Raw genomic sequence first — 1153433 nt, 5'->3', positions numbered from 1 at the left:
AGGCAGAAAAGAATTAGGCCCATTATGTGTAAAAAAAATGTTTGTAAATGTAATATGTTCCTAATATGTGATATTTTATTACCATCACTCTCAACATTTGGATACTCAGATGAGGACAGATTTGGGGTTTCAAATTTGGGGCTTTTATTTTTATATAGGTTTTATTTGGGGTCATTCAATGTAATTACAAACTTAAACACCCAACAAATAATCTGGTAATAATCCACAAAGCAGGAATGGCTACTTATTGGAATATATTTGGACAAAAGAGCAGGTTTTCAGAATACAATATAAGCACAAAATCAGGGAACTAGGCATACAAAAGTGTGCATGCAAAGCTTAAAATTATTCCCATAGGTTCAACTGAAGCACCTAATGCAAATGCCAATAATGATTTAAGTTTTTGCTGATGTGCTTCTGCATGCTTAAAGCCCTAATTGTTCTAATGCTTGGAGTTAGCACTTTCCCGCTGAACTAAGTGATCTCCAAATGCAAATACCTTGATTAGGTATAGAAGTTAAATAGAGCAGTTCTATACAGCTGTCGTGCACTGAATATATTATTTATGATTGAAAATACTACAGTCAAGTATGTACAAAGTGCTTAAGAGATTTAGGAGCACACAATCTCTTGACTTTCAAAGATTCTTATGGAATGCCCACAACTTGCTATGCATACTGTACCTCCCAATGACTCTGCACAGGCAATATTTCTTTGTACAAGCAACACATACTGATTTAAAAAATTAGCTTGAAAGCTCCCCCTTCCTGTTTTCTAGTTTAATTATAAGGAAAGCTACAGGTCTCTCAATGTGGACAAAATTCTTAATGATTTCTTTATTAGAAAACATATTGTATATGCTTCAGAGCAAATTATGATCAAGTTTTGTACCCTGTAAACTATATTTGATTATACTTTAAAACATTTAATTTCTTAATGCAGGTTTTATTATAATGTACATGATTTCAGTACAGTACATGATGGATGTATTCTAGGATGAATCCTGCCCCTAATTGTGCCATAAATGTAAACAATATTTTATTATTTGTGATGCAGCCATTTAAATGATGTTCGTGTTCATCTTGTGCTAATGGGGATATCTTCTGCCTTCTGATTCTTCTTGCTAAAGGAAGGTTATTTTTGTTTAGATGTGGAGTCATTAGCTTTTGGTTTCTCAGGTTATATTTTCCTCTCTCTTCAGTGCACATTCTTCAAGGACTTAGGTTGTTTGCCTGAAGATTGCAAGTTGTTGTCAGGTAGTCAGTATAACCGTATACAATCATTTTAGTCATTAACATCCACATGTTGGCCAAAAGGTTCCAAACTCCCTCTAGAATCTGCATGTTGTGTCTTGCCTCATCAGGGACTTGATCCTGCAAGGTACTCAAGCAGTTTAGCTCCGATCCAACAAACAGGGCCAGCTCCAGGCACCAGCCGACCAAGCATGTGCTTGGGGTGGCACCTTGGGGCGGGGTGGCGCTCGGGTTTTTATTTATTTATTGGTTCATCGGGGCAGCGCTGGAGAGGTTTTTTTTGTTTCCGCGGTGCTCGGGGGCGGGGCTTCGGTCGGCATGGCGCTCGGAGGGGGCGGGGCTTCAAGCAGCACGGTGCTCTGGGGGATAGGGGCTTGGCGCGGCGCTCGGAGGGGGGCGAGGGCTGGCGCGGCACGGCGCTCAGAGGGGGCGGGGGCTTGGTGCAGCGCTCGGGGGGTGCTTGGCACGGCGCTTGGAGGGGGGTCGTGGGCTTCGGGCAGTGCAGCGCGGCGCTTGGAGGGGGCGGGGCTTCAGGCGGCACGGCGCTCTGGGGGGGTGTTCGGCTGCGCAGTGCTCTTGGGGGGGGTACGGTGGCGCAGCGCTTGCTGGGTGGGGGGCAGCAAAAAAGTTAGAGCCGGCCCTGCCAACAAACCATTTCAGCATATGCTTAACTTTCAGCATATGCTTAACTTTTAGCATATAGATTCATAGATTCTAGGACTGGAAGGGACCTCGAGAGGTCATCGAGTCCAGTCCCCTGCTCGCATGGCAGGACCAAATACTGTCTAGGCCATCCCTAATAGACATTTATCTAACCTACTCTTAAATATCTCCAGAGATGGAGATTCCACAACCTCCCTAGGCAATTTATTCCAGTGTTTAACCACCCTGACAGTTAGGAACTTTTTCCTAATGTCCAACCTAGACCTCCCTTGCTGCAGTTTAAACCCATTGCTTCTGGTTCTATCCTTAGAGGCTAAGGTGAACAAGTTTTCTCCCTCCTCCTTATGACACCCTTTTAAATACCTGAAAACTGCTATCATGTCCCCTCTCAGTCTTCTCTTTTCCAAACTAAGCAAACCCAATTCTTTCAGCCTTCCTTCATAGGTCATGTTCTCAGACCTTTAATCATTCTTGTTGCTCTTCTCTGGACCCGCTCCAATTTCTCCACATCTTTTTTAAAATGCGGTGCCCAGAACTGGACACAATACTCCAGCTGAGGCCTAACCAGAGCAGAGCGGAAGAATGACTTCTCGTGTCTTGCTCACAACACACCTGTTAATACATCCCAGAATCATGTTTGCTTTTTTTGCAACAGCATCACACTGTTGACTCATATTTAGCTTGTGGTCCACTATAACCCCTAGATCCCTTTCTGCCATACTCCTTCCTAGACAGTCTCTTCCCATTCTGTATGTGTGAAACTGATTTTTCCTTCCTAGGTGGAGCACTTTGCATTTGTCTTTGTTAAACTTCATCCTGTTTACCTCAGCCCATTTCTCAAATTTGTCCAGATCATTTTGAATTATGACCCTGTCCTCCAAAGCAGTTGCAATCCCTCCCAGGATATGCTTAACTTTTAGCATGAGTAGTGCCACAAAGGGACTGCTCATATGCTGAAAGATAAGTACATGCTTTAGTGCTTTGCTGGATCAGTACCAAAGGAGTCATCACCCTTATGATTAATTATGAGAATTAGTTAATGTTTACGCAGTGTTTTGAAGAGGTATAATGACCAGATCCCTTGCCCACTGAAGCTACTAGTAGCTCTTCCACTACCTTCAGGAGGTGTTGGCCCAGGCCACAAGGGGATAGAAGAGATGAAGGGAAGCAAAATGTTTTGCTTCACACAAGACACGTAAAGAATTTAGGTTTATTATCTGATTGAGGTTGACTTTAAGTATGCCATTATTTGAACCAGGTATATCAATGTGGAGGCAAACACACAAATAGTCTTGCCTGCAAAGACCAGTCACATGTGATTCATATTTACATTGGATGATCTTCTGTCCATGCTTCACATGTATTTATAATTACAAACTAGCAATCGAATGTCATCCAGATTTGGGAATAAATATATTTTGCAGGATATCAATAAAGAAAATGTAAAATTTTGTGTATTCTAAATTCTTTGCTCATCCCCTCACTTTTCCTAATTTACATGAATATGTTGAGCAATACAATGAGTTATAGGATGGGGTTATATTATTTTGCAAAACTTGATTTAAATCAATTAAACAATGTTAGCTTTATATTTACATATTCAAGCCACACTATAAATCGTTGGTGAATATTTTACAGTATTCCACACCAGCAGTATGTTCCAAAAATCTTGGCACTATGACTAAAATATATAGACTTGAAAGCTCTAAAATTGTAGTTTCATTACATTTTCTGTATGTAATATGCATTTTCAAGAAGGTTGTAAATCAAATGATAATGGAAGCTAAATTTTCACTGGTTATAAACAGCCTCAGAGCTTCAAAGTGCACGACTGACATAAATGAGAATTCAGCACAGTTCTTGTATTATTATATGAACATTATTAGAAAGCTATGTCTGAAGAAAATAAGCATTTTAGATATTGCTCTTTGGGGAAAAAAGCAGGCTTATATTACTGTAGTTTAAGCAGGATAACCTGTTCTCTCAAAGACTGCCAAAATCCATTAATACCACCCCCCTTTGATAAATACAATGCTGCTGACCACAGATCCTTAAGAAAAGTGTCAAGTGGGATAAAACAGAATTGACCCAATTGTAGTAGACACCTAACATCTAGCATGGATGTATCTTCTGAAAGAAGAAACATTATCCATTGAATTTTCATGACATTCCAAAATGACCACCCGTTCTGCTAAGTGAACATTGGTGGTTCTTAAACTGAAAGTGACATTGGAAATAAATTGCTTAATTCAAAACATTCTACATTTTGAAATTGTTTGTTTTCAAATACTTTCATTACATTCCAAGTATTTTAGCTGAATCAAGAGCATATGCTCCTCTACTGGATCTCTTACTCATAAGTGACCCCAAATATAGTTATAAATATCTGTTCATTCCTTATTAGTAGAACACTAATCGACAGCCCTAGTTTCAATCGCAGTTAACTCACACTATTAACTCAAAAAAAAGTAATTGCAATTAATCGCACTGTTAAACAATAGAAGACAAATTGAAATTTATTAAATATTTTTGGATGGTTTCTACATTTTCAAATATATTGATTTCTATTACAACACAGAATACAAAGTGTACAGTGCTTGTTGTTATTTTTCATTTGTATGTCTCCTGTTCTGTTTTACCCGCATTCTGCCATATATTTCATGTTATAGCACAAATGATGATGATGATGATGACCAAGCACATATTTGTTTTAAGAATACTTTCACAGCAGATTTGACAAAACACAAAGAAGGTACCAATGTGAGATTTCTAAAAATAGCTACAGCACTTGGCCCAAGGTTTAAGAATCTGAAGTCCAAAATTGGAGAGGGATGAGATGTGGAGCATGCTTTCAGAAGTCTTAAAAGAGCAACTCTCCGATGCGGAAACTACAGAACCCGAACCACCAAAAAAGAAAATCAACCTTCTGCTAGTGTCATCCTACTCAAACGATGAAAATGAACATGCAGCGGTCCGCTCTGCTTTGGATCGTTATCAAGCAGAACCCGTCATTAGCATGGACGTATGTCCCCTGGAATGATGGTTGAACCATGAAGGGACATATGAATCTTTAGTGCATCTGGCACATAAATAACTACACGCAGGGCCGTGCGAATGCCTGTTCTCACTTTCAGGTGGCATTGTAAACAAGAAGCAGGGAGCATTATTTTCTGCAAATTGTAACCAAACTTGTTTGTCTGATTGATTGGCTGATGTAGGACTGAATGGACTTATAGGCTCTGAAGTTTTACATTGTTTTATTTTTGAATGCAGTTATTTTTTGTACATAATTCTACATTTGTAAGTTCAACTTTCATGATAAAGAGATTGCACTACAGTACTTGTATTAGGTGAATTGAAAAATACTATTTAATTTTGTTTTTTACAGTGCAAATATTTTTAATCAAAAATAAATGTAAAGTGAGCACTGTACACTCTGTATTCTGTGCTGTAATTGAAATCAATATATTTGAAAATGTAGAAAACATCCAAAAATATTTAAATGAATGGTATTCTATTATTGTTTAACAGTACGATTAATCACGATTAATTTTTTTAATTGCTTGGCAGCCCTAATTGAAACACATGTAATAGGTAACCATATCTCCTGCATTTCAAAATCTAATCAGCTTATCTTTCTGCAATGGCAACACAAATTGGTTCTGAATTTCATTTAATGTTACTGTCATGTCAAGATTTAAGGTGTACTTTGAAAATTGTATTAGAACATGAGATTGCTTAAATATTTATAATTACTATAACTCCACTTTTTGAGTTTTTAAACTGTAATATTTGCAGGTTTGCATGCTGTTTGCAGGTCAGTACAAATGAGTCTATAAATAAACATGGAAATCAAACATGTTCCATTTTTGTGTCTAATAAATCTGTATGCTTAGACTTTCAAATACTGTTTACCTATCTTTTTATAACTCAGTTATAGTATTTCCCTCTTAAAAATTTAGCCTTCTCCAAACCTCTTCTAGCTTTAAACATTTAATTTTGCATGATTGTGCCCAATTAAGCTATTTTGGTTTTCATAGCTTTATGAATATTGCTTTGTGAAAAGTCAAACAGAAGGATAGTCTTCTATATTTAACAGCAGCCTTTAGCTGCAACCTTATAGCATGTTTTCTGTACTTCACATAACACTTTATCATTATAGTATACAACAGTTGCTTGTGTTTGCTATTTTTGATCATCAGTGTACAACTCTCGGTGAATACATTTTAAATGGGTCCACTCCTGACAATCCCTGTGGCATTCTGATAAATCATGGTTTTTTTCTTTTGTTACAGTACATACTTACAGATTTAGAAGAAATAAGAATAAACTGGGAAAGGTTTTATTAAAGGATGCATTCATTTTAATAAGGAAGTTACATTCATTTATTGTTACCATTCTTATTCACTGAAGTGATTGATTTTTAGCAGATAGCCTGGTTCATATTACACAAAAAAATGGTTGTAAAAGTCTTGAAACCAAAGACATGGAACTACTGTTTAATTCACCGAACCTAAGTATCCATCTTCATCAGCTAACTTTATTCAATTAGTATGCACCCAATAATTAAATAAATTAGAATTACATTACATGAACAAATCAGAATATAAATAGTTTCATCAAATAATCTGCTGAATTAAATGAAGTGAAACTTGTAAATAGATTTTAATTCAGAAACAGTTTATATTCCTGTATTTAATACCTGCTTGCTAGAAGGGTAAAAATGATTCCCGAATCACATTGGATGAAATTCCCTCTTGAGCAGAGAGCTGAACAGACCTTTCCTGCCACTTAAGCTCCACACTTCCTGAGGACTGTGAATGGAAAATCCATGAGGTGGGGTTTCTGCACCCGTGGCATGCCACTGAGGAACATGCTGTCAGCCCAGAATAGGCTGGTGCAGATGGTTAGGGTAGAGGAAACTGCCCTTGAAGCTCCTTGCAAGTAGCATGGGACTACAGTCACTTCTCCAGCCTTCAAAATGGAGTAGAAGGCATGGATGGGGATACATTGCAGCCACCATATTTTGGCCGTAGGTTGGGAGAAGTAAGTTCCATACCATCCCCATCTCCTGGGTACTTTGATGACAGGTTACATCTACAATAGACATTTCCTTCTATAGCTGAACCAGTTCTAGCAACAATGGAAAGTTTTAGGGCAAATATCACTAGTATAGGCACAGCCACAGAGAAAAGGGAGGTAAAGTTTCCATGTAACAATGTATTGACTGAGATTTAAATATGCAATTCCGCAGAAGTTCTTAATTAGTAATGCCATATGGGAGAAAATGAAGTACTGTGGATGTGCTCATTTACCACTTATAGCAAAGGGAATAAGGGAAGTATAAGAGGTTCAGCTAATTGAACTCTGCAGATAATATCACATATTTCAGGGATTATACTTGATGGAGAGAGAGAGTAAAAATAAAAGGGCTTGATTCTCATTTACACTAATGCCACTTTACACCATTCTGGCAGAGCAAACTGACATTAGTGTCATGACTGTAATTTATCCCTATTTTAAGAGCTTCTTATACTGCCAGAGTGATATAAAGGGGGCCTTAATAAATTGAGAATCAGACACAAAATATTTGGTTGTTTGCAGCTGTTGGTGGTTATCACCAGCTATTTTTCCTTTGTTTCTCTCCATTTTCCTTGACAAGACTAGTTAACTAGCAGTGAGTGCAAGTTGGAATTTTCCTTAATTTCTTATTCTTTCCCAGCCATAGGGATCTATTTTTAATTGTGATGGAGTAAGCATTTTATTGTTAGTAAAGTACTTTCTTCCTTTTCTAGATAGAACTGCAGGAGCGATATACAAACATGGCAGAATTTGGATTACCTATCAATAGGTACTGCTTTTGAAATACTTTCATACACCAACCTTGTAGACATCTTATAATGGTGAACTCCAGGATGTAGAAGCAATAGGCTATAGAATTTTTCACCTCTACACAGTTAGCTGAAATCCAGTGTAGATTCCTGGAGACAAAACTGTTATCATATAACGGCTATTTTTGATCAATGTGAAATAACTTGTTAATCTCAAACCAGCTCCTACTGGACAAACCATTGAACATATTGACTCCTTTGTTGGAGTTCTCAGGGGAGAAATAATCACTGAAGTCAATGGAGTCTAACTACAAGCATGTAAGTTGTAAGTGCTGAAGTACCTTGCTCAACTGGGGCTTAAATAAGTAAGAACGCTACTGAGGCATTCATCCCAGGGCGAAGATTGTGGTAGAGTAATGGGGCAATATGAGGAAGCTTGTACTACTGCTATATATGAATAAGTTGAAGACTTCTGCCTCTGGGGCTAACAGCAATGAATTCACTTAGTATGTGTCTACACTAGAAAAATTAGTGCCTACCTAGCAGTGCATTTACACCAATGCTGATCTATTAGTGTAGGCCAGTGGCTCTCAGCCTTTCCAGACTACTGTACCCCTATCCAATTTGTCTTGCATATCCCCAAGTTTCACCTCACTTAAAAACTACTTGCTTACAAAATCAGACATAAAAATACAAAGTGTCACAGCACACTATTATTGAAAAATTGCTTATTTTCTCATTTTTAACAAAAATTTAAAATAAATCAATTGGAATATAAATATTGTATTTACATTTCAGTGTGGAGTATATAGAGCACTATAAACAAGCACTGTCTGTATGAAATTTTATTTTCTACTGACTTCGCTAGTGCTTTTTATGTAGCCTGTTGTAAGACTAGGCAAATATCTAGAAGAGTTGATGTACCTCTTGGAAGGCCTCTGCCTACCCTAGGGATACATGTAACCTTTGTTGAGAACTACGGGTCTAGATGAACTCAAGCTTTTTTTTTTACCACTGTGTCATGAAATTCTACACAGGTGTAATGCAGCAGAAGGAAACAAAGGGAAAAGCAGCAGTATGAGAACAGCCGACTATCTGCAGCCCACCAGCAAGTACTGTGCAGGGAGTCACCATGCTACTCCACCACTTTATTCTCTACTTGAGGCTTCACTGTTTTCTGTGTGGAACTGCATCCCAGAAATGATTTGCATGAACAGTGTCTCCAAAACACTGTGTTAACATTAGAAAAGATTGAAACAGTTAAGTGTCTGAAAAAAGAACAGGAGTACTTGTGGCACCTTAGAGACTAACAAATTTATTAGAGCATAAGCTTTCGTGGACTACAGCCCACTTCTTCGGATGCATACAGACTAACACGGCTGCTACTCTGAAACCTGTCATTAAGTGTCTGAGTGTTTCAAAGTGATTTTTTCCCTATAGAACTAACTTTAGCAGGAGGCTTTGGGAGCAATTGCAAGTGTTCTTTCTTGGACTGTTCAGGGCAGGATTTCCAGGGGTAAAATGACATTATCTCATATACCATTGATACTGCCTGTGCAGCTGCGACACTGGCTGCATTTTCTGTAATGTGGTTATCTCGCAGTCCGGAATCTGTTCTCCAGTGGTTCACTTGCTTATAAACTTCTAACCTGTCCACTTCTCAATCCCTTGTTACTTTTTCCTTGGTGTCACCATGCCTCAGTAGGTCACAGCTGAGAGTACCAGATTCAGAACAAGCTGCTGAGAAATAGGGCAGACTCACCACAAACTGGTGGTTATTCTATCATTAAATTATACCAAGTCAGTAACAAAAGTAAACTTCCTTCTCACCACATTAGTTAACAAGAAGTCAGGGATGCAGTCTCCTTAGGCATTCCAGCCCTTATCTCACCACCCAGACACTGGATTCTATGATGAGTAGTTATTGAAAACCAATGTCATCACATATACGGTCCTTCTAATCAAGAGATCAGCCACTTAACCAGTCAATACATAACTCAGATTTTACCCAATAATCATGTTGCTGCCAATCCTTTAGTAACTAAAATTTAAAGGTTTATTAATAAAAGAAAGGAAGAAGAGAGTTAAAAATGGTTAATAGATCATATACATACAATAATTGCAAATTCCTTATATCAGGTCTGTAGCAGTGATGTTATAGACTGTTGGCTTGTAAAGTCTCTCCGGTAACTTCCAAAAGATTGGAAGATCCATAGCTCAGTACGCTCCTTTTAGTTGTCAATCCACAGTTCAGAGAATCAAAGCAGGAAAGAGGCCAAATGGAGATATCTCAGAGGTCTTTTATACTCTTTGCCAGGTGCCTGGAAATTTACTGGCTCAAACACAGCTCACAACCTCTGTTTGTGGAAAGCTACGGCTCTAAGATGGAGTACAGGGTCACGTGAGCATATTGCATGTCCTTACATGCTTTGATGACTCTCAGAGGCAGCCATTGCCCGTATCTGTGCTGAAGCACTCACAGGAAGGCTATCTGGGCAGAACAAGTTTTTTCTACGGCCCATTGTTAGAGCAGTGTCCTTAATAGGCCATCAAGCTTAAATAGTCCATTCCCAATAGGCTGGCTAGACTGAATGTAAACTACCTTGGAGGTGTTACCCCAGGAACAAACACATTTGAGATATAGATACAAAGGCAATATTCATAACTTCTGATACAGTGATGATACATGGATTTTCACAGGATAATCTTATTTAGCCAATCATAACTTTACCATTGACACCTGACAGGACAGACAATTGCAACAAATCTTGTACAAAGTATAATATCTAATATCAATGATATAAATGATCATATTTCAATCATACAGCATCACACTTGGTCTTTTACTTCTAGTTCTTTATTTTTTCTTTGATATGTTAACTATTGGTTGTGAAGAATCCAAGTGTTGTACAGTTATTTCTGTCTTAGCGGGCTCTCTCTCTCTCTGTCTGTATGCTATTATATGATTACATGCTTTCTTAACTGACTGGCTCCTTCCTAGCTTCTCTCTGGACTCAGTTCTCAGGTCTAGCCAAGCATTGCAGGGTGAAAATTTGACACTAGGTTTTCAGATCTAACCACTTCTCCAGGGACACCAGTACACCAGCTGTGGTGTGACTTCTTGTGCAAAAGAAAATTACTCACCCACTATTTACAAATACAGGAAACTCCAGTGTAGTCCCCTGAAAAAGAGGAAACAATCTTTAAAAGATATAGAAGTCAATCTCTAAAGAAGCTATTGCAAACTGGATATATGATACTCTACTTAAATAAAAACATATTCAAATGATAAACTGTGGAGTGAAATCATTTTGTACCTACAGCTCTTGAGTCAGAGGTAATAAAATAAGGACTTCACATTTTAATATTGGAATCAAAGAACAACCTCCATCTTGGATCCAATAAACCCAGTTGTATTGGAAAATTCTAGTCAAGTGATGCAGGTAAAGCTTAGATAGCTGGTGTTTCAAAAGATGGCTGGTACCAATCTATAAACAACAAAACCTGAAAGGAAAATTATTAGCATAGTTTTCCAAGTTCTTAAACTGTTTTTTTTTAATCTACTTTTAAGGGCAGGTCTACACTAACCCCCCAATTCGAACTAAGGTACGCAACTTCAGCTACGTGAATAACGTAGCTGAAGTTCGAAGTACCTTAGTTCGAACTTACCTCGGTCCAGACGCGGCAGGCAGGCTCCCCCGTCGACTTCGCGGTACTCCTCTCGCCGAGCTGGAGTACCGCAGTCGACGGTGAGCACTTCTGGGTTCAACTTATCTCGTCCAGACAAGATGCGATAAGTCGAACCCAGAAGTTCAATTTCCTTGCCACCGAACTACCGGCTAGTGTAGACCTACCTAAGTAATAATCTGAAATTTTAGGTTCCAGACAATTCAGTTTATAAATACATTTTCTCTTCCAGTTAGTTTAATTAAAATTATTCAAATCATTTAACAAAGCGTCTCCATTACTTTGTAGTATGATAAGACACACAAGTGTCCAATCCACTAAAAAGAGTAGAGTAATTTTTATATAAATCATAATTGTACCAAGTTACAAACTTTGTAGGCTTCCATATATCCCCTCAAATTATGCTAGAAAAAGTATATTGTCCAATAGCATCAAGGAGAGGGTATAGTAATAAGTATCAATCATTCTTCTTTTTTATTTTACAAAGATGGGATCCATATTAAATCTATTCAACAGAGAAATGGGCTAAACTACCTACCAAATTACCATATGTTTACCGCTTTGGTTCTTTTGGCTATTTTATTGTACAAAACTTATTTTTAATGTGATACTGAATGTTACACACTCAGTATATAATTGCAGCCTTTATGCTAAGCATTTCAATGTAATCTTTTATTGCTTAATAATAAACAATTTATTTTAATTGATTTTAGTATATGATGCATCAGCTCATCTGTAGGAGAAGTACCAACAGGACATAAGAGTGTGCGATAGTTAATGACACTAAAGGTGACTGAATTGCTCATGTAAATACATTTTATCACTGCCTTGTGTGCCCAAGGATAGAAGGATGTTAGATTATCACTTAATTAGTACTTTGGTGACTATTACAGCTAGACGTGACCCTAATATTTCACATATGAAGTGCCCCTTTCACAAAGTGATATTCTATCATTCTTTCAGGGATTGGTTCTTCAGCTGGAGGCCAGTGCAATGAGCTTCATTACATGTACATCTATTATTAGATTATTACATTTTGGGGCAGTGGCACTATTTGTTCTGGAAGACAAGTAGCACACTTTGGGTGGCATAAATATAAAATTATTAACCATCTCAATTGCTGAAGACAGAGCTTCCTAATCTGCTGAATATAGATGTGATAAAATATTCAGGAATCACTCATCTATCTACACAGTTCATGATGACAAGATCATGTTTTAGCTTTATTCTGAAAATACTGATGAGAGAGCCCCACAATGATTTCTACTCTAACATGACCCATGCAATGAGGGTTGCAAACCCTCCAGGATTGCCCTGGAGTCTCCAGGAATTAACAAATTAATCTTTCATTAAAGATTATGTTATGTGATGAAACCTCTAGGAATACATCCAGCCTAAATTGGCAACCCTAATAACCATGGCCCTTACTGATTTACAAAAAAACAAAAAACAGGAAGGCAGGCAAATGGAGCACACTTCTGTGCAAGACCCTCCCAGTCATAACCCATGAAAAACTACAGGCATACATAGCAGCTATAAAGGAATCCAGAAGAAGAATTCCAACACAACTGAATCAGACCAGAAGAATTATTTTATACAGTAGACTGGGTAATTGACCTAGAATCCCACCATCTGCCCCAAGAGCCAAGTCATGTTCTGTGTAAAAAATTCCCACCACAATCTCCCACAAAATCAGAGCAAGACTTAGAGACAAAATAAACTAGACTCAAACTTGGAATGACTCCCAACCCACCTTGTTTGATGGAGTTTGGCCTAGTCACCCAATCAAGAGCCCAGGAGACTCTTAGGGATGTCTGACTCACCACCTGCAAACATTATCCCAGTCCTCCATAGCTCTGTTAAGTATAATGAGGATCTTAGCCCTCTCCTTGATAAGGGAGATCGTTGATGCCCTTTTCAAAGAAAGTGAGCTACCAGATATCCTTAAAAATGCAATAGTCTAGCTCATCTTGAAGAAATCTGCGGTTAATGTCAGTAACCTTATCACTAGCAGCATATGTCTTCTATCAACACTATGGACAGCCTTCTCCTAGTAGGGATAAACTGACCAACCTCTGATACTGCTAGATCTTTCTGCAGCCTTCAATACCACTGGTGCTGATAACAAATGTACAAAATCTTTGAATAGGACAGCACAATGCTGTATTTTCTCATTCCTATGAGGGGTACCCACTCCTTGTCACCCAGATCCCTACCATATGGAGTCCCACATGGTTCAAGACTCTTAACTCTTGCATTATTTCTTTCTCCATGGAAGTAGCCCCCACCATCAACAAAATGCATCAGAAGAAGTTAGCCCATTTAAAATAGATGTGATGTTGGTAGAAAAGATAAAACATTTTATAGAACTTGCCAATATGCTAACATCATTGACAATCAAGTGCATCAAACCAGAGACTGTCAATGTGGATCAAAGTCATGGTGTTTTGCTGGATGCCTCACTACTCCTAGACCTGAATATTGCTACATTTGGAAGAGCCAACTTCTTTCCTCTTTGTTAGGCAGGAAGATCCATTGAGAACATAACTATGTTAAATCATGGTTTTGTAATCTTCATTTGAACTGCTGTAACTCATTTTGCTAGGTACTGGATACAATCATTACTAGGTGGTGGAAGCTAGTACAGTATGCAGCAGTACACCTTTCTAGACACAGACCACATACGTTATACAAATGTTACTGGCCTCCCATTTGCTTCAAAGAAGAGTTCAAAGACATGGGCCAACTTAAGGTACTTAATGGGTTAAGGTCTAGCTACTTCAGAGAATACTTTACACTTCCACGATTCCTCCTAGACTTCTGAACAGACCCAGGCTCCAACTGTCAGGCACTGAGACAGAGCATTGTCTACACCCAGGAACTCTGGGTGTATATTACTTGGCAAAAAAAAAAAAAATCATACTGAGCCCAAGTTGCACAGTGTTCAGATTAAGGAGTAAAATGAAGGTTTATGATAAAGCCCTTGCCACCAATAAACAGATTAAAAAAGAAAGTGTGTGCCTTCCCATCTGTCCTGAAAGATGGGAAGAAAACCACTGTTTTGTTGAGAGATTTTATTTAGCACTTTATAAAATCCTTTAGATTGTAAAAAGTTATACCAATCTACTGTAGAGATGTCACTCCTTATATTAGGAGGTATTTCACAGCTTGTGCATTACCTGCTCACACAGATAAAAGGAGAATAAATTTAGAATGATCTCAATGGTGATAACTGACAGGATGTAGTTAATTCTGGGTGTGGCCATGAGGTGATCTTGTCTTTTTCAGACTGACTGTAAGGCAATAGTTATTGGCTGAAGTTGTGAACTAGTAAGAAGCTAGTTGTGAGTCTGAGGATAAGTATGCCCCTCTAGAGTATAAAAATCTAACCCCAATTTCTTCATGTTGTTTCTGAAGGTTCATAATCAAGACAATGAATTTCCAATTTGTGCTTAAATGATGGAAACCCTCATGTATTGTTTCTAAAAATACAGCCCAAAGCAATTTGGTGTCAATAACTGTTCATTTGACTTCCTTGATGATGGGAAAGGGCTCAGACAGTGTATCATTCATTCTGCTCTAGTGAGTATTCCTTCAGCTGACATATAGATTTGTTAGGCATCCAAACCCAGACAACTACTTCCACAAACCAAGTCAGCTGACAGCATTAAAGGAATCAATAAACATCTTATGTTTCTCCATACTCTGAAGTTTTTAGCAAAAAGATCATGTCAGTGATACTGTGATTTGCTTTGAAATTTTCCTTTGCTTGCGGATAGTAGCCGTTGTCATGTCCTTTAAATTTCATGGACCAGTGTCATCTCTTCAGATACCGGAGTATCTGTACCAGAGTGCATGAAGGCAAACTGCAATCGTATATTTAGGGAGATGCAAAAATAGACAACGAAGAGCAAGTTAGATAACTGAATTTATGCACCAAGCTTGTTACTGTGTGCAGATTTGCAACACATGAGGGGTGAATTTCACCCCAGGTGAATGAGGGAAATTCAAAGTCACTAAGGGTAGTAGAGATCATGAAAACCATGGAAAAGGAGGCTTGATTAATCCACATCCACCCCTAGGACAAAAATATAGATGACAATTTTTCAGATTAAGGACCCATTTTCTTGAAAAGGTGTCAGGATACTGTGAAGATGACCACAACCAATACATTTCAGAGAGCAATAGCTTCTCAAGAGTCTGCAAACTTGAAAACTATAATTGAACAAACTGACTGTACGTCTTTCTTGAGCTTCATGGCTACATCTGCCTTATCTAGACCTCAGGCAAGCGACTTAGACAGTGGTCTGTATGGTAGGCAGTGCAGGACCACAACTCTCTAGGAGGAACTTCCTTGGGGAGGTAGAATTCCTTCCAGACCCCCCCCAGTGTGCTTGGGAGAATGCCTGCTGCTACTCCCTCCAGGTCCCCCAAGACATATAGCATCTAGGCTCTAGATGTCTTGCATCCCAGGGAGCATGGCAGGAGAGATCCCTAGGCTCCAGGGAGTGCAGGGACTGTAGTTATGCCTTGCAGTTGAATGAGCATGCAGGGAATGGGAGCTTCTTGCACCCTCTCTTCCCCTTTGCATACCCTGAACCAGCTAGAATGAACCTGGCACACAGTGAGAGATCTGAAGAGCTGCATTCTGATATGTCCTGCATATTTTTAAAAAATAATTTGAGTATTTTCAAAAGCAGCTTCTTCCTGGATTTGATACATCTTTCTTTGTGTTTACAGTATAACTGCAGAACTTAGGGAAGCAGAAGGTGAATCCATTCTTAATTAGCTGGTTATTTGTATTTTGAGTATTCCATCAACACCTACGACATCTGGTTATGAACTTATAATTTATTTAGGGCCCTGCATGTAAATGAATGTGATTTTACTGTCCTCCGTTTAAGAGCAGGAACATAGGTTTATAAATTTCCACAATTCGACTTTAATATTTATTATACAACTTTTGGCATTTACTTCCTGAATGGCAGAAGGCTGTGGTTACTTTTAAGGTTAACGGTTGAAAAAGCAGTACGCAAACACACTGGACTATTTTCTCTCATATTTTCTGGTGTCAGAGAGAGAAATCCATCTGGAATCCTAGAAGTTTGTCTCTGAATTGATTTAGATAAAATCTGACAATCTAACCAGTTTTAGCCCCTTGAGTGCCCCGTCTGTGGCACACTCATGCTGCAGTTTTTAGCTAATTTGACAGGAATAGCTGAGGCCTAGCTGTCCAAAATGTTGCTCACATGAGAAATTCAGACCACACAATTCACAGAAACTTTCAGAAGAAACAAAGCTCCTTTATGCTTCCACACTTATGAAGAACAAATGTAATATATTGGCATGTTTTTGATCCATCACTATTGCGCCTGAGTGCTCCAATAATAAAAATAAATAACATATTACATACTAAAATATATACAATATTATAGAGCCAGTATGAAGCATTTAACTACACTATAATATATTTCAGAAGGAATGTTTAATTAGAAATAAATGTTAAAATCTAAGTTCAGGACTGGTGCTTTATATCAGGTAAAAACTATGAGACTGATCTTTTGCTGTTGTAAATTGGCACAGCTGCACTGAGGTTCACCAGCTTAGGATTTATACCAGCTAAAGATTTGGCCCCATCTCTCTTGTAAGAGCAAATAAACTTAGATAGCTTGGAGAAGGTGTGGGCCATGTTGTATGTGACGCTTTCCACGGGTACCCAGGGTTGTGAGGCACCTTGCTACCACCTGCCCTTAGCATCAGTAAGCAGTGTCTGTGCCTGCCAGAGGTCAACTCCCCAAATCCACTGGCCACAAGCCACACAAACACTCCCCACTAGGCCTTGCAGGCCCCGCTGTCACTCTACATGTTAGCAAACCCTCCAAGCAAACTTTAAGCCCTCCAAGCATCTCCCTGGAGTGCCTAACCCCTGGTCCACTGGACTCTCACAGTATTCACCGATCCTCTGCTCCCAAAGAACCAGGACAATCCAGCTTACCAATTGCACCTCAGATCACTGCTCTGTTTAACACATGCACTTATACTTCATTTCACTATAAACAAATCTAATTTTATTTAGCAAAGCATATTCAAGTAGTAGCAACTAGATCAGGGGTTCTCAAACTGGGGGTCGGAACCCCTCAGGGGGTTGTGAGGTTATTACATGGGGGGTCGTGAGCTGTCAGCCTCCATCCTAAACCTGCTTTGCTTCCAGCATTAATAATGGTGTTAAATATGTAAAAAGGTGTTTTTTAATTGATAAGGAGGGGTCACACTCAGAGGCTTGCCATGTTAAAGGGGTCATCAGTACAAAAGTTTCAGAAACACTGAACTAGATGTATTTGAAACAAATGGTTTCTACATATAAAATAAAATCACAAAACACATTCTAGAGTCTAGACTTAATTAACATGATATTCTCATGGTGAACCAAGTATCGCTCACCCAAAATCTCTGTGGCACTTTGCAACCAGGCAGCCTGGGACTCTTCCTTCATGAGACATGCACGCGGTCAGTTTGCCTCCTAGGTGAAGGATTCAGTGTCTCTCTTTTCACTTCAAGATATACCAGACCAATTGTTTGTCTTTATTCATAAACAGGACAATCCCTGCTGTCTGTTTCATCCTGTCGATTTTCTCCCTTGTAGATTTTGCAATCTCTCAATTTGCCCCAGCTCAGTCTGCAAATAGGCATACAGGGTGAGGCACTGTACACAAATGGCCAGATAACTGTTAGTTACCTCCTGCTTGAAAGGAACATCTCAAAGGTATGTCACCTCTTGCTGACCTGCCTTAACTCTGAGACCTTAAGAACATAATTTCCCCGTACAGAAGTATTATTCAAACATATATTTTGCAATGATTATGATGATCAATGGGCTACTGGCTCTCACCAGAGAACTCACATGCTACCCTTTGGTGAACTATTACGCGTAGGGTGACTAGGTGTCTGATTTTCGAACAGAACTCCCTGTTGAAAAGGGATACTGGTAGCTCTGTTCAGCACCACCCACTGAGCTGTTAACTGTCCGGTTGGCTCCTGGCTAGACTCTGCGCGCGCTCTCACTCTCTCACACACACACACACACACACAATCAATTCTTTACACATCTACTTTGTTCTTTCCTAGCAGATGGTAATCTTCCATCTGTCTTTTTCTTTCCTGCAGGAAGAGAATTACTTCAGAAAGGGCATTTTCCCAGGCCAGAAACCTAAGGAGAACAGAGAGTTTCTTTACTGGATCTCTCCTCTATAGATTTCAGGTCTGACATGAAGATTTTTAAACTTTAATTTTAGCTTTCTTGGGAAGCATGTTTACATGTTGGCGCTATTGAAAAGAGATTTTTTTTTCATTTTTCTACTGCTGAAGTAGAAATTGGAGTTAATTTTTAACATTTTTGCAATTCTCATTGGCCTATTTTATTTATCCAGGGAATTAAATCACTTGCATTCTTAGAAGTGCCTTCATCTTTGCTGTTTATGTACATGCCTGGTTCAAAGATCACTAATTGGCTGAGGAAAAACCCCTTATATTTGAAGAGCAAATTCACATTTTTCAGTGTAAAGGGTTTTTTATTTCTCATCAGACATCAACTTGTAAAGAGAGGTGTTGACAACCCACTGGAGAAAACTAATGGGTCACATTCCTCACAATAAGACAGAGCTACTCATTCTTAAAAAAAAAAAATCTCAAAAAGTAGTATGTTTTTAATCACCCTGACCTACCGACCCATGAGGGACTTAAATTGTCCAAGGCAACTCCAGAGTTTGGACGTTCATTGGTGGATAAACAGTACATATACTTAATATAAATATGCTAGAAGTGCAGTACTCAGGCTTAAATAATCAGCACCGTGGAGCTGGGGATTAACATTGAAGTCTATGTACACAGAATTAACTGCAGCCTGTTGTCTGGCTCTAAAAACATAACTGAATTGGAAAAGCATCAACATTTAGGATGAATGGTTATAGAGAGAGGGTGTTTCTTGCCCTTTTTTGGTAAGAGGATTTGGGGTGCGTGCTTATTTCTTCCTTCAGTCGGAAGATGACAGCTTAGCTAAGGAGGTGCAGACAACGGAAATAGAGAAGAGATGGAAGAAGAGGAGAGAGAAAAAAAAATATTAGGATAGCATAGAGTAGCTGATTCAGAGATAGGTCATCATGTTCACTCTTCCTTGCTTGCTACAGCTAACCTGGCAGCAGAAAGAATATTTTCTACACTAGGCTTTGATTAGCATGAGTAAAGATAGAGTATTAATTCCCAAAAGGTTGTTAGAGATTCAGGGAGTGTAGGCAATTGTTCATGTAAGCAGCTGCAGACAATATTTTAACAACTCAGCAGATCTCTAAATATTTTCACCTGAAAGTTACATAGCATAACTTCACAATATACAGTTCACGGATATTTTGCATTGCCAAGCCTCGGCTGTATACGAGTTATATAAATCATATATTTTCATGCCTAGGTTCTTTAATGTAATATAGCATTTCCTCAAAAGCCCTGCTCATACCCCTTCTGTGCTAATATACTCCAGCCATACAATATAACCTCTGATACATCTTGTAAACCTATTGCATTATGCCTTCCCCTTTTCATTTTGGTCCCTTATAATAAGTAAATCATTACTTTAATACCAAGTAACTTTGGAGCCAAGAGCAACCATGAAGTGAGGGAATTAAATTACAACACTGTCTTCACATTTTCTGAGATAGTATCAAGACAATCAGCTTACACTGTAGTGTCATTCATTGAAAAGCCACTAGTCCTCGTGAAAAAGTTAGTGAAAATCCTTGTCCCTCAGGAGAAAAAAAAAAAAAAAAAAAAAAGTGTCCAGCTAGAGACAAGAGGCCTGATTCTCAGATATGCTAAGGTCCTTTTACACTGCTCTGACACAGTAAAGGGGCCTTACAGTGGGCAGAAATGGCCCCCTGAGAATACACTGTACAGAGTGTACTGCATCATGGCTCTTCTTTGCTTCATGCAAAGCTATGATGAAGTGTAGGTTATAGAAGTCTCAGGACTGCTCTAGGATGGGGAGGCCTCCAAATGGCCCCAGAGCATGAGAGGGGCAAGATTTCTTACAGTAACCTTGGCTCCCAATTTCTGCCTATGGCTTGAGTATCAGAATGGAGTAACTGAGAAGCAAGCCTGAGGTGCAGATGAGGAAGAAAAGAAATTCTAACTAGGACAATCTCCTTCCCTCCTTCCCTAGGATGAGGGCTGAAGTAGGCAATCAGGATTCCAGTGCCTGGGAACTAGAGAAGTCTCATTCAAAACAGTCAGACTAAAGCTGGCATGTGTTGACTCTTGTTGCATAAATCACATGCATTACACTTACTAAGTAATGATAAAGAGAACCGTATGGAACCTGAAACCAGGCCACTGTATCTCCTATGTATTGTAATCCGACACAGTCCTGGCTAATGGCTTCATCTGAGTGCCAAGCGAGATCCCAGCAGTGACCCAAGAAAGCTGTTCACCTAATAATTGTAATTTTAATTCCTTGGACTGAAACTTGATTCTGATCAAGGGAATCTCTTCCTTGTCACCCCAACACATGAAGGACACTTTGATGAGCACTACCTTCTGGGCTAAAAGCTCTGTTAAAGTGACAATATATTAACCAATGAAAACAAGTGCCACAAGACATCACTTTAAAGGAAACCATATGGCTATAACCGGAGAACCCCATCATTACTAGTAGAATCAGTCAGTAAGCCATAAACTGTTACACAGAGTACTAAGCAAGCTTCCAGCGTTCTGGCAATAAAATAGTGTTGGACCTGCTCTGGACTGTACATGCCTGGATTTACTTTCAGCAAGACATTACAACATGTATCACAAATAAATCTACAAGAATCAAAGGCCCAGATTCTCTGGTGTATTCGGAAACCCTTTGTGCCACCTTGGACAGAGGACAGAAGCTGGATGGATTTCACTAGCTGAGAATTCCCCAGCATGCAGGAATCCTTACTAGAGAACCTGTCTAGCAATCATAAAGCTCGAGTGGCTGGCTCCTTCAGTCCTTTTCCTCAAGCCTCAGCACTGGAGGTAGAAGGGAGCACTCCAATGCCACATCTCTTCTCAGCTGGCAGACAGCTGCTTAGCAGCCATTAGAACCCTAAAAATGCTCTAAACTATATTGGAGGCTGGCAGAAAACTGGCTTGAGAATCAGATGCATCTAGCAGAGACTGCTAGGCTTAAATGTTCATTTTTTGCCGAGTCTTGGCCAATTTCTTTATTCATTACAAATGTTTCTCATTGGTATGAATTATAATCTATTCCACCTTTTGCTCATCTTCTATTGTTTTTGTCTTTTTAAGACATGAACATCTCTTTTGGTTTCAACTTCCACACTCCTCCAAACCTTTGGAAGAGTACAGTAATTTAATACTGGCTTAATAAGAATTTTATTTACCACTATGGATTTTTTAAATTATCTTTAACCACAGTGCACATACTAGTTAAGAGAAGGGGTTCGGAGTAGTCTACAAACAAGCATGTTAAAAATCAATGGAAGGAAAAACACTTTAGACTTCATTCAGACTTAGCAGCAATCAAGTCTAGAAAGCTTGGAGAATATTTCCTTTCACAAACTTACTCATTGCCTGGCACTCTTACCAGCTCTTACTTCTGTCTCAACTTCCCTTTCTGAGCACATCTTGTCTCTGCTGAAGCATGCTTGCTCTCCCCAATGAACATTCTTAACTTGGATACTGCTAAAAACTTGTGTTTGTGGTCTATATTTCAGTCTTCAAATTAGTCAGTTTGTTTTCTAACGTGCAGTTTTGAAACTGGTAGATAGCGATTCAACATAATTCACATATAGAATTCTCTCTTGCATCAAGCTCATTTTTCCTCAAAATTCTCAGTGTTCCAAAAAAGTCTGTCAATGAAATGTCAGCCAACTATGTAAATTAGGAGATGAGATTTTGAGAAATCCCTGTGTCTGGAGGACATGTTAAAAGAATATTTTCTTCCCCAATGTCGATGTGCAAATAATAATGCAAATAGGGTGTTTTGATGTACATAGCTATTTATTTGCCTGGCAGTTTACATATGCAATCATTTTGCTTGGACTTTTTTGCACATGGACTTTATTCAGAAATGGAGAATTATTGGCCCTAAGTGACTTACCTAGGCTACAAGATAAGTCAGTTTCAGAGGGGGAAAAAGAACAGGGGGTTGAGTTAAGGATATCCTGGTCCCACATACTCTTTGAAGGTACTTATTCATCTTACTGTTATTTAATATTGTATTGCAATAGCATCCAGAGGCTCCAGTCAGGATTGAAACTCCAATATGACAAAATAATTTACAAACATATGTGAAGAGAGAGCACCTGCCACAAAGAGTTACCATGGAAAAGCTCTGGTTTTTCCAAGTGTTAGGTGCATTTACAAACTTACTAGATTCTGGATGCTGTCATCCTGCCACATTCCTTGTTTCTCTGTTTGGCCCAGGAGTTGGGGTACGTCTATGCAGTATAGTTAACCCATATCTGTGGAATCCACGCCTGCAGACCTGTTCTTTCCAAGCTCAGGTTTGAGAATCCCACTGCATTGCCACATGACCCTCATACCCATGCCAATGCATCCATGCTGATCTATGCGGACATGAATCAGACAGTTTGGAGTTTCAGATCCAAGGATCCCAGACCCAATCAAAATCTTCTATATAGGTTGAAGGAAAATATGAGTTAATTTTTTCTTCCAGACTTTTTAAATGCTCAGAAATTACATTGACCAAAATACTGTGAAAAGGACCTGCCTGTTTTCCATGGTCCATCAGCATGGCTGATTTGTAAATTGTGTTGTACTTGCAGGAAAGGGAATATAAGGTCCACAAGTCTAATATCTCTAACCGATCTTTCTAACTGTCTGTGTGTGTGGTGGTGGTGGGGCGGGGGGAGAGAGACCTCTGCCCAAAACAGGTGACAGCTTAGGATCTGAGAATCTAGAGTGGGTGCTCTTGGTGGACCACAAGGTGGGAGTGGGAATACAGGTGCAGTTGAATTGTGACACTCTTTTCTTGTACTCTTGCTGAAGTCCAATCTCTTGCTCTCCTCACACTACAGTTTTACCAGAATCCAGCTGTGTTCCTCTGGCCAACTAACAGAATGTTTGAGGTAGGCCTTTTTCTTAGTGCTGGCCATAGCTAACACGCAATAGGGCTAACTGTTTCCAGTTGAGCAGTGCACATGGAAATGAAGGATTAAACATCAGCTAGCTGCGCTTTAACTAGAAGGGTTTCTGAGAACTAAGTGGAAAAAATGGGGACAGAAGGCCGGGACACACAGACCTAGGGGATTGTGAGATAGTGTGAGCAGAATTTCTAGATACAAGCCTGGCAACCCCGGTTTCAGCTACGTCCACACTGCGGAATGAATGGGCTTGGATTCACACCCCAGTGGGACTCGGGCTCGGACCTATACACCTGGGCACGTCCATGAACCTCAGTCCCAAGAAGCTCCTGATGCAAGTCAGAAGACTGTGTGCGTAGTCGGGTAGTTTGGGCTTAAATTTGAGTCGGAGCCTGGGTTTGCTATGAAGAGCAGACATACGCTGAAGGGAATGGGTTGAGAGGGACACAGCAGTGAATGACAGTGGTTAGAGAAGTGTTTAGGGAGGGAGGTATATATTAGTTCTGCACCATTGCCACTGCTAAAGCATGGATTGAAGATGGAAGATATAGCCAACACACCTGGCTGCCTGCTGCCACATCATAGGGTGGCTAACCCCCTGCTGAAGTAGCTCATGTGGAGCTGCTCCAAGTACTCCTCCTCCTCCTCCAACAGATTCCCTCAAAGAGAGAGCTCAGAGTTCTCTGGTATGTGGGGTAAGGGCAGCAAGCAGAGGAAACTAGGGGAAAGATCAAAGATATGTATGCATCTCCTCTTTCGTTTGCTGGAAAGCACGATCCACAGCTAACACCATGATTCTCTCTACTGATCTCTTAGAAAATAGGCTACAATATTTGAAGCTTAAAAGACTCACACTTGGACTCACAGATGAAGCGGACCCATTCTAAGATACTTTAGCTCCAGTTAATAGAGAGCACAGATCTGCTCTTTAGCCTGCCTAGAACAAGACCACTCATGTGCCTGCAATCAGCACTCCTGACAGATGCTGACCCCGTGTGCACAGGGCCCGATTCTCCACAGCCTCTCACCTATTGTAGTCATTTACATGTGTGCAAAGTGGATATAAAATGCTACCATTCTCATATGGCAGAGTCATTTCCCCCCAAAATATAAGATACCATAACTGAAATTGCAGTTTACACATTGAAATGCACTTCAGCAGTGTAGGGCTACATTTATAGAGAAGTAGAATGAAGTTACATTATTCAAGGTCACTGTAAGATGATATCATTACCTTTTAAGATATAGATCCATTTGAAAACATCTATATCTATGCCTCCGTGTGGTATTGCTTCTTTAGTTGGGTGTGGGCATTACAAGATAGAAAAGAAAAATACTTTTATGTGTACAAGTTCCACTGGGGAAAATAATTTACTACACCAAACTCCTATCTCCACACTGAAGTGCTGGTTTTGTCTATGAATCAATATCCTTGTTCCTTTAGATCAGTGGTTCTCAAACTTTTGTAGTGGTGACACCTTTCACATAGCAAGCATCTGAGTGTGACACCCCCCCCAATAAATTAAAAACATTTAAATATATTTAACACCATTATAAATGCTGGAGGCAAAGCGGGGTTTGGGATGGAGGCTGACAGCTCACGACCCACCATGTAATAACCTTGTGACCCCCTGAAGGGTCCCAACCCCCAGTTTGAGAACCCTGCTTTAGATCCAGTATGGAACAGCATTTTTAATGCTGAATACCATACATTTTGTAATCCACCAACTAATTAAACTCTCCTCTGCTCTGGCTTTTTCCTTGTCCCAGTGGGAATTAGAGGGAGATGAGCCCTGTCATTGGCTCAAACCCGGAGGAGCTGCTACATATCTCAATATGTCTTATCAAAATAAATTACCCAAACAACTGGATCTCCATAAAAGAAAGAGAAAATCAAAAATACATCTAACAAAAAATCACGTGTATCAGGGCTATATCACTTTGCAAGCCAGCCTGGTAGTGAGGCTACAACACAGAGAGGAGTTTGTGTTCATTAATGTGTGCAGGAGAAATACATCAGAGAGTAGTTGGCAGCTTTGTCAGGCTGGAAAATTCCTTGGAGAGAGAAAGAAAATAAAACAAAAACACTGTCAAGTTGACTCTAAATTTAGAAAGTCTAGGGACGTAGACAGCTGTTGGCCTTAAGTTTTTACACATTAAGGGGGAGATTTTCAAGACACAAATCACCCCAGTGAAAGAAGCTACTATAGCCTTTTTAGCTGAAACTGTATCCACCAAATCACAACTGCAAAAATTGTAAATAAAGTGTATGAGAAACTGAATAATCAACTCAGTGCATCCACTAACCCTCAGGCCCAAGAGTCATCTGACATAAAAAGCTCATCTTATTTCTGAGAAAAGAGTACCAAAATCAGATGATTGATCAACCAAACCAGAATCAAGACCATCACTTGATCCATCTGCTTTTATGGAGTTTGTACCAATCACACAAACAGAAACCAACTTAGTGGCCTTGAAATATATCAGGCCCACAACTGGTGAGACAAACCCCTGTCCATCGTGGATGGTGAAGGCAAGTGAAGAACATCTGCTTATCATTAGACTGTAATAATCAGTGACTGTCTCAGAAAAGGAACTTGTTAGTACATCAACCTCATTGTTGACTAAATGCACCAAGCTACAGTCGTCAATGTAGCACACAGCTTTGGAGTCACACTAGAATCATTGTTACATCTGGATATTCAGATTGCAACAGCCTTTCCCTTTGTCAGCTGACTAGAAAATTCAACCCACTGCTTTCAGACAAGGACCTTGCTGCTGTAATCCATGCTATCACCACTTTCAACTCAGACTAGTGCAACTCATACTGCATGGGGATGAAAGCAAACACTGCATAAAGCACATACCAAGCAAATGACATGTGCACACCATATCCACTCTCCATAAAGTCCAGTCTTCACTTTTGCACCAATCTCAAGACTTTATTGTACGAGACTCTTAATTGGTTAGGACCAGGTTCTTTCAGTGACTGCTCCAAAACCCACGTAGACAATTATCCTCTAAAGGGATGCTGTAGATGAAGAAGCCTCTGATAAAGACATCTTGATGGTGAGACCCCCATCTGTGAACCCCTTACCAGAGAGGTGATTGAGCCCCATTCTTACTGTGTACAGATCAAAGTGCAAGACGTTTCTAGCTAAAGCCTTTCTTCAACAGCATCACCTCTAATATGGCTCATTTGAGATGCAGATGAGGGGCAAATAAGAAAAGGAGAATTCAAAAGGAAGAAAAAGGAGTAGCAGAAAGGTTTAAAAAATTAAGAGCTGTTGTGAAGAAAAGTCTGAAATTCTAGAGCAGGAGAAAAATGAATTCCTTTTTGGCTATTATTAACACTACCTAAATTATATGGGAACTTGGATACTGAAGTGATTGATGAATACCTAAGAAGGACATATAGAGGTATGTATCTTCCATAAATGCTTAGGCACATATATTGCTATAAGTCCGAAATGAGGGCTTTTAGCCCTTTCCTATCTTATTAAAAGTCAGGAACATTAAATGCAAAAATCTCTATTAATATATTAAGGCTACACAGTTAAAAGTAAGTCAGTAATAGCAGTGCACGCTATGCTCAAATGTTCCTCTGACATATTTATTTATTTATTTATTTGGTGTGCCATAAAATACTGTCTTCAGGCAACATAGTCAAGTTAATGTTATTCCAGGAACCACAACTTTTGCATCTCCTCACTTTTCAAATTTAACAGTGGACGTGCATTATTAACCCCCGCCCTCCAATCCATTTAATCGTCATCTACTTTATAGCAGACTGAAAGAGGACATCTTGACCTGAGCTTGAAGAGAGCACATGGCTTGGGAGGAAGCTATTCAGCTTTTTAGCTAGGTTTTTACATTCTCTAGCTTTGTTTCTAATGGAGAGTGTAAATGTGAGAAAAGTTAATACCCAACATGAACTCTGAGAAGGGAGTCATTACAGAGGAGAGAAGGCTCTAGAGGAGCCACACAGTTCGATTCAGGCATTTCTTACATTGCATTTATTTACTTTTGCAGACAACTAGAGGATCCCAGTTTGAACGCATAGGGACATGGAAAATGTGGAAGGAGAAAAAGAGAATGCATCAGGCAGTCAGGTTTTTCTTAGGGCTTGTCTACACTGGCAAGCTTTGTAGCCAAAAACTGGCTTTTGGCGACAAAACAGCGATAGCATACACACTGCACGGAGACTTTTTAAAAAAAAAAAATCTAGTTTTGGCGACAAAAAATGTCCACCCCTGCCAGAGACTTGTGTCTTTCCCCCTCCCTTTATTGTCAACAAACAGCCAGTGTAGACACCAGAGGGTTTTTTTTTCCTTGATTTTATTGGCCTCCAGAAAGTATCCTACAATTCCCATGCTGCTGCTCTGGCCAGCGGTTTGAACTCCGCTGCCCTGCAGCCAACCCGCCCCGCCCCTTGCAAGCCCCAGGAATTTTAAATCTCATTTCCTGCTTGCTGGCTTCCCAGAGGAGCTTCCCAGGTGACCAAACGTGCTCCTGCTTGGACCACTGCTGAGTTATTGGATCTTATCAGTTTACGGGGAAAGGAATCTGTTTAGTTGCAGCTGCAAATGACCCACAGGAATCGGGACACATATGTGCAAATTTCTCGAGGCTTGTGCAAAAAGGGCTATGATTGGGACATGCAGCAGTGCGGAGCAAAGATAAGGCCTGGGAGGCAAGCCATCACTCTGGTGGTGTACCTAAGACCTGCCACTTCTATAAGGAGCTGAATGCTATCCTCAGTGGTGACCCCACCCCCATTGCCGATTGCCCCATGGATACTTCGCATGCAGCAGAAAAAGGGGGTAACCCAGAAGCTGAAATTGTGGATGAAAAAGTTGAGCTAGAAAGGATGTGATGCTCCCAGCAGGGTTGCCCGGTGTGGCCGGCAGCCAGGAACTTTTCTTCACTCCAGAAGTGCTCAACGGGGAGCGGGAAGCAGATGAGACTCCAGGTAAGTTGTTGTGGCTTGTGTAGGGAATCAAAAAATGGGAGGCAGGTAGTGTTTTCTGTGAGCTGGACATTGCCCTGTGTAGCTAATGGCCAAGCAGGGTGTTGATGGACATGGAGACCTGCAGGGAATCCTCCAGAGAGAGACTCTGGAAAGTTTCCAAGAGGTACTTGTTAATCCTCGGCCGCAGATTTCAAGGGATTGCAGCCTTGTTAGTTCCCCTATTGTAGGAAACTGTCCCAGGCCATTTAGCAATCCCTGGAACTGGGACCAAAGCGGCACATAGCTGAGCTGCATATAGACTGGGGTAAAAGCCACAAGCATTCAGCAGCTGAGCCCTGGTTTCTCTGGTCACCCGTAGCAGTGAGATGTCAGCCAGCAGGTTGGCTGCCTGTGAAAAAGTGTGGGATAATTTTAGAATGAGTTCCCTGCAAAGCTGCCCTGCAAGTCGTATGCAGAACAACCTTCCCCCCCCACGCGACTCCCGAAACTCACCATGATTGGGGTGCTCGTGGAGCTGTGTGCCTGCCTAGAGTCTCAGAGAGAAAGTGATTTCTACTAGCAAAATGCCCTTTTTACTAAAATGTTTCAATCATTTGCTGGAATGTAACAATCCCTCTTCTATTCAGCACAGACCTTGAACAACACACCATGCACCCCTGTGGACCGGCTTCGGCAGATAAGAAAAAAACCTAGGCACAGCAAAGAAGACATATTCCAAGAGGTGCTGCAGCACAATGAGAGACAGACCAGGGAACAGAGAGTGCTGGGAAGCCGAAATACAGGACAGAAAAGTGAATGCTGCATTTGCTAGACAAGCAACAGAGCAGAGGATAAAAGTTATGGAGGATCAGACAGAGATGCTCAAGTCTTTGATACAACTGCAGACTGAGCAGATCCATGGTTGAGCGCCACTGAAGCATATGCAGATGCACAATTCTTTGCCAGTCCCACCCACCTCTATTCCCACACATTCCTTTTCACTTCACAGCACTCCTGAGTTTCCTCATCACTCCACCCCCCTCAAAGCTTGCATAACGATAGCTGGAGCAACACACAGTTGTGAGATTTTACCCTTTTTAAACAATAAATAAAAGCTAAGCTGTTTAATGGTACAGCGTTTTTATTCTGTGTTCTACAAAAGCATATAGCAATCAATTCACTCTCGGGAACAGGCTTCTAACACATTGTGTTGCATGGATCTTGGGCCCCAAAACTGTACATGGATGCACCAGGGAAGCAACTCCAAAGCAGACGTGTTACTGCCCCTCATTGTCAAAGTGGTTCCTCAAAGCCTCTCTGATGTTAATAGCAGCCCTTTGGGCTCCTCTGACAGCCTTAGCATCTGGCAGTTCAAACTGTGCAGCCAAGCACTCTGCCTCAGTGCTCCACACCTGAGCAAACATTTCACCCTCAGATTCACACAGATTATGCAAAGTACAGCATGCAGCTATGACCAGGGGATTATCATCCTCGGTAAGGTCTAGCCTGCCATTTAAACACCTCCAGCGAGCTTTCAAACAGCCAAAGGCACATTCAACTACCATGCGGCACCTGCTCAGCCTATTGTTAAAATGCTCCTTGCTGCTGTCCAGGTGCCCTGTGTAAGGTTTCATGAGCCAGGGCTGTAAGGGGTACACCGGGTCTCCCAGGATTAGTATGGGCATTTCCACATCCCCCACTGTGAACTTGTGGTCTGGAAAGAAAGTCCCTGCCTGCAGCTTTCTGTACAGGCCACTGTTCCCGAAGATGCGTGTGTTGTGCACCTTTACAGACCAGCCTGCATTGATGTCTGTCAAATGCCCCCCGGTGATCCACAAGCGTCTGCAACACCATGGAGAAGTATCCCTTCCTATTGATGTATTCAGAGGCAAGGTGGTCTGGTGCTAAAATTGGAATGTGTGTGCCATCAATCGCCCTGCCACAGGAAACCCTGTGGAAACTCATCTCTGCAATGCCATCCACTATTTCATGCATATTTCCCAGAGTCATGGTCCTATGCAGCAGGATGTGATTTATTGCCCTGCACACTTGGAGTAATACAGCCCCAACAGTGGACTTTCCTACTCCAAATTGATTTGCGACTGACCGGTAGCAGCCTGGATTCACCAGCTTCCATACAGGGTCTGCAACAAGCTTCTCTACCAAAAGGGCAGCTCTCAATCTGGTGTCCTTGCACCGCAGGTTGGGGGACAGCTCAGCACATAGCTCCAGGAAGGTTGCTTTACGCATCCTAAAGTTGGGTACCCACTGGTCGTCATCCCACACCTGCATGACAGTGTGACCAATCAGTGCTTGTTTCCCTAGCCCAAAAGCGACCGTCTCCTGTATGCAGCTGCTCTGTGAATGCACAAAGCACTGATAAGTTGCTGCCATCCATATCACACTCGGGTGCCTGTGATTCATTCTCTGCTAACTTTGCGAGTAACTGTGCTGCCATGCGCCATGTCCTCACGACAGCTAACAGCGCATAAGAGAGAAGTGCGGGATCCATCCTCGATCACTGCAGATGCTGGTGTGCACTACAAAAGAATGACAGTGGGAAAAATGGCATGAAAGGAAGCCAGAGACCTGTGGAGGGGTTGGACACAAAGTGGTGCATGACGGTACATTTTGCATATTCCAGGATGCGCCGCGCCCTGTTTCTGCATTCCCACAACACCTAGCGATGGATGGTGTCACCAGGCACTGTGGGATACATCCCCACAGTCCATTGCTCTCGCTGTCAACAAGGTGCCCTGAATGTGGGCATGATCTGTCGACAGAGGGAGCAAATGTAGACACGCTTTGGTGACTTTGTTTTTGTCGATTTTTCCTTGGCAACATTAGTTTAATAAAACAAAACGTGCCAGTGTAGACAGGCCCTTGCACAAGAGAGAAGGAACCTGCAGGTTGTGTTAGATAGGAAGTATGACCTTTGGCTAGAGCAGGAGTAAGAGTTGTACAGAGCAGACCAGAGAGGACAAGAACGTTCACAGTAAGAGCCAGAGACATCTGTAAAACTCACTGGCTGCTTTGCTTTGGTGAGACAAACTAATAAATGACTTTTGATTCTATAACTGTATTAAAATGTATTCAGCTTGAAACAACTCTGTATGCTTTATTTTCCTACCGTTCTTTGCTGCCAAAAGGCAAACTAACAGATCTCATTAAAAGCCATGGGACCTCCTGTAGCACTAAAATCTGCCTGTATGTTAATCTGTGGCTAATTAACTGTGTCTCCTCTTGGCCCCCAGTGATCATCTATTTATTCTTTCATTTTTAGATTTAAAAGAATAGTGTAATAAAAGTCATTATGAAGACACTCTGCTCACTTCACCAAATGCTACTCAGCCTCATAGGAATTGCATATGCTATGAGAGACAGACATTTTCTGTATTTTGTTGCATTGCTGAACACCAACAATTGTCTGGAGTGTTCAACTGAATACACAGATCCTGAGTTAGTGTCTAAATTCACCCTTGGGGCTTTTTATTGGTAACTCAAGAACGCCACCACAACAGACATCAGCCTAACTTCCTCTCTGAGCTCGGCTGTTCCTAGGGTAGCTCCAACACCGTCTCTGCCTAGCTCCTTAATTCCCTGTCCCTTCACTGGGCTTGCACAGGTATAACTGACAGGAATTTAGTAAACAAAATTATCTTGAAGATAGACAAAATGGAATCTACAGCTTATTCTGTCTTGGCTGTAATGGTTCTGCAGTGCTAATGCGAGTAAACAGCAGTAATAACTTATTTTTAGCCAGTATAGTAAACAGCTATGACTCTGAATACACACAGGGAGCAATCTGTTGAGTAAGAAAGTCACTTTTTAGAACAGAACTGCACTTCAAAGATTGCTGACAGCTTGGCCTCCTTCTACTGATTTCAGAAAAATAAAGCATAATAAGGAGTTAGGAAAAATGTGGTTACCTGTTTGTAAGCAGAGTTATATATCAGGAGTGGGCAAACTTTTGGGGTTGCCACATTGGGGTTGCAAAGCTGTATGGAGGGCCAGGTAGGGAAGGCTGTGCCTGGCCCCCACCCCCATCCGAACCCTCCCACTTCCCGCTCCCTGACTGCCCCCCTCAGAATCCCCAACCCATCCAATCCCCCCTGCTCCTTGTCCCCTAACCGCCCCCTCCCGGGACCCCCGCCCCTAACTGCCCCCAGGACCCCATCCAACCCGCCTGCTCCCAGTCCCTTGACTGCTCTGACCCCTATCCACACCCCTGCCTCTTGACAGGCCCCCTGGTACCCCACACCTATCCAACCCCCCCATCCCCTGACCGCCCCCCAGAACCTCCGCCCCATCCAACAGCCCCCTGCTCCCTGTCCCATGACTGCCCCCGGGACCCCTCGCCCCTTATCCAACCCCCTGGGCCCGGCCCCCTTACCATGTCGCTTAGAGCAGCATGTCTGGTAGCCGCGCCGCCTAGCCGGAGCCAGCCATGTTGCCGCTCTGCTCAGCAGGAGCGCGCAACCCCGCCGCCCAGAGTGCGCAACCCCCGCCCCCAAGTGTGGCTGCGGGGGGAAGAACTGGGGGCTAGCCTCCCCGGCTGGGAGCTCATGGGCCAGGAAGGATGGTCCCATGGGCCAGATGTAGCCCGTGGGCCATAGTTTGCCCACCTGTTATATATTAATTGCCATCACTTTCTTTTTTCCCCCAACCAAGATTACATTTGTTAAACTGGATGGTTCAAAATAAAGGTCATTAGTACTCATTTCTGTTTTACAAAGAAACTTTTTCCTTATTCCCTCAGGGGCTCCAAGGGAGGTAGAATTATTTACACCAATTGAAGATCTGGCCCTCTGAAGTTAAATCACACTCTGTGTTGATATCCTTAGTTACATAATCAAGCTATTTTTAAATAGTAATTGTAAACCTGTAATTTCTGAGTTGAATTGATTTTCAATGGTGATCTCTTATTGAGTGCTTCATAAATCAAGGACACAGTTTCAAAACTTTTTTAGAAGACAAGTTTCACAATAATGTAATGCTGGATGTGGTGTAGGGTTCAAGTTTATTATCCACATGAGATTCATAACCATGTGAATATAGTACTGTTAAATAATGTCATCCGCCTCGTAAAGTATACATTTTCCAGCTGGGTGCAACTTAACATAGTTTGATATTTATGCTCTTGTAGGATTGAAGTGCAGATGGACATAAAAATTGTCTTTGAGCCCAGAAAAAGAAAGTCTCCAGGTGGCTTTTTTCTACCACAGCAGTCACATGTAATTCAAGTCTGTGCCTCAGTGCACTTAGTTCTTCTAAAAACTGTGTCAGCAATATTTTTGGAGCTCTTCCATGAAAAGTTAAAGTATTTTAAACATTTTAATCAAATTGAAACAATGGTGTTCTTTAGCAAGGAAGTCTGTATCGCATTGCTAAGTCTGAAATGGAGTATGCCACCAGCACAGTGTGCTCTAGACTGCTAGTGTCTCAGGATTGTTGTTCCCCTGCTGGCGTGTCTAGTTGGGTCAACACTTCACTAATGAGGTCAAGTTCTGAGCACTTGGGATCCCAACAGTGCTGACATTTTGGGGCCTCGTGCACAAAAGGCATAGACGTCATTGACAACTTAAGTGTTCTGCTGCTCTTGCATAGCTGAGGGACTCTGCAGTGAATCTGCATTACAATATTATTTCCTGCAGGGAGATCTCACTTTTCAGAGTCTGGGAGTTATTTCAGAGAACTCCCAAAATCTCTGAAAAGTGAAATATCTCCCTGCAGGGCAGGAAATAATACTGTAATGTGTAGAACTCTGCTTCATATAGTTTTACTGGAGAAAACACTTGATATACCTCTTCTGTGTAACTTAAATCAGCTGTCTACAGATGCTACTTGGGGACTAGTCCTGTATACACTCAAGGGCGGTGAGATTCTGCAGATAGAAAAGGGAACTGGAATCACATACAGTGCAAAAGGTATAATTTCCACAACCAGATTACACGATTAGGGTATAATTTCCACTGTGTCCATTGCATGGCAAATGCCAATTTCAATAACATTGGCCGTTTTTTGTAATAATGTGCTATCACTAACCTGGAATTTATTCTTCTAGTTATTTTTATTTAACATCAGGCTTCTCTTTTTCTCAGTATGCTTCCCTTAAAATATATGTATTATGTTAAATTCAATGACAGTATAACTTTCCACTACTGATACCGTTCCCCCTATACTATTCCAGAAGAATGACAACATAGGGGCTTGTTGTGGAGTATGGAATTCAGAATTCTGCTTTGTCAGAAGATTGGAATTGTGTAGCACGAGTACAATTCTGCACAACACTATTAACTCTTAGGTGTGCAAGATCTGTGTTCTTCTAAAGTGGCAAATATACGATATACTGCAGGCACAGATTTACTATTTTATCAAGGCTTTTCCTTTGTGACACTTAGGGCACTCTTTTTGATTATCGATCACATATAACAGTTGCTGTTTCTATATTGAGAAATAGGGTGAGTAACTTACTCCACACAAAGGCTGTGCGCCAAGTAATTTCCAATGTTTTCATTATTATTATTTAACATTTTTCTCATGGTTGTTCCCAAGGGCTCCAGTCAGGATCGAAGTGCTATTGCATTAGACTCCTTACAAACATGAACCGAAATATAGTCCCAATGCCAAAGAGCTTATAATCAAAGACTCTACTCCTGTAAAGACTTAAGCACATGATTTTTACACAGTGTGAGTAGTCCTGTTGATGTCATGTTTGGCAAACAAAAGGACTTGTTCAACTGCAAAGGGAGAGCATACAAATGTAAAATATATTTGCTTATAACGTCACCAAACTTTATTAAACCATCCAAACTATTTCAATATAGGGTTACCATACGTCCGGATTTTCCCGGACATGTCCGGCTTTTTGGGCTCCAAATCCCCGTCCGGGGAGAAAACCCAAAAAGCTGGACATGTCCGGGAAAATCGGGGGGGCCGGGCCGGGCCGGCGGAGCGGGGCCGGACCAGGCCAGGGGCTCCAGGGCCGGCCGGCGGTGCGGTGCCTGGCTCGGGGGCTCCGGCGGGGCCGGGCTGGGGGCTTGGGGGCTCCGGCGGGGCCGGGCTCGGGGACTCCGGCGGGGGCTCGGGGGCTCCAGCGGGGCCGGGCCCGGGGCTCGGGGGCTCCGGCGGGGTTTGGCCGGGGGCTCCGGCGGGGCTCAGCCAGGCCGGGGGCTCGGGGGATGGGCCGGCGGGGCCGGTGGCAGGGCTGGGGACCGGCAGTGCAGTGCCTGGGGCCTGGGGGCCGGGCCGGGGACCGCAGTGCTGGGTGGGCCGGGGGTGGTTGGCAGGGGGCCGGGCCCGGGGCCAGCACCCCAGGGCCGGGGCCAGCCTGGGCCGCGCCTCCTCCCCCCACACTCCCCCTTACCTGCTTCAGGCTTCCCGCGACTCAAATGTTCGCGGGAAGCAGGGGAGGGGGCGGAGACTTTGGGGAGGGGGCGGAGTTGGGGCGGGGGCGGGCCCGTGGAGTGTCCTCCTTTGGGAGGCACAAAATATGGTAACCCTATTTCAATTAGAGAGCAAAGGGGTCTTGTGTTGTTACTAGTGCCAAGTAACAATAGCTTCACAGATACATGTGTTTTGGGAATGCTCAGTAATATACTTTTGGCACAGGATAGTGAATCATGCATACAGAAGTATGAGACTGAATATCTGATTTGCTCACACAGCCTGCATATTTCATACCCGCACAGATAACACAAGATGTCGTTCATACCAAAACTCTTAGCCAAATGTCAAATCAGTCTCCCTCTAAGTCTGATTGGATCAAGTATGTCAAAAACATAATTCCTCTAAAAAAAGCCGATTAAAGCTAATAATGTTCAGTTTATAGGAGTCTGACAGTACATTGTTGAAGTTATGGAATACAATTCACATACATCTTTCATACTAAAGAAGTACCCGCTTTGATGGTTAACTCTGGTTTCTATTGCCCCTATCAAAATTACAAGGATAACTTTGACCCATATAAAATATTAAAATGCTGCAAGTATTAATAATTCTTCATACAGTACAATTATACAATTTGTTTGTAATTTCCCATTAACTATTTTACCCCATTGTAAGACTACTTCTCTCATTTAATTATTGCAGTGTATAAAACATCCTCTTTTCTCTGTTTGTTGTATTACTAAAAGTTTCAGAAAACAAATGAATAAATAAAAAAGATTGTCACACATACCTCTCAGCCTGCCAAGGCCCAAGAATCACCCAGGCATACACAAGTAGAGAAGCTTAACATGATGTGAGATTGTTTTGTTTATCATAAATAAGGTTTTCCTATAATCTTATTTCCATGCTTCATCCGCCCTCATCTAAATAATTTATAATAAAAAAAAAAGAGGGAATACCATGTCTTTGTGGAATAAAGGTAAAAATTGGGATGGTTAAGAGGTATGTTTCTGAACTGCCCAAAATATTAATGCATACAGCACATAGGATGACCAGACGTCCCGATTTTATCGGGACAGTCCCGATTTTAGGGGACTTGTCCTGTGTCCCGACCTTACATCGGTCAGGACGCACTTTGTCCCAATATCGGGGGACCGTCTTGTGGAGGACGCAAGCCGGCGCTGCCGGCGCCACTCACCTCTTCTTCCTGGGCCTAGGGGAGTGCAGCTGAACTCCCGGTGGTCGCCCGCCAGCCAGCAGGAGCCTGCAGAGTGCTACAGCCCCACTCCCCAGGCACGCACAGAGATGGCGAGTAGGTCTCCACTGTGTGCTGCAGGGGCGGGGCTTGTAGGCACCGGCAGTGAGCCGTGCCAGCAGTGAGCCCCCCCATCCCTGCCCCCACCCACCTCGACCCAGACCAACCCGTGTGACCTTAGGAGTCAGAGGGATGGGACCTGCCTGCTGGATGCTTCCTAGGAGCCGCTCCAGGTAAGGCTAGCACTGCCTGGGACTCACCTGGCCCCCTGGCAGGTCCCTCTGGCGGGGGAGGGGGGCTCTGCGTGCTGTCCCCCTCCCTCCCCAAGCGGGGAGATGGAGATGGAGTGGAGGCAAGCTGGTGGGGGTGGGGGGGCATGGAGCTGCCGGTGGTTTTTTCAGTTTTTCCTGTGCTCCTGCATTTTTTTTGTTTGTTTTTTTTTGTTTTGCTCCGCCGCCTGCTTGTTTTTTTTGCTCTGCCACTGGCTTGTTTTTTTGGGTTTTTTGCTCCGCGTCCCGATATTTGACCTCTGTCATCTGGTCACCCTAACAGCACATACTGTGTGTAGGGGTGCAGCAGGCAAGGGAAGTGGGAAAGAATAATATGCTACTTTGAATTTCTATGACAACTTCCATCCAAGGGTCTGAGATCACTTTTCAGATATTAGTGACATTTCACGCATTAGTGCACAATACTCTTATGAACTAGGTTAGTATTTCTGAAAAAGGAATCTCAGACAAAGAAATTAAGTAATTTGTTTGAGGTAACATAGGGAGTCTTTAACAGATCCAGGAAGAGAACCTTTAGGTCCAGTCCTGTGGTTTAACCGCTAAATCATACCTCCTCATTCCTCCCTGGAAACAGTATAAGATGTTCATTAGATGGAGCACTGTTTCATGCATTAAGACGACACAGCCTGGCTTGGGGACATGTAGATTGCCCAGCAGCCCCGATGTCTGGGGGGAGTGACAATCACACTTTGTTCCCAGTTTGTCCACTTTCAAACAGAGTGGAAGCAAGACAGATGAGGAGAAGCATAAGAAGAAAATAGTAATGTATATGTTCCCGTAGAGGAGGGAAACAGGAATGGGGCCCACTAGGAGTGGAGAAGAAGTCTTAGATATACTGTGATAGGCACTATACAAGATAGCCAGAAGGAAGGATGAGTGGAAGAAATACTGGGAACTGTGACTGAGTTTATGTACCCAAGACAAAAAAGGAAGGTGTTGAAGCAGGCACTTGGAAGCAAGACTTGCCCTAGGTGGAGCTGATTTGGGAGATGCCCAGCTGAGGGAACGATATTCTTCTTGAGAGAAAGGGCACTGATCTGAGCAGCCAGGCAGGCCTTTGGAGCAGTTTCCCAGTCTTGCTGACTGCCAAAGGAGATGAGTTTCCTGACAGTAAATGGATCTAGTGTGGCCTTGGTTGAAAGAAGTGAGCCATTTGGTCTTACCACCATTTACATTTGGACATCAGTAAGTCTTTATTATAAATTTCTTTTTGCTTAAAGTTAACTGAACCAGGGGCCTGACTTAACCTCTCAAGAGGGGCAGTATCAGCTGGGCAGTGGCCATACCAGCAGGATCTTCCACAGGGCCCAAGATGAGAGGACATGCTAGGAAGGAAGAGAAAAGGGAGAGAGAAAAGGAAGAGATTACTTCCCCAGCCCCTCAGGGCTGGGGAAGTAATCAAAATAAAATTGTTCCTTATTTAAAATTCAATATTGCCAAGCATGGAGCCCTGCTGTGGGAGGCAGTGGTATTAAGACCTGCTCCTCTGCAGGCTCTGAACTCACCCCTGAGAATTTTAGAGGAAGTGACTCCAAAACCAAAGTGCTAACTAATGGAATAGACAAAAGATAAAATTTTCAGAAGTACTTAAGTGACTTAAGAGCCTAGATCCCATTTTCAAAAGTGATGTAGGCATTCAAGAGCCTAAGTCCCACTGATTTTCAATTAGTCTTATCCCCATCTTGACCCCAAAGGCAAGTTGGGCCCCACAGATAGAGCATTCAGACTTCAAAACATAAATTCCTCTAGAACCTCTGTACATCAAGCTCTGGTCTTCCTACAGCCCTTTTCAACCTCTCCACCAGTCAGCTTTTTCTCCATTCTGTAGACCTTGCAGAACGATTCTGTAATACATTTGCTTCTCTTCCCATCCCAAATTCTCAGACATCTAAATGTTTCATTGTGTGAACCACCAGGTTGGGCGCTATGGATCACTGGTGGTGCTTGAACCATAGTTTGAGAACTTCTATTAAGGAAGAAAGAAAGGAAAAAATCCTGTGTTTAGATAAGCAGTTTATTCTATTTTGCCATCAGTAGGAGGCTACATCTACACTACACACCACTGGCAAACAGTGAATGTAGCTACATGCCATAGTGAAAACACCCTATGTGGATGCAGACCACATCTACAAGTGCCAGTGAAAAGCTCTGGCAGAAGGGAGGCAGCAGGGGAAGGCTTCTGTAGATCCCCCCCTGCCAGAGCCTTTCCCAGGTCCTGGAGTCCTTTCCTGCAGTGATGAAAGGCTCTAGTAGCAGGACACTACACTGCTAAAAACATTAGAGTAGATGGGGAGGCATGGCTTGGGTGAGTAGAGAGCTATGTAGGGTGTGTACTCGCATACATACTCTTCAGGCAGGTCTTTTCACCCAAGCGGTCTCTCATAGTATACACTATTTATACCCATGTAGGAGCACTACGTGAGTACGTACACTGCACAACCCTGAAAGAAGCATGCAGATAGACCCTTAAACAATGCAGCATTGTCAGCACAAGCTGAAGATCAGTTGTTTGGGGGTCAATGCAATACACATTAAAGTCCATAGGAGTCTTTTGTTGACTTCAGTGAGCACTTGAATAGGCCTCAAGTAAAGATGTGTTAAATCCCATAAATACTTTGTCGGTGTATCAGTGGGCTTGCTTGGCTTGAGGTGAGTACTTTTTAAAATTACAAATATGAGAAAAATATCTGTGTGATTCTCAGAATCACACAGTGTAAGCCAAGATCATATCCCAAAGATTTCTGTATTAGAGATATCATCTAATAACAGGTTTCAGAGTAACAGCCGTGTTAGTCTGTATCCGCAAAAAGAAGAACAGGAGTACTTGTGGCACCTTAGAGACTAACAAATTTATTAGAGCATAAGCTTTCGTGGACTACAGCCCACTTCTTCGGATGCATATAGAATGGAACATATATTGAGGAGATATATATACACACATACAGAGAGCATAAACAGGTGGGAGTTGTCTTACCAACTCTGAGAGGCCAATTAATTAAGAGAAAAAAAACCTATACCACCCTATATCGGAAACCTACTGACCGCTACACTTACCTACATGCCTCCAGCTTCCATCCAGGACACACCACACGATCCATTGTCTACAGCCAAGCTCTAAGATATAACCGCATTTGCTCCAATCCCTCGGATAGAGACAAGCACCTACAAGATCTCTATCAAGCATTCTTAAAACGTCTGGTCATTCAGTGACAGACCTGCGGGTGGCTATATTACAACAGAAAAACTTCAAAAACAGACTCCAAAGAGAGACTGCTGAGCTAGAATTGATATGCAAACTAGACACAATCAACTCCGGTTTGAATAAGGACTGGGAATGGCTGAGCCATTACAAACATTGACTTTATCTCCCCTTGTAAGTACTCTCACACTTATTATCAAACTGTCTGTACTGGGCTAGCTTGATTATCACTTCAAAAGTTTTTTTTCTCTTAATTAATTGGCCTCTCAGAGTTGGTAAGACAACTCCCACCTGTTTATGCTCTCTGTATGTGTGTATATATATCTCCTCAATATATGTTCCATTCTATATGCATCCGAAGAAGTGGGCTGTAGTCCACGAAAGCTTATGCTCTAATAAATTTGTTAGTCTCTAAGGTGCCACAAGTACTCCTGTTCTTCTTATCATCTAATAATTTACCTTGATTGTATGATCTTTATACCAGAGTAACCATTTTCCATTGCTTCTAGCACTGGTTTATATCACATATTTAAAGTATCATTGCGTTGCCTACAACCTCAGTTCTCTCATCTAGTTTAGGAAATAGCTAAGGAAAAAAATACACTCATTTTGATCTTTCCCGTGAAGCGTAGATTGAGATAAGAGGGAAACATCTGACTACATTACAAACATATATAAGATGATATGAAAACAACACTAGCATTTTAAATTAATTTCTCTTAAGTAGTGCAGTCAATGGAAATAATATTATATGACTGCAATTGAGAATAGAGACTTTATGGATGAAAATTGTAAATTAAGGGCAAAACTACTGATACATTTCTCATTCACAGTTATTTTCACACAAAAATGATTTTTAATTTGTATATTTCGAAAAGGTAACCCTTGACACTGGGATCTGTTGATTTCTCCCAGTACCTTCTGATTTGCACTGGGGTTTATGTTAGCAATTATCATTGCCAAGAAAGTAATTGAAATACATAATTTAGTTGATACAAAATATCACGCTGTAGTTTCGGAAACAATTTAAATCATATGTTATTTGATTCTGCATCCAGAAGTGTGAGAAGCTAGACATTATGCCTTTTTAAAAAAAAGTTGAACTGTATTGCAGATATGAAAGTTTTTTTCCTGACTGTGGGGATGTATCATCCCTACACCAACCTAATGAAAAGTTCCATGAGGAGGTAAGGGTCACGATGGGACACTTGCCAGGTAAACAAATCACGGCCTTATGTAAGGCCCCCTGGTGGTCTAGGATTATATAAAATTATCATGGCCTTATGTAAGGCCCCCTGGTGGTCTAGGATTATATAAAATGATCATGGCCTTATGTAAGGCCCCCTGGTGGTCTAGGATTATATAAGATGAGGTAAACAAATCATGGCCTTATGTAAGGAACGGTTGAACCAATCGGTGTGGGGCTATACATGTGATAAACACATGATTCTCCTTCTTGTCCAATCCGTAGATGTGTTGTTATAGCCTAATTGTGTTATGTAATGTTGAGAAAAACTATAAAAGAAAGCTTGTAATAAACAGAATTCAGATTCAGCTTGCAACCACATTGGTCGTGTGCTTTATCTGCTCCGCATGGAACCCCACAAATGGTGACCCCGACGTGATTCGGCTTGGACATCAAGGCAGCCAGGACTTTGCCCAGAGTGAGCTAGCAGAGATCATACTAGACACAGCCGCCAGTGGAGCAGGGATCAATGTTCTCAGACAGTAGACCCAACAGGTGTTGTCTCAGAAGCTGAGCAAAGAAAAAGCAGATCCAACCAAAAAAAAGGATCTGAGTGGTCAGACTCTATGCCATCTCTCATGAAAAAACTGGAACAATTGAATTTAGATATTGAAGAGGCTCTCGGTGCTGGCTCTTCTCCTTCCAGCACTCCTTCTACCAAAAAGCGCAAACAGCCGTGCCCTGTTAAGGTGGAGACAGGCCTTCTTCACAAAGATCATCAGAGAAAGGGAATCTGTGGGAATAAGAGGGCAGGCTACCAAGATTTAGATGGTTTGCCAAGCTCAGTGTCAACTGGAGCACGACCAAAAACTGAACATGGTTTGAGAAAAGGCAGAGGTGGCAGCCGAGGCAGGAGGTACCGGAGGATACCAGCTCCTGGTCGTCCAAGAGAGACGTTCGTGAGCTCACAGCCGACTGAAGCGTTCGGTGAGAAAAGGCGGAGGTGGCAGCCGCGGCAGGAGGTACCGGAGGATACCGGCTCCTGGTCGTCCAAAAGAGACGTTCGTGAGCTCACAGCCGACTGAAGCGTTCGGTGAGAAAAGGCAGAGGTGGCAGCCGAGGCAGGAGGTACCGGAGGATACCGGCTCCTGGTCGTCCGAGAGAGACGTTCGTAAGCTCACAGCCGACTGAAGCGTTCGGTGAACAAAGGCGGAGGTGGCAGCCGCGGCAGGAGGTACCGGAGGATACCGGCTCCTGGTCGTCCAAGAGAGACGTTCGTGAGCTCACAGGTGAGCGGCTGCATTTAAATAAAATGGGCTCTGCTTTGTCTGCAGAGGAGGAGACGATGCATGATTTTTTATTACGCATCGCTAAAAAGCGGGGAGAGAAGCTTCCCTCTGACGCGTTGTCCCGTTTGTTGAAATGGGGGCAGAAACGCGGGAATGTACAAACAGGGCCTTCAGCTACAGGACATGCTGAATCAGTTGTCCCATTTGGCCGGTGAGAGCCATCCCCCGCAGTCCCACACATTGCGAGCCCTGAACCAGCCCGGCTTTCCTGTCACCAATGATGTTTGTACCCCAGAGTTCCGGGCGGAGTTCCCGGGGCAGGGTAAGCAGTTGCAGAATAGGTTGGAAAGAATGGCGGAGCCAGGCTTATCTAACTTTGAAAGGACATATAGGAAAAAACCACCGGATAAGATCCCTCCGGCAGATGCTACCCGAACACCATGCCGCCACGCAGAAGCCAAACGACGACCCCGCGGCACCGGACTTGCACTTGTTGTTTGCTACAACCTAGACACCTGATAATGCTGTGCTTCTGTTTGTTCGGACTCCTTATTATAGGAGCAGGGGTCTTTGTATGTCCAAACTCTGTACCTTTTGTTAACCCACGACAAAATGTTTGGATCACCTGGGCAAACCAAACTGGCCAAAAAGCCCCTTTTTGCTTGTCCATAGCCACCCCATCGGATCCCTTTAAAACATGTCTTATTGGCTATCCTTATTTACACCCCAATGGTTTTCGTGGGTATTTATGTAATATTATGTTTTTTAATAGTTCTCCATATATTTCCCAGTTGTTGAATGTCACCTGTCATCAGTTTTATAGGTTCAAAAAAAAAAAAGTAGTCAGGTGGCTAGTAATTGTCCTAATGTTAGTTGGACCCTCCTATAGGCCTTATTTAAGAAAAAGGGGGGAGGTGTGGGGATGTATCATCCCTACACCAACCTAATGAAAAGTTCCATGAGGAGGTAAGGGTCACGATGGGACACTTGCCAGGTAAACAAATCATGGCCTTATGTAAGGCCCCCTGGTGGTCTAGGATTATATAAGATGATCATGGCCTTATGTAAGGCCCCCTGGTGGTCTAGGATTATATAAGATGAGGTAAACAAATCATGGCCTTATGTAAGGAACGGTTGAACCAATCGGTGTGGGGCTATACATGTGATAAACACATGATTCTCCTTCTTGTCCAATCCGTAGATGTGTTGTTATAGCCTAATTGTGTTATGTAATGTTGAGAAAAACTATAAAAGAAAGCTTGTAATAAACAGAATTCAGATTCAGCTTGCAACCACATTGGTCGTGTGCTTTATCTGCTCCGCATGGAACCCCACACCTGACAATTTTACATGTGCAATTTCATATGCAAAAGGTAAGGGTAGCGAGAACACTGCCAAACAATGAAAGTCTCTAAAAAACGAAGGCAAGATGGCCATAGAGCAGCTAGTAAATCAGGAAAAGATTTAATCTCCACCATAGAGAGAGATAGCTGAAGAAAGTTTCAAGAAAAATCAAGCCAAATATCAGTCATTAGGTAAATATATATTTGGAGGGGCAGGAAGTAGAGAAAGTAAGAAATGTCTTATCTGCAAGTAAAGAGTCCATTACAAGCACTAATCAGAATAATGTTCTGAGACAAAATCCGAGGACTTGGGGAAAAGAACCTTGAGTGATGTGTAAAAGTTATTGAGAAGTCACTGAACTCCACTTCTAAAACAGTGCTTTCACAATCTTGGATTCTTTTAAATTAGGAGGAGAGACTGGCCAGATTATTACAAAGTCTTCCATTATATTTTGCAGAAATATAATGGCAGTTTGAACATAAGCATATAGAAACCAAAAAAGCCACTCATATGTAGCCTACAATAACTTCGTGAATCTCAACAACATTTTTACAGTTTTCAACAGAAAAGTAGCAGGAAGGTGTAACTGTCCACAAAAGTTGCCAACAGGTGTATCAGATATGCTAGCCACATGGCTTTTGCAGAGCAATATCACCACCACATCATTTTGATTTTTAAAAATTCACATTGCAATATAAACCCAGCAGTTTTTGAATGCAGGGCTGTTGAACATATGGAAGGGCCAGGAGAAAGGGCCTTGTAATGAGTAGCTCAGAGATTCATAGGAAACCCTGATCCAGCCCCTGTGGGATTTCCCTCTCATTACAGGTAGCATTGGTGACTCATATTTGCATCACATATGCAAATGTATCAACACACTGATTAACAATCCCAGAATTTTATTGAGAATTTATGACTCAGAACTACTGGGTCTATTTTGGGTTGCGAATCTTTTGTGATAAAATGTACATAACAAATTTCAAAAGGTACTTGTCATTTTCTTTTTGCCCCTTTAAATGCAATATTCTGAAATAGAAAATCCATGGAAGGACTTTAGAAGCAGAAATACCTAGAAATGATAGTGGAGAGAAAATTAGAAATGAACTTGCAATGCAATATGCCAGGAAAAAAATGACAATAGGTCAGATTGCAAAACCCTGCTCGTGTTTGATAAATATAATAGTAATAAGTCTCCAAGACCAGTTGGTGTTCACCCAAGAGTTCTGAAGGAACTCAAACATGAAATTGCAAAACTACTAACTGTAGTACGTAACCTATCACTTAAATCAGCTTCTCTATCAGTTGACTGGAGGATAGCTTATGTGATACCATTTTTTTAAAAAAGGCTCTAGAGGCAATTGTGGCAATTACAGGACGGTAAATCTAACTTCAGTACCAGGCAAATTGGTTGAAACTTGAGTAAAGAACCAAAGTATCAGACACATAGATGAACATAATTTATTGGGGAAGAGTCAACATGGCTTTTGTAAAGGGAAATCGTGCCTTGCCAATCTATTAGAATTCTTTGAGGAGGACAACAATCATGGAGCAGGGTGATCCAGAGGATATAGTATACTTGGAGTTTCAGAAAGCCTTTGACAAGGTTCCTCGCCAATGGCTCTTAAGCAAAGTAGGCAGTCATGGGATAAGAGGAAAGGTTCTCTCATAGATCAGTAAGTGGTTAAAAGACAGGAAACAAAGGGTAAAAATCAGAGGTGAGTTTTCAAAATGGAGAGAGGTAAATAGCAGTGTCGCCTAGGGATCTGTATTGGTATCAGTGATGTTCTACACACTCAAATGATCTGGGAAAAGGGGTAAAAAGTTAGGTGGCAAAATTTGCAAATGATATAAAATGACTCAAGATAGTTAAGTCCAAGGCATGTTACAAAGGGAGCTCACAAAATTGAGTGCCTGGGCAACAAAATGGCAGATGAAATTCAATGTTGATAAATGCAAAGTAATGCACATTGGAAAACATAATCCCAACTATACATACAAAATGGTATCTAAATTAGATGTTACCACTCAGGAAAGAGATCCTGGACTCATTGTGAATAGTTCTCTGAAAACATACACTCCATGTGCAGCAGCAGTCAAAAAAAAAAAAACCTAACAATGTTAGGAACTATTAGGAAAGGAATAGATAATAAGACAGAAAATATCAGAATGCTACTATATAAATCCATAGTGCAGTAGTGCATAGTGAATACTGCATGTAGTTCTGGTTCCCCCATCTCAAAAAAAAATATATTAGAATTGGAAAATGTACAGAGAAGGGCAACAAAAATTATTAAAGATATGAAACAGCTTCCAAATAAGGAGAGATTATAAAGACTGGGACTGTTCAGCTTGGAAAAGAATCGACTAAGGGGGATATGCTAGAGGTCTATAAAATCATGAATGGCATGGGGAAAAAAAGTGTTATTTACCCCTTGACATAAACACAAGAACTAGAGGTCACCCAATGAAATAAATAAGCAGCAGGTTTAAAACAAACTACTTCACACAACAATACAGACACAGTCAACTTGTGAAACTCAGGGGATGTTGTGCAGGCCAAAACTATAATGGGGTTCAAAAAACAGCTAGATAAGTTCATGAAGGATAGGTCAGTAATGGCAATTAGCCAAGGTGGTCAGGGATGCAGCCCATGCTCTGGATGTCCCTAGCCTCTGACTGCCAGAAGCCGGGAGTGGACGACAGGGGATGGATAACTCAATGATTGCCTGTTCTCTTCATTCCCTCTGAAGCACCTGGCATTGACTGCTGTTGGAAGGCAGGATACCGGGCTCAATGGACCATTGTTCTGACCCAGTATGGCCATTCTTACATTCACCAATATGAGTAAGGGTTTACATTGTAACCCCTTTATGATTTAGGGCTAAATAGGCAGTGGCACAAGTCATGTACCAGATAGGTAACTTTTCTATGCAGTACTGAAAAGCATCTAGCATGTCATCCACAATTGTGGTTGCCAAAAAACAACAAATTGGAGGGAATTCAAAAGAACAAGAAAAATGATCAAAAGCTTAGAGGGATTGATTTAGGAGGAAAGTGTAAAATTTCTAACTATATATAGTTTGACTAAAGGATGTATGACGGGACATAACTGTCTACAAGCACTGAAAAGATTTAAACACCAAGGAAGGAGAGGGTTTATTTATAGACTATAAAAAGTAGTAATAAAATACAACTGAAGAAATTACAACTTAAATTGGGTATCAGGAAATCTTTCAGAACAATGAGTCGAAAGTCAATGGGACCAGGGCCGCCCAGGGGGTGGGGGGCCACAGGCCCCCCCATGAGAATATAGTATTACAACTTTTTTTTTATGGAAGGGGCCCCCAAAATTGCTTTGCCCCAGGCCCCCTGAATCCTCTGGGCGGCCCTGAATGGGACAGTCTCAAGTGGTAATCTGTTGCTAGCACAACTGACAACTAGACTGGACAAACCCCTCAAGAACAGGTCATAGAGAGTATGCTGCATTTTCTACTGTGCCTTGGGTTTTATCATGTAACTCAGAATCTATATCCCTCTTTGTCTCAAGAGGCTATTATCTGCTATAGTGATTGGGGAGACCAGTTTGTTGGGACAGGTTCTGAGGACACATATATTCAAAGCCTCTCTTCCCCTTCATAGTACCTTCCTTACCATCTAGTAATATTTCATAACTCTTAGCAGGATAAAGAAATAGAAAATTGAAAGTGTTTGAATTTATGTATGTTTGTTCAGTGTGTTAATACTAAACAGATCTGCTATTGTCTACATTACTAATCATGATAGAATTTTTCATTTTAAACCTTGGGATAGAAATCTCAATGTTTCTGTGCTGAAAATCTCAGAAGTTTTGTTTACCTATAGTTTCCCCACTTAATAATAAAGGAAAGCATGTCACAGACTTACTGAAAAGGCAAGCTTAATTGAGAGAGTGGAGTATGAGGAGCTGTTGTAGGCTTAACTAAAACCCTTTCAGAAACAAGTGTCTCACAGCAACACATATCTCTGTCCACTGCCTATTTAGTCCTGATTGACACAGTTCCCCATTATTGCCCAACCACATTAACTGCTGTTGACTATTAGTGTAGACATGGCTTAATAAATAACACCCTTACTGCACAAATATACTGTGATGAAGCAGTCCACCACTAAGGGACAAGAGCCACAGGGTGGAAGGAAGCCACAGAGGGAGTGAATCTACAATGGCATCCTAATTATATCAGTCTCCTGCCTTAAAGAAATCTAACATGGAGACCTAGGGCAGAGCTAAAGGAGGTATCAGTTGCAAGGTACACACTGCAAAGCTCATCCCCTCCATTCAAACAACTCACTAAATTAGCAAATTTAGACTAGACACTCATGCCTTACAAAATATTCCCCTAAAGTGGGAATGACTAACCATCTTGTTCTCTTCTGGTTCTGTGGCACAGGAAAAACCAGCTGCCATATATACTTATTGCTCTGAGATGCCATCTTGAATCACACAGGTAGGGTTCATAGTGTGGCTAACATATAGTCTCACATAGCACCACATGGTGGCAGGAAAGTAGCATTGCACTCTTCCAGTGAGACTGGGAAACTGGAAATACCATATTAAGGTTTTTTCCTATTTATTTTTCTTTTCACTAGAGCTGGATGGTGTTGGTATTTCTTTGGTTCCTGCTGGCCTCAGAAATGTAAAAGTCACATTGTTTTAATGAGAAAGAGGGGGGATAGCTATAGGAAAAATAGCATAGAAGGAAGAAGGGCTGAAGCCCAAGGGAGGAGTCAGAAGTGGCCATAAATTGGGTCTTTAAGATCTAGTTTCGGAATCAACAAGGGCAGAGTTTTCAAACAAAACCAGCTTTTTTTGGTTAAAGGGTTATTGCTCATATTAATACCTGAAGCTGTGTATGAAGATTGTCTGCTTTTTTATGGAACTTTAAACAAAAGGCATTAAATCATATAAAATAGCGTCTAGCTAGTAACCATGTTGTTTCTTCACATTGAATCAGCCTGAGCCTACAGGCAGTGCTTCCCAAGCCACAGTAGGGTGACAAACTGTACAAGGTCTAAATAAAACAAGGCATAGTTTGTTCCAGAACAAATATAAAATGAACGCAGTTTATTGGTACTGCCATTACAATAGTTGCATTTAACAACCAGCATAAGCCAATGCAAAAGACAGCCCCTCAAATCAGTCCCGCCACATTCTCAGAAACAAATTCGGTGCCCATCCCTTGGGGGGGGGGGGGGAGATAACAATGGCCTCATGTGACCCCAATAATAATAGAAGAGCAGCAAAGGGAACAGTTACAAAAGCATTATAAACACAGATCCAAGAAGGGCTGAGGGTTTTTTATTTCCTGTCTGTATTTAAGCAGTGTAAGTTTATGCTTTCTGGTCACAATGTACCTGAAACAAGCAATACAAATAAGAGTGTAAGCTATACTTTATCTTCAGCAGCTACTCTCCACAGCTTAAACTAGTATTTCAACAAAACGAGCTTAAATGGATTGCTTCTGTGGTGAGGGAAGAGGAGAGCTAGCTAATAAGTCACATGATTAATGATACTTTTCAGTACATATGTGATTTCTTTAGTATTATTTGGTGTGTGCTTTTCACCTCTTCTGAAATTAAAGGTTTGAACTGTTCATCGTGGGGTCTCTAGTGTTCTGCCTTACCAAAAATTGTTCAGAAGTTGGCTAGTGATGGATCCTTATTTACATTATGCCAAATCCTCTTTCCTTCTCCCCTCTCCTGAGGGCTCCTTCTCCAAAAGCCTGAGCTCAGTGTTGTGGTGAGTATTTTTTTTTTATTTGTTTTTGCACAGCTCCATATCCTTGTTACTCTGACCTTGTGAAACTTTTGATCACCTTTCCCTGACAGCCTCCTGCCAGATTTCTTTCACATGGTGCACTAATTTTCCCACAGCCTACCTGGCTCTCTGTGCACATGACTGAAAACTGAATGGTCCAGTCAGGAGGCATCTGAATATCCTATGAAGTTGTCACTGTATATATTTCTAGTCTAATTTTGACTTTAGGCATTTCATAAATATTGTGCCAGGGAAGTTGATGTCTCCTATTATTATTATTATTTTTTTTTATAAACTTACTTTGCAATTTCTTTGAGGAAGTAACAAGAAATGTTTTGTTCTCTCTTCCTTGAGAATTCTAGCCTCTGCACCATCTGCTACAAAAGGCTAGCTTGACTTTTCTTCTAGTAAGATCTCAGACAGTCAGGATGATCCCTTTTTTTGTAGCTTCCAAAAACTGGAGACATTTTCTTAGTTTAACATCTTTAGTTTGCAATATTTTTAAAAACCCTTGTTTGTATCATTATCTCAATGTTCTATGAGGTTCTAATTTGGAAGTTTTGTTCCTTCTTTCTAGTTCTTCCACAGAATGAGTAGGCAAGTTCACTCCTTTCTCTGTGTTTCCTTATTCACTATTTAATTATTTTTTTAAAGTTTAACAATTCAAACAGGAATAATCTAAGCATAATTTATATATCTGCAGCATACAGGGGGGGGTCATCTACTGTGATGTGGGTGTAAAGAGTATATCTAAGTATGTTGAATGCATTGTCACAAGTACAAGTCTATTGCAAGTCAGGATCACTATTCTCTTTAGAAATTAAGTCATGTGACATACTCTGTGGTATTCAGGCATTCAACATAGAGCAAAGATTCTCAGTTGGGGGAGGGGGCTCCTCTGATTGGGGGCATGGAATGTATTCTGGTGTGTGAGAGAGAAGCTGGACTCTGTATTCAATGGGGAGCCAGCGCACAATAGAGAAATAGGATGATGTACTCACAGCAACCTGTGTTCTTAAACTGACGGGTTGCTGCATTTTGTATCAGTTGGAGTTTTATCAGGGGATGGGATTCCATTCCTAAATATAAAGAGCAAACATTGACTCCTCTCTTTGTTCAAATTCCACCAGATCATATACAATTTTAGAGATAAACCTTAAGGAATCACACCATCTCCTGAGCTGCAAAGTGGAGTTATCCTCACCAAACAGGTATGCACCATGCAGTCTGTAAAGAATTCATTCACGGAACTGAGTGCTCTGCATGAGAGCAGAGAGAAATGAGGTGGGTGTCTTCAAAGAAGGCAGACAGAAGTGTGACCACAGGTGTTGTCATACTATTTGTTGTTCTAGAAGGCACCATTGCTTTTCTTTGGAAGACCATATTTTAGCTCTCAGTACCCCTGATAGTAAAGAAACAACTTCTCTTCTAACAAAAACAAACAAACAAAAAACACCACACCTCGCTCCCTGTTGGAGGTGAGAAGTTTGACAAAATAAATGAGTCTGGGGTGGAAGCTGGAGATAAGACCACCAGTTCTATGAGACAAAGGAAAGTGGCCCAGGCTCATGAGCTACTAAATGCCTTCACATTGACTTTGCATATTCATAACTCCACTGGGAATTGAAGGTGTTTAATATCTTGTAGCAGTGGAAGAGCTGCTGGGAACAAAGGACATGTCTACACTTACAGCTGGCAGGGTGATTCCCAGCTCAAGGAGATGTACCCTAGCTCTCATTGAGCTAAAACACTAAAGATGGTAGTGCAGCATAGCTGCAGGTGCACTTGCAACGCCTCATATTAGCCACTTGAGTAGGTACCCACAGGCTCCAGCAGTGTTTGTACTGGGTGTGGCTAGCCCCTCCTACCGCACACTACTATTTTCAGCTTGCTTGTGCAATAAGAGCTAGTATGAGTGTGTCTACATGAGCCGGGACTCGCACCCTGCATCTCCAAGCAAACATACTCACAGAGCAGAGATTGCTGTTCTCTGCAGAGTCTGCCTGCTGTCAGCGTGAAGTAGGTGCAACCCCCAGGGAGTGGATAGAACAGTTGCCGCAGTACAGTCTAGTGCAGAGGAGTTAATTCATTTGGAGGAGAAGGGATTGAGGGATAGAGCTTCATTTAGGCTTGGCTGTTCCCCAACCTAGTTTAAGTATCAAAGATTTTCAGGTTTCAGTGCTAAGTTTCTTTAAATAATGGTAGTGGCGCAGGGTCAGGCTATTTGTCCTGTATCTCAGTTTTCAATCTGAGTATCTCTTATAAGCTTGCACCCCACACTACTCCTTTCACAAGCGTATTAGTTCTGAAGATTGCTCCAGCTCCCTCCTCCAGGTAAGAGAGAGTAGGAATGCTGTCTGCTGAACTGACAGACCTGTCAAATGAGGGGGAAGAGTTACCTGCACTTGGTCAGTGTTGTTTACTGTTTCCAGATGTTCCTTAATATAATCTTTTAATATCAATTTCACATAAAAATCCATTGCTAATTAAAAAACCAGCACGCTGGTGTACAGCTAACAGTGCAGCCACTTCTTTGTGAAGAATAATTCATAAACAGGTCTAATAAAAATATCAAATGTGGTCATTGTCTCATTAAATATAGCCTATTCTAAAAGTCCAGTGCATATATGTGTATAGGCCCTCTGTACTAGCAGAGGGAAGGGAATAAGATGGCACTTATCCCACCTCATTTGGGCCTTGTGTGCAAAAGTGAAAAGATCAACATGTTTTTCAGTGTTCTTACCTTCCCCGCATATCCTCTGGCATATTTCTCTCTGATCATAGGAGCTAGTCACAGCTGGGTGTATCTCATTTTCCTTGATGATGCAACAAAAAAACCCCATTCGGTCTGATCCTGAATTCCTGCACACCCCAAATGCTCACTGACGTTGGGAGATTTGAGTGGGCAAGAAATAAAGAAGTTGCTGTGTTCAGGAGCCTGTATAAGAGCTGGCTCCTTTTATTTCAGAGCCTGCTTCCTTTTCTCTTTTCATCAATTTTAAAAAGTGCAGGGTGGAAAAGATAGCAGTTCTATAACTCCTTGCAAAGGGAAAAGAAATCCTGCAGTTCTTGGCCTTTACTAAAGGCCGAACTCCCACCAACTTCATTGGGAGTTTTACCTGAGTAAGGAGTGCAAGATTTTTGTACAGTTCACAACTGTTCTTTTCCCCCTAAACTAGCAGTTCCAGAAGAAATTGTCTCTGTATCTTAGATACTGCCTAGACTGTCTTCTATTTATATGGAACAAACAATGTTTTCAACTCTAATAAACTGTTTATTTTGAACCCATAGAACAAGAAAATATGGATCCTTTTCATGCTGCTTTGATTAGATGGGTGAAAGAGTTTACTAGCCCACACAATACTCCAAGTCATAGGTTCAATCAACATAAAGACTGAAGATTTATTGGCCAGAGTGGGCTGAGGGCACCAGTCCAGAGACAAGTCATCTCTGTACATTTCCTCAGGTTTATGGCATAGCCTAAGAAGATCTCACCCCACAGAGATGCATTTTCCGTGTAGATTTAATGGATTGGTAAAGTTAGTAAATCTTGGGGGCCTATTTTTAAATTGTTACTATTTTCTAGCTCTCTCTGTGGTGGATGAACAGGAAAGAGTTGAAGGGTACAAGAAACACACTTCTGGGAAAAAGGGAACTTCTGTTATTTTGATCTTCACCAACTCCCTTCCCCCCTCCTCATGCTTTTCAGACTGCTTGGGAAATGAGTAGAGCAGTGCCTTCAAGAAAGCCCTACTGTACACCTATAGAAAGTTTACTGCTGACTTCAAAGCAGGTGCCGGCCCTATATTTCTTAAATTTTACATAGGGATGTCCACCTTGTCACAATGTTAGAGAACTAGTTTGTGCCTATGAGGGATGGGCCTGCACTGAAACAACTGAGCCATAAAACCCTCTTAGGAGCTCGAGGGAGTGCAGAAGGAACATCCTACATGGCCACCCATTTCCACTGGCTTGCAGGAAGAGGCCCTCTCTCCCCGCCACACTTTTTTTGGGTTGAGGTATGTCCCAGGGAACAATCCTGTACTTAAAATAATGCAGGGACTGCAACTGTGGCCAGTTTTTGCACAAGGGTGCAGGTGCAAAGGAAAGCTCCTTATGCATCCCCATGCCCCTGCTAAATGCACTTATGTGAGGGTTAACTATAATCTGGCCCCCTAATCGGTATTCTGATGGATGGATTATTGAAACCTGACACTACCTGAAGAGAAAGTTGCCTTGTAATTCTGCTTCTCTGAAGACTATGTTGTAGGATTCTTACTCCAGGGTTTTAGTTTCCCAGCACAAGACTGGCAATACCCTTTCTCTACCCCCCATTCTTAAGGATTTTTACCCTCGTGGGCAGCAGCAGAGAAGATCATGAATCAGAGCCTTACTAATGGTCATGCAGCATCCACTTCTACATAGATATTATGTGCTACAACATTGTAATCATAGCTAGATTGACAGTGCAGCCCCCCACTAGGAGACTGCCTTGAAATTGTTGTTCCAGGTCTTCACAGGATCGGGACCATGGCTTATTGATAGGGCCCTAACAAATTCACAGTCCATTTCAGTCAATGTCATGGTTATAAGATTTTAAAAACCATATATCATGATTTCAGCTAGTTAAATCTGAAATGTTATGGTGTTGTAATTGTAAGGGTCCTAACTCAAAAAGGAGTTGGGGGGGGTCACGAGGTTATTGTAGGGGGAGTTGCGGTGCTGCTGCTGGCAGTGGCACTGCCTTCAGAGCTGGGCAGCTGGAGAGCAGTGGCTGATGACTGGGAGCCCAGCTCTGAAGGCAGAGCCGCTGCCGGCAGTAGCGGAGAAGTAGGGTGGCAATACTGTACCATCCATCCTTTCTGTGCTGCTGCCTGCAGAGTTGGGTGCCTGGCTAACAGCTGCTGCTTTCCCACCCCGCCCCAGCTCTGAAGACAGCACAGAAGTAAGAATGGCAATTCTACAACACCCCTAAAATAACCTTGTGACCCCCCTGCAACTCCCTTTGGGGTCAGGACTCCCAATTTGAGAAATGTTGGTCTCCCCTCTAAAATCTGTATAGTAAAGGGTAAAAGGACACAAGACCCCAGATTTCACAGGAGGAGACCAGATTTTATAGTCTGTAACATGTTTTTCCATGACCATGAATTTGGTAGAGCTGGGCCCTACTTATTGGGCAACCTTTTCCTATACACGCTGTCTTTCACTAAGGTCCACAACATTTGTGTACTTTTTAGCTCTTTGCACAGGGCATTTCTTGAGCGCTTGGCTGAAGGGTTGTTTTCCCCCAGGGCTCTAAGGTGTGCTCTGAAATTCCAGCACTACTAGTCTTTTGTGCCTCTGTTCTGTCTTTTATCACACTGGCTACCCCTTCCACCACACACCTGGGGCTAGCCAGCATCTCAGTTGTTGCAGCCTTGACAAGTTTTTCCGATTCCCATAATGTTCTCTGTGTACCAATGCCTGAGCTGAGGCACCTTGTGGCTCAGTTGCTTAACTCAACTCACTGCCTGTCTCAGCACTTGATTAGTCTTTGAGCTTCCCTTGACACGCTGGTACTTTCCCCCCTTCATTGCAAGTATGGCATGAAGCAGGAACAAAGCCAGCTCAGCATCTTCACACCCTGCTACAATATCAAAGACGGACACCCATGTTTGTTGTGTCAGCTACCTTGGAATTGATTGCAGCATTCCAGGGCTCTATGGATTCAGCTCCCTTCATGTGCTTCTTTCCCTGTGTGTTACAGTTGCCTATCCCAGTATACAAGCTCTCACACAGACTTAGAGAGGGCACAGGGAAAGGGAGCTATATTTCCCTAGGGTGAAGAGCAGAATGACCATTAGCTCCACTCCTGCCTGTGGAGGGTAGGGAAGATCCTGGCTCAAGAGTGGGAAGAATAGATAGGGTGTTCTCCTGAACCAGGCAGAGACCTGAATAAAAAGGCAGGTAAGCTCACAGAGAATTTAAGAGACGTGAAGAATACATACATGTTCCCCACTGAGGCCCATGCTATTTCTACAGTTCCTACTGCAAATACAGTTATTAGGTACAAGAAAAATAGCAGGAATCATTTAAGAGATCTCCTTTAGTAACACTGCTTTGTGGAGATAAACTCACCTAGAAGCATTCTTCATGCCAGGGTCAAGAAAATGGACCCCACTGAAACATATGTGTTTCATTATCCTGCCTGATAAAGCTCTTCATGGGTTAGATACAGCCATATTTTGGGAAAATCCATTATGCTGAAAGGATGTCAGAGCATTTCACCAGTCATTTTTGAGAGACAAGAACAAGGATTTCAGCATCCTAAATGTTTGTCTCGATAACAGAGTGTGACTGATTAAGCGCAACTATCTTTGCTCTCTAGAGTTAGAGAAGTGACTAACCCTTACCAACAGCTGTGTTTTTAATGGGCACAGTGCTGTGCCCTGAAATCAAATCAGGGTTACTTTAGGTGATAAAGGAACATTTTAAATTACAACACAATTAACATACTTGTAACACATTCTTACTCATAAGCCAACCAGCTGCAATTTTTCCATTTGCAAATAACTGGCCAATTAACGAGTCTGTGTGAATCATGGCACAATCCTGAGAATTTCACCCAGATATTTAATAGGTGTTGCTGCTGATTACTCTATTCATACATTCACAAAATGATGATATTGCTTTCCTCTTCCAATTAATATAATCCTGCCAGAACAGAGAAGTAATGGCTATATGTGGCTGCAATTCATATCTCCAGAACATTGGAAAAAAATGGCACATTTCTAAAAAAAAATTCAGTTGCATTTGCTTCTCCAGTTGTGTAGAAAAATGTTTGCATCCTATATTTTAAATGCATCATTATATTAAGAGTCAATTATTAAAAATCAATCAGCAGGAGTTTCATTTAAACTCTACAAGGAGACCTGTTTTTTCCTGCAAATAAATGTCTATGTGAATATATAAGTGTTAGTAGCAAACAAATATAGAGCAGATGGTACCCTAATGTGGACAGGTGGTGCATGACTCTAGATCACCTTTTAACATATCCCAGAGCATTGAATTGCTTTATTAATTCAAGTAATGTCAGCATAATTATCAATTTCTAACTCTTCTTGCTGATTCTCTCTATAGGTACAAAGAAGCCTGGACAGTGTTTTGGTTCTTTCCTCTGAATTTCCTATTTAAGAAAAGAAAAGGTTAAGAAAAAGCTACTTTCAAAGGACTGCACTTTATGCCAAATAGTCTTAACAACTGTGCTTTACGTTTGCTGTCGTTGCCAATAACCCTATCAAATAGTGATCCAGTGCATTTCCTTTTTAAACAGACATCCTTTAATGAAAACTTTTTTAGAGGAGACAAAAGTGGATTTTCTAAACCAAAAAACTAAATCCAATAAATTTATATGTAGTTATATCAGTCAGACTGTTTAGTTATAAAAGAAATACTTCATGAGCTTCTATAAGCATTATACTAGTGCATGGGGACAGAGACTATGGAAGTTAGTGAGAAGAATTATGGAAATATAGAAATGAGATGGATGAGCTCCAGGATAGGGATTTAATTCTCAGCAATATTCTTTATGAGGTCTCCGAACACTTAGAAAAATACTCTGAGGTAGAGGGCCTAATTCTCCATTGCCTTACCTCTTGTGTAGTCAGTTACACACGGGCAAAGCAATCACAATGAGGGTGTAAAACTATACCATTGTGATATGACAATATTTTATACCGTGGCATTCCTGTTGTACAAGTGTAAGTGACCACATTAGTGCAAGTCAGTGGAGAACAGGCCTTAAGTAGCATTTTGTGCAGTTATTTCAGCCACAGATGTGGACTTGCATTGCTTCCTTATGTCTAGGCAAGAACACACAAACACAAATGTATCCATCATAATCATCTTGCACCATAATTAGCCCTGTTACAATTTTAAATTAAGTACTACCAAAAAAAAGTATACAATAAGAGATACCATTTTAGAAATACTCAAAGGGAATGTTTTGTTATTTTGTAGATTTGTGTGATGTGCATTTTTTTTAAAGGGCATTTTACAAGATAAGAGTTTTGCTGCATTTATGAGTTACTGAGCAATCAGTACAGAATTAACTATATACTTAAAAAAAAAAACTACAAAAGCAGTCAAGGCAGATACTTGGGGAGTTGTAGTATGAAACAAAATAATTGAGATGTAGCTGTGCATACCTAGCTACAAGATCCTTTAAACCATTGGTTGGACAAGAGGCTCAGCTTGAAGGTTTGAAAAGTCTCCATGGTACTAAAAAAAAAAAATAAAAAAAGTGCAAATACTAGTGAGGCTAAATCACTTGACACCATGGCTTCTTCTAGACTCAAAAAATTGTAAGTCAGTTGGTGGAGCAGAATCTGCCAAGTTAGCTATAAGAGAGAAAGTGATGTGAGCTAGTGGTAAAGATGGAGAATAAAAATGTTTTGGGTATCAGAATGAGTCTTTCTTTACAAAAAATTGTTCTCTGTGGTCATAAGAGTTTTTCCTTTGAGAGTCATCCCCAAGAAGTGCCATGAAAATGTAAACAGGACCACCACCACTTTTTAAAGCCTAAAATGACTATTTTTGAATTATTTGTGTCTCAGATTTTATTCTGTCAGGTATGCTAAAGCTGAATAAATGAGAGGTATGGAAAAAGTTACTCCACCCCTAAATGCCATATGGCAAGAGGATAAGCATCAGGAAGTTTTAAATTACAATACACCCTGCAGAGCTCTTACACACTCACATACAGGGACAGGAACCAGTTGCACAGACCAACAAAGAGCAACACAGGGTAGATTACATCATCAGCAGCACTGTGCTTGCTTCTTAACTAACTTATTTAACTACAAGAACTTAAAACCTGCCTCCATCATTACTAATATACTACAGCAAAGACAGAATGTGGGGCAAGTGGAATGTTGTCAGGGAGACTGACAATACTAAACTGCTCCAAGTAGTTTCACTACAGCATCTCTAGAAGTTTGTCTTTTCCTATTCAGATCCACCACCAAGATTCTATGCTTTGGTCATTGCAACGTGTAACTTGTACAATCTGAGGAAGCAAGAGAGGAAAAAGGATGATCTTGTGGATAAAGGGGTAAGGCACAGAACTGACACGCAAGAGACTCGTGTTCTATTCCTGGATGTGCCATGGATTTCCTGCGACTGTGGACAAGTCACTTGGGCCAACCTTTTGGGTGCCTTGCTATTTACATACCCAACTTGAGACATATAGAATTTGATTTTTCAGGAGGTGCTGAACATCCACAGCGCCCTCTGGCTTCAAGTGGACTTTTGGGTACTCAGTACCTGAGAGATACAGCCCCTAGCTATCTCAAGTTGGGGACCCAGAATTAGTTATTTTTAAAATATTTGTCTGTTGCCTCAGTTTCCCCACATGAAATGCAAATGCTTCCTTAAATTAAGATGAGGCACTCATCAACACCATAGACAAATACATAAATAAATGGCAAGATCGACTCTTTAGATTCACCAGTCCAGTCAACCTAACCCAACATAAAGCCACTAAGTTAATCTTTCTTTTTTACCACTCTGATAACGTCACTTCTCTCCCCAATCCATTCACTGGCTCTCTCCCCACATCCATAGGGGACAAAAGGCTTCAATTTCCTACTTCATGGCTGTGGACAGCTCTGCTCCAACTTACCAGCGCACCCCGCTCTTCCCATGCTAACTTCTTCCCACCTGCCACTCATTCCTAACCATTCCCTTTATATCTTTCTCCCATGATCATCACTTTGCTTTCCCCTCTACTGGCTTTTATGCCAGGAATTGCCCCCTGTTCTGGTGCTGCAATAAGACAATCTCTACTATTTCAAATCCACTTTAGACACATTTCTTCTGTGCAGCCTCTCCACCACCTGAAGAAGTTCAATTTTTCCATTAGCTGCCCCCCCTCCCCCAAAAACCCCATGCAGCCAAAAAAGCAACCATCACCGTCTCCCCACCAGCAGTGCTGCAAGAGGATATTTCCAACTCCTAGTCTTGCACACATCTGAATCCTTGTCTTGTGCAAGCTCCTTCAGGATGGATCATGTTACCTCCATGGTCTGAACAGAATTCCACCAACCTGAGGTTTGAAAAATCTAAAGAACAAACAAATGCACAAGGCATGCAGTAACATCCAAAGCTTTAGCAAGCACATAGGTTGGGAAGAGAGATCAACGCAGGGCTGCTGTGATGCATGCAGAAGGAAGGCAGGAAGTCCATCTATGTGAACTTGCTGTCCACTCCGGGAGCGTCACCGCCTTACATAATAAGCCTAAAGAATGTCAGTCAGTCGACCCAGCACCCAGGCAAGTTACACAGCCTGTCTGGGCTTACTCTGCACGTATTACTATGTAACCCTTGCCCAAGATTTGTCCCTCTTTAGGTAGAGGATAAATTCACTCACCACTGATTGGCAACTCTCACCTTTGAGGTGGCTGCCTATCGGGTGTAACCAGTGCAAAACATGGTACATAGCACTGTGGGAAGACAAATGTGTATCCTTTTACCCATGCAGAGCAGTACTCCTCACACACCCTGGTTCCAAATCAGCATCCCAGGCTGGTCATCTTGTCAGCCATTCACAAAGTTGAAAGCTATATTAAAAATACACTAAGGTAACGGGAAGTGGCAGTTGTGCTGTAATCATACAGAGAATGGATGTAATAAACCAGAGTAACACAGGAGGTTACAGTTCAGCAAGATAATGGAGTAAGTGTCAAATGAAGGGTTTTTTTTTTTTTTTCTTGTTTTTTTTTTTTTTTTTAAACATGATATTTCTTCAGTTCACTTCCTTACAAGGCACCTTGTTCCCAAAGCCGGTGTCTTCCAACCCCCAAGCACTAATGCTGCCTTCTGTAAAGAAAAGTGCTTTTACAGATTTTGTTAAGGCTTACTCAGATGCACAGGGGCCAAAGGACAAGCAAGAAGCCTTCTTACCCTGTGTAGTTGTGCAAGGCTTCCCACAATGACAGTCCCTGAGCTCTGGAGAGCAGGAGATAGAGAAGGATGCCAGGAATGACAGAAGAATTCAAGGCCTTTCCCCACCCACTTAAACCCTGATCTGTGGGCTGGTGTATGAGCACCCTGGTGCACCATTTGCTGCCACTTACCCCCATGCACACAGAGCAGCCACTAGAGAGATAACATACTTGCCTGAGACACAAACTCACTGGTGCTTGTCATGATGCAGCGCAGTTCTGAACCAACCCCCCGACCAGGATGTGCCATAAAAGCCACCATCTAGCACAAGCAGGCTAACAAACACAAACAGAACGTCAATAACAAAACACCCAGTAATATTCATACGCCTCCAGTCACTACAATGTGTTCTGTTCCATTAATACTTTTAGATTAATAATTATACTTTCCCATACATGAGGAAAGGCTAAAGTACAATGCTCACAGCTAACACGTTTCTGGTTCTCCTACTGCTTGCGGGGACAGAATGTGTATATTCAGATTATTTGAATGATTGCTTGGTTTATCATGAATTTATAAGCTAGCAGTACAGTGGATAGCTAGGACCAGCTTGTGCCCTGTTGATTCATGTGTGGAAGGATGGCGTACATGTGGGTTCTGTCTGAACTAGAGCTGGGGGAATTTAAATACTTGTGTGGCACCTTCACCACTCCCAAGGTCCTGTGGAGACCCTTTCATTGGTCCAGGCATCCATGTTACTTGATTAATAGATAAGGCTGGAAGGGACCACTATGATTATGTAGTCCGACCTCCTGCATGACAAGCTATAGAACTTCTGTGAATTATCTGGGGAAAGGGAAGCAGGAGGAGTGTAGACATCAGTCCTCAACAACCCTATAGGGAATCCATAGGAAAGTTAATAAAATTTGAGCCTGTATAAGTTTTCCTGCAGAACAGCAGTCCTTTCTAAGGGAGTCAAGAGCAGCATCACAAGTCCCTGGTTTGTGCTGTCCTAGGGCCTGTTCAAGGAGATCTGCCCAGATGCAGTACTGCCAGCCCCCGGCATTTTGTCAGTCAGGCTCTCAAAAGTCAAGATATTGACTTTAAATCCTATATTTTTAAAAGTATTAGTTTATTTGCCTTCAGATTTAAGCTGCTAGGGTGCACTTGGGTCACATCTTCAAGCTTTTACTCCATGGCCATGAGGCTAGAAACTTCATTTTTTAAAGGAAAGCTGAGATTCTCAAGTAATCCCTTTATTTCAGCAGCAGGGGCACAGTCTGCATCATTCAAAATCATGAAAATTGGCAACACTGCAGATAGGGGAAATCAAACCTTTTACTACTCAGAGGTGGGGCATGTGGGGTTGGAGAGAAGAATAGGGCTAATCTCTTCTCCCACCTTCCCCCAACCTACTGAAGAACTTAGAGACCTTGTGAGATCCACTCACCCCCAATCTCAGACCTCATCTTCGGGAGGGGAGTCATGAGTCTGCAGCAGGGTTGTGTTGCATTCTGCTTACAGAATATCTATTTACCATACACTTATTATTCCTAGCAAAACAGTGCAGCTATGGGAAGAAACCCATATTTACAATAAGCACAGAGAGGACAGAACATGTCTAGCTTCCTATGAATGGTAGCACTTGAACTAAAGTACGCCTATTAGTTGTCATTAGTAGAACTACTGACATCTTCCTTCAAGCATCCAGCCTCTTGGATGGTAAAAACCGTTACACCCTCCCTCAGTAGGCCCTCTGCTAATTTGGCATCTCAGATATTAAATGGATTGGAAACACTGCCTTCTTTTTGTACTAGAAGTGAAGTCTGTCCTTCGAGAGTGGGCTCGTGCAATGAGGCACATCACTTAATTTCAGCTGCAGTGTCTCTGGGATTTGTTTTCCCACACATTTAATGAGATCATGCACTGCTTCTCCCTCAACCTGAGAATTAGGATGTTTATCCGTATTTGTAATCACAATTGTATTAACAGATTTAGAGGTTACAAACAACAACGACTATTTCAAGCCTGCAAAGATAACAAAAGGTCTAGTTCTACCCCAGCACAGAAACCAGCACCAAGCTTGTACTACCTTCCAATCTATTGTACTATAAATGTTATCACAAGCTAGTTTCTAGCTTACCTAGAAACTAGGTATCTAGCTTTATGGACTGTGAACTAGGTAGGATACACATCACATTAAGACCAGAAAGCATATTTGTTGTTTTAGCACTTGTCTTTTAGTACCGTGCTTTATAATAAGGGTTGCAGTGTTTTGATTTTTATTTAGACCAGTACAGAGTGTGGGGCTAACAGCAAAATTCAGTTCCAGGTCCAGAGTTAGCGTCTGAAATCCACACACCAAGGCTAATTCAAACAAATCTGAGAGCCTCTACAAAGCTGGCTTTCTGCCAGAGGTAGACAATGAAACACAGGTAATAGAGTTTCTGAATCCTGGCCTACTTGTTCCTGTCGTATCATTTGATTGTGTGGGGAAGCAGTTCTAGGATTTTCCTTAAGTTTTAGATGCACAATAACATCCTAAAAAGTAATTTCATAATTAAACTAAACAAGTAAAAGGTAGACACCTATCTGACCAGTTACTAAATAGGGTGTGTTTAAAACAAAAATACCACACACATAAGAACGGCCACACTGGATCAGACCAAAGGTCCATCCAGACCAGTATCCCGTCTACCAACAGTAGCCAATGCCAGTGCCCCAGAGGGTGTGAACCTAACAGATAATGATCAAGTGATCTCTCTCCTGCCATCCCTGTCCACCCTCTGACAAACAGAGGCTAGGGACACCAAATACCACAATATAAGCTTCTAGGAATTAGAAGGATTCCCACACCTTTGTTGTTTTACCTACTCGTGACTTCCTTTCACTTTGCTGTCAGTTTAAAATGAATAAAGGAATCCAACAGTTAAAGTTAAGAACCTGATTCCATTGACTTCAATGGAAAGATTTCACTGACTTCAGTAGGACTTTGATAGATCCTAAATCATTAGGTATGATATAGATGGGGAGCAGGGGAAGGGAGGTATATGCACACACAAATATGTAATAAAGCTAATGCTTAGTGAAACAGACAGCTGTTTCACTAGCTACTTCTGTGATCCCCATCCCTGTAGTGTCTGTGCACAGAATATTGTCTGATCTCAAGGAAGATCAGCAAGTACCTTATTCTTACTACACACTGGTTCAAACACAACCCTAACACCAGTTTTTAAAGGCTTCAGATGTACCTAAAACCTATGGATACAGAGGATCCAAGCAGGACAATAATGCATAATGCACATTGCTGTCAAAGGAACAGAAATACCCTTCAATTAACTGGAAATTTTGAAGGTCAGAGATATGCTGCGTGTTTATTTCACAGATTCAGCAGCTATGCTGCTCTTTGCATCAGATGTATTACAAATGCAGTCAGCAACTTTTAAACAACTGAGACTTTTTCAAAGTAAAAATAAATCTATAGAAGTTCATGTTTTTAACAAACCCATTTTTTAAGAGTTTGACAAATAAAGGAGATACTGAAGTTATGATAATAGTATACAGTATTGTCAACAAAACTCCCCAGAGGCTTCAGGCAGAACCCTGGCACTCAGCTAGGCCACAGCTCTCCAAGGGCCAGGAGAGCTTCCCACTCCAGTTCAAGGCCTAAGAGGCTCAGCCCTCCAGCTGGGTCCCAGATAGTCCAGACCCCTTCCAAAGCAGTCAAAGCACAGAAAGGAGGGAGATTACACAAAGGAATCATCCCAATGCTGGCTTAATGTTCACTTCCTTCAGAGAGCACTCATTGGGCTGTAGCCCTTCACTGACTTCCCAACAATAGATAGGAATAGTCCCCTCCCAACACAAGTCAGGATCAGGCCCTCTTTTACTTCAGGGAGAGGCCATCAGTTGTCCCAGAAGCTCCTGCCTTCAGGCAGTCCTCACTTCAGGATCAGAGAACTAAAAATCTACTCTCCTCTCTGCTCAGCCATCAAATGAGCTGGGTTTCTCCCTCTTAATCTCTTCCTTGAAATTCTGATATCTCACAGGTGTGATGGAATCACTAACTCCAAGTACTTTATGCTGAGCTGTACCTTAAAAGAGGCTTATGGCTTGAAAAATTATGTTTAAAAATAAACCATTTTCCTCCTGACAGCTTGTAAGCTACATACCAAATTTTAATCATACCCCTGATCTAAATGCATGGAAGCAACCCTCCCTGTGCTGAGCATAACACTACTGGGTAGAAGGCACTGGAGAAATGGCTGCCTATTTTGCAGCTTCCCCTTCTCTCCCTGGACTCTACAGAGTCATGCTGCTGGAAAGCAGGTGGGTGAGGTGCCAGGCACACAGAGCAGCTGCAGAGGTATGGGTGGGGACAAGGGTTGCATAGATGGCCCATGGCCTGCCACCAATAGCCTGGGATCAACCACATAACCTTTTTTCCTGGGTGGGCAGGGAGAGACAAATATAGATTGAGCAACCAGGGACAAATCTATATGAATAGAATCTTGCAGAGATTTCACACCGTTAGCTCTAGCCTATGTCACCAATCAAATAATGGAAAAACTCCCATTTACTTCAATAGGAAGAAGTTCCAGTCTGCAAAGGCCCAAAATCTTCAGTGTTAGTAAAGCAAAACTCTCTGACTCCAACAGGAGTTTTACTCAATTAAGGGCCACAGAATTTGGCCCAAAGGTATTAGCTCTCAAAGATGGTAAATTATAAAGAAAACACACAGACAAACTTAACTATACAGGCACTTAGGAGCACAGCTATAATTAAAAATGGAAAATAGTTTTAATATATAATTCAATTCCAGTGTACAATAAAAATATGAAAATGATCTGCTGTATAGGCCCACTTGCTAATTTGCAAATTTAAATATGATGTCTATTTAAAATAGTGAGTTGGTCCACATTTATGACTAAAAACCAAGCTCGTGCAGTCCATACCTACAGAAACTTCAGGTGACCAAAACTCCCAGTGACCACAACAGTACTAATGTGAGTGAAGTGAACTGGGTGTGAACCATTGTCCCAATACTGTACACTCAAAAGTAATAGCTACTGTACTTCCTTAGACCCGCCCTTATAAAACTGACACCTCCAAGCTAGGACTGAAGAGACATGTTTTAGCAACGTGCTATTTTGGCAGATATAGTACTGTATGTCAGTGGTTCTCAAAGCCGGTCTGCCGCTTGTTCAGGGAAAGCCTCTGGCGGGCTGGGCCGGTTTGTTTACCTGCCGCGTCCGCAGGTTCGGCCGATTGCGTCTCCCACTGGCTGTGGTTGGCCGCTCCAGGCCAATGGGGGCTGAGGGAAGGGCGGCCAGCACATCCCTCAGCCCGCACCACTTCCCGCAGCCCCCATTGGCTTGGAACGGCGAACAGGGCCGGCTCCAGGCACCAGCCGAGCAAGCTCGTGCTTGGGGCGGCAGATCCTATGGGGTGGCATTCCGCCCAATCCTAGGGCGACGGCCGTTGTTGTTTTGTTTTTTTGTTCACTGATCCGGCCGTCCTGTAGGGGGCGGCAGCGCGGAGGATGGGAATGCCCTGCTGGGAGTGGGCTGTGCCCTCCATCTGCCCCAGATGGTGCCAGGTCTGTAGCAAGCCCAGCAGGGCAGCCCGCGTCCTTCCCTCCCCGTGGAGGGCGTGGAGCCCTCCTAGCAGGCAGCACGGCGGTCAGGGCCACATGGGGAGCGCCCCACTGAAGCCCTGGCCACCCCACTTCTCTCTCTCCCCTCGCTCCCTCCCTTTCCCCCCCACCCCTGCTAGCCGGGGCACGTCTGCACTGCAGGGAGTCCCCCTGCACCCTGGCTTTGGCCGCCCCGCAGGTTTTTTTTTTTTTTTTCGCTTGGGGTGGCAAAAAAGCCAGAGCCGGCCCTGGCGGCGAACCATGGCCAGTGCGAGCCACGATCGGCCGAACCTGCGGATGTGGCAGGTAAACAAACTGTGCCAGCCCGCCAGGGGCTTTCCCTGAACAAGCGGCGGACTGGCTTTGAGAACCACTGCTCTATGTGGATGTAAGGAGTACATTTTAATCCTCTTTGAAAACAAGTGCACAATGGAAAGCCGGGTCCTTGTACATGAGCAGGTCTGTACTGATAATAATGTCATGTTTATTTCCCATTCCCTGCTTGTGTCTTTTTAAAGTTAAACCTCAAGAGCATCACAGAACACAACATAAGATGACTCCAGAATGGAGCTACAATTGAAACAGGGTCTCTGACAACAAATGACTCATAATAGCTACAGGAACCCAGGCATGAATGCCTGGACTGTAGAATGAAAAGAAATAGATGTAAAGAAAGAAACTGAACTTTAAAAAGTTGTATTTGTAGTTGCTCAAAATCTTTAAGGTCCTCAGATACAAAACACTAAAACTCTTAAATAAATTGGCAGTGGAAGAATAAGTAGGTTATCCTAATGATTGATAAAGCCTGCTTCAAACAGATTTCAGATGTCAATCTCTCAGGTGAACAACTAGCTGTATTTATGTAAAAACTGTGATACTAATAAATTATTAAAATGAAAGTAGTATGTTTGGAGCTCGAGAAAGAATTTTTAAAGTGACTGTTCTTATATTAGGTCAGACCTGTTCCCACTGAGGTTAATAGTAAAACTCCCATCAAATTCAATGGATTCAAGATCAGGCCCATTAAGTATAGTCAGACAAAATCCTTATTAAAACATTACAGCCATTAGGATGTTTGCAGTCATTGAGAATATACCTCTGTTCTATATATAACCCTTCTGCCTGTCCGAGTTGACTCCTCTCCGCCAGCCGTCCCACTAGCCGCTCCTCTTTTCCAGCTGCCCCTCTCCGTCAGCCATCCCGCTAGCCGCTCCTCACTGCCAGCCGCTCCTCTCTGCCAGCCGTCCCGCTAGCTGCTCCTCTCCGCCAGTCGTCCCGCTAGCTGCTCCTCACCGTGAGCCGCCCCTCTCTGCCAGCTGTCCCACTAACTGCTCCTCTCCACCAACCACCCCTCTCCACCAGCCATCCCGCTAGCCGCTCCTCTCCGCCAGCCATCCCACTAGCCGCTCCTCTCCGCCAGCTGCGCCTTTCTGCTAGCCATCCCGCTAGCCGCTCCCTTCCTCCAGCTGCCCCCTCCACCAGCCGCCCCTCTCCGCCAGCCATCCCGCTAGCCGCTCCTCTCCACCAGCCGTCCTGTTAGCCGCTCACCAATATATCTTCAGGCTCCCCTGCTACTTAACATAGCTCTCAGTGATTTCAGCTCTTAGTAACTTTAGCTCTTTAGTGATTGCAGCTGGTAGTAGGGGAGTCTCAGTGCTGGTGCATCACTAGCCCAAAGTAGATCTAATGCTTAGACCTGGGTATTGTGATTTCAGCTTTTCAGCATGTAACAAGATTCCTAATAGAGTCAAACTTAGCTCTGTTATTACACAGTGGAGAGAAGAGGCATCAAAATGGTATTTAGGAGCCTCAGAAAGAAAGGAGGGAGGGAGCAAGCATGCACGCACGCGCGCACGCACACACACACACACACACACACACACACACACACACACACACACACCTCCCTCCCTCCCTCTCTCTCTCTCTCTCTCTCTCTCAATTCACTGGGTTTTGGAACCCATGTCCCTTGCCTAGTGAGTGCTACTTAGTTGAGGGCGAGTCCCTCCATCCGTCATAAAATGCCAAGTACAGTTCTACTGTCCTTGATTCAGTTAAACAGGATAACAACCCTTTATTACTCCTGCCCCAATAACAAAGAGACTGGGGAATCCCACAGCAGCCAAAGTGACCATTTGGGCCCGCAGTCCCATTATGCTAGGCAGAGTGGGTGTGCCCATGCAAACGAGATCAGCCCCTGAAGTCCTTTTCCACAGCTCAGCACCAGATGTCAGAGAGCCTGTTCTGACTCTGCTTACATGTATTTTAGTCAAAGTTTGATGTACTGCTCCTATATGTTTTCCGATCACACATCAGAAGAGAATTCTTCCAACTTTGATACCAGTAATATATTGACTGCTTTACTCACTTCCTATGGTATAAATGTTCACATTACATTTAGACTTTTAAATCTATGTATTTTTCTTTTCCATTCTTCCTTTCACATATAAGTCACTTATTTTTCCCAGTGTTTGGCTAAGTCATAATGGTTTTTCATGTCTTCTCATTATGTTAACGTTTTGACAAGAGTAAAAATTAAGGGTCCAAATAACAAAATTAAGGGTCCAAATGCAAAGCATATATAATACTGGAGAAAGATCAAGATAATTATAAGGAGATGTTTATGCTGATCTCCTAACTTTGCAATCAAAGACATCCAAACCGTCTTGACACGATTCTTATGTTAATTTCAAATTACATTGTAGTCTGGACTAGATTAGGATACACAACTCCATTAATACTGCAGAGGGTCCCAGACTGTAGTCCAGAAGTCACTCGCTGATGGTTCAATGAGAGCTGGCTGGTCACATGGTTCTGGATCTAATTGTTTCCAGTTGAGAGGAAGAGCACAGAAAGGAGTGGGTGATGAAATGAAGAGTAGAAGCAGACAGTGTGACTGATTTTTCCCCCCAAAATGAGCAAAACACCTACTGCATTAAAGACAATTTGCCACACAAACTTTTGTACTTTGGTCACATTAGGTGTAGAGATGAAAATAACCTTAAGAAAGTTATTATGGAAGGAATGGTGGAGGATCATCACTGTAGGAGAGGACCAGCGAGGAGATGGATGCATGGTGTGTGGCAGATCACTGAAAGGTCAGATGCTGAGTGATCAACGTTAGAGATGGATTGCGAAGACTTCTGAAAATTCCACTGTGATGTCACCAGTACTCAAAATTAATAAATGGATTTACTTACTTAGCAAATACTTAACTATATGTATGTGCTTAAATACTGTCCTGAATAGGGATGCTTTCCTGAATTCAGGCCTAAATCATTAATTTTTAAGAAGCTATTATACTGATCCTCCCTCATTAGTAGTATGAATGGAACAGATCTTGTGGAGTGCTGTGATGTATGAAACAATATATTGTGTTATTACACGAATCAGTAAATGGAACTGTTACACATAGTCTGAGAAGTTATTTTTCTCAGCATGTGAGCAGTGTACAGTCTTTGAAGAAATATTGTATCACTGCTGAGTCTGTGATGCAGATATTTTGGTGCAGCTGTAGAAAACAGCAAGAGAGTTTGTTCTCTCCCTTAATTTCTCTATCTATAGTCAATAATTGGTGCAGACTTGCTTCCTGGAAACTGGGTATGGGTCTTTGTCCTGAGGTTCTTGAAAAGAGATTGCCTGGGTGCTGTTTGAGACCACCTCTATTCAATGACTGGCGTATATAGTATAAATAAGCAAGATTCACTAAGTATATATCCTGATTTCACCTTCAATGGGAAACTGATCTGCAAGGACGACTGAGTACAGTAGGTCAGCTAGTAGGCTCTGGACAATCTAGGCTTGATTCATAAACTCTGAATCTAGGCTTGACACTTGAACTCTGAAGAGAAAAACTGTACCAACTTCCCACTTCCCTGATCCTGGACTCAGTCTCAGTACAAAATGGCCCCGGTATATTTTATAGGCATCTAAAAGCTGCTCTAAATTATGCTGGCTGAAGCAGTCCTCTAGGAACTATACTGCTGGTCAGGGATAGGTCCCTCCCACCTCTCATACTCCCCCTCTCTGCCCTCAGCCTGCCATAGACTATCCCCAATGCATATTGGGGAGAGGGCCAGGAGTAGCTGGCATAGCCAGCCCTACTCCAGCTGAAGATTTGCCTATGCTAGGGGAATCCTTGGATGTTGCTTTAAGTTGCAAAGGAGATTTAGGAGAGGCCGAGAATCTGGCCCTATATTGGAAACATATTTTAATTTATTTATTTGTCTTATATGTTGGTGTCTATCATAAACGTACTAGACATCCCACAAATATATATGCAATTATTTCCCTGCATAGAGGATTTGTAACAATATAACTTTAAAATGGGAAGTCACGTATTTCCAATGGTTTGTGCTTGAATTTATGCAAATACATAAAAGCTTAAGCAAATTTACTGTCTACTGCTTATTTGTCAGAGGAAATTAGTGATAGGAAAGTGATGCTTCTCAACACTTCTTGGATAGTCAGTAATTGTCCCCTCCCCATTACAAAACAGAATTAAATTTATGGAAATCATATTTGGTAAGTAGGATGACTAGTCCTTCAGATTTTCCCAGTGCTTTCTATTAGCAGTATTACATCTTCTTCAGTGGATACATTTAATCCATTTCACAGTTTAAGATTTAGAACAGTAAATTAAAATGTATTGCCTCTTTTGAATTCATTTGTCACAGGCAACAAGTAACATCATTTGGAGTGGTACATCATTAGAACATCAGTGTTTGGAGACTCACTTGGCTGGAAAAAATGGGTCAGAGAGATCAAATAAGCCTCACATGGATAATCTAAAGTTTATGACAAAGGGAATGCCAATAAATAGGAAGCAACTCCCACAGTACAGCAAAGAAGAAAATAAAATGAAAGGGATGGGGATCTCTTTGAAAACACTCACATCCCTTATATATGTAGATTCTGACATAGGAAGAAACCCTTTGATAAAAATGAAATGACTTATCTTTTATTATTTTGAGAAGTAGCAATGTCTATTTAACACCAACATTGCTTAAATACAGTACTATAACCTGGACTGAATAATTATTACAGTACTTAATTCTTCCTTATTTATATCTCTTATATGATACCAAGTATATGTCCCCTCCAAACCTTTTCTATGTCCTTAAGAACAAATGTTCATTACTACAGTGTATGCTTTGTTCTCATCTATAGAGTTTTGAAACAAAAGCTGTCACTTCCAGCTTTTACCACTGCTAAGCAGTGAAAGGTGAGCACACAATACAGTCATAGGTATGGCTGAAAGTATGCTCCTTTCTTCCCTGGCTCACTAAATAATACATTGGCAAGAGGCACATATAAGAGATATGGTGTCTTGTAACTGCTATCAGATGTATGTCTATCGTGCCTGATGGTCATTAGTTAGATGAGATCAGCAAGTTAAAGAAATTTTACATTTGTGTTTTCCTTTAACAGGTTCATGACTGCTGTAGCAGACTCACAAGAAGGAAACTTGACTGAAAAAAATACCGGGGTAAGATAAGCTCATTACAAATATGCAACTTAATGGATTTTTTAAAATAGGTTATCTCGTGTGGTGCCTGATAACGTTCATGTAATACATGAGAATGAGGAGATAAAAGGAAGAAAAATAAAACAAATGCCTCGCCTTTGGTTTACTCTTCATAAATATTAATAATGCATGGTTGCTACTCCTTTCCTATTAAATGAAACAATATGCCAATTTTGGATACAAAATGTGCAGACCGTTAATTGAGAATTAGTGCTCCTGTGTGAATTACATCAGAATAGTGGCACCTGTGAGCACTGCTACAGTTAAGTCACTTGCCATTTTCATTTTAAATTCTGTTTTTTCAAGGTTTATAATTTAGCCACCCATATTTGCATCAGCCTAAAGCTTAGCATATAAAATGTGAGCTCAAATTAATCTATTGTCTCAAAATATGGCTACGATTATTTAAGCTTTTGTTTTTAAATTAGATAATCTTTTTTTTTTTTTTGCTCATTTCAGACACTTGTTTAATCTCCTTCATGTAAGAAATGTCTGAATTTTAAATGGAGAAAAGTTATAAATACTTGAAGCTTTATGTACCTGCTAAAGAACTGCAGCTTTTCAAACCACGTAAGCTCAGAGGAACCTCAGAAGAGTGTGTATAGACAAAAAAGAAAACACATTGCTCAGTGAAGAACTCTATGTGGGGTCCAGCAGAAGACTCCATGATGACACAGCAGCAGCTGAAAATCCCCACTATGTAGAAAGGGATCAGCTGCCTCTGTGTCTTCATGGCTCCTTGTGGACCTTGTGGATGGTTGTTCCCTGGCCTGAATATCCACACTTGGAAAGAGGCAGTAACTGGATGGGTTGGGGGAGGATTTGGGGTGTTCGGGGGGTGGGGTGGGGTGGACAATGCACATTGGGATTGGGACTGTATTATCTTCTCCACAAAACCTGCTCAGTGGTGCGGAGAGGGTTTTTAATGGCAGCTGTGGCCAGAGGAGGCTATGACAGTGCAGTTCCATTGGAAACATGCTTTCAGGGAGGGAGAGGGATATTGCTGCTGAGGGCAAGAGCTGCTACAAGGCCTCTGTGTGGGTGGCCCTGGCCTGATACTGGTGTCCCAGGATATGTGGGTATAGGAGGTGGGACCTGATAGCCTATTTCACATAAGAAAACTCCATCCCCTTGATAGAACAGTGTGGGGAATCTAACAGAGATTTCTGCCCTCAATTCATGTTCTCCACAGGTTTTACCATGAGAAGTGGAAATGTGGCCCAATATGTGGGCTTATGTCTTATACAAGCTACATAATGTTACTCCCTCATATGCTCATTCTGCTAACATTTGATTGTTTCACCTGCCCATGGGATTGTGAATCTTCTTGGCTTCACACCTAGCCAAATGACTCAAGAGAAGTTTGGCTAAGCTAAGAAAACATTTTGTTTTCTGTCATAGTTACAGCTTCAGGTCACAACGTGCTGTGGGTTCTGAGCTTTCTCGCCCTTTTCCACATGGAACTTTAAGCCCAATTCAGAAGGGCCAACGAGTGGCTCTTCATGTTTAAAAGATCTATTTTTTCAGATAAGTTTCCCTGCCCTGCAGCAGATTGACATTATATGAATGTCAAAACACAGCAAGCCATTGATTTTGTTCTAATCTTTTTCTTCCTGATTGGATTGGAAACTTCTTTCTCTACCAGCTCTTTTCAATGCTTTTCTATTTAAAAAAAAGTAGTGATATGGAGATTCATTATGTATTGGGAAGATACCAGCTGTTTATCAACCTCAGAAAAAAATACCTCCTTGTAATGACAAAAGAGGATTTCCTGGGCATATATAATATACTGTCTATGATCACGTCATCCCAAGTGACCTGTAGCATTGCCATGAGAAAAAGCCCTGAGACAGAGCTTTTGGGCTGAGTGCTGGCTAAAAAGGTACTTGTAGCTGTGCGTAAGAAGAATCTGTCTCCTGCTGTTTGATTCCTGCTGTGTTCAGGGAAACAAGATTGTGTACATAAATAGGATTGGTAAATAAATAAATAGGATTGCATCAGATAGCAGGCTTCCATCATCAAATTCTCCTCCTAACTGAAACAACCCACAGGATCCTGAAGTTTATCAAAGCTCTTGAGTCAAAAAGGGGTAGCAAATTCTCCAGGCTCTGAGCTTTGTGTAAGCTGTCCCAGAGGTGTTCATTATCAAAGCAGGTAGCTGTGATTTTCTTCTCCAAACAATGCAATTACAGAGAAGGTCACTTGATCTCAGGGTTTATTGGCTTGGGTCTGGGTTCTTAGGGTAGGAGCCACAAAGGTACTAGGCATCTAAGTCCTAGTTTTAGGCTCCACAGTGATTCAGAAAACTCCCGTCAAACCCTGTGTGCTTCTAAGTTTTCAGAAAAGTTCTATTAGCACCTACATTTCTGCCTCTGGGCATGTGCACTGGTGCCTCTTTGTAGGTGTCAGGTGCCCTATCTCCCACCTAAGCCCCAGAGCAGGCTATTTAAGAATCTATCCACAGTGGAACAGTCTTTGGGCCAGAGAGAGAGAAAGAGTGAGAGAAGGAGTCTGTAATCCAGTGAGTGGTTAAGGCACCTACCCACCTGGGCAATGGAGACCAGTATTCCCTCTAAATTTTCCCACCCATGTGCGGAATGAATTTTTTATTTGCACCAATATGGAGCTGATATGTGACACATCACTTTCATATTGGTGCACATAACAAAATTCATGTGGTGAGGGTGGGGCTGAGGGGTTTGGAATTTGGGAGGGGGCTCAGGGCTGGGGAAGAAGGTTGTGGTGCAGGGGTGTGAGGGCTCTGGCTAAGGGTGCAGGCTCTGGGGTGGAGTTGGGGATGAGGGGCTCGGGACTGAGGCAGAGGATTGGGTGCAGGTGTGTGGGGGCTCCGGCTGGAGGTGCAGGCTCTGGGGTGGGGTTGGGGATGAGGGGCTCAGGGCTGGAGAAGAGGATTGGGTGCAGGGGGTGAGGGCTCCAGCTAGGGTTGCAGGCTCTGGGGTGAGGCAGGGATGAGGGGCTCGGAGCTGGGGCAGAGGGTTGGGTGCAGAGGGTGAGGGCTCCAGCTAGGGGTGTGGACTCTGAGATGGGGCCGGGGATGAAGGGCTTGGGGTGCAGGAGGGTGCTCTGGGGCTATGGCAGGAGAAAGGACTCCCGTCAGTGCTCTCACCCTGCAGCAGCACATGGGCTGGAGGGGAGAGGCGCCTCTCCCTGCTGTGGGAGCTGTGGGGGTGGAGCTGCAGGATAGGTGCCCCTCCCCCAGCCCCAGCAGGTTTGTGCTGTGGGAGAGCTGTCCCAGCCATGCCTGGGTCCGGGTCACTGCCCTGGCTGCAGCAGGTCTGGGCCACAGGCTGAGTTGGGGCCGGGCCACAGCAGGTCCCAAGGAGGTTCCCTGAGTGCCTGCACAGCGCTAAATAGGCTGCTGCATGACCGCGCAGCTTACAGGGAACTTAGGTGGAGACTCTGAGTCTAGTCCCCCTGTTCTAATCACTTCTTCATTATTTATCCACAATGGAACAGCTTCAACAGGGGAGACTGAGGAAACCCCACATCAGAATGTCCCAGAATTCAGTGATTAGAGAACTCATCTGAGCGGTGGGAGACTCCTGTTCAAATCCATTCTCCCCTGCTGGCAGGGAAGGGGGTATTGAACATGGGTCTCCCACATGCTAGGTGAGTGCTCTAACCACTGGGTTAAAATTGTAAGGTGGGCAGCAGCGCCTCCTCCAGCTGTTTTTGTGTGGAGAGAAGCAGGCCCCTAACTCAGTGCTGGAAGAAACAGCTTAGATGCTTAACCCAACCTGATTCCAGGGCACAAGGTCCCATTCGAGGATTGCTAACGGAGTTTCAACGTACGCACCTATCTAACACACATGCCTCTCATTGCCATCTCCCATTGGATAGCTTAGGTGGTTTCCTGCCTAGCATGTTGGCCTTTGGATTGCATTCCAAGGCATTTATCTCTCCCCCATTCATTGTATAGGGAGCGTAGGCAGCTAACTCAGGCCAGGTCTACACTACAAACTTAGGTTGATGGAAGCCGCCATACGTCGACCTAATAATGTATGCGTCTACACTCCCAGGTCCCTTCCACCGACCTGACTTGCCTGAAACGTTGACTTAATTACTCCACTTCCACAAGAGGCATAGTGCTTAATTCGATGTTGATGGGTCCACAGAGAGGCAGTGTAGACGCGGCATTGTGTAAGTTGACTGAATTGGTCTCCAGGAGGTGTCCCACAATGCTCCGCTGTGACCACTCTGAAGATTGTTTTGAACAAGCCCTGGGATCTTTTGCATTCCCATTTCCTGTTTGATCAATGTGGAGAGCTCGCCTGCCCAGCTGATTATGGTGACTCAATGCCCCAAACGCGCTCCAGCCTGGAGTACACAGGAGATGGTGGGACTTATTGGTCTGTGGGGAGAAAAGGAAATGCAGGCACAGCTCCGATCCAGCCAAAGAAACATAGACACCCATGAAAAGATCGTGTGAGGCATGAGGGAGAGTGGCTACACCAGGGACATTCAGCAGTGCTGCATGAAAATCAAAGAACTTTGGCAGGCATACCAGAAGACAAGGGAGGCAAACAGTCATTCTGGTTCTGCACCACAGACGTGCCACTTCTACAATGAGCTGGATGTGATTCTCGGTGCTACCCCATCACTACCCCCAAACGCAATGTCGATACCTCCCAGGAGTCTGAATTTCAGGCTACCTCAGGCAACAACAAGGAGGACATTCTGGATGAGGAAGAGGAGGAGAATGGGAGACAGGTGAGCGGGGGATCCATTCTCCCTGAGAGCCAGGTGCTATTTTAATCCTAAAGCAGTCCAGCAGGACAGCATCGTGGATGAGCATGATGCTGGGGAAGGCACCTCTGGTGAGTATGCAATTTCAGTCAAACTGTAAGGGTTACATGCTCTTATATTTTATATTTAATATGAAGAAAAAGTGAGGTGAAGTGGGTGTCTGCTTCCCACTGGCCGCCCCAGCTATACAAAGGGTGCCCCCTGGAAAAGATTGGTTATGTCCATAGGGATGGCCTGTGAATCCTCCATGGAGATCTCCAGGAAACTTTCATCCATTGCAGAAGGTTTCTGGGGAGGGCTGCCTTATTTCTTCCACCATGATAGGACACTTTCTCCTGCCACTCTGCTGGCATCATTGTGGTACACAGCATAGCAGCAAAAGGACCAGGTCTGTACCCAGATGCTTGCAACATCTGCTCCCTTGCCACCTCTGTTACCCTCAGGAGGACTGATATCACATAGGGTCACCCAGGGGAGCCGGTGGAAGTTTTCATTACAAGTGCTCATACCACAAACAATAGAGCATGTGATCCCCCACCCATGGTGATTTCTGGGTCCCTCAATCATAGCGTGAGTGGCAGGGATTGGAGTTGACTTCAGAATCTTTAAGCCCAGGGTGACTTCTACCAGCAGCATTAAGGGAAGGGGGGTGGGCTTCCAGTGTTCTCTCATGGCCACAAACCCCTCCCTCCCCCCGGAGCTGCGATTTGGGAGGCTTAATGCTGGTCCCAGTTCTCAAAGCAACATCCATGTTGCTAAGGGGAGAGGGCATTGTCTACCTGTCCACCTGTGCTCCCGACGTGGGTTTCCCATAAGTTGCAGCACAACACCCATCACCATGCCACTGGGTCATACTCACCGTGCGTGGAATAGCAAACCGGTTCATTGAATAGCTAGGGATTCTGATTATGTTCTGGCTTGCATTAAAGTGTAATAAGGGGAGTGACTTTTAAATAGCAACCTTGTACCAAACCCAGGCAGAGGTGAAAGTAAGCTGGTACGGTACGGTACGGTACGGTACGGCTTACCGGCAAGAGCCAGTACATCGCCGATCATACGGGCAGGGAGCAGCTTCCTTGGCCACTGATTTAAAGGGCCTGGGGCTCCCGGCAGCAGCCAGAACCCTGGACCCTTTAAATCACCGCCAGACCCCGGTTCCAGAGCCCCGGGGTAGCAGCGGCAGCCGGGAGCCCTGGGGCTCTGGTGGCTATTCAAAGGGCCCGGGGCTTCCCGCAGCGGACGGAGCCCGGGGCCCTTTAAATCACCGCCAAAGCCTCAGTGCTGGAGCCCTGGGGTAGCAGTGGCGGCCTGGGGCTCCGGCAGTGATTTAAAGGGCCCGGGGCTCCACTATGATAGCGGCAGCCAGAGCCCCAGGCCCTTTAAATAGCCACCAGAGCCCCGGGGTCACGGCGATGGTTGGGAGCCCCGGGGCTTGGGCGGCGATTTAAAGGCCCTGGGGCTCCCGGCAGTAGCCGCAGCTACCGCTACCATGAGACTCCGACAGTGATTTAAAGGGCCCAGGGCTTCCAGCCACCACTACCGCAGCTGGATTTAAAGGGTCTGGGGATTTAAAGGCCCCGCCTCTTTCGGTTGCCCTTCTGGTTGAGGTTCCCCCCCCCCGCTCAGGACTCCGGCATACCGGTAAGTCCTTTAAGTTACTTTCACCCCTGAAACCAGGTAATGCAATGACAATAGTTGCCTGGTGCTCTGCATGCCTTACAGTGGAAAGCTTGGCCTTCAGCACATTCTCCACACCAGCGGAGAGGCTTTTGCAGGTTTGAAGATGGAAAAAGAGAATGTGTGATGACATGTTCAATGAGATAATGAACACCTCTGGGACAGCTTACACAAAGCTCAGAGCCTGGAGGATTTAATTGTCTGAAAAACTGAACATGGAGAGAAGGAGAGTATCCCAGGAATATGAATGTACCACACAGAATGAGATGCTGCAGATTATGAAGGACCAATCAGACATGTTGAGGTGTCTGGTTGAGCTTCAAGAAAAACAGGTTGAGGTTAGACTCCCCCTGCAGCCCCTACACAATGACCTCCAAATATTGCCTTGTTCCCAATCCCCCTCCCCAAAACATTCCAGGAGGTGTGTGTGTGTGTGTGTGCGGTTAGAGGTGAAGTATCCCTTCCACTCAACACCGGGGGAGGTTACTAAGAACAAAAGGCAGCCATTTGAAGACCTTTGATGGGCAAAACTTCTGTGCTTTCACAAACAAGCTGACTTAGTTTTTCCCCTTCCAATTTCTTCACACCATTTGCCCGAGGTTAAATTATTTTCTTGTTCTTTCAGTTTATGTTTGTGCAATAAAAGTCAATGTTTCAAGAATGCAATACTCTTTATTTATTCCAAGCATGGGGTCTTGGGGAGGGGCAGGGGAGGTACAGGGAAACTGATGCAACAGAGGGGATGGTATGGGAAGCCACAACGCAGATAAGCAGCAACACATTACTGTTGCTCATTACTGTAATGGCTTTTCAAAGCCTCCGAGAGATGCAGAGCTCCTCACTGGGCTCTTCTTATAGCCCTGGTATCTGGCTGTTCAATATTAGCTGCGAGCCTATCTGCCTCCACAGCCCACCCCTGCGGAAACGTCTCTCCCTTTTCCTCACAGATATTATGGAGCACGCCGCAGGCAGCAATAACAATGGCAGTATTGCTCTCACCGAGGTCTAATTTAGTAAGCAAACTGTGCCAGTGACTCTTTAAACATCCAAAGGCACATTCCTCCACCATTATGCACTTGCTCAGCCTATTGTTGAACTGCTCCTTACTGCTATCCAGATGGCCGGTTTATGGCTTCATGAGCCATGGGAGCAAGAGATAGGCTGGGTCTCCCAGGATCACTATTGGCATTTCAACATTATCAGTGGTTATTTTGCGATCTGGAAAGAAATTCCCTGATTGTAGCTTTCTGAACAGACCTGTGTTCCCAGAGATGCACATGTCATGCACCTTTCCTGACCATCCCATGTTGATGTCAGTGAAATGCTCCCTGTGATCCACCAGCGCTTGCAACACCACTGAAAAGTAACCCTTTCAGTCTATGTATTCTTTGGCAAGCTGGTCTAGTGCCAAGATAGCGATATGCGTTCCGTCTATCGCCCCACCACAGTTAGGAAACCCCCATCGCGGCAAAACCATCCACTAAGTCCTGCACATTGCTCAGAGTCACTACTCTTCTTAGCAGAAGTTGATTAATGGCCCTGCAAACTTGGATCACAAGAACTCCCACGGTGGATTTACCAACCCCAAACTGATACCCCACTGACCAGTAGCAGTCTGGGGTTGCAGGAATCCACAGAGTGATCACCACTTGCTTCTCCACAGAGTAGGTCTTATTTTAGTGCTGCTGTGCTTCAGACCTGGGGAATGTGGCCTTCTGCATTCGAAAGTTCTCCAGCCTCTGTTCGTCATCCCATAGCTGCCTATTGATGCAATCCCATCAGTCAGTGCTTGTTTCCCGGGACCAGAAACGGTGCTCCACCGTGTTCAGCTGCTGCACAACTGCCAGCAACAACTGTGAATTGTTTCGTTCTATGACTTGCAGCCTGGCTGCTTGAATGACATAGCAATGTTCCACGTGGCGGTTCCTGTCTCGGCTCTGGAAATACTGCAGGATAAGGCGCGAGGTGTTTGTAAACCTCACAACAAGAGTGCAAAGCTAAATGGGGTCCATGCTTCTTGGGCTATGGCATATGTGCGGCTAAGCCAGGCTTTTGAAAAAAGGCATGAAAAAGCATGGGTTGTTTGCCATTGATATCAGAGGAGGGAGGGAGGGAGAAAACTGCATCATGGAAGGTTGAAGCCATATTCTCATTCCCCCCTGCAACAATGTTTTGGTTTCATGAGGCATTGCAAGCCCTTCCCAAAAACGCCTGCAGCTAGTTGCACTGTGGGATACATACCCATGATACACTGCTCTGTGCATCAATGAAAGCACTGCTAATGAGGATGCACTCCACCAACACAATGAGTGTGGTGTGGACATGCCCGACTGACTTAATTTCTGCAGCGCCTGGATGTCATTTTAAATTAAGTGTAGACATGCCCTGAGGCTTTGTTGGTTGCAGTGTTGTTCCTGTGATTTTCTAGGCACCTAAAAGTGAAGTGCCATAATACTGAGTATTGCACTGCCTAAGCTCCTTTGTTGATCCAGCCTTAATATTTTTCATGGTGGAAGATTAGCACATAGGTAATCTGTTCACTGGCGTGTGCTCTCTGGCTATATGAAGAAGCAAGCAGGTTTTTTGTCACAGCCATACATGACCTGTAACTCATATTTGCATTAAAATGCAGTATCTCTCCCTACAATTCTGACAGTTGTATCAAATCTGAGAGAACACAGCACTCACCTGTCATAACATTCATTGCAGCACACACTGATTATCCAGCATTCATTCATTAGCCCCCACCCTATTTGTAAATTCTCCCTAATTGTGCACTTGCATTCATGATAGACAGCAGTGCTGCTGGCAATATCAAAAATAAAATATCTGAATAACACACTTAACTCACTTGCCAATTAACATATTTATACAGTATCATCACATTGAGCCTTTCACTGACTCCATTAGCTATATTATAATGGATTTGGTTTAAAAAGTTGGCCTGTGGATGTTGCATTTAAAGCTTTATATTTTTAGGGTTTTGAAAAACTGCATCACTTCTTCTTGGCCTTTAGCTAAGATTTAATAAGTCTTTTCTCTCTACTATAATATCAGCTTAATGTCTGACACTTCCTCTCCAGGGGATTTTTGTTGCTCTTGCTGGAGGTGGAGAAGGACTCTATGATCTAATGGTCCTTTTCTGTCTCTAATTGCTATGATTCTATATATCACAGACAATGTAGTGTAAAAATGCAGTGGTTTTTGTTAAATGATGTTTATAGCTGTGGGAAACAAATGGCAAAATAATGTCCTCCTTCTATTTTTACAAGGCTGTTGCAAGGAGCCAAACATTGTGAGCCACAGAGAAGGAATCTATAAATCACTTTCACAGATGGGGCCGCCAGTGTTCAGTAGTCTGGTATCAGCAGTGGTCCAAGAACAAGTTACCTAATTAAACATTGCTTTACCTTTAAACAGATGTGCCAAAATCTGTTACCAGTCAGACCAGTGGTCCAAATTTACACAGGCATTATCAAAAGCAGAATTTGATCCATATGTTTTTAAGTAAACCTGTTCCCCAATCCACCTCCTGTTTAATTTATTTTCTTTTTATGCATGGAGGTGGATTTACACAAGCCCATCTGTGTTGAAATTAACTATTTCTGCCCTCCTAGCCTCCTCACCCCCATTTCCTTTCTCTTCATATAGTGAAGTGATATTCTGCTGTGTGGCAATAAGTTCCCTACCAAGATGCTATGATAATGAAAGCACCCCGGGTATCTGAGTCACCATTGCATTATTCCAGTTTTATGCCATTCGTAACTTCATTAATCTCAATGGAATTACACTGATATAAAGTTGGAGTTATACAATTGTAAATCTGATCCCTGATTTTCTTAATGGTATGGGAAACCAAAATACTGATAGAACCCTGAGTGAGAACAGTTCCCCCCCCCCAAATACTTAGGCTGTAAAAAAAAAAAAAAATCAGATCCAAGAGCCTGTCACAGGCCACAGAAAACTATATAGACCCATGAAATCAATAGCAGTCTTTCCATTAACTTCTATGGACTTTGAATCAGGCCCTAAGCGCCCACCTTGTAACCCATAATACACCTGCTTGCTATCACTGCGCTAAAGATAAACTAATTTTGGCTAGAATCATACTTTAGAACCTGATCCATGAAAAGTTATGAGATGCTTTCCCAATTCTTCTCATGCATATGAAGGAACATACATTTTGTAACATGACTTTACCACCTACCTGGTTTCCCACAACAAAACAAAAAACAAAATAAAACAAAACTATTTTTCTTCTGGGTCTGAAAAGCCTGCAGTTTTATTTTAAAAAAATCACAAATAATTCCACTGCATTTAATACATACTACATCTCAGTAAGCGATGCATAAAAATAACCTCTCAAAACATTACTACTGTGATGGAACTTGCCGTGAGGCCAAATACTGCGCCCATTAAAGGTCACAGGTATGTTGACATTGACTTTGATTGGTGCAGGAGCAGGCCCAACCTTTGCCCGGTCCTTGCCCACACTTCACCCACAAGTTTCTCAGACATATCTATTTAGAACAGAAACCATAGCCCCTGTCCTAGCCATGACTAAGAATCAGGCTAATCCTCAAACTACTTCCACCTATGTCCAGCAGGACTAGCTAATACTCTTTTAGAAAGCCTCAGACAGTATTTTCCAAAATTAAATAACTACCTCCACCACTTTAATCTTTTCCCAATAGACAAGTTGGTACGAAAAGATGTTAAAATGTTACAGCAATGCTCAGTGTCCTGTAAAGATTTAGTATGCTATCCTATCAGCTTAGATGCACAGGAAAGAAGATTAAATTAACAATACTGCCTTACTGCTCTCATGAATGAGATGCTGCCCTCTTAGACTCAGCCGTTTTATACTGTCAGTTGTCACTTGCTCCTCTTAACTCAAACCCCTAAAATATAGGACAGTCCCTTTTTGATCTTTACTTTTTAAAAAGAAACGATATAACTTTCTTTTTATTTATCTATAGTACATAGTGACTTCAGTACTTTGGCTGAACATGCATTTGTTGATATATTTAGTAAAATGTATCTTTGTTGATCATTCATTGGTTGTACTAATTTAGAAAGTTAATGTTTAGTGACATGTCCATTTCTCATAGGGTCTTTGAGCTAAGTTTGTAGTAACAGTATCACTATCTGAGATATATTTAATTACACATTGCTTGCCCACCCCCTATGTAAAGTAAATTTATAGAACTTCAGATATTCCAACAGCAATGAGTTCAATGGGAAATTATTAGACAGATGGAACAGATAGGTATAATCTTTTTAATTTCTCCTTTCCTCCTTTCAATCTGCAGAGCAGACATGAAGTTGTATATATTTTTCAACTACCTTTCTCTGTTCAAGTAACACCCTCCCAGCCACAGATGCAGTAACCGTCAAATTGAAAGTTCTTAGTGGTCTGTGTCTCTGGCAGTTCTAACTGTACATACAATGAAAAGTAAAAGTTCTCTAGGATAAAGATATAACAATACAACTGTGTCATTAGTGCATAAGCATCCTATATTAACATGGACAGTGAGTGGCCTTGAATCAAATCTCTTATTAACCATCCTGATGAGATCACATCATCAGTTGTGACAGTTAATAAGACACCTTTTACGTCCCTCCTACACCATAACAAAACTACTGAAATATAAAAGGCACATCGTCACCTTTATGGGTCCAAATTAATGCACCTTGCACTCAACTATGGCTATAGGGGCAGATGTTCCAAAGAGGAGAAGGCCCTCTTTTAAAGTGTGTAATAGGGCTCTATCCAAGTCTTGCCAGTGATGTCTGCCAAGGAGAGAGACAGCTCCAGATGAATTTACTAATGCAGTTTTTCAGCCTGGATTGTGCAGAAGTAGGAATCCAGCCCAGAGTAGCTCTCTTAGTCACTAAAATATTGAGGTCTGTAGTTCTTTTAGCAGGTCTCTAGTGCTACATTTTTAATGAAGTTGTGTACAAAGGCTTTGTACTTGTGTTCAAGCTAAATTCCAGCTACTGACCAGTCAGGCCTCGCATGAACAAAAATGGCCCTTCTTTTCCCAAATCCATTGGAGTTGGACAATTCCTTCTGTTCTATGGGAAAGTAATGCCTTTTTTTAAAGGAACTACCTGTTATTCAGTGGAATTCACAGTGCTGGGTAGGAAATCCTCCAGAGGAGAGGGACACTTTTAAGACACTAGATCTGTTTGATTGCAAAAACCCTACTACTGGTGTCTAGTCATCTCCAGGCACTTGTGTACACCCCATTCTTCTAGCTAGTTCAGCTATATACATTTGAGATTTTAATTTACTCTATCTTAAACAGTCCTGGATAATTATCCAAATCCAAAGCACAAATAACTGCTTTCTAATATTTAATGGCTGATATCGCTGCATCTAGGGTATTTATGAAAGCACAGGTGGCTTTGGTCAATGGAAGTCAGGACCCTCAATACCTTTGTGGATGTGGGTCTGACTCTGAAAGACTTGTTTGCGGATGGGCTCCATTCAGAATGGTTGCACCACAGTGAAAAATAGTGAAAGTGAAAAATGTTACTTAATTTCAAGTGATGTGTTTATGGTAAGGCTTTGTTCTAGACCAGGAAATCTTGGAAGTGCTCCAGACCATGAACTTGAGCAATGTTTGTTTTTAGAGTTGAGATTATTCGTGATGCTTTTCCCAGCACTTAACAATAAGGAGTTTCCACATAACAGTTCTTCGGTGGCTCTGTGCCACATCTAAGGAAATGAGGGGCAATAGGCTTTTCCTGCCCCTGTTTCCTGCAGGCTGGGGACTTTTCTTTCCCTTGGGAAGTTGCTTATGTCATTGACAATCTGACGCTGCACTTCCAGCGCCTGCCCTCCTGCAAAGAAGAGTTCCCAGTGCGTTCTCGGCTGACCTGACCTTCGGGGAGCAGAGTAGCCTGGCCTGGGACATGTCTGGCTGCGCCTGTGGGGTCCCATCACACGCTAGGCTCCCGGGCTAGGCGCGGACTTGGGGCAGGCGGGTGTGTCCTTCACGCGTTGGTGCCACGTGTTTTGACCCCGCCGCGTGGTGCTTTTGCAGGGCGCCCTGGAGCTGGCGAAGTTCCCGATCCAGAAGGGCTCCCTGGAGCGCCTCAAGCAGCAGTGGGAGTCGGGCGATGCGCTGAGAGCCGGTCCCCGGGGGGGCTCCGCGGGAGGACGCCGCCGCAGGCGCTCGCAAACCCCGGAGGGGAGGAGAACTTGTCCCGCGCCAGCAGCAGCGGCCGCCGCCGCCCTGCGGGAGGAGGAGACCCGAGCAGTTGTAGCTGGCGGCCAAGAGGGGCGAGTTCAGAGCCGGCAGCCGGATAAGAGCCGCGGCGGCGGCAGCAGCACCATGGAGAAAGCGCCGCGGGCCAGCGAGGGGGCCGAAGTGGCCAAGGAGGAGCCCCGGGACGGCCGCCGCAGGCTGGAGCGCTTCCCCATCCCCTGGGAGGAGCTGAGGAGTAGGTTTGAGGCGCCCAGCGGCGCGGCAGCGGGAGTCAGGCAGGTAAGAGCCACGGGCAGGTGCCAGACACGCGCATTCCCTCTCCCCCAGCGAGTGGCAGCCCCGGGGAAACTTCCCCTGGGCCGGACCAGGGCCTGCCGCTGAACTCAAGCGAGGGTTGCACACACTAGTCCAAGCCTGCTTCTTCCCAGCTTGATCGGCCCCATGGTCCAAGTAATGGAAGGAGACAGCCACCAAGGGCACTGACTAAACACCTTTGTGAACCTGGGCCCCAGGGACTAGAGTAAAGGAATTCACAGAGGTGGTTCTTCTTCCATCTTTTATGTGACCTTTCCCCCTTGTGGCTGTAGGTACCTAAGGTCTCAGACCTCTGCCTGGCCTCTGTGCATAGCACAGGGATGGAGGAAGAGCTCTAACTCTGACTCTAATTGATTCTGCCATGTTAAGTCCAAACCTGACTGTGTGTCAGAGGGAGATGGAGCAGTGGCCAAAAACTCAGCAAGGGAAAGGGAGAAAAATGAGGTGATATAACATGAAGCATTTTTAATGGAATGAAGGTAAGATCAATGAGTACACTAAAGCATTGATAGGGAACATTGCTAGGATTTCTAATGTATTATGTGAATTCATTGTGTGAAGCAATTTTAATGCTATCTATCGTCTACAGTACAGATATGAAAAGTTATGGGGAAAAGTTACTAAGGATGCTCAGTTACTTTGTTAACTTGGCAATTTTATTTATAGAATAGAATTTGTCTTAATTAGCTCCTTTGCTACTCTAGGTGTCCCTTGGTGCTTTACAATAATAAGTTAGATAGGCAGTACAGGGACTGTGTAGCAAATGAGGTAGGCACTGTGCATTCAACAATAGTTCACACACTACCTTGCTTTAAAGACTTTTACTGAAAGAAAGAATATGGGCTGTTTGAGAGGTTTTTTTTTTTTTTTCCAAGTAGTTCCATGAGATCTTTACTTCCCACCTGGACCCAATAAATTCTTTTTAGTAATACCTAGCTCTCATCTGTAGATCTCAAAGCGCTTTACAAAGGTTGGTACCATTAGTCCCATTTAAAAGAGAAGTGAAGTGACTTTCCCAAGGTTATAGACACATTTCTGGAATCAGAAAAAGAATTTCAGCTTTTCCAACAAGAACAGAAAATAAAGTCACTCTGTGATAGATTGAATGTGTTTTAATAAAGTTGAATTAAAAGAAAGACTTAAGGGTAAGGGGGAGAGAAGGTTGGGTCTGTGTTTGGAAAGTTGGAGAAAGTATGTGGCATATATTTGTGGTTACCATCACTACAGACATGAAATAAAGGTCACTTAACAGGACTATTAATGGAAATTGTCCAGCATATGGCAAACATGAATCACAGTTTCCCTCCCATAGAGGTTTCATATATCAGTTTTAAAATAAAAAAAATAAAAAAATAATATGTTTAGTTAAGAATGGCCATACTGGGTCAGACCAAGGGTCCATCTAGCCCAGTATCCTGTCTTCCGACAGTGGCCAGTGCAGGTGCCCCAGAGGGAATGAACAGGTAATCATCAAGTGATCCATTCCCTGACGCTCATTCCCAGTTTCTGGCAAACAGAGGCTAGGGACATCATCCCTGCCCATCCTGGCTAGTTGCCTTCTTGATGTGTGTATGCTACTTAGACATCAAGTCTGAGCAACCAGGCTTTGTGGAGATTAAGTGTGCAGGTGTTTGGGGCTGGAGGCTAAAATCCATGACTACTACCTCAGCCTATATGGATTTTAGGTGGAGTATATGCTGCAGCCCCGGGGTGTTAGGTCTACTAAAGCCACATGATGACTGGTCCGAGGTCCATCCCTGCTTGTGCTCCAATGACACCTTTTTTTACCAGATTGTGCTTAGACTAGTGCAGAAACTCTTATGTCGCTCTTCTGTGGTGAGTTTCACCCAAAGGAAGAATAAATCTATACAGTCAGCATAATGTAGAGCACATATTATAAGCCATCCTCTGTAATTAGGGATAAAAACTAGATTTTCCAAATAGTTATGTTTACTTGTATTTAATAATTTATCAGAACAGGGAATACTTCTGTTATTGCAGAAGTCAGTGGAAGTTTTGTCTATGAAAGCATATGCTTTCTTCTATTATCACCAAGTAGAAAGGATCCGAAAGGCCTGTATCCCACTGTTGGACAATCAAGGAGGAGAAAAATGGCTAATATATGTTACGTGTTCCCTCTGCTGCAAGAATGTGATACTCTGCTTCACTTGGCAGAGGAAGGCATGTCCAAAGGGGAAGGAACCAGCAACAGTCTCTGCCGATAGCATGCTCTTCTTCTTACAATGCTGTCCCAAACAGCAATAACTACTTTATTGTTTTCAGAGACCATGGAGAGATGGGTGGTACAGGGCTGCTATGCCAGTGGGAATATACGCTATAAATTGCGCTCCTGTTGGTGAGGAAAGAGGATGGGCTGGAAGGTGCAGAGGTATGCACAGTTGGGGAGAGTATTTGTTTGGTTTGAGATTTGCTTGGTCTTTCCTGTTTGTTTCCCTGATCGCAGGCTGATACCAGAGAGCCTATCTGATGTCAAGCCATTCATGATGGGAAGATATCATAAATTAGTAGTTCTTGATGAGCTGTGAATCTTAGAAGGCATGTGTTTCCCTTATGTGAAACTCTTTTGTGTGTGAATGGGAAGCATGTGACCCTGATTAATGGCTGTAGGATTTGGCTCTTACACAAATCTGTTTCTAGTTAGGGGCCTTAAACCAGTGGATATGTGTTTACTGTACAAAGTTCATTTATTTCCTTTTACACAAGCAACAGGTGTAAATGGCTTACATAAAAAGGAGGTAGGAGACACCAATGCCACTAAGAACAAATCCATGCACAGATTTTATACTATTTGAATGGTCATCTAAACATCAGTCACTTAAAGGAAATATAAAAGCAGTATGGAATCTACATGTAAAGAAAACCAGCAAAAATATCCAGGAAAGTGAAAACTGTTGGCTCAAACCACTTGCATAGTGACCGTGGTTTATTCAGAGTATCTTGAAAAAGCTGGGGTGAGTATTTGATACTCTCGATTTTCTAAAATAATAAAAAATGAAAGTTGAGGCATTATTGCAGGTAAAGAGTTACAAAAAGCAGCAGTCACAACGTTAAGGAAGAGCAAAGGAACTGATCTAGTAAAAGAGGGAATTTTAGGCACATTAATATAAGTAATGGACAAATTTTCAAACATGGTTGCTTGAAGTTAGGTACCTAGATCAATATTTTGGCACGTAGACCAGATTAGTCTGTTTTTCAAACAGACACACAACTCTTACTGATTTCAATAGGAGTGGCAAGTAATTAGAACATCTGAAAATCAGGCCACATCAAATTAGGTACCTAAATCTGGATCTAGGTGACTAACTTTGGGCATCATACTTTTCAAGGCCATCACTGGGTCAGCACCCAATGACATCAGCAACCACATCTCCATTCATGAGCCAGCAAGGTGCTATGCTCCTCTAGGACAATACAGCCAGCCATCAAGTCGGCGAAGGATGTAGGAGCCGGAGACAAATTGTTTTTGGCTGGGGTGGGGGTGAGGGGTGGGGTTAGTCTTTGAAACATACTTCCAGAGGACGTCAGACTAATCTGGAGTCTGACCACTTTCTGGGAATACTGCAAAACTTTCCCTCTTTGACAAAACTTTCCTCCCATAGACAAAATAATGGGGAAAGGGCAAAAGAGAAAAAAGACCCACATACGTGTAGAGCCTAAAAATATAATCATCTACCAGGGAAGGGAGAAAAACAGAAGACTCATGAAGTCCACTAGGACCTCACCAAGGAGACCTAATTGACTTGGGAAGTGCTTAGATGATGCACTGAGGCAGATAGATCCCCATGCCTGAAAATTTTGACCAATATCTTCAAGATATATTTCATATACTTTAATTTTTTCTGTTGGAGTTATTTGAGTTTGGAATTTTGAATTAGAGCCTTGCAACCTGACCTGAACTCAGTGGGACCCAAACTACAAGTGGCTGCTTTGGCTGAGTCAGAAAACAATCAGACCCTCTTGGGCTCAGGTCAAGTAATTGTAGCTCCTCCTCCTCCTGCCCATGTGGTTCGAATGGGTGTGGCTATGTGCTTCACTTGTGCTGGTTGCACCTACCTTGCTGTGCAGTGTGTGTGTTGCATAGGGAGTGTGCCAATGAGTTACAGTACCTTTTGTTCTGCAGCACACACAGTGAAGAGAGGTGTTTGTGGCTGGCAGGAGCGGGGCACACAGCCGCCACTGCACCAATCCTGAAGGCATCGAGCATGGGAAGCCTCTACTAGGTTGAGCCCCAAGGATGAGATGGTGGCAGTGTCACTCACAGAGGTTTAGGGGGAAGCATCATGTCTGGATCAGGTCTGAAAAGGTCTAGACATTCTTGGGTCGCCTGTGCTGAAGTTAGGTTTGTGTCCAGATCGGGCTTTAATTAGGCCCGAGCAGACCTCAAATTTGAATGGTGAATAAGTGGCACCTTTTGCCAGCCTGACAACTCTGTTATATAGTTTGCAAGAGTTTCTGTCTAGTGCTTTATTTTTTTGGACAAGACATTATGGACTGATGGCAGAATTCCCAAGCAAAAATATTTACATACTCTTTAAAACTCAACTGCAATCCCAGCTCATTTAGGCATGTCACATTGATGTACAAGAATTTGAAATGAAATGCCAGCCACCAGACAAAGATATAAAGCAATACTGACTCTCTTTCAGCTGAGAAAGCTGCTGTCAGTCCAGGCATTGGCTTTCACTGACATAACAAGGCAGGCTGGGGCAAATCAAACTTTCTTTGCAAGCACATTTCTTCCCCATTTCCGTTCATGGACTAGGTGTGAACATATTGAGAAAGAAGTCAGGATTTATTTAAAATGCTTTATGAAGATGCAAGTTTCTTCAGAAAATATCAAATGCTGTCACTACATTTGTGCACAGATCTGAAGTGTCACATCCTAAATTAAAACAAAACAAAACAAAAAAGAGTGGATCTATCACCTTTCAATGAACACCCATCATAGTTAGGTACTTGCATCAAAGGGAAAATATATACCTAAATATTTGTGCAGTAGTGATTCATGGATTTTAAGGGCAGAAGGAACCTTTATGAACATCTAGTCTTAACTTTCTGTTATTATGGCCCTATTGATATTTGTTTGTCCTAATGCAATACCTTTAAAATATGTAAATGACTAATACATTTGTCTACTTAAATCAAAAAGGATTCTCCTGTGTAGTCCTTTCTTCATGTTTAATGGATAGAACTCACTGGGTTTCAGACACCTGAAACTCATTCAAGCTCCATTAATGTTTCTTCTCTCTGGAAGTTACTGAATATCAATGATTTATGACACTTAATAGTGTGCTAATTTGTTTTATGTCAATGTAAGTCATTTAGGGTATGTCATGAGATAAATTGCTGTGAAGTGGGGCAATGCATCATGCATATTTTTTAGGAGGTAGAAAACAGTTTAAGAATGCAAGTTTGAGTGTAATTTAATCAAATGCCTACTCTGCACTAAACCTAGGTATGTATGAGCAATTTCATACTGGCAAAGGCAATAAGAAGAAAACATAACATCTCATACAACAAGCTGCATAATTAAGGCTGTCTGACATTCCATTTAAAATATTTTCAGGTTTTTATAGTTCATGTTATTCATGTGTCAGTCCAAAAAGAGAATTCACTGTAATTCCCCCAACTTTTCCCCAGCTTATATATTTAAACCAGAAACTGCTCTTTAGAAGTGATAACTATATTGTGGATGTTCTTATTTTTTCCTGAATATTTAAAACAATCAGCAGGCAGGCAGGATTTGAACAGGTAGCAATAAACTACTCTCAAATTACTTTTGGAGACTTCTTTTAGTATTTGACACAGGTAACAAAAGACACCTTCAGGGGGTTGACAATGACTCTTTAAATTAATAGACTATCTATGCACCATGGACAACATTTTCAGAAGCATTTATGCTGACATATTATGTAATTTATCTAATTCTCTAACTTCCTTCATCCTTTCTTACCAAGGACATTTTACTCCTGGGGGAATTCTTTGTCATTGCACATACGCAGAATTCATGTCCCCCGCAAATTTCTTTGCTTCCCTGCAGAAAAATGACTTCTGACGGGGAAGCAAAGGGAAGCCGCATGAGCAGTCATGGACCCTCCCTCCGTGGCAGTGCAGGCAGATCGGTTCGGGCACCCAGAGCAGCCTGTAGAGATGTAAATCACCACCGGGGGGAGATGGGGGGGGGGAATGGGTAGTCATGAATGTGTGAGAGAAAGAGAGAGACACTCTGTCCCTCTCACTCTCTATTGTGGCATACTTGGTGTGGAGGGGCAGAGCTTCGGGATGTTTCTGAGGAGATAAGCATGGGGCAGGCTCTGTCCCCTCAGGCAGAGCAGAATGTAGCAGCCTGTCTGTTTAGTGAATTGTTCCCATTGTTTTTGTGAATTCCCCCAGGAGTATAAATCAGGTGTAAAAGTTTTATGGCTCCTTTACATTGCCAGACTGGTGTAAAGGACAGTATGGCCTTATAAATGCTTATGGTCCTTTAATGATTAGAACTGATCTAAATTTTTGAACTGAAAAAATTTCCTATCAAAGTGTGCTCCATGAACTGTTTGCGTCTGACCTTTCTGGAGATGGTCCGTAGCCAATATAAATTGTAAATTTGATTTCCCCAGCCTTCACTTGCTTTTCAGTTGCCTATGATTAAGGCTCCGTGTTTGTCACAGAGGTCACTGAAGTCACGGATTCTGTGACGTTCCGTCACCCCCATGACTTCTGCAGCAGCCCCTGTGTGGATGGTCAAACCAGGATTTGAGGTGGAGCGGAGGCAGCACCTGGAGCTAGGAGCTGTAGGTCGCCGCTTCCCAGGAGCCGGAGTCTGCCCCTGCCCCGCCAATCCCTTCCCCCCATGCACCGGCAGTGCCCCCCTGGCTATCCCTCCAGCACCCATGGTGTCCCCCCCCACGGCCACCCCCCGAGCCGCTCCCCCCAAGTTTTAATCAGGGGTATATAGTAAAAGTCATGGACAGGTCATGGGCTGTGAATTTTTGTTTACTGCCCGTGACCTGTCTATGACTTTTACTAAAAATACCCATGACTAAAACGTAGCCTTACCTCTGATGTAACACTGAGCATATGGCTGCATATATTTGTTGACTAATAACTAGAAATAAAGGGTCAAACCTAGCTACATTACTTTTAGGCAAGGGAGTTTGGAGATTTCTTCCAATACTTCCCACTCCCATTCTTCATCCACTATATTTTAGTTTAAATAAATTACCAAAATAATTGAAACCAGTGTGATTACATTGTTATTTTGACAAATAAAATATGTAGAATTTTGCAGAATTTTAGAATATCATGCACAGATTTTTCAATTTTTTGGCACAGAATTCCCCCAGCAGTAAAATTTGTACGAGACTGCATTCTTTGTTTATCAGCCCCTGTTACTTTCCACCTGTAGTCTTAATTCTGTTTGTGACATCACAGTAAGGGTATGTCTACACTGGAAACTTCAAAGTGCTGCCATGTGAACGCTTTGAAGTGCGAGGGTTGCGCGCGAGTGCTGGGAGAGAGCTCTTCCAGCGCTCCTGGCAATCTACCTCCACGAGGGGATTAGCTCCGAGTGCTGGGAGCGCGGCTCCCAGCACTCGGAGCCTGTCTACACAAGCGCTTTAAAACACACAGACTTGCTGCGCTCAGGGGGGGTGATTTTTCACCCCCCCTGAGCCAGCAAGTTAGAGCGCTATAAATGTAAGTGTAGACAAGCCCTAAGTTTTTTGATATTTTTAATACTGTTGTCTTCAAGTGAGGAATAATCAGATCAGATAAAGCGATTTAAGAAAAAAAGACACCAAAAAGATACTATTAATAATAAAGAATGAGGGGAGACTGGTATAGAAAATATGGTATCTAAGGAGAATAACTTTCAGATAGAATGCTTTTCAAAGTTTTCCAAGAGGCACCCAAGAGGTTTAAAGGAAATGAGAACTATATGATTAAAGACTAATTACAGCAAGCCATTTTCCATAACCTTGTATTCCACCTGGATTTCTCAGTTGAGCAGCCTGAGAGACTAATTACCAATGCTGCATGGATTTCAGAGGAACACTTCTAGAGTCCCAACCCATGCAACTGTTTTGAAATAAACGAAATTTTTAACAATAGATACACTTACATCAGAAATGAACAATTCCAGTTTAAAAATACTAACAAAGTATTCCTGAGGTTGCACTGATTTTTTAAAAGCAGATCTATTTTCAAGCTAAAGGTAACCAAACAAAAACAGTAAAGCTCAGTTTACATATTGAAAGATTTATTTTGATAAAAAGAATTTAGATCTTTTTTTATATGTTAATAAGCCTGAACATTTAGAAACTTCTCTATAATACTATGGCCTATATTGTTGCTAGGTTACACTATGGTTCAAATCAAATGAAGATCAAATAATGTCTGTTTCTTAATTAAGTATTTAGTGGATCAATGGAAGATTATTAGATTTAAAGTACAACCACTACATACAAATTCAGGTTATCCATTTTTGTAACTGAATGCAGCACAGTACTGCTGCTACATGTCTGCTCCATTCTTGTAAGGAGTCAGAAAGGACCAAGGGCCAAAGTCTCTCAGCTGGTACAAATTGAATTAACTGGAGCTATGAATCTAGCAGTCACAGAAATGCTACTAATAAACTAAAATGCAGCTGTCACAGTCCTATTGTCACATTTTGGGGGTGCAATCCAGACAAGTGAGAGGTTGTGTCACTGCTTGTCCTGTGATCCTGACTACCTTAAAATGCTCTGCTGCTCTAGCTCCCTTTCTGCATGCTCCCAGCTAGCACACTGGCATGCACAGAGTGTCTGTGTGTTGAGCACCCTGATTCAGCAACTCTGACTCCAGCAGCCTGCTTGTTATATCACATCCACACTGTGGTCTGCACCAGCCATGGTTACCACTAGTCAAGTGAACCCAACACACTTCCAGTCCTGAATGTCCCCAAACCATCTGCCCTGAAATGTCCAACTCTCTCCTGGAACATTCACTCCTTCTCTACCTCATGCTCTGCAGATGTGGCTGAGCTGGGTTGCTTGGGCCCAGAATTGCTCCTTAACCCCTTCAGTTCCACACCTCGCCATACTTTACAAAACACCTATTAGATACAGATTATAACATAAGTGAATTGGGATACAGTGAACTGGTCAGGGCAGCTGAAACTTCGATGAGCCCCTTGCCCTCTGGCACTTGGGATGTTCTTAGGGTCCACACCCACCAAAGGTTTTTCTTTAACAATTTGAAGGTTCTTATTTGTGGTGTATATAAAGGCAATAAAGAGAGAGAGCAGGATTCTCTTATATTGTAATGGAGATTTCTGTCTGGATTGTTGTGGATAATGAAAATTAACATTTTTCTCTCAGTGTTTGGGTGGCCTAAGCTGTTTTTGTCTGATGGTTGTTTTGCAGTAAGTGTGTTTTATTTATTCCTAAGTTTATAGATTTATCCATTTTTGGTTTAGAATGTTGTTCTACATGAAACTACATGATTCACAGAGATAATGACCTGTCTGCATTATGAACAAACCCAAACCCCACCTTTGTGTCCAAGGAGGTCCCCCTGGCAGCAGAACCAGGGTGATTAAGCTGTACAAGTGGTGGGAGAGACGGGTAAGCCCTCATAGTTGTGCTCTACACTTGTGTGGCAGTGGGCAGGTGGTAGCAGGGAAGTAGTCATGGATAGAGCTTAGCTGTTCACATCTGGGAGCATCTTACTCTGATTTCTTCCTCCTATCCCATGTGTTGGCACTATTTCTGGAAATCAGGCCACTGGCCTCTGTGCCTTCCCAATGCAATGCACCTAACTGGAAAGGAAAGCGCCAAAATCATTCCCAAACCCAGTTCTCCGCAGAGTAAATTACTATATGATCCAGTAAAGTAACAAAATTACATCTTGATAATCCAGACACACGGTAGGCAAACAGCACCTGCATTTTATGATCACTCTCACATGGAGATTGTTATCCATTTTTATTGGCAAGAGACTATGAGTTAGTTTCCCAACTGCCTTCTTTTATTAGTGTCTACTTAATGAAAACTATTTAATAGCAATGAGAGAGCTTTAATCAGATGGACTTTCATTTTACTATTCATATAAAAATGCTTTCCAAAAAGAGAGGTAGAGGATACTGAGACGATGATTTCTAGAGATGGGTTTGGGCAGCCATGTTTTGGGAGACTAATTCATTATGTTTTGCCTTTCCAGTGACATAACAAAAACTTCCTTTTGGTTTTGGTTGCAGATTCAAGACTTATAGGAATATGGAGTGTTTTACTCATTCCACATCATTACTGCTCATTTCAGACATTATCAAGTTAAAAAAATACATCTCATTTTCCTCTTTGAATATTTTTTGCCCTGCCTTTAGGAATATGAGATGAAGAAATGCCAACTTTAACAAGTTAATAAGCTATTTAGGAGTGTACAATAACTCTAGCTTTCAGCATAGTTAGGATTTATATAGGAGCGTGCATTTAGCCAGCTGTCAGCATTACCATGACTTCATGCATGTAGGAGCATGTGGTAAGATTGCCAGGGACAAGAACATTTGACCTAAGGTCCTCTCAGTTTACCAGTATTCTTTATTTATATACTGTGCTCAAGTATATTTTAAATTGAGGGGATTTATGGTTGAATTTCATGGAAATATTGCATATACAATCAAATCTGCATGCACATTTATTATAGATTTTAAAATATTAATAATAATTACAAATAAAAAACATAACCGACTTTTACACCTTTGGTTTCATTTCTTCTTTCCTTTTTTTCCTTTCAGTCCTTAGACTTCTCTTTCTCCCCTCCATCTTTTCCAGTGCATTTACATTCAGTCCAATTTTTCCTCCTCCTATCTCCCCCTTTTTTGCTTGTGTTGTGTTCTCCCGCCCTTGTCCCAAATTCTTTCACAAGAATCCCTCTGTCAGTCTTTGCTTTCTTCTTTCTCACCTTACCCATCCCTATAAATTTCTCCCCTCTTCCTCTTCTCTCCCTTTCCTCATCCCCAATTTCTCACTTTTTCTAAAGTACTCCTCCTTCTCTTTTTCCTCCCTCATTGCTTCTGTTTTCTTCAGTATAGTCTGTATCTACTGCCTGCACACATCTGTTATGTATTGGCTACCACAAGAGACCCCTCAGTCTACACATCCACCCCCCACCCCCACACTCACTCACTCACTCATCGTATTTTCAAAGCCAAGAACGTGGACAATTTTATGGCAGCATTTTTTAGAGTTGTGCAATATTCATACCATTTTTTTCTGAGCAAACGTATGCTTGTCTCATTATTGCCAGTTACTGATTCAACAGTGACGTGCATATTTCTCAGGGTGGAGGATTTTTCCCCAGTACTTAGTGTTCTGAATGAGTTTATCAGGAAATGCTGAACAAAGGCTACATCAAGTTTGAGCAAAAGAACAACTTTGATAGCGTTTACAGCTCATCCAACTTTTCTCTTTACTCCAAACGCCATTCATCACACTGAACACTCTTTCCACTGCACTGTTTGTTTTTGATAAACACAGAGCAAATTTACTGGTCTAGTCACATGTCTTGAACCAACATTTGTATTTTAATTCCTCCCCCCTCAAATTTGGATTGATGAAATGAAAAACCAGGACATTTCAGGCATTCTGAAAGAAGTTCCTGGTACACTGTACCATCATATGCAAAACCAGGACATGTGGTCACTTTGTTTCACCCACCAGTGCATCCATGCTCTTCCCCCCTTTCCCCCATCAGCCAACCTTCTATTCCTAAAGCCTAGGGGAAGAATGAAGGAGGCGCTAAAGAACAGCCAATGGAAGAGATGGGGCAGAAAGGGTTAGCTGTTCTGAGGAAAGGTTTATGCAGTGGGTCAGGGGCCCTACTGGCACTGGCTGTTGTTGCCGTCCATCCTAGAGCGAAGAGCAACCTGAAAGGGAAAATGCCCACCTTCCCCAAAAGATTGAATCAGGGTTGGATTCAAAAATACCTGGAGCAGTTAGAATCTTTTTCCTCAAACTTGAGAGCCCTGACACTTCGGTAGCCTTTGGATTTGGGATCAGCTTTGACTAGGCTCCCTTTCTGATAGTTAAAGGTAAGTGTGCTATAGCTGTTTACTAGCCAGACATTTTTTTAAAAGTGACACAGGAACTTTAGTTTATGCCTCAGTATTCCCTTGAGGAGGACAGAAGAGATGCCAGTTTGATATCTTATTTGAGATAACATGTCTAATATGCAGCACCCAGAGTGACTTAACTGACAATTTTCTGGCCCAGAAACTAGAGTTAAAAATAATGTATGCTGATCCCCATATAATTCATATACCAGTTCCTTATAATCAAAAATGCTAGAAAGCCTTTTTATCTGCATACTAAAGTGAAAATCCATCTGAATAAAGCTCCTTCATTGACACTAGATACTCGATACATTAAGTAGTAAGTATCAGTAAAATAAGATGTAAAACTTGATGGTGTTATTTAGTACTTTAAAGAACACATAAAATATCCCACAGACTATGTTTAACTCATATTCTCAAGTTATTTTAAGGTGGAGGTTTTTTTGGTTATCAGTAGTAGCCCTAGCAGCCAGTCACTTTTAGTAGGAACAGGAAAAAGGTTTGTTTCGCTGACAGACAGTAAAACTCAGTATTGCAAGCTCTACAGTTCTTGCAGGAGTAAAGAGTTTCTTTTTTCTTTTAAAATCTATTTGGAATGGAGAGCTTCTTTTTAAGTGGGAAATAATAATTCTCAGCACTTTATATAGCATTCCTCTTCCATAGATCTCAAAGCGCTTTACTCAAAGCATGATTACCAAGGTCACACTGTAAGTCTTTTTCAGGGATAGGAATAGAACACAGGTCTGCTGACTCCTAGTCTCATGCCTTTTTTTTTTTTTTTTTTTTTGGTGGTGGTGGTGGTGGGGGTGAGTTGGTCTCCTTTGCTGCATCAGTAAAAATATATAGTGAATTTCGTTAGTTCTAGTTCCAAATTCTGCGCTCAGCTGCCTGCTAATGCACTGACTTCACTTGGAGCCTGTAGAATCTGGCCCTAATTGTTATGATTTCACACTGTGGGTGTATGCCTCTGTGCTAGATGTTCTCAGAATTGAGTATCTCATCCTCTGTAGTATGGTACAGATGGGAGCAAAAGCATAGCAAAGTTGTGAAAACAGAGCTGGGGAGGCATTGTAGAGGGGAAACACAACTATGTAGGATGCTCCACTGCACAACCCCTCCCCATCCCCTACTGTTTGTTTTCTAGCAGTCCCGCCATACTAACTCCATGTAAGCCCTGCTTGATAGCTAAAATAATCTCTTTGTCTGGACAATGTAAGGTGGAGAGCATATTCTCTACACAGCCCTTTGCTAAACTAATGAAACTCATTTAATAACTGCAAGGAGACTGCCCCAGCAGTAATCACTTGCCTTCTGCAGCTTGCACAGACTAGTAGAAGGCAAAGACTGCACAAGAATTGGAAAATGGCAAAGTCAGTGTGGGAAATAGCAGTTTTGCAGATGATAAGATATGCAGGAAATGTGCCCCTGTTCTTCACACACATCCTCAGTGACTGTATGATAGCTAGGGCATGTCCCATTGCCTGTTCTGCAACTCTCTCCATTAACCTGTAACACAAAGTTTGGAGCATGCCATTCCAGAGCCATAGATCCCACAGAATAAGCCCCCCTTCTTTTCAGTAATTATATTTATTTATTTTTTACATGCAAGCTGGGACTTCCAGCATTGAGTCACTGAAGCAGACATCAAAAAAACTGTGACCTCAATGAGAGTAAGATTGAGCCCCCAAACTCTCTTTTGTTGCTTTGGAGGCAGGGCCGGCTCCAGGCACCAGGGTAGGAAGCAGGTGCTTGGGGTGACCAGTTCAAACGGGCAGCACTCCGTCCGGTATCGGGGTGGCACATCCGGATCTTTGGTAGCAATTCGGTGGCGGGTCCCTCATTCCCTCTCTTCCTCTTTGAGCTGCCACCGAACTGCCGCCGAAGAAGCGGCGCGATTGAGCTGCCGCCAAAGTGCCGCCAGTCGTTTTTTTTTTTTTTTTTTTGCCGCTTGGGGCGGCAGAAAAGCTGGAGCCGGCCCTGTTTGGAGGATTGTTCTCTTTTACGTTTCTCAACATGTGCCATGGGATCAGTGGATATCAAAAATAATGGAAAATAGGCAGAGCTCCCATGAAAGATTGCTCTTTCCTAAAAAATGTCAAATAAGACCATTAGTTTATGCTCCCACCTTTTTAAAACCACTTTTATTTCTGTAGATTTTTTAAAATTATAGCCTTGGTACAGGTATCTCTCTGAAGCACTAAATAATGCAATCAGTCATTTTATGCAAAAAGTGAAAGTGAAATTGTTACAGAAAACAAAAAAACCTTTTCAGAAAAAAAGTGGTATTAAGTTGCTTTACCACCCACCACACTGCTTAAGGTTTGTCTATACAAATGTTTAGTCTGTGGCAAGCTGGGGTGTGAATCTCCCACACTAGCCTGCCACAGTCTAATTGTCCATGTGGACCTGCCATTTACTTCCATTTCAAAGAGGACTCTTCCAGCATTTGGCTGAAATATTCTATCCACAATTATCCCACCCTGGCAAATGTCTTAGAAAATAGGCTTATGTTGTAGCCTTGAAGTGACACTCTGGAATTTACTTCCCCAGGGTTCTGAAAGAGCTAGAGCTTTCACATGTACATGGAACAGAAAGGGTGGCAGAATGGAATCCTCCATAAGAGAATCATTGGGATATATGAGCAATTGTCCAACGCCCCTTCTTGGATTTCAGTTAGGAAAGAACAAGACATGTCAGCAAGTGAGTCAACAAAAACTTACAGCCAACAGTATCAAAGGCTTCTTCTGCTAATGCAGAAAAAGTCAGCATGGACACTTAAATTGTGTCCATTATCAGAATGAGCTCATCCACCCGCAAAACTAGCATAATCTCTGAGCCATACGTATACCAAAAGCCAGACTGCAAAGGCTCCAGAAAGTCTATAGACTCCAAATGACACGACAGCTGTCTCAAAACAACTTTCTAAATAATATCACCCAAAACAAGATTGTGAGAGGCAGAGTGATACCTGTGCTGCAAGCATTACTGTCAACATCTAAAGCTAGGATCTAAAATCTACCTCTTAGAGGGATGCTGGTACCCTGCTCTTTCAACAAAGATCTTAACCAACTGTGGACTCATAATATACCTGATATTGACTGTGTGACATAAAAAAATCCCTTGTGTCTCAGGGGATTTCCATTTTGTTGGGGAAGATCTTTTTCAGTGAAATGCTAGGCCTTGTTCAAACCCCCAAAACCAAGCCAAACTAAAACAAAACACACCAACCAAATAACACAGAGCAAGTTACAAATGCTGCCTTTGGGAAAAGCAAGAATACATGGAAAAACTAAAAAAAAGTATATAAGCTGAGTTTGATCCATGACATTTTCAGGCTTTACATGTAACCTGGACTCTATGCAAAATATTAATCTAATATATTATTAAAAGTATTCAAAACTGAGACAAGGTGGGTGAGGTAATATCTTTTATTGGACCAACTTCTGTTGGTCAGAGAGACACGCTTTCGAGTTTACACAGAATTGTGTCTCTCTGACCAACAGAAGCTGGTCCAATAGAAAATATTACCTCACTCACTTTGTCTGTCTAATATTCTGGGACCAACATGGATACAACAACACTGCATTATTTAAAACTGGGCAGTCTACCCAGTTGTCCATCAATCAGCAATGATAGCAGCACCAAATGTAATAGATGGCAACATTTTAATTTGAAAATTGCCTGCAAAGTATCATCGAGCTATTGAAATGTACAATTAGTATTTTGGTAATTAAAAAACATAAGCTGCATAAAATTGAAAACTCCTCACATCCAGAGGGACTCATTTCAAATGGGCCCAGTTTCCTAATAGCACTATTTAGAGAGCGGATTCCAACCTCTTTTGTCCTTAGCTACTACCTGTACTTGTGATTTAAGCTGAACTGAGGTCAGAGTTCATTTTCCTTTTCTCCCAGGCATTCAAGAGAGGGAAGTCTGTGGCTATCACATCCAATTTCATAATGTTATGTAAAGTTAAAGTGTATTTAGCTACTTTATAAATTAAAGAGAAACAACACAGAATAAACATAGTTTAGTCACTGAAAAAGTTAACTAACCAGGCTTTGGGCTTATGACTTGTATTTTTACTGTAGTGGCATTATAAAAAGTAACTTTTCCTGGTGCTGCTTGCTCTGCTTTCAAATTTGGGTAAGTGGCAGTGATGCAAGTCACTTTGTACTTTGATGAAATGGGTCTACAGTAGGGATTTGCATCAGTACAATGCCAGAGCAGCTACACCTCTACCCGGATATAATGCAACCCGATATAACACGGGTTCGTATACAACGCGGTAAAGCTCTGATGCTGCTCTGAGCAGCGTGTTAAGGATGCCGGGCCGGGGCCGAGGGGTTGGATAAGGGGCAGAGGGCCTTGGGGGCGGTCAGGGGCTCCCCCCCGAGGGTCTAGGAGGCAGGAGCTGTGGGGGGGCAATTTTGGGGGCCCCGCAGTCCCAGAGTGGCCCGGGGGATTAGTGGGGTGCCGGGAGCAGTCTGCTCTGCTTCCCTCACCCTGGCCCCAGCTGTGTCGCTCGGGGGAGGAGGCTTGGGGGAAGAGATGCCCCCTGCACTCACTGGCAGCGGCGGAAGCGGAGCAGCCTGGCCCCAGCCTGCTCCACTCCGCCAGCTCCCAGCCGCAGCGCCCCGCTACCCGCCGCAGGTGAGTGCGGGACCTTTCCCCAACACCTCCCAGCTCACCAGCGACATGGCTGGGGCTGGGGCCGCATCACTCCGCTTTCTGCCACCGGTGAGTGTGGAGGGTGTCCTTTCCCCAACCTCCCCTCACTCACCAACGGCGGGAAGCGGAGCACCACGGCTGGCAGGTGGCGGAGTGGAGCGGGCTGGGGCCACGTTGCTCCGCTTCCGGCCTCTGCCGGTGAGTGCCTGTCAGGGGGCGGGGTGTGTGGATAGGGCTTGGAGCAGTCAGGGGACAGGGAGCAGGGGGGTTGGATAGGGGGTGGGGTCCTGTGGCTGATTAGGGACAGGGGTCTCTGGAGGGGCGGTCAGGGAACAAGGAACGGGGGGGCAAAGCAAGTTCAATATAACGCGGTCTCACCTATAACACGGTGAGATTTTCTGTCGCCCGAGGACCGCGTTATATCGGGGTAGAGGTGTATATTGGTGGACCAGTGACTATAACCAAGGTAGACAAATTACACAGGACTTGATTCAGCAATCCTATGGAACAGGCCCATCACAGGAGCATTTGCATTGTTCTTGTAATAAAAGCAGGTTGAATGCATGTTAGGTATAGGAATTATACCCCCAAAACTCCACTCACATATTTAAACAACAGATATTTATTGTGTATTTTTATTCAACTGACATATTATTACAATGACAAAAAAACCCACAGTATTATGATAAATGCCATGAATAGCATCCACTCTAGCATATTTCTGCAAGAAGCTGCTTCAGTTTACATCAACCTCTATAATTAAAATCTTTTAACCTGTACATTGAGAGTGTGAACTCTCACAAATAAACAAGCAGACCACATACGCAATAGTTGGTAATAGTAACCTTTTGTAATCTTTTTAGCAAATAGGATTATTCATCCATAAAGTACTTTAATGTCCATGTAAACCATTTAGACTTGTCAAAGTTCTTTAACCTTGTCTAAAAAGCTCCAACTTTGGCTAAAACACCACAAGCACATGAAAATATTAACTGAGAAGGACAAACCTGTTAAATGCTTAAAGTAGCCAGTATTCATTTGTAATAAATTAGGACATAAAATACCAAAAAACACAACAGAGCAAGCCACTTTCCCAGGAAAAAGAGTTTCTGCTGATCACAGAGAAACAAAAAAGAAATACAAAAATGTAAACGTAATAATATTCTCAGTTTGGGGTTTCCTACTGAGACTCACAACATAACTCAGAGAACAGTCCTCCTCAAGGCAGTCTCTCCCCCTTTTTTTCCTGGAAGACCTGCTTTTATGGGCTGTACCTGTAGCACCTGCGTGAGCCTGAGTTGCTCACCAGGATAGAGTTGGGCCTCTGCCACCTGTCATATCACTAGTCTGTACCTAACTGTTTGTCAGGCAACAATTGCACTCCCATTGACACCTGGGACCTGGTATGTTCTGCAGGATTGGGCCATTTAACAACACAATTAGATCACATTTAAAAAGAATCTTTAGATAGGAGTTTGTTTATCTACTTATGTAGCCCTTGTACCATCTGAGCACCGTCCAAATTAAAACTCTTCTCCCTTCTACAGGAGTAACCTGAAAGGTGGCAGATTTTTGCCCTTTCTGTCCCCAAGCCCCTCCTATGTGTGTGCAAACTATGAACAGAGCTAGTATGGCAAAGCTAGATCAAAGAGAGGTGTTTGAATGAAATTCTAAAAGCTGTGAGGGCCTTGGTCTTCCTTAACTCCTGCAAGAGTACGTTCCCTAGTGTATGTGCAGCTCTTCTAGAGGTTCTGTCTCCTGAACTCTTCATTGAACGTAGCTTTCTTGGGAGATTAAAGTCACTAAGACACAGAGAATCTCTCAGGCAGACCAATCCCATTGAGAGTTTTGTATTTCTGGACAGACCACGAACTGGAACCTGTGTTCAAAAGGGGAGGGAGGCAGCGGTGAGAGTGGAGCACCACCTGAATCAGTTTGCAGGGGACTGTGTTATTGAGCAAGTGGACTGGTGCATTTTGCTTCCTGTTGGAGCTCTCTGAATCTGTTTGGCTTTACTCCCAGATATAATGAGTTGCAATCATCAAACCTGGAGGTCATGAATATTGCCTTCTGATGCCTGTTCCAAGTTTAACTAACTCCATTCTAGTTACATTTCTATTTTTTTAATTAACATAGTAATTTTACCCCCTATTCTAATGACCTCATTTCCCTCCTAAATATTCTCCCTACAGGTTTAGAATCTCTCTCATTTTGGAAATACCCTCCTGATTAGATCTTACTAATTGAAACAGGATATCTTCAGCCCCTAGAGAGCTGAAACAGAGAGAGAGGGATTTTCCTGTTGCATTTCTGCTACCCAGTCTTTTCCAGTCACTCCTGCGTGCATTCTGAGTCCTTCCACTCTTTCTCTTGTCATTCTTGGATGACTTTTCTTGCAGCCTATTTCTATGGAATCCTGTGCCTCAGCTGTGCTATCTCAGACTTATCCCATGTTGAATCTGTTTCATTGGCTTAAGCTATGAAATTCTCTCATGCCTTTTTATAAAACAGGGCTAAGAAAATATCAGGCATTGTCCTTTAAACAAACGTTTGGCAGAGTCTTTCATTTTGTCTTGCTGTTATGCTGCTTTGGGGATCTCTGGGCAGATAATACCTGTAAATCCCCACCAGATTAACTGTAGCTCTTAGAGTGTTAGTGCTAGTTTTAATAATGTTAACATTAAACTTTTTTATAAGATCCTACAATCCTTGATAACAGGGTATTTGCATGATAATAGATACACATTCCTGCATATACAAAACTGTATATCTTCTCTGTGAGGATCTGGTTAGCTCTGAGTCCGTCCTGTTCTCCCCACAATGCCCCTCACTTAAGAGTTTTTCCTACATTTCTCCAGATTTTTGGCTCCAGTGGTCAGAGCTGATGTAAACAACCCCAGGCTGTCTTGTGACCAGGTTTAAGTCATCCCTTTTAGTAGCAATTGTTACTTATTTTCATATATTGCTATGTAATGAATTTCTAGAGCACCGAGGCCAAACTCTTCTAGCGTACCGCCTGAGTAAACCGGCTCTGTGCTGAGGAGAATCAGAGGCACTGAAGCGAGGCTACTGCATTACTACACCTGTTGCCCTTATGTTTGTGATGCTTTACCCACCTGGAGTGTGGGAATGGCCAACAGATCTAAAGAGTTACAGATCTTGAGCTGCATTCCTTGTCCTTCCACAAACTATCTCTTGCCCAAATCCGTATACTGGGGTTGAGGGAAGGAACCCTTGAAGACCACAGGTCCATTGTAAATGGGATGTTTGTTGGGGGGGGGGGAAGTGCGACTTCCCAAACTCCCTAAATCCTTCCCCCTTATGCAGCAAAACCACACCAATTCCTCTATATCCAGGGCCTTCTGCAGCTGTAGTGTTGGGGAGAAGCATGGAAAAATTCGTGTCATAGCCTCCTAAGCTACATCTACGATAGCGGGTATGATTCCCAGCTGTAGTGGACATTCTCACGCTAGCTCTCACTGAGCGAGCTTGATAAAAATAGTAGTGTAGCCCTGGTATCACAGGCAGCATTGAGGGGTAACGGGCTAGCCGCCCTGAGTACAAACCCTCCTGGATCCCCTATATACCTATGCAGGGTGGCTAGCATGTGCCACTTGCCATTGCCTGTGCTACTGTTGTTACAGTACTTTTTTAGTGTGCCAGCTCGATGAAAGCTAGCGTGACTATGTCTACTCAAGCTGCAAATCACTCCCCCACTCCAAGTGTAGATGAGCCTTAGAGTGACGCATGGTATCACTTTGTTTATCTGAGAAAGATGGGAAATAGTCATCTTTTATAGAGTTTCCTGTTTGAGCAGGGGAATAGTTATGTGGCCTGTTCAAGATTCTCATGTACTCATAATGCCAAAAAGATCAAAATAGAATAATAAGCTCTTAGACTAAGCTGCACAACTCTATTGTCTTCTGAGAGCAGAACTGGGTCAATAATATTCTGCCTTTAGAATCCAGAGTGTTTTTGAAACTAGTTATATACTCTTGGTATACTGAGTACATAATAAGAATAATTCAGCGCATGAAATATTGTATAACTAGAAATGCTCTTTTCACTAGAATAGATAAGTCCTTAGTCAAAAAATAAATTACATTTCAGCATGTCAAGTTAAAGAATTATGTATACTGCGTACAGTACATATAAGGACAACATGACTCCTTTCAACTCCTCTAGAAATGCTGCTGCTTTACTTTGCTTTGTACCACATTTATTCTTAAAGCTAACTTGTGATATGACTGAGATTTCTGTCTATAGCTCCTTTGTTAACTTAATAGTAATAAAATTGCTTTTTCTGGATTGAAATTTGGATTTCAAAAATAAACACATACAAAAATCCCTGATGATTACATCTCCAGACTGTTCTTTTTACCCTTTAGATCTTGCTATCTTATTAAATGCAGAAAGGGAATAACAGCTGCCATATCTAGGAATTAAAGGAAGTTCCATCAGAGTGAAGTGATGCTTAATTATATGCACACTGGTGTACTAATAAAACTATTAACAATTCCTTTAAATAATAATATTTTATTCTCATTGATTGACCTTATTGGAGATACAAATAAAACACCATTGGTAGACTCCAAATGCTTCAGACTTGAAATTGTGTATGTCCTATGTTTGTGAAGGAGTTCTCAGTGACTGTTTTGCAATTTGAAAAATCTGTACAGAATTCACAAGTACATGTTGTCACTGAAGCAAAAACTAATTTGCTTCACATTATAATATCTAGCTTTCCCATTACTATATTTAATTGTAGTGAGATCTGGGGAGTAGTCAATGCCCTTTTATATAAGGCTAAATGAGGGTAAAGTTGTTAGTTCTGACAGCTCACGGTTAAATATATTGATGGAGAATAGGTTGAGCTTTATAGGAAACCAAAACTATGAAAGACTTAATTAGTGGAAGTGTAATTACAGGGAACTAATGAATAATAAAGGCTAAATTGCATTAAAACATTTTTTCAACTGATTTGTAAGTTTGAAAATAAGTGTTTTATGCTATAAGCAATTTTTGCTATATTACTGCTAGTCCTTGAAAAATTCCTAAATTAAAATTTAATATCAAATTAAAAACCTGTATGCATTATTTGTTGTTACTATTTTTCTTGCTTTCAGCGCCACTTAGTCTAAGAGATTGGGTTATTTTCTGACTCTCTCAAGAATCGAGGTAAAACAAAATTAATGTTCAATATCAGAGGGGTAGCCGTGTTAGTCTGAATCTGTAAAAAGCAACAAGTTTGCATCTGAAGAAGTGAGGTTCTTACCCACGAAAGCTTATGCTCCCAATACTTCTGTTAGTCTTAAAGGTGCCACAGGACCCTCTGTTGCTTTTTAATGTTCAATAGATATAGATAAACACACAAACATACTCTGTTTGGTGTACTGCACCTTCCTATTTCTAAACAGTTAATTTGACTGAGACACGGTCATGGAACATTAGCGGAGTCCTCTTGTAACTGATTTAACATCACTGTCTACATTCCAGTGGATTGCATCCCAAAATTATGCAGTTTATTGATGAAGCTCTATGTTGTTTCAGACGTCTAAAATCTAATACTGACAAGGCTGGACTTTTATTAAAATTTCTATTAACCTCTTTCATCAGTGCAAGTATACATTAAATTCTTACCAATTTTCTCAGGAATCAAAGGAAGTAGTGATATCTGATAGCAAACAATTCACATGTAAATCACCAGATTAGAAAAATAAGAATTCAGTCACATAAGACAGTGGCTCTCAACCTTTCCAGACTACTGTAACCCTTTCAGGAGTCTGATTTCTCTCATGTACCTCAAGTTTCACCTCACTTAAAAACTACTTGCTTACAAAATCAGACATAAAAAGACAAAAGTGTCACAGCACAGTTACTGAAAAATTGCTGACATTCTAATTTTTACCATATAATTATAAAATGAAATAATTTGAATATGAATATTGTACTTAAATTTCAATGTATATTATATAGAGCAGTATGAAATTGTATGAAATTTTGGTTTGTACTGACTTCGCTAGTGCTTTTTATGTTGCCTGTTGTAAAAGTAGGCAAATATCAGACCTCTGTGTACCCCTGGTTGAGAACCACTGACATAAGGATTAGCTGTTTAAAGGTCAGATTAAAAGATGTATTTAGGATGATTTTGGTCCCCCAATAATTTAGGTAATCTGCACTTTGATGTGGGATCTTGTCAGCCCTAACCGTTGCCTGTTTAACTTGAGAATTCAAATAAATATTTTTATTGGCATCACAGATAAAATCAGCTGTCTTTTCTTCTGGTGCAAATGCGTTAGTGCAGATTGACACCATTGTAACAAAGCCCTGGATCTTCATCTCACTTAACTGAAGTTCTGCAAGTCAAATCAGTTGCTTAAATAACTCTCAAGTTCTTAGGCTTAAATTATCTGTCTTATGTGGCTAGTAGATCAGTACAGGTATGCACCAATTGACTATGCCTCCACACCCAACCTCCATGCCACCATCGACAGGGTCTGATGAAATTGCTGCAACATGCCCTTATCTGCAGAGTGGATCTACAGCAGTTCTGCACCCTTTAGCTCAATAGAGATAATTCTAAACAATTTATCCTGACAACTTTTGTACAAAATACACCGCTACCTCGATATAACGCTACCTGATATAACACGAATTCGGATATAACGTGGTAAAGCAGTGCTCCGGGTGGGCGGGGCTGCGCACTCCAGTGGATCAAAGCGAGTTCAATATAACACGCTTTCACCTATAACGCAGTAAGATTTTTTGGCTCCCGAGGACAGCGTTATATCGAGGTAGAGGTGTATATGATTTCTGGGGTGTTCTCTGAGCTACCATGGTTGTCTCCTTTGGAAATTTTGAAAAAAGGAGCCAAGGTAGCATAACGTGTTCATAGCTATGAGCTATTTCATTACAGAAGTGTCCCATACCTTAAAATGTCTTTGAGCGAAGAGTGGTAGTCTGACAAGATTTGCAGTCCCATTGACCGAGGTTCCTTTTCAAACAGCAGCAAACATGTGTGCGTTTGTGGCATGGAGAGAGAAGTGTGAGAGAGAGATCTGCCAGAGGTGCACCCTTGAAATGTTTTCCTTGTTTTAGATCGGAAATGAGAAGTAGTCTAAAAGTTGTTTGGGAGTCTGGAAACAAATCCCTTTAAAAAAACAAAATATATGCTTTGGATAGAGAACTTTTATTGCTATGAAAATAAATCCTTGAAGTATTTTCTCTACCCTACCCCTCTATTTTGCTGAGCATAGATAGCAGAGGTTTTGAAACCCTCTCAAAGTCTGAAATATACATTAGAGGATTAAAGAGCATCAGGCTAAGGGGTTAAACATCTACTGGAAAGGACATGTTCCTGTAATTTTCTTTATAATACCAAGAGAGTCCATTAAAAACAAAAATGAGCTAATCAAGCTGAGAAAACATGATTCCACTTAGGAAAATGGAGTAAATTGTGGGGAGAGTTTACTAATGTCAAAAACGTAATTGGATAAAAGAAAAATAAATAACTTTTATGTTTATTTCTCATCAGGAAGGAGTTGTATTTGGTCTAATTTTTTATAAATAAGCAAAGTAGAACAATATACGATACACAGTTTCTTACTTTATTCCATGAAAAAACCTAAATTTTGCCAAACAAAGCCCCCCAAACATTTCTGGAGCACTAGCAACTTTGAGATTAAGTTCCGATAGATTTCAGAATGTAGAGTTTGCTGTCAGTTCTCTTATCCATATAATCTAATATATAGTACCAAATACGTCACAGGGCATGCTTCCCACCTAAAAACTTAAGTGGAAAATAAGTTGCAATGAGTTAATCTCATGAGCTTTCTAAGAGTTGTCTGAATTGCTGACTGTGGGCTATATAATAGCTAATTATTATGATCCTGTTTCAATGTTTACTTCCATTGTCATTAATGAGGATTTTAGCTGCGTGTAGTATTAGGTCATATGAACAGTTTAAAGAACACTATCCTCAAGACTATTTTCTTTTTCTTTCTTCTTTACTCACAGGCCAATCTAAGGCTATGTCTACACTGGCAATTGAATGACAAAACTTATGTCATTCAGAGGTGTTTAAAAAAAACAAATCCTTGAAAGACAAAAAAGTTTTGCCACGCCAAGTGCCAGTGTAAACAACACATTGTTGGCAGGAGCGCTCTCCTGACAACAACGCAAATGCTGCTTGTTGGGGATGGAAGAATTCTGATGGCAAAAGAGCTGACAAACAGTGGCTACAGTGTCCGACTTTTAGCGACATGGCTGTGTCGCTAAAAGCTGGGTAGTATAGACAAAGCAAAATTCTCCTAAAATAAGTAGTTGAAAGGAAAGGCATAGTATGTAACATACCTTACAAAGAGAATCCGAGATATAAGGCATCTAGTAGGGACAATGGGAACAATGATTTTTGGAAATAGCGAAATCTGAATTAGTAGCATTCATTAGATAGGCTAAAATGGATACACTTGATCATATTTGACACTCTTTTACAGATTTTTTTTTGTATCGTTCAAACATAATCATAAAACTAATCAATACAGTAGGTATTGGCTAATTATGCATGTAAAGTAGTAGACTAATTCTGATACGACTTTTCAATTTGAGGGAAGTACGAGGTGAGGTGAAGTCACTCAAAATACAATCAGTTGTACAAGCATGGAGTCCTTTCGTGTTATTACCCACCATACGATATATAAAACAGAGTGGCTCTGGTCAGTCTAGTGAGACCCACAGCAAGGTAGAGTACAAGATTAGCAGGCAAATAAAGCTGCACTTAGAAATAAAGTAAACAGGCAACACTGAGGGACTCAGACCACCAGGAATGCTGGATTTCCAGAAAAAAAACTTTGCACAAACATGGAAGCCATGGAAGCAAGAGTGGAGTCTGTATACACAGCTGACCATAGGGGATAAAGATGAGAAAATTTGGAGGAGGCACCAGGAATTCAGTCTATGTGCACATGGCTAGAATGCTGGCTGCAGTTCTCTGTAAATAATTCTTTTAATAAAGAGCCAGGTTAGTTTTCCAAGCATGGAGTTCTGTCATCTTATTAACCAGCATGTGGTACATGAAACAGCAGAAGTAATTTTAAGAGCTGCAGGAGTAAGTCATTTCCATTAGGGATGATTTAGCAGTATTCAGGAATGAGGGGGAAGCACCAACAGAGCAAGGGAGATCATCTGAACTCATCCTTCACTTTAGAGCCAGATTTTTATCAAGAGACTCTGGTAAGTCTTGGAAAACCCACTCCAGTGTGTTGCTGAATTTCCTCATATAAGTGAATACACATATTATTATGACCTTAGCCTTTTTCCTCAAAATGAGACTGCCAGTTGTGGTAAACCACATTTAATTAAACCATATCTTTACTCAGTCAAATCACTCTGAATGTGGTTGAGGAAGAGAGACACATAATTTAGAATCTTATACTTAGTTTGTACACCAGAAATAACATTTTTGGATCAGAGCTGAATTTTGATTGGTAATTTATATATTAAAACAACAATAATCACTGATATTACAGCCCGCTAATACTACAATGCAGTTCAATACTATCTTGCATCTCTGTAGTGCCTTCAGACAAAGCAACAGAAGAGATTTTGCAAAGAACATAAAGTTAAAATGGTTACAAATAACAAAGACCATAGAATCGCCAGTGGCAATTTTTTAAAATATTAAATAAGATAGCTGGTTTTTAAGGCCCTGATCCTGCAAAGATCTGCTCACGAGCTTAAAGTTAAGCACATGCATGAGTGTTTGCAGAATTGGGGCTTATTTTTAGATTTAAAACGTACAACAATTGAAGGATTTTTTTTTTACTTTAATAAGTAAGATATTCAGTGCTGGAGAATAAACGGAGTATAAGTTCTAGAATAATAATACTTCACATAGGATTTGTATTGACAAGTCCAGAGTGTGCTATTATCTATATTGGAACCAATACATGCGGAGAAATGAGACCCATTAAATGAAATATAGACTGACTTCTAAAGCATAACATTCCTGTAGTAAGTTTACCTCTTTGAATAGAATCAGCACTCTTATCACAGTTAGAAATAAAATTATATGTGTAATTGAGTGGTTAGAACAGGGGACTATGATGAAAGATTCATAATCCTATAGCCAGCTTTTGATACTGAATCATATAAGGCAAGTCACTTATCCTGTCTCGTTTTACCCAGCTGTAAAATGGATTTAAATTCCTACCTCAAAGGGGAATAAATGGATTAATTACATGTTTGATAAGCCCTCTGGGATCCTTTGGGGAAAAAAAGGTGTTGTAAAAGGCTATTTGAATATCTTGTATTATTATTTATATCCCTTCCTTCCTCCCTACAGTAAGGCTGAGAAGCAGAACAATTGACCCTTTCCTGTATGAAAAAGAATTACTTGTGATAAACTGATAGTACATTCGGTTGGGGGAATGCGTGCGGGGGAAGGAGAAATCAATCCACTGTGCTGACATTACATTCCTACAAAATGACAACTATTTAAATTATAATTACTATAAATTATACTAGCGTTTAAAAATGTTGGAATTTTAAGGCAACTCAGGCTTGTGCTTGTGAGACAGCGATTATGTATGTTTTTCTTAAAATATGTTAAAGCATCCCAATTGGGAAAGTAATTTTATGCTTGCTTTTTAGAGAAATCTATTCAAAGAACACATTAACACCACCATTAATTTAAATAATCTGGTATATATTCATTAAGCTGTGTCCGCTGCAGAAAATTTATGAACTGCTGCCAGAAAGTAAATGAAGGAAACAGATGTTTAATGTAAAAAGGTTAGACCTTCATTAAAATTGTTTAAACAACCAGCAACTTTTCTCCCCTACACTTCGGAGAAATGCTTATATTAATTTAACAAAGGCGTGTGATGAGGGAGGGAGGGAAGCCCACCATCACTGTAAGTTAGTTTCATAGCCCTTTAGCACTTGCATCATTTATTCTTTGTATTTCTGTTAGGGATGAATGAAGGGTACATAATTATTGAACAATAAAGTGCATGTGCGCTGTCCACATATAACCCAAACAAAATGATTACCCCAACACAAAGGATGATCTCGAGGGGTCTCTGTACAGTCTAACTTTGGATTTTGGTATAAACATTCATTGTCTCTGTGTGCAATTTATATTGCAAGGCTTTTCATTGTCTTCCTTTGGTTTCCATAATTTTTTTCCTGAAGCTAAAAGGGCCCTTTACAAGGAAATGCCCAAATATCTATGTTACTTCAGTTTTAGCTTCTGAAGAGTAGCTTTTATTAAATTTGGTGTTATTTTTTCACTTAATGGGAGTACTTCTGTTCTGTGCTTGTAACTTCATGGTAAATGTACTGGATAATTACATATAACTTGAAATAACAGAAATCACCTAAAGAAATACAAGTCCGTTTTTATTCTTTTTTAATTCATCTTCGTAGTGTTCTGCCCTGTCAAAATGTAGCATGATGCACTAAATAGCTGAGCTATCAGACGCCAGACATCCAGAAATGATTTGCTAGTTTATTGTCTGACTTCTCCAACCTTTCATTCTCTTTAAAAAGTGAAGGGACAGATTGTCATCTGTTGCGTATTGTCATAGTTTCATTGAAGTCTGCCCCGTAATCTTTATTTTTCCCCAGTCTGTTTGAAATCTCCTTCTGTCTATTGGAGATTTTTCAAAATTCCTTCATTCACAAGCTGTGCCAGATCTTTACACTTTCCATGGCAGTACAACTTGCATATTTATTTTTTCTTGTACATCAATTACTGTCAACAATTACTTTTCTTTCCCCCTCACCTCTTTTACCAGTTTTTATTAAGTACCCGGTAACACAAATATATCAGTTGTACTCGATTATTCTATAATGTCTACTTCCCATGTCTTGTTTGTTTTAATAGTTTATGCTGTTATTTTTGAAACATTCATATACTTTTATAAATAGAGATTATACTTTTCACAAATAACTATGTACCAGTCCATCACAATGTTCTGCAGAACTGAATGTGAACTGGCCACAAATGATACAAATTTAATGACAACTCATCATTTCCAATATGGAATGGCCTCCTAAATTCATTATGGCCTCCCAAATTCAATTTCCTCATTCCTTCCCATAATACTGTAAGTAGCTCTGTTCATTCAAAATATGTGAACATTTTCCAAATAATTTGGAGTTTGTTTAGTTTTGTATTGTTTAATTACTTTTAATATAACAGAGACAACTTTCTTACTATTCCACTCAAAATGATCATACAATTCATATATGTTATTTTCTGCTTTCCTGATTTGGAGATGTGTATGGCAGATGGAATAAGTTTCAATAAAATCTCACCTCATGTCAGGGGTGGCCAACCTGTGGCTCCGGAGCCACATGTGACTCTTCAGACGTTAATATGTGGCTCCTTGTATAGGCACTGACTCTGGGGCACCTATTGTCCAGATTATTATGACAATGACGGAAGTTTGCTTGTTTAGTGAAAAGAACTGTAAACTGCAGTTGGAGACAGCACTTTGTTGGTTCTGTGTATCAGTCCAGCCAAGGCAACAAGCTGCACAACCCCGCTGAAGATGGGAATTGGCCCCACCAAAGGTCAGCAGCTCTGGGGCCTGGTTCGATGGGAAGATCACTCTGCCTCTCCTCAGACTCAGACACTCTGCTGTGCCTCTTCCCTTGCAAGTATTTTCCCAAATGAGAGTGGGGGTTACTCACAGTTCCTTCACTGCAGCTCCAGACACAGCAACAGTCTTTCCTCTAGCTCCAGAGAAGCCACCAACCACCTCTGAAGCTCTCTGCTCGATCAAAGCCCCAGGCCGCTCTCAGCCGCAGTTAGCAGCAGCTTCTGGTCTGGACTCTAGACAGAGCTCCACACCAGCAATCTTATTCCTCTCCCAAAATGGAGTCCACTGCCTATTCTCCCTGGAAGAGGTAGTCTCTCCTCTTGCCCCAAGACATCATGTGAGTTGCAGTCTCTAAGGCTAGATTGCAGTGCATAGGATCTTCCCAAATGGAACATTCCCAATTAAGTTCAGAGGTCCCACCAGAAACGGAGGCCTACCTGTATATGGTAGAGTAAACTGTGCCTTCAAATGTGCAAAATATCTTGTCTGAATATATATAACGTTAAACAAGAATGTACATCATATGTACACATACAAGTAACATACAGCATTTTGAAAATGTAGTTACATAAATCTAGCAAAAATGGACAAGACTGTAATTGCCATCTCCTGTCCAAGAAGCTTTCTCCATTGAAATGTCAACATATCAACTAAATCACCTTCAGTATCTGAATGTTCCCTAATTTCCCGTTACTTACGTCAGCTTTGTTTTCCCTCCTGAGTGAGTCAGTTTGTTAGCATATTTTCTCACTCCCACACACATCTTCTACTGTTGCCAACATCAGCCCTCTCCATTTTAGGGTTGCCAGCCCTCCAGGATTGGCCTGTAGTCTCCAGGAATTAAAGATTAATCTTTAACTAAAGATTATATCATGTGATAAAATCTCCAGGAATACATCCAACCAAAATTGGCAACCCTATGCGTTATTCTGAATACGTTACTCACCATCTGAACCAGTTCCTGTTATATCATATCTGTGTCATGGTTGTAACACAACAGTAACTTAAGTACTTTTCTTAAAGCCTCATATTATAGTGAATATTAGTGACCTAATAGTTAAGGATGTGTATATATGAGCATGTTACGGTAAACATTTCCCTGGGATAAATTTTGCATATAGTGAAGGTCACAGTTTTAAAGGGATACTCATTTGTGCACTGATGCTTGTTTAAGTATGCAAGTTCTGTCATTTGCACATGCAGATGATTATTTGTATTTGTAAACAGAGTTATTCCATGCAAAAGTACCTGCTCTACACAATGAAACAGAGATTTTTGCATGCATAAATGGTTGTGTGTGCACAAAAAGGATCACCTTTTAAAATTTAACTTAGTCTTGTTCTCCCTCCATATACACAGTTGCTAGTTGCCATACAGTAGTGTCTGTGTATCTCAGGGAAGAACTTGACCACTTTACACTCAACAATGAGTTTGCAAGTCAGTAGGGTGGCATGCATGTAACTTTGAAAATAATGAATATCGTAGGACCAATTTTATTAAAGCTTTGGTTATACAATTTCACATGCAAAATGTGTGCAAAATTTCATGCCTATTTGGCACAACTTTATGTGCAAATATAGTAGCTGAGTATAGAAAAATGACCAGAATTGGCCATATACACATACAGTTACTTGATCTGTGCATGCAGTTGCTTGTACATTATGTGTGACCGTTTCTTTGTTTTAATATAGTCCATAAGGTCTCAGTTGTGCCGTACTACACCTTCAGTCGTTTGGGAAAACTCTTTGATATCAATGGCAGATCCATACATGCAATCAGGGTAGAATATGGAGTATATTTGTAAACTAATGTTTCCAGAAAATTAAAAATCAATAAGCTTTTTCTGAGGGACAGAATTGCAACAGAAAAACTGTTATTATTTTTCACACTTCTACTATATTTGTGTTCTTATGACCCAAAAAGTTCTGTTTTTTAAAGCGAGACATTTCAGACTATTAGACCATAATGTGGAATAATGACCTTTGGTGCTTTGGGACACCACCAAAAATTGCTTGTAATGTGTTGCAGTGGCTTAGATAGTGAATTCACTTCACAAGGTTAAGCATGGGGTTTCGTGATCCTATTGCACATGGCGGGGAGGGATAGCTCAGTGGTTTGAGCATTGGCCAGCTAAACCCAGGGTTGTGAGTTCAGTCCTTGAGGGGGCCACTTAGGGATCTGGGGCAAAATCAGTACTTGGTTCTGCTAGTGAAGGGAGGGGGCTGGACTCGATAACCTTTCAAGGTCCCTTCTAGTTCTAGGAGATAGGATATTATTATAACTGTCCCATTCATTATATGCTGCATATTTATGCTTTAATTAAGGAACTACAAAACCTCCAGTACTTATAATAATTAAGTAAATACGCAGCCCCACAACAATAAAATAACCAATTATCCCCTTCCTATCACCAAGGTATAACTCATACACAAGAACTACATTCAAGGAATATTAAGGCTGCAAGGAAAAAGCTGGAAGAACATTAAAAAAACCATAACCCAGTACAAATCCTCATCGTGAGTATTAGAGGATTAATTCTTAACTGTGAAAATACTTGGTTTTGTGGGTTTATCTAAAATCTTAAATTATCTTTTTTTTTTTTGTTAATCTCTGTTTTTGTTGTTTGGGTCCCCAAACATCTCAGTATGATCTCTCTCTTTCCCCTTCTTTCCCTGATAAATTGTGCATGAAGTGACATTGGACAGGGAAAATCCAAATACCAGTTTCATGGTATTGTCAAGGTCAAGTAAGTGAGAAAATCACATGGCTAGAGAAAACAGTTTACTAATGTGTGCCGGCTGCTCAAGAAAGCTGACTATATCTGCATTTTTTTAAAACTACTAATCATCTTTTGAATGGTGGTAACACAGCTCATCTGTTTCACTGAACATTTTACTTACGTTTTTCCAGTAGCTCTTTCTAAGTTGAGCTGACCTGAATTATCATTGTATTCTGCACCACTCAGACATCATCAAGTATTTCTCCATCTGCACTTTTTTCACCATAACTTGTGGATGGGAGGGTTGATGGGGGTAATATTGCCACAGGAAAGGGGAAGTGATGGAAAACATCAGACCTTTAAAAAAAAAAAAAAAGCAACTGACGAATAAAATAATAGCAGACTATTGTGTGAAATTTCCAACACTAGAGATGGAAGCATGTCCATATGCAGAGTAATCTGCTAACATAAAATACTATTTTCAAAGCAGGACACAATAGGTTTTCCCACAAAAATGCACAGGAAACTTTTGTGCCCACAAAACACTACAGCCCTATTTCCGTTTGGACTGTAAAAGACAACAGTACTATTGTGAGTTGGGAACTATCTCCATATATTATTTTTTCTCACCTTCCTTTTCCACTGATGACTTCCCTGTCCTCAATACAAATCTCTGGGCAGCTATAAAATAAGAGCAAGCCAGGGAGCGTGTTCCATCTGCCTCTGTGGATAGTCACCAGCTTTTGGCAGCTGTCCCAGGCCAGAGACTTAAAGGCTTTCCCTAGCTCCCTAGTTTTGAAAAGTGGCCCCACTGCTCTCCCAGTGCACATTCAAGAATCTCACTCAGAACCTAAACAGCTACCCAAAATTAGATGGCTTTTGTCCCTCCCTTCTCCTTCCCCTGCCTTGCTGCAGAGCCTCTGCACAGCAAATGGGGCACCACCTATATTCTCTGCTTCTGGTACCCAAATTCCCAGCAGATTGACTCTCACTGGACCCTTGACCTTTTCAGGAAATGAAAGGAAATGCTGTGACGAAAAGAGAAAATATAGAACAATCTAAAAATAAATGGTTAAAGGATCAATTTAAAAAAAAATCCCAGTGATCCAGTTTTTACTATAAATATCCCAGTACTTTAGAAGAATGTATTGAGGGAAGTAATACTCTCCCCCCCGCCCCCCCACTTCCACCCCCACCCCTTAGCTGTATAATGTGATGCTATAGACTAGGAAAGTGACTGAATTTATTGATGGCAATTTCTGGGCCATACCTATAACTCTTTATGGCTTCATAGTTTTAAGCTGCTTAACCATATCCATACCTCCACAAAAGACACAGAAATATAGGAGGAAAATATAATTTTGTTTCTCTTTTTGCTGGTGTGTTTTTACTGCTGACAGAGTGTTGGAAGCTGCTGTGGTTGCAGAAGGAAACGGTTTTCTAGGAAGCCGACTTTTTTTCTCTCTTTTTTAAAAATCATTGATTTTATTCCTGTCAGAGATATTTTTAGTACTTGATTTAGGATCTGATCCAGCAGAAATTCTCTTCTTGGGAATCCACAGTTGTAACAGGCTGACCTCTATTGTACTAATTCTTTTGCATGACCTTCCAGAGGGGCTTCTGGATATGAGGAAGACAGGGGCTTTTGTCTTCCTGACTGAGATCTGAAGCTGATGCTGTGGCATTCTGCAATCAGACTGTGCGCTATCAAACTGGTTTAAGATAATGCAGAGCTAAGAAAGGAGATGTCTCTCAGTGATTCTGAGTTGGGTTCCTAATCACCTAGCTCCTCTCCTTTCAGAACATGAAATTGCCAGTCAGAGACGGCTGAGAAGTTAGTCTTTGTAAAAGCTTATTTCTGCAAAACCTAAGACTGATATAAGTAATGTAAAAAAAATCCAGCATATTTAGATTTTAAAATATGCGATCAGTAGTACTAAAAACTGGGTCAGAGTAACATCCTCTCTCATGGGAGGGAACTAAGTGGGAAGAATTCTCTCTGAGGTCCTTTTCGAGGCATTTCCACAATATTATTCCATCACAGGGGCAGGGTTACCTCCCCATAGAAGGAACCATGGATCCTGAGAGTTCTTTTCACCCTTCCCCATTATTTACTGTGGGGAACTAAATGTCTTGTTTTAGTGGAGCCCATTGTTAAGCATCCCCCCAGTAGTGTTTCCAACCCATTGTACCACTGCACCAGGGCATGATGACCTGTATGTGAAACTGACTACAAAGTGGTTATTAAAAAATCATGTCATTTTCATTGTCTCAGCTCAGTGACAAGTAAATTAGATTTTGAAAATATGCTAAGCTTTTACTTGTAACATAGACAGCTTTAATACAAGTGCCCATTTAATTTAACTTTAATTTTCAGCATATTCTACATCTGAAGTATTTCTTTCTAGGGCATTTTGGCATTTGTGACTGAGAGAAATAAAAGCATTATTTTCCAAATACTTTCTCTTTCATGCTGTTATGTCATCTTGTTTGTGTTGGGGGTATTGGGAGGAAGTTTGTGTTTTTGCATGAATGTAATTGGTAAATTTAACAAGATCATGTAATTGGTTGACAAGTTTTTCTGGCAATTTTAAATAAAGCCATTTAATTGGTAGGTGGAAAAATAGGCATTGTCTTGTCTCTCCACAAGTGTTTGCAGGGCTGGTGTCTGGAACCATTGACCAGTCCAGGAGACCTAGATGCAATTCTTGCAGAGCAGGGTAGTGAAGTGGGAAGGTGGCAGGAGGTAAAGAAGTCCATTACTCAGGCGAGAGTGTGAAATCAGCAGTGAAATGGAAATATATACTTGTATTGTATGAAGCGAAGGAAAGTTGAATAGGAAGGAAATAGGTCTGTGATTTGAAAGTGCTAGAATGGTAGGGGGCAGGGCAGATCCATGGACTAAACAGGGGTGAAAGAGGCAAAGCAGCTAACAATGGAAGGCAGAGGAAAATAAATTAGGTGGGCACACTCAGGCTAATGATCAAAATTTCATGTGCCTGCTCCAGCATCTACCCACCTTTACTGATTGATACTACTTTCAAGCCTTGCCATCAGACTACAAATCACCAGGGAAAATAAACTGCACAAAATGTCTATTCTTATTCTCTTTTCCTCAGTTGTTTTTAGTTATCCTGCAGAATTTATCCTAATAGAAGTTGTACAGTTGATCAGTTGTAGCTCCATTACATTTTTTACTTTCACATTATCATTATGTTGCTTCAGGCCAAGATTTTTAAAAGTGATTTGGGGTTCCTCAGTTTTGGGATACCCACTTTGAAATAGCTTAATTTTTTCAGAAAATACTCAGCACCCACTCTTTGAAAATTGGATCATTTAAGGTGTCTCAAGTTGGGTTCCCAAAATCACCAGTCATTTAAGAAAGTCTTGGGCCTAGTCTGTCAGGTATTTTAATAAAGTGAAAGAGAAGTATTTGAAATGCCTACATCTTAAATTAGATAATGGCTTAAAAAAATGTAATTATTTGCTCTCACTTTCAAAGGAAACATGAGCTAGAGTGAGGGAGAATTTTTGGCAGGACACTCCTAATGGGAGTTGTGGGTGCTCAGCACTTCTGAAATATTTTAAAGTTGTTGACACAAAGCCAGAACAGTTTTTTTTTTTAAAGGTACTGTGGGCAGAGGCAAGCACAGGAGTGGGAGCTGTAAAAATGCTTCCTTTCAAAGAAACAGAATATAAGGATAAAACTACTGCCTGTCACACTTTCAAGCTGCCAGTGAGCATAGTTGGGAAATAAATAAAATAAAACTGAACACACAGTCATACAGACTATCAAAACTAGTCAAAGTTTTAAAAAGTTTTGACCAGCATTACTCTCCATCCTTTTTCTCCTGGTTCTCTCCCATTGTCTTCCCTGCTTTCCCATTTATTTTTTGACACCAACAGTTGCAAAGGGAAAGACTCAGATCACTATTTCTGCTATAGCTGGCAGCAGCATGAAACACACTAGATCCGAATCACTTCCCTCAGGAATTTCACATTTCTGTTGTCAACCATGTAGGGACTGGGAAAGCTATTTCAAAAGAGCACTTCAGTTTCCCAAGAGAACCAGAGACATGCTACATTTAGTTGCTATAGGTAATGAGTGATTCCCTCCACTGTGTGGATAGCACAATGTCCCTCTTAAATGTGCTACACAACACGAGTTCCAAATAGCCCATTAAGTCTGATCTGTTTTCTAAACGCTTTGGGGCAAGAACAACCCTCCTACTGGCTGGTTCTAGTGAGGAGTGAAATACACTAGTACTGCAAAGGACAGGTACATGATGACAAGTAGGGAGGTTATGTATGTTTTCTGTACAAGAAGGGCAAAACATATAATTTCAGCATAGTTTATTTATTTTAGTTTAAGGGAAACAAAAAACAAATATCAGGAGATAGAAAACAGGTTGTCTCTCTCTTTCTCTCTCTGAAATTTTTCTCATAGCTGAATTTTTCTCATAGCTCTAGCCCCCAGTAGTCAGGCGGGCAGATGTCTTACACCTAATAAAGATACAGTGAAGAGAATACTGAATGATAGCTACGTATGCCATATACTTATAGTTAGCCACTGAGGGAGTCCTCATATATGCTTGTAGAAAAATGGCCAATAGCAGAGCATTATTATGGTGTTAAACACAATGCCTAGCTAGAGCAATCTAAATCATGCAACAAACCAACAGTTCAACCCCCTGCCCTCCATTTTAGCCCCAAATACTGGCACCTCTTTCCCTTGATAGTTGTTGAAAGGTACATATTTAATATGGTGTGAACTCAGGGATAAGGTGGTCCTGGTCTGGACTCCTCTGAAGGCCAAACTTCTTAGCTTAGTCTGGTTGGAAACTAAAGTGTGAAGTTGGTTTTGGGTTTGATACAAGGTACCACTATCTTTTGCCTGTCTTTGTCAAGTCCTTGCTTGCTAATGAGTACAAATTAGAGCAGTGGTCCCCAACACGGTGCCCGCGGGTGCCGTGGCCCTCGCTGGCACATTTATGTGCGCCCGCCTAGTGCCCAGCAGGGGAGAGAAGCCGCGGCCCCGTGCCTGCCGGGGACAGAGAACTCCGGGGCTGCTTGGGGCGGCAAAAAAGCCGGGAGCCGGCCCTGGTCAGAGCCCTGCCGCTGGAGAGCCAGAGCATCGTCCCCTGGAGCCGAGCCCAGGCTGCGGCGGCGAGAGGAGCTCCCGGAGTGTGTGAGGAGCAGGGGAGGGAGGGAAGCGGGGCCCAGGATGCAGGGAGGGAGGAGGGGTCCTGCTACCGCCACTGCTGTTGCTCTGAGTCTCCCCAGGGCGGCGCGGCGTTTCCCCACCCGAGTGGGCTGTGCAGGGCGCCGCCGGGCTGGCAAGGGGGCGTGGATCCCGGCTCGTGCGCTGATGGGGCAAGTGGCTGGGCAGCCCGAGCTGCCAGGGAGCTGCTCCCTCCTGCCCCCAGACCTAGCCCTCCTCACACCTCCCCCGCCTCAGCCCCGTGCTGCTTGCCCCTGACCCCCACAGCGCCAGGGGCGGGGAGAGGCAGAGCCCGGCTCTGAGCGGGGCAGCAGGAGATACTGCCCCGCCGGGGGACCCCCGCGGGTTCAGGCACCTGGGGGTCAGTGTCCGTCCTCTCGGCTCTGCCTGCACGGGGCTGGGGAAGCAGCTGTCAGTGCCTGCCCCTCTCAGCCCTTGCACCCCCCATCCCGCTCGCAGCCTCTTCACTTGTACCTCCCCCCATCGCTCCTTCGCCGAACCCCTTCCCCTTGTACTGTCCGTTCACCTGCATCTCTCCCCTTGTACCCTCCCCCAGCCCTCTCCTCCCACACCTCCCCCTTCCTCTGCACCTCTTCTCCCGCAACCCTCCTGATATCCCCTCTCCTCCTCCACCCTCCTCTGCAAGAACATCACACCCCGCTTCTCTGCCAGTGTAGAGCCCCTAAGCCCCCCCACACCCACTCCTCTGCCTGAACCCTCTTTACTAGATTCCCATCCCTTTCCGGGTACAAGGTTTGAGGGTTAGTCCGTATGCCTTCCATGTGCATTTGGGTGCGGGTGGGGGAGGGCACTCGGGGGGGGGGGAGGGAGAGCCCAGGGCTGGGGTAGGGGGCAGCCAAAAAATTTTTTGCTTGGGGCGGCAAAAAACCTAGAGCCGGCCCTGCCCTGGCAGGCGCGGGGCCCGCCTAGTGCCCAGCAGGGGAGAGAAGCCAGGGCCCCGCGTCTGCTGGGGACAGAGTACTCCAGGGCTGTGGGCACCGGTGTTCTCTGTCCTCGCGGCTTCTCTCCGGCTTCTCTCTTCTCTCTGGAGAGAGTCATATATTATGTAATATTAAATATGATGTTTTTTGTATTATTTAATGTACAAATACAAAATAAGCCTTGAAAAATTGTTGGCGCCCACCACACTCTTCTGAAAACATGAATGTGCTACTGGCCACAAAAAGGTTGGGGACCACTGAATTAGAAGATGACATTTAAACACAGTGTTTGGCCTAATAATTCTTTCACTATTCAGATATTCATGTGCTTTAGACCATCAGGAGTTGCCCATAGTGTTGTTAATGTAAACACTGCAGCTTGCTAAATTATATTGTACATATCTCTGAAATTGTTGAGTGCATCTTTAAAATCTCAGTCCTTGACCAATAAATAAGTAAATAGAGAAGGGAGGATTAACATATGTTAAAGTTACTATTTGAAATGTTGGTGAATATGTAATAGAGTAAAAGATTAAAGGGATAATGTCTCCAGTTATCTAAAATCAAGGATTGTATTGTGCATTAGAAATTCAAATTCCTAGGTGAGTGTTGTGTTAGTCACAATTATAACCCTCACTTCAGAGGGTGGCAGTGCTTTCCAAACTACTGAGACATTTTAAAAGTAAAGCTGCCAACAGTCTTGACAGTATCCCTTCACTAAAGTCGTCTTTCTGTTATCCTGAACAGTTTGTTGCATTAGCTCTTTTGCGAATAATGAGTTATGGAGTAGAAGCTAAAACTCATTAACACACTAAAATTTGAGTTATGCTGTATTAGTTATCCACTATAGTGAGTTGTTCTTTATTAGTTCTTCAGTCGGTATATCACTGAAACCACATACTCTATGTAGATAGATCCTTAAAATGGGTCTGACTTGAACTCTTGTGAATACTTCTGCTCCAGGCCTGCCCCCAGCCATATCCCTGGCTCCTGCCCTGAGCCTTGGTCCCTGACTTTACAGCTCCGCCCACAGCCTCCGTTCCCGGCCCCAGACCTGCCCCCAGCCTCAGCCCTAGCTCCCTTACCCCGTCCATGTCTTGCCAACCTCCCCCCCTCACTCCGCCTGTGCGAGCTGCAGCCCTGGTCCTGGCTCCAGTGTGGGAGGGGCGTGACTGTGAAAAATTTGGGGACCACTACACTAGACAGACTGGTAAATTCTCTCAAATAAATTACAGAACGCATAAAAAAATCTAAATTTCTGAAATTATCGTAAAATGCTTTGAAATCTACCAAAAAAAAAGTGCTATTTAAGTGCTAAGTGTGATGCTTCCAGAGAGTCCCTAGGGTTTTGAGGCCCCTCACTACCACCTTCTGTTAGCATGAGGAAGTAGTGTCTGTGCCTGCCTTGGGTCAACTCCCCAACTCCACCAGCCACAGGCAACACTAGCACTCTGCTCTAGGCCTCCAGGCCCCACTATCACTCTACAGGTTGGCAATAGGCAAACTCCAACCATTGGGTCCACCAAGTATCTTCCTGAAGTGTCCAACTCTCAGTATTCACCAGTCCACTTCTTCCAAGGAAGCGGTGCACTCCAGGTTACCTGTTGCACCCCAAATCACTACTCCATTCAACCCACAGCACGTAGGTTTATTTAACAAATCATAGAGATTTAAGTAGTACCACATAGAAATATTGGAAATAAATAGTTACATATAAAATAAAATCATAACATGCATTCTAGAGCCTGGAATTAACAAGATACTCTCATGTTGAACCAAGTATTTGCTCACCCAAAATCCCTATAGAGCTTTACAGCCAGGCAGTCTGTGACTCTTCCTTCATGAGACATGCATGCTGTCAGTTTGCCTCCTAGGTTAAGAATTCAGTGTGTCTCGTTGCACTCCAAGTTATACCAGTTCAATACTTTGTCTTTATTCATAAACAGGACACACACACCCTCTCTGTGTTCTCTGCCAGTTGGCACCAAAGGGTCCCTGGGTCACAGTAAGTATTAGATATTACAGAATTAAAGTATAACCCACATTTAGTAAAATAAATATCTGATGGTCCATTGGGTGTACTTTGTATTTATACTGATTCAAAAAGAATCAAGAATGAGGGGCAGAAGAAAAGAATATCAGGAAGCTTCTCACCTTGGTCTCTAAAAAGTGAAAGTGCTTTTTATTCCTTTGCTCTTTTTTGTGTGTGGTAAATATGATTGTAACAGTGTCAAGAACTTGTGAGAACACTTCATATGATGCCTATTGCTGCTGCTAGCTTCTGCAGTGATGGGCATAGCATCTCACTATATGGCCAAAATATATTGTTCTAGAACTTCCATAACGAGGAACTATCTTTAGTACACCCACTCCCGTCCCCCACAGAACATGTCTGTGCAAACCAATTATTATTAACATTTGTCTATTGGGCCACAGTTGTACTGCAATTGTACAGAAATACCTGACCAAAGATTCCTATTAAAGGTGTAAATTTGCTCTTTCTGTGCTGTTGTACTCACATACAGCATGCATTCATGATATCAATTTTGAGGGCCCCTCTCATAAAAGAAATGAATTATGTACCTGTGGTTAACTTTTAAAGCAGACCCAAACCTGAAACAAATCCTGTTTTATGCAAATATATGTTGTGACACATGGGTAATATTTAGCCAATGTCAGAGCAATTTTACAGCCAGTGTTCAAATTCAGAATGATGACCAAAAAATTACTATAGTATCATGTTGCTGCTGTTCTTGCCTCTTCTCAGCATCATGAGGCCAGCAGTCTGCATTCCTCCACACTCAATTTCACAGCACAATAGGTGCGATGTGAAAGGTCACTAAATACTTTTAACTAGTATTTGGAATGGGATGCTTGAAGGGTGCACTCTGCCAAGGAGCACACAACCTGTAACAGAATTATATATTCCACCAATACCCAAGATCTGGAGGAACTAAAGTGTGTTAAAGATCAGAGTAATTCATACTGAAAGCAATTACTATTGTAGGACAGAGGTGTAGTCAGGCTCCATAGAAGTTGGAGATAGAAGTGACCTATTGGGGTCATCTATAACACCTCTTTCCAGTGTAGCACTGTACTTTACAGTTTATTTTCTAGTGCTTTCTGTACTGTATGAATGGCAATAACACCTATCAGGAATGACAACCACAATGGCATGAACTCATTTCTCAGGCACAGGAGAGCAGCACAGAACATACTATTTATTTTCACAAACAAAGACACACAAAAAACAAAAAGCCCCCTCCCCCCCAAAAAAAACATGGGAAGAGTTTTTAGGTATTTGCATTAAAGAGCTTTTTTCTTTTTTGCTATTCGATAAGCTCTCAGACACTCTTATTCTAAGGTCAGTCACATTTTCCCCAGGTCTCTCTTCAATCACTGGTAAAATTTTGAAAAAGAAAAAGTAGGGATGTTTTGTTACTGTAAAGGAAGATATTTAATTGTTTAATAACCTGATTTACATATATGTAGATAATTTGCATATAACCATATACTTCAGTTTAAAAAAAACTGTGAGGATTTAGTGCTTCTGGAATGTATCGGCCTGACAGTCCTGCTGATTGAAATTTTCTGGTTGGGCAAGCTTCCCAAAACACAAGGCCCTGTCAGTATATCTTAGGCTTGGTCTACAATACCAACTTATGTTGGTATAACTACATCCCTTGGGGTGTGGAAAGTCCACCCCGAGAGACGTAGTTATACCCCAGTGCAGACAGTGCTATGCTGATAGGTGGGCTTCAGGTGAATGGAGTATCTATGCCGATGGCAGAAGCTGCTCTGGTACTGTAAGTGTAGACAAGCCCTCAATTTTGGTTGAGGGGAGAGAGTTGGAACTTCCTTTACAGATAACAGGGATTGTTCAGTCCATGACGCATACGGAGTGTCATGTTACACTCCCAGAGGGATATAAACAGTTTTTAAAGACACATGCAGTATTTAAACATATGAGTCAATGCTGATTTAGGAATTGTCTCATTACAAAAGCCTTCATGTTCCATCCCCAGTTCTTCTCATCATGCTTCTGAACTCCCTCTCAGTATGGCTTAGATGTCAGGTGTGACTGACAGTTTAAAAATAATCCCTGGAGATCTGCATTCAGGTAGTAGGTGAACCATTAGGCTAGAGTCAATCAGTTATTGCTCAGTCACAATCCACCCCTAGTATTAGGTTAATAGAGCTACACCAGAGATGAATTTGACCCTATATTTCTAATGAATCTTATAAAATCACTGATTCATAAGAAATGTAGCGAATTTCAGTAAGTATGTGAATTGATCAGAGGCCAAAAAAAAAAAAAAGAACTGTAATTGAACTAAGCTGATTAGACTGTTGGCTTTTAATCTTTTCCATCAACCAAATACTGCAAGAAAATGGGGTCTTGCAGATCAGAAATACTGCGGCTTGTTTTATTTATAGAACTTAGGGCTTGAAAAAGAAAAAACACATTAAGTAAAAATGCACAAAAGAATTGCACAAAGCTCTGTAATAAAAATGTAAATAGTTTTTGCAGTGTCAGAAATCCATTTACACTGCATGTCTGTCTTGATCTACCTTCTTTAATACACGCGTGTGAGTGTCTCACTAATGTCATCCACTTAAATCCCTCAGAACTCTCTTAAGGTACCTATAATTATCAAGGACGGCAAATGAGATAATGGGTACATTGCATGCGTCAAGGAGCACTTGGAATGTTAGTTATTATTCAATTTAACTTTTTGACTTTATCATTGTACTCATATTGAAACATTCAGAAGGAATATGTGCTGATCTCAATCACCCAGCTATTTTATTTAAAAATAAAACAATCTCTTTTACCTGTAATCAACTGTATTTAAATAATAGAATATTACTTTTTCTGTGAGAAAGCATGGATAGCTGTTCCCCCCCCCCCCCATGAATGTGTAGCAGTACTTGCAGCTGAAATATCATTATTCAGGAGGCAAAAATGTGCACAAGTAATGAAAGACGAGTGCAGGATACAGCCCATAATTTGCACTCTTTAGGGCAGAGACAATGTTTTGCATTGTGAGTGAAAAGGGCCTAGCATACCGTGGGCACTGCCACATAAATAGATAGTAGCAATAATAATGTCAACTTACTCTGGAATATGAGTCATAATACTGAAAGGACTTTTCTGTGGGAAGCAGGCATAATATTGAAAGAACCCCTAAAATGATATTATAATTTGGAGGATGTATCACTTCTTGAAGATCTCCCCGTCCTCCCCCCCTCGCCCCCCACTAGTTTTGTTTTATTAAAACAAATATGAGTAAATTACCTACCAAGCTAATGATGAGAAGAAATGTGTTTCTGAAGACCTCTTCTCTTTATTATGTTAATGTCACTTATGTGTGTGAGTTATATTGCTTTTTTATTGAATGGTGGCGTTGTGCAGAGTATCTGGAAAGGCATTTCCTCATAAAAAGGTAAACAGTGTTGTATTATTCAGAGCAGAAGTGGAAGATGCAAAGTCCTTAGGGTGTTCCAAGAAAGCAGGATTCACAGATAAAGTGTTTGCTGCTTCTCTGTAAATAGCTGAATACAGGATGTTACTTGGGAAGATATAGTGGAAATTGTGTAATAGCATGTGATTTTTTTTATGGTAGCATAGGAATCTCTCTTACTTTTTTTTCAACAAAGGACCCAACTCTAAATCTCAGTAATACTGATATAAATCAGAAGTACTCCATTGAAGTCAGTGGGCCTGATTGTACTATAAAATTACTTTTGCACCAGTTTAGCTCTGTTAGCTTCAATGATGTTTTTGCATGATAAACATAGGTGTGAGAAGAGAATCAGGCCCAGATTTTCAAATGTTTGGCTTTCTGTTAAACTTAATCTTAAATGTGATTGTCTTGGGTTTCTAATACTGCTTTTTAAAAATTAACTATAAAAACCTTGAAAGTTTACTTTACCCTTATACTGATATGCACTCTCAACCTTAACTGCAGCTCCTTTTTTTTAGCTGAGAATATTAATTTTGATCTCCTGTGTAATGATTCCATTCAAATTGTTTTTACTTTCCATAATCAGTTTAATAAAATGTGATTACAATTGTGTATAATGCATTCACCTCAAGGTACACTTTGTACATAGCATCTAACTGACGTATCTCTTTAGGCCAGATGCTCAGCTGGTGTAAATAGGGTGACCAGATGCCCCGATTTTATCGGGACTGCCCCGATATTTGCTTGTTTGTCCTGCGTCCCGACCGATGTGCGGTCGGGACACTGGACAAACAAGCAATTTTGCCCTCCCGGAATGGCTCTTGCCCCCCTCCACCCCAACTCCGCCCCCTCTATCCCCCATTGGCTCCCTCCCCAAATCCGCACCCCGGCCCTGCCTCTTCCCCATGCATGTGGCATTCCTCCTCCCTCCCAGGCTTGCTGCTGTAATGGCGGGGCAAGTCTGGAGGGAGGGGGTGGTGGCTAGGGGCACTGAGCGGGCGGGGGGGCTGGCAAGGGGGCTGCTCCCCCAGGAGGTAGACGCCAGCATGTCACGCCGGCCACCACAGGCCAGGTAAGGAGCCGAGTCGCCCCCTCCCCCTCGTCCTGGCTCCTCAGCTGAGCCCCCCCATCACCCTCCTGGGGGAGCAGCCCCCTTGCCAGCCCCCCTTGCCCACCCAGTGCCCGTACTCACTAGCTGCAGGAACTGGAAGCCGGCCACTACCCCCTCCCTCCAGGCTTGCGCCGGCATTCCAGCTGCAAGCCTGGGAGGGAGGAGGAATGCCGCTCAGCTGAGGAGCCTGGGGGAGGGAGGGACTCGGTTCCTTACCTGGCCTGTGGCGGCCGGTGACACATGCTGGTGTGGGGCGGGGACACTACCCCCCTACAGGACAGGGCGAGGAGCGGGCCGGGGTCCCCCCCCCCAGCCGATAAACTTTACGTGCCCACTCGCGCGGCCCTGAGCCGCTCTCCCCCACCACTGCCGGGGTCCGGAGCCCCGCGCCTCTCGCTCCAGCGGCTCCTTCCCCACGGGGCAGCGGGACGTGCTGCATGTGCCCGGGACCCTGGGGGGGAGGGTGAGGGCAGCAGCGGCCGGCACCTGCAAAACAGCTTTTTTTTTTTCTTCTCCGCCCCTCCCCCCCCCGCGCGTCCCGATATCTCCCCCCCTCTCCCCTTTGCGTCCCGATATTTCCTGTCAGTGATCTGGTCACCCTAGGTGTAAATCAGTGTCTCTGCAGAGCTGAAAATGCTGAGAATTTGCCCATGAACTTTAACTTAAGATTGCTGGTATGTAAACATACTGAGGAACACTACAATTAAAGAACACACCTAGGTATTGGAAATAAGCATTGAGGGGAAGAACATAAATATTCAAAACCATTCATACTTCATAAAATTGTCTCTCCCAGCTATGTGGAGCTTAGGAGATCCACAGTGCTCATGCTAGCTCTTGCACTGTAGAGATTGCACAATGCCTCCAGGTGCTTTCACTTGACTGATGGCCTCCATGCTGTCTGCAACACAGGGCTGTAGGTAAAAGCCATAGTACAGCTCCTATAGTAACACTGCAAAGTCACTTTCAAGCATGTACATATTAAAAATGATTTCACCAATTACTTTCACACTTTCAAAAAAAGAGTCTAGATACACTGAAAGTCATAAAAAAACCAATAAAACAAAGAAAAATCCTTTTTCTGTGCAAAGTTACAAATACAGGACTGCTTGTGAAACCCTGGTTGTAATCTTAACTATTGTCTTTCAGCTGAATAATTCCATATATAAACTAACTTAAAAACAGCTTAATCAATTGGCTAATTTTGCAGAAAAAGATAACTTTTGGGTGTAGGATCACCAGGCATCCAGTTTTCAACTGGATCGCCCTCGTAAACAGGGACACTGGCGGCTCTATTCAGCATTGCTGACCGGGCCATTAAAAGTCCGGTTGGCTCCCCAGAAGCAGCTAGCATGTCCCTGTGGCCCAGGAAGCTCTACATGCTGCCCCCACCCTGACCACTGGCTCTGCAGCTTCCATTGGCCAGGAACTATGGCCAATGGGAGCTGCGGAGATGGCACCTGAGGGTGCGGACAGTGTGCACCGCACAGACCCACCTGGCCGCACCTCTGCCTACGGGCTGGACCTGCCAGCTGCTTCCAGGAGTGGCGTGGAGCCACATTGCATCTCCTACTGGAAGCCACCTGAGGTAAGCGCCGTCCAGCCAGAGCCCACACATCGAACCTCCTGCCCCAGGTCGGAACCTCCTCCCGTACCCAAACTCCCTCCCAGACCCCACACTTGCACATGCACCCCAACCCACTGCCTCAGGTCCGAAACTCCTCCTATACCGAAAGTCCCTCCCAGACCCTGCACCCTGACCTGCACCCCAACCCGCTGCCACAGGTCAGAACGTCCTCCTGCACCCAAACTCCCTCCCAGAACCCCCAACCTCCTGCCCCATCCCTTAGCCCACTCCTAACCCCTTGGCTCCAGCCCAGAGCCCCCTCCTACACTCCAAACCCATCATCCCCAGCTCCACCCCAGAGCCCACACCCCCTCCCACACCCCAACTCCCTGCCCCAGCCTGGAGTCCCCTCCCACACAGTGAACCCCTCATTTCTGGCCCCACCCTGGAGCCCGCCCCCTCCTGGAGCCCTCACTCCCTCCTGCACCTCAACCTCCTGCCCCACCCCAGTGAAAGTGAGTGAGAGTGGGGGAGAGCGAGTGATGGAGGGAGGGGGCGGGGCCTCAGAGAAGGGGTGGGGCAGGGGCCAGGCCTCAGGGAATGGGCGAGGCAGGGTGTTCGGTTTTGTGCAATTAGAAAGTTGGCAACCCTATTTGCGTGGCATTCTTCAACAAAAACAAGCAACATAATTACATGTAAACAACACATCTTCCTGCAGAGACAGGGCTATAGTCCTAGATCTATAGGAAAACCTCTTATAATGATAAAGGTTCCAATTTAGAAAAGCACTTATACATGTGCTTAAGTCCATCCAATAGATCTTAAGCACAGTCTTAGCACTGCCCCGAATAGGGTTTCTTTCCTGAACTCGGGCCAAAGTACAGAAGGGCTCTTATTGTTATCTCTCCGTTACAACCAACTATCTGAATGCAAATTGCTTATACACATTTTGTAACCATTTTGATTAGCTATCATGATCACTGATAATTTTGCTTTATTTAAATCTTTTTCTTCAAATATAGCTCCTGCATGAGTTTTCAAAGGGAGTAAATTCTGTGAAAAGTTGGGATGGGATAGTAACAACCTGATTTTGAGGTAGAGGGACAAAAAAATATTAGAGATGTCAAATTTAATATCAGAGTAACATTTTAATAAAATGGAACTCAAAAACCATTTAATCCAAGCTTGGCAGAAAATGCCTCTTTAGACTTCGGATCAACTTAGTTTTGCTAGCCAAAGATGGTATTGCTAATCCAAACTATTCAAAAAATCGTGGGATTGGCTTAAAAATGTGTGATTTTAAAAATATGTGTTTTGTGTTCTTTTATTTGATTCTTTTGTTTTTGAGTCTGTTGTTTTCACATTTTTAAGCTTCCATAACCACCAGGGCCAACAGACAAAAAAGAGAGAGACGAGAATCTCATGTTATCACACAACCCCAGAGACTTCAATGGGGCCAGGATTCCACACCAAACATGAGACTCAAATCATGGGAGTTGTTAACACTTCAGTGAGATGAGAGCGGGAGGGTTAACCTAAAAGATTACAATGGACCTTCATTTCATCTTTGCAGTAACTATGGAGAGACTATTATATCTCCATAAATAGGTGTCGAGTACGAGTGCTTTGAGACATTTAGTCCACTGAGCATTTACTTCATACTAGATGATAACATGAAGAGTTAACCAGTGGTCTGTCAGGGGGCACGAGTGCTGGTGAAATACGGTCATCATGAGTAAAAGTGGCAAGCACTTAAAATACAAATAGATTTGAGACAGTACTCTCTCTATTTTGCATGATTTTCTCATGAATTGTTAGATGACTTGAATTTGGTCATGGGGTTTCAGCAACTAAGATATCATAACATGACGTGGATAGAAAGAATGTTGTTATATAAAGAAAGTAAGGGATTTTCCTTTGGTAGAAAAAGAGTTAAGCTATATAAAGATGTTCATAACCTCAAGAGTTCTTAATGACATACAGGACAAAAATCTCTGGAAATGAGTTACATATTTCATGGACTGTGAATTTCTAAAGTATATTACTTGCATCTAGAAAGAATACCACATTTTATTAATGCATTAAAAACACAGATATGTGTTATAGCAGTCATTTTCACAGTAAGTCTGAGTGCTTCTATTTGTAGCACAATGATAAAAACTTCAAACTTCTTATTTCTTCTATGGCAGTAAGCTAAAAGTAGCCCAGAAATCCAAGTTCTGAAACCTATTTAGACTTTTTGGCTAACAAATCTTACAATCACAATCTTAAAAAACATCTGAATAATTTTGCTTACCAGTGGGTTTTTTCTTTTTTTGGAATATGAACAAAGAAAATCTGTGACTTCTTTTCATTAACACTCTATTTCCCTCCTACAATATTCTAAGAAGATCACATGCAGAAATCCTACATGGTTTCATGTACACTGTAGAACTAGACAATCTCTGCAGAAGTGGATTATTGGAGGGTTTTGTCATTACTAAAATTGGCTTTAAATTTTGTAAATTCCTAGGAAAACGCATCAACACATGATTAGGGCAGAACTAAATTATTTACCATTTGTCAATATATTCTTTACATCAAACATTTTATAAGAAATACACTTTAATTAGATCATTATTTGTCTTTTACTTACATATTTTAACCTTCCAAATGCACAAGCATTATATTAGTCAAATGATACATTGAATATTTTAATAAATATAAACCACTTATGTCTCCTGAACAAGTCTTCTTTGGAAGGAATTTATGGAGCAGGAGATTGGCATGGCTCGCATAAGTTATAAGAGCCCATTGTAAGGATGTTCTGGTTATAGGTGCACACTATAGAGGCCCTATTTTTCTTCTCTGTGTTATTGGTAACACATGATAGGAGTTACTTATAACATGCAGGAAGAGAAGTGAGCCCTTAGGTGTCATTAGATGACTTCCAAAGTCTTAAGAATTTGTTTCACAGTTTTTGCATGCTTTAAATCAATTCCTTCTCACTGATCAGAAGTCTATCAAGATGGATTCTCTCATTTCATTCTGTCCTGTATACATCAGGACTTTCTTTCCCACAAAACTCAAGAATCATTTGTGTGACCTTTGTTTTGCTGTATCCAGCAGTTGTCTGGGTAGTTAAAACTTTTTTGGAATACAGTATCCATCGGTTTTACATTTCTGAATAGTTAACTCACAAACTTTTCATTCTCACTGTCACCTGGTCTGTAGACATGGGTTTCTTGGCAACTACCCCTTATAGTTTCTCCATTGGTTTTCATTACTTGTAGCCTTACCCAAAATATTTTGTTATAATTTTCTTCATTGTTTAATTATTTGTCACCAGTAAATACTATGCATTTGTATATATCACAACATAGAGCGGATATTAGGGTCTCTGCCCAAGCTGGATTTAGGTCACCACACCTTTAAAAGAAGAGTAGAAAAGCAAACTATGCCCTTCCTTCTTTCTAGAAGACAATTAGTCTTTCATAGATCCCTTTTAACTAGCTTGGCCTAGCTATAACAACCAACCAAAAAAGAAAGATTTCCCTCTTGGCAGGGTGGCCAAATAATCTCAGTCTTTGCTGTTGAGGGATAGAAGGAATAATGACTCTTTTCCATTCTGCACCACTCCTCTGTCCAAAGAGCTCCTCCTCATCTCATTGTAAGCCCTACCTTTTTATGGCTAACTTTTTCATGAGTCTTAGCTGTCAGCTCCACACTTCAGCTCCTTAATGGGCCACAGCTGTCAGCCCTTCTCTCCAGGCCTGACACCAGAAGTAGTGACAATGGGATGGGTTGTTCTCCATTCAGCGAAGGGGTTTGCCCTTTCATAGTTCAGTTGAGAATGGGCAGGGGATATACACCCCATCACAGCCACACAGCTTGTTATTTTTGACTGGTTAGTTACCACCATATTAATTATTGACTGGTTAGTTACCACCATATTAATTTTCAGCATTAAGTGGTTACTTGCCGTTATACCAATTTGCTATTCTGCACTTGCCTTCCTTACTATCAATCAGTCCTTCTTCAAACTCCCGTTTCCCCCCTCATTCTTAGCACCTCTAACTTCTTACATTTTATCTTCTCCACTCCTCCCTCTGTTTTTCACCTTGACGTTGCTACTCATGCTATGAATCCATACTCCCTTCTGCAAGCATGAGCTCTAGCAGAAACATGTTTCTTTCTATCCCCTTTGGCCCCACTTTTACCTACCTACATATATACTTACCTCAACTTGGCCTTTTCCTCTGATGACTCCTCTTTATCTCTGTCAACATTGATCTTAACCCACGCTGACCCTCTCCTCCATTTTCATTCTCTTGATCTCCATATCCCCTGGCTTCCTCATTTTATCCTTCCCTTCCACTGCTCCCTTTGGAGGTTCCACTCCATTTGAAAAACAAAAACAAACTCTCACAGTAATTAATGGCCATCATGGAAATCCCATCATTGCCTCAAACTTCACTCAGAAAAACTGTCTCCTCACCTTTCCCCCTAATTCCTCTCCTCTTCCTGTTATTGACATGATCACAAATCCTTCCCATCATCCCGGGTCATAGCTTCACTGCACAGCTAGGGAGTTGCCTTATCCTTCCGAGTCCTTCTTCACAAAATTTCAAAACTCGTTTCTTCTGCAAAGCCCTCAAAAACTAGCCAGTGTTAATGTTGACACCCACCCATTCAGAAAGCAAATGTTCTAAAGAGGGACCACCTTCTCTGTGTTTTCTGTTTAGTTTATAATATTCTGTGGATAAAAATCATACCTTATTATGTCTTATAAAGAGCTGAGTGTACGGTTGGCACTTAAATAAAAACAACTGTGACACCTTCAACTGCTCTCTGTCTCTCTCTGTAGTATGGATCTTGTTACAGGAATGCTCTATGTCTATAGATAATAGCAGTTAGTTAATGGATATGATGCTCAGGATTATGTAGCATAGTTCCAGGCTTTTGTGGGACTAATAAAATGTGTGCACTTCAAATGTTCCTGTGTGCTGCTATTTATATGGAGCTCTCAACAGATGTTATACACCATTACTGACTTTTCAGGTGTGAGAATAATCCTATTAATTTCAGTTTTGAGAATCATCCCAGATATACCCACTGGCTCACGTTTTCCATAATTTAGTATATGTTTTAGCTCATCCTACACATTTCCCATCTTCCCTTTATGTGTGCACTTAAATCCATAATGCTCTTCTTTTTAAAAACTCTCATTAATAATAATCTGTTGCAGAATGTCTCAATTATTCTTTTTGGGTTAAGCAAAAGCTTATAGTTTTAAAATGAGAAAAAATGTGATGACATGCAATTGTATTAGTTTTCACAGTTAGCAATACTGTAAAATGAGCTTCTTAAAAAAAAGCTTTCATAGAACAGGTCATTGTTTGTGTGATGATGGATAGATAAAGAAATAATATGCCTGAGAGAATTGGCCTAGCCCAGATAAACTGTATATTAAGATAAGTATCTAAGAGAATGCGAAATTGTTATTTGTGGGTCAAATCCTACCCTAACATCTTCTGAGAGAGAAAAAGTAAAGAAAGAGAAAAAGAGTAAAAGGATATTTGAAAATGATTGTTTGGAGTGTTGTTGTAGCCATCTTGGTCCCAAGACCAAGGGAAGACACAGGGAAGTGAGGTAATATATTTTGTTGGACAAACTTGTATGAGGGTTTCAACACAAGTTGTAGGTGACCACTTAAAATGAAGTGGGCATTTTAAGGTGACCACTTAAAATGAAGTGGGCAGTTAACACCTCTGCAGCGGGGACTACTAACCCTCCACTGTCCTAAGACTGCAGACGTGTTCACATCCACCTCATTTTAAGAGATCTTCTACATGCTTAACAATCTGTCCCACCCATTGTCTGCCAATGTGCTTGGGTAACTTTACTCCAAAACATATTTTAGAGAGGATAAAAACGTTATAATACAATGAAAAAGCAAGAATGCAAATACCTTCAAAAAACTCCATAATTATGGATATAGACAATGGACGACATTGGAAAAATAACAGGAGGGAAAGGCCAATAAATTTTAAGGTCTTAAAAGTGCCTTAAGTGGTTCAGAGGGCCTCTGCATTGAAAAGATTTTTAGCCAGAGTGCGCAGAGAAATACATATGCTGTTAGAAATGTCCGTGAATTTACAGTTAAAAAAAAAAAAAAAGCTAGCAACTTTTTTTCAACCCAGTACCAGCAGTTAACAATAACACTGTTATTTGTAAACAGCACAGACAGTAAAATAACAGTCCTTAAATTTCCACTGTAAAGGTGAAAGTGTGGATTGTAAAATTATATCCTTAAAATGTCTCTCTAATATCCTGGGACCAACATGGCTACAACAACACTGCATAGTGCTAGAACAGGGCAGTGTATTTGCAATAGTGCTGTTTAAATCTTTGTAGTGAAAATGTTTATTAATTTATTAACATTAAAATGTAAAAAGAAAAGATGATAAAACTTGTTTGGTTGAAATGTCAGGCATATTATCTATGAATAAAAGAAACAAGAAAAAAAGAAAATAGTCACTGATACTCCTGGTGATTGTCATCATATTTCAAAGCCTTTATTCTGCCATTCAATGCTTTTCACACTGCCTTAGGCTGTGATTTTGGAAAAAGTGTCTCTGACATTATTCTGCGCTACCAGACGCACTGGTTTCTACTATTTCCACTACTTCTGGAACTGATCCCGAAAGTTCAAATACACCTTTTTTTGTTATAGTGCTGCACTGGGTACACCGGTGCAGCTGTGCTGCTGTAGTGCTTAGTGAAGACACTAGCTGTGCTGATGGGAGAGCTGCTCCTTCCTTTGACATAGTACTGTCTATGGTTGGTTGGTGTAATTACATTGCTCCGGGGTGTGCATTTTCCACACCCCTGAGTGACAGTTATACCAACATAAGTTTGTAGTATAGACCAGAGCTGAGAGTATAGCTGTTTCTACTTTGGACTTTTGTTGAAAGTTTCTGCTGTTACATACTGGCAGAGCTTTAGCCATGATTTATTTGGACTTTTAATACTGACTTAGTATGAATTTTGTTAGAATTATATATTGTTTGGTTTATATTTGATTTAAAACAGTGGAGTAGTATTTACTTCTGGAGATTCTTCCATTTTGCGATGCCATTTAAATTTTATCTTAACTGGGCATTATAGTTGATGAGGTGGTTCAATTAAAAAAAAAAAAAAGACCAACTTTCGCATCCTTAGGCCCTGTTTTTCCATTATGTTAGCTCACTCAAGTTAGCTTCATGTGATTGAAAAACCTTGTTAAGACACATGCTAACACCTCTGAAGCTGGGTGAGTTAGGCTTTGTCTATACTGCAAAGTTTTGTCGACCAAAGGCAGATTTTGTCAACAAAATGGTGGATGTATACACACTGCATTGCGACTTTTGGTGGCAAAAATACCCTGTTTTGACGATAAAATAAAACCACCCCAATGAGAGATATAAGGCTTTTTGCACAAATTTTTTTGTCAACGAAGTCCAGTGTAGTCACCATGCTTTATTTTATCGCTTTAATTGGCCTCCAGGAGATGTCCCACAATGCCCATCCTGACCCTTCTGGTCAGCACTTTGAACTCCACTGCCCTGCAGCCAGGTAAACAACCATCCGCCCCTCCCCCTGAGAAGCCCTGGGAATTTTTGAAATTCCATTTCCCTGCTGGCTTGGCATGGAGAGGTCTCATCACATCTACCCAGGAGACCATGGCAGGTTATCAGAGCAAACACTCTCCTGCTTGGACTATTGTGGAGTTGTTGGAGCTGCTCAGTATATGGGGGAGAAGAGGCTGTGCAGTCCCAGCTGCACTTCAGCCGTAGGAATTTTGATACCTATGGGCAGATTTCTCGAGGCTTGTGCGAAAAGGGCTATGATCGGGACACGCTGCAGTGCAGAGCGAAGATAAAGAAGCTGAGGCTGGCATACCATAAGGCAAGGGAGGCAAACTGTCGCTCCGGTGCTGCATCTAAGACCTGCCGGTTCTATAAGGAGCTGGATGCTACCCTCAGTAGTGATCCCACCCACCGCCAAGAGCCCTGTGGATACTTCGGCAGGCTTGGAGGTGGTAGAAAGAGGACCTAACCCAGAGGGCCAAGTCATTGATGAAGAGGTGCAGTTAGATGACGATGTGGAGCTCCTGGCGGGGTCGCACGGGGGGGGGCAGGCAGCCAGGAACTGTTCACCACTCCAGAGGTGTCGAGCCAGTCTCAGCAGTTGCTCTCCGGTGATCAAGAAGCAGGAGAGGAGATGCCAACACTCATCATGCTGTGGGTGTTCGCAGAGATGTGTGCTTGCCAATCATCAGTGGAAAAGTGATGGTTATGTTACAAAAGCTGTATTTTACTGAAATGTTTCAATGCTGTGCATGAACTTAACAATCATGTTCTGTGCATGATTCCTTCTGCTTCGGCAGATGTGGCCTTCAGGAACACCCCCCACACACTGGCCAAGCGTCTCTGCCAAATAAGAAAGTGCCCAAGATGGAGAAAAGAAGACAGGTTCCGGGAGGTACTACACTTCTCCAAATGCAGAGAAAAGGGAACGTAAGGAGTAGAGGGAAGTCGAAAGGCAGGACAGATAAGAAAATCAGGAGTTTGTTAAGGATGGTACTGAGCGGATGATTAAAGTCATGGAGAAGCATACACAAATGCTGAAGTCCTTAATAATGCTGCAGACTGAGCAGATCAGTGCACGCCCTCCCCTGCATCACATTCAGAACTCTTTTCCATGCCCCCAAACTGACCGCACAGTTCTTCCGCTTTCCGAGATTTCTCTGTTTCCCCTTCACTCCACCCCCTCGGACAACTTTCAGAATGATAGCTGGACCTACGCACAGCTCTGAAAGTCTGCCCTTCCTGGTACCGCCTTTCCGACCAAGCATCTTTGTGTGCGTGTGTGTGTGTGCGCGCGTATGTTGTTTCTTGTGCAATAAAAGCAACATTTGAATAGTAACTCATCTTTGTTTCCTACAAATTGAGATAGCAGGAACTACCAATACATACACAGGCAGTTTAATCATTTGCTTACTGGAATGTAAGGTCCCAAATGTCCCCATTGCTTCCTTGGAAAACTACATGTAATGTAACATTGCAGCACCAATCACAGAAATATACATTACTCGTTCTCATTTTCAAAGTGTTGCCTCAAAGCCTCTCTGATTTGAATTGCCCCCCTTTGAGCCCCTCTGATAGCCCTGGTATCTGGCTGCTCAAAATCAGCAGCCAAGCGGTCTGCCTCAACACTCCAGCCCTGAGCAAATCTTTCACCCTTAGCTTCACAAAGATTATGCAATGTACATAATGGGAATATTATCCTCACTGAGGTCTAACCTGCAATAAATCACCAGCGCACCTTTAATCTTCCAAAGTCACATTCCACTGTCATCTGGCACCTACACAGCCTGTTGAACCTCTCCTTACTGCTGTCCAAGTTTCCTGTGTAAGGTTTCACGAGCCACGGCTATAAGGGGTAAACCGGGTCTCCTAGGGTCACTGTGGGCATTTCAACATCCCGCACTGTAATCTTCTGGTCTGGAAAGAAAATCACGACTTGTAGCTTGCTATACAAGCTGATGTACCTAAAGATGCATGTGTCATGCACCTTCCCAGACCACCCCGCATTGATGTGCGTGAAACACCCATGGTGATCCACAAGCGACTGCAACACCATGGAGAAGTACCCTTTCCTATTGATGTACTCCATCACAAGGTGGTCCGGTGCCAAAATTGGAATATGTGTGCTATCAATTGCCCCTCCACAGTTAGGGAAACTCATTTCTACAAAGCCATCCACTACTTCACGCACAGTTCCCAGAGTCACGGTCCTTCGTAGCAGGATGTGATTAATTGCCCTGCACACTTGCATTAATGCAGCTGCAGTGGTTGACTTTCCGACTCCCAATTGATTCTTTACTGACGCCAGCTTCCACACTACTGATAGGGCAGCTCTCATGCTGATGTCCTTGTGCCACAGTGCTGGGGCGAGCTCCGCACACAGTTCCAGGAAGCTGGCTTTCAGCATCCAAAAGTTCTGTAGCCACTGCTTGTCATCTCACACCTGCATGACAGTATGATCCCACCATTCAGTGCTTGTTTCCCGAGCCAAAAAACGACGGTCCCACTCTCGGCAGCTGTTCTGTGAATGCCAAAATCAATCTAAAGTTGCTCCTATCCATATCACACAGCATGTCAAGCAACTGGGAGGCTTCTTCAGTTAGGAACTTCGCAATTAACTGCACTGCCATCCATGATGTCTTCATGACAGTTATCAGAGCATAGGAGAGCAGTGCAGGATCCATCCCTTCTCACAAAGATGCCGGGGTGCACAGCAATCAAGGGACTTTGAAAAATGCCACGAAAGAAAGCGGGAAGCCCATGGAATGCTGGGACAGAAAGCAATGCATCATGGAACCCTGTCCTAAGATGCGCCGTGATCCGCTCTGCCTTCCCACAAGACCTAGCAGCAGAAGGTGTTGAGCTGGACTGTGCGATAGGTACTCACAGTGCATTGCTCACACTGTCGATGCTAGTGCCCCAAGTGTGGAGACACTCTGCTGACAGAGGGAGTGAGTGTGAACGTGAAGTATCAATTTTTATTATAGCACTTTTTGAGTCTCAACATAATTTTTGTTGACAAAACTTTGTAGTGTAGACAAGGCCTTAGTTGTATTGTAGCTTGGCTTCTCTCCAATATGATTGAACAACACATTCTTTTTGCCCATCAAAACTTATCCCTAGAGATGATCCCTCCAGGTCATGGTTTAGGCTTATTTCCATGTAATGTGAGGAGTTTGCACTGATGCTGCATGTGCTACATGTTTTGTGTATAAAAAGAGGAATGCACTGTCCAAAGTTGTTGATCCAGCAGCAGCACAAAACTCATTATCCAACAGCAGCTAACTGCTGTGCTGTTGGAGATTAGCATGTTGTAATCAGCTGGCTACAGAGGTTATGCGTTATACTGAATGGAATCTAAATTGCCCAACTATGCCATAGGCCCCATACTGCTAACAATGGAGAATTCTTTTTTAGCTCAGGTAGTTGGGGTCTTTGCATTTGAAACAGCAGGACCTGGGGCCCATCCTTAATGTCACAGTGAAGTTCCATTTGGCAATGGGGTATGGTAAATAAATGGGAGTTTTGCCAATTAAGGGCAGGTACCTGCCTGAGTTGCATTGAAATCAATAGTTTAGTGTGCATTTGAAGGCAGAATTTGGCCCCAATGTGTCTTTACAATGAACAGCCCCATTCTAACTTGGCAATTGCTCTCATTTTTGTCAAAGTGACTCTAGACTAATTCGGATGATATTTTTCAGGGGTCCCAGACTGCTGCTGTCTGCATCCATCAACTTCTCACAACCTTTAAATTACCATATAGGCAATCATTAATTGCTGAAAAGGTAGATGTCTCTGGGAACCAGGTCTGGGGACAAGCTCCAAGAAGCCACTGTGTTTTAAAAAAGCCTCCTGAGCAATTTTGGCTCAGTGAAATGGTGCATTGCAGAGAATCAACTGAGAATGCTGGGGTTTGCCTCAGTGTTTTTCCTTACTAGATTCACGGAGTTTATGCAGCAGGTGTTATTAGCACTCCTCTGTAATAGACCATTTAGGGGGCTTGCAGTCAGTCTTAATAATGCCCTCAGCTTTCCAGCAGATGGTTGACATGATTCTGTGCAGTCACTGCTTTATAAATTGCACTGGGATGAGTTTCCATCATATTTTAATTAACAAACGTGAAACACATCAGAAGCCGGCTTTTATCATGTTGACATTTCCAGGCTTCTGATGTGTTTTTTCAAACAGATTTTTTTCAAACAGGCCAGTGTTAATGTCTTTCTACTGTAAAAAGCAACAGAGGGTCCTGTGGCACCTTTAAGACTAACAGAAGTATTGGGAGCATAAGCTTTTGTGGGTAAGAACCTCACTTCTTCAGATGCAAGTTTTTCTACTGTTTTTTTGTTTTGTTTTTACACATTTCACTAAGGTTGGTTATATTTTCAGGTTGTCCAGCTCCAGAGTTAACTTCAAATCACTCTTACACATTCTTCAATTCAGCATTCTGTTGCTTTGAATTAAAATGTGAAGTGCCAGAGCCAGTCTGATCAGTGGTGGTTGTAGAAAGCCCTCCTTACTCAAAAATGAAATGACTACAGAATGCTTTCTATTAGCAAAACCTAAAGGTATGACATAAACCCAACTCTTAACCTGACGTGCCACAAATATATAGAGACCCATCAATCCTTATCTAAACATCCAGAAGGATAATAGAAGGACAAGAAGAGGCAGTGTCATAACTGAAGCAAGGTTAAGAATGTACTGAAAATATTTTGTAAATAAAGAGTGAGGCAGTGAAATGTTACGACCAGGAAAACTTTCACTCTATGTTATGGTCCTATTTCTACCCCCAGGGATATTTGAAAGCCTATTATATAGTTCAATGTATACACTTAATTAGTGTAGGTAGAGAAAGGGATTTCTCATCTAGATTTCTTAAAATGGACTTAACATGTGTGATATTAGTGAATTTAGGAGGTAAGAGTCCAGAAAAGTACTTTAAGCATGTACATAACTAATATGTTCACATTCACTTCAGTAATACTCCTTGTGTGCTTAAAATTTCACAGACAATTAAGAGCTTGCTGGATCAAGGCCTTGCATATTTGTTTAAGCAACCAATCAGATTTTCAAACATTCAACCATACCGTCTCCTTCTTGTTTTTGCATCTCCTTCCTTCCTCATTTATCCATCTATTATTCCCCCTTTTTCATTAGTCTTTTTTTTTTCTCTCATTGAGTATATGCTCACACATACTCTTATTGACACATTAAGCCACACCTCACTGTGGGAGTGGAAGCAATCCAATCTCCAGAATGGGAACTCCAGAAGCTATTAAGTTTCATGCAAGCACAAGAACTCCTGCAGGGCTGGGAGACAGTGTTGCAAACTTTGTGGACATTTGGTGTTTTTCTTATAGCACCAGCTGCTGGAATCCATTTAGTACCTGAGAATCTCACCTTTCTTTAAAAAAAAAAAAAAAGTTTCTAGCCTTGTGGCTATGGAGAAAAGGCTGAAAATGTGAACCCTAAAAATTCCAACACCAGAAAGCAAATAAAAAGAACACCACATTTATTATTTTTAAATCCCATGATTTTCAAGTCAGTGTCATGATTTTGGGGGGGCCAGACTCCTGATTTTTGAATGCTTGGGGTGGGCAATACTGGGGACAGCCAATTATATATCCCAATGTATCATTTTTGGGAAGGGTGCAGCATGGTGGGGTGTGCCATGGTCTTCCCACCACAGAATCCAAGTATTACCAAAGTGTTAAGCAGGAGCAATTATTAACACTCAGGGAGTACACGCATTATAGTTGTTCATTGTTCCTGCACAAGGGTATCAAGGGAATGAGGTTCTTTATTGTTACAGTGAAGAAGCTACAGAGCGAAAAGTTCTTGGATTTTGTAGCTGTAAATGAAGGGTATCATGACACAGTGTGCTTTGAGCATTATATAAACTACAGTAGGCTTTCTTAATTGTTGTATTTAGAATGAAATCCCCACATTTTTCATTTCAAAAGTTTTACAGAAATCCTTTTGTGAGTCTGTAACCACTCCAGTGCTACAATGCAACTTAAAATAATGGTCTTCCTATACAGAGCATTGGCCTGAATCACCAGGTAATGGAACAGAATGCATAGGAAAACAGGAAGAGAGATAAAAGAGTGTGGTGTTTCACCAGTATAGTCTCTAGATGTGTAGAAAAATATGACTCTTTGGCTTGTACTTTCTGAGGTACTATAAAAACAGGATAAGGCATATCTAACTAGGATTTTTTTTTTAAATTTACATATTTATTTGTGTTGGAAAGGCCTCTAATGCTTCTATTAGAATCACTGCTGATGGTCATCTCTGGAAATGTCTTTTTGGTTTAAGCTCTAAATCCTGAGTGCAGTACGGTAGGTCTGTAGACTTTTTCAGAAGTATCTTCAACTGTATCTTCAAAGGCAATTAAAAAGATTAAATGTTTTGTACATTAAGAACTGTTGCTTACAGTCTAATCAATATGGTGACACCAGGTCTTCCCTTCTCTCCTGATCTAAGATAATTCAGTGTATTCAGGAAAGACAGTAGTAATTTGGTAAATACTTCTGTTCTATTTAAAGCTTCTTGTATTCTGGCTTACTGACCTTTAGATTAGCACAACACTAGACAGTCAACAAAAAATGCACTATATAAATGAAAGCGTAGTCACTGAGTAGGCTAATAAAACGGGAATCTTTATTTTGGCATATTCTGAATGTGATGACTATATATCTTTGAAATTTGGCATTCATATGCTTTATTCTTTAAAGCATCCAGAGGATACTGAATATATGTTAGCAGTAGCCTTGGAAGGATTAGATTATTAATTGGTAAATGCTGGTAAACATTTATTTCACTATACACACACTAACTGATTAAAAGTATTTCCATCAATAATAATCCAAAATTTAACAGATAGGCAAAGTAAGAAAAATGCTGCTTGAGAATTTATTAGAGTCCCACCATAATGTTTATGAAAGGATTTGTAATGCTGGTGTTAGTGGAGCGGGAGCAGGAGCTCCATTGAGGTACTTTTAACTTTTTGCTCTCAATATCTACTGTCATTAAATAATTATTGGAGAGGGTCACACATCATTTCCCACAACTGTGAAAATCTAAATCAGTGAAAATTGAAAAAAATGCTTAAAAATTAACATTGATATTATCCATCAAAATTGTTAAAAAAAAATCAAATTCTGCCAAGTCTAGTTATCAGAAAGTAACTGTCCTAATCATGTATGTGATATCATGGCTGCTCTGTATATCTGCACCTAGGTGTTCTGTCCTAGCTAGCGAGCTAGCTCTCAATAAATTGTGGTCCAAAAAGTGGAACAGTCAGCTTATTCGCACAGTCATTGTTCCACGTAAGCAGCTGTCCCCATTAAAAGATAACATTTTGCACAGACACATACACAGAATCACAATGAGCTTAACATGAAATAAAGCAACGCACTAAATAATAAAGAATAAAAAATGATACTCCCTGAATTTTATCTTTATTTCTTTCACTTTTAATTTTTACTTGGGAACTTTTGTAAGAATTACATACCTATTTAGCACTTAATTAAGCACCACTTGGCACTAGCCCAGTGCTCTCTCATTAAGGGGAATTTATGCTAATTCTATCCTAATTAAGCAGCTGTCTTTACTAGTCACTATCATTAGGCTAAGAAGTTATCTGGGGAGACATCCCAATAAAGCAGCCCTCCTAGTTAAGGTTGTCCCGATTAAAAGGAGTTTATGGTAACTGTAATATATTTCAGCAACTTTCCACACAACAGTAAATAATGTATTCTCCGAGGGTCTGAGCCAGGTTCCAGCACCTCAGCTACCTTCTGGAGAAATGTGCATTGGGGAAGGGGGAGGAATCCATCCCAGCTAAGAAGTGGCACTGCAGCTGTTCTACAGAAGCAACTTGAGACATTGGACTTAAGTAGCCTAGAGAGTGCCCTTATGTGGCCTCTCTGTGGAAGGTAGAGGGAATAAGAGGAGTTGGCATTGTCCGATAACTGGGATACTGCTACATAAGAGGCTTCTCTAAAGCAGAGCTCTATGGCTATGCTGAGTGTGCACTTCCTCTGCCTCAAATCTGGTCCTCACTGTACACTGGAATCATACCAATTTCACTGCACAGTGTCTCTCCATTGAGGAAGAGGTGGGAGCTTGATTTGCCTGGTAGGGACCTTACAGAAAATATGGCTGTGGATAATTAATTGTGCAATGTAATGACAAAAATATAAAATCAACTATGAAGATGAGGAGAAGTCAGTTTGAACATCTGATGGAGAAATAATACTGCACCAGAGTTTAATTATATTTTACAAAACAGTTCCATTAATAATCCCAAAAAATGTCTGTGCAACAATAGAGAAAACATATCTGCATTTATTCGGCAACATTCCCTGCTCCCTACACACACACACAAATCACAAGATTGAAATTAGCAAAACAATTTGCAACAGTAAACACAGGTCTCAAACTACTTACGTTGAAATTGTACTAACTTGCATTCAATCTGCCATAACTAAATACTCTGTGGAGCTAGGATAACAAATTCCTGTCATAGTATAAAATAGGAAAAGAATAGTACTAAAACTATTAATACAGGGGACTAGTTATTGAAGTCTTTAAAAGTCAAAAGCACTGAATCCAAGAATATTGCAGTCTTAGAAAATAAGGACTGAAGCTCACTGCAAAGCAAAGTCTGAGATTCAAAGAAGCTTACACATGGGGAAACTCAACAAGCAAATGTTACAATAAGATAAATGGATTCTAGGTAGAAACCTCAGATTTTCAGCCTTATTTGACAAAGGTGCTTTTCTGAACATTTAGGAACAACAAAACAAAATTAGATAATAATGTTGACTGGCATTGTCTGCTCTTAAAGACTATCTATAATAGATTTTGGGGACAAATCTCACTGAAATACAGAAGACTTCCCCAGAATCAATATTAAAAAATAGCAACAACAACAACAAAACAGGCAAAAAGACAATACATCTTTGAAGCTTGATGTCTAACGTCCTATTACATCAAACTTTCAAAATAGCCATTTACATAAAGTTTATGTGGCAAAAATAATTTCTAGCACACACATGAAAATTGGAACAAATTCTTGGAGAAGAGCTACTTTATAAGTTAATGAGTGTTAAAGCAAATGCAAATCAAAATCTTACATAGTTTATGTTGCACAGACACATACAAGCAAGAGTAAGAAATAGCCATACATGTGGTAATTGCTTAGATGTTATTGGTAACTACAAACAAATGTACTGGGAATGCAAAAGGATTAATTCATTTTGTTCTCAGAAGTGTCAACAATAATAATTGAAAACTCATTATGTTTTGAACTTTGGGTTTGTACTAAAATTAAATGAATTAAAGGAATTCCTAAAGCATCATTCGAATGGACCTCTGTTAGCCTAATGATTGCTGAAAGGATAATTCTGTGGCAGTCTGACCCTGAGTCTGCTCTAATTTATGCCAGGAACTCTCTGGCCCCAGGATTGGAGGAGCATGAAGGCAGCCTTCTGCCCTCATTTCTCCCCTGGTCTTGCACAGAGCACAACCTGGGGTATTTCTTCGTTTGTTACCCTCCTCCCCCTTCCCCATGTCTGTATTCAAAACGTGTCAATATCACACTTCAGATATAATGGCCAAATCCTCAACTTGCTTAAACCAGGGTAGCTTCCATTGAATTCAGTGACATTTACACCAGATGAGAACCTGGTTCTGTACGTTTTGATTGTTCAATGAAAAAAGAAAAGGAAAAGAAAAAGAAAAATGAATATTTTCCTAATTGTATGTTTCTTCACAATCTGTCCATTTGCTAAAATTAATGTGCGCTATATCCAAGATTTCCTATAAAGTTCACTTCTGTTGGATAATAAAGGCAGCACTCTTTTTCTAGTCACTGATGTGAAAATACATCTGATGATTAGGTTTTTTTTTTCCTGAAGAGATTTATCAGATACCCATAGTAACAGGACATCGATAGCCTCTACAATCTAATCAGTCATTTTATTTTAATGCTGACATACCATGCTAGAAATCCTTCAGATACTCTTCAAGCAAATACTACCATAATTTAGAAAGTTGGACAAATTGTTATACAAGAATGAATTTCCAGAAAGCATTGACTGTTATGTACAGGGAAGAACACTCAAATATAGAATGCAAAAAAGCAAGATGTATCACGAAATAAAGGACAAGACTCATGTTTAGGATAATGCTTGCTGGCGTATTGGGAGGGAAGAAGCATTTTATTAAAGATGAACAATGGCACAATTATTGTTGCTTTCTAATGGTTTACAAGCTTTAAGAATATACATTCAATGTTTCCCCACATAATTTGTCAAAATTCATGAATTTATTATATGTTCTTACTCTGAAAATGACTTTTAAAACTGAAGGTAAATTGTGTTGCATTGCGAAATATGTTAATTTTTTCCTTAAACAAAAAAGACAAAAACCTTTCCCAGAAAATACTTTCTAATTAGGATTAATCACCATGGGCCAGATTATGTCACTTCTTACTCACAGTGAGGAGCTTATCTGTAGAGTTCCGTTGATTTGAATCATATAGAATCATAGGACTGGAAGGGACCTTGAGAGGTCATCTAGTCCAGGTCCCCTGCACTTATGGCAGGACTAAGTATTATCTAGATCATCCCTGACAGGTGTTTGTCTAACCTGCTCTTTAAAATCTCCAGTAGTGGAGATTCCACAACCCCTCTAAGCAATTTATTCCAGAGCTTAACCACCATGACAGGAAGTTTTTCCTAATGTCCAACCTAAACCGCCCTTGCTGCAATTTAAGCCCATTGCTTCTTGTCCTATCCTCAGAGGTTAAGAAGAACAATTTTTCTCCCTCCTCCTTGTAAAAACTTTTTATGTACTTGAAAACTGTTGTCATGTCCCCTCTCAGTCTTCTCTTTTCCAGAATAAACAAACCCATTTTCTTTCAATCTTTCTTCATAGGTCATGTTTTCTAGACCTTTAATCATTTTGCTGCTCTTCTCTGGACTTTCTCCAATGTGTCCACATCTTTCCTGAAATGTGGCGCCCAGAACTGGACACAATACTCCAGCTGAGGCCTAATCAGCATGGAGTAGAACAGAAGAATTAATTCTCATGTCTTGCTTACAGCACTCCTGCCAATACATCCCAGAATGATGTTAGGTTTTTTGCAACAGTGTTACACTGCTGACTCATATTTAGCTTGTGGTCCACTATGACCCCCAGGTTCCTTTCCAGAATACTGCCTTCCTAGGCAGTCATTTCCCATTTTGTATGTGTGCAACTGATTGTTCCTTCCCTAAGTGGAATACTTTGCATTTGTCCTTATTTAATTTCATCCTGTTTACTTCAGATCATTTTGAATTATAATCCTATCCTCCAAAGCACTTGCAACCCTGCCCAGATGGCTATTGTTTGCAAACTTTATAAGTGTACTCACTATGTGTAGAACAGGACTGCTCACACATTAAGGTAATACTAAGTAAGATAGCAAAAAGATGTCCTATATTTGAGCAAGAGAAAAGAAAAAATAATATAATGAATGCAATACATTTGAAAGTTCAACTACTGCATCTTAAACCAGTTTAACCATCTAATACTTCATCGATTTTAAAAGGATTTAGTCCTAATTGGGAAAGAAGCAGTTATGATAGTTGCAAATTGCAAATTTGCAAAAAAAACAAAAAAAGTCCACCCAACAAGTGGGTGGTTTTGTGTGTGTGTGTGTGTGTGTGTGTGTATCATCAGTAAATGGGCTTGTGATAACTTGCAATAAAGACTGCAGGGTTTGGCCATTTAAGGTTAATGCTGTTCACGTTTTACTTGTGTACTGTAGTGCTATTGATTTATGAAGTACTGTAGTACTGGAGTCCTTTCTCCAAAGAACTTGGTAAGATACAGAACAAAGACAGATTGGGAGATTTTCTTTATATCTGGAATGCTTAAACATGCCCTTTGTTTTCCAGTTGGATAAAACACAGTAATTAAAACTGGGTTACAAACCATGTAATTAGAAAAATAGTATCTTGATATAGTATACAATTCCTTTTCCATTCTTTCTTTTCTCTGTGAGAGTTTATTTTCTTGTTTGATTTCTTTGTTATTGATTATGTTTAGTTCCTGCTAGAAGTTAGCAGAAAAGGGAGGTCAAAACTGAAAGTAAATGAATAGATTCCTGTAGTAACGTGCTTAATTTCATACAAGAATTGAAAATGTTTACTGGTTGTTTATATTTCATAAGCCTATCACACAAAAATCTATTGGGCACAAAACAAATTAGCATATGCACCTAAAATTAAGGCCATAAAAAGAGAAAAGTCAACAGGGGGTTTGAGGTCACACACTGGAAGATATAAATGGGCCCTAATCCAGCATTGCTAGTGTCAAGGCTGATTCCCCACTCTGGCACTTCGAGTGCAGAAGGTGGGGGCCTGCAAGGATTCTAACAATTAATACTTGCCACTCCAGGTTTGTATTAAACTCCCAAGGTTACAGCTTTTCTCTGACCTTGGATGGGTAGATGCTGCTACCACCCAAGTGCAGAACCTCTTTGAGAGCCTAGGAAGGCTCACTTGGGAATTCCTTACTGTGGGTACCCTTAAGTCCTTTCACACACACCCCTCCGGGGAAGAGCTGAGAAAGAAAGAAAAAAAGAAATCAGCTGTTGCCATCAGCTAAATTAAAAAAAAAGTGCACAAACCTCTTAAGACGCAAAAATCCAATTCTGTTCTTAAAAAAGGTAAAAGAAAATACATCTGGGAACTCAGGCTATTGCTAGATATTAAAAGAGCAAATACAAGGATTAAGCACCAAGAATAGCTTTCTTGAGGTCCAGTTTAAAGGTTACAAGCAAAACAAAAACACCTGGGATTAGCACAGAGGAATCCACAAGCCATAAAGAAATAAAAGGGATAAACTTAATTGCGTCTTCCTAGACATTTCCTGATCTACTTACATATCTGGGGTTTTAAATGAGTAGTTTCTAGGTATGATATTGATGATTTTTTCATACCTGGCCAAAGCTTCTTACAGCATAGCTGCTCTGTCTGCTTCCCTCTGGGAGAACAGACAGACAGACAAAAGGGAAGTCGCTTTTCAATTTTAAAAAAGTTCTAGCCTTCCCATTGGCTTTTTTGGCCAGGTGCCCATGACTTCCTTTACCTATGCTTAGCAGTGAGACTTTTTAACCCTTTATAGGTAGAGCAATTAGAGCAGGGTTCGGCAACGTTGGCACATGGCTCGCCAGGGTAAGCACCCAGGCGGGCCGGGCCAGTTTTATTTACCTGCTGACACGGCAAGTTCGGCCGATCGCGGATCCCACTGGCCGCGGTTCGCCGTCCTGGGCCAGTGGGGGCAGCGAGAAGCCGTGGCCAGCACATCGCTCGCCTGCGCCGCTTCTCGCCACCCCCATTGGCCCGGGACGGCGAACCGCGGCCAGTGGGGTACGTGATCGGCCGAACCTGCCGCGTCAGCAGGTAAATAAAACTGGCCCGGCCCGCCAGGGTGCTTACCCTGGCGAGCCACGTGCCAACATTGCCGACCCCTGAATTAGAGAATAGCTACTAAGAGGGATTTTATAGCTAACTGGCTGGCTGGCTGGCTGTCCATAAAAGGGAGCTATCTCCCCCGCCCCCCTTCATTTATCACAGCTAGTAAGCTTAATTGCTTTGCTGGATCAGAGTCTTGGTGACCACTGTAAAAAGTCTGTTAAGTACAATGACTATTTTAGAAATCACCTTTATGTGGAAGTTCATTGCTTTTATTGATTTAGATTAGAATCTTAATGTTGTTTCTGTGTCTTAAATCATTTACTGCTATTTGGTTTCATTAGCAAAAACAGACAATATATAGAAACTTAGCTGCATTTTTATTTAACATAACTGAATCTCAGCATTTCACTAATTTACTAGCCTTAGAGTGTTTTGTGTAATAATTTGCAATTTGGTTGTAAAAGAACACAGGACATTTAAGTCATGGGAAGGCTTTTGTATATAATAATATGGTGCTAATTGGTACCACAGTTCCTGTGGAATTTTCCCTTCAAGATGTCAGCCAACTTTATCATAAGAACTAAATAAAGTTACAAGATAGTTCTGGTAAGTCAGTATGTATATAGTTTATATATAGTTATATATATATAAACTTCTGTTCGTTTGTTGTTGTAATTCAAAATGCTGTTTAATAAGGCTGAGCAGGCAATGATCAGTTGTAGAAGTCTCCCTCAGGAAATGGTAGCATCTTTAGCATCTTTATTATTTGAGACTTTTAAAATTAGACTGGAGAAAAAAACTCAAAAATGTACTCTGAGAAGCTATCCTACTTTGGCAACTGGATTCACTAAATGACCTAGACTGTGTTTCACTTTTGATATCATAAAGAACCTTAATGCATTTTGACTGAAAGTTGGCCTTTCTTCAGAAATACCCTTGCTCATATGTCTGATAGATGGCCTGAAGGGGCAGAATTAAGGGTGGGTTTTAGGCTGATAAAGAGGTAGTTTGACTTTTACTCCTCCACTGAGCTGCCATGTTACTTCTTTGGATTATTCCTAGTGAGCAACTACAGCACATACTTTCCTTGGCTTTGGTCAATGGAAGTACTAGTCTAAGGTCTTGATGCTCCCCTTGATCCACACAGCAAGCTATCATTGTTTCTGTGTTTTAACAGGAAGATTGGTTCCTTGGGGATTCTGTTTTTATCTTCATATTGTACTGAAATTTTCATTACTAGTCAAATACTTTATACCTTCTGAAGGGAAACAGTGAATCCACCACATTTGCAGCCCCTCTGCTCTTTAACTCCATCATTATCTGGAGTCTATGTCCAGGTGCCATTGCTGATGCTAAGAATTAGATGACATGTAGGACCCCAAGATTTTAAAACCTTTTCCACTGCTTTTATTAGGAATGCCCCAATATATGTGCATCAGCCCACTTCCCTGATATATGCAATTCCTTCTTTAAAATATGTGTATAAGAGACAGTCAGAATGTGTTACAAGCAAGGATGTATTTGATCTTTCCAAAGAAGTGATGGCTAGCCCAAACGGATTAGCTGGTAGCAATTTGAAAACTGTCTTGATTCCCGTGGCAGGGTGATCATATTTACAAAATGAAAAACTGGGATACTGTGCTTCAGAGAAGGTGAGGGCTGAGGCAGAGAAGTGTTTTGGTAGGAAATACATAAAATTGGTAAGGAAGTGGGAAGAAAGAAAGGATCCCTCTCCCCTTCTCCTCCTCCTACCCATTTCATAATGGGAAAGTGGAATACTTGACCGCACAGGGCCAGGTAGGAGAAATCATCATGTATCCCTCAGTGATCCATTTGTTGTTTTCTCCTAGTTTCAACCTCTTCCCCTCTAATCTAGCTCTTACCCTACCATCCGCCTCTACCATGTCTCCACCACTCACACACACTCACACATTATCAGTTTACCTGCACCTTCCATTATTAGTTAACGCCATTCCTTGGTGCACTCAACCGAGCTCCCACTTAGGAACAAATAAAACTTATCTCCCAGGTTAACGGCTAGGGTTGCCAATTTTGGTTGGATGTATTCCTGGAGATTTCATCACATGACATAATCTTTAATTAAAGATTAATCTTTAATTTCTGGAGACTCCAGGCTAATTCTAGAGGGTTGGAAACCCTATTAATAGACCTTTCTTTTTCTCTTTACCGCCCAAGAACTCAGAGCCATTTTCGTCAGCTCTGACTCCTCTCCCACCAGATACTCCTGGCTCAGAATCCTCCTCTTCCATACACACACACACACAGTCCTCCAGGCTGTGAACTTTGCCCCTCCTACCTGATATGCACCTCTAAGCAGAGAACTTAGTTCAGAAAGCTTCCTGTTTGTTGCTGTGTATGGAAAAGCAGGAGCAGAGGCAGCAGATGCATGTGATCTGAAACAGCTCCACAAAATCCTGTATGCCTTGCCATCCCTTTGCCTCTCATCCTTGTACTTCAGGGAGCATGTGCCAATTGCCCTATGCCTCATTAGAGCTAATCCCACCGAAGCCTTTGTCCCCGTTTGCTCTTTGCTGCTTACAGTCCATGTGCTGCAGGGCCAGGAGTCCCTCAATGACAGGTGGTACCTGGACTCTGCAGGTAAGCAGCCCGCTATGCAGTTGTGACATTTTTGATGGGGCTTAGTTTCTCTGGCCCTTGCTCCAAACTTTGGAGCTGCCCCTGCTCCAAACTTTATTGTGTGTCAAATAAGCTGTGCCTTTGGCTCACTACTTCTTGGTTTCCTTTTCTTACAATAAAGCAAAAAACAGACTAAGTTCAGGATGGTACAAAACAGAATAAATTATAACAAATGTATGTACCACTTGCAGATGACACACAAAGAAAATGTACAGTTTTTTCTTTTTTAAAGTAAGTCTTTGAAACTTGGAACTTCATCATTCCCTTAAAACCACAGATTCTTATTTGACATTAAAAGCCTGATGTCCAAAAGCGCACAGGGCCAGATTTTCAAGAGCTCCACACCCACAAACACCAGGGGCCAGAGATTCAAAATTACTCAGAACCCAGAAACTCCCATTGTGACCTAAGTTCACTCTAAGCTGTGCGGCCACGCAGCAGTCTATTAAGCGCTGCGCAGGCTCTCAGGCTGCAGCGGGGAGAAATTCCTGCTGGCCCCAACCCAGCCCCGGACCTGCCAAGGCCGGGGGTGAGGCGCCCCTCACAGGCCCCAAACCAGACCTGCCGTGGCCGGGGGAGAGGCACCCCTTCCCCGGCCCCAACCTAGCCCTGACCCGGACTGGACTTGGACATGGCCAGGGGAGAGGCATCTATCCTGTAGCCCCAGCCCTGGAGCTGCTGCAGTGGGGAGAGGGGCCTATCCCCACCAGTCCAGGTACTGCTGTGAGGAGAGAGAGCTGCGGGGAGTCCTCTCTCCCGGACGTAGCCCTGGGGCAGCCTGCACCTCAAACCCGTCATCCCCTGACCCCACGCCAGAGCCCACACCCCTAGCCGGAGTGCTCAACCCCCATGCACCACAACCCTCTGCCCCAGCCCTGAGTCCCCTCTCCCACTCCAAACCCCTCGGCCCCACCCCTGCCACATTAATTTTGCTATGTGCACCAATACGGAGGTGATGTGTCAGACATCACCTCCGTATTGGTGCACATAACAAAATTCATTCCGCACATGTGTGGGAAAAATTAGAGGGAACACTGAGTGTGACACTAATGGCCAGATTTTTAAAAATGTTGAGAACCCTGTCTGCTGAGGTCTTCTGAAAGTCTAGTCACTCGTTTAGGTGCCTAAATGGCAGCTAAGCTATTTTGAAAATCTGGCCCCAATTGTCCTTATCTCTTATGAAAATCTGACCCTAGCTGACAGAGCAATATTGATGAGCATTTTAAGTGTGACGGGATCCTGGGGGTGCAGCCTGGGACTGTGGGACCAATATGCTCCTTTATCTCTCCAGCCTGGGCTGTTTCTCACAATGCCTTGCTAGTGACCAGCAGCAAACCCCTCCAGGCACTGTTAGCATTCAGCTCAACAGCATGTGGAGCCCCACACCCAGCTATATTGCATGAATGCTCCCAGAGCCGCTCATGAATCACACAGAGAAAGGCACCAGAGCCAAAACCCCCCAGTTCCCAGCCCTGTATCTTAGTAATATACCGTCTTGCATTGCCCAAGATGAGCAGTGCAAATTTATTAATTGGTTCACCACTTCATCAATGGAAAGACGATATTCACCAGTCTTTGCAAAATCTGAGCAGATTTGCCCCACACTTCATACAAACTCACTGGTAAAGATAAAACATAGTTATTGACCACAAAAGATAGATTTTAAGTGATATTAAGTGATAGGCAACATGTCAGAGTTAGTTACCAAAATAAAATAAAATAAAATAAAATATAAGTATGCAGTCTAAATTCTCAACCCTATTAGACTGGGCAACATCTAGATCAAGCAATTTTTCTCACCCACTGGATATTGCTGTTTAGGGTTACCATCCGTCCGGATTCCCCCGGACATGTCCGGCTTTTTTCAGTTAAAAATAGCGTCCGGGAGGAATTTGTCAATGTCCGGACTTCCCCCGCCCCCCATGCAGAGCGTGCGGGGCTTACAGGGCAGCCGGCCGGATGGTGCCACTTGCACAGGGCTCCGGCAGCCTGAGCCCCCCCTCTACTCCCCCCCTCCTCTCTCCTGCAACTTGACACCACTCCCCTCCTCTCCCTCCCTCCCTCCCCCCGCCCTACATTCACAGATCGCCGGCCATCATCTCGGCCTCCGGCAGTCTGGAGCTCCGACCCTGCTCCCCTCCCTTGCTGCCGAGCGCGCTGCTCTGCAGCACAGTAAGGGGGCCGGGGGTCAGAGAAGCAGCAGGGAGGTTCTGGGGTGGGGTAGTCAAGAGACAGGGAGCAGGGGGAGGGTTGGATGGGTCAGGAGTTCGGGGGGGGCTGTCTGGGGGTTGGGGGGTGTAAGGTTTTGGGCAGAGTACAGGTGGGGGGGTCTCAGGAGGGGGCAGTTAGGGGACAAGGAGCAGGGGGGGTGTTTGGGAGTTCTGGGGGGGCTGTCAGGGGGCAGGAATGGGGAGAGGGATCGGAGCAGTCAGGGGACAGGGAGCAGAGGGGTTTAGATGGGTCGGGAGTTTTGGGAGGGGCTGTCAGGGGGTGGGGAGTGGTTGGATGGGGCGTGGGAGTCCCAGGGGTCTGTCTGGGGGTGGGGGTATGGATAAGGGTTGGGGCAGTCAGGGGACAGGTAGGGGGTAGAGTCCGAGGGGGCCAGTTAGGATGTGGGGAAGGTCTCAGGAGGGGGCAGTCAGGGGACAAGGAGCAGGGAGGCTTAGGTAGGGGGTGGAGTCCTGGGGGCAGTTAGGGGCAGGGTCCCAGGAGGGGGCAGTCAGGGGACAAGGTGTGGGGGGGAGGGTTGGGAGTTCTGAGGGGGCAGGAAGTGGGAGGGAGTGGAAGGGTCAGGGGCGGGGCTAGGGCAGGACAGGGGCGGGGCTAGGGCGGGGCTCCTCCCGTCCTCTTTTTTGATTGTTGAAATATGGTAACCCTATTGCTGTTCAAAGTACACAGATTTCACCCTTGAAATCTGAGCCAGTCCTCTCAGCTGGAATCTTCAGAGTGTCCTTGTTGCTTGCAGCATAGGTGGGTGAAGAAGGAAGGCCAAGCATGGGCCCCCTGTGTTCGGTTTTATACCCTCAGTCCTTGTGCTTGGAAAACACAAGTCCAGGCATGTCTGGGTGGGCATTGCTGAGTCTCCAGGCAAGGTTGAGCAATTCCCCTGGTTGAGCAATTCCACCTCATACAGGTGAGTCATTGAATTGTAGCTCCCTTGCTGAACAATGGTTGTTGATGGGTTGTTTAACACTCCACCCAGGTGTTGGTTACTTTCCTTGCTGTTGCCTCTGCAGAGCTAATATCTGGCTAATTCCCCAACTTACAGCATGTTTCAGTGACGACCATACAACACAATTCTCATAACTTCGTATGCATTAATGTTATACATATATGGATAGAGATATGACATTCAGCAGATCATAACCTTTCCCCTGATACCTTACAAGGCATGCTTTATATGTAAGATCACAATTATATAAAAATGAGGAATATGGGGTTACAGGACGCTCCCCCAAGGTATAGAATGTCACACCATGATGCTATTAAAGCAAGAGAAAGACCTAGATCTATATATGGTTTTCATTTGGGTGCCCCGAAATCTTGCCCAGTCACCACTCGTTTTGATATGCTTAAAGAATGTGTAATTTATGTTCGTTTGTTTTTTTAAAAAGCAGACCCCCTTGATCTGTTTATATGATGCTATCTTTCCCCGCTACTAAGCTAGTTTTTACACTGTATAATTTACCTCCATACCAAATATTTTGTTTTGGGATAACAATGCCAGTATGGGAGTGGTCATTGCCTGAACTCTGCCTCCAGGCCATGGGTCACTTAAAAAAAATCATACTGTGAGTTTTCCAAGGGTTTTAAATCTTCCTGGTACCTAAAGATGATATTAGAATATCACTATTATGTACTCCCATCTGATTCAGATTAAAGACTTTTAAAAGCCCATCACTGATTTACCTGAAATATATATGAAATCAAATTATATATATGTGTGTGTGTGTGTGTGTATATATATATATATATATATATATAGCTCCACACATATACACACACACCTGTTTTTAAATTTTAATTTGTCTTTTTCCTTGTAGCCTTGTCAGCTGGTTTTGGTTCTAAAACATGTCCTATTTAGCCATGATTCTGAGAGCTCACAGTTGCCTTATTTGCATAAAAATAAAGACAAAAGTTGTCTGGAGTACAAAAAAAAAATCCTTTGCAAGGCAACACCTTAAGCTCATTAACATATCAGTTTCAAATATGCTAGTACAGATTAGTTTGAAAAGGTTTGGCCATTAGGGATTCTCCTTTGCTACTTATAGGGTCAATTCAAACTGGTTGAAATATTTTAATACAAGTCTTCTTTTCATTACAATTGTTTTAAGAGTGGATTTAGTCTGCTACTAATAATATAACAATGAAATACTTTAGGGCCCTATTGAAGAAAATGAAAACGTATTTAGCAAATTACAGGATTTTATTCTGTGCTTGAAAGATGTACAGTATTTTCTTTCCAAATAAGGAAAATCAACTGTGCAAATGTACGACATACAGTAGCAGTAAGTACCTTCATCTCATCAGGGATTACATTGTAGGTTTTCAGATCAATCAACTCCAGTACTCTTTTAGGTTCAAAGGTGAATCAAATGAAAATAGAGTCTAAGGGCCTGATTCTCATTTACACTAATGCCACAGTACCTCACTTTGGCAATGTAAGGGGTCCTTAAGTTGTGTGTAAATGTAATTTACACCCATTTTAAGTCTCCTTTGCATTGCTGAAGGGTTGTGAAGCAGTCTTGGCATACTTGAGAATCAGGCCCTAAAAGAACAAGGGACAGCAAGGCATATTGATAGACTAACCTGACTTGATAAAACCACTAGGACTTCCAAAGCTACCAACAGGAGTTTGCTAAGGACCTAAATACCACCAATGGATGGATTCTTCATGAACTTGGCTTTTTGCTTAGGAAATAATTGTATGGGTAAGCTCAAAATTCTTATGTGAACTCGGCTAGTAGAATTCCTGCTCCATTGCTACTCACCCTCCTATCAGATTAGTTAGCATGACCCTTATAGATACAAAAATGTATATGATTGTTGTGAAATGCTTCTCATCCTCCAGGGTGACCAGATAGCAAGTGTGAAAAATCGGGATGGGGGGGGTAATAGGCGCCTATATAAGACAAATCCCTGAATATTGGGACTGTCCCTATAACATTGGGACATCTGGCCACCCTACTCCTCCCCTCCTCCAAATTTCCACTTTATTAGGTCTTAATGGGTTGGTTCTATGATAGGTCTCAACCAGGTCTGCATTTTTAGAGGAGCAATTTTGTTTCTGTTGACAACTGTGTCCATAATTTTGTACCTAGAGTTCATTATGGATACAAAAATGGAGGCTCTGTCTGAAAATCAGGCACCACATCTTTTGAACAGTGCTTTGCAATATACAAGGTTTTATATGTGTGTATGTTTCACCCTGTAATTTGTCACTTAGTGTTCTGTAAACATTCTTAGGTAATAAAGTAATACTACAAAGAGTGGAAGGTACCAGAAACAAATTTTATTTCTTTAAATGTTGTGATTAAATATATTCAAATATTTCACAACACTGAAAAAGTGTTGAGTAATTCTTGCTCTAATTTACATTCTCTTCACAAAATTTGCCAAATAGCCGTTTATCAAAAGAGCTTTGTCTTTTAAGATGACAGGTATGAGAAAATATAATATGGAAAAGTTATATACTGTAATAAGTGTGTTTGAAAAGCTATGAGCTGTTATATTCCATTTTCACATAGCTCTAGTTACAGTATATTTAAAAAGCAATAAATGTCACAAGTGACTTGTTTGTCATGCCTCTGCTTTATAGTTGTTTGGAAAATGTACCCTCTTTATACACAGACTAGGAAAATGCTCTCAGCTTACAGGAATCTTTCAGCCTATTCCATTGAAATATAAAGTAATTTTTTACTCACTTAATTTAAAGGCTTTGTCCAAAGCTTTAGATCCAATGTGTCCTAGATGGTGAACAGGTTTGTACTAAGTGGCACATCATGTGGGGGAACAAACAGCAGGCCAAAGTATCCAATCTGGTGACACTGTAGCTTTGGTTTAGAAACTGTTTACTCATTTTGTTTCAAAGCGCTGTAGACGTTTTTTGTGGTGATAATTGTAATAACTACAAAGATGCAACTGTGGTCCATTGTGATTAATAAAATCCAGTTGAAATATCATAACGGTTAACATTATATTAAAAATCAAATTATTGACTAATACACACACTCTATACGTCTGCTCTGACCCATCTTTTAATGTTTATATATGTTATATACCAGTTAATGAAATTCCCTTTGTCCACTTTACTTTGAACAAATATACATCTTATGTGAGCAAGTGGTGTCTTTTATTGTGACACTTATAACCGCAGTTTCTCTTTCTTGGGGAGGAGGGGATGTGGGGGAACCATGAAAGAAATGCCAAATGAGAACAGCAAGCTACTGCCAGGCATCATGGTTGAAATGTAAACTAAGCAGCAGCCATTTATTTGTAGCTCTCTGCAAAGTTAGAAGAGATTTACCCTGTAGCATATTGGAAAACATCACTCATGTAATGGAATCCCCTTGCCCCCCCCCTCCCCGCCTCCTCACACCCTCCTCCCCCAGAAAACCACATCTGTTTCCTACTGATAGCTTTTAACACACATCCCCGTAATGTCTTCTAACAGGAAGTAGAAATTGAGAGAAGTTTGTATTCACCAACATTTAAGAATCAGCCTGGGAGCCATTCCATCATTTCTGTGAAAGATTCAGACGCGAAAGGTGGGAAAACATTTTTTGACAAGATGTCATCTGAAAATGGTCAGAACAACAGCTCTGAAGGTTAGCATAACGCTTTGATCTGATTTCTTTATTTGTATCTTGTACAGAACAAGTAAGATAAAGAGTGTGTGTGTGTGTGTGTGTGTGTGTGTGTTTTAAAAGTAAAACAAAACTGATGATATGATATGGTTCTGTTTTTAAGAAAACAGCATAGGGTGCACTAAAACATAAATTTAGTTGACATCTAAATTTTTCAAGTTGGGATTTTATTTGTAAAGTAGCTGTGTGCAATATGAGGTTATTGGCACTATTGCAAAAAAGACCTCAACACACATAACCATCTCTGTTTTCCCCCCCAAAGACAGTGCTGTTACAATAGAAAAAACAGTGCATTAATTTCTTCATGCAAAAAGTATAGACATTTTTAGAACAATGCACTTGATCATCAAAGTGACAAGGGAGAATCATAGTTGTATAATCAAAGCTGCACATAAGAAAAGAATTGGGTGTTTATATCAACTGCAAAAAAAAAAAAGCTTTCCATCTTTTCTTTTTCAGATGATTACCCTAAATGTGTTTAATGATTTTAGGATAAAATATGACAGAATTGTGTCAGTTTTTAGGAATATGTTATATAATTTTGATTTATTAATGTTTTGTAAATGTCATTCAAATGTTAATAGCTCATATGCCTGAGATTGCACTGTTACCATAATTTTCAATAATGATATCGCCACAAAATACAGTACTTTGTTAAAAATACAGACAGAATTAATCATCTCTGAAGACGCAATAACTGGATTGTACATTTTGGTAATTTGGAGTTAGCAGTGTGTTTGTTAAAAATAATGCTTAATAATGATAATAATAATTAAGCCCCATTGCACTTCTCTCTGTGTGTAAATTGCCCACACCTTCAGCTTGCTACTCAAGTTGACCCTAACAATAAAGAAATTAAAAAAAATTAGAAATGAAGAAAAACAATATATCCCATCTCCTCGCTCCCTGCAATGATACATCTTTAACCACAGTTTAGTGTAATGCTTATTCAGTATAGAAGAGACCAATTCCACATGACATCCAGGAACCAAATTCAGCTCTCTGTTCCACACATACAATAATAATGAGACAATTGGAGCGACTATCAAATGGGATAAGAACCTTTGTATCAGGAATTAGATGATAAAGTATGTTAATGCATCAGTTCTGGAGAGTTCAGGGCAAATCCTGGTTCAGAACCCATCTGAAAATTACTTTGATGCTCTCAACCTCATCCTCAGATTTTCACATGATATCATGACAATACTACACAATTTGGCCTAATGTTTGCTAAAGAGAGAGGTCGAGAACTAGAGCAGCAAAGTTGTTGTGACTTGCAGGTCATAGTTATATTACACTGCTGCTATTAATTCCTTACTATCATGAGCATAAAATATGTCTATATAATTTAAAATGGAGATGGGCCTGAGGTGTTAAATTTGAATTGAGATCAAGATTTGTATTCAAATTTTTCCCAAATTCAGGGTAGTTCATACTCAGATTTTGGTTTGGGTTCATGATAGAGATAAACCAGAGTTAGGAAGCTTGGATCTGGATTTGGATCTGAAATGTTTCAAAATTTGTTCTTGAGGAGGGTCAAATCCAGGCTCTTGGTTAGGAAAACCTACTCCTGGTAGGTTTTCTGCCACTAGAGGCCTGTGTACACAAAGCGTACAGAGGCAAAGGTTGGTGTAAACTTGGGCTGAATCTTTTTGAACAGTATACGTTCCTTTTGATAATCAGACAACTGGGGCCAGCTCCACTTACAGAAACACTGAAGCATTTAGTGCCAGTGTCACCCTGAGCAACTACCTACATTATAATGCATGTGGGTGGATGAAGAACAAAGCACCTTAAATGTCAGCACAAATAAAATTAGCTTCAGCCTCTGTAATGAAGAAGGGAATGTTAAGAGTTGTTAAATAGGTAGAGGTTGTGACAACACCTTTTTATCTCTCAGCCAGTTCTTGTTAATCCATGCTAGAGGTATTTGCACACTGTAGTGTGGCCATATCATTTTCCTCTGTTCTGTCAATTAACTAATATCCTAACATCGTCATTGTCCATCTCATTTTCGTAAATGCAGTCTGCAGTGTGGTTCAGTGAATTAGGAGATTTGCCGTTGACTTGCTGTATGATCTTGGGCAAGTCCCTTAACCTCTCTTCCTCAGTTTCCACTTCAGTAAAGTGGGAATAGGAATCCATACTCACCCTAAAATACTGTGATCTTTGTGTGACAGATATGGCAATTTTCTGCAATAAACCATACTGAATTACGTTTATGTATTTGAGGAGTTGATTGTACAAAGAATGCAAATGTTTATGTATTGTGGAATGGTATATCACTTTTTTAAGAAGAAGGCATGGCTAATGTAAACCCTGGCAGGAGTTATGAGCGTTAAAGGACTCTTTGAGACAATGTGCCAGACAAAGAAAATTAAGTGGGATTCCTAGAAATACTTGGGAGGAGGAGAATGCAAATTACCCATCTCTGGATTCATCCTCAGAGAGAGACCCATTGTCTGGCTGATTACCTATTTACCATATCTTCAAAGACTGAAGCTGGATAAAGGAGTGACTCAGATTCATGAGGGTGCTTGTTCAGAGTCGAAGCAGTTCTAAACTGGTAACCACAGAAAAAACCCTTATTGGGGGTGTGAAGGACTGTTAACCAGCTAGAGCCCTTAGTGGAGTTGGGGTGATGTCTGGTAAGCTTATTAGCATGTGTGTAGGTTCTTTTATTGTTTTAATGTTTTCTCTGTAATGCTTTCACCTTAAGTATAAATGTGCTTGCTGAGAAAGATCTGTGTGATAACTTAACTGTAGCAGTTACACTGAGGAGAAAAAGTAGGCCTGCTCAAGCAATCTGACTTTGCTGGGAAATTCACAGAGTAGACAGGGAGCTGTGCAGCCTGGAAAAACTCAGGTAAGAAGGGAGAGAGACATTTGTCTCTGTCCAAAAGAGACGATGGCTGGAGAGCTGGAGACAAGAATGGATGCCCTTGCTGGACCATAAACAGGAAATACAGTTGCAGTTGCCCTGACCTGTGACACTGTGGGTGAATAGTACTGTTTGAGTGCTTTGAATTATTATTGTAGAACTCTAATAGTGCAGTTGAATGTGATGTTTAAACAAACAACTGGAACCAGCCTCAGGAATGAAAGAAGAATTCTACCAAAAGCATTGTCAGTAGTACTGAAAATACAAAAGGAGAGATGAACTGGAGTTCATGTGGCTGGTTCTATGTATTACCCTCAATTAAATATCCAATGGTGAGATCAACTTTGATCAATTTCCCTTAAGAGAAGACCTATATTTTAGCAAATCATGATGAAACGAAGAATCTTGAATTAAGAACAAAAGGAACAAAATCTGATACTTGTGTGAACTTGAGCCTATGTGCACATCAACTAACCGTTATAGTCACTGACTCAGAGCAGATTCCAAAGCTTTATTTGGAGGCTAGCTGGAATCTCTAGCTGATGGAAGATTACTATTCTGAGAAATATGCTATTAAAGGGCTACTCATTATGTTTTCCCCAAGGCAGCTCATAAATCTGCACCCTGGAATGATGTAAGCGGTACCCTAACATTTATAATAGTTAGTTTGTTAACCCAGTTTGAGCCCAGTTAAGTTGTAATGCAGATTATTAAATAAAATGACATCATAAGATAATATAAAAGATGAGACGTTACCTGCTAAAAATCAATTTTTTCACTTGGTCTTAGATGGACTTGAACATTTAAATCATATTGTTAAGAGTATTATGACATTTTATGCGTATATTTCAGGAATTTATTACCCAGCCATTATATCATAAAGCTAAAACTTTTTTTCTGTTAAAAAAATAATTGACTTTTTTAGTTTTAGTGACTCAAAAGAATCCATTTACTTAGTTTCATATAGTTTTGTTCTCCATGTTATAGTTAAGAAGAAAGGGTTGATTTTTTTTTTAATAACACCTTTGATGTATTAAATCCTCACTGTGGACCTATTTCTTTCTTTTGATTCAGTCTGTTTTCATGTTCTACAATCTAAATTTGTCAGTCTTCCAGGTGCTTTTACAAATTTAGATTGTAGAACATGAAAACAGAATTCAGACAAGACACAAGGGATGGAATTCTGGGTCCACTGAAGTCTGTGGCAAAGCTCCTATTTGACTTTAGTGTATTCAGAATTTCACGTTACATATGTAATGAGTTGGCTAGCCATTAAACAGCATAAAAATGCTTGCCAACCATCACAATTAAAACCATGATATTTTCCACAACTCTCTAGCATTAGACCCACTCCCTTCCCAAAATCCACAGATGAGCTTCCTAGTGTGCCCAGAAAATTTATAGATTTGGACACAGAAAAGAGAGATTTCCAGAGGTGAGGACTTTCTTCTGGAAACACCCTGCCATCAACTGCTTACTTTTTAAACCAGCGGTGGGCAAACTTTTTGGCCTGAGGGCCACATCTGGGTATGGAACTTGTATGGCGGGCCATGAATGCTCACAAAATTGAGGGTTAGGGTGCAGGAGTGGGTGAGGGCTGGGGATGTGGGCTCTGGGGTGGGGCCAGAAATGAGTTCAGGGTGCAGGAGGGGGCTCCAGGCTGGGGCAGGGGATTGGGGTGCAGGTGGGGGGGTGAGGGCTGCAGCTGGTGGGGCGGGCTCTGGGGTGCAGGAGGGTGGGACTGAGGGGTTCGGAGGGTGGGAGGGGGATCAGGGCTGGGGCAGGGGTGCAGGCTCCGGATGGTGCTTACTTCAAGCAGCTCCCGGAAGCGGTGGCATATCCCCCCTTCGGCTCCTATGTGGAGGCGTGGCCAATTGGAGTTGTGAGGGCGGCGCTTGGGGCGGGGGCAGCGTGCGGAGCCCCCTGGCTGCCCCTACATGTAGGAGCCGGAAGGGGGACATGCTGCTGCTTCCGGGAGCCGTGCAGAGCAGGGCAAGCTCTAGACCCCGCTCCCCAGCAGGAGCTCGAGGGCCGGATTACAATGTCTGAAGGGCCGGATGCGGCCCCCGGGCCGTAGTTTGCCCACTCCTGCTTTAAAATACTGAGGTGCTTGCTCAAATGCCTCTGCTGAGTGCAACTGCTGTGGTATCTTTGAGACAGCAGGGTATGCCTACACTGCCCACGTTACAGCACTGCCGTGGCAGTGTAGTCACACTTTATCACTCGGGGAGAGCTCTCCCGGCGATAAAAAATAACCAAGCCAAATGAGCGACGGTAGCTTTATCGCCGGGATTGCGGCTCCCGGCGAAAAAGTACTGTCTATACTGGCGCTTTTCAGCGCTAAAACTGTTGTCGCTCGGGGTGTGTTTTTTCACACCCCTGAATGACTAAAATTTTAGCGCTGAAAGTGGCAGTATAGACACAGCCGCAGTCTCTCAGGCCTTGTCTACACTGGCACTTTATAGCTCCCCCGAGCGACGCAAGTTTCAGCACTGTAAAGTGGCAGTGTAGACAGTGCACCAGCGCTGGGAGTTACTCCTCTCGTGGGGGTGGGTTGGTGCTGCAACTATACAGCTACGGTAAACGTTTAGTAGTTTAACGTTGGTAGTGAAGACATACCCTCCGATAATCAGGACTCAAGCCATTTACGGCTTTATAAGGTAAAGCCAATACCTTAAAGTGAGGTTGATTCTGAAAAATGGCACTGAAAACACAGTATAGTGAAATTCCATATTCACTGTCTCTCAGTGATTCCAAAACAAGTTTGCTCCATTTGTAGTTTGTTTAACAAATGGAAGTTATTTTCTTTAGTGGAAAGTATTGCAAATTTAGCCTGGGTTAAGTGTCAAGATTTTTTTATTTGTTGGCCATCATTACTTATAATTATGGCTGTCAAGTGATTAAAAAAATCGTGATTAATCGCGCAATTAAAAAAATTAATTGCGATTAATCATGCGATTAATTGCACTGTTAATAATAGAATACCATTTATGTAAATATTTTGGATGTTTTCTACATTTTCAAATATAGTGATTTCAATTACAACAGAATACAAAGTGTACAGTGCTCACTTTATATTATTTTTATTACAAATATTTGCACTGTATAAATGATAAAAAAAATATTTTTCAATTCACCTCATACAAGTACTGTAGTGCAATCTCTATCATGAAAGTGCAACTTACAAATGTTGTTTATTTTGTTACATAACTTAGGGTTACGATATTTAAGGTTTTAAAAAAGAGGACACTCCACGGGGCCCTGGCCCCACCCCTTTCCTGCCCCCTCCCCAACTCAGCCCCTTCCCCAAAGTCCCCTTCCCCACCCCGCCCCAACTCCACCCCTTCCCCAAAGTCCCCGCCCCAGCTCCGCCTCCTCACCTGAGCGCCCCGCATTCCCCCTCCTCCCTCCCAGCCACACGAAACAGCTGCCTGAGCGCTACCGGCTTCATGGTTTGCCGGGCAGCCCCCAGACCTCCAGACCCGCTGCGCCCCCAGCCAGGTGCTTCCCCAGCGCAGCCGGAGCCCGGGAGGGGAAGCGGCCGGCCAGGGACGCAGGGTCTAGAGGTCTGGGGGCTGCCCGGCAAACCGTGAAGCTGGTAGCACTCGGGCAGTTCTGCTCTTCAGCTGCACAGAGCTGAGGTGTCTGGGGGGAGCAGCAGCAGCCGCCGCCGCAGCGGGGAATCCACCTGCAGCTCGCAGCCTGCTGGAGCCGCTCAGGTAAGCAGGGGACTGGGGCAGGGATGCCGGCATTTTCCCAGACATGTTCGGCTTTTTGGCAATTCCCCCCGGACGGGGATTTGAGGACCAAAAAGCCGGACATGTCCGGGAAAATCCGGACGTATGGTAACCCTACATAACTGCAGTCAAAAACAAAACAATGTAAAACTTCAGAGCCTACAAGTCTGCTCAGTCTTACTTCTTGTTCAGTCAATTGCTAAGAGAAACAAGTTTGTTTATGTTTACGGGAGATAATGCTGCCCATTTCTTAATTACAGTGTCACCTGAAACTGAGAACAGGCATTCGCATGGCACTGTAGTAGCTAGTGTTGCAAGATATTTATGTGCCAGATGCCAGTGCCAGATAGCCAGATGCGCTAAAGATTCATATGCCTCTTCATGCTTCAGCCATTGGTGCTGAGGACATGCTTTCATGCTGATGACACTTGTTAAAAAAATAATGCATTAATTAAATTTGTGACTGAACTCCTTGTGGGAGAATTGTATGTCTCCTGCTCTGTGTTTTACCTGAATTTGCCATATGTTTCATGTTATCGCAGTCTCGGATGATGACCCAGCACATGTTCATTTTAAGAACACTTTCACTGCAAATTTGACAAAATGCAAAGATACCAATGTGAAATTTGTAAAGATAGCTACAGCACTCGACCCAAGATTTAAGAATCTGAAATGCCTTCCAAAATCTGAGAGGGACAAGGTGTGGAACACGCTTTCGGAAGTCTTAAAAGAGCAACACTCTGATGCAGAAACTACAGAACCCAAACCACCAAAAAAGAAAATCATCCTTCTGCTGGTGGCTTCTGACTCAGATGATGAAAATGAACATGCGTCAGTCTGCTCTGCTTTGGATCATTATTGAGCAGAACCTTTTCATCAGCATGAATGCATGTGCTGTGGAATGGTGGTTGAAGGTGTAAACAAAGTGTAAACAAGAAGCAGGTAGCATTATTTTCTGCAAATGTAAACAAACTTGTCTGAGCAATTGGCTGAACAAGAAGTAGGACTGAGTGGACTTGCAGGCTCTAAAATTTTACATTGTTTTATTTTTGAATGAAGGTTTTTTTGTACATAAATCTATATGTGTAAGTTCAACTTTCATTATAAAGAGATTGCATTACAGTACTTGTATTAGGTGAATTGAAAAATACTATTTCTTTTGTTTTTTACAGTGCAAATATTTGTAATAAAAAATAAACATAATGCGAGCACTGTACACTTTGTAGACTGTGTTGTAATTGAAATCATTATATTTAAAAATGTAGAAAAACATCGAAAAATATTTAATAAATTTAAATTGGTATTATATTGTTTAACACTGTGATAAGATTTGACCAGTTTTGAATAGAATAAATGTAGCATCATATACTACCCTATACTTCGGGTCTAATTGTGCAGTCTAAATGCAGCCCACACTCCCATTGAACTAACTCTAGGGATTAGTTTTGACTGTGTAAAGACTTCAGGATCAGGTTGTATATCAGATAATACAATAATACTCCGCAGAACCCACAACAAAAGGGTGTTTTCTTACTATGTCACTGAAAGAAACCTACGTGTTCCATTTATTTTCTACCTCACAGAAAATGGAAAACATTTAGTACAATGTGAATTGAAGTGGGTTTTTGCATTAAGGAAAATTAATAAAAGAAACAAGTAAAATAACACTAAGTGTTTTCCTTAAGTAATTAGAAGTAGAATGCACTAAATTAATTAAAGTAGGTTGTCATGCCACCACTGCAGTGCTTGGAAGGAACACTGTTTTTATTGGGTGTCACTGTAGAGCTTAAAGCATGTATACTAAACCAGTTGGTATGACAAAACAATGCTAAACAAGATTCAGAGTTTACATTTCTGTACTCCCAAATGTTAGATGAGCATTGAACATAAGGAGATGGCATAAGAATGCAACCTGTAATTATGTTGCAGCTTGTTAGTGAACCATACTTATGAAGTTCATAGTAATGTAAGTTTTCTTTTTGATTTTGCGTGCAGTAATGGTTTTTGATTATTTAAAAGAGGTGTACACAGTTGCACACATATTAAAATTGGCCTGTTTGAAAATCTGGCCCTGAAAAGCTCGGAAAAGAAAATGCTCACTTTCCTTGCAGGTAGTCTGGACAGTCTCCAGGTTTGCAGGGTTTTGCATTAGGGATTTGCATTTCAAATGGCTCATAATGCACACTGATTCAGACAACTTAAATGTTATTGAGAATTGTTAATTAGTTGAAACAAACTTGGTTAATTGTTAACCAGTGGGCTGTATCTGTGTGAGGAGGACTTGTTTTGCAACAGGATAAATAGCAAACTGATTCAGAACCTTTAAAATGACTTAAAATGATAAGCAAAATAGCCTGATGGTCTGCAAGAAAGAAGAGATAGGGCTAAGTTTTGCTATTTAATAAAGAATATGATCCTTTGTCTGACAGATTTGTTCACAGTGTTGTAATCTTTTGGGTTAAAATAATTTGATGAATGTAGTTTTATTGTCAATGGGCCTGATTCTCATCTCACTTATGCTGGTTTCATACCATTTAATTTTAGTAGAGTTGTTCCTGATTTATACAGGTGTAAGTGAGAGAAGAATCAGGCTTAATATCTGTACGTATTCGGGATATTTGAGTTCAATACATAGGGATACATTGTAAACTGTCCGTATTTTAATCTGACAAGCATTTGGAGAGTTGATGTCAGAATGGAGTCAAAGTAGCAGCCGTGTTAGTCTGTATCCGCAAAAAGAACAGGAGTACTTGTGGCACCTTAGAGACTAACAAATTTATTGGAGCATAAGCTTTCGTGGGCTACATCCCACTTCTTCGGATGCATAGAATGGAACATATGTTGAGGAGATATATATACACACACATATAGAGAGCATGAACTGGTGGGAGTTGTCTTACCAACTCTGAGAGGCCAATTAAGTAAGAGAAATGGAGTCAGTACCTGCTTGTTTGCAAGTAAACTCAGAATTATATTTAAATTAATCCTGTCTGATATTTATTTTTAAAAGAGATAGGAGTATCCTTTAGTACTTTTATCTTGCCAAGCTTAAGTTCTACATTTGATAAATTTATCACTAAAGCTTCTTCTGTTTGTCTGACTTTGTTCTGTTTCTTCATACTGTGCTGCAGTCTACTGCTTGGTGTGAACCTTCTTGAGAAAAATGATGCGAGGTTGAGGCCTGTGGTCTGTCCCCTATCAGAGATCTATGACAATCTGTAATTTGCTGACTTTACTCAATATCTTTATCTCTTCCTCTCAGACTCATGTAGATGTCATCTTTTCTTGTTTTTTGAGATCTTCCTGAATTGTTCATGTGAAATTAACTAGTGTATATTGCACACACAAAACGTACAAGTGCTAATTTGTGCGTGCAAGCACCCACATTTGTACATGAAAATTAGCACGCCGTGTGTGAAATCAGTTGCACTTGTAAATTTTGCAGGAACGATGGAGAAGTTCCTTTGGAAATGTGGCAGTCTCATTTCCAATGATGAGTGGGCCTCCAAAGATTTGTATGTTCAGTACAGATAAACCCCTCAAATCTAGAGACTCTTGAAATTTGTTGTGAGTTAACGTGCGTTATTGCATGTACAAAGAAAACTTTTTTTTGTGAATCATCTGACGCTTTAACGTTTATTAAACACACATTGGAAGTGGGTTTACTGAGATACGGGATACGTTTACCTGCATCAAAATAGGTGTGGATGTATCTCCATCTCAAAATACTGTTGTGCGCCTGCCAAATCCTCCTAGTCGCACTATTTTGCTTGTACCACAGTCTGCCTGTTTGTTTACTTGTGTTCCCTCTACCTCTTCAGGATTATCCTGCCTGGATGATACCTCCTCGTTTAAATGCTGGTGTGCAGTCAGGTGTTGTCCTTTGCAATTCATGGGAAGTTCACATCCTGTGTGATACTCCTCATTATTAAGCAGACATGCCTGTGCTTCAGCGTGGCCCTGTGCTGAAATTCAGGTCTGCAGCACTATCCTGTCCCACCTGTCACTGCTAGTTGGCTGAGCCCCTAAATGGCAGTCCACTTGATAAAGCTGCTTCAGGAAAAGATCTAGAAGTTTCAGCCTCCTCTATCTCAGGTCCTTTTATTACTCTGGTTCGGAAGTCACTGCATGACTTTAGATATGCTTGCAGCAGTCTGTTTATATTCATCACCGTGAGGATCACAGCCTTTCCCAGTTTCGTCCATGTTGCCTGAGAGTGCTTTCAAAATGGCACTAGATTGCAAAAGTGAAATGAATGATGGGATAAAGGAGAGGAATCATGAGAAGTTTTTTAGTTTGACTCCAAGTCCCAGAGTTCCCATCTGCTTTTCAATAAGATAAACAGATTGAGCTGTTAAAGTCTCTCGTGTAAATCGTTTTCTCTAGCCCTGGAATTTTCTCAAGCCCTCTCCAATTTTTCAACATCCTTTTTAAAATGTGGACATCAGAATTGGATGTAGTAAATCATCTCCTTACTTCTATTCATTACTTTCCTCTTTATATATGCAAGCATCTCTTTGGCTCTTTTTGCCACAGCATCGCACTGGGAGCTCATGTTCAGTTACTTTTCCACCATGACCCCTAAATCCTTTTCAGAGTCACTGCTTTCCAGGATACAGTTCCCCATTCTGGGGGTATGGCCTTCGTTCCTTATTTTTAGCTGTATAACTTTGTATTTGGCTGAATTTAAATGTTTGTTTTTAATTGGACCAGCTTAGTAAGATGACAAAATGTATTTTGTTTGAATGGGCCCAGCTTACTAAACTCTATACTACTGCCCTGTCCTCATAATTATTTATCACTCTGCCAATCTTTGTGTCCTCTACAGATTTTATTAGCAGTGAATTTACATTTACTTCCAGATCTCTAATGAAAATGTTGATTAGGAATAGGCATAGTACCAATCCCTATAGAGCCCCACTAGAAAACACCCCCCCATTCAAGGAGTCCCCATTAACAATTATTTTTCAGATCTGTCATTTAGTCAGTTCTTAATCCATTTAATGAGTGCTTTATTGATATTGTATAATGCTGTTTTTTAAGCAGAATGTTGTATGGTATTAAGTCACATGCATTATAAAAATCTAAGTTTATTTCATCTACACAATTGCCTTTAGCACCCAAACTTGTTATCTCAAAGAGTGAAATCATGGTTGTTTGATAAAACCTATTTCCATAAAACCATGTGGACTGCGATTAATTATATTCCTATTCTATAATTTTTTATTAATTGAATCCGTTTTTCATTATTTTTCCTGGGATGGATATAGACTAACTGGCCTATAATTATTTGGTCATCTTGCTTGCCCTTTTTGAACATTGGTGCATTATTGGCATTCTTCCAGGGTTCTGGAATTTCCTTGATATTGCAAGATTTATTAAAAATTAAAATCAGCATGCCATAAATCAGTTTTGGTAATTCTTTCAGGATGGCGAGATTGAATGAGACCCCATGACAGGATAGAAAGTGTTAAGAGTCATTTTCTTACATCCATTACACTTGTGTCACAATTAGCGCTTCTCGGAGGAGCAGGGCTAAGAGGCTAACTTAATGAAACCATTGGCTTCATAAAATGGAGAGAGCTCATCCTGAACAGAGGAACCACGGGGAGCAGAGAGATTCCTGTGATGGGACCTGACCAAGAATCTGTAGGAGAACAGATGTCTCAGTCTGAGGTGAGCTGAGGGAGAAGAGTCCAGAGTAGCTGAGAAAGAAGATTGAAGACAGAGCTTAGAGGAAGAGATGATTTGTTTAGATGCTTTGAATATTAGTTTGACCGTTAGTTATACTAAAAGGGATCTGAGCCAGACACTTCTCAGTCAGAGGCCTGAATTGTGAACAGAGGCAGAAAGTTTACAGGGGATGCTGGAGACCTCTACAAGGTCTGTCATGCTCTGATGAAGGGGTGTTATCGAGTGATGAGTGTGCACTGTAACAGATGGTTGAGACCAAGATCTCCTTAGCCTACTCTGTTAGGACTCTTGGGTGCAGCTTATTTTAAAATGTTTATCCCTCATAGAAGTTGTCTAACATACTCCTTAATTAATAATAGACTGTAAGTATTTCATCATCCTGATGAAAATAGTACATCATCCTGCTTCTTTCCAAATACAGAACAAAAATATTGATTGAACACTACACTTCTGCATCATTATGAACAATTTTACCATTTCCATCTAATAATGAGTTTATGCTGTTGCTAGGATTTCTTTTGTTCCTAATGCACTGGGGGGAAACACAATGAAACTCTTTTTTTCTTACGCCTTCCAGCCCTGGATTTTTTTCCCCTGATGTCTTCAGATTCCATTGTAAATTTTCTGCACTTCATATATCTGATTTGAAAAAAAATTTCCCCCTAAGAGAAAAAAGTGTTGATGAAACATTTACAAACAAATCGATAGCTGGGCATTTTCAGCTGTCATTGTTGTCAATGAGCAGCAGTTGAACTGATGCTCATGTGGCCTGTAATGAAAACATGTGGATCTTGATCAGCAGCTAATTTAGTTAGTTCTTTGGAAAAATGGGAGAAAGCCAGAATTCTCCACTCCCCTTTTATGTGTGATACACTTTGCCAATCTCTGTCTATTCTGTACAATTTACAGTATACAGTTCTGATTAATAAGAAAATAATGAATTCTCTGAGAGGGCTACTAAGGCCTATGTAAAAATAAGATGCATAAGACATATGCAGTATTTCATTATGTGGGCCCCATGTAAATCACACTGGAAAGAGCAAAGATTTCACAGCTTCTTCCTGGCAGAAGTAGCACGCTTCAGTTGATACGTGTCTAGGCTTTTCTGACAAAATATTGCTGAAGAAATATACAATTAATCCTGAAAGAATCAGCAGCTACTATCCGGCGAGCAATGTTTCTTTTCTCCACAAATACAGTTTGTGATTGAAAGAAAGGGGCAAACAAAGTTACAGCATTTAAGGTCTTAAAATAACACCAAGAGTTTCAAGTTATGCTATACAAAGAGCTTATAAACAGCACTTGCAGTCTAAAGCTACCAAGGGCTCCAGTGTCTTATTGAAAACAACTCAAGAATCAGAAGTTAGCCTGTGATGGTAACTTAGGTAGAAGAAAGTTTGATTGATTGAACAAGTGTTTACGCTGTCCATACATATGACAAAAGCACACTGTAATAGGGCCTTTACAAACAGGTTTCTACAACAAGTAGTTGACTCAGGCACAGCTATACAGGCCTCAGTCCCTAAAAATAGGCACCAAGTTCCATCTTTTACATGTGGGGCTAAAATAAAATCAGCTGTCCCCACCTACTTGCTTGACAGAACGGAGAGGTGTGTGCTTCAGTGGAGCTGGTCTCCACCAGACTGTATATTTCAGGGGACTGGGAACTTTGTCTTACAAAAATCAAGACAAAAAAATTGTCTCGGAGAGTAAAGACTTCCTTTACAAAGAGAACTGCAGCTCTGTAAATCATGTTGATGCGCTCTGGATGGTAGCAAAGGTAAGTGCAATCTAGTATGTAGATAGTATTATATGTATAGTGTGATATAACTTCAACCCCATGTAACCAGTGAAAAAAAACAGCTGATTTCTCAGGATAATGATAGCAAACTGGGTATATTTCATTAGCAAAGGATGAAAAAGCACAAATGAATTGCATGCAAAATGTGATCTGATTCATTGCTGCTCTCTAACACGTACCTAAAATACAGTAAGTCTGTAACTTATAAATAAAGTTTATTTTGAATGAGAAATGCACAGCACAGTGAAAGCAATTCAGGTCCTAACACTTGTGTTAGAGCGTATGGTACGTCCCTATGGGGACAAGCAAAAATGTGTTTCAGGACCTGGATTTCATGTATTTTGCATGTAACTGTATTGTATTACTTATATAACAAATAAAATTTGATTTCATAGCTAGAAGCACATAAAGAATAGCTATATCTTGAATAAATAGCTAAAATGTGGTGGGATCTCCAGGTTGCTTAAAGATATATGTTTAACACTCTAAGATAATTGTTGTCAGTTGGCTATGTTAGGTCTAACTATAGCAACTGTAACAACTTTAAAAATGGGGACATATTCTTTTATCTAAAAGAATAGATTTACATTTATAGATATAATTTACTATTTTATACATATGTTTGTAAAACAAATATTCTGAGATGTTGGCATATCATTTAATTAAGGACAGCTATGATCTGGGTATTTAGATATTGGAGGTTAGAATGTTTTAAGATTTATAACTGGAATGCTTAAGTCACAAATATAAAGTGAGAGAAACAAGGTGAGTGAAGTAATATTTTATATTGGACCAACTTCTGTTGGTGAAAGAAACAAGCATTCATGCTACATAGAGCTCTTCTTCAAGCCACCTTGTCTCTCTAATATTCCTAGGACCAACAGTGCAAACAAAAATAAAATGAGTCATGATTCATTATTTTAAAATCACACAATGGGAACACACAATTTATTTTGCAAGGTTGAATGAAAAAATATTTTCTTTGCTAATATTGCATTTGCTAAGTGACAAAGTGTACATACAATATATGTGTTTGAAACCATCCCCAAGCATGAGACAATCAAAACATTACAATGGATTTTGGCATGCAAATTTGAATATAAGATCAATAACTTTTCCAAGTATTGCTTAATACTTTTCAGAGGGCCAATGTGATTTAGTTAGGATTAAAATATCAGTGCTTAAATAGCACATGTGTAATACTTTGTGCATCATAATTATTATAACAACTTTTTGAAACATTGTTTCAACATCATTGATATCAAATATTGAAACTAATCCCTTTTTCACTGTGGCATATCTGGGTTTATATTTTTCCTTAGTCTTTCATATTAAGTAGCCATTTTCTTCTAACAGTTTATTTACATCATTCTAAGGTGAAGAGCTGTTCATATTAGTCAGGACTTGCTATTTCAGTTAGATCATTGCCCCTAATCGTGCTGCATTGAGTAATAGACTCCGCAGGGGCATTCAAAAGTGACATGCACACATGCAGGTGCTTTACTACATCAAGTATTTAAAGAGCATTACCATGGCTGTCTGTGTGTAAAAATAGACATGCTGATAGTTAAGACGTATGTTCAGATATAATTTATATAGACTAGGAGGGTATTTATTAATAGTATTGTGCTGTGATTTAAGACTGAACAATCTGCAGGGAAACAGAACTTAATTGTGACTGTGTTGCTTTTCTTTTTTGTTTTTTCTTTTCCTCATGAGAGCATTCAAGTTGTACTTTGAAGTTTAATTAAATTGTAATTTGTCTTCTCCTAGACCCGAAGCAAATAATTTCTCAGCAGAATTCCAGAGTAAATAATTGCATTTTGCCCTTATAAACCTAATCCAGGAATTTATTTTTAATACTCACTTAACTCTTCCAATGCCCTCAAGATGTACTGAATGCCTTTAAACTGGGACCAAAATTTTATAAACTTGGTTGCTTACATCAATTGGAGCTGGGATGCTCAGCACCTATAAAAATCAGGTCACTTATTCAGCTGTTTAAACCTGGGCTGGGGAGCCTAACTTTAGGCATCCAGGTCAGAATGTTTAAGGCTGTATGTTTTCACATTTCTTCCAAATCAGTGGTGCCATTTAACCCATCTGCATGTAACATCTGACACTGAATTGGTTAATAAGTTATGCTATTTGCTTTCCTAATACCTCTTCACAGCCAATTAAATTAAACATAAACCGGGACGCTATACAAATACGCCTCTGAAAAAGCTAAGACTGGTCAGTAAATTAGATTGAATAACTTCCAGAAATTTGGAGGAAACAAAAATAAGTCGACAAAGAAAAATATTGCTTTATTTCAGTACCTAGTGGGAAAACTATGGATTGGCGTTAGAGCAATGATTACTTGTGTGAATAAGAGTATGCAGCCTGAAGCAGGTCACGTGGTAATGTCAGTAACTGCACTCCACTAAATACAGTATAGGAAAAGCACTTAATTTTGTTCTTATCTTTACATTTGGAATAGAACAGTGGTACTCAAACTTTTTTTCATTTACAGACCCCTAAAAAATTTCAAATGGAGGTGTGGACCCCTAGGCATCCATGGACCACAAGTTGAAAACCACTGGAATAGAACAACCAAATATCACTGCAGGGCTTTCACAGAGTCACCTTCCTACAGGCCGTTGTTTATCCCTACAGAAATAACTGCTTCCCTCTAACCCCTCCCCCACAAAAAACCTTTTTTTTTTTTAATTTTGTTTTTCACAGCTTTTGAAAATAGAACTGTTCAGAGAAAAGGAAATAATTAAATCTTGAAATAAAAGGGGGGACTTATTTTTTAACTCTGCTAGGCACTGCTATCTGTTCGTCTTCCATGTTACTCTTCTTTTACAATGTCTTGTCACTGGATAGATATAATTTCAACTGAAATGTTTTTGGAAGTAGCTTAAAGGACTCCTGGTGACAAGTTTTTTTGCTAATTTTATGCAGGAACTATTGCAGTTGCCTGTTGAATCAGAAGCTCAGATCTGTCAAATTGCTCAAACATTAAAAAAAAATACCAAACTGCTCAAGGTGAAAATGTGACCTGCAATAAAAATAATCCTTAAAGGGGCTATTTTTGGAGACTGCTGTGCTAGTCACAGACGTGGTGGCATCGCCATGATAGGATTATGCACATGCTCAGGCTGTCTGTGAGGATTGATCTAAAATTGGTGGTTACATGTTTAAGAAGGATAAACAGCATGGGAGTCCTAGCTTTAAATACAGATGTTGTAATTGGAGATAGACCAAACTGACTCAGGAAAGTTCAGTTGCCGCCAAATGTAGGGGATCATCTTGTTTTACATGTCACTGTATTATTGAGATTGCTTTTTAAACCTAATGCACACAAAGCCAACAAGACAAACTGGGGTGGGACATAAAGTGAGAAAATAAGTTTGATTCTGGGAGTTCTAGAGCACCAGCAATTCCTATTGACTGCAGATGCACTTGTGAGTGCTCAGCCCTTGTCATCAGTAAGCCTCTAGGGCAATGTTTACTGTGCATCTGGTAGTGAGCCTCCCAGGCTGGGTAAACAGACTTGTGGGGGCAGAGCTCATGCTTAGGGCCCTACCAAATTCATGGTCATGAAAAATGCATCACACACCATGAAATCTGCTCCTGGTCCCCCTTCTCCCCCCTGGTGAAGTCTGGTCCTTTTTGTGATTTTTCCCTAGTCTATACAGATTTCATGGAGGAGACCAGCGTTTCTCAAATTGCGGATCCTGACCCAAAAGGAAGTTGCAGGGGGGGTGACAGTGTTGTTTTAGGTGGGCTGCAGTATTGCCCCCTTTACTTCTGCGCTGCCTTCAGAGCTGGGCGGTCAGAGAGGAGCGGATGTTGGCCAGGTGCCCAGCTCTGAAGGCAGAGCTGCCGCCAGCAGCAGCACAGAAGTAAGGCTGGCAATACCATACCATGCCACCCTTACTTCTGCACTGCTACTGGTGGCGACTCTGCCTTCAGAGCCGGGCTCCCGGCCAGCAGCTGCCACTCTCCAGCTGAACTGCCTTGAAGGCAGCACTGCACAGAAGTAAAGATAGCAGTACCACAAACCCTTCCCCTCCACACACACAATAACCTTGCAACCCCTCCCACAACTCCTTTTTGGATCAGGACCCCTACAATTACAATTCTGGGAAATGTCCCATTTAAATAGCTGAAGTCATGAAATTTACGGTTTTAAAAATCCTGTGACCGTGAAATTGACCAAAATGGACTGTGAATTTGGCAGGGCCCTACTCACGCTAGTGCACTAAAAGTAACTGGTAGTCGACACTGCAGTTTGGGCTCTCAAACCCACCCTGTCACTCTAGGTGTGAAAGCTTGAGCCACAATGTCTACACAGCTATTTTTAGTGCATTAGCTGTTAATACAGTGGACCTGGGTTGGGAGGCTCACTCCCAGATGCAGTGTAGATGTAGCCTAGGACATGAGTCCATAGATCCTAAGTGAAGATTAGAGGATGAGGCTATTACTAATGTTTAAAAAAGCCCTTTCCAATCTATTTATGTGCCTCTTCCGTCTCTCACTACATTAGCTTTATTGGCCTTATCCTGCTCATCTGACTCATAAGTTTCAGCTCATTGAATGAGTGAGTCGGTTGAATCATGTATTAAGGTGAGCTGGATTTGGCCTATAGTTGGTGCACTTCAACACACCTCTTGTGTCACTGTAGTTACCTCTGTACAGCATGTAAATTATAAAGGTTCACTTGCTTAAAGATCTCTGCTAATCAAATGTTGAGGGCCAGACTGGGAGGAAGGTAGAAGGAACCATTTGTCTACTCACACTCTCCTGTGCAGGGACCAGCTGCATCCTGGTGCCTGGCCTTATCCGAGTGCAAGGACCAATCTCTGCTAGCATCCCCTGTTATAGGGTGCAAACTGGGGAGGCAGGAATGAGGTGTTGCTGCCCCCTACTAAGAGATGCAGTTGGCAGGTTCTCTCTGTGTGTTGGGAAGATCCAGAAGATGCTGTAAATCACACAGTGCCTCCCAAAGCAACTCCTATGTCATGCAGCTGCCTACTTCCCTCTCCACTGCTCCCAACCTGGGCCTTTTCACTTAGTCACATAACTGAAGGAACAGGGGCTACATTATAGTGGGAGGCGGAGCCGATGGCAGCAACAGAAAAATGGTCTACCACAGGAGAACATACTCTTGCCAATATTCTTCAACATCTACACGAATGATCAACTGATCCATCTCAGCTCAAGAAGTTTGGTCTATTTCGATGACCCGTGCATTTCTGCCCAAGCCAAGGATATCGCCCAGATCGAAGCTACGCTAACATTGGTGCTGTCTGGGCTCTCAGTCTGTTACATCAAGAACCAGTTGTGCCCTAACCCAGCCGAAACACAAGTGAGTCTCTTCCATCTTCAGAATTGTGAGGCCAATAGACAACTTAACATAATTTGGAATGGAGTATCACTTGCCCACTGCTGTAATCCTGTCTGCCTCGGAGTAATGCTAGGCCATGCACTCTCCTTCAGAGCACATGTGGAGAAGACAAGAGGCAAAGGTAGCACCCAGAGCAACATGCTTAGGAAGCTTGCAAATGCAAAATGGGAAACCATCCCAGCAATGCTAAGAGCCCCCACACAAGTACTTCGAGGGCCGAATATGCATGTCTGATGTGGGAAAGTTTGGCTCATGCAAAGAAGCTGGACCCTGTGCTGAGTAACAGCTGCCACTGATTGCAGGATGTCTAAAACCAACAAACATGAACAGCCTTTATGTGCTTGCTGGAATGGCTCCACTGGATATCAGGAGAGTGGTCTCAAGCAAAGTGGAATAATTATGACTAGGGCTTCATATCTGTCACGAAGGTCACAGAAGTCACAGATTCCAGGACTTTCTGCAACCTCCGTGACTTCTGCAGGGGCCAGTGTGGTTGATCCCAGAGCCACCCAAGCAGCAGGCTCCGGGGCCAGCTTCTCAGGTGGCCCACGGGACAGCTACACCAACCACTGCTGGAGCAGCTTGGGGGAAAGCCACACCAACCACTTCTCCTGTGCAGCAGCCACCGGCTGGCTGGAGCAGCCCCTGCTCCGGCAGCCCTGGGGCAGCTGGTGCCGCTGGCCACGGGCGCCCCCCCACAGCAGCAGTGCCCCAAATGACCCCCCAGCAACAACCCAGGTGGGCTTCTCCCCCCTCCCCAACATTTAATTACAGGTATTTTTAATATAAGTCATGTACAGGTCACGGGCAATAAACAAAAATTCATGGCCCGTGACCTGTCCATGACTTATATTAAAAATACCTGTAACTAAATCGTAGTCTTAATTATGACAGGGTGAAGATACCACACATCTGCTACATGGCCACACAGTGGAAGTTGGCCACCTGAATTGCAGAAAACCTTCCTAACAGAACCGCTTAAAAAATCACCAATCAGACATGCCAAACCCGCGGAAAAAATGCAGAAATTGGGCTTGTTTTTGGCTTAATTGGCTTGTGAGTAGCTTGTTGGCTAGTTTTTTGGCTTGTAGCTTGTTGCTTCTTTTTTTGATCGGCTCCCGGCAAGCAGGAGCAAAGGGGTGAGAGAGTCAGGGATGCACAGGGGGCCCACCAGAGTCCCAGACTGCATGCCAGGGGGGATCTAGTCACATAGAGTGTTGGGTTCTTAGGGATTGGCTTGTTTTGAAATTAGATTAGCTTGATTTTTGGCTTATTGTGAAAGTCGGGGTACTTATTTACCACGTGAAAGTTGGCAACTGTGTCGTCAATGGCTACATGACTGTAAATGTGATGCACATGGCTCAAAGTACTTGACGAGGACATCAAAATGCACACTGACATTGCGGAATGCCTTCCCACAGGCGCAGAACAGGATTGGTCCAGCTGGAGAAGTTTAAATCCCCTCTGAACAAGAGTTGGCAGATCAAAAGTCAATATGCAGAAGTGGGGCTATTGCAACAACCCAGATACATGTGATTATGGTGAAACACAACATGGAAAATCTGTCGGTCTGCTGGCTCGTAGAGGAGCCATGAACCGAGGAAGATCTTGCCAGGGCTACAGACTGGGCCATATCATGTGCCCAACACTGGAAAAACCTATGATTGTGGTAGAAGGAACACAAGGAGGAGAATAAGAAGAAGGAACAGGAGCTATCAGGAAAACACCAAATATCATGAGAGTTGGCAACATTGCTTCCAGCCACTGGGTTGCCTGAGACACAATTGTAGTGCATTATAACTGTCATCAGAATTACAAATTTACTAAGTGCTTAGCAATAGTAGCTGATGGCTGTAGTAATCACTGCTGTTAAGCTCACTGGCTGAGAACACATTGTTGAACAAGCCACCAGCTCACAAATATGTCTAGTGGCCTCAACTTAGAGTCAGCTTCAGTGCTCAGAGAAGGCTTTGAACAATCACTCATCACCTCTGCCATCTCTTCACCATCTGTATAACAGAGAAGAGCACTCTCTTACCTCAGAAGAGTTGTGAGGATTTAACTTATTAAATAAAGAGGCTGAGGCTGGTGGCTGAAGATGTAGTAGCATAATATGAGCCAATTCCACTTCTGGAGTCCAGTGGATAATCGACAGTCCCACTAGGAAGCTGTGAACCGCAAAGTAGAATCAGAGGAGATGTTCCACGAAGCTCCACTGGCAAGGATTTTACTTTATTTTGAGGCCTACAAGGCTCAAGTGTTGTATGGTTTGTCTCCAGGCAGAAAACACTATTTACAGTTGGGAAAATTTTGGTTTTCATCCACAAATACTGCTTTTCAGTGCTCTGCAGTAATGGAACCATTTCTGGCAGAAAGCAGAACTGGCCAAAAGCCCAAAATGTGCTTGTTTTGCTTTTCATGCAAACAGTTTTGCAGTTTTAATTTTCACCTGCTCATGTGGTGTCTTTCTGAGGCTTTTGGCAATGCACTTGATTGCATTGTGGGAGGCTCACAGGTTCAAAGCTTGTCTTCTATTTTTATTCTGTCATGGGAGTTTTATTCCCAATCTTTCTGACTACTGCTGTTATAATTACTTGAGTCACGTCTTTGAAACTTGGTTTCCCCTATTTTTAAATATGCTAAATACAAACACAGAAACAAGTGTCATGTATGCATTGATATGTAAATGGGCACAGTAATATGCTCTAATTCCAACAGTAGTCAGAATAAATGTTCAAAGGTCATCACATTTGCACCCCCACATATGTGCTGTTTGTACACTGTAAACATGTTGGGCTGGAATGTAAGGATGACCTGGCTGCAGGTTTCTTGGTCTTTCAGTGTCTGATAATACTGCTCTATCTACAGCACATGTGTTTTTGCTGTTCTCCCAGGAGGCAGTCAGGGCACCCTTATGAGGTCAGAGTCTAGGTACCTCTTTTCAACTCTGCCCCACTAACTGGAACTCATTTTACCAAAGTTGCATGATAAGATTTGAAAATCTGAATGTAGAAGTCTCTCCTCTATTTGCACATCACAGGAGGAGATGGAAAATGTGATTATGAGTGTACATCCATGTACGGAGATGGTGGAAGGTTGATCCAGTGATTAGGGCATTTGCCTGGGACTTGGGAGACATGGGTTGAGTTCACTGATTTGCCACAAGCTGCTGTGTGACTGTAGGCAAGTCACTCAAGGTATGTCAATATGCATTTACTTGGTGTGATTACAGCTCACATAGAAATACCCAAGCTAGCTTTAATCTAGCTAGCTCAGATACTAGAGCAGTGAAGCCATGGTAGCATGAGCTTCAACATGGACTAACAACCTGTGTAATTACCCCTGGTTTGGGGCTGACTTGTACAGCTTGTGATACCACAGCTTCATTGCTCCGGTAGTTAGCTTGCTAGATTAAAGCTAGCCTGGGTATATCTGCATCACCTGTAATCACACCCCATCTCTGTGCCTCAATTCCTCAGCTGTAGAAATGGGGATAATAGTACTTCCCTACCTGTGTTATGAGGATGTTATGAGGATAAATACATTAAGAAATCGTCAGCTGCTCATATAATATGGTAAAGGGAGCCATATAAGTACCCTAAGCTACAGTCATTTCATGGACTGTGTCATTCATTCCGACAGTTCTGAGATAAATAGAAATGAATAGGCAGCTTTGCTTAAAAATTGATGGAACAATATATCACCTAATTTCAGCCATCCCAAAGTACATGGAAAGTTCTTATGTATTGTTATTTGTACTTCCAGAGATTTATGCAAGGTTGTCTTCTCCCTTAAGCCCTTAGAAGGCGAAATAGCTGAGAAAATGTTCTGATACAGCAAAGTTGAGCGGCAAAGCATGCTCACAATGAGTAAGACAGGATGTGAGCAGTGTAAGAGTATATGACTGGACTAGTAAGCTTTAATAGCTAGCAGAATGCACACTGCCCCTTCTTTTCTCTCTCTCCCACCTTGTATTGCATTTTATGGTATTAGGTTCTGATACCTTTTGGACTGGATTAATCCTGGGTTGAATACTTCAATCTGTCCCCTCTCTATTTGTAATGTGAGTGCTTCAACCAATATAAATCCTTGCCCTGTAGTTCCTCTGTCTGATTATGTTACTCTTGCAGGGTTAATTTATGAGAGTGAAAGAAAAGGAGGAAATTATAACGCCAGCTTTAAAAAAAACTAGATCAACCCTAGATAAAGTTGGCTGTTTATTACAGGAGAGAATAATCTGTGTATTCTGATCCTAATTTCAATTTATTGTTATGATTATCACTTCTCTTAGCTATGTAAGGGTGCAGTATGTTTCAGAGGAAGAGGTATTTTGGTCAAACTAGTGGTGATAAGGAGGAGAAGTACTAAAATAATTTTTAGCACCTGCTTGACTTACCAGCATCGCACTCAACATACTCAGTTTCTTTTGGTGAAGATTATAAGCATATTGGTTATACATTGATGATGAAGACGCTAAACATTTACAGTACCACCTTTTCACATCCTTGAGATATAGTAACCGAAACCCTAAACAAGTCCATTACAGTTCAAATCAATGAAAAGGAAGCTTTGTACCATTTCAGACCGCATATTGTTATGGGAATCTGTTCTAAAGGCTTTTATGCCACTGTAATCTTTTCTGAGGTAATTTATGTGTATGTTTACTTTTCTCTCAGGGACAAACTTTTCTTGTACTCTACTAAAGTTTTCTAAGTAAATTCTGCAGAGACCCGTAAAAGGGAAAGACATTTGGTCAAGTCAATCACCTCGCCATCTTTGAGAAGTTCAAAAGAAATACAAGGGAATTTTAAAAACACAACTTCTTGTCTCTGGCCACTGAGCATCACTTTGGACCCAAATTTATCTCACCTGAAACCTGTTTCTGTAACCTCAGACAATGCATTTCTTAAAGTAAGGCAGGTTTGATGTACATATACCCTCTCGTACATTATCCAGGGAAAAGGAGATGTGGAGGGATTCAGGGATGCTCTGATATTATGTGCAGTACAAGTATCGGGATTAATAGCTACATTCCAGTGACTTTTACTAAATATATATATTTATATTTATATTCTTGGACCCTTACAATTCCCCCTTTCCTGAAGGAATGGAGTGCCCTATTTACAGGGACTCAACATTATTCAATCAAATTTTCCAGTGCAGTGCAGAAAAACCCTAGCAGAACAAGTGAAATGTCCAGGCACTGAGATTGTATTAGATCTGAACTGTTAAATATAGGTGCTCACATCATATTTTCTTCATCTTTATCTACAAGAAGGAAAACTATCATGAAGATGCATTTTTAAGGCATCTTGTCAGGTATATGCAATTCCTTTAATGAACTGATGGGAACAGGAAAAACATCAACAAAAGTATTTTTGGTGCTAATACACTTATGCTGCTTTTTCCGAGATGCTCCAAACTCCTGCTTCCATGCTCTCTGTTACTGAGTTACATATATGCAGGCAATGGAGCAAGGAACATGCATTTGCTTCATATGCCAACTCAAGTGAAATATTTTTGGGGCTAAATCCCACCCCCAGCATATCCCTATGGACGACTTATGAATCCCTGAGCATAGGTGGGAGGTAGTTAACATGAGCTACCACATTCAGAGCGGTATCCACACAGAATGATAACCAATGCAAGGCCAGACTTCATGAAAATTACACAAATTGCTCAACGTCCCATTTTTAAATTTCTGACATAAAATTGGTGTTCATGTAACTCAGGTATTCAGTGAAGGTTAGATGGACAATCTGGAAGGAAGATGTAAAACATGTAGAAGTAGAACAAATGAGGAAGATTACTAGGTCCTGTATTTTGAAAAAGACAGATGCTTTCACTTGAGTGATAGCGGACAACCCATGCAGAAACGGAGACAGTCAGCATTAGGTGAGCAATTAACTCATACTACAACCATATTGTTATGGTTAACACATGACAATATACTACTTTTGTCATATATTAGATTAATGTTTGTACAGCGCTTTGAAATTGTAAAGTGCTATATATGTGGTAAGTATTACTTTTTCTTGCCTGTTGTGTATTCATGTCTGCTTTATTTGCAGGAGTACAAATTCAAACACTAGCACTATACAGAATAATTGGTTTTGCTTAAGAACATATGGCCCGATTCTTAAGTTATTATTGAGGTAAAACTTCCACTGACTTCAATGGGAATTTTGCCTGAGTCAGAACAGAGTAAGGATTTCAGGATTCAGCCCATGGTCTTTAACATTATCTGTCTTGTCAGTTCCTAGGAGTGAATGTTGTAGGAATAGTGTCAAAACTTTCTAAGTGAAGGGTCTTTTTAAGACTCTACCCCTAAAGAGGTCCCATCAGGCCCTGGCTTTTCTGGTCTTCAGGGCACAATATAAGGTATATTTATTTTGTTTAAGTTTTTGGTTTAACTTTCATGGCCCTGGATTACACATTCCAGTTTCAGGTGCATTCCTTGCCACAGTAGGAGCAGTAGTTTTTAGGTTACCTTTGAGAATGGCTTTCTGTATTTGTATGCATTTAAAAAATATAATTGTGACCATGCCTAGCTGCCAGTGAGATAACATAGGGCTTAAATAATCATAATAAAATAACCATGTCCAGCAGATGTTCTTGCTTTTGTGGACTGAAACAATGCTTTAATTTTAGAAGGAAGGCCCTTTGTGTAAATGTGTATGTCAGGTGTGTTTCTTCTACTATATTCTGATAAATACTAAAAAGACTAGCAGAAAGGAATCCCTCTCTCCTTAATAACTGAAGAAGTGTGTCGGTAACTTTCAATTAATAAAAGGAAATCCCAGAAAATGTAATTGAATAGGAAATGTCCTTATGGGCCATTTACACAGACTCTTGCTCTGATAGGTATAGAAAAGTCTCCCCAGGCTGGTGTGTTTCTCCAAGAGTTCACTCAGAAGGAGGACATGTTTCCTATTGTGTGCCATACAGAATAAGCTATTTACATATACACATTTCTTCTCTATATAACATAAAATTGCTTCTCCTTCAGCAATTAAGGGAATAGATTGCATTCATACACCTTTGGAAAAACCAAGGACAAATCCTTTGTTACAAGGGAGACTTCTTGTCCGGCTCAAAACTGCAGATTAATTGCATTTCAAGGACTAGGTTCTTTCTTTAGAATCATATGCCCTAACGTTATTTTCATCTTTTGCAGAATATGAAAATGTGAAATATTTTCCTTTACAGTGAGCATCTCCAAAGCAACTATATATGTCACAGGGCTTGTTTGTTTAGGGTTCTGCCCTACTACTAGGTAAATGGGATGACAAATAGGGAAATCACCATGACTATATAGCACTAATTTGTGGATTATCTCCGTGATTGGCACTTGGGTTTTAGTGTTCCAATATCATTTAGAAAAAACAAAACCATTATTATATTCAGACAGTAAAAAAATCCCATAAACAGCACATCAAATGATTTTATTAAATGAAAATAATTGCAGAAAGTGAAATGAGAGTATTAAGTGGCAAAGCAAAGCTTCCTACAAGTCCTTTATCCTCTTGTCTCGCTTTAGAAAGTATCCTACATGCTCCATGTTCATATACAAAGGTCTTCTCCTTCCCAGATTTTCCTTGAACTGCACCTTCATCCAGATAAAAGTAAACAAAGCCATATGCGTGCTCTCTCTCTCTCTCTCTCTCTCTCTCTCTCTCTCTCTCTCTCTCTCCTGTAAGCCCATTTCTGCAGCTCTTTTGCTGCTGCTGTGGCTAGATTTCCTAAATTTCATTATGAGTGCAAATCTCACTTCAATTAATCATATTATCTGTCTCTGACTTGACATTCAGTACCTGAGCTGCATTGTAAAAGCAAAACTTTGTTCCACAGCAACTTTCAGTTTTATTTGCCATTTACAGGAACATTCTACCTTCATTAAGGTATTGTGTCATAACCAAATCTAGATACTATGTCTAGTTTTCAAATGGTGTTTTTATATTTAAAAACAAAAAGAAAAATTAAGTAGATTTATTTTTTTGGAAAAAATTGACTTGACTCACTAAGCTCCTTTAACCATTTATTTCACCTAAATTTAGGTTGGATATTTCACAAGCTTAGAGGCTACTCTTCTTCAATATTTTTGCTTAAAAATTATCTTAAAAAATTCAAGGGCAAATTCTGCCCTAATATTCACACATGCAATTCCCACTAATTTATGGTAATGTATCTGATACCAAATTTGACCCTCATGGGGTTTTGAAATTTCAGAACATGAGCAGAAATCTGCATGGACTAATTTAACTATAGTTTTTAAACTAGTTACAATTTTGGATTTTGATGTGCTGGCTTGCACAAAGGCACTGCCATTTGCAGCTAGCATGTTAAGAAGCCTATTTATTATTAAAATGAGTCTCTTACTATTAATTTGTACAGACTCTCAAAAAGCAGTTTTTGTGTAATGGAAATGTGGAATTAGAAATAATAAAAGAGATAGATGTACTGGTACTTGCTCTTGAATTAAATTAATTGTTCTCTACATTTCACCTGCCAATATGACATGACAGTTTCTAGCGTAGGATTGCAATGATTTTACACTAAGAAAAATATGACTACTTTACAAGTGCCAGAGAAATGAAACATGAACCATTCGGCTTATTTTATGCAGTCAGGTTGCAGTATGTTCACAGAAGCAATAGCAAAGCAGCACTATGTGCTATCAAGCAGTATTCTCTACATCCTGGAATTTTGCTTTGAACATGAGATCTTCCCTGGTGATATACTACAGGAAGAAATGAGAGTCAGTAAGATACTGCAGGCACAAATTCCTGATAAAGTTGAAGAAAAGCTGTAAAACCTTTGTCTATATCCAACCATTTTAAATACTAAGAGACGCATACTGAATAGACAAGTTTCAGAGTAACAGCCGTGTTAGTCTGTATCCGCAAAAAGAAGAACAGGAGTACTTGTGGCACCTTAGAGACTAACAAATTTATTAGAGCATAAGCTTTCGTGGACTACAGCCCACTTCTTCGGATATGCATCCGAAGAAGTGGGCTGTAGTCCACGAAAGCTTATGCTCTAATAAATTTGTTAGTCTCTAAGGTGCCACAAGTACTCCTGTTCTTCTTTATACTGAATAGACAGAAAGTAGAAACTTCCAACAGGCACAGGCCCTTATTGTTTTTAGCTTTTAGTTTTGATCAATGTCGTTCTATCACACAAATGACTCACTGCTCACTTATCTACAGTGTAATCCACACTGGCCTTGTCTTCACTACTAAAAAAGGAGCACTCTTTATCTTAGGGTAACTAACAAGCGTGAGCTACCCCAAGGTAAAAGTGCAGTGAAGACAAAGGCACTTTAGTTTTACTGCAAGGGAAACTAGGTGAGGTGTACATACAGTGCTGACTTTGCCTAGTTTACCTCATGATAAAATGAAAGTGCCTTGTCTTTACTGTGTTTTTACCTCGGGATAGCTCAGACACATTAGTTACCCCTAAGGTAAAGAATGCACCTTTTTTAACCAGCAAAGATGAGGCCACTGATGACATCATCTTGAAGAACCAGTTACTGTAGGGTGTTCTAATATATGAAGATATCAAAGTATCTTTTTTGGTCAGCTGCAAAATTATTAAGGTGAAAATTTCAAAATAAGCTGTCTTCTACTGAAGGGAATACATCTTCTTCACCTAATGTAGAGATTTAGATAATATGGATGAAATATCAAGTGAAGATCTTGAAAGAGCTAATAAATAGGCTATGATGAGACAATTCACATTTTTAATGGAAATGTGTCAACTTTGTGGGTGCAATGTAAACTGAGGAAGTCACAGCAATTTAGGTGTTGCATTTGATACGCAGTTTTTCAGAGTAAAGTAATAGTCTAAGTGAAAACCTCTGCAATGCTCAGCTGCTGTACACTCACTTGCGTTTGTATTCATTATGAGTGAGGTCAAAGTAGTTAATCATCAGTGAGGTTTCTCTAGTGCAGACAAAACAATTAATAGTAAATGAATAAACTGGAGACAAATTCTGCTCTGAGTTACTCCCTTGCAACCCAATTGATTAAAATAGAATTTGCCCCATTATAACTTACGTATTGCGTTATAGTGGTTTTGCTTATAGTGTAAAAGGATATATATTCAAGTTTTCTGGTGACCACATATTTTTGCTAGGTTATCAAGAAAAATGTTTTTTGTTGAAAAGTCTTTATTTTAGTAGAGTTTTTAAAAAAGTGATATTTATTTCAATAAGAAACATCATTGTTTCCATTGAAATGCCTGTTGACTTCACTGGGAGAAGGCTTGGGCATTTGGACCTGATTCAGAGTCGTAATTTACTATCTGCAGTTCGTACTTCATAAGTTAGAATTGATGTAATATTGCCATAGATATTGGATAACATTGTTAACTCTTGCAATCTGTTTTTGAAGACAGTTTTTCTTTTCTTTCAGCCTTAAAAAGCAGGTATTTAATAATAAAAATAAACCTCCTAATATGAAATATTATGTTTGCTTTTAGCTATTGCTGGCTGTCACAAGCCTGTAAGTGGATTTTCAGAAGAAAACACGAACTGGAGTGATAGTGTGCCATTGGATTTCCAAGATTCTGTCTCATTGAAGGAAAGAATGGCTATGTATCAAGCAGCTGTGTCCAAAGTAGAGCGCAGCAGCTCCTGTGCTAATGTAAGATATTGCCTTCTATTTAACATCACAATTATCTTCATAATTGTCTTCATAATTTGCTATTTCTGTTTTCACAGGGCCATATCCTGCTCGCTTATTCACAAAAGCAGTCGCACTATTTTGCCCACATTATCTTTATGTAGAACAAAATTAAAAACCTGAATTACGAACACCTACACAGCAAAGTTACCAATTCATTTCAGTCTCTTATGAATAAGAGTTTGCATACCACTGATGTTTTGGAAGGCTCATTTTAATTCACTGGTTGTACAGTTTTTCTTTTTGCTCTTGTGTGCACTAAATCTATTAGGAATATTTAAATCAACATAGAAAGGAGAGATTAGCAACATAGCCACTCTGCTAAACCAATTATGATTATAGAAGAATACAGGTTTCTGTACTATTATCAATTTTTATAGTCAGCAAGTAATAAAATTGTATTCAAAATAATGCTTAACTCTGGCTGCTCAAACTATGGAATTTGAAATTACTGCAGTGTTAAACTGGACAATGCTACAGAATCATAAAAAGTAGGACTGGGAGAGACTTTGAGACGTCATCTAGTCCAGCCCCTTGCGCTGAGGCAGGACCAAGTATACCTAGCCTGTCCTTGAACAGGAGAACTAGTGCATACACACACTTCAATTTATATATATTTATAAAATGTAGTAAAATGCTGGACAGCAGAAAGAGAAACAACAGAGAATTGAAACGTGAGGCTGGTGGGAGCTCAGGTATACGATGTTTGGTTCAGTGGCCTGTTCCTTTATCATTAATACCTCAGAAACCTTGCAGAAGGGCACAGACAGAAAGATGATCAAAAAACTACTTAATAGAAGTGAATTGTGATACTTTGGACTTGAGATGCTAAATATTGCACTCTATTTACATGATCCTTAAAAATATCTGGAAGGAATTAACAGCTCTGAGTATTTTTTTTAAGTTTCCTAAATGATTTTCTCCTAGTAAAAACCAGAGAAAATGGCAAACTACTTTTTACCATTTTTATCTTGCCAGGCTTCCTGAGAAGTTCACCTAAACACTTTACAGAGGTCTCACTGATGTAACAACCAGATCCAGAAGAGTATGCTAACATTAAAAGAGTTGATAGGACACAAATATTTGTGGTTTATACAAGGCTCATGGAGTCCTAGAACAAATGCTTGTGGAGTGTCTAGATGAGTATTGAAAAAGGTGTGAGTTAACTCAAGTTAATTGGCAGTCATGTAAACCAAATTACAGGGGTGTCACAAACTAGTCTAGACATAAATTTGTCCTATGTTCTGCTGACCTGTCATATCGCAGCACTAATCTGTATATACAATGTCACACAATTATCTCAGCACCTTGTGAAATTGAGGGAGAACTTTGGATGAGTGAATCCCATTGCTACAAAATAAGGCATACACTTATAATGGTGGGAAAATTAATCATTGGAATAATTTATGAAGGATTATGGTGGGTTCTCCATCACTGACAATTTTTAAATCAAGCTTGGATGTTTTTTCTAAAAGATCTGCTCTAGGAATTATTTTGGGGAATTCCTATGGCCTATGTTATACAGGAGGTCAGACTAGAGCAGGGGTCGGCAACCTACGGCACGCGTGCCAAAGTTGGCACGCAAGCTGATTTTTCCTGGCACGCAGCGTGGGCTGAGCCACTCAGCCCCGCCGCCACTCTGGAGTTCCCGCTGCCAGCTGCCGGATCCTGCGGACCCTGCCGCGGGTCCAACTCAGCACCTGCTGCTGGCCTGGGGGGAAGGAACCCCAGGCTGGCAGCGGGCTCAGACCCCCGCTGGCAGGAGCCGCCGGTGAAAATCCCAGAGCCGCGGCGGGCTGAGCTGCTCAGCCCGCCCCACTCTGGAGTTCCCGCTGCCAGCTTCTGCCAGCTGGGGTCGCGCCACAGGTCCAACTCAGCACCGGCTACTGTCCTGGGGTTCCTTCCCCCAGGCTAGCAGCGGGCTGAGATCCCAGCTGGCAGGAGCCTGCAGCCGAAACCCCAGAGCGGGGGTCGGGCTGAGCCGCTCAGCCCGCCCCGCTCCGGAATTCCCGCTTCCGGCTCCTGCCAGCCGGGGTCCCCGCGGGTCCAATTCAGCACCCGCTGCTGGTCTGGCGGGGAAGGAACCCCAGGCTGGCAGCGGGCTGAGACCCCGGCTGGCAGGAGCCACCGGTGAAAATCCCAGAGCCGCGGCGGGCTGAGCTGCTCAGCCCGCCCCACTCTGGAGTTCCCGCTGCCAGCTGCCGGATCCTGCGGACCCTGCCGCGGGTCCAACTCAGCACCTGCTGCTGGCCTGGGGGGAAGGAACCCCAGGCTGGCAGCGGGCTCAGACCCCCGCTGGCAGGAGCCGCCGGTGAAAATCCCAGAGCCGCGGCGGGCTGAGCTGCTCAGCCCGCCCCACTCTGGAGTTCCCGCTGCCGGCTCCTGCCAGCCGGGGTCCCCGCGGGTCCAACTCAGCCCCCGCTGCTGGCTTGGGTGGGGAGGAACAGCGGGCTGAGACCCCGCTGGTAGCAGCCTGCAGCCAAAACCCCAGAGCGGGGGTCGGGCTGAGCCGCTCAGCCCGCCGCGGCTCTGGGGTTTTCACCGGCGGCTCCTGCTGAGGTCGGGCTGAGCCGCTCAGCCCGTCCCGCTCTGGAGTTCCCACTGCCGGCTCCTGCCAGCCGGGTCCCCGCGGGTCCCACTCAGCACCTGCTGCTGGCCTGGGTGAAGGAACCCCAGGTTCCTTCCTGAGACCTCAGCTGGCAGGAGCTGGGGGCAGAAACCCCAGAGTGGCGGCAGGCCGAGCCAGTCGCTGATCTGGGGTTCTGGCTGCTGGCCCCTCGCCAGCAGGGGTCTCTACCGCGCAGCTCCACTCACCTTGCTTCCGGTTGGAGGCTCTCTTGCAGACAGGGTCCAGGCCTCCAGCCCTGCTCAGGCCTACCAGCCACCTACTCCACTCACCTCAGCTGCCAATCTTGGTTTCCAGCCCTTGCTCATCCTGCTTTCGGGCCTGGAGTCCCAGCAGGCCACCCTTTACATATAACAGTAGTTTGGTTATATATTATAGACTTATAGAGAGACCTTCTAAAAAGTGTTAAAATGTATTACCGGCACGCGAAGCCTCAAATTAGAGCAAATAAATGAAGATTCGGCACACTACTTCTGAAAGGTTGCCGACCCCTGGACTAGAGGATCACAGTCAGTGGTCCCCAACCTTTTTGTGGCCAGTAGCACATTCATGTTTTCAGAAGAGTGTGGCGGGCGCCAACAATTTTTCAAGGCTTATTTTGTATTTGTACATTAAATAATATGAAAATCATATTTAATATAACATAATTTATGAATCCATAAGATTAAAAAGGTAATTTTACATGTAAAAGGTATTAATTAAATTATTTGGCAAGTACTGTTTCACCTTACCATGTGAATTTGCTCTTTTTTATCTACCTGTAAGAAAAATTAAGGAGTTTTTACAATATAAATATCATAAACATTCGGTCCATTCTGCAGAGGCGGAGCGTTTTTTGTTTTGTTTTGGTTAGGCTTGACCCGTATTTGGAACCCTTGGCTTACATTCCCCCGGACAGCTGGAAAAACCTGGATGGTAATTGGTCATCATCTTATCGGTCAGAGTGAGTGAGGAGGTGTAACCCATTGTCTGCACTGTTCCAGGGCAAGCCAAAGTGTTTGTTTTTTAATAAGTAGCCCTCTAGTTCTATCAGCATCTCAATTTATAACTGCTCCGTTCTCCAAGTTTATCACCTCCTGCAGGTTTGAGCCTGTCTGTGTTGATGCCGGAGTAGTCCTTGCAAATACAAACAGTATTATACATTGCTGGATACACATGACTAATCCTTAGCATTATGCAGGGGCCTTTGGTACCTTGGATATTAGTTTTGGAAGAGAGGATTTATAGATATAACAGGATCTATTGCTTGTCTCTCAGCACCTCTTCTACACCACCAGTTAATGGTGTTGAAGAAGCTCTGGATAAGGGAATTCCATAGATTGTCTATTATTTGTGTGTTTTTATTCTCTATAAATCAATGAGATAGTAATTCCACAGGGACTCAGTGATGTTTTAACAACTAGTCTTAAATGTTTATATGTTTAGTATTTTTGACAGCCTTATTTTGGGTTTGTTTTATTATGAAATATACTATTATATATATATGAAATATACTATATATATATTTATATATATATGGTAATTGGTCATATATGGTTTATTATATATATATAATTATTATTATTAATTATTATGATGATGACATATACTAATATTCATGGGTTCTGTGTGCTAGCTACAGTTGCAATATGTTCTAACAATAGTGAGATATCAGATATCAAAATGTATCTTACAGAGAAGCAAGAAAAAAATTCAAAATTTTGTATGAACTAGTTAAATATAGAATCTACCATACAATGAGGTAGCAGAGCTTGTAGAATATGCTGGTGGAAGTTATCACTAAGTGGCTACACAAATTTTGGAAATCAATGGTTATTTAAGTGGTAAATACACAAATTATTTCTATTCCCTAATGAAAAAAAATATTTCCATGAACATCTGTTCTTACTGTATCAGGTAAATAACACCTATTTTATCTATTACACTAGGCTATAGAGGAATCAGAGACCTGTACAGTACCTGGTGGCTTAGCAAGTGTGAAGAAACAATTTGAGAAATGGGAAACTGGTCAACACCAGTACGAGCACAAATCTGTACAGGTAATAATAGTAGTATAAGAGTTATGACCTACTAGATAACTTGGAGGGGAAATACTGTTACTTGGCATGCTGAATGTGCTGATTAATTTCATGATCACTGACAGACATTGTTTTTGTAACGTACGTAGAGAGTGTAATTTTCTCTTTGATATTTGCTACTGTAATTATATACTCTTTAGGTAGATAAACCTTCAATGTGGAAAAGAGATCTAGACTTATAGCTGATCTACAAGAAAATAGATAAGAATTGTAAGAACCTTGTCTTTGGGGTTGTAATTCATTATAAAAGTATCTGCTATTACTTGGCATATATTGTACTTGAAGCGTTGTTAAGCCATTTCACTTGAGAAGGAGTTTGCTGTTTCCTTCGTGTTTAAATTTAATCAGCTTCTCTAAACAGATCAAAAATTGCATGGAAGAACCCAGATGCTACATAAAACCACATTCCAAGTGTTTTAGATAAAGGGTTTTTGCGTTTTATTACTTCATTATCATATATCATGAAAAATGGTTGCTGAAGATAATGATTTTGGAATATATGAAGGCTTAGTGCAATTAATTTTATTACACATCTATACTGTGCACTCTGAAAAATAGCAATGGATAGTGAACAGCAGCATTAACTGAGTTTGTTTGAGAGATATTTAAATAATGTAAGTGTAAAACTTTGTACCACAAGATAAAGCTACAGTTTGAATGTACTCATACTTAGGGTGTTAAATTAGGGCAACTTTACAAAAGGCCACTGTTTATCATTTTATTACTCATGAACGTTAGAACCCACAGCATTTACACATGGTAAGCCAAATTCTACCTTGGGGGTATGCTTGTGCAGTTCCCATTGAAGTCAACGGGAAACTTGTGTATTCAAAGGCAGAATCTGAAGATTAAATAAATGAAATATAAGTAAGAGTAAATGGTGGATTATGTCTAAGGCTGGAGGTACATTTCAGTGGAAATCATGGATTTGCAAATGCAGAAATATGAAAAGGCATTTACATTTTTTATGGGGAGAATGTGGTAAAATAAAGAATTTATTATCTCCGATGTCTTTAAATTGAAATTGTGATTCTTTAAAAAATAATTAAAATATCTTATGGGACACTATGATTATCTAGGTGTCTACTGAAGCTTTTCTTATTTGTAGTCTTCTTGTATGGCCTATTTAATGCTTTAAAATGCATTTGAATGTGTTTGCATAAGGTTTAGGGAGAACTGTTACTTTTTCTTTTCTTTGTGTTTCTGTGATGTCTGAGGGTGGCATCCTATGAAATAGGCTGTTGTTGCTGGGACATATGTGAACCTGTCACCAACAACTAGACCTACCTAGATAACTCACCCATTCTCTCCCTCTCACAGTGTCACATTTACTCTCCCTTCCCACACAGACACTCTTATTGACGCTCCCGGGATGGCTTTACATGGCAGACCGCAGTTTTATTAATTATTCCTTGGGGAGGAGCACTACACTGCCTGCCCTCTGCTCTCACATGCCAGGCATTTGACTGGTTCCAGTCCAGGTTACAGAGATTTAACCACAAACCAAACAGTAATTTGGGATAGGGCCTCCCTGAGCTACCCCACAGACTCAGCTCAGTTGTGAAACCTCTTCCCTTCCCTGAGTAAGTGGGGATGGAGTAAAAAAGGCCACAAAGCTGGGATGGCAGGAGAACCTCAGTCCACAAAGACTTCAGGCTCCTCCTGCCATAAGCACATTTATTTGGGCATAAGCTTTCATGGGCTAGAACCCACTTCATCAGATGTATGGAGTGGAAAATACAGGAGCAGGTATAAATACATGAAAAGATGGGAGTTGCCTTACCAAGTGTAAGGTCAGTCTCTAAGGTGCCACAAGGACTCCTTGTTATTGTTGTTTTTTTGAATGTGCAGTTACCTTCCAATGACCAATCATTAGACCACTTTCCAAACTTAATACTGCTGTTGAAACACACCGATTGAAAAGCAACAGGGAGGAGGAATGCAAAGAGATACACTTCTTAACCTTTAGGAAAGCACCAAATCCATTTTATTATAGGGGAGCTAGTATTTACCCCTATATTTCAATTGCTTAACACTCCCGATTACAGATTCTTGCAACTTTTTTTAGGTGCTCCAGCATTTCTAATATTTGCAGCAGGGCTTTTCAAGTCATCAAAGAGAAATCCATAAGACCATAGACATGCCTTTTCTTTGTCCCATGACATTCTCTCTAGGTTTTGCTGAGTTATAAAATTCGTAAATTGTTATTTCCCATCTCTTACTTGTGTTCCTCAGGTAAATTTTGGCAGCCTGCCAAAATAATAACTGAACATAAACATTCTAAAAGGCTGCATCCACATCACCACCAAAGCAGCAGCAGCAGCCCACAATGCAGCGGCAACCCTGGAAACAGACAGCCTCCCAGACCCAGCAAAATAACCCGAGTAGTCCACACACTCACTCGCTCCCTGCCCCTGAGTATCAGTCTTATCATGCTGATAACCAATGTAGTTAGCTCAAGCACTACTGCACTGCTGAAGAGTCAGGGCTCAAACTGCATTGATGATGCATGATTATAGAAATGGAAATCATACGTATGGAAGGAATTTCAGCCAAACCTGATTGGGGGTGAGGGGAGAGTTACAGTTACCCATGATAGAATTTGTTTGTACCTTTTTCCATTAAAATAAAAAAAAAAATCTAGGACATTACATTAAGAAAATGTTAAAATAATGTTAAGGTTGGAAGGTCAAGCACTCAAAAGTTAGGAAATGCCAGCTCTACAATTGCCTGTGAAATCTTAATTCAGCCCTCTTGTGTGTAAATATTATGATACAGCCTTTATTTATACAATCAGATACTATTTTTTCCTCACAGAACCCCTGTCTCATGGGAACTGTAGCTGCTCTCAGCATCTCTAGCAGTGGTCTGGAGGAATGAACACTGGGTTGGGAGTCAGGTATTCCTGAATTCTAATCCAGCTTTGTCACTTTTTTACTGTGTGGCCTCAGGCAAGTCTTTTTGTTTCAGTTTCCCCATCTGTAAAATTAGAATAATAAATCTCTCATCTTTCAGTAAAAGATAAATTCATCAATTTTGAGGCATGGGGATATTATAGTGAGGATTGCCCTGGAAAACACTATGAGGACATGAATAATTCTGCATTCATTGCACAGTACTCAGTAACTAAGGCAGGGGTCACTAGCTGAATGAAGATAAAAATATTGAACGTCTGCCTCATTCCCTAAGCACTGCCCATCCTCTCCACTGAATGAGGCAGGGTCCTATGGCAAAATTAGTATGTGATCATGTAACTGAATTGTGATTAAAATTTCCAAATTATCTGACTTCAGAACCTGAATCCCACTGACTTTCAGTGAGATTTAGGCTCCTAAATTTACTTATCTAATGCTCATGCATAAGGGGGCAGAATTAAGTATGCATAGGCAGTCTGCATCAGGGGTGGGCAAACTTTTTGGCCTGAGGGCCACATTGGGGTATGGAAATTGTATGGCGTGCCATGAAAGCTCACAAAATTGGGGGGTAGGGATGCAGGGGGGGGTGAGGGCTCCGGCTGGGGGTGCGGGCTCTGGGGTGGGGCCAGAAATGAGGAGTTCAGGGTGTGACAGGGGACTTGGGGTTCGGATGAGGGGGTGTGAGGGCTCTGGGCTGCAGGAGGGTGCTCTGGGCTGGGACTGAGGGGTTCAGAGAGCGGGAGGGGGATCAGGGCTGGGACAGAGGGTTGGGGTACAGGGGCAGGGGGGAGGGCTCTGGTTGGGGGTGCGGGCACTGGGGTGTGGCTAGGGATGAGAGGCTTGGGGTACAAGAGGGGGCTCTGGGCTGGGATCGAGGGGTTCAGAGGGTGGGAGGGGGATCAGGGATGTGGCAGGGGGTTGGGGCGCCGGGGGGGTGTGCTCAAGGGTGCAGGCTCTGGGCAGTGCTTAGTGCAAGCAGCTCCCAGAAGCATGTCCTCCCTCCGGCTCTGAGGTGCGGCAAGGTGGCTCTGTGCGCTGCCCCGTCCACGGGTGCCACCCCTGTAGCTTCCATTAGCTGTGGTTCCCGGCCAATGGGAGCTGCGGGGGCGGAGCCTGTTGACGGGGCAACGTGTAGAGCCGCCTGGCCACGCCTCCGCATACTACATAGGAGCTGGAGGGGGGTCATGTCAGCTGCTTCCTGGGACCCACTCGGAGCGGGGCAAGCCCCCAGCCCCACTCCCCGTCTGGAACACCAGAGGGGGGCAAACCCCCAACCCCATTCCCTAGCAGGAGCTGAGAGTCAGATTAAATGCTCTGATGGACCAGATGTGGCCTGCAGGCCATAGTTTGCCCACCTCTGGTCTACATTCTAGTTTTCTAACTTTTGAGTGGTTGGCTTTGTAGCCTACAAACATTCTTTTAACATGTTTTTTTTAATGTAATTCCTCTTATATTGCTAATTTCTTCTACTGAACATATCACTTTTCTTTGCCACTTTTATTATTTTCTCTATCAGCTTCAACAGGTTTAGAAGTACAGTTCAGTTCACACGCGATCCCAAAAGTCTGGATTACCTGAACTATTCAACCTCCTGAGTCTGAAAAACAGGGCTGGAAATCTCAAGAGAATGAACATTTTTGTTTCCAGTCAGCCCAGAAATACCACAAAAAGTCTCTCACTGTATCTCACTATTTCCACTTCTAGTTTCAGTATGAAATGAGAAGTGCCAAGGCAAGAGAAAATCACATGCACACTTTGAAAGTGAACTGAACCTTTAAAAGTAAAATAAAATTAAGTGCTGGGTTAAATTCAAGTCAGGGGGAGGGTCAGGCCTATTCTTATTCTACCAATCTAATTGGTCCAGACTTAAGGACATGTTTTGATACCCTTGTTCAGGAATAGTTCCTTACTCCAAAAGCAGTAGGGTATCAGAATCTGGCCCTTACTGAGTCAACAATATCAGTTCCACTATCTTAGGGCTAGACTGTAACATAAAAACCTGCCCTAAATAAGGAGAGCACATAGCTGTACTGAGGGGGAGCTGTATTTTGTACCAGGGGAGTCACACTGAGAATCAGTTTATTTCATGCTCTCCTTTCCTCCTGCTCCAGAGGGAAAGTAATTTGCTCAACATCCATGCCAGTTACAGGTTTCTTCCCCACTAAGGGTCATGTCAGCATGTTGCTTAGTTCTGAGTATTCCCCATCTGCCCCACTCCTCACCCAGCTGCATGGGATGGAGAGTAGTGGCCCTGTGGAGGCTGCTCTCCCCATTGTGCTGTGACCCACGATGCAGGGAGCTTGCACCGGGAGTAAAGAGGGGACTAAAATTCCTTTACTATTCTGTGTGTACTTGGGAAGAGAAATAATCTTGCTTTTAAAGATTACAAGTGGGAGGGAAAAGAGTACATCTTTGGGATCTCTATAGTATTGGGACACAACAACTCATCACATCTCTTACAATCTCATCATCACAGCTGTTTGACGTTCAGGGGTTCACACTTTTTTAAAAATTAGCTTTTTCCCCTGAGAGTTACTTTCCATCCTAACAAGGCCTTCACATACTTTCCTATATTTAGAGCTGAATTACTTTTTAGTTATTTATTTTTAAAGAAGAGAATAAAAACTGAGTGGGAAATATATAAAATGGTAGATGGAGCTACAAGAGAGAGAGGTTTGGAAAAGGGGGAATTGTCTGTAGAATTCCCCACTTTTTCAAGCTGTATCACATGATAAATTGCTTAACTGATTTTTGTGTCAGAAGCATTAGTTGTTCCTGACCTTTGTTAGAATAACTTTCTGCAGCCATCTCAGATGTGGAGCCAATAGGGAACTCTGGCAGTACTTGTTTTTAATACATATATCTACTTCCGTAAAGATCCCAATGCAAATGTTAGCACTCAGGAAGATTATGTGGATTTGGTACAATAAAAAAATTATTTTGATAGCTTCTGACAGATATAATCTGGCTCCAATGTGTTCATTCTTTTTAAAGACTTGTTTTGGAAAAGAAACTAAAACATGTATTTTATGAGCTGAATGCCCCAAATAACAAGGATAAGAGGGATAATTATGTTTTTTTTTTTCATTTTAGTTCCCTGAAATTGCAGATTGGTGGCTCTCATTCTACTGAGACATCTCTGCATGCACCATGCAATTGATATCAAAGCTACCAACCTCCCCCCACATCCTCCCAGATCATGGAGCTGAACCATATAGAATCAGATCAGTGGAGTACTGTACAGGGTTTTCATTGGTTTTTTAATCTAATTCAAAAAAAAATTATTGATAGAAAATGTTGAAATAAATCCTATTATACTAAAATAATTGCCACATATATAACTCCCTATGGTCCATCTTCACTTGGATTCCTTAGTACAGCATGATGTGCACCCTTGCACGGGGTGGTTGTAGTGCCAGCAGACAATGTGATGGACTTGAAAGGTTTTCCTTTCATTCTCATATATCCCTCAACCTTTCCCACTCATAGAATGTTGTCAATCATATAAAGGGCCGGACTCTGCCTGGCCCTTGATGTAGGTGCATGGGTGTGTCATAGGGTAAGTAATAAGAAGACTTTCCCCACTTTAGCACTGCCTGCATAAGCGTTAGGGAGGTTTGCAGCTCCTGCTATGTGGGGGATGCTGGGGTTATTCTGTCCCTACTTCCCCAGGAGCACAGTGCCCTGAAAGGGGCAGCGAGGGATGCACCAATACATAAGCCAGCAGAGCTAGCTGGTTGCACTGGGACAAAAAGCTGAACAATGACATACTATGGCTGGGCCTGGAAGAGTACAGTGCTTACTATGCACTTGATCTAGAAGGAGCAATCCCTAGATTGGAAAATCCTCGGGGAAATCCTTGTCTTCTCCTTCCTTCAAGTACAATTCCACACACACCAATATTAGGAATGATCCATCTATCCTAGATTTTTCCTAGCTATCGTTAGACTCTAAGGGCTAATACATAAAATTAATAAGTAAATTATTTAAGGTGAATTATCTTCTCACCCTTGCTATTTGGAGCCTTCAGCATTTAAAAATCGATGTAAGTAATTTTTAAAGGAAATATTTGCAGGATGTATTTAAAGGGAAGCTATCTGCATATTCCTCTGAAAACAGCTCTCTAATATCACAAAAGAAATCACCACAAATGACATGATATACTATGTAGAAAATACAAAATGGTGCGGTACAAAGGTTTTATCAGAATGAATTTAGGATGGCCACATTACTCATGAGTGGCAAAGCTGAGAGTGAATTATGGAAGTCATCCCAATCAATAAAATCTTTATACTACAGTTTTATAGAGCTTTAAACATTTTTATTGATACTGGGTTGAGTTCCCAAGTGCACCAAGCTAGTGATTTACATCTCCTTTTTTGCTTCTCACTGATCCTGAGTCTGGCCAAGGCCAGTTCAGTCCCTAACACAATTTAGAACAACTTCTAGGTTCCTTCAAGTTGTACTGGTTTATAACACCACCCTAGGGACTGATATGCTACGTAGTGATAGCTATACCTTGGATACCAGTTTTCACTTTAAACAAATATTATGGTTGTGAAGAATACCAAATATGAATCAAGTGTAATGTATGCAGTGGTGTCTACCTGAGTTTCAAGCTATTAATCTCAAATGTGAACCACTCCCTTTATTTCAAAAGTATGCTAACTCAGATGTCAATGTGATATGGTAAATGTCAACATCATTAATAGAGCTTGGCGGGAAGTGATTTTTCCTGTTCCGTAAAAAATTGAAATACCAAAATATTTTCCCCATTTCAAATTGACACAAAAAGTCAGAATCTTAATTTTTCACTAAATAAAAATAGTAAATAAATATAAATCGGTTTGGGTCAATCAAAATGTTTTGTTTCAATAACATCTATACATTTGATTTGATTTTGACTTTTTAAAACCTTTGTTTTAAAATTTTAGTAAATTTAGACAAAGTCATTTCAACTCAAAAAACAAACTTTCCTTTTCAAAAGCTTTTTGTTTGTTTCCAAAACTTTTTTGAGTCAGGAGATTCGCCAAAACCAGCCCTATTTCAAAAAAAAAGAGTTTTGGTTCCGACAAATAAGAAATTTTTCCCCAAAACATTTTTTCACCAAATAATCTTATCAAGTGTAATTATTAACTATTTCACTGCTCTTCAAAGCTTATAAGAAGGAAGTGGAAGTATCACATTATGAAGGCCTACAAAGGAAGCATTTTAAAATACTATTTAATCGTATTAAATTGAAATTCTAAAATATGGCTATGCCTTTAATTTTTCCTGGAAGTGGTTGGGCTCAGCTTCCAAAATTTTGGAGATGCTTCCATAAAGGAAGAGAAAGCAATAAGAGAAACAAAACAATGAGATAGACTAGAGGAGAGATAGAAAGAGGAGACACAAATGTACAGAAAAACAAGGAAGGAAAGAGCCGTGTGTGGAGGAACAATTGGGAAGGGATGGTGCAGTAAATCTATCAATGCCTTCCCACAAACATTTTTCACTGATAATTATGCTGGCTACCAAAGTTTACAGATAGGCTATTAAAAGGTTTAGTTAAGTAGGCCGTCTAACTACTGTGCCATAAATCCAGCACCAAACAGATACTTTCACCTACCTCACATAAAAACTGCTTTAATGTCTTCTCTGTTGATCACAGTCTGATCTTTTTTAACAGCAAGGGATCTATTCTCTCCACTGATGTACAGAGGATTTATGCCTGTAACTTACATTAGTGTTAATAGGATTTATTGTGTAAGCTCCACACACAAAGATGAGAGAATAGATGCCTAAAAGTCTTCTTAACTGTATTTTCAGCTTTTCACAAACCTGTAGAAGGTAAGCTGATTTCTGCTTAGTCTTTATTAGGGATATGATGTATTTGAAAATCCAATTAAGAGGTATAATTCTTGGGATATTGCTAATTGGATGAAAGCCTCTTTTCAGCCTTTAGATTTTGCAAGCTCAAGTTTCTTATTACACTGAAGATTGCATAGGTGGTGTGCACTCACTTCAGCTTGTCAGATAAATTCCATGCTTTCACATTTGATTCACCATATAATAAATCCTGCATGGACAAGGTGCATTTGCATCTTTATTTGGAACTAAGGTGGTGTCAGAGTTGTATGTTGACCAGCCTGCCAATATTTTCCCCATCGTTCTTATCTAAATATTTCTCCTCGTTCCTGTTTGTGATGCAGATATATACATGCTAAAAATATGTTTTAAACTATGTAACCAGTCGTTGGTGACAAACAGGGTTTCTGTCAGACAAAGCATGTCTATTCACCTATCCCAGTCTCTGATGTAAATTAAGCATTGTAAGGCAAACACAATGGGAGCTATATTTGCATTCCTAGTCAATGTGGGGATGTGAAGTCAACATGGGAAGACACTGGAAACTAAAACCCACAGTGTGTCCTGCCATTGGGGGAGCGGGGGAGGGGAGAGTGGAAAGATTATGAACTTTGGGATATAAGAGGAAAACAAAAGGACCCCTGTTTGATCCTGCACCGAGAGAATAATTGGGCAGTGTGATTACATTAATTAAAGTGGGATCTCAACCAGGGTGTGGTTGAAAAGCACTGTAAAGGACATCTGAGTAAGAGACATCTTTAGACAAGGCCTTAGCCTGTTAAAGTTAAGTTTAGTCTATAAGAAGCGTGTTATATCTTTTGTTTTACTTGTAACCAGTTCTTATTATATTTGCTCACTAGCTCTTAAATTTTAACCTTTGTTAATAAACTCATATTTTTTCACTATAAGTAGATAACAGTGCTGGTAATACCTAAGAAGGCAAGAATCTAGCAAAGCCCAAGGCTAGGAGCTCTGCACAGTATTATAAAGGATGAGTCAATGAACCCAAAAGTCCTTCACAGAGCAATGAGAGCTGGGGTGGAAGAGGGGGAAGATGAGTCAGAAAACTTAGCAGCTCCACAAGACAATGAGATCTGTGATGAATAGTCAGGGAGCTTGGTACCAACAGGGCATTGAGAATCAGAGGGCTTAAGGGAGGTGAGCTAGGGACCCGATGGAACCTAGATGATCCTCAGGACAATGAGATCCTTTTTGGCAAAAGAGAGAAACCAGATAATCTAGTTCAAGTTTTATGGACTGAATAAATAAATGGTTTAGAGCTAAGACAAAACTTTAGGGCAACATTTTCAAACTTGAGTGCCTAGAGTTAGGCACATAAATAAAACTAGTATGAGTTTTAGAAATACCAAGCACCCTTTACTCCAAAAGGAGAGGGGGAGTGTGGTCCAGTAAGAATGAGCATTGGACTGGGAGTCAGGAGACTTGGGTTTTATTCCCAGCTCTACCACTGACTTGCTGTGTCACCCTGAGTAAATCACTCAATCTCGCTGTGCCAGTTTCCTTATCTTTAATATGGGGCTAATGATACTTTCCTTCTTTTGTGAAATGCTGTCAGATCTACAGATCAAAAGCGCTATACAATATAGGAGCTCTATATTACCATTGAATAGCGCAAAAATCTGCCCAACTTATTCATTGACTTCACTGCATAAGGAACCAGGGAGGATTTGGATCCAAGTTAGAAAAATATATATGAAAAGTGAAGCTTCATTTTTTGTGAATTTAGTGTTTCACTCAGCCTTTTCCCTCTGCAGCTGTTTTACTCATGTCACCTCTTGCCCCCATTTTTAGGCTGACAAGGGCTATCTTTTGCTGCCATTTATCTACAAGGGGCAATGAGGTAGGCTGTGCCAAGAAATACAGTAACTGCTCGCTTAATGTTGTAGTTATGTTCCTGAAAAATGCTACTTTAAGCGAAACGATGCTAAGTGAATCCAATTTCTCCATAAAAATTAATGTAAATGTGGGGGTTAGGTTCCATGGAAATTTTTTTCACCAGAAAAAAAGACTATATTATATATATATATACACACATATACACAGTATAAGTTTTAAACAATTTAATACTGTACACAGCAATGATGATCGTGAAGCTTGGTTGAGGTGGTGAAGTCAGAGAGTGGAAGAGGGAGGGATATTTCCCAGAGACTGCCTTACTGCTAAAAGATGAATTAGTAGTCGGCTGAGCCCTCAAGGGTTAACACATTGTTGTTAATGTAGCTTCACACTCTACAAGGCAGCACAAATGGAGGGAGGGGAGACAGCATGGCAGAGAGAGACAGAGACACACATTTTGTGTGTGTGAGAGAGAGAGACGTTCATTGCCCCTTTAAGTACGCTGACCGCACTCTAAATACACTGCCTTGTTAAGTAGATCAGCAAGTAGAGACAGCAGTTGCTGCTAGTAAGCTCCCTCCGTCCTGAGCCCTGTCGTGTCCCTCCTACCCCACCCCTCTCTGTGGATGGGGTAAAGGAGCGGGAAGGGAGGGGGACACCCTGACATTAGCACTCCTTGCCCCTCCCCCTGGCACAGCAAGCAGGAGACTCCCGGGAGCAGCTCCAAGGTAGAGGGCAGGAGCAACACATGGCAGTAGGGGGAGGGACAGCTGAACTGCCCAACAATTGATAGCCTGCTGGGTGGCTGCCATACAGGGAATTTAGGGGAGCTGATAGGGGGGCTGTCAGTCCACCCGGGTTCCAAGCCCCTCCCCCCAGCTAGCTCCAACGGGCTGCTCTTTCTGCAAGCAGTAGACAAAGCAGGCGGCTGCCAAACAACGTTATAAGGCAGCATTGCGCAACTTTAAACGAGCATGTTCCCTAATTGATCAGCAACGATACAACGTTAATCGGGACGACTTTAAGTGAGGAGTTACGGTAATGTGATCAGTTCTCTCCTCCAGAGTTGAACAATGATGTTTCTATGTTAAGTCTGGTTTTGCCTGGCCTAAGGTTGAGTAGTTTTTAAAACTAGTTTTCTACCAAGCCACTCATATGACCCCCTTTTATCTTTGATAAAGGTGGCATTTCTTAGCATATCAGCCTCAGCATTTTTGCCCTTTATACCCTGTTGAGGATTCTCTCTCAGATAATCAGCAGAAATAGTCAAATTCACAGGAAATAAAATCACTCAAACTATGTGGAATAGTCTTTAAATTTAGATTAAATAATTAGTGCAAGACCATAAAATCCTATTTATTCTTAATGGAACTGCACTTTCATGTAAAACGTGATTATATACTTTAGTAGCAGAAAACTTACTCAAGATCATTGAATCAAACCTGGGACAAATTTTTTCAATTTGGATACAGATCTCAAAGTATAGATGAATCCAAAATTGCACAGACAGACTAACAATATAAGCAAAACTACCAAACCTGGGAGAGGTGAAGAGAAGAATATACTGTGGAGTCCACTAGGAAATCTCTGTAAAAAGAACAGGAGTACTTGTGGCACCTTAGAGACTAACAAATTTATTAGAGCATAAGCTTTCGTGGATGCATCCGAAGAAGTGGGCTGTAGTCCACGAAAGGTTATGCTCTAATAAATTTGTTAGTCTCTAAGGTGCCACAAGTACTCCTGTTCTTTTTGCGGATACAGACTAACACGGCTGCTACTCTGAAACCTAGGAAATCTCTGTGTAAATCTTCTGTATTTGGCACTTAGATAAATACTGTGAAAGGTGCACTGGATGTGTTATAAAGAAAGATAAACTGAAAGATCATATCAGATTGAGACTCATTCCAAATAGGCTACTGAGCAGTCATCATATGGTTACAAATTTAAGTAACTAAATCTTAAGTCTCATGAATTTACTTATGCTTTTACCTGTACAGGGCAATAGATTTGTACAGAGCTGTATCCTGGAATACGTTTTTATTTTAATAAGATATGTATAAAATGCTGATTTAGGTACCTGAACAGAGACTGAGTGGTGGGCACAACATACAAATTAAGATAAATACCAACATGATTCAAATAGGAATTGGTGAAAGGCTATATTTCCTAGTGTGGATCATCAAGCTATCTAGTCCTATTTTCTTTTGACAGATTTTCTGTTTCTCCATACAAATAATTTACTCTATAAAGTAATCCTCTTTCCTTTTCTGCCACAACACAGAGATGGGAAACTCCAAAAAATGTCAGATAAAAGGAAAAGGCAAACCTAGGTCCAAAGTGTACAATACAGACAATTACTGAAAAACAAATCTTGGAACATTTTACAACAGGATTCTGTGTAAGTTATTGCAGCCCAGGGGCCCTAAAATTGATGCATTCGCCACTAACATATAAAACTAGTGTAGCAATTACAGTTCTATTCAGTAATAGCATCTGAACGCCTGAATAAAAATTCAGTTCCCTAATGCAAATATATACAGACTTATGCCCATGTTTGCTTCCTCCTTTCTAAAGATTATTTTAATTTTTTAAACAATTTTTAATATTTATACAACAGGAGTCTCTAGAGATGCTGATCTAGGTGGCATTGTGGTAGATGTTGTACATACACTTAAATAACACAGTACCTGTCCCATACAGCCCACAGTCTTCGATAATGATAAGATTTAACAGGTGGAAGGAACCAACAAAAGAGAAGGGTGGAGGAGAATCAGAGGATGAAGTAACAGTGAAGTGAACATTGTGCATAATGAACAGCTGTCCCAACTTGCCACATGACTAACCATTGTCTAGTTGGCAGTGTGTTAAAGAGGGCCCCAGATCACAGGGGAAAATCATCATAGTAGAAGGTGTCTTCACACCTAGCTCAAAAAATACTGACATTTTTCTCTACTGTTGTCTAGGGTTACCATTCGTCCGGATTTACCCGGACATGTCCTCCTTTTTGTGCTAAAAATAGCGTCCGGGGGGGAATTTGTAAAGCACTCACAATGTCCGGGATTTCCCCCCTCCCCCTGCAGAGCAAAGCGAGCGGCTGGGAGGGCTGCAGGGAAGTCCCGGGCTGGACTCAGGAGCAGCTGTAGAGGAGCCGGATCTGCCCTGCATTCTGAGCCGGCAGCTCCCTTGCAGCCCAGTCCGGCAGCACTGTGCAGGGCCAGGGACCGGGTTTTGTTGTGCAGGGCCAGGGACCGGGTTTTGTTGTGCTGGGGAGCTCAGCCACATGTCCGGCTCGGCTGCACAGAGCCCAACACTCTGTTCTGAGCAGTAGGGTAAGGAGGTCAGGGGGCAGGAAGGTTCTGGAGGTGGCAGTCAAGAAACGGGGGGGGGCTTTTTGGGGGGAGTGGAGAAAGTTTTGGGCAGTCAGGGTACAGGTAGGGGGTAGGGTCCTGGGGGGCAGTTGGGGGGGGTCTTAGGAGGGGGCAGTTAGGGGACAAGGAACAGGGAGTCTTAGGTAGGGGGTGGGGTTCTGGAGGGCAGTTAGGAGCAGGGGTCCCAGGAGGGGGCAGTCAGGGGACAAGGAGCAGGGGGGGTGTGTTTGGGAGTTCTGGGGGGGGGGCTGTCAGGTGGCAGGGGTGGGGAGATGGATCGGAGCAGTCAGGGGACAGGGAGCAGAGGGGTTTAGATGGGTTGGGAGTTCTGGGGGGGGGGGGCTGTCAGGGGGTGGGGAGTGGTTGGATGGGGCGTGGGAGTCCCAGGGGTCTGTCTGGGGGTGGGGGTGTGGATAAGGGTTGGGGCAGTCAGGGGACAAGAGGCAGGGAGGCTTAGATAGGGAGTGGAGTCCTGGGGGGCAGTTAGGGGCAGGGGTCCCAGGAGGGGGCAGTCAGGGGACAAGGAACGGGGGGAGGGTTGGGGGTTCTGGGGGGCGGGAAGTGGGAGGGGCAGGGGCGGGGCTAGGGCGGGGCTCCTCCCGTCCTCTTTTTTTCTTGCTGAAATATGGTAACCCTACTGTTGTCTTCTGTATCCCTGCACAGATGGATACCTGCAACTGTTCTCTCCTGGTAGAATTATACATGCTCTGACTGACACCAGCCATCTTTGTAAAACTTTCAGCATCTTGGCCACAGCATTCTTCCTCTTGCTGTAGTGCCCCATTTCACAAATCCTTAAAGAGTTTTAATATTCTTGTGGAGATGTGTATGAGTGAATCACAGTTACTTGTGTTATTCCTTTGTCTCAATATTGGATGAATTTGGTATCATAATGTCATTAACATTCTATGCCTTTCTCTACCAGCTGCTTTCAATGCATATTGATCTCTAGCACTTTTCAGCTTCTTTAGGTGTTCTTAGATGTCATATCAGTTATATATTTTAGACAATATTATTGTACCCTATAAGGCAAAGAAAAAGATAACCATTTTCTCATCTACTCTAATTTTACTCATGCCACAAGTTTTACCCCTGATCAGCAGTGTAGGCCTGGCTGAAATTTGGATTTTGGAAGTTAAGTGCACATAGCACATTCATGCATAAAGAATCACAAACCTTCACACCATTCACCAGATGTGAGTTCCCAAAGTCATAATGAGTTGTGAACATCCCACAGTCATGAATTGTTTACATACACAGACTATTGATCCTGTGCTATGCAATTCAAATTATTGCATCCTTGAAATTAGGAAGTATTTAGCTCAGGGGTGGGCAAACTTTTTGGGACGAGGGCCACATCTGGGTGGGGAAATTGTTTGCAAGGCCGGGGCAGGGGGTTGGGGTGTGGGAGGGGGTGTGGTGTGTAGGAAGGGGCTCAGGGCAAGAGATTGGGGCAGAGGAGGGGTGCAGAGTGTATGAGGGGACTCAGGGCAGGGGTGCAGGAAGGGTGCAGACTGCGGGAGGGGGCTCAGGGCAGGGGGTTGGGGTGCAGGAGGGGTGTGGGGTGTACGAGGGGGCTCGGGGTAGGGGGTTGGGGTGCATAGGGGTGCGGGGTGTACAAGGGGGCTCAGGGCAGGGAGTTGGGGTGCAGGAGGGGTGCGAGGTTCAGGCAGGGGGCTTAAGGCAGGGAGTTGGGGGGGCAGGAGGGGTTTGGGGTCCAGTCCGACACCACTTATCTAAAGGGGCTCCGGGGTGGCAGTGGCACGCACCAGAGCCAGGGCAGGCTCTCTGCCTGCAGGCCCTGCGCTGCTCCAGGAAGTGCTGCAGCCCTTGTGGGGGGCAGAGGGTACCTCCCCCGAAGCTCCCATTGGCCGCGGTTCTCTGTTTCCAGCCAATGGGAGCTGCGGGGGGCGGGGCCTGGAGGCAAGGGCAATGCACCGAGCTCTCTGCCTCCCTGCCCGGAGGCCACAGGGACATGGTGCCGGCCTCTTCTGAGAGCAGCGTGGGGCCCACGGCGCCACGGGGGGCAATCCCGCGGGCCGGATCCAAAGCCCTGACAGGCCAAATCCTGGCCGCGGGCTGTAGTTTGCCCACCCCTGATTAGCCACTGTGAATAAAATATTATTTTAATAATGTACATCACAGAAAGACAGACAAAGAAGTCATCTTCTCTTTGCAGGCATATCTCTAATCAGGCTAATGGGACAGTGTTAATATTAGGACTAGATTTAGCTGCAGCTGTACACTGGGGACAGTGGGGAGCACTGAATGGCATTCTGTAGAATGCTTCCCAGTGTGTTTGTGTGTGGAGCACAGCCCCTTAAGGGGTGAATTATACTCTCCCTGACAACATATTGGTGGCCAATGCAGAGGGGTGAGTGGAACCACGGGTCTATCTGTTCCCTGCTCCTTTTGACTGATTGTTCTGAGGAGCAGCATCTCTGTAGCAGCCCATATGCTTCCCCAAGTGGAATTTCAACCAGCTTTTAAGCAAACCATATAAAGGTAGGAAGGCCCCTCCTCCTGTTCCACCACCCATAGCCATGTAAGTACAAGGTCAAAATTTGGTCCTTACTGTTTAGGCTTCCTAAGGTACTGTTAATTATAGCTTTCGATAGCTATGACTATTATTTTATGCCATTGTGACTTTTAGCAACCTAGTAGCTACTTCATAAACAGATATAAAAGTTGCAGCAATGATTCTGTGATTAGTTTGGTTTCTGACTACATTAAGTTTAATTATATTCCTTTTTAATACCTTTATACAATTCAAACAACATATAATGACAAACATCAACATATTTTGCATCTTATGATGAGTTTTTTCAATAATGAGATCTTGACTTATAGATCTAAAACACCCATGTCTAAGTGTGAATACATACATATATGTAAAATATAACTATTTGAGTGGACGGTAGGATCGATCCCTAAATCTTTGCAAGTTGCCTCCCTTCAGCTTTGTGGGGAGCTAATGCTGAAGCCTTTTTGTCTTTCTTGGGAGCTAACTCTCAAAACTGCTGTATGATGAGTGGCTTTTACACTGCAGTCTGCCCCAGGGACCGGGGGCTTAGTGATGACTGGCAGTAGCCCAGACTGAGGCAAGGGGGGTTTGGACCTGCTGCCTTCCTTTGCCTCCCAGTACCTCTATGGGGCTTGAACCAAGCCCTGCAGCCTGGGGAGTTGCCAGCCTGGAGCTCCCCTGCTCCTCTGGTTCTCCCCAGCCCTGCTTTACTCCCAGTACCCTTTCTGCAGGCAGCCAGGTCCTGCTCTCTCCCAGCCTGGAGAGACACTTCTCTTGGGCCTCTGACTCACAGCCTTTTTATACAGGCCAGCTGTGGCCTAGTTGGGGCATGGCCCAGCTGTGGCAGCTTCCCCAAGCAGCCCAGCTTAGCAGCTCTCAGCCACAACCTTCTCCCAGGGCTAACTTTAACCCTTTTTCCACTGGAGTGGGGGAGCCGCCCCACTTCAGTCTGTAATGTCAATCACGTCCCCATCTTGCCCACCCCAAACCCTACATGCACTTTTACAATGCAAGCATGGCAGTGACTAAGATAAATGTGATTAGTGACCAACTAAATCATCCAGTGGGTCACTAGCCAGAAGATTATTCTACCTGTACCAATATTTTAATTCCTCTTTTAGCCTAATCAGAGAATGTTACTGCCTGGTGGATGGAGGTCATAAAGCCTACGATGAGGATCCATGAAGCCTTTCTGCCATGGAGCCTAAGTTTTCTGGCAGCCCACTGTGCAGCAGGGATTTGGGGGCCAATCAGTGGATTTTCCACTACATAGATTTCCCCAACATGCCCTCATGTAGGTGCCAGCTCCATAGAGGTGCCTTGGTCCCGAGGCAGGAGTAATAGCCATGGAATGACTCTATTGCCATAAAGTGACTGAGTGCATGGGGCGAGGGAGGGAATTGTTACACTCATGGCTTATTTGGCTGAAAGCAGATGCAAAGGTTGGAGATTTAGGAAGTCAATAGCTCTCTATTCTTCAGATTGCATATCTGCAGCCTCAGTTACACAACACGGCCTCAATTTGTATTCTCACTGGGCATTTGGGAGTTTCCTCTGAAGAAGGACTAGATACCGTTTTTTCCCTTTAAATTGGGAGCTTAGATTCAGCAGAAACTAATGGGTGAGTCCCTCTTTTATGAAGCAGTTTCCTAATCGATATAGACAAATAGGTGAGTTGATTTGTCAAGCATAGATTGAAAAATATTTGAAAAACTTGTGCAAATGGATATAAATAATAATAGTTTGTACTTATAGAATGCTTTTCATCAGGAAGTCTCAAAACACTTTATGAAGATTGTAAAATGGAAAGAATAATGTTTCCCAGATAGGTAAATGAGGCAAAGAGAAGTTAAGTGACTTGCACTAGGTCAGAAAGCAAGTCAGTGGCAGAATCTGGGATGAAACTGAATGTAACTGTCACCATGATAAGCATCATAGGCATTAATTTAGTTTACACAGATATAAAACTATATCTCAAAACTTTCAGCCCTTTGCTCAGTCTATTAGACCACAATTGCCCTTCTTTTCAAATATAAAAGCAGCACATATATTACATTGGATCTTCTGTTAAGACAGAAGGCAGTATGAGTCTGAAAGTTCCTATACACCCTCCATTTGTGCACATACAAACGTGCAAATGCATTTATATGTGCGCACATCTTTGTACACTATCTCTTATGCAAAAAAATTATAGAATTTACTGTAAAGTGTCTTTGACCTGACTCCTACTAATAAGGAGTAACTGAGCAGCTGTGTAGAGTCACCTTCATTAAAGCAGGTTCAGCTTCCCATGCTCTTCTGCTCGTCACTTTGCACCTTATGCTTATCCATGGAACTTCAGTACCTGCAGCTCAAACTCAGACTGCAGTAATGAAATTACAATATATGTTCTATTATATAACAAGGCCTGTCTTTGGTTGTTTATAGTTCTTATCCAGATGAACTGCATTAATAATGATAACCTGCTAAAAAATATATTTTTCAAACCATGCTGTTTAAGTGATAACATTAGTGAAAAGCCATTCATAGGCAAACACTAAGTTTTTCAATTTATCATTAAACTGTTAATGTGTAATTACTTTTATTTGTCTTTAGGAAGTGACACGTAGTAGTCAGCTCACGGTATCAAGCAGCAGCAGAGAAGCTGAACAGAATGAAGTGACCTCCAAAGGAACTCAGTTGGAAGCCTTTGAAACAGAAGAGGTTAAGTGTATCAATTAATAATTATGTCACCAGGCCACTGTACAGAGATGCTGATATGGAGACTACATATTTGCTTTGCTTTTTAACTCTGTTACCACTTAGTATAACAAGATCTTGACGTGCTAGTGAAAACTTCCCTGATTTTGTGGTAGGCAATCATTTTAAAATAGGTGTTTTATAAGTGTTGCTTCAATGTGTTAATTAGTTGGGTTTTCATTCAGACTTTACCTTCATAAAGCATTTGTTCTGTATGTCTGCATACAAATAGAAAACTTAGACATATTACACTAAATCCTATATTAAAATCAAAATTTTGTCCACAGGTTTCTCATGTCGAACAATCTACCCATCAGACAAGCAAGGCTTCTAATTTCACTCAACATATTGATGAAACAGGTAAGAAAATCAGGATGATTTTAAGCAGGAGAATAAAGACTAAGAAATGACAAACAGCATATACACTTGTTGGCACAAAAATACCATTGTTCACAGGTGAATATGGGCCCAGTATTCCATTTCTATTCAGCAAAACACACCAATTGACTTTGATGGGATTTAAGGAGAATATGCTAATTTAAGTACCTGGTGAAGCGCTTTGTAAATGAGGTGGACTTTAAAGCACATGTTAAAAGATCTACTGACTTGGGGCCATGTAGAAAATCCATTCTCCTAACATTTGTTAAAACAAAAACCCATTTATGCAAATTTTTGTAAATAGTGAATAATAATGGATAAAATTATGGTTGAAATAACAGCTCTGGACAATATGAATAATGTTCATGAAAGCTGATTTTTCAGTATTCAACCAGCTCTAGTCCTGACATTAACACAAATTACACATTGCAAAACAATATGTGATATGTTACTCTGCAATTATTCTATGGTTTTCTGTGTCTTCATCTAAGTGATTCTACAGTTCTGCAAGGTTGAGTGCAATTGGTTTAGTTTAATAACTCTTTTTTTAAAATAACTCACTGTTAGACAATTATAATAAAATACTAGGCTTAGAAAAACCCTTTTGTTCTTCTTTTCTTATTGTAGTAGTCAATGAAACTATGAATGAAGAGATCCCAAAGATTTCAACACAGTTTTTAAAACAGCACTTTGAAAAGACAGCCCAGGAAAAGGCTCTTCTCTCAGACAGGGAGACTGCGACACCTGCAAAGCATACTAAGGTCTGTGCTTTTAATAAGTGGGATTTCTGTATATGCAGACTAGCAGTGTTCTGGTTAGCCAGAATGTTGAAACATTGCCCTTTGTGCAATTGCTCAAATCTCAGCATATTCATATTTTGATCGTTTAGTTGATTTTTAAAATAAATATAACATTGTGGAAATGGTGGGAGCATGGGTGGGTTTGGAAACTGTTTACACGTTAAGTAAGAAGTAATGAAAATTATATTAAGTAAATCTAGCAAATATATTTATATTATATGATAAAGTAAAGCTTTTACCAAAAATCTTTGTTTTTCCATTGTCTTCCTCTGCTGCATGCAATTTTCTCTCTCTCTCTCTCTCCTTTGACTCATGTAAAAAAAACTTATTATTTTTCTTCAAAATTTTTGGTAGACACATTGGTTCATCAGAGGTAAATGCAGAGAATATCAATTTCATCAATGAATGAAACAAATATAAACTGCTGATAAATTATACAATGTGCATTGGTTGCAGCAGAGAAAGCAAAGCTGCAAAATCACTGTGCACCTCTTTGAAAGAAGTACATTACCTTCCTTATGCAGGCTGTGTTAAAACAGCATGTTCCCTTTAGGCTCAATTCTACAAGGCTCTGAGCAACTCCTGGAGGTGCTGGGTCCCTTCAACTCCCATTGAAATCCCATTTCTCAGCATCTTGCAGGACTAAGCCCTTTGAATAGAATGAATAAAAGCTATGATCTTAGAAATGATTTCTTAAAAATACTAATTTTGTCCCCTAAAGATTGAAAATGAGTTCCAAGAAATTGTATGGCCTTCTGCAGTGAGCTTCTCTTCTGCTGCCACTGCTTCAGAAAGTAGAGTACACGAAACTCTTGGGACACGAAAAACAGAATATGGAACTGCTGCTGCTGTTACAGCTTACACCAACTCCCCTAAATATGGAAGCACAGAAGAGTTTTCCCCTCCTCCACCACCAAACATACTACAAGCGCCATCAGAAATGAAAGAGTTTTCCCAGTCCCCTGAACCATCCACCTCTCCAGCAAAGCCCACAATCCCCAAAGATTTATATTCAAAGCAAAGAAATTTATATGAATTAAAACGTTTATACAAACATATTCACCCAGAATTAAGAAAGAATTTAGAAAAAGAATATTTTAATGAAGTTTCTGATATTGTATCTAGTAAGGTTGAAATAGGCAGCTCTGTGTCAGGAGATGTACAGCAAACTAGATATGTCTTTGAAAACACTGGTAATAGCTCTCAGAAGTGTATGAGCCCTGAGAGAGAATACCTAGAATGGGATGAAATCCTAAAAGGAGAGGTTCAGTCTATGAGATGGGTCTTTGAGAACCAGCCTTTGGATTCAATCAAAGATGAATCTCCTGAACTGAGCAACATTAAAAGCATTGCAGATCAAGAAATCATTGCAGGTGGAGACGTAAAATATACTACCTGGATGTTTGAAACACAACCTATCGATGCACTGGGTACACATTCTTCAAACGCTGCAGAAAATACAGACAAAATTCCAGATTTAGCTAGTGGAGATGTCCGTACAGCCACGTGGATGTTTGAAACCCAACCATTAGATTCAATGAATAAAATTCATCATGACAGTGAACAAGATGAAACTTTCATTAAAGAAATTACTGGAGGTGATGTCAAAACTGTGAGGTACATGTTTGAAACCCAGCATCTGGATAAACTTGGGCAGCTATACTCAGTGGATGAAGTTAACTTGCTGCAACTCAAATCTGAGCTTAAAGAGATTAAAGGAGATGTGAAGAGAAGCATAAAGCATTTTGAAACTCAACCAATGTATGTTATTAAAGACAGCTTAGGTCAAATATTGGAGATTAAAACTGTTCACCGAGAAGACATTGAAAAAGGAGATGTTAGAACAGCACGTTGGATGTTTGAAACGCGGCCCCTAGATATGATTAACAAAGATTCTGTGGAAATTAATGTTGTTCGTGGAATCTCTGTGGAGGAAAGCATCAAAGGTGGTGTGCGCAAGGCAAAGTGGGTGTTTGAAACACAACCTTTGGATACTATCAAGGAGGACTCAGAAGTATCTGTCACTGAGAAGGAAGCTATTCTAGGGGCTGATGTCTGTAGAAAATGCTGGATTTTTGAGACTCAGCCTCTTGATACCCTAAAAGATAATGATGACACAACTCATCTGCCACCTGAAGAAATAATAGGAGGTGATGTAAGCACTACTAAGCATTTATTTGAAACACTACCAATGGATGCTTTAAAGGATAGCCCAGATGTTGGTAAGCTTCAAAAGGTGGTTGCCACTGAGGAAGAAAAAGGTGATGTGAGACATCAAAAATGGATTTTTGAGACTAAACCTCTTGAACAGATTAGAGAAGAAAGAAAGGAATTTATAACAACAGTGAAACTTGAAGAAGTTGACAGAGGAGATGTGAGTAGCTGCAAACATATATTTGAATCAAGCAATTTAAGTAAATATGATGAATCACATAAAATCCATGTGGAAGAAATAAGAAGAGGAACTGTAGAGTTGAATAAAGCTCTTTTTGAAACAACTCCATTATATGCAATTCAAGATAGTCTTGGGAAATATCATGAAGTTAAAACAATTCGACAAGAAGAAGTTTTAAGAGGTGATGTAAGAAGCTGCAGATGGCTGTTTGAAACAAGGCCTGTTGACCAATTTGATGAGAGCATTAAAAAAATCCAGATTATCAAAGGAATATCTTCACAAGAAGTAGAATCAGGTGACGTGAAAACAGCTAAATGGTTGTTTGAAACTCAGCCTCTTGATTCTATTAAATATTTTAGCAATATGGAAAGTGAAGAAAGTAAAACAGAACAGACTACAGACATTATTAAAGGAGATGTAAAAATGTGTAGATGGCTCTTTGAAACTCAGCCAATGGAATCACTGTATGACAAGGTTGAGATAGTGACTGACAGTGAAGAAGTACATAAAGGAGATGTCAAAACCTGTACCTGGCTCTTTGAAACCCAGCCGCTTGATGCAATAAAAGATGAATCAGAAACAAGAGTGAAATTACACACTGTGAATCAGGAGGATATTCAAGGAAGTGATGTCCGCACAGCATGTTTCCTTTTTGAGACAGAAAATCTAGAAAATATACAAGGAGAAGAAGAAAAGGAATTCAAACGAGTAGTGGAAATTGATATCCAGCCTGGGGATGTTTCCACCATGAAATATAAATTTGAAAACCAGTCACTAGATTCCATACATTTTAGTTCAGAGGAAGTTTTGGAAAAAATTAAAACTGTGCAAAGTGAAGATATACAGAAAGGAAATGTTCTACATTGCCGTTGGCTTTTTGAAAACCATTCTATTGATGCAATAAAAGAAAACCAAGAAGGTGCTACATTAGTCAGAACTGTTAAAGATATACACGGTGGGAATGTAAGAAAAGGCTGCTTTATATTTGAGACATTTTCTTTAGACCAGATTAAAGATGGATCTGCAGATACCAGCACCAAGAAAACTGTTAGTGAAGAAATAACAAAGGGAGATGTGAAAAACTACAGAATGCTGTTTGAAACCCAGCCACTTTATGCAATTCAAGACAAAGAAGGGTATTATCATGAAGTGACAACAGTTAAGAAGGAAGAAGTGATTCATGGAGATGTACGTGGGACTAGGTGGCTGTTTGAAACAAAACCTTTAGGATCTATTAATGAATCAGATAATGTGTATGTTATTAGAGCTGTCACCCAGGAAGATATTCAGAAAGGAGATGTGAGCTCTGTCAGATACAGATTTGAAACACGACCACTGGACAGAATTTCAGATGATGAAAAATTAATTGTGCCAACTATTGACAGTGTCCAGGGTGGTGATGTGAAGGCCAACAAACAATTATTTGAGTCTGAAGGATTCAATAAAGGCATGTATGTAAGAACAGTAAGTGTCAGTGAAATCCAATGGGGCAATGTTAAAACTTCCACTTGGTTATTTGAAACACACACTCTAGATGAGATTAGAGGAGAGGGGTCAGAGTATAAAGATATCAAGACAGTCACGAAGGAAGATGTGCAAGAAGGTGATGTTCAGCATGCTGTGTGGCTTTTTGAAAACCAGCCTTTAGATTCCATTAAGGAAACTGATGAAAGTGAAATAAAAATAACCAGGGAAGAAATTCCTCAGTCAGATGTAAAGACAACAACATGGCTTTTTGAAACGACGCCTTTCCCTGAATTTAATGAAAATAAGGTTGAAAAGCAAGAAATTATAGGGAAAAGTATCAAAGAAACTTTAAAAGAACTTTACTCTCACAAAGTCATTGAGTATCATGGAATTATCCTTGAGGCAGATGAAATTGGAGATGTCAGAATGGCAAAATATAAACTAATGAATCAAGAGACTCCTGAAATACAAAAGGAAGAGATTATTAGAGGGGATCTAGGAAACATAATGATGAACCTGTTGTCCAAAAGAAGCATTACCAAAAGAGAAATTATGGTAAATGAAGACGAAAAGGGCAATGTCGATTTGACCAAAGCTCAATTATTGAACAGATCAACAGATGTTAGTGTTGAAAAAGAAGAGATAGTGAGAGGTGACATACAGCAAGCTATAAAAAACCTGTTTAGTCAGGATAGTTCTGTAAAACGAGGAATTTTAATTCAGGAAAATGAGAGAGGTGATATTAACATGACACTCTATTCTCTCCTTCACAAAAGGTCTGACAATAAAATCCAGCGTGATGAAGTGATAGGTGGTGATGTGAAACATACTATTCACAACCTTCTGTCTTCCACAGTGAATAATGAAATATCCCAAAGAGCTAAAATAGATGATTCAGAGAGAGGGAACGTGCAGTTTTTCACAACATGCATAGAATCTGGAGCTTTGGATTATCTGAAACTACTCCAGACAGGGTCAACTGAAACAATTACAACAAGGAAACAAGAAGAGGAGGAGGAGGAGGAAATAATTGGTGGTGATGTAGAAGGCACAAAGCTGTTACTAAAGAAACAGAAGTTTCAGATTCAACGTACAGTTAACGAAACTGACATCATCCCTGGAGATGTGGCTAATGCAGTTAAAATTTTTATGACGGAGCCAAAAAATACATCTTGTAATGTAAATAAACAAGATATTATAAAAGGTGATTTGAAAGCAACTTTAAATTCCCTCAGTCAGGCCATAAATCAGAGAACAGTTATAGAAAAGGAAGAAATTATAAAAGCCGACATTCTCACAATACTGAAGTCTCTTAAAGAATCAGCCCATCAACTGAAAGAAACAGAGAAGCCTGATGTCATACCTGGTGATATTAAGCAGGCCATTGATTCCCTTGAAAAAGAAATAACCACAAAAATTGAAGTTCTGAAAGAAGAGGTTGTTCGAGGTGACCTTGAATCAACATTAAGATCTTTAAAAGAAGTTCAGCAGTCTTTCCAGAATGTAGACACAGAAGATGTAATCAGAGGAGATATTCAGACTGCTGGACAAAACATCCTAGAAGCCTCTGCGGAAAAGAAAATGGTACAACATGAAGTAAGTGGTCATGAAGATATTAAAAGCACCATCCAGACACAGCATATAGCCCAGCTCCAAAGTAACAGGTCACATAATCTGCAAAAGAATGTTAAATCTGTCCATGAACATCATGAGGAAACACATGCTGAAAATGAGACTTTCCTCAAAGAAGGTGGACAAGGTACCAGAAAGATCCATTTAGAACAAGAACAGAGCACTGAGTCTCTTGATGTAGATAAAAAACATATAAAGAACTTATCTAATTCTCAACACATGGTCATCAAAAAAGTGGATGAATCAATGGATAAAAGCAGAGTCCAGGGCAATGTAAAAAAAGAAGCAAAACATGTGACCAGCCAATCTTCTTTCCGTGGTAAAGTTAAGAGAGATGTGAGAACAGAGAAATCAGAGACATGTAGAGCTCTGAAAAAGGATAGCACCACCAGCAGTGTGCAGTCCATAGAAAAAATAGCTGAAAAGAAACAGAATCTACTTCATGAGCATAAAGACAATGAATATTCCAACCTACGCCGTCAGACGGAGACAAGACAAAAAGCAAAAATGTCAACTGATGTTGATAGCTCCAAATCCAGAACTACACGACAACCAATTAAAATGCCGGCTAGTGGGATTTCTAAGGCGACTGGCCATTTTCAAAAGCAAGTTATAAAGCAAGAAACAAAACAAGCTCAGCATTCTAGAGAGGTTTTTGCAGAGAATGAAATAAACGTTCAGCTGGGGCAAGCTGTAGTTTCCATGACAGCAGAACAGAATATAAACAACAAACAAGAAGTAAAAGTCACACAGGAAGCACTCAATAAATTTAAAGAAACTGAAAGGAAGCAAAAGAGAGATGTTCATCAGCAAAATAAGAAATCTGTAGGACAGTTTATAGGAAAGACTAAAGTGGAACCTGCTAAGTCAGACTTCCAATTTGCAGTGAAAAATCCTCTAAATCCAGCCAAGAATGCTGTGGGGAAAGATAAGCCAGAAATAGATTCCTCATCTACTCCACCACCATCACCCCCTCCTCCTCCACCACCACCATCAGTAGCATCATCTGAAATTGAATTTCCTCTGCCGCCTCCCCCACCTCCATTAATGATGCCATCTGATAGACATATATTTCCTTCACCTCCATCACCTATCGACAAAACCAAAGCTGAGTTTGATCATTTTCCTCCTCCCCCACCACCAATAGATGACAAATCTGAAAGTGAGTTTCTGCCTGCTCTCCCTCTACCACCCCCACCACCTCCCCTGGTGATTTTTCCTACTTCTCAGCCAAAGCAAAAGAAAGAACATTTTCCAAAATATCCAGAACAGTCTGTGCCTGAGACACTGCAATTTAATGCCAGGGCTAAAACATCGTCAGGTAAACCAGCTGGAGTTCCATCTTCAAAGAAATTCCTCAAAATGGAACCTTCTAAGGGGCTAGACATTAACAAGTCTAAAATGCCTCCAAAAATTGAACCAACTGTTCTTCAGACACACAGAGAAATGGATATTACCACAGCAGCGGTAGAAAGCAAAAATTCCACAGCTCTTGTGAATGTGGTTAGCCAGGAACAGAAACAGGAGACAACTCATACAAAAACAGAAGGGATAAAAAGGCCATCATCTGTTTCAGAAGTGATTAATCCTCCACCCAAAGCTCTGCAAGAGACACCACTGGCCAAGAAAAGAGTGGTCTTTCCTCTTAAAAGATCTCCTTCCCTTCCAGCAGAGCCAACACAAATAAAACCTAAACCTTATGTCAGAAAATTTAAAACCCCTTTAATGATTGCTGAAGAAAAATACAGGCAGCAAAGGGAGGAGATGGAGAAAGTGCAAGTCAAAAGTTTTTGTCATGAGACTGTCAGAACAAACAGCGAGACTCGGGGAAGTCCAGTTCAAACAGAGTCAGAAAATTGTGTACCATTTAAAAAATCAAGCAAGCAGGATCAAACTCCTTTACAAGGTTCAGTTCCCTCTGTAACTCCACAAAAAACAACACCCTCTGATTCTGACTTTCAAGTCAGTTTACAAGCAACAGGATCTCGAGGTAAACAACTGTCTGCATCATTAGTAGTATCATCAGCTACTGAGCAGCTTCAAAACATTTTAGAAACCTCAGCAGATCACATTAGAAAAAAAGTACTGCAAGGTTCAAAGGATCTTACAAAACATAATTTATCTTGTCAAATGGAACAAATCCATCAAGAACATACTTTGCATAAGGCAGAGCAGCTGAAGAATGTGGAGCAGTTGCACGTGTCCAAAAATAAAATTATCTCCCCTCATTTCAAAGTTAAAACTATCAAGCTTCCAATTGTAGATCAAAGCTTACATGAAACACACAAAGATTGTGAGACACACAAAAAACAACAGGGAACTAATGTTCAAAATGTTGTCAAACAACAAAATCAGGAAAAACAGGGGGAAGACATAAGTACTAACACTAGGAAAAAACAAAGTGGTGCAAAAGAATATCACCAGAAGCATGTTGATGGAAAGGTGCTGAGAGAAAAACCACCTTTAGAACACATAGAGAATATGCAAGAAGTAAGCCAAAAAGATGCCAGTCAAGTGAAACAAAAATTAGTTAATGAGAAAGAAACAGAAAAAGGAGAATTCAAGCATGAGAAAGTCTCAGTGGCTAAAGTAGTAAGTCAGGAGGGCCAGGTATTAGTTTGTCCAAAAGAAGAAAAAGTAACAATTCCAGAAAAACAAGGTCAGTTTAAGAATAAATCAACAGAAAAAGTAGTCAGGCAAAAGGTAATTGATACACGTCATGACTCTCAGACTCAAATTGTTGAGCAAAAGAATGTGTGTGTTTCTGAAAATAAAGTTCAAAATAAAAAGTTATCCCAGCAATATAATAGATTGCAAGAAAGCAAATGTGCCAAAGACAAGGGCATACAACTAAAACAAGTACATCCGAAGAAAACAGATCCAAAACAAGAGATTACACAGAACAAACCTTTATTTTCTCCTCCATCAAAAGGATCACAGCTGAATGACGAAAAATTTGCAGTCGATATATTAGAATTCTTAAGGAAACGGGAGGAACTGCAGCAAGTTTTGTCTAGAGTGAAACAGTTTGAAGCTGAGCCAAATAAAAATGGTATGAAAGCATTTCAGACATTTTTAAATAATATCCCAGTATGGCTTATAGACCAAGAAAGAAAGAAAAATATAGTTCATATTGCAACAGAAAATAATTTAGAAAGGATGAAAGAAGAGCTATCAGATATTAAAGATCAAGCAGTCAAAATACTAGCCTCATGTGAAGACACAATCCAGACAGCTATGATGTCCACAAAAATAGTGAAATCCAGAAATGACTCTGTTAGTTCTGGAGGCTTGTCACAGAAAATATCAAAAATCAGCACTGGCTCCAACAGAAGAGATTCGCACCAAACGAAAGAGGTTATAAAGGAAGAATCAGTGCACCGTGAAATTATACAGCAATCCAGTGGAATCAAACAAACAGAATTCAGAACTTCTTCTCCAGCATTAAGAATGCGATCGCCATCACCTACTTATATAACAATTGAATCTAAACGGACAGAATCTCCTCTGAAGGAAGCACTCTGTTCATCTGCCATCCAAAGAAAAAGTACTCCTATTCCTCCCCCACCACGCAGATCTGCAACACCAACATGTACAATTCGAAGGCCAGCCTCTTCCCCCTCTCCTCCAAGGAGCCGTTCTGAACAACTGGCCAAACTGAAAGGCACAACAGCAAAGCTATCTCAAGGAGTAACACAGCACTGGTCAGTAACATCAGTTCCAGTTGTAGAAAAAAGATCAGAGATTGTTAAATCTCCTGCAACTCTTCGTAGACAAATTAAAATTGAAACACATGCTATGATGGAGCCTTCATTCTCAGCAACTATAAATGAATCTCAGGTAACTGCTGGTACAGTAAAGGACATAAAAGAAACACGTGAAGAAAATAGAAAAGCAGAGAAAAACAACAATGACGTGCACCAAGATCCAGTAAACATTCCAGAATGCTTAAAGCCACATGCAGTAAGTTTTAAGGTCCCTAAGATTGACCAGTCAGGGCTTACTTGTAGGTTTGAAGCATCTGAGCAAATAAGACATACAAAAAAAGAACCAGTCACAGTAGTTGAAAGAGTAGACTATGAGAGTGTAGATGAAATGGATATGTTATTAGGGAAATCAGAGGACAAGCCAGGATTTGATGTGAAATCAAAGAAAAGAGTTTTTGAAAGGGGTGGAATGAATAGCAAAATAAAACAAGACAGACACACATTTAGCAAGGATGAATTTGTACTGACATCTCTGGAGAATCAAAAGCGAAAAGATACCTTTAGAAACTCTCCTTATAGGCAGCCAAGAGACCCAAAGGAAGGTATATCTTATAAACAAAAGCAATGTGAAGATAAAGAGCACTCATTTGAACCCCTGGTTTGCTTGGAAGCAAAGTATCATACCGACCACACTTCTGGTCTGGATAGATTTGCCAACACGGTCACTGAATCGACATCACAAAGTGCTGATTGTAGGCAGTCAGGATTTGGCTTCAAGCATGCACCTCCAACATATGAAGATGTAATCTCAGGACACATTTTGGATATTTCTGCTACTGATTCACCAGAAGAACTACTAAGGAATTTTCAGAAGACGTGGCAGGAAAGTGAAAGAGTATTTAATAGTCTTGGCTACACGGTCTCAGATACTTCTGAAGCTGAAGTGAGAAGTAGCTTCCACCAGGAATCAGCATTTATCAGTGGTAAATAAGCATGCAAAGTGTGAAGAAACCTTAACAACTGTTAAAAAAAATGATTCAACCTCAGTATATTGTGCAATTAATGAAAAGTGTGTTGATAAAGAACAAAGTAACATAAAACTAACAAACTTTTCCCCACTTTTGCTCTCTCTCTCTTTCTCTCAGCAATCTTTAATCATTTTCCCTTTCCAAACGCTTTAAGTGATGTGCTGAGTGTGTGACTAACAAATACTGGTATGTTGAGTTTTGAGGACTTTCTTGCCAAGGTAAATATTGCATTTGAATTAGTATTGGAACAAAAATACGTATAGAACACATTTCATTTCTTATAGCGGCAAATAGCTGGCATTGTGCTTTTAACTGAGATAAATAGTTAAGTGACTGCTGTGTTTGCATGCACTCCAACATAGCAATAATGGTATAACAATCTGCATGTTTTATATGCATCTGCTCTAAGTTTGCTAAATCACAAAACTTGAATTTGAACAAAATGAGTTTTGTTTAGGGTAGGTTTTAATTAAATGTGTGCAAAAATAAAGAAGTTGTTTACAAAATTTAATGTGAAAACTTTTGCCATTATGTTGGGTGAATTCATACCCTGAAATTTTATCTTGCATTGAAATATACAAAAATGCAAAATGTCACTTTCACACTACTGTCCATTGTTCTGAGGGAAATATCCCCTTCCTCTCCTCTCTAAGGACCCTGCCACTGTGAGACACTTTCTTCTCCCTCAGAGGCCTGGCACCCCATGGCTTCAGTGCTCCATCCAGGCCTGGGAAAATGAATCAAAAATGTCTTCACTGCACAGTTAATTTGGGTCTTACTTGTATTTTAGCCCAACCTTCTCTACCACCCACATAGAAAAACTGCTGACCCAAATTTGGAGCTGCTTTAAGTTAATTATATTATATTGCAGTGTAGTTGCTCACACCCATGCTAGGCTAACCATGGTGCTCAGACAGGATACCTGCCTTCTGGGTTAATTGCACAATGAAGACATAGCCTTAGTACACTCACTGTCTCTAGCTTAGGTATATATTTCTAAGGCATAGAGTATATCTACACCTGGTGTGATTCCCAGCTCGAGGAGGCATACCCAGGCTAGCTCTGATCGAGCTAGTGTGCTGAAAACAGAGTATAGCTACAGCAGTGTGAGTGGTGAGAGGGGCGAGCCACTCTGAGTATATACCTAGCATCTTGGACCAATACATACTTGGGGCAGATAGCCCCTCCCACCACTCATGCCATCATGGCTAAGCTCTATTTTTAACCTGCTAGCTCAGAGCTAGCATGGGAATGTCTCCTGAGCTGGGAATTGCACACCCCAGCTCCACGTGTGTACATCCCTCAGACAGTCAGGGAACCTGTCAAAATACTGTGTGAGTTCAACCATCTGCCTTCCCCTCAGGCTAACAACAGGAAACTAAATCCAGACTGTACTACAAAGAGTGCCCTGAAATTTTCAGGGACATGAGTACAAAAATCAACTTTGATTAGTCTATTCACTTATGGGGAAAATTTTGCATTCAGGTAATTTCTAAGTAAATTTTGAAGATTTTTAATTTCTCCTTGGATGTTTTGCACAGCTCTAGGAGATATAGGCACAGTTGTATAGTCTACACTGCTGTTCTGTCTTGATTTATGAATTGCTATAAAATCAGTACTAGCAGGCAAATACAAATAATATAACATTAGAGCGCACCACATTCTCTGCTGGTGTAAATGGGTGCAGAACTCGGACGATAAGGGGGAAGCGGCACCATTTACATCAGCAGAGAATTTAGTCCACTCTAATGCTGTATGATTTGTATTTGCCTGTTAACATGGATTTCATGCATGTTATAGCAATTCATAAATCAAGACAGAATAGCAGTGTAGCTTTCTCAAGCCCAGCAGATTGTCTGTTATCTTCCTCTCTTCCTGCCCCTCACCTTCCTGAAATAAACTTTCTACTGGTGCTTTGTACTTTGGAGTATAGCTAGTTTCCTTTACAATCAATTATGCTTCATAAAAGAAGGGATTTGATATAATTAGCTAATATCAGTATTGTAGCTAATTCTCTCTTGCAAATTAACTGAACAAAATACCAGCCATGAAAATGAAAACTGTAAAAAGCTCAAATAATTATATCTCTATCATATTTGCAACATATGTGCATGTAGTTTTCAGGTTAATGCAGTAATGGAGTTCCTTGATGTGCTTCTGGCATAATTAAGCAAAGCTTTCTAATCATAGTTTCAAACATTCACCCTCTGCGTATATATCTCTAAATGACATTGCAGATTCAAAGACGTGGGTTCTATATAAACATACTCAATCCAACTTAACATTCCTTTTTATGATACCATCTCACTTTAAGAAAAAAATGTTTATTACATACAAAGGGCAAAATTCTGTTTGGCTTCCTGAAGTGAAGTCCTATTAAAATTCATGAAACTACTCACCTGAAAAAGTGAACAGGTTTTTGCTTTCAAAGTATTACAATTAGTTGAATTATAGTTTATCCCTAAAATTTGTAGATTACTTATCAATTCGTGGATGAACTGACAAAAATCAACATTGCAGCTTTCCATATAAACCATTCATTTTGTGCATGGACTGATAAAGTGACATCTTTTAGAAATAAATTCTAATACATGGCTGGGGACCGATATATGACCTTTATAAAATATTGTTTCTAGAAACTGCAACTTCAGGAAAAGGAAACATGCATACTTTGTCAAAAGAAAGTTTATCCAATGGAATGTCTAGTTGTCGACAAGCAAATCTTTCATAAATCATGTTTCCGATGTCACCACTGCGGCAGTAAGTTAAGGTAAGGAGGAACTACCAATTCATTCACAGAAAATCTGTTTCTGAGGTGCAAGTACCGCTGTAACTGGCGACCGTGTTCCTATCAATGCTAACCAGCAGATAGAGCTTTGGATCAGTAGTCAAGAGACCTGGGAGGTCTTCCAGGCAAGGATTATAGATCTGATCCTGTACTTCTAAAGTCAATAGGAATTTTTCCCTTTACTTCATTGGGAGCAGGATCCAAGCCTAAGTAAACATGCATATGAATAAATCCTGTCATCCAAGAAAAGGACTGAGGTGTGCTAATAGAGAAGTGTAGAGAAGCTTGGACGGTACTGCATGTTTTCCACCTCTTCTGTAGGAAAATAAAGAGGACTTCAGTGGTTGTCATATACACTAGCAACTGTCATGAACTTTAAAAAAGCATAAACATAAAGTGCTAGGGATAATTCCTCTTGGCAGCCTATACTTTCATTAAGTTTAGTCCATTTACTGTAAAGTGTTTCTTTAGCTGTAGGAAATAATCATCCATTTATATATTTTAATTATTATCATTATGATATAAAAGTGAGGTTCTTGCTACCAACATTTTTAGTTTTTATAGGAATTTACAATACATAAAGTTTCAAATACTTAAGATCCTTTTTCTGGTGAGACCCATGCATTAAAATTAAAAATAAATGTTATTGTTTCTTTGCTAAAATATACATAAAGATATCTATAGATACTGTCATTTTTGAGTACTTAGCAGGTCAACTAAAATTGAATATTCTTGGTGTATTTATTCTTGGTAGATCTATAGATGCTATCAAACAAATTTTCTTCCATTTGACAGCTTGGGAAATTATGCATCTCTCCATGGACAATCATACTGTAAACCCCATTTTAAGCAACTTTTCAAGTCTAAAGGAAATTATGATGAAGGTTTTGGACACAAGCAACACAAAGAATTATGGAGTTCCAAAGACCAAACAAGCTCAGTTGGCAATGTTCATGCTGAAGAGGTAAATCCAAGTAATGAGACAACTATCATATCTAAGCTTAATACAGAAATTGAACCAGACTTGCATTCAGATATTCAATATGTGCATTCTGAAACTCTAGATGACAATTTGAAAAGATCTACAGAAAGAGGCAAATTAAAGATTACATGGCCTCCTTCTACAGATCATGTTATGTTCCCCCAAAAAACATTTTCTATTGAAGAGGAGGTTAAAATGAATAAGCCAAAGTGGCCCCCAGAAGGTTTTGCACAAGAAGCGTCCAGAACATACACAAATACACCTCTGGGCAATAAAAATGAACCTCAGCTAGAAAATACCCAGAGTGATCTCAGAGAGAAAGAAGAACAAAAGAAAGATGACATTGTTGACTCACAACAAAATCAACAGTCATCTTTTAGTTTTATGTCTGAGAGAGAAGAAGTTATAAATTTCAATGTAGCAAAGATAACTGAAGTAGGCAGTAAGGAAATAGATGAAAAAAATGAGAATGTGGAAGATAAGATGATTGAAACAGAAGGATCAGAGAATAGAGAGGGTAGTGGAAAGGAACATAATGTAGTTGTGCAGAGTGCTGAGAAGGAGCGAGATGAAAAAATTAATGAATCTGATGGTGTAGAAGCTTTACAGGTTACTAACATTGATAAGGAGACAGTACAAGATAATCATAAAGAGTTTAATATGAGTAACAATAATAATAATAATAATAATTATACAACTTTTTCACACTTGAACATTTGTAGACAGGAAACCTCTCTCTCAGTTATACCTAATCCAGTAAAAAAATTAAGCCATGCAAATCACACCATGTTTGAATATGCTTTTGAAAAGCTAGAAAATCAACCAAGAAATGCAGAACTACTTGGTATACCTGAATTTCAAGAGAGCTCTTCTAGCGATGTTGTAAACATTGCACTTGAGAAACAAAACTCCAAAGATAAAGTTACCTCATATAGTCTTGTTCAAATTAATACAAATGCCACTTGTCAAAAATCTTGTACCAGCAACGTATTAGTTTTAAAGGAAACCACTAATACAGCATTCCCTTTTGATACCAAGTTGCTAAGCATTGGGGAAAAATCAAAAAATGACAATAGCTTAAATACTACTTTATGTGATAATGTGAAAACACCTTCCTTTCCTGAAAAAGATGACATGTTCTTAGACTTAGGTCTGTTAGATTCTGTAGACATAACTAAAAATGCTTCCAGTCCATATTCAAAAGAACATGGGAATTCTGATATGGAACTACATGATATCAATATCTGTCAAGAAGGTGAAATAATGGAAGTGTCAGCAAATGGCACAAGCACAAGTTTAGATTTACTGAGCTCAAGATATATAGCTGTTCCACCATCTCAAGGAGATAAAGTCCAGTCTGATTATCTCACTGTAGAAGAGCAAATCAAAAGAAATAGATGCTATAATGATTATGAATAAAACAAATGATCAGCTAAAATTGTCACTCACAAAGTATATGGTAAAATATTATTTATGTCTACAATTAATGAGTTAGGCATTTCTGTAATCCAGTTATTCTATGGCACTTCTTAAGGAACTTAATATACAGAGATTATATATGAATGTGTATTTGTATTAGATATCACCAATTATTCATATTTTATTTTTGCTTACATTATCTTTCAGTCACTGGAGAGGCAAAAATATGATGGTTTTTTTTCAGTTCAGGATGCAAATGATTTGTATTTCTACAATTCTTTATGCTGCAGGCAATATTTTAAAATATGACTATCCTGCTGATACATGCATTAATTCAACATTGTTCTTTATCATTTGTAATGAACTAAGAAGTAATGCACCTGGTGTGCAGAAGAATAAGGAAAAATATTTCTACAATTTTTTTTCATGTATTGTTATTTCTATAAGTAAATAAGCTGTTTCTCCATGATAAATTATGTACATTTTTCTTGTTAGCTTTTATTAGAAAAGTATGTTTCTAGCAACATCATGAAATACTTGGTTTGAAATGGAATAATAATAAAATAGGAGCTACAACCAGTGGGCAAATAATAATGGAAATTATATCATTTTGCTGTCTCCCTGAAATTGTCATGTCCCTTTGGAGCACTGAGATGTTTACTGTGCATTATGTTGCATGACAGCAAAAAGTAAGTTGTGTAAAAATGTAGGAAATGACATGAAGAAGAACATCACATGTAGAATTGGGACAATATTCAAGATGCAGGAAAACAGGAGTAAAACAGAGGTTATTTTACTTTTTTTTTTTTTCCAAAATAATTTTAGATAAACCAGCTTCCTAGTTTTAGATTTAAAACTGTACAATCTTATTCAGATTTAGCACTTTTTATCCTTAACACTTTTATGGCATAGTATGTTTTTGCTATCTTACCATTATTCTAGCTTGCATGAAACAGCAACACATCATTTAACTGTTGACAACGCATAATAAAAAAGCACTTTATAAAATCTATCTTTTGACTATTTTTTACATCTACTTTTTCTAAAACAATTGTGAAATATTCAGACTGTAATCATTTTAGTTTAGGCAGATATTTATCACAGTGAATGTGCAAAAATCTCTGTGTAGGGAAACCAAAATACGGTGTTCAAAACTATCTATTTCTGCAAGCACTGATCCACACATTCCCCTCTGCTATGCAACAGAGGGGATCACTTAGAGTAATTTACAAGGAGTACAAGTAGCCAGTTTCCTGCAATAATTATCAATGTTTAAGCAGCATAGTCCCACCACGAAACTATCATGCAGGAGTAGCAGCACAGGCTATCTCCAGGAGTACAGCACATTGCCGAAATGTGGAGCTGTGATTGTGTGTAGGTTGGAGGAGTCTCCCATCCAAAGTTGTATACCATATATGTCTTTCGCTACCCCAAACTATGCTCATGAAATGTAAGAAATCCTTTTCAAGTGTAAGTAGATTGCTGCACGAAAGGCAGGTACTATGGTGATACGTGGCCTTATAAGAACTTTGATAGATGGAAGTAGCCTGTGGACCATGCTGAAGGGCCAAACCACTGATAGGGAACAATAGGCAACACAGTAAGGGAACAAACCATACATCTGAGGTGAAATCCTGGTTCCATTCAAGTCAATGGCAAAACTCCCATTGACTTCAATGGAGCCTGGATTTCCTCTGGAGGTGGGAAGTATGGAGCTGCTGTGGACATCCTGTGATTTAGAAGATGGCTTCAGACATTACAGAATCTCAGCCTACAAAGATTTTAGGTCATATCTACTGCTCTTCAACAGGCAGCCCAATGCACGTAATTGAGAGGATGATGTGGTGCTACCTACATCTTTTCACAGCTCTTTCCAAGTAAATTTTCTCCTTCCAGATGTTTTTCCATGGAAGGGAATATATAAGCCATGTAGTTTGTTTATTTCTCCTATTCCCAAAATCTTCTTAATACAGTTTTACTACTTGTGGGCCATCTTCTGAGTTTCTAACTCAGTTTCTACTCAGGCAAACTCTTGTAGAGTCAATTTCATTAAAGTTTGCTTGAGAAAAAATTGAATAAGGATTTAGCCATGTCAAATTTTCAAATGCCTTTAGCAGAATATTTTGAAATTCTGTTGTGATTATGGTAAACTATAAAAAATAAATTATTTGTAAATTTGTCTTCTGCAAAACTAATGATTTTGTACAAACAATTTAAATACACTTTCCTGAAAGGTCTCCTGTCTCAGTGAGGTGGGCAATGTTTGATCAGACCAATAGGGGAAAGACAACCCATGGAGTCCTGAGAGGAGCGGGGGGAATTAGAGGGTCAAGTTCAGTTGTTTTGGGCCCTACTCTTTCCCTGTCCAGAATGCACATTGAGATTGTGCCTAGGTGAGAAGTGGAGCAAAGGAAGAGAAGAGAGATTCTCTCTCTCCCTTTTGCTGTTGCCTAGTCTCTGGTGGACAAGGGAGAGTTTATTCTCTTGTGCTCTTCCCCTCGTGCCTTGCAGTATGTGACACCCTCAGAGTAAGTAGCAGCCATTCTGCCACATTTGCTGCTCTGCCCTCTCTGCCCTATGGAGGTATAGTTTGAACTATGATGTTGTGGGTCTGTGCGATCACTAGTTTTGAGGATCAGGAAGGAATTTCCCCCCTTCCTCCCCCAGAAAGACTGATGAGGTGTTTGTTAGGTTTTTCCACCTCTCTTGCAGCATCCCAGAGGCCTGGTTTAAGGTTAATAAGGCATAAGAACAGTGTTTAAAAGTTGTAAGTTTATAAGTGGAGTTCATAATTTAGTCACCACTTGCAGCTGATGTCCTGTGCAGATGAGAGGCTCTCAGAGGATGGTTCCCAGAGGTAGACATGACTGAGAGACCCAGGATATGTCCTGGGGACCATGGAGCAAAAAGGGGAGACATTTAGTGTTCATAGATTGAGGTTCCTTTCATTAATGCCCACATTACACTTTGCAGTGAGAAAAATGAGTATATTCAGAGGTGAATTGAATCCTAGTTAGTCTGAAGAGGCCAACCCTGAATATTGGTTATTTGGCATGAGGCCATTTAACACTGCACTGGACCCAAATACATGTTTTGTTTTGGGATGAGTTGGGGAGAGATTAAAGTTAAAAAAGGTTAATAACATTTCAGCCTTCTGCTTTAAAATCCATCCTTGTGCCTGTGTTTCATTCTCCTGCATGTTCTGATCAATTACTTAGAATCAGAACTGGAAGGGACCTCAAGAAGTCATCTAGTCCAGTTCCCTGCACTCAAGGCAGGGCTAAGTATTGTCTACCATTCCTGACAGGTGTTTGTGAAACCTGCTCTTAAAAATCTCCAATGATGGAGATTCCACGACCTCCCTAGGCAATTTATTCCAGTGCTTAACCTCTTTGACAGGAAGTTTTTCTTAATGTCAAACCTAAACCGCCCTTGCTGCAATTTAAGCCCATTGCTTCTTGTCCTATCCTCAGAGGTTAAGAAAAACAATTTTTCTCCCTCCTCCTTGTAACAACCTTTTATGTACTTGAAAATTGTTATCATATCTCCTCTCAGTCTTCTCTTCTCCAGACTAAACAAACCCAATTTTTTCAATCTTCCCTCATAGGTCATGTTTTCTAGACCTTTAATCATTTGTGTTGCTCTTCTCTGGACTTTCTCCAATTTGTCCACATCTTTCCTGAAATGTGCCGCCCAGAACTGGACACAATAGTCCAGTTGAGGCCTAATCAGTGCAGAGTAGAGCGGAAGAATTACTTCTCATGTATTGCTTACAGTACTCCTGCTAATACAACTCAGAATGATGTTTGCTTTTTTTGCAACAGCATTACACTGTTGACTCATATTTAGCTTGTAATCAACTATGAACCTTAGTTCCCTTTCCGCAGTACTCCTTCCTAGACAATCATTTCCCATTTTGTATGTGTGCAACTGATTGTTCCTTCCTAAGTGGAGTACTTTGCATTTGTCCTTATTGAATTTCATCCTATTTACTTCAGACCATTTCTCCAGTTTGTCCAGATCATTTTGAATTTTATCTTCCAAAGCACTTGCAACCCCTCCCAGCTTGGTATCGTCCACAAACTTTATAAGTGTACACTCTATGCCATTATCTAAATCATTGATAAAGATATTGTACAGAACCAGACCCAAAACTGATCTCTGTGGGATCCCACTCGTTATGCCCTTCCAGCATGACTGTGAATCACTGATAACTACTCTCTGGGGAACTTCAGGATACAAGAGTGGCAGATGTAACTTACGTCAATATATACCTGTGCAACCAGTTTACTTTCACTGAAAAGTTAATATTTCTGTCAGAAAAGTATCTTATGAAGTAACAACAACAAAAGTTCAACAGAAAAATAAGCTTTTCCTCAAACAAGGAAATTAACTTACAGGAAGAGAAGACTCAAAGAGCATAACAAGGTTGGAGAGAAGATACAGACCCCAGGGATAGTCCATTCCTGTTGTAAGAGAAATAAAGTAAGAAAGAGAAGAGCTATTATAAATCAAATACTACCAGGGCCAAAGCCAGACCAAATTTCTGCTTCTAGCATCGTGCTGTCCTTATGCAAATCATATGGGTGGCCATAGCAAACATGCTTCAGAAAGGAGAGAGGTAATAGTGGTAGCTAGTCAATAATTGCAAAAGAATGTAAGTGATGGGAGGAAATGAAGCTGGGACTAAGAGCTCTCTGAGACTTTGTCCAAGAGCTTGAAGCATAAGTAATCAGAGACAAATGAGGCTGAAACTCAGTGAATAAGCATCTGTTTGTTGGGATATGTGCCGAAATCATGTGAATGAATTTGCATGTGGGAGCTCTCCTGTCCTGCACATAGGAGCTACAGAAAGGTGAGATGTGGCTGCAAGATGTGGTCATGTGCATTACACATTTTCTTTAAATTAAATGTTTTCTTTAAATTAAATGACCAGGTCCTGAGCTGGTAAAAAGCAGCATAACTCCATTAACTTTAGTGGAGCAACATTGATTTATACCAGCTGAGGAGCTGGCTTTGAGTGTTTTGAAATAACAATCACCCATAAAACTCATACATTTGACCTTGGGAGAACCAGGGAAAACTGTCTGCATAAGCTTAGATGTCTTCTCCCAAATTGCCATTAACTCTTAAGAGGCTGACCGCTCCTGAGATGTTTTACAGTTTCAGGACTGGCTAATTTCCTGAGTTAAGGAGGAGCCAGTAGGGAACACTTTGCTTGGTGGAGGAGAGATTCTGAGGCTGCTGAGAAGTTGAGCTTTGTTCTGAAACTCTTTCTGTGTGGAAACACCCACTCCCCTGGCCAGATGTCCTGCTCTGCCTGCAACAGCTACCAGGTTTCATTCCCCACTTCAGAAAAGAAAGTAAAAAGGAAAAGGATTCTCTGACTAACAGCAGTACCTGGGATGGAATTTTCCTGGCATGAAAGCAAAACTGGTTCCATGCGAAGAACTATCTGGCATGGAGCATGAGTTTTATATCTCCTGGGAATAGTGGAAGATTCATCCAGGTTTTATTTTAGCCTGAGGGAAGAAGGGAGGGTTCTGATTTGAGAAAGGAATGTGGAAAAGAGCAGAAAGGGAGGTCAGGCTGGGGGAATGGAAAGAGAAGGACACAGGTTTCCTCCATTCCTGTCATTCAAATTGTATGGATTGTTGGGCTGCTCTTAGATGTATTGGTTACTGAAGTGGTCAGGATAGATTTTGGATTTGCAGGTGCTCCCTCAAGAGCTTTCACTTTTATCCTATTAATTATTTCATCAATAGGAAGGTCTAGTTTGATATAGAGTTAGCAATCAGCACTTCCTACCTTGGTGACATATATCTGCAGTTTCAATAAAGTTCTTCTTGACTTTTTCCTATCTCACAACAAAATTTTAAATACTTGATCAAAGAACTTGAAGATCGTTTCTGAGTTCTAAAGAAGAATCACACTGAAAGATAAATTATTATGGGGGTTATGATCAATTTAAGGGAGATAACCCTTCCCCATAGAAAAAAATCAGTACCTTCCATCTGGCTACGCCATCTTGGACTGATTGTAGAAACAGATTCTCTAAGAATTGATATAATTCTGGGAAAGATACCATTGATACTAATCTGTGTATAATTCTAAAGGATTTGCAGATCCTCACAGTTCTTCTAGGGCCTGATTCAAAGCTCAAAAAAGTCAATGGAAAGTCTCTCATTGACTTCAACAGCCTGTGGATCTGGCCCTTAAAGAATAGCAGATGGTAAGAAGTGTCTATCTCACTGAGACAGCTGGAGAAGGGTATTTCATGTCTAATAGTTGGAGAAAGTCTAGTCTTGGCTGGTTTGAAATCAGACTACATTTTTTTCCCAGTTGAAAATGTTTGTCTTATTTCCTATGTTTCGTCACAAAAAAGAATCTTATAAAATATAAGTATGTTGAGCAACAGAGGGCATTTTTAATATGGTGTTTAGAAACATGTTTTCTTAAAGATGCACATTACTGTTCAAAATGTACAAAACACAAGAAAACTGAGTAAGGCTGTAAAAAAAATCTGAGAGCTTCTGATCACAAATCACTCAAGCTTTGCTCTTATTCTGATTCATCTGTACCAATCTCTGTGTCTGTGCATACATAGCCTTACACAGTAGCTCTGAATGACCTTTGTTGTACACATTCATTCTCCCCCTCATTTAAATAAAGGGAGTGTTATGAATAGTCATCAAAGTGACTGATGAATATTCTGACAACCAGGCCAGGTCTAAAGCATTCACTGCAAATCTCATAGGGTTTATTTGTATTTTCCCATAGCAATTCCACTATTCTAAACTATTGCAGAATGACACAATAGGGCAACTTCATTCATACAAAAATCAAGAAACATGGGTCACTTTTCTAAAACCTCACCAATTTCAATAAATAAAAGTGAACAAAATAAAGAAAATCTTATCCAGAACAAAGTGAAACTAGCAAGAGAGCAACAGTTCTTAACATCCAAAAAATGAGGGAGTAAGAGGAGCAGAGCATTACCATTCATACAGAGTGGACTATGAATACTTTAAAAAAAGAACAGGAGTACTTGTGGCACCTTAGAACTAACAAATTTATTAGAGCATAAGCTTTCGTGGACTACAGCCCACTTCTTCGGATGCATATGAATACTTTGAACATCAGGCTAAAGAGAAAAGACTTTAGCACTTCTACGACTGATTCTTGCTAGATATTTGTGTGTAAGGTGGCAGCATTCTCCGGAATACCAGCACTTCAAAGGTGAAATAGCAGAAACCTGGTATGTTCAGCAGTATTATAATAGTTTAAGTGAATTGAGTCAAATACGGCAACACCCTTTAAAATACTTTAATTTGTAAACATGCTAGGTTTGGGCCTCGTTGAATTAATTTGGGAAGCAGATGGTTACATTGTGTTTTAGGGTTTGTGTCCATTCTCGTGGGATGGTAGGCAGAGAGGCATTTCTTGTGGTTGGAGCTGGTGTGAGTGCAGCAACAGATGAAAGTTCAGAAGAGATGGAAGAAAAAATGTTTTTCCTCTGCAGCTGGATTGACTGAATTGCTATCTAATCAGAGTATTTTTGGCTATGACTGAAGAAAAGGGCAAGAGGTTGGTACATTCTATTTAGGTGAAATTCTACTGTATTGTAATTATAGTAATTTTAAAATGTAATTTGTTTTTTTGTGAGTCTCTGCATTTTATGGCACTCTCTGTAGAAGACGATAGTTAAGATTTCTCTAGGCTGTTTGGAAGGGTCTAATTTGTTTTGTTTTTTATGGAACAGGAACGGTTGATGCCCTGATTCAGCAAAGCACTTATCCACATACTTAATTTTAAGCATATGTGAAATCCCATCCCTGTTCAGCAAAGTACATACGCATGTGTAAATTTAAGCACGTGAGTAATTCTACAGCAATAAATTGGACATAAGCAGGTGCTTAAAATTAAGCATGTGCCTCAGTGTTTTGCAGAATCAGAGCTCAATGAAGGTTTGTTCTAATTTTTCAAGGAACTGTTATAAAACAGTAAAAACAGTACTCAAATAACGAGAGAGAGATTTACAGCAAGAGACTGGTAAACACTGATGAGCTGGACATGGCTTATGTAAGCTTATGAAAGGTATTCTGGCAATTGTAAACCAATGTAAACCAAACCCAATTGCTAAGAGTAAAAGGAACAAGAAGCTGGGCTCCAATTCTGCAGCAAGAGAATGATGGGAGAGAGGATCAAAGTTACTCACACAAACACACACATTCTACTTTTGTATGTCAAATAAGTCCATTAAGCTTGCATATCTCCCAAAGTCTCACAAACTTCCTCAAAATCCTTAAAACAACCCTGTATGATTACTTGGGTTACATTAGGGGAGAAAAAGGGAAAAAAATGTTTAGTAACCTACCCCAAAATGCTGGTCATCTCTGCTACTTTAAATTTTCAGCCAACCTGAGTGTTCCAACACTTGCTGTGTGATGGTGGGAGCTGTTGCAAATGATCCACCTGTACTCTCCTTCACCAGCTGCTTAAGCAGTGCACAAGAAGGAGCAGGACAGGAGATGGAGTCAAGTTATTGCTAGCAGTGAGTGGGGATTTGTTACCACTGAGTACTTTCTGAAATTCTTCCACTATTGCTCCAGCTCTTCTGATTTCACAAGTGTCATGATAACTTGTTTTCTTTAAAGCTCCAGCTCTTGGAGTCATGGTTGCAGTGAAAAACTTGAAAATGTGATTCCCAAAGTATCCTAAAGACTCAAAAACCAGAAGATAAATGAAAACTACCTAAAATATACCACTTTTAAGCTAACCTCATGCTTTTGGGGGGTGTGACTCATGATTTTTGAATATTTCGGGTTGGCAATGCTGTAGCAACAGTCGTGTAGGAACTGTGCCACGTTACACAATGCATTGGGCAAAATAGTCACACATTTGGCAGCCCTGCTGGGATTTCTTGGTGACCAAATGCACCCCTGTATTCACATCCTACAGATTATTGTACAGTCTTTTTACAAAATATGCCTTGTGAGGTACCAGCTGAAAACTAACAACTCACTGGTCAATAATATGGTGAAATGGATGGAGCAACATTATGTGTAAGGTTATGAACATAAGATGAAATTATGACTGAAATATGTTTACCTGACAAGTCTGGGAAGGGGATGAACCTGTTCCTCAAAGACTAAGGACAAGCTAATACTCTAGCCAGGTGTCATCAAAGTTGATTGGCAATCACTTGTCAAGTGGCCATTCTTTGGCAATAAAGGGGTGGAGCAGGAACAGGTAGATCTGCATTTTAGCAAACATGGAACCTCTTTAACCAGAAGACTTCATGTTTCCATATTCACAAGGGGAAGGAACTCTATCTAGGGGTAACCCTCAGGAAAATGCATTTAAAAGGTGACTGGACTATAAAAGCAGGGAGTAAAAACTCTCCAGGTATTCTCTCTGTGTTTCCCCCTCTCTCTCTTCCACCTAAAAAGACAAAGGAACCAGCCTTTGGAGTTCTTGACGGGTTCTGACCTGAGAATTTGGTTAGCCCTTTTGCTGGGAACATCCCATAAGGATTTTACCGTGAACCAAATCTAGTTTAAGTTTCGCTGCCAGAAAGCATTTTATCTTTATTTGTCTTGTAAACATTTCTGACTTTAATGCCTTATACTTGTACTCACTTAACATCTCTCTTTGTAATTAAATAAACTTGTTTTAAATTTTCATATTTTATTATTAATCATAATGAATCCAGTTTTGTGTTTAAATTGAGCTGTTTGGTAACCCCATTTAGCAGGCTGTTGGATATCGAGCCCTTACAGGGGTAATGGACCTATATCATCTGAACTGCCCAGAGAGGGCTGGACAGTGCAGAACATGTGTTTTGGGGGTAAAATTGGGAGTGGGAGGGTGTCAGGGTCACCTTGCAGGCAGTAACCCAGGCAACTGGAAGCCAGAGTGTGGCTGGTGTATTGCTGACAGGCTGCTGGGATCAGACTTACTGGGCTGTAGCTATTCACAGACACACAGGATGTGAACTGCATATTATTTGGCTGTTTGTGAGTGGACCAGGTTGGGACCAGCAGCATTGTGAGGCAGTCAAGATTGCAGGAGAAGGGTGACACAGCCCCTCACTGGTCTGGATTGCACTGCAGAAGGTGACACTCACACAGCCAGCAAACAGGGACCTTGAGAGATCATCTAGTCCCTCCCCCTGCACTAAGTATATCTAGTACAGCCACTTGCACTAATTAGTGATTCATTGGTGGTGGTGAAGGGGGCTGGGGAGCAGAAGCAAGATGGCTGCAATTCAGGGGCAGGATGGAGGCATAGAAGCTGAGGGAAGACAGGCTAGGGGTTAGGAGGAGAAGGGGAACAGGCTGTGCAACTGGACTGGGGAAGACATGGGGGTGATTAATGGGAAGAAGGATCAGGATGGTGAAAGCTGCTTCAGGCTGTGCCCCATCCTCAACAAACCCCCACAAAGCTCTCTTACCCTTCTCCGTAAACAAGCTCTCATTGGCCTTCCTCCACAGTCTTCCCCAACTCAGTGCTATACTCTGCTCCCACCTGGCTTCCCCAGACTCCACATGATGCTCCTGGCTCCAGCCGGACATACCCCCGGGCTTCTGGGAGGTGCGAGGGATAGAGTCCTGCCTCACACAATTTGTGTGTCCCTGCTGGGGTTATCCTGAGGGGGAAATAAGTGACTACTTGTCTCTGTCATAGGGGAAGGCTCAGCAGGTGCAGGACTGGCAGCCCTACACCACCCACCTCTTTCCCTTACAAGCATAGGGGGCATTGCAGGATGGGCTGGGTACATATTTGTCTTGGTCTGGAGGTGTCAGGCTGCCCTGATATGTGCTGTGGCCAGTTTGGGGGATGAAAAAGTGGCTTAAAACTCTGGTATCCCTGGGGATCTAGTCAGAGTCTGGCAGAAATTAGTGTACTTTTCAAAAACATACTGTATTTGGAAGGGCTCTTAGCCTGTCTCTTTCTCGTATTATAATGTGTTCTCTCGTGTTTCTCATTTCCAACAACTGCACAGTTGCAAATCAGAGTACTTGCTATAGCCTGAGCAAGTCACAAGAGCACTTCCTAATTCCAGAAATGGGCAGGCAGTGTAGTCAATGAACACTGAAACACAGACAAAGGTGTTATATGATTAAACTTCAAAGGTTCAGCAAAATCAGCCAGTCCCTAGGACTTCCAGGGGCCTGATTTAAATATGTTGGACCATGGAGAAGCTGACAAAGACTTGCTAAATTGCTATCAGAACATGATCAGCTCTGGGCTTGGTGAAGAGCTGCTGCTGGGTTGTGCTTAATAGCAAAGCAGCACTGAAAAGAAAATTTTAGTGGACTTATATTGTGTTGCTTAGGCGATATCTACACTGCACTTTTGTCGGTAAAAAAACACACCCCAACCAACAAAAGTTTTACCAACAAAAAGCGCCAATGCGGACAGCATTTTGACTGCAGGAGACGCTCTCCCACCAACAAAACTACCGCCGCTTTTTAGGGGTGGTTTTATTTTGCCAAGAAGAGAGCAGCTAAACGGGAGACCTTATAGCAACACAGCTGTGCTGCTATAAGGTACGTAGTGTAGACATAGACTTAGACTTATGTTACTAACAGAAGTCTGCAAGTCTACAGGTGTATCTTGTCTACTATTACTACCAGGCCAACTGGTGGAAGGTATTCCTTTAGCTCAAATAGTTGATCTGCTGCTTTTGGATCCCAAGGTCCACAGCAGGGGTTACGTTTTCTTCTAAGATGAAAAGGCACTAATTAGATAGATTAAAGAGTCTGATTTAATGTGCTCCTAAGGGACTTCTGCATTGCTAAATCAGTGCTGGACATTATGGGACTTCTAAATGTGCAGTCCCTTTGCAGCTTCATTAACATAATTGACACCAAGACATATTTGCAGCTACTTAAATTGTTTTTATAGGTGTTGACTATCTGCTGTTCCCCTTGGAGTCCCCTCAAAGCTATAAAGGGACTTAAGGAACATTGCTACTATATTGCTGAGATGGACTGCTACTCTGGGGTAAAGGGCCAGATAAAAACAAATGCTTGATTACTGCCAAAGTATAGGTATGGGGTGTGTTTTCTGTTCAAGATTTTTCTTCCTCAGACATATTAACAGGCACATCTATATAGCATCTTAAAAGACCTAGCACATAGTATGGACATTAAAAACATATCATGCTGGTGATCTGCCTTATCTAACGCCATACAAACACTTTTTGCAGTGTGCCTGCTATAAATATTTATAGTTAAGGCCTCATTTTCAAAGTGCGGGATAATTATCAGAATTACTTATATAAGATTTGGGTCACTTGAGTCAAGTACACCTCCAACTGGTGAGTATAATTACAAACACATTAACAACCCTGTGGGCATATACAACAAATAGCAAAGCATCAAGTCAAAAGAGACAGATGAAAGAAACTATGTTGCATATTTATGGACATTTTCTTTACTAATGCACCGATTATGGGGCACCCGATTTAAATAATCTGGGTGAAATTCTTTGACCTCTCTCCCCTTCACTGACTTTAGTAAAAGCAGGATTTCACCCTGTAAGTGCATATAACCCTTAAAGACAAAGAGTCTCCTTTCCTGATTTTGACTGAGAAAGGTGGAAAGTGTATTCAATAGATCTTTACAAATTTTAGGAAGGATTTGGGTAAAAAAGAAATTAGGAAGACAGCCAAAAGGACATTGACTTTCCAAAAAAATCAGATTAGACAGACAAAAATAAAGATAGTAAGGGTGAGTGGTTTTTCAGTATATGCCTTACAATACATACAACAAATGACTTAAAGTGAAACAGCAGCAGATTGTGCCTGGTCCTCATGCATGCACTGGGGCCGAAGATGAAAGGAGCCTTCCCCCTCAATTAAGGACCTGTGGTTGGCAAAGCCCATGGACAGCTCCCTCTGGAAATGCCCCAAAGGAAGAGGGAAGGGAAGAGCAGGATTCTGTGAGGCAATAAGCTGCCTCTGCTTACAAGTATGTAGCAGTGGGCATACTATGTCTGTACAAAAGGGAACTTTTCCTCAGGTGTAAAATTTCTTCCAGGTTTCCCTAGGAGCAGTGCCAAAAAAACCAACTAAGCCCTAAGTTTCCACATTTGAGTACTTAAAATTCAAGAAATGCCAAAATTAAAGGTTACAAGTGCAACCTTATCTCTGTTTCATTATCTGCATCCATTTATGATTAAATCTTTAATCACATAATGACATACAATTAATGTGCCTTTCAATAGCTGTGCACTTTACAAATGTAATCACAAATACACACACAAAATCTATTCTACATTTAAAACATGATTGTCAAAGACTCATAACTTGGGCAAGTCAAAACCAATTTTCTTTGAAACACTCAAAGGCACGTCTCTTCAACAAGGGCTATTTCTGCACCAAACTTCGACTTTCTGCTTTTGACTATTTAAATATTAAACCTGTTTTAAAAAAAAGTCTGGATTTTTATTTTTTGTTTAGAAATTAGGATTATTATTTGTACTGCAGCAATGCCCAAAGATGCAGACAGGGAACATGTCTTATTGTGTAGACGCTATACACACCTGTTAATAAGATGATCCCAGCCCCAAGAAGCTAACAATGCAACCATCAGAAACACGTAATTTTTCCAGTCTCCCTTATATACTTCTACCCCGATATAATACGACCCGATATAACATGGATTCAGATATAATGCGGTAAAGCAGTGCTCTGGGGGTGCGGGGCTGCGCACTCCGGTGGATCAAAGCAAGTTCAATATAACACGGTTTCACCTATAATGCGGTAAGATTTTTTGGCTCCCGAGGACAGCATTATATCAGGGTAGAGGTGTACTCAAAAATGACTGAACTTTTTTCCCCTTCAGACTTTAAAAAAAAAAATCACTTTTGGGCAGAGACTGAAAGGGAAAATTTCAGCCCCAAAGGGGAAACGTTTAGAAAGGTATGGGTGATTGAAAGAGGAGTACAATGGAAACACCACAGATATGATAGCGAGGGCGCTATCTGCAAGTACCTAGCTAGATAGGCAGACTGCATAATCTAAATCAATCTGCTTTAACTATAGTACTGTAATCACTGCTGCTTCCGGTGTAATGAATTAACAGCCAATCTATAAATAATGGTTCCTTACATTTTAAAATGTGCTTTCAACTCATTTTTCCTCTGATATTAGATATAGGGAAAGAAATGGCAGGCTATAAATTCAATAAGTGCAGTTGCACACATAGTATATATTTGCAGTTTCAATCTGAGAAGACTTTGTTACAGCCTTCAGCGAAGCAAGATTAGAAGGGAAATATCACGCATACACACTAATGAATTGCATGTTTGCGGTACTTTTTTCTTTATTTTCCCCATCAGCTTTTCTCTGTGAGCTGCTGTTCCAATTTGTTGGAATGGTGCTTTTGTTTTGAAGAATACAATCTGAGTCTCGGTGACATGGGCATGGGGAATATGTTGTCCCAGGTGGGTAGTGGCTTTTATGGGTCTGGGGGGGGAAATAAAAAAAACCTGGGAAGTTCTTTTTCAAAAGCATGTGCAATGGGGTACACTCACTGCTGAGGACCCCTTTGAGCTACGTCTGGGGGAATAACTGCACCTGGTCTGATATCTCCTTATGTCCCTTGCTCATGCTGCAGCCCCTCTCATGCTCCAGGAGTTGTGGTGCTTGCTCTTTGCAAGTCGGGGTGCTCCCTCTTCATGGCTTGGCCCTCAGGCCAGCTCGCTATACTTTTTCCCTTCAAGGGCAGTCAAGTCCCTCTTGACCAGCAGTCCAGTTGGTGTCTCCAGCAAATCCTGTGCCACTTCCTCTTGGCTGACAGGGAAACCCAGGCCCACCCACTATGCTGGGCTCCAGCCCAGGGACCCTATAACAAGCAACCAAGGTCTACACAGTTCCCTCAGGCTTCTTCCTACCCTATCTCCTCAGGCTTTCACAACTCCTCTGGGGTGGCCCTTTCTGTACCCAAAGAGTACCTTCAGCCTTCTTCTACCCTCCCTGCTTATCAAGCCTAAGCCTCCCTCAGGTCTGGCCTCTCAGGTTAATTGGCCTCTTCTGAGCCTCATTAGCTCTTTCCAGGTTGTTCTGGGGGGTGAGCACCCCAGCACAGCATGTATTATTGCAATCACATAGGATACTTCTGAAATGTTCTTGGAGGCATCATGATATGGGAATTTGTAAACTATTCATAAAAATATTTATATTGATATGAAACATATCAAATTGGGCACCAAAATTAGTGGATATCTGACCTTGATCTCCCTATGGCTCAGTCCCCCACATGCAACATGGGAATAACAATACCACCTCACCTCACCAGGGTATTGTGAAAATACATTCAGTAACATTTGCCCATGCAGAAAGTAATAATTCTGTCTTCAGAGCAGGGTTTAAATAGTGTGTAGTAAATAAGGAATGAGGCCGCACACTGAAAACAAAATATTGATCAGATGCTCATTACGTTTCCTGTACACTGAATGAGGGAAGGGTCCTGTGGAAGAATGTATGGGATCTGTGTAATCAAAGACTGCATCGTCATGCATGGACACAGCTGGGAAGAACTAATGTTGCACAGATAACTTTAATTCTGGCATTTCCTAACTTTAGAGGGTTTAACTTTGCAACCTAACATTCTTTAAATGTATGTTATTTGTGTACAAATAGACAGATGTTCATACACACACAAATAGAACCAAGATATGAGCACAATCAACAAATTATTGTAACACAGATGTATATAAAGAGAGAACTATCAAGATGAGTGCAGTGCCACTAAATTGATTCATGATCTTGCATTTGTAAATTGTAGTGTTCATTTCCCCTGTCTACTCCCTCTATCTTCTCTTTTTCCATCTTGTGGTAGCTCTACTTACATTGTAAGCTCTTTAGTGCAGGGGCCACATGCATCTTATTCTTCTGGATGGGGAGTAGCACACTGTTGGGTGCGCAGGATCCAATTCTGCTACCCTTACTTAAACCAATTAACAACCTAGACCCTGAACCTACAATGACATCCACATGGGTGAACACCTGTGCCCACATGAATGCCATTGAAGAACTGGAACTTTATTTGGCAAGTAGTTCCACTGATGTTGACTGCACAGTAAGATACTACTCAAGGTACATAAGTCAGGATGACAGAATCAGGTACTCAGTAAATAAATAATTCATAACATCATAATAATGATGATTCTAGCTCCCAAACTTTTGTGGCAGTAGTACCAGGGAACTCAAACCCTTTGACTTTTGGTAGCATTTCCCATCTTCCCAAAGAAGCTGTCTATGATCGAGGCACACACCTCTTACTGGCTAACTGTTGTTCAGTGAGTCAAATGGCATCTGTATTGGTTGACGGGGACCTAGGCTATCTCAGCCTTATTAACAGCGATTTCCGGATTATTCTGGGAGAGCCTTAAAAAGGAAATTACATGCAAAAGTATAAATAAAATGAAGCATTAATCATGATTAAACAGAATTACATTGATTTTTGCCAGCTGGATTCAGCCACCCAACTGTGATCAGAAGGAACTGTCTCTTGGTTAATCCAGTTCAGAGCTGGATTAATTTTTTTAAATTAATTTCTTTTGCAATAGCATAAATGTTTGTTGAAACAGATGGTCTGCCTGAAAATGGAAAGGAAGGGAACACCACAGACACTAACTTACAAAGACTCACCTTAATCCTTAGCCTGACTAAACCAATGTAGTAATTTGTTTTAAGGGTTGTTCTATGGCTTTTGTAGCCCAGTGGGCTAGTTTGTTTAGGGAAAATGGCGCACTGGACGAACTTGTATTTTGGTGTCCCTGGCCCAGCTGCCTCCCTTGGCTCCCCCTCCCAATCGCACCGGGGCCCCACTCTCCCCCTCACTGCTCCGAGCTCCCTTCTGCAGCCTCACACCCCAGGCTCGCTCCACTCCTTGCCTCTCAACCATGGCACCCCTTTCCCCCACCAACCATGGTGCCCTAGGTGGTCGCCCATGTTGCCCACCTGTAAGGCCAGCCCTATCTGAGTAGCATTGCTTGGGTCAGAAATCAGATTCCCCCATCCATCCCTTTTCCAACCCAAAAGGCCTAGCTTGCCTCATTGTTTAAGGCAATTCATAATAAATGTATATTTAGTGGGTCTTTTAACTGTTCATAAGTATTGTTGTTATGTTCTGTGTATAAGGACCAGTGACATTGCTGTGAATGACGCTACTGTATATAAATATAAGTCGGTTTTGCTACTTAACATTTCAGATAAACAACTGTCTCAAAGGATTGACTGAGCATGCTAACAGAGTTTTCTTGCTGTGTTTATTCGGAGGTAGTTATTTAGCTGACATAATATATGGTAGATAAATCTTAAAATAATAGAAGGAAATATTTCTTCACACAGCATGAAATCAGCCCTTGGAATTCATTTACACAAGAGGTAATAGAGTCAAATGCTTTGGGGGCAAGGACCTTGTGTTCTTTGTCTGCATAGTGCCTAGCATGCTGATGATGCTCTATAACTAAATATATATAAAATACGTATTATAATAATAAATAGCGTAGAAGGATTTCAAAGGGGGCTGAGTAATCTTATGACTAATTATAAGAACACATAGTTTTATTTTGTTAAAATATGGTTAATCAAATATTCTTCAAAGTGATTGTTACCAGAAATGCTGTATTTATGTATGGATCAAACAGCAAGCTACCAGAAATGAGAGAAAATGGATCCATATACAGTTATGAATAAAAATGTTGATTGGAGATTGTCATGTGTTTCATTATGCCCCCACTTGAAGGTTAGCCTGTTTGCCATATTTAATCCCAGCATTCAGAGAATTTAGGATAGGCACCCCAGAAAGAGATGGGTATACTTTTTTAATTTCAGTTTTTAAGTGCAGGTCAAGGAACAACATTATTAGTCTCACCCCAGTGCTATGGAAAATGTTGATCTGTCACTGGTTACAGAGATAAGAAGGAATTTTCCACCATGCACATCATTGCACAATTGGGTAGGTGACTTATAGATAGCAGTGAAGAGTTGTCCATGATGTTTTAGTACTTGGCGCCCAGGTGTGTAATCTAATCTAACTGGCTGTACATCTGGGAAAATATTTTATTGAATTCTCTTAGGTCCTCAAACCAATATGGCAGGTATTTCCTTTCGAAACTGGATGTGGGGCAGATTTACTTATAGTCCTTGGAGCATTGGCCTGGTAGTCAAGGTACCTGCTGCCCGGTGAGCAGCAGGTAACTATGCAGCATGCATGTGACTATTGGTAGTGGCCTCCTTGAGCAGGTTGTGCTGCATCACTAGTAGGAAAGATCAAGGACTCAAGAGTGGAAGAAAGGCAATAGTCCATTAAGGGATATGGAGTCAAGAGTTTGTCTGTGGAGGATGGACTAGGAGGGAGGTATGAGGACAAGATTTGGTGGTTCTATCCCTTGTTTAGTATAATGAGTCCCTGACTGGATCAGAGGTTAATTTCAGAGAAAACACCTGAGACCCCAATCACATGATGTCTGCATTAGCAAATTTTGCAAATGTCTTCCACTGTATTGATTTATTAGCTGTCTTTAAGATTGTCCTTTAAAATCTCTCCACCGACAATTTTTTTGTTTGGTAAAAACAAAATAAAAATGAAGAGCTGAAAGTGGGAAAATTCTTTTTGGTAGGAGACCATTAGTTTACCTTTATTTTTAAGTGGGCAACCTTTCTAGTTCATCCTCTATCACCACACAGGAGAATTTCTTGATATTTAGATGGAGTAGTTCTTCAGACCATGAGAATTAGCAATGGGATACAGATCATTTCCCCTCTAGGCCATCACATGTGATCAGGCCCATAGGACATATGCCAGTTGCTCAGTATAGTTGGCTCTCAGTACAGTTCGCAGTACAGCAAATACACCTCTACCTCGATATAACGCTGTCCTCGGGAGCCAAAAAATCTTACTGTGTTATAGGTGAAACCACGTTATATCGAACTTACTCTGATCCACCGGAGTGCACAGCCCCACCCCCCCGGAGCACCGCTTTACCGCGTTATATCCAAATTCATGTTATATCGGGTCGCGTTATATCGGGGTAGAGGTGTACCAACACAAATACCACCTTCAACCTTGTTGGCAGTCTCAACTATAAAGATGAAGATTTAATGGGCATGATTCCTGAATTATTCTATATCCTCTGAAGGTTGTTGATCCAGAACAGAATGGAGTTGTACCTACAGAGCTGCACAGGGATATTACTTGCACAGCTTGTGCTGTGAATAAAAAGAGAAAATCAGCTGCTAGTGTGTCCCTCTTGCACTAAATTCATTTTTAGAAAGAATCAGCAAGCTGTCCCTTCTGAGGAGACTGAAAGATCAGGTCTTAAGAAGGAACTTAGCCTACATATGCAATGTGTTGGGATATTGACCCCAATTCAGCAAAAGCATTTAAACTTTGGAGCTTTAATGAACAATAAGGATTTAAGCATGTGCTTATGTGCTTTGCTGAACTGGGCCCAGATTTTAGGTGTGCTATTTTCTCATTTTTACATCTTCTCTGTTTTTAATGGTTTTCTATTTCCCCATCTTCGTCAGCAAGTCTTTGACTGGGCAGGTTTGGTCTGATCTACAACATATTTAGCTGTTATGATGTGATATATTGCTTTAGTATTTGGACCAAGTGCTATTTAGTGATCTTCAACACTTTTGATAAATTGGGTTAGTTGTATTACTGATATTTGTAGTTTAAGTGCAGGCTTTTCTGACAAGCAGTGATTTAGCTACCATACACATTGGAGCTGTTGATATGCTCAGGAGGAGCTGCTGTGGAATGTTGAAACATGGAAGGTATTTTTATGAGATGAAAATATTGTACAGACAGAATTGCTGAGTGTTTTTGTTTAAATTTTAAGATAAACTTTCATTATATTTTTTATATTTAAAAATTTATTTGCAAGTTAATGAGAAAGACCTGAACATATAATAATTATTTTTCTTATACCCCTGGCTTTTGTAGCCCAGTGGGCTAGTTTGCTTTATTATATTCACTGCTACTGTAGCCCAGTGTACTAGCTTGCCTTCATTATATTTACTGCTTTGCATTATACTGTATTCTGCTTTGCATTATATTCAGCAGTAATGCAAGAAACCTACAGGCTGTATCCTGTAAGACATTAGCTTCAGCAAGTTAGCATAAGGTTTGAGACCTATGTCTTTGAACAGATAAACGGTTCAACGGAAAAACCCCAAGTATCTGGGGAGCTGAAAATGGAGTTTAAGGGGAAGTTCTGACCACAGGTAAATAATTCACCCACAGAAGTGTCCTGCTAATGAACTGACATACATAACAGGTACATGCAATACATTTAAGGCTAGCCTGCTTGCTTGCCTATATATATCTTTTCTTCTACGTTTCTTATTTCCTTATAGGTGTGATTATTTGTTTTATTATAATAGGTTTATATTAGGGTATATTTTGGCTGTAACACAAGAGACCTGCAGGCCACATTCTGTATGGTGAGCTAAGGCAAAGTTAGCACACATATGTCTGGGACCTTTCACCTACATAAATGGAGCTAATGCATAAGGTCCATGTATGAATGCAACCTTTGACACAGAGGATGTGTTAAAGCAGGTTGGCATAAGGGCTTTCCTAAGTTCTTATCCTTTTAAACTTAACAGGTACACCACAACTTAGAACTTGGAAAGAACCAAAATAACCAGTTAGGAGTGAAATAATAAATGTGATATCTAACCATAAAAGGGCTATGGTAATGAATTGACGTATATAATAAGTTGAGATCATTGATATACTAACCTATAGGAAAAAGACACTCCAACATTAGTGAGGTGAGGAAATACAAATAAGAGAAGGGAAAAATCCCTTACTGAATATGTAACAAACATAACAGCATCAGCGTAACATATTATAAAAGTGGCATCCCGGCCTAGGGTCGGTAGGAGAGAGAGATGTAGTCCTTGGGAGGTGCCAGAATGATGGCCACTGGTGATGATGGGGAAGGTGATGGTGATGAGGAAGATGATAGCTAACATTTCAGGTTGTTCTACAAGGGATGGTGTGAGTATATGGATGTGCAGATGTATGTTCTGTAGTATCTCTATCTACCTTACTAAGCTGGGGTGTTTGTGACTGTGCTAAATATATTAATAAACTACATTTGTAAATATAAGAGTTCCTATATTGTGAGTGTTGCAACAGTGCACATCAGGGTTCCCAACTATATAATAATTTAAATAATACTGGGCCTGACCTTGGGGCAAGAACCTGTCAACCCTCAAAGTGATAATTGGGGATTCTTAAGTAATCAATATAATTAATACATAATCTAAGATCAGGAGTTTTAAAATCCTAACTGTGAAATGCTTTTGTTAGTTCTGCAATATCTGTAAAAATCTGAACTGTAAATAAAATATGGTTTTGTAAAATATGATCTGGCTCTGACATCAAATGTTAAAAAAAATTGCACTATGGGGTAGTTTTAAAAATTAAATTTTTAAAAACACCTTTTTCAGTACTTGAGATGGCTTCTGAACTATTGGATAATTTTCTAGCTGGAAAACAGAGCTGTCATTTTTACTTCAGTAATACACTGTATGTAAAATCTTAAATGCAAGAATAGTTTTGAATATTTCCTCTAAAAAAATGTGAGTGTACCCAGTGTTCAGATTTAGTACAGGTAGTTATGCTGGACCCACATGTATCACTGCTGCCATCTAAAAAAAGATAAACAGTTCAAGGATGGGAGTAAAATAAATCTACTATCTTAGTGGACCAGTCTAACCAGAAGAAAATTTGAGTACACTGATGTGGTTTGCAAGTAAAGGGCCAAAATATATAACACTTACTCTCATTGAGTGACATTTAACTCCAGAGTAGTAGCAATGAAGTCAATGTAAGGATATTGGAATCTAGAAATAAATCATGAAATGATTGTGCTGCTCAGATTTCCACTCCCCTTCAAAACAGTATAGTCCCATTGTAGCATAAATAACATATTTGTCCATTGGCACAACAGCTATTCACACACCACCATTTTCACCAGAAATAGTTACTACTTTGTGGATGCAATTCTACAAGACGCTGAGCACCTTGGGAAGTCAATGGGAACCTGTAGCAGGCATACCCCCCATATAGGATTGGCCCTAAAGACATGCTACCCATGGGCGCCGACTCCGTGGGTGTTCCGGGGCTGGTGCACCCATGGAAAAAAAATAGTGGGTGCTCAGCACCCACCGGAAGCGCCACGGATCAGCTTTTCCCCCTCCCTCCCAGCACCTCCCACCGGCCACGATTAGCTGTACAGCAGCATACAGGAGGTGCTGGGGGGGGAGAAGGGGAAGAGCGGGGGCAGGAATAGGTGAGGAGAGGGGTTGGAATGGGGCGGGAAGGGTTTGGAGAGAGGAGCGGAAGTGGGAAGAGGTGGGGCAGGGGCTTGGGGCAAGGGGTGGAGTGGGGGCGGGGCTTGGGGCAGAGCAGGTGTCGAGCACCCCCCAGGAACTCAGGAAGTCGTTGCCTATGATGCCACAAAATAAAACACATATTCTATTGTAAGAGTGAGACAATCTGGAAAGATATATAAACAGGATCCTTCCCAAGCCTGCCAGATGTTCTCATGGCATTTACCGTAGTTTCAACTCAGCCCAGTTTTCTGTTTGTGGGTTGACTAAGGAAAGAGGCTTTAGCACTAGGGCAAACATTCCTGTACGCCAAATACTAAAATGACAGTAATGAAGTACCTGTGGATAATTAAAATAATCCAGCAGTAAGGTGTCCATATCAGGTGTTTTCAAAATCAATGCAGAATCAGAATCGATGCAGCACAAGACTGAGGAAGGGGAAGGACTGCCAGTCAGCGATGGGCAGCCAATGTCAAAGGTATTAACCAAAGAAGGTGCTAAGAAACACTTGCACACAGGGGACAATATCATCCCTTAAAACCACATAGTGTTTATATTAAACAGTGCCTGCTGTTTATTACATGGCTTCTGAGTATTTAAACCCTTTGCCACAATGAGCCAAATTCTATCCTCATTTATTCTGGATTTACACCAATCATATTTCCACAAGTCTCCCTCCCCCAGCCAAATGGAGAGGATTAAACAGTAGAAGTTAAGTGGAGGGATCAAGAGCAAGCCATGAGATGTAGATGTTTTCGCCCTACTGGCCTATGAAGAACTGAGCATTTCTGCCTTTTCCCCAGCCAGTGAGTCATGCGCAAGGGAATAGATCTTTACCATTATGGCTATACGTTGTCTGTTGATAAGATTAGATTGTAAACTCCTCTGCATAGGTGCTGGAACTTGGGGTGCTGGTGGGGCTGTTGCCACACCCCCTGTCTTGAAGTGGTTTCCATCATTTACAGGGTTCAGTGGCTCTCAGCACCCCCGCCCCCTACAAATTGTTCCAGCACCCCGGCTCCTCTCTCAAGTGCAGCCTGCACAGCACCTGGTGCAATCGGGCCCATCCTAGCGGGGGCCTGGAGTGGTACCAGAACACAAGGAAGGAGTAAGGCTAATCAGCTGATTGCAAGGGAGCGATTACAGCAATCCGCTGGTGCAACCAAGGGAGAGCGGGGTTGGCCCCGGGGCCAATGCACTTGGCCGCACCGCGAGCTGCGAGGCGTTGATAGCGAGGAACAAGCGCAGCCATGCGGTGCCCGGAACGCTTTCCAGTCCCGGACCCCGCGCCCTCCGCGAGCCCCGTCCCCGCCGCGCATCCCCGCGCAGCGCTCTCGAGGCACAGCGCTCCCCCTCGCAGGGGCTCGCCGCTCTCGCGGAAACGAGCCTGCTGAGGAAGGGAGGCGGCGAACGTCGGGACCTTCCTCTCTGATTGGTCTCCGCCGCTCGCTCTCTCCCCCCCCCCCCCGGCTCCGAGCGAGGGGAGGCGGCGATTGGCTGCCTGGGCCTGTCAATCGGAAAGGCCAAGTTCCATTGCGGGATCGCCTCGCTCCGCGAGCCGGGCTTGGCTGCTGCTGCCGCGGCGGCTGCGGGGAGCTGGCCGGCTGCTGCTGATGGAGAAGTGATGCTGGCTGCCGGGACCCGGGCGGCAGCAGCGGCAGGACCAGGACCAGCCGTGGGAGCCCAGCTGAACCCTCCGTGCCGCCAGCCAGGCGAAGACAGCAAAGCCAGCTGGTAAGGTCCAGCCACGGGGGAGGTGGATGCCTCTGCCTCGCTCTGTGCGTCCATGCATGGCTGTGTATCCACAGCGCCTTTTGTTGGCGGGGCTGGAGGCAATGCAGGGCAGCGTAGCAGCAAGGGGAAGCGCTGTGTGTGGGCAAGATGTCTGGGACACAGGGAATCGGCTGGCGGCTGCTGCCGGCTGCAATCGACTTTGACAGGCAGGAGACTGCATGCGTGCGCGTTAGGATCCACGCTTCGCAAGCGAGGTACCTACCTCTCTAGCTATCCTTGCTCGGGTGCCCTTCAGGAACCACGGGGATTGCTGGAAACGAGCGTGTCTTGCTGAGAGGCTCGGACGAGTGCAAAAGTCCGCGGTGTCTCTATAAAGATAAAAGCAAAGCCGAGCAAAGTGAACTTCATTGCCATAATGACAACGGGAAGTGTTAGCTGGTCCTTCCAAGGGAAGGCAGACTCCAGAGAGGCACAGTCATGGCACCGGTATTGCTGGAGAGGAGGCAATAGTTACCAGTAAAGTGAGAAAACGGAGGGCTGTTCGTGAAAAAATGGCCGGGGCGGGGGGAGGACTGTTTATTATATTTTATAGTGTAGACCTAAAGCCCTACAGGCTCAGCAGTTCCCCTCTGTACTTTCCTTGCTGCTGTTGAGCTTCACATGGCTTTGGATTTGGAGATGATGAACTGCCACCATCCAAACTCATTCAGTGCTCCTCCTGAAGCAGCTCCAAAGACACAGTGTGAATCTCAGGGTTGGGTTTAGTGGACACGTTTCCCAGTTTTCGGTAACTACAATAAACTGTGTTGCAGCGGGGAAAGAAAGGGCTTTTCTTTTGTGTGCGAGGCAGAGGGAGTTTAGACATCCAAAGGCTTTCCTCTGTGAACTGTCAGCTCCTTCAACAGGATGTATAGCCATTTGCCAGCCTCCACTGTTGACTTCCCAACTGTTTTCTATGAGGGGAACTATCACCGCTTTCAAAGAATGATGCAGGGTAACTGCTAAAAAAGCCAGATTGCCAATTAACGGAATGGTTTTAACCTTCTGTTTCTGTAACCATCCCAACAGGGTATTGGATTTTATTTTCTGTAGAAAGATCTTAAATGAGATTGCTTTTTATTATACACTGCAGATGGGCATTGCTGGTTGGCTGAGTTTGAATCAGTTTCCCTCAGTAAAATTGACCAGAGAAGACATTGAATAGTGTTTTTAACTTTTAAAAAATTGCTTTACTAATTCAGTGAGCATTGAATCATTCTTTTAAGGGTAATTGAAACATAAGTAATAAAAATGGAAAGTATAAAAGCTGCTCCATGTTGTCATACTATAGATGGAAAAATAGGTAGTGCATGAAAGGTGTGTTTCAGCAAGCATGCACCATGGCCCTCGTTAGAGAACAGTAAATTACTAGAAACACCTTGGTAGTGGAAATCCTTATTACAAGTATCCTGACCTTGACCTGATGACAGTCATTAAAACACTTTTTAAATTAGAGATTATGTAAACATTAACTCAGACCATTTGAATGGAAAATTCATATTAACAGAAAAAATAATAGAAAAAATTATGATGGCTAATTTATGCTTTTGTAAAAGGCTAAAAATGGTAAGTTCAAAGAAAACTTCTAATGTAGCAAACAGGAGGGGGAGAAATAAAGCCAGTGGCTGTTAAGACTTCTAAAGAATTCCAAAGACTAAATCCTGTTTTTTTCCCCACACATAATTTTCTCTTTTTCATTGCTCTTTAACATGAATTACTCTGTGATATAAGACCAAACATTTCATCTCTTTAAAATAGCAGTGTTTTAAACCAGTGTTGAATATTCTTAATTTGTTAAAATATTCTTTAACTTACCTTTAAAAGTTCTTTGATTAATTTTATTATTTTCTTAATTAAATCTTGATTGCATAATATTTTAAATAATTGTTGGTATACTTCTATATTTTCTTATGATGGGCTTGATCCTGCACCCATTGATGTCATTGAGAGTCTTATCAAGCAGGATTGGACCCAAATCTAATGTCTGAAATAACTGATCTGAAAAGGCTAATATAGCTGATCATATGCTACATTTCAATAGGAAATGTAATTTGAATTATTTTTATTATTTTATCTGCAGATCCCTCAGCCATAATCCTGAGTGCTTAAAATGCTGCTCAACATGTTAAGTTGTTTTATGTATTAAAATGTGTATGACGTATCAAGAATACTTAATTCCAAGTTTATGATACTTTTCTAGCTGTCAAAAAACCATAACAATACTGTATTGATTTGGTGCTCTAAAACTTGCAAAGTAATCTGATAAATTAACTAAATTACTGAAATTTGACACAATGCATGAGAAACATTTTTAAAAAATTACAAAATTATATGATAGATGGCAGAATGGACAACAAGTGTAAACCATATTATCACGAAGCGTTTATATTTCTGCTCACTCTTGAGAGATGAAGACCAGTGTTGTGGCTGGACAGTAAATATTAAGTGTAAGTTCTACACCTCAGATCTAATACAACATTATTCTTCCCACTGCGTATTTAGTAGATAAATATTTTTATTTACAGAACATAAAATGCTATTTAAATTCAGTTGCCCGTTTACCATATAGATTTTCGGTGGATCTAGCGAACTCAAAAACTGGTATGAAGAGATGACTACAAAAATATCAGTTAACTTGACAAAGTCAATTTATTTAAAATATTTTAGGCTAATTTGAGTGTCCAGTAAAGAGAAAACAGTAGTAGCAGCACTGCAGCTAGAATCAGGTTCAGTGCAGATAGTCACGATGCATGATCTCCCAGTCCCACTCAGTTATTCCAGTCTGCCTCATACCAACCCAAACTACCTGTACATGCCCCCTACGGACAGATGGTGCCAAAGGTTCTAGTAGTTTGAGATATGGACAAATGTTATTTTTGACAAGGGATTAAGTGGAAACAACCAAACTACTTTTTCTTGTATCTAAACTAGATTTTAATCTAGATATCCAGATTGTGAAAGAATAGTCTATTAATGGACTGAATCCTGTTCTACAGACCCTTAATCATGTGAGAAGTCTCATTTACTTTAGTGGAATTATTCACAGGAGTAAATATTTACAGGATCAGGTCCTAATTTACTGCATCACCTAAATTTATTTAACTGGATCATTTTCATTATAGGTATTATGAAACATTTTACAAAAATTGAAACATTTTAACTCATTTATATTTCTGTGGAAATGCGCCAGATCTAATGTCATATTAATATATAAAAAAGAAGAACTAGGAAGTGTTATAATAAAACGCCCAATCAATCACTAGAAATTATCATGATTTGATCAATTATATGCTTTTTTCAGCAATGCTTTTTCCCTCAATTATGGACTTATTAATGTTCAGATCTTTCTAGAGCTATATCAGAATGACAGTGCAGTTTCTTAAACCACACTAGATTTGCTTTATTTAGATTTCCTATTTATGAAATAAGCAAAATAAGTTCATTCTTTCCCAATACATCCTACCAATTGGAGATTATCAAAACAACACAAAATCATAGATTTTCCTTGCCTGTATGTACATCAGTGATTTTTGCAGGGAACTATTAATAAATAAATAATATAAAGAGGAAATATAGAAAGGAAGATTAATGATCCTAGCACGTTGCAACCTGCTTCCCAAATAATTGCCAAAATAAAGATGTAAAGCAGTGTACTAAAATATTGGTGATGTAATTTCCCACGTGTAATAGTAAAATGATTTATTTTGATGCAGCTAGGAAAAGCAACTTGCATTCTGTATAGAAATGAGAAATTCATATATACATTTAGTAAAATACAAAAAAAGCTTTGTAAGAAAATTATAGAAAGAACTAATGAATTTTAAATACACCTTTATCCCAATATAATGCTGTCCTCAGGAGCCAAAAAATCTTACCGCATTATAGGCGAAACCGCGTTATATCGAACTTGCTTTGATCCGCTGGAATGCACAGCCCCGCCCCCCTGGAGCACTGCTTTACTGCGTTATATCCGAATTCATGTTATATTGTGTCGCATTATATTGGGGTAGAGGTGTACTTTATGTTGCTCCTTCCTTCAGTTGTATAAATCATGCAAACTGTACATTGATCTTTTAAAAAGCTAATTCCATTTTTGAACTTCATTGAAAACACTGACTTGTATCCTCTCCAGCAAATACAGTGTTCATAACTTCTGGTCCATGGAAGCTCTGCAGACCTCCCTGGATACAGAGAAGTGTAAAATACATCCTAAAATGACTTTTTATCTTCCCCACTTACTCATATGTCAACTTGTTCCAAATGTTTCCAAAGTGTCAAAAGATACTGATAGGTGCATAACACTGCTTTACGCTGTAAGTATGGATGCCTAAAACTGCTTCTCTCCAAGGAGCAAATGCTGCATGGAAGCTGATCCACCTCCCATTGACTTCAATGGAAGTCGGATCAGGCCTCATAAAGCCTTTCCCATTGACATCCATGAGGATTGCTCTTAAGCAGAGGCTGCAGATTCAGGTCCACAGGCTAAGGATAAACTCATTTTCCAACAGATGAAGATGGGCAGAGGCAGGCAGGTTCTTCTGTCAGTGACTAACATACTTGTATGTAGTGTGGGTCACAGGAGATTAGACAGACAAGGTAGGTGAGGTAATATCGTCTATTGGATGTTCTTCGTTGGTGAGAGTAACAAGCTTTTGAGCTTGCACAAGGCTCTTCTTCAGATCTGGGAAATGTACTCAGTGTCACAGCTAAATACAAGGTGGAACAGGATTGTTTAGCATAAATATTTAACATATTTTAAGATGAAGTGTCCCATTAACACCCTTCCAGTCATAGAGGGAGGGAAACGAATGCAGGAAGTCGGGGGAGAATGCAGCTCGGAGGGGTTATTAGTGGACTATAGATTATTGTAAAAAGCCATAAATCCACTGTCTCTATTCAGTCAGGGTCAGATATAGGGTCAGAGATGACCAGAATTTTTAGTGTCTAGCAAAGTTATGAATTTAAGTTCCCATGCTTGTCTTTTGAAAGTGTTGTGTGATTTCCTTTGAGAATGAGGACTGATAGGTCAGAAATAGAGTAATCACTTTGTGAAAAATGTTCATCCACAGGTGATAAGGTGTTTTTGTCTTTTATCATTTTCCTGTGTGAGTTCATTCAAGTATGTAGTGATTGTCTCGTTTCACCCACATACTTGTTACTGGGGCATTTAGTGCACTGGATAAGGTGCACCATGTATTGTGATAGGCATGTGTAGGACCCATAGATGTTGAAAGGTATGTTGTGGGGAGTGTTGATCATTGTAGCAGTGAAGATATGTCTGCAGGTTTTGCATCTGTTGTTCTGGCAGGTCTGGTGCCACTTTGGATTGGTGTGCCCTGGTCTGTGGGGAGCTTGCTTCTGATGCTGAGGTTGGAGAGGTGGGGGAGTTGTCTGAAGGCCAGAAGAGGGGGTACAGGGAAGATTTATTTCAGGATGGAGTCCCCATTGACTATGGGTTGTAGTTGTTTAATGATGCCTCATATGGGTTCCAGTGTAGGGTCAGAGATGACCAGAAGGGGTGTGTGGTCAAAAGGGTTTTTATTTCTGTATTGTAGAAGGTTCTCAAGGGGTATTTGGGTGGCCCGTTTCATGGTGTGATCTACTTCTCGGGTAGAATGTCCTTGTTTGGGAAAGACAGTTTTGATTGTGTGAAGGTATATATTGTGGCCTTTCTCCTAAGAGCATATTCATTGGTATTTGAGTGCCCGGGCTTTAGATAACAGATTTCTCGATATGTTGGGGTGGTTACTGGATCTATGAAGGTAAGTGTGGCGATCTGTGGGTTTCTTGTATATAGTTGTCTGTAAAGTTCCATTATTGAAGCTGATTGTGGTGTCTTGGAAGTTGAGGCAAGTGTGGGAGTTTTTCAGAGAATTTAATAGCTGGGTGGTGGTTGTTGAAGTTGTGTTGGAAATCCACGAGGGAGTTCAAGTCATCTGTCCAGAGGATGAAAATATTATCAATGTATTTCAGATAAATCATTACTTTTGTGGTACATTTGTCCAGAAATTCTTCTTCAAAGTGGCCCATGAAGATATTGGCATATTGGGGACCCATCCTAGTACCCGTGGCCTTTCCCATTGTTTGGACAAAGTGTTCGTTGTTGACTGAAACACTGTTATGGATGAGGATGAAATGGATAAGTTTGGGGATGTGTTTGGGGTGAATATCTGATGGTTGTCCATTGTCTTGTAAATATTGAAGGCAGGCAGCTATGCCATCATTGTGGGGGATGTTGGTGTATATGGAAGTGACATCCCTGTTAGCAAGGATGGTGTTCTAAGGGAGGTTGTTAATGTTGTGGAGTTTGTGGAGGAAGTCTATTGTGTCTTGGAGGAAGCTGGCCTTGTGTGGTGAGTGGTTTGAAGTCCCACTAGATAGTGATCAAACCGGTAGACAAAGGGGGCACCACTGTAGTTTTCAGCCATGATGACAATGTTAACGAGGCCAACAAAAGCTCTCTGACATCACCTACTATAAAGAACTCAAAGAGGACCCTACACCACAATTTATCCAGGAACTTAAGGACATCATCAAATCATTCCCCAAACAAGTCCAAGAGGAACTCCAAGATGCACAAACAAGGGAACCCAGGCAGACCCTTCATAACTGGCATTCTTAGGGCATGGCTACACTTGCAGATGTAGAGCACTGTGAGTTAAACCAGCCCTCTGAGAGCACAGTATGGAAACGGTTAGAGTGTGTCCACACTGTCAGCTGCAAGCACACTGGCATGGCCACATCTGCAGCACTTGCAGTGGCATTGGGAGCGGTGCATTATGGGCAGCTATCCCACAGAGCACCTCTTCCCATTCTGGCACTGTGGCTTGTGGGAAGGGGGCGGGTGATGCGGGGCATTCTGGGTCCTGTCCCAATGCCCCATGATGCATCACTTTGTATCCCAGTAATCCCTGTGCTTCCATCCACATTTGGTGCCATCTTTCAACATTTTTGTACTGTGCGCTGTCTTCCCTTTTATTCTGCGGGAATGGATCCCGAAGTCCTGAGGAATATGCTGATGGGTCTCGCCAGCACGTCACGTTTGGCAGTCGAGTTACTCCTTAAGCTACAAACTGACAGTGAGGAGTCCGACGATGATGTCGACTCACGTAATGCATATGACACAAGATTGCTTGTGGCATTCACGGACATGCTCACCGCTGTGGAATGCTGTTTTTGGGCTTGGGAAACAAGCACTGAATGGTGGGATCACATCGTCATGCAAGTCTGGGATGACTAGCAGTGGCTGCAGAACTTTCGGATGAGAAAAGCCACTTTCATGGGGCTGTGTGTTGAGCTTGCCCCCACCCTGCGGTGCAAGGACACAAGATTGAGAGCTGCTCTGCCAGTGAAGAAGTGGGTGGCTATTGAAATCTGGCAGCTGGCAACTCCAGACAGCTACCGATCAATTGCTAACCAGTTTGGAGTCAGAAAGTCGACCACTGGAATCGTGTTGATGAAAGTTTGCAGGGCTATTAATCGCATCCTGCTCAGAAGAACGGGTAATGTGCATGACATTGTGGCTGGCTTTGCACAAATGGGTTTCCCTAACTGTGGAGGGGCGATAGATGGTACGTATATTCCAATTCTGGCACCAGCCCACCTGGCCTCCGAGTACGTTAATTGCAAGGGGCATTTCTCTATGGTACTCCAGGCGGTTGTGGCTCACTATGGGCATTTCATTGACATTAACACAGGCTGGCCCGGAAAGTTGCATGATGCACGCATCTTTCGGAACACTGGCCTGTTCAGGAAGCTGCAAGCCGGGACTTTTTTCCCAGACCAGAAGATCACCGTAGGCGAAGTTGAAATGCCCATTGTGTTCCTTGGAGACCCCACTTACCCTTTAATGCCGTGGCTCATGAAACCCTACACAGAGAGCCTTAACAAGTGCAAGGAGCGGTTCAACAACAGGCTGAGCCGGTGCAGAATGACTGTGGAGTGTGCTTTTGGCCATTTAAAGGGCTGCTGGCACTCTCTGTATGGGAAGCTGGACCTGGCCGATGACAACATCCCCGTGGTTATATCTGCGTGCTGTACCCTCCATAACATTTGTGAAGGGAAGGGTGAAAGATTCACTCAGGCATGGAATTTGGAGGTTCAAAACCTGGAGGCTGAATTTGAACAGCCAGAGAGCAGGGCTATTAGAGGGGCCCAGCGTGGGGCTGCAAGGATTAGGGATGCCTTGGGGGAGCAATTTGAGGCTGAAAACCAGCAGTAATGTTTGGTGCCCTGCACGGGAGTGAAGTGCAGTGGTTCCAATGTTAGTAGGAATCTGTGTTTGCCACACTGACTTGCAGTGCCTGTTGCTTTTCTGGGCTAAGGTATCTTTTACTTAATGCAATAAAGAATGTTTTCAAAGCCATAAAAGTCATTTATGTAAAAGAAAATTCATTTATTGAAAAGAAACACAACTGCTTGGGAAACAGAAAGGGCAAGGGGGTGGGGCGGGGAACGGTTCAATCACAGATTTGCGTATGTCCTGTTTTCATACTCAGCCTTCCTGTCTGGAGTGCCGTGCAATGAATGCTGCACTTCAGGGTGGCTAAAATGCATGGTGATGGGGGTTGAGTGCAGTGGGTAAGGGTCGTAGTTTGCGGAGTTGGGTGGTGAAGCCACAGGTGTTGGAGGCAGCTGGTGGCAATAAGAACCCAGATGTTGGGGAAAGTGGGTTGGAGGTGACATGGGGGCACAAGGGAAAGAGTTTTTGGACTAGGGCTGTGGGGGGGAGGGGTAGTGCTCCGCCTGCGTGGCTACGAGCGCCTGGATCGAGTTCGCTTGGCGCTCCGTAATGCTTATCAGATGCTCTGTGCTTTGGTGCCGGTGCTCCACACTTCGGTGCCAGCACTCTGCATTCTGCTGGCGGAACCCACTTTCACTCTCCCTCCACCCCTGCACTTTTTGATTTTCACGAAGGGACTGCTGCATTACTTCGTGCAGCATGTCTTCTTTGCTTCTATGTGGCCTCTTCCTAATTCTTTGGAGTCTTTCGGCCGGAGATAACACAGACGGCTGAGATCTGAAGATTGCATCTGTAAAGGCAAAATGCACCACTTAACAGAGGCAGCATTGTTCACACCAGACAGAGCAATGATTCGCCCGTACTTAAGACAAGCACAGTCTAAACAATAGCAAGATTTACCTGTCCGAAAGCGAGCGCACATAACCAACAGGAGCCCCAAAATGGTGAGTAAGCACAGGGTCAAGGGGGACTGATTGTATCACTGCCGTACTGTCCTTTGGGTTTCTGTGCATTGGGGAGAGCCAACAGCTGCAGGAGGCCCCTATACTGAACACTGTCTTCACATTTTCCACAGGAGTTCATCCTGGAAGATACCTCGCTGCCGACGGTGACTGGAAAGCAAGGGAGGGTCTTCTACTACAATGCAGCTTCTGCCCTGGCCCATATGCAGCTTGCCTGTGTGCAGCAAAGGTCCCCCTGCCCCTCACGGCACAGTGGCGCAAACATTTTAGCCTTTCTGGGACAAGGAGCACGTAGCGCTCCCAAGAAACCTGTGCAAGCGCATTGCCCAAGTTCTACATGAGATCACTGAGCCGATTACCACAATGTGAGAGCACATCAACACCCTATTCTGCATCTAGGCATGCATGCAGCCCTAACCCTCCTTGTCCCAAGAGCCTGCACGGAATAACTTCCTTTCCAAAATGAAAGCCGCTTACTGGGCACATCCTCTGGTGTTTGTCCTTCCCCAAGCGCTTGCCGCTGAGATTGGATACCTTCCTCCTGGCTTGAGAACAGCTCCTGGCTGCATGCATCTAGGCATGCCGGGGTGTCTTCCTCCTCCTCAGCACCCTCGCTCCCGCTTTCCTCCGCCTCCTCCTGCCTTGTTGAACTGGGCTCTGAAGTGTCCATAGTGATCCTCAAAGTGGAGGTAGGGTCACTCCCAAGTATTGCATCCAGCTCTTTGTAGAAACAGCAGGTTGTGGGGGCAGCACCGGGGCGGCAGTTTGCCTCGCGGGCTTTGCCGTAGGCATTCCGCAGCTCCTTCACTTTAACCCTGCACCGCAGTGCGTCCCTGTCATGGCGCCTTTCCATCATGTCCCTTGATATCTGCCCGAAGGTATCGTAATTCTACGGCTGGAGCATAGCTGGGACTGGACAGCTTCCTCCCCCAAACACTGATGAGGTCCAGCACCTCGCCATTGCTCCATACTGGAGATCGCCTGGTGCATGGAGGCATGGTCACCTGGAAAGATGCGCTGAGAGCACTCCACGCCTGGCTGAGCAAACAGGAAGGGGATTTTCAAAATTCCCAGAGAATTTAAAGGGCGGGTCTGACGGTTGGTCACTTGAGGGCAGGGCAATAGAGTTCAAAGTGATGACCAGAGTGGCTAGAACAGGCATTGTGGGACACTTTTGGAGGCGGATCAGAGCGCAGTAACAGACTAGGGCATCCACACTGGTGCCGCGGCGCTCCAACAGGGCGCACCAAGCGTTATGCCTCTTGTGGTGGTGGATTACCAGTAGCGCTCCAGCCGCGGAGTCAGGGCGCTCTATGTGCCTTGCCAGTGTGGACGTGTCGTGAGTTAGGGCGCCTGGGGCTGGTTTAATGCGCTCTAACTCGCAAGTGTAGCCATGCCCTTAGTGAAGGAATATCGGGACTCTCAGAAACCATCCTCAAACCATCCTCACCACACAAAGGGCCAGCTTCCTCCAGGACACAATGGACTTCTTCCACAAACTCCACAACATTAACAATCTCCCCACATTCCTTTCCCCACTATGACTAGAGGGGTCTTAATAGGCTACTTCACCTTGAATGGTCCCTTAAAATGTGTTAACTATTTATTTTAAACATTCTTTTCCATATTGTATTTAGCTGTGACACTCTGAATATGTTTTCCAGATCTGAAGAAGAGCTCTGCGTAAGTTCGAGAGCTTGTCTCTTTCATCAACTGAAGTTGATCCAATAAAAGAGATATTACCTCACCCATCTTGTCTCTAATTAATATTCTGTCAGCCAGGAAAACATTTCCAAAGGGCAGCACAGCCTTCAGATGTGTCTTTGACAGCAATATTCTGCAGCTCAGCCAGTTGGAAGTGAAGGACAGATAGGGACAGAAATGACTGGCCTGTCTGAGACTTGGATCTGCATATGGGGCATGTTAATCCAGACTTAGGGCTTTAGGAGTTGTGATAGACCTGAATGGGCCCAGATGTGATGATGCGTTATGAATCTCATTTACAGTCCTCGAGCTCTGCTTCCATTGGTCACTGCTAATAACAATTATTATTATACTCAACACTTACATTTCAGTTTTCATTCAAAATCACTATTACACTCTGTATTCAGGCATAATTTCACACAACACTGAAATACAGCCACATCTAAGGTTTTATAGTGCACAGCAACACAACAACATAGAACTTTTCCAATTTTGGATCTGACCAAACCAAATATTCATTTATACACACAGCTCTTTTGAAAAGTTCCATGTACAATTTAAATAATGTGAGAAATTCAGGTAGCCAGAATTTAATTATTCCTATGGAATTTGGCCAGGACATCTAGGTTATCACTTCTGCCTTTGCAGAAAATGCCTGGCATTATTAAATAGCCACAAATCTTTCTTCGTGCCTCTTATACCATGTTTGGGTACTGGCTTAATCAGAAAAGAAGAGGGAACAATACTATCTATCAAATCACCACCATCTCTTCCACACACAGGTTTTTCTCTTGTGGTCTCCTATCCAAGTATCAGATTTGACACAATCCTAGCCTGTGGTGTTCTGATGCAGATAACATGCAGGAGCTTGCCTCCCTCTGAGCTGTTCTGCAGCTCCTCCATGTGAAGGGCTGTTGTTTTGTTTCTTTAGTCCTTCAGCAGGTGGCCACATTTTCGTGTGACTAGCTAGCTCTGCTGAGCAGCAACATCTGTGGCTTTGTGGGGGTTGTGCCAGCCAGAAGGCTGCAAATATTTCCTGCTGGATCAGGCCCTGAATTGTTAAAGGATACTCTTACTAATTAGAGTTGGATCTTGTATATTAGAAGGAAAGTAGAATAAATAATATTTCTCTTACGTTCAAATTTGATATTTACTTTACATAGCAGGAGATTTAAGTAGGGGAGCAAAATTTTAACATTATCTATAGTCAGATCTTAAGTATTACGGAGTGTGTCACATTCCAGGGTACAATCCAGACCACCGGTGATAATGGCTAGTTCAGGAAAGTGCATGGATTAATAATTTAGAGCAATCTTGACCCCCTTCCACGATAAAGTCTGTGTTTAGTAGTGGAGGGAAAGGAGAACTCTACAAGATGCCCCTCATAGAGTTTCTCCCAAACCATTGCATTGGGGGAATGGGAACAGTGGGGTACAGAGTTTGCCCTCTTAGTGACTGCAGTTTAAGTTACACGTAATCAAATCAAACATTTGTAAGTATGGAAATGCATAATTACGATCATGCAAATAACCTTAACTCTTCCCACACACTACTCAATAAACAAACAATCTCAGTCCCAAACACCACCTAATTAATCATCCTCCATTCACATATTACATTTCATACCTACACCAAAGAAATGGACAAAGTCCTTCCCACATTTTCAATAGAGGTCTGTGCGCCATAAATAGCCACTGGAGTGTCCACTGCAAACATGTTCATAGAGTCAGTGCTCCATGATCTGCACTGGCTTCCCATGGGTTTTTGGATGGAGTTTAGGTATTGGTATTGACCTACAACGCCCTATATGGTTTAGGATCTTCCTATCAGAGAGGCTGCTAGTCTTCCCATGTCATACCACTATAGGGGAGATCAGCAGAGATGCTCAAATTGGACCGCCCCCAAATATAAAAGAGAAGGGCTCACTGGCAGGGTGTTCTCTATTCCTATGAAATGCCCTGGTCAAAAATAGCCCAAATCTGTTGCTCTTCAGGGCATACTTCTTAGGAGGGTTGCTGAAGAAGCAGATAGTGTTGAGGATGATGATTAGGGAAAAATGGGGAATATGTTTTATTGTTGTACTACTAGTACAATCAAAGGCCTGGAAAGGACCTTGAGAGGTCATCTAGTCCAGTCCCCTGCACTCATGGCAGGACTAAGTACTATCTAGACAATTCCTGACAGGTGTTTGTCTAACCTGTTCCTAAAAACTCCAATGATGGAGATTCCACAACCTCCCTAAGCAATTTATTCCTGACAGTTAGGAAGCTTTTCCTAATGTCCAACCTAAACCTCCCTTGTTGCAATTTAAGCCCATTGCTTCTCGTCCTATCCTCAGAGGTTAAGAAAAACAATTTTTCTCCCTCCTCCTTGAAACAACATTTTACATACTTGAAAATTGTTATGTCCCCTCTCAGTCTTCTCTTTTTCAGACTAAACAAACCCAATTATTTCAATCTTCTCTCATAGATCATGTTTTCTAGACCTTTAATCATTTTTGTCGCTCTTCTCTGGACTCTCTCCAATTCGTCCACATCCTTCCTGAAATGTGGCGCCCAGAACTGGACATAGTACTCCGGTTGAGGCCTAATCAGCACAGAGTAGAGCAGAAGATTTACTGCTCGTGTCTTGCTTACAACACTCCTGCTAATACATCCCAGAATTATGTTCGCTTTATTTACAACAGCGTAACTGTGGACTCTTATTTAGTTTGTGGTCCACTATGACCCCCAGAGCCCTTTCCACAGTACTCCTTCCTAGGCAGTCATTGCCCATTTTGTATGTGTGCAACTGATTATTCCTTCCTATGTGGAGTACTTTGCATTTGTCCTCATTGAATTTAATCCTATTTACTTCAGACCATTTCTTCAGTTTGTCCAGATCATTTTGAATTTTAATCCTATGCTCCAAAGCACTTGCAACCCCTCCCAGCTTGGTATCGTCCACACACTTTATAAGTGTACTTTGTATGCCATTATCTAAATCATGAATGAAGATATTGAACAGAACTGGACCGAGAACTGATCTCTATGGGACCCCAGTCGTTATGTCCTTCCAGCATGATTGTGAACCACTTATAACTACTCTCTGGGTATGGTTTTTCAACCAGTTTTGCACCCACCTATGGTATTAGAAAGTTTATATTAGAAAGTTACTGTTTCTTTCCTTGATTTATTATTTTGAGTATTGTCAGATGCACCTAAAGTGTTCAGATGGATGCCTCTTATTATTTCGTTAATCTAAAGAATAAATAAATAGAGAATTTACCTTTTCAACCCTTTAGAGACCTCATTCCTGTAGATTAGGTCATCTTCAGGATCTGCTACGTACACCTTACTATGATGCAGTATTTAAACTATTGTGCATCCAGCTTTAGATAATTGCAGCCATAGGCTCCAGACTTTGACGTATTTTCAACTGTAACCCAATTTAACAAGATAATTTTGTTTTGGAATTAATATATATATGTTTCCTTAGAGCATGCATGTCTGTAGTCTGAGATTTGCTTTTAGAGACTGGTGGCCTAAAGTCAGTTTTGCTGATCTTTCCATCCATTTGATAACACATGTTGCCAGAATCTCTTTACACAAAGAATAAGCAGTAATTGTATCCTACTTGGTTTGGTTCATATTTTATTCCTGATATATTTGAAGTTATCATGTCTTTGTCTTTGCAAGAAAATTAGGGAACAGGGTCTACCCGCAACAAGCTGACATGATGTTGAATACGACTTGTCCCTATCTGCAATTAATACAAAATCATGGTCATGTGTTAGTTAGCCCAACTACTCTAGGTTGCATTCAAATGTGGGTTAGTGAATACAAGACTGTGGACTACTGCATGGTAGCATGTGCAGATGTCATGGATGGGCATAAATACTCCTCTGTAGTATTTGAGCATTGTCCTCTTTAAGACTATGCCACTTGAGTCATAGTTGACAGGTAAATCTCATGAGAGGAATCAGTGGACAGTAGCAGAATCTATGCAGAATTCATTCTAAAGGCACACACACTGAACAAAATCACTTATGCTGCTTTTCTGACTTACACAGGCTACCATTCTAGGGCAGCGCTTGGCTCCTAATGTCTAATTATAACAATAATATTCTTTTTGTTGAGATGTCCGTAATCATTAACCCACTATTTGTAGTCTCTGTTTCTGTGTTACATCAGCACAATGTTAGTAGTTTCTCCCCCAAGGAGAGCTATACATACTTATAATGAAGGAGAGTATTTTTCTGTGGGTGATATACAAGCAGTGTGCCACATTGATGCAGTCACCTAGAAAATAGTCCATATCCATTTAGAAAGAGTATGAAGCATTTTTACAAAAAAATAAGTTTCTTCTCAATTAAGTCAGATTTTTGGTCTTTTAGGCACCTAATACAAGTATAATTAACAAGGCTTCAGATTTGTTATGGAATTTTTTTAAAATAAAAAATCATGGAGCAGTCATGGTAAATGTAGAAAAGCCACAGGCTTAGGGGAAAATGGTGTGTAAGGTCATTAGAGTGCCATTTAAAGTGGGCAGGGCCTCCCCCCGTCAAGACAATGAGGCAGCTGGGCCAAACCTGAGTGGCATTACAACTCCCGTTATATCAGTTTGCAATGCTGAGAGCGGGACTCTGGAACCAAAGAAAAGTCATAGACAAACAGAAAAATCACCATACCTATAACACTTTTACCACTGTGACAAACCTGCAGCCCTAATCATTAGTATATTTATGTTCTTGTACTGTACAAACTGTTCAGTTTTATTTTATCAAGCTTTGGAAGATCAGATCCATCTAGAAAAAAAGCTAACAAAAGAAAACTGTTCAAATCTCAGAGACTTTTTGAAGGTAATACAACATATCAGTTCTACCTGAAAATGTTTGACAGCAGCCTTTGAGTTTGTTGTTAACCCCCAGATAGTGCTTTTCATCTAGACTGTACGCTTAAAATGGCTCTAAAGTGCCAGTTATGTGCTGCCTGGAATTGGCTACTGAACTGACTCAATGATAAGCCAAGAAGCAGAGTGACACAGGGTTGAAGGTTGGCTGCAAGATTCAAAATTAAGTACATGAAAAATGATCCTACTAAGGAGATGTTGACTTGAATAGAGTAGTTAAGGTCCAAGTCAACGTCAGTCATTAAAGTCAGACATAAAAATACAAAGTGTCACAGCACACTATTACTGAAAAAATTACTTACTTTCTCGTTTTTACCATATACGCCTCTACCCCGATATAACGCTGTCCTCGGGAGCCAAAAAATCTTACCGCGTTATAGGTGAAACCACGCTATATCGAACTTGCTTTGATTCGCCGGAGTGCGCAGCCCCGCCCCCCTGGAACACTGCTTTACCGCGTTATATTTGAATTCATGTTATATCGGGTCGCGTTATATCAGGGTAGAGGTGTAATTATAAAAATAAATCATTTGGAATATAACTATTGTACTGACATTTCAGTGTGTAGTACATAGAGCAGTATAAACAAGTCATTGTCTGTATGAAATTTTAGTTTGTATGGACTTCGCTAGTGCTTTTTAATGTAGCCTGTTGCAAAACTAGTTAAGTATCTAGAAGAGTTGATGGACCCCCGGAAGACCTCTGCCTATCCCCAGGGGTACATGTAGCCCTGGTTGAGAACCACTGATCTAGTCTGATCACCTGCACTTTGCAGGCTACAGAACCCCACCCAGCCACTCCTGCAATAGACCTGAGTTACTGAAGTCCTTAAATCATGATTTAAAGAGTTCAAGAGACTGAGAATCCACCATTTACACTAGTTTAAACCTGCAAGTGACCCATGCCCCTTGCTGCAGAGAAAAGCAAAAAACCCCAGAGTCTCTGCCAATCTGACCCAGGGGAATATTCCTTCCCGACCCCTAATATGGCGATCAGATAGATCCTGAGCATGTGGGCAAGACTCACCAGCCAGACACCTGAGAAAGAATTTGCTGTAGTAATTTAGAGCCCTCCCCATATAGGGTCCAGCCGTTGGAAATATTTGCTGCTAGCAGTCGCAGATCAGCTACATGCCATTGTAGAGTCTCGTCATACCATCCCCTCCATTAATTTATCAAGCACTGTCCTGAAACAAGGTAGCTTGGTTGGGGGTGGTGGGGGGAAGAGAGTGTGTGTGTGTGTGTGTAAAGCCAGAGAAGAACTGGTAAGCATGGCCCTGGGAGGAGGCTGAGAGCAAGAGAGAGAGAGAGCTTCTTTTGAACACAGCAGGCTTGGAAACTGGGAGCAAGGAAACTGCTTCCTGTTGTTCATTCCTACTGTATTCAGGGAAACATTCTTTGTAAATAAACAGGATCGTAGCAAAGAAATACCTGACTTGATTATCAATTTCTCTCCCTAATGGAAGCAAACTGGTTAAGCCATGAATATTGGCTAGCTGCTGCTGCCAAGGAGCAACCATACTATTTGGGCTGTACATAATTTTATAAAAAATATATTATGCTGTAGTAATACATTCACGGTGTCCTAAGACTCCATGGTTGGTACTGTGTCTTCACTATCACCATTTAGAACTTGGAACTCAGATTTTCATTCTCCAAAAGCTCAGGCCCTTGTCACTTGAGCTAAAAGGAAATGATTCTTAGCTGTTAGCAGTAGAAGGGCTATGAAACATAGCTGAGCACTTTTGAGTCTATCCAATAGAAGGCAGTGATGTATATTCACACTAGCCAATTAATATAGGTTTATATATATTACAATGGTGATTTTCAACCTGTGGTCTGTGGACCTCTGGGGGTCTGCAAGCCTATGTTTAAGATTTCTAAAGGGGGCCGCACCTCCATTCGAAATTTGTTAGGGGTCCACAAATGAAAAAAGGTTGAAAACCACTGTATTACAGCATTTATGTAAAATTCTCAAAATCCTGAACCTATGCTATATAGCTTTTGGTAGTCTAATTTAAATTGCCTGGGTTTTAAAACAAAGCAGTCCCATTCAGAAGTATGTTTTATACACAAGAGTAGAGAACACTTCTTTCTGATTTCTCTGAAATAAATAAAATACCCCTCTTTTTACTGTAATTCAAGGAAGCCTATGGGAATGTTATGACATTGGATGCTAGTCGTTTAGGAATTTTGCCATTTCATAAGTGTCTTTCTTTTTGGTGGGATGGTTTTGGGTAAATCAGATTGTATATATAACATGTGCTGTCTTATTACACATGGTCACTTGAATGCCTAGAGCCTGGTATGATCAGGAAGCTTTACTGTCTTTTCTAAAGTCTGTCTGTATTTTCTGCTTGATTACTCAGCCAAGTTACTTCAAACTTTTGTTTGACCATAGATAAATTGACTATTAGAGTGTCTTGTAGCTAGAGTTCTGACATCAGCAAATAGGTCAAGCCATATTTGAAAAAGTCTTGTGCATTTTGCATTACGTGCCGATGAATAGAAGACTCAAAATTATTTTCAGTCCTGTTTGAAAGCTTTTGTGCTAAGACATGTTTAATGCTTTGATAAAGTCTTTTCCAGTTGGATGCCAATATAACATCTACATAGTTTCCCAAGCCCAAGTAGACCAGCTCCAACTGCACTGCAAACAATTTTGTGGGCTGTATTTTAGATTCAGTATATATTTGTATTTTAGCTGTGCTATCTACAGCATTTAAAAATACAAGTTCTACACATTTCAGGCTCAAGCAAGTTTTATATTTCTTGTCTGACCAATGTGAATGGAGCGCCAGGTGGGGCCAGAAATGAGGGCTTCAGGGTGCGGGAGAGGGCTCCAGGCTGGGGGTGTGGGCTCTGGGGTGGGGCCGGAGATGAGGGGCTTGGGGTGTAGGAGGGGGCTCAGGGCTGGGGCAGGGGGTTGGGGCACGGGAGTGGGTGTGGAGTCCCAGCGGTGCCTACCGCAGCTCCCAGGAAGCGGCCACCAGATACCTGCAGCCCCTAGGCGCATGGGTGGCCAGTGAGGCTCCACGCGTTGCCCTCTCATCTGCTGGCACCACCCCCGCAGCTCCCATTGGTCACAGTTCCTGGACAATGGGAGCTGTTTAGCCGGCACTTGGGGCACAGACAGTGTGTGGCGCCTCCCTGGCTGCCCATATACCTATGGGCTGCAGGGACCCAGTGGCTGCTTCCGGGAACTACATGGAGTTAGGGCAGGCAGGGAGCCTGCCTTAGCCCCAGGCCTCCGCTGCGCCGCTGACCGGACTTTTAATGTCCCGGTCGGCAGGGCCGACTGAAGCTGGTCCCTTTTCGATCGGGTGTTCCAGTCGAAAACTGGACACCTGGCAACCCTAGCCTGAACATGGAGGTGGGTGGGGCAGAGGATCGGTATGGCTGAAGTATGTTGAGCCCTCACCTGGTTGTTGGCCTCTGAGAGACTGTTGCCAGCTGACCTGAGTCAGATCTATGATGGTGCTCATGGCAGTACAGCATCAGAGAGCTGTAACTGGCTTTCTAACAGCTTGCCTCTGCTGCACTGAGTGGAAACTCCATGCACCAGAGAATCTTGGCCGGTATATTCATAATGGTGATGGAAATGTTGATCATAACTTTAGCCCCATCTCTCTCTGGATTCAAAAGCCTTCTAAATATGCATTATGTATGTACTTATTTTGTTCTGGTAGATGCAGGGGCATGCCCAGGAATAAAAATGTGGCCGCTTTTGGAAGGGCACTTTCTGTTCTCTCTACCACTCCCCTCCCACAGCTGGAGGAGCTGGCTCTCCCTCCCCCCGCCCACCCATGCGGGGAGTGGCTCTGCCCGGTGCTGGAGGACCTGATTCTCCCTGCCGCAGCCCTGGGGCTGGTGGAATTGGCTCTCCCGCCAGCAGCCAGAGGAGCTGGATCTCCACACTGCAGCCCCTGGGCCGGAGGAGCGATCATCTCCCGCCCGAGCCTGGGTCAGAGGAGTTTGCTCTCCCCATCCAGCCCTGGAGGTGTTCTGTGCCCCCACTGATTTGGGGTGCCCCTGCACACCCCTGTAAAAAAGATTAGTCAATGGTTTAATCATATGTAGTCAAGTATCAGAAGAACAACAAGGAGTCTGGTGGCACCTTAAAGACTAACAGATTTATTTGGGCATAAGCTTTCGTGAGTAAAAACCTCACTTCTTCGGATTCATAGAGATGAAGTGAGGTTTTTACTCACGAAAGCTTATGCCCAAATAAATCTGTTAGTCTTTAAGGTGCCACCAGACTCCTTGTTGTTTTTGTAGATACAGACTAACACGGCTACCCTTCTGATACTTAAGTATCAGAAGGGTAGCCGTGTTAGTCTGGATCTGTAAAAGCAGCAAAGAGTCCTGTGGCACCTTATAGACTAACAGACGTATGGGAGCATGAGCTTTCGTGGGTGAATACCCACTTCGTCGGATGCATGTGACGAAGTGGGTATTCACCCACGAAAGCTCATGCTCCCATACGTCTGTTAGTCTATAAGGTGCCACAGGACTCTTTGCTAATCATATGTAGTTTCTCTTCTTTTTCTGAATTCGTTACTGAAAAGAAGTGCCTGAGGGAGAGAGCTCAATAATGAGTAAGGAATGCCCTTTCGTCAGAGAATTTAATGTTTCTAATGGTTGCCAACAAAGAAACAAAAAGCACATCAAACTTTTGTGACAGCATTGCCATTAATGCCCTGCATATTATGTATATCATATATATGAAGTAATAATTCTTAACTATATTTGGCATTTAGTCTACTTCCCTCTCCTAGATGGTGGATAGATAATAATATAGTGCAGTTAAGCATACCTTGTTATGAATTTATGGTATGTGATCACTCTTCACTATCTAGAAAGATGAAGATTTATAGTGTCTGATCTGTTCTTTTGTATGAAATTATGAAAAATGACAAAATGAACGAAAGGGGATATTTGTGGGATACAGAAACTTGGTGGTGAACTCTTGAGTGTCTGAACAGAGGACTTCCAACTAGAAAATACATTTTTCTACTAGAAAAAATTATTAGCCAAGATGCTTTCCAATGAGATGCAGTGACATATTTGTAAACAAATAGATTTTCCAACTGCATAACTAATATAAAATATATTGTAATGAAATCATTTGCTAAATAAACTCACGAGATGTACTATATTAAACGTTATACTGATGTTACGGAAAAAGCAATTTAATTACTTCCAGTATTGATAGTGCAAAGAAAATCTGGTATAATTGTGGTAGAGAATATTAAAAGCCACTGTTGTCTGTGTTTGAAGACATATAGTCTTCTGATAATGAAATATTGTAATAACCTCAACTGCCTCCAGAGAAGAATGTCAACTATCGCTCTCTGGAGTTACTCTTCAGTATGTCACTAGCTGTTATGTTACATAAATAAGTTTTACACAATGATCATTTGGAATAAATAGAACCATAGGCATTGTGACCATATTCAAAACTAACTGATATATAAGGCCCTTCATTTTCAGTTTTTATTCTTTTTTAAATTTCTTTGGCATTTACCAGTATTTATTTGAAAATGTAAGCTATGGGTGAAAATCAGTTAGAACTGGAAATGAAGGCTGGTAGGCTGGAAGGGGTCCTCAGTACTCACAGTGGTTGGTGGCCCTGGCGGGGAGGTACTCACTGTATAGTGGCTGGATGGTTTTGGCTGCTAGGACCCAGCTCTCTGATGGTCTTGCTCCCCTACTGCACAAAGGAAGTGGACAGGGCTGGGCTGAAGAGCCGGGGTCAGGAGAGTCTCTGTCTGGCAGAAGATGGTCTCAGCTGCCAGAACCCGGCTCCCTGCCTGTCTTACTTCCCAGGGAACAGAGCCCCATCCACTTCTCTCCCAGACAAAGCCCTCTCCCGATCAGGCTGTTCAGCACTGAAGGAGTGGTATCAGGAGAGGGCTCTGTCAGGGGGCCAGTACCCATAGGGAATGGCCTTACACTCCTCTGCTGACCAATCCCTTTGGTGGAGGTTCAGGGCACAGAGCCCCATCCTCTTCCCCTGTTGGACACAGCCTACGTAGACGTGGACAGGGCCACGATGAAGGTCCAGGGTCAGGAGGGAGCTCTGTCTGGCATAGGGGCCAATACTCACGGGCTGTAGCCTTCTGCTCCCCTCCTGACTCTCGCCGTTCAGCGTGGCCCCATCTGCTTCCCCTGTGAAAAATCTGTGGGGCCCAAAAAAGCCAAAATTCAGGTGAAAGTGGGTAAAACCAATACTGAATTTTTTTCAGAATTCAGGAATATTTTAGATAAAGTTTGTAAATACCAAAAACAAAGGGCCTTACAAATATATAAAAAGTAAACTAAGGTAAAAATCTGCAAAAGTGACTAACTATTCAATAGTGAGGAGAATATAATTACAGGGTCCTGATTTCCCAAAAGGTTACTTATTTAGGGCCTGATCCAAAGTCCATTCAACTCAATGGAAATACTCCCTGGGACTTCAACTGGGTTTGGATCAGGACCTAAAATCTTAATCCCGCTTCCTTTGAAGTCAAAAGGCAAAACTTCTACTGACTTCAAAGGAAGCAGGATCTGGTCTTTAGTTCTTAAATAGTTAATACTGTTTTCTTGATATATTCACCACTTTTGTTTCTTTCATAGTCTCACAAAAATGTTGTAGTTTTCCCTTTCCCCTAAATTTCTTACAGGCTAAAGGTGCATCATAAAACAATCTGTGCCATTTTGTAATATTTCAGCCAATATTGCTCGACATATGTAGTATTTATTCTTTTTCTGCCAGAATTACACTACTAAATCTTGGTACTGTAATTCTGAAACTACTGAGAGAGATCAATGTCAGAAAAAACTTTGTATGCGTTTCAGTTAGAAATGTAAATTGTCGGCCTAGTGAATATTAACACTTACATGCATTTTAATTTTCAAAGGGGATTTTAAATTCTCTGACGAAAGGGCATTCCTTACTCATTATTGAGCTCTCTCACTCAGGCACTTATTTTCAGTAAATGATGGTTTCAGAAAAGGGAGAGAAACTACATATGATTAAACCGTTGACTAATCTTTTTTACATAATCATGGGGGGAGGGAGAGTCTTTTCTCCATTCAGCGTACATAATGCTGATTAGTATTAATGGGAGTTTTGCACACACATCAAGGGAAGAGTAGAACTTGGAGTCTAACAAGAAAAGGCATAGAGAGATGATGGCAAAGATCAAATGAAAAATATTTGTGTTAACCTATGTTAAGTAAGGGCTTGCCTTTACAACCACACTACATTGGCGCAGCTGCATCAATGCATCTGAGCTGATGTTGTGCATCTGGTGAAGACGCGTTATGTTGATGCGAGAGTGCTCTCCCGTCAATGTCATTATTTCACCTCAAAGAGATGTGGAAGCTATGTCGGCGGGAGAGCATCTCCCGCCAACATAGTGCAGTGTAGACACTGCTTTAAGTCAATATAACTTATGTCACTCAGGGGAGTGTTTTTTCATACCCCTGGGCAATGTAAGTTACATTGACTTAAGCGGTAGCATAGACAAGCCCCGTTTTTATGGTTATGGGGTAAGCATAGTGACATTTAACTCATAGTCTTCAGATTTAATTCTTTAAGATTTCACAGTTTCACAGCATTTTTATATACTTTGGTTTTGGTATTAATAAAACCTACTTCTCCTAGAAGAGTGTCTTTTATCACACTCTTTACCTAACTAAAGAATATAACTCAATGCAAAAGAGAAAATCAAGTAAAAAGAATGGTGTACTTAATTCTTTCAAGTGTGTTTTGGATGGGACAAGCAGGGCTGGGAAGCCAGCACTGATGTTCTTTCTACAGGAAAAAGAGAAAACTATAAGGAACTACTTCACATTCTTTCCTCTCCTGACCAAACCAATGTTTTGTACAGTGGAATATGAATACTGTTTACGCGTCCTTCTGCACTTCTATTCCTTCCACTGTACACACTTTTCTCAATTTTGGGGGGACTGACATAACTCAGTCACTTTTTGTGGGGAAGAAATATTCAACTCTGGAGACAACTATTATATAAAAGGCACGGGTCTCTGGGAATTTTTTTTAACATCGAATCTTGAACTTGGAAGGAAAACAGCTCTCTCTCTCTCCTCACAATATTTCCTACCTTTGTGTATTTTAAGGATTCAAATAGTGTCTTAATTTAGATTACCAAAAGCACACAAAAAAGTAACACTGGAGACCTAATGCACGAACTCAGAGAAAAGTCAGTAGGAGTTTTGTGTATGAAATGAGTGTCTGATCAAGCTAAAGATATTAGTGATACAATATAACTATGCAAAAAGCTAATCTTCCTAATACCAAGTCACAATATATAGAACTCTTCTGAAGGAGGTCCATTTTAAACTCTGATTTTTCTTTCTATAGAATAGTGACAAGCATTGATGGCTCTAATGAAAGGCCATTTTTTTGTGGCAAATAGTTGCTGAGTGACATTAAGAGTAAGTATTTTGGCTCAGGGCTTTGTCATGTCAATCAACAGAACACTTATTTTAATAAGTGTCATCCATGCCGATCAGATGTGTCAGAGCTAGATATGCCAATTTCCACGTTTCTTTTGTTTTATAGTAGAACTAACACACATGACCTCTCACTGAGAAAGTGCATGCCTACTTTATAAAATTAGGTGGTCTCCATGAATATCTTCAAGTGTCATCCACAAAATTAACTTAATTAGGTGTGTAAATTATCACCCAGGGAGATGCTTCCCTTTTCAACAAAGATCTTGGACCCCAGGGAGGAGTTAAACCAAAGAGAGAGGACAGTGTTACTGCCATTGCCTTTCCCATCAGGAGGGCAGATCGAACTCTTCCTGGAGCTCTTTAGTTGCTCCACAGACAGAAGCTGCTGAGGGGAGCTGTTCCCACTGCTTGGACCCTCTGTCAGGCTGCATGCTGGCGAAAGCTGATACAGATTCTGTGGTGAATCTAGCCCTAAATCTGAGCAAGACATTTTTCTCAGTTCTGGTACTGTGTGCACCTCGCTTACTTATAGACCTTTTACAACTGACGTATATCTTGTCCACAGGTGTGGCATAAGGGGAGTAAGCGAACTGGCAAAGAATTATCAATTTTTCAAATAGGAATTTGACACATTACATAACTTTTAAAAATAACTTTGCTTTAGTTTTAATGTGTTAGAAATAAATTGTGCTTTTAAAGATTTGAAGAGTTTTATTTCACTTGAATTTGGTGACGGTGAAAGATATTGACTTTATATCTTTAGAAAATAAACCCCTTCTTATCCCTAGAACAGAAACAGCACGAGCAGCAGCAGTTCAAGCTCCAACTATACTGCTATGCCGATGTGCTTATCCCTTTTTGTTAATTTATTGTCTCTGCCCATTCAGCTTTTGACCTATTTACTAACTTAGTCCCCGATCTGGAAACACTTAGGCATACGCTTAAGTTTGTACGTGATTTATCCTATTGCCTTCAATGGAATTAGTCACATAAAAGTATGGGCCTAAGTGTTTGCAGGCTCAGGACTAAAACTGCCAAAAAGTATGTCAGTTTTGGCTCTTTGTTTTGTGACAGGGAAATAAAACCACTCAAAATATAATGACTTGTGGTCATACTGACCAGAGCTACACTGAAACTTCTGACTTACAGCAGCAAAATTCTCTCTGTGTACCAACACCCATAGTCTCTCCTTCCTGTTGAAGTCAATAGTAACATTCCTTGTAATAGGACTGGGCTCTGAAATAGAAACATTTATATGAAGATTTAATATTGCTTCAGTTAACATCCATTGCTTTTTTAAAAATATCATTATTGATTTCATTTTGGGGTGGGGTAGAGTAGTTTCTCCAGTGTCCCTTAAAATGTGTATTGTTCAGTAGAGAGAGGTTAGAAGCCTGGATTGTAATTTACTAATGAAGAGACCAGATCAGATGCAACATCCCTATAGAATATCCCTGCCAATACTAATCCCAGTTAGTTCCTGGAACATTTTCTTTCCACTTTGAACAATACTAAGAAATTTGCCATTATATTTAATTAAATGTAAATGAGTCTCATTTGTAAGGGCATTTTGTTCTAATCTTCAGTAATGTACTTCAAGCCCAAACCCAATCACTCTCATATTTATTTTTATCTTTAGTTTTGTGACCATTGTGCTTGATAAATAAACACAGAGCCTAACAATTGATTAGAGAATAGTGCTTTGCACTTATACAAGGATTTCCAAGCACTATACAAACACTGTCTCAAAACACTCCTGAGAGACAGGTACTCTTACATAAATATCTTACAGAATAGGGATGAAACCAATACATTTAATATAGTTCTCTAGAAATTATTCTAAAATGCATATTTAGAGGACTATGCATTCCTCTCTATAGATTTTATTGAATCACCTATAGCATTCTAGATAGCACTCATTTCATACACAAAACCCCTGTTGACTTCTGTGTTTATGTGCATTTGGTCTCCAGTGTCACATTTTTATGAAATTCTGTAGTGTACTCCCCAAAGCTTATAGAACGGTTATACTTTTTTTATACATTCATTAGGACATTAACAGGATATTATAGCAGTTATTTTATAGATAGAAACTCAAAATAGAGAGAGCCCATTTCATCATCGCAAACCATTACCTTTTGGGCAGCTTTACTGGTGTAAAGGGGCCACTAACTTGGTGGATCCAGCCACAGGGAATATACTTTGCATAGGGTTTTCTGTGGGTTACTGTTCTCTGGCCCTGCTGCCCCCCAGCATAGGGGTTCTGCTTGGGGCATGGCTGGGGAAAGAGGAGGCCTAATCAAAGCTACGATCCTGGTATCCTTGGCTGTGGCAACAACCTTCAGGGCCAGAGGCAGCTGAATGTAAATTATAATGATCTAATCATGTACCCTGTCATGAGATGTTCTAAGCCCACACCGAGCCAGCAAGGGTTAATGAGCTACTGCGGACCCACTCAGCCCTGCCCTGCTACACTTGCACTCTCTGTCAGGTAAGGAAGGGCAGTTAAAAGGAAAGGAAGGCAACTAAGTTGCTGGCTGACCAGGAAGGTGCACAGACATCCTATCCTTTGGTCCTTGAGGGAAAGGAGCAGCCCAGGACCTCTGCAGAGATTGCAGACTTCCAGAACCCCATCAGAGGAAGGGGGGCAGGCCCAGGGATATTAAGTTTGATTTGGGACTGCTTTTCTTTCCTTGTTTATAAAAGGACTGTTGGCTCAGGCTGGGATGCCTGGGAGAAGCCTGAGTGGCCTTGCCAAGACTGTGGCAGGAAAACCCTGCTAATGAGGGGTACAGAGAAACTGCTTCAATAAACTCTGTGGACTTTTTGCACCTTACTTGAACTTGTCTTATAGTTTTTCTTGTACACTGAAGAGTGCATGGTCACATACCTTTATCTAATTTTATGACAGGAGCTGGGCAGAGTTATGAAGAGGTGTGGACAATGGCAAAAATTTTGTATTGAGAGACTTAATAAATGAATGGGCCAGATTCAATTGAGTTGGCACCATGAGGTGTAAAATACACTTTCTCTGCACCAGCCACTCACCCTTGTCATTTTCACTGCCACCCTCACTTGGGGTTCCCACTAAGTGGAAGCAGTTTTAGGTTACAGCTGGGGCTCTGTGGAAGCTCTGACACCAGAAGCTGCTGAAATGATACAATAAATCAGCCTTTCCCTGGGGCTGTCCCGGCCTTATCCCCTTCCACACCCGTACTGGCCCTGTACAGCTCCCCCACCTCACACTGAGTTGAGGGGAAGTTGCCTGCTGTCTGCCACCACATCCTTCTCCCTGGGCAGAAGTGGGCCCAGTATTTCCCAGACAGGGAGATCTTCTGATAGAGAATGTTACTGAAGTGTGAAGTATTAATTATTAATTATTTTCCTATTTTAATTAAAATATTTCCTGATGTAAAGTGAATCCTAACAGCACTCTCACAAATCAAATTTCCCTGTTCACTGGTTCTGAAGTAAATGTTCATATAAGTGGTTCATTAGAGCCTAGCATTTTGAACAAGGAGCAGCAACCACTAATGCAAGGCTTTCCCTTGCCATCACCCATATCCATCGTAATAGATTTGGGTCTATAACTTAGAAAGCAGTAGCCAGCTTGAAATTCCTTTGAAATTGCTTACAATAGGTCAGTGATTGTACCGTCATATGCACCCTGAGAATGGGGACTAGAAAACATCCTTTTCTGATTCTCTGCTGATTAAGTCCAGCATCACCACCCTTTCCAGCATGTTAGGCAATCTCTGTTTCCATATGAAACTGATTTCATAGCGCCTGACTTGATTAAAATACCTATATAAATGGCTAGCTTTTCTTGGGAAGATTTTTCTCAGTTTGGAGAATTATATTTTAACCCAGAACTAAAATTATTAAAGTTGGAGTTTTGCAGGGGAAAGAACTGCAGAATCAGTTTAGACCTAAGGGTCTAAAAATGTCTCTTAAGTAATGTACAACAGGACCATCAATCAGAATAATATGAGCTGTCAATAGCCAAGACAACATAGCTATCTAATCCAAAAAGAAGTAAGTATTCTCCTTGAGAAGGGAAAAAATATATATGAAGGTATAATTTTTTTATTACGGTTGCTATGGAGCTGCATGCACAATATCTGTTAATAATGGGAGTTGTTTGAAATGTACCACACTGATAATCTATCTCAAACTGAGTAGAGCTGCATATTGTATTGAAAGGGCACATCTCATTGTGCAAAATAAGAAGAAAAGATGGATGATGTTAGTAATGTCAGCAATAGGACCACAATGGTATACAAGGTATAGTAGATGCATGTCAGTGAACTGACAAGATCATGTCATTCATAAATGATTCAAAGGTAAGGGGTGTGGTTAGGTGAGCAGCAAATTAATACACTGGTTGTGGGGTGAAATGAACAGATAAGATGATAGGAGAGAAATCCTATATGTAGACATATTAGACATATCTTGAATGTTTTCACTTGTTCCCAGTTCTGAAAATCCCAGGTATCTGATTTTTTTTTTTAACTCAGATTTGTTACCCAGTATCTGGGTTCCCCTCAGCATAGCTGTTTAAGAGAATGAGTCAGAGGTGGCATCTGACTCATTTTATTCCAGGACTGAGTGGCTATTGTATCTGGAAAAAAGCTGCCCAGCTATGAAATTTCAACATTTAAAAAAATATGTCCCTATAAATCCTCAGCTATACAGTTTTCATTATTTCTCTTTGTGTCTGGAGGACATTCAGCTTCTTATATGATACAATTCAGAGGATAATTGTACCTTCACTAGAACTCTACATCCTTGAAAACACCAGACTGACAATTTGGTATTCTTCGTATAAAGTTGTGTGCAAAACCTCAGCTCTGACTTCAGATCTGCATGTGTTTCAACCATTTCCATTGACAGGCACTATTAAATATTTTCATTTTCAGTTTGTTAGATTTCATAGAGGTATTTCCCTGACACTTGAAACCTTTCTAACTTCCTTTTTCCCAAAGAGACCCTCTATTTTTGGAGATATCTGGTCTGGAAGTCACTCTGCTGAGCTCTCTCTGTCTGCACTATTCAAACTTGGTATGCTTCATGACCTCTTTGGTTAGAAGTGCTGGCTCTTGAAACATCTTGAAACAGCTGCTGAGTTTGTGGCCTTTTTCATTTTAACTGAAAACCAGAAGCCCTCTTTATGATAGTTTTTCTGTTGTTCTCCTTTATTTGATAATCTATATGCATTTCATTCATATTTGTGTGTTTTTTAGCTATTCCTGTATAGCTACTTACATTTACATGGTTTTACTTTGGCTGTTTATGTTGGGTTTTGTGCCTGGAAAAATATCACTAATACAAAAAGACTAGCTACTGTACCTGTTTTCATTATGTACTGTACCACCTTCTTTTTTTCCAGTCTATACTGAAATAACTTCACAAAGCCTTCAAGATTACTATAAAGGACATTATTTTTGTAAAGAAAACAATATAATATCTGGAAATTCCTTTATAACTTAAATACAAGCTGTGTGGATTTTCTCCCCCCCCTCCCAAATTTAACTTTTCAGTCTGAACAAGGAGCATGGAAAGTACCAAGGCTAACAAGGGTTTTTGCTTCCCTTGGCACACTGGAAAATATACACTCATCACAGCCCAAAATTACACTCAAAATGTACATCACTGTGGGATTTTTCCAAGGTGTTTTCTTTTCTTCTGAGCTGGCCACTGTTTACACTAATGTTTTTTCTAGCTTGTGTTTGCTTTTTCCTGTTTTTTTAATCATTGTTTGTTTGTATTATTCCTATTAATTCCTTTTTTCTCACATTTTGTTTGTCCCCTCCCCTTTCTGAGTGTGTGTTATTTGGTGATGTCTCTTTCTTTCTCTTAATCTCGTTCTTGCCTCTTGGGCACAGTCCGTTCCTCCATTTTCGTTTCATTAGAGAAACTTTTTACTGCCACCCGCTTTGCGTATAGCCTGGCCTGTTTGCTGCCAATCATGGGGTGGGACATCTAGTGAAAAAGTCCAGTGAAACTGATTTTTTACAGGAAGGGATGCTCCCCACAGTGGTGGCCCTACTAGCAATACCAATTATTTTTAAAAATCCTTGAAAGGTCTGGACGAGATCTAGTTAGGACTGACAGAGCTTCTTGTTGTGTATTCTGTCTCAAGTGGTAAGGCAGCTCAGTGTGAGAGGGAAATGTAGAGTCAGGAGCAGTAGGAAAACCTTTTAATTATACTGAATCCTGGTGGGCACTAAAATGAACATTTTGCTGCCCATAATATATTGCTGCCTAGGGCAATTGCCTTTTATGTGAATATGGTGGATGGCAGATAAGGAGGATAGGTTTTAACTATCTATTGTGATTCTCTCTTTCTGTCCCTGTATTAGATCCCTAGTGTGTTCTCTTACCTCCTCAGTCCTACTCTGAGAGGTAGAACTTATCCCTCTATATTAAAGATAGGCCTGAAGCAGAAGTCTGGATTTAAACGCCTCTGAACTTTGCCAGGGTGACAGCTAGCTAAAATTTGGAAAAACAAACACAGAACTGGAGCTGAATTTCACAGATAGCTCCTATATTTCTAATGGGGAAAAGCAAACCCCTTGATTTGAACCCTTCTGCAATCTGGGATATTTGAAATCCAGTTCCATTTTTTTTTTTTTTCCTGCTCAGGCCCACCTCTAATATGCAATTTGTCAGTAGGTAATGGAATATCACTTGGCAATTCTTGCCACAAAAATAATTAATGTTTTCACTTTAATGAATATTGGAGAAGTTGTCAAATGTTCCCAGAGATCAAAACATCAAATTTGTATCATGATATATGAGTTCTCATACCTGTGATGCAAAATATGATTCTTTGGTAAATAGCTTTTAATGAGGCATTGTAACAGCAGAGTGCACTGCAATCAACTGCTAGTCAGGGGAAGGTATTACTAACTTTCTACCAGTCTTCATACTTTTATTCAGATCAGTCCATTATAGCAAATCCAGGATAGAACACATCACAACAGTTTATTACTATGATTAATATCTGATACTGTGGGGATCGGTGCTGCAGAAAAACTCTGGGAGACAGATATTTTTACATTTAATTGATTTTTTGAACTTCATATCTGTGTTAAGATTTGTACTTAATAGTGGACTGTATGCAAAATGCAGCATCTATCACAGAGTCATACTTAATTTTAGTGCCATTCCATTATGATGATATTTATTTGTATTACGGTAGCACCTGGCAGTGATGGCCTCATTGTGCTTGGCACTGTACAAACATACCAAGGACAGTTCCTGCTCCTAAGCACTTCCAATCTAAATGATTGTTTACGATTTGTATTGCCAAAGCACCTAGGAGCCCCATTCAGGAATCAGGACCCCATTGTACTAGGCGCTGTACAAACACAAAATAAAAAGCTGGTCCCTGCCCCAAGTTAATGAGTTATTTCTAGCCACTCTTTAGATATAGGTTAAATCAGCATGTGTAGTTTGTATTGCCAAGTAAAACCATCGTATTGTTTGCTTTGGGCAAGCAAATATTTCCTAGCATATCATAATTCTTCACAGATCTTAGTTTCACAGTAGATGAGTCTGTTCACAAACCACAGCTTTCTCTGCCACTTGAAACATCTCTAATGTCAATTGGGAATTTGATATTTCATTACAAGTGCAAAATTTATAGCTTATGTTCTATTATTAGTGGTATCCTGAGATTGTGGCTAAATCACTGGGTGTCTTTGCATTTCCAGAATTGTTTTATTTTCAAGCTCTAGTTCAAGTGGTTGATCGAAATAAAAATATGATGAGAAATTACCAATAAAGGAAGGCATGGAAAATTCGTCTGTTACCCTGGATGTACTGTGTGTCTTACAGGATAGACACTTACCAAGTTGCTCATGTGCGTGCTTTAATAAAAGGTGTTTATTTATATGGTATAAAGCTGAGAGAGCTTTAGCAAAATTTACTTGGTGAATGAGCTTGTTTTTGGGTGTCTATATGGTGTTGGTGTCTGTGTTTAAACACCATCCATAGTGAATTTACTAAATTGGCAGTTTTTGTAAAAGAAGAACCCATAGAGGTAGATGAGAGTTCTAACTTTCACTTTTTTTTTTAAATTATGCTTGAGATTACAACTAAGCTTCCCTCCAACTAATAGCCTTTGTCAATGGACTGCTAAAAATGAGAAATCTTCAAGCAAACAAAGTGAATGTCTATGAAAACTGTACTTTCATATATATGACAGTTGCCCTTGACAGAATGCAACAAAAGAGCTATAGAGCTACATCCTCAAAGGGATTTAGGCACCCAACTGCCACTTTTGGCACCAAAGTTCAACATTTAGATCCTCAAAACCCCCACCTAACCCTGCCATTGCCTACACACCGAAGTGTCTGCCAGTAAAGTCCCCAAGTGCCTAAATTTCTACTGGTGGGCATGCACACAACCATCTAAGTCCTGACACCTAGTGCTTAGCTCTTGCCTAAGTCCCAGCAAGATTCACAAACTAGGTGTTCTCTTGCTTTTCTTGCCTGTGGGGTCCAGGCTGGTAGATGTACTCAGAGGTCACCTTAGAACATCTCTACCAAATCAGGCCCTGCACAAAGTGGTGGCGGCGGTGGTGGTGGTGCTGCTGTCGTCCTTATATCCATAGCCCTGTAATTAGAGCACTCACTCAGAATGTAGGAGACTCCGATTCAAATTCTTCCTCTGCCTGATGTGGTACAGTGACTTGAACCCTGATCTTCCACTCCCAGGTGGGATTCTGGGGTGATTGCTTTCAATCTCTCCTGTTGAAACTGTTCCACTTTGTATAAAATAATTACATATTCATTGGGCCAGAGAGTGTGTGAGAGACTCTATAACCTGGTGGGTGGGACACTCCCCTGGGAGTGTCAGGTTCCAGTCCCTGCTCCAACAAACGTGGGTACACATACCTGATGACCCTACAAAGGCTCAGACAGCATCTCAGGCAATGAACAAAATCATGTAACTATATTTGTGTTCATATGAGTGTATTGGTGAGATAAGGTTATGTGACTCTTCAGAAGCACTGGCATTTAGGCTGACAATATCTTTCATCATTCATGACAGGCATCAAATTGATTAAAACAAAATAAATCTTTTTAAAAAGTGCTCCTATTTTATTTTAGGACTGTGCTCATAATCAAATCATAATCCTTTTTCTCATACTTCTTACACTTTTTCATATACAAAACCCACCTACTTTGTTAGTGCTCTCCTAAGGGTGTCTCTCTCTCTCACCTGTATTTATTCAGGATGCTTCTATGTTATTGTCTTACGAGAGAGAAAATCCTCATTATAAATATGGGCCTCATTGGTTTTTGTACAGTGTGCAACATAAATTTGAAATATCAAAACAGACAGGAGGGGAAGAACCATAATATTCTGCTAAAAAACAAAACAAAACACCCCAACCCCACATATCTTCAGAGAAAAATCAACCATTTCCAGAATCACAGGTCAGGAAAGTGAAAGGCCAAGAAAGGTATCTTTGGACTTTTAGGAAACAGAAACTGAAGGCTCAAACCCAATGAATAACAATAAAAGATTTACCCTCAGTCTCATAAAAATTCAACTTACTTGACTCTTTTACTGAAACATGGCCAGGGCATTATAGGAATTTTATGTCCATTGCATAAGAAAACTAGGCCTTTAAAAATAAAAGTTTTAAGTCACTGAAAGTTATGCAAATTCTAAGAGTTTCCCAAATTGTAGTCCCAATTCAGGGATGAGTAGAACACAAATATGCACATGCCATAAGGCAAAAAACAGCGGAAAGAAACTGTATAAAGGGGGAAAATCTACACCACGACAGAAGTCCCTGAAGATGTTTATTTGTAGCCAGACTGGACTGTTCTCTCCAGTCCATTTCAAAAGATAAATAGCTAGACAGATAAAACACAAGACAGGGAAGATTTATTTGTAAAAATATTGATACTCTTTGGGGGTTAAATTCAGAAGTTTGGAATTAAGTTATGAAAATAAGTAATACAGTGTTTGTTGGAAGGACTGCGGTGTAATGAAAAAATAACTTTAAACAGGTATTCTATTTCCAAGTCATGCATTTGTTCCTTTGTCTTGTGGTCTATTTGGAATCGGTTTGGGGGCATTTTTAGCAGGTAGTCCATGTTTGCATGGAAGGCTAAGGCCCAAATCCAGGGATCCAAGATCCAGCCCAAGTAGATGGACTATGTGCTAAATATCTATTTGAGGCTGGGGGAGGAAGGAATCTTCTCTTCTACACTGCAGAGCAGCTGTGAAATGACAGTAGATGGCTAAATAGATAGCATTCACTACTTCAGTGTGGCCCAGCCGCAGGGGAGAGATCTGGAGGATCAATGCATAGTGAATCCTCTGGTTCTGCCACTAATATCTGTTGTTTTCTTTCTGCTGCATTTTGCCACCATTTTCCACTCATTTTGTAAATGCCTATAAAAGGTGCATGGCAGTGGCAACTCAAGCCCTTTAGATATAAAATAAAAGGATTTTTTTAGGACCCAGAATTAATACAAATAAAAGTAACCACTATAGAATTCCAACAATTCTGCTGATAATGAGACTTTTGCATTATTGGTGCCCAGCAAGCAACTGCTGTCAGTTAAATCTATTTTCCCATCAGTCTCGGGCTGTTAAAAACTTTTGGTCCCTCTCGCAACCCTTCCAAAAAGTATCTTATACTAACATTTTACTACAAAGTTTGCAAATGGCCTGTGCATAATTCTAGTTTTGTTACATGGTTATATCTTTGTGGACTGTGCAGATGATTCTGTGACAGATGTTGCAATTGCATGCCGTATCTTTGGGGGAACATATTGTATTAAGTTTATCACTGTGGGCCAACGATTGTATGCATGACTGTGTTTTACTCCAAGGAGGAGGGTTACCACAGCTCTTTCAGGAGCTAAAACAATAGGGGTCATGATTAAGGAGAAGCACTCACACTGTAAACACCTCCAAAGACTAACTGCCCCCGGGGAGGCTTGCATACACTGGTTCAAAGGGTTTATTCAAGAAACCAACAGACAAAGAAAGTGCTTTGCATATAAAAAGGCTGGGCTTAAACTGACTCGGGGCCTTCTTACTGATCCAGCAAACAGATAGAGCCATCTCTCCAATGGGAGCCCCAGCCCTTGCGGAAGGGCTGGAAAGACTTTGCTCTACCAGGGCCCCACAAAACTGGTGGGTGGCCTCTGGTAAGCTTTTCGGATGCATCTAAGAACTTTTATTGTTTGTATATGTTCTCTCTGCAATGCTTTTACCTTGAGAATAAAGGTGCTTGCTTAGAAGTTGCTGTGTGGTAACTTGTAACTGCTGGCAATACACTGTTCATAGCCCTAGGAGAGAAAGCAAAGCCCAGGCACTGGCATTTAGGTAGACTAGCTTGCTGGGGATATCATAGTATAAGGCAGCCTTAAAACACAAGTCAGGAGGAAGAGAAACACAGGTCTCTGCCCAAGAGAGGTGACAGCTGGGAGCTGGAAACCTTAAGTTGGTGCCCTCAAGGGACATCAGAGAGGGAATACTGGTGCAATTACCCTGAAACAAATACCATCTGATATGTTCTTTCTGCGGGAGGCAGCCTCAGATCTCTGGCAATTTTAGTATTTAGGTCAGCCAGAATAGGAAAAAATAATACAACCTAGAGTATTTTCTCAAATGAAATTATCAATGCAGTTAGACATAAAACCAAGAAAGGCTTCTATCACAGCAGATGTAAATGTGATGTTACATCCACTGCTGTAATATTCTGGCCTTCAAATGCCAGCAACTTGATGGCCAATTTGCTGAATCTGGGACACCTCTTAAATTATATATAAAGTTCCTGATAATTACTTTAGATCTGAAACAAGTTACATATTGCTGCAACAATTCATATCTATTAAGCCATAATTCTTAAAAGTGGAAACAAGAGGGCCTGCTCAGCAGTAACATTGCTAATTACTCTTTCAGTGTCAGGCTGATCTACAATGAACTCAGCCCCACCTACTCTCCCTACTCCATGCGAGGAGTTGCTCAATATAATCAATAAGGTAACAAGCTAATTTTCAGGAAACTTGCAAGCAGTTTTTCCTTAATGGTAAAGGATACAGTAAACAAGCAGGATGATGTCAGTATCTCCTAATGCATGATACAAGTCTGACAGCTTCCACAGAACTACACAGCCATGTGCAGCTCCTCATCCTCCTGCTATTATGATGGTGGTTTGAAAATATAATGGTCAGGACAGAACACTGAGGGCTTGTCTACACTAGCAATTTACAGCGCTGCATCTTCCTCATTCAGGGGTGTGAAAAACACCCCCCTGAGCACAGCAAGGTAAAGCGCCAGTGTAGACAGTGCCTCAGCACTGGGAGCCGCGTTCCTAGCGTTGGCAGCTGTGCTGCGACCACACAAGGCATGTTAAAGCCCTGCCGCGACAGCGCTTTAGCATTGCCAGTGTAGACTAGCCCCGAGTTAGCTCAAATCATCAGTAGACCATGATGGCAACGATAACCTGAGTGATATTAGTCTGGTGAAAACTCTTTGTAAATCTCATTAATAGTATGGGGATCTTTTCAAAGAAAATGAACATATTACAAGATTCTTTTAAGGACGTGACCTGGATGGCCCCCTCTCTTGCATGTGAAAGGGCCAAAGGAGAAGGAAACCGTACATGGTTCTTGATTCCCCTTTAACAAGGTTTGGGACCAAGGGGCCTCATCCTCATAGTGGATGAGGCCCCTTGGTCCTTCAGAGGTAGGAGCCTTCTTCTGCCTCTCCTACTGGGCAGCATGTCTCCTACCATACCTGTTCTGCTACTGGCTTACTGTTCCTACCTGTATATCAGGTACTCAGAAGCCTAGCTACTATCAGTGTCAACAATTCATTACAGGTTTAACAGATGCCACTGGAGTCAGCAACTGACCCATATCATCTGTAGGGGGCCAAGAAATAAAGTCCAACTTCTTACCAGAACTCCTGTGTATCAGACCCTTATTGCAACAGGCACCAAAGTTGGAGTTGCAGGTTTTTTGCAAATACAAAAATCTGCAAAAATTGAGGCAATTGTTGAAAATCTGGGCATCTAATATTAATATGCAGCATAATCTTTTGTAGATATTCATCTACCCTCATCAAGGGCTTTCTAAAGAACTGATTTTTCTCAGACTGTACAAGGTCACTGTACCGTGACCTATTATGTTATGCTCTAGACATTCTTAACCTAACAGAAGAACTTCCTTGATACAGAGAGAGGAACCGCCTATACTGAATACATATTCATCGTTTTCAGCAATCGACTTTGGTTCTGAGCCCACTTGCATTAAAGAAATATATATATGTATCAAAAATCCCTCTCCTAGGATTTATTTTCACATCATTTCTCTCCAAAATCAGTGGTCTTCCAGTTTTATTATTTTTCACTTTGAATTTTGCATCTTAGCCAAAGCTATTTCAATTTCAGATAAGTGCCCTTCTGCCACCACTGTTTTATTGTAGATTCAATGACAGAAGACAAGCATAAAAATATTGGTGCCAAATAGGAGACTTTGGTTCAATTCCTACTTCTATTTGCCGACTCCTCAGTGGGGAACATTGCAGAAGCAGTTGCACTCACCCCTTTGACAAAGAAGTGTTCAATTTCACTCCAAAGCAACTTCACTGGATAAGTTAAGCAGCAGAGTTAATAGTGGTCAAGAGGTCCCTGGTACACATGAGGATCAGAAAGATGGGGCCTCAAGAATAAGGGCATTAAAACAGAAAGGATAGTAGAGATCAAGGGACCTTAGTGGAAAATACTTGTTAGCTATACTTGTTAGTAACCTCACCTTGAACTTATAGTCTTGGAAGGGAAGCTGGAGACAGTTTTAAAAGGCTGGTTATAAGTTACACATTGGGTAGTTGTGGCAAAAATATGTGGGAGCTTTAGGTTTTTATCCCTGCAGTATTTAAAAAAAATAAAACACTTAATACATTATTTATTGCTGGAGAATGGAAGGATGTGTGTGTGTGTGTGTATGTGTGAGAGAGAGAGAGAGAGAGAGAAGGATTTGTGTGTGGGGGGGGGGTCCCATCTGTGAATAGAAAAGGCTACATTCATAGAATCATAGAATATCAGGATTGGAAGGGACCTCAGGAGGTCATCCTCCTACTCAAAGCAGGACCAATCCCCAACTAAATCATCCCAGCCAGGGCTTTGTCAAGCCTGACCTTAAAAACCTCTAAGGAAGGAGATTCCACCACCTCCCTAGGTAACCCATTCCAGTGCTTCACCACCCTCCTAGTGAAAAAGTTTTTCCTAATATCCAAATCTAAACCTCCCGCACTGCAACTTGAGACCATTACTCCTTGTTCTGTCATCTGGTTCCACTGAGAACAGTCTAGATCCATCCTCTTTGGAACCCCCCTTCAGGTAGTTGAAAGTAGCTATCAAATCCCCCCTCATTCTTCGCTTCTGCAGACTAAATAATGCCCATTCCCTCAGCCTCTCCTCATAAGTCATATGCTCCAGCTCCCTATTCATTTTTGTTGCCTTCTGCTGGACTCTTTCCAATTTTTCCATATCCTTCTTGTAGTGTGGGGCCCAAAACTGGACACAGTACTCCAGATGAGGCCTCACCAGTGCCGAATAGAGGGGAATGATCACGTCCCTCAATCTGCTGGCAATGCTCCTACTTATACAGCCCAAAATGCCATTAACCTTCTTGGCGACAAGGGCACACTGTTGACTCATATCCAGCTTCTCGTCCACTGTAACCCCTAGGTCCTTTTCTGCAGAACTGCTGCCTAGCCACTTGATCCCTAGTCTGTAGCAGTGCATGGGATTCTTCCGTCCTAAGTGCAGGACTCTGCACTTGTCCTTGTTAAACCTCATCAGATTTCTTTTGGCCCAATCCTCTAATACTGTGGGAGACCGTATCAAAAGCTTTGCTGAAGTCAAGGAATAACACGTCCACTGCTTTCCCCTCATCCATAGAGCCAGTTATCTCATCATAAAAGGCAATTAGGTTAGTCAGGCATGACTTGCCCTTGGTGAATCCATGCTGACTGTTCCTGATCACTTTCCTCTCCTCAAAGTGCTTCAAAATGGATTCCTTGAGGACCTGCTTCATGATTTTTCCAGGGACTGAGGTGAGGCTGACTGGCCTATAGTTCCGTGGATCCTCCTTCCCTTTTTTAAAGATGGGCACTAAATTAGCCTTTTTCCAGTCATCCAGGACCTCCCCCGATTGCCATGAGTTTTCAAAGATAATGGTCAATGGCTCTGCAATCACATCTGCCAACTCCTTTAGCATTCTCAGATGCAGAGCATCCGGCCCCATGGACTTTTGCTCGTCCAGCTTTTCTAAATAGTCCTGAACCACTTATTTCTCCACAGAGGGCTGGTCACCTTCTCCCCAGGCTGTGCTGCCCAGTGCAGCAATTTGGGAGCTGACCTTGTTCGTGAAGACAGAGGCAAAAAAAACCATTGAGTACATTAGCTTTTTCCACATCCTCTGTCACTAGGTTGCCTGCCCCATTCAGTAAGGGGCCCCCACTTTCCCTGACCTTCTTCTTGTTGCCAACATACCTGTATAAACCCTTCTTGTTACTCTTAACATCCCTTGCCAGCTGCAACTCTTGGCCTTCCTGATTTCACTCCTGCATGTCCGAGCAATATTTTTATCCTCCTCCCTGGTTGTTTGTCCAATCTTCCACTTCTTGTAAGCTTCTTTTTTGTGTTTAAGATCAGCAAGGATTTCACTGTTAAGCCAAGCTGGTCGCCTGTCATATTTACTATTCTTTCTACACATCGGGATGGTTTGTTCCTGCAACCTCAATAAGGATTCCTTAAAATACAGCCAGCTCTCCTGGACTCCTTTCCCCCTCATGTTATTCTCCCAGGGGATCTGGCCCATCAGTTACCTGAGGGAGTCAAAGTCTGCTTTTCTGAAGTCCAGGGTCCGTATTCTGTTGCTTTCCTTCCTTCCTTGTTTCAGGATCCTGAACTCGACCATCTCATGGTCACTGCCTCCCAGGTTCCCATCCACTTTTGCTTCCCCTACTAATTCTTCCGTGTTTGTGAGCAGCAGGTCAAGAAGAGCTCTGCCCCTAGTTGGTCCTCCAGCACTTGCACCAGGAAATTGTCCCCTACACTTTCCAAAAACTTCCTGGATTGTCTATGCACTGCTGTATTGCTCTCCCAATAGATATCGGGGTGATTGAAGTCCCCCATGAGAACCAGAGCCTGTAATCTAGTAACTTCTGTTAGTTGCCTGAAGAAAGCCTTGTCCACCTCATCCCTCTGGTCTGGTGTTCTATAGCAGACTCCCACCATGACATCACCCTTGTTGATCACACTTCTAAACTTAATCCATTATATTATATCCGTAAAATCCGTAAAACTCAATCCATTACCATTACATCCGTAAAATCTCAAAACATATCTTCACAATGGATGAAGTTAATTTTTCTAATATAAAAAAAATTAGGAGATAATATTTCTGAACCATCTCTTACTCCATGTTTATGTAGTACCTAGCACACTGTGACCCCGATCATGATTGGGACCTCTAGGTGCTAGCATAATGCAGATAAGTATTAATAATGGTCTTTTCTGTCCCAAAACAGTGACTACCAAGCCTGACTAATGTTAGAAGCAATAACTACCTACTGTTTTCACCTCCACCCCCATCTTAAGTATTTCCAAATCCTTTGAATCAGTTATAATTATGGTCAGCTGCTAGTGCATATCTCAGTGGATAACCTGTCTGCAAATAAAATATCATGCTCCAAAAAGTTTTCTGTCTGCCAAAAACCTAACCGTAAAAATCCATAAGAAATACTTTAACTGGAAAAAATGGCTGTGTACTTTGAGTTGTACAGGTTAGCAAACTTCACTTGTTTAATTTTTAATTGTAGTATTTTCCCTCTCATTTCTTTAAAAATGTGCAACAAAAGACCTGCATCAAAATCTATTTTCAATTTTCTTAGCCATTTCAGGACCATCTGACCTGGAACTAACAAGTAAAAACATCTGCAAAACTGATCACTCAGTATATCATTAATATGTATAACTCTAAAATCAGAAGGGCTGAACAGATGCATGTATAAAGGATAATTTGGAAGTAAACCTCTTGTTTGGGATGCACTGATTCCACTGGAACGATGTCTGGACTGTTACTTAGAAAAATCTGTTTCTGTAGCTCAGATGCCCTGCATATATATATATATATATATATATATATATATATATATATATATATGGCGAACAGAGGGTGTACTGTTATCCTCTCCTAAATAATGTTTCTCCATCACACTGATGTGCACTGTGTTTTCCTTTTACTCAGCTGGTAGATGGCTGCATTTGATTTTTGCTGGTCAGCCCCCAAAAGACCTTTGAATCCAAGTCAAGGACATTATGTATATTATTCATCTAAAAGCAGCCCTCAACTTCCCTTTCATATTTTCAAGCCAACTCTTCAGGAAAGCAGATGTCAGGGAACAAATTAAGTAAAAACTCATGGCAGCATGGACTGGTCTGGAGATGGGGGTGAAGAATGAAACAGTGGTCCAGAATTCATGTATATTTTGATTCCCAAATGCATGTATCCTTGCCAGGCAAGTAGAGACACTCTTCTTTCTCACATCCTTACAGCTCCCGTTCCTGCCCAGCTATGACAAGACTATTAGCTGGGTATGGTTTTTCCTGGCCCCTCTGCCTGCCCTTTGTCCCGTGCATTTTTTCTGCATGGCTCACTGGCAGTGCTGATATTTTGGCTATTGGGGAAAGTAGGATGAGTCTTTCATAGCCACTTTCCTCCTTCCTAGGGTTCCACACCACAGCTTTCTCCCTAGTTCTCCACCCTACTTTGCTGCGCTATGGAATGGAGGATAGTGATCAGCAGTTTAAAAAATTGCAAACAGTAACTGGAAATGTGTCACAGATGAATGGCCTGATCCTACAGACCTTCTAAACACAGAGTTCCCATTGACTGCAGTGAAACTTATAAGAAAGGAATGCAGGGCTGGGCCCTGTGCTTTACATAATTTATACATTTTTTTAGATATTATAGGTAGGTTCAGAAAACATTGTGAGCCATACTATATTGAGAGTAGCTAAGGTTTAGCCTTGTGCTATGTAATAGAAAAGTTTTGAAATCTTTGTTCTCATCATAAGATCCTTGTGTAAGTTACAGGAGCAACTATACATTGTTTTAATAAATTATTTCAATAGGCTGGTAGGGGGAAAGCCCCTGCCATAGCTGTACTCTGCATCTACACTACAGTATTACATTACAGCAGCACAGTTTAGACAACACAGCAACACATAAGCTTTAATAACACAACACATCAGTACTACATTACAATGCAAAATCACATCCAAGAAGATACCTGATTTCTTTGGGAAGCAAAAAGGTGGTAGATCATCCTCAAGAACTACTACATAGCCTGAGAAATGTAAGAGAATGAAGAACCACAGGAAGGAAGCATCCTTTAATACCGTTGCACTGCTGATAATCATGTTAAGCATTTTGCAAGAAACACAACCACTCTCTGAGGCCTTGGCTACACTTACCCGCTAGTTCGGCGGCTGGCAATCGAACTTCTGGGTTCGACTTATCGCGTCTAGTCTGGACGCGATAAGTCGAACCCGGAAGTGCTCGCCGTCGACTGCGGTACTCCAGCTCGGCGAGAGGAGTACCGCGGAGTCGACGGGGGAGCCTGCCTGCCGAGTGTGGACCTAGGTAAGTTCGAACTAAGGTACTTCGAACTTCAGCTACGTTATTCACGTGAATAACGTAGCTGAAGTTGCGTACCTTAGTTCGAATTAGGGGGGTAGTGTAGACCTGGCCTGAGAGCCTGCAGAAGGAAGATATCACTCTTGATAGAGCACTGTGGAATGTGGAAGGTGTCCTGGTGAAACTGGTGGAATTACAATCACCTGAAGGGGTTTAATAAGTTTTGGCTTTATTGATGAGGCAGGTAAGGCTAATGTATGGGTAGAAGTACCAGGACAACAGAGGATGTGTATCCACTGTCTGAAACCAACTAAATTCTAGCTACCGTACGTAATATCTGAATCACTAGGAAGATGAGAACATGTGCATAATGATGATGTGCTGTTATACTGCTGTGGAATCATGTTTGAGGTGATTGATAAAGCAATCAGTGAACTCAGCAAGAAATTTACAAACAACCGTGACATCATCTTGGCTATATCTGCACTGGATCCTTGTAGTGAGATGATGCTACTGGTTTCTGCTGATTTCTACTGATTTTCTACAACCCCAACTTGCACACACTACTTACTTACTTACAAGATCATCTTTGATAATGTCATGAGTGATCAAAGAACTGATAGAGGAGTCCCAGAAGTATGAGACTTACTTAAGATGGCCATGACCTTCCCAGTGAACTCAGCTAACACTGAGAGATCGTTCTACACAGTCAACAGAATCAAGACCTATCTCAGCTCAGCAATGTCACAGGAAAGGTTGAACCACCTGGCTATAAATGCAGTTGGGCTGGGTCTATCTTACGTAATAGATTTGAACAGATTGACGGACGAGCTCACTGTATGTACCCATGACGACTAATGTTCCAATAGGCTGTTAAAATGACATAAAATAACATCAGAAATAAAAGCCATGAATACAGAACGTTTATTGCATTATTATGCATCCTAATTTTGTTCTTAATAGTTGTAGAGTATCATAACAATAATAGGATTTATTAAAATAATGACTAAATAATAAAGTTCTGATGTTGTGTTTTTTGTTTTGTTTCATACTGCAATTACACTAGTGTTTAGTACCGCCAGAATTCAGAGGCTGCATCTGTGTAACTAAACTGGACACACAGTAGTTGTACCTGGATCACAACATCAAAAATAAATGTCTTTACTAACAATATATTAATTTAGGTAGAAAAGGATTTTTTTTTAAATAAAAGATTTTTGGATGTTGCCATTACAGTCTGCCTTATGGGATACATTATTTTTAAAGAGTATCTTCATAGATTCTGTTTACTGGCTTGGATATTTGTCAGAAGCTAACTGAAAACAATCCATTATTTCATAACATGGAAGAAGTTTAATTGGTCTTTAAACAACCTAAAACTATGAAAGACCTTTCAGAGCCCCTTGCAGCTTCTTTTTTAAGCATTTAAATTCAAGTTAAGGCCACTAGTGAATATATATTTGTTCTCAGCTGAGAAATCTATCCAGAATTGCTATACCAAACATTGAAAATATTTAATTCAAATTAAAAGACATACATTTAACAGATGTTTTAGGTTTGTGTAGCTCAGTTTCCAGATATTGTCTGTCTCCCTTATCTGCAGCCAGAGCCATAACTAGGCATTTAGCACCCGCTAAAGCATATTTGCGCCCCCTACCAGAGGCGATGCATTGGTGGGGCATGCGGGGTCATGTGCTTGCGCAGATTTTTTGGTTGCGCCTTCGCCTCCAACCCAGACAGGCTGGGTGGCCTGCTGAAATGAGTCAGGGTGTGGAGATGGTGCTCGCTCCACAGGCCCCGCCAGCCCCACATAGGCAGGGCTAGCCCCACCCACCTGGTGTCACTGGCCTGAGCCGCCCCCATGGCTTTATGCCCTGGGCAGCATCACCACTCACCCTGCCCTGGTTATGGTCCTGTCTGCAGCTTCTGGGTAGTTGCATCTGTACAGAGTTTAGATCTCCATTTCTGAAGCAGTAAGGCTGCTTTCTATGAATTTTAAGGCATTAATTACTCGATGCATTCCTCTTGCTTCATATGTTTTCCAATGGACTCTAAAGCATTCAAGCTAAAATAGACTCTTACAGTTTAGCATTGGTGCAAACTGAATCATTCAGTTCCTCACTGAGTCAACAGTCTCATAAATTTTATCCCATAAACATCCTTCTTTTTTTACTTCTACAGACATACATTAGTGATTGACAGTCTGTCTGATTTAATTGTTCATTTACTTAGCATTCTAGGAAGAGAGAGTGATATTAGTTTTTAATTCCATCTTTCTCTCCAGGGAAGTCTGTTCACATCTCTAAGGAAATCTCTATTAAGAATCTACTACTTTAACCCTCCTCTCAGTGCTGATGAGCCTGGCTTTTAAGTTGAATCTTGAATGTAATCAAAGTATTATAAAAATAGACTAATATCCATATGGAAGTCTAACAAATTGATACATTACAGACACTGTGTTCACAAACTAATATTTTTATTCCTAAATCATTTATGGCAATGTAGCAAAGAAGCAGTGTATTTTGTTCCTGATTATACAATTTAAAACACTATGCTGGAGTGGTATTTGTACTCTGCTGCTCAAAGGTTCTCCTATATACATCTCAAGAATATCTAAAGTCTATAAAACTGTTGTGTACAGTAGTTCTTATGCAGGAAAGACGTGGTGCCCCTATTTTGAGCACAAGTCAGATGTGTGAAATTACTCAATAAAAAATGAAACATAAAAATGTCTCCTAGAGTGAAATGAAATTCAAACAGGCCAACCTCTGATGAGCCATAAAATTCAATACAAAACTTCTTGCTGATTAAATGGGCTAATTCACTTGCTAATGAATCCAAACATCTGAAATACCTGTGCATCCTGACACCTACATTTGCTTGGTTTGCAACTGATGTCAATTGGAAGAAGGAAAAAAGGGCTTCTGATAGATCTGGTACATTTTATTTACTAAACACATACATGTTGTGCTCTATTTAGTATGTGAAATATTCTGGTTGGTGTATTTGAAATGGCACTTAAGATGAGACAATCTGCTAACTGAATAGAAAATGAATGCCTTCCCATTTTTTGGCATTGCTTGTGCAGGGCCTCTTGTTTATACTCTCAATAAAAAATGATTTTCACAAATGAGAACTCATCTCTGAACACAAAGCTTTGTGCAATGCATAAGGAGAGGGAGGAGCTGCAGGTCAAGGAATAATTTCTATTTTCATGCTGCATTTTGCCTGTTATTGGCCGCGTTTCCACTTGCATACGGAATGAGGCTTTGTGGGTGTTGGGAGTAAAATCTCAGAGTACAACATTAAGGACAAAATTTTAGGGGAGTCTATTCAGAAAACTAGATCCTCAATATACTGGAAAATAGGGTCAATAAATCTGAAACACTTAATGACTGGAGCTGTTTCACTACAATGGGCCTTATAAAAGGGTTGGCTTAACTACAGGCCACTCAGTCAGGAAGCTAGTTACAAGCAAGTTCCTCTGGGGCCTGTGACCGGCTGACTGCTGTTAATTTGCAGCAGGACAAGAGTTACTCCTGCTCCATCCACAACACAACTGAATATTGGTTACCTAACAATTACCAGAGCCAGCGTTTTCATAATATATATAATTTGATATAAAGTATTATACATGTGTATTTTTCTGTGTGTTATTCTCTCTTTTCATTTCAAACTCATTTTTGGCGTTGAGAGTTTTCCTTGGTAATATTTTAATCATGCTAGCTAATTGCTATTAGTTATGGTACAAGAATAGTGGTCAATGGGATTAGTGGGGGATCTAGCAACTCTGGCAATGAGTTGCCAAACAGAGAGGTACCAGAATATGGATTCAGGTACCTAACTTACGCAACCCAAGTTTGAAAATGCTGGTCTCTTCTTCCTGTAACAAAGAGTGGATGTTCAAGAGAGGAAAACTCTGCATTCAGTAGGATCTTAATAAACTTTTTACAAACTCCTGAGGAATGTGATAGGAGATATATTACTACAATTCCATGAAATATTGCACCTGATTCTCCTCTGGCAATATAAGAAATTTACACCAATGGATTCTGAATTTGATGGATTCTGGTTTGCACCAGTGTTGGTAAGAAAATCAGGCCCAATGAAACATTAAAATAACAAGATTTTTTTTTTTTTTTTTTAGTATAGAGAGTATAGAGGGACATGATCTGTTTTTTTGCAAAAAAAAATAGCATATGGCTAGAAGGCTGCACTTTGTGAACCTAAAGCCACAGTTGAGGGGAAACAATAGAAACAGCATCCTTCATAGTTAAGTGAAAATACAGGAGGACCTGTAGCCATCAACACCCATTAAATTGCTTTGCCCATCTTCTTCAGGCTAGGAGTGGAACTGTGGAAGCAGGTGTTCAATTATACTGCGACATTGAGTTTTGAGAGTCTTAGCCAAAGTGAACACCTGCAGTAAAAAGTGGAAATTTGTAGTAATGACGACACTGATGGTATTGACAGGCTGACATTGCAAAGCATTCTTTGCAGTGAGAATGACTGGCAGTCAGCAGATAGGGTCAGACAGAAGAGGATTCTCATCCAGATTATCATCAGCTGTAAACAGTGTTGCTTGCTCCCCTCTAGGCAATGGGCCTTGTTAATCACACCAGTTCATATTATGCCGCACTCATAGGAGACTGACCTTTTCAATCTTGAAGTTTATAAATTGAACAAAACTCATGTGTGTCTGAGGACAGTGAAAGTAAAGGCAGCAAGGGTGAACATCCATTACAGCTGAACAAGACAGTACTTTAATCTCCAGAGCCTCAGTTTGGCAGCACATGTCATTTTGGGGGAAAAAAATAAATTACAAATTTAGTTAATTGTTTTCAAACCAGTATATTTATTGTTTCTTTTTGATTGAAAGTGTAGTAATAGTGCTAATAGCCATTTCTCCTGGGAAAGTTATAGAATATTTGAAAATATTTCCCCAAATATTTCGTTTTGGTATTGCCTTTTTGCATTTTCTGGAATACATTGTCTCTGGCCTTGGTATGGGTGTGCAGTAGGGTAGAGTGCATGGGGCCCCGTGTTCCTCAAGCAAATGCACGGGTCACTGTTGCAGTCTCTATGCCCAGAGAAGGCAACCTATGGCATGCGTGCCGAAGGCGGCACGCGAGCTGATTTTCAGCGGCACTCACACTGCCCGGGTCCTGGCCACTGGTCCAGGGGGTTCTGCATTTTAATTTAATTTTAAATGAAGCTTCTTAAACATTTAAAAAAACGTATTTACTTTACATACAACAATAGTTTAGTTATATATTATAAACTTATAGAAAGAGACCTTCTAAAATGTTAACATGTATTACTGGCACACAAAACCTTAAATTAGAGTGAATAATTGAAGACTCGGCACACCACTTCTGAAAGGTTGCCGACCCCTGCTCTATGCTTTGAGAAGTGCAGGGACTACTTCTTCTGTATGCTCCCACAGGAACAGCACACCTCAAAAGAGACATAGAAGTCAAGAGGAGTTTGCAGGAGGCAGGCCCATGGACTACCTAGTCCATATTTATGACATGTGAGATATGCAGCTTGCACACTCCCTTTCCCTCTTCCACCCTGAACCCCATACTAGGTAGCTAAGGAGGCATGCAGCTGCTTGAGATCCCTTCCCAAAGACCAACCGGTCAGAGCTGCTCCATACCACCCCCCAGTATAGTCCAGTAGTTAAATGCCACACTTTGGCCTTCTGAGTTTAAAGTGTGATTCTGCTCTGAAAAGTGATTATGCAAAAATGGCATTTTCTTACTCACAATGAGGTCTCTGTATGTTATCAGCCCTATCTGCTGATTTTAGTGACAAAGATACATTTTTAAGACTTTTTATTCCTGTTAGCCCTGCAAAGCCCAATCAACCAACAGAGAAGGAGCTGGAATCAATTCAGTCTCATGCATCAACTGATTTAATAAATATTAACCAGCCATACCTGTTCAATGCATTGAAAACAATGGGATTTCCACAGATTGTCACTGAGCGCTTAATCTTGCCTAAAGAACCTTTTTTGTTATTCGTAATAATGAGTGTGAAAGAAAGAACCCGATTCATATATTGGAGGCAGAGTTTTCAGGGATGACAATAAGAATAGATGTCTTTTATTTACCTCATATCCATTCATCTTATGGAAATCAAACCAAGCACTTTCAGTATACATTCATTTTGTACATTAACCTTGGACTTCAAATTTTTCTTTTCTCACAACACCCATTCTATACTTCTCAAACAGAGATTAAATAAATCTGAATAAAAATAAAATGAGATACTAAAAAATTAAATAAAAAATCATATCCCATATAATACCCCAAGTTAGTACTGTACACTATGAAATCAACATAGTTGAATAATTCCCCCCTGTACTCCACTGATACCCACTCGCAATTTTTTTGATCTTCCAAAAATACTGAATTAAAATTAGTCTAATTTCTGTTTAAATTGTCTGTCGCCGTCTCTCTTTTTCCACTTCGCTTGCTTAACGTTAAGTATGTGAGTAGTCCTAGTAACTTAAATGAGACTATTAACATGCTTAAATACCTTGCTGAATCAAGAGAGGGAAACTCAGACTTTCAGCCTCTCACAATAGGGAGCGGTGTGCTAGAAATAAAGGGCCAGATCCTCAATTGGTATAAATTGTCTGAATCTCCTAAATTTATTCCACGAGTAATTTATTTTACTATATATTTTTGTGGAAAGATAACAAAAGTGGAAATAGAAATACAGAGGGATGTTAAGGCATTTTTTTAAACATTATTCATTGTAGTAAATTCTCCAGTCTCTGAGAGGTAACTATAATATCCTACTATTTTTGTCATTATAAAGTTAAAGTAATAAAAAGTAATTGTTAGTACCAGTCTTCTCTAACAAAGAAAACTCAGAATTTTTATTGGGAGCAGGAAAAAAAGGGTGAAAAACAAGAGGCAGCCAGTTCATTCATTATAGACAAGGCTGGTAGAACTGGGAACCAATGAGGACTGGTAACATGTGCCAGGGACGGGGAGTGACTGGAGGACAGTGGGGGGGGGGGGGGGGTGAGATGCAGATCAGATGAGGAGCTGGGACGGAGGAACTGAGACTGATAGGGCAAGAAGACTAGGGACAAGGAGCCAGGATGGGAACTGGGACTAGCTGGGCAAGGAAACTGGGATGAGAATGAGGAAGACTGAAAAGGGAATCCAGAATGGTGAGATTAGGACTTTCTTGGCAACAAGCCTGTGACTGGGATGAGAAGCCTAAAAAGTGAAGATTGAGTGGTTGAGGAAAAATGACACTGGGATAAGCAGGGGTGAAAGTAACTTAAAGGACTTGCCAGTACGAAGGGCAGCTGGGGTCCTGGGCAAGGCGGGGGGGCAGGCTCTGGGCCCCTGGAAGGGGCAGTGCCTCGGGCAGGGCTGGGGCCAGACTCCCCCAGCCAGCCCTTGAGCGCTGCCCGGCCCACATTGCCTATGGCTCTGGCGGTGATTTAAAGGGCCCGGAGCTCTGGCCGCTGCCGCTACCCGCTGTACCAGGCCCTTTAAATTGCTGCCGGAGCACTGGGGCCCCCGGCCACCCTTTAAAGCCCTGGGCCCTTTAAATTGCCACCAGAGCCCTGTGGTAGTGGTGACAGCGATTTAAAGGGCCTGGGGCTCCAGCTGCTGCCGGGAGTCTTGGGCCCTTTTAAATCACCGGGCCCCGGGGCAGCTGCCCCTTTTGCCCCATCCCCCCTGCCCCCCATCAGCGGCCCTGCCAGTACGGTGCTTAAAGCGCTTTAACATCGGCTGCGTACCGTACCGGCAGCCACTTTCTTACTGTGATAATGAGCCAGGGCTAGGGAAGAGAAAAGACTACGACAGAGACAAATTGGAGAGAGCCCATGCCCACTATCTTCCACAGCCTGAAGTGGAACCTGAGATTCTTGAATCACACTGTTTCGCTACTGTTGGCGAATATTTGTGAAACTCACTGGAAAAGATCTTTTACAAGCAAACTTAATGGTGGCATATCCTAATGCTGAGTTCCTGACTTTGCAGTCTTATTCATGTTTGCGTAACATAGTTTATCTGTGTGTGTAATATATATATCATGTCATTTACCTAACCAAATTGCAGAGTTTAGGCTCTGGCATCTTCTTGGAATTTTTGCTGAAAAAGAAGAAATCTATCCTTATAAAATGAGTCAACTGTATAATTTATATGTACACTAAGTACACTGGTGTTTTAAAGGCCCAGGAAAATCAGCATGAAGTTTTAAATTTCTTATAGTTTCTTGCTCTATTACTGTAGGCAATAACTAATTTTCAGATATTTACTTTATAATCCAAAATTCTGCTAAAAGCTAGCTAGATCTTGGGGAAATGTAGGTAGGCAGCTAAAGTTTGCATAAGATTCAAGAATATGTCATTTTAAGATGGTTGGTTTTGGCTCTAAACTTTCAATCTTCAATCTGCAGGATATACATATTAGCACAATATTTTTCTAATTAGTGGCTCTATTGTGAGAGCTACCAGTGGTGGTGACAGACATCCTTGTGTTATTACTTTTTTAAGGTATATTTTTTTTAGTGAGGGGGCCATATACCAGAATACTAGCTAATAGGGGGTTAAGTATAAAGAATTTATTTGTTTTCTGTGTTTGAAACCAAATCTAAGTTGCTCAAGACACCACAGCCACTCAACCCTGTCAAAGACCTTCTTTTCATTAAGAGATTAAAGGCAAGCCTCTGTTTCTTTGACCAAACTTAGTGGATACAATTCAATGTATATTGTCCAAAAAATTCCTTCTGGGAACAAAGCCTGTTTGATATTTATGCATCACTATTTGATCCATTTTTATTGTCGATATTTTAGTATAAATGTTAATATCTATATTTAAAAGAAAAATCAGTCAGTAGGATCCACAATCATCTGTGTTTGCTCTCCTTGTGTCTCACTGTGACGGTATCTTGCTGAATGATTGTCAGGAGATTATCCTTTTAATTTAATCTTGACTTAATATGGGAATGCATTCTTGCTTAAAAATTTTAAGGAATTTTGCTGTAGGGCCACCTGACCCTGGGTTTTCCCCAGCATTAAACTATATACTGCCCTTTCAATCTCTGCTCGAGATATTGGCTCCTCTAATCTAATAGCATCATCTTTTGATATATCTGGCTGTTTTACAGTTTTAAAATACTGTTATAGCTGGTCTGTAGAGTTTGCATATTGAGATTTATAGAAACTCTGAAAGACAGATTCAATAGCTTTAGGATATCTTATCATGCTCGTTTCAGTTTTATTTGACAAAATGCTTTTTTATTAGCTCTTCTCCCAAAGACATAAGCCAATACTTTATCAATTTTGTTTCCCTTTACATAAAAGGTCTGGGGTTTTGCTTCCCCCCCCAAATTTTATTTGCCACTCAGCCTTTTCATTCAATATATATTAAGCTCTCCCTCACATTTATAAGTGCTCTGTATTGCTTTTGATTTCCTGCATCTTTACATTTTTTTTTTTTTACAAGTTACAAGCCATGCAATCTCCCTTGAAATACTGCTTTGGCAGCTTCTCATAAGGTAGCGTCAATTATACACACCCAGGGCCACCGAGAGCGGGTTCGGACCACGGTGAAAAAAATTTTTTGGGCCCCCCAGCAAGGGTGGAACAGCTAAACAGGGCTGACGAGAGGGGGAGGGGAGCCGGGCCCCGGGCGCCTTCCAGACCGCCGGGCCCTCGTAAGGCGATGAGCGGGGGGAGGAAGGCGGGAGGCAGGCCGGCCCCGGGTCTCCTTCCGGACTGCCGGGCCCTGGTAATTTGTACCGGCTTCCCTCCCCCTCGTTGGCCCTGTACACACCATATCATTCAGTTTTATAAATCCAGGGTATCGGTTTTATTTTTAAGTACCGAGAGTTTCCATTAGAAGAGAGCTGTTAAAACCAAAAAGTTGGTCACATTATTTCCTTTAATTCTCTGATATGATCTCCCATGCCAGAGAGAAAGAGAACCATTATTAAATCAGCTGTTAGTCAGTGGAGAGTGAAAGAAAGAAGAAAACAAAGGTTGACAAGGAACAAAGGTCAGTGGAGGTGACATAAAAGCGGAGAAGAATGTGTATTTTGTAGACAAACTCAATCATTAGAGGGACAGCAGGGAATACCTGTCTCTTTTACTTTGCATCCTCCCAATCAGAGATCACTATGAAGCACTGGTCCCCTGGTTTATAGCAGTCTTTGCTAACCTGTCTGACTGGATGCTAATGGTGCAAAAGGGCCAAACAGTGTGGAGTATACGTCTCCCAATCATGACGTTTTTCCTGGCCATATCCTCTGTGCCACTGGATAACATCCCTTGCATTCTTCAGTCAGAATCCGCCACAGTGTGGCACAAAGTGGCCACACCATACTGGAGGATTTGCCTCTCTCTCTCTTTTCAATGCCCCCAGTCGGTACTCCATCTCTGCAGTTCTTTCTCAGACATCTTCCATAGCACAGTTTCAATAAGGAAACTCAAATCTTTCTTCATTTCATTTCTACAACTTCAATATACCTCTACCAATATAATGCGACCCGATAGAACATGAATTTGGATATAATGCGGTAAAGCAGTGCTCCGGGGGGGCGGGGCTGCACACTCCAGTGGATCAAAGAAAGTTCGATATAACACGGTTTCACCTATAATGCGGTAAGATTTTTTGGCTCCCGAGGACAGCGTTATATTGAGGTAGAGGTGTACTTCCCTTGCAGGCTTCTCTGCTCTTTTCTTGGGGCCTGGACAGACCTTAAGGAGGCAATCTCACATCAGATTCTCAACTGGCGAATGGGTGTAGCTCCAATGAGAATTTACACCAGCCAAGAATCTGGCTCGGTAATTTCACCTTTGTTTTTCCTTTAGAACTACTTCCCTAGTTTATTAGATGTTCCACCTTTATTGTTTTGGAGGGGATGGTAGGGATTAAATGAATCCTGGTGGTAAATTTCTGGCATTAAATATCATCCTTCTGCCATCTCTGTTCATGTAACCTCTCCAAAAATACATTTTTACCTGTACATTGAGCACAACTTATATAGAATAGAGACACATTAAATATGGAATCTCACAATGGCACATGAAAATAATAATTTTCACTAGTACTGTTCTTTCAAGCATAGAAACATTGCTCATTTGTGATTTTAAAGACTTATAGAACTTTACATGCTGTGTTTGAAACCTAAGCATTAATAGGGTTAAATTTATAATTGGAATATCTGCAACATTTGCAAAGTTCCAGATGGCTTTTCATAGGTATTCTCCAAATATGAGCATCGTAATGTGTTGAATAGCTGTGAGATGAAACTGCTGAGAGTAATTTTGGAAATACTGTTTTCCCCAGGAGTAGAATGCTTACAAAACCAGATTTTGAATCTTTTTTGTTATGAAAAATGCAAAGTACTTTTGAAAAGTGAACTATGTGTTTGCTCATGTTTGCATAATTATATCTACATTTTTGCCTCTACACCCCAGAGAGGGTCATAATAGTGGATGAAAAAATGAGTTATAAAGCAGATGTTTCGAACACAGAAGAAATTTTTTTTTACTTGACCCAAATTTAATGTTCCAAAAAGTTGCAAGTCCCCTGTTATTGTTTAAAAATGTATGTGTCAAGACACTTAGGAAAATATTCCTGTAATTTTTCATTATAATTTCATTATATGCAGGGTAACACTTTCTGGATATTAATATTAACACACAAAAGCTAGTTTAAAAGAACATTAAGGTTGTGACAAAAACTAGCACATGCAAAACAAACTGGGCCACCCCCACGATGAAGTTTTCCACTACCATGCCCCGATTTGTCTTTTGGTTCTAAATACAGCCTACTTGCAGAAGATGAGAGCATTTTAGAATTTGAGTTTGGAAGCATTTTGTAAGCCTTGCTGGTCCAAATGGGGACTGGCTCACTTAAAATGAGTGTGTCACAATATGGCAGGACCACCAGAGGTGGAAACTAATGTCACTGTACTTGAGTTCAGTGTTGTGCATTGCTGTATAAAATCATTTTGTTTTGGGGGTAGAACAAGGGAGGAGGGAATTTACAATCTGTCAATGCCAACAAGTGACAGGAATTACACTCACAGGCCAACATTTCAAATGTGGGTGTTTACAGTTAGTTATGCAGATTTAAAATTAGGCACCAAAAGAAGATTTGCAGAGGTACTGAGCAGCTCCCAATTACTTCTGTAAGATCACCTCTGAAAATAGGCTGATTCTTGAGACGATTCAGTAATGATTAGTGGTCTCATCTAAAGTCCATTGAACCCAGTAGAAAGACTCCCATTGACTTTAGTAGGCTTTGGATCAAATCCTAAGTGCCTGATGGCAGGCAACCAAATTTGCAAATGTTGGCCACATTGTTTAGGCTTTGGATCTGCACGTCAACCTGGCCTAGACAGCAGGCAAGAACCAAAGATGGCTGTGTGTGGCTAGGGAGGTTCCACAACGGAAGCTGAGACTATTTCTACTCCGCAATAGCAAAGTACTTTATCTGGTGTTTATCACACATCATACGTCTTACAATACCTCTTTATACAATGAAGTATCATCTTAATGCAACTCTACGGTGCTGTTTTGATGGGAGTGTCTGACAATTTTATTGTTCTTTTGGAGATGTTGTACATTGCAGCATGTCACTAAATAGAAAACCTTAATTATTGGTCTGAGTTCTGTTACATCAGACTTTTGAACTAGTACTGTGTTGTTGGCTCCCCCACCACTTTAATACAAACCTCAGCACAACACTACCGTGCACCTGTCAGACTGAGAATTCAGATTCCACTGTGGATTAGTGAACCCAGTTTAATGGGAAATAGTGGACATTTGCTAACAGAGTAGAGGTCTTAATATAGTAACTGGTGCACTTATCAAATAAGATTGGGTACTGCCACTATGATAGAGGAAAATGTGCTTGCATTATATAGAAAAGATGGTTATTTTTGTCTGTTATGTTCAGTGTTCTCCAAAGATAAAGTACTTCACAGCATTGGGGATTTGGATTAATTCATTTATATTTTTATTATATGCTCATTTGAAGTGAACAAATTTGGTATAAAGATAGTTATTTGGAGAGGGATAATCTTTTGTCTCTGCCAGTAACGTTATGTCAAAAAGTCAGTGGTGGTTAAGAAATGGAAATCTTCTCTGCTGGCAGGTTCACTATTCATGGCTGGTAGAATATTGAGCAGTTAAATTTATTGACGATGGTAGCCTGAAAATAAAAGCAATATATTCTTATACATGGTGCCTCCTTCAGCATTTCTTTATAGCTGACTTGGACAAAGTTTTAATGTTTTTTTCTAATAAAGTATTGTTTCTTAATGCATCAGAATGTGTATTATAAATAGTTGGTAATACCAAAAGTTCATATGGAGCTAATATCATTCATTTTGAATGCACGTATGAATGAAGTACAAGGTCTGACTAGAAGCATTTTGCATCTTTTATGAGACTAGTGGCATGTGTTTTTATTTCATTCTGTGTTTAATTCATTAAGCTATTATCTACAAGTCAGATGGCTGTATGCATTGCCTGGATCTCTTTTTGCCTCTTAGAAAATGCCAAGGCAGAAAGGCTAGCTGAGCTCAGGATGGCTCTATTTTTCTAAACAGAAAGTGTTCTGCTCTGTAGATGGCAGTTTTTCAGCTTCCCCACACTCTCTAGAGTAGTGCAAAATTCACTATTTTGCTTCCAATTTGTTTGCAGCAAAGGCAGACTTTTCACAAAGTTTTGTGACAATGGAAATAGCAAATCTCCCATTGGCAAATACATTCTTCCTCTTTCCCATGTGCCAAAATAATGACAAAGGCCTTCAAAATGACCCTCTGTGAAAGTGAACCTTGCTGTCTCCTTCCACAGTCCCACATCTATCACCTTGCCTGTGTGGGAAACTTCTTCAGAACACCTCACATACAGAGTCCCAGAAAGGGGTTTAGTCTTTATTTACATTTTCTTTAGATCTGAATCTAGCAGAGGGTTGTTGTTGGGGTTTTTTTGTTTGTTTTTCTGTTTTTGGTGGCTGCAATTAAAATAAGACTATAGGGTTTTCACCTTGTAAAAAAAATGTGGGTTTTTTTTTCCCCACTTTTGCACATCCAGCAATATTAGACCACATTTTCAAACTTATTTACCTGAAATTAGGCACCTAAATAAAATGGGCTGATATTCAGAGGTTCTGAGCATTTGCAGCTCCAAATGACCGCATGGTTTTGGAGGATGCTTTGCACTCTGAAAACCAGGCTATTTAAATGCTTAACAATGGAATTAGGTGCCTAACTTTAGGCACATAGGGTGAATTTTCAAAAAGCACTTAAGTGGTTTAGGAGCACAAGTCCCATTCACTTTGAAAATCTCAGCCACTGGTCAAAATAATTAAAGGAACCTAAGGGAATTATTTTGTTTCCAGCTTGAGCAGTTGGCAAGACAATATTCACCTAGAGCCTCTGATCAGTAAATTTAATTAATTGCAATCAGGTTTCTATAATTTTGTGTGCACAAATAACTTGTCCTTACGGCATACACTTAATATTACAATTTTATCTTAATTTTGCGGGTTGTGATGCTCAATTATGTAGAATGGGGGATATGTTTTGGTACCAACATAAGGTACCAAAAGGACAATGTCTTCCTCCCAAAAGAGCATAGTTCAAGCTCTTGGCTTGTACTGCTCACACAGAGAAGTAAAAGGGAAAAGATGCTAAAAACAGAGGAAGGAAAGGCCAGGCTGAATCTCAGTGGGTATTTGCCACTTCATGGAATCTCCTCCCTTTTAGGGCTGCGGCTAGCTTGAGAGTTTCTCATTTCCAGATGTTATGGTGTGCACTCTCTGCTAGAGCACCTCCTCGTGTCAGGGAGCAGCACTGCAGACTCCTCTCTAGCAACTCCCTTGTATCCTAGTTCTGCAATGGTTTGCCACTTCCATAGCCTAGCCCTGCAGCCAGCTCAGTTCTTAGTCTTCTGAGGGTAACAGAAAGCAAATTAAATCTGGACTCAAAATAGTCACCTGGGTGTTAAAATGCATAATATAAACACTAGTTCTTCATAGAGAGTCAATCACAAATAATGTCAAGGTAAGGCCTCTGACCGGGCCAGGATACTTGGGTTAAGGCAGGAAGCATGAGCCTTCATTCACAACTAGTCTCTCATATAAGCAGACAGCTCTTTTTATCTAGTTAAATCTGGCTCCGATTGCTGCTCCACCAGCTGCCAAGCCCCCAGCGCCTGGAAGAGCTAACGCTCCCTGGTTCTGCCTGGAGCTGTTCCTGGGAGACTGCTTTTCCCTTCCAACAGGACACCTTAGGACAGGGCGTGCCAAGGTAATGGGGCCTCCGGCCGGGGACAGCAAATGCCTGGTAGACCCTGTCACACCAGGTAGATCTTTTCCTTCTGAAAACAATTTCATGGATTTTTTAATGCACATTTGGTATTTTTTATTCATTTCATGTTCTCACACCTCTCAGAGAGTTATTTTTATGTTTAATTGGGACAATTATACTGCTATAGAAGCAGGATATCAGATATATTTATGAAACCCAAACCTTTCACAATAAACCGTTTGGGTGATAAAAAGCTCTCTGTAGAGCAGAATATCCTTCTGATTATTACACAGGGAAGAATATAAATATTCTTTGTGTAACCTTGGGCCTTGTGAGTGGAAGGTTAGGTTATAGAAGGATATACTTTTTAGTTTATGCAGCTTAACAAAATACATATTATATTGCTCTATTTTGAGATCTTGGAGCCAAGATTGAAGTTGGAGATGTTTCAGTGAGTAAACTACTAATAGTAATGTAACCCCCTTCCAAAAAACTATTGAACTGTGAAATTACTGAATAAAATTATGCATGTTAAAAGGCAAGTAATAGAAGATTTTTACTACCCAAGCATAGGCTGAAATACATTAAATAGAGGAAATGAGACTAATGTTATTTTGTGGATTTGGTACAGAATTGCTTTTTAGAGCAATACAGCAAGTGCAACAAATGACAAAAAAGGGATACATGCTTTTATTAAATATGAGGTAGGTTATGTTTAAATAAATAACAGGTTAGGGGATGATCTAGGGAGTCGTGACTACAGCCTGGTTTAGGTGAAAATAAAAGTTAACAGGGAAAAAATTAAAAACATTAAATTTCAGAGACATGATCCTAGAGAAGTATTTCATTCTTGAGAGGTTTAAATTGAGAAGAAGCTGAGCTTAGCCAGTTCAAAGTATCCATTTAATTATCAGATACTTCAAAAAGGAAAATTTGGATTGTTTAACATCAAAGGAGGACTGTACTCAATAAAGAATGTTTTGAATAGGTGAGCAAAATTAATAGCAATAAACAGAGATGGGGGGTGGGGGATGTGTAGATTCAAGATTGTTGAAGATAAGTTGCAAAGATACCAGTCTCTCAAGTGCCATGCAGCATTATTCTGTTTTATACAGGTGGAGGAGGAATGAGACGGGTAGGAGGGGAAGATTAAAAGTGTGCAAATTAGCTGTTTTAACATGAAATACTAAAAAGCTAGAAATTGCGGTCAAGTATATATAGCCAAATAGAAAAATGTCTATTGATGAAACATGGTTACTTTAGATAACTGAACTCCACTATTTGGGCCTCATTAAATGATATATTTTTAGAATGCAATGTATTGAAAAATAGTGTGAATGCTGTCGGTATTGTTGATCTTTTTGAGTCTGTTAATTGGGTTAATCATAAATCATTAGTAATCCTAGTCCATCTATACCACATCTACCACTGTAGGTGAAGAGCCTTGGGAAAATTAAAAAAAGCAATCAGATTTTTTTAAATGCCAACTTTAACTGGAATTCCTTTTTCTTAGGGTTACCTCAAATTGTTTCCCATTCCTTTCAGAGTTCTCAAGCTACGTTATTCCTTGCACGGATTCATAGTGGCATTAACATTAAGTATAATGGTCTGGTAAAGTCCTGAATGTTTGCTCATGATTGGGCTCAGGAAGAGGCCAATGCATTTGTGAGCAAAGATGCTTTGCTAGATTATCAGATGGATTGTCATACCCTGTATTTGTAAAGTCCTTAAGCTAATTACTAATAATAATGATGATCTTGTCCGTTTTCTTTTCCTCCTCAGCACTATATGATACTACTGATGTAAAATGACTTAAAAAAAATCTAAAGGAATGGTGTTGCAAGTCAGGATTTGACATTGCTGGAACAGATTGCCAGATTTCTCAAGCCAGTACTGCTAGTCCTTCAGCTTCATGAATATTAAATTCACTTTCCAATCTCTTAAGAGAGAGTGACAGAGAAATTTTGTTTGTCTCTTCAATGAACTTCATAGATTTATGACGACATTCTCTCTTCTGGTAACACTGCACTGTGTTGAACTCAGATCACTACAGGGAAATATAGAGCATCATCACTAAACTATTAAGCTGGCACTTCTTTATTTTTAAAATAAATGTAGAATGAAATGCTGGCCCCACTGAAATCAATGGGAGTTTTTCCATCAACTTCAGTGGGTCCAGGACTACAACATTACATTTCTATTAAGACAGAAACTTTTGTATTTACACTGCTTTTTGGGATTGATAGGTGCAAGTTATACACTATTTTAAGCTACTGTTTAATTCAAATATTTTATCTTTGTATAATACATTTGTGCAACACATGTTCGTATTAGATAGTTATTGCATAATAATTTAGAGGGTTATGGTGATGGAATTTATTCAGTATTTATCTTATTTATTCAAATTTTGCTCTTTAGGAAATGCCAACAGTGATGTAACAGGTAAAATTATATTAATTACATACATTCTAATAGGATGAGGCACAAAAGAAAAAGTATGTGCCTGTCAACAACACTATGAAATGTGATTGGAATTTTAAAAAATCCACTTTCAGTGGCTATTTAAAGTATCAGGGAAGGATGATGATGAAGCAATAAACAGCTAAGACTTGGAAGTGTAAAATATGTATAAGGGAAGTTGGAAGAAAGTATAAGAGCCAAATGCTTCCTTTGGATGCAGACATGCAGTTCACATTGACTTAAACAACAAAGTACTTTTTAAAGTTAGACAATGTTTTCTACCAAAAATAAAAGAAGAAAGTGATGGAGGGAGACAGTGGGGCCGATAAAGGTGGAAAACAAATCACACAGAAGTATGAGGTTGATTTTGCTAAAGGCAATTATTTCTTATACGTAAAATAAATTGGAGAAGTAACTTTTAGGAACTTGATATTCATTTTCGTGAAATGGGAAAGGGGATATGAAATGTTAAAAGCAGGAGACAATGTTCTTTGTTGATTTTTCAAAAACGATTTACATATTCACTAAGAAGTTAAATGCAGAACACACTAATCAGAAAGAATTTCAAAATATCACATCAGTGGTAATAAGATAACATCATTCCTGTATTGCCTCATTCACCTGAGGGAAGAAGGGGAGCATTTATTTTCACTTTCCAGTACCCCTTCCATGCAAGGTCACTTACAAAGATGCCTAGTCACAAACCAATTTTGAAAGGAAGTCATAATTGTCTGAGTTATTGTTCTTAATTGAAGCCTTTGACAAAGCTCCTTAATTGATTATTATGACTGTTGTTTGCAGTCTGTTCCAGGGCTGTCTCACTTTTGAGCTGACCAAATTGTCACATCCACAATATTGGTTAATATTCTATATAGAGCCCTGCGTGGATACAAATTGATATTCACAGATCTAAATCAGTATCCACGGAACCGCAGGGCTCTCCCGGGAACTGCAGCAGTGAAAGGAGCAGAATGTGGGGCCGCCGCTCCCAGGAGCTAGTGCCCCACACTGGCAGCTCCTCCGGCACGGCTGTACCACTCTCAGTCCCACCCACTGGGGTGGGCACCAGGCTCACCGGCAGTTGACTCTGGTCACACTCTTGTGTTCAAGTGGTGCTCATGCCCCCAGACAGGAGACACAGACAGCTGCACGGAAGGGATGGGGGCGAGACTGCAGGTGGTACAGCCGTGCTGGAGGAGCTACTGTCACAGGGCGCTGACTTCTGGGAGCAGCGGCCCCATGTTCTGCTCCTTTCATCACTGCGGTTGCTGGGAGAGCCCTGCGGTTCCGCGGATACCAATTTATATCCACGGATATCTGCATCCACGGATATAAATTTGTATCCACTCAGGGCTCTAATTATATGAATCTGATGTTATGAGAAGGCTGATTCCATTATGGAGGCAAAATATGCTTCTATTTTGTTAAAATATTTTATTTAAAAAAGAAAAGAAATAATTCCCCATAGGTAACTTCAGGGGATTTGTCTTTTAAGTAAGAATTCCATTTCTCTGTGAAATGCTGGAAAAAGTTATTTATTTAAGCAATTCCACAAATAAATCAGTATTTTGGTCATCAGATCCTGTCACAGGACAGGACTCTTGACAGTATTCATCTGCCACATGGGATACCATTGGCAGGGATTGGGTAGCATCACTAGGAAATGATTTGGTGTAAGGGCCATTATCTACTGAACAAATGAGAAAAAACATCATTCTCCTGGAGCTACAGTCAGTGAAGCCAAGTCTCGTACATCCACGGCATCACTTGGACAACTAGGAGACACAAGGCAGACAGATATTGTCCGTGGATAAAAATACATGCATAAATCTTATAAATGATCAGATTAAGTTCCTAAAAGCATGCAAACACTTGTCCCTTTGATTTGTACCCCGTATGAGAGACATCCCCAGCATTGGCTGAAGAAATATCCAGCGACCTTGATTACAAGTTGCATGTAGAGACTTCCTTGGATGCAGCACATTCTCCACCCTATTATTTCATTGCTGGCTTATGTCCTTCCCTTGTCTTCCATTCAGATACTAGTGAGAGAGAAGATTATCCCCTCCCGCCGCCACCCCACTTGTCACTTCATTCTTTTTAATCAGAGTGTGTGCTGTAAGAGTTGCAAGGGATCTTATTGTAGTGAGTTAACAGCTTAGACTTCCTGCTCTGTTAAAGAAGTTTATATAAGCATTTTGTTACTATTTTAACTTGCATTATTAGCACCATGGCTTAGGAAGTATCCAGGATAAAGCAGGACGTTGATGGACAGGGTCCTTTAGTTCAGTGTTTCTCAACCTTTTTACACCAGGGACTGACTTGTTGCCTTCGTAAACTGCGTCAGGGAAATCTCAGACTGGTGCTGGTCCACAGACCGGTTGTTGAGAAATACTGCCTCAGTTTATGCCTGTCTGACTGACAGCTCTGCTGCTTCCAATCACTTCTGTGATGGGGACCTAATCTACCTGTGAAGGATCAGCAGACACTGTATCTCAGAGAAAAGCAACTGACAGGTAAGGAAAAAATGTTTTCTTAATGACATTCATATTAGATGGATGTGAACTGGCTACAGTACAAGCTGGATAAAGCACTGATTTGTACTAAACAAACTTGCTAAATTTATAAATTTTAATCTTGCTTTACACAGAAACAGTCAGTCATCGGCCTAGAGTTTACGTTATTTTTGAATTTCAATAGTTAATGAAGGACTATAGAATTTGCATTACAAATTGTTTTTTTATTACCTGGTCACTGTAAGATTATAGCAGCTTTATAATTATGAGAAGTAGTCAGGACCTCAGTTTTACATCAGAAAGAATACACCTGTGACAGCCCACTGCCCCCTTTTCACAATACTGAGACCTTAGTTAACAGTTGAGCCAGAGAGAAGGGTGTCACCAACACTATTTCCTGCAACATCCTGGGCTTTCTTAGTAGTGCTTCCCCTCCAAGTTCTGACTTTCAATCAGAGGGAAGAAATTAGAAACATTTATAAGGGATGAAATTATGAAACATCTGTAAATGCATAATTTAGGTAGAAATGCTCAACATGGATTCATAAAAAGTACATCATGCATGACAGATTTGCTTAAATTATTTGATTGCATTGGCAAATTGGGTGAAAAGGTAGACCTAATGTGTCAGAGTTTCAGGAGAGCAATAGATTCCACAAAAAAATCTGTCTGGGGATTGGTCCTGCTTTGAGCAGGGGGTTGGACTAGATGACCTCCTGAGATCCCTTCCAACCCTGATATTCTATGATTCTATGAAAATAGATAAACTTTGCTTTTGGACAATGAACATATGCTAGACTTCGGAACAAAAAACAAAGGGTGATAATAGAATTATTACAAGATGGAGAAAAATAACACTGAATAAGGATGAGGGAGTAATTTGAGAGGAAAAGGCACAGAATAAAGCTTAGAATGCGTATATAGGAGAATTGGTGAGACTGGGGCCTTGGCTACACTTGCGAGTTACAGCGCTGTAAAGCCATCCCCAGCGCTGTAACTCACTCCCCGTCCACACTGGCAAGGCATTTGCAGCGCTGTGTCTCCGTGGTTGCAGCGCTGCATGTACTCCACCTCCCCAAGAGGAATAGCGTGTATTGCGCTGCTGTGCGGCGCCAGTGTGGCTGCCCAATGCGCTGTGACTGTCTTCCAGAAGTATTCAGCAGTATCCCACAATGCCTGTTCTAGCCACTCTGGTCATCAGTTTAAACTCTACTGCCCTGGCCTCAGGTAACCAACCATGTGACCCGCCCTTTACATTCCCCAGGAATTTTAAAAATCCCCTTCCTGTATGCTCAGCCAGGCGTGGCGTGGAGTGCTATCAGCGAATCTTTCCAGGTGACCATGCCTCCACGCACCAAGCGAGCCCCAGCATGGAGCAATGGCAAGTTGCTGGACCTCATCAGTGTTTGGGGGGAGGAAGCTGTACAGTCCCAGCTGCGTTCCAGCCGTAGGAATTACGATACCTTCAGGAAGGTATCAAAGGACATGATGGAAAGAGGCCATGACCGGGACACCCTGCAGTGCAGGATTAAAGTGAAGGAGATGCCGAGTGCCTACCGCAAAGCCCGCGACGCAAACGGCCGCTCGGGTGATCCCCCCGCGACCTGCCGATTCTACAAAGAGCTGGATGCGATACCTGGGGTTAACCACACCTCCACTCCGAACACCACCATGAACACTTCAGAGCCGGTGTGGGGGGGGAAGGGGAGGAGGAGGAAGAAAATGGGAGTGAGGGTGGTGGGCCGGATGGAGACACCCCAGAATCCCTGGAGCCATGCAGCCAGGAGCTCTTCTCGAGCCAGGAGGAAGGTAGCCAGTCACAGCGGCCGGTACTTGGTGGAGGACAAACAGAAGAGCAGGTTCCCGGTAAGCAGTTTTTTTTTTCGGAAAGGAATTTTTTCAGTGCGGGCTCTTTGGGAGAAGAGAGTTAGGCATGCATGCCTAGATGCGGAATAGTGCATTGATGTGGTTTATCACATCGCGGTAATCGGCATCGGTAATCTCTTCGAATGTCTCATCCAGAACTTGTGCAATGCGCTTGGGCAGGTTTATCGGGAGAGCCACCGTGGTCCTTGTCCCAGCCAGGCTAACGTGTCCGCGCCACTGTGCCGCGAGGGGTGGGGGAGCATTGCTGCACACACGCAAGCTGCATATGGGCCAAGGCAGAAGCCGCATTGCAGTAGAAGACCCTCCCTTGCGTCCAAGGTCACCCTCAGCAGCAAGATATCGTCCAGGACGAACTCCTGTGGAAAATGCTGGGACAGTGTTCAGTGTAGGTGCCCCCTGAAGCTGTTGGCTCTCCCCAAGGCACAGAAACCCAGAGGACAGTGCAGCCCTGAAACAATCAGTCCCCCTTACTCACCATTTTGAAGCTCCCGTGGGATATGTGTGCTCTGTTTCGGACAGGAAAATTATGCTATTGTGTAGACCCTGTGTGTTTTCTACTCCTTAAGTGCAGGGGAAATCATTACTCTGTCTGGTATAAACAATGCTGCCTCTGTTAAATGTTGCATTTTGCCTATACAGCTGCATCAAACTTGAGACCTCAGCCGTCCCTCTTATCGCCTGCTCAGAGACTGCAAAGACTCAGGAAGAGACCGCGAAAAAGCAAAGATGACATGCTGCAAGAAGTGATGCGGCAATCTATTAAAGAGAATGAGAAAGAACAGAACTGGAGGGAGAGAGAAATCAGGATCCACCAGGCAAATGCAGCGCACCGGCGGCAAAGCACGGAGCACCGGCAGCAAAGCACGGATCAGCTCATAAGCATCCTGGAGCGTCAAGCAGACGCTATCCAAAGGAGCTCGTAGCCATGCAGAAGGAGCAGTACCGCAAACGCAAATGCCACCCCCCCCACAGCCCTTGTCCCAAAACTCTTTCCGTTGTGCCCCACTGTCACCTCCAACCCACTTTCCCCAACTTCCATGTTCTTCACGCCACCAGCTGCCTCCAACACCAGTATCTTCACCACCCAGCCCTGAAAACCACGACCCTTACCCTCTGCACTCAACCCCCATCACCATGCAGTATAGCTGTCCTGAAGTGCAGCACTCACTGCACAGCACACCAGACAGGACATATGTGAATCTGTGATTGTAGCGTTCCCCACTCCACCCCCTTGTTTCTTTTCAATAAATAATTTTTTTTCTTTTCAATAAATGGATTTTTTGGCTTTGAAAACATTCTTTATTATTGCATAAAGTAAAAGACTCCTTAGCCCAGGAAATAAACAGGCACTGCAAGTCTGCTTGTCTGCTTCGCAAACACTGATTCCTAAAGATTGGAACTACTGCACTTCACTCCCATGCAGGGCACCAGATATCACTGCTGGTTTTCAGCCTCAAATTGCTCCTTCAAGGCATCCCTAATCCTTGCAGCCCCGCACTGGGCCCCTGCTCTCTGGCTGTGTAAATTCAGCCTCCAGGTGTTGAACCTCGGAGGTCCATGCCTGAGTGAAGCTTTCACCCTTCCCTTCACAAATATTATGGAAGGTACAGCACGCGGATATAACCGCGCGGATGCTGTTTTCGGCCAAGTCCAGCTTCTCATACAGAGAGCGCCAGCGGCCCTTTAAACGGTCAAAGGCACAGTCATTCGGCACCGGCTCAGCCTGTAGTTGAACCGTTCCTTGCTGCTGTCAAGGCACCCTGTGTAGGGCTTCATGAGCCATGGCATTAACGGGTAAGCGGGATCTCCAAGGATCACAATGGGCATTTCAACTTCCCCTACTATGATCTTCCGCTCTGGGAAAAAAGTCCCAGCCTGCATCTTCCTGAACAGCCAAGTGTTCCGAAAGATGCGTGCGTCATGCACCTTTCCGGGCCAGCCTGTGTTAATGTCAATGAAACGCCCACGGTGATCCACAAGTGCCTGGAGAACCATAGAGAAATACCACTTCCGATTATCATATTCGGATCCTAGGTGGGGTGGTGCCAGAATAGGAATGTGCATCCCATCTATCGCCCCTCCACAGTTAGGGAACCCCATTTGTGCAGAGCCATCCACTATGTCCTGCACGTTACCCAGAGTCATGGTTCTTCTCAGTAGGATGCGATTAATGGCCCTGCAAACTTGCATCAATTCCAACGGTTGACTTTCCCACTCCAAACTGGTTTGCGACCGACCGGTAGCTGTCTGGAGTTGCCAGCTTCCAGATTGCAATAGCCACCCGCTTCTCCACTGGCAGGGCACCTCTCAATCTCGTGTTCTTGCGCCGCAGGGTGGGGGCAAGCTCCTCACACAGTCCCATGAAAGTGGCTTTTCTCATCCGAAAGTTCTGCAGTCACTGCTCGTCATCCCAGACTTCCATGATGATGTGATCCCACCACTTGGTGCTTGTTTCCCGAGCCCAAAAGTGGCGTTCCATGGTGCTGAGCATGTCCGTGAATGCCACAAGCAATTTTGTGTCGTACGCATTACGCGGCTTGATAGCATCGTCGGACTCCTCACTCTCACTGTCACTTTGGATCTTAAGGAGTAGTTCAACAGCCAAATGTGATGTGCTGGCGAGATAAGTCAGCATACGCCTCAGCAGTTCGGGCTCCATTTCCCGCAGACAGATCACGCTGCACAGAACCCATTGAAAGATGGCGCCAAAGGTGGACGAAAACAAAGGGATTTCTGGGATGCGAAGCGATGCATCATGGGGCGTTGGGACAGGACCCAGAATGCCTTGCACCCACGCCCCCTTCCCACAACCCATGGCACCAGAATGGGAAGAGGTGCTCTGTGGGATAGCTGCCCATAATGCACCACTCCCAATGGCGCAGCAAATGCTGCAAATGTGGCCACAACAGTGCACTGGGCAGCTGTCAGTGTGGATGGACTGCAGCACTTTCCCTACTCAGCTGTACGAAGACAGGTTTAACTCACAGCGCTGTACATCTGCAAGTGTAGCCAAGGCCTGGAAGAGTGCAGTGAAGAGCAAGTCAAAATGCCTCTAGTGTTTAGAGGCACTAATGATTAGCCAGACTTCAGACCTTATTATGTAGCCCTTGCTGCTAGGAAAGGACTCCCTGAAGTTAACAGGATTTTTTTTCCATGTCAGGACTATAGGGCTAGGCTGTAGGCATCAGCTGCTGAGCACTACAAATTCATAGATGGAAACCAGATCAGCTCACCTCTGTTAATATTGTTCAAGACAGGTGTTGAACTTTTAAAAAAATGTTCAGTGTTTAGACTCTATAAAATGCTTCTAAGTTGCCGCATGCATTAATGTTAGTTGTAATATCTGTATCCCATGCTATAAGGTAATATGTAAGTTTTGCTTTATAATTGTAAAAGTGCCTGCTCTTAACTTGTGAACCAAGGTATGAAAAGTGATTCCCCCACTCATCAAGAACTATCAAGACTAAATGGGCCATTGTGGAACATCACAACACAAAGCTTGGTTTAATGGCCCTCTTACACCCATGAAGGTGCTATGTGTGAGAAAGCACTTCCCATCAGCTTGAATTATGTAAGAGGAACATAAAGATATCTGAGGAAGATTTTTTCTTCTCTTTGTTGTTTGGACTCTTACAAGGGCTGGAGTCAAGAAACAAAAGAACAGAAATCCCCAGGGTTCAATGCTGACAGATTTAAAAATTGTATTAAAGTTAATGTTTAAAATTAAATATACACAAGTTAAGAGGGAAGGTACTGTACGTCTAGGGTCAGGCTTGAGTTATGAGGGATTTCAGGTATTGGTTACAAGGATCATGAGATACATACATATCACATAATCAGCATAGACCCAGATTAGGGTGCGGGAGTTTTTAAAGCGTTAGTGGATAAGTGGGCTTGGGTATGCCACTCATGGAATGTATTAAGAGTCCAAGGTCCAAGTCAGTATCAGTATAGCGAATAACAACATGGGTGGGGTGCATCCCTTGGTTCATCAGGGAAGGAAGTGGGTTATTTCCCTGGTCGGCGGTCTCCATTACTCAACGTGGTATTGATGGTGTCCCATGATGTGTTCCGTATAGGTGTCTCTGGACCACCTGATGGTGTCGGACACCATAAACTGTCTCATGAGCTGGGTGTAGTGTCAACCAAATCCTCATGCTCTCAGTACCGGCTCATTGTGGGGGTCCCATGAGCCCAGAGCGTGTATCTGGACCTTGTAGCCCAGGTCTCTCAGGGTGTCAGCCAGCGGGGTGTACTTCAATGCCTTCCGTGCTCAGGCCTCGTGGAAGGCCAGTGACCTGTTTTTACTAAACCTCGATCACCTTTGGAACTGTAGACTGAACTCATTTATGTATATATGGAGCATGCTGTAACCTGTAAATAACACTCTTTTTTTGTCCCTGTTAATAAATCCTTATTCATATAGGATTGGCTACTAGCATTGTCTTTGGTGTGAGATCTAAAGTAAGTGATCTCTTGGGATTGAAGCAACCTAAATATTTTGTGATTTTTGGTATAAGTGACCATTTATCACCAAGTCCAGCTTGCCGGTGGCCAGATAGCTTAGAGTACCCAAGGGAACTGGCTGTGACTACATGGTAAGACTGTTACAGTGATCCAGGAGTTCACATTTGTTACTGGATTGGTGAAATCTAATGATAGAACGTACTACCAATTTGGAGTGTCCGCCCTGCTTTTGAGGTTGGCACTCTCGGTCAGGGCCATCCCTAGCTATTTTGGTGCCCTACACAGCCCTCCCCCCCCCCAACTTTCTGGTGCCCTACGCAGCGTCGTACTTTGCGTATGGGTAAGGATGGTCCTGCTCTCGGCTATGAGCCACTCCAGACAGCATGACAAACAGTATGAATAAAGTACAGATGCTGAGGTAGAGACTAGCATTTGATACATCCTGGTGGAATACCATTTATGCAAAAACTACTGGGAAGATGAAACAAGCAGCCAAACTCAGCGATAGAAATAATGCACATCAATTCAGGATGGAACTGGACATTACTTTGCAATGGGTGGCAAACCGGGGTACAACAACTAACCAGATATTTAGGGATAAGATGATAGGTTATTGATTGCTATTTCTTCATTTTTTAAAATAAAGAAGAATTTGAGAAAATATCACGTGTGGGTTTGACATCTTTTGAACTCAGTTTTTGCTGACAAGTCATAGTTCTGTGAAGTAAAGGAAATGTTGCTCAATGAACATTGGCTGTAAAGATAACTCATTTTACTTTAACTTGAACTAACTGAGGTGTATTACAACGTAATACCAGACCACAGAGCATGAGCCTCAGCATTAAGTTTGCAGCCCAGTAACACTCCTCTCAGGGGTCATGCCCAGTGAATGAATTTAGTCATGGACCAATTGGCCCTTTTCCCTTTCTGGGGACCAGAATCAAACCCCACCCCCAGTGCAGCAGAATCCGTGTCTGCTGTATTTAGGTCTGCGTGGGCTTGCAGGGTAATGTGGGGATCATTTGCCCCTTGATATAGAAGGGGCGTGGGGGCAGGGAGGTTAGCAATTCAGGAAACAAGCCCAACTCTACAGCAGCTCAGTATGTTCCTATAAACTTTTGATAATTGAGGTAATTGCTGATTGGTGTGTCTGTTACCAGTTGGGTGTGCCAGTTAGGATTCTACTGCATCCCCTGTGTACACACAACTTCTGTTGTCAGCTTTAGATACAACACTATGTGAGAAATATCATGTCAATGGAACAAATTGTGCCTTACGATACCTACGCACAGCTTTTATCAGTACATTATTTGGAGTGCAGTGGTGCAATTCTCTCCTACACTGGTGACCAACTACTCACATGAGTAGTCCCAGTTTCTTCAGTGGCAGTGCTTGTGTTAATAAGTATTCACCAGCGTGAGTAAGGGCTTCAAACTGGGCCCTTTTTGTTTTAGGCAGAATTGCAGAAATGGTAGTTGACAACTTCACACAGACCTTATTTCATCTGTAGATGACAAAAGTGTTCATGACTGCACTACTGTAATTTTCAGTTAATGAGAACTCCCGAGATTTCTAATATGAGAAGTGAATTTACAAATATAGTTTCTTTTTCAGGATTCATGCCATGAAATACCACTTAATTAGGTCAGAACTGGAAGTTTTAACTCAGATCTCAGTGAAAGAAGATAATTGTTCCGATTTAATAATATATTTTAATAACATTCAACTTAAATCTCTTAAATACCCTCTGTTTGCCTCTATTTAAAGGCTACTATATTATAAATGAAATAGTTTAAGTTGACCCTTGTGACTTAACCATATCTAATACATTTTATAAAAAAGCTGCATTGTAGGTTTTCTATAAACTTATTAATGCAAGTAATAGACCACATAAAACAGTAAGAGTTCATATTTTATAGTACTGTATTAGTATCTATTAGACTCATTAATGCAATCTGTAGACCATGTTAAACCACAGTAAATGCTCAGATTTTATTATTGATAATAGCCTTCTTCCAGTTGATGAGTTTAATTAATTTGTTGTCTTCAAAGCATCAGCTAAGAAAGAGGCATTCTCCAGCCCCCAAAAAGTATTCAAGACACAAAATTAAAGATTTTAATAAAACGTTATTGAATAAATGAGTCTTCCCTGATGAAGTTCTGATTCACACTCAGAACATTTACATGTAGTTTTGATATGGTGGGACTTATAGGAATTATTATAGTGGCTGCTATATCACATAGTTTGCCAAATTAACATAATTGTAATTGTCTTTTTTTCAGGAGAGATGAAAATTTCTTGACAGTTTTTTTTATTTTTTTAAACTATCCACAATATCGGAAAATTTTCAGTCCTTATGGGATGTACATAAGCACAGACTCAAAATAGTTAATAATGGAAAATTAAAAAAGGGAATGCTTAAACTTCAACATTTAGTATAATTGTAAATAAATTATGTAAAGTATCTTATAATTTATGAGAGCTGCTTGCTGTTAATTTTATGAACTGATTTTTTTTTAATTAAAAATTCAGCCCCAGATTGCCTTTCCTCTAGTGGGACAATTCTTAAAATCTGGCCTGCAGGCCTTTTAGTGGTTGGCTGGCATTTTCCTTGAAGCCCATGGGGATTTTTCTCTGTGTTCTCTGGCACTGCAGAAGCAATTTTAATTCACATTCCTATGACATAGCTCGTGCAGAATGGTTCTTAGGATGATTGATGAGCACCCACGTGTAAAACTCATACTGTAGAGATAGCTCAACAAGCTAGCCTACTAGATTGCCTGAACCAGCAAAGTCCTCCACAGAGAAACAGAGAACACTAGGAAAATTAAGGAATTGTTTGCTGGTTGAAAACTGTAGCAAAATGGGGAAGGGGGACACGCAAAGAGAAACACTATCCCTAGAGAATTCGGTGAGAAGATTTTTCTTCTTTTTCATATATTTCTTTAAACTATAGATTAAAACAGTGCTCTCAAATTTACATAAGTCTGTTTAATTTTTTAGTATTTTACAACACTGTTGCAATTGTTCCTTTCAACTGCAGTCCTTAAATTTCATGCTTGCAGTGTTCCCAGACCCACATGTACTGTCACAAAGCCCCATCTCCAGATTGTCACATGAAGACCAATGACATCAGAGGTTTCCAGTCCTAACTCTCCAAGGTACTTGAGCATCAGTAAGTCAGTTATGGATTTTTGGGAGGTGACAGTATTGCTGTTACTAACTTTATTGTCTAAAGTCCCACACATCATCTACACAGTTCTCAGTTTAAACGACCCATCTCTAGCAGTCCAGTCTATCCAAACCCAGTGTTTGGTACTGGATTTAAAATTGTTAAAATCAGTATGTTTGCTGCGAAAGATTCAGGTTGCAGTTTTTCCTATCCATCCTTGTTGCCATTAGTCAAGGAGACTGACAAGCAGATATAGATACACAGCATGCAAATCCCTCTCTAACTAAAGCCTTCAAGTCATTACATATTATCCCAATCCTCACCATATCTCTTCAGTTTTTAGTTCAAGACTATATCATTTGGACTGGGCACTGCAAAGAGGAGTCTCAAAGATGAAAGAGTAATGAACAAATAGAGGATTTGTAGAGCGCTCACATATTACAGAAGTGTCTACTGATATGATATGTGGATAAAGGCTTTTACAAATGTATCGGGCAAAAAGAGAGAGAGAGAGGAAAGAGTCCCACTAATTAATGAGGAGGGTGCCATACTGAATACACTGTTTTTTTAAAATCTGCCTTTAACAAGAGAAATTAATATTAGAATGTAATGAAGACCTTATAAAAATAGTTATTGAAAAAAGCAGGTTAGAAAATACTTAGAAAATTTGAATACCTCGTATACAGATCAATGGGTCAGTTCAAGGTACATAATAAATAAAGTGATAAGAGAATTTGGTAATCAACTTCCTGAATCACTGAATTATTTTTGTGGAGTCATGAGAACACTGAACGTTTCAGTGGAATGGAAAACAGTGGAAGAAGAGTGATTCTGGGATGAGCTTAGCACCCTTTGTGTTATGACCTACGACCCCAGAGTCCTTGCTTCAACGAGCAAGTGCAACTCCTCAGACTTTTGATCTGGGTCATGAATAAGGCTACGTTTTAGTCAAAAGGTGTTTTAGTCATGGACAGGCCCTGGGCAGTAAACAAAAATTCATGGCCCAATACCTGTCCATGACTTTTTCTATATACCCCGACTAAAACTTGGGGGGGTGTGGCTTTGGAGGGTGGCCCTGGGGGCACCACAGGTGCTAGGGGGTGGCGCCGCCGTGGGTGCTGGAGTGGGGTACATCCCGGGGGGGGGGTGCCGCAGGTGCTGGGAGGGAGTTGGGGGGGCTGGGACAGGCTCTCTACCCGTCTCCTGGGAAGCGGCAACCCCAGCTACTAGCTCCATGTGCTGCCTCTGCTCCGCCCCAAGCCCCAGTTCTGCAGCTCCCATTGTCTGGGAACCGCGGCCAATGGTAGCTGTGGGGTGGTGCCTGTGGGCAGAGGCAGCACATGGAGCTAGGAACTGTGGGAGGGGAGTTCCTGTCGCCCTTCCGGGGAGTCCCCCCCAAGGTAAGCACTGCCCTTGCACCCCAGCCCTGAACCTCCCCCACACCCAAACTCCTGCTGCTGGGGGAGCCCCGAGATTGCCCCAGCAGCAGCCGGTGTGCCTGACCCAGGGGTTGCCCGAGTTGCTCAGGTGGCCCCCGGGCCAGGCACACCAGCTGCTGCAGAATTCATGGAAAGTCACAGAATCTGTGATTTCCGTGACCTCTGCGACACAAACAGAGCCTTAGTCATGAGTGAAGCACATGAAAAGGTTGTGCGTGTTAGAGTGCTACTTACGATAAGCTTTTAGGAAACAATTTAATTCATTGACATGCAGTATCATAGATCTGTCTTTAGTTAGGTCTGTGCCATACCATGGATATCAGCTAAACAAGTTGATCTCTTCTGCATTGAATTTCTACAGTGGGGTTATAATAAAGGTCTCTTGCCTGATTCACTGAGGTTCCATAAAAGTAGGTACCATCTTTCACTGCCTTCAAGTGCAATATTCAGGTGGGCTTTAGTGAGTATGGTGTTTGGCTGGTGAGTCTTTCAAGCCATTGTACCCTAATCCTCCTTTGTGCAATATTCATCTCATCCCTCTGTATGTTGTTGAGCAGCTGTCATCTAGTGATGATCTGGATCCTAGACTCTAGGACAGCAGATTGGGGAGACTCATACTTGAAATGGTTCTCTCTAAATGTATCATTGTTTTCCCCTTCCTGTGTTCAACCTGTTAGGTAATTGTCAGTCAGATCTCAGCAGTATGTACTGGCAATAAATGAGAGCCACAGAAAAAATAATTTCTTACCAAGTGACTGCTATGCTCATGCATACACCTTTCCTTCAATGAGACAAAATTAAAAGTTGTTATATGTTGTTCTAATCCATGTTAATTTACAGCTCTCAAAATTCACAAATTGAGGAGAGAGAGCTGTGTGTCGGGTGGGCACAGAAATAAGTGACTTATAGTTATTGTCCCCCTGTCTGATTATGATTGGCCTGCACTGGTGTAGGCTGAGACACACCCACACCCCAAAAGTTAAATGATGTTTCATTGCATGATCAGATAGTAAAACAAATAGGGAAAGATAAGTAGTTTTGCCTGAAATGACAGTGTAATAACTAGAATGCTGAATAATCCACTTTTTGGTTTAGTGGCCCCAAAACAGGGGGGAAATGTTTTGCGCTGAAATTAAAATTTTTCAAATTTCTCAGCAAACCAAAAATATCAGTTTGTTTTGGATCACAAAAAACATTTTATTCTGACCCAAAATGAAACATTGAGCTTTTTTTACCTTTGAATTTTTAAAAATAAAATAGAAGTAAAATTCAAAACGAAGTAATTTTGAATTGAAAAATCCAAATGTTTAGTTTCAAAAATAGCAACTCAGTAGATTTAGAATTTTTTTCCAACCAAAACAATTTGGGGAATTTGACACAAATTCACAAATAATTTGGTCAACTTAAATTTGCATTTTTCTTAAAAAAAAAATGCTTTGTCTGAAAAAGTTTGTCCAGCTCTAGTAATGACATCATACGAAAAGCTATTTTGTGATCCATGTACTAACACATAATTACTGAAAACCAGCTAAATTCTATAATTTTTCAATGATAAACCACCTAAAGAAAAAAAAAAGAAAATTCCTTGTACACTAAAACAATACTCCTATTCAGTATTACTGTACAGATAGCAACAGCTCTTTGAATGAATAGCAACTGCAATATTCAGCTTGTTGAATGATGACTAAACATTCTTAGGTGTTTTGTCATATGCAAGGTAAATCTGAGCTGATCCTCAGGGTATCATTTCCAATATGGCTGTGTTATAATGTTACCTTCTTGAGAGCAAGATGAGGGAAAATCATGGCAAAGACTGTCAAAATCTCCCACAAGAGATGAAAGTGGGATTTGACCACTCTCTGATGCTTACAAAAAGGAAAAGATTTCTCTTTAAAAAGTTCAGTTGCCTAGAGACTTGGTTGTTTTTGGCACCTAAAAATGATGGTGACAGTAGATCAGCAATCCTAGATCACTACAGTGATAGTCTAGTGCACTATATGAGGATGTAGATGCTTGGGAGTTGATTGATCACTGAAACACCACCTGTTAGAACGCCAGAGAGAAGCCACAATTAAAATGATGTAATTGGAGAAAAGAGCTTTCTGCTTACTCAATACTTTAAAGACAGTCTGCACACTGACAGGAGAGAGGGGTGACAGGGAGAAAAGGGTTTGTGCCCTGTTTTGCTTCCTAATGGTATATTCATGCATAAATGAGGTGTATGGAAAAGCACCAGATTAAAGATGTATTCCAGGTCAGGTGACATGATCACATGTCACTGTAAGACTTCATTACCCACTTGCCAGCACACAGCATACAGGAAGACTCAAGTAAAACAGAGCCATCTACAGACAATTGTCCTGGTTAATGGGAGCCATCAAGATTCCAAACCACCATCAATGGCCCACACTTTGCATAATTACAATAGGCCCTCAGAGTTATATTTTATATTTCTAGTTTCAGATGCAAGAGTGATACATTTATACAAATAGGATGACCACACTCAGTAGATTATAAGCTTTGTAATGGTACCTTACAAAGATACCTTTTGCACGAAGCATATTCCAGTTACATTATATTCATACTCATTAGCATACTTTCATAAAATCATATAGAGTGCAACGTCACACAGGTAACATCTGTCTTTTTTCTGGAAGGCTCTATGTGCAACTGGAGAACTAAGAGCATTAGAATATCGCAGGTAGAATACCAAGAAAGTGAAACCAGACTAATTGAAAGCGGAAAAGGTATTAATTTAGACTGCTTAAAACTGTTTTTGTTGTTATTTAAGTTAACACCAATTTAACTACAGACCCCTGGAAAAAATATTAAACCTTCAGTGTTTCTGATTCATCAATAAGCAGCCGTGAAAGATCACAAACCACGGTGATCTCCAGAAAAACAAGACCAGAATTCATATTCCTGCTATCTCTAAAGTAAAACAACAAGCAGAATTTAAAGCAAACCAAAATGTGTCATGCTTTTTGTATACTTTATAAAGAATAAGAGGCAAAGCGCAAGATTTTTCCTTTGTAGGTCATGTTTGTGATGCAATGTTCTAAATATGACAACTGAAACATTTACATTTTTTGAGAAACCAGAGGAAAAGTTATTTCTATATGTGTATATATGAGGAACGGGTGATCTCCTTTGGGTCATGTTGAACTCATTTGAACATCAGTAGTTAAAAGTTCAACTCTAGTGTTCCAATTCCTCTAAGGAGAAACCAAGAAAAAGAACAGAGAAAGGATAGAGACTTAAAGTCCAAACAAAACAAAACAAAAACACACCACCCCAAAAGTGAGGCTGAGGCAGGGAGGGCACAAATGGAGCAGAGACTGGGAAGAATGGAAAACAGAGAGGGACTGTGAAAAAAAGTAGCATGCATCAGGAAGAAAGAAATTATAGGGTAAAAACAGCTACTGAAACAGTCAGATCACTTACTTTCTACTGAAACAGTCAGATCACTTACTTTGCCAGCTAGGCTTGCGGGGAAAGAGAGGTTCTTGTATCCAAAAACATAGCATAGGCTTTCCATTATCTAGAAATTTTTAAAAATTGATTTGCCCTTATAGGGCTTGTGCAGGGGGAATATGACTTGAAATCTCTAGATAAAAGGGTTCACCAAGAGTATTTACAATCTAGTTCTCTTCTACCTCTACTTTTATTCCCCTTTCCCCATGTCCACATCACTGAATCCAGGAAACTAACCTAACTACCACTGTCAAGCTGTTTAGAGTAACTCATGAGTGTGATTGACAACCTCAAGGCAGACTGCCAAAGAACAGGGCACAAACCCCAAACTGGCTGTATGTTCTATAATTAGATTTCACCAACCAAGTAACAAGTGTGAACTCCTAAAGCACTATAACAGGAGTCACAGACAGTCCCCTTGGGCACTCTGGTCTATCTTGCAACCCAGACAAGTCTGCCTTTGTGATAGATGGTCCCTCATACCAAAAAAATCATAACAATATACCAGACACTTACCCCAGGGCAACTGTACGTCAGATCGCAAACCAAAGAAAACACTTCTAGCTAATCCTATAATACTAACTAAAGATTTATTTAGCTAAGAAAAAGAAATAAGAATTATTTACAAGGTTAAAGCAGGTAAACGTGTACACACATAAAGGAGACACAATCTTAGGTTCCAAAAGGTAATAGTATCTGCCGTAAACTATATGTTCTTTAGGGCTAAGATAAGACAAGCAGCTTGGGTATCCCTTGCTTATGTTTAGAAATATTTCCCTCTCCAAATTCCAAACAGCATAGTGATAATTTCTCCTTGACATGGATTTTTATGCCCTTACCCCAGCATTCAAGCTGTGATGGGCCAAGTGTTTGTGCATGCCCCCTCTTCATGGGTGTGGGGGAAGCAATCAACAAAGTCTCTTGTCCACTGATGTTCCACGATGTCTGGTGTCTATAGGCCTTCTTTTGTTGGGGAGATGACACCTCTTGTGGTAACCTAGCATTTCACACTTAGTAATGCATCTCTCCTGACTGTGGGGTTTTACAGTTTTACCAAACTTTAGCTGTTACCACTCAAGAAAGAGATCTTGGAGTCATTGTGGATAGTTCTCTGAAAATATCCACTCAATGTGCAGCGGCAGTCAAAAAGGCGAACAGAAGGTTGGGAATCATTAAGAAAGGAATAGAGAATAAGACAGAAAATATCATTTTGCCTCTATATAAATCCATGGTACACCCACATTTTGAATACTGCGTGCAAATGTGGTTGCCCCATCTCAAAAAACATATATTGGAATTGGGAAAGGTTCAGAAAAGGGCAACAAAAATCATTAGGGGTATGGAACTGCTGCCATATGAGGAGAAATTAATAAGACTGGGACTTTTCAGCTTGGAAAAGAGATGACTAAGGAGGATATGATAGAGGTCTATAAAATCATGACTGGTGTGCAGAAAGTAAATAAGAAAGAGTTATTTTCTCCTTCTTATAACACAAAAACTAGGGGTCACCAAATGAAATTAATAGGCATCAGGTTTAAAACAAACAAAAGGAAGTATTTTTTCACACACAACACAGTCAGCCTGTGGAACTCCTTGCCAGGTGATGTTGTAAAGATCAAGACTATAATAGGGTTAAAAAAAGAGATAGATAAGTTCATGGAGAATATGTCTATCAATGGCTATTAGCCAGGATGGATAGGGATGGTGTCCCTGTTTGCCTGAAGTTGGGAATGGGTGACAGCGGATGGATCACTTGATTATCTGTTTTGCTCATTGCCTTTGGGGCATCTGGCATTGGCTACTGTCAGAAGACAGGTTACTGGGCTAGATGGACCTTTGGTCTGACCCAATATGGCCGTTCTTATGTTCAAACACTTTTATAGTTACATAACAAATACTTAAACATTACGTTGTACCATGGGATACAGCTATTAGACGTAAGATTAATACATACAGCATCCTACATGCATTTCATAAAGTCTAAACACTACACATATTCTTATAACTCTAATATCTATTTTAACACACAGATGACCCAGATTGTTTTCCAACTATGTATTTGTCAGTGTTCAGTGAGGCCCAGGGGCTTTGGCATGAGCTGACACCTGGTCTGCCAGCATCACAACGCCCTTTACAATCTTCTTCCAGACCCACCTTCAAGTCTTTTTCCACGAGCTTGGAACAGAGAATCCACTGCCCCTGAGACTTAGTCTCAGCTCTGTTACTGAATTGCTGTGGGGCCTTGGACAAGCCATTTTTAATGTCAACATTTGCCTTATTTGTAAAATGAGGATAATTCTATCTACATTCCTCACAGGTATATTATGCAGATTTATTAGTTACTATGAACATGCAAAGCACTACATAAATGCTAAATATTCTGTTACATCTTACTGTTTGTAATAGACTTAGACTCTTGTAAGACTGTTTATACTGACTATCTTTGTAAGGCGGCAATAGGTGCAGAGAAACACCTTTCCTTCTACACTGGAAAAAAATTACTCTCATTTGTGTGTTTTTCTTTCTTCCTGATACCCTTCCTTGTTAATTTGTGTACTTTTACCATGCTGAAACTTGTCTGGGCTTATCATGAGTCTGTCCTCCACACTTACCTAATGAAAGGCTTGACCTAGCTTCATTTAAGTCAATGCCTAAATAACTTTAAAAATATACAATTATTAAGTATTTTGGTAGTTTTAGTGTAAGTAGAGAAGAGTTTACATTTTTTAAAATATTGTTGTGGACCGTGTGATGTAAATATGAGTCCAGATCAAATGGCTGGCGCTCACATGCTAATTTCATATTGCTATTCTTGTCATACTACAATAGCTCTTACAAAGTGAATATTATTTGGATTATTTTCCTTGTGATTCATGTATTCTTATAGTAATGATACATCACATTGTACAGAGGCAATATGTTATACAGGCTTGAAAAGATAACCTGGTGTTCTGCAGAATAACAAGCAGAAAAAAAAAGAATCATTTGGTCTCCATTATATCATTTAAAGGCATTACAAACAGTGCACTCCTGTTCTCGGGAAAATAACTTTTTCACATGTATTTCCAGACAATGTGCAATTTTATAAGTGCATGCTGGGTGGAACACTGCCAATTCGTGGTTGTCTAAATAACTTCTTCAGGCCAATTAGCAGGGGAGCAAAAGAATTACTTGTACTTAGATGTCTTGTGGCTGGCTCTAACTGTTAGAATTTTATTTGTCATGAATTTTATAACTCCACCTAATAACCAGCAAAATTGAATGGACTTGAAAATCAAACTGAAAGAAGAGGTCTTTCAAATAGTGCAGCACACTCCAGTAGTTGGCTATACAATCAACTGAGTATGAATTTTAAACTAGACTAGACAGTAATTGGATAACTGGGAACTAGAAATTATATACTGTATGTCAAGGATTACATGGGGTTGTGACCCATCGCGGAGCCCCAGACAAGTGTGAAGGGATTGCACTTCCCATACTGCTAGAGGGGTTCTTGGCTAGATTGGAGGAACAGGGGTCCCTATGTGGAAAAGGGGGTCACAGCATAGTAAAAGTTGAGAACAATTGCTGTATAAATTTTGAGCTCATTTAACAGCATTCTTATTTAGCTTTGGAATTATAGGTTAAACAGACTCAACATTCACCTGTACATTTCCAAGGTAAGAACACTATTAAGAGATCAGATTCCTATTCACACGCACAACACACAGTCTCTAGTTACCAATGGTTAGAGCCTATTGAAATCAGCTGACTTGTTATTTCAGGGGCTGATGGTTATGTTATTTTTGCAATGCTTCCTGTAATATCCATGAACTGATACATTTCTCTTCTAATTTTCAGTAATTTCTGAGGCTGAGAATAGCATTTTAATTGCATTACTAATTTACTTAATTTAGTTAATCAAATATTAAAATATTACTATGGCTGATACTGCAACAATTTGAAAGCATTTAGCATCAAATATCACATCATTAAAACAAGATTTAGTTTTTCAAGTTCCTTCTGAATCTTGCATGAAGTGACAAAAATTCTAGAGAGCAGGTGACACATGTAACACTTACTGATTCAGGTTTCAGATTTTCTTCTGAAATATGGACAATGCAGCCACATTATGTAATGCCAGAATAGAAGGCAGAATAAGCATAGTTTCTTCATTCTAAGATTCACCAGTCCAGAGTGATGGACTGCAGCTCTTTTCAGGAAAGTGGCAGGCAATAGCAGTAATGGAGTTGGAAAAGAGATTTGATACTGAAGCCTCAGACCTGTGTCCGACATTTCCCAGTCCTAGCACTGCCTCGGGGATAGGCAATTGAAGCTGCCTGTACCTACCCCTTCAACGTATTTTTAAAGTTAAGAAAAATATCTCTGGTGAAAAGGCCAATGAAGAAAAAAGTACACCAGAAGTTAGGGTTGCCAACTTTCTAATCACACAAAACCAAACTCCCCTTTCCTGCCCCCGCTCACTCCATCCCCGCTCGCTCTGCCCCACCCTCACTCACTTTCACCAGGCTGGAGCAGGGGGTATGGGGTATGGGCTGGGGGGGTGCAGGCTCTGGGGATGAGGGGCTTGGAGTGCAGGTGGCTGGGCTGCACCAGGGGTTGGAGTGCGGAGGGGTACAGGCTCCAGCTGGTGTTGGTGTCGGGGATGAGGGGCTTGGGGTGCAGGAGGGGGCTCTGGGCTGGGGGTTGGGATGCGGGGGGTGGTGGTGGTGAGGCCGGGGATGAGGGGGTTGAGGTGCAAGCAGGGGGTGCTGGAACAATTTGTATAGTGGGAGTGCTGAGAGCCATTGAACCAAACTGTAAACCCTGAATATAATGGAAACCACTTCAAGCCAGGGGGTGCTCCAGCACCCCTCACACTCCTAGTTCCAGCTCCTATGGGTGCAGGACGGGGCTCTGGGCTGGGCCAGGGGATTGGGGTGCCGGGGAGGGTGCGGGGTCCCGGCGGTGCTTACTGCGGCTCCGAGGAAGTGGCCGCCAGCTCTAGGCATGTGGGTGGCCAGGCAATTCTGCGCAGTGCGCACTGCCTTCATGCCCACAGGCACCGCTCCCCGCAGCTCCCATTGGTCACGGTTCCCAGCCAGTGGGAGCTGCAGAGCCAGTACTCAGGGCAAGGGCAGCATGCGGAGCTTCCCTGGCTGCCCCAGCACCTAGGGGCTACAGGGACCTGGCAGCTGCTTCTAGGAGCCACACAGAGCTAGGGAAGACAGGGAGCCTGCCTTAGCCCCGGGCCCCCGCTGCGCCGCCGACTGGACTTTTAATGGCCCGGGTCAGCAGTGTGGACCGGAGTCTCCAGGGTCCCTTTTCGACCGGCATTCCAGTTGAAAACCAGACACCTGGCAACCTTACCAGCAATGAGGTCCCTCTTAGACGTAATGGATGAAATCCTGGCCTCAATGGCAAAATGCCCATTGACTTCAGTGGGGCCAGGATTTCACTCAATAAATGTGAAGCATAGACTACTAGTGGGGAAGGTCTCTGAATCCTGTTGGGAACTCGAGCTTTTTTCTCTAATCACGACTAGAGTAGGCAGCGCCCTCTTTAGAACAGGCCACGCAGAGAAAGGCAGCTGCAGTGGAAGAGCTACTAGTAGTTGTTTCACAATCATTTCCCTCTACTGCCAGTCTTCTGCCAATGTCTGTTCTTCCTCTTTGGAGAGAAAAAACAACCAACTCTCTCCCTTTCGGCATGCTATTGACACCCAGATGCTAGGCTTTATTCAGAAAGATCTGGACAGTGGATTCTTAGTTTTGACAATGGAGGGAATGGGGTTGGTAGAGGTAATAAGCCAAAGTAAAAAACAACCTAAGTTATTGTTTACCATTAAAAAAAATAAGATTACTCATTCAAATTACATTTTCTAAGAGTAATCCTCTACAGTAATGTATGACTGTAATTAGATGCATGGTCTAGTGAAATGTGACTGATCACTATAATCTCTTACTTTAACAACCGTGCTGATACAGTAGAATCCAGTTCAGTGACCCAGAGCTGTGCTGGTTCTGCAATAGTAGCAGGACTGAAAAGTAGTACAAATTTATTTTTGTCACTAAAATAATCAGCTTGTACCCCCAATACACTTACTGTCTGTTGACTAAAAGGTACCATTTTACATAGTTTTTTCTGACAACATCCACATTTTAAGGGGTGGAAGTTGTCACAGTACCCTGTTAAAATATTTTCATTTTTCTCCTGTCTAATTATTCCTTATGTTTCTAAGCAATATAGAGACTTTCTTAGTGGAATGGAACAGTCAAGGTGATCGTTTCAGCAAAGCTGCAGTTTCATGGTGCATCTAAGATGCAGAAATAGCGTTTACAGACAAAAAATGTCTACTTTTTAACATAGTCAAAGAGAACAAGATTAAGTAATACTGCATGGTAGTATTAAGAGGAAAAAATCTACCTATGTAATGATTCTGTAACAAAAATCCAAATTCAGCTCAGTTACACATGTAGTGGCATTCTGTTGCAGATATCAACTGTACTGAGTCAGACTATAGTCTCATGGCAAAGTTAGTAGATGTAAATTGTGTGTCAGGTTTGATTAAGTACCAGAGTCATCAAAAGTCTAGGCTTACTTAAATATGCAACACCAAGGGAGATATTTGATATAAGGTTATTTTGTGATGACAGATGAGGTTATTCAAGGGCAAAGGACAGTAATTCATTCAGAGTAACAATGAAAAACTGTTACACCATGTGGTACAGGTAAATACAAGAAACTGAGCCTTTACAATAGCAGTTGAACATATTAGGCTATTGTACATTTAATAACTTCTCAATGCAATTATGGTATTATTGTGCTTGTCAAATTTTCCTCTTGCCTGCTTGCAACCTTCTGATACCCATTATATGAGACTGCAAGGATTTCTTGTAAACAATTAGTAAAGAGGGACAAATAATTTGGTGAATCATTTATTCAACAACTTTCACTTCTTTGCTCACAAACTGCCTGTGAGCATCTTACAATTTTCTCAAATTTATTATTTACAGAAATTATTTGGAACTTTATGCAGTGTTGTTGTAGCTGTGTCGGTCCCAGGATATCAAAGAGACAAGATGGGTGAGGTAATATCTTTTATTGGACCAACTTGTGTTGGTGAGAAGTTCTGTTGGAACATATATTTCTGTTGGAACTTTTTGGCTATGATATGTACCTCAGTTTACCTGCTTTTATTATTCTGTCTGACTATACAGCTGAATTAAAAGGGCTGTTTGGAAGAGTAAGCCGGAAACAAAATAATGGTCAGAGATCAGACATCTCTGGATAAACAACTTCAAAGGGAGCAATGGCTGGGCCATTAATTGGAAAGAGGCTCTTTGAAGGTGCCAACTAAAAGTTACACCCTGTTTTGCCAAGCCCAGAGCCTAAAGATCAAAAGGACCATAAACACTTAAAAGCACCCCCTCAGAATGAAAGGGGAGGAGTTACCAGCAGTTGCTTCAGGTGAAACACTGACAGAAAGGCAGAAAATGCAGCCTGGAGATTGGGACTGAAACGGAGGCCCTGCGGGATGTGTCTGACACAGCTAGGTTTGCCTGAGCCTGTCAGAGAGGAGATAAGCTTTAAGCAAGGCCCAAGTGTGCACACCTTTTGTGGCGTTAATCCTTGTCTCTGCTCCCTATGTACCTTTGGGTGAAGAGTAAAAATGTTTGTTTGGAAGGAGCTGTTCTGAGTTACGTTAATCAATGGCTGGTCACAGGCTCCTGAAGGGAAGTTTTCGACAGGTGCCAAAACCAGTTGGGCCTAACAGGTTAACATGGCTGGAAGCAGGGAGGCTGCCGCCCCAGGATTGCATGTAAGAGTGGTAGAACTATAGGGTTCCACCAAGAGAGGCGAAGGGACTGAAGCCTATCAACTGAAGGGTGCACTCATGAGGGATTGCAAAGGGAACTAAGGCACTGCTTCCCTGGCTGGATGGTGGGAATAAGAGGTATTCTAGCCTTGGGATGAATTGCAGAGCTCCAGTCTGGCAGAAGTGGAGGTAGAGATCTGACAGTTGGAAGGAGTGCCCATGGAAAGACTGAAGGTACAACTGAGCTGTGACAAATTAAGTTAGAACCACAAATAAATGTGAATGTGTCTTTGAATAGTTATTTGTGGGAAGACTTTAAAAGGTGATGCTACTCTGTAGCTGTTTTCTGCTTAGCTGTCTTGCTCAGAGAGCCCGCTGAGCTGAGATGAGAAGCTGTGATGAGGATTTTGCAAGGAGAAGAGAAATGTGAGCAGAGAGAGCTTGCTTCACAATTCCGAGACTTTATACCATTCTGTTTCCTATAACATAATGGAAAGAGGAATACACCTTTTCAGGAGTGTAGCGAGATTAAAAATTTAGCTGCTGTTATCCTTTCATTGTCTCAATGTCTTTGTGGGCTGGTCTTAGTGACATGTAAATCTCATTAATGTGTAATCTTTTTAATACATATTCAGTATACCTCGGATTGCCTTTGTTCTTTGTGGTGGGAAATTCTCAGAACATCTTTAAAGTTAGAGTTTTAACTCTCTTTTATGTAGTCCATTTTCTGAGATAGTCCTTCAGATCCATCAGTGTTTAATAGAAATTAAAATTTTGTGTCAAAGAAGTCCAAACACCTTTATGTTTTTCAGTTCTCAGACTAGTCTTTTTACTTTAATTAATTCTTAGAGAGTCGTTAAACTTTAATAGTTATTAAAGAATTGATTGTCTTTTCTTCTTAACAATTGTTGGAGTGGTGACTTTTGTCTTTCTGAGTTGGGTGAATGAGTTGTTTAAGCATTGTCAGATAACTAATTAATTCTCCAATTAGTATCAATATTCTATACTCCAGATGGCTTCTCATATTAGTAACCAGTCATAGCAAGGCTATTGGAATTCATATTGGTACATAAAACATCTTGCCATTTACATAGCAATGATATTAGGAAGTTATTACATTAGGTGCCTTGCACTTAGTTGCAAAATGTTTCCAAATATACATCTCAAAAGAGGCTGGTGCCATTTTCAAGTATTTCAAGGAATAAACAAAGATTTGCACCACTGGGAGAAAACATGAAATAGCTTCTAAGGAAAGAAAGGAGTGAGAGTAGCAGAAGACAATGGACTTCAAAAAAGCCAACTAATGAAGAACTGGTAGGAGTAAAGTCCCATGGGAGGAAAATTTAAGGGAAAAAAGAATTCAAGAGAGCTGTCAGTTTCTCATGGAGAAACTATAGTAGACAGTATTAAAAAAACTACTGCAAACTATCCCGATGCGGAGGAAAGTTAGGAAGAATGGCCAACGTGGCTACATCAGTAATTCTTTTAATGACCCGAAAATAAAAAGGAATCCTACAAAAAGTAGAAACATGGATGAATTGCTAAGAAGAAGTACAAAAGAATAGCACATAGATGTAGGAACAAAAGCAAGGGACATAAAAGGGAATAAGATGCGGTTCTTTAAATACATTAGGAGCAAGATAAAGACAGAGGAAAATGTTGGTCCTCTACTTAGCAGGGAAAGATAGCTAATAACTGATGACATCAAGAAGGCTGAGGTGTTTATTGCTTATTTTGTTCAGTCTTCACTAAAAAGGTTAATGGTGACCAGAAACTCAATGCAATTAATATTAACAACAACGAAGAAGGAAAAAGAGGGAAAGAACAGGTTAAATAATATTTAGATATGTTAGATATATTCAATTTGGTAGGACCTGATTAAATTCATCCCAGTGTACTTAAGGAACTAGCTGCAGCAACCCCAGAACCATTAATTATATCTGAGAACTCATTGAAGATGGGTGAGGTCCCAGGAGACTCAGGGAGGGCAAACAAAGGTTTAATAAGATGTCCTATTCCATGTGTGAACTATGTTCTCCAGGCTTTGCAGCAAACTGCACTAGACACACAGATGACTGAAGGATCATATTCTGAAATACAATGTGTATACAACATTCAAAATATTCTCTACCATCCAGTAGCTGATAATGGGATAGAATACCTATAGACTTAACTACCAGGTTGTTGGTTATATACTAGAACACATGGGCAGTATAACTATTTGGCTGTTGAGTTAAATGAATTGGAGATCTAAATTCACTTCCTAGTTGACCAATGTCCACATCGCACACAGCAATCATCACAATTTGCATTGACTGGAACCCTTTCTGGGAGCCTCAGCATAGATATGACCGTTTGAATGGACATGCATCTCACTGTTTAACCCTAGAGGGTAGGCCAATGGCTCAAGCAGTCCAAGAAAGCCTGGACTACCACTGCCTATGCACACCTGTTTTGTGAATTGAGAATTTCATTCTCCAGGAATGTAAATCTGGTACTAGTCACTGTAAAATTAAAATATAAAATAACATGTTATGCTAAGTTATTTTATGAGTACGGTGCTAAGCTTAAATCTACAAAATGAACAAACCTCCACTGGGAAGAAACCTAACGAGATTCTTATGTCTAGTTTTACATGCTCTTAAAATTTTTGGTTTAATGAAGAGCTAGGCCATTCCTATCCTGATATTCTGTTGTAAATCTCAGAGGATTTGATGTTCACATCTCTTGGACATAATTACCAATATAACTGAACTTGAATAATGTATATGGCTAACACTACAGATACCTAGAGCTTCTTAGTGTTATTACCTTTACTAACTGCTTTTAAGAATGATATTGAACACCTGCCAGGATAATACATTTGCAAAAGCAAGTCCTGAGAGTGACTTTTTACAAAGCAGAAATGCAATAGCCCTTCTGGCAATTCTACCAGGATGTTGTTAAAATGCTAAAATATCAATTTTCTGTATGTTATAGTCCTTTCCATAGGACTCCATAATTTGTAATATTTCAAAATGTAATAAAAATTAATTTGAGGTGACATTGCTTTTACTACACGAAGGAGATTTTGAAATAAAAAAATCATTTAAACAAAGTGTGTTTCAGGGCAATATTTAGACATTTAGGGCTCATTTATGTGTTTAGAACAATTGAGGTAGACATTACCAATTCTGTAAGATTATCACTTTGTTTATGCTACACCTCTTGGATCCTCTAACAACCAACCAGATTTCTAGATTAAATTGTAGGACACAACCTCTGATGGCATAAATTGTCATAGCTCCATTGACTTAATGAAACTATGGCAATTTATGCCAGTTGAGCATCTGCCCCTCTACTTTTATGAATTATCACTGGCTGAAGGACAGAATGGGTCTGTTTATAAGCCAGTTAAATGCTAAAAATCTAATAATGGTTCAAAGAGAATCTGTCATTCTGCTGCATCAACATCCACCATATAAAGTGAATACATTTATATAGCATTTGGTCACTGAAAATGTTTCTGTTAAACATTCAGTGTGTGAGAATTGAGTATTAAAGTTGATGTGAGAATTGTTTATGTAATTGTAGCTTGTTTTTCCAGGGTGTTTTTATGTTTGTGGATTGTTTTTGTTTTTTTAAAGCTATGACTTCTTTTGAATTGCCCTTAACAACAGCAACTGTAACTCAATAAATAGTTTGTTTTGGAATAATAATTAAACAAGAAAATCCAGGTGCCTGATCCTCCCAGTTTCTCCACACTGAATCCACCTTTCTCAGTCTTGGCATTCTACTTTTCTTCATGCTTTCCCTATCACAGATGTTACCACTGTGACATATTATATAGCCTATGTCAGTGGTCCCCAACGCGGTGCCCATGGGGGCATTTATGTGCGCCCACCTACTGACAATTGAGCACTTCCGACGGACAACCCACCGCCGAGGAATGCAGCTGCCAGACAACCAGCCGCCGAAATGCCACCGAGAAACGGTTCTCGGCGACTTTTCGGCAGCAACGCTTCTCGATGACGCCACATCTCGGCAGCATTTCGGCGGCTGGTCGTCCAGCACCCGCCACACTCTTCTGGGAATATGAATATGCTATTGCAACAGAAAGGTTGGGGACCATGTAGTTATATTGTATCTGCTTGATAGACTAATTGGCTCTGTGGTACTCTGATACTTGAGTGTGAATGATGCTGTGAAAGATATATGGGATTGTAATTTATTATCCCCCCCCCCCCCCGAAAATAAGCAATTTCTCCCAGCTAAAAGGAACATCTTTCTATCAACCAAAGAAGTGTAGCCCAGCCTTGAGTGAAATAAAGATGCTAAAAATTCTCAAGATATAAATCCTGAGAGCAAAAATATAAACTTGTTGAATGAATAGAGAGGTCTGAGCCAGTCAAATGTGCTTAGTCATTGACTAGGAGAATTCAGTCAGGACTACTGATCAGAAATTGGAGTATCCTTGGTAGAAGTGAGTCCACTGTTTGCTAGGGAGTTGGGGTGGAGATTTTAGTATACTATAAACTGATTAGGGTTACAAAACAGCTCAACCTGGAATAGTTTTATACTAGAGTAAATTTCCTTGGGAACATTATCAGATATAGTCTCATCGTCATGTGGATATTAATGCAGGTGACTGCCCGTGCCTTAAGAGAGCAACTCTTTATTGTAAAATAAAGCTGTGACTCTTAGAGATAAGGCAAGACAACCCTTTGGCGTGGCTGTATTTTTAAATTTTATGCTTTGCCCAGTTCTGAATGGACTGAATCATCTAGTCTTTAATCTTTAATCCATTTTCTTGGAAGAGTCACACTGAATAAGACTTTCTGAAGAATGGTTAATTTAAATGATTTATGTGAAGGATCTATTACGGGAAACTAAAGGTCCTATTCCGAGGAGGGGAAAAAAGGGTAAGGTATCTTTTAGCAAACATAATGATTAAAGAATACAAAAGAAACAAGTGATTGTTAATGTTCTTAAGACACCAACTGAATAGTTTCCTGAAGACAGAGACTCAGACAACAGAAGTAAAAGTTCAATACAGTATTTCTCTAAAGACAGGGAGTAGGAGAATCTGTATCAGAATTGCTTTATCTCTGCAGTTTTTAAAACATGCACACATAGCTAAAATTGCAGTTCCCTTGTGCGTGTGTTGTTTTGTGAACAGAGATTCTCAAGAATTCCACCTAGAAACTAAATTACAATTCCAGCTCTACACATAAGAGTATTTCAAAGCTAGATTCTCTGTTCATCATCCATTTAATGGATGAAGCAAAATACAATAGACCAAAATATATTCTAAAATAGCCCGCATGGCTCCTGGATAGCATTAGTACAAGTTAACAGACAGATATACTTTATCCTCAACAGAAATCTTTCCCATCCTGTCCAGGACCACATCACTGTGTTTTCACTTGGCCTAGATCTCTTTCTATGGCTCCTGGCTTGGCCTCATGATATGCTGCACAACACAAGACTGTCTTGGCCTCCAGAGGCGTGCTGCCTCTGCTGGTCCAAAGACTCTGAGACCTAGGAACCAAACCTGGCAAACCTGCTCCCCCCGCCACAGTCCCCAGTAGTATGTAGCCTTCATGGTAAGGTGACCAGGGTCAGCCTTTATTTGGTCTTTTGAAAAGAAAAGCTGGACACTGTGGTGTGGACACAATACAGTAGAATTGCTTTCAAAATCACAGTGCAGGGGGTGGGGAGGAAGCAGCAAGTAGAATGTGATGCTGGGTAAGGAATTTGCTATACAAAGGAAGGTGGGGCGGGGGAAACAAGCCTGACAGAGGTGGATAATGACCCCAAAAAGACTTTCTTCTTATTTTCAAATTAGGTTTTTATACTATGTGCCCATTACTGTTGTACGAGTGCCTAGTATAAGTTTTGTATCCATTTGTTAGTTGTCTAATACTAAGATTTTAAGCTCTAAGGGAAGGGACCAGCTTTTAGTTTTGTAGAGCACCTATCACAATGGGGTCCTGGTCCAGGATAGCCATTCTTACATTCTTAAGACTGAGAGCCAGCGATGACATAAGCTCAAATTTCACACTGTTTGATGTGTGCTGTTCCAGGTCAATTTACCTACACCTACCACACAGTTACCGCTGTATCTGAGACTTCACAATTATTCCTTATGCTAGATATAGGAAAAAATGTGTTCACTCAAATAAGGTTTGCCACTGTTGGCAAACACTGACTTTTAAATGGCAACCACTATAGTATTCCCTTTCTCTATGATTCAAGGGTAATCATACCAGTAAGATTGCTTTCAGCTCTGGGCAACTCATTACCAGAAAAACAATAAGATAGTATGGTGATGACCATGATAGACAGATATATAGAGAGGGTGGGTGAGGTAATATCTTTTATTGGAACCACTTCTGTTGGTGAAAGAGACAAGCTTTCGAGCTCCACAGAGCTATTCTTCTTTGTCTCTCTCATCCGGGACTACAACAGCTACAACAACACTTCAAACAGATATGAAGGCAGAGAGAACAAAAATGATTAGGAACCTAGCAGGACTGGTTTGTGAAGAGAGAGAGAGAGAGAGAGAGTGTAAGATTAGTTAGGTGGTGATCCAGGAGGTTATATATGTAACAAAGTACAAATAATCAAAAGGATGCAAACAGGAATTATTTGGTGTGGTACAAGGTGGTGTGATGAGACAATGGAACGAAATTAAGAAAACAATGGAAAATATATGCTTGCTGAATACCAACAGTGATATTTTATGCTGTGGAATAATCTCCCGAGGGAAGTCCCTTTGCACAAAAAACTAAACTCTAGATTCAGAGGGGTAGCCATGTTAGTCTGAATCTGTAAAAAGCAACAGAGGGTCCTGTGGCACCTTTAAGACTAACAGAAGTATTGGGAGCATAAGCTTTCGTGGGTAAGAACCTCACTTCTTCAGATGAAAGGTTCTTACCCACGAAAGCTAGGGTTACCATATTTTGAGCCTCCAAAAGGAGGACACTCCATGGGGCCCCGGCCTCGCCCCCAGCTCCCCAGCCCCCAGCCCCGCCCCCCCCCAACTCCACCCCTTCCCCAAAGTCCCCACCCTAACTCCGCCCCCTCCCCTGCTTCCCGCGAACATTTGATTCGCGGGAAGCCTGAAGCAGGTAAGGAGGGAGTGGGGGGAGGAGGCGTGGCCCAGTCTGGCCCCCCCGGCGTCTCCAGCCTGGGTCGGCTTGGGCCCTGGGGAGTACCTCCGGCCCGCCCAGCACTGCCGGTCCCCGGCCCGGCCCCTGGCCGAGCACCCCCGGCCCGCCCAGCACTGCCGGTCCCTGGCCCGGCCCCCGGCTCGGCACCGCACCGCCGGCCCAGCACCGCCGGCCCCGCATGTCCCGATTTTCCCGGATTTCCCCCCAGACGGGGATTTGGAGCCCAAAAAGCCGGACATGTCCGGGAAAATCCGGATGTATGGTAACCCTAACGAAAGCTTATGCTCCCAATACTTCTGTTAGTCTTAAAGGTGCCACACGACCCTCTGTTGCTTTAAACTCTAGATGACAACACAATAAAGGAAAAATCCTGTCTATGGTCAAGGAGACAGGATTCTAGGATACCTCCTTTTGTCTGCATCTTCCTGCCATTTTGAGATTCTTTTCTCCATTTGCCTCTCCTCCCCATTATGGGATCCTCTGATGGTACAGTGCTTATTAGAACGCTAATAGAGCTGTGCGGAGGATGGAAATTCTGTTTTATGCAGGATTTCAAAATTTGGCTTTGTTTCAAATTGGAACGAAACACAATTTTTAACATTCTCTGCAAAAGAAAATTCAGAAAATACTTTTGTTTCAAATTAACTGAAATATTTCATTTTGACAAAATTGAAACATTTCATTTTTATTTATTTTTTATTTTATTACATATAATAAGCCAAAAATTAAAATGTTTGAAACAAAAACTAGTTTCAAATTGAAAAATTGAAATATTTCCATCTGAAAATGTTGAAATAAGACATTCTGACATTGACAGAACTTCCCCCCTTTTTTTTTTTAGTTTTCCTCCATAATAAAATTCCAGCAAAACTGACCCACTTCCACAAACTGTTTAGATTTCCATGGAATTGCATTTTCCAATGGAAAATTGTTCCATCAGATTTTTCTGACCAGCTGTGGGCATTACCCTGGAAACCAGGAGATCTAAGTTCAAGTCTCTGCTCTACCAGAGACCTCCTGTGTGATCTTGGGCAAGTCATTATTCTCTCTTTGCCTCAGTTCCCCATCTGCATGTCCTTACCTCAGAGAGGTGTTATGAGGAGAAATGCATTTAAAGATTGAGAAGTGCTCAGATACTACTGTAATGGAGGGCCATTAGATAAATATACTGCATCATTCACCCCTGTTTATGGTCACATTGAGTGGGTGATGTGTGGTTCATGCTTTGCTTGATGTTGCCAGGCTACTGCTCCTAGGGTTTTGGTTGCTCCCCACTCTTTCCTAGAACTTAGTTAACACAGTCTGGTTCAAATTTTTGGATGAATAGTCATTCGTGCAAAAATCTGTGAGTATCTCGGGTGTCATAAGGAGGTCTTGCAATTGCCTGCCAGTCATTCAGATAAATAATATGAATTTGCAAATAGCGGCAAAGTCAAGTGAACCTGCTTATTCATTAATATATTGGCCAATCTGTTCTCTTCATTATTTCATCAACTGAAATAGCAACATAGGACTGTTGCAAAGATTAATATTTAGGGCCAGGTTGTGGAGCCCTTACATATGTTACTGAGACCTTACTCATGCAGGTAGTCTTATTGGTTTCAGTGCACATCAGCATTCCACAATCTGCGTTTATGGTTTGTACAAAGCTTTGAGGATGTAACATGCTACACAACTGTTAAACATCATTATTTCATTCCTGCATATATAGTGGTGGTGGTGGGGTAAATAAACCTTCACAAATGAACTGCATGACCTGTTTTGACTGTAACACATCTAGTAATGTGACACAACTCTGTGATAGATGAGTTGAAAGATTTGAAATTTACTAAGGTGCTACGGTCATGGAACAAAATAAAAGAGAAAGGTTTATTGCTACACTAGGTGGGACCCAAAGTGTATAACACTTTTGAAAATATGCCAGCAAGAACTATGAACTACGGAGTCAAGCGACTAAAAAAAAATTAATCACAATTAATCGCACTGTTAAACAATAAGAGAATACCATTTATTTAAATAGTTTTGGATATTTTCTACGTTTTCAAATATATTGATTTCAATTGCAACACGGAATAGAAAGTGCATAGTGCTCACTTTATATTTATTTTTGATTACAAGTATTTGCACTGTTAGAAAAACAACCCAAAAGAAATAGTATTTTTCAGTTCACCTAATACAAGTACTGTAATGCAATCTCTTTATCATGAAAGTTGAACTTACACATGTAGAATTATGTACAAAAAAACCTGCATTGAAAAATAAAAGAATGTAAAATTTTAGAGCCTGCAAGTCCCACTCACTCCTAATTCTTGTTCAACCAATCGCTCAGACAAACAAGTTTGTTTACATTTGCAGGAGATAATGTTGCCCGCTTCTTGTTTACGTCACCTGAAAGTGAGAACAGACATTCGCATGGCACTGTTGTAGCTGGCGTCGCAAGATATTTAAATGCCAGGTGCACAAAAGATTCTTATGTCCCTTCATGCTTCAACTACCATTCCAGGGGACATGCGTCCATGCTGATGATGGGTTCTGCTTGATAACCATCCAAAGCAGTGTGGGCCAATGCATGTGGACAAATTGGAGAAAATTCAGAGAAGAGCAACAAAAATGATTAAAGGTCTAGAAAACATGACCTATGAGGGAAGATTGAAAAAACTGGGTTTGTTTAGTCTGGAGAAGAGAAGACATGAGAACAGTTTTCAAGTACATAAAAAGTTGTCAGAAGGAGGAGGAAGAAAAATTGTTCTCCTTAATCTCTGAGGTTAGGACAAGAAGCAATGGGTTTAAATTGCAGCAAGGGCAGTTTAAGTTGGACATTAGGACAAACTTCCTAACTGTCAGAGAGGGTAAGCACTGGAATAAGTTGCCTAGGGAGGTTGTGGAATCTCCATCATGGGGGATTTTTAAGAGCATGTTGGACAAACACCCATCAGGGATGGTCTAGATAATACTTAGTCCTGCCTTGAGTGCAGGGGACTGGACTAGATAACCTCTCAAGGTCCCTTCCAGGTCTGTGATTCTATGTTCATTCCATGATCTGAGTCAGATGACACCAACAGAAGGTTGATTTTCTTTTTTGGTGGTTCAGATTCTGTAGTTTCCACATTGGAATGTTTCTCTTTTAAGACTTCTGAAAGCATGCTGCACATCTCGGCCCTCTCAGATTTTGGAAAGCACTTCAGATCCTTAAACCTTTGGGTCGAGTGCTGTAGCTATCTTTAGAAATCTCACATTGGTACCTTCTTTGCATTTTGTCAAATCTGCAGTGAAAGTGTTCTGCAAACGAACATGCACTGGGTCATCATCAGAGACTGCTATAACATGAAATATATGGCAGAGTGTGGGTAAAACAGAGCAGGGGACATACAATTCTCCCCCAAGGAGTTCAGTCACAAATTTAATTAACGCATTATTTTTTTAACAAGCGTCATGAGCATGGAAGCATGTCCTATGGAATGGTGGCCAAAGCATGAAGAAGCATACAAATGTTAAGCATATCTGGCATGTAAATACCTTGCAATGCCAGCTACAAAAGTGCCATGCAAATGCCTATTCTCACTTTCTGGTGACATTGTAAATAAGAAAAGGGCAACATTATCTCCTGTAAATGTAAACAAACTTGTTTGTCTTAGCAATTGCCTGAACAAGAAGGAGGACTGAGTGGACATGGTAGGCTTTGAAGTTTTACATTGTTTTGTTTTCAAGTATAGTTATGTAACAAAAAAAAAAATCTACATTTGTAAATTGCACTTTCATGACAAAGATTGCACTACAGTACTTGTATGAGGTGAACTGAAAAATACTATTTCTTTTGTTTATCATTTTTACAGTACAAATATTTGTAATAAAAATAGTATACACTTCAATTTCAGATACAACACAGAATACAATATGTATGAAAATGTAGAAAAACATCCAAAATATTTAATAAATTTCAATTGGTATTCTGTTTGTGCGATTAAAACAGCGATTAATTGCAATTAATTTTTTTTGAGTTAATTGCCTGAGTTAACTGCGATTAATCAACAGCCTTACTATGAAAACATGAAATGTGCAAAGCTGCCTTACCAGAGCAATTTAGTTCAAAGCTGAATAGCTTAATGTGACAGATTTACTTTTAGGATGGCCAAAAAAGGGGCCGGTGAAAGGATCAATGAATAGTATGCGAACAAGTCACATGACATACCATGGACGTACAATTTCCAGACAGAGAGAAAAGCATCCATCCTGGTACCGTTCTAAGTCATCTTGAAAGGAAGGACCTACATACCAGGCTTTCAGAGAAATCCTCCGAGTACTTCACTGCTAGAGATGTGAGTTCAACCGTAATGTGGGGAAGGATCAGGCTGGTATCAACCTCAATGCCGGCTTTACTGTCAGTACTGAGGACCAGGCCATTCTGGTCCTGAAATACATTCTGGCAGAGGAATCTAGATCTCCACCTGCAACACCCTCTGCATTGAGACGATTCCCAGCACTGGCTCCCTTAGCAGCAGAGCCGTACAAAACAGTACCACCGTTTGGAGAAATATACTTGTTGTGCCTTCACTAAGCCACTATACTACATGTCCCTCACTGCATCACAGGCAGGCAATAGAGTTCACAGGAGCCAGGATCGACTCCAGGTTAATGAGAGTTTTTACCTATCTCAAGACAGGATTCCAGTCATTACTAACCAGGATAAAATCAAATTTAACCACAACAATGTAGCCATGCCTCAGACTGTTAGGCCAACATGTCACTTTCACCTATGGCCTTTATAGCTCTTTATAGATCAGTGTATTCCCCAATGAAGCACCAGATGAACAAGAAGGTCATCGTTCCACCTCATGTCACTTCAGAGTTGAATTGATGGCTATAGCCCTATGTTATTTTGTGCTTAAGTCTTGTTGATGGGATGATGGACCCCATGGTGCAGAGAGTGCTCTTAAATCTGCTTTTCAAACTCCAGATTTAAATAAAAAGGCATCAAATCTTCATTAGCCACATTTCTGATCACAAAACCGACAGTGGAAATTTATTAGTGTGAAGTGGTCTGTTTGCTAGGACTGATCAATACCGTGGCCATGGTTACTTCAGACATAACCTAAGATGGAAAGCCATAGGATGAAATGTGGCCAACGGTGTTTCAAGATAATGACTGTTTAAAGTTGTAGGAAAACTTACCAATTTAAGAAGTTATAAAAGACTGTTTTTTTGGAATCTCATCAATGGTTAACATCTTTCGAGATGATTCAGTCAGCAACTAGTGCTTTCAACTTCAATAATGAGATTTTTTTCAGGGGGGTGGGAGGGAGAGGGAAAGAAAAAGGAGCATGATAAGGTCCCGAGGGAATATCTGTAAGTGACTGAAAGATCCAATTTAACTTTACATAAAGAAAGAAAGGTGTGAATTTTTAATTTTACGGATACTTTTTTCCCCCCAGAGAGTTTGTATTAATCCCACAGAAGTATGGTCTGTAAAAGTCAGGGTTATTCCCGGAAATGCCAAGAAATTAAAGGTTTTATTTGTGTGGTTTTTTTTAAAGGTACAGCAAATTATTGCTCTAGATTTATAAGGAATTTTCAAATTTAAATGAATATAGTGTACTCACTATTCTTTACCCAGACCTTGAACTGTAAATGACTAAAATAGTTGTAGCCATGTCAGTCCCAGAATATTAGACACAAGGTGGGTGAGATAATATCTTTCATTGGACCAACTTGTGTTGGCTCAAAAGTTTGTCTCCCTCATCACCAGAAGTTGGTCCAATAAAAGTTGCTAACTCACCCACCTTGTCTCTCAAAAAATAGAGGAGTTTCTGAGCTAATTTTAGCGGCATTGGAAGTGTTTTTCATGCATTCTGTGTAGATTGGATTTTGTGATTTTTAAAAAAAATAGTTTTGGGGTTTCTTGCTGGGGTTGTGTTTTGGTTGTGGGCTTTACTGTTTCTCTTGGAAATTTTATTTTTCTTTATTGATATACAGCCTCACAAATGCTAACATCCACAAAAGAAAATAAATCAGCTTTCCAATAAATCAGGGGCTGGCAGTATAGAGGGAGGTAATCTAGGGATAATTTCTTCAGTGCTGTTCCCCTTTCTCTTAAGTATTACAGGAATGTAATTTTGGAAAGAGGCCATTTGATGACAACATAGTTCTTATGCAAGGCTTTGGGAATGCTTTTAGTGTTTTTCCGTTATCTACGGGCAGGGAATGCTTGATCCCTTGGTGATCAGAAAGCAAAATTTATGGCATTTCTATGTGGTGGGGTAATGCGCACTATGGCGGGGGGTCTGATTTCCAAAGCACACTAATTGGTCCTTATAGACCCTGCTGAAGCATATTAAAAAATCCCTAGTATGCTTTAGCATAGGAAACTTTTAGTGCACACCAGCAGGGTCTACACAGGCCAATTACTGCTCAACATTTTAATGAGTTTTAGAAATCACATCCCTGTAGTGCACATCACCCCAGTGTGTAGACAAGCCCCCGGAGGCTAAATACGATCAATGAATACTACTGACAAAAATTAAAGCAGCAGCAAGAGTAAAATCAGGAAATAAAATAACATTTTGGAATGGGAATATGAATGTCAAGGCGTGGCGCCTCACATAGAACAGATAACATTATTTATCATCAGAATATGCTTTTTACTTTTTTGAACTCTTACTCTTTGTGCCTTACACTGAAAATTCCTTCCTATGCATATGTATTCAAAATACAAATTTTAAAACAGTGCTGTAAAAGTAGTAGCTTCAGATGATTTTTCTCCCAATTTGCCTTAAAAATTAGTTAGGTTGCTGCATTCATTGGCTACATATACACCTCTATCCCGATATAACGCTGTCCTCGGGAGCCAAAACATCTTACCGCGTTATAGGTGAAACCGAGTTATATCGAACTTGCTTTGATCTGCCGGAGTGCGTAGCCCCACCCCCCAGAGCACTGCTTTACTGCGTTATATCTGAATTCGTGTTATATCGGGTCGCGTTATATTGGGGTAGAGGTGTCTTAAGCAGACCTACATGTCTTCATCCCCATAAAACACTGTACCAACATTCTTTTTAAAAAATATATATAAATATTTTTACCCCACTAAATTAGAATTTGATAAAATCACTCAAAATAGTATTCAAACATTCAACTATAGAAAATAAGATATTTAGGATACGACTACCAAAGGCACCTGAGGGATTTGGACACCCAGTTCCCATTGGATTTGGGAATCCAAATCAGAGATGTCCATATCTCATAGGTGCCTTTGAAAATCCGACTGATGGATTTCAATCTAGAATATAGTCTAAGAAGTTCAGCAGCTATGGTCCAATGGAATCTAGAACTATAGATTGCGCTTGGTAACTCTATTTACACTACTGTAACTCCAGTGTCTTCCACTGAGTTATTTTGGATTTACAACATTGGAACTGACATCAGAATCTGGCTCTTTGGGTGTAGGGTTCAGCAACATTCCTGGCTCCTTGTCTCTACTTCCATAATCTGAAATGATGTTTCTTCCTCCATGCCCATATAAGTAAATCAGTATTGGGTCACCTATCAGTTAGACTGCATGGTGTATGTTCACCGAAACCATTGCCATCTTCATTTGTGGCGGGGTCAGATAGAGAACCACTAGGGTGATGGGCTTTACAGCAGTCTGTGTTGTTTTGCAGACAGGCTGCTACATTCCTGGCCAGCTGGAACTTTTTGATAATATTTGACTTAATTCCGGACATGAATGGAAGTCATAAGTGTGTGGAGATCCTGGCCAGGTCTCAGTATGATACAGTGGGGTGCAATCTTCTGGCCAGCTGCAGATGGAAGTGGGCACATTTCACAGCCTTTTTTAGCTTTTTGGGGGTGAGGGGTCCAAGGAGACCTTAAGACTGAAAACTCAAGAAATGTAGCAGATTACAATGTTCTGAATGAGGTGAGTGCTTTTAAAATACTTCCATCTTTCTATCAACATCATCTCCGGCTTTTTCAGGTTCAACTTTTGCTAGCTGTACTTCACCCAGATAAAGAACTCAGCTAGCCATTGGGAGACAGTGGGAGAGCTGAGAGATACTGCTGTTTACATAAGTAGAACCAACAGCTAGACGCAAACAACAGGCTATCAATTTTGTGCAGAAATCAACCTGGGTTTCTAATAATTTATTTTTCTTATGAGTACTTAATATATTTCTGATTGCCTTTTTTGGTCATCTTGTTATAAGTCTAGAAGAATGGCTAGCTCTTAGAAACTTCTTAGCCTGCAGTTTCCCCCCACTAATCCTTTCCAAAGTAAAAACAATAAAAAGTTATGGGATGAAATTGTGGTCCTATTGAAATCAAAGGCAAGCTCCTGTTTACTTCAGTGGGGTCAGGATTTCACCTACAGGGTCTGATCCACAGCCCAGTGACATCAGTGGAAAGAATCCCATTTGTTTCAGTGAGCTGTGAATCAGACCCATAGTCATTGTATGCTGAAAGAATGCCTCACCAACATGAAAAGACCTGCCCCCTGAGTTTCCTCACCGTGAAAATTTGCAGGTAATTTGCTAAATTCAACCCTCTAATTAGTAGAAATTGTATATGTGCCAATTTTAAAATGGAAACAGTTTAGATTTTGTTCATAAATCATGTACGAATGTCTTTTAAGACATTAATTAGACTTGGAGAAATTCTTATGTCACTACCGAGTTTTCATACAAAGATAATTCATTATTACTTTATTTCTGTAAATTATTCTGACAGAAGGTGATAAAAGGAGTGGATTTGCTCACTAATTTCAAAATATGTTTGAGCAAGTACAGAATTTTCTTTAATTATAGAAGTGCTAGAACTTAAGAGGTTTTGATTAATAATGTAACAATAATTTGGAAAAAGATATCTTTGGTAGGGAATGTTTATTTAGTTTTTCCCTTAATGAAAAATTTATGTGATTATGGGTTTTTCTCTGAACCAGAACCTTAGTATCTGTTGTATGGAATATTAATGTTTGTACTAGAGAAAAAGAACATACACTTATTTGGATTAGTTTTTCTCTGAACCTGGTAGCAGAGTTAGGTATAGATTCTGCTCTGTTACCCAACACAATTCTGGAGTAACTCCATTAAGTCAATGGAGTCATTCTGGTGTGACAGACAGCAGATCTGGTTCTTCTTCTTATTTTTGTTACTGTAATGAAGCATTTTAATGAACACATGCTTTTTTGTGTTATTAACCAGGCTCATTAACATTCATACAGTAGGGTTAACTTTCTCTTGTAACGAGAGAAAAAAAAGTAATGAATTAGATACTCAGAAACTTTTCACAAAGTTAAAATTCTCAGTCTCATATTCTCTAACTAGATGAATGTCTGAAGGTGCACTGCTCCAGGGATACTGTTTAGGACCCCATTGTGCAATCCTTACTCAAAGGGTACTATATTTACCCTTAATCCTCTTTTGATATTCCAAAGGAAACTGTCTCATCCTCTGCTCCTGTCACTCGCTCACAAAACATTCCCTCTTTTGTATGTCACTACTGTATCCTTTTTGACTTCAGAGAATAAACCTTCAGTCTGTTACTGCTGCTCCCGAGACATTTTGCTATAACAGATTCAGCATTACTTTTGTTCTTCCAAAAAGAAAGGTGTACCCTAATATGCCCAATACTTTGATAATTTCTAGTGGCATAGATGCAATAACATCAACATTTCAGAAGACCTGGAAAGATCTAATATCCGGTGTTCAAAAGTGCACATATTGTAAATAAATACATCTTTTATAAGCCATCAGATACCGAAGTTCCATATATACTGCATCTTTCAAAATGTTCACTTCCATGAGTAAATTTTAAACCAATGAAATTCACGTGGGTTTCCTATTACTTCTGAAAACATGAAGTTTGAAAAGTTGTATTCAGCTTTTTTGAAAGCACATAGCTACAAATCATAAAATGTTTTATTTAGGATTAGATGATTAAACCAATGCTCTGGATGTTGTCACCACTTCGAAGTGATCTTGAAGATTTGGATTCTAGCAGGGAATTATTTCCTTGTTGGAAGGGAAATGAATGGATGCAGACACCACGTGTTCTGTCCTCATCCATATTTAAATAAATATGTACACTTCAGAAGTAGGATATCAAACAGAGCACAGCTTACAACTCATAGAGCTGCCATGCAACCTCAAGCGCTCCAGAAACCAACTCAATTCAGCCTCCAGCAGCTCATTTCTCTCTTACTGTTTCAGGAACTCTGGGTCGTATTCATTCCCTTTGTAACTTTGCTGAAGCCAGTCGAGCTACTGTACAGTGGGATGCATATGACACTGTCAGGGCCGGCTCCAGGCACCAGCTTGGCAAGCTGGTGCTTGGGGCGGCCACTCTGGACAGGTGCGGCAGGTCCAGGTATTAGGCGGCAATTCGGCGGACGGTCCTTCACTCCCACTAGGAGCGAAGGACCTTCCGCCGAATTGCCGCTGCAGATCGCGATCGCGGCTTTGTGTGTGTGTGTGTGTGTGTGTGTGTGTGTGTGTGTGTGTGTGTGTGTGTGTGTGTGTGTGTGTGTGGCGGCCAAATCCCTGGAGCCGGCCCTGGACACTGTGTATCTTCCCCCTTCCCAACATATTAAACCTTTTGGGGCCTGATTCTCCCCTCTTTCACACTGGTGGAGCTGTATTGACTGCAATAGAGTTAATCCCAATTTCTCTGCTTCAAATAAAAGGAGAGTCAGGAGTTTTGTGTTATTGCCATTTTATGGTTGTTAATCAAGCTCACTGTCCCTCTGTTGTGCAGTTCAGGTGTCTATCAAAGCCACACCAAAACCTGAACTAACACCAAAACATTTGACCTTGGCCAGGGTTCAGTAAGGTGTGGATCCTGCAGCATTCAAGCTAATAGGAGTTTTTCCATTGACTTCAGGGGGAGCAGGATCAAGCCCTAAATGAGCTTCTTATGTATGGGTAGTGTGAATGCAAACATATCTTCCTCCCTCTTGGTTTTTTTAAGCTCAAGTACTGATCTGCTGCAAACTGGCCATCGTCCTTGAAGGCATCCACATTATTCTCACTTAAATACATGTACAGTACTCAATTCAACTTCACACTGAGCTGGATAGCTCTGCAGTCTCTTTCTAATAGAAGGTATCTGTCCATTTCAGTTATGACTGAGTAATGAATCCATGGGTTTCATATCTTTTCCACTATTGCCAAAATGACATGTTACACTAAAAATAAGTATCAAAGACAGGTGCTAGGACAATGCAATATCAATATAATGGGATACAGATGGGTAAAAACATTCAGATGGTAATATGTAGAGACAGTTAGCGGTGGTAATAGTGAAAAATATAAGATTATATGATGGCTGCAGTACAGAGAGAACACCATAATAAACAGTAAGAAGTTACAGAAAAGCATTTACTGTAGTGATACAAGTAACTTTCACATAATCCTGCAATATATGGGTCAAATTCTACAGTCCCTACTCAAACAGAATTCCCCTTGCAGTAAATGGGATTTGCAAGTGCTTAGCAACCTCCAAGATCAGGCCTTCAGTAGACTGCAGGATTTGGCCCTATTATATAGCAACATGTCAGAGAAATAGGAAGGCTCAATTCTATGTTGCAACATGCTCCCTCACAGAATCTGGCTACATTCATGTTGTTTAAGTGTATAGAGGAAGAAAGAACGCATTACAACAAAGGGATCATTAAAAGGAATGAATCAGAAAAAAGTGGGATGAGAAGTTGGGAAGAAGACAACGATGATAACACAGAGGCTTGGCATAACAACATAAAAGTAGTGTCCCAAGGAAAAGTATCAGAGTAATATTACTATGGGTTAATCTCTATTGTAAATTGTTAGACCATGTTATGGAAAATAATGCCATTACTAGAGCCCGGATAACAAAAAAATAATAGAGCACTCAACAGATTCTACTATGATGGCCACTGCAGAGAGGGTGTAGTGCTGCCAGCAGTGACTCAAGACTGAGTACCAACCTCAGGGCAGACCGCTAGGAACCAGGGCACAAACTCCAAATTGGTTGAGTCCTGTACTTAGATTTCATCAACCAGTTATCAAGAATAAACTCACGAACTAGAACAGCCCCTAAACATGGAGTCACGGACAATCCCTGGGTACTCCTATCCATCTCACCACACAGGTAAGCCTACCTTTGTGATAGATGGTCCCTTACACCAAGAATCACAGCAATATTCAGGTTATGGACAATTCCAAAGGACCAGTCACTTACCCCAGGTCAATTGCACCTTAGATATCACAGCAAAGACAATGCTCGTAGCCAATCCTATAATAAACTATCTGAAGAGTTATTAAATAAGAAAAAGAAACAAGAGAGTTGTTTATAATGTTAATGTGGGTGAATATAGATAGACACAAATAAGTTACCATCTCAAATTTCAAAAGGTAATAGACACTTCTGTAATCAGCAAGCTCTATATGGCCTTTTGGGCTAACCAGATGGGGATCTCTTGTTTAGAAACACCTTGCCCCCCAGAGTCCAAAGCAGCATAGAGATAATCAGTATTCTGATCCTTTGTGAATGAAAGAGTGAGGAGCAAATACTGCCTGTATAACTGGATGCTGGCACTTTCCACAGTATGTGGGAAGGGGTGAGAGAGGGACGGGAGGATACATGTAACCGGTTAGCAAAGAGTCCCGTGGCACCTTATAGACTAACAGACATATTGGAGCATGAGCTTTCATCGATGAATACCCACTTCATCAGATGCATGTAGTAGAAATTTCCACTACATGCATCCGAAGAAGTGGGTATTCACCCACGAAAGCTCATGCTCCAATACGTCTGTTAGTCTATAAGGTGCCACAGGACTCTTTGCTGCTTTTACAGATCCAGACTAACACGGCTACCCCTTCGATACGTAACAGGTTAGGCCACTGGAGTGGAAATCAGGATATCTAGGTTCAGTTCTTGGCTCTGCCACCTAAACTTCTGCTTCCTTGTCCCACAGCTTAACTAATCAGTGATAAGGAGCAGCACATGAAGCAGCAGCAGTTCCTGTACATGCCTATGGACTTGTACGACCCCAGGCACCTCCTAAGTTTGTGCCCTTAAACTTTATAGTTTAACAGAAGCATTTCACCTTCCTTAAAAACTTGAGTTCAGCAATCTACCTTACATTGTGGTATTGTGCCAATAAAATGAAGAGGAAGGGAAGAACCATGCACCAGACTCCAGCATTACTCAGCTCAGAATTTTCTCAATAAATAAAATATGAGAACATGCAGATCTGGATGAAAGAGAAAACATGAAGATATATGGTGCAGAGTTTAAAGCTGCCACACATTCATACTTGGACCACAATTGTTATTTTTTCTAGTCTGTTTTTACAATGGGAGACTGAAGACAGGCTCAGCCTATTAATGAAGCAGGTTTTCATTTGCCAATTAATCCAGGCAATGGGTGCCAGCTAAAAGAACTTTATCCTGCCTCAAGGAGTAACTGTAGGAGGTTAGTGGGACTGATGCACGGATCATTCTGTCTTTGTGTCTGTAGCATATCTAATGCACCAATCACAGTAGCATGCTGCAATATGTAGGCACTGCAATATTCTAGTTCAAGCAGTACCACTGGGTAACTGGAAAACAATATATGGAAAGATCCTCAGCTGCTATAAATAGGCGTAGCTCCACTGATTTGGAGCTGAAGATCAGGGTTTTGTTTCTAATTGTGTGGGGGTTCTCTGATAGGCATTATGATATGCTCTCCCCCTTACCCAGGGTAAATCCTTGTGGGAAAAAAAAAAGATCAAATATACAAAAGAAGCTGAGGCGTACATATTAATACTGCCCCCTATTGGTGAAACTGTGACCTAACAATACAACCAACAGGTTAATATTCTGTTCCTTTACATACCTTACAAATAATAACAAATAATAGTATAAAACACTCACATAGCACTTTTCAGCCAAAGACTTCACAAAGGTAGGTAAGTATTATTATTCACATTTCACAGATGGGCTATCTGAGGCATTGAGAGTTATTAGCTGGCTTGCACAAGGGCGCACAAAGGAAGTCAGTGGCAGAGCCAGGAATGGAAACCAAGTCTCCTGATTCCCAGGCCAGTGTCCCATCCACTAGAACACAGTCCCTCATACAAGAGACATTTACTCATTTTTAAATCAGTAAGGGAGGTAAGATGTATTATCCCACTCAGCAAGATATTAACTGTGCTTCTTCTCTGGTCAAACGACAATGAATCCTAGTCTCAACCTTCCTCCCAACAAATGTGTCCTGTCCTCATCGTATCTCAGTTGGAGTTTACTCAGCACCAAGAGGGTACAATTTTTCAAAAGTGCCTTGGGGACTTAGGTGCCCAACCTCCATTGGAAATTAATGGCAGTTGGGCACATGATTCAAATGTTTTTATAAATTCTACCCTCTGCACGTATTCTCATTTGTTTACACCAGCTCTCCTGCTACAGTAGAGTCTACCTGAAACTTCAGGAGGGTTGGTGAAATATTACTCCTACTGCCTGCCTAGCTCTTCAGATATACATTAAAAATAAACCTGTCTCTTAGGCAGATTATAAACAAATTGCCAAAATAACCCAAGTTACTGGATCAGTATGGCCATTCTTATGATCTTTATTTTGTCATGATAGAGGATTCATTAGCTATAAGGAGAAAAACATAACAGGAAACCAACAAAATAAAAAATGTTAATGTTATAAATATTTGCACTTGATTTTAGACGCTTCCTTTCCTAAGCCTAATACTTTATAGAGATAATTGTTAAAACAAACATGGTGCATTAAAAAGGTTTTCACCATGTAGGCTTTTTGTCTAGTGTTTCTGCTCCTTTCATTTCCTCAGACACAGCTGGAGATAAACAATTTGACTTCTAACTGCTGATTGACTATCTGCCATCTCTGCCCCCTGGTGATACCAAAATTCTTTTTGAAGTTTCCTTTTGGTGCAGTTAACTGTATGTCTCAAATGCTAGTCAGGAAAGTAAACAAATGAATTTATATGGCTAAAAGCAAGGAGGTTTGCTATTCTCTTTGGATATAGAATTTGACTCTTTGACAGTCAGCCAAGTCAGTTCTGATTTTGGTTCCTTAGTATGAGCTAATCATGGTTAACTAGTCTCCTAGGCCTGGTCTACACTAGGAGGTTATGTCGAATTTAGCAGCGTTAAATCGAATTAACTCTGCACCCGTCCACACAGCAAAGCTATTTAGTTCGACATAGAGGTCTCTTAAATTCGACTTCTGTACTCCTCCCCAACGAGGGGAGTAGCGCTAAATTCAACATGGCCATGTCGAATTAGGGTAGGTGTGGATGGAAATCGACGCTAATAGCTCCGGAAGCTATCCCACAGTGCACCACTCTGTTGATGCTCTGGACAGCAGTCCGAGCTCGGATGCTCTGACCAGCCACACAGGAAAAGCCCCGGGAAAATTTGAATTCCTTTTCCTGTCTGGGCAGTTTGAATCTCATTTCCTGTTTGGACATCGTGGCGAGCTCAGCAGCACTGGCAACGATGCAGAGCTCTCCAGCAGAGATGGCCATGCAATCTCAGAATAGAAAGAGGGCCCCAGCATGGACTGATCGGGAACTCTTGGATCTGATCGCTGTGTGGGGCGATGAGTCCGTGCTTTCGGAGCTACGATCGAAAAGACGGAATGCAAAGATCTACGAGAAGATCTCAAAAGCCATGACAGAGAGAGGATACAGCCGGGATGCAACGCAGTGCCACGTGAAAATCAAGGAGCTGAAACAAGGGTACCAGAAGACCAAAGAGGCAAACGGACGCTCAGGATCCCAGCCCCAGACATACCGTTTCTACGAGGCACTGCATTCAATCCTAGGTGCGGCCGTCACTACTACCCCACCACTGACAGTGGACTCTGAGGATGGGATATTGTAGACGCCGGCTTCCTCGGAGATGTTAGCGGACGGGGAAGATGAGGAAGGAGATGAGGAGGACGAGGCAGTCGACAGCGCTTACAACGCTGATTTCCCAGACAGCCAGGATCTCTTCATCACCCTCACCGAGATCCCCTACCAACCGTCCCCAGGCGTTAACCCGGACCCAGAATCAGGGGAAGGATCAGTCGGTAAGTGTTATAAACATGTAAAGATTTATTTTGAACAGAACGTTAATATTAACAGTGGGTTTTTCATGATTACTTTGCCCTAGGCGCTTAAAGTTATAGTCTTTGGCAGTGCAACTACTGCCAAAAAATCTAACAATGTCTGGTTTATCATGATTGGTTTGCCCTAGGCGCTCTACTGTTTAGTTCTTGCCAGTGCAGCTACAGTAAAATTCGGTCTATATGTCTGGGGATAGAGCTGAAATCCTCCTGGGACATCTCCATGAAGCTCTCCTGGAGGTAACTGGAAAGCCTTTGCATGAGGTTCCTTGCGAGAGCGGCCTTGTTGTGTCCTCCGTAGTAGGAAACGTTCCCACGCCAGGCTAGCAGCAAGTACTCTGGGATCATTGCCTTGCAGAGCATGGCGGCATACGGCCCTGGTCTTTGCAGGCTTTCACGAAGCATGCGTTCTTTGTCGCTCTCTAAAATCCTCATCAGAGTGATGTCGCTCATGGTGCCCTGCTTTGAATTAGGGGAATGTTAGTATTGGGACTGCTTGCCTGTTCCTTTACAGAACTGTAACCAGCAGTTTACAGCCATGCGGTGGAGGCAGGAGAGGGGCAGCATACAGGGATCTTTCCCGGGGAAAGCCGCGAGGGGGTGGGACAGGGGCAGAGTTCATGCTTGCCGGATTGCTGGCAGCAGAAACTGGCCAACGCTAGGAGCATTGCTTTGAACATGAAAGTAGGGCAGTGCTATTATTAAAGTTTTAAGCTGCCACAAGTCTATGGCTTACCATGTCAGCCTGCTACCCAAATTCCGCTGTCCGGCCGCGCTTGTCTGATCTGCACTGCAAGACCCCAGGCACCGAATGCGAAGGCCAAAAATTCGACCTTGTCCTGAGTGTGCATGTGATAGGTGCTGTGCATGGTCTTGTTCATGGAGAAAGACTATGTTTTTTGTTCACCAAAAAACTTATCTTTCTGAGGAATTCACTCCCTTTTTCCCATCCCACAGCTGTGACTGTCTCCCGACCTACCCTGGCATCACACTCACAGAGGCTGGCGCAGGTTAGGCGTAGAAAGAAAAGGACATGGGACAACATGTTCTCAGAACTTATGGGCTGCTCCCGAGCCGAGGCAACCCAGCAGACCCAGTGGAGGGAGAACATGTCGCAATACCAGTGAGCACACAGCGAACGGGAGGAGAGGTGGCGGCAGGACAACCAGCAGGCGACTCAAACGCTGCTTGGACTCATGAGGGAGCAAACGGACACGCTCCGGCGCCTTGTGGATGTTCTGCAGGACTGGAGGCAGGAGGACAGAGCCCTGCTGCAGTCTATCTGTAACCACCCTCCCCCGCCACAAAGTCCCATACCCCCCTCACCCAAAGTACCAAGAAGGAGGGGCGGCAGAGTCCGTGTAAACTGTCACTCCACCCCTGCAGACTGCTCAAGTACCAGAAGGCTGTCATTCTCCAAAATTTAATAAGTCCTTTCCTTCCCGCCTCACCCAAGCCCCCATCCCAGTTTCATCCCCTAACTGTGTAGTTGCTAATAAAAAATATGTTTCTGTTAATTACTGTTTCCATCATGTTTTTTTAGAGGATAGTCTGTTTGAAGGCTGGGAAGGGGGTTAGTAATTGGACAGGACAGTCACCTTTACTAGGGTAAAGACACAGGGCAGGTTCAGCAGCAGGTCACACACACAATGCAGTCACTAGGCACCCTGGTCAGTCTGGAAGGTGGTTTTCATTTTCTGTGTGTGGGGGGGGCTATGTGACTTTGTGGCGGGGGAGGGCGGTTAGAGATCTTATGCAGCGGTCCTTATCCTGGATTACAGAGCCACGCAGCAGGGGATCTGTAACCGTCCTCCCCCTGCCAGAAAGTCACATAGCCCCCACAAACAGAGTCCCGAACAGGAGGAGTGGCAGTCTCCGTTGAAACAACCAGTCCACCAGTGCGGACCACTCTAGAAGCAGGAGCATGTCATTCCTTGAGTTTAGAAGCGTCCTTTGCATCACTACACTACACCCGCTCCCCACCACAGTCTGCGTCCCAGGGGGTGAATGGGGTATGAAACTGGAGAGGATAGTGAACATTCACTGGGTAAAGAAACAGGGGCAGGTTCAGCTTCTCTGTAAACAAACGTAATAGTCACAGGTTACCCTGCTCACTCAGGAACCTAGCTTTCAAAGCCTCCCGGATGTACAGCGCATCTGTCTCCCCCTTGCTCTCACAGAGATTGTGGAGCACACAGCAAGCTGCAATAACAATGGGGATATTGGTTTCGCTGAGATCAGAGCGAGTCAGTAAGCTTCTCCATCACCCCTTGAGATGTCCAAAAGCACACTCCACCACCATTCTGCACTTGCTCAGACGGTAGTTGAAGAGTTCTTTTTCACTGTCCAGGGCGCCTGTATAGGGCTTCATGAGCCAGGGCATTAGCGGGTAGGTTGGGTCCCCGAGGATCATTATAGGCATCTCCACATCCCCAACAGTTATTTTGTGGTCCGGGAAGTAAATACCTTCCTGCAGCCGTCTAAACAGACCAGAGTTCCTGAAAACACGAGCGTCATGAACCTTGCCCGGCCATCCGACGTTGATGTTTGTAAAACGTCCCCTATGGTCCACCAGTGCTTGCAGCACCATTGAAAAGTATCCCTTTCGGTTACTGTACTGGCTGGCCTGGTGGTCCGGTCCCAGGATAGGGATGTGAGTTCCATCTATAGCCCCACCACAGTTTGGGAATCCCATCACTGTCTGGCGTTGCAAGCTTCCAGAGGGCTATGGCCACTCGCTTCTGGACAGTGAGGGCTGCTCGCATCCGGGTGTCCTTGCGCTTCAGGGCAGGGGACAGTAACTCACAAAGTTCCATGAAAGTTCCCTTCCGCATGCGAACGTTTCGCAGCCACTGTGATTCATCCCAGACCTGCAGCACTATGCGGTCCCACCAGTCCGTGCTTGTTTCCCGTGCCCAGAATCGCCGTTCCACAGCATCAACATGACCCATTGCCACCATGATGTCCAAGGCGCGGGGTCCCGTGCTTTGTGACAGATCTGTGCCACTCTCAGACTTCATGTCCTCACCGCGCTGCCGTAGCCTCCTCGCCCGATTTCTCAGCATCTGCCTCTGGAAAAGGTGGATGATAAGGTGCGAGGTGTTGACAACGGCCATAACTGCAGCGATGGTCGCAGCGGGCTCCATGCTCGCAGTGCTGTGGCGTCCGCGCTGTCACTCACCAGAAAAGTGCGCGAACTGATTGCCCGCCGGTACTTTCAGGGAGGGAGGGCGGGAGTGACGGTTGGATGGCGACAGTTACCCAAAACCACCCTCAACACATTTTTTTTCCCCAGCAGGCATTGGGGGCTTGACCCAGAATTCCAATGGGCAGCGGGGACTGCGGGAACTGTGGGATAGCTGCCCACAGTGCACCGCTTCCAATGTCGACGCTTGCCCCGTTAGTGTGGACTCACACAGTCGAATTACTGTCCTTAGTGTGGATACACATGTTCGACTTTGTAATATCGATTCCACATATTCGATTTAAGTAAAATCGAACAACTCTCGTAGTGTAGACATACCCCTAGTCAGCATCTTCCTGCTTCCAAATTAAATTACTGATTTATGAATTAAATATAAAAAGTGTATTGCTAGTGTATGCACAAAAATATCTGAAAATGTATAATACTGGCTGTTTCTAATGTTTTTTTTGGACCAGTGGGAAGACTGAAGCAAAGAAAGATAGCACAGTCAGTTGCCACATTACAAAACGAATGGAAACTGAAATATTTGCCATAATGCCACACAACAGTCAGAGAATAAAAATCAAAGACCACACAGTAGAGAGGCAGCACACAGAGATACACGGACAACATGAAGAAACAGAAAAGGGAACAGAGAACAAAGCATCACAGCCCCATAATGGGAAAAGAAAAACAATTATGCAGACAAGGTATGAAAAGATCCAACTGCCTAAATAGTACTGCATACCAATACCTTTGACATCTTCAGTATAAAAGCAAAACCCTCAGGATTTGAATGTACTTTATAAGAAGGAATTACAAACTCCATAAAATGAATAGTTTCAATAATCATTTGCAGAATATAGGAATCATTAAAAACAAATCTCAATTTCTAGGAAGCTATTAAAAGTCAAATGTCTGTGAATACTCCAGAATTAGTTCAACTTCAGTGTCAGTGTTTTCTTGTTTTCAAGTGAATCTAATGTTCCTTAAAAAGTGGTGGGTTTAGAGAATTCTACTGTTTATCCACCAACTGAATATACACAGGAAAGACACTAACAATGAATAAGTTCTCATTTTACCCAACTAATATGCCTCAATCTTGAGCTGGAGAAACCCAATCTAATGGTGACAGGGTAGTTCAGTATCCGTACACACGCAGTCCTTGTTAACTCCACTGAGACTAATGGTAAGGTCACCACCTGTGCTGGTTTGGGGGGATAGGAACTCAGTTAAGATGAGCAACACAGGCCAACAAAAAGCCATTAGCTGTTAACTATTAGTCACTACTGAAATATGCTTAGAGTAGAAAAGTGACCTAGAAGTGAATGCTCCATATCTCGGCCAATATTATTACATGCTTAATAGCATGCTACAATGACTGTATTTCATGTCACAAAACAGAAGGAACAAGAGGAAATTACCTAAGGTGAGATTAAAAGTCCTCAACATTGGCCTAGCTCTGCTCCCACTGAAACCAATAAGAATTTCACCATTGACTTAACTTGAAGCAGAGTTAAGCCAGTGCCAAGTGTTTTTGAAAATCCCACCCCAAACATGATACGCAGCCTTATACAATCTATGTTAGAACACCTTCCTAGTAGAAATAGTTCAGAGTGGCTATTTCTCTACAGGGAGTTAATTTCCTGATTTTCTCTTTATCTCAGTTTCTTAGTTTCCCTTGATCTTTCTTTTTCTTCTTTTTACACCCTTTCTATTTGCACTAGAGTGTTCCAGAGAATTTGTCCACCTCCCTACTACTGGACAGGAGGTGGGAAAATGGGGATAAGAAGCCAGAGGAGAGGGATACAATTAACATCTAGCTGTTCCCCCCTCTGCTTCTTTAAAATTAGAATGCAACCCGGTTGGAATTCAAAAGAATGAAAAAAAGCAGTTAGTTGAAATGTTAGCTTTTAGAATTTAGTTGCTTTAGTATTTTCTGTTTAAACAGAGAAACTTGTTGAGATGCGGGAGGTCTTAGAAAAGAAAGTGCTTTGCCAAGACCTGTGTCAAATGGATTCATTGCATTCCCGCAATCCAGGACCTGCTGCCAAAACTGCTAATTTTCTTTGCCAGGTCTAAAAGAGAATGCCTGTAACTTACGCTGATTCAAAGACATTTTAGAGAAGTTCTTGGCAGGGTTCAATTTTGTCTTGGCTCAAGATAGTACGGGTACAGATTCCAGGCACATTAAACAATAGTGAGCATTTTCAAAATCAATAAAAAAAAATTAGGTACAGGCAAATAGGGACCAAAATGTGTTCCACAGTATCTTCAGTTTTACTGTGTCATTACATGATAAGACTGGTAACTCACAATGTATCAGAATAGATTTTTTTTTTAAATTCAGCAGATACTGTTACTAATGAGATTGAAGTGTAAACTGTGGTACAGGAAAAGTAATTGTTGATAGATGCAATAACCCCTTGAGAAGAGTTGAATTAATATGAATATCAACTGGGAAAAGTATTAGCCTCTCCAGAGTGCCAAGGAAGGGGATAATATCTCGGTAGATTGAAGAGAATTCCTTAGTCAAAAATAAGTACTGAACAAAGGACACTGGTTAGTCTTAGTACTGCGGGTTAAGATTGAAAAGATACTGTGGAAAAACACCTTGAAACAGAATACAAGACAATCTGGGTCAGCCAGCCAGGGAATACTGAAAAATATGTAAATGAGGTTCATAGATAGTAAAAGGTAAGAATCTACTCCATTGAATTGTACAGATAATATGATTTATTATCTACATCATTTGCATAGTTTCTTCCAGTTGTTGAGTTGTTAAAACCAGCTTGTTTATCCAGGAATACAAAATAAAAAGGGAACAGATCAAAGACTCCCACTCATTTCAGCAGGCTTTGGATCAGGCTGTAAATTTTTATACCAGACTCCTCACCCTGGGTTACGAGGGGGCTGCATCCATTCCCATAACCTACAGAAATCCCTTTGTGGAGGCTCCAGGGAATTCAGGATGCATGCTGTGGGAGGGACTGTGCCCAGGGTACGGACAATTGCTGCTGCATCATCCTGACCACTAGATCCATGGACAGGGCAAGCCATCTTAGAAGATGTTGGCTCTCAGAGTTTCATATCCTTTAAGCAGGATTAGCAAAGTCTGAAAGGGGTCATTCCTAGGGGTTCTCAGGGTTGCAAGGCACCTCACCACCACCTGCCCTTAGTGTGAGGAAGTCTTGTCTGGGCCAACTACCTAAAACACAAGCACTACCTTTGAGGCCTCTGCAGACCTTGCTCTCTCTGTACAGGTTAGTGCTAGGCAAACACCATTCTCTTAGTCTTCAGAGCATTCCCTGCAGTGTCCAGTTCCTTGTCTACTGAACACACTCAGAATTACCAGGCCTGCTGTTCCCAAAGGAACATTACACTGCAGTTTATTAATTATACCTTGGAACACAGCTCTGCTAAACACACAACACTTAGGTATATTTATAGTGAAAACAAGAACATGTTTATTATCAAAGAACAGAGATTCAAGTGATAGTGAGTAAGAATATTGGGAAAAAACAAAATCATAATACGCTTTCTAGACCCTGCACTTAACTACAATGTGATCATCCTGTCAAAAGAAGCTTATCTCATCCAAAGTTCTCTCCAGCATTTTCAGCCAAGCCCGGCTGAGAGCCTCCCCCCTTTTTTTAATGAAGCAAGCTTAATGTCTGTTTACTTCCTAGGTGAAGCCAGGGTGTCCTTTTTGCTCCCTAAATATATCAGAACAAACCTTTGATGTGCACCTCAAAAAAGATTGCCCTCCCTGCCCCTCCCCCCCCCCCCCCCCCCCGCTCTTTACTTCTTCCTGTTGGTTTCCTTCTGAAGTTCCTATCAGTTCGTCTTTAGCATTTGACTTACAATGCTAATGGTTGCCAATTGTGAACCAGACAATACTCAGTTTACATGTAAATGGTAGATAGATTAAAAACATCTCTTGCCTTGGGAAAAACATGCTTTTAACCTTTTCTGGTGACCAGCATCCCAGTTGCATACTTTAGGAATATAATTTTCAGTATATATGCTTAAGTCCTTTTGTAGTATCCACATATACATTTCACAATGTTATTAATGACCAGAATGACACAGGCTTTTATTAGAGACCTCACCTAAGTCACTGGTGAACTAGAATGTAAATACTAGAGCCAGGGGATGCCTGTAACCCTTTGCATTCCTTAAGCCCTCTGCCATTGGCATCAGGAGACCCAAATTTTCAAAGAAGGGTGCACACTTGACTTAAATTGTGGAACTGTAGTGTGTGTGTACACCCCTGACTTGCATATTGCAGGTTTTGTTTACCTGAGTCAGGAAAAAGCAAATATGCAAGCAAAGTTAGGCATGCACCTCTGCTTTTGTTGGGCCAAATATGTAGTATATTAGGATAGCTAGTTAATCAAATCAAAGATAAATATGTAAAAATAACATGTTCATACCTGTATACTTCATAATACATTTAACAGAACGCATGACTGTAAATAGGATTCCTGCACTGTAACATATCCCACACCTTTAAAAATACTGAAATAGTTATAACACATTTATTACCTTAAACATATATTGCATGTGATGAAAATATTTTTATGAAAAAATATTAAACATCTCCTTAAAATGAGTTTCCTCTGAATGGGTTACTGAGCATGCCTGGCAGAGCTAAAACCCTTCCCTATGTTGGCTAACTGAGCACCAGGGCATTCCAGCCTAAATTAGAGTTGAAACTCTTTGTATTAGTTTGAGTATTTCATTGAACCCTTCTCAGGTACTTTGTTCACTGCATGATTCTGCCAAAAAATCGTACTTTCTCCCGAACTTTCCCCTACACCACCTAGCATGCTCAGTGAGCTCCTTTGGGCACAGCTAGATGATTCTTTTGAGCTAATTTCCCCACATTTATGGGAGTATCAACATTTCATACTCTCACCCTTCTGCCCTTAATACATCTTATTCTGCTCAACAGATCTTTCTGGTGGTACTATTCACCACTAACTTGATAAAACTGAAAGAGTTCACAAATTAGGGATTTATAATATTTATAAAGCTAGCTTTGGTTCTCAACTGTCTGTTCTGTGGCTTAATACCAGACATTTAAAATCTACTTTTATGTATTGTACAAAGAAAGAGAGATTTTATTTTTTTAACAAAAGACAGAAGATAGATTTGAGGGGATTGACAAAGGGCAAATAAAGAAAAGAGAATGGCTAACAAAGAACATTATGGAGGAAAAAAATCAAACAAATGGCTGGGGTCAGCTGGAAATATTTCTTTTCGGTGTTTGTGCTGAACCTGCATTTGCATTTTCACATTTGATTTTCATCTCTTATTTTACATTAAAGGAAATCTCTTATTCCCATAATTGAACTTTAATGGAATCCTTGCTACTTCTAATTAACCTTTCTTCCTCCTTTACTTTTAAATATAATTTTGTTGAGTTTGCTAGCAAATGTAAAATCTTAATTCCAACATCATAGTTCTCCTTTTATGAAATAATTGATGGAACTGGTATTATGTGCTGCAAAGTACCAGATTCTTAAATCAGGATATGTGGGTCTATTATAAACTGTCTGAGACAAAGCAATTCCCTTCTTGGGGAAAAGGTGGAGGCTTGCTGCTGATAAAAGAAACCCTGTTGGTTTTAATTTACTGTAAGGGGGAAAGTGTTAGATAACCTAGTGTGCTGAAAGAAAGTACTTGGTAATAGGCTTGAAAGAAAGGGTAGTGCTGTAGCATCTCTACACTGGTACAATTAGCACATTTGACAAAGCAGGAGAGAGTTTAAATTGATATATTTAGGAGTAGTGCTTACAAATGGATGCTTTTGACACGCTCATTAAAGTAATGTGAAAAGATATCAGCAACAGAATTCTTTATCTTAAAAAGTGTGTACAAAACATGCTGCTTGATGATGTGGAAAAAAACTACTATAAGCATTCTTTCCCTTAAATTATATAAAATAGTAATAAAACATCCCACCCTTTCTCTATTCACCTGAAGGTAGATATCACTTATAATGAACATTTTCTGAAGTCATACAAAGACTGCATGTGTATCCTTGTGGTTATTATTTATGTACAGTACTGCCATAAGTGTACATAGTGCTGTCAAAAGCCAGAAACCATATATTTCAATTTATGGGCTTAAGAGACTCAAAACTTGTGTTCTGAAGGGTTATTCTTTATCCAGAACATCAGACAGGAAAGTAAAATAGAATTTCACATATTCCTAGTTAAAATCTGCATCCTGCTAAATTGGACTTTACAAAATACTCATATATTTGTAAGCAGGGTCTGAATGAATGCTTCCCTGACAGCTAGCTGGGAGGGAAAGAGACTATGGGTGTGTTTATGTAAATACAAGTTTCAGAGTAGCAGCCATGTTAGTCTGTATCCGCAAAAAGAACAGGAGTACTTGTGGCACCTTAGAGACTAACAAATTTATAAGAGCATAAGCTTTCGTGGACTACAGCCCACTTCTTCGGATGCATATATGGCATATATGCATCCGAAGAAGTGGGCTGTAGTCCACGAAAGCTTATGCTCTAATAAATTTGTTAGTCTCTAAGGTGCCACAAGTACTCCTGTTCTTTTTATGTAAATACAGTTTGCTCCTGCTCTGTTTACATACTCATCATTTACAGCTGTGTCAAAGGATCAACTTTGGCTGCTGTTGGGTACAAATGACTTTAGTACCGAATGCAGGGATAGTGAAATATGGTTACCAATGTTGTAATTATTGTAGAAATACAGGAAAGCAGGACTGTCCTTAACCTGTCCAAAATGAGGGGGGGTACCCTCAGTTGAAAGAATGTGATAAGCAGGGACTCAAATGTCAGAGCCCAGTGAAAGTAAGAAGGGTGGGGACAGACGTGTGGGTGCCCTCTAGATTGGCTCAACCTGTTCTTCGCCACTGTTCAAAGAATAGAGCTAAATAGGCTTCATTACGAGCCTCTTTTGTTATTTTAATTGCTCAATCAGAGCTGAAACTAGTTGTGGTAGGACTGTGTTTCTGCCCTACCTGCTAAGAACTAAAGTCACTTGAGATGGGGCAGTGTTTCTGCCCAGCCTGCAAAAGAGCTGAAAATCACTTAAAAACTGATGTGCAGAGGTCACAGCAGAGAGGTACAAGGTGACTGACAGCCAGCAGCGTGGCTGGTGGAAGGGTGCGGCGAGAGCAGTGAGCAGGTGAGAAGCCAACGGACTGAGTAAGATGTCTCTTTACTCTCCCAACCAGAGTGGGAGGTGAACTATGCAGATGCACCTCTGAACTCTGGGTCTGCACTGACCAAGGACAGCAACTGAGAGTGGGATGCAGAGAAGGGTTGGGCATGTGAAAGGGACTTTTGGGTTGCTGGACTTAAGAACCTGAGGGGAAAAGGGCACTGCCCAACCTACTTGGGAGTGGGTCTTTTGCCCATGGTTTATGTTTATGAACAATGTTTGCAGTGTTTTCCCAAATTAACTCCGAGTTACTTCCCTCCTTTTATTAAAAGTTTCTTTTTTACACTCAGACTCTGTTTTTGTGAGTGGGGAAGTATTGCCTCTCAGTGGTGCCCAGGGGTAGGATGTAATTTTCCGAGGTTACTGGGTGGGGGCTTGAGCCGGTTCTGTGTTATATCAATGGAAAGGAACCCCTAGATATTGAACTCGGCCCTGGTTACTGCTGGCTCCACGTGGCAGGAGGGTTACATATTATAATACCCTTGACATTTTATTGGATGTAATGAAAGGTTCTTAAAGAGACCTATGCCTTCCTTGTAGATCTTTGCAGGAAAGCAACTGATACAGTTTGAAGATTGAATCATCTCAAAGCATGTTGGAACATCTTTCATTTTGTGAAAATTGTTGTAATACAGCAAAATTTGCTTTTTATTCACATTAAACTTAACTGCTAGTTAAAAACAAGTTTAAAAGAAAGGGTTTTTGGAACAGGAATAGAACAAGTGGTTAGGACCAAGAAAAAAATTCAAAGTTTGGTGCACAAAGTTAAGCTATTAAATCCTTTTATATGTTGAAATATAAGTAATCTGATTTTCAAAGATGCTGAGAGCTTTTGGTTCCCAATGATGTCACTGATATTGCTCTGTAATGGAGTATAGGACCCAGCGGCATATCATCGCCTAGGCCAACAAGGCCTAGGCCAGCAAATTTTCAGGGGCGGCAAATTTAAAATAGCAGCCCAGCATTTTTGTAATCGCGGCATCGCGAGCCGCAATTCTACCAATCATGATAGCGCTTAGTGAAACCACCAATGACGGCGTGACGGAGATGCCATTTAGTAAGCAACATACTCGGGACTGGAGTCACGAGGACAATCCTAAGCGTTAAGTAACAATATGACTGGAAGGAAGAAATTAAGCGATGCAGAAGAAAAAAGGGAAAATGAAATGATAGCAAAAATGCGCAAAATTGATTCCTTTGTTGTATCAGTTAGTGCCGACAGTGAGACAGAAAAAAAGTTGAAAGAAGTAGTGAAGTAAAAAGTGAAAATATTGATGTGTATAAAGTACATATTAAAACTAATGAAGAAATTCCAGCTGCGGTTAGTGTTGAAGAAAATGTTCCAAATACTAGTGTATCAGAGACTACCGGGAATCATGTTGATCTGGATATCTTTGACAATACTGCAGAGATTTGTGAATCACATCAATCAAAAATTCAATCTGATATTGGAATATCTGCCATAATTTACAACCCGGCCCAATGGATATTGAATGATGCTACAATTGAGTATTTATCAACGCATAGTATTAAATAAAATATTGATAGTGATTTTACTAACTCAAAAAGGCAATATACTGATAAAATGCGTGTTCTAACAAAAAAAGTGTTTGAATGACATCTTTTAAATGGTGAAGTAAAGCCACGGCAATATCTTATATATTCAGAGAGCAAAGGAGTCGTGTTTTGTGCCCCATGTTGATTATTTGGAGGGATCTCTAGTCTGGTGATGAGTGGATACCATGACTGGAAAAACACATCAACTCGACTACGTGAACATGAAAATTCAACTGAACATAAAACGTGTGTACTGACAATGATGAGGAGAGGCGAGATATCCGGAAGAATTGATATGAATTTAAAATTTCAAATGGAAGAAGACATTATGTATTGGAGAAATGTGTTGAAAAGGACTGTAGCAGTGGTAAAGAAACTTTCAAGCAGAGGACTTCCAAATTTTTCCACCTTACCTCTAAATTCATCACCTTATAATGGCAATTACATGATGGCCCTTGAGCTTCTCGCAGAATTTGACCCATTTTTAGCAAGTCACATTGCACGTTATGGAAATGAAGGTCGAGGTAACGTATCTTATCTTTCATCCTATACATGTAATGAATTTATAAAATTGATGGCTTCAAATGTGATCTCAATTATTATTAAAGAAGTAAAAGAAGCCAAATATTTCTCGATAAGCGTTGACTCAACTCCCGACATATCTCATGTTGATCAATTGGCTTTTATACTGAGATATGTAAACGATGATGGCATACCAGTAGTGAAGTTTCCTTGTTTTTTACCAAATACTGGCCACAAATCAGAACAGTTAGCTGATGCTGTACTTTCAACTTTGCTTTGTTATGGATTAGATATCGCAAACTGCCGTGGCCAGTCGTACACAATGCCACTAACATGTCTGGTGTATATAGCGGGTTGCAAGCAAGAATTAAGAATATAAATCCTTATGCTGTGGATGTGCCTTGTTCTGCGCATTCTTTAAATCTGGTTGGAGTATGTGCAGCAGAAAGTTGTCAAGAAACATGTTCATTTTTCTCAACTGTCCAACATCTTTATTCATTTTTTTCTGCCTCTACTCACTGATGGGAGATTTTACTATCTAATTTGAAGCCAGGCAGTAAAGTAATAAAAAGACTTTCTGAGACTCGCTGGTCATCTCGAGTGGAAGCTTGTCATAATTTGAGTGAAAACTGGAATGCTATAATTAAAGCCTTAAAAACAATGAAGGAAGATGCTACTGAGAAACCTTTTACACGTAATGAAGCTGCAGGCCTGCAGCAAAAACTCGATAGACTTGACGCAGCTTTTATGACTGTATTTTGGAGCTCACTCTTGGAAAGATTTCATATAATTAGCCAAAAACTGCAAAATGTTTATATTGATATACAGACAATTGTAGAACTCTACAACTCACTAATAGGATACACTAACTCTATACGGGACTTGTTTGATATGAACGAAGAGAAAGCCAAAGAAAAATCTGAAATTGAAGACTATGAATTTGACACAAAACGAAAAAGAAAGCATAAACTGCAAGCTGAGGAGACACGTGAAGTTGAAGTGGAAACGTGTGGTAGAGTTAAATTTAAAGTAGATACCTTTTTAACAATACTAGATCTTGTATGTTCTGAATTGAAATGCAAGTGTAATGTGTATCAAGAAATTTATAGCAGATTTCAGTTACTCTCTAACATTACCAGTACTTCAACACAGGGGCGGCTCCAGGCACCAGCACAGCAAGCGTGTGCCTGGGGCAGCAAGCCGCAGGGGGCGGCCTGCCAGTCACTGTGAGGATGACAGTCAGGCGGCCTTCGACAGCGTGCCTGTGGGAGGTCTGCCAGTCCCGCGGTTTCGGTGGCAATTTGGAGGCAGGTACGCCGAAGCCACGGGACCAGCAGATCACCCGCAGAAATGCCGCCGAATCCACATGACCGCGGACTGTCCGCAGGCATGCCGCCAAAGGCTGCCTGACTGCCGTGCTTGGGATGGCAAAAAACATAGAGCCGCCCCTGCTTCAACAGCAGATATAACAGTTCATGCTAAAAAATTACAGCTATGCTACCAAGGAGATCTAGAAGAATCATTTGTGAATGAGTGTCTACATTTTCGATCATATTTGGAAGGTGTCGAAATTCCTGAAAATGAAAAGAAGTCAATTATAAGATATTGCAGCCGTCTTCGAAATCGAAACATTCTTTCAGTATATCCATATCTTGATATTGCCTTCTGAATGTTCGTTTGCACATCTGCTACAAACTGTTCAGCAGAACGATTGTTTTCGGCTTTAAAAAGGGTGAAAAACTACTTGAGGGCTAATATCAGTGAAGAAAAATTGAACTCCCTTTCTCTCTTGACAATTGAAAAGGATCTAACAACTTCTCTGGATTATACAGAATTAATTAATAAGTTTGCTGCTCAAAGGTGTGGGCGTAAACAAATGTAATTACTTACTACTCAAATACTTTTATTTCTTTCATTGTATCTACATAAAATAAAAAAATAAAAATTTGATATACACTTGAACACAGCGTTTTGAATCCATGTGTGCGGTCCCGCGTGGTAACTGAAATCACGCTATACAGACTAAAACTAAAAAACTAAAACAAGTTCATATGGGGCCAGTCGCTGGGGGCGGCAATTATTTCAGGGCTTAGGGGCGGCAAAATCATTAATCTGCCACTGATAGGACCCATGTGCAGTGAAAAGAGGATAGCCATAACAGAAAGTCCCAGGATTCCATGCTAGGTTTGTATGTGAGAAGGCAGGTGTTGACTAGCAGACCCTAAAAAGCTGGAGATTGGAAATCCCTCCCTGGGAAATAAACATGGAACATAGAAGAGGAAACATAGTTAGATGTTTAGCAGGAGTGGGGAGAGGGTGTTTTAGTATTTGTATAAATCAATATAATTAAATAGCTGGAGGCACCAGGTTTGAAAAAAAAAATTCAACAAGTGTCATTTTTTTAGTCATGGGAAGTGCCACATGTATCAATTAGAAACATTCCCTAGAGCAAAGACAACTTTTATAGGGTGACCCATAGACCAAGGGAGGTGTGATGCCTATTCACTGGATCCTTTTTATTGCCCAGATGTACATCCAAGTAAAATTCAGCTTGAGAAGTCAAAGACACAACCAAAGGAATTCAATTTAAGTTTTAGTTTTAGGTCCCCAATTCTTCTATGATGATCAAGTGTTGTTCTCTTTTGTAGGATAAAGTTGGGATTATTGATGCAATAGGCACAACAATACCTTAGGAAGTTCCACAGGCATTTATGTAAGGTACATATTCCATGGTCTTATTCTCTACACTGTTTAACAATTTTTAGTTGAATGTTTAAAAAGGGAAAAATACAAATAAAAATATATCAAAATACTCTGAAAAGCATTCAATCTTTACAGTGCAAGACTACATTTACAAGCAGAAGTTCTGTATGCAGAGATACAGTTATTAACATAGCTATCAGAGAAAGAGTAGCCAACTCAGGATATTCTCATATTTGAAAATAAAATTGGACTTTGGGAACTGGAGATATAGGATTAACATATGTGTAGGACTAATCACCATGAATACATCAGGCTTTTGTAGTGATTTGTCTGATTTACGGTATGTAGATAAAGGTTATCTTAGCATAAGAGGTCAATAAAATATTTAAATAAAAGTTTTCCTTCATACTGACTATAGATCACAAACACATTTTATATTCCAGTCTTACTTTGCCTCTGGGTACAGAGGACTAATGCTGAACTACTTTGTTTTGTTTCACAAGAGCAAGGCATGTAAAATATGAATATTTAGATGGAAACTCGAAGCGGTTTCCTGTTCACATCATTATATACTAAGGCCAAATTACTCCCCAGTGAGCAGAGTGTAGTAGCATTACTCCTGCCTTATGGAAATGTGGGGACAAAGCAGCCATTTCATAGTACCACTCTACCTTGTTGCTACACCATGCAGAGGATATTACATGGGCTTGGGGATCCAGGCATAGGGATGGGAGCAGGACTGGGTCAGAGGGGGCAGCTGAACTACATACACCATCCTTCCACTGAAATCAATGGTTATTCTGCCTTAAATGTGGCACAACCTAAGGTTGTGTTACTTTTTCAATCAGGTTTCCCTGTAAACTTCCTTTAGGGGTATCCAGGGGCAGTGGTGAAGGAAAGGGGAGGAAATACAGGAGGCAGCACAGGGTCTCTGCAAGGACAGCTTTGGCTTCCACCCAATTCCCCCAAATCCACAGGCTCTGTCGACAGGCAGGCTTTGACCAGCCTGCCCAGTTGAAACCACACAAAAGAAACATTATAGTGTTCTGTCCTTTGCAAGGACTTTTACTAGGGGTGGAAGGGACTGGCTTCAGATCTTGGGCTACATTAACTCCAAAGTCAGTTTATTAGCCTAGGATTCTGAATGAGCAAGAATCACCGCCAAGTTACTGATTCCTATTTTAATGTTATATTTCTACTTACAATATATTCTTGAAGAGTAATAGGGCCACAATTGCATTTCATATTTGAAGAAGAAATGCTGAAAAAGTCTAGAAGAGCATGAAAAGTCTGGAAGGCAAAATTACCATTTAATTCATTGAGTGAGAACTGCAGGATCAGGCCCATAAGCGGAAATTGTCTTGCTTGTTGCTGGTAAATGGATGACTGGTTGTAATCTCAGTACAACAAAGTTGTGAGTAAATTTTTAGAAAAGGCTACTACTGATTTTGGATGCCTTGCTTTTTGGAAGCCCAACTTGAGACAGCGTGGTCCTGATTTTCAGAAGTGCTGAGTACCCCCAGCACCAACTGAAGTCAATAGAAAATCTGTTAAAAAATACTTGAGGAATTTGAAGAGTAGTTTGAATATTTGCAGCATTTTCTGTATTTCATACTGTTTGGTTTCTGTTAGGATTTGTCATCTCTAATGTTACATTACAAACACTTAAAAGATTTAAAGGTGATATGACGAAGGTAGATGACAAATCGTCTTAAAAACTGAGTAAATTCTGGGATGCATGTTAAAGAAAGCTACAGGGAGCTTCCTGTTTCTGGTAAACTGTGGGCAACCTCAAACAGGCATAGAATCATAGACACATCTATTCTAGGCACAACACAATGCAATTCTTTACTCTAGACAAGTCTTGTCTTCATGACAGAAATGCCTTCCTCATTGTTTATTTGCATGTTGGCACCATGTGTTGGAAGTCAATTATACCTTTGCAATTAATGCCTTGAAGGCTATGCCTGGGCTGCATTCAAGACTCAAGAGGCAGGAGGGATGCAAAGAGAGCTTTTCGCCATACACTTCTCCTAACTCACTACCCCTTTCTCTTATCTACTTCCCACTTTAGTGAAAAGACACTGGGGTGGGGCCAGGGGAGAAATGGGAGAGGGGCTGTATCACTGACTAGAGAGAAAAGAGTTGGTTGGAAAACCTAAATTTGTGAACAAAAAACCACAAAGTGACCTTTTAGGTGATTTGAAAATTTTTTTGAAATATCCTAGGGGAAAACTGAAATTTTTCACCAGGATTGACATTTTCCCCCCAAAAAAGAAAAAAAAAATAATTTGACATGAAACTGTATTTTCAGTGGGGAAACTTTCCACACAACATTGTTGACAAGCTGTAACAGTGAGGGAGAACAATAGCACAGAAGTTGGCAGGGGAGGTGTGATGGTTCTCGGAATGCCCTAGACTGTAAGTCAGCTTTCTTGCCTACAGTGAGAGGGAGAATTGCTTGTGCTTAAGTGGGTGTCAGCTCCCTAACACCACCCAGACAATCTCATCTGCGCTATGCCAGCCCTTACTTTGCCTTGCAGGTTAACAATAGGTGCAGTCCTGGAATCCCTTCGAAGCATTCCCCTGTAATGTTCAGCCCTTTATCATCTGAACACTCAGGCCTTGGCTACACTGGTGCTGTACAGCGCTGCAACTTGCTGCGCTCAGGGGTGTGAAAACGCCCCCCCCCCCTCCCCGAGCACAGCATTGTAAAGTGCCAGTGTGATCAGAGCCTGCAGCGCTGCACGCTCACTAACAGCGCTGCAAGCTACTCCCCTTGGAGAGGTGGAGTACATACAGCGGCGCGACTACACTCGCACTTCACAGCGCTGCCACGGCAGTGCTGTGAATTCCCAAGGCCTCAGAGTAGTACCAGGTCTGCTGTCCCCAAGGGAACAGTATACACACTACTTTGTAAGATTCAACTTAGGATCAACTCCTATAAAACATCACAGCAGAGAGATAGATTTATAGTGAAATTAATCATAAGTCTATTATCAAAGGTTAAGATTTAAGAGATTGTAAGTAAGGATAATGGAAACAAAAAGGTTGCATATAAAACAAAATCATAACATGATTCCTAGAGACTAAAGTTAACTTTAATATGCTAACCATCTGTCCAAAAAAGCTTACTCCAAATGTCCTCTATAGCATTTTCAATCAAGCCCAATTTTTTCCTAGATGCAGGATAAAAGAGTGTCATTTTGCCTTTCCCTTATAGTCTCCAAAGTCATTGTCTGCCCCCAGAGACGGGGCAACCCTCTGTGGTTCATTCTCTGATGTGCTTCTTTCCTGTTGACTCAGTATGTAATGGGGCTTCAATTGTGCTGGCTTACAATGCTTAAATTACATTTCTACAGAGAAACATCTCATCTCCTCTCTGGAAGAAACTCATTTTTCTGTTTGGTTGATGACGGACTTTAAAACATATTTTCAGTTCATATACACAACTTCTTAAATATCATCCATCCATACATCTTGCAATAATTATCAGGATGACAAGCTTTTACTAGAAACCTCACATGCCATCATTTATGGATGAGTACCATAAAAACGGTGTGCTGCGAATAGGGAGATTATCAGGCCTGTTAAGAGCTGCTTTTAAGTAGCAGTGAACCATTTGACAGTTGAACGCATTGAGGGGTTCTGAGAGTCATAGGAGTGGAATGAGAAGCACTGAATGGCATGTGAAAGGGAGTGAAGCTGCAGCCGGCTCTGGGGAGATCACTGACTGGGGAGAGGATGGAAGCAATAGTGGGTGGGAAGAAAAGATGGAGATAGCCCTGAAACAAGGAAGAGAGGGAGACAGCAATGATTGTGAAATGGACAATAGGGAGAGGAGGAGGAAGAAAGAGGCAGCAGAGAATGTCAGGGAAGGGAAATGGAGGAGTGCTGAGAAATATGGGGGACTGGAGGGGTGCAGCAGTCCTACCCTGGAAGGAGCAAAGAAACAATGAAACGGAGGGGCTCCAGGGACTCTGCAAGAGCTATTGGGAGTGAAGAGGCGGCAGCAGCTGCATCTGGGGTGTGTGGATGAACAGTGGTAGAAAGAAGGGGAGAAAGGGAATTTGCTAGCTGGAAGAAACGGTGCTGGAGGGGGGATGCTGCTGAACAGGTCATTAGGGAAGCCTGCGGCATTTCTTCTTGGGCTTGATGGCTCAAGATGGAGAGGCCATGAGCTCATTTCCCACCAGCTGCCTTGGGTGATTGCATGAGTCTAGTGCAGGTCACACAGCTAGTATACGCCTCTCCCCTACTGCCCACATGCTGCGAGGAAAGGATTTTGCTACTAGTTTGAAGGATTCCAAAATGCTTTTATAAAGTGAAAGGTGCTATATAAACATAAGGTGGCATTATTAACAACATGAGCTATTTGATGGCATGCCTTACTAAAACCAAGCCATAGAAACAAATATTTCACAGTCTGCAGTGCAAAGATGTGGTGGTAGGGCCCCGTAGAGCATATAGTCTGGTCATGTCCTTGTCTGGACAGATTTGGGATACAACCCAAAATTATCATTTCTCCTTTCCTTCTAGATAACATAATTACCATATTGTAGTTACTGCCAAGACATAGAAATGCTGTACACAAGAGAAACTGACTGTTTTACTTCTATCTGTATGGTGTGTTGGAAAATGGAACCAACCTCGACTGTGTCACATGATAATGGCAAAGAATCACTAACAGAGTCAGTTTCTTGTAATGCCTGAACAAGGAACTGTATCAGAATAAGGAAAACAATGTCATCCCTAGAGTTACACTCGCTCTCTTTCTGCTGCACCTTCCACAGACCTCTGCTGCTTGTTTCCTTCTGTGGAGTGAATAGACAGTATACGTATCCACACAGCTGTGCCTCCACCAGAGGGAGGATTGAGGAGATAACTGGGTTCATAGAGGAAAGAATGCTTTACAGAATAAGAGATACCAGGCATTTACAATACATATGGAAATCTCTATGATTCAGCAGAATCAGTGTGGTTCTTCTGTGCATGGAGCCTTGTACGGTGGTGCTGTGTCCTGTTTGCTCAAAAGTAATAGCTCTATAAGGGCTAATTGCATCCCAGTTTGCAAGGGAGATCTTTGGAGCAGGACAGAGTGGGGAAAGGAACTGGGCTTTCCTCCCTTCTGTGGAGAGGATCACGTGGCATCAATGGGCAGGTTGCAGGCTTTATGCTGTAACAGCAGCCACCATACAGTTCTGCTTTCACTTGCTGATGGGGGACTTTTTTCTCCCATTCCACAGTTTTCCACCATATAAACCCAATTGCTTAGGCTGTGTACTGGAGACAGGATTCGACCCTGTATTATCAAGTAATAACTCACTAACAATAGCATTCAGTACGTACTATTGAGACACTTATTTCCAATGGAGTTACCAAACCAATACTGCAATATATTCAGCAGTATTTTGTGTTAACTCAGTAAATAATGTGGATCACCAGTGTTTTCTACTCTAGTCAAAATGTCCATGCACTGTTTTTCTGAGGTTGAGTATATACTTTTACTTCCTATTTTAGAAACCTACTTATTTTTCATTGATTTCCATTAAAGTAAGAAGAGCAGTGATCCAGAAACAACTCATGAATTGCACTATCCAGTTTAATTAGGGTGAACAGAAAGTTTCTCCACAGATATATCAGTCAGCATTCAGACTAAAATGCAACTTTATATTGAGCTGGCGATGGACTTAAGTTACTGCCAGTGTCAACTATTATAGTTATTAGCTCTCCTTAGACAGTTTCCTCCACTCACTATGTGGTGCTTTAAGGATGGCGGTACCGTGAATTCCCATTGTTTTACAATATATTGCATACTTATCAGAGTTAGAAAGAGTAGACATTTCCTTTCTTGTCCATTTTTGTTTTTCTTGTACTTCTATTACTTGTTGCTAAGTTGTGGTTCAAAATTTCAAAACAGAACAATCTATATTGAATGTTAGTTTGTCATATAATTTGATGCTACTATGTCTGTCTGGGAAATGTGAGTGGCTGAGTGAGCATTACTGCACAATAATATTCTACTCCGATCTAGTTCACTAGTTTCATATCTATGCAAATATAAATGGAAGACCATATTTTTCCTCCTGGAATTTCTGTGTATTATAGTTTCACTGAATATACCATAAATCTTGTGCCTAAAGTCTAGGCTGAGTTTTTGTGGTATTCAATTTTGTGAATTCTTTTCCCCCTGAGCAGCAAGTGAGAAACATCAAACCTGTTCCTGCTAGGTGTAACTGTAAGGTTTTCAGATATTCTGAGCCAGCACAGTGTACAGTTACAGCCTTTTCTAGTGAAAAAGCTACCTTTATAGGAAAGATAAGATTTGGCAAAGCATAGAGCCTGATTCTCTACCTGCTTGCACGTTGGGTCATTTACGCCTGAACAAAATAAGTGTTTTACCCACACTTAGTGCTTACTTTCCAGCTCTATGCCACAAGGTACAATTCAGCAGAGAATCAGGCCAAATTTGTGTTTTAAATATTGTATTTTGATTTAAGATATTTTAGACTACTTCTCTCCAAATATATGTCTATCTTGCGACTAGGAGGGTGCCTCTCAGCCAGGATAGACAGACATGCTAGCTCTGCTCAAGCTAGTGCACTAAAAATAGCAGGGTGGCATGAGCAGCAGCACTGGCTAGCCACGTGGGTACAGACCCAAGGGCAAAAAGCAACACAAGAAAAGATTTGGAGATAAATTGAAGACCAAGCCACTGAAGTTGTTGCTATGATAGGAAATCAGAGGTTTCCCAAGCGAATAAAACCCTACATGGATATTTCAAAATAAGCAGTGGTCCAATAGAAAGCAAAGATGGAAAAATACTTACAACTGTGGTAGAACAGAAAAAAAGATGAGCAGAGCATTTCAAAGAAGTCCTCAACAGATCCAGACCCACTTCAGTACCAGATGTTGATGAAACATGAACCTGATCAACTTGACATTAACAAAGGCTCAACAGGGATGTACAGGCTGTAATCGAGAAACTGAAAAATTACAGGGGAAGCAGATGATCAAATCACAGCAGAAATGCTAAAAGTACTTGATATCATCACCCTAACAAAACTGGTAGAGCTGTTAAACCAAGTTTGAGAAAAAGAGACCCCTCCTGACCAGTGGAAACATGGAATCATTGTCAGAATATACAAAAAGGGTGATCTTACTGACTGTAACAATGGGATAGGGGTTACATTACTCTCTGCTGTAGGGAAAACCTTTTGCATTGTGATACTATACAATGCAAGAGACAGTGGATGGAAAGCTTAAAGAAGAACAGACTGGATTCAGGCCAAAATAAATCTGTGAAGATCAGATATTCACACTATGGACTGTCATAGGAGAATGTATAGAATGGCAAGCTCCCCTCATCAACAATTTCATTAATTTTCAAAAGGCATTTGAGAGCCTGCACAGACATACATTGTGTAATACTCTTCAGTCCTATGGCATCCCAGTTAAAGTTTTCAACATCATCAAGGCCAAGTACAGAGATGCAAAGTGCTCTTCAAGGGTGAAAAATCAGACACCACAGTGGTTCAACATGGACACTAGTGCAAAATAAGGCTGCATTTTATATCTACTGCTGTTTGGCATTGCTGTAGACAGGATAACGAAGAAGTGTATTAGCAACACAAATGGTGGCATAGCGTAGGTAGGTGGCAAATGCCTAGAAGATCTAAACTTTGCTGATGATATTGCACTGCTGAGTGACACACCTGAAAGTTTACATATAGACGGACGGAAATAGCAGGCCAAGCAGGGCCGAAAGTTATTTATGCTAAAACAAGCCCAGTAGGAACATCACATTAGGAGAGAAAAATATCAAGGAAGTAGAACAGTTCACCCACTTGGGAAGCACCATATTGGCAAACAGAAACCTCAAGAAGGAAGTGGCCTCAGGAATCTGAAAGGCATCCACAACATTTACTAAACTCAGCAGTAAATTGAAATTAAAGATGTACAGCACCAGAAGAGAACTGAGAATGTTCAATTCAGACATAATCTTAGTGCTAAGATAGCTGCAAGAGCTGGAAATCTACTAAAATGTTAGACAGAAAATTAGACACTTTCAAAAATAAGTGCCTACAAAAGATTCTGGGCATTAGTTGGAAAGACTTCTTCACCAACAAAGAGATCTGAGAAATTACTAACAAACTGCTTGTTTCCACAAGGATTAGAAGGAAGAGCTGGACCTATCTGGGGCATATACTCTTGATGCCAACACACAGATTCCCACATGAAGCTATCAAGTGGAAACCAAGTAGGGTGCCCTCGTTTTCTCACACAAGAGAAACATTAAGAAGAACCTTTAGGAGGGAGGGCAGAATAATTGATCTTAACACCATAGAGCAGATACAAGCAGCAGCAAATGACAGAGAAATGGGAAGAGAGTAGTTTCTGCCCTGTGCACTAACATTGGCACAGGAAGCATTGCAAAAAGTGTCAGTTTTCAAATTATGGCTGTAAACAGCTGTGCCAACTCTTGTATCAGCCATGTCTCATGCTGGATGTCGGGTAGCGCAGTGCCAGTTATAGATTGTTATTTTTAAAACAATGTTTTGGGTTGATTGAAATTATTTTTTGAAATTTATGGCAAATAAAAAAAAATAGTGGCAGGTCAACCTAAACATTTCATTTGATTTAAAAAAAATGTTTTATTTTAATTTTGAGATTTTCCCCCTCTTAATTTTTTAAAACTAAATGAAAAGTAATTTCAATATGAAAAGTCAAAATGGTGCAAATTGAAAATGTCAAAACAAAATATTTAAACCCTTACAATTTTTTTTTTTAAACTCAAACAATTTTCCAAAAACAAACACAAATTCACAAAATGCTTTGGTCAACTTGAATCTGCATTTTTCACCAAAATAAGTTTTAGTTGAAAAATTTTGCCTAGGGCCACGCTGAGGGAAGGAGAAGTGTGCCAGGAACAGGGCACACTGGGGATGTGGCAGAGCTCTGTTTTGCTATGCTGATCTGCCACTGTCCTATGGTTTCCTATTGGAACCTCAGTGGATGGATTCTCATGCCTTCTGGAGATACTTGGAGAACTAAGCCTTAAATATGAGACGAGACAGTGAAGTAGAATTATTGTATAATTATAGCATTGCCTAGCTTTATTTAAAATGCCAAAAGTTATAGACCACAGGCAACCTTGTAAATAAAAGAAAAAGGGATATACAGATACACACATTACTAAAAGACGCTAATACAATTGTACCTGCAATTTGAAAGCTTTGTAACAAAGAAATAAATATAAATTCAGAACATTTATATTCACTCATTTTTGTGGACTGACTTCTGTCTCAGGAGCACTGAGGCAAGTTGCTAGTGAATGGGAGAAAAAGAACTAGTCCACAATTCCTCCACATCTCTCTGGAAGACTGAAAGAAAGGGGGTTGCAACTCTGGCCAGTTATCCCTATCATTTAATTTTAAAATAGACCATTACTTTTGCTAATACAGGTGTATCTCAGTGTCACTACCTGGCTTTAGCATATGCTTGGAATATTACATCCCTGGTGGACCTCCACACTGTATTGCTGAGAGTCAAATGTCCCAGCTCATAGGCATGTCCAGTATTCATCCTCTTTATGTGCAGTTTTCACACCCAGTGCTCCACAGTAGAGTTAAAAATAAGTAATACATTTCAGGAAAAGTCATTGTATTTGTCATATAATTACTATGCTGATAAGCACATTGGAAATGTTGAGAGAGACAGAGACAGACAGACACTGGAATTAAATAATATTTTTAATACACGACAGTTCTAGCAGAGTTCATTGTACTCTGTTGAATAGTGCTCAGGGCCGGCTCCAGGCACCAGCGAAGGAAGCAGGTGCCTGGGGTGACCAATAGAAAGAGGCGGCAGTCCGTCCATTGCTGGGGTGGCACATCCGGGTCCACTGAAGGGCCCCCTGCCGCCGAAATGCCGCTGAAGACCCGGACCGCCGCTGGGTGAGTACAAGTGCCGCAGCTCCCCCGCTTTGCCCCAGGCCCCCAGAATCCTCTGGATGGCCCTGTCCGGGTCTTCGGCAGCAATTTGGCGGCGGGTCCTTCAGTCCCTCTCTTCCTCTTCAGCGGCACATTGGCGGCAGCTCAATCGAGTTTCTCTTTTTTTTTTTTCCTCCTTCGCTGCTTGGGGCGGCAAAAAAGCTGGAGCAGGCCCTGATAGTGCTGACTTGAAATATAGTTTGCATAATAGCACTGTATTTTTAACATATAAAAGTACAAGTGTTTTACAGGAGGGATGTTACTTTACTATTGCAAAAGGTGTTTTGCCCCAGCTCTCCCTAAGAGACAGCAGCAGAAGGGGACACAAATTCAGTGCCTCAAATCCAGTGACATCACCTCCTGTTATCTGTGGAAGTTTTATTTTGTGCTTTGTTAAAGGAGGCTTGACTGTCTATGAGGGAGAGGAAGCAACAGGGGCATGACAGAAGAAAAATGGGATAACTATGAATAGATTCTATTACGAAATAGAGATTTAAAAATATATTTTAAAATACTGTAAATGGGCAGAGATTAAAATCCCTGGACTGTACCCTGATGTAAAGGCCTAATCCATGCTGACTGTTTCAGGGGCTCCTAGGGATTGTATAGTCAGATGGGAATGCTCCTTATATAGGGAAAAATCCCTGGGTGGCGTATAACTGCCCGCAATACCCAGGTTCTGGTGGAGGGGCATATCAGGACAGGACAGGTCTAGTGTGGGTATAGCTAGATCACACTGCACTCCAGCAATCCCTAGGAGTCAGGGTATGGGCCCATCACAGGACTGAGCCACTGGAAACTTGCAAGGGCAGCAGTTTTAAAAGAAAAAATGGAAATGGGGAAAGGTGGAAGACTACATAAATGCAGGGCTGTCCCTAGGGAGATGCAGGGCCCGGGGACCCGACTGCATCGGGCAGTGGGTAGGGGGGGTGGTGCCTCCCCAAACAGCCAGATGTGGCCCCACCCACACTGCATCCCTCAGGGTCCTGCTTTGGTGGTGCTGCTGGGCTCCAGGGGGCTGGAGCAGCGCCGCCGTGCACTCTCCATCCCGGCGCACTCTCCCTTGGCTGGAAGGGGTGGGGCTAGGGCTAGCCTCCTCCAGCCAGTGGTTCATGCGCTGGCCAGTCGCGCCAGCCTGCGGGGCCCCCCAAAGCACAGGGCCTGGAGCGGTTGCACCGATTTGCTGTACCCTAGGGACAGCTCTGCATAAAAGACCGAGGTTAAAAAAGAGCTGTAAATTAAACAAGAAACTGGTAATATGGGGAGATTAAAATGGACATTTTTACAAGTTATTAAAAATAAAAATAGGGGAAAAGCAGAAGAGAAAAAACAACTAAACATGAATAATCACGTTGTGTATTAGTTAACATACAGAACTGCATGACCTTGTCACTGTTATGCTCATATTTTCTTCCCCTCCCCTTCTTCCTATTTGTTAAACGTACTTGTTGTGTCTTGTCTTAAATTAAGTTTTGTCTTAGCAGAACTTGACAGATAATATCTAGGTATATTTTAAAACATTTCCCCCATCTTTATAACTTTTAAATGTTCCTAGTTGTGGGAAGCTATGGGGGGGGGGGTGTCAGTTATGGGGATTGGTGGGGGGGAGTGTCAGAATAATTATTTAATGACAATAGAAGCTGAAATTCAAAAAGTTACAGCTTTATAACTATTAAAAACACAAATTGTCAACAACACATCAAAGTAAATATCCTTAAATCAAATTGTAATAAGTATATATAATAAGTTTTCAAGCTGCATTTTTCTTACTTTTCCTATCTGTACATTTACATCATTACTGATTATGTAATGATGGATTTTTGTTGGTGGTGGTGGTCGTTTGTGTGTATATAGTGAAATTGATATTTATAGATAATCTAATCCTTCCAAACCTGTTTAATCTGCAAGCTCTTTGGGCCAGGGACAGTATCTGGATGTGTGTTTGTACATCACTTAGCACAATAAGTGTCTGAATCCTGATTGAGTTCTCTGGATATTATAGTACATCATACTAACAATGACAAGATAAAAAGCTTAGCGTTATGGCTTCCCCATCCCCGCTTCCATTGCTTACTTGGTGTTTTTTACACTTTCAGACAATCTTGTAAAAATGGTGAAAAATACTGTTTCAAATATCTGTGCAGAACTTCTTTCTTTAAAAAAAAATAGTGGGAACCTCCTTTTTTAAAATACTAACATAGATTCTTTGATTTCTGTTATATTTATTCTGAAATAAAGTCTCTTACTTAAAAGGAGTTTCATGTTTTTTGCAATATGGTCATTATCTAGGTAAAATAGCAAAATATAGCTGATGGGATTAAAAAGAGGTCAGCAAGAAGAGAGAATGACTTTTCTAGATCATATTTAACCTGTTACAACATAAAAATATTTAAGAATACAAATGTGGGTGGTGTGATAGAATATTATATCATATAGCTAGCTCATTTTGGTCTATTCTAGCAATCCACATGAACACCTCATAATTCGTCAGTAACAGAATCTTTTTTAGTACCTTTTCACATAGTGTTGCTTACATGTATTATATATAGTATGTGATCTTATTCATGTTGTTCTTTTCTGGTGAGAAACAAAGGGTATTATACATGGGACTGTTCTGTTTTCTATTTGGAAATGCACGGTAGCTTTAAATCTTCTCAAACTACAATACACAGTTGATTTATGTGCTTGTTTTCCATATGAATCATGAATCATATAACACTACGAGTCTGCGGGGGGGAACCATTCTGTAAATTCCTTTATGCATTGTAAGATACCTGTTTCTGCAGTGATTATGTTAAACCCTCAAAGGCTGCCACTGAAAATTCTCCACTATTATAGCTCCAGAAAAGGGATATTTGAATAGAGTGACACAGGGTAGAGGTTTCTGAAACGTAGTGCCTTGGGAAGCGCTAACAACACAGTACTGAATGGAAGCACATATTCTTTAGCATTAGATTATTTGAGAAGGGAGACACCATCTTTAAAAAGGAACCCGAATCATGCACTCCACTTGTGAGGCTATTCTTAGCTCACCTCTCCCTAGAAATCTAACTTATTCAGATAGGGTGGTGGGGCGCTCCCCTCTTGAGTGACTCCCAGCAGCTGAGTGTGGTACTACTATCTTTTTCTCACCTCTGGAACTCCCTGCAGGTTGATGGCCAACCTTGGTGGGTTTTCCGTAGCTTGGCCCTCCAGCCAAGTCAAAAAGTCCAAATGAGCCCCTTTCATGGTAGTAAAGAGTCCAATAAATGAACAGTCCTGTTGCCCTCACTAGGGTCTACAGCCCCAGCTCTGGGGCTTTTAAATTCAGCCCTTTGTTTGGGCTCTCAAATAAGCTCTGTCCACTTCTTGGGGTTTATGCAACTATAGCTGTTATGGAAACCCAGGCCTGCCAGCTACTCCGGGTTCCAACCCAGAGACCCTATAAACACCCGCGATGTATTGCTCGCTTTCAGTTAGTTGCTGCTTTTTCCCTGGGTCCAGGGGCAGCTCCAGGCACCAGCTTGGCAAGCAGGTGCTTGGGGCAGCCACTCCAGAGAGGGGCGGCAGGTCCAGCTATTCGGCGGCAATTCGGCGGACAGTCCCTCACTCCCGCTCGGACCTTCCGCCAAATTGCCACCGCAGATCGCGATCGCAGGGTTGGTTTTTTTTGGCTGCTTGGGGCGGCCAAAACCCTGGAGCCGGCCCTGCCTGGGTCTCTTCCTACCTGGCTCCTTTCACCCTCAGACTTAAGGAAATGTATTTTGGAGACAAGAAGCCTGAGTCTTAGGTCTTCTGTCTCCCTGCAAACCCAAACTGGATTATTCCTTGAGCTCTTTTGGCCAGAAAGGCAAAGCCTTTCTTGTCCCTCTGGTCCCAGCCCAAAACTGACCCGCTAAGGCCCTGAACCTCCTTTACCTGAGCCTCTATAAGCATGCCTGGAGGACCCATCTTCACTGCTCCTTTTCTATCACTTTGCGGCTTCCTGGAATAAGGTGTAGTAGAACAGTGTGGCCTCCCGTATGTAGCTGCAAAGGTACACCCCATCAAAGGCCCTCATAAGTAAAGCTACCTTTTAGTCAGGGATATTTTTAGTAAAAAAAGTCATGGACAAGTCACGGGCAGTAAACAAAAATTCACGGCCTGTGAATGTCCATGACTTGTACTATATACCCCTGACAAAATCTTGGGTGCTCTGGAAGGGGGGCTCCGGGATCACCGTGGGTGCTCCAGGTCAGGGAGTGGCCTGGAAAAGCTGCTGGTGGTGGGGTGGGGTGGGGTGGGGTGGCGGCGGCGGCATGCAGCCTGAGAGCGCCGCTGGTGGTCAAGGTGGTGGTGGTGGAATGCAGTGGTCCAAGACTGCCCCAGCAGTGGCCAGTGCGACTGGCCCGGGGGCCGCCCAAGCTGCTAGGGCAGCCCTGGGGTCAGTCGCACCCAGCTGCTGCAGAAGTCATGGAGGCCCTGGAAAGTCACGGAATCCTTGTCTTCCGTGACAGACTCGCAGCCTTACTCATAAGAAAACAGCCACTCCAAAATCATACACTGGTATTACTTTATGCTGTTGGTTATAAATATATGAATACATGCCACTCTGAGGTACCACAGGTATATCCTTATCTTTGGCATACAATTTACATTTCCACTTTCTTCTATTCTCAAGGTTAATCATAACGGTTTACATCCTGGTGTCTAGAGGTGATGTAAATGGAGCAGACTTGTACACAAAACATGTGCCAGACCTAGAAATCTATATTCTCCAATACATAGTTTATAGGCCCCATTCATCTAACAGCTCTAGTCTTTTCTCAAGTATTCATTTAAAGCATGGCTGCCCAAATGGTAGACTGTGACCCATTTATAGACTATCACAGAGTTAACAGCAGACCACGAGTTTACTGTCTTTCCTTCTTCTGTCTGGAATTTAGTACACAATTTACAATGGTAAATGGACTCTATAGTATTCCAAGATACACTCCTCATTGAAGGTGCCATATTTTATGGTAAATGTTAAATGTAAAATCTAAACATGTGGTTGTGAAGCACATTTACCTACCCAGTTGATTCTTTCCTTAGCTTCACCTAAGTAAGCTTCATTTTTTATATATATCTATTACAAAACTAGAGCCCCATCAAACTCCTCCTGAACTGAAATCACCCCCATTGGTTTTAATGAGTGAGCTCAGGCTTGTTGTCTCCAAAAGACATTTCCAAAAGTTCATCAGGAGCCAGGTTACATGAATTATATCACCCCTTTACTCTAAAAGATCAAAATCAGTAAGCCTGTATGTTCTCTCAAATACTTAGGTTTATGATCACCTTTCCTTTTCAGGTGTGAAGAGTTCATAATTCATGTGTGCCTGATGCACACATGATTTATGACCAGATTCCCACAAACGAAAGACACATCAAACCCTTCAGAGGTAATATATTTTACCCTTTCTGTGAGTTGTCATTAGACTCTCAGAGCTTTAGAAGCCATCTTTTCAGCCAATCTCAAGCTGGAATCTGTGTTTGCACCTAATCCTCACTGTGTATGTGAAAATGTTTAATGATAATAAAGGTAAACAAAACACAATAATAAAGTACATTTAAGAGTAGCTTGAGTGTACTGTTCAGAACATTATATTCTAAAATATCAGGAGCCAAAATTTGCATTAGCCTAAGAGGAATCTCAAAGTCTATTGATCATTACGAATGATTCACTGAAGATACTCCTTTATTTTATAATCAAGGTATAGTATGTAAGGGCTCAGATGGCACATGCTGTGATTTGGGTTTCAAATTCAGTTGTGCAGTAAGAGTATAATTAAGTGTCGTTTTAAAAAAAATAAAATGTTCATAGTCATAAGTATGATATTGTGAATGAATGGGGATGTGGTTCAAATGAGTAAGAGGTAGAGCTAGTTGTGAATTTTTGTCAAAAATGTTTTTTGTTGGAAAATGTTGATTTGTTGAAACTGAAATTTTTTTCACAGGATAGTCTTAGTTGCAATAAAACTGTAGTTAGGAAGGTTTCTCAGGTCCAGGATGGAATTCTGGTCAAAATGAGACAAGCCCAGAATTGCCAATAGCCCAGGGCACATGCAGGGATTTGAACTGCAGGCTCCCCTATCTCATCTGAGTAGCCTGACCACCAGGCTATAGACTCAGTCTCTCTTTTGTAATCGCTCCTGTTGGTGCTGTTTCACTTTGTATAAATTATTATTTATTCATTGGGCTAGAGAAAAAAAGGCGAGACTGACTCTATAGTCCAGTGATCAGGGCCCTCACTTGACATATGGGAGACCCAAGTTCAAATGCCTGCTCTGAATCAGGCAAAAGGTCCCTCTTTCATCCTGAAGCATAACAGGAAAAAATTATTGAAATCTCACATTTTCACAGGATAGAGAACCCATTTCCTGACAAACTCTAGTAAGAGGTTGTATAAAGAAATTAAAGAGTCAGGACCTGAGATGTTCTCTCTCCCTGCCCTGGCATATTTCTTCGATATCTTTTCTCTAATTGATCTCTAATGCATGCTCCCCTGACTGATGAAAGAATCTATTTATATATATTTTATGAACAACATAACTGATACAATTGTCTCACTAATTTTACTATAATTATAGCCCTGTTCGTTTGCCTGACCCACAGCCAGACTGGGATGATGATAATCTGTCTGACTGAATAATCAATTCCGCCCATCCCTAAATAACTCACCAGCATAAGTCAGGATACTCTTTCCCTGGACTGAAATTAAAAACAAAAACAAGAAACTGCACATACAGGGCATCTTCATCTGCAAAGTAATGTAGTGGTTTGGATTCAGCCGAAGGATGTTAGGCAGATGATTCATTATTTATATAACCTTTGCCTGCATTGCATACCTGAGTTACTTGAGCAAATCACAAATGTTTGTGCTAGTAGATTTGTCTGATTCACTTACTTTTTTAATGGATTACCAAGAAATTTAGAAAAATTATAAAGTTGACTTCTTTGTAGTCCAAATTCTTATTAAACAGGCAGAGAAGAACTATGGTTTGTTAAGCTCTTTTTTGAAATCCAAATCATGTTTGTACCTTAGGGAAAAGAGCAGGGGCTAACAGTTTGCATGAGCTTAAGATGATTAACCTACTTCATATTATTCTCCCTACACTGCATGCAGTTAATCATTAATTTTTACCACAGTGTCTCTCACAATTAGGCAAAACAGTATTTAGCTTTTTTCTATATTTAGAATTAATATAAACTATGTTTAATCTTTTTTGATGCTTAACTACACTCAGACAGATGAATTACATCTTTCACACCTTTAGTCTTCCAATAGATCTGATGTCCATTAATGCTGAAGGAATAGGTATGGATTTTTCATCAGCCATGAATAGCCAGTTTTAAGTTTCACTGTTAGGTGTTTTCCCACTCCAAATCTGTTCTCTCAGTTGGTATTTTCCTAAAGCTTTTTGATTTACTGATAAATAAGACCAGTAAAATAGACTACTACAAGATATTTTCCTTATCTTGAGTGTAACCTATATACACAATATAATTCTATATGGCAGCCTTGGTTCTACAAAACACCCTAGAGTATGTTTGGGATTTAGACTGTGTTTTTAGAGATACGGTAGAGTAAGTTCATAAAAAATTGTATTACAGGCTGTATAACTGTCATGCTATATTCCATCCCATATTACTTTCTAATAGAGTAGAGTATTGGGAAAAGCAGCTGTGTTTCCAAGTTCATAACCATGGGCTGTCTATAGAGATGAGGCCCTCCAGTTACAGCAAAATTATATATATAACTATCAGTTATGCCTTTCATGCATTTCAGGAAAGTGAACTTTGGTTTTTAGCTATTCTGGGTACTATGTTAGGCATGTGTTTAATAACTGGATTTAGAGAGAATACTTCTCAAAGGATGTGGGAGTCTGCAATGCCAGCTCTGTTACATATCTAAGAGGTTTGCAATTCAGAAAGGAACCTGACAAAAGGAGCATGCTTTATAGTCTAATACATTATACATTTTTCTTTCTACCTACTCTCATTTTCTTATGAAAAGTTGAAGTTTTGGGGAGACATGTAGAAGTATAGCAGACCCTGTATGTCTTTGTGTGATTCTGGGCTCCCGTGAAACCTTATAAGCCATGAATTCTATTTTATTTTTCAATTTTAAAAAGTGGTAAATAATTATTGAATGTTGTTTATAGAAAATGAACGTACTCTTGTATTTGTGAAAGCTGGCACATATAATTGTGGGCACCTGAATGTATAAATACCCCATATGGGGTTTTTTCAGGACCTTAAGGTAGCTCATATGACCCACCAGTCACAATTCTCAGCTAGGCAGAAATACATTGTGTCCATCAGAAAATATCATGTAGACAATAGCAACATTCCAGATTTATGCAGTGTTAATTTTCTATAAATCTGGAAATAACTTTTTCCCAGGAAGTGCTTAGTGCTTTAAGCAATGGCATCACAATGGCAGCCTCTCTGAAAGGGTACTACATCTATATACAACACAGGAATACCGTCAGTTCAAGAGTCCTGTGATGCCTCTGGTAATGGTCCTTTCTCCTCATTTGAAGGAACTAGCAAAGAGAATCAGTTTTCATTTTTGTTTAAAAAGTAAATTTCTGCTTGTTTGGAACGTAGATTCCAAAGTATCCTCTTCCTAACCTTTCCTCAAATCCTCAGTTCAGCAAAGAATGTAAGCACATGCTTAAGTCAATGAGACTTAACTATAAACACATTCTCAAGTGTTTTGCTGAATACAGATCTGCTTGAAGTTAAGCACTTGTTTAAGTATTTTACTGAATTGCGGTCTGGATGTAGCATTGTCCCTTTTACTGGTTCAAATTTAAAAATAACGAACAACCAATCCATCCTAGTTTCTGGCAATGGGCTTTTTCAGGTTCAGAGATGATACTTGTCACCTCTCTTGTGGAAAACTCATTGGAAATGAGTCTGGTGTGTTAGTTCTTTTGGGTGCTATATTATCTTACCATTGTGGAAATATAAGGTGACAACCAGGGCCGGCTCCAGGCACCAGCTTGTCAAGCAGGTGCTTGGGGCGGCCGCTCGGAGAGGGGCGGCACGTCCAGGTATTCAATGGCAATTCGGCAGACAGTCCCTCACTCTGCCTGGGAGCGAAGGACCTCCCGCCGAATTGCCGCCGCAGATCGCGATCGCGGCTTTTTTGTTTGTTTTTTGTTTTGTTTTGTTTTGGCTGCTTGGGGCAGCCAAAACCCTGGAGCCGGCCCTGGTGACAAATGATGCTTTGTGTATCCACAATTATATAAACACACTTCTTCGTTATTTGGAAGGCATAAACATACACAGTACTTATCTCTCATCCCAACCCTTGCATCTCCAAATAAGCATCCTCCCATCCTCTTGTTCAAGGGCTTGCCTGCTATTTGTTCCAGCTTAATGAGCTCCGTTCCATAGTAAGTGCCCTGGCCAAAAGTGATAACTTGAATTCCAATCCTTGCCATGAATTCTACTGGGTTCAAATGTAGTTGTGTAGAGCTGAGTTAGCTGACGTGATTCTGACCAGGACTGACCAGTCCGCATAGATTAGAGCAAATTATATTTAGCATTCTCTCAGTCAGTGATGATTGAACCCTGGTCCAAATGCACAACCTCTCTCTGAAATCTAGTTTTCCCTCACCAGTTAAAATCATCCTCCCTACTTGAGTCAGGAGGGGAGAGAGAGCCCCTGCAACAGCAGACCAGTCTCTTTGTTTTCTTGTGAGACATTCAGACATTACAGTGAAATCCTGGCACCAGTGACAATAGCAAAACACCCATTGATTTCAGTGGGGCCAGGATTTCACCCCATAATGATAATCAGGGTGTGAATACTTAGATGGATTGATGAATAACATTTCTTTTTCTCCACCTTTGCTTAGTTCCCCCAATAAAACCCATTGATTTGCACTATCGTAAGTGTTTAAATTACACACACAGCAAGATCCCCAGACGGACTAAATCAATGTAGCATAGCATTAATGAAGTCAATGAAGCTATGCTGATTTACACCAGTAAGGGATCTAGCCCACAAAGCAGCTTCAAGACAGAGCCTTAAAATAGTAATTATAAAAGAGAGTAAAATGGGGGAGGGGAGAAGGAGAGAGAGAACACTCACATGTTGATACCAGCATCTTTTGTCTTGTGTTTACTTTCTGCTTATCTGCTGAGCTGATTTGATGAATGTAAAAAACTTATTTTTCTCCTGACTGTTAGTCAGGGACTACATAGCAGAGGGAGGAGCTGAAGTTTTGTATGGAATAATAGACTACCTTAAATCTAACTGATCTGAAACAACTATCTTGGAAACTGATACCTCTGAAAAGAATGTCTCTCTTTTTAAGTGACCCTCCAAATGCTAGGTTTTAGCACTATACACATGGGATGCATGAGGGTTTTATGTTCATCCTTTTTCTCCACTCCCAAACGATTCCACTTTTAAAAATCTAATTATTTTCCTCCATGACTAAGGCAGAAGATAGTATTCTTCATTTGGAAATAAAAAGAACCTATTTATTCAGAGAAAACAGATAATTTTAGCTGTTCCTAAGGCAGAAATGACTGGCTTTGCTTAATTTCCAGGACTTAATTTATTTTCCCCACTTTTGTGAATTTAGTGCTAATGAAAGATGCTGTATTCACATCCCTGAAGACTGAAATCCTCTATCCAAAAAAGAATTGTTCTATAAGTTTTCTCCCACAAACATTAAAAATGACTCAACAAAAATGTATTGTAGAACTCTGGCCACAATTGAAGTAATGCCCGGCCCAAACAAAGTCCTGGGGAGGCAGGGGGAGGGAGGGGTGTCTGTCCACACTGGTTGGAGAAACTATGACAAAATTATAGTATAAGCAGCTATGGTTCCTACGGGGTAGGCAGGGCCCTCTATCAGTTTATTGCTCAGCACACAAGTGAGTCATTTGAATATTAGGTTATCTATTTCATGGTTCTCAACCTGGAGGTTGTGACCAGGCGTAAGAAGTTGCAACCACTCTGCCCTTCCTACATTGCCATATGAGAGAGGGGTACTACTTAGCTAGCTAGTCAGGAGTCCTGGGGAGAAGCTTGAGAACCAGTGTTCTAGTAAATCCTCCACTGAGTTTAAAACACTTTTTGAAACTGTCTTCAACTTTGTTTTTCTGACTTCACATTTTAAAATTCCATTTCAGAAGTTCTATTTTCACTTCTCAGTATTTCTAATAAGCTGAAGTCTCTCCCTTTTCTTTTCTTGTAAACCCATATTTTGATCTAATTCTAGGGTTACCATTCGTCCTCTTTTTCCCGGACATGTCCGGCTTTTCGGCACTCAAACCCCCGTCCGGGGGGAATTGCCAAAAAGCCAAACATGTCCGGGAAAATGGCGGCTCTGCTCCTTCCCTGACTCTTCGGCTCTGTTTAAGAGCCGAGCTGCCTGAGCGCTATGGGCTTCAGGCAGCCCCCTTGCCTCCGGACCCCAGCCGCTGGCTGGGCACTTCCCCACCCGGGCTCCGGCGGCGCAGGGTCCGGAGGCACAGGGGCTGCCTGAAGCCCATAGCGCTCGGGCAGCTCGGCTCTTAAACAGAGCCAAAGAGTCCGGGGAGGAGCAGAGCAGCCGCGGGAGGGGAAGTGCCTGGCCGGCATTTTCCTGGACATGTTCGGCTTTTTGGCAATTCCCCCCGGACGGGGGTTTGATTGCCGAAAAGCTGGACATGTCCGGGAAAAACCGGACATATGGTAACCCTAATAGATGGGAATGACATGCTCATTAAAAGGTAAAAATAAGGTAAACTTTTATAAAAGTTTGGGTTTGAACAAGTCAGAAACTTTTTGACCAAATTTATGTTTTGATGAAAGCTATGTTCAGAAATCTTTTAAGGAAAAACGTTTTCCATTATGCAGCCAGTTATGGTTTTAGCAGGTACAAAAGTCTTACAAAATGTTAAGAATGGAAAGGATTAAATTATGCATGCAGGAGCAAGCTATCTAAGGCTCCCCAAAAATATCCAAAATGGACGGCAACCTGGCATTGTCAAAACTAGCTAACTTAAAGCAAGTATCCTGTGGCTCGTATAGGTACACTTCCACTGGTCTTAAAGAATTCTGTGCTGTACAATTCTGTGGCTCAAATGGTTCCGGCAGCACAGGGTCCGGAGGCATGGGGGCTGCCCGAAGCCGGTAGCGCTCGGGCAGCCCGGCTCTTAAACAGAGCCGAAGAGTCAGGGGAGGAGCAGAGCCTCTGGCTGCGGCGGCTCTGCTCCTCCCTGACTCTTCGGCTCTGTTTAAGAGCCGAGCGCTACGGGCTTTGGGCAGCCCTCATGCCTCCGGACCTGCGCCGCCGGAGCCCGGGAGGGGAAGTGCCTGGCTGGGGGCACAGGGTCCGGAGGTATGGGAGCTGCCCGAAGCCCGAGGGCTACCGGCTTCACGGTTTGCCGGGCAGCCTCCAGACCCTGCGCCCCCGGCTGGGCGCTTCCCCTCCCGGGCTCCAGCTGCGCTGGAGAAGCGCCGGCCGGGGGCGCAGGGTCTGGGGGCTGCCCGGCAAACCATGAAGCCGGTAGCGCTCGGGCAGCCGTTTTCGCGAGGCTGGGAGTGGGAGGGAGGGGGCGGAGTTAGGGCGGGGTTGGGGCGGAGTTGGGGCGGGGCTGGGGGTGGGAAGTGGGCGGGGCCAGGACCCCGTGGAGGGTCCTCTTTTTTAATTTGTTAAAGATGGTAACCCTACATCTATTGAACTTTAAAGTTTTATTTTCAAAGTACACAAGTTTATTTTGGGGATATGATACATAACTTTTTTCCAATGTATATTTTATGCTTTTTGTTGTCTGGTCCCTAGGTTGTCTCTTAGAAAAGGCTTTCAGACATATAATGCATACTTTAAACACATGCTTCCAGCAGCCTTCATTTTCACACCTGTAATTTGGAAAATGTTAATACTTTCTCCTTTGTGAAAGGAAAGATGTGAATGTCAAATATTCTCTAGAGCCTAAGTTGACTTCTCTTTGGCTGATTCTGTCCTTTTTTGATTATCTCCATTTTACAATAGCACAAAGAGACTTGCCCAAGTTCACACACAAAGTGCATTGCAGAGCAGGGAACCTAGTCTGAGTCCCAGGCTAACACCCTAACCATTGGACCATCCTTCTTCTCTGTCTTCTAATCATAATTCCCATACTTTTTGTCACCTTGAGGATGGATTACAATATACATGCTACTTGTGTGGCTACAACTCATTTGGAAAATGCAGCTGCTCATTAAGTGGTATTTCTTGCCAGCAAAACATCACATCTGTGTTCCTTTACTCCCACTGGCTAATGATTAATTTCCAGATTGAGTTTAAGGTATTCTAATAAACCTACAAAGCTCAAAATTATCCTGGTTACCTGAGAGATTTCCCCCCCCCCTCCCTATGTGATAATGTGGGAGTTATGAGCTTCTGAAGTATTAGAGCTAATAGCCCTGTCATATGAATGGGAGGAACCTGGCAGCAGGTATTTCCAGGAAGGAGTCCTAAATCTTGGCAGTTCACTTCCCCCACACCCCATGGTGTGCCAAAACTTGGATTTGGTAACCTTCAGGGAACTCCAAAAGACTCGGCTGTTTTTTCATGGCTCCTCCTCAGTCTGCATCCCACCACTTAATTTGTACTTCCTCATCCAGACTGCAGGACAGATATGCAGCACTCCATGTTTACTGCTTCCCACAACATATTTTGAAATCCAAAGGAATTAGGAAAAGGGAAAAATTGTGAAAAATCTCAAAAGCCAATAGAATAAAGGAAACAAAATTAGAGAATTTAGTCCCTGATCCTGCCCCATTAAAGTCAACAAGAAATTTACTATTGACTTCAATTATCATAGGATGGAGCCACAGCCCAGAAGAAATATCAAGCAGCACCATGCAGAGAACATCATAATTACCAAATGAATTGTCAAATGTATCAACAACATTCAGAGCAAAAGAAACGTTGGCCCATTCTAGAGAGACTGCGAAGAGTTACAAAGGGATCTAACAAAACTGGGAAACAAAATGGCAGATGAAATTCAATGTTGATATATGCAAAGTAGTGCACTTTGGAAACCATAATCCCAACTATACATAGAAAATGATGGGATCTAAATTTGCTGCTACCACTCAAGAAAGGGATTTTGGAGTCATTGTGGATAGTTCTCTGAAAACATTTGGCAGTCAGAAATGCTAACAGATTGTTAGGAACCATTTGAAAGGGATAGATAATAAGACAGAAAATATCATATTGCCTCTACATAAATCCATGGTATGCTCACATCTTGAATACTGCGTGCAGATCTGGTTGCTCCATCTCAAAAAAGATACATTAGAAATAGAAAAGTTACAAAGAAGGGCAACAAAAAAGATTAGGGGTATGGAATAGCTTCCATATGAGGAAAGATTAAAAAGTGTGGACCGGTTCTTTTCCCCACTACCGAAAATGCACAGGTTCACAGACAGACTCTTGAGTTGAAGAAATATGTCATTTATTTGTTGCTTCAGTGAGTGATCAGTCCACCGAAACAGGGTTAAATGCAAGTGCACACCCGCATTCAGGTTGTTACAACGTTGTTCGTTATATATCGTTGTTGTGACGCATGGCCAGCGTTAAACATGGTTAAACATCCTGCAGGATGAAGGACTCAAATTCAACCCTTAAAGACACAAAAATACAAACATTATCTCCTCATGTGTATTTACATATACAGTATATGACTAGTGGTCAACAATGTAATCAACAGTCCCTGTCTATGCTATATTTTTTTGTTCCCCAAGGAACTCCCAACATGTCAAAGAGGACATGAAATTGTATAAAAGATCCTTGGGTCCCAAACCTGTTTATCTCAGATCTGCTTGAGGTTTCATGCAGGGGAAGCCTAAGCCACAAGGATTGAGAGCCCAGGTCTGACTGGACCTCCCTGAAATATAAACATTGGACTATAACTTATGGACTATTTCCGAAATAACTCTTTGCAACTACAAAGCTCACCATCTCTGCTATGAATCTGACCCTCAAGAATCGAACTCATGTCTGTATGTATATTGATCTTTTATCCATTCTCTCTCCTTTTTTAATAAATTTTAGTTTAAGTATCTAGGAATTGGCTGTAGTGTGTATTTGGGTAAGATCTGGAATATTCATTAACTGTGAGGTAATGTGATTGATCCTTTGGGATTGGTAGAAATGTTTCCTTTATATGATGAAATAAGATTTTCAGAAATCTTCATCATATTTGACTTGGGTACCTGGATGGAGGCCTGAGGCTGGGTTACTTCAAGGGAACTGTGTTGTTGGCTTCTGGGCAACCAGTGAGGTAATAAAGAAGCTGTTTTATGCTGGTTTGTTAAATCTAAGTACTGAAAATATCCACCAGTTTTGAGGATTATCTGCCCCATTCTTTGCAGTTCACCCTCATTGAGTGACCTCAACTGGCCCACACTGGGACCCCAGTCACAATTGTATAAATAGTTTTCTGTCTAACACTAAGATTAGTTTGCTAACCTAGAGTTTACCTGATTGGACTGCTGACTAAGCTGTTTACGTGATCAGGTTTCTGACCAAGATGTTCATCTGATTAAATTGCTAAGCCCTGTTGTTCATCTGATTGAACTGCTGACCCAATTGTTCACCTGATCAGGTTGCTGGCTCAGCTTTTCACCCAGCTGTTCTCCCTCACTGGCAGACAAGCAGGGATCTTTTCACATGTCCCAACACCTAAAATATACATTCCACATATTACATATCCTACAAAAAGACTGGGACTTTTCAGCTTGGAAAAGAGATGACTAAGGAGGGATATGATAGAAGTCTATAAAATCTTGACTGGTGTGGAGAAAGTTAATAAGGAAGTGTTATTTACTCCTTCACATAACACTAACTAGCGGTCACTCAATGAAATTAATAGGCAGCAGGTTTAAAACAAACAAAAGGAAGCACATAATGCACAGTCTACCTGTGGATGTTGTTGCCAGAGAATGTTGTGAAGGCCAAAACTATAACAGGCTTCAGAAAAAAACTAAATAAGTTCATGGAGGATAGATCCATCAATGGCTATTAGCCAGGATGGTCAGGGATGTAACCCCATCCTCTAAGTGTCCCTAGCCTCTGTTTGCCAGAAGCTAGGAGTGGACAACAGGGGTTGGATCCCTCAATTATTGCCTGTTCTGTTAATTCCCTCTGAAGCACCTGATATTGGCCTCTGTTGAAAGACAGGATACTGGGCTAGGTGGACCATTGGTCTGACCCAGTATGGTCATTCTTATGTTCTTAGAGCAACTGCTAAGGGATACAGAACTAACAGTTATTAAATACAGTGAAACTGCACAATTGATCATTTTGAACAGGTAACGTCCTATCCTAAATGACCATTTCAGAGGATTGCAGAGATTTCTAGTACAATTTTCCTTGACCTGTTGTGACGCATGGCCAGAAAAGATTAAACATCCTGCAAAATAAATAACCCTCACAAGACATATGGGGAGATGATGTTTGTGTTTTTACATATATATATATATATATATATATATATAGGGTCAATGATGTAATCAACAGTCCCTGTCAATGCTGTATTCTGATAATTCAGAGCTCAAAAGAACATCCTAGTATTTAAATGAATTGTAAACATGAGATCTCTCTATATTCATCTCTCTTTGAAATGTATAGCAAATAATCTGTGAATGGTGGAGGAATGAGCAAATTGCCTTCTGTTAATTCTATAGCTAAGTACCGGTGATGGACCTCCTTCAAAGTCATCCTAATTACCTTTTGTTCCCCAAGGAACTCCCAACATGTCAAAGAGGACATGAAATTATATAAAAGCCTTGGGTCCTGATTCTGTCATCTCAGATCTGCATAAGCTTCATCAGGGGAAGTTTAAGTCATAAGATTGAGGTCCCAGTTATGCTGGTACGCCCAGAATAGGATATTTAGACATCGGACTATAACCTATGAACCATTTCTGAAATAACTCTTTTCAGCTACATCTCTGGAGAAAGGGGTAAACAGTGAGGTGGCAAAAGTTTGCAGATGATACTGAACTGTTCAAGATAGTTAAGACCAAATCAGACTGTGAAGAACTTCAAAAAGATCTCACAAAACTAAGTGATTGGGCAACAAAATGGAAAATTAAATTTAATGTGGATAAATGTAAAGTAATGCACATTGGAAAAAATAACCCCAACTATACCTACAATATGATGAGGGCTAATTTAGCTACAACTAATCAGGAAAAAGATCTTGGAGTCATTGTGGATAGTTCTCTGAAGACGTCCATGCAGTGTGCAGCATCAGTCAAAAAAGCAAACAGGATGTTAGGAATCATTAAAAAGGGGATAGAGAATAAGATGGAGAATATCTTATTCTCCTTATATAAATCCATGGTACGCCCACATCTTGAATACTGCATACAGATGTGGTCTCCTCATCTCAAAAAAGATATTCTGGCATTAGAAAAGGTTCAGAGATGGTCAACTAAAATAGAACAGGTCCCATATGAGAAGAGATTAAAGAGGCTAAGACTTTTCAGCTTGGAAAAGAGGAGACCAAGGGGGATATGATAGAGGTATATAAAATCATGAGTGATGTGGAGAAAGTGAATAAGGAAAAGTTATTTACTTGTTCCCATAATATAAGAACTAGGGGCCACCAAAAAAAAAAAATTAATGGGCAGCAGGTTTAAAACAAATAAAAGGAAGTTCTTCTTCATATAGCACACAGTCAACTTGTGGAACTCCTTGCCTGAGGAGGTTGTGAAGGCTAGGACTATAACAGGGTTTAAAAGAGAACTGGATACATTCATGGAGGTTAAGTCCATTAATGGCTATTAGCCAGGATGGGTACGGAATGGTGTCCCTAGCCTCTGCAGTGCCGTATTATCGCCTAGGCTGGCAAATTTGCAGGGGCGGAAGCTCCCCTCCGCGCCCCGTCCCCCTGCTCCAACTCACCTCCGCCTCCTCTGCAAGCGCGCCGCCGCGTCCTGTTTCTCTCCCCTCCCAGTGCTTGCGCTGCGAAACAGCTGTTTCATGGGGCAGGGAGGGAGGGGGGAGGAGGGGGAACGCCGCACGCATGGGAAAGAGGCAGGGGCGGGGATTTGGGGAAGGGATCCACTAGGGGAAGGGAGGGGGCGGAGTTGGGGTGGGGACTTTGGGGAGAGGGTTGGAATGGGGGCGGGAAAAGGGCGGAGTCGGGGCAGGGCCAGGGCAGCAATTATTTCCCGGCCTAGGGGCGGCAAAATTATTAATCCGCCACTGAGCCTCTGTTTGTCAGAGGGTGGTGATGAACGGCAGGAGAGAGATCATTTGATCATTACCTGTTAGGTTCACTCCCTCTGGGGCACCTGGCATTGGCCACTGTCAGTGGATAGGATATTGGACTGGATGGACCTTTGGTCTGACCTACTATGGCCGTTCTTATGTTCATCTTATGTTCTCTGCTATTAATCTGAATCTTAAGAATTGAACTCATGTCTGTATGTATATTGATCTTTTAACCATACGCTCTCTCTTTTGTTTTTTTAATAAATTTTAGTTTAGTTAATAAGAATTGCTTGTAGCTGTATTTGGGTAAGATCTGGAATATCCAATAACCTGGGAGGCAATGTGTCCAATCCTTTGGGATTGGTAGAACCTTTTCTTTTATATGATGAAATAAGATTTTCAGAAATCATCATATTTGACTTAGATACCCAGCTGGAGGCCTGAGGCTGGATCACTTTAAGGGAACTGTGTTGTTTATTATCTTACTAGTTACTTAGAAGTCCAAAGAAGCTCTTTTATGCTGGCTTGGTAAACCTAAGTATTGGAATATCCACCAGCTTTTTGGGGATTGTCTGCCCCATTCTTTGCAGTTCACCCTAATTGAGTGACCACAGCTGGCCCCCACTGAAACCCCAGTTAAACCTGTGTCTAAAAGACCCTGCAATTTAAAGTCAGCGGTGCTACACTGGTGTAAATCATTAGAGAATCAGGCCCAATTTATTCACAAGTTTTAAAGGAAATGAGCAAAGAAACTGACAAATCTTAAAACATATTTAATATTCACTAGAGTCAAGAGAAATTAAGCATGGCAAACACAACCCACATGCAAGAGACAAACAAAAAATATTTATTATTAAATCAGGAAACTAGAGCCTAGGGAGTGGAGCATCACTTATGGAGAAAATACCCATCTTAAGGAATGTGATGGGTGAATACCTGGGAAAGCACTGTCTGATAAAGGATAGCCAGCATGGTTTCTGGCAGAGGAGGTTATGCTTTACGAAACTGTTGGAGTCCTTTGAAGATATTACTGCCATGATAGATTAGAGGAATTCAGTGGATTTAGTATACCTTGATTTGACAAGGCTGTGCCTTCAGAAATTAATGTCCATAGCAAAGAGCTATGGCATAAGGGGTAAATTAGAGTGTTAGTGAGAATACTGCCTGCACAGCTGGAGACAAAGTTAGCCATAGGTTCAATTTTTCAAGTTGGAAAGAAGTTTCCAGGGGAATGATTAAGTCATAGATCTGACTTCTGAGGTACTCATACTACTCTGGATACAAATTGTTGGGCTGAAGATATAGAAAACAAAATTTCTAATTTGCAAATGAAGCTAAAATCAGAGGAACAATTTGGAGAGGAATACAAAAGAATTTTTTTTTTAATACAACCAGATTTCAAGGAATTTGCATAGCTAAGGTGAGTTGAGCCAGTAAGTGATGAGCAGAGTTTATTCTATACAAATGGAAAGTTACTGTGGATGCAATGCACCAAGCTAGATAATGTATTATAGATACTAGCTAGGAGTATCTAGGAATAGCAAGTAGAAATACCACACAGAGTAATGATAGGAGAACTTTAAAAGAGTCACAGGATTATTTTAAAGTTCATTTGCTTATTTGATCTTTTATCCCCCTTCCCCAACAGGTCTGGATTGTTCCCCACAGCAAAAAATTCTCCCCCCTTAATAGGTCCTATCTCTGTGCTAATGCTACCTTCTGAAATGGAGATTCCCAGTGGTCTGCTCTCACCAGCGGCGGCTCCAGGCACCAGTGCTCCAAGCTCGTGCCTGGGGCGGCAAGCCGCATGGGGTGGCCTGCCGGTCCCTGCGAGGGTGGCAGTCAGGCAGCCTTCGGCGGCATGCCTGCGGGAGGTCTGCCAGTCCCACGGATTTGGCGGCAATTCGGCAGCTGGTACGCCGAAGCCGCGGGACTGGCGGACCTCCCGCAGGCATGCCGCTGAATCCACGGGACCGGGGACCTCCCGTAGCCACGTCACTGAAGGCAGCCTGCCTGCCGTGCTTGGGGCGGCAAAAAAGCTAGAGCCGCCCCTGGCTCCCACTAATGGCTGCCGATCTCGATGGGGCATCTCATCCTCATTCTGGGTGTTGGATGGAGGGAGGTTTCCTTACAAGCAGGGGCCTAAAGTCCTTCTTCCCCCAGGGGGCTTCAGACAAATGACAGACTCTCTGCTGCACACCTCTGACATGTTATTCAACTCTAACATGCTTTGCTGTGTGCTCCAGAACACAAAATAATTAGCATTAGTCAGTACCCTGGATCCCACAATAGCTCTGACAGAAAAAATTAGATTTCTGGAAGATGAAGAAGCTGGGGTAACCCAATTAACAAAGAGCAGTGACAGGGAGGAACTGGGGTGCTGTAGCAAATGGAGGAAGACCCTTAACTGATTTTTTTCTAAATATTAGAAAAGATTAGGTTCATGGGGTGGGCAAGTGTTCCAGTTTATTCTTATTTTAACCAAACCAACTGAAAACAAAATGTTACAAACAGCACAAGTTACCATGGAGATTGCTTGAAGCAGAGACAGCTACTGTGGTGAATTTGTTTCTGGACAAGGATAGGATTTAGGAGTGGGCTGAAAAATAGGAAAGTGAGAATCAGATTAGTCCAAAGAGAGTTAGGCACAGTGGTGTGGAAAGCTTGTTTTCTTCTTCTTCCTAGAACTGGTTTATGTCCTTTATAGCTCTCCTTTTATCTCTGCCACTTCAGACAGTGATGCATTGGTCACAGTTTAATAAAATTGCAATTACAAAACTTGCCCCCCCCCTTTATTCCACCACTATCCCTGTGTACTAGGGTTTTGTGCACTCTAGAGAGAAAAGTGAGGGTCTATGGCATTTATTCACTTATGTTCCCAAACAATAACGCCTTTCCACAGCCATAAGGGAGGAGAAATCACCACTCAGCAAACAAATTTACAAGAAATGATCTTTGCTGGGAATGTTTTTGTTCTGCTTTGGTAATATATAACTGGGGTGTTGATGAAACAAGCACAGTGTTCTCCTTGTGTAGTTTGAATGGGGTGGGCAGGAGCGCCGGCAGCCTTTTTGGTGCCCTAGGTGGCAGAAGGTCCCGCTCCCAAAATCGCATCCCCGACAGAGGCGGAGGAAGGTCCCGCCCCTGAAATGCCGGATGTTTGGCCGCCGCGGTCGCTGCCCCCCAAATGTCAGTGCCCTAGGCGACTGCCTAGGTTGCTTAATGGGTTGTGCCGGCCCTGGAGGCGGGGTGGGGGTAAAGGCATTTTAGGTGTTTCCTTCTCCCTCTCTAATAATTTTTTTTAAATATCTGCCATTTGCTAGTCCATCATTCCATCTGATCATCTAATCCATTCCAAAAACAAAACATTTTTCTCCAGGAGTAGCTTTGTTAGCCTTAAGGATGAATCCACTCCGATAAGGATTATTTAGTAGTATTGAAAGATGAGAAGACTCCATGAATGATAGGGAAATTGCCCCAATAATTTGGTGGCAGCATTTTCACAGTGAACTGAACAGCAGCAGAGCTCATACCTGTTTCCAACTTTGAGTAGTTAGCTACAGGTTGGGGACCGACAGGCTAAGCAGCAGTTCTGCAGAAAAGGACCTGGGGATTACAGTGGACAAGAACCTGGATACGAGTCAATATGTGTGCCCTTGTTGTCAAGAAGGCTAACAGCATATTGGGCTGCATTAGTAGGAGCATTGCCAGCAGATCGAAGAAAGTGATTATTCCCCTCTATTCGGCACTGGTGAGGCCACATCTGTGTCCAGTTTTGGGCCCCACACTACAGAAAGGATGTAGACAAATTGGAGAGAGTCCAGCGGAGGGCAACAAAAATGATTAGGCTGGGACACATGACTTACGAAGAGAGGCTGAGGGAACTGGGCTTATTTAGTCTTCAGAAAAAAAGAGTGAGGGGGGATTTGATAGCAGCCTTCAACTACCTGAAAGGGGGCAGGGATCCAAAGATGATGGAGCTCGGCTGTTCTCAGTGGTGGCAGATGACAGAACAAGAAGCAATGGTCTCAAGTTGCAGTGGGGGAGGTCTAGGTTGCATATTAGGAAACACTATTTCACTAGGAGGGTGGTGAAGCACTGGAATGGGTTACCTAGGAAGGTGGTGGAATCTCCATCTTTAGAGGTTTTTAAGGCCCGGCTTGACAAAGCCCTGGCTGGGATGATTTAGTTGGGGTTGGTCCTGCTTTGAGCAGGGGGTTGTATTAGATGACCTCTTGAGGTCTCTTCCAACTCTAATATTCTATGATTCTCTCATACAGTGCTAAAAAACCAAAGCACATTTCAGTGCATGAATACACAATAGATTTTAAAATCTGTGCAGGATCTTTCTACTTGTTGTGCTTAATTTCAAAATCAGTGCAATCATTAGAGAGAAATGGTTTGCTCTTTCAACATGGAATTCCATTTTCCCAGCAAAAGGGAGAGGAAATTTTTTCTCTCTAGCGGAACATACCCCAATACTCTACCTGCCTGAAATTTATGCTCTTTGGTTCCAGTTCTCAACTGTAAATTGCTCGTGTACACATCTGTCTGACATGAACCATACATACTCTTCTTCAAGATTTTAAAAGCCCTTTAGTCAACAGTAGTGATACTTGTCCCCAGTACACTCGGAAATAGCTTTGATAGCCTCCTTCTTTTTTAGTCCATGTCTCTCACAGCTAACTACAATTAATGGTAACAGGTGGTTGTGTTGTCAAAAGTATATATACTTCTCTTCTCTAGCCTCTCTGCTTTCTGAGGTACTGTGGGGGTGGGGAAGATGACAGATGGCTTCCGCAAACTAATCACAGATAACATGATATTTTGGTGTAGTACATGCATTTTCAGGCAAATAATGAACTAGTTTCATTTAATATCCTCCCTTGTGAAAAGCTGGCTACCTTAATGGAATGTGGCATGCTCTAAAGAAATGCACATTACATCCTAAATTATATTAAAATGTGATTAATCATAGCACCATGCAATAAATAAGATAACAGTTATTGTTGGTAGAGATTTTTGATGTCTGAATTTATTTCATGAAAATCTTTTGTTAGTTTGACAGAGAGAGAGAGAGACCAAAAAAAAAAAAAAAAATCAACCCTCAGGCCAAATTTTGCATTTTTTGACCTGAGTTCATTATAGATTTAAGATATGATTAAACAGTATATATCTGTGTACCTCTGAGCCACACTGACCACAGAAAGCCACCGATGCAGGTTCTGTGGCATGCTGATCTATCCAGGAGCATATTCTTCCACTGCAATGGGACTCTGGCTAATTAATAGTCTTAATAATTTTTATAAGTGGTTTAAAGAAATCTATCATGGGTATTTCTAAGTGCTGGTATTGCTGGAATTACTAAGAATTGAGGCCTGGTCCCAATAATATTTGTCGTTGTCTTCCATGGGAACAAGATTTGGCCATTAAAGACGACATTCTTTTTAAAAGTGGATGCTGTTTATTTTGAAAGGTGCCTTCAAATTTGACCTTGTAAATCTTGCATACAATTTTTAGCACCTTTACAAAACCCGCAGTTTTAAAGTTTTATTAAAGATCTGATGGTAGTTAATTATTTTTTATTCCTGTTTGTGTGACAAAACTATGTTCGATCAAAAAAATCATGATTAAACTCACGGTATCTAAGATTTAAATAAAGAAGTCTGAAGATTAGAAATGAGATGACGGAAATAGTTAAAGAGGCAAATTAATAAAGTAAAACAATACAATTTTAATTTGATAGCTCCTGCCTTTAATGCCTGGCTGGTTGTATGAAGAGAGAGGTGAAAACAGGAGGAATTGAGGATAGAGAGATGGGCAGAAACAGGGAAAGAGGTAGGGGATGAGGACTGAGAGAAAAACAAAAGGCATGAACAAAGGAGGAAAGAGATCAAAGCCCTAATCCTGCAATTTACAATACAAAGGGTGGTCCACTGTGCCTGAGTGGAGCTCCATTAAAGTCAATGAAGTACTGCATAGGGGTCCACACATGCTGTAAATTGTAGGATTTGGCCTAAACATACATGGATAAGGCATTAATTCCATCAGCCTGTGGCTCTATTAAATCTGACTGGTCATTTTGAAGGTATTACTTGTGCTTCTAGGCAGCAGTTTAACAGTAACTTGCCTGTAGGCAAGTTGCTCCTGTTTTCTATAAATCCCCACAATTTATTTTATGAAAACACTTCTATTATTGTTCCTGCATATCTCATTTGCTGCATTATCCCACCAAAGGAAATTGTGTGCATTGTGTTACTCAAGTGAGTGGATTTAAGCTGCTTAGCCATATAAATTACAACAGTGTTCACATGTACCAACTTCTTATTTGACATTAGAACATGGCCCTTGGAGCTCTCTTTACAAATAGCTAACATCCTGCTGTAAATCTGTTTTCATGCAAGATACATGAATAATAAAAAATAAAAACTCTGGCTTATCCCTATATAACTTGTGGCTATTTTCCAACACAGGTTTATCAATATGCAACCAGCACTTGTTCGATATGAGGTGGAGAAGGCGAGATGAAAAATGGCACAGAATGAAGAATTATGAAATTATGGGCATGGCACAGCTAAGCAAAGAAGAGCAATTAATGAAGGGAGAAAAACGGAACATTGTCTAAGTCAGGTAAGCAATTTAGACCATTACCTAACAATGTGTAAGGTGACTGAAGCTTATTCGGATTATGCAAGGATTACAGGTGTGTGCATGCACACACAGACAAATGCTGGGACTTCCTTCCTGAGCAATATTTTCTCTGCATTAAGTACAAACATACTTTCTTCTGATATTAAACATGCATTTGACTTGCTTTGAAGCATGAATAACCCCAACTCCAGCACCTAGGTGCACTATGGTATCACGTGAGTGGTGCCTAGAAGCATAAACAACACTTGAGAGTGACCATTCAGCCAACATTCCTAAGTTACATCTATGATTATTATTGTTACATTGAGAAAGCAGAACTCATATGGATATGCAACTATTGTATTAATGCAAACATACGGCACTTTGTGCCATTTATTAAAATTACCACACACTGAGCTATTTCTGCATCTTATTTACTTTGCATACTGTGAATTTCAGCAAAATACCTATCCTTTATTTAGATATAAGAAAAGATTAACAGTAATGACATGGATGTCTCTAGTGAGAAAAGTAGCATACTGTATAGAGCAGGGGTCTCAAACTCAAATGGGCCACATGAGGGCTAGTTCATTGGCCCGAGGGCCGCATCACTGAAACACCCCCCCTTGCTGCCCCTGGCCCTGTCCCCACTCCACCCCTTCCATGAGGCCCCACCCCTGCCTCTTCCCACGCCTTCCCGCCCCTTTCCACTCCCTTCCCCGAAGTCTCCGCCCCCTCCCTGCCCCCAGAGGGTGCATGAGGGGTGTGGTGGGAGCTCAGGGCAGGGAGTTGAGGTGCAGCAGGGGGTTGGGGTGCAGGCAGGGGGCTCGGGGTGCAGAAGGGGTGTGGGATGCAGCAGGGGGCTCAGGGCAGGGGGTTGGGGTACAGGCAGGAGGCTCAGGGCAGGGAGTTGGGGTGCAGAAAGGGTGTGGGATGCAGCAGGGGGCTCAGGGCAGGGAGTTGGGGGGCGGGGTGCAGGAGGGCTTCGGGATCCGGGGTGGCAGCAGCGCACACCGGGGCCAGGGCCAGGGCAGGCTGCCAGCCCCGGCCCCGGCCCTGCCCCTCTCCGCTCTGGGAAGTAGCTGGAACCATGTCCCTGCGGTCCCTGGGGGAGGGGGATGCAGGGCTCTGCACGCTTCTTGCTGCTCCTCCAGGTACCTCCCCCGAAACTCCCCATTGGCCATGGTTCCCCGTTCCCACACAATGGGAGCTGCGGGGGGGGGGGGCGCATGCCTGCAGGGCCAGCTCTAGCTTTTTTGCTGCCCCAAGCAGCAAAAAAAAAAAGCGCCGCCCCCCGCGCCCCCCAGCCGAGCGCCGCCTCCCGAGCCCCCCAGCCGAGCACTGCGCCGCCCCCCCGCCGAGCGCCGCCAGAACCCCCCCAAGAGCGCCGCCCCCCCCCACGCCTCCCCCTGCGCCGAGCGCCGCCGGAACCCCCCCCGAGCGCCGCACCGCCGGAGCCCGCCCCTGCCCCCTGCCGAGCGCCGCCGGAACCCCCCTCCAGTGCCGCGCCCGTGCCGGCCCCCCGCCGAGCGCCGCATGCCGGAGTCTGCCCCCTGTGCCGAGCGCCGAGCCCCACACTGCCCCCCACGCCGAGTGCTGTGCAGCGCCGCCGGAGCCCGCCCCCTGCCCCCCACCGAGCGCCGCCGGAACGCCCCCCCCCGCGCCTCCATAGCCCGTCCCCCGCCGACTGCCGTGCCGCCGGAGTGTTCTCCCCCCCCCCGTCGAATGCCGCACCGTGCTCCCCCTGCCGCTCCTTACCAGGTGCCACCCCAAGCATGTGCTTGGGTGCCTGGAGCCGGCCTTGCATGCCTGAAAGCCAGGGCAATACAAGAACAGAGCCGTCTGCTTCTCCTCTCCCACCCCCCAGCCACAGGGACGTGATGCCAGCCGGTGCGAGGCTCGAGGGGGGCAATCCTGTGGGTGTAGTTTGCCCATCCCTGGCCTGGAGGTAGGCGGGGGGGGGGCAGGCGGGCGCAGGCCACAGGAAATAGCCCCGCGGGCTGCGTGTTTGAGACCCCTGGTATAGAGTCAGAGCTATGTGAGGAGATGCAGTGTTCATCAGTTACAAACTTGAGACTGTCATATTGTAAAATACCACATGATAGAAGATGCTGCATGGAGTTGAAGCTGATTCCATTTGCCATATGGCACATTATTATTTTGTATTTCCTTGGAGAGTGCACTAAAGACTAAAGGAGAACTGAACACTTTCAAGGTGTAGAGAATAATAATCAGAAGGTGCATAGTTCTTGATTATAGCAATAAAATCTGTAATGGGGGCAGACTGACAGGGGAAACTGAATATTAGAGACTGGATGCATGCTGTAGCACTCTCCAACTAGTGAACAGACAATATAATTAGAGTTGGGCAATTTTTTTTTCAGTGAATAGTTTATTCACAAAAAAATGCAGTTTTGGATTGACATGAACTATTTGCAAATTTGGGTGGCATTTGGAGAATGGTTTTTGCTCCAAAAAAGGGGAGGGAGATTCCAAAGAAAATATAAACATTTTGTTTTGACATTTTTTAAATGAAACTTTCAACATTTTGATTCAAAGCAGCATTTTATTTAGAAATTTAACTAGATTTAACTAAAAATGGGGGAGACATAAAAACATCCCAAAATGACACAAAATGTTTTGTATTGTTGGATCTAAAACAAACAAAAAAAATCATTTCAGTGAGAAACTGAAAAATTGTCATTTTGGATCAACCTGACATGAATTTTGGGGGGAGATTTTTTGGTTCATCCACTGAACTAAAAAAAAATCAATTATCTGCCTATCTCTAAATATAGTTCAGTTCTATCAGGAACATTTAAAAAGGAAGAAATTGGCAACTATCTTATATAAAAGTCCCATGGACAATCCAAAAGAAATCAAAGCCAGGAAATGCCATGCATAATTCTATATACAATGTCATAATGCAGTTGTCCATCAGATTTTCTGTGGCAATATACAGAAAATGTTAATCCAATAATCTCTGAAGACGAGACTCCAGATGCACAGCTACAACAAAATCATCTAAAGAATGGGTAGAACTAATCATGAAAAAATAATTTACTGAAAAGTCTTAAAGAAAAGGATTCTAAATTAATCATGGCATTTTGAAATCAGGGCAAATGAGCAGTTTTCGGGGCACGAAAACCACCCTCCTTTACAAAATGGCAGATTAATTCACTAGAAAATATTACATATTTAATCAAATATGTAGGGATGGGATGGCCGCCACTTCCCGTAGCTCCCATTGGCCAGGAATGCTGAACCGCAGCCACTGAGAGCTGCCGGGGGCCGTGCCTGTGGATGGTCAATGTCTGCAAAATCTCTCACGGCCTGCAATCAGCTTACCCTGATGGGCCTCATGCAGCCCACGGGCCGCAGGTTGCCCACCATTGCTCCAGAGCTTAAAATACAGAGGATCCAGCAGCACTTGTCTGTGATATTATGTGCTACCACTACCTAAGTTATACATCTGTTACCCAGGCCTAAGCAACCTAATATCTGTAACCTTTAAAAGAAAATTACTCTCCCACTTGCACCTTCATTTTCCACTCACCTAGAGTACAGCTGGGCAGCTCTGTGGTAAGTTCTGACATGTCGAAGTTTCCTTTCATCCCCAATCACATTAAAAAGTTGAAATTTACCACAAAACAAAAATTCTAAAATATTTTGTTTTGGAAACATTGAAAAACCTTATCAACATGTTTCATTCTGATAAGCTAGAAATATTTTGTTTCAATTTTGTTTTGACTTTTAAGTTACATTATATTATAAATTATAAGTTGAAATGATAAAAGTTACAATGAAATGTTTCAAAAACTTATTGAAATAAAATGTTTTGACCTTATTGAAATGAGAATCCTGTTGATAATTTCCCATAAAAAAATTCAGTGAAGTCAATACATTCCCGCAAAACATTTTCAATGGAATCAGCATTTTCCCAATAGAAAACTGTTGTCAGAAACTTTTTTTTTTTTTTTTAATATTATTAAATCAGCTCTACCCTGGAGTGTATCTTTGCTAGCTTCGCCTTTTCCCACAACACAGCACCAGCACAGTGTTTAGGAATATTGAACACATCTGCTATATCCAGGGCAACTGGAACATTGCCAGATCCTCACCAACTGTCACCTTAACTCAGACCCCCGGGGAGGCCTAAATACCCAAAGCAGCAAAAACACTGTGTAATTGGCACAGATCCACCCCATTCTGTCAAACTTGGATCTGGCCACAGTAAGCCACTCACATATGATCTCCAGGTTTGATTTTTTTTCAATTCACGATATCTGGGAATGAATAAGCTGAAATAGACTGTATTAGTCTTTGTGCTTAGCAAAACAGATTGCTGTGAGCACATTAGCTCACCCCACGGCTCCCCATTGAATCAAGATCTCTGTCCCATAGTCAAAGGCTCCCATAGGATTGACCCTAGGTATCCAAGAGATTCTTTCCCATTGGAACCATGATCTCCCATGACAACTATGTTCCACTGTAACAACAAAACTGTCAATCACTAGGGGGCAGCTCATGAGTGTGGGAAGTGCAACTTTTACAGGCCATAAGAAGCAAAAATGACCATGGACATAGCTGCTTTGGGAACTACACGCAAAATTCATTTTTTAACTTAGCTTTCACTCAAAATTTCTCCACCTGCACAAACAAAAACAAAACATACCCTCATATACAAACAAAAAACCTAGAAACTAATCAAGCCATTTCTCCTCCAGCCTGAAAAGTATTCAGTATTTTTGAAGGATATTATGAGGATGGGGACCATAAAAGTACGTGGGTTGACCTATGTCCCATTGGTTTCAGTAGGAATTTTACCAGAATAAAGTTTACAGGATTTGGCCCTCAGAATTAAGGGTTCAGTCCTGGAAGATGCTGAGCACTGATTCAGATCTATGCTTAACTTGAAGAATATGAGTATACCATTAAAGTCAATGAGACTGTTGTGATGCTCAGAGTTAAGCATGTGCCTAAGTGTTTTCCTGGATCAGGGCCAGAGTTCTCCGCACCATGCAGATTCGAGCTCTAAATCAATGTGGGTTGCAGCCATATGTCTGAGGGATCCTCAGACTTCTGAAGATAAAAATCTGGACTTATTGATAATGTCACATCAGTCTCTGAGGGCAAATGATTCTATCATGCCTTTTATATTTTAAATTAAAATAATCCTGATTAGACAACACCAGAAAGAACTATCTTCATCCAATGGAACTTTTGTGGTTGCATGTTCACTGTAAGAGTGTTTTGGCCCTAAATACCATAGTACGCCACAATGGCATTTTACTATATAAACAATTTAAGCATTTACTTCTAGAAATGAATGGAGAAGCCATGCTGCTTATAAAATACATTGGTAGTAAGAAAATATCAGAACAGTCATCTGTTCATATATGAGTCGCCAAAGAAGTGTATTTAGAGTCTCGTGGCCAGATGCTCAAGCGGCTATGTGATCGAGGATATATCTATGTTGCAGCTGGGAGCTTGCTTCCCAGCCAAGGTAGACAGACTTGAGTTAGCTCTGCTTGAGCTAGGGCACTATAAATAGCAGTGTGAACTTTGTAGCATGGGCAGCAGCTCAGGCTAGTCACCCGAGCTCAGACTCAGGGGATCAGGTTGGCTTGGACTCAGGCAAGTAGTGCCACAATGTCCACACTACTATTTTTAGAGCGCTAGCTTAAGCAGAGGTAGCAGAAGTCTGACTACCCAGGCTGGGAGGCATGCTCCCTGCTGCAGTGTAGACATACCATTAGGGTCCTTCACATCAATTCAGGTACTGCTGTTGAATTCAATGGGTGCATGATCAGGGCTGCAAGTATTTATTGTAAGTTTTACCCAAAGTGTTCAGTACGGTGTGAAGCACGGGGAAGCTTACAATCTCAAGCCCTGATAGTGCAAATACTTATCCATGTGAATAGTCCAGCTGAGTTCACAGTAGGATGAGCTTCAGCCCAAGTACTGCACCTAAAATTTGCATGTATATTTTCATGATTTATCTAAAATAAATGCCCAGCCATAACATTTTCTATATTGTATAAACAACTAATAATTTTCCACAACTTCTCAGTCAGAGTCAATCATACTGATTCTCCACTTAGAGTCATAATCCTCTGTGTTTTGACATCAGAACTGGTTGCTGTAGAATGACTATGATGTCACCAGCAGAGGGTTATTATTTAATGGGGAATCAGCAGCATGAGTGATTCTGTTTTCTTGCAAATGTCTTCAGTAAGAGCAAAAACTCCAAAGAGATGATAAAGAAAAAATACTCTATAATTATTCCAAGTGTGGCACGCCCATTCAAGCCAGTGAGAGTTTTGAATATGGGTTAATTGATGGACCAGGGTTTAAACAGTACATTTTTGTGACACCATCTGCTTTATAAACCATTTGTGAAATAGTCCAAAATATATCTTTTTAAAAAAAATATGCACTATTAAAACAGAAAATGTTTATTTTAAAGATTCTAGACTTTTTTCTCCGTAGAATAGTTATGTTTGACTCCACATCATAATTACTAGTGTTTGGCAGAATTAGTATTTGTTTTACCCTGGTACGTTTAGAACTTACATCCTTGTAGTTTTGAATATTTAAAATTTCCTTTTACTCCGATAAAGTCAGTTACCTTGGCAACAAAATTTTCTGTGCTAAAACATAGGATGAAGGTGCTGTCAGGAATTTTCACTGTGGGTGTTCAAAGTTGGTACTGAAACAAGAACTTTTTAGAAGGAGAAATGAATAATTTAAAAAAAAAAAAACCACCATCACCAAAAACCCTTTACTGGTATGAAATGGAGTTAAACTCAAATTAAGGTTACAAATAATACCAACTGTTGTTCAAATAATTCCCTATGCAACCTAATAATTTTATCATAACCTGGGGACTCTCTTTTTACAACTTGGCACACAGTCCTGATGCAGGTTTAACAGTCCAGAATCACAGAATCAAAAGAAAAATAAATGCAAGAGTCTTTGAACTTCAGCATTGGAAAGGACCATCTCCAAAGACTATTTCTCAACACAGTTGAGGTTACCTTGATGGTCTGATCAATGTGATTTTTTACAAAGCCATTGCCTTTATTGATTATATTAGTTATGTGCAGGTTTTTTTAGAGTTTTATTTACTTAAAATAACTAAAAGAGGTCAAAAGTTTCAGAGTTAAAAATTCAAATATATTTAGTGGAAAAAAGCACACTTGTTATCTATTAGTAGTGGCACTAAATAACCTAGAGGGCTAAGGGTGATGGTGCCCTCATAACAGAATTTTAAACAGCATGGGATCCAAAGCCTTGACCTAATTACATATTATGTTAGCTATTATAAAACCATAACACTACATCCTCATGTCTGCTGAGGTTGGATGAAGATACAATATTTAAAAACAGAGCAAGTTATTACACTTACTGTATAAATAAGAATAGGATTTTTAGCGCATTTGCCTCTTTAGCTTAAACTTTTATTACAAGAGGCTGTAATATTTTTTTAATATAGCTTCACTGAATGGAAAGAATGTGTTTTGGAAGTGCCCAAGACCTAACTAAATACAGTTGTGTCTATTTTAGGGTTTCCTCAGACATGTATTACTCCTTCAACTGTCAGTTCTCATGTGCTTCTTACACAAAGATGCTTCTGTTAGATATTCCAGTGTAGGGTGAGCAGATGTTATTACTGCTCTGGTGATTCATTTTAAGGTATCCTAGCATTGATGGAATATAAAGGGCAGATAAAGCTACCAATGACCAGCAAAGTATATTAAAGAAAATATTTAGGATTTCTCTGACTTTCTGAACTGAGACTATTCTCAGCAGAAGTTGATCCAGCTGTTTTTACACCGTTAAATTTTAGTCAGTGCCACCTATTTATACCATCAACAATTGATCATACTCTCATGGCAAATGGTTGGCTAAGTTTGTGCTCGAAGCTGCCCACCCAACAGGGACTGCGATTGCTACAGGTCAGAACAGAGTGAACATCACCTGGGAGCTAGGGAGCTGCCTTACACTGCTCTCAAGTGACCTTTTCTGGCTAGCACTTTGATGGGGTCTGAAGGAAGTCTATTCAGCTCTCTTGACACAAGCAAGGTGGCTATGACGTGTCACATTTTTTGGAGAAGTATAAATAAAGGACTTCTAGAGAACACCATTGAAAAAGTGTCATGTCAAATGACACTCTGAGCCCACTTTTCAAACATGGCATCTAAATGTGATGTCTGAATTTTACATTGGGCCAGTCAACTCAATTACTAAGGTACTAAACAGTTTTACATTCTTTTGTACCCATTTGAATGCCAAAATGTGGTGTTTGAAAGGCCTATTTAAAGTTAATTGACTGGCAACTGTTCTTGGAAAAAGGAACAGAATTTAAAAACCATTTACAAGTTCATGCAAACTAAAACATAATTATACAAATGGATGGGGAATAAATTCTTTCTGACTGAATTTTGCTTTAAACAATTTTGCTAGTATTTAGATTCCAGAGCGGTGAATGTGCTATAAGGCCACAATTCAGGAAAGTATCTCTATGCACATGCTTATGCCCTACATGATAAAAGTTAAGTATATGTTTAGGTGCTGTCCTGGATTGTGGCTGAAATGCACAGATAGGACCTGGACGTTTTTATTTTTAAAGATATTTGTCTGCCATAAGACCAATTATGCTACTAATTATACAGATGGCTTTAGAAATAAATATTTCAATATGGTATAAGTCTACATCAAGAAGGAAAAATTGTCAGTTTTTTTTTTTAAATCAACAGAATCAAGCACTGCATTAATAGTGAAAATAGCACTTTTGTAATTGCTTGATTATCCCACCAAAGGACAATCTGATTTCCATGAAATGAATTAAAACATAAGAGGCATAAATTCCCCCCCCCCTTTTTTTTTTTTACTGTTTAGAATTTTATTGAATTTTGTTTGACACCACAGATGACAGTAAATATGATTAATTGCCTCTCATAATTGGAGTTTCATTCCAGTGGTTATTACTTGTCAGTATCAATTAATAGCTCCACAAAAACCTCATTCATTTCACAATATTAAAGAATGATGGCTTGTGGGAATTATGCTAAACTAGCACTTTCAATTAGATTTTGAATGTTATAGTGTACTGAATAATAGTTTATGGTTTTATAATAATAAGTGGTGATGGGTTATTGCTGTATTGTAATCACTCTAATTACATTATACACACATATATATATATATGTATGTTTATCTGGAGAATTGTCATTATAGTAGTCATATTTAAAAATAGACAATTGTATGTAATTATTCCTTTAAAACTATAGCATTTTTGGTCTGTAGCATTAGAAAGATTTTGACTGTCACAATTACATAGCTTTTGTCTCCATAGTTAGTGAACAAGTAATGCTAGTCAGCACTCTCCTTTAAAAATTAAAATCTAGAGTTTTGCATATGCTAATATAATGTTAAGGGTAGCATGACTAGAATAAAGTTTGTCCATATTGCGTTTGAAAGACTAAAGACTTTAAGGACTAAAATTTTAAAAATCATGTTCCTACTTTTAGGTACCCAGTTCTGACAATTTTGGCCTGGAATCCATTTTTTATTCGTCATAGTTTAGGGGGAGGGATAGCTCGGTGGTTTGAGCATTAGCCTGCTAAACCCAGGGTTCTGAGCTCAATCCTTGAGGGGGCTCTTTAGGAATCTGAGGCAAAAAATTGGTCCTGCTAGTGAAGGCAGGGGACTAGACTCGGTGACCTTTCAAGGTCCCTTCCAGTTCTATGAGATAGGTACTCATATCTATGAGATATCTCCATATATATTTTATATTTAAGCTATACCTTATATATTGGTAACCAATATAGACTGTAGGACAATATATTTCTGTGTGCCATATTGCTGCTTACATAACAATATTTAGAAAGTAACATTATTTAGTGGGCAGTATTGCTGTGCAACAGTGCACAAACACACAATTATTGGCTGAGCTTGTGAAGCCAAAACTCAGCTTGATAGCATTTCTGTGTTTCAGTGTAACTTAACTTTGGAACACTACTTTTGATCAATTTCAAAATGTCAGGGAATGTTCTAGGCATTCATGGGCAGAACCCTATGGGTGGGTGTGTGTGTGAGCGAGAGAGAGGAATTGCAAAACTAGAAGGGAAGAAGTGGGGGAGCCTCTGGAATTTGTTTAGCAGAGCCACAGCTGCAAGCACTTCTGCAACTGTCTGTAGATCAAACAGAGTTGATGACACCCTCTGATACCTTCCAAAATAACAATATCTCCATCCATTGTCCCAATTTAGTCCTCCCAATAAAAGACATGACCTCACTCACCTTCTCCCTCTAATACCCTGGGACCAAAATAGCTACAACACCACTGCATACATCCTCCCAATAGCATTTAACATGTTGATGGCCTGAATGACTTATCTTCTAGAGAGAAAGAAGATAAATAATAATGGTGGGAAGGGTACATATAGAGCGCATGGCATGAGGGTAAGTGTGGGGAATTGCATCAACCCTCTGAAAGTGTTGGGGGGGTGGGGAGATGCACAACAGGGAGCTTATGGGAGACAATGGAAGGGTGCAAGGAGCCCCTGGTGTGTGCAATGAACTCAGCCTACAGAAGCAACAAAGTTTGTGACCCTCTAGTTTTAATTACTTACAATAATCAAGTTTGAGTAGGCTTCTTGCACTAAAGTAACATGAAGTTCTAAGCTTATTCCTACAGAATTGCATGCTTTTAGGTAGCCCCGCTAAATATAAACACGTGGAGTGGGGGGGGGGGGGGTGAAATTCTGGCCTTTTAGAAGTTAATGGGAATTTTGCTATTGACTTCAATAGGGCCAGGATTTGGCCCATGGATCATCTGACACAATTCAACAATTATTGGTAAAAACAAACAAACAAAAAACGTTGAGAAGTAGCCTTTGAAAATTAACATTTTAACTAATACACATATAGAGTTTACTCCTGGAAGTGCTCCTTGCACAGGGCTCCCATTGACCTCAGTGACATTTGATGCATGGAGAGGCGTAGAAATTTTGATTAGAAGATTAATAACCGGCTGATGCAATTGTGTTTATTCAAATATGCTATAATAATTTGCTGATATTTCTTTACTCTGTTTTCTAAGTTTACTTTGTTTTCTTTACTTTGAGCCCATTCATGAAAATTCTTTTAGACCCAAAGTCAAGAAAATTACAGAAATGTGATCTGATGCTGATCTCACTTATTTTCTTCCACTGGCTGAAGTTACACCAGTGTAAAACCAGCCTAAGATCAAAATCATCCCATGGTGCAGTAAATTATTATGGCATATCAGGCTAAATAAAAATTGAACAAGGTAAACAGTCGGGGAAGATTTTAAGGAAATTTTAGATCAAAACTTCATAGTGTATCCTGTTTAAAGTACTTATTTTTTAACCAATCATGCTCATTTAATTCATTATCCAGATGTTTGGATGCTTACAAAGTGTTATCTAAGCCTCTTTGAAAGATTTCAGTCAGATTTTCAGACTAATCTGTTTAGAAATATTTTCTCACTGCATTTTGGTATTATTATTTCTTTGTTTTACAGAGGCCCAAAGTTAGGATTGGGTCCTCATTGTGACAGGTGCAGTACAAACAGTTTCAGTTCTAGCTGCAGTATGGCATATAAACAAGAGAGAACATTAACCGAAGATTTTCAAGTTTCAAAAAAGCATTTATTTTAACTAAACTGATTTTCCTATCACTTCTTTTTTCATTAAGAATTTTTACTGGGAAATAAAATACCCCATAAGAAACATCATCAGAAGACATGGTCTAATAAATCCATCAATATAAGATAGAAAATACCACTACTGATTAAAGAGAACAAAGTAAACTGTGTGCATGCTAATAATTTTATACAAAAGGGAAATAAAGAGTTCAAAAATCCAATCCAGTTCTCTTATATTCAGATCTAAAACTACTAAACTTTTCATCTTTATATGCTAGGACACAAATTCAGGCATCACAGCTACTGTAGCGTCAATCCGAATCCCTTATTCATACAAATCAATCACCCTGTCCAGTAACTCTCAGGTCTCTTATAACACCAACAAAAAAAGAATACCAAGATAGGTTTTCCATCTCCAGCAATGTATTAGGGCTAAGGAGCTATCATTTTACTATAGCAAAATTTCTGTGCAATGTTCTTTTGTAAGAGTAAAATGCAGTTTTATTTTGGAGTCTCTGGATGCCTTAAAAACAGGCTCTCTTGGCTCATTTCCCCCAAAACATCTATCTAAAAAAATCCATTAGGGCATTACAGGTCTCCCTCTATGTAAAAAAAGTCATACTGGATCCTCTTAGACCCAAACCGTATTCAGTCTCCCCCCTGCAAAAGGCAGAATCAGACTTTACTCTTGTACAATGAGTCTTTAGTTAAGTTGAACCAGATACAGTGCATGGCTCTTGTGCAGTGAGATAGAACTTCTTCCTCACCCCTTCCTGGCACCTCCTGGCCAGCTTCACATAGGGAGGAATGCAGTGGCTCTGTGGAGTCTCCTTCCTCACTCGTGCTGTGGGTGGTGGTATAGCTATCTGGGGAAAGTTCGTAAGAGGGTATCTTATGTCGCCTTAGACCTTTGCATGACTGCACAAACTAGGCCACAGTCTGAACCATAATATCAAATCCAGACATTGTAGTAAAATGATGCTTCATTTGACTTTACATCTCAACCAATGTTCAAAGAATGCACCCTTAGAGCACAGAGAAATGTCAGCTATGTACATTGGGTGAAATCCTCGTTCCACAAAAGTCAATTGGAGTTTTGTCATTAACTTAAATGGGGCCAGGATTTCTCCTCTGGTCTTCAGCTCCTCTTCCCACCAAGAATCCAACCCAACCTTCCAACTACAGATTACTTTTTGTCCCCTCCTCACAAGAGACCACCTACCTTTTCAGCCTCCTGATACTTCCATATCCCCCTTCCTCAAATACACTAATCTGACACTCCTCTCAATGCTGATCCCATCCCAGCTCCCTTCCCAACAAACACCACCCCTTCCCTGCCCCCACTCTCTACTTCCTGATCCAACAGAAATGTGCTCCCAATTGATCTGCTTCCTGCTACTGCTAGTTCTCAACTTGAGGGTCAAGTCAAGAACTGCAAGCAAGGAGGCTGTCACCTGAAGAGCATATGCTTGAGGACTAGTAAGGATTTCTGGCAGTGGGCTAGTAGATCAGTACTCCCACTATTCAAGGGTCATGAATGCAACCAGTCTTCTTTTTAAATCCTAAAAAGAGCCAGTTGTACTTGGGAATGGGCATTTTTCAAAGGGGTAAGACAAAGAGGAAATTAAAGCGGCAATTGTGCCTCTTGGATGCTAAACATACAGTAATTAATAGAGCTGAAGTAAGTTTCAGAGTTTTGTGCAATTTCATTCTGGTTAGATTCACTGCAGCATGTTTGATCTGGTGAAGATATTTGTCCAGTAATACTTCACACATCATATAACTGCAGATATGTTTCTCTGAGATTCTTCAGTTGTGGTCTCCAGTTGAACTAGTCTGGATTCTCAAATGAAAGCCTAGGTTGTATTCTCATAACGTATGAGACCATACGCTAAAAAGCGTTAAAATTGTGGAAGAATTGCACAATGATGTGACTCAAAAAAAGTCTCTTTAAAAGAGGAATTATTCTTACAGCTTGGCACATAAAGGGGGAGAATACTGGTTATTACAAGTGAAAACTTCATTTTGAGTATGTCAGCTTTTTGTGCTCATTCAGAATTGGTATTTATGGGACAAATTTCACTCTCGGCATCATGTATGGTTATTGATTTCCACTGGGTTATTATGTGTAACTGACTCAGAATTTGGTTTTGTGTATTTAGTTTGTTGGCGTTTCTCTGTGGGTTGCAATTATGTCATCTAAAAGGAGGTGTTTTTTTTTTGTTTTTTTTGTTTTTTTTAAATTAGACACTATGTCTGTTAGCGAGCCCTCAAAGCTATTAGCTGCTATGAAATTTTCCCAGTGCTAGACAGGAATCTTTTTTCAGGTGTATGATTCATTGTTGAGAGATATTCTTGTCATCACCGACCTACAAATTCTAATACGCAAAAGTTACTTTTTCCTCATTATTCTTTGGCTCATTTTGTATAAACAGCTTTGAAACAAGGCATACATTTTTGACAGTGAGGGTAATTAACCATCTGAACAATTTACCAAGAGTCATGGTGGATTTTCCATTACTGACAATTTTAAAAGCAAGATTGGATGTTTTCCTAAAAGATAGCTTCTAGGAATTATTTTGGGGAAGTTCTGTGGCCTGTGTTATGCAGGAGGTCAGATTAGATTACCACAATGGTTCCTTCTGGCCCTGGAATCTGTGAAAAAGGTTTATAAAGGCTCAGAGTCTTTGCTACTTTTTCTTCTTATGGACTGAATGCAAAAACCACTCCAAAGACTGTTCACAGCAACATAAATCTTTCTGTATTAGTTTAGATATTTTATGTTACTAATAGTAATGTGCAAAACATTAATGGGAGCTATTTTTAGTTACAAACATTTTTTTTTAAGCGCCGGGGAAAATGGGTTTCGCTTCCAAGAAAATTGCAAGTGAAGGGGGGAATCTGAGGGAGGAGGGTTGGGTGGGGACAGCAGATCTCAGAGTCTCACAGGCAGCCTGCATGGGCAAAGATCCTAACTTCTGGATTCTGTTCTCTCTCACAAACCTTTGCAAGCTCTTCTGTGCCTCAAGCCTTTAGATAATCAAGATATGAATATTTGTAATACCTTAAGACTCACCAGAATGCATACACAGCCCTCCAGCAGCTGATGCCAGACCTATGGCTTCTTTGGAGAGCTGCCCCTGTATTTTGTTTTCCATTGTTGGCAACTATACGTATAGGATAGGAAAACTGAGCGACAACATCTGCTGGAGGTAAAAAATTGATAGATTCCTCTTTGTTAAAATGAAAGTGAGGTGGTTATAATATCTTTCATAACCTCAGCCAGAATTCCTCCAGGGCTTGGAGGCTCCTATGCTTGTAAGGCGTGAGGTACATTCCCCTCTTGTGCCCAGCCAGCTGCACTTGCTATGCTAGTGTGAAAGGTAGATGAAGCAAATGCCATGTCATGTGGCACATTGCATCCATGGGGGCTATACTCTCCTTCAGAATTCTGGACAGCCTGTGGGGCTGGGGATACCTTTCCTCCCAGCCGTGTGCAGGCTGGCAGGGATCTGGCTCTTACCATTTCTGCAGGTTTCCTGCTACTTAGTAATGGTAGGCAAAAGTCCCACCCTGCCATTGGAGATTTCAACATGATCAGTATGGGAAATGGAAAACAGAGCTTCCTATTGTTACTGATGCTGCTAAACAGTTCCCAGTGAGACACTTGGATTTAGTGAATCCAATCCTGCACCCAAGGCAGGATCCCTTTAGTCTAGAAAGATTTTGGTACAAAAGAAAAATTTTCTCATCGGTATTTCTATTTTTGTTGACTCACCATGGCTGGCCCTGGAAAAGGTGGTTCATAAAGTGGGGGAGAGAATGCAAGAAACATCCCCATTCCTCTCTATGTGCTCTTTCACAGGGGTCAGCCATAATTTGGCCAAAGAACATAGCTTCTGTATATGTCTAATGCCTTCACTAGAGACTCCAAAGGGGGAAGGGTGGAATTGAAGGGATTTGTGTAGGGGTGTGGTGGGAGGGGACAGGGAGAGTCAATGCCCCCACCTCACTACCATACAGCAGCATTGGCCAGAAATGGAGAAAAGTGCATGCTGCAGGCTGATAGCATGGCTGCTGAAGCTTGTCCTTTCCAGGAGGAGTTCTGGGGAGAGACCTTCAGGGAAGGGATGCCCTTGGAGGAGCAGAGATGTCCTCACTGAGCAGCAGAGTCAGATCAGGTGAAAGCAGATGGCAGAGAGGCAAACTTCCCCAGGCCAGACAGCCATGGCTGGAGAGGGCTGAAGGCTGAGAACAGCCGCAGGGGATGTCTGCTGGCTCTTTGAGGGCCAGAAAGGACTGAAGGCTGGGGAATGATGGAGGTGTGAGCTCACTGATGTCTCTGGCCAAGACCTGGGACCGCATCTGGGAAAGAAAGAACTGAGGTGGAAAATTACCCAAGCAGGTGGGGCTGGGAGGCGCCATGGGGAGAGATGTTGGAGCCATACCTGAGTGTCTAAATGGGGTGGGAGACACTGGAACTGTACCAGAGACCAGAGCATGGTGAGAGACAATGGAGCTGTACTTGGTGTGTGGATGGACTGTGAGGACTTGAAATATTGAAGTCCAATACTGTTTGGACAGTGCTAGGGAATTCTGAATTATAGCTGTGGGACTTTTGTAATAAATAAACCCTGGAAAGAGCTATTTATACTCTGAGAGCTCGTGTGGAGCTACTGAGGATTCTGGAAGAAAGGAGAAAATTAAAGAGGTTGTGCCATGGCCTGCCAAAGGAGGGTGCCCCAGCAGGGCTGCTCTCTGACATTGGTGGAGAACATAGGCAGGCATTTGGCTACTGGGAAAAAGGGGACTGCAAGTGCCCAGAATAGGGAAATCAATGCAGTAGGCTGTTTGCAGGACCACCCTGAGGCCATGCAGGGGAACATGGGAGGCAGCTGCCCTATGACAGTGATCCATATTAAGCAGGAGGCCTCTCCGCTTATTTTACTTTCTTTTGTGACTGTGATTGTTCTGACGTGACACATGGACTTCATTCATGTGTAATATGTATGTGACTAAGTACATACTGGTTAGCTTGTGTACAGCTGAGTAGTCTTGGGGTCACACATGAATGCCTTACCGGATGACCATATCCCACACCTGAATTCTAGAACTGGCATTGATGTTAAGTATGTTTAATTCAAATACCAATTTGTGCATCCAAATATAGGCTTTGAATGTCTTCTTATGATGCCAGTGTTTGAAATTTGAGTCTAGAGTATTAATTGTAATTATGTGCAAAAATTACTTGGAAAGAATCGCTTGGCTGCAATTCTCATTGTGAAGGGCTGGGAAAGCAAATGTTTGCTATGACTTAATATTTATAGGGACCGTGTAGTTACATTTAGATGTTTTTTGTGCCATGAAAAGAGCAATTTATTGTGTAATACTGTCTATGTCAGGGTCTGTATATGCATGTCACTATAATGCTTATCCAATCCATTGATTTTGAGAATTCCCGTTCTTCCAACTCCTCCTTCTCACCTTCCATAACTTATGATTAAAAAGCAGGGGAAAGTTCCTAGGAGCTTTACTAGCAGGAAATAATTGTTCTATACTCTCTGCAATATCTTCTTCAGCAGTATAACATACTTCAGTTGGTAATGGTTAATTACTTTGTGCTCTTGTAGGTCAGTCTCCTGAGGAGTGAAATTAAATTTTCACTTCTTAGCCTAGGAGAACATAAGCTTATAATGTTCAAAAATTTGCCTATTTTGTGCATTGGTAGCAGCCGATTCTTAGAATATGAGACAGGGAGTATTGGACCTGGGTTCTATTCCAAACTGCACAGGATTTGATACTCACTGATTGCATCAATAGTTAGAAATATCTCTTTTGACCCAAGACTGACAAGGTGATTACATCCTTTCCTCTCAATGGCAGACATTTTCTCAGTCATCCGTTCCTTTACTCCTGCAAGAAGCTCTAAAAGCTACTGGAACTAGATGTAACACAAACTCAAGGACTGACTCACCATATCCTTCCCCCCATGTCACTTGTGCTCATCTGGAACTAATGGTTCTAGAGGCAAAGCTTGCTGGAGCTGGAGACAGAGTATTCTCAGTGGCAGGAACATAACTCTGAAACTCTGGAAATAGACTTCAGGGCAAACTTGGCCATATTTAAGAACAGTTGCAAAATATATCTTTTACCCCAGACCTCTGAACTAATATAACATGAAATATCGGGCAGTTAGCTGTCTGACTAGTTCTTCTTCCTGTTAGCCATCTCTAAAACTGCAGGCTATAGGATATTTTGTTCCTTTTAACAGGAAATGCTAATGACCCATGTTAAGCTATGTAAAATGTGCACAGATAGTATGGTAGTGGGTGTTGTATTCACGATTTTCATATATTGACCTCCAAGCATCTTACCAAGGAGGGTATGCATTAGAAGTCCCATTTTAGAGTTTGGATAAATAAGGAAGAGAGGTGAAGTGATTTATTTAGCACAGAAAGTCAAGCCAGGTCTACACTTAAAACATTTATCAGTAAAGTAATATCAGTTAATGGTGTGATTTCTGCCCCGCCCTGTATACACACATTTTTGTACCAGCAAAAGCTATAATTTACATGCAGTTATATCAGGAAAAAAAAGTGTTTTTGCCTATATAGCTTATTTCATTAGGAACTGGTATAGTTATACCGGAAAATCCTCCTCATGTAGAAAATTGAGCTGCTCAGATTTTTTTTTCTGGTAAATTTTGACTTTTCATAAAAGAACCCAAACACCTGAAAAGCAAAAAGTTTTGTTTTGAGGAAAGCAGATATTTTCTGCTAAAATTTTCATTTGTTGAAAACCTAATTTTCTAATGAAAAAAGAAGTTTTGATGGGAAATTTTTGACCAGCTCTAATAGATAACTCATTTTCAATAGGTTTAGGCTTCTTCTCCACAGGGCTCCCTCTTCCCTAAGGCTACTATGGCTACTAGACCATGCAACAATACAAGTAGATTTGGAAGAATCCCATCTGTTTCTTCTGTATCAAGTACCTTTATCGGTCTCAACCATGTAAAACTGCAGGTGCATTTACATCCAATTATAATAGCGGATATTGTCCAATATTTTCCCTCATCCAGTGTTGCCAGGCCAGGTGTTCTGGATAAAGTTTGGGTAAACCCTGGACTGCATCCCTAAATTTAAACAAACCCTGACTCCCTCTTAGATGCAGAATGTCTGAACCTCACACCTTTAAAATCAGGATTTAAATTTAGGATAAAAGTTGGCAGAGTTCAGATCTGTCAACCCATGAACAGCTGAGTTGGACTTACTACAGTGACTGATGGGGAGGCTGTCCTATAATGCAACAAAACCAATAGGGGACATTTTTCTTATAGAATTCACTTAGCAATCTGTACTGATTCCTCTACTATCCCATTTCCTTGTGGATGGGAGGGTTGGAAGGTGCTTGAAATAATACCTATCAGAAAAGTTTGGAATTATGAGCTGATAAAATGTGGCCTACTGTCAGTGACTATTTCTTCTGGAAAGCAAAAATAAGATGCTATTCAACATTTTATAAACTCCTGACTTATGTGTCTACTGAGGAGTAGAATGTCTACAAATCTAAAAAACAAATACTAACTGATTATCTGATAGAGACACCCATTTTTTCAAATGGCTCTAACGTTTAATTCTTTTCCAAGGACTATTGGGTAAAGCTGTTAGAATTAGAGGTTCTCTGAATTGTGTCTTTCTAGTAATTCTGCAAGACTTGCATAATTACAAAATCTAACACAGAAACAAGATATGAAAGAAATAAAAGAACTGAAGACGTATTAATCTGACAAGTACATTGGCAGTTGGGTGAAAGGTCAAGATAGTGCCTACAGAATTGATAGTTCCTAAACATTTTTTGTTTGTTTTAAACACAAGCAACACATTATTTTTTAAAATAGGCTTTATAAACCTACATGTAGTCTCTCCCATTTGGAAGAATTTCAGATCTCTGATTTAGCAGAGTTTTGTCAATTAAAGAAACACAAGAGACATTTCTGAGAGGGAAATTACTGAAGGAAATAATTAAAGCAATTACAATCCAAGTGCAAATCATCTTGAAAGCGATAGATTTGCAACTCATTATAAAAGAGTCACCTACACTTCCTCTTAATGCGGCTCCTATTCTTTTCTGTACAGATGTCCTTTGTTTATCCTATTTTCCTGTCAGAAGAGGCGCCATGCTGCTCTGTTGACTTTTAGTGGTACAGCATTATTAATAAAGTGTCAGCACTATTCAAGTGTAAAGACGCCAGGTGCCCTCCCAAAGCAAAACAAATTTCAAAACAAAAGGCCCTAAACTAATAGAGCTGGTAAAAAAATTCTGATTAAAAGGTTTTTTGTTTGTTTTGTTTTTTCAGAAAATGGAGTTCAATTGAAAATGAAATTTTTCATGGAAAATTTTGATTTTGATGACATTTTTCAAATTTCTGAAATTTTTCAACATCATAACTTTTGGATAAAAAACAGAATTTTTCATTTCAGAAAATGGGGAATTTGTGTTCAAAAGTTTACCTTCTCTCTGATATTCACAGTTTCTGAAAGGAAGATCTCAACTTTAAAAACATTTAAACACACAGTTTTCCAACTGTCAAAAGTTGGAAGATAGCCAGAAAGCATGAGAAAGCAATTAAAAAAAAATACCACTCCCTTACACTTTATTTACTGTTTCCCAACATTTTCCAAATGGGAAATAATAAAGTGTGGAAAGTTTCTTCCCCCCTAAATTTCCTCACTTTCTGACTGTTTTCCAAATTTGGCCAGTTGGAAAATAATCAATGTGTTGAAAATGTTAGGGCTTGTCTACATGATGGGCTGATGCTCTTTAGAACTCACATTCCAGTAGAGGGAAATAACATGTTGTGCATTAATTGGTCTGTATAGACCTCGCTGGTATGCACAAAAGTAGGGGTTCTCAAACTGGGGGTTGGGACCCGTCAGGGGATCACAAGGTCATTACGGAGGGGTCGCAAGCCGTCAGCCTCCACCCCAAACCCTGCTTGCCTCCAGCATTTATAATGGTGTTAAATATATTAAAAAGTGTGTAATTTATTGGGGGGGTCGTACTCAGAGGCTTACCATGTGAAAGGGGTCGCCAGTACAAAAGTTTGAGATCCACTGCACTAAAGGTTTCCTTGTGCTCTTTAACAAACAGCACTACGTTAAAGCACGCCAGCAGGATCTACATGGACTAATTAATGCACAACAAGTTAGTGCACATTAAAAATCACACCACTGAGAAGCATGTTACCCAACCACATAGACAAGCATTTACTTTCAGAAAGAAAAACATTTTCACCATTAAAAGTATCATCATCAGTGTTTAACTGTATCTTACACTTATTATTTACCAACTATTTCAAATTGGGTGACACTATAAAGCCCTACGAAGATAGCTATTTTTATCTGCATACAATACTCCATTACTGAGGGAGGAAATCGCACATTGTGCCATTTGGTGTTGTAAACTTAACTAACATTTTGTTCTCTCATTTTTACAAATGAGGAAAGAGTCAGAATGGAATGTTGAAAAATGGAAGTTTTGAGCTGAAACTCTTTCTGAAACTAAACTACTCTTTGGTGTTGGAATGATGTTATAATACTATACATCGGGCATTGTATATCCTCAAAGTCATATGCTTTATGAATACATGGTAATTCCTTAGTGTGTCCCCTTTCTGTTTCACATTCTACTTGCAAATCATATTCTCTGTGAACCAAAGCTAACATTTTTCGTGTCTGTGCTATGCAATGAAAGTGTAATTTTTAGTAGGAGCCAACAATTTCCATGTGAATAGGGCCTTTATAAAACATATTTTAACACTCCTGCAGATTAATAATGTGTTAACAGAAAAAGACATGTTGAGCTTAGCTCAATTATACTTCCATCCCAATTATACTGTGACATTAAATCTTGTGACATTTAATAAGAAAGGCCATTTCACCCATGGCTACATCTACTGCTGACAATTTATGCAACAGTGTTCCCTTAGAAGAGATTATTTTTAAAGAGAAGACATTATAACATGCTAGGTCCAATATAAATTAAATAAGGTGTAGTGAAATATATAAATTGTTAAATTATGATTACCTGGTGCCTTAGACAAAAGAAAAATGAATTAACAATGCCGATAGAGATGAATGTCTAAATTGTACTGAATGCAAATTAAAAAATAAGTAAGAGCCAGTAAGGCAGATAGAGGGCCAAATAATGAAGCTGTTAGATTGCAACCTTTATGGGGTGAGGACCAACTTTTTGTTATGGGTTTAGACAGAACCTAGCATAATGGGGACCTGATCCTTGGTTGCAGCCCATAGGTGATACTGCAAAAGAAATAATAAAGAAAACAACTCTCTGTTAACTGAACCTCTACATTCAGCAAAACTTTTCCTGGCATCTCTGAACTAAGTCATTGGAGTAAGTCAGTGGGAGTTTCATCTAAGTAAACACTGAGAAAAGGCCTCTGGATCTGGCCCAAGATTTGTAAAATGGGGGGCAGGGCTAAAGTTCACTTCAGAGACTAAGTCTGCATTCTAACTGCAAGTGAGTTCATTGGGATTTCACTTCAACCTCTGAAAGTCACAAGTTAAAAATGATAGTGTGGTGGTAGGTGCCTTCAAAAGGTCTGTAGCAGTACACCAACCAACTCTCAGTTTAAGATCAAACCTTTCAAATGCAGATGCCTAAAATTCAGCACCTGAGTAAGTGGCCTGGTTTTCAAAACGGATGCTGAGCCTTATTTAGATCAGTTATTTAGGTGCCATCTGTAGGCCAAATATTTCAAACTTGGAGCCTAGACATCCAACACTTACCTCTGCTACAAGTCCTGTGGACATCACCGCAGTCCTGTGGACTATAGAATTGGGCTCCAGCTGAAGAAGACTGGATAAACTAGTCCATCATACTGTTTGGACTCACATAATTACCCTAGAAATACATACCTTTTATATCTTTTGTTGATGTCTGTGAGTTCTAAGCACCAAGAACAGCTAATTCCCAGTTTTTCCCTGACTTTGAGACGTAAAGCATTATGTATGTGGTTCAGATAAAAACAAAGCAAAACTAGGGTGACCAGATGTCCTGATTTTATAGGGACAGTCCAGATTTTTGGGTCTTTTTCTTATATTGGCTCCTATTACCTCCCACCCCCATCCCGATTTTTCATACTAGCTGTCTGGTCGCCCTAAGCAAAACTGAAAAGCTCAGAAACTTGTAAATCCTTCCCAAAGCTAAAAAAAGTTGAAGTATTTCTATTCCAAAATATTATTACAGGACATTTTTTTCTTATAGGGCATGCATATATTTGTAGGGAGAAGAAAAGTTTGGGGAACAGGGGACTATTTGCTCCTGTATGTAGGAGGACAAAAGGTCATTCATCTGCACCAACTGCAGAGCATCCCACACTCCCATTTCCTTTGGGTGGGCTGGATGAGTGATTCATTAGGTTGGGATTTTCAAAGAAGCCTAAATCTCAGTGGAGTTTGGTTCTTAACTAAACTTCCTTTAGCTCCTTTAGAAAATCACAGCCATCGTATGTAGCCAAGTTATGGAAACATTTTCCCATAAAAAAATGATACTACAGTAATGAGCAACTTACATGTGCCTATGAATAAATTATTTAACTAAAATGTGGCATCTAGAATAAAAGGAGGCATTGGGAATCACACCCTACCTATCAGGCTTCACAATAGCTTCAACTTAAAGCTTAGTAGAGATAGCATGCACAATGACAATATTACAACTTGGTAGAGTGGTTGCATTTCCACTGGTTGCAGACATAGATCTATCAAGGATTTATGTCTGTATCCAGTGGAAGTGAAATGACTCTGCCTTGGGAAGATTTTCTTTAAAGTAAGATCTGCAAGCTACCTCATTGTCATACTCAACTCAGTAACTAGTTTTTTTGTTCTCTGAGTGCTCGGGGAGAGGGTCAGATTCCCCTTCCTCAGAATGCAGTGGGGCAAAATGCCATTGAGATTTATATGGTTCAACTCCAGGGACTCATTTTTAAGTAATTTTTTTAGGGGTCAAATACCTGGAAAGTATAAGTTGTATAGAATGGGTATCAGACTAAGATACTACACTATTACTGCTTATCTGAGTGATGAGGTATTTCACACCTTGCTTATTTCTAGATTAATATCCATAACCTGTTGCCTTCTACATGGATACAGAATGCCCCAGATTTTTCCACAATGCAAGGGTGCCAAGTAGCAGACAACCCTTGTAGAGTAACTGCACTCTCCTTGCATGCCAACGTACAGAACTCCTGTGGCAGAATACAGAAAGACAACTGGGGTATGTTGTTGTGGTGGTCTGTCATGACTGAAGATGACACTGACAACCGTTTTAGGTCTTGGGAGTATGGTTGTGGCTAAAAAGACTGATGCGTGAGTGGCAGTCCTTTCTACATTAAGTGAATAGATAGCTCGATGCCAAGGAAAGGATTACAATCTGTATTGCTGAATAAACTCAGGCTCTGTGCCTCAAGATCCATATAGTGGTTAATCTCAAACTGGGTAACCCCATCATTCACTACTGCTTGCCAGCATGATCTATCTGTTGCTCCCAACTGTCAATGTTGCACTGTTTCAAGTTATGCTTCAATGTGTTCCTGAATCGTTTCTTCTGGCTGCCTCATACATAACTGTCCACTTTCAGTTTGCCATTCAGCAATTGCTTTGGCATTCTGATGTCCTCCATCCTCAACACATGACCAGCTCAGTATCACTGTGAAACAGTCAGCATGGCTTCAATCTCTGTGGAGTGACTATGTTCCAGAACCTCATTATTGGTAACTTTATCATGCCATTTGATGCTGAGTATGGCGTGCAGATGTCATAAATGAAATTATCTAGAAGCTTAATGTGCTGCCTGTAGCAGGTCCAGATCTCACACTCAGACAACAAGTTGGACAGCACAACTGCTTTATAGACTTTTAATTTGGTTTTAAGCTTAATACCATGTTGCTGCCAGACTTTGCTTGATAGTCTGCCAAATGATGAACGAGCTTTGTTGATATGACTTGTCAGCTCCTTGTCTATAATAATATCATTGGACAACATACGACCAAGATAGCAGAAGTCTGTATCAACATTTAGCTGTGTGTTGCTGATGGTGACTTTTGGATTTGTGTAGGGTTTTCCCCTGGTGCAGGTTGATACATGACCTCTGTCTTTTTCAGATTGATAGTCAGCCCATACCTTTCTGCAGACGCTGCAAATCTATCTGCAATCAATTGTATCTCTTTTAGAGTACAGCCTCTCGAGTATAGTCATCAGTGTACAGCAGCTCATGAACAATTGCCTCAAAGACCTTCATGGAAGATTGCAGCCTGTTCAGATTAAATAATTTTTCAGAGGATCGGAAACATATCCTGATACCAGCATTCAGGTCTCTTGTAGCATCATTGAGTATTGCTGTGTAGAAGAGATTAAACAAGAGTGGACCAATTAAGCTGCACTGCTTAATACCATTAGTAATAGGAAATGAGTAAGACAGAGCACCATCTACCCAGACTTGTCCAAGCATTCCAACATGAAATAGCCTCAGAATGTTGGTGAATTTTTCTGGACAATCAAACTTACATAACTGCCAATGCCCAGGTCTACTGATGGTGTCAAATTCTTTAGCCATGCCAAAAAAGACAGTGTAAAGGTCCTGTTGCTGTTCTTTGCATTTTTCCGGCACCCGACAGGCCACAAATATCACATCTGCCGTTCCTCATATTGGCCTAAAACCACATTGCAACTGTGGTAGCACACGATTAATGATGGTCCATAGCAGACGATCAAAAAGTACTCTAGTCAGAATCTTTTTGGCGATGGAGAATAATGAGACTCTGTGATAGTTACCACAATCAGACTTTTCACTTTTCCTCTTGTATTTGGTGACAACAGTGGTGTCTTTGAAGTCTACAGTACTCCATATATTGAGTTCATGTAGTCACATCAGCAGAATTTCACCTCCATACTTGAATATTTCTTCAGGAATGCCATGAGATCTGGGAGCCCATCAATTCTTCATGGCACTGAGTGCAGAGGTGACTTCGTCAAGGAACAGAGCTGTGGCCATGTTGTCATTACACGTTGGCTAAGCCTTACTCTTATTACTATCTCATCTGTGATATTGGACATTGTATTCAAAAGATCACTGAAATGCTGTCGCCAGCTCTAAAGGATTGCTCCTTTGTGAATTATCAGTGTTAGGCATTTGCACACTTTAAAGGCACTGTAGTGGTATGTGTAAGACCATATACATCTTTCAAAGCAGCATAGAAGTCTTTGGTCTCATGACAGGTGGCATAGCCCTGGATTTCATCTGCCTAGGCATTTCGCCATTGATCCCGCATGTCTCTAAGATTGGATGTCATGACAGCTTCCCGTATTTAATAACCCCGCCTACAGGGATATGGGATACAAGGATTTTACGATGCACCTCATGTTTTGTAGTGAGTAGTTTTTGAATTTTAAGAGCATCTCATCAAACCAATCTTTATGATGTCATTTTGCTGTATCCAAGGTGGCATGAGCAACTTGATTTACCATGTCATGAAAATTTGCCCACCAAATGTTTACATTAGCACTAGTAGTCAAGCCAGCAGGATCAGACAAAGGTGCTGTAATATTATCACAGAGCTGCACTCATGTAGCTTCATCTTTTAATTACTTTACATTAAGTCATCTGATTAGATGATGACTTGCAATGCACTGGTCAAATTACTAACAGTTTGGAGCAGATCATGTGATGTTCTGTCCAGCAGTCTGTCCCATGCATGGCTGTGGTGATTTGTACAGCCTGTAGATCTCGCTGCCAGACGATGATGTAGTTGATAAGATGCCATTGTATGGATCTTGGGTGCATCTGTAATGTTTTCTTTTTGTCTGATAGGCAGAAAAAGATTGCTACTTAGTGTGTCAAGTGACAATTAGAGTTCCATTGCTATTCTCTTTCACAGTCTTATGTTGTCAGATGGCAGGCCAACCGATTACCAGATTACTTCCAACCCTTGCATTAAAGTCCCCCCCGTGCTAATGAGATTATCTGATACTGATGCAGACATGATGAATTTGACTAAGTCACTACAGAACTTTTCTTTCTCATCATCAGCATTTGTCATGGTAGGAGCATAAGCACTGATGAGGTAACATACCACTTATTTTTGAATGGCAACCGTAGAACTATAAGAATCACTTATGCCTTTAGGTAGACTTTTAAGCTTGGAAGCAATGGAATTGCTAATAGCAAAGCTAACACCCAGTTGTCATTGCTCTGAGAATGGACGACTTTATCAGAAGAACGTGTACTCTACACCTATCTCTGCGAGTTGCTCTTCATCAGTGAGTCCAATTTCACTGAGTGCAGCAACGTCAACCCTATACCTGCCCAGGTCTCTTGCAACAAAGGCCGTGCCTCTCTCAGGTCAGCTGGTGGCAGGGTTGTCGCTTCCTCAAAACTATTATAGTTGGTGTCACAAGCAGATCTGTGACTAGGAACACTGCCTACATGCAGATCTGTGACTAGGAACACCGTGTCACCACACCTGTCACTTCACTACTTAAGTTGTCCATCACTGTAAAACTTTCCTCTGTCATTAGAACATGTATATGAATTGTTTTCAGTGGTGATGGCTTGCATCACACCATCCAGACTCTCCCACCCATTTGCCTGTGCTCCAAGTTGACTGGTAGGGATTGGGTGCAGTCTATGGCTGTCAAAGTGTAATTGTTCCATATGCCCTCTATAGTAGTAGTATGTTAAGGAGCATGCCCAATAGGTGCACAAACAGCACCAGTGTATTAGGCCAAGACTCCTGGCATAGCATAGAATAGCAGTTTTGTACAAGCTTCAGACACATCTAGATCTGTTGGAGCTGAGAATTGTCTCTCTCAAGTTACTGACTATTTCACATAGGCCTGGTCTACATTAAAAAGTTTTGTCAACACAGCTAGGTTGATAAGAAGGGAGTGTGGAGTGGGGTGTATGCGAGACACACATTTCTAACTGACACAATTATATTGGCAAAAGGCTTAGCATAGAAGCAGTTATACTACCAAAAAAATCATTTTGGTGGTATTGGCTATCTCACTTGAGTGGTATAAGCTATACTGGCTAAAGAATTCTTTTGCCAATATGAACTGCATCTCCACAAGTAGGGTCTGCTGGTATAGCTATGCCAGCAACTCCATTCCAGTGTAGACAAGGTAAAACAGATTGTTCTGTTCACAGGATGTGGCCCTGTATAGCTTTAGAAAAACTATTCTCAGAAATGTAACAGCTACAAATGAAGACAAGGTTTTATTTTCTTCCTATTCTATACTGGAAAACTCTAAAAATAGGATATGTGGTCCAGAAGTGAGAGAAAGTGAATAAATCATATGAATAATACTGAAGCCTCTCTGCTACTAGGTGGAAAAATAGGACATCTGGATTATCTTTATCTTTTTTTTTTTTTTTTTAATATTATGAACAAATATTGCCGGTGCATTTTATTTAAGAGGTTTGATTCTCTGCAGTGAATCCCCACACACAAAAGATGCTTGTAAAGTTTTAATGCACAAAACAAAATGAGGTGGATCAGGGTAATATATTTGGGCCCCTGCAAGCTAGCAGAAATATTTCTTTGTGAAAATATGTTAATAGCAGTGTCAGAGCCGTGCAGCTCTCAGTGCTGTTGCTATTGACGTTGACCAAGGGGAGGAAAACATTTTGTTTTTCCAATCTACCATCTCTAAAATGAGCAGTTAGGGTTTGATCCTGCCCCTAATTGAAATAACTGGGAAAGTTCCCATTGACTTTAATGGTGTAGGATCAAGCCCCTAATTTCTATTTTGGCTTTTAGATGCCTTATATTAATAATCCAACTTGTAAATTCGATATTGCGATCGAACATTTTTACATTTTTGCTTTGCTTTTTAAAAATTACTGCTCCAAATGTGATCATGAATGCTTCAAATACTAGGACTCAAATTATTTCCAAAACTGGGAAATAAAATCAATCATTTTTCCTGCTATGCATGGAAATGAATGTCTAATAGATTGTTTAATTTGAATAAGAGCATAACTGTAGTACTGATGAATTGCCTTAGCTCCCAACATTACTGGGAGACAGCTGATAAAAATGTCTTTATATATAATCATTAACAGTGTAACTTTTTAAGGGGTGCTGATAGCCTGTGGATACACAAAAGAATTCAATTTCCTTCATCATAAATCAACATGCTGATGTACCATTGATTGTACCTTATAATGCAATACTGGCTAACGGTCCCAATGTGTGGGGAGATGTCTTTGTGGTAGGTGCTGTACAAACATACAGAAAGACACAGTCCCTGCCCCAGAGAACTTAAAGTTTAATTTAATTGAAAGTCCTTACAGGAAAATAGCTTACCCCTTTGAATAAACTGCCATTACTGTTATTCCTAAAATGTTAATTCACCAATAAAGAATTTTAAAAAACTCAACTTCCTCCTTACAATAATACATTTACAGTAGCAGAATTACAGATCTGATTCTGCTCTCTATGAAGTCAATGAGAGTTTAGACTCAATCCCTAACCCTGGAATAACTTCTTCCCAATATCTAATGCAACACCTTTCAGCAAGACCCATTATTATCTTTTTAACAGGATGACATACAACACATGTTCAGAGAGTTATACGAGTGCCTTTTATTATATATTAATGTATGCAGATGGAATTACCTCTTATCAAGAAGAAGTGTTGAAAAAGGACTGACATTGTTAGACACTTTCAGCTGGTAATATACCACAGCAGTTATGTATAAATATGTATTTATTTAAAAACTGCTCTCTTTCCATGTATTGAGTTAACACAATTTTTTTGCTGAAGGGAAAAAGATCATCTGAAATCTAGTGCATTTTAAAAGTGAGTTAAGCGTAGCACTTATTACTACAATTTCATGACAGCTTCCTATTTATTAAAAATAAACCTCCTTTATATTGCTGTGCAAGACCCACATGAAGAAAGAAGAGGAACTGACTGACAATATGGGGAAACAGTGAAAGTGATGGTACACAAAGTGCTGTCAAATGCACAGAAAACAAAATGAAAAAACAATGATTGTTAAGCTGTCTGTTGTATCTTTATCACCTCAGATGACTATAACTGAATGAGTTATAATGATACAATGGGGCACTCAGATACCATGGTGATGTGTGGAATGTAAAAAGACAGCTAAATGGTCATTCAGACAGGTGCCATTTATAACAACATAAAGTGAGGTTTTTAAATTGATGGTGTCCCTTTAATAAGTTCTACTGTTAAGAGAAAAAATAATACTCCCCTACAGGATATATTGCAGTAGAACAGTCCATAATGTGTAGGTTTATCATTTCTACCGACATTGCAATATTTTGTGACAATTGTGTATTCAAAGGTGCAACTGATGCACCTGAGAAAACACACTTGTGCACGCTGACAGCCATTTTCACATACATAGGTGGAGTTACATATGTGGAACAGGTGGGCACCTGAAAATTTTGGAGTCACACTCTTATTATCCTTTGAAAATTTGGTCCTTAGAGCGTAGCATGAAGCAACACTACTAGTGGCAAACAGAATGCTTCAGAATATTGATTAACAGAGCTGAGGCCAGGAGAGTGCAGCAATGATTTAAAAGACATATGCTCTGTGTTCTGAGGCCGTAAATAGTAAATATTTATGATGGACATACATGTAGGGCCTGATCCCATTGCCATTGAAGTCACTAACCTCAGTAAGAACAGTTCTTTATAATATAAATCATATATTTGCTATTCACGGGCAGAAACTATATCAACTAGATCATAACTTGATATGTGTGAACAAATGTTATATCTCCATTAGGGTTGCCAACTTTGTAATATTTAAAAACTGGACACTCCAGCAGGAGTGCTGGAATCTCCCCGCCCTGCCTCTTCCCCTTGAGGCCCCACCCCCGCATTTACTCCTCTTCCCCCCTCCCCCTCACTCATTGCTTTTCCCCTCTGCCCCCCTCTCTGCATGGGTCGGAAGGGACTTGCCTGCAGACCTGGGGTTGGGAGCTACAGGCACCTGATGCAGGTAGGAGGGAGCCCTGGCGAGTAGGGGCTGGTGTGGGTGAGGATTCAGTGCCTCCCCTGCCCATAGTAACTGGACTTTGGATGTCAGGTCAGTAGAGCTGACTGAACACCAACAGGTCCCCGTTTCAACCGGACTTTCCTGGGCACCCTAAGCTCCATACTTTCCTCCCAAATTAAGGAACATTTTTAAAAAGAACTCTCCTGCATCTCATAATAATTGTATATACTTTGAGTTTTGTAATATATTTTGGTGTCATTTATTCTGTTTTTAGCACAACATAAGGTTTCTTTTATAATTAAAAATACAGCACTAATATTTTAGCTCTTCTGTATCAACTGCGCATTAGTATTCATGCCTAAATATACGTATATAATATGGCTGAGTTATTGTTTCAAAACCGAAAACCTTCAGAGAGGTGACTCAATATACTTGAGACAGAACTTCGAATTTTCTTAACTTTCCTGTGTTAAAATCTCAGGCTTTATTGCAAAGGTGTATTAATGTAGGGCTTTCCCCTCAGTTATTGTCTTTGGCTTTTGATTGTTTAAAGAAACTTGTAAGCAAAATCAAACATTTTTGGGGGGCGGGGTATTTAAAAATGCAAATTCAGATTCAATTAAATGCAATTAACCCCAAATCCTTTCCCTTTTCTGCTGGCACATAGAATCCCACTAGCAACAGAATCTGTGTGGTTCTTCAGTGCAGGGAATGAGGAGAATTCAGTTGGGATGTTCCTCCCTTTACAACAAAGAGACTGAGGACACGTCTTCACTACCCGCCAAATCGGCGGGTAGCAATCGATCTATTGGGGATCGACTTATTGCGTCTAGTGAAGACGCGATAAAATCGATCCCCAATGGCTCTTCCACCACGGCAAGAGGCGGAAGTGGAGTCGACGGCGGCGCGGAAGCAGTCGACCCGCCGCCGTCCTCACAGCCAGGTAAGTCGACTTAAAATATGCCACTTCAGCTACGCTATTCACGTAGCTGAAGTTGCGTATCTTAGGTCGCCCCCCCCCCGTAGTGTAGACCTAGCCTGAGTCCGCAGAGTTCTCAGCAATGTAAGAAATCCTCCTTAGAGCTGAATGAATAATGGATTTCTCAATCACTGGCAATTTTGCAAAGTCAAGAAAAATATTTTTGGGTAGAACAAAAAATGTTGTTTACCCCAAATAAATGTTTTGTTTCAATTTCAAGCATTTTTATATATTTTTACATTACAAAAAGTACAAAAATTTTGAACCAAAGTCGTTTCACATCAGAAAGTCAAGATTTTGTTTTTGAAATGTTGAAACTGTGTTTTAAATTGTTTTCAGATTTTTTTAAATGAACAATTCAGCAAAATAGATTAGTATTTACAAAGTATGATAGTGTCACCTAATTGCATTTTTCATTGAAAAGAGTTTTACTTGAAAATTTTTGGCCAACTCTAATCCTGTTTGCTTCAGAATTAAATAGGGGTTTCGGTGCATTGCTGAACATAGGCCCATCTCTGCAAGGATTTCTTATGCACAATGGCTCTTTGATGGTGGCAAAGGAAGGAAGGGCCAATTAATCCATCACTATATGAATCCATTGGCCATTGAACCCTAATATGGAGAAGGGGGAAATACAAGAACTGCAGCCCTGAAACTGAAATAGTGGCTGGAGAGCAGTTGCACAGTAACTGTTCACAGCTCCACAGTCTGCAAGAGGATTTCTTATCCCTTGCTCCCAGGTAGATCCCCAATATACAGCCCAGCTACTCACTCTGATGGAAGAATCCTTATGAATTTAATTGGAACAAACCCAGTAGAATACTACAGAAATGTAATAGCGATTCTAAGGACGCTGCTCTGAAGACCTATAACATTTAATAGAAATGCGATTCTGACCTCCTTCATGCTGCTCCAACAGCTCAAAGCTGGTTTAATACTGGCTTAAGTAGGGAGCTGAGGATTCTCCTTAAATAAGGGAGGAGGCTATATTCAATTTTTAGCCTGCTAGCTCAATGGGAAAATCTCCTCAATCAGGGAAGCACACCTCCAGCTCAAAGTGCAGACATATCCTTACCAGACATGCCAAACCCACTGAAAAAATGTCGAAATTGGACTTGTTATGGGCTTAATTGACTTGTGAGTTCCTTGTTGGCTAGTTTTTGGCTTGTTGCTTGTTTGGCTTGTAGCTAGTTGCTTCTTTTTTTTTTTTTTTTTTTTTTTTTTATCAGCTCCTGGCAATCGGGGGCAAGGTGCAAGCAGAGGGAAGCAGACTACATGCTGAGGGGATCTAGTCACATAGAGTGTTGGGGTTGTTACAGATTGGCCTGTTTTGGCCTCGTTTTGAAATGGGATTAGCTTGATTTTGGGCTTATTGTGAAAGTCGGGGTGCTAATTTACTGTGTGAAAGTTGGCAACTGTGATCCTTACTTTCTCTCTGGCTCGGTGACTATTTAAATATTTTATACCAGCATATTTCCTGTGACCACCCAACACCTCCAACCAAAGGTGGAATCTGTCACTTTGCCAAGGCCAGTTGCTTATATAACCATTTGGCCCAGGGAAATGATGTCGGGGATGCACTGAGATTGGATTGGTTCCTGGCTAATTTAAACAGACTTGCCCCTCCTTAGATGAGACTATATAGGAACAGACAGAATGGAAAGAATACCCCTACAGCTGGTAGCTTAAAACCTCACTGTCAGCCAAGGACTCAGTAAACCCAGTGGTCTGAAGATCCCTTCCCTCTACTCCTATTTCTTGAAACAGACTTGCTCTTTTCTTAAAAAAAAAAAAATTACTAAGAGACTTGGTCCTGGTCCCTCTTCCCTGTGCCCCCTTCTCCCCCCCCCCTTGCTGAGGCTGCATGGAGTTGCTGTAGTTGTGGGGCTGAATTAACCCTCTACAACCCTAGATGGCAATAAGAGATTGGGGATCCCTGGTGAGATCGGGGCTCATTTGACTGAGCTTCCCACCACACATCCTACTCTCCAAAACTCCCAATCACACAGCTAGTATGTGACGCCTCTCTGAAACCCTCTACATAGGGTTGACCAACTCAGAATCAGACACAGCCCTGTGCACAACAGGTTTATTGCCTTATAATCCAGCCTGAAGATTTGACCCACAGCACGAAAATAAACAATATTTCAAAGAGAGCCAGTGAAGCCTTCAAAAATAAACATGCAATAATATCACAGGAGGTGATTCAGTCTTGGTGTTCTGGTGACAACCAAGGCATGCTGGAATAATGTAGGATAATATATAATGTGAGAAAAAGAGAGAATGTATATTCTTAATGCTATCATCATCATCTCCTCATTTTTGCAATGGCAAGGTTAGGAAGGGGTGAGGTTATGAGCAGATTTCACCTATGCCTGATTTCAGCTGCCATTTCGGCCTGTTCGCGGTTTCCTGGATGGTTTTATGTACCATGTTATAACATTGTTTCTTGGACGTCTGTAACCTTTCTCACCGTGCACTCTTCCATAGAGAACAATTTTAGGCAGCAACATGGCCAAACCATTGTAGTCTGTGCCTTTTGATGGTTGTAGTCACACATTTCATCTTCACTTTTCTCTGGATGTCATTATTTCTCAGTTCATCTAGCCTTGTCATGCCTAGCCTTGTCAGTCCATCTAGCCTTGTCATGCCTCATCAGCCCAGGCACTTCATTTCAAATGTTTAAGTTTTCGCTCCAGATGCTATACCAAACATTAATTAAAAAGGACTTGACCAGTCAATGGAATGTATTTGCTATTGATATTACCACATGTATACTGGATTTAATGTGCAATCAGTGTTAATCTATTTCAAAGCTTTGAAATATCAGCAGAACATAAGCCAAGATCACAGCTTGAATAGCACAAATAATGAGGAAGACTCAGAAAAGAAAAGAGTTAGGAATGTCCTCAAGTATTATTTAAGTCAACAGTGAAATTGCAGAAATTTGTTGACCTCAGATAGCTGTCAATCTCTCCTCATCTTATCCTCCTTCAAGCCTAATTGGCCTTTCTGCAGCTGGGTACAATACCTGCTCCCTTTCACAGAAGAAGCAGTATCTTCCATCGGGGAAATATCTGCCAGCATAACTGCAATAATGAATCTTTACTGTTGTGATTTGAAGAATTATTCTTGGCTACAGTCCAAACCAGGATTTCTAAGAGTATAAAAAGCCTAACTGAATTATCTTATTTAACAAGAGCTCATGTGCTTAAAAGGCTCACCAAAGCCTAAAAACAATTCCTAAGATCTCTCTGTTTTTTGTGTGGTATGTTGGTTTTTGCCATTTGTTCTCTGTCTACAGTTATAAATGCACAGCTTTGGACCACTGTTTAAATCATATTATTTGCTTACAACTTCATTGATGTTTTTCCACAGTCAAAACATAACTTATAAGCATCTATGATTACTTATAATGATTCTGCTGAAAGTGACCCATTTAGCTTTATTTTTAAAATTAAATCAATCTCAATAGTTGTCTTAAGGATTGGTCAGTCCCAGCTGAGTTACTGATTAATGATTTCCCATCACTTTAAAGGATTTAGCGTCCCCTGGGCCAAATCATGTTTAATAAAGAACAGAGGTGTGAGCCTAATTGGAGAATAAATCTTAAGTGTGAACCATGGAAAGTACAGATCCTCCCCCCCCCCCCCCACCATTTTCTACAAATAACTTGTCAGGGAAGTTCACTTAACTCCAGAAAAATTAGAAAGGCATTGCCTTTAATTTAAGTGAAAACAGGAAAATATAAACTACTTCATCTTTTTCTTCCAAACCATTTAAAATCCAAGTCAAGTGTATTTTTCTATTGCAACAGTATAGACCTGCTCGCTTCTCCAAAAGGCCATAAAATGCCACTGAAGTAAAAATGGATGAGTTAACCTTTCAAGTAGGACTAACTGCGCCACAATTATTCTGACCTTCTTCTGTATGATACTTTAACTTTGCTATCTATTTATTTAATGCCTGTTTATGTTTTTTTTTTAAATTCTAACTTGATCAAATCCATCAATATGACAAGTAACAGTTTGTCTTGGACAGGCATTTTGTTATCTGCAGAAGAAAGAAAGAACAACTCTTCTCCAGCAGCATAAATACATCGAAAACTGTCTTTATTTTTATGTATGTGAGTGTGTACTGAACCACACACTCACAGTAATGGTATATCCTATTTACTTCCCCAAAGAAGAATGCCCAATCTTTATCAGCTCCCAACAAAGGCTCCAAAATAAGAGGAGCAGCATCTCCTTCCCTCATCTTGTAAGAGAAGTCACACCTGCCAGAGTATCTCTTCCCTCCTCATCCTTTCTGCAAAGGGGCCTGACTAACACCCACATTCCTTTTATTCTGCAGTAAAAAACTGGACAAATGGCAATATTTTCCCCATCATGCATACAGGGATACCACAGTGACGAACTTACTACAAGAGCCAAATCCAACTCCCACTGAAGACAACTGACTTTAATAGGAGTGGAATTGGACCTGAAATGCCTAGATAAGGCTACACAGAACAGAGGACAGTGACCAGTGGCAGCATATTCACTGCTCTGAAAAAGGGGGATAGGCACTAGTTTATCTGCATATCCATTTTGCAGGAAGAGACTGGCCAACAGCAACATTTTAAACACGTCCTTCCTCTTTCCTTCCTTTGAGGGATTGGGAGGGGAGAGGGATGGGGGGAAATCAATGGTGACACTTCATTGACTCCGGCACAAAAGGGAAGTCATGGAAAATGTAAATTCCAAGAGCCCTATGAAACCTATCCACTTTCCCAACCCAGACCAGTTTGTAATCACCACAGATCCTGTTGGTATTTTGAAGTATGGATCCAGTGCAGTTCTTTGCCAATAACCATAAACCTCGCGCAGAGCAAAATACAAGCTCAAGCACCTCCAGCACCTGAGAAAAGCTGTTATCTATTAGCGATTATCATCATTGGTTTAAAATAACATGGTAATTTGCTATTTTAAGAAGAAAACAACATATATTGTGGGCCAAATTACGGCTACTCTGGTGCAAGACCATGAGGAGACTCTCTCTGTCCGCAACGCAGCCACACAGGGGGTAGCCATAAGTAGGCTGCTTGCCCTGCAAGGGGTTGATTCGAAGTCCACTGAGGTCCCTCTATTCAATGGATAAACCACCCACTTATGACTTCCTTAAAAATTACTGCTATTTTACTTTCAGATTATTTTTACTTTAAACCTGGCTGTGAGTAGAAAAGATTTTTTTTTAAACTGCTAGTTCCTCTGTTGAATTGAGAGCAGCTGCAGTCCAAGGCACGGTTACATCAAAAGCCCCACTCAGTAGACACCATGGTTCAGGCAGAATCTGCATCCCAAAGGAAGTGATTTAAGCAGAAATAATAGTTTTCAGGATCTTAAGGGTCCTGGGAAGGGTTCTCTGTTTTTATTATAGATTAAAAATAGCAGGGGGCTAAAATCTTAAAAGATATTTTCCTGCAGCTTTTCTCCCTCTTTCCTGAGCATGTGGATCAGAGGATGTAATGGGGCTAATAAATTCTACTGTGTGTGATTATTATTCCATAAATTGCAGGGGCTGAAACTTTGTCAGCCAATCCCTCAGTCCTGACCATTTTATAATTATTAACTAGTGTGTGAATATTCTCCTCCCTTTCTCTCTTTTACACATGCAGTCACTCAGTCCCAGTCCTCAGCTATGGCCAAGAAGCACACAGTGAAACTTGGGGGTTGTGGATATAAAGGTTTTAAGCCACTTTTATGCTTTTGCATTCCTTAGTGGGGTGCATCAGCTCAATCCTGTGGCAGAAGTTAAAATACTCAGACTTTTATTGACTTCCAAAAGCCTCAAAGGGACAATTGTGGCATCTGGGAATTTCCAAGTGCAGGTAAGTTCTGGCAACCACCTTTTTTCCCTGGCTACACTCCTGGCACCAGTAAAAATTACTACCTAGATCTGTGTCACTAAAAGACTTCCTTATGCTGGCATTGCTGGCTATATTGGCATTGGTGTTGCAATGTAAAGTAGCCGCACTCCAAGAAAGAATCTCTCCCACTAAGCCAGGGCCTTGTGCTAAGTCTGGACAATGTGGGGGAAAGGAGGCAGGGAGGGAGATAAAAGGAAAGACTCTGTGCTCAGCTAAGCTCTTCACCACCACTGCTGCTACAGGTGCTCTGGCATCTCCCAGATGTTCCCCTTACTAGGTGTGTTTCTGCAGTAGCCGTGTGTGTATGGCTTGTCAGTGTTTGTGTCCATTTACCATTTATTATTTTGGCAGGTTCCCAAATATTTCCTTTGGAACACAAGCAAGAGAAGGGAAATGCGATTTTTAATGGTTTAATACCTACTCACAATTTCATGGGACAAAGAAGTGGCTCTTTTCTATCTCATGGGCTTTCTCTTTGCCAATTGTAGGGGTCCTTACCAGCTCCCCCTATAAATAATATTACAAGCATGTTTATCAGTATAGAGAAAGAAAGATGGATATCCATAGCAGTATGAATTATTTACCATTTCATCATGAATAGCAGTGTCATATTTTTTTCCAATATAGTTATGGTATAGTTATTTTGAAGTGCCATCTGGCTGTTGAACATATAGTCATCACTGTATAAACACCCATTAGCAAGTTTGGTGATCCTTCAGTTAGGATCTGTAACCTAACTAGAATTAATCTATCATATTGTATTACTTTTTTTCCTGTTACCAGGGTAAAGAAAACAAAATCTAAACTCAAACATTCATTAAAATGAATCTCTTCGGGCCAAATTCTACACTTAGATTTGTGTCTTCAATTCTATCTGAGGACAGAACTTAGCTATTGGTATGATAAAATGTTTTCCTGCTTTCTCCCTCAAGCACTTTGGGATGTTGTGGACAGATATCTGCATTAGTGACTGTACTACTGCAAGTAGAAAGATAAACTGTACAGTCAACTATAGTCTTCTAATTTTCGGAGGTGAATTTTTGAGACTTTTACCCTCTACAAGAGATTATGGTTTAGTTAGAACATGTTGGGTTTCATATACTTTTCTTCTAAAGTGATTCTTTAATCCCAATTATTTAAAGAGAATGAAAACTTGAAACCTGTAAATCTTAACTATGAAATACCAGATCCTTTAAGATACAAAATCAGATACCTTAAGATGTTTAATACTTTAGGAGATATTAAAAGAGATGGTGAAATCTTAACACTCTGAAATCAACCTCTCTGGAAGCGCTCTGCACTTTAGGGCCATTCTAGGCAAGGAAGGGGTCATACATGGTATCAACCACATATTGGCTTTGTCCTAGCACTTACAGCGAACATGCCTAGAAGTAAAGTTGGAATAGTAGTGCAACAAACCTCCTAAATATACAAACAGAAGTCAACTACGAAGACAAACTCCTTGGTCAAATCTTCAACCAGAGCCAATGCTTTTCACATTCATCTGGTATTCCCAAAATACCTATCAGCATGATGTTTAGGTACCAAGAGTGATTTATATCATAGCATTGATTGTTCTTTTAACACCACACAGAAGCAGTTGCAGGTGAATCTTGTAGTAAACTTTTAGGAGTTTTTAAATAACCATAAGAAATCTGCCATATTAATCAAAAGTTCAGAACATTCCAGAAGTTCCACAAGAAAGTTACAGACACATAAGACAAAGAAAAAAAAAAGCTAGAAGAGGAATCTTCACTGAAATGTCACTGGAAGTTTCTAGAGATGAGGAGAAAGCTACATGCTAACAAATTTAAGTTACAAAGGAAATAAAGTAGATATCAAGAAGAAGAAGATTGTTTTATTACCAGTGGAAATGCCTTAAATTAAAGGCATCATAGTGAGGGTCACCACTACAACCTTTTTAAGATCACATCTGCACTGTGTATATATATATTCACTCACACACACACACACACACACACACACACCCCAAGACTAAACTCCCAAACTCCTGTCAGACTGCATTGGATTCAGAGTAAAAACAGATGGATTCTTTGGGACAGGCTCTTTGATAATTCCTAAAGTTGTGTACTGGAGTCCGGATAGATATTACCCATACATGAAGAGCTGGATTCTCCCCAGACAGTACAGACTGCATGCATCCTTTTAAACAGATTATATCAAAAGCAAGAATTCACTCTGATATTTCTTATTAAAAGACCTTTTAAAACTGCTATAGTTGCATCTTTACATGCCCTATATAATCCAGTCATGTAATGATACTGTTTTTTTTTTATGAGACTTTGAAAAAATCTCTCCAACTGGATTTGAATTGCTCTATATCTCATTCACATAAGATTTGATGGCTGTCATGTAGAAGCTATACCCTGAAAATACTTAGGCTTATTTCTCATACCTGCTGATAAAAGTTATGGGCCAAATGGTGACCCATCCCAAGTGTGCAAGGAAGCAAGGGAGCACTTTAAACCTGTGCACCATACCAGGGCTTCCAGTGCTCATGGAACCGCTACGTAGCCCCCACAATTGGGTAGGAAAGGACAAGTAGTGGCTAGAGCCTTGGCTTTGCACAACAACTGGATGGAAAAATTCAAACAAAATATTTTTGCTGAAATTTTCCAATTCATCTAAATCATAATGTTTCACAGAAACTGTTTGATTTCAGCGAACTCACAATGGAACCCAGACAAGGTTTCCTTCAGAATAGTAGTATGATTCCCAGAGACTCCATACCAGTTTTTACCCTGTTGGAAACCTGCCTGGTTTCCCGCCAGCTTACTGCTCTCAGCAGCCCATTCAGCTGGGAGACAGCAATCCGAGGTTCCTGACTCCACTTCACATCCCACCAGGCAGGCTCAAGGGGAGCCAGCAGTCTGGTATCCCCAGGCAAGCAGGGAGCCTCAGAGCTTGGGAGCTAGTGCTTGTAAACTTGACAGCAAGAGTCTAGTCAGTTTCACTGCTACTTTTCAGTGATGGGCATCAGAGAAACTGATAAGAATGTCAGTTTTAGTCAGCAGCTTCCAGGATCCCAGGCTCCACTATAGCCCACCAGGCAGGTAGCCAGGAATTCGGGGTGGGTGGGTGGGGGGAATATTTCATTTTGGAAATATCACATTTCAGTGTTTCAGAATATTGAAGGATTTCTGTACCATGAAAAGTTTCAAGGTTATGGCTTTTCATCCTGATTCAGGACAAAATAATTTCCCAAAAACTCAAATTTTTGCAGAACTGAAATTTGGTTTCATGGCCAACTCTATTCTGCACCCACAACACTCCCAGCAGCATAGCTACATTGGCACATAAATGACCATTTGCTGTCGCAAGGAGCCAGAGTGACAGACTTCCCTCCCAGGCTGCTCCAAGGTGAGCATTGTATTGCGGACACCAAATATTTATAAATCATGAGTCAAGTCCCAAAAAATCTTGTCTAAATGTTAGGAAATTTCAAAAAATAATAATACATTTTGGGTTCTTTTTATTTGTCCTCAGGTTTCTGAGCCTTTAGGGTGCACTTGGAATATATATTTACAAGGTTTTTTTTGTAATCATGATGGCTAAAAATGAACTTTTTTTGGTAAATGAAAGTGGAGATTTTCATGTAATCCAGGAATTGGGTCTTCATGAAAATCACCAAATATTGCAAGAATTGGCAACATTGATAGTTCTTTTTCATTATCTTTTGCATACAAATGGGTTGCAGTGCTTGGTGACCTATACTGGAGGTTCCATTACTTCAGGTTCAGAATTGTGCTTCCTCATAGTAACAACAGAGGCTGTCAACTCATTGGTACCTCTCTTGACAGTAGCAACACCAAGAGCAGCCAAACTGGCAAGAGCAGAGGCAGAATTTTTAAACGCATCTCATGTTTTTCTGATAATTCACCCAGCAAGTGTTCTCTAGTGTTTACATCTGCTGTGCTCTTTCTAAGCTGGAGCTTTAGGATCAGTAAAGGTCAGGCAAATATTTATTAACAGATTCAGTAGGACCAAATCTGTCCCATCCTTCACAACCACAGAGAGATGTTCATTCAGCAGAATTGGTGTGATTCTACTCTGGAAAGAGGGATCAGGATTTGGAGATCATGATGACACAAAAGTATGAACCTCCTGTGCATTGCCAACCATGTGGGATCCCTGTACGCCATCATGTGAACCTACTGGATCATTCTCTCTTGATGAGGGGGTGTGGCCTAAGGAGAGGATGCCTTCTCCTGACCATTAACTTTGCAGTGGGCTCCAGGATTTAGCCCACAGTAAAACAGAACAAAGCTGTTTTCTTCCTGATCATTAATTTAAAAAAAGTGCAATGCTCAGTAACATGTATAGTACATAAATTCCATGTACTGTAGGTACTGGTAGAAGATCCTGTAATTCAAAAACTTTATAATCAAAGGCTACCTGGCAGCATTATGTACTAGCTTTTCCCCTCTGATCAGCTGGATTTTGATCCTGCTTTTTATTACAAATGAAAAATAGTTTAGTAGTATTATATAGTGTGTCACAGACAATAGCACCACCCAACTGGCAGTGTCTGATACTGAAGAGAAAAGAGATCCTGGCCTAAAACAGCAGATCAGAACTAAAAGTACATTTGGAAAGATGTATAAAATAACTTGTGCAGTCCATGTCTTCAGTATACTGACTTCAAACTATTGCTGTTAGTTCCTCACTTTCATGAGCACTTCAGATTACACACATGAATACAGGCCTACTAACCAGAGCATGGTACAAAGAAAATCCATCTGAAAACTGAAGATATCTATGCATTTAAGTAGAGAGAAACAAAATGAGAATACAACCCTAAGCACAGAAACGCTTCAAAGGCATTTTTGGGATTGGAATGAAAGAGACACACTTGGAAATTGAGAATAAAATATTTCATGGACAGTTGGAAAGTCATCAGTCATTGCTCTCTAAATAGGTGGTACAGCTGAATGACTAATAATTCTCACTTTCAGTTCTCCATAAATGTACAAACTGGCCTTTGAACATGATATATTCATTTGAAAAAGCTGTCTATTTTCTTGTGAAGTGTATGAAGGAATATCTAATCTCAAAACCATAATAGTCTATTATGTTAAAAAGTGCAACAAAAACCCTAAAATCTGTAAAAGTAATAGGAGATGATGATAAATTGATGTACTGCTGCACAGAAACTAGATACTCAGAGTTACAAAGGGCAGGGTTGAGTTTTTTTGCAAGTCTATAAGTGCCTGGTTATTTTATTTCCAATAGGACAATTTGAAAATAATTTCAGCTGGTAAAAAGTGTATCTTGGAAATATGATGATTTTTATTATTTGTGTTGCAACAACATTCGAGGCCCCATTATGATAGATGCTTTATAAAACACACTTACGTAATGCTGTTTGTCTAGCACTACACACAGGTGGCTATGGCCCTTGTCTCACAGAGCTTAGAAGTATGCAGTGTGTAGGCCAAAAACTGATAGCTTTATTCACTCACCCTGAAAAATGTGGTTTTCCTTTAACATTAATAATAATAATAATAATAATGAAGAAGAAGAAGAAGAAGAGTATGGGACAAGCTATATAGACTAGGAGGACATGAGGGAGACTTGCTAAGGTACGAAAGAACATGCCAAGGGATATGAATGAGTTTGCTTACATTAAAAATGAATATGGTATATTGTAAACTAATGGTGAATCAGTCAACAAAGCTTGGAATGATTATTCTGAAACAGTGATTAATAGAGACCCCACAGTTTAAGAAAATGTAAGCCAAAACTGGTCATGATGGATTGTATACAGGACAAAGGAGTTGCAGAGGTACTTAGGAAAATGAAAAAGGAGAAAGCATCTGGCCAGATGCAATGAAATCATTGGGAAGGGAAGGCATCAAGTATCTTACAAGTTTATTCAATGATATTCTTGAGAAAAAGAAAATGCTGGGTGAATGGCATAAAAGTTTTGTGGTGCCTGTTTTTAAACATAAAGGAGACATTATACTGTGTGCTAAGCATTGCCCAATTAAGCTGACGTCACATGCTATGAAAGTATGGAAGATTATTGAAATGTGTCTGCATAGAATGCTTGAAATTTGGAAAGGCCAGTATGGATTCATGCTGGGAAGGAGCACATAGGATGCCATATCTATGCTACAAATCCACATGAAGAAGTTCAGAGAAAAGAGACAACAAATCAGCACGGTACTTGTGGATCTGGATAAGACATACAATCAAGCACCAAGAGAACTAGTTTGGTGGAGTTTGAGACAGAGGTGTGCCAGAAAGAAATCGGTCTTACCCAAGATATATATGATGGAATGACTACCATACTCAAAACTAAATTGGACTGGAGAAGAGAATTTTCAGTACGTGTTGCCCTGCATCAGGATCAGTGCTGAATCTTTTTGATTGCGGTTGTCATGGATGTTATAAGTGAAAATATAGAACGAAGCTGCCTTGGAACATGCTGTTTGCTGATGACTTAGTGGCAACATAGTAATTTGACAACCAAGGGGAAAACCAAAGAATCAGCACATGGACTTGATATCAGAGAAATCAGTCTGCACAACAGCCTGGTATTCGATCATGGGTGCTTAATTTCAAGCACACAAATAGTCCCACTGAAGTTAATTGAAATTATTCATATGCTGTTGTCAGTGTATCGTCTGGAGAGCCCGCTTGTGGTATGACATGGTGTTTCAGAGACTGCCTCGCTCTCTGCCTTAGGACTTCAGTGGTTTGTATGGTGGTGACTTGGCCGTTCTGGGGTATGAATGTCCCAAACAAATAATGTCCTGCAAAATAATGGTAATCAACAACATCTTCCACCCCTCCTGGACTCCTCTTCAGTCTCAGTCTTCTCCCAGGGAAGTGGCTTATGTTGTTTCCCTCTGGAGTCCCTCAACAACACTCAAACAAGACTAAAATACAAACTGAACAATTTCCACCCATCCTGCTTGTCTGTCTTGGATTCGGTTCTCCCTAGTTCTCTGCTCTTCTCCAGAATGCTGGCCCACAGAGTCTGCCACCTAGATGCCCATCACAGGAGCTAACTCTGCTCCTGTAGCTTTTACAGTGGTTCGCCTTCCCACAAGAGGGCCTCAAAGACCACCTCTCTCCTGGGTCTCTCCCCCTAACTGCACTGAACTCCTTCCTTTGAACTCCTGGTTGAGCCTGATATGCCCTCTGAGTATAATGAGATGGTGCAAACAGAGTTCACAAGCTCTACCTAACCTCTTTTCAGCTGGCGAGAGTTTCATATGCCTCATCACACATACTTAAAGTTAAGGATGTGCATCTCTGTTTGCAGGCTCAAATAATTAAGGCCTTTTATTTCCAGTTGTATGCAACTTAGCAATTCTGGTTCACAGCTGCTAAGAAGCACTTTGAGTTTCGACTTCAAAACACAAAGTGAAACTTCAGTCCATTATCAGTTTTGCCTAGTTATGTGTCAAGAATTATGTGCAATCCCTGCATAAAAGAGCATATATGTAAGAAACCGTACACCTGCTTGCAGTCATTTCAAAATTAGCCCACAATCACTCAAAAGCAAACTTTTGAGTGATGAATAATTTACTTGTCATGAATAATTGATTTGACAAGTTTTGTCTTTTTTGCTACCAGTGAGTTGTCTGTGAGCAGATATTTTCTCATATGTATTATTTACTGAAAATAATTTATTGAATAATTTCAACAAACAATTCTTGATCCAGGGCTCACTCCAATGTGAGTGTTTAATATTCAAAATTCATTCTGCACAACTGGTCACCTAAGTCATGTATTAGATTTCTATTCACTGTTTGTCTGAACAGAATTCTTCAAGTGAGTCTTGTTCTGCAAATATTCTCCAGTATCAATTTAAAATTTACTCTTCCCATGAACATCCTTCCCAGTAAACTTGTTTGCTAGAATATTCACACACACAAAATATCACTGAAGCAATTGCTCTACCCAGAAAACACAGCTCCACAAGAATACCTGATACCTCTACTCTTCTGGTCGAGCTAACATGAAATTACCACACTTCTCCTAGTAATGAAACCTAACACCATGGCCGCACCAAAATTATAGATTCCATATGCATATTTCTCATAGTCAAACTTATTTCAAACACTGTATTATCCTATAACACAGTTATGGTCACCTAAAAGTGTTACAACTTTGCAGGGAGACTCCAACTCTGCAGAAGTAGTCAAAAACTCCAACAAAATAAAGCAAAAACTCCACAGCACCACACCCTCACCTGCGCCCGCACACTCTGCTCTGCAGCACTGTAGCTTTTTAAAAGGTAAAATTCCAATATTACCATCCTCAAATGTTCAAAAAAAAAAAAATCACAAGTCAGGCCCTCGAGAAATAGATATTTTGTTGTTTGCCTTTTGGGTTTTGAGCCTGAAAGGTATATTTGGCATGTTTTCAGGCTTTTCTCCAGAGCCATTAGGGCCTGAAATTTGCTAATCAGAGATTCTCACATAATCACTAAACTCCAAGAGCTGGGCTTTAAGAAGAACATCAAATATTGCAAGACTTGCAATAAAATTGTGAGAGCTGGCACCAGTGAAATTTACCCCTGTGCTCAGAAGTAACAAGGTTTGCCCAAGGCTACACAGCACGTAAATAGCAATGAGAAACAGAATTTAAGAGAGACACCTGGCCCAGATGAGTTTTACCCTGACTGACCATGCAACCAATCCTAAAATGATTACTGACGTGAGTATTTCTACTGAACTCAAAGTAAGGGGGAAAGAATTGCAGGATTGGGCCCTACCAAACAACAACAAAACAAACCCCAAACTTGATTTCATAAAAGCAACCTGTCCAATAGTGACTATCAAACTGATTTATACTTCAGCCTAAGGGCATGTCTACTCAGAGCAGTAATGTGCACTATGGGAGTGTGATTTCTAAGGCACACCAATATGTTGTGCATTAATTGGTCCATATGGACCCTGCTGGCATGCATTAAGAGATCTCTAGTGTGCTTTAATGTAGTGCTATTTGAAACAGTACTACATTAAAGTGCACTAGGGAACTTGTAATGCACACCAACAGGGTCTACCTGGACCAATTAATGCACAACACGTTAGCACACTTTAGAAATCAGCCCCCCAAAATGCTCATTACCCCACCATGTAGAAAAGCCCTGAGGGTATGTCTGCACTGCAATTAAAAATCCATGGCTGGCCCATACCAACTGACTTGGGTTTACAAGACTTGGGCTCCATTCCAAGCCCAAACATCCATACTGCAGTTGAACAGCCTCTTCGCCCAAGCCCCATGAGCCTGAGTCAGCTGGCATGGGCCAGACGTGGGTGTTGAATTGTGCTGTAGATAGACCCTTAAATCACCACTTTAAAACTCCTGAGCAGTTTCTTCTTCTTGGAAGGTCTCAAGTCTCAGTGAAAGAATTACTTCAACATTTTGTTTTCTGGGATTTTTTAGCCTTGCTTCTGTGCTGCTTTTATTTACTTCCAGGTGTAATTTGGAAATGGTCAGGATGCTTTAGAATGAAATTGGAGTTGGAGCAGAAAAGTGGTTCAGAACAGTAGAGCGGTACAACTGCTAGAACATCTTTTTATCTGAAAAGAACTGTGGAGGGTCATGCCAAGGGAGCTGTTCCTTATTTCATTGTCTCTGTCAAAGGCTTGTTCTATTGCCCATTAATACTTCCAGGTTTTGCTGCAAATATTGAAGGGCTTCTCAATAGCAAAATTAGACTTTAGATTTTTGCCAGATGAGCATTTGCAGGAAGTAATTTCATTCCTGCAATTATTCCAAAATAAACCTTACAAGCCATTTACAAACACACACAGCTTTGGAAGTGTTCTTGGCTATTTCCTTTCCCCCACATCTTGCCCCCAGGCATTTTAATATTTATTCTGGGATCATGACTCTTCACACAGTTCTCCTGGCGTTTAGCTACCATTATGGTTGGTGCTTTTTCTTCACTGGGAATCCCCTCTCAAATTGCCCTTAGTGTCATCTCATTAGGAATCTACTGTATATACGATAGGGTGGCATGGTTAGAAGGGTTGTTTCTGCTTCCAGCTTGGAGACTGAGTTCTTCACTTTGGTAAAACTTGGGGTGCACAAATCCCAAGGACACTTCCAAATACAGAATTCCCACATGGGAGTCTAATGTATTCTGTGTCATAGGGCCAGTCACATGCTAAGATTAATAAATTGTGGGCTGCTAGTTGAGCCAAGCTGACAAAACATTCATTCTTCTGTGCTCTGAAATTTCCAAACTTGCACAGTCACATTCAAGGAAACTTGTTTCTCCCTCTTAGACATGATAGTTCTCCTGTTGTGTTAGCTCCAGAGTTATGACAAGGATACAAAAGCTGGAATTTATAAAGAAGAAACTGTCTCTAGATGCTACCTTGCTCTGCATCACTCTCTGTGTCACAGTGCTCTTTATGACAGTGTGAATACTGATGAATACGTTAGCAAGAACCTGATCTGTATTTTAAGAGGCATGTCATTATTCTACTGTTTGAGCAGGAAAGAACTTTCGTAAGTTCCTGGATAAGGTCAAGCAAAATTCTGCTGAAGTGATCAAACTTATTCCCATCCAGACTGTAGGAAAAACTACTGTGAAGATCAGACAGTTAAGACCAAGGCAGTTTTTCAATTAGGACCTGCCAACATTTCCATATCTTTTTCAAACCAGTCACATACTACTTGCATACTGATGCTGGCCTACTGGCTCAGACTTGTTCAGTGTACCACCTGGGACCTTGTCCACTTCATACTAATGAGTGAGTGGTAGAAATATTTCAAATAAATACACACTCAGGGTTCTGTTCTCTCTTCAATGTGCGTCTGCAGTTCTTGTTGATGGTAATCAAAGTTGCCTATGAAAACTAACCTTAGTATCTGTGAAAAGACCATAGATGTCTGGTGAATAGAATCTTTCTTAGATTGCTTCATTATGTTTCAAGTTAGATCCAGAATGTCCTGGAACCTTAAAGCTCATCTGAGCTAATGAAATGTTTTACCGTTCACAGATTTACCTAGACTAGTATACGGAAGCCCTGATTATGCCTTATTAGGCAATGCCTCTTAAAAGCCTATTATATCCTATGTGTTATCAGGTTACTAGTGCTTTTAAATAACCAAAACAGTGAGGCTACAAAAACAGCAAAATACCTATAATCAAAATCCAAATAATTTTAAAAAGAGAGAGGAATGTTCCCAACTATTTTGCTCAGCCCAAAAATCGTAAAGTTGATAGGTCAATAATACCCCCAAATTAACGATGAAATAAATTTCAAAATGACATTTTAACTACTAACACTGTTTCAGAATTCCTTGACAGCGATGACTGTCTTGCTGAAAATATTAAATACTTCAAGATATCATCAGTAAGGGAGCCAGAGACTACACCAGCATTACTACAGGCTGGAACTAATTTACAATTTAGAACCCCCAATAAATGCTGAATGTTTCAGAAATATTTAGTTTTATAATTTTCAAAATACTATTAAGGTTTTGTGAAGGTTTTATACCCATTCATACCCAGTCTACAAGGCAAAGTTTAACCCTGGACAAACTCCAGTAAGTCAAGTGAGTTCATCCAGGGTTGAATTTGTCCCATTGATTCAAATGAGTAAATACAGGTTGTAAGGGAAACTTTTCTCTGAGATCCATTTGTGAATCTTTCACTGATGCCAGTAATATGCTTCTCAGTTTGATATGACCCTATAAAGGGTCCTTCAGAACCTTTTGTAAACTCTGTTAACTCTGTGCTAGAGTTGAAAAATGTCTATGAGATGGTATGTCTGCACTACAACATAAGACGAGGGTTAGTGGGACTCAAGTCAGCAGACCCTGGGTTTGAGTATCAAGGGATTGAGCATCTACACTGATTTCCAACCTTGGGTTAACAATTTTTAACCCACACCTAAATCCCAGGTTCCAACGTCCACATTGCAGTATGTAGACCTGACCGAACCACCTGTATCCCACCACACCCTCTCAAAATATGGCCACTCTAGACCTTTCTTCATGGTGCAGTGTGGGAAAACTTGATTATATTGCATGTTACAGGACGTTTGAACAGCCCATCAACACATCCTGCCAAGATGTCATTTTGGCCTGCATGCTCCCAGCAAATTGGAGCCATAAATATAGGGGAGTCACCATTTCAAGGACTCTCTGGCTTGGGCTTTCACTCCTGTTTAGGACATGGGTAGAGCATACATGAGAAGCTGATGGGCAGTTTGAAGCATTTTCTGACCCACCAAAGGCACCTGACAGAGCTAATGATGGAGCAAGAGGAGGACACAGACAGGCAGACTTGAACTAGCTAATGCTACTCATGACACTTGGTATAGCCACTGATGCCACCTACCTAGACTAGCACTTCTGGAGCAGGGCCACAGATTGGGGGCACGGAGTCACACAATCATGCAACCCTTGGAATACACCACACCCCTGATTGCTTCAGAAACCTTCACTGCCACTTTATCCACAGTTAACTTTCCAACACCAAACTGTTTGGCAACGGACCTGTAACAATCTGGGGTCACCCAACTTCCGGACAGTTATAGCAACCTGCTTCTGAAGTAGCATGCATGTGTCTTTATGCTGGAGAGATGGGGCAAGCTGCTCATAAAGCTCCAGAAATGTAGCTTTCTTCATGTGAAAGTTCTGGATCCACGCTGGTCATCCACCTATTACTGGAGAATTGCTAACATAGGGCCTATTTTTAGGCAAGGGGGGTCTGGGAAACTATAGACCTATTAGTGTGAGCTTAATTCTATGCAAGGTCTTGGAACAAATTTTGAAAGAGAGCGTAGTTAAGGTCATAACTGGGATAAAATACAACATAGCTTTGAAAAGGTAGCCCAGGCAGACCAACCTGATATCTTTGAGAAGATAACTGATTTTTTAGCCAAATAAATGGAGTAGATCTAATCTACCTAGATTTCAGTGAGGCATTTGATATAGTTCCACATGGGAAATTATTAGTTAAATTGGAGGAGATGGGGATTACTATGAGAATTGAAAGGTGGATAAGGAACTGGTTAAAGGGGAGACTATAGTGGATCATATTGAAAGTGAATTGTCCGGCTGGAGGGAGGGTTAATAGTGGAGTTCCTGAGGGATCAGTCTTGGTACTAATCTTATTTAACATTTTCATTCATGACTTTGGCACAAAAAGTAGGAGTGTGCCATATTTGGGGTCAGGAAGGAATTTTTCCCCAGGTCTAGTTGCCAGAGACCCTGCGGTTTTTTGCCTTCCTCTGCAGCATGGGGCATGGGTCACTTGCTGTTTTAAACTAGAGTACATGTGGATTCTCTGTAACTTGAAGACTTTAAATCATGATTTGAGGATTTCAGTAACTCAGCCAGAAGTTATGGGTCACAGGTTTTGTGGCCTGTGATGTGCAGGCGGTCCGACTAGATGAACATTATGGTCCCTTCTGGCCTTAAAGTCTATGAGCACAATGTTCTCTAAATGCTTATTTATTTATTTCTTTTTTTGCAGTCTAGTAAATAATTCCAAATGAACACTTCTGATGAAGGACTATTTCTACGTAAATATTTTCTGGATAAAAATCACAAAATAAAATAAAATATCCTATTTGGAAGTAGAAGACCTTTCTGACAAATCTATCTCATTAATTTAGAACTCCTTATTAACAGCTGCTCAGCAGGACAAAAACTCTTCATTTGACTAGACTCTCAAGACAGTTATATTGAAGAAGTTACTGAGGGAGATAAATTAGGGCTGTCTTTCATATTCGGGTCTAGATATGAATAGATCCAAATGTGTGTGAGGTTTTTAAAAACTAGCTATTCATAGAATTTAATATTAAGGTAGATTAATATTCACTTTCACATATACATCAAGTCTCCAGACAAGATTAATATAATGCAGAATGGCAGCTTTTCATGAAACCAAAGAACTGCATGACATTCAGGAATTGGGTCTTGTGTGATGAACTAGGGACCTCTGTAACTCCAATAGCTGCTTTGAGGATGCAGTATGGTGTGTGAGTGCTAATTTATCACTTCTGTCACAATTTACCATGAACAGAACAAGGGGCAGAAATTCACACTAATAAATCCTAAATTCCTCCACTCCTTGTCCTCAATCTATATTTTAAAACTGTTAAGGGACACTTTATACCACAAAATTACTCCCTTTGCTGGGTGGACTGGAGTTGGATCAGGGCAATAAGATGGCAAGGGGAAAATAGGTCACTTGAATAAACAAATTGGAATACTGCCATGATTTCTGATACACATAGAAAGGAAGGTGTAATAATCAGTAACTTCTGAAGCTCTCTCCCTACCCCCAACCACCTATCACTAATGAAATATTGTGTCTTAAGTAGACCTTGCTGTGTACAGGAGATTTATCTGCAAGGTACTACGCATTCTAATCATGGGTAAGGTTTATGCCTCCCTATGGTATTGTTGTTTATAATAAACAAACTATGTTATAAATCCTGATTCATGGCTCTGGAATGATTGTTGTGAAGATGAATTATATGTACAGTATGCAGATTTTTAGAAAAACAGTTCACTCACTTATCTCACAGCCTGGATGTCTCTTCAGATGATAATTGGCACAAACAAATTCCCCAATCTCTTAAATATTTATAGTAAGAATAAAAATATATTGCCAATCTTTTACATTACATCACAGTTGAGCCTAAGAACGAGTGTCTTATTAGTCTCTTTACTTTAAAATTACATCATAATAATTTTACTTAAAACTGCAGTACTGGTTGTTTATTTCCAGATGGCCCAATCCTGTAATGGTGTATGGTGTCAGCAAGGATTACAGGATTTGGCCTTCAAGGCATAGTCTGCCAATGAAGAAAGGGAATAATTTTAATACGTTCCTTCAGTTCCTTTATGTTTTGTTTTTGAGCTCAATCCACTTTGTTTTCTCTCTCTAATCTTGGCAAATCTCTTAATCTACCTGCTTCACATAAATGAAAAGGCTATTTTTAATGTATCTTATTATTGCTTTGCTTTCCAAAAAATAAAAACTAGAACATGAGTCACACACTATTTTGTAATAAAAACAATGAACAAAATGATTGGGAGTCTGATCTTGGAAATAAAGATAGTTAATTGTCAGGATTTTCCTCTCTCTACCTTTCAGATCTTTAGTTATTTCCCCATGATCCGTTCCCAGTATATCAGGAAGCAGGGAGATAAAATATATTAGGATAAAACAAAAACATCCAAATATCCAGAGTTTTTTTTTTTTTTTTTTACCTACAGTGTAAATCCCAAATTTAAATCACAATATAACTTTACATTAATGGCGGTTCTACCTGCAGAATAAAAAAAAATCCAAAGGTTTGGATTCTTGCCTGACCTTTTTGAACCCCATGACATAAGCTATAGGACCCTCACATTCCAGGGGCGGGTGGGGGGGAGGGAGCTTCCTTAATGTTTCAGTATTTGGCAATTCTGTTTTTAAACACAATACTATTCATGGCCAGTAATTAATCAGATTTGTACTAGTGCTCCACCCTAATTTATCCCTTTAATACTATTAGTTAATATAAATTAACTACCTATTACCCAAAATGTGCTAAAGGCTCTACAAATCAGGAGGAAGCATGATCCCAACCCCCAAAAGTTTACACTCTAAAACTACAAGCTTACTAACTAATTTAGAATTGGGTGTGGGAAGTTTACCTATGACATGAACTTGAGCCCTGAAGCAGGAAAGCATTCATGACTAGTCTCATAGCCCTCTAGCAAACAGTACCCCCATCATATGACCATCTTTGTTATATATTATCTAATTTGGTTAAGGGAGACCCTTTAATGAGTAATGAAAAAAATTAACTGAGAACATGCAGCAAGCTTGTGATGCTGAGATTGCAAAGTATTATGCAAGCCCATTAACATAAATGGGATATGGTAATCATGGCTTATGTTCCTGGTTTGTAAGGGAGACAGACATATGGATGCAATGGTGGAGATGCTAGAAGAAAAAAAGTGGCAATGTAAGGTTCAGCTGAAAATTGCAAGTTGAATGACATTGGTAGAGATTGGTAAAGGACAATATTAAGATTGTAAGTATGAAATGGTTGTGGAAAAATTAATGCGATAGGTTGAAATATTTGTTTCATTTCAGGCATCTGGCATTATCACTTTGATATTGAATAGTAGTAGTAGTAGTAGTAGTATGTGTTTTGAAGTATTTCTGATGGATAAACTTGCACTAGCCGTAACTATGCATTGTTGTTGTGGCCATTGTTGTCGGTCCCAGGATATTAGAGAGACAAGGTGGGTGAGGAACTATCTTTTATTGGACCAACTTCTGTTGGTGAGAGAGAAAAGCTTTCAAACTAAACAGAGCTCTTCCTTGGGTCTGGGAAAGGTACTTAATGTCACAGCTAAATACAAGATCGAACAGATAGTTTAGTTCGAAAGCTTCTCTCTCTTCAAATTAATCCACTAAAAGATATTACCTCACTCACCTTATCTGTAACTACTTAGTTATATTTAGAACTGAAACTGAATTAAGAAAGGTTTCTAAATGATTTTGAAGTAAATGATGTATTTAGACGTAGCCATTAGTTAGTTTCCTTTTAGGTTTGAGATGGGTAACTAATTATATGCGAATTTATTAGAGCATAAGCTTTCGTGGACTACAGTCCACTTCTTCGGATGCATCCGAAGAAGTGGGCTGTAGTCCACGAAAGCTTATGCTCTAATAAATTTGTTAGTCTCTAAGGTGCCACAACTACTCCTGTTCTTTTTGCGGACACAGACTAACACGGCTGCTACTCTGAAACCTGTAATTATATGTGAGAAACTAACTATGAAAAACTGAACTACTGTATGCTAGTTTAGTTATCAGATATCTTTATAGAGTATAAATTCAGTAACCTGAATCTTTGCTGCACTGACTGCAATACTCCTGTATCTTCATTAAAATGACAGAAATTAGAGATGTGGTCATTTGTCCATCTTTCTCCTAATGCAGTCTTTTCCCTACACTGTGGGCCAGACTGTGTCTTCAGGGTGAGATTTTCAAAACCCCATCACTCCCAGTAAATTCAATGGGAGCAAAATTAGGCCACTGGTGAACTTTTGAAAATCTCACACTTAAGGCACAAGGTCAGATTGGGAGTAGCACAAGGTAACTCTTGGAGAAATTATTCCCAGAGCTGAATGCAGAATTGTGGGTGTGATATCACTAAAGCCATCTAGAAATGGAATATCTCATTCCTTCCCTGTCAAATGATGCCTCTAAAAGATCACCTTCAGATACCAGTTGTCAGTGCACTTTAAGAACCTAAACAGAATGTGTATCCGGCCCAGAATTCAATTGACATTTGGCTGGCATTAATTCGCTCTTTACCTCATCAAGGTGGGTGGCTCCAGTAAATGAAGAAGATCTAGCTCCTCTGTGCCAAAGCAGGTGCTCTCATTTGGCTGGAAGCTCTGGGGAAGAGTCCGGTAAGAGTCAGGAGACCAGAGAAGGTCTCTGGGGAAAGCTGCAGAGAGCGGAAAGCTGCTGAGGCCCTACCTAGGAAGAGGAGGGAATTGGCTAGGAGATGGTATATTTGAGATCTAGGAGAAAGCTGAAGGCAGGAGAGCAGTAAAAAGGACTGCTGGTTGGCATCCCCAAGTCAGAGAGCCAGAGGTGGAGAGGGTTGAAGGCAGGATGAGCAGCAGCAGAGTTGCCTGCTGGATCTAAGCCAGACAGCTAAAGCCGGGGGCTTAGAGGCAGGGATGTATTGGAGGGGCTTACTCACTGACATCTCCAGGTTGGATAGCTGGACCCAGAGGAAGGGTGGGAGGGCCAGGGAGAGTGAGGGATGCACCCCTGGCAAGGATGCTTCCAGCACAGGGGCTATGGGAGTTCCTGCTGGGACGAGCCGGGTTGTACTCCAGTTGGAAGGAATGGGGTACTGTCCTGATACAAAGACAGGATGGGGCTGCACTGGAGAGCTGGGGCATGGTGAGGGAATCCAAAACTGTAATTTGCACATACTGTTTGGACTATGCTGGGGAAATTCTGGACGATGGTGTTGGGACTAGTTTAGTTATGATTTGTGCACATGGGACTAACAAATTACCTCCACAAGGGCTATTTGCCCTTTGAAAGACTGACTATTTCTGGGAAACTGAGTTAGCTGTACTTGTCATACCGTGGCTTGCAGCAGAGGAGTGCTCCAGGCAGGGCCACCTGTGACAATCCGCCTTTGAGATCATTATTAAAGATACTGGGCCAAATTCTTTGGTGGGATTAGCACACAGAATTCAGTGGAGCTGTGCCAGAAGAAAATTTAGCCCATTAAGAAACAGAGTGTAGCACTATTCCCTGGACACCTCACTGCAGGTTTCTACTGATACTTTTGAGGTCCATCTTGTGTTCCTTGCACAACTCCTACTCGCCTCGAGTTTTGGGTATGCATGTGCAAGTTATAAAGCATCAGTCCTTTGTCATTACTTAGATGTGTATCATTGGGCTATGTTTAAGGTTTTCTAGTCAGTTTTCAATCCAAGTTTCAATGCTCATACCCAAGCCAACTTGATTTTTTTCAATAAGATCTTGCAAGGCACTGTGTCAACTGCTTTGCTAAAATTCAGATATTACATTTACTGCATTGCCTTTCTCCATTAATTTTGTATTTCAATATCAAAAAAGGGATTCAAAATTTCTTGCATAACTTTTCTACAAATCACCACTGTTGTTCACTGCTCCATGATAATCTAATGGTAGATTTTTCCTAGTAATATATCGTTATATTATTACCATTTGGGATTGAAGCTCCAGTTATCGGTCATTACATTTCCAGGATTCACTTTTTTCCTTTTTTAAAAATGGGGCAACATGTTTGGATTTTCAATCCTCACGTATCTCTAAAGTTCTAGAAAGGCTATGGGGCAGATTACTGGCTCTCCTACAGGATCTTTTTGGGCCATTCCAGCACCTCAAAAGGATCTTAAAGCTTAAGCGGTCTTAAATCCAACTGATTATTCCCAAGGAAAGCAGAAGTGTCCAGGTGGTGAAGACTCAAAATAGTTCAACACAACTCCTTTCAGACTCCGACACCCCATGCAGTGGAACATTTATATGAGGTGGCAGTACTCCAGTGACCCCTTGTTGCCAGAATGGCCAATTATGGCCATGGGCAGCTAGCCAACATTTAAAGCAGCATATAAACTGCTCTTCAGTCTGGGACTGAACTTGCTTCTGGGTAGTGTCTGGAACATGGGAATGCAAAAGTGGTGGAAAGCCTCCTTTCCTCTCATTTTGATCCTGTGCTGAACACTTTTTAGGGGGACCCAAAAAATCAGAGCTGTAGACATTAAGAACACTTTCAATTATTAGCCATTCAATTTCAGTTTTTAATAAATATTAGAGGTAGGCCTTACCAGAACACCAGATTCAAGCTGCCCCTAACTTTGGAGAGACTTGGATTCTGGCTTCAGGTTCCAGCAATGGGATCATGTTATACCTTCATAGAATCATAGAATCATAGAATATCAGAGTTGGAAGGGACCTCAAGAGGTCATCTAGTCCAACCCCCTGCTCAAAGCAGGACCAATTCCCAGCTAAATCATCCCAGCCAGGGCTTTGTCAAGCCGGGCCTTAAAAACCTCCAAGGAAGGAGACTCCACCACCTCCCTAGGTAACGCATTCCAGTGTTTCACCACCCTCCTAGTGAAATAGTTTTTCCTGATATCCAACCTGGACCTCCCCCACTGCAACTTGAGACCATTGCTCCTTGTTCTGTCATCTGCCACCACTGAGAACAGCCGAGCTCCATCCTCTTTGGAACCCCCCTTCAGGTAGTTGAAGGCTGCTATCAAATCCCCCCTCATTCTTCTCTTCTGGAGACTAAACAATCCCAGTTCTCTCAGCCTCTCCTCATAAGTCATGTGCTCCAGACCCCTAATCATTTTTGTTGCCCTCCGCTGGACTCTTTCCAATTTTTCCACATCCTTCTTGTAGTGTGGGGACCAAAACTGGACACAGTATTCCAGATGAGGCCTCACCAATGTCGAATAAAGGGGAACGATCACGTTCCTCGATCTGCTGGCAATGCCCCTACTTATACAGCCCAAAATGCCGTTAGCCTTCTTGGCAACAAGAGCACACTGTTGACTCATATCCAGCTTCTCGTCCACTGTGACCCCTAGGTCCTTTTCAGCAGAACTGCTACCTAGCCATTCGGTCCCTAGTCTGTAGCAGTGCATGGGATTCTTCCGTCCTAAGTGCAGGACTCTGCACTTGTCCTTGTTGAACCTCATCAGGTTTTTTTCTGCCCAATCCTCTAATTTGTCTAGGTCCCTCTGTATCCGATCCCTACCCTCTAGTGTATCTACCACGCCTCCTAGTTTAGTGTCATCTGCAAACTTGCTGAGAGTGCAGTCCACACCATCCTCCAGATCATTAATAAAGATATTAAACAAAACCGGCCCCAGGACCGACCCTTGGGGCACTCCACTTGAAACCAGCTGCCAACTAGACATGGAGCCATTGATCACTACCCGTTGAGCCCGACGATCTAGCCAGCTTTCTATCCACCTTACAGTCCATTCATCCAGCCCATACTTCTTTAACTTGGTGGCAAGAATACTGTGGGAAACAGTATCAAAAGCTTTGCTAAAGTCAAGAAATAAGACATCCACTGCTTTCCCCTCATCCACAGAGCCAGTTATCTCATCATAGAAGGCAATTAGGTTAGTCAGGCACGACTTCCCCTTCGTGAATCCATGCTGACTGTTCCTGATCACTTTCCTGTCCTCTAAATGTTTCATAATTGATTCCTTGAGGACCTGCTCCATGATTTTTCCAGGGACTGAGGTGAGGCTGACTGGCCTGTAGTTCCCCGGATCCTCCTCCTTCCCTTTTTTAAAGATGGGCACTACATTAGCCTTTTTCCAGTCATCTGGGACCTCCCCCGATCGCCATGAGTTTTCAAAAATAATGGCTAATGGCTCTGCAATCTCACCCGCCAACTCCTTTAGCACCCTCGGATGCAGCGCATCCGGCCCCATGGACTTGTGCACGTCCAGTTTTTCTAAATAGTCCCGAACCACTTCTTTCTCCACAGAGGGTTGGTCACCTTCTCCCCATGCTGTACTGCCCAGTGCAGCAATCTGGGAGCTGACCTTGTGCGTGAAGACAGAGGCAAAAAAATCATTGAGTACATTAGCTTTTTCCACATCCTCGGTCACTAGGTTGCCTCCCTCATTCAGTAAGGGGCCCACACTTTCCTTGATTTTCTTCTTGTTGCTAACATACCTGAAGAAACCCTTCTTGTTACTCTTAACATCTCTTGCTAACTGCAACTCCAAGTGTGATTTGGCCTTCCTGATTTCACTCCTGCACGCCTGAGCAATATTTTTATACTCCTCCCTGGTCATTTGTCCAATCTTCCACTCCTTATAAGCCTCTTTTTTGCATTTAAGATCAGCAAGGATTTCACTGTTTAGCCAAGCTGGTCGCCTGCCATATTTACTAATCTTTCTACACATCGGGATGGTTTGTTCCTGCAACCTCAATAAGGATTCTTTAAAATACAGCCAGCTCTCCTGGACCCCTTTGCCCTTCATGTTATTCTCCCAGGGGATCCTGCCCATCTGTTCCCTGAGGGAGTCAAAGTCTGCTTTTCTGAAGTCCAGGGTCCGTATTCTGCTGCTCTCCTTTCTTCCTTGTGTCAGGATCCTGAACTCGACCATCTCATGGTCACTGCCTCCCAGGTTCCCATCCACTTTTGCTTCCCCTACTAGTTCTTCCCTGTTTGTGAGCAGCAGGTCAAGAAAAGCTTTGCCCCTAGTTGGTTCCTCCAGCACTTGCACCAGGAAATTGTCCCCTACACTTTCCAAAAATTTCCTGGATTGCCTGTGCACCGCTGTATTGCTCTCCCAGCAGATATCAGGGTGATTAAAGTCTCCCATGAGAACCAGGGCCTGTGATCTAGCAACTTCTGCTAGTTGCCAGAAGAAAGCCTCGTCCACCTCATCCCCCTGGTCTGGTGGTCTATAGCAGACTCCAACCACGACATCACCCTTGTTGCTCACACTTCTCAACTTTATCCAGAGACTCTCAGGTTTTTCTGCAGTATCATACCGGAGCTCTGAGCAGTCATACTCCTCTCTTACATACAACGCAACTCCCCCACCTTTTCTGCCCTGCCTGTCCTTCCTGAACAGTTTATATCCATCCATGACAGTACTCCAGTCATGTGAGTTATCCCACCAAGTCTCTGTTATTCCAATCACATCATAGTTCCCTGACTGTGCCAGGACTTCCAGTTCTCCCTGCTTGTTTCCCAGGCTTCTTGCATTTGTGTATAGGCACTTAAGATAACTCAACGATCGTCCCTCTTTCTCAGCATGAGACAGGAGTCCTCCCCTGTTGCGCTCTCCTGCTTGTGCTTCCTCCCAGGATCCCATTTCCCCACTTACCTCAGGGCTTTGGTCTCCTTCCCCCGGTGAACCTTCATCTGCTAGATTGAAGAGCCCGTTACTAAATATTTGTTTGTGTATGTACTTATTGCCATATAATCAAGTCACCCCTTAACCTTCACTTTTGTTAAGCTAAATAGATTGTGTGTAAGGCACGTTTTCTAATCATTTAAGTAGGGGAGGCAGTCTCTCAGGACTTTTTGTTGTTTTGCAAAGTTCTGTAACTCTCTAGTGCTTATTATAATAAATCACCTATGGTTAACAAATTTATTTACTGAGACTCCCTATCTTCCTGTTCATGCAGGGGTTAAACTGACCACAGAGTGACCAAAGTCTAGGTAGACATCTGAGGAAAAGCATGTAAGCAACTAGAGGGGTTTGGAAGGTCTGGGGGTGGCAGGACAGTGTAGTCCCACATCCCAAGGAATTACTCAGACAAGGAATCTGAGCTTGGGAGTGAGCCTTGCAATCCCCAGAGCTAGGAACAGTGATCAGGCTCTGTGAAGAGTCAGGTGGCTTAGAATCATGTGGAATCCAGTGGTTGCATTCACTCACAGCAGACTGGTGTCCATCTGAGAGGGGGGCTGGGCCAGGTTATGGTATACATTTCATGTAAAATGTTGTACAGTATGCTCTGTGATCTGTGTAAAATATCTGTAACAGAATGCAAGCCTTCTGAAAATTAAAGGGTTTTTTGCAGTGAAAATAGACCCATTACAGTTAAAAATTGCCTCTTACTTCTTTTCTTGAGGGAGAAACATTTTTACACTCAAAACATACCAAAATGTGTATCGTTCAGTGGTGTTGGAACTAGGGGTGCTGTCTTGAAGTAGCAATAACAAACACTAAATACATGATTTCTATGGTTTCCTCATCAGCATCCCCACTATAAAAATGGTTCAAGCATCCCTGACATCATTGATGCAAAAATACCTATTTCATTAAAATTTTAGAAAAATGTAGGGATTGCAAAATTACATGAAATGAAACGAATGTGTGAAACAAAAATTTAAATCCCCATAGCTCCAGTTGCCAGCCTTTATCTTTAAAAATGAGCTTCAAAAAGTCGTGGGTGGTTACAGAAATTGCTTGTAGCTGAATTGAAAGGCAGAGCCAATATAATGTCTTTGATTATGGCAGCTAATGTTCACAAAGCTCTCAGTTGAGGGCTAGAGACCTGATTGGAAAATAATTTGAGTAACTAATATGAGCTGCTGCAAAGATGGAAAGTCAGCCATAAACACATCTTGATTTTTGTCCCGAACTGCACATGACTTTTAAAAAGATTGCTCAAAAACAGCTTTTATTTCTTAATGTTTCTGAGTTTACTATAAAGCAGATATATTTTATCCAAGATTAACTTGTGCTGTAAATTTGTTTCATAGCTTTGATAAAATTCTGTCAATTATTTTGATATGGCTCAGGTATGAGAGTCATTTCAGCTATACATATGCCTCCTTTCATTGTTCAACAATATTTTGTCAATTAAAAGAATAAAAAAATAAATAAAACTTCTTTCTAAAAATGGTCCACAATTATTATAGTAAGGATTTCCAGATCAGATTTTCCCAATTTACAAGCGGATTACAGTTAACCTTTAATTCTGTCCCTATCTATCATCAACTTTTTTCCAATTTACCTTCAGTAGTTTTAAGTATGCAAATACATTGGAATTTCCCACTTCCTTTGTATACAAAATTCCTGTGGTTGAATATGCAAATCAGATATTTGACCAGACAATGATCAGCTTGATGCTAAACTGGTCACTTTCACGTTTAAATAGCCATTTGTATGCACAGTCATGGCAAATGTGTGCCTAAGGAAGGCAAACGATGCATTCCTACAGCATTTTAAAATCAAGCCCTTGTTTTGGACTGATTTTTCAAATTAAGTGTCTGACTAATTGCATTACTTTTCATATACTTTTTGCTTTGGCAAACTGCTAAAAAACAATAGAATATCATCTTGGGCTGGAAAACAGTATCCTGGTTGGCAAACAAATGCAAAATGCCTGTTGTCTCTCTCACCTATATGTACAACCTATATATACCTAGACTGCTCAGTTGTATAGCTTTAGACATAAACCTTGTATGCTGGGACAGCTCAGACGGTAACTTTTCACTGCACATCTGAAATGACAGTGTTTCTAACCAATAAGCGAGATAGAAACGATTTAGGTTATCAACTAGTTTTCATACGGTGATACTTACCACAGATATATCTACTGTACTTACGTAGTGCACACACTTCAAATTTTGCTTTTTATTTGTTATGAAGATTTTTTTAGATATTTCCTTTAAATAACATGCATATCCACAAAGATTTTTGCTTGTGAATGTCCTTAGGTTTTATATAAAAAAGATAAAGTTGTCAAAGAAAAGTACTGGTTTTAAAATTTGCCCCTTAGTGACTAGTATAAAGCCCCAGAAGGTGTCAATCTCAGAGGCAAGATTAAAGCTCAGGAGTTTAGCTCTCAGTTCTGTGCTTTAGCCATTAAACGACCCCGTTCTCTCTAGAGGAGTGTTCATGAAACTAAAAGACCACTGGATAGAGTTAGAGATACTGTTGAAGCGGCAATCAGCAAGCATCTCTTTACATCAGTCAGCATGCCTCACTGTGGATTTGCAGGATCGATGCTATTTTCTTGGTCATTTAAAAATGGTATCAGCTACAACTAGACCTGTTATGTTTGGGATCCGGCTGGAAACCGTGTGATTTGAAAGCAACAAGAGTGATGAATTTACTGATGAATGGTAAAAATAATCATTTTACCAGTGTTTACAATGCTTTGTGCTGAGCTCCAGGCCAAAACTTGTGAGAGAGCTCTAAATATGAATTACATAAGGCCTTTTCATTTTCAAAAGGGACGACGGAATTGAACTAGCATAACTGAACATATGAATCTCACTAACTCCTACTTCTCTTTGAGATATTAAGCATTATTATATTACATATAAAAAACTTAGCACTACACTGCCATGCACAGGATGGATGATACTCTGGGAATGAATCGGGGCTGTGCAGTAAGGGAGACGGCCATCTGCAGGACACTTGTTTCATTTGTTGTAGAATTTGAAAGGTGTTAGAGAAAAGAACTAAACGAATAAATGATATTTTGGTTTGGTGGCCAAATCAAGAAGAAGTTGTTTAGTTTCTAACCAAAACTGACTTTTGTTTTTCTCACTAAAATAAAATTAAATAAAATTCAGTTTTGGTCAAATGAAACATTTTCTTTGAGTCAAAACAAAAATTTCAGTTTTTCATTTTGTTTTGATAAATTTTAGATAGTTTTCACCCTTTTGGGGATCTATTAAAATACAGTTACATTTATAAATGAAACATTTCAAAACAAAAAGTCAAACCAGCTCATTTAGAAAATGTCAAAATGAACCATTTCAATTTCTTTAAAATAATCCCTCATTTTGTAATTGGCCAAAACTATTTGCCAAAATTTGACCTGAATTCATAAGTAGTTTTTTGGTCTCCCTGAAACCACATTTTTGGGCAAATTTGCTATTCAGTCAAAAAAGTCACTCAACTGTATTAGTGAATGAGGCAGGAAGAGGAAGGTTAGTCTTATGGTTAAGGAAAATTAATGCCACTCTGAAAACCTGGATTCTATTTCTGCCACTGTGCCATATTGGGGAAATCACTTAAACCAGACTTTTAACATGTAGCTACTAACCTTTTGTTTCCCTCATTTTCTGGGGTCTGACTTGTGGAAGTCCTGAACTCTCACAGCTATAGGTATAGCTGAATGTCAATGGGAACTGTGCTCTGAACAAATAAAATGCGAAATTCTCTGAAAAAAAATCAGGCCATGGTCATCTCAGATTAGGCAATATCTTAAACTCTCTGTGGCTCAGTTCCCCCTCTGTAAAATGGGAATAATATGAAAGCTGCTTGGGAACTTTTCAACTATTATTATTATTATTTGAAAGTGACAATTCTCTTCCCCTCCCCTCCATATACACCCCTTGGGAAATAGGAGATCCAGGTTGGAGTCTGAATCATACACAGTAAGAATCTGGGTCTGTTAATCATTTGACAAGATTAAAAAAAACTGGCAAAATAACATTGTCTTCTAACCACATTTTCAGAAGTGGCTGAACTATTAAAAAAGTTCATACTGAGGCAGATACTGTGCGTGGAAAATTTCATCCTAGATGGTTAAAGTTTGGTAAGTTATAGCAATTAAAAATAGGGTCTTATAATAGAAAGTGTCAGGCAACCTTAAGTCTGTGGCATGCTGCCTTATAACATTTTAAATTAATGAGATTCCTGGTCCAATGACAACAACAATATAGAAATGCTCTCAGATTATTTAATACAGGAAAGTAAGATCCTTTGTAAGAATAAAATATACACTTGTTTTATGCTCTATACAGTTCAAAATGAAAAATCCCTTTGAAAGGAACGAATTGCTCAAAATATTTCTGTGACATTCCTATGCAAGATAAGAATTAGAGATGTGACAAAAATCTGATCTAGATAGGCTATGCACATGCAACTCCAGCCTTTTTAGAATCATTCGGATTGTGATCCCCGAATCAGTGCCATTTAATTAGTATTTAAATACGGGTACTGAAACTACATTACAATCCCAGATCCCTATCTATTATCCTGAGAGGTGATTACTTGGATTTGGCATCCAAACAATTCCAGAACAGTAAGTAGTGACAAACCCAACAACAACCACCAGCAACATGCATGTTATTGTGCAAAACAAGACGCCCACAATGCTAAGCCACATAAGGGGGTTGGGGGCCAAGTATGGTCACCAAACCACTATCGAAGTATTCAAGTTTACAAAAAAAGGTTCCAAAACTGACTTCCTCTGGGTTGTCCTAAAGTATTTTGTGTTATCTTTCTAATTAGTCCCTGATCTTGCAAGCCACTCTGTATGAGGAAATCTGTACAGAGTCCCAGTGACTTTAATATCACAGAACAATCTGCAGGATCAGGGCTTTGGATTAGCCGAGGACCATTTCTTTCTTTTCTTGCTCTGTTCAGACCTATACATCAGTGGATGTATAGATATGTACTTCATGATATAATTGCTGATGCTTCTTGCAAGATTGAAGCCAGCCAGATTCCACTGCTATCAAAACTAGACATGAAATGTAGAAATCAAATGATCTAAATTAAAATAATGCCGTAGATAACTGATTTTTGGGCTTCAAATGCCCAGTTCAAGAAAGTGAATACATATTAATTTTTCCAAATTCTATAGGTGCCTATCCATTTCTTCATGAAGAACACAATGGAGCTGCCTTTAACATGTCCATAAGGAGGTGGTGGAATTAGTTAAAAGAGAGAATACTGAGAAATTTAGGTCCCCTAAATTGGCCCTAATTTAAATTTATATTCTGGTGCTAAATGCCTAAATATCCATAAGAGAAAGAAAAACTGTTGCTAAGAAATTAAAATCATTTTTATAAGACCACAAATAGCATATGAGCTTCCTTTCGTAGTAATAGTTAACTAAGCAACCTTCCCAGAGATGTACTGATGATGCTCAGTGACCTGGATGGACAGTTCTGCAGTAATTTCCACATGGGTGGACTCTTGCCCCAGTACAGAGCTCCATGGACCTCACTGCAAAATCAAGGCCAAGGAAAAACAAACCAAAGGTCCAATCCTGCAGTCCTTTATAATCAGTGGAAGAATCTGAGTAAAAAACTGCTGGACTGGGCCCATAAAGACAGCAGAGGGAGTGAAAACTGCAGTTTGCCAAACGGAAAGGAACACAACTGTACGGAAGGATATTATATTTTCAAACTTCTAAGACTGTATTCTAAACAATCACAATGCATAGTAATAAAGTAATTGGCAGTGTCCTTTTAACACACCTGCCACTTTCAAAATACAAGCTGCTAAATCCCAGGTGTTTCAAAAACAAATATAAGAAGGTAAATCTACTAAAAAGTGTATTATGCAATATACTGAAAAATATACAATATACCTTATAGGAAATCTACTTTCTGGCCAGACTACAAAATTTTAATTGGATCAAGGTTACCACTGTGGCTATCAGACAGTGTTAAAAACATGTTTTTATTAGTGTCAGCTGAGAAGATAAAGTGGAGGGGTAGATCAAAAAGCTCATCATGAGTGTGATTGCAACCAAAAGCTAGCTTCTAGTAGTAGCCTTCTACACATGCAACACTAGTGCCATGATCTCAGCAAGGAATCACAGTATTGCTGAATAATGTGAAAACCTTGACTTCACTTATGCGCAGAGATATCCTTTATTTTTCACTGCAAATGTATTTCATATTTAAATTAATCCCCTAGCAAATGGAATTACATTTACATACATAGGGGGTGAATAGAAGATGAGCCTGGGCTGCCCTTTTACCTACAGTATTTCCCTATTCAGGGCTATTGATCCAGACATTTTTGTTTTTATTTAGCCCTTCACTGACTGTTTTGTTCCTTTACAACCCAAAAGCCAGTGAACACAATAGTTCAATTACAAATCTTGCAAAGCTTCATTGAATCACCAGTTGGAAGTGATCACAGCTATAGGATACATCAACAGTAATAAAGCTTTAAGACAAAATTTATGTGAAGTATTTCAGCTAAAATGTTTGTAGTGCAGTTAATAGCTAGAACCTTGGACTATTTTCAGATGAAATATACACAAACAGTGATCCATTCCCCTAAGGCTCTCTGTATGTTGCTACCCAAGACGACATTGATTTCTCCCCTTGCCAGTGTTTCTGTCCCCCGCACACTTTCTTTACAAAATGTTTATTTTTTTCCTTTATATTTCTAGGACTGGCCAAATTTGTACTAAAAAAAAAAAAAAAGAACTATAACCAGTCAAGAAGCTGAGCTGCATGCCTGCACCTTGATAAAGTTTGGATCGATTCAGAATTAGTCTCGCTCTTATTTCTGCTACTCAAAAGGTTGCTTCATTGCACCTTCTCGTCCGTGACCCCTTAACTTGGATGCATGAATCCTCTAGCTCCTTGGGAAAGGGGGGAGAAGTGTTGGGAATTCTTGTGATTTTATGTGATGATTTTCAGCTTTCCACGGGCGTGCTCCAATGCCCCACCCTCACCCCACCTCTTCCCACCCCTGCTCCTCCCCTTCCCCCCCGTGCCTCCCGCCCCTGCCAAACAGCTAATTGGCGGCGGGTGAGAGGCACTGGGGGGGGGGGGAGGAGCTGATCAGCTGGTGGCAGGTGCATGCCAAGCACCCATTATTTTTTTTCTGTGGGTGCTCCAGCCCAAGAGCATCCACGGAGTTGGCACCTACGAGTCTCATGATATTTTGTGTTTTCTTAAAGTTCCAGGTGCTTGAAGCACAAGAATCTCAGCTTTCATGTGACTCAAGTGCACTTTACAACTTCAGAAGCCAGCCAGAAGACAAATGAAAAAGAACCCACTTAAAACAACAAAAAAACCCTGATTTTTAAGCCAGTTTCATGATTTCAGGGGCCCTGGCCTAATGATTTTTGAATGCTTGACATGGCCAAGACTGAGACTGCCAAGCATTTCCTTAAGCTCTGAAGATCCTGTTGCTTTATAGGAATTATTCCTACTGGACCCTGCATTCTTGTTGGATGCAGTAGGCTACATGAGGCCTCCCAAATCTTCCTACAGTTTTCCTACAGCTCCTGTGAGGCAATGGGCTTTCTGTAGCTGACGTAGTCAGAATTGCCACTAGTGCATGCCCACGAACTTGCAGTTCCACTGGGGAGTGACAGGGCTGCCTGAAAACACTGTTTTAATGGAGAAGTTCCCTCATGATCTCCAGGTGCTCTGGAGGTAAGCATGCAGCCAGCCACATGCTTAGATGAGGCCCAAGTGATCTCCTGCTGAGGATAGGGCTATTTCCTCTTTAAACTGGGCTCTATTATAAGAGTGACACAAAGTTCTCAGTTACATCTCCAATCACGAAACCCTACAGCATGCAAAAACGGAACTGGAAACTTGCCTTGGGCCTTGCTTAGAAGCCATAAGACTTTAAAATAATACATTTGGGGTTCTTTCTATTTGCCTTCAGGTCACACTGATCACAATTTCAAGCTTCACTCCACAGCGATTAGGGCTGAAACATACTTCTTTTTTTAATGAGAAGCTGAGACTATCACCAATCACAGAACTCAAATACATGGGCGTTTAACAAATACACCAAATATTGCAGGACACAATGAAATCATGAGAGTTGGTAGGACTGATAGGGAGTGGCACATGGGGCCCAAAGACCCGCTGGCAGTGGGAGAATGGACTCATGGTTGCTGGTTTATCGCTGTTATTGTGTAGGAGGAATCAGATATTTTCACATTAGCTTTTCTTGCTCCCGGTTGAAAGGAATATAAAGACAATAATTGAATTTATGATAGATGGACCCAATAACCAAACTGGTCACTTAACATTGGACGCTGAGGACAATTCAAGTAAGATGACGAGCCAAAAGTGAGTACGCATCCATCCTGAACCCTCTCTTCTGGCCTTCAAACAACCCCCCAATCTCTCCAAGCTCCTCATCAGAAGCAAGCTTCCCACTGACCAGGACACACCAATTCAAAGTCGCCCCAGACTCTGCCAGAACACCCACCCACACCAGTGGCCCGGCCAGTATGGTCAGCTATGTAGTACCAGACCATATCGGCTTACTTTTACTTCTGTATGTGGGTGAAACGAGACAATCACTATATACTTGAACAAACTCACATAGGAAAAAGATAAGAGACAAAAACACCTTATCACCTGTGGGTGAACATTTTTCACAAAGTGATCACTCTGTTTCTGACTTATCAGTCCTCATTTTCAAAGGAAACCTGCACAACACTTTCAAAAGACAAGCCTGGGAGCTTAACTTTGTAAAACACTAAAAATCATGGGACTGAATAGAGACATTGGATTTATGGCTTGTTATGATGTAACAATGTATCTATAAGCCACTAATAACCCCACCAGCTGCCTTCCGACCCCCACCCCACGACTTTCCCCCGCTATGACCGGAGAGATATTAATGCACCATTTCACCTTGAATGATCCCTTGAAGTATGTGTTAACTATTTATGCTAAACAATCTGTTCCACTTTGTATTGAGCTGTGACATGGAGTACATTTCCCAGACCTGAAGAAGAGCTCTGTGTAAATTTGAAAGCTTGTCTCTCTCACCAACAGAAGTTGGTCCAATAGAGTGACAAGGTGGGTGAGATATCTTAAGAAGCCTAAATTGAGGCAGGAACTGACCAAGGCCTGTACAACCTCCCTACCTGTTCGACAGATGGTCAATTTAATCCCCCTCTTTATTGTAAATGTATGGGCCTGAAAGTAGAAAGTGCTTTTAAAATGTAACCCATTACCAGTATGATGGGAGACTCAAACCTGTGCATATACAACAGCAAACAGAGCTGCTAAAATGTTACTGTGCAAATACATAGATGGAGTGTGGTTCTTAGATTGTTTTCCCAATAATGTTACAAGTGTTACTCAGAAATATAGCTCCATTATTTAAAATCCTTACCAAGAGATCGCTTTCCATATGACACATTTTCTTTGCTTGGCAAGCCATCTGATCTTTGTTTTGGGATGCAGCTTAAATGTATTACATAGTACTAGATAGCTGGCAGCTGCTATTGTTCTATCTATCCACCTGTGCATAAACACACATCTCTCTGCCTCCATTGTATATGCCTGTTATAGAACACACACACACACACACACACACACACACACACATATTCAGGAAGACACTTAAGCCATGCTTAACTTCAAAGCACTTTAAGCATATATTGTCAATGAGTCACATACTTAAATGCTTTTCCAAATAGGAATGGACATTCTTATATGCTTTGCTAATTGAGCTCTAAATGTATATATACACACACCTCCAGTTACAGCACTTATGCATAGTTACTTTTCATACACTGATGCCAAAGATACCCAATGGCTGATCATCTATAACACTGAAATCTAAGAGTTACCAATGGTCTCATAAGAGGCAGCTCACTGTTTCTGTCCATTTTGCACATCACTTTTCATTTTAGAGAGATTCTAATCTCAGATCCACAGCACCATCTACAAGTAGATGTGCTACTTGAAATATGCTGTGCTGCAGACAATTTATTTTATGTGCCAGAGCAAATATACGTGGCTGTGGACAATTTATTTTATGTACCAGAGCAGCTTGAGTATCTGCCCATAGTGTTTGAGTCTCCCCAGCAGCAGAGAGGCAGAGATACTTCAAAGAATGGCAGCATATTATGCCACATCAAGCAACTGCAAAGCACAACCAATTGCTAGAGTAGGGAAAGAGGAGTGAGGGAAGTCTGGGGTGTGTTTGAGTACAATCAGATGATGAAAGCAAGGAGGTGGGGGTTTTATGGTAAATATATTTTAAAGTGAAACATTCCCTCCCCCCAACATTTTGAAATGGATTTAACACTGATGAAAGGTGCCAGATGATTAGGTTTTATTTATAAAGTGGCACAGGTGTGAAGGGGTTTTACCAATGAAAAAATTCAATTTATGCAGCTAACACAATAAGTAACTACATGAAATTCGAAAGGGGAGGGGGAGTATTAGGTGACAAAAACAAACAAAACAAAAACAAAAAAGAGTTCTTAGGACAGGATTATTTTATACACCCATAAATTGATTTAAAAAAAAAAAATCCAAGTAGTTAACTTTTTTTTAAATAGTGTATCTTTTGTTTAAGAACCCTCCCTTGGAACACTTGATCTGTGATTACTGATGGATTTGAGGAAGGACCTGAATTTGGAGCAGGAAATCACTAGGTAAACAGGGGAAGGTAAGTTGAGCCAAGTATAGGGGCATCATAAAAGAAGGCCTGTGTCATAAGTTATTTCCAGAGGGAAAGTCATCCAGATTGACTAACATTCTCTGCAGGCCAGCTACAGCAGTGGCAGTGGCAAAAAATGAGAGGTTTTAGAAGCTTGGAAGCAGGGACTGGTTAATTTTTGTTTTTTAAATATATTGTAAGGGCAGTTGAGCCCTTAGATGGGGGAAACATGCTCTAGAACAGGGTTTTGTTTTTCAATCTGTAGGTTGGGACCCAAATTGGGTCACCAGAATGTTTCAAAGGGTTGCATGGTAGCTCCTGTGGCTCTTGTCCCATGGGGCTGGCTGGCCTCACCTCCCTGCTCCAGGTACTGCAACCTCTGCGGTCCCAGCACCACTCAGGTCTAGTCCAGCCCTCATGACGTTGGGAGTCCGGGTAAGCCAAATTTGAGGGAGTGGCACTGAAACCCCAAGAATCAGGTCACAACTCCAATCACATAAATTTGGTCCAGTCAGAGGGGCAGGGTCAAACCCTGAGTGGCACTGCAACCCCAGAGATTGCAATGATCGAGCAGAAAGTCAAACCTAGCCAGCCCCATAGCAGAGGAGCTGCAGGAGCCACCACTGGGGCTGGAGCCGACCAAAACCACCCCAAGGTCTCCATGTCCCCCACCACCCAGACTATTTACTGGGTTGTGACAGGCTGTAAACATTTACAAATGGGTCAGTGTAAGCTTGGGTCATTAACTAAAAGTCTTTTCGCCAGCTGTTGGTCTCTGAAGAACACGGTTTAAATCGAATATTTGATTCTCCCTAGCAGGTGGTACCTCTCTGGAAGTGTTCTAACCCAAGTGATTTGCCTTAACCATCCCCATGAGACTACCCCTATGTTCACCCTTTTATAGGACTATTATATATCTTGTACAAAGTATGCTTTGTGAGGTATCATTGAAAACTCAACTTACTGATCATTATTGTCCTGAAAAAGTACATTTGGCAACATTATATGTAAAATAATAAGATTTTACTGTACGTTACTAAAATACATTAGAAATCTGGAGAGCAGTCACAAACCAGTTCTCCAGAGACAAAAGCCGACGCCCCAGCCAGGTGGCAACACAATCAAATGGACCATCACCTGGTTAAGTCGCCATTCTTTGGCAGGAAAAAGGATGTGGGAAAAAAATCTACATCTTGACAAAAGAACAGCTGGGGGTTCCCATCCACACACATGTTCTGTCTTCTGAACCTCAGCTGGAGATGGTTCTCAAAGAAGAGAAAAAACACATAAGAAGGAAGAGCGAACACCCAAAATCATCTCTCCCTTCATCTCTACTCACGACATCAACACCACCTGAAGAAAAAAGGAAGTATCATTGGACTGGGGAGGGATCCGGACTGAGAGGAATTCAGCTGGAATATGCTGTGAGATACTGCATTGCTTTGAATTCACTTAGCATGTTAAGTTAGGCAATAGTTGTGTTTGACTTATTTTCTTGTAAACAATTCTGACTTTTATGCCTCATTACCTGTAATCACTTAAAATCTTTTTGTAGTTAATAAATTTGTTTTATTGTTTTATCTAAGCCAGTGTGCTTGAACTGAAGTGTTAGGGAAAATCCATTTGGGATAACAGGATCTGTGTGGATCATTTTCTGTTAATTAAATGACAGACTTTCTATGAGCTTGTATCATCCAGGAGGGTGCAGGACAGTACAAGAAATACATTTCTGGGGGAAAGTCTGAGACTGGGAATTTGCTGGTGTTACTCTGCAGTGTAATTCAAGAGTGTCTGGCTATAGCACTGATAGTGTATAACTGGGAGTAATTTACATGCTGGAGGCTGGGTATGAGCACACCAGGAGTGGTAGCTCTCATAGCAAAGCAATGTAAAAGGCACCCCAGGGTGGAAAATTGAGGGGATACAGCTATTCATCAGTCCAGATTGTACCCTGGATAATGTCACAATTCCCTACTCTTTTCACTTCCTGGAAGAGCTGTGGTAACCCTCCCTCTGTGAAATTCATACCATCTCTGGCCCACAATGATACATAAACCATTCATACACTTAATACAATATAGTCTCCCAAACAGGAGCAGCGGAAGCTGCCTCAAAGTGTGGGGAGGGGCTCACCAGTGCCTGAACCATGGCCCACCCTACCCCTCACCTCCTCTAGCTCCCTCCCCCCACTCACTCCTCTCCCCGCCATAGCTCACCCTCACAGCTATGTGATGGGGCCATGGTTCCCTGGCCCTCCCTGTTGCAGCACCTCTGTTCCCAAAGATATTGCAGGAACTTGCCTTATCGGTCACACAGAGATAAACAATGAACTTTGACTCTTCAAAAACTCATTAATTAGCTCTCTGGATTTCCTTTAATGAAGATTTAAGTACCCTCTTTTTAATCATACACAGTGCGGCTTGTTCTTGTTCTCAATAGAATTGTAATGATTTATTAATTAAAATTCAATAGCAGGGCGAGTATTGTTGTTTGTATCTTTTAATTAGTTTGGACTTTCAAAAAGTCTTTGGTACAGTTTCATATGGCAGCAGACTAGGTCTTGGACTGGACATGAGTGAAGTAAGAACTAGTTTAAAAACAGCATATCAAGAGCACTTCAAATAAGGGCTATTTTATGTGATGGAGATGAACTGAAAGTAGTATCTTAAAGAATTAGTAGTGCTCTACCTGTCTTTTCATTAAAAAAATAAGCTACAGCAGTGAATTCTTGTTTTGGTTGAACATAGAGCAAGCAGTGAACAAAATTACATACATAATACAAAACTCATGAAATAATAAAAAAACAAGTGCAAAATGACTAACTGAACCAGACGCTTTATGAGGTGAACTTGTCTCTAAATTCAGTATGTACAGGCAATAGAAAGAAAATGGGAATACATTAAAAAAGAAGAAATTGGAGACTAGACATGCAAAAAAGTTTTAATGAGACTGTAAAATATTATGATAAGCCTTTATTTAAAATATACACAGCCTTGGTCACACTGCAGTATATAAAAAAAAAGATTAAAAAGTTACTGAGACGTGGAACAGCGTAATTCGAATTCAAACAGTGATAAAGCTAGAGCAATGTGTAGAGCCCACTGAATATTTCATCACAGTAGTCCCAGTCCTGAAACCCTTAGTCTGGGCCCAATCTTACAAACCCCATGTGAATAATTCTTAGTCATAAGCCTAGTCCCTTTGACTTCAATAGGTCTATTCATGTGAGTATAGCCTGCAAGATCAGGCCTTCTCTCCTTACTGGGGCTAAACTTCCAATAAAATCAGTGGGAATTTTATCTGAGTAAATGTAACATGCTTGCCAAACGCATGTCAAGTCCCCCACTAACAGTAGCTAGGAGGAGCAAAACAGCCTACCCCTGTTGCCAGTTAAAGGGGCTACCTTTTGAGCTCAAGTGGCAGCACTGTTTTGGTAGTCAGGTGCCCTACTGACAACAGAGTAGGGGTCTGCATGGGGACTGCAGGACGGGGAGGTGAGCCCACTGTCAAGTCTATTATCCTCTCTCTGACAATATTTTAAAAGAAAAATGTGTTTGATGGTTCTCTCTGGTTTGAAGTGGCTTGTAACAGTGAGGGTCATTCCTCAAAAGGTTCAGGGTATGGAATTTGATAAAAATCTGTAAGTTCAGGTGCACAAAAGCTCATCTGAACGACACAAACATCTTGCATTTACAAAATGGGGCTGCAATTTGAAATCCTCTAGGAATAATATCTCTCCTGAGTGACACAAATTTCACTTCCAGTCCCAGCAGAAGTACCATGAGAACAAGTTTTCCTGCAGAAAGCACTCCTGTGAATATTTCAGAACTGCAAAGCAGGTTTGGTTCTAAAAATGAATGTAAGTTTCAGACAAAGTGGGGTGGCTTTTGGTTCTTACTCAGCTTGCCAGTCCCTAACTTTAAATAGCATAAATATGATCGTTCTTCCAGACTCCTTCAGTTTGCCTGGGAATATTTTTTTTACAAATCCTATTGAAGTGTCCTGGTTTGTTGCAGTATTTGGCACAACTGATCCTGCAGACCTTTTCTCATTGTAGAGCCAGTGTATAAGGCTCTAGAACAAATGCCTGTGCAGGATACCCATGAGCACAAAAAAAAAAAAAAAAAAAAAAGTTACATGTTAAGCATAGCTGTCTGTAGTGGTAAGTCTTGAGCTTCCTGAATGCCTGGGCCCTTATGTGGGAATTAAAAAAAAAAAAAAAAAAAATTGTGGAGAGTGGACTTGCCTTAAAACACAATCCTCCTCATTCTGATGAGGCACTTAGTTTTGCATTCCCCTCTTTTGCTATACTCCTGTTACTAGGCAGGAGTAACTTGGCAGCCATTCTGCAGAACACTCAGTAATGTAAGATGGGGTTCCCTTACACAACCTGTCCTGATCATCACTTTTTGTACTTTGTGCTCACATGCACAGTGCTCTGCGCCTCCACAGGGGAAGATTAAGCCTGATATTTTAAATGTAGGGCTTCAGAATCAGATGTCTAAGAGGACAAACATGGACACTTATTATACCCTTGGCGTTCAGGATGTCACTGGCAGGGCCGGCTCCAGGCACCAGCTTAACAAGCAGGTGCTTGGGGCGGCCAAGGGAGAGGGGCGGCACCTGCAGCAATTCGGGGGCGGCAGGTCCCTCATTCCCTCTAGGAGCGAAGGACCTGCCGCTGAACTGCCGCCGCCGATCGCAGCTTTTTTTTTTCCTTTTCCCCAATTGCTGCCATCGATCACGATTGTGGCTTTTTTTTTTTTTTTGCTTGGAGCAGCAGAAATGCTGGAGCTGGCCCTGGTCACTGGGATAGAAGAAACTAATGTAGAATGGATATTCTACATTCAGAATTGGATATTTTGTACCTGGCTCTATTTAGATCATAAAGTGCCAAATTCTGCCTCATATATTCCGCATGCTACCTGATTATCATTAGGGAAGTCAGTAGTCATTAATGCTCAGACCTGTTAAAAAAAACTTGTATACAAATGAACGAAAGTATTCAAAATCATGTCCTCAAACTTCACAGCTTTCTCCTTCTACAGTGTTCTGAAGGTTTTATTAGATACTGCACTCTTTTCAAAGGAGAGAAATTCAGAGGCAGGAGTTCAAAACTCTAGGTGCTAAAAGACACCTATAAAAATACTTTGTGTATACACTTTAGTAAACATTGCCTGATCCAGAGTAGGACCCCATTTTCATGCAATTCCTGTCAGCAAAAAAAACGGAAGAAAATGACTTGCTTGGTGGTCAAGAAAGAAAAGTAAAATTAATCGGGGCAAATAATGACTTTTTAAAATATTGACAGTAAAGAAGTCTCTCGTGCTTTTTTTTTTGCCTACAGCCATCCTATGCTCCCCATAGGAGATGAGATCCATGCTTATCTGTAAAAGCCTATCATACTTCGCTGTGAATGCTATACTGTTTTATGACACATGCTGCTGAGGGAGGTTTATTCTTAGAAGAAAAATGAGACTCTAAAAATGAAACTCTAAAAAGATCTTACTTTCCCTTCCACCTCCTTGATCTGGCACCTTTTGTCTTCTAATTATCCTCACAACTTCTCCCCCTCCTTGCTTTCCTTACTACTCTTTCCTGCTCTTTCCCTTCTCTACCTCTTATTCCTTCCTTTTCCCTTCCCCACCCCCCACTTGTGCTTCTTTCCAATTGATGTTGGCCATTGATTCCCTCTCAGCTCTCTTCGCCTGCCCCCAGCGTTCTCTCTTTTCAGCTACTCCCCTTGCTACTATTTTTCATGCTCTGGTTTGTTTGCTCTTCTCTTCATCCCATCCTCCCACTGCTTTTTGCCCCTCCTTTCCCCCAGCCTTTGCCAACTGATCTAAACTGCTTTTAGACATAGCTTTAAAATGTTAAATCCTGCCTCAGGCCTATACACTTCCTTCCTTCCTAGGGAAAAGGATATAATTTCAATATGAAGAATCAGCGCCAGCAGGAGAAGCAGCTACCCAGGGCCTTTTTTATTTCAATTTATTTAAGATTTTTAAATAGCATTTAAAAGTAACTTGGAACAGTAGGGGGGCATGTTTCAAGAGACCAGGAATGATGGCATCAAGAGCCCCCAGTCAAACAGTGTTTCATGTCTCATTATCTAGAGCTTGCCCATGAATTTTCAAGGCAGAATCCCAGTGTAACCACTAATTCCAACAGTGAAGTTAATCAGAAACAAATTCAGAACTATCTAGTTGGAAACATTTTCACACGCAAAGATGTTAACGAAAGGAAAAGTAAACGTGTTATTTAAGGAGCAATCCAGTGGCCTTGTGATAGAAAGGAGTGCAGAAGAGGGAGTATACCCCCTTACCCAAGTACAGTATCTCCTATTCCAATGTTACCTTTAATGTGACAGCCTTTTAGTTAGTTGCCTCTCTGCCTGCCCGCGAACAAGCACACCCCCAATGCACCTATGACGAGTCTCTCTTAGCTAGTAGCACCACAAATACAGATGTGAAAACTGAGTTGGGTTTTCCCCAGAGTATATCCAATTACTGTATCAAAATTTGCTGGGCTTTTATATATTGTATATCCATAAGGTGGAAATTGGTACTGAATTAACCCCTTTAAAAGGGTTGTCATAATCCCAAAGAAATAGAGACCTATCAGCATAAGCCTAGTGTTTCTCATTTAATGTAAGGAATGGAAGGGGTTGCTTTTACTTTAAAATAAAAAAGGAAAAAAGGAAAATATTTTATTACCCAGAGAACATTTAGGAAAACAACTGACAAAAATAAACTCTATAATCAACTTTGCTGAAAATAATGGCCCATAGCCCAGACTTTTGGGAAATCAATTTGGGATCTTTATGCATTCCGTTCCAGTGCCAAGAAGAACAACTTCTGTGCCTTGAGCCAAAAGAATCAGTACCTTCTCCCAGCTATGCCACATGCTCTGATATATACATTCCCTATTTAATCTCCCCCATTCAAGATTAAAGCCCGTTCCACAAAGGCAATGGCAGCTTCATGGGCCAATGGGCCCAATGCACCATATACACAGTTTTGCGGGACATCTCTGCATATGTTCACTACATTCTATAAGACAGACTTCTGCAGGTGGTTTTGCAAGCCATAGCTCATCTTTAGCCCACCCAACAATTGATAATGATGGGGGAGGAGCATGCGCTGCTACAAAAATCCCATCACTACTGAATTTATGGATGCATCCACCAAAGTGAGAATGAGAAAATTTCTCACTTATCCAGAAATGTTCATTCTGGATAGGGAGATGGGTCCATAAATGTACTTTTATCTCTTTCTTCCAGAAGGTGATGGCTCTTTAGTGAAGCAGTGTCTTTTCCCTTTTTAGGGAGAGCTGATGGATAACTGTTCTTACATTTAATTAATGTCCCTTAGGTTTAACCCAGTTTGGACGATTCTACTTTTTGGGCAGATTTGCTGCTATTGTTATTGCATGAAAAAGAGTGTTTTAGTCAGATACAAGTTATCAGCTTTGAAAGCAACTCTCTGGAGAGGCTGTTCAGTGGGAGGAGTTATCTGGACAGTCAGCCCAGCCAATCAAAACATCTGCCTCCTATAGCATGGAGACTGAAGAACCCATCACTACCAAACGTATAGATTGATCCCCTGAAGTCAGAACTCCATATTCTTGGTACTGGATCCCTATAGGCCAACACAGAGACCACTTTTAGCATGTGTGTAATATGGAAGATCCCCTAAATGGGGGCTCCCCAGGGCCCATCCATGCAGCTGTCTTGTAAGGCACAAATTATGTAGAAGGTTGTTAGGAGGGAGGCAGTTTTTATACCCAAGGACATAAAACATGCAAACGATATCTGTATTTTTTGATTCCTTGCTTGTTCTTCACACAGTGTCAGCTTCCTTGGCTAAAGTAGTTTGTCCATTTGCTAATCAAATTTGCAACAAGGGAGTTTTATTGGATCCACAGCTGCTTGTGGATACTCAGAAACCAGCAGAGGCCAGGTATACCCATTGGCCAGGAGATTGTGATTTTTTTCCCCTTTGTAGTGGGTTTATCCTTTATCCTTGCTTCTTTTAGGCTACGTCCTCACTACGGGGGGAGAGGGGTGTTGATTTAAGATACGCAAATTCAGCTACGCGAATAGCATAGCTGAATTCGACGCATCGGAGCCGACTTACACCATCGTGAGGACGGCGGAAAAATCAACCTCCACGGCTCCCCCGTCGACGGCGCTTACTCCTACCTCCGCTGATGGAGTACAAGCGTCGATTCGGGGATCGATTGTCGCGTCCCGACAAGATGCAATAATTCGATCCCCGAGAGATCGATTTCTACCCGCCGATTCAGGCGGGTAGTGTAGACCTCCCCTTAGATTACAGTAATGTACTCCCTGTGGTGACAGATCTGGAGTCCACTTGAGAACTTCATCTAGTGAAGAATGTAGGGGCCACGTTCTTAGTGATGCTCCTGAAGGAAGCAGGTAACGCCTACATTCTCTAAACTGCACTGGTTTCCAGCTTCTTACAAAATGCAGTAAGTTTCATGTGGCTGAATTTTGACAACCTTAGAGATTTCCCTTTTTCTTGAGTTAAGATGCTGCAGTCAAGAGTAGCCATGGTACTTGAGCTAACAACTTTCAGTTTATAATAGGAGAGGGCTGGCAACAGGGCATTTTCACTGAAGAGTTCTCATTGCTACAATGTTCTCTCTCTCTGTGTCCATCAAAGCCCAAGTTTTATGACCATCAAGTCACTTTTTAAAAAAAATAATCCATTTTGCTAAACACACTCATGGGAGAAGAGGGATTAAGTGGATTGATTTGTGAGTCTCAGTTGGGGCTGGACGACTTAATTATGGCTATAGGTCAAATATCTAAAAGTTGTGCATCACCTAGAGTTACTATAGATAACTGTATGTAAAATACATCAGTCACTACACACACACGCATGTGCATGCACACACAAGTGTATTGGTAGGCAATTCTGAAAAAGAGAAGATTATTTCATAGTATTTTTGGCATAATAATGCCAGTGTAAAAACCAAAGTTTCATAATGAGGCATCTTTAAATATGAAGGGTCAGTTTAATAGCAGAGTCATGTGGGATTGTACAAGAAAAGCAGTGATGTTTGTCAGTTACTCTAGAGCCATTATTAGAATAGATAAGAAGTCTATCTGAATCTTTTTCCTTTTGACATAAAACACCTCTAAAATTTGAAGAGCTCAAAATAGTTTAGAACTTTTCTAGTTACAGAAGTCACAGTAAAAAAAAATGTCCGATGAAAGAGAGAGAAGGCAAGACATTCTTAAAGAACAGTATATGTGCCTCAGATTAGACACAGGCCTACAGTACCTTCTTCAGGACTACATGTAAAGTTATATTTACTGCCACAATGTAACTTTGCATAAGAAGCCACATCTCTGCTTTGGAGCCAGCCATAATATGGCTGGGGAGTACAGGCCTCTCTCTTTTACTGTGCCACAGTAAGTGCTATCTTCCTGAAAGTGGGCAGGGTGAGTGCCGGGCCCTGGCAGTACTGGCTGGACACAGGGAAGGAAGCATATTGCACCGCTCCAAGGGAGAAGTAAGCTGTCATACTAGGGTGTAATACTTGGCAGCCCCTCGGAGGAATTTTGGCAAGATCAACCCAAATTCCTCCCATGGCTCCTATTGCTCCATTGCCCTTTCAGTAACTCCCTCCAGCACATGTAAGTGTATCAGTCTAGCCTTTAGAGACTGAAACAATTGGATTTTGCACTGCTATTAGAGATTCATTCTTATAGTTAGAAAAGGTACTTCTGCTTGGAGAGGTTCCTGACACTATATTCTGCCAGGTTTCCCTGTAGAACTCCTGGGTTGAGGGGTTTATCTATTAAGACAAATCTGATTAGTGGCCATTACTTCTGATAGAAATTTAAGACTGTCTGCCAGTGCCAGGGTTGGAGATTTTTTTCCTTCCAGAATTGCAGTAGTAAATTCCTGCCCCAATTTCATTCCCAAAGCAATTCTGTGTTTTCAAAAGGATTAGGTTATAATTCCTTTCCTTTATCTTTAAGCCACAAAAATTGGAAAGACTTCATTACTATTTGGACACTGGTTAAGATTATTAACTGTCTGCATTGGATAGAGGGTTTTAAGAAAGTTGAATAGCGTGTCTCCTATCTTATGAGATATATGGTATTTCATATCTTCTTATTCCAGATACGGAAAGGGGAATGGCTAAGGTTTAGGTGGGCTAAATATAGTATAGGGGAGACAAAAGATGCTAAGAAAAGCTGCAGCAGAAGAGCTTAGTAGTCATTGTGCCTGAGGTATGGCAGCCCCTTTAGCTAAAAATGTGGATTAATATGGTAAACATCCATAAAAGTACAGTCCACATTACCTAGCACTATAAACTCAACGCTGTTTCTCAGCGTAATTCAGCAATGCAATATAGAAAGCAAGTCTTAGCTCACTAAAGTTTTCTTCTTGAAGACAACATGAGACAATGATCTATTCTCTAGTTCAGTCATAAAACTAAAACAAGTAATTTGCCCCACCTCCATACTGCAGTGTTCATCCTATTCTTATAGAATAATATCACTTTAGTATTTTCCTCCTCTCAAAACAGTTCCTTTTGAAGACACCTGAGAGCAGGATGGAGCACTGAGGACACCACCAAACCAACAAAGAGTGACTTGAAAGGAAGGGGACGTTCTTAAAGGGCTTGTCTGCAGTGATAAATTACATTATGTTCTAACGCAACGTTGAGGAATCCTGGTAACTAATACAATGTTAAATGCTCAGTGTACACAAAGTTAGCATCAAGCCCCCTAATGATGTTAAACCACAACCAGCTGACATGATGTTAAACACTTAGTCCCTGTCTACTCAGTGTTAAATTGTGTTTAACATCATGAAAGTTACCATGACTTCTCAGGGTTGTGTTCTAATACAGTATAATTTCTGGGCAAACATAAGTCAGAACTGACTTCTTCAAATGAAAGCAAGAGGCATCATAGGGCCAATTTTGAGCACAGTTCTGTTGTGGTGATTATGCCAGTGGCAAACCTGGCCCACAGAGTAAAGATTTTTCATTTAAATCAGGTAATCCTGCCCTCTCCTCGCTGAATGCCCTCACTGTTGATCCTAGGTTACTGGATAAAGTACTAATTAAAAATATTTTCTTCAAGGTAGTTTTTCTGCACATGATATGCCACTTTATATTAGCCCCTATTGTGCCTGTTTAGTGCAGCACATAAGATCCTTTAAGACAGATGCTCTCAAAACAGTGTATAGAGGTTACACATCATTTGCACTGAAGTGGCTACTCTGGATATAAATAGGGTTGATATAAAGGGTCCTTTGGTAGCTTCTACTTGTGTTCCATGTTTTTATGAGTTTAGCCAAAACCTTACTATTTAAATTAGTGTGGGGGGGAGGGGGTTGTTAACAATTGTTCATTATTATTTTGAAAGATTAAGAAAAATAAGTCAATTTTTGTTTCAAAATGCTTATAGGAAAATTTTAAAAAGGAAAATCAAGTAAAGATAAACCCTGTATGACATAGAAAGATCACAGAATCCATTCTAAAAGTCATATACAAAACCTTTTTCAGGCAGTTTTTCTCCTATGATGGGTGTTCAACTTATGATACTTCTCATAGGCCAAAAATATACTTGCTATTCATACGAGGTCATGAGACATCATGTAAGCAAATTGATTATGTGTAAAATATTGTATGCGGAGCCGTTTTTACCTCCTTGCACAAATGTTTTGAATATTATGGCATTTAAATAATTTTTTGCTCTTTAGAAACTGTAATCAGTGTCAGTCCAAGTAATTTCTAGATGTACTAAAACAGTCTAGTAGTGAAATTGAGTTGATGGTCCCAGTCCAATTTCTAAGGGACTGGAGTTCATATAAAAAACAACAGACTAGCACTTACCAGAGGGGCCAAAGACTGAGTAGGGTTTGAGTCTGAAGCTGCCCTTTGAACTATAGGGATTGGTCTACTTCAAACAACTCAGGGTTAAGCAGGTTAGTGGAGCAGCATGGACAACAAACTACAGCTGCTTGTGCCATGCAGTGTATATGATCTGTAGACATGTATGGTGAGATTCTGCACTGTGCCTCTAAGCCATCTTTACACCCTCCTGATCTTGGGCTGCTTCAGGAGCTAGAGAGGCCCCCACTGTAATTTAGATAGTCCTGGGGACCCGTCTAAGAACATGTCTGCACAAACACTTATTGAGCAGCAAGCTGGGGTATAAATCTGCAGTGCACAGTATGCTGGAGCGCTAAGTGTCCTTGGGGACCTTCAGCTGAGTACTAAAAGTTCCCTAATGTGCACTAACTTACTGCGGTTTCAGATATTTGCCAACATTGCTAACATTTTCAATAAAACTGAAAGAAAATGGGTTCATGCCAGTTAACACACAGGTATTGAAAATGGTTATTGTAGTCTACTTTTCTTTCTTTCTTTTTTTCCTTTTTGTTACCCATCTGTCCTCCTCTTACTCCCATCTGTTTCTTTCACTCAGTGAGCTGGAATCTTGTTTCATGACATGGAGTTTAAGCTCTTAATGTAGCACAGTATAAGTTACCCAACTGAAAATGCTTTTGAGAATAAATCTTTGTCCTTGTATTCTGTAGGAAGCAACAAACATTGATTTTGTGGTTAATGTGTATGAGAAATCTTTCTTTTAACAGAATGAATATTGTAACTGTCAATAAATGCCCTCTAATTTCAGATTATGCACTTCAGAATAATACCATAAAGGATCATCATTTTAATCAGTTATTGATTACAGTTTGGGGACCTTACATAAATTCCACTCCGTGCTGCTTTTTATAAGGTAAGTACTATATAATGCCTTAAACTGTTTTCAAGTCTTTAAAGTTTGTACAACAGCATGTCAGATTTGTAACACTTTGCTTATTCAATAGCAAATCTTCTTTTATACCACAAAGAAGGGAGACTTGTTTTCATTCCTTGGTTTGGTTTAATAGCTTCTCTGCATGACAAATGATTTGTGATCCTGGAGGTCAACATAGTGAAGCATAAAAATAGTTCTTTGGGGCAGTTTGAATGGTGTTATATTTCCTCCAACAAGGACCGACACTTTTATAAAAGAATTACAGGATATTTGACAGTTACCAGTAACAGATTTTTTTAGTAATAGCTCATAGTTTTATGCAATGTGGTGAATAAAATTCACACGAATGTCAAAAAATGAACAAGCTTTATTATTTTAAAATGCTTTAAAGTATATATTAATTCTTTCCAAAAGGGGCAAAAAAATTAATACCACACTTTCCATAATCCCCGTGTCAGTCTCTTTTCTATTAATGTGACATTTTAAATTCATTCAGCCTTGATAATGCTTTGTTTTATATGTTAATGCTTCCGTAATAATATCAGAGGAACTCTTTGGTTTCTGTCTGCGGCAGGACTTTCAGCTGATGTGGAACACAGAATCATAATTGAAATTACAAACAAAGTATCAGTTTGAAAGAATATATCATTAAGTTATTTAACTTTGCTGCTAGGGCGATATTCAGACAGAAGTGAGAAGTCATGTTAGGAAATCCTATTTCTGCCAGTACATGATAATTTAATACAAAAATCAAATAATTCAGTAATGCATTCTCCTATGTGATTCTTGGCAATTGAAAGTTATACATTGTCTACCCCTTCCACAAATAAAAAGGAGCTTTTATGTTGTAAAGAGTTAAAAATACGCACTGAGAATTTAACTGGGAAAGTAAAACATTTCTCATGATGAAAAATGGAAACAAAGCCCAGTAATAGTACATATAGTAGAAGTTTCATGTTAAAAAAAAAGATCAATAATTGTGATGTAGACTACTTTAAAAAATTAGTATATGCATAAAGGTTAGAAGAATTACTACACTTAAATACACAAGCCATTTCCCCATTTTATGACAAGAGTTTAAAGTACTTAAAAATGAAAGTAAATGGAAAACGGCTGATATTAATCATACTAAAGAAATTTAAAGCATATCGCTTTTACAGCCATTAAGAGACTAGTTCATAAAAGCTTTAAACACCACTTGCGTAAGTTTTCCATATAGCATTTCAAATAGCATTTAGACAGGAAAGCAATTGTTTGAGTAAAAGAACATGATTTTGCAATTTGTGAGCTCTTTTTCCCTGTTCACAATTATTTTCCATTGTGAAGAGCTCAAAACCAACAAAAAGGATGTCTTAGTAAGCTAACTTTGCTAGATGGATTCATTAAGCAAAAGTCTAGTTAATGTATATATGATAAGAATGACTAAGAGTATGAACCATTTGGTATTCAAACCAGCTCACTTGGGTTCTGCTTCCTTTGTAATGAAAGTTTAGCCACCAATTAACTTCACTGAGAGCAGGACCGGGCCTTTGATGGACCCAAGCCTCCAGTGTTCCTCCCCAGCCCGCCCCACACACACCCCATTTGCATGGTATCAATATTCATAGCCATATTCAGTGGGGTTACACAGGGGTAATTGAGTAAAGAATACAGTCTTGCAATTGAAAGTCAGAGCTTATTTATTCAGGTGAGAGCAACAGTGACCCACAGCTACAGCTCCTGAACTCAATGCTTTGTTTACTCATGATCAGGACCATGCGTATTTGTGATCCCATGGCCGCATGGTCCATCCCTTCCCTGGAATTAGAGCTCCAATCTCTAACCTTTCATTTCATTTTCTTCTAGACCTAATGGTTGCAAAAACCATAGGAATAAATGTGGCCCAAGGTAAATGGGGGTGTTTAGATGTCAACAATATAGCTGAAACATTAAGCCAATATGTCTACCCCACAATCACAAAAGTGGCTCCCATACTCCCCAGGTCCCAACCCTCCTCAACTGTCTACCACCAGCTGACCACTTCAGAGGTCAGGCTGGGGAAAATCCTGTTGTCCAGAAGGACAAGTAGAAGTGCTCTCTGGGCAAGTAAGATGTTCAGCTTTCATATCCTCCACATAAGGAGACTAGATAGGTGAGGGGTGGTTTGGGTGATATCTGGGACAGCAACTGTGAGCTGCCAGTCACTAGGGAGGGTGGTCAGAGGGGCTGAGATGGAGTAAAGCAAAAAGAACTGAACTGCCTTCAGGAGTAGGGGAAGGAGAAAGATCTGGACGGAGCAACAGAACTGAGCCAGAAAGTGTTGTGCTGGAATTCTCAGCAGCTAAAGACAATCCTGGCCCTTATTTCTGAACACTTATCCCCTGGGATGGTAGATATGAAGGGTTAAACATTTCTGGGTCTTTAGAGGCAAGCTTGCCCAAGAATCCAATCTGTAGGATTGCAACTGCCTTTGAGCATACTGATGTCAGATACATTAGGCTACAGCACCTACCAACCATTCATGTGGTTTTAATGCTCTAACTCCACACAGTGGCCTAGTGATAAAGAGAAATGGCTTGTTATGTCAGTGAACAAATTAACAATCTGTTAGGTCACTTTGCACAGGTACTGTATCAGGCTGGCTCTCTCCTTTTCCTAAATCAGTAGTTGCCTCTAAATACCAGAAAACAGCAAAAAGCAGTCAACGTGCTTTTAACCACCGACCTCCTGTCTTTCAGGATTTGTGCACACACACACACACACACAGGTAGAATGAGGGTTTTCCATTGTGAAAATAACCAAAGCAAGTTGACACATACTCATATACAGTAAAGCACAAATCCAGGATTTGATTCACAGCCCAAATGAACATGCCTTCACCCTGTTAGGCAATTCCCTATTGCCTTGAAAGGACAGAGCATTTGTGAATGTAGTTATAGTGACCAGTCAATAACAGAAGCCAGCAGCACTAGTGGAGACTAGACCAGTGCTATTCAGATCCCTATTTCAAACCAGACAGATCGTACCCATAATATTATTTAGGGATTCAATTTTTTTCTTGAATTAAAAATACATAAATGACAGATTTAGTTTTGACTCAGTCTCAGATTGATGGGGGCAGTAGTATTTTAATTTACCGTAAGGTGAGGACACTTATGTGATTAAGTGGGAGAGTCAGATCTTATAGAAAAGAACCCTGGCACAAGAAGTTGTAAGCAAACACTCAGAAAACAAAGAAATGCCTTTAAACAGTTACAATGACATTTTCTTCATGAACAACCAAACTGGAAGACTTAGCTTCCCAAGGACAATTGGTCAGGATTCCCTTCCCTCCTCCTCCACTCCTTCTATGGTGCGGCTACATATTGTTAATGCAAAAAATCTGCACCATATTGATAACTGAAAATGCAGACACTGAAAAATAAATGGAATTTAATATCAGAATAACATGGCCTATTGCAATGAGTGTTTTGTTTTCCATATTTAATTCAGCCAACCCCCCCACTTTTTAGTTTAAATGCAGGATGCTGTAAATGTCCAGTCTGCCACACAGTCGACTGGAATTTGCCTCAGAATTTAGGTTCAGTTTGCTGCAGAGTAACCTAAGCTGAGGGGAAGAGAGCCCTGAAGGATGGTAGGAAGACAAGAACCCTGTGAAATAAAGCTACTACTCTAGGTAGACTAACAATACAAGTAAGGGGCGTTGCAGGGGTGGAGGGAGACATCACACCTGGGCCCAATCCTCAGTTGGTGTAAATTAGTGTAGTGCCCTAAACTTCAGTGAAGCTACCCTGCTTTACACTTCCTTAGGATCTGGCCCATTATTTGCATTCAGTGGATTGCATAGAAGCATCTACATGCAGGTCACGCCCTCTCTGCCTCATCACACTCACTTTCCTCCCCACTCTGCATAGATGTTCAGTAAACACTGTGGGCTGACACTAGTGCTTTGGCTCTCTGTGCTGCTTTCAGGACCAGAGACCAATCACTGATTGATGATGCACCAGCCAGATTAGAATCCATCTCACTCTCTTATAGCTGCATTGGCTCTGCAGAGCTATAGAGGGAAAAATAGTAAAAAATATTGGTCATTCAGCAGACATGACTCTGAACAGACACAGGGAGCAGATTTGTTGAGTAAAAGGTGTCCTATTCAGTCACTTTTCAGAGTACAACCACAGTTCAAGAACAAATGTAATTATAGAAAATGTGTGGAGGGTGGTGATATTAGAAACAAAAAGATGTAAGTCAGCCAAAAAAAGAGTCATAAGTAAAAGTAAACCCTCAGCAGGTTTACAACAAATGCTCAGACACCAAGCACAGTGGCTGTGAACTCTTCAGCAGCCAATAAACAGCTAACTGCTGACTTTATTCTCTCAGGATGTTGCACTAAAACAGACACCCATTTTCTATTTCTCTCTTTATTCTTTGCCTGCCCGCTTTATCCTTCCTTTGGATTGCTCAAACATAATTATTTTAATCAGAAACTAAAATAGCAGTGTCTCTCTCTGTTGTCTCTGAGAAGAAAAACCAAACGGATGCAGTTAAAACAATCAAATGAACTTAGCATTAAAGAAGGAAAAACCAGATGAGTGTCCATGTTTTAAATAGCAGTCAAGGATTTCACAACCATGTAACTTTAGTACAGTGTAATAGGAGAGAGGGTTTAAAAATAAAGGAAGGACTGTGACCAGACAAGATTTATATTAGATGATGGTAATGGTCCCTTCTGGCCTCGAAATCTATTAATCTTCCATAGTCTGTCCCCATTTCCCCCTATATAATACTTTGTTTAATTAGCCTCTCTTTTAAGGGATTATTTAAATAGTTCTGTAACCTGTATAAGTATTCATGCTAATTTTTGTATTCAGATTGCCAACAAGATGACTGAGGCAGAAGAGCAGCTCTCTCTTATTTTGATTTAGCTTGACCTCCTTCCAAAGAGACACAAGTTAAACAAACAAACCACTAAACAAAAAAGTCGCTCTTATACCAGAATGACACAGCGGGTTGCTCACAAGACAAACAAGGTTTTAATTCATACCTGAAGTTGTACCCAAATATTTTTTCCACATACACAAGATCTTAAAAACAAATAAAAACCTATTATTCTATATATTTCAATATTGCAAATGATAGGCTCAATACTATAGTCCCGGCTCAGGCAAAATTCCCATTGATTTCAAAATGAGACCTGATGCATTCAGAGATTCTACTTTATCTTTAAAAAAATACATCCATGTGTAAAAAGAGAACTTACATGGTGTCAAAATCCATGAAAATCAATAGTCTTCATATGACCCTATTAGTTTGCTGTTCAAACTTCTTCACAAAATCAAGAGTACCTAATCAGAACTGTTTGGGTAAAAGTGCATTATAAAAATGTATTCAGGCCCTTGAATGTATTCAGCTAGTGTGATTGTTGTACTAGTTTAGAACAAATGTCATAACTGAAATTCAACCTGGGTAGTTTGAGAGACTGTTTTATAAGTACATTAGAGACATAAGCTAAGGTTCATTTAAGGAGGCATTGTTTTACATTAAGAATGAAGTACGGAAATAAACAATATTTTTTATGTGATTAGTAAAGTGGAAAACAGTTATTTTTATGACAATTTTTCTTAAACCAATAAGAAGAAATATGTAACATATCAAAGTAACTTGCATCATATGCAAAGATTAGGGCCTGTTTTTACAGAGAATTGTTTGATTAATAGAAAAGCTAGACTGAAGAGAAAAAGTGAGACTGTGTGTTAGAGAGAGCAGAAGAGAGATGGCAGTTGTCTTCTGCTGCCATCAATTTATTGTTCCTTCAGGAGAAAAAGTGATTCACAAAAAGGAATTCAACTACTAAGTGAAAATGTACTAGGAAAAAAAAGAGCTAGAAATGAGAAATTGCTTTACAAAAGTGACTGCAAAAACCCCTCAAAACAACCTCAGAGGTATTGCAGCCAAACTGATTGATGACAGATAATACAACTCTGAACTTCATTGGATCACGGAGACTTGTCACCAAGATACCCTACAGAATATGTATCTTAAAAAAAAGAGCAAACTGCATTTTGAGCACCCAGCCAAAACAAAACAAAAAATCAATGTTGATTTTTACCTGGTATCATTGAATTAAAGGGATATTCACATTTATTCATTAAAAGTGAGATTTGCTCTTCACCTCAGCTGTGACTGAAGTGTGTAATCCAGCCACAGTCTATGGACAGCATACATACAGCGCATATCCACAACCCCTTGGTCGCTGCTTGTCTAGTGCTTTGACTGGTTATTAGAAGCCCCAAGACCTGCACATCCTGTATGCAGAGATAGGGGTTTATAGCCAGTGAATCTATGTAATCATGCGTCAAATGGCCACCCTTTCAACACTCCCCCCACAGAACTGTTAAGGCACAGTACTATGATATGTTGCCTGGGGATGTGGTTGTAGTCTGAGAATTTATTCTACCCATGGGGTTCCAAATTCCACCTTATTCATATGTCTGCAAATCCTTCAAAATCTGATCAATAGATCTTTAGTCCACATTTCATCATCTGACTTGTTAACTCTTGCTAAGTAGTGAGTGGTCACTCCTATGTCTGGAAATTTTTAGAACTAGCTTGGTCTAAATTTAGAATCATAACATAATTCACTTCTCAGTTTTGACTACTAAGTCAAATATTTCGGTCAGAAGCAATTTGCAACTGAGACCTTGAAAGGTCACATTTCTTTCACATGTTAGGCCCACTATTGTGCTGAATAGAATAGAGGTTTTTTCCACTGATTTTAATGGGACTAGGATAGAGTCACTTAACTACTAAATGTATTCTTGTTTAGAAAGACTGAAGAAAGAGCCTGTTAAATGGCCAATCTGTGTTAGAGCATTCCAATTGCTTCGGCAGACTTCAGACAATAAGAAAACTTCAACTGTGTAACAATAGACCGTTTAGTCTTTTATAGAAAAGTGTTTTTGACTTTAACCCAGGTAAAATACACAAGCTGCAGTAGGATTTGGCTATGAGATTGTCCTACTTAATCTTCTCTCCAGAAGACAGAATAATAGCTCTTAATCACATTCAAATATTATATCCAAATGACAATGACCAGAATGTATCCCATCGAATCCAATCACATATCTTGAAGAATTACTGATTTCCTACCTTCTCTGTCAGGACAAGTCTGCTGAAAACCAGTGATTATTAAGGGCATCTGGGAAGCGAGAGCAGAGATTGCAGACATATTTGTCACACCTGAAGAAGAAAGCAGGCTTTTGTTAGATAGCTGTTCAAATAAACTTACTAATCCTAATATTAGTTCCAACTAAGGCCCAGAACAATGCTACGAAGCTCAAACCCTTTTGTTTGCACAGATCCCCACTAAAGTTAGTGGGGTTCCACACAGGCCTACACAGACCAGCTTAAACGACTATCACAAAGCAATATATTTGGAGCAACTCCAGCTATCTCATCATAGAAGAGGCTAGATGTTTATGTCAGATTTTCAGAGCTAAAGGGAAATGTGGGTAAGTGAAATTTAATCATTGTTGTAAATCTAGTAAATTTGCTACCTCTCCTGTAAAAATTAGGTCCTACAACTTTCCCCCTAAGGAAAGCAGCCAAATATTTGAAGCAAAATTACAAAACACTTTCACCCAAAGTAATAAAATTGCAACGATTGAATCTCAGGATTCAAATTCTCTAGCGCTATAGATTACCAGAGTCCTGATTCAGCTGACAGCTTTTCACATCTGAAGAGCAGGATTTAGGACAGTTATTTTCTTGAAAACAGAATAAACTAAAAAGAGCATATGAGACTTGAGCTATGTTTACGGTCTCCATTTTAGACTTTTTGTATGAGCGATTTAGCAATAGGTTCAATTTCACTATATTAAGAATGAAATAGTGGTTGAACTGATAGGATCCTGAGGCAAAATTAATTTTCTTCTATGGAAACTAATCTTGTTTAAAAAAAAGCTTATTTTTTAGTACAAAACAGTACTCTGTAGTTTTGTTATTTTAAAATAGTTGCTATAATTTCTTCCAAGATGGTGTATATGGTTGGAAACGTATCCAGTGTATACTCCATTCTTCCCTGATTGTTGGTCATGATATAGCACCTACGTGGATGAGACCCAATATTCATTCCAGGGAAATCAGGTTTAAATATCAATTAAACTACATCCCAGATTTTAAATTACCTTCAGGATGTGAGGGAGCTTATGTTTGTCATTCTTGGACTGAAGGGAAAGAGGTCTCTAAATATTTAGCTAAAAACAGCCCACAAAACAAACAAACAGCAAGTGTGACTTTTTTTCCTCCCACCTACTTTTAGCTTTTTAGCTTTTCTTCATAAAAAGGCAAGGTGTCAAATGACATGTCTGAACGAACATTTTCAAGTAGAAAGAAAACTAAGCCATTTGGGGCCAAATTCAGCCGGCATAACACAACTGACTTTACTGAAAATGTACCTGCTTACACCACCACCAGATTTGGTCCTTAAATTGTGAAGACTGACATATTTCCTATAAGATCAACGATGTCTGAGGAACCTAGAGAAGCAGCCATGTCATCTGAACTAAAACCTGTTTGTGGCTTCAACTGTATGCTTTGATGTTCTGGACAACCTCCTCTGTTTTGGCTAACAATGATTTGTCTGCTAGGCTAGAAAACAGGGGACTGCAAACAGGCAGGGCCGGGTCTAGGATTTTTGCCGCCCCAAGCAAAAAAAATTTTGGCCGCCCCACCCCTTTTTTTGTGCCCCCCTGCCTCTGGCCCCACCCCAACTCCACCCCTTCCAAACCAAATCCCCAGCCCCGCCTCTTCCCTTGGGCATGCCACATTCCCCCCCATTGCTTCTTGCGCGCCCCCCCGCAACCTCCCGCCCTAGCTCACCTCCGCTCCGCCTGCTCCCCTGGGCGCGTCGCCGCTCCGCTTCTCCCCCCTCCCTCTCAGGCGAGGGAGGGTGGAGAAACGGAGCAGCGGCGCGTTCAGGGGAGCAGGCGGAGCAGAGGTGAGCTGGGGGGGGGGGGGGAGAAAAACAGGAAGTAACTGGGGGATAGAGGAACTGCTCCAGCTCACCTCCGCTCCACCACCGCCTCCTCCCCCGAGCGCCTGCCGCTTGGCTTCTCCTCCCGCCCAGCCTTGCTGCGCGAAACACCTGTTTCACATGCGGCAAGCCTGGGAGGGAGGGAGAAGTAGAGCGGCGGCGGTGAGCTCAGGAAAGCAGGTGGAGGCGAGCTGCGGTGGCGGGGGCACTTTTTCCCCCATGTCCCGGAATCGGCGCCTATGATGGCCAGCACCAGAATACCGCCCCTAGAAATGTGCCGCCCCAAGCACCTGCTTGTTTTGCTGGTGCCTGGAGCCGGCCCTGCAAAGAGGGGAGTGAGTTTGTAGGAGGGAGTTGCAATAAAATCGCTATGGTTAGGAAGGGCCACATTGCCAGTGCCAACGCTGCTCCTGTCTCTTCCACCCACGCTTGTATCCAGACAGACAACCTAACCATGGATGCCTCTACCCAGATCCTGGTGTGGATTTGCAGAGACTGTGGCCTGCATTTCCCACTCTCAGAAAGCCAGGCTTGCGGTGGACCATCCAGTGCAAAAGGTGCCTGCTGGTGGAATCTCTCAGGAAGCATTTGGGAAAGCCGCAGGAGGAGGTGGTTAGGCTGAGAAGCATCCGTGCCCACACGGAATTCCTCGAGAGTATTCATATGGAGACATCCAAGGCTGAGGAAGCTATCTAGCTACAGAGGATTGCTGTCACACCACCTGGAGAGGAGGATATGGCTCTGTCACAGGGAGGACACTAGCAGGTGGTTACTTCTGGCAGCAGACAGTGCTCCAACCCACCACGGTGATGGAAAACTGATATGCTTCCCTGGCAATGAGAGATGAGGAATCACCCCCAAAAGGAGGAGGAGAAGTCATTCACCCCCAGAGCTGGGAGGATTGCAGCCAACACTCCCAGGAGGAAACGTAGGGTAGTGGTGGTTGGTGACTCTCTCCTGAGGGGGACGGAGGCACCCATCTGTCGTCCTGACATGGCATCCTGGGAGGTATGCTGCCTGCCATGGGCCCATATCCGAGACCTTATGGAGGGATTGTTGAGGATCATCCAGCCCTCTGACTACTACCCCATGCTACTCATCTATGTGGGCACTAATGATACTGCAAGGTCTGACCCTCAGCAGATCAGAAGTGACTACAGGGCTCTGGGAATAAGGGTGAAGAAGTTGGGAATGAAGATGGTGTCGCCAGGAGGGCTTCGGATTCCTTGACCACGGGATGCTATTCCAGGAAGGACTGCTACGCAGAGATGGGGTCCATCTATTGAGGAAGGGGAAGAGCATATTTGGCTACAGACTGGCTAACCTAGTGAGGAGGGCTTTAAACTAGGTTCGAAGGGGGCAGATGACTGAAGCCCACAGGTAAGTAAAGAACATGGAAACCTGGGAGAAGGGTCAGAATTTGGGGAGAGCATGGGCTGTTATAGCAGGGATAAAGGAGAGACGAGACAGAAATGGGGCAGGGGATCTAATCAGTATCATAGATGTCTGTATACTAATGTGAGAAGTATGGGGAATAAGCAGGAAGAACTTGAAATGCTAGTAAATAAACACAACTATGACATAGTTGGCATCACAGAGACCTGGTGGGATAATATGCATAACTGGAATATTGGTATAGAAGGGTATAGCTTGCTCAGGAAGGACAGGCAGGGGAAAAAGGGAGGAGGTGTTGACTTATATATTAAAAAATGTATACACTTGGACTGAGATTGAGATGGAAATGGGAGACAGACTTGTTGAAATTGTCTGTGTAAGTATAAAATGGGAAAAACAAGGGTGATGTCATGGTAGGGGTCTACTACAGACCCCCTAGCCAGGAAGAAGAGGTGGATGAGGCTTTTTTCAAACAGCTAACAAAATCATCCAAAGCACAGGACCTGGTGGTGATGGGGGACTTCAGCTACCCAGACATCTGTTGGGAAAATAACACAGCAGAGCACAGATTATCTAATACATTCTTGGAATATATTGGAAACAATTTTTTATTTCAGAAGGTGGAGACAGCTACTAGGGGAGAGGCTGTTCTAGATTTGATTTTGATAAATAAGGAGGAACTGCTTAAGAATTTGAAAGTGGAAGGCAGCTTGGGTGAAAATGTTCATGAAATGATAGAGTTCATGATTCTAAGGAATGGTAGGAGGGAGAATAGCAAAATAAAGACAATGGATTTCAAGAAGGCAGACTTTAGCAAACACAGGGAGTTGGTAGGTGCCACGGAGTCACCGGGCAATGCTCTGGAACTACTCCATACGAAGCCAGTCAGTACTCTGGGGGAGCATACCTCCTCTCTGTGAGCAGACTGTCTCGCAGGCAAGAAGCTTACACAGCTTCGACCTTCCTGGGTCTGACTTCAAAGTATTCAGCATTCCCTTCCACACCGTGCACTTCCCACGGCGAGTCCACACAGGGGGGCTCCTGGGGAAGCCAGAGGGCCCTGCGCCCCACCTCTGCAGTCAGACGTGACTCTCAGCCAGCCAGAAAACAGAAGGTTTATTAGATGACAGGAACACAGTCCAAAACAGAGCTTGTAGGTACAGAAACTGGACCTCTAAATCAGATCCATCTTGGGGCCAGGGAGGCCAGACCCTGGGTCTGGGCCTCCCTCTCTTTCCCCAGCCAGCTCCAAACTGAAACTCTCCAGCCCCACCTTATATTAGCTCCATGTAGGTTGCATTTCCCTAGTTTGTTTATGAGAAGGTCATGCGCGACAGTATCAAAAGCTTTACTAAAGTCAAGATATACCATGTCTACCGCTTTCCCCACACCATCCACAAGGCTTGTTAACCTGTCAAAGAAAGCTATCAGGTTGGTATGACATGATTTGTCTCACTCTTGAGATTGTATCTGGGTGAATTTGAGATTTTTTTAAATGCATATAAGTTTTTATCCTAGTCTGTTTACCAAAATAAAAATGCCGCGCCGCTTAGAGAGGGGCTATAACAGTTAGAATACTAGCCAATTTTCACTGCTTTGCTATAGCACCCCCAGGCAGAGGGGCATTGTTTACTGAAAACAAAAAAGGAGCAAGGCTCGGATTCACATAGTGCATGACACATGTCAAAAACTAATTCATATGCAAGAACATTCTTGTACATACTATGAATTATTCTAGAAATTAATTTGCAAAAAAGGCGGATGGGTTTTAGACCTATAGGGCACGTTTTCAAAGTGGAGTGTAGCAGGCACACGTGCAAATCCTATTAAGAAATAATGGGGTTAGTATATACACCTCTTATACATGGTTTTGAAAAAGTTCTACATTTAGATCACACTTGAGCAAGCAGTTTAAAAAAAAATCCTACTAGCATGTCAGTTACGCTGTGTCTATACTGGAACCTAAATGACAAAACTTTTGTCCTTTAGGAGGTATGAAAAAAGCATACACCCACCCCACAAAAGTTTTGCCAACAAAAAGCACCTTTTAGTGACTGTGCTGTGTCACTAAAAGGTGCGTAGTGTAGACACAGCCTTAGTTATTACCCCTTCCTGCTCATGTATAAACCGATCAACGGCACTGTTTTGTCTTTCTTGGAATTACAACATCCAGAAAGCAGTAATTCTGGGGCTGATTTTATCATTTTGGTTAGGAACATACAGTTGTTCATGTCCTGCCAAGTCTGGTGTTTTTCCCCTTATATTGTTAAAATAGGCACCTTTATATAACTAGAAAAGATGTCATACAGTACAATTGTATACTCTGCATATTAAAGAGATGCATGTGAAAGATGTATGATCAGCACTTCTCCAATAGTGCCTACGCATCTTGTAGTGGCTTACTTGCTGATTTCCAAGCAGCAATATACACAGAAAGCTTCCCCTTGGGGAGGCTAGCCCCCTGCCCCACCCCTCTTCTGGCCAAGGCCACGCCCCCACTTGCTGCTCTCAGACCCCCATGGCTCCAGCCAGGGGAGGTTGAAAGCCAAGAGCCCTCCCTCCCTCTGCCCCTTCCCCACAGCCCCGCCCCTGTTCAGTCCACAGCCCCACCCCTGTTCTGCCCCCTTCCTGCAACCCCGCCCCCGTTCCACCTCTTCCCCTGAGGCCCCACCTCCTACTCCTTTTTTCCTTCCTCCCGTCTGCTGCGGCCCAGAGACCAGAAAAGCTCCATGGTAGGAGCAAGAATTCCTCCAGCCCCAGAGTCATGGCAGGGGGGAGATTTTTCCAGGGGCCGCAAATTGTCTGGGGCTCCCTGGGCACAGGCCAGGTAATCTGCCACTCCCCCCTCCCTAGTGGTGTGAGTTTTGGAGATGCTTAGCCTCTCCTAGCCTCCGTTATGCACCACCCATGGCAATATACATTCAGGATTATATACGAGTCTGACTGTGAATGGTGCCAGAGAGAACACATCTGTGGATAAATGGAGAACTCTTTTCTGCAGAGCAGGTATTAAATGGCACAGGGAGCAAGTTTCTCCACGACACCTTCCTGCCATGCCTCTTCACTGCTCTGTAGGGACCATGGTTAGTTGTCTGAGCTTTCAGTTTTAATATCCTTTTAAACTTTAGTTTCTCTGAAAAGGAACCCAAAAATGTGCTAAGCTAGGTCAGTTTTCACGGCTTCTGTCAAGTAGACTCCGCTGGAGGAGCTGAACAGAGAGAAATGAGAACAGCTCATTTCACACAGGCCACAGAACAGCCATTACATGAAAAAAAACTTTTGGTCACTATAAAACTAGGGTAGATTGAAATAATAGAGGTGAGAGACTTTGGTACTAGTCACAGAATAAAACCAGGTATGCCTCAGCACAACGTACTGTAGCACCGTGAAAATTACGGCATTGTTCCTACAAGAATACAATGTTAATTATACCAATGAATGGGTCTGTGAACACACTGGGTCAGAGCTTCAACTGGTGTAAATCAGCAAAGCTCTGTGGACTTATACCAACAGATACTTTGATCCACCAGGCTTGCACATACACAACTCCCCACATGGGGGCCCATAACATTTTCAAAATAAGATCTTTCAAAATTATTGATCGTCAGCCAGAGACTGTGAAAGTAGAGCAGAAACAGCTGAAAAGTAAGACCAAAAGCAAGGGAACTCAAACTGAAGGCAGCCACCCAAGTTTTAAAATTTTGCTAATTATGTGCTTCAACTAGGCCTTTGACAATTTATTACTTATGGTTTGCTACTGGTCACCCAAATCATATTGTATTATTTCTGCTATCTAACTAGATGAGTGAAACAATTTAACAGGGCAGGAGTACTTCCATCACAAATAGCAAATATTCTTGTTTGCTTGTGAATACAGGTACTTTGCATGAAAAACCTCTATTTCCCAACATTTGTGCAAACAGATACCTCTTCCCATAAAAGTTCAAGAAAAAGCAAAACACCAAGGGATATGCTGAATTAGGGTTACCATATCTATTAAATAAAAAAAGAGGACCCTCCACAGGCCCTGGCCCCGCCCATTTCCCCACCCCTGCCCCGCCCCAACTCTGCCCCTTCCCCGCCCTAACTTCGCCCCTCCTCCCTCCCACTCCCAGCCACGGGGAAAGGGCTGCCCGAGCGCTACCGGCTTCACGGTTTGCCGGGCAGCCCCCAGACCCTGCGCCCCCGGCCGGCGCTTCCCCAGCGCAGCTGGAGCCCGGGAGGGGAAGCGCCCAGCCGGGGGCGCAGGTCTGGAGGCTGCCTGGCAAACCATGAAGCCGGTAGTGCTTGGGCTTCGGGCAGTCCCCATGCCTCCGGACCCTGCGCCGCCGGAGCCCGGGAGGGGAAGTGCCCGGCCGGCGGCTGGGGTCCAGAGGCAAGGGGGCTGCCTGAAGCCCATAGCACTCGGGCAGCTCGGCTCTTAAACAGAGCCGAAGAGTCAGGGGAGGAGCAGAGCTGCCATTTTACCGGACATGTTCGGCTTTTTGGCAATTCCCCCCGGATGGGGGTTTGAGTGCCGAAAAGCCAAACATGTCCGGGAAAAAGAGGACGTATGGTAACCCTATGCTGAATCAATGGCTATTCAAAAGCAACAAGCATGCTAGCAAATAATTTCCCCACTACTTGCCAATCTGTAGACACAATAAATATTAGCTCTGAAGCCTTTAGCACATTTGTGTCAGATGCTAAACGTTATTTTTAATGTTGTGAATTTAATTATTTTTGTATTTTTGTGAAACTAGTGCATCAGTGGTCTAAACTACTACTACTACTACTACTACTAAGATGTACTATAACAACGTTGTTAGACACTTTTCTGTGCCTTATACCTGGGTAACGTTGTTGCGTGATCAATTCTATTGAAATCAATGGAATAGATATCCTAGTCATTATATAGACAAAAAGTTATGGAAAGTACCTATTATACATATTCAAAGCTTAAGTTTCAAGTCCAAATATTTTAACCAATTCAGAAACGATGTTCCTTAAACACAAGACAAACTTTAACATGCAACTGCTGACATGTTTTCTAATATTAACTCTTTTGTGGTTTACACATTATTAAAAACTGTCAAACGTCCCGAAAAATTAAAGGTTTAATTTTTAGTAACTTAATTATTCTGCTCTGCTCACCGCATCTGCAGGATACATGTAACTTTTTACCTAATTTTGTCAGATGAGAGGACAAAGGGACAGGAAGATGACAAAGTAATTGAGAGGCTCAGCCAGGATCAGGATCTGATGTACACCTGTCACTCATTCACGTAGTGTAATAAATTAGTCCACCGCCAAGATTCTTGAGAGCTTAGAATTACTTAAAAGTAAGATGCCAATATTGAATATCCCAATAAAATAAACATTAACATACAATGATGCGGCATTGTTCTTTTATGGTGTAAAGTATCATCTGCTTTTTTTACATCATTTTATTTTGCTCAGAAGTAGAAGAAAAAAATTGCTTTAAGAAATGAAAATTTCAGTTACTCATTATAATAAGGAAGTTGTCCTTTTTCCTATACAATACTCTAACTGTTCTTCACAACCAACCTTCTACCACTAGAAACACAGTTAAAATATTTGCTGTAGTATACCTTTGATTTACAACAGCAGATGAGACCAGACACTTACATTGTTGCTGTACATAATGAACAAGAATACATCTGGGAGAATTCTATAGACAGTACTTTTGAATATATAATTCAACAGTAGAACCCTCTTTTTATTTGCTATTCTTGACCAAGAGGATATAATTTTGTTCATGCAGATGTTAGAAGGAAGCTTGTATTTGTGCATATATGCTTGTTCACATGTAAATACTTTTGTTCACACATGAATATGCATGTTCATGCAAAATAGTTCTTCACACCTATAAAAAAATCACTTTGGTGGCTTTAGTCCCCCATTACCCAAATAAAATAGTAAACAGTCTATAACAAAGACCCCAACAAACACTAAATTAGCTATCTAGAGGCTGATTGTCTGGATGAATTGTACAAATAATTGTCAGCAGCAAATAAAGAGGTCAAAATCAAAGTCTATTTGCACTCAATTTTTAAAGAGAGAAAGGGCTTATTTTTTTAAAATATATTGTTCATTGTAAATATTATGAACAGCTGTAAGGGGGGGGGGGGTCATTAATTGAATTACAGTACCATGAAAAGGAATGTCAGAGAAAGAATGTTTTATTTAATGAAGCTATCATGATTTAACAGAAACATAGGACAAGTTCTATTATCAGAGCAGCTAGGTAATTCAGCTTCTCAAGTTGAGGGCTGAATGTATAACAAACGAGTGGCATTCCCCAACACTTCCAAGTCCAGCAGCCGCCTATTAATCATGGGAGCAACTTTTATATCCAGCTCCAATAGTCTCTTAATTGTTGAGTAGCACCCAAGTATTGGCCACTGCCAGCAGCAGGATTCAGGATATGATGAACAAGGCTTGGTCGGTTCTGGCAAGCCTTGTGTTCTTATCTTAGCTCTAATGCCAGGACATATCTAGCCTATGCTGAAGTTCAATTTAACTTTAACGTTCAGCATTCATTCTCGGCCTACCCTGGTCTTCTTCTGGTGCTATGCAATATATTGTGACACTTTGACAGTTATCTAGTGTATATAAACAGCCAGATCTAGGGAGGTGTGAACACGGCAGACATACATGATGCTCCTTTGGCAAGCTGCACATGAGGCTGTAAGCGGCTGCAATAAAATAGGGATGAACTTGAACCAAGACTCCAGACCTGAGTACCCCTGAACTTTAAAGAAGCTTGGATCTGGATTTAGCATCTTATAAAATGGGCCAAACAAGTTTTTGAATAGGAACAATCCCAAATTTTGGCAACCAGAATGGGCAAGTGGGGGAGGAAAGAGAAGGCACACTCATGCAGTGAGTGCTCCCTGGTAGGGCCCTCTAAAATGCCCCTACCTTTCTCTCTCTGCACCAGCCTGTGGAACTGGGAAGCCGCAAAAGGACAACATGTACTGCACCCCCCAGACAGTTGTAAGAGATGCTGCTGTCCTCCTGTGCACAGGAAAACTCCGAGTTGCTGTGTCACAATGCTGGTCAGTGCTTCCCTTTGGCAATATGGCTCTGCATCTCCCCAGTGTAGGTCTGTGCATAATAGTTTGGCCCAATGAGCACTAAGGCCAAGTGTAGCCTAGCTTTTCTTCAGCAGATGAGAGGAAATGGAAATGCTAGGATAAAGAAATTTTAATAAATTACATCAAAAAATATTGGCTAAGGCTGGCTTAATTGTCGGGCTGGAAATATTATGCATTCTTACATTTTTTTTCTGGTCACTTAAAAGAAGAAGTGCCATTGTAATGATGCTACTACCTGCCTGGGTATTGCTCTAACACATAGCTAGTAGTTATGGAAAAGTATTTGAGCCTTAAAGCACTCAAACACTTGTTCATCCAGCCACAGGGTATTTTTAATGTTCTAGCAGAGCATAAGCGGTTTCTAACCCTGTGGACTGATGGGGGTTTGGGAAGGGTCATATCTGGAAGTGAGGGAGAATAGTAACTCATAATAAAAGTATTGATTAAAAACTGCATGCTCCCATTGGAGTTAACCCAAATTTATGAGTCTTGCTTCAGAGAGGTAAGTGTCTCTGGTATATATTCTGTCAGGGCCGTTTGGAGCAAGTGACATTTTTACATTCAGACACATCGGTCCCACTCTAGAAAAAAGTTGGGGGAAGGGAGAGCCTTAGTAAACCTATTGCCCATGTTCTAAAATCATGTATGTCAATTAGAAGTAAAATCAAAGCAATGTGGATCACCAATTACTTGAATATGAATTATCCAGCATCCCCAGTGACAATTTCCTTTTCATTTTGTTCATAGCTACTTCAATCTAAATACAAATTAGAATTACACTGAATATTAAATACAGTTCAGGAACGAATGAAGTCCATATAAGTGTATTCAACAAACATGAATCCAAGAGTCATAAGGCCTTTTAAATTGTACACAGTATTACAGAATGATCCATTCCTTTCTTTAAATTCTGTAAACAGTATTGGTCCTGATTTTTAAAATTGTGCCCATGCAGGTGTGAACCTGACTTGCAAAGGTAATTATCTTCACTGCATGTGCTAATCAGATATACATCTAACTGCACATTTGTACATGCAAATGTGAGTGCATGTGCAAGTTAGGTGTCCAGTTTTAAAAACCAGGCCTTGACCATTTAGAGTTTAAGTGGACTTTTAGCCAAGCTGCTGAGAATAACCAGCTGATACGTGTACTAGTGCTGGATGAAACTCAATTTCATTTTGACATTTGGAAATTTTGTTTTGACATTGTATTTTATGGATTCTCATTTTTATATTATTTCATAACATGCCAGTAATAGTAGCATACTTTCATCAAATTGTTTCATTGCAACACAAACAGGAAACACTGATCTAGAAAACATCATAAAATGTTTGTCAGTATTAAGTAGCAGCCTGCCCATAATGGTTTTAAAAATAAAATAAAAAATGGTATGTTTCAACTTTTATATTACAAGTTAGTATTAGTGCATAATATGCACTACTACAAACGGATGTTTTGAAACAATGTAAACATTTTTTAAAATCTGAAATTTCATTTCAGAATTTCCTGAAATGAAAGTTTTCCAGAATGCAAGTTTTCCAAAATGAAAATGTTTCCCATCGGAATGTTTTAATTTGGATGAAAATGATATTTTCTGTCGAAAAACATTGATGAAAAACTTCCAGCCAGCGCAGACAGAATATCAATATTGTGTTTACACTTTATGAGTAACACACATGCGCAGAGAACTTATATGACTTCTCAGAGACAGGAAAGTTACTATGTACATATTGTATAGCCTCTTTTCTGGCATTTTCAGTTCTAATTAGTACTAAAAAGCATTTCATAGTATTGTATGTGACTGCATTGTCATGCAATTTTCGTATGTGTAGTTTCAAGTCATTACTTAGTACTGATATCAGTAATTCAGAATTAACAAGGAAACCATGGCATATACGTCCATTTACACACAATATAAAAATTAACAATTACACTGGGGAAAAAACTGCTCAAAGTTAAACTTCATCCGCGTACAGGTGGATAACATTTACTGGCAGGTATAGAGTGCTAAAAAGCTGCAATAGGCTTAAAACAATACAAATGTTGAAATGATTATAACTGTTCAGTATTGATGTAAAAATTACCCTGAATGGGTCACCTGCAGGGACCAAACACAGGACCTCTGGATGTAAAAATGTGAGCCTACATGACCTAAAGGAGCAGGTCCATTTGCTTGGTCACAATAGTGGACTCAAGGCTGTGTGATCCAGCCACTAGAGAGGGACAAATTGACCAATGAGAATAGCTTTATACTATTGTATACTTATTTGTACACTTGACCAATGAGAATAGCTTTATATGTCTGCTTCCTCTGCCACTTTAATGAACTTGGTCATTTTTTTCAAGCAGTAGAAACTCATGCTTTTAGTTCAAGTAATCCCAGGTGCAACTCCAGCAGATGATTCAACCAAGGGTAGCATTACAATTAGTGGCCTTTACAAGGATATGGATGGTGTGAATCTCTGATGTTCAGGACAATCTTCCCTGACCAGGGGAGAATGTAACACACTAGTGAGATGTGTCTTTGTTCCCTTCTAGTGTCTGAACTATGTTTAATCCACAGTAAGCCAGTATATGGCTTTGTCCCCCACTAATGCCTGAACCATGTTAAGAGTTTCACAAGTATCCTAATGGACCTAGTCCTTTAGCACAAGCAGCAGAGGTTCATGTTTCTAGATTCATGAATTCCCATAGTTCAGTCCCCACTGACAAACCAGCCCGGGGTATCATTACACAGGTATGAAATATGAAAGTAGCATCAGAAAAAAGCCATAAGAAATGATGTCAGAAAAGTTTAATCATAAAAGTCTTAGCATGCACTTTTGGGAACCAAAATTGTTTTTAAAATGAAACTGTCAGGCTGAGTAGAAATGAGAAGAGGATCTGAAGTGTGCTAGGTATATGAAGGAGCAACGGAAGAGGAGAAAGACATCCAAGAGACAGTGAAGGTCAATAGATTAAGACTGGGCAAGTATTTTTAAATCATGTGATATTAAATTACACACCCCATATAGACATCATTAAGGGATATAAGCATTAGGGCATTTTTGACTTTGTAACAAGCACAAAAGAATTTTGGGTTCTTTGCCGTGTCCCATGTGCTTTGTTTTATTGGGAGGAGCAGTCCTATGCCCAGAGCACAGCTTGAGTAGCCAGCATGGGTGCTGGTGGTTAAGAGCTCCTCCCTAGTCTCTTATACAGCAGCAGAGCCACTCATAGGCCTTCAGTGCTGCAGTCGCCTTCTGGGGAGGAATGGACAGCACTTCCAAGTAACTGTAAGTCCACTGGCCCCATCCCTGCTCCTCACCACTCTCAAATTCTCCTGGATGGTACTTTACATTGAGGTCAACACTCCCATTGACTTGATGGGGTTTGGATCAGGACCATAATCCTAAAGGAGTCTGTAGAGTAATGTTCTTGTTTTCCTCTTTGTTCCTATTTTTGTTTCTCCTGTTTAATTAAAGACATTCAGAATTGGTAATACAGACACTTAAACTCTTTCTATGACACCATCCTCAAGAGCCAAGCTCTCTAGTGCTATAATTGCCATCATTAGAAACACAACCCTTTATTATGTGGAGCATAATGTAGTGGGAGCAAATACATAGTTCTACATATAGCCAGAAAGTTCTCAGACTCTAACGTATGGGTATATTGTACTTCATTCTCCGGAACCATGAAATAAGCGTTCGGGAAGTCTTAAATGACCTCTAGAGCACAAAACGTCTTCTTTAAACACTATGTTTTCTCATTTATTTGGGACTCTCTCAGATACCTTATATTAGGAAAAATGTAAGTCAAGGGATTTTTTTTATGCTTACAATGTGTATTCTAACATTGATAAATACTAAGTTTTTTGGACATCACTTGTTTAATATAACTGTCCAATTTTGTTATAGTTTAAGGGGACTCAGAATTCTTCAGATAAATAGGAAGCTCTATCAGAGATTGGATTAGTTCTAGTTTAACAGTTGCCTAATGGTTCAAGTAAACATCTAGCTTTTGGTCTGTGACAATAGTACTCCTAGGCTAATAATCTTCTGGCCTTGTTAAAGATGGGAAGGAACACCAAGAGGAGGGTGCACAAATACATCTCCCCTCCCTGGTACCAGATACATTCCAGAAAACCGCAAACCCCACTGGCACCCCATCCTAGCAACATGAAATAAGCCCGAAGTATTTAAGAAGCACTCAAAAATATACCAAAAATATACTAAAAAAAATACTGGCAGCAGAACAGATTGATTGACACAATAATCCTTTTCTATCTCTGAATTACATGAACCATTTATAATGCAAATTTTGAAGAGCTCGTTTTTATGTAGCCTAAACCTGATTGGAAATGTCAGTCATGGGATCACACGTTTAAACAAGTGTCATATCAAGGCCTGCTCCAAAGCTCACTGCAGTCAATGTGTCTTCTTCCATTCACTTCAGTGGGCTTTGGATCAGGCCCTCAATCAAGTAATATTCAAACACAGAGAAATCATCCTTGGAAATTTATTCTCCTTACTAAACAGTCTCATTCGGTGGAAATCTGTTAAATTAATGCCACTTATCAAAATCACTTAATGAAGGACCACCTGACAGACCAGATCTTTTGAAAACTGAATACATATTTTTTAAAATACAATAACTTGAGCAATCAGACATTATTCTGGATTTACCTCTGAACAATTCTTAGTTTTACCATCCAATAGTATGTCTCCTTTCATACCAAAAGTTCCCAAACTGCTTTACATACTTCTGTGTATATAGCAAGATAGCGATAACCACTGTAATGCAGTCACCTTTAAGAAGAAACTTGACAGCTGTTTAGCTGCAAGTTACATTATCCAACAGTTCAGGACAGTAAGTAAAGAATACTGAATCCAGCTGAAACTGCAGGGGAAATTATAAGCAGAGATGGGTGAAAAGAGCATTCACAAATAATAATCCAAATAAAGCCTGTTAATCCACTTTGCCAGTATTAACAACCCTTTTATTCACAAACATGCAGATATCATGGTATTATTTGCAAGAAAGTTAGTAAAGCGCAAGAGCATAATGAAAAGTAGTCTGAATAAATATTTGACATCATTGTCCCGGGAAGCATTCCAGTGACCATTCTGAGAGGTCTTTACGAGCCGGAAGTGGAAGGAAGGAGGTTTTTTTGTTTGTTTGTTTTTGTTTTTTAAGGAAAAGAGTACAACAGTTCTTAAAAATTATTTTTTTAAATGAGCAGTAGCACCAAGAAGCGGAAGGAGTTAGTAAGGGTAATGTGCAATATCATCACCACCATGATTATTGGCTGAGGGATAAGCCTGGTGGCACTTCAAAGCCAGGTATGTACCTGTGTCACTGGGTGTAGGCATAGTCAGATGCATCTAAACAGTAAAAAGCTGGGGTGATGATTGTCCTGGAACAAGCTGTCCTCTAGTTGCACCAGGGAACCAGAACAGAGAGCTGGCCTTAATGCAACTAGTAATACAATACAACCCCACCCACATTTGACACACAAGACCTAATATTTAGAGGTCATTAGTACCCACAATTCTAAGTGAAATCAGTAGGAGTTCCAGGTGCTCAGCACCTCTGAAAAATCAGGTCCTGGTAAGGCCCAAATTGAGGAGCCTACTAACTGTAGTGAATAGTTGGGCATAGTGTGACATAAAATGGAGACCCATGGATTCAACATGTACTCAGCAAATGTTTGAAATAGCACATATATGTGATGTGAAAATATACTGCAGCTTCCCAAACCCTGGTGTCCATAGTTCCGGCTCAGATAAGTAAATGAGCCAGTCACAGATTTAGCCACAACATTTTCAATTAGGACCACACATTCATATGCACGTGCTTTTACTTTTTGTAACTGTGACAAGTCATGGTCAGTAAAGTCAGCCTGTAAATCTGATGCAGCTTTGCTCTCTTTTTCAGGGAGACAGGAACCCAGCTGTTTTTAAGTTTGTGATAGCCAAATATAATGCTCTTTCTTAAACAGCAGCTGACACTGCTTACCTCCTGAGATATGGCAGGATCACAGCATACTGTTGTGTGGCTCCAGGCCTTATGTGTATGTATTTATGTATATATCATATCTATTCACCCTTTATGTAAGCAAAGTATTTGTAAATTTGGACTGGGGGGTTGCCAGAGTGGCAGAAATGAGTGAGGATTTCAGGATTTGACCCTGTGAGCGGGTAATTAATGTATATGTATTTAAAAAAAAATTAACTAAACTGATACTTCCCAAAATTCAGTTTAATTTTCCATAGTGCATTTATCTTGTGGACAAGATATCAGTGTTAAATATCTTAATAAAAATATCAGTAATCAACTCATAACTCTTAGCATTTACGGAACAGCCATTCATACACATACACCTCTGCATTTATACTGTCACTCAAACATAACTGTATTATTTATCTGAGTACAATCAAATCACTGGAAGATACATCTCTCTGCCCATCTGTTGAGAGAATTATGCATTCTTATTAAAAGATTTACCACATATGTAGCCCCACCATTTAATAATGCTTATCCTAAAAATAATCAACAAAATATTTAATCCATGTCTAAATGTCATTGTGAATGTCAGAGATGAAGCCTTTGAACAGCAAAAGCACAATCCTATTTTAAGTACCTAAAATCTCAGACAAGGCTGCACACGTTTAGAAAACAACATAGGTGTACATTTTTCACCTTCCCATACATCCTCCAGCACATTTTATACTATCTCTCCGAACAGTAAAATCAAGAGTTCACAGTTATGCTTGTTGTGAATATGGTTTATAGTATATAAAGAGGGGAAGAGACCTTTTAAAATAAGTTTAAAGGAATGAAAATTGTGTGAACAAAGCCATGGACAATCAGTTTCAACTGTATATATCCAGCAGTCTAGCATGAACAATTGCCATTCTGGGAAATTGCCAAGTAACTGATCTAATGGTATAAGAAACCAGTAACACAGAAAACATGCACATTGTGACAAACACCCACTAACAAAATGCCGATTTAATCCTGTAAAGTGCACGCTTATGTATTATTTACATCTCTGTTCATACACACCTCTGAAGCCAGGCCCATTACCAGGGTATCAGAGCCCTTGATTTAGTGTGGGCGCAGATATTTGTTTGTGAACTGGGGTTTGGTTTTTTTAGGGTGAAATTTGATCCCTAACTGATTGAAAAGATACTAGATTACAATGTTGTCACAGGATAATCATCTCCCTCTGTCATATAAATGCCAAGGCAAAGCCCAGGAATTGATGGGATAAACACTGAGACAGGGCTGAGGTGTTTGTTTTCAAATTCTAATGTAACATTTTACTCTTCTATGCAACCTTCCATCTGAGCATCTCAGAGTGCTTTCAAAGTATCAACAAATTAAGCCTGGCAACTCTTCTTGGGGAAAGTAGGAGTATCCACATTTTGCAGATGGCAAACAGAGAGAGGTTAAGTGATTTGTCTTTGGCCGCAGGCAATTTAATGAAATCCAGGAGAAGTCAGCTCCATTCCTAACACCTACTCTTGTGTTTTAACCACTAGACAATATTTCATAGTAGACAGTTTATTAGTGCACTGACTTTCTACTATTCCAAATAATTTACATTAACCTTGCTGCTGATAGACATTGGTAAGCTAAAGGATTACAGAACTGCATTGTAATGGACTTACAGAATATTCATCACCATTTCTATATATGCTTGTGCACTCTTAAAAAGCTTACTGTATTTGAATTAATAAGAGAGTTCCTGGCTGACTCCTTAAAAAAATATCTTTTATCCCAAAATAAAACTTAACTGTGCTAATATCTTCTGTGCTGAAAGTAGTTTAGTTGACGCCAATCAAATAAGCTTGTGAAAGGGTTAAATGGGCAATGTTTGTTATTTGTATTAAAAATCTTTGAGTACAAAGCTAGATAGAGAAGTAGATCCAAGCTGCGGGGTTGGTTTCTCCTCCCCTCCTTCTAATCGCCCTTAGCATCAAAGAACATATTGAGGTACTTTTACCTTAGCAAAAGTGTTGGAGGCATTTTCTTTGGAGCTAGGAAAGGGCAGTGTTTGCTGCTGGCTGTGAAACTCCATTTTGGGTAAGGTGGAAGGGGCTGATTGTTCAGAAACAGAACATATAATAGATGCAAGGCTAAGGGCACACACAATTTGGTCTTTAGCTCTTAGTCCAGTTCCGTTTAGCCAGAAGCCAGTCCTGAGGAGTTCATTCCAACTTAGGGTTTAATATAGCTGAAAAACTTAACTCCAACCTAGAAGTTTTGCATAGCTATGGATCTTGTTTTAGCTTTAAGAGTTTACTCCAGTCCTAAGAGTTCATTAGTTTGGGTTAGGAGTGCAACCCGGACAGAGACAGAACTAGTAGATTTCAGTTAGAAGCCTTTTTTGTCTTAAAGGGGGGATTTAGTAAAAGATGTTTGTTTATTATGAAACAGCTATTGGAACTTTGAAAATTAAATTAATGTATTTTAAGATCCTGTAGGAAGCTTTACAGTTCCTTATTTGCTATAGTTTTACTGGGCCCCTAACTTTTTCTGCTCTTTCCCTTCATTGCACTTTTGAGTCTATGATCCCCAGCTCACTACAGCTTTGCCTGGAGTCCCCGGAACACTTTAAATTTGAATCTTCCTCTGGACCCACTTTATCTTTACAAAGAACATTTGTGTCCTTAGAGACACCCTTCCCCATATGTGTTATTTTTCAAAATAGCTGAAAATACTGTGCCCCTCTTTTATACACTGATTTAACATGGGCTTCACTTTTCCATCTCTTCCTGTCCCTTAGTGCTTAGCAACCAGCAGCCATCTGAACAATAGCATCATAGATTTCTGCCACCATGCGGAAGATATTTACTAGCAACACACCGAATTCACATAAAGACATATGCTGTTTTTAAAGAATGTTTGTTTGTGGACTGATGTGAGAGGCTATTTTCATATTAGTCCATGTGAGTCTGCATATAATCTCATGATAGTCAAATATATAAAACACAGAATCATTGAAAAGTAGGGCTGGAAGGGACCTCAAGAGGTCACCTAGTCAATCACTCCATGCTGAAGCAGGACTGAGTATACCTAAACTGTCCCTGACAGCTGTATGTCTAACCTGTTCTTTAAAAATTCCACTGACAGGGTGTAATGAAGTGGGAACTTTTGTAACATTTTTTATTAATACTAGATGTGCCTTAGTTTCCCTTACATGCTGCAGTGTTTCCTAGGGAGTAGAAAGTGTTGTTTGTTCTCTGCAGAGTCCCAGAAGCTCAGGTGTGAATGGAGCCTTGCTGTCTGGGGCTTGGGACCCGTATCAATGGAACTTTTGAGAACAATGGCAAATCCAATCACCGGGACTTTGGTGCCTACCAACCAGTGACCCTGGATGGCCCACTTCTCTGCAGGAAGCCAAGCAGTGTTTTTCCAGCTGGAGAACAAAGGACTGGGGGTGTGTGAGGTTAAGTGTTGGCTGCAGGAAGTAGTTGAGACAGGCACACACCTGAACTGGGACAGAGGTCAGAGTGACAGAGCTTTGGGCTCTATGCTGTCAGGATGGACTATGCTGTAAACTCTCTTTTCTGTGTACTAACCAAGGACTTCCTATGATGTTTTCCAGCTAGCTATTATGTTTTCTGTTTTACAATGCAGACTGACTATCATTGCAGATGCTAATGGAGGAGGCAAATTGCTCCCCAGGATTGTGCAAGTCTCCCGCAGGAGTCTGCCTCAGTGGGACTCACTGAATGGAGCTCACAATGTGAAGCAGGGTTGCTGAAAGACCAGAGTTCCAGCCTAAGGAGGTGGTGAAGCCGTGCGGCTTGCCCTGGAAGAAGATTGAGAGCCCTAGAGGGTCTGGCTCACTGTAGGGGGTTCTCCCAGAGACTGTTCCAAAGCTGGGGTCCTGTAGATTAGTGACATAGGGATTCCAACGGCTCTCCAGATAATATATGCATTGGTCTAGCTCTGTTCCCATTGAAGTCAATGGTAAAACTCCCATTGACTTTAATGGGGACTGAGTCAGGCCGATGCTGAACAATGGTGAAAATCCCACTCTTATTCCCTGCCCAGTGTAGTACAGTATTCTAAATTACTCATGTGCTCTTCTATATTTAGATTTTTAGAAGGCCTTAAAATAAAATGAAAATTGTTTTTACTCTTTTTTCCCCAATTAATGTTTGGAGCTCAGCTACTGGACTGCGCATTAATTCACCGCTGTTATTGTGCAGCAAATGGTTAAATGGTACTGACCTTCTCGATCTGTCTAATGTCTCCCCTTAAGCTAATGCTCATTTCAGAAAGTTCTCCTCCCCTTCCCTACATCTCATCCTTTAGATGTCAAACAGAACAGAGCAAGCTTTTATATTAGCAGTCACTGAAGGACAGAGGAAAGGTGAGACATCACTATATAGAAAAAGAAATTACTGTGAACTTACCCGGGATAACAGACATTTTCCATTGACTCCAGCTATCTGTACCACTAATTATAAAACTAAGAAGCTATTTTGACTTTAAGAACCTTTAGCTTTTATAGGAATTGATGGAAATAGAATATTCAATATAAAACATTATGTCATCAGTGGGGTCTCTCTGATTACTGTGTCATAAAACAGAGTAAGGGGTGATTTTAAACCCTCCAACTTTTTACTACTGATGTTGACTCACATAGGTTGAAAATTTTTAACGTTTGACACCAGCATAGGTTCTTAAGCTATAACACACAAAGATATGTTCCATTCTGTGCAAGGTCAATTAGATATTGACCTCTGATAAGGCTGCTTTGTACCACTCTGTCACCACAAAGCAGCCTTAAAGCTGCCCAGAGGACAGCTTGCAAGTCCACTGGCAAGGGGTATCCCCAAATTTCTTAGAGACAGCATAGCCCCTACTGCCATGTACCAGGAACATTGAAGCATTTAATTGGGCTTCAGTATTCATTATTTCATTTTTTTCATATTCCTAATAGAATACAAACATTTTACTTTAACACTCCATGCATAGCTTAAGTTTCAAAAGTTGTTAGAAGCTTTTTCATATTGTGGTTATAACTAGAGGCTATTAAGACAGTATGCCTGAAATCTAGAGGTTTGATACAAGACTGGTGCACCTTTTGAATTCCTAGAAGGAAGATTCCTATTTCTTTGTCTGTCCTGGTGACTTATGAGATAAAAACTCAGAATACAGATTTACAAATGCAACAATTTTCTAGGTGTTTCAAAAAGTAGTAAAAATGTTACAAAATTAATAAAGTTGCATCTGATATACATATCACAGTAACAGGTATTTCAGAATGCCAAAATTGAATCTATAGAAAATAATATATTGCAAAGACTTATACTCTTGGTGGTTAAACCCAGGAAGAAAGTCTGATGCTTTTCTTATGGTTTAAGATTCCTCTCCATTTTGGAATTATTTTTTTTAACCTCCTTCTTCCTGTTCCAAAACAGTTTATCCAAGCCCTGGAAACATTTTTACATAGTCAAAATACCTGCCAGTAGCTTGTATATTTAAAACAAACAAACCAGAACCAACCTACTACTGCTGTTGGGTTAAATATCTGACCTAATTACCCACGAGTAACTATCACAGGCTTAAAGCTGAATAAATGCATTGGCAATGACTGACTGACAGTTAAACCAAGTATGGTCTTCTAAGCATTTAGAGACAGTGCCAGAGATAAAGAAGGAAAAACAAAGATGAGATCAAAGGAGAAGAGCCAGACCATTTTCTTTATTATGCTGTCGAGTCTCACAAAAATTCTAGTTCTTGCTCACAACCCACTTCAACCAATACTAGTAGTATGTGCTGTGCATAGAGCAGCATAGCCATTTGCCATGTAGATAGTGGTGTTCAAATAAATCAAAATCAGCAGCAGATGAGGGATTCGCTATAATTATGCAGAGAAAAAACACTCTGTGGGTTCAGTGCTCAAGTTATTACACTAACTTCCCACCCTAACTCATTCTGAGTCACTCTTAATCTCTCCCCAGAGTGGGAGTTTATTTTGCTGAAATATGACAGGAAGAGTTAAACCAGTTTTCAGCGCTTCTAGGTGTAAGATTTTTAATTCTTGTTCCATCACTACAGAGTTCAGTCTTTTAAGTGGAAGAGGAGCAGGGAGAGAAGAAAAAAGGAAAGCAAGGTCTTTGCTGATCTGAAAAAATGAAAGATATAATAGAGACCAGTAGAGATGCCATTCAGTCCTTTGGGAGGTGTTGTTTTACTGTAGAGTTTTCCAGTAATGCTGGAAGCATCAAGCAACAATGGCAGTAGAGGTCACAGAAACCACATACTCTTCTAACCGACCTTTGTTTCAAAACCAGCTGTCTAACAAAGTGGAACTGATAGCAGAGGCTGTGATCACTAACTGCCTTTCATGGTTACACCTAATTCATTAGATATCCCATCTCCTAGAACTGGAAGGGACCTTGAAAGGTCATCGAGTCCAGCCCCCTGCCTTCACTAGCAGAACCAAGTACTGATTTTGCCCCAGATCCCTAAGTGGCCCCCTCAAGGATTGAACTCACAACCCTGGGTTTAGCAGGCCAATGCTCAAACCACTGAGCTATCCCTCCCCAGAAGAGTTTTTCCCTAGTAGCCTTTTGTAGCAAGCTGGAAACATGGAATCCAGAACAGAGTATGAGCCACTGCAATGGTAAGATGAGGACAACATCTTGTGATGAAGCAAAATGACAGTATACGCGTCGATGCTCTGAGTGGTTGAGGCAGGCAGCCTTGTTGAGAGCACAGAGTGATGCAGCCATAAAATTGTGCAGTTTCCTCACCCAAATTCCCCAACAGCTACATTTTAATCCCATTTTTCAAATGTTGATAGTGTCATTATGTGTTTGTGAGATAAGGGCATCTGTGACAGATGGAATCATCATTCAGTGCCCAGACAATAGAGTAAGAACTGCTGTACGTTAAGTAGAGCTTGCCCTAGTACCAAGTGTGCAAAGGTCTTGTTCTTTTGAGACCCCAACATATGCCTTTGTTTTTTCCCCCCTCTTGAACTAACTACACACACACACCCACACACACCCCCCTCCACAGTACCACCCAGACACATGCTCTGCTCCAACCCCTACCGGCTGCTGAAACTGACCCTCCGTGGCCTCTAATTACACTGTAGACATACCCTAAGACACCAGTGGCTGGCCTTTGCCCACTGATTTGGGATCAGGCTAAAGGAACTGCTTAATCACAGTAAGTATTTGGGTGTGGGCTGCAGCCCAAGCTCTGGGACCTTCCCACCTCACAGGATCCTAGAGGCCAGGCTCAGGGGCAACAGATTCTTTGTAAAAATGGGGAGACCATGAGGCTCCACCCCCTCGATGGCCCCACCCTTCCCTGCCTCTTCCCCGAGGCCCTGCCTCCCAGCCCAGCTGGAAGCCGAAGCCAGGCCAGGGAGCCCAGGCTCCTCCATCACCTTCAGAATCCTGCACAGCTCTTACCCTGACCCAGCTCCAGCTTCCAGCCTGGCCTGGGGGCAGGGCTGAGTCATGGTAAGAGCTGCACAGGCAGTTGTGGGGAGCCACAGACCCTGCATCTGCCCTGGGTGGGGACCCTGGGAGGTGAGGACACAGGCAAGGGGCTGCTCTCAGCCCCCCTACCTGGGCAGCTTGAGGTCCGTGGCTCCCCACAGCTGCCTGGGCTCAGCTGCAGCTTCTCGCCTGGCCAAGGAGGCGTGGCCTCATGGGTAAGAGGAGGGGCAGAGGCCAGGCCCATGTCGAAAAGTGAACGGGCCTGGCCAGTCCATTTTAAAGAGTGGGAGGGCCATGGCCCCTTGTTCCAGTGCCCCTGCCCAGGCTCCAGCCCAAGCCTGAACATCTACACCACAATTAAACAGCCCTTAGCCGGAGCCCAAGTCAGCTAGCACAGACCAACCACAGGTGTCTAATTGCAGTGTAAACATATCCTCAATGAGAAGTGCCTCTCTCTTACAACTGATTGTTCAAGCCTCCTCCTCCCTGTTGCTCTCCGCCAAACAATATGGTTTACTGAATGCTGACCTTGGACCCACAGCTTAAGACACTGCCCCACAAAGGCTAGGCTTGGCCAGAATGAGTTATGAGCACTCTAGAAAGTCATGAAGAGAGGACCAGGAAGGTGCACTATCCCAAGAACTGAGGACAACAATAAAACCACATTCATGATGTCCTTTAAAGAGACTCACATCTCCCCCTCACTCCTTTTTTCAAGTTCCAATCATCCAAGTAAATGAGGTGTGAAATAAGGTTCTGCCTAAAACTTTACACAGGCACAAAGTCTCCCCTGCCAAAAATATCTCCTGAGTCTTTGCTGTTTTAGAGTCAGACCCTGGACTGCAATCCAGGGTGCTTTGCAAAACAACCATAAAATTAACTAAACCAGCTACGCCTTGCCCTGAACCCTGGTCCAGACACAGGATATTTGTCAGGGGAATAGCCAGAGCACTGCTATGCTGTGGCTAATTTCTGCAAGAGCAGTTCCATGTGCACTGCTGCAGCCAAATGCAAGACAGAACACCCTTGAAGCTGCTCTGAGTTGTACAAGAGATAAAACAGCTCCTGGCTGACCTCAGGATTGTGGGGAGGGGACCAATAAAGGACAAATGCAAAGTACTCCATTTAGGAAGGAACAATCAGCTGCACATACACAAAATGGGAAATGATTGCCTAGGAGGCAGTATTGCAAACATCAGTCTGGGATGCATTAGCAGGAGTATTGTAAGCGAGGCATGAGAAGTAATTCTTCCACTCTATGCTGTGCTGATTAGGCCTCAACTGGAGTATTGTGTCTAGTTCTGGGCACCACATTTCAGGAAAGATGTGGATAAATTGGAGAAAGTCTAGAGAAAATGATTAAAAGTCTAGAAAACATGACTTATGAGGGAAGATTGAAAAAACTGGGTTTGTTTAGTCTGGACAAGAGAAGGCTGATGGGGGATGTGATAACAGTTTAGGTACATAAAAGGTTGTTACAAGGAGGCGGGAGAAAAATTGTTCTTCCTAACCTCTGAGGATAGGACAAGAAGCAATAGGCTTAAATTGCAGCAAGGAGGTTTAGGTTGGGCATTAGGAAAGTCAGAAAACCATAGAATCCTTCGTTCTACCTTATGCCATGTCAGACTTGGATGTGTATTGTTCAGAGCAGAAGGAAAACATGAACCGGTTAGAAGAAGTACTACTTTGCCCATGTGTTCTAGCTGCTCATCTGATTTCTCCATTGTATAGAATGGAATTTGAAATACCACGTGTGTTAGTCCAGATCTGCATTTTAATGTTCTGTGTTGAATCATCCTTTAATTTACAAGAATGAAAATCATGCTGTGCTAGTCTATATCATATAAATAGCAGTATTTTATTTTAATACCATAGGCATAAATCAAATTGCTAATTGGATTCTCACATGTGGACAACAGCCTTTAGTGCCATGTTTCATTTAGCAAGAAACAGCTGCCTTTGTTTCCGAGTTTCTTAATTGTGTCAAGTCTTTGACTGGCCATTGTATTAACGCAAACTCACCTGAGACAGTGAGGCAAGGTTAGGACTGCCCAGATAAAGCAGGTGAAATTATTCGCATTCACACTGTGATCTAACCTCCTTGGTATGTCTTAGCTAATTACTCTATATCGGGGTGGGCAAACTATGGCCCATGGGCCACATCTGGCCCGCGGGACCATCCTGCTCGGCCCCCGAGATCCTGGCCCAGGAGGCTCGCCCAGCCCTCCCCCCTCGCCCACAGCCTCAACTTGCTCTCTCCACCGCCAGCGCAATGATCTGGGCAGCGGGCTGAGAGCTCCTTGGGCAGTGCAGCTGCAGAGCCCAGCCTGACCCAGTGCTCTGTGTTGCATGGTGGTGGCAGCATGGCCCAGCTCCAGCCAGGCGGAACAGCTGTAGCGCTGCCAGCCATCAGTGATCCAGGCTGCGGTAAGGGGGCAGGGAGCGGGGGGGTTGGATAGAGGGTAGGGGAGTTCGGGGTGGTGGTCAGGGACAGGGGTGTGGATGGTGGTTGGCAGGGGAAAACCAGGGTTGAATGGGGGCAGTTGTCCCAGGGGCAGTCAGGGGACAGGGAGAAGGGGTGGTTGGATGGGGCAGGGGTCTCAGGGGACCATCAGGAATGAGAGGAGGAGTTGGATGGGGCGGTGGGGATCCGGGGGCAGTCAGGGGAATGGGGGCGGGGGGATGTGGATGGGGCGGGGTCCCAGAGGGACCGTCAGGGAACAGGGGGGGTTGGATGTGGCAGGAGTCCCGGGGTGGGGGCAGATAGGAGCTGCCAGGCCATGACCCCATCCCCTAACCAGCCCTCCATACAATTTATGAAACCCTATGTGACCCTCAGGCCAAAAAGTTTGCCTGTCCCTGCTCGATATGATAGTCCATAGAAATGTAAAACGTTGCTCACCCTTGTGCCTCATTCAGTTTTTTCAGGAATTGCTTTTACCATTTGGCCCTATCAGAGCTGGGTGCACAACAAAAAAATCTGCAAACGCTGAATTTTTATTGTATTGTTTGAATTTTATTTTATTTTTTTAAAAAACCCACTTTATTGAAGTGAGTCCACAAGAAGCATCAGATTCATGAAATTTATAGCAGGGCTTCAGTTTTACAAATATATGGTCAGATGCTGCAAGTGGATTTGGCTGAGCGCATTGTCAAGTCTGCAGAGCACCTATTGACTTGAGCAGGGCTCCACACAGGCGCACACAATCCTGAGAGACCCATTTACAGGATTTAACCTCAAGGTCCCAATCCTGCTTCTGGAGCCACTAATGCAGAAATCCTGTGGAGAAGTCAAGTACCATTGTTTTAACGGAACTTGGATCCACTGCAGTATTGGCATCATAAGGAGCACGATGAACTAGTCTATTTTATACCATTTCACCTAGCCCAGGATTTCCAATAGTTTTTGTTTATTTGTTTTTAGTCTTACTTGGATTTCTCAGTCTGTAAACCAGATTTTCATTAGCATCATACTGTGAAACTGATCAAGTTTATTAGGATACTGCCAGGACCTTTTCTTATTTCAATTGCTGTGTGACATAAAATTACACACAAAAAAGAGAATATACAGAAATTGTTCCTCATGAGATGAATCAGAACTCTTCCAGTAGGAGAGAAAAATACCCCAAGAGAATTATCTATCCAGTGGAGAATTTTCATTTCTGTTCAAACAGTGCTTTCACTATTTTCCCAAGCTTTCTGTAGTTTTATATTTCCATGTGTATTAAATCAGCATTTTCTCTATTATATCTCCAACATTTGTTTCTCCCCAAAATTTTGGTTCTCAGTTTTTTGGAATAATTATTTTAAAAATAAAGGCATCGGTTCTGTACTTTCAGTTGTGTATTTACTGATTTTTTTATTAATTTCTCAATATCCTATTCTTGTTTGAATTTATAAATCAATTTTGTTTGACCATGTGCACGGCTTGTTTGTACTTCCTTCTTTGAACATTCAAGCAGTGGCATTTTACTAAACTAAAATACCATATTGCTTCTCTGACCAATTACAGCTAAGCAAGAGAGATCAATTTTTGAATATTCACAGTTAAAAACTTTAAAAAAAACACTGTCAAATGTAAACACTGTTGCAACATTAAGATTTAATTACCGATATTACACAAGCAGAGACACACAACATTGATCAAATTCATTATGAATTATTTCCCAAGCTCCTGGCATGATTAGTATCATATATACTGATGAACTCATTTACTTGCTTTTTAGGCAAGTTACAATAATGTCAATTTTCATTATTTATTATGCTAATTTCTCAATGCTACTCTTCACACCTCCTGAAATATTACCAGTACAGTTGTCACCATTAAGAAATCAGCCAACAGTTGCCATAGGGTTTCTAAGAGAACAGGAAACAAAAAACCTGTAGTAATTGTATGGAATCTGTTGCTAAATGTTGACTTTTTCAATTATAACCATTATATTTATATGGGTGTTTGATACCGTGCCCCTGGATTTGGAGAGTCTCTAATAGTGAACTATCTTAGCTATGAAATCCCTGAGCTGGATAAATACAGCTGTGGGAATGCACATGAAGCAGTTCACTTTTGGATTTTGAATGTTCATTTAAACTGCCTCATATATATTGATCAGGAAACCTAGTAGCATGAAGACACAGCCACAAGAATGGATTTAAAGAGATCAGGCCACAACTATATTAACTTTTCAATAATGGCTGAGGGGAAGAGGGGTAGGACTTTAAACTATCCAGTGGTTCCAGTGTGCAGTTTGCTGGCTATAAACCAGACAACCACAAGGGTATTTAATGCAACTTTAATTTAACCCACCCTTTCCTGAACACAGGATTCAGCACAGCTGACGGCCACTCTCCCCCAGCCAGGAGGAATGAGCGTACAGGCAAGTAATGCCTCAACCTGCATATGATTTAGGATGTTCTTCTCCTGCCCCTCAAGCCAACAGCCATTTCTTTGACAATAACTTTGGCCACAATCCAGCAAAACAAGGGCACATTTATTTTAAGCACGTGAGTAGCCCCGTTGAACTCCATCTAGCCATAAAACTTACGCTGTCACACTTACTTTAACAGTACAGTGATCAGAAATACTTATTCTTGGCCTACATACATAACTTACTACCTTTAAACTAGAGCTCAGGTAATGAGAGAAGGAAGATTTTTGCAAAATTTGACACTTTTTTCAGGGAGACACTGAAATTTCTGACAAGGGATAAAACAAAAAAGTACCTGAAACCTCTCTGCTTTTCTCCCTCCCTCTTCCCATCTTCCCCTTCCCTCCCCCAAGTCTCCTTCCCTTTTCTGCCTATTTGTTGTTATTATTGGTACCTCTACCCTGACATGTTAAGTCTGTGTAATATCATCTGATTTTGTATTGTCCAGTTTTGCAGCTTTGACAAGTTATAAAGTTGCATAGTTGTATAAATTTTATTGACTATCCTATGAAATGCAATATATAAGCCATTTATCTTGTTTTAATTGTTTATTTATGAAAAAAACCTCAAACACCTAAAACTGAAATAATATTTGCAAGAGCAATTTCAAGTATGTGTATATGTAAATATATAATTACTAACATCAATCAGTAATAATCAGTAATATATATCACTATTTTCATTTCTAACATGTATTTTATCGGGACATACAACATAGTACATATCCCTTCAAGTGAAGAGTCCAAAGCAGAGAAAATTCATTTTCAGTTTTCTTCATTTCTGGGAGTGTTTCTTAGCTAGAGAAAGAGGAAAGTAGACTACCAACACTTCGTATGAATCCCACCCTTTGTAAACATGAACTATCTTCCAGCTGGGAGTGGACCTTATCAGTGCTGCTTCAGAATCAGACAGTATGCATTACTACTACTGTAGAAAATAAGGTGGCTACACTGTCTCCTTATCCCCGCCACCTCCATCCCTCACATGCACTGAGCATTGCCTGACTTTGGTACCTGTTGGCCCTGGGTGCTAGAGACTGCATCCAAGATGTGAACTCACACATCACTGTGTGCTAATAATAGCACAAGGCTGACAGCTGTTAGGTTAGATTTACAATAGATTTGTGTATGTATGAACAGAGTTTGAAGAAACAGGTCTTTAGATCGCACAATAAATAAAGGTGATAGATATAGCCTAACATGGAGCCTGACCATGCAATCTAGCCATACAAGTAGGGGCAGATTTTCACAGCTCCACTGAAGTCAATAGAGTTATGACAATTTTCATCAGCTGAGGAGCTGCCCCATAGCTCCAGCAAATGGCTTGAAGGATTTAGATTATTAAATTTCTAGTCTCACTCTGAAGCTTCTATACCGCGTGATCTTTTAGCCATAAGCCTTTTTTTCACCTTCTTGCAATCATGGAAGTTTATTCAAACTTCATACAAATATATCTTGAAACATGGATTAGTTCTCCTGTATTTTATACCAGTTCAATTATTATCATTATAGTCCACGATAAAGCTGAAGTTATATTTTATTCAAACACATCTAATTTAATGTCAACACATTTAAAGACTTTATTTATAATATTAACACATACTGAACATCCTGATTTTCCTCTGCAAAAGAAAAGCAAAAATAATGGACACTTCCAGCTATTTACTTCTATACTACTAAGAAATAGACTAGCTCCTTGGTTGTACTTTGCATAATATCATCAAGAACACTTCTGTATTTACTTCTATTGACTCTTGTATTTTGGCAGTCCGCTCAACCATAGTATTAGGTGGTCTTAATAGGCCAATACTTTCTTTGGCTAAAACATCTGAATAGTCCAAAGGACTTCTAAGTTGCATTTTCCTTCCCAAACTTGGTCCCCCATCCTTCATACATTTCAGCATGTGAATAACTTCATGCATACTTTATCTCATAAACAAACTAGGAAATTGTGGTCTAATAGTTATCAATGGTTTGCTATTCAATTGAGGGGACATATCTAGGGGATCCCAAACAGGAGCTGTCCTGTCCAATATTGGTCAATAGTTTCATTAATGAGAGTATGCTTATAAAGTAGGAGGATGACACCAAGTTGGCAGGGCCTACTAGCACTTTGGAGGGCAGGATTAGAATTCAAGACAACCTTGACAAATTGGAGAATTGATCTGAAATCAACAAGATGACATTCAATAAAGAAGTGCAAATATTACACTTAGGAAGAAAAAAATCAAATGCATGACTATAAAATGGGGAATAACTGGGTAGGTGATAGAGTGGATCACAAATTGAATACGAATCAACAATGTAATGCACTTGCAAAAAAGGCTAATATTTTGAGTTGTAGTAACAGGACTGACATATGTGAGACATGGGAGGTAATTGCCCTGCTCTACTCAGCACTAGTGAGGCCTCATTTGGAGTACTGTGTCCAGTTCTGGGCACCACACGGTACGAAAGATGTGGACAAGTTGGCAAGAGTCCAGAGGAGAGCACATGCATACATAAATGGCTTAGAAAACCTAACATATGAGGAAAGATTAAAAAAACTGGCCATGTTTAAGTCTTGAGAAAAAGACGACTCAGGAGTTTTGGGGGGAAACCTGATAAACAGTCTTCAAATATGTAAAGATCTGTTATATAGAGGATGGTGATCAGTTGTTTTCCATGTCCATGGAAGGCAGAACAAGAAGTGATGGGCTTAATCTGCAACAAAGAAGATTTAGGTTAGCTTTCCTACTGTACAGATACATTAGACCAGGAATAGGTTTCCAAGGGAAGCTGTGGAATCCCTATCATTAGAGATTTTTAAGAATAGGTTAGAAAAAACACTTGTCGGGGCTAGACTAGAGGACCTCTCAAGGTCCTTTCCAACCCTACATTTCTTTGATTCTGATTCTATGCCTATTGAAATCAGTAAGACCAGATCCTGCTGTCTTTGTGATCAACAGGGCTATTCACGTGCATAAAGTTACTTGACATTATAAAAGTTCACAAAGTTAGAGTCATAGAAAGTGAATTAGAGAGGCCCTTGGTTATTATTGCTGTGGCTGAGAGGTTATCTTCAGTGCTACTCCTTACCAGGATGCGTACAAGGGCCTGTTGCCCTTTATAAACTAGGGGCTTGAATTTAATATTAATGAACAAACAAATTTGTTTAACCTTAGAGTTGCTCTCAATCAACTACATGATTAAAAATCAGGAAATACAAAGTTAAGGATTATAAAGTATTGACGCATCCTACCAGAATGGATGTCCAATACAATTCCTGATGGAAAGACAATTCCAAATTATTGTTCTGATTTTGGAACAGACTATCTCCAAAGTGGCCAGATACAAAGACAGTAGCCAAATTTGATAAAAAAGGCAAAAAAATGTACAAAAAAGACTTTTACAACAGACATCACTCAGAGAACTACTGGGTCTAGAATCTGAGGACTGTGTTAATATCAAACTGGATGGAGAAAGAGGATGGACAACTCCACCATTGTAAAGAAAAAATTAATCACTCAGATCATATATGTATCGAGTTCAACAGAAACTGCTGACATCTTCAGTTTTCTCCCCAGAAAGAGTAAGCAAAAAAGCAAACTCTAAAAATGGTGGATGCAAACAAGACGACGACAACTCAAAGATTTCAAACCACCGAGAGATAGACGTTGCAACTAAGGGACAGACAGATGACCAAGTTGTTACATATTCAGGGCTTGTAACTAGAAAACCAGTACAATTCTGAGATACTTAGGCCTGGTCTACACTAAGATCGATCAAAGTTACGCAACTTCAGCTACGTGAATAATGCAGCTGAAGTCGACGTACTTACCACGGTGACTTCACTGTGGTAAGTCAACATCTGACACTCCCGTCGACTCCGCCTGCACCTCTCACCCTGGTGGAGTACCGGAGTCGACAGGAGAGCGCTCGGTGGTCAATTTATCGCATCTAGACTAGATGTGATAAATCGACCACTGCTGGATTGATCACTGCCTGTCAATCCAACAGGTAATGTAGACAAGCCCTTACATTGAAATGTGTTGAACTTTAAAGATAGCAGGATTGTGTACATTTTGTAAAAAGGTAGGAATGTAAAACTTAAAGGGGAGATTTAACGGAATACTAAATTGTATTATACCGTTCTGCCATTAGGTAGCACTACGTGTAAAATAACTTACTTGACCATACAACAGCTGCATTGGTGCTGTAACTAGGGGTTTGCGGGGTGCTGCTACACCCCCTGGCTTGAAGTGGTTTCCATTATATACAAGGTTTACAGTTTGGTTCAATGGCTCACAGCATCCCCACTATAAAATCTGTTCCAGTACCCCTGAATAGCTGTACCTGGGAGTGCATTAAAGGATCTCAAGGAAGACATCTCTTCTATCTCTCCACAAGATAAACGTGCACATATAAGCCACCCAAACCAAATATAGGCACAAGGTCCCAATTCCATAAACACACACAAGCCCATGCTTATGTGTTTTGCAGTATCAGGGCACAAATGACATTAACTTTCTTTGTAAGAGTAGCAATAATGGCATATTGACACATCTGTAAGTGCTTAATTCTCCCTCACCCTTCTTTCCTGTTCACAGCACCTCCCAGACAGAAGCTAAATTCGAAACCAGACAGAAATAATTGTGAGTTTAGATGGTTCCAGTGGCTAAGAGCTCATGTTAAAACCCTGCTTCCCTCCATTAAAAATAAACTCAACCAGGTGAAATTATAATTTCCCCTCTTATCCACCTTCCCCACAAAAAATTGCCACCAGAAATCTAATCAGGCTTGCACAGGGACATTGTGCATAGCCTGCGTGCACAGGGACAGTGTGCAAGGAGGCCTTTTGCAAGCACCAGGCATAACAGCAGTACCTGTGCTTCGAGAGTTGGGGACTGTTCCTTCTTAGTGCTTTGGGTGATGCAAGTCACATCAAAGGGAGACAGGGCCTTCCAGCCCCTCTGTATCAGCTCACACAAGAGGTAGCAAGTTGCACTATGCTGCATGAACACTCCCCTGAACATCAAGCTGGTAAAGGGTCATGCATCCTGAGTCACAATCCTTAACAGAGCTCACTCTGAAGTGCTGAGTCTCCTCACTGCCCCCCAAAGTGGCCCCCTGTTCCAATTGCACATTCCAGCCCTAACTGCGGAAGCTTGAAGACTGAAGCCTGTCATTCTCATCTAGTTCATCCCGGTTACTTACAAACTAGGGCTTGATAGAATTTCATCATTGATTTCAAAGGGAGCACTATCTACTTTAATGAGAGCAGAATCAGGCCTAGAGTTTTTCCTTTGGCCTGGTCTACACTGAGGGGGGGAGGGGGAAATCGATCCAAGATATGCAACTTCAGCTACGCGAATAGTGTAGCTGAAGTCGAAGTATCTTGGATCGAATTACCTGGGGTCCACACGGCGCGGGATCGACGGCCACGGCTTCCCCGTCGACTGCGCTACCGCCGCTCGCTCTGGAGGAGTTCCGGAGTCGACGGTGAGCGCGTTCGGGGATCGATATATCGCATCTTAACGAGACGTGATATATCGATCCCAGATAAATCAATTGCTACTCGCCGATATGGCGGGTAGTGAAGATGTACCCTTTGTGACTGTATCCAAACAGTGTATATCCCACTCAAAACACTTTGATGGTGAGCATTATGGAGTAAACTAGCTGTTTGGAGATTGTGTGTCAAGCACTCTAGTAGCAATGCATACTGCTTCCTATTACTCCCAGGAAGTTCAGGATGTTTCCCAGGCTGATTTTGAAAGGTGCTTGCTTTCTTGTGAAAATTCTGTTGAGGCCAAAAAAAAAAATTATTTTTTTTTTTAAACTGCATCGCCAACCCCTTAGGTTATTTTTAGAATTTACTTTTCTTCTGTTTTAATAGTTATGTTTTGAATTCGCTTATTAATAAGTGTGACATTAAACTGGCCACTTTCATGGTTTGATTACTTTCCCATTCTAGTTCCAATGTATTAGACCAATGATTTTGTGTTTGAGGTTCTAATTCTACAAGGGGGTATTAAAACCAAGACCCCTAGCTTTTTACTGGATTGGGGGAGGGAGGGGGGAAGACATGAACCTAGTCATACAATGTTTTGTAAACATCTCCCCACCTTTCTCTTTACAAAGTCTAAATTTAGAGCCTTAACTGCTTGACAGTGGCCTTTTAAAATAAGGAATCTGTAATTGTTTAGGAACTGGTTTAATTAAAAAAAATGATTCTGAGTTTCTAACAGATTCATGCAGCTACAGAACTCCCCCCCCCCCTCTCTCTCTCTCAAAAATATTGATTTTTTGGGGACTTGGCATGGGCTTTTTCAATGCTTAAGACAAATGGATTGTATTACTGAATCCAGCCCTAAAAATAAGACAAAGAAAGAACCATATTTTCCTGAAAACCCATTAAAGACTTTATTATAAAAAAAAAAAAAAAAAGGAACAGTTTCATAAATGCAAAATAAAGCTTAAAACACTTCATACAAATAAAGCAATGTCAGTTGAAAATACTATCAATTAAAGGGTGAGTGCATTATTATGAACAGAAAAATAACTAACAGAAAAACAAATAACCTTAGGGTACAAGGATACTGGTTATTTTTGCCTACTTAGCTGTACATAAGTAATGGTGCAAAGTTGCCATTTAATATGCCAATATTCAGCTGTCAACAGCTTAAGTTTCATTGTATCCAAAGCCTGGAACATGGAGCCAAGATCAGTTTCTGCAGGTTAGCCTAGGGATAAATAAATGATCACAAAGACCTGCTTGACAGTGAACATTTTCATCACCAGTACATGAAATATCCATTCAATAAGCCACACATTCATTGGGTTTTCCGATTCAGTTTGGTTCCCATATGATATCAGTCTGAGGCTAGGTCTACACTAAGGGGGGGGGGGAGGGGTGTCGATTTAAGATATGCAAATTCAGCTACGCGAATAGCGTAGCAGAATTCGGCGTATCCTATTTGACTTACCCCGCTGTGAGGACAGCGGCAAATCGACCGCCGCGGCTTCCCCGTCGACGGCACTTACTCCTCCTAACGAGGTAGGAGTAAGCGCGTTGATTCGGGGATCAATGTATCCGTCTAGATGAGACACGATAAGTTGATCCCCGAGAGATCGATTTCTATCCGCCAATCTGGGCGGGTAGTGTAGACTAGCCCTGAGCTGTGTGCATTGGACTCATAGGGCCTGACTCTTCTGTTTCTCATTTACACTGTGGAGCTTGGGTCAATTGCACTGAAGTCAGCAGAACTGACTCTCCGCTGCTTTGGGTCCTGCATACTCATTTACACCTGTGTGAAGGGGCTTTGACTGAGCTAGGCTCACTGAAGCTCCGGAGTTGGAAAGGAAGCCATTTTTGAGGCTCCCTCATCCTTGAGCGAGTTCACTGTGGACGTTAGAGCTGCCTCAGAGCTTTCAGGGAGCTGAAAGTACAGCTTCTGGATCTTCTAATCTGGGTCCGGGCCAGAGTAGACCATATGGCTTTGACACTCAAGAGGATAGCTGTAGCACGATGCACTCCAGCCACACTCCTCCTTCCCTGGCCAACACCTCGTACAACCCTCCAGCAGGAGCTGCAAAGAGGGAGGCTAGTTCTGTGCCTGCTGGGCAATTGCCCCTGCCAGGACCTGAGCAGAGGACTTGTGTGGTTTCCATTCCTTTTGTGGTACCTGAGCAGCACAGTGAGAAGGGGAAGAGGGCAGAGAATAACCCTATATGCCCAGATTATTAATATGAGCACTTGTGTGAAAAGAAACAAAGATTTGTGTGGTGAAAAGGGGGTTACTTAGTACTGTTAACATGTCAACATGAAAAATTATAAAACCAATGAACTGTGGTGCATGTTTTGATACTTTATGTACAAAGAAGGGAACAGAGTAGGTAATTCACTGTATGGGACAGAGTTGAGATAGTGTGGGCACTGGGTGTGAGAATTGCAATATTGATGCTAATGCTTACTGAGAGGTGGTTGGTTTTATTGTTGCTGTTAAATGCTAGCGTACTGGTAAGTTAACATCGACATTTATATGGATACAAAAACAACAAGGAGTCTGGTGGCACCTTAAAGACTAACTGATTTATTTGGGCATAAGCTTTCGTGGGTAAAAACCTCCCTTCTTTGGATGCATAGAAGTGAGGTTTTTACCCACGAAAGCTTATGCCCAAATAAATCGGTTAGTCTTTAAGGTGCCACCAGACCCCTTGTTTTTGTAGATACAGACTAACATGGCTACCTCCTGATATTTATATGGATGTTACCTCCTTCAAGTACATTTATGTGTACCTGGAAAAATAGTCCACTGTGACCAGGTGATGATGTCCTCTGAATTTACATAAATCTCCAGCTAGTCTCTGTTAGGGATCAGGCTGTAGGCAGCCTGGCCCAGTAGTCAGAGCAAGGGTCATGTCTAGTGAGTAGAGCAGGCTTCCTGGTCAAGGAACAGAGTTGAGGGTCAGGACCAGAGTCAACTGCCAGTTACCAGAGCCGGGGGCCAAACCAGAATTAGAGCCAAGAATCGAAGCTGAGGGTCAGAGGTGGGGTTAATTACCAAATGCCAGAGTCAAGGGTCAAGCCAGAGTTGAAGTCAGAAGTCAGAGCCAGGACTGGTAACTGATGTTCGGAAGCGAGGCATAAGGACTGGACCCAGAGGACAGGCAAGGATCAGGCATAGAGTAGAAATTAGGATCAAAGGCAGGGATAAGGCAGGAGTGAATCAGGAATCAGCAACAGGATTGGGTGCAGAATGCAGGTACAAGCAGGGTCCAATGCTGCTGCCGCCACCACCCCTACTGCAAATCACTTAGTTATTCAAACATCCTGTACCTGCAGCTGGTATAAATAGAATGGTTGTTGGACCAATCCTTGGAGCCAGGCAATCCTTCAGTCAGGGCACCTGTAGGTGGTGGCTTGGCTAAGGCTGTAGTCCTGCTACTCCTTGGCCACCAAGTATCAGCAGACAATCAGGTGGCAGCTAGGATGCAATGGCTTCTGGGAACTGTGCTGGGACTTGAACCCAGGCCTATCACCATCTCTTTTAAGGTCTGCCTGGTAGAGTTGTAAGAGACAAGTGGGTGAGGTAATAAGATCTTTCATTGGATCAACTTCTGTTGGAGAGAGAGGAAAGCTTTCAAGCCACACAGAGCTCTTCTTCAGATCAGGGAAAAGTACTCCGAGCATCACAGCAAAATGCAAGGTGGAACAGATTGTTTAGCATACGTCGTTAACACATATTGTAAGGGACCATTCAAGGTACTATGGCCCATTAACACCTCTACAGTCATAGGACAAGAGAGTGTTACAGATTGTTGTGATATGCCATAAATCCAGTGTCTGTTCAATCCATGATTTTTAGTGTATAGCAGAGTAATAAGTAACACACTGTAAGGGACCATTCAAGTTAACTACTTATGCTAAAAACAGTCTGTTCCACCTTGCATTTTACGGAGTTGCTCAGCCTACCTTTCCCAGATATGAAGAGCAGCTGTTTTTGGCCTGAAAGCTTGTCTCTCTCTCCAGCAGAAGCTGGTCTAAGATATTACTTCACCCACGTTGTCTCTCGAATATCGTGGGACCTACACAGCTACAACTACACTGCATACAACAATCGTAGAGTTATATTATATGGTTCAGCATTGTCTCTTAAGGTTATTTGTACTGGATCGCCTTTCAAAAGTCCCACGTCAAATATTTTGAGTTCTTCCATCTTCCTCTCTAGGTCCACATGGCTGCCACACTGCAGATGAGAAGGTTGTTGGTCTTTGGCCACATACGTTGTGAACACAAAGCTTTTGTCTTTGAAAGCAGTTTCTGTGGTGAACTGGCCCAGGAGGTTCAGAATACCTCCAGGGCTAGTCAGGGCTGTGTCAGATGATTCCAGCTCTGGGAGGGGTTGAAGATCAGTACAAGTCCCTTTCGATCTGATTGTTACATCTGCTCCTGAGTCAATTTTAAAGTCAATAGTCTTTCCCTGACAATTCAGTTTCCATTCCCCAGGCAGGCCCTCTTGTCACAACTGATAAATCCCCGAAACAATGGCCCTTGACTGTCTATAGTATTAAGCTCCCTGATTGTTTTAGTGAGGCAAACAGCTACAAAACAAGACAACAGTCTAGTTGGGGCTGCAAGGAGCATAGGCAGTCAATCAATACAAAATTAAGGATTAAAAACAATTGAAATGTTGCAAAGTCAAATACTCTCAAGTTATAAAATGCCAGAATGAACACTGCTCATGCAATCTTAGTTCAGCCCCATTTTGTGTATGCATTATGATACAGTCTTTAGTTACATGATCCCATATTTGTATTTACACAGGAACTCTGCCTCATTCAGTGCCCCAAAGAGATCTGTTCTAGGACTGAATTGGGATTGTATAGTGAATGGTCTATCTATAGGACCCCTTCCTTATTTTTTGCAGAAGCTGGAAGGTCTGTAAGATGCGAGTTCATGGGCAGCAGGAAGAAAAAGGATGGTATTGTGGTTAGAGCAGTTGAAGGTCACTCTGGAGACTTGGATTCAACCCCTGCCTCTGCCACAGAGTTCCTGTGTGATGCTGAGCAAGATGCTTATTCCAAAGTTTTCACAGATAGTCAGTTCTGCATCCAATTAAAGAGTGTATCCTCATGCACACACACAAACAGGGCTGAATTAAGGTTTCATGGGCAACACCTATTCTGGTACATCCTAATTTCAGAGTGCTTGACATTTCAATCCTTAACATTGTATTTTCTAGTTTTTTATCATTTAGTTTATTGATGAGAGCAACCTTAACTAAATATTAAATGAATCTGGTTCATGAATATTAAATTCAAAGTCCTAGTTTATAAGGGGCAACAGGCAGTATTGCACACATTGCTACACGTGGTAGGGAACTGCCCTGAAAATGAGGACATCTAAGCAATCGCCTCTCTAATTCACTTTCTAGGTCTCTGATCTTGTAAACTTTTATGCCCTCTAGTAACTTTATGTATGTGAATAGCCCTGTTGATCACCAAGACAGCAGGATCTAGTCTTACTGATTTCAATGGGGCCATAGGCATAGAATCAGAATCCTAGAAATGTAAGGCTGGAAAGCTTTGAGAGATCCTCTAGTTCAGCCCCATGTGCTGAGGCAGGACCATGTATATCTCGACCATCCCTATTTGCTGCTGAATTGGTTGATTGGGCCTGCCTGACCTAATTCAACCATCTCAGGGCCAGTGTTGGAAGTACATCTCATCACAGATGTACTTGGTCCTGCCAGAACACAGGGGGCTGGACTTGATAACTTCTCAAGGTCTCTTCCAGCCCTACATTTCTATGATTCTGTCTTTCTTCAAGTGTGGTGCCCAGAACTAGACACAGTCCTCTAATGGAAATCTCACCAGAGCAGAATAGAGTGGGACAATAACCTCTCATGTCTTGCATAACACCTCAGGTTTTAAAACACATGTATGATGTCATTAACACATGTGCCACGCCCCAGACAGAAGTCAGATCTGGCCTAAACAAAGGAAGGAATATGTGCTTGCCTTAATTTGCATTTAAGCAGTAAATAGAGTCAAAACAGGAAGTGAGAAAAACATCAGGGAATATCATTCCATGTAGACTCTGTCTCCTGGTTCTCAGCTGGAAATGTTTTCAAAAAAGAGGACTGAAACTGTAAAAAAAAGAGGGACAAAACACCTCAAGGTCCTCTTTCTCTCCCTACCGACTACATTTTCTACACCTCAGAGGACAAAAGGAAACAAACTGTTGGGCTCTGAGGGAGGGGTCCTGACCTCAGAGTTTGGTTAGTAATCTGTTGGAGTATGTGGCAAGAAAGTTTGCTTTGCCACTAAGACAGTTTAAGTAAATAGTATTAAGCATTTTATCTTTGTTTTTCTTGTAACCATTCCTAACTTTTATGCCTCTTTCTCTCTCTCGTTAATTTTTTTTTTTTAACACTGTTTTATCTCTGGGCACCTATTTAATGAAATAATGTGTCCGCTTATTACCTTAAAGGAATAATGGACTTGGTATGCGTGTACTGTCCAGGAGGGCAGTGATGATATTAGCCTTTTTCACTACTGTATCACATTATTCATGCATTCAATTTGTGATCTGGTGGTTAGAGTTGATCATTTTCATCAGTACTAACACCTACACCATTATTCCCCATTTTGTAGTTGTGTATTTGATTTTTTTTCCCTAAGTGAAGTACTTCACATTTGTCTCTATTGAATTTCATCTTGTTGATTTCAGACCAATTTATCAAGGTCATTTTTAATTCTAATCCGGTCCTTCAAGTGCTTGCAACCCCTCCAATCCATTATCCAAATCATTAGTGAAAATACTGACTAGTGCTGGACCCAAGACAGACCCCTCTAGATACAGTCCCTGCACCCCGGTTTGATAGCAAACAAATTGAAAGACCATACTCAGAGTAGTTATCAATCTGTCTTGCACCCTCTTCTAAGAGGATTTAATATGCTTAGTCCTATAATAGATCTCATGGAGGATTTGTCCTGTATCTTGCCTGCACTACATTATTAAGAGTGAATGTGGTGTACATGCTGCACAACAAAGCATATGGGGGGTTAGATCACTGTTCTCTCCCAGCACATTATTTTAAAACCATGGCCTAGGGAATCATAGTCTCTTTGTAAATAAGGCTCTGACAATAATATTGCAAATAGAGATCTAATGCAGTTTGACTAACTGTCTACAACACATGTATACAGCATTCAGCACCCTTTTCCCCTTAATGCCCAGTTATAATCACAGGGGTACTGGGAGCACAGTAAGGCTTCCCCACTTGGTTGCACATCCAAGGGATAGGCATACTAGCAGCCTCTTTGTTCTCTGTAATGTAGAGACTGCTTCCTAGCAACTCTAAAGGGGTAGGCAGCAAGTTGCAACACGGCACTGCCACTTTTTCTCCCCAGCCTGCCTAGCCATCAAGAGATGAGCAGGCTACATTATCAAAAAGAATGATAGGCTCGCTCTGTGAAACATGCCTTCTTGCGCATAATCCCACCCAGAGCAGAATACCATGGTGTCACCCTGTGACCAGAGTCCCATGGGAGCCAACCAAGTCACTGAATTATGGTGAACTGCAAAGAATGAGGCAGACAATCCCCCAAACTGGTGGATATTCCAATACTTAGATTTACCAAGCCAGCTCAAAACAGATTCTATAGTACCTCACTGGTATTACCAGCAACACAGTTTCCTTAAAGCAACCCAGCCTCAGGCCTCCAATCAAGTCAAACATGATGAGGATTACTGAAAACCTTAAATCATATAAAAAAGTTCTACCAATTCCAAAGGATCAGACACATTACTTCCCAGGTTAATGAATATTCCAGATCTTACCCAAATACACGCTTACAGCCAATTCTTCTAAAACTAACTAAATTTTTTTTTTTTTTTAAGAAAAAAGGATTTGTTAAAAGATCAGTATACATACAGATATGAATACAATTCTTGAGAGAAGGTGAGTTTTGTAATTGCATGAGTTCTTTCAGAATTAGTTCATAGGTTATAGTCCAAGTGTTTATATTCAGGGTGGTCCAGTCAGGACTGGGATTTCAGCCTTGTGGCTTAAGGTTCTCCTGCATGAAGCATCAAGCAGATCTGAGATAAAAAGGATTGGGACCCAAGGCATCTTTATACAGTTCAGAGTCCTTATGCGAACAATAGGCAATCACGGATACTTTGAAGTGGACCTATTTCCTAAGCATCACTGGTAATTAGCTACACAGATTTACATAAGGCAATTTATCCATTAGGCAGTCTATCACAAACTTTAAAGTGACAGAACAACAAACAATGGTCTAAAGTTGCAGTGGGGGGAGGTCTAGATTGGATATTAGGAAACACTATTTCACTAGGAGGGTATTGAAGCACTGGAATGGGTTACCTAGGGAGGTGGTGGAATCTCCATCCTTAGAGGTTTTTAAGGCCCAGCTCGACAAAGCCCTGGCTGGGATGATTTAGTTGGTGTTGGTCCTGCTTTGAGCAGGGGATTGGACTAGACGACTGCCTGAAGTCTCTTCCAACCCTAATTTTCTATTCTATGATTCTATATAGACAATGACATTATTTCACCCAAAATTCATCTAACTGTTAATATTCCCTTTTGATCTCTGAATTAATAGCTATAGTGACAGACAGGAACTGTCTATTTACATGGCTAATCATTAAACAAGATAAGTAAACACATACAATTAGTATCACCTTTAATTTTTAACAATATAGGTTTGCATTTCAAAGTTCTAGCCTAACATGGAATGGCCCTAATTACCATTACTCTTCTAACAAGTCTCTACAGGTTGACTCTGGATCAATTAGCCTGCAGGATGCTTACCCCTTTCTGGCCATGGGTCATATATAATTGCAACAAATCTTATACAAAGTAACAGTGGTAGCAACATGATTTTCATGGTCATGTTTTAATTAGATAACGTTCCACACTTCTAACAAAGTTCAGTGCTTACAATGGCACAATCTTGTCAAAAGAATTTAGAGGTGGAAAAGACTATTGATCATCCAGTACAACTGCATGCAAAAGTATGTTAATTCTTCTACACTTTCTAGTGTTTTCCAGACTAGTTTTAAAACCTGAGTGATAGGACATAATTAGTTGTTGAAAGACCAATTAAAGTGTAATTATTTAGAGATGCCTTTTTCATAAAAAAATCACGATTTAAAAAGCATTAAGATACTGTACTATATTTCTACAAATGTATTTGACAATCTATACAGATCTCATTTACACAGCTGTCCTTAATAGTGTCATTTCTATAAGTGTACTGTAGCTTGTACTTCAAGATGGTGTAAAGTTTACAATAGCACTCCATAAATGTAGAGTATTATAAAAGAATGATTTGCATGCTGTGTAGGGTGAATAGATATTCTGCTTTGAGAAGCACAATTTGACTTATTACAATGTCCTAGTTTTCAAGGTGCTTGAATTTCAAGTTTCTCTCTGCTATGGAAGATATGGTGTCAATGTTCTGTTCAAGGATAGTAACTTTTAAAATGATCTGCATAGGGTTCTGAATATAATTTGTTTCAAACTATCTTGACTTTGGGATGTAAACTGAAATTCACAATGAAATGCCGGTATTCTGTTCAGACATAGTAAAGGCATCTGAGACTAGGAAGTTAGAACATTTGGTCTCATGTTCTCTATTATGGCCCTCTTCTATTCAGGCTCAAATTATTAGCCTGTAGCAACTAAAAGTGATCTGCTTGACCTTTAGTTGGTAACATAGCTCTTCTTGATCCTTTGGCAGCATTATAATGTTAGTTGCTCAACTAACTTCATTGACTTAATGAGCAAGGGCCTAACAAAGGAGAAAATATTAGATCAATTTATCTAGAATTCTCACTCGTGGGAGGGAAAAATCCTCTCTGAAAAAAGCTTTGGTGAGCTATTCAGTCTTCTGCATGAGATGTTTACATACTTGTTTGCAGTAGTAGTAATAGTATCAGCAGCGGTCATACTGGGGCCCAATTGTGCTGAAAAAGTTTATAATCCAGTAAAAGTGAATTTATTCATTTTATATACATAACATCTAGCTAGCACACTTGGTGCTTTACACCAATTCATTACCTTCTTATGGGTAGAGTTGTGGATAATAGATTTAGTCAGATTAAAGATATGCACAGCTCAGATGCCATGATCGCTAGCAACATATTTCAGGTTACTTTTGTTTTATTGCAGTTTTTCAGGGAAAAATATTTCTTAAGATACAAATATACATTTTTTATGGATTTGTAGCTTCTCTGCTATTTTTATTTTCTCAATAGGGATGAATATATTTTTAGAACACTAAGCAGTGCTTCTGCTGTGAGAAGGAAAGCATTGACTAAAAGACAGTTACAAGAGAAATACTGCATTTATATGCCATTTCTTGGTGGACATCTTGATGTCTAATTCAATCTCATATTACTCGCATGTGCAAAATTCCTATTGATGGCAAAGGGAGTTTTGCCTACACAAAGAGCATGAAAGCTGATATTTCTTTGAATAAGAAGCAGCCCAGCTTTTAGATTATTTTGTCATTAGTCCTTTTAAGAGCAAAATTGGCTATTTATTTCAGTCTATATTAAAACACTAAACCTGAATGTGTATTAGCTAAATTATACAATGTGTGGATATTCTGCATATTTTATGTTGTGTAGAATCTGATCCTTCCAAACTAATAAACCAATTAATTTTTGTTTTAAGTCAGTGTTATACCAGGGATGAATTTGGCCTAGCATTTTAAAATATTTCCAGAAAGCTACATTCACATTTCCAAGTTTAATTGCTGTCACCTTTTGAAAAAAAAAAAAAAAATAGAGAAACAAATGATTCTGTCACTTTACTAGGCTTTAAAAAAAAAAAAAAAACACAGACAAGAGTTAGGTGGGTATTTTAATTTTCATCCCACTGACCTTGATCTTCACTACTTGAGAATGCCGCTGGAGTATCAAAGGAACTCTCAAGCAATGAAGAATGGCAAGAAGCCCTGCACTTAACATCACTGCATATTAATTATGGCTGAATATAGCCACAGTCACAGAAATTTGTGTTTTCCTGGCTTCATTTTAGAAGATGAATTATAGTGGACTAAAGTAACCTAGACATATAGGTTATAATTAGCAAATATACAACCCCATATTTTAAAAGTCACCCCTTAACACCACACTAAAGCTTTAAATTTGGAGGTTATTGTTTAAGAAGGTGATGTTACCCTGTTGTGTAATACTTTCAGGAGTGGAAGGACTGAAGAAGGTCCCACTTCAGCGGGCGGAAGGGAAAAGAAACTGCAGAACAAGTGACTTTACATTGCAGGCACAAAGCAGACTATATACTAGCTCCCAATAGAGGCAGGCACAGTAGTGTGACTACTGGGTCCACAGTCCTACAAGCTTTATGTGAAGAAACCAGTCCAGAGAGTATGTGTGCAAATACCCATCTGGTATGTACACTTGCTCCTAAGTTAGGCAGAAGTGTGTGCAGCTGCACATGCCCGTTTTGAGAATCTAATCCTGCATGTCTAACCCTAAAACAGTAGACACCAAGTTACAGTAAACACAATGTAAAAGAAAACACTGAATTAACAACTGTTTTAGAGCCATTTGGTGCCATTATTCTATACATAAAGTTCAATATTGTGTAATAAATGATGGCTGGATTGTCTGTATGTTGTCATTTTATAACAACAAAAATGAAAGCATAGTAACATAGTGCCTTTGGTATGAGCGAAAGGGGAACAAGCAGCTAAGCAATGCACAATGCAAATCCAAAATGCCATCATCACTAGACCTGATCAGAAATTTTTCAACAAAATGCTCATTCAATGGAAAATGCTTTATCATTGGAACTGAAACATAGTTTAAAATGAAATTGAATTTCTGGTCTAAACCAAAGAGAAACCCACACCCTAGAATAGCCAATAGCCCAGCGGTTAGGGACCTCAGTTGGGATGTGGGAGATGCAATTTTAAGTCCTTTGTTTGAATTAGGCATTCATTATTCTGGGTTGGGGGGCTCTTATTTTTCAGCTTCCCCCCCCCAAATGTCTAGTGTTCTTTCCCCGCTGGAACAAACCCAAGTGTTGAAGCCTCAGTTTAAAAAAAAAAAAAAAAAAGCTGAATTATTGGTTTCTGGCCAGCCCCAATACTTGCCTTGCTACTGAAATTTAGCAGCCACTTACATACTTACTGAAAAGAAAGAAAAACACTGAAAATAGCCTCTGACTATTTAAACTTGGGGGGTGGGGGGAGAGAAAGAGAAATGATCAGAACCGACCTGCATCCCTAGCTGGTCTCCCTGCTAAAGCTAGAGGCTTAGGAAAAAAAATGAGACTTATGTAAATTGGAATAGACATCAGACATTGTCTAACCCACAAGCCACATACATTTTCTTATTTTATATAAAATACAAGATGTAATCGGTCTTATAAAATTTGTGAGCTAATATAGCATTGGTCTGAATACGGGCTCTCAGCAAATATTATACAAATATTCTCCAATAGCTGTGACTGTTTAATATCTATTCTACTTTTAGAGTGTGGAGCTGTCTATTGTTTGCAGTGTAGTTATATTTTCCTTAAGTCCATTGCATTTTTTTTCTAAAATGAAATTACGAGGCATTTCTATTGTAGTGAAATGTTTTGTTCAGCCAGACTTAATACACAGTTTTATCAATTGGAATTCTTGTTTTCCTTTATTTCATTAAAATATTTGGGCAGAATGGCTGAGAAATGAAGATCAAAGGCAGTAAGATGGGATGAGAATTAAAATACCCAGGTCATTATTCCTGTTTTTGCATTGTCCATCTAAAATATCAATTTAAATGACAGGGAACAGTTTGATTTTTTTTGTAGTAGCTTAACTCTGAAATATAAAAATGTAATGGCTATGCAAAAGGTTCATCAAGGGACAGGGATTAGTGTCAAACAATTGTCTTACATTACTGTTCGTTACATAGGGAATTTAATGCTAACAATGCAGTTTATGGGAATTGGCATTTTAAAAACTTGCCTCCTAATATAGAAGGTACAAAAGTAAATATTTGAAGGATTGGAGTTTAGCATCTTAATCTCTTAGATCTGCGATAGTGGGTTGGACATCTCAGCTGAACAGGCTCTATTTCCAGCCCCTACATTTCTGATTGACTGGAAATCAGAATTAAAAACATATTTATGTGAGTATTTGAAAACATTAAATAGACTTATTTTAAAAGGGAGATCAATTCTTAAGGGCATGTGGGACAACTTGTTTCATTTGAATTGCTTTATTCTTCCCTAGAAGAAGGGGAGAGGTCACAAATTTGGATGAAGCCAAATACACAGGCAGTGTTGAGCATAAAGAAAAAAACTGTACGAACTGTCTTCATCTAGAAAGAACTTTTTCCAAGGCTGCATGAGAACAAAAAAGAAATGTACATGAAATCACCATAAAGGGGGACTTTGTTGTACTTTTCCAGAATCTTTTAAGCCCCTGCTGGTTGTTTACCAATATCTTGCATTTCTACAATATGTTATTACTTTATTAGCTGTCTTTCACTGGGGATTATTAGACTCTGGTTTTCAAGTATACATTTTTCAGCTTTGATACAGTACTTCTCTCATGTTTCTAATATTCAGTCATACTTTGTTAAAAAGGAAGGGTTGTTACAGCTCTGGTTTTTAATGAGGAGTTTTATTCAGGAAAAATCAAATCAAAGCTTTCTCCAATGTGGACCCTCGTTCATTACACATCTTAAGAAAGCAATAGTATTACTCAACATGTACATTTGTAGGAGTTACAGACATTAAGTTAAACTCACAGATAGCAATAAAATGACATTGGCCATAGTCACTTATAATTTACACAATTGCTATATCAAGTTATATGGCCCCTGGGATCCAATTTGTATCTAAATCCCAGTCATTAATTTCTCCACCCCATTAAGGATCATCATCATCATCATCAAAGGACATACAGTACTGATCTGTGGCTAAAGGATGTGGATATCAAGCTACACTTTTCAGAAGCTATCATACATATCTTTGACCAGGTTACAATGTATCCATTATGTTTATTTCCGAAGTAATGTGTCAGCTTTTCCATTGCTACTATTTTCCATTCTGTTAGGAGTCATTTCATCATCTCAGAGGGATTCACTTCTCCTCTAGAGTGCTTCCTCAGGATATTTAACATTTGCATTGAGTTACCACAGTCATCGCTGAGGGGGTAGCTTTTTAGCTATAAGGCAGGTCAGAAGACATTGAAAATTATTCTCTCTCGTAGCACAGAGATTCTAAAAGTAAAGTGTGACAGACTCCAAAATCCAGAGCAGGGTGTATCTGCATGTGGTGGCAGAGGTCCATGATTATATGCTCTGTTTTGTTTGATGGTGTAAAGACTGTCCAAAGAAAATGAAGACATTTGCATGGGAATACGGTCATTCAAAACAATCTTGGAGTGGATTCAGCCCAGCCCATCACTATCACCTGTTGTGGGATTCAGCTCCAACATTTGCAATGTACCTTGTTAAACAACAAAGAAGATGCATCTCATCACTTCAGGAAGTGCAATGGAGGTGATAACCAGACTTGTTGGTGACATGTCTGGGCTCAGAGTGGTGGAGAGGGCAGGGATGATATTAAAAAAGTGTAAAAGCAGCAGTGGGAGAGAATGCACAATCAGTTATAAATTGAAGAGTGCAGATCTAGCCTGGACATGATCATGGCTTGTTTCAATATTTATTAGAAATACTGCACAGTATCTAGGGGGCATACAATCCCCAATTGGTACTTAAAAATCCCAGAAGCTTGACAGTCTATAAAGGGATAATATGTTTAAATAGGAAAACCCAGATGTTACATTTACAAGGTCAACATACCCCACCTGCTTAAAACCCAAGTGCTACTACTGCTGAATCTAGTCCGTGAACAATTCATCAGCAATGAACAATTAATCTATTAATCAGTCTAACCTTTACTCTTCTGCTAAAGTATTATACATTGTGAGAAACAAACAGGTATGGACTGCTCCAGCCAGTTATGTGACCTGCAAGTTGGAGCATCACATATCAGGAGGGTTTTCAAATGCCTTCAGTAAATTAACATTCAGACAGAAGACACAAGATTTCTCACATTTGGATTCTACAGCTTTTGTAGTTGCTGATGATCAGGTGGTTTTTCTCTGTCCTTGAAACTAGCTCACAGATGTTCAGCAGTTAGTCAGCCTTCCATGAGGTAACATAATGGTCATAATAAAAAATGTATTTCTTAGGACTTTATCTGCCAAGCTGTTCTAGACTCTATCCAAAATATACACTTTAAACAATAGTCAAAAACAAGAATGAGTAAACACATTTCAGAAACAGCTTACAGAGCCATTTCAAACATAATTGGAAGGCCCCTTAGAAAGAGGCCAAGAACCTCACAGAGCATTCCAGATGCAAAGATATGAATCATACAAGCCCTTGAGATCAAAAACCTTATCCTCTCTGACAGAAGAGTCCTCACTGGTATAGAGGATGCCAGAAACACAGCAAGGTACTTGGGACTCGGCCCATTTACAGATCTAAATGTCAAAGCTGTGACCTGAAACTGTATCCACTTCTGAACAGGCCCTCAGAGGAAGGAGAGAAGCAGTGGGCAAGACTACTCATCTGCCAACAGTTGATTTTGCTGTTGCCAACTGCATTAGCAGTGGATCAGCCTTTAGGTAGCCCATTATGGAAGCCATTGCAATAATCCAATGCTGCTCTGTAACAAAGGCACAAGCCATTGTTATCAGGACATGAGGAAGGGTTAGTCTGGCAATATTTTTCAGCTAGAAAAGGTAGCCTTGACCTTGGCTGGTAGAAGATTCTCATTAGTCACTGATTCAAGCCCACACCCAAACTGCATCTCTGAAGCAATTTCAGGTCAAGGATTCAGATACCTAATCTAATAGCACTACATGTTATGCTTTCCCCATGCGCTGGAACATGGGGCTCCTCTTAACCAAACCTCCCTTTCCACAGAATCACATCCTCAATATATGTACAACCCAAATGTAGCATGTATTATCTGTAACATTTTGTTCTGTAAAAATACAAAATAACGTACTCTTTTTTAGGGTCATCTCTTTGTTCCCTCTGGCTTTCTTCCCTCACTCTTTCATTTTCAGTTCTACCCCATTTCTTTCCACTATTCCACCTCTAAATCTCTATCCATCCTCCTTCCCCCGTGGGCCCCGCCCCCCCCCCAAATCTCTCCCTCCACCTCTTTGCTTTGTTTTCTCCATCTCATGTGGTGCCTCCTTGGATTTGTGGAGTCACTCCCCTCAATCACCCACTCTTGCTCCTGCCATCACCCCAGCACCTCTCTTCCCTCCACAAATTCCCGCTGGAGACTTCATCTCTGTTTTGCCCCGATCCCCCCACTAAAAAAAAAAAAAAAAAAAAAAAAAATCACTGATTCCCCATAGTGTTGCTAACCCCTCCCCCTACCTGCAGTATCCAGTTCTCTAACTCTCACAGCAGATTCTGCCTCTCCCGCATTGCCATTCCCTTTCACATGCAGATTCTCCTGTGTTCTCTCCTTGGTGCCTGTCTCTACCCCATTCAGGCCTTGTCTTCACTGCACATTTAACTCTGGTTCAACCACATTTTCCCCTTAACACGTTCCGTGTTCATACATTCATGCCACATGGCGAAACAGCCACCACCCTCTGTTGTCTAGTGCAGACCCCAAATTAGCTTATCCTGCACATTGCTAACCCGAGATACCTGCATGGAAAATGTGCAGCTATGGTCATCCACCTGACTAGAGACATGATGGTTCCACAAGCCTCTTGGGCACCCATTCCTGTGTACTAGATTCCCCGTCTACTCATCCTCTGATCTATGACTGAAAATGGTCTACTTTCATATGCCTCTGCTCAGTAACCTCTGTTCTATCCTGCTTGCAGTTTTTCTAGCTTTCCTCATCTCCAGTGTTCCATACAACAGAACAATGCCCAGTGAGAAGCCCTGTATCAGGGTGCAGCCACCTGGCTGGAGGATCACCCTAGAATTCTGGTGCAGCTTTTGGCTTTTGCAAGCAAACCCCATGTTCTGCGTACTGCTTTGAGCATGGAGCTCCACTTCACCACAGACTCATCTGTGGGGCCGAGATGTGTATGGTCAGAACTTGGATGCCACTTCTGTTGAGGGTAGGCTCAGTGCCATTGTTTGTCCACCTCTCCCATTCCCTGCTCCCTAGCACACACTCCCAGCCACGCTGCTTTAAATGACTGACAAGCAGAGGAAATCCCCCCTGCAAACAGGCATCTTACAGCAGCTGAATGAAGTAGCATTGTTTAATGGAAAAGCATTAATGAGAACACACGTTTTGGCCACAGCTACCTCAGGCAGAATGTAACTTGCTGTAACAGTACTTAACATGTAGGAGTGTTTGGATGGTAGTTCCTTTAAGGCACCCACCCACTAGTACTGAAGCTGCTTTATTGCTGGTCTGATTCTGGTCCATTCCTGAAGAGTAAGAAGATATTTCCACTCAGTAAATATTCCAGGTGGCCTCTAAGATTCCTTAGTAAGGCAAGCCTCCCTCTGCCAGTATTGTAATTTTTAGTCCCTGTTCAGTCACTTATTTCATCTGTCACAAGGCATGGAAAGATTTCCCTTCCGTACATAGATTGTCTCCTCCTTGAGACCTGGAATATCTGGTCCTTCTTCCATTAGAAAATCTGAAGCAGGACATCTTGTATGGTTGCAGCCCCCTGAAATGGGCTGAATAGAATCATCATTGCTGCTCGCTCTCCCAGGACTTTGTACACACTCCTTTGCCAAAAAATAAATAAATTATATTTATATATTTGGGAGAGCTGGAAGGTAAAAATCAACACCATTTCTTTTCCTGAGAAAACTCGTCTACAAAACTTAACAGGCAGAAGCGTGTGGGGTGAGAGAATCAGCAAAGTAGATAGCAATTGTATCTCAAGAGTGCTATTTTGTAGTTTTGGTTGTGTACGAGTATGAAATTATAGGCATGCCCTCGCCCCCCCCCACCCTTTGTCAATACTAAGTTAGCCTCCTCTAGGGATGGTAGGCCAACTAGGAGATCACTGTCCGTGAAACCCTTCAGAACTTGAGGTCAAACCAACAGAGGACCAGAGATGACAATGTGATGCATAAAAAGACTGCCCCATCCAAGTGGGGTGGGGGGGGAAAAAAAAATCAGATGGAGTTGGAGAAGCAAAAGAAGAAGAACAAGAACTGTGAGGAGAAGCAAAAGGGAGGAGAATAAGGAGTCCTAGGAGAAACTTCCAGAATATTTAAAGCAGGGTTCTCAAACATCATTGCACTGCAACCCCCTTCTGACAATAAAAATTACTACGCGATCCTAGGATGGGGGACTGAAGTCTACCCAAGCCCCACTATACTGGGCGGGGGACAGAAAAGCAGAAGTCTAAGGGCCTGAGTCCCAACACACAGGGCGAAACCCTCAGGCTTCAGCCTTGGGTGGTGAGGCTGGGGCTTCAGACCTGGGCCCCAGCAAGCCTAAGCCAAACCTGGAGATCCCATTAAAAAGGGGTCACAACCCACGTTGGGGTCCTGACCCACAGTTTGAGAACCGCTGATCTAAACTATTTATGCCACAATAGTGAGAAGAGGGAGCTCCAACAGTGACTTTCATAGGGACATATTTGAGAAATCATTCAGGCTCATGAGTCAGGGGATGAATACATGGTGCCCATAAGACCCATGGATTTGTCTTAACATTGCCAACTTTTACAGTAGACGCTTTGAAAGCCAGTTTCACGACTGGCCAGGCTATGGTGTGAAAATTCTGTTTGTTTCTCCTTGATGAAAACCCGCCCCCTTGGTTCTCTCTACTTCCCTGTAAGCCAACCGCCCTCCCCTCCCCCGTTCAATCTCCACTTGCAGAGACAATAAAGTCATTGTTATTTCAAATTCATGCATTCTGTATTAATTCGTCACACAAATGGGATAACTGCCAAGGTAGCCCAGGACGGGTGGGGGACGAGGGAAGCACAGGGGTGGGGTAGTTGTAGGGGCACCCCCTAGAATGGCATGCAGCTCATCACAGAAGCAGCATGTCTGGGGCTCTGACCCGGAGCGGCCGTTTGCCTCTCTGGTTCTGTGGTAGGCTTCATGCGGTACTGCTGTGGGTCCCCTCGTATAACCTCTGTCCTTCATGCCCTTGGAGATTTTTTCAAATATTCCGGCATTTTGTCATTTGGAACAGAGTTCGGATAGCACGGATTCATCTCCCCATACAGCGATCAGATGCAGTACCTCCCGTTTGGTCCATGCTGGAGCTCTTTTGCGATTCTGGGACTCCATGGTCACCTGTGCTGATGAGCATGCCACGCTGACCAAACAGGAAATGAAATTCAAAAGTTTGCAGGGCTTTTCTGGTCTACCTGGCCAGTGCATCTGAGTTGAGAGTGCTGTCCAGAGCAGTCACAATGGAGCACTCTGGGATAGCTCCTGGAGGCCAATACCGTCGAATTGCATCCACACTACCCCAAATTCAACCCAGCAGGGTCAATTTCAGCACTAATCCCCTCGTCGGGGAGGAGTACAGAAATTGATTTTAATAATGGCTTCATCATGTGGACAGGTGCAGGGTTAAAATCGATCTAACGCTGCTAAATTCGACCTAAACCTTGTAGTGTAGACCAGGGCTAAAGGATTAGAAATCATGCCAAATAAAGGTGGACTGAAGGAGCTCAATCTATTTAGTTTACCACAGAGATGGTCAAGAGTGACTTGATTGTAGTCTGTACTTACAAGGGGGACAAATATTTGATAAGGGGCCCTTCAATCTAGCAGAGAAAGGTGTAGCATGATCCAATAGTTAGAAGATGAAGCTAGACAAATTCTGACTGGAAAATAGGATGTACATTTTTAACAGTGAGGGTAATTAACCATTGGAGCAATTTATCAAGGGTCATGGTAGTTTTTCTATCACTAGCAATTTTTAAATCAAGATTGGATGTTCTAAAATATAAGCACTAGGAATTATTTTGGGGAAGTTCTATGGCCTGTGTTGTACAAAGGGTCAGATTAGATGTGTCTTGACTTGGACACCCAAAAATCATTACCCACTTTTGAAATCTTAGCATAAATGTTATCCTAAATCCAGCGTCTTCTCTCATTTTAATACTATGCTCAAGGAGATCAGATCCAGCCTGTGGTCATACTTACTGTAGGCAGAGCTGTTAAAAATTCCAAACCTGACTGGAGCTTGAAAACAACTGGATACAAGTCCTGCCCAAGCCAAACAAGAAAAAATTGACAATAGCTTCAGTGTATGCAGTGTCATTGGAGCCATATTGGTCCCAGGATATTAGAGACACAAGGTGGGTGAAGTAATAACTTCTGTTAGTGAAAAAACCAAGATCTTCTTCAGACCGCTTTTCTCTCACTGACAGAAGCTGGTCCAATAAAATACTCTCACCCACCTTGTCTCTAGTAAATTCAATGTCATGGCTGACATGAACTCACTGAACTCCTCTGGAATTCTCCCTGCATATTTAATGGTTGATCTACTAGGAACATCCAACAGTGTGGTTCTGCTTTGGGTTTCAAGTATCTGATGTTCAAGATATCGGATATTACTCTCAGCCAATACTCCGTGCACAAGACTGGAATATAAAATGACAACTGCTGCCTGGTTTAGAGCCAGCCTCAGAATATACATGGCAATACATGCTGTCTCTGCTTTATTCCAGGCCACCCACAAGCAATGCATTGCTAGTAACCTTTTACTTTGATCACTCAAACCATTACTGGTTCCACTCTTCTTCTTAAGCAGTCACACTCCACTATACAGTTCTTTGTAATACTGTCACTATTCTAAGGCACCAAGAAAAAAAAAAAATCTGTGAAGCAGATGCAAGCTGCAGTGGTCAATTACACAGCAGATAGCAGTAAAAAGCATCTTTTATTCTGCAATAAAAAGGCATTCATGTCCAATTAAAGTGATCATGCAGGTTATTGTGACCATATAAAAGAAGTTGTTTTCTGTAAGTGTTTTGTCCAAAAGTATTTGAATAAAATGCATCAGATTTAAGAAAAACAATTGTGAAAGTTTTCTATCTCCTCAAACTAGCATTAATGGGTTTGTATCGGTTGTAATTAGAAGAGGGTAACTTTAAAGCAAAATCATCCATAACACTTAGGAAAGGATGCAACTAAAACCATTCACATCACCATTTTAGATGAGATGCTAGAAGCCTAAAGAGAAACTTTGGTTGTGCTGTGAACTTGATGTTTAAACGAAGTTACATCATGGCCATATTTAATGGATTCTGGAATGCCAGTATGATTTTGATTAAACCACCTGCTAACTCAGGTTATTTAATCATTCTTCACTATAGTGAGTTCTCTTAACACATTACAAATCTTTTGAAGTAGGATTAAGAGATGTGTCTTAACAAAAAAGACACTGAAATTATGAAAAAAAAAAGTCTACTCCATCCGTCACCCTCCCATTTCTCCCCCCCAGTACGATAAGACCATGTCCTGTGATTAGAGCCATGCCGCAAAAGTTGCCTTGAAAAAAATAAAATAAATAAATAAAAGATTCACCCCCACAAAGCAGTAATCATCGCGTCTATCTGCCTATGCCTATGCCAGGAGATCTGACTGTACTGCAAATAGGACCTGATCCAGAGAGTAGAGTACCCAACTCCTCCATTAACCTCAATGATATTTACTTTGTCACACTCTGTGACGGGGTGGCCTGCAGCAAAGGCAGCAGGTGACTGGGGCGGCCAATGGAAAGGGACGGCATATCTGGGTCTTCGGCGGCGGGACCCTCAGTCCCTCTCTTCCTCTGAGCCGCTGCCGAAGAATGAAGCGGTGCGATTGACTGCCGCTGAAGTGCCACTTTCTTTTTCTTTCTTCTTCCCCCCCGCCCCTTCTTTGCCGTTTGGGGCAGCAAAAAAGCTGGGAGCTGGCCCTCGTAGCCTGTCCCCTTAAGTTTACTAGATCGTAAAGGTCATCCCACCCCTGTACCATGCTGTCGCTACTTTAAGGTTTGGTACTCAAAGGTCTAAGGAAAATAACAAAGGCAGAGAGGAAGCAGCTAACGGTGGGGTTGGTTGATAGCTTGCATAGTCAATTGTTTGACCACACTTTGGTTCATTATAAAATATGCTCAAGAGACCAAATAACCAATGTCTCAGGTTTATTGCTATAACTCAGTAATGATATGGTACAGTAAAAAGATTCTATATGATGCTAGTCTCCAGGAAGCTGTCTTATGCAGCAATGTCACATTCAACTTACGCAAAAGATGTGCTCCCAAAGTTACAGCCCTAAAGCCATTTTATAATACCCTACATTTTTACAAGTAAAAAGGTACTGCGTATGCCATTTGAAACTAGATTTAACCAATCGGCTTTCTACCTGTTTTCATGGTATACCCTTAATGTTTGTTCTGAACACATGCCTTTCAGGTACCAAGAGCATGAAGGCACCTCTAGGGTTGTATTAGGGTAGAGCTAGGAGCAGCGCCAGGGTTTTTGCCACCCTAGGCGACAGTGCTCCTCCTCTGAGCATTCGGTGGTGGCGGGGGTCGTTCCGCTCCGCGTCTTTGGGGCACTTCGGTGGCGGTCCCGGAGCGAGTGAAGAACCCCCCGCCGCCGAATTTCCGCCAAAGACCCGGAGCAGAAGGACCCCCTGCCACCGAATTTCCACCGAGGGCAGCAAAATGCTGCCCCCCAAATCCTGCCACCCTAGGTGACCGCCTAGGGCTGCCTAGTGGAAGCGCCGGCCCTGGGTAGAACAGTCATATGTCTTGTTCTCTTCTGTTGGGATATTCCAGTACAAGGCTGTAAGAGTAACTGCCTCTCTGTTGCTATGGTAAAGTGCTAGTCTGTCCTGGTCTTGACAGCTTCCCTATTTGCTTAAGCTCAAAACTTATTTCAGTGAATGCAAGGAGTTACAGGATACTTAGCATAAGTGAGCGGAGTTATGTAAAAACCATAGGCCAATTTAGGCTGCTATATTTATTTGTGCTTAATGCATACAGACATATACACACACACACACGGTAAAAATAATGTGTGATAAGTGAGCCAGCATATAAGTCACCACCACCCTATGACATCTGGATATCAGAAGTGGGGGGTCACAAGACTCTCTCTCATGAAAGAAGGATAAAGAAACAGAGGTGCACAGTTGCCTTCTTTGACTGGGGAATGTCCCCCAGAGCCATTCTGCCCCTCCATACACCCACCTAGGAAGGTTACACACCCCTTAATGTGACTTAACTCACATAAAATATGTTTGTGTAACAGAATATTGTTCCCAGATACAGGGCCAGCTCCAGCATTTTTGCCGCCCCAAGTGGCAAAAAAAAAAAAAAAAAACAACACAAACCCACCACACCGCCGCCGCTTCATTCTTCAGTGGCAATTTGGCAGCAGGTCCTTCCCTCAAGGGACCTGCTGGCGAATTGCCGCCGAAGAGCTGGACGTGCCGCCCCTTTCTGTTGCCGGCCCTGCTCACATAGAGAAGAAATGAAAGAAACAATGTTCTGGACAAAGTTATTCAAGCAACATTGTTTTTCCAAGAATCATTTAGATGTGATCCTTACAAAGTTGCATTTAATTAGAGTGTCATATTACTTATCAGGTTTTCGTTTCCTAGCATTTTATCTCAAGTGGTAATAGTAAAGGCTATAGCTAACTGAGTATAATGGGACATATGCAGACTAACTGTGGAGTGGCAAGTGCCGAGTTTAATAATGTCTACCATATGCCTGTTGTACATGCAGCACTTTGAGTTAAGGCTGAACTGCTTGTCATGGCCCAAATTTTCTAAAATGACTGATGATTTCGTGTGCCTCACTTTTCAGGCACAATCATCAGATGTTTAAAGGACCCTGATTTTCAGAAAATTCTGAGCAGCTGTCCACCCTTTGAATAAATTCATGTGTTTAAGTTGTCTCAGGTAGGACATCTAAAAATTGAGCCACCCCCACCAAAATCACTAATGCTTTTTGAAAAACCATGACAATTTCCTCTAAATTTTTTCAGTTATGTTGGCTTAAACAAGGAAAAGAAATGTGTAACTGACCTCAGAAAACTGGTTATTAATACCTTAAGCCATTAACTGTGTACCTTCCATTTTGCTTTGAGGCACCTTCATGAAAGACCATATAAAGGACATATCAAAGTGCATTAAGTCTTAAACAGAGTGGTATGGTTTAAAAGTTAAGATCAAACCTCTATGGATATCATATGAAGAATGAAGCTGCTTTAGACCTGACAGAGTTACTCACATTGGTATTTTAAGTGGAGCAGAGCTCCTTTGAAGCTATTACAAGGCTTAAAGGGAATGCATGAGACTGTGTTACGGATAGTCAGTTATAACACATTTTTAATGAAACTGGAAAGGTTCTTCCATTGGAAACATGATAGTCTCAGAGGAGATGTACAGAATATTTGCATTCTTATAGATTGACCATAATGGCTACTAATTAGCTATTACTAACATCACTATTTTAAAGCATATTTAGCAATGTCAATCATTTGCTGTGATGTACAATAAGTTCTAATTAGCCTCAGCTGAACCTGTTTAAATGTACTGTACGATAGATACACTTTTAAAAGTATCTGTCTTCAACCTAGTCCTGTCTTTTGTGCTGTGTTGAAAGTAGAAATTTTAATTGAAGTTGTGTACTCCTATATTGGATCCTCTTTCTAACAATGGAGTCCTTGCTATTTACCACTCACTCACTCTTGCGCTACTCTTTGGGAAAACCTGATCAAGATAGTGGTGGCTATTCAGTTCCAAGAGCATCAGACACGAATGCCATCCTAAAAAGATTCCACTCTAGATTCAACCTTCCTTTGAAGCAGAGACCATATTTGTCAGTGTCATGAATGTGTCCTTGCTGCTTTTAGACTAGGTTCAATTGCCCTTTCGTTACCTTACATTTTGCCTTGGACCCAAGAGCAATCATAGGGTATTGGTGCAGCATACTCCCTACTAGGAATTCAAGGCCCCTTAGTTACACTATTTCAAATCAGGCCTGTTTGGCAAGAATTCAGGCTATAAAGCTGTGCCCAACCACTGATAAACTGGAATCCAACTTTGCAGCTTAATCATTACAGAGGCCAAACAATCCTTAATACTTTGACCCTTTAATACAATACATGCGCCAACATAGACTGAAAAAAACATGTCTATTAAAAATAAATTTCAGATAAACATAAAACTACAGCTTATTGTATATGTAATCCACAACACCACAGTATGGAGCTTCGTTCCTCTGTAGCGGCTGGTCCACAAAAGACAACAATAATCTACCACGTAATGGATTTAATCCTTTAAACTCTGGCTGAAGAACCCAGGCTCAAACTATTCCAATGGTCCAGGTAGGGTTTTACACACAGACCATTTTCAACCCCAAACTTGGTATCTCTCACAATGTGGTAATTACCCTTATTGGTTAGGGTGGATACTGTGTATATCATGTGGAACTGATCTTTTATCATTTCCTCTGGAGTTGTTTTTAATCTTTTGATGCTGTAGATAATCTTCTCTTGAAGAATTTAGCATCATAGACATTTTGCTCCTGATCTCACTTATATTCTTGTAAAACAGGAGTAAACACCATTGAAGCTAGTGGAGTCACCTGGGTGTCAAACATTTGTGAGAAATAGCAGACTCAAGCCCATTGTCATGGATTAATTTTACTTTGCCGACCTGGTCCAGTCTTATAAAGGGGAACTGGTCTTCAGCTCTTATTCTTCTTCAGTATGAGCCCGGGAAGTGACCTATTTGGTTGTTTTGCATTTCTTTGCAAAGGTAGTATATTTGTTTCCTCGCACTTCAGCTCACTGAAGGTAATGGAATTATTCCAGATTTACACTGGTGTAACTGAAGGAAATTTGGTCCATAGTCTTAAATTGTGTGCTAAAGGTGTGTCTTTGTTTTTGTTTCTTGTGTTGTCAATAATTTATCCAGCCCTCAATTCAATTTGTCTACTTTTAGATGCCTGCAGTTTTGTTGTTGGTTCCCTCTCACCCCAATTTAAGATATGTCTACATTTTCATTTACTGGATCAAGATAACCATAGAATTCATTGTTCATATACAATTTCTTCTGATGGATTTTCTTTCATTCCAGCCACACAGGGCTATAACTTACGGGTTGGTTCCTACCAGCTGGGATAATAATTTGGGGTTGTTTGGGGGTAAAGAAATCTTTTGGTTGTCAGAATATAACATCCAGGTCACTGAAATGTTTCCTCACTTAAGGAACCACTGCTCCTCCTCTGGTACCTAGATGCTGAAAAGCTCATCCATACTTTTTACAACCATGCCGAACTAAAAACTACTCTTTGTTGACTTTTCAACTGTCTTTAAATCAATTCTTATTTTTGGAGAATGATTACAGTGCCTTCATGGTTCATGATAAAGGAAGATTTAGCTGCTTCCACTTCCAGATTTTGCTTTATGTGGATTGGAAAAAAAAATCCAGTCTTTGCTGTCTCCTGAGGCACGCTGACTCTGAATGATTACAATATCCAGACATCCCAGCCTTCAGTTACTTGCCTAGGAAAAAAATTTAGATTTTAAACTGATCAGTAGAATGTGATAGTGGTCTTAATTTTTCCTGTATGCACGATCAGAGCTCATAATCTAAGGCCAAATTCTGCTTTCAGTTACTCAGGTGTAAATTTAAGAATAACTCCATTAAAACCAACGGTATGTCCTGAATTTACACTACTGTAACAAAGCAGAATTTGGTCCCTTGTGGTTAATAATGAGATTGCATGTTTCTTTTATGTAATAAATATTCTCCTGCAAACCTGCACTTTTTTTTGAAGTTGCAAAGTATGCTATGAGTATTGTACATCTCAGCTCTGAACAGCAAGTTTCAAGTTCCTCCCTGCTGGAAGAAGTTTAGGAAGTTTGATTTAGACAGCTATTTTCTAGGTAACATGATTCAGTTCCTCATTATATCCTTTCACCATCAGTATTAAGTCTAAATGGGAAAAATTAGAAAGTAATTTGAAGATTGGGAAGCTGTTTGGGTGAATGTTAATAAGATCTCACTCTCCTCATGGTTTTTCAGAAGTAGCAGCTCAGCAAATTTTACTGAGCCATTGGAGAGAACACATAAGCCAGGTCTTGCTGAATACAGTAAAGGCAGGCAGTGTCATTAACAATCTTGGCACATGTACTTTTCATAAAAGCTGTCAGTTGGAAACGTATGGCAGTTGCTATGTGATATTGAATACTCTCTACTGTCCCTTGCCATGGTTATGCCTGAGGTAAAGATTTTCTCGTGGTTATTTTTAATAAAAGTCACAGACAAACAAATAAATTCATGGAAGACACAGCAGTTCAACACTCTGGGGCCCCCACCAGCTGACACCTCTGGCCCTGCCACCCTGTGGCACAGAGCTGAAGCAGAAAGTGTCATGGAGGTCTCTGAAAGTCATGGAATCCATGGCTGAAATCTTATCCTTAGTTATGCCTACCTAGTCTATTCTAAACAGACCACAATAAAATGGCTTTTAGTATCACCAGTGGTGACGAACGGAAGATAGTAAGCTGACATTTTGTCTGCTTCACAGTGAGTTAATGAACACAGTCTCTGTAATAGAGGTGCTGGCTTTCTACAAGCAAAGTAAGTGGAAGAAATGTAATCTGAAGGCTATTGATCTGCTACCTAACAGAATGTCTACACTGCAGCTTGGAGTGGACTTCCCAGTGTTGATGGACAGACAGCTCTGCTCAAGATAGTGTGCTAAAATAGCAGTGCAGCTGAGGGTAACATGGGTGGCAACTCAGGCAGCTAGTCCAAACTGCTGCCTGGGCTAGCCCAGGCTACACAGCCATTTTTAGCACACTAGCTGGAGCAGAGCTAGTGGATGTCCGGCTACCTGCACTGGGAAGCACACTCCCAGATGCAGTGTAGACATACTGTGAGAGCCCAGGGTTCTGTTCTCAGCTCCACTACAATATTATAACACCTCTGGCAAGCTACAAACACACAATTCCTCAATTACCACATCTGGAAAATAGACACATGAACATTCTTCCTAGGCCAGTCTTCCAGAGCCTGAAGTTGCCTTTGACTTTTCAAAAGTAGATTTGGTAGGTTCAAAAGTTTATGACAAATATACCAGACCATGACACCATTGCTTTTTACTCAAATCAGCTGCTTTAATAGAAAATCATTCCTAGTTTTCAAATAGTAGCAGTTTCTCAAACATTTTACTTTTCATGCCCTTGAAAACTGCCTCTTGCAAGAACCAAGTAAATATTAAAACCTACTGAGAGGTCAGATTTTAAGTTCCATTGTGATTTCAGCAGATTGAAGGATACAAAAATACATTCGAGACTGTGAAATATGGCGAAGAGAATCAATTTTTAAAATTTTGAATCTCAAAGAGTACTTAAAATCAATTTCCAAAATATTCCAGTAGTCACTTAAACTTACCCCTACATATTTAAAAGCATGAGGATTTTGTTAAGGGATTATGGGGGATCAAATCACCTTTAATGAGACTGTGGTTGCAACCTCACACACCTACTGAGCTGAGACTTTGTTCCAGAGGCTGCAAAACATAGAACTCTTCAACTTGATCTAATGGCAGATCTGTTAGCGGTCACCTACAGAAATTCCATATGTTCCCTCTAACTAGCATATGAATGGCAACATTCACAGGGCTAGTGACTTACTCCATTCCTACTCTCTTAGGTCCCTTTTCCTTGAATGGTAGGAAACCCACTCTGCTAGGTGAGCTGGGGGTGAAACCACCACACACTCCCCCCCCCCAGTGTTCCACCCAGTGCATCTGAGCACCACATGGCATGATTTTCTGTGTTCAAATACTGGATATTCAAAGCATTAACTAGAGTCTATGCCCATGGAATCTGGAAAAGCTAACACGGCTACAATTCTACAGTCCTCAAGAAATTCTATGCACATGAAACTGAAGTTGTGCTTTTTCATTGCCACATACTTCTGAAAAAAAGTTGCTACTAAATTATATTAGTAATAGTAGCATGCATGTAATACAAATACACCACCTTCAGAGAACACTTGTTTAAAAAAAACCAAAACAAAACACGGTTTTGCTATCTTCCACCACACTGAGTAGTACCTTACTTGAAATCAATGGGAGTTCTCAAAGTGAAATACTATTTTTAGGTAAGCTGGGTAATGATGGCAGAATCGTGACCTTACTCTGCCATCATATTAACATACAATTATCCAAGTTTAACATGATAACACTTTACAAAAAAAAATTATCTGCCGCAGCTGAAAGAGAAAGTTTATAAAATTAAGTAAAATAGCAGGGTCTTTAAATAGAGGGAGGTGGGCATCATAGAGCAGCTACAGACTGGTGTATGCTATGGACAGCAGCATATGGCCTTTATGGCCATCGCTATTAGTCACTTCCATAAGCAGAAAGTGGGATGTTCTACACACTAGAAAGATGTGACTGTCTGGAGGGGTAGTTTATATAAGATGCAATGCTTTCTGTGGGGGAAGGGGATGAGGGCTAAGAAATTATATGGATGTCCTCCCCAGTGGAATTGCTTTCTTAGTGGATAAATGTATTTGGGGGAGGGGAATAAGAAGGGATGGGAGTTGGAAGGGTTATGGAATTCCTTCCCTCAACATGTGCACATCGTTGCAGGAAGTGAATTAATACCTTATATAAAAGATGACTTGCAGTTGGCACATAAGCGAGACTCAGTGCCAGGCTCTGGACCTGATCCCACTTCTATTCAAGAAAAGTGAAAATGAGCTCAACCACTTTTCTTCCTGGCTTCTTTTTCCCTGCAATGTGTCTGTCCAAGATCACAGCTTAGAAGTAAAGCCACTGGCAGATGTCAACATCTCTGCAAAGTACATGTGCATTGAGCTCATAGACGGGGAAATTAAGTTGTTTAAATAAAGACAGATGTGGCTTTTCTTACAAAGAGGAAGCACAGGCACTATAAAAGAAAATTTGAAACTCTTTTGAAGCATGGGATGGTTAGGGCAGCTCCTAAGGATGCTGTTACCATGCAGTCAAGAGAGTCCACTACAGTCATCTGCTTTCCTTCTCAGAGTATTACATTTTATTCCCTGGGTAGCGAGAAATACTTAGATAGTAACATGCAATTGTGCACACACAGCTGTTCTCCCATCCCCTGCGCCTATCAGACATTATGGGTGAAATCTGGCTCCACTTAAATCGATGGGGATTTTGCAATTGAGGCTAGAATTCCATCCTGAACAGGATTTGCTGCCATTCATTATTCAGCCAGAGTGGTGCAATCTCTCCCTCCCACTCCCCCAGAAGTTGCATTCACTGCCTCTGTAAATCTCAACCCTGCCATGAGTGAGAGAGGCAGGAACTGAACTCCATTCTCCTGAATAGCAGGGCAAAGCACTACCAAATTTGCAACACTCCTCAAGTTTCCTGATGGTTTTTCATATGCGGGAAGTAATTTGGAGCACATTTTCCTCCCCAGTGTGTGAGAAGCACTGAGTGGAACACAGATGGTCAAGTCTTGTGGATTTTCACATGCAACATACAATCACCCAGCAAAGCTGTGTTTTTCTTGTGACCTCTGTGATCCACCCCACCAGTTGCTTTGCTGAATTTTGTGTTGCTTTTGCCTCATGCTGCTTTTGGTATTAGAGTAGCTGGAAAAGGAATGGAGTCGCAAATTACAGCATAGGTGGAGGAGTGGGTTAAAAGCTTTTTTGTTCAAGAGATCTCTCAGATTTCAATAATGCTGAAAGGAGACCTCCCAAAGAGAGAGAAGGCTATAGGATATTGAGGGAGAACTGCACAGTATTTAAACATTTACAAGGAAACTCCTGTTGTTCCCACACACTCCATGAGCCAAACACCTTCCTCCTGAGAAGGTCTGGGTTCATGTTATTTATATACTAGTGTTGCTTGGCAGATTTTAGGACTGCATTACCTACCTCACAGGGATATACAGATGCTCAGTGAACTCACGTTTGTAAAGCTCTTGGAGCTCCACAGATGGAGAGCATTATTGAAGAATTATTAACAGATGAAAATTGAATTTTTACATCAGTATACATTAGCACTCCTCTTTTAAAGGACTAACTCTGAACACATGAATATGGATAAGCCAAGGGTGAAGTAAGGCATGGTATTTATTCCCCTTGGGCACATATATGGTTTGTCTATGCCATTTAATACAATAGAAAATAACTATATAAAGTGATAAATAGCTGAGTGCGTGGAGCTGATCCTGACTCTGAAGTCAGCTCAGGCATGGCATTCTCTCACATGGGCTAAACAACTGTTCAGCCTGTAACAACCTGTTTCAGAAAAAAGGTGAGGGTGGAAAGAGAAGGATTTTGTCTACATGACCTACGTTTGAACCAGTGCAGGCAGCCATGCTAGATTTCATCATTGCTAGTGTCGCTCAAAGCAGTACTTTCAGGAATGATGGGAAGAAAGCACTGGACAGTGCAGGGTAGCAGATGCTGCACAACGTTCCCTGCCATAACCATGTAAAGATGTGCCCCATAAATAGGGTAGAAGTAAGATGCAAATTAAATTAGGTTGTCTCATTCTATGCACATTTATACTGTATTTGTCTGCTCCTATGTTAGGCCATAGTTATACAACATTGCTTTGCACGTTTGACAAATCCTGCAGTAAAGACAATGAGTCTACATTTATACCTACATCAGCTCACGAGGAACCATGAGATCACAGGTAGGGCAGCCCAACAATTATACTGAGAAGGAGCAATTGCATTGGTCATGTTTCTATAGCCACCATATTTAAAAAAAGACCAAGTAAAATGTGCTGGCAGCCTAATGAGGACACAAAGTTCCATTCTCTACATGTTAGGTATAGGGGGAGAGAGAGAGAGAGACACAGAGAGACAGGTGGGGGGAGAGAGAATAATAAAGGGAAAAAGTTCAATTGTTTATTTTTCTAGTCACCAGCTATAGCAGTGTTCCTAATTGGGCAGACTCAAAGAGACAAAGATAAAAGAAATCTGGACTGGCACTCCTGACCACTTGTACTGTTCAGGATTTTGAACTGATGCGCCCCAGTGAAAACAAAGTCTATATTGAGGAGTATCTCTAATGATACAGTGAATAAAAATGAGATGGAGTAAGAACTCTGATCTCACTGTTTACCAGAATACATTTTTGCCAGCAGCTTTATTAGATTCTAGAGATTATCAGCTATGCTCTATCCAGGTTTCATTAACGGGAGAATATAGTTTGAGAATGCTCCCACTATTTTTGTCTGCAGAAACTTTCAGAGGGACTCAGTTAATCCCTGAACTAACCATAGAATGAAAAAGAAAGAAAAAAAAAAAAACAAAGTAGGAAACTATTCATCCCCCCTCCCCAAACATTGATGTAAACTTCCTGCTGATTAGAAGAAATTCAGCTGTCTTATATAAATATACAAGACTTCACAGCCTTGTACCCAGCCAAGCAAAGAGTGAGAAACAGCGGCCAGAGAAATTAACAGATCCTAGATTATGGGGAAGGAGATGCAGTGTTGTCATGCTGATTCTCCAACATTATTTTTATATTTCGGCTAAGGATGCAGTAGTCTATTTTGGTCATTTGAGATTACAAACAGTGATCTTAGACCAGTCTCCCTATGGGCTGTACAACTATGGAGGTACCAAATGTAAGTTGATGAGTATATTGCACTTTTGGATTTACAAGAATCACCTTAAAAGAAAATCATCTAGCAGGGGGCTTATCCTGGGGCACAATTTGCTGCATTTTTTAATATATGGGCACTGGGAGGCCAAAATTACTCATTTGGATGCACAAAGGCATGTATTTGACCATTTATTGGGTATCCAAATCCAAATCAACATATGCATTCAATTATCTGGTTTGTATATGCAAAAGCGGGTTTGCATGTGCAAATAGATGTGCTTACAGTTACTGTGCATGTATTTTTGAAGCTCTGCTGAAACTTTGGGCCCTGATGTGGCTACATGTTATGTGAATATGCATATTTAAGGAAGCACTTACGTGCCTTCAATTGCAAATTCTATATATACCACTGATGATACTAGCAGACTGGCTGACCTTTCTGGGAGATTCGGTTATATCCACTGGCTCAGAGTCTGGGACTGGCATGAAACATCCTGATTCTCTAAGAATTAAGGTCACATAAGAGTCCGTTCTAAACAATCCCATATACATGTTTGTAGCTGCTCTGGTAATAAGTTTTACATTTAAGGTTGCAGAACAGTTTCCATTGTGACCACATGCTTTTACCTGCTCATAGCTTTCTGACATGTTCAGCTTTTGGGTTGAAATTTTTCATGCTTTATGTCCAGCAAAACTAGGTTGTGTTTTTTTAAGTCCAAGCAAAAGACTACCAGCCATTTTTGAGTTATGGCAGGGTAACATAAATGCAGTTTTTAACTTGAGTAATTATAAGGCACTTGCAGCCATGGGGGCAGTGGAGAAGATCCTCAGCTGGAGTAAATTGTCCCAGCTCCATTTAAGTCAATTGGCAATAGAGCTCTATTGACTTCAGTGGAGCTAGGACAATTTATACCAGCTGAAGATTTGCTCCTTGGTATTGGAATGTGATGCCTCACATATAAGAGGAGCTGGGGAGTGATTCCGGTCACCAGGAAGCCCAGCTCCACTCCACAAATAAGAGAATCCCCCCCCATTTAAAATAATTCTGGCCACTTGTTCTTTTGGCAGGATAACAGCACAGCAGACTCTGAATTATCTTGACAATGAGAAGAACAAGGGAAAGCATACTGGGATATTTCCAAGCTGGAAAGGAGGGATGCAGCCAGCTGTAGGCAGCCACCAAATGGCTATTTTAGAGTTGCCTCTTTCTCTTGGCCATATTTAAAGGGCCAGCTATCAGGAAACATTTCTGGAAAGTTCCTTTAAACTGGGGGAGCCTCAGTAGTGCAGTCAATTGCCTGTATGAAAGGGACTGAAATCTCACTTATTTGAGGGCACATCATCTGGTTGAAAGAAGGCCCCAGATTTTCTAGCTTGGAATCTGATGATTAAAATAGCCATCTCTTATTTTTTTAAAAAAAGAGAAAGAATAGACTCTGTAATAAAGAGATGTAATTTTGAAAAGCAAGTTGTTGCTGTCAATGTACCACCACCACCACGTCATAGGTGGGATTTGAAAAACTTCAAACCTGTTTGCAAATAGTCCACCGTGAGGAATATACTTGCAAATAATTTAGTTCTTCAATATTTTTAAAACTGTCCCTACTTCAAACACAGACAAACCTGTATACAACCAGTTCCTGCACAGGCACTGTGGGATTCTGGGAGCCCCTCCCTTTTATACTTCACAGCTATGTCTCCCACTAGGCAGGGTGTTTGAGAGTTTGGAGGGGAATAGTGGGCAGGGCCACCCAGAGGGGGAGCAAAAGGGTCAGTTTGACTCAGGCCCCCCCATTTGAGAAGACCTCCAAACCAAGTGGTGTTCTGACCTGGCATGTAGGGTTACAGTGCCTCTCGGGTTTGTTCCAGTGATGAAGGGGAAGCTAGTCCAAACCTGAGTGACACCGAATCTATGCAGCAGGTCACAACTCCCAGACTGGGGAGCTGAGCCACTGCCTGAATGCTGTGCAGGCTCACTCTCCAAGCTCCCTCTGACCCAGTGCCTCCCCTCAGTGGTAATTTTTTGAAAGGGTGCGGAAACCGCCTTTTCAGATTTTGCCCCAGGCCCACAAAAACCTCTGAGCAGCCCTAATAAGGTGGAAAGAAGAGAGGGAGTGTTTCATCTGCTGCTATCTGCAGGGTTGCCAGCTCTAACCCTCCCCCTCATGAAATGTAGTGGTTTTCTTAAAGTCCATAGCTGCTGGAGAAAAGGGATTACATAATAATCTCTGCTTTCATTTGTAAAAGTGTCTAGTTTTCATGGTTATGGAAAAAAGCTTGCAACCATGAACCTTAAAGACTCAAAAACCCAAAGGCAAACAAACATCCAATGTATTTTTAAAGGCCTTGTCTACACTACGAGAGTAGTTCGATTTTACTTGCATCGAATTTTTGGAATCGATATTGCAAAGTCGAACGTGTGTGTCCACACTAAGGACAGTAATTCGACTTTGTGAGTCCACACTAACGGTGAAAGCGTCGACATTCGAAGCGGTGCACTGTGGTCAGCTAAACCACAGTTCCCGCAGTCCCCTCTGCCCATTGGAATTCTGGGTGTAGCAGCAAAAGCCTTCTGGGTAACAAAGTGTGTCCAGGGTGCTTTTGGGTAACTGTTGTCATCCGTCCATCACTCCCGCCCTCCCTCCCTGAAAGCGCCGGCGGGAAATCAGTTCGCGCACTTTTCCAGTCATTGACAGCGCGGACGCCACAGCACTGCGAGCATGGAGCACGCTGCGACCATTGCTGCAGTTGTGGCCACTCTCAACGCCTCGCAGCTTATCATACAGGTTTCCCTGAGGCAGATGCAGAAAAGTCAGGCGAGGAGGCTACGGCACCGCGGTGATGTCCTGAAGTCTGAGAGTAGCACAGACCTCTCAGAAAGCAGGGGACCCAGCGCCGAGGACATCACGATGGCAATGGGTCATGTTGATGCCGTGGAATGGCGATTCTGGGCACGGGAAACAAGCACTGAGTGGTGGGACCGCATAGTGCTGCAGGTCTGGGATGAATCCCAGTGGCTGCGAAACTTTCGCATGCGGAAGGGAACTTTCCTGGAACTTTGTGAGTTGCTGTCCCCTGCCCTGAAGCGCAATGACACCCGGTTGCGAGCTGCACTGACTGTCCAGAAGCGAGTGGCCATAGCCCTCTGGAAGCTTGCAACGCCAGACAGCTACCGGTCAGTGTCAAACCAGTTTGGGGTGGGCAAATCTACCGTGGGGGTTGTTGTGATGCAAGTAGCGAAGGCAATCGTTGATGTACTGCTGCCAAAGGTAGTGACCCTGGGAAACGTGGAGGCGATCATAGATGGCTTCGCAGCGATGGGATTCCCAAACTGCGGTGGGGCCATAGATGGAACTCACATCCCTATCCTGGCACCGGACACCAGGCCACCCAGTACATTAACCGAAAGGGCTACTTTTCCATGGTGCTGCAAGCACTATTGGACCACAGGGGACGTTTTACCAACATCTATGTGGGATGGCCGGGCAAGGTTCATGACACTCGTGTTTTCAGGAACTCTGGTCTGTTTAGATGGCTGCAGCAAGGTATTTACTTCCTGGACCACAAAATAACTGTTGGGGATGTGGAGATGCCTATAGTCATCCACAGGGACCCAGCCTACCCGCTAATGCCCTGGCTCATGAAGCCCTATACTGGTGCCCTGGACACTGAAAAAGAACTCTTCAACTACCGGCTGAGCAAGTGCAGAATGGTGGTGGAGTGTGCTTTTGGCCGTCTCAAGGGGAGATGGAGAAGCTTACTGACTCGCTGTGATCTCAGCGAAACCAATATCCCCATTGTTATAGCAGCTTGCTGTGTGCTCCACAATCTCTGTGAGAGCAAGGGGGAGACCTTTATGGCGGGGTGGGAGGTTGAGGGAAAATAGCCTGGCTGCTGATTACGCACAGCCAGACAGCCGGGCGATTAGAAGAGAGCAGCGGGAAGCGCTGTGCATCCGGGAGGCTTTGAAAGCAAAGTTCCTTAGTGAGCAGGGTAACCTGTGACTTTAAAGTTTGTGTACAGAGAAGCTGAACCTGCCCCCGTTTCTTTACCCAGTTAATGTTGACTATCCTATCCAGTTACATCCCCCTTCACCCCCCTTCCAACACACGTTTCGAAATAAAATCAGTTCTACTTTGTTAATGCACACCGTTTTCTTTAATACTGTTTTCGCGGGAATTTTTTAAAACTGGGACGCAGACTGTGGTGCGGAGCGGGTGTAGTGTAGTGACGCGAATGAAGCTTCTAAACTCAAGGATTGACAGGCTCCGCTGCGGTGGGATGGTTGTTTCAACGGAGCCTGTCACCCCTCCTGATCGGGACTGTGTGTATGGGGGGGCTATGTGACTTTGTGGCAGGGGGAGGACGGTTACGGATCCCCTGCTGCGTGGCTCTGTGATCCTGTATAAGGACCACCGCTTAAGATCTGTAACTGCCCTCCCCCGCCACAAAGTCACAGAGCAACCCACCCCCCACCACATAACATGAAAACCACCTCCCAGACTAACCAGGGTAACTAGTCTCTGCATCACTGCACTGTGTATGTGCCCTGCTGCTGTGCCTGCCCCCGCCTATGTACCCTGCCAAAGGTGACTGTCCTGTCCAATTACCAACCCCCTTTCCCCTCCTCCTCCAAAAGAACATCATCGAAACAGTAGTTAACAGAAACGTATTTTTTATTATCAACCACACATGGAACTGGGAGGTGAAACTTGGACGGGGGCTTGTGTCAGGCGGGAAGGAAAGAACTTTTCAAATTTTGGGGAATGAGAGCCTTCTGCTACTAGAGCTCTCTGCAGGGGTGGAGTGAAAGTTAGCATGGACTCTGCCGCCTCTCCTTCTTTGCACTTTGGGTGAGGTGGGTATGGAACTTGGTGGCGGGGGAGGGCGGTTAGAGATAGACTGCAGCAGGGCTCTGTCCTCCTGCCTCCGTTCCTGCAGAACATCCACAAGGCGCCGGAGCGTGTCTGTTTGCTCCCTCAGTAGTCCAAGCAGCATTTGAGTCGCCTGCTGGTCTTCCTGCCGCCACCTCTCCTCCCGATCCATGTTGGCTTGGTGAATTTGGGTCAAGTTCTCCCGCCACTGGGTCTGCTGTGCTGCCTGGGCTCGGGAACAGGCCATAAGCTCTGAGAACATGTCCTCTTCTTCCTACGCCTAATCTGCGCTAGCCTCTGGGAGTGTGATGCCAGGCTAGGTTGTGAGACAGTCGCAGATGGGGCTGTGGAAATGGGAAAAAGGGAGTGAATTCCTCAGAAAGATAAATGTAGTTGTGAACAAAGAACATAGTCTTTCTCTGTGAACAAGACCATGCACAGCACCTATCACATGCGCACTCAGCACAAGGTCGAATTCTCGGCCTTCGCATTCAGTGCCTGGGGTCTTGCACAGCACATTTGAGAAGCGGGGCAGCACAACGGAATTTCTGTTGCAGGCAGACATGGTAAGCCGTAGACTTGTGGCAGTTTAAAACTTTTATATTACCACTGGCCTCATTTCACATTTAAAGCAATGTCAGTCCCTGCTGCCAGCAATCCGGCAAGCGGGAACTCTGCCCCTGTCCCACCCCCTCGCGGCTGTCCCCGGGAACGATCCCTTTCGGCTGCCCCTCTTCCGCCTCCACCGCGTGGCTGCAAACCAGCGGTTACAGTTCTGTAAAGGAACGGGCAAGCAGTCCCAACACTAACATTCCCCTACCCAATTCAAAGCAGGTCACCATGAGCGACATCACCCTGATGAGGATCTCTGAGAGCGAGAGAGAGAGAATGCTCCGGGAAAGCCTCCAAAGACTAGGGCCGTATGCCGCCCTGCTGTGCAGAGCAATGATTCCCGAGTACTTGATAGTCTCGTGGCGCAGCAACGTGTTGTACTTCGGAGGACCCAATAAAGCCACTCTCCCCAGGAACCTCATGCAACGGCTTTCCAATTACCTCCAGGAGAGCTTCATCGAGATGTCCCAGGAGGATTACTGCTCTATCCCCGCACATATAGACCACATTTTACTGTAGCTGCAGTAGCAGGGAATAAACAGAGCGGCTTGGGCAGGACAATCACGGATAACCGGACATTGCTAGATTTTTTTTTTTCAAAACTTGCACTGCCCATGACTGAACCATTAAGCGCCTAGGGCAAAGTAATCATGAACAACCCATTCTTTTAATTGTTAATATTCCTGTTCTGTTAAAAATAAATGTTTAGATGTTTACAACACTTACTGGCTGATCCTTCCCCAGATTCTGTGTCTGGGGTAATGGCTGGGGACGCTTGGTAGGGGATCTCTGTAAGGGTGATGAAGAGATCCTGGCTGTCGGGGAAATCAGCGTTGTGAGCGCTGCCGACTGCCTCGCCCTCCTCATCTTCCCTGTCCCCTAACATGTCTGAGGAACCGGCCGTGGACACTATCCCATCCTCAGAGTCCACGGTCAGTGGTGGGGTAGTGGTGGCGGCCGCACCGAGGATGGAATGCAGTGCCTCGTAGAAACGGGATGTCTGGGGATGGGATCCGGAGCGTCCGTTTGCCTCTTTGGTCTTCTGGTAGCCTTGTCTCAGCTCCTTGATTTTCACGCGGCACTGCGTTGCATCCCGGCTGTACCCTGTCTCTGTCATGTCTTTAGAGATCTTCTCATAGATCTTTGCATTCCGTTTCTTGGAGCGCAGCTCAGAAAGCACAGACTCATCGCCCCACACAGCAATGAGATCCAAGACTTCCCGATCAGTCCATGCTGGGGCCCTCTTTCTATTCACAGACTGCACGGCCATCACTGCTGGAGAGCTCTGCATCGTTGCCAGTGCTGCTGTGATCGCCACGATGTCCAGACAGGAAATGAGATTCAAACTGACCAGACAGGAAAAGGAATTCAAATTCAAATTTTCCCTGGGCTTTTCCTGTGTGGCTGGTCAGAGCATCCGAGCTCGTACTGCTGTCCAGAGCGTCAACAGAGTGGTGCACTGTGGGATAGCTCCCGGAGCTATTAGCGTCGATTTCCATCCACACCTAGCCTAATTCAACATGGCCATGTCGAATTTAGCGCTACTCCCCTCGTCGGGGAGGAGTACAGAAGTTGAATTAAAGAGACCTCTATGTTGAACTAAATAGCATCGCAGTGTGGACGGGTGCAGGGTTAATTCGATGTAACGGTGCTAACTTCGACATAAATGCCTAGTGTAGACCAGGCCAAAGTCTCATGTTTTTAAACCACTCATGTTTTTTTGATGCTTGGGGTTGCTGCACAACAGCCACTCTATGGAAGAGGACTTAGGGTTACCATACGTCCAGATTTTCCCAGACATGTCCAGCTTTTTGGGCCTCAAATCTCCATCCGGGGGGAAATCCCAAAAAGCTGGACATGTCCGGGAAAATAGGGTGGTAGGACCCAGCAGTGCGGGGCCAGCGCGGGCAGAGCCTCTTGGCCTGGGCTGGCCGGCCGCCAAAGGGAGCCGCTCGGCCAGGGGGGCCAGACTGAGCCGCGCTGCACCCCGCCCCAGCTTACCTGCTGCCTCCCTGTTTCAGGCTTCCCGTGAACATTTGATTCGTGGGAAGCAGGGGAGGGGGACGAGCAGGGGGCGGAGCATTCAGGGGAGGGGGCGGAGTTGGGGCGGGGCCAGGACCCCATGGAGTGTCCTTTTTAAAAAATTAAAATATGGTAACCCTAAGAGGACTGCCACAACCTTGGGGGCTGTTGCTACAACCTCAATGTTGTAACAGCGACTCTGGAGAGGTTCTGCTGCCATTCCTCTTCTTCAGGCAATGGAGTGGAATCTTTCCCCAGCCCTCATGAATAGGCCAGTGCAGTCTGGTGACTAATGCTTTGAGCTAGGGCACAAGATGTTCCTTCAGAGATATAGGTGTTTGGCACACAACTTCTGTGGAATGTACAACTGCTGGTGGCATTTCTAAAGTCTGCAAATCAAATAGTTACATGGAAGGCCCTTGTAAGCGCCACAAGTTGATTACATCCAGAGTAAGCAATTTGCCAGCTCTAGATTTTTTTTTTCCTGGGGGGGTGGGAGGGGAAGAGAAGAGAGAAGCAGCAGCTAATGCAACCTCCGCATAATTTGCAACATTTCACAATTTTAAGATGGTGGTCCTTAACCTTGCACAATGCAGGATTTTTGCATATAACTAATAGATTTAGTATATATAATAGGCACAGTAAACAGGTATGCGATTATGCAATTTAAACAAAGGAACAATTATCATTTACATAAGAAAAGATAGGCAATTTCTGACATCCTGTTTTCTTATGGGTCTGACTGATGGCAGGGTATAACACGTGAATATGCCATGCCAAGAATTAAATCTTTCCACATAATAGTGACCCAAATTTATAAAGTTAGGCAATAAAAATACCTGAAGTATTGTGATGGGTACCATAAAGGGTGAAGTTTGAGACTCTCAACTTTACACAGTAAATCCCCAAGTTTTAATGGTTTGTAGTTTTGCTTCAATGTGTTCCTCCTGGTAGCTTGAGAGTTATGGGAAGCAGATTCATTAGTTGCATTCACTGAACTGGGCATGATTTCAGATGTTCTGGTCTCCACATTATTGTTAGCCCTTTTTCCTGACACAGATTAATTGAGAATGGCAGTATAGTCAGGACAGGCCTCTTTATAATCAAGGCCATTGTCATCTGTTCTTACAGTAACATTCCCTGTTGCCACATCCCGAGCATCTCTATAAATACTAAGGAAAAGAAATAGGGGGTGGAGAGGTCTTATCAAGATTAAGACAGGACTAGTGAATTCTTTGAAATACTGACTATTAATTGAAGATTATTTACTACTGGAGTAAATAGGTTAAGTTATGTGGGTAATAAGGATTTTCTTACAGAGCCATTAAAGATTTTCCTCCTGAAAAACAATTTGAGAACTCATGAAAGGTCCTTTTTTGGTCCTAAACTTTTCATTAGACACACAGTATTGTAACCAATTTGGGGATGACATGAGGTAAAAAACCTTGCTGTGAAATTTCACACTAGAATACAGTACAATACCTATTGAAAATAATGGCTGTGGTTATGGTAATCCAAGGCGAACTGTGTTATTTGCATCAGTTTATAACCCCACCAAGATGCAATTTACACATTACTGCTGTAAGAGGACATGATTGATGTAAGCACAAATGACCTATCACAACATGAAGTCAAGAGTATTTTTTAAATTGTTTCTAAAAGGCATTCAGGAGGAAAAAGTGCATGGATTTGACACTTGACATCTCCTGGGAAACTTTGAAAAGCATTTTGCTAAGAAATTATTCTGCTCATATAATGTTTATTTTCTTCACTTCATTCCTCTCCTTTTAGTTAGCACTAAGTGTATTTGCATAAAAGATTTGATTTTGCTACTACTGAAGCCAATGGCAAAGCTCCAATTAACTCCAGCAAGACCAGACCCAGGCCCAGAATAAGCCACTTTCAAATAGAAATGTGCCCAAACCAGAACTACTTATCTGTACTCACCACAGGCCAACATTTTATGGAAGTTTGATAAAACTGGACCTGGATGGGAACCATTCCTGGTTTATGCTAGACCTTTGAAATTACTAGACTTAAATTTTTTTGGCTAAGTTTGGCCAGCCTCAGCATAGGGGCTCCTAGGCCTCTCTTTTCCAGGCGCATAGCACGGGAAAGGAAGTTCAGCCAGGGCATCTCTAGACCCGCTTGAGGCCGTTGACAGACTATGCAAAGCAGAGCTGAAAACTGCACGAAGTTATGCTGGGGCACTAGAGTGGAAGATAAAGGAGAAATAGACAAATAGATTTTTTTAATCCAAAAATGTTATGCTTAAAAAAATGACAGCAGAAAGAAATATTTTATGTTCAGTTGCAGTTATAAAGACTTTCAGGTGGGGAGAAACACCAGTCCTCTAGTAAGGTGTCTCAGACCAACCAACCAAACATTGACACATCTAAAAAAAAAAATAATAATATTACCAAATGTTTGGAAACTTTGGTCCTAAACTGAACACCAGTGTACTTCCCCCACCCCAGACTTTGGCTTTTTCTACAATTTAATAATTCAATTCCATATATGGTCCAGAAAAAGAAAACCTGATGTAGAACTGGCTCCGTTTCAGTTGTACTCCAATATCTATTTCACTCAGGGACTACAAAATGTTTGGAATGTTTAACAAACCTTCAACTAAAGCTGCAGGAGAATAGCTTGCAATCTCCTATAAAGTCACCTATACCATCTGTCCAGAATTTCATCAATAAATTACTCTGTAAGTATAGTGCCAGAAACATAATAGTTTCCCTGGAATTCTTTGTAGCTGAATTCGTAATGTGCTGAATAATTATCTTCTCAAAAGATGACAAACTTTTACTTGAGTAACTTCAGATCTGCATAAATGGTAGAGAAATTTCAGTGTCTTGGTCTGTATACAAATGAAAGCCATGATCAGAGAAAACTTGCAAAGACCTCTTTTCAGGGAAAGCTGATTAGGGTCTGTTATATTTATTAAAATCATTAGTAGCATTATCCCCTTTTCCTTCAGGTGTACAGTCTTGTAAGATGTGCTTGGGCCTGTCTTCACTCAGCTGGGCTTGCTACTCTACAACAAACCATGGAGTTATCATGATGAGCAGCTGCACTTCCCCGGGGCGCTGATCTCGGGTGTTTCACAGGGCTGTGCTGTCACCACTCCTATTCAACATCTGTGTACAGCCCCGAGGGGAGAGTGAGATGAGAGGTTTACAGGCTTATGCCAGGCTTACAGATTTGGGGGTGCCTATCATACCCCTGTGCAGACACTGCTGTTTCCTGTTACCCCACTACAAGAATTCATCTAGAATTGAGGGAAACATCTGATTTAGGCTTAATCCAGAGAAGATTGAGATGATCCTGATAAAAAAAAAAAAAAAAAAAAAAAAAAAGCAGCACTCTGAAAAACTGGCAGAAATTACAACTAATGAACAACATCTGCCTGAGAATTGTCTAGGAACAGTTGGCAAAATTCTCAAATGTATTAATTATCTATCAAATACATTATGTTGTGTGCAGACAGCTCATGAAAATATTCTCAATGAATCTCATAGTTTGTGCTAAATCAGTTAGTCAAAGAAGTCACACAACATTGTCTCTCTTTAGTTGGATTCAATATCATCATAAACAAAGATACTATGATGATTGATTATTCATTGTCATATTTTAATGCAGGGGGGGGAGGGGAGGTGTCATTGCTGTGGAATCTAGGTCCAGTCTGCAGCACATTACAAAGGATTTTGGCTACTGTCAACGATCATGCAAGCAATTTAATCACATGCCTAATACTAAGCACACAATTAGACCTACTAATGTCAAAGCTATGTACCTTGCTGAATCAGAGCCATATTTACAGGGGCGGCTCCAGGCACCAGTGCAGCAAGCACGTGCCTGGGTCAGCAAGCCGCGGGGGGCAGCGTGCCGGTCGCTATGAGGGCGGCAGCCAGGCAGCCTTTGGCGGCATGCCTGCGCGAGGTCCTCTGGTCCCACGGCTTCGGCAGCAATTCGGTGGCAGGTATGCCGAAGGCACGGGACCGGTAGATCACCTGCAGTAATGCCACCAAATCCGTGTGACCAGCGGACCCAAAGGCAGCCTGTCTGCCGTGCTTGGGGCAGCAAAAAACATAGGGCCGCCCCTGCATATTTAATGTAAGTACTTGGCAACCTTGGACATTCTCAATTACTGGCTTATTCCCTCTCTCATAGATTGCTCTATGTTCCCCTGCCCAATAAATCCATATATTATTGTGACACCAGATTCATACCACTGTGCAACAGCATTAATTAGTGACATGATCTTTTGTCCATTAGCCAACCAAAAAAAGTGACTGATCCTTACCTAACCCTGCAATTGATGTGCTAAAGGGGGCCCTAGAATTCCACCACTCTCTATGTTCTTCCCTGCTCTAAATATTGCTAACATTATTTAGCACAGAAAAATACTTAAATCGTTTAGCTTTGGAATTTGTGTGCAGACAGCTCATGAAAATATTCTCAGTGAACCTCACAGTTTGTGTATTTGTGTATACTGAGGCTCCATGAAAGTGTAAAGTCGAGCATATTGACATATCCTGCCAAATGCTCAACACAAAAAGGGTAACAAACAGAAAACCTGGAACTTTTATTGTAGCACACAACCAAACACAAAGAACTATATTTGCCCAAGCCTATTGTACTACGAATATAGCTACCTTATACCAATTATCTGTTATATGCAGGTTTAACTTTTCTGATTTGAGGGTATCTAAAAAACGATTAGCTTAAAATGCCACCAGATCCTGAATGGATAATGGAGATCTTTAACAATGAGATTCTGGTAACTTAAAGCTAATATGTAAAGTGGCATTTTAAAAACTTTTTGTAAGAGAAAGTAAATTCGAAATCTAGTATTCTGAACAAAGCTTTAATATTTGCTGTGCATGCAGTACTAGTATTCTTGATATGAAACTTGACTTGACATACTCTGGAAGCAAGTAGTGAATTGGCTATCAAAGTCAAATGCAATATTTACATCCCACTTAGATATTAGATACCCTGTCGTCTAATAAAAATGCCATATTAACACATTCTTTAAAAAAATAAAATTAAATCTTAAATACTCTTCCACACCCTGTTGCAATTTGTGGGATGTCATTTCAATCATTCACTCTCTCAGTTCTCAACAATCCTCCTATTTTCTTTTCTAACAGACTAGGAACACGCAGGGAGCTACTGAAATTGCTGGGTGACTAAATAAGTCACTGCTGTATGTTGGGGGGGGGCTATTTTTTGTTTGTTTTTACCATTGTCATCATAAAACTAAGAAAATCTATGTTTGCAAAGGAAACCAATGAAGCTTTTAAAGTACATACACACATACTATACATGTTACATACACACAACCCCTACATATGGGATGGTGATCTCTAGGAGATATTTCTAAATCAGGTGAACCCGCAGAACCATGTGACAAATTGTATTTATCATGTACCTTTGAACACTTCACCTGCGTTCTGCACATAAAGCTTACTACTGGGGCTATGTTTAATATTCCAAACCTAGAAACAGCTTTCAAACGGTCGTTGTGACACTCCTTTAGGGTACCCAAGGTTGGAAGGCACCTCACTACCACCTGCTCTTAGCATCGGAAGCCATGTCTGTGCCTTTTGAGGGTCAGCTCTCCATCGCCACTTACCATGGGCAACAAGTCATCCCCTCTAGGCCTTGGAGGCCCTGTACAGGGTTAGCAATAGGCACACTCCAATAGCCGAGTCTTCTGAGCATCGTCCTGTGTGTCCAGCTCCTGTTCCACTGAACACTTGTAGTATTCACAGATCTGCTACTTCCACAGAAACAATACACCCCAGCTTACTGCCTCCTCCTCAGATCACCCCTCTGCTCAGCCCACAGCACTTAAACTTGTTTTCACTATAAACATATCTAAGTTTATTTAACAAAGCCCAGAGATTTAAATAGTAGCAAGTAAAAGTATTGGAAACAAATGGTTATATATAAAATAAAATCATAATTAATCTAGGCTTTAGAAAGCATGTTAACAAGATGCTCTCCTGTCTTGTAGAGTATTGCTCACCCAAAATCCTGGCAGTGCTTTATAGCCAGATTCTTTTCCTGAGATAAGCACACTGTCAGCTTACCTCCTACGTGAAAGACTGTGTGCATTCCCCTGCACCCCAAGATAGACCAGCACAATACTTGGTCTTTATTCATAAACAGCACATCTTCCTGCTGTTTATTTCATCCTGTAAATTTCCTCTCTTGTCAATTTTGCAGTCCTTCATTCCACCCTTGACTCATTACACAAATAGGCATACAGTGAGAGGCATACACTACACAAATGACCAGACTGGGAGATAGGCATCTGCTACCTCCTGCTGAAAGGAACATCTCCAAGCAGTGTCACCTCCTGGTGACCTGCCTTACTCCCAGACCTTAAGAACATAATTTTCAGTATAGACACATAACTCCTTACATATTACTGTACATACATTTTGCAATGATTATGATGACCAGTGGGCTTCTGGCTCTTGATGGAGACCTCACCCATTGGTGAACTATTACGCAAATATCTGACCCAGGAGATCCCTATAAAAGCCTATGCATTCCCTGTACCCTCTCCCAATTGGCACTAAGAGGTCCTTGGGTCACCACCATTTTTATTTAATACCGTACACCAGAAAACTGAAATTTCATTTTGAGTTACATGAGCCCAAGGGCCAGGATGGGAAATGAACATTCTTGGATGAGTATTGGCTTTAAGATCCGATATCTAATGAAAATTTTACCCTAATGAGAAAGCTAGGAATCTCTCTTCCTACTGGTATGAGACATTTGTAGTTTCTAGCCCTGCTAGATCACGAAATACATGGGACCTTAAAATCACAATATAATGGATTGAAAAATCTATTTTATGCAATTTTACAGTTTCTAAAATGTACTAGTTAATTTTCTTCTCCCTCAGAAATCTGTACAGCTATGTGTGGTATCTAATTTGCCTATATTTATTAGAGAAGGGATAAGGAAAGCCAGAACCCAATCTACTATAAAATTTCCTAAACCACTTTCTGTAGCATATACAGAATATCCGCTGGTATAGTGCAATATAAAGATTTTATGTATCATGATTGCACAACTGACCTACACTGAACTATATAGCTCACTCATGGCATCTCAAATTCATACTTATAAAATCTTCATTCACAACACAGCATCACCTATCCCAATTTGAATTGTATCTTGGTCTCAAAGTGGTAGTTAATATAAGCTTTTTAAAAAATAATAATAATAATAATAATAATAATAAATTGTAGTCGTTGCCTATTGATCCCAATTCAGCCAGAGCTGATTAAAAGTCCTGAGAAATCTTGCTGGATTAGGGGATTTATTTTTTCAGTTTTGTATGGGCTCCCACAATTCTACTGAATTTAACAAACTAGTGAGAGTGGAGGGGCTAACTCTCACTAACGCCACTATGGGATTCATGCATGTAAATGCTAACTGCATTCACCACTGGGGGTGCTCAAAAAATTGCATGCCCAGATGATTGTGGTGAATAGTTTCATATGCACAAACAGAGGCCATATTTTAAAAAGATTACTCCTGTATACTTAGCTTATTGATTAATAAGGGAAGATCCTGAATATTGTGACAAATCCAGGGCTCCTCATGGAGTCAGGATTGCTGCTACGCTGCACAACATGACTATTCAGAATGTTCGCCCTCGTGCTCTAAAACCCATTAAAATCAATGGGCTTTGGAACAGGCTTGAACATACAGGTTGACCACTTGAAAAGAGTGATAGCACCTCCAGTGATACATTACACTCTAGCCAGTACAAAAACACTGTTATTGTTTTCTCAATATGTTACCATTTTCATTTCCCATGCACAGTACAAAAGTTATATTTTTTTTATAATAAAACACATAAGTAATAGAAAAGGCAAAACCTAATACTAAAATACTAGAAGTTGGGCTTATACAAAGTAAATTCCAATTTGAGCCTGCCACTCCTTCCTTAACTCACTCCATAACTTGAACAAATAAATGATCTTAGATTACAAAAAACACTTTCTCATGTGGAAGTTTTGTATCTGCGTAGAAGAGAGAACTCACCAATCAGCATACCCCTTCATAGCTGGATGCAGCATTACAGGACCTTCCTTTCAGCCCCCTCCTTCCAATGACCATTGGGGTCCTGTGGTGGTCTGGTTCTTCTAGGGACTCAGCCCTAGAGCCAAGTTATGTACATCCTCACCCCTTCTGGTGTATCAGTATCTCAAATAAACTGTGGCCTTCACAGTACTAGTCATCAATTTGAAATCTTCCAGCCCTCCTGGGCTCCTCTTCAATCTCACTCTTCTCAGAATCAGGGGTTTCTGGGCTTCTGCCCAGCATCTCTCAGCAGAACTCAAACTCCCCAAATAAAACAAACATCTTAGACCACTGCTTTCCATGCCACCACCCCCCTGGGCTTGTGCTTTCAGTTTCTCTGTTCTCCCCAGCTCCTTGTTCCTCTTCCAGAATGCCAACCCAAAGGGCTACCTCCCCGGGGCCTTGCCCCTGTTTCTGTGCCCACCACAGGGCTAGCTCTATTGCTGTAACTCCCTCCTGGTTCCTTTCCCTTAGATAGGGAACTCAAAACTCCTCTTCTTCTGGGTCTCTCCTCCCTCTCTGAGTTCCTTCCTTTACCTCCTCCCCAGCTGGATTTGATAAGAAATTGAGTCTGACACAGTTTCCAGGTGTAATCAGGTGGGCTAATTGGTCTCTCAGGCTTCTGTTAACCTTTTACTTACCCATGTGTACTCTGTAGCAAGAATGCTGTAGAGCATGGCAATACAGCCTTTATTTCCACTTCCTGGTTAAAAGAAATTTCCTAATCTGAAGATAGGGTTATAGTGACATTTTTCCTCTTTATTTTTGCTGTATCAATCTGCTTCTTTTAGGAAAGTCCATGGGGGGGGGAGGGGATTGCCACACAACTAATATGCACACAACCTCAGTTTACTTCAAACACAGCTGCACCTGTGCATCAGAGGGCAACATTTTGAATTCAGTAGCACATGAGCCCAATTTTCCCAGAACCTTCTTTCTGGGGCCCCAAAATGAGCATAGACATTATTAAAGCTGTTCTTTTGCTCAAAATGAATGTAACAGCACTTATTCAGTGTTCTATGATATATTCATTCAGAACACTGAGGCTATAGCTACATTTATGGTGGTGTATAGAGTACAGTCACTGCACAGCCAGTTAGCAGTGTAGATGGTGAAGCACCGCTTAAGCGAGCAGAGTAGTGTAGAGTGCCCTACAAGCCTGAACCCTAGGGCAGCGGTTCTCAACTGGAGTCCGCAAGCCTTTCAGGGGTCCGTAGGGCCCCGCTGCTGAAACCTGGTGCCCTGAGCCCTGGGGTCCCCCCACGGGGCTGAAGTGCGGAGCAGCGCGGGGTTTCAGCCCCAAGTCCCGGTGCCCCCTCACCCTGTGGGGCTGAAGCCAGGAGCAGCATGGGGCTGAAACTCTGAGCTCTCCCCCTCCCCCCGCCAGCTGTAGCCGAGACTGGGCAGGCCTGAAACCCCGAGCTCCCTCCTGCTGCAGCCAGGAGCAGCATGGGGCTGAAACCCTGAGTTCTCCCCCTCCCAGCTGCCGCGAGGAGTGGAGCGGGGCTGAAATCACAACGCAGGCAGAAAGCTTGAGCCCATGGGCCAAGTTGAAGGGGCACAAGGGTGTTGCCCCCCAAACTGAAGTGCCTTACCCAGAGTGGGGCAGTCTTGGGGAAGCTCCACTCCTCCCCCTCCTCCACTCCCCCAGCCCCCCTCAGGCCTCGCCCTCTGGCCAGGTCCTAGGCGGGAAGCCGGAGCCAGGCAGTGCAGGGCAGCGGCTCCTCTGGCTGGCGGTGCCATGGAGTGGGCGGCCATGGCATTCCCCTAATCTGCTGCTGGTGCCTGCCAGGGTTGTGGCTGCTCCTCAGTTCCCAGCCTCCTTTGACTGCTCATGCAGCCAGTCAGAGCTGCCCAGATGGCTCCAGCCCAGCAGAGCCCTGGGGGAGCAGCCACCGGCACACAGCCCCAGATAGGTGGGTGGCTTGCTGAGGTGAGTCAGAGGCTGGAGTTGGCGCTCCCTCCCTGGACCCTGCTGTGCAGAGCTGGCCAGAGCCCCGCCAGCCCTTGCCCCTGCCCAAAAAAATTGAAGTCAAACCACACCTATGCCCAAGGGTTCTCACCTTGGCCCGGAGCCCCGAGTTCCCCCACCCCGGCTGGGCCCTGGAGTTGTTCTAGCATGTTGAGGGAGTCCTCAGAAAGAAAAAAGGTTGAGAACCCCAGCCCTAAGGTATATATCCCTACACAGCTCTCTACATGCCACAGCTGTGCCTTCAGTTTAGTGTCCCACTATCTCCCCATTGCCTGAGTCTTTTCCCACTGCAGTGGGGAGACAGTACACAAGTAGCTACACGCAACAGGCAGGCAGGCTGTGTTTACACTTATGTGTAGCTACACACAGAGAAAGGCTCCTGCAGGTCTACACTGCTGAAGTCTTTCCCTGTGACATGTAGCTACACATCACAGTGACAAGTGTGGACGCAGCCTGCCTCCCTGTGGCATGTAGCTACATGTGTAGTGTCTGTAGTCTACATGCACCTGTAACTGTAGAATAGCCTATGTTGCAGGAAAAATTCTCCCCTCCAATAAATATGCACATGTGTCTGTTGAGTCAGTAACAGACAGTAGCAAAACCAGCACTTCTTTAAAAAAAAAAGTGTACTTTCGCATGAATATTTTGCAACCTTTCAAAAAATTTTACCATAACAGTATCTCAGTTTATTGTTTTGAAAATACAATCACCATAAGCCTATACTGGGGCAATATTTACGGTAGATGAGGCACCGTATTAGCTAGAGCAATGCTGCAGAAAGCTACTGCACTGTTTGTTTAGAAAAGATGTTATAATCACATCTTCCTACCATTGTCTCTACTATATTTGTATTCAGATCTTTACATGGATTTATTATGGGTTGTTTTATGACAGCATATTTTTCCCTATTATGGTTATTGTGCTTAGGAACAGGATTCTAGTCCAAACCTGCTTAATTTAATTTTAATTGTTGCCAGGGCACATATTAGTACAATTTGTATTAAAACTGGGTTTGTAGATATCCATACCCATACTCCACTAATTCTGTCCTACAAGACCTGTATGCCTTATTAAAGAAGACTGTAAGCAAATATTAATTTATGATTTATACTTATATTTTAATATTTCATTTACTTAATTTATATTTTATCTTATATTTTCATGTAAAATGCTTTATAATTTATCTTAAAATATTATGCTAGATTGTGGTAGTCCTAAAGAAGGAGATGAATTCCCAGCAAATCCCTTTTAAATTTTACTGATGACCTAAAATACAGTAACAGTCTTTTCAATTGGATATAATACAAGATGAATTATTAGCCTGTATATATCATAAACATGTTCGTCCAGGAGGGGTATATTCCAGTACAGTGTGTTGTATCAAAGGACTTCATGAAATAAAATTCAGGAGAATGATAACTCTTATATCATAATAATTGTCCTCAAGAATATATGACATAGCAATGGAAATCTTTTTCTCATATTTTTCAGAGATAAATGAAAATACCAAGAAATAGAAGCTGCTACTATACAAAGAAAGAAAGAAAAAAGTATCTTCAGGGTTAATATCCTCCATCTGAGATCCATGAACAATTACACAGTTATTTTTCTATATCGAACTTTAAGGTTTGTTAATAATATGCTGCCTTTGCGGGACATAGAGATGCTAATGGTAAGAGGGCTATTTATTCACTATACTGAATAGAGGAGCTACAGAAACAATGGCTTCAAAGGTCTCATGTTTATATGTTCTGACAGTAGTTTGTTGGGCAAGTGCTCTTTGGTATTTAAGTATAACTCGTCCTACTTCTTCCTACACTGGCCACAGACACTTCAATACCATATCGATAGCCAGGAAAAATGTCTCCTTTGGTAATATAAGAACTCGACCTATAAATCCACATTCATTTGATTTCCTTATAAATGAGCCTAATAAGTGTGAGAAGAGCATCCCTTTCCTAGTCATTTTGATCAGCACGACTCACAAAGAATTTGATGCAAGACAAGCAATTCGAGAGACTTGGGGAGACGAAAACAACTTTAAAGGCATCAAAATTGCCACTCTCTTCCTTCTTGGGAAGAATGCAGATCCTGTATTAAATCAGATGGTAGAGCAAGAAAGTCAAATTTTTCATGACATTATTGTTGAGGACTTCATTGACTCTTATCATAACCTTACTCTTAAAACGTTAATGGGTATGAGGTGGGTGGCCACGTTTTGTCCAAAAGCAAAGTATGTTATGAAGACAGACAGTGATATTTTTGTAAATATGGATAACCTTATTTATAAACTGCTCAAACCCAACACCAAGCCAAGGAGAAGGTACTTTACTGGTTATGTCATCAATGGAGGACCAATAAGGGATGTCCGCAGTAAATGGTACATGCCCAGAGATTTGTATCCTGACAGTAATTATCCACCATTCTGTTCAGGCACTGGCTACATTTTTTCAGCTGATGTAGCAGAACTGATTTACAAAACCTCCCTCCATACCAGACTTCTTCATCTGGAAGATGTGTACGTGGGACTCTGTCTTCGGAAGCTTGGCATTCACCCTTTCCAAAACAGTGGCTTCAATCACTGGAAGATGGCCTACAGTTTGTGTAGATATCGCAGAGTGATCACAGTGCATCAAATAACTCCAGAAGAAATGCACAGAATCTGGAATGACATGTCAAGCAAGAAGCATCTCAGATGTTAAGATTTTTACAGATGTAAATACTTTTTTTTTTATTTGGGCAGAAAGGAATCGGATAATTTATAGGCAAATTAACTTGGAGGAGGGTTTTAATAACTGATTTTGCATTCTTGTCTTGACTCCTGGTTTGCACCCTTCAGACTCTATTCATAAAGACATTACGCAACTTACAGGGGCCAGCGTCAAATCTCAGAGTCATTGCTCCCTATAACAACATTAAAAAAAATAAGCTCTTGCACCTGTAGGTATAAGAACAGTAGTAGCTAACCAGAGCTGCATAACAATTCATGCCCATGCATCTGAGATGAGAGTCTGGCCCTAAAAAATGAAGAACCATGTTAACATCTTTATCTCATCCTCACAAGCTATAAGTGTCTTTTTTTAGGGCTCTATTCATAAATATACACACAAATATAAAAAATATACTAAATGTGTGTATTTACAGCTTGAGTGCTATCTTTGCACTGATTTTATACACCTGTATTGGCATGTACATTTTACTGCACAGTATGTGCAGTTTAAAAATCAGTTTATTACTGGCAGAAAGGCAGAATTTAAACAAGTGTGAATATAACAAGAAGTGGGCTGTAGTCCACAAAAGCTTATGCTCTAATAAATTTGTTAGTCTCTTAGGTGCCACAAGTACTCCTGTTCTTTTTGCGGATACAGACTAACACGGCTGCTACTCTGAAACCTGTCATTGAAAATCAAAATACAGTAGGTCTTAGAAACAACACAACCTGCCCAAAGATAAAATACATGCCCCAAAAAGGTGGCATTTATGTGGATTATATAATAAAACCACATAATTCCCCCTGACTAAAAGAGCCCTATCTAATATAATCGTACAATGAAATATAATTTGTGTGTGAAATACAAGACAAAGAAAATGTGTGCAACAAAAACTAAAAATCAACTCAAATGTGTATTCAGGATAAAGGTACTTAAAATACTTTAACATTTTCTTTTTAAAACAAGTGCAGCATATCTCCTTAGTACTACTTAGGACTCGTAGAGATATATACGCACTAACAGCAATACTATTTTGGTACAGTATTATTGGACTAGACAGTATTATCACCAATAGAATTTTCATAAATTAGTGTCTGCCATAGCAAATATGTAATTTTATTGAATAATGGAAAATATCAATAAAACAATCCTTTCCTACTGTCTTACTGACTAGAAGCAAGTTTACCATCTCCACATCACTCAGTATATCATTAAAATTAAACACAACATATGGTACTTAAAGCATTTTGCTTTCTTAGAGCTAAATTCTGCTTTTTACCGCAGTGCACCCATTACAGAAAATGTAATTACTCAAGATTTATACCAGTGTAGCAGAGGAGAATTTGGACAACACAAAAAATACTCAGTCAATTCTTTCTTGGGCAACAGAAGGAAAGTATAATAGCAGTTATGTGGATCTCTCAAGGGGAGAATAGATCCTCACAGCAAAATCAAGAATATTTAGAAGCAACACGTACATAAGCCAAATTCTAGTCTTTGTTTCATATATGGAGCTACCAGTGAAGTCATTATTAAACCAAGAAGTCACTGAGGCCCAATTCAGGAAAGCATCTCAACTCAGGACAGCCCTTAAGCACACACTTAACTTTAAGTATGGGATTGAAGTCAATGGGACTCAAGAACATTCTTAAACGTCAAATACATTCTTAAGTGCTTTCCTGAATCAGGGCCTGGGAGCTGGGCACACAGATCCCAGGGCAGAATTTGGTCTTCAGACTACAAAACATGTGACTACTTAATTTAAATTTTCCCCTCTAGGTACAAATGCATTTCCCCTTTAGGATTCCCTTTCCTTCCCTGGCCTTTTCCTATAGGGTGACCAGACGTCCCGATAAAATCGGGACCGTCCCAATATTTCGCTCCGCCGGCAGCACTGGTTTTTGTTTTGTTTTTTGCTCCGCTGGGCAGTCCTCGGCTTCTTTTTGCTCCGCAGGCAGCACCCCCCACACCCCTCAATGTGTCCCGATATTTTCTTCCTCTCAGCTGGTCACCCTATCTTCCTACAGCGTAACCTGCTTTCTCATGCTTGCTCTTCTCTACTCCTGTCTCAGGCCTGTGCATATAATGAGACGACAATAGATCCCAGAAGCACATCTCTCCAACCTTTATGAATACTAGTGGAGTGAGATTACTGAAAAATATTTTCTGTTTGAATCATTAAAGCAATGTGCTTTCACTGCCTTCACACAAGTGTGCTTTCAATTAATATTCTTGCAGGATGTTCACTGGAACAAACAGATTTAAACAAATAGTATAGAGTATTCATGGAAATTGAATTTTCACCTGGTAAACATGACAATTCTCACTCAAAATCTGATAGTAACAGACATCCTCATTCATCGAGGTGACCTAAATGTCCAATCAAAACAACTCAAATTTCAAATATTAATTATAGTTGGAGATGGTCAAAAAAATCCAAAAATAATTTTGTAAAAAAATTCAAAATGTTGAGCTTGTTTTTGTTTTGATGTGCTCAAAATGCAACTATTACGCATTCTTTGTAAAATATTCATCATTTTTCAAAATGGTTATCTAAAATGTTCATGTTCTGAAAAGTTATTTTAAGAAAGTGAACATTTCTATAACCATTTTGACAACACACAACATATTTTCTTAAAAAATTAAAGCAGCACAGCATTTTTCATAAAAACAAATTTGACAACTGACATTTTTTCACAAAAGAAAATCATTTTTGAAAAAGGCTATCTTTGCATGAAGAGTTTTGTCTGAAAAATTTCAGCCACAATACATTCCAAGAATTACTTGCTGAAATTATTCAGAAAATAATTTCAGCAAAAAGAATTCAAAAATATTGCTGCATGTTCACAGTTTGCAAACTGAAAGAGGCAAAATTCATCATAAAAGTTATAGCTATGGATTATTCAGCCATCACTGGTGTCCAGTGTTGTGTAAGTACAGAAGGATAGTTATGTCGTTCAGGATATCCATGGGGAAATAGTATGAAATTATTGATTCATTGTTTAAGTGAAATCTCTGATGTAATTTTGCCCTTAATATTATCTGTTGTTAATATCATGCCATAGGTGTACATAGCACTTTATAAACAAGTAAGCGAGCGTTCCTCCACCCAGGAGCTTACATGCTAGTGAAAAATCCTGCTCACCTTATTCACATAGCAGTATTATTGATTTCAAGGGAACTACTTGTATAAATCAGGTGAGGAGGATTTGGCCTTTAAACCACACTATATAGTGCAGTGAATGAAAACAATAGGTATTGAGCTTTACTTCAGAGTTAGAAGTGAAGCCATACAGTAGTTAGCCCAATAGCTGCTGCTAATTTATAACTGCAGTTGCATGCGTATCCTTAGAAAAAATCCAGAAATGTTGGCTATGAACACTGAATTTGCTACAATGAAATCAAGATATATCCGTCTCAGCTGCCCTTGATAAAGCTGTTCTTGCTTCCTGCCAAACTCAGAACTCTAAGAAAACAAAGTTCAACTGTTTGCACATATGCATTTTATATACACACACACACACATACACACACACACACACACACACACACACACACACACAGAGTGAACTTCATCCTTTCACACTCAAGCCCAACTATGTGCCAGTAACTAAATGGAGGGTGAAAGATGGAATTCACCCCCAGCTCATGGGTAAACCACAGACTGCAATGCAGTCTCTCCATAAACACTTACTGTAACTGTTCCAACCAATAAGCTGGAATAGCCTCTGCTGTATCTTCGCACACTGTGTGGGGATATTGGGCCCTGGATCCAAAAACTCATAAATCCTGTGAACTCACCTCCAGCCATTCACACTCTGCTCAGCCTATTCGGGGGAAGCAGAGAGACCACCCCTCTGTAGCCCATGAGGGTCACAGGGCTCCTATTCCCATCATCACAGGGCTTGAGCTTGGAGGGCCTTGAATTTCCTCCTTTATGAGCAAACTGCCTCAGACAGCCTAAAAATTGCATTAATGATTAGCAAGTACATCTTGAAAATACTATTTCCTGGTGTTTATAAATAAATAGTTTTTCAACAGAAATGTAAATATTCATCATGGAACTCGTACATATATTTTGAAGGCATTTTCTTCTGTATTCAGCTGTGTAGAGTCTGCTTGCAATGTAATATTCTGTTATGCATGGAGCCGGGTTAGGCATTATGTTTGTCCAGTGCTTCAAGAGCCTTAAGCATGTGTGCCCTAACTTTTGAATATACAAGACTTTTTTATGTCAGGTAAAATAAAACATGAACTAATTTTCTATTTTTATTAATTTTCTGATACTGTACTTCACTAGCTTTTTACGACCATGATATGGATTTAGTATTTTCTCATCACTCAAAAAATAGAATATGCAAACCATATCTGGAAAGGGATATGGCTGGTCCTAAAACCAGCACACTGTCCCTCTAACCCAAAAGAGTTTGTGTTGGACTAAATAAGGTTAAATAGCAACAAGCAATGTTTGCATTGGGCCCCCTTTAATCAAAACAAATATTTGTGTTAAAGGTGATTTTGTTTTGACAATTTAAGAGTGCTGGATTTTTAAATCACTTTAATCAAAATATGAATACAGTCATATTTGGTTTTGATTGAATTGTAGCTGAACAAAGCACATGGTACCAAGAAGCTGTGGGGGAAGAAGGGGAAGGGGAGGTGGGAAATGTCTCTTTTGGAGGAATTTTTCACTGTAGCTTTTCCTGTCAGATGACTTGGGAATTCTTCAATGAGTACTCAAGATTCATTTTCCATCTTTCCTAATATTTAGATTCAGTACAGATATTGATTCTTTATGGGGATATTTTTTAAAATATAGAAGGCAAGGGCAATTTATAAATGAAGGAAGTAATTAATTAGAAAAGCGTGTTGATAGCAACTGAACTTTAGGTGTATCATTATATATGAATGGCTGTATTTATGTATTTATTTGTTAAAATTGTATATATTGTTTTATCTACCGTAAGTGTCTGTAAAAGTGAATTCTTTCAAAGTATTATTTAGGGTTTTGTGGGGTTGCCAGTCAAGCTGCTAATCAAGATACTATTTTTTGTATAAATGTCAAATTAAAAAAAACCGAATAGACAAATGAAAAACTGACAGTGTCAATGTACAGTTCGCTGCTTCACCTCTCTCTTTCTCAACATGTAAACTATTATCAGAAAGCACCATGCTAATGTATAGGCATATCTGCCATGAGAAAGAGCATTGTGCTGTAAAAGATGATTTTTTTTTAAACATTGGGAAAAATAAACAAAAGGAGAAATTATTGTATTTGATCATCATTTCTGTATTGATTTCCTCAAGCTAATGTACACATTGTTCAAATGTACAATGGTTTTTGACCCTGAAGAGTCAATCTTAAAACAAACTTGACAAGAGCTGGGCTTTTTCAAAGGGGGCTATTGGGTGCCTAGCTCATTTTCAGCTCCTTTGACAATCCCAGCTAATGCTGTTAAGCAGCCACGCTATGCAGATCTGAGCTGAAGATGGGGTGCAGCCCAACTGCCCAAGTATGCTGCCTTAGCAAGGCACAGCTCCTCCAAGAGCTCTATGGTAAAGCACTTCTCTCTTTGGTGCTAGCCAACATTGCTATCCAGCGAGGAGTGTGAGAGGGGCCATGGCCCCACTGCTTCCCACAATCATTTGGACGGCTTGAACCTCAGAGATTCTAGGAAGGACTACAAATGTCACTGGCCCCTAGATGGAGTGGAGAGAGTCTCCTTGTGACATTGTCCCTTTTACACCAATACAAGAGCTAGTTGCAGTCACAATTTGGATCCAATTTATGCCAGAGCCAAATACAATCTCAATGAACTTGGAGAAAACGAACCCATACTGAAGCAGCTAGGAATTTGTAAAGGAATGTATTGAAATAGAGGGAAAGTGGAGTCTCCTGTGTATCTGAATACTATTTGACCCTCTATGACAGAGGCATGTCAGACAACAGCTCTGTAGGCTTCCTAGAGACTCAACCAATCAACAGTCAATAAACTGGGTTATCCTTTGCTTCAAAGAAGCACAGTCTGAACAGTCCCAGATTATTGAACTTTGGTTTCAGGCCTTCAGTAACCTTTGGCTTCAGTAACCCAAAGTTCCTTCTAGTCCCAGAAATTAAGGGAGAGGTTCTTTCACCCCCTCCTAGGAGAAACTCTTGCTTTCACAAATCAGAAGTGTATTGTTACTTGTGTCATCAGTTTCAGCAACTGTCGACCTCTCCTTAGACACTCTAATTCAGACACAGCATCGTCAGGCCCCCTGGAAGTGTCTCTAAGGGTATGTCTACACTACCTGCCGGATTGGCGGGCAGCAATCGATCCAGCGGGGGGTCGATTTATCGTGTCTAGTCTAGACACGATAAATCTACCCCCCGAGCACTCTCCCGTCGACTCCTGTACTCCACCGTCGCGAGAGGCGCAGGCAGAGTCGACGGGAGAACAACAGCAGTCAACTCACCACAGTGAAGACACCACAGTAAGTCAATCTAAGTACGTTGACTTCAGCTACGTTATTGACGTAGCTGAAGTTGCGTAACTTAGATCGATCCCCCCCCCCCCCCCCCCCATAGTGTAGACCAGGCCTAAGTGGCCTCAGCAACATCTGCACCTTAAAAGGGATAAAGCAACTGACAGTTTCATGTTTTAGAAACATCTTATCTTACTGTCACAGATTTCTCCTGTTTTTACAACAGCAGCCTAAATCTAATTGTACCCATTACACTGCATGTAATTAATGTACATCTTAAAATGTATGAATATTAGTACTAGCAGGGTGGGTTTCATATAGCTTGATTATCTCAATTACAAGCATTCTATTTTCTCATTTACTTAATTGGTTGTCATAGATTTCCAAATGAATTCCCACTGCTGTAAGAGAAACCAATATATTAAAAAAGTGCTGAAACTTGCCTATTGAGCAATGTACCAGAGAAGATCCATATGGCATAAAACATTGTCCTGAATAATATCTGCTTACCTTTCTCTTGTTAAAAATATGAATTTATGAAAAGAGGCATCTAGAGAAGAATAAATAAGTCTTATTGATTCAACTGTATCTATAATCAAGTCAGCTCCACTGTCTCTAGTGGATGTGCCTAGTCCACAAGAAAAAAAAATTCCATTTAGTTTTCTTTATAAAATCTCTTAGTTCTGTGCAGTATGTTGGCTCTATGTTGTGGCTCTTGCAATGACCTCAGCCATCTCCTGGAGGGGCCCAAGAATGAAATGCGATTTATTCTCCAGGGGAGGTTTATTCTCGAGTTTTTTCTCAGCAGAGCCAGTGTTACATGTGTTCTTGTACAGAATTATGAGTAGTGGTTTTGTGAAGAAGATTGTCCTTAACTAGGGAACGAGTTAAAAATCACCAATTTGAGGTGAGCAAACCCCATACAGCACATCCCTTTGTGGGTTATGTATCTCAGATGACCAGAAATTGCAGTTTTGTTTTACTAGATAAGGCCAGAAGGGATCATTAAGATCATCTAGTCTGAGCTAAGTATTGCTTTCTTTAACCCCTTGGAAACTATGGTAGTATTATGAGCTGTGTTGAACCTTGTTATGGAGTGAGTTAAATCCTCGCTGAAACTGATGTGTGAGCATGCCCTTTATTTAAGATACCTGGAGGAGACAGCTAAGGGGCCACACCTAAAACAAGGCTGAATAGAGTCTGCCCAGAAACTAGCACCATGTGGGTGGAGGGTTCCACTGGGTATTGTTCTGACCAGGTTTGAATGTGTCTGTGGGTGTGGAAAAGGCTAATGTTGAGGTGGGGAGGAGAAGGGGACAGACAAAGAAAGAAAGAAAGAAAGAAAGAAAGAAAGAAAGAAAGAAAGAAAGAAAGAAAGAAAGAAAGAAAGAAAGAAAGCAGCAGCCTATAAGGACATTGTGACCTTGATAAATCTAGAGGAAAGAGCTGAGTCTGCTGCTGACTAAGGAGGTTTAGGGCTGTAAGTAACTAAAGCAAAAAATAATAATAATAATAATAAGTTACACCTAGCAGGGGAAATTAAAGGCAATAAGAAGAGGTTTTTTTAAAATACACTAGGAACAAGAGAAGACAAAGGGAGGTGCAGGTACTCAGCAGGGAAGAACTAATGACTGATGACATCAAGAAGGCTGAGGTTTTTAATGCCTATTTTGCTTCAGTTTTCACTACAAAGTTTAATGGTGACCAAATAATCAGCCCAATTAATATTAACAATAGGAAGGACAAGCCAAAATAGAGAAAGAACAGGTTAAAGAATATTTAGATAAGTTAGACGTATTCACGTTGGCAGGGCCTGATGAAATTTATCCTAGGGTACTTGAGGAACTAGCTGAAGCAATCTTTGAGAACTCATGGAGGACAGGTGAAGTCCTAAAGGACAGGTGAAGGGCAAACATAGTACCTGTCTTTAAAAAGGGGAACAAAGATGACACAGTGAATTATAGACCAGTCAGTCTAATTTTGATACCTGGAAAGATACCGGAACAAATGATTAAACAATCAGTTTGTAAGCATCTAGAGTATAATAGGGTTATAAGGAACAGCCAGCATGGATTTGTCAAGAACAAATCATGACAATCCAATCTAATTTCCTTCTGTGATAAGACTACTGGCCTAATGGATAGGGGCGAAGCTGTAGAAATAACATATTAGAAATGATATATCTTGATTTTAGTAAGGCTTTTGGCACATTTCCACATGGCAGTCTCATAAGCCAACTAGGGAAATGGGGTCTAGAAAGAAATCGCTATAAAATGGGTGCAAAACTGAATGGAAGACCATACTCACAGAATAGTTAGATGGTTAGGTATGAAACTGGAAGGATGTATCTAGTGGAGTCCCACAGGGGTCAGTCCTGGGTCCTGTACTATTCAATATTTTAATAATGGAGTGGGGAGTATGCTTATAACATTTGCAGATAACATAGCTGGGAGAGGTTGCAAGCACTTTGGATGACAGGATTAGAATTCAAAACTACCCTGGAAAATGTAAAAAAAAAAAGGGAATAAATTTGAGGGAGTCCAGAGTAGAGCAACAAAAATGATAAAAGGTTTAGAAACATGACCTAAGAGAAAGAATTTTAAAAACTGGTCATGTTCGGCCTTGAGGAAAGAAGACTGAGGGGCATCTAATAACAGACTTCAAATATGTTAAGGGCTGTGTCAGAATCCTGATAAGGTCAGTCAGGGTCAAACCTGAGGCTGAGAGTAGTGGAGGAGTTAATAGTCAATATCAGGCCAGCTTGGATAGCAAGGAGCAGACTTTGTCAGGTTTCAGGGTCCAGGTCAGGAAGCAAGGTCCAAATAAAGCCAAAGTCAAAGCCAGGAGTTCAAGAGCAGGAACGGTCTTGGCAGATACAGGAGAGCCACACTGTTGCTCAGACGCTTCCTTTGGACTTATACCAGGCAGGAGACATGGGGAGGCTGCCAGTCAGACACCTTTAGGCGGAACTTCCCATGGTCTGTGTCCATGTTGGGTCCTGGGTAGCAAGCAAAAAAGAGGACGGGAGGAGCCCCGCCCTAGCCCCGCCCCTGCCCCTCCCACTTCCCGCCCCCCCAGAACCCCCAACTCTCCCCCCGTTCCTTGTCCCCTGACTGCCCCCTCCTGGGACCCCTGCCCCTAACTGCCCCCCAGGACTCCACTCCCTATCTAAGCCTCCCTGCCTCTTGTCCCCTGACTGCCCCAACCCTTATCCACACCCCCACCCCCAGACAGACCCCTGGGACTCCCACGCCCCATCCAACCACTCCCCACCCCCTGACAGCCCCCCCCCAGAACTCCCAACCCATCTAAACCCCTCTGCTCCCTGTCCCCTGACTGCTCCAATCCATCTCCGCACTCCTGCCCCCTGACAGCCCCCCCGAGAACTCCCAACCCATCTAAACCCCTCTGCTCCCTGTCCCCTGACTGCTCCGATCCCTCTCCCCACTCCTGCCCCCTGACAGCCCCCCCCAGAACTCCCAGCTCCCCACCCCCCCGCTCCTTGTCCCCTGACTGCCCGCTCCTAACTGCCCTCCAGAACCCCACCCCCTACCTAAGACTCCCTGTTCCTTGTCCCCTAACTGCCCCCTCCTAAGACCCCCCCCAACTGCCCCCCAGGACCCTACCCCCTACCTGTACCCTGACTGCCCAAAACTTTCTCCACTCCCCCCAAAAAGCCCCTCCCCGTTTCTTGACTGCCCCCTCCAGAACCTCCCTGGCCCTCTTACCCTGCTGCTCAGAACAGGGTGTTGGCCTCTGTGCGAGCCGAGCCGGACACATGGCTGCGCTCCCCAGCACAACAAAACCCGGTCCCTGGCCCTGCACAGCGCTGCTGGACCGGGCTGCAGGGGAGAGCTGCCGGCTCAGAATGCAGGGCGGATCCGGCTCCTCTACAGCTGCTCCAGAGTCCAGCCTGGGACTTTCCTGCAGCCCTCCCAGCTGCTCGCTCTGCTCTGCCGGGGGAGGGGGGGAATCCCGGACATTTTGAGTGTTTTACAAATTCCCCCCGGACGCTATTTTTAGAACAAAAAGGAGGACATGTCCGGGTAAATCCGGACGAATGGTAACCCTAGTTGCTGGGTGGCAGCACGGAGGTGTTTTCTTCCTGGTAGTTCTACAGGCTTGGGAATGAGACTCATAGGGCCATTATAAAAAGGCTGGTAATCAATTGTTCTCCATGTCCACTAAAGGTAGAGCAAGAAGTAATGGACTTAATCTGCAGCAAGGGAGATTTATATTAGATATTAGAAAAAAAATTCAAAATAAAAGAGTAGTTCTAGTAGTAGGTCTAGGCTTCCAAGGAAGGTTGTGGAATCCCCATCATTGGGGGGTTTTAAGAACAGGTTGGACAAACACCTGTCAGGGGTGGTCTAGGTATACTTGGGCCTGCACCAGGGCAGCAGGCTGGACTTGATGACTTCTCAAGGTCCCTTCCAGCCCCGCATATTTGATTCTATGATCCCCTGTTTTTTTGGTTCCTTCATGGACTTGTACACTCCTTGTAAATAAACAAGATTGCATCAAAGAAAATACCAGGCTCCATCATTAATTTCTACTCCCAATTGGAACATCCCCAGGGGCCTGAAATTTGACTAGCTGGTCAGGTTCAAAATAGGTAAGAGTAACCAAGTCCCCTGATGCATATCATCTGGTAATTCCTTTATTTCCAGGGTAAAAAGCAGTCTCTCTAGCCAGGTCAAGACTGTTAAATGCCATGCAGGGAAGTGCTAGCAAGCAAGCAGCATAAGATTATATCGTGTGGCACCATCTTCTGGCACTAGCAGGGGGTTTAGGTAAATGGGAGAAGACTAAATGACTGACAGCAGGTATGCTCTACCGTCCCTGTGTACTAACCAGTGTGTCATTGCCTTTGCTGTCACGTCACCTCATGCTTGTCACGGTTCAGTTAGGAGAACATTTTTAAAAGGAGAGTGTGCAAATGAGAAGGAGAAGAACAGGGAAAGACACAAGGAAGCTGGCAGATCTTAAAATGTCTGATTATTTATTCAGCCACAAAATCCCTCTCCACCTCTAAAACCTATCTCAAAACACCTCTCTGTTGCAAGGCTTTTCAGGGTTTGCATGATTTTGTTCACATATTCTTAAAGACAACTCAATTAAAACCTATTGAACGAAATTATGGTCTGCAGCCACTGTACTTTATCTGGTATGTTGGAGATAATGTTTGGACAGAACAATAAGAGCTGAATTCAGAACCGGGTTAGGCAGCTGCAATTCCCATCAATTTCAGTGGGACTCATATCTGTTGATTCCCTGTATCTAATTTCAGCCCTGCTCCTGCTCCCCATAAAGTCAACAGGAGCTTGGTCAGGTTCTTGGGTTGCAAGGCCCCTTGTGGCAGAGACCACCTCTTATTCTATATACGATACAGCACTTAACAAGTAACAAATAACTGTTTGATATTAAGAATACCAGAGGGGAAAGTCAAGTACATAGAAATCTGTACACTCCAGTTTGAATCAAACATGTTCACTATATAGATACGTAATTCCAAGGCCAGAAGGGATCAATGTGATCATCTAGTTTGGCTTTCTGTATAACACAGGCCATAGAACTTCCCCAAGATAATTCCTAGAGAACATCTTTCAGAAAAACAGCCAACCTTGATTTAAAAATTGTCAGTGATGGAGAACCCACCACAAATCTGAGTAAATGACTGGTTATTTTCTCTCACCATTAAAAATGTACATCTTATTTCCAGTCTGAATTTATCTATCTTCAACTTCCAGTTATTAGATCATGTTATACCTTTCTCTGCTAAACTGAAGAGTCCATTATTAAATGTGTGTCCCCCATGTAGATACTTATAGACTGTAATCAAGTCACCGTGAGCCTTCTTTTTGTTAAGCTAAATAGATCGAGCTCTTTGAATCTGTCACTATAAGCCATGTTTTCTAATCCTTTAATCATTCGCATGGCTCTTCTCTGAACCCTCTCCAGTGTATCAACATCCTTATTGAATTGTGGGCACCAGAACTGGACACAGTATTCCAGCAGTGGCTGCACCAGTGCCAAATACAGAGGTAAAATAACCTCTTTGCTCCTACTCAAGATTCCCGTTTATACATCCCAGGATTGCATTGACTCTTTTGGCCACAGTATCACAGTGGGAGCTCATGTTCAGCTGATTATCCACCATAACCCCTCCAAATCTTTTTCAGAGTCACTGCTTCCCAAGATAGAGTGCTCCATTCTGTAAGTTTGGCCTTTGTTCCTAGGTTTATATATTTACATTTAGCTGTATTAAAATGCATAGTGTGTGTTTGAGCTCAATTTATCAAGCACTCCAGATTGCTCTAAATCAGTGACATGTCCTTTTCATTATTTATCACTCCCACAATTTGTGTGTCATCTGCAAATTTTATCAGTGACTATTTTAGGTTTCCTTCCAGGTCACTGATAAAAATATAAAATAGCATAGGGACAAGAACCAATCCCTGTTGGACCTGAATGAAAACATACATGCTTGATGATGAGTCCCCATTTACAATCACATTTTGAGATCCATCAGTTAGCCAGTTTTTAATCCATTAAATGTGTGCTCTGTTAGTTTTACATTTTTCTAGTTTTTAATCAAAATGTCATGCAGTACCAAGTCAAATGCCTTACAGAAATCTAAATATATTACATCAACAGTACTACCTTTATCTACCAACCTTTTAATCCCATAGAACAAAGATATCAAAAGAGTTTGATATAATTTATTTTCCATAAACCCATGTTGATTTGCATTAATTAAATTACCCTCCTATAATACTTTATTAATCAAGTCTTGTATGAGCGGTTCCATTATTTTGCCCAGGATCCAAGTCAGACTGACAGGTCTATAATTACCTGGGTCATCAAGTAAAGTAGAATATGGATATCTATGAGTTCACCGTCTGTACTGGGTATTGTGTACTGAGAGGCATAGTATAATACATTTCCTCTTGACAGGAGGGGTTATATAAAGAGGTATCTATCCACCACCTTCTGGCTCCCTGGGAACTCAGGGACTTGCTGCTTTCTGTTCATTGAAACCCTATCTGGCAGCGAAACAAACACATGCCTATCTAATCACAGCAGATGTCCCAAATTTCACCGCCTATCTAATCACAGCAGATGTCCCAAATTTCACCTTTTCTAGTTGTACAAACTTCTTTCTAATTTCTCACTCTGCTTTTATTTATGCAGTTCTTGCACTGAAAAAATAAAAGTGGTGGCACAAAGATAATTCTCCATGTCTCCTAAACTTCAATTATCTGGAAGATTTTTTGCCCCAATGATCAGCAAAATGCGAAGTAAATTTCCCTTCCTTCTTGACCTTTCTATACAGAGAAATATATCAAATTAACCGTGGTGTAACAGGGCTTACCCAATCTGGCTTCAGGCCATGCCACTTCCTCAGTTTACCTTCTGTCATGCATCAAACAACCCACCACACAACTGGTGTTTTCACAATACTGCTCCCTCCTGGGTGCGTTTATTACCATAAAATAACACTCAAAACCTTCCAGCCCTTTTCTCCCAACTCAACTTAATTTTGTAAGTTTATAATGGCCTCCGGTATCAATGCCACCTCCCTCCAGGCTTGCATTCCTATGCGGCCATCATAGCTGGGCTTCTCACCCAGCACATTCCTGTTGCATGCAAGTCCCTCAGCAGAGGCTTATCCCTCAACAGTTCCAGCTACTTGCAGGTCTTTCTCTTTCTCTCCCAGGCCTTCGGCCTAGGAGTCGTGGAGAACTGCCACCATCCCACTTCCTAGCAGGCCTGATTTTGTCCCTTAACTACCTGTTCTTAAGAGGACCATGCCTTGGAACAAGTGTTGGCTCACCTGGGGCCCCCACCACCCTTAAAAGAGATGGACCACCCTGTTACCCACAAGAATGAACACAGAGCTACTCAGGTTAGAGTTGTGTGCCTTCTCTTTTTCTCCATTTCTGTATCCATCTCTCTTCTTCCGTTTCCTACTTTCATTCTCTCTCATTTTTAACATGTATCTGTCCTGTCTATTGTTTCATTTTCACTTTTACAGTGTTCCAGCTCCTGTGACTTCTTTGCAAGTCACACAAGTTTGGCTGAGACCAGAGAAAGTCTCACAATGAGGCCTGAAGCTCCAGCCCGCTCCCAAAATTCAACCCTGCCTGGGGGAAAACCCAAGCTGATTGACTGCCTTACCCACAACCCCACCTCCTGGGGAAGAGCAGCCAAATATGGCTGCTGCGGGAATCAGACTGTGTTCTTTCCCTGAGCAGACACCATTCTTGTATGATGGGAGGACAGTGCAGGGAGCAGAAAGAGCCCAGCTGCTCAAGGTGACCCACTCCCTCCTCCCACATGAGCAGAAAGAGACCAGCATAAGGGACAACTCCACTCCCTCCATCCCTCCCATGAGCAACAGGACAGCTCCTCTGCTCCTTCCCCTTCCTCTCCCTCCCTGCAGTACCTGGCCTGGGAAGGGTGGGCAAAGAGCCCCTCGAGCTGCCCCTCCAGCCTGGAAGATGGAGAAGGGGACCCTGCTGCAGTCCCCCTCATAGACTGGGTGGGTGATGAAGAACACCAGGAGCTGTAGAAGGAGTAGAGGTGAGACTGTGGGGGCAGAACTGATGTGGGGGCTGGGTCGGGTCAGAATCAAATGCTAGGCAGGAGATGGGCAGATGTGGGGTGAGAGCTCCTTCAGCAGGACCAAAATCACCTTAATAAATTTGGAAGCATTGGCAACATTAATTCTCTCTCTCACACACACACACACAAACACACACACACGTCAGAAAGACAGCTAAAATCCTGTGAAAATAAAGTGCTGAGATGAATTTGGGAGTCAGTAAGGGAGAACATGTGGAGACGATCTAATAGGGAACCGTGGGAGGTCTATGGGTAAACCAAGTATAGTAATTGTAGTGAAATCCCCATGACTCCAGTGGGTCAGGCATGCAGTTAGAATCAGAGAAGAGACTGCAGCTAAGCATCTCTTGCAAAGTCAGCCTTGTGGTGTCCAATCTCATGGCTGACCAAGAAGATGGAGGGATAATGTTGAGCAAGACCTAAAAGCTCTTAATGTGAATTACTGTGTGAATGAGAAAAATACACTGTGTGGACGGAAAGAGTGGCCAAGGACCTCCCTGGGTCTGTACAGATATAGTACAGATGGGGGGCAGGGAGTTGGAGAGCAGAGGAAATTCAAGAACCAAAAGACAGCCCAAAACCACAATATCATCTTTAAAAAAAAAACAACCACCAAAGAACACACCATGATTTTTTGGCAAGTCTCATGATTTTGGGGGTTCTGGCTCATGACTTTTGAATCTTTGCCTTGATTTGCTTCCATCTCTTTTTTGTCCTTTCCTTCATTTCCTTCCATCTTCACCCTTGTCGAATACTGTCTCTTCTAGCTGGCTAACATCCTTTCTATTTATCTAGGTGATTCCATAGCTCCCCATCACAGTGGAACCTGAACACCTTATAAACATGAATTAATTTATCCTCACACTGTCCCCATGAAGGCAGAAGTGTTATTGTCCCTATTTTGCAGATGGAGACTCAGTCCATCTCCTGAAGAATTTACAAGTTAGGGCCCAGATCCTGCCTGGTGCCCAGCAGAGTGAATTCAAGGAATCTTAGTGTCATAACTATAAAGGGAAGGGTAATAGCTGTCCTGTGTACAGTACTATAAATCCCTCCTGGCCAGAGACTCCAAAATCCTTTTCCCTGTAAAGGGTTAAGAAGCTCAGGTAACCTGGCTGGCATCTGACCTAAAGGACCAATAAGGGGACAAGATACTTTCAAATCTTGGGGGGGGAAGGCTTTTGTTTGTGTTCTTTGTTTGGGAGTGTGTTCGTTCTCGGGACTGAGAGGGACCAGACATCAATCCAGGTTCTCCACATCTTTCTAAACAAGTCTCTCCTATTTCAAACTTGTAAGTAAATAGCCAGGCAAGGCGTGTTAGTTTTCCTTTGTTTTCTCAACTTGTAAATGTACCTTTTACTAGAGTGTTTATCTTTGTTTGCTGTACTTTGAACCTGAGACTAGAGGGGAGTCCTCTGAGCTCTTTAAGTTTGATTACCCTGTAAGGTTAATTTCCATACTGATTTTACAGAGATGATTTTTACCTTTTTCTTTAATTAAAAGCCTTCTTTTTAAGAACCTGATTGATTTTTCCTTGTTTTAGATCCAAAGGGGTTTGGATCTTGATTCACCAGGAGTTGGTGGGAGGAAGGAGGGGGAATGGTTAATTTCCCCTTGTTTTAAGATCCAAGGGGTTTGGATTTGTTTTCACCAGGGATTTGGTGAAGGTTTTTCAAGGTTTCCCAGGAAGGGAATCCCTTGAAATGGTGGCAGCCGAACCAGAGCTAAGCTGGTAGTTAAGCTTAGAAGTTTTCATGCAGGCCCCTACATTTGTACCCTAAAGTTCAAAGTGGGGATCCAGCCTTGACACTTAGCATGGTTGTAGCTGCCCACCCAATACAGGATCAGGGTCCAGGTTCCATACAGTACATTTTCTTTTGCTTTGTCCAATCTAATTTTAAAAGCATCACATGATGGGCTTTCATCACCTCTCTGGGGAGATTATTCCACAGCCTGATAGCTTCCACTATCAGGAAGTTTTTACTGATAGTCAGTCGGAACTTTACATTTCTTCATTTTCTTCTCGTTATTTCTGTCCAATTGCCTTGCATCACTGTAAATAATTACTTACATTCAATTCCATTCAGACCCTTCAGAACACACAGCTTGTTATCCTTTTAGCCAGATTAGAAATATCTTTCTTCATAAATCATTTCAGCATTTTAATCTTTTTAGCTTCTGTTCTCTGAATTGTCTCCAGTTTGTCAATATCCTGGTAATAGCAAGGTACCCAGAACTGAACTAATATCACAGACACAGTTGCACCAGGGCTGTGCAGAGTGTGACTGTTATCTCCCTGTTGTGCCTTTGTTTATGCAATCCAAAATCCCTTTGACATTTTTTGCTGCCATATCAAATTAAAACTCATGTCTAATCCTCTGTCTAGAATCACCCCTACTACTCTCTCAGCATTACTGCGTTCCAGGTAATTAAGTATCTGGTGTTTGGATTGTTTGCCACAGATATAGTATTTATTTTAATTAATTACATTTCATCCATAGTTATAATTTGGATACATTAAAAAATTAAAATGAATGACTGCCAACAATTGACACAAATCAAAGTCACTCCACCCTCACTAAGCATCAGGCAGGTAGCTTTCATCCCTCCCCTGGGCAGCTGAAAAGCAAAAAGGCTGCAGAATCTGCTTTCACGTAGAAGGAAACAAAGCATGACATCTCTCAATCTCCCCTAGCAGACGCTCATACATGGTGAACAAGAGGGGAATCTTGGAGGACACCACATCAAGAACTCTTGAGGAGATGAGCATTTGTTCATCACAGCCCTTTGGGTTTTCCCCTCAAAGGGTGTGAACAGGAGTGGCTAACGGGGGAGTTTTGCAAGGGAGTTTAGAGCGGGAGTGTGACAGGGGGCTAGATACACTTAACAGCCTATAAAGCCAAAAACACCCTCTGATAAAAATGAAACATCAACAAAGGAACAAGCTGCAGGAGTAAAAAGTAAAAGAAAAACCACAGAGTGGGGGCTACCAGTTTATTGCACCCAATGCAGCATGTATGATTACCTGCCCTATGGGCAGGTGGCGTATGTGTGCATTCGGTGCAAGGATCTCCTGACCCTCAGAGACCCTGTACAGGCTTTGGAGACCAGAGTGGCTGAACTGGAGGAGCTAAGGGAGAAAGGTACATAGATGACACTTTTCTGGACACAGTAGAATGGTAACACCCCTGGACTGACAGGGTCTCTGAGGATGAAAATCTCAGGGAGGAGAACATCCAACTGGAACAGAGGGAAATGATCTCATAGTTGGGATCCTCTGTCCAGATGATGTCATGGTATCCTCTCGCATGGAGGATAACGCCCCAGGGGAGGGAACTCCAGTTATTAGGAAGAGACATGTAATAGTTATGGGGGATTCGATCATTAGAAATATAGATAGCTGGGTTTGTGGTGACCAGGAGAGCCGCATGGTGACTTGCCTGCCTGGTGCGAAGGTTGCGGATCTCTCGAGACATATAGATAGATGTTTCTTGCCGCCCCAAGCAAAAAAAATTTTGGCTGCCCCCCACCCCCAGCCCTGGGCTCTCCACCTCCCACCAGTGCCCGCCCCCACCCACACCCCCTGCCGCCCCAGCGCTGGGCTCTCTCTCCACCTCCCACCTGCACCCCCTGCCGCGGGCTCCCCCCCCAAACGTGACCACCTCATTCACCACAGCAATCCCCGTTTACACTTGGCAGTGGGAATCAAACCGCTTCTCCTATTTTATTTCACTTTAGTATAAATCTCACCCCTCCCATCCCCCGCAACCCCATCTTTAGTACTCCAAATGCACATGGAAGGCATAGGGACTAACCCTCAAACCTTGTACCTGGAAAGGGATGGGGATCTAGGAAAGAGGGTTCAGGCAGAGGAGTGGGTGTGGGGGAGCTTGGGGGCTGTATACTGGCAGAGAAGTGGGGTGTGATGTACTCGCGGAGGAGGAGAAGGGGTATCAGGAGGGTTGCGGGAGAAGAGGTGCAGGGGAAGGGGGAATGTGGGAGGAGAGGGCTGGGGAAGGGTACAAGAGGAGAGGTGCAGGTGAAGGGACAGTACAAGGGGAAGGGGTTTGGCGAAGGAGAGATGGGGGGAGGTACAAGTGAAGAGGCTGCGAGCGGGATGGGGGGTGCAAGGGCTGAGGGGGCAGGCGCTGACAGCTGCTTCCCCAGCCCCGTGCAGGCAGAGCCGAGAGGATGGACACTGACCCCCAGGTGCCCGAGCCGCGGGGGTCCCCCAGAGGGGCAGTATCCCCCCGCTGCCTTGCTCAAAGCTGGGCTTTGCCTTTCCCCACCCCCAACAGCTGCCCAACCACTTGCCCCATCAGCGCACGAGCTGGGATCCGCGCCCCCTGCCCAGCCCAGCGGCGCCCTGCACAGCCCACTTGGGCGGGGAAACGTCGTGCCGCCCTGGGGAGACTCAGAGCAGCAGCAGTGGCAGTAGCGGTGGCGGCAGCAGGACCCTTCCTCCCTCCCTGCATCCCGGGCCCCGCTTCCCTCCCTCCCCGGCGAAACACTTCTCTGCAGAAGGCTACAATGTTGAAGGAGAAATCTGCACCATATAACTACTGTTTGCATTGTTGTAGCCATGTTGGTCCAAGATAGTGCAACAAGGTGGGTGAGGTGATATCTTATTGGACCAACTTCTGTTGGTGAAAGAGACAAGCTTTCAATCTACATAAAGCTCTTCTTCGGGTTTCTGTATAACTATTGGTATGTATTTTCTATATGGACTATATTTAATGCATTTCTGACATTTATAGGTGCAGGAACAACTGCCAATAGTTACATCATTGTTGTAAAAAGCAACAGAGGGTCCTGTGGCACCTTTAAGACTCACAGAAGTATTGGGAGCATAAGCTTTCGTGGGTAAGAACCTCACTTCTTCAGACTGTGGGTTCTTACCCACGAAAGCTTATGCTCCCAATACTTCTGTGAGTCTTAAAGGTGCCACAGGACCCTCTGTTGCTTTTTACAGATTCAGACTAACACGGCTACCCCTCTGATACTTGACATCATTGTTGTAGACTTTGTTAGCGAATTACTGGTTCAGTGAAGCCATGTCAAAGGTTTGCTACACCCACAGGTCTTTCTGTATATGGTCAAGCATTGCTTCCAATCATCTAAAAGAAACATACTCATGAAAAAAAAAAGTTCAGTGTTTCGAATCTGTAAAGAAAGTTTAAATTTACTGTTCAAAGAAGAATAGAAGTATAAGATTGGTTTTTAAAGTGTTTATTTTTTCTCTTTTAGCCATACTTTAGCTTTTGATCCTTTTAATATTGGCAGAACTATCAGCTAAGCAAGACTGTGGTGTGCAGTATATAATCAGCCATCGATCCAACTGGTTAATATTAATATACAATTTGCGACTTCTTCAATGGATGTATACATTTCTACCACCACCACCTGCTAATTCCACCCTTTGCTGTTTTGCTGTTTGTTTACTCCAGTTGAGTTGATGGCCCTCTGCAACATGTTGCAGATGGCAAACATTGTGAGATTATGTTGTATATCTCAGGATCCATTTGTAGACATACTTCCAAAGCACTATTTTATTCTAACCAATTACAGCACATCTCAGAGTTACAAGTTCAGCTGATGCCATGGCTGCTTCAATTGGCCATTAAAAGCCAGTATTGTTTACTCCCTTGTTCCTGGGATTCAGCATTTCCTCACTTGAGAATAAAACTAATGGACCAACCTACAGTGTGTAATTTAAATTGTTGGTTTTATATATAAATACACACACCCATACATACAATGCAAGTCTTGGCAAATATTTACAAAAGCAAGATGTAAGCAGTATATATTTTAATTTGTATAGTAGTGCAATTTAGCGGTTGCTTCAAACAGATGGGAGAGTTGTGCAACACTTTCAATTGATTTAATTACTTATAAAAAGTATTAGCTTGTGTTAATTAAGTGCAATATATTACATAATGATTCACAGATTTTGGTGAGACTTTTTAAGCATTGTACACAAAAAAAAATAATTGTATTTTATCTGAAGAAAAACAAACTGAAGATAAGCCAGTATTTGGCAAAAATAGTTATTGGCTGTTCATTTTAACATACCAAGTCATGCCCTTCACACACATACCCTTAGCCCATCAAATAGGAATAGGGTAAAAGTACTCAGTCTGTGGGGAGTGGGAATGCGCAAATACAAAGCAGCAGACACAGATGCATTTTCAGAATAATTTATATAGAGAATAATCCAGCCAATTTAGTGCAAAGTAATTATTACATGCTTCCCCCTAAAATGTTAAAAAAATAACATTGAGATTACTGGTACCTACTTCTTATTGCCCCTTCTCTGTATGATGATGGCATTTGACTAAATACACTTGGAAGCACCCCAAGAACCATTTGGCGATGGCCTAGTCTTCATCATGTGGGAGGCCATCAATGGATGACATAGCAGCACCAACATGTAAGGGATGGGCACTATCTTCACATGGGTGCAATGCTGGGAGAGTGAGAGTCCTACAGATGTTAGCAAGGAAGGGTCCATATCTGTGGGAAAAGATAGCCTGAGAAGCACAGAAACAGTGGACTGCATTCCTGAGGTAAAATGGCAATACAGCCACATTCAGTTTTATGAAACTCCAGCACAAAGTCAGGTTCCATTTCCCTGTGAGACAAAAAATACCACAAAGGGTGATGCAGTGGTGGGAAAATAAGTCCCCACATAGTCACAAGCAATAGTATGATGTGGGTTTGGGGAACAGACCATAAATTGCCCAGTCCAGTACGCTTCCAAAAATGTAAAATTTACTGAATCTGGGGCTATCTGACCTATCTTATCCAGTTATAAGGAACCTATCAAGATGCCAGATACGCAGTATATCATCTAAGGGTAATGAATCACCCCATATGTCCCCAAACTACCATGCACCAAACCTTCATAGCGTGTTTAATGTTGTTAATTATGCTCCTGGTGCACTTCAGGTTCTAGTTATCAAAGTCTGTCCTCCTCAAGAGCAAGAAAGAGTCAGCAGTTGTGTTAGCCATGGTAGGAACATGGTGGGCCATTAAAAAAAAAGTTTCACCTAAGATACTAAAATACAAAAGGCTCAAAGTAACTTCAAAGGGTTTGGGCATCTATGGTTTGTCATGAAAATAACCATGTGATAGACCAGGAGTACTTGTGGCACCTTAGAGACTAACAAATTTATTAGAGCATAAGCTTTCGTGGGTTACAGCCCACTTCTTCGGATGCATAGAATGGAACATATATTGAGGAGATATACATACACACATACAGAGAGCATGAACAGTTGGGGGTTGTCTTACCAACCCTGAGAGGCCAAGTAAGTAAGAGAAAAAAAACTTTTGAAGTGATAATCAAGATAGCCCAGTAAGACAGTTTGATAAGAAGTCTGAGAATACTTACAAGGGGAGATAGATTCAATGTTTGTAATGGCTCAGCCATTCCCAGTCCTTATTCAATCCTAAATTGATTGTGTCTAGTTTGCATATCAATTCCAGCTCAGCAGTCTCTCACTGGAGTCTGTTTTTGAAGTTTTTCAGTTGTAAAATAGCCACCCGCAGGTCTGTCATTGAATGACAGACAGGTTAAAGTGTTCTCCCACTGCTTTTTGAGTATTATGATTCCTGATGTCAGATTTGTGTCCATTAATTCTTTTGCGTAGAGACTGTCCGGTTTGGCCAATGTACATGTGTTAGACAACACCACTGCCTCATTCACAGTGGAGACGGCTTGTTTTCTTGGCATTGAAGGTGAAGAAACACTTCATTATTTTTCTACTGTGGGAGCACTGTGATGTAGGAAGTGTCATGTGAAACAAGCTTAGTTTTATTTTCTGTTAAACCCCACAACACAACCAGCTCATATAAGTAAACCAGACTATTTCGACCAGCTGATAGTGTGACTTGGCTGCTGAACCCGCCACATCAGTAAGCAAAGTAAAATCCTTATGGATTTTCAGTGTTAACTACTGCCATCTGGTCATGTTTTCCCTTTCCAGCTCAGATATAGATCAATCATATATCATTCTTCTCTGTTTCCACCCCCTCTAATCCAAAAATCACAGAACAGGAGATTTGTTTACTTTAACTAAACATCTCTGGTGCCAACTGGGATGAATGCTGCCTTAAAAAGTGAACTTTAAAGTAAGTTGTATAATACCTTTCAAACAAACGAATCATGGAGAATATCACATGTGAATATTTTCACTTACTCATATAGACCAGATAGGCTACCATGTATAAAATACAAACAGCAACTGTGGTGTGGTAAGGTAAGGGTGAAGCAGCATACCGTGGCCAAATAAAAAGGCAGTCATTCCCAAATTGGGCTTCTTGGATCACTGGTAGTCTATGGAGACACAGGTGGTCATCTGATGTGGGCTTTTCCCCTGGTTGCTAATTATTTCTACCTTATATCTGGAGTGTTCATTGTTGGAGGCCTGCAGAGGCAGAGGGAAATGGGGAAAAATTCAGCACATCTGCCTATAATAGGAGATGTTGCTACTCAGGGGAGGAAGAGAGAAAACATGAGATGCACTCAAGAACCAGAGCCACTGCAAGTTCCAGCTACTAGCAGGAGAGGAATATCCAGGGTTGCAAAACACTAGGCAGCAAGGGAGTCTGTCCAATGGAAACAGGGAAAGACTGAGCATCATGTCGTGAAGAGCAAAAGAACCATGAAACGCAAACATTTTTTTGGTGAAAATGAAAATTGAAATTTCCATTAATGTTGCTTTTAGAAAGCTGACAATTTTGTGCATTGCTTTTGAGTTTTTTCTCAGCAAGTTCTTAGCATTTTCCAGTCAGCTCTAGATACTACTGTTCTACAGTAGCACTTTTCCATATAGGCAGTTGCTGTAGTCACCATAAGGATGCTGTGAGATTGGAGGTGTCCATGAGATGGAATGGTCTATGAAATGGAAGGAGAGATGTTCCTCTAGCTCTCAATCTACTGAGATGCTGAAAAAATTTAAAAGCCCCAGTTTTAAGTAGAATGTGCACAGGGAACTAGGAAGACTCAGGGATTAGGATTTTGTGTGTTTCGGAGCAAGGTTTACAAAGTAAGGACGAGGACAAGCAGTCAGGCTTTGTGTATGGCAGATGAAAACAGCCTAGGAGCTATTTAGGTGCAGACAGGCAGGGAAGGCTACTCCAGGTATGAAAACAGCACTGAAGACTGATCTACTGACATGGGATGAGAACAGGGGAACAGAAATAAATATTTGATATTTAAGGAGCAGGAACATGCTGATTGAAGAACAGGCAGAAGTGAAGGCAGTGAGATTAGGTTAATGTGCATGAAAAATTCTGAATGCTGTCCTGAAGACTGAAATGGAACGAAACCATGGCTAAGTGACATAATGCTGCTTCCTAGTATGGGTAACTCATCACAATTTGGCAAGATATCTAAGCTGTGGAAATAAACCTGCTGCTTTGAAGGACAGATACATTCTATACAATGATGATACACGAAATGAAATCCTGCTATAATTCTTAAGACTACATAAATATTAGTGGGAGTGACACACACAAAGAGAAGACAAAAATATTTGTGTGTTTAAAAATGGCACAAAATAATGAACAAGGACTTTAGGGAAATTTCAGAACATAAAAATCTTTCAGCTCCATCATTGATTGTGGTTTATAAGTAAGTTATGTTGAGACATGAAGTGCACAGCAGTAATTCATGATGCATTTGGCAACATCATTTGTGGGCTGTCCAACTGTATGGAAAGTAGCATTATAGGCTATCATCTACAAACTTATACAGGAATACTTCTCAAAATGCCTAGCACAAATGACCCCAAAATACTATTTCACAGATATTTATCTGCTACAGGTCCCACGGGATGATGTAATGCATCATTTTGGGGGATCATCTCTCCATCATCTTTCCATAGTTCATTCTTGTAACACACGTTCCGATAAAATATTCCTGTGTCTCAAGTTTCAGCTATGTTATAAAGCATTACATATAACCCGATTACAACAGCATACGTGTATAAAAATCAGAATATTTAGAGCTCAAGGATGATTGTATAGGAAACTTGGATGGGGATGGCATATTCAATTCAATCATTCCTATGGTTTCAGAATCCTCGAGAGATTATTTTGTAGTTGATTTAAAAGATTGGCTAATTCCAGAACTCAAGGTTTCTTGACAAAAATGTTCTGATGCAAAATTCTTTCCTGCTCATTCAAAAGTTCCAAGCCCAGAAATAAGGGTTACTGACAATTTCTATTTCTTAGTGAAATACACTGAAAACTTTTTAGTGTCAATTCCAAAAGGTTAAAAAGAAACCCATCTAGGTATAATGTAAAGCAGGTAAATAAAACTAATTTTATATCACTGTTCCTAAGTTTCAAGAAGGCTGGAATAAAGGAACAGTATGGACCATATGCACAAATCCATCTTCCTTTATATTTTAGTTAACATCAAAACGGATTTGAAATGTCGAGGTTCTAATGAAACAGTTAAGTTGCCCCATAAAAGGACTGTGGGGGGAAAGAGGCTCTAAGATGACTTTGCTATCATACTCTAAGTTGTGCTGATTTCCTAAAATTCCAATTGGCTGTTCTGGCAGCCAAGGATTTCTAGGGTAGAGCCTTCCCACTCTCCCACAGCCATGCACATAAACCCGCTGCGGAGTGGAGAATGTAGTAGTGCAGGAGCCAGTGGTGAGCTGGAGCCGGTTTGCACGAACCAGTTGTTAAATTTAGAAGCCCTTTTAGAACCGGTTGTCCTGCAGGGCACAACCGGTTCTAAAAGGGCTTCTAAATTTAACAACCAGTAAGTTGAAGTGATCCAGGAACGGACACCCCCCTGAGCACATTATCCAAAAGTGGTGCCTTGGATGCTGACTCTGTGGGTGCTCCAGGGCTGGAGCACCCACAGCGAAAATTTGGTGGGTGCAGAGCACCCACCAGCAGCTCCCCACCCCCCAGCCCCAACTCACCTCCACTCTGCCTCCTCCTTCCCTGAACGCTCCGCCCCACTTCTCCTCCTCCTCCCCGCTTCCCGTGAATCAGCTGTTCGTGCGAGAAGCCTAGGAGAGCGGAGAAGCGGTATGGCGGCTTCGTGCTCAGACCCAGGGAGGCAGAGACGGAGCGGAGGTGAGCCGGGGTAGGGGGGCCGCCTGCGCCGCAGCAGGTAACCCAGGGGGAGGGGGGGCGCAGGGGAACCGCTCCCTGCCCCAGCTCATCTCTGCTCCGCCTCCGTCTCCCTGGGCCTGAGCGCGAAGCTGCCGCTTGCTTCTCAGCCCTCCTAGGCTTCCTGTGTGAACAGTTGATTTGCGGGAAGTGGGGGGGCTGCAAGCTCGGCCTGACCTGGTGCTCTAGGTGCTGCGCGGTGGTGGCGTGGCTCAGCTCCAGCCGAGTGGTGCGGCTGTAGCACCACCAGCCACCTCCAGGCAGTGCAGTAAGGGGGCAGGGAGTGGGGGGGAGGGTTGGATAGAGGGCAGGGGAGTTCGGGGGGGTGGTCAGAGCGATCAGCAGGTGGAGAACAGGGGGGTTGAATAGGGACAAGGGTCCCAGGGGAGCAGTCAGGAAGGGGGGGGGTTGGATGGGGCGGTGGGAGGCAGTCAGGGGCAGGGGTTCCAGGGGTGGTCAGGGGACAGGGAGAAGGGGTGGTTGGATGGGGCAGGGGTCCCGGGGGGCCATCAGGAATGAGAGGAGGGGTTGGATGGGGGCAGCGGGACGCAGGGGACAGAAAGGGGGGTGGATGGGGCAGGGGCCCTGGGGGTGTGTGTCAAGGAATGCAGGGGGTTGGATGGGGCAGGAGTCCGGGGGGCAGGCCATGACCCCTTTGTGGGGTGAGGAGGGAACCGGTTGTTAAGATTTTGGCAGCTCATCACTGGCAGGAGTCATTATGGCAGCCCTGTGTTACCCAAGGATCTAGGACACGTGTTGTGGGACAGGTAAGGTAGCTGTTCACCAGCAGGAGAGCAGTGGAGAAATGCTCTAATGCATCTGAGGGACTGGTCATTTAAATCAATATTCTGATCCACTCAAAATAGCTTCAGCATTATCTCAATCATTTTGGATTTTTCAAAAATAATCTCTGAAGAAATTTGCCCAAAGTGTCCTCTTCTGCCGTTCTTTAAATTGTGTTCTGAAAAAGTGATGATATAAAAATGATACCTGCTTACCTAACAGATCTTTGGGTTTACTTTTAAGTAACTTTTTATTTTTAATTCTGTTTGTCCTGGAGAACCAACGCGGTGAAGATGAAGTGAACTAGGTTCTGTTCATTTATGTGTGTCAACAAGAAATTAAGAGTTTTAACCTAGGGTCCAAAAGATTACATCTATGGAAGCCCATTGAAGGCAACGGGTTGCACTGGTATTACTGAGGGCATAACTTGGCTTGCAAAACCTCTATCACTGGTGACGATGCACAAAAAGGAATGAATACAGTTCGATTCACAGTCCCAGGTTAAATTTGCAGGGTTGTACATTAGAAGACAGAAAAGTCTTCTTGCTTGTAGATTAAGTAAATTTAATACAATTATTGCAAAACAATAAATGTTGACCACTCCATATGTTATTTTGCAATCATTTTTTTAAAATAGAACTGCACTAAATATTACTGATTGGTGAGGAAAACAGTTTACTTTCTAGTGCAACATAGAATCAGATCAGGGGTGTTCTCACTACAACTAGTGTGTGAAAATAAATGTAGAGAGAATAAACATTCTGGGAGTGAGGATGATGGGGGAAATGGGGTGAAGGAAAGAAATGAGTGATTTATGATAACTTGATCTATGTAAATGCATTGGTGGTACTTAATCCAAAACTTCCTAGCTTGGTTTCAAGTTCTCATTAATATCATTCAAGAGATGTCATTTTTATGCCATAAGGAATAGCCCCAGACATGTACAAATACATAAATGCAACAAAATGCATATTGCAATTAATAAAAGTCAAAAATGTTACCATGGGCTAACATTACTCCTCACAGCTGAACTCCAGTATATATTTTCTGTTAGCATCAGCTCTTACGTTGCCTAAATATTATAGCCAAAGATGTAAACTCCAGCAAGACTAGAACAGATATATTCAGACTGATCACAAATCATCATATGGATATGGTGAAATTTCACATTGTTTATTAACAACAAATACCTGTGGTTGAATATCCTGTAATGATTTTAATTGCAATAAAATCAATTACTCCCTCAAAAGATCAAAACCATGATTATGTTGAAAACTGAATATTTTGCTATTAAAAGGCAGGGGGAGCTGGGGAAGAATGAACAAGGCTTTTAGCTCATCTGCATGAACAGAAGCCTGTTTTAGATTCTATAGAGCAATCTTTTGGATGAAGTAACAATGAATATAGTAGATCTCGGATTCAGATGTTTGTTGGTCTTGTAAATCCAACAAAGGAACATTGTCACACCTGCCATATGAATGTCTGAAAAGGTAATTTAGAATCATAGTGATTATACAATGCTGAATTGTATTTAAATAGCTTTCATCCATGGCTCTGAATTCATATTTTTAAAGTGCTAGGTAGAAAAAAAAAAATGTATCCAACATCACATCTTATGAAAGGAGACTCAAAGAGCTCGGCTTGTTTAGCCTAACCACAAGAAGGCTGAGGGGAGATAGGATTGCTCTCTACAAATATATCAGAGGGATAAATACCAGGGAGGGAGAGGAATTAAAGCTCAGTACCAATGTGGACACAAGAACAAATGGATATAAACTGGCCATCAGGAAGTTTAGACTTGAAATTAGACAAAGGTTTCTAACCAGCAGAGGAGTGAAGTTCTGGAACAGCCTTCCAAGGGGAGCACTGGAGGCAAAAGACATATCTGGCTTCAAGACTAAGCTTGATAAATTTATGGAGGAAATGTCAATTAATTGATCTTTGACTATTAGTGGTAAATATGCCCAATGGCCTGTGATGGGATGTTAGATGGGGTGGAATCTGAGTTACTACAGAGAATTCTTTCCTGGGTGTCTGGCTGGTAAGTCTTGCCTACATGCTCAGGGTTTAACTGATCGCCATATTTGGGATCGGGAAGGAATTTTCCTCCAGGGCACATTGGCAGAGGCCCTGGGGGGTTTTCGCCTTCCTCTGCAGCGCAGGGCACGGATCACTTGCTGGAGGATTCTCTGCACCTTGAAGTCTTTAAACCATGATTTGAGGATTTCAATAGCTCAGACAAAGGTTAGGGGTTTATTACAGGAGTGGGTGGGTGAGATTCTGTGGCCTGTGTTGTGCAGGAGGTCAGCCTAGATGAGCATAATGGTCCCTTCTGACCTTAAAGTCTATGAGTCTATGTGGGTACAAACTTTTGTCACTTTGCTTCTTTAATTCTTTTGAGGGGCTTCATGTTTATGGATGACAAAGCTGTGCAATGTCTGATGGACAGTCTTACAGTGTTAGCACTGAAATCAACCATAAACAACTGGAAAGCTGTCTGTCAGAGATCATTCTCTGCTTGACTGAATATGATGTGCTATTAAAAAAAGGAAAAGGTTGCTGCACAGAGAGATGTGGAAGATGTTTGGGATATTTTATTAACCACCTTTCATTCAAATCAAAAACACATTCAAGCAGTGGTGGGGTCATTATTATTCATTTTATAGCCCGCAAAAGCATGCTAGGGAATTCTTAACTGAGAAACACGGGGTGAAAACCTGACCTCATTGAAGTCAATACATAAACGCTCATTGACTTCTGTGGGGGCCAGGATTTCATCAATGGTTTTCCATCAGCTATTCTATAGTTGTTCTGTTTCTATAGCTACGTAATACACAATAAATGTTCTATTTGAGCCCAATCATTTGACTATCATATAGGGACTCTTTACTCAAAACAAAAATCATGTTGAAGTCAGTGGGTTGTAGTCAGGTCCAACACATCTGTCCCCAAACTTTCCCTCTTCCTGTGGAGCTTAGTTGCTGAAGCTAAAGAGGAATGTTTAAGGTGCTGTAATTGTTCCAGCTCTAATAACTCTAATCATGTGTCCACATTTATGCCTTTATTTTAAAATGAACTAAATACATAAGTCATGTATGACTGGAGTTAAAAAACAAACAAACAAGTGGTTGTGAATGTTTTTACTTTCACCGATAAAACATGTCTATATATTGCCAACCATTGTAATGACTTACATTGTCAAGAATACAGTTTTCAGATCACCCAAAGAACTTTACAAACACAACATCCTTGAAAAGTTGTCATATCCATTTACCAGTCTAGGTATAAAAATCTATTCTTCTGTCTTAATTTAATAGTCTAATAAAGTTACTTTCCCCATTAGTATATTATTTTGCAAGGCTTTTATACAGCGATATACACAGTCATGGCAAAGATCACTACACCAGTGCTGAAATGAAGTGATCTCTAGCGGGGAAAAAAGACATCAGCCTTGTAATATGGTAGTGGCTATTGTGCAACAATTTAGGCTGGAAAGTGAAGAATGCCCTATCCAAACTCAATGGCAGGGAAACTTAGGAAGCCAAACATATAAATTGCCCACACTGGAATTTTGTCAGGGCATCAGAGCTATCAAATGCTATTTCATAACCACTTTGTTTTACACTTCATTTATTGTTGTAGTGTTGTAGTTTGTTCTATGCGGCCAATTGACAATACAGGACATTCACAGAATATGCCTGTTTCTTTGTCATATAAGTCCCAACATGATAAAGATTAAAGAAGAATTTTCAACATTTTCAGGTCACTCATATGCCTTGTGAATGATAGTGATTTATGGATCCAGAGAGACTTTTCAGGTGCTAATCTTGTAAAACTACCACGTGTATAACCTCTCCTTTCTTTATAGAATAGTACAGGTATCGGATTTAACATCAAAACACATCATCCTTAATATCTAAAGGCATCTAAACACAGATCCCTCCCATCCACAACCACTGGGCCACACCAGTACCCCTGGCTCTTGATAACATTTCATTTTAGATGACAATGAAGTTAGCTGTTTTTCTGAGAGCCAAGACTAGATATCTCATGATTACCTTAAATCCCTTTAACTCTGGAGAAGCTATACCTCATTTATCCTCCAGAAAATTAGCAAGTAGAGATAAACCTATACGCTCTATTAAGTAACTACAATGTTTTGAGCAGGTACATCAGGGAAGGCAGAATGGAACCATTTAGCCACGGGCACAGTAATTGAGATTAAAAATAAAAGCACTCTCTATTTAATAAACCTTTCCATATATTAGCAGAGTCCCTCCCTAGTGAATTACACTTTTCTCTTATAACAGGAAAGAACCAAACAACTCAGTCCTTGAAGATCTTTCCAGTTACAGGTCTTTGGCACGTGGAAAGGATGAAGACACCTTTTATTCATAAAATTTGCACATTAAAAAAAGGAGAGGGATAGATGAGAGAAATGAATATGGGGAATTGATGTTGAATAAAAATGCCTTAACTGTTTCCCCACAAAAACACATCCATCTGCCATAATGGTTTTCTCTACCCCACGGAGACGGCAGAGTAATACAATCTTTCATATTCATGTTTGTAGATTGGATGGCAAGATACTACCTGGACTTGCTTCCTGAGAAGCACATTATTGCCTCTCATTTGGTCCATGCAGCAAAAACTAAATTTTCTTGCTCATGGCCATAACTCTTTATGGATAACTCCCTTTAATATCTCGTCTGCTCCAAGAAGCACTGCCTATGAAGATTACGTTCTTTGCTTCTCAACTACTGGGTTTGATTCAGCGCCTCTGATTACTTTCACTATGCAAACAGTTTGACAAGCAGCTGTTTAACAATCATAAAGCAGTCATAAAACCACATTTTTATGTACACTGTAATGTTAGTAATTCATTTTGTCACTGTGAATAAACCTAACATGTCACAATGCTCAGCTATTAAGTCTGGATATTTAATCAATTGGACCATCGTGTAATAAAATGCAGTAAAAGAGGGAGAGATTTTGCTGGTGGGGATTTTCGCTGGTGTGAGCAAATCTAGTTGCTCTGTCAGTTCATTAGCAGAAGGAGATCAGAGATGTTGGTTCCTGCTCATCTGCCAACTTCTCTCTTTAAAATTACTACCACAGTATGGTCACGCCTGGGTATGGAAACATTGCAAGATGCTTGGTGAGCTGGTCACTGATGCTGGGAAAAATCTCCACAAATCAACCTAACATGCACTGGAACTGAGCTAAAGAAAAACTGAACTGCTCATTATGATGAATATAATTAATTACTAACAAAGTCTCACATTTTCTGCTGCTTTGAAGAACCCTAAAGAGAAAACTCCTCCCTCCTAAACAGAATCTGTAATTTCACCCCACTTAATTAGCAGATTTTTTTTTTTTTTTTTTAAATGTCTGTGTCAGACTCATCATCATCATGACTGATTTCAGGCACAGGCCATCTCACATCCAACATCAGTATGCAAGTCTAGCTGGTGGAAAGGAAAACAAGCCTCTGATTAGGCAAGAAAAGTGGGTCTGGGGGCAGAGGAAGAAAGGGCTATTTACAAGTTATGCAGAATGATCCATTTCTTAGGAAGATAATTTTATTTAGAAGCATTTTGCAGATGAGCCTTTTCATCTCCAATCCTAGGGGAATAAAAGCAGGATCTGTTCAGGGAATAAATAACCCTTGAGACTCTGGCTCTAGGATGTCAAATACCATCAGGACTAGCCAGTTTCCTAAAAGCAGGCATGGTTCCAGTGGATATGTTGGCAGGAGGAGGAAGTGATCGTAGCTATTGGTCAGGACTTCCCTCCTTAGCTTCTAGCACGTCCTCTTCCTGCCCCTGTTAAATACCCCTGCTTCCCTGACTTCTGGATGTCCTTACAGGAAGCAGCAGGGGGCTTCTGGTAGAAGCAGCTGCACAGTGCAGGCGTGGGGCAGAAAGCAGTTGCCTTGGGACCCAGAACCGTAGTATATATTGGAGTCATATGCCAGGAAGCTGGGCAGAACTTCTTATAAGCTGAGGGTCAGGGAAGTGGATGTCTCATTTGACATCAAGGAGAGGGAATAGTAAGAACACAGGGGAGGAACTGCTGGGAAGGGGCACAAAGAAGAGAGAGATGGAAGCCAAGCTTACTTGGCCTAAGGTTAAACATAGTGAAGATTTCATGTCCCGAGAGTTAAGAGGATGAACATTCCACCTTGCCCGTACACCCGGCTTGTTTTTTCTTAACTGAACATCAGCTAACAACTGCTCAGCAGACATTGTAGCAGGTCAGTTTGGCGCTGACCTGGTTTTATATGCTTATTCTTTTACAGCAGTGGGCAGACACAATTGGTTTTCCCATCTACTGGCTTCAACCTCTACCCAAAATGAAGAGCTGCTTTCAACACACTGGAAAGAAAAGTGTACTGAAAAGGCTGGTTCCACAGATATTGAAATTAATTAATAACTTCTACAAGTGCAAAACTGTAAGCAATGACATATAATCATTGCTGTAAAAATACTAGAGATTTCTTCAATAAGCCCCATTCCCTGGGCTCACAGATGACTATACAGTACCTCACCTGTTCCAAGTTTGACTAATTAATTAGACATTTCTCCTTTTCAATGTAACCAGGTGTTCTCCATCCCTTACTAGACATCACCATTGTCTGATCAACTCCTGCAAAATAAATAGCACCCATGACTACTCTGGGGCCACACACCATCCCAGTGTGTGCATCCATGTTTTGGTTATTTCTCATGCAAAATTGCTCATGTAACAGTCACTGGTTTTCTTTTCCTCTCCATATTCAGTTGAAGTATCTGAATGCAGCATTTAAAAGGTCCTTCACTCTGGAATGCCATTGTGCTTTCTGTTTATATTCCTACACAGAAGCTGCACACTGGTACATGTTAAGCTATGGGTTTTTTTTGTTTGTTTGCCAACTTTGAGTATCAAATCTTTGTCTATACTGATAGTTTGGTGGCATAATCTGCCTCATGAGAGTAATATTTACTAAATTTAAAGCTGAAGCTGTTATTTTCCCCCAAGTTACTTTCCTTCTAAATTCATTTTGTTGTTGTGGGTTCTATTTTACATACAGTGCTTTGGTACTTGCAAAAAGCACTTTAATGCAACTGTAATAAAGCAAAGAAACTATTTCCTGGCATGAAGACCAGCTCTTTCTTTGTATCCAGGAAAACCTTTAAAGTGTTTTCATGCTTCTACAGCATATCACTAATGAGCAGCACTAGAATAGGCACACCCTTCTAGGGTACTGTCGACTACTTCATCAATAGGTTGTGTTGTCTCTAGCTAGGTACTTACATACCCCCAATTACTGTGCTATCTGAGCACATTTGGCTTCCCAGCCTTTTTCCTGTCTTCTTTAGTGCAGCATGGAATTTCTAAATTCTAATCCTGATTTCTTGGGTAGCCTAGGGCAAGCAGCAAGCCTCCCTGAACACCACTTTTCTGTAAAATGAAAGTTATCCACCTATTTTCACAGGAGAATTAGTTAATAATTGTACAGTGCTTTAAAAATCCAAGATGCTGTATGTGCCAAGAATCATTAAATGCAATCACAGCTCATGCACTTAAATACTTTCACTCTTGCTTAGTGACTAATGATCTGTTCACAGCATTACAAGCATGTGAAGTGCTTTATCAGAAGCCAGATGGGTTTATAATTTCCCCTTTTAGTTTACTCTTATTTCAATAGAGGCTTTTTCTTGCTAACTGATACTTCTTAATTACATCGCCTGTCAAATTGCACCTTCTCCCCTAATTTGGACAGGCGAGCAGTTTCCTTATTCTCATTCAAAACAGTTTTGAGAAAGTAGTTCCACAGTTCCAGTTCTGCTCTCACCATTGCCGCCTTCACAACTATTGCCTCAACACTTGGGACTTTTAACACTAGATTTGACAAAGCACTGAACAGTGAGCAGTAGGGAACAATCCTCCACTGCAGGCAAATGGACAGGAAAATATAATTGGAGGTGGGGGGAGTGAAGGGGGTTCCATTTCTTCTTCTGACCTTTATGAATCAGGTTTCCTTTCCAGGTGGCATTTTCAATAAGCCAAGTAAAGAACACAAGTGTTGGTAATTGCAGGTGATCTTATAAGAGAGTGTGTTATTTGCCATATTACAACAGTAAAATGCACAAAATACACAGATCAAGGAAACTCATTACACAGCCTATTTGTGCAACACTTTTATTTTCCTTTTACCTTTGCAGTCATCTTTGAATTGTGTAAACAATAAAATGGAATGAAATTACACTGAGTTTTATGCAACTGGCTCTAGGACACCCCAACAATTATGACAAGGAGTTATAAATAACTTTTTCTTAATATATATTTGCCATTTTCAGTACATTAAAGAGCTGCCATTGATCTAGTTTTAGCTAGGAAGTAGTTTAAATGGTAACATCCAAGGAATATACCTTGAACATATACTCCAAATTTCAGAATCTTTCTAAAGTTTATTAGCTCCATAATAGCTATGTCACAGGTTAAGCATAAGACTACTTGGGTCAGAAGTGGGGTTTTATTTTATTTTATTTTTTTTTAAACAACAAAATGTTACCTTTTAGTCATTGCACAAACCCCTTTCTATTATTTTCACGCCACCTTGGTATTTTGCAGAATTTCAAGTAAAGCTCAGATTCTGTTCAAGTTTTATCACCTTTACAAAATAATTTCTATCGCTTAAGGATAAGCCAAATCAGACATGGGCACAGTAAGCAGTCTAGCTTAATGGCAACATTTTATAATAATTCTTGCTTTTGTAGACTCCCCAACAAAGCATAGTTTAGGCCAAACTTGTCTGAAGTCTTTGCTACAGTATATCCCCTTCTAACCAAGAACAAATATATACGGTGCTTCTAGAACTGAATCTATTCTAGATTTAAGCAGCCTCAGGCACATTCTCAAAACATCAATGTCTGCAAGGCACCTCCCACACCCTTGACAATCAGATTGTGGATTGGTTTTTAGACACACAAACCAACAAAAGCTTCCTAAACTCATAATTAAATCATTTCAAAAACTAGAAGTTACAAATACTTCAAAGATATACCTGAAACTTTTTTTGTTTCAACAGGAGATTAACTGCAAGTAGCACATAATCAGCTCAATCATTTTCTTATAGCTAGGATGTGTAATGCATAAATATATGAAAAATAAAATTCACAGTCAGTTTTAAAACTAGAATTCAAGTTTGGCTAATACAGGTTAACTTTTATAAGTATGTTAATTTCTAAATACAACAGAAGAGAGGTGGTATTGTCAATCAGAAGTACATAATTAAAATAGTATCACTGAAATTTTATGAAAGCTGAAATAAATTTGATAGAAAATTCCTTTTGTAACCAATAAATACAGCCACCTGAGTGCATTTCCATATGCTTTTCACATAGGGGAAATCCAAATTGATAAGAGACGTTTAGTAGCATTTTGAATGTTAGCAGCAGCGGTGTAGCTGAGGGCTTTGCGTCTTCTGACTTTGTGAATTGCTAGAGAATGAAGCAGAACTCAGTGTGGGTGCTTTAATTTTCTTTGCATCTAAGCTGGCCTCCTCACAAACTCACAATTCTGCTGGGGGTCGAGGGACAGACATCAGCTGACACTTAACTGAGCAAACCCAATCAGTTTCACCTCATCAGGGATCTCAGTGCCGTCACAACCAGAAGCCTGGAAGAAGAAAACAGACATTCATTAGAATATTTGACAGCCATTCTATAATTCTACAGTTCCCTGTAGTGCCACACTAGTAACAAAATGCTTTATTCAGTTTAAGAATGAAGTGTCTACACAGTTAGGACTATCCTCTATCACTGTTCATAAACTGCACACTTATAGCAAGGCACAAAATGTTTAAATCAATATGGCCAATTACAAAAAAATTGTGAAAAATGTTTGGGGCCATGCTTCCAGGAAAACAGTTGGCAATCATCCAAAACTGGCACTTTTAAAAAACACAAAAGCAAATGGTTTTTTCCAGAGGGGCCCTCCAAGTCTGCCTTCTAAATGTGTGAGAACCAGAATAGCTATATGCATAGTTGCAATCTGATTTGTAGAATACATTCTGCTGCATACACAAAAAAAATATGCCACAAGATTACAATTACTGATTTCAAATCTGTTTTAGAATATTTGGCCAGGAATTTTAAAAATAAGAATAGGGACTTTTGGGGGAGTCTGTGCTATTATTTGGGAAAGTACTAAGGTTTCTCCCTTTGACATACTCTACAATCTAGTACTAGCAATCACAGGTGCTTCTTTATTAATGTGCTTTGCAGCATGCAACTGGCACAATGTAATATACCCATTTAAAGGGTAAATGATTTTCACAAATAATAGTGAAAGTATAAGTCAGATTTTCTAGCAAGGAACTACTGCCTCAAAACTACTTTTAACAAGTGCAATTTGTTTAGTCTTGTAACTGTTCTTTTTAAATACAAAATTGGTGCCTGTAGCTGAGTGGTGACTACATTTTCACAGAAGTCCTCATCAAGTTGCTAGAAACTAGATACCTCTTTGGTGCATACATCTGATTATAAGAAATAAAGTACCAGTAGTTTGATGAATGGTGGTTAGTGGTAAATTACACTGAAAGACACCTTTTGACTCTACTTGGCACAGCTCCCATTAAACTGTTACAACACTTAGTCTCCCCATGAAAAATTCTTTTAATCCTTTTATGTCTTTATTACAAGTTAGTGTGTATATCTGGAACAGTGAGAAAAGAGCCACAGAACGTGTACATAAAGTGCATGCATTCTCACTGACATTTTTCACCAATAGTTTTTCATCACTGACAAGGAAAACCAATTGGGTGTTTGCAAGAGCCATACTGAGTTGCTCATTCTTAAAGGCCAGATACAATAAAAGTATTTCATCAGTTTCTCCTCTTCTATTTTTGTTTGGGAGTCAGAAAACAATTTTATTTCTATTACAGAAATGCAGGATGAGGCCTTGTCTTCTCCCTCAGTGCAGAGTACTGAATAGGCCTTAGTTATCACTGATGCCCTATGTTAAAAGCTTCATGTAGCTCCACTGATTTCAGTAGAAAGACTTCCACTGACAATGGGCACTGGACCTTTAGTGGCTAAATGCAGTTGTCATATCATCTACCAATCTCACTCTCACCCTTATCCACTAGTTATATTTCTCTTAATTGAAAGGACTTGTCCAGGAGAAGAGGTATTCTGTTTTAAAAGCAATCTAAAGGTATTGTCAATAAGACAGGCAACTTTTTATTATATATATATATATATATATATATATATATATATATATATATATATTTTACAGTGTCACTTTAAAAGATTAGGCAGTTACAGATTAAAATAAGAGTAATTCTAGCTAGTATTGTTGATAAATGCAAAGTAATGCACTTTGGAATACATAACCCCAACTATACATATAAAATGATGAGTGGTAACAGCTAATTTAGACCCCAAGAAAGATCTTGGAGTCAGTTCTGGGTCGTACTCTGAAAACATCCACTCAATGTGCAGCAGCAGTCAAAAAACCCTAACAGAATGTTGGGAATCATTACATTAGGGATAGATAAGAAGATAGAAAATAATATATTGTCTCTATATAAATCCATGGTACGTCCACATCTTGAATACTGTGTGCAGATGTGATCACCTCATCTCAAAAAAAGATATAGCAGAATTGGAAGAGGTTCAGAAAAGGGCAACAAAAATGATTAGGGGTATGGAACGGCTTCCGTATGAGGAGAGATTAATAGGATTGGGACTTTTCAGCTTGGAAAAGAGACAACTAAGGGACGATAAGATAGAGGTCTATACAATCATGACTGGTGTGGAGAAAGTAAATAAGGAAGTGTAATTTACTCCTTCTCATAACACAAGAACTGGGGGGAGGGGAGCGGAGGGGTTGTCACCAAATGAAATTAATAGGCAGCAGGTTTAAAACAAACAAAAAGAACTATTTTTTCACATAACACACAGTCAACCCTGTGAAACTCCTTGCCAGAGGATGATGTGAAGGCTAAGACTATAACAGCGTTAAAAAAAAAAAAACTAGATAAGTTCATGGAGAATAGGTCCATCAATGGCTATTAGCCAGGATGGGCAGGGATGATGTCCCTAGCCTCTATTTGCCAGAAGCTGGGAATGGGCGACAGGGGATGGATCACTTGATGATTACCTGTTCTGTTCATTCCCTCTGGGGCATCTGGCATTGGCCACTGTCAGAGGACAGGATACTGGACTAGATGGACCTTTGGTCTGACCCTGTATGGCCGTTCTTATGTAATATTGAAATCGGCTCAATTTTCAACACGGGGCATAAAAATAGAAATTTAATAAAGTATAAATGCCAATATCTACATTGCAACAGTTAGGAAAGGTTCCAATTAGTTACAATTTACAGTTCATGAACCAACCAAACAAGTTGTCTCATTCAAGTATTTTACTCTAAGGCAAAACTTAGAAAAAACCCTAATTATATTGAACAGAATTTCTGTTTCCTTGGCTATTACCACGAATATTTGTATCTGAATAACAACAGTTTCCTTCTCAGTTCTTGATCGCGCAAGTGAAGTCATAATTCTGAGTTAACTACAACAGCCTATTGCCACAAATTGAATTTCACACTACATCTTTCATATCATCTACCAACCTCACTCTCACCCTCATGATTACGGTGTCACAAATGGCACAAATTCTACAGTATGACATTAACAGAGGGTTAAACAATCACAATTAGGATTTCATCCCTGTTTGCTTTCTAAAAGTAACATTTTTAATCAACATCAAATGAGTACGCAAAATTTATTGAAGACATGGAAGTTGCGTGGATCTAAAATTCTTAGATATTGTATAGTTAAAGTTTTCTAAAGGAGACAATAGTTGCTATTTAAGCAGAAGTCCAAACATGAATGGAAACAATCTGTAAACAGACAGAAAGTAACAGACACATAGTAATGATAAATAAGGCAAGATTGATTGAAAAGCGTGCAAGTTACATTTACAAAGTCAGTGGACAGACGATGTGTGTTAGACTTCAGCTTCCCAGGAAATATTTACTAGCAAAATGAATTTGAACTGAGTTGTATAGAAACACTGTCAAATGGAGTGAATCTTGCCTAAAAATTAATGAAAAATAGAGGAGAGTGTGTGGTTGATAAAGTTCAGTGTGAGGCACTATTTTATTTGGCATCTATTCCATGACCTAGGAGCAGGAGGAATCAGATCACGTATGAAATACACTGAAGGATACTACGAAACTGAGAGGTATTAAAAAGTCAGAGGATAGGGAAATGGAAGAGAAACTTGGGGAGGTTAGAAATATCCATAGGAATTAGGTAGCTTTTTCCAAGAGTGAATCTAACAAAGAATATCTGTGGGAGAACTATCCAAATAGAAGATATTCCCTCAGAAGATGACACACAGGATGCCCAGTGATGTCAACAGAAGATAGAACTGTACTTCAGAAAGGGGTAATGCTGAAATTTTTTTTAGGTTGAATGGGCATAGAAAATTATGATCTGGCACCTCCCCTTCCCAAAGAGAACCAACACCATTTTGGACCATACATAAAAAGGCCTCTCTTCACAGACCAGGAGAGCGATACTCCTTCCCTACAGGCATTGGAATATCACATGCCACTGTGTATGCCTCAGTACCAGAAACATAGTAGAGAAACTGAAGGGATGTCAGAGAAATACAAGAAAACATGTCAAGTGGAATGGTTTTTGATGAGCTATTAAACTAACTGAATGCTATGTAGCTAGCCTGGCTAAACAATAACAAAGAGGAAAGACAAGAAAAGACTATAGTTAGAGGCTAAATGACATAGGCTAGGTCCACACTACCCGCCTCATTTGGCAGGTAGAGATCGATCTTCTGGGATCGATTTATCGTGTCTCATCTGGACGCGATAAATCTATCCCAGAAGTGCTCCCCCGTCGACTGCGGAACTCCTGCTCACCGAGAGGAGGAAGCGCTGTCGACGGGGGAGCTTGCCTGTGCCGCGTGGACCCGCAGTAAGTAAACTTAGTTCTATCTAGGAAACGTCGACTTCAGCTACACTATTCTCGTAGCTGAAGTTGCATTTCCTAGATCGATCCCCCGCCCCAGTGTGGACCAAGCCATAGAAATAGAGAGTTTACGGTATGGGATTAATGGTATGAAATCAAGCAAAGGGAAGTTTTAAACCTACATTAACACTTTTTCTTGAATGGTTGGTTCTATGAAACAGTCTGATAAGGGAAGGGGTGGAAGCCCCATTGATGATGTCATTTTAAAATGACAGAGAGGGAACAATCCCACACTGACAAGTGGATGTTTTAGGTGATCTATTATGTCTTCTCTCTAAAAATCGAATCTAGACTATAACCCATCATGAAGTAGCCTATTTTATAAAGAAAGTACCTCTCTGGATGGTCTATCCTTTCATATACAGCACAGTCATTCTCAGCTAAGAGTGCTAAAAGCTAGAAAGTTAATTGGTAGCAGTAATATTTACATAACTAATCAGTCATACAAATTTTCTACTTAATTTTGGAAAAATGCAAATATAGCACATCAATGCAGGCAATTTTGAAGTCTTTGCAACGTAAGTTTAAATTTATATTAATACATCTTGTATTGTTTTGACATAGACTTCAGGCATCTATAGATTTGTATATCTAAGATGATCATTTTGGTCAACTTTTATCAACATTTATTAAAAGCAGTAAAATAGCAGTAAGTGAGATAAAATCTAGATTATGCTATGACAACTATTTGCTACATCTTGACTTCATGTTTATTTTGAGTGACCTGAATGCCATTCCCATCACGCTATTTCACAGGCACACCAGAGACTACAGTCATTATTTCCTGGTGTGAGTATGCCATTAAAATGTGCCTGTCCATTAGAGCCCATTATTGTGATTTGATGGTTGGAGTTAGTGTTACTTCTTGTTCATTAGGCTTTCACTTGAGCGGCTCTACAATAGCTCCCAGTCACATTAGACCTTTATATATTCACCTTGTATGATGTGCTCTCTCCCCCCTACAGCTAAGAGTACTTGGCTCCACAGGAAAGCTTTATTAGGAGAGTATAGCTTTGAATTCACTTTAATTCATGTACATGGTTCAGATACATTGCCAGAGGTCAGTAAAATGGTTGTTTGCATCAAGATTCCCAACTTGTTTTACTTAAAGAGTACCAAAAGTGTAATACTGAAGTAGGGGGCCCTTTACTCAGTGAAGAAACCATTGCAGGGACAGAGATTGTGTAATTGTTTCTCTTGTTTTCCCTCCCAGTAGCATGGCCTATCCACACAGCAACTCAGTTTTTAACTAATGACCAGATTGAGACATTCATACACAACCTGCCTTACAGCCACGGTTATATGAACGCATTCCGGGACCTCCTGCAGGGACTTCTACGTAGTTTCCAACCACAAAGTATTGCACTGAGGAATGGATTTAGAGGACTGAATTCAATGGCTTTTTCCCAGTGTAGATCAGATCCCTCAAGCATCGTACTGGTTCAACTGGATCAAGGTAAAAACGTTGTCCAATTCTTTCCAACAGCTAGTGCAGGGTTGGGCAAATTTTTTGGCCTGAGGGCCACATCTGGGTATGGAAATTTTGTGGTGGGCCATGAATGCTCACAAAATTGGGGTTGGGGTGTAGGAGGGGGTGAGGGTTCCAGTTGGGTGAGCGGGCTCTGGAGTGGGGCTAGGGATGAAGGTTTGGGGGTGCAGAAGGGTGCTCTGGGCTAGGACTGAGGGGTTCAGAGGGCAGGAGGGGGATCAGGCCTGGGACAGGGGGATGGGGCACAGGAGGAGGTCATGGGTGCAGGTTCCAGGCAGCACTTACCTCAAGCAGCTCCCAGAAGCAGCAGCATATCCCCCCTCTGGCTCCTACACAGAGGTGAAGCGGCGGCCAGGCACCTCTACGGACTGCCCCGTCCGTAAGCGCCACCCCTGCAGCTCCCATTGGCGACGGTTCCCGGCCAACGGGAGCTGCAGAGCCGGCGCTTGGGGCGGGGACAGCGTGCGGAGCCCCGTGGCTGCCCCTACATGTAGGAGCCAGAGTGGGGACATGCAGCTGCTTACAGGAGACATGCGGAGCCACTGCATATGCGGAGCAGAGCAATCACTCGACCTTACTCCCCGGCAGGAGCACCGGAGTGGGGCAAGCCCCCGACCCCGCTCCCCGATGGGAGCTTGAGGGCTGGATTAAAAGGTCTGACGGACTGGATGTGGCCCATGGGCCCTAGTTTGCCCACCCCTGAGTTATTGCCACCAGCAATTGCAGAACACACAGGACAGTTGTGTGTTCCAATGGAACACATTGTCCAGGCATTACCAGATCATAGCAGTCCAAACAGTGGTTTGTTGCAATGCGTTTTCAGCTGAAGAAGAGAGGGCTGCTTTCTATTTTCCTGTTAGTTTGTACACTGTTCAAAAATGTAAATATTCTGTACAGAAGAAGAGCCAATAATAAATCAGAAGCTAAAAAAAGTTTGCTTCAAATATTAGTAATTATTTTCTGTGTGTACTGTTTTGTCACCAAGAACCTTTTACTTACCAATTTAAAAGTCAATGTTTTCAAGGCCTGAGGATCATCTACCATCTTCTGTAAATTAGCAGCAACTGTAAAACAAATTGTGAAAAGTAACATACATAGAAAATAGCATTAAATACAGTTCTCTTTCAGATGGGAGTATTCGAGCAATTCCACTAGCACACATACATTTGTAATATACCACTTAAATGGCTAAATTTCTGTCAGGCTACAAAGAATGTTACAGATATTAACAGAGCAGCACATAAGTCTAGAATCTATTATGTACTTTAGATTTTAATTTCCAGGAAAGTGGAGAGGGGAATGTTTGTGGGGGTAATACATTTTCCCATTCATCTGACCTTTTGTTAGCCCACAGTTAGAGCTCTCTCTCTATGGTAACCGTTTCTGCTGTGTTAGAGTACATATTGAGTGCAATGGCATATCTACCCTGGAAGATTATAAGCATTAAGAGGGAGTAGGAAACTGTCTGGCCAACCTGGCCAATTCAAATACTCTGGCAAGTTTCGCTCTTGAAACTGAAGAGAAAAAGAAATATTCAAAAAGCATGTACCGGGTCTGTGCACACCAGGAAAGCTAAATGACATTTTGTAACCTAAAACTACTAATTTAAATGAATCAACACAGAAACCAAAATACTGTCACCAATATTTTCAGCCTCGTGACAAGAGTTAGAAACTCAATGAGTCAATATGCTACCAACGAGAGTGGTATTAGAACTATTTCTGCCTTTTTAAAAAGGAGAGAGGACAAAGAAAAACAGTAAATCCCTTTTCAATGAAAGTACTTAACTTGTCTGTTAATCAATCTATTTAGATGTTAATCTTGGCAGATTCATTTGACTGTTTTCAAGTTCATTGGTTTGTTAAACCTACTCTACACAACTTTGAACATTACAGGATTCTGCACTAGCTAGTTCAAAATTAATCACTGTCAGCCTCTGTTCAATCCTGTCTTATGAGTGTAAGTACCATTGCTAGGACATCACCATGAGAGAGAGGCTCCGGTCTCAGCAGTGCTGCAGAGTCCATATGCACTGGTCAACAGAGCACAACAGGGGTACTCAAGTAGTGGAGATTTCTGAATACATTGGACAGATTACTGCAGCAAAATGGAGAATGAAGAAATCAAGTGTTTTACTAAAGCAATGTTTTCCTCTACATGCTTCCTTTCTGTTGATTGTATAAAAATGCAGAAAGCACACCATGGTTTATTGGTTTGCATGTTGACACTTCTTAAAACCCCTGGTTTCCCTGCCACTGGATATACATTTAAAAAGTACCACACTCAGAACTGACTGAGAAAATAGAAATCTAATTACTATTGCTAGTCACCGTGGTCCAAATTCCACCCTGGGGTAAATGTGCACTGTCCCAGTAAAATTTACTATACATTCTAAGGTGGAATGTAGTCCCATATAAGGAACTAGAGTTATTTAATTTGTTATTAAATTTAAGTTATTAAAAAAATGTAGACATTTTAGCTTCCATGTAATCATGCCAAACTTGAAAAAAAATTGGGCTTCATTTCTACGTTAAGGTATGTGCTCACCATTACCACAGTCTTTGGTAGGGGGGTGGCATGCAGAAACTTGGGACAGAACTTGACCCTCTAGCTAGAAAAGGAATCTAGAAATAGTAGAAAGGGTGCTTGAAACTTTAAGGCCAAACACTAACAAATTCTGTAAGGTAAACTGTGAAAATGACAAGAAGTTTGCTTGTACAATTGGATTAATCCATTTCAAATTAAAGTGATTTTCCTAATTAAAATTCCATTGGATTTTTTATTCTACTCATCTACAGTTTTTGTTTTAATCAGACAACTCACACCTCTAAACCACAGATCAATCTTATTCTAGCCTCTAAAGTCCACACATTCTACCCAGTCAAAATATAGTGCACATTTAAAACAAAAGTTAATTAGAATAATACTTAGACCAAGTAAATATATAATATGAGGCACACTGCCTCCCATCTGCTGAAACTAGGATAGAGCTGTGTAACACTATTAGGCCTGGAATTTCATCATGATACCATGTACTTCAGGCAGTGTTTGTGACTTATCTGAAATCCAATAAAGTAAAGTAAGGGGTAGATTCTCAGCTGGTGTCAATTGGCGTCATTGAATTAAATGGATCTCTTGATTTAAACGTTCAGTTTCAATTTTACATCAAGAAGAGCTGACTTTTAGTTAACACTGACTATTTGCTGACTTACTCCTGGATTATTTCCATTCTGCTGCTGCTATTCCAGTCAAGTGAAGGGCTTCAATCTGCCCTCTAAGACACAGCTACTGCACCGCACTGATATGCGCAACACCCCTTTATCAATATAATGCAATGTTGTGTAGTGGAAAGCAGCACTGAGCTCTTAGTTATTTGAATGATCATCTTAAAAACCATGGTCTCCAGTTGTCAATCCTGCATCTCAGGGACCTTAGAAATTCAAATTCTTTTAGTCATCTCAAAGCAAAAACAGCAAAGATGACCACTCAACTGATTGCTTATCCTAATGCTATTTTTATATTCTCAAAACACTTTTACTTTCCTGTAAAAAATGTTAAAATGCCTGTATTTAACCAATTTTACATATTATTCTAGACAATGATATGTTTCAAAGGTAATGCTCATTAAAAGTGGAGGTTAAGGACCATAAAAAAAAACAGTTTTATTTGTGCATCTACATTTTTAACACCACATGTTCACTTTGCCTGGAAGTTTACCGCAGGAAGCAGACATTTAAGAGTATTTGGACCATGGGTTAATGAACAGAAGTTTATCTTTTATTTTTGCTGCACTTCCCTGATGTGTTACGACTACAGTGTGAAACATTTCATCAATAAGAAGATTAGGGGGATTTAAGGGAATCACAACAGATGTTTTCAGACACTATCTTCAAAAATAAAAGCAGCAGAACTGTTAGAATTCCATAACAGAGCTGATGTTTACACAAAGGTTAGCTCACATCTGAAAGGCAGCATTTAAGTTTTGCTAGAGGTATTCCTTTTGCATTCCAGGTGTGTGTTTTTCCATTACCTGCACTGTGCACTGTTGAATTGTTTGGCTGGGTTTTGTTTGTTTGTTTGAAGTAGTAAAACTAGTGCTTCAGCAATGATCAGTATTCTGCATGGTTTGCATTTCTGGCTAGATATACACCACAGAGAATAAAAATTAATATTCTCCCATGGTGTCATCAATTTTGGTCCACAAAGCCACCGCCCATTCAAATCCCTCTTGGAGGCTCACTTCTTCTGCAGTACCCTCAAGGAGTGATGAGCATCAATTCAAGTGAAAGAGGCATGCATAACTACCCCAGTAACCGTACAATCTTACTGAAGCCTTGCCCTCCTTTCTCCTACCCAACCCCTTGCTTTTTATTCACATTTGCTATGTTTTGTATCTAGACTCTAAGGCCAACTCAGAGTTCAGTACCGAAAGTTGGCCACCTAAATCCATATTTAGAAAGCTAAATAGATGTGGCTTGATTTTTAGGAGGTACTGAGCACCCATGGTCTTATTTACTTCACTGGGAGCAGCAGATGCTCACAGTACCTCTGAAAATCAGGCTGGTTGTTTGGATTCTTAAGATGAAACCTATGTGCCTAACTTTAAACATCCAAATGTGAAGATCCTGGCTTAATCTGCTGGTAGGGATTTGGGGGGTAGGGAGGCAATCTGGAAAGTTCCTAGCATCCTTTGGGCATGATGTAAACAACCACATTAACTAATAGCACCAGCCAATGATCTGCTGCTGACTGTTTTAGGCCTTTAGTCCAAATTATATCCCTTCAGAAATATTGTTTCAATTAAGTGACAAAAAGAAAGCAGAAGCACACGCTCTAGAGATGTGGAATCAGATGGTTTAGGAGCAATTAAAGCAGGCTTGTCATTCATTCAGGAAGACAGCTTAAGTGATTTACTGACAGTCTCTTCAACTATGACAGCTATAATTCTATATTTAAAGTGTGACATAACGTCATACAACATAGCCAATATAAAAATCATTCCATGTCTTCCGCACAATACCTAGACACAGCAAAGCGGATATAAAATATTGCATTTAAAATTTAACACAGAATTTCTGTGTCTTTGTGGGTTTAAGTTAAAAATTGTTTAATTTCCTTTTAGTTGTAATTAAAGAAAATGGAAGAGGGAAAAATCCACACCAACCACAGGGCCACAAACCAGTGAAAATGAGAAGTTTATAATGGCATCGTGCGATAAACTTAACTACAGTTGCTGCTAGTGGTCACCCTTACTAGAATTATTGATAGTATCGGGCAAGAAATGGAGAAGAGCAATTCTTGTAAGTGGTACTGCTACCTAGGACTCATCTCTTCACCAATAAAGCCATCTACTGATTTAGCATCTTTGTTAGTTGGAAAAACCAGAAGAATGAAGTGGTGTGAAGATTTCACTGACCATCTAAGAAACGTTATGCTCTATCTTTACTTGCTTGGGGGAAGTGAGCAGACAAACAAAAAAATAAATTAAATGATCTTCATCCAAAATTGAGGGAGAAGTAATAAAAGACATGCAACAGTATTTCTATTGCAAGTCAATGGATACAAAGTCTATTTTATCTGATTAGTGCTTTGAGGAATCCTATACTGAGATAAGCAGTACTCCTCTCTTATTTCTTGCAATATTCGAAATTTCCAGAGAGATAAGTGATGTAGTGCAGAGACTCAGCTATGAGTTAACTTTCTCCAGCTGAGATATTTGAAGACGTGGGAGCAAAGAAAACCATACGTGTGTATGTGTTTCAGCTGTAAGATGGTTATAAGACTATTTAGCCTCACTGGGGTGATATGAAGTTTGTGTAAAGTGCTTTAAAATTCTTGGATAAGCACTACCTTGCATATCCAGATTATATTAGTTTGACTGCAGGCAGTAGCGACTGCCAATCTGAAGTTCCTGGTGGGAATTCCTAGCTCTCCCAGCACCCTACGTTGCTGGAAGGTCTCAACTTTATTTTGGTTTCTGGTATCCTTTAGGTGTTATAGTCATGTTCCCATAAGGTTCGAGCGAGTAAATGCGAGTAAGAGGTAGAGGGAAGATTAATAAAATTAAGGATAAAAATTCGTGCCAGCAATATCCTGGAACAAAAAAGGGAGAAGAGAGAAGAGTACCTGATGATATTTCTCAGAATCAAAATTTTCTCCAAATGTTACCAGCATTTTTTTTAGTACAATAGGTTTTATGTTGTGTACAGCAGTGAATGAGGTGTTTTTTTTAGGTTTCTAAGTGATCTATATTTGGCTTGGGGACCACAATTCATTCTAGATACCACTGTAAGGCTTTGCTTAGTTACAAATGGCTGTGCCACTCTGTCAACCTGATAATGTTACTGCAACTCCACAACCACTGCAGAATAAAAGGTCAAGAACAACGTTTATGCAAACACAACATGGACTGCTCTAATTCAGGACAGATGTAACAAGAAAAATTAAACAAAAACTTTGCACTCTATGAAATTGCATATATTTATTTAGGCTGCAGATACAAATTACCATTTTCCATACAAGGCTTCAAGCTGATAAATCAGATCTTAGTTTTATAAAAATGACCAACCATCTAATTCAAGTTACAGAAACACAACAAAACAAACAAACAACAAAAGTAAATGGCAATTCAATCTCCAATATTACAAAAAGTTTGCCTAACTGCATTTTCATCAGTCTCAAATTGCAGTTTTATTCTTCTAGTGTCATAGAATATTGTGGCTGATTAGTTGAAATTCTCTACACAGGAGTTTTAACCCTAATGACTTCTGAATAGGGAAAATCTCTGGAAAAATAAAAAATTAAGGAGATAGTAAATACAGTAATGTGAATAATGCTTTTCAACTACAATGCCAAGTCAGTCAACTGAGGCAGAGCTGTCTGGCATAAACACAAAGCACAAGCCGGAATCCAGAGGTTTGAGACATTACTTTGTGGCCCACTCCAGAAGGAAACATTTTCATGCACCTCTCCATTTTCAGATGGATGGGGAGCCTTTGATTAATCTTCCTGGGTTCTTAACATTTAAAAAGTGATTCACCATTTGGTAACCCTGTCCCTCCTGCCCAAACCTCTCTAGGGTACAGCTGCTGGCACTGAGAAGAGAAATGCTAGGCTAGATTCTGAAATAAGCTATTTTTTTAACAGTGAAAATAAGTGTATGCATATATTGTATCATTACATTTTAGGCTAGATAATTTGGTTAGGGATACCTTCAGCAGCTAACTGGGAGCTATTTAAATTCTCCCAAATATGTATATATTTCTACCATGGAGTCCAAAGGAGAAGTAGTAATGACAGCTTCATTTTCCAGCTGATTGTTCTGTGGGTAATCCTGTTTGAAGGCAGCAAAACACAGCCTGTATGTAGTGGGGACACAATCCCTCCAAGTTTCCTGTGTGCGCTCAGTCTCACCAGATTGGCCTTTTCATTTTGAACCTTATTTTCCGATGTGTAGGCAGTGACTTTGGCACTTTCATTTGATAAGCAGATTACTACATGAAACGGCAACTGCCTTTGGGATCTGCTGGCTTCAGAATTCATTCTGCTTCCCCTTTTTACTGATATTAGAGAGAAATGGGATGTTGGATTGATGGGACACTCTCCAATGGAATAATGAGCTCTTGAAAACTTAACTGCCCAAAGAACTGAATTTAATCTATACATTCTTGTGGTGGTAGTTTGTCATAAGGCGTTTGCTGGGCTGTATATCCATTGATGTCTTAGACTGGGCAATACTGCATCACATTTGCAAGACTGTGTCAAATGCAAAATTCTAAGTTTTACAGCATGCTTAGACAGCATTTCATTTCTGGTTTATCCATTATGCAAATTAATTTTTCTCCCTGGGCAAGTGTCTTAATCTGTACACCTATCCAATCCCAAAACATGGAAGTGTGTGAACTTTGGTTACATAAATGTTTCTCTGCTTCTAAATTTGCTCCTAGTAGTGTACTGAACAGCCAGAATTGTTCGTATGAGAAACTAAGGCGGGGTTAAGAAAAGATTTATAAATGTATGGAGTTACTCCCTGAGTGCAGACATTCAAGAGAACAGTCAAAAGACCCTTTTATCAGAAGCTGTTTAAGAAAAGCAGCCAGAGAACTATTACAGCATTTGGAGATGATCTGTGATTGCTCACTAAGGAGCGGGTATTCAGAGGACTGGACGGTAGCTGACATTTCTTATAAGAAAGGAACAAAAGATACAGAGATCAACCGAGCTGTAAGTCTGACTTCTATTGTGAGGAAGATATTGGACACATTGATAAGGAAAAACATTTTGAAATGCATTATTTATAAAGGAGCTGTCATCAGGAATTCAAAGAAAGATTAAGCTTCACAAATTTGTTTGAATTCTCAAAGTACATTGCTGAATCGGAAGATAAAAACAGTGGACGTGATTTATCTGGATTTCAGCATGCGATACTCTCTTGTGCAACAAATTGATTTGGAACTTCAGAATACACGGTTTAAGGAGAACCATATTCTCAGCTGGCTAGAAGGACAAGAAAAAATAGTTATCTACCTTTCTTAACTGTTGTTCTTGGAGATGTGTTGTTCATATCTACTCCATTCTAGGTGTGCGCGCCCACATATGCAGCCTTTGGAGATTTTTGCCTTAGCAGTACTCGTAGGGCCAGATGTAGTGCCTTCTGGAGTGCTGCACTCATACTGCGGTATATCAAGCGCTGCCAGCCCTACGCCCTCTTTGTTCCTTCTTGCTGACAACTCTGACGGGGGGGGGCAGGAGGGTGGGTAATGGAATGGACATGAGCAACATCTCGAAGAACAGCAGTTACGAAAGGTACTTAACCGTTTTTTCTTCTTTGAGTGCTTGCTCATGTCGATTCCATTCGAGGTGACTCACAAGCAGAATCAATGGAGGTGGGCTCAGCGTTCACAGTCTCACAGCTTGCAGCACTGCTCTGCCAAAGCCAGCATCGTCTCGAGCCTGCTGGGTCAGCACGTAGTGCGATGCGAACAGGTGGACAGATGACCAGGTCATGGCCCAACAGATCTATTGGATTGGCATCTGCGCCAGGAAGCCTGCTGCTGATGCCTGCATCCTAGCTGAATGAGCCGTCACGATTGCCGGTGGGGGCACCTTTGCCAGCTCGTAGCAGTAGAGGATGCAGGCTGTGATCCAAGACGAGATTCTCTGGGCTGACACTGGGCAACTTTTCATCCTGTCAGCGACAGCAATGAACATCTGTGTTGACTTACGGAATGGCTTTGTTCTATCAATGTAGAAGGCCAACGCCCCTCTGATGTCCAGGGTATGCAGCCTGCGCTCCTCATCTGTTGCATGAGGCATTGGGCAAAGGACTGGTAAGTAAATGTCTTGACCAGTGTGGAACTGGGAGATGATCTTGGGCAAGGCTGGGTGCGGATGCAGCTGGACCTTGTCCCTACAGAAGATCATATAGGGTGGCTCCAACGTGAGAGCCCTGATCTCGGACACCCTACAAACCGAAGTTATAGCGACCCAGAAAGCGACCTTCCAGGAGAGAAGCAGAAGGGAGCAGGAAGCCCCAAGCCACTATGTCCAGGACCCAGCGGTCCAACGTAACCTCTGACTAGGCTGAGTGGTAGGGGGAAGGTGGTTGAGGAAAAGGTGGGTAGGATATGGTCGACTGACTGGGGCGTCGCTCTCGGGTGCACCTTCAAAATGACTGCTTCTGGGCCTCTGGGTGTTTGGCTGCCCCAGGCTGGGCTGGCGAGTGGGAGGAAGAAGGGCAACGAAGACTTAAACTAGCATCCCTTCTCCTCGTAGGTCCCTGACGAGGCTGCCAGGGTCTTGGCGGTGGCCGGAAGGGCTTCTTGGCTGCTTGTGGCATGTGCATGCCCAGCAAGCGAAGGGTAGATCTACAGTCCGTTTGATCCGAGAACAGACCAACTCCATCAGAAGGAAGGTCCTGGATCGAGGCCTGCAGTCTGGAGCCAGAAACTACGTCGCATGACCACTGCCAATGCAACCACCCTTACCGCCGAATCCGCCGCATCCCATGCCATTTGCAGGGAGCATCTGGCTGCTGCTGTGCCTTCCTCCACTGAAGTGCCAAACTCTTGGGCCAAACCCTGAGGTAGGGATTCCTGGAACTTTTTAAGACTGTCCCAGAGATTCAAATTGTACCAGCCCAGCAGGGCCTGATGATTCGCCACCCAAAATTGCAGGCTGGCGATAGAATAAATCTTTCTCCCAAATAAATCAAGTTTCTTAGCATCCTTGTTTTTGGGAGTCGAGGCGGTGGGGACCTGCTTGTCTTTTTTGTTGGCTGCAGATACAACCAGCGAGCCTGGGGGCAGGTGGCTATAAAGGTATTCGTAATCTTTGGCCGGTGAAAAGTACTTTTTCTCAGCCCGTTTTGAGGTGAGTGGGATGGGGTCTACCACAAGGACATAGCTAGCTTGAGGATCCCCTCATACACAGGCAGGACGACCCGGGCGGGCACAGAGGTCGAGAGGACGTTGAAGAGGGCATCCTCCTACTCCGCTATCTCTTGCGTCTTGAGCCCCAAGTTCTCAGCCACATGCCGGAGAAGGGTTTGATGTGCCCTAAACTCATCCGGCAGGCTAGCTCTGGAAGGTCCTGCAACCTCCTCGTCTGGGGAGGACGAGGAAGACTAGACTGCCAGTGGGGGTGCTAGAGTCTCAACCACCAGAGAAAGAGGCTTTGGCGTGGGCACAGGTTCCTCTGTCCCGACCTCACAATGGGCTTCTGGTACTGGGTCCGGTGCCAGTGGGGCCACCATGTAGTGCTGTGAAGGAGGAGTGTCACTACTGGTATGGGTCCACATGCTTCAATAAGGCCACTGCGCTGACCACTGGCCATGCTGCCATTGCGGTGCTGCTGATGAGGGAACAGGCTCCAGTGCCCAGTCACACCGATGAGACCGTGGGGACGGGCTGAACTGGTCCTCCGTACCGGAGGAACCCCCTTCTAGTGACCAGGGAGGAGCTGTCGATGCTTGAGTTTGTTTGCTGGACGTGGCTACAGGTGACCGTTGCCTGGGCATGACTGAACGGGAACTGTACCATGGAGAGAAGTACCAGTGCCGGGGGGACTGGAACCAGGACCATTCCCACCATTCTGGTGACTGGGACTGACACCTGGAGGACAATCGTCAAGACAGCGAGCGGTGCCAGGAATAGTAAGGGGAGCGTTGGCCCTGTGCCGGAGAGTAGCGCCGCGGGGATCTGGAAGCTCACTTGGGCAACCAGCGACCTGCCCCGGGATTCTGAACGTGGCAACAAAGAGGGATGCCTTCTGTCCAGCGACCGGCATCGTTCTCCTGTGCCCTGAGGATCTTAACAGCGGGCTTGCCCTCTTGAGGAGCCTTAGCCAGGTCCTGCGGCATCGGGGTCGTCACTGGAGCAGGTGGAGACTGTGCTCTCTCTGCGCCGCGGGAGCCTGGGATCATGAAGGTGCAGGCAAGAGTGCGGGTCCCATACTGCTCCCAAGAGTCGGTGGCAGACCCTTCAGTATGTTAGGATCTAAATGAGCTGGATGTGTTGAAATATTTAAGCTCCTAGTTATCTATAAAATCCTTAGGGGCTAGTCTATCAATAATGTGTGTGCCCCAGCAGGGTAGGCACGATCGCGTGGCTCCAGAGCAGTCTGGTGGGCAGTGTTGCGTCCCTTGATAGATGACTGCTGGGCCTTCTTGCTCGGTGCCGGGGAGCGCTTCTTGGCCTTCCTCTTCGGCACCGGTGATGGCGAAAGGTGCCAGGAGGAGTCAGGTGCCGGTGGTGGACTGTGCATGGAGGCTGAGGCACTCGGTGCGACCTGCCCAGAGGGGTCGGAAGTCAGGTGGAGGGCGGACTCCATCAGGACAGCACTGAGGCAGACGTCCCACTCTTTCTGGATGCGGGGCCAGATCCGGCACCGCTCCTTAACATGTGACTCCCCCCAGGCACTTAAGGAAGCTGCTGTGGGGGTCACTCACAGGCATAGGCCTGCTGCAGTCCGAGCAGGGCTTAAACCTGGGAGACTGGTACATGCCCCACCTCGAAGAAGAATTAGAGAGAGCCAAAGCAGTTTTGGCTGAAGAGGAACAGTGAAGTGGAGGAAGGGCCATCTAGGATTATTGTAGTTTTTCCTGTGCCTATACGTAAGGGACTAAACTAGCTGAACATTGTGTCACTACTAGTAGACAGCTGAATCTTAGGTGCACTACATTTTGTTTTGAGAAGCGGACTCATGAAAGCTTTGAGGTCAAAACAGACAAATAGAGGAGCAGTCCAGCTAAACAGTGGGGAAAAAAATATCCTAAAATCAGTGTGCTGTATGACAAGGAGCCAATAGACTTCGTGACCGTAATTTTTTTCCCCCTCTCCAAGGAGTCTAAGAGGAGCAACTAGATGTTGCATGAGCTGAAGTCAATACAGGGAAGACAGCAGCAGCCCCAGCATCTAAAATGCTCAACTCCAAGTGAATAAAGTTCAACACAATTATCAGATTAAAGTGTGTGTTTTTGGAGATATTGTATGGATGAAAAATGTTTGCCCGTGATGTTTAATTCTTAAAATGCTGGCATTTTCTAAAGAGCATTAATTTTGTGTGTGTGTGTGTGGTATGTGTACAGTGAGAGGACAGATATCAAGTCTCCAAAAGATTAAATGCTGAAACAATCTATAACCCAAATGCACATCCTAGTCGCAGACTGTAAGGGGAGGTTTGAATCTGGTCCTGTTGGAAACAGATATTGACAGTAAGTCTTCTTAAACAGGAAATGGTGGGATAAAAATGTTGAATTCTTGCCAGCCTTATGTAGTAGGAAGGTTGCAAATCCATGTTTGCATTGCTTAAAGACAGTTCTGACAGATAGGAACCTCTGAAATATTCATCCCCACTTGAACTGCATCAAATCTAGAGATTATGTAAAAATGGTAGTCCTCAAATTCCTTAATACCCAGAAGTAGCAGGCAGAAAGATGCGAACTCAGGACTGGTTAGGGGGTCAAAAACAAAAAATACTCAAGATTAAGTACCGGGTTAGTAATATATGATACCAGTGACTCATAGCCATGTATTCCTCATATTATAAGCAAAACAAACAGATTCAAATTGTGACAATTGTTTTCACAGAGTTTATAGGAGCAGCCACGCTCCAACCTGCGGACACGTGCATACCTGGGACTATGAAGCCCAGCTCTAGTTTGAGGCTCTGCCCCTTCAGTCCTATTGGTGGAGTCCCAGAGCAGCTGACTGGCCTGCTGGCCCTACTTAAGCCAGCAGGAGGAACAAGAAGCTGTCTGAACAACTGGGCTCCACCCTATTCTGGACTGTGTGCCTTGTGCTTCCTTTTCCTGCGCCTCTGGCTTGATTTTCTGACATCTTGGCCTGGCACAACTCCTGGTGTCTGATTCATGGTTCTATCCTCCAGTTTGTCTCCTACTTCTGACCCCCTGATAAGGATCCTGATCCAGCTGACTCCTGACCTGCGACCACAGTCCCTGGCTCTGACTGCTTGGTCTGGTTGCCCACAGCCTGCCCGTGACAGTGTTAAAATTATGCTGGTTAAAAACCAGGAAATGTGTAGCCAGAAGTTAGTATGTTGGCTATTGGGTATAACTGGTGGACAAAATAATGAGGATGAACAGCCTACTTTTCCGTTTTTTGGGTTTCTTAAAAAGAGATTTTAAAAGAAAAAAACCAAACCAAACCAAAATACTAAAACAAAACATGCTCCTCTCTTCCGTCCCATTTGACATCCCAGCTCACCTTGTCTCATCCTATTTTCCTTGACCCCAAGACAGAAGGAGCAGAAAATGAGCCTGAAAGACTTTCTTCCTGAGAGAAGGCTATTAAGCTTTGCTCTTCAAGGAACTTTCTTTTTCACTTGTGAGTCCTGAAAATCCTATTATCCTGACATCCATTCCTCAGGCCATCAGTGTGGATACCTAATTGCCAGTACTGTAAAGGCACATAAGAGCCTGTTCTGTTCTATTCCTTTTGGAACTTTCTCCCCTTCCTTCCTCTTATTTTATTGACTTTTCATCAAATGCTGAAATAAACTGCATTGCATCAGCACAGTGAGATGAGATGACCACAATCCTACTGTACCTAAGGAGAAAAGGTCCAACCACATGATGTCCCTGACCAGAATGTGAACCAGGGTCCACGCAATAGGTACTGTGGTTGACCTGTCAGGCAAAGTATCCATTCGTGACTGACCAGCCATTCAGTGTTCTAAAGACATCACCAAAAGCCATATTTCCCCCACCTTTGCCATCCCCTCTCTCCTTTCACCTTGGGTCAGTCTGTCTGTTAGAAACAGGAAAAGTGAATATTCTTTACACATCAGAATTGTAAGTAAAATTAACTCTTTCCTTTTCAACAGAGGCTAATATTTTATATCTAAAAAGGAGACGGGCTTTAAAGGTTTAATTTTGTTTTGCCTAATCATTCAGTTTCAACATAAACACTTGTTTTAATAGGGTTACCATATTTCAGCAAGCAAAAAAAGAGGACGGGAGGAACCCCGCCCTAGCCCCGCCCTAGCCCCAGCCCCGCCCCATCCTGCCCTGGCCCCGCCCTCCCCTCCCACTTCCCCCCCTCAGAACCCCCAACCTTCCCCCCCGCTCCTTGTCCCCTGACTGCCCCCTCCTGGGACCCCTGCCCCTAACTGCCCCCCAGGACTCCACCCCCTACCTAAGCCTCCCTGCCTCTTGTCCCCTGACTGCCCCCTCCTGAGACCCTCCCCCCATCCTAACTGGCCCCCTAGGACTCTACCCCCTACCTGTACACTGACTGCCCCAACCCTTATCCACACCCCCACCCCCAGACAGATCCCTGGGACTCCCACGCCCCATCCAACCACTCTCCACCCCCTGACAGCCCCCCCCCAGAACTCCCGACCCATCTAAACCCCTCTGCTCCCTGTCCCCTGACTGCTCCAATCCCTCTCCCCACCCCTGCCACCTGACAGCCCCCCGCCCCCAGAACTCCCAAACACCCCCCCCGCTCCTTGTCCCCTGACTGCCCCCTCCTGGGACCCCTGCTCCTAACTGCCCTCCAGAACCCCACCGCCTACCTAAGCCTCCCTGTTCCTTGTCCCCTAACTGCCCCCTCCTAAGACCCCCCCAAATGCCCCCCAGCACCCTACCCCCTACCTGTACCCTGACTGCCCAAAACCTTATCCACACCCCCACCCCCAGAAAGCCCCCCCCGAACTCCCAACCCCCCCCAGTCTATTGACTGCCCCCTCCAGAACCTCCCTGCCCCTTCTCCGACCCCCTCGCTCCCTTGTTGTTGGCCTTCGCCTAATGTCTCTGTGAACTTGCTCAGGAACGGCTGGAGCAGTTCGTCCTGGCACGCTGGGGAGTGGGGGAGGAGCTCCAGACTGCCGGAGGCGATCTGCGAATGCAGGGAGGGAGGAAGGGAGGGAGGGATCTCTGCTGCAGGGGAGAGGAGGAGGGGCTCTCTCTGGCTGTCAGAGACCCATGTAAGTGGCACCATCTGGCCGGCTGCCCTGTTAGCCACGCGCGCTCTGCATGGGGAGAGGGGGGGGGGGGCGCGCGCTCTGCATGGGGGGGGGGGGGGGGGGGGGAGTCCAGACATTTACAAATTCCCCCCGGACGCTATTTTTAGCTCAAAAAGCCAGACATGTCCGGGGGAAACCGAACAAATGGTAACCCTAGTTTTAATTTCTTGTTCTTTCTTGTCTTTCAACTTTAGAACAAATGCTTTTGCATGTTTACCAAGAAATTGAGTAAGCTAGCTAGGGTTTCTGTAGGAAACCCCCCCAGAATTCATTGCATCTCTGTTTTTATGTTGGACAATGAGTTTAACACCCTGAACTCTCTTGACCCTTGAAATTAATACAGAACATATTTCAATGAACATAAAGTTCTTCAGTATCAAAGACATTTTATACACAGCTTACATGATTAACAAGGCATAATATTCAGATTTTTCTTCTTTGAAGGAGCAATTAGATGCAAGGTTTGACCACCTAAGGCTGTATTTGATGCTCTCTGAATCCCCAAGAGTCTAATCATTATGAGTCACCCTTCAGTGTGTTAGGATCTAAATGAGCTGGATGTGTTGAAATATTTAAGCTCCTAGTTATCTATAAAATCCTTAGGGGCTAGTCTATCAATAATGTGTGCGTGTCTCTTATTAAAGCTAATGGGAGTTACGTGACTGTGTTGAGATGACAATACTTACTATAAAATAGCTCAAGTAAAATTAGCTGTAGGTCAGGAGAGAGATAAATAAGACTGCTCTCCAGAACAGTCTGTTCCAACCAGAAACACAGATTAAAACCAATTTTCTAGCGATTGAGTTTCTTTGGTCTGTCATTAGGATCCTTATGGAGTATCTATATATTTGATAGGTACTATCAAACAATGGCAGGAGAATTGAGGAATGGAACGGATATTACAACTTTACTCTATACAAGTATAAAGCTTGAACAACAACAACAAAACTATTTAACAAAACTTCAACAAAGTCCTCAAGACTACCAAAATTAGCAGGGATTTGAGATGCAATGAAGATATTAATGAAGAACCTGTGAAGCTTCAGGCTTTCAGAAAGTAGTGCTACCCAAATTAGGTACTTCTAGCAATGTTGTAGTTTTTCATAAATAACTGTAAGAAACTTACTTTCAGCACAATCGCTTTTCTGATTACAGAAAGAAAGGTGGTAGGCTAGAATTAAGTGAACAAAAAGCATCACTAAGTTCAGCTAAGTAGATTTTTTTTTTTTTTAAAAGATGAAGATGGGGATAAACAAAGCCAAAGGGGGGGGGGGGACTATAGAAGCAAAAAGGGCAAGCCACGAGGAACTGTGTGGCATTTTTGTGTGCCTACAACATCAAATGCTGTTATAGGAAGAGGTTAAGAAGAGTAAAATTAACATACTGAACTTTCACTTTTGGATCCTTTGGTTGAAGCAGACAAGCATAAGATAAGTTACAAATGAATCCCTACAGGATTCTTGAACGAAGAGAAGACTCTACCTTTTGATATCCTTCAAAGCCGTATCATTCTACTGAGTGATCAAGCTGCCTAAAGTACTATACAAAGTCTTTATGCATCATGTGGTCTATGTATCTCAAAACTAACAACCTTTTCTAAAAATCACATGTGGATTAACACGAACACTTCTGCTTTTACCTCTCCAGACAAACAAGCAAAACCACTATTCATTTACTAAGAGAGCAATTCCCTGGACAGAATTTCATGACAAAAAATAGCTTTTGTGGTATGGCAGATATATCCCAAAAGACTGACTTGCAAACGAAATGAATGAATGAATGAAATAGTCTCAGTGCAACGAATCTAAGAATGAAACTTGTGGTGATCGGTCAAATAGTTAGATAAGAATTTGCAATGAGATACGGTACAAAAAAAAAAAAGCTGATCAGATTTTAGGCTGCAAGCCCTGAAGCATTAAGTCATGGAAGGAGAAAGTAACAGAATTGTTGGATGGAGATAGTTGGAGCAAAGATGGGGACAGCTTTTTCTCTTTTTATATGGAAGGTTGGTAGCATTACTGCCACTGCTTCACTTTGGTGTTCTCTAGTGTGCCTAGCAGACTCAGTGCTTGGCCTGTCATATGCACTATCCTCCATTTTAGACCTTAATGCATAACAGTAGAGCAAAAACCAAAACAGAGGGTAGTCATGGCTGCCACCAACCTCACCTGAATCCCCAGGGCTTATGCTACCTAGGACTAGCTTCAGATACTTGAATGATGGAATAAACACAAAGGAGAGAGAGGAATTATTCACCTGAGCATAAGGGACTATTAACCAGAAGTCAGTGGGTAGAAAAGGAGGTAAGCAAAGGAGGGAGGGGAAATTCTGATGCTAAAAATGAATAAACTATTCAAAAGGGAAGAAGCAGAAGCTCCAGCATGTGAGACATTTGAAACTAGACTGGACAAAGTAAATAAAATTAAACACATAAACAAACAGTAAAATATTGTAGGAAATAATTTATCAGTAGAAGGGGGGAGACCAGTAGTCTTTTCATTTTCTAATTTCTATGACACTAAGGTTAATAGAGAGCCATCAATACTATTCTTTATTACTCAGTATTTCTTATGGCAAAGCCACTGTGAAGTTGGTCCAGCACCCATTCTTTGGTGTGGCCAGCACACTTGTCTTTGAATCCAACAATCTTTTACTTTAGATGTAAGGCTTTCAACCTCACCTACTTATTGCAGCAGTTCTTACAACCTTTGCTGAATGTGAATCAGCACCCAAGTGAAGAAGAAACCATGCCATATTGCGATATTTTAAGTTGGTATTAATGAAAGGGCAGGTGTAGAAACGAGATTCAAACAATACTCTCCAAATGGCTTCAAACTTCTTACAAGAGAATGTAACAGATGTATATAAAGAAATGATTAGTGTTGCCCATTCCAAATATTATCTACATATTACTCAGTTGGCTCTTTCTGACATAGTAGACTTCTCAGTAGAAATTTTTGATATTCTTGAACAAAAGTTGTTGTTCTGGTGATTAAGTGATGTTGCTTGGTTCTGATTATATCATCTGGCAAATAGGAGTCAAACTAGTGGTAGTGAACAAGTGCATCAAATATCTGATATGTATCAGACCATCCTCTCCTCTATGCTGTTCAAAATCTATATGGAGGTCTCTTGGCAATCATTTCTGAATACAGGATCGTGTCATTAACACACTGATCCACAATTGTATATCTCATCACCAAGCCATTATCAGGGTGTTTTGGTTTTGTTTCATTTTTGGTGGGCAGAAAGGGACATGCTAATAACTGTAAGAGCATCTTGACTTTGGGGGGTTTAATTGAAGCTAGGCTCTAGCACATAAAATAGTACACTTTTGAGCTGTTGCAGAAATATATAATTCCACTGGCTTCATAGAAGACAAAACATTCCCTTAAAAAAATGGAGGGGACTATAGATTGACAAACCGTGCCAAACGTGTTTCTGAATTGAGTTGCTATTTTTTTAAATGAGAAATTGCCACAAAGCTTACTCATATTTGAGCTGCTTGACCATTGTCAAGCCAATAGCTTAAAAGTTTAGTTTGGCTAAATATATCCAAGTAGCAAGCTGGCCTACTGTCCAAGCTAAATCAGTTGAATGGCATATGGCAAGCTTTAATCATTTAAGGCTCTTCTACACAACCATTTAGTTTGCGGCAAGCTGGGGTGTGAATCTACACAACACTAACCTGCTGCAGACTGAGTGGACCCTGCTGGCATGCATTAACAGTTTGTTAGTGAGCTTTGATCGAGTCCTTTTTGAAAGCCTCTACTGTACAGAATCAGTAACACATCACTGTTCTCTACCTTGGCCCTACATCTTGCTCCTAACTCGGATTTCTGAGTTGGGTGAGTAAACAGAACCCTGTCTACTAGAGGAAGAAAGCACTGATTACTGCAAGATAGACCCGCAATGAGCTAATGAAAAGACCCGAGTTCTTCAATGACCAGACATAATCTAAATTGACTGAGATATCTTCAGAGTCTGAAGATAACTGATTGCACTGTTCCCAAGTAGAGAAATGTTTCCATTTAGCTAGGAAGCAGTTCCTAATTGAATCTTTCTTACTTTGAGTAAAAATGGCTTGAATGGCCTCTGAACATGAGCATTCTAGATCTGATGCCCATCCAAATGCCAGGCCATAAGGTGAAGTGGATCTGAACTGGAGTGTCTGATTTTGCAATCTTCCTGAGTTAGGTGATCTCAGAAGGGACAGACCCTGAGAGGAGGACAGGCTGACATTCTCAAAATTCTGGGAACCAAAATTCTCTGGGGCAGTTGGGTGCGATGAGAATGACTCTGACCCAGTCAGGACAAATCTCTCTCAAGACCTGTGGTAGCAGGAGAGTGGGTGGAAAGGCATATTGGAGTTGGTCTGTCCATGTCAACAGGAAAGCATCACCTTGGGAGTCGTGGCCCATAGTTGTTTTGGAGAGGTACAGGGGAAATTTCCTGTTTGTTGGGATGCAAAGAGAACCCATTGAGGTATTCCCCACAGAGTGAACATATCACTCAGGACAGAGCTGTGTATTCCCCACTTGTGATCTGCACAGAAGTGCCTAACTAGGTTGCTTGCTAAAGAATAGTGAACACTTGGTAGGTATGTGGCTATCCAGTGATGTGGTTTCTGATGCATCAATTCTGAAGCCTGACTGCTTCCAGGCAAAGGGGAAGGGATCTTGCTCTATCCTGCTTGTTTATATAAAGAATGTGGTGATGTTGTCCAATATTACTTGGATATAGAGTGACTATAAGCAGGAGAAAGACCTGCTGGCCAGGTGGATCACACTCAGTTCTAGCAGGATGACGTGCAGTCTAGCCTCCAATGGGGTCCAAATACCCTGTACAGTGTGATCATTCAGGTGAGTGCCCCAACCCAGAAGGGCTGCCTCTGTTGTGGTGGTGGCACTGGGGGTGGGAGTGCTGAATGTGACTCCTACTCACACTTGTTTTGGGTTCGACCACCAGGTAAGAGAGGTAATGACATACAGTCTTTGTCTGGTGAGCAGACAGACCAGAGAAAGGCCTGCAGGCAGCACAGATGAAGTCTGGTGAATGGTGTCACATAAGTACATGAAGACACATGGCCTAGTAGAGAAAGGCATATTTTCACTATAGTCTTTGGTCTGCAAGTAGCCTGTGTTATCAGACTTCTCACTGAAATCTTTCTGTGGGGAGAAAAGATCTTGCTGAAACTGAATCCAGCATTGCCCCAGTAAAGTTTGTCTGTGTGTGGGGGGGGTCAAAATGGACTTTTATTTGTTCACACAGACACCCAGTGCTGCTAGAAGATGGAACAGGAACAAAGTCACGGATTTAACCTTGTTGTTGGAAACCTATTAGGAGCCAATTGTCCAAATATGGGAAAATTCTGTAATCGTGACATCTCATTTGGTCTGCCACCACAGAGAAAACCCTTATGAATATCCTGCGCGCTGTGGCGAATCCAAAGGGAAAGACTCTGAGCTGATAGTGTTCCTGACCTACCAGGAACCGGAGAAACTTTTTATGGGATAGATGACTGTCTATACAAATATAGGCAGCCATGTTGAGAGGCGTGAATCAGATTCCCTCCTCTAGGGAGGGAATTATTGATGCTAGTGTATTTTGACTTTCTGAATTTTGACTTTCAAATAAAGATGTTCAACTGTTGAATGTCTAGAATGGGTCTCCATCCTCCATTTTTGGGGGTGATTAAGAAGTATGGGGAATAGAACCCTCTCCCTTGAAACTGAGGTGGCCCTTGTTCTATTGGTCCCTGAAGAGTGAATCTATTCCTGCCGAAGAATCTCCTTTTGAGTGGTCCCTGAAGAGGAAGAGGGAAGGAGGTTTGTGGGGAGGAAGGGAGAGAAATTCAATGGAGTAATCACAGTTAATAATTTCTAGAACTCAACTGACTGTCATGACACAGTCCGACCTGTGGGCAAAAAGTGAGAGATTATTCCAAAGATTGGGGAGGGATAGAAGTGTTTGGCATCAGTAACACTGGGTGGTTCTTGACTAGGAACAAGTAGAGGTCACAGTAGTAGTGGGGGCTGAAAATTGAGACCCGTGAACCCTCTGCTGCTTGAGCAGAGGCTGATGGTGGAATGTTTCTCGAGAGGGTCGTCTTGGCCTACAATCTCTAGACTGGGGTGCATGGCACGTATACATGCCCATGTGTGGAATACATGGGACCATCACTCAAACAACAAGTGTATATATTCTTTATGTATATGCAACACCTCCTTTTTTCGCTACTTGTCCTTCCTGAACAAACTATGCCAATATTTCAGTCATTAACTTTATCCCACTAAGTCTCTCTGATGCCAAGTCATAATTTAGCTTATGTACTAATACTTCTTGTTTTTCCTGTTTATCCCCCATATGCCTTGCGGGTGTGTATAGGCATCTAATATGTTGTGCAGATTCCCCCACTGTTTTCTCTTGATGTTCCTATGACCCTACTTTTCCATTCCTCTCCTCCCTCACCCATCCCAAAATCTAGCCCTTTAAGGACACCTTTTTCATACTTACACATAGGCTTTTGTCAGCTTCCCCCTCTGAACCTAATTTAAATCCCTCCTCCCTAGGTTGATGAGCCAGTGTCTGAAGGTGCTCTTTCCCTTCCTGGTCAGGTGGGCCTCATCTCTTCCCAGTAATCCTCTTTCCTGGAACAGCATCCCATGGTCTAGGAAGCCAAAACCTTCTGTCAATACCCCCTGCACAGCCATGCATTCATCTCTAGGATGCATATTCTTGCCTGGGCCCTTAATCTCATCCTACTCATCTGCTTTGGGTTATACCAGACGGTATCCTTGGTGCCCACATGGTTGAACATCATGGGGTAGTGGTCAGAGGTCCAATGAGCCTCATCACTCTGTGATGTCTTGGATGAGGGCTCCGAGCAGGCAGCACACTTCCCAAGATGTCGTAAGGTCAGCAGATGGATGCATCTGTGCATCCACCACCTTACATGTCCTTCTCTTAGGTGTGGTAGTGTGAGCATCCAAGTCTTGGGGGCAGGTGGCTTCTCCTTCTCAGCCACTGGGGTCTGCTCTTCTCCGCCTATTGCCAGTACAGCATATCTTATCCTTGACACCCTTATTTCAGTTCAAAATCTTCCTCTGAAGCCCATGTTAACTGAAGCAAATCCAGTAGCACTCAGGAGGTGAAAAATGTTGAGAGTTAACAGCAAATGCTGTGAAAGGGTACATGCCAAATTAACCTCAGTAACAGCTTTTATTCACATGCAGTTGCCACACTTTCTGCAACTGTCTTTGATGAGCACAGTTCCAACAATCCTTCAGGAACAGGTTATGCCAAGAAACTGTCTATCCTGATACTAATCACATGTGTCCCTGATTTTCCAACTCTACAGTTCCTCAGATTTATAAAAAGGAGCTATGAAAAGATCAAGTTTCACAAGGCTTTCACAGAACTCAGCTTTGTTTTCATGCACATTATTTACAGGCTGAATTTGTGCATGCTTCAGCTAAAAAGTGAAACAATTTATCAGCTGCATTCAATCTGGAAGCTAATGGAACCAGGTCCTCTGCTGAAGCAAGGTTAACCGAGCTAATATCCCTGCCATAGCTCCCCCACCCACCCACCCCCCCACACACAGGAAGATTTTAAGCCTTTTATTTTGAAAAAGTCAAGGCAATATCAAGACATGCACAACAAATGAGCTTCCTAAACAGATTTACACGTTCAGGACCATCTTCCCGTCAGGATTTTAGCTTGTTTTTAAAACCCAAATGGGTTAAATTAATTCCTCCAGTATTCAAGTTAATGGAACAAGTTTTGCTCAATTTCTTTTAACCTACTCTGGGAAATCCATTTTTCAGTTCCCAGTTCAAATGATTTAATGCTGTTTTTTATTTTCTTACAGGAGGTATGGCAGTTAAAAGACCCGTGGTAAATCTATTATTCAGGTGTACAAGCATAACACTCAGTTTGTGCTCCTGACTATATTTTTTGGACAAGACTGGACAATCCCTTTAAAGCATGGTTAAAGAATGAATTGAAATATACATAACATCTGGACATGAAACCTGAAGTCCAAGTTTCTCTGGATCCAGTATTACATTCACTACTGCTTCTAGTAATGGGCATAACATCCACTGTTCTTTTCCATCTACCAATCACTATTTACAGGACTTTTTCCCCCTATGCTATAAAATCTCAGTGAGATGAAAATTTGTAGAGCCCTGCAAATCTGTAGATATCAACATCCGGATACCCGTGGACCATGTTTGCTGATCGATGTGGATCCGCAATTTTGTATCTAGAGCCCTACAAATCTGCAGATATCCACTTTATATATGTGCATATCTGCATCTGGGATGGTTTTTGGTTTGGTTATTTTGGAGGAGGTAAATGGACCTTAATCTAACTCAAATTTAATTTTTATATTTTTGTGCACAGGCAAAACAAAGTTTGCAGGATGTGTGTGTGTGCGCATCAGTGAGATATGAAAACAGTAAGCCACATTCCAGAAGCATACTGTTCTGTCTACAAATTTCTGGAATGTTAAAATGCTGCACAAAATGAGCAGACATTATGAAATACTACATGCAAATTTTTAAAAAATGTAGCGCAAAGATCAGCATCTACAGGATTCAAGGTAAGGACTTGCTTTAGTTTTACCAGACATACTATTACTTGGAATTAATTCATTCGTACAGGATTTTAGTACAGTCATGAAATGTCCAACAGCTACACAAATGGCTTTCCCCTCCAATATGAGAGACTATGGTATACCAAGAAACAATCATATAGATAGGGAGAACAATAAAGATCAAGATCCCCAATGTATTAAAAATATCAAACTCTCTGGTGCAGTCCAAAATAAGGTTAAAACACGATAATCTATTTTTTTGTTTTTACTGACTAGCTGGATGTCTCTATTTATCCAAAGAGGAACAACAAGTTGATTGAATGTTTAAAGTTGTGAATTTAGCGTTTGTTCAGTGGTACATGTCCCAATCCCTGCAGCCCCTATGGTACCTCAGGCTCCAGTTTTCAGGGACTGGGAGGCCTAAATTTAGTCTGTGTTGCTGAGATACAAGAGAAGGAGCACCAGTGAATGCAGCCAGCACACCACGTAAGAGAAGCCAGCTTCCAGCTTACCCAGGTGCAAGTTTGAGCATACTGATTTTCAAATACTGATTTTCAAATATGCCTTCCTGTCCCCTAGGATCTGTACAGTTGTCTCCATCCCATCCATATGCCATCTCTAAAGCAAAGGGGAGGGCTAGAAGGCAAGGGATTCTTTTTCATGGGGCCAAGTTGAAACATTAGGCTTGAGACTTTGCATGCAGAGAGAAATGGCTGCAATTCTGGCAACCTCCCACTTCTGCTGTGAGAAAAATGGAGAAAAGAGCTGGGTGACACTGCCTGTGGGAGAAGCAGCAGGGAATGGCAGCTGAATTTGGGGACTGAGTCAGAAAGGAATCATACTCCTGGTTGACAGCTATGGAGACTGAAATTGTCTGTTTATATGTAAAGCGGGTATGGCTTCTTTTTCAGCTTCCCAGTCCCAGCCAAAACAAACGTGGACTTTGTTTATACAATAGCATTGGAATATCAGTTTCCTTCCTAAAATACTTCAGCGAGTTAGATTTTGATAAAGTATCTGAGTAGCCTCTTTTAGGTAGGTGATGAGGATAAAAACCCTCAAGCAGAACTTTTTTGTACTTAGATGTAGGAAATTGGATCATGGAGGGTACGGGGATCCATCCAAGTGGACAAACGTGGTGAGGAAGGACAGCAATGCAAGGACCAGGAGTTGAACCCACTAGGTAACCTGGACAAGCAACTCATCTGAACCAATATTTGATGTGTGTGAATGTTCCTTGACTGCTTTGATTCTGACACTGGTGCAGTAATTCAATTCTACATAGTGTTACCAGTACCAAATATACATCACGTGAGAGGTAAGCCTCTAATATTTTTTAATGATGTTCCAGTCACAAGTGTCCTTTGTTATGCTCTTCAACAATTCCTTTATTCTGGTAAAAAGAGGAAGCTACTGGATTCTTGCATCCAATTTTTGAGGAGCCAACTTGCAGAGAAAAGAGACTTTCCTAGCCAATCATGTTTTGCCAAGTATAATATTTTAGAAGCGATCACCAAAGACCCTAGGGCAATTAATCACTTTGAGATTCTCCCTTTTCACTAGAAATTGCTTGATGACATCAGGTGGGATTTTTAAAATCTTTCAGGACTGGTCTAATTCCTCTCTCTCTCTCTCTCTCTCTCCCTCCATGAATTCAATGGGTGATTTATTATGGACTTCTATGAGAGCAGAATTAGGCCAATGCTGAGCCCTTTTGAAAAAATCTCATCCATAAATCCTAACTAGCTAATTCAAAAGTCAATTTTCTTTTGAACAAAAATTGGAATTAGCACAAAAGTTATGACTTACTGCTTGGAAAATAACAGCAGGAGAGACAGCCCGGTGAAATCAAAACCTATGTTAAATCAGTAGGAGTTCTGACTTCCAGAGATAATGGAAGGATTTATATCAAAGTGGACCGCTGGCTCTCTTGAAAAGGAAAGCAAAGTAGAGAATGCATTTTGTATAAAAAGATGCAGAAGCACATCCATTTAGCACAAGTTTTAGCAAGAGCATAATTGCAAACTAAGTGTAATTTACCTATAACTACATCGTGACCATCAACCAGGCCTGCAGAGAACAGCTCTTGAGAAACGCCATCTGCCGTGTCTGTCCAAAAGGTGAAATGAATACGTATTAGTGGCCATAAAATAAAAATCAATAATCCAATGCAATTTAAGAAAATATATTTCAGCTTCAAACACCCAGCTAAGTGTGCTTGAATTCAAAACGGTCTTTATTAGAAAAAGATAAAAAAGGGTACCATAATTTCCCATTGATTATTAGTCCATCATACTCTGCACAGCAAGAAACAAGATAACATTTTGATTCTTCATGAAGCCCATAAAGATCATTCCCTGGCATTGACATTTCTCCCTTATTACCTAACTAGATATTTTATATTGCACTCATCTTTTGTAAGGTGCTCAGATATTACAATGAAGACAGGGGGTTGTTGCGGTGTGATTCTCACTCTCTTCCTCCCCAGGCAGAAAAGATAATCACGTTAAGTTCTCTTGATGAGCTTGCTTTATTATTGTTATGAAGAAAGAGCTACATTGAAGAGATGGGCCCTTTCATTTGGATTTCAAAGTTGTAATTTTCAAGGTCATTCTGAACAGGGAGTTCCATAGCTGGAGTAGACATTAAGAGCACCATCTTCAACTAATGTCTTACTCTGTGTACAGCTCCTTCATTCCTGAAGGATGCAATTGTTGAAGAAAGCCAAGGCTAAGGAAGGAGAGAGACAGTGCCTAAAATAGCTCAATCCCCACTCCTGCAGAGCTTAGACCTACAACCTTGTTCTCAATGTTGTCTGTAAATGGGAGGTCAGGTCACTGACCGGAACCCTGGGCTGAGGGTGTTTCTTAGTAAGCAGGCTGCTATATTTTTGATCATTTGGACATTTTCCATGGCTTGTGTACTCATTCCCAGGCTTAGAGAGAGTTGCAGTAATATAGCCTGGAGTTCACAGAAGCAGGACTCATGGTGTCTACCTGCCTGTCAGAATAGCGCACTGGCTCCTGGTCAGCCCTTGTTCTCTCTCTTTTCATTGCCACAGTCAGTAAGAAATCCAGGTAGATAAAGATCTGTCTGGGGGATCATCTAGAGGCTGATCTCCTTAATGATTGCCAGTGATAGGGGGTATGTTTGTGTACTTATATTAAAACAAACGATTGCAAAAATCCCACTATATAAATAAATTAAACTAATAAGAGAGGAGAGCATATAGCCCTATATATCCCATCCACTACACTATAGGTATATTTTACCCAAAACAAAAACACCAAACGCACACACACACACCTTCCTATGTCCAAGAAAAATACATCTTTAAGGAATCATAATTTCCCTTCCAATTTAGATTCCTTTGTAGGCAGTAGCACTCTTAAGTATTTATTCAATTTAGAAAACTGTTGCTGTGAAATTTGAAGTACAGTGATAGCCGAAATGTTGGCTAAGTGGACTGTATCTTCTTACTCAACCTATCAGCTGTGTGTTTTAACCAATAATATCTGCAAAAATACAGTTGTATGGCTTCTTACAACTATTAGCAATAGAAAGCAAATACAGCTGGAAAAGTGAGCTGGATTCTAAAGTTCCAATTACAATAACTTAATTATTAGTGAAGATACACAAGCCAGAAATACAGCTAAACTTTCAGATAAAGATGGAGTTTGCAGAATTGGCAAATACTTCTCACTTGTAAAACTGAGCAAGTTTTATATGGAAGTCAAAAGAGACTCAGATGTGGACCCCCACAATGCCATTTTCAGAGTACTATTTCAGACTATAACCACATGTGCTTTCAGGGATACCTTACTCTACTTTCCATCACTCATACAATGATCAGTTTATTGTTACAGCATGTACATTTTTATGGTGTAACTCATGTCACCTTGCAAAGAGACCTTTCTATATACTGCATATTTCACTATATTAAAAAGTGAAACGAAAAGTCTATCCTGTATCTACTATACTGTTCAAGATATAACTTTGTCACTAGAATTTACATATTCTGCATTATTTTTGTTTGGTTCAAATAGTGTAATATAAAATCTTTGCATAGTAGGAAACACTTCAGACTGGTAAGTTATATTAACCATAAACAATAATAAATTCTGAAATACCCTTTTGAGCACTAAAATAATTATTTTAATTAACAGTCGTCTTACCTCTGCCTGGAGTAAACTCAAATCGTATGTCATTAAGTTCCTTTCTAGAGTTCCTGAAAAACATTCAGTGGAAACATTAAAATAAGTTTGAATAAGCTGTGCTTCATTACAAGTGTATTCAACTTTATAAATAAGTTGCTGTTAATATATAAAGAGCATTTTACAGTTTTATGTTCTACTGTTACCCAATTGGAGTATAAAATACAAGCAGACAGGGGCGATGGATAGCTCAGTGGTTTGAGCATTGGCCTGCTAAACCCAGGGTAGTGAGTTCAATTCCTGAGGGGGCCACTTAGGGATCTGGGGCAAAATCAGTACCTGGTCCTGCTAGTGAAGGCAGGGGGCTGGACTCAATGACCTTTTGGGGTCCCTTCCAGTTCTATGAGATAGGTATATCTCCATATTATTATATAAATACTGGTCTTGTAAGAGCAACCAACAGAATTATGTATTTTTAAAGTATTAAAAAAAAAATAGTGGCATCGGATCCAGTAAAACAAACTTTTACTATGGGGGGGGGGGGACCCAGCTCCAGTCCTCCAATACAGGAACAGCCCATACTTTAAAGTTGTTGGGATAATCATTGCTGCAGTATTTCAGTATGGTACTTCAAATTTTCAGTACTTGATGTACAAAATCTTAATAAAACTCTGTACAATGAAACAAGAATATTTTGGTGATTATGGTGGATTATATTTAGTTTTTCTTTAAACAAACAATCTTGGCCACATCATTTTCAGCCAGAAAATTTCAGGGACCCACATGCTAGAATAAACCCAGAAAACTAATACAAAATGAACATCAGACTCTATATATAACCCTAATAATGTTAGTTTTCAAGTGAAACAAAAAACATAATAAAGCAATGTTTTGAAAGACAGAAGTCTCCCAGCATCAAGTTATATAAATGTATATGTACTATAACATCAGAAGCAAATCATCTCTCTACCACCCACCTACCACTGAGGACAGAAATACAGAGCAAGAAAAATGGTTTCTTTTGTTTTTCCCTCTCCTTGCCTGACAGTTAATGAGAAACAGTACAAAACATGGAAGTCTTGGGAATTCAAAACTGTAAACAACCCAATAAGAAGCCTTATTTTTGGTTTCACATGCTGGCCACCACTTCCTGCAGCGCCCATTGGCTGGGAACGGCAAACTGCAGCCACTGGGAACTGCGGGTGGCTGTGCCTGCAGACGGTCAATATAAACAAACCGTCTCACGGCCCGCCAGTGGATTACCCTGACAGGGTGCGTGCGGCTCACGGGCAGCCAGTTGCCCACAACTGCTCTATAATGTTTAATAAAATTGGTTGGAAAACTTTTCAAGATTTCATTGGTAATATACACACCCTAACACTTATTTTATGTAGCTCAAGTAAGCCACATTGTCTATTCATTCTTTAGGAGCCTACATTCAATATACTTTCAAGAGTAAAACAAGCTATGATTAATTGTAAGTAGTAGTCTTGCCCCATTGAGGCGATATATAGTTTGCAAAATGCCAAATTGGATATAGCTACTGACGGTCAAGTATCGAAGAAACATCTTCAGACTCCAACTTAGCATTTTTAACTGAAAGCACATTATTGTTCCTCTGGGAACCATGACTATAAATTTTACATTTGACTTCTGTGTTTAAACCCATTCTCACAATTTAATGTGATTTGGCATAAGGTGTTATAATGAGGTGGTGTTTTCACAGAGACATGATATTTAATCAGATATTCAGTTTAACACAGTGTGCACTTATTATTTAGTACTCCCCCTGCGGTAGCACCCACAGTATGCTAGGCTGTCTCTACACATAAAAAAGAGTCCCGGGACTCAAGAACACACAATCGAAACAATAGACAACAATCCAGCCAATGGTAGGAGTTGATGCTTGGTATAAACTGTGCCAACTACTTCAGTCCCCGTACTCTCTCTTCTCCGCATCCTCTCCTCAGGCATGCCAACTAACCTGCTCTGTCACTGTTAACACAACGTGCACTCCTTCCAAGCAGCCCAACCTACAGCATGGATTCAGGTTTAGTATGAGAGAAGATGGTAGCCAGTAGCAAGATGCCCTTGTTAATGCAAGTATCTAAAAGGTTAGGGGCCCACATGGTCTGACCTGCCCTTTGCAGTCACTGGATGCTCTTTCATCTTGGATCACTTTTCCTTCCCTGATCCTGAAGGCATGTATTACAGACATAGACCATGCATCTTTTTTGAGCTCCATGACTTAGTTTAACCATGGAAAAAATCCATGCACTGCACCCTAGTGGGGAGGGTATACAGTGACCAATATGGCGGTATAGCTCCATAAGAAAGCTGCATGTAAGTGCACGTGAGTGAACTGCATCCCTACATACTAGATGAGTGTGTGTTGTGGATAGAAACAGGCTGGTACAGAAAACAACATTGGGGGTGAGGCAGGGTGGCGATTGCTGGTGGAAGAGGCCAGCGACACAACCCTCAACATGGACCAAGTGGCTAGGAACCCTGACAAAGGAGGTGCGATGTGATTGTGGCTGTTAGTTCAGTTGGAAGAGTGCCTGCATTGCAGGCCTGCACCCTGCCCATAGTGTTGCCCCATTGTCACTGTAACGAAGTGGGGGATTTTTTTATTTTTTTCGTGGTTTTCCAATGTTTGCATGCAGAGGGAGTGGGACTCAGGGTCCCTGGGTGTTACTGGTTTAACGAGGTGAGGGGGAGTTTGCTGTTACAGAGGACCGGAGAGGGAACTTGGGACCCCAGCTGATGGCCTGGAGGGGGGACACCCCTATCCGGAGACCCAGTTCAGGAGTTGCAACCGGTTCTGGCCAGTGGGAGGACAATGGGCTGCGAAAAGAGGACCCCATGACCTAACCAGCCAGAAGAGGGCGGAGAGGAGAGGAGGCCCAGACGACCCTGTTTACCTGGAAAGAAGACAATGGACAGAGGTGGGGCCTGAAGCCGGTGACATCAGATGCCCAGCTGGGAAGCAGGGGGGCTCTGGGCTGGAGAGGGGGAGCAGGCACAGCCCACCTGGATGCAGGGGAGACTGGGATGTGCTGTGCTGAGGGAGGCCAGGCCTGAGGGTCAGAGTTTCCTGTGCTGTGTTCAACGCTCAATAAACCCTCCTGTTTTACGCTGGCTGAGAGTCACTCCGGTCTAGAGAACAGGGTTGCATCAAAGAACAGGGTTGCATCAACCCCCGGGGAGGGGGGTGGTGGTGGAGGCCCTGGAGGTCCAGAGTGAGTGGACTCCCTGAGGAGGCCCATGGCAAGAGACAGACCTGCTACGGCTCAGAGAGGTGCGGGGCTCCAGGAGATGGAGGGGCCTGACCCCGAGAGAGAGAGGACCCACGAGAAGGGCTGTCTCACTGAAAGGGGTTCCCCCCACAGACCGCACGGGGCCAAGAGTGGGCACGATCTGTGAGCCCGTGACAGTCCACGCTTTGGTCTCTGTGCAAAGCTTGGTTTTTGTCAGGGTGAGGTGAATTTCACCCACAATATGATTTAATAACTATTTAAATAACTTATTTCTATATATACTTTCTCTAAATATGTCCAAGCTTGTTGGGGACTAAAACTGGAGGTTAGTTTATAGCTTTAAAATATGCTTGAGTGGTCCAAGTGTAAAATAAACTTCTGAATACTATCTGAAATATGTAAGATATCATTCACCTGCCATTCACCTGCTCCAATCCAATTTTTAAACACAGCTTTTTACAAAAAACAAAAAATTTCATTTGGGCGGCTCAATTAAGTTTTCATCTGAGAACAAACTATTCAAGAAATGTAAGAATACGTGGAAACAGGCTTATAATTAAAGTGCTTCATCAACCATAATTACAGCATTGCTTTAATACAGGAAAGCATAGGGGTTCCCCCCCTCATTCTAGCTGTAGCAATGTTTATAAAACTGCTTTAATACAAACAGTTCCTTTTTCCAGTACTTTTTCCACTCAGAAGTTCTTCCCATGAATACGAGATCAGACTGCTTATAGCGATGGTACAGCATTCACGCCTAAAAAACCGCTGCCTTCATATTTACCAGGAAAAAAGCGTTTCAGCCAGTTCAGCATGCAACAAAGTCACTGTATGTTTCCTATACATCGTAAAGAATTTCTTTAGGATTCTACAGGGATTGTGCTGCAAAAATCTCCTTTCCGTTCAAATTTCCAATTTTGGTATTCGTTAATAATTTTCACCATCAATAAAACATTTCGTTCATTTGCAAAATAGAAATCCATCTCATGTTTGGAAACAGCAAGCGGGCTAAGCCCAGAGACTAACTTAATTGCTGTAGCACACTCTTTTTTCTAATGAATAGCTCAATCTACTTGAAAAGCTAACAGCAGTAGAATGTGTTTTTCAGTCCATTATTCTTCTCTTCAATAAGGAAGCTATAAGCAGGTTCAAATATCAGTGTACCAGGCCATGAAGTCTTACTGTGGGAAACCTAAATCCAACAGGCAGGCACATTCAGCCATGACTGAGATCTATCATCACTTGCTAGAAACATTATATAGTCAGGAAACAGCAAAACATAACAAAAACGGATACTTCACCTTACCAGAATGAGCTAGAAGATACTAAAAAATTACAAAGCTACATGCAATGTTTATAATGAAAAGTATCCACCTACTGAATATACCAGACACTTATTATTATTCAATTATTTCAACTTTGAGGTATCTGGCACTTTATTGTAGCAAAACAGATACTAATAGGTAATTTGGTATCATCTAATAGAAAGATATAGATAATGCAACTATGCAGTTATCTGATTAGTAACATACAGCCTTTTATTGGGCTCATTTGCTTCTGCCATCAAGTCCACATCCATTAATCAGCAGAGAATTACAGTATAAAATGATGTTTCTCTCTGGAAAAACCAGGGAGGCTCTTTCTTTTCTTGGTAAGGTTACTTGAAAGCCAAAGCTTTCATTCTTTGGGCTTACTTCCAATATCAGATTCACAGAAATATGTGGAATAATTTATTCAGCAGAGGGCTGACAGTGAACTTCACGTTAAACACCCATTCTTGAAAAAGCAAGTGAGCCAAATGTCTAACATCCCCCTTAAACAGGACACTGTTTCACCAAATGCAGGAGGCATCACCTCCTGGCACTCGGTATCTGCATACTGCCTTTTGAAGCTAGTGCAACAGGAGCACCAAATCTTTACTCCATGCCTTTATTGGGATGAACAGTAGACTCTCACTCCCTCAGATTTGTAGACAACACTGAATTGTCCAGGCTATGTGCGTTTTCACTGGAAAACTGAGAAATCCAAAATGCAGCACTTGGGAACATTATATCAATTTGTACTAAATTTGTTAGTCTCTAAGGTGCCACAAGTACTCCTGTTCTTTTTGCGGATACAGACTAACACGGCTGCTACTTTGAATTCTGAGGGCTGTGTCTCTAGCAACTGCAGATTACGATTTCCCAGCTGGAGAATACAGTATATAACAAGACATTAAAAGTATTATATACTATTTGATAGAAGTTACTAATAAGCAACTTTTAAATGATCCTTCTGACTTTCAGAGCAGCATCTATGCAAAACACATTTTAACAGTTATAAAAGGGAACTGCATAGTTTCATTGTATGCAGTTTACCGCCCAGGGAAGTGAAAGGCCTGCTATAGTCTGGAGTTTGGGGTTGTTTACTTTTTTGGACTGTGGCATTTTACAACAAAAAGACACTGCACCAAGACACAAGCCACAGGCCTCAAAATACCACAAAATTAGCTACAAAGTTTTGTAGTGCTTATTGGTCATGCTACGCTACATGTAGTTTGAGAATGCAACTTTCAAAGACAGGATACAACTGTTCCATGATGTGGACTACCACTTACAGATTCTCTGATGGACCACTTCCTCTCCCAGTTGCAATCACAGAACGTCTCCATGGCAATTTCAATAATTGCTTACATGGAAAAATAGCAAGGAAAGTATTCATGCACATTAAGTGTTTATATTTTCCATTTAGAAAAGTTATTTTTACTGTCTTTTTCATTTCAGCTCCCCATGGTGCCGGAGCATCATTCTTTCTCATCTATTCTGTTTCTTTAAGGCCTAGTAAGTTTTACCAGAATACTATGTATGTTAGGAGTGTGAAATGAAATGAAATAAATCACATCTCAAACCAGTATAGCTAATCTGGAAAAAGCCGCAGTGTAGATAGAGTGATACCAGCCAAGAAGTCCTTTCACACGTATACATACTCGGTTCAAGGAACTGGTTTAGACTATACTGGCAATAGAGTTCTTTTGCCAGTATAAGCTGCATCTCCAACAGGGAAATTGCCAGTATACCTCTACAGGCTAACCCTTTCTAGCAACAGCAAGGTGTAATTTGGAAACCAGAAGGAAGAGAGCCAGTATCATGTTGCCAGCCCGGTTTCTGAAGACCACCAGCAATATTCTGTTTGCCACAGTTTAGGAATGAGACAAGCTTTTGAATTTACACAGCACTCTTCTTCAGCTCTGGGAAGTGTACTCAGAGCGTCACAGCTGTAGCACAGCAGCTCTGGTGTTGTAGTTTAGACACTTACTACAGTGATGGAAGGAGTTTTTCCAGTTGCTGTAGTAAATTCAGCCCCTCAGCACAGGGCATCTGCCATCCTAGCAGTGTCTACAATGGGGCTTAGGATGGCTTAACTAAACTACGTTTCAGTTATAGGCCAGGCCTTAGGCTAATTAAGCCTTTTATGTTCACACATTGTCTGCAAGCAGCTTATAATTTTCTCTTATAATTTGCAAGCCTACTTCTAGCATTTGATGTGAACTGTGTTATCTGGTGTTGGACATACAGATCAGGCTCCAATATTTGTCCCATGACTGGAGCTGCCAAATTCTTAGAATGAGATTATCATCAGCACAAATATTGGTATTTGAGGATTCACTGTTTGCTGTAAACATGAAAATCAGAAGCAATTCTCTGTGGCATTATCATCAGCAAAGAGTCGACCTAGGCAAGAGCCCCCAGCTTGCTCAAGTGGAGAGGCTGTTAGGGAGCCAGAACTCTCCACATCTTCTATTCTCAGGTCATTTGTCACAATAAAAGCCTCTGTGCACCTTCAGCAACTGAGCAGCCATGTGGAGGATCAAGACCCAATTAAGGGAATCATGAATGAAAAGCAGGATGGCATCTCTCAGGGAGATAAGAAGCCCCTCTCTTCTTTCTTGGATGCTTCACTAGGACAAAAGAGCCAATTTGAGACCCACATTCCTGGGTACTAAATATAATGTTGGCCCATGCTCTAGGAGGCACTATTAAATCTCCACTCTCTAAAATTAAGAGTTCTAAAGCTCTACAAACGTAGCCCACCCAAAGGAGTCTGGGCGAATAGAAAAAACAACCACCCAAACCCACCAATTTAATAAACTCCTCTTTATGAGCTATTCTTTCTTCTTTGAGGACCACTAGTGAGATTGCTTGCAACTAAGGATTTGTCTACAGAGGGACAACTTGAAAAATTAATCCAAATTAATTAAAGGTGTGAATTTGAAATAGTTAAACTGCATTAACAGCATCCACACAGGGATGTAATCAGTATTAAAGCAGCTTTAATTCAGTTTAGTTTAATTCATTTTGAAAGTGAATTAATTATACCAAATTAAAGACATTTTAATTCTGAATGAGGATGTTCACAAAGGGATTTAACATGGTTTAAGTAATCCACTTCAAATCCAAAATTTTAGTTAATTCATATTAACTTTCCTGGATGTCCTCATGCAGACAAGTCCTTAAACCATATATCCCCAGCATCTGGGGGTAGAGACAGAGCCTGGATGGCATCATTTGGCAACCTGAATCAGCCTTTCACCTTCCCTGGTCACTATATCAATGGCTTTAGCCAGGATGGGAAGGGATGGTGTCCCTAGCCTCTGTTTGCCAGAAGCTGGGAATGGGCGATAGGGAATGGATCACCTGATGATTACCTGTTCTGTTCATTCCCTCTGGTGCACTTGGCATTGGCCACTGTCAAAAGACAGGATACTGGGCTAGATGGACCTTTGGTCTGACCCAGTATGGCCGTTCTTATAAACAATTGGGGCATGTCACATACACCAATCCCATTCCTACAAAGCAGGGAATTTCCACCATAACCAGAGCCTTGTCTAAGACATATTTATCTAGAATTAAAATCAGAAACACCTCTCTAAAAGTTGAAATTCATTTATACCATCGCTGATGCAGCCAACTCATTTTTAAAAACAACAAAACAATCCACCCAAAGCACACCAACAGCTTAAAAAACAAGGAATTACTGTACAATATTTGTGCAGCCTCACTGCAGTTGCTGCTGTAGTTAAAAATAAAGGAACACAAAGAACCTCGCTCATTTAGATTTCTGAGAAGGCAGAAGTTTAGATCATAACAACACTGGCTGAATCAGTAATCAGAGCCAAAGCTACATGCTGTATATCACAGAGCTGTATTAATCTTTACCCATTTCTAATTTTCATTCTAGTTCACCAGGCGAGATCTCATTTGGCATCCCATAAGTTTTCCCTTCCTGTTTATGCATTTGTGTTTGAAATAACCGGATAAATAAAATTAAGCCAAAAATAAGAATGATTTAGAACCACAGTTCCTTTCAATGATTTTCCCGTCAAAGAATTGGTTAACGTTGGCTCATTTCTGCATCCTTGGATGCATTTTTGTATGTTTAATATTAAAAGTTACAATTCCTTATTAAGCAGTAAACCAGTTAAATATGGTTGCCTTTGTCACTTAACATTTGTGGGATCAGCTGCATTTCAAGCAAGTTCTCCCAAGAAAGGTGAGGGGGAAAAAATTCTCTCATCTATCTATCACTGTTCTTCCAATGGGCTGCTTCCATTCCAAGGCTACTATAATGAGTTTACTGTCCCTGTGGATGGTGATTTACTGATACAGTGGCACAAAGTCAATTTTACTGTAAGATATTTTATCAAGGTTTGATTTAATTTTGGTGTTAAAGGAAGCCTTGACAAAATGCTTATATACCTGAATAAAAATAGTAATTAAAAGAAAGAAAAAGATCAACTGAAAATGGACTGAAAAAAAAAATATAGAAAAAAGTATTTCTATCTGTTTCTATTGCCTCTAACAAGTTGTTAGAGGACTCTATTGTAGTTACTGCAACTTTAGATACAGATGGTATTTATAAATACCCTCAATATACATAAACTGGAATGAAATATTTTAACGGTGTGTATAGCTGTAACTTCACATTTTTGGAGTACTGGGATGATTATTACTACTACTTTAAGAGGAAAAAGAACAGGAGGAATCCTTTGAGGTACCCAGTTTCTATTTTATTTATCCTCATTCTGTGGCCCCATGTCACACTCCAACTGGTGTAGTGGGGTTAGACATGGTGCCCTATGCACCTGCTACAGAATAGTACTTAAAGTCATGTGAGGTGCTCCATCCTCCCATCATCAGATACAAACATCCAGGCTCTTATGTGGCTGTCTGTCTAGCCCAGCTGACAGAACACTAACCTAGGACCCAATAGAAGAAAACATCCTTATTCAGGAAGCACACTTAAGCCCTTGCTTAACTTCACACATGTGCTCTAATGCTTTTGTGAATCAGTGCCCTAATGTTCTTATATTAAAAATACGAGATTCTCCACGCATGCAAATTGGTTGGAGAAAAAAAAAAAAAAAAAGTTTCCTGAAAAGTAGCTTCTTGAGGATTCACTCTGTGTCAACGGGACATCTTCCCATTCTGCATTGTTCTCCTCTGTTTTTCAGTTACTTTTTGAAAAACAAAACGGAGAGACAGTCCCTCTGAATATGTTTCCTGTAATTCTAGGTCATTGTCAAATGCAGGGTCACTCCTGCTTTAACTCAATACAATTTTTTGGTATAAACAAATCGGGTGCTGAGGACTTGAGCCTGCTTTCATTGAAGTCAGTGGCAAGACATCCATCAGCTCCAATGGGATGAGAAGCTGGTTCTTTGTAAGTAAATATGGGCCTGATCCAAAGCCCATTGAAAGTAATGGGAGTTTTTCCTCCTATTTCAATAGGCTTTGAATCAGGCCAGACAGACATACTTGTAAGTTCCCCTGCCCTACAAATATTAGGTACCTGCTATTCTAGGACAACATTTGTTTTTAGCCTGCAGTTTTAGGAATCCTCAGAGTTGGAAGGGTTTTTTAAAAATGAAAATAGAATATTTAGTATTGGTTTCTGGCACTGGTCCCAGGCCAGACCTTCCTTTCTTCAATATAAATATTCTACTAAGTTTTCTGATCATATATTGCCAAGAGAAAGTATAATAAAGCAAGGCAATCACAGAACAAGAGAGTGGTGTTTTAGAAGCGATCTGGAATACAAGGGCAGAAAACATTTTTCATTTAAGAACAGATCTCAGAAGTGCCTGAAGGCTGGAGAAAGTGTTTTAATTAATCATGGTGTGCATTTTATACCATTGCTCCATAGCTAAAACTAAACTAAATTTACTTTTTCCTCCTTACTGAAGCATGGGCTATTTTTCATGGAGCAAAATAGCAAGTTTTAAGGGGCAATATGAAATGTAATTAAACATTTTATGGTCTGTACCTACCAAATATGCTTTAGAAAGATACAATAAATAGTTCAGTTCATATCTTAATGAAACACTTCCATTCACTTCCTACATTGCTGGAGCTTGTTTTTGGAAGTTTTTAATTTCTGTATGGACTGCTCCTGCTGCCAGTCTCCATACAAACCTACCCTTTCATACCTGCTGCAAAAGCTACAGCCACTGCAGCTCATTGGATTGCTACTACCATCATTTCATTAATTGGTACAAAATGTTATGCAGCCACCAATGGACAACAACTGGAAAACAACTTGCCAGGTGAAGAGCAAATTTAAGACAACCCCTCCATAGCTGACCCATCCCAATCTAAAATGAAATATCAGTATGTAAGGCTTAAAAAAAAAAAAAAAATTTACATCAGTCATAGGTACAAGATGAGAACCCTTCCAAAGGATGGGGCATATGGATGAGATTTATGATTTAGCTCAAATTGCTGAGATTGTATTCACTAGTGCCTCAAACACTCATTGGTGTGCGATAAATATACACAGATTTAGGCTGATGATGAGCTGTAATACACTAAAACCAGAGCAGGCCTGCAAAACAGTGTTTGCAATTCCTACTCCCACCTAAACAACCTCAAACCAAATTCTGTCCTTTATCCCACTACTTTGCACAGAGACAGCCTCAAATTAGCTGGCTCATTCTAAGGTGTGCGTGCATGTGAGTGAGTGAAAAAAAGGCTCCTATTGCACATGTGGAGCCAAGCTGCTTGTTTAACATCAAGGCTATCTTGACAATGAAAAATGCTAGAAATGCACTTTTAGTTCTTAAGGTGCTGCAGGTGGTGACTCTTAAACCAAAGAGCCTTTACAAGGATGGGGATACAAGTAGCAAGATAGTAAGGAGGCAGAACGAGAGAAAAAAAGTCTATTTTTCCTTACTGGTCACTATGTCCTGTTAAGTCATGGACTGGCAGATTGCAAAATGGACAGTCTGTTTACTCGTTATTTCCTTTCTATCTAACCCAGCCTGCATGGATCTCCCTGGGAATTCAGTTCTTTGGCTAGTGAGAGGAGCATGGCCTATGTACCTCATTACATTGAAAGGCAATATTCAGTTAAAGCTTCACTTATATGCTATCTGCAGACTTCTATATTTCTCTCAGTGTTTGTATCCATTTCTCTACAACATTTTCTTTGCTACAGGACAGCATATAAGGTTTGGGGCGTTCTTTTAAAGCTATTCTTGGAGTGTAGTAACAAAGAAAAGCAATGGTAAAAATACAACTTGACTAGTGAAAAACATTTTTATTTAAAAAAAAAATGCTTGATTAACTAAAAATGGCCAATAAAATTGTACCATCTTAGAAAATAATATTCATCATTGGCCAAAAACAGGCAGGAGAGGTTTCAGTTCAAAAAGAAAGCTCTCCCCTCCCCTAGAAATAGCTGGAAGTGTCTGAAAATAGAGTCTGATAATGAAAGTGCAAACATATTGCAATTTATGACAATGAAGGGCACAACTGCCTATGCATACAGTAATCAACTTTTATTGCACACTGGAGCACATACTGTGGATATAGAGGACTTTCTGATTCTGTCAAGTTAACTAACCTCCCCACTCCCCTGTGATGTATCCGTATGAAAGGGATTTGTCTCTCTGTGATAAAATACACCATGAAGGGATAGCTCAATGCACCCAGCTGAAGGAGTCAAATCCACATTAGCTGTGTGACTGAACTAAGGTGAGACATTGCATCTTCTTGACTAACAAAGGGGAACAAGTTCAGATTCAACATTTAAAGCCATACTGGGCTTCTGTATACCTTGCACAAAAGAGACAAGGTATTAGTATGTTGACATATTCCCCAAGTACAGAACTGTGAAGTGACCAAGCTACCTAAAACAACACTACAGTTCTTCAGAAGGAGAGTGGGATTAGTCCATTACAAAAGGGTTGGTTCTGCACACTGATTTCATTTATTCAATCAAAACAAAAGCCTTGTGGCAAGTTCTAAAAGGAACATGCATTTCTTGAGGAGAAATTCCTTTAGTGGGCAAAAGGGGCTTTTGAAGAGGCCTAAAAGATACCTTAGGCTTAGGCAGGAGCAAAATAAGCTTGTTAAAATTCCGGACAACTTAAGTTGCTTTATCAAAGCTTTCCTGAATGTGTGCGCCCCTTTAAATGGGAGGCTAAATTTTCCACCTCTGATGTTGTATCAACATGCTAAGATAACAACCAAAGAGTTGAACTGAGTTGAATCTAGTTGAACTGGAATAGAATAAGTTACTAGCTTTCCCAACTGACCCCTTTGTCAAAAACATGATACTGTCTGATTAGCATCTGTCTAACGTTGATGGGTATGACCTGACTAGCTGATCAAGGAGAGAGTGTGAAGTATTCTAGTAGCGAAGGTAAACAAATATTGCTACCCAATGCATCCGACGAAGTGGGCATTCACCCACGAAAGCTTATGCTCCAATACATCTGTTAGTCTTAAAGGTGCCACAGGACTCTCTGGGTATGTCTTCACTACCCACCAGATCGGCGGGTAGTAATCGATCTATCGTGGATCGATTTATCGCGTCGCATCTCTGTTGATTGCTACCCAAAACAGCTTAAGATCTCTCTCAGAAGGGTGCATCAACTTTTCCAGCCGGGGGCTAGTCTCCCATAGGCAGAGCACCCTGAGTAATCAGTGAAAGGTAATATGTATCTGCAAGGACAGAATTTGGTTCAAAGTCTGCAGATGCCAGAATCTGTTGGAGGACGACAGTACTTAGTACAGCAGTCAAAATTGTATTCATCTTTATAACTGCTAAGAAACATTCCAGTGCTTTAGACCACATGACAAAGACTGCAGAAAATGTGGAGGACCTACTTTCTCCTTCACTGTAAAAAGGAGACTGACAAAAAGAAAGCCTATGTCACTGTCCAGGTTTAAAGCATTCAAGCATTGAGAGTTGTGTACATGACTTTTACCATTCAGTGTCTCCAGGGCACTGGAAACCAAAAACTGAAATCATTCTCAAAAAACACAGTAACCAGGTGTGCCTGCATTTGATAAACAGGACAAATCCTCGGACACGCCTTACAAAAAAGGACTGGAATGGAAAAGCGTTTTAAATGCTAAGGGCTTGTCTACACTGGCAAGTTTCTGCACAGTATAGCAGCTTTTTGTGCTCAAACTGCAGACATGTCCGCACTGCCAAGCCACTTTGTGCACAGAAACTCCTCAGTTGCAGCGCTGCAAAAAAAACCACATAGGGCAAACTTGTGCTTAATTTCTATCTGCTTGAACAGCACAGGTGCAAAAGGCACTTAAAGTCAGATGAGAAAGCCCCATGAAATGGAGGGTGAAAAATGTCATGTGTTGGGTGACAATGTGGATTTTATATTTTTTCCCCTTACTGAATGTTAGGCAACAGCGATTTGACACATCAAATCCTTCCAGAGATCTATCAAGTAGAAACAAGATTGAGACAACCACTATGTTTGAAATGTTCCCTTTTTGGAAGGAGAGATGGTGGGAGAGAGAGAAGCTTGTGATTTACCTACAGAGCAGGATGAGCCAGGGAATCAGGGACAGAGTGGTGAGGTCAGAGTGTCCAAGATTTGGGCATTCTTTACCTAGGATGACGGAGGCATTGCGAGATTGTTGTGGAGGAGGGAGATCTCCTCCCACAAGAGAAAGTCTATTTAAACCCGTGGGAGACCCCTCCATTTTGTCTTCAGCTGGCTAAAGAAAGAGCCTCTCCACCCCCCCCCACCCCCCCAGAATACTGGAAGGAAACTGGAACAAAGGACAGTAACTACAGGGGGTGTGAGTGATTGCTGGACCCAGGCTAAAAGGAAATTAGCCTGTAAAAGGGAGCATTCTGGAACTGGTGAGGATCTTATCTGTATTCAGTGTTTGATTAGACATAAATTTGTGCATTTTATTTTATTTTGCTTGGTGACTTACTTTGTTCTGTCTGTTACTACTTGGAACCACTTAAATCCTACTTTCTGTATTTAATAAAATAACTTTTTACTTAGTAATTAACTCAGAGTATGTATTAATACCTGGGACAGCAAACAACTGTGCATATCTCTCTATCAGTGTTATAGAAGGCGAACAATTTATGAGTTTACTCTGCATAAGCTTTATACAGGGTAAAACGGGTATAGAGGGTCATTTGGGTTTAGACCCCATTGGGAGTTGGGCATCTGAGTGCTAAAGACAAGCACACATCTGTGAGCTGTTTTCAGGTAAACCTGCAGCTTTGGGGCAAGTAATTCAGACCCTGGATCTGTGTTGGAGCAGACGGGAGTGTCTGGCTCAGCAAGACAGGGTGCTGGAGTCCTGAGCTGGCAGGGAAAATAGGAACAGGGGTAGTCTTGGCACATCAGTTGGCAGCTGCGAAGGGGGGTGGTTCTGTGATCCAACCCGTCACAGCAGATACATTCTTTAGAAAGGATCAAATCACATATTATAACCATTATAAAACTGTTTATTTTACTCTAGGAAATGGACTTTTAGTTTAGTAAAAATGATATTTATCCATAAATATTGTGAATTAAGTGTGAACATTCTTATTTCTTAACATTATCTCCACATTCAACTTTCCAAATAAAATATGCAATTATACAATAGCACTTGCAAATGGCGTAGTTAAAGTGGAAAGTACTTACCCCTCTTGTCTTTCCACAGGATTAATTCATCTGGTTCACAAGAACTACCAGTATATTGAATTAGTCTTGGGGCAGTGTCAGTTAATCTTTTATTCCTTACATCCTACCAAGATCATTGCTGTGTGGCCAGAATACCATACAGACCCTTTCAAATTCACCCACAGTATGTGTATCAAGGACCTCCTGCAGTCTCGGAGGGTCATCATTCCTTTTTTCCTGCTCTTTAAAATTGGAGCTAAGCCACCATATTTTGGCCTTCTGTGGAGAGGAAGTAATGTATGTTTCCATGTAGTTACTCGTAATGATGGCTTTGAGGACACTTGAATTATGAGTTATTTTCTCATGACAAGAGGATACCAAACACTAATGATTGTAGGTAAGGGAGAAACATATTAACATGTAGATATTCTGAAATTCTAATGCTGTCAAATAGGTGTAGCTATACTGCACACAAAGTATAGACAACCTTTTGAAAAGAGAAATATTTTTCAGGCCATTGAATAATGCTAGCAGTGTAGTCTCTTGAATGGAATTTGACTTTACAGATTCCATTGGTATACAGTAAATATTTAATACCAAAGGATTTCAAAGCAATTTGATAAGTTATATATAGGGATTACTTTAAATCAACGCCTCTGGGGTGACATGCACTAGCTATTTTACAGTGCATAGCAATACCATACAACAGTCTTTCTAGGGGCAGGAAATGAACAACTAAAACTGCAATAGAAAATCTAACTAGACAGAATGTAATTACTTAAGACTCAATAATGCTACCCTTGCTCACACTGAGAAGCATCTTCCTCCACGGTAGTCCCATTGACAAGACTACTCACTAAATACAAGTTAAGGATGGCAAAAATCAGCTACTCAAATTGAAGCTCACCAGACCAGCAGAGCTCAATACTCAGATTTTTATAATGAGTTCCAGGGAATTTTTAATGATGTCTCTTTGAGAATTTAGAGTTGTGTAGCTTATCCAAGAGGCAGCATCTCTAGCAACAAATAGTACGCCCCTACCCAGAAGACTGAAATCACCAATCTAGGTCTTGCATGGGATATGTCCAATAAACTTCTGACCCAGCTAAACCTTCTTTAGCTTGTGAAATCTAACAGGCCTATCACAAAGCAGCATTACTTTGAGACATTTGGCCTAGAAAGGAACCAAGATACACCCGAAGATAAATTTTCTTTTGTGAGAATCAATTTGGGATGTAGCTCTGCACTTTTATTCTGCTGTGGTCACTAACGACAAGTAGAAGTTATTTTTGTGTGACCCACCACTGCTTATTTCAGCATAGGTCTTTAAGAAAAAGTCTCCAGCAAACAGAGCTGCAGAGGGAGTAAGTAGTTACTAGTCTACATGAACACTTTGGACAGTCTTGCAATCATAGATTACAGCTAATTAATTCCTGCGTGTATTCTGCTGGTAAATATTTGCATTTTTTCCAGCAAGTTCTAAGGATTTTTTAATTTTTCAAAGGTACTTGCTGCAAACTACTAATGACACACACTGAGTCATTTTGTTTTAAACCTTGTGAATGTCCTCCAGTGGGCTTAATGTCATGAGTGCTTGAAGAGTGAACTTTCATTTTAAGAAGAGTTTTCAACATTTTGGATGAAGAAGCATGTTTTAAAGTTCTCAGTTCTGCCAATCAGAGCTCAGCTCACAAAGCTTATTTGAATATAAGTTTTCTTTTAAAGGTTTAGGACAGTAGCATGCGACGTATTAGGAGAAATGTGTTTCTTTTTAATATACTGTAGTTGGTAGCTACTCCATGCTAATGCTAGCTCTCACCTGTACGGATCATTCTAACAATTCCAACAAAAATTCTCTGAGGTGTTCAAATCTGTATTGGCCATAAAGACTTAATGAGCATCTCAGCAGGAAATATTAAATGAGTTTAAAAATCAGCAGAGGCGGCAGATAAAGGCAAAAATCCTAAGGAGCATTCTCGCAGCTTACCATTTTGTAATCCCAACTGAATGTAGCATGTTGCAAAGCAAACTACTGACCAAAATCACCTTATGTGCAGAAGACAAGTGCTTTTTTCCTCCATTTTGAATGCAGAGATGATGGAAGCAACAGTGAGATATACTTAGTACAATATTATGCATATTGACTATATCATGCACAGAGTTTTTATTAGCTGCAACTGTATGACTGAAGAATTAGTGTACTTTTCCACTACGGAATTAAAAAATTGACTAAATATATGTTAATTATAACATATGCAGACACACAGTTCTGGACCAGAAGCAGCTTTTTCTATACATAGGAATGTCACAACTTCAAGGTCCATTATCTCAGGCTGCTGGTAGAATGGAGAGTCTTATGCCACTGAAGACTGAGGGAAAGTTTCCCCCTTCCAGTATGACCCTGGACTTGCTTGTAGTGATGCAGGGCCCCAGCTAAATTAAGTCATTTGTAAACATTTTGATGTTTTCTCTGAGCTCTGTTCAGTTGGGGTCCAAGTAACAAAAAGCACAGATAGACTGACAAGAAGTAGATCTAAAGATGAAAACCTCTTCCCAAAAATAGTTTTTCTGTAACGTGTGATAAAGGAACACTTCATGGTATGGTCTGAGGTGGTATTAGCACTTCATGGTATTAGCACTCATTTGGGATGATCTGCCACCCTCTCCACCTCCAGAATATTCAGAGACCTAGGTCCAGCTATCAGAATAAAACTGGATACTTAATAAGCAATTATTATTATAAAATATTAAACTATAAATGGATTATAAATATATGCCCAGTGAAGCCTGAACCTCCTTTTACATGTAAAGAACTTGCAATTTCTCCATCACAAGTTCTGCTCAAGTGAACGTGCCCACAGTCACATTTCAAATCAACAACAGAATGGAGAACAGAACCCAGGAATCTGTTTCCCAGTCCCTTCGCCGCCAGACCACAACAGCCACTATTAACGTAGCTATAACGAGATTAAAAGCAACGCAGACAATTTAATTTAAAACAGGGTATACTGCAGGAAAAATGAGCCTAGACACTGATGTTCTACAAACACCCAAGATGGACTAGACTGGTTTTAGAATTGGCTGAAAGTCTGGGCAATAAAATTTTATTTAAAAGAAAAAAAAAATCAGTAATTTTTAACTAGCTCTTAATAGATTGCTAAATTATAGTTGAGTTAATTTAATAAATAAGAATCAAAGAACCAAAACACACAAACCAAGTTTTAAGTGATAGTGTAACAAAGCCTCATTCTCCATAGGTAATGCAGCTCTTGCCATGTCCATACTGGCCCATACCCACTTTCCTTTTTGGCCTCATTAGTGAAGAGGAAATGCAGCTCCTTTGCCTTTGACTGACCGCTCCAGCAGTTTTCATTCCTCCTTCGCCTGCCCTCTAGTCAAAAGTCAATCTTCACAATGGAGGGTTAGCCAGAGGTTGTCCCAATTTAAAAAAAGTCTACACAACCCACATCAGGCATCTTAATAGAGAAAAAGCTTATTTTGCATAGGCCATAAATAAAGACAAAGTTCCTAGCTATTATAAGCCTAAGTTTAGTTAAGAAAATTAACTAAGCAAAATGAAAAATATTAGAAGCTTCATTTCAGCAAGCTGCTAACAGCCAGTTGTTTATCAGTGCCTCAGAAAAAAGGTTCTTTGTTAAGACCCAAGAAGTCTATTTACATTTATGGATCTTTCTGCTTTATAGAAAACAAGATTCTTTAGTCCCCTCCCCTGCCAAGGAACTATTTGCACCTACCACATACTTGTAGCCAGACAGTCCAGTTACCCATTATGGACTTCCAACAAACTTGACTCACGAGTCAATATTTGTATGAGCAAGAACTAGTCACATAAATAAGGTTTTGAAAGATCAGATCCTATATCATTTTTAAAAGCCAGTTTGTAAATCTGCCTCATCCTTCATCACAACCCCAAGAGATATAGAAAACAAAATGGTAACCTCTTACATCTCATCATTTCAGAAGGGGTTTTGTCTGTTGTCGGCCATACCATCCCCTCCTCATCTTGTCCCACCCCAAGCACAAAGTAACTCTTTTGGCAATACTCAACTGTGAATATTTTGCAAGATAAATCTTATAAGCAGCTGTCACAAAACTTATTATTACAACTTACTCATACAGAAATGGCATTAAGATTTAGAAATATAGTACACACATTATAATTCTGTTATAGACGGTTTTTATTAAACACACACACCCTTCAACAAAAACCCAAACAGAATTCCTCTCTTCCACTAAATCTCAGTACAATTACCTGTTCAGAAATTAACCTCCCCACACATTCTACCTCACTGCTTCTCAAAGCTTGATTCAGTGTGAGTGATTCTGAAAAAAACAAGAACTAAGGGCCCATTTTTCGTTAATCTAGTAAAAAGCAGTCTATATTTTAAAAGCAAAGCAAGAAACTATTATCTACACAAAGAATTCTTGAATCCACTTGTATTCTATTTTGTTGATATGAAAGTAAAATCAAAAAGGGATTTTCATTGCACATTCCTAAACATGACCCACAGCTAGCATTTCCAACTACATCTGTTCTAGTGGTTTATTTTATTTTATTTTTTAATTCTTAGAACACTAGTCACCATCTTCCCTAGGTGCAATATTCAAGGTTTGTGTTTCAAGAAACTACCCCAATTGGTCAATAAATCATTATGGAAATTCCACCCAGAGCCCCCAATAAAGATCACGATCACATTGTGTTACACACTGTACAAATACATGGGAAGAGACTTATGATCTAAGTGGAGATAAGATGAAAATGAGTATGAAATAGTCAAGGGGCAGATGGAAAGGTGAAGGGTAACAATGTGACTGTGCTGTTGCATAGCTTGGCTGCTGCACAACTTGATTCCAAATCACTTTAAAGACTTTTTTAAACAAAGTCACTTATCTCTGACTCCCACACAACCCAGCCATTGTTGATTGGGCAATCTCTTGTAGATGTCACAAGAGGACAAGGATGGCTTTCTGGATTAACATAGGATATTTAGCTTTCTGGATTAATCATGCAGATATTTTATTGATTTCTAATAAAGGAGTTTTAAATTTGTATTGCCTTCAGGAAAATCACATGCTGTACTTTTATATAGCTGTTTTGTTTCTGGCTTAGAGTCTACAACTATTAAAAAACAGTTGGCTATAAAAAGGCCATTTGTACTCCCTTCATGTGTATTTGTGCTAATTAAGTATAAATGTCATAATACTCTTATTCCCTCCCCCTCCCCCAAATGCCTGTGGAAGAGATTATCACCTCGTTATCTGCATGAGCAGAAAGATGACAAGTTTTGAAGTTGTGTTCCCCTGTAAATTACTTTAAATAAATTAGCCATTTAAGGAGACACCCTATGAAAAATACATAGAAAGCTAGCTAGCTTTTTGTGAAAAAACAGTTTTCTCCAAGAATAAAGCTTGATACTTAAGAAGCAATTATTTTATAAGCAGCTGTAAACTGATTTTATTAAAATATAAACTGACTTTCTTCTACTGAATAAAAACTATGAAATCAGACATCACATTTGTCTCTATTTCCTAAAAGATTAAATGTTCTTTCAAAAGATATCTGTCATTTCTCCACAGTGGCTGATCAAATCTGCTAGTGAAAAATGTTTTGAGCAAGCAACTTGTAATACAGCCATGGTTTATTTCTGTCAGAGGCCGACTGCTGAAGTGTGAAAGAAACTCATTAAAAATCACTGACTGTGATCCTGCATTGCAAGGAAAAAAAGAAAATACTTAATGAAGGGTATACGTAGCCGAAAGCCACATTCATATTCTGCTTTTCATTTTCCTCTATTTTAGTAAGCAATTAAAAGATACCAATTAGTCATGGGAGCACAATTCATACTGGTCATACTGGGAGATTAAAGAGGTTAATATTTTTATTTTATGCTAATGTTATGGAAGTTTAATGAGGGAGAACAGGAATAACACAGTCAACAAAAAAGGAACGCTAAAATAAATAGATGAATCCTTTACCTTAATCTTAGAACAAGATTCACTGCATGTGGAACTTCAGTATATTCATCACTAACAGTAGGTAGGGACTATTAAAGAAAAAAGCAGCATGTAAGTTACAATGGATGCCGGACAGAAATGTTAAGTAGTTTCCCAGTTATAGGTTTGATGCAAGCATAAAATATTTAACATGTACTCTGACTCTCAAGCACCTTTTAAGGGCTTTATTAAAGTGCTAGGTCTAAAGTACAAGTGAAATCTGCAGAACAGTCTGTGTATTTAAATAGATTACAGAACCACAAATCATGGAGCTTAAATTAGGGCGCTGGATTTTTCTCCACTCAGCATCAAATTCTGATAAGCTAAGTAATAATTTTGGAGTTAGAACACTGAGCCATTCTTCAGTTGTTTTCACACAGCACTAAGTTTCTAGTCTTATTTCTAGTTAAATCTTGTTTCTAGCCGTAGGTGGAGAACTAAGAGAGTCTACCATGATTGACCTCACCAGCTTTGCCAAATCTTTATATTGGAATCCAAGTTTGTTATTTCTGTCTCCATCTTCATGTTATCCTTTCCCCTCCATCCCCACCATATAAGAATTTGTACTTCCCTGAAATCTAAAATAAAAAATAAAAAAATAAAAAAAAAACAAACTATTGACAGTACCTGAGGGTCTTGTATAGATAGATTCTGGATCTGTTCTGGGATATTAGTGGCATTCATGGAAATCTGTTAAAAGATTATGATGAAATATTTATGAAAAGTTATTTTTAAAAAAATCCATACACCACCAAAATAGTTTTATGAATGCTGGTTTTTGGACAGTGATGCCAGTTAAGGCATACTTATTAAGAAAAAAAAAAAAAAAAGACACCACACATTTGAGATTCATAAAAGGAGTCATTTTAACATGTCAATTTAAGTACTGTATGGGCACAAATTTAGCATTTCTGAAATTAAAGAATCCTTGGTCAGCAAGAGTTAAAAAAGAATGCTTTAGATTAACTAATTTGTGTCTATAGTAAGACTACAACCTTTTTACACGTGCTTCTACATCTATTACAGATACACCATTTCAAAGTGATAGTCTTCATGGGGATGGGAAACCCTGACAGGCACACAGCACCAATGATATGCTCCACGTATTTTGCACATCTTACTCTGACCACCTCTGATCCAAAGCAATATCCTACAGTATTTACATATGTACAGAGATTAACAGAAGAATAAGAACGTTTCCTCCACATTTCTAACCTAAACAGTAACCAATTCCTAACCAGCAAGGAAACTTTATAAAACCCCACAACTCTTGTCCTAGGAACTAATTACTGATTTAACAGAGTGGACGATTCTGCATGTCTGACGTACCAAACGTTTACACGTACATTTAGAATGAAAGGAACTGTCTGGTAATCCCACCTTCACACAGCAAAAGGGAGACTTAAATAGAGACCACTGCTTAGAGAACGGATGCCCAAATTATACTTGGAGAGACATCAAAGCTGTGAACAAACTACCGCCTTACTAATGAAGTCCACTGTGGCCTTCCACATCTGACCTACTGGAGTGGGCTAAGTAACTGACAAAGAAATTGGACTGGCTGAGATAGGAGGGATTTGGTTAAGTCTGGGGGCAGGAAATAGGGGGCCACAATGTGTAAAGCTGGAAAAGCATGTGCCAGAGAGCAGAACAAGGCTGGTCGCTGCTAGACTTTGTGGAACCCAAAGCAAACAACATATCAACTTCTGGGACATAGTCCATTGGTTGGGGAAGGATCAGCATCCACTACAGAACCAGAGCATCTGCTGGATGTGAACAGTTCCCAGGGTGAGACCATTTTCTTTAAACTCTCCAGTATTCTCAGAGAATAAACATAAATGAGCAAGCCACGCTTGAAATGTTTAAACCAAGTAGGATGGCAAGCAAGCAGATGAGTCTACTTATTGAACCTGAGCAACTTCGCTTCTAGGTGCCATGAGCTTATTGTCAGGTGCTGCTTTCCTCTATTAAAAATCAGACATATCAAAAGAGGGTGTGGGCTCACAGGGGTATTGCCTTCAGGACCAGGATGGTCTGGAAGATCATAGGCCCTTCCTGAGAGTGCTTGGTTAAAGCATAACAACATTATTTGTGGTGAACCTTTCCACTTCCACCCATCATCCCAGATGTAATCATCCATAAGATTTATTATTTTAATAATCATTGTATGTTACCCTGGTTCCTGGAAAGGGAGAACAGTAATGGAAAACAACATTTTGCAGGGATATTTTCAGATACTGAGACTCATAACCGTCTCTGGGAGATACAATGCCTGTGCATCTATAAATGCCCGGGGGTCTCCTGGACCGGATATCGGAACTAGGCTGCCTTTGTCTACACAGTTTTGTATTTCTTCCTTTCTACAAAGAACACTTAAGAGCCAACTTTATTTAATATCCAATCTGTAACCACAAAGCAAACTGAATAAGCCATAAGAGCACGGACTTCCTAGATCTTTGCCGGATTTGAGATGGGCCTGGGATAGACAGATGAGTTAACTGATGGTTTGGTTCTAGATCGGTTAAACCTTAACTTTTCTGAAATACAGATCTTGCAAAGACAGAATGCCTGACTCCCTCACTGGTTGAGTATGTTCCTGATTAAGAGGATTTCCACAACTACCATTCCCCAATAAAAGGAAGAAAGCTCTACTTTATCTAAGATTTTCATGACAGCAGCTCATAACCTTCATGACAAAGCTCTCCTGCCAAAGAGGAGAGTGACCTTACTGCAAGATGTGGAGACGTCAATGAAGAAACAAGGGAAATTAATCACAAAGCAGATGTTAAACCATTTGATTTTATAGATCAGGAAGCTGTGGGTCCCTTAGTTACTCCAGGAGAAGTCTTACCACGGGGAATGCATAAATGAAGACTCTACAGGGCAGATGATAACTCCAAGGACTTCAGGGCCTGGTTTACTTATTTCATCCAGGAAATGTTAAGGGAGAAATTTCCTCCTGTGCTCCTTTGACTATAACTATACCAGCCATAGATGTACTGTCCCAGACACAGGTTAGGGTTTTCCATAGGAAATCTGCACAACTAGTGCAATTATAGTAGATGGAAATTAATCAAGTTTTCTTTGCATCACATATGGCTGATGAAGGCATAGACACCATGCAGAAGACTGCCACCTTATCAGGCTTCCTTCCTCTTTCAATGGCAGTCATTTCCCATGGAGCAACTTGGAAATTTTTTTGAGAAATGGGACAAGAACCTGCGTCCTTGGCAACTACTTTATAAAAATGGCAAATCCTTCAGAAGAAAAATATTTAGGCAGAATCCGATTTGGCCCCTTTGAAGTCAGAAGCTTAGCTACAGACCCTCTGCTTTACGTTAGTCCAGAAGGGTGGGCCAACTACTTCACTAATCACCCAGATAAAGAAATCTCTAAGTAGAGTGTTTTCAGAATGATCTACTAGCAAAGACCCAATCTGCTCAATCTATGAACTCTGGGATTTGCTGGGCAGATGATACAACTTTCAAATACTTTAAAGGAAGAGGAAAGAATGTGTCAAATCTCGAATCTATTCAAACAATATATATTTTTATTCTGAAGGTCACCTCCAGCTCTGAAGGCTGATCTAAAGAAGCAGCAAGAAGTTCACTGAACAGCACCACAAAGCATCTCAGATCTTAACAGCCACTTCCAAAGGGATGAGCATACCACATGTTAACTGGTTCCATGTTTGAGAGAGTCAGGCAGGAAGAAGTTGAAAGATTTCTTTTGAATGTCACAGAAGAGCACTGGGGTCAGAGAAAGAACAAGCACAGAATTCAGAGAATCCTGTGGTACCAAAACTTTTGCAGACTCGGCAACACATCAGTTGGGATTGGAGGATCCAAAGCTACAGGTGAAGAATGTATCCGTTTCATAGATCCAATAAATAAGCATCTGAATAGAACTTTGACAGTAAACCAGAAATCCTATTATTCCATTTATACATGGCAGGAATCCTTCCTAGTCTCAGCATAAGAAGATGGCATTTAATATGGTATTTCTTTTGTGTTTATAGGTGACTGAATCAATCTATTCTATTGTAGCACTGTACTGAACCATTATACTGCATATGGTATGAACCATTCTAATTACCAGTTATGCACAGTACCGATACAGATTCTAAAAGGCTGAAAATTCTTTGGAGACATTTCAGCTACAGAGAAACAGCCATCATTAGTGTGAAGAGAAAGGTAGTAATTAGTGTGATCTAGTTTTGAAGATTCATTAAAAATAGCCAAATTGCTCATTTTAAATCAATATTTTTACTAGACTTCAAAGCTAGAAAGCATGAGCAGAATCAACTTGAATTTCCTAGCCATTTTACCCTGTGAATGCTATAAGTTAATCACTCCAGGCCCACCTGCATAACCTTCATGCTCAACCCCTACTCAAAATTATTTACTACTCAGCAGAAAGGCTGCAGAATCAGGCCCCTACAATTTTACCCCTATCCAAGCTATTGGGGGCAGTAAAGTAGCAAAGGATGATTTACCTCTGTATTCTCTTCTTCTTTTACTCTTCTTGACTGTAGAAGAAGTAGTTAGATATTAGCTGTTGTAGTTTATTTTATACTGTAGAAATACTTTTCACGAAAAAAATGAAAACACTACATTACTTTGCTAGTGTATCAGCAGTTAGTAGAAAACAACTTACCTTTTCTTGAGAAAATGCAGCTTTGCCTTCTTCACTCTTTTCATCCATCTCATCATCACTCCATTCCCAGTCCCCATCTTCCGTCTTATGAAGATGGCCACTAGAGCCAGGTACTCGTCTAACCTGTGAAAAATGAAACAATAGATGTTTAGTTCTTGTACTTCAAAAGCCTTCCCTTGCATTCTGGTAACTAAGTCGACAGTTACAGTATACATCAGCTGTTCTCCAATGCTTTCATTTCGTAGTTTGATTCAGGAGAGAGGTCTTTCCACGGATCACCTCTCCTATTAATACTTAGGCTTTTAAAAAACATTTAAATTTTGTGTGCCATCTCCTTGGACTAATGGCGATTTATAGACCATCTTTTGAGAACCACAATACTTGGGGCCAGAACCTGCGAGCAATTACTGTACGTAGCACTCACTACTGTGAGTAGCCCTTTTCTCTTAAATGGGACAGGCAGTTCATGGTACTATTCAAGGTTAAAGTTATACATACTATTGTTCATAGGATATGAGCCTTAAGCATTTGGACTTTTGAAGTGTTTATGCAGAAATGTTAGTTGATGTTAAATTGCTGGATTAAAATAAAGTTCCACCTCTTTCTGACCCACAAAACACGATCCCTAAAATAAAAAAAATAAAAAATGTGTTGCTGTTGACATGGAACAGATTTAATATGGATGGAGAAAAAGCTCTTAAAGCAAAAAAAACAACCCTGACAAAGCACAAAAATGTAGTGAAAACCTATTAAACACTTCTGACCTTTAAAGTAAGTCTGGATCTTTATAAATAACTCAGTAAAACGCATTCAGGCATGACTACGAAAACAGGAGGCATGCACGTAGCACGTTGCAGACTGGGCAAATGTATGTATATTAGGCAGCCTAATGAAGCACACACCAGGAGCATCCAGCAGCTAACTCCTAAATTAAAAAAATCAAATACCCTTCTGTTGCCATCTTGCTCTTTCTCAGAACCTGACATCATGCCTGTTTTCCCAGGATTCTGCTCAACCTACTTGAGCAAAACAAAACAGAATCAGACTACTCTTAACACACCTTGGAAAGCATTTATGAGACTCATGAGATTGCTAGAAGCACAGCATGATAATCAGCAGCCACACTGGTGTTTGATTATAATCAGTTTCCTTAATTATTTCAAATGATCAAACCAAGAAACAAGAAGTAGTCCACAGTGCAGAAATTTAAATGCCTTTGCAGTTAAACTCAAGAGGATGCCTTTTTAAAAATTATGGCCCATTGTACTAAAAGTATAAAATGGAAAAATTCTCATTTGAAAAAAAAAATCAACACATTGCAACTGGAAAAAGGGGACTATGAACAGTTGTATGGTACTAGCCATTAATACGTAATGGGGAGAACTTGTCATGACTGGGGCTTGGGTGGTCAGAGTCGAGCCAAGGGTCAGAGCCAGAGTCAGAGACCAAGGACAGGAAACTGGAACGAGGCAGGAACAGATCAGGAAAGTAGGATCCAGGGATAAGTCAGGAAGGCAGTGTTCAGGAACTAGGTGAGAAGGCAGAGTTGGACGTAGCTGCCAGACAGGAATTCACCCAGTTATGTGGACAACTTCCTGTCTCACTCCTTCTTTGGGTTTAAATAGCAAGCCCTATTTAAATAGGTCCTGGCATTCCTTCAATCAGGGCCCAATGGCAGCCTTCTAGATGTAGCTTCAGGTTTCATGGTCTCTCTACTTGGTCAGTTGGTAGCAAGCTGCTGAGTAAGTGCAGGACAATGTCAGTCAACAGGGAACTCTGTGGACGCAGGTTTGAGACTCGGAGTCATGATAGAACGATGCATAGAAAGCAGTTTTCTGTACAATGAGAAATGCCAGATAAGATACCTTTTAAAGTTTTCTTTAAAAATAGTAATAATCCTTTGTAGTTATCACTTCCTTAATCAGGTCTAGATATTTAGCCTCCAAAGGTTAAAAAGGATAGAGTAGCTCAGAGGTCTACACAACATTTTCTAGGCTCTTACAAAAAGATGACAGTTTGATCCAAGTTTGGTTTTATTTGTACCATTTCTCAGAAGAAACCAAAGTCCAAAACTAGGTGTGCCCTGCTCTGAAGTTCATTTGTTTATTTAATCCTACCATGATAATGGTCACTACAGGCTGTGAAGGGAAGACAAAGAAGTCATTACCATGAGAGGTGCTATTCTGGAACACTGGAGAAAAGAGAAAAAGCAAATTCCCACTCAGACAGGATAGAGAATTTTTGGTTTTGCTTTTTAACTAGATTAAAATCTACATGGAGAGCTAAACTTGCAGAATCCATGCGATGGTGGTTACTCTCCAGTAGCTGCTTACTGCTAGCTCGGGAGCTACATAGCACAAGGTAGACTGCAGAGGATTTTAAAAATATTGGAGTGTGACCATTGCACTCTAACGTCACACCACATATAGTACCTATTTGGCTTGACAATGAGAAACCAAACCAAAGAGGTTTAAAACACCAGCTTCTAAAGAACTATGCAATACTATTAATACAATGCAAAAAGCTGCTCTGCGACCAATTTTAAATATAGGTGTCGAATTAGACAAACAAGACAACACAATTATTATTCTTTAACAGCTGCACTGAAAACTCTGGAATTACACCAATCACAAGCCAAAATGTACTTTTTAGACATGTTATTTTTGTATTTTCAACATCTATAAACCTTTAGAGCCTGACATGCTCATGCACTACACCTTTTGTGCTTAGTGTAGACACTTACACCTATATTCTCAGTCATTCGGAAGACCTCTTCTAATATAGTTGTTTTCATGGAGTTTAATGGTGCTGGCAAAGAGCTGAAAGAGAAAGCCTTACTGATGAAGAATGAGTGTGCTTTAAGTTTTTAAACCAATTGCCTTTGAAGAAGCAACAAACAAATGCCTCAAGGAAAAATATCATCATCAAAATATGGTATTCAACTGAATAATGTTTTTGAAAGTTGTCTGAAGGCAGAATAAGCGCAAATCTAGGCCAGTAGGGATCAGCTGGACGTGAAAGACCACAGAACACATGCTTACGTAAAGGAAAATAGGAACCTCAGCTGCACCAAAAACCCCAAGCCACTGAACAATAAGTCACCTTCAAGGATTGCAACTGTGCAGAAATTCTGCACAAAACATTCTTTATATGCCATGAGAGCTTGACATTTATGTTCTCCACAACTGGATTTTGAACAACTTGTGTTTGCCAGGATCAAGTGTGGATTGATTGACTCAATGCAAGCTCAGTTTTAGTTTAAACCACAGTCATCTTAATCTGCATAGTGTCAACAGGTACCAGTGAACTTGTTTAAGCAGGCTAGAGTGGGGAGAGGTTAGAGGTTAATGGCAAAGCAGTGGCGGGGGTAGGGAGGTGGGGAAGAGCTGCACTCTTGTTTCCATCTTTCACACAACCTTACAACTGGCAATATCACAGATGGGTCAGAACTATGCTAACGGGAAATGCTTATTGCAATAGGAACATTATCTATCTTGAAACATATCCTTAACATTGTGCAGCCCCCACACCTTCTTCAGTTTTCTAGTATTCCTGAATTGGCTTATTCACATGTTACTCATTTGTACACATATGCACAAAATACATTTAAACCAGTATATTGAGGCTGATGTGAACATTCAAACTAGCATTTAACCACTTGCAAATTATGGAAAATTAACATTTACAAGCCAGAACATCAGAACAAAATTCAAATCTAAATCATTGATGAAGATATTGAACCCCACTCAATACACCCTTCCAGCTTGACTGTGAGCCACTGATAACTACTCTCAGGGAACTGTTTTCCAATCAGTTATGCACGTACAACCTAGATGGAGCTACTATAAAGTATTTCTCTAGCTACAAATCAAGATACACCACAACTACTGCTTCCCCCCCAGCCACAAGGCTTGTTGCCCTATCAATGAAAGCTAGCAGGTTGATTTGACACAATTTGTTCTTAACAAATCCATGCTGACTGTTAGTTTACAGCTTATCTTCTAGGTGTTTGCAAACTGATTGCTTAATTATTTGCTCCATTATCTTTCCAGGTACTGCAGTTAAGCTGACTTATCTGTAGTTCCCTGGGTTGTCCTTATTTCTCTGTTTACAGAGGGGCACTATATTTGCCCTTTTTCCAATCCTCTGGAATCTCTCTCGTCTTCGGTGACTTCTTGAAGATAATTGCTAATGGCTCAGATATCTCCTCAGTCAGCTCCTTGAGTATTCTAGGGTATATTTCATCAGGCCCTGGTGACTTGAAGACACCAAACTTGTCTAAGTAATTTTTAACTTGTTCTTTCTCTATTTTAGTCTCTGATCCAAACTCATTTTCACTGATATTCACTATGTTAGATGTCCAATCACCACCAATCTTTTTGGTGAAAATGGAAACAAAAAAGTCATTTGGCATTTCTGCCATTTCCGGTTATTGTTTCTCCTCCTTCATTGAGTAATGAGCCTACCCTGTCCTTGGTCTTCGTCTTGCTTCCAATGTATTTGTAGAATGTTTTTTTGTTACCCTTTATGTCTCTGGCAAGTTCAATCTCATTTTGTGCCTTGGCCTTTCTAATTTTGTGTATATATTTGTCCTTTGACCTAGTTTCCACTCAAACTTTTTTGAGTTCAGATAATTGAAGATCGCCTAGGTTAAGCCAGGGTGGTCTCGTCATAGTTCCTATCTTTCCTCTGCAGTGGGATAGTTTGCCCTTACTAATGTCTCTCTGAAAAACTACCAACTCTCTTGAACTGTTTTTCCCCTTAGACTTGCTTCCCATGAGAGCTTACCTACTAACTCCATGAATTTACTGAAGTCTGCCTTCTTGAAATCCATTATCTTTATTCTGCTGTTTTTCCTCCTAACTATTCCAAAAGACTGACATCTCCAGCGTGGTGTGTGAATAAAATACAGCCCATCGATAAAGTATCATTTTTGACCTTTAATTAAAGCAGCCCCTTTCATGCCGTGGGAAATGTACTTTTTTTTTTTTTAAACCACGGTCAGACAATGTGCTCTCTTTCCCCCCCAACCTTTCTTCCCCTTCCTTTCAAGGCCTTCCACCTCCACACAGGGCAAACACACGGTATCAGGAGCCTGGAAGTGTGGGCCAACCTACTGCAAGTAAGGAGAAAGAATCAGATGAGCTGATGGGAGAGCTGCTACGTGAAACAAATCAGTACACAGAATTCCGGAAGGACCAAATGGCATATCAAAAGGATACAGATGAAAGATGGGAGGACAGAAAGAGGCTACAGAGTGCGAGGAGAAATTGATGGACAAATTCCTGGAGCATGACTGCTGGTTGAGGGAGGAAGACAGAGCACAGCAGGAACTGTTTGAGCAGTTACTTGCACTTATCACTACCAGACTGCAGGCTCCAGTGCCACCTTCAGCTCCTGTGTCACAGCGAGTCCCCTCCACGCTATCATGCCCTGCAGGCTATGCATCATTTGGACAACTCAGGGGGTAGCTGGATCATGTCAGGGGCAATAAACAATAGCAAATGGAACAGATAAACGTACCCTGTGCATTTATGCACCAATACAGTTGCAGCCCAGACATACAAAATGACCAGAAAGCCCAAGGAGAATAGAGAGACAGACACCCAGGAATAGCTGGCCATTTCAAGGCTACATGTAATAAAATTTGCTATTGTAATGTTAGAGGTGGCACAGACTTTAATGAATGTCATTACACATCCTTTCTCAGTAACGCTCACAACACAAATTTACAAACTTATCACAATAATCCATAAACTGAGTTGTAGTCCATGGCCAGTATTGGTGAAAAATGTTGATGTTATGCATTTTATGAAAATGTTTACAAAATTCACAATATCTAATACAACACATTGACAAATATCTTCCCATACCCTACACAGCAAAGCCTCAAATATCATTTCATTGCTCTTCATGCATGGGACCATGCAAACTCATTATGTGGGAGCACAAAGCATCCCAGATTTCTGTTGCACATGTGGCTCCAGCCCCAGTCATGACAAGTGCCCAGTCTGGCTGTGCTTTGCGTATCTGTTCAGAAATCCAGCAGTGTCTTGAATCCACTCCTGGTAAAAACGTTCCCCCCATGTTTTCACAGACATGCTGCAGGATACAAGAAGCCACAATAATGTGGACTGCATTGATGACACTGCCATCTAAATGATTTAGAAGGCTGTGACATCAGGATTTCAATCTGCCAAATGCACATTCCACCACTATCCTACAGCTACTGAGTGTGTAGCTGAACCTTCTTTTGCCAGGTTCTCTGAAACCACTATATGGTTTCATAGCCATGGCAACAAGGGGTAAGCAGCATCCTCTAGGACAACAGTGGGGACAGTGACTCCCTTTATAACAGTGTCATTGGGTGGGAATAATGTCCCAGCTTCTCCATGAAGCTAAAGTTTCAATCTCTGGAAAATCCTGGCATCGTGCACCCTGCCAGTGCATCCCTTGTTTTGTTGACATGAATGTACTCCTTGTGGAGAGTAAACTATAGGCACGAGTCCCATCAATGGTCCCAGCGCAATTTGGAAAGCCCATTCTCTCAGATCCAGCAATAATTTCAGGAACTTTTGCTTTGACCAGCCTCTCTGGGTTCATCACAGTCCTGATCATCTCACAAACCTCTGCCACAATCAATCCCACAGTTGATTTGCCAACTCCAAATTGATTAGCCATGGACCTGTAGCAGTCTGAGGTAGCCAGCTTCAAGGTAGGTATAGTGACCTGCTTCTGGACTGGCACGGACACCCTTAGGTGGGTGCCTTGATGCTGGAGGGTAAGGGCAAGAGATAAAGCTTCCAGAAACAACTGCTTCTTCGTGGAAAAATTCTGGACCTACAGTTGGTCATGCCAGGTCTGCATAATGATGCAATCCCACCAGTCTGTGGGTATGGCCCCACTCCAGAAGCGCTGGTCTGCACAGGGAGAACACATAGCTAAGACAACAGGCATGAGCAGCATCAGCTGGATCACAGCTGACATCTCAGCAATCCTCTCCAAGAAGTGTCTTCAGCAATTCAAAAACTGTCATTGACATATCCACCAGCGTCTCACAGATGTGCCACCTGTTTCCCAAAACAGGACTGAAAGAATGAGGTGTAGAAGTTCTTCCATTGGGTTGAAGACTGTTTTGATGGTTCTGCTTACTAGGAGCATGTGGACACAAAACGGATCAGCTGGATGTGTTGGCATGCTAAAACCACCCAAACGCTTCTGGTCAACGTCAGCTGGATGGACAGATAAGTTCTCCTACAACCCACTATGAAACACACCCTAAAGCATCTACAGTTGATGAAGGTAGTAGAACCCTGGGATTCAATAGTATATGCCCACAGAAGCTGAAGTTGAGACTGAGGTCTGTGTAGAGCAGCTTGGACATGTCAGCATAGTTGTGAGGCCCAGGTTTCCAATTCAGCGTGGCTGCTCAAGCATGACTTTGGAAACACAGTTTGCAGATGCAGGTCACAAAGACCCGGGCTTAGTGTGCTGTGCAGATGTACCCTAAATGGGCAGAGAAAGGTGTGGTTTGAGATCACACTATAGAACTGTTCATTTAGAAGTCTACTATCAGAATTGCTATAAAAAGAGAACGCTATAATCTCCTGTTTGCCCCCCCCCCCCATTATTGTAGCATCTCAGCAGCTCACAATCTAATGTATTTCCCCTCATCACACCTCTGTAAGATAAAAAAGTACTATTCTCTCCATTTTACAGATGGGGAATGGAGGCACCGACAGAATAAGTGACTTTCCCAAGGTCAGATATGAAATCTATGGGGGAGCAGAGAACTGAACTCAGATCTCTCAAGTCCTCTCTAAAAGATAATGGAAAATTCTTTAAATATGTATAAAAACCTAATAATTTATATGTCTGTATTGGGTGTAGTCATAACATGCTGTATTAACAGTTTGCCTTTATGCAAGGTTGGTATATCTCAGAGCAACATTACTTAGACTGAGGGAAAGAGGAAGATGGAAAACAGCAAAAAGAAGAAGAGGAGATTCCAATTTGGGTTCTATTGTCTTCAAAGAATAAAAGCCTTTTGCAGTACAGGAGGCAAAACTGATTTGTAACTTTAGCTAATAAAGAAAACAATGAGCCCTTCAGTCTTACAAAGACAAATTAACATGTATTAGGAAACATGTTTCACATGAATCAGAAGAGTGTGTAGGGAATAAAAATGAATTTGAATGGCTGGCATTTAAACTGTACCCAACACAAAAGCAGCTCAGCACATTGTAATCTGCAACCAAAAGCAGTTTGTGGGAGAGGAAAAAAGATTAACAAGCTGCTGCCAACATCACCACAGCTGCGGAAGGAAGGAAGACAATATGAATGTCAGCTGGAACTGAGAATGCTTGGACAAATTAGGGAGTGAAAAAAAATCATGACTATGACAAAAAATATTTAAAAAAGTCAAATTATCCAAAGGAACGATTACAAGAAGTTTCTGCAGGGATTGGATCTCCTGTGCATGCTTTTGGTAGCCCAAGGTAAAGTCGTTATTCTAACAATAGACACCAGGGTTGGAAAGGGATTTATAAATTAAAAAAAGAGGTAATAGCAAATAATTTTTATAAAAACAATAATAATAAACTCAGAGGATTAATATGCCCAATATGCAGAGGTCCACATAAAGTATTCAGGCAAATGAGATTGTACACAAAGATAAACAAGGACTACATGCAAAAAGTAATACTACTATCTTTGGAACTTGTCAGAAGCTAATCCCACCAAATGAGGCTGTAACCCAAACCCGCCTAAACCAATTTGTATAGGATACCTTACATGACACTTTTTAGATACAGATTATATCAACAGTGTGTTAGGTGTAGCATGTCAGGCCTGACAAGTGTTACTAACAGTAATGAACCGTAAATGGGCCGCTGTCACACCTTTCTCCCCGTCCCCCCCCCCCCACACACAGTACCCATCTGGGTCACCCAGGCCAATAACCGAAGTGCCAGAACCCTAGAGGTGTTACCACTAGGGTGACCAGACAGCAAGTATGAAAAATCAGGACAGGGGGTGGGAGGGAATAGGCGCCTACATAAGACCAAGCCCCATATATCGGGACTATCCCTATAATAATCGGGACAGCTGGTCACCCTACTTACCACCCTGCGTCTGCCCTGCTCCTAGTGGAGTTTTGGCCCATAGCTATCCGTAGCTGTGCCAGCCTCTCTCTATACACAATATTTTGGAATACAGTACCTTCTAGCTGTGGCTCAGTTTCCCTACTTTTCCCCCTCTGTTTTGCTAGTTGTGCTAGAGTCCCACTGCTCCTAGCACACCCTGGCCACAGCCCCACTCAACACTGACTCAGTTTCCTCAGTGAGGGTTTACCTCCTTGACCACTGAGTCTGGCTATTGCAATCTTGTACCTGAGCCCTCGGGCTCAAACTTGTTACATTATTACAGAACACACACCAAGAAGAGACATTTCCCACATTTCCACAGTCAGAACCCAAAAGAACCTTTAGTGTCCATAATGACTCATGCTACAGGCAGAACAATGGGATCTATCACACCTACATCTGTTCGTCTGCTAGTATCCAATCAGGTGCACCATTATGTCCTTCCTCCTGGGTCCCACGGTTATGACTTGGCCCTCTTCTGCTCAAGCTGGCTGCATCTGTCTTGGTCAGACTGCTCCAGCGCTATTGCCACTCTCTGACACTTGGCCTCCAGCTCTACCCATCTTGCTTCCCCTAGCAGCCTTTTCCACGCCAGCCTCCACAGCTCTGTACCTTTCTCCATTTCTGAGGCATCTAGGGAAGCCATTTGCTTGGTCTCCTGCATACCCTGCAGGAGAAAAAGGGATCCCCTCTGACCCTCATTTGGAGCAAGTGCCCCATAGCATACAAGTGCAGCATGACCACCACACTCGGATTTCCTCTGAGTGGCTGCTGACAGACCCCCCCGTATACACAGCTCTTCTAATTGCTTCCTGATGAGCTCAGCACATTTCTTTGCTCCTCCTGCCTTTTCTGCTGCTTACTAATTTTTACACTTCCCTTTGCTCTATTTCCTTCCCAAAATAAATGGAAAATAATAAAACTATAACCTTTAACTGTTCCCAGACTTCTCACTTGAGAATCACAAGCTATTTTACCAGTGCTTAATGTGTAAACGTCAGTTAAAGAGCAAGGCGCATGTAAATCCTGTTTAACTAAGCCAATGTGATGCTTGGGGTTCAACCCAGACCAGTAAGTGGTTGTGTCACCACCTGCCCGGCAACTCCGGATGCCCTTCTGCTTATATGTGGGCTGCTGGTGTCCAGGATGTGAGCGACAGCAGCACAACATTTAAAGGCACCCAAAGTTGCAGGGCAGGTGATGACAACCCCTTACTGGTCTGGGTTGAACCCCAAAGCATCACAGTGGTTCAGTAGGTCCGGTATCCCATCTGTGGCTGTGATTCATACCTATAGTTTCAGGAATGGTGGAAGTTCCCTAAAGTACACCAAAACAGTTGTGTAACCCTGTACAGGAAATAGGGGACTCCTTCCTGGCTCGCAGCAGTACGCTTATGTACGAAAGCACAAAACATGCTTTGACGTAAAGTGAACAGATATAAATATAATTGGTCACAAAATTATTCAGCCCTTGTTAATATGCAGGTACAGCGCTTTACCTTGATCTTCAACCACAAACTACAGGCTGACTAGGCACTATGGGCCCAAACTCAATGCTCCTAGGTCACCCACGTATCTCAGGTATTTGTACAATTCTTTTTGTCACAGTCCGTAGGTGCTGAAGTTATCTCACTTATTTCAATTGAAATGTGAGAGTCAAGATTACTCACGAGGGTAAATCTGCAGAATCATCCCATCCGAGATACAAGCCTATCCTTTGTTTGTTGTAAATTTCCTATAGTGACCATTTGTTCTCATATTATGGGGACAGAATTAAAAAAGACAGCAAGTATTTTCAATGAGATTTTTGTGCACATGAAACAGATGGTGATGATCATTAAACATTTCAGAGACACAAAATACACCTCTACCTCGATAGAACACAAATTCAGATATAACGTGGTAAAGCAGCACTCCGGGGGGGGGGGGGGGGGGAGAAGGGGGCGGCGGGGCTGCACACTCCAGTGGATCAAAGCAAGTTCAATATAACGCTGTTTCACCTATAACACGGTAAGATTTTTTTGGTTCCCGAGGACAGCGTTATATCGAGGTAGAGGTGTAATATTGTCTTGATATAGGAAATCAATATCTCCAACTCCAGTTACTACCCCTGTATTCTTGGGAAGGGGCTGATATATAGGAAGACCCAATTAATAACTTGTCAGATCTGCCTGGCACACCCAGCACTGTTCCCTATATCCTTTTAATTGGAGGACAGCCAACACTGTTCTGTGACCTGCACCAATCTACAGAAGGACTATCTGTTCTTAGATCATTATGGAAACACTGCATGCTATCAACCAGCCAGCTGTGTTGCTCCTGCACAGTCTAACAGGAGACAGAAAATGGCTTTCAAAACACATTCCTATTGATGCCCTTCTCCACTGCACCTACCACTATATTATTTAAAATATTCAAGATCCCAGAGAGCAGGAGTGACATGTTGATCATTTAATAGCTCCTCTTTGCCACTCACTGTAGCCCATTCTATAAAGAGCCCAGACCTGTCCTGGAGGCTGACAAGAATGACCTTTAAGGTCTCTCTGCCTCGAGACACTCAGGGTACGTCTACACTGCAAAAAAGAGTAGCAGCAACGAGTCTCAAAGCCTGGGTCAACTGACCCAGGCTCACAAGGCTAGCACTATGGGGCTCAAAATAGCAACACAGATGTTTGGGCTCAGGCTGGAGCCCAGACTCTGAAACACACAACCTTGGTTGGGTTTCAGAGTCCAAGCCCAAACATCCACATGGCTATTTTTATCCCCGAAGCACAAGCCTGAGTCAGTTAACCCAGGCTCTGAGACGTCCCACTGCAGGTTTTTTGGTGTGTTTTTTGCAGTGTTAACATACCCTCAGATACATTCATTCAAACTCTCCATGAAAGGCATGGAGTGCTCTGTCCCTTAGGGCCTGTCCTTACAAACTGGCCAGCATAGTTATAAAGTAAAAACAAACAGAGCTGAACTTTGTAGTATTGCAACAGTGGTGGGTGTAGGTAAGAAACATGAGCTCAGAAAAGCAACAAGGCTTTATACGTAAGGCTATTTGTGCAAATTTTCTACACTGATGCAACTACTGTCTATCATTCTGCACCGACATTTCATAGGCAATTCTGTCAATCAAGTGCAGAAACCATTGGAAGGTCATTATTGTGGGACTGATTCTTAAGAGTAGGATACCATGCGATCAACCGGAGGCACCACTGCCAGAGAAAAAGTGAGAATTCTTTGGCCATGTAGGAGATCAGAGATATTTGCATTTACACCATGCTTAGATCACATCTATTTAGCTAAACATAACAATGGCCAAACTGGGTTTGACTCAAGGTCCATCTATCCTAGTATTATCTCTTTTGACAGTGGCCAATGCCCAGTGCCCCAGAGGGAATGAACAGAACTGGTAATCATCAAGGGATCCATCCCCTGTCGCCCATTCCCAGCTTCTGGCAAACAGAAGCTAGGGACACCATCACTGCCCATCCTGGCTAATAGCCATTGATGGACCTATCCTCCATGAGTTCATCTAGTTCTCTTTTGAATCCGGTTATAATCTTGGCCTTCACAACACCCTCTAGCAAAGAGTTCCATAGACTGACTGTGCGTTGTGTGAAAAAATACTTCCTTTTGTTTGTTTTAAACCTGCTGCCTATTCATTTCATTTGGTGACCACTGGTTCTTGTGTTATGAGAAGGAGTAAATAACACTTCCTTATTTACTTTCTCCACATCAGTCATGATTGTATATAGCTCTATCATATCCCCCCTTAGTTGTCTCTTTTCCCAGCTGAAAAGTCCCAGTCTTATCAATCTCTCCTCATATGGCAGCTGTTCCATACACTTGATCATATCCGTTGCCCTTTTCTGAACCCGTTTCCAATTTCAATATATCTTTTTTGAGATGGGATAACCACATCTGCATGCAGCATATTTTCTGTCTCATCTATCCCTTACTTAATGATTCCCAACATTCTGTTTGCTTTTTTGACTGCCGCTGCACACTGAGTGGATGTTTTCAGAGAACTATCCACAATGATTCCAAGATCTTTCTTGAGTGGTAACAGCCAATTTAGACCCCATCATTTTATATGTATAGTTGGGATTATGTTTTCCAATGTGCATTACTTTGCATTTATCAGCATTGAATTTCATCTGCCATTTTGTTGCCCAGTCACCCAGTTTTGAGAGATCCTTTTGTAGCTCTTCGCTGTCTGCCTGGGCCTTAACTATCTTGAGTAGTTTTGTATCATCTGCAAATGTTGCCACCTCACTGTTTACTGCTTTTTCCAGATCATTTATGAATATGTTAAATAGGACTGGGCCCAGTACAGATCCCTGAGGGACACCACTATTTACCTCTCTCCATTGTGAAAACTGACCATTTATTCCTACCCTTTGTTTCCTATCTTTTCACCAGTTACCAATCCACTTCCCTTTTATCCAATGACAGCTTACTTTGCTTAAGAATCTTTGGTGATGGACCTTGTCAAAGGCTTTGTGAAAGCTTAGTACACCATATCCACTGGATCCCCTTGTCCACAGGCTTGTTGACTCCCTCAAAGAATTGTAGCAGATTGGTGAGGCATGATTTCCCTTTACAAAAACCATGTTGACTCTTCCCCAACAAATTATGTTCATCTATGTGTCTGACAAACAGAACTGCTGCCAGTTTGCAGGACTATTCCCTGTAGCACAGTATAATTCCTAGTGCTTTGCCCCATCCAGTTTTAAGAGTTTCTAGCAACAAGATTTCCACCTTTCTGACAAACTGTTCCGTGTTTATATAGATCTTGCTGTAAATTTACCCTCTCTTAATATCACATTACTTGTTCTACACCTTGTACTATACTTAATATGTTATTTTACCACAATATTTACACTGTCTATGTCTTGGAAGGAGAGAAACTAAGTTTGCAGAAGATTCAAAAATTATAGCAAAAGCTATGAGGCTAAGTCATAATGTAGCAGTTTTAAAAGTCCAATACCTCATGACCTCTGAGGCCTAGAAAAAAAATACCAACTCTCATTGGAAAGCAAGGTGTAGAAGGAAATTAGGCCACAGCTTCCTCCAAGTAATAAAAATGCTCCTGTTTCATCCCTCATTGTTCAAAAGTCCATTCAAAACATGCCCTTGGTCCATGACTATATCTGGTCTATCCTACGTCTCAGACACAACAGCGATCTCTCCAGAACAGTATGGCTCATGGATGGGTTACTACAAAGGAAAGCTTATGCTGAAAGCCACCTCTCCTGCCACACTTCTTCAGTGGTGGTGAATTTCACTTTGCAGGCTTGACATTGGAGCATTTTTCACCATTACTAAATTCATTTTAGAAAGAGAAGATTTTCTATAAACATTTGTCTTTAACCTTTTGATTTAGAATCTATAGAACGTGTGTTAGAATTCTCAGTCAGAAAGACATTATACATCAATAAATAGTACTGAAAAGAAAGTTCTGCTGCCCAGCAAGACAGACAAGAAATTAAAGGGAAAAAAAAAAAAATCACTCATGATTAAAGTACCCACCTGGAGATTAATCTCTGAAAAGCCTGTTGCACAAGGATCATTGCATGACTCTCCTACTCAATTTTTGTATTCATGGCTTTTGCATCAGGATCCTGCCACAGCATCATCACTCCAGTGAATGCTTCATCTTCCTATGCGAGGGTATTCACCTTGCTATGGAAGTAGTTCTACCTTGACAATTGTGGGCACAATCTCAGTTACTCAAACGCCCCAGCAATGCAACAAGAGGCCTTCATAAAGTTGAGAATAGAAGCCTACATCTAATAGAAGATTTGGTGTACAGTTCATTGACATAAGGCAGAGTGTTTGTAGCATCCCTGTGATCTATTAATGCTGGTAGCTCACTGAAGGTAATTTGCAGTTCAGAAAGGGGTGAATGACACTTGAGGTAAATGGCACATTCACTGTCTCATTGCTGGCATGTTCAAACAGATCCCATGATGCAGCATCACCTAATTGGTAGAGCAATGAAGAGTCTTGGCAGAACGATGTTTGTGCATGTATGCCAAATTTCAAAGGTAAGTCTGGCTTGAAGAGGTGTGTACATAAATCCTAGGATTATAAAAAGGGACCACCAGCTCTTTGATGCACTAATTTATTCAGGAAGTGGCAGACATCCTAGCTGCTCTCAGAAAGATTATACAACTATGTAAATTTAATTAAGATTTAAAATGCATGTTATGGTAATTGATAGCCAAACCCTGTGTGAGGTGATTTTCTGAAATTAGTTGGTGACCAATGGGACACAAAAAGGAATTTGAATATTTCAATATTTATGACTTTTGAACTTTATAGAATGACCAACAGGAGACTACTCTGCCAAGGTCATTCCTGCAATAAGGCTCTCCTTTGTCTGTTTAATTGTAAAATGGTCTTTATTCTGCCTCTCTTCATTAAAATATTTATATGTAAGATACACAATCCTAGGGACTAGCTGTTCTCTACATATTTTAGGTGGGAATTTACATAGCTGGTTGTATTCAGAACAGCTTGAATATGTGATAAATCTGGCCAAGAATTGCAGAGTCTTAGCCATTTAGAAATTATCAATTCTGTACCAATTTGGTCAATTTGAGAGATTTATCTTTGCCCAAAATCATGAGAGAGCTCATCTTTGGAATCTGATGTGATAACTTGCCTGTTATTTGTTATGTTAACTATTTTACAGAAAGATTTATGCAAGAATTAGGACATCATAAAAACATTTCTAACTTGGACTCTGGCCATTTGCACAGGACATTGCTTCTATACTACATGCCATCTCTGAGAAGCAGAGCAACTTCTTCAGATACACATATCCCAGTTTGTTCCGTGACTTTTGATCTTTGCCATTAGTTTAAAAAGGTTATTATACAAATGTGAGCATTTTAGTAAGATATTCAGGAAAGATAAAGACATGCAAGTATTTAATACCTACCAATACAATTTTATGTTCTTCTCACTGGAATCAGTCAAACACCATCGTTGTCCAATTCCATTTCAAGTAAACCACTGCTTAAAACAAATTTCCAGGCCCTCACACAGCACTCTCCAATGCTAATGGGAGACATGCTCTGAGAGCAAAGTTTTGTCTTTTGTCATTGCTAATGATATATTACAACAACACAAATAAGGCCATAAATACATGGACTCCCATCAGTAAGGGGTACACATTTGCCCTTTAGGAGTAACACATATACACATCTCTGACTAAAGTATAGTGCTAGGATAACAAAAAAGAAAAAGAAAAGGAATGGAAAGGGAGGGAAAGGAAATGAGAGGGATGGAGATCTTAGTTTCCATCTTCTAGGAATTATGCTAGGGTATTTAAATTGCTTGGTATTTTCTCTCCCCCCCCCCCCCTTGGAGTACTAAATTAGTCCCCTTGGTCACTGTGGCATAGCTCAGGACGATTAGCTGCAAATCACAAATATGGCCACATGGAAAAACACCACTTTCTCTTTTCCTTTTAATGCCTCATAGCTTGTCCTCTCCCCCCTGTCCATTTTTTAAAAGCAGAGATCCAGCCAACACTTCCACATTTCTGTGCAGGCAGGAGCAGGGAGCACAGAGGTCCATGCGCTTTATTAGTAATAAAGCGAAACTGAAATGGAAAGCAAGCACTACCTCTGGGCATAAATGAAAAATATTGTGTTAGAACCAAGCACCTCCCAGCACACAGCACGAAGTAGGATTTTCATTTTGAGGTAGGAGGTTTATGGCATAAACCAACATCATACGGGGCCATATCACACCCTCTTCTGTGAGCATGGGATATGGCGATTCAATGGAGAGCTGCCTCTACTGCATCACTCTCTCCTTACCCCACCTTCAACGAAGACTTTCTGTGGGGAAATACTGCACTGAGCAGAGCTGGCCACACAGGCAGTACTTTACATCCTCAACCCTAAGACGGTGTAAGACGGTGGGTGAATGGACTGGCAGGAACAAGGGAAGACATGGCCCGGCTGGAACCAGGAGAGAAAGGGACCCCAAAAATATAAATAGAAAGAGGAGGTAAACAGGTGAACTCTAATTTTTCATACTGACTCTGAATCACCTTTACAACCATCTACTTGCTCCTCTTTCCAGCTCTTCAGAGTGCTCGCATCTCCAATCTTCTCACTTCCTTTGCTCCTTAACTGACAGCATATTTTACCCTCAACAGCTCTTTTTCACCCTGCTCCCAGTTCAGTTTCCAGTGGTCACAGGAGCAGGTCAACATGGCAATATACTATTCTACTAAGCAAAAACATTTCCCATGCGTTCCCCAGGAAAGATGGAACACTAGAACCATAACGAAGGGTGGCAGGAACGTGAGAGTGAGAAGGATCATGACTCTTGCAGCAGGAGCAAGGGAAACAGCATTTACATTTAATTAAAATGATTGAAGGTGGAAGATCTTTAGCAGCCACTCAAACATGGACATTATCATTTTCATACTCCACATGGGGGACACTGTAATAAACAAAGTGGAGCGAGAGAGTAGGTAGGTTCTGTGAGGGGAGAAAAAATACCCAGGAAAACTAGAATAAGTCAAAGAGAATAAGGGCAGGTCTACACTTAAAATGCACATAGGTGAGTATAACTATGTGTGGATTTTTCACACCCATGGGCGACTTAGTTATACCAAAGTCATTTTGTAGCGCAGACCTGCCCTAAGAACAGGACATGGGGGGCAGTTAGGTTTTTACTTTTCTGAAGACAGACATATTTTATGTTCATCTATGCCAGTCTGTCTGCCCTCCTCCCCCAATATGTTCATCTATGTCTGCCTTCAGTATAAATAAAACTGTTCGCCTTGCCCTAGGAAAACAAATAAAAACCCAGTTTAACTGGTTGTAACTTCATGAACAAACTTTTCATCAGTCTCCATAAATGATTTGCAACACTTCAAGCTTCCAAGGGATTCACACATCCCTACGTCTCATTTCATAGTAGCGGAGGCCTTCCAAATGAGGGAGCTTTCACAAGTAACTGAAGCGACCCAACGTTTAATGTCCTAAACTCTACCTTCAAATTTAAGAATTATAACTACTTGCTGTGATGTGTTACAGGGCACTTAGAGCCAGTACTGTAAACCTCACTAAATAGGGAAGGCCTGAGAATTCTGAAATGGCGTCAACAGGGGTGAAAGTGAGCCACTACGGGCCGGTATGGCATACCGGTAAGAAGCCGGTACCAGCCCGTCCGTGGCAACGCTTTAACATCACTGCCCCTTCCCCATCCCTGCTGGTAGGGACCCTACTGGCAGGGCCACCAACAAGGGAGGCAAAAGGGGCAGGGACGTTAAAGCGCTGCCGCAGCAGCTGGAGCCCTGGGCAGCACAGGGGGAAAGCGGACCCCCCCCAACTCCTTCTGCCTGAGGCCCCGCCCCTTCCGGGGGCCAGAGCCTGCCCCAGCCCCCATACCAGTAAGTCTTCGGAGTTACTTTCAGCCCTGGGCATTGAGCACAGTTAGCTACAAGCAGAAACAAAGACTGAGTCATAGTCAATGGCACTCTCTGCTGACACCCATTATCAACAGGTAGACAGCCCAGTGTCCCCCTTTGGGGTTAACACTAACAAAGCCCTCACCTCTACTGTGCTGCAAGGACACTTTAAAAAACAAAAAAAAATTGCATCGCTGGTTTCACTACCCGCAGAAGTAGTGATGACCAGATTACTACTAATGAAGAATTTACCTGTTGCAACCATGCGCCTTTCTGCTCATCTGCACCACAACAAAGCACTTCACAGCCAATAGCTTTACAAACATTAAAGTACTGCAGAAGAGGTTCTTGTTTCCCCCTAGCGAACAAGGAAATGTGGAATCATGATATTAATGGTAAGACTAAGGAACCTTTGTAGGTAATATTAGTACTAACAAGAGATTGCCATTGGTCCCCTTTGTTTTCTCTACAAATGGCTGACCAGCTTTCTCTCCTTTTCCTTTCTAAGGTCTTTCCCCAATCCACCCTCTTACTCTGTCCCCAACTCCTCTTCTCACAAGAATAATGCTTCTTTGAAGAATCAGAGTTCAGACTTGAGGCTCCATGTTGCACAGCTTGCATGTAACAAGAACGGAATGTTTCCCACAATATTTGTAATGCATGCTTTGTTTTGGAAAGCAGAATTAAGCCAGACATGTTTATACTCAACCTAAACAAGCTTAGGGATCCAAAAATATGATCTTGTTTTCTGTTACTGTCATGTTATTTGAAGTATGCACCGATAGTAATTCAGTACTGATTTTATTTTTTCAAGTATTTTTTATTTTTTCTCCAATTGTTAGTTCCACTACATAAAATTCCATTATTGTCATTTTTAAAAACAGTATGTCATCCACATCTCTCCAATTCATATTGTTTCATTGGAATATTTCATCTTTTAGGCACAAATGTGCAGCTGTATGGAAGAGGAATTGGAAGTTTAAGTCCTTAGGGTAGTGGAGATTGAATGCTTCTATGGGGAAAAAAAAAAAAAAAAAAGAAAAAGAGCCTGAACACAGGAATCCCAAACTAGCTATTCATAGGGCACCCCCTAATGGTAATTCAGACATGTGAACAGAGCCATTCATTTGTTTTTTTCCGCAGCTCAAAGTAAAGTACTACAGCCCAGCAGTTAAAGGCAGGAGTGGAAAGAAACCAAATTAAAGGGGTAACTAATTGCTGAAACAGGTAATTCAGCCAAAGATGTACAGACCTAGATGTAGTAGCTCTAGAGATCCATTTCCTAGCCACTCACATGGATAATCAGAGTGAAGGCAAATCACTATCAAAGATTTTTATTTGAGAAGTAATTGGAAATTTATGTTAAAAATTTTTGGATCCCCTTCACCATGTGTTACCCTTCAGAGTATGTCTAACTGACCAACCAGCCACTTTCTCAGAAAATATATAATGATGGAAGTTGAATGCTTTCACTACTACACAATTGCTTTTTAAGGCCCTGATCCTAGCAGAATACAAGTATAATCCTGGCACCAATTAAGTTAATGACAGAAGCCCCATTGACTTCAATAGAGCCCTACAAGATATAGTAAGTACTACAACTGACCGCAAGCACTATGCCCAGTCATGTGTTATTTAGGATCAGGTTCTAAAAAAATACGGGCTAGGAGATAGTTGAATTCAATCTTAACTATAAACTTCCACTAACATAAAAAGTTACACTAAAGCTCATAGGTTAGAGAATGCTGCGTTAGGTGTCACACTTGAATTCCTCCCTTTGCTACTAAAATAGCAAAATGAAAGGTCTTTACTCCCTCTTGCATACATCACAAGAGTTCTCAAATTTGAGTTAAGCATCTCTACATGAATTTGATAAGGTTTATCAAAGTTCATTCTTCAAATACTTTTTTTTTATTTTTATAAGCCTATTCAAATGAAAACTCTAGTACAATTTTGGATGCTGAAATCTTGACATTTTCACAGTATCGGAGAATAAACATGGAGACCCAAACAGTTTGCATATTGAATGCGTTTGAATTATCAAAAAGAAGCCTATATTCTGATGAGTACAATAGTGTTTAACACCCCAGAACCAAAGCCTTTTCTAACTTAATGCTTTCTGTAACTATAATTATTGCCATGTCAATGTAGAAGGCAGAATACATTTCATTCTTACTTTGCACTTAAATCAATGTAATACAAATACACTGCTGCCCTCTGCTGGACATGTGATTACTCAACTATATAGTTAGAAATCCAAACCTTTTAAGACTTAGAGCTGTTTATTTGTTTTTTTGATTGGACTTCATATTCTATATGCATCTGTGCATGTACATTTTGAATATATCCAGCCCAGCAACTGTTTTCTTCCCAAGCCTTAAGCAGAGCTTTCACTCAATATTTATATACCCACTATTCCACCGTGTCCCAATTCATCTTCTGCTCTTCTATTCACGCCTATTTTAAGGGCTTGTTCCCATCAACCCCCAAATGTTCAGCCCCATACTAGGTTTTTCAATTCTTGAGCCGGGAATATTTTTCAGTTATATCCATTGTCCCATAAATTCTACCTCTGGCTATTTTATTCCCATGATGTCCAGTTCCACTTCCCTAGCAGTCCCCTAGTAGCTCCTATAGCATCTCCAGCTGCACCAGTCAGGTCTCAAGAAGTCAAGTTTTGATTGATTGTTTGTTTTTAAAAAGAAACAAAAATGATTTTTTTGCCTTCTTTTGGTTTCTGAGCCTTTAAGGTGTACTTGGGTAACCTTTCCAAGCTTCTCTACAACTGTGAGCATTAGAAACCTATTTCATTTGTTTTTATATAAAAATCTCTGCTCTCATTATTACTTAACTCCAGAAGCTGGAGCTTTCAATTATTATATACATACATACAGACAGACAGACAGACACACACTCTGAGACTTGCAATAAAATAGTGAGTGCAGGCAACACTGCTTCTGATTCATCTTGCAAATTCAACCGCAATCCCTTCTGGAGCTAATCTACATTGCCCGAGCCTCTTGCCAGTTTAACAAAAACAAAACAAAAATACCACCACACAGACCACTTCTCATGCTTCCCAACCTCTTCATTTCCAAATGTTCGCACAGATTACTTTTTGGAATGAATGGGGGCTCTTTGACCGTCCCCATACCAAGTTAAGCAGGCACAAAGACCTACTCCTCCACCATGTTTCACAGCATATTAGGAAAACAGTAGTTGGAGACAACTTACGAAGTTTGAGATAACCCTCCATGTCAACTGTGTATGTGCATGCTGAGCAATATCTGTTCAGTTTGGCCTCTTCTAGATTGAAGGCTGTATGACTCCAGAAAGGAGTAATGGACTACAGAGCCATCCACCCTCCAGCACCCTGGCTCAAATCCGGCACAGATAGTGACAGTCAACACCTCACACTGGTGTTTGGTGGCTTACACAAGAGGTGTTGGTGGTTTCAATCCAGTTCTTTAGCAGGAAAGTACCCACATCTACAAACCCCACCACAACCAGCACCTTTCACAGGCAAGAGGACAGGGATGGAATAGTCATGGAAAATTAGCTATCCCCTTAGGCTAGGAGCCCTCTCAGAGCTAAGGTAACAAGAAGCTTGCACTACCACTGCCTAGAATCAACCCCTTCTGAAAAGAAAAGGCTTGTTTCAACAATTCTCATTCCAGAACTTTTCCAGCACCACAAAATTCATTTAACACTTTGTGCCATCAGACTACACAATGCATTTCTGATATAAGAACACATGTTCACGGTCATGATTTTAACAGATTAACCCAAGATACAGCCAATGCTAAGCATTCTAAAGTCATGAGTCAGGCCCAATAGTAGCATGAGATTGGTTTAAAAATAATGCAAGATTTAAAAATAAGTTGGGTCTTATTTGCTTTGTCAGGCTTGGGCCTTTAGAGTGCACACAGTTTATGATTATGGCCTTCTCTGCAACCACAAGGGCTAGAAACTTTTGTTTTAAAAAAAACATTCTCCAGCAGTTATTTAATTTCAGGAACTGGGGTTGTAAAAGAACGTTCTCCAACTACCATGAGATTCATGTTAAAATTGAAGAAGAAGAAGAAAAAAAATCAAATCAGCAATCGTTAAGGATTTGAGTACATGTTTGAGTCAGTTTACATGCCCATCAGTTCTTTGTTTCAATCAGAGAGACTCAAATAACCCTGGAGTCAGAGCTACTGCTAGAAACATCTAAACAAGCCATCAGGTCAATGCTGGCACTCAAGAGACACTCACTGTTTCACTGAAGTTAAGTTTGAAAAACATCACCTATAGGTTCTTATGATGAAGATAAACACTTCGGTGCTTTTAAATCCTGATGGACAGTATACCATTTAATTGCTGTAGGATATAAAGTCACTTGAACTTTAGGTTGCAGTGGCATATGGACCATCTCAGGCACCAACATTGGTGGTGGGTAGGGTTTGTTTAGGAGATCGGTTTGATTCTGCAAGTTCAGGATTGGAGAGGACTCAGGCTCAACACCCACAAGTGTTCCAAGGCTTCCATTGACAGTGTCAGTGCCATATTGGAAAAAAACAGAAACTCACTGTTTTGGTTTCCACATATCTTATGACAGGAGTTTATTTCATACATGTCCCAGGGTCAGCATGGCTCACAGCAATCCTCTTCCTGAAATTGCAGGGTCAGGACAAAGTTTATCAACTTCAAGCTTGTGTTGCAGTGATCTCATTCAATTTCCATCCACTTGTTAATTCAGACACAATCAGAAGCGAATATTCTGGTTGTGTGGTTTGTTTGTTTTTTTTTGTTTTTTTTCTTTTAAAAGAATTTGTTTAGTAATAATGTTTGCTTTCAGTATTCTATTTGATAGCACCTTATAATGTATGTTTTTTCTTTTAGCATAACACAGTCAGTCTAGCCACAAAGGAATCAAGACTCTTTCCTTGGAGTTATATTTTATTTAAACTGAGGCTAAAATCCTACCCTCATTGAAGTACTGATATTGACTTCACTTCAGTGTGATCAGGATGAGGCCCCAAGTTCTGAAGTGTACTTCTGCTCATAAACTGGACGCAGTTATATATTTGGGAAATGTAAGTTACAAGTACAATACTAATAAGCCTGAAAAAAATACAGTGGAACCTATCTTAAAATAATAACCCATGGAAAGGACTGGCAAAAAAATTAGAACAAATCTTTAGTTAAAGTCATAATAGAAACCACATTCTTGCTTAAGACAAGAATTTCCTATTGTGTCTATTTCTCCACTTAAACGGTCTTCCTCAGCCCTCAAACCTTTTGACACAGCAGTCCCCAGGATTTAAAGGAAAAGAAGTCTTTTGGAAAAGTTGCCTGGTAGCTGTAGCCTCATCCAACCCCCTACTCGGCTCTTATGTTTCAGAGTGGATGGTTCCACACTCCATCTTGTTTCTGAGCACTTGGTAGGCCTGCTCTGAACAGGGCAAGACTGACCAACGCCCTATCCTACGGACTTCTTCACCACTGTAAAATCTGAAAAGATAAACTCCTGGGACCCGTGGAGAAAGGGAGATGGCTGGGGTGGGAGGAATAGATGACGATCCAAAATCTGAGCTTAGTGTTCACCCTTCCTCCGGTTACTATTTGAAAATGTTTCCTACCCTCAGGAAGAGTGCCAATGCCTAAAGATTCCTATGTTCAACAATCCCTGGCTCTTAAGATGTCACTTTATTTTCCACTGTGACCTCTAACAATACATTTGTGTTCTACATTACAAAATGCATCAGGACTTCAAGATACACAGTATTGTTATAAATTTATTTATATTGAGTTGGAGTGCCAATAAGAAGTTTCCTAGTATTGTGCTATTGTCAGGAAAATCAGTACTAATATATATTAAACTAGGTTTTATGATGGGTTGGGCGGGTGGAAGATAAGTCACACTCCTTTCACATGATCAAATTCAGAAAGTGTCTGGCTATCATCACTGTGGCTGAAAGTGCCAGGAGGGAGGAGACTATTTCAAAATGCAAAAAGTTAACTCTGTAGAAAAACACCTAATCTAGAATTAGTAAATTAACCAAAAACAAAAAAAAAAAAAGAGGCATATGATTGGGGTGTAGATATCTATTGTAAATCCCAATTTTGTAAGGTTACACTTGTTACAGCCTCGCACATTTTACCCACTCATTTAAAGCTGCTGTTTAAATACGGTATCTTTAGGATTATACCAAGGTGATGTGAATCAGGTTTAAAATAAAGGAATAGGCACAAATAGTGCTGACACAGCAGCAGCACAATAAAAGAGGACATTAGGTAAAGAGAAAAAGGTTAACTAAGTGCAATAAGGCTGGAGTTTTGGGCAGCGAGGCAAACTAATCACACATATCTTAGATGCAACAGAAATTACATTACTATACCTGTACTAGCAGGATTGGCATGGATGTCAATTACAGACTTTTGACGCCAAATGCCATATTAAAATATATTTTAAAGTACTGATGACACCAATTGCCTTCCCCACCTTTCCAGCACATGGGTTCTTCGAAAAGTGATTTCTGACTGACATTTCACATGTTGCATAAGTTTAGTTGCTCAAGTTCTACTTATAAAATATTTTTAAACAATCAATTCAATATTGAAATAGATTTATATTTTATAGCATTTTAAAATAGCAGCCAACTGATCATTAAAGCTTAAATTTCCAATGAATATTAATATTGAGGCTTTTAAAACTTAAGTTTTTAGCTAGTGAAGACATTAAATGACTTAACAGTTTTCAATTTATGCTGCAGTTGGCAGATGTTTACTCTATTGGCATTTTTAGTACAGAATGGCGTTTACAGCTCTCTCAAGACGGTCCTTTTTCTTCGCAATCCTAAGGGGGCGGGGGAAGTGGGGAGGTTTATCCTGAATCTGAAAGTAGAGGTGCCCAAACTGTGGTCTCAGGAGTACTTGATGGTGGTCCACAGAAAGATAGCATTGTGCTGGCTTCTCATTTCCAAATGAAAAGTTACTTTATGAGATAAAGTTACATTAAATACTTCCCCAATGAGAATTTGCTGCAGTTGACTCAGATATTATGGGATTATGAATAGAAGGGAGGCTGGTCTGCATGGTCAGGAGACAAACTATTTAAAATGTGGTCCATGCTATATAGGTTTAGAAACCGGTCTTCGAAGATAGAAGATTATGGTGATTCCCACTGTGGTATAAACTGAAAAATCCTATTTTTTCCCTTTTAAAGTCAAATTACACAAACTCCTTCCAACACATGCTGTCACCACATGGACAAAGATGTGGTATTCACTGCACCCTCTCCAAGTTTTCCATTCCTCCTGCCTGCTGGGGTACGTAAGGGTTAAGTAAAGACTGGGGAAACTGCTATCATAGTAATAGGGAGTGAGGCACAGGCAAGCGCTATTTCTTCGCTTGATAGATAAAGTTGCCATCCTTTTCCCTTCCCTTCTGCTTGTTAAGGATAGATAAGCATTGCAGCTGAATGAGGAATATGGTTGTCTGAAGGATGTGTGAAGTGTTATCCCCTCCCCCTTTCTCCCAGCTACATAAATGAGCTCGGGGTCATGGCCCCTTCCTCCCTCCCCTGTGAACTGCTGATTAAGGGAACTTGTGGCTACAATTACTGCAAAGAAATGCATCTTCAAGGTAAAAAAGCCTGTATAACAGGCTTAATGCTGTAAACAGTAGCGGGTATAATTACATTCAATATATAGCTATTAATATTCATTATATGGGCGTTCATATTATCAAATAAGGATTTTGGGGGTGTTGTAGTAAATGTAGGTATTTACATCTTAAACTTAGATAAAAGTGTGTGATGTGATTAACTCAGGGCTTACTCGACAATTGGGTCGAGGGGAACAAGTACTGCAATAAAGGAGTCTGTTTACTCAATCCACTTCTGTGTCCTTCATTCCATCTCTAGCACTGCCTACTTCTACCCAAACAGTCTGTCTATTGCCAGAACTGCTTCTTCTCCTCCTCTAGAATATTACCACCACCCACTGTGCCACAAATCCCTATTGCCAGTCACTAATGTCCGGTAGAGTCCTGTAACCCAATGGGAATGGACTATATGTGTTGGGTCAGGTATGAAAAATATCCGAGAGAGAGAGAGAGAGTGTGAGTTTCCAACTTCCTAATGCCCTCATCAGGTTTCCTTTGTAGCCTATATTAGTTATTACCATCCCCTGCTCCTCCTTCCAGCCCTTCACCCTGCCTTCTCCTCGCTCCCACCCCTTTCCCTAGGCCCTACACTGCTTTCCCCAGGCCCACTCTCTCCACAGTTCCCCTGGCCCCATGATCCTCTGTTCACCTTCCCCCTTCCCTCAACAGCCTCTTCACTCCCCAGCCCATCTGACCAGGACCCCATTCTCCCCCCCCCCCCCCCCCCGACAGAATAGTACCCCAAGCAGGAATGACTTTGGCGGAGCCACAGGATTCAAACTCCCGGAAGCAGGACAAGGATTGATTTTAAGGAGAGCGGTGGCTGTAGTGGTGCTGCTGATGCCCAGGTGGGTGGAAGCATCCCAGTGCTGCTGGCAGGTTGAGCCTGCTCAGGGGCAGGTGCCCCTCTCCCCACCTCACAAGAAGGAACAAAAGGGGGAATAACCCCTGGGCCTGCACACAGCAGTCTGAGTCCTCGGCCTGCACTGCTAGGTAGCACATGCTCCAGCTGCTTGGCCTTATTGCAGAGATGGGGTGTCTGAGCAAACCACTGACAAGGCAGCTTTCCCAGTGAGCAGGGCTGAACTCATCATCACTTCCCACAGGCCCCCAACTTCCATGGGGGCAAAAATCCCATTGATCCTCTGAGCATGGAACACCCCACCTGAGCCTGCAGGCAGTAACCCCACTGCTCTGCCCATAGCTCCCTGAGCACAATTAATACACTACAATTGTCAGAGTTGGGTCAGGGTCTGGAAACAATTCCACACTCTCAGGCTCAGGAATGACTGCAGTGTAGTCAGGTTTGGGTCTGGCTTTAAAAGTTAGACCTGAGCAGACCTCTATGTCCCAGCACTACCCTGTATTTATTAGGGAACAAAAAATCATGAGCGAGTAGTTTAAAGTATATATTTCTGAGTTCACTGAAAAATGTCTTTTCCGAACTCTAGAGGCTTCTACAATAGTTATATAAAAAAAAATAAAAAAAACCCCCTCATTCTTGCAAGTTACATTGGTCAATAGCCACAAGACTCCTGAAGAAAGTTCCTACCTTAGCCCTTTGAAACCTCAGTCAAGCCAATCTCTCAGAAAGCCCAAGAGAAGAGCAAAGCCTTGCAGCACATGGCTCAGTGGCTCAACTAGGGCTCAGTCTGTTGGACCAGGGAAGAGAACACGGGTTCCTCTCTGGAAGTGCCCTGCTGCCAGCTTCTTCCTAACTGAACAACTGTTACTGACGTCTTTGTGACTTATCATAATTACATGGAAATGCACACTAACCGGGTAATCCTTTGTAAATAGTGTTTGTTGTGCTCTTAACACTGTATTTTATGACCTGAATTTATGACTTCATTTTCTCTGTCTGTGGATCTATATGCTCACCATTTTCTGTACCTCCTAATAACAATTAAGAATTTTCCTGCTTTTATAGCTTTCTAACTAAAAATTTAAAGAATTAAAAAAAAACCTCTCTCTCTCGGCAAGGCACAATAAGGAAGGAAGTCAAAATGACCTAAGACTTTTTGGAGAAAGCTCAACCTCAGAAGCCATTCATTTTAAACAGTCACCATCTGCGAAGAGAATTGCTACATTCTGACAGTTAAAAATCAACATACTGAGTTTTCCCCCATGCTGGTCTCTGGACAATATCCTATCTTACTGTCTAGAGAAAAAAGTGTGAAGAACCTTACCTTTTTTGCTCTTTGTGCTATGTCAGGTGTTCTAGTCAGAAGCTTTTCTATCAGGTATTCTCTATTCTGAAAAACCAACATTTGGACAGTTAAACCCAATACAAGGAAAACAGGAGATTCACATAGATTGCAAGACAGAGCAGATTTACATGTAGGGTTAAGTATTTTACCTTGGCTTTCTGGAAGAATTTGCATTTTAAAAGTTCCGCTGCTGTGGGCCTGAAAGATCAATAATAAATTAGAGCAGAAACAAAGATCCCTCCTAATGAATACTGTACAGGACATTCATGAAATGACATGATACTTTTGAATTACTGCTGAATTAATAGCAATATTAACTGCAAAATTAATTTTAAAATCCATAATGATACACATATTCATTCACTATACACATTGTGAAATGATGTTCCTAGATGGTGAAAGCACTGGATATAATCAATATCCTGTCCTTGATTGTCCATTTTTTTTTTAAATGAATTTAGTGTTTGTGAGGGGTGCTGAATTTAAAAAGCCAAGACCTACAACCTCCTTTTACCCATTAAAAAGTCAATACATGTTTCCCTAGATGACCCTGCCCATGTGCCTAAACCATACTCCAGACGCAGGGGTAGTCAATTATTTTTTGTCAAGGTCCAAATTTCTTGTCAAGGTCCAGACTCTATAGAAAATAATAAAAAACAACGATAATAAATAAAAAGATTTTGGAGTCCGTTCAAAAGTGTCTGGTGGCCCAGATTTGGCCCGTGGTCCGCCTATTGACTACCCTGCTCAAGAACAAATCAGCTTATACAGATGAAAGGATAATTTAAAATGTTCCCAATAGTGAGGTAAGTGCCATTTATTTCAGTGATATGAAGACCTGTCCAAAAGGAACTGGACTGAACCCATTAACTTGTTTCATAAATCAAACAGCACTGTCAGAGCTTTCAGTCCCTAGACACACAAGTAGAATCTCTATGTTCTATGCTCTATGTTCCATTTTTACTCCCTGGAGTTATCTGTTGGGTGCTCTTACTCCCAGACCCCCCTGAATTTATACTTTTGCAGCAGTTGACGTCACAACCTTGCAACCAGAGTGTTATTGTTTACACTAATGATATGCTAGATTTCTGAATGCGGAGGAGCAACATTTGCCTACTTTTGCCTAGAGGTACAGCAGAGGACCTATGAATGTATTTGTCTGACTGTCAAGCAGAGGTGGTCAGAAATCGGGTTCCCCACCCTCCATAGAAAATTTCAACCGAAAGACATGAAATATTTCAGCACAAATTTAAAAACAAACAAAAAAACCCACACACTTTGATTTGAAAATGCTCCTGTGGTGCCCCAGGGGAGTTGTATTTCAGGTATCTGATGTTCCTGTTCTTCATTACAGACTGGGCTCAATTTCCCATGATGCACCACTGTCCCCTTGTTAGTGAGGGGAGGTGGTACATCATGGGAATCCCTGGCCAGGGTGCATTATAGGAGATGTATTCTAGCTGGGAAGCATATCCCCAGTCCCTTCTATGGGCAATGAGGGAACTAAACCACAAATCCCATGAGCACCGTGGTGGCATATCTGAATCAGAGTATTTTGGTCTTTGGGCATTCAGTTTTTTCAATGGAGGGATGGAAAGAAAAATTCTAACTTTGCACAAAAAACAGACACTTTCTCACAAATTAATGTTTAATTTTCAATGGAAGAGTGGACTTTCAACAGAAAAATAAGTTCTATCATCCCTATTGCAGAGGATAAAGAGGACTGAACAAAAACCAAAACAAAGCCCAATTAATGCCTCACTGCATTTGTCTATGAGTGGTTAAAATGTAAGAAGAACCTACAGTAATTCAGGAAGGAGGTCACAAGGGCTTGTCTCCACACAGAAGTTGCACGGGTTTAAGAAAAGATGTGATTATAACCCAATGTAGATGGAGTGTCCAACAAAGCTGCAAATTCTATGTTGATTAAAAGCTTGCTTAGCTTGTTAATTTGCCACTCTTATTTGATGTGGTATAAGGGTTTGAAGAGAAAGGGAAGAAGAGACCAGGAAGAAAGATTTTATTATTTAAGTAAGCCCAGTTCACATGCTCCACACATGGGAAAGAGAGAGAGAGAGAGAGAGAGAGAGAGCGCGAGCACGCGCGCGCTCCTGCCATCAAGGAGACTACTATCCAATTTAGCAATAGACAACTTTTCACATCCAGTGTATCCACAACACTTGGATATGTGAAGAGGTGACACACCTAGAAGCTTCCTTTTCAATATTGGCAAACTAATGGAAGCTTTAAAAGAAAAAACTGAAAGATCCGTTGTAGTCAGAGCTAACAGCAGGAAGCCAGACCTGGGCACTAGCACTGTAGTTTAGTTTTACACTAAAAAAGCAGAAAGTCACCAGGAATGTTAATACCCTGAGGGTCACACACTGGTATGCTTAATGCAGAACAGCTAACCTTGGGAACTGCACTGCGAGGAATCAAGTGTTTGCAGCAGATACTACCACATAGAGAGAGACAGGGAAAACTACTGCAACTGCTAACTTCCTAGGGACAATCATATTTATGCACCAGTTTAATCATGCCCCGAAAAGATTTGGCCATTTCTACAATAATTTGTAACCATAATAAAAGTTGTTTTTCCAGAACATGTTTCAATCTAAAGAAAACACTAAAATCTATTTAAGCAGTCTGCAAGTTGTAGGACTATGCTTAAAGCATAACCAGACTCTGGGGACTTAAAGTTAATGAGACAGACTATAAAGGTCTGGGGAATTTGAAGATACACAAATGATCCCCTGAGCCAAGAGGACGAATTCTGAGAGGTTCTGGGAAATTAAAAAAGAAGGTCTCTTGTTTGCACTTATTATTTCTTAACTATTCTTGATCTATCTATTATCTCTGCTCTCAGTTCCTAAGCCTTATTATTCGGACCATATTTACCCTGATTCCCATCAGGCTAAGTCTGACTCACAACTATATTACTCTAATTTTACACTATTGTAACATCACTAAACTCAAATTACACCATGAAAATAAGGCAAGAGAGCAGTGAGTCAGGTGACTCAGACAAGGAGAATTGTTTCGTACCACTAGCACTGTAACTTCTAAAACAGATAAGTGATTTATTAAATACACTAAGAAAACATGTTAATTACAGAATGTGCCTCCCACAGAGTCCAAGCAAGAGAAACATACAGAATGGGTTTACATAGAAATAACTATCAAAAGGATAATGGGAGACATCATTGTGGGACTTTACCAACAGTTTTGGAACAAAGAGTGTAATTATCTGGAGTATTTCAGTCACAAAAATAGAGCAGAAATATATGATTCAGAATAAAACAGAAGAAAGAGGGAATATATAATTTTCAAGTTAGCTCAGAGCCATTCAGTTGTTTACACTATTTATCTTCAACATAAAAAACACCTTAACCCTCTCGAGATAATCTTGTCACACAGCACAAATGACAATGTAGAGTTAGAAATAAGCTCATCTCAGAAAAAAGAAGGCCAACAGCATTTTCTGGTTTAGGCTCAAGCAGTCAGTATTTTCAGACTGTAAAAGCTCAGCTTGATCAGCATGGTCATAATCTTGAACATGGGTTTGCAAGAAGTAGTGGGGGGGGGGTTGTTTCAAATTAGAGACTGTAAGCTCTTCAGGGTAGGGACCATGGTTTTTCAAAACGTTCAAGAAATGTTTTGTGCGATAGAATTAGAATATTTGGATACTAGTACACTAAGTCAATTATCAAGCTTCAACAATTTGGTTAACAGCAAACTCTCCCCAAACCAAAGACCTAATATTTAGGAAACTCAAGGATTTTCCAAATCAATATTTAAGAAAAAAATCTGTAACAAGGATATTTAAAGTAAAGTAGTCTTCACTGAATTTTGGACTAATTCCATTTTACACAACAAAAAAGCCATACCTTTTGGAAGGGTCTTTTTGAAGACATAGTGAAATTAGTTTTCTAAAGGATTTGCCATACTTTTTCATCATTTCTTTGTCCTCTACACCTGTCTCTAAAGTGGGAGGGTCATTTTGCAATGTCAGCATTAACACCTATAGTAAAACCAAAAGGTGACATGGTAAGTGTCTCAGTGAAATTACAAACACAATAGTAGATGAAGTAGGATACAAATATTCCACAAAACATAGAATATTCATGTTTAAAAACACTTTGAGGCATCACACAGTGCTTATCAGGGTAATAAATTATACATTACTCTCACATTTATGGGGTTCATTCACTTATCAGACCTTCACTTTGCTCCATCTATTTCGGATACTGTGTGATGTTCAGACATACTATGAAACCCACTTCTTAGTTTTGAGTTGGTGGTCTTCAGAACTAATTTAACAGTCCTGAAAACCACAATGCTCCAGTCTATCATAAGATTCCAAAAGAAACAGAAAAGCCATTCTAAAAAGAATGAAAAAAAGTTGAGTGGCAAATCAGGGATGGCATAGGTTTTTGCAAAGGCTGACAGGCAATACTCAACCAAGTTCTCCCCCCACCTGTAACCAAGCCTATGGCACATCACTCACAATGCCACACATCTGACCTTGGAGGACATATAGATAGCATATAGCTAAAGCCATCAATTTGTGAAGACAAAGGTCTGGAAGTATCCCTAGGATGGTCTTGCTCCCAGATAAGTTGCATCTGGACACCTTGTAAAAGTTACAGAAGGCAGAGAGAATTGTTTCTATATTATTCTGCAAGTGACCTGTGCTAAAATATTTACATAGGAAGTTTGTTGTTGGTAGCTATGCATACGGGAAAAGCCTGGGATGGAAAAGGGGGTGAGGGAAAAGAGGAAGCAATTTATCTTTGAAGGATGAGGCCATACAACTTGGATCAGCTTGTTTTAACTCCAGGAATGGATAATGAAGAACTTGATCAAATAGCAGGCAGAGAAATAGGGGGGGGGAAGGAAATGTAATAGGGGAGCTAACAAAATATGAAAACCAAGAAAACTACCTGGAATTAGCAGAAACACATGAATAGAAAAGTTCATTACCAGAGAGAAGTGCATTATAAACATCAAAACATGGACTACTTGAACAGAAATTTAATACAAAAGGTAACAAAGGTCAGGCTCAGCTAATGAGGTTTTTCATATACTGTAATGGACTTTTATGTTGTATCAGTACTTTAATGAGAGAGTTTCACTAAAATGAAAGTTGTTTAGTTAAAAAAAATCAAACTCTTAACACGAGCCTCATAAATACATAAATCTGCACTAACACGTACAGCCACATGTAAGCATTCTCACAAAACCCTCTTAGACCAATGACGAGTATACTTGACAAGAGAATAAAAGACAATTTACTATTCACCAAGGAGACAAGGGGGAAAAACAAAAACAAAAAAAACCCAGCAGTACTGCAAAATACTGAAAGGTTTCTGCCAGGCCTTCACATCAGATTAGTCAGTTTAATTCTGGTAAAATGAGAGAAGAGTCATAATAGTGAAGTTGCTACAAGCAATCAACTAGTGTTTACAGAGAGTTTTAAAAAAAAAAAAAAAAGGCAAAAAAACTGGGGGAAAAAAACACCACATTCCTCTTTTGAAATGCCATGGTACTCTAACTCTTGTAACACTTTGGATAGAAATTTTTCAGTCTGAGAGGGCTGTGTAGGAATACTGCTATGTACAACAGTTGCTGTAATTTAAGCATATTAAAAACAAATGAAATGAAATTATAGAGTTTCTCTAAGTTCAGAACATTAACATTTAAGAATTTAAAAAGTAATTTAGCAATTTTAAAAGGAGAATATGAAACAGCAGTAACTACCTCAGTTTTCATCTGAGAAATGTTTCTTTTTAAAATGTTCCCTACTAAAATTCACCCTAAAATGTTTCCCAGAAAAGCAAAGATCAAGCTAACTTCACGACTTCTTAATCTTTTGACGTAAAGCTCAGGGATGGTAATGCTATTTAATAAAATGGGAAATGACTGCCCATGAAGGAGTACTACAGAAAGGGATCTGACGGTCATAGTGGATCACAAGCTAAATATGAGTCAACAGTATAAACACTGTTGCAAGAAAAGAAAACACCATTCTGGGGATGTATTACCACGAGTATTGTAAGCAAGAGACAAGAAGTAATTCTTCCAGTCTACTCTGCGCTGATTGGGCCCCAACTGGAGTATTGTGTCCAGTTCTGGGCGCCATGTTTCAGGAAAGATGTGGACAAATTGGTGAAAGTCCAGAGAAGAGCAACAAAAATGATTAATGATCTAGAAAACATGACCTATGAGGTAAGATTGAAAAAATTGGGTTTGTTTAGTCCGGAGAAGAGACGACTGAGAGGGGACATGATAACAGTTTTCAAGTACATAAAAGGTTGTTTTAAGGAGGAGGGAGAAAAATTATCATCAACCTCTGAGAGCAGGACAAGAAGAAATGGGCATAAATTGCAGCAAGGGTGATTTAGGTTGGACATTAAGAAAAACTAACTAACGGTCAGGGTGGTTAAGCACTGAAATGAATTGCTCAGGGAGGCTGTGGAATCTCCAGAGCAGGTTGGACAAACACCTGTCAAGGACGTTCTAGATAATACTTAGTCCTGCCATGAGTGCAGGGGACTGGACTAAATGACCCCTCGAGGTCCCTTCCAGTCCTATGATTCTCTGAATGAAAGGTAGTGGAGAATGTGTGTCAGAGCAGCCCTCAATTGCTCAATTTAAGATTATTTTTAGTGAACTCTAAAGTCAGCACATAAAATCTTATTTTTGGCAAATGTAACGTCAGTTATTGCAGCTTTCTGCCATTTTTGAGAATAATACATTTGCAATTCTATACCGTCATTCATTTGAAGACTTCAGAGTGCTTTACATGCCCTGAACCTTACAAAGGCCCCCCATCTTCCTAATTTTACAATTGACCAAGTATGATCAGAAAAGTGACTAAAAACGGCACCCTTCTACTTCCATCAGATCCACACTCGAGGAAGTGACTCTGAACACACCAATTACTTTAGTATCAACATGCTTCCAAGATTAAACTACTTTTTCCTGTTATTAGCACTGAAGACCCAACAGAGCTAGGGAAAAGCAATGTGAATCCTCTTCCGGTCGCACCTCAACCTAACTTCTGGTTGGAGAATCTGTTACTAGTGATAACGTGCAAGCCAAAAAATGCAGAGTTTGACCTTTACATACCAGCTGTGCCCAAAGGGCTGCAAGTTGTAGAGAAAAATATATTACTTTAGATCAGATTTTGTTCAGATCATAAGTCAGAGAGGCGCTACCACATGGAGCTCTACAATGACAGAGCCACTTTTCAGATAACTGCGCATGACAACTTGCTCATAGTCATGCAGAAACAGAGCAAGAAACAATACAGGAATCCCATCTTCCAGTTCTATGGTCTGGACAATCTTGCCTCCCCCATTTAATCTATGCAAGACTGTTTTTTAATAAGCTAAAAGTAGAGCAATCCCAAGTGATTAAAAGAGAAATGCTAGAAATTTCCTCAATGTAAAGACCTGAATGTTACTTATGCAACACTAAATTATACATAATTTCCAAGGATAATTACTTTCATAGGAGGATATTTGTGGTAAGGTGCAGCTCCTGTTGCTAATTCAATGGCAGTTATTCCAAAACTCCACATATCGGCCTTGAAATCATAACCTCTCACCTATTGCAGGACAAAAAAAGAAGTTTTAGTGTGGTGTTTTAAAATGTAAATCATCATAAGATACAAGTGCATTTAATTAGTCATAAAGATACCTGTTCCATGACTTCAGGTGCCATCCAACATGGGGTACCAACAAAGGTTTTTCTTACTTTGTTACGGGTAACATCGCCTCCTGTTGCTAAAAATGCACTAACACCAAAATCTGGAACACACATTTAAAAAATAAATAAATAAAAATTAAAAATTCACCCTTTTCCCCATACCAAAGCTAAACAGAAAATATAAATATATTTTTTTAAATGGAGTCCAATTATAAAATCTTTTGTATAACTAAATTTAGCTGAAGAGTTATCTTTTCACAGCTGGCAAAACTACACAAAAATGTTAGACACGCAGAACAACAGCCTTATCTTCCTCAGTTCACAGTCTTCTGTTAAGGTCATCTTAATAGACATCAGGTTAAAAAACAAACACATGACACACCATCAACCTGGGGAACTTATTGCCATGGGATGTTGTGAAGGACAGAAGTATAACTGAGTTTAAAAAAAAAGAACTGGATAAGTCTATCAATGGCAATTTAGCCAAGATGGTCAGGGACACATGCTCCAGCTGGTTCCTAAACCTCCAAACTGCCAGTAGATGGGACTGGACAACATTTTGAGATCACTCAAAATTTCCCGTTATGTTCATTCCCTCTGAAGCATCTGGCACTATCCACTATCAGAAGACAGGATACTGGGCTAGATGGACCATTGGTCTAACCCCGTTTGGCTGTTCTTATCTTAAAAAGACTGCAGTATTTCCAACTGGCCCAGTAATTCTGGCATTTATGAAGAGTACTAGATTACATTCCATTTGCCTCAAAGGGAATTGAACCACCAAGTTTTCAAATTCGTATTATTTTCTGATCATTGTACCCACTTCTAAGGTTCCTTACTTTTTCTGAGCTTGTTGATGTTTGGTAAGGATTTCTTCCTGGTCTTGTTCATTTTTAATAAAATTTAAAAACAAAAAAAGAAAAGAAGAAGTGTGCAAAGTCCTCTGGAGACCACAGCAAAGAGGAGAATTAAAATCATAAATGAAGTAAGGCAACATGGGCAATAAAAAGTTATATTCTTGGTCAGGAACCAGCAACAAAACAAAAACATGATTGTTTCTGCTGTATTGTTCAGTCTTTTTCCCTACAAGAATTTGGGATTTTTATATTATCTGTACAGTTTGTGAAATCAGTGCAAAATTTGATGTTCTTATGCTGGACTGCAGAGTTCTGTATCTTAATATACCCTGCAATTAGACACCATATTTGAACAGAGAACATTAAAGGGCTTGTTGCTGCTAAGAACACAGCCTCTTATGCATTCCCCTTTTTAAATAAGCAATTCTTGCTTGTCCTAAAATTGATTCATAGGACTTGAATGCACTCCTTAATTTAAGAGTTAACTCACACTTGAGCCCAGTCTTATCAGCATGTGGCTGTGCATTTTTGTGCTTTCACAACAGCATAACTCAAGTAGGTCTTTGAGACATTACAGAACCAAACCTGGACCCACTCACATTCATTTCCCCACTGACCTTGATGGGGATCAGTATTTAGGATTTTACCTTTGGTTTAAAATGGAATTAAGAGTTTGGTGATTGATACTTTGTCATTAATCTCCACAAAGCCATTATCAAGTGTCCTGCCAGTAAGTGCATTACAAGTAGATTGTCTTTTTTGGTTCCCTCCTATATCTCTACACACAGAAAAAACAATGCATTTAAGTTTGCCATCTAAATATGTTTTCAGGGACCTGACCTGCAACTTGTTTGGTAAGGATTAAAGGAAGATCCTTGAGAATCTGGGCCTGCTGCATGAAGCACTTTTGTTTTATATAAAACATTGTAGGTTAGGAGTTGCTGCTTTGGGACTTGTCAATATTCTGTAATGGGTAACGTCTTCTAAACACGGTCCTTCTGTCTAACCAGGCAATTCTGCACTGAGTACTGAAATATGAAGAACGATGTTATTTTATTAACTAGTTATCTATATTTCAGTTCTAGTTTACTCGTTAACTCACTTCATGAAAAGTTATCCAGACGAGAGACGGTTGTAGTTTTGTTTTTCAGGCCACATTTGTTTTATCTCCAAGCCTGTGCACCACCTTTTAAAAGTTTTATTTTATTTATATGCACCTATTTGTATTTACTGCCTCTTGTTATTAATACATATTTTATATTTTGCAATGTACTACAAATGGCAAAGGCAAGAGACAAAATACCCAGAATCAAAAGCTTCATAATAATCACCCAAATACTGCCCAATAGATAAGTGTATTTTCTGTATTTTATGTCTTCACAGATATGAATGACTTTCAAATGCATATTAAACTAGCAGGAGACTGCAGTGTTTGACAAGTCATATATAGATGAGGAACAAGAAGAACAGAAGTCATAACAAAAAGCATTCCTTCACTGAATAGCTTTGTATCTCAGTAACAGATCCTTCAAAACATACCGTTTGTTTACTCAAAGGTTCAGAGAGGTTTAACTTCCCCTGTCCTAACCCAATAATGTGCCTTTAGCGTTGACATTTTCCTGTATTGTTAGACCACTTAACCAAATGGGAAAAGGGAAGTGGACAAAACTGAAGAAGTTAGATAGCAAACTGTTACACATTCATGGTAAGAGACAGTAACAATGTACAAGCAGCTGCCAAGGAAGAGAAGTTAACTATTGGTGTTTATGAAGCTTCTTAAGAGCCTTGCAAGTGGAAAGAATGGTGGGACTGAGACAGCCTCACACATACAGTGAGTTAATACACTAGTGGCAAGGTTTTCCAAAAGTATTTAAGTGACTTAACCCATTTTCAAAAGCAGCATATGCATGGATGACCCCAAGTCTCACTGAGTACAGTGCAGGGAGAAAGTCAACAGGCATTAAGCTCACGTACCCAAGTCACTTTGGAGAGAGAGACATACTTGGGAGCTTTTGAAATGTTTATTCTGGGAAAAAAATAGATTGAACGTGATCTGTGTCACACAGGAAAATAGTTCAGCAATCTCAATCTAATGCTTCATAAACAGTTGCCCACATGGCACAATTTGCCAGCCTTAAGTCATGAGATCTCAGGACTAGAATAGCAGGAGTGACAGAGGTCAGGACTGAGATGGATTGGTAAGAAAGACAGGTTTGTGTGTACTATGCTCATATGTGCTATCACATGCACTAGACAAGATTTTTGCTTAAAAGGGAAAGGTCTTTCATCAAGTTTCAGGATTTTCCTTTAGAAGAACATAACCTTCTGATTAAAGTTAGAAAGCAAGAGGCAAACCTACTTTACACTCCTCCTTGCAAATAAAAAAAAGGATTTGTTAGACATTTTTATTATATAGTAGATGGCGGGAGAGAGTCACCTGTACTAAATCAGTACTTGCCAACTTTTACTACACACTATGGTATCCAAGATATCTCAATTTTTCCCCTGGATTGAGAGGAGGTTACTCTGTAGTAAAATGCTGGTGAATGTAGGTGTGATGGTGTCCGTTATACCCAGAGCTCTAAACTATGTTGTTTTGGCTGAAGTCTCCTCTAAAATCAAAGTTAGGTGCCAAGTTTTAAACCTTTTCTTTCTAATAAAGATGGAGACCTTCACAAAACTCTGCATGACCGAGCTACTTTCCCAGGTTTAAAACTAAGATTAATACTGAACAGGGCCTAAACGTGCCTTTGTTTTGAAAATTTTGAAAAGAGGCAGCCTCAAAAGCATCTGAAAAAGGTCTGGTTAAACACAATCTGTTCTGTGGTCATTCATAGCCACATCAATGAACAGTGGAAGAACTGCCTGGTGAAATTTAAGGGTTTTGCACCCACAGCTACATATGAAATGGAAATGAAAGACCTTCTCCCTAGATTACTAAAGCTGCATGCTCTTTAAGATAACAGAACTGTCACTTATACTGACTAAAGTAAAAACTTTACCAAATAACCCATACCTTCTTTCAGTTCCCTCTCAGTCTCCAATTGTGATAGCAAGAGAGGATTGTTCATTACTGTGTGCTCCTTCTCTCGACTTGGTTTTCTGTTCCTTCACTTAGTTCATGGCTTTTTTATATTCTCTAGGCAAGTCAAGCTTAGAAAGCTGAAACGTCGATGAAGTACCAATTATCTCTTGCACAAGATGTTACAATCTTATTGGTATTTAATAGGCTATAGGACTGTGGGCCAGTAATGATTTTAGAATCATTTAGTTAAAAGTAGGCTGAAAAACTTTCTATTCACTACAAAGGAGAAGTGAAAGAGTTTTTTGTTTTTGTTTTTTTTAATTCCAAACCACACAACAAAAGGTTTGCTACATTCCCCCTAGCCAACTCTGTTCCGCTACCCCAGGGTCTCTGGCTAGACGTCACTTTCCTGCACTTCAATTTCTTTGAAGATTCTAGTGGACTGAGCCTACTTAAATATTTAACACCCTATTAAGTCCATATAGACTCGGTTTCTCATTTGTCATACACAATGCCAATATTTGTCAGCACTTTGCAAAAAGCGAGAATATTGAAGGGCAATTGCACTTTCAAATACCATTCTTTACAAAATTTAACATTAAACAATAAACCATTTTGTCTTTGTATATTTCTCATTTTGAGCTGACCTTTATTATGCAAAGCCACCCATACTGTGGCCAGGAATGAATCCTTTAATTATAGTAATCAGAGGTGTAATTGTTAACAAAGGGAGGCATAAAAAGTGTTCAATGAAATGCGATTTTTGATTGTGTCCTTTTATGACTTTAAAAGAAAAAAATACATACAAACTGAAAATATAGAGCACCCACAAAGTTGAAAAAAATAGAAGATTTTTTTTAAATAGATTGTAAAAAAAAAATCAAAATTGATGACTCTCAACCTCTTAAATGTTTTCATCTTGCATATCTACTTTCATTTATTTATTGCTGGATTTACAACAAATCACATTATAGGAACTGCCCAAACCAGCAAGGACTCACAAAGACAGTTCAGATTCAATTATTCTCCCCAGGTGAAGATGTGGAATAGCCTTCTAGCTAGAAAGTGTGCCATAAAAACCACATGCCACAGGATACATGCCATATGTCCACACAGTCATGGAGTTTCCTTAATTCTGGATGTACTGCAGGACTTTGCAGCACGGTAAAGGGACTTACTCACTGAGAAGAACAGGAGTACTTGTGGCACCTTAGAGACTAACAAATTTATTAGAGCATAAGCTTTCGTGGACTACAGCCCACTTCTTCGGATGCATAAGATATGCATCCGAAGAAGTGGGCTGTAGTCCACGAAAGCTTATGCTCTAATAAATTTGTTAGTCTCTAAGGTGCCACAAGTACTCCTGTTCTTCTTTTTGCGGATACAGACTAACACGGCTGTTACTCTGAAACTTACTCACTGAGAGTAATGCCAAGGACAGGAAGGGATAGAACTGATCACAGGGATTCTCACAAGAGCAAGAAGAAGCAATGTACTGTCCAAAGAGACATATGGTAATCCTGGCAAGAAACACAGTATTACTCATGAGAGGGACTGCATGACCTTCATAGGATCAAAAGTATAATCAGAGTATCCAAAAGTTAACAAATCAGTTGAGACCACTTTTTCAAAAAAAAAAAAAAAAAAAAAAAAAAAAAAAAAATCTAATGCAATCATGTGGATGGAGTTTGGGGTAATTCCTTTATAAAAACGAGTGGATCTCAAATACTTGAACTAGTGTTTTAGAAAAGTCACAGTTTCTCAGCAAGTGCCTGATATGTCCTACACTTGAAGCCATGTGATTTCAGGTACAGCTATAAGTCTGCCCTATTATTTTCTTTGATTTCAATTTAACATTAATAGAAAAAGCCACAGAAGACTTAATAACCCATTAGTTTTAATATTAGGGGGGTTTTTTTTGGGGGGGGGGGAAGGGGAGGAGAGGAGGTCAAACCTCCACATGTTACTTCTATTTAATTCAAAGGAGATTTCTGCTCACAAACTGAAAACTTAACATTTTTCTGATTAGTGACTTGCTCTTGACATCTAATCTACTAATAGCTTCTGCTCTGTTCAGGATCCGAAGAAGTGGGCTGTTGTCCACGAAAGCTTATGCTCTAATAAATTTGTTAGTCTCTAAGGTGCCACAAGTACTCCTGTTCTTCTTTTTGCTCTGTTCAGTGTTATTTCAATGCCCTTGTAGACTTCTATTTAAAAAGAAATAATCAAACGAACAAAAAACCATGCAAAAAGTCATGTGGACAACCCATGATATGTTCAAAGCTTCTTCTAAACCTATGCAGCCTAGTGGCTAGCAATCATGAGAATTAATTTATTTGGTTGATAGACAACTACTAAGACGACCACCATGTTTTATAACCTGATCTTTAAGAGGCCTTAGAGATTACTGGAGTGTCCATCATGAAACAATGAGATGCCAAAAGTGGAAAGGGAGGCATCTTCTCTTAAACATCCCTCCACATATCTTCAAGAAGAATCTTGAGGCCAAGGTCACTGTATAACATCTCCATTGTATTTTAGTGTAGACTTTAAAGTCACCATGATGTATTAGAATAATTTACAGAAATACAATTCATGACATAAGGCAGAGGACAGCAACATGAATTGCTGAGTCTGGGTAACAAATTCTCCCATGCATGTGGATAGTTACAAGATGCTGGGGGAAAAGGAAATAGGTTTTTGGACACTGTTGCTATGGCTTGTAAGGCAAGTATGATATATGCTGCTCAGATGCTTTATTGTTGCTTTGGAGATCATGTAGTCTCAAACTGGGCTATTGCACCATATTTTTCATCTGACACCCCCACATTATGAAGTTGGTAGCCCAAGAGATACTACAGCATTTCCGGGGGGGGGGGGGGGGAGAAGAGGAAGAAGGAGAGGGGGAATCTCAAAAAGGGATCACTTAGCTTCATTTCCATTTCCCCTTGACTAACTGTTAGGCCTCAGTCATCATCATTACCTGCTATTTGTACTGAGCCATCTTCACCCAAAAGGATATTGCCAGCTTTCAAATCCCTATAATGCACAAAAAGAGAGTTAACTTTCTGAATAAGTTTCATAATGTGTGATTATAGCTATTGTAAAGAAAGCTTCATAAGAAAAATGTAAAATTAGTAAAAGGTTCAACCACTCAAAACATGTTGATTATCTGATCTGAAACTAGTTAGCAAAGATGCTCCATTGACGTTTAAAATAAAAGGGGGGGGGGGAGAAATGGAGGGACACAATTTTGTTAGCTTATATAAAAGCAAAATAGACGTGCAAAACTGAGCTTGCATTCTTTCAGAGTCTAATGCCAGAAGGACCCATTTAGGTCTATGTCCAGTGTATGAGATATAAAATTTCACTCAAATACCCCTATATTGAGCCCAGTGACTTTAGACCAAAGCATTTCAGTCCTCATGAGATTAAACTGTTGCAGGCCACAGGCAGAGAACAGGAGAGCAACAACAGAGAAGTGATTAGGTGAGAGAGACCCAAATGATGCTAGCAGGCAAGCCCATGCTGCAGCAGAAGGCAAAAAAACTCCAAAGTTCCTGCCAATTTGACTTGAGGGAAAATTCCTTCCCAATCCCAACTGTGGAGATCAGTTTAACCCTGACCATGAGAGAAAGACACACCAGCCATTCATTTAAGAGAAGACTGCTCTGTACAACCTCAAAAGCACCAGTCTACCCCATCTCCAGCTGGGGCCAATCTCCGATGCTTCAGAGGACGGCAGGAAAAAAAAAAAAAAAAAAAAACACCCCAGAACACATCTAGCTAGTTGTGCATCAGGAAAAAAATTCCTTCCTGACTCATGCAGGCAACTGGCTGGAGCACGAGTCATTATCTTAATGCAGAACTGCAATAATTATGAGTTTGAGGCAAGGTGGGCAATCCTATTCTCCCCAGGGCCCACGAAGGAAGGGGATAGGCGGATTCACACATTCCAAAGCCAGAAGAGACTAAGGAGGCAATCCAGCCCAACTCCCCTGCACAGTCCGTAGAGTTTCCCCCAGAAACTGGATTAAATCATATTTTTAGAAAGAAATCTAGTCTTAAATACTCCAAGTGACAGCAAATCCACCACCTCTCCTGGGTAAGCTGTTCCCTTGCAGCTAGGAAATTGTGTCTTACCAGTAAGAACACAAGCCAAATCCATTTTGAATGGAAACTAAGGGCCCAAATTCAGCTTTGATGTAAATGGACACAACTCCAATGACCTCAAGGAAACTGCACCTTAACAGCAGAGGTTGGCCCTAGATGTCTCCATCCTAACGATCCAATGAAACTTTTCAAAATTCTACAGTGAGGAGCTGCCCTACTTGCACCAATAATTTAAAGAAATAAAACTGCTTTCTTTAATCTTCTGTAAAATGCTCTAACCAAATTTATGGGACGAGATTAAATAGTTTACTGCAAATTTACACCTGACTAACGTGCTGCATAGGTGGTTTATAAAGGTAGTTAGATGGGCTGTAATACTTTGGTCTCATTTTGGTTATTGGGGTTAATGTAGCTGGTGTTGGTGGCCTGTGATATACAGGAGGTCACACTAGATCAATAACTCAGTCCTACAAAGACATCTACTCATGCTTCATGTTGAATTCAGTGACTTTATTCAGACATCTAGTGGCACTATTCATATGCTTAAAAATAAAAACAAAAGCATGAGCATAAGTCTTCATAGGATCGGGCATTTTTTAAATGACAGATTTATACCCATTTAAACTGCACAGAATACATGTTCCTTTCAATAACCATAAAGTAAAAAAATTAAGAATTTGAGTAGTCAGTCTTCCTAGGATCTACTGAACAGAATTAGCATCTGCTGTCATTGACTAACTCTTCACTCATTGATATATTTTAATAGGGAAGCAAGTGGTGGTGAAGGGAAAAACAAAAACACACTAGCCATTTTGGAAGCAGCAACTCCAGTTGTTTAATTTAGTGTCTACTAGGGAAAATCAGTGACAACCCATTTGGGCAAGAAGAATGTAAAAGATTCTACTGTAAACAATGCTTCCATGCTGCTGCTGTATGATTTAAGAGAATTATTTCTCAACTCTGTTTTGTAATGAGACAGACAAATAGCTCTTCTCCAGCTTCTTATGCACCATTACAAAAAGAGCTGAGAAAAATCTCTTCCTAATCCAGAGGACATGGTGAGCATTAGACGGTAATGACTCTTCCTCTGTTAGCATGGGCAACAAATTAAGGTTTGTGGCACATCCTTTGAAGGTCTAGATTGGAAACATGGGTTCTAGGTGAGGAAAATATATGTCTTAATTTGACAAGAGGGGGCTTATTTGTAAAAAGCAGTTTGAAGATGAAACATGCTACGTAAGTGCAAGAAACTAATATTGCATTGGGCCTGTGCTGTACCGTTTTAGGGCATTTGTTTACAGTATTAATTTAATCACCTTTTGAAAGCAAACAATTAAAAAAATAAAGGCACTACTGGATCAAGCAAAGAAACTGTTGAAAGTCTCATCCTTAAAGCCAACTTTGTCTTAACCAACAATACTCATGAGGTCAACATATAGTGCTTCTGACACCAAAACTCCAAGTCATGGAAATAACTGGTACAGTATATCACTATAGCAGTCATATAGAGTAGCCTGAGTGAATAGAAGAAATATAAAATTACATGTGATCTACACCTTAGGAGTCAGTGGGGAAAGTAGATGAAAAGTGGGCATTTACTAAGATACAATTTTTTTTGTTTTGTTTTGTTTTTAAAACAAGTACAAAGGTGTTCATGGGTCCTTCAAAGTAGGTTTATACTAAGTCAGAGGAAAACACACACCAAAAACTAAGCATTGATTCATAGCTATGAAGGCACAGATATTCACTGGGGGCCCAAATCAGGCCTCTATCGTGCTATGCACCATGCAAATATAACAAAAAGAGGGTCAAAGCCCCGAAGAGCTTGCAATTTATGTAGAAGAGGAGACAGAACAGTTGGATATAGACACACAGTACAAGATAACAATGATAAGCCAGACAAGGTATACCAGTTGCCTAAACAGTGCTATCTGCCACCAAGAATTATTGAACATAGTCCTTTAATACTTGGAGAAAAGCATCAATTAACCAATCTATTAGGATTGACCAGTGTCAGCCATAGTGAAGACTATTAATGCAAATTAAGAATACAATTCACTGTATACATTCTCCTACCTGTGAATTTGCCCATTCCTGTGTAGATAATCTAAGCCTTCCAAAACTTCTTTAAGAATTGTTGCTATGATAGATTCTTCAAGGACACCATTCCTGTGTTCCCCTCTGTTGATGATATACTTTATTATATCCAGCATTGAACCTAAATTGAAAAGCGGGATTTCCATGGGGGCGGGGTGAAGGGGAGGGAAAACAAGTCAGAAACAATCTGTTTGAGAAGTCTTACCACAGTGATTACTGAGCTATAGAGACCAGATTTTCTGATCTCTATTAGTTTCTACATTTTAATATTTACACTTCTTTACTCCTATTAAGCTATTCTGCTCCAACTTAAAAAAAAAAAAAATCTTTGTATGCTCACACAGAGACCCTCAACTATCAGCTGTTTGAATAAAGTGCACAGATTGCTCAAAAAAAAAAAAATCATTTGGTTTAAAAAAAAGCTAACATTCAACTTTCTGCTTACTTGTTTATTATCCTACTGTTGTTTACATTTCAATATCATTGAAAGTTTACACAAACACTTTACAAAACAGACTAGACCATGCTTTCTGCCCTCAGGAGTTTCCATCCAAGGTCCCAATTCTTCACTCAGATCCATGTGGGCCAAATCCCATGCCTACAGAAATCCAGTTGCAGAACTGGATATGAAAACTGTGCATAGTAATGAAAAGTATTCTAAGTAGAGCACTGCGTCCTTGGCAACATGCACTGTGATGTATCACGTTTCAAAACAAAGTTTTTGTTTTTAATTAAAATGTCAACAGTTTTCAATAGCGACATTGTCTTTTCAGCTAAGCATTTCCTGACAGTAACTAGCTAGAGTATTAATGATCATTTGGCTTCATTTTCTGTCCTTAGCTGCTCTAGCTAGTCATTAACTGTTGGCCAACAAAGATATTTCGTATTATCGCTTAATGTTTTCTGCATTTCAATGAAGCCCAAGTAACAAACTGTTATTTTAGGCAGATTTTCCATATTTATTTTCTGACCGTAGAAGTGCACTAGTCAACTGCTGCCATCAGAACAGATCTTGGCAATCTTGTGTTACATTTAGTAACACAAGATGATATAGTAAGTTATTTGCCAGCAAGGAAAAATTTGGTTTCCCAACTGCAAACACATGGAGTTTTCGGTCTTTTCCCCTCCCAGAGATGACTATGATTACGTTTTCATATTGTCCACAATAATCATGCAAGCTGTGGGAATCTTTTTAAACATCCAGTCCAAAAATAATAATAAATAATAATAATAATACAGCGGAGAAGACAGACAACTTTTGCTACAGGCCTAATAGGCATGAAATAGTGTTGGTCCTTCTCTTGGTAAGGGACAGGATGAGGGAAAAATGACCTGCAGTGGTTTGTTTACTCTTATTTTAGATAAGTAAATGAATGTAATGCTCAAGAAAAAAATGACAATAGAACTGATTAGATCTGGCAAAAGTGCATGTTTACTCACATAGCCTGAATAATGTACATTAAAAGAGCAGCATCCCTGTTATGCCATTGAGCCAGTGTGTTCCTCTACTACTTCTTCCCCACAAAAGGAGGTATTTGGACTGGATGCATTAGTACAAAGAATGTACATATGCAAATGACATCATACATCATCTTGAAGTTAAACAAGCTCAAGAAAAAAAAAAAAAAATCCAGGAACTTACCTCCACTTAGTAACTTCATAACCAGCCAGAGTTCATCCTTAACCACAAAAGACGTGTAATAGGTCACTATATTGGGATGATTGCATTGGCTCATAGCTTGAATTTCTTTCTATAAGAAAAGCAAAACAGGACAGTCTGGAAAGACAGCAGTTCTATTTTGCTATAACCATCATTTTTATGTTATTAATAACTTCCCAAGTGAAATATGAGAATAGAATAGTTTACACACACGTTTACGATTTACATAAACCTTGAGCAACAGAACCAGTTTTGAAGATGGGGAATATTAAAGGGAGGCTGGCCAGGAGATTGATGCAACTCTTTTCTTCTGGAGGGAGGGAATTGTCAGAGTCATGATCCCACAGGGAGCGATGGTGGACAATCTACAAGGGTAGAAGGCATGGGAGTAGATCAAGAGAAAAACAGGTTTGGCATGCAAGTTGGAATTAAAAGGAGAGAACAAACCTGCTGTAGAATAATGAGCCTGTACCTTCCCTGTTTTTTCTCAAAAGGCCCTTGGCAGCACAGGAACAGAGAAAACTGATTAAGGAAACTCTAGGATTGGAAAATGCAGTAGACAGAGAGGAAGAGTGGTGAAAGGGGAGTAAAGTGTGGGGCTCAAGGTAGAGACCACATAGCCAAGTGAGTGGAGGAAGCCGGCTCACAGCTAAAGAAAAAAGGCAAAGGAAATGATTTAGTAAACAAGTACACCATCAGCAGTCACCACATGATGTGGCCAGAAGCAGCAGCAGCACTACCAAGTCATACAGTCTGCAATAGGTTGCAAGGAAGACTGTTGCCTTCATGAATGTGTACAACTTTCTTAAGACCCAGACCTCCTTTTCCAAGGTTATTTCCTTATTTTTAACTTAACATTTTAAGAGTATTTCTTACAGTGCCTCCCAGACAGTTAACAGAAATAGCTCCTATGTGTCTTTAAAAAGCAAGAAAGTGTAGTTTCTAGCTTACATCTGGTTTCCACACTTTATTTGAGTCAGCATGAAGGCCTCTAATGGTATGTCTACTCTGCAACGTAAGCCCCTGTTTGAGCCCAGGCTCAAACCTAATCCCTCCCTTGCGTCCACACTGCAACTGCACTAACTCAGGACTTGGACCCAAGGTCCCGGGACCCTGCAGGACTAGAGCGTCCGAGCTCAAGCCTAGCCAGGATCCAGAGTCTGAGCCTTATTACTTTGTAGCGTAGACACAGCCCCGTTTAATTTGTGCCCCATGAGTCATCTGGATGTATCCCACAATTCCATGGGACAACTTGCTTAATCTTCTATCCCAAAAACCTGCAATCCACTCTATTGAAAACAGAAGCCACCACCCACCCCATAGTGATTAGCAGCAACTTAGGTCAGCATTAACCCATTCTCTTCTAATCACAGATCTGCAAGCATACTATCAGAGAGCCTCCTGGGTTTGCAAAGAGTTTGGCAGGCTGCTCAAACTTTCTGTAACTTGAAGGGCAGGCACCATGGTCCTAGGGCTAGAGTGGCCACATTTGGGAAATGGACGCTAGGGATAGCATATCTGGGAAATGGTACTTTATAGTGCATAGACCAGAGTCAGTGTGGATGCCAGAGCCCTAAATTCAAGCATGGGTTAGAAAAGTCTTAACATAGGATTTAAATACAGTCACTGTTGACAGTCAAGTCCAGGGTTCCCTAACATGGTTAGGCTGACTCAAGTCCCACTAGCCCTGGGCTTACATTGCAGTGTACACATACCCTAAAAGGAAGAGAAAAAAAAATGGCCAAGTTATTCTCACCACATTTAATTATACGTCAGAATAATAAGAGGGATTTAAATCACAGCAGTCTTAGATGAGATGTTAAGCCAAGGTCCTGAACAAACATGATTTATTAATAATCTCATTGTACTTTTTTGTATAGTCAGGGTCTTAACCCAGCTGTCCACATCAAGCTGCAATACCGCAAGTCACATTATGACTCAAATTTAACTTGCAGTCTCAATTGAACAATATTTTTTTGTTCACGCTTGTATACTGCTGCTTCATGCTGTAAAACAGCTGCTGGTGTCTCTCAGAGGTACCTGCATGTCACTGTTGGGCAAAATTTACTCCATATGTTTACAAAGGGTATGCAAGGTGTAATTGTTTAAAAAGATCGTTAAGATACTTTAAAGCATAAAAAAAAATAAAAAGGATTTAAGGATTAAAAGACTCCAGTTGTCCATTATGCTACAGTTAGCTGGTGATTTAACAACCACCCACTAAGCAAGCACCTCCACAAGTCATTTAGCTCAATATCAGTTAATTGCCTAAAAATCTTGTATTGCAGAAGGATGGGAATTTCAATTGCAAAAGATTTCAGAGCCTAAGATCTACAAATAGCAGTTATTTGGCTGAGGCGCAAAGTTTGCTTGTAGTGGGGAGGTTCACCTAATGGGATATCAACAACTTTGAAAAAAGTGCATAAAACCTCATTTTAAACCACCTTCGGTAGAATACTTAGAAGGATTAAGAGGATGAGCAAAAGGATTTTTAATTTTTGTTCAAATCTGCTTACCAAGTGCTTTTCACAGCATTGAGTCTAAATGGGTAAATATTTTTCTTGTTTCTACAGGTCTCCCATGCAAACACTCGAGGGTTTTGGTGGTTTTGTTTTGTTTTGAAATAATATGACTAAAGCTACAAAAATTGGCAGAGAGGACTCAGAGCAGGTGTTATAATTGAAGGTACTTTTAAACTTGTTTAATAGATTGGTTTCCAGATGGTTGTGTCCCTTTTGTTAGAGATCCTCTTTTTATAGGTTTGTCCTAATGCCACAGAAGTCGATTGGATAACTATATATTTATTCAGATAGAGCCACTCTATTCTATCAGGCAAATGATCTAAGCTCCAGAATGAGTACAAGAGAGTTTCCATTAACTGGGCGTAATGACTCTGCTACGATAGCTAGTAGCCAGGTAAGAATACAGAAGTGCAAAACAAACAGCAAGCTGACCCTATATATTAAAAGTAGTTCAAACCCATGTGTACTCAAGAAATTGTAGGAGTTTCTCTTCTTCCTTGCAAGCACAGCGATATGCAGAAATTAAGCGGAAAAAAAAAAAAAAAAAAAAAAAAAAAACCCACACACAGCACACACATACCCCACACACAGCACACATACCCCGCCCCCATAAAAATAGGTCTCAACTTTAGAATTTATTATCAAGTCATGATGAATAGCTATGGGGTCGAGGCAGTCATTGGTAGCCCCATTTTATAAATTGTAAAATCAGATGTCTATTTTATTAGAATAATGGCTAACAAGAGTCATAGTAACATTAAATGTTACTATTTTAGAAGAAATCTATCTATCTAGCCTTCGCCATAGAATCTGAGCACCTAATTCATTAATAGATTTCATCACCACAAACACTTGTGTGAGAGATAGCAAGTACCCCATGAGCACAGGGTAGATCAGATGACTTGTCCTAGGTCACACAGGTAATCTGTGGCAGAAAAGGGAACTGAATCCAGATCGGAGTCCAGTGACTCCTCCAGTAGACCATCCTTCTTCACTTCACAGAATCATTATGGAGCCAAAGTTTGACTTCCCTTGTAGCATTTGGTAAGAACTTTATTTGGGAATATTCTTCTTATTCAAAACAGTAATGGCAACTTTCACTATATTTAAAACAAGGAGTCTGGTGGCAGCTTAAAAACTAAAAGATTTATTTGGGCATAAGCTTTCGTGGGTAAAAAAACCTCACTTCTTCAGATGCATGAGGTAACTCCCTTCTCTTCATGTGTCAGTATGCCTGCACCTGTAATTTTCACTCCATGCATCTGAAGAAGTGGGTTTTTAATCCACAGAAGTTTATGTCCAAATAAATTGGTTAATATGGCATTTAATATGCCTATAGAAATTTTGTTTCCCTGGCTGAGACTGAAGGCTGGTCTACACTTAAAACTTAGGTTGACATAGCTACCATTGCTCAGGGGTGAGCGCTGTAGCTATGCCAACCTAACCCCAAATGCAGACACAGCTAGGTCAATGTAAGAATGTGTTTGGTTGACCTAGCTATTGTCACTCGGAGAGCTGCAGTTCCTACAGTGATGGGAAAAAAAAAAAAAACACTTTTCCATCCCTGTAGGGTGTGTCTATGCTACAGGGTTATGGCGGCACAGCTATGGTGCCGTAGCTGTGCTTCTATAGTCCTTATAGTGTAGATGTTGCCTGAGTTGATGAAGACAAGGACCCCCTGGCACTGACATTTGGTAGCAAACAGCTGGATTCACAGGGTAGACGACAATTCTGCAGACACCAGCAGTGACATAAGATCTCTATTTGCACATCAAGTTACTGAAGTCTTTTTCTAAAATGCAGCAGCTTAAGATTGTTAATTGAGCTCACTTTGCAAAATGAAGCGGACATTTAGCACAAAAGAAATTCAAGTACAATTTAATATTAGAAAGTAAAGAACACACTGTAAACAGAAGTATTTAATTCTTGAGCTACCTAATAAGTTACTTATTAAATGCAGTTCTGTGCTCGCCCATTATAAAAGCCACTACCATCCTATGGAAAATATTTATCATAGTTATTGTATGAATTGCATTCTTAGTAGAGTACAGTGTTTAACACAATCAGTATTCTCAAAAAGGAGAGCTCTCATAGAATGCTTGGGAAATATATTCGAAGTGCTATACATAGAAATCAAAGTACTTGTACAGATGCAATCAAATAGTTTAGGGATAAATGGTGTGTGTGTGTGTGTGTGTGTGTGTGTGTGTGTGTGTGTGTGTGTGTGTGTGTGTGTGTGTGTGTGTGTGTGTGTGTGTGTGTGTGTGTGTGTGTGTGTGTGTGTGTGTGTGTGTGTGTGTGTGTGTGTGTGTGTGTGTGTGTGTATCTTGTTTTGAAACCGTGAAGTCACAATGCTAGAACAGAGCTAACAATTATCAGGGTCCTCTGCCTTTTAATGTATTTGACTAAAGACTCTCAAACAGATTATAAACATGCACTTGGAAGAGTCAACACGGGAGGACAACAGTCACGTGTAGCCACCAAACTGTGTGTGGGAGGGAATTTCTGGCTCAAGTAGAACAGTAGCAGAAGGAGAAATAAGCTGTTTGCACATAAAGGCAGAATTACCATCATTAATATGGTAAAAAAGTGTGGGGAACGAAGAAGGCAATATGGCATCAAAAGGTCCAGATAAACTGCCTCTGTTTTGGCAGACAGGCAAGATATCTTAGCATTGACAGACAGACATGTGGATACCTCAAGCCCTGACAGAGAATGTTTTACAAGAAGGTAGCCCTTAAGAGAAGGCACTAATCCCTTTTGAAAAGATTGGGATTGTTTAACCCTTTCCCTCGGAGTTACCTCTAGAGCCAGTTTAAGAAAGATTGTTTCATATTACACCTCTACCCCAATATAACGCTGTCCTCGGGAGCCAAAAAAACAAAAACTTACTGTGTTATAGATGAAACCGTGTAATATCGAACTTGCTTTGATCCACCAGAGTGCGCAGCCCCGCCTCCCCGGAGCACTGCTTTACCGCGTTATATCCGAATTCATGTTACGTCGGGGTAAAGGTGTACTTTAAAATAAAGCCTCTTAGCACTTTTGGGAGGGGTTGGGTGAAGTAGTGGGCATGTGCTAACACATCACACCACATTCCAGTGGAGTCCTTTCCCCTCCCAGGTCCAGTTCAAGGCTCTGATTATCTACAGAGCCCAAACACATTGGAATTAAGCTGCCTCAGAAGACAACTCCTCTACCACAATCCTCTTGAAAACAGCTACAACTGGTTGAGACATCACACTATATCAAGTGGGCAAACCTTCTGGCCCAAGGGCCACGTCTGGGTAAGGAAATTGTATGGCGGGCCATGAATGCTCATGAAATTGGGGGTTGGGGTGTGGGAGGGGTGTGTGGCTCCAGCCAGGGGTGCAGGCTCTGGGGATGAAGGATTGGGGGTGTAGGAGAGAGTGCTCTGGGCTGGGACCAAGGGGTTTGGAGGGCAGGAGGAGGATCAGGGCTGGGGCAGGGGGTTTGGGCACAGGAGGGGGTCAGGGGTGCAGGCTCTGGGTGGCACTTACGTCAAGCAGCTTCCAGAAGCAGCTGCATGTCTCCCCTCCTGCTCCTTTGCAGAGGCATGGCTAGGCAGCTCTGCGCGCTGCCCCGTCTGCAGGCGCCACCCCGCAGCTCCCATTGGCCGCAGTTCCTGACCAACAGGAGCTGCAGTGGCGGTGCCAGGGGCAAGGGGCAAGGGGCAGCGTGCAGAGCCCCCTGGCTGCCCCTACATGTAGGAGCTGGAGGGGGGACATGCTATTACTGCCAGGAGCCGTGCAGAGCCACAGCACACACAGAGCAGGGCAAGCCCCCAACCCCGCTCGCCAGCTGGAGCACCAGAGCGGGGCAAGCCCTGGATCCTGCTCCCCAGCAGGAGCTCGAGGGCCGGATTAAAACATCTGAAGGGCCGGATGCGGCCCCCAGGACATAGGATTATACAGTGCAGGGGTGGACAAACTAAGGGGAAGGCCATCAAGAACCAGATGAGGAACATTTGCAGTGGAGAGCCCAAGACGACAGGATATACTATCAGAAGGAAGATGGCTGAGCCCAACTTGTGTGAGGGCATGGCTACACTTGCAGATGTAGAGCACTGTGAGTTAAACCAGCCTTCGTAGAGCGCAGTAGGGAAAGCGCTGCAGTCTGTCCACACTGACAGCTGCAAGCGCACTGGCATGGCCACATTTGCGGCACTTGCAATGGCATTGGGAGTGGTCTTTATGGGCAGCTATCCCAGCATGCAAGTGACTGCAACGTGCTTTTCAAATGGGGGAGGGGAGGTGGAGTGTGACAGGGAGCGTGTTGGGTGTATGTAGGGGGAGAAAGTGAGGTTTTTGGGGGGCTGAGAGCATGTCAGCATGCTGTCTTGTAAGTTCAGACAGCAGCAGACCTCCCCCCCCCGCCTCTCTCTCTCTCTCTCACGCACACACGCACGGCTTGCTTGCCTGCTGTCAGAAACAGAGCTTTGAAAGGGCATTTCCGCATTCCTACAGGAGTTCAAAACAATGACAAGAGTGGCTACTTGACTTAAGGGGATTATGGGACATTTCCTGAGGCCGATCAGAGTGCAGTAACCCAACACCTCATTCACACTGACGCCCATGTGTTGTAGCCAAGGTGCAGCAAACATTATTCCTCTCGCCGAGGTGAAGTACCAGCAGCGCTGTAGCCGTGGAGTCAGAGCATTCTACGTACCTTGCCAGTGAGGCTGGGGAGTGAGCTAGTGCGCCCGGGGCTCCTTTATTGCTCACGAGTGTAGCCAAGTCCTCAGTATCAAGGGTAATAGTCAAGACACCTTTATCTTGGCATTTCCACATCAAGGAGACCATTTCTCTTCCAAGAGAAATTTAACTTACCTTATAGTAACTGGAGGTTCTTCAAGGTATGTGGTCTCTATCTGCATTCCACTGTGGGTAGGCAAGCACTCCATGAGCCTGGAGCCAGAAAACTTTGAAAGCAGTGTCTCTTGATCACCTCATGCCTCTGACCAAGGGATAAAAGGCAGAGCGGATCAACCATCTCTCCAGTTCCTTCTCCACCACAAATCAGAGAATAATCCGAAGCAGAAAGGAAGGAGGGTATCTAGTGGACCACACATCTTGAAGAACCCAGTATACAGAGCGTATGCCTACCCCACAGTGGAACATACATAGGGAACAGCATTTGAAGAAGAACTACAAGTTTCTTCATTAGAAAATAAAAAATCCACACCCTCCCGGTAACAGCAACCTGAGAAGCAGAAAGTAACACTCTCTTTTTTGGAAATATTTGGCATTCTTGGATTCTTGTCATGCTGCCTAGATAGCATGGTGATTGGTCTTATAAGCACCTGAATAGAAGGAGAGTTATGAAAGTCTGCTAAAAGAGTTCACTCACCTGATAGACTGCCATCACTGGTGCATTAACCTATTACACTCCTACTATTCTAAAGTGGCTATTGTATAAAAACGCACTTTAAAAAAATAAATAAATAAATAAATAAATAAAAAGGTCTGTATTCCTTTGATCAGTGATCCAAACAAGAGTTTCTAAAGCAGTTGGTATGGTCTATTGGATTAAAGCTAAATGGCACAAACCCATATTAGGTCTGTGATATGAAAATCCTGATATGTGAAAAGATATGCTCTTAAGGTGTGCTGTAATCCATTTTAAGACCAAATACAGACATTATTATTTTTCCAAAACTTGCAACTTCAACTGGCTTTTTGTTTGTTTAAAATGCTGCCATTCTTCATTGGGATTTTTAACCCAAATAATGTGTGTACACACACACACACACACACCCCCCAAAAATAGTAAGTAAGTTTTGATTTAGACATGAATTTCTTTTTGTAAGTAGTCTTAACATATGAAGTTCAAACATTTTTATGGTCAAGTTTCAAACTCCTGAAGACAGAGTCACTTGTAAGAAATGGCTACGGCTTAGAGTAGCTCTTCCAAAGGCCTCAACACATACAATCCTGAAATATCCAATCTTTGCATGTCTGGTTTTTGCACATTTGAAATATTGTATGGTAGTATAGTTACTGGATGATCTGGATACAGTTCATTTATTAGTGCAGTGGCACATGTCTCCCAGATCCTTTTTAACCTGTTTTCTACATAAAAAATCTCAGATCAGGCAAAAAAAGAGCTGCCCACCAACATTTTTCTCTTTGAATTTACTTACAAGCAATTCATCCATACTGGTCTGGCATTTTTCTAAGTTGATTCGCTTTATTGCTACACGTTCTTGTCTGGGGTTGCATAGCGCTGCCTGGACTACTGCTGTAGCACCACTACCTGAAAAAGAACAGAATTGGAATACATGCTTACATATATAAACACCACAAGTTTACAGTAAATTTTAAAAGTGTCAGGAGTAAGAATCAAGTGCTAGTCAGTAGCTAAGAAGTTTGAAGAAAATAACTTGAAACAAAAGTTAGGCATCTACCGGTGTGTCAATTTGGACATTCCAAAAATGAACTGGCTCTCCGTGAGAAAGGACTGAAAATGCGCACGCACACACACACACACACACACACACACACACACACACACTTACTTGCCGAAAGAAAAAAAGTTTTAAGACTCAATATATTTAATCTTTTTATTTTCGTGTTTGTCCCATACTTCTAATTTCTAGAAACAGTTCTCATCTTCCACATTTATAAAATGGGATGACCACAACTTAACTATGGAGTCACCTAAATAACATAAATTAAGAAGGTGGAGGCCCATCCCGGAACATGTCAGTTTCAAATCAACAGGAATTTAAACCTTCCATTACACACAGAGTTAGCATATTACTACAAAAGAATACCAAAATATTTTAATTTTTTTTTTTTTTTTACAAAATGTTACTTGGCTCAATTGTTTCAGGACGATCCAAACTTCTTAGGATTTTGTCCATGCAATTTAATGAACTGAGGGAAGTTCCAGTAAAACTGGGTGCGCCAAAATTTCTGCAGTTACATTTGTGTTCCTGCTTGTTAACAGTGAGGTGGAGGAGCACCCAATAGTGAGGTCTGACCTTGGGAGCAGCATATTAGGACAAAATACTGCTTCCCTGTGAGGATCCTAATTAGGTATATCTAGGCTACAAAAAAACTGGACTTAAGTCTCAACTGAGTTGAGCATGGCTAAACCATTTCTAGTTCTCATACACAGCAATACTGTATTAGAGGTGACCAATGGTATTTTGCATGGAGTAACACTATTTTGTTTTCAGGAAGTGTTTTATTTTGTCACAAGGATTAGAGAGTACCATTGCTTCCTTTACCAAGAGCTCTTGTTTGCCGTCAAGTGGACACCTCAGTACTGTTGTTTCTAAATTAAATGCATTCCTTTCAACTCCAACTCAGAGAGAAGGACAGTGAAATGCTTACACGTTTTTCAATATCCTACTGTGATCAGAGTGAGCCCGTATACAGGAGGAGCAAGGAGATGCAATGGGAGCATTTTGTCCATTCATGTTGCAAACTGTAATCCTCCTGAGTAATTACTACCTGTAGTCCCATTTTTTATTTTAATTTAAAATTATGGATTTGTACCAACTCATTGAACTCACCAGATTGTTCTATTCAAATTGGCCTGCTCATACACTATGTTCTACTTAGGCTTTGAAATTGGTATGTTCTAGAGGAATACAAATTGTGAACAAAAGCCTTTTGTTCCTATGTTCCACAAATGTGGTGTCAGTTACCAGCTGGCTTAAGAACAATAGGCAACTTCCTCCTGCTATCTGAAAACAGAACTGACACAATACCACATGACTAGAAGTTACTGTGTATGTTTGTTTACTTATTTAGATGTATTGTTTATTGGTATAATTTTGTTCACATCATGCTTCAAAACAAAAGCTTTTAGCTCAGTGCATCTACTTAGTTACAAAATAAAGCTGATCTCAAAAAAAAAAAAAAAAAAAAAAAAACAACCCTACAACAGAACAAGTCAGAAGTGCTTTTGCAGGATGTGGCCTTTGACAAATATTGGTGCAATCTGCTCTGTCAACTTGGGGGGAAAAAAAACATGTCTAAGCTGTTCCTGCAATGGCATCCAGCAAAAGAATTAAGTGATATTAAATAGACACACCGGGAAACGAAAGGCCTACCCCCAAAGGCCAAAGTTTCAAATATATTTTTGTTAATTTTTTTCAATGAACGTCAGTACACAATGTGTGTCATTATATTTCAGCTCCGTACTGGAAGAGTTGCTGCAGAATGAAACCAGGATACAGGAACTAAAGAAAAAGCTTGCCCTTTATGTATCTTGTCCTATGCCAGGAGTTCAGTTAATTTGTAGTGAGGGAAACTACCCAAATCTGCACTTTCCTGCTGGGTGAAGATTCCAAGGGTAAAATCCTGGCCCCACTAAGGTCAGCAGCACAACTCCCACTGACTACACTGGGACCAGGATATGACCAGTTTTATTGGATGCTAACAACTCAAGAGCACCCATCTACCCGTACCACCTCCAACTACTAGACCTCCCCCCCCGCCCCCCCCCCCCCACACACACACTTTTGGCTGCTACTCACTCTCCCTTCCCTTTTCTTCAAGGCCAGAAGGGACCACTATGATCATCTAGTCTGACCTCCTGCACATCAGAGGCCACAAAACCTCACCCACCTACTCCAGAAATAGACCCATAACCTCTGGCTGAATTACTGAAGTCCTCAAACCATGACTTAAAGATTTCAAGTTTCAGAGAATCCACCATTTACTCTAATTTAAACCTGAATTTGATTTAGTTGTTTCTCTCTTTAAACTTGCCAAGAAAAAATTATCCAGGTTTGTTGTTCCCAATTATAGGCCCAGGTCTTAATCCTGTAAAGATTTATGCATGTCATGTGCTTAGCTATGGGAATTATATCATTGATTTCACCAGAACCAGTTGTGTGTATAATGCATGTGCTTAGTTTAAGTCTTTGCAGGACTGGATCTCAAGAGTATACAGTTATTGTTTGGAGGCTCCCCATCACACAACTCCTATCCAATCCTCTGCATTATGCATGATTAGAAGACTTCTCCTGCCTTGTGTCTACTGAACTATTATTTGATGCAAGTTCCTTAAGGAACTTCCTTTGAAGTCCAGTTTAAGAACTTCTTATATCAGTTTCAAGCATGAACCAAAATTACCAGCCACTTACCACTTGTGGTCTCCTTCAGCAGCATGCCAGAGACAAAAGTCATCCATGATATATAGTGACAACTGCTCAGGTGGCCTTCTGTGTTTTAATCTAAACAAATCCACCACCATCTCTGCTAATTAGTTTTAGTTTCCTTTCCATTTTCACGCTCAGAGGGAGAGGCACAGCGCCCCACAGTATTTATATGCTATATGGCCAGCTCAGCAAGACAGTTACACTGCACCTAGCAGATTACGTTGTCTCATTTCATATGTGACTACATCAATGAACACTGGGTATCTTTTAGCTCATGCCAACAGGATCTACACTGGGCACTTAGATTGTAACGTTACAGTGCACTACGAGTCACACCTCTGTAGAGTGCACTGCACTGTGTAGAAAAGCCCTAACAGGTGGGAATTTAAAGTGGCTTAGTTAAACTGCATTAAACCCCTGTCTGGACACCAAGGCCAGGTCTATACTCAGTATAACTATGTCACTCAGGGGTGTGAAAAATCCACATCGCTAAGCAACATAGTTATACTGACCTAGCACTGTCTACAGAGGGGCCTGTGTCAGCAGGAGAGCTTTTCCCATCTGCCAAAGGTTCATTAACTACACCAATGGGAGAAGCTCTCCCATCAATGTAGGAGCATCTTCACTTAAGTGCTACGACGCAGCTGTCCCGATGCAGCATTTTAAGCATAGACCTGCCCTAATTCTGAAAGAGTGTCCTCACAGGGGTTTAATGCAGTTTAACTCAACTACTTTAAATCCCAATTATACCTTTTAGTTAAATTTACTTTCCTAAATGTCCCCATGTAGACAAGCCCAGAGTGATTTTCTTCCATTGTTGGAAGGGGAGGTGGAAAGGGTTGGGAGAAGGAAATCTCTCATGACTGCTTTAGTAGGCACAGGGACTCACTGAGGTGCAGACTGGAGAGTTTTCAAATTGCCAAAGGTCACTTGCACAATTTACAGTGAAACAAGACAGATCTCTACCCTGTCCCACCAAACTATTGCCTTTCAGCAGCATCTTTTGCAAGTTCCAGAGGTCATATCAGCACCTGTTCTCCGATGGCAGGTGCCTCACTTCTCCACTTGCCACATCATGTCCTTAACAGTTTGGAGGCCCTAGGGATCTTCTTGTCCTTGTAGGCACTTTAACTCACATGTAAAAGTAGCGTGAATGCTCGAGTCAGCAGTACTAGTTGGGTGTTCAAAGTTGTGTGTATGTTCAAGTGCTTTGCTGGGACGCTGGAGGGTCAATGTTGAAAGTCTTGTCACACCTGTTGATAGAGCTACTGGATCACTCCAGAGTTATCTTTAATGAAAAGCTTATTTCTCTTTTGGGACCTTGCATGCCCCTTTGTGCACCTTGTGCGTGCCAGCACCACAAGAAGGTTATACTGGGATCCTTGGAGGTGCAGTAGATAAAAAGGAGCATGTATCTTCTCTTCTCCTTCCTTAGAAAGAGGTTATGGCCTGCTGATGTGGGAACTACAGGACAGGAGAGCTCTGTGCTGGTGTCTGCTGGCCATGAGGGAGGATTAGAAACAGGTCTGGCTCTGTGGAGGGAGAGCCTGGAGGAGTTGCTAATTGTCACTTCTCTTCCGAGCCCAGAGGATTCAGTGTGGGCCACTGCAGCTGCTCCTCTGCTTGCTTAGCAAGGCCTGACCCTATTATGGCAACAGCTGCTATCATCCACCTGACACAGGCATCGACTGCACTCAGTTTGCATTTCAAGGACTTCTTTGCTAACAAAGGCTAAATTAAATTAAAACCTAAGTTCAGGAGAAGTTGATGGCTTTGCTGATCGAGTGCCCTACTCCCTGCAAACAGCAGGCTGGGACTTTGTAAGGCTGATTTTACATAGAACCCAAATAGGAGTTTAAAAAGCTAGATCTGTTTGCATCAGATTTAGATTAGCTTTAATGAAGTTTGTGACGTTGTACAGTCTATATGGTTTTATAAAAATAGAAGTGAATATAATGTAACTGGGATATGCTTCATGCAAAAGGTCTCTTGTAAGGTATCATTACAAAGCTCATAATCTACTGCGTGTGATCCTATTTCCTATTTGTAGAAATGTACCACTCTTGTATCTAAAACTAGAAATATAAAACATAACTCTGAGGGCCTATTGTAATTATGTAAAGTGTGGGCCATTAAGGATGGTTTGGAATCTTGATGACTCCCATTGTCTGCAGCTGGCTGTACTTACCTATGAGTCTTCCTGTATATGTGTGTGCTGGCAAGTGAGTAATGAAGTCCTGCAGTGACATGTGATCATGTCACCTGAACGGCACTTTAACCCGGTGCTTTTCCAGTGAGGGGGTGTGGAAACCCAGAGGGACAAAGGGTTCCTGCCTTATGCAAAAGATATATAAAGGGGTGGAAGAGAACAAGGGGGGAGAGGAGCCATCATGAAGAATCCCCTAGCTATTACCTGAGCTGCAACAAAAGCTGTACCAGGGGAAAGAATTGTGCCCAGGCCTGGAAGGTGTCCAGTCAGAGAAAAAACTTACTGAAGCATCTCTGAGGGTGAGATTATCTGTATTCAGTTTGATTAGGCATAGATTTGTGCATTTTATTTTATTTCGCTTGGTGATTTACTTTGTTCTAAGAAAAAACAGGAGTACTTGTGGCACCTTAGAGACTAAAATTTATTTACTTTGTTCTGTCTGTCACTACTTGGAACCACTTAAATCCTATTTTCTGTATTTAATAAAATCACTTTATTTAGTAATTTACTCAGAGTATGTATTAATACCTGAGGGAACAAACAACTGTGCATCTCTCTCTATCAGTGTTATAGAGGGCGAACAATTTATGAGTTTGCCCTGCATAAGCTTTATGCAGGGTAAAACGTATTTATCTGGGTTTAGACCCCATTGGGAGTTGGGCATCTGAGTGCTAAAGACAACCACGCTACTGTGAGCTGTTTTCAGGTAAACCTGCAGCTTTGGACAAGTGATTCAGACCCTGGCTCTGTGTCTGGAGCCAGACGGGAGTGTCCGGCTCAGCAAGACAGGGTGCTGGAGTTCTGAGCTGGCAGGGAAAACAGGAGCAGAGGTAGTCTTTGCACATCGGGTGGCAGCTCCCAAGGGGGTTTCTGTGATCCAACCCATCACAAAGTTATCAAATTAGGCTTAATAAATCCTTGACAAATACTAGTGTTTTTACAAGAGCTGGCTTTCATATAAAGGCACTTACAAAGAAATCACTGAATCGTCAATTCTAACTCCTTGCAAATATTCCAGCTTAACACTTACTCTTCCTCAGAAAGGTGGTGACTATTGTCACTTCGTGATAGATAAAATATGGTATGGTGGCCAACAATCATAGCTTTTCACTCAGTTTTCTACACTGCACAAAATTAAATAACTGAAGGTACTAGGCAGAACACACAAAAATGCTGAAAGCTGGAGGAGTGTGGAATGCACAGTATGGAGCCCTAAAGGAACCACCTGGCTAAAGGGATGAATGGGCTGTCATTTTGTTTCAATTCAACTTTTTATGAGTTGTGTAAAAGCTCAGATACCACAGTGACGGATGACAGCACAAGACAGTCAGTATTAACTGCTTAACACTTTCTAAATGTCTGTTTTATTCATCATCAAATGGGAATGGAGGGGATATTGACGTGGACTGAGACAGATTCATTTTAAAGTTTGAGGGGACAGAAACAGAGGGGAGGAAAAAGAATTGATGACTTTGGCAGGGCCAGGAAGAATTATTAAACCCTGGGTGAATGAATGAGGAAGTGTCAAGGCTGATTCCCCACACTGGCACTTCGAGTGCAGAAGGTGGGGGCCCGCATGGATTCTAAAAATTAATGCTTGCCACTCCAGGTTTGTATTAATCTCCCAAGGTTACAGCTTTTCTCTGATCTTGGCTTGGCAAACGCTGCCACCACTCAAGTGAAAAAACTGCCTCTTGTGAGTCCCGGAAAAACTCACTTGGGAAGTTTTCTCTGTGGCCCCTTAGCTTTTCCACCCCTCCTTTGGGAAAGCCGAGAAAGAAAACAAAAGGGAAACCCAGCTGTTGCCACCAGCTAATTGAAAAACATGCACAGATCTTTAAAAGACAAAACCAATCAGGTGGTTTTTGTTTTTGTTTTTTAAAAAGGGTAAATTTTATTAAAAAGAAGACAGGAAACATCTGGAAAAATCAGGCTATGGCTAGATGTTACAGAGCAACTGAAAAGGGGTTAAACACCAGGAATGGCTCCCTGGGGTCCAGTTTAACATTACAAAAGAAAACAAAAATACCTGAGCTTAGCACAGAGGAAATCCACAAGCCAAGATAAAGAAATAAACTTGATTGCATCTATCTAAACATTCCCTGTCCCAATGAATCCTTCTAGGTATGGAAGATAATTTTTCATACCTGGTTCAAACTGTACACAGCATTCCTGCTGCCCCGTCACTTCAGCCAAGGGAAAGCTTCCCCCCCCCCATTTTTAAAGAGTTCTAGCCTTCCCATTGGCTCTTTTGGTCAGGTGCCCACTCCCTTTCTTTTACCTGGGGGACTTTGTTAACCCTTTACAGGTGAAGCAAGCAGAGAACAGCCACCAAGAGGGACTTTATAGCTAACTGGCTGGCTGGGTATCCATAAAAGGGAGCTACTCCTACTCCCTCCCCCTTCATTTATCACAAGGCAGAGTCTTGTGTGTATTCCTGACCCCTGGGGAGTAAATGAATGGCAGGATGGTGTGTGAGAACAGAAAAGTGAATGCACAGCGGGTGAGAGGAGTGCACATGCAAGTCTGTTGAGGAATGATGTGTTGTGCATTCACAATGTGTGTATGCCTATTGGCCACTAGGAAGGTACTGGAATTTTTGGCAAAACCGGTAAATTGTAAACACACAATTTATTTAGCATGTTTTGACCCCCTGCAGGGGGTCTGCAGACTATGTTTAAGGTTTCCAAAGGGGGTCCACACCTCCATTTGAAATTTAAGGGACCACAAATGAAAAGGTTGAAAAGCACTGCACTAGAGAACTGATACTGCCCATTGGATTTGGTTACAGTTATCATTAAAAAAAAATAATAATCCACATTCAGCCACAGATCATATCAGTGACATTATGTATCTCTGAATAGAGAATTTTCCTTCAATATCAGATTATATTACACAGTCAGATGAACTACTGTTTTTCACAGGCTGAGCAAAATCTGTAGAGATGGAGGAGATGCACTTTGACTTCTTAAATATTTTTAGTTACCCTGTCTCAGTTTACAGATCCCGGTTTTCAAAATGCAGACTTATGTACACTATTCCCCCCCCCCCCCCACACACACACACACACACACCCCTACCCCCACCTGCAAGTGCAATATGAATATTCTGTATCCAAAGGATTTTTTGCAAATCATTAGCAAACCCAAGTGACTGTGGTCAGAGACTGTGCCTGTGCAAATATAGGCTAACTCATAAAATGTATATGCTCTATAAAGTTCTAATGGTCACATCACTGTTAGAAACTGTCTAGTCCTCCAACTGATTGTGGAATAACTATGGAAATTCAGTACCTTATTGTGTCACACATCCAGCTAATGATTGTGATGCTCAAAACACAAAGAACCCATTTGGTAGGTAACTCCAATTTAGAGAAATAAGAGGCTGAATGTAGTCAAAGAATCCTTGTTCAGGACTTTTTTCAGTACTATCATACATATGAGTGCTTTCAATTTTAGTTACCTGTTTCCTTCTACAATAATTATTAAAGTCAAATTCTGGACTTTAAATGTAGACCAAAAAGATATCCCATCTCTAAAAATCCTATTTAAAGTTTAAGCATCTTGACAGAAAACTCCTGATTTCTCTTTCTAGCTTCATGCAATAGATCAAAACACAAACATTTCAAGTGACATTAGAGTACCTTCAGAATGGCCATATGGAAGCAACTGAGATGAGATAATTCCTACTTGCAATACTTCCAAATGTCAATTGCCATGAAAAATTTGACATTAATGATTAATTTTTGCTTTTACATTGCTCAGTGAAGAATCTGTTAGATACAAATCTCTGCAATTTAGCAATAACACTATGCTCTATTTTCTATATATGCAATTCAGAAGAACTCTAAAAGGAGTTCAAATTTGAAAAGCATCTTAGAATATTTTCTTAATCCAACTACAGCCTTAGATAAGGAACATGCATCCCTCTCTCCATCGCTAAAATACTATTAAAAAAAACCTTCAAGAGGAGTTTCTAATGTTTTAAACATGCATGTGCTATAAGGACAGAAGAGTGGCAGAAAAATCTGATAGGAAGTGTGGGTATTAGACAAAAATTCACCATTCTTAGAGGGGAGGAAAAGAAAAACGGATCAGCCATAAAAAAAACCCTACATTTACCAAAATTAGAAAAGAGGAAGGTTCTATCCCTCAGCTGCAGAAGAGAGTCATTATTTCCAGGCACCATCGTTGAGAAATGCTATGAAGATTAGCCACATCTGATATTTATTAAGTGATAAGAGATTACAGAACTAAGATATTTTGACTTTCACTAAGGAACATTGCAATCATGTCACAACTCCCCTGCTGCCAGCCCCTATAAAAGTCTGCAGAATAGGATAGAGAACTGCACGCATTCTGTTCCCCCAAAAGCACATGGGACTAGGAAGTCACCTAGTCTAACATGAAACAACTTCCCATCACAAAACTAATTTGGGTAGTGACCAAAAAAAACAAACAAAAGGAGAATGCAGAAGCTAAGCCCATTCTTAGCTGGTAAAGTAGTCTTCTTTCCTTCCCTCTGTGAATGTTGCAATACTATGCAACTACTCTACCATAAAAAACTACTTGCCTTGCTTCTTAGGAAATTAGACATTTGTTATTGACAGCTGTCACAAGAGTCAGAGACGGTAGGGTTCTAAAGAGCTCTTTCACCTAGGGGAGAAAGGCTTAACAAGAACCAGTGGCAGGAAGCTGAAGCGAGACATATTCAAATAAGAAATTAGGCACAAGTTTTCCCCACAGTGTTATCAGTCATTGGAAGTGGTGGATTCTCCAGGTCTTCAAATCAAGAATGGCCTTCCTGGAAAATATACCTTATCCAAAAACAAGTTATTAGGTTCAATACAGGATAACTGGGTGAAATGTAATGGCCTGCAATATACAATAGGTCAGATGAGATGACCTAGTGGTCCCCTCTGGCATTAAACCCTATGGTTTTCATGATGGACTATTTAATAAAACATCAACAAGATGGCATTGTGCGATTATTATTTTTAATAGGAGTGAATAAATACGGAAATGGCTGTTAAAAAAAAAAAAGTATTAGGAATCTTAAGCTAGTAGGCCCAAGATCTACACTGGAAGCTGTTAGACAGCAGGCGATCTCTGGCAACATTGATGTAATGCAAAGAACTATACTGCCAGACGCATTGTGACCACCTCCCCATCACACCCCACTTATAATAGACTACCAATCGACCCACTCGCTGTGTTTTCAATGTACTGAAAGAGGCTGTAGTAGAGGTTTGGAAAGCCACACCAGGGAAGTTACAGAAGTCAAAACAGATAGTGATGAGAGCACTGGAAAGTTTTAGTTGTTTGCGAAGAAAAAGGTTGCATCTACCAGTTGGGGGAGGATGAAATGGCAGAATTGGACATGATCTGGATACGGAGGGAAAGAAAGTTGCAGAAGACATCAGGCTACAGGCCCAGTATTTGCTCTCCCTCTAAGAGAGGGAGAGCAGGATTTAGGATATAAATATTTTATTATTGCAGAATTAATGCAATCTTTTAATTAAGATTCTGGGTCTGACTTTGCTTATACCTGTTTAATATTGGTTTAAGTCCATTGGGTTCAACAGAGTTTCCTGCAATTTACATTGAGATGCGATCAGCTCAAAGAAAGTGTTAAAGTTACATACACAACTGCAGCTGTACTGTTTTCTGGATTATGAGCAACTAAATGGGTAACCTTAAAGTATTCTCTTAACTTAATTTTTTGCATTAAATACCAGGAAAATTGCTCCCATCTCTGAAATTCTTTCAAATATGATGTGCATGTAAAACATATTGTAAAGTATGAAACTTAGAGAATGCAAAATAGAAACTTTTCCACCTTTGATGCTTGGTATCTTTGTACAGCCACGGTCAATTACAATCCATTTTTAAGAGCATTTGCAGTCCAATATATTAATGAACTCTGTAGCAAATATAATTCCAAATCTCAGTAAATTAAGATTCCATATAGCTTCTACCACAGTCAGCAAAACTAAGCTTAAAATCAAACCTTATGTACAGTAGTCAAGGGAAATCCATGGTTCTAAAGAAGTATAAATTAGTCAGATATACATCTAAATCCTACGCTTAGTAAAAGAAACTCCTCCTACAGTCCTCCCTCCCCACATCTCTGAATCTAATTCTTCGACATTTTTCTTAAGTGAAACACAGATATGTGAAAATCTGAGTGTGCCTGTCAAACAAGGGGCCAGCAACAGGAAGTAGGATATGGTTTTGAACAGTATTTGTGATTAAAAGTAGGTTTTCAATGAATTATGTAATGAGTCTCTGCTTCTTTAAAGACAACCTGTCCCTCAGCCCTGGTCTACACTACAAACTTATGCCAGTGTAACTATGTTGCACAGAAGTGGAAAATCTACACTCATGAGCAATTCATTTATAATGACCTAACTCCTGGTGTAGACAGCACTATACTGATGAGAGGGCTTCTCCTATCATCATAGCTACCATCTCTTGAGGAGGTGGAGTACCTACGCCAACAAAAGCTTTCCCCATCGACACAGGTAGCGTCTTCAGTAGGCGCTACAGCGGTAGTATAAGTGCAGACAAGCCAACATCAATCTTCAATACATTTCCTTCTCCCCGCCCCAACACAAACAGGAGAAGAATGCAAGCCTGTGTCTCACTTTTGTTGGCACCAAGTAAAAAGCAAACAAAACACTGAAAATGGGATGTGTATTCCCAATAATATGACTTAAGAGGAAGTAACGCTACACCGTGGAGATCAATCACCACAAGACCAACATTTTGTACTTATAACAACATTTACACATGCATCGGATACTTTCAAATTTCAGGTCTCAGAAAGGTATGACAGTGCTGTGTAAGAAAGAAGAGAGGGTTCTCTTTGAACTGCATCACATCAGCATACTAAGACAAAAAAAGATATGATTTTAATATATACGAATGACAGTAGTGAAGTCTTGTGCTCTGGAGTTAACTGAGCTCTAGTCTATTCCTTTGGAATGTGCTAGCCAAATTCCCTCAACCTTTAAATACATAAATATTTCAATTAAAGCATTTAACGCTTGCTTACCCCCACCACATTTTCTATTTCACAGCTAGAAAAATGGAAGCAGGGATAGCTTAAATTGCTTGAGTCAGTAGTATGGCCAGAAACAAAATCCAGGAGGCTTGACACCTAGTCACTAATATTAGCCATTGGACACCACCACTTCCTCCTACCTATTTTTGTCAGAAATGTCAAGTTGCACTCTAAATTCAGTGCACTACAAAATTTTTTTAAAAATTCCTTGCAGAATTTAGAAACAGAAAAGCCCGAAACTAAAGGCAAATACTCTGCTAGTATCTTTGAAGAAGACTCTCTCAATTAAGACTCAATCTGGAATGTATGAGACAAGAAATTGACCATGAAATATAGTCATGCTTAGTACATCACAATTTAAAGACTACTCCAAAGCTAAATTTTTGGACGGGTATATTTTGTCTCAGCAACTTAGAAAAACCCTCCTAAGAGATTATTGCATTCCAGACCTAAACTTCAAAGCTAGAACCTCAGTTTCCTTGTGGATAATTTCAGTTGACCTTTTCAAATATACGAGAAGGAGAAGAAGAGCAAAACAGTCTCAAAACATCACACCTCAACATGTCTGTAGTAAAAAAAGCTGTTTACATAAGTGATATAGATAAGATTCAAATAGTAAAAATCTGAAATCTAATTCAGAAAAAGTTTGCAGTAGCAAAATAAATATGTAGAATATTTGGGAGTTTGCTATTTCTACTTATCAGTTAAAGCAAAACTGCTCCAATGATGTGCATGAAAGGATTCAGAAATGCATGCAGGATGCATTTGTCAAAATGATTTGTGTACTGAATGTGAAAATGCTATTTAAAGAAAAAAATCACTCATGTTCATTCACTGACTAGGGAAGAGCTCTGTAAGGTGTGTCACACAGGTGTAGGTCTCTAAAATGCCCGAAATCCAAGGTGGGGTCAGGTATACTCCTGCAAGAGGATATCACACCTAATCTGTGGAATGGGGAGGGGAACAGCAAGAGGACCACTAAAGAGCAATCTTAATTCACCAGAAGGGAATAGGAAGAGAAAACAGGAAATCATCTGCAAAACTGAGGGAGTAGAAATCAAAAGTTAAGATCCTAGCCCTCCTTGGCTGCAGAGACAGCTTTCCAAATGAGAACACTAGTATAAGCTAATGCTGTGCTGGAGGTTAGCGACAGACTACTCAGGTCACATGTCTCTACTGCTGCTCAGAGTTTTGCCAAGTAGCATAAGATTAACAAGATTCTGATCAGTTTCACCGCTGCTATTCAGAATCCAGCTACAAGCCCATCCAGAATCAATTGTAAGATGCTGCTACTACTCCTGGAGAAGACTGAGCAGAGGCAGGAGGAGCACTCAAAGACAAAGTAAAACAGAACCACACAGGCTGGGAAGGCATAGATTAGTCCCTTGTCTTAGAAAGGAGGACTTAGAGTTGATCAGACAGAAGTAGATCTGAAAAGACAAGACGAGGTGGGAGCCCAACTAGTGGTTCCCAGGGGCAACACCTTGCTAAAGAGCATGCCCCTCCTCCCCATTAGCTTCAGCTGCTGAGGTAGGTGAACATTCTAGGATTTCCATTAAGGGGCACAAACAAGAGAGAGAGAGGCTAGCTGGCTCTGCATCAGCCTCTGTAACATACCTCCATTAGCCAGAGGCTGAAAGTCTGAAGAGATACCGTCCTCTCCCTACTGAATAGGAGAAACAGCCTTTTGGGCTGCTCCAAACATTGTTCCAACCCTTCACCTTATCTTTTTATAAGGTTCCTCTTTCTGTTGAGGAGGTTCATGACCTTCCAAATGCATATTGGAACAAACAGGGATGTTTTGTGCCAAAAACGTGTGTAGTTGAGATTCTGCTCTCCCCTTTAAGAACAAATTTTTTCCAAAGTTATTGGAAACTTAACTTTGTAAATAGCTACCAGCACAATTAGATTGCAGCCACAGAGACACCAATCAGCAGTTCTTTATCCATGCTCCTCGGAAGTTGAGGACTGTTACAGTAACTACTTGTACCTGTATAAATCTTGGTGCGATATCTTTTGAGACAATTCAGCTAATTAGAAGCTGAAACAAATTTCACTTTTACATCAGAACCATTGAAACTGCAATGAGTCATCTGTTTGGCAAAACAATCCCCCACCACATTAACAACTAGTTATTTCAGGGTAAGGGGAACTAGACTTGACCACACATTGGTCTTTAATACTGTGCTTGTGAATATGATTTATTCAATCACTAGATAAAAAGGAAACACTTTATTTGCCTGAAATGCACAGACAACAGAGATGAGAAACATTTGTCCTGTTTAGAAGTGTTTTAATTAAAGTTGAGATTTTCACTAATAATGGAAAGATTCCTCTTCTTTCAGCACATCAGCCCACTTCACATGTACTTACTAGATGCTGTTCAGTACAGCACTTTGAGATCATTGGAAAGTGTTAGTGCAAAGAATTGTCATAATAACATGGTTCAAACACCAGCCTCCAGCAAAAATATCCTGTAGAAAACTGGAGGCATTATGCTAACCTCCCCACCCCCCAGATCAGCCCTGTAGTCTAGTCAGGCTGAAAACTATGCAACAACAGCAATATTTATAGGAAGGGATGGGTAGAGACTTTATAATAAATGCATCAGCCTTACATATATGGAAAATTGGAATACTCTTTAGCCCAGAGCTCATTTGTCTTGACAGACAGACATCTTCATACAACAGAAGTTAGCAATGCCTCAGACTGATTCCTTGCATTACCTCTTCTAGTAATGCAACTTCAAATTTGCATTCCAAAGTTTCAGCTGCATCCCATCTATGATGGAAAGATATTGTTGCATGGAAATAGTCACTTCTTTCCACATCATTCCTTGCCTCTCTGTCACCTCTGGTGACATCTCCTAACCCAAATGCCTGTCCTCGCCTCTGCAAACTGACAACTAATCCTGACAACCCAATATATTGGCCTTCCTTTGTCTTTTTCCCTCTGAAGTTGCCAATTTCCATGACTTCTATCTCAGTTCCTGTAGACACCTGAACCTGGGTCTCTCCCAGTGTCTCAGCTTCTGTCATGGGTCTCACCTTGGCCTCTCATTCCTGACTCAGTGATTCCAGTTTTAATGCAGGCCTCTTCATCTTACCTATCATTTTCACCTTGCACTGAAAGTGGAAATACTCCCAAAACTTTTCAGTATTTTGCTGTTGCAAACATTTTCTGAGTCAGACTTCAGATTTTTGACTTTTGCCCAGGTTCCTGTTCTCCCTCCATGTTGCAACCCCAGCAGCCTTCCTTTCTCTCTCACATTCTTCCTAATCTCAGTGACGCTTCTGGGGCAAGCAAGCCTGTTGCCCTGGATGCCAACTTCTCCAGGCTGCCTGGCCACTGTCCTGCCTGACTTTAACACACACACACACACACACACACACACACCCCCCTCTGGTTGGCCAGCCATTTGGGGGGGGGGGGGAGAAGAGGGCCCTCAGCCTTTTGGAAAGGAGGCTGAAAATCTTTCCCAACTGGGCCAACAATTTGGCTAGGGCTGCTCCTGCCTCTCCTACCAACTCACCCCCAAAGTCCCTCACCTTTCTTAGAAGGGAAAGAGGAGACTGATGACAACTTCAGATTTCACATTAATGACCCTTCAAGTTTCACTGCTCACTAACAGCCTCATTCAAGCCCCAGTTTCGGTCCAACTCCCTTACTGAATTGCTACCATTTGATATGACTTTATCTACACTGCTCTGTTTCTTACACACACAGCTAAGTTTTGCCTCTGTCCATTTGCTCTCCTTTAGCCTTGCTTACTCTCCCATCACTTCACTAAGACAGATACCTTCAAAATTAAGAGATTTAATGACCAAGCCAGCTGCCTATGCAGGGAGCTAGTCTATGTAATTACATGCTCCCATCACTGTTGCCCTTGTGGGGCAACCCAATAAGGGGGTTATATGCTCTTTGGGCAAGTATTGGCTGTGCCTTTGTACAGTGCCTAGCACACCGGGGCTGTGATCCGGATTGGGACCTCTGGGTGGTCATTGTAACACAAGTTCATAATAAACTATTTTCTTCATCTACCCATTTAGCCTTTGACATAGCACTCTGCTTTCCTCCCCACCTCTGCTCCTTCCTATTAAAACTGGCATCCTTGCCTTTAGATCTAGCCTCCTTCACTCCCCCTCAGAGAGTTGGCCACCCCTCTAATCCCCCAACCTTAGTGTTCTCTCCCCATACTTGACAGTGCAAGCACAAAAATAGTGAGTATCTCAAGGAACACCCCGTTATGCAGCCTTCCTACACACCACTCTTCTCTCTCCCTGCCTTCTTTCTCAACAGCTTACTTCTCTTGCACAAGAAATTCCTGCCTGACCCAGTTGGCCATCAAATTTTGCCCCAAACAGCCCTTATTCACTCTGTAATAAATCCTATCCTAGGTAAAATGAGTTTTATTGATCAAAAAGAACAGGAGTACTTGTGGCACCTTAGAGACTAACAAATTTATTAGAGCATAAGCTTTCGTGGACGACAGCCCAAAGCTTATGCTCTAATAAATTTGTTAGTCTCGAAGGTGCCACAAGTACTCCTGTTCTTTTTGCGGATACAGACCAACATGGCTGCTACTCTGAAACCTTTTATTGATCAGTATCAAAGGATTTTTTGAAGTTGAAGAGTACTATACCTACCATATCACTGCAAGGGCAGTGGTACTACCATGATGCAACCAGCTGCTGTGTTGACACCAACATCAGTGCATTTGCTTGAAGTGGCTGTACCTTCAGGATGAATAATGCATCATGGGCTCACGTGCAACACATCAAAATCTGTGCCCCAGATAAGAATCTACTGAAGTGCCGTGAGTCAGTCTGGCATCATGCTGCCTCTCAGTTACAGAACACAATTTGATTTTATATAGCATCCATCCAATACTGTATTACAGAACATAGTAAGAAGGGAATTATTCATAAAAGGTAAAGGAGATATAGAAATAGTAAGATTCAAAGAAGTGACAATCATTTTTGAAGGAGGATGAGAAGAATAAGAAAGACAAGAACTCCAAATATAGGTGGCTGTGAGTGAAAGGTCAAACCTTACTGAAGAGAGAGAGAGAGAGAGAGAGAGAGAGAGAGAGAGAGAGAGAGAGAGATGAGAAGGGGCAGACAAGAGACAAAGATCAGCAAAGCATGAAACAGGAGAGTAGGTGGATACTCAGAGAGGCAGGGTTGAGCAAGTCCACAGAGCTGTTAGGGATTCACTGGTAGAGAAGTTCTTACAGCATTTGTCAGACTGGGTGGGGCGGGTAGAGAAGAGAAACAGCCAGTCTGCCTATGGGCAGAGAGAATCAGACTGTAAAGGCGTAACTGTAATGTTACCTGAGGGGGAAATGGGGCACGGCACCGAAGAGAGAAAGGGGAAGAAATATCATAGTGGAGGGATCATTATACAATACTTCTTTTGACATACATCCAGTTCTATCAGTAAAGAGATCCCCAAGGCACAAGTAAACGTTTTAGGGAACATAGTACCAGCCACATGAAGAAACAATAGGACACTGGCGTACTGTGTGCAGTGTTTTACTAAGAGTAAGCTGCACCCATTCTGTCATTTTCTATCACTCACTGTGTTGGAAATGTTGCTTGTCCTTTAAACATTTCACATTTATCTGGTTTTATAGAACACAAATGCAGGAGTCTGCTTAGTTTAAAATTATATTCTTGTTAAAGGGGTACTGGAAAGGGTAGAGTTAGAGCTCTTTTAACACATCATTAGTCCTGAAGATGAAGTCAATATTTTAAGGAGGGAGAGGGCAGCAGTAGAAGTGAGGCATATACATTCTTCAGCCAAATGCCCAAGGTTGTGTTTTTCAGCCATCCATATAACATTTAGATAAACCATCCATCTCCCCTATTATATAACTTCAAACAGCGGTGGTATTGTTGATTTGGTTGTATTTTATGTTTACATGATGCTTTTCACCCCAAGGGTTCCTAGAATACTTTAGAAATTACATATTTCACCACCTCTAAAATGCAGCCTCCTCTATGGTAGAAAGTAGCAACCTGCAGTATGGGGAACAAAAATTTTTGGCCAAGGACTCTGGACAGATCTCTGTTCTTACAAAGATCATTAGGAATGAAGAGCTGACATAACCATGCCGGGTTTGAAGTGGTGTTTTCAAACCCGAAGTTTAGGACTACGTCATCCCCTCCAGCAAAAGCCCATGCACAAGGCAGCATCCTGTACCAATTAGTATCTAAGCACCAGATAACTATAAAGAAGAGTTTTAGTATTGCTGACTTTAAAGACAATACATATACAGTTCTCTCTATTGTTTCTTTGCACTTTCATTCTGCTAATAGCAAATAATGACTGTGGTAAGCACATTCCACTACGCTAATCCCAGGGTGGATAAAAACTGATTTTTTAAATAAAATCATTTTTTTTTAAAAAAGGTTATTTATTAAAAGTAAATTTTGACAAAATACGTTAACGCCTAAATTTACTGTAATCTATTAATCATTTCAATTAAATTAAAAAACATTAAGAAGTAGATTTATGTTGCCAGATTCTTCTACTGAACTGGTGGAAAAATCACTGGCTAAGAACCTGGAACCAGTGTTTGTTCAAATGCTAAACTAGCTTTTGACAATAGTTGCCTCTTCCATCAATGCAGAGAGAATATTTTCTTCATTTCAGTTTTTTCACAAAGTTCAATTACAAGTTTGTTTTTTAACTTTGAACCAACAGTTGGAAAGGAAAGGAAGAAGTTTGTTTTCCTCTTATAATCTCTGAATAAAAAAAAATTGTTTCTAGTTAAAACATCCTTCAAGTTTTTAGAATCTATCAGCTCAATTAATTTGTTACAGATAGAGTTACCAATTTTCTAATTGCAGAAAACCGAAAACCCTGGCCCACTCTTTCCCAAGGCCCCACCCCTGCTCACTCCATCCACCACTGGCTCTCCCACACCCTCACTCACTCATTCATTTTCACTGGGCTGGGGAAGGAGGTTGGGGTGGGGTTGGGGATGAAGGGTTTGGGATGTAGAAGGGGGCTCAGGAGTTCAGAGTGTGGGAGGGGGCTCAGGGATGGGGCAGGGGTACAGGCTCCAGGAAGCACTGACCTCAAGCAGTCCTGGCATTTCCTGGGGACAGAGAAAGTCTGCGTAGCTCCCGGGAAGCAGCCAGCATGTTCCTCCAACTCCTAGATGGAGGGGCAGCCAGGGAGCTCCACACGCTGCCACCGCCCACAGGCGCTATCCCCACAGCTCCCATTGGCCGCAATTCCCTGCCAATGGGAGCTGTGGAACCGGTGCTCAGGGCAGCGTCTGCAGGCGGGGCAGCTCATGGAGCCCCTCTGGCCGCCCCTCCACCTAGGAGGGACATGCCGGCTGCTTCCCGGGATCAATACGGAGCCTGCCTGCCCCACTGCAGTCAACTGGACTTTTAGCAGCCTGGTCAGCTTTCTGACCAGAGCCACCAGGGTCCCTTTTTGACCGGGCATTCCAGTCGAAAACCAGACGCCTGGCAACCTTAGTTACAGATAATAATACTTTGTTTATTAAATCAGTTAGACTTTTTTCCTTATCTAAACAAGTTTTGCATTTAAAATTATGCATCCACCACATTTAGAGGTATTTTCACTAATAATGCTGTTTTTGCACATTTTTAATTTAACTTTAAGTTTGCATCCAAGTAGAGCTTTCCTCAAATCACAAGAATTTTTTAAACTAAATTTTTACACCATTAAACATATATTTTCATTATGTTAGAAAATGGTTAAAAATTTGAATTAGGGTAATTTAATTGCTTAAATAAATGTGTATGGATATAGTATTGTCCTGGTTAGCAAAAAAGTACCACCAAATTGTGCAAAGGCTGAGTTTAGTTGTAAGCCAACATATTTTAATGGTTATATCTACCAATCAGAATAAACCTCTCTTTAGGAAAGCAACTAAGTACAATTGCAGAACAGTATTACAATACATTTAAAACAAGGTTTCCTGCTTGCTGATATAAATTATGATTCAAGTCAGTGATTTCAATTAATCCCCATGGAGTGGAATAGTCACCTTTTACCTTTCCATCTTCCTCTGCTCAATTATAGAAGAGTGAAAGGAAAAGGGAAGGTGTCATTCCTCCTCTCCCAATGGCATAATGTCTGACTTTGCTGCCGTGGAATTCCCAGCAAGGACTAGCTCCTATTTGCTCCACCTAGTTATAGCCTCTCCAAAAGTGCGAGATGAGATAGCTTTCCTGCAAGGGATAGAGAGAAGTCCAATCATCACACACATCTAAGGTGGAAGGGAGGTTTTTTCCCTTGGTTTTATATTTTCCCTCCTTCTAGTTTAAAGAAAAACACAAACACACACCACAACGAGACATCCCCCGTGGCTTATATAGCAGGGATGAACCCTGAACTAGTATTGGTGATTTAGGGTCATGCTTTCTATTGGTACCCATTGGAAATAAAGATACATCAGTGCAAAACTATCAAGGAATATATTCTACACAGAGAAGACTCACCTGAGGTTTACAGAAAATAATGCCTCTGAAAATGTCAATAAGCAAACCAACAACACAGCTCTCATATAATTTGTCCGATTTGAAATTCTGCTATGTAATGTATGTCATCCTATGTTTAGTGCAGAATATGTTCTAGTAGTATAGAAGACAAAAAATAGTCACCAACAAGACACCACATCAGTAATAACAGAAGACATAGCTAAGATTCCTATTGCACAAACAGAGCATAAGTTATTGCATAGAACAAAACAACTTCCCAGCCTTTTCAATGGTCAGTTTCAAGGATTGTGGAGGAACTTAAGTCGTTCTTATTAAATAAAGGCAATAGTAATTACTACATTGAGGGGCAATTCTTATAATTGAAAAAAAAAAAAAAAAAAAAAAAAAAAAACAATGGAACTAAGATGTATTCCAATCACCACCTTGACTAGTTGCTTGTATCCTATACTCCACTTTTACCCATCTTTATATCCTAAATTCTTGTTTCCAATACCTCTGTACAGTGCCTAGCACATTTTGGGCACCTACGTTAATGAAGTATTTCCCCAGTATTGATATTCCTATTATGACTTGGTTCACATAATGAGTGTTTTTCACCCCACCAGAAATCTCATCCATCAACAAGGCCATATCCTAGAGAGCACTACTGCAATAAGGATATATAGGTTAGTAATGAAGTTCCCAGGAATAATATAACCACATTAGGAGATGCATTCCAAACTGAAGGGTAGGTTTCTTGTGCTATCAACAGCACTCATTACATGTTATAGTATAAGGAATGTGTGGACTTGTTACGAAAGTGATACAAAATCTCCACATGTTCACTCCTATAGAAATCCCAACACTCTCCTCATGTAGACAATCCCTTATTAGTATAAATACCTCCTGAGTTTAACAAAATTCATTTTGCTCGTCAGTATCTCAAAAACCTCAGAGGAAGACTGAGCTCAATGGATAGACGTGGTGAAAAATGGCATAGAACAAAAAGATTTAAAGATGAATGAAACTGAATCCTATTACAAGACTAAGCACTGGAAAGACTTCATTCAGCCCCACATTACCCTTCTATCCCAGTAATATCAAGTTGATTATGAAGACAAATGACGCTTTCCTCATAGAAGGCGGGGGGGGGGGAATTCTTGTCTCAAGAGTCTAGCAACTAAATTTATCATGGTTTTAATTGTTTAGATAAACTACAGGCTTTAAATTTAATTTAGTTGTTCTTTAGAAAACCTGAGTGAAGGCATATTGCCAGTTAGGACAATTTCCACTTGTCTCTTTCAATCGGATCACATGCTGCATATCTGCATCCACCCCATATTTAATTAAATTAGTCTCTCTTTCACTAGAAAAATCAGGCAAGTGGGAAAATACCAAGATGAAAAAGCAAGAGATTTGCATTAGTTTTAACACAATAGTTCTACTTTACATTTAAAAAAAAAAAAAAAAAAAATCTAAATTTAATTCCCAATTCCCTGCCTGTAATGACAAGCAGCATATACAGTAAATAAGCAAACCTGCTTAGTTGTCCCTATCTGATGTGTACGTGTACTGCAACTATCCTCAGTATTTAAGGAGATACTGACATATGATGCATTTTTGTAAATTCATCAATGGCAGATTTATACCGGGGAGGGCAAACTTTTTGGCCCGAGGGCCTCATCTGGGTATGGACATTGTATGGCAGGCCATGAATGCTCATGAAATTGGGGTGTGGGAGCGGGTGTGGGCTCTGGTTGGGGGTGCGGCTGGGGGTGCAGGAGGGTGCTCCAGGCTGGGACCAAAGGGGGTTCAGAGGGCAGGAGGGGGATCAGGGCTGGGGCAGGGAGTCAGGGTGTGGGAGGGGGTCAGGGGTGCAGGCTCTGGGCAGCACTTACCTCAAGCAGCTCCTAGAAGCAGCAGCAGGTCCCACTTCTGGCTCCCATGTGGAGGCATGGCCAAGCAGCTCTATGCGCTGCCCCATCCACAGGTACTGCCCCTGCAGCTTCCACTGGCCGTAGTTCCCAGACAATGGGATCTGCAGGGGCTGCACTTGGGGTGGGGACAGCGTGCATGCGTACGTGTAGGAGCTGGAAGGGGGGACATGCTGCTGCTTCCGGGAGCCACGCAGAGCGGGGCAAGCCCCCGACCCCGCTCCCCAGAGGGAGCTTGAGGACCAGATTAAAACCTCTGGAGGGTCGGAATCAGCTCTTGAGCTGTAGTTTATAAATCAGGGATGGGCACACATCATACAAACAGATTACATAGATAACCTTAAGGGCACGCTTCTTCTGCAAGTGTTTCCTCAGCAGATGGCAAAGGTTCCATTAATGGACTTAGCATCTTAATAGATGTGTCAGATGTATGTTGTGGAAGCAGAAAACAAAACAAAAGAGTGAGAACTCTGTTTTTCTCTGACAACGTGGAAGGAAGGAATGGAGAGCCATTCTTGTCCGACTGCACCCTAATGGGAAGAGTATATAAAAGAACCAGAGGCTAGAATGATGGGCTTTTTAGAAAGGCATTTAAAAGGATGGAAAGGTTAAAATGTCTATTCCTTTTGACAATGAAGAGTCAAGTGATACTATAGGTAATAACCTGGCAATCAGACCCTCCCCGTTGGACCCTTGCACCCCTAATGGAGTCCACTTAAGTCAGTGGGGCTCCTTACATGCACAGAAATCCACTTGCACTGGCCAGAATCCTGCATACTTAGTTAATTAAGTCTTGCTGTACAATGGAAAGTTCTAGGGACATAGCTGAGTTGGTCAGGAGTTTGGGGAGGATGGGAGCTAAATCCTGTCCAATATGGCTATGCCGATATACCCCCAGGGTAGATATAGCTATGCTGACAAAAGAGGGCTTCCATAGACATAGCTAACTTTGTTTGGGGCAATGGTGTTTTTACACTGACAGAAAAACTCCTTCTGTTGGCATAGGCTGCGTCTACACTATGGGACCATTCCGACTTAGCTACCACCTCTCGGAGAGAGGGACTCAAGATGGGAGAATCCTGCCCACCACACTGCTGTCCCACTGTAGTGCTTTAAGTACAGAGACTTAGGCTAAGTATTTGCTATACCTCTGAAAATTCTTTTGAATATACATCTAAGCCACTGTAGACAACTTTACACCACTGCTTCAGTAGCTCCAATCAGTGTGCAGTAACACTAGTGTTTCTCGTAAGAGCTTATGTTTTGTGGCTACTTCATCTCACTGGACCTTTTTTTAGTAAGAAATAGATGGAAGACATGAACCTAAAGCTCCATTCATTCCAGACGTTATATGCATTTCCAGTATCCTAACCAGAGGTGTGAAAAACTTGCAATGAAGTGTAGAGCTACTTGAAGATTTCTGTCTTAACTCCTCAGTGTGTTTTGTCTATTTGCTCATTACATCTTGTAGTCCATTTTTCTCCCCTTCGCAATGCACATCCATTTTCCAGAAGATAGGAGCCTCAAAATTTGCATTTTTGCCTACTTTGGCCCATAATATGCAGTCAGATTTCACAGGAAAATGAAGGCACCTAAAAATAGTAAGAACTTTTGTGTAGGATTTCATGGAAGACTTCTCACTACACTCACATATACAATGCAAGTCAGAATTTACAGCCAAAATGATGGCTCACCTTATTTCCCTACAGTTTTATTTTTTGTAATTCGATGTAAGTGATTTCAACCTAATTTCTTTCTTTGAAGGCCTAACAGATGGTGGGAAGCATGATATATCTTCATTTTTATGAAGGCTTTTGATGCAGTCCCACCAGACATGCTCATAAGCAAACAGGGAAACATGGTCTTGAATTAAATTATAAGATGGGTGAACAACTGGTTGAAAAACTGTACACAAAGAGTAATTATCAATGGTTTGCTGTCAAACTGAAAGGTGGATCTTGGGGGGGGGGGGGGGGGAAGGGCTCAGTCCTGGGTCTGGTACTATTTAATATTTTCATTAATTACTTGGACAATGGAGTGGAGAAGGTTTATAAATCTGGTGGATGACACCAAGCAGGGTGGGGTTACATGTATTTTGGAGATCAGTATTAGAATTCACAACAACCTTGACAAGTTAGAAAATTTGTCTGAAATCACCAGAATGACACAAAACAAAGGGAAGACAGATACTACCTTTAGGGGGAAAAAATATATATATATATCTAACAGCTACAAAATGGGGGAAATAACCAGCTAGGTGATAACACAGCTAAAAAGGTTCTGGGGTTAGAGCAGATCAAAGTGAATATGACTATTGATGCAGTTGCAAAAAAAGACAAATACTGTGACATTTATATAGAATACTGCTGCTAATATAAAATGGGAGTTAAATTGTCTTACTCTACTAAGCACTGGTGAGGCTTCAGCTGGAATGTGCATCCAGTGTTGGATGCCCCACTTGAAGAAAGATGTGGACAAATTGGACAGAGTCCAGAGGAGAACAACAACAAAAAGATGATAAACAAGTTTTACAAACCTGCTCTACAAGGAAAGGTTGGGGGTGGGGGGGAAGGCATGTTTTTCTTGAGAAAAAGAGGACTCAGGGGGAGACTGATAGTCTTCAAATCTGTTAAGAATTGTTATAAAGAGGATGGAGATCAGTTGTTTTCCATGTCCGCTGAAGGTAGGACAAGTAGTAATTGGTGTAGTACCTAACATAAATCTCCCTTACTGGAGATTAGGAAGAACTGCCTAATTATAAGGAAGAGATTACCAAGTGGAATAAGAACATAAGAATGGCCATACTGGGTTGGACCAAAGATCCATCTAGCCCAGTATCCTGTCTTCCGACAGCAGCCAATGCCAGGTGCCCCAGAGGGAACGAACAGAACAGGTAATCAAGTGATCCATCCCGTTGCCCATTCCCAGCTTTTGGCAAACAGAGGCGAAGGACACCATCCCTGCCCATCCTGGCTAATCATCATTGACGGACCTATCATCCATGAACTTATCTAGTCCTTTTTTGAACCCCCTTCTAGTCTTGGCCTTCACAACATCCTTTGGCAAGGAGTTCCACAGACTGACTGTGCATTGTGTGAAAAAAATAGTTCCTTTTGTTTTAAAGCTGCTACCTATTAATTTCATTTGGTGGTCCCTAGTTCTTGTGTTATGAGAAGGAGTAAAGAACACTTCTTTATTGACTTTTTTCACACCAGTCATGATTTTAATAGACCTCTATCATCTCCCCCCTTAGTCGTCTCTTTTCCAAGATGAAAAGTCAGTTTTATTAATATCTCCTCATATGACAGCCATTCCATACCCCTAATAATTTTTGTGTCCCTTTTCTGAACCTATTCCAATATATCTTTTTTGAGATAGGGTGACCGCATCTGAACGCAGTATTCAAAATGTGGGCATACCATGAATTTATATAGAGGCAATATGATATTTTCTGTCTTCTTATCTATCCCTTATTTACAGTTGGGATTATGTTTTCCAATGTGCATTGCTTTGCATTTATCAACATTGAATTTCATCTGCCATTTTATTGCCCAGTCACCCAGTTTTGTGAAAATCCCTATCATTGGAGGTTTTTAAGAACAGGTTAGACAGATGCCTGTCAGCTATACTTGGTCCTGCCTCAGTGAAGGGGGCTGGACTAGATGACCTCTGAGTCCCTTGAAACCCCATGTTTCTAGGATTACATTATAATTCACTGGAAGACTCCTTTAACATGTATTTTTATAATATGCACAGGCTTTTTTTTTTTAAATGTTTTTATTAATGGCCTTTATAAATTCTAAGTGAATTCTCTCACTTCTTAGTACATTTGAAATTTGTTTCTTACAGGTATTCATTTCATCTGCTGCATTGAAGATACATCTCTTAACATGTACTCATTTAAAACAGGCTTCACCACTTTGATCTAGTATTCCAAGAGAAAACAACTTTGGGATCTTAATGGATTTTTGTAGGCGATCTTTGTTTTGTTTTTAAAGTTGGAGCATAGTAACGTGATCTGAAGTGCTCAGTTAATTACATGCCAATCTGTTATAGTTTGGATGCCCCAGGGAAACTATTTAAAATAAGAATATTCAAAGACAAGTGAAATTTAAGATGCTTTTTAATCATAATATTGCCCAATGTTCTAAAGTCTATTCATTTTTATTAGCATTTTTTTAATATACAGGAACAAATTGAATAGTAGCAGAGGGGCAAAAAGCCAACAAAGATCCTACCTTGGTTCAAATTAGGAAAATAGCCTTTATCCAAACCCACTAACAGCAGCTAACTGAAATACCAGATTCAGTGTCATTCTAAAAGCCTCAGTACCTGGAGTAGAGATAAGGGGAGAATCTCACCTTTAAATTAAAAAAAAGTTCCTAATCCTCACCATTGCAGAGGCAAGCTAGAAAACATGAACCCTACTGGGGTTCAAGACACTATTAGGCAAATGAAGAGAACCCCAAAGTTATTTGCGACATCGCATGATTTAGGACAATTTTATGATTTTTGGCTGCCTGGCCAATAATTTCTGAACTCTCAAGTCTGGCATACCCGCATTACATTCAAAGACTAGGAAACTTAAAAATCTAAGGTGGCTCAAAAAGGGATTGAGCTCTTATTTGGTAAATTTAATTCCACAATAAGGTAATTGCTTCCAGTGTAGTTCTTTCCCCAACCACACCATCCTCAAGAGAAATATTTTCTCCTTCTCTACTTTTCTGCTGGTAATCTACAAATTCCTCCTCTATCTAATTAGACATCCAGGAAACGTGCCAGAGGAAGCATTATGTCTTTTGCCACTGACCTGGAGCATAGAATAATATAAATGCTCCACACACAAAAGAGGAGTACATCATAGAAACTAGATGTTTTATCATTTATTCAAATTCAGCTAAATCAAACTTCTACAAAAGCACCTGGCTCCAAGTCAAAAGAATGGCAGACGGTACATCATGATTAGTTTTAGAGTGGCTCAATCCAAGACAGAAATGGTAAATTGTGTTCAAGCCTCCCTTAAAAATTCTGATGCAGAATTCATTGTTTCCAAGGTCTAAAGAGTTACTCCGTATAAAACAGCCCACACAAGAGTTTTATGGGAAAATCTTAACATGTTATCTTTGAAACACAAAACTGCCAACAATGTAATAAATAATTTTGACTGAAAATTCTTATTCATGGGCAAGAGATGTTGGAGAAAGAATAGGCTAAAGAGAAAACAGAACCATGGACAAGCAAATCTGAAAGCACTAAAAGACAAAGCTGTCAAATCAAAAAGAAAAAAAAAAAAAAAAAAAAAAGCAACTTATTTGAACAGAATTCCCAACATTCTGGAAAGAGGAAGATATTGACATAGTTCGCACCCTATGAATTGCCTCCAAATCAGTTCCCACTGCTGACAAGGGAGACAAGACCAAGTTGCAGAATTAATATGACACATGGCCTTTGAAAGGCCAAGGCTCCAATCAGATCTTTGCTGCACTTGTGTTTACAGCTGGCCTTGAATTTAAAAGCTTCAGTGAAACTGCAAAAATATTCTAATCACTTAAGTAACAGTATGATCAGTGCATATGCAATTGCTTACATTTTGCAGAATCAGGGTCTAAGGCATGGGGGGGGGGGAAAACCAGCAAACTGCTGATTTGAGAACGGATTGTTAGTGCAACAGAGATTTACAAGATATAAAATAGTCAGGTTTTCTAAATCCTTGGGGGCAGGGGAGATTAGGAAGCAAAAATATTCTGGTTAAATCAACTACTACACAAATCCACAAAAATATATGCTGGTTTTCTTTACAAGTCTCAGAATTTACAGCAACTTTGAAACCTTCTGGTTTCCAGTATTCTATAACAGGAAAGCCAGTTTTCAGACCCAAATCCCTGCTGAGCAGTATCATTCAAATGGCACCCTCAGAGACCACAGACTCATTTACTGAAGGAGATGCTTAAGAGGAATTATATTATTTTCTTACATGGCTAGACAATTAGTTACCTAAAATGTAACGAGTCTCTGGAGTTTTCCTTCGAAAAATATACATTTTAAGAGTGTCTTTAAAAAAAAAGAAAAAAAAAAACTGTTGAATTTCAAAATGCTTTATTCTCTCTCCCTCTCTCACCTTTCATTAGCATGCGGAATGAGGAAGCCATCATTCAGTACAAGTAATTGACATCTAAGGCCCTTATCTTGCATAGCTAGAGGATCAGCTTCGGAGCACAAGTCCACAATATCAAATGCTTATGTAGGATCAAATCCCAAGCCTTCTTGACATTATAACAGAAGGGTTTCTACAGAAACCACTACTTCTACCAGCCCCACTTCTCAGGCTGTTACATTACAAATGATTTTAAAAGTTGTACAGAAAGACACTGCCTAGAAACAAGCTTTTGAGAAGAACTACAGCTTACCTTTAAAGCAGCATCATAAATAGAGAAAAACTGTGATGTTGATTTAATTACTGGGCATGTTTTCCCTGCTCTTCCTTCAGTTTGGAAGTAAACATTTTAAAACAATTATAGCTGCACAGAAACATCAACATAGCATTTTCTGAGTCTTCTGACTGTCACTGCTGAGTGCGTCAGACTAATAGCAGTTGATTTAAAAAAAAAAAAAAAGGGTAAAGGATATATCTACACTACAGTTAAATACCCCCGGCTGGCCTGTGTCAGCAGATTCAGGCTCTTGGAGCTCAGGCCACAAATGGACTGGAAGAGGGTCCCAGAACCTGGGCTTCAGCCTGAGCCCAGACTCCTACACTGCCATTTTATAGCCCATCATCCTGAGATGCAGTGAGCTTGAGTCAGCTGACACAGGCCAGCCACAGGCCTTCAACTGAAGTGTGTAACATTGTTGCTGTCCTGACACCAACATCTCCAGCTAATGCTCAGATGTTGAGCAACAGAGCATCTTCAGCTAGCTCCCACCGCTCCAGGTAGCTTTTATAAAATAAAAAAAAAAAGTTAGAATCTGTCATGACAGAACATTAGCAACAAATTACCGCTTACAATGATCCCCAGAAAATTAACAACAAAGGAGGAAACAACGAAATTTGTAGGCATTGTTCTTACAATAAAAAAAAAAAAAAAAAAAAAAAAGTTAGAAGCAGCTCTCACTTTCCTCTTTGCTAAATTGCCCTTAAGACAGTAGTAAGGCCATTTCTGTCTATCCTCAGAAAGAGCAGGCATGTTGGACAGCAATATGCAAGAGTGAGTATCTAATTATAAATTCAGCATAAAGTAATTTAAGTCTTCTTTTAGGGTGCAGGTGGAAATACATTAGGAGAAAGCATCTTTATTAGTTGTACTACCACCATGTGCTATAATTAAGCTACAGTAACTCCTCACTTAATGTTAACCGGGATGACTTTGTTTTGTTATTAAGTTGCCGATCTATTAGAGAACATACGCGCTTAAAGTCGTGCAACGTACCGTTATAAGGTTGTTTGGCTTGCCCCATTCCGCCCACTTGGCACTCCTGCCAGGGAGCGGGGTCAGACACGGGGTCTTGCCCCACTCTGCCCACCCGGCGTTCCAGCCGGAGAGCAGGGTCGGGGAGTGGGAGCTTGCCTGGTTCTGCCCACTTGGCGTTCCAGCTGGGGAGCAGGGACAGGGCATGGGGGCTTACCCCATTCCAGCCAGAGAATGGGCAAGCCCCGGACCCCGCTCCTCAGCAGGAGCGCCGGGCAGGCAGAGTGGGGCAAGCCCCCGTGCCCCGACCCCACTATGCCCCGCCCCAACCAAGCTTTACAATCATCATTGGTGAGTACAGTATTAAATAGTTTGTTTAAAATTATTTAAAACTTGTACAATGTCTTGTCTGGTGAAAAAAACAAACAAACAAGTGTCCCTGGAACCTTATCCCTCCCCCCCCAACTTACATTAATTCTTATGGGGAAATTGGATTCGCTTAACGTCACATTTTTCAGGAACATAACTACAACGTTAAGTGAGGAGTTACTATATGTTATTGCTCAGAACTAGTTATGGCAGCAAGATCATGAGCTTTGCCTACTTTTTCCTTATAAGATAGGAAGCAATACCCACAAATGAAAATATCAGAGCACATTTTGCAATATACAAACCCTATACTTTTCTGGCCTATTAAATGACAGAACCATATTTTTATCCCCATCATAAAATGCACACATACGCACACGCACGCACACCCCACTTGCAGCTATACTAAAAATTAATTGGTTCAGGTAAAATGCATCAGCCCCAACTTTGAACCAAACATATGATCGCTAAACAAAGCTTCACCACACAACTGAGCATGTGACCAGAGCCATAAAAACCACATACCACACCATCCACAGTAGCTATGATCAGACAAGACTGCCTACTACCTCTTCTCCTTTCAATTTTCTATTTCTACACTACCTGTCTCCTTTTAGATGTACTATGTAGTGCCTAACTGGTGGCATACCTGCGTCCATAGTAAGCCAGCTTTTTATGACACCCAACTCCCAGCAGAATTTTACTTCTGATCAGAAAGCCCGTGCATCAGTGATCCAGTGTTTTGAAGAATAATTAATTAGTCTAACAAAGTGATTCACTCATATTGTTAATCATAAAAGAATCAATCAATGCTGATTTATTACATTAGGCTTTCAGAAGCCCATTGACTAGTTAAGTTAGGTCAAACATCTAGAGACCAAAGGTTGGAAATATTAACCCCACTGATTCCATAAAAATTAATAATTCATTACTGAGTAATGCGGATGATTAAATCTTTTCACTAAGGCACCTTTGAGAACATCCCTGAAAGGTATGACACTGCCAGCACCTCTTGAATATTTCTGTAAAAGGAAAACAGACCAAAAAAATGGGACCCTAAAAATCCTCCAGGCTTTAAGGTACTTGTCAATATCACAAGACTGTTGTCAGAGACCCTGTTCCCCATGTAATCTGGAAGTCATGGAGCTATTAAGATCCCAGAGGAAGTTGGTTTTTGACTTCCTTCTTCTTCAAGAGAAGGAGGAGGGATGCGTGCAGAGAACTACCTAAAATTCACCAAACTCCACAGCTCTCTGGCTTATCTGAAATCAGACCCAAGAAAAAGCAACCCTTTTCTACCACCAGGCATCTTCCCCATCTCTTTCCTCAGTGGCTTTACTCCCCTCCATCCCCATGAGTTTGATCTGTGTCTCCACTGGCTTCTCCCCTTCGTTAACAATTACCTCTCAGGTGCAGACTTCTCAGCAAGTCCTCTCTACATCTTACTCCCTGACACCTGCTTCTCTCTCAGCAGAGAACTTCCAGCTCTGTCCCCTCTTTGCCTCCCCTCCCCACCCTCAACTGCCTGTAGTGCTTCAGAGATTGAGAGAGCTCGCAGGGAGTAATTCCAGGACAGGCTGAGGGAATGGGGGGGTAGGGGTGGGGGTGGGAGAAAGAGGATATATGAACATTTTTTGCTGATCAGTGTATAAGACTATAAAATATAAGATACAAGTAAGCCTTAGCTGACTGAACACAGAATAGGATGCCTGCTCATTTCAATCCTTGGGCTGTCAGCACCAACATAGAATACATACCCTTGTAAGTCAGCAACCAGTTATGCAGAACTCCACAGTACTCAGAAATACAGACTCATAGTTACAGTAGTGTACTTGCCTAGATCCTCCCAATAAGATTTTCAACTATACATTGCTCTACAGCTCCACAAGTGCTGAGCAAAGAAGCTGCTTTAAGGCTATTTCACATCACCCCAACCCTATTTTGCCACCTCACCTCAATCACCATAGGAGATTCATACTTACAAACCATGACCATTGCAGCTTGTTTTATCTTGCATTAAAATAGTCTTGACACACTATGCAAAAATATTTTCCAGAAGATAAAAATCATATACTAGCACTCCAAAACCTCAAAAACAAACAAATACAATCTACTGGAATTGTCAATACTTCAATTTGCTAGCCAGTGCTATAAGCCAGACTTAAAAAACAAATACAAAAAAAAAAAAAAAATTACTGCTTGCTAGGAGTAAGTGCCAGCAATCTCCACAGAATGTATGCTTTCAATTAAAGTAAATAAGTTTCCAGCTCTTCTGATAGTGAAGATTCTTTTCCAAAAGAAAAAACAAAAGGCTAAACCAATGCCATAGTTATCTTCCTATCTCTGCAGGCAGATTGCACCCATGCCTCCATTGCTGCTCATAGGTTTCCTAATGCCTCCAGGAAGCTTTGGTGGTCACCAAGGGTAACTGCTGTAAAATGGTGAGGCTTAAACACACTAAAAGCCTAAGAACTGAGAATTTATTTAAAACATGACAAAGTATCTTTTTTTTTTTTTTTCTTTTTTTAAAAGCCACAGCCATTCAGTTCTGAAGGCTAAGACATCCACCCCTTACCACCCCAAAAGTCATGCTGCAGAGAGGTCATAGCCAAAGGGCTGGTCCACACTAACCCCCCACTTCGAACTAAGATACGCAACTTCAGCTACGCGAATAACGTAGCTGAAGTTGAAGTGTAGTATCTTAGTTCGAACTTACCACAGGTCCACACGCGGCAGGCAGGCTCCCCCGTCGACTCCGCGTACTCCTCTCGTGGAGCAGGAGTACTGGCGTCGACGGCGAGCACTTCCGGGATCGATTTATCGCGTCAAGACAAGACGCAATAAATCGATCCCAGAAGATCGATTGCTTACCGCTGGACCTGGAGGTAAGTATAGACCAACCCAGAGTCAGCATATTAAAACATGAAGTAGGGTCTCAGAGTCAGTGCTGCACATGGAGCTGTTACACAGCAATGCCTGCTTTGGCCTCTGCAATAACCACCTGCTTTCTCCCTTGTGTAATGAGCTATTTCCACTAAGTGAGTGAGTGGATGGTTTTAATTTCAAAGAGTTTCTGGTTCCACATGGCAAGGAGACTTTGGATCAATGCAATTTGTTTGCTGGCCTACCAGTTCCTTGGGCAAATGACTCTCCAGTAGGGAAAAAAAAAAAAAAAAAAAAAAATCAGTCTAGTAGAAGAGTTCTAATGGAATTTCTTCTAGGGTCCTCACAATAGGTCCTCACCAAGAATTGTTACAATGCATATTCACAGAAGTTAGATAAATATAAAAATGCTCTTTCTGGAAGTTTGCAGTGTAATCCTACTTTATTTCTTGGAATTCATAACACAAGAACCAAAAAACAGATACACAAAGCAGGCTGCTCTCTAAAACAGAGAGGCACAACTCACCACACTTAACTCTAGGCTGGCTGCACACTCATTCTGCTAGGCCCAGTTTGCATACTTCCCTAGAGGCCCATAGCCTGCAAGCAGGACCAGGGTAAAACTGTGGAAATATAAATTTTACAATTACAATTTTAATACACCACATCAAGCAAACAAACACTCAAAAGAGTACCTATTCTTGACTCCCAGACTACTTCTGTTCCCAACACTGCCCCACACAACAGCTCCTCTCAAAGCACATACCACCACCACCCACACACACACACAGACAGAGCTAAGCCTGTTTAGGTCTCCGAGCTGTTGCACCTCAGATTCCAAGAAATCCTTGGGAATGAGTGATAAAGTGGCATGGGAGCTGGCTGAGTGGCTGCACAGCAGTTTGGAGAGAGGGGAAAATGGGGCATGTAATTCTCTGTAAGTTTCACTACACAGCACCAGGTGAACACACAGCATGTTGAACATTTTATACACCTTTGACTTCCAGTTTAAGAGTTAAATTAGTTTGAAGTTACCAGGCTTTATTCACCTTGGTTTTGCTCCTATCAATATGTAGGAAATCCAGTTTTTAGTTTGTTCCTTCTCTTCTTGAGCATTAATTTTTGGCTACTTTCATAGCATTCAGCCTTCTGGTGTGAAGGTGGTCAGGCTTTTTGATTTGGAGGGGATGTCACCCTAGGATATTCTAGCAAACAAAAAAAAGTTACACAAGTTTGCTAAGTAATGGTGAAAATAACCACATCACTTACAAAACCCAGAACTTAGATGTAAGACGGCAACAACAACCAAGACCTTGTCTGCAATTGACTATTTTCTCAATATAACTATTTTGGTTAATTAATTGTACCCCTAACCAAAATAGTTATACCAGTAAGACTTTCAATTATAGACCAGAACCCTAGATGCCCATGTAACCACCATCAAATTATAAAGAAACACAAAAGTTTCATCACAATAGAGCCACCTTGACTAGGACTCATTAATTTCAGTCTTTTCCCCTCCTCTGTATTATGTATTTTCTATTTTAAGAAATGAGAAGTTAAACTGTTACATGGGAAGTTCTATCGATTGACAGACATTTTTGGAAAAGTATTTGTAACTGTTTCCTGAGAAACATGTAGCTTAAAAGAAAAGAAACTTACAGACAAGTAAGTTATTTATGTGGACTTCAGTTTAGGCTGATCAGTGGCATTTATATATATAGTTTTCATGTTTAAAGAATCATAGAATATCAGGGTTGGAAGGGACCTCAAGAGGTCATCTAGTCCAACCTCCTGCTCAAAGCAGGACCAGTCCCCAACTAAATCATCCCAGCCAGGGCTTTGTCAAGCCGGGCCTTAAAAACCTCCAAGGAAGGAGACTCCACCACCTCCCTAAGTAACGCATTCCAGTGTTTCACCACCCTCCTAGTGAAATAGTTTTTCCTAATATCCAACCTGGACCTCCCCCACTGCAACTTGAGACCATTGCTCCTTGTTCAGTCATCTGCCACCACTGAGAACAGCCGAGCTCCATCCTCTTTGGAACCCCCCTTCAGGTAGTTGAAGGTTGCTATCAAATTCCCCCTCATTCTTCTCTTCTGGAGACTAAACAATCCCAGTTCCCTCAGCCTCTCCTCATAAGTCACGTGCTCCAGACCCCTAATCATTTTTGTTGCCCTCCGTTGGACTCTTTCCAATTTTTCCACATCCTTCTTGTAGTGTGGGGCCCAAAACTGGACACAGTATTCCAGATGAGGCCTCACCAATGTCAAATAAAGGGGAACGATCACGTTCCTCGATCTGCTAGCAATGCCCCTACTTATACAGCCCAAAATGTCGTTAGCCTTCTTGGCAACAAGAGCACACTGTTGACTCATATCCAGCTTCTCGTCCACTGTGACCCCTAGGTCCTTTTCTGCAGAACTGCTACCTAGCCATTCGGTCCCTAGTCTGTAGCAGTGCATGGGATTCTTCCGTCCTAAGTGCAGGACTCTGCACTTGTCCTTGTTAAACCTTATCAGGTTTCTTTTGGCCCAATCCTCTAATTTGTCTAGGTCCCTCTGTATCCGATCCCTACCCTCTAGTGTATCTACCATGCCTCCTAGTTTAGTGTCATCTGCAAACTTGCTGAGGGTGCAGTCCACACCATCCTCCAGATCATTAATGAAGATATTAAACAAAACTGGCCCCAGGACCGACCCTTGGGGCACTCCGCTTGAAACCGGTTGCCAACTAGACATGGAGCCATTGATCACTACCCGTTGAGCCCGACGATCTAGCCAGCTTTCTATCCACCTTACAGTCCATTCATCCAGCCCATACTTCTTTAACTTGGCGGCAAGAATACTGTGGGAGACCGTATCAAAAGCTTTGCTAAAGTCAAGGAATAACACATTCACTGCTTTCCCCTCATCCACAGAGCCAGTTATCTCATCATAGAAGGCAATTAGGTTAGTCAGGCACGACTTCCCCTTCGTGAATCCATGCTGACTGTTCCTGATCACTTTCCTCTCCTCTAAATGTTTCATAATTGATTCCTTGAGGACCTGCTCCATGATTTTTCCAGGGACTGAGGTGAGGCTGACTGGTCTGTAGTTCCCCGGATCCTCCTCCTTCCCTTTTTTTAAAGATGGGCACTACATTAGCCTTTTTCCAGTCATCCGGGATCTCCCCCGATCGCCATGAGTTTTCAAAAATAATGGCTAATGGCTCTGCAATCTCACCCGCCAACTCCTTTAGCACCCTCGGATGCAGCGCATCCGGCCCCATGGACTTGTGCACGTCCAGTTTTTCTAAATAGTCCCGAACCACTTCTGTCTCCACAGAGGGCTGGTCACCTTCTCCCCATGCTGTACTGCCCAGTACAGCAATCTGGGAGCTGACCTTGTTTGTGAAGACAGAGGCAAAAAAATCATTGAGTACATTAGCTTTTTCCACATCCTCGGTCACTAGGTTTTCTCCCTCATTCAGTAAGGGGCCCACACTTTCCTTGATTTTCTTCTTGTTGCTAATATACCTGAAGAAACCCTTCTTGTTACTCTTAACATCTCTTGCTAACTGCAACTCCAAGTGTGATTTGGCCTTCCTGATTTCACTCCTGCATGCCTGAGCAATATTTTTATACTCCTCCCTGGTCATTTGTCCAATCTTCCACTTCTTGTAAGCTTCTTTTTTGCATTTAAGATCAGCCAGGATTTCACTGTTTAGCCAAGCTGGTCGCCTGCCATATTTACTATTCTTTCTAAAGGTGCAGTGTTGTTTGAGATTTAGTGGTGAAAGTACACTACAACCTTAACTCTGATCCAAATCAAGTATATCTATACATTTCTTTATACTTAGAAACATTTCCGGGGACAGAAAAATAACTTTAAACACAACCACCACTATCTGGTTCTCAAATAATGCAGTTTCTTAAACATTTTACAATTCATGTATTTGAACAGCCTCTTGCAAGGGCTAGTGTCAAGATCTACCTGGGCTTCAAGTACTGTGGTGTAACATTTTGTTTAGCAGATTGGAAGTGGCTAGTGTTTCTTTGCAATACCACTTCAAAAAGAAGCCCTTTGAATATTTTCATCTCAATGAGTACTCGCTCAGGTTTAACCAAAGTTTCTAAGGTACTCTGGTAGTCGATGATACTATACCCTCCTAGTTATAGGAAGGACAATGGGGGGGGGGGAGAAAAAAAAAAGGCGCTGCAGTTACATCCACAACTATCAAAAATCTTTCCTCTCTCCATTATAAGACAGCAAACACTTGCAGACTCATGACTGGAACCTCAGTCCTTCATTTCCACAACCACATGCCTCTAACACTGAGCTATATGAAGGTCTCCATTAGCTCAAACCTACAGAAGTGCTCATTCTTTCTCAGCAAAAACTAGACACTAGATAGACACTGGGTACATGGCCCTGCTTCCAGTGAAGTCACTGGCGCAAGGGAGGGAGGTAGGAAGGGGGAAGCACCAAACAAAAACCCTAATATCAGGAGCAGGGTTGTCCATAAAACCATCCACAACAAAAATGGATAGGTTTTGCTAAATTATCTGTTTTATGCAGAAGTTAGATTCCAGGAGTTATAGGAAATTAACTACATTGGAAGTTCGGTGTTTCATGTCACAAGTTTTTTTGAGCTGGAGGGTGACAAGGCAATGTTAGACCAAAAAGTCAAATTTTCAAATGAGAACTTCTTAAATGATCTGTAACGTAAAATATGCTTCAATTCTCTTCAAACTCTGTAGACACAATCCTTTCCTTTCAAAGTAACTTGAGCTTGGCCAGAACCTTCCATCCAAGGCTCTCAAAATAGCCAGTAAGGAGGAGAGAACTAGCCCTTCCCTTACAAATAGGGAAACTGAGGCATGGAGTCTTAAGCAATTTGCTCAAAAGCATTCAGAAAGTCTTCTCACGCTCATCATAACATTGCTTTATCTTTGGTAACATCCATTTGATATAGGACTCAATACAACTAAGCAGATACAGAATTATATAAAAATGTCATAGAAACAAAAAGCAAGGAAATTCAGTTAGCAAATCCTTAAGTGCAAATTCCCTGATATGTTAGAAAGGAAGATATGTAGAAGTTTTAGGAAGTGACAGAAAATCAGATGTGTCATCTTATTCAGAGCCAATCCACAATGAAAGAGCCCAATTTGACAAGAATATTGGATCTTATTTACTTCCATTAAAGATAATTTGCTTATAATCAGTAGCTTTTTATAAATCTCAAACTATACCAAGACTTGCAAGAACAGCCAACAACAAAATCTTCAAATATGACCAAATCCACCACACAGTTTAATTGAATATGTTCATGGTACAGATAAAAGCTATTTCCTTTGTTTCAAGAATCTACATACCAGGTTTCAACCCACAATTATTTTTTAATAAAAGTTATTAACTCATGATAGTAGGAATTTGCAATGAAAGTGCTGACACAACCTTAAAAGAAAAGGTATTTTGTTTAGCAAAATGGGCAGGGTTTTTTTGTTTGTTTGTTTTTAAGGTTCCTAGAGGAAACAGTGCTTCTCATATCTTAATTATCAATTTTTCCCCTACTGGGCATTTGGGCCTCCAGCTAGCCACAGCTATATGATTGGGGAAAAAACATTATTTATGACACAGGCTATATGGAAACTCAAAGGCAGTTTTTAAAATTGCCATTAAGGTAGGAAGTGGTTTAACCGTAAGCAAAGATTTGATTAAAAAAAAAACAGTGGCACCATTTCCAGTTGCTTACCCTACAACAGCAGGATGGAAACTGATTACCCTCTCACCATATTAAATCAAACATGACCAGTTCCAAAAAATAGGTTACTGTACTTTTCAGCAATATAACTGTCACTAATAAACCCTGAAATCTCTCTTAAGACATTAGATTTAGTCTACAGATAGAAGGTGACTTTAGTTACATTCAGAAATATTCCATACTATGTAAGCCTATGAAAGTCTGTGCTAAAGAAGACTGGTATGTCTTTCTTCTTAAAAATCCCACTCAGATGCCTCAATATACTGTACTTTTCCTGTTTTAACTCGCAAAGGACTATTAGAACAAAACATATCCCTTCAGGCTCCTATCTGGCAGACAGTTTTGTGTGTACTTAAAACTATTCACCTGTGGAAAGTTTATTTTAATAAGTGGCAGTACTCATGTTCATGAAGTGATTAAACTTTAAGAGCTTCAGTGATTAAATGCTGCTTACTGAACAGGAGTGGCAGTCAGACACTGGAACTGTATTATTTTCCCCTGGATACTAAGATGAAGGTATACAAAAGCAACCCTACATACATACTCAGCACATCCAAGAAAACACTCTGCACCTTACTGGATCAGGTTCCAGTAGAACCCTACCTGGCCTTCCTCACTAAGAAGTAGTGATGATTCTTATGCTACAAGAAACTGCCCTGTCATTTTACTGTGGTAATCGAATACTATCTATTAGTTAGCCTAGAGGCCTATCTACACAAGAAATGCATTTCCCCAAAAAGAGTGTCCCATCTTTGCATTATGGGCACTTGAAACATTTGTATCAATAAATAGATAAACTATACCTATTTAGCATTTTTGAACAGTCCATAGACTCTTTCTAAACTGCTTTTTTGAGAAGTAAACACTCTTCCCTCCTCCACCCGCTACAAGCCCTTTGTCTACACTGGCAACGTACAGTGCTGCAACTTTCACCCCCCTGAGCGCAGCAAGTTTCCGCGCTGTAAAACACCAGTGTAGACAGTGCACCAGCACTGGTAGCTATGCCGCTCGTGAAGGTGGCTTTTTAGAGCGCTGGGAGTGACCACACAAGCCACGTTTAAGCACTGCCGCAGCAGCGCTTTATCGTTGCCAGTGTAGAGTAGCACTAATCTTCAGCCATTCTACAACTGCACCAATGGAGGACAACCAGTTCTTAAATAAGAAACATACTACAGACTCCCATTGCAACAGCAGATAAGGATTAGATTAACACCTTTCTCAAGCCTTTTCTACAGCAGAAAGGATTTCTGGGTATAGTTTACCTGCAAACCCAGCCACTGGGGGATATATCTTATACCAGCAAAACAACTCTTTTTCTGGTATAGATTATTTCAGTTCTCTTGGTACACTGGCAAGAGGCCTGCATCCATACTATGGCTTTCAGTGGCATAGCTATGTCATAGTTAGAAGTGTGATTCTCTCCCCCGCCCCCAATACACTCCACGTTGAAAAGTTTTGCTGGCATAGCTATGTAAGTAAACCAGGCCTCAGCCTTCTTCATTTTAGTGAAGTTCAAGTGGAGGAATGGGGAATAAAAGGAGAAAGAATATGAGTAAGACAGAAGCCTGGTAAAACTTGAGAGTGAAGGAACAAGTTATTTCTCCTTGGCAACACTTAGATCTGGTCTATACTACCCGCCTGAATCGGCGGGTAGAAATTGACCTCTCGGGGATCTAACTCCACCAGTGGAGGTGGTAGTAAGCGCCGCCGACAAAAAGCGGCAGAAGTCGATTTTGCCGCCGTCCTCACAACGGAGTAAGTCGGCTGCAATACGTCGAATTCAGCTACGCTATTCACGTAGCTGAATTTGCGTATCTTAAATCGACTCCCCGCTGTAGTGTAGATGTACCTTTAGTTTCAGATTGTGGAAACTAAATAGCCTCAGAAACAAAGCTGAATGTACATGATTTACAACCCTGATTAAAAATGTCATCTGTCATAGTAATCAGCAATTGGTGTGCAATATTAAAAGCACCACTAATTACAAGAGCAACGCAAAGCAAATCTACAGAAAATGTTTGAGGTAAATGAATTCTAGCCTAAACCTCAAGGAGTAACTATTGCAATTTTGGACCCGGCCTTTAGTTTCCGCAGGTTTTTATATATAAAAATAAAAAACAGAAGAATGAGTATTCTTGAACTGATTAACTAGCAATAAATAGCATCCAGATCAGAAAGGAATAGAGCTTCCCATTATACATATTGTTACCATCAGTCATCTTTTCAACTTGCAAGAAAGATTCATGATGATCTGATTCACACAGATGGGAGGAAAACGAAGTCAGTCACGTTTTGATGGCAATTAACTGTTACATGCACAAGCACAACACACTGCCTGTATGTTTGGGGTAGGGGTGTTAAACCTTAAACCGAAGGGGAAGGTTTGCACCAATGAAATTAAGTCAAAATCACAACAGCAGTAAGAAAGTAGTGTATAGGAGAGTAGAGTGAGGGGAGGGCAGAGAAGAGGAGATGGGGAAAAATTAAAGTGATGCAGAGGGGGCAAAAGGAAATGAAGGCTTTCAAAAAGGAAATCAGCACAAGCCGCAGATGGGGAGATTTAACACACACACACACCGAAAACCACCGGAAAGATGCAGACTAATCTGAATGGGGTGCACCGTTACAGCCGGCGAGAGCAGAGATGAGGAAAGGCCAATGGTTAATTACAGCTCGTTGCTCACCATTGATGCTTAGGGGCTCATCCCCACCCCCACGGCCCCGCAGAAGGGCTGGGGCAGCTGCCACTGCACCCCCACCAGGAGCCGCCGCCCCCTGCGCGTGGGGAGAGCGGGGCAGCCACGGAGGGACACGCCAAGCCCCCCGCCCCCCACGCGTGGGGAGAGCGGGGCAGCCAGCCCCAGCCGGCGCCTCGGAAATAAAGTTTGCAGCCGCTGCAGTGCCGGGCGCGCCCGCCGCAGTGAGAGAAGCCTGCGGAGAGCAAACGCCGGTAGGCCCAGAAGCCGGCTACCGGCGCATCCCCCCTGCCCGCCCGCCTCCTCCCCGGCGCAGCCCGGCTCCCCACCCCGGCCCCCCGCCCCACTGACCGATAACCTCCTGCAGCTCGTAGGCGTCCCTGCAGATGGGCCAGGCGGCGGGAGCGGCCGGCGGCGGGGGCTGCTGGAGGTGGACAGGCGAGTCGCTGGGCTCCGCCATGATGCTGCCGGAGCGCACAGACACCGCACGACCTTCTCCAAACTTCCCTTCCAGCGGCACCTTTAACCCCCGCCCGCTCGCTCGCTGCTCACGCTCCCTCCCCGCGAGCCGCCAGCCGCACGGCGGGGGGAGGAGGAGGAGGCAGGGCACCGGCGGCGAGGAGGCGGGGCGGGGAGCTGCGGCTGCACCAGCACCAGACAGCCCCGGGCATGGTCCCTAGCGCCTCGCGCCACGGAGGGAGGCTAGCGATGAGCGCCGCCGAGCTGCGGGGGGCTGGGGGGCCCGCTCGCAGCCAGCTGGGCATGCACCTGCCCCTGCCCCGGGGGGAGGAGAGGGTGGATCTCCGCCTCCCTGGATGTGTAACTCTCCATCGACAGCCCCCCCGCCGCTCTGTGGTGTCTGGCATCACTTGGCACAGCTTGAAGTTGGGGCGCCTGCCATGTGAGAGAGACTCCTCGAGTCTGTCTTGTAGGAAAACCGACGGGTGAAGCCGGGCTATAGAAATATATGTGTAGTTAAGGCTTATTTTTTAAAAAGTGGTGCTAACTTTTAGGAGGCATCATGGCTTTCTCCATTCCTTGCTCTGCTCATTGCAGCTTTTTGTACAGCCCTACGTTCAGTCTGTGGCCATTTCCAGTCCTTTGAATTCTGTTTTAGTTCTGTTGTTGATCATCTGGTTAGTCTCAGTCAGTGATGTTGTAAGTGATGTGAGGCCATGGCAAGGATGTCATGGCTCATTTTCAACGTATAGGCCCCAATCCAGCAAGTGGATCCATTATAGATCAGTGGTTTTCAACCTGTGGTCTCCAGACACCCCTGGGGGATTTGCAGACTGTCTGGGGTTCGCAAAAGGTTGTCTTTACTATAGAACAGCGATTTTCAACCTGGGGTCCACAGACTATGCCTAAGATTTCCAAAGGGGTTCGTACCACCATTTGAAAATATGTAGTGGTCTGCAAATGAAAAAAGGTTGAAAACCACTGTTATAGAGGAATCTTGTTTGTTGGGAGTCCCATTGAAGTCAGTGGGCTCCATAGGGGTTGCAAAGAGATAAAAAGCCTCTGTTAACCCCTGAAGACATACACATATGCTTAACATTAAGTATGTGAGTAGTCCCATTGATGTCAGGTGGATTATTCATGTTCTTAAATTTAAGAACATGCATTTATCTTTGCAGAGCGCTGCGGCCTTTGTACCTTAACAAACAAAGGGCCAAATTCACTGCTGGTGTAAGTTCCATTGAGGTGAATGGAACTGTGCCATGTTACACTAGTATGTGAACTCGGTCTATATTGTCAATGAACTAGCAGGTTTCTGTGCAATGCAGAGAGATAATTCCTTGCTTGAACAGAATTTAGATTAGTACTGAAGAGATTTTAAATGATTTTGTTGCTCTATAAAAGTTAGTAGTATAAGGCTTTTCCACTTTGTTTTTTATTATACAAGAACAGAGATGACTGCAGAAAAGCAAAGTCACTGTGTGAATTATGGAACTCTGCTGCTTGTGATGTCAGCAACATGGATTTTAATTCTTTTTTCTCTTTGTTGTACATTTCATAGCTCTAGTAAAAATGTTTACCTATTAAATAATTCCAGAAAATACAGGTCCAGTCCTGCCCTCATCCCCATTCTTGGCCCTAAATGACTTGTACATGTCACATTACTTCAGATTGACAAAGCTCTGATATTATTAAAAAACAAAATATACTTTCAAAGGTTTTTTTTTAAATTTCAGTTATTGCAGCTATGACTGACAGATTTTTGAAGGTTATTCAAACTAAAATTAGAAAATTTTATCTGAGTGGGGAGAGTTTCAGGGTCAATATGTCTATACTGATGAGATCTAAAGATAACAGAATATTAGTTCCTACTAGTACTATGAAATATAGAGTAGCAAAGGTTAAAGCAATATTGGAAGAAACAAAAGAAGAAAAAACAGAATTGGACCAAGTAATAAATGTGAACATTGCTGTGTAGCTTATATAAGGAAGCAGTTTAGTTAGCAAAGGAAGATCACCTTGAAAAAGCATAGCAATTTGCCTGATTATTAAGTTATTTCTTTGTCACAAAAGTTCGGTTGGGAAATCTGAATGCTGACTGAAAGAGGAATCCCTAATTCTGGCATCTGGCATCTAGCACAAATTATACCTATACTTTGTAAATACCAAATCATGTTTGTGCATTGAAGGTTTTTTCTCTCATCCTTCTACATGTCAATTAGGCTCAAGATGGCTACCGTTTCTGCAGTACAGAAAGGAAGCACTGTATATTTTTGCATTGCACTGATGCTCAAATTTCCTCTCTTAATTGACTTTAAAGAAATGTAATTAAAATATTTTAATATATACACATTAGAAATTATCTCCAACAAAATTAAAGGTTAGCAAAAATTGGAAGAGGAAGTATAAAATTGTCATGCTAATACCACAATAATCAGGTTAATACCAAGACAACACAACTTGTTGTTAGTAAAGAAGACCTTTCTGCCAGCAATAGTCTGGGGAAAAAAAAGACCACAACGTCAGCAGTCAATCAGCACAGAAAAAATTAGTTACTTGCCACTCAGTGGAGAACAGCCAACTCCTCCATCTGTATTCAGATTTAAAAAAAACAAAAACATTATGAATTCTTGTGCTGCTGGTACAGTATCACTGTTTCTGCTGAAACTGTGCTCAGTTTTACATCTGATGATGTTATAAGACACTTCCTTCCAAGGTGCATGACCTATCTCTAGGAACCTAGAGCTCATAAGGTCCCTGCCATTTTATGAGATTAGCAGCTTTCATGGGGAAAACCTTTCAGAGCAAGGGTCTTACGCACTATAGAACTTCTCAAATGTGTGCCATGCATACTGGGGTATAACTCAAGGGGGAGCTCCAAAACCAGGCCAAATATGAAAGAGAGCAGCAGTGAGGCCTTCAAACTGTTGGGCTGTGCCACTTGACCAGCTGCCTTTGTTAAAGAGTTCTCCCGCGAGGATGCATAGGAGAGGGGCCACACAGCATTGAAGACTTTGCTAATTGGCTAAAGGGTGAAAGGAGACACTTCTCCCAGAAGATCCTTCAGACATTTAAAGAGGAAGAGGCCCCACCAACATATCTGCAAAGATGGGAGGTGCCAGGAAGGGATCCGAGAAACTCATTTGGAGCTACAGATTTATCTGATCTGAAGAAAGGATTAAGTTTGAGGTACAGGTGAAGATTCAGGCTGGTTTTGTTTTTTTCTGAACTTGTTTTGGCCTTTCCTCTTGATAATGATGAGAATAAATCCTTGTCAGTACTTGACATGCAATGATACAACCCTTCTAGACTACAAGGGGAAAAGAGATAGGCCAACACTGACCACTTTTGAAAATCCCACCCTACATGTTTGGTATTGTTGCCTGTTGATTAATCAACTTTGTTCTAAGATTTTTTGTTCTAAGACCTATTTTACAGGTGACAAAGGTCATAGATGGGAAGAAATAATAGTACCTAGTTATAGTTTTGTAAGGACTCCTAGAATATGGCTGTTACTTCTGATCCATTAGTTGTATAATTGAAAGTATAGAACTATTATTATCTGAATGCTGAACTTTATTATTGGAAATCTAAATAAAAACCTAAATAAGTTATGGTAAATCAGACTCTAAGACATATGTGGGAATTGTCCTACTGACTTCAGTGAGACTTCTCACTTAGATAAGAGCTTGCAGAAGTGGGGCCATGCAGTTTAGGTGTAGTTACTAGTATTTACTAGTCTATATGTGTTTACACTTTACCAAGTTAGACGATTAAATATAGACTCTTCTTGGCACCAACATTACATTACAAAAGGATATAGTACACTGACAGAGCCATTGATTCTGCAAGGAATATTGTGTGAGCAGTCCACTGTGCCTGTGCAGAGCCTCAGCGAAATCAATGGCGGGGTCCTTGGGCACAGGAGTCTTACTTGTAGGATAAAGCTCTTTGCCGGCCCAGAGTGTGGTTTGCTATATCCAAGTGGGATCGGAATTTTCTACCTTGGCATTTAATGAATACATTTCTTTAGCTCAAACAATAGGCTTTTGTGTTCTTGGTACAGGAGATTCCAGGTTCAATTACTGTTGATGACTGTAATTTCAGTGTGCACGATCCTGCCATTTGCTACACAAACATTCAAATTAGTCTTTAATTCTTTCCCTTCTCCACAGTGCCCCATATTCATATGGACTTTTGTGATGGAAACTATTCTTTGTGCTATTCCCAGTGGGTTGAATCACAACCAACAGTACATGATTTTTTTAAAAAAAACCTAGTGACTTTAGTTCTTGTGAATGATGTCTAACAATCCTAGATACAAAGGCTAACATTTTAAAAAATAAGGTCTAATTTTGGGTGACTTATTTTTTGAATACCCAGCTTGAGTCATCTAGGGTCTAATTTTCACAGGTACTGAGCACCTACAACTCCCATGTTCAACAGCTCTGTAAGTGAGACATCAGGGCCCAGATCCTTCATTGCTGCTTGGAACATATTAAAATATTTAAGACTCATAATATTTAAAAGAAATATGTCTTCTGCTGTAATAAACACTACAATTGAAAATAAACTGAACTTAATAAAAAAGGCTTCTGTTCACGCTAAATGTGTTTATATTTATTGATGAACTGACAGTTCATTGTACGAATGATATAAAGTATTGAACAACTAAAAAGTGGTGTACGTAGAGCAATTAGAAAAAAGAAAGCCACCTTTTATATTCAAATGCTGTCCTCTAGATGCTATAAATCAAATGACAAACAGACTTTCTGTAGAAAGAACTGAATTATATTTTTAATTAGGGTCTGTGAGCCTGAGCTACAAACTAAAAGCCATAAACTACCCTAGACTCACAACAGATCTCCCACTGCTATCAACAGAATTATTAACTTTTTAAATTAGTATTTGCATGCCTATTGTACTATTAATCTTCAAAGCACTTTAAAAACACTAGCAAATTACTTCTCATAGTACCCTGACTCCTTTGAGGCATTATGGTTAGAACTAGTCAAAAAACAAGGGAGAGTGGGGGAGGGAATCTAATCAAATTTTAGTGGGGGGCTTGAGAAAACAGGAAAAGGGGAGTGGGATACAACAATACAAGCCAAGTGGGCAGGATGATGATGATAGGCACATAACTGTTTTATCCCTGTGTTCCAGAACAGGCTACACGTGCAGGATGGGGGAGAAAGAAAGGAGGAATCAATCTGTGCAGTAAATTCTACATTAAATCCTTTTCTATATGTACATAAAATACTTCTAATAAAAATAAATACAATACTCAAGGTTTCTTTCTCAGTCACAAGAGCCAGTCGCTTTTTTTATTTTTTAATTGAAAGTTCAAATTCTGCAGAGTTGGAAACTGAGATGGGGGCCAGACGAATACATCAAGCAAGCTGCCTTCAGCCCTTGGACCCGCAATCTGACACGCACGCTATAAATCAGGGAAGTAACTCGTATTGATTTGTATTAGCACTGCTGACATTTCTCTCAGCAAGTTTCAGGTGACATTTCCCCTCTCTTGACAAATTACAAATTCATGTGTTTTGTAAGGACAAACTGAAAGATCTTTTACTTTCAAATGAATAATTTCATAATGGAAAAAGATCTGTTTATGCTTTCTGGAGCTTTGGGGTATTTTAATCTCATATCACAAGAGATACTAGATTGACTGGCCTGAAGCCACTCAGTTAACTGCAGAAAAAGAAAGTACAGGCAGTGAGGGTTTCCTCTTTGTCCAGTCAAAATGCCTCAAGCCTGACCAGCAGGCATCACATCTAAGATGAGAGGGCACTATAATCTCCGTGCCTTGTTAGTCCTTGGCCTCTGCTGAGACTGCTAAAAATGTCATTTCATGCCAATTGTGGTGATTTGTGCTGTCTGCCAGATACTGGATCGAGTCAATACATTTCACAGAGGCTACAAAACATCCATCAAATGGAGAGAACCTTCAATCTGCCAACCAGGGCTGGGTACAGACAGATCTCAGAGGACAATGGCACCACATCTCTTACAATTCCCCAGTACAGTTAACCTATAAATCTAGGAATGGGCTAATTTTTTTCATTTTGTTTCTGTTGTTATGCTGTATTCATCACTGGGATATCTAAGCACCTTCCAAAACTGTGTGAGTGGTCTACACAGAGACCTGATTTTCTGCTTCTCACCCTCTCTCCAGAGGCTGGTAGGTTTCATTAGAACTTAATTTCTTTATTCTTATCCTTCTGTTAATCTTCCTTGCTCTTTTCCCGACAGGAAAAGTAGTGTTTGGGTTTTGTTTTGTTTTTAGGGAAATCACCAGATAGGTATGTGTGTGCCTTAGGGTTACCACCTTTGAAATGCAAAAAACCCAGCATCCCGCCACCCCAAGACAAGCCCACCACAACCACAACACAAGGCAACTTCGTAACTAACCCCTCCAACAGCCACTTATAGTATCTAGATTCTAGAGAGATATCACATATAGATAAGATTGAGAACATCGCACATCTCACTCTCACGTGACTCAAACCCTCTCTCACACACATGCATGGTGCATTTGTGTGTTGGTGGGCAGACAACTGCTGTGTTTTCAATAGTTTTGATCTGTTATCACTTAATCTGTGGAAGTGGGAACACTGCAGCATCTTTAACTGGACACAGAAACTTTTAACATTAGATATCACAGTGTATTGTGATAATAATGCAAATCTTTAGACCCACATAAAAAACACCATCAGACTAAATTATTTTTCTGTCAACAAATCCATTTAAAAAAAAAATGACCAAGCTAGTCAAATACCAGCCTGGGCATATGGCAGTGCTATGGTGAAGGGTATGTTGTGCATTTGTCTTAAATGTCAGGTTAATTGTCCTCTGTAGATCCATTAGAAAGGGGTCCCACAGTTGTAGCCATCCATTGGTCTTGCTTTGTCAGTTGAGATTTTCATCTTCCTGGAGGGTAGAGACTGCCTTTGGAGACTGTGGTCACAGAGGAAGAGTGAGTTTTGAGATAGCTCAGTCTCAGCCCGTTGAGATCTTGGAAGGTCTAGAGTAGGACTTTGAAGATGTTCTAATATTTGATAGACAGCTGATGTAGTTGTGTGGTGTAAAAAAAATTGATTTTCCTGCTAGCTCATCTTTTAGTCCTTAACAACAATCAAAGAGTCACCAAAATACGGAAATTATATTGAAGTATTTTTTTAAAAAAAACCATCTCAGACACTAGGATCCAGGGATTTATCAAACCACAGTTGGACCTTCTTTTTCCTGATCCTAAAAAACAATCTGACCAGACTAGATGAGGAGATGGAACCCAACAACTCACAGTTTCCATGACTGTATCCTAAAATGTCAATCTATCTTTTTTCTTTCACCTTTTGTGTGCATTTGTCATTAGAAGAAACAGGATTAGAGTTTAACAGAACCTGAGCACTCAGAGCTACCACCTAAAACTTTATCCCACCTCACCAAGGACATTGGCTCCACTACAGTTTATGTATCCCTCTCAAAATACGGCAGATGGTGAGAATACAGCCTTTTATTTAAAATGTACGTTAATATATTTTTCCCCCGGGGTAATGCTCCCAAATCTAGAATCTGCATTAAGGCCTCAATCCTGCCCCCATCCTTTGCAAGGCCTGAAAAGCTGTGGAACTGAGGCAGTTCTATTGCACAGTGGTGGAAGGTCTCCCCAGAAGGATCTATTATTTCCCTCATGCTGCAGAGGCTACATCCATGATAGCATGAAGGAGAAGTTTTGGGTAAACTGGGGTGGGGACCACTGAATCTATGACTAAGATTTGTGACTAATCCACTCTCTCTCTCTTTCCCCTTCTTCCTGTTTCTTACTTAGCAATGCTATAAAGGCCATGGAGCTGATGGCAGGAGGATGGATTCTATCCCCACTCAACTCACGTAGAATTCCCTTGCACAAATCATGTTTACTCAGCCTGCATGCTGGGGAGAGGATTTGGGTCTAACTGAATTGTGTCAAGCATTCCTAATGGGGAGTGAAAAGTCCTTCCAGCAACCCATTATTGATTTGAAGATGGCTGTGATTAGTTTTCTCAGATTGTATACAATATTCTTTTGGCAAAATAACTGATTTAATTAGGATGATGTAGCTGAAGTTTATACCTATTTTTGTTACTGAATGACTTAATAAAATCCCCTTTCATAGAGCAGAAATCGTGAACAATACAGCATTCATAGTGATAAGCTCCCGACATAAGAGTTTAGACTACAGCAACACTTTAATGAGACACGAGATTTGGAAGTCATGTTTTAACATTTCTTATTATGTATGTTTTAACTTTGTTTATTACTTTTAAAATCACTTACAGAACGGGAATACTTTGATCCCAGGATTTTATATAGTAACTGGTGTACATTGCAAGTCTTGTAAATATCTGAGTTATCTCTCTGCAATCATAATTAAGCAATTTAAATGGCTGCTATAAAAAATCAGAGTTCCTTTTCTGGTTTCCTTTCTCAGTATAACGGTCAAGCCTCACGGGTCGGGGAAAGAGGAAAGCACATGTTTTTTCCAATAGCTGTAAAGCTACACATTTATCTTGAATAATATTTATGCAAATCAAATCAGGAATATCTAAGATCCACTTCCTGACACTTACCTATAAGATAGTGTCAGGATATAATCTTTCCCCTCACCTTCTTTCTTAGGCTTTCTATTAGGGGATTGTTGGAGTGAGACCAGGGATTATACCAGATTAACACATATTTACCATTAGTGTTTTATTAGAAATGCACCTACAGAATGTCCAATAAGAGAACTGTATAGAAATGAGTGAACAGCTACGGATTTGCCCTTTCACACAGTTTTACCTAGGAACTTCAGAATTGGATTCTGAAACTGCAGAGTGATTTTAGGAAGACACAACATCCTAATTACCCACATTGCAATTTGGCCAGGAAACTACCTATTCTTTCCATGAGATCTCTAATGACCAAAGTGTACAGGATGACCTCACGCTTACAACTCATCTGAAAGATAGTAGCGCCAGTAACCAAGTGCCCCTAACACCATTCAGGATTTTAGTTCCATACTGACTGATATGGAAGAGGATTTCCTCCTGATCAATGGTATTTCTTATAGTACCTTGGTTTTCCTTGGTGGTCTCCAATGCAATCAGGGTTTGTCTACACAGTGCCTCAGTCCCCGCCAGCAGGGGCGTAAATTCTAATTCACATCAGCATGGTTGTGTGGCCCATGTGTATTCTGCCGGCACACATTAAAAGTTCCTTAGTATGCATTAATGTAATACCATTTGAAATAGGAGTACATGAATGCACACTAAGGAACTTCTGGTATGCACCACCAAGGTCCATGCAGGTCAGTTAGCACACGACATGCTGGTATTCATCATAATTTACAACCCCTGCTAGTGCAGATTAAGGCACTGTTTAGAAAGCACTTGTCCAGCTCTGTTTGCATGGTCTTACAAAGCTCTGCCCAAGGTAGTAATGCTGCAGACATTATAAAGTGCCCAGTAACATTTCGCTACATAAATTGATTGAGTCACCTTTGCTATTTAGACAAATCCACAATAATACTTTCAGCAAAATCTGTTACTCTATTTCACTTTCTTGCTGCCATGAGTATACGGCTATGTCTAATTTGGTCTTTTAAATGCTTAATACATCACTCCAAAAATCACAATACATTTTACAAGCACATTAGCATGGAAAGCCTTCTCAACTTCCTGTAAGAAAAACAAAAACCAAAAAACTAATTTGTTTTCTTCTCAAGGACATCCAGCCTTTTAAAAGAAGCTGTTACTCCTTATCTAATGGGCTGAGTTTTTGACGGCTGTCATTTCAGATCTCTCCTCAAAAAAGGTCATGAAACTTTGCAGTCTGTAGCTCTTCAAGTACTGTTTTTTTTACAGAGCACTTTTTTTCCTTGCTGTACCTGTGTGGCCACCTGGCAAGTCTGCTGTTCACCTGGGGGTAGAGGCGTGCCTTTTGGGAAGTCAGTTTTCTCTGTATTTTCCTTTGTCCTACTGAATGTCTAATCCATGGCATTAGACAGCAAAATCCTTTTAGCAGTTAAGAACTTTTTCCCTTGCCAGCAACCATTTGGCAAATTTTGGTGGGGTCAGAGCCAATACACAATGTTGTTACTCTGCAGGAAAGTAAAATTAGTTCCCCCTAACAAACACACTCCTTATGTTTTTCTACTTGCACAAGATCTGTGGCAAAAAACACCGTCTCTGTCTATACTAACATTTGTGGCTGTCAAAGGACCAAAGAATCACCTCAGTTGCGAGAGTGTGTGTGTGTGTGTTTATATATATTCTTGGAAATTTGAAAATAAGATTTCACATTTCCTCCCTGATTTTGTGCCGAGCATAGTCTTCATTACTTGGATAAGAGACCTTCAAAGGACACTGAGGGTATGGCTGCACTGCAGTTGCACACCCACGGCTGGCCCGTGCCAGCTGACTCTGTCTCACAGGGGGGTCTGCAGCCTGAGCTATGGGATCTCCCACCTCACAGGATCCTAGAGTCCAGGCTCCAGCCCAAGCCCAGATGTCTACCACACAATTAAATAGCTCCTTAGTCCGAGCCCCACAATCTCAAGTCATCTGACATGGGCCAGCTGTAGGTTTTAATTGCAGTGTAGACATACCCTTAGGTGCTGTAGGGGATAGCTAGGGCTGTGCCACATCTATCTAAATGGGCTCAACCGGGGCCAAGCTTCCTCGAGTCTGAGGGCTGAACACTGGGCTAGTGCAGAATGAAGATGGGGTATTCCTGCAATCCATTTTTTAATTAATGAAGCCTGGTGTATATCCTGATACACAGGTCCATAAAGGCCTCCAAGGAGGTACTACCTGTGCCAGCTCATCCTTTAATTCATTGCAGAGACCAAGCTGAAACTCATGGAGGAGTGCGACACCATTCCAGGCAGTGTCTGTGGCCAAGTATCTAAACTGGGCAACATAGGAAGGAGCTAACGGAAGGATTTGCTGAAGCTTGTATAAGGTGGTCTCTCTGTGTGAACTATATGTGGATTGTCAACACCCGGTCTAAAAGGAACCCTGGCAGCTCTTGGCAGCAGTGCTGACTGGGCCATTAAAAGTCCGGTTGGTGCGAGGCTGGCAGGCTCCCTACCTGGCTCCGCACAGCTCCTGGGAAGCTGCTGGCATGTCCCTCCAGCTTCTAGGCATAGGGGTGGCCACAGGGGGGTCTGTGCGCTGCTCTTGCCCTGAGCGTCGGCTCCACAGCTCCCATTGGCCAGGAACTGCAACCAGTGGAAGCCACAGGGCGGCGCCTGTAGGCGGGGCAGCACGCAGAGCTGAGCCACCTGGCTGCACCTCCACCTAGGAGACAGAGGGACATGCAGTCAGCTTCCTGGGAGCCACCTGAGGTAAGCGCTGCCCAGATCCTGCACCCCTCACCCCTTCCTGCACCCCAACCCCCTGCCTCTTCCTGCACACCGAACTTCTCAGCCCCAGCCTGGAGGCCCCTCCTGTATCTCAAACCCCTCATCCCCAGCCCCACCCCAGAACCCACACCCCCAGCCAGAGCCCTCACTCCCCCCCACTGAGCCCCCTCCTGCACCCTGAATCTCTCATTTCTGGCCCCACCCTGGAGCCCGCACCGCCAGCCAGAGTCCTCACCCTCTCCCATACCCCAACTCCCAGCCCCAGCCTGGTGTAAAGGAGCGAGTGAGGATGGGGGAGAGCAAGCGACAGAGGGAGAGGGGATGGAATGAGCAGGGGTGGGGCCTTTGAGAAGGGGTGGGGCAGGGGTGGAGTTCAAGGGAAGGGGCGGGGCTAGGGTGTTTGGTTTTGTGCGATTAGAAAGTTGGCAACTCTAGCTGTGGTAATGGTCAGGAGTCAGACCAAAGGTCACAGCTGGAATCAGAGGTAAAAGCCGTGCAAAAGGTCAAACTGGAGTTAGAGCCAGAAATCATATCAGGGGCAAAAACTGTAGTCAATAAGTGGGGTCAGGACAAGGGAGCAGGAAATTGATCTTAGGGGTCTGATCTGCAGCAACTAGCTGCTCAGACAAGGGGTCTGGTAGGAACAGGAAGCTATCTGCTAGAAGATGACCAATCAACATTTGGCTGCTAGTCAACTGATCCTGCTGAGTCAGCAGATTTGGCCTCTGTTTGCGGGGTATCATCTGTAGTTTCCCTGTCTAGCCTTGCAACGTAGCAGAAAGAGTAAAGCTCCTGCTTAGAAACCCTATGGGCCTGTGTTTGAGACTTGTGGCACCTGATACAGCCAGGTGATAATATTGTCTGTAAGATCATGGTGCTCATTCAGCTAACACCAACATTCTCTTAAGTCAGTCCTTTGTTCATGTTGCGTGTAGCTGATCAGGATTCCGACTGCTACACACTAATATGCTAAGGTGACAGCTTGATATTGTTGCTGCTCTGCTGTAGCCTAAATCTGTCTTCTGATCAATTTGGATGCTTCCGGTAAGAAACTCTGCTATGACTGTGCTTTTTTGCTTTTCATACTAAGCTTACTGCAAGTGAAGAAGGTGAGAATTGTACTCCTTCCTCACCCCAGAGGCTTTGATCAATCCAGCTATCACAAGAGTGTAGTGTCAATCATGTGTGGTACTGCGGAGCACCTAGTTCTTTGTGGCCCAGTTAGCCTTCCTCTTTAGTTTGTTATTGCCTCTTCCAAATATAGTTCAATTGGACAGTAATGGTTGGGGGTCCAGAAGTGTTGAACACCTGCAGCTCCTACTGTAATCAGGGCATTATTGAGTGTTCTTGGGATGAATCAGAATATCCACAAGACAGAGCAATTTAGAGCAAATTGATTTTTTCTTAGAAGTCTGAACCATATAGACCACACCTCAGGCACTCTTTTACTTAGGGAAATAATTTTTGCTAATGTCTCTTTGCCAAAATCAATTGTAGTGACAATTGAATCTGATACATCAACTGTTGAGGACTATAGCCTACCCTTACAGGGGAATGGATTTGGCCATCAACTAGATCTTCTCTGTTTCCCACTGCTATGATGATCCACTGTAAGGCTCCTCACCAATGGAAAAGGTCAGCTCAGTTCAAGAGATGTTGGCTAATCTCCATGCAAAGACAGAGAGACTGCAGTAAATGCTGTCCTCCAGACTAGACACAAAATATGAGTCAGTGAATGCAAAGATTAACAATTTGGATGGACGCCTGATCTGTATGCAGGAGTGGATTTATCTGAGTGATCCCAAGGTAAAAACGTGTAAGTGTTTGAATGCGGATTTGCTGAGGATTCTTAGAATGGTATTTTGATGGAATTGGAAAATCAACCTTGTTCCAAAAATATAGTTGAGGATTGAGTTTGCTTTAGGTAGGTTTCATTAAGAGCAGGATGGATTATACTTACTTTGTGTTTTGTGTTTAATATTTCAAATGGATCTAAGAACTTATTTGTCAGGAACCCTTACTGCAGCTGACCATGTAACATAAATCTCTAATTAAGGCTATAGAGATGCGGGGGGTTGTTCCTGATTTTTCAGTATGTGAAAGAGAAGCTGGCATTGTATGCGGGGTTTACTCTTCCCACTCCGGAGGTGTGCATTTCTATATGGGGTTGTCTCTGCTGTCTGTTGGTACTAGGGAAAGAGGGAAACTCCAACCCACCCTGCACTTTACAGTTCCAATCTCAGGCCCTTTATCAGGGCATCTGACTGCATTGACTTCCCAAACTCAACATCCAAGACTACACCCTCTTTCCCCAACTGCCTTCCCTGTTCCCTGTGGGTAAAGAAGAGTTTCCAGCAGTTTATAACCCTTTTGACAGATTTAACAAACAAGCAGAGTCTAAAGGCTCATTTTTGTTCCAAGGGAGAAACAAAATACAGGCCTAAATTCTCAACGCTGATTAGTTATTAGTGGATAGTGCTGAGCACCTTCCCTCTGAAAATCAGGCTCCTTTCAGATGTCTCCAATTGGTTGTCTAAAAGTTAAGGCATCCAAAACCAGTAGTCACTTTTGAAAATTTAGGCTTTAAATCTCTCCTTGCTCCAAAGGAGAAACAAAACAGTCTTTTAAAAAGACCAAACCTAAAACTCTCAGAGGAACTTCTTCCTCCTTATATGGCAGCTAGCAGGTTGAGATATTCCCAGTAGCCCCTATCAGCTGTCTTCGGGCTTGTCTACACTGGCAATTTTCAGCTCTGCAACTTTCTCGCTATGGGGTGTGAAAAAACACCCCCTGAGCGCAGCAAGTTTCAGTGCTGTAAAGCGCCAGTATAGACAGTGCACCAGCACTGGTAGCTACGTCACTCATGGAAATGGGGTTTTTAGAGCGCTGGGAGAGCGCTGTGGAGAACTCGCCAGCACAGCTGATCATGGAGACTCAAGGCCGCAAACACACTCCAGCATGGAGCACACAGGAGGTGGTGGAGCTTATTGCTTGTGGAGAGAAGAGTCTGTGCAGGCAGAGCTCCGATCCAGCAGAAGAAACACTGACATCTATGCCAAGATCATGCGGGACATGGGGGAGAAGGGCTACACCAGGGACATGCAGCAGTCCCATGTGAAAATAAAGGAACTTCGGCAAGCATACCAGAAGACAAGGGAGGCGAATAATCGTTCTGGTTCTGCCCCACAGACATGCTGCTATTATGCGGAGCTGCATGTGATTCTAGGCGGCAACCCCACCACTACCCCAAAATGCTCCATGGATACCTCCCAGGAGCCCCGGGCCACCTCAAGCACCAACGAGGAAGACATTGTTGACAAGGAAGAGGAGGAGGAGAATGTGAGGCAGGCAAGCAGAGGATCCATTCTCCCCGATAGCCAAGAACTGTTTTTAACCCTGGAGCCCATCCCTTCACAGGGCCAGTTGGCAGCGGAGCATGATGCCAGGGAAGGTGCCTCTGGTGAGTACACATTTCTAATCAAACTGTAGGGGTTACATGCTATTATTTTTTATGTTTAATCTGAACAAAAAGGTAGGTGTAGTGGGAATCAGTGGCCACTCCAGCTATGCAGAGGGATGGCCCTGGAATCCTCCATGGAGATCTCTAAGAAGCTTTCATGGAGGTACTCTGCAATCCTTTGTAGAAAATTTCTGGGAAGGGCTGCTTTATTTCGTCCACCACAGTAGGATACTTTCCTGCACCACTCCAGTATTAACTATGGTGGCATCACTGCAGCACACAGCATTGCAGCATAATGACCAGGTCTGGGTCATAACGACCCAGACGCTTGCAGCATCTGCTCCCTTGCCACTGTTGTTACCTTCAGGAGAGTGATATTGCATAGAGTCACCTAGGGGAAACAGGGGAAGTTTTCAATGCTAGCCCTTAAACCGCAAACAATTCATCAAGTAATCCGCCTCCCAGTTTGGTGAAATATGGGTCACACAACCATGGTTTCCCAAACATTTTGTGGTTGGAAGGGATCACCGGGTATTGCAAGTAGCATTGAAAAAAAAAAGGGGGATGGCGGTTTCCTGTTTGTCTCTCTTCCCCATCCTCCCCTGACGTGGTTCTGCTTTTGTAACAAACAAATTATTTGGGGGGGGGGGCTTTACACTGGTGCCTGTCCTCAAGCACCATCCAGTTGCTAGGGAAAGGTGGCTTTTCTCAAGTTCCAACCTGTGATCCCAAGGATGTCTTCACAAAAGCAGCAGCACAAAACCTCTTGCCCATTCCTCGTTGCCTTACTCACTATGGCTGAAGCAACAAACTGACTCTTGCAATAGCCAGTGGTTGTGATTACATTGTGGCTTGCAAAGAAGTGTATTGAGGGGTGGGTTTTTTTAATAAAAAAAATTAACCTTGCACCAGAAACAAAGCATGCACTGTCAATGCTACCCTTGTGCTTTACATTCCTTGCAGCTGAAACCTTGTCCATCTGCACATCCTCCACACCAGGACAGAGACTTTCCCAGATTAGAAGGCGGGAAAAGATGACTCAGGAGGACATGTTCAATGAGTTAATGCGTGCCTCCGAAAGTGACAAGATGGAGCTCAGAGCATGGGAGATTACATGCACAGGGAGGACAGGAGAGCATGCAGGGAACAAGAGCGCGCCAACAGAACGAGATGCTGCAGATTATGAAGGAGCAATCAGACATGTTGAGGTTCAAGAAAGACAGCTGGATGCTAGAGTCCCTCTGCAGCCTATGCTGAACCTGCTGCCATCATCGCCCAATTCTACATCCTTCTCCCTCAAACATCCTCTGAGGCTGGGGAGAGGGGGGAAGCCCGGTATCCCTTGCACTCAACACCAAGGGAGGGCACAAGGACCAGAAGGTGCCCATTCCTATTGATTGTTATTACAGTGCATCTGTAAGCAAGCTTTCCTTGTTTCTCCTTCCACCCCCACAGTGTTATCAACCCTTTTGCCCCAGGTTAGTTTACTTTTCTTTGCTGTCTCTGTGGTTTGTGTGCATAATAAAACTGACTAGATTGAGGAGAAAAGGCTCTTTATTCATTTAACACACAGTGGTTGGTGCGGGTGGAGTTTACAGGGGAGAAAATGCAATGGAAGGGACAGTTCGGTAAGGAACAACACAGATAAGTGTCACTTTACTCTGGCTCTTTGCTGAAACTGTTTTCAAAGCCTCATGGAGACACAGAGCCCTCGATGTGCTCTTCTTATTGCCCTGGTGTCTGGCTGCTCAAAATTGGCTGCCTCAACCACCCACCCTAGCGGAAACTTTTCTCCCATTGTTTCACTGATATTATGGAGCACAAAGCAATAACAATGGGGATATTGCTTTCACTGAGGTCTAACCTAATAAGGAAACAGTGCCAGTGACCTTTTAAACATCCAAAGGCACATTCCACCACTATTCTGCACTTGCTCATCCTATGGTTGAACCGGTCCTTACTGCTGTCCAGGCTGCCAATGTATGGCTTCATGAGCCATGGGAGCAAGGAGTAGGCTGGGTCTCCCAGGATCATGATTGGCATTTCAACATCACCAATCGTTATTTTACAGTCTGGAAAGAAAGTCCCTGCTTACAGCTTTCTGAACAGACCTGTGTTTCTAACGATGTGTGTGTCATGCACCTTTCCCAACCATCCCACGTTGATGTTAATGAAATGGCCCCTGTGATCCACCAGTACTTGCAGCTCCATTGAGAAGTATCCCTTTCGGTATATGTTCTCTGTGGCAAGGTGGTCTGGTGCCAAGATAGGGATATGCATTCCATCTATTACCCCATCGCAGTTAGGGAACCCCATTGCAGCAAAGCCATTCACTATGTTCTGCATGTTTCCCAGAGTCACTACTTGTCTTAGCAGAAGTCTGTTAATGGCCCTGCAAACTTGGATCACAACAGATTCCACAGTAGATTTACCCACTCCAAATTGATGCCCCACTGACCAGTAGCAGTCTGGCATTGCAAGATTCCACAGAGCGATCGCCCCTTGCTTCTCCACTCTCAGAGCAGCTCTCATTTTAGTATTGCTGCGCTTCAGGGTTGGGGAAAGCTGTACACACAGTTCCTGGAAAGTGGCCTTACACATTCAGAAGTTCTGCAGCCACTGCTCGTCATCCCATAGTTGCATAATGATGCAGTCCCACCAGTCAGTGCTTGTTTCCCAGGCCCAGAAACGGTGCAAAACCTTGTCAAGGTGATGCATGACTGCTGCCAACAACTGCGAATTGCTCTGCTCTATGTCTTCCAGCAGGGCTGTTTGTGTGGCATCACGTTGTTCCATGCAGCGACTACTGTATTGGCTGTGTAAACACTACAGGATAAGGTCTGAGGTGTTTGTAATGCTCTCAACAACAGTGTACAACTGAGTAGGGTCCATGCCTATTGTGCTATGGTGTCCGTTCAGGTAACCCAGGCTTACGAAAAAAGGCATGAAAAAGGCTTGGTTTGTTTGTTGTTGTTTGTAAGTGCATCGCGGGAGGCTAACACCATGTTCCCATAACCACCCACACCAATGTTTTGGTCCCATAAAGCATTGCAAGCCCAATCCAAAATTCCACTCAGCTACATGCCCTGTTGGATAGCTACCCACAGTGCACTGCTCCGTGCGTCGATGCAAGCTCTGCTAGTGAGGATGCACTCCGCTGACACAATGAATGTAGTGTGGACATGCAAGATTGACTTGCTTAAATAAGAGGCTCGATGTCGACTTACATAAAGTCGACAACTTTGTAGTGTAAACATGGCCTGAGGCACAATTTGGTCCCTGTGCTGCCCCTTTCTTATGGCAGATTGCGAGGTGCCAGTCTAGCCCCTGACAAGTGCCTCATCATTAATATGGTTACAATTAATCACTATCAAATGAATTAGTAATGACTGGCCATGTGTTATCTAAATTATAATAATACCCGGTCAGAAGATATTGTGCATTCTAGCTGAGGCTCTATCTATGAACCTTAGACTAGGATTTAAATGCCACTAAAACTTTTCAATTAAAAAGGACCTATTAGCCAATATTTGGGCTTCACTCATAATTGTTCTTAAAAAGTGTTCCATCCATGTAAAGTTTCTGAGCATAAGGAGATAGGCAGGAAAGAACTGTGTAATAAGGCCATCCCTCTCCCAGTGCACACACTTGCAAAATCATTTATTCATATAAAATGTGTGGCCTCCTCTAAGTTTAATATTCATGAAAGCAATATTGCCAGATCATAGAAATTAATTTTCTTTCTATCTTAGTATCTTTTTGAGGACACCCTCAATAGAAGCACTGTTATGGCTCCAAGGATTTGTTAGGGCAGCCTCCCCTTTCTTACCTTTTGCATTGTTGTTGCATTCCTTACTTTATAATTCTCGGTTTAAGTGTGTAGCTGAGTATTGTTTCATTTCTTAGGGAGGAGAAGGAGTGAGAGTTGCTGCCAAATATTATTATTACTTTACAAAAAGCTTATTTAATGGTTAAAAACTGATGAGCGTAAACAAGTGTTGTTCATTAGGATGGCAGAATACAAGTAATGTAATTGACATCAATTGTATGCCTGAAAGGTCATACCAAGCAAGCAGAAATTCAGACTCTTTGAACATGAAAACAATTGGAAATGTCCTCCCCCTTTTTATTTTAAATAGGATAGACCCAATTTCAAACACATCATGCTACTGTCATAAATCATCAGTAATAGTTAGACTTTGCACTTATTTAGCAGCTTCCATCCAAGACACTCAAAACACCTGACAAACATGAGGGGCTTACTCCTGCCATGCACTCGGCAGCTCCCGCAAAGTGCATCAGGCATTGGGGTTTGTCAGCACCTTGCAGGAGCTGCCCAATCTGAGAGCTCATCAAAAAAGAGGTAGGTTCAAGGGGAATTCACCCCCTCTCCCAAACCAGTTGCTGTTGACATTTCTGATTTTCTATTAGCTCTTCTCAGCAGCATCTCCCATTTCATTATGCATTAAATTGGGTCAATATCATTCCTGTTTTTACAGCCAGGAAAACTGAAGTACACCATGTCTAAATGCCCTACCCAAAGTCACATAAGCAGGAAGGATGGTTTCATGCTTAGGGTATTAGCCTAGGATTCAGGAGACATGCATTCAATTCTTTGCTCTGCTACAGATCTCCTATGTTATCTTAGGCAAATCAGTTAGGGCCTTGTTCCTCATCTGTAAAATTGAGGTAATAGCATTTCCCACCTCACACAGGTGATGTGAGGATAAATACATTGAAGATGGTGGCATGCTCAGATACTTTCATAATGGGAACCATGTATGTGACTTAGAAGTAAATTAAAAAAAAAAATCACAGAGTGAATTTGTTTCAGATCAGAACTTGGCTCTCATGAGTGCTCATCTTGCACATGAACCATTAGATTATGGTGCCTCTGTTTGACCCAAGTAATTATCTGTGGTGGGTTAGTTCTTCATGTGCTTCCTTTAGCTTGTATAGCATCATGTATATGGCAGGAAAAGGGTGAGTTCATCCAGGTAGAGTTTGTAATGTCCCTTCGGACAACAGCTAAGGAAGGTGCTGTACATTAAGGAGTGCAGGGTCCATTTCAATGCTTTATGTAATTGAAATTGGAGTTAATCTACATAAAAGAGACCAGTCTGCATAAGATGTGTTTGTCTGACACTGGTGGGATATATCTAGTTAGTAAGCTTGTGAGGTCTTGGATCTGCATCTTCAGTATGGGTCCTATCCACAAACTGAGATTTTTTTTTCTGTGAGAAGTCAAGTACTCACCCTCTTCAGTTCATTCTCACTAACCCTATGTTTTAGTGTTTTCTGCTTTAAGGAGACCTAGGAGAAAAGAGATCATCATTTGTTGATGAAATTCCTTACTAAAACATCTGAATTTGTAGCCCAAATTGACATTGCCTATTAAAAAAAGATTGAAAATTGCAACATTACAGTATACAGAAGAGAGAGGATTTTATTTATGCATTTGATGTATGTCTTTGTTTATCAATGACAGATTTTCAGGCCATTTGCTATTGTGCAATCAATTGCCTTCTTTTATGTTAGAAAATAAGATAGTAAATTATTATCTGAACAAAATTATCAGGATTTGGTACTGCACCATTCAAGTAAATGGAAATTTTTCTATTGATTTGAATGGGAGCAGGACCAAGCCCTAACTGCAGAAATGTATTCAGCAAAAACCATAAGAAGCATCAACAAACTGGGCCCAATCCAGCTTCCGCTGAAGGCAACAGAACTTTTGTCCTCAGGGCAAGCAGGATCAGGCTGTAGGTGCACTCATGGCATTAACATAGTGGTCCTTAATGGACCTGTTGGATGGGTGTGAATAATATGGTAATAGAGCATCCCTAAGAGCTTGCAAACAAAAGAACCTTCATCAGCTCCCAATGAACAATTCCATCCTGTCGGGTGAATATCCATTCTTTCCACAGATGAGCCATTTTGGTAGATTGGGTTAATATTATGCATTGTTAAAAGTCCCTGAATACACAGTGTAGTCATTACAATCCACATAGCCAATAAGAGGCATTTTTAAACTTCAACCATTAAAGAAGAGAAATTCACACATTAGAAGAATGCTGAGGATTAATTTTCAGTCTTAAAGGTCTCTTTCCCCCTAGATAGGTGTATTGATACAGAGAGATGCAGCTAAAAATGAATCTAAGAGGCAGTGTTGTCTGGCCCCTAAACTCAGGGATTACAATCCTGGGTTCTGTTCCTTGCTCTGACACTTACTAAAGGCTTGTCTCTATGATGAACACTTAGTTTATGGCAATCTGGGGTGTAAACTTTAGCCTGCCGTGCACCAAGTGACCATGTGGAGCCTGTTTCCATATGCTAAAATTTCTCTAGTGCTCTTTGATCTACTCAGCTTTGAAATGGGAGTAGATTAAAGGGAAATTTTAGTGCACCACAGCAGGGTCCACATGGACCCACGGGGTGTGACAGGCTAGTTTAAAGTAGACTGACATCCCAGTTTGCTGCGGACTAAATGTTTGTAGAGACAAGCCCTAAGACATCTCTTTTCTATTCAGTGGAATTGATATCATAATATTGGCCCACCCCATAAGGGTGTTGTGAGGTTGTGTAGCACACTGCCTCGGGTGAAAAGCACTATAGAATTGCAAATTATTGTTGCCCATATGGCCTCCATACTTTCATTTGTGAATGATCATATATATTCTCTGTACAGCAATACCTGGGCACAACACGGCCAGTAATGGGCTGAGTTGCAGTTTTAATTCTCTGACATGTATCAGTCTGCGTCAAATCCTTGCTTTTTATAGCAGAGTTTCAAAAGCAGTTTGTTTTAAAATTATTGAAGATCAGGAAATGCATCTGAGACCTGTATTGTGACTCCTGGAGTGCCTGCCTTTTACTGGTGGTGAGCAAACCTCAATCCATGTTGTTGTGCTTCCCCACATGAAAAACCAGGCTGAAAAGAACATCAGAAATCAATTGAAGTATATTTGTCCTGCAACCTCTGAAGAAGGAAAATGTTAACTACAATTGATTTTCCATTTGAATGGCCTGCAGATGGGTGAGGGGCTAGCTTGGCAAGATGTTTCTATAGTGAAAAGTACATACAACTATAATAGATGCACATTGAGATCCATGTATTGTTCACAAAGAACTGTCATGGCAACTATCACAATGACAGTTTCGTCTGCTCATGGTATAGAGCTGTCAGTAATTGGCAATAAATTTGAATGTAATGTGGGAGACAGATTTCAAAGTTAATGCCTCTTTAAAAGCAGAATTAAAGAAACACATCTCGACAAGCAAGGAAGCCTCCAGTGTTTAAGAAAATAAACAGACAGGAATTTTATGTGGTTTATATCACAGCCTAACTCTTAAAAGTGCATAACTTACACAGTAAATAAAGTAGCATGTACAATGCACGTGCAGTTAATGTCCAAATTGGAAATGGTTCTGAGTCTCAACTGAAGCTGAATTCTCTAGAATGAAGAAAATATCCAGTAAAAGCAGAATTGGGCCCCTCTTTCCACATTTGTTCACTCTCCACCACTCTACACACATACATATATGTATATACACCTATTTCTGCTTGTTTAAATATAACATATGTATTGCAGAAGCTTTGGGGAGAAGAATGTTGCTGACAGCTGACATATTTGGGAGTCATGTTTGAGATGAGAAGATTAAAAGTAAGAAAATGAGGATAGGGAGGTTCTCTTTAAGTTAAATTTTTAATAGACATTTCATTATTTATGGCTACATTTTGCTTCCTGTTCACCTGAAATTCAATATATCCTGGTCTAATAAATTCAGAAACCTATAACCTAGATCATAACTATTACCTTGTAAAAGGAAAGTGCCTTAGATCCTTTTGGGTTTAGGTGACGGATGCTCAACTTTGTGAAAGGGTGCATTTTATAAATCTAAAAATAAATAATAAAAGGACTTGAAGGTGATTTTACAAACATGAAAAGAAGAACAGGAGTACTTGTGGCACCTTGTGGCCACAAGTACTCCTGTTCTTCTTTTTGCGGATACAGACTAACACGGCTGCTACTCTGAAACTTTACAAACATGGAAGCAATGCACTAAGCTCTTTGGGGCAGAGACTGTCTTGTTATGGTTGTACAGCACCTTGCACAACAGGGTCTTGCTGAATAATTGGGGCTCCTACATGCTAATGATATATTCAAAATAATAATTACCGGTACTAGTATCATTTTACAGAGAGGTTAGGACCAAACCTGTCAAAAGAGGCTTCTAATTTTAGGTGACTAGATGGAGATATCTAGGGCTAAATTTTCAAAAGTGGCCTCTCATTTTGAGTGCCTTAATAGTCACATAATAGAGGGGGACAGAAGCCTTATTTAAGGGCAGGGTCTGCTCCAAGCTTACTCTCTCTCAACAGCCAACTGTCACTGGACAACTGAAGGCAGAAGGCCCTACCCACCTGGCACACTGACCGGGCCTAAGGACCCACACAAAGGTTGGGTGTAGATTTAGGGGAGAAAAGATACAGTCTTTACCTAAAGCACACAGGAGTTACAGATCTTTAAGAGTAAGGGTCACTGTGGTTAAGAAACTCCCGAGTAATGTCTCTGGGTACGTCTTCACTACCCGCCGTATCGGCGGGTAGCAATCGATTTATCCGGGATCGATATATCGTGTCTCGTTAAGACGCGATATATCCATCCCTGAACACGCTCACCGTCGACTCCAGAACTCCACCAGAGCGAGCGGCGGTAGCGCAGTTGACGGGGGAGCTGCGGCCGTCGATCCCGCGCAGTCTGGACCTCAGGTAATTTGATCCAAGATACTTTGACTTCAGCTACGCGAATAGCGTATCTTGGATCAATCCCCCCCCAGTGTAGACCAGCCCTACGTTCCTTGCAATATGTGCCACATGAGCCCAGACAGGTTAAACTATCAACCAAGGTGCCCACGGCAAAGTGGGACTCTGAGGGAGAATGCATAAGCAACTGGGGAAGCTTGGGAAGTCTCAGCTCTAGCTTTGGGGCCTCGGACAGTTGGACTGTGGTGTCCCATATCCCAAGCAATGGTGCCAGAGAGGCAGTCAACACATAAGAGTGTTCCTTAGAGGCCCAGAGCTAGGAACAGTGACTGGACGCTGCCCAAGCCCAGCTGACTTGGAAGTGTGTGGGATCCAAAGGTTGAGTCCAATTACAACAGACCAGTGACCACCCACTGATGGGACTCAGCCAGGTGTTAGCAGCGCCCATCACCATGCTATCTGGATGGTCCAATACAAAATATTACCTCACTCACCTTCTCTCTCAAACTTTAAAGAAGTTATTCCCACAACATCCCTGTGCCTTGCCTTCCTCTAGTCTAGGTTTATCCTCCTTTTATGGATGGGGAAGTGAGGGAGAGAGGGAGAGTAATTTACCCAGGTGAGTCTCTACTAGAATCAGGGATTTTGAACCCATATTTCCTGAATTTCAGGCTAGGGTCTTAATCACATTACCATCCTCTCTCCTGCTCTAGTATCCCTGTCGCCCCCAAAATGGGGATGAGTGGGTGACAGACATGTTTCTCACTGATATTTGGTTACAAACACCAGTAGGATGTGCTGAAAATAAAACGGAAACCAAAAATGTATATAAAGAAAACAAACCCAGTCACCAAATGCAAGTATTTTGAAAACGTTTACTTAAACCTAAATGTGATTCCTAAAATTGGCTGGCAGAGTCCTTATAACATTGTTTTACAAATACATTTCACACTTTATTCCTGATGAGAAGTGCTTCTGAATTCTCTGACTGCTGCAAAGCGCAAAATAGCTAAATATTTTCCATAAAGACGTATTCTAGCCCCACAAGCTTCTGCAGAAATCTGTGTGATTGCTTACTAGCATGAGCATTAGTAAAGTTCATTTGTCGTGATGGACAGTATCTCAGGAGAAAAGAACAGCAGACAAGCAGAGTATATAAAAGGGATTTCTGGTGGAATTGAAATCAAGTTATTTCTTAACTAAGATAAAATTATGGCGTATCATTAGTATTAATTTAGAAAGCGAACAGAGGATTGACACCTATACACTATGAAAGTAAAGTTGAAATACCCTAGTTTAAAGAAACTGCATCAGATCAAAATTGTTCCAAAATTTGATTTTTATAAAAATAAGTTTTTGAAAACCTAAGGCCAGTAGGAATGATTCTTTTCTTTTTAAATTCCATTAGAAACAAGTTTAAAAATAAAAAACAAACAAACAAACACCAACCACTTGCATTCTCATGCAGCATCTTACAACCTAAACCTACAGCTTAAGTATGGACAAGGGAAACGTATCAGAAACTGATTATGTAGAGAAATGAAACTGATGTGTCTATTTTTAATTGTCCAAATATCATTTTTACAGTAGAAAGGGAGTTGAAATAGCTGGGTGTGTGGATGGAGGTAGGTATGTGTCCCCACACACTACTACTAAAAGGGAGAAAAGGGCACTGTATGATAAATAGGAATAGTTTAAAACTTACTTTTCTCCTATGTGAGGAACTTCAGAGAGACTGAAACAAGCTAGTGAATAGGCAACACTATGCCACATGATATTCAATGTTGATAAATACAAAGTAATCCAAATTGGAGGGGAACATTTAAATTGCTAGTAACCTTATTGGGTTCTAAATTAACTGCATGAATGAAGAAATGGACCTGGGTGTCATTGACAATGGAAACCTCTGCTCATTGTGTTGCTGTGGTCAAAAAGCAAACAAGATGTTAGGATGGATAAGAAATGGGATGGCAAATAATACAGAAAATATTGTAATACCATTATACATATCAATGGTGCGGTCTCATCTGGGTACTGTGTGCAGGACAGGTTACCTCACCTCCAAAAGGATACTGCAGAACTAGAGGGGATCAGAAAAGGGTAACAAGAATGATTAAGGGCCTGAAAAATATTTCTTATGAAGAGAGATTGAAAAGATTGGGGTTATTTACTTTAGATGAATAAGAGGGTACATGATAAATGTATATAAAAAATGAATGATCTAGAGAAGGGAATTAAGAACTTCTGTTTCACCATCTCATAACACAAGAACAAGTGGACGTGTAATGAAACTAAAAGAGGGGAAATTTAGTAAAAGGAAATAATTTTTCACATCATGTAATTAAACTGTGGAATTCACTGCCACAAGAATCATCAAGGCGAAGAATTTAAAAAGATTCAAAAAGGGATTGGACATGTGTATGGATATCAAAAATATCTAGAGTTATAATTAATTATAACAAATTTTGGAATGGATATTAAACTGTATGATTCGGGATTAAGCTAATCTCCCAACTATTAGAAATCTGGATGAAATCTAATATGGGGAGGCAGATCAACCCATATCCGCGTGCCATAGGGTTCTTACGCCTTCTTCTGAATCATCTGGTGCTGATTAATGTCAGATACAGGACACTGACTAGATCAGGGGTTCTCAAACTTCATTGCACTGTGACCCCCTTCTGACAACAAAAATTGTTACACGACCTCAGGAGGATGGACCAAAGCCTGAGCCCACCTGAGCCCCACTGTCCCGGGAGGGGACCAAAGCCAAAGCCCAAGGGCATTAGCCCCAGGCAGGGGGCCTGTAACCTAAGCCCCACTGCCCAGGGCTGAAGTCCTTGGGCTTTGGCTTCAGCCCCGGGAGGTGGAGCTCAGACTTTGGCCCCGGGCCCCAGCAAGTCTAAGCTAGTCCTGGCAACCCCATTAAAACAGGGTTGTGACTCACATTGGGGTCCCAACCCACAGCATGAGAACTGCTGGACTAGATGGACTCAGGTCTAATCCAATATGGCAATTCTTTTGGTCCTATGTTCGTTCCATCTCACAAGAAACATTTGTGGTTTGCTCTTTGCAAATCTGTTAACTACCTCAAGTTAATTGGCACCCAATTAACTTGAGGTAAAAATCTCTAGTGTAGATAAGCCCTAAAATAACATGTCTTGGGTTGTAATATCTTTGGGACAGACTCCAAGCTGGTGTAAATCAGTGTTATCCCATCAATGGAGATGAGGATCTGGCCCAAAACCTCCAATAACTTTTCTCACCATTCATCAGGGCCACCCAGAGGATTCAGGGGGCCTGGGGCAAAGCAATTTCCGGGGCCCCTTCCATAAAAAGAAGTTGCAATACTATAGAATACTATATTCTCATGGGGGCTCCTGGGGGGCCTGGGGCAAATTGCCCCACTTGCCCCTCCCCCGCCCCCCCGGCAGCCCTGCCATTCATTTCACATAATGTGCATGGGGGGAAGTTACAAATGCCACACCTGCCAAGAAGGCTCTATCAGCCCCATCCTACTACACCTGCAGTAGGTGTGAGGCCTGGAGGGAGGAGCTAAAAGGGCTGACCTCAGCTCAGGTCGGGGCTAACTAGAAAGGAGGGCAAATCTCTGGCTTTCACTCAGGAAGAGAAGCCTGGCTGCAGCTGAGCTGGACTATTGGCAGACAGACTCCCTGAAGGCAAGCAGGCCTGAAGCAGGGAGCTCAGGTGAGTGTTGACTAGAGAAGACAGACCCTGAGAGGAAGGGCTGGGTCCAGCCAAGGCCTGGGATGGATTACCTTCTTTTTAAGTTTGTTATAATTGGGTTGGAACTTTGATACCCTAGTAGGGGTGGAGCTGCAGCTAAGAGTATCTCTAGACTAGTTTAAAAGGTGGTGAGTTTAAATCCCCTAGCATTCACGTGTCACACGGACACATGTAGACAGAGCAACTTGTATTTTGACACTAGAATTTTTAAATAAACTAGCAAACATGTTTAAAAACAACAAAAATACACACCTTATCCTAGTCCAGCTATACCCTAAGGCCATGTCTACACTGGGAGATAAGGTGTGTTTAACACACGTCCACTAGTATATGTTAAAATTCTAGTGTAAACAAGGCAGTTTTAGTTAACATATTATCTGGTTGAAGTAAACTCTAGGGGAAGCCTAGGATTTACCTTGACCAGCTCGTGCATGGCATCTGCGGAGCAACATTCTATAGATGCAGCTGTCGCTCCATTAGCCATTTTAAGGCCTCCTGTGTGACATTGTGGATGCCATCCAATTCACCCTTGAATCCATATTTGGGGCACTGTGTTATAATGCGTTGGATGTTCTCACTGCAGTCGCACAAAGGAGAGTCTTTGATTTTCCACTTTTGCATCAAGCAGCCACATCTTCCATGGTTTGTTCAGTTTGCTAATCAATGTGTGTGTGGCAGGTTGAAACCAGGAGGACAAAGGCTTGTTGGTTCAGTAATAATGTGCTTGTTTGGAATGGTAGATGAGGTCTAGACACTTTGCCATTCCTTGGTTGGATCCAGAGACATGAGGTGGTCACGTGCGGTCCTTAGTGCTTTGCACAATTTCAGGCATTGTTCAGGTATGTTATCCAGAACTTGCTGGTTGGGATGTTCTGGGTAGTCTTTGGAGCATTTAAGTTCTCGTGCTGTGGCTGTATCTCTGTGGATAGCTGGAGGTTCGATGATTGCTATTACAGAAAGCCGTGGTAGAGGTGTTGATTTGAAAGATCCTATGATGATTCGCATGGTCTGATTCAGTTGCCTATCCACAAATTGGGTATGGCAGCTTCTTGTCTACACCAGTGCACAACACTCTGCAATGGAGTACACCAGGGCCAAGACGGATGTTCGTAGCACCCAGGCTGTTGATTCCCAGCTTGCTCCCACTAACTTTGGAATAATCTGGAGGTGAGTCTCCACTTTACAGGCTACTTTCTTTAGGTGGTCATGAAAGGTCAGTGTGTGGTCTTAAGATCAGATGCAAGGGTTACTTCACGTTCTTATAAGCCAGAGACTTGAGTAGCAAGTGCCAAATCAGTCTGTGCAAACTTCTGTGCCATTGTTTCAGGCATATCGCTCATGTAAACATTGAAGATTGTCAGAGCAAGTACAGAGCCTTGTGGGAGCCTATTATTCAAAGTGCATGGCATGGTTTGACCTCAATGGTATATGCGCATCCTTCGGCCACTAAGCATGATATTCAGCAGCCTGAGAATCTCCACACCGGGGATCACTTTGGCCAGTTTCAGTAGCAGACCATCCTTCCAGACTGTGTCATATGTCACTGACAGATTGATGAAAGTGAGTTTTTGTTGGAATCCAGCCTCAATGTTTATAGTGAGGGCCAGGATCTGGCCGCAGCAACTTCTGTGTGGTCGAAAACCAGCTTGATTCTTGGGTAGGCTGGTGTCCAACTCACATGTTAATTTATCTACACTAGGATTTTAACATGTGATAGCTAATGACATGTTAAAAATACACCTTTTTTCTCCTAGTGTAGTCTAAGAGGATTAAACAGGGCCCCAGAGCCTGTGAGGGGTAGTAGCTGCAAAGTGGCCTGGGGGAAAGATGTCTTTCACATTGACAGTCCCCCTCTTCATGTGCACAACCTGGTCAAGCAGGGTCTGGCCCTCAGTGTATTCCATTGTCAGGAATTTTCACATGACTATGTGCCAGATAGCTGAGCACCTCCAGCTAAGGATTTCAGCACATTGTATGTACAAGGGGCCAGATATTCAAGAGTTCAGCATCGCAGCTGTGGCCAAGTGATCAAGAGAGCTCAGCTTCCATTTAGGCACTTGAATAAAGGGTCAGCTTTTGAGACTTCAGCACCAAACCTGCTCAGTTCTCTTGAAAAATCTGGCCATACATCTGTAGCAGCTTCTGAGTACTGAGCACTTTTGAGATTCTGGCCCCAATTGTGAGTGCAGACAGAGCGCTTGAAAATCTGGTCCTAAGCTCAGCTTTAATCTAGGCTACATGCTGCAGATGACTACCTACCTTAGAAAATCAGAAAGCTGCACTAAAGACTGCCTGAATGTTGCATGACAGGATCTAGTCTCTAGGGTAGTGAATGCACGTCAAGGAGGTGCAGTAGAACAGTACAGTTCAGATGATAGACCAATAGACAAAGCTGTGGCACAGTGAGTAGCATGACCCCCTCTGAAAGACAGCACAATTCAATGAACATGAGAGCCTTTGCTGTTTTCACAGGTGTGTCTTTCAGGAATCTGAAGAGAGGATGCGGTAGTGGCAGATCTGCAGAATTACAACATTTCTCAGATGTGTTGTCATTCACGTAGAAGGGTTTAAATTCATTTACGTAATTGTCTGCTTACTGGTGGCTGTTGATTGTCTTAATCGCATCATCCTTTGTTGCCTAACTTAAAGCATTATGTACCTGAGCTACGTTAGCTGGCAAACATTTTGGAATGGCATCATTGTTATTCAGCTTCCATAAGGGACTTGCATAACTGGCATGAATCATGTATTGTGATGTGGAAATCAAAGTCACTGAACTATATAGAGCCTACTCTGCTCCCATTGTAGTTAATGGCAAACTCCCCATTGACTTCAGTGGGGGCAGGCAGAATCCAATGCCCTAAGGCTGTTTAGGCCATTACTGTAATATACATTTTAATAATAAAATGGTCACAAAGCCCAAATCAGGTTAGGGGTTCCATGGAGCTGGGCACTAAACAAATACAAATAAAGAGTCCCAGAGTACTTACAATCTAACCATTCAATATAAATTGGAATATAAACACTATAATAATACTGAGCTCTTACATAGTGTCTTTAATCAATAGATCTCAAAGCACTTTTAAAAGGTCAGTATCATTATCCCCATTTTACATTAGGAAAACTAAGGTACAGAGAGTTGAAGCACCGATAGCCACCCAGCAGGCCAGTGGCAGGGAATAGAACCTGGGTTTCCTGCCTCCTACCCCATTGTTCTGTTCATGAGAAAACACTGCCTTGTCCATTCTTAGGGTGGGGCAGTGTTCTCCCTCCCCAACCTTTTGCAGTACCAACTTAGGCAGATATTTACCCAAAGCTTGGTGAGCAAAGGACAATGTGCAGACAGGGCCAATTCCCCAAACTACAGTTCCGCAAAGGACCTTCCACAGATTTGGGTGGAAAGGACAGCCAGTGTCTCAGGGGTGGTATTTCTTCCTTCTGTAGTCCCATCATCAGGGATCTGCTGGGTTCTCCACAGTTTGGATTTTGATTTGTTCACTACCTTTCACCACAAACACCTAATATAACTAAATCACTAGTGACAGCAACTCTTTGCTTATGCTCTTAATGAAGCAAAAAAGAAACATTTAGCTGACTGTAATTATTTCGAATAGCACCTTGAGTGAGAAATGTGTCAACAGCTAAACAATAGTAAAGTAGAGCCTTTGAACATAATAAACTGATGCAGTATTTGGGCATTCCAGCAGGGGGCAGAACTCTCCTACATAAACTTTTCTCCCACTAAGGTCTTGGTCAAAGTTTAATAGGGTTAGCTAGACTGGAGCTGGCTGTCCAGTTATGAGTTGCTGTACTAAAGGACAGTTTTGCAATTTAGAAGAGACAAATATGTATAACAAGCTTATTCTTCCTCCATCTTGGGAGTACCTGTTGAGGGCAGCTTCTCTCCCTCATTCATAGTTTTAGAGTGTTTCTCTGCAGACTTGAAGTAGAAATTCGAAGTCAATATCTTAGTAACTGTTGTCCAGAGAAATGCCATGACAAATTGAAAACACATTTGAGAGGTCATTTACTTGATAATTTTGATCTTACAACTTTTCCATGTAAAGATTATTTAACAGAAAGAAGAAAACAATAAAGAAAAGAAACTACCCCACACCCTTAATCTTTTATTTACCTGAAGCTAAAAATCTCTATCAGACTTAATAGATTAAAATCAGTATTGCCAACTCTCAATTTTTATCATGAATCTCACAGTATTTGGGGCGTTCCTTAAAGCCATAGCTCCTGAATTCAAGTGATTGTACATGAATTTCTGTTTTCATTTTAAGAAAGAAAGAAAGAAAGAAAGAAAGAAAGAAAGAAAGAAAGAAAGAAAGAAAGAAAGACGCCCACAGATAGCAGTTATAATTGGGCAGAAAAGCTTGAAAATGTGACCTCTAAAGGCTTACAACACCAGACAACAAATAAAAAGAATCCAAAAGGAATTTTTTTAAAAATCTCCTGATTTTTAAGCCAATCTCATGATTTTGGGGGCCTGACTAACTTCTGAATGTTTAGGGTTGAAATGCAAATATTACTTTTCCTCTACTGTTGCTGATCTTTGTAAGCTCCTTTCCTATTCTTCCCCATCTCTTGGAAAGAGGGATTTTTAGAAGTGTTACTGAAGTTATTTAAGATAACCCATTAAAATGCTATGAAAAAGATCATAAATTGGAATATAAAATGCTGTGTGAGAGAATTAATAAAACACAACTAAATTATAACAGTCCTTAACTTTTTTATTATTAGAATACTTCAAATCATTCTCCAAATGGGATGTTCTGATGGGGGACTTCCTCAGTCTCTCCTGTTGAAACTGCTCTACCATGGATAAATAAGGAAAGTCATGTGGCCAGAAAGAGAGGGACTGAATTTGTAATCAAATGGATAGGGCACCCACCTTGGAGGGGGAGACCCCGGCTCCACTGACTCTGTCGCTGTTTAATCCACTGTGGAACAACTTCAACAGGAGGAACTGAGGGAGTCCCATCAGCTTATCTCAGAGCTCAGTGGTTAAAGAACTCTCCTGAGAGGTGGCAGTCCCCTGTTCAAATCCTTTCTCCCTCTCTACTGGAGAGGGGGGAATTAAGCCCAGGTTTCCCACATCCCAGGTGCCTGTGCAACCTGTAGGCTAAAACACTGCCTTGTCCATTCTTAGTGTGGGGCAGTGTCCTCTTCCCCACCTTCTTCCGTGCCAACTTTGGCAGATATTTACCCAGAGCTTGGTGGACAAAGAACAATGTGCAGATAGCATGCAGCTCCTTGTAGAAGCGGCATGTCTTCAGCGCCATACCAGAGTGATGGTTGGCCTCCCTTGCCTTCTGGTACCCCTGCCTCAGCTGCTTAATGCCCTTTCTCCTGCATCCCTCTAGCAATCAGCCCACAGGTATCAAAGCTCCTACATCTGGATCAGAGCTGCAACTGCACAAGCCTCCTCTCCTCACAGACCCAGCACATCCAACAGCTGTGATGTATTCCACACAGGAGCACATCTACTGTGGAAAGCCGGCATGGTCAGCTGGGAAGCTGCTGTGTGAAGTGTACACGCCGAGCAAACAGGAAGAGGAATTTCAAAAAAATTCCTGGGCCTTTAAATGGGGGAGGAACTGCTGACCAGAGCAATCATGATAAGCATTGTGGGACACCTCCTGGAGGTGACATAAGCAAGCACACTGTCTGTCTGTCTACACTGACACTGGATCGATCTAACTTTGTCACAAAAAGTTCTAGGCCCCTTGTTGAGATGGTTTTATTTTGTCAGTGCCACAGAAGAGTTAAATCAGTGGGAGCAGCCTTGTAGTGTATACACCTCCTCTGTTCTGTTGATCTTTACCATTGGCTCAGTCTGTTTCTGAGGCTTTCCTATAAATGTGGAAGCATTGTTCCCATTTCCTCCAATTCTCAGCAAGGTTACCAAGTAAAGATAGTAGTGGAGGTGGTTTGTAATCCTCCCGGTTTTGATTTTTCTTTTCATAGTGCCCTGCCAGTAATGGGGGACTAACTACCCAGACATGTGATAGAAAAGTAATATGGCAACACACAACATTTTAAGTAAGTTCTTGGAGACAACTTCTTGTATCAGAAAGTGAAGGAATAATGCAGGACAAACCAAATGTGATTCTGACCAACAGGCAGGAATTGGTTGTGAGTCTGAAGGTGAAAGACAATTTGGTTGAAAGAGATCATGAAATGAGTCTAAGGAAAGTAAGAAAAAAAAATGGAGATGTGCCTATCTCAGAGCTGGAAGGGACCCTGAAAGGTCATTGAGTCCAGCCCCCTGCCTTCACTAAGAGGACCAAGTACTGATTTTGCCCCAGATCCCTAAGTGGCCCCCTCAAGGACTGAGCTTACAATGCTGCATTTAGCAGGCCAATGCTCAAACCACTGAGCTATCCCTCCCCCCCAAAAAGGGCCATGGACTTCAAAAAAGCAGACTTTAACAAACTGAGAATTGGTAGGTAATGCCCCATGGGAAGAGAATTTAAGAGGGAAAAGGAATTCAGGAGAGCTGTGACTTTCTCAAGGAGACAATACTAAAGGCACAACTGCAAATTATCCCAATGTGAAGAGAAGACAGGAAGAATAGGAGGAGGCCATTATGGCTTCATCAGGAGCTCTTTAATGACTTGAAAATCAAAAAGGGTTTCTACAAAAAGTGGAAACATGGACCAATTGCTAAGGAGAAGTACAAAAGAATAGCACAAACTTGTAGGCACAAAATCAGAAAGGTGTAGGCACAAAATGAGATCCACCTAGCAAGGGACGTAAAAGGCAATAGGAAAAGGTTCTTTTAAATACATTAGGAGCAACAGAAAGAAAGGAAAGCGTAGGTCCTCTACTTAGTGGGAAAGAAGAGATAATAACTGACAACATCAAGAAAACATATCTATTTTGCTTCAGTCTTCACTAGACACTCAACACAATTAATATTAAAAACAAGGGGGAAGGAATGCAAGCCAGAATAAGGAAAGAACAGATTAAAGAATATTTAGATTGTATTCAAGTTAGCAGGGCCTGATGAAATTCACCCTACAGTACTTAAGGAACTAGTTGAAGCAATCTTGGAACCATTTGCATCTTTGAGAACTTGTGGCAGATGCATGAGATCCTAGAGCACTGGAGAAGGGCAAACACAGTACCTATTTTTCAAAAGGGGAACAAAGAGGACATGGGGAAATATAGACCAGTCAGCTTAGCTTTGATATCTGGAAAGATACTGGAACAAATTAGTAAACAATCAATTTGTAAGCACATACAGCAGTGATCCCCAAACTGTGGGGTGCACCCCTATGGGAGAGTGAAGGAACATTTTGGGGACACACAGCCAGACCAGGGCTAGCCCCTCTGGGGTCAGGGAGGGAGCACCATGCTTCCAGCCCTGCTCTGTCCTCAGAACTGCTCTGCCCCCAGCCTTGCTCCTCACTCAACCCCATTCACCCCCAAGTCCTGCTCCACCTTCAGGTCCAGATACACCTTCACTCCCTCTCCACCCACACCCATAGCTCCACTCCATCCCCAGCCCGGCTCTGTCCTCATTCCCTCTCCATCCACAACCATAGCTCTATTCTACTCCCTGCTCTGCCGCCAGCCCAACTCTGTCCTCAATCCCTCTCCACCCGCAACCACAGCTCTACTCCACCCCCTGCTTTACACCCAGCCTGGCTCGGTCTTCATTCCCTCTCCACCCCCAGACCAGCTCTGCCTCTAGCCCCGGCTCCTCCTCCATCTTCAGTTCCATTCCCAGCTCTGCCTTCAGCCCAAGCTCCACTGCTGAGGAAGCCTGGGCTGTGCAGTAATGGAGGGGATGGGCGCAGGGAGATTCCATGACTGAACAGTGGGGGCACGACTGAAAAAGTTTGAGCACCACTAACCTAGATGATAATAGAGTCATAAGGAATAGCCAGCATGGATTTTTCAACAACAAATCATGTCAAACCAACCTAATTTTCTTCTTTGACAGGATTACTGACCTAGTGGGTAGAAGAGAAGCAGTCAACATGATATATCTTGATTTTAGTAAGGCTTTTGACACAGTTCCATGTGACAGTCTCATAAACCAACTAGGCAAATGTGATCTAATAATGCTGTTATTCTCCATGTCCACTAGTGGTAGGATAAGAAGTGATGGGCTTAATCTGCAGTAAGGGAGATTCAGGTTAGATATGAGGAAAACCTTTTTAACTCTACAGGTAGTTAAGTTCTGGAATAGGCTTCCAGGGGAGGCTGTGGAGTCACTGCCACTAGAGATTTTAAAGAGCAGGCTAGACAAACACCTGTCAAGGAAGGTCTAGGTATGTGTGGTCCTGCCTCAGCGTGGGTTTACTTTGATTTCACGGTTTGTGCACTTACTGTGTCTCAGTGCTCTGCACCTTCTGTTAGTTCATTCTGGTCTGTAGACTGCACTTTCTTGGGTAGCAGTTTGCACCATTTACTGATCCACTGTGCTCCTGACAAAAACAGACACTTTTTGCTTCATGCAGAATGTGGGTACTTCTGACCCCGTCATGCTTTCTAGCAGAGTCAGGCATCCAAGAGTGTCGTCCTTGTGAGTATGCTGCAGGCTCTGTACTTCAGGAACCAGAGCGAGACCAGGAATATGGAGTTTAAACCACAGCTCTCTCCATTAGATACATAACAAGGTGGCTCCTACAGACCATTGATGTGTTTGCATCATGTGAAAGATGCCTTACGCTGGGAGACCCTCTTGTGATTATGCATGACTACATTTAAAGAGACAGGGTAGCTGAGGTAATATCTTTTCTTGGACCAACTTCTGTTGGTGAAAGAGACAAGCTTTTGGGCTTACACAGAGCTCTTCTTCAGGTCCTTAATTTAAGGAGACTACTATAATATATTACCATGTCATGGGTAGCAACATGGATGGCCATCTCTACCATAGCCGCAACTCATCCAAACTAACCTCAAAGACTGGGGGGAATCCCATGACCAGTAAGAGTGGCTTTGGTGAGGACCATGAATTACCCAGGGTTCTAAGGGAGATACATCATTGCAGCATCCTCTCAGCCCTAGAGCTTGGATCTTATTTTGAAGACTAGCTTCCCAAAGAAAAGGACTAGAGACATAGCTTAAATTTGAAAAAAAAGAGTGCTATTATTCTTGACATTTACAGGGTAGCAAAATTAGAGGCTATGGATGATAGGAGGTGGTGATTCAGTGAAGTAAAGGGCAGGAGACTTGACAAGCAGTAGCACAATGCCTGCAGTAGTATATGCAGCGTAGGAAGGCTGGATTCTGTTTTGAATTGGAAATCTCAACTCATCCATGGAGAGATTCAGAATTTTATCCTCATTCAACTGGCCATTGTTTGAATGTGTCTTATTTGTTAAGTGGAAGGGGCCTTAAGATCCTAAGTATTTGCCACTCTTACACAACAACATCTGCAGTTGAGAATAATGGGCAACCTGCTTCTCAGGGCAATAAAAGAGAAGGCAGGAGCCAGTGTGTTGGGGAGAGAAGCCGATGAGTCACAGCAGCGTCTGTAGGAGTCATCCAGCAAAGAAAACTGTAGTCAGTTTACCTAGGAAAATGCATTTAGAGACTTAATGGACACAATTGATAGAATTGCTGGGATGCTGGTAAGAAGCTGATTGTAGCCATCTGTTTAAGGACAAATTACATTAAAAGTAGACGATCAAAGGATTTAAGGATTAGATTTTGTTAAGTTTAGAAAAATAGCAATTACGCTGAAAAATCAGGGCAGCAATGTGATCTTTTCTGGCATATTGTTTATTACTGGAGGCGGGAAAAGAATGATAGACTGGTGTAAATATGGGGTTTGAGGGCTGTACGGAGATGAATGTTTTATCTGAGTAACCTTTGAGAGTTAGAAAAATATTGTCATGAAAAGCAACTAATCTGGAAAGCTAGAGATTGCTAAGCGCCTCTTTCTAACGAGTTCTGAGTGTTGATTGGAAGGTAATCAAAGTGACAACAAACAGGAATCTCTTTTGATTAAACATTAACATAGAAGTAAATGACAAGAGAACATTTCTTAGTGCCTGGATCGTCAACTGTAAAATGTTAGCTTGTGCACTATTGCACTATACCACTCAGGAGTGAACTTAAAGCAGACCTTTCTCATGACCATACTTTCCTATGGACATAATGGACCTAATATTGAGCTGTGTCTGGGCAGCATTTGACGCAGCATAGGAGGTGGGGATGGGAGTAGAGGTGGTTTTATCCATCCTGCAGCACCTGGGTGTAAGTTTCTAGGAACATAGAAGTACTCCAGCCATGACAATGTTTAATGCTGTGGGCCAAATGCTGATCTCAGCTACTTTCAGGTAGCTCATAAGTGATGGCTAATAGTAACAATCCCTCAGGAACCAAGGGCCAGATGCAGCTCCCTCCAGAGCTAATCAGTGTAGTCCCTGAGTCAGTCAAACATGACTACAGATGTTTCTTGCCCTCCTTGGACACCACCAATAATAATATTGTTAATTAATTGTACAATGTCTGAAGACCATTTCTGATCCCCCTTTAACACCATTTATTTCAGTTTTTTCTCCGTTGCTTGTGATCTTTCCTAGATCTCCCCATAATAAACAGTGAGCACTGAACTATCACAGCTGGAAGGTCTAGATCAGGAGTGCTGGAACAAGTTTTATTTAATATGTGAAGCCACCCCTCTTGCCAATGGGATATGCTATTTATATCTAGTACCTCTGTTTTTCCCACATATGTGAAGCTCTCAAGGACATTGTGTCAAAACATTCACCTTTCCTTTTAAGCTGCCCTACTAGATGACTAAGTGTGTCAAGTAAGTCTTGATAAATATATTGACTATCATCAGTGGTTGTGAGTCAATATCTTCTTCTAACATGTTTTGAGTACCCTTCTAATTCCTGTCTTAGATAGATTCTGCTTATATTTCCGTCACTCTTTTGTCTTATTTATATTATGATGTCTTCAGATCAGCATGAAGGCAGAGAGAATATATTAATTTTAGAAATATACCAGTAAGTAGACCCAGACTGTTATTACCCATCTCAGATAGTGATAGTCAAAATATTCAGATTTAAAACTCTTGTATTTTGTGAATGCTGAAAGTAGGTAACAGTTTACAGTAAAAAAATTGACCACATACAAAGGAAAGGACAAAAACACAGTCAAGCAAAAAAGAAAAATGATTTACAAGGCAGTGAAAAATCTGGAGAAGAAAAGCTTAAAAAAAAAAAAACAACACTGATGCAGAAACTCAAGGACACAAACAGTAATTAGTGATTCAGATACCTAATGTGACAAAGATCCTCCTCTATCTTGATGGGTCCTGCGTTTATTGGCGGATTTTCTTGCCTCAGAGATTCACTGTGTGGATTGGGGAACAGCCTAGAGACCTTCTCCTCTGGAAGAACCCACAGTCCAGGTCAATTGGGAGGCTTGGGGGGAACCCGGGCCCGCCCTCTACTCTGGGTTCCAGCCCAGGGCCCTATAGACTGCAGCTGTCTTTAGTGCCTCCTGTAACAGCTGCATGATAGCTACAACTCCCTGGGCTACTTCCCCCATGGCCTCCTCCAAACACCTTCCTTATTTTCACCACAGGACCTTCCTCCTGGTGTCTGATAATGCTTGTGCTCCTCAGTCCTCCAGCAGCACACCCTCTCACTCTCAGCTCCTTGCACCTCTTGCTCCCAGCTCCTCACACTTGCACCACAAACTGAAGTGAGCTTTTAAAACCCAAGTGCCCTGATTAGCCTGCCTTAACTGATTCTAGCAGCTTCTTCTTAATTGGCTCCAGGTGTCCTAATTGGCCTGCCTGCCTTAACTGGTTCTAGCAGGTTCCTGATTACTCTAGTGCAGCCCCTGCTCTGGTCACTCAGGGAACAGAAAACTACTGATCCAGTGACCAGTATATTTGCCCTCTACCAGACTCCTGTGGGCCTGAAGTGTCTGCACGCTCAGGTCCACGTCTTCCGCCTCCAGGCCCTGGAGAGGCTCCTTTATGGTGCAGGTAGTCTGGCGTGGAGCGTATTGGCGCATGCCTTCCTGCGCCGCTTCCGCTGACCGGCAGCTCCTTTGTCTCCATCCGAGAGGTCTTCTGCAAGGCCTCTCCAGGCTGCCGGACTTCTACCAGGACCTCCTCCGGACCTGGAAACTGTTCTCAGTGACCAGGTCCGTGGCGGCCACCGTGGGGGCAGATCTCCTCGCGGAGCCCCTGCTACACAACCCCCAGCTTCGTGTGCAGATGGTGGAGTCCCCCATGGTGCGCCAGAGGTTGGTCCTGGCAGAAGTCACCAAAGTTGGAGACCTCCTGGACTACGACCGGGGAGACTGGCTGGATCTCCTGACGCTCGCTCAGCGCATGAGGCTCTCCAGACCTCGTACTCCCCAGCGCGTACTTCAGGAGGTGAGGGCCGCTTTGCCGCCCGCTGCTCGGGACTATCTTGACCGGGTCCTGCGAGAGGGCACGCCCCGCCCACCCTCCACTCCAAGCCCTCCAGACTTTTTCATCGGGCCCCTGCCCCGTAGACCCAATCGGCCCCCTCCCCGTCCCTTCGCCATGAGCCGGCTGCATGATCTGCAGACGGTTCTGTTCTGGACCGTGCCAAGGAAACATCTATACACACTCGTGCTCCATGTTCTTCATGTCCTCACCCTCACGTCCTGCCCCGATATGAAGTGGCGGGACCTTCTGCCACCTCTGGAGGGTGAGGAACCCCGGTGGGCCAGCCTTTATTCTGCTCTGATCCCGAAGCCCACTGGGGACATCAGTTGGCGGCTCCTTCACGGAGCCGTGAGCACGGGCATGTACTTGGCGTGGTTTACCCCTATCCCAGACACCTGCCCCTTTTGCGGCGTGAGGGAAACCCTGGCGCACGTTTACCTGGAGTGCGCCAGGCTGCAGCCCCTATTCCGGCTCCTCAAGGATATTTTGTTACGTTTTTGGTTGCACTTTTCCCCTCACCTTTTTATTTACGCACTCCCTGTCCATCGCCCCACGAAGTCACGGGACCTCCTGGTCAACCTCCTCCTGGCCCTAGCAAAACTGGCCATTTATAAAACCAGAGTGAGGAGGTTGGCCGATGGAGTCTCCTGTGACTGTAGGGCCTATTTCTGGTCCTCCGTTCGTTCACGTATCCGGGCAGAGTTCCTCTGGGTGGCGTCCGCTGGCTCCCTTGCCGCCTTCGCGGAGCAGTGGGCGCTGTCGGAGGTTCTCTGCTCGGTGTCCCCGTCTGGTTTGCTTCATTTGACCCTTTGACATCACTCCTGACCCTGTTCTTTTATTAGTTGTCCCCCGTAATTTTTTGGTCTCCAGGTCCTGTGGACCCCCCCTTTAGGCTGGGGGGGGGATCCTTTAGCAGTGGGCGGACTTCACCCCCCCACTTCCTGGATCCCAATAGGACCAGACTCCTGTACCCCACTGGTCTGGGTCTGTCACACTAATTAATATTTTCATCTTATAAAAGAACATCTGCCAGATGTTGAATGTTGGATTCTTCTATACATATGGATTAGTGATGGAGAAAAAGGAGAAAATTGTTACTACCAACTGCGTTTAAGAAAAGGTGACAAATTGACACTAAGCTCCCCCTTATATGGGGATTATCCATACTTCTTGTTAACAACATCCATCTTTATCAACATTGCCCTGTGTTACTAGCTTTTAATTCCTGAGTGTGATCTTGATACAATAAGTTACATTCACCAAAGTGAAAGCGAGAAGGTACTTTTCTAATTTTAGTTAAAGGCATTAAAATTCAGATGTATATAAATACTGACTAATTCTAGTCATGATGCAATTTTAATATTTATGAAGTGTTTGCTGGTTTTCTATAGCAATACTCCAGGAGTCAAGATTTTTTTTTGTGTTTGAAGGATCTAATCCAACAGTGCTTTGGAGCACAAGTCAAATAGGAATTTGTGTGTGTGAAAGCTGAAGAATCTGTCCAAAAAATTGGTAATTATCAGTTAGGGTGACCAGATGTCCTGATTTTGTAGGGACAGTCCCAATTTTTGGGTCTTTTTCTTATATAGGCTCCTATTACCCCCCATCCCCTGTCCCGATTTTTCACATTTGCTGTCTGGTCACCCTATTATTAGTACACCACTTTTATCAGATTATTTCTGGAACAAGTTGAAAAATATTTAATTACTGTATTTAATAAAAAAAACAAAGGTTCTTCCTTTTTATATGCCAGTGCAACTAAAACCAGGATGTAATAGTTATAGTCTGGCTTTGTGATATACACATTATGAGTTACTTACAATGGTGAAAACTATTATAGTATACATTATAAAATAAATTACTATTGTGATATGAAAATGGTATAGCAAACTAGGATTGCTACAGTGGATTTGAGAAATATTAAGCAGATTATTTAATGTGGCTAAACATTTTGCATTTATGATTTCAAAAATGCAAGTTGTTTTGGATTTTAATTTGGAAATCAGCAGTTGAGGATCATTAACTGGGTATTTCTTTCAGCTTCTGCCCAGGACAACTTTTCACACTCTCTCTGGGGTTCTATTCATGGTGTCCATTTCTGATCCATTAGAAAGTTGCTATGAAGCAAGGTACCATCTATCTCCTTCCTCTTAGGGTTTTTTTCATCACTTTTTTATTTAAAGTTTCTTATGATTCCCAGTAGCATAAGGAAATCTTCCTCTCCCTCTCTTTCTGGTAGCAGTGTGTGTCATCTATGACAGTGGAGAATTGCCAGTAAGGTATCAAGAGGAACTGCTGTAGAAAGCAAGTGCTGTAGAAGAGAAAAACCCAGAGAAAAGTCTGTCTTTTCAGGAAAGGAACAACAAAAAGGGAGACTGGGAAAAATGAGTTATAAACAGCTGAAAAAAAGTTAACTGGGGTTGAGAAATGCAGAGAAAGGCGCTTATCACTCAGGAGTGGACAAAGGCATAGCTAGTCAACCTGCTATAGTGTGAGGACCAGAAAAGAAATGATTGTCCAGGATTTCAGGCAAAACCCAGCCCAGAAAGTCCGGCAGGTGAGGGTTTCTGGTCCCGATTGATCCCCCTTCCTTAGGTCTCTTTCAGCTGGGGAGTCACCCCTCTCTTACCAGTTCAGTGCATGAGCCAATACCCCCAGGAATTGAGTTCTTGACAGATTCACCTCCACTTTGCCATATAGGAACACACTCCCCATGTGCCAGGTTGCAACATCATTTGGCCTGGCCACCTCACCATCTGGCCGGAGGGACAGCTCAGCCAAATTTGAGTGGAACTGCAACCTTGTGCACCAGGTCACAATGCCACTCCCTGAGATTTGGCCCGGCTACCGCTCCATCTGTATAGAGGGGCAGTTGGTTTACAGCCCCCCGAGTTGGTGCCACTGCTATCAGGGGCCTAAGGATGTTTGAGTGCACTTCCAGCTACCTGCTGGGGAATTACTTAGAATCCTGGCCACAGGCCACTTGTGTGGTTACTTGGAGCCAGGAGCAGAAAGCAGCAGCCCATGATTCTGACCCTTGGCTGCAAGCTGACAGCAGAGAGGCAGCTCTGAGCTGTTGCCTGGCAGTGTGAATGCATGTCCTTGGGCCGAGTGGAATCCTGCTGATGCTGATACAAAATGATGAAAAGGGGGAGATGCTTCCCATAGCGTACCTGAGCAAGAAATTGCTTCCCTGAGAGAAAAACTATTGGAATAGAAAGTTTAGCCACAGCGTGGACCCTCAGCCTTATTTTTTTGATGACATTTCACTGTATATATTCACCCCTTACCTGGCTGCATGAAATAAAAGGGACTAATGCCAAGTTTCTGAGATGGAACCTCGTGCGCCAAGATTATGGTACAGAAGATTCATATCCAATTGAATGCAAATTTGGTTGCTGATGCTCTGTGCAGGAAATAAGTCAGTGGATTCCCTTGAGGTGCCAAACAGCCACCCTTGCTAATATAGGCTTCTTTATGGGGGAGATGTGATAGATATTGCAAACACTTGCACTATCTTTAGGAGACCATATTGTATGAATGTAATGATTTATGTATCATTGTGGGCGAGGGGTTGTATGCAACTCTGGGAGGATGGTTACCACAGCTCCCCCAGAATCAAAAAATAGCGGAGAGTAATTAAGGCTAGTGGCTGAAACTGTAAACACCTCCAGTGAGGTACTACCTCTAGGGGAGTCTTGCGTATGCTGTTCAGACTGGGTTTTCAGAGACCAACAGACAAAGAAAGGGCTTTTGATATAAAAAGGCTGTTTAAGGAGTGGGGAGGCCCAACACTTGCGGAAGGGTTGGAAAGACTTGAGTTTAGTACGACTGATGGGTGACCTCTGGTAAGCTTTTAGTGTGGGTATAGGAACATTTATTATTTTTATATTTCTCGGTAATGCTTTTACCTTAAGAATAAATGTACTTTATTTTGTGAAGGCTGGTTGATAACTGGTGTATACTCTTGTGGCCCTAGACCTTGGTCAGATCTGCCGGGGAAATCACAATGAAGTGCAGATGCCTAAACTCCCTATTTGGAGGGAGAGAGAGTTGCAGGTTTCAGCCTGAGAGAGGTGACAGCTGGGAGCCTGAAACCTTTAAGTGGGTGCCCTAGAGAAGAGACCAAGAGGGGAAGTCAAAGGTGAGATAACCCTGAAATTATTACCCTCTCCTTCATATTTCAGACTCTAGAGTAGAAAGTGCCTCTGTCTCAACCTTTCCGTCATGTTGGTTGCATAATTGTTCCTTTGGTTATACTGTGCTTTAAGCACATCTCTCTCGTGTACACCTGCCATCTCCAACCACTGTCTCTGGAGACACACACACTACCCCTTGTCTTCCCTGCATACACAGTCCTTGCAGATTGCCCCTACTGTCTCCCTACAGACTGCCCCACCATCCTCATATCACAGTCCCCACAGGCTTTCTGCACCATCTCCATATTCACACCACAACTCTATACCCCTGCCAGGACACACTGTCCCTTGACTTTCCCTATTCATATTTGTGTTCTTTCTCTCACACCCCAAGGTTACAATTCTTGTCAGGAAGAGGGACCTTCCCGCCTCCTAGGAAGGGGAAGCACCTTTGAGCTGAGTCTCAAAGTCACACATACATTTCATCATTCTACCATGTTGCTGAGCAGGTACTACCAGTCTGTTTCTCCTTGCATCATCAAATGGCAAATATAGGGCCAAATATTGCAGCTTGTAATTAGTTTATACTCATGCAATAGTCCCAGTGAAGTCCCCACTCAGTCCTTGCTTAAAGCATCACTCCTGTTGAAGGCTAGGGTTGCAGAATTTTGCCCATTCTTCCCTTCTCTTCCTCAGGAAGCCTGAGACTAAATCTTGAAGTGCTCACTAAATTTTGATCCCTCAATTTTTGCATGGCAAACTTGAGACCTGATTTTTCAAGGGTGTTGAGCACCCATAGCTCCCATTGAACTATCACCTCTGATGTCAGGCCTAAGGTATCTGAAGTTAGTCACTCAAACATTGTTACCAAAGTGGTCACTTTATGTAGAAGGGTTTTCTGGCCCCTTTTAAGGAATGGGGGGTCCTAGAGCCAGTCAACCATGTTCTATGACATGACTCCTTTAAAGAACAGGTGAGCCTTCCAGCCCAGGTAGACAGACAAGTGCTAGCAGGGCTCAAACTAGAGTGCTAAAAATAGCAATGTGGATGTTCTAGCTCAGGCTGGAACTCAGGCCTAGGGGGTTGGGTGGGCTTGAGAGCTTCTTGAGCTTCTGCCCTAGTTGGAATGTTGGCATTGCTATTTGTAATATACTAGCTTGAGTCCCCCTGGCACGAGTCTGTCTACGTAGGCTGGGAAGTTCACTCCCAGCTGCAGTGTAGACATGCCCTGAATGTCTCCTGCTGATAGCCCCAATGCAGGACAGATGCTGGATTTCTAATCCTGATGGCAAAACTTTAATAGAGGATTCCATGTGTCACAGACAAATCACCTCCTGAACATCACTAGTTTAAGATCGCACGTTTGTGCTGGAATTGGTGGAAGAGTGGGAAATAAATTCACAAGATGGCCAGGCTGTTTCCATTTTGCATGGTTTCAGATCATTTCTTTTTTCATGAAAGCTTTTTCTGAAATGTTCCATGTCCCAAAAATAGTGTTTTCAGTAGGAAAAATGCATCTTTTGGGAAATGAGAAATCTTTAAAATGTTAGATATAAAATGGTGATTAAAACTTACAGCATGTCCACAATCTTTTATGAAAAGCTTCATTTTCAGAAAAAGGATATTTTTGATGAAGAAAACTACTTGTGCAATAAAATGTCAAGTAGTGCGCATTTGTATTATTCAGCTACCCTCATTTTCTTGGTTTAAAGTTCATTTCCTATTTATTTTTGCTCTTTAGGCTTATAGCTTGCCCACCAGGGAAATTTCCAAGCTCTTGCAGCTGTATTTTGTTTTAGCTAGCAAGAAGTTGTTTTGGATTTATATTATTCATCCTTGCAAAGTTTCCAAATTATAGCCTTGCCATTTCACTGTGTGGAAATCAAGCTATTCTCAGAATTACAACAAAAATCAGTGCAAAGGAGGTGATAAAAGCCATTCAGCAGCTAGAACAGAAAGTTCCTGTGCAGCAGCAATTATCAGCATGTAGTTCAATATTTGAATTCAGTGGCTTCAGAGAGATGGCGACCACCAACCTTAACAACACTTGTCATTAGCTCCGAGGCAACTGCAATACCAAATACGTTTTGATTTTCTTGAAATAATATTCCTTTCCAAAGAACTTTAATAAAGTTGATTCATTGGCACACTTGATGTGCTCAGATGTGGTGGTCTGGTCAAAAATGTTCTGACATAGACTGTTTTGAATAATTAGAAGTAACTTTTTCCAAATGTTTTTTTGTTCAAAGGTATTCTGTTTAATACAAGATAACATCCAGATGATTGTCAGACAGAAAATAATAGCTCAACCAATTGCCTCTACTATATAAAAGTCTGATCCGCTTCCCTTTGAAGTCAGTGGCAAAACTCCCATTTACTTCAACTATAGACAGATCATGCCCTAAATGATATAAAACTTCACAACTACCTGTATCCAGTGCTCTGTTATCTCTGTACTTGTATGCTTCTATGAAGCCGAAAATTCCTCCCACATGTGCTACAATTTCCCCCATGATGACACTAATAAAGACAGTGGGTGGCACTTATCTGGCTGTGGATACAGTTCCTGGTCCTGCACCGCTCAGTTTCCATACTGTTCCCAGGGCCCAGTCAACAGCAATTCCTCAGAGAATGAATCCAGGATACCCTCTAGCCCATCCAGCCACATGTGCTGATCCTGGGCTTACAGCACCATGCTCTGGTCCTGAGACTCTACCCCATCTTCTGCCATGGTCTCCCATCTCCCTACAGCATCAGCATTAAACCTTTCCCGCTCAGAAGCCTGTCATGCAAGACAGTCATCTTTGCATTTGGGGCAGTGGTAAGCACCTGGTTGACCTCTTAATAGGGGCATGTAGATGGGGATTTGCAGGACTTTCTATTGCCATCCTTAAGCTCTGCAGTAGAGGATCTTGATGCACTCCTTCCACAGCACACCAGGCTGGTGGTTGTCCACCACCAGCAGCCTCTCTGAGATGGTCTCATAAATGCAGATCCCAGGTGCTTCTCCCAAAACCATGCTCCTTGCTGTGCTCACACTAGAGGTTAACCAGAACCCTGGAGTGCTCCTCTGGTCAGCCAGTAGCCTGGTGCATGATGAGCATTTTGCTGTTAAACAGAGCTGGGCTGAGCTGTGCAGAAAATAGAGTATGCTGTGTGGAACTGAAGGATTAACTGCTGACCACGTGTGTATATAATAGGTGGGCAGCTTCCAGAGCATACGGGGCAAGTAGGAACAAGTAAGTAGAAGGAAGAGCTGGAAGATACAGGCATAGGAAATTGGGGGAATAACATGTGTTTAGGTACTCAAGACTTTTACTGCTTCTCACTGCAGAGTAGATGGATAGAAGAATGAGTTGAAGGACAAAGTATGCTTTACCTCCTACTTCCAGTGGAGTATATGAACACAGGTTCAACACACACAAACACATATTTAAGGGTTTTGAGTATGGATGGAAGGGGAATCTGGGCAACAACATATGCAGCAAGCCTGTAGTGTAGACATACCCAGACTATGAAGAGTGCTATAACCTGAGCATTCTCCCACATGCAAGGCAGAAGTAAATAAGCAAAATGAAGTTGTCAGCATCAGTTTTCATCTTGGCATGAAACGCAGCGAGAAATCTATAAAACAATCACTAAATCAGTAGAGTTGTTCTAAAGGTTTTCCAAACAGTTAGTTTTACTTTGAGGGGGGAAATGGTCTTTTTCAAAACATGTAGGTTTTAATTAAAGATTGTTGATGACTTTTCTGCAACTTTAAAAATGATTATTGAATTGCTTAGCCTGTAGGAAAACCCAATTTTTTGTTTGAAATTGAAAATTTTCAATAACTAATTTAAAAACTAGAAATTGGTCCATTTTGAACACTGTGTAATGGAAACAGCTTCAGTGTTTTTCACAACATTATTGGCCAGTACTGTAACTGGCTCTACTGAGCAATGTCCCCAAATTGCATTATGTTATTTTCATTGTGCTTTTGATACATGATTAGTGTTGAGTTGTAATGATGCACAAACATTGTAACTTGTTTGTGATTCTTTGCAAGTCAGTGACAAATTGGCTTTCTAGCTCTTCAAGTTTGGGGATCATTGATATAGGACATTAGTTATCATGTTTCCGGGTTGTTAATTTAATAGTGAAGTAGTAGCTGTAGATGGGATTCTCAAGAATGTAGATTTGACCAAACTGTTTTCACTGAAGTCAATGAGAGTTCTACCCATTACTTCCATGGAAGCAACATTAGGTCAATGGTGAGCACTCTGAAAGTCCCATCTGCCTTGTTTGGTTGAGCTCACAGGATTCAGGTTAAGAGTAGAGAAATCACAGAACTTCTACTATTTTATTCAGTACAAGTCCACTTGGATACCAGGAAATGTCTATTTCATAATGACCACACTCATTGGTCTATCATAAGCGTTAGGATAGTCATTCCCATATTAATATTACTCTCATTGTACAGTCAGCTAAAAATAGATTTAACTCAAATATCCAGTGTGTGTGTGTGTGTATATGAGCAAAGGGCAAATTTGGGGTGACAAATCTTTCAGTTTGTGTTAGCCCCTCTGTCAAACTCAAATTTATAAATCACTTATTTTTAATCCAAGACAATTGTTACATAAACTGCAGGATGTGGATGGATGCAGCTTCTGATGGGGGAGTGCATGAGAATGTATTAGAGGCATTTATAAATCACTGTGACAAGATTCATGGGTATGCTCATGCTGCTCTCCTGATACACAGGCTGCTTTGCATTATTGGAATGGGGCAAAGGTGATGGAGATACAGATTAATTTGGTTGCTGATTTGGATTAGATTTGTGTACAAATCAACTGTATTCAGAATTGTTTTGCGGGGCAGGAGGAGCAGTGCAAGGGGAGAGATATTGGATCATTGGATAGTAGTTAAAGATAGTAGTTAAGTGCTTCAATTTACGTTGCTGACGTCTTTGGTTTTTTACCCATATGTTCCCTGACAGACAAAAGATGTAGATGTTGTTCAAGATCTGAACAGTTTGAGGGGGTGGGGCTTGTAGAACAATCTTCTCCCTTTTATGCACTCTTATCTGTGTTTCTCAGTGCGCAGTAGGAAGAAAATCCAGTTATTTTCTGTCGCTTGGAGGCCCTGGTGTCTATGTGCAGAAATGATTTGAGTTTTCCTGTCTCCCTAGGAAGGAAGTCTCTTCTTGAAGCTCTGACAGAAACACAACATTATGACCCCCATTCAGAAAGGTATGTAAGTATGTGCCTAACTTCAGGCATCTGCTAAAGTAATTTAGGGCCTGTAGTAGCTGTGCTCCAGTTACAGAGAGGTGGGCTGAGACTACACATCAATTCATAGATTCCAAGGCCAGAAGGGACCATTGTGATCAACTAGTCTAACCTCCTGTGTAACACAGATCTTCCTCAAAATAATTCCTAGAGCTTATCTTTTAGAAAAACACCCAGTCTTGATTTAAAAATTGCTAATGATGGAGAATCCATACCACAACCATTGGTAAATTGTTCCAACAGTTAATTACTCTCACTGTTTAAAAATGTATGCCTTATTTCTAATCTGAATTAGTCTAGCTTCAGCTTCCAGACACTGGATCAGGTTACACCTTTCTCTGTTAGATTGAAGAGCCTATTATTAAATATTTATTCTCCACGTAGGTACTTAGAGACTGTAATCAAGTCACCCCTTAACCTTCTCTTTGTTAAGATGAATAGATAAACTCCAGGAGCTCAATCACTAGAAGGCAGGTTTTTAATCCTTTAATCATTCTTGTGGCTCTTTTCTGAACCCTCTCCAATTTATAAACATCCTTCTTGACTTGTGGGCACCAGAACTGGGCACAGCATTCCAGCAGTGGTCATACCAGTGCCAAAAACAGAGGCATTCCTCTGTTTATGCATCCGAGGATTCCCCTGTTCATGCATAGCTGCTTTCAACTACCTGAAAGGGGGGTTCCAAAGAAGATGGAGCTCGGCTGTTCTCAGTGGTACCAGATGACAGAACAAGGAGTAATGGTCTCAAGTTGCAGTGGGGGAAGCTTAGGTTGGATATTAGGAAAAGCTTTTTCACTAGGAGGGTGGTGAAGCACTGGAATGGGTTACCTAGGGAGGTGGTGGAATCTCCTTCCTTAGAGATTTTTAAGGTCAGGCTTGACAAAGACCTGGCTGGGATGATTTAGTTGGGGATTAGGTCCTGCTTTGAGCAGGGAGTTGGACTAGATGACCTCCTGAGGTCCCTTCCAACCCTGATATTCTATGACCGCATTAGCCCTTTTGACCACAGAGTTGCACTGGGAGCTCGTGTTCAGCAGGTTATCTGCCATGACCCACAAATCTTTTTTAGAGTCACTGCTTTCCAGGATAGTATCCTATCCCATAAGAATGGCTGCATTCTTTGTTCCCAGATGTATCCATTTACACTTAGTCATATTAAAATACATATTGTTTGCTTGCACTCAGTTTACCAAACGATCCCCAGATCACTCTGTATCAGTGACTAGTCCTCTTCATTATTTACCATTCCCCCAATTTTTTTGTTGTCTGCAAACATTTAAGTGATGATTTTGTTTTTTTCCAGGTCATTGACAAAAATGTTAAATAAAGCCAAGAGTCCATTCCTGTGGCACCCAACTAGAAACACACTCACTCAATGATGATTCCCTGTTTACAATTACATTTTGAAAGCTATCAGTTATCCAGTTTTTAATCAATTTAAAGGGTGCTATGTTAATTTTATATTTCAAAAGTTTTATATTTTCAAAGTTATTTCAGATTAGGTTTTACATTATTGAACAAGTTGCCACATTCAGTGTAAATGCAAACTGTGTTGGAGTTATGCCAGAAAAGAACTTGGCCCACTTCACTTCAGCTTTTGGTACCTTTTAACTTAATTTAGAAAAATACAGAAATAAAGCTTTCTATAACTTGAGCTACATAAATACTTAGTATCTGTATCTTTAAATTATACTGGATTATGCAGTTATTTATGAATTGGCCAATTTTTATCAGCTCTTTTGATTTATATTCCATTAAATCAAATGATCCAGTTTCCTTTAATATACTATTTTGTCAGTGAAGCATGAACTGTTAATGGAGTTTTGCTGACATAGAATTTGACCCAGTCTATATTGTACAGAGGGTATCAGAAATTAAGTATCTTATGTGTTGGTGTCTTACAGTAAACAAAGTTGTTTTGACACTTGAGAAATGCAAAGCTCTCAGACCTATCCATCTCTTCCCTTGGCTTCCCTTCAGTGTGAGTGATACTTCTCTTCAAGTAAAAGAAGAGATTAAATTTCTAGTGACCTGTGAAATTGAGGAAGGAGGCAGAATTTCATTTCAGGTAACATTTCATTAAATGGCCTTGTTTCTCCTCTTTCACTGAATTTCATTTGCCTGAATTTCAGAGATTCAACTTGTCTTTAATGGACCTGACAATATTTAATTAAGGCTCAGTTGCCCAGTGATAATGATTTAAATGGGAATGTTGTTGACCACATAGGTCAGAAAGGAGTTGAAAGGTCACAGACTTGCACAATTTACTGAGAGTTATTTCTCATTTTGGTGCTGCAAGCGGGTGGGGTGTTTGGGAAATATCATCACTTATTTCCACCCCACCCATCCCCCGTCAAGAAAAAGCTCCGGGAGCCCAGTGGAGCTCAGACAGGACATATGATCGCATTTTGAACATCTGCACAGTACAGTGAGTCATCCCATGTTGGTGCTACAGATGGGCGGACCTAATTTTGGGAGTGGAGCTTGGAGAAGTTACACCACTTTCCCCACAACTACCCCAAATGTGACCACAGCAGAAATGAAGGGGAAAGAGAACATGCTCCAGGATTGGACAGAATCACTTGGAAGTTAAAAAGGGGGAATAAAGAAATAGAGGGCAAAAAAGCAAATAGAGGCATCTTTTAGGACTGTCATTGTTTTAAGTGAATCTGTGCACCTTTGCTTGTCATTTTGCTACCAGTTGTCAGCTTCCGGCATGGCTGGGGAAAGGATGGAATGGCCACTCTGAGCACTTACATTAATATTGTTGACAACTAGTTAAATAACTAGAGGGGCTGAGATGGAGGGAACCTAAATTGGCTACATGCAAAGCAACCCTCTAGAGGTCCCCAGCTGCCAGCTTTTGCAGAATCTCCATTGACAACAACTTGCAAATGCTGGCAATGATTCATGGACCACATCACAAACAGCTGGGCTCCACGCCTCCTGCAGCAGAGAAGGAAGCTGGTGATGGCGGTGAAAATTCTGTCCTTTCTGGGAGGCTTTCTTTGTAATCTAAACCAAGTCAGTTACATCTGGGGGTGGAGGGCTCCTCCAGAAAGAATTTCACTATCTCTCCTGAAAATCCTATGTGGCTATTTGTGCTTACAGACCAGAAACAGAGAGATGCAGGTAGAGTGGGATAACAGCAAATGAGTTTGATCTGAGTGGGAGTTGAGGGCACAGCAAGTGAGTCATATGACTTTAGGGATGAACGGGGTAAGTAACTAATGAAGAGTTAAAAACCAAAACAAAATAAAGTTACCAGTACCTTTGATGAGAATTAAAAGGAGCATAAATGCTGTGTTTCACAACAGGTGGAGTTAGTAGAGACCAATGGAGTTATAAGGCCAGGTGCAGTTTAGTCAGGGTCAGAAGTATCCAATTTATAGCTAAGAGTGGAGGAAGGCAAGTATTATGGTGGACACAATTACAGGCTCTCAGAGCTCTAGTACAGACAAACCTGAACTGGAGATTTGAGTATGAAATAGAAAGCTAGTGCTAGGTAACTTCTTGTCAATCCTATTAAAACAATGATAATGATTTATATTTACATAGGGACTTTAATCCAGAAAGATCCCAAAGAACTTTATAAATTCTATGTAGAAATTGGTTCATCAGCTCCTAAATGCAAAGTGTTAACAGATTAACAGTGCAACTGCAACACTACCACAGTGTAGAAGAGGAAGTAAAGATAGCTACTGTATCTGGTTGGGGGAATTATTTATATGAGCAGAAGTTCTATGGTCTGTGTGATACTGGAGGTCAGGCTAGATGATCATAATGGTCCCTTCTGGACTCAGAATCTATTAATATAGGTTTCAGAATAGCAGCCGTGGTACTCCTAATCTATTAATATAGTGACCCAAGTTAGAATTTGGCCAGGAAACTGGTCTACCATTAAATAAATCCTGGGCCAAGTTACGGCAATACATCTGTAACGGCAAATCTACACTTAAAAGACTGCATTGGCACAGTTGCAGTGCTTCAGTGAATATGCTACTATGCCAACAGAAGAGTTTCTCTCGTCAGTGTAGTTAATCCACTTCCTCAAGAGGCAGTAGCTATATCAATGGGAGAAGCCTTCCCTCTACACAGCACTGTCTACCCCAAGAGTTAGGTTGGTATAACTGCATGGCTCAGGGATGTGTATTTTCCACACCTCTGAGCGATGCCTCATAATCCACATGGAAATACTCAGAGTTCCCTTCCTGCACATTAATAGTTCACAGCAACATAAACTGGCCTCTCCCCCGGCCCCAGCCCCGGGGCTGCCACGGGGGGAGTCCTCTCTCCCTGCTGCAGCCCTGGGGCAGCCTGCACCCCAAGCCCCTCATCTCTGGCCCAACCCTAGAGCCTGCACCCCTAGCCATAACCTCACCCCCACACACACCCTGACCCTCTGCCCTAGCCGTGAGCCCCCTCCCACACCCCTCATCCTTGACCCCACCCCAGAGTCTGAACCCCCAGCTGGAGCCCTCACCCCCCCACACCCAATCCTCTGCCCCGAGCACCCTCCCACACTCTGAACCCTAGACCCCACCCCTGCCACTCATCACCTCCATATTAGTGCACATAACAAAATTCATTCCGCACATGGATGTAAAAAGTTGGAGGAAACATTGGTATTGGGATGTTAACCACGAACTCTTGGGTTTAGAAGCAGTAGCTCTAGTGCCTGAGCCAGCCTGACTGATCGGAAGGAGAGACTGTAATAGCTGCCACTAATGACAGTCTTTCATTGTCTTCTTTCACATGGGAACAGGCCCATCACAAGTCAATGCTGGGTAACAGCCTGAAAGTCTTCCCCTCTCAAGTAAATCACAACATCATTCCATGCCCCCCTTTTAAAAAAAAAAAAAAAATCTTTGTTAGGGATCATGGGTTAGCTAACCTGAATTAAAAACACACTTTTTATTTGCCACATTGTAAGTCACCACAGGTTTAGAACCCAGTCTGTAGTGCTATTAGGTGGCTAGCATCTCCAGGCTGCCACCCACCAGCAGCTGGAATTAATTTGTGCTACACTTCCCATGACCCGTTATGGATACAGACCAGCGAAGTTCCGCCTCAAGGGTTTGACAGACAGCAGTCTCATGGCTCGTTATTGGTTCCCTGCCCTATATAAACCCAAAGGGTGGTTTAGGATGCTTTTAGGCAACAGTGTGGCTTTCTGGTAGTTGCTATGATTGTTCCTGCACATGAATGCTTGGCCTGGCTTGACTTGGACTTTGCCTCCTGACTCAGACCCTGAAACCTGACTCAGGTTCTGACCCTTGGTGTTGACCCTGACCTGGAACCCAACTGTGAGCTCCTCTGCTACTCCCAGCCTCGGGTTTCCCCTTGTTCTGACCCTTAGCCTGGGCTGCTCTTGTTGGGATCCTGACAAGTATAGACATCCCCTAAGGCCAGTGGTGCCTGTATTGGCAAGGACAGAGCCTCCTTGGGGTGGTGGGAGAGGGGGCAAAAGTGGCAGTTTTCCCTTGGCCCCCTCTTTGAGAGGGCCTCCAAACTGAGGCAGTGTGACCTGGTGCGCTGGGTCACAACGCCACTCAGTGAAACTTGGCCCAGTGGTCCTTCTGTCATAATGGAGGGGCTACTGGGCCAAACTGAGTGGCTCCATGCTGGGCTGAAGTGAGAGTAGTTCAGTTATGTATCCATGTGAAAACTTTCTGCCTAAAGCTTATCCTTCACTAGAAAGGGCTTGCTGGTAGAGCTATACTAGCAAACATCACCCAGAGATGGAGTTTTGTGCTTTTGCTGGTATAGCTTGTAGCAGTGCCCGAGATTAAATAAGCTAAACTGCAAAAAGACTTTTCCAGTATTACTGTCTATACTAGGGTTTTTGTCATGATAAAAATGTCATAAAGAATCATGCCCCTAACTGATTTATTATTATACCAGCAAAAGTTTCTAATGTAGACCTGGCCTAAGTTAGTTGTAAGGCCTGGTCTAAACACAGATTTTTGTATTGCTTTAACTATATTGGTTTCTTCTGGGAATCTCACCACCACACTAGTGCCCCATTTCCCAGGGAGCAATTCTGCTTCAATCAGAGTTCAAGGCAGGGCACAAACTCTCTTGCTGCTTGTGCAACAATCCCTTCTCCTGCACAGAATCTTGCATAACCCCAAACTAACAACATAGCATGTCTTCCCAACAGTCTCAACTTGGCTTTCTTGCTAAGAAAAAGAACATAGCCACCTCGTCACACCTGCTATCACCATATATTAAAAGCACTATTAAGTAAAGCTCTACTACTCATTCAGAGACAGTACAAGTCACTTGGAAGTTATGGGAGGTGGCTAGTCTGTTCAGATTTGTGATAGTCCTATGGAGTGGAGATGTCAGGACTGCCCTGCGGCAGCACCACTGAAGCTCTCCGTGCTGGAAAGGAGTCTGTCTCTTTTGCTTGTGGGGGGATTTTTAAAGTTCATTTGTTGTTTGTGAAAGGTGCCAAAACTGACAGTACATGAAGCTTGCATTCCTCTTTGTCTATAGCATGATTATGGCGTAGGCAGCAGCCAGGCGAGCTTCCTTACAACACGCTACCAAGTGTAAATTGACTAGTGACCCCCTTTGGAAAGGATTGAGGGAGTCAAACAGCATCCATTCACCTCTGGAACTCTCTGCTGTTGATTACTACGAGTTGTGATGGTGTTTCGTTTGAATGGATAGCTGGCTTTTAGGAACTGGATTGACACCACCAATTTTACACAGGTCACCAACAGTCATGAGATGGCATCAACTTTCAGTCACTAGCTACCTGGTACAGATTCAAATAATCAAAAAGTAAATCTCTCAATATCCTATTACCAATTCCTATATTATCTAGGCCCTTAAATGCACTCACCTAGATTCTGATCACTGTTCCCTCTGTGTAAACGGCAGTGAGTAGCACTAGTCTGGATTAATACCATCACCAGTGAGTTTAGGTTTTGGCCCTTTTGTTTTCAATTTCTTCGTCATCCTTTGTAGTCATTTGCAGCAGGGAAGCTGACGTGAGTTGGTTGCTGTCTGTGACTTTCAGGTAGCTGGCAGCACTGTACTTCCAAAATGTCTCCAACATACACCTCTCCAAGCTCGCTCTAAGCTAATTAAAGGATCAAATGGCTAGGCAGCAGTTCTGCAGAAAAGGACCTAGGGATTCCAGTGGACAAGAAGCTGGATATGAGTCAACAGTGTGCCCTTGTTGCTAAGAAGGCTAATGGCATTTGGGGCTGTATAAATAGGGGCATTGCCAGCAGATCGAGGGATGTGATCATTCCCCTCTATTCGACATTGGTGAGGCCTTATCTGGAGTACTGTGTCCAGTTTTGGATCCCACACTACAAGAAGGATGTGGAAAAATTGGAAAGAGTCCAGTGGAGGGCAATAAAAATGATTAGGGGGCTGGAGCACATGACTTATGAGGAGAGGCTGAGGGAACTGGGATTGTTTAGTCTACAGAAGAGAAGAATGAGGGGGAATTTGATAGCTACCTTCAACTACCTGAAAGGGGTTCCAAAGAGGATGGATCTAGACTGTTCTCAGTGGTACCAGATGACAGAACAAGGAGTAATGGTCTCAAGTTGCAGTGGGGGAGGTTTAGGTTGGATATTAGGAGGGTGGTGAAGCACTGGAATGGGTTACCTAGGGAGGTGGTGGAAATGCCTTCCTTAGAGGATTTTAAGGCCCGGCTTGACAAAGCCCTGGCTGGGATGATTTAGTTGGGGATTGGTCCTGCTTTGAGCAGGGGGTTGGACTAGATGACCTCCTGAGGCCCCTTCCAACCCTGATATTCTATGATACTTTGCAGTGAGGACAGAGGCTAATCAAGCACAGGTGCTATTTGGCCTCCAGTGCTAGCCCATAATTTCACCAGAGCTGTATTTTCCTATCTGCATCGTCTCTTCTGCACTGCAAGTCACCTACACTGGTTCAGCATTTTAACTGCACATTTGCCTGCTCTTCCACAGCATTTGTACAGAGATGCTATCCAAGAAATCCTCCTCCCGTGCTGCCAGTTGGCCAGAAGCTGACACCAGCTTTCTGGCAAAGCTGTAGTGTGATATCAGTAAGGCCCATAATTTGGGCAAATGTACCTGAAATCTCTACCTTTTCATTTCTTTCTGGTCCTCTAAATGCAAGAGCAGTCAGTTGGGTGGGTGTGCTACAAATCACTTTGAATTTCTTAATGACATTCTCATTAAAGTTCTAAGTGCCAAAGGCTGTTTGTCACCTTGAGAGCTGTCTGCATCCGTAATGAGTAATTCCATTTGTACGTTCTTTACACAAAGTATTCTCCTGGCAGGGCTACAGACAGCAGCTCCATGCTAGGATGGAGAGAGAGATCACCCTGTGAATGAATTCCTAGAGCAGCCCAGTTCATTACCCTGCTGAGAACCAAGGGATATCCCAGCATATAGTCTAGTAGTAGAGCACATTTGTGGGCAGTTACCTTGACCTGACTTGGGTAGGGCTTTTCAGTGGGATGCTCCACACAGGCTAGGCTAACAAGGACTAATTCTAGGTATGTCTGTGCTGCAATCTAAGACCAGGGTCAGTAGGACTTGAGCCCAAAGACTCTTGTTAGTAAGCCTGGGCTTCAGCATCCACACTGAATGTTAATCCTAGGTTTTCCGAACCTAGGTCTCACACTTGTGCTCAGGCGTCTAGAGTGTATTATGCAGACCCAAGTCAAATCTGCCTATCCCAGGCTTCTTAACACCCTCCCCAGCTGTAGCCACTCTAGCCCTTTGTGGTACACTGGTGGTGGTGGGGGGAACGTGATTGTCCACCCCACGTTACAGGAAGTTGTCACAACCCATCAATACATCCTGCTGAGCCAGCAACTTGGTGGAGTCACCATTTGAAGAACTTGTCTTGCTTGAGTTTTCACTCCTGTTTCAGGAAACAGGCAGTGCATGCTGGTTAACATTTCAATGGCATTTTCTGTCCCACTGAATTGGGCTCTACTGGAAAAGTTCATGATGCCAAAGTTTTCCATAGATCAGGAGTCTACATTCATGGACAAGCTTGGACACTATTCCCACTACATGACATTATCAATGGAGTAATTGTCCCCACTGTTCTAGGGGATCCCACACACCCTCTTCTGCCTTGCCTTATGAAACTGTATCCTGATCTTAGGGGTGGGGGGGAAAGGTTCAATTGCACACTCAGTAGGTGTAGAATGGTGGTTGAATGTTCATTTGGCAGATTGAAATCCCTCTGGCACTGTTCACAGACCTGTTTGGATTCCTGTGTCCTCAGTGCTGTCTGTGGAGAGTACAGCAAGCCACAGAACATGATCTTTTGAAGCCAAAGATGAGCCACTGGCCCCTGAATGGCCCTATGTTTGCTGAACTGGTACACTTAGCCAGACAGCGTACCTGTGACAGCTGGAGCAGAATACACACATGCAACAGAAATCCTGGATGCTCTGTGCTCCCACATTGTGGACTTGAATGGACAATGGAAGAGGGAGAAGAGTAAGTTTATGAATGTGTTTTTACAGCAAAGTTAACAATAGAGTACTGTCACCGTACCCAATAAATGGGGGAAATTGCTTGTCATGAATTTTAATTATGAATGAGATGACTTTATGAAATGGGGTGGAGAGGTGCACCGTGTGGGAGGAACTGTGGATTTTCATTATGTATTGATGTAAATGGATGTATCGAAAAATTGTTTGGCTACAACTTCCCAGCTGTGTCTCATGTGTTTATCTTTATTATTTGAAATATACATTATAGAATGTGATGTAGTGATAGAAATAAACTCTCAGTAAAACAGAAGCCTTTATTTGTGAACATGGTGGTATTACAAAAAAACAAACAAACATTAAAGCATTGGGATCCAGGCCAGCTGCCACTACAATACCAAACACCAGTAATTAACCAACACCAAAACCAGTGATGTGCACAAAACAAACACCCGAACAGTGAAACCAGTGTCAACAAACATATTCCTTACTTTTGCGTGTTGTAGGTCTGTGGGCTAGCTTGCCTTTATTATATTTACTGCTTTGCATTATGTTCAGCAGTAATGCAAGAAACCTACAGACCTGTATCCTGTAAGACATTAGCTTCAGCAAGTTAGCATATGAATTGTGATCAGATAAGCTTTGCACAGATAAATGGCCCAATGGAAAACCCCAAGTATTTGGGGAGCTGAAAATAGAGTTTATGGGGAAGTTCTGATCACAAGTACATGAGTCAACCACAGAAGTGTCCTGGCAACGAACTGACGTACATGAGATACGTCTAAGGCTAGCCTACTTGCTTGCCTACATATCTTTTCTTATAAGTTTCTTATTTTCTTATGGGTTTGATTATTTTATTAGAACATGTTTATATTAGAGTATATTTGGGCTGTAACACAAGGGACCTGCAGGCCACGTCCTGTATGTTGAGAGAAGGTAAAATTAGCATACGTATGTCTGGGACCTTTCACCTAGATAGATGGTGATGAGCTAAAGCATACGGTCCATGTATGGCTGCGACCTTTAACATAGAGGATGGGTTGAAGTGGGTTGGCATAGGGGGCTTTCCTAAGTTCATAAGTTTAAAAGGGTAACAGGTATGCTAAAACCAGGAACTTGGAAAGAACTGAAATAACCAATAAGAACAGAAATAACAAATTTGATACCTAATCATAAAAGGGCCATGGTAATGAATTGATGTATAAGATAAGTTAAGATAATTGATATACTAACCTATAGGAAAAAGACACTCCAACAGTAGTAAGGTGAGGAAATACAAATAAGGAAAAGGGGGAAAATCCCCTACTGAATATGCATCAAGCATAGCGATGTCAGTGTAACATATTATAAAAGTGGCATCCCAGCCTACGAGCAGTAGGAGAGAGGGATGTAGTCCATGGGAGATGCCAGAATGTTGGCCGCTGGTGATGATGGGGAAGGTGATGAGGAAGATGATTAACATTTCAGGTTGTTCTACAGGAGCTGGTGTGAGTATATGGATATGCAGATGTACATTCTGTAGTATCTCTATCTACCTTACTTGAAAATGTGCCGCCCCAAGCACGTGCTTGGTTTACTGGTGCCTAGAGCTGGCCCTGGCTACAGCGGCGCAGCTGCACCGGTGCTGCTGCAGCGCTTTAGTGAAGATGCTACTGTACTCGACAGGAGAACTTCTCCCAACTGCGTATTTAATCCACCTCCCTGAGAGACAGTAGCTACGTTGACAGGAGAAGTTCTCTGGTCAACATAGTGCTGCCTACATAGGGGGTTAAGTCTGTATAATGATGTCGCTCAGGGGTGTGGATTTTTCACACCCCTGAGAAATGTAGTTATACGGATATAGGTCTGTAGTGTAGATCTGACCTCCCATACAAAATAAAATATGAACTAGGGCCTACACATATTAATAGTTACCCGAGTGAGTCTTTCATCATTATTCACAGATGGGGTGATCCCCTCACTGTCTCATTGTTCCTTTTCACTTCCAAGTGGTTTTGATGTTTATGTTGATGTTTGTTGATCAATTTCCATTGACTTTTCTGGGTTGGTGCAAGAGTAGACAATTGAGCAATACCTTACATAATCAGCTAGCCAGGGAGTGGAAAGTTACAAGCTTTCAGTAGAGACCTGACATGCTACCTTTGTGGATAAATACCATGAAAGTAGTGTATCAGGTGTAGTGTAGATGCACCTTTGGGTCACAGCCACCGCCTTCACTGTCTCCTTCATCCTAATCTAGAAAGATGTCCTGACCAGACCAAGCCAAAAAGAGGGAGGCAAATTACATTGTTACCTCCTCCGGCTCCAGCTTCCTCCCAGATACCGGCTGGAAAGCAAGACTTTGTCACACATACACACCTGTTGTGTGTTCTTTTCCTTCCTCATCTTATTTCTTCTCTTTCCTATCCTTCTCCTTTTTCTTTCTGTCTAATAAAAGTCTGTCTTAGCTAGCCACAACTGTATATTTTGCAATACTGATGTAAGCCTGTCACAAACACGAGGCAGCTAAATGCAATGCCGTAAACAGCCTAAACCTGATACAAGTTTGCCAGGTCATCAAAGTGGTGACTATCCCTGTATGCTGTGCTTCTGTTTCTCCAGTAATAGGGTTGCAAGTATCGTTATCTGTTAGTCTTGTTTTGTCTTCTAGGAAACAAAATCTGACTTTAGCAGCAACAGCTCCAGTCCATTTCAACTTCCTCCCTGTTGTTCCCCCTCAAAAGAACAGGTATTACTATCTTTAATACCATTTAAAAATCTGTCTGATGGGGGACTTCCTTTGAAAAGCTCTCTACAGCTAAAGGGAAAGGGAACAAGGGATGTTGTTACAATCAAAGCCTTACTTAATAGTTTATATTTTAAATGCTTTAACTGTTTTTCTTTCTCTTCTGTATCTTTAATAAAAGGTTAAAATGGTGTTTAATGGTATGTTTGCCACGGCACTAAGCAAGCTAAGGTCTCTGTATACCCTGTTTAGCACTGTATAATGTTGACCAGTAAGTGGGTCATGGTAACACCTTTAACTCTTTGGGCCACTTTATTCCATCTAAATTAATACAGTGTGAACTTGTCCTTCACTTAAGATTGATGCTAGAGGCAGCTAAGGGGCCTCACCTAAAGCAAGGTATAATGGAATCTGCCCAAAATAGGACCATGTGGGTGGAGGGTTCCAGAGGGTAAGGTTTTGGGGTGTGTATCTGTATGGGTTTGTTTACACATCAGCAGGGAGGGTACTTCTGATGCTGGGTGTGTCTATTACTGAGACCAACAAGTGCTCAGCAATGCTGAAAAACAGGCCCAGGGTCTGGATCCACAAAGTGACTTAGACATTCCAACGTGGAACATCGCGGCACCTAACTTTAGACACCTAAAAAATCACAGGAACAACATTGCAATCCATAAAGCCTGAGTTAGGTGCCTAGGTTCCCTATACAATGAATGGGGAGAGATGGCGCCTTAGAATGAGATCCACAAAAGCCAGCAAACTAGGTGGGGAGCCACCTAAGATAGTCAATGGGAAATGCTGAGGACAGGGGTGTGTCCTAGCCCCTCCCCTTTCACAGAGATCAGCACTGCCTATCTCTGCTTAGTGATAAAGTTTGCAGATGACACAAAAATTGGGGGAGTGATAAATAATGAAGAGGACCGGTAACTGATTCAGAGTGATCTGGATTGCTTAATAAACTGAGTGCAAGCAAACAATATGTATTTTAAAATGGGTAAATGTATACATCTGAGAACAAAAAACAGTGACCATATTTACAGGATGGGGGACTCTACGTTGGCAAGCAGTGACTTTGAAAATATTTGGGGAGCATGGTGGATAATCAGCTGAACATGAGCTGCCAGTGCGGCGCTGTGGCCAAAAGAGTTAATGTGGTCCTGGGATGGATAAACAGGGGCATCTTGAGTTGGAGTACAGAGGTTATTTTACCTCTGTATTTGGCACTGGTGAAGCTGCTGCTGGAATACTGTGTCCAGTTCCGGTGTCCACAATTCAAGAAGGATGTTGATAAATTGGAGAGGTTCAGAGAAGAGTCACAAGAATGATGAAAGGACTAGAAAACATGCCTTCTTGTGAAAGAGTCAAGGAGCTCAATCTATTTAGTTTAACAAAGAGAAGGTTAAGGGGTGACTTGATTGCAGTCTATAAGTGTCTATATGGGGAACAAACATTTAATAATCGGCTCATCAATCTAGCAGAGAAAGGTATAACACGATCCAATGGCTGGAAGATGAAGCTAGACAAATTCAGACTGGAAATAAGGCATAAATTCTTAAGGGTCAGAGTACAGTAATTAACCCTTGGCAAATTGTTCCAGTGCTTGTGGCGAATTCTCCATCACTGACAATTTTTAAATCAAGGATGTTTTTCTACAAAATATTCTGTTGGAATTATTTTGGGGAAGTTTTATAGCCTGTGTTATATGGGAGTTCAAACTAGATGATCACAATGGTCCCTTAGGGCCTTAGAATCTATGACTCTATGATCCACAAACAAAAACCTGTCTCCTGGAGCCAGGCAGCTTAGGCACCTAAGATGTTTCTTGTGGAAATGAGTTAGGCAACTGCCTTACTACACCCAAAATGGCTGGAGGAGGTGCTGCCACTGCTGCCCACATTGTATCTTTTAGCCCACTATGGCACTAACCTGGGAAGTGGAAGAGACAGGTTAAATTCCCCCTCTCCCAAAACAAGGTCTCCTATCTCCCAGATGAGTGCTCTAGCCACCGAGCTATGACCTATTCTAATGTGGGGTTTCCGCAGTCTCTCCTGTTGAAGCTGTTCCACTGTGGATAAATAATAAAAAAATGACTGGAATAGGGGGACTGGACCTGTGATCTTCCATGTTCCAGCTGGGTGCCATTCTCACTTTCTCTCTTCCTGACCCAATGACTATTGAAGTATTTCTCCACAGTGTAACAGCCAGTGGGCCAGGGAGAGAGAGAGATTTTGAATGGGACAGACTTTGAATGGGACCCAATCCTGCAGGTGGCTCTGAGCATGCCCATTGGATCGGGCGATGCCCCTGAACTCCTGTCCTGCCCCAGTTTGTGAATCGCTCCGTGGCTTAAGCAGGAGATAAACTCGCAGACACCTAGAGGGAGGCAGCAGTGTGTATGCCCAGAGGCTGAAATTTAGTTGCTGAGGGAACTTTTATTCTGAAAACTTAGGCACCAAGCAAGTTTAAAGCCTACAAGGTTTGGGTGGAGTTTTGTGGATTTCAGCAGAGCCAAAACTGGGATTTACTTAGCTGCCTACATGCAAGGTTCAGGCAGGGCCACCCAGAGGACGGGGCAAGTGGGGCAATTTGCCCCAGGCCCCACAGGGACCCCCACGAGAATATAGTATTCTATAGTATTGCAACTTTTTTTATGGAAGGGGCCCCCCAAAATTGCTTTGCCCCAGGCCCCCTGAATCCTCTGGGCAGCCCTGGGCTCAGGTGCCTAAGTATTTAGGCCAAGGGGCTCAAGTTGGGTACCTCAAATCAATGTTGACCCTGCTAGCTTTGACACTGTTGGTACTGGGCAAGTACTAGCTAAGCGTCCCCTGATGGAAGCAGCTGAGGTCGGGATATGCTGAGTCAGCATCATGTGGGGCTGAAAGGCAGCCCGGGCTCACTCCGAACCTGGTCGGGGATTTGCTGAGAGGTTCGTGGCCTTTCAGTGGACTCAACTCGTGTATCCAGCCAGCATCCAAACCTACCACCTGGTAGGGTGACCAGACAGCGAATGTGAAAAATTGGGACCGGGGTGGGGGGGGGGTAATAGGAGCCTATATAAGAAAAAGACCCCAAAATCGGGACTGTCCCTATAAATCGGGACATCTGGTCACCCGTTTGGGTGCCGCGAGGAAAGTTTCGGCCGGCTCCAGCCGCGCCGTGCAAGGAAAGAGCCACGTTGCCTCTGCAATTTGCAGCCTGGAAATGAGTGAGCGGGAGGAGCAGCTGCATGGCTGCGGTTGCTGGACACGGGCCAGCCTGTGCGCACTGGGTACGAGCTGAGGCGGGGAGATGCTGCTGAGCCCCCGCCACGCAGGAACCCCGGCAGGGAGGAGCAGGGAGCGGGCTGCTCTCTCTCTCTCTCTCCCCCCCCAGGGAGCAGCAGCAGCCTGCCTCGCCAGCACCTTGGCTGCATCCCGCCGCTGGCTGACGCGGGCGGGAGCCAATCAGGGCGCGAGATCCGAACTGCCTTGTGACAGACGAGGCGGCCCTGCCAGCGCCGCGCAGCCCAGGCTGGGGAGCTGGAAGTCTGGGCGCAAAGCGCAGCTGCTGCGAGCGAAGCGAGGGAGGGCTCACAGCGGCTGCTCCGCAGCGGGACTCACACACAGACGCGCATCCTCTTCCTGAGCAGCCCCCCCCTCTCCCCCCGGCAGCACCAGAGCGAGGGGGGCTTGGAGCGAGACAAAGCAAAGATGGCAGGGATCCTAGCCTGGTTCTGGAACGAGCGGTTCTGGCTGCCGCACAATGTCACCTGGGCTGATCTGAAGAACACGGAGGAAGCCTCCTTCCCCCAGGCTGAGGATCTGTACCTCGCCTTCCCCCTGGCCTTCTGCATCTTCATGATCCGGCTGGTCTTTGAAAGGTAACGCTGGGCTGGGCAAGTGGGGCCACCGCACCGCAGCCTGCGCTCTCGCCCCGGGCAGGGGGCTGCTGCTGGAGCGCGTGTGGGGCAGGAGGGGCTGCTGATGGCCAGCCACGCAGCCTGGCAGGCATGGGGAGGGAAGGAAGGGGGTCCCGTCCAGCTTGCCACGGGGAGATGCTTGAGCTCCTGCTGCTCTCTCCTGGCTCGCCCGGCCAGAGGCAGACACCGAAGGTGGAGGGGCTTTGGAGTTGATTTCCTCGCCCTGCCCGCTCGTCTCACTGGCCCTCCAGCTCATGCCATCAATGCAGACTGTCTAGCTGGTGGCAGCCCAGCGACATGCCTCCCCGTTGGCACTAGGAGGCGAAATTTCATCGGGCATGTTCAGCAGCGCTCCACTCGGTTGTGCAGGGCTGGCGGTGGGCATCGTTTGAGACTGAAGTGTGTTGAAAATGTAAATCACCCCTTACCCCCCTTTGCTGCCTAGTCCTGGCCGTATCCTGCTTCTAAACTGTCATGGGCACCGATCGCAAGTCTAGTGGGAGACGCTCAGCTCTTAGGTGCATGTTGTGAAATGTGTGTCCAGCCCTGGAATTTGCTTGTAAAAAAGAATAAATTGGGCAGGGATTAATGTAATAGAAGATCTTTAGCACGTTTAGTAAATATTCAGTTTTAGCTTTTAACTTCTGAGCCCAAATGGCAAGTTTTTTATATTTTCAATGAGCTCTTTGTAATTGTCTGTTAATTCATGACGTACTCTGAACCGCTCCCATTCTGGCATTTTAAGCCTTTGATATTAAATCTTTAAAAGTTCTTAGTATTAATGGGAAAAAAATGAGGTTACATAGTGTTTTCCCCTCACGTGCCAGGAAACAAACTGACCTAATGAGGAGTTTGTTTATCTTGAACTAAAATTCTGTGTAAACCTCACAGGGTTTTCTTAGTGGAACAATTTGATTAAAAAAAGCAATTTACTCTAGCCTTATCTATGCTATCTATATAATTGTATATAGATTACACTGGGTGGCAGGATTGGTTCTTGTAATCTGTTGCTGGAGACCTTGTCTGTGCTGAAGCTTTGTACTGTATTTCATTGTACAATGCACCTTATGATAGCTGCATGTTATGGTTTTAAATGTGTATATTACAGCTGAACACTAGCCAAGATCAATTAGTAGTACATGTTTGTAAAGTGGCTTAAAAATAAGGGGCTATAATTGCCACATATTTTATTTTACTAATTTCTATTCTAATTTCATACAGTCCTGTTGATGTAGCAGTGTAGGAAATCATAAATCTAAGCAATAATAATCAAAGTGTAATCTGAAATTAGGATTCAGATGAAGAAAGTAATACACCATAAATGCTATTAAGAATAAAATTGAAACTCACTGTTTTCATTTAAGGCTGTGTCCTGGGTTGCATCAGTCCAAACAGATCTAAAAAAAAAAAAGCTAATATGAAAACATATATATCAAAGGGTCATGTTCTTCCAAAGTAAATATTTACTTGCTATGGACATTCAGTTACTTCTGTTTAACATAGCTGTCCTTGAGTGGATAAAGAGATCATTGAGTAAAGCAGGTTGCTCATGTGTGCTCATTTCTGGGTAGATTAGTATGCCATGTCAAGAAAGATGATATTCACTTTATCTGTGAAGAACAAAAGAATGGTTCCATTTGCAAACACCTACATATTCTTGGCAGAATCTTCCTCTATAATGATTACAAGATGTTCAAAAGGACACACGCAAAGTAACAATTATTACATTCCACTCAGGGAATATTTGTATGCTTTAAAGGTTAATAAAACATTTGGTCACTCTGGAAAGCTGAGACCTACAAAACTCATATCACCTCTCACAGGCATTTCATTTTCCCAGTCTGAGCAAAGGTGTTAGCATTTGCTGCCTGGATTTGTGGTTTGTGAAATATTCAGCTGTTTTCATTTCCCAGCTAGGAAGAAATGTTCGTTTTGAAAAATGGCCACAGCCTTTGTTGGATTGTTGTCTTTAGAATAATTCTTTTGTGCTGCTTTATGGACTTGGGTGACAAGTGAAGGTGTATCTGGAAATCAAAGACTTCCCAGTTTTGATTTAGATGTTGAACAAGAATATAATAAGTTAAGTAAAACAAAGTACTCTGTACTCTCTCAGTAACATCCAAGAACTGGCCTCCGGTCTTGCCTCTCCATCCTTACAGTTACCCTGTTGTACTGAAGGGACTTGAGGTAAGAGCATAATGTTGTGTATGGTGCCATATGAGCTGCAATATGTAAGCACAGCAGGGCTAGTTCAGGCTGGAAGAAAAGTTAACTAAGCAGAGAATTTAAGCCCAAGCTTTGAATTGCCTTGTTTTTTCTTGGTTATAATGCAACCTTTAATTAGCTTTTCATAGTTATTTTCCTTTCTCAAGTAGTTCAAAAATAATTTAAAAAAATTTAATATTTTATAAATACATAGTTACTCAGATCAGAAAAGCAACTAATTTTCATAATCCTTCATTGTAGGTAGGGCCAATAATCCACCTCCTGAAATGTATGTTGTTAGCCAGATGGAACATAACAGCTTCCTGCAGTGCTGTCGTTAGCTAGCATTGGAAAATATATTTCTGTTTCAGTGCTACTCTTTTTTTGAATCCAATTGCAAAACTCCCAGTGATATTCATGAGTGCAGGTTTAGGCCCTTAATGTGGCATTAATCAATGTAGTATGGAACAATTGTAATATTAAAATAGAGATACTCATTAAAACAAGCCAACACTCGTCTTGGTCCTACTGTCATTGAACTAAATGGGAGGTTTGTCATTGACTTCAGTGGGAACAGGATCATGACCTAATAATAATAATTATTATTTTATTAATTATTATGTAGTAATTTATTTTTGTGAAAAGTAGTATTTGAGAACGGCTACTTCTGAGGCGTGGCTTCTTTAAGAAACCAGGAAGTGGAGCCCCGAGGGTGAAGAAGAGGACCCCCCAGAGGGTCATGGAGAAACCTAGAGAGGGAGTGCCCATAAGACTCCTGGAATAAAAGTTTGTTCTTGTTTGCATTTAAACTTGAGTGGTCTTCAAGATTTTGGAATATCACAGTAGTAATGAGGATATTCGACCCAAGTGTGCCTCCAGCTACTATGCAGTTCCCTGTTTTTGTGGCTGCACAAGCCCTGTACCTGATGCTACCAGGGGATTCACCCTTGCCATGTACCAAATGGATCGCAGCATTCAATGTGTGCTTGATGGCGGCTGGTCTGGAAACGGCACATGTAGCTTGCCAGCGCACACTCCTACTCCACGCACTAGGTACCCGAGAGACTTTCAGATCTTTTCCACTCGAGAGACCAGCACATCGTATCAGGAAGCGGTAATGGCGCTAGCAAGTACACTGTCACCCCGCACCTAGAGCTATGTTCGAATGCATTAAGTTTCATCAGAGAGCACAGCTCCCCAGGACATTGGTCTGGAACTGGCAGTTATATGCAGATTTGCATCCCTAACTGATGAGATGATTCAGGATCAGTTTAAGGACTGGATTGTGTCCCCATGTTGTGGAAGTGCCTCCTGATGGGACCAGATTCCCTGACTCTCCACAGGGCAGTGGAGATTGGCTGTCAATTTGAACTTGCAGCACAGACCCCAACCCCTCCAGGTTCTTCTTCTTCTGGGGCATCATTCACACCATCCATTGCTGCAGCCACCCTGGTACAGTGTATTGATAGAGGTTCAGGTAACCATGTGGGAGTTATAGGGCAGCACCCCGATTGTTGGTGGACTCAGGAGCAGAGTGCCAGCATGGGTCCTTGCTACAGCAACTCCTGTCACTGTCAGAGATCCGGGAGTGTCCAGCCCAGGGACAAACGTGCCGCCGATGTGGAAAACTTAACCATTTTGCCAGAAGGTGTTGCTCTCCCCCAGCCATCACCTATATGGATGACCAGGAGATGGAGGAAGATTCCATGCCTGAGGGGATCAACTTGGTGACACGGGACTGCGAGTATCTTGAAATCTGTCCCTGCCATTTAGTAAGTGTGGAGATATTGCTGCTGGTGAACACTGGAACACGAGTCACACTAATAAACAATACCACACACCATAGATATTTTGCCTATTTTAACTTGCGGCCAGTGTAGTCCGTGCTATCTGAATATGGCAATGCAAAAATCGCTTTGCTAGGGATGGTGAATCTCCCTGTGATGTAATATCAACGAGAAGTGGAAGTGTTTCCATTTTACATGGCCCATTCTGGAGCCAACCATCTCAGGCTGGATTTTTTCCAGGCACTGGGCTCTAAAGTGTTAGACTCACAGAACAAACAAATAAATTTTGGGGGAATGATTGGAGAGACGACTGGAGGTCTCCTCTGGTCTTGGCTGTGGATCATCTATGGGTGGATCCACTGGCCAGCCCAATTATACAACCATTTTGCAGACCTCACCTGGAGCCACAAGGATTTCTTGCTTGCTTCAGGAGGACACTTCTCCGTGGGTGTCAAACCTTTTTTTCTCTTGAACAAGAAGAAGCGGGACTATGCTTATGTGTGGATTTACGCCAAGTGAACAAGGCAGTCATACCTGACTGTTATCCTCTACCAACCATGGAGGAATTGGCAGTGCAATGTCAGGGTTCAGCTATGTTCACTAAATTGGATCTATGTCAGAGATATCTCCAGATATCATTTTCTCCTTAGTCATGGAACCTCACAGCTTTTCTCACCCATACAGCCCTCTTTCGGTTTAAAAGGATTCCTTTTGGTCTATCTCTAGGCCCCAGCTGTTTCCAAAGAGGCCGGCCTTCTTGGGGTGGTTGTAACATTCTGGTTCATGGATCACCTTGTTCTGACCATGATGCTTCCCTTCATACGGTATTAACCCTGATTTGGGAGAAGTGTGTTTTTTCATAGAAATTCACTGGATTTTGTGAACCATGATCTGTTGGTGAGTGGAATCACCCCATTGTGGTCCAATGTGGATGCTATTGTTTGACTACCAGACCCCACAGAGAAGTCAGAACGCCTAGCGTTTCTTGGGTTAGCTAACTGTTACCTTTGTTTTGTGCAAGATTATGCTTAGATGCACTGCACCCTTAGGGCCCTGTTACACTGTAATGCAGTCTGGAACTGGACTCTGGAGTGTTCACAGGCAGTGGGCCTGCTCAAACAATGATTACTTCAGTTCCAACACTGGCACACTTTGCCTTATGAGGCCCTACTTTTGTCATGTGTGATGCCTCTGCTGTAGCTCTTGGTGCTGTGCTCTGTCAGATCCACAAAGGGGTGGAATACACAGTTGCATTTACCTTTTGAGCACTTTCCTTAGCTGGGCAGAAGTACCCAGCAGGGGAGTGGGAGGCCCTAGCTTGCATATGGGCATGTGAAAGATGGTATCGTTATTTGCATGGTTGAACTTTCACACTACACACCGACCACTGGGCGTTAACCACACTGTTAACACAGTCAAGGTCAGAGCAAAGATCCCTTCATTTTCATAGATGGGCTGATTGCCTACGTCAGTACAACTTGTCAGTACAGTACCATCTGGATAAACTCAATCAGGTGGCTGATTGCCTGTCCCGGGCTTTACCTGACAAATCCAGTAAGGGGAGTTATGAGCCAGGAGGAGGATAATAATGCCCTGACCGACCCCTCTCTTGTCAGTCCCAAATCACTGTTGGAGGCACTGCCCCAGGATGTAGTGTTATAAGAAGTTCTCAGATATGTTTGTCAGGGTTGGGCAAAAATTGTTCCAGATTATCTGGTGTCTTACTTTCTTGTGAGATATGAATTGTCACCATAGGTGATCCTGGTCTATTATGGGGCTCCCAGAGTACCAGAGGCCATGCTGGAGTGGTATGTATGAAACTGAGGTGTTGCACAGTGTATGGTGGCCAGGATAGTCACACTAAAGAGTTGGTCCGAAATTGTGAACCATATTTACTTAGTGGTGAATCCCATAAGCTAACCAGTGTACCTTTGATCTCGACCCTGCTGCTGCCTGGACCGTGGCAGTCCATACAACTAGACATATGTGGAGAAATAACCCCTGCCAAACAGCATCTGTGGTTTCTGACAGTAGCCTACAATCTTTTTCCAAATGGCCAGAGCTAGCAGCAGCAGCACAAGTCGTCTGTGATTGGCTGGAGGAGTGATTCTCTAGGTGGGGCTATCTCCGCAAAATAATTACTGATAATGGTGTGACGAACTGGGACTGTTCTTGCTGGGGTGTGGGAATGCTGACAGGGGAGTGTGACTAGGATGGTCTGCATCGGAGGATGGGAGTCGGCCCGAGGGAACATACCTGAGCTTGTAACATGAGAACCCAGGAGGGGGTTGGAGGTCAGGTGACTCCGGGGCCCGGGAAACTGAACAAAGGCTGTGGGAGGGGTGGCTGAAAGCAGAGTCTGGGAAGCTGGGCTGGAGAGATGGCTGGGAGGCAGAGATTGCTCTGACCTCCCAAGGGGGGCTGGGATGCCCTGGGACCCCAAGATGGACCTAACTGAGGGGGTCCCTGTTGTCTGTGCCTGCAAGACCTGTCTTGGATTGTATTCCTGTCATCCAAATAAACCTTCTGCTTTACTGGCTGGCTGAGAGTCATGGTGAATCGCAGGAGGCCGGGGGTGCAGGGCCCTGAGTCCCCCTATACTCCGTGACAAATGGACTGCAGTTTTTCTGCTTGTTTCACCCAGTTCCTGGCAGATTAAGGGCTCTGGCATGTCTGTACTCCCAGATACCATCCTCAGGCGTAACACAGGTGTAGAGAGATTTAATCTCATATTGAAGAACGGGCTTCGGGCTCATCTGTGTCATGGTTTGCCCTTTCCACAAGCTTTTCATTCAGTATTACAGCATTACCGGGCTGTTCCCTAGGGAGCTAGGCTTCACTGGTACTGGAGTGAGAGTTGTCTTTATCATTAGACTTATCATGCCCCTTTCTTAAAGATCCCAGGAATATATGTCTGTGGGAGGTTCACAACCGTGTATGGAAGTATCAGGCACACTCCAAAGGTTACACCAATGACAAATGGAGGGCTGGGGGTGATGACCCTGGCAGTGGGGCAATCGGTACATGTACGCAGACCATGCAGGGTTAGATCACCGCTTTCAATTCCAAGGCAGGTTACACGACCTCCAGGAATGGTAACATGCAAATTGCATGATGGGTCCCATTGGCATATCAGTACTTAAGTCCAAGTATGGGAAACCATCACAGGTGAAGCGGGTCTGGAAATCCCCACCACACCATCAGCAGCTGAAGTTGTACTGCCTGCCCCAGTGGAGGTTTTCCCTGTTCCGGCAGAGGCTCCGATTTTGTTTCCAACCCCACCTCTGTTGGCGTCCAAAGGGTGATACATAGACCTTTATGGTTATGTGGGCCCCCACACTGACTGAAGGACTTTACAGTGTAAGATCCAGAGGAATTACTGGAATTCTGAAGGTTTAAATTGGATAACTTGTTATTGTATGGTTGTACCAAAAAGAATGTTTGGAGGGGGAAAATGTAGTATTTGGGAATGGCTGCTTATGAGGTGTGGCTCCTTTAAGAAACCAGGAAGTGGAACCCAGAAGGGGAAGAGGAGGAACCATGGTGAATTGTGAAGAAGCCTAAAGAGAGGGTGCCTGTAAGACCCCTGGTAGAAAAGTTTCTTTGTTTGCATTTAAACCTGGGTGGTCTTGTGCCTTGTTTGTTTTGAGCAATACAACTGCCTAATCCAGGTTACAGATTAAGGGTTTGCATAATTTAATTTCAGTTAGCAAAGTGATCTGAGAGCTGGAAGGGACAAGGCAAAAGGGCTGCCAAACGGATGATGATTTTCTTCTTTAACTTAAAATGGCTACATCTGCTTCTTAAAAATGTATTAAAAATTAGTTTATGGATGGCTGACAGTAGCCAAGTTGCATCTCAGCAAATCTTTGCAGATGTGTTATAGCCTTCTGGAAGGGAGGAGTTTATAATGGGAACACTTGGGGAAAAAGTTGCTGCCGTAATATATTTTTAAATTATTGTCTTATAAATGTATTGCTATACAGTTACCTTGGGGCTATGAACATATGAGTAGTCCTGTCTTTTAAAATACTTGTGATGATGCTATTGTACTTCTTGTATTGGGGAGGGGTGAAGGGATAGCTCAGTGGTTTGAGTATTGACCTTCTAAACCCAGGGTTGTGAGTTCAATCCTTGAGGGGGGCATTTAGGGAACTGGGGTAAAAAAATCTGTCTGGGAATGGGTCCTGCTTTGAGCAGGGGGTTGAACTAGGTGCTCTCCTGAGGTCCCTTCCAACCCTGATAATCTATGATTCTTAATATTGGTAAATTAGCAAACAAGGAGTGCTGAGCTTTAAATTAATTGGTACAAACCATTTAATTAGATTTTCTATTTTATTGACAGTCCACCAGGTTGATTACTAAGCTGCTAAAACTGTATGGTCTTACCTTTAATAGAAAGTGCAACCAACTATGAGCATTCACAGTAGCAAGAAATATAGTTAAGGTTGAGCTGTGATTTCCTCCTAACTAATTTTTTCATTTGCTTATAACTTCCTCAAAGCTCATTTGGGGTGAAACTTGCCATGATTGGGTGTAAGGCCAAGAGGTGATTTTATTTATACTTTTTTTTTTTGGGGGGTAGCAAAATGGCCCAGCCATTTTAAGCGATGTGGGTAAACGGGTTATAGTAATTAGGGATACTTTTATTTTTTCTCCCCCCCCCCAACCCGAACTTGAAATTGTTGGCCTACGTTGGGGTGGGCAAATTATGGCCCGTGGGCCACATCCGGGCCACAGGACAGTCCTGCCCGGCCCCTGAGCTCCTGGCCCGGGAGGCTCGCCCCTGGCTCCTCCCCTGCTGTCCCCCGTCAGCCTCAGCTCGCTTGCTCCGCTGCTGGCGCAATGCTCTGGGCGGCGGGGCTGTGAGCTCCTGGGGCAGCGCAGCTGCAGAGCCCGGCCTGACCTGGTGCTCTGTGCTGCGTGGTGGTGGCACGGCTGTAGCACCGCAGTCACTGGTGCTCCAGGCAGTGTGGTAAGGGGGCACGGAGCAGGGGAGATTGGATAGAGGGCAGGGGACTCCAACACTGGCACACTTTGCCTTATGAGGCCCTAGGAGCTCAGAGGCTGGGCAGGATGGTCCTGCGGGCCAGATGTGGCTTGTGGGTCGTAGTTTGCCCACCCCTGGCGTAGAGAGAATTCCCTGAAGGAAAAGGGAGCTGTTACATTGGCTTCTTGTGTTCATGGACAGTTTGGGTAGTGAGGCAGCCTTCAAGATGCTCTGACTTAAGACCAAGGGCCAGCCTAGTTTAAGATGAGACTGACCAGAGTGTAACCTGTTTAACTTACAGAATTTCATGAATTTTGTGAGCCTGACTTTTTTCTAACAGTGCAATCATAAAGTTGACTTTGTGTTTAATGTAATACACTATCATTCCTAGTGGAACATGTGTGGGGTTTATATTACAATATATATCTGATTTTTACTAAATGTGCATGTACATTCAGGGTGAAACTCGCTTAAGCCTTGCAATGTGTATCTGTCTCTGTAGTCTCTGCATGCACACATGCTCTTCCCTGTCACCATGCACCATCCAGTGCAGTTCTGTGCTGACACTAGGTACGCAACTGAAGAAGGAATCCTTGGGGGCGGGGGGATGGTCCATAGTTCTATCAGTGTGGATCCAGTGACCCAAAACTTCTGTAGAGGAAGGAGGTGAGATGAGGCAGCAGCCATTATTCCAGTCCGTGGTGAAATAGCAACTATAGAGGGGCTTTGTTGTAGTTCTATGGACAGCTCATAGGTTGCAGTGTGTGCAAATTTCATTCCCTCTTTCCCTGCTTAGTTCCATGCAAAATGCCTGATCACTTGGGCTTTGTGTGGGGATAGCTGAATTGCCCCTAAATAGACATGAATATGGATTTAAACATAACTTTCCAACTGTAAATAACTTTTCACTTTTATAAAACCTATTTGATCTCTTAACCACTTGAATAGGATTTCAGGCACACGTACCTAGTCCTACTGAAATTTAATCTGACATTTGTTTTTTTTAATATAGCATTCTTTCAAAGGGACACTATCAATGTAAAACTCCTATGTTGTAAAGAAACTTGTTTACAATTTTATAGGGTTGACATCCCTCCAGGATTGTCCTGGAGTCTCCAGGAATTAAAGATTAATCTTTAATTAAAGACTGTGTCATGTGATGAAACCTCCAGGAATATGTCCAACCAAAACTGGCAACTCTTCACAAACTGAACTAACAAAAAAAACAACAAAACAACAACCTCCCCCCGTCCATGAGTATTAATAGTGAATAGATGTAAAGAAAAATTTAATTCATGCTCTGGCTTCCAGCAGACTTGGTTACCACTTGCAGGGTGACTCCAACACAGTCCCAGTCCCGGATTTTCCCCGGAAATGTGTGTTTTGCATTTCCAGCCCTCTCCTGGATAGTTCAGATATTAAAGGTCTGTTGCCCTTTTAAGGGGTCAATGTACAACAGTTTGCTTTAATTGGCATTACCAAACAATTCACTTTAAATACACAACACTAGATTAGTTTTGATTAAAGTATAAAACAAGTTTATTTAACTACAGAAAGAGGTTTTAAGTGAATGCAAATATAAGGCATTAAAGTCAGAAATGGTTACAAGAGAAAAAAGATATAATGCTTTCTAGTAATTTTAAAACTTAACAAACTAGGCTTGGATCAAGAGAAAATTCTTTCCACATGTTCCCAGCAACAGGGCTGACCAAATTCTCAACTCTGTTGTGACTTTTTCTGCTTCAGAAAGAAAATGTGTAAATATGACTCATATTGGATAGAATTAGCACATTTCCACACCTAGGACGTTTTCCCTTTGCACAGCCATAGAAATGTCAATTATATTACGTCATTAAATTATAACTCTTCAGATAATTGCTTTTATTTACACAGCAACTAATAATGTTGAAGATCTGTATAGAAACAGAGCATCCTCTAAATTTGCTTTCAGATAGGAAGGAACAGAATGTTAAGAGATCTTCCAGACAACGTCAAATCAGTTGAATTTCTTTCAGTTTGCTAGCCTAACCCCCATTTCTAATGTGACAAATTATACCTTTTAATATTCATTTTTAGGTGACTCTAAAGTCTTGTCTAGGCATAAAAGTTGTAACGTTTTATTCATACTAGTATAGTTAAAGCGGTTCAACAGCTCTTCATGGGGATGCAGTTGTACCAGTAAAAAGGTGCTTTTTGCTGATGTAGCTTTATTCTCAAGAATGAGAATAATCTAATCTATACTGATATAAAGCATCTCTATACTAGTATCACTGTATCCACGCTCGGCGTTGGACTGGTATAACTATTTTGGTGAACAATCACACTCAGTAATAGAATAGTTCTACACTCAACTTTTCTACTAGTATTGCCAAGAAGTTGACCTTGTGCTTGGGTATGCAGCACTCCTCCTTGTCTATCCTCAGTAGCAAGCTACTTGTGCATCCCTTCCAGTAGCAAGCAGGCTGCTAGTGAAGAAGTGGTTGCTTCAATGTGTTGCATATGGTTTGTTCTCGCCTGTGTGGCTCCAACATACTGTAGGATCTGTTCTGCAGGCAGAAACAATGGAGGCCCGATTGAAATGGGGGTGAAAAATCTCACCCTTGGACTCAAGATCTTTTCACACACACACCCCCCCGCTTTCATTCTGTTGATGATTCATTTTCATTTGTAAATAGCTGTGAAACTGTGCACACTTCACCTAGAACTGTCATTCCTTGTATCCCAGGAGGCTGACCTGTAGCTGTAGTGTAAGAAGGTTGGGGAAAGTGATAGCAGAATCAGCTCCTGCCTGAGTGAACTCACAGCAGTGCTCTAAACGGACGTGTGAAAAGGGGCTTTAAACTTGGATGCAACATGCAAGCTAGACAGGAAGCTGTATTCAGGTTGACACTTTCAGCCAGGACAATTAACATGGTAAAGCCTTGGTTGTTAGGATAGGACAAAGAGTAGACAGCCTTAGGGGTGTGCGGAGGGGAGGGGGGAAGAGTGAATGAGAGAGAGATTGAGAGAAAAGGAATGCTTGTTTGGAAATAGCTGTAAAAGGGGTACTGGGGGAAAAAACCCTTAGTTTATGGTAGGGAATAAGTATGGAAAGTGTACAATGGATAAGGCATGAGTGACAGAGTGCAATATCCCAAATGGGAGACATCTGGATACTCACCTTTTTGTGTATCTGGTATGATAATGTTCCAGGCACATTAAAGTGATCTGAAGAGTGCTGAGAGATAGGGGAAGGACACAATCTGGATACAAAAGGCTCTGACATTGCTGTGAAACTGACATGTAGCCTTGAAAGGGTGAGGGAGAAAAGGACAAGCTGAACAACAAGATGTGCCCCCAAGCAGTGTAAGATTTTGCCTGTGGCACTGTAACTGCAGGAGCTCCTCTAAACAGGAACCATCTGTGTGGTGTGTTAGAGTAGATTCCTTATTCAGACCACTTTTATTTTACATGGACTTTTCTCTCTAGGCTTTGTCTACACTGGCCAGTGAAGGACAAAACTTTTGTCGTTCAGAGGTGTTAAAAACACGCTCCTACCCCCGGAAGAGAAATGTTTTGTCGAGGAAAAGTGCCGGTGTGAGCAGTGCTTTGTCAGCAGGAGTTAGGGTGACCAGACAGCAAATGTGAAAAATCGGGACGGGGGTGGGGGGTAATAGGAGCCTATATAAGAAAAAGACCCAAAAATCAGGTCTGTCCCTGTAAATCGGGACATCTGGTCACCCTAGCAGGAGTACTCTCCTGTCGACAAAGCTCACTGGGGGTAGAAGTTTTTTGTAGGCGGGAGAGCTCTCTCCTGTTAACAAACAGCGGCTATACTGTGCGCCTTTTAGTGGCATGGCTGTAGCAGCACAGCCGTGTCGCTAGAAGCTGCATAGTGTAGACAAAACCTTGGTCTTAGTTTACTACAATCCCTGTGGTTTTAGTTTGTCTGGGAATTTCATGCAGGCCATCCCCCTTCCATTTCCCCAGTTGTGGAACTGGCATCACTTACAGTAGCCTTACTCAAAGTAACAGCAGCAGTACGATAGCCTGTAGCAGGGGTAGGCAAACTTTTTGGGCCGAGGGCCACATCTGAGTGGGGAAATTGTATGCAGGGCCAGGGCAGGGGGTTGGGGTGCGGGAGGGAGTGCGGGGTGTGGGAGGGGGTGCGGTGTGCAGGAAGGGGCTCAGGGCAAGGGATTGGGGCAGAGAGGGGTGCGGGGTGTATGAGGGGGCTCAGGGAAGGGGGTTGAGGTGCAGGAGGGGTGTGGAGTGCAGGAGGGGGCTCAGGGCAGGGGTGCAGGAGGGGTGCGGACTGCGGGAGGGGGCTCAGGGCAAGGGGTTGGGGTGCAGAGTGCAGCAGGGAGCTCGGGGGTTGGGGTGCAGGAGGGGTGCGGGGTGTACGAGGGGGCGCAGGCCAGGGAGTTGGGGTGCAGGAGGGGTGCGAGGTGCAGGCAGGGGGCTTAGGGCAGGGAGTTGGGGGGGCAGGGGGCAGGAGGGGTTCGGGCTTTGGCCCGGCGCCGCTTACCTAAAGTGGCTCTGGGGTGGCAGCGGCACGCACCGGGGCCAGGGTAGGCTCCCTGCATGCCTGCCCTGGCCCCGGCCCCGCGCCGCTCCAGGAAGCGCTGCGGTCCCTGTGCAAGGGGGGACGGAGGGCTCCACGGGCGCTGCCCTTGCCACGCCTCCAGGTACCTCCCCCGAAGCTCCCATTGGCTGCGGTTCCCTGTTCCCAGCCAATGGGAGCTGCAGAGGGCAGTCCCTGGAGGCAAGGGCAACGCATGGAGCCCTCTGCCCGCCCCCCACCTGGGGGCTGCAGGGACATGGTGCTGACCGCTTCTGAGAGTGGTGTGGGGTCAACAGTGCCACGGGGGGGGGCAATCCCGCAGGCTGGATCTAAAGCCCTGAGGGGCAGATCCGGCCGGCGGGCCATAGTTTGCCCACCCCTGGCCTATAGGTTCATTCCAGGAGCTGTGGATTGATAAAGTTGAAGGTCTGGCAATGTCCCCTTTCATTTCCAGCATTTGCTCTGTGTTCAGGGGACTGAGAGCAGGTGGCATAGAGCTGGCATTACGTCTACACCACAGGACTCCCCATCTGCCTTGTTAAGGCAGTTTTTATGGCTGTTTTGCTCTCCAAAGGATGTTACCCCTACACTTTTGTGTGTGTAGTCAACCCTGCAACAATATCAGTATTTGCATTATTGCAAACTTTGAGGTATTTGGGGGAGGGGTTGTGAAAATTCAATATTCTTGGAATGTAAGAAGTCACATGAATTTATCAAATATTGGAAATAGTAATTTTAAAGGAATCACTTCTGTACTGTTGCAAGTGGTAATGATGATGATGATGATGATGCTAGTCACCTCAGTTTGGAGGACAATACTGACAGTCATAGTTTGTACTAATGGGTCTTTTCCTGACTCTGTAGACCAATTCAGGAAGAACAACGTTTACCGTGCTGGCCCACAGAGCCATTTGCCTACTTGTGCTGATTGAATTGCACTGCTGCTACACTTCCAGCTGCTCAACTTGATTCTTCTCAAAGATAGAGGGCAGCTGGCAGCACACTCCAGTGCAAATTCCTCCAAATGCAAAATATGTGGGTTGATCATAAAGCAGATGAACTCCAGGCCGTTGATGATCAACAGGATTCCAAAGGCTTCTGTGATGCTGTCAGAGCTGTTTATGGCCCTACCTGATCTGCTTTGATACTGATAACAAGTGCTGATGGTGAATCTCTCATCACAGATCACACTATCATCCACCATTGATGGCATGAACATTTTAGTGAACTATTGTTGGAATTATTAATAATATTTGAAATTATTGACACAGGAAACCACGAAACACTAATTTAACCATAAATTCTTTTATTAAATCCAAAGGCCAAATGATATTTATATAATTGCTCTAAACGTGCCTAAAAAGCTTAAATAATCAGTTTACTACCCCCAATACAGTAACAAAACATTTATAAGTATTTGATCCAGAAACTTACAAATGGGCTTAGACTCAGATTGGTTGGCTCCAATGTGGTCAGATAGGTATTAGCAATGACCCCTTTAAGAGTTTACATTTTAACCCTAGAGCAAACAAGTGATGTCATTGCCAATTACTGACTTCAGCTAAAAACCAATTTGAGACAATTCACACTTATTTCCAGGCTTAATACAGATAACATTTATAACTTCCTTTCTTTCCAAGGCCTTTCCTCTCTGTCTCTTTCCATGCTTCTTGCTTACCAGCAGAACAGTGGGAACGTTTGGGCTTGTTTCTTTTAAGACATTTTTTCTTTGTCTTGTTACCACAGTTCTTTATTTTATTTGTTACTTTTGGAACCAGACATCCTTCCCACACTGCTTACTATTCTCATGGCCTTCTTTTATTTGCTGATTACTCTCTACTACCCACAAACTATAAAGCAAATATGTTATTTTCTTGACCAAACTTAAGCTAACTCTAATCCTTTATTTTTTTTATCCTACAACTATGTAATCATTTATCTATTGTTTCTCATGAGTCACTGGGTAATGCCTGCAAATTGCCCACATCTAATGCACTTGCCGATCCACCTACACGGGCTGAGGTATAGAAAGCTGTTCAAGTAATGAAAAATAACAAATCTCCTGGGCCAGATGCCATTCCAGCTGAAATTTTCAAACATGGAGGAAATCTTACTGACAGGCTTCTTGAATTTTTCTTATATGTTTGGCTTCAAGAAATCCTACCACAACAACATAAAGATGTCAATATCATCACTATCTATAAGCATAAAGGCTCAAAGAGTGACTGTGATAATTACCGTAGTAATTGCTCTTTCTGGCCTGAAAGATTCTTGCACGAATCCTCCTGAACTGACTTCTTACTCAAAATCATTGACAGGGTGCTATCTGAATCACAGTACAGCTTTTGTGCTCAGAGAAACACTGTTGGCATGATTTTCACCATTCAGTAATTACAGGAAAAAATGTTGTGAACAGCGTCAACATTTGTACATCCTCTTTCTCAATCTAGCCAAGGCATTTGACAGAGTCAGCTGAAGTTCTGTGGAAATTGATTGTGAAATTTTGATGTCCAGACAGATTTATTAACACTTTAGCAAGTATACAAGGAATGTCCTAGAGATTCCTACACTATCAAAAGGACTTCCATTTTAAAAATGTGATTAGTCTTAGTCAGTGAACTGTTTATAAAGGTACTTTATGTGTGCAAGTGTTTTCTGACACGGATCCTATATTAAAGTTTCCAGAGGTGGGATTTGTATCTGAATAAGGACTGCAGGATGCAGCAACAAGTGATTTCTTAACAACAGAGTTTTGTTTGAAAAGGAATTTTAGCCAGCACTACAGAAAATAAGACAAAGCGGTCTGCAAATGCAGTGGTGTGATGACAGTTGCAGTGAAGGGTTATCTCAAGTACAGCTATTGAAACAGTTCACTCTTATTGTCTGTTTGCTTTCTATCATCAGAGGGTATCATATTGTCCTTCTGATTAAAGAGCACTTGTGTCTTCTCATGCTCATTTTATTCCCCTGTAAATTGTTCTTCAACCTTTTCCCCCAGTTTGGATTATGTAGTTGTCTTTACTGCTTCACATTTTGAATAAAAAAAAACACACATATGCCCCGAGAGTGACACTTTAAGAATTTATTGTTTTGAAGTTATTGATTGTCCCTGCCCTTGGTTCAGGGGGAGGAGGAACCACAATGGAAGGAAGACAAATAATGGAAACCTCTCAAGATTCATCATGAGTTTCTTATGCATCCTCCTGTCCAGGGAGAAGGGTTCCTGGACTGGACTGGTGCAGAAAGAGGACATTAATCTGGAAACCCCAGTCTTTGTGTGGAAACCAGGCTCTGTCTTCATGGATCCCGAGGCAGTAGCACAGGGAGCTGGCCCTTCCTACCAAGATTTGCAGGACTGTTCTCTTGGGAGCTGCATAGCTGAAAGCTGTAGTTTTCTTCCCCATGCTGCTTCAATCCCCATCTTCTGTGGAGATGGGAGAAAGAGAGAGAGAGAGAGACTGAGTATGTTAATGCTACAGTGTCATAGGATAGTTGGCTCTTTAAAGGGAGATGGATCTCAGCCCCACCTGTGACACAGCCAACTTCTCCAGATGGGAAAAATGAAGATCATGGCACCCTATCAGGCCTCTGGGCTATATAAGGAAGAGGACTGGCCAGAGACTTAAGGCAGGCAGGCTTGGGGATAGGGATGAGAGGACTGCAGGGCACAAGAAAGCTCCTGCAGGGAGCTGTGAGACACCAGGCCAGAAAAGACTCCAGCTAAATAGGACTGGGAATGGCCTGCCAAGGCAGGGAAGACTCCAGGTTGGAAGGCCTGGGAGTGGCTTGATTAAGAGTGGGGAAGGATGAATATATCAAAGTGTTGACTTAGACTTTGAGGAGAGTATTTTGGAAGTGTTTATGATAAAGAGCCATAGCGGTGTTGGCTATGAGAAAGCCTTTGCAAAATTATTGAGGAGCTCTGAGGGGAGAGAGACTGAAGCAGAGATGCTGCAGTGCAATACCAGGTTATGAGGGGTCACTCTGGAGGTGGCTGCCCCATTACATACAGCATTTACTACTGTGCAGAATTCCTGTAGGACATCTCTGTTTAGGAGGGAACAATGTCACACGAGTGGCTTCTCCCAGCCCCTGACATCCCCTCCTGATATGCAGGGCATACCCATTAGGTATGCTTGTAGAGGGCATTCCTGAAGGAAGGTTAAGGGGCATATCCCATGGAGCCACTGCTTCCGTTCTTCCACATGCCCTGATCTCCTAGGTATTTGATTTTATAATTTTTACCCTATTCAGACCATGTTCTGTGTTGAGGGGACAGTACAAGACTCCAATTACAGTACATTGGATATACATATAATATAATATGTTTAAAAAATAGGGGCTTAGGGAAAACTAAAAAAAACCCTGCAGGCTTTTTAAGTCTCTTTAAGCTATTTGATAGTGGAAGTGATTTCTGGCTGTTTTTCTGGCTAAACAATCTGTCCCACTCTTACATTTTTTCAACAGAAAAAACAGCTGCTTTGTTGGTATAATCACAGTCTCTTAGGAGTCTTATGTGAGGAACTTCACTGTCTGCAGCATGGGCTCCCTCTTCTTTGCCCAGCAAATGGGAACAAAACACCATCCACAGCATGTGTTGCTCCTCTGCATTTCCCACACTGAAGATGCTCCCAAAGGAGCTCTCTTGGATCTTTGGATTGTGTTTATGTGCTGGGCTTTCTTGTCATTCACTGGTTTTCACAATGAGGAGTTAACTGTCAGGAATGAAATCAACAGAAGTCCAGTATGTTCTCCGATGGCTTGGGGAATCCTCCTGTGGGTAGATAAACATATTTCTACCCACTCGATGTTGGTGGTTGTTTCTGCAGTGCGCAAAAGTGTGTTCAGTAGTCTACACAATACATAGAGAGTCGTCACTCTGATGCTGATGAGGGTGCAGTTGATGACTCAGGATGAATGTGGTAACAAAGAGTAGAGAGCGGATGGGGTGAGGAACAGCAAGAATAGAGCAATGGGATCATACGGTTGCTGAGTCTGGGCTTATGCACATTTTTACAGAGCTATAAATGTTTTTGTTTATTTAAGTCGCTTCTTGTGGGCGCCACATAGGAATCTTGCTGAGAGAGTTAAATGAATGAGTAGTAGGTTATTGGACCATTATGGGGAGGCAGTCCATGCATAGGAAAGCACCATGGAAAAAGGCATGGAGATGGTTGTGGGAGAAGCAGACAAATCAGGTGTCTAAGCTGGCATCACTTGCAGAGGTAAGGGGTAAGGAAATGATGTGATAAGAGAATAGGTTAGAATATTGACGGTCCCCGACTCCGAGCCAAATTCTGTCCTTGACTATAACACCTTTATCACCCCATTGACTTCACAAAGGGCTGTGTTGATGTAACAGAGGGCAGAAATTGGGTCAGCCTGCTCTGGTAACAAACTGCATTGCAAACACTGGGAATTCCATACAGCTTGTTTCCATGAGGCAGGGAATACAAACTCCTGGGCATTCTGCATTGATGTGAAGGTGGGAAATCTGAGTGGAATGCTATATGGCTGAAATCCACCCCAGGGTGCTGAAATTCTGTGCAAATCCCTTACTTAAGTCCCTCCATGGGGCTGCATTTGTTGTCTGTTGGCACAATGGACTCATAGGCTCCCTTTGTGCCACAGAAAAGGTTTTTTAACTGCCCCTTTTATAGTCTGGCATGAGTGTAGTATGGATGTGAGCCCTGGAATAAATCTTAATAGTACATCCTCTTCCTCCTCCTCTTCAATATTTTGGTGGTCTCCAGAATGCAAGTGGCATGTAGTTTAAATACTCACTGCTGCATTCTAAGCAAGGTCTCTTGTTTATGAATAGTATTTTGAGCTGTCATGTGTCTCCCCAAGTACAAGATGTAATCATAACATGTGATTTCTGTACAGTTTTTTTTTCTTATTCTACAATGCCACCAACACTCACTTCTATTATCTCCTCAGAGGCTGAGTGTGGCTCCCTGAACTCCATCACATGCCTTTTTTTCCTCCCTTTTTTGTTTTGCTTTTAATGTCTCATTGGTGAACCAAATTAAGCTATGTGATCCCTTATCCCTTTACTCTCAAAGCTGCTAATGGTTAACATACTATGAGATTTATTTACAAATAGTAAGGACAGAAACAATATGTTAGAAATCCAAACCAATATCAGATACACAGAATGTAGAAACTTTACCATGATCCTTGCTCATGAAGATGTGGAGTTTTCTCCAGTATGTCAGGTACCATTAGATGCTTGTTTCTATGTTCTTGCACCTTGTTCTCCCAGCAATCCAATTTTAGCCCCAAAAGCTGCAAACTGCCTTCTCCCAAGTGTGTTCATCCCACTGATGCTCTAGGGCTGCTACTGGAAATGCAAATGTCTAGCTTTGTTTTATTGGAAGGCTGACTTGGCTCTTCAGCTCTAAGCCCCATTAGTTTTTTCCCTTTACTCTTGCGGGGGAGGGGGATTTGTGGAATGGACTAAATGGAAATGTAACTAATCTTGGAAATTACATTCCAGAGGTGACAGCAGGTTCAATATGGTATCAGGGCGAAAGATACCAGCTCCTATAACTGGAATAATGATAAAATATATAATGCATTTGTCTTTAACAGGTACAATGTTAGCATTCTTGCTATTTGGTAGATGTTTTAATGTCAGTTTTATCCAAATGACTTTTTTTTGGTTGCCCATTTAGCACCTTCAAGAGATGCCTTGAAACTAAAGGCCACTTTTCAGCAACAAAATAGTTCTATCATAGATAGCTGCAAATATGATCAACTGAATGGATTAGCTCTGAGATGGTAATTCCGACTCCTTGCCCACTCTATCATTTGTCTCTCTGAGACTTTCAGCAAGGATGCCAGTTATGGTGATAGTATATGTTGTTTGGATATATGCTCATGAGGGACAGAGCTGAGATCACCAGTTCCTTCTGTCTAAGCCATCAGACAGCTTTCTGATGGTAATGACTTCTGTCCATCACTGAACAGGCCTGGTTACAAGATAATGCTGTAGAGATGGAAGGCTCTGTATTGCTTTACCAATTCCCCTGAGACATCTACTTATGCAACAGGTCTTCAATTTAGAGTGGTTCACTCTATTTCTTTATAGAGTCTTTAGTGCATAGAAAGTATATTCATTTAACAGGTCAATTCTTACAACACAAGCTGATGTGTTATTGTAATCTGTGGCAAGAGCTCAAATCTCTAGTCTGAGGTTTATGTTCTACAAGTGCACTTTTCAACTTCCCTGCCCTAGCCTTTCATTTACAGCTGGCTTCAGAAGCCAGTTGATTTAAAGAGAAACTAACACTTCAAATCCACCACTGCCAGGGTACCTCTTCTGCTTGGTACTACACAAGTATAACATCAGCTTTTTGCCTCATAATTTCTAACAACAAATTCCTCACTCTAATAACAAATGTGAAAAATATGAAAAGCTGAGAATAAGCTAAGAGTGATGGCATCTCCACTTGTATTAATCTATTTCATCTCCTCCTGTAGTCAAATCTTTTGTCCTCTCTCTCTCTCTCTCTCTCTCTCCTTCTTGTAGGGAAGATTCAGTATTCTCAAAAAGAACAGGAGTACTTGTGGCACCTTAGAGACTAAAAAATTTATTTGAGCATAAGCTTTCGTGGGCTACAGCCCACTTCTTCGGATGCATAGCTATTTGTTAGTCTCTAAGGTGCCACAAGTACTCCTGTTCTTTTTGCAGATACAGACTAACACGGCTGTTACCCTGAAACCTGGCATTATGCAAGGTACTGCATTTAGCCCTATGGAGTGGAAATCCATCAACTTAATGAAAAAACTCAAACAGATACAGACAGACATCATCTTCCTTTCCAAATGCAAACAGATGGACTTCATACCAAAAGGACTAAAGGTAAAAAAAATCCATTACAATCTACATATCACACAGACTATGCTGAGAGACTGTGTCACACACTCTCAAAGAAACTGCGAAACCACCTGATCAGCTATGCATCCGAAGAAGTGGGCTTTAGCCCACAAAAGCTTATGCTCAAATAAATTTGTTAGTCTCTAAGGTGCCACAAGTACTCCTGTTATTTTTGCGGATACAGACTAACACAGCGGCTACTCTGAAATCAGTATTCTTACTCCTTTCAGTTATGCCATGAAACATGATGTCCAGTGTAGCGTTAAGACACACACAATAGGGCTAATTTGATTGATTTATAAATATACAACTAAAGGGCATTAGAAGCCCCGAATAGAGCTGGTTGAGAATTTTTCCAAATTTTTTTGGGGGGGGGGGGTCAGAAAATGCTGATTCATCAAAAGTGAAACTTCAGGGGCACGTACGAATTTTTATGAAACTTTAATCCGGAGCGGTTTTGTCCTGGATAGACTTTTGGGAGAGAGAGAAACATGCCAGAGGAGCCTATACCCTGGTGGTTAGGGCACAAAATCAGGGATGTGAACCCTGGTCTCCCACACCCCAGATAGGTGCCCTTCCACCAGGCTATAGGCTATTCTCAGCTGGGTATCTCAGTATTTTTGGATTTTTTTTCTTTGAAAACGTCTAAAGGTCTCTTTCATCCCAATGCAGAATGGAAAAATTTGTTGAAATCTTAATTTTTGTGGAACGGGAAAACCATTTCCTGCCAAGCTGTAGTCCAGAAACCAAGTCACGTCTTTGTGGAAGCCATGTATTAATGGACCAATAAAACTTGCAATAGGGTGTTTTAATTATCTAATTATTTTTATTCTCTTCTCATTTGTTAATCTCTCCATTCACAAGAGCAAAAACATTTATAACTTTGATATTTTAAAATTCTGTTTTACTCCCATTTTTAGTTTTGTGACTGTCTACTCTTTTTCTCTCCTTTTTTCCCCATCCCCATTCTTCTGTTCCCCTTCTCCATTTCCCTTAGAGCAACAGCAGCCAGCCATGCGGACAGCTGAACTCCAAAGGGAAAAAGAGGCTACATCCTAGCTTGTGTTGTGCCGTAGTGGCTAGCAGCCCTTCTTCCTCATCTGGATTGCTTTCATATTGCACTTTTACTTAAGAAGCGGTGCTGGGAGCCTTACAAATCCCAATGTAGCTTCTTAAGTAACATTTAAATTTAAGTAGCCCAGCCATCTGAGGAGGCCTGCTGAGAGCAGCAGACATGAGAAGAGGGATTTATGGCAGGGGACATAATACTACAGGCTTTGAGGCTGATCCTGCTTTCACTGAAATCTTCTTCAGTTCAGTGGAAGCAAGATCAGGTGCTTTTAGCTAGCTGTGCAGCAGAAGCCCTGAAGTATTGATTTAAAAAAAAAAAAAAAGCTGGAGGAGATTTTCTTGCTTATCCCTCCCCCCCATTTTGTACCCAGTGCCAATACATTTCCCTTGAAGAAAACTTCAACAGAAACAAGTATCAGAGGGTAGCTGTGTTAGTCTGGATCTGTAAAAAGCAACAGAGAGTCCTGTGGCACCTTTAAGACTAACAGATGTATTCAAGCATAAGCTTTCCTGGGTGAATACTTCCCATGCATCCAACAGAAACAAGGATACTTACTAGGAGAATGGCTCTGAGAGCTGAAAGAGGAGAGTGAATTTTAGAGCAGATAGACTGGAGCTCAGCAAGGTGAGGAGAAGGTCGGATATGGTAGTCGAAGCAAAGATACCCAAGGCTAAGTGACGTTGCTAGTTATTCACATAGCAAGGAAAAAGCCCAATTTGAGTTGTCAATGTTTAATACTTTGTATAGAATCTCAAAGAGAAACTTCTTCCCTCAGAGGAATGCCAGCTTCTCCCATTGAACTGGTCTTGCTGCTGGCAGAATTTAGCTGTTGGAGAGACTCTGCTTCCTCCATCACAAACTCTCTCTCCCTTCTAACCTTGCAGGCTCAACATAACCCACTAACCATTTTGCCAGTCTCAACTGTGCAAAACCAAGCATGAAAACCCACTGCAGGTGTAGGGAGCAGGATATCAAATGCAGTCCCAGCTGGTGGGACAGCTTGGCAGCTCTGAAATTACAGTTGGCTCCCTGTATCCCCTGTCTCCTCTCTGCTTCAGCACAGCTTTGATGGGAAAGAGAATCAAACCAATAGTCTCCAACAGCTTCTTCATTCTTCATCCTGCTTTGGTTATTTCTAAAGACTAGCTCCAATCATGGCCCTGGACCTGATCACCCTTATATAGGAGGAGGAGTTTGGATTTGGATCCAAAGGTTGTAGCTTGGGTCTGTCCCCTTCTTTTAGATTCCGAATGACTTGCTCTGAGGCTCCTGATGAGCTTGTTCAGGTCAGATCCCCCATCTCCCTTTTCTGGTCCAAGGGCCATATAGTAAAAAATTACAGACTATAGCAGCAGCCATGCCCTCCCTTGCTCCTCACCCAGTGACTTTCTGCACGAAGGTTCTGGAAACTTGTGAAGCACCCCCAGAGTTCATAAATCAGATTATCTGGTTTCCTTGGTAAATGGCATACTCATGACTGCAGCATTTCTGTATTTCTTTCCATTTAAAGAACATATTACTTCTGAGAAACTATATAGTTACATATACAAGGTGTACTTTAATCACATGGTCTTACTTCTCCTATTTACATACTGGGCCAGATGATCCTCACCTGGTATAAATCACAGCTCTGCTGGAGTCATTGAGCGCTGCTGATTTACAGCAGCTGAGGATATGTCATGCTGGATTTCTTCTGAGCATGGCTTGGTCATACATACAGTACCTGAATCTGATTTCACATCAATATAAATCAAGAGTTACTCCCTAGAAACTAATGGAATTCACCAGTATGATACTTGTGAAAGAGAGAAGAATCAGACCCATCATATGTTCCCTGTATGGGTACATATAATCAGCCTGTATATTTATTATACTGAGAGGATATCTTTTTAAGAATTATTCTCAGTGGTTTAACCAAAACAAGGAGATTCCTACCCTCTGCCTCCCTTTCCTCCCCTTATTTTTTTTTTAAATTACTAAATTGTGGCTCCTCATTGTACATATGCAAATTCATACAGAGAAGCACAGCCCTGTCAGGAGATCCCAGAAACACTGCACCTGATATCTGCAGGGAGGGAGGTAGGAGGGGGAGCACCATGACAGCATAAACCAGTCACCCTTCTACACCTTTTGAAGTGGTGAGATGTGCTATCACTCTTGCATTGTCCTAGGTCATGAAGTGGCTGTAGGGGGTGAGGACTATGGCTTCACCTTTCCCTTTCCTAGTTTCACTAGGTGCTAGCAGAGGGCAGTCCTTAGGCCTAGATCTCTGCTTGTGACTAGCCACTGCGCAGGGGTACAAGGGTCTGGTGGAGTGTGTGTGTGTGAAGCTTCTTTTACTTTATATTCAGGAGAACATTACTCATAATAGGCTTGTAAACAAGCCAAGAGGAAGAGAACACTTAATGCTGTGCTCTGTTAGTTCACGTGGGGCAATTATCTTGTTTGGAGAATATAATTGTGTGTGAGTCTGTGTAAACTATGCTGGAATGATAGCCTCTACCTAAGATCAGCTTCGTACAACTCCCACTTTGTCACAGCAAGGTACTGTTTTAGCTTGCTTGATAGAGCTCTGAGCTATTTATATGTATTGAAAGACATAAAATATCCTCTGGGAATGATTATATAATGAAAACCCCATGCATATCAAAACACAACTACTGCCTACAAGAGGAAGTGTCTGTCCCAAATCCTCTCAAAATTTCCTTCATCTCCAGACCATCTTCAAAGAATGCTTGGGCAAACAAGTCAACAAACTCAGTCAACAGATGAGCAGCCATTGATTCTAATGGACTGCTTGATGGACTGAGTTCCAGAGCTGAGTACATTCCCCAGAGAACTCCCAGAATTCAAAGCTAGATATTGTCAGTAGAAATGTCAGCTGTCAGTAGAAATATCCAGCTCTTAGCCTAGGAAGATCTAATTTGAGTGCTATTGCAATGCAGTGGTTAAAGCAGTGGACTGGGAATCAGGAGGTTTAGGTTCTCTGCTAATGACTTGCCGGGCAAACTTGAGCAAGTCACTTAACCTCTGTACCTGAGTTTCTCATCTATAAAATGGGTATAAGATGCCCATCTTTTGTAAAGTGCTTTGAGGTTCTTGGATTGAACCTATGAGTACAATGTGCTGGACTTGCTACAGGTTGAGCCACTCCAACTGATTCCTAAATCTGCTCTTAGCATTCCACAAGCTGTGTGTGTGTGTTCTGGTAGAACCTGTCCCTCCACACGAGGTGCGTTGTGAGACACACAAATAAAAAGTCATCTTCACTTTTGAGCTGCTTTTTCAACTTCAAAAATGGACTGATACTGATTATGTATTATACAAAGAAAAATACTACTACTGAAACAACTCCTTTCCTGTCTGTCTGCACCATCTCTCCTCTGGCCAGAGAATATCTGCATGAATAAAATAACCTAAAATGTACCGAAAGTGAAGGTTCCCCAGTAGGGATCATCGTCAGAGAATCCAGACCTTGAGAAGTAGCACCGTATGTACCCTGAGCAGAGATATCTAGTTGGAAGCTTGGCTCTTTACTACTGAAATAATTTTCAGCACCTTCTTAAATTCTAGCTCACCTTATGAGTTTTCATGATACTACTTAGAAGCAGTATAGGGAAGGTTGCCCTTAAAGCACCAGCCTGGGACCTGGAATATCCCAAGTTCTAGAAATCGTCCTTTGTCACTAACTTTCTTTGTCCCTTGGTGAAGTCACACATGCTTTTTGTCTGCTTTCCCCATCTGTAAAGTAGGGTTGGTAATGGATGCCTGTCTCAAAATCAAGTTGTGAGGATTAGTTAATTAATGTTTGTAGATCTCACTTAGTCACATAAATTACTATGAAGTGTTCTACTTAGAGTTATATTGTTGCTACACCCATAAGTGGGAGAGAGGGCAGAGAGAACCTTTTGCCCCTTTCAGCATTTCTGTGAAGAAGGCAGCTACAACTCAAATGCTTGTGTTCGTGATATACAAAGAGAGGCATCAATTAGAGTTGCCAAAGACATGCAGCTTACCAAAGGGGATGGGATCAGCTCAATTAATACAAGCAGTTTGGCAATTTTCAGTAGTGCCATCAAAACGATGGCGATTTAAATGCTCAGATGCTCTTTAGAATAGGATTATACATAACAACAATTTGAACAGTCTTGTGCAATATTTTGCAAATAATTAACCAGGGGTTCAGTTATCTTCCTTTAGGCTTTATCTGTGGTGTGATCAGGCCTAGTTAAAATGTAACACAACTTGCTGCTCACTCATTCAGATCTAGGCCCCGATTCCACAAACAGATTCACAAGCATGCAGTGAAAGATGAGTTACAATAAACTTTAACTAGTCCGAATCATATCGCAGGTCAGGCCGTGGGAGGATGGTTAATTAACACCTCTTCAGACAAATGGATGAGAGACAAAGAAAATGTAAAGTAAAAACAACTTGTACAAGTTCATACAGATCTGTGGAATGTAGAACAACTGGGTATACAGACTTGTTTGAACCATTTATCTCTAGAACATATTACCAGTTCTTGTTAAATCTACACCCTAAATTGAAGGGTAAATGATAAAACAGCACCTTTCACTATATGTGGGTTTGTTTAACTATATGTGTTTTAGGAAATTTCTGTGGTAGAAGATTTTCTTGCATGTACGATGGCTGTTAGCATGGTTGCTGGACAGCTGAGGCAATGCATATGAATCTGTTATGAAAGCAGGAGGAACGTGTGTGAGAGACAGAGAGAGCGCAACAGGGAGAAGGAGGGAGAGAGGATATGTTTACACTGCTGAATCTCCGAGCCAGGCCAGCTGACTGGTGCTCCTGGGGGCTTGGGCTACAAAACTAAAAATGGTAGCGTAGACGTACAGGCTGGGGCTGGAGCCCAGGCTCTGAGACCCTCCCCCCACAGGGTCCTGTAGCCTGGGCTCCAGTCTGAGCCCAGACATCTACACTGCTGTTTTTAGCCTCGCAGCTTGAGTCAGCTGACCCAGATCAGCTACGGCCATGCCACGGGTCTTTCATTGCAGTGTAGACATACCCAGTGTGTCCACAGAGCATCCGCTTTTTGTGATTGTGCTCATCAGAACAGACTACTGGTAAGAAAGACAACAGATGCTGGCTGGATCACATGATGTAAGATGTGAGCAAACTGATATCTGTGCATTTCTGCTGATCACAGCCAGAAATTTGCCACCAGGACAGTTTTTTAATCCCCACTACTCCTTCCAAATCAATTAATTGGTGACCTCCAAAGAATTAGGAAGGCAGACTTGGAGGAGAAATAAAGGTAAAATAACTAACTAATTCAGTATGTTGCCTCAATGCAGAATCAGCCCCTGGTGCCCTCTCAACCACCAGGCAGAGGGCAGGGAGGCCTGGCTGAGCCGAAAGTTCTAAAGGAAATGTTGCAAGGTATATATAAATCTTCTTACAGAGTAGATTACTTCTATGCATAATGCTAGAAATGATATGAAAACTGGCATGGAGATCTTCCAGGAAAGATTTTCTGAGGCTGATAGCTGGAATGAGGGCACAGAGGACAGAGAAATTACAGCCCAGGATCACTTTTGAAGAAGTTAATCTGCCACTGTAAAGAGCCAAGAAAAACGGGACGACCTAGAAGATGGATTAAGTAGACAGAATTTGTGGCTTGTAGGCCTTCCTGAGTGGGAAGGAGGAGGAGATATCTTGTCATTTATAAATAGCTTTCTAAAGGAAACCATTGCAATAGAGGACTCTGTGCCTGTGTTTGAACTAAAAAGAGCACATCACAGCCCTTTACCAAAACCCCCTGCTGACAAACCACCAAGAACTGTGATAATAACATGGTTGAAATGCTAAGATAAGGAGAGTATTTTAAAATTAGCCAGGAAAGTGGAATCTACAGCTAGTAAGAGTAAAGTGGTGGGGGTTGAGAGGGAAGAAATAATGGTCTTCCCTTTTATCTTTGCTGATACCAACAGAAGAAGGAAGCAGTTTATTCCAATAAAAAGACTGACAAAGGATTGTTCTTTTATTTATGCTATCCTGTGCGCGCGCATGCATAATATAAATTCTCCAGTAGCCCCAAGGAACTGTGACATTTTGGATCTTCTGGAAAAGCATGATATAACTCAGCAATTAATCTGTGTATGTGGGGTGACCACGCATCCCATATTGGGCAGGACAGTCTCAAAATGCAGAGTTCAAGTCCCGGTTCCGGGCTGAATGACTCTTGGACAGCATTTGTCCTGGATTGCCTGCAGCACTGTTCCGCACAGGCCTGAGGCTCAGGGGTGGCGCCAGCCTCTTCTTGGGGCGGGGAAGGGGCCTGAGGTGGGCCTTAGCACCCATTCACCATCAGGCCCTACCCCTTGCTCCTCCTCTCCCCAGCCAGGCCAAAAGCTGGAGCCAGGCAGTAGTAAGCTGCCCAGGGAGCTGTGATACTAACGATAATGTTCTAACAGAGGAAGGAAGTTAAGACAGCTGAAATATTGCTCTTGCTCCAAAGCTACAGTTAGAATAGTCCTATTATGGGTGAATGGAAGATGCTAGCTGGCCACCTATATAAAAATATATATGGTCGGTTTTTGGAAGTAAACGAACAAAAATTGAATTTCAAACCACATATTAAGAGCAATGTAATCACAGCCAGCATGCACAAAAATATTTGTGACCACCAATTTCTAAATAAAAATATAAGCTGCTTTCACTCAGATGCACAAAACTACTCCCTTTTGGCAAAGCTGTACTGCCATTGCCTGTATAAGGACAGATGCTCCTCAGTGTTCGAAACAGCAGAGCTATTCTCTGCAAATGCAGATGATCAAATTGGATATTTATCCTTATCTACTAAATAGGATTCAGAAGAGATTCTTAAATAATTTGATGAAGTGTTTACTGGACTGGGATGCATTAGGAATATAATATCACATTGGGCTGTATCTCTGCTCTCCTGACTTGTCCCTGGTTCCTGCTTTCCTGACCTGTTCCAGATCTCTGCCCTTGATCTCTGATTCCAGCTCTGATCCTTGACTTAACTCCTGCCGCTAACCCCGGCTCTGACCACTAGGGCTGACCACCCACACCGTGGCCGTGACAGTGGCACCTGCTTTGATAACAAAGTAGTTCAGCCAAAGCCAAGAAAGGTGAAGGTACTTGTACAAATGAAAGAATCCCAAACCGAGGAGACACTACTAGGGTTACCATACGTCCGGATTTTCCCGGACATGTCCGGCTTTTGGGGGTTCAAATCCCCGTCCGGGGGGAAATCCCCAAAAGCCGGGCATGTCCGGGAAAATCGGGAGGGAGGGATGGAGGGCTCGGGCGGGGCCTCTTTGGCCGGGCCGGTGCGGGGCCGGGCCGGGGTCGCGGGGCCGGGGGCATGGTGCCGGGCCAGGCGCGGGGCCGGGCGGGGAGCCGGGGGCGCGGTGCCGGGCCGGGAGCCGGGCGGTGCGCCGGGCCGCGGGCCGGGGTAGCGGGGGGGTGCGCGGGGCCGCGAGCCGGGCCGGGGTAGCGGGGGGGTGCGCGGGGCCGCGAGCCGGGCCGGGGTAGCGGGGGGGTGCGCCGGGCCGCGGGGCCGGGCGGGGAGCCGGTCCGGGGTAGCGGGGGGGTGCGCCTGGCCGCGGGGCCGGGCGGGGAGCCGGTCCAGGGTAGCGGGGGGGGGTGCGCGGGGCCGCGAGCCGGTCCGGGGTAGCGGGGGGGGGGGGGTGCGCCGGGCTGCGGGGCCGGGCGGGGAGCCGGTCCGGGGTAGCGGGGGGGTGCGCCTGGCCGCGGGGCCGGGCGGGGAGCCGGTCCAGGGTAGCGGGGGGGGTGCGCGGGGCCGCGAGCCGGTCCGGGGTAGCGGGGGGGGGGGGGTGCGCCGGGCTGCGGGGCCGGGCGGGGAGCCGGTCCGGGGTAGCGGGGGGGTGCGCCTGGCCGCGGGGCCGGGCGGGGAGCCGGTCCGGGGTAGCGGGGGGGTGCGCCGGGCCGCGGGGCTGGGCGGGGAGCCGGGGGTGCGCGGGGCCGCGGGCCGGTCCGGGGTCGCGGGGCCGGGCCGCCAGGGGGTGCGCTGGGCCGCGGGGCCGGGAGCCGGTCCGGGATAGCGGGGGGGGTGCGCTGGGCCGCCGGGGGCCGGCAGTGCTGGGCGGGCTGGGGGTGGTCGGCCGGGGCTGGCACCCCAGGGCCCGAGCCGACCCAGGCTGGCGCCGCCGGGGGGCCAGCCTGGGCCGCGCCTGCTCCCCCCACACACCCCCTTACCAGCTTCAGGCTTCCCGCGAATTTAATATTCGCGGGAAGCAGGGGAGGGGGCGGAGACTTTGGAGAGGGGGCGGAGTTGGGGAGGGGGCGTGGGCGGGGCTGGGGGCGGGGCCGGGGCCCCGTGGAGTGTCCTCCATTTGGAGGCACAAAATATGGTAACCCTAGACACTACAAGAAGATTCTTGGGCATGTTAACATTTAACCAAATTCATCTCTAGGTTGTGCTCAGTGATGTGTCCTATTCAGATTGGTGCTGGGAGATGGCACGGAATGGTCCTGGGATGAGATGTAAAAGGAAAGCTTTTGGAGAGTTCAAAAATAGCTGTGACTGAAGCATCTATGCAGAGAGATTTGGAGATTAACAAAGACTAAGCGTTCAGCTAAAGGAAACAAATGGGCAAGGGCTGTCTTTCTACCCAGTGACCACTGCTGGGAAACATTTTGTATGGACCTAGAAGTCTGTTTCTCTCCCTTCTTGTACTGATGGGTTAAACAGCGTGTTGCATGTGGTGGAAATGGAATGATAGACACATTTATTTACATACATGAACATGAAGGGCTTTAAAGTCGTATGTCCTCTTTTTTAAGTTACGAAACTGAATATCCTCAAGCTGTTCTGAGCAGGAGAGAAATGGACACATGAACAACTGAAACGTGGAGGACTAGAGCCCTGCCTTTGTGAAGGAGCGGAGGCCTGGGGCGTGCCTTCATATGCAGATACATATTTTATTTATATATATATGTATTTAAAAGCACAGAGTCAGTGTTGGAGATCTAGGTGTGTGGCCGAATGTTTCAGTTATTTGCTTTTTGAAAGTCCTATGTGAATGAGCCTGTCTTTCTAAAAGTATTCACTGAGGCTATGTCTACACTACCACTTATGTCAGTATAACTTATGTCGCTCAAGGGTGTGAAGAAATGCCCCCTTAAGCGAAATAAGTTACACTGACCTAAGCGTCGGTGTGGACAGCATTATGTCGGCAGGAGAGCTCCTCCCAGTGACATAGCTACCGTCACTCATTGGGGGTGGTTTAATTATGTCTGTCAGCATAGAGCGGACGGGAGATCTTACAGCGGCACAGCTGCATCTGTACAGCTGTGCTGCTGTAATATCTCTAGTGTAGACATAGCCTGAGTTTTGTGTATGCCAGGCTTCAATAAAAGCTATCTTTAAAAAAAAATGATAGCAGATGCTACAATGTTGTGTCACTGCAAGAACAGCAAAGCAAAAAGCACAGCAATTACTGTATTTCTGCGCACTCCCTATCCCCATGAATGTTATTGCTTGTCTGCTAATCGATCCTTATGGCAGTGAGAGTGCATATGCTCTAGGATTACTGAACTGGAAACACCCTATACATTGAGTTTTTCGCCTCTACTGTAGATGTGCAGGTGACCTCCATGATATGTACCAGGCATAATTCAAGGTATGACCTGAATGACTACTCCTCTTGCACTGCTATAGAAGAAATACATGAATAATTATTAAAAACTGAGGGGGGAATGAGGAATAGTGGTGAGATCGGCTAGCAAAAGATATGACCTAATTCTGTCAATCTGCAGATAGATTCAGTTGTAAAGCTGTGTTTTACTGAAAACTGTGCTTGTATTTCCTGCATAAGTCATTGTTTTGGTTCGAGTGTGCATGCTTGATGGGTCAAAATTAAAATTTTGTTATTGTGCCAGAGTATATAAAAACTTACATGTACTACGGAGGAAGTTACACAATATCAGCTCATTTTGACTGTAGCATTGCTGGCTTGTTCTCCCTCCTCTGTGCGTGGTAGCAGTGTGAAATACTTGATACCATGACACACTTGTTTCATCATCCATCTGTGTCATGAGGAGGTGGCTTAAGCACTAATTTTCTTTCCCTTGTACAACTGTCAGAGTGACTGGGCTTTGTGCAGAGAGCAAGGATGGGAAGGGGTGTATTTTATGTGCTGCTGTGTGTGTGTGTGTGTGTGTGTGTGTGTGAAAAGCTCTCCCTGAGCGAGCAACGCAGAGCAAAAAGTGAATGATTGGTAATTGCTAGTTAAGGGAGAGCTCCTCTATCCAGCTCAAGTGGCAGAGGCCTGTGAGGTGTTGGGGGGGGGGGGAGGGATTTTTTGCTCTAGAAGACTGCTCCTCTGCATGTGCAACATATCTAGTAACTGTCTCTTGTCTGCAGCATGAGAATTCAATGCAGATTGGTGTCCAGTTGTGTTGGATTTGACTCCAGGTGCTCAGGATAAGCTCAGCGTACAATACGGGGAGTATCCTGTGTGTGTGTGCGTAATGTTTGCCTTTTTGTGCTTGCTCACAGAGAGGATAAGAAATCTTCTACAACTATTTCCTACTCTCTCCTTTGACTCAGATGCCAGAGGCCTGTGTTTTAGCAGCTGATTGAAGGGAGTTGTCTCTCTGATGTGTCTAGTAACTGTTTGTTGGTTGCACCACATAGATTTGTTACAGGGAAATCCAACCCAAAGTCAAGGTGTTATGTGGCCGCTATTTATAGATTGAAGCCAGAAAGGTCCATTAATATATCTAATCTGACCTCCTCCATAACACAGCGTAGCAGGGCGGGGCACTCGCTGCCGCGGCGCCTCCTGCTGGTCAGTCCGGGAATTGGCTCTTCCAGCTCAGGAGAGCTCTCCTCTGGTCGGTTTCTCCCCTGCCCTTACCTGCCCCTCTGCAGTCCCTTTATCTCCACCAATTCAGGCCCCACGTCCCTCCTGGACCACGGTGCCCCTTACTTTGACGTGCTGCCCCGTGGGGCCAGTCCACCTCACTACACTAGGGTGACCAGACAGCAAATGTGAAAAATCAGGACGGGGGCAGGGTGTAATAGAAGCCTATATAAGAAAAAGACCCAAAAATCGGAACTGATCCTATAAAATCGGGAGATCTAATCACCCTACACTACACACAGCCATAGAACTTCCTGGAATAATTCCTGTTTGAACTAGACCAGTGGTTCTCAACCATTGGTACGTGTGCCCCGGGGGGTATGCAGAGGTCTTTGTAGGGGTACATCAACTCATCTAGATATTTGCTTAGTTTTACAACAGGCTACATAAAAAGCACTAGCAGGGCTGCTCAGAGGATTCAGGGGGCCTGGGGCAAAGCAATTTTGGCCTTCCATAAAAAAAAGTTGCAATACTATAGAATACTATATTCTCATGGGGGCCCCTGTGGGGCCTGGGGCAAATTGCCCCACTTACCCCCTCCCCTCCCCCCCCCCCCCCCCGGGGCAGCCCTGGCACTAGCAAAGTCAGTACAAACTAAAATTTCATACGACTTGTTTATACTGCTCTATATACTATACACGGAAATGTGAGAACACTATATTCTAATTGATTTATTTTATAATTATATGGTAAAAATGAGAAAGTCTGCAATTTTTCAGTAATAGTGTGCTGTGACACTTTGTAATTTTATGTCTGATTTTTGCAAGCAATTAGTTTTTAAGTGAGGTGAAATCTGGGAGTACACAAGACAAATCAGACTCTTGAAAGGGGTCCAGTAGTCTGGAAATGTTGAGATCCACTGAACTAGAGCACAGCTTTTAGAAAAACAGCCAGTGTTGTTTAAAAAATTGCCACTGATGGAGAATCCACTAAAGCCCTTGATACGGCTTAATGCCCTTGAATGGTTAATTATCCTTACTGAGAAAAATGTGCACCTTTATTTCTAGTCTGAATTTTTCTAGCATTGACTTCCAGACCCTGGGACGCTAGAGGGGCCATGTGTCCAACAAGCCACATAATTGAATGCTCAGTGGACACACCCCTGGCTTTCTCCCAGCCTGCCCCAAAATCTCCTCCACAATGGCATATGCAGTTCTAAGCTGGTGTCTAGCACTACACCAAGTTTGTGGAGTTTCCCTCTGTTTGCTCTGGGGAGTAGCCACTGAGCTGTGGAATGTCATCTGTTCTGCTCCTTCTGGGATCTGTCTCTCTTACTCATGGACGGCGCATGGACTGCTGGCTGGGGGAGGCTAGCTCCCAGCCCCACCCCTTCCAGCCAACCCCCCACCCCCGCCATAGCCCAGAGCCCCCCCCAGATGCTGGTCCCCGCCCCTGCCACAGGCTAGCGCCCCCAGCCCCAGAGTGCCTGGAGGGTGGGCGGCGCAGCCCTGGAGTGCCGGGAGGGCGGGCGATGCAGCCCCAGCCCTGGAGCAACGGGCAGGCAGGTGGGCGGGGAGGCCCCAGCCCCAGCCCGAGCTGAGGCCACTGCACAGGGGAACTGGGAAGAGTGTGCCAGAGTGGGAAGCAGGAGGGGCCTGCGGGCGGAGCATGGGCGGGGCCACGCTTGGTTGTTTGGAAAGGCACAGCCTTCCCCAGCGTATGATACCCACCGCCCATGCTCTTACTGATTAATTTGGTGTCAGCAGAAAGGTTATTGCAGTGGATGTCAACTTTACCCATTCAAAACCTGTGGATTTGAGAGAGAGAGAGAGAGAGTGTGTGTGTGTGTGTGTGTGTGTGTGTGTGTGTGTGTGTGTGTGTGTGTGTGTGTGTGTGTGTGTGTGTGTGTGTGTGTGTGTGTGCAGGGGAGCGGGGAGGGAGGCATTGAGAGAATGGCCATGGCCTTCGGTAGCCTGAACCACATGGGGTCCATGGGCTTGAGGGAAGCAGGCAGTGATGTAAACCTTTCAGACTTTGGTTCCTCACTTCATCTGTTTATTAGGAATGTCTCGGTCAGCAAAGTTTATCTGCTCTGATGCTCAATAGGGATAGTTTCTACCTGTAGCAATTCATTGAAGGGTGACAGGACTGTTTGCCTCTCTTCTGTTGCCATAAAAGGTTTGAAGTAAGCCTAACTTTTGCTCTTGTTTGTGTACTTTTGTTAGCTGATAGTTCTACATGTAAGTGTGCACTTAATAAAGGGGCCTCTCATGAGGTAAGTGTTGTGCACTTGTTCCTTAGCTAAAGTAGGACTCGCAACATCTCTGTCTACTTCATGTTTTCCTTGAGAGTCTTTCAGTGTCCTTCATGTTTCTGGCTCTCTAATAGAGACTTTGCCCGCACTGTTCCGAGATCAGGGATGTGTCAGTACTGCTAGTCTAAAGGATGTTGAGTGAAATGTGTGTTAAGGCAGTAATTGACATCTGTCATGGAATTTGAAGGAAATACATGATCATGTGTATTGATTGGACAGTACTTGACATCAATCCGCGTGTGCTTGTGAATAGTTTATTGATCTGTCACGTCTTCCCCAGCTCCATGATATCCTAAAGAGCTACAGCCAATTTATATCAGTCCTGGGCTTATGATGCTTTTTTTATATTCTGGAAATAGATATAATTGTTGCTATCTCAGTACCAATGAATAAGAAAAAACAGAGTCTTGTGTGTAAATCTGTGTTGACTCTAATAATTGTAGCACCACCACTCAACACTTACAGGACTTCATATGATCAAAGCACTGTACAATTATTAATTGATGAATACACACAACACACTTGTGAGGTCGTGTGCTTGGGGTGCTGCAGACATTCTTTCCAGTCTGGGTAGTGGCCTGAATGGGGGTGTGTTCGCTGCAGATAGCCTGGGCTCTTACACAGATGTTGGCACTAAACCAGCTCCTGTCCACACACACAGCCCTTTCACCTGAGTTCAGTGGTGCTTTCAACCCAGCTAGCTGGCCTGGTTGGGGCTTTGGGTTACAGCCCAGGAGCCATTTTCCCTTGGGATGGGTGACCTCCCAGCTTTGCAGGGAGGACATAGGCTAAGAGTCACTTGAGTGTTTATAGTCCTGCAGGCCTTCCCACAATCCCCCTGTGTGCCCAGAAGGACAGACAAGTTCTCCCACAACTCATTGGGCAAAAGTCAGAGTGGGTCTGCTTCCTGCAGCACAAAGAACCTTGGGATGTGTCCCCAGAAGCCCTAGTGACATATATGGAGGAGCACAGTACCAGTGAGGATGCAGAAGCTTGGCCTTGCATGTGAGCTAGACTAACCTAGGTGCAGGGCTAATGCTGCAGTGAAGATGCTAAACTGGCCTGGATTGAAGGGCCATAGATTATTTTAAGGACAGATTAATGTTAATGGTAACAAGAATTGGTGATGGACTGTAGAGGTGTGGCTGCTTATTGAGTGCATTCTTGTGGCCAGGGGTTGCTTTACAAGCATCCTGCTCATATCAGCTCCCTCTTTAGCAATCCCCTTAAGCACTCTGTTGTGACTACATAACCCTTTTTTGGGGGGTTGGTTTAATATCAAATTAAGTTCATGCAGACCTCAGAGCCGTTACAATATAATACTCAAAATGGAGTCTCAAATCATAATTCACCAGTTCAAACTTGGCTCCAGTTCTTCAGCCACGGCTCTTTCTCTGGCAGTCTGCTGCACCCAAAGCTGCCACTCCCCAGCCCTTTTTGGCAGGAACTCTGCTGACTGCTTGCTCTCGCTTTCTCAACCAGACACAGCCCTGTAGCTTCCAGCTGTCTTTTATATTAGATCACTTGATTCCCCTCAGATGAGGCCCATCTCAAAATCAGGACTGCCATACCCCCAGGCTCTCCAACTCACAGGCAGGTCACCCCCCTGTTATGTGTTGTGTTTCTCTCTTTAATCGATGGCATTACAGTACCGTTTTGTTAAATATATAAAAAAAGGTCTCCTGAGTTTTACATGACTAAATTATTGAAACAAATACCTGAATTAGGTGGACATCTTGATTCTTGTGAGTTTTTTCCATATTTATATTGCAGTAGGGCCTGTATGCCCCTCTTGGGATTAGGCCCCATTGCTCTAGAATTCTGATGTTCAAATACAGGTGAAGACGGTCCTTATCCCAAAGAAGACAAGTGATGTAGAAAGGGGAGAGGGATGCCACTAAACATATTTACAATTTGTACATACACTTGCATTTAAAAGTCACTTTATATGTGTTTCATTACTTGATAGGGCAGTTAACTGCCCTGACTAGCTTTCTGGACCAATAAATGGTCTCCTGTGCTCAGCCACTCCATTGTCACACTCTTTATTTCTGAATCAATAAGAGAAAAATTGTCAGTCCTGTCAGCATCACCCATTCACTTACATCCAACAATCCCTGGTACTGCTCCCAGCACTGTTCCATTTAGAAAACCTACTGGCACCTATTACTGCCTCCTTAGGGGTGGAGGAGGGTGGTTGTTTGCTTGTGCTCTGTAGAAGACCTGTCCACTTATTGTGATGCAGCTATGCTGCTTTTGGGAGGTAACTTAAGTTGGAGAGTGCCTTGACAGTGCAAGCCAGTGACTGAGCCATATCTTCTCTGTTCAGTCTGTAGGCAGTGTTACCTGTCTGACAGCATTAGAGGCATAACAAGATTTTTTCTCTTCCATATACTTATGGTAAACTCAGGGAGGGGGAAAAAAAGTGCACTTACTTGGCAGTGAGTATAAGACAGCTTTGATAGCACTTCCATCCACTTGATGGTTGTCTGTGGGAAGTAATGGGTTAACTATGATATGGTTTGGGCTGTGAATATTCAGAAACCACAACATCCTCCTTTTCTCCTTCAGTCCAAGTTCTACATTCAGGGGCTGGCATTTCCCATCAAAATCCGTGATCAATCGTTTTTTACTGCGAGTTGCCTGCATTGCCTAGGTCTTGACTATAGCTAATGCATGTATTGCAGTGCTCCCTGACCCATGTTACTGACTATAGCAGTCAACATAGTAATTTCCAAAGTAGTGTTTGGGAAATCCACACACAAATCCTGTTATTTGTTAATGGGATTTGTTCTTGCATAGCTTTGTTTGATCACCAGTTGTTTATTGCGTATTAAGAGTACAATGCGGTGCCTGACAGCTGTGTATGTGCATGGAAGAATTATTCCATGTCAGTGGATTGTGCCCTGGGAGTGACTCCAACTAGTGGAGGACAGAAAATTAAGGCCAGATTTTCAAAAGTGGCCACAGATTTTTGAGAAGTCTTAACTTTGGCTTGATTATTCAGCAATGCTGAGCTTCTGCAGCTCCTGTATTTAGTTGGGTTAGTTATCAGGCAGGAATGGCATACTTGTTTCTCCTCAGAAAACAAATGAAACAGGAAAGGAAGGTGAAGAACTAAAGCAAGATTTGGAAACTGATGAGAACTGATTTTAAAGAGTATTTTTCTCAGTGTGGCTAGCATTTAATAATCACATGGTGTAACTGGAAGAGACTGTGAAGTGGGTTTCTTAGGGCTTATCTATTCCCAAATAACGCCATTTGTGGACACTCTTATTCCAGGATAATAAGAAGTTGACTACATTTGGAAATTCACCATATTCTGGAATAACTTTCAGTATAAGCCCCCGTGTGGGTATTTATTCTGGAACAATAGTGCCTCTTTCCGGTTTAGCTTAATTCACTTTGGCAGATATAGCACACAGTGAAGTTGTAATGAAACGTGTTGCAACACTTAGACCTCAAACAATTCCCTTCCTCCCCCCGAATTTTTCTTGATGGTGAATTTTCAGATTTCTGAAATTTGGCTTCATTTCAAATCAGCAAAAACCAAAATCTTGCATTCTTAACAAAATGAACTTCCACCCTCCGAACAGTACTGCTGGTGAGCACAATAAACAACATAGGCCCAAGTCTACACCACAAAAGTCATCTGATGCGAATAACAGGTGTTTGGCAATGGATGCTACTGGACAGGTGCTGAACATGGTTTAGCTGCAAACGTACACTGTGTAGAGCAGAAACTGGTTTGCAGAAGCAAGGGTTAAAACCTGGTGGGAGTTAAATAGGGCTTTAAACAAAGGATTTTACCCAATTTAACTGAAACACTCTCCTCTGGCATACACATAGCACCAGGCTTTTCTATGGCTCTACTACCACTATCTTGTGATTTTTATAATGTCAGTAATGCTTCAGGGAGTCTTGCAAAGGAGACCAGTCCTGAATGAAAATGTGAAGAGGGAAAAAAACCCAAAATCTAAAAGCAAGAACCCTCTCTTCTGCCGCATCCCCTACTGAGAACGACAGAGTGTCTTGTCAAAGGTAAGAGCCACATTACTTGTTTTGAAACAAGTTGTGTGAGATAGCACCGGGCTTGCATTCACTTTCAGAGAAATGATACAGTATACCTCATCTTCCACAAACAATACAGGCATCAGCAAACTCTTGAAAATAAGAACCTTCTCATTGGAGCCCCATAAAGAAGGTATTTTAGCAATATGCCACACATAAATGGCAGCAATAATCAGTGTTCAAACTAAATTTGTGCAATAAAAATGGAAATAATCTGTTTTCACAGTGTTGATTTGAAGCAGTAGTTACAGGTCCACCACATGGGCACTTGGATAAAATACCAGTATAGAGAACTGAGTTCCAGCAAAGCAATTTTTGTAATTTATTGAAAGCAACCACTCATGATAATGCTTGACCCAGATAATTCACATTTAAAATAAATGAATAAATAAAGCTACACAGCAGAGAGCAGTTCATCCAAACATGTTCCACCTACAAAAAAGCCAAGTTAATAAATGTTTAGCTGCTTCAAAGTGTTTTAAAGATGATGCAAATAGAGCTAACTTGCAGCCCTGTGACTCTGTAGTTGTTAAATTATCCATCAGAGGGTAGCCTGTATTGTCCCTGAATAAATAGAAACATATCTCCTTTAAAATCTACCATTTAAAGCAATCACTCTTCCTTTGTTATAATTAGGAAAAGGAGGGTTGAGGGGATTTTACTGAAGTGTTGTTCTGTGTCTTTCTCTTGTCTTATTTAGCCTGTGAGCCATCTGTTTAAGGATAGGTGCCTTTGTTTGTAAAGTATAAATGTATAGTACTGTGTAAATGTTTTGTAATAGCAATATTGAAAATTACCAGGAAAAATACAAAATAAGCAAAAGAGTTTATCCTGTATTTTGAGTATATGTGTTGTATGTGTCTTTGAACGGGCACTTGGAGTATCTGAATGGTTTTTGACATTAGAGTGATTACTGTAGCTGAAATAAAATGGGGAGTAGGATTGTGTCCCAGTTTTGTGAAAAGCACTGAAAAGAATAAAGTTCTGATGCCTGCTATTCACTAGTCAGGGCAATTCTCTAGATTCCCCATCAAGTTTGGTCCTATACAGACAGAAGTTCAAGTATTTTTATCTAATTTAGCTGAAATGACTAAAGTAGCTCAGGCTTAGATGCTTCTGCTTTAAGTTTGAGTCCTTTTAAAAAAATGTTTATTTAGGAAATATTTACAGGTTCACAGATCCTTGACATGTAAATAACCGAAACAAAACAATATTCATTACAACAGCAAGGTTTTGTTAAAGAGACATTTTACAGGAATATACCATCAGATTTCTCTATTCAGCAGCATGTTACCATATTCCAATACCAGTGATGTTGTTTCTAATTAAGTGAAATCTCTGATTACACATTTAACAGATCAGGCATGTCTATCAAATGTTAATATTCAACTGAACTGGACCATTGTCCTCCTGGGGGGAGGGATAGCTCAGTGGTTTGAGCATTGGCCTCCTAAACCCAGGGTTGTGAGTTCAATCCTTGAGGGGGCCACTTGGGGATCTGGGGCAAAATCAGTACTTGGTCCTGCTAGTGAAGGCAGGGTGCTGGACTCAATGACCTTTCAAGGTCCCTTCCAGTTCTAGGAGATGGGATTTTTCCATTATTATTATTATTGTGCTGTATTGTGAATGTACTTTGTCTGCATGTTGACTAACCAAATATCTAAGTGTCTATCCTCTGTCTCTTTTGCTGGGTACATAATTGGTAATTTTTCCATAACAACAACCTCACAATTTTTTTAACCATTCTTCTATAGTTGGACTATTTTTCTTTTCTCAGTGAGAGGTCTCAATAGCCACGCAGCTACTAGCAGATGAGAGATTAATTCCCTATTTCCTCTTGGGTGAGCTGAGCATTTCCGCTAGGAAACCATTTGCGTCCTTTTCAGTGCATCTGAGATAATAGCTCTCCCTTTGATGACAGACATCGCAACCTCTTTCTAAATTGTGTGTAAAAATAGCTTTTTGATCATTTTGCATGCCCGAGTGCTATCCATTACTGTGACGAGGTACACTCACATCTCGTGAGCGCCTCCTATCGGCTGGGTTCAAAGCTGCGCGCACTCTCTCTGCTCACGGTGCCCCCTGTCGGCTGTTACCCTCATCAACTGGGTCTCCAGTGGCTCAGCCCCCCGGTTAAGTCACCCAGTTAATAGGTGAATGGATGGATGAACTCCTTCCGGGGAAAAAGACCCAAGTAGGCCTTTCCCTGTGCCCTTGTTAATGCTTTTAGCCCTGTTTCTGGGCTCAGTTCTCAGCCTCTTCTGGGTTAGCTTTAAGTCTGTTCTTGCCCTGGCATAGAGCGGTGTCCCCAGGGCTTTCTCCCTGGAGATTCTTTGCCTTTACTGGTTCTTATTGCCCCAGCTCTCCAGCCAGGTCACTCCTTCACATTCAGTCCCCTTCCAGAGTAACAAAGTCTAACAAATAGCAGGGCCTCTGCAGAATCTTCAGCCCCATCTCTGAGCTCTTTAAATTCCAGCCCTGTGCTTGGGCTTCTAAACGAAACTTGTCCCCTTCTCAGGGCTTTGGCCAATTTGCCAGTGGCCGGTGGGAGGGGGACCTAGGCCTGCTCACTACTCCAGGTCCCACCCAGGGATCCTATAGACAGCAGTCACATACTGCTTCCTTTACTTGGTTGCTGCTGCTCTTCCCTGGGCTGCTTCCCACTCAGTCCCATTGCCTTCACGCATTACCTTAGGTTTCAGTCCTTGGGTTCTATTTGTCTTGTTCCCTTGTTTGCACAGGGTCTCTCCCAGCCCTCCTTGTCCAGAGAGTTTCTCCATCTTCCAGGACTTCCTCGCCCTTCTGGTCCCTGCCAAGAACTGATCTGCTCAGGCCCTGCAGCTTTTTATTTGAACTTGCTGGACTCTGAATGACTGCTTTCCTGGAGCCTTTTTAGGCGGGCCTGGAGGACCCGCCTTCACTGCTCCTTTCATGGGGTGTGGTATCATAGGACCTCAAAGGCCTCTAGTGGGGGGCCTCAAAGGGCCTGGTACACCCTGTCACAACCACAAAGTTCTGAAAGTTGGCTCGCTTTTCATTCCCTCTCTTAGAATGAAAGTGAAATCTCTCTCCAAAGCACACCCACTCCCAGTGCTCCTGGGGGAATACAGACCCCACCAATGTGGGGTAGCTATGACCTGCTCTCTCCTCTTCAAGGGGAACAGTCTGCACCCAAAAGATGGTCTAATGTGAACACTCCTCTCTGAGCTGAGACACAGCAGCTGAAATGATGTGGGACAGTACTGCCATCAGCACAGGAGTGTATGTATAATTTATGTAATCTGGCCCAAACACTCCCTTTGTTTTAGGTGGCAATTTGACTGGCTTTTCCTTTAATGAAGTATCATATGACTAAGCAGGGCTGGCTCCAGCTTTTCTGCCGCCCCAAGTGGCCAAAAATAAAAAAAAGACGAGCGGAGGCACTTCGGCGGCAGCTCTGGCAATCCGGCGGCGGGTCCTTCACTCCATCTCTTCCTCTTTGGCGGCACTTCAGCGGCAGCTCAAAGAGGAAGAGAGGGAATGAGGGACCTGGTGCCGAATTCCCGCCAAAGACCCGGACGTGCCGCCCCGATACTGGACGAAGTGCCGCCTCTTTGTATTGGCTGCCCCAAGCACCTGCTTCCTATGCTGGTGCCTGGAGTCAGCCCCATGACTAAGAGGTTTTCCAGTATCCCTCCCTAGAACACAGAGAATCTTCTCTGTTCGGCCTTCAAAGAACTTCTTTTCGAGTTGAATAATTTCATTTCTCAATGCTTCACACTTCTTAATATTCCTTGTGAGTACATTGCTGAGCCAACGCAATTGTTCTCACCTGTGACTTGCTGCAATCTTTCAGAATAATATCGTACCATCTGATTGGTATTAGAGTGGACTACAATCAGTCTTTAGGGCTTTTAGCTATATCTTTCCAAACTTCATTTTCACTCTGTTGTTCTCTGATTTATTTTTATAAATAAAAAATAAATAACTCATGAGGATTTTGATATGATGAAACATGATTTATTGTAGCCAGTTCAGGGAACTACAATGAAGGAGTCTGGCTGGGTTCCCTTGGTTTTCTAGTCAACAGTCTTTGTTCTTGCTTCACATTATTTATCAAAATGATTACAAGGATCTAGTCTACATTAGAAAATTAGGTTGGTTTAACTACATTGGTCATGAATGTGAAAAATCCACACCCCTGAACGGCATTTGTTAACCTGACCTAAGTCACTGTTCTTCCATCAACCTACCTGCTGCCTCTCAGGGAGGTGGGTTACTTGTGCTGATGGGAGAACCCCTTCTGTTAGCATAGTGTCTACACTGAAGCGCTACAGTGGCTATAGCATTTTAAGTGTAGACATACCCTAAAACTTTTACTTCCCTGCACAGTTGCTTTGAGTGGCGCAGCTGCTTTTCATTTCTCCCAGTGTTTTAAAAGAGTAGGTTGCTATAGCTTCTTTTGTACTTGGAGCCTGTCCTGCTAGGCCACTGTGCAGTGATGCATGTGAAGAGTATGCAACATGCATGCTAAGGGCCCAGAAGATGGTGCAAATTGGTTACTAACTTTAATAAAGGTAACTGTTGATAGTACAAGTTATTTTCTGACGTCAGTATTAGGAGAGAGTGACAGTTACAAAAGATAAAGGAATTCAGTAGACTTGTGGTGGTACAGATTGAGTTACAATAGGATAGCCTAGTGAGATGAAGAGTTATATCAATTACTTTCCCCCCTGTTTTATCCCATGAGATCCATCTTTTCTCAAATAGATCAGTTGGGTGGCTACTTCAGTTTACACCTTCACATATCCACGTTACATGCCTTCTCTCGTCTGGCTCCTTGGCCTGTAAGTTATTCACCTAGACTGCCGTCAGCTCCCTGAGATGTACCTTCTATTACTGTACATATCAGTTCTGCATTTTACCTTAAGTCTTATGGTAAAACATCTTAAGTCAACACCTCCTGATTACAGCTCCCTCATCCTGAGAACCAGTCCCAGCCTTGGCAGCAGCTCTGTGTGGAGGACAGACATAGCGGAGCCCTGCCACACTCTCTCCAATCCTTTCCTTCAACATGTTCCCTATGATATGGGGGAGAGGGGACTGGTGCAGGGCCCAGATCCAGTACACTTGTACCAGCAGGGGATTCTCCTCTAACAGGGGAACTTTCTGCTGACCAATTTTTGCCAGTTTCCAGTCTCTTTACACCACTGAGACAGCGCAAGGGGCAAGATCTCAAAAGAGAATCCAGGCAATTATCTTACCTTAACTTCAGAACTATTACTAAATGTGATGTTCACTGGCACTACTTTTATTGACCACTGGACTAGGACTTGGGAGACCTGGAGTCTATTCTTGGCTCTGCCACTGATCTACTGGGTGACCTTGCCCAAGTTGTGTCTCCTATCTGTGCCTCAGTTTCTCTATCTGTAAAATTGGGTTGATGATGCTGACTTCTTTGGTAAAACACTTTGAGATCTACTTGACAAAAAGCACTATAAAAGAGGTAAGTATTATTACTTTATTTTATTATTTGCCTCTTCATTTTCTCTATTCCCTTCCCTTCCTCCTTTCCTCTTTCTCTAGCCTTTACTTGGAAAGTTTACAGAATGAATAAGCTATTTATTTTTAGATATTACAAAATATGCCAGACAGCTGGCTGCAAAAATATTTATTTTTGACCTTTCTGTACATCTGTACAGTTTTTGTGCTACGTTGGAGACAATTCTGTTATAATTATGGAGTGTGATTCCTCTCCAAAAATGTGTTCTTTAGTTACATGAAGATACAGAAAATAATAAGTGTTTATAGATCTATTTTTAAAAGCTTATAGATAGCTTTAAAAATTTAGGTAAAACTTGATGCCCAGGCAACTGTAGTTTATTTTCTATTTAATAGTATAGAGAAGGTTTATATTCCCATGTACTAAGGAAACTCCTTGAATTAGACACAGAAGCAAGGTACACAAACTCTGAGCTTCACTGGTAATATCTGCAATGCATGAGTATTCATAAACGTACAGCTGAACCCCCAACTTCCTGTGCTAAGATGAACTAGGCCTGGGTGAAACTTGGGATAGATTTGCTGGAAGGTTGTTTTTTCTGGTCTAAATCTGAAGTAAATATCACCAGGATGTTACAAAAATTCTAATGATGAAATGACACCTGTCTGGGGCAGAAAAAAGTCCATGTGTGCTAAAAGGTTTGTTGTTAAAACATATTTTTACCCGTGTTTGACTTTACCAGCTCTAATTAGATAGACTCCACTTAGTTTCTCACCTTTGTGATTTGCTCTCTCTTGGCTCTGTTAAAGGGTGTAATTTTATATATAAATCAGTTCCTATGCATAACAGTAAATACACTAGCCAAAAAGATACTGGATAGAAAAGAGGAGGCTAAACAGTCAAAGAGAAGTAAGCATTTGTTGTGATTATGTATCAAATAGGGACAGGGATGACAGTAGTACAAAGGAGGACTCCCTTAGCTGAGTATCAGGCAATATAGTGGAGCTGTTGGGTCTACACCTAGAGAAAGATATGATTGCATGTACTAGGCCAGTATATGGCTGTTAATACCAAAGATGAGTGTCTTGCCCCATATCACCTCTATCTTCTTACTACAGAGCATGCTTTTCTTACACAGTTAATAAAGCAATAAACAACACACTCTTTATGGTGCCTCCATTAGTAATCTCTGTGGGAAAACAATTCTCTCTCAGCTCCATTTGTGCCCAGCCAGTTGTTGGTTTAAGTTCGTGCCCTCTATTTCTGGGTCTGTCTCAATTCTTCATTTGCCTCAAACGCTTTACAGAGCTCCCTGTATCTACTTTTCCGCCCCCCTAAAGAATACAGATACAGCTTTCCTGATTTTTCCGGTGAGTGGCTGTCCCATGGATTCGCTCAGTTACCCTTCTAAGAAATGGGGATGGGGGGTGGTGGGGAGTCAGCTCATACAGAGCAATGTTGCCAGAGTTCTCTATATTACGGGTGTAGTTGTCAGAGGCAAATATGCTTTTTTGTGCGGTTGACTCCTTTTTTTTTTTCAAACAGACCCAGTTGTGCTCCCCTCTGCAGTGCTTGGACGATAGGGTGGGGCAAGAGTATAGGGGTCTACAAGTTTTCTGGTTCATTACCAAATAGTATGAAAAGTTTAGGTAAATTCCTTAGGAGTCCCCATCAGGCTTGAACACTGCAGCATAGTTTTTAGCCTGCATTACTACGCTGACCATTAATATTTACTAGTAAATCAGACTGACTGCTGCTTTCCCAAACACCTGCAAACACTACCCTCCCTCCTGTACTAGGAAAGAGAAAGATGAGGAAAAAAATAACAGCAGACATGACAAAAGCATGCAGAGTGTCAAATAACCATTGAATTGGCACTCCTGAAGTAGATATAGGCCTATACTGCCTACTTTTTTTTCATATCTCTTTGCAAATTTCCTGCAGTGATTTGCATTGATTTCCATTGCATCTGATGCTCTTCACACAAGAAGCATAATATGAAGGAACTACATGGGCACAGTGGGGTCTAAATAGTTGTGTTTGCTAACTATACAACATATAAATACTACTGTGCTACTGGTGGCTTCTGAAACTTGAATACAGAGAGGCCCACTAGAGAACACACAATATTTAAAGGGGTACCACCCAATTTCCTATCCACTAAAATTTCTCAAAACTGATGGTGACAGGAATCTAAAACAACCCCACCTTGTTAACAGGTGTTTGATTCTGTGGGCTCTGTTGACTCACTGAGGCAGCTGGCTTCCTACCCCACATGGATACAAGGGAGGTAGGACGCAGTAAGTGGCTCTTTGAATAGAGAGGATCTTGGTTGGGGGTTGAGAAAAAATCCTAGGAGCATCCCATGCCTGAGGAGAAAGTTGGAGCTAAACTTTTGGTACTATTGATGTTTTTGCTTACAGAGAGAAATCTCAGAAAGGGGGTGAGATTTTTGACTCTACACCAGGGGTAGGCAACCTATGGCACGCGTGCCAAAGGCGGCACGTGAGCTGATTTTCAGCGGCACTCACACTGCCAGGGTCCTGGCCACCGGTCCGGGGGGCTCTGCATTTTAATTTAATTTTAAATGAAGCTTCTTAAACATTTTAAAACCCTTATTTACTTTACATACAACAATAGTTTAGTTATATATTATCGACTTATTGAAAAAGACCTTCTAAAAACATTAAAATGTATTACCGGCACGCAAAACCTTAAATTAGAATGAATAAATGAAGACTCGGCACACCACTTCTGAAAGGTTGCTGACCCCTACTTTACACAGTGTGGGGACTTGGTTTAGATAGTTGTGGGAGAATTAGATTTTTCTTTTTTTATTTTGATGGATAATATTGATGTTTATTTTTATTTTTAAGCTTTTTTTATTTTTATCAATTTAAATGTTCTCAATTATGGGAAATTATGGAGAGGTCAGACAGTAGGAGCATAAAGAAAACCATTATTTAATAACAGATGTTGCGATTCAAAAAGTTAAAGCTTTATAACCATTAAAACACAAATTATCAACATCACATCAGAATATAAAAATCAAACTCTATCCTTAAATCAAACTGTGCTAGATTCTCAAGCACCATTTTTCTTACTTTGCCTATTCCCACATTTCAGTTATTGTCGATGGAAATATTTTTTCTATGGTTTATGAGTGTACCTTGAAAATGACATTTACTGAGAAAAATCTAATCTTTTCAAACCTACTTTTAGAGGAATACATGAAAGGCACCTATTCACACATATCTTAAATTTTCTTTTAAAAAATGCCAGCAGCCCAGTACCAACAACCAGACTTACAATAGTAAAGCAGCATAGGTCAGTCATGTTGTTGTATTAAACTGTTCACTGATCTTGAAAAATCGATGACTTCCCCAAAGCAAGAGCTTTGCAAAATTGACAGTTTTTCAACACCACTGCTTGGTGAGCAGCGTACAGAAAAACCTAATGTGGTTGGTTGACTTAAAATTGCATGCTTGTCTTTGTCACATAAACTGGTGAGCCTGCAAATGCTGTATCTATTAAATCTCCTCTTATTCTACCTATCTTTCAGAGACTTTAATAAAGGCAAATACTTTATTCCCCTCTGAAAATACTCCTGGACCAAGGAACTTGTAGGTCGCATTTTACCCCTAAGCAAATTTCTGTGACCAAGTTTTATTCCCTAAAAATTGATCTCTAATGAAAACATTCTTCACTTACCATATATAGCATCCAAAGTGTGAAAGGCACTTAACAGTGACAGTTTTGTCAGGACAAAACACCATATTTATAAAGTGCTTTGCTTTTCATCCTAAAAGATTCCAAAGCCTTTTAAAAGCTGAGGCTTTGATCTTGCAAATGTACACAGTGAATCTATATAAGTAACTTTATGCATGTTAGTAGTCCCCCTCCATAAAGTTACTCAAAGCAAAAGTGTTTGTAGGAAAAGGGTCTTGTGCTGTTACACAAGCTACTCAAGGGAATGGTTCATTCACAACTGAAATGCAGGCAGCTCTGGCATGAAACAGGACAACTGTTTCACAGTGCATATGAACACCACAACAGTTTAGGAGGGACCAGAAGTAAAGACTGTATCCAATATAAACTGCAGGGAGAAATTAGGCAGGCTGAAGTAATTGTCCAGTTTGGAATTTGGCCATAACACTGAGGCTGAGTCCCATACACTTGGAGGAAAAAAAAGGTGTCATGGGAATGTTAATGACCACAACTGGTGAGGCCCTCTGTTTTAGAGCCAAATCCTGAGCCTTTGTGCCATTAACAGCTTTGTTCAGGGGACACGCACCAGACTTGGGGAAAACCGAATGCTCCTTTCTCTGGGGGCGGATCACCTCTGCTATAGGATTCCTGCTCCCCCCACTCCCCAAGATATGTGGTGAGATATTTTAACAGTTGATCTACACAGAAATGGACTCATTGGCCATAATGTGACTGCTCCCCAGCCCACCCTGGAATCCCCCTTTTGTTGTGCGTCTGTCTGTGCCCTGCACTGTGCTGCAATGCCTTGAGAACTGTGAAGTCCATGCTTGCAGAGTGAGGGGAGTCACAGAGGCTGCAGTGTTCTCCAATGCAGTACTCCAGTGCAGTTCTCCATTGTAGCACAGAGCAGGGCACAGAGAGACTGCACAACCCTTTGACGCTACAAAACTCTGTTCCTTGGGGGCTCCCTCCAGGGCAGCACAGAGGGAGCATTCTGTTTTCCCCAGCTTTGAGGATATATCCTACAGCAGGGGTTCTCAACCTTTTTCTTGCTGAGGCCCCCCTCAACATGCTATAAAAATGCCAGGGCCCAGTGGGAGTGGGGGCAGATAACTCAGGGGGACCCTTGGGCATAGGTATAGTTTTACTTCTGTTTGGGGGGGAGGGGCAAGAGCTCAGCCCTCAGACTCCCCCAGCCCTCAGAGCCCCCCCAGCCTGGAGCCCATTCCTGCACCCCGAACCCCTCATTCTTGGCCCCACCACAGAGCCAGCGCCCAGAGCCGTCACCCCTTCCCACACCCTAACTCCCTTTCTCAACTCGCAGCCCCCTCCCAGACTCCGAATCCCTCAGCCCCACCGCCCAGCCTGGAGCCCCCTTCCACACCCCAAGCCCCTGTCCTAGCCCAGTGAACGTGAGTGAGGGTGGGGTAGAGTAAGCCACCGAGGGAGGGGGAATGTAGTGAGCGGGGGGCGGGGCCTAAGCAGAGGGGCAGGGCAGGGGGCGGGGCTAGGGTGTTCGATTTTGTGCCATTAGAAAGTTGGCTACCCTAGTCTGGGCTGTGGGGGGACGCAACCAAAAAATATAACTCAGTGTGGGGATTCAATTCAAAAAGTTTGAAAACTGCTCAGGGTGCAGGCAGAGGGTAGCTTGGGGCTGTGTACGGGGGGAGTGTTGCTCCCAGCTTTGGGAGGGGGGGCGCTGGGGCTCCCGGCTTCAGCTCCCCTGCTACTCCTAGCTTGTGGGGGGGGAGGGGTAGGTTTGCCGGCTTCAGCACCACACCGCTGTTGGCTTCGGGCGTGCTGGTATCAGCCCTGCGCTGCTCCTAGCTGGGGTAGGTTGGGGGCTGCTGCCTTTAGCCCTACGCCGCTCTGCATCTGGCTGCGGCTTCTAAGTTCCCCTTTTGAAGGTAAAAATTTACTGAAAAAGCAGGAAAAACAAAAAGTTTTGAAGGGAAAGTGCATTCCGTGTTCTTACCGTGAAGGAGTGACACATTTGCAGAGAGTGGTGACAACAGATAAGTCCTGCTAAGTATCTCCTGCTCCATAGAGAGTGTTCTATTGCTATTTTGAAAAGCTTCAAGTTCTGCCGAGAGAAATTTTAATCAGGACACACTGAACAGAAATGGTGCTTGCATTTTAACTGAAGTTTTCTTTCTGTGAGTCTGTTTGAGCAGAACTTGTGGGAGAATTGCCAGTCTGGCATGAGATTTTCTCCCTAGTACCAAAACTATATAAAAATCAAATAAAGAACTCATCCCACTTGACTGGCTCCTCACCAAATCAAGCCCATCCAGCTGACACGTCTGTTGATGGCATCTGCATGTGGAATTACAAAAACCACCTGAAAACTTTATTGTGAAATGCAAAAAAAGTGCATGTGAGAAAACCATGACCTCACAGAGGAGGGTAAGAAACTACTGCAATGAGCTGCTGTTGTGTATGTGGGTCTGGTGTTCTGAAGGGATTTCCTCTAATCTTTTAGAAGGGGGCTGCCTTTCTTATTATATCAGAGTGGAAGTAGAATCAGACCATTATTTGCTAGCAAGTGTCAGTGGATTGCATGTTCTATCAATACAATGGTCTGTACCCTAACAAGCTTCTGAGGCAATGTGTCCAATGATCGTTAGTTCCTTGTAAATTTTTGTGTTTAATTAATCATGCCAGTTTTGCACCAGAACTTTAGATGAGCATATTTTCCCTTTCCTACAGCTTTAATTAACAACAGAAAAGAAACTAATGATTGTGCTGCACACTGCCCCATATCCCCTTGATAGTGCAACCCTTCATGTAGGGAATGAGCCTCTGCAGTTCTAACAGTTCAGCTTTTTGGTTGCAGGTGCTAATTATGGTGCATGTCGCATATATTGCGCCTACTTCTGCTTTTCCTCTTTTCAGGAGAAGCTCCCATTGACTAACAAGCTCCCATTTTTTTTCCTGCTGAGGTGAAACATTTGTGTTTGCTAAATAAAAAGTGAAGTATCCTTTTAAGAATGTGCTGTGCTATCAGTATTTTGAGAGGACTCCCACAAAATATATCCTCCCCCCACCAGCCTTTATAAGCAGAGGCGTAAGTGAGAGCTGGTCAGAAATTTTCTGACGGAACACTTTTCCACTGGAAAATCCCATTTAGTAAAAATTGAAATGTTCTGTGGAAATGCATCAGTTTCAATGAAGTGTTGTTGGAAATGGTTTTGAGGTTCAGGATAGCATTTCTGGTGAGAGCCAGAGAGAGAGAAATGAGTCGTGCTCTCATATTTCATGTTTTGAAAGGCCTCGTTTTTGTTCCTATGTGGAATGAAAACAGATTTCAAAACCTGCAAATACTTTGTAAAATGGAATTGTTGTTTTTCATCAGCCCTAGTCTAAGTGCTCGTTGAGAAGGACTCCGCTTTCCCCCATTTAAGCACACATGCTTTATTATAACCTTGACCAAGGAGGGAGGAAACGCCACGCATCAAACAAAGGTATTAAGCTGCATTTTGCTCAAGATGCTTATACTTTGTCCCTGTACTTTATACAGTGTATATGGAGTAATAGCACAGTGTTCAGCTTGCATAATTTGAACGGGAGGATGTGCGGTGAAGACCTTGTTGGGGTGCGGTGGAGTAACTGGCCTGGGAAACTTATGTAAGATACCTGCCATTTGATGCAATCTTGTCCATTCCAAAGTCAAAACAAATTTTGCTCTCCAGAAGTAAGAACCTTAGGGAGACATCCTCTCTGACAGGGATGGTTTAGAGACCAGAGAATGGAAAACTCAGTCAGAGGCAGAGGACTCAGCCCAAGTTTGCCTTCAGTGTGCTGGTGGAGAATTCTCCCCAGGGGTTCATGGGCTCCCCCTCCAGCGCAGTGCCGTGCTCCTGTCTCATTCTGTATGAAAGAGACAGACTGCAGTCATGCAGCAGTGCACCGAACCGGTGACTAATTTCAGAGAAAAGGATGTACATTTTCCAAATAACACACATGACCTCTAAATTGTTAGGGCCAAATCCAATGCCCAGTGCAAAATCTAAGTAACCAGGCTGTGTGCTGGGTACAACTGTAGATGGATAGAGGAATCCTTTTCCCTGGCAGAGTGGCAGCTGAGCTTCTCCACTGCCACAGCTACATTCGCAGGATTGCAGTAGCCATTGGAGCTGCTGATTACCTCCACCCCCAGTGTCCTCATCTCTAACCCCATGTCCTGTCCCCAAATGGGAGAGTGGTTGGCACTCACTGTGGGGAGTACATCTTTGTTCTGTGCATCTCTGGATTCTTCCCCCGCTGCGCAGCAGGACAACCCTGGTTCTGCCGCAGGTAGGGCCCTTGGAATCCATGGAGGTAGAGAAAGGATTTGCCCCTTAGCTTCTTTATTCTGAAGGATCTCAAAGCTCTTCCCAAAATGTGTACACGCAGGAATCACTTCACGCCTCACTGAACTAGTGCCATTCCTGGCATGGGCAGGACGTCTCACAAGTCAGCACCAGTCAGGTGATGGATATACTGCATTCTGCACAAGAACATCGGGGCAATCGTGAATTGTGCTCTGTGAATTGTGTGCTGGGATCCTTATTGTTTATCCCGAGTAGACAGACAGACCCATAGTTTCTAAATGTTGCATGCAAAAGTTGCATCCTGCTCCCCAATACACATAGTAAACTGCAAGGAACTCCGCGTATCTCTCTGAGAGTGGTGAAGGCTGAGTTAACCAGGCTAGGGCTCACACCTGAGCTACAGGGGGGTACAGGTACTACCTGTTGTTTATACCAAAGTAGAGAGCATCAGAACATCATGCACCAGATTTAACACTGGATAAGCAGGCACAACTCCAGTGAAGTCAGTGGACTTATGCTACTGCTAAGTTTGTCTCATGAAGAGTCCTGGTGAATGGACTTTTATTGTTCACATTAAAAAAAACAAACACGTTTTGAAACATTTTCAAATTGGGACCTATTGAATTAAATGGGTCAGCCTAAAAAAAAAATCGCTGTGTAGGTCGTAGATACCGTTCATAGATTCCTAGGCCAGAAGGGACCATTGTGATCATCTAGTCTGACTCCCTGTGTAACACAGGCCATAGCACTTCCTCAAAATAATTCCTAGAGCATATTTTTTAGAAAAACTTCCAATCTTGACTATCTGTTCAGAAACAAGCCGTCTCTGCTTTTGGCTCATCTGGGAAGCTAGAGTAATTTAGATAGATGTGCCCTCGTTAGTTGCATGGAACAGATTGTTTTATAAAACAAAACATCCTGACAAGTCAGAATATCATCAGTTACATATCCCTGAAAGCAATCTGCTCTTTAGAGAGCTGAATGCAAGTGAGGAGAGAAAATCTGCTCTGATCCATCTCTGGAAAGGACAATATGTCTTTTCAAAATAGCAATAGAGAGAGAGGGGTGTTGCTTTCCCATATGTACTTTTTTTCTCCTTACTCTTCAGGAAAACAAACCCTGTATAGAAAATAATCAGAGATTTAACAAAGGGTCCATTTTACACAGGGTTGTCTAGTTGTAATACAGTGGCTTAATTTGTGTTATGTCTTCCTTTATTGGTTGGCCTTAGCAACTTTTGCAGCCTTTTAACTTGCTAAGTTACTGTAGTAACTCAGTAGAGTTACTGCCATAGTGCAAGTGTTAAGGGATTGTGGCTTTGGTGGTTTCTGGTCCTTGCTGGTCTTTGGTCCTTGTATGTAGCCACAATTCACTACACAGCAGAGGAGATCGATGCATTTCAGGGAAGACTCAAACAAATTCTCCTAATGCATCTGCAGAAGGCAAAATCCCCTGGCCTTTTCTAAGGGTGTAGAAGGCCCCAACCATCATGGAAATACCATGTTCACAGTGTGCTTGGGGACTTGGTAAGCAGTGCATGCTGCAAACCTAGGCCATGCCCCATGTGTTTATGCATAGCATGGACCCACTGGCCCCAAACTCTGCATAGGGGAACAGTGGGCTTGGTCCCTGTTCCTGCCTGAAGTCTGCAGTAGCAGCCTTAGAGTGATTCCATGCTGGCTACTTCAGATTGGGCTCAGACATTTCCTTGACAGCACAAGCCTGTTTTTCAGGCCGTGGGCTCTGCTAAGAGGATTTGGCCGGTAATGAGGAGCGAGGAGTCCCTTATTAGTAGGAGTTAGAGTCAAGATGGAGTGGTTCCAACTGTGTTCAACAAATGCATTGCATAAAAATATCAGAAACATACTCGTCTGATTCTATTCTTGCTGATGCTGATGTAACCGATGCAAACCTGGTGTAATTGATGGGAGTATCATGCCCTCTGTGCTTAACACAAATGGGGTAACAGAGAGTGTTACCTAGTATTGATACAGTGGGGCTGTGTTTTATGGAAAGATACTTTTTTTAGAGGAATAAAATGTTAGCCATTGAAATGCAGTATAGCTAGACCAAAAAAAAAAAAAAAAGTGTCATTACTTTACCAAGACAGGAAGGAGATATGAAAAAAGTTCATGTGAGACTAAAAAATCATACTAGTAGATCAGAAACTGAAAATAATTCACATCTCTGAACTCCTGGGAGATGTCTCAAGGTTACAGAGCAGATAGGTCACTTGTCTCAGTGTAGTTAAATTGAAAGGTTTAAATTAAAAATTGAACAATGTTTAGAAACATTCCTGCCGTACGGCGCAACACTCAAAACATATTGTATCTAAATGGAATTATGGTTTTATCATTTGTTAGGAGTAGTCCGTTTAAAAAAGAATCCAAATGTATATGTTGCCAATTGCTACTGTTTTCCTGGGTCTATTTATCTCTCTCTGCTGAGACTTTTGCATTATGCTTGTGACTCTTATGGTAGGCTTAATAATGATAAACACAGGATTAAAATTTTATATATTTAAGATGATTTTTCATGTGTTAAGAGTCTAATATGGGGTTAGAATTTTTTACATGTATAATCTGGTCCCAAGCCCATTGTAACATTAATTGAACACGAATTCAGTGGATGGTTTTTGTTGCAGTCTGTGGCAGGAAATACAATAGAGCTAGATAATAGCTACTGTGTTGTCTTCCGGCACTGAAAAGTAATGTGCTAATTAATTTATAGTAGACTTTCCATCTCATATCTCAGTCTAAAAAAGAAGTTGGTTGCGCCTCCATTTTTAGGACTCTTTCTTAATGTCCTGCATGTCTTTGGTTTACTCCATAGTTAAAATGGAGAAAGGATAGTCACAACTTTCCTGTGTAAAAATCTTGGGGTTGGTATCTTGTGCCATAGAATAAAAACATTAGATTTCTGGTTAAATGGATGAGGATATGAATAGGACACGTAGAGTGAAAAAGGTAATATCTGAACAAATTAGTTCAATAATTAACAATAATTTTGGATTGTTTAAAGAAAACCCCTTTCTATAAACTGGGTAAAGTGTTCAGTTGGTCAACTAATATTGTCATTTTTTTTAAAGTTGTTTTATTTTTCAAATTACTTGAATACTTTCTTCAATCCCCCATTTATATAAACTACCGTATGTGAATTTATTGAATAAAATGTTTATATAATGTACATTTGCACAGCTCTGCTAGTGTATATTGTATCACTGCCTTCTACTGGACAGAATGCAAACAGCATAATTGTCATAGACCCAACACTGATAAAAAGTCAGAGATCATTTTTGAGCACCTTTGGACTAGCAGGATCTAACCTCTGTCTTTAATGTTGCTGATAAACTCCAAAAAGGCTATGTGTACAGAACAGTGACTACAGGTGGCTACTGGTTTTTTATTTATTTTTTTAATTTTAGAAGCACTGTATCAAGATGCTACAAGAGAGCTTTATGTTATGCCACTCACATTCAAAGTGCATAAATTGATAATGAAGGAATTCTTAATTTCCTTATTGTAACTGGAGAGTCCTAAGAAATATGCCCAGCTTTTTATCCTGGTTTGGAGAACTTTTTTCTTCCTTCTCTTCTGTCACATCCCTTCTTTTAAAGAAATACTAATATTATGAAACTTGGATAATATGGTTTTCAACAAGAACAATATGGAACAATAAGTACAATAATAGGAAGCTTTATATTTAGTTTAATTAAAGAGACACCTCTGTGTGTGAGTTTTGAATTGAAAAAAACCAATCTGACATGCTGTCTAACAATAGAGTTGTGTAGTTAGGCAGTACATTTGACCTAAATGTGGTCTGAGAGAGTTGTACCTTGGACCATCTGGGAATCTCCTAATTGCAAGTACAAGGAAAAACTACATATGGAGTCAGATGGAAGAACTGTAGGTGAAAACTGGCCATGTGTCCCACCTACAGAAAGCTAGGGGAAAGTGTTACCTGGGTACTTGAAAATACCATTAAAATATATCTTTGTTGAATGAAATTACTGGCATAATTAGACCTCTCATGGCAGCAGATGAATGTATGTACTGCAGAGCAATTAACAATACATTGTATTTATTTTATGCAGGGCTCTGACCTAGATGCATTGCATAAACAGTCTAATCAATAATCCCATATTTGCGAAATTGTTTAAAGATGAATAGATTGTCAGGTGGTGAAATCATTTATAGCTCTTGGAAGGTCTGAAATGGAAGTTGTACTTCAAGATAGGATCTTAATTTTTGTGGTCCCACAATAAAACATCTCTCTGCCACAAGTCACATTTTGTAACGGAAGTTTTATGAATATTATGTATAGGCATTGGGAGAACAAGTGCTCCATAAAGTCAGATTCATTTTATCTGACAACCTTTAAGCCCCCTCAACAGATGAGTCTGTAGTTTAATACGTTACAGAAAATCATATTGGAAGAATCAGGGTATTTCACCCCAGGCCTTTCCCCCCTTTGATTATCTAAAATTATTTGTTAAATACAGATTTCGCTACTGCTAATGAACATCAGTATTAAAGAATTATGAGGGTCAATACAAACATTTCTAGTTAACCCTGGGATTCAAATCATGTAATTTGTAGCGATAAGTGGCACTAAGATAAGAGGGGTTAGAGCAACTAATAAGGATCACTGTTACCCAGTAGAAGGAAATGAGAGAGATTCACATAAACCAACCATATCCTTATGGTGAGGCATACCTGTTTTTTTTAAAAACAAAACCTTGTTCTTTGTGCAGTGACATTGGGTGAGATTCTCAGTGGTGTAGACTATACCAGTTTACATCAGCACAGGAACTGGTCCATTCATATTTCTGCAGAAGAACTTTTTAGAGATATCTCTCCAGCTCACCAGGAGGGATGTTTATCACCGTGACATACACTGTAATCATAAGACTGTGGAAAAGCAGCTTTCAGAATACAAAATGTGGCTATGGCATCTGTTATTTAAGGGTCCAATTCTCCAATTTTTATTCAGGCAAAGCTTTCAGTGAATTCAGGGGGCGCTTTGACAGAGTACAGACTGAGGGTTGCTGTCTGTTGACAAGGAAGACATTCTTGTCTCCCTTTATTCAAGCATTGTGGCTGTTATACTCTGTGAAGGGAAAGTGATATTTATTTAGCTCCTTCCAGAGCAGCAATGAACAAGGACATAAAGAAGAGAAAGCAATCACTTCCTTCCTTCCTTCTGCTTCTTTCCCCCCCTCTCAAAACCAGAACTGCATTCCTTTAGCTCAGCAATTTTAAAGTGCAAGAAGATCAAAAATGAGAAGGAGTTATCGAAAAGTGAAGCTAATCAAATGCAATTCTGTTTATTTTCTTCTGGGGAAATATTTCCCCATGTTCACAGTCTAGTGAAGACCCTAATTTTGCTGCAGGTATTCTGGGTGTGTATAAGAACAGTAGATATTAATAATGCTGTTTTGTTAGGAGTATGTGACATATTCAAAGTCACTTTATGTCCCTTCCATTTCCTGCATTCTGTAAAGCTTTTTTGGTACTATGGTAAATAGCTATGAGATGTCACCTACATCAGAGTCAGAGTGCAATCTGGGGCTGCCTTCAGATGTTATACAGTACCTGTAAAATACTTGACATATTTAAACTGAGTGCAAAATAATTTTGGAATGCAGAGGCCGAGTGCTTCCCACTCAGACACTGCACACTGAGCTCAGGTCTGCATTATCTGAACTGATAGTAAAAACAGTTCGGCTGGCTACTGTTAATGAGCCAGACTGCTTTTAAAACAAAGTTAGAATCCATGCCATGGTCTGGACTTGGTTTAAATGTGGTTTCACCTCCATTCTGGTCTGAGGCTTAATTTGGTACATAATGGGCCAAATTCTCCTTTCATTTACCCTAGTGCAACTTCACTGACATTAATTGAATTGAGAATTTGGCTTGCAATTACCTTGGACTCAGGATTAAAAGAAGGCAGAGAGTGGGCTAGATTCTGATGTCTTATTCACATTGCACTGTACCGGACTCTGAGTCGTCCCACTGACTTATTGGAATTATAGGAGAACCTCAGAAATACAAACACCTCGGGAATGGAGGTTGTTTGTAACTCTGAACAAAACGTTATGGTTGTTCTTTCAAAAGTTTACAACTGGACATTGACTTAATACAGTTTTGAAACTTTACTATGCAGAAGAAAAATGCTGCTTTTAGCCATCTTAATTTAAATGAAAGAAGCACAGAAACAGTTTCCTTACCTTATCAAATCTTTTTTAGAACTTTCCCCTTTTTAGTAGTTTACGATTTACACAGTAGTGTACTGTACAGTACTCGTTTTTTTGGTCTCTGCTGCCTGATTGCATAATTCTGGTTCCCAGCGAGGTGTGTGGTTGAACAGTCAGTTTGTAACTATGGTGTTCATAACTCTGAGGTTCTACTGTGCTTATGGAGTAAGGTGCCACACAGCAATTGTAAAAGTGGCAGAATCTGCCTCACTGAATAACAGAATACATTCATTTGGGAAAACACTCGCATTAGAATTTTTAAGCTTGAACTCTGATGTTTGGTTTAGGAATACAGGTTAAAGCTTTATCACAAAGAACATAGTGATGACATGCAGATCACTGATAAAGCTTTTTTTTTTTTTAAGACAGCTGATAGCAAAAATTTAGAACACCACTGGTTAAACTTTATAAACATTTTAACCTTGGAAAACAGGGCATAATCTGCAGTGGAGGCAAAAGTGAGAGAAGTGCAGTTTGAATTCCTTGACATTTTTTGGTAGCAAAACACTGCAGTAAAAAGCTCTTAAATGTCACTAGATGCTCCAAATGCACATGAGTAAATGCACACACAGCTGGGTGAAAAATTTTGGATGAATAGTGTATTTGTTGAAAAACACAGTTTCGGTTGATTCAAAACTCTTCATAAATTTGCCAAATAGTTTTCAACCAAATTTGTTTTTATTGGTTAGTTTCACAAAATGCCTGGAGAAGGAGAAGGAAGAAACAACACTGCCTACCTTGTGACGTTTAGCCCGATAGTTAGGACACTCACTTGGATGTACGAGACCTGTGTTCAGTTTTCCACTCCTCTTCATGTTGTTCAGGGTTTTGAACTTGGAAAGTGCCCCAACCACTGGGCTATAGATTATTTTGGGTTAGGGCTTTCTTAACAGCAGTGCCGGAACAGGGGGGATAGAGGGCCATGGCTCCATCATTTTAAAACATGGGAGGGATATGCCCTCCCACTTGTTACCTGCCTTAAGGGTGAGCGATGGATGGGGGGAGAGGAGTGAGTGTGGGTGGGGCCTCAGCATGAAGAGGCAGAGCGAGGGCAGGGCCATGGTTTGGGCACTGGTGCTCCCCCCCCCACATTTCTAGGGACTTCTGGCACTCCTGTTTCTTAATCTCTTCCATTGAATCTGTTCTACTTTGTAATAATTTAAATACTTATTGCAGTAGGACCCTAACCCTAATCACATGCCGTACAGCGATTCTTACTTTCTCTCTGTGTCCCAAAGCCTATTCAAGTATTTTTATAAAAAAATCAATTATTCACCCAGCTCTTCCTGCACACATGTGGATTGTTGTACACAAATATTTAACATTGCAGGTATGCAGTGCAAAACACTACTGTTAGATTTGCAGTAATCCCTTCATGTTACCATTTTTAATACATGAATTTAGTCCCCAATTTTAGATTAACAATCCATTATTAAATTTCATAAACATGTTTTAACTTTCTCAAGAGCAGGGGAATAAAAACGAGGCCATGCCAGGATAGAGACTATCGTGAAATTTTAAGCTTTAACAAACTCACTTTTTGCCATATATGCTTTCATAGCAGCCAAATAGCAAACCATGCCTTGAGTGATTTAGACAGCAACAGACTGTGTACACTGTACAACTTCCCAGAATGTCTTGCTGTCCTTTGTGGAAACATTCTATAGAATTTAGGCATGAAACCAATAGAGTCTATAGAAATTACGTATTTGCTAAAGAAATTATGAAAGTTTGTCAGGCACTCAGACACTGCAGTAATGGGGGCTGAACACATTCCTAAAGTAGTTCCTGTTTCTTTTATGGTTGTAATAAGCACAGTAGAAATGTAATTTTTCCCTTTATTTCGGTCCCTTGTTTTTAAAGATCAAAGAAAATTTCCTGATCTAGAGCATATATCCTGTCTTGGACAGTGCGCGTAACTGAACGTTAGGCTCCTCTTTTTTAAATTTTAGGCTAATAATCTGGTCGCCCTTTACTATATTTCCCCCCAGCATATTAATTAGCAAGGCTGTCATTTTAAGATTGTATTTCCAAGTAGCTCACAGAGAGTTCTGTGAAGATCATATCGGTCTGAAGCTTGCTGGAGTTACACCTTGTAAAGTTTTAGTCCCTCTGGCTATTTTAACCAGCTTTTGATTCTTACAAATTGAACACATTTTTGCGTCATATGCTCTCTGCAGTGCAATACTTTGCCATCTGATTTACATTATCTCAGAACAATGTTATTTCTTCACGCACTTGATAGGTAGATAGTCAAAAGCCATCTTTGGCACTTATAATCAACCAAGAGACTTTACTGAAGGGAAAAAATAACTTTTCAAATGTTTAGAAAATCTGTCTTTGAAATGAACTTATTTTTATTTGTACTTAGTTTCGTGTCTCTGGATGCTGCCATCAGCAATTAAGGCTCAGAGTGCATTCCTTTGTGAGCCTGACAAGTGAAAAAGTTGTCTCATTCTTCTTATTTTGATTCCACCCACAGTCCTTCTCTATTTTGTCTCTATTTATAAATGATGCCTCTTTTGAAGGGTTTTATAAAATTAGCTTGGATGCTGATTGACTTTCCCTTTGGTTTCCTTGTGAAGTTAATCTCATCTGGTTTTGTGCCTTCTCTTAGGGCAGGTCTACACTAACCCCCCAATTCGAACTAAGGTACGCAACTTCAGCTACGTGAATAATGTAGCTGAAGTTCAAAGTACCTTAGTTCGAACTTACCTCGGTCCAGATGCAGCAGGCAGGCTCCCCCGTCGACTTCGCATACTCCTCTCGCCGAGCTGGAGTACCGTGGTCGACGGCGAGCACTTCCGGGTTCGACTTATCTCGTCCAGACAAGATGCGATAAGTCGAACCCAGAAGTTCGATTTGCTTGCCGCCGAACTACCGGGTAAGTGTAGACCAACCCTTAGGGCAATCAAAATAATTAATTTCTTTCATTTTAAATGGTTTTTAGTATAATTCCTGAATTCAGATGCTAAGATTCCCAGCCTCTCAGAAAAGTAGCATCTTTAGCAAGAAATAAGAGGATGTCTACAGAAGCTTTAAAAACATATATTAGAGGTGGGAAATAAAGTTTCTGAAATAAATATCCACATGAGTTTTGTTATATCCTCAATTGCATTTAGCTGATCAGATAAGTGGTAGTCAGCATTGCTTTTAGTCCATCTGTGTCTGGCTAGAGAATGCAACCCTTTTCCCCCTTTCCTTTGACAACTATGCCTTTGTCACCTTGAGCTTGAATACTGCAAGACTCTTTACTTGGGCTGCACCTTAAAACCATTTGGGAAATTAGGCTCATCCAGAATGTGGCTGCACATCTGCTAAGTGGAGTTTCTCGATGGAGTTTCTCATATTAGACAAGTGCTCTGTATTCTGCATTAGCTCTCCGTTGGTTTTAACTAGGGCTGTCAAGCGATTAAAAAAATTAATAGTGATTAATCGCACAGTTAAACAATAATAAATACCATTTATTTAAATATTTTTGGATGTTTTCTGCATTTTCAAATATATTTATTTCAATTGCAACACAGAATATAAAGTGTACAGTGCTCACTTTATATTTATTTTTGATTACAAGTATTTGCACTGTAAAAAAAAAAACCCAAAAGAAATAGTATTTTTCAGTTCACCTAATACAAGTACGGTAATGCAATCTCTTTATAATGAAAGTTGGACTTACAAATTTAGAATTATGTAAAAAAACTGCATTAAAAAAAAAAATATAAAATTTTAGAGCCCCAAGTCCACTTAGTCCTACTTCTTGTTCAGCCAATCGCTCAGACAAACAAGTTTGTTTACATTTGCAGGAGATAATGCTGCCGGCTTCTTGTTTACAATGTCACCTGAAAGTGAGAACAGGCATTCTCATGGCACTGTTGTAGCCAGTGTCACGAGATATTTGTGTGCCCGATGCACTAAAGATTCATATGTCCCTTCATGCTTCAACCACCATTCCAAGAGACATGCGTCCATGCTGATGATGGGTTTTGCTCGATAACAATCCAAAGCAGTGCGGACTGACACATGTTCATTTTCATTATCTGAGTCAGATGCCACCAACAGAAGATCGATTTTTTTTTTTTTTTTTTTTTTTTTTTTTGGTGGTTCGGGTTCTGTAGTTTCCACATCAGAGTTTTGCTCTTTTAAGACTTCTCAAAGCATGCGTCACACCTCATCCCTCACCGATTTTGGAAGGCCCTTCAGATTCTTAAATCTTGGGTTGAGTGCTATAGCTATCTTTAGAAATCTCACATTGGTACCTTCTTTGCATTTTGTCAAATCTGCAGTGAAAGTGTTCTTAAAATGAACAACGTGTGCTGGGTCATCATCCGAGACTGCTATAACATGAAAATATATGGCAAAATGCTGGTAAAACAGAAAAGGGAACATACAGTTCTCCCCCAAGGAGTTCATTCACAAATTTAATTAACACATTATTTTTTGAGCGTTATTGGCATGGAAGCATGTCCTCTGGAATGGTGGCCGAAGCATGAAGGGGCATACGAATGTTCAGCATATCTGGCACGTAAATATCTTGCAGTGTCTGCTACAAAAGTGCCATGCAAATGCCTATTCTCACTTTCTGGTGACATTGTAAATAAGAAGAGGGCAGCATTATCTCTTGTAAATATAAACAAACTTGTTTGTCTTAGCGGTTGGCTGAACAAGAAGTAGCACTGAGTGGACTTGTAGGCTCTGAAGTTTTACATTGTTTTGTTTTTGAGTGCAGTTATGTAACAAAAAAAAATCTACATTTGTAAGTTGCACTTTCACCATAAAGAGAATGCACTACAGTACTTGTCTGAGGTGAATTGAAAAATACTGTTTTTTTGTTTATCATTTTTACAGTGCAAATATTTGTATTAAAAATACACTTTGATTTCAGTTACAACACAGAATACAATACATATGAAAATGTAGAAAAACATCCAAAATGTTTAATAAATTTCAATTGGTATTCTATTGTTTAACAGTGCAATTAAAACTGTGATGAATGGTGATTGATTTTTTTAATCGCGATTAATTTTTTTTTTAGTTAATCGCGAGAGTTAACTGTGATTAATCAACAGCCCTAATTTTAACCTGTAAAGTTCTAAATGACCTGATATCTGACCATCTAAATATTTATCTAGACTAGAGGATTTTAGTGTTTGTTTGTAACCAGGCACAAGTATTACCAGCATGGCTGCAGTTGCATTTATTCCAAGCAGTTTACACCATTGTTGCATTCTGCCCCAGGAATCTACACCATGCGCAGTGCCTGTACAGACTGAAAGCCTGATGTTTCAGTGGCACCAGTGCTATTGTCCCTCCAAGCGCAATCCTACAAGTCTGTTGTTAAGGCTTTGAATGAGTTCTCTGGCAAAGGCTTTGGAGCAGTTCTAATATATCTCTTGTAAATGATAAATGCTTCACTTTAGATATACAACTTATATTTTATAAGTAGAAAATGAGTCAAGGCAGAAGAGCTACAGTTTCACTCTCCTCTCCCATTGAACTCAATGGTGAAACTCCCATTGACTTTGCTGTTGAGGGATCAGATCCTAAGGCAATGTATTTACACTGCCTGTAGCCTTGGTCTCCTCCTGGTTGATGCTGCAGCCACTGGCAATATGATTAGAACATGATTCCTACAACTGATTCAGATTTTATCCAAACTAATCAATATAAGAGAAAATGCACGTCAAATTATAAAATATGGAAATTAAGTGACCACACTGGGGGTTTCTTTTAAGTCCATGAATACCTACCAAAAATGACTTCAGACTCTAGCATTTGCTTTCAGATGCAAATGTTGCAGGATGAAATATGAATATTTTGTGACAGAACTGTTCCTCAGAGCACCATGAAAGTGTAAATGTAAACAACCTATTTTGAATGCATATTTCTTCTGACTCACTTTCTATTTACTTTAGATTTTTTTTTAAAGGAGGCACATGCTGTAAACTTGTGAACCTATTAAAGGTTGAACCAGAATCTGAAACCAATCTGTTTTCTTTAACCAACATCATTGCTGTGATCAGTGCAATGAGATTTATTCTTCATCATCTATGTTATCTTTAGGAAAACACAATTTCTGCTCAAAACAGTCTTTGCATGGTGTTTAAATATTGATAAGAATTCCACATTTGCTCGTGAGAGCCTGCAATCATATTCAGCGGTATAAACACAGAGCTATTTCTTATCTACTTAGTGTGCTGTTTTTTGTTACTTTGTTGAATTTTTAGGATATTATGAAAAGTCTTTAAAGGGAAACTGAGAACAATTCAGTATATTCAAACACAAAGCAGCTAGAAGCTTGGGGAATGGGATAGTTTCGGCGAGGGGCAGTGGAATACAGCTCTTACCTCAATTATTTATTATTATTTGTATCATTGTAATGCGTAGGAGCCCCAGTAATGGACCAGGCCCCATTTCTGCTAGGTGCAGTACAAACACAGAACAAAAAAATGATCCCAGCTCCAAAGAGTTTACAATCTAAGAGAAAGCTTACAATCTGAGATCTGTGATTTACATTTGAACTATTTAAGTAGTGTCCTGAAATTCATCTAGGTATTTTTTTTTGCACTGGGATACATTTTTCAGTGCCTGGATTTTAGCCAGATGACTCAACGCAGCCTTGTATGAGCAATGGAATAACTCTAGGACTATTTTCCTCTTTATTTGCAAGCATGTTATTAGGTGAAATGCAGAGCTCATTATAAAGTATATATAATTGTAGTCTTTCTGAGAATGTTAACAGTTGGACTTGAGCTTGTAGGAGGAGATGAACTTTGAGCCATGTAAGAAACTCCATTAGTAGAACTCATTAATATGAACAATTTATCTTAAATACATGGCATGTTCCCATTCCTTAGCTATGTAGCTACATAGCTAATCTTTATGTATATTATGCAAAATGGGTTTTATGTAAAAGGAACTATTTATAAGCTATGCAGAATTATTGATTGGTTTTAACCAGGGCCAGCCTTATGGGTGGGCGACATGGTCAGGTGGGTGCCGTCTGACTGCCACAAGCTGGTGCTCCTGGGCTGCCAGAGCAGGGGTGAGTGTGGGCAAGCCCAGGACTGGAACTCTGGCCAGCCGGGCGGGAGGGAGGGCAATGCCGCCCAGAGCTGCCAGCCTGGCGGGGAGGGCCAGGCAGCAGGGCTCGTCCCTGCGGAGCAAGTGGGCCAGCCCCAGGGCCCCCCCATTCCCACAACAGGGATGGTGGCTATGCACCCTCTTTCCTCCTGGTAGGTGGTCAGGGGGCTCTATGTCTCGGGGAGCCCCCAGGCTCAGAAACTCCTCCCTGTGCAGCCCAGCCAAGCTCCAGGGCCAGGAGCTGGTCCTCATGCCTTGTGTCCCATGCTGCTGTTCAAAAACTAAAAGAAAGGGCACCCAGGGAGCCATTTTCCTTAAGGCCAGCCCGGGTTTTACCTTTTGTGGATCTGTGCCGAAGATCCATGCACTGGCAGAAGAGTTTTTAGGATCTACTTTTTTACTGGGAACTGTCAAAGAAATGATCCCAAACCATTTTGAGTTAGATGAAATCACTTATGTTTGTAGATTATGTTGGTATTTACTGAGTTGTGTTTGTCAAGCAAGTCTGAGGTTGTCAAACGTTAAAAGCTGTGTCTGACACAGGGCACAAAAGCAATTCTGTGTTCATAGCCAACCTGGGGTCTAGTTAATTAAAGAGGCAGTAAGGTGGAGGAGAAAATATGTTTCGCATGCCTATTGCACACAGCAGTCTCCTCATGGTGTTTAAGTCTTTCTGTATGCTCTTCTTTTCTGATGATTCTTCTCCCACTCTTAGTTCTGGTCTTTTTTTCATACCTCCCGCCAGTACTTTGAACAATTCCCCATTTCACGTACTCAATGGCATTACCTTTCCCTCTTCAAATCCCCCCTTAAAACGCTCTTATTCTGTGATGTTTTCTTCCATTGATGCATACACCTCTACATACTTGCATTTGCACTATTTTTCTGTGTATTGCAGTTGTCTGACGTAGAAATTTCAGGACAGGGACCATGACTTCTTTTTAATGTTTTAACATTTATGGCATGTCACTGATGATAACAACAGATCCTGCAATAAATAATTGAAGAATCTCATTTGATTTTCTTTCCTCTTTGTTTTGTTGTAGGTTTATAGCTAAACCCTGTGCCTTAGGTCTTAAAGTCCAGGCCAATGGACCACAGAAAGCCCAACCGAATGCTATTCTGGAAAAAGTTTTCACTGCAATTACAAAGGTACAGTATTTACCTAACATGTTCATTTTATAAAAGGTGATATGATGCTTTAACTGCGTAAAGTAAGATAATTTCAAGTGAAGCCAAAGAACCATGGCTTAACAACCATGTAAAAGAAGCAGTGAGAGATAAAAAGACTTCCTTTAAAAAGTGGAAGTCAAATCCTAGTGAGGCAAATAGAAAGGAGCATAAACGCTGCCAAATTAAGTGCAAGAATGTAATAAGAAAAGCCAAAGAGGAGTTTGAAGAACGGCTAGCCAAAAACTCCAAAGGTAATAACAAAATGTTTTTTAAGTACATCAGAAGCAGGAAGCCTGCTAAACAACCAGTGGGGCCCCTTGATGATCGAGATACAAAAGGAGCGCTTAAAGACGATAAAGTCATTGCGGAGAAACTAAATGGATTCTTCGCTTCAGTCTTCACGGCTGAGGATGTTAAGGAGATTCCCAAACCTGAGCTGGCTTTTGTAGGTGACAAATCTGAGGAACTGTCATGGATTGAAGTGTCACGAGAGGAGGTTTTGGAATTAATTGATAAACTTAACATTAACAAGTCACCGGGACCAGATGGCATTCACCCAAGAGTTCTGAAAGAACTCAAATGTGAAGTTGCGGAACTGTTAACTAAGGTTTGTAACCTGTCCTTTAAATCGGCTTCTGTACCCAATGACTGGAAGTTAGCTAATGTAACGCCAATATTTAAAAAGGGCTCTAGAGGTGATCCTGGCAATTACAGGCCGGTAAGTCTAACGTCTGTACTGGGCAAAGTAGTCGAAACAATAGTTAAGAATAAAATTGTCCGACACATAGAAAAACATAAACTGTTGAGCAATAGTCAACATGGTTTCTGTACTAGGGTAAATGAAAGGAGAATTTGGCCCATTATGTACCAAATTAAGCCTCAGAGATTAAAGAGGCTAGGACTCTTCAGCTTAGAAAAGAGGAGATTAAGGGGGGATATAATAGAGGTATATAAAATCATGAGTGATGTGGAGAAAGTGGATAAGGAAAAGTTATTTAGTTATTCACATAATACAAGAACTAGGGGTCATCAAATGAAATTAATAGGCAGAAGGTTTAAAACAAATAAAAGGAAGTTCTTCTTCATGCAGCACACAGTCAACTTGTGGAACTCCTTACCTGAGAAGGTTGTGAAGGCTAGGACTATAACAGAGTTTAAAAGAGAACTGGATAAATTCATGGTGGTTAAGTCCATTAATGGCTATTAGCCAGGACGAGTAAGGAATGGTGTCCCTAGCCTCTGTCTGTCAGAGGATGGAGATGGGTGGCAGGAGAGAGATCACTTGATCATTGCCTGTTAGGTTCACTCCCTCTGGGGCACCTGGCATTGGCCACTGTCGGTAGACAGGATACTGGGCTAGGTGGACCTTTGCTCTGACCCGGTACGGCCTTTCTTATGTTCTTATGTTCTTATGTAACTATTAATGCAATGTTAAGATTTCACAGTTAAAAGCAGAAAATGCAAATGTAAAGAGTCTGTTACCCATGCTAGCTTTGCAACGTGGGCAAGCCCTTCATGGCATACATGTTAGAATATGACAGTATCATACCAAGCTACACATTTAACCAGGAAAACTGGAATAGAAAATACTCCATGGGTATCATGTGGCTGCTTATATTAACATTCATTTTTGTATTTTAATTTTTTGTGGGGGGAGGTCAGAGGGGGTTGGACAAATGTGGGGAAATGTTATTCTTTATCAGTAATGTTAGCATGTCAATGTTCCAGATTTGGATTTGGGTTTTACAACTCTCAGGTGAATTGGGAAGGATGGGGCTCTCTTGGTTGGCTGATATCTATTTGTATTGTGATGGCTATTCTTCGCATTAGAAAAAGCTAGGAAAATATTTTTTAGCAATGAATTTTTGCAACTTGTGGAATTCTGTAGGATACAGCAAAATGATAGGGAAGCCTTAAACTAATTTTTGCCCCTTTGTGCAGCTAATTTTCTCTTGCCCTTCAGATAAAGGCTGTGGGTTTCCATATTTGTGGATTTTGTTGGTGAAATGTTTACAGATTGTCCTAGCAGCAGTTTCTGACACTGTCTGATCCTCCTGATCAGGCTAGACAGCGAGAATGCAGTGATGATCAGGTGTCGTTATCCTCGTCTAAAGATCTTAGCATATGCCCACTTCGTTTGGACAGATATCACGAGAGGAAGCTTTCCTCTGCTTTTAGTCATTCTTCCCATTTTACATTAACACCAACCTGCAGCTGAACATAGCACCACATCTCAGCTGGCCTGTGGCTTTGCAGGCATCTTTTTCACAAAGAACAAAATCAGGATTTTATACTGGCCATTTTTTCAGGGTTAAAGTTACCAGAGGCGGTGTTGAAGAGGATGAAATATGCCTGGAGAGCTCTAGGTGCTGGCCGCCTGCCTACGCATCTTGCGTCAGGGGAGCTGATTTCCTTCTTGGTTTGGTAGTCTACCCTTCTAATAAGCGTAGGTGCCATGCTCACATTGCTTTGGCTCATTTTGGCAGCATACATGCAGAGGGTGGATCAGATACACCTGCCTGTCTGAAAGGCCCACTACATCTACTCCCTCTCAGATTCAGGGGGAAAGGGAAGGTGTCTTAGAATAATAGACTCAGAGATCCTGTAGAAAAATACAGGGCTTCTCTGTGTTAAGATTCAGTCTAATCCCTGCTGAGTTATGTTAGCTGGTGCATAGAACTAGCTCCAGTGAGAATATAACGGAGAATGGGGAATCCACTTAGAGCTGCAAAGGAATGTAGATACTTACACTCTGGCAAGGAACTGGCTGATGAACCTCTGGCAGGTGCTGGAGGATCATTTTCATGCTTACTAGTCCAGTGTCTGGTGTGAACCACAAGTTGTGATGGTCTGGCTAAGTTCCATGACTGCACAGAGCAGGGGGCTGATTTCCAGGCCCCACCCCAGCATCCTGGTCGTGCTGTTTGGCAAGCCACACTTACAAACCACTGCCAGCAAGTTGGTCATTTTTGTTACGTGCCAGATGCTACAGTTGTACCCAGGCAAAACTCTCACTGGCTACAGTTAATGCTCTGCCTGTATAAGCCCTATGGGTGTCGACTCCAAATGACTTTTTTAAAAAGAAAAACAAATGACTGAACTGATTAAAATTCAGCTTTAAAGAAAAAATACCCTTTTCTCCCTTGTTCCCTTTTCTGGGGACTCAGATACCAAATTTCAGCCTGGAGGGGATTTTATTTCAGGTTTATTAATCCATGGAATTTTAGGAGTTTATATAATGGAAACTTTCACACAGTCTTAACTATAGCAGCACTTGCATTTCATCCACCATATCAAATTGGCTTATTGGAGCAAATCTTATCCCCAGGAAAACAGATGCACAGAGTGAATTATCAGGATAATTTTTAAAAAATGTGATGGGTGACATTGGAATGTACTTAGTGTGGAATATTGTACACAGAGCATCAACAGACAATTTGAAATGTATCCCCTTCCCCTGTTTCCCATGTAGTGCTCAAGTCCAGTAAATTTCAGTTTTCCTTCACCTTATGCGTGCTACAGTATGCAGCGTAACCTCTACTCCAATGTAGTAACAGTCATGTTTGCTGCTGTTGAAAATGACTACTTAAAGCTAATTTTACTGAGCATGTCTGTCTCAGTTGCTAAGGTGACTTCCTTTGAAACTGTCACTTTAAAAATAGAAAGTGTAGTTTTTGAATATTAATGTATAGGAAAATGTGTTTCTCTGTGTCAGTTGAACAATCCCCTTGTTCATGTCAACAGTTACATCAGTTACACATACACAGAGTGATGAAAGAGACAAGGTTCATGCTGAGCAGTTTTGCAGGCCCCATTGCTCAAGGAGTGTATAGCATTTGATAGGCAGGGAGTGCTAGAGATGAGGTTGCAGAAAAGGTTTCAGTTATAACTAGGCGTGGAAAGATTAGTTTTTTACTGGTAAATGTCAGAAAATGTTGAATTCACCAAACACACACACTGCTGAAGAAATATATTTCCATTGATAATAAGAAAACGTAAGAAAAATGCTACCTGAGAACCTAATAGAGTTTGATTTAAGGATATTTATTTTGTATATTCTGATGTGTTGAAAATTTGTGTTTTTAACGGTTATAAAACTTCAACTTTTTGAATCTCAACATCTACCGTCATTAAATAATTGTCTGATCACTCCCTTGTCTGACTCACCTTTAATTTTGTACAACTGTGAAAATTTAAAGAGATGAAAAATAGAAAAAAAAAGCTTAAAAATAAATATTGATATTACCCATCAAACTGATATATATATATATATATATATATATAAAATTGAATTCTGCCAAGCCAATTTGTAACCTCCTGTTTTCCCCAATAACTTTTAAAACTTCTCTATGTAGCTGCATTGCCTTAGCCCCTTTTATTAGAGTACTGTTTTTGATTATACATCCACCAATAGGTGTTTTGTATGAAGAGACTTTGCCGTACTTCCAGTTGTCCATGAGGCTGGCAGAGAGCTAGGGTAGAGCCTGTAAGTCCTAGTCATACAGTAGGACTGAGTTCTTTATGACCAGACTTAGGGGTCTAAATATAAAACAATATTATGATATCTTTTATGAAGATAAAATGCACCTGCAGTCATTTTATCACTTTTTGTTCTGTAGCATCCAGATGAGAAGAGACTGGAAGGCCTCTCCAAGCAGCTGGACTGGGATGTACGCAGTATTCAGCGTTGGTTTCGACAAAGACGCAACCAGGAAAAGCCCAGCACTCTTACAAAGTTCTGTGAGAGCATGTAAGGAGCTGTGTTCTTTCTTGCATGTTTTACATTTTTAATAGGCTTCCTTTGTTAAGTGCCCCGGTTGTAATGTTTCTCCTCAAAATGAAGGAATTAATTTATCCTTGAACTGAGAGAATCTTCTTTTCTCAAAGGAAATCAGATAGGCACTTGAAGAGCACAGGAGCAAGAATATACTGAAAGGATCCTTTAGAATGTTATTGAAACAATGCATGTAAATTAAACTGGGGGAAGTTTAGAGACACTAGAACACAGAGAGGAAAACGAGAGTGGTGATGCAAAGTTATGGGCGTGGCAAGCTGGTTCTTTGGGGCAAAATTGCTTGAAAAACTTATTTGTAGCTATGAGATATTCATCTTTATATCACAGTTTTGAAGCAATATAATTTGAAAGAAGCTAGAGATGGGGAGGTGGACATGAAGACATATTGGGTCACCTAGCCCATCCCTGTTATCAGAGCAGGATGGTTTCCTGTTCTGTCATTTTCTAGCACTTTTTTCTGATCCAGATTTAATAAGTCTGAGCAATTTAAGCCCCCCCCCCCCCCCCCCACTTCCTTTGGGAGGTTATTCCGCAATGTACTTGAGTTTACTTTAGGAAATCTTTCCTGATGCCTGTTCGCTTTAAAAACAGATCTTCTCATATCGAGCCTTTGCTAGATAGAACCCCATTGTTTTTAGAATCTAAATTACATTTCCATGCTGTATTAAGCATTTTAATGCTTAATCTGTACTGAAAGAGCCTCGAAAATTAAATCTACTTAAAATATTAGAGCAATTTTTTCTTAAAAGGAACTAAGTGATAGATCGTTACCTTATAATGAATGTGAAGGGAGAACATTCTTCTGTTGCTTTCTTCTGATTCATTCCAAGAACCAGCCCAATGGTACCGAGGAACATGTTGCTCTATAGACATGGAAGGTCACACATTTGAGGCAAGATTTACTCCCTCTGGGGTCGGGAGATGTGACAAGCACTGTGGCGGCAGGAAAGAAATATTGGGCATACAATTTCCAACACACCCTTTCTGGTATACCGGTTACATTATTGCTGGCTCAAGAATCCACTTGTGCATCCTGTTAGTCGGGGGAAAGCCGTTAGGTAGCAGATGTCAGCAGAAGTAGAAAAACCAAGGCTGGAGTTGAGGATAAAATATTAAAGAGGCTCTTGAGAATCCTTAGGTGCTTTTAAAAATACTGTGAATCAGTGTCAGCAGGTTTTGCTTGTTCAGCAGACCTTACTGCACTGCATGTTTCTCTTCTGTATTTTATATTATTTCTCTATTTAGGGTTTCCTAAACCTTGCTTTAGCATTCACTCCTCTGCAGGATGGGTCAGAATCTGACTCTTAAAAATAACAGTTGATTCATCTGGACATTTATTCTCAAAACAAACACAAATGTGGTACACTAGTAGCAGCCTTTTATTTATATTGAGACAAGGACTGAATGAGGGGTGAAAGTCTGGAGGTGTTTCTGTTAAACAGATTTGCCATCTAAGCTCAGAGAGCTGGAATGATTTGTCATATAAAACATGACAAATTGTGCCAGTGCAATTGCCTGTTAGATAAACAGAGGCCCTTATTCATCAGAGCTCTTAATTCATTTCCTTCACATTTACAGATAAAATCCATTGTTTTAATATTTAGTAATACCAGGGTAAGATTCTGGATCTTTTTGATGGCAGAAGCTGGTGATCTTAATCATTTTAATTTGCAGAAGAATCACATTTTGTTGTTGTTAATGATTTCAGTTAATTTTCCCTGGGGATTGTAATTTGTATACTATCCCCCTAGCGCTAACCTGGGAAAGGACAGGGATTTTAACAGCTTTCTAGACCTTTGCTACTGTTCATACGTTGTATTTTTAGCTCTTTGATGTACGGTTCCATAACTTGAGTCAAATTTTGCTCTTTTACACCGCTGGGCCTGAACCAGTGTAACTGGGAGTGGAATTTGGCTCTTCATTCTGCAAGTGGAAGGGAAGCACTGAAGAGTTTGCAGCTGAATTCAACACCGAAGGATACTTCTAGAGTACTCGTTTTGGGGCAGGTTCATCACTGACTTACAGCTTATGCAGTTCCATTGATTTCACAGGGGGTAATTGGTGCTGAATTTGAGCTACGTTGGGCAAAAGGTGTCTGAAGCATGGACAATGCAGCTGGGAAAAAATGTGCAGTAATGAGATAACATCTTTTGCGGGGGGAGAGGTGACTTAATTTTTTTTTAAAACTCCTCAGTAAAAGAAAGTGCAAAAATGAGACCAAGATGTAATGTAACAGCAAGACAGTTAATCTATTAAAAAAAATTAAGTGCCAGTTTCATTCAAGAGTCATTGGGCACTCATACGATATAAATATTTAATAGCAATAATAATAATACATGCGGCTCCAAAAGAAGCTAAATGACATCTCTGGTAAATATTAACAGTTGAGTAGAGGCTCGGCAGAGTCAAATTTTGTCTGCATGTGATTCCAAGTGGCTGTTGCTTGTGTTATCCAAGGGCAGAAATTGGCCACACACGTACAGATAGTGTGAGGATATACTCTTCCAGCATTCAGAATGCCCAGCAACCTGTTACCATGCTAGCATTGTCAGTGATATCAGAAATGATGCAATATATAGCGTCAAATGGTAACCAGGCAGCAAAGTGGCATGTCCAGTTTTTGGCTCATCTATTTAATAGGGATAGAGTTGTTGGACTTTCATTTGAATAATGTGCCAAATCACTGTAGACTCTCCCTTCCCAATATCATTTGTTGTCTAGTTCAATTCATATCCATCTACATTGGGGCACCTGGAGTATTGCCCCAATCAGAAAGATTAGCCAATTTGGAGTAAAAAGAAAAAAAGTATCTCTGCCCCAATTCTGTGGACTATGCTTAACTGTTAATTTAATGGGATCGCCATTTGTAGATGAAGAATCCATGTGTGGGCAGCTGCTTTGGAATGCCAGGCTGCATAAAGCACATGTTCACAGAGAAGGGGTTGGCTCCAAATCTGCTGTAGCAGGGATTCGCTGAATATTCCAGTATCCACAGCGAAGCACAGCAGGGTCCTTTGAGATGTTCCCTTAAGTAACAAGTACGCATAGAGCTACGGCAAGGTAACCGCAATCTCCTTCATACAGTTTTGACCAAATTCTGGCACTGTCCTTCCAGGGATAATCTCATCCCTGCCAGCAACTGAAATAAATCTACTGCACTTTGGAGATAAAATAAAAGCACATTTATCAAATGTAGAGCAGATCAAATTTTTTTTTACAAACCTCTTTTTCCCCATAGAAAAACGCTGTTTTGTCAAAACCAAATGTTTCTAGGTCCATGACTAAATTTCTGGAGAGAAAGCGACCCACTCCATAATAGGCAATAGCCCAGTGGTCGTGGCACACACCATTGGGCTATAGACTCAGTCTCTTTCTGTGGCCCAGTGACTAATTATTTATACAAAGTGGAACAGCTCCAAAGGGTGGTGCAGAAAGACAGATTCTATAGCCTGGTGGTTGTGGCACTCACCTGGGATGGGCTACCTAGAGTCAAGTCCTTAGTTCAAATCACGCAGAGCAAGACATCAACCTGTGTCTCCCACATCTCAGTTGAGTACCCCGACTGCTCGGCTATTAGCTGTTCTAGAGCATGTGCGTGTATGTTTCTGTCTTTCTCAAAACTTTTCTTTGGGGAGGGAAAGATCTCTGTTTTGTTGTATGTCTGGGAGTTCAGATACTATGGGGATGAGTGCCATGGAAATTCCTGTACCTGAGACCAAATAAATAAAACCTGGCAAACTGTAGGGGGAAAATTGAGGTATTGTGGTATCACTTAATAAGAACAGTTTTGTTTCTTTTTTAAAAAGTGTCCAAATGATGATTATTTTAGGTATTGACAGGTAGATCGGTTGTGTCATCCGTAATCCGATCATTTACAACTTGCGCGTGAGAGTTAGCAATGAGGTTTTGTGTGGTAAGTGTGAAGGGCACCCAATAATGTTAACCTCAGCTCTTTTGCAATTCTCCAGCATGCTTAAGCGTGTAATAAACCTGATTGTATTAGCTGAAGCCGAGTGAATATGCAAAATTAATGCTGCCTCTTCTTTTGTTGCTTTGTAGGAATTTGTTTTGGAGCAAAAAGCCACAGACCTTGGCCCTTTCCTCATAATGGGTCCAGTGATTTAAGGGTAGAGAATTTATGGGGAATTGTTGTACATGCTAAGTAGGCTTGGGATCTTCTTCCATCCTGGCTTCCTGGACTGCTGCTGTTCTCTGTTGTTCCTTTTCCCTCACTGACCCAGCTTCCCCTAGAACCTTCCAAGTTACTTCCATTGATTTCAACACAAATTGGATTAGACCCTCACGCTCCGTTTTGTGTGTACATGGCATACAAGGAAATCAGAAGGGACTGTGACAGACTAATCATTTCCTGCAATATTCTGAATGAACTTTACTGAATTAGGTTGAACTTTGTTGAATTAGGTTTAATACCTTTGGGGTCGATTGTATTAAAAATGCAATTGTGTATGTGTTATTGGGGAATTGTGTGTATGTAACTTCTCTAGGAGACTGGCTAATGCACTCTCTGGAAGGTATTATGAACTTCAAAGGCTTTTGGGACCAATATGTATGAAGTGGATTTACTAGGAAGTATTTGGGTGTAAGGGGAATGCAAATGACCCACTTCCAATCAGCCCTTTTGAAACTATGCCCTGGGGAGGTGTAACCATGCCTTAGTGGGTCATAACTGAGAATGCCAAATTGAGGACCAGCTGCTGAGAAATAGGGCAAACACAACCCAAAACTGGTGGTTATTCTTTTATAAGATATACCAAGTCAGTCACAAAATTAAACTCCTGTTTCACCACACTGGCTACCAAGAAAACTTAAAGGCAGTTTACTCAGGCATTCCAGTTCTTATATCACCACCAAAAACACTGGATTCAGAGATGAGTGGTTCTTTACAACCAGTCTCATCAAATAATAGGTTCTTCTGATCCTAAAGGACCAGCCACATACCCAGGTCAATATGTAACTTAGACCTTACCCAAAAATCACACTGATGCCAATCCTTTAGTATGTAAAATCTAAAGGTTTATTCATAAAATGAAAGAAAGAAAGGTGAGAGTTCAAACTGGTTAAAGGAATCAATTATTTACAGTAATGGCAAAGTTCTTGATTCAGGCTTGTAGCAGTGATGGAATTAACTGCTGGCTTAAGTCAAGTCTCTGCAGTACATCCACAGCTTGGATGGGTCATTCAGTCTATTGTTCAGAGCTTCAGTTTGTAGCAAAGTTCCTACAGAGGTAAGTAGCAGGAATGAAGACAAAATGGAGGTGTTGCCAGGGCCTTTTATAGCTTTTGGAGGGCATTCCATTGTTCTTACTGTGGAAAATTACAGCAACAAGATGGAGTTTGGAGTCACCTGGGCAAGTCACATGTCCATGCATTTTGCCTAGTCACAGCAGGAAATTTCATTAAGTGTAGATAGGCATCTCCCATGGTCCATTGTCAGTTAAATGTTCTTTCAATGGGCTACTCAATTTGAATAATTCCTCCAAGATGTGCTGGCTAATTACTTTGTGGGCATTCCCCCAGGAGCAAACATTTGAAATCCAAGTACAGACGCTCCTCAACTTACACAAGCGTTCCGTTCCGGAATGCCTTGCATAACTCGAATTTTGCATAAGTCGTAAACGTATCTCTGACCATTATGCCAAAAAAACACAACCCCTCCTATTTCTAGTTTACGAACTTTTTCCGTAAGTGTGGATTTGCATAAGTTGGGTCTTGCGTAACCCGGGGAGTGTCTATATAGAACCAATTCTCATAGCTTCACATCCAAAAATTATACGTGCATACAGACAGCATAAGCATAACCAGCAAATCATAACCTTTTCATATACATCTCACTCGACATCCTTTGTACAATATTTGCTGCAAATATATAACAATGCAAAATCGTACCTCAGTGCCTCATTGTGCTGCAGCGGTGACCGTGGCCATCTGACAACTATGATAGTGGGGCCTTGGTAGGTCTAACTATGCTACATGTCGGACTATCCAATCCAAGGAGGGGGATTGCTCTCTCAGAGGAAAGAGCGTTTTTCCTTCTCCTTAGAGGTTGAAGGCTAGCTAAGCTTGAGGAGGTACGTATGCCTGCACGCCTAGTCAGTGGGATGGCTTAAAGTTAAAGGCTAAAACAACATGAGTAAATGGGTCTTAGTTCCCTGCGTGTCATCAAACCGTTCTTCAGTGCTGGAGTGGAAATTGAGCGACGAGAGGTTGCTAAAAATGTCAGGTGCTAGGCCAACATGGAAAAGGACAACCCTCACTGTGTGTACTTACAATTGTAGGTCGCTGGTGAGGGAGGAAACATTAAGCCATCTGATGGAGAAGGAGAAGAAAAGGATAAGATACGATATCCTCAGTATCTGCGAAACCCGATGAAAGAAGGAGTTGGAAGTCAACTGGAAGGATGGAAGCGCTGTGAGGCTCGGAAAGGGAGATGGCGCTAGAAACGTTGGAGGAGTCGGATTAATCGTCAGTAAGGATTGGGTTTCGAAAGTCATATCATGCCAGCTAATATCATCATGTACTAGTGTGCTGCATCTTCAGATGGAGTCAAAAACTATCCTCAAGGTCATCCAGGCCTACGCTATCACAAGTGCAAGTGAGGACCAAGAAGTGGAAAAATTCTACCAAGAGCTCGAAAGAGTCCTCGCGCAAAAGTCCACTTACACTGTCACAATGGGAGATTTCAACGCTAAGGTCGGGCGAGGGAAAGCTGGTGAAAAGTTCATAGGGAGATACGGTAGCGGCGAAAGAAATGAAAGAGGAGAAAGGCTGGTAACGATGGCAGAAACAAAGAACTGTACATGGCAAACGCCTGGTACAAAAAGAGGATTGCAAAAAGGTGGACGTGGATCGCACCAGACGCAAAGAGTATGAATGAAATCGACTATATTTTAGTCAATAAAAGGTGCATCGTTCAAGACATCTCTGTGGTGAAGCCCTTCAACACTGGCAGTGACCATCGCCTGCTTAGAGCGAAGTTGATTTTTGACAAAGTAGTTCAAAAGAAAGCTTTACAGATGGCAATCAGGAAACAGCGCCTGAAGACATTCGATGAAGCAAAGCTGAAGAAAGTGATTTCTGGATTTGACTGGAGCCAGACGGAAAAGTGTGATGAGGACTATAGTATCTTTGCTGACAACCTGAGATGTTGCATAAAAGCAGCTGAAATTGAAAAGATGAAGAAGGCAAAGGGAAGAATCTTGAACGAAACAAAAAGGTTGTTAGAGAAGTGGAGAAATATGAAAAGGAGCTCTGATAACAACCTCGAGTACTCCATTCTGTGCAAGCTTATACGGCAAAAACTGAAGGACGACTTTGAGAACTTCTGGAAAGAAAAGCTCCTTAAAACAGCTGAATCACTCAAGAGCCTCAGGACATGCAAGCGGGAATTGGCGCAGTATAGATTGAGCGTAACAATTTTGAAGAACAAGGATGGAGAGACAGTAATTGACAGAGCAGGGATGGAGGAGGTCTGCAAGGAGTTCTATACAAAACTGTTCAAATCAAGAATCAACATCCCTCTCCCAACGCTCCAAGAGTCAGAAGAACACGTCCCCCCAATAATCATCAGCGAAGTCTGAAGTGCACTACACCAGATGAAGAAGGGAAAAGCTCCAGGCAAAGATGGAATAACATCAGAAATTATTTCTGCAAGAGGCGGAAAACTTTGGAAGGCCCTCGCTTTAAGATTCAGTCAATATCTCGAAGAAGGAAAAATACCATCAAGCTGGAAGGAGTCGAATACTATCTTGTTGTACAAGAAGAGGGATTGAGAAAATCTTAAGAACTATCTTCCTATATGCCTGCTCTCTCATATCTATCAACTCTTTACAAAGGTGATAACGAACTGACTCTTGCAGAGTCTGGATGAACAACAGATGAGAGAGCAGGCAGGGTTTCGACGAAATTTCAGCATGATCGACCATGTATTTACCCTTAGCCAATACAAACTCCCGCTGTACATTGCTTTCGTCGACTATGAAAAGGCCTTCGATAGCGTCGAGCTCAACGCAATGTTAAAGGTGCTCGCAGAGCAGGGCATTAATACGCAGTACATCAGTTTGTTGAAGGAAGTGAATACTGGATGTACAACAGACATTACTCTCCTCAAAACTCCCCTCCACATCCCAATCGAGAAAGGCGTAAAACAAGGAGATACGATTTCACCGAAACTATTTACTGCCTGCCTTGAAATGGTTATGAACAAGATCAATTGGAGGAGTGGTGATAATATAAATGGAGAACGATTATCTCATCTCAGATTCACGGGTGACATCGTACTAATTGCCGAAAGCACCAACCAACTGCAGAGCATGCTATGAAGACTTGACAAGAAAAGCAGTCAGGTCGGTCTGAAAATGAACCATTGCAAAACGAAATACATGCGATCAGGCATCTTACGAAAAGCCCGAATAACGGTAACAGGAGAAGAAATTGAAGAAGTGGAACAGTACGTATATTTGGGCCAAGAAGTTAATATGCGCCAAGACATGAATGGAGAACTCTCCCGAAGGATTCGGGCAGGATGGTGTGTGTTTAATTCCATCAAGGACATCATCAAAGGAAAAATCGACAAGACTACGCATACAAATATCTTCAATTCAACAGTGCTGCCAGCCATGGCAATGAAACGTGGGCACTGATGAAGAGAGAAGAACAGCGGCTGTCGGTAGCTGAAAGGGTAATGGAACAAGCTATGTTGGGAATTTCCCTTCTGGATCATATCTCAAATGAAATGATTAGAGAACGCAGCGGTGTGAAAGATATTGTCGTGGAAAGCAGATATAATAAGATATGATGAGCGGGCCACATAGCACGGTTCACGGACAATTGGTGGACCACAATCATTACTGAGTGGTACTCGCGAGAACAGAAAAGACCACCTGATCAGCCTTCAAGAAGATGGGAAGATGACATTGTTAAACATTTCGGACGAACGTGGAGAAGAAAGGCAAGAAAGCGAGAAGAATGGAGGACATGTTGTGATCAGCGCAGTCTTAATGACAGCTGAAGACCGATTGATCCAGGATATAACAGTGGTTGCAACAATGATCTATATGGTCATATTTTAATCAGGTAACGTCACAGGAGGAAAACCCATTGTCTATATAAACCCAGAGTATGTCCACACCTTGAATACTGCGTGTACTTCTGGTCGCCCCAGCTCAAAAAAGAGATATTAGAACTGGAAAAGATAAAGAGAAGAGTAACAACGATTAGAGGGATGGAACAGGGGAGGGGAGTGTGACGTTCCCCTGGTGTTACCTGGACCGGTGATTGGCTAGGTCCCTCCACTCCTTAATTCTGGGAGCCAGCCAGCCTTATCCTGCCCTGCTCTGCTGTGAGAACCCCCACTCCTGGGGCATGTAAGCTGCTCCTTGGATTGTGCAACTGAATGACACTAGCCAATATCTCCAGTCCAAGACACAACACTAGGAACCTCCGTCTTGCAGTATCCAGTTATGCCCGCTGGACGCTGCAAGCTTATATGCGTTCGTCAATTTAACAAAGAAATTGATATGCACCAGGCTCGTTATCCCAAGGGGAGTCTCTGACACGCTTCAAACCAAACACACTGCCTCAGGTAGAATAAATAAACACATGGAGGGAGGGATAGCTCAGTGGTTTAAGCAGTGGCCTGCTGATCCCAGGGTTGTGAGTTCAATCCTTAAGGGGGCCATTTGGGGATTTAGTTGGGGATTGGTCCTGCTTTGAACAGGGAGTTGGACTAGCTGGTCCCTTCCAACCCTGATATCCTGTGAGGACAAATGAGAGTGAAAAAATGAAAATGTAAAAGAATGAAGAGCAGTGGGCCTTTTCACCTGTCTTTGAAACAAATGGGTTACCAGTGGTTGCATGCAGGAGAAGGGGCTCTCTCTTCTAGAAGGAACATGCATAGACAGAATTTATCTATCCTCAAGCACTCTCCTCCCCAAGAAAGCAAACTAAGGTTGCTACTCCTTCTTTATTGTTTTGAATTGTATATCTTTTTTCCAAGTGAAATATTACAGTAAGTCCTACAGTAAAGAGAACTGTTTGTCATACCCTTCATGTAAATTTTTTATGGTAGTTTGTGACCTGATGTTCTCTTCACTTTCCTTGAATAGCAGGATAATTCCACATACAAGAGCCTAAACTGGGGGAAAATGGAGACAGCTGCTTTGGATGTTGAGAATTCTGATCTGTGGAGGTGGGAGTCCTGACAAAATGCATCGGAACTCGTGTGTGTGATACATTAATGCAGTAGCAGAAAAACAGAAGGCAATATGCTCCCAGACCTGAATTTTGAATAGCCCTGGCCCACTCAAGGCATCCAAAATATGTGACTCTGTGTGTTGGGGAGTGGAGGGAACGTTGGGGTGTGTGGAATTTATTCAGCTGAAAAGCCAACTTTTCTAAAATGGCCCAATTCTCCATATATCATAGTAGCTTTATAGACGTCCTCATAAAAAGTGGGTTAAAAGACCCATTTAGAAACATGTGGCAGAGCTGCAGTTCTTTCAGGCCCAAATTTGTTTTGGGCAACACAGCATGAGGACCTAAAAGTACACAACAAGAAATATTCCTGGCATGGATCATAATGAGTTGGATTTGGGGTCCTTCGGACTAATCTTGTTGGGGCACTCTGAAGTCCTGCCAACCCTCCAAAGGCTTATGCTGCAGGCTTTAAACACTGCAGGAGCCTAAGCATTGTAGCAGGTACAAGAGCTACAAAGTTAAGCTGCCTAAGCTTTACTCCCCAGTTTTTTTGAAGTTGCTGAAGGTACCGTTTGAAGTTACTGTGACTTGGGAAGCTGGCTTTTCAACTGACCAATATGTTCTCTCCCGTCAGAGCTGCTTTAAAAACTCCCATCCCCTGTTATGCCTTGCTGCTTAGTCAGCTGTGAAGTAATAGGAAGCAACTCCATTACAATTCTGTTTGATTCAGTGAGCTTCGATTTGCAAGCAACAGAACATGGCATTATAGATCTGTATAAGCCTCTGATTCGTCAATAGAAATTTTGAAACACTTCATCTAACACAGTGGAAGACTAACCAGTGTTTCATAAGCAGAAAGAACCAGGGGAACTGGTTTGTAAAGAAAATGTTGCTAGATGTGGGATAAGTGGCTGCCACTGTGCATTATGAGTGCATACATGCAATATGGGGAGAAATTGGGCCATTATTGCAAGTGGAGCAGCTTTAGTTTTAGTTTATTTGTGGGGAACTGTACTTTTAAGAGGCTTTGGTAAGAGCTAGTTGTAACCAGTTATATTATGTAGAAAGCCCATGTTAAGCAGTGCTGAGCTGTTAGAACTGGGACACGGAATGAAGCAGACTTGTGTCCGACTTCTTGGCTCTGAGTGATCATGGACACCATCATAGTGACTACAAGCTACAGGTGAAGTGCTTATGCTCCACTGCTCCTTCCCTTTCTGAATCTCTATTGGACTCTGCTTCTTTTCCACTTTCCTGTTTGGCTCCTGCTCCTGTTGAGACACCTCACAATGAGCTCTTCCTTCCCCCATCTGCAAGAGATGGGCCTTATTTCACCATTCGGGAGGCTGAGGGCCAAATTCAGAACCAAGAGCAGGTACCCCGGCTTTACACCTCTCCTCTGGATTTAGCTCTGAGGCTAGATCTGAATTCTTTGAAGGTGTATCTGGGAGATGCTAGAGCCCCCCAAAGGGGATTGCAGTGCATAGTGTCGGGAACGAAGGTCAGCAGCTGAGTCTGGGAGTAGTTAGCTCTCTCTCTCCAGGCTATCTAATGAATGAGCTACAGCGGAGCTGCCTGATTGGCAGATCCTCCTAATTGGCTGAAGGGAACCAGGAGGTGTGCTCTCAAGGCCAGCAGCAGCAGGAGGTAGCTGGCTGCTCAGTGCTTGTGCCCAGATCTATAATTGCTTCTGTACCTGCCTTGTTCCGAGCCTTGCTCCAGCTCCGCTTCCTTACCCAGCTTCTGATTCCAGCTCTGACCTTTGGTTCTTACTCTGGCTGTAACTAGTAGGACAGATGAGCCCACATCTCAGTTTCTGACACAGAAATCATCTCCTAGCTAAAATGCAGAATTTGCTAACACTGGGCAGACTGTAGTCTCTGTGTGTAGTAGCTAGGTACTGGGGAGGCAACTCTGAAAGATCCTCAAGGAGTTTCCTCCTCCTTTCTTTCTGGAGAGGAGGAGGATATTCCCTCCCTCCCCCCAATCCTTCCCCTGTGGAAGAAGATGAGGGTCCAGCCCACAAGTTCTGCAGTTGGTACGAAGCAGTGTGCCTCTACCCACTCCTTGGCAGCATGGATCCATCGAAACCACCTGTCAAAAGACTCCTGCAGCCATGGCTGACCCTGGGGCCTCTCTAAAGTGGACGGCTGCCTCTGAATAGGGAAAGTGACAGGGTGACAGACTAAGCCCCTACATAGGGATTTCGGGCTCTTCTATTTGATCATCATAGGCTCAGGTGCTAAAACGTTGAATAAAAAAGTTATTGCTGCCAACTCAAGCTGGCAGGTGGGTCCAGTTAGCTGTAACTAGGTTATAAAAGGTGTGAGAGACCTTTTTTTATGGGGCAGAGGAGGTTCTGGAGTGAAGGGGAGTTGGCAGCTAAATGCAGGGAGTAAGTTTGGGCTGAGGTTTATGATGGGTTGTACTGATAACTCACAAACAACCAAACCCCATGAACTTGGGGAGGGGCATTTGGACAGGTAAATTGAGGTCTGTGTGCTGTGGGTGAAGTAGGGAATCTGCCTATTAAAAAGGGGTGTACTGTATTCATTTAGATGGAATAAATGGTGCTAATTTTACAGGATTAGGACAAAATAAATAAACATTATGAATAGGTGCAAGAAAACCCAACAGAAAAATTGAATTAGTTTAAACAAAAATGGCCAACGGATATAAGTGAAGCACTGTGGTGAGAACATACTTGGTAAACAAGAAAATATGGGCATAAAGTTACCTGTGCCAAGGTTGGCCTTATGAAAATGGATGTAATTGGTGGACAAAATAATGAGGATAAAATATGCCACTAACTTTTACCCCTTTTGGGGTTCTTAAAAAGAGACTGAAAAAAATAATCATCCCCCCCTCCCCGCCAGCTCATCCTCCGACCTGCCAGCAGTGCTGCTCATCTTGACTCATCTCAGCTTCCTTGACCTCAATTCAGAAGGAGCAGACTAGGTTAAGGGATTTTCTCCCCAAGAGGAAGGACAGCTGGCCTTGCTACTATTTAAGGAACTTTGTTTTCACCTGTGAGTGTTGAAAGTTGTTACATTATCATGACATCCAATCCTCAGTCTGTCAGTGAGGATATTTAATTCCCTGCACACAAAGGCATGTAAAATGCTGTACTGTTTCTTTTTCCCTTGTTGTGTTGCTTTCTGTCCCCCCTTCTTTCCTCCTGTCCTGTCTCTCATTCTTTTAGCTTTTCATCACATCCTGAAATCAGTTATATTATATTCATCCAAGCCTGCCTTATCTAAGGAGAAAGGATTAAACCAGAGGACATGGTGATTTAATGGTTTCTTGTGGCCTTGAACTCTATGAATTGTTTGAGATATCAGTTGATATAGATTTAATAACAAACACCATTAGTGCGAGGGGAAAAAACAATAAAATACAAAGGACTAGCCCTTTCATCCCACAGCAACATCGGGACATTCAATGAAACCGAAAGGTGAAAAATTCAAAACTGATAAAAAGGAAATGCTTTGTCACATAAGCCATAATTAGACTGGGGAAATAATCGCTACTGGCTATTATTGAGGCCGATAATTTAACAAGATGCAAAGAGGGATTGGATGTTGAGATGGATAACAAGAATATTCAGTGTTGGGTTTATGCATAGTTAATAAACACAGTTTTTTTGGAACCCAGAAGTGTCCATGTTACTTCTTATATTCTTAATATTGTGTGGAGAGCACATACTCAACAACTAGCTAACAATAATGTTGGAAGGGAGATAAACCTTGGGTTTCCAATTTCTAATTTTTAGGGATTAAGATTATGGGGCAGATTACACCACATCTGTCTACTGTGGAGTTTCTTGCATCTTCCTCTGCAGCACTCTGGACACTGTCAGAGAGAGGGTGCTAGATTAAATCAACCTCTGGCCTGATCCAGTAGGGCAGTTTCTATGTTCCTGTGCAAATTTAAGTCAGCATTCTGCACATGGAGCGTTTTGAGTTGTGACCATTTGAGTTGTTACTTTATGGTTCATTAGCTGCTGCTGCTTCTGCTTTAGAAGTGTAGCAGTGATTGGATGTGTGTGTGTGTGTGTGTGTCACTACCATGCTCCTCCGTGAAAGGTTGTGGCAAACTAATAGCTCAAGTCACCGACTGGGCTTTGAAGGAGGGGAACAAGTTACCCTTGTGCACTGAAGGAGAGTAGCCTCTTCCAGGAATCTAGGCCTGAGAGTGTGGAGTCAGAGGTGTGGAGTGAAGGAAGGAAACAAAGGGAATTTGAGGGTGAGCAGTGTTCACAAGGAAAACAAGTTCTGAGATGTTGGCAGGAGCAGAACCATACACTATACAGTTAGGTCAACATAAGGCAGCTGACGTCGACCTAATTATATCAGTGTCTACACTACAGCCTTCCTCCCGCTGATGTAAGGCCGTACTACACTGAGATAATAACTCCATCTCCATGAGAGGCATGAGGCTTATGTCAGTGTGGTTAGGGTGACACAATGTCTGTGCAGACACTGCATTAAATAGATCAGCTGTTGCCAGGCAGCTAGAGCCCAGCTGCCCCTGGATTGCTGGGTGGTTGGGAGCCGGGGCGAGACGCCTGGGTGGCTGGATCCCGCTGCTGGCTGGGAGCCAGGGCAAGAAGGCAGGGCGGCACCCCCTGCCTGCTCCCCCTGAGCCTTGAAAATGACAAGGCTGCCCAACTCCTGGCAGGGAATGGGGAGACGAGAAGCCCTGGGCAGAGAGGGGGGCAGCCTGGCTCGCAGCAGGGAACTGCTAGCAGAGCTGAGAGACTGGGTTCTCAGCTCCCCACCCTGCCCCTCTTAGGTCAGTGGAAGCGCTCCTGGTGAGGATGCGCACGACCGACCCAAGGAGGGTAGTATGGACATGCACCACCATAGTAATTACTTATCTTTGCAGTGTAGACATAGCTGAAGAGGATGTTAGCAGCTACACTGTGAATAGATTGTAGGGGAGCAGAAATGAAAGTCCTGGAGGCCAAAGAGAGGGAGACTGCAGTTAAATTATGAGTCACGATGACTAGGGTGTGGCAGATGAAGAGGAACAGACAAGTTCTTGAGATACAGAACAGGAAAAATGGACCCAATTTGGTATGTGTGTCAGCACTGAATGTAGTCAGCATGTCACATACCATGGTGGTTCTTTATTATTCACATAGCAGAGTTAGATTTACATCGTATTCTGTAGCACTAAAATACACATGGAACTACTGCCCAGAAGAGATTATTACACCCTAATAGCATGCACAAGTGTGGTGCAATGAACACAAGTAACAGACAGTGACATTGTATTTGATGGTGTGTGTGCTTAGATCTCACAGATTAGGGGAGGAGGGGCTAAGACTGATTTGAAGAGAGACAGGGAGGGTGCTTGGCAACTATTGATTGGGAGGCCTTTCCAAGCATAGGGAGTAGTGTGTAAGAAGGCATGGAGGCTGGAATGGCTGAAGCAAACTAAGAGAGGGGACTGGGTGGAGCTAGGATGACCAGGTGTCCGGTTTTCAACCAGAACACCCGGTCGAAAAGGGATCTTGGCGGCTCTGGTCAGCACCTCTGATTGGACTGTTGCCTGCCCGGTGGCGGCTCTGCACAGTGGGGCTGGCAGGCTCCTGGGAAGCAGCTGGCATGTCTCCCCTCCGGCTCATACGCATTAGGGCAGCCAGGGTGCTCTGAACGCGCCCCCCTCCCAACCTCCACCCCCATAGCTCTGACTGGCCAGGAACTGCGGCCTATGGGAGCTGCAGGGGCGGCGCCTGCAGACGGGGCAGCATGTAGAGCCACCTGGCCGTGCCTCCACGTAGAAGCCGAAGGGAGAACATGCCACTACTTCTGGGATCTGCTTGAGGTAAGCACCGTCAGGAGCCTGCACCCCTGACCCCCTTCCAGGCCCTAACCCCTTGCCCCCACCCCAGCCCTGATCCCCCTCCCATCCTCTGAACCCTCGGTCCCAGCTTGGAGCACCCTCCTTCACTCCAAACCCCTCATCCCTAGCCCCACCCCAGAGCCCACACCCCCATTCGGAACCCTCACTCCGCCCCCCCGCAACCCTTCCCCCGTCACAGTCCTGATCCCCCTCCCGCCCTCTGAACCCCTCGATCCCAGCCCAGAGCACCCTCCTTCACCCCAAACCCCTCATCCCAAGCCCCGCCCCAGAGCCCACACCCCCATCCAGAACCCTCACCCCCTCCTGCACCCAACCCCCGTGCCTGAGCCCAGAGCTCCCTCCCACACTCCGAACCCCTCGGTCACAGCCTGGAGAGTACCCTCCTACACTCCAAATCCCTCATCCCTGGTCCCACCCCAGAGTCCGCACCCCCAGCTGGAGCCCTCATCCTCTCTCACATCCCAACCCACTGCCTCAGCCTGGAGCCCCCTCCTGCACTCTGAACTCATTGTTTCTGGCCCCACCTCAGAGCCTGCACCCCCCCGCCCCCTGCATCCCAGTCCCCTAAGCCAGCCCAGTGAAAATGAGTGAGTGAGGGTGGGGAGAGTGAGCGACAGAGGGAAGAGGGATGGAGTGAGTAGGGATGAGGCCTCACAGAAGGGGTGGGGGCTGGGCCTCGTAGGAGGGGCGGGGCAGGGGCCAGGGTGTTCGGTTTTGTGCGAATAGAAAGTTAGCAACCCTAGATGGAGTACAGGAAGCACTTTTATCACTCCAGTATCTAAAGGCACGTCTACATTAGAGCTGGAGGTGGAACTTCCAGTTTGGGTAGACATTCCTGCACTAGCTCTGATTTAGCTAGCATGCTAAAAATAGCAGCTTGGCTGCATGGGTAGTAGGACAGGTTAGGTATTCCAAGTATTAACCTGGAATCTCCAGAGGGGATTTTACTTGGGGTGGCTAATCTATTGCACTGCCAGTGCAGTTGCAGCTACACTGGTATTTTTAGCTCGCTGGCTTGATCAAAGCTAGCATGGGCATGTTGACCCATGCTAGAAATTACACCTTCAGCGCCAGTGTAGACATGCTGTCAGTGACAGGTTATAGTTCAGATGTAATCTTGGGGATGGTGGGGGAGGACCTATGCTTTCTAATGTACAGACCTGTTATAATTCATACATGAAGTTATGTCTATTTCAATTTACTGCATGATCCTGCTCATGGGATTTTACTGATTCCAGAGGGGGATACAGGCACTCTTCCTACCATGCCTTGCATGTATGGGACTTGGTATAGGATTTGCCTTCTCTACTGCAAAGCTATGTGTTTTTCACACCATGACAAACATGTAATGTAATTGAATTGTTCCTGTTTTTTTAACCTCCTAAAGGGAAATGATGCCGATTCTGTTATGGAACGTGGCATAGAAACAGAACAGTACAGCATCTAAGAACTCTGCACACATGCAAAACCACGTTGTCCAGTGCTGCATTCCAAAGATGCCTAAGCACTGAAGGACTCTGAAGCAGAGTTGCCACGTTCACCAATGTCTTTTAAAAGTCCCCAATTTATTTCCAAACTATGTTAAAATCAACATATTATACTTGGCAAAGTACCTGTAGAATTATCTTAATTCTCAGCGTTAAGAAAACAGCAAATTATGTAGGAGCACAAGCACAACAAAACAGAAGGAACTAGGAGCTGACATTTTGTCACTGACTCCAATAGCAGCAGCACTGGGTACTGTAAATTTCTGTAAATTTCACTCACTGAGTAAAGCTGTGAGATAAGTATTGGATCAAACAAATGTTGTAAGAGTTCTTGAGAATATTTGGCAGTGCTTCTGACCACAGGATTCTGGTGGAGTCTAGTACATGATCTTTTACAGGAAGCTCTTTGGGGCAGGAACTGTCTTTGTCTTTGTACAGTGCCTAGGAAAATGGGGTCTTGATCCATGACTAAGGCTCCTGTGTTCTACTTCAGTACAAATAATAAATAGTAAAACTTCAGTAATTGTCCTATAACGTCTGTGTGTCTCTAGTGCAGTGGTAAAATGTTATTGTTTCTCTAAGCTAGATTTTATATTGATTTTTAAATGAGAAAGTTTCCATGCCAGATAAAAAGAACAAAAAACTGAAACACACAGGACACATTAAATAGAAAGGAATGGGTCTTATAAATTAACTGGCAAAAACAAAATGCAAGTATGAGGGAGGTGAGTAGCATTCTTTGAAAGGGAGAATTCTGTGTATTACTTTCAGAGGCCCAGCATTGAAATACCACATTTTGTCATCATTCTCACACTGAGTGAGAGAATCTGCGTCAGGTTTGAGTGTTTTTCCCAGAGGTATCAACAAAAATAGCTCTGCAAGCATCCATTTCTAATGCCTGATATCAAGGTAGATTGAGTCAGATTAGTTTTCTCTCCTCTTCGGCTATTTCATTGCCAGACAGAAGGACATTGATATAGGATTTTTCCTCCCATCTTGTGCAAGTAGTTCTCTTAGCGTCATGCTCATTGCCAAGAGCTGATGTGCTTGATGAAGGTTTTCTGTGCAAAGAGAGACAGAGGATGGTGTGATAAGGGATTTCACCTTTGTTGCCATGTTTGATGATGTGATAGTTTGTAGACTAAGGCTTTCCAGCCATGAGGCAATCCGCGGTGGAGGAGAAGGAGGGCATGGTGCAGAGGATAAACCAGAGGCCCATGGCACATTCTGGCTGGCAAGACTTCAAGATACCCTGTGTCTACGCTATATATTGTAATACACTAGGGAGTACATACTGCCTTTAGTTAGTGGGAGAGCTAGAGCTGAAGAGAGAAGTACATGAGGTCTGTTGATGTCCTGCAGCCGGTATAAAAGAATCACCTTTATTTTCTCTACAGGCGTATCCTGACTCTCTCCTGCAATGATGGATGCTACATGTGCTCTGTTACTTTAAGATTTGAATTATGTCTATGCTGTACCTTTAGATCATTCTAACATACTCAAACTGTATTCAGGTTGTACTGTGACAGTGTTCATATTTCTTATGAATTCCCTCCTTCTCTCCAAATTGGATTATTTAGAATTCCTAATTCCTTGAATCTTTCTGCTTAGGTGATGCAGCATTAAATACTGTTAATAAGTTTAATTAACTCCTATGCAGATCCTGTGAAGACACTATCACTTAATGTTATCACTGCACATTAAGCAATGTTATAATAAATTAACTAGATTGATTTTTCCCTCGTGGTTTGTGTGCGCTCATCATTGCTTTATGGTATGGAAATTTAAATAATCCTTTCTTAAATTCTAGTTAATGTGAACAATGGTTTAAAATTAGGTTGAGGAAGTCTGCTCAGACTGAAATGTAACAGTTTAGCATGCCACAAGGGAGGAGCTAAACAGACAGTACTAGCTGTATTTCTCACAATCTGTGTGTCTTTGCTTTGGCTTGTGATCAGTTTTTCAAGGGGTTATGCATTTTCTGTGGCATGCTGTACACCCTCAGCTCTGACTGAAATCATCCGCTCCCCATAGTACTTGTGCTGTGAGTGTAAAGGCCTGTAGATGGGCATGGAATTATCAAAGGAGTCGTTTGGTATTCTGGGATGGATCTTGTTCTCTTCTGTTGGAGCAGTTCCACTTTGTCTAAATCATTAAATATTCATTAGAACGGGCACTGAAATCTGGGCTTCCCACATCCTGGGTGAGTGGCCTACCCACAGGGATATGGAGTCACTCTTTTTTTGCTGGTCCAGTGACTCTCTAAGTATTTTATATAAAGTGGAACAGCTTTAACAGGAGTGAGAGTGAGATAAAGAAACACCCCAGAGTAGCCCACTGGGAGGGAAGTGACCTGAGATCAGATCCTTACTCCAGTATGTCTTCTATATCTTAGGGGAGTGCCCTTATCACCGAGTTGTTGGGCATAAGAGGGGCACTACTTCCTCCTCCTGTGAATCTAGCCCTTTATTTTCTTTGCTGTTATTAAAAGTACCTGAAACTGAAACATTTCATTGTTTCATTTGACCCCAAAAAACAATTTTCCTACTTTTTTTATTTGCCTAAATCTGTGCAAAGATACAGGGCTCAACTTCTATTGAAGCAAATGGGATCTGTGTATTACACAGCAGAGTAGTTCCCCACAATGTTTAATATTTGTTTCCTTCTGAGTTTTTGACTATCCCATGTGAATATACTGTACAATAATGTGCTTACATGCTCTTTAGAGAAAGCTAAGATGTGAGTATTTTTTCTGATGTAACTATTTTATAAGCTAAATTGGGAGTTTACAATAGAGGTATAGATATTTCTGTTTCTGAATTTTCATTTTTGTGTCATGATTAAGAGCTGAAAGTTGTAAACTGAGCTGAAGATAATGCCTGCTGAAAGCTGCGTTTCTACAGCTGTCTATCAAAACACCGCTATAACAAGGATCTCCATTCAGACCCTCACAGAGAATAGATTTTTGACTGACAGAACAGTTTGTGGCATATGGAGATAACATTGCATGTATATCCAGAATAACAAAGTGACTGACAGTGGAGGATTGTTAGAAAGTCTGTTGCTTGCCTATACTAAATCAGTATCACTGACAAACTCACTGAGCTTGAAGTCTGTTGATGGAGAGCCTTCTAATAATTTATTTTATAAGGCCACATTCTGACTTCATTTATACCCATATGACTTCTTTGATTCCACTTCACTGACATCATTAGAGTTGTGGATTGAAGACCAAATTTGACCAAGTGACCAAGGACCTGAAGAAGAACTCTGTGGTTCAAAAGCTTGTCTCTGGTCCAATTAAAGATATTACCTCACCCACCTTGTCTCTCCAATATTTGGCAAGTCAGACTAATGTTTTGCACTTTGACCCTTCTCATCTTTTAGACCCATGAAGTCAGGGTCAGTGAATTCTGAAAAAAATGCAAATACAGAATATTTTGTTAGATTCCAGAATGAATTTGGTATAAAATCTTCAAGGGATTTGGGGATTGAAAGTAATGGATCAACTTATGTAAACAAAGTTACTCACATGAAAGATCTTCTAGAATCAACCATTTAAAACATGATGAAAATTTGTTGCTACAGGCTATGAAATATTTTCAATACAAGATACTGCAGAAATGATATTTGGAAGTATTTAATGCCAATTCCTCAAATCAGTTAATTGTGCTCAATTACGGTACTTAGATACTTTAAAATGAATGAGTAAGGCTTGACTGTCTGGTGTTTCTTGGTAGATTTGCTGGTATTCTGGCCTGTTACGTTTTATTCTCACGCTACCCCGAGGGCACTGCTTTTTCATGAAACCTGCTATAGAAATCCCTTATTACTGTTTCTTTTGTAATTTGATTGAAATCTTGAGGGCTAACGTACATGCTGATTTTCTTAAAAAAAATAAAATTCTGAGGCAGAGTGACAGTTATTTGTCTTCATCTGTACAAGTAAGTATACATGTGATTTTCCCTTGGTAAATTAATCCAGAGGGTACAACAGATCGTGGGATAATGGGCATAATGCAGGGGAATAGAAGGAGTAAATGCAGTCCTCTAGAATAGATGAAGAAAATAAATTGAAGCGCGAACACAGACAATGAAATTATTTTTTTTAAGGAACAAAAAACCTATTGTGTTACAGATGAACATGAAACAATGGTTATGATTGCTACAGGAATGTTATGCAGTCATGAATGGGAGGAGAGATGGTCTATGTGCTTACAAGTGAGAGGTGTTTCTTTAATCAGTCTCTCCATAAAGACATGTAGTGTACAGAAGGAGGAAAAGTTAGAGAACTCCTGGTCCAGGATACTAGAAAGAGCTTCTTGCTGCACACACAGAGGCCTTGGCTACACTCAGGACTTCCCAGTGCTGCCGCGGCAGCGCTGTGAAGCGCGAGTGTAGTTGCACCACCAGCGCTGCGAGAGCTCTCTCGCAGCGCTGTAAGTACTCCACCTCTCTGAGGGGAATAGCTTGCAGCGCTGCGAGCGAGGGTGCAGCGCTGCAGGCTCTGATTACACTGGCGCTTTACAGCGCTGTACTCGCTGCGCTCGGGGGGAGCGTTTTCACACCCCTGAGCGCAGCAAGTTGCAGTGCTGTACAGCACCAGTGTAGCCAAGGCCAGAGAATGAGATCCAGGGAAGGTTGAAAGATTCATGGGCTTGGGTAACTTTTGTTCAATGAGCATCACTAAAGGTGAAGCCAGTCCTATCAATCAGAAGGTAAAGATGACTGCATGGCAATTAAGGCTTCGTTTTCTAGGCACTCATCCCATGAGTTTTCCAGATGCGAGTGCATCTTTGTAGGGTGATATTTGGTTAGACTAATGGATCTCTGAGACCTTATCAAAGGTTTACTTCATGTTGACCTTGGAGTTTACAGCCAGACCAGTTATATAACCATTAAACCATCCAGGGCCACATAACATAGAACTATGGAAACACCTATTAAACTGTACATCTTTTCTGGGCTAATTATACAAACATGCTGTATTATTTATAACACTGCATTGCTTTAGAAATTTAGTGCTGGGGTGGGTTTTTTTTCATTTTTCTGCACTACTAAATTTTGCTCTTAATATTTTCAGAGCTGCATGTTGAGAATGCAGATGTAGGTCAGTAGTGGTCCCAAGTGGTGCTGTCACATTAAATATTAAATAACTGTTTAAAACATCAGCCCAGAGGAAAATCAGAAGTCAGACAAACTTTAAACCATGAAATGTAATAGGAAAGCAAAGAAGTTTTCTCAATTTATACTGCCTGCTGCTTTGCACACTTTAAAAGAAGGCAATCTTTCTGCAGTAGGGTTACTTCTTCAAATCACTTCAGCCATCTAAGAGCCACCCTAGTGCATGAACCTGTTTACCATTTGCAAGAACATGCCAATCCAAATCATCAGAGCTACTATAGCTTTACTGGGCTGAGAAGTGCAATGGGAATTTTTATCAACTCTCTGTGCATCTAGTGGTAGCTAACCAGGCTCAACAAAATACAGCAGTATATCCTAAGAGAAGCTTTGGGATGCCAAAAGAATTGGGTGGATGGAGCACTTGGCGTCGGTGATATTGTCACACTTGTAATATCACACCATACAAAGCTAACTTGGTTAGAAAGCAACAGAGGGTCCTGTGGCACCTTTGAGACTAACAGAAGTACTGGGAGCATAAGCTTTCATGGGTAAGAACCTCACTTCTTCAGATGCAAGAGAAGAAGTGAGGTCTTGCATCTGAAGAAGTGAGGTTCTTACCCACGAAAGCTTATGCTCCCAGTACTTCTGTTAGTCTTAAAGGTGCCACAGGACCCTCTGTTGCTTTTTACAGATTCGGACTAACACGGCTACCCCTCTGATACTTGGTTAGAAAGAACAGAGGTTGGCAAGGCCATAGGAGACAGCACATGATGTCCAGAGAGACAGATGCACTTTCTGGATGAGTTCTGAACCTGTGAAAGAGAAATGTCATTCTCTTCTACAAAATAATTAGGTTTCTAAACACCTGTTTTAAAAGATGTGCTATGTAGATTTGTGCTGTGTTCTGAAGGATGTTACATACTCAGGGTACAAGTATACATAAATACTTTCCTTTTCTAAGTAGCAATTGCTGTAATTGGCACAGGTATGTGGGACTGTGATTAGGAGGAGAGCTGGCCTACAAGAAAAACGCTCTACTAAAACGTTGTCCACACGATGGAAAAGGTTTGAGAACTCCTGCCCTAAATATTCTCCAAGGGTTAAGGGTATATCCTTAAATTGGTTTGTTGTTTTTAGATAGGAATTTGATTTCTTAATCAAGTTGGCCAATTGACAAGAAAGCTAGTGCCTCAAACCAAAGTTGCTTAACTCTCCAGCTGGGGATACAAATTGCAAAATACACTATATTGGAACATTATGCCCCACCAGCTTCTAAAGCACTTTTGGAAGAAGCTGCATGTTTCAGCATGTCTTTTCTTTTTTTGAGTAGAGAGGCCAACAATCCTCCTGTCTCAGAAACTAACCAATGGAAAGGATTTACTGACAAGGGATCTCAGCTTTGATGTTCTGTTCTCTGTAGCTGGGTGAATAGTCCATTAAAGTTAATAGGAGACCTGCCTATGTACAGCAGGGAGAAAACAGAATGCCAGATGAGTGCTGCCATGTGGATCTGAAAGTAGAATTTTGTGCAAAGGTTAAGTTCTGTAATATCAAAAATTCCAAAATTAAAAAGGTGCTACTTTTGGATCTGTGTCAGCATTACCCTTTGGGAATACTCATAAGCTTCTTAATTCTCTTGTTGGTGCATGTTAAAATTAGACAAATTATTTTTATTACTCATGGTGTGGTAGGTGAAATATTTCCTTAGTTATTGATGGAAAAAATGTGAAGTATAACAGATAGGGAGGAGGGCTGGCCCATGGATTAGTGATTCTAACAAGCTGATCCAAAGCCCGTTTAAACCAATGGCAAGACTCAGTAGGTTTTTCCCCACATCTCAAGTCTTTTTCATCTCTTGATTTGGAAGCAGTTGCTCAGCGCTGAAGAGGAGTGAGACCCCCTTAGCCAGTTTAGAAGCAGCAATCACTCACTCCAAAGAATCATGTCCAGCTTCTCTTGACCAGAAAGAGGAGGGCTATTATGTGGAGCTCAGGGTATGGGAGCGAGAAAAAGAGAGAGAAAGTGTAGGCAAATGTACAGTTGCAGTATGAGTATGGAGAATTTATCAGCCTTGCCCAGTAGAAGACACAACCTCCCCATAACTGAAATAGTCTGTTTTACAGCCTGTATAATCTGTACAGGTTTAGCCTCTGAAATGTTCCTTTGAGTGCCTCCACTAGGGTTTTAATAAAGAGATATGTTTTATAACCTCAGAAAATTGTTATAGTAACAGTGTTATGTTAGTCACAACCCAGCTCAGTAAACAGTATGGAATCTAAGTGCCAAGAGAACAATATGTACATATCATCACAGCTCGACCCTTGTGATCTGTTGCCAGAGCTCTCACTACAGCAGTGCTTTGAAGTACATTTTGAGTTTCCATTACAGTTACTACAGCTTCACCTCTACCTGTTAGGTTAGTTTCAAACTAACGAACCCTAACTTGGCAAAACTTGTCCATGACTGCATGCTAGGCGTCAGTAAAAACTGCTTGGTTTGGAGGTGTGACATTATTGTATGTGAGCACTACTGGAAACCATTGTGTAGTGCACTTTTTCAAACATAACAAGGAAGATGTGGGTCAATGCAAAAGGCTTTACTAAAGAGACTAGTAGGAAGTCTGGAAGCAAAATAGGATGTTATTTGCATGTCAAAACCCAAGATGCTTCTCAAGATCATGGCTGTTTCACAGCACTGATGACGTCTGAGCTCTGGGAACAAACTCAAAGCTGTGGATTTAGTTTGCCTTGATGTTTATTCACATGAAGAAAAGAATACTTAGCAGCTATAGTTATACACATATTAGGGCATTCCTGTTTGAGTTGGCAAAGCTGAAAGTATGCAAAATATAAGAATGGATTTCTTCACAGTTTAGTTGTATGATTGTGCACACTTACAATGTTTGTGCAATAATATCTAATTGAAGGTGTGAAATGTGAAGTAATTGTGTGTAAACTGGAGAGTTATAGCTATTAACCAAAGCTCATTCTGTTTCATAACAATTAATGTTCCAGTTTCATGCTAATATATAGTAAGTGTTACAAACAACCACCATTTATATGCAGATATCTTGGTCAGCAGAGGAGACTGAAAATGGGATCTACTGCAATAAAATCCAGATCTCTGACAAGTGCTGCCCCCTACCAGAGCTCCTTTAGCTATACATAAGTAACAGTCTGTAGCCCAGCACTAGAGGGAAAAAGGCTATATGCACTGAACAATTGCATTATAATAGATACAAGCAAAAAATAGAATTGTATGTACACAGTATTAGCACAATGGTACTTAATCTAAAGTAAAACAGTAATAGGACACATAATGTCATGTCCATATATTAGACCAAATTCTGCACTGAGTACACCAAAGGCCACTGGGTTTGCACAGGTCATAAATCAGGGTACAAAGTGGGCTAAATTCAGTACTAATAAAATTTATCTCAATACAGAAAAATGAAAGAGAGAGAACAACAAAAAGGGAAAGAGTAGATTGTTAATTTCCAGCTCCTAGTATCATCCAGTCACATTAACAAGAATTCCTGTAAGCTCTCTCTCGCACATTTGATGCAAAGGTCAGTCAGCATAATGCTTCTTCTAGAGGTTCCCGACACTAAGGCCTGGTCTACACTAGGCGTTTATGTCGAAGTTAGCGCCGTTACATCGAATTAACCCTGCACCCGTCCACACCGCGAAGGTATTTAGTTCGATATAGAGGTCTCTTTAATTCGACTTCTGTACTCCTCCCCGACGAGGGGAGTAGCGCTAAATTCGACATGGCCATGTCGAATTAGGCTAGGTGTGGATGGAAATCGACGCTAATAGCTCCGGGAGCTATCCCACAGTGCACCACTCTGTTGACGCTCTGGACAGCAGTACGAGCTCGGATGCTCTGAACAGCCACACAGGAAAAGCCCCGGGAAAATTTGAATTTGAATTCCTTTTCCTGTCTGGCCAGTTTGAATCTCATTTCCTGTCTGGACATTGTGGCGAGCTCAGCAGCACTGGCAATGATGCAGAGCTCTCCAGCAGTGATGGCCGTGCAATCTCAGAATAGAAAGAGGGCCCCAGCATGGACTGATCGGGAAGTCTTGGATCTCATCGCTGTGTGGGGTGATGAGTCCGTGCTTTCCGAGCTGCGCTCCAAGAAACGGAATGCAAAGATCTACGAGAAGATCTCTAAAGACATGTCAGAGAGAGGATACAGCCGGGATGCAACGCAGTGCCGCGTGAAAATCAAGGAGCTGAGACAAGGCTACCAGAAGACCAAAGAGGCAAACGGACGCTCCGGATCCCATCCCCAGACATCCCGTTTCTACGAGGCACTGCATTCCATCCTCGGTGCGGCCGCCACCACTACCCCACCAGTGACCGTGGACTCTGAGGATGGGATATTGTCCACGGCCGGATCCTCAGACATGTTAGCGGACGGGGAAGATGAGGAAGGAGAAGAGGTGGACGAGGCAGTCGACAGCACTCACAACGCTGATTTCCCCGACAGCCAGGATCTCTTCATCACCCTTACAGAGATCCCCTACCAACCGTCCCCAGCCGTTACCCCGGACACAGAATCTGGGGAAGGATCAGCCAGTAAGTGTTGTAAACATCTAAACATTTATTTTTAACAGAACAGGAATATTAACAATTAAAAAAATGGGTTTCTCATGATTAGTTTGCCCTAGGCGCTTAACGGTTCAGTCATGGGCAGTGCAACTATTGAAAAAAAAATCTAGCAATGTCCAGTTTTGCATGATTGTCCTGCCCAAGCCGCTCTACTGTTTAGTCACTGCTACAGCAGCTAGAGTAAAATGCGGTCTATATGTCCGGGGATGGAGCAGAAATCCTCCTGTGACATCTCGAGGAAGCTCTCCTGGAGGTAATTGGAAATCCGTTGCATTAGGTTCCTGGGGAGAGCGGCCTTATTGGGTCCTCCGTAGTACGACACGTTGCCGCGCCACGAGACAAGCAAGTACTCGGGAATCATTGCTCTGCACAGCAGGGCGGCATACGGCCCTGGTCTTTGGAGGCTTTCCCGGAGCATTCTCTCTTTCTCGCTGTCAGAGATCCTCATGAGGGTGATGTCGCTCATGGTGACCTGCTTTGAATGAGGTAGGGGAATGTTAGTGTTGGGACTGCTTTACCGTTCCTTTACAGAACTGTAACCGCTGGTTTGCAGCCACGCGGTGGAGGCGGAAGAGGGGCAGCCGAAAGGGATCGTTCCCGGGGACAGCCGCGAGGGTGTGGGACAGGAGCAGAGTTCCTGCTTGCCGGATTGCTGGCAGCAGGGACCGACATTGATTTCAATGTGAAATGAGGCCATTGCTAATATTAAAGTTTTAAGCTGCCACGAGTCTACGGCTTACCATGTCTGCCTGCAACAGAAATTCCGTTGTCCTGACACGCTTCTCAAATGTGCTGTGCAAGACCCCAGGCACTGAATGCGAAGGCCGAGAATTCGACCTTGTGCTGAGTGCGCATGTGATAGGTGCTGTGCATGGTCTTGTTCACAGAGAAAGACTATGTTCTTTGTTCACAACTACATTTATCTTTCTGAGGAATTCACTCCCTTTTTCCCATTCCCACAGCCCCATCTGCGACTGTCTCACAACCTAGCCTGGCATCACACTCCCAGAGGCTAGCGAGGATTAGGCATAGGAAGAAGAGGACACGGGAGGACATGTTCTCAGAGCTTATGGCCTGCTCCCGAGCCCAGGCAGCACAGCAGACCCAGTGGCGGGAGAACTTGTCCCAAATGCAGCAAGCAAACATGGATCGGGAGGAGAGGTGGCGGCAGGAAGACCAGCAGGCGACTCAAACCCTGCTTGGACTACTGAGGGAGCAAACGGACACGCTCCGGCGCCTTGTGGATGTTCTGCAGGAACGGAGGCAGGAGGACAGAGCCCCACTGCAGTCCATCTCTAACCGCCCTCCCCCGCCACCAAGTCCCATACCCCCCTCACCCAAAGTGCACAGAAGGAGAGGCGGCAGAGTCCACGCAAACTCTCACTCCACCCCTGCAGAGAGCTCTAGTAGCAGAAGGCTCTCATTCCCCAAAATTTGACAAGTTCTTTCCTTCCCGCCTGACACAAGCCCCCGTCCAAGTTTCACCTCCCAGTTCCATGTGTAGTTGATAATAAAAAATATGTTTCTGTTAACTAATGTTTCCATCATGTTCTTTTGGAGGAGGGGGGGAAAGGGGGATGGTAATTGGACAGGACAGTCACCTTTGGCAGGGTACATAGGCGGGGGCAGGTACAGCAGCAGGGCACATACACAGTGCAGTGACTAGTTGCCCTGGTCAGTCTGGGAGGTGGTTTTCATGTTCTGTAGTGGGGGGTGGGTTGCTCTGTGACTTTGTGGCGGGGGAGGGCAGTTACAGATCTTAAGCGGCGGTCCTTATGCAGGATCACAGAGCCACACAGCAGGAGATCTGTAACCGTCCTCCCCCTGCCACAAAGTCACATAGCCCCCCCATACACACAGTCCCGATCAGGAGGGGTGACAGGCTCCGTTGAAAGAACCAGCCCACCACAGCGGAGCCTGTCAATCCTTGAGTTTAGAAGCTTTCTTTGCGTCACTACACTACACCCGCTCCGCACCACAATCCGCGTCCCAGTTTTAAAAAATTCCCGCGAAAACAGTAGTAAAGAAAACGGTGTTCATTAACAAAGTAGAACTGATTTTATTTCGAAACGTGTGTTGGAAGGGGGGGAGAAGGGGGTATGTAACTGGAGAGGATAGTCAACATTAACTGGGTAAAGAAACGGGGGCAGGTTCGGCTTCTCTGTACACAAACTTTACAGTCACAGGTTACCCTGCTCACTCAGGAACCTAGCTTTCAAAGCCTCCCGGATGCACAGCGCGTCCCGCTGGTCTCTTCTAATCGCCCGGCTGTCTGGCTGTGCGTAATCAGAAGCCAGGCTATTTTCCTCAACCTCCCACCCCGCCATAAAGGTCTCCCCCTTGCTCTCACAGAGATTGTGGAGCACACAGCAAGCTGCTATAACAATGGGGATATTGGTTTCGCTGAGATCACAGCGAGTCAGCAAGCTTCTCCATCTCCCCTTGAGACAGCCAAAAGCACACTCCACCACCATTCTGCACTTGCTCAGCCGGTAGTTGAAGAGTTCTTTTTCACTGTCCAGGGCGCCAGTATAGGGCTTCATGAGCCAGGGCATTAGCAGGTAGGCTGGGTCCCCGAGGATGACTATAGGCATCTCCACATCCCCAACAGTTATTTTGTGGTCCGGGAAGTAAATACCTTGCTGCAGCCGTCTAAACAGACCAGAGTTCCTGAAAACACGAGCGTCATGAACCTTGCCCGGCCATCCGACGTAGATGTTGGTAAAACGTCCCCTGTGGTCCACCAGTGCTTGCAGCACCATGGAAAAGTAGCCCTTTCTGTTAATGTACTGGCTGGCCTGGTGGTCCGGTGCCAGGATAGGGATGTGAGTTCCATCTATGGCCCCACCGCAGTTTGGGAATCCCATCGCTGCGAAGCCATCTATGATCGCCTCCACGTTTCCCAGGGTCACTACCTTTGGCAGCAGTACATCAACGATTGCCTTGGCTACTTGCATCACAACAACCCCCACAGTAGATTTGCCCACCCCAAACTGGTTCGCGACTGACCGGTAGCTGTCTGGCGTTGCAAGCTTCCAGAGGGCTATGGCCACTCGCTTCTGGACAGTCAGGGCTACTCGCATCCGGGTGTCATTGCGCTTCAGGGCAGGGGACAGCAACTCACAAAGTTCCAGGAAAGTTCCCTTCCGCATGCGAAAGTTTCGCAGCCACTGGGATTCATCCCAGACCTGCAGCACTATGCGGTCCCACCACTCAGTGCTTGTTTCCCGTGCCCAGAATCGCCGTTCCACGGCATCAACATGACCCATTGTGACCGTGATGTCCTCGGCGCTGGGTCCCCTGCTTTCTGAGAGGTCTGTGCTACTCTCAGACTTCAGGCCATCACCGCGTTGACGTAGCCTCCTCGCCTGACTTATCTGCATCTGCCTCAGGGAAAGGTGTATGATAAGCTGCGAGGCGTTGAGAGCGGCCACAACTGCAGCGATGGTCGCAGTGTGCTCCATGCTCGCAGTGCTGTGGCGTCCGCGCTGTCACTGACTAGAAAAGTGTGCGAACTGATTTCCCGGCGGCGCTTTCAGGGAGGGAGGGCGGGAGTGATGGACGGATGACGACAGTTACCCAAAAGCACCCTGGACACATTTTTTTTACCCAGAAGGCATTTGCGGCTCCACCCAGAATTCCAATGGGCAGCGGGGACTCCGGGAACTGTGGGATAGCTGCCCACAGTGCACAGCTTCCAATGTCGACGCTTTCCCCGTTAGTGTGGACTCACAAAGTCGAATTACTGTCCTTAGTGTGGACACACACGTTCGACTTTGCAATATCGATTCCAAAAATTCGATTTAAGTAAAATCGAACTACTCTCGTAGTGTAGACAAGGCCTAAATTAACTCTGCAAGGCAGGCAGGCAAAGCATTTGGAGACCAAGGTATTTTTTAAAACAATGCAGCAGACAAAGCCATTGGACTCTGCCAAGTGACTGGCTGACCTGCTTTGATTATATTGTTCAAGGAACCAATTTTATTAGCTGATGAAGTAGTTAAGAGTTTAGTGTAATTTTTTTGGTGCAATACTAACGACCTTGATTCAGAGTGTGTTTCAGCACATGCCTACATTTAAGTATATAAGTAATTGCATTGATTCAAAGATATAGCAAGCTGACTTGGAAAAGTTCTCTCTTTTCCTTTATTCATTTTTCCGATTGGTCTGCATCTTTCTGGAACATCTGTAAAATGTCATTACTAGTATAAAGCTAGAAGGCTTGAGAAGTTGGGAATTCTATTTTGGAAAGTCTGTACTTCTCACCAAGAAGACATGTCATGTTGAACAAGAGCAGTCAAGTCTCTCACTGCATTCCTGAGAAGTACTTAGAACATACTGCCAGTCTACTCATCTTGGGAGAACATTTGATGTTGTAAGTGGATAGACATTCACCATAGTACATCAGTTTCCCATATGAAGTACTGAGCCAGCCATTAATCAAGTAAGAGCAGTGATTGCGCTGAGTCAGGTAATACTGAGATCTCTTTAAAGTGGTATGTTTATTTAATGCATTTGGAGCGCCCAAATTTTGCCCAGGTGAAGGCCAAGTTGGCAGAATGTCCCAAGTCTGAAGTCTGCACATAATTGGCATGAGATGGAGCAGATTGCAGCTGCCCTCCTCTTTTAATCGGCTGTTAATGCATGAAAGCTACAATTACCGGAGTGGGAGTGCTACAGAGTAGTCACCCAGGCATTAATTCTCCTTGTGGACTGCGTGATTGACCATCCTGATTGCTGTCCGTGACAGCTGGTCTCAGGGCTCATATCAAAGCAGACAGTTCTTTCCTGATAGCAAAGGGTAGGGGCATTGATAATCAGGGAAATAACCAGCTTTAACCACCTTTTGTCTCTGTACATGATCACGTATGAGCCTTACACATCCTTTATTGCTGATACATTTTCTAAAATGATTTAACCTAGTTACAGAAATATTAAGACTGATTTTCTTCACTATATTTATTTAATCAGACTCTGCTAGAGTTTGGGGTATTTCTTTGAAATTCTACAAACATTTTAAGATGAGTTTTTCAAAGCTATCTAAGGAAATTGGCATTAAAATGTATGGGAATTGGGTGTGCAAATCTCCTAGGCAGCTTTGTAAATATCGCACTATAAAATCTTTTGAGTAACCTTGTTACAACATAGCAGAGAGTTTGTTCAGATCAGTATTTCTGGCGTGCGAGATAAATGTTTACAAGTAAAAAAAACCACTCTAATGCTGTGGTTCCATCATTTGCAGCAGTTGTTGTGTAGGCAAATACTACTACAGGGGCAAACATATTAATGCAGGGATAGGAGCAACAGTACAGTAAAATGACAAGTAGTTTGTCCCATTGTTGCCTGCCGGCTGTGCTGAATCTGAAAAATGAAGCAATTACAATTACTTGGTTGAGTGGGTTGGGATTTTTTGCATTTGCAAATCTTCATGTTAGAGCCCAAGCTTATTGCTGCTAAGTTATATATTGAAAATGACTAACCCCAACTGCATCAGATTTCTTCTTTCCCAAATCGTTTTCCTTTTCCACCTAAAATTAGTAGCAGAGCGCTTTTGACGCAAACTGTAAACATCTTAACACCGTGCCGTTCAGCTGAAGTACAACAGGAAAGAGTGTTATATAATGAAATTAAGGAAAGTGTGTCAGTCATTTTCTTAAGTGAGGCCACTGCACTGTATGTGCAGCAACTTCATTTTAAATGATACTGGAAAATAGAGAACTGCCATAGACTGCAGGGCTTGAGTTTAACTATTATTATATTTATAGTTGTGTAAATGTTTTTGGTACTTTATAAGCCATAGAATAAAATATGATCCCTGCCCTGAAGAGCTTGCATTGTAACACAGGGAGACAAAATGTAAGACTATCAGCAGGCTCTTTGTGTTATAGCTCTGTGGGTGTCCATGCTGCTTTACAGACAATTGGATACTGTCTGAGACCTGAGGAAGTTGCTATTAAGGGCAGGTCTACACTACGGGGCTAAGTTGACTTAAGTTAGGCAACTTCAGCTACATGAGTAATGTAGCTGGAGTCAACGTACCTTAGATCGACTTACTGCGGTGTCTACACCGCACTGGGTTGATGGGAAAAACTCTCCCGTCGACTTATCTTATGCTTCTTGTTCCGGTGGAGTACTGGAGTCGACAGGAGAGCGATCAGTGGTCAATGTAGCGTGTCTTCACTAGACCCACTAAATTGACCCCTGGTGGGTTGGTCGCCACAGGCTGATCTCCCGGTAAGTGGAGACAAGCCCTTAGACTAAATAAACCATGATATTAGATGATGTCAGGAGAACAGAGTGGGAATCGGAGGGAAGTGTATACAAGACAAGGTTATGTGCTTTCTTGCCTTCGCATTGCATCATAATCATTTTTCATAGTTTTCCATTTGTTATGAAGCTAGTGGAAGGACAGGAGTTGTTGTGAAAGTTAGAAGCAGTCAGTTATAAGGAAGGATTTGAAGGAAGAACAGGACTGGAAATGGGAACCAGTTCTGAGCTTTGGGAACAGCATGATAGCGTGTGAATCTGGGAGTGGGAGGAGATGGAGAGGAACGATGAGGGGAGAGAAAATTGGGAGGAGAAAGAAGGGAAATAGAGAAAATGAGAACACAAGTGTAAGAAGTGAGAATGTGCAAGTTACTGGTGAATGTGTTACAATCCACAGAGGATAGGAGTCTGTTACAGCCCCAGCTAAAGAGTCTTGGCTCTCACACAGCCTGTAGCAGCTAGCTGTGGAGGTCCGTGGTTCACTCCCCAGTGTGTCAGCCAAGATGGCAGCCATCACATAAGTGGGGTCTCTTCCAGGATTCAAACAGCTATGGGCCTCAAAGGCTGAGGATGAGCCTCATTTGAGGAGGGGGAGTATTTAACCTATCAGTGAGTGTGTGTTACAGGCCCCTCTCTGTGCCTGATACATAGAGGATATGAGTTGTTACAGTCCCCAACTAGGCATGTAGTGGAGAAGGCAACTGACATTATGTGAGATGCAGTGAGATGAGAAGTATGTGATATTAAATCAAGAGGATAAACTTTCAGTCTGCAACCTACATGGTAGCCAGTCAAGTAGGCTCATTTCACTTCTTACTGCTGTAAATCAGGACTGATACCACAATGAAACTGATGCATATGAGAAGAGAATTAGGCTTTGTGGTGAAATCTGGCCCCCTTTGAACTCAATGGGAGTTTTGCCATTCACTTCAGTGAGGTCAGGATTTAACCCAGTATCTTCACACCAGGCAGAGAGCAAACCAGATGATAGACAAAATGGTTTTTCAAAACAGGGGCACACTTTTATTTATAAATGGAAGTTTATATTATTTATAAAGGGTTTATAAACCGGTGTTATAAACATATTGCAGACATGAGCATTATGTATTTTTGGATGGTTATAAGCACATCAAAAGAGAGTTTTATAGCTGGTTATAAGTTGCCTATTGACCTGATTGGCTCTAACAATCTATAACAATTATTTATTAAAACACATAATCATTTAAACCTTTACAAACTCTTTATCAATACTGTGAGCAAAGCCCGCTTAGTTTGACAGCGTGTTTCACACCAACAAACAATCTTAAAGACACAAACACAGGGCTGCTTTTTTACCCTCTAACACAGGAGTAGGCAACCTATGGCACGTGTGCCAAAGGCAGCACGTGAGCTGATTTTCAGTGGCACTCACACTGCCCAGGTCCTGGCCACCAGTCCAGGGGGCTCTACATTTTAATTTAATTTTAAATGAAGCTTCTTAAACATTTTAAAAACCTTATTTACTTTACATACAACAATAGTTTAGTTATATATTATCGACTTATAGAAAGAGACCTTCTAAAAACTGGCACACAAAACCTTAATGTATTACTGGCACACGAAACCTTAAATCAGAGTGAATAAATGAAGACTTGGCACACACTTCTGAAAGGTTGCTGACCCCTGCTCTAACAGAACCAAGAAAACCCATTTCTCCTGTGTCAAATGACTTGCAAAATGTTTTTGATGCATCCATTCACAGTCTACAGCCCATACAACACGTCAGTTTGCAGAGCCATAAAACATGTAACTGAAAAGTGCCTTTGGCAGGCAAAATGTGTAATGAATTGAGCCAAGTATTTGTTATGAACCAGCCCTAATGACGTAGCTCATTTATACAAAGTCATTTCTGTCTCCAAGCATATCTTTCTTGGAGAAACTCTTCAGGTCCCCTTATTCTGCTATTGGTCGATAATTTAAGGTATAACACCACTGGCAATCTTTTAGGAGTCCTGTTCCACCCCCACCCCTCCCCTGCACTATAGACCTTTAGTAGGTTCCCAGAAATTGTTTAATCCGTAATGGAATTGGTGACCCATTTAGAGCAAACTAACTTTCAAATTAACTTCGAGAGCATCCATAGTCCTTCTTCAGGCTGGCTTCATTATGGATTGGTGACAATGCTAACACTCCCCGGCATGGCCTACCCTCATCCTGGGTCATGGCACAGTGTGAGAGAATGTTCCATGGGCCTGCTACTCTCATTCCCACACTATGGCCCATCAGGGAAGGGGTTATAATCTACTTGAAGTACAGAGCTGAATCAGATTACTTTCTCTCTTGAGCAAAATAAGAAACCAGGCACAGAACTGTGGCAGTACAGTTACATGCAGTCTCTTGCTCAGGGCTAATGGGAAATCCACAACGTAGCTACTGATGGGTCTGCCAGCTGACACACTGATCATGTCTTTTCCAGTTTTAAGACTGTTTGTAGGAAATGTGCTAATATCAGATTGCTGTCCATTTATTTCTTCAGGCTATAATGGTCCATAAACCTCAATTTAAACCGTCTCAACTATAGATTTAATTGAATGGATATTTTAGAGTGCTCAGTATATATTAATTATATTTAACACACATCTAGTATTAATTATTGTATTTATTTAGATTTAATAAAGACAGATATCTATTAAATACCAACTGATTAGTAAGGTCATTGATGTTTGCTGACTCTATAATAGACCATGTAGCAGTTAAGCTTCACTGAATACTGCATGTTAATTGTTAGTCAATTGATTATTTAAGTAGCTAAACCAGATACATTATTTTTCTTCCAAACCTAAATGAATTCAGGTTATTAACATTGATATTATTAATTATATAGCTAATATGAATGTGTCTACCCAGACAGTGGTCTCAAGTGTTTTACTGTTAGTTGAAACAATAAACCAATGTACCACTATACATAAATGATCTGAGAGAGCCTATGGGCTTTATGTAGGGGATCAGGATTTCATCCTTGGTGGTAAACCAGTCAAAATTTCCTTTGAAAGCTGCCTAACATGGAGTAACAGAAAACCAACATGAAAGATACACACTATGTTGCTGGTAGTACCGAGCTCGTGAGAGGACCAATATTTGTGTAATACCAGTTAGGCAATTTCATCTCTGCAGATCTGTGTCTTACAGATGAACAAGAGGCTGCTTCTGTTCAGCTAGACCAGTCACATTTTGAATCTCACTGGCATTTTTACATACACTTTCTGCCCAATTTGTCCTTCATTATATTTTTGTAAACTAGATCTGACCTTTCCTTTTAGTTGCTTGTATACTGGTGGCCTGAACTCCCCTTAAACAAAGCAATGTGCCTTCCCTACAATCTGCTCCAAAAATGCACTAAAATGCTTTCAGGCGCAATTAACAGCAACCAAACAATTTTATTGAGCAGACAGAAGATAGTAAATAGTACATTTTACTAGAGATGTTTAGTGCTCCAGTATCAGCTAGCTCTTCCCTCCATGTTAGTATTGCTTGTTATGAAGCTCAGGATTTTAAATTTAAATTTAAAGATGTGGGTTTTTTAAAATTCTATTTAATATTAAAGTGACATCCTATATCAAGGCCTAAACTTGTTATAAGTTATTAATAATTTAAATTAAATACAAAATTAATACTAAGTAGTACATATTTGCTGCCAAGTTTTAAAGAAAGTCAAATCCCTGAACACTTGGAAGCAACTGGAGCCTGTTTCTTGAAAATCAGCTTTTGATGAAAATAGCCTCTTCTGCAGGTATAGAGAGAATATTTTCTTCATCTCAGCTACTTCAATTCAATGTCTAGTTCATTCAAAGTTAAGAAACCAATTGGGAGCTGATAAAGCTTGTTTTCTTTTTCTAAACTATGAATAAAAACTAGGTGTGAGAGGATAGAATCATAGAATCATAGAATATCAGAGTTGGAAGGGACCTCAAGAGGTCATCTAGTCCAACCCCCTGCTCAAAGCAGGACCAATTCCCAGCTAAATCATCCCAGCCAGGGCTTTGTCAAGCCGGGCCTTAAAAACCTCCAAGGAAGGAGACTCCACCACCTCCCTAGGTAACGCATTCCAGTGTTTCACCACCCTCCTAGTGAAATAGTTTTTCCTGATATCCAACCTGGACCTCCCCCACCGCAACTTGAGACCATTGCTCCTTGTTCTGTCATCTACCACCACTGAGAACAGCCGAGCTCCATCCTCTTTGGAACCCCCCTTCAGGTAGTTGAAGGCTGCTATCAAATCCCCCCTCATTCTTCTCTTCTGGAGACTAAACAATCCCAGTTCTCTCAGCCTCTCCTCATAAGTCATGTGCTCCAGACCCCTAATCATTTTTGTTGCCCTCCGCTGGACTCTTTCCAATTTTTCCACATCCTTCTTGTAGTGTGGGGCCCAAAACTGGACACAGTATTCCAGATGAGGCCTCACCAATGTCGAATAAAGGGGAACGATCACGTTCCTCGATCTGCTGGCAATGCCCCTACTTATATAGCCCAAAATGCCGTTAGCCTTCTTGGCAACAAGAGCACACTGTTGACTCATATCCAGCTTCTCGTCCACTGTGACCCCTAGGTCCTTTTCAGCAGAACTGCTACCTAGCCATTCGGTCCCTAGTCTGTAGCAGTGCATGGGATTCTTCCGTCCTAAGTGCAGGACTCTGCACTTGTCCTTGTTGAACCTCATCAGGTTTTTTTCTGCCCAATCCTCTAATTTGTCTAGGTCCCTCTGTATCCGATCCCTACCCTCTAGTGTATCTACCACGCCTCCTAGTTTAGTGTCATCTGCAAACTTGCTGAGAGTGCAGTCCACACCATCCTCCAGATCATTAATAAAGATATTAAACAAAACCGGCCCCAGGACCGACCCTTGGGGCACTCCACTTGAAACCGGCTGCCAACTAGACATGGAGCCATTGATCACTACCCGTTGAGCCCGACGATCTAGCCAGCTTTCTATCCACCTTACAGTCCATTCATCCAGCCCATACTTCTTTAACTTGGTGGCAAGAATACTGTGGGAGACAGTATCAAAAGCTTTGCTAAAGTCAAGAAATAACACATCCACTGCTTTCCCCTCATCCACAGAGCCAGTTATCTCATCATAGAAGGCAATTAGGTTAGTCAGGCACGACTTCCCCTTCGTGAATCCATGCTGACTGTTCCTGATCACTTTCCTTTCCTCTAAATGTTTCATAATTGATTCCTTGAGGACCTGCTCCATAATTTTTCCAGGGACTGAGGTGAGGCTGACTGGCCTGTAGTTCCCCGGATCCTCCTTCTTCCCTTTTTTAAAGATGGGCACTACATTAGCCTTTTTCCAGTCATCCGGGACCTCCCCCGATCGCCATGAGTTTTCAAAAATAATGGCTAATGGCTCTGCAATCTCACCCGCCAACTCCTTTAGCACCCTCGGATGCAGCGCATCCGGCCCCATGGACTTGTGCACGTCCAGTTTTTCTAAATAGTCCCGAACCACTTCTGTCTCCACAGAGGGCTGGTCACCTTCTCCCCATGCTGTACTGCCCAGTGCAGCAATCTGGGAGCTGACCTTGTGCGTGAAGACAGAGGCAAAAAAATCATTGAGTACATTAGCTTTTTCCACATCCTCGGTCACTAGGTTGCCTCCCTCATTCAGTAAGGGGCCCACACTTTCCTTGATTTTCTTCTTGTTGCTAACATACCTGAAGAAACCCTTCTTGTTACTCTTAACATCTCTTGCTAACTGCAACTCCAAGTGTGATTTGGCCTTCCTGATTTCACTCCTGCACGCCTGAGCAATATTTTTATACTCCTCCCTGGTCATTTGTCCAATCTTCCACTTCTTATAAGCCTCTTTTTTGCGTTTAAGATCAGCAAGGATTTCACTGTTTAGCCAAGCTGGTCGCCTGCCATATTTACTATTCTTTCTACACATCGGGATGGTTTGTTCCTGCAACCTCAATAAGGATTCTTTAAAATACAGCCAGCTCTCCTGGACCCCTTTGCCCTTCATGTTATTCTCCCAGGGGATCCTGCCCATCTGTTCCCTGAGGGAGTCAAAGTCTGCTTTTCTGAAGTCCAGGGTCCATATTCTGCTGCTCTCCTTTCTTCCTTGTGTCAGGATCCTGAACTCGACCATCTCATGGTCACTGCCTCCCAGGTTCCCATCCACTTTTGCTTCCCCTACTAGTTCTTCCCTGTTTGTGAGCAGCAGGTCAAGAAAAGCTTTGCCCCTAGTTGGTTCCTCCAGCACTTGCACCAGGAAATTGTCCCCTACGCTTTCCAAAAATTTCCTGGATTGCCTGTGCACCGCTGTATTGCTCTCCCAGCAGATATCAGGGTGATTAAAGTCTCCCATGAGAACCAGGGCCTGCGATCTAGCAACTTCTGCTAGTTGCCAGAAGAAAGCCTCGTCCACCTCATCTCCCTGGTCTGGTGGTCTATAGCAGACTCCAACCACGACATCACCCTTGTTGCTCCCACTTCTCAACTTTATCCAGAGACTCTCAGGTTTTTCTGCAGTATCATACCGGAGCTCTGAGCAGTCATACTCCTCTCTTACATACAACGCAACTCCCCCACCTTTTCTGCCCTGCCTGTCCTTCCTGAACAGTTTATATCCATCCATGACAGTACTCCAGTCATGTGAGTTATCCCACCAAGTCTCTGTTATTCCAATCACATCATAGTTCCCTGACTGTGCCAGGACTTCCAGTTCTCCCTGCTTGTTTCCCAGGCTTCTTGCATTTGTGTATAGGCACTTAAGATAACTCAACGATCGTCCCTCTTTCTCAGCATGAGACAGGAGTCCTCCCCTGTTGCGCTCTCCTGCTTGTGCTTCCTCCCAGGATCCCATTTCCCCACTTACCTCAGGGCTTTGGTCTCCTTCCCCCGGTGAACCTAGTTTAAAGCCCTCCTCACTAGGTTAGCCAGCCTGCTGGCGAAGATGCTCTTCCCTCTCTTTGTTAGGTGGAGCCCGTCTCTGCCTAGCACTCCTTCTTCTTGGAAGACCATCCCATGGTCGAAGAATCCAAAGCCTTCTCTCCGACACCACCTGCGTAGCCATTCGTTGACTTCCACGATTCGACGGTCTCTACCCCGGCCTTTTCCTTGCACAGGGAGGATGGACGAGAACACCACTTGCGCCTCAAACTCCTTTATCCTTCTTCCAAGAGCCACGTAGTCTGCAGTGATCCGCTCAAGGTCATTCTTGGCAGTATCATTGGTGCCCACGTGGAGAAGCAGGAAGGGGTAGCGATCAGAGGGCTTGATGAGTCTCGGCAGTCTCTCCGTCACATCGTGTATCCTAGCTCCTGGCAAGCAGCAGACCTCTCGGTTTTCCCGGTCAGGGCGGCAGATAGATGACTCAGTCCCCCTGAGGAGGGAGTCCCCGACCACCACCACCCTCCTCCTCCTCTTGGGAGTGGTGGTCGTGGAACCCCCATCCCTAGGACAGTGCATCTTTTGCCTTCCAATCGGTGGAGTCTCCTTCTGCTCCCTTCCCTCAGATGGGCCATCTAGTCCACTCTCCGCATTAGCACCTGTAGAGAGAACATGGAAACGATTCCTCACCTGTATCTCCATTGCTGGTGCATGGACGCTCCTCTTTCTTCTTCTGGAGGTCACATGCTGCCAAACCTCCTCACAATCCTTCTGTCCCTGCTGCGCCTGCTCTGAATCTTCAGAACATTGTGGCCGTAGAAGCATCTCCTGACGTCTGTCCAGGAAATCTTCATTTTCCCTTATGCAACGCAGAGTCGATACTTGTTTCTCCAGCCCTCGAACCTTCTCCTCCAATATGGAGACCAGCTTGCACTTTGTACAGACAAAGTCACTTCGTACAGACAAAGTCACTTCTGTCCTGCGGAAGAAAGACAAACATGGCACAACCTGTGCAGGTTACAACAGCTGATCGCTCACCTTCCATATCACCGTCCTCTTAGGAGCTTCCTCAACTGTTGCAGGAACTACTCGGAGAAACCTGCAGATGAAAGCCTCAGTGTGCTCTCCCCACGCGAACTCCCAGGCAAACTCCTGCTGTTAGCCTCTGCTGTTAGCCTCTGCTGTTAGCCGCTCAGCTGGTTCGCTGCTGACTGCCCTTATATACCAGTCAGGCCCACTCAAGGCCCACCTGGAACAAAGCACTCCCAATTCACACTTTTCAAACAAACAAGCAAGCAATCAAGCACACGGTCAAACTGACCAACTGTCCCAGCAGCAGGGTGGATCTACAAGGTTCTAAAATCTTGAAAGACGCTTACCAGAAGCAATCAGTTCAGTTCATTACCTACACAAAATACTTCATTTAATAAATCAGTATTAAATTCAAACACATTTTGATAAACTTTTTGTTAAGCTTTTTTTATATGTATTCAGCATTATAAAAGTATTTATTTAACAACAAAAATTAAATTTTTATTTTTTATTGAATTTGAATTCCCATCCAAATAGCACTTGACACAAAACGTAAGTAAAAATTTAATCATTTAGTAAATTCACCATGTGCTAACTTGATAAAAAAATGTAAAAATTAAGAATCTGAATAAATGTAACTTAAGCTATATAATTGCTTAAGTAAATGTGAATAGAAATATTTTATCTTCCTGGTTAGCAAAAAGAAGCACCAAAATTAATGGAAAGGCTGTATTTAGTCATAAATAACATGTTTTAATGACAGGTTTCAGAGTGGCAGCCGTGTTAGTCTGTATCCACAAAAAGAACAGGAGTACTTGTGGCACCTTCGAGACTAACAAATTTTCATGAAGTTGATGGATTTCCACTCCATATGGCTAAATGCAGTGCCTTGCATAATGTTTTAATGATTACCAATCAATGAGAATCAACCTTTCCTTAGGAAAACAACTAAAAAGTACAAATACCAAATCAGGATTTAAATAAAAGTTTCCTGCTTGCTGATTTAAATTATTATTCAAATCCAATGATTTAAATCAGTCCACGCTGAGCCCAAGTTATTTGTCACAAGGTGATCCCGCCTTAAGGGCCCTTCTGCAGCAGGCCGAGGCACAACCAGTATATCCTTCCTCAGTTTTCCTCCTTTAGAGTCCCCAATAACTCCATGACAGCTCTCCTATCTAATACTACCTTTCCAAGTGTTGGTTTATTATGAAAACATAATTCAAAATAGTCTATAAAGTCCCCAAACATACTCCATTTCTAGTATCCAGTGTATATAGTCCTTAAAATTCCACATCTTGTGTAGTCCATCAGCACAGCACATACCACACACTGGTGTCTTTCACATTATCTGGGCTCTTCTTTGGTCCTCCCCTGTACCTTTACCAGAAACACCACCCTAGCCCTTCCTGCTGGAGTGCAATCCCACTCTTCCCCATGGGACCACCCTGGCTCTCAGCCCTCTGCCATATACTGGCTCCATCAATCTGGCGTGGAGGGGTCAGTGAGCAGGCCCCTCCACTGCTCTCCTCCTTTCAACTCTCTTTAGCCCTTGGCTTTGGCTGTCCGGCTTAGAAGCCAGCAGGCAACTCTCTCTGCTGCTCTTTGGCCTTCAGTCCTCTCCCGCTCTGGCTTTCTGGCTTGGGGAGGTCAGCCAGCAAAACTCTCTGCTGCTCTCCTGCCTTCAGCCTTCCCCCAGGAACCGTCTACAGCTTCCTTCAAAGATCTCCTGCAGTTTCTTTGTGTCCGGTAGCTCTCACCTGCCCTTTTTCTGATCGAACCACGCAGCTCTCCTCTGCCCTTTTCCTGACTGACTCTCTCTGTTGTTGGGCTGTACCACTTATATGGCCTAGGTGCTCTCTCTTAAAGCTCAGTTAGGAGATAGCTGACAAGTCACAGGTGCAGTGGCCTCTTTCCTCCTAAAGGGCCACTGTCATCCTGTGACACTATGCCTGCTGTAAGCTTCACTAACTGAAAAGCTACTGGTGTTTACCTCCCATGTGTGTAGCCACACCTGCCTCTCCTGGGAATCCAGCAATTTCCTCCAGAAGTTATGTTGTGTTAGGCCTTGCCCAGATCTCCATCCACTTCCCAGTGGCTTGTATTTTCTGAGCCAGGCCCCGGGGCCAGCGGTAATCACGGGTCCATTCTGGCTGGCTTCCTTCTTCATTTGTCTCTGGCGGGATTGGATCTGTTTGGCTCTGTCCTCTGTTGGGTCTGACACCCACCTCCTAGGCAGATGGTGTCTGGTTCAGGCAGATTTACCATGACATCATTGGGTGGGTCAGGCTCCCGCTGGTGCAGCTGGGACTTTGGTTGGGCTTTCTGTTGCATCTCAGGCTTGGTCTACACTACCAACTTACGTCGGTGTAACTGCATCGCTCAGGGCGTGGAAAATCCACCCCTGAGCAACACAGTTATTCCAACCTAACACCCAGTGTAGACAGCACTATGTTAATGGGTGGGCCTCTCCTGTTGATATAGCTACCGCCTCTCGGGAGGCGGAGTACCTACGCCGATGGGAGAAGCTCTCCCATCGGCGTAGGTAGCATCTTCATTAAGCGCTACAGCTGCACTGGTGCAGCCCTCAACCCCAGATTCTAATCTGTGCTTTCCCTGCCTCTCCTGAAGGAGCCCCCGAAAGATAGAATTGCTGTGTCAAGCGTATGGGAGAGTGGAAAAGTTAGGAATATTCTTTGATTAGGAGCTTCCATCATCTTAGTAATAATAACAAAACCTTTGGGGAGCGAACCATATGTGAATTTGCAGGTGTGCTTATCAACTGTTCACTTGAGACCTCTGGGAAAAAGCCATTCCCACCCCAGGAGCTAGTAGTTAGAGCCCACTACAGAGCTCCAGTCTCACTTGGGTGATGCTGTTCCCTACAGCAGGGCACATTTTTATAATCTAACAAACCTCATGTTTTAGTTGCTGAAAGCATAAAATATTCTCTTGTTAGTGCTGAGATATGAGAAGGGCAGGTAGTTTAAAAGCACTGTTGGGAGGTGTTTATGTCTTCCTTAATTGCTTGCACTGGTCTGACAACAGGGAAGGTTTTATCCTATGTATTAAGTTTAAAATGAAAATAAAGGCTCTTTGAACATAAGAAAATCAGCCAGAATTTGGTGCTTTAATAGTCGCTTTGTAGCCAAAGACCCAATCTTGCAGTCCTCACTCAAGGAAAACTCCCTGCAGCTTGGGCCAAAGGAAGCAAATATGTCCTAAAGAACGTAATTGCATAAAAAGACAGAATACTAGGGTTCTGATTCAGGAAAGCACTTAGGCAGGTGCTTAACTTCAAGCAAGTGCTTGACTCCCATTTATTTCAGCAAGACTTAAGCATGTCCTCAAGAACTTTGCTGAATCAAGGCCCCAGTGATTAGAAACAATCTTCTGAATGAAAAGAATTTGTTGATTGGTCTATGTGCATTAAGCTTATGATGTAATGGGAGATTAAATGTTGTGCTGCAAAATATGTAAACCTAAGATCATAGAGTCAATCTATTTTACCTTTTGCAGGTGGAGATTTACATTTTACCTTTATATATTTACCTATGGAGTCCGGTTCCTGAAAAAGGTAGGAACTCTCATTATTGTATTGTGCTTTTATAACTGGTTGCAAATCTCTTTAAAGTTATATGTATGTACAATATATAGCAATGGTTTAGAAAATCATTGGTCACCACTAAGAAAGATATGCTTTGTTTGAATTACTAAATAAGTTGCAATTGGTACTTTGCAGAAAACCCTTGAAGCTACTACTTTTTAAACAAAAAAGAAAAGAGCTTTGGAAAAACCGTTTTAATGCCAAAAAGGTTGTCGTAACAACATCCCTGGTTTCCCAATAGGTGTTAGGCTGCTCATGGTTCTTGCTAGGGGATGAATTTATACTTAAAGCATGATTATATTTAGATTGTCCTCATGCTGGGCCCTGTGTTCTCCTGTGTGAAAATAACCCATGTAGGAGAGAGCACTCTCCAGGAAGTTTCATATGGATTCTTTGATCAGAAATGAATGGTTGCTCTCAACCCCACTTCACAGGGGAAGCCCAGGGAATTCTGCTCCCTTAACCCCGGCTCAGGAGGTGATGAGCATGCTCATGGAGTCTGTTGCAGTATTGCCAACTCTGTTTTACTGCAAGTCTTGTGACATTTTTTATGTTTTCTTAAAGCCCCAGATGCTGGAATTGGGAGACTTCATGAACATCTCAGCTTTCATTTAAAACAAAGTACAGTTCTAACCTTCATGGTTTGGAGAAAAGCTTGAAAACATGACATAAGTGTGTCATAAAGGCTTAGAAGCCAGAGGGTAAATGAAAAGATCTTTCTATCTTTATTTTTCTTTCTTTCTTTAAATTCATGCTGCTTAGGCCAATCTCCATGATTTTTTGAGGTTGGAATGCTTGAGACTGGCAGTACAGCAGATGTGCACACTCTAAAAGGGGCATGGCCAAGCAGGGTGAGAACATGGCCATTTCCTCAGCCAGTGGTCAGATGCCAACACTAATGGGAATATATGCTGCATCTCCAACAAGGAAGAGAAAGAGCTGCTTTTAAGTAAACTTACCTTGTATTCCTGAACTGGGGCACTGTGCAGGCAAAAAGCTTCCAGAAAATGTTCCAAAATTCTACTTCCTCACCCTCTTCCATGGCTGTGGCATCAAAAGCCAAAACAGGTGATAATGAATGCTGTCATGGTGAATAATGCAAGGGAATATTCCATGACTGGTTTCTGTTATCTTAGGAGATATGGTCGATATATTGCTTGCTTCAAAGGGCTGAACTTTGCTGTGGAGTTATTCTGTTACTGTAGTAAGAGTGATGTGATGCTGAGGAATGAGAAGGGAACCCTGTTTTTATCCCTGGATCTATTATTACTTTGAATTTTTTCAAGCTCACAAGATATTGTCTGCAAGGAACATAACAATATGTCAGGCAACATTTCTGAGCCTATACTATAATATTGTGAAGCAGGGTGGACTGAGTTTTAAATCAAAGTAATTTAAAACACTGATTTTTTTTAAAATAATTTATTTAAATTAGCAAGCAGGAAATCTTGATTTAAATAATTGATTTTAATCTTGTTTTGAATCTGTCCTTTTTAGTTATATGCCTAAAGGAAGGTTTATTCTCATTGGTTGGTAACCATTAGAATATGTTGATTTGCAGCTAACTGAAGCCTTTACAATAAATTTGGTACTTCTTTTTGCTAACCACAAAGATTCATTCTATTTATACACATTTATTTAAGTAATGATATAGCTTAATATACATTTATTCCAATTTTTATTAGAAAATGGTGGATGATGCATTTCTTAATTTTTTACTCCAGATTTGTGTCAAGTAGCATTTGGATGGAAATTAGAATTCAATTAAAAATGCACAAAAACAACTTTTTAAAATAATTTTTATTAGTTAAACAAAACTACCTTAAATGTGCTGGATACTTAAGAAGAAAAAATGTAAATTAATCAAAATATGTTTCTCATTTAAAACTAACTGATTTATTAAACACAGGAAGAATTAACTGTAGTTCATGAATTAATGGATTGTTTCCAGTTAGAATGAGCTAGATTTTAAAATACATTTAGGTACTTAAAGATGTAGATAGCACCAAACCAGGTTAAGTGCCTAACTCATGTTGAAATCAATGGGAGTTAGGCACTTACCCTATGTAGGTATTTTTGAAAATCCCACGAGCCAGCTATCTGTATCTTTAGGTGCCTAAATATCTTTTAAAATCTGGCTCTGCATCCTTCAGGTTTTTAGAATTACTAGAGTTCATCCTCTCTCACCTGGTTTTTATTCAGAGATTCCAAGAGGAAAACAAGCTTTCCTGCTTTTTGTAGCTGCCAGTCAGTTTCGCGACTTTGAGTGAACTAGTCCAAATGAAGAAAATAATATTTCTCTGTACCTCATAGTGAAACTGAACCAAAAATAATTAAGGCAAAAGCTCTTCTGCACCACAGAAAATGAAAGTACTTACATTTGGGAAAATGTAAATACCAGCATTCTCTCCAGGGTAAAGACTGAAACTAATATACTTACTGAAGCATTATGTGACATTGTGATACATTTATAAAGTTTGAGTGGACTTCAACAGTTAAAGATGTTTTCCCCTAATTCTCTAAATAAGCAAAAAGCAGCACCCATGAACTTATTAAAATTTGGGGAAGGCTCATTAATGCAGCATATTTTTATTTATTTACTTAGATGTTTTTAATAGGTTATTATAAGTTTACACCTTAAGAGAGATTATCATAATTTCAAATTTAATTTTAAACAGATTTGTTTTTAAAAGGAAAAATATATTTAAATAAGAAATCTGATTTAAATAAAATCAGATTTATTTTTAATTTTTTATTTTAAATAATTTATATCAATCAACCCTGTTGTGAAGACAGCTCTGTGTCAGCTTGGGATACAGCCACTATATATATCTATATTCTAATGGTATGAGTGTAGACCCTGTACTCATAACGGTGAACAGTAACTCATGAGAATAGTTCCATTGAGTGGAGCAATTGGACCCTAAGCAATAAGGGGCTGATCTAAACTTACTGAAATCAATGAAAAGAGTCCTGTTGATTTCGGTGAGCTTTCGCATAGGCCCTAAGTGAACAGAATTATGATTGTCATTGGATTTAAATGGTGTAACTTATATCAACCCCCTTAAATGTATATTGTCGACCCCAGGAACTAAAACAAAATGATGGAATTATTGATCTTTCACTGATCAAAGCCTGTGTTGTCTCTCTACGTAGGAGTGAGATTTGGGTTTGCAAAGAATGAAATTCAGATATTGGAATCCAAAGCCACAATACTTTTTTCCTTGAACTTCACTTTCAGCCCTTTCAGTTTCATTATAATACTGAGGTAGATAATCTGGTTGTTTTTGTTCTGCTTTTTTCTTACTGAACGAACTGCAAGATTCACTTAATTCTTCATTTATAAAGTTAAAGAACAAAGTTGAGCTTAATAAAATCTCTTCTGTGTCCGACAGACAGATCCTCCCTTCTGGAAAAGCTGTCTCTTCCAGAGAGGGTGATTTCTTAGTGCTTACGCAGCATCAGTTTTCCAATGCCAGAGTAGAGATGTGCAGCCTGTTAAGTGATAAAATCTACTTAGGCTCAAGCCCCATATACTTGGTCCAGCAGGCTGGCGAAGCCAGGAGTGTGTATATACCATGGCTCATGACCGTGAGAGCCAGCCTCAGGGTAGACTGTCAAGAAGCAGGGCAGAGACCCCAAACTGGTCTATAATTAGATTTCACCAACCCAATAAAAAGAGTGAACTCCTAAAGCACTATTACAGTCTTGCCATGGAGTCACAGACTGTCCCTTTGGGCATTCCAGTCTATCTTGCCATCCAGGCAAGCTGGACTTAGCGATAGATGGTTGCGATACACAAAAGATCTCAAAATATTCAGGTTGTTCCCAATCCCAGAAGACCAGTCACTTACCCCAAATCAACTTGTACCTTAGATCTCACACCAAAGACAACATTTGTAACCAATCCTATAGTAAACTTATCTAAGTATTTATTAACTAAGAAAAGAAATGAGAGAGTTATTACAAGATAAGCATATATACACAAATAAGTTACAATCTATGGTTTCAGAAGATGAGAGAGTTGTAGTAATTTGTCAACTCTGAATGTCTTTTAGGACTAACCCGGATTGACTTTGGGGATCTCTGCTTCTGTTTCATAGCACTGTCCCTGTGAGAGTCCAAACACCAAAAGATGAAAAATTTTCTTGTCAGCCGTGTTTATTTCTCCTTCCAGCATTCAAGCTGATGGGACAAACCCTTTTGCACATAGCCTCTTCGTGGGCATGAGGGGGCAGTTAACAAAGTCTTTGTTTTGTGATGCCCCACAATGGCTCATTTAGTTTTGATAGACCTTCTTGATAGGCAGGAGACAATCCCTGTTGAGTGGGTTCACAGTTTCAGAGCAAACATTTTTACAGTTACAAAGCAAAAAGATAAATATTACCTTATAGCAGGTGATACAGATATAAGTGAGATTAATGAATGTAGCAATTTACAGGAATTTCATAAAGTCTAAACCCTAAACACCTTGTTATAAATTCAATATCCATCTTAACCATACTAACACGTGGGTGAAACAGACTGGTTTCCAAAATTTGTCAGTGCTCTGCTGAGCTCTAAAGCCTCGGCAAGATCTGGCACCTTGTCTGCCAGCGTCACAGACATAATTCCAGCAGAAATCTATACAAGCTCATCAAGTTGATAACTTCAACATCTTATGGAATGCAACATGCCACCAGTATATCACCAAGTTTTACATGTTCATTTGACTCTTTAAAATCTAAACAAATGCTTAATGTATAAATCATTTGGGATTCATCAGATCTGACTTTTCAATACATGCTGTACTTTTCTTTCAAATATCCACAGTATTATTAAAATAGAGTATAACCTTTGAAACTGCATTCAAGTGCTTCTGACTGAACATATGCATAGGTGGTTGGTTGATCATCTTGCTGAAGATAATTAGTTTGGAAAGAGCATTTGTGAATCCTAGAGGGTTAAAGGATCCAGTCCATGATGTCAGAGGCTTTCCCAAAGGTTGGGCCGGGAAGAATAATATGGTTTGCTAAGTGTGCCTGCGACGTGTACTCTGCTTGTAAAGTACCTTCTTCTCTTGATGAACAATCCATTTCTCTTCCAAATTCTCCGCTTCGGGTATTACTTTTTCATGGCAAACTGGTTTGCCACTGTAGCTTCCCACATGTTGCTATGTATGCCAGAATGGGAAATTTGATTGTTTTAAGATCTAAGTAATTTTTTCTCTCTGTTGATCTTTTTCCCAGTAAGTGTATTATTCAGCATTTGAGAGTATATTGTCTCTTGCGCAGGGGACAGGTCCAGTCCAGTAAAGCTGTTAGGGTTACAATACATCCGGGTTTTCCCCGAAATTGCCTCGTTTTTGAGCCTCCATCTTCTGTCCGGGCACATTTTTCAAATAACAGGCAATGCCGGGGATTTTTTCACAGCTGGATGCTGCGGCTCAGACAGAGCCCCTAATGGTCTGCTTCCCGATTGGTCCCTCCCCTGCATCAGCAGCTGATTGGTCCATTCCCCTACAGCCACAGCTGCCAGATCCTGCTCACCCAGGCCCAGTTCCCAGTCCTGGTGAGTGGGTCTGGCAGGGAGGCACTGACTGACGGCTATCGTTGCATCCTGGGCTTGCACCAGCCACCCTGCCACCCTGACAGGGAGCAACATTGCCCCCCACCTCCAGTGAGTACCCCTGCCGCAGGTACCCTCTCCAGAGCTCCCAACTGTACCCTCCTTCCAACTCCCTCTCCCTCTGCAGTGTCCTCTTTTGGGGAACTTGAAATATGTTAACCGTAAGAGCTGTGTTTGATAAGTGTCTCTAAAGTGCAGCTCTCTTAGAGAACCTCATTATCTTGCCACATGATTTGCATAGTAGCTTGAAGGTGTATTGATGAAATTTTTCCATCTCTGTTTGTGCTGGTGATAACTTGCCTATGTTTTACAGGTGTGGGATAAGGTGGCTATCAGTAGAGAATAATACTCATTAACTTGGGCCTTTTGTAATTGTACCCTGGTTCCAGATTTGATGTTTCAAGCTGCACTGTGCAGCACATGCCTTCTTAATCTGGGTAACAACTTCTTGTTTCATGAGGACTGCATTAGACACATTTTCTCAGACAGGCAGTCTACTCAGTTTGACAGCATGGATTGTAATGCTAGACTTTCCAAACCTAGGTACTTTCTCAGCTTCTGTGTAATAAATTATTGTCTCTATACTTTTTTATTGTCTCCCACAATTATGTCTATACTTTGTTCATCCCTGTACACAGTAATAGGCCTATACACCACTTAAGTACCACTTTAAAATGATTTTGATGGCCTTGGTTTTGGTGTGGCTCTCTGCACAGCGGTGAATTTCACCATGGGCAGTGGGTGAAGCCCCTTCTACCCAAACCCATCCCCCCCCCCAGAGCCCCAGCCTTCCAATGGCTGGAAGGCCCCCGAGCCACTGGCCAGCCCAAGCACTGAGCTGCTGGCCAACCCGAACCCCAGGCTGCCAGCCGGCACCAGCCCCAGCCAGGCCCCCAGCCTGGCCTGAGCCACCCTGGCCACTGTCTAGAGATGAGCCACCATTGGTTTCAGGGGAGAGGAGGAGTGAGGGTGGGGCCTCCCATTGGAGCATGGGTGGGGCCAAGGCCTGGATTAGGGGAGGTTTAGCCTTTCCTGGCCTATGGTACCCATCCATGAATTTCACCCTTATATTCCCCCTGAAAACTTTTTTCTCACTAGGATTTGACTTCCACTTTTTAAAGGATGCCTTTTTGCCTCTCACTGCTTCTTTTACTTTGTTTAGCCACGGTGGCACTTTTCTGGTTCTCTTAATATGTTTCTTAATTGGGGTATACATTTAAGTCCTCTTTCACATAAGAGTAACAAGTATACTATAAAGCTGCAAGGTGTTAATTCCATTAGGGGTTCCGGTGGCACTGTCAGCCATTGGAGAAGATTTGAGAAAACCCATCCTTGTTTTGGTTTGAAAACACCCATCCCAGCTCCCAGCATATCTGTGGGCCTAATGCTGTGCTCTGTTACACTGACCTAAATCAGAAGTAAATCCATTGACTTGAACTGACTTTTCAATTTGGCACTATATATAAAGTACTGTGGTGTTATTAAGTATTTACTAAGAGAAACCTCAGTGAAAGAGCATATAATAAGGGACATTTTTTGTTTTTTTACCTGTTCCCATCTTTTACCTTTTTAATAATTTCTTTTCAGTAATGAAATAAGGTAAGAAAATGCCACGTTGGGGATGAAAGGCAAAATTATCTGCCAGTGTGCAGAACATAGTTGCTTACAATATGTATTTTTACTTTTAGTTGGTAACTGTTCCAAAATAATTCCATAGTAAGGACAACTGTGGAAAATATTTTGTGACTGTATACTAGGGTTATATATTTCCTTCTTGATAGTACCAGGGCTAGAGTTGTGAACAGTAGACTTCTCTTCCATCAAAGGAGTTTTCATCTTCTTAGATGATCCATATAGGGATAATATGAGATCAGGATTTAGAACACCAAAGGCCAAATTAATCCCTGATGTAATTCCTTTGATTTCTGTGCTGTTATGCAGGGATAAATTTGGCTCCAAGTCCCAACACCAGTGTGAAGAATAATTATGAAGTAATGATCTCCCACAGGGCTTTCCTAAGAGATGGCATCATGTCCAGCACTCACAGAAAAACGATGTGTGCTTTTGACTCCTCAGAACTAATCTAAGATGATAAATGTGCTGTGATGTTCCTTATGTCTTATAAATCACTGAGATCTGGAGCATAAAGCAGAAGATAACTAATTTTATTCCCACTCTGATCATTGATATGGGTTTTTTCCCCTTTTGGCTCCAGCTGAGCTTTCAAAGTAATAAGAGCTCTGATAAAAAGTCAGCTTGTTCCATTTACATTAGCTACTGACCATTGACTTACAAAGCAATCCCCTAAGATTGATTACAATAACACCTGCAGCTCCAATGACAATATTAGAATATTTTGTTCATCACTGACGTAGGGCCAAAATTCAAAGTCCTTCTTAAGCAAAAAACACACTGAAATCAGTGGGAGTTTGCTTGATTAAGGGCGAATGGCCTGCTTCTTCTCCCATTGAAGTCAATACTAAAACTCCCACTAACTTCAATAGTTCAGAATCAAGCCCTGTATAAAAGCAGAGTAAGGACTTCAGGAATTGGCCCACAGCATGTAGCCTGGCCTTGGAATTATGCTGTATCTCTGTATTCGGTAAAGCAGAAGCATTAAGAAGATGTGGAACTGAAGCTCTTCCCCTGGATACTTGACATCCCATAACCACTGCATCCTTTTTCCTTTCCATCTTTGCCTATGAAAATTACAAAGTTGCAAAAGAGCATGGACCAGCTTCAATGAGAATACTTCGTTTGGAGCTGAGAAACCTGAAACTGCATGTTGGAAATTTTGTTAGAAAAGGACCACGGTAGGGCCATTTTGGGGGCTGGTGGTCATTTGCTTTAAAAATCTGATCACTAAGTAAACTGGTGGAGTAGATAAACTGGTCATGTTGAAAAATGCCAGCGACAACTGGATTTTTGTGGCACGTGCTGAGAGATGCCTATGGCAGCTCTGTATCTTGGTTCTTCAGGAGCCATACTGATCCAGTGGAGTTATTTGGCTGAATCTGTTGATCAGTTACAGGCTTTCACAGATAATGGAGCTGCATTTGGAAACAATAAGAAAGCAATGATACAGTGTAAATTTCACATAAAAGGACATATTCATGTCACATATGCTAACTTAAAGCCAAGTTGTGGGGATCTTTCTTCCCCACTCTCTCCATGTGCGGACTGCTAATGGCCAGATAGAACCCCAGTTCCTGTGCTTAGGATAATCTCTACTTCCTCGGGCTCAAGGTGCCTTAAAGGAGACAGATCAATGCTCCCTCTCCCCGCCATCACCACCTATGAACTGGCCAATGGAGCTGGCCAACTGCATGAACACTAGAGTGGTCTAAGTAGTGGGTCTGCAGCCTCTATATGCTGAGGAGCTCCAAGTGGCAGCCTGTGTTCTTGGTGCTCCTGAGGTGATGTTGCTCCACCCTACCCTTTACCTGGGCTGTGATGTTGGGAGAAAATGTATTCTCTGCCTTTCTCATGGCAGGCATGTGTACGCATGGGAGATGCTCCGGGAGAACTGTAAAGTTTTTATTGCGATCACTTTGAGCGATGAGTGATGGAGCCATAAATGTGGAATCAGATGCTCTGTATCTGACAGACAACACAAACTTTATAATATTCCACACCATGCCAGAGTATGTTTGACTCCATTTTTAACCTTTTTTTTTTTTTGATCTCTCTGCACCATTTGACCATTTGTTGTGCATGCTGGCCACTAAGGATGTAAGAGATTAGCAGGATTAGTGACATCCACAGGTGCTTAATAAAATCAGTTTACATAATACAGTAAAATTTGTGTATTGACTGGGAAAATGTAAGCATTTATGTGGTGATGATTATGAACACAGATGTGTTAAAAATATCTGAGCAGTGGAATTTTCTTCTAGGAGAGTCAATTTTTCATAGAGCAACTTGATTATAAGAGGAGGTTTGCTATAAGTGCCATTTGCATAATAAATGTATTGGAAAAAATTGAAACTTTCGTTCTACATCACCAGTTACAGGGTTTCACTACAGAGTTAGGTCGACTTAAGTCGTCTTGTTTTGATTTATTTTTGCATGTGTCCACACATAAATTTGTCTCCTGCTGATATAGGTGCCCCATTCCGTTGATGCAGAAACACCCTCCTCCCCAAAACAATGCAAAGCCAAAGTCAACCTACTTCTGTCAGTGTAGGTATTGTATTACTTGTGTCAACTCTTAACAGTCCTCCAGCAGCTGTCCCACTGTGCCCCTTTCCTGTGACAGTGGGTGTTGTGGTCCCAGTTTTGAACTTCACTGCCCAGGGTCACAGGTGCCAGCAGTGAATATCCTGACCTCGAATTTAAAATGGTGCAAAAGTTTGGAAAGGGAGATGAGGACATTTTGCACTGCAAAGTTTGTAAAACAGACCTCTCTTGTCAGGCAAATCATATTACTGAACATTTGATAAGTAAGTCTCATTTGAAATTAAAGGATGTCAAGCAAAGATAGCCCAGGCTTCAGTGGAAGCCTGTTTGGGAAAAACAAGACAAAAGAAAGAAGCTGTGGGATTTTCACATGATCTGGTGCTCATGTTATGCTTTCAGGCAATTCCAATGAATGTTGTCTGTGGCTTGAGCTTTTTATTAGCTCTGCTTCACAAATATGCTCTTGCCCAGAATGTTACTGGCTGGAAGAAAAATATTTGCCTGACATTTTTCGCTCACCACCAAGCTGCAATTAAAGATCCTTTGAGTGGTGAGAAATTCTCTTTAGTAATTGATGAAAACTCCAGAGCGTGTGAGGCAGCCAGCAATTAACATCCTTGCAGTGTTGTACAGTGAAAAAAATAAATCAATAAATACTATTCTATAAAAATCCTCTGTTGTTCTTCAGTGCAATGCATTTTGATTTGGATTCAAGACATGTTGCAAGAGTACAGTCAAATGTAGGAAAACTGTATATCAATCAGCAATGACTCCATGATGTACATGCAATGCCTGGTAAAGGACATGAAAGAAATGCATCCCCATCTGCTGCACATTCTATGTATTGCTCATCTTTTGCGTGTAATCATTGATCATGCAGTCAAAACTGATGAGTTCCATGACATCAACAAATCTGTGGTACGTTCTCCAGTGGTGTGTAAGTGTACCAACAGGCAAAGATGAGCATTTTTTTAAAGTGTTCAAGAAGCACTATCACTCTATTGGGTTTGCTTGTGTCCCCTCATGTCCCATTGTGCTAATTTTCCAAGCTCAGGGCTGCAAAATTTATTCATGCTTACAGGGACAGTGTGATAGACTCTCATTAAAGAAGAGGATGGAACCACCTTAAAAAAGTCAATTAAACTATGCTTGATGGTCAAGGATGATGGAAGCCAGTGTCAACTGTATTGTATCTTTTCTTTGTGCATTTTGAGGGAAAATATACAAGGTGCATTTTCAAATAGAAAAATAATATACCCTGATACATCACACTGATACGCTGTTTAATTGCAATTTACCAGTTGCTGCAGATGTAGATAATACTGCAAAAGAAGTGGAACTCAAGTCAGTGGGCTCCAAAAGGCAATTCCTTTCATCTGCAATGCATGATTTCACATCAGAATTTCAAAGCAAACTGAAGGCAACCATATCCTGCAATGTATTCTTTGAGCTGTATATGGCTCAGCATCTTTTTGCCAACTGTAAAGTGTTTGATCCATTTTTCAAGGGTCAGATGTCACACAAGATTAGCATCTATAAAAATATGCTGCAAGGCAGAAGAGTTCAAGCATGATTTTGACTTGTACATGTTGCGTGAAGTACCCTGTAATGACACATAACACTTGAATACTGGAGAAATGAACCCCAGTCCTTGCCAGTAACTTCAGTGTTTGTGGAAAGATTGTTCAAGACAAATATCGCATGAGCCTCTCCACCTAACCAGTTTGGGCAGCTCAGGGATTTGTACTGCAGTAAGGACACAACGTCACATTTGGAGAACTTTAGAAATCTGGAATGGTTTGCTGGCTCCAGCAAATAATTATGCATTCCAGTAAGAAAAGACCTGAATTTTTTTAAACCTCCTAGCTGTGGGAACTGAAAACTTTATGGGCAAAATCTTTTGAATTAGGCTTCTTACAAATGGACTGGCAATTGAATAGGAAAAAACAGATACGATGTGTTGATTTAAGGATATTTCCTTTACATATTTTGACATGTGATATTGACTGTTTGCATTTTAATGGTTTATACAGCTCTAACTTTTTGAAGCTAAATGTCTACTGGTATTAAATAATTATTGGCTGACCCCCTCCCTCATAATTTCACCCAACCGTGAAAATTAAAATCGATAATCTAAAAAAATGCTTGAAAATAAATATTGATATTATCTGTCAAAGTTAAAAATCAAATTCTGCTGAGCCTATCTATACTCGCACCCGGGACACCCAGCCTCCCATGCAACAGTACCTCTCCACCCCCCAACCAATGCTAGTCTGTACTTGCCATGGCTTGAGCTGCAGAATGTCAATGTAACAAGGCATTCCAAAGATAAAGTGACAATTACATTATTCCCATAAAGACCTTTTAGTAAAAAACACCAAGGGAGTTTTGAGACTTATCTTTCCCTTTCCATTACAACTGTAAATCCATCATTGTATCTGTGACCCTAAGAGCATCCCAGTGCTAGTGGGCAAGGCGCTCACTGGTATCAGGTAATGAGTTTCAGTTGGCCTGACCAATTCAGTGTAACCCAACTCATTTATAATCTGTATTGAAAAGGTGTCATGTAACATGTCACTGGAAAACTAACAACTCACTGATCATTAATATTCTTGGCTGATGTATGTGCGCTATGTGTATTAAGAGCTATGGATTTATGCTGGAATGATGACTAAAATGTTTTTAAGCCAGGCAGGTCAGAGGGAGTTAGTAAATAGGTCTGCCCTAGACAAAGGAATATGTATTTGCTTCTCTGACCAGCCTGGTCCTCAGTCAGAGACAATGAAGGTCCACTTACATATTATGTAAACAAAGCTATCAAATGGTGGAGGAGACAGCATTGGAGAGAGAAACTTTATCTAGATTATAAAGTCAGGAGGCTCTGAACCTCAAATGATAAATAATTGCATCAACTGATTGTCTACAGTATTACTGTATTACAAAAGTGTATTACGTAAGGTCTTTTCTGAAAGCTAATGACACACTGATGATTAATACAATTGTGAAATGATACAATGAAACATGTTTCTCTCAGAGACAAGGGAATTTCAGCTATTTACCTGTCTCCAAAGAATTACGCAAGGTGTGACCAAAAATGATGGAAGCTCCATTTACATAGAAATCAGAGGGAGGATGGGAAAACCACAGGAAGGGAAAAACAGCATGAGATCATCCTTAAAATTGACCTTTGGAAGACATAAACATCCATCTCTGGCATCCATCACTAGACAGACACAAGATGCCAGAGATGCAAGCCGAGAAAGATGGGCCCTTCAACCAAGGGGAAGTTGAAGTCTCTGGGAACTGAATATAGGTGAGAAACCTGCTTAGACAAAGATCTTTCACCTAGGAAGACCAGGGAAACCAGCATCTTGTACTTCTGTGGAAGATCCTGACTAGGGGAAAGTCGGCAATGGCTGGGAATATGGAAGATTAGAGAGAGAAACCATCTTGAACAAAGCCTGTACCTTGCTAGGTTAAGTTTTAGATTTTAGATGGGTGTTTTCGCTTGTAACCATCTCTACTTTTATTATTTTCACTTGGAATCACTTAACCTGTGTCCTATTGTTAATACATTTGTTTTATTTTTCCTATGAACCAACTCACTGCTGTGTTTGAAGGGAAGGGTGTATTTACCCCAATTAAGTTAATAAGCTGTGATGTGCTTAAGTCTCTTTAAAGGAGCAGTGAACCTTATGATTTCTCTGAGTGGTCCAGGTGAGAGCTGGACACTTCAGGGCACTTGGTTTGGGGGAAATTTGGAACTAGGAGTGTGTTGGGGTCACCTTGCTGGTTGTAACCAAGGCTGTTGGGAGCCAGAGTGGGGCTGCAGACAGGCTGCTGGGGTCAGAGCTGCTGAACCAGAACTGTCTAGCACACAGAGACTCAAAGTGTGACCTGCATGGTGATAGGTTGGCTGTGAGCATCCCAGGCTGTAGCCCACAGCAGTAGGGCATTTCAGACACAGAGCAGGCAGTGACACAACTTGTCACTTGTCTGGATTACACCCCAGAGTGTGACAGTATCTGTCTGTTTTTATCAGCCATAGTGGCCTGGCCTTGAGAGGTGTCCCTTCCACGTCTGCTAAACACCTAACCCACATCAGGCAAATAAAGGAGCAGACCGGGGAGAATGTGTTCTCTGAGATCCTCCAGTCCTCTGCAGCTACTGACCAGGAACTCAGGAACTGGTGAAGGACCAGGAATGGAGAGATCAATTGCTGGAGGGAGCGGCAAAGGGACAGAGAGGTGTATTGGGAAGCTATAGAGCTTTGCTTATGCAACAAATGCATGTTGCAGAAAATGATTGAGCTAAATACCCAAATATCTTGTACGCAGAAGCTTTCCAATTCATGGGAAATTCCATGCTGCCTGCTCCCAATACCCGCTAGCATAACTGGTGGCAGCATGGCACAAAGCCTTACAGCTACTTCTTTATGCCAGGGGAAAACAAGGAGAAACATGATTACACCTACAATGACATATGATAACCACGGGGTCAGCCAGCAAACACAGTGCACTGTTTATTTTTACCAGGGATGAAACACTGCAATATGTTTTTTAATACATAAACATGTATAGTTATTGTTTTACCTGGTTTTTATAGGTATGGCTCACCCTCATACAGTGTTACTAAAATGTTTTTAGCTTGTTTGTTTGCATTTTAACTTAACTTTGTTTCCTGTTCATTTGCACACAACATTTTATTTTTTGAAACTCAGAGTATATTTATTAGTTTGCACTAAGCAGACATACCGCATTACCAAGTACATAATAGGCGTCAATAATCCCACCCATATTTCAGGTCTGTTTACATGAAGGTACATGAACCGCATCCCATGACAGTACTATGCTACTGTTAAAATGATCTTTTAAGGCCTCCCTCAACTGTATAGCTCCATGGTTTGCTTTTCTAATATTAATTGTCTCGGACTGTTCAAATTGAGCAGATGGCTGATCCACCTCACCCCTCCATCCTGCTGGTAGCCTTTCCCCCTTCGGTTCACAAATATTATACAATACACAACATGAAGCAATAATGATAGGAATGTTTGCCCCGCTCAGATCCAGTCTAGTCACTATATATCACCAGCAAACGGTGAGTCTACCAAGCACACATTCAGCAGTCGTCCTACACCTGCTCAGTTGGTAGTTGAATCTTTCCTTCGTTCAGTCAAGGTGCCTAGTGTTTGGTTTCATGAACAAAGGGTAGCGTAAGTCCTGCAAAGTCACTACTGGCATTTCAACATCACCAGTGTGAATGGGCTAGTCAGGGAAGAATGTCCCTGCTTGCAATTTTTGGAAAAGTTCTTTATTCTTAAAGATGCGAGCCCCATGCACCTTGCCTGACCAGCCCATGTTGATGTCAGTGAAGCATTTCTGGTGATACACTAGTGCTTGCATAACAATAGAAAAGTACCCCTTTCTGTTGATGTACTCACTGGCAAGTGTCAGAACAGAGATATGCATCCACTCTGTCACCTCACCACAGTTTGGGAAGCCCATTGCTTCAAATCTATCAATCTAAAATTTCCTGCACATTGCTGAGATTCACAGTCCTGTGCAGCAGGAGATGCTTAAAGGCCTTGCACATATGGGTGACAACAGCCCCCACTGTGAATTTTCCAACTGCAAACTGATTTCCCACTGACTGATAGCAATCCAGCATTGTAAGCTTCCACAATGCAACTGCCACGCGCTTTTGCTTCTCCCATGCTGGTATCCCTGTCCTGGAGGGCTGCGGTGAGCTCAGCGCACAGATCCAGGAATGGGGCCTTTCACATCTGAAAGTTCTGCAGCCACTGCTCGTCATCCTGAACCTGCATTTCAATGAGCTCCCCCTAGTCTGTGCTCGCTTCTCAGTCTAAGCAGCCCCTATCCATTGTGTGGTGCTCCGTGAATGCTAGCAACAACCTGACACTTTTATTCGCTGTGTTCATCATCCATTCATCAGCCTCAAGCATCTCATCTTCATCCCCCCTGGTTTTAGTGGCAGTTGAAGGTCTGCAGATACAGGAGCATCGTGTGTCCTGTATTAGCAATGGTAATGAGAATTCTGCTGAGTTGTGCAGGGTCCATGCTTCCTGAGACATGGCAGAGACTGGAAAATGGCACAACGAACTGGGGGAATTTTTCAAACTGTGTGAAAATTAGGAATGGAATAAGCATTATGGGATGGAGAAAGTGGGCTTGTGGGAACTTGACTCTTAGTTCTCAGAAATCCTTGGGCAAATTGCTGTTATCCCCCAAAATAGTGTGAAAATGTCCCACAAGGCATTTCACCAAATGACAATTCAGGGCACACTTGCATACCTGCCTAAAGAGCACCACATTTTCTATTGCTACAACCAGTCTTAGTGAGGATGCATAGCAATGATGCAAGAAGCCAAGTGTGCATGCAACCGAGGGAGATACCAACTTCAGTGGCTGTAAGCCAACATAACTTACATCAAACAACCTTTGTAGTGCAGACACAGCTTGTGCCTGAGTTCATTTAGAAGGAGGTCCACAACGTGTGGATATTGGATCAAAAAAGCGTGATGTTTCCCTGTGACATCCTGTGAGTTCCCTCTCAGCGTGTGTTTATCCTAGTAGAGATTTTTCCCAGATTCTCCCATAGAATTTAAATTATTCTCCTTCACCCATCTGTAATAAACCCAATGCAAGTGAACTTCAATACCAGATCAGCTCTCCTGGATGATGTGAGGAAATAGTGGTTATGGCTCCAGCCGAACTAGGGTGACTCCCCCAACCCCGTCCCAATTTTTCACATTGGCTATCTGGTCATCCTAAGCCAAACCCTGTGCTCTTTAGGGTCCCAAGTAGTCCTTGTTCTCTTTAAGGGTAGCTCCTGAACAAAGGGCTTGTGTGAGAGAGTGCAGGAGGTGTCTTTTTTGGGGGTGGAGACTCCACCTTGCATACCCACACAGGGCTATTCAGGGCTGGCGCAACCCATTAGGCGACCTAGGCGGTCGCCTAGGGCGCAACAATTTGGGGGCCGGTGACCGTGGCGGTATTTTGGCGGCGGGACCTTCCGCCGCCTCTGTGGGGGGCGGCATTTTGGTGTGGGACCTTCTGCCGCCTAGGGCGGCAGAAAAGCTGGCAGCGCTCCTGGGGCTATTCACAATCTAGTCTAAGCTGTATGCAGATATTAGTACATCTTTACGTGCTAGTCTACAGGCTTAGATTGCATTTGTTGTATGCAATCTTCTACCCACCCTGCTATGCAGAATCTCTTCCGGCAGTGGACTACAGGCATCGAGATGTAAGGCTGTGTAACAGCTTTTTCTAGTATACACTGTACTATGTTTTTCATATACTTTACATTTACCAGAAGGAATTGCCACTGCTTCAAGTCATGATCTATGTGTCATCAGACACCATAAAACATATCTGACCATATTAAAAAAAACAACTCAACCCAAACCTGATAACGTAAATATCCCCCTAACAGAAATGTACCAAGCAAAGCTGAGAGGTTGGTGATAGCTCATCAATTTAATCAGCTGCAAGGCCCAATAAAACACAACCATTGAATGTTGTTTTATTGAATCTGATTACACCAACAAGATGCTCTGAAAGACCCCAGGAAAGCAATGTGATCAGCAACATTGCAAACCGAATGTTTCTTTTTTAAGGCTCACAGATGGCTGACTGCAGTTGTTGCACCAAATCCAGGGAAAATTGATCTATTCTTTAAGTGGTGGAGTTACAACCTCCATTTCACATTGAAGTCAAAAACTTAAGTATTATAGGAAAGATTAATAATAAAAATACTGGATACACTGGAGAACATAAAAAACCTTCAGGAATTTGAATGAAATATTGTTTGTTATTTTCCTGCTCGCTAAATTTCACTAGTATACAATAAAATCAATGCAGCTGTTCTGCTTACAAAAAATGGTTATTCATCTTCAACAAAAGATCTGAAATACTTCAGGTCTGTTCCATAGAACTGCACTGATGATACTTATTTGTATATAGGAAATACAGTGGTTCAATTTAAAAAGTTCCTGAGGACAGGCTAGGCTGTTAGAAGTCATCTTTGCTAACAAAACTCGGGGGCATGGAGCATCTCCTTATCTCTCTTTTGTACATGAAAATGCAGCACCAAGCTAGGAACTTTTTCTGTACACACATGAGAAGTTGTCATCTTAGAAACGGCATTATCTTGTTGAAAAAGACTTAATTCCGTTCCACATCAGAATTAAAGACCTGATGATTGTATTTGAATTGGAAGGAGCAGCATTTTCTTTTAACTTTGTAGTCTAGATTATTAAAAATGGAAAGACGGTGGGCTGCAAGTGCAGAATTCATTGCAGGATTGAGACCTAAGTGCAGTTTGTATGTTTGAAGAAACTTGCAGTGAGTGGAGGTGAGGTGTGCTAGATGTGTATATAAGTAGCTTGGAAAGTGTCACATCGAAACAGAGCTGGTTGGAAAAAAATTGAGAAAACTTTTTTTTTTTGTGGTCAGAATTTAGTGATTCATTAAATCTAACTATTTCATGGGACCATGTCAACTTGGATGAAAAGCAGGTTTTGATTCCCCCTGCTCCCCGCCTCGGCAGGATGAGGGGGTGCCTAGGCTTCCACGTTCCTGGCTTCTTGGCAGCACACCCGCCGAGCTGACCCAGAGCCCAAAAGCTCCTATGCTCCTAAATTTGCAGCTCCTCAGCAGCCATGGCTCAGGGAAACTCTCCAGGTGGGCTGCCTCAGACCTGGAGCCACCAGGGTCCCCAGTTCTGGGGAAGCCTGCTGGGTGGACTGTCCTGGAGTCTGGGCTCACAGGGCTTCCAGGCTCTCCAAGTTGCTCAGCTTCCCATATGGTGGGTTGCTAAGGCTCCAGGCAGCTGTTTTGTGGAGAACTTTTGAATTTTTGGTTTTCATTCCAAATCAGAGCAAAACTAAATTTTGAAATCGCAAAGTCTTCTGCAGAACAGAACTCACCATTTTCTACCCAGCTCTGGAGACAAATGAAGCTGTATTTTCTTCAGTGGCGCTTATCTTCTAAATGTTTCTTTCTGCCTAAATATCTAACACTACTTACAATCAAAGTTTTGGCAACAAATTATAATATTAATGCACAATTTGGGCAGCATTATGGGGGGGGGTCTTTAAAGTTGGCTTCCTAAAGAAGTTGCAAAAGACATCCTATAAATGTTCACAAGTCACCTCCTGTGTTACGTCCCCAACCCTGGCAGATCTTTCTGCAGTGCTGATGGAACACAGATGGAAACTACTGCACAAAACTAATGATACATCTAAACCACCTGAAGTCCTAACATGCCATCCAATGAGGAAGCAGTCCATAGCTTTTATTCATGCAGGGCTTCAAGTGTTCCCTTCTTACCCATAGATGTTTCCCAATAGCTTGTGACATTTGTGAAGGGCCTGAAGTAGGGATATGGGGTCCCCATATCTCAATGACTACTCATGTTTAATAGATAAAATAATGTAAATCTCGAGCAAATTGGTTAAGGAAGGCCTGATTTTCCAGGGTGCCAAGTTCCTGCAGAACCCTCTGAAAAATAAGCCATTAATTTCTACTGTCAATTAATTTTTATTGTAGTCTCAGTATTGAAATATTAGCAAACATCTATTTATACTGGTAATTTTCTTACGTCAGACAAGCAGCATTTCTTACTTGCAGAGGCTGGCTGGGAATGTGAAAATAATATAATTCAAATATGAGAGTAGGCCCTCTTGTATGAAAACAGCTGTATGTGCATGCATGCAGACCTGTGTGTGTGCACTCATAATGGATAATAAATTGGGAGTGTATTATGCCTGAGTGTATAGCTGTATTCTTGTTGCAGGTCTGCAATCCATGATGCATAGGATGAGTGATTTATAAACCACTCAAAGCCTAAAAATAGAAATGCAGCTGTGTAATTATACATGCCTGCATTATTTAGTACAAGATATGGGGAAAAAGGGTTTTTAATGTAATGTAATTTAAATGACTAGATTAACACTGGAGACAGTTGTTAATTCTTCCTTTTATTCACTACAATTTATGTAATAAAATTGAAGTGACTGCTATAAATTTTAATGTTGATAATAAGGACTGCTACAACTGAAACATAGCGATGAGCCACGATGAGTGCCTGATTATTAGCAATGAAACAAACCACAGCTCTGATTATTTTCTTTCCATTTGGTTATCTCCCTTTAAATGGCTGAGTGAAGAACATTAATACATTCTGAACGCAGGGGGCTGTTATGTTATGGCTTCACTAGCTACTGCTACAGTCTGGGCTAAAGGGGAGATGCAGGAGTGGTAACGGCTAGAGTTATTCTGCCAGTGCACATAACGGTAACAACCTTTTTCAAGAGGGCACTGGATGCTCCTTCAGTCAATGTGTAAGTGAGGCAGGGCCCTGTGCAATCGTGCTCCTGTTGAAGGGGATAGTGCTGCCAGCGGTGCTGTCACACACCCTGGCACTTGTGAGAAAAAACTTCTGCCAACCATGGAAGGAGGAGGAAGACTCTTCCTGGCCAGGCCATGGAGTGGCTGCAGAGCTACTATAGCCCTGTGGCAGCACTCCGGCAAATGCTGAGCACCCCCTCATCCTGGGGAAGTGTCCCTGCAGCACAGACATGTGGGGAGCTCTGTATTTCACAGAAGTTGCGCGCACACTGTGTCCAGTCCCTTCCTTGTACAGAGGAACCACATGGCCACGGGGACCTCTGCACCTGTAGACGTGGGCACTGGATTTGCCACACAGAGCTCAAGATATGGCTGGCCCTGCACAAGGATGGGGATGGTTGTCTGTGCCCTCACCCCACATGCTTCTATTTGTGCACTCCTGCAGAAATGCACATCAGAATCTGGCTCCAATGGCTAAATTTAGTTATTTGCATAGCCCTTTGAATGTGTAAAAGCATGGAAGTGCCAGACAACACTAACGTGTACCATGCAGACACTAAGGAGGAATGGAGGGGTTTGGCATGTGTTAAGCATTTTGTAAGAAGGATTGAAAAAAAATTGTGTAGATTGAAAATGAGTATTCTGGTTTGTCGCCACAAGAAAAGAGAGTGGGTAGTGGCTGGTTGGCTGATGGTACAGGAGGAAAGTACAGCAACATTTACTTTTCTGCCCTTAACACATCTCCTTATTCTTTGGGGGACTCTTCTAGATGAATATTTCAGCCCCTGCTGCTGAATTAAAGAATGTCTTAGTGCTGTTTGGATTTACTTTTGCAAAAGATTTAAGTCTCCAAAAAAAACCCTCCTAAAGTATTAAGTAATACTCCCTGGCAATCTGTTCATATTCTATTAGGAACATTTCTCCTGTAACCCTATTTCCTGGCAGCATCTTCTCCACATCCTCACTGGTACGCTCATCTCTGTATTGGAGGCATTTGCTGATACTTTTAAGACTTTTGGCTGAGTGACATTATGATTCATATGCTGCCTGTAAAGTAGGAGTTGGTGATGATGTGAAATCACTCTAGTCCTGCTATGTCCCAAGTTTGTACTGTAGTTTAATCTTCTTTTCTTTCAATGTAACTCTTTTGATCTATCTCCTTTTGTGGAAATGAAGGTTGTATTGAAGCTTTGTTCTTATAATTTTGAAAAGCAGGGTCTAGGTAATCTCTGTTGAAACAGATGTGCTCTGCAGTACACTGCTCATTGGTTCTCACTCACCCATCAGCCCACAAGCCTGCTGTGGCTGTGGGTGTATCAACTGCAACCACTTCCCTAATTCTGACTCACTCAGGAAGCACATGCACTCTCACAGATCACTTCTATAGCTGAATAAGCCCTTGGTTTGCTGGGAGCACATGAGGCCTTTATGGTATTGTGGGGATTTTTTCTCCTGCTGTCATGACAGTTAAATTGTATCTCCATGGGATAATACAGAGTACATTATAGACACTCGTAATAGTTTTGTTTGTTTTCTGTTCTGCTGTGTTCAGCCTCCTGGAGAGTAACTGATCTTGAAAAATATAGCATGAATGGGAAACATTAGCACCCATTGTCAATGGGGCAGTACAAACAATGGGATCAATGTATTCAGTAAAAGCCTGGCTGCAGAAGTTACTTGGAATCTTTCAAATCACTGTTGAAAGCTGAATGGTTAGAAGATGCCTTTTCCTGTAATAATCCTGGCGTGGCTGTCTTGGCCTTTTTGTTCCCTTCCATATGGTCTGTTCTTCTGATATTCTGTTCTATACAGCACTGAGCAAGTCAACACTCCATAAGGATCAATAATGGTGATGGTTCCACAGCACAGGCTAAGGGAAGGAGAGAGTTCTATGAAGAAACTCAACTCCTTTTTCCTCCTTGTGGCACAATCTGCTGCTGCTTATGACCACTTCATGTCAGATCAATCCACTGCCATGTGTGTCTAGAAAATTCAGACTTCCGTAAGAGTGGGAGCCAGTAGAGCTGCCCCTAGGGTAAGAATGTTTTGACTATGAGATCACCTTGTCTGGAGTTTGCTGTGTAGATAATTTTTCTTTTTATTTGGCATCTCTGATGTAAACTCATGGCTAAACTGGTGACGGTGACAAATGCCTAATGCTTTGATATTCCTGAAAACCAACAAAGAACAAGGGGGATCTCTGGATTTGTAGTTTTTTTTTTTATTATTATTATGATGTCAGTTCATGAGAACAAGAATCTTTCTGTGCTCTTAAAAGAAGGGCAGTGCTACACATTAAATGGGTCTTTCCTGGAATATTAATGATGCCATTCTGGAGAGAGTAATTAAACAGAGTTTGGAAGCCAAGTTCAGCGATTGCTAGATTCTGAGCACGTCAGGCAGATACTGTGCCTGCACGTATGTTTTGTATAGTCCACAATGGAGTCCTGATCCTGGCTAGGCCATCTGGGTGTGACTTTTGTATACGTATTAAATAATACTATAGCCTCATCTGTCATGAGAACAGGGAAAATCACAAGGAAAACTAGACAATACTTTAAATGATTCCAGCAGTCAGTGTCGTTGGGGAGCTATCCAACACCAGAACTTCCCAAAGACAATCATGGTAGCAAAGCCCCCCAAACCAACAATTGGTAAATTAAACTTTTTTAACCTTGATACAGCTATTAGCAATAAAGATCCAAGGCAAGTTTCCAAGCCATTTTGGCAGACGTAGAGGCATTAGAAGGAGCTTCTGCAAAATGCCAGTAGTTGCTAAGCTGAGAAAGCAAGTTTATATTAGTGTTGAACAATAATTGTTTCTGCTTTCTCTGCAGAAAATATGCTAAAAGAAAAATATCAAGAGCTCTTGTAGCACTAATTAAAAAAAAAAAAAAAAAAAAGAAGAAGTTGCAGCCCAAACAGTCTTCCTCTCTGAGATCCCATTTTTGGAGAACAGTAGAGAGTTTGATAGTGACAAACAGTTGAGGGCGTGGGCAAAGGTTATAGTGGACTCAATTCAGCTCTGGTGCAACTTTATTATCTTCAGTGGAGTTTACACCCAGGCTGAATTGGCCTACTTCCTCTGGTTCTAACATTGATTGTATTGAGACAGAGGATTTTACTGGAAATCTCTAAATCTCTCTGAACAGCTGTTGATCTTTCTAAGTATTACTGGCTAGGGAAAAGACTCAAACCTGTCGCTATCACAGTGGTACAACTATCTGAGCTGCTACTGACTCATGCATAGAATATATCACATATTATATGCATTGTTTGTTTTGAAGAACAGCATGATACAGAAAGTTCCATCAATAAGTGACAGCACTTCTTTTATTGTCTTTATTTCCATACCTACCAACCCACCACTTTTTGCCTTAAACTTTTCCCATGACTAAGGCTATGTCTACACTACAAGGGAGGGGTGCAATTCCCCTGCTTCTATACACATACTTGGGGTAGCTCAATGAGAGCTAGTGCGAATATAAATTGCCAGTGCTACCATGGCTGCATTGGCAGTGGCAGCAGAGGGATGTGTGAGCTATGCCAAGTACAAACCTGCCTGAAAAATGGAGGTACATGTTGGTCACAGCTCAGCTGCGCCTCTGCTGGTGCTGCCCATGCTACCGTGACTACACTACTATTTGTGATAGCTGTCATGGAGCTCCCATGAGTACACGTACATGGGCAGGGGGAATCACACCGCTAGGTCTGGTAGTAGAGACAGCCTAAATTTCTTAAAATTCATTAGGACTTTATTCTCCAATGGCTTTTTAATTAAGGGCATTTTGAATAATTTAGGGACCCAAACTAGATACACAAGCTTGTTCCTAAGAAATACTCACCTCTTCTAGCTTTAAGTGGAGATGGACTGCGTAGCTGATGTTCAGACCCTTTGGGTATATTTATACTGCAATAAAAGAAGCATGCTTTTGTCATATTGTACTTGATATAAAATTGATAGATTTGGACTTGTGTTTTCTTGATTTTGGGTGAAAATTGCATTGCTCAGTACCTGGGGCAGATGCTGAAAATTGTTAAGGTAAAATATAGGACACTAAGGGTACGTCTAGACAGCAATTAGACACCTGTGGCTGGCCCAAATCAGCTGACTTGTGCTCATGGGGCTTGTGCTGCGGGGCTGTTAAATTGCTGTGTAGACATTTGGGCTGGAGCCTGAACAAGGGTCCCAGAGCCCAGGCTCCAGCCCAAACCCAAACATCTACACTACAATTTTTTTATCCCTGAAGCCCAAACCCTGTGAGCCCGAGTCACCTGACCTGAGCCAACTGTGGCCATGCCACGGCTGTAGGGTTGCCAATTTCGGTTGGACACATTCCTGAAGGTTTCATCACATGACAATTTTTAATTAAAGATTGAGCTTTAATTCCTGGAGGCTCCAGGAGGGTTGGCAACCCTAGTCATGGTTTTTTTTTTTTTTTTTTTTTTTTTCCATAGATTCATAGATTCTAGGACTGGAAGGGACCTCGAGAGGTCATAGAGTCCAGACCCCTGCCCTCATGGCAGGACCAAATACTGTCTAGACCATCCCTGATAGACATTTATCTAACCTACTCTTAAATATCTCCAGAGATGGAGATTCCACAATCTCCCTAGGCAATTTATTCCAGTGTTTAACCACCCTGACAGTTAGGAACTTTTTCCTAATGTCCAACCTAGACCTCCCTTGCTGCAGTTTAAGCCCATTGCTTCTTGTTCTATCCTTAGAGGCTAAGGTGAACAAGTTTTCTCCCTCCTCCTTATGACATCCTTTTAGATACCTGAAAACTGCTATAATGTCCCCTCTCAGTCTTCTCTTTTTCAAACTAAACAAACCCAATTCCTTCAGCCTTCCTTCATAGGTCATGTTCTCAAGACCTTTAATCATTCTTGTTGCTCTTCTGTGGACCCTCTTCAATTTCTCCACATCTTTCTTGAAATGCGGTGCCCAGAACTGGACAATACTCCAGTTGAGGCCTAACCAGCGCAAAGTAGAGCGGAAGAATGACTTCTTGTGTCTTGCTCACAACACACCTGTTAATGCATCCCAGAATAATGTTTGCTTTTTTTGCAACAGCATCACACTGTTGACTCATATTTAGCTTGTGGTCAACTATAACCCCTAGATCCCTTTCTGCCGTACTCCTTCCTAGACAGTCTCTTCCCATTCTGTATGTGTGAAGCTGATTTTTCCTTCCTAAGTGGAGCACTTTGCATTGGTCTTTGTTAAACTTCATCCTGTTTACCTCAGACCATTTCTCCAATTTGTCCAGATCATTTTGAATTATGACCCTGTCCTCCAAAGCAGTTGCAATCCCTCCAAGTTTGGTATCATGTGTAAACTTAATAAGCGTACTTTCTATGCCAATATCTAAGTCATTGATGACGATATTGAACAGAGCCACTCCCAAAACAAACCCCTGTGGAACCCCACTTGTTATACCTTTCCAGCAGGATTGGGAACCATTAATAACTACTCTGAGTACGGTTATCCAGCCAGTTATGCACCCACCTTATAGTAGCCCCATCTAAATTGTATTTGCCTAGTTTATCGATAAGAATATCATGCGAGACCGTATCAAATGCCTTACTAAAGTCTAGGTATACCACATCCACCGCTTCTCCCTTATCCACAAGTCTCGTTATCCTATCAAAGAAAACTATCAGATTGGTTTGACATGATTTGTTCTTTACAAATCCATGCTGGCTATTCCCTATCACCTTACCACCTTCCAAGTGTTTGCAGATGATTTCCTTAATTACTTGCTCCATTATCTTCCCTGGCACAGAAGTTAAACTAACTGGTCTGTAGTTTCCTGGGTTGTTTTTATTTCCCTTTTTATAGATGGGCACTATATTTGCCCTTTTCCAGTCTTCTGGAATTTCTCCCTCTCCCATGATTTTCCAAAGATAGTAGCTAGAGGCTCAGATACCTCCTCTATTAGCTCCTTGAATATTCTAGGATGCATTTCATCAGGCCCTGGTGACTTGCAGGCATCTAACTTTTCTAAATGATTTTTAACTTGTTCTTTTTTTTATTTTATCTTCTAAACCTACCCCCTTCCCATTAGCATTCACTATGTTAGGCATTCCTTCAGACTTGTTGGTGAAGACCGAAACAAAGAAGTAATTAAGCATCTCTGCCATTTCCAAGTTTCCTGTTACTGTTTCTCCCTCACTGAGCAGTGGGCCTACCCTGTCTTTGGTCTTCCTCTTTCTTCTAATGTATTGATAAAAAGTCTTCTTGTTTCCCTTTATTCCTGTAGTTAGTTTGAACTCATTTTGTGCCTTTGCCTTTCTAATCTTGCCCCTGCATTCCTGTGTTGTTTACCTATATTCATTTTTTAGATTATGCAAGATCTCGTGGTTAAGCCAAGGTGGTCTTTTGCCACATTTGCTATCTTTCCTACCCAGCGGAATAGCTTGCTTTTGGGCCCTTAATAGTGTCCTTTTAAAAAAAAAAACTGCCAACTCTCCTCAGTTGTTTTTCCCCTCAGTCTTGATTCCCATGGGACCTTACCTATCAGCTGTCTGAGCTTACCAAAATCCACCTTCCTGAAATCCATTGTCTCTATTTTGCTGTACTCCGTTCTACCCTTCCTTAGAATTGCAAACTATGATTTCATGATCACTTTCACACAAGCTGCCTTCTACTTTCAAATTCTCAACGAGTTCCTCCCTATTTGTTAAAATCAAGCCTAGAACAGCTTTCCCCCCTAGTATCTTTTTCCATCTTCTGAAATAAAAAGTTGTCTGCAATCCAGTCCAAGAACTTATTGGATAGTCTGTGTCCCACTGTGTTATTTTCCCCAACATATCTGGATAGTTGAAGTCCCCCATCACCACCAAATCTTGGGCTTTGGATGATTTTGTTAGTTGTTTAAAAAAGCCTCATCCACCTCTTCCACCTGGTTAGGTGGCCTGTAGTAGACTCCTAGCATGACATCACCCTTGTTTTTTTACCCCTTTTAGCTTAACCCAGAGACTCTCAACACTTCGTCTCCTATGTCCATCTCCACCTCAATCCAAGTGAGGACATTTAATATATAAGGCAACACCTCCTCCCTTTTCCCCGTCTATCCTTCCTGAGCAAGCTGTACCCATCCACACCAACATTCCAATCATGTGTATTATCCCACCAAGTTTCAGTGATGCCAACAATGTCATAGCTGTATTTATTTATTAGCACTTCCAGTTCTTCCTGCTTATTACCCATACTTCTCGCATTTGTATATAGGCATCTAAGATACTGGTTTGATCTTGCCTCCCAGTTTTGCCCTGACCCTCCTTTCTTTCTGCCATTACAGCCCACACTCCCTCTTGTTTCCGACCCATCTCCCAGGTCTCCATGTTCCCCACCTACCTGTGGGCTTTGCTCACCTGTCCCCGTCAAACCTACTTTAAAGCCCTCCTCACTAGGTTAGCCAGTCTGTGTCCAAATAAGGTCTTTCCCCTCCTTGAAAGGTGAATGCCATCTCTGCCTAGCAGTCCTTCCTCGAATAGCATCCCGTGGTCGAGGAAGCCAAAGCCCTCCTGGCGACACCATCTTCACAGCCAGGCATTCACCTCCATGATGCATCTGTCTCTGCTCAGGCCCCTACCTTTGACAGGAAGAATCAAAGAGAATACCACCTGCGTTCCAAACTCCTTCACCCGTACTCCCAGAGCCCTGTAGTCACTCTTGATCCGCTCAGTGTCACACCTTGCAGTATCATTCGTGCCCACATGGATGAGTAGCATGGGGTAGTAGTCAGAGGGCTGGATAATCCTCGACAATGCCTCTAACATTTCGGATACGGGCCCCCGGCAGGCAGCATACCTCCCAAGATGAAATGTCAGGGCGACAGATGGGCGCCTCCGTCCCCCTCAGCAGAGAGTCCCGAACCACCACTACTCTACGTTTCCTATTCGCAGTGGTGGCAACAGACCTCCCAGCCTTAGGGGTATGAGGCTTCTCCTCCTTTACTGTAGGGGGTGATTCCTTCTCTCCTGTATCAAGAAGAGCATAACAGTTACCTATTACCACAGTGGGAGGGTTCGGAGCAGGGGGTGGAGCACTACCTGCTGCCAGAAGTAACCAGCTGCCAATGTCCACCCTGAGCCATCTCCTCCTCCACCAGTGGTGTGTCAGCAGTCCTGTGTACTGGGACAGCTACCTCAGCTGTCTCCACATGGACACGGTCCAGGAATTGCTCGTGGATTCAGATGCTCTTCAACCTAGCCACCTCCTCCTGTAGCTCTCCCACCTGCTGCCTGAGAGATTCCACCAGCAGGCACCTTTCACGTTGGATGCCCCCCAAGCCTAGATATCAGTAAGTGGAAATTGCAAGTTACAGTCCCTGCAAAACCACACCAGGATCTGGGTAGAAGCATCCATGCTCAGGCACTCTGTCTGGCTACAGGTGCAGGTGGAAGAGACAGAAGCAGTGCTGGCACAGGTGTTGCAGGTCTTCCTAACCATCATAAGCCTCCCTCTCAAATTCCCGTCTGAAGCCCCCTGGTTGCTCTGCCTCTGGCTTTTAAAGCCTGCTTGCCCTAGGTCAGTCCCACCCCCTCGTGAGTCACACTGGGGAAGGCCAATCAAAGGCAATCAAGGGAACAATCAAGGGAACAAGGTCAGGCACTCAATCCCAACTGCCACAGCAGCTGTAACTGAAACTGAAGTCACCTGAAATCAGAATCACAATTAAAATTCAAACAGTCGCGCAAACTCACTCACACCAACAGCTAGTACTCTCACCTCTCACCTGGTAGCGTGTTCGGCAGTGGGATCTCTTGCTCTCCCTCTCAAACTCCCCTGTCTGCAGCCCCCTGTCCGCTCTGCTCTTTTATTTCAGTGTAGCTGTACCCTAAGGGGCCAGTCTTGCTCCCATTGAAGTCCATGGCAAAACTCCCATTGGTTCCCCTGGGAGCAAGACTTAAGCTCTAAGTTTGGGAGCAAATGGAAGCAACAAGAAATCACTACATGGAAACAATGTCTAGTTGTGCAGGAAAGAAAGGAGAATTAGTGTGCCAAGGATCCCCATGACATCACTGTCAAAGAATGTGGTTATGAAGAAGGGGAACAGCATACTGCATTGTTAAAGGAGTAGCATTTGAATGGATGGGAATAAGTTTCCAGTTATAAGACCCTAATTAGATCTTATCCAACATATGGACTTCGCTAACTCGGATATCTTTCAAAAGATGTAAATGTTAAGACCATTCAGCAAGGGGAATGACATGATTCTGGACATCCGGATTGAAATCATGAAAAGTGTGCTGTGAGAAAGGAGATCAAAGTCACTGGAGAGATTTAATTTAAAAAAAAAAGCATGGCCCTGTAACGTACCTCAGCAAGAAAGAGCCAATGCGGTTTGGAATATAGGGGAGTTTTTCCCTGAGAAGACTAATCCATATAATGAATAAGTTACTATGTAAGCTGTTTGATGTCAGGATGATCAATTAGATCAGGCGAATTAGGAAAGGACAGTAGCAAGAGAGAATACTGGATTTATTTAAAGACAAAAAGAAAATAGCAGGATGTGGAGAGACAGAAAAATGATGTAATTACTCATTCAACTAGCAGAGTATTGTAGAGACAAGACTTACAAATGCAGAAAATATGAATATAATTGGGTTATATGGGTGAAGAGCAAAACACCCTGAATAAGAAAAAGAAAATCTGGACTTGAATTTTCTGTTTATCTGCCTGGAATTCAACTGGGATATTTAATTAATAATCACTGACAGCATAGTAATTCTTTCTGATTAATCAGATTTTTGGAGAGCTAGGCTTGTACAGAGCTATGCATTGTACTGTTAATATTGATAACTATCCAAATAAATTGTACTCATTGCTCAGACCAATAAAACAAAGGCCATCAGACCTTATATACTTTTGTTGACAGAATGACCTGGTTTTCTACTGCAATACAATTAGCTATACTGCTGACAGCAGAGAATGAACCCTCTGAAAAATATGAATTTTTCAGTGTCCTATATATAAAAATAATGGGGCTAAAGGGAGTATTTGCCAGCATGTTTTATTTTGGAAATGTTATGATAAAGATATTTTTAATTAGATTTAATATAGCTGAAAGCTAAGCCAGCTTCATTCAAGAGTGTAGCAAAGTCAAGAATTCAGCAAGATGCCTCTCTGTTGTAAAGTGTCTATTTTATAGAAATGTAGGGCTGAAAGGGACCTCAAGAAGTCATCAGGTCCAGCCCCCTGCACTCAGACAGGACCAAGTAAACCTAGACTGTCCCTGACAGGTGTCTGCAAATTGGTCTTGAAAATCTCTAGTGATGAGGATTGCACAACCTCCCTTGGAAGCCTATTCCAGAGCTTAACTACCCTTGTAGTTAGAAAGCTTTTCCTAATATTTAGCCTAAATCTCCCTTGCTGCAGATTAAGACCATTACTTCTTGTCCCACTTTCAGTGGACACAAAGAACAGTTGATCACAGTCCTCTTTATACCAGCCTTTAACACATTTGAAGAATTATCAGGTGCCCCCTCAGTCTTCTTTTCTCAGGACTAGACAGTTTTTTTTAACATTTCCTCATAGGTCAGGTTGTCTAAACCTTTTATCATTTTAGTGATTCTCCTCCGGACTGTCTCCAATTTCTTCACATGTTTCTTAAAATGTGGTGCCCAGAACTGGACACAGAACTCCTCCTGAGGCCTCACCTCAGAAGGTGAGGCCTCACTCCTGTTAATATGGTCCAGAATTATAATAGCTTTTTTTGCATCAGATTGTTGACATGTTCAATTTGTGATTCACTAATATAACCCCCAGATCCTTTTCAGCAGTACTATCACCTAGTAATTTATTCCCCATTTTATGGTTGTTCATTTGATTTTTTCTTTCCTAAAGTGAAGTACTTTGCACTTTCATTTAATTTCATCTTGTTCAATTCAGACCAATTCTCCACTCTGTCAAGTGTGTTTTGAATTCTAGCTCTGTCTTCTAAAGTGCTTTACAACCCCTCCCAGCTTGGTGTCATTTACAAATTTTATAAGCACTCTTCAGGTCATTAATAAAAATATTGACTAGTACCAAACCTAGGACTGACCCCTGCAGGACTGTCACGGGGCAACGACTCACCCCTGCAGCGCCTGCTGTTGGTCATCCTGGGAATTAGCTCTTCGACCCAGGAGCGCCCTCTGCAGGCCAGTGTCCCGCTTCCTGCTGGGTCCCGAGTCCCCCCTGGACTCCAGTGCCCCTTTCAGGCCAGGGTGCTGCCCCCTGCAGTACCCCACAGTCTCACTGGGTCTCCCCTCCCTGGGGAACCCCCAAACTCCTATCTCCACCTCACCTCAGTCTTTAGCTACTGCCAGTCACCATCTAGCCCTCATTCACTGGGGCAGACTGCAGTATAATTGCCACTCATCATCGGCAAGGAGGGTTTGGATCTGCTGCCCTGTTGCAACCCCAGTACCTTTTCAGCCCTTAACAAGACCTGCAGCCTGGGGGTTTCCCAGGCCAGAGCTCCCCAGCTCATCTGGCCTTTCCCCAGCCCTGCTCCACTTTAGGTACTTAGTTCAGCTTCCCAGCAGCCAGGCCCTTCCCCCTCTAGAGACAGAGAGAGACTCCTTACTCCTGGCCCACTGCCCTCTTATAAGGGCCAGCTGGGCCCTGATTGGGGCATGGCCATAGCTGAGGCTGCTTCCCCAATCAGCCTTTCCCCAGCCACAGCCCTCCCCAGGGCTGTTTTTAACCCCGCTACAAGGACCCCACTAGATACACCCAGTGAACCATTGATAGTTATTGTCTGAGTGTAGTCTTTCAACCAGTTGTGTACCCACCTTAAAGTAACTTCATCTAGACCACATTTCCCTAGTTTGCTTATGAGAATGTCATGTGTGATAGAGAGACAAGGTGAGTGAGGTAATATCTTTTATTGGACCAACTTCTATTGCTGAGAGAGACAGACAGACTCATTTTGTGCCTTAGCCTTTCTGATTTTGTCCCTAGAGGCTTGTGCTGTTCTTTTGTACTCCTCCTTAGCAATTTGTCCAAGTTTCCACTTTTTGAAGGATTCTTTTTTTACTTTCAGGTCATTAAGGAGTTCCTGATGACGCCATACTGGCCTCTTACCATTCTTCCTATCTTTTCTTTGCATCAGGATAGTTTGCAGTTGTGCATTTAATATTGTCTCCTTGAGAAACTGCCTGCTCTCCTGAACTCCTTTATCCGACCCTTTCCAGATTCCCCCACGGATTTCCCTCTTATTGCTTCTATAATCCTATTGTGATTTTCCATGTCCCCCATGAAATCTAGCTTTCTGTTAAGTTTGCATTTTTTTTATATTTACCTGTGGCCTTTTGTCACCTGTCCCCTTTCAACCTAGTTGAAAATCCTTCTCACTAGGTTGGTGAGTCAGTGCACAAAGATGCTCCTCCCCGCATTGGTCAGGTAGGTCTCATCTCTTCCCAGAAGACCTTCTTCCTGGAACATCTTCCCATGGTTGAGGAAGCCGAAGCCCTGCCATTGACACCATTTGCACAGCCACATATTTATCTCCAGGATGTGCATGTCCCTGCCTGAGCCCTTTTTCTCTGGTTGAGTGTGGACAAGAACACACCTGCACCCCCAACCTGTGTTCCCTCTAAGGTGCGTGCCTGTGCAGCCACACAGGAACCCATCAAGGGCCACGCACTGATGAGGAGAGCCGTGAAGGCATGCAGCCAGAGGTGCCTGGAGAGGAGTGAGGTGTAGAGTGCTGCACCTCTCCCCCAGCCCCGTCCTGGGGCTGCTGCAGCAGAGAGAGGGCTGGGGGGAGTTCTCTCTCCCCACTGCAGCTCCAGGGTAGCCTGCACCCTAAACCCCTCACCCCACACACACACCTCAACCCAGCTGGAGCCCTCACACTCCTGCACCCCAACCCTTTGCTCCAGCACTGAGCCCCCTCCTGCACCCTGGACCTCTCATCCCCGGCCCCACCCCAGAGCCTACACCCCCAGCCAGAGCCCTCATCCCCCTCACCTCAACCCTCTGCCCCAGCCCTGAGCCACCTCCCACACTCTGAACCCCTTGGCCCCACCCCTGCCAGATATCATCTCTCATATTAGTGCACATCATAAAATTTATTCTGCATATGGATGGAAAAAATTAGAGGGAACATTGCTCCTAACCCCTTCATCCTCACTCCCAGAGCTCTGTAGTCACTGCTGATCTGCTCAGTCTCATACCTGGCAGTCTCATGATTGTCCACATAGAGAAGCAGCGTGGGGTAGTGGTCAGAGGAACAGATGAGCCTTGACAGCCTTTCTGTAACATCTCAGACATGGGCTCCAGGCAGGCGGCACGCCTCCCGGGACATTGTCATGTTGGCAGATGGATGCCTCCATCCCCTTCAGAAAGGGAGTCCCTAACCACCAACGCGCTATGTCTCCTTCTCTCTTGTCGCCTTCCATCTTTGGGGGCAGGTGGTCTCCCCTCCTCAGTCATTGGGGTCTTCCCCTCACCTCCTGTTGCTAGTATGGCATGTTTAGTGTATAATGGTAGTTTAATAATCGACAGGGTAGACCTTCAGATTCTGAGGGATTGGAAATTGCCGTTCTATTGAAGCAGCTGTAGGTATAAAGATGCTGCCATCCTCATTTTAAATTAAAATATCCTGTAAGACATGTTCTGGCTCTGCTATTCTAGAACAACAGAAAAAGTCACAATTAGTAAATATGGGTTTTTGGATTCACTAAAAATGAAGAAGAAGAAAAGTTACATTCAGTCTTTTAAATGCCAAATGAAATGGGCATCTTTTCTATAGATTTGGGCCATCTTTTTATGTTTAAGACATATTCCCTCTTAGTTATTAGCATATTTTCTTTTTCTATTGCTTTCACATTCTCCCTGACTACTGATGGTTTGGATTATTTAATGTTAATAATAAAACATTGGAAGTTAATATCCTGAAGTATTACTCTCTCAGTAAAACTTGGGGCCTCGAACTAAATTACGTATTCAGTTTTTTAAAATCAGCCATTATTTTTAGACATAACTTCAATGAGGAGCTTTAGACTTCAGGTTTCCCCCAAGATTTCTAGATGTGTGGAAATCTGGTTGTGACCCAATTGGTACTTTACTGTACTGTAATCCTACTGAATCTCTTTTAAACCAGTTTTACTCTAGTATAACTCCATAGACTTCAGTCAAATTACTCTCAGTTTATGCTGGTGTTAGTGAGATCTTTTTTATTACCAATTTAAAAAAAAAAATACCATGAATCTTAAAAAACACTAGAACATTATGTCCATGAATGAATCAATCAGGAGGAGGCTGAACAGAAGCATAAAACTTTGTTAACATCTTAAGCATTTCACCAGTGTAAATGGAAAATGAAATACAAAATAATATACATGGCCATTTAAATGGGGTTCAATCCAACTAATATGCAGCATTTTTAAGTACATACACGTTATCCTGTAAGAGCTGGCTTTAACATGGCAGAGTTTTTAGTGGCCACTGAATCAGAGCTAAGCAGTAAGCCATCCCTCATTAAATGTATTATTGTCAAATTAAAATTAATTAAAAAGGAGTATGTCACAGGGTGGCTGACCCCTGTAAGTGATGCAGGTCCAGAACAGGTCCTCCCATCTGGCCAATTAAGAGGGTAGAACAGGGTATCACCTGGGGCTATAAAGGATCAAGGAGAATCTGAGGAGTGGGAGACCCAATGAGTCAGTCAGGAAAGAGGCAGGTGGTAGTGGCCTGGGTTAGTCGGGGCAGGCGCGAGCTGCCAGAGACCAGTGGACTGTGGAAGGTCCAGAAAGGAAGCTGTAGATGGTTCCTGGGGAAAGACTGAAGGCCAGAGTGCAGTAGAAGAAGTTGCCTGCTGACTTCTGCTGGAGAGGACTGAAGGCCAGGGGGCAGTGGAGGAGCTTGCCCACTATCTCCAGGGCCGGAGAGCTGGACCTAAGGGAAGAGTGAGAGGACTAGGGGGAGAGAAGAGGATTTCCCAGCAGAGAAGCTGAGGATTTCCCAGCAGAGAAGCTGCTGGGAAGAGCAGGCTTGCATTCCAGCTGGAAGGGCTGGCATGGATGTCCTGGCAGAAGAAGGCCTGTTCACCACTCCAGTGTCACTCAAGGCCTGTTTTGCCAGGAAGGCCATGTGGTCACCCTCTGTACTAAGACGAATTAGTAAAGTCCTGCTCTGTTTGGTATTAAGCATTTTATCATTTTGATACTGTTTTCATTTTTGTGTAAACTTTTTCAGGGTTTCCCTCCTCTCCATATAATTATTAAGGTTTTACCTATAATTTGTTTTTAAATTTAATACAGTAAGACAATGTGACTTCACATTTGTAATTACCTTAAAACATTCCATTCCGATGTTAAAGAATGCACCGCAAAGTCAACTGCATCTCTCCTTCTGGACGGCATACAGCAGTGGAATGGAACGGGATGCCAATAGAGCAAGCCATTATGACGCAGACTGACTAAAGGAAAGAAAGTTAGCAGGAATTTCCAAAAGCCTGCTTCAGTAGCATGCGCTACGATGCAAGAACTATTTCCCTTTACGAAATTGGATGGAAATTATCTGCTTGTCAAAATTAGTCAGATATATCCCTCTGGCAAGGCAACTACATATTCTTGTTAGGAAGAAAGTAAATATATAAAGATGAATTTGTTTAATTATTAACTTCTTCCATATAGGCCTTTGAAAAACTAGAATTTCAAACATCTTCAAAAACCTAGGAACCCCTCTGGCTTTTGTTAAAATAACAAATGGCGTTCTTTAAATAGTCCAGGATTACAGTACCATCAAATGCCAGCATTACCACTGTGGTAGCGGAATTGATACGTTTTGGGGTATTTTTGTTTAGCTCTTAAATGTACAGTGACTTTAAACAAACCAAAATCATGCTCAAGTATGGTTCTTAGAATCTAAATATGAAAACTTTGAAACTTGATCCATTCCTTAGAGAAATAATTCCAAAGCTATGATTTATACAGTGATGTGGTCTTTCTTTCAAAAAAAACCCCTCCCAGATGTCCTATTAAATTTAAGGTCCAGATTCACTGGTATGCTCTGGCTGCTTTGTACTGCCCTAAAGATATAAGGCAGCCATAAACTCCTTAAATTGTATTGGATTATAGCTGCTCTGCTTCACTAGAGAGTTGCCAAGCATTGTGTGTGTGTGTGTGTGTGTGTGTGTGTGTGTGTGTATTTATTTAAATTAAGAGGCTCTGAAATACGTTGACTATTTTATGAACAGGAAACCCACTCGTCATCAGTAGCTGCCCCAAATTCCTCTATGTGCAAAGATATGGGGACTCTGTTAAGTCACAACTTTATATCTTCAGCTGCCGTAAATAGGTGTAACTCATTGACGGGCCCAGAGTGTTCATGATGGAAAAAATGTTATTGCTATTTAGCATGAAGGTCACTTAACAAAATGTAAAAACTGTTCTGTTTAATAAAAAACTGGTAACTGAAAACAGATAGGTAAAGTTGCAGACCAATAGGGTGCTTGGATGAGAACAAGCTGATTGAAACTCAGACTAGGTAAGACACAGATGATGCTAGTTGAATGGGAAAAGCATCTGGAGGAGATGGTAGAGATATCGTTTCTTTTGAGGGATTCTGTCGTCTCGGCTGCTTCTGGGTGTCCAGCTAGGAGCAGAGGTCCAGAGTCAATTTGCTGTCTGTGATTGCTACAGATTGGGATCTTTTCTTCCATATGTGGACATAATTACAATTGTCCATACCTTTGTCACTGCCAGGTTGGGTTACTGCAATGCGACCTGCATGTGTAAAGCTGACAGACCCCGGTCGTCAGTGGGCGGGATCGAACCTGGGACCTCTGAAGCTTAGTGCATGAGCCTCTACCGAATGAGCTAAAAGCAAACTGGCTATTAGCAAAGGCTGTAGAGCGGACTCATTAATTGCTCTCTAAGTGGTCTCAGTGCCACTAGATGGGACAGAACATCACACCCAGGAGGTGTGTGGGTTACACATGGACCTACACTTGCAATTCACTTGGAAAGTTCAGCTAGGGTGAAATTCACTCATGTAGATTGCTAATACACCTCCACGCTACTGTAGTCCCACTTATGCCATATTTGCAGGGCTTCTGTTGGATTTGCATGGTGTGTATATCTTCTGATATCCCTCTGCAGAGAACTGAATTTCACTGTGAATAATTCCAGTTGCCAATTCACAATTTTTCTTTGCAACAAATGATTTTTTTTCAGTACAGAGACATACATTTACATTTGAAATGTCAAGTGCCTCTTTAAGTGATTGTAACTACTTTTGGCCTCTTATGGTTCCTTCCATATGTGGTTTCCCCTTCCCATTAGCACAAGTATTCTGCTAGTTTTATTTGGGAATTGGGAAAGAGGGGAGATATAAGAGGATGAGCACTCTGCATTGCAGTAGTTTCTGTGCCACAGTATTGCTGCAGACTTTCTGTGAGCTACTAATGCAAAGTACTAACCTCCACAGAAATCGCAGTCCTATAGAACTTTCTGATGGCTTACTTAGTCACAATATAATATCTGAAAAAGAAGGCTTCAGGAAACGCATAAGCAATGTATCGTGTTGTCTTCACTTAGATTGTGAACTATGCCAAGAAGTATGAAAGACTACTTGGGTCTGTGAAGAATTTATGGAAATACTAGTCTTGGTGTCTGAAACAGTCGCATCCTTTTTCAAATAAACCACTAGAAGGAATAGTGAACAGAAGTTGGCACAAAGTGTGAACTATGGGTTTTTTGAGATCACTAAATTATCTTTGGTTCCAGAACAGCATTTGTGAGTAGTCAATGATTTCGTGGTTAGTGGGAACTTTATTTATTTGAGACGTGTACGTGGTCAAATGCCGACGTTTGTGGAAACATATTTACTCCTGTAATGTTTTCTGAGGGCTCCATGAAGCGCAGTTCATCCTTACATAAATAATACCCGTGCAGTGCTGCCAGTGTCATTATCTACAGAGCTTATTTGTTATATAAATGCCTAAGATACAAGCTATTTTGGAGGCTGGAAGCTTTTAGTCCTATCTATAGAGTGGTGCTTCTGCAATTTCTAAAGGAAATATTTAAACAGGTGAGAGGCTTATGTTTGAGAAATAGCTGACAAAAAACAAGCAGCAGTTACCTCTGATTTTAACATGTTCAGACTCCCAAATAAATCAGAACCATTACTGGATGAGATGATGAAGGGAAAACATTTCAAGATGATTAGCTCATGGCTTTTACCCTAGGACAGTGGCGTCACAGCACACTGTTACTGGAAAAATTGCTGACTTTCTCATTTTTACCATATAATTCTAAAATAAATCAATTGAAATATAAATACTGTACTTACATTTCAGTGTGTAGTATATAGAGTAGAATAAACAAGTCATTCTCTGTATGAAATTTTAGTTTGTACTGACTTTGCTAGTGCTTTTTATGTAGCCTGTTGTAAAACTAGGCAACTATCTAAATGAGCTGATGTACCCTCAGGGATACACGTACCCCTGGTTGAAAACCACTGCCCTAAAAATATGCTGCTACAATGAGTGTTTACTGGGTCCCAAACAAGCTCAGTGCATGTCTATGGAAATACAGTTGTGATGTCAAAACAAAAAATGGTCTGGTTGTTCCAGACAAATGCACTCCTGTTGCACATTTGTTGTTCTTCTTTTCATGCTATATGGATAATGGGGGGAGCATTTTAACTTCTTTTCAGCAAAGAGATAAAATGGACAAGAAATGTTGATGCTTACACATGCGGCCCACAGTGTGTTTCCTGGGCCACAGGGGCCAGGTGGCAGGACAGTGGCAGTCCAGACCCCGACCCTGGACCCCTGCCGTACAGAGCCCGCTGGCTGCCTGCCTGGGACCCCTGCCATAAGTCCCAGCCCCCCACCACACAGGGCAGGCTGGCTGCCCGAGCTCACTGGTTGGAGCCAGCCGGCTGCCCCAACCCCGGACTCCCGCCCCAGGCAGCTGGGAACCTGGCGGACCCTGGCATGCTGGCCTGCCTTTAGCACACAGCTGAGCTGGGCCACAGCTGTGTGCTAATTGGGCCACATGTGGCCCGCAGGGGTTGAGAACCCCTAATGTAAACAATGATCTTCCAAGACAATAGCCATCCAACTGAAACTACAAAGACAATAATAGCACTCTTGCTTTGACTTACAGGAAGAAGCAGTTGCAACAGAAGCTATATAAATGATGATATCCAAGCAAATTAAACGAAACGCCTTTAAAATAACATAAGCATGTTGTCAGAAATCTATAAACACCGGGAAATGCTACATAGCTGCCCTCCTAGCCCCAGTCTTGTTTGTCTAGTACAGCACATGGTGTGTGCTCCTGTATTCAAAGTTCTTACAGCTGTGGGTCTGATCTAACCATGGATATTAATTTCTTACTCCACTGTGCTGTAATGCCTAAGCTCAATGGGGATAAGGTAACAATGCAGTCTTATGTCAGAATTTCTTGACTTCTGTTCTTGACTCAAAACACCAAAGTCCATACAATGAGCTAATAATGCTTAAGCATAGTGATGCTTTCACTAAACAATATGGATCACATCTCAGGAGTCTGATATTTTAAAAAAAAAACAAAGAAAACAACAATCAACATGAAAATTTCCTGCAAGCTTTTATTGGGAAAAACAGTAGGTTATCTTCTTCTGGCATCCTTTATCATTTTTAGTGTTTCCTTTTATAATTTAATAATTCATGGCTGCTTAGCTTTGATTTCTTTTCTAACAAATTAAAATCTATAGTTTTTTTCTGTACCCAGGAGACAAGACAATCTTGGTTTCACAATGCAGAAGGAAGAAAATATTTTGCTAGGTGTTCCTGGTTTGCTTAAAATAAAGGAAGCTTACAAGATCACCACTGAAATAGACATCCGTTAAGCCACAAAAAAAGGAGAATCCCAGGTTACTGTGGAATCTGGAAAATCTTTTGGTTTCACTATAAAAGGGCAGAATCATTTTTACACCTGAACGTAGAGTTGTAGGGGCTCAGGACTACATAAGGATGTTTTGTGTGCTGCCATGGTAATCTGACTTTTTTCTAATGTCAGCAGCAATTCAGCATTACCATGGTGAGAGGATGCAGGTGCTACACAAGAAAAAAAGAAAGCAATTCAAGTAATTCCAATCAGAGTACTGAATACTTATTAAAACAATGGCATGCAGGAGGAATGCTTATAAATTTGTTAAATAAAAAGAATTGCCAGCATTCATGGTCTTAATTACAATTTTTTTTTTTGTCTGAAGACTGAGATACTATTTACATTAAGCATGTAAGATTGCATGCCAGAAGATTGGAATGTCTGTTAATGATAAATAATTGTCCTTCCACTGCAAATATGAAAGGCACTGTTCACTAAAAGCCTGTAATTTTCAATTCATGTAGAATATATAGAAGGTGGAAATAGTTACATGTTTTGTATTTTTAAGTCAACGATGACACTGCAGCTTTTTTTCTCAGTCCCACTTTATGCACTTTAAACAAAATACAAATGTGTTCCTTTGGATGGAAATTTTATGATAATAAAGACCATATTCTGACCTGGGATGCAGCTAAGAGTGAGAATTGCATTTATGTATCTGAGGTCAAACTTTGGCCCCTAGGGCATAGGCAGAGACCACACATGACAGTTTCAGTGCCCGGTACGCCCTAAACCCTGAAACATCTTCTGGCCTCAGGACATGTATTAGTGCAATGAGGATAGAACTGTGCCCAAAATTTTTATTATATTGACTTTAGTGAAAATATACTGAAAATTTCTGTGGTACTTAGTCTAGAAACTACCAAGAATCTTTGAGAAAAAGGTCAATGCAGTAAATTCCATCCAAATCCTGGTAGTAAACCCAGATAGCAAAAATCCATGCCCTGTTAAGACTCCAGACAAATGTGTTGTACATACATCGCTCTATAAATGCTAAGTATAATTTTTTTTCTTATTTATAAAATTGTTTTTTTTAAATGATGGCTGATTGTGATGTCCTGCTCAGGACACCCAGAACTGTGAGCCACTGTGTTGCTGCTACAGAACTGTGTGTTAGCTCCTTAACACGCCAGCCTGTCTGCTTTGCCAGCAAACTCTTCAAGACTCTGCCAATCTAAACCTTGCCTGGCAGTAACAATCAGTGAACTCCAGTTCCCAATTTCCCCAGGGAAGGAGTAACACTGGACAGTCACAGAAATTTAGATTTGCCTCCTTCAAAGAAACACAATGCACGCCAGCCTGTTAGGTTAGCTGAAGACTCTCACTTCACTTTAATACACAGTACTGAGATGGTGTTGTAATATAACAAGAACAAGCTTATTAATAAAGAACAGAGATTTAAGTGATACTAAGCAAGAGAAAAAGAGACAGGTCTGGTTACAAACAAAACAAAATAAAAAACACCGTTTAGTGACTAAAACTTGATCTTAGCAAATTACAATCATTGCCTAAGCAGTTTTCTTACTCACATCAAGTTACCAGCATCTCCAGCTTTCCAGGTCAGAGGACTCAGCATTCACAGAATCCAAGGATGCTGTTCCCTTTGTTCCCTAAGTGATGGATAACTAGAATGTCTGTCTGTTTGCAGGGCCGGCTCCAGGCACCAGCTTCTCAAGCAGGTGGTTGGGGCGGCTGCTCCGGAGAGGGGCGGCAGGTCCATGTATTCTGCGGCAATTCGGCGGATGGTCCCTCACTCCGGCTCGGAGTGAAGGATCTCCCGCCGAATTGCCGCCGCAGATCACGGCCGCGGCTTTTTTTTTTTTTTTTTTTTTTGGTTTTGGCTGCTTGGGGCGGCCAAAACCCTGGAGCCGGCACTGTCTGTTTGCTCCCCTTATATTACCCAAAGTCCATTGTCTCTGCCTCGGGGTTCAGACTCTGCCCCCTCATGTGCTCTGTAAGCTGTAGCTTATTCACTCTGTTTACAGTATATGTAAATGCACTTTCATTGTCTTCTGCCAGTAATCAAGCCAGTTGGACAGGTAAATACACATTCCTTTGTCTAGGGCAGCCTGGATTTATGCCATATACATTTTAAGAACATATTTCTAACACAAATACATAACTCTTTGTACACAAACTGTACATACATCATGCAATGATTTTGGGACCAAGATGTCACCAGTTTACATAAATCTTACATGACACTGTTTAGGTACATATTATGACAACAGTGTGTTGTGGGTACTGAGTATGTCAGGCCTAATATGAGTTACAGTATGGTGGGGCATTGAGTTGGCATTGAGGGGGCTCCCCCGGTCCCACTGATTGTGTTTCCTGATTTCAGAGGGTAATTTTAATCTTCCCCAGTACTGGGGTTTACATGAAGCTTTTGAAGAGAACACTGTATCATTTTGTTTTGAAAATTTATTTGGGGGAATAAGTGGATTTGGAATTGAATCAGCTTTCAAGAGATGTGATTTTTTTTATCAATAAGCTATTGTGTTTTGAATACACACTGTACTCTGATAAAACATCTGGCCAAGCTTGAGGATTGCAGTTATCTAACTGAATGTTTAGCAAAGATATCTTTCAATTCAGATCTTCAAGAGACTCTTTTGTGATTCAGCCATTCAGTAGTGATCTGTTTTCACACATTGACAGGAGGCTACTGCCTTTGATAACTTAAAATGTAAATCTGTCTTTGAAATACTGTTTGTTTCAAGTATATGGAGCAAACAAACTTCAGCCAGTCTCGGGTCTGCATTAATGTTTGCCTGTCCACCCTGATGTATGTATCTGATTGTGCTTACAGAAGAGGGCATGAACCAGTTTGTGTTTACAGGACCAATATGTGTGTGTCCTTGTTGTGCATTTGGTTTCCTAGCTGTGCCTGGGTGGTGCACATAAATAGATATATGAATGAAGTTTGGGAGAGGAAACAGTTGTACAAGTAAAAGTGTGTACAGAAAAGTGGAAGCTGGTCCATACTGCAAATAACTGAGGGACGGATTTTCAAAGTTATGCACCCAAACTTGTTTGCATACATTTGCACAGGACCAGTTTTTACACTCAAAAGATCTGATGTGCATGTGCATGACCAGTTAGTTGCCTAAGTGGCTGTGTGTGAAAGCATATACCTGCATGCACACATCAAACATTTGCATGAAAATGTATGTGCACAAGTAAATGTGCATGTCTAGCTTTGAGAATCTGTTCGATATACTCTGGGTCTTGTGAGTACAGAAGGGCAGGAGAATACTCCTCTCTTGTACTTGGTTCAGTGTATGATTAACTGCAACCTAACTCTCTCTCTATTTAAAAAAAAAAAAAAAAGAGAGATCGCCAAAAGTAGCATTCAGTTGTAAGATAGACACTCAGCCCTACCTCTTACACCCCTTGCTGCTTAAGGAATAGAATACAAATGTAAGGTGAAGTTTTGTACAGCACTACAATTTTCCCTCTACTATCAAAATTTGACCTTTCTTTCACATACTATATGTTAACAATACTTTGAGCGAAGTATGCAGATTTCATTGCTTTGGGGCTTTTGGAAGCCTGGGTCCAATTAGTGTCTCTTTCTAAAGATAATGGATAGGACAATATATGCAAAACAGCCAAGGGCTCCTTGCTAACATGCAGAATTCTCACATTATTTCTCCTGCAGAGTATTAAAATTCTCCACCATTGCCCTGTCTCAGAAGTTCTTTAAGAAATAAAATTCCTCTAGCTAATGGATTTAGAGAGATATTTGACAGAAAGCTTTAGACAGGTTTTTATATAAGGAGAGAAAAAGAGAGAGAATTGTTCCTTAATAAATGACAGTAAATGCTACAGCTGTTTATCATCCTTCATTGTCATGCATGCCACACTGATTAGGCACTGCACTAAAGGTGGGGTAAAGCTTAAGTTTCATTTGAGCTCTCATGCCATTTAAGGCAAAAATCCACAGAAAACTGCTAGCAGAACTGATACTTTATGCCCAGCAAAAACTGATTCCAAACCTTGAGTGTTAGACTTACAGCTTTATGCTGTTTTTGTTTCAGCTTTGCCATTCTCTCCCCCCAGCCCCTACATCCCCCTTCCAGTTTGTTTTGTTGTGCTATTGATCTGTTTTTGGTTTGATAACTTAGGGTACGTCTACACTACCCACCAGATCGGCGGGTAGTGATCGATCTACGCTGAAGTTGCGTATCTTAGCTCAACCCCCCCTCCCTAGTGTAGACCTAGCCTTAGAGCCAGATTCTGCCAGCCCTACTCCAGGTGAGTCACACCTTACTCCACAGCTTGTCCCACTGGAGTCAGTGGCACTGTTCAGGGAGGGATGTATTATTGAGCATGCATATGGATATCGGAATCTGGTTCACCCCCTTGAAGCGTGGGTGACAGAGATGGCAATTCCCTGTAATAACTTTGGGAGGTGTTACTGTATTAAGTTTGTGGGCCAGGGATTATATGTAATTCCCTGGGGAAAGGTGACCACAACCCTCCAGGAATTAAGAACGGTAGGGGGAGATTAGGCAAATTAATTCAGGTTGTAACACCTCCAGAGAGGTACCAATACCTGGAGATGCTCACAAAAACTGGTTCAAACTAAATTCTTCACAATCCAACAGACAAAGAAAGGACTGACTCGGCCTGCTTTCTGATCCAGAAAACATACAGGATATTCTGTACAGGGGGGCCCCAATCCTTCCTGGGAAGGGTTGAAAGGACTTGACCTACTGAGTCCCTATAAGACTAATGGGTGACTACAGGTAAGCATGCATATAGGCCTTTTTATTGTTTCTTAATGTTTTCTTGGTAATGCTTTCATCTTAAGAATAAATGTGCTTGCTTATAAAGAGCTGTGTGATAACTCGTAACTGCTGGCAACTATGTTGTTCATAGCCTTCAAAGAGAAATCAAAATGCAGACACTCGCCAGCTTAGGCAGTCTGACCTGCTACAGATATCACAGTGTAGGCAAGGAATTGCGCAGTCTAGAAAAAACCCAGGAGGGAGAGAGACTCTGGTCTCTGCCCAAGAGAGATGATGACTGTGGAGCTGGGAGCCTAGAGTGGATGCCCTTAATGGATCGCAAAGAGGGACTCAATGGACAACTGCACCTGTAAGTCAGTGGGAGTCTGAACAAGGCCCCTACTGGTAGGGCTAGAGTATGGAGGGGAAAATAGGTGAGATGTCTTAAAAAGGAGAGGAGATAAATGGAGGCTAGTCAGAGTAAAGTTTCTGAAAATTTTTCTCACTTTCTCATATCCTTCTCACCCCATTCTAAACCCACAAAATTAGAGCTGACTGGAGGATAGCAATTGTGTTTTTATTGGGGATCAGACTCACTCAATAGCCTGGTGGTTATGGTACAGGCCTGGGATGTGGGAGACACAGGTTTAGTTCCTGCTCTGTGCAGAGTTTTTCATCCCAGGCCAGATCATTTCAAATCAGGGACTTGAACCTGGGCCACCCACATCATGTCCTAACCACCCAGTATAGAGGCTCTTGCTTTGTCCCTGACCCAAAAACTTCCCCAATGAAAGTTTAGTGGAAACAGATAGATAGATTCGGAGACATGTTTTGACTTTGACACAACAGCATATTTTGCCAAATCAGCAAAAATGTTTCAACCAGCTCTGCACAGATTGTACAACTGTTCTGTGGCAGGGCAGCTGCTCATATGTGGCACGCAGGGGATTAATTTTCTATTTGCCAACAATTGCACAGAGAATATTGTCCAGAACTACCCATCCTAATGCATGCGTTTGTCATAGTTTATTAGTGTGAGGCACCCATCTTCCAGTGTTATAGACTGTAGAAAGAGCCCTCTGAAGTCAACATCTTTTATCAGGATATCAGCCTAGGAAATTACACCATAGTTAAAGTAGGATGGGTCAATTGCACAGTGCAGTGTGTATTTTGCTACACTATATTGGCTTTTCATTTACATGGTAAAAGAGGATTATTCATTAATGGGGTCAGTTCAGCTGAATTTCACCTCTGGGTGGCCCATGGAAATCCCAGAAGCTTCAACAACTAAGCAGGCATGAAGGATAATCACTGAGTGGCAAATCTCCTCTCTCCAGCATTTGTAAAATTCTTGATTCAGCATTCCACAGTATTCCTTTCCCCGTGACGCCTCCCAAATGTATTACCCTATATGGTGGTTGAATTGTCCTGGGAGAACTCCTTTGAATCTGCTGAACAGGGCCACTTAGTGGATTCATCTTTGCCACAGTGCTGTGTAATTCAGTGAGGGTATACACTGTCAACTTGGGATGAGTTTTCAGGCTTTGTGATCAGGCCTTGAGTGTTCTCTAATGTAACTTGTTATTTTATTTAGTACTCAAAGTTTAATCGAATCCAAACCTCAGCATTGGCAAATACTGTAACAAGGTTTCTTTGGAGAAATGTTAAAGATGTGTCATAATATTTGAAAAAAAATAAATGTGAATATTTTGCCAGCACCTATAATTTAGGTAGTGGGAAAATGGGTGAAGTATCTCGTGCATCTAGTTGAGTTTGATGTGAAAGGCAGTCATTGCTTTTCAGATTTGGCTAAAAGTAGGAATTATCCTAAATGAATGGGTTGATGATATTTGAATGGCTTTAATTTAGGCAGCTATAAGACAGACATGCTTTAATTCTGTGTATCAATAACAAATGTTCTGCATTTCCAAAGAACTTCTCTCATTTAACTCTTGCCCAGCCCAGTAGACAGTTTAGTTTATTAAAGGCTTCATTGTGGTTGCATCTAACATGGCCAAACAAGGGGGCCCTCTGGGCAGCCTCATTAGTCCTTGGATTGTAGGGTTACCATATTTCAGCAAGAAAAAAAGAGGACGGGAGGAGCCCCGCCCTAGCCCCGCCCCTGCCCCTCCCACTTCCCGCCCCCCAGAACCCCCAACCCTCCCCCCGTTCCTTGTCCCCTGACTGCCCCCTCCTGGGACCCCTGCCCCTAACTGCCCCCCAGGACTCCACTCCCTATCTAAGCCTCCCTGCCTCTTGTCCCCTGACTGCCCCAACCCTTATCCACACCCCCACCCCCAGACAGACCCCTGGGACTCCCACGCCCCATCCAACCACTCCCCACCCCCTGACAGCCCCCCCCCAGAACTCCCAACCCATCTAAACCCCTCTGCTCCCTGTCCCCTGACTGCTCCGATCCATCTCCCCACCCCTGCCACCTGACAGCCCCCCCCCAGAACTCCCAAACACTCCCCCCCTGCTCCTTGTCCCCTGACTGCCCCCTCCTGGGACCCCTGCTCCTAACTGCCCTCCAGAACCCCACCCCCTACCTAAGACTCCCTGTTCCTTGTCCCCTAACTGCCCCCTCCTAAGACCCCCCCCAACTGCCCCCCAGGACCCTACCCCCTACCTGTACCCTGACTGCCCAAAACTTTCTCCACTCCCCCCAAAAAGCCCCCCCCCGTTTCTTGACTGCCACCTCCAGAACCTTCCTGCCCCCTGACCTCCTTACCCTGCTGCTCAGAACAGAGTGTTGGGCTCTGTGCAGCCGAGCCGGACACGTGGCTGAGCTCCCCAGCACAACAAAACCCGGTCCCTGGCCCTGCACAACAAAACCCGGTCTGGCCCTGCACAGTGCTGCCGGACTGGGCTGCAAGGGAGCTGCCGGCTCAGAATGCAGGGCGGATCCGGCTCCTCTACAGCTGCTCCTGAGTCCAGCCCGGGACTTCCCTGCAGCCCTCCCAGCCGCTCGCTCTGCTCTGCGGGGGGGAAATCCCGGACATTGTGAGTGCTTTACAAATTCCCCCCGGACGCTATTTTTAGCACAAAAAGGAGGACATGTCCGGGTAAATCCGGACGAATGGTAACCCTATTGGATTGTGACTCTAGGCACATAGGGGAGAGCAGGGGCTGCTATGTGCCTGATGCCCCCACTTCCCCTGGGAGCAGGTAGGTAAAGCCCTGGCTCCACCCTCACCTCAGCCCCTCATGCCCAGTAAGTTTTGCTGGCTGGTGAGTAGGAGGAGTGAGAAAGGGCAAGTACTAAAGGCTTCAAAACATTGGAGATTAAAACTCTTATATCCACAAGAACTCAAACTCCCATCTGAACATCTTCTATTGGCACAAAACCCCTCAGGGTTCCATTCCAATAGGCAGGCAAATTGGACATGCATTAGTTCCTCACCATTAAGGATTTCTATGTAGGTCAGCTGGAAGAGACAGAGGTACAATAAGATTGAGTCATTTGAACCTTGTAAAATGCTTTTATGAAATGATTCTTGTTAACAGAGAGAAGAGGAAGTTTAAAGTTTACTCGTAAAGCCTCAAGATGTACTGTGTATTAGGAACTCCATGCAGTTATCACTTAGAGACCTCTGGGTATAACTTTTTGGCTGTGCTAAGGATTCCTCATATCAGCTTCTGGAATCCTTGTTCCTTCTGTATATATTTGTAACTTTTATTTTAATTTCAACATAAAGTAAAACAATTTTAAACTTAGAAATTGTCTTCAATAGCCAAGTAATATCACCATCAACATATAGGTACTGCAGGGACACTCTCTTATATGACAAATTCAAGTTAGAAGCTAATTATAACTCTTCACATAACTTGAAAATGGGAATATATTATTAATAGCATTTATACTGTCCATCCATGTAGTGCAAATCCTTTCTGTGATGAGAATCATTAAAGATAGTAGGTTCTCAACTGCTTTAAGCCCCAGAATAATGTTCTAGTTAGTGTCCACTTTATTTGGCTTGATGCCCACTCATTGTATTGCACATGGATTTTTGCTCTGCTTTTGTCGAAGCTGGAGTGCTCTAACTAAAAGTGAAATTAAGAGAATGTGTGTTGTGACTCAGTGTTGCCCAAAGGGTTCATCTGAACAAATCTCATTGTAGTGGATACACCTATTGCTCTAAAGGTGCATGTGTCCTAATCCGAGAGGCCTATTAACTAAAATGTTTGTGCCCTCATTACACTTGGATGTAAAGCAGCTCAGCTTCTGTAAAGGAACTGAATACAATTGAACCATTGACCCACGGCTTGTCCACATGTTTGTGCAAAGCCCTGTGGATGGGTACTTCAGTTTTAGAAATGTGCTTCACACCGTACAAGAGCTACTGAAACCCAGGTTGAAGTTGTGCTTCATGAAGTACAAGTGCCTCCAAAAAACCCTTCCTGTTTATGCGCAAAGGAAATCTTGGCAAATCAATTTAGATTGGCAGCACAGTCGAGTTGTTTAGATCATGCCTTAATCCTTCCTTGTGTAAACACTGAGCATTCAACGGGAGAGGATGTGTGAGGGATTGAGTGGGGTATGTGCTTGCCCTCTTTGATTTACAATAAAATTCAATTTAGTAACACAACGATGGAAAGAAGGGAAGATTTTTGTATTTATTTGTTTTTGTTTTCTTTTTTTAATACCTGGAGGAATACAAAACAATACAACTAGCTGGAACAGTAACTTTTATAACTTTTGTGTTGGAAGCACCATTGTAAATTGAGTCTAATGCACTGTAGGTTTTTGCAGGAGGCCTGAATTCTGTTTCCTTTCCTGAGTTGAAATCCTGGCCCATTGAAGTCAAATGGCAAGACTCTGACTTCAATGGGACCAACCAGGATTTCACCCATAATCTCTTGTCCGACCTGTCCAATGGAATGCAATTGCCTCAGCTACCTGGGAGGGAATGAAAACCTCATTTTATTCAACATAAACCTCTGAGGTTGACTAAGAAACTGCTGATTACTTTTTAAGGGAATCCCTTTATCTGTTTGCGAGTAAGGATGGGTGACTCCAATGCAAGGCCTTCAGCATGAGAAGTGTAGAAAAATGGAGAGCTCCCTAAGGCTGGAGAGAACACCTCAGGGGCTGAGAACGGGGGTGGGGTTGGAGAGAAATGCACATTGACTCTATATTAGAAAAAAATTATTTCCCAAATCAAACTATTGTCAAAACCTTATAGCTGAATCTCTTCACTGGCAACAGTGTTTCTTTAACCTTGAAAAATCTTCTCTTCCACTAGGTTGTAGGCAAATAAAGTAGAAATAGTTTTACAATTATTATCAGACATCATTATTATTTATGTTACGGTAGTGCCTCGCGTCCCAACTGAGATCAGGACCCCATTGTACTAGGCACTATACACACACCTAGAAACAGCCCTGTCCTGAAGAGCTCATGATCTAAAGACAATAGAACAAAAGGTAGGAGTGGAAAGAGGTGAAGTAACTTGTCTAAAGTCACACAGCAGACAAAGCCAGAAATAGAACCTAGGTAGGTCTCCCAACTCCTACAGCAGTGTACTAGCTACTCTAGGACATGCTGCCTTTCATGGTAAATGCTAAGAAGGTTTATTTTGTACATAGGCTAGTAAGTTTTAGAAATTGCTCCTGTTAACACTTGGTTGAAATGAGCTAGCATGAAAAAGGAATCCACTGACACTGAGGGATTAAAACATAGCTCTTTGTTTTAAAGTGGCCTAATACATTGTATATTGCTTGCTGGGTGGAATAAGTATAGTTGAAACAAATATGGTGTCTGGTAAATAAACTCACTTCTGCATCAGGAGACTCTGTAGTAATAAGTGACTCAGCCCTCAAACTCCTACTCTGCTCTGACTGTCGCACAGAGTAAAAAAATGACACTGTTCTGCTAACTAAGCTGACAGTTTTACATTTCCAGCTCTTCTATAATTAGTATTGATTCTAAGCGCTCTCTGGTCCTGTGACCCTTGTTAGTGTCCTTTTTCTCTTATAAAAGCAAGTCGACACCTGCTGCCCGTTTCAAAATGTTTTTCATATACTTTGACTAGAGCTTGGAAGACTTTTGATCTGAGTGATTCTAAGATTGCAGCTTCAGGCTCCTCAGTTAGGACCATGGTACTTGGGAAGAAGCTATCTGAAGTCAGCATCAATGTTCAAGTAGGATTTTAAAAATAAATACCTGTTCCTAATGTCTCTGCCAAAGGGTACAGATACCTTGTCCCTGGCAAACAATAAATTACTGGCAACTTGTGCTCATAGGTGCTTCATTTATGGCCCCAAAAGCAGGAATTCCACAAAGGGAGGGACCACAGGGGAGAAATCTGGTCTCTGAACTCCGGGCTGTATATATTGGTAAGAAATGTAGAGCTGAGTATTTGGTGCTTATTGGGTTTTCTGCAACCAAGAGATAAAGTTCTTGCTGGAGAAGGGGCTCTGACTGACTCACCTGCCATTTTGTTGTATAGAATTGCTTCTTCCGTGTAGTTTTCTTTTACAGGAGCTGTTGGCTGCCATCTTGAAATTTCTTCTTTAGGGAAACAGTGCCATTGACTCTTAATTTTGAGTTACAGTAGCATGTTGGAACACTAGGCATTCTTGCGCCCACAGTATCTGCAAAATCCTACTCTAGCCCCCCAAGTTGCTGTTTTGGGAGGGCAGTGGTTTCGGGACAACTGATAGCACATTTTTCTTCCTGCTGTGTGGTGTGAAAAAATTGAAAGTTGATGTTTTGCCATGTATTCTGCAAATCATAGGTATACCATAATAGACATTAAAGAAACAGAGAGGCAGAGTGCAGCTCTTTGGGATACCAGTTTAAATAACCTCTTCAAGAGAGGAAAAACTCGTTCACTAGCTGGTAATAAATATAAGACGCTCAGGCCTTGGCTGCTATTTTTATCAATGCTGCAACACACTGAAATCCCTTCTGAACTGAACAAAGGAATAAACCTGCTGAAAGAATAGATTTACTGACATTTAAGGAAACTTCCCTGTTCTATTCTTTCATGAAAAATTGGGGGATAAATAGTCACATAAATCTTGTGCAAATAGCCAGAAAGCAAATTAAGGACAGCAGTGATGCATCTCCACAAGAACCTTCTTGTCACGGCTTTCTGACTTCTTTGGATTGGCCTTTTTGAATGGAAAACTCAGTTGGTATTTTACACACTACGGTGAGTTTCTCTCCCTCAGCATTCATTTTGCCTTAGGACATCACTGCAAGCAGAATATATGGTATGATGGCAACCTCTATCCTTTAGGACAGCGGTAACCAAAACCAGGCTTGTAGGGACTTGATTTGATCTCCATGGGGGAGGCAGGACAGTCAAGGTGGAGGCGGAGGAAATAATCCCATTTCCTGGGATTAACTGGGATTGGACTGAACAGCAACCTATGCTGAAGCAATTCTGACTAAACATTTTGACAGTCTGAGGCCAACAGGGTCATTAGACGGTGTGTCCTTGTGAATAGAGTACTGGAGTGAGATTCAGGAGACTTGGCTTCTATTCCTGGCTCTGCCACTTACCTGTTAGGTAACTCTGGGGAAATCATTGCACCGCCCTGTGTCTCAGTTTCCCCATCTGTAAAATGAGGGTAATTATATTGCTCTCTTTTGTAAAGCACTTTGAGAGCTACTGATGAAAAATGCTGTACAAGAGCTAGGTATTATTTATTAGCTGTGATGCTGAGAGTGTGACACAAGACCTTGCCACTTGTGCACAAGCTGTAAGAATGACTGAATGTACAGTGCAAAGCAACAGAGGGTCCTGTGGCACCTTTAAGACTAACAGAAGTATTGGAGCATAAGCTTTCGTGGGTGAATGCCCACTTCATCAGACGCAAGTTAGTCTTAAAGGTGCCACAGGACCCTCTGTTGCTTTTTACAGATTCAGACTAACACGGCTACCCCTCTGATACTTGAATGTACAGTGTGCTGTTTTTAGAACATAGTGAGTAAAAATCCTACATGAACAAGTCAAACTCTTTATGAATGAGTGGGTGTGACGCTCCCATCTGGTGTTATCTGGACCAGTGATCTGCTAGGTCACTCCAATCCTTGACTCTGGGAGCCAGCCTTACCATGCTCTGCTGTGAGAACCCCCACTCCTGGGCTGTTCACGCACAGCCTCTGGCATGTAAGCTGCTCCTTGGATTGTGCAACTGAATGACACTAGCCAATATCTCCGGTCCCAGACACAACTCTAGGAACCTCCGTCTTGCAGTGCCCAGTTATGCCACTAGATGCTGCAAGCTTATATGAGTTCGTCAATTTAACAAAGAAATTGATAGGTACCAGGCTTGTTATCCCAAGGGGAGTCTCTGACATGCTTCAAACCAAACGCATTGCTTCAGGTAGAATAAACAAACAGATTTATTAACTGCAAAGATAAATTTTAAGTGATTATAAGTCAAAGCATAACAAGTCAGATTTGGCCAAATGAAATAAAAGGAAAATACATTCTAAGCTGATCTTAACACTTTCAGTGCCCTTACAAACTTAGATGCGTCTCACCACAGGCTGGCTGGTTGCCCTTCAGCCAGGCTCTCCCCTTTGATCAGCGCTTCAGTCGCTTGGTGCGGTGTCTGTAAATGTAGGTGGAAGAGAGAGGAAGAGAATGGCAAACATCTCTCCCTTTTATCATGTCCTTTCTTCCCTCTTGGCTTCCCCCCCTTCAGAGTCAGGTGAGCGTTACCTCATCATAGTCACAAACTGACCAAAGGAAGGGGGGTGACTTACTTGAGAGTCCAACAGATCCTTTGTTGTTGCCTAGGTCAGTGTCCTTTGTTCCTGTGAGGCTGGGCTGGGTTTGTCCCATGCATGCCCTGATGAGGTGTAAAATGCCCCTCTGCTTTTGGAGAGTTTTTGCCTGGGCTTGCTTTAAGCCACGAGGCTACATTTTCAGCCTCTTAACTATATATATGAAATTATAACCTATAACATTACTATGACATTACTGTAACAACAATTACTATAACATCACTATAACAACAGTGCTCAGTGCATCATGAGCCTTCCGAAGACATTCGACATGACAAACTTTGCATTGGATACCACACAATCATTTTATAAGGATGAACACGGGGGTGTAGGGTGTTCCCATGAGGCACAGAACGTCAGAGTGGGTTGTTCTAATATGGGACACACAACTTTGAGGGGTCTAGCACTCACTTTCTGTGCCCATTGACTCCAGTGGGAGGACATACAAATGCTCAGCAGCTCTCAGGATTTAGTCCCTGGACAATATTAACCATTTACATCTTAACTGCCGAGGACTGCATTGTTTCATTTCACAATGACTAACATGCCCCTTTGTTTTGTGTCTTTAAGACTCCCTGGCTCTGGAACACAAGGCAGTGCTGGAATGGATACCCATATCAGGTAAGTCATCCTGTTATATAGAAATAAATATACAACCTCATTGAGAAGTTGTTTTTACTATGCAAACCCCACGTTTTATGCAAATGTTGATTAGCTTTATCAGACTAGCAAACAGACACCATTTCGCTCCCCCTATTGTCCAAGTCATGGAGGAGCAACATGAGCCGCATCCTCAGAGAAGGAAATATACCTGTCCCTCCTCGTGAGGACAAAGTGTATCAGCGATAACTGTCAGAAAGACAGTATGTCTGGGGGGGACAAAAATCTCCCCTGAATGAAATGTATGCATGGTGGGAGGAGATACCTCCTCGTACTCAAAGTGTGGGAAACGCAGCCTTGAAACCACTCCCCACTAGTGAGGTCCCAGAGCTCAGGTTCCAGCCTGAGGCCAAACATTTACACAGCAATTTTACAACCTCGCAGCCCAAGCCCCCATGAGCCCAAGTCAGCCGACCCGGGCCAGGCTCAGGTGTTTAATTGTGTAGATGTTCTCAGAGAACTAATAATACTTACCTATCACTCAGAGGTGTTGGGATTATCAGTTAATCAATATCTATTAATATCAAATTTTAAATAATATATTAATTAGAGAGCTCATTAGAGAAAAATGTCATCGTGCATATGTGGTTAGGAGTTGGCATTGGCAGCCATTTGGGAAAGTTCAGCTTAATGGATATGTATTTTTATGCAATACCAGTTTGCATTTATCTCATCACAGAAGTATCATACTTGCAAGATTACAGAAGAATGTAAGTAAGCATCAGGCTACAATTAGAGAGCCCTGGGGATTTCACAGCTGTTTGAGTGAGAGCAAAATTATGTTTGGAGCTAATTGCCAGTTTCAGAGCAACCATTTCCTTATGCCTCATCTGTCTTCTTAATACTTTTAAACATAAATCCATTGTCATGATATATAGTATTTTTTTTAAATCAGGTATCAAAAATCACAGATATCACCTAACGATGCGGGCTTCAAGACTTGTGGTAACTTGTGGTTGTGTTTTTGTTTTACAGCATTTCTACCCATCTAAATTCCAAATTTTCAGAAAGCCTCCAAACATTCACCTGTTTAGCCCCAAATGTTGTTTTTCATCTTTACTTGTGTAACAGCAGTACTCAAAACCCCCAGCAAGGATCAGGGGCCCATTGTTCTAGACCAGGGGTCGGCAGCCTTTCAGAAGTGGTGTGCCGAGTCTTCATTTATTCACTCTAATTTAAGGTTTCACGTGCCAGTAATTCATTTTAACCTTTTTAGAAACTCTCTTTCTATAAGTCTATAATATGTAACTAAACTATTGTTGTATGTAAAGTAAGTAAGGTTTCAAAATATTTAAGAAGTTTAATTTAAAATTAAATTAAAATGCAGAGCCCCCCAGACCTGGGCAGTGTGAGTGCCACTGAAAACCAGCTTGCGTGCCGCCTTCGCACACGTGCCATAGGTTGCCTGCCCCTGTTCTAGACATTGTATAAACCCATAAGTAGGGGTGCCAGCATTGTATTTCAAAAATAAGGGACTGTTTTCTTAGCTCTCCCGCCCCACTCCTCCTCCCGATAGTAGTAGCAGTATTCTCATAAGCAGTATTCACATAGTTTGCCAGGGTATATCTTGCTGCTCTTTGCAGCACTCAGCAATTCCCAATCTTGTCGTACAGAGATGAAAAAATAAGAATTAGTACCCAAAAAACTAAGAGAAACCAGTTTAAGAGTTTGCAATTTGAGACGTCTAAAATGTCAAGACGTTTGTAAACTGCATATTACATATTACATACATAAGAAAATCTGCTTCTGAAGAAAGAATCAGTATGATTGGCTAATGAGTGTGAATATTTGCTAAGCTTATGATCAGGACCGAGAGGTTGCCCTTTGTTCCTGAGAAAATTAGTTGTACCCTTTGAATGCTAGTGGAGATCTATGAGATCTATAGAAACAAGCTGCAGACAAAGAGAAGGTCCAGTGCCAGAGAATGAGTTTTGATAGCTAGCAAATCACAAAATAAAAACAGTCATTGTCCCAGAGAAAAAATGTGTGTTGGGCTCTAATCAAGGTTGTGTTTGCGGGGGTTTTGTTTGTTTTCTTTGTTTTCTAAATGGATAAAAGTTCTAATCATGCTGTGACTCACATGAATTATTCAACATGGCATTCCAGAAATCCAACACCACTCTATATAGATATAGACAAGTGGGTGATTCTGCATTCACTTGGTTTGCTAAGGCCCAAATCCTCACTTTATGCACTGTTGAAGTTAAGGATCAGGAACTAACATTGGAACTGATCAAGTTCTCTGCTTTTGTTGTGCATTTATGAGATGAAACCTGGCATATCCTCACAGTGTGGGGGTTCCCGCCACCCGAATTATCTTGATTCTTGGGTTTAGAAAAACTTATCAATAGAGAACACCCAACAATCCTAAAAATTCTTCTAATACAAATTTTCCTTTTAAATTCTTTGGGGACTTTGACTGTAATTCCAGCTTCCTTTTTAGTTCATATACTAGAATTAAGTTTAAAAAACTGCCGCTAATCAACCTCCTTACTGGCAATGTCAGTAGAGCAGACAAGGACTGAATGGCCCAGAGAGAATGAACTACACTTTATCACTTATGGATTGCTCCTTCATTGGTGGGGAAACTGGGGAGAGCTTACCATCCAACTCGCCATGCCTTTGGATTCTAGGATTATCAAAGGTGCCTTTTACCAGCACTACATTAAAAACTAAGCAAATACATAAAAAGCTAGAAAAGATTGTCTAAAAATGGGCAAGCAGACCTGGTGATGGCAACAATTGAGTTTTTGCATTGTCTGTATGATTGACATAGTTGAAACTTAAAAAAACCAACAGTAAATTTAAGCACTTTTAAAAAATTTGTATTGTATTTTACAAAGTAGGAAAAACAGTTATCCCAGAGCATTGGCTGGGCACCTAAAGAGGGTTTTCTAAATATTAAAAAATACATGAAAATAAAGATTTAGTGACATGAAAAGATTTTAAAAGAAGAAATCTGTTTGTGTTATAGAATAGAAATGATGATCAAAACTACACATGTAGGACAGATTTTGCCCTGCTCTGCAACAACGTTGGGTGGTCCTCCAGTGCAAAGCTGGTCTAAACCTGGTGACTCTGGCCCCTCAAGGATACTCTCTGCCCAAGGGAGTCCTCCAGTGGCATAAAAATGCAGTAACATCTCCTATCCCAGAACCCCTCCCTGTCATTGATGTAGGGGACATGACGAGCAGGAAATGGGCATGGCTGAGTGTAAATTAGAGTAGCCCCCAGTCTGCTCTAATTTATGTCTGGGACCAGACTTAAAGCCCCTTTACACCTTTACATTTCTGCCCTTCTCAGCTGCGTCAAGCACTCCTGGGCTGCAGGAAAGGGTATGGGCCCTGCTTTTTTCTGTGTTGTAGGCCAAAGGGGTCTGAATGAATTTAATCTATACAAATTGCTTCCTGTCCTCCAAAAGATAGCATGTTCATAGGTCATTTTTAGACCCCTTAAGAATAAATTACATTAGAAAGACTGCTATAACTTTCATCCTGGTGATGTTGACAGCACTACTTTAATACCACCATGGTGCCAACACACAGAGGTAAGACTGTTTACTGGAGCCATTTCTTCCCAATTCACTGTGCATCTGCAGCCTTTGGTATGCTCTAAATTGGTTGCAGCTGATTTGGAAAGCAACAGGAGACAATTGTATAATCAAACATTCCTTTGCTGCATATGAGAGAAGTGCGGGGTTCAAAACTGGCCAGAAACATTTCTGCTCTAGGTACCTAAAGAACTAGGGCCTGGCTTATTGGCATTGCAGGGAAAGGGTATAGTTCAGTTGTCAGGATCTAAACATAAAAGAGGAGAAGTGTAAGTAAGAGATGAGGAGGGGCTTCTTCTCACAGTGCTATAGTGCTTGGAACAGGCACCCGTCAGAACTGTCTGAGAAAGGAAGATAACCCCTAGCCAGTCTGCAATTTCCCCTCTCTTTGTGGAGTTTAGTGTTTATAAAGCGAATTACTTTCTCAACCTTTTTAAACCTTCCTCTTTCAGCCGCTGATGCCTGACCTTCATTACTACTACATAGTCGAGTTGTCATTCTATTGGTCCTTAATGTTTTCTCAGTTCACTGACATCAAAAGAAAGGTAAGAACAATCAGTGTAAAGACTTGTCAAGGGCTGTAAACACACACTTTCATTGACTCTTGGGGAGCATGCAGCCCTGTCGCTATGTACTGTGCTAGACACGTGTTATTTCAATTTGCAAGCACATCATTCTGTTCCTGGGCAGGGGGATGTAACATTTTCTGCACCTTGTTGAAGCCGCCCACAGTAATCTAATATTCAGTAGCAAAGGGCGCAACGTCAATTGATAATCTGCTATTCTCACATCAGGGATTGTGTTGTCTCTTGAGGATCAGCAAACTAGTGTACTCACTTGACCTGATGTGATAAGAACATCAGTGTCAGAGCTAGATACTGCTGTGAATTTACTAGACCATCTGTGGTAAGATTCATGAGAACTTTGAGTACATCTCCCTGTAATGACAAGATAAAGGCATATAAATGTATCTGATATTAAATTAATACTACAATATCAGTCGTTCCTTTACAGATGAAAACCTCAAGAAGCTTCAGATCTTTTGTATGTAGCTATATTGTGAAACAAAGCCCAGTGTCTTTTATTTTCTGTGTAATGGGGGAAAATGAAATTTTGAAGTTAGAAAACTGTATAGACTGTGAAATAAATCCATTCCCAATGTGTCCATCTTTAAGTCATCATCTGGGAACTTGCCTGTTATACAAAGCAGGTGGGCTTTTAACCAGAAACCTATAACCTTGCAGAACCATGTTGTCCGTGCTGGCTGTCCATATGAGAATGCTATCGAACAGTGCCAATGGCAGCCTGCTCCATTTTGTTTCCCCTTCTTCCTCCTTCAACAGGCAGCAAGAATTGCACAATGATAATCCATAACAAAACCAAAAAGAACAACAACAATAAAAACCCTGTGCTGTATTCTACAGTAATGGTCTAAAACACAGTGTTAATGCTGTGCTTCGGATTATTGTAACGTGTTAAAGTTGCATAGGATAGAATTTATTTTTGTTTCTTTTCTTTAAAAGAATAAGGAAATTACATTTAGAAAAACCGTTCAAAGAACTTTATTTAGGTTGCAAAGTCAGTCACTGAAAAGTAATGAAATGTCTGTATTAAGGTTGCCCATTCCCCTTTTGACACAGTCTTTAATTAAATGATCACGGCCTAACTCATAATTTTAAAAGAAAATTGTTTAATGGGGCAGTTAATCCCCCTGTTTAATGGGGCAGTTAATTCTAACAAGACCATATTTCTGGGAAACAAAGTGGAGAATAAAGAGTGTCCTCAAGAAAATGAATCCTCCCCCTGGAACCACAGTGTACTGCTGGGAATCCTGGTCTGTGTTTGTTTCAGCAAGGAAAATACTCGCTTTCCAGCATCTGCAAAGTTTCTCTCCAGAAGCAGGAGGCCCAAGGAAATGTCCGAGAATCTCAAATCTTTATTAGCTGATACAGTGTAAACAGAACAGTTGACACAGACATATCAGTCTATTTGCTCCGAGTGCCCAATCTACTTACAGTTGCTACATTTGCAATCAGTCACTGGCTTGAAATCAATACAACTTTACTCATCCCGCAACAGAGGTGTAGAGAAACGTGGCTCAGCAGAGGGGTCTGTGACGAACTGGGCCTGTTCTCACTGTGGTCTGTGAATGCTGACAGGGGAGTGTGGCTGGAATAGTCTGCATTGGAGGATGGGAGACAGCCCGAGGGTGCATACCTGAGCTTGTAACATGAGAACCCAGGAAGGGGTTGAAGGCCAGGTGACTCCTTAGCCCGGGAAACTGAACAAAGGCTGTGGGAGGGGTCGCTGCTGCAGAGTGGGGGAAGCAGGCTGGAGAGATGGCTGGGAGGGAGAGATGGCTCTGACCTCCCAAGGGGGGCTGGGCTGGGATGCCTCGGGACCCCAAGATGGACCTAACTGAGGGGGTCCCTGTTGTCTGTGCCTGCAAGACCTGTCTTGGACTGTATTCCTGTCATCCAAATAAACCTTCTGCTTTACTGGCTGGCTGAGAGTCGCAGTGAATCGCAGGAAGCCGGGGGTGCAGGGCCCTGAGTTCCCCAATACTCCGTGACAACTGGTGGCAGCGGCGGGATCTACTGCACCCCGTGGACGGCGCTTCCTGCAGTAAGTGACTGGGGAGCAGTAAAACGAAGGGGGATTGACGGGGACCAGGCGTGCTGAAGAGTGAGAGAGAGACGGTTATTACCCCTGGGAGTGTGTGACCAGCGAGAAGGACTTTTGCAGTAACAGGGTCCCCCGGGGGGATCGCAGCGAGTGGTCCCAGGGGCGGAGGAGTCTGCGGCTCGACCCTGGCAGAGAGGTGGTGACCTCGAGAAGGGCTGGCACACTAGGGGTCCCCCTGGGAACTGTGGGGAGCTGTGAGCACACAGGCCGGTGAGTGGCCAGCAGGAAGATGTATGCCAAGCGGCTTAAGAGCGACCTGGTGGAGCTGTGCAAGCAGAGGGGGCTGCGCAGTGGGAGGCTCACCAAAGAACAGCTCATTGCCCGGCTGGAGGCGGAAGATCGCGCGAATGAACTGATCCCTGTGTCTCAGGGAAGCAGCCTGGCAAATGCAGCGCAGGCACCAGTGTCTGTCCCAGCTGGGAGTGGTCAGCCGGCTGCTGAGGGCTTCCCGAGACCCCTCCTTCCTATGCCTAGGGGAAGGGTGGGGAGGAGCCCAGCAAATACCGAGGGCACTGTGACCCCCCCGGCCAGCAGGGGATCCTCCCGGCGAAGCTCGCCGGCCAGCAGAGGATCCTCCCGGCGACGTTCGGCATCCGTGGAGCGGAATTGGCTGGAATGGGAGAAAGAGCTAAAACTGAGAGAGCTGGAGGATCGTGAACAACAGAGACAGCATGAAGAGAGACAGCGTCAGCATGAACGGGAGGAGAAAGAGAGACAGCATCAGCGTGAAGAGAGACAGCGTCAGCATGAACGGGAGGAGAGAGACAGAGACAGGAGAATGAGAGACAGCATCAGCGTGAACTGGAACTGGCGAGACTGAGGGGCAGCGAACCCCCGGCTGCGGTGAGTGAGGGAGGACCCAGGACTGCACAGAGCTTTGATAAGTGCATCCTGGCCCCACGCAAGGAGGGGGAGGACATGGATGACTTCCTGGAGGCCTTTGAGACGGCCTGCGAGCTGCACCGGGTTGATCCCGCGGACAGACTCCGGGTCCTTACCCCCTTACTGGACCCCAAATCCGTGGCATTGTACCGCCAACTGGGAGAGGCAGAGAAAGGGGACTACGAACTATTCAAAAAGGCCCTGCTACGTGAGTTTGGGCTGACTCCTGAAATGTACCGGGAAAGGTTCCGGAGTCAAGATAAAACCCCTGAGATCTCATATCTGCAACTAGCCGCCCGCATGGAAAGATACGCCAGCAAGTGGGCTGGTGGGGCCCAGACGAAGGAGGACCTGATTAAACTGCTGGTACTGGAGCAACTGTATGAGCGGTGCCCATCCGACCTGAGGCTGTGGTTGGTGGACAGAAAGCCAGAGAACCCGCGACACGCCGGGCAGCTGGCCGATGAGTTTGTAAAGAGCCGGTCAGGAGATAAAAGGGAGGAGTCCCAAAGGAACAGTCCCACCACAACGCAGAGAGAGAGTCACCATGGGACCTCCCCATGGGAAAATACAGAAAAAACCCATCAGAGGGGAGCACCCGGCATCAGGACCATCCGACCTACTCAAGGGGACCCATGGGACATGGGCTGCTACCACTGTGGCCAAAAGGGCCACATACGGGCCCAGTGCCCTCGGCTCAGGGACAGACTGAGCAGACCGAACCCACAGAGGGTTGACTGGGTAGAGACCCAGCCCGGCGAAAGGCAGCATTCCCAGGGAAGAGGGGCTGGCAGAGTACCACCTGCTAAGGAGGGAGGAGAGCTCCAGGCCAGCTCCTCTAGGGGGCTGGATGCTCCAGACTCAGGGTTTTTGGTTTATATGGTAGGCGCGGGGCTGTCCCTCCGGAGAGAGTACCTTGTTCCCCTGGAGGTGGATGGGAGGAAGGTCAATGGATACTGGGATACGGGCGCAGAGGTGACGCTGGCCCGGCCCGAGGTGGTGGCCCCAGATCAGGTGGTGCCCAACACCTACCTGACCCTGACGGGGGTGGGCGGAACACCAGTCAAAGTACCCGTGGCAAGGGTACACCTGAAGTGGGGGGCCAAGGAGGGCCCCAAGGATGTGGGGGTACACCCGTATTTGCCCACTGAGGTATTGATGGGGGGGGACCTGCAGAACTGGCCAAGCAACCCCCAAAAGGCACTGGTTGTGACCCGCAGTCAGAGCCGGCGAGGGGCACTGCGCCCTGGCCTTGGGGGGGGTGCCTTGCCTGAGGCGCAGGACCCTAACCTGGTGGGGAGGGAACGCCCAGGGACACGGCTCAGGGAGGCTGCAGCTTCAGGCCCAGCGGGCGAGGAAGAGCAGGTGGTCATCCCTGTCCCAGCTGCTGAGTTCCAGGCCGAGTTGCAGAGAGATCCCTCCTTGCGGAAGATAAGGGACCTAGCCGACCTCAATGCGGTACAGACCATGGGACGAGGTGGCCGGAAAAGGTTCCTGTGGGAGAAGGGGTTCCTGTACCGAGAATGGGCTCCCCCAGGGGAAATGGAGTCAGGGGGGATCAGGAGGCAGCTGGTGGTACCCCAGAAGTATCGCCGCCAGCTGCTGTGCCGGGCCCATGACATTCCCCTCTCAGGGCACCAGGGAACCTGGCGTACCCAGCAGAGGCTGCTACGGAGCTTTTACTGGCCTGGGGTCTTTGTTACTGTCCGACAGTACTGCGGATCCTGTGACCCCTGTCAGAGGGGAGGAAGGCCTGGGACAAGGGGAAAACAGCTTTAGGACCCTTGCCCAGCATAGAGGAGCCTTTCCGGAGGGTGGCCAAGGTTAAAAGGGCGGCTCTGAACCAAGAGAGCCCAGAGCACAGACCTCCAGACTGGAGCGCTGGGAGAAGACCACAGCCCAGTTGGAGCCCCAGAGGTATGGGGGTGGGGAAAGGGCACAGGCCGCATAAACCTTCCCACATGCGAACTGCGAGTGCCATCAAGCACCCCCGACCCAAGGGGGGCGTGAAACTGAAGGGGCCTGGTGTAATTCTCACCAAGGAATGGGAGGGATGCGGGGGCATCCATGGGAACGGGGGTAGGTTCAAACTTCCCCGGGTCACTGGCTAAAGTGACCCTGCTCAGTTCGGTCTCGAAGGGGGGAGAGATGTGACGAACTGGGCCTGTTCTCACTGTGGTCTGTGAATGCTGACAGGGGAGTGTGGCTGGAATAGTCTGCATTGGAGGATGGGAGACAGCCCGAGGGCGCATACCTGAGCTTGTAACATGAGAACCCAGGAAGGGGTTGAAGGCCAGGTGACTCCTTAGCCCGGGAAACTGAACAAAGGCTGTGGGAGGGGTCGCTGCTGCAGAGTGGGGGAAGCAGGCTGGAGAGATGGCTGGGAGGGAGAGATGGCTCTGACCTCCCAAGGGGGGCTGGGCTGGGATGCCTCGGGACCCCAAGATGGACCTAACTGAGGGGGTCCCTGTTGTCTGTGCCTGCAAGACCTGTCTTGGACTGTATTCCTGTCATCCAAATAAACCTTCTGCTTTACTGGCTGGCTGAGAGTCGCAGTGAATCGCAGGAAGCCAGGGGTGCAGGGCCCTGAGTTCCCCAATACTCCGTGACAGGGTCTCACAGTGGAGAAGAATTCAGTCCAAATACGATCCATGTAAGCAGCAGTAGTGCAGGACACAACCATTTGCAAATATGAAAACCAATACCAAATCTCTGCAGAAATGTGACAGTATCATTCAGGTTATTCCTGCAGACATGTGTCATTATATCTAAGCAGTCCCACTGCATGTATTTAGCCTTATGTGCTGCTCAGTTATATCTTTATTCCACCTTCTCTGTGCACCTCTGGAGGGCAGGAGTGTTATAATTGCAAAACTATGGAATGCTGACATGGATTTATTTTTTAAAATGCCTGCTAACGTCTTTGATTATATAAAAAGTGGGAAAGTACTGAACAGTATCTAACAGTGTTAAAATGCAGCTCTCAAAAGGTCCGTTGTGATGTTCCAAAACTTTCCTAATTTGAAACCTCTTGGGGACAAATAAAGTGTCTATTTCTCCCATGACTCAGCCCTGGTCTACACTACGTGTTTAGGTCGAATTTAGCAGCTTTAGATCGATTTAACCCTGCACCTGTACACACGATGAAGCCATTTGTGTCGACTTAAAGGGCTCTTAAAATCGATTTCTGTACTCCTCCCCGACAAGGGGATTAGCGCTGAAATCGACATCGCCGGGTCGAATTTGGAGTACTGTGGACGCAATTCAACAGTATTGGCCTCCGGAAGCTATCCCAGAGTGCTCCATTGTGACCGCTGTGGACAGCACTTTCAACTCAGATGCACTAGCCAGGTACACAGCAAAAGCCCTGGGAACTTTTGAATTTCATTTCCTGTTTGGCCAGCATGGCGAGCTGATCAGCACAGGTGACCATGCAGAGCTCATCAGCACAGGTGACCATGCAGTCCCAGAATCGCAAAAGAGCTCCAGCATGGACCGAACGGGAGGTACTGGATCAGATGAAAGTTTAGGGAGATGAATCCATGCTATCAGAACTCTGTTCCAAAAGACGAAATGCCAAAATATTTGAAAAAATCTCCAAGGGCATGATGAACAGAGTCTACACAGGACCCACAGCAGTGCCACGTGAAAGGAGCTCAGGCAAGCCTAGCAAAAAACCAAAGAGGCAAACGGCCGCTCCAGGTCAGAGCCCCAGACATGCTGCTTCTATGACAAGCTGCATGCAATTCTAGGAGGGGCCCCTACCACTACCCCACCCCTGTCCTTGGACACCTGCAAGGGGGGGGGGAGTCTCATGAAACAGGGATGAGGATTTGGGGGACGAGGAAGATGGGGAGGTGGAGGAGGATGAGGATAGCGCACAGCAAGCAAGCGGAGAAACCATACTCCCTGACAGCCAGGAACTGTTTATCACCTTGGAGCCAATACCCTCCCAACCCTCCCAAGGCGGGCTCACGGACCATGAAGCTGGAGAAGACACCTCTGATGAGTGTACCTTTGTAAATATAATGCATGGTTTAAAAGCAAGTTTGTTTAATGATTAATTTGCCCTGAAGACTTGGGATGCATTCGTGGCCAGTACAGCCCCTCCTTTTAAATGGCCAACCCAACAGGTGCTTGGTATGGGAAAGGAGAGCGCTGCTGTTTGAAACCATTCCCACTGAAAGACTGTGGCTTACCATGGCTGCCTGCAAGCTGAATTCTGTTGCCTGGCCCTGCGTGTGTGATCTCTCACACCAAACCGGCAGGCCCTCAATATAAGAGGCAAAATGCAACCTTGTACCAAAAGCACATGTGCTATGTAATGTTAACAGCTTGGTTTACCATGAAAGAGTCTACCCATTGTTCTCTAAAATGTGTCTTTTTAAATACTACTCTCCCTTTTTTCCTCCCGCAACTGCAAATGTTTCAACGCTCCCCCTATCATCTCTGTCCCAGAGGCTAGTGCAGATAAAAAGGCAAAAAAAATGCACTCACGATGAAATGTTCTCTGAATTCATGCAGTCCTCCCGCACTGAAAGAGCTCAGCAGAATGTTTGGAGGCAAACAATGTCAAAGTCCAGGAAAGCAGAAAATGAATGCGAGGACAGGAGGGACGAACGAGATGAGAGGTGGCGGGAGCAAGATGAGAGATGGCGGCAGTGTGATAAGAGGAGGCAGGATGCAATGCTGAGGCTACTGGAGGATCAAACTAATATGCTCCAGCATCTGGTGGAGCTGCAGGAAAGGTAACAGGAGCACAGACCACCACTGCTGCCCCTGTGTAACTGCCCACCCTCCTCCCCAAGTTCCATAGCCTCCTCACCCAGACACCCAAGAACAATGGGCTGGAGGCTCCGGGCACCCAATCATTCTACCCCAGAGGACTGCCCAAGCAACAGAAGGCTGGCATTCAATAAGTTTTGAAGTGCAGTGTGACCTTGTCCTTCCCTCCTCCCCTCATCGACCACCCTACCCGGTGCTTCCCTCCTCCCCTACCCCTCCCGGGCTACCTTGGCAGTTATCTCCCTATTTGTGTGATGAATTAATAAAGAATGCATGATTTTGAAACAATAATGACTTTATTGCCTCTGCAAGCGGTGATCGAAGGGAAGAGGGCGGTTGGCTTACAGGGAAGTAGAGTGAACCAAGGGGGCGGGTTTTCATCAAGGAGAAACAAACAGAACTGTCACACTGTAGCCTGGCCAGTCATGAAACTGGTTTTCAAAGCTTCTCTGATGCACAGCGCGCCCTGCTGTGCTCTTCTAATCGCCCCGGTGTCTGGCTGCGCGTAATCAGCGGCCAGGCGATTTGCCTCAACCTCCCACCCTGCCATAAACGTCTCCCCCTTACTCTCACAGATATTGTGGAGCACACAGAAAGCGGCAATAACAATTGGAATATTGGTTTCACTGAGGTCTAACCGAGTCAGTAAACTACACCAGCGTGCTTTTAAACGTCCAAATGCACATTCTACCAGCATTCTGCTTTTGCTCAGCCTGTAGTTGAACAGCTCCTTACTACTGTCCAGGGTGCCTGTGTATGGCTTCATGAGCCATGGCATTAAGAGGTAGGCTGGGTCCCCAAGGATAACTATAGACATTTCAATGTCCCCAACAGTTATTTTCTGGTCTGGGAAGTAAGTCCCTTCCTGCAGCTGTTCAAACAGGCCAGAGTTCCTGAAGATGCGAGCATCATGTACCTTTCCTGGCCATCCCACATTGATGTCGGTGAAACGTACCTTGTGATCCACCAGTGCTTGCAGCACCATTGAAAAGTACCCCTTGTGGTTTATGTACTGGCTACCAAGGTGGTCCGGTCCCAAGATAGGGATATGGGTTCTGTCTATTGCCCCACCACAGTTAGGGAATCCCATTGCAGCAAAGCCATCCACTATGACCTGCACATTTCCCAGAGTCACTACCTTTGATAGCATCAGCTCAGTGATTGCATTGGCTACTTGGATCACAGCAGCACCCACAGTAGATTTACCCACTCCAAATTGATTCCCGACTGACTGGTAACTGTCTGACGTTGCAAGCTTCCAGAGGGCTATCGCCACTCACTTCTCAACTGTGAGGAATGCTCTCATCTTGGTATTCTTGCGCTTCAGGGCAGGGGAAAGCAAGTCACAAAGTTCCATGAAAGTTTCTCAGCCACAGGGAATCATCCCAGACCTGCAACACTATGTGGTCCCACCAGTATGTGCTTGTTTCCCAGGCCCAGAATCAGCGTTCCACGGCATGAACCTGCCACATTACCACCAGGGCCCATGCTTTGAGAGAAGTCTGTGTCCATGTCTTCGTCACTATCGTGATCGCACTGTCATCGCCTCCTTGCCTGCTTTTGCAGGCTCTGGTTCTGAACATACTGCAGGATAATGCGCGAGGTGTTTACAATGCTCACAACAGCAGCGGTGAGCTGAGCAGGCTCCACACTTGCCGTGGTCTGGCGTGAGCAGGAGAGCAGAGTTGCAGCGGAAGCGGTGGATGATGACGGATGCCACGAGAATAGATATTTATTCTGAACGACGAGAGGACCTGCGAGGTGGATTCATGGTACCAGAAGAGCAGAGTTGCAGCGGAAGCGGTGGAGGATGACGGTTAGCACCACGCACATTTCCCGAGGAAGAACACACGTTCCCGGGAGCCCAAGACAGACAACATGGAGAAATTCACTATCGAGACACGAGCAGGAGAGCAGAGTTGCAGCAGAAGTGGTGGATGACGACGGGATGCCACAAGAATAGATATTTATAAAGAACGACAAAAGGACCTGCGAGGTGGATTCATGGCACCAGGAGAGCAGAGTTGCAGTGGAAGCGGTGGTTGGATGTTGACGGTTAGCAATCCTACTGCACCATCTGCTGAAAGCAGTATGGCGTCTGCATGGAAAAAAGGCACGAAACGATTGTCTGCCTTTGCTTTCACGGAGGGAGGGACGACTGATGACATGTATCCAAAACCACCTGCGACAATGTTTTTGCCCCATCAGGCATTGGGAGCTCAACCCAGAATTCCAATGGGCAGCGGAGACTGCGGGAACTGTGGGATAGCTACCCACAGTGCAACTCTCCGAAAGTCGACGCTAGCCAGGGTACTGTGGACGCACTCCGCCAACTTAATGCGCTTAGTGGAGACACACACAATTGACTGTATAAAATTGCTTTCTAAAAATCTACTTCTATAAATTCGACCTAATTTCGTAGTGTAGACATACCCTCAGAGAGTTGTCACATTTGATCAGACAGATAGATATTTGCATACACAGATTGACTAGCTGAGCATCTAACCTCTCAATTACTGCTTGCTGTTTTGGATTCTGGGCCTGCAAACAGGGCCCATTCCTGAAGTTCTTACTCTAGGCCAAAACCTGCCCATAGCACAAATGCCAGGTCTCTCCTGAGGGGTCAGGTTGAGATCTAGCCTCTCATGCTCCAGGATACAGAGAACTAGCGGAGCTGCTCCCCTCTGGGCACATCCATTCTCTGGCCCCACACTGTTGCATGGAGAGAGTCTCAGAGGGAGGCAGAATTTCCCCCCATGCAGCCTTCTTGCACCTGGAACTGCCTTATGGAGTGGAATGCTGTGAGTGGTTCTGCTTTCAGTTGGTTGTACAATTTACCTCTATGGGTCCCATTCATTTGAAATCAATGAAAAAAGTTTCATTGACTTCTGTGGATTTTGCATCAGGCCCTATATACTTACTTGGGCAAAACTTCTATTGATGTCTGGAATGCAGGCTTTGGCACACAATTTACGTGGGTAAAATTGACTATTCTGTTTATTTAAGTTTGTGTGTGCTTGTGATATCTAACCTTTCTACCTGGCAGTGTAGGTGTGAATGGACTTTATGGACACATAAGCAGGCCAGGTTCCTGCCTTGCTGAACTTGCAATATACAGCAAAGGCCAGCCACAGTGAAGGACTGCAGCTCAGTGCTTTCACTTCCTCCCCCCCCCACTCTTTTCTGTTTGTCCTTTGGGGGTGGGACATTTAAACCTTGCCTGTTTTCTATGTGTCTGACTGAGTTTTGGTCACCATGGCCTGCGCCCAGATCTTGAGCTGCTATTTTTGTCCTGTGTACGTGGCTTTCGTTACTAGCAACCCGTGAGTGATATTAAAGTATTGTGGTATGAACTTTGTGGCTTCTAATTGTATAGATTCAGGTCCAAATTTTGCTCTTAAGTTACACTTCCATTGGAGTCAATGAACTGGCATGAGCGTAGTTGAGAGCAAGATAACTTTATGAAAAAAGGCAAATGAACAAACAGTTCTTAAACAGATGCTGAAAACCAAAAACGGAGCTAATAGCATTTAAGCCCTGAGATCTACAAGGGAAATATCTTGCATCAGTTACAGCCTATACACCAACATCATGTTGATTTTTGTTCCCAAATGATTACACGCTGAGCCTCGGACTCCACTAACTTGGTGTAAATCAGGTGTTAATCGGCTGAAGCAAATGGGAATCACACTGGAGTAAAAGTGGTGAGGGAGGGGTCAGGCCCATAGTGTGAGTTGTGATATATACACTGTTGATCCTCATATACAGAAGAAATACCATCAAGTGAATATTGGTTAGTTGTGAGGTCACTATCTTTTGAATATTCAATTATCAAAGACTACAGTGTCTAAAATCTTGTGAAATAGTTCGACCACTAAATCAAAAAGTCTCACTAAGGCTTGGTCTACACTACCCCCCCCAATTCAAACTAAGGTACGCAACTTCAGCTACGTGAATAACGTAGCTGAAGTCGAAGTACCTTAGTTCGAACTTACCTTGGTCCACACGCGGCAGGCAGGCTCCCCCGTCGACTCCGCGGTACTCCTCTCGCCGAGCTGGAGTACCGCAGTCGACGGCGAGCACTTCCGGGTTTGACTTATCGCGTCCAGACTAGACGCGATAAGTCGAACCCAGAACTTCGATTTCCAGCCGTCGAACTACCTGGTAAGTGTAGCCAAGGCCTAAGAAACAAGCCAATGGGAAACATCCTATGCATTGCGAATTTGGTATTGCATTTTCTAAAGCTTTGTTGTGGGATTCTGTAACCTATAACTGCTGTTCATACTATCACTTTTTGTGACTGCTACTTTTATAAGGGGTAGCTAATGAACATTAGAAGATAGAATCTACAAACAGCTCATCTGTGTCTTAACCTAGTACCCATTTAACTAAGCTGCTGTTTGGCTAGACGGAAGGTGAAGTTTGCCATCCAATACAGGACATTATTGGAGTACTTCATGGACAGATGGCAGATTTCCATTTCTCAGCCTGACAAATCTGTTGCTATTTTTTTAACAGTGAGAAAATTAATTCCTTATGTAAGTTCGGATCCCTTTCTAAGAAGTTTTGAATGCCACAGCAATGGTGTCATAGTCCAGAGTGATTAGAAATGACTTGGCAGTTATTTCTGCTGTCTGAGTCCCTGCTGGAATTCAGCTGCCCACTTTCATTTTGTCTGACCTCTTGCAATGACTGGTGCTAGAGCTCCTTATTTAAAGTGCAGGTGCTCAGTGCTGGCATCATTCCAACACTGGTCTTTCACTTTGTGCATCTTGAGAGAAATGCACTCACTATTTCCATCTCTATTTTATTCCTCCCATATAGGAAATTCATGACTTGAAAATGACTTTCCGGGGGATTGCTGATTTTCAAATACCTGTTTTGTCTTTATTTGTTTGTTACACATTCCATGAGATTATCTGTGTGTGACTGAAAAGAGGTGGACAAAAATCTAACTATTTTGCTCACTACATAGCATTCAGTTAAGGCAATGAAACAGGATAGATTAACTTTTATAATTCGATAATGGCATGTTTGATCATAAGCTTCTACTGTGTTGCTGTAATAATTTTCTAACCTTAAGGTGTTTTCAGTTTACAAAGACTGCAGCTGAATTATGATTTTTACACATCTGTGCTGCTTCCCAGATTCCACCTGAAGGGCACATACTGTAAGAGGAAAACCAGATCTGTTAAGAAACTTATGGCTGTCAGAGGGTATCAGTTAGTTTTGAATCAGTGAAGTTTATGTATATGTTTGTTGGTAGCATGGCAGACATGTATTTTGAGATAAATATTATTTATTAAGGTCAGTTTAAGGGATTTTGTAAAATTGCTACTTCAGTTCATGCTTTCCTGGATCAATGAAACATTGTGCAAATTGTACTTTAGTGATTACAAATTTTATATGTTTTCAGCTGGCTTAGCAATGCCTAGACCCTCTCCATTCATTTTTAAAAAAACCTAGCTGCTAATTACCCTGCATGGTATGTTATGTTTATGGAAAGTTTATAACCATATTTCATTAGCAATCTGCTCCACAATGTCTATAGTTAGACTTTGGAACTCTTTCTGCATGCCCTGGTGAAAGGAGGAAGAATCACAGTGATGTGTTTAGTCTGAGAGAGAAAAAATGCAGGTTGTGCTGATCTTGTGGAGCTTGGGTGACCAGGATGGAACTGTTATGGTTGAAGCTTTGAAACTAGGTGAGATTCCTCCCCTCCCCCCCAAAAAAAACCATCCTTAATATATAATATTAATGGAACAAGCTCAATAGAGGGTGGAATTTTCCAGAACACCCTGATGACAAAGGAGCAGAAGTCCTATTGACTTTCAGTGGTATGTGATCTCCCCAGTCACTTAGGCACTTTGGAAAATTCCATCCATAATCCAGTGGGAAATATCCTCTGGCTCCGTCAATCTATTTTGTTTGCTTGTTTTAATTCACCACACTGTTGCTGTCCTATGTCTGAGACACCTCAAACATAACTTAAGAAGGCCTCTTTGGAAACCACATGGCCTTTTAAAGGAAAGAAACAGTCTGACATGATGAAATACAAAGTATTTGAATGAACTTTTGAGCAGGTCATGTGAAAAGTCTGCTCGGTTTCACTATTGAATGCCACAATTTCACACAGGACAATTCACTTCCAGAGTGCCTCATTGAATATAAACGGTTTCTGTACATACACAATTTAAAAACTATCTTTTGGTTCTGTGTGTGTGGATGGTACAAGCTATGCAACAATAAATTTCAAATAAAATGAACTCCCCCAGTCACAACCTCCTCTTTGTTAGTTAAAATTTTTGAAGAAGTTTAAAATCACAAACATAGAAGCAAATACAAGGCCAAATCCTGCGCTTAAAGATTCTGCATCCTCAGTGATCGGGCTTTTGTTTGTGTGTAAACGATGATAGCATTTGACCTATAGTGTAAGGGATCCAAAAAGCCCCATAGAATATGTATAATATAATCATTATCATCTCCTTTTTGCAATGTCAAAGGTGAGTAGAGCTAAGGTTATGAGCAGCTTCCATCCGTGTCTGATTTGAGTTGCCATTTGAGTCTGCTGGGGATTGTCTGGGTGGTTTTATATACAGTGTTATACCATATACCACTTGTCCTTGAATGTCCATGGCCTCTTTGAACATGCACTCTTCCATAGAGAAGAATTTTAGGCAGTTGGTCTGGGGCATTCTAGCAACCTGGCCAAACCATTGTAATTGGTGTCATTTGATGTTTGTAGTTGTTTTTCATTGTTGCCCTCACAATTGATGTCCTCAAGAACAGCTTGGTCAACTCAACTATTCACATTCAATAGCTGATGAAAATATTCTTTCCATGTTTTAAGCTTTTGACTTTTATCTACTATATAGTTCCTCTGAGCATCTCTTAGCTGACTTGTTACAGGTGTTAACTTTGATAGTAATCTAAGTCGCTGAAAAAGCCATCTTGAATTACTTTTTTGAAAGTGTTTTTCAAGCTCTTCACCTCTTAAGTTTTTCTTCACCTTTTGGACCATTCATTCTAGTTCCTTGTTGAGATGTCTGTATTTGTTATTCTGCTCAGTGCTATGTTCATATTTCAGATGTTCTTGATATGCTTCCTTTTTTCTTCTTCTTAGATTGTCAATCTCTGATGCCATCCAGATTTTGCTTTTTGGATATGGGCTCATCCCTAAAATCTCCCCATTCATGGCCTAGAGTTGTTCTACTCTTTTGTCCTCTAGATCTAAGAGAGGGGCAAAGTGACCACTGATGGTATTCTGAATGTTCCCCATAATGTCTGTATTTTGCATAGGGTGAGTGGATTTCCTGCTACCAGATTCTGTTGGCAGATCAAACATTGGCTTGGCCAACACTGTGGTACCTTAATTGGGAATGGGGAGCCGACCCTGCCACAAACCCAAGTCCCCTTCCAACCGTCTTGTGGTACTTCTTATATACTATGAAAAGAGAATAAAACAGATAAAACTTTTAAAAGAGACAGTGAATTACATGAAGGAAGTAGTCCACTGGACAGCTGATCCATAAGTAGATAATAAATAAAGAATCCTATTGCTCATGAATCTTAAAGCCTCTGACACACAATACAAATGGTCAAGAACTCCTTAAAGACTTCCAAAAAGAGACTGAAAAATCTAGTATTTGTACAAGCATGGATGCGGCAGCGACAAAAGCAGAGAAGATTTGCTGCTTGGCTTACCCCTGCATTTGGATTGAGTCTGTACTAACCTGATTGCCATTGGCAGTAAAATCAAAAGGCAGTTCTGTACCACAGGTAACGGCAACATGTAAGGAAACAAGGCACGATATGTCAGTGTGGAAACCTCAGAGACCACATTATTTTCCTAGCCATGCTTTTTCTAATATTTGGGGGAAAGGTAAAAGCGTCACCATTTTGATTATAGAAGGCTTAAATTTTCAGCTGGATGGCCATAAATATCTGGACTGGTATTGAATGTGAGAAAGACAGACCATTTTTCTATATTTTGATCATTAAGACCCTTGAAATGTGAAGCAACATTTAATCCTGCTTTTCTTACTTTGTGTTCTATTTGTCTTAAGAAATTGAAATTAAGGCAGTTTTTTGAGATGACTGCAAAATATATTTCACTGTGCTCCAATCAGCAGCCTTAATGTCAGGGACCATGTTTGAAAAAATCCATAAATAATTCAAGCTTGTATCTCTTCCTCCCAAAACAATTATCAAACTACAACAGAAACGACTGATTTTAGCATTATTTTTTAGCCTCATGGTGGACTTACTAGTGATATCCAGTTCTAGATGGTGTGACACCCAGAGCACTTGTTAATGTTTTCCAGTAAAGTGGAGAGTGGGGAGCGGTATCTTCTCATTGTTAATACTAGGGAGATTTCTCAAGCAAGAATGTGCAGCAGATTTTTTTAGATCATTCTGTACATGCTACTTGTACTGTAAGGTACAAACAAAATTCATACGCCCAAAGGGACAACGTTTTGTCATATTTTACTCTTCACTTTCCTTGCAAATAATAGTGGAATGAAGTCATAGTAATGCCTGGAATCTACACAAAGCAAATGCTAGCACTGATGTCACTGCTTCCATATGAGCCAACATCATGATGTTTTTTCAGAGCAGGTGATGAGAATCAGGCTCCTTGGGTTCTGTTTTCTACTCTGTTATATGGGCCAGATTCTCCCTTCTGCTCCGTCTCTGGTCATTTATACCTGTGCAAAGTGAGTGTAAAATCACTTTGCGCACCTATAAATGATGGCACAAGGAGCCAGGCAATGGAGAATTAGGGTTTGTTGTTTGGAAAAGGAAATAAAATATTTATAATTTTATAAAGAAAAAGGGAGAACTTTCCAAGCAGAGGAGGTGAGGTGGTTTATCCCAATATATTAATCTGTGGATTCCTTTGCAACTCACGTTCTCTTCCTTTTTCTCAATCCAGAGGTTGAGCAATTGAGAATGGGAGGGGCACTGGTAGAACCTATCCATATCACAACCAGGCATATACTATTGGCCTGAACTGGAAGCTGCTGTATTTGTTGAGGAGGCTAAATACAGGCCTCCTGGAGCAGAGGATTTATCAAATCGGGGTCCAGGTCCCTGAGAGATCCATGGAGACTTGAGGGATGACAGGATCTGAAAAGTGCCTGCATTCTCACTGACACTGGTGTTAGCATGTGTAAGCCTGCGGGCTGTCTCACCGGCCCGTGCACCAAAAAATCTCTCCCACCGCACAATTCCAGTTCTCTTCTTCAGGGTGTTGCTTTTATTTTCTCAAAATAAAACTTATTTAACACAAGTTCAACATCTCAGTCAAGTCCTTTTGCCCTGATCTGGGGTCTTCTGCAGAAGCCTATCTACTCCCTGCAGCTTTTGCACTCCTTAGGCCATCTGCCTAGGAGTCAAGGTGAGCCTTTCCTCTAGCCTGCTCCTTGCCAGGGTACACTCCACTAGCCATCTACCTGGGAGTCACAGAACTGAGTTCTGTCCCCTGATCTCAGGCCTCCTGCAGGAGCCTTCCTTCTTCCTGCAGTTCTCACCAGCAGCTGAGATACTTGCTGGCTCTGAAGAAGACTAGTGGATCTTCAAGCTGTCACCTGATCCTTAGCATCACAGCATCAGCTGATTCCTTTAAAGAGCTACCTCACCCTGTGACAGCATGTGGGATGGGAGAGAAGAAACAGTTTCTTAAAAATATTAGAAATGGGATCCTCGGTGCTAAGAGATCTGAGGGTCTGTATCATGGAGCAGTCTATGAGAGGCCTTTAATACAATATAAACGTGTTTGTGTTTCTGTATCTACTGAAGGTGCACTCAAAGTAAAGCTTGTAACAGTGTCTGAGCTCTTGTACATGAGTGATTTTGGGCTGCATTATTTTGCATGTTGTAAACTGGCTAGGGCATAAGAGAAATGGTGTAATTTGAGTGGTATGCACATATGCCTTTTATAAGTAATTTTGGCTGTAAAAGCTTTACTTCATTAGATTTATTCACTGTGAACTGTGAAATGGAAATGCTACATAACTCTTAATAATCTATTTATATTTGCTCTACCTACAATAACTGTTTTGTTTAATTTAAATTAAATGCATAATTATGTGTATTTAATGTGCACCAAGTTAAAAGAATTATGCAAGGTTTTTGAGTATTGTAACCTCTAATCCTGAGCTTAAACTTTAAAAATCACCCATCCATTTGTGTAAAGATGCTGAATCTGGTGCACAATATCTCACTGTTTTTTTTCTTCTTCTTGCCATTCTAGGATTTCAGCATCATGTTTACGCATCACATTGTAACAGTCATTTTGATATCCTTTTCATATGTAACCAATTTGACACGAGTGGGAGCCCTGACCTTGTGTCTTCATGATTCAGCTGACATTTTGCTGGAGGTGAGATTGTTCATGTGCCATCAGGATCTATCCTGTACAAAAAGTCAATCAACCCTACTAATTGTACTGGGTATGCTGTGTTCTGTTAGCTACCAGACAGAAGGATACAATCCTACCTGTGTTGCCTGCACAAAAAAAGTATTTTTGTGCCCTAAGACAGAGGCTATTCTAAATTAAAACAATGATTATCATTAGCATACCTCTTTCATAAAATAGTATCATATTTTTTTCTTGCCAGAAGTGTAATGTACCTTTTAAAAAAATAACACACTCTATATTTTTTGTGCCTTAAAGCTGGCTTATCTATCCACTGGGAGATTGCCCCAGTGAAGAGGAATCCTGATGTGGTGTAGAGCTGTTTTAGCAGATCCTATGCCTCCCCTTCCATCCAGCCATCAGTATTAAGGGTGCAGTCAGGGAAAACAACGCATGTTGAGAGTTCCCTCATGCCCAGCTAATCTCCAGCTGCTGTAATGGTCCCTTAGGCTATGTCTACACAGCAATGTAAGCCTAGGGTTGGTGGGACTCGAGTCAGTTGGCCCGTGTCAGGAAACTCTTGGCTTGAGCATCTACATTGCTTTTTAACCCTAGGTCAAGGATTTTCTGACCCATGCTCGAACCTGGGATTCTGGCATCCACACTGCAGTGCACAAACCCAAGTCAAAGTAAACTTACCCCGGAGTGCCTAGCGCTTCTCCCTCCACCCACCCCAGCGTTGACACTCGGGACCTAGGAATATGTTGCACTGTGGGAAAACTCTACTACCTACCCTGTTTCCTAACTGTGGCGATGGTATTGATGGGACTCAGGAGCCCATAAGGAGCACATGAGTACATACAGCATAATTAGCTGCTTTAGTGGCTATCTCAGTAGACTGGCTGCAGTTTGAGAAGGCTTTATACTGAACTGCCATCTCATCTGAGAATTGGGCTCTCCAGCTCTAGGCTGAGTCACAGTGACAGGAAAATGCCATGTGCACCTGCTCTGAAGGTAATTAGGACATCAGTCTCCAGGGCTGTCAGACTACTAAAATGGAACTTTGCGATTCTTAATTTTTAAACTGGGATGTTCAATGCCGGTGGTTTCGGTTGGTTGGTTTTTTATTTATTTTTGTCTGTTTTGTTTTGAAGTTTGACATAAAACATAGGTTTCAGAGGAAACACACACACACACCAGCCTGTTCCTCCCCGCTGTGGCAGAGTGAAGTGCATTCCCAGGGCTTGGGATGCAGTGTGCTCCAGCATCCCCTGGGGATACCTTATCTCTGCCCCCACTGCACCCCAGGAGGCAGGGATAAGGGGTCCCTGGGAGGCTGTGGGAAAGTTTTGGGGCTAGCTTCCACTCACTTCCCTCACAGTGCACGCTGCCCGGGCACCCCAGCACACGCAGCCCCAGGGAGGGCAGGGGGGCCCGGGAGCAAGTGCCACCCTGCAGGGAGGGGAAGTGACCAAGCCCTCGGCACAGCAAGGCTAGGGGAGGGATGACTCCCAACTGTCAGCTTTGCTCCCTGTTCTGGGCTAGCTCTGTACAGCACTGAGGAGGAGCCAGAGCAGGAAGTGGGAGTGTACTCAGCCAGGAAATAATGGAGCTTCTGGCTGCCTGCAGTGCTGCTCCTCTGCCGCCAGGAACTCTGGGATGCATCCGGAGTCAAGCCAGGGCCTCATGTACACAGGAAAGTAATAGGGCTTGGACCCTAGGTCCCAGCTTAGCATGGGCTCGAACCCTCTAGACCTGCAGGGTCCTGGCGCTTTGTGTCTGAGCCCTAGGTTAGCACATTTGCGGTGTGGATGAAAGGGGGCGTTGACTTGAGCCCCGGCTCAGACCCAGACTTAAATTGCTGTGTAGACATACCCTTAGAGCTGTGGGCAACCACTGTAAATGTTGGCTCTCAGGCTGCTCTAATTTATGCCAGGATTTGGACCTGCATCAGTATGCACTGTGGATGAGAAGATCACAAAAGAGGTTTAAAGCCACCTTTGAACCCACACTCATGAGGTGCCTTGGTTGCAGGTCAGGATCAAAGCCTTAGCATTTATTTATCTAAAATGATATTTTATAACAGGATAATTGCAAATGCTTTTATAAAACAAGACTGTCTTGATCTCCACACTGTAAACCAGATTCTCCACTGCCTTACAACTTGTGAAGTTATGTATACCTGTGTAAGGTGAGAACAAAGTGGGTCTAAACTGCTGGTTTTGGTTTGGTAGTGTTGTAAATTTATTTTGTATCAGTGTACGAAGTACACAAGGTGAAAGGCAGTGGAGAATCCAGCCTTGTAATTTAGAAATGTTTAAGGGTCTACATCCATGTAGCCATGAATTCACCAGCACTGACTCCACTTCTCTTACCCTTAGCACAAAAAGCCACTTTTGAAAGGGCTTGTTTGTTTCAGAGCCACCAAGGCCCTGAGCACCATACAATCTTTTGGAGATCACCCAAATACTTGAAAGGTAGATTTAAAAAATATCTATATGCTATACTGTTCGACTGATAAAAACTATAACCTAAAGCAGTGTTTTCCAAACTTGGGACGCCGCTTGTGTAGGGAAAGCCCCTGGCGTGCCGAGCCGGTTTGTTTACCTGCCACATCCGCAGGTCCGGCCAATCACTGCTCCCACTGGCCGCGGTTCGCCGCTCCAGGCCAATGGGAGCTGCTGGAAGCAGCACAGGCCAAGGGACGTACTGGCCGCTGCTTCCAGGAGCTCCCATTGACCTGGAGCGGCGAACAGCGGCCAGTGAGAGCCGCGATCGGCCGGATCTGCGGACATGACAGGTAAAGAAACTGGCTCGGCCTGCCAGGGGCTTTCCCTACGCAAGCGGCGTCCCAAGTTTGGGAAACACTGACCTAAAGGGAAACAAATTTTTTTTTTTTGGCTTGATTGTACAGTCCAGTCACTACTAATCTTTCTAAGACAATTAAATAGAAATTGCTGATATCCTGGCATGACAGACACAAGAAGTTCAGCAAAAATGTTGAGGTTTGTTTGTTTGTTTTATTTGAACCACTATTATTTAACGAAAATAATAAATAAAAGCCAACCTAAAATATGAGGGAAGAGAACCATGCTTAACACCAGAAAAGCATTTGTCGCACGTGTCAGTATGACTGAGTTGGTAGTTCTTTCTTCTAGACCTGAAGGTCATTATTCCAATTCCTTACCAGTGAACTTGAACTGATAATGGCTGCTGACTACAAAACAGTACTAAGGGAAGGGCTGTTCAGGGGAAAACAAATCTCACCAGAGGAAAAGTTGGGTCAGCAAAGCATTTGCTATTTTCACCTCTGATATTATGTAGAAATGAAAAGCAGTTTCCACAGGCTGTTTTGCCACAACATTTTATTTTGGCTGCAAAAAATGCTGGCTTCCTGTGAGGGACAAATTCATAATGGTGTATGCCCAAAAGAAAAATTTGTCTGAGGGTGGAAGAGTTTTTGACACTTTCACTGCAAAATGCTGTTCACATTGGTAGACATGTGGACATTTCAGGCCAGATTTTCAAAGGTACTTAGTCATCTAGTGGGATGTTCAGAAGTGCCTGAACACATTAGGTGCCTAACTTGATTTCATTAGGAGTTAGGCATCTAACTTGCCAATGGAAGGTAGGTTGCCTAACCTGCTTAAGTGCTTTTGAAAATCCTACTAGGCATCTGTCTGCATTTTTAAGTACCTAAATACCTTTGAATATATGCCCTTGCTTTGCTCAAATTCATGACTATTATACCATGAAACTTTCAGCTTTGGTACATATTTCAAATTTGTTAGTTTTATACTGCTCTAGCATAGATGGTGTCATCCTTTAGGTGACATGTTAAACTGTACCCTTTTCTGTCAAATTCTGGTTGCCCTGTAAGAGGAAGTACAGTTCCCATGACACCTTTCAAAGAGAATAGGGGATACACTCTGTGTCCAGGCCAAACAATTCCTTCTCCATTATGATATCCAAGGGCTGGGTGAGAATTACTGCTGAGTGAAAGGTCTAATGTGTCTCGTGCCTATATATCAACTACACTGATGGTATATAATTTTGGATCGTAAAAATCTCTGTGATAACTCGTAATTATATTTTGAACTTCTAAAGCAAGGGCCCCAGGAGTTCTATGACTCGGAGAGGCCACAGAACTGTGCTATGGAATTGTCACCCTGGCTACATAATTGTGCTGCAGAATCCAAGTCTAAAACAATAGCTCTGAGAAGTGTGAACTGCCCCATTCAGCTCAATGGGTTGTTAGGTCTGAAGACTAAAGATGACAGTTTAAATATCAGAATATTAACTGCCAATCATTTTAGCAGAAACATCTAACAAATGTCTTTATTTCAGGATCCCAAATTGTCTCTCACCACCACAGGGCAAAAATCCCCAACTAACATGTACTCACCTACCAGAACCTCCAGCTTGTCCCCTGACACCCTCAACAGTTATATGTTGTCAGTGCAAATCCTTTGGCATATGAAAGGCCAGAGAGGTTGGGTAGTATAAATAAATTGAATTAAATATCAGAATAAATCAGGAAAGGGCCACTGCACAGCTTCTATTATTTATTTTCAGATTTAATTCATTTTAAAACTGTTTTTGTTTTGTTTTTTTAATTGAAAAGAAGCTTCCACAGAATTTCTGGGCTGCTGCACCAGAATTGGACAGAGGATTTAGGTCCTTCTTGCCACATAGTTCATGGGGCCCTGTCTGTAAGAACTTCTTAATAACAACCCTTACACTTCTTTCATCTGAGAATCATTAAGTGCTTTACAAACATCAAAGACTGATTTTAAAAATCTTTCCTCCTGTATGGCATGTTCACTGGCACAGGTGAAGGTAGGTAGAGAGCTTGCTACCTGATTGATAGGAACTCTAAGTTAGGTAGATGTCTGTAACTCCTCATTTACACTCATAGAATTGTACCTCTAAAAAAGAGCCAGGGTTTTTAAAAATCTCACCACAGGCTTGGGAGAGAGGTTATATATGAAACTCAATCATCACTAGGGTAGAAACCAGCAGCTGTTTTACAATTTTAGGACAGCAAGTGAAGAAGAAACTTAATACACTCTATTGAAGCTGCAGGAGGAATTTAAGAGAGTATAATTACCTGAATTGTGCCTACTCTTATGGAAAGTGTCATGGGATTGTTAGGTTTCAGAGTAGCAGCCATGTTAGTCTGTATCCGCAAAAAGAACAGGAGTACTTGTGGCACCTTAGAGACTAACAAATTTATTAGAGCATAAGCTTTCGTGGACTACAACCCACTTCTTCGGATGCTTCTACAAAACAGGCCCAACAAAGAAAATAACAGAACACCACTAGCTGTCACCCTGAGCCCCCAACACTTATTTATGCTCTAATAAATTTGTTAGTCTCTAAGGTGCCACAAGTACTCCTGTTCTTTTTATGGGATTGTTAATGACCACAAGTGCCCAGGGCCTTAGTTTTAAGTGACTGATTTCCAAAAACAAGTGCCTCCAGCAGCATATATCATTTCCACACTTTGTTTTGCTCATTACTGACTCAAATGGACAAATTCCATCTAACAAATCACCCTCACCACTTTCTGCAGACTTTTCATCCAAGCACTGACTCAGCTCATCCCTTCTTAGTTTGAAATCTGGCATGATCTCAGCACAAAGGGGTACAGCAATATAAATACAAAAGCACATGAAACCAAATTCTATACTAGTCTGCCTGGGAGATATGGCCTTCCTTCCTAGTTGGACTTTCAGTCTAAAAATCATTGAATTATAAATCTAACTCTACTTTATATGCTGATATCTAAAGTGGTAACATTCCTTTATCTGAAGATCAGCCAGAAAATATTACTTTGAATAGCAGATGTGAATGAATTTGTAGGTATCTTTAGGTAGCATCAACGCCTTATCTTAGTCTACGCTGGTGGACTATCGGTATCCCTTCAGTTTCCTAGTTTTTCTGCAAGCCAGCAAATCACCTTTAAATTATAAATACAAATGGAAAAACCACTGAAGTTATGCAAACGCCAGATTATTCAGGATCGCCTCAGAATTTGAACTCTGGTGTTTGTTTAATGTGACTGTTTCACACTTTTCAGGTTCAGTGTCATGATGCTAACAAGGTCATATGTAATGCAGCAGCGCTGCCTTTCTCACCCTTTCAAGAAATTATCTGAATTTATTTCTGCATTCTGTGCAGGGTTTTAAGTCTGAACATGTGGTAGTTTTTCTCACTATTATTGCTATGTTAATAAGCCTAAGCCTTATGCATCTTTAGACCTGTAGGAGTCTAATGCAATGCCCATAGAAGCCAATGAAAAGTCTCCTACTAATTAAAGTGGGCATGGAATCAGGCTCTTGATGCACTATTATTTATCATTTATTGAGGGGGGTAGTGCAAAGTGTAGACCAAGACATTGTCCCTTTCTCAAGAAGTATGCGTTCTAAAATAGGCCGTTTTGTTCAGCTACATGAACAATCTCAAAACAATGCGGGTATCTTTATATATATTTATGCACGCACTTCTTTCTTCTTGTGTTGATGAGCTTCAAGGAAGAAAAGTATTTTAAAGAGGGGTTTGAATGTAGAAGTGGTTGCTTGATACACAGGGAAAAGGAGGGAGTTCCAAGCTGAAGAGCCAGCATAAAAGAATGAACAAAGATGAATAGGAGAAGCATGCCAAAGGGATGTGTGGAAGAGCAAGTTGCAAGAAGCAAAAGCAGCAGGAGAGAAGTAGGAGGAAATGAGAGCTGGGATTAAAGCAGTGGTGGTGGAGTACAGGGCCTTGATATGGAGAACAAGAAGCTTGTCTCTGATGCAGAGGGCAAAAGGAAGCCAGTGAGGGGATTTGAGGTGGGGAGGGACATGGTTTGAGTATTGGACAAGGATGATTGCTTTTAGAAGCAGTGCTTTGTATGGATTGCAGGGGAGCGCAGATCGATGCAGGAGACCCCAGGAGATGGGAAGAAGAGCCACAATCAAGTGTTGGTGCAGGAGCAATCAGAAGTGCAGTGATATCTAAACGAATACAGTCATCAAAGCTGAGCGTGAGGAACGGATGGAACAGGAAGGCGTGATAGGCCCGGTCAAAAACAGCAGAGAGTTCAAGGTGGAGAAGTACAGAGAAGAAGTCCTTATGCATGGCCAGGAGAAGGTTCTGAGTACTTTCAGAGCAGTCTCTGGGTAGTGGAGAGGGCTGGGGATTCAAGAGAGAGTTAGAAATGAAGACATTGAGGCAATGTTTATAGACAGTAGGCCCCAGGAGGTTGGAGACCACAGGGGAGGAGGGAGATGGGCATTAGCTAAAGAATAAAGTGCAGTCGGGGCAGTGGGGTGTTTCATTAGGCCAGGAAAACAGTAATGTACTTGAAAGCTGAGCGAAAGGAGCAGAGGGAGATGCCTGAGGACATTTCTAATCCCTTGATTACAAATGATACCTGAGAGTCTGAAACTGGAATGATGCAGGAGAAACAGTTGGGTGGGAATGGGTAGAGGTGAGAGGCAACTCTTGCTGGATTTTCTTATTGAAGAAATTGACCAACTCCAGGGCAGAGAGGAAGCAAGATACAATGTGAATCTTGATGTATTTGGTCGAAATTTGGCTCCTTTGCATTTTAATTGCTCATCGCAGCTCATGCACAGTGTAAGACTTTTGCAGTTGTTATCATAACTGGAATAAACACTCTTCATCCCTCTCTTTTGCAGGCTGCCAAAATGGCAAACTATTGCAAGTGTCAAAAACTGAGTGACCTCCTGTTCCTTATGTTTGCCATTGTCTTCATCATCAGTAGGCTTGGCATATATCCTTTGTGGTGAGTAAGCATGCCTCCTTTCTCAGGTACTTGGCCCTAGACTAGTTTGGAAATAAATACATTACAGTAGAGTGTCAGCTGTGTGTACTGGCCTGTATCTCACAAGCATTAAAGAAAAGTTTGAGAGATAACTAGATGCCCTTACTAGAGAAGATCCTAGCTGGTTACTGCGATAGAGTACCATGGCGGTCAACAGTCATTAAATAGTAAAAGTTAGGGGGCAGGATCTGAGCTGGTTTTAAAACAGAAATGGGCTGGACACAAGACAGCCACAGGTAAGTGTGCAGCTGCCTTTGTAGGGTAGGGGGCCAAGAATTAGGTGCTGAAAGCAGAGACCAATAGGTGAGGTTGGAGCTAGCTGGCTTTCAGCACATGCTTTACCACTTTCATTGTCTTAGGAAAAACACAGAAAACAAGTGAAGTAGGAGTCTGGCCTGATGGCAGTGCTGCTGCCATGCAGGATTGTAATGCCCCGTGCCTCTCTTTTTTGCTAAAGAGCTGAGAAGCAGTATATATGCTGTGGAAGCAATATATGTGCTCTGGGGAGGGCGGAATCTTTTCACTTCTCAATAGCAAACCCTCTGTCTAATGAGGAAGTAGCACTGCTGTGTCCCAAGGGAGAGTCCTTTCCAACTTTCTTTAAAGCTGCAGTATGAAATACTGTCTCTCACTCGTGCGCGTGAAAGGAGCAGCCCCATTATAAAGTGAGCATCCTGCCCTTGAGAAGAGTTGGTGAGACAGTTCCAACACCACCTCACTGTGTTCATGACCCCACACTCATAATCAGTGTTCCAGAAACAAAACTAATCCTGTCAGGCAGGATAGTTTGGGGATGTAGTGGAATAACAGTTTTGTCCATTGTGTTTGGAGAGCACAGTTAATGCCCGGATGCTATGGTAAGCAGAAATTCTTAGTGATCCTGCAGAGAGAAACAGCCGCAAAAAGCTCATTACTTAATCACACATGTGGTTGACTTACACAAATACCAACTCCTCACCTCACCCCAGATCCTTTCCCAATCCAGTAAAATGAGATCTCTTTGGGGGCTTGTTAATATGAAGCCTGGATAAAGTCAAGTTACCTTTTGGGAGTCATCTCATCAGCTAGACTCCCCTAGTGCTCAGAGAGTCCAGAGGTGCTGTGCTGACGACTGCGATCTGAGCCAGAGAATCCCCATGAATTCAATAACCCCAGAGATTTAAAAAACAAACCCGACAGAAACCCAAACTCTGTGTTAAAGCCTTCAGTACATTTTTGAGGGTGGGATGGACTTATTTTTTAAAATGACCTTTTTCACCTTCTGCCATCAAAGGGTTCTTAGTCACACATTAAGCATCAGTAGCTGGAGTACACAGATTTCTCCCACCTGTGTGCTACGAGATGTACAGCAGAGCCAGCATTTTCCATATGGTGGCATCCTCCCATGTCTCTGTTTAAATTGGGGAAACAGTGAGAGCCAAATTCCGCCAAAAGAGATACACCACAGACAACTGTGGCTATGGGGATCTGTCCATGGTAAGGTTCAGTTTGAACACAGGTTAGGTCTCTGTACTGCTCCAAATGGAAATCAAGTGCATTTTCCTCTGTGTGATTTCCTGCTTTGCCTGTAATGTTCTTAAAGGAATAACAGATTTACACTCCTTGAGTAGATAGCTGTCTAGTTTGTTTAGCCATCGCTCTAGCTCTTTAATAACACTTTAAACCTGCTCTATGGTATTTGAAAAGCCAAGGGGAGAATGCCAGCTTTAGATGTCTGTCTGTTATGCTTTTCAAACACCAACATTTACCAGAGCACTGCTATGTGCTTGCTTTGAGTGAGATCAAGATTGATCTCACCCAAAGCTCTTTTCCAAGTATTCACTAAAATCCACAAATTCAGGGGAGTTCATTAGTTTTCTCTCAACTGAAAGTAGCTACTCAGAGTATGTTTTTCTCAAGGCATGTGAAAATAAGAAGGGTGCAATTCTGCTTCTCCTTTACCTTCCTGCAATCCCACTCAAGTCAAGTGTTTGGGAGTGCAGGAGTTAGCCTGAAGTGTTTACAATCTGGGTTGAAGATCAGGAAATGAAACCTCACACAATTTTGACAAATTTCTCTGGAGCATTCCAGCCAAATGTTATACTATACAGCAAAGTCTAAGGAAAAAACTGAAATTATTGATGTGCTTCTCACGTTAATCATAAGGCAACCTTTTATAGTTCACAATTAAATTAAAGACCTGACATAACTGGTGAGAGCCAGGTATACTACAAACAGAAGTTTTGTGTATGTTTTCCTAACCAACTCCCTCTGTCTGACCACACCCGCCCCGCTATTAGACACCAAATTCTAGAGTTAGAGATTACCAATATGAGCACAGATTTACATTCTGACCATTTTGTGCAGTGGTTTTGCAGTGTGCACCAATATCCTTTTATGCCTAAAATGAGAACAATGTCATCTCACGTTTGATCAAAGCCTTATTTGAATCCAGGTCTGTAGAAGCAAAGACCTAAGCCCCAGCTCAGTGTGATAATCGGTGGGGGGGAGAGAAAGTGACTATATGGTAGCATGCTCCTTCACTGCAAAGCCACAAGCAACTCCTGTGTGCTACTTAACAGGTTAAAGAGGGCAGCAGACTACAGCACAAGGCATGGCCAGCTGCAAGGAGGAAGGAGCCAGCAAAACATGCTGCTTTAACAGTAGTGTAATCAGCTTTACCCCCTGTGAGCATATGGTTATTGTCATTTTATTTAAAAGCCATTTTAAAAATATGCCGGGAGTTGCTCTAGTCTGGGGAGACACAGTATTATTGATGGTGGATAGAACTGGAACTATTAATTAATTCAGATTCTCTCTGCTGACTAGCCAGTGGGGTGGAAGCAGATGATAAAGCAATATAATGTAGGTCCTATCTAATCAGTAACTATTGTTTGGGTTCATTCTAATTTACCAATACCAGAGAGATAGTATTAATACATTTATTTAAAATCTGGAAACTATTTCCTTGCCAATTATAACCATTGTAGGATAGGTCCAAATTTAGATACCGGTTCTGATGCATTACAGGCTTTGCATGCCCATGGAAAGTGATTCAGCATTTGGTGCAAAATGTAGGTTTTTAGCATTTACATAAAGCATTGCTTAAAGGGGAGGGAGGGGGAGTTTAGATCCACTTTGCTACCAGATAGATGAAGTCAAATGTACACATTTTCAGCTTTTCGACTATAATAGTGCCGCTTTAAATTCTAGATAATTCTGCATAATGCTCTCAACATAATATTACATTGCTCACTTGCACTGAAGCCTTGTTATAGTTATTTAACAAACAGGGGCTAACACGTTAGCCCAGTAGTAATTTAAAGTGCTCTTTTCTTTCTATTCCAATGACAGTGTACAAAATAATGTTCTCAAAATACAAAATTTAATCAGTAAAGGGTCTTATGAATGTTTTTAAATTAGATTAAGTAGGTTGAAGCTCTTCTTTTTTCTACTCTCAAATTATATTGTAATGTTAGCTTTCCCAGGAGAAATATAGCCGGCCAAGGTTAAATGATTCAGATAAAGTTTGGCACATCCTCTTAATCCAAAATCAACTAACTGGTGCCAAAGCTAATCACTGTATGAGCAGAATGGAGGCATTCTGTTGAAGATTAATTTCTCTGTGGTGTGAGTTTCCCCATCGGTAAAATGAGATATTTGCATACCATATAGGAGTGTTTTGTGGATTAATTAATTCAGACCTGACAGGAGTGTATGCCGTAGAAAATCTTTTACTGTTAGGCCAATGGTACCCAAACTTTTTCACAGCATGGGCAACATTTTAATAGAAAGGGTGTCTCCAGGATCTGTTTGTAATCACGTAACATTCCAGAGGTAACTAGCAATTCTTTACATGGCATTGTAATGTTACAAATCTTATATGTTTATTTTGGGTGTATTTAATGTGATAAGTGTTTATCTCGTTTGAAAAAGTTAATCCCATTGTCAGTTTTACTCTTAATTTCATCTTCCCCTCCCATCTATTCTTTTCCCCTTTCCTTCTTTGTGCATGCACCCCCTTCCTGTCTTCCTTTGCCTCATCCCCTTCTCCCCTGCACATGCTGCCCAGGCATCGATCTCTTTGTCTTCCTCCACTCCTGGATATACTGCATGGCCCGTGTCCCCAAGCGTTCTACTCCTGCAGGCAACTTCAGTTTCACTGGTCCATGGGGACTGCTTCGGTTTCCTCTCATGTAGAGTAGTTCCTACTAGCTGCATCAAAGCTGCCTCCTTCTTCTTGATTACAGCTGCTTCTACAGGCCTCCTGATAGGAGGAGAGCCAGCACCATGTGCCCAGCCACTTCTCTGCAGACCACCAGTGGTCCAGGGGCCACAGGCTGAAAACAGCTGAACTAGGTGACTGAAAATCTTTACTTTTTTACCCTTCCCTCTCCCCCGCCCCCACCAAAAAAAGGCAAAACAAAATCCATGCAAATGCTGTGTAACCACCAAGACTTGTCTAACATCACCACTCAATCACACTGTGTTCCTAGCTTCTCAATGTCCTCTCCCCTTGAGTGTTTCTATCTTCTCATTCTACCTCCTCATCTACATTGCCAATCTAAACTGCAAGCTTTTTAGGGCAGCGACCTCTGTCTTAATATCTGACTGTAAAGCTCCTAGTTCACTGGTGGCAGGATACAACTAATAGCACAGCACTTTGGAAATGTTACATGGTATGTAATATAATTTGTCAAGAACAAATCAGGTCAAACCAACCTAATAGCTTTTTTTGACAGGGCCACAAGCTTTGTGGATAGGAGGGAAGCAGTAGATGTGGTATAATTTGACTTTAATAAGGCTTTTGATACTGTCTCGCATGACCTTTTCATAAACAAATTAGGGAAATACAACCCAATGGAGCTACTATAAGGTGAGTGCATAACTGGTTGGAAAACCATTCCCAGAGAGTAGTAATCCATGGTTCACAGTCAAGCTGGAAGCGCATATCAAGTGAGATCCTGCAGGGATCAGTTCTGGGTCTAGTTCTGTTCAATATCTTCAATGTTTTAATCATGGCATAGAGAGTACACTTATAAAGTTTGTGGACGATACCAAGGTGGGAGGGGTGGCAGGTGCTTTGGAGGATAGAATTAAAATTCAAAATGATTTGGACAAACTGAAGAAATTGTCTGAAGTAACCAGAATGAAAATCAATAGGGACAAATGCAAAGTACTCCGCTTAGGAAAGAACAGTCAGTTGCACACTGCCTAGAAAGGAGTACTGCAGACCGGGATCTGGGGGTCATAGTGGAGCACAAGCTAAATCTGAGTCAACAATGTAACATTACTGCAAAAAAGTAAACATCATTCTGGGATGTATTAGCACGAGTGTTATAAGCAGGACTGGATTATTGTGTCCAGTTCTAGGGGCGACGTTTCAGGAAAGATGTGGACAAATTGGAGAAATTAGTAGCCGTGTTGGTCCTATTAGAGAGATAAGGTAACTGAGGTGATATCTTTCATTAGACCAACTTCTGTTGCTGAGAGAGACAAGCTTTCAAGCTTAGTCCAGTAGAAGATATTACTTCGCCCACCTTGTCTCTCTAATATCCTGGGTCCAACACAGCTATAACAACTCTGCAAACTATTCTGTATTTTCAGGCAGCAGATTTTGAATGACTAATTAACAATTTTCATACCAGGAACTTGATTTACAGAGTTACTCATTCTCTCAAGGAGCAGAAACAATAGCACTAGACCTTGGACTTAGGACTAATAATCAAAACTAAGGAATGCTGCTTGAATTTCAGATATTTTGTAGTCACAACAAACAGTTAATGAACCAGCTATTGGCCAATAATTATTTGAAGGAAACTTTTGGCAAATAATTTTGAACAATGAATAAATTTGAGGAAGTAATAAACTATTCATGTATAAACTAAGATAAAAAAGAGGCTCGGTGAATTAAATAAATAACTCACCTTGAATCTTCTCCCTTGAATAAATCCTTGTTTATATTCTTTAGCAGAGGACATGTAACATTGTCATCCTATCTGCTTCTGATGAAGTGTAAGCTTATGCTGTCCTTAATGGAGGCTGGTTATTTTATCCCTTTGACTTGTTTATGGTTCTTGAGAACCCAAAGCTTCAAATACTGTCTGAAGCAGAACTTGAGCCTCAGCCGTTTTAGGTTAGCCCTAAGCCAGCTTTTCCTAGAGGGAAACTAACCAATGCAAAAGTTAAAAATGTCATTCACCAGTGAAAGGTTTAATGTAAATAACAATCAGTGACATTTGCTCACTGTTTCTGGTTTTGGATTTTCATGTGATCATAACAAGCAAAATTTAAATAAAAAGAGTATCATCAGGCTTATCAAAGTCAATCCTTATTATCCTCAATTTTGGTTCATACAGATTGTTCCCTGTGGCTCCAATAACACATTCTGTTGGCAGGGACAGATTGTTCAATCAGTGTTCTTGGAGCTTTGGAGTTGTTATTATTTTGAATAGTGTCTTTTCTAAAATACAAATAGAACAGAAACAATTACTGCAGCACTCTGGGCTGAGAATTATTGGGATGGGTGTAAATATCTCAAGAGAAAGTAAGGGGCATTCACCTTCTTGCTGCTGCCACACCTATTTGCGGTGCTGTTTTTAAATCACTGTGATTAATGAAGTATGAAGGCTGGAGAATAAACAGAATACTGATGAACAACGGCTATCAGGATTGCTCCCACACATCCACTGCGATGGATTCCACTATACACTCCTAATCTGGAGCTGAGGGGAGCTCTGTGAGAGACAACTTTGCCACCTACAGAGAGAGACCAAGACTAAAGGAATTTACGTTTTCTGGTTTTGCGAAAAGGAGAGGGGAAAAAAATTCAAAATTGACTCAAAATTTACTTTTAAATGAAACTGTTTCTTGATTGTTTCTAGAAGATGGCTACTTTACTATACCTCTTGGAGTAGCACCATAGACTTGCATTAGAGTGTTGATGCTTTGAATTTCTCAGCTAACATTTGTATTATTTAGTTAAGCTTTGCTTATTCTCTAATGACCAGGTGTTGAATTCTGTGTGGTGTTCTGTCCATCAGCTGCGAGGATACTTTTTTTGTTTGCCTGTCTAAGTTCTTTAGCAAGTAGATAAAATTACTCTCCAACAAGAATGTAACCTTTGGATCATATGTTTGACAGCTTTTCTCGTAATTTATGCATTGAACCGCTTCTGTTTAATATGATCGATCTTTGGGGGTCTTGTAGGTGATTCAGTTATTCTAGTGTAAAAAACTCTGGAAGCAAATTACTATGGGTTAAATTCTGCTCTTGAATTCTGCTCTTGAATTACTGCATTGGTTTGAGGCAGCGCAGAGTTACTGTGGAAAAGATTATTGGGAGAAGTTGGTACAGTCATCTTGCTGGGGTTTCTAACTTGCTCCATAGATGGGTCCTAACCCTGCCTCCTCCCAACTTCCTGGGGGGAATGGAGGGAACATTTCCTAAGTTTTCTTGCACTCAGGAACTGCAATTGTCCTTAGTGCCAAGAGGAAGCATGGAAGAGGAAGTGGGCATGGCAAAGGCTTTTTTTACTCTCTCCCTGCACACCCTTGCAAAGGTTAGGGACAATCTGGCCCATACATCATATGCCCCAAGTCTTTCATTTATGCAGGGAACAATACAGACCCTGAAACAGATGCCTCTTGACATGAATTATGTGCTGTCTGTCCAAGCTTTTAATATGTTCTTAAAGATTTTCAGATTTGGAAATATAAATGATGTTGTTTCCTCTATCTATGTGCTCTGATCCCAGACACATACACATGCATTTTGGCAGAACATATTCCTGATAAAACATTTTGCTGAGTATAATTGCATTCTGCCAGGGAATCTGAAATCCTCCTTTATTCAAATCTCTATAGAAAGACTCTCCTGAGATATGTGCTTTGATTGTGAAGGTGTATATGACCCTGTGTTTTCAGTTGTTCTGTCAACAAGAGTGGAGATATTAGTGTTCATACCAGTGACTGCAAATCTGTTAGTGGGCAGGAGCCATTGATGAGAAGAAATTGGGTGAACAGATAAGCACAATTGAACTCAGCACAATAGACAGCTTGATCAGAATGGCTCCTTTTACACTACATCAAACATGAATAAGTTCCTGTCTGTTGCATTATATTAGTTAAATAACTGAAAGCCCTACTGATCTATATGGGGCTTAAAATAACATTATCTCAGTGGCAATTCTGTGATTTCTGCAAAGATGTTTTGTTGCTGATTAGTATTAAAACAGGCGACAGTCAGACTGTATTGGCATCTCGCCAGGAGCCCGGGGCTTCAGTTAATTAGTGGTTAATTTATCAAAAATAAATGTGCAGCATATTTGTTTGTACTTTTATCTTCCTCAATAGGTTAACAAAAAAAAATAAACATTTAGCTTTTGATCATCTTTGATCTCATCCTGCACTTACACATAAGTCCCGTGGCAAGACATTGTAAGTCACAGTTGTCCCTCAGGATGCCTAGTGGACACCCCACCTGGGGGCCAGTGTCCTTTCCTTGATCTGTCTGATTTGTTCTTGCACAACACAGGCGTCGTACTTTATAGAGTCAAACTCCCTGGTTGTTATGTGACAGCACTGAAGCACATTGAGCAACTCAGAATTCACTTGATTGTTCGGGAACAACTTTAAGATCCCGAGCCAAATTCTTTTGTCGTTCATGAATGACCACTTGCTTTCAAACACAGGTACATGTTAGTCCATTGCTCATTTTGATTTCCCTCTCCATCTGACAAGTGACTCAAAATCAAAAGAAGCTATGGGTCAAGTTCTGCTCTTAACTATAAGGATGTAAATCCGGAGACACTCTGTGAGGGGGTGTACAAACCCCACACTGGGCACTAAGGGGTTAAGGAATTATTTTGGGCTCAGCCAGCCCTGCCCCACTACACCTGCAGCAAATGCTCCATCTGTTGGAGTAATTAAGACAGGGAATTAGCTCATTTGGGTGGCAGCGCTGAAGGTAAGCAGACCTGCAGCCCACAGCTCCAGCAGCACAGAGTAGAGGGAAGCCTAAAGGCTCTGACACAGCTGCTCAAGAGGGCCCTCCCTGAGGAAAGGGAGGACCCATCCCAGAGACAATCAGAGAGCGAAGTATCCCCCTCTCCCTCATCTGTGGACTCTGGACATTGGAAACCCACTCTTAGTTATTTGGTTTGGACTTCCCCAGCCTTGGACTTAGCTGACCTGGGGAGGGGAGAGGGAGGAAGTGTCCCAGGGAAGACAGCCTTAAGCAGCCTTGGTTGCCAGACCACTGGTAGCCCAAAAGGCCCTGGGTCAGAACCGGTTGGAGTGGGAGGGCCCAGGCTCCCTTCCCCACAACCCCGTTGGCAGTCAGCGGTTGCGGTCATGACCCCTAGGCCATGCTCCCCAACCAGACCCTGAGTGAGGACCATTACACGCTCTATTGACTTTAGTAGGGGTCTGTTGGATTTACACCTGTGTAAATGAGAGCAGAATTTGGCTGTGTGTGTATGTTTCTAATGCTATTGATAAAGCAGCAATATATTCACTTCATACTGCCCTCTCTGCTCTAGAGGAGGCTGAGCAGATCTCTGTGCTCTAGGCTTATAACTGATCTAGGGCCCCTGGCCTTCATGGCTCTGGTTCATTCACAGAATTGGCTTTGCCTTCACTTTTGTGGGAGCTCTTTGTCACTGGTAGAATTCTGAACTAATACACAAGGGAGGGTTGGAAAAGGACAGCAGTGATGAAGGAAGAGAAAGGAAAACTGTAACTGTTGACCTAAATGGCTGATGATACATCTCGGCTACAGATACACACATAGCCCAAACAAGGATGAGCCTGGCAGAGTCTGGATTGATTTGAAAAGGGCCTTGAATAATTGTAAAGCGTGTTTTTTTTTAATGTATTATCTGCACAGGTCTCCCTCTTAGCTAGACAGATTAAGTGGCTTCTCTGGTAGCATCACCAACATCATTTGGTATGGTGAAAGTTGCAGACGTCAATGGAAATAGCCAGTTGGAGGCAGCTGGCCCTGCGCTGGTAGAATAGGCAGTGCCTGCTCTGTGTTTCAGGAGTTTGCACAAACCTGAGAGTGAGATGAAAAGAAAAATAAAGGACAGAAGTCATCTCAGAGAACATCATTATACTGTATTGGGGCTATCTTCCTGATTACAGATGTCACCACTGGAGTCAAGTATCAGGGGGCAGCCGTGTTAGTCTGGATCTGTAAAAGCACCAAAGAGTCCTGTGGCACCTTATAGACTAACAGACGTATTGGAGCATGAGCTTTCGTGGGTGAATACCCATGCATCCAATGAAGTGGGTATTCACCCACGAAAGCTCATGCTCCAATACATCTGTTAGTCTATAAGGTGCCACAGGACTCTTTACCACTGGAGTTGGTACACAAATAGCTGTCCAGGAGATAGAATGTGTCAGACCCGCTCCAGCATTATGTTCCTTGTATTGGTCCAGGCCTTGGAGCTCATTGACCAGAGAAGTAGAGACCATGAACAGGGCTGACAAGCAAATCCAGGACCCCATTGCAATGCCATTGGGTACTCCATCTCTCTCCTTCCCCTCAGGCCTTCACTGTTTCATTGATGCTCTGAGAGTAACTGGACCATCCAACTACTCCTGTCAGCTTATGCTAGATCTTTGTCACTCTGTTCTCATTTCCCATGCTCTGACTACTGGCATAAGATCCACTTCCATGCACTGAAAAGGAATAGAAAATCTGGGAGACAGAAAAGGAAAGGGAAACCAGCTGGTCCTTCCACTCAGCAAGAACCAAAGAGTGTCCCTCCAGAGCAGTGATGTGAAAGGAACAGCAGGTGGCTGAGCAGCCAGTCAGAAAAGAGAAGAACTGGCAAGACAGGCCTTTAAGTACTAGCTCTGTTAGGCTGAAATATTTAGCAGAGCTGCTGGTTGAGGCCCCTTGGCAGGTCAGTGGTATAGACCCAGGCTTCTTGGGTCTAATGGTTAATTTTGTCCTGGGGAGGAGCCCTTCACTTCATACTCCCTTCAGGAGAAGTTTGGCAACTCATCTTAACTGAGCCTGGTCAGAAGTTCTATTCACCCTAACACATGTGCGAAGTTATCGTATAACTGAGGTCTGAATCATTACAAATAGATAGAGAACCCAGTTGAAATTGTGAGAGCTGAGATATAGGTCACATTCAACTCTAATCATGGTAAAAAGACAGGGTGATCCCCTGCAGAAACTGGTCCCTTACCTGGAAGATAGGTCATAATCATTGTCAGCTGAGGGGGACTTACCATCCCTTGTCCCCTCACACACGTACACATCTCATTCTCTCCCCACCTTCCTATGATGGTCCAGCTGAAAATTTCACACCCCTTCAAGCTTCTGACTCAGGAAGGCAATTTCAGGCTCAGAGCACAGCTGGATAATTAAGTTTAACAGATTTAATATATTTTTTTTTTGAAAGTGCAGAACAGAGTCTGCTGGCCAAGAGAAGAGTGTTTAATAGCAGTAATTCTGTCCGGTGTTCAGTGCGTTCTAGTGTGCACAACAGGGGATAGAGGTAGTAATAGTGCTGTGCCCAATGTTCTAACTTAATTGGAATAGTGGGGAGTTGGGGTTAAGCAGATATCTCTCTGGTGCAAACATGCTGTTCTGGAGTGCCATGTATTACATATATTGTGCGTGTGTTGGGAGCAGAGATTGTTGTCAATAATGCTAAAGTGCGTTGAATCATTACACTATTGACTAACTAAATTTGAATGCTCCATGGAAGCTATAGAGATTAGAAAAGACTAAGAATCTCTCTCTCGACATCCTTCTAGCTGGTAAAGAGAGAGACCACTGCCTTAATTGTGAGTCTAGATTGGACAGGGCTGAGGAGTATTTTTCCCTCCCATAACATTATTTTTTTCCACCTTACTGTTCTTCCTTTCTTCCAAGTGCTTTACTAACGAATGAATGTTAGTTTACCAGCCCTGTGAGGCAGGTAAAAGTCATATTATACCCATTTTAATGAGCAAACTGAGGCAAAGGAGTACTGAATGTCAGTTTTCCCTCTAATTTTTCCCACTCATGTGCAGAATGAATTTTGTTATGTGCACCAGTATGGAGCTGATGTGTGACACATCACCTTCATATTGATGCACATAACAAAATTCATGTGGTGGGGATGGGGCTGAGGGGTTCGGAGTGTGGGAGGGGCTCAGGTGTGGGGCATTTGGAGTACAGGGATGTGAGGGCTATGGTTGGGGGTGCGGGCTCTGGGGTGGGGCAGGGGATGAGGGGCTCAGGGATGGGGCAGAGGGTTGGGGTGTGGGCTCTGGGGCAGGGCCGGGGATATGGGGCAGAGGGTTGGGGTGTGGGGGGGGTGAAGGCTCCAGAGTGGGGCCAGGGATGAGAGGCTCAGGGTTGGGGCAGAGGGTTGGGGTGCAGGAGGGTGCTCTGGGGCTACGGTGGGGAGAAAGAACTCCCCCCAGCTCTCTCTCCCCATGCAGAACATGGGCTGGTCGGGAGAGGTGCCTTTCCCTGCCCTTCCAGCTCTGGGGCTGGGACCGTGGGATAGGCGCCCCTCCCCCAGCCATGGCACATCCAGGGCTGGGTTGGAGACCGGGGAGGGCCACCCCTCCCCCAGCCGCAGCAGGTCCGGAGCTGAGTTGGGGCCGGAGGAGCGGTGCCCCTCGCCCGGCTGCAGCAGGTCTCGGCTGGGCAGGTTCGCTGAGCGCCTGCGCAGCGCTAAATAGACTGCTGTGCGGCCACGCAGCTTACAGGGAACTTTGCTGAGTGTCCTAAAATCACACAGCAAGTTACTTGAATAGCCAAACATAGAACCCAGGAGTCCCAACTTCCAGTTCTCTGCTCAAATTGACTAGCCTCAGGCACTAGAGCAAGGAATCTCTCCAGCTCTCTTTGTTTGGAAGTGGAGGAGTAAATAGAAATGTTTTTAAGGCGAAAAATCCAGGAAAGGACAAAACAATTGTTGCTGAAAGATAACTGACATAATCATTGAACACACTTGTAATAAATAAGGTTTAAGTTACAATTACATTTGCTTTTATACCTGGCTATCGATATGCTAGGGGTGGGTGTGGTATTGCAGGATGTCTCACTCCTGTGAAGTGTTAAAGCAAAAGCAGGACAACTATACTGAAATGGCAGACGGGCCATACACAGGGGCGTGCTGGCTCCTTTGCTCTCCCCTATCTCAGCGTAACTGCTGGCTGCCCCATTTTGGCAACATGTGCCTTTCTTTCGCTAGGTGAATTTGGGGAGAAGTGACTGGCCAGGAAGAGGGTAGACGTGAGGAGCAGCCCTTCAGTGCAGCAGTCTCCCCTAGAAACACGGTATATTGTATGCTGGGAAACACCATAGAAGCTAGTGCTACTCACAGTAACTTTCATTTCAGTTCTGCCTCCTTTGGCTGAGAAGCAGGAGCAAGTTGCCTAGGGCCAAATTTTCAGAAGTGGTCTCTGATTTTGTTGTGCCTAAGTTTTTATGTGACCAGCTTGAGACATCTTGGGCCTAATTTTCACAAGTGCAGAGCACCAGCAGTTCTAACCAGATCACCTCGGGAAATCAAGCTCAAGGTGTCAGGTAAGGCAGACAAAAAAATGGTGGCTTCCACAATCAATGGACACTTGCGAAAATTTGAGAGTTAAGCACCTAGGTGCATTTAAAAATCCCACTAGGTGCCTAGCTGCAGTTTTAGGCACCTAAATACTTCAAAAAATCTGGCCCTTAGGCCCTTTTGTAAATTTTACCCAGAACCAACTTAGTTGTGCGATTGCCACCACAGGCTTTCTGTTTTAGTCTAGTGTATATGGTTAATATGTTTCAAATGAGTCTTTAGAAGAATGGAAGTTGGAAGGGAGGTTTGGGGAGTTTAGTGGCCTTGCCCTGCCCTGAAAATCTAAATATAGAACCAGCTCCCTTCATATTCACTCTTACCTAACCAGCTGATCCCTATTTACACAGCCTTCCAAAATGGGATATTCTTTCTTTTGGGCATAAACCAATTTTTTACCTATCTGATATTTCTGTGGTCTTCTATGTTCAGATTCTATTTCTGTTTTTCATTATGTACTTGAATTGCTTAACAATTATCCTTAAAGGCCCAGCTGTCCCTCCCATGCCAACCACATTGTGTCATGTCACTGTCCTTGAATTGCATTTTGAGTAGTCAGTGCAATAATCTTTGTGCAAACCGTATCAGACACTTATTGGAAAGTTCTAGTTTGTTCCTCAATCTGTCAAACATGAGCAGATCTGAGAGGGTTCTGATCTGCTGATGGATGCTTATTTCCCATCTCTGATATCCAGCAGGTAACATTTGTGCGGTGATATTGCTTTAGGCCTCAGACATGCTCTACATGGCCTCTCTATCTTCTTAAGATTTCAGACTTTGTTAGAATGGGCCATATTCATCCCTGGTGCAGCATAACCTACTCCTTACTGTTCTGGAATGGGCAGGTTTTTAGACATCAAAAAGGAGATTCAACGTAATGAGAGTAACTTTACATGCAAGAGCTGCTTATTTTAAAAGTTGAGTTTCATATTGTAATTAGAACTAAAATAACTACTAATGAAATAAACAAAGCTGACTAAAGCTATGTTTTGATATGCATGGAGAGTGTCACCTTGGATTATGAAGTGGGACATTACTGTGCCATTTAGCGCTACCGTTGACAGAACAAATTGCACAAAGCTGAGACTATAAATCTTAGCTAGTAACAGCAATCATGTGCCAAATATCTAGCCTTAACTGCAGACTCTTTCATTTTCTAATGTTTATGCCATAAACAGAAAGAATTGTAAAAGTAAGACTGTATAATGAAGCAATGAAACTTCCCTCTCTCACAAAAAACATTGTAAAATTTATGAGGCAGATTCAATTTAGCATAAGGGACCAGGAATAAAAAAGGACCAATGTTAAATAGAATCAAAACAACAGCTTTAAGATTAATCTGCTTAAGCTAGTTTATTAGAAATCATCTACTAATTTTAACCGAAACAGTTTTATCCTAATTAAATCATAAATACTTGTTGCATTTGGATATTTCCCATTAATAGTGATGGAGTTATACACAAGTGTTTTTGGAGAAAATAGTGACCAAGTCAGTCATTAGGTAAAAAGAATTCTTGAAGTGTACAAGATATGTCAACGTTCACAGTCTGGTGATTCAGTCCAAGAAAATGAGATCTGAACTATTCTAAAGCCCTATAGGACATTAGCTAGATTTCTATGTTCTAAACACAGCATAACAAGAGCAGATTGAAAGCTGCGCATTTGTTAGCTTGATTAAATGTGCCATCTGCTGGCTATGTAGTGATAATTAAAATTTTAAAATATTAAATGCAATGAACTTTCCAATACTTTAGATATGAGCAAGAGGGGTATAGAGTAGAAGGTATGTAAGAAACCCTCATGATCTTCTTCATTTTTTAATTGACTCCTGAAAGTATCAAGCATTCCTAGATAGCCGTATGTTGCCATAAGTACTGCTGTTTCTTCTACCTACATCCTATTATTGCCCAATCTCCTGTTAGTTTTGGTTGTTGCCTCACTCTTCACTATGACCCAGATTGTATCAAGCACTATTTTAGTTTTCAAGTGTTGAATGGGTTAATTCCTATTACACTCTGAGTCCTATCATAGGCATGCTATTGCCTTATATACCACAATTGCTGAAGTCTCATGTTACTTGAATTGTCCCATAGTACAGGTTCAGATCAACAAACCATCACTGGAGGCTTTGCTCATGTCAAGACTGGGAATTTACAGTAAAAACATTAACAGAGCTGTAAATAGTATTGACAAATGCTCTAATAATGTATTTACTGCCATATGGTTTAATGTTCTTTGTTATAAGAAGTATCTGATAGCAAGTATTGGTTACTATTTATAATATATCTTTTTCCTCCAAATCAGACAAATCCCTTTCAGAGAGGGGAAAAACTCATTATACCGGTAAAATGGGTGGAGTATTGGTGTCATTATGTTGTACTCAAGTACAGTCTGATTTTAAGGTCCCTCCTTCTTAGAAGAATTAGGTTACCTGGAAGTGAGAGGTGTCCCTCTTGCTTAAGTGCTTCATTGTTAGCCTATGATGGACGTGATGGAAAGTGTATATTCTGCATGAGGTGGAGAATAATCTGAAGAATGAGAATCTGTCATTCCTCTGGGATTGTCCAGGATAAAGAGGTATTAGAGAGAACCCATGTCTGGTTACTCACCAGTTCTGAAAAGGAAGGGTGGCGGGGAAGTGTAGAACCTTTGCTTTGTATATGTGGTGTTCGCTGATTGAAATTAAATAGTGAAGGTGATGTTATGCAGTCATTTACCTCTGGAGACACAGAGCCACAAATGATGCTTTATCACTCCTCTTCCAGTGCTATTCAGTCTCTCATTATAAATCTGAGAATTGAATATATGTGTGGATATCATCTAATCAAATATTTGTCATCTTAATTAGAAAAAGGGCTCCTTTTTAGATTACTGTTGACTCGAACAAAATGTAAGTATTTTTGTCTCCCTCTCTCTTTTAGGATATTAAACACAATGCTGTTTGAATTGTATGAAGCTCTGGGCAATTTTCCTGCCCTGTGGTTCTTTAACACATTGCTCATAGTACTTCAAGTCCTGCACTGTTTTTGGTCTTATCTAATCATAAAAGCAGCTTATAAAGCTATCTCCAGAGGCAAGGTAAGATGACACAAACACTGTCTGATGTTTTGCGGTAAACATTTTGTTTGTAATGTTTTTAAAATTAGTAAATAGCGCTTAGTAATTGTCCAGTGATTTGTTCTTTATCTGACCCAAAACACAAACTTGAGGACAGATGCTGTATTGTGATATGCTTTTCCTTCCTTTAATGGAAAGCTTACTAGCTTTGTACCTTGATAACAAATGTACTAGATGTGTGAACTACAAATACATGCATTTTTAAGACTAGGATTATGTTGTTGTTAATGCTTCCTTTTTTAAAAATAGGTGTGTCAAATCCCACTACACATATAGGAGTTGTGTAAATAGCACTTGTTTGCATTCTGCCAGTTCTGTTTTACTTCCTTTCTTAGAATATTTGGTGAAAAATATCTGCCTCCCAACTGAGAAGAATAATAAAATAAACTGAAACCTGTCATGCTGCCTCTTTGGTAATTGGCAGAGATGTGGGTCTGAACTCTTTACAGTCTTAAGCTTCAGGGGCCTTTTGACTGAATAGAGGGCCGTATTTCCAGGAGCCAAAGGGCCAGACCTCTTTGTACAAAATTAACACATGGTTGCCACTTCTATTTAAAAACAGGGGTGTGGTTCACAGCGTCTACAAGTCCAAGCATATAGTATGTCCAGACTATTCAGATCAAGATGCTGAACCATCCAGTCTGTGGACGCAGACTAACAAGGGGCAAAGCACTTAAGCATGTGCTTAACTTTAAGCATGTGAATAGTCCCATTGAAGTGAATGGGACTGTTCATGTGCTTAACTGCTTTACAAGATTGTGGCCAAAGTGCTCAGCTCCTTTTTGGATTGAGCCCACCTGATATCAGCTGCCCCATCTGTATTAAAGATGTGTGCTGCCATGGTCTGTGATTTTGTTTGAGGGCCACAGTTGGGACACCTCTGCTTTAGCAACTCTAACCCTCAGTGATCCTGATTTCACACCAGCATTACTGTGACTTTCTTACTCTACTTGTTTATCCTTTTCCGTGTGCTGTCCTGGAAGGCTGGAAAGTGGAACCCTTTGCATGTAAGTTTCTCTGATTCTGCTGTGCAAAAGACGCATGCATACAAATCTATGTTTTGCTATTCCCTGTGTCCTTCCTCCCTGTTTCTTCTGATTGTTACACCTGCTTCTTGCTTGGGCTGTGTTTAGAGGCAGGGACTGTTTTTAACTTTGTGTTTGTGCAGTGTCCAGTGCTTACTGTGTGCCAAGGCTTGCCAGGACTGAGCCCCGGCATCTCTAGGCTTGTCACATCCGTTGTGAAAGGAAAAAAATTGTGTGAGCCCCAGCACTTAATTGCTTGAGCCCCGGCACCTCTTTCATTACAAATTAAGCACTGGCAGTGCCTAACCCCGAAGGACTCCAGTCCTGGTGGAGGTGTCTAGCTATTGTAATACAAATAAACATAACAGACTGTAGAACAGCCTAACCCTCTGCTCTGGCACAATTCAGGTTGTGTATTTCAGTGCATGTCAGCTACCTAAAGAATTGAATTTAAATTTAAATTAATTCCATCAAAGAAAACTGTTAAGACATTGTTAAGGCTGCAGAGTTAAGCATTGAGAAATAAGGAAATGACAAGGTTAAGGATGTCAAGTATCAGAGGGGTAGCCGTATTGGTCTGTATCCACAAAAACAACGAGGAGTCGGGTGGCACCTTAAAGACTAACAGATTTGTTTGGCCATAAGATTTCGTGGGTAAAAAACTCACTTCTTCAGATGCATGGAGTGACAATTACAGATGCATTATGCCTGCATCTGTAATTTTGAAGAAGTGGGTTTTTTACCACGAAAGCTTATGCCCAAATAAATCTGTTAGACTTTAAGGTGCCACCGGATTCCTCATTGTTTTTAAGGTTAAGGATGCACCTGCAACCTTAACTCTGCTCTCAACACTGCAATGTTAACTTACATGATCACATACTGTTCTGTTTCTCAGATAATACAATACAATAAAATATACAGTGTGGTAACATAGCATTTTTTTCTTATTCTTGCAAATTGGGTCATTGTTATAATGGTCTAGTATTTTTTTTTATTGAGTTGGACTACTGGGACACTTATTGGGGTTACGCGAGGTGTCTGGGGTGAATCACTATCACCTGCTTACAGTGGGAGGGAGTCTTGTTCCTGCCCACAAGGAGAAACTCTCTCCAGCCACCAGCTAGCTGCTGGCAACACAAGCTGTTCCAGGCTATACAAGCACTTCTCTTTCCCTCTGCAAGCTAGCACTTTACACACCCCACTCTGTTACTCTGGAGTACCAAGTTCCCTATTTTCTGGACCCCCTCAATCACACCGATCCACTGCTTCCATTCAGTTCACCCCCACTTCAGCAGTTTCACCTCAGTTCAACACTCTTCTTAGCACGAGGCACTCAGATGTATCTATAGTAAAACCAAATTAAAGTTTATTTGCGCGAGCATGAGATAAAGATTCAAAATACAGGCACGTAAAAGGATTTGGAAACATCAGGCTACAGGTAAAAGGAAAACATAAGACACAAACTATAGTTACTGTAGTTATAGTTATTAAGTTACTTTCCTGTCTGATAAGGTATTTCACACCCAAATGAGTGCTATAAAACTCTTGTACAGTCTAGAAAGCTGGGATCTACCGTTCATGAGACAACCCCTGTTGGCAGAGTCACTCCTCTATAATCCTCCCTGTCCTCTTGTTTCTTCTCTTACACAGTCACAGACTATTGTCCTTCAACCCACGGCTCCCATGTTCAGAGATTTTTTATTGGGGTTCTTTTGTCTTTGAAAATGCTGAAGACTGCATCTGGCCTAGACTGTAAACACAAACTGGGTCAGTCCACGGATGTCCCTCGTTCTCATGTTGAGTAGGTCAGGTCTCAGGTGATAGGTTTCACTCCCAACAGAGTTGGAACACAGTATTCTACATGTTAGATAGCTCTAAAAATGTACAAACATCTCACAATAACTGTGACGATCAGCTAGTTCTTAGCTTTCGGCAGAGACTATCCATGACTCCCCCTTTGGTGAAATATTGAGAAAATGGTTTGGGGTAATATACTTGTCTGTGTCACAACTACTTATACAACAAGCTCTCTTTTTCAGTGAGGTCTGTATGTTAATAATTTAGTCAGCAGCCATATAATATTCAATTTATTTTCAACCAGCAGTAATCTTCATCAGGTGCATTTGAGCTAATGAGGTAATCAACTACACCGCTACCTCAATATAACGCGACCCGATATAACACGAATTTGTATATAACGCGGTAAAGCAGTGCTCTGGGGGGGCGGGGCTGCGCACTCTGATGGATCAAAGTAAGTTCAATATAACGCGGTTTCACCTATAATGCGGTAAGATGTTTTGGCTCCCGAGGACAGCATTATATTGAGGTAGAGGTGTATGACTGTAGTTTACCAGCTAATTTAGGAAGTCAGCATATGCCATCTTATCTTCATTTTTTACTCTGTGTTATACCTAATCTGTAGAATCATAAAATCAGAACGGGAAGGGACCTCGAGAGGTCATCTAGTCCAGTCACCTGCAGTTTGTTTTATAAAAATGGTGTGCCGTGTAGTTGTCATATAAATGACCACCCGGATTCTGTTTATTTGACATACACTGAGTAGTAGACAGTACAACAAGGTGCTACACCTGTATCTAAAGTTATAAAAACAAAATCCCTGCTTATTATACATATTGCATTTTTTTGAATATATAATATCTGATCACATAATTTAACAATTGGAAGCACAGTTTAGAATAGTGTTTTGGATTACTGGGCTTCACTATAGTTACTCTGGTTTTACACCAGCTGAGGATCTAGCCCTAAATTTTCATACATTCATAGAATTAAAAGCCAGAAAGGACCATCAGATTATCTAGTCTGACCTGTGTAACCTGTTAACAGGTCACTCCACCTTGAATGGTCCCTTATAATATGTGCTACTTACTTATGCTAAACAATCTGTTCCACCTTGCTGTGATGCTTGGAGTACCTTTCCCAGACCTGAGGAAGAGCTCTTTGTGGGTCGAAAGCTTCTCTCTCTCACCAATAGAAGTTGGTCCAATAAAATATATTACCTCACCCACCTTGTCTGTGTATAACACAGGCTATTAAATTTCACCCACTAACCTCAGTACTGAGCGCATAACTTGTGTTTGACTAAAGTGTAATTCAAAGTGCATCATTTTATTTCAAGAGCTTTAACATAAAAGTCGCATTATATGGAAGAGTCCATTGTAATATTTAATTCAGGAGTATAAAATCAAAATTCTGATTTGAGCAGAAGTCTAATTTCAAGGGCTTCATATCTGCAGCATTATAAGATACTGGCATTAGGGACTGTACTTATTAGCAGGTACTTTGGAACTCCCAAGTGTGCCTTATGCTCTATTCTCTGTTGGCCAATTAACAAACGTGGTCTGAAAGGAGTCATGTCAGTCATCCTTAATTGTGAGGATGGTGGTTGCCGTTGGAGCCTTCAAGGCAGTTGGGCTATTAAGAGGGAACAGAGGGAGAGATACTCTGGGCTTCTTCAGGAATGTAGAAGGATCCCTGTAAAAACTGAAACAAGTAGAGTTAAATTTCTTACCCAAGAGCACTTTAAACATTTCAGAGAAATCACTTCATCAGCTGTTTTTTGCCCCCCACCAATTCACACAAATGTATCACACTGAAGAAAGCTAGTGCCTGTGTTTCTAATCTGGTGTTACAGCATGGATGCCTTCTTAATACAAGTATTATAATAATATGTATATTAATAGAACCAAACATGGAAGGAAAAACTTTAAAGTTGCACATCACTGTTGGTCTGCAGGCCTCTTCCCATTAGTGCCTTATGCCTAATGCACCTTCACTGATTTCCCCGCTCATTGCTTGCGGCCCATGCTGGCACTGCATTCTTCACCACCATGGTAAACACACGAGTGCCCTGAAACAGGGCAGTGAGGGCAATTCTAGCATTCTTTACTCTCTGCCTCTTTTTGGCTTTGCTGCATTACACCTTACACTATATGACCAAGGTCATACATTTGAGGAATGCAGTCAAGGAAGAGAAGAGGAACCAATTACTTTTGTGCAGCGATCAGTGCTTGAAGGGTGCCTAGGAAGGTAATTGCACAAAAGAATGTCAGGGGTGAGGCGCCTTTTAAAGTTCAGATTGAAGAGTCTCTTCAGGCCCTAATTTCTCTGATTCTGGCGTGAACTAGTGCATGCTTCATCATGCTGTCGTGCAATAGCCTATAACATGCTCCTTCTCACATGTTCTTCAGGTAGCAAAGGATGACCGAAGTGATGTTGAATCCAGTTCGGATGAGGATGATTCAGTACCTCGTTCAAATAATCCACACAACACTACCACCACAAATGGGACCAGTGGTGCCAACGGGACAAATGGATATCTTACTGGTAGCACTTGTTCAGAGGACCATTAATCCTTGAGCTAACTCATGAAACATGAACAAAGTGAACTCTTTACTACTAGAAGTAAATAATAAGTTGTGAATGCAGTTTCTTCATATATCTCAGCATCAGAAAAAAAATTAGAAGTATCAAAGCATACTGATAGTGCACTGCCATATTTCCTGTTGTGAACGAAGAGACACACCATTCTGTATATGTAGGCATGCTGTACATGTATGTAATTGACACAATGGGAGCAGTATTTTTATTTGTACTGTCTTAGAATATTATTTATTTTGAATATGTTTGGGGACTTACGGACAAAAGGGAATGTCCTTACTCTTTTGCTCTTTAGAATCACACTAGTGGAGACCGACACGCTAAGATCTCTTCGGTCCATTCCTGTTGCCCAGTCTTCTATAAGTAGTAGTCTGCTTGATTTGTCACTTACAGTAAGCTATAACATGGCTTTACAGATTCTAGCTGAGCTCCAGAGAGTTTTGCTATCTTTGTGTTTTAAAGTGCTAGTTTTGAAATCACCTCTGAAATCACAGTGGCCATTTCCCCAATGTAAAGTTTTAAAAGGATGGATTAATATTTTAAATAGTGTCTAATGTGGTCAATTAGCAATTCAGACAAATCTGTGGTTATTGTAGGGTATTACTTTAGCATTGTTTTAAACTCAATTGGTGGTTAATTGCATTAGAATAGACTTGATTACTTGTTCAAATACACAAGATACCTTTATGTCAACAGCAATGATAAACTCGTACTTGAAGTTTAGCTCTGCTTTGCAAGTTTTAACTCTACAGACTTCCGTTTCTTGCATAAATTTCATGCTGAGAGATGATCCAGTGTCAGAAGAGAGATGTTTGCTGATGTCCACTGTTGTGAATCCAGAATTCATTCCTGAATTTGAGGATTTGTTCCTTTGAGCTGGAAAGGATGAGAGCAGTGGCACAATGACAGAACAGCAGCTGAACATTCATTGCTTCAACGGACAGGATTCAGTGGAGATCTTGTTCTTATCATTCCAGATTTTTTGTCATACAGAAGTGGGGAGATGGCGGAATGTTCTGCACTACCAGACCCAGAGAAGTTTATTCATAGCAAACTTTTAGGGCGCTTCAGTATTTTTTATTGGACCTAGAAATAAAGCTGGGAATAACTGTAAAATAATTTTGCTCTACTATTCAATCTGAGATGTATGAGTAGGCGCAAACTGTGCTCCCAAAGGAGTCCGTGTGAGGAGAAATAGACTATTCCTTTTTTGATGTGATCATCAGTTTGTGGAAAATCCTTGGATGAAGTATTGCAAAGAGGACCTCTTTTTAGTCTTCTGTGCTCTCAACGGCAGTGCCAGCAGTAGGAGTGTTTCTGGGGAGCAGTCTCTATGCATCCTGCTTTTCAACCGTGTTGTGTATGTGTGCACGGAAGCAATGTGCATATAGACCAAAGAAATTTGGAAAGAGGTAGGAAGGAGTAAACTAGAAAATCATCTGTTGCATTACCAGGGCTGAGAGCGCAATCTTCAGCAGGAGCACTGTGAGCCAGAAAATAGTTTTGTTTCCTCACACTATGCAAGTATCAAAATGCAGATGATTTCTCAGGCCGTAGAGTATTATTATTAGTGGCTTTATTCCATATGAATGGCACTGAAAAAAGCTACAAGACCATTTATTTCTTTTGAAAGATGGATATTTATCCCATCTCTTTACCCAGTTAGTGTTTTGTGCTGGTTTTTGAAAGTCTCTGGAATCATCATTAAGCACAAAGGCCCTTTGTACTAGCCAAAAATGTGCGGACAGTAAAGGCAAGACATCAAGAGTAAAAATGGCCCTTCCACTTCAGGGAGGATAAATGCAAGAATAATGGCAGAGAGTAAGAGATGGAAGGAAAGGCAAATGCACTACTAGTCTGTATAGAAAATACCCTGAGATCTGAAATGGTACGCTGATGTTGGGGTTATAGAAAGAGAGATTTTATGGTGACACTATATTAATGGGATGTAATGAATTAAAAATTATAATCTCTGAAAGACCAACTGCCAAGACTATCATTAAGAATAAAGGCTTAAACATTGCTGTTCAGTGGAGTAGATGGCTGGCTCTGTTGGACTATGTACCTTATGCAAAGAAAGGTGTAAGAAGTAGAATGTCTCAGAAAAGTTTGGGAATTCTTGAAACTCCAAAGTTCTAGAATGCTGGTAAATTTTTCATTTTATCTAAGGATGCAGTCTTGTTTTAAAATAGCAATATGCATATGACACCAGCACCACGTCAGTATCTGGGACCGAGATTAATTAGAGGTTCTACCTCCCCTCCTGTATAGTCATGCAAGAGTCATCACAATCTGGCCTTTACGTCAGGTGTATCCCTCTCATTTCATTATCAACCCTCTCCGGCTGTCCTAGACATTCCGAGTCCTATTAGTAGCATGAAATGGTACTCTAATTAAGATGTATCTGCATGAGGAAGATGTGATATTGAAAGTGGGTAGTTGGAAAAATAGGGATGGGGATCAGAATGTATCAAGAGCTTTGCTAACCATCACGGAACCATTGCTAAACATTCAATCCACAGTATTTGAGGGAACTGGGAAATTCATTGAATTTCTCCCATCCTTATCAGACAGGACCAAAAAGTTTTGTTGAACATGCTTTATGCAGTATTGTTCTGGGTCATTACGTCAATTGACAGGAGTCAAAACAGTTCTGACTCAGCCTTGTGCAGAAGAACAATGTTTCACTCCATGAAGAAAGTGGCATACATTCAAAATATTTTGAATTTGAACCTGTGTTTATGTTCTTGCATTGAGAGAGATTGTAATGGGGATGGAACACTTTTGATGACTGTTGTATATTTTTTGGGTAATGATGTATTTCACAAAACTTGTAAAGAGATTTGACCTGTAAATGGTTCACACAGCTCTGTATAATTGCGAAGGATTGGAAGGTTGTGTACATCAGTACATGTCACAGCATCATTATCCAGTTCCTATAGAAACAAGAATTTGTATTCCAACTATGTATTAGTATTTTCAAGCTCTTCGCCTCCTAATGAACCATTTATCATTTTTCCCTCACTTCAACTTCTATACTCCCTTTTTGTTAAGAGACCCTGAGGTTGGAATAGGTAAGTAGAAAAATGAAAAAGCAACATATAGACTTTATTAGCAAATAGTAAGAATTTGTCTTCTGTTTCTAATTATCCCTGACACATAGTAAACTAAGATTCAGTTCTTGTTGCATTTACTCTTTTTTAGCATTGACATGCAATATACAAAAAGGAAAGCACATGGTTTTAATCAAAAGCTGAGAGTCCTTGAATATGCTAAAGATCTCGTCAATCAAAGAAATAGGGGTGGAATTTAGATTCATCTGAGTCTTGACCAAGGTTATGTTGTGTCAGTTCTAAAATACCAAAAAGTGACTCATGCTGTTTCCTTGTTGCCATTTTGTAGATATTTCTATGGATTATTCCATTTAATGTTTCCAACAGAGGTAGACTGGGGCACAACTTCCCTCTATATGCATCCAGATGTGCATACTTCAACCTGGCATCAAATCTTTGTGAACATTCAGCATAGTCATTAATGCCAAAACCCCTTTTCAGAGAACCAGCCATGTGCACAAAAAGCTTCACGTACTTTCAAGTGGTTCTTGTGTTAAATCTGAGTCCATCAGTGGTGACAGAAAGTCACTATTTGGCTATGAACACAACACTATTTTAAAAAAAAAATTGCTCTGCAACCAAATGCCATTGATAATCAACATAAGTGTCTCTGGCTAGATACTACGCATAGGCTACACAGAATTTTCTAGTTAGAAATCCAATGCCTGTATTATTCATCTCACTTAACTGCACATCATTATTCCAACCTCCTGTAATTCTTAATTAAAGACAGGATGCCATTGGTTTTCTACTGTTGATACTTTGATATTTTTTTAAAAAATCCTGTTTGCTAAAGTTCATTCTTTGTATATTTCCAGTTAGCTACTACTTGTGAGATTTGTGAGAGAGGATCTGTTGAACACTTTGTACCCTTCATTGTAACATAGACCAGAATAGGCCCAACCTCACAGTGTACTGTAAATTACAGTTGCCTTGAAACCCCAAAGCAAAATCAGTTTGTATTATTTATATGCTTTGAGTGCTTTTGGTTTAGAAATGGGACCTAATGGGAATTTTACAAAGACAGCTTTTTTTTTTTTTTTTTTTTTTAAACAATGGTGGAAGTTTGGAAAAGTTGACATACATATATAGCCTTTACATTGTAAGGGTTTCTGATTGTAGTTGCAATGAAAACACAGTGTTTGAGTGTGTCTGTACTGAATTCTCCATTTTTGAAATAGCTTTCAGTTCTAATAATGGAGGAAACAGTGTATATATTATGGTGTGACATTTTGGAACCCCATTAAGCGTAGAGCTTTAATGATCAGACATGTCAAACTGTAAACCAAAGTGATCTGTAATGTTCTGTAGACCTCTACTGGTCTAAAATGATCTATGGAACAAAAACACACAAATTCTGGGTCCCATAGAGCTTTGAGCCCCTTTAGCTGGGTCCGTGAATTATAAGGCTTTATTTTCATACACATTAGTGATGTTATATGTGCTTTTTATCTGCAGAGCCAGGGTGGGACAGATGACACAATTTCACCTGTGTTTTCATGGCAGTTCTGTACTTCAGCAACTCTCTCAGAAATACAATGACATGTTAGAATTCCACTGTCCGAAGTACAGCTCTATATTCAGTAGTTAGAATTCTTTTATGCATAGATATTGTGCAAAACTTTGGGAGTTACTTTGTGTTTTATTGTTTTTTGGTTTTATTTTTAATATGGAACCAATCAATATTGTGAATTATTTTAATTTGGAGACAATTTCATAATAAACATAAGCATTAGGAATGTAATGTCAATTTCCTTCTCTGTTCTATTAAATGAAAACTTAGTATTTCCAGTGTCCGTGACACCATTTCCTAGCTCATGGGTTGTTACCCACAGTACACACTCCAACACTTTTTTCAGCGGTCCCATATGTGCTTTTAGTTCTGAATATCCGTGGGAAGTTGTCTATGGTATTTTATGGAATTCAGTAGATGAGAAAAAAGTCCCCCTGGAATGGCCTCCAACTTGAGGCGCTTTGAAGGGAGTGTCCCAGCCCCTTCCCAATCTCAGCCACTCTGCTGCCTCCACCCTGTGCCGGGGAGGGACAGGGAGAGGCATGGCCAGCAACCCATTCACTTGCACGAGCAGAGCCAGAGTGTGGCTGCCGCGCTGGGCTGCAGGAGGGTCTTGTGCCTTCCCAGGGAGGCTGTGCCCTGGCCAGGGCCAGCTCTACCATTTTTGCCTCCCCAAGCTAAAAAAAAAAAAAAAAAATTGCTCAGACTGCTGCCCGAACTGCCGGAGCAAAAAAAAAGCCACCCGGACAGAATGGACAGAATGCCGCCCCTTAGCATATGCCGCCCCAGGCACGTGCTTCCTCCACTGGTGCCTGGAGCCGGCCCTGACCCTGACCCTGCCCCCGTTGCCCTGGGGCTGCTCCGCCTGTGGAGAGGGGGGCTAGGGGTGGGCAGTGCTAATTTGAGGAGCTGCTGTGGGGAGGAACAGGGCCAGTTCTGCAGCTGGGGGGCAGAGGCATGGGAGTGCTGGGGAAGGTGGGGCAGGGAGAACTGGGCTGCGGAGGTTGGGGGTAGGGGCAGGCGGGGAGCAGTGAGTGAGGCAGGGGAGATCTGGGGGGCTGGGGCAGGTTGGGAACGGGCAGAGAAGGGGACAAGGGGAAAAGAAGGTTTTAGGGTTTGGGCAATGGGGTCAGAGGTTATGGAACCAGCAGTGCTGGCATTGGTGGTGGGGAGGTTGGTATATTTTACAGAACACATGAAGGTCAGCTGTAAGCAGGGCGCTGAAGATGCTGTGCCTAGAGGTGCATAATGTGTAAATCCAGCCCTGGGAACGGCTGAGTCCTGCCAAGTACATGCCCACCAGATTCAGGTGTGTTTGTACTCTGCACAGCTCAGCCTGCCGATGCTGCAGCTACGTGCGCTATCACAGCTGCAGGGCTATGTGTGCTAGCTCAATGAGAACTAGCGCAAGTACATGTACGGGACCTGGGGAATCCCTACCCCAGCTCGTAGTGTAGACATAGCCTTCAAGTACACTAGCATATCATTTTTTTTAAAAAAATGCATAATTTAAGTCCTTGCTTGTCTAGGAGTTTCACTAAGAGGTTTAATTCTGCAGGAGTTTGTCCCATGTAGTGTGTCTGACATCTAGCACTGTCCATGGCCTATATGCCCCCTCCACTTACACAGCATGGTGGGAAGCCAGCAGTGTGCATGGCAAATGGCTGGAGATAATGTGGAGGGGACCTGAGGTTCCCCAGTATACTGCCCCTGAGCCCACAGAATTCCCTTTGCACACAGAATGCAATGTTTAGTATCAGAGGGGTGGCCGTGTTAGTCTGGATCTGTAAAAAGCGACAAAGAGTCCTGTGGCACCTTATAGACTAACAGACGTATTGGAGCATAAGCTTTCGTGGGTGAATACCCACGTCGTCAGATGCAATGTTGTCACTCAGCTGGATCTTGGTGCAGCTGCTGGGAGAGGAACAGAAGATTCATGCTTCTTTAGGACAAGGGCTAAAACCCTGTGGCAAACAACCATAGACATGGCTACTTGTCAGACCAGCGGTAGCGCTACACTATGGCTTGACTTCAGGTGGAGGGAATCAAAATGTGCAGCCATGCTGGGGAAGCCAATTGCTGCTGTCTCAGTAGCAAGCCATGCCACTATAAGTGGAAGCCCTGGAATCTGCATGGAGGGATTTGGTGAGGTATCCACCATGGTAAGGGCAAGGATTGCCCATCAAGCCTTATCCTATGCTGAGCGTTCTGGCTTCCTCCCTGCTCCCTCTGTGCAGCAGCCATTAAGCAATGCATTTATAGCACCAAAACTTAGCAGTTTTTGCAGGTAGGGTAAGTCGACCTCATCAGTGGTTTCTGTGAGGAAGGAGACCTTCTGGGTCTGTGTGTAGGGAAGGTCTAGAATGGGTTTTGATAATAAAGCCATTGCTTTTTCCCTTCAGTTTTTATTAAACTTAACCACAATGTTTATAGTCTTACATAAATTGGTGTAATTCGTGACAAGTAATGCAAATAGGATTGCTCTTGCATACACACATTCATACATGCCAAAACTAATAACCTCACCCTGGCCTTTAACAAAAGGTATATTGTCCATTTCTGTTTTTTCATTTTAACAAGGTGAGCACATTAAACCTTGAATGGTGTAAGACGGGAGCGCACAAATATTTCTGTAAGTGACAAATATGAAGCTAGAATGCAATTTGGGCTAATTTAGATGTGCAAAATCTCACCAATTATTATGCTTCCCTCTGGAACTTAAAATCTTAGATCACAGCTGTGTGAAAAATGCATTGTTAATTAGTTGCCCATTAGTCTTCATATTCTAAAGCTTATTCAAATTTAGGTTAATTTACTTTATGCAAATCTAATTATTTGACTTCCATTTATATTCTCCATTAACACCTGGAGCCTTAAGATTGATCCCTGTGAAACTTGGCTATAAGCTCATCGTATATTAAGGGCTAGAATTTGCCTGACTGTTGCACAGATGAGCAGCCCACCTCCCACTGTGTGCCTCCTTCCTGAGGCTCCAGACCAAGTACTGTCTCTGCTTTGGAAGCACCAGAATTGCTCCCTAGGGTGAAGCCACTGCAATGGGGGCAGGGCCAGGGATCACAAAACATGGGACAGCATGTGTAGTCCCTGTACCTCTTGGAGCTGTGGGCAGATTGTGTCTCCTGCACTCAGGGCCGGCTCCAGGGTTTTGGCTGCCCCAAGCAGCCCAAAAAAAAAAAAAAAAAGCCGTGATCGTGATCTGCAGCGGCAATTCAGCGGGAGGTCCTTCGCTCCCTCTCCGGAGCGGCCGCCCCAAGCACCTGCTTAACAAGCTGGTGCCTGGAGCCGGCCCTGCCTGCACTGTCTCCCTTGCTGACTGCTAGTGACAATCTAGCGCTAAAAGAAGAGCATATCGACACTGAGGCTGGTTTGAAGCGAGAGGTGACATAAATGCCTAGAGTCAGCCCGGAAAGAGAAGCACAAGATTATCTCTGACAGACAGGAGATCACATTTGTGAAGTTCACAGGTGATGCTAAAGTAGGAGGGGTTGCAAATCACGGGTGAGACAAGGGACATAATACTTAAGAGACCTAGAAAGATCAGGTACGTGGGCAAAATAACAAGCTGTGAATCAGCTTTGAGAAATGCGAGCTAATGCACCCTGGGAGAAAGGAACCCCACACAGAGATTCAGTGGGAGGAAGAAATTGAAAAGCAGGAATGATGAAAGAGTCTCAAGGATAATAAGAAAAACAAATCAGGCCTGAGTCTGCAATGCAAGATGGTGGCAAAAATATGCCAGTGAAATTTTGAGCAGCTGTGAAGAGGCACATCATGAAGCTCTGTACACTATGGTGTGATGGCTACTGTAGTGCCACTCTCACTTCTGAGTACCTCATTAACAGAAGGATATTGACAAACTAAAAGGAATTCCAAGAACAGCGACCAAAATGATAAGTGGGACTGACTAATGAAGCAATATTAAAAAGCTAAGGCTCCAAACATTTTGCACACAAATGGCCTGCCCGGAGCCCCATGTTACTCAGTGTGGTGCCATGTGAGTACAGCAGTCCGCACACAGGAAGTCAAAGCCTCAGTATAGACCTTGTCTAAGCTGCAGCTAAGAAACACCTGAGAGTCTGAATTAGTCTGTGAATACTACTCATTCTAACAGCCAGGATGGAGCGGAATTATTGAATGTGGTACAAGGAGCCGTAGCTGGGAGTAAAGGAAATTACATGAGGGGAAAACGTAAGCTGAATAGCAGAAAAAACATCTTGACAGTGAGCAATGTTAGACTCTGAAATGCTCCATCACATGATGTGGTGGAAGGGAAAAAGCTATAGGGAAAAAATCCTGCCCTGACAGAGTCTAAATGGCTCAGGTGCTTCTTCCTGCTGCTTCTATAATTCTGTGATGCAATGAAATGCTACAACGATTAACTACATGATGGAAAGACCATTGCTAAATTCATGATTTGAATTTATTAGTGTGATGGTAAAGTTACAATTACCGCTTCTTATCCTCCAAGCACTTTAGAAGAATGTTACTTAATCCTCTCAGGAAGAGCCGCAGTCTTCTCTGAGAGGGCTGAACACTGATTCTGCAGGGGTGTCAGTGAGTACGTACGGGGCAAGGCGATGGAGAGCGGTGAGACCTTAACACACTACCTCAGACTAATACAATCAATGGGCCACAAAACTTCAGACAACGATAGAATAAAGCCCACAGGCCTCGATTCACTGAGAAGATCTGGCTGCTTTGTGCCACTCTGCTCAGGCAAAGCTGCCGTAAACCGGGCTTAACTCGCTGGTGGAGATGGGTTTGTACTGTTGGAATAGTACAAGACAGCCAGAGGTTATCAGTAAAACTGGCCCTGTGCCTGTGAGGAGAGCAAGGGAAGGCTTTGCAGAAGAAGAGGCAGAGCTGGGAACTGGAGCAACAGACAGCTGTTATTGATTGCTAGAACTAGTATCAACTAACAGGGGAAGCAAAGCACACTGCATCTGATTTACCACTCTGTTACTTCAGGTTTATGCCTATGTATCACCATTAAAATCATTACTGTGAAACTGAAATAGTGCTTTGGTGAATGAGACCCATTCTGTAGTTTAATTAGAAAAGCAAGGGGACAACAATTCAGCTTGATTTTTACCTCATTTATTAAGAAAAACATCAGCTCGGTTCTTCGCAGATACTTTTCCCCATCTGCATCTCTTTCTGCTTTGGATCTTGTTACATTACCAGGAAATACAGGGAGTCTCTTCCCCAGGTATCTTTATTGTATTTGGTTGGCAATATGTAATCCATTGGCATTATATAATCCACCTTTGAAACCCAGGAAACACCCAGTTTTTATAGCAGGCTCCAGGGAGCTGGGCTCAAGTGTGAAAAAGCAAAGGCAAAACCATTCTAATATGATGACCCCGCTGAGAGGCTGTACGGTGAGTAATCTTGTGGTGGGTATTTTATATGTCAATGGAGTATGGAGTCTTACTTCCTAATGTTTGCATCTGCGTCATCAGAAACTCACTATCATTAAATGTTTCTGTCATGTGGGAGATTGGTTTCATTGAAAAGTAACATATGTACCAAATAATAACAAAAGAGTGTGTGCAGAGTTGCCATTGATTCCAACATGTTTTTTGCTGCCTTTTAATTTTATTGACAATGTTTTCTCTGAGCAACGTTGTAGTATCCCTTGGGAAAAAAGATGATCTTTAGAGAACTCAGTCACGTTGTAAAGTATGCTCTCTACTGGATATTAGAGTAGTGGGTGCATATAATAGATACAAAAATGGGGATGTGAGAATGGAACACTTCCTACTGCATGTTAACTTACCTCATTTTCCCTAGAGTTGTATATGTTTCTACTAGAAAAAGAAAACACAACATTTTATATAAAATATGTACAGATCAAATGCAAGGAAATTTTCTCATAAATAAGATTTCACCCACCAGAGCTTCCTTTTGGTCCACATTAAGGAAAGACTAACAAGGAGGAAGTTACATAAACAGCAAATCATCCCTGATTTTTAAGGCTGTGTTTACAATACACACATGTATATTGATGGTATAGGCTGTGTGCCGCTCTCCACTGCAATATATATAAAACGTTCATTGTATGGCCAGAGTTTGTCTTCATAAAGTGCACAATGACGAGTATTAGGAATAAGTCAGTTATTACCTAATTATATGAAAACTTCTAACAGAGACAACGACTTCATAAAGGCTGAACATGAAAGGTAAGAGTTAGCTGCCATACCTTCTTGGCTGCACCAGATCTCATAAGCCAGGCAGGGTCTGTACTTGGAGGAGTGTTGCAGAAAGTGATATTATGATTCAGTAAATGACACCCTTCCTTCTGAGTCAATATTGGATCCCTGTCTAAGCTCAGGGCACTGCTGAGGTGCCATCTTTCAGATGCTGAGTGGTTTAAATTTCCTAAGGCAATTTTCATTAGCCCCAGTATCCTGGCTCAGTTTCAATGAGTAGTTACATTCTGTCTATCTAACGATCCCCCTGTAGTTTTAGTTGGATAAGACACTTCCTGTCTTATACCGTAATGCAGTGTGGCTGCTTGCTATTGAACAACTGTAGCATTTCACAGAGCTGACTGCATTTCAGTGGAGGGTGAAGTCATTTCTCCATAAATGATCCTGGGAAGGGTTTCAGAGTAGCAGCCGTGTTAGTCTGTATCCGCAAAAAGAAGAACAGGAGTACTTGTGGCACCTTAGAGACTAACAAATTTATTAGAGCATAAGCTTTCGTGGACTACAGCCCACTTCTTCGGATGGAACATATATTGAGGAGATATATATACACACATACAGAGAGCATAAACAGGTGGGAGTTGTCTTACCAACTCTGAGAGGCCCACCTGTTTATGCTCTCTGTATGTGTGTATATATATCTCCTCAATATATGTTCCATTCTATATGCATCCGAAGAAGTGGGCTGTAGTCCACGAAAGCTTATGCTCTAATAAATTTGTTAGTCTCTAAGGTGCCACAAGTACTCCTGTTCTTCTTTTTCCTGGGAAGGGTGTTGAGGCTCAGTACTTGAGGATATATATCTTGGTATATCAAATCCCATGTTGGTAAAGAACATTATTATTGTATATGCCCTACTTCACTCGGGACAGCCCTGCTCTATGGAAGTCATGTGCCAGATTTTCCATTCTGCAAGTTCCCTTTGTGCTGTTTATCCAGTGCAAAATGAACTCTCATTAGCCAGACATTGCTCCTGGAGAATTCCCCTCGTGCAAAGAGAATCCCTTCTCCGCCTATGTAAAGCTGGCAAAGGCAGCTCTGCTGGTCACTACCACTGCCTCCCAAACATCAGCTGCACAGCCTGGCATAGTGGGGGTTAAGGAGGCAGGGAGGGGAAGCAGGTGTGGAGAAGAGGCAAGGGAAGGGGGCGTGGTCTAGTGAGGCTCTGCTACACCAGATTCTCTGCTGGGAGAAGTACTTCCACTAGCAGTATCATTGAAAACTTTACTGGGGTACAGCAGGGAACCGAGCCCAATGTCAGACTCCCACTGACTTCCATGGGAGCAGGATCAGACATTAGTTTAATATATTGGATCAAATGTCAATACATACAAGTCAGGCCCTCTGTATTTCTTCAGTACTTATGGTTTTTTTACAAAAATATATTTTATAGTGTATTCTCATGCTGATGCATAGAGATACACACAGTGGAACTTACATACATTTTCATTTTCTACATTAGAAGAAAAATACAAAAACATCAATCCTACTGAATTTTTTTTTCCTATTTATGGATAACAATGATGTTTCTGTAGTGACATTTAAAATTGATCTGTTTGAAAGTTGGGTCAAGAAAGAAGTGAACAGCAAAACAGCAATACTACTGTACATCCCAGCTATTCCTGGAATACAAAGAAACCCTCCTCAGTCCAAGAATGCATCCTATACAAATGTGCTAGGCAATACCTTTGTCATTCTCAGCTAGTACTTCTTCACACATCGCCTAATTGTATGTTGTGTTTCAGTATGATAGAGTGTGCCAAGATCTAAAAGCGTTTTCGAAAAACGGAGAGAATTTCTGCAAACAGTTCAGGTTTGTTCTCCAGCAAAGGTACGTGGGCTCAATAGCAATTAGTTACAGAGGCAACGTTTTCTGCTCTGATATATATGTATATATATATAATGTGTGTGTGTATATATGTGTGTGTGTGTGTGTGTGTGTGTGTATATATATATATATATATATATATATATATATATATAAGCACATGTTTCAGCTTCTTTAAATGAGACAAGTCATGATTTGAAGGATCAATTTCAGGCCATCCTTTACTTTGCCTTGCAGGTTAACAGTAGGTGCACCCCAATCCTCGAGCCTCTTTGAAATATTTCCATGGAGTGTCCAGCCCCTTTATCCAATGGACACTTACACTCATACATGTCTGCTGTCCCCACGGGAACAGTGTACACTACAGCGTGTGTGATTCAGATGAGGATCAGCTCCTTCTCCAATAGCACAGCACTAAGATGTATTTATAATTAAAACAACCAATTGATTATCCAAGAGATAAGATTCAAGAGATAATGAATAAGAATAATGCAAACATAAGGATTATAGATAAAAGAAAATCATAGCATGATACCTGGAGCCTAAACTTAACAAGCTAACCTTCTATCTAAAGAAGTTTATCTCACCACAAATCCGGCAAGACCTACCACTGCAATGCAGCACATATTCAACCTCCTTTGTATTGCAGATTTGCATGCTGGCTGTACATTTCTGAACAGTTGGAAGTTGATAGGGAATAACTTACTATTTCTGGAACTGCAGTAAATCTAACATAGACTTTGATACCTCTACAAAATGGTCATTTTGAACCTGGGTGGGAAATCAAACCACAAGCCTTGTCCAATTGTCTATCAGTTGAGAGAAATAGAAATTCCATGCCGCTGATGTTCAGTGGTTCCAAAACTGCTAGTTAAGACAGTCTGATAATTGCTTAGCCATGGGCTGTCTTGTCTTAATTAGGCAAAGTTTTGTGATCTACCTACATGAAAAAATCAACCTGAAATTCAACAGCAAAATGCAATTCTTAATTAAATTTGAAAATAAATATTTAATCACCTCTGTCGTGTATTAATCTCGTCAGCAGCTCTCTTTCCAATCTGGGCTCTTTTTAAAGAGCATCTTCCTTTTTAATTACACTTGTCCTCCTAAAGTGGCTTTGAAAGAGCTGCTTCTTGCCAGCAGCACAAAAGCTTGTCATTTTACAGACATGTTTGCAGAAGCTGGCAAAATAAATTTGCTCTCATCTGGTCTTCATTTAATTTAAGGAGGTATCTTAGTGAGCAATTATGCAACACTTTTCATCCAGAGATTCCCAACGTGCTCTACAATAGAGGGAAATAGCATTGTCACCATTTTACAGATGGGAAAACTGAGGCAAAGCCTCTTGAGTCCCACTCTAGTGCCCTATCTACTGGGCCACTCTGCCCCTGCTCGGACACTCTCTCTCTCTCTGCTCGCTCACTCTCTCTCTCTCTTTTTTTTACTTGGACAGGTGGGTACATTAAGTGCCAACCTCATAAGAGAAAAAAGCAGTAGGTAGGCACTTCTCAGCACCCAGGAAATGGACAGCAATTGTGTGATTAAACACATTCTCTAAATATTGAGCCTGTGCCTGAGGCTGAGGCTGTTCCCCTAGCCACTGGAATTCTAAGAGTAACTGCAGAGCTGAGCCCATCACCTTTCTGCCCATATAATCAATGCTGCTCTGGATTCCCATTATTATTATTACACACTCTATTCACTATGCCAGATTGACTACCCTCCATCCAAGTGTAGGGTGCAGGGACACAGCAGCTCCGAAGAGGGTAAGATATTTGTCTTAATGGCAACAAAATTCAAAGTCACACAAAACGTGCATGGTGTTTGGTTTTGCCATGAACACAAAATGCAGTCCAGAGTCACTAAAATGGTAATGCATTTTCAATGTGTTGAAAAACATCTCAGCTGCTTTTCTGAACAACAGGTGACTGTATCTTGCACCTGGGGAAAATCCATTGGGCCAAATTCTTCCTTCACACAGTGTATATCCATGTTAAGCAGGCAGAATTTAGCCCAATCTGTTTATGGAGAACAAGACCAGGCAAACTTCACGCTCCAAGCTTGGTTCTGATCTCACTTCCACCAGTGTAAATCAGGAGTGTGCCCATGGAAGTCAAGAGAGCTATATTGGTGTAATACCAGTGCAAGGACCAGATCCATCTCCCAGTATTCAATAGGACTGACACCCATGGAAGTAGGAGCAGGTCCTAAATGAGGAGAGACTCAAGCCCCGCATGGGGGTTTGAATTGTCTCAGGTCCCTTTTACTTTATTCCAGGAGATACAGGTTTATCATGTATATGATCCTCTTGCGAATCCCACTGCCACAGAGCACCAATAAGACATACTTGCCTGCCTTTGCAGAAGAGCAACAGAGAAATTGAACAAGGCCATTTTTGTCCTTGTGAAAATATTACCCTGATAATGCTGCCAGCATCAGTGTCATCTTGCTGTGTAAATTCTGGCCACCTGAGTCAGACCTTCAGTATGCAGAACCAGGATTTTTGGTATATTTCAGTAGTGGGCGGTGAGGGCTGTTCACAGATTTGGGTTTATTTTCTTCATTTGTGCCAGGCTTCTTCCCTTTCCTTCAGTCTCTCTTGTCTCTTTGTCAGGCTCCCTCTCTTCATATTCTGTTTCCCCTGTTTTGCACCAAGAACCCCTGTTGATAACTTACATTTTGGTGAAAGCCGGCAGGCATGGCTGAGGGATGTAAACCAATTTTCTCATGTAAATTACATGAACGTTGAATACAACTGGGCATAACTATTTCATGATGGTGCATTAGCAGAACACTTAGACAGGGTGATGTCTGCTTCAATGCCATCCCATGCAGCCTGGATTACAAGAATTATGGACCAGTATGGGTGAGGATTGGAACCTAAAATGACAGATAATTGCTGCAATACTGCAGATGACTGTTCTTAGGGTTGCACATCAGAGGAGGTTTCTTTGAAGATCTGTTCTTTGGAAATGTAATTTTACCAGCTTGCTTCCCTGACTTTACAAACTGCTCAGCAAAATTGTCAGCAGGAAACGATGTTTGCAACAGAATATCCAGAATTAATCTTAAAAATACAGTGGACCAAATTCATCCCTGATGTGCTCCTTTAATGGCGCTACAGCAGGGTGGATTTAGACTATCAAGTTTGTCTTCTGTTTGGCTCTTGTTATGAGCTTAAGTACAAGCTTCTTAATTATCCAGTCACTTTTTACATGAACTAAATATTTAAATTAAATGTACCCAGAGTTAATGCAGACAGCTAATAAATCACCCACATGGACAAAGATATCAGGCGTCTCCTCTTCCATTACTTCTACTTCTCCCTCACCTGTGTCTTTCCAGCTTCTAAAATATGAATCAGCTACTTCCTAGACGTCTTAGCCAAAAGTTAACATATGTGGCCTGATTCTCGGCTTCACTGTGCCTTTTACAGTCATTTCCACCTGTGTAAGGTACATGTCAGATACTGCTCAATCAGAATGGTAACAATTTTTACCCACTCTACATTCAGTGGACCAGATTCTCACCTGATATGAATCAGCATAGCACAATAAAGGGAATGTCAGTTTCCACCACTTGAAGTTCTGGTGCACTTTTCACTGGTGTAAATCACTACATAAGGTGCAAGACAATAATGAATTGGGCCCATCATCTGCTGTACCCAGTCCAAAAAAATTCACAAAGGCAAGTCAGTAAAAGAACTGGTCCGGCATGTAGAAATTAAGCTGGAAAACAGCGATGGTAAAAATGGGATAGCCAATAAAGGTTAGCATAGGCCCTTGTTCAGTTCAGATCTCCCAACTGTAGATATCTCAATTTTTAGGTGAGGGGAAATCCACTTAACACTATTTGTGTCTTCTTTAACTTCACCATCTAAATGTTTAGCCCTTTAATGTGTCTAGACCTGGTCCTGGACCATAGGCACCGACTTCGTGGGTGCTCCAGCCCTGAAGCACCCATGGAAAAAATTAGTGGGTGTTTAGCACCCACCAGCAGCCAGCTCCCCTCTTTCCCCCCCAGCGCCTCCCGCTTGCTGTGACCAGCTGTTCTGCGGTGTGCAGGAGGTGCTGGGAAGGACGGGGAGGAGTAGGGATGGGGCGCGCTCAGAGGAATGAGCGGAACGGGCAGGAAGAGGTGGGGTGGGCCAGAGCAGGGGTGGAAAGAGGCAGGGCAGGGGTGAAGCCTTGGGGGAAGGAGTGGGGCTGGGGCTGAGCGGGGGTTGAGCACCCCTGCGCAAAGGGAAAAGCCGGTGCCTATGTCCTGGACCCTGCTCTGGCTTGTTGACTGGACTGGCTGGGCCAGGAGACTGGGACAATAGCTTAATTAACAATACAAACCTGATTCATTCCCAAAGCACCATCCATCCTGTGCACTAAATGAGGCAGTGGTCCTGTCGAAAAATAGCATGCGATCATATAATTAAAGACTATATAATAGTGCAAATGCATCAGGGGGCCAAATTAAGGTTCCGCAGACAACCTTAATACTAGCATTTCCTAACTTCTGAGTGCTTGACTTGTCAACCTTCATATTCTTTTAGTGTAGTTCTTTTGTATGGAATTTATATATAATGTTTGAATAGAACTAATTATGATCTATTCAAAACCACAAAATAATAATAAAAGTTTTGCTGTCTGGTATTATCTAGGCAATGTCCTAGTATCCCCTGGAGTTCAATCCTGTACAGGTAATAAGAGCTAACCTGATTTGCCATTATGCTCAGCTACATTAAGTACGCCATGTTAATTGAGTCATGATACATTATATGATTATAGGTGTTACAGAGCTAGTGTGATTTGCTGGAATATGCCTGTGTGACTGAAAGATCTGCATATGTGTATATTCACTATGAGATCACTCCCTTTTTTATGTTGGAGCAATTTTCTTTCATTGTAAGCACCAAATCTTTGGCTCAAGCAGAGCTGTTCAAAGCTTACAGGTCAGGTAATGATTGAATAATTATTACATAGCATTATGATTTTTATTATTATATTGACAGGGCTAACTTAGAAATTAGCTATGCCAAAGGACTGGAGAAGCTGGCTCACAAGCTTACCAAAGCTTTGGACAAGATGAAGCTAAAGTAAGTAACATCTACCAAATTCAAAAATGAGATGGAGTGTAAATGAAAAGAGTACAGCGTAGGCTCTTCCTCTTCAACACTTTTCAAAAAACTGCTTCCCAACTTCTAGACTGCAGTGGAGGACAGTATAGGACAACTCCGAAAGGTGCTGATCACCAGCTAAACAGCTTGCAGGAGCTCAACACCATTTTGGATTTGGCCCTAAGTGTTTAATAAGAGAAAGGGATCTGGAGATGAAGAGCCTATGTAATAATTAGGGTTGAGCTGGCATAAAAATAATTAAGCACATGTCAACCAAATTCTTTGACCCCTTCTACAATCAAACTTGAATCAGCTCATGTGTGTCGGTAGCACTGCCCCCTAGCGGATGGAATCAGAACTGCTCGATGGTGTCAGGAGTCATCCTGCAAAAGCTAATGTAAATTATTCTTTGAGCAGTGTCCCCATATGTGCTCCACTTCAAGTTGCATGCACCTCTTGAGCCCTTGACTGCAGATTTCTAGCTAGCAGTGCCTGTTTGTCAAGAGGAGGCATATGTGGACCAAACACCAAGACTATAATAAGGTGTGCAGGCGAACTGGCCTGAGTTCCTTCTCTCCCACCTTGGCCCAAGACAGAACACTAGCATGTGCACTGAGAGCATATGTGGCTTTCCTCTTTACTTTTTTCTTGTAAAAGGTGCTGGAGCTGGTGCATAACAAACCACATCCAAATTTCAGCAGCCTACCTTCCAAGCATCCGGAACACCACTGCCAATGCCCTCAGCAGACACGTCTCCCATGAATACTAATGAGAGGTGGATGCTCAGATCCTCCAAGACTTATTCCAGAGAAGGGGATGGCCATATATCGAACTTTTTGCCACCTCTGAGAACAGGAAGTGTCCTCTTTTCCGTTCAAACGGGGATCTGGGTCACCTCTCCCTGGGCGACGCCTTCCTTCTACCCTGGGAGAGCAGTCTGTTCTATGACTTTTCCCCCAACTCCTAGTTCTAAAGGTGATGAACAAGCTTAGGCAGGACAAGGCCAGTGTTATTCTCATAGTATCTACCTGGCTGAGGCAAGCCTAGTACCCTTACCTGCTTTACTTCTGTGTCCAACCTCCCGATTAAGCTCCCAGTTATTCCTCATCTCCTGTCTCAGGATGCGAGTCTGGCAGTTCTGTGTCTCAGAGCCTAGCTCCCGGATGGTTTCCTGCTCTACGGAGGTGCAGCGGGTGTTATTATTACACAGTGGAAAAACATCAACCCACACTACTTACCTGCAGAAATGGACCAGATTTGCCCAAAGTTGTGGTCATCGCTACCTGTAGCCTGAGTTGGTTCCCATTTCCCTCATCCCGAATTACTTGCTGGATCTGAAGATATCCATGTTATCCATATCAGCTCAGTCAAGATACACATGGCTGCCATATCAGCCTTTCATCTTCCAGTTGAGGGATTCTCCATTTTTCCTCACCCAGTGTCATCCTGATTTATTAAGGGCCTAATTAATTTCTTACCCCACATTAAATGCCCCACTCCATCCTGGGACCTCAATCTGGTCCTCTACCACCTCACAAGACCTCCATCTGAATCTATGGCTACTTGTTCCCTTCTTCGCTTATCTATGAAGATGGCCTTCCTAGTTGCCATCATGTCAGCTTATAGGGTTGGGGAGATTGGAGCTTTGATGGCAGAATCCCTCCTTTACCATGTTCTGTCATGATAAGGTTTCTTTACATCCTCATCTAAGGTTCTTACCTAAGGTTGCATCAGATTTTCATCTTAACCAATCTATCCATCTATTAGTATTCTTTCCAAAACCTCAGACTGTGAAGAACTTCAAAAAGATCTCACAAAACTAAGTGATTGGGCAACAAAATGGCAAATGAAATTTAATGTGGATAAATGTAAAGTAATGCACGTTGGAAAAAATAACCCCAACTATACATACAATATGATGGGGGCTAATTTAGCTACAATGAGTCAGGAAAAAGATCTTGGAGTCATCGTGGATAGTTCTCTGAAGATGTCTATGCAGTGTGCAGCGGCGGTCAAAAAAGCAAACAGGATGTTAGGAATCATTAAAAAGGGGATAGAGAATAAGATTGAGAATATATTATTGCCCTTATATAAATCAATGATACGCCCACCTCTCAAATACTGCATACAGATGTGGTCTCCTCATCTCAAAAAAGATATACTGGCACTAGAAAAGGTTCAGAAAAGGGCAACTAAAATGATTAGGGGTTTGGAACGGGTCCCATATGAGGAGAGATTAAAGAGGCTAGGACTCTTCAGCTTGGAAAAGAGGAGACTAAGGGGGGATATGATAGAGGTATATAAAATCATGAGTGATGTGGAGAAAGTGAATAAGGAAAAGTTATTTACTTATTCCCATAATACAAGAACTAGAGGTCACCAAATGAAATTAATAGGCAGCAGGTTTAAAACAAATAAAAGAAAGTTCTTCTTCACACAGCGCACAGTCAACTTGTGGAACTCCTTACCTGAGGAGGTTGTGAAGGCTAGGACTATAACAGCGTTTAAAAGAGAACTGGATAAATTTATGGTGGTTAAGTCCATTAATGGCTATGAGCCAGGATGGGTAAGGAATGGTGTCCCTAGCCTCTGTTTGTCAGAGGATGGAGATGGATGGGAGGAGAGAGATCACTTGATCATTGCCTGTTAGGTCCACTCCCTCTGGGGCACCTGGCATTGGCCACTGTCAGTAGACAGGATACTGGGCTAGATGGACCTTTGGTCTGACCCGGTACGGCTGTTCTTATGTTAAGAGGAGTTTGGGTCTGCAGTGAGGGATGGGGATATTATGGGAATGGGTGATGGGGAGGAAAGAGGGGTTGGAGGGCTCAGGTAAGGGGGAGGGGTAGAGATTGGGGGAGTGGGAGGGGAGAAGACAGGAAGGGTTAGATAATGAGGGGTAGCAGAGGACATTGGGAGGTTTAGGGGCTGGGGAAGGCTGTCAGTCCTAAACACTACCCTTCCATGTGTGTCCTGGAATCTGGGGGAGCCCTACCCCTCTGCAGAGGTCTGAACCCCGCTCCTTGCCCACTGTATGTTCTGGGATCTGGGGGCCCTCTGCTCCTTTTGGCGTGTCTGAATTTCTCTCCCTGCTCCTCTATGGGAGCTGGGACCCGGTGGGGAGGAGGGAGGGAAATGAAGGTAACACCAATTTAAACATCTGAAACCCAGAAAATGAACATTTAAGACACACATTCCCCTTGTGTGGAGTGGACGTCCCAGTTTGGAGATGGGGCAGACTCTGAGGGCTTGTCTACACTGGCACTTTACAGCGCTGCAAATTTCTCCATCAGGGGTGTGAAAAAACACTCCCGTGAGCGCTGCAAGTTTCAGCGCTGTGATGTGCCAGTGTAGACAGTGCACCAGCGCTGGAAGCTACGCCGCTCGTGGAGATGGGTTTTTTAGAGCTCTCTCCCAGCGCTGTGCCTCAACTACACAAGCCATGTTAAAGCACTTTAATGTTGCCAGTGAAGACGTGCCCTTAATGGACCTGGCTGGAAAAGTGTGTCTGTAGCAGGGGCAGGAGTCCCCACTGGAGGTGGGTAATAGGAGTCAGGGGCCCAGCTCAGCGTGCAGTTCAGGTGGCCTAACTAAGGAGTACATGGTCCTCCAGTAAGCTGGGTATGTAACAGCCGAGGGTAAGAGACAGCAAGGAGCAACTTCTTACATGTTAAAGGATTCTCCATTGCCAACTAATGACTTAATGGGCTGGGGAGGGGTGGGGAGGAGAGCTGAAATGTTGGCAGGGGGATTACATGTTGCTGGGAATGGTGGAGCCTGGCGTGGAGAAGGAGAGACACACACCAGTCTTCTCTCACACGCTTAAACTTACAGTAACAACCATGTAATAAAACTGTCAAGGTTTTGGGACATAGACCATGGATGAGATTTCTCTTGCTGGCCCTGCTAGTAACTACATATTGCAAACGTGACCATTAGCCCATTCCACTAAAACAAAATGTACTGAAGAGGGAGGAACACTTAGGAATCACATAGCAACCGTGTGGCCTAGTGGAAGGACCACTGGACTGAGACTATTCCTAACTTTGCCACTGGCTTGTTGGGTGATCTTGGGCCAGTCGCTTTACCGCTCTGTGCCTCAGTTTCCTATCTGTAAAATGTGGATAATGATGTAAAGTTCTTTGAAATCTACTGATGAAAACCACTATATAAACACTAGAGCTTGGTCTAAAAAGCTAGGCCACTGATACTTAGACTGAGGCTCAAGACAGGCAAGTAGCTCTTGAATGTGACCCCCTGCGGCTCTTTGCAGCACATTATATTAAAACACTGTATGATGTAATTATTAACCAATCAGGATGCTTTCACTATGTCATTAACTTACTTATTTGCTGTGAGAATATAAAAAAAAAATATTTTCCCATCATGCTGTTTAAATATGAATGTATAGCACTATAGTAAATGAAACAATGAATTGACACTAGTGTGGCTCTTTTGGGTAATGTTGATCGCTAATTTGGCTCCTGAACCCGAGGTCTGAGTATCACCGAGTTAGACCAACGGAGCTACATTGGTCAGGGGGGTGAAAAACCCACAGCCCCGACTGACATAGCTATGCTGACCTGGCCCCAGGGTAGATGCAGCTGTGCTGACAGAAGAATGCTTCCGTCGATATGGCGTTCTTCATTCAGGGAGGCGGTATTCCTACACTGACGGAAAACTCCTTCACAGAGCTCTGATAGTGATCTGAGGAGATCTGAGTCAAAGTCCCCCCTGTGTGTTATCAAAGGAAAGAAGTGCATATCTACCTTGTGGTTCCAGTCTACATCATTTCAATTCAAAATGGGGTAGGCTGTGTCTGTAGGAGGGCACTGGGGTCTTCTTGCCGTGCCACTAGTGAGGTAGGATGTGAGAGCAGCCTGTGGATTTAATGTTGGGTGGGGGAAAGTACAGGTTTAGGTGGTATCCTGTGTGCAAGTGTGCAGGAGTTGTAAAAGGATATGAAGTGGTTGGTAAATTTTACAAGTGAGGTATTCTGTCAGGGGTGTAGATTCAGTGAGTGAGTGCAGCGTAAGTGCAGGTAGATCCTGTCTGTGACAGCGAAAAAGCAGAATGAGAGTATGCATGCAATGGCTGTTGCAGGGCATCGCTCAAAGCAGAGTGGGCTACAGCACGCAGGCTAGTGCAACTCTGAGGCTACAGAAGTGGTGGATGTGGCTCTGTTCCCATTCTTCAGCCTAGCAATTGCTCTCCCACCACCCTCATTCTCCAGTGCAGTTCCTCTGTGCCAAGCCCTGTAGTGATGTTTGACTCAGGTGACATGATTTTCACATATTACATTGCCAAAAGTGGCTAGTAAGCAAAGACATACAGGGTTCAAATAAGCATTGTGCGGATTTGTCCCCAAGGGAAGTGGTATTTGTTGTTTGCATCACTTTTGAGTGTTTTTCGCAAGGGTTGCTACCTTCTCCAAAATACCAAATATATGAGAGAACATATAGTATGTCTGGTCATAACAGACAATAAAGTGGTGTCAGTTACAACTTCTTAGTCAGTGCAAGAGGATTTATGGAGAGGGCAGGAATTGAAAGCATAATTCATGTGAGATGATATTATAGAAACGTCTCACAAGCTCTGCAGCCATTCTGCTTGGAAATGTTAGTACTGTCGGCACTCTATACCTGACTTCTTTTTTTAATTGGTGTATTTGGCTGGAGGCCAAGAAGAAATTAATGTAGTTTACCAAGGAACATGAAGCACTCTTCCATTATGTAGAAAACACCAAGCAATTTGCTACAGGGAAGAAGAAGCAGAAGGTAACTCCTCCGTAGAGTCAACTGTGTACATGAATCTGTGCAATGGATGTACTTAGACCATCCATGGCTACATTAGAAAAGAAAATCAGACACTACTTTCGCTTCAGATGTACCTATCAAAGAGAGTTTGATGTGCAATCTATTTGTTTCATAAAGTACCCATTTTTAAAGCATTACTCTAAGCTATGCCACTCAAAATAAAAAATTAAATAAAATAAAAATACGCTTCACAAAAGACGCAGGTCCATACCCTCAACTGGGATGAGGATAATTTGGCGGCAAAACTTCTTTAAAACAGGCCTAGTGGCCAGTGTTGACAAACTGTCAGACTATTAGAAATTCCAGTGGGAACAGGTTTCTGTAACCCAGAGGTTATAGCTTTGTGTTGATGCATGGCAGCCACAAACTGTAACTGGCCAGAAACAAACGTTAAACTGACTGGCCTGTTTCTGCTGTCCAAAGAGAGACAATGTGGTCTAGTGGACAGGAACTGGACTTCTGGGTTCTGTTCTCGGCTCTGATGCTGATTTGTTGTTTGGTCTTGGTCACGTCACTTTACCTCTCAGGGTCTGTGTTTCCCCTCCAACCTTTATCTATTTTTTAAAAAACAAATCCCAAACCCCTTCCCCAACTAGCGTTTTGACCCTGAAATGGAAGACATGCCAGAGACTCTACCAAGAACACTAGGGCTTTCACTATCACTATTGACTTGAAGTGGACGGCTCTCAGATACCACTGCTATGGGCGAGAGTATAAAACCCTTAGACAGATGTTTGTGAAGTGCCTAGAACAATGGGGCCTCAGTCTTGGTTGGTCCCTGTAAGTTCTTCTAGACCACAGAGAATAATAAGATGAGACAATGATCACTGCCCCAAATTAACCAAGAGTAAAGAATAACAAAGGTGAAAAGTGAGCTAGGTTTTAAAATTCTCTCCGTTGTAGGAATTAAAGGTATTATTTGTGACACAGGTATTCTTCTTTAATAATGTGAATTTTAACTAGACCCAATTTTTACATAGTCCTAGACCTCAATGAGAACAGGTGCCTAATGCAAAACCTGTACCAAGAAATAAACAAAAGAAGGGGAAAGCCAATTAAAAGCAATCAGAACAGCTGCAGCTGAGAGTCTCCCAGGCTAATAATGGACTCCTCCTCTAAGTCTTTCACAAAAGACCCCTTTCTAGTAAACAATAACCTGGACTATTCAAGGCCCCCTCAATGTAACATCCCGTTGGATTCTTTTCTTTAGCCACAGAAATGGGCACATGAAAAGGAGAAGAGATTAATTTAGGGATGATATCAAAAGAATAAGTTCAACCACGTAACCAAAGTTTTCCCTATAATTTACATTTGCAATTAGAGGTAAAACTGCATTTCAGGTCCAGGTAAAACTAAAATGTGCCTTCCACTGGCCTGTCAGACTCTCAACTGCCAACATGTGACTTGTTAACAAACTGATCAGAGCAATAAAATTACTAAGGATACAAATAATTTGTTCAAGCACCGTTAGGAAATGTTTCTTTCAAGGTTAAGTTCCCTGTGTTAGAAAAGAGTGAAAAGCAGACCGATTATAGACACAAATGCTTTAAGTAATAGGCGATTTATATCTTCAAACTGCTGTCCATACATTAATTAGTCCCCACATGAGGGAGGTAGGAAGGTAGGTAAATGTTATTGTCATCATTTCTACAGGTGGATAAAATGTGACACAGAAAGGCTGAGTTGACCAAGGCCACACTAAGAGCAGCAGCTATGCCAAGATAAGAATTTAGATGTTTCTGCCTCCCACACTTGTTTTCAGTTCACTAAACTTCAACTATTGTCCTGTATTTGGTGCAGGGCTGGCTCCGCTGTCCCCGGCAGCCAGAGCGCCGGGGGGAGGGCGGCGAGCCCCGGCCGTGGCCCCGCTCTCCCCGGCGGCCAGAGCCGGAGCACCGCCCCGCCACCCTCCAGGTGCCGCCCCAAGCACAAGCTTGGTGGGCTGGTGCCTGGAGCCGGCCCTGATTTGGTGATCACTTGTGTCCAAGGCCTGGGTGTCTTTTAGCTAGATATGACTCTGATATTTTGTAGTCTAGGTAGCACTAGTCCTGCTTTAGATCTCAGGTGCATACATATCCTGTGCAATCGCTGAAGCTGGCAAAATTAGACCTGTCAAAAGATCAGAATCAGGCTCACAAATTGTGTCTTAAGTGAATGAAGGAAATAGAATATTCATTTGCAAAATCTCTTTTGTGTTTGCCTTAATATTTATGATTATAAATATACATTTATATTTTTACCTTAGTTGCTCAGAAGGCTAGAAAAATCAGCAACAAAAATAACAAAGGAATATGAAGATTATTATCAAAAAAATATAACTGGCTACAAAACTAGACCGAGCTGAGAGACAGCTTTAGAAAATAGCTACCAGGCAAGCATTTTGGTTTCTTTTCTGTTGCGGTTCTGTCTCTAACTTTGATATTTTTCCAAGGACTCTGAGTCTGATTCTGATCTCATGCCAGTTTCACACCAATGTAAATCCATTTACTTCAATACAGATACTCTTGATTTACACTAATATAAATAAGATAATTAGTGTATGAATATTCACTGTGAAAACTAGTATTTGGTATTTGTGAAGGAATAAGACAACCCTGGTTTTGCTCCTTTCTCTGAAGTATCATTGTTTCATATTACCTCAGAAACAGCCCCAAATACTGCAGTAAGGGAATGTTGCAGGGCAGTTTTAGGAAATTCAGAGAGACAGATGCTTCATTCTTTTGCCCTCTCCTTATCTTTCCCCTTTCTCTGTCTCCCTTCACATACCTCTCTTATCTGCCTCATTGGCATAATGACATGGTCTTTAATATCATACACTCTCGTAATTCTAGTCAAGGGGAAATAGTAGGGGACATCTTTAGCTCACAATTATGGGTTAATTATGTGGAGATAATCTTGTGGCCTTTAGTCAATTATCCTGTTGTACATGTGAATTGACATATGCACTTGGTTCCCCATCAGAAACTCAAGGGGACAGAAATAAAAGTTGGCATGGAAAGGGAGGCAGCCCATTGAATTCACTGTGCTGTAGCCCGTCTAGTGTAGTTATTCTTGTCTTAACATTAAACACATCACAGATTGACCTCTGGGGGAACAGTTCAGTCTGTGCGCTAGACTATAAAATATTCGGTGAACTGAGCTATAGCAGTGTTCAAGGGCCCTTTCTCTACCTATGCAGAACCTGAACCTGTGCACTATTACCAGTGGAAGAAATTGCTCCATTGATGCTCCATATGAAGCTGGCAGTGGTAGCAGGAAGGGAGAGGTGCACACTAGTAATGATGCAGCTTATTGTGGAAGATTGTAAAGCAGCCAGAACTAACAGTGAGTATGGGAGGCAGGTCTTTGTCAGTGCAAGCCCAAACATCTCACGTGAGCTACCTGTCCTATTGATTGACACTACCTTTACACTTTATACTTTTATCTTTAAAAGCCTTTTCCATGACAAATGGGCTAAACTGCTGTCTGCCCTCTGTTTGCTGTTTTAGAGTGACTGTCCTGTATTGTATTGTTTGGGTGAAGCTGAGTGCATTGCAGTAGCACAACCATAACACTTTTCATTTTTGGAATGCTTTAGACACATTGAGCCAACTTCATCCCTGGTGTATCCCCAATGTAGACACTATGCTGAGTTACACTACAGATACTATAAGTACATATCATGATAGAACCCCTACAAGTAATTATCATTATCCCTATTTTACAAATGGGGAAATCAAAGCAGGGAGGTTAAGTGACTTGCTTCCAGTCACAAAGCAGTGGGTGCCAGAGACACTGCTTGAGAGCTCATAGCTCCTAGACCTGTGCTCAGGCCACTGGACTATAGCGCTCTGCACTACTGGCTGTCTACTAAAATGACTTTTTCTTGTAGCTTAGTTTACAGCTTGACCAAAAAGGTAATCAGAAGTAAGTGTTCATTAAATGTGCTATGGATTTCACTTCTGCACAACTGAATTAGCCATAAACTTATGCCAATCTCTTTTCACAAGTAGTCATAGATCATTTTAATGATTATTCTCAAATATAATTAAAGCCTGTTAAACATTACCCTCTCCACTGATACAGTATTTATTACATACTCAGAATTGTTCCAAACCAGTCAGTGTTTTTCATAAGAACGACCATACTGGGTCAGCCCAATGGTCCATCTAGCCCAGTATCCTGTTTTCTGACAGTGGCCAATGCCAGATGCTTCAGAGGGAATGAACAGAACAGAACAATTATCAAGTGACCCATCCCCTGTGGTCCAGTCCCAGCATCTGGCCATCAGAGGTTTAGGGACCCCAGAGCATGGGACTGCATCCCTGACCATCTTGGCAAATAGCCATTGATGGACCTATCCTCCATGAACTTATCTAATTCGTTTTTGAACCCAGTTATACTTTTGTCCTTCACAATGTCCCCTGGTAACAAGTTCCCCTGGTTGACTGAGTGTTATCTGAAGAAGTACTTCCTTTAGTCTGAGCTGTGCGACACTCTCAGTTCTCAGGGTCCTAGAGTCCAGGCTCCAGCCCGAGCCCAAATGTCTACACCGCAATTAAACAGCCCCCTAACACAAGCCCCACAAACCCTAGTCACAGGCCAGCCACGGGTTTTTAAGTGCAGTGTAGACATACCCTTATAGGCAGCTCTTAGAATGTCCCTGCATCAGAGAGAATGGCATTTGAGACACCGGGCCATCCGTTAACCAGAGTATTGCAGCTAGGATGCTGGGAGCTGAGCGTCATAGACTGATGTTCAGTGTTAACTGAGGGGCAGGCATAAGATTGCAAAGGAATTTGGATCATGCAGTCTCATAATGAGCAAGCAGCTTCTGACTTATTGGCTTTGACACAGCTATGCTGACAGTAGTACCAAACATGGTGACATTAGTATATTGGAATGCTGGTGAACTTTAATGGGAGTTGGATGTGTGCAGGAAGGAGATGGTCCTTGGTGGCTCAAAATAAAAGCTTACAAAATACTGTTCTCTTAGGTGGAGGGATGACTTGGTGGTCTAAGATTTGGAGTTCAAACTGCTAGGGTCAAATTAGACCTGGCTGTAAGGAGGCACAAATCCAAGTCAATGGCATTGTGTCCACTTACATCATAGGTTATAGGCTCCCTGGACTTAGAGGTTTAAATTCCAATACAGTCTATTCATCCCTTCACCTTTCTGAGGAAGATAAATCAGAGCTGGGTGTATGTGCGTATGTGCACCTGGTGAGATGAGCGTATCAAATCTGAGGTGCTGCTGTATGGACATTAAATACCCCATGGCATTTTTAATAGGAGTTAAGGGTTTGCCCTAAGGCCACAACTTCCCCCATTCCCTGTTGCGCAATGCTGCAGGTGTTTTTTGTCCTCCAGCCTGGAAATGAGTGCATTATCACTGGGGCTCTGTGTAAAGGTGGAAGGCACTTTGGAACAAAAGGAGCTATATAGATTTAAGATGCAGGGGAAGAATGACTCCTGATGCCCTGAAGCAGCTGTACAAAAGATCTGATCTGTTCTATCAACAGAACATTTAATCTTTGGTTGATTGTCCCTAAGATGTGGTCACGGATTTGTTTGCTGCCACTGACCGCTGGCATCCTTTTTCAGAGTATTCTAGACCTGGCGAAGGAAAGATTGCAGCTTCTGTGCAATATCCTAAATACTTATAACCAGCACCTTTCCAGTTTTGGACAAAACTTGGTCGCAGTATGGAGTTCCTAAGATTTTTAGTTTCCTATTTAAATTCCCTGACACTGTTGCAATTCCTGATTCTGAATTGGTGTCCCACCCTCTGCCATTATTTTAGAGTCACACACAGATTCACAGTGCCATCAGCCAGGTGGATGCTGAAAAGGACATTCAGACTTTACTGGAAGAAGTGTCAGTGTCCTCTCCTGAAACCTAATCTATGTTCTTATTAACGGATTATTATGTAAGTACAGCACAAGGAAGGCAGCTTTGCTTATGATCTATTATTCTGTTATTGCCATCTGTTCTTTCTTTCATTCCAAGACCCTGAATGTTAGCATAAAGAAAACTAGATTGAAAATGAGAAGTAAATGTGAAGTTAGACCCCAAAAGCTGAGCACTTTATTAACAATTCCATTCATAAGCTGGACCCTTTAATGCCCGATAAAACGTAGCAAGTGATTTTTCAAAATTGTTTCATAAAGGGTTAATCTAATTAACGTAGCTGCAGTTACTTGCAGGAATGAATTAGGAGAACGAAGGTCCCTGGGGACATATATTTAGGGGCCACAAATAAGGATGAGGAATGACGTTTTCACAAGCTAATATATTATGCTCCTGTGCCTGTGTAGCACAATGCGATATCGCAGCACAATGGCAACACCCACCGCTGCTGCAATATTATCATTCTCAGTTCAGTTCAGTGGGATTTAATTGGCATGACAAGCTATGCAAGTTCTGCCAAAGTTTGAAAAAGAGACAACCCCGTAGGTATCTGTCAGAGGTGGTACAGTCCACCCTGGGCATGGCTTCACACTCTGGGGTCTTACTCTATGTTCCTTTGTCACTAGTGCCCATTTCTGATCTGTGATGCTGTCTCTGCTATCTCCTTTCTCCCAGGGTCAGGCAGTTTCCCCTAATTTCTTTTTGATGAGAAGTCATTTATGATTGCTGATCCTCCGTAATGCTGCTGCGTTGGGACAGTGACACCTAGGCATCATCATGCAGTTCAACAGCATGACACAATGAAACGTCTGCTGCTGCTGTTTTTTACTGGTATTACGGCAGTGCCAAGCCAAGTTGGGGCTCCATTGTGCCATGCTCTGCACAGACATACACTAGGGCTGCCTCTGCCCCCAAGGGGAGGCTTGACGAAGCGTTTAATACTATATGAATTTAATATAATGGCAGGCCAACCCCCCCTGGTTAACTTATCCCTAGCTATATGTGTGCATCTCCGTGCATAATGAGGAGAATTATTCATACATCACAATGACACTGTTACTGTCATGTATCACATACTTCCCTTGAACTTCATATAGGTGAATTCTGGCAATGCAAGCAACGCAGTTTGCTCTAGCACTTTGCCAGGTAAAGAGTTTGCTACATATGCTGGAAAGCTTAGTCTGTCATGAGAACATTCATTTATGCTGGGATTGCTATTAAGCATATGCAATCTAAACAGAGGGGGAGCAGATCTCAAAATAATAGCCTGCATAATGACATGGTGAAATACTTGTTTACATATTAAATCCCTGAGCTGCTTCTGGAAAATGTTTGCCAATAAATCCCAAAGGAATTTTGGACATTCCATACTAGTGGGTAGAACAAGAGGAGTCCTCCCGTACTGAGGATCCTGGCCAATGTTAAGGCTAAGAAGATGCCATAAGTCGGCAGCTGAAAACTGCTGCCTATTGTGCCCTACCCATTGCCTCCTGAGGATATTTTGCAACACTTGCTCTAATAATTATCTATGCTACCGGTGAGGCAACGGGATTACCCAAGGAAGGATCATAGATCCCAGAGGCAGAGATCCTCTGCTTCTGGGTTCAGCCAGCCAGCCGGCCCATCCTCCCCCAGCATCCAGCAAGAGCCCATTTTAACTTCTGTGTCCAGAGCAGTGATCCAGTTGTGACCTCTCCAGTTCTGTCCCTCCTATTCAGGGACAGGCTAGCTCATTTGTAGTGGTTGGGATTTGATTACCATGGACAATAGGATCCTAAGCACCATTATATCAGGTTATGGTATCCAGCTTCTCTCCATCTTTTCTCCCCACTCTCCTACCCCATCCCTCTTCAGGGACCCCTTTCACGAAACATCGCTCCTCAAGCAGGTTCAGTCCCTACTAGCTCTGGGAGCTGTAGAGGAAGTTCTCCTGCTGCATCAGAGTCAGGGATTCTGCTCCTGGTATTTTCTGGTTCCCAATCCCAAGGAGGGTGGGGGCGTGAAACCTATTCTCAACCTTTGCAACCTCAACAAATACATCAGATACACAAGATTCCGGATGGTCGCTCTAGCAACTATCCTCCCTGCGTTAAATCCCAATGGCTGGTTTGCTGCCCTGGAGCTTCAGGACACTCCTTTTCATGTAGCAATTCTCCCGAGCCACAGGAGGTGTTTTCGGTTTGTTGTGGCGGACCAGCACTATCAGTACACCAGGCTCCCCTTCGGTCTGTCTTCGGCTCCTCGGGTTTTTTACCAAATGCATGACTGTGGTAGCAGTGTACCTCAGAAAGAAGGGACTTCATATCTTCTCATATCTGGATGATGTGTAGCTGAGAGGCAAGCCCAGAGAAGTCCTCTCTCATGTTCATGCTCATGTCGTCTCTCGTGCTATGCTTACTCAATCATCTGGGCCTCATCCTGAACAGCGGGAAGTCGACATTTGTCCCAACTCAGAGTCGAGTGCATTGAGGCCCTGATAGATTCTGTGATTTTGACGGCATTTCTGCCGACTGACTGATTCACCACCTTTGTCTGGAGCTGCAGTCTCAGCCCTCGACCACATCCCGAGTATGCTTGAAGTTGTTAGTTCATAAATCTGCCTGCACACAAGTAGTCCAATTTGCCAAGCTGTGTCTACATTCTCTTCAGATGTGGCTGAACTCAGTCTATTGTCTGAATTGCCATCCTTTGGAAAGTCTGGTCCGACTTCCCCTGCTGATCTTGGATTCCTTATGACAGTGGACAGTGCAGGTCTGACGCCAAGCATCGTACAGTCCATTTTTTAACGATGAGGCATCCCAATGATTGACCTATTTGCCACCAGAGACTACAAGAAATGCTGGATGCATCAGGGCTCCCTGACTGAAGCTTTTCACTTAAGTTGGGAATTGGCACTTCTGTATGTGTTTCTTCCTTTTCCAATCATCCCGCAGGTCATTCTCAAGCTGAAATTGGACCAGGCCAAACTCATTCTCATTACCCCAGGCTGGCTGAGGCAATGCTGGTTCTCTGACCTCCTTGTGTTATCAATCTGACCTCCCTCTTCATCCTGACCTCCTGACTCAGCATGATGGTCAAGTTTTGCATCCAACACTCAGCTCCCTGCATCTCAGTGTGGATGCTGCATGATTAAATGAAGAGGAGGAACAATGTTTGGAGGCAGTATGACAAGTCCTGCTCAGTAGCAGGAAACCCTCCACTAGCGTGACCTATTTGGCCAAGTGGAAGTGGTTCTCGGTATGGTCATTGTCCCAGGGAGTTCAGCCTAGGCCTGCTTGTATCCAGGACATCTTGGAGAATCTGTTACACCTTCAGTCTTCTGGTTTCACACTAAGTTCATTGAGAGTGCAATTTTGGCATTTTATCCACTCAACCGAGGGAAGCTGGTGTTCTTGAATGCCATGGTAGCAACATTCTTTTCTCTACCCACCAGTGAAAGAACTGGTTCCTTTGTGGGACCTTGTGCCACCCTGATATGGCCAGGGGAGGAGCTAAGGCCACGAGATGAGGACACCACTCCTCCGGGTACTGCTAGGCAAAGTTCTCCAGCTGCAGTGAACTGGGTGCGTGCACTCCTACATGGAATACATGTCTGCATCACATCTCAAAGAACAACTGTTACAGTAAGTAACCATGTTTTAGTCCTCACAGATGGACTTCTGAATCTATGCTGACCCCACCAACTTGAAGGATTGAGGCCTTAGTTAGCCCTCTTTGGATATTCTTGAAAATGTTCTGCTGTGCTTCCTTCCTATAAAACGTTTTCACGCATAAGATATTTCAGGGGAAATTCTGGTAAGTGATTGTCAGGAAATAAAATCAAGCATCCAGAACTGATTGATCACTATAGAGACTCTCACAGACACAGTACCAAGGCAAACTCATTGCCATCAACATTTGGCTACTTCAGATTAGTTATCTTGTTATATCATAAACCTGCAAGTTTGTAAACAAAGCATTTCAGTTAACCCTGCATCTTACTTATACCTAATCTACTGGGCCAACCCCCTCAGCAAACTAAAGTTTCTGTGGATGGCAATCTCCTAACATCAAGTATTACTGAGACCTCCTTCTTTGTTCTGAACTCGCACTTGTTTCTCTTCATAAAATTCAATCCCAGCATCTCCAGTGAAGGTTTTAATAGGGGTCTTATTTCTACAGTGTGATGTTTCCTGTGTTATCTGCACATCTAAATGTTTTCTCATAGACTCATAGACTTTAAGGTCAGAAGGGACCATTATGATCATCTAGTCTGACCTCCTGCACAACGCAGGCTACAGAATCTCACCCACCCAAATCCCTAACCTATGCCTGAGTTATTGAAGTCCTCAAATCGTGGTTTAAAGACCTCAAGGAGGAAGATTTTACAAATGGAATGGATAAAGTAAGATGAAAAGCTTCAATCAAAGCAAAAGCGCTGTGACTGCAGAAGGATCTAAACAAGGCAGCACAGGAAAAAGAAGGTTCTTGTCTGTTGCTATTGCACTGAATGTCTTAATGGATTGTATTAAATTATGGGCCCCGTCACAGTGCCTCGTGTGGGGGAATTGCATGTGGTAAATGAGAATCCTCTAGGCACACTTTGGGTGTAACACAGAGAGATTGTCATTTTTTATTCCAAAACATAAATAGTATGCAAGTGAAAGTGAACAAAAACACAGGACAAGAAGAGACTATGTCACTGCAATCTTAACGTTGGAGCCTCTAGTTCATCTTTATATTAGGTACAAAAAAAAAAGCCCTTTAAAAGTTTCATGCCACTATTGCACCCCCTGATCTTAGGCTGTCTGGGGGTTGAATTGGTTCCAGCACAAATTAAAGTAACCAAAGGTCTGCTCTAAAGTTGCAGACAGCTGCCATGGCCCCAAATGCCCTTTTGGGCAGTCAGGGATCACTGGAGCACACCAGTATTCCAGCCATCTCCCTTTCCATTGGGAACATTCTATACACTGAATGCTGCCTGGACTCCCTGACCAAACTTACCAAGCTGAGCCCAGGCTGGTCCTACCAACAGCCCCAGTTCTGGGAACAATAGCACATAGCTACATCTGAGACCATTTAGAAAAGAACAACAAAAATAGCAAATGGCTAGACTGACTGACTTGAAAGAAAAGATCAAAAGTTAGAGTTAACTTTTCAACATTTATGCTGTTAGCTTAAATTACACAGGTTGCTCAACATGGACAGTGAAAATACAGCTTCACTGTCTGCTTCTCATACACTGTCATAATGCTACAATAGTTAATTTAAAAAATTACCAGTGTGTATGTGTAAATTTACATAAAAAGTCAATTCACCTTATTTAAGTCAGTAAACATTTCCACTGATTTAGTTTTGTAAAACACTTTTTAAAGAGACCTGAATTCAGGACCTAAACCAACCAACACAATGTCTCTTTTAATGATCTGTGTTATTTCATCCAATTGGTATGTGCCAAATGGAATCACTGCCCAATTAAGTTTTCTGGGAACTATATTACTGATAAATTATGCTAAAGATAATATATGTGGGTGGCTCTAACCATAGGCAACTTGTAGTCCTTTATTATAGTAATGCCAAATTCTTAGCCACAGACATATCAGTATAGGGCTAGCCTTTGGTCATGCTAGTGTCCTACAATAAACCAAAAAGGTTTGCCATGGTGGTTAACGGATCAGAAATTCCAGTCTTCCGCCCGAAGAGTCTTCTAGAAGTCAGAGGGCAGTATGGGAAAAGGAGAGGGATGGAGGAACCTCCTCTCTAGGCCCAATGCATTCTGTTCACCTTGTTAGAGGGTTCACAGTTCTGTGGGGTCCCACGATAGTTTGAACCTAATCCATCAAGATTGATTAGGAGTCTGATCAGAGCCTCATTTGGGTTTCACTTACCTGGTCACCAGACACTCCACAACCTAATCTCGCTTTACCTGAGATAACTGAAATAGTTCTCAGAGTTTTCTCTCAGCTGTAACCATGTTCCAAAAATTAGGTTTGTGCCTTTCCACTATCAAAACACATATATAGTTGCCACATGCATAAATGTAATGACATGCTGGTTATTAAGGGCCAGATTTTTAAGAGGTATGGAGGTGCCTAATAATACAGACAGGCCCCCAGTTGAGTATTCAGAAGTGCCTAGACACCTATAACAAATTGAAATCAATAGGAAAATCCCACTCGGTGCCTGTCTGCATGTGTAAGCACCTAAATACCTTTAGCCATAAGGCTATAAAAATGAACTTTAAGAAACACTATTTATTATTACACAAGACATGTTTATTTCATCCTGCTTTACTTGTGCTGTTATTGATTGTATTCCAATGACTTTTACACAACCAGGGGACAACAATCCTGCAAATGGTACCTGCAAGGCTTTGTATGACTACCAAGCTAAAAGGGATGATGAGCTAAGTTTGCAAAAAGGTAATTAACATCTTCCTGTTTTTTCAAAATCCTATTTCAGCTGAAATGCTAGCTTGAGGAATGAGACTGAGTGCAGTGGAGAATAGGGCCCTGTGATATAATACTGTAGTAAGTGTGGTTTGTCATCCAATTTTAATTCCATCTTAACCTAGCCAACAGAGACATTTAAACTTAATTAGACTGTGCTACAAAGGAGGCAGGGGAAGAGAGAAGTTTTAAACAAGAGTCCATGCAGAAATGGCACAATACACATGTATAAATCCAGTTGAATTAATACAAATACATTCTCTCAACAGGTGACTCTATTATCATTCACCAGAAGGATGATAATGGATGGTGGTATGGGACCCTAAAGGAGAGAAAAGGTCACTTTCCCACTACGTATGTAGAAGATAAGTTCCCTACTTCCATAGATGAAACATCCTCAGAAGCATAAGAAAATAATGAAGATCACTGAGGTGCCTAAAGATCATATTTCTTTAAATTGTTCAGTTTGTTAAATAATCAAGGTCTTTTCCTTGCCAAAGTGATACAGATCAGAAGTGAAATCTACCTAGTGTTGCTTGAGTTTGCCTTGACTCTTTTGTTGAACCAAGTGTACTGACGCCTTTCTCTCCACTGATGTAGCACTGGAGTGTGATGAATGTTTCTATTATTGTAAAAAACAAACTAGTGACTGCTACTGTACTCTTGGGCTAAGTTTCTGAATGAGTAGAAACACCATCTCTTTATTAATGTGGTATCTGGATTCTTTGGGAAGCTTTTAAATACAGGACTCAAATCCTTTGAGGGTAAATTTAGCATAGCTATTAGATTGCTTTAGCCTTATTTCCTTGAAGATGTTGTGCTGGCTTTCTTCTGAGTTACAAGTGTAGTGATTGGATTTACAGCTAGGTCACAGTTACCTGTGCAGAGACAGTGGACTGAAGAAATATTTGCTTCAATTAAATTGTTTAAATGAGTTACCAAAAATACATCTGGCTGATAAAGATGGACTAAAACATTTCACCATTTTTCTTTATTTAGAAAATGGAATATTAAAAAACATACATAAATATTTCCTTTCACTCCACTGTTCTGTTAATACAAAAGGAAGCGCAGGGAATGCACACAGGGACAGGAAGAGAGGCAGGAAGCCAATTTTACATATAGTTGCAGATTACTTATAAGACAAAGCTGTAAAAGCTTTTCTGATGTTGGCAATAAATGCAGCAAAGTTGTTGGTTTCTCTCACTTTTAGCTGGAGTTCTGCTATACAATCCAGAGGAGGAGAGCTGCTTGTCACTAGAAGGAAACAATTAGAAAACAATTTTTATTTCCAAGACAAGTGAAGCATGCTGTGATACTTCCTAATCTCAAGTATTCTTCCCCCGAAAACAAGACTGAGTCAATTATTTCACAATGTTTGACTTGAATTTTTCATGTAATGAGTCGGGTAAACAGCTATATGCCAGCTCTGAGATGCATTTTAGTTCATTATATTAAGGGTCTCTTACCCTTTCACTGCTTTTAGTGTCTTAGTAATCTAACCATTTTCTGTAGCTTTGCATGTGCTCCATTTGTCTATTTTAAACCTAAAAATCCATGGACTGATTTCAGACAAGGAGAAAACGGGGCCTTGTCTGAAGGCACATAATATTATTCTGTCACGCCCAGACCTTCCCCTGGTGTCATTGCTGTTACTGCTACTCAAGTTATTGTCACAACAATGCCTACCCTGACTCAAAAGTGCGGCATATTCTGACCACTGGTTCCTGCTGAGCTTCATCAATTTTCAGACAAGTTGGGTGGTGGGGGAAGAGAGAAAGATTAAGACACCCTGGGGATTAGAGTATAGTTTCTGCCCGAAATAGTAAAAATAGAGGTCCCTCATCATTACTATCTGCTGCATTAGTTTCAGAGGAATAATGGAGGAATAATAGGGTTTCTATTGTGAAAATTAGGTTCAAGAAATTCCAGTAGTAAGAGAGCAGTAAGTTGAAAAGCAACTCCTAAAAGCTGTATTTCCTTAGTGCGTTTGGGTTATGGTGGAAGGAAAGGATCGTTAATACTGTCTGAATTTGAGCGGTACATGGAAACGCTCAGAGGGGCATGAGTGACTTCCCTATATTTAATGTGTCTCTCCCATTTAATGCACAAATTTTGATTTGTTAGCAGTAGGAAATAAAGTTGTGGCATTGGTTAATGGGCTCCCAAAGTACAGATTGGGAGCTGCCTCTAAGGTGGAAAAAACTGAGATGGTCACTCACACTCCTTCATGCTTCACTCACTTCTCTTTTCTCAGCTTTTCCCCCTAGCCATTTTTTTTTTTTGCTTAATATCTCAAGGGCCAGCACTTTATACACACAAAGGTGGGAGAGGAAAACAGTTGTGTATTTATCTTATCATTAAAAGAACGTTAAAGCTACAAAGAGAAGCATTCAAAAGTTAAGAAATTAGCCCTCTTGTGCATCAGCATGGCGATTTAATTACATGAGCACATCCTACTTTTTCTTCTGAAATCCTATTTGTTTAAAGTGATGTGATGTTTTCCAGATGGGTACCTAGGCCAAATTCATTGATGCCAGGAGGTTTGCATAGAAGTTAGAAGGCCAATTTCTGTTCTCTATTTTCTAATAAAACAGTTCTAACGCTTAGAAAACTGGCCAGTCTAAGGTTTTTGGAGAAGGTTTTATGGGCACTGTCGGAAGGGTTTCTAGCACCTCGAAGTCAGGGCCAGGTCCAGATTCTAAATTGGAAACAGTTCTTATTAGCCCTGGCTAGCCCTCTTTTTGTACTTTGCTACCGTCTGCTGCCAGTTCCCAACTACTCTTACACTAGGAACTGGCGGGGCCAACGGCTGATAAAGAGCTCAAAGTGTGGTCTGTTTCAGAAAGGCACCGCAGTGGCTGGGAGGAGACTGCCAAGGGACGGCTGCCATTACAGTGCTTGTTGGGACAGACCTTCATCTGAAGCATTCTAAAGACTGAACTGTTTGGTATGGAACTTGCTGCCCCTCTGTGTGTGTGCATGTGCACCTCTCATATGAGATTGGTTCAAAAACCACTTAAATAAAATACACATTTAATATCTACACATACCTTCATAGTCTCCCTGTTCGTTTATAGAGAGAGTAAACGTGTATGGCTTGTCAGGATCTTTGTGGTCAATACATCGAAATATAAACTGCAACTGTTCATCTAAAGCAAAAGCAGAAATAGAATTCAACAAAACCACTAACTTCACATAGGATACTCAATGGCATCCACATCCAATTAAATTTCAGTTAGTAAAAGATATTCTTGAGCTGTCAAGTATAATAAACCTAGACTTCTCCTCTTTTTGTAAAAAGGGAAACCCACCTTTTGGGCTTAAACTATTTGAGTATCCCCTTAAACTACTTGACAGTTGAGTATAGGTCCAATGGAATGCCCAAAATAAAATTAATGTTGGATCTTTTATTACATTTATATAGTCCAAAATCTTTATTTGGACCAAACTTTAAAGATTGTAATCATTATAAATTGAGATTAGTTTATCTGAAACGTTTATAACTATTTGTCTTATTTCGCCTCTATCCAGTCAGAAGCGTTCCTACAGCAGTAGCAGACATTTTTATTGCTTTGTAGCCATAGAGAACAGCCAGAAGAAAGGATTTCTATTGCTTTGCAGCAAACAAATCAGCAACACACTGTTCAGATTGACTATTTAGATAAGTCACACTCATAACCATGTAAATACTACAGTAAGTTTTTTCCTATGTGCAAGCACAATTTAAAAAAAATCTACCCCATTTGTCTAGTGTGCGAGGATGATGGTGTTTTGCCAAAAACTTGTCAGGGGTATGACTAGGGTAAGTAATTGAACATGTGTGTACTTGGAAACTTACCATAAATTCTGCGTATTTCTAGCCCAAGCCGCTCTTCAAACAGTTCTTTAGACTTACTCAATCTTTCCAGCCTCTCTTTGGTGGCCTTGTTTTTAGTAGATATAACTAAAAAAGGTGTCAAAGCAAGAGTAAAGCATTTTTAAACAAATTTTAGAACACTGGAAAATCCTGCAGAATAAGTCTGTTAAAAGCAAGTGTCTTTTCTTTGTTAAATCTCTCTGGTCATGACAACTACCCCATTTCTATTCATTTAAATCTGAGTAGCACTAATTAGCCCCACGCTAGAGTGTGTAAATATTTGGCTAATATTATGAATGCTATTTTAAGAATCAAATAACTGCTTTAAAGTATACTTTGCCTTTCAAAGCATTGTTCATGTAGTTACCAGTTATGAAAATATATCTTGTTAGAATGAGGAGTTACAGGATTTTAGTTTTTTTATTCAGTGCTCCACTGATAAGTGAACATTTATATACAACTATTCAAACTAAGCACCACGTTATCTCTACGTCCTAAGCCACTATTGTCTATATTGTACAAGCATTATAGTATCGACATGCTAACTACAAAGATTCGCACAACTACAGTGCTGGAAACACCTACTGCAAAGCCACCAGTATACTCTTTAGAAGACTTCACATTCTAAAAGTCTTGGAGTGTTTTCATGTTCATTCAATTTTACAACTTACTTTCCTTTTTTCTGGACAACTCTTCCTTGAGCTCTTGGATGCGATCAATAAAGTCTCTCTTTTGTTCTTCTTCATGCTTTATTTTGGAATTAATTTCAGTTAAGTTCTCTTGCTTTTCTTCAATGCATATGTTCTGCTGGAGGATCTCTATAAGGAAGAGAAAAAACTTGAATATTTACAGTTGGACTTAGTTAAATAAGTCCCTGATTCTGCACACACTTTTGTACATATACATAGCTTTATGCACAGATGGTTTCCTCAAAATCTAAGATTACTCATGTGAGTAAAGTTACACTTAGGTGCTACAAAAACACGTGCGTAAGTTATTTCACCGAGACAGAGAAGTCAGCATTCTTTGTATGAGGCAGCCCTTCTACTACAAGCATCAAGTACAAACAAACGGTTTACGTGCTTAGAAGGAAAGCACAGAATAATCTCTAAAGGCCCTCTGGCATCTCCTGGCTATTCAAAAGTGCAACTTGGCTTGTTTTCGGTGACAGAACTGCACAGCTTTTGAGTTCCTGTCACTTTAAAAGGGTGCAATGATCCAATCATTATACATTTTGTGTCAAGAGATCTATCTGTAACAGTAGACTACCTATAGCTAGTTACATTGTGATTTTTTTATCCCTAACTTTTAGCAATGACTTGCAAAGCTAAAATGAGTGAGTTAATCCTAGATTTACAAGCTGACTTTGCCCACTAATCAGGATGTGGGAGACAGACCAGAAATAAGTTATTAGCCATGCAAAACTGTACTCTGTTGCACAAGTAAACTTTGACAGATAAGTAATTTTTTGTTTTCTTATCATAGTAAACTGACTTTGTAACACAACTGGTATGTTTTCTTGAGCTTTGCAAGGCTCTCCTTTATTCATTTCTTATTAAGTGGCAACAACTTACTCAGTGCTATACAAGACAGATAGTTTAACTAGATTTTGGAATTTCTGGGTTTGAAGAACATATCACCTATTCTGTTAATGAAAACATTTTGACCAGAAATCCTGGTCTAATATCATCTTCATTTTGGCTTTGCAGTTCACTTTGAACTGAACCATTTTAAGATGAAATGTTTTGTTCTGACAGAACACATTAGTTCATTTTAGAAGTAATAAATACAAGCCGATACCATACCATTTCTGTATTCCTGAATTTTGTCAATCATTAGATCCCCTTCTTTTAACTTCTTGGACCACTTCTCTGTAATAAAGAGATTTATTTGAATCAACTGAAGACAGAGTTAAAAATAAATTAGCTATGTAAACTCATGAATATTGTACCTGAGAGTGCTTTTATGGACTCCTTGCATGATTCTCTTAGTCCCAAAGTCTGATTGACGTGTTCACTACCACAAATGCTTTTGAATTTCGTCCAAAATTCTTTGATCTCTTTTTCAAAAAGGATCAGTTCATCTTCTGTTTTTATCTGGGACATAGTGCTGCAGCAAACATAAAAGCACAACACAATCACACAAGACAATCTGAGCTGTTATAGATTAATAACGAGATGTATTCTCCCCAATACTGATTGCTATTGAAACTTTAAGTCCTATTCTTCTTGCATGTTTTTGAAAGCTCTATCGGTGACTTTTAAGCAACAGTTATGTGACAGCATTCAACAGAACTTACTACTTACTTGTATTGGCCATATTACAAGTGATGTGCTGTTTAGATCAGTTTACTCTATTCAGCACATGATTATGAATACAAATAGCTCTAAAACTGTCTAACTAAAACCAAGGATGCAACATCATGTTTACTTCCTGTTTCAATGTTTTATCATACACGTATAGAGCAGAATAGAAGATATACTGAGGTGTGACATCATATTACTGTGCATGTAGTTTTCCCCCCAAAAACTGTATTCTACTCAAGTAAAGAAGGGAAACTGCACCTGCTGGCTCATTTTGAACTGAACTAAACATATTTTAGACAGGGGGTAAAAGTTGTCTGTGGAAAAAAGCAAAACATTTTCCCCTTCCAGAATGAGAATCAGATTATTAAATACTATCCGGTAGGAAGACTTAACTATGGTCTAAATGTAGAGAATGTTTTGAAATGGCTGCTACATATTGGACTGGTAACAATCATGGGAGTAGAGAGAATTCCTACAAGTTTTTTATCTGGGTAGCGAACTGTAATCCTAAAATAAACATTTGAGACAAGTTTTCACATGGTTTCAAGTTGCTGTTACTTTATACTCACCTTCTCCCCAGGCCCACCCAGGAGTAAGCAGAGGCGGCTCTATGTATTTTGCCGCCCCAAGCACGGCAGTCAGGCAGCCTTCGGCAGCATGCCTGCGGGAGGTCCGCTGGTAATGCGGATTCGGCAGCATGCCCGCAGGAAGTCCGCCGGTCCCGCGCCTTTGGCGTCTCCGCCGCCAAAGCCGAAGGCTCCCTGACTGCCGCCCCCACAGTGACCGGCAGACCGCCCCCCCATGGCTTGCAGCCCCAGGCACGCACTTGCTGCACTGGTGCCTGGAGCCGCCCTGGGAGTAAGTCCTTATTATGGACTGAGTAATTTTCCCTTTAAAAAAGATCTATTTACATTTGAAACATCTATTAAACACAATAGTGTACCAAAAAATATTGCACTGACATAATTATGCATTATTGTAAATATTAATACATGCATTATACTAATAATGCTGTACACATAATTAAACAGATTTTGTTTAGCCTGAAAGAACAATGTTCAGTCTGAGAGCAGTTCTACTCTGAGAATTACTATAAAGGATTGGTGGCTACTTCTTCAGCAGACATTTCTTGTATGTATTTAATTTTCATTTCTGCTTACTTTACTAACACCTTCATCCTGCAGACTTAGGTATTTAATGCCGTGCACGGTGTGTTGTCCCAGTGACTTCACTGAAAAAGTCAACACAGTGCAGAAGTCTTTGCTGAATTAACGTTTTATTCCTGCCTGGACTGCACTGAAAAGACAACATAGCTTACTCTCCTGGAGCTGTATCACATTATTAACGGAAGGGTGACCTAAATCAGGTTGCAGAATCGCTATTGTTGACAATGTACAAGCCAGAGAGAGCCCTGCTTGACTTTCAGATTCCAGGCTGACTTTGCAGGTTAATGTGAAACCCCATAATACCACCTTTAATTTTTCAGCCTAAAAACACGTTTCCTGGCTGATGCTTTGCACCATAAGGGTGCTCCACTACTATTCCCTCCTTTGGGTTCTCATAACAGCCAATTTTCTTGGTTTTATGTGCAGCCTTTGATAATGAACTGCCAGGTCATATAGGCATAATACTGTCCAGCTTTAACATGCTGTAGGTCCAACTGCAGCAGTTATAAATGCCAGTGCCACACAACTGGCAGTTACTTTGGGCCAGAGCCTCAAAAGCATTTAGGTGCTTGACTGCCATGGACATCAATGGGAGTTAGGTGCCTAGATGCCGTTGGGGAGCTGGGCCTTTAAGCCTGGTTAGACAGCAAAAAGCAGTAGCACGAGCGCCGAGCTAGATGGGGGAGGGGGGGTTTCTAGCCGATTCTGCTGCCCCTGAGCTGTGCCCGACGCCGGCACGGAACGGAACGGAACAGGCCGTGCCCGTGTTTACTGCACCCCGCCGAGCTAGGTTCAAGGCGGGTCACAGCCCAGGCGCTAATTCAGGGAAAGCACCGCCTAGGCTGTCGCCTAGCGCCCTCTGCCCCCGTCCCGGGCGCTGCGCCCCCTTCTCCTCAGCCCCGCGGGCGGGCTCGGCTTAGCCGCCCAGCGATCGCCCCATGCAGCTCCCCAACACTCACCACCAGCGTTTGAACCGTAACCGTCCTGCCGCCACCGCCACGGCCGCTCTCTGATTGGCCCCTCCTACGCCCAGCAAGAGCGCACGCAACCACTGGTCCGTTCCTGGCGCAGGCGGCAAAGAAGCGCCCTCGCTATTGGTGGAACGGCGCGGCGCATGATGGGAGTTGTAGTCCGTTGTCAAACGGTGAGTGGGAGAGTGACGGCAATCGGGGCGGGGCCACGGACTCAGTTCCTCGCGCCTCCGCCCAGCTGGTTTGCCCCGCCGAGCGGCAGAGAAAAGAGCTGGCTGAGGGCCGAGGCGCTGCTGGCTGGGATGCGGGGTTCGGGCTCTGGGGTAATGGCCAGTCCGGGTTTCTACCGTCCCTGTAGAATCAGCGCGTCGCTGGGCCGCTGCAGCTACTTTGTGCACAGCCCCCGCGGGGGGCGCTGGCTGCCCCAGCCCGTCATCAGCCAGGCTGCCCCCCGGGTGTGCGGCTAGCCGGGAAACAGCCCAAACCAGCCCCGGGGCCCAAGGACCGTGGGGCTGCCCGCGGCAGCCTGTGCCCGGCGGCGGGCGCCTTGTTAAGGTTGCGTACGGCCAGCGGGTTTGAAATCCTCGCTGCGTACAGACGGCGCCTGCAAACCCGCTCTGCTTGCAAACGCCCCGTCAAAAGGCAGCTTCTCAGCCAGTCCATCCGCGCACACCCAGTGGGAGCGGGGCCGCTGCCTTGGGGCTTAAGTACCTGCCACAGACAGCGGACCTTTTGCAGCCGCTGTTGTCTGGTTACAGTGACGTGGCTGTCCCAAAAGAATAGATAAAGCAGAAGGTATTTAGTCGTAGCTGGCTCATGCAGTCCTGCACCACCCCTGAATTTTGGTAACCTTTTTAATCCTAGAGGGAGCACAGCACTCCATAATTGGTTCTCCTTCAGTGCCCTTGAATGAATGTTTTTCCTTTCATGTAACTGGCACTGAGTTTAGGAGAAAATTGCATTTTTTTCTCCTTTCTTCCGTTTTGTATGCAACAGTGTAAGCCGAGACAAAAAATGATCAATTACAAAAATAGTTCTCTGCAATAGCATAGTTCTTTGGTGGGTTGTTTAGTTACTAGTTCTAAAATTTAGTTGTAGCACAGACTGCTTATTTTTCTTTCCCTGCATTGTCCAGCAACTTGCCAATGTAATGCCTCCAGTTTTTCAGGATCTGTATGCCATGAATAGGCTACTTGAAGGCCTTGTTGACATACCAATAATAAACGTATATTCTGCTGGTCCATCATTGTCCCAGAGGAGGAGCTGGATCTACATGCATGACTCAGAAAAGAAAAAAGTCCTTTAAAACAGGACTTAAAACAAGATGCTTACCGCTTACTCAGTTGAATCTTTCAGACATTAATTAAACAGTCTACCTGTACCACACAATAACAGCAAATGATTATTTATTTCATCACAGCAGTTAATATAGAATGAATACTATTGTCCTAGAACAGGTATGGAGAAGGTTCTCTTACTTTCTAACATTATGCCTTGTGTTCACTGTACATTGGGCAGGAGGTTAACACGTTTGATTCTTATCTTACTATTATTTCAAGTGAGGATCACTCATACACACGTACTTTGAAAATCTTAAATGAATTTTATTTTAAAATATTTTGGATATGTACTACAAAATGTCATATTTTACATTAAGCAATCATTTCTGTGTTTTTTTTTCATTTAATTTCACTTAAAGTGGCAGAACTGACTAAGTGACCTGTAAATGACTGAGAAATTTTTATATCTGAAATAAAATTTTAAAGGATCAAACTAATTGCATGGCTAGTCTCAGCTGAAAAAACATGGTGTCGGTCTAATGGCTGTGTAGGTTCTGATACAGAGTCCATAACTGTGGTATCTAACTATCTACCCAATGATTTTTGAACATTATAACCAGAAATAACTCTCCTTTAAAACAATTTTTTTCCAAATTGCTTTAAGGTTTGTGAGCAGGTAAAAATGTGTATATAATGCAATCCTGGGAGGTATAAACAAGGAAACCTTGAGAAGGAGGTAAGAGGTTATTTTACCTCCATATTTGGTACTGATGCAACCGCTGCTGGAATACTTTGTCCAGTTCTGGTGTCCACAATTCAAAAAGGATGTTGATAAATTGGAGAGGGTTCAGAGAAGAGCTATGAGAATGATTAAAGGATTAGAAACCATGCCTTATAACAATTGAGTTTGAGTCTATCTATTTAGCATAAAAAAGAGAAGGTTAAGGAGTGACTTGATTACAGCCTATAAGTAGCTACATGGGGAACATATTTAATAATTGGCTTTTCAGTCTAGCAGAGAAAGGTATAGCAATACTATAGCTGGACAATGAAACTAGAAAATTCAGACTGGAACTAAGGTGTACATTTTTAACTGTGAGAGTAATAAAACATTGGAACAATTTACCATCTGTATAATCCCATCACTAGCAATTTTTAAATCAAGATTGGATGGTTTGTTTGTTTTTTAAAGATATGCTCTAGGAATTATTTTGGAGAAAGTTCTGTGGCTTGTGTTGTACAGCAGGTCAGACTAGATGATCACCTTCTGTCTTTGGAATCTATAAGCAAAGAAACTATTTACTTATTGTATTATTTCAGTGACTCTCAGAACCTAGGCCTGCTCGTGCAGGCAGTAAGAAAAACATTTTTTTTTCTTGTAAACTGAGCACATTTGTTGTTCCTCAAGAGTTTCCATAATGCCATTTGTACATGAGGATTTTCCATATGTATAATTTTAAATAAGGTCCAGGTAGAAAATAACTGTTGTGGTTAAGATGCAAAACATTTTTTCTCATGTTTCAGTAACTTCTATTGATATATTCATTCTGAAATAATAATGAAAGTGGTACTGTATGTGCATGTGTGTAGGATACCTCTAGTGGAAGTACTGGAGGTATTATCCAGACCCACAGCCTTGTTATTCTGGGCATTACTGTGACCTCAGGAACCATTTCCATAGTGCTGATCTGCATCATGTTAATAATAGAAATTTTAAAACAGCTTTCCTCTTCATTTTTTTTCTCTTGGGAGTTAAGATAAACAATAGACCAAGCAGAGCACTCACCTCATTGATCTTACAATGTGTGTCTGTTGATTAGAAAAGAGAATGAATTACAGTAATAGTCAATAAAATGTGCAGGTTCTACTTGAAGGACAATTCAGACAGCTCTCAGTGAAAATCTTAACATAGTATATCTACCCAGTGGATGTATTCCTTCATTCTCTGGTTGTTTTCCTGAAAATCAGAGTAACAGGAACTACACATAAAATATTGTTCATTTAATACTAAATTCTTAATCGTGATTAGAGCAAGGAGTTTATTTGGCTTGGGAGAATGCACTCTAACACTTTGTCTCCCGTAGTTGGGCTGCAGAAGGTGGGGTACTAGTGAAGCACCCACACAGTTGAGGGCCTCCATGTACCTTCTGCATCATTGCAAAGGTCCACACACTGCTGCTGAATGCATTAGTATTCAGGAGTGAGCATGGTAGAGGCCACCAGACTGACACTGGAATCCAGTGGCCCAAAACCCCTATACAGGCAGGCACTGAGCAACTGCTACTTCAAGCCCTAGAAGAGCTAGTTAACCTAACAAGCACCTATAAGGCATTCTCTGAATCCATCAATTTCTTGACAAATGCTATTTTGGTTGCTTATAGAAACTTCAGCACAGGCTTACACACCCAATATGTGCCATGTTTTAAATGCGTATATTACATTATCAATTCACAGCTGCTAAAACTCTTCTTCTTTACAAGAAAAATATATCCATTTAGGCCCCCATCCCTCAAACACTTATGTGGGTGCTTAACTTTATTACTGTGAGTAGTTCCATGGATTTCAATAGAAATACTCAACAGCAATAAAGTTAAGCGCCTGTGTAAGTTTTTGCCGGATCAGAGCCTCTCCGGTTAATAAATTCTTCTGTTTTTTCTGGGTAGTATTGTCTGTTGAATGTTCATGATTTTTAGGTATAGCTCAGGGGTTCTCAAACTGTGGGGTCGGGACCCTTCAGGGGGTCATGAGGTTATTACATGGAGGTTGTGAGCTGTCAGCCTCTGCCCCAAACCCCACTTTTCCTCCAGCATTTATAATGGTGTTAAATATGTAAAGAAGTGTTTGTAATTTAAAAGGGGGGTTGCACACAGAGGCTTGCTATGTGAATGGGGTCACCAGTACAAAAGTTTGAGCACCACTGGTATAGCTTCTGATAAGGAAGTAATGAATACTGTAATAATACTATTCCTCCAGAAGGATGCCAAAGTGCTTACCCTGTGGATTGTCTCTATGATTCATAAAATAAGTTGCATGTATATTTAAAATCTGTATACGTCAGGGGTCGGCAACCTTTCAGAAGTGGTGTCCGAGTCTTCATTTATTTCACTCTGATTTAAGGTTTCGTGTGCCAGTAATACACTTTAACGTTTTTAGAAGGTCTCTTTCTATAAGTCTATAATACATAACTACACTATTGTTGTATGTAAAGTAAATAAGGTTTTAAAAATGTTTAAGAAGCTTCATTTAAAATTAAATTAAAATGCAGAGTCCCCCAGACCGGTGGCCAGGACCCAGGCAGTGTGAGTGCCACTGAAAATCAGCTCCCGTGTCGCCTTTGGCACGCGTGCCATAGGTTGCCTACCCCTGGTATACGTGTATGTCTATACATGTATACAGTACATAAAGTTAGCCAGATTTTTTTTTTTTTGCACAGTTCATATTGCTCTTGCTCAACCTTCTCTGGGCAACCCAAGAGCTATATTAATAGATACCAGAGGAAACTTTAGCTAGAAGGATGGGTGGATCCAATAAGTCATGTTTGGGAGAGTAAAAAGAAAGAAAGGAAGATAGGGAGGGCTTCCTGGAGGATTCTCCCCTCCTCTCCCTAAAAAGGGGCTTATCTTTTCTTATGTTCCATTTTGAAGGTATTATTTACAGTCTAAGAAGGCAGCTGTCAGCTCTAATTCATATGTAAAAACTGTACATTTAGTAAATTACTAGTGTGGCAAGGCACCTGTTTCCCCTCAATGGGTCAGCATTTCCTCTTCTGGCAGTCCATGGGTGGGAAGGAAGGGGGCTGGAGTAAATCAGTCCTACTCCAGAGAGTTTCTGTTCCTCACTTGGGTTTTATTTTTCACAATTTTACAAGGTGGGCCTCTGGGGAGGCCCCAGGAGCACTCATCAGCCAAACCAAAGACACAAATTCATAACACAAAAAGGGAACACTCTGGAGTGTTGCCTTGTTATTCTTACCTCTGGGTGCCAGTTCTTCCCCAACAGGCAGTTAGCTCTATTGCTTCCCCTATCGGGAGGCAAGTGGCCTTCTGCCCAGGAGAAGACTTTTCTCTTTGTTGTCTCTTGCCTTGTTGCAGCTTGTCTCTCTTGCCTCTCTCCAGCCAAAAGAGGGATTTTCAGAGGTCACAGGCATCCCTTAATTGGACTCCGTATCCCTTGCTGGCCTGAGATAACCTCTTCAGCTCATAGGGAAAAGGACGTTTACCATTCTATTGCTGATATACCTGCCTTCCAGCACTCTTGCAGCTGTCGGGTCTGACTTTGTCTAAACCAAAGATAACTAATCTTTGTAGCTGGACCAATGCCAGTGACAAGTATGACATGTAAAATTAATGTTAGGGCTGCATTTACTAAAACAAGATGTACCAGAAAGTCAGTACATAGATTTCTGTTAATAATGTTACAGAAATCATTGCTTTGTTGGGTGCTCTTTCTCTTTGCAAACATCTGCTTAGCAACATCGAGCTCAGTTATTACCTAATGTTTGCTTTGATAGGTACGTGTTAAGAAATCATGAACATTTTATTTTCTTAGCTACAGTTGAACTTTGATTGTGTTTTTAAGTTATTGTCAGGATACATAGAACTTAGGGTGGGCTCCATTTTTGTTTCTCTTTATAAATCAAAAGTTAATGAAATAGCAATAAACAAAAAAAAGTTTTTGAACTTGGTTTACTTTCTGCTGAGTATGAAAACATTTAATTATGTTCAAAAACAAAACAAACCCTTTCCAAAATTTTAACCTACCGAACCCCAAACATACTGTTTTCACATGTGTATTGTTGCCCCTTTTCAACTCAAGCAGCTAGTCAAAATTCAGGGCCCTGGGATTGTTCCAGATGGAAGTAGAAATTGATGGAGCCTGGTATTTTCTTTGATGCAGTCTTTTTTATTTACAAGGAACATACAAAGTCCTTTGTCTCTGAACATAGAAGAAACCAAGAACAAAAGGAGCAGTGTCTTAGTTTACAGCCCCCAAGTCTCTTTAGCCAACACAGATCCCTCTCTCGAACTTTTTCCAGGGTCATACTACACTTACAAGTTCCTACTTGCCTTTCTTTCTCTCTCTGTTCTTGTCTGTCTCTGTTTCTGTGTGATCCTTTCTTTATTCACCTTCCTCCCTCCCCAAAACAATACTCAACCAAAAGCTCATTGGTGGATTTACACACAACTTTTGTCTTAGCTAGGAACTTATACTTTCAGATATGTTAATTGAAGGGTGAGTTCACACCTGTCAATCTCAATGGGGTTTCACTCAACCCATAACAAGGTTTCACCCAGTTTAAAACACTTAAATTTAGAAATTAAGACATAGTTCAAACATTTTCAAATATATTCTTGGTTGTTTATTCCCCTAGCAATTGCATTTACAAAAAAGATTGTACAGTATGTTGTACTTTATTTATGTATACTATTAAATGAGTTAAAAAAACAGATGTATTTCAGATTAGGAAACTTTTAAAATGTTCCCCCAACAGGCAGAAAGAAAAGGAGGAGGAAAATCTTGGAACCCTCCAACAAAATGGGGAAAATTTCCTCCAGAAAGTGACAGTGAGTTTTTCACATTATTAAGGAATCATAACTTCTCCACAACTCTCCTCAGCTGGTCGCTAGAGCTAAGAAAACTGCTGTAGTTTAATTTATTATTGTGAGACCCTTTTGTATATAGAATATTTAAATGAACTAACATTATTTCCTAACTAGAAAGAAACACCTGTCTTTATCCTGAGCAACCGTAGAAAGCCCACATTCCACAAAGTCATCAAGATATGTCAGCAGTCCTGGAATACTAGCCCAAATGGAGAGAGTATTTTATTAAAAGCAACCAGGACAAATTAATTTAAGCAAAAGTAGTTCATATATGCATGGGTCATGGCTGCATAGGTGAAAAGGTCCTGAAGAGAGTTGGTCTTTTCTGGTACATAAGTGTACCACCCTGCAAGCCTGTGTGAGGCTCCTATAGGAGAGTGCACTCCATATGGGTGTTGCTGGAAAATAAATTTCACCTTTGTATGATCTCACTCTTGAAAATAATAAAGAGAGCCCTGAAAAGTTGCATCTGCGAATGGAGTTCAGCCTGGGCAAATGGAGTTGCATTGTCCCAAGGGGCAGTGGAAAAGAATGGCCTGTTTTGAATGCTACAGGTGTATAGAAGGTTAATAAAGTGGTCCCACCACGCTCTATCTGGCAGCAGTCATTCTTCTAATAGTTTCAAGAATGACAGATCTGGCGTCAGAGAAACAAATTGTGGTATGGCTGGAATAAGACGGGCTTCATTGCTTGTTTGTAGCTGCAGAAAAGTGTCTCCTGATGTCATCTTGTACCTTGACAGGTGCCAGAATGCTGTAAACCTACTTGCTGTCAAATAGTTTTGTTAACAGGGCAACAGTTACTGAATAATAACTTCTTAGAGCTCTTTTAACTAAGTACTAGAATCAAGATGGCTGCCAAAGTGACATTTGCACTGAGATTTAAAGCTAATTAATATTTCTAAACCAGCAGTACATATAAAAGCAGAAGAATTGGTTATCATATTTTTTCTTCATACTAAACCCAAATGTCCTTTGGAGAATTGGAGTTTACTGTTGGCCTGTCTACCTTATGAGGGAGAGTTACTCTAACCTTTGGAGAGAATAATGATTACCCTAATTATGCTATATAATTACTTGGGAGAGAGAGAGATTTTCAACCAACACGGAGGACGTGAATCAGGATTAGTATCTCATTTATATGACCAGTCCACCTCTCAGGCTGCTTCAGAACTACAAGCAGTTGGGCTGAGCATGAAACAAAAAACCCCAAATAACAAAGGCTACTTTGGGACAGCTAATTTGCTGACTCTGAAATTTCCATGTCTTGTGCATCCAAGAAGCTGTTAAATATTTATTGCTGAATTATCCCGAAGTTTTATTTTTTAAGAGGATTTTGTTAGAGAAAATGTGTGTTGATATCATGTGGTACAAATTGAAATGGACCATTCAGCAGGACTAATCTAGGAGGAGAAATTGTAGGAGCAAATGGACATTGTAAATCATGTAACACTAATTCTACTCAGAAACAGCACAGAGAAGTCAGAATCATGATTCGGTACTTTATTGCTTTCTACATGGCTCAGTGAAGCTAGGAGCAATAAACAGGCTCAGATCTGAATCTGCTAAAAAGCGTCTAAAAATAGACTCTTAATAGCTAAAGTAAATGAGAGATGGCAGTGGGTAAAGGAGGTCCTTTAGGTCCATTTAAATCATACCTTCTTATTTGTTAGATCTACTTCTTATTTTCCACGTGATTTCGTTGAATGCACATCATAAGAATATGTTTGACTTTTAAAGCTCTCTTCAGCAAAAACTTGAAGGTAAGTAGGTTTGACCAAAGCCTCCACTGCTTTTTTCAGCTTGGCTTGAAAAGTCCAGTGTAGTAGGGCACCATTAGGGAAGGGTACACTGCCTTGTGTGTAGCTGTTCCCAGAGTTTAATTCTGTAGTTTCTGTAACATTGATCATCTGATTATCATGGGGAGACACTGACTGTAGATGGGTAATAGGGATTTCAAGCAATTTAGGGATTTTTCAATGTGATTCATAGATGCCAGGGAGAATAACCCCGTTTCAGATAAAAGGGAGTTCGTAATAATTGAGTCTGTACTGTATTCTGGTGATAAAGTAATGAGTTGTTACCATCTGTTGACCTGATCAGATTTTAATTCACAAGTGTAAAGTGTGATGGTCTCTGTTAACAGCCTGAGAGAGAATATTGGTTCTGATTACAAAGTCACAGCACAAGTTGGTATAATACATTTTTCCTACAGGAAATCTCAGTGCATCTGTAACGCTTGTGTTTGTGACTCTAGTATGAGATGCATTGTCAGAGCTTCGTGGAGAAAGCTTGCTAAATTGTGCCTCTGTCCCATTTTTATAGTCACTAAAATATACTAAAGTTGTGTACCATTTTCTCTCTGCAAATATATGTAAGTATTACACACACAAAATCTTTGTTAAAAGAACATTATGAAAACTGCACAATCAAGCACTAAAAATTTAGCGAATACCAGAATTAAGGTTGCTTGTGCAACCTTAATTCAGCCCCTTTGTGCTTATTCATTATGATGCAGACTTTAATTACATGATCACATACTATTGTTTCCTAAGAGTGCCTGACTCATACAGTTCATAGGATGGACAGTGCTCACTTAATGAGCATCTATTAAATATTTTGTTTTCTCCTCATTGCTCAGTGTGTGGCTCCAGGCCTTTTTACTGCACAGTCTTCTAACCAGCTCAGAACACAGAATTATTAATTCATTAATTTCCTCCTTTTCTATGGCACTCATCACTATAGTAGCCGAGTGCTTCACAAACAAACAATTTCTCTTCACAATGGTTCTGTGAGCTCAAGTGGGTATTATTATCCCCATTTTACAGATGGGGAACTGAGGCACAGACAGATTAAGGTCAAAAGTATCCATTAATTTTTGGACTCCATTGGAGATGCCTAGGACCTGATTTTTCAGAGTCCTTAGTATTGTATAGCACTTTACATATTCAAAGTCCAGCTCCCATTGACTTCAGTTGCAGCTGTGAGCGTTCCGCACTACTGCAAATCAGGCCAAGGGTTTAAAGTCAGGTACCCATTAAATGAAGAACAAAAATTAGTGACTTCCTATGAAAAGTTTGTTTTAAGTAACTTGGCTAGCATCACATAGGAACTATGTGGCTATGGTGACCAGATGTCCTGATTGTATAGGGATAGTCCTGATATTCGGGGCTTTGTCTTATATAGGCACCTATTACCCCCCAGCCCCCATCCCAATTTTTCACAGTTGCTATCTGGTCACCCAATCCATGGCAGAGACAGAATCCCAACCTCCAGGGCAGCATTCTATTGCCAATCATCAGACTGTCCTTTCCCTTCATGCAATACCCTGCTCATTCCCTACACAACTTCCAACTTCTGCAACAAATGAAGCAGGGGTCCTACACACAACAACCATAATTAGACAAACCTGATTCATTTTAAATAAAAAGTCATTTCAAAACAAAAAATCAAAATATTTTGTTCCATTAAGGTCAATTTGCTATTTTTCAGTTTTTTTCAAATTTATTTTTAAAATGTCGAAATCAGCATGTTCCTGTGGAAAGTTTTGATTTTGTTGAAATGGCATTTTACAATGGAAAAACATTTAATTGGAAAAAATTTGAACCAGTCCCACTCTCCACTTCTCAGGCTTTGCATCCCAGTCACAGTCTTCTTGCCAAGCAAGTCCTAGTCTCACCCTCCAGACTCCCATCCCAGTGCCAGTCTCCTTGCCCAGCTATTCCAGTTTCCCCATTCTGGCTCCTCTTCTGATGTGTTCTCTCCCACATCCTGCCTCTGGTCATGACTTCCTATCCCACATTCTTTGTCCCCACTGGATCCCAGTCCCAGTCTCCCTTACTGGGCTCATCATCCAATCTTTGCCCACCTAATTTTCCCAGTCTCCTTGCCCAGCCAGTCCCAGTCCCCCTACCATCTAAACTCCCAGTCTCAGTTTCCCTCATCACCCAATCAGGCTCCAGCCCTCCCCCTATCCCAAGGCTCCTTGTCCCAATCTACTTCCCCCACCTCCGCAGTAGGTCTGCTGCTTCTTCCTTCTGCATTCGAATGCAGCAGCTTCCTCCTCTTTTGTTGCCTGAACCAAGTCGGGGGAGGAGAGGGTTATTGAAAGTACAGTAGAAAAGAGCAGGAGAGACACAGGTCCCCTGCTCTCTATTTGGGGCCCAGATCTGGCATGGTTTACAGCAGGGCAGAGTTGCAATTACAGGTAAAGTCCTGCTCCACCCTGAGCTGTAGCATGCTCAGTGTGTACAGAATCTAAGAACTCTCTACTGAGCATGTGTGAAGTACAATTTTTCAAAAGCCTTATAATTTGGCCAAATTTGGTTGGATTTTTACAGAGATGGCAAAAGGAATATCCCTGACACCAGGGCCCCCTCCTGCTGAATTTCAAGTCCTTGCTTCAAAGCATGGGGTAGCTAGAGCTTTCCAAACAGAAAGTCACCAGCATTTTTTAATATGGATAAAACAATGTATTTCCCCCTAGTCTTGTTCTCAGAAATGGTGAAACCATTTTAGCTGAAATTTTTCAAAAAGAAATTAATCCTGAGGCGGACACCCAGCATGGAAAATTTCAGGTTTGACAAATTTAGAAGCAATTGAAAACAGGGTCTTATAATGGGCAGTGCTGGGCAATCTTAGGCGGGATATTATGGTAGCACATAAAAAAAGTTGGTAAGGGGAGGCTGGATGGGTCAAGTTTCACTTCTGAATCCAACCAGGACTGGTAAATGACAGAAAGTAAATCAGTTGGTGGTTTCTGTATAGTAGACAAGGGACCAGATTCCAAAAAGTCCTTCCTTAGTCACCTCAGTTGGCATTAATTGGCACCTGCGAGCAGTCTACACAGAAAGATCAAGAACTCCGTGGCTATGAAATGTGATGTGCTCTTAGTCTAGAAGAGGTCCCTCAGAGCATGGCTGAGGCACTGTGGCAGGGCAGTGTGGTAAAGCCTCCTCTACTGTGCCCCTGCTGGATCTTTCTTTAGTTCTTTAGGGATATCAATTTCAACAATACTAATTCACTTGAAAAATAACCCAAAACCTCAAAGAACTAATAATCAGTTTAGGAAATGTTTAAAAGAAATGTCTTAAATACCCTAAATGTGTCTCTGGTGAAGAAAGAGATTACATTTCTTTTTTAAAATTAGAGATGGGACTGAACCAAAGTCCTATATCCAAACCATAAACTTGGATTTGAATTCACAGCTTGAACTTCTTTCTAGAAAGGACTGAATCCAAGCACCTTGAACTTTGATTTAGACCCAGATTTCAACCCCACCCTATTCTCCATGTTTGGGAATATTGGGATCTGCCGTTTTAGGATATGTCTACACTATGATTTTAAAAAAGACCCATGGCACTGAGTCTCAGAACCTGGACTCTAGCCCAGCGGTTCTCAAACTTCATTGCACCGTGGCCCCCTTCTGACAACAAAAATTACTACACAACACCAGGAGTGGGGACCTAAGTCTGAGCCTGCCCGAGCCCTGCTGCCACGGGTGGGTGGGCCAAAGCCCAAGCCCAAGGGCTTCAGCTCCAGGCAGGGGGCCTGTAACCTGAGCCCTGATGCCCAGGGCTGAAGCCCTTAGGCTTCAGTCCCGGGCAGTGAGGCTTGGGCTTCAGCCCCGGGCCCCAGCAAGTCTAAGGCAGCCCTGGCGACCCCATTAAAATTGGATCGCGACCCACAGTTTGAGAACCGCTGCTCTAGCCTGAGCCCAAACGTCTAAACTGCAATTTAATAGCCCCCGAGTCAGTTGCAGCTGTGCTGTGGGTCTTTTATTGCAGTATAGGCATACCCATAGGGGCCAAACCATGCTCTTTGACGTTAATGAGAGTTTTTCTATTACTGATTTCAATAGGCGTTGGATTGGGCCTTTAGTTCTGCCTATTCATTAGGTACATAGGTCAGAGCTAGAGTTTTGGTTCAGGTCCACTTTTTGTTTCCTCAGAGAAAGTATATATTTAAAATTAAAAAACCGCTTCTGCAAAATATTACTTGTTTAAGATCTACTATCCCTTTATTGCATTCATATTAGACTATGCAAAAGAATTTAAGGATGCAGAAGGTTATGCTTGAGTTGCTTTGGCAGAGTAGACTGCATAGCCCCTGCTTTATCCTCTGAATCACTCCAGTCAATACCATCATTATTCTGTGTTAATTCATACCAAAAAAATCCATCCTCAATGTGTCCTCAGTTAACATGGTATCTTGTGTAAAGGCAATAAATAATTATTTTTTCAACTCTTTGGGGAAAGTATCACTTTAGAAAGCAACCGGTCATTTAAAATTCTTTTTTTAATTTATGCCTGCTGATTGGATTTAATCACAATTTAAAACATGTGCCGTGCTAAGTAATAAATACAGCAATATAGCCACATTCTATTTCAAATTAAAATGCACAAATTTAATGACTCTTCTGCTTAGACCAATTAATCATGAATTCTTTCTAGTCTTTATAAGGGCAACACTTAATCAAGCATACAAATTACTAGTGTCCATCCTTCAGAGAAATGAACTGTGTTAAAATTCAAGCAAACATTTTCCAACTGTTCATACAAAGGGTTGCATAAGACAGTCATTGTGTTGCGACAAAACTTTCCCCATGATTTGCTGCTGATCAGCATATACTTCACCTCTTTTCCTCCAATTAAAAATTGCAAACAGAAAAGCTTTCCAGCACTAACAGACCCACGTGTCTCCTCATAGATGCGGAAAGTCACATGTTTCAGGAATGGCCAGACACCCCACTCTGCTACAATATAAAAGCAATGTTAGTCATTGTCTCTCATTTTTAATAGCTCTCCTTTCATGGTTCTAATTTTGCCATTAGGAACTAAACATTACGGGAACTTTCCTTTTAGTATAGTGTAACCGATAAAGATGGATCTCCTTCATAGTAATGGTGTGCTTATAATTCAGCATTTACAGAAGGATTACAGATCTTACCATGACTTTCTAAATTTCATGTCACAAGTAGGAGATCCCCGGAATATATTTTTAATTTATTTTCCTCTTTGGTTCCAACTTAACCAAGTGGTTGGTACTAAAATGATATGGGTGGCAGTCATTGGAGATTGGTTCAACCTCATATTTAAATGGTAAGTTGTGTTTCTTTTAAAACTTTGTATTTTTTGTAATGCAGGATTTTAGCTGCCTCAAGATTACAGTACTTCCTGTAACCTGTAGATTTACCTATGTAGTTTTGCCTTTTAAATATAAAATACAACGTGTTTCAAAATTCAGGTTTAACAAAATGAGGATGTGTTTACGGTGACATTTTGGTAAGCGAAGAACAACACAAATGAGCATTTGTATGATTATTCTAACAATAAAAATGTTCATGTATAGCATAAAGTGAATTATCCTTTCTACTTTGCTTGGACCTTTCTACTCAGAGATCTTTTTATTGTATTTGTATACTATGTACTGTTCTCTTTTTTGTTAGGATTTTATTTGGCCATCGTCCATATTGGTGGGTCCAAGAAACAATGATCTATCCCAATCAATCGAGCCCATGTCTTGAACAATTTCCTATAACATGTGAAACTGGGCCAGGTAAGGAATGTTTGTGGCTTCAGTGTTGCACATATTGTAAGTATTACTTCAGCAAGTAGCAGACAGTGATAATGATTATACTGTAAATTGATATACCTGCTAAAAATAAAGTACAGTATGCAGGCATCTGAGCATAAAAATACATCAGTAGAAATGTAACAGAGAACCTAAACATTAGATGTGTGAAGAGCTGAGACTACCTGGTCTGCGTATTGGCAAGAACTTTTGTTTCAATGTCTTTAACCTATGAAAGGCATCACTTTAAAAATGATAGTTATTACAGGTAGCAATGCTGGAGGACTGTGCTTCCAATAATTACTTTACAGCCCCAGAAATGCTGAATCACCTTTGTTGTGAAGTCATTCTTGGAGGTAGTTCTGCTGCAAGTGACACCAACTTGCAGAGAAGAGGTCCACAGAGGTTTATTGAAGGTAAGTAGACACCCTAGATTTGTCCTCTTCAGCATATCAAATGAGCAAGTGAAATATTTTGATATCTAAGCATATATTGAGGTAAATGTTGCTCAAAAGCACTCCAGATTAGAACAGGTGACTCTTATGGAGTTCGAGGATTTCTGAGCTACTGCAGCAATTTTTAGGGTCACAAAAGTAAAACACATTTGTAATCACTGCTCTGATGTTTAAATCCCTAATCCCTCTATCCTCCTCCTCCCCAAAGCTATTTAGTTTAAAAACAAAAACAAAAAAATGAATGAACAACAGCCACCTATGTTCTAACTAAAGGGAAGCCTGAGTTATCTGTTCACGATAGAACACCCCACTCCCCTCAAAGCTATAGGCTGGCATACACTAAGAGAATACACTCTATAGGTGATATTATGTATGATATATTTTCCATTGGATTGTTTCACTGAGCACCCTCTCTGCTTCTGTTTTTACTTCTTTCTTAAGTGGAATGTAAATCCAATATTGCTCAAGTCTCAAATGAACTTTCAAATCCATGATGTTTGAAATTAAGCAAATTAAGCTCAGACATTCCTACTCTAGACTGGATTTGACATGTTTATACAGCTTTAATTATGGATCTTGCTAAATAGATTTTCCCCCCCAATATATGAGAATTGTGCAGTAATTGTTATTAATGTGCTTTGTGATTCTACAGGCTTTCATATGGATAAAAATGCTGCATTTTTCCCCTCTCTGTTAGCAAGATGCTGCATCATACTTTACTCTAATTTTGAAGAAGAGACTTGAGCTCTTGTGACTGACAGTTCGTTTACTACTTTATGTGTGGACCTGCTATCAGCTGTTAGGGTTGTTCTCTGTCTCACTTGATCATGAAATCACTTGGGACCCAACCCAAGGTGCTAAGAGCCTCCCTCAGCTCCTTTCAAGTGACTTCACAACTGAGGGCACTCATCCTCTTGCAATACTGAGACCTTGCTTACATACCAATTAGTGTGTTTCCACATGATTCATTGGAACAGAAGGCCTGTTTCTTCCTGTTTAAGAAGAAACCATTTCTATTTTATTCAGTATGGCCTTTTCCAAATTTGTTATTTAAAATGTTTAAATATGTAGTTTAAATGAGAAGACTAGAGCAGCAGATGTACACTGACATGAATATTTAAATGAGCAAAGTAGATAAAATAGTGAACAACATAAGGACTGCAGATAGCTTGAACTAAAAACCTGTATCTGGACGATCTCAAACTTTGGGACAGAGGTTCTGGAATTTGAATTTGGATCTAGATCTGAATAGATCCAGTGAGCTGAACCAAAACCCGGAATCCAACCCTCTCACAAATATTGGTAGAGTTTCGAAATGTGGAGCTAAATTTTGGACTTTAGGCCTATCTCTAATAAACACATTGCATATGGGGTATGATAAACACTTTCAGATGAAAAGACTAACAATAGCAAGTAAAAAGTGTTTTCAAACACTGAAATATGAGATCATAAGTTGGTTTAACCAATAAAATGAATTCTAATATGTGGAAAGTGCTGTGCAAGTACCTTTTGAAAAAAAGAAGGAATGAAGGAATCATGATCAAGAATCTCCTAGCCAAGTCCAGAAAAGGTGTGTAGATGGCACAGAAATCAATGTAATTTTCCTTCTTAGATGCAATTTTCTACCTTACCAAGATATCCCATACCTTTGTGAACTACTTCTGTAGGGATTGGGCACAACATTTTCTCAAGTGAAAAAAATTATTTCCACTTCCTACAAAATAAGCCCTACAAACTTTTCTACCCTTCCTAACTCCACAAGAAGCCACGTTGCACCATCTTAACACATACAGAGTCAGATTATCTGCCATGTCTGCATCTCCCCTATCTGGTTTCAGAGTAGCAGCCGTGTTAGTCTGTATCCGCAAAAAGAAGAACAGGAGTACTTGTGGCACCTTAGAGACTAACAAATTTATTAGATGCATCCGAAGAAGTGGGCTGTAGTCCACGAAAGCTTATGCTCTAATAAATTTGTTAGTCTCTAAGGTGCCACAAGTACTCCTGTTCTTCTTTTTCCCCTATCTGGGTTTTCCTGTGGCATGATGGAATCCCCAGAGGGGTTAGAGCCAGCATAGCCAGCTCTAAGCTATTTCTGGAGCCCCCAGCCAGGAGGGCATGCCGGGACTGGGGAAGGGTGTGTTAGAAGTAGTGATGTGAGGAGCAGGAGTGGCTGGAGCACACTGCACTCCAGTTATACTCAATGGGAGCATTCTGAGCTGACACATGCTAGAGACACCTTTAGGCAGTAGCCTCTGCACTACTAAAGCCTGCACCAGGGCTGAGGACCAATGAGAACTGGGGAGCCATAACCTCCCTCCACCAAATGTAAAGCTGATGAATCCAAGAATCTGACCCCTGCTATGTGCAGAGAGAACTGCCATAGTAATTTTATGAATTACTTCACTAGCAACATTCCACTGGGATTAGATCTTTGGTCAGCTCCACGAGATGTGGGTGAAATCCTCTGCATCTCCACACTGCCTTCAGTATGCTTAAAAATGGCTTCTGTTAAATTTGGGTAAATGGCATGGCACATAATAAAGCATTCAATATGCAGAAGTTTGTTTATATTGAGTCCCCCATTTGTTGCACTACTATAGAGTACTGTTAATTAGTTCCAAAATGTTATAACATTATTTCATGAGACAGGATCTATTGAAATCTTTTCCCATACCAATTTTCATTCAATTTTCAACACTTTTGGTATTGTGTCAACTGAACATAAATAAGCCCCTTTCTTCCAACATAATAGAAAAGACTCTTCCTCCCCCCCTCTTTTGAGGATCTACAGAAAATATGGCTTCCTAACTGAGGAAACAGACAAAATGACAATTTGGAAGGGCTATCTGAAGTCCGAAATTGCTCTAGCGTATTTTACAATTTACTAATACAAGGAGATCATTCCCTGCTTCTCCCATATTTCAATATACACCTGTCTTCCATCTAAGCTGTATTCTGTATACTTTTCAGAGGGGTAGCCATGTTAGTCTGTTTCAGCAAAAACAACGAGGAGTCTTGTGGTACCTTAAAGACCAACACATTTATTAGAGGATAACCTCACGAAAGCTTATGCTCTAATAAATGTGTTAATCTTTAAGGTGCCACAAGACTCCTTGTTCTTTCTGTATACTTTGTGGCTCTGTTCATATCAGCACTATAATACAAAGTCCTTTTTCTTTCTATCCTAAAGAAACTGTCAGACTAACATAAAATTACTTCCCTTAGGTTATTGTAAGGATAGGCTGCTTTCCCAATATCCATGTAATCAATGTCTGTGATTTGTGCCTGACATGCCACAATCTACCATAAGGTTCCTGTAGGTTTTTTTAGTTTTTATTGTTTTGGGTTCATTGTTTGAATAACTGATAATGATTCTTTTTCTATATTCCAAACTTGTATTAATGATTTTTAAGTTAAAATATTCCTTTTTTTCTTTTAACAGGAAGCCCATCTGGCCACGCCATGGGATCTTCTTGTGTCTGGTATGTAATGGTAACAGCAGCACTTAGCTACACAGTGAGGTGGAAAGATGAATCCGCAATTACACTGCATAGGTCAGTCAGTTTCTGATATTCTGAAACCTTTATTTTGATGGATTTATATATTTAGTTTAGATAAACATTATTATAGCAAATATTTGTAATATATAGCAAATATTTGTAATTCATTTTTGGCCCACTTGACTTTTAAATTGTTAACATGTCTTCATTCTCACTGGTTTTGGACAAAGAATTAGAATAGCAGTTTTCAAACTTTGGGTTGGGACCCCAAAGTGGGTCGTGACCCCGTTTTAATGGGGTCGCCAGGGCCCACACCCCACCACCCGGGGCCTAAGCTGAAGCCTGAGATCTTCAGTCCTAGACGTCTGGGCTCAGGTTATAGACCCCTCGCCCAGGGCTTCAGCTTTGGGGCTCGGGCTTTGTCCCCCCCCGCTTGGGTGGTCTCAGGCTTCAGTACCCTCTCTTGGGGTCACATAGTAATTTTTGTTGTCAGAAGGGGGTCATGGTGCAATGAAGTTTGAGAACCCCTGAATTAGAATATAGAGGAGATTTATATTTTTCTTTAGAGTGACATCTAATTAACTCACTGCCATTGCATTAACACAGATCTGAACCTGCCTCCTTTAAACACTATGGGAGTCAGACAGGTCAATAATGTTGGGAATCTTGATTTATATTCAGTGCCTTTCTTTGTCTGATCTACTGGTTAGTGCATTAAATTTACCACTTTGGGAATGGTCATTCATATTTTATTCTAAAGAAAATACTCATAATATTGGCACAGACAGCATGTTACTCAGTTCTGTGTAAAAGCTTATGACTGGTTGGATTTTTTACCACGGTTGAAAGGATTTTTATTCGACTGCATAGATCATGAGTTTAATTATGCCTTCATGATGATAAACACATGGAAAAATACATCTGACACTTTAGCTTTCAATTGATATCTTACAGCAAAAACAAAGCATCTGATCTTAGATCCTAAAGTATTAGTGCCTGATCCTGCAGTCTTTAATCGGGCAAAATTCCATTAAAGTAAATGGGATCGCAAGATCATAGCTTTATTCTGACAGTTTTATTTCAGCATCTGGCTCCAGGTTTTGATCATCTGTCTCTACACTGTTGAATTTATACATCTGGCTGCTAAAAATATGGAACTCCGTTGAATGATGCATAATGAAATACAATATTTTGGATTTTTTAAATTTCATATATACAATTTCTTTTTCTTTCATAGACTTACCTGGTCATTCCTCTGGAGTGTGTTTTGGATTATTCAGATCAGTGTGTGTCTCTCTAGAGTATTCATAGCAACACATTTCCCACATCAAGTTATTCTTGGAGTAATTGGTGGTAATATTGCTTATTCTTACTCTTTGCAACATAAATACATTATCTGAACATTTGTTTTAAGTTTAAAAACAAGTCGTAGTTATTTAAAGGGCTTTTTATCCTGTCTCTCTAGAGCTGCATGTGATTTCTGGGGAGACTACGGGTTTGAATATATTGTTGTTGTTGTTATTATTATTAATTACATATTTGTATTACTATGGTATGTAGAAGCCCTAGTCATGGACCAGGAGCCCATTGTGCTAGATGCTGTACAAACACAGAACAAAAAGATGGCCCCTGCCCCCAGGATCCTACAATCTTAGTATAATACAGCCTTTGGGTAACATTTTCAAAAGCACAAAAGTGTTTTAGGAGTCTAGTCCCCGTTTTTCTAAAGGAACATAGGCATCTGGAAGCCTGAGTCCCGTTGATTTCCTATGAGGCCTAGGCTCCTAAGCCCCAGCTCAGTTGTAAAAATTGGATTTAGGCACTTATGAAAATGCTTCCCTTAGTCACCGTCTGATCTCAGAATGATTGGCACATTAATTCCAGGGGCACTCCCTATGCTACTTTCCATGTGCAAATCAGCATGTTTAGCACTGAGCCAACGGTTTGAAGCGACTGGGGTCCATCTCCGTTCCTCTTCATAGCCAAGAAGGGGGGGAATGAGGAAAGGGAGAGAGATGAAAAACATCTCCCTCTCCAGCACTCAGAAAGAGGGAAGGACTAAGAACATAGATAGGCTTGATTCACCCCCGTGAGAGTAGGGAGTTGCAATCTGCATCCCTCTCTACCCATGGGGTAGCATCTGAAGAGTATGAAAAAGGAGAGAGAGAGAGAGAGAGAGAGAGACTGGCCTGTCTGGGTTTGCTAATGCAGGGTTTATTAGTGGAAAAACTACATGTCTCTTCTGAACCTGTGGCTCTTGGCATTTAAAGTAACGAGGCAGATCCATTATTTTGACTTGGCAGTTTTGGAGAAGAATGAGGTTTTTGGGTGTACTATAAAAGTGGAAAAACCATTCATATTCTTTTTCTTTAAGAGGTTTAATTCTGCTTTTTTAGAGGTAGGCCCTGGAAAGCAATTTCTTTTTCAATATCCAAGAGCATAATGCCCACCCTAATATTGCACTTCTAATTCACAGGAATGCTTGTTGCTGAAGCATTTGAACATACCCCTGCTATCCAGACAGCGAGTTTGAGAACGTACATCAAGACAAATTTGTTTCTCTTCATCTTTGCTCTTGGCTTTTACCTGCTTCTCAAACTTATTGATGTTGATCTTCTATGGTCCGTTCCAAAGGCAAAGAAATGGTGTGCCAATCCAGACTGGATAAACATTGACACAACTCCATTTGCTGGACTGGTGAGAAATTTAGGTGCACTCTTTGGGTTAGGTCTTGGCATTAATTCTGAAATGTTCATCATGAGCTGTAAAGGTACAAATGGATATAAGACGAGTTTCAGACTACTGTGCATAGCTGCTTCTTTAGTTACCTTGCAGCTGTTTGATTTTATCAAGTTACCCACACACACCGAGTATTTGTTTTATGTTCTTTCTTTTTGTAAAAGTGCAGCCATACCTCTTACTGTAGTTGCCTTGATTCCATACTGCATACACTTGTTAATGAGGCCAACTGAAAAGAAGTTAAATTAGATGAACTTTCAAAATAGTCTGAAAAAATGTGGACGCATTTAGATACAAGTGGTGTTCTGTGACTCCATTCTGAACAGTGGTGTGTGTCACTGTGTGTTTGATATGCTCCCGGTAAGTCCCATGCCCAAAGGCAGTACATCCAGGAATGACACTGTCATGTCACAACCACTGATTGGCTTGCATTTTGACTTCATTCCCAGAAGTACTGCAAGGATTGACAATGCAGCATGGCTGCCTAACACCACTGCGGGTATGCACATGTTTTGATGCGTGTTGGGATTAGCCACAGCTTGTAGATTTTCTAGTTCTTATACACTTTCCATTGGATGGTGCTTCATCTCCCATATCATCATTCCACTTTCCATTTTATATATAAAAATGCTGCATGTTAATCTGCTGGAAAATTAGGTGTGATAAAATCACACTAATTCAACTACATGAATACAGCCATGTAGTGTGGTGAAGTTCTGCATAGTTTGCCAAACTTTAGATTTAACTTAGTGTTTTCTGAGTGAAGCATCTTCTGACTGAGTCAGGAAAGAAGAAGAAAATATTTTTAAAAAGATTAGTCTGAAATAATGTAATTTCAGTCCACTTGATTCTATTTCTAGGGCTATTGACAGAGCAGATAACTTTGTATTGATACGTTGCTTTTTGTATTTTTCTTTCAAAAATAGCTAAATGCAAAATCTTGAAATGAAAAGGCAATAAATTCTATTTACTAAAACTACTATACATTTAACTTTGTGGAAATTCATGAACATAGCGCATTTAAAGCAGTGTTATTTGGGTATGCATCTGCACAGAGTAACTGCAGAAAGTCAGACAGTGTGAATTCATGTAATCTCAACACACCTCCTAGTGTGCTATGCATGCTCCTGTCTTTCCAACGTAAATCAGTCTAATAATCTCATTTAAAGAGTACCAGAATCACTATTTAGGGGTGCAATTGATCAAGGTAATTCTTTGTTGCCATATAGTGAAAAAGCAATTCAAGAGTAAAACATGACATGCTTGTATTTGACCAGCTTTGTTTGCCCAACCACAGAGATAACTATTATTATAATAAATGTAACAAACTCATTTGTGAATTGATCATGCTGATTAATTTGCTGCTATAAATATATAAAGCCAATTATATCCCTTTTTATAAATTTTAATTCACTTCTATCATTGCACATTGACTGTCTACGGGTATGTCTACACCACCCGCCAGATCAGCAGGCAACGATTGATCCAGCGGGGGTTGATTTATCGCGTCTAGTCTAGGCGTGATAAATCGACCTCCCTCCCCAGCTCTCTCCTGTTGACTCCTATACTCCACCGCCACGAGAGATGCAGGCAGAGTCAATGGGGGAGCGTCAGCAGTCGACTCACAGCAGTGAGTAGGTCTAAGTATGTCGACTTCAGCTACCCTGAAGTTGCGTAACTTAGATCAATCCCCCTCCCCCAGTGTAGACCAGGCCTAAAATTCATATCCCATGTAATTTCTGGGTGCGATACCTTTTCAGAGCACAGCTGAGCTATATTGTATTGGTGCCTTGGATAGCGTTTGCAGATCCTACACTAAGGCCAAGGGAAGGGCTGGAGCAGTACTGGGCCTGGAAGGCTCTGCCCCTCAGGCATCTTGGCTGAGGGTTAGACTAGATGACCCTTGCGGTCCCTTCTAATCCTATGGTTCTATGATTCTACTGGCCAGATTGCTCCTAGGGAAAGGACCGATATAAAAGGAGCTCCAGTAGCCCCAGGCAGGAGGGAGACAAGAGGGAAGCCATTTCCTGAAGAAGCACCGTTTTGCAACAGCAGAAGAAGAAACCTCTACTGAGGGGGGTCTGGCTGTGAGTCTTCCCCCTTGACACTACCCAAGAGGGAGGTAGAACCAGGGGCAAGGCCTGACCTTAGCCTGTGGGAGTTCAATGCAAGGACTTTAATTCAACTACTTATACTCCAGTCCCCACTTCCTATAACCATCACTGTGCCATTCCATGTGCCCTAGTGATCCCTGGTTGCTGCCACAGCCTTTTGGGACTATTGGAAGCTGGTTTAATTTAGAACTGCCCTCAGAATACTCTAACTTACCCCTGGGGACCAAACCAGTGGGAAGACACCTTTGCCCTCCCCTCCCTGAATTATGCCATGCACTCCTTGGCCTTGGTGGAGAATCTGGGACTGTATATTTATACAGACATGCACAACACATTTTATATTCTCTTGAGCTAAGTGGGAGGATAATAGGGAAATAATACTGCAACAACGAAAGCTTACTATGTATTGATTGAGTGCTACCAATGTGCTCAGTGTTATACGAACATCCAAGATTACATAGTCAATCTCACAAGGAACTTGCTATCTAATTCAGACACTGCATCTACTGCTTTTTAGAGACATGAACAAAGGTCAAGTTCCTACTTGAACTGCTTTATATTCTGTCTGCAAGTATCTGAAAACATCCTAAAGACAAGAAGGATGTCAGATATGCATAAGAGCTTCTATGTCTGCACTAAGTGCTTTATTTGGCTATTTACAAAGCATTTTCCTCTTCCTCGATGCAATGTCAGTAATTTAGTAATCATTTGTGACATTTCAGTGCAGAGTGTATAGTAACAAAATCTAGGCAAAGCTTCATGCACATCCTTCAGGAATCGGAAATAAAATCTCTAAAGAAAAGTGCTGGAAGTTAATGTGAACTCAGTTTGCAAGGCATGAAAGGCTCTATCTTGTAGCCCAAAATCCTTGAAATACTGTTTATATCACAGTAGGAGACATTTTGGTTTCAGATCCCAATATTCATCCCATGTTAACTGCGCTTTCTATAAAATTGTAACAATGGCCTAAGGGAATTCTAATTGTATTTTTAGCAACGTAGAAGTAATAAATTAACAGATTGGACAGAAGGAGGTTATTTCATGAATGTTATAATTATTTTGCACTAGGAATTTGATAAATATGGAAATCATTTTAGATAATCCTAGGAACACTTAATATTTAGGTCTTTCATGCAAAGAGTATCTGTGAAATTGGATGGCAACTTTTCTTGATTCCAGAAATTGCAATTTTTCCCAGTAAAAGCACATCCAGTATTGAGAACAGGCACCAATGCATAGGAAAGTCAGGAATGGATTACAACATACAGGGATAATCCATAACATTACTGTTTTCCAAGTACTGATGCATGTACTCAGGTACTCTAATTTATCAAACACAGTAGGTTCCAAATACTGACTTTCCTTTAAATATTGGATTCATGTTCGGTTTCGGAGAATAACAAGGCAGGGTTTTTTATGCATGTCCCTACCTCCAAAGTCAGTGTGGTAAGTACATTGTAATTACAATGTGAATGAAAAATAACTTTGGTTGTAGCTAGTCTGGGTTACAAGGTCTAATATGCTTACTTTGGTTTGTAACAGTGCGCATGGTAATATTAACAAGAATGGAAATTTTCTTACCCAATCATTTCCATTCTTCTAGCAGCGTCTTCCACAATCATCCTACATATGGGCTATTCCCCTCCTGTCTGCAGCTTCTGGAGGCAATTCAAAGCTATAGAATAGCTTGCTCTCGCCATGCTCCCTTTGCCAGTCTACTGCCAGTAGATTCATTCCAGAACAGTGTAAAACAATAATTAATTGCAAGATTATTAGTAACAGCGAGGTTATTACTGAACCACCACATACAGCACCCTCCTGCCGAAGGAGGCCTCCGTGAAAGACAGAAGACAGAGTCTAATAAAGGTGTTAGCCAATATCCGTGTCACTGCTCTGCAGTTTTCTGCAGTGAAACAACATGCTCTTTCAGCCCACAATGTTGCCATAGATCTTGTGGCATGGACCTTGATTCCTTCTGGATGCCTTGTATGCCTCAACAATACATAGTCTGATCCATCTGGCTAACGTACTCTAAGTCCTTGACACCTTGGGTGAAAGGAAATGAACAGAGAGCCTGATCTCTTTGTGGATTCTGAACAGTTGATATAAACCTTTGGTACTTTATCTGACAGCCAATGTGTGCCATATCTTCCCATTGAGTCGCTGTGACTTTGGACAGCCTGAAGGGAGGACAATCTGCTGTGAGGCATGAAAAGGAGAGTTTACTTTAGGCAGGAACATTTCTGCACCACCTTGACATCATTGAACATACAGTAAGGTTCCTGCATGGATAAGGCTGTGGACATGATGGTGACCAGAAAACAGGTTTTGATGGAGAGGTAAAATGGTGATACAAATGTCAGAGGTTCAAAGGAATTGGGGCTTTCAACACCAGTGGTAGGTCCCACTTAGGGAAAATTGGTCTGATTGCTCTGAGGGACCTGGGTACCTGAGAGTTCTCACCCAGGGGGGAGCCCAAGGATCCTGCAAACAGCACAATAATGAGGGCTGACACCTGGAGAACTGTCGTGCTTAGCTCTGAATCTCCTACAAATGCACAGATTCATGACAAACACCAAGAAACATTTTATGATTCCTTCAATTATTCATCTGGGTGCGGTGATAGACATGTCAGCAGTGCAGATCTACCCATCATTCGACAGATTCCACAAGATTCAGGAATTGATATCCATGCTAGTCAAGAGCAGGACCCCAACAACAGTTCAGTGCCTTCAGCTACTGGGTCTCCTGTTCTCGTGCTGAGGGATCACTCCATGGATGAGATCACAGATCAGATGCCTCAGGTCTGTCTGCTGAAAGTATGGGACCATGGTCTGGCATGGATGCAAGATTGGTACTGGTCCCAGACCAAGTCATTGACTTCCTGAGATGGCAGGGAGTCCCGGGCAATGTCCAGAGGCGTTTGTCATGAATCTGTGTTCTTGCAGGAGATTCAGAGCCTGGATCATGGCACTGTGTGCGGTGGTCTGGGTAGGAGTCTGATTTAGATGCCTTCCAGAAAGAGGAATAGGTGAATTCCCTGGGATCTGGATACTGAATATCACCAGCATCTTCGTAAATGCCTTGGGGACGATGGGAGACTGAATGGCACTGTTTGGTACTGGTAGCAATTCATGCCATAAGCAAATCTCAGTAGGTTGTCTTGGCAGGGGCACACTGGACTGTGGAGGTATGGGTGACACAGGTGATGTGCGTCTTGGTGTCAACTGGCAGAGGGCACAGGGCTGCATAAGGGTTACTGGGATCCCCTGGGTCTGATATCTTCATACTAGTTCGCCAAAGGGTGTCATGTAAAGTCTTTACTGAAAGCCTGTATTACCCTTCTCATCATAAACATTGCACAATGTATGTACAGGTAATAATTAAGAAGTTATGTATCTGTACTGGAAATGATGTTCTTAAAGCTTTGAAGTTAAAAGCAGGTCACCACAAGGTGACCAGCCTTGGACAGATTCTGGTCTGACCGGGGATAGGAAATGCTTCTCACTCTTTGTCTGATCAAGTGTGTATTGTACAATTGTGTGTCTCACAATGTAAGCCTATCTGGGGCAGAGCCAGCTGCTAATTAAAAGGTTGCAAGGTGAACAAGCAAAAGAGACCAGTGGGAACAACAATCAACAAGGAGTGCTCTAATTATGAATAAAGCACAAAGGACTGTTTTGATATATCTGAGCTCGCAAAGAGACATGGGGGCTCTTTCCACTGAGGAGTCAAGAGGACAGCATGACTTATCTGATGAGTGGAAGCTCCCAGCCAAGCTTGGCTGTAAGACACTGGAAGGCTTTTGGGGTGAGCTTTTGCACTATATGCCATAACAATGTCATGAAAGCATGTTGTGATTTTAATTTACATGTAACCATTTGTTTCCACTATTTCTATTTGCTTCTTCTTGAATACCTATTTGTTAAATAAACCTCTTGTTCTTACTATAAACATATCTAAGTGCTGTGTGCTGAGTGGCGTGATGATCCTGAGGCCCATTTTGTAAGCTGGTGTGAACTATTCCTTTGGGAGTAGTGGATCTGTGAATTCTGTGAGTGCCAGTGGATCAGGGCCCGAACGCTCCAGAGGGGATGCCCAGTGGGCTCAGAGGTTGGAGTATGCCTATCGTTAGCCTGCAAAGAGTAAGGCCTGTGGAGACCTGGAAGGCAGTGCTAGTGTTGCCAGAGACTGGTGGTGTTGGGGAACTGACCCACAGCAGGCACACTCCTATGTCCAGGTGATGGGAGATCTCGTGCTTGACCAGCTTGCCCCAGTAGGGTTGCTGGTGATGGGAGAGTGAATGAAGAAGGGATGGGGTGGAGCCCTTAGTGCATCAGGGATACTCCCTCAAGCTATCTCTTGCACCCATTTTTCTGTGGTGGATGCAAACCATTCATCTGAAAAGTGGGAAATCCTGCCTCTCAATCTCAGGTCTGGGTGGAGCCCATTTGTTCAGTGTCATAATGAGCCCGTGGATATTGTGGAAGCATCTCTAGGTTATCCACTCGTTCCTTGGTTCCAAGGTTTTCCCTTTCCTCACCTGTTATCTTACCTCTGAAACCTCTGCCAGGAAGGAGGAAGTGAGTTTGTAATCCCTTATTAGAGAACTAAATGGAGAGGGGAAGGACTGTTTAAGTTTTGCAGAGTTTTCAGCCACTATCTTATCCAGTTTTTCTCCAAAGAGGAGAGATCCTATGAATGTGGAGGCACACAGGACTCGTCTGTAGTGAGTATCTATCCTCCATGGATGAAGTCGTGTGTGTCTCCTGACCACTGAGCTGAATGCCGTGGCAAGGGCAGAAAACCTCATTGCATCTATTGAAGTATCTGCCACAAATGCTGTTTTTAGGGAGATTTCTGATGTATAGCCTCAGAGACGTATTGGTCTCTGCATTCTTTGCTCTTGCAGCTTGTAGAATCTGAGAATATGCCCATTAATATGTTTACCCTTGGCAGGACATTTCCACTCCTCCCTGATTACCTTCTCAAAGGATGTGTGTAGGGGAATCACTGGCTCAGGCTAGGATTTGGAAGGGAGACATTTGCTCTGAGATTTGTCATTGAGGGCTTGCTCGGGTTGGATCTGGCTCATTGATACAACCTTTTTTACATATGGTTTCAAACTTCTTGAAGGGAGTAAAACCTTTGCTAAATGTTGTCTGTGTCCTGCTCAAAACCAGTTGTTAATTACTCTCCTCCCACAGCAGAGGAGAAGGAGGGGGGACTGAGTCAAAGGTCAAATACCTTTTAGAGGGTTTTGTTTGTTTTTTGTTTTTTAATTTTTCTGACCCTTTTTGTTTAGTTTTTGTTTTGCAGGCCTGGCAGCTTAGCAATGCCCTGGGTACGTGTATTTGGGGTTAGCTTTACATGGGCCTTGAGCCTTCTAGAAATTCTCCCTCAGAATCCTCCCTTATAGGCTCCCACTCCCCAAGGTTGGGGGATGGGGACTTACTGCCAGCATTTTCTGATTCAAGCTGGGAGAAAGGGCAGGGCTGATTGTGAGCACTGATTCTCTCCCCAGAGCACTTAGGACCCATTTCAGGATGCAGGGTGAGACCAGGAGTCCTGCTAGGGTCTTAGCCTTGTGGTCTTGAATTGCTCCATGCCCTAGCAACGTGAGAGGAGGAAGGCTAACTGGCAGGACCTAGTTTGCCATCTGTAGAGCCTGTTAAAGCTACCTTGCAGATGGAGCACCTTTTAGGCTTAGCCCAGTTCTTGCATGGCTACTCTGCCATCTCTTAAAGGGGGCAGAGAGCTTAGCAGGGAGGCACTGCAGAAGGCATTCAGCCACATGCTGCTAAATCCCTGGTCTAGGAGGCAGAGAGAAAAAAGGTGGGGAGGCAAATGATAGGAAAGGAGCAAAGAAAACTGCCTCTGACTGCTGCCATGGAAGCAGAAGATCTGGCAGCAGGCCGGGGGGAGGCATGCCTAGCATAGGCTAAGCTATAGCTTTGAACTGCCTCTGGAAGCTGCAGACAGTCGGGGAATAGCTCATGCCTAGCATCTTCCACAGTTCTGCTGGGCTGCAGAAGACGTAGGTGTTAAAAAGTATTTGTCCCTAGTAGCATTTACTGCCTCTATTAAGGTTTACGTTTTAAGAGTTACAATAGAATCCTGACTTACCAAACGCCAAATAGCCACCAGTCTAGACTACCTGAATGTTCTCAATAGAACAGGAGGCTGCAGACTGTATTTAGTGAAGTTTCTACGCTCTGCGGAGCTGAAGCTAGGCTCTTGCAGAGAGCAGGAGCTTCAGCACCCAAAGGCTCCCAATGGATGAAGACGGCTGATCTCCAGAATTCCCCTATGTGCAAACTGAACTGGGGGTTTCCAAGCAGGGGGGATAATTA

General features: G+C 41.8%; 8 protein-coding genes across 17 annotated transcripts; 6 read left to right on the top strand and 2 right to left on the bottom strand.

Moving 5' to 3' along the window:
* The first annotated feature begins 85576 nt into the window (after nucleotides 1-85576).
* Nucleotides 85577-232586, top strand: XIRP2 (xin actin binding repeat containing 2). Of its 3 annotated transcripts, none has more exons than XM_054043678.1 (10): nucleotides 85577-86296; nucleotides 163164-163317; nucleotides 193350-193513; nucleotides 198107-198217; nucleotides 217363-217470; nucleotides 217794-217866; nucleotides 218512-218645; nucleotides 219406-228868; nucleotides 231550-231683; nucleotides 232456-232543. In XM_054043678.1, the coding sequence occupies exons 1-9, from the start codon at nucleotides 86144-86146 to the stop codon at nucleotides 231642-231644; spliced, it is 10455 nt and encodes a 3484-aa protein (XP_053899653.1). In that variant the 5' UTR covers nucleotides 85577-86143; the 3' UTR covers nucleotides 231645-231683; nucleotides 232456-232543. The 3 variants fall into 3 exon arrangements, with proteins under 3 accessions (XP_053899653.1, XP_053899652.1, XP_053899654.1); XM_054043677.1 differs by having other exon boundaries at nucleotides 85578-86296; nucleotides 232497-232586; XM_054043679.1 differs by lacking the exons at nucleotides 85577-86296; nucleotides 163164-163317 and adding an exon at nucleotides 177270-177448 and having other exon boundaries at nucleotides 232497-232586.
* Nucleotides 232587-258018: 25432 nt separating this feature from the next.
* Nucleotides 258019-630696, top strand: LOC128845301 (beta-1,3-galactosyltransferase 1). Of its 4 annotated transcripts, none has more exons than XR_008446643.1 (4): nucleotides 258019-258211; nucleotides 416836-416992; nucleotides 500471-500575; nucleotides 628230-630696. XR_008446643.1 is itself a non-coding variant. In XM_054043777.1 (4 exons), the coding sequence occupies exon 4, from the start codon at nucleotides 593924-593926 to the stop codon at nucleotides 594902-594904; it is 981 nt and encodes a 326-aa protein (XP_053899752.1). In that variant the 5' UTR covers nucleotides 258019-258211; nucleotides 416836-416992; nucleotides 500471-500575; nucleotides 593694-593923; the 3' UTR covers nucleotides 594905-600192. The 4 variants fall into 4 exon arrangements, 2 of the variants coding, with proteins under 2 accessions (XP_053899752.1, XP_053899753.1); XR_008446642.1 differs by having other exon boundaries at nucleotides 626239-630696; XM_054043777.1 differs by lacking the exon at nucleotides 628230-630696 and adding an exon at nucleotides 593694-600192.
* LOC128845254 (beta-1,3-galactosyltransferase 1) lies at nucleotides 593924-594904 on the top strand. Its single transcript, XM_054043653.1, has one exon. It carries the CDS (start codon nucleotides 593924-593926, stop codon nucleotides 594902-594904), a length of 981 nt encoding a protein of 326 aa, XP_053899628.1.
* Nucleotides 630097-790559, bottom strand: STK39 (serine/threonine kinase 39). 2 transcript variants are annotated; one of them, XM_054043774.1, is made up of 19 exons: nucleotides 790245-790559; nucleotides 748143-748255; nucleotides 739440-739548; nucleotides 737777-737918; nucleotides 734571-734626; nucleotides 727697-727806; nucleotides 727503-727604; nucleotides 723880-724013; nucleotides 720142-720190; nucleotides 719972-720037; nucleotides 692505-692573; nucleotides 691558-691680; nucleotides 691397-691429; nucleotides 687529-687591; nucleotides 686884-686951; nucleotides 665728-665780; nucleotides 663593-663661; nucleotides 638464-638528; nucleotides 630097-631591 (listed from the first exon to the last, which is right to left on the bottom strand). In XM_054043774.1, the coding sequence occupies exons 1-19, from the start codon at nucleotides 790351-790353 to the stop codon at nucleotides 631517-631519; spliced, it is 1608 nt and encodes a 535-aa protein (XP_053899749.1). In that variant the 5' UTR covers nucleotides 790354-790559; the 3' UTR covers nucleotides 630097-631516. The 2 variants fall into 2 exon arrangements, with proteins under 2 accessions (XP_053899749.1, XP_053899751.1); XM_054043776.1 differs by lacking the exon at nucleotides 692505-692573 and having other exon boundaries at nucleotides 790245-790553.
* Nucleotides 790560-855215: 64656 nt separating this feature from the next.
* On the top strand, nucleotides 855216-1084449 carry CERS6 (ceramide synthase 6). Its single transcript, XM_054043615.1, has 10 exons — nucleotides 855216-855589; nucleotides 923201-923306; nucleotides 927947-928077; nucleotides 973126-973183; nucleotides 1027309-1027359; nucleotides 1031401-1031493; nucleotides 1049556-1049684; nucleotides 1057349-1057455; nucleotides 1073974-1074130; nucleotides 1079403-1084449. Exons 1-10 carry the CDS (start codon nucleotides 855420-855422, stop codon nucleotides 1079562-1079564), a joined length of 1164 nt encoding a protein of 387 aa, XP_053899590.1. The 5' UTR covers nucleotides 855216-855419; the 3' UTR covers nucleotides 1079565-1084449.
* Nucleotides 1084450-1086278: 1829 nt separating this feature from the next.
* Nucleotides 1086279-1116388, top strand: NOSTRIN (nitric oxide synthase trafficking). Its single transcript, XM_054043652.1, is given in 10 exon segments — nucleotides 1086279-1086380; nucleotides 1092194-1092279; nucleotides 1097279-1097362; nucleotides 1102977-1103160; nucleotides 1105445-1105570; nucleotides 1108783-1108881; nucleotides 1108982-1109107; nucleotides 1113443-1113551; nucleotides 1115313-1115489; nucleotides 1115786-1116388. Coding segments are annotated over 10 exon segments (1233 nt in total). The 3' UTR covers nucleotides 1115926-1116388.
* Nucleotides 1116389-1116482: 94 nt separating this feature from the next.
* Nucleotides 1116483-1129345, bottom strand: SPC25 (SPC25 component of NDC80 kinetochore complex). Of its 4 annotated transcripts, XM_054043255.1 has the most exons (10): nucleotides 1129071-1129345; nucleotides 1127020-1127055; nucleotides 1126885-1126907; nucleotides 1125852-1125956; nucleotides 1121327-1121484; nucleotides 1121181-1121246; nucleotides 1120047-1120193; nucleotides 1119358-1119462; nucleotides 1118570-1118668; nucleotides 1116483-1116773 (listed from the first exon to the last, which is right to left on the bottom strand). In XM_054043255.1, the coding sequence occupies exons 2-10, from the start codon at nucleotides 1127038-1127040 to the stop codon at nucleotides 1116649-1116651; spliced, it is 849 nt and encodes a 282-aa protein (XP_053899230.1). In that variant the 5' UTR covers nucleotides 1127041-1127055; nucleotides 1129071-1129345; the 3' UTR covers nucleotides 1116483-1116648. The 4 variants fall into 4 exon arrangements, with proteins under 4 accessions (XP_053899230.1, XP_053899231.1, XP_053899233.1 ...); XM_054043256.1 differs by lacking the exon at nucleotides 1127020-1127055 and having other exon boundaries at nucleotides 1129071-1129344; XM_054043258.1 differs by lacking the exons at nucleotides 1125852-1125956; nucleotides 1126885-1126907; nucleotides 1127020-1127055; nucleotides 1129071-1129345 and adding an exon at nucleotides 1123807-1124402.
* An 8171-nt stretch (nucleotides 1129346-1137516) lies between these two features.
* On the top strand, nucleotides 1137517-1145946 carry G6PC2 (glucose-6-phosphatase catalytic subunit 2). The gene is made up of 5 exons (XM_054043254.1): nucleotides 1137517-1137800; nucleotides 1138148-1138257; nucleotides 1142170-1142281; nucleotides 1143465-1143580; nucleotides 1144704-1145946. The coding sequence occupies exons 1-5, from the start codon at nucleotides 1137583-1137585 to the stop codon at nucleotides 1145213-1145215; spliced, it is 1068 nt and encodes a 355-aa protein (XP_053899229.1). The 5' UTR covers nucleotides 1137517-1137582; the 3' UTR covers nucleotides 1145216-1145946.
* The last annotated feature ends 7487 nt before the right edge of the window (nucleotides 1145947-1153433 follow it).

Source organism: Malaclemys terrapin, chromosome 11 (genome assembly GCF_027887155.1).
Source record: "Malaclemys terrapin pileata isolate rMalTer1 chromosome 11, rMalTer1.hap1, whole genome shotgun sequence".
Classification (NCBI taxonomy): Eukaryota; Metazoa; Chordata; order Testudines; family Emydidae; genus Malaclemys; species Malaclemys terrapin.
Note: the sequence above shows the minus strand (reverse complement) of the source record. Positions and strands in the feature narration are given on the sequence as shown.

Bases quoted from the DNA above. Each gene is read 5' to 3' on its own strand.
- STK39 (XM_054043774.1), bottom strand. From the start codon at position 790,353: ATGGCGGAGCCCAGCGACTCGCCTGTCCACCTCCAGCAGCCCCCGCCG. The intron at 691,430-691,557 runs GTAAGTTGTTTT...CTTCTTCTACAG, and splicing joins CTGCATTTTCTCAAGAAAAG to TCAAGAAGAGTAAAAGAAGA. The intron at 687,592-691,396 runs GTAAATCATCCT...ATCTTTTAACAG, and splicing joins AAGAAGAAGAGAATACAGAG to ATTTCCATGAATGCCACTAA.
- XIRP2 (XM_054043677.1), top strand. From the start codon at position 86,144: ATGGAGAAAGCGCCGCGGGCCAGCGAGGGGGCCGAAGTGGCCAAGGAG. The intron at 86,297-163,163 runs GTAAGAGCCACG...GTCTTCTAACAG, and splicing joins CGGCAGCGGGAGTCAGGCAG to GAAGTAGAAATTGAGAGAAG. The intron at 218,646-219,405 runs GTCTGTGCTTTT...TGTCCCCTAAAG, and splicing joins CACCTGCAAAGCATACTAAG to ATTGAAAATGAGTTCCAAGA.
- LOC128845254 (XM_054043653.1), top strand. From the start codon at position 593,924: ATGGCTTCAAAGGTCTCATGTTTATATGTTCTGACAGTAGTTTGTTGG.
- SPC25 (XM_054043255.1), bottom strand. From the start codon at position 1,127,040: ATGAAGGAATACATCCACTGG. The intron at 1,121,485-1,125,851 runs GTAAAATAACCT...TGTTTGCTGCAG, and splicing joins CATCAGTACCAAATATGGAG to CACTATGTCCCAGATAAAAA. The intron at 1,118,669-1,119,357 runs GTAAGTTTCCAA...CTTTTGCTTTAG, and splicing joins AGAAATACGCAGAATTTATG to ATGAACAGTTGCAGTTTATA.
- CERS6 (XM_054043615.1), top strand. From the start codon at position 855,420: ATGGCAGGGATCCTAGCCTGGTTCTGGAACGAGCGGTTCTGGCTGCCG. The intron at 855,590-923,200 runs GTAACGCTGGGC...GTTTTGTTGTAG, and splicing joins ATCCGGCTGGTCTTTGAAAG to GTTTATAGCTAAACCCTGTG. The intron at 1,027,360-1,031,400 runs GTAAGTCATCCT...TTCCTCTTTCAG, and splicing joins GGAATGGATACCCATATCAG to CCGCTGATGCCTGACCTTCA.
- LOC128845301 (XM_054043777.1), top strand. From the start codon at position 593,924: ATGGCTTCAAAGGTCTCATGTTTATATGTTCTGACAGTAGTTTGTTGG.
- G6PC2 (XM_054043254.1), top strand. From the start codon at position 1,137,583: ATGGATCTCCTTCATAGTAATGGTGTGCTTATAATTCAGCATTTACAG. The intron at 1,137,801-1,138,147 runs GTAAGTTGTGTT...CTTTTTTGTTAG, and splicing joins TTCAACCTCATATTTAAATG to GATTTTATTTGGCCATCGTC. The intron at 1,138,258-1,142,169 runs GTAAGGAATGTT...TTCTTTTAACAG, and splicing joins AACATGTGAAACTGGGCCAG to GAAGCCCATCTGGCCACGCC.